This window comes from Rana temporaria, chromosome 7 (assembly GCF_905171775.1).
Source record: "Rana temporaria chromosome 7, aRanTem1.1, whole genome shotgun sequence".
In the NCBI taxonomy this organism is placed as follows: Eukaryota; Metazoa; Chordata; class Amphibia; order Anura; family Ranidae; genus Rana; species Rana temporaria.
In genome coordinates this window covers 187,691,210-188,826,524 of record NC_053495.1, presented here as the reverse complement: position 1 = coordinate 188,826,524, position 1,135,315 = coordinate 187,691,210, and the positions used below count along the sequence as shown (strand labels likewise).

At 45.2% G+C, this 1,135,315-nt stretch overlaps 5 protein-coding genes and 1 long non-coding RNA gene across 11 annotated transcripts; 2 read left to right on the top strand and 4 right to left on the bottom strand.

The window, feature by feature from the left end:
* The first annotated feature begins 174,520 nt into the window (after nucleotides 1-174,520).
* On the top strand, nucleotides 174,521-375,294 carry ST6GALNAC5 (ST6 N-acetylgalactosaminide alpha-2,6-sialyltransferase 5). 2 transcript variants are annotated; one of them, XM_040360669.1, is made up of 5 exons: nucleotides 174,521-174,822; nucleotides 183,771-183,974; nucleotides 338,276-338,685; nucleotides 354,729-354,836; nucleotides 374,175-375,294. In XM_040360669.1, the coding sequence occupies exons 1-5, from the start codon at nucleotides 174,808-174,810 to the stop codon at nucleotides 374,404-374,406; spliced, it is 969 nt and encodes a 322-aa protein (XP_040216603.1). In that variant the 5' UTR covers nucleotides 174,521-174,807; the 3' UTR covers nucleotides 374,407-375,294. The 2 variants fall into 2 exon arrangements, with proteins under 2 accessions (XP_040216603.1, XP_040216604.1); XM_040360670.1 differs by lacking the exons at nucleotides 174,521-174,822; nucleotides 183,771-183,974 and adding an exon at nucleotides 317,228-317,294.
* LOC120946007 lies at nucleotides 258,722-262,382 on the bottom strand. Its single transcript, XR_005750641.1, has 2 exons — nucleotides 262,120-262,382; nucleotides 258,722-259,183 (listed from the first exon to the last, which is right to left on the bottom strand). It is a non-coding gene; the product is annotated as an uncharacterized LOC120946007 (long non-coding RNA).
* A 20,463-nt stretch (nucleotides 375,295-395,757) lies between the features above and the next one.
* PIGK (phosphatidylinositol glycan anchor biosynthesis class K) lies at nucleotides 395,758-591,652 on the bottom strand. 2 transcript variants are annotated; one of them, XM_040360667.1, is made up of 11 exons: nucleotides 591,527-591,651; nucleotides 589,411-589,464; nucleotides 587,148-587,239; nucleotides 569,530-569,665; nucleotides 553,484-553,595; nucleotides 551,130-551,226; nucleotides 543,916-544,033; nucleotides 541,028-541,138; nucleotides 520,387-520,559; nucleotides 472,027-472,102; nucleotides 395,758-397,149 (listed from the first exon to the last, which is right to left on the bottom strand). In XM_040360667.1, the coding sequence occupies exons 1-11, from the start codon at nucleotides 591,638-591,640 to the stop codon at nucleotides 397,033-397,035; spliced, it is 1,200 nt and encodes a 399-aa protein (XP_040216601.1). In that variant the 5' UTR covers nucleotides 591,641-591,651; the 3' UTR covers nucleotides 395,758-397,032. The 2 variants fall into 2 exon arrangements, with proteins under 2 accessions (XP_040216601.1, XP_040216602.1); XM_040360668.1 differs by lacking the exon at nucleotides 395,758-397,149 and adding an exon at nucleotides 461,138-461,170 and having other exon boundaries at nucleotides 591,527-591,652.
* On the top strand, nucleotides 591,608-890,871 carry AK5 (adenylate kinase 5). 2 transcript variants are annotated; one of them, XM_040360665.1, is made up of 15 exons: nucleotides 591,608-591,691; nucleotides 611,509-611,660; nucleotides 655,133-655,319; nucleotides 657,152-657,319; nucleotides 668,629-668,798; nucleotides 668,888-669,001; nucleotides 684,463-684,654; nucleotides 793,140-793,230; nucleotides 805,080-805,156; nucleotides 826,831-826,873; nucleotides 830,161-830,196; nucleotides 859,325-859,488; nucleotides 871,268-871,384; nucleotides 879,144-879,335; nucleotides 890,028-890,871. In XM_040360665.1, exons 2-15 carry the CDS (start codon nucleotides 611,544-611,546, stop codon nucleotides 890,094-890,096), a joined length of 1,737 nt encoding a protein of 578 aa, XP_040216599.1. In that variant the 5' UTR covers nucleotides 591,608-591,691; nucleotides 611,509-611,543; the 3' UTR covers nucleotides 890,097-890,871. The 2 variants fall into 2 exon arrangements, with proteins under 2 accessions (XP_040216599.1, XP_040216600.1); XM_040360666.1 differs by lacking the exons at nucleotides 591,608-591,691; nucleotides 611,509-611,660 and adding an exon at nucleotides 627,315-627,728.
* A 21,328-nt stretch (nucleotides 890,872-912,199) lies between these two features.
* On the bottom strand, nucleotides 912,200-985,035 carry ZZZ3 (zinc finger ZZ-type containing 3). 3 transcript variants are annotated; one of them, XM_040360662.1, is made up of 12 exons: nucleotides 984,929-985,035; nucleotides 969,645-971,161; nucleotides 954,297-954,435; nucleotides 943,113-943,260; nucleotides 940,511-940,623; nucleotides 937,520-937,588; nucleotides 937,280-937,381; nucleotides 935,519-935,614; nucleotides 932,695-932,856; nucleotides 926,578-926,712; nucleotides 924,043-924,143; nucleotides 912,200-915,053 (listed from the first exon to the last, which is right to left on the bottom strand). In XM_040360662.1, exons 2-12 carry the CDS (start codon nucleotides 971,108-971,110, stop codon nucleotides 914,909-914,911), a joined length of 2,676 nt encoding a protein of 891 aa, XP_040216596.1. In that variant the 5' UTR covers nucleotides 971,111-971,161; nucleotides 984,929-985,035; the 3' UTR covers nucleotides 912,200-914,908. The 3 variants fall into 3 exon arrangements, with proteins under 3 accessions (XP_040216596.1, XP_040216597.1, XP_040216598.1); XM_040360663.1 differs by lacking the exon at nucleotides 984,929-985,035 and adding an exon at nucleotides 978,276-978,364; XM_040360664.1 differs by lacking the exon at nucleotides 984,929-985,035 and adding an exon at nucleotides 978,029-978,101.
* A 33,652-nt stretch (nucleotides 985,036-1,018,687) lies between these two features.
* Nucleotides 1,018,688-1,135,029, bottom strand: USP33 (ubiquitin specific peptidase 33). Its single transcript, XM_040360660.1, has 24 exons — nucleotides 1,134,857-1,135,029; nucleotides 1,098,249-1,098,352; nucleotides 1,092,080-1,092,133; nucleotides 1,091,930-1,091,992; nucleotides 1,083,869-1,084,003; nucleotides 1,077,243-1,077,345; nucleotides 1,069,794-1,069,863; nucleotides 1,067,766-1,067,879; nucleotides 1,066,410-1,066,488; nucleotides 1,060,459-1,060,873; nucleotides 1,060,241-1,060,369; nucleotides 1,051,688-1,051,800; nucleotides 1,051,160-1,051,332; nucleotides 1,046,639-1,046,709; nucleotides 1,046,512-1,046,545; nucleotides 1,045,062-1,045,107; nucleotides 1,040,641-1,040,821; nucleotides 1,040,420-1,040,546; nucleotides 1,038,403-1,038,572; nucleotides 1,038,019-1,038,100; nucleotides 1,028,295-1,028,403; nucleotides 1,025,394-1,025,496; nucleotides 1,022,949-1,023,017; nucleotides 1,018,688-1,018,979 (listed from the first exon to the last, which is right to left on the bottom strand). The coding sequence occupies exons 2-24, from the start codon at nucleotides 1,098,327-1,098,329 to the stop codon at nucleotides 1,018,822-1,018,824; spliced, it is 2,679 nt and encodes an 892-aa protein (XP_040216594.1). The 5' UTR covers nucleotides 1,098,330-1,098,352; nucleotides 1,134,857-1,135,029; the 3' UTR covers nucleotides 1,018,688-1,018,821.
* Nucleotides 1,135,030-1,135,315: the final 286 nt, after the last annotated feature.

Below are 1,135,315 nucleotides of genomic sequence, written 5' to 3'. Positions count from 1 at the left end.
TTCGCGCGGAGGTCCCATAATCTCATATTGCCCGGAGCCCCCATGAGTTGTCAGTCCGCCCCTGCCTGCACCCATCATTATGCCAGTGATTCTGCCGGTCTTTATTACACAGATACATCCTAAGAGACTGCTAGTAATGTCTCGTGAAATGCAAATCTCAACTTATTTCTGATGCAATGTTCAACTGCTTTCACTGCTGCTGTAGCCACTTCTGTCAACCTCTTTTTCCACTGTGATCTCAGAGATTGCCTTGACAACGTATGTATAGTTCTTGCTGCATACAAACTCCATGAGAACAGGAGTGAGTAGGTTTAAAGAAAAGAGCGAGGGCCAGGGCCGATCCTAGGGTCACAGACGCCTGGGTGCAAAAATATTTCTGGTGCCCCACGTGGGGGTGGTCATCTTACTAATTCCTCCCCTTTACACATGTTTCTATGGCTACGACTCAAACACAGAGATGCTCCCCTAAGAAGTCTTCATTAGCCCCCCATCAGAGTCCCCCCCAGCAGGTGTCCCCCATCAGAGCCCCCCACAGCAGGTGTCTCCCATTAGAGCCTCCCAGCAGTTGCCCCCCATCAGAGCCCCCCCACAGCAGGTGTCCCCCATCAGAGCCCCCCCACAGTAGGTGTCCCCCATCAGAGCCCCCCACATCAGGTGTCCCCCATCAGAGCCCCCCCACAGCAGGTGTCCCCCATCAGAGCCCCCCCACAGTAGGTGTCCCCCATCAGAGCCCCCCACATCAGGTGTCCCCATAGTTCAGTACTTGTCCAATAGATCCCTGTAGCTTGGGCGCGCTGGGAGCAGAAGCACATTACAGAGGGAGGGGCATACGTGGCATCTTTGGTCACTTGGAGGGTGACACTCGGAGAGCATTTCTGGGAGTGCACGGGATGATTGGCAGCAGCTCCGGCCAACCCAGAAGCCTCTCATCACACCGCCTATGGGAGAAGAGCCGACACACGCAGAGGGGGCAGGGCACACAGGAGACTGCTCCATGCACACCGGACAGAATTAATTAGTGGAGCCTAGTGCCGGAACGTGTTCCGGTAATAGGCTCTGCTGTGGTACCCAGCACGGATTCCGGGGACAGCGGGAGGTATGCGCTCGTGTCAGTTGCCAGCGGGATGGGGAACCGCAGCACCCGCTACATGCGCTCTGCCTCTGGACACAGGCAAGGAGGAGGGAGGGGAGCACTTTGGGGCTTCGGCGCCCCCACCTCTGTGGCGCCTGGGTGCGGAGCACCCCGTGCACCCTGCCTAGGATCTCTGTAGTTGTTCGGCCTGCTATGCTCCACCAGTACCCTCAGCTGCCTCTCTACCCTCAGGTACATTCCTGCAATTACTCACACTGTCCTTCTTTCAGTGGATATAAACCCATTTAATTGACAACAGGTTAACAGTACTGCCAAAGGGTAGTCACCTTGCCTTTTTTCATTTTAGTGCACTAAATATCTCCTGTACTCTAGTCCAGACATTCACTATATACAAGTCTTCAGCCTGACTAGCTAAGCTTTGCTCCTCTTGGAACTATCCTTGCCAGCACAGCATAACAAGCCAACCAGAGAGCCTCTATTGGCCTCTGAGGCACTCTGCAGGGGTGGAACAAAAAACAAACAGAGGGGACACCGTATGCTCTGCAGGGGTGGAACAAAAAACAAACAGAGGGGACACTGTATACTCTGCAGGGGTGGAACAAAAAACACACAGAGGGGGCACTGTATACTCTGCAGGGGTGGAATAAAAAACACACAGAGGGGGCACGGTATACTCTGCAGGGGTGGAACAAAAAACACACAGAGGGGGCACCGTATACTCTGCAGGGGTGGAACAAAAAACATACAGAGGGGACACCGTATACTCTGCAGGGGTGGAACAAAAAACACACAGAGGGGACACCGTATACTCTGCAGGGGTGGAACAAAAAACACACAGAGGGGACACCGTATACTCTGCAGGGGTGGATCAAAAAACACACAGAGGGGGCACTGTATACTCTGCAGGGGTGGAACAAAAAACACACAGAGGGGAGACCATATACTCTGCAGGGGTGGAACAAAAACACACAGAGGGGACACCGTATACTCTGCAGGGGTGAAACAAAAAACACAGATGGGACACCGTATACTCTGCAGGGGTGGAACAAAAAACACACAGAGGGGGCACCGTATACTCTGCAGGGGTGGGCTAAACTCAAAGACAGAAGGCCAATGCCTTGTATATAATATGGGCCTGTTACCCAGAACCTACCTAAAAAGCTATCACAGGATTATCAAAAAGGTACTTGTACACCGGCATTATTATTATTTTGTCTGTATATCACAATATACCGGTACCTAACAGGTTCATTTTACAGTCAACCCTTTCTCACAAACTTTAAAAAAAAAGATGTACGTCCAGTGATTGGATTCCACTTTGTAAATAGTATTTTACTATTTTGTAGAAAAGATGTACTCTTTTGTTTATTGCATGTATATCCAACAACAATCCCCTTCCCGTTAGCCCACCTAAATTTCTCCCACCCATCAGTTTATAGAGCTAACACCCTCTCTGTAAGCCTGATTTTAGTTTTCAGCTGGCTAAGAAACAATGCCAATATAAGGTAATTCCTTACACTTGCGATACTGAAATCGTATTTATGTAAAGAATACATAGCCAACTTAGATAATATAAAACACGGGATGGGAGCAGCAATGGGGACCACTTTGTCCCAGTCAATGGACTTCATACGTGAACCAAGCAACTCATGATCACTGTTGTAATAAGCAATTGATACTGTGAAGGAATACTTGACACGATTATGCTTTAAATAATGCTCCTCTCTGTAGATGAATAACTGAAGTTGCTCTTTGAATTGCTGTTTTTTTTTTTTTTTTTTTTTTACGATGCATGAGAAAAATGATAATGTAAGTATTTTTCTACTTATCTATTTTTTTAGTTTGTAGCGAGTGGCTCATTTTATACATATCTACTTCAGACACACAATACCTCTCAGTGTACGGCACATAGTGCCTCATTTGTATGTAACGCACACCCATATTTGTATTATGATGTATGCAGATACTTGGAGACCAGAAGCGTCCTCATGATCAGTCCTGCCTAAAGTGAACCGGTATTTTCAAATTTAAACAGTAAAAGTCTTGTCTACAAGCAGACATCACATGATGCCCGATGTTAACTGGAAAAGCCACTTCTGTGTGACCCTCTGATTTCGTTTCACCGGGGGCTTGACTTTCCTAGACTTCATGGCTAAGCTGCAGCAACTGTTACTGTCCAATGACACATTGGCTCAGTGACCACCAAGGCGCTCTTATGCCCCTTATGCCCCGTACACGCGATCGGACATTCCGACAAGAAAACCGTGGATTTTTTTTCCAAGAGGAGGGGAGCTGGAGGCAGGACAAATGGGCTGAAGACAAGAAGGATGGGTGTGGAGCAGAGGCTTGAGGCAAGATGGATGGGTGAAGGGAATGGCTGGAGGCAGAATGGATGGGTGAAGGGAATGGCTGGAGGCAGGATGGATGGGTGAAGGGAATGGCTGGAGGCAGGATGGATGGGTGAAGGGAATGGCTGGAGGCAGGATGGATGGGTGAAGGGAATGGCTGGAGGCAGGATGGATGGGTGAAGGGAATGGCTGGAGGCAGGATGGATGGGTGAAGGGAATGGCTGGAGGCAGGATGGATGGGTGAAGGGAATGGCTGGAGGCAGGATGGATGGGTGAAGGGAATAGCTGGAGGCAGGATGGAGGGATGGGGACGAACAGCTGGATACAAGAAGGATGGGTGTGGAGCAGAGGCTTGAGGCAGAATGGAAGGGCGGGGAGGAACGTCTAGAGGCAGGATGAATGGTTGAGAGGAAGGGCTAGAGGCAAGATGGATGGGCGAAGGGAATGGCTGGAGGCAGAATGGATGGGTGAAGGGAATGGCTGGAGGCAGGATGGATGAGTGAAGGGAATGGCTGGAGGCAGGATGGAGGGTTGGGGAGGAATGCCTGGAGACAAGAAGGATGGGCGCGAGGAACATCTGGAGGCAGGACGGAAGGGCTATAAGGCAGGATGGATGGGCGAAGGGAACGGCTGGAGGCAGAATGGATGGGTGGGGGGGAACGGTTGGAGACCAGAAAGATGGATGTGGAGGAGAGTCTGGAGGCAGAACAGATGGGTGGGAGGAAGGGCTAGAGGCAGGATGGATGGGCAGGGAGGAGAGGCTGATGGCCGGACAGGTAAGCGGGGGGAGTGAGGCTTTCCATCTTTCCATTTACATGCTGCACTCTTACACAGAGTGCCTGTACAGTAATTGGCATGACATAAAACATAATCTGACCATGCTGTCATGGATCGGAGCCATGGTTAGCGTGGTCAGTTTACTGTCAGGAAGACCAGGTATTACTCACCATAGGAAGGCTTGAATGTCATTGCATTGCTACAAACCATATTATCCTGTGTTAAACACTTTAAAGCCTGACTCCAGCTAACACCTTACAATTAGGGCAACATTTTTTGGAAAATGTTTTGAACCCTATAACTAAAAGCTGCCTATTGTTGGCACTCCTGGCAGTGTGTTATGATTTTTTCCAACCATTGTGGCTGTCCCTTTTGTTGGACAGAATGGTTTGCATAAATATATAGAGAAAAATAAATAAAATAAAAATCTATATATATATATATATATATTAAATACTATCATTACAGGTATAAACACATACAATTACCAGAATATAATATTTGCCCCAATAATTTGTCATTAATTATTTTTCTTTTAATATCTGCCTGGAGGTCACCATAACCTAAAGGGTTAAACGTTCACCTTTCTGATAAATTGCACTATGCAGTAAAGGGACCGCTGTACTTTTAAAAACCCTAATGCCGCGTACAGACGGTCGTTTTTTAAAACGTCATTTAAAATGACCGTGTGTGGGGAAAACATCGTTTTATGTCTTCTGAAAAACGACAAAAAAAAAATTCGAACATGCTCGAATTTTTTGTGTCGTTTTTCATAACGTCGTTTTTTGTGTCAATTAAAATGATAGTGTGTGGGTAAAACGACGTTGAAAACTACGTTTTTAAACCCGCGCATGCTCAGAAGCAAGTTATGAAGCGAGCTTCAATGGAACAGAGTGCCGTCGTACGTGCTGAACGTAACTGCGCTTTGCTAGAGCATTTTGAAAAACGATGGTGTGTAGGCAGCGTCGTTTTTGAAAATGAAGTTTCATAAACATTGTTTTTTTCATCACATAAAACGTAGATTTGTTTCATCACAAAAAACGACCGTTTTTTTACCAATAGCCTGGCTAAAAAAGTGCTACTGGGATGGATCAAATGGTGGCGGTAAAGAGCTGAAAAGCCACGTAGTTTTGTGTACGTTGGCTGAAAAAGTTCTGCCGTCTGTATGTATACCAAGTTCACGGGCAACGCCCTTCACACAAAATTCCACGGATTTGTCCGATGGAAATCCGATCACGTGCACGTGGCTGTAGAGTTAAAGGGCTTGTCACTTGGGTCGGGTATTGCCTTTCCTATGCTGCCTTGGGAAGCGCAAAGCCTAGGAACGCCTCTGGTCTCCCCCCGCTGTGGGTTTAGTGAAAAGGACGATGTATTCTAACGCTTCTTTAACAGCTGAATTCTTATTGGTTGCTAAAGGTTACTGTAGAATTGTGTTCAACATGTTTTAAAATGTATCTAAACCCGAAAACAAAATTGTAATGTATTGCATATCACCATTTCTTAGATGTGTTAGCTGCATTCACCTGGTGATCTTGTGAATAACGCACTTCTTTTCCTACGCTTATCTATGGCGGGAACCACGGTTGTCACCCTAGGCTGCTCTACAGATTTGGACTACAGACATACCTTCCTCTCTTCTTCTGTAGGTGATTGGGGGGGTAGTTTACAAAAGATAGCTTGCACGGAAGATATTGTATTCATTTCAGTACAAGGATTGCATTTAAGGCAGGATCAACATGTATTTTCTGTACTTGCTGAAATTATTCTTAGCCTGAAAAAAAAGAAGTCTAATGCAGCCACCACATCTAAGGACTGGTAAGCTGTATTATATACAATTTTTGTTCTTGGGTTTAAATATCCTTGAAGGCTGTTCACATACCCCAGTGTTTTAGCTATGGGTGGATGCTAGTGGGTTAAATGACCAACTGGCTTGTTATATGTCCTAAGTCAATTAGTGGGAGCTCTTTGCTGTATTTTCCTCCATCTGCCCCCCTTTTCCATCAAATCTCATTCTTCCTGTAAAACAGTGGTGGCTGGTGGTATATTTTAGAGGAGGGGGGGGTGCGGCAAACAGTGCACCCACAGCCATCACCAACCGATCGGGTCACCTGCAATCACCACCTGTCAGGTCGGTCAGACGTTTCCCAGCCCGGCACTTACCTCATCTATGGCGACGGGCGGTGGCTTCCAATGCTTCTCCTCCTCTGCATCCCAGCATCTCCTCCCTCGTTATCCTAGGCCGATTGGAACGCTTCTCTTTTCAGCGAATCGGGAAATGGGTAGACATGTGCAGACTGGAATATTTCGTTTCGTTTTTTCGTTTGGAAAATAAATTTATTTAGTTACTCCCGAAAATCGTTTTGATTTATTGCGTTTTTCGTTGGGGAATAGCTTTCGTCCGAAAATCCAATAATACTTGGTTTCTGTCGAATGGTCAAAAGAATATTCGCCGGAAGGTCGAATCTTTGTTGGTTTCTGGCTAATGGTCAAAAAAATATTCGACGGAACGTCGAATCTTTACGTCGAATCGTACATTTCCGTTCGAATATTCCGCCTACAAGGATTCTAATGTTGTATGACTAGTAATAATGTTGAATCTATTCTCTATAATGTCGAATCTATTTTCTCATAAATCAAAATGTATTCTCTGTAATGTCGAATCTATTATTTCTATAGTGTCGAATCTTTTCTCTATAATGTCGAATCTTTTTTCTATGATGTCGAATCTTTTCCCTATAATGTCGAATCTCTCTATATCGAATTTTTACCGCAACGAAAACGAAAATAAAGCATTTTTTATGTCGGATCTTTCGGTTTTCGTTTCTTGCACTTTCGTTATCGTTTGTTAAAACGATAACGAAAAAAACAGATTTTCGGACGAAAATGCATTCTAACGAAAACGAATGCACATGTCTAGAAATGGGTCTCACGACCTGCTTCCTGATTGGCCGGGAGGAGAATCAATGTGACAATAGCGAATATTCATCCGCTATTGTCACACAACTGGGTGGGCTCGGGGCACAGTGCTCTGCGCCCCGAGCCCATCCTTTTTTGAAGCCTATTAGAGCTTCTGGCTATAATCACTTGCTTAAAAAAAAAAAAAAAACCTGATTGGAATCCATGCGTCCGGCGCCCTGCATGTAGATTGTGGGGTGCATGGATAGGGGAAGCGCGCCCGTGCGCCCGTATGGATCTACAGCCACTGCTTTAAAATTATCTGTGATGTAAAATAGGTTAACAGAGAAAAATGGACCCCTGAAAAGGAACCATGGCAGGGGGCAGAGCAGCTGTAGAAGTCTCCTTGTGAGACCCATGGACACATATAAGAACCCAGAGAGTCATTTAAGTATCATACCCACCCAGGACTGTGTGGACTGACCCTTCAAACAACTGTTATTACTGTACATTGTGGATTTGTACTGCGCATTGGTTGTTCAGTGTTTGTGTACCGATGATGTACCAATCCAGTTTTGCATTTGTTGTTGCCGTGTTGGGCTGAATATCTTACTGTTGATTCTTTTTTTGTATTTTTATTTAGAATTTTATAGGAATTGCCATTTACTTTTACAAATTCTTTGGAACCATTCATGAATCATGTTTGTAATTTGATTACGTAAAAAAAAAAAAATGATAAAATAATAAAAAATTCTTTTTTTTAATACAGGTGGTCACTTTTTGTGTTTCTTTTTTACGTTTGGTAGAAAGAAATGTTAAAGCGGAGGTTCATCCAAATAACATGTATATAAGATCATATTCTTTATACTTTCACCATGTACAGTAGGCCCTTTTTTTTGGCTCTACATACCTTATTATGGCTATTTTCCACCCGGCTTCTGGGTACTGACTCCCGCGGGAGTAGGCGTTTCTATGCAGAGGCGCAATGTCACCTGGAACTTCGCCCAGATGATTGACGCCTTTGAGAAAAAGTCCCCCCCCGCGCCCGCCTATTGCGTAGGCGCGCCACGAGAGTCACGAAGTTTATGAAAGTAGCCGAACTGCAAATCAGCTCTACACGGCGCCTGCGCACCGACTAGGAGCCGTGTAGAGCTGACTGCGCAGGAGCCGTATAGAACTGACTCGCAGTTCGGCTACTCTCGGAAACTCCGTGACTCTCGCGACGCGCCTACGCATTAGGCTGGCGCGCGGGGGGGGACTTTTTCTCAAGGACGTCAATCATCTGGGCTAAGGCATGGAATTTATGACCTTGTATATATGTTTTTAGATTTATTGTTACACATAAGAATACAACTAGTGCCTTTTTCTTTATTTTATCCACATCCCTTTAAATTTGTCTTTTATATTTATATTGCAATCTTCCCAATGGCCCTCCTGACCTCAAAAGGCCATCATCCCATTATGGAAAGCAGTTGGACGCCGTCACCGTGGATTTGGTCCCTTTACCACACCTTTATGGAGAGTGTCAGGATCTGGCAGCTTCGCAGACCCATGCCAAAAAATGCTGAGTGCGCATAATGTCACCTAGCTGTCAACTTACAAATGAAATTCCGCTTTTTTCATTAGCTGTTTTCTTGCCGCGGCAGCAACCGCAGCAGAATATTTGTTGCGTAAGTTACAGTCGTGCCCTAAAAGTCTTTATCACTTTAGCCGGAGGACTGTCATGGAAGGCAGCAGGTGGGAGACGGATTGCAGTATTTAAGTCAAAATAATGGGAATTGTCTGTTTCTTTCTTTCTTTGAAGCTGCAAATAAGACGCGGGAAGTTAAAGTCACGGAAGAACCCAACGCCTGCGGGGACGTCGCTGTAACTCAAATTTACGTCGGCAGATAAACAAAATGTTACATTTACAATACAAATGGGAAGGATGAGGAGTGACAAAATGTATTTCTTAAAGCACATGTTCACATTTCCTACCTATAGCTGAGTCTCTCATTTTACTCTCCTAGTAACCTTCTGATGAACTTGTCCAAATATAAGAGCTATGTGTGTCCTTACATGAATCTTACATAGTCGGAAAGGCTAAAAAAGACAATAGTCCATCCAGTTCAACCTGTGTAGGTGCGTCTATAATTATTTCCCATATCCCTGTATGTTGCGTCCTTTAGATGTATATCTGTAGCAGAGTCCCGGGCATGGCCTGTGCTACCTCTGGGCAGGACTGTCTTCATGAGAGGGCACACCTAGGCACTGCCCAGGGGCCCCAGCTGCATGGGGGGCCCCTGCACTTTCCCCAAAGCAGCTCGTCCTTGAGCCCACGCTGCCTCGAAATTGGGGGCCCCATGATGGCACTGAGAGTGATTGGGGGATACCTGGGGTGTAGAGGGGTCAGAGTGCTGGGGAGGCATCAATCTAGCAGATATAATTTATGCACAGGACAGCTTTGTTACTTTATGCATGTTCATTATCATATTGTGCATCATCTTTAGAAGAGGCTGGGATGACAGCCATGCAGTCCAATTTGATGCAGTGTGCAGCGTATGGTCTGAGAACTGACAGAGTTCAACCTCTGCAGCAATGCTGGCAGTACTCATACGTCCATTTTCCAAAGACAACCTCTGGATATGACGCTGAGCATGTGCACTCTTCTTTGATCGACCATGGTGAGGCCTGTTCTGAGTGGAACCTGTCCTGTTAAACTGCTGTATGGTTTTGGCCACCGTGGTGCAGCTCAGTTTCAGGGTTTTACAATCTTATTATAGCCTATGCCTTCTTTATGTAGAGCAACAATTTTTTTTTCAGATCCCCAGAGAGTTTTTCTTGGGCCCAATTTGGATATTTTCACTTAGGGGTGTACTCACTTTTGTTGCCAGCGGTTTAGACATTAATGGCTGTGTGTTGAGTTATTTTGAGGGGTCAGCTAATTTGCACTGTTATACAAGCTGTACACTCACTACACAACATTGTAGCAAAGTGTAATTTCTTCAGTGTTGTCAAATATATATATAAAGGCCTATGTGCAGCTGAGACTAATAATGAGGTCTGGCTACCAGGTCAGATGTGGACTTAGGAATAGAGGGCCATATTCTCAGAGAAGTTACGATGGAGTAAGTCAGATACTCCATCGTAACTCCCTTTTTAGGCCCGTGTATCTATGCTCCTGATTCTCAGAATCATTTTTGCATAGATACACTTAAGGGGCCAGATTCACAAAAGAGATACGACGGTGTATCTCAGATACACCATCGTATCTCGGATTTTTTCTAGTCCTATCTATGCACCTGATTCATAGAATCAGATACGCATAGATAGGGCTGAGATCCGACAGTGTCACACTGTGTTACACTGTCGGATCTTTTTTTTGATTTAAAAATGGCGCCGGGGGCGTTCCCGCTGATTTACACTGAATAATATGTAAATCAGCGAGATACGCGAAATTCACGACCGTACGCGGACCCGACGCGGTGTTCTTACGTCGTTTCCGTAGCGCGGTACCCGTCGTATACTTACCCCTGCTAAAAGCAGGGGTAAGTATTGTTAAGTATGGCCGTCGTTCCCGCGTCGATTTTGAAATTCCCTACGTCGTTTGCGTACGCCGATTCACGAACACGCGCATCGCAAGTCCCGCTCACGTCGCAACCACTGACGTCCTATTGACGTCAGTGGGAGCAATGCACGCCGGGAAATTCCCCGGACGACGCATGCGTATTTAAATCGGCGCGGGAGCGCGCCTGATTTAAATATGACACTCCCCTAGCCGCGGAATTTGAATTCCGCTGGGGGAGTTAGGATCCGCCGTCGCAAGTTTGGAGGTAAGTGTTTTGTGAATTTGACACTTTCCTCACAAACTTGCGAGGGCGGATCTTAATTCACATAGGTTACACGGATCTAAAGATCCGCTAACCTTTGTGAATCTGGCCCAAGATCCGCCATCTTACACTGGCGGATCTTAAATGCAATGACGCCGGCCGCCGCTAGATGGCATTTACGTGAAGGAGTCATTTGCATATGCAAATGATCCTTCTACGCCGATTCCCGAACGAGTTCGCGTCGCGTAACCGTCGCTAACGTCGTTTGCGTAAGCGGAAACTTACCCCTGCTATATGAGGGGTAAGTTTCCGCAAGTCTCGCGTAGGCCATGTTACGGATGGCGTCGGGTCCCCGTCGTGTTTTTTCGTCGGATACGTCGTTTACGTAAGTCGTTCTTGAATACGACTTTACGTCAATGACGCACACGTCGGCGTCATTGACGTTTTCCGCCGAGAACTGGAGCATGCGCACTGGGCTTTTTGCAGCCCGGCGCATGCCCAGTTCTTTTGCATCGGGGGCGCGCTTCATTTGAATAGAAGCCGCCCCCTTGGAGATCCGCCAGGCTACGCCGGGACACTTACACTCCGCTGTCCCAACTTATGGAGCAAGTGGTTGGGGAATACAACACCTGCTCCAGTAAGTTGGGACAGCGGAGTGTAAGTGCCCTAAGCGAAGCAGGCGGAGATTCTTGGAGAATATGGCCCAGTAACTTTATCCCACCCAAAGCTCTACAAGCCCTCCAGGCTCCAGGAACCCAGCTTATAAGGATTCTGAGAAAATAACAAATTTGTAGCAGAGGCACTGGAAGTCCTTGCCATGTTTAATTGTCATAACCACCATCCACAACTCCACCAGATTGTCTCACACTATTTATCTTTCAAATCTACCGTATATACTCGAGTATAAGCTGAGTTTTTCAGCACATTTTTTTGGAGCTGAAAATGCCCCCCTCGGCTTATACTCGAGTCTCCTCTTTGCCCCTGATCTCCCAGACTTTGGGGACCCGGTACCGGCCGGCCATAGGCACACATATAGCCCCACTCTTCCTCTACAAGTGAGCAAAGTTTGTTGTCCGGGGACCTACAGCCGGGGAGCACCAATTTTTCAAAGTCGGGCACCCCTTCAATAGCAGTGGCGTCACTAGGGTTGGTGTCACCTGGTGCGGTAAAATATGGTGTCACCCCCCCCCCCCCCCCCAATAACATTTTTCAAATATTTTTTACTGTTTGCTCCCTGTTCTCCTTTCTTCCCCTTTTCTCTCTCTCCCTATCCATCTTTCTTGTTCGTTCTATCCCTTCTTCTTTCTCTCCATTTTTCTTTGTCCCCTCCCCCCACCTCTCTTTCTCCAGAACCGGAATTCACATCTCAGGAGCCTATAGGCCAGGGGCGTACCTAGAGCATTTGGCACCCGGGGCAGATCCAATATCTGGCACCCCCCACACGTTAAAATGTAAAAACACCCCACTGTGCCCCACTGTGCCTGCATACCTCTGCATCCTTCAATATCTTTTTGTTACTACTGTGTACCCCTCTCCACAACTGCACCTCTGGACCCCTTTACATTACACAGCTCCCTGCACCTCTGGACCCCTTTACATTACACAGCCCCCTGCATCACTGGACCCCTTTACATTACACAGCCCCCTGCATCACTGGAACCCTTTACATTACACAGCCCCCTGCATCACTGGACCCCTTTACATTACACAGCCCCCTGCATCACTGGACCCCTTTACATTACACAGCCCCCTGCACCTCTGGACCTCTTTACATTACACAGCCCCCTGCATCACTGGACCCCTTTAAAATTACACAGTGCCCTGCATCACTGGACCCCTTTAAAATTACACAGCACCCTGCATCACTGGACCCCTTTACATCTCACAGACCCCTTCACCTCTGGACCCTTTTACATTACACAGCACCCTGCACCTCTGGGCCACTTTACATTACACAGCACCCTGCACCTCTCTACATTACACAGCCCCTGCACCACTGGACCCCTTTACATCACATAGCCCCCTGCACCTCTGGACCCCTTTACATTACACAGCACCCTGCACCTCTGGACCCCTTTACATTACACAGCACCCTGCACCTCTGGACCCCTTTACATTACACAGCACCCTGCATCTCTGGACCCTTTTACATTGCACAGCACCCTGCATCACTGCACCCCTTTTACATTACACAGCCGCCTGCACCTCTGCACCCCTTTACATCACATAGCCCCCTGCACCTCTGGACCCTTTTACACTACACAGCCCTCTGCACCCCTTTACATTACACAGCACCCTGCATCACTGCACCCCTTTTACATTACACAGCCACCTGCACCTCTGGACCCCTGCATGTTACACAGACCCCCTTCAGTGCAGACACCCCCTCAGTGCAGACACCCCCCCTTAGTGCAACCCCCCCTCAGTGCAAATCCCCCCCCTCAGTGCAACCCCCCCTCAGTGCAAACACCCCCCCCCTATAGTACAACCCCCCCTCAGTGCAAACCCCCCTTAGTGAAAACCCCCTCAGTGCAAACACCCCCTTAGTACATCCCCCCACCCCTTCAGTGAAATCCCCCCAGGTGCAAACACCCCCCCTCCCCATTCAGTACCTCAGATCATCGCAGGCAGCGCCACGGCACATGGACAGAAGTTCCCCTCGGCCCCTCCCCCTCTGTACACACAAACAGAGAGGAGGGGGCTGTGCCTGTGTGCCGACCACCGCTAACAGCCCGTGGCTGTGAGAGGAGAGGATGGATGGTGCTGCGGTGTCACCCCGCAACCCCCCCTCGACTTGTACCGTGGAATCGGAGCGGCGAGCGCACCCCTTTTACATTACACAGCCGCCTGCACCTCTGCACCCCTTTACATCACATAGCCCCCTGCACCTCTGGACCCTTTTACACTACACAGCACTCTGCACCCCTTTACATTACACAGCACCCTGCATCACTGCACCCCTTTTACATTACACAGCCACCTGCACCTCTGGACCCCTTCATGTTACACAGACCCCCTTCAGTGCAGACACCCCCTCAGTGCAGACACCCCCCCTTAGTGCAACCCCCCCCCCCCAGTGCAAATCCCCCCCTCAGTGCAACCCCTCCTCAGTGCAAACACCCCCCCCTTAGTACAACCCCCCCTCAGTGCAAACCCCCCTTAGTGAAAACCCCCTCAGTGCAAACACCCCCTTAGTACATCCCCCCACCCCTTCAGTGAAATCCCCCCAGGTGCAAACACCCCCCTCCCCATTCAGTACCTCAGATCATCGCAGGCAGCGCCACGGCACATGGACAGAAGGTCCCCTCGGCCCCTCCCCCTCTGTACACACAAACAGAGAGGAGGGGGCTGTGCCTGTGTGCCGACCACCGCTAACAGCCCGTGGCTGTGAGAGGAGGGGATGGATGGTGCTGCGGTGTCACCCCGCAACCCCCCCTCGTCTTGTACCGTGGCGCTCGCCGCTCCAATTCCACGGCGCTCATCGATGCAGTCGCGGGGGGAGCCGCCCCCCCCCCCCCCACATGTCAGCTAAAAAAAAAAATGTTTTTTTTTTTTTTTTTAATCGGGATGGTGTCACCCCTCTAGTGGGTGTCACCCGGGGCGGCCCGCACCCCCCAGCAACGCCTCTGTTCAATAGACTCCCATGGGAAACAGTCATTTCTCCGGTAACTTTGGGGACCCGGTACTGGCCGGCCGTAGGTCCCCTGGACCCAACACATGTAGCCCCAGTTCTCCTCTACAAGTGTGCAAAGTTTGCTGTCTGGGGGACCTACGGCTGGAGAGTACCGATTTTTCAAAGCCGGGAACCCCTTTCTATATACCCCCATGCTAAACGTAAGTCTAGTCATGGACACAGTGAGGCATGGGCACAGTAAGGCATGGGCACAGTGAGGTATGGGCACAGTGAGGCATGGGCACAGTGAGGTATGGGCACAGTGAGGTATGGGCACAGTGAGGCATGGGCACAGTGAGGCAGAGTGAGGGATGCCGATGGACACCCTAGGCTTTTACTCGAGTCAATAAGTTTTCCCATTTTTTTGTGGTAAAATTAGGTGCCTCGGCTTATATTCGGGTTGGCTTATACTCAAGTATATACAGTATATACATTTTACTAGTGGCTAAATGACAATATTAGGTGCCTGTATATGCTAATGTTGGGGCTACAAATATATAACAGGTTCTCTCGCTAAAATGTTTTTTACTTTTCAGCCCTTGGGATGTGTTGTTTGAATGTCCTTGGAAGGTCTTGTTGTGCAGTCAATCAGTCTCCTAATATTGTGCAGTGAGCCATTTCAAACTACGTGTCCCAGTTAAGCTGATAAGATGTTCCCAAATAACAAGAAATGTCTCTTGTAATTCTTGTAAATGTTTGTGTGCAGTTTGTGCAAATTCTTAACAAGTTAATGTTTTATGGAGATCTTATGTGCCAAATGTCTCAAAATGCTTGTGTTTCTTTGGAGATATGAGGTTTTGGCACAGTCCACTAAAGCAGACCTACACGGCCTTGCTAATCTCTTTACTTTATTTTATTGAATCTTTAGCTTTACTTTGTAACTCTTCTCTTCCTAATAAACTTCTAAAACTGCTCACTATTAGTAGGAATAAGCTTTGGGTTCAGTCCGAACTTGATGGACAGCTGTTAGTGTTGGGTCAAGGAGCTACAGGGATTTCCCGCACATGCACAAAGGGGAGGGGACGCTAGTGACATAATTGAGCTAATATGGCTACATGGCCATATCCGGTTGTAGGCAGGGATGGACTGGCCATTGGGACTACAGGGAGTTTCCCGGTGGGCCGATGGCTCAGTGGGCCGGCTTCAGTGACAGTGGACCGCTGCCCCCCTCCGCTCCTCTGTCTCTCCCTTCCTGCAGCGCTCACTTCCTCTCCCTCCCCGCAGCGCTCACCTGGGGGGAACAAAGAAGCAGGGGGAGGACCAGAGGAGCAGGGGGACGACAGAGGAGCATGGGGGAGGGGACAGACAGCTGACTCAACAGCTATGGCCTGGGAGTTTCTCACTTCTTCCTAATCTTGTCCCATTTCCCCCGGGTGAAATAATGTCTAGCTTCCCCACTGGTACTGCCTATAAGAGTACCAGTACCAGTCGTTCTACTCTAATAAAGTTGTGGCTAGTGAAGGGGGAGAGGGGGCTTGGGTGGCCGGGGGTTGTGGGAGTTGTCCAGCCGCCGTGGGAGAGACCTGTCAAAGTGGGTCAGTCTGGATGAAGTCCAGGGCCAAATTTTTGTCCCAGTCCAGCCCTGATTGTAGGCTGGTGCTAGTACTGCCATTTGTGTATTGTATGCATAGCTACTGTGTAGTGATGTAAGGCCTCGTACAGACGACCGGATCTATCCGCTGGGATTGATCCGCGGATCAGTTCCAGCAGATAGATCCGGTCGTCTGTACGTCCGAGCGGACAATTCACTGCGGATAAAAAATTTGTAGCATGCTACAAAATCTATCCGCTGGGATCCAGTCCAGCGGACTGATCCGGTCGTCTGTACAGACTCACCGGATCAGTCCGTCCGCTCCCCTCCCTCGCATGCGTCGTAATGATTCGACGCATGCATGGAAGTATTTACCTTCCGGCGTCGCGCACGTCGCCGCGTCATCGTCGCGGCGACAGCGCGACACGTCACCGCGGATGTATTCCGCGCGGATTTCGATCTGATGGTGTGTACAGCCATCAGATCCAAATCCGCCAGAGGATTTATCCGCTGGAAACGGTCCGGCAGACCGTTTCCAGCGGATATCCTCTCGTGTGTACGGGGCCTAAGGGTTAATTTGCTGTGGTGTATCTGCCATTTGGTCTGTTGAGGTTCCCATAGCTGTGGTATTTAAGTGGGAAGGGATTGGGACACAAGGGGGGTGGGAGCGGAGTTGGGGTTGGGGTTAGACGTTGGTCATGGGAACGATGAGGACCATACACTGATGTACTGTTGGATCCTTATGGGTACTCCCTTGACATAACTGTGAAAATGGGTATGGTGAGTGGATTACCATTGGTTGGGAAGTATTTCAAGCTAAAAGATATGAGACACCAAAGCAAAATCCTACCAAATGTAAAGAGGGAAACCACCATTTTGAGAGTTTTTGCACTGTCATGTTATTTATAAGACAAACTTTACATCTATTCTAACTTTATTCAGTAAACCAAGTTGCTGGTTGAGGCTGGGTTCACACTACTACACTACTTTCATCCTACTTTGCTCTGCTACATTGGTCCTACATTTATCCTACATTGGTCCTACATCCATCCTACTTTCATGAACAGGATACTACTTTGGTCCGACTTCAATGATATTCAATGGGCCTGAAGTAGGATCAATGTAGGACCAAAAGTAGTACAGGGAGCATTTTCAAAGTCGGACCGACTTGTGTAGGACGCTACAAGACATTCTCATAGGGAAACATTGAACAAAGAGCAAAGTAGGATGAAAGTAGTGTAGTAGTGTGAACCCAGCCTCAGGGCCCTTTCACACAGGTGGACCAATTGGTTCCACCTGTCAGCATAGCTCCCAACTGTCCCCGATTTCGAGGGACTGTCCCTGATTAGAGCAAAGTCCCTCTGTCCCTCATTCCTCCTCATGTGTCCCTCATTTTGGTCTGATCTATATAGATGTATATTTGTATATAAAATGCACTTTTTATCTTTCAAAACAGGTTTCCCAGTGCTAAACCTTTCATCCAATCTCTAAATTGCTGCATTTATAAATTTTAAAACCCAATATAAAGCAATAGTAGTGGTTAAAAAAAAGCCCTTGAGGATTTAATTAACCTTTTTTTGTTTAATTCTCCTTTCAGGGGGTGTGACATGGGGCGTGTCCTGTGCCGATATACATTTGATAGTAGGTGTCCCTCATTCCCATCTGTTTTATTTTACCCTAATGCAGAGATTGCATTAAAGTAAAAAAACATTTTGGCCCAGATTCACATACATTGGCGCATATTTATGCCGGCATAGCGTATCTTTTTTAGGCTACGCCGGCGTAGCGCAGAGCGGCAAGCACAGTATTCACAAAGCACTCGCCCCTACTCGCTGTAAGGCCCGGTACAGACGGGCAAACATGTACGATGAAAGCGGTCCGTCGGACCGTTTTCACCGTACATGCCTGCCAGAGGGCTTCTGTACGATGGTTGTACTTACCATCGTACAGAAGTCCGCGCGTAAACACTACGCGGGGTGTGTCCGCGTCGTCGCCGCGCCAATGACGCGGCGATGACGCGGCGACGTGGGCGGGCCTGCCATTTAAAGGCTTCCACGCATGCGTCAAAGTCATTCGACGCATGCGAGGGACGGCAGGCGCTCGGACATGTACGGTAGGTCTGTACTGACGACCGTACATGTCCGAGCGGGCAGGATTCCAGCGGACGGTTTTAAAACACGTCCAGGAATATTTGTCTGCTGGGAAAAGGCCCGGCGGGCAAATGTTTGCTGGAATTCGGCCCGCTCGCGCCTACACACGACGAAACATGTATGCTGAAACTGGCCGGCGGACCAGTTTCAGCATACATGTTTGGTCGTGTGTACAGGGCCTTAAAGATACACTGGGTTTCCTCGCCGTAAGCCTGCGTAGGAGGTAGTGGGCGTGAGCCATGCTAATGAGGCGTAAACCCATGCAAATGATGGGCCAAGCATCATAGAAGTACTTAAAACGAACGGCGCACGCCTTCCCGTGGACGTATCCCAGTGCGCATGCTCAGAATCACGTCGAAACTACTCCCTGAGATACGACGGATCACTGCCTATGACATGAACGTAACCTAAGCCCAGCCCTATTTACGTAATACTACGTAAACGACGTAAAATACGACGGCTGTTCCCTGGTCCATACCTTTGCATGAGCTACGCCTCATAGATGGGGAATAACTTTACGCCGGACGTAAGCCTTATGCAAACCGCGCATATTATGCGCCGGGCGCAACTACGTTCGTGAATTGACGTATCTCCCTCATTTGCATATTTGCAATGAGGCGGCCAGCGTAAATATGCGCCCACGATACGCCGGCGTAGGAAAGTTACGTCGGTCGGATGAAGCCTATTTTCAGGCGTATCTAGTTCTGTGGGCACGGCGCATAGATACGACGCCGCACATTTACACTTACGCGGCGTATCTCGAGATACGTTGGCGTAAGTGCTACGTGAATCCAGGCCTTTGACTTTACAATCATTTTAATGGCATGTGGACCCCTATGCCCCCCCATGGGTCAATGACATTGACTTTACACCCCTTTCACACTGAGGCACGTTTCAGGCATTTTAGCGCTACAAAATTGCCTGTAAAGTGCCTGAAAAGCACCTGTCATGCCTCCCCAGTGTGAAAGCCCGAGTGCTTTCACACTGGGACGGTGCGCTTTCAGGGTGGGGAAAAAAGTCCTGCAAGCAGCATCTTTGGGGCGCTGCAGGAGTGCTGTATTTAGCATTACCAAAACGCCCTGCCCATTGAAATGAATGGGCAGGGCTGCCAAAGCGCCTGCAAAGCACTTCGGCAGCACTGCAAAACACGGCCGCTTTTAACCCCTTCTTTGTAAAGCTGTGCTAGTTTTAGCTGCGCTTTAACGCTGTTATAGCAGCGCTTTTCGTCCGCTAGCGCCTAGCAGGGTGCTTTTAACCCCAGCTAGCGGCCGAAAAGTGCCACTATAACAGTGTTAAAGCACAGCTTTACTGCTATTACCGGCACCACCCCAGTGTGAAAGTAGCCTTATATGGCCATATTAGGTCAATGATGTCACAACCACCCCCTCCCCTTTGTGTACATGTAGCTGCAGAGTGGGGAATTCCCCCATCATTTGAGGTGAACCCAAGCCATACCTTGAGATGGGAATGAGGGACACCTGTCAGCAAAAGTATGCAGGCATAGGACACACCCCTTGCCACGGCCTCTTAAAAGGAGAATTGTACAAAAAACAAGATTGGTTAAACCCACAAGGGCTTTTTTTTACCACTTCTATTTCTTTATATTGGTTTTTGGAATTTACAAATGCAGCAATTTAGAAATCAGATGAAAGGTTTAGGGCTGGAAAACACTTTTTGATAGATAAAGAGTGCATTTTATACAACTCTATATAGATCAGACCAAAATGAGGAGGAAGGAGGGACAGAGGGACATTGCTCCAAATCAGGGACAGTCCCTCAAAATCAGGGACAGTTCGGTGCTATGCTAAGCTCATCCCTAACCATGAGCAGATTTCTATCTGTCTATCTACAGTAAAACCTTGGTTTGAGAGTAACTTGGTTTGAGAGCGTTTTGCAAGACAAGCAAAATGTTTTAATACATTTTGCCTTGATAAACAAGCGATGTCTTGATATAAGAGTAGTCTCATGTCACAACTGAGTATAAAAAAGAAGAGAGGAGCCTCTAAGTGTAGCAATATGGTTACGTTTAATGAAGGTTCAACATTTAGCAACTTATTGCTACACTTAGAGGTGCATCTCTTCTCTTTTATACCCTGTAACAAAATGCTTTGATATACAAGTGCTTTGGTTTACAAGCATGTTTCTGGAACAAATTATGCTCGCAAACCAAGGTTTTACTGTATATATCTGTAACGGTCACCACCATTTACAATATTCCCATTCCATCATCCACGACAGCTTATCTGACACTCCACAATCTAGCAGACACGATCCATAAGAATTCCCTCAGAGAAACGAGACATGCGCTCTGTGTTCTGAGTCAAATGAATGAACTTTAATGGTATCTTAGTTTTCTTATTTACAGTACAAGCATGTTAAAGTTAATCACAGGGACAAAGAAACTCTCCACCCCCAATATCACACAATGGGGCTTCAGTACACATTCAGATGGGCTAATTACTAATCATCCCCCACACGTCCCGTCTCCGCATTAGAGGGGTTAATTACTACAGCTTGACAAGTTCCTCTCACCTGTTACACAAAACACATTCCTTTACTAAACATAATTGACATGTTAATTCCCTACCCCTGAAAGGAGACATCTGACCTTTCCGACTTAGTTAGCATCTCACTGGAATGGAATGTCTAGGAGCAGACCCAATTAACATTTTAAAAGCATGTGTCCTCACATTGAATGAAAACACTCCACTGACCTGGTGGGGTCAGAATAACCACTTGTAATATCTCAAGATATCCTGCAATATGAATTATCAGTTATCAGTCACCCTATGCCCAAAAGGGGCACAGGGTGACCCTAGACCCAAGAGTCATTAGTGACGCTGGCACAGGAGTACCCCCCATCCTTCAAAAGTCTCTGGGTGTCACGGGTCATTCCGTTACAATATCTGTCTATCAATAAATACATGCTCATTGATTACACATCATCATTATTTTCATTTAGTGCACTAGCCTGTGTTGGTGACAGGTGCTCTTAGAAAAAAAAAATACATTTATAGAGCATTGTTGCATCCTACACATAAATAATTCCCCCAATATTAACCTATCTTGCTGTCATCCGTAATGAGCTCGGAGATTACATGACATATTAATGCATAAAAGCAATGAAATGAATGAATCTCTGTCTTCTGATACACGGGGAGAGCAGACGGAGCAGTCTTCCTCCGGATCCCTTCTGGCGATGTAAAAGGACGTGCTTGTGCGATGCTACGAGCGGCCCAGGGCCCATTTGTGCCCAATCAATCAAAGAGATGGTTCAATAACAATTCATCCTCTGAAAAATGTCGGCTGCATGCTGCTGCCAAGTTCACTAACGCCACGCGTTGTTTGCCACAAGTGTCTGGCGGATGACTTAGTGCTTCCCACAGGCGGCAGTTATTTGTATAACAGACTGTACTAAACAATCTGCATTCATAAATTGGCATCCAATCTTCCCTTTAAAAGCATCTTTTCATCGGCTAATGCAGCCACTTTGCAAATTGTTTGTTGTTTACAGCGAAGAGGAATTGTGCAATGTTTTCCCCAAACATTTTACATTTAAAGGGAGAATTCCGTACTTGACTTTTAAACCCTGGCTTCATTCAAGACGAAAGCAGCGCTAAACTGTATCTGAGCACCCGAAACCGAAAACGCTATTAAATTCTTTATTTTGTTGAGAAATCACTTTGAGAAACAAAATTTCTAACCATTGCATATGAATCTAGGGCCAGATTCCCGTACAATTGCGGCCATGTAACGTAACCCGTTTACGTTACACCGCCGCAAGTTTACAGTGTTAGTGCCCGATCCACAAAGCACTTACCTGTAAACTTGCGGCGGTGTATCGTAAACACGTCTGGCGCAAGCCCGCCCAATTCAAATGGGGCGGGTACCATTTAAATTAGGCGCGCTCCCGCGCTGGACGTACTGCGCATGCTCCGTTCGCAATTTTCCCCGACATGCTTTGCGCGAAATATGGCGGCGTGACGTGTTTGAGAATCGCGACGTGCATAACGTAGTTACGCCGGGAAAAACAAAAAATTCAAAAGCGACGCGGGAACGACGGGCATACTTTAACATGGTGGAGTAATTTTACACCATGTTAATAGCAGCCCTAAATTTGCGACGTGAAACTAAGACTTGCGCTGACGTAACGATGGGAAAAAACCTTTGTGGATCGCCGTAACTGCTAATTTGCATCCCCGACACTGGAATACGAAGCGATCTCCACCCAGCGGCGGCCGAAGTACTGCATCCTAAGATCCGACGGTGTAAGTCCATTACACCTGTCGGATCTAAGGGCTATCTATGCGTAACTGATTCTATGAATCAGTCGCATAGATACTCTGAGAGATACGACGGCGTTTCAGAGAAACGCCGTCGTATCTCTTTTGTGAATCTGGGCCCATGTAACATTTACTTACCTGGAATCCATATGCCCTTAGCTCCCCAAGATATAAATAGGAATTGGGTAAATTGGGGTGTAATGGAAATAGTCTGCCAAGATCCACAATAAATGAAATGAAACAAAACAAAACTAAAATGCATATGTTGCACAGGACCCCTCACAGACTATAAGGCAGACTCATTATGCAGAGAAGTGGTGTGCAAACTGCGGCTTGGGGGCCAGTTGTGGCCCTTTGCTCGCCTTTATCTGATCCTTGGGTGCTAGACTGTGCTACCCCTATAACTATTTTGCTTTTACTTGCAGAGTTATCGAGTGTCTGGGAGACTAATACATTGAATTTACCCCAATCTGTTTTTAACTCTGGCATTGGGTAACAGGAATTATTTGCTGTGTTCCATTGTGCTTGCTTGTATTCTCTCAACCTTGTGTGTCAGAGGAGGTCAAGGCCAAGTACAGAAGGCCCATCCTAACCAGTGGCTCCTTTGGGGGGTAACGCTAAATACATTTAATGTGTAGTGTTCCTTGCACCCCCCATACCTCACACCACTATTTTTCCAGTGCTGGGTGGGGGGGTGGGGGGTCTATTTATAAAGCAGTGAGAGTGGCAGATGTAAACAGACCTTTATCTGTTTACATCCGCCTACCTCCAATCTGATCTGTTATAAAAAACAGAAGTGGATCCCTCCACTTCCATCTGATTGGATCAGAGGGCCCATAGAGTAGATTGGGCTGTGTCTATTTTTCACATGCAGACTGGACACAGACCTGTCATCTGCCCACTCTGCTCATTGTGGCCCACAACTGGTTACTAACTCGCTTAACCTTTATAAGGTTGGGCACCCCTGCTTTAGACCATCATAGGCAGCCAGAATCTTCACAGGTTCCTCCAGGGAGGGTACATCCTTGCAGCACTCCATGCCTAGGCTAAGGTGACCAGATTTTTAAAATGAAATCTGGGGACATATTTATTTTTTACTAGTAATGGCGGCAATCAGCGACTCTCTGCCTGTCGTCGCCTGCCTCACAGCCTGTCAAGTCTCACTCTCTGGGCCCCGGCTACTACTGGGTGGGGATTGGCGGAAGATCACTCCACCAGGGAAGGCAAGGAGATAAGCAGGTAGGCGGCTGGCCGGGACTTGAGCCAAGGCAAAGGAACATGCAAGCGGAGCTGGATGGGCATGCCCCCGAAACTGAATAAATATTCCCTCCACTCTGACCAGCACAGGATCATCAGAAAGGGGCACATATAATGGAAAAAAATACACCCCCCTAAGCTAGTAGGAGCGGCGGAGCAGGGGTATGTAATTCAGATTTTTTTTTTTTTGCACTGACTGTCTTTGAAATTGCCCCAGCCCCTGTTCAAATCCAATCTGGGGACAAAACCAGGGACAGACTTGGCCCGGGGACAGTGTCCTCAATCCAGGGACTGTCCCCTGAAACCAGGGATATCTGGTCACCCTAGCCTAGGCCCAATAGTCTGGGAGAAAGATAGATCTCATAGTAACATCCTCAGCAGCCAGAAGCCCAAGAGGGAAGACCATGTGCCAGTAAGGCCCCTTTCACATTGAGGCATTTTTCATGCGGTACAGCGCTAAAAATAGCGCTGCTATACCGCATGAAAAAATCATGCCCTGCAGGCTTCAATGTGAAAGCCCAAAGGCTTTCACACTGAAGCGGTGCGGTAGCAGGACCACTCCAAAAGTCCTGCTAGCCGCATCTTTAGAGCGGTATAGGAGCGGGGTGTTTACCGCTCCTATACCGCGCCTTCCCATTGAAATCAATGGGAAACCGCGTTAATACCGCCCGCAATGCGCCTCTGCAGAGGCGCATTGCGGGCGGTATTCACTCTTTTTCGGCCGCTAGCGAGGGTTAATACCGCACCGCTAGTGCCCGAATATCACGGTAAATACGACGGTATATCAGCGCTACAAATAGCGTGGCTATACCGTCACCACGGCTCCACTGCCCAATGTGAAAGCAGCCTTAGTGTCTCAAATATTTAATAGTTCTCCCAGCAAGCATCAGCAGGCTCCCCAAGCCTGCTGATTAGCCAGACACCTCATCTGTTGTGGGTTAAAGACTTCTTCAAGCAGAAAGTTAATAACTGTTAACAAGACATGTTTTCAATAGCAATAAAATATGATCTTACAGACCACACAAGAGCACTTCCCTTGGGGAAGGTATAAGATTACTGGGTCACCTAAAGTCCTTGCAGTTTATCCGGCTGATGGTGGACGACCAGGTTCCAGGAAGTTGGCAGAAGAACCACCCTGTTAGGGGAAACCTACTGTTTCAGTCTTCGTCAGGTGCCTTTCCCTATCACTGCTTCAACTCTTTCCCTAAAAAGCATGGCTCTACTGACCATCTCCTACACTGTGGGCATGCCAAACACTTTAGAAACGGCTATTTAAAGCGGGAGTTCACCCGAAAAACAATTTTTAACATTAGATTGATGCTCATTTTGTCAAGGGGAATCGGGTGTTTTTTTTTAAATCGAAGCTGTACTTACCGTTTTAGAGATAGATCTTCTCCGCCGCTTCCGGGTATAGTCTTCGGGACTGGGCATTCCTATTTGATTGACATGTTTCCGACGGTCGCATACATCGCGTCACGAGTAGCCGAAAGAAGCCGAACGCCGGTGCGGCTCTATACGGCGCCTGTGCACCGTCGTTTGGCTACTTTCGAAAAATCGTGACGCGCTGTATGCGACCGTCGGAAGCCTGTCAATCAAATAGGAACGCCCAGTCCCGCAGCTCATACCTGGAAGCGGCAGAGAAGATCGCTCTCTAAAACGGTAAGTACTGCTTTCGATTTTTTAAAAAACACCCGATTCCCCTTGACAAAATGAGCCTCAATCTAATGTTAAAAATTGTGTTTTTGGGTGAACCTCCACTTTAAGTACTTCTGTGTTACGATTGCTGCCCAAATCTTGCAAGATTTTGGCATCCAACAGAAAATGGGGCAGCACAGTGGTGTAGTGGTTAGCACTTTCATCTAGCAGCAAAAGGGTCGCTGGTTCGAATCCCGACCACGACACCATCTGCTTGGTGTTTGCATGTTCTCCCTGTGTCTGCGTGGGTTTCCTCCCACACTCCAAAGACATGCTGGTAGGTTAATTGGATCCTGGCCAAATTGGCCCAGTATATATATGTGTGTATGACTGTGTGTCCCAAGCGTGTCAAGATTCTACAGGGTTAAATGATCGCACCAGCCGGGAAGACACTGGCCCAGATTCAGGTAGAACCGCGCATTATTTGCGTGGGCAAAGGGCAACGATTTTTGCTCTGCGCCCACGCAAATATTTCGAATTGCCCGCGATTGCCCGCGCCGAGCGAACAGCGCATGCTCCGTCGGGAAACTTTCCCAACGTGCATTGCGGCAAATGACGTCGCAAGGACGTCATTTGCTTCTAAGTGAACGTGAATGGCGTCCAGCACCATTCACGAATCATTTACGTAAATGACGTGAAATTCAAATTTCACGAGCGGGAAGGGTGGCTATACTTTAGCATTGGCTGCGCCTACTATGAGTAGGAGCAGCCTTATGCTAAAGTCGCCGTGCGGAAACTCCGTACCTTGCGTGCGCAGGGCCCGCGCAACTTTTGTGAATCGGTGTTAGTATGCAATTTGCATACTATACACAGATCACAATGGCCGCGCCCCCTAGCGGCCAACGCAAGAATGCAGCCAAAGATATGAAGGCATAAGGAGGCTTATGCCTGTCATATCTTAGGCTGCAGTCGGTGTAACGAGGTTCCTGAATCAGGAGCACTCGTTACACCGGAGCAAGTAAGCACTTGCTCCGCGCAACCTATGGTTGCGCGGGCGCAAGTGCTTCTTGAATCTGGGCCACTGGCTGCAAAAAGCGCCTAGAGGTGATTCAGTTCGCATGTGTAGCGCTATACAAGTCATTCATTCAAAATGTTGGCCTCCCCAGGATGAAGCCCACAATAAGGAACAAATTAGTCCCCAATGGATATCTATCAGACTAAATAAGTGACACAATGTCACCTTTGGGTCAAAGGACAAACTGTAACCAAACACCTGCCTTCCAACTACTACTACAGTCCTCTGTGGAATCAAAAAAGGTACTATTTAGAAAAATACTACATCCCTACAATAGGAATCTGAAATAACTGCTGAAATCTTTGCAATGTATACAGTATAGTTTCCCTAGAGGGGATTGCTTTATCTCAACAGAACTGGAGTTACAATGTAAGTGATTGAAAAATTTTATGGCTGTGTTATGGAACCATTTGTTAAGCAGTTAAAAAGCATCTTTTTCCATGCTGTGTGACTACTAAATTATTAACAATAAGAAGGCTGTGCCATTCGTAAGAACCCATGTACAAAGGAAAGAATTAAAGGCCAAGGACAGCGCTTACAAAGTGTTCAAGTCACGACTCATCCTTTCAACCCGTGAAGCAAAAATAATTGAGTTGCTGTTACAGTCAGGAAGAGAGGTCCCTAACAGTAAAGTCCAAGGACAGCTGCTGTTAAAAAGTAATATTGTTATTTCATACCTGTACTTACATTTTTAATTTTGTTCCTTTGTTAAACACTTAAAGCGGGAGTTCACCCATTTATTAATTTTTTTTTTTTCTCCCCTTAGATGGATGCTCGTTCGGTCTAGGGGAATCGGCTATTTGTATTAAAATATGAGCAGTACTTACCCGTTTTCGAGATGCATCTTCTTCCGTCGCTTCCGGGTATGGGTCTTCGGGAGCGGGCGTTCCTTCTTGATTGACAGTCTTCCGAGAGGCTTCCGACGGTCGCATCCATCGCGTCACTCGTAGCCGAAAGAAGCCGAACGTCGGTGCGGCTCTATACTGCGCCTGCGCACCGACGTTCGGCTTCTTTCGGAAAATCGTGACGCGATGGATGCGACCGTCGGAAGCCTCTCGGAAGACTGTCAATCAAGAAGGAACGCCCATTCCCGCAGCCCATACCTGGAAGCGACGGAGAGGATGCATCTCGTAAACGGGTAAGTACTGCACATATTTTAAAACAAATAGCCGATTCCCCTAGAGAAAACGAGCAGGAATCTAAGGGGGAAAAGTGCCCTCTAAGGGTGAACCCCCGCTTTAAACCCCGGACCATTTTGTTGCTAAATGCCCAGGCCAGGTTTTGCGATTCGGCACTGTGTCGCTTTAACAGACAATTGCGCGGCCGTGCGACGTGGCTCCCAAACAAAATTGGCGTCCTTTTTTCCCCCACAAATAGAGCTTTCTTTTGGTGGTATTTGATCACCTCTGCGGTTTTTATTTTTTGCGCTATAAACAAATATAGAGCGCCAATTTTGAAAAAAATTCAATATTTTTTACTTTTTGCTATAATAAATATCCCCCAAAAACATATATATAAAAAAATAATGTTTCCTCAGTTTAGGCCGATAAGTATTCTACCTATTTTTGGTAAAAAAAAAATCGCAATAAGCGTTTATCGATTGGTTTGCACAAAATTTATAGCGTTTACAAAATAGGAGATAGTTTTATTGCATTTTTATAAAAAAAAATTTTTTTTACGACTAATGGCGGCGATCAGCGATTTTTTTCGTGACTGCGACATTATGGCGGACACTTCGGACAATTTTGATACATTTTTGGGACCATTGTCATTTTCACAGCAAAAAATGCATTTAAATTGCATTGTTTATTGTGAAAATGACAGTTGCAGTTTGGGAGTTAACCACAGGGGGCGCTGTAGGAGTTAGGGTTCACCTAGTGTGTGTTTACAACTGATGGGGGGTGTGGCTGTAGGAGTGACGTCATCGATCGAGTCTCCCTATAAAAGGGATCACTCGATCGATGCAGCGCTACAGTGAAGCACGGGGAAGCCGTGTTTACATACGGCTCTCCCCGTTCTTCAGCTCCGGGGAGCGATCGCGATGGGGCGGCTATAAACGAATAGCCGCACCGTCGTCCCAGATCGCTCCCCGCGGGTTACCGACCGTCGCATGTACCGGGGGGGGTCCCAATCGGACCCCCGACCCGCGGAAAGGCGGGGACGTACATGTACGCCCATATGCATGTACGTGCCATTCTGTGGACATACATGTACATGCGGCGATCGTTAACCGGTTAAAGCTGAACGTCGGGCATATATAAAATGCTCTACGCAGCCCTGTAACCAATAAAGGGGTTGTAAAGGTCGGACTACATCCCTGCGGGTAAATGCTCTGTTCACAAGGGAGGGGGTGAGCATGCTGACTAACCCCCAGCCAGAACGGCTCGGATGATGGAGGCAAACTTACTGAGGAGGAACAGGAAGTGATAAATTCAGACAAAGAAAAAAAAAATTAAGAAGGGAAATTGAAGGAAAAGGTAAGTAAACCCAACAATCTAGCTTAACCACTAGCCACCCGATGTCCGCCAGGCACCCGCGATAGGCAGTCACAGAGCCAGGGACGTGGATCCACGTCCTGTTAGGGAGAGGAGACAGATGGTGTGTCCCTTGTTCATAGGGACAACCAGGGTACACATTTAACCCCTTCCTCGCCCCCTAGTGTTAACCCCTTCCCTGCCAGTCACATTTATACAGTAACCAGTGCATATTTATAGCACTGTTCGCTGTATAAATGTGCATGGTCCCAAAAATGGGTCAAAAGTGTCCGATGTGTCCGCCGTAATATCGCAGTCATGACACAAATCGCAGATCGCCGCCATTACTAGTAAAAAAATAAATAATAATTCTATCCCCTATTATAACGTTTGTGCAAACCAATTACTATACGCTTATTGCGATTTTTTTACCAAAAATATGTAGAAGAATACGTATCGGACTAAACTGAAAAAAAAAATATATATATATATATTTTTTTAAATGGGATATTTATTATAGCAAAAAGTAAAAAATATTGGCCCGAATTCACAAAGCACTTACGCCGACGTATCTCGAAATATGCCGCGTAAGTGTAAACGCTTACTGTAATGTCATGTCATGTTCAGCAACTTTGCCGTGTTTCTTTATTCTGTCATTTATCCCTTAATAAAGAACATCGGATTGTAAAAAAATATATAATAACTTAAAGTGGTTGTAAACCCTTGGGGAGAAGTTACACCTACAGGTAAGCCTAGATTAAGGCTTACCTGTAGGTTCTTGCAATATCTCCGAGACCTACACGGTCTCTCAGATATTTGAAATTTCCCCGAGCGACGCCTTCTTCTGCGCATGCGCCGTTTTGAAAGGGTACACTGTGCCGTTTCAAGCCGGGGTTATGCCCTTAAAGGTGGCTCCCATGCGCATGCGTGGGAGTGGCGTGACGCGACTCCGGCCAGTCACAGAGCCGGAGTTCGTGGCCCCTGGAAGAAGAGGTGTGAAGAATGGATGCTCGCTGCCATGGAGGAAGACGGCGACATTGCAGGCTTCTCCTGCAGGTAAGTGTCACATAATGGGCTACTATGCTTTACCTTTGCAGGGAGACATAGAGGAAGTAAACCCCATTAGGGTTTACTACCTCTTTAACACTCATATACATAAATCTTTTACAAATAAACATATAACACATGACATACAATCCCCAAAGCACTAGGGGCTATCAAAAGAGACAGCACAGACAAAGTTGTCTCCTTTTATATAAACTCCCTCTGATAGAAATTTCAAACAGTGAATAGTCACAGCTCTGAAACCTTGGTTAAAGGGATACAGAAAAAAAATAATGGAGTTAAAGCTTCACCTGATGCAAAGTGAGAATACCAATTTAGCCAGGTGCCAACTACAAAAACATTGAGAAGGAGACATTGTCCTTTTTACAGTCAGTTTTACTTTCACTTTCTACAGCTATGCTGAATGTTGCCCTCCAGCCATCAGAGGGAGAACTATAATCAGAAAAACCTATGGACTCCCAATGACAGCTGGGGCAGATCACAGCAATCAAATCTCCACCACTACCGAGAATAGAGCATCCTCTCACCCTGTGCTTCCCACCGCTAATCACCAGAGGCATTCTCTAGAGAAACTGAAGGGGGCCCCTTCTACAGCAAGAGTCCACTGCTGCACCACAGGGACTGGTGAAAGGGCTCACTGCCCATTGTTCATATGGTTAGTAGGGACTGAGTTACTGGAGGCAGGACACCTACTACACCTATACTGCATGCTGTTTTACTAATACTGTTGTTAAGTACACAAATGGGCCCCAAGGATAACCGGCAGAAGAACAAAATAAATGACTGCTCCTCCTGTAACACCATCCATCGAATCCCCTTTATTCCCTTCTCCCATTTCCCATTTTCTACGGACAGTGCCTACCCAGTCTGTTCAAGGACAGCATAGCCAATATTAATGCACACTGGCAGTATAGTCCCAACCAGCTGATCAAGCTTTATTGCTGCTCACTGTTGCACTTCCGGTGGACACAGAAATTTTTCTTTCTGCTCTTTTACGAGAACATTTTTGGTGCTTGTGCCTTTGGATATTTTAGCATTTAGTCATGATCGGCTCTTGAAAGCTGTGTACTAACCATCAGATAATTGGACAGTCGCTCTGAAATCTGTATTTTTTATCCAATTTCCTCATTGTGTGTACTAGGCATTAGGATAGTCCAGAATCTAGTGCACAGAGTACTCAGAGGACTCTCTCTCTCTTCTGCCTACTCTCTTTAGGGGCATCTCCCCCCTCTCTGCCGAGACTACTGGCACAACACGTCTGGTATTCCCAGTAGGATGAATTCCACTTTGGCAGCACTAGTACAGTCACACAAGGGGTTAACAGCAAGCAGTCACTAGGATCCCAATCCCAGGCCTTTACTCACTGTGCCTCCAGATACTTGGAGTCATCCTGCCCAATATTGGCTAGACGTTGTACACTTAACCTCCAGTCCGAATCCTCAGTGCACCCAATTACTTGGCTCTGAACTGGTTTCAGAAAATTAGCCCCCCCAGCCCTAGCATGGCTGGGACCTTGGTGAACTCTCTGCAGGCTTTCAGCTGCCCTTCCAGGCTGGGATCTCTTCCTTGAGGATAAGAATCCTGCAGCTCCAGGCTTCAGGCTATTTAATGTCTCTCTCTCCACCTTCTTGGCACACCTCCCCAAGGATTGCCTAGAGTTCCATAAATATTCAAGCTCAGAGTCTGCCTCTTCCAGCCCACTATATTCTAGATTCTAGAACCTAGTAAAAGACAGAGAGAAGCAGTGGAGCCTGTATCCTGTGAGAGGAGCAAAAAAAAAAAAAGGAAATGTGTCTCAACCTCACTAGCAACCAAGCCAAGGGTGTGCTACATCTGTATTGGCTAAATGCACACAATCTTACAGGACACACTCCAAAATGTCTTGGTATGCTGACAGCTTAAGTGTTCCCTTCATGAACTAAGGGGCCAAGTCCAACCCCTGAAAAACAACCCCACACTATAATCCCCCTTCCACCAAATGATTTGGACTAGTGCACAAAGCAAGGTCCATAAAGACATGGATGAGTGAGTTTGGGATTGAGGAACTTGACTGGCCTGCACGGAGTCCTGACCTCAACCCGATAGAACACCTTTGGGATGAATTTGAGCAGAGACTGCGTTCTCGTACACATCAGTGCCTGACCTCTCAAATGCACTTCTGGAAGAATGGTCAAACATTGCCATAGACACGGTCCTAACCCTTGTGGACAGCCTTCCCAGAAGAGTTGAAGCTGTTATAGCTGTTATAGCCACAATGGGTAATATTGAACCCTATGGACTAAGACTGGGATACCAATAAAGTTCATTAATATAATGAGGAGCATCACTGACCAATTGGGTTGCCTATATCTCTGGATCTGCTGTTGATTTGACCATTGGGCTTTAACTGATGGGGACCCCCACGGGCGTAGGAACCGGGGGGGACGGGGGGGACGCATCCCCCCCAGGAAATAATGCGGGGGGGACATGTACTGTAAAATCCCCCCCAGGTTAGAAAGACTAGAGCCGCGGCCGCCTCTCGCAGACGATCGGTGGTCCAAGGCTGCCTGCGCCGCCGATGACACTGTTTATTGTGTCTGTGAGTGCGGCATGTCTGTTGCTTACTGCATACGTTACATCTTCTGTTCCGCTCCGCTCCGCTCCCGCCCCTGTTTGCCGCCAGCCAATAGATGATTTGCTCACTTTACAGCCCCGCCCGGCGCTCGTCCTGGCGGCGTGACGTCACACACGCCGGGAGGGGTTCATCGTGGGACTGATGGGAGGAGGCTGAGCTGCTCTGCTGCACCTAGAGGAGCCATCGCCGCTGAGTGTTAAGGCAAGTTTAAGACCCACTTGTAAAATGGCTCAGGCCTAGCCGTTAAGACAAATAAGAGGAGCTCAGCTAATACATTTGCCCCCAAAGCAATCAAGGCAAACCTAGACGCACTGACATGATGAGCCACCAGGAAAGGACAATATGGTTTACACATTTTTCTATATTCCTGGTACTTATCATGCCGGCCTATTATGGGATTTAGCTTGCAGAACAAAATAAAGAATACAAGAAGGAGAGTACACAATATGGAATATCAGGAAAACATTTTATATTATAATTTTTTCAAGCTGAAGTATCCCCAAATGACTGAAACAGACCATATGCCATAGGTAGTGCATTACCATGCATTGTGGTGTGCTACAATGCAGGTGTGTTCCTTTAGTGCATTGGGGAGCCATTAAAAAATGTCAGTGCAAACATTAATATGTGCAAAGTGCGCCAATGTGTGTTGCATTACTGCACTGCAAAGCCAGCCTGCTTTTACCGACGTCCCTTCTGAAAATACTAGTTTCATGGCTGCAAAGCCACCAGAGACAGCAAAACAACTAGCACTTTAAAGTGGAGGTTCACCCAAAAACCTTTTTTTTTTAACATTAGAGTGATGCTCGTTGTGTCTAGGGGAATCGGGTGTTTTTTTTACAATCGAAGCAGTACTTACCGTTTTAGAGAGCGATCTCCTCCGCCGCTTCTGGGTATGGCCTGCAGGACTGGGCGTTCCTACTTGATTGACAGGCTTTCGTCAGGCTTCCGACGGTCGCATACATCACGTCACGATTTTCCGAAAGTAGCCGAACGTCGTGCGCAGGCGCCGTATAGAGCCGCACCGACGTTCGGCTTCTTTCGGCTACTCGTGGCGCGATTGATGCGACCGTCGGAAGCCTGTCGGAAGCTTGTCAAATAGGAACGCCCACTCCCGAAGACCCATACCCGGAAGCGGCGGAGAAGATCGCTCTCTAAAACGGTAAGTACAGCTTCAATTTTAAAAAAACTACCCGATTCCCCTAGACAAAATGAGCCTCAATCTAATGTTAAAAAAACATTTTCGGGTGAACTCCCGCTTTAAGGGGATTGGCAACAAAAACCTTCACATTTTTCTTTGTATATATATATACCCTTAAAGTGCCAGGTGGGTGCACTGGTCAGTGGTCATAGTAACGCATGTATTAATGTCAGTGCAGGACATTAATAGGAGTTACTATGACCAGTGCAGGACATTTACCCCCTCCCCCTCGCCGCCATGCTGTATATTAAAGAAATCTTCCGACTGCATTCCGTATGGCATCATGCCATACGGAATGATGCAGTCTGAAGATTATTAACTGTGATGACTGATTTTTTTAATATGTGGCGGGGGGAGGGGGGTAAATGTGTTGCACTGGTCATAGTAACTCGTGTATGAATGTCCTGCACTGGTCATAGTAACTCGTGTATGAATGTCCTGCACTGGTCATAGTAGTAACTCATGTATGAATGTCCTGCACTTGTCACGGGTCGCTGATGAATGATTTTACTGGTCACAGATGAATTAATTTACTTTTTATTCTCATGCGTGATTATGTAGACAGGGCCGGGGGCCCCAGTGCACTTTATTGCCCAGGGGCTTATAATGCTCTTAAGGCTGCATTCACACCTAAGCGACAGCCGCGTTCGCGTGTAGCGGCAGATTTGCCGCGATTACAAATGTTTCATTTTTTTTTTTTTTTCCTAAAGTATTCCCATTGTTGTCAATGGGAAAACGCGCCTGTCGCGTGAAAAAAAGGGTCCGGGACTTTTTTTCAGGCGACAGGCGTTGCGCGTCTATGAGATGTGAACCATCTCCATAGACGGCAATGGGAATTCTCCCCTCTAGCGACAGAAGCGTCCCGCGTCGGGCGTTTTGTCGCTTAGGTGTGAATGGGGTCTTAGATGGCACTGACTTGACTTGCCCCCTGTGGTGCAATGCCTGCCTGTGTAAATGTATGTTGCTATGCCTATGCCGATGCCGATTCAGCCGGCGTGGCGACGGCTCCTCCCACAGGTGCGTGGCATGCAGTGGCTGAGACGAGAGAGAATACGCTGCCAGTGCCTGCCCTGGCCCTATTGCTGAAGAATTTTTAATGATGCCACGTGGGTTAATTTTTACTTATGCCATGTGGGTTAATTTTTACTTATGCCATGTGGGTTAATTTTTACTTATGCCATGTGGGTTGATTTTTACTGATGCCATGTGGGTTGATTTTTACTGATGCCATGTGGGTTGATTTTTTACTAATGCCATGTGGGTTAATTTTTACTGATGCCATGTGGGTTGATTTTTACTAATGCCATGTGGGTTAATTTTTACTGATGCCATGTGGGTTGGTTTTTACTAATGCTATACCGGTTGATTTTTACTGATGCCATGTGTCAGTTGAGTTTTACTGATACTATCAGGAGGACATCAGTAAAAATCAACTAACATTTCAGTATAGCATTGCTTGATTCATTGGTTTTTACTAATGCTATATGTCGGTTTATTTTTACTAATGCTATGATGGTTTAATTTTTTATTGCTGGATTTTGCTCTTCGCATTACCCTCTCTGGATTGCTTTATTAGTTTGATTTATTGGCTTCAGATACGAATATACCTGGCGAGTAAAAATGCTGTCCCCCCCAGATTTGTAAGGGTTCCTACACCCATGGGGACCCCCCGCACGGGCGTAGGAACCGGGGGGGACGGGGGGGACGCATCCCCCCCAGGAAATAATGCGGGGGGGACATGTACTGTAAAATCCCCCCCAGGTTAGAAAGACTAGAGCCGCGGCCGCCTCTCGCAGACGATCGGTGGTCCAAGGCTGCCTGCGCCGCCGATGACACTGTTTATTGTGTCTGTGAGTGCGGCATGTCTGTTGCTTACTGCATACGTTACATCTTCTGTTCCGCTCCGCTCCGCTCCCGCCCCTGTTTGCCGCCAGCCAATAGATGATTTGCTCACTTTACAGCCCCGCCCGGCGCTCGTCCTGGCGGCGTGACGTCACACACGCCGGGAGGGGTTCATCGTGGGACTGATGGGAGGAGGCTGAGCTGCTCTGCTGCACCTAGAGGAGCCATCGCCGCTGAGTGTTAAGGCAAGTTTAAGACCCACTTGTAAAATGGCTCAGGCCTAGCCGTTAAGACAAATAAGAGGAGCTCAGCTAATACATTTGCCCCCAAAGCAATCAAGGCAAACCTAGACGCACTGACATGATGAGCCACCAGGAAAGGACAATATGGTTTACACATTTTTCTATATTCCTGGTACTTATCATGCCGGCCTATTATGGGATTTAGCTTGCAGAACAAAATAAAGAATACAAGAAGGAGAGTACACAATATGGAATATCAGGAAAACATTTTATATTATAATTTTTTCAAGCTGAAGTATCCCCAAATGACTGAAACAGACCATATGCCATAGGTAGTGCATTACCATGCATTGTGGTGTGCTACAATGCAGGTGTGTTCCTTTAGTGCATTGGGGAGCCATTAAAAAATGTCAGTGCAAACATTAATATGTGCAAAGTGCGCCAATGTGTGTTGCATTACTGCACTGCAAAGCCAGCCTGCTTTTACCGACGTCCCTTCTGAAAATACTAGTTTCATGGCTGCAAAGCCACCAGAGACAGCAAAACAACTAGCACTTTAAAGTGGAGGTTCACCCAAAAACCTTTTTTTTTTAACATTAGAGTGATGCTCGTTGTGTCTAGGGGAATCGGGTGTTTTTTTTACAATCGAAGCAGTACTTACCGTTTTAGAGAGCGATCTCCTCCGCCGCTTCTGGGTATGGCCTGCAGGACTGGGCGTTCCTACTTGATTGACAGGCTTTCGTCAGGCTTCCGACGGTCGCATACATCACGTCACGATTTTCCGAAAGTAGCCGAACGTCGTGCGCAGGCGCCGTATAGAGCCGCACCGACGTTCGGCTTCTTTCGGCTACTCGTGGCGCGATTGATGCGACCGTCGGAAGCCTGTCGGAAGCTTGTCAAATAGGAACGCCCACTCCCGAAGACCCATACCCGGAAGCGGCGGAGAAGATCGCTCTCTAAAACGGTAAGTACAGCTTCAATTTTAAAAAAACTACCCGATTCCCCTAGACAAAATGAGCCTCAATCTAATGTTAAAAAAACATTTTCGGGTGAACTCCCGCTTTAAGGGGATTGGCAACAAAAACCTTCACATTTTTCTTTGTATATATATATACCCTTAAAGTGCCAGGTGGGTGCACTGGTCAGTGGTCATAGTAACGCATGTATTAATGTCAGTGCAGGACATTAATAGGAGTTACTATGACCAGTGCAGGACATTTACCCCCTCCCCCTCGCCGCCATGCTGTATATTAAAGAAATCTTCCGACTGCATTCCGTATGGCATCATGCCATACGGAATGATGCAGTCTGAAGATTATTAACTGTGATGACTGATTTTTTTAATATGTGGCGGGGGGAGGGGGGTAAATGTGTTGCACTGGTCATAGTAACTCGTGTATGAATGTCCTGCACTGGTCATAGTAACTCGTGTATGAATGTCCTGCACTGGTCATAGTAGTAACTCATGTATGAATGTCCTGCACTTGTCACGGGTCGCTGATGAATGATTTTACTGGTCACAGATGAATTAATTTACTTTTTATTCTCATGCGTGATTATGTAGACAGGGCCGGGGGCCCCAGTGCACTTTATTGCCCAGGGGCTTATAATGCTCTTAAGGCTGCATTCACACCTAAGCGACAGCCGCGTTCGCGTGTAGCGGCAGATTTGCCGCGATTACAAATGTTTCATTTTTTTTTTTTTTCCTAAAGTATTCCCATTGTTGTCAATGGGAAAACGCGCCTGTCGCGTGAAAAAAAGGGTCCGGGACTTTTTTTCAGGCGACAGGCGTTGCGCGTCTATGAGATGTGAACCATCTCCATAGACGGCAATGGGAATTCTCCCCTCTAGCGACAGAAGCGTCCCGCGTCGGGCGTTTTGTCGCTTAGGTGTGAATGGGGTCTTAGATGGCACTGACTTGACTTGCCCCCTGTGGTGCAATGCCTGCCTGTGTAAATGTATGTTGCTATGCCTATGCCGATGCCGATTCAGCCGGCGTGGCGACGGCTCCTCCCACAGGTGCGTGGCATGCAGTGGCTGAGACGAGAGAGAATACGCTGCCAGTGCCTGCCCTGGCCCTATTGCTGAAGAATTTTTAATGATGCCACGTGGGTTAATTTTTACTTATGCCATGTGGGTTAATTTTTACTTATGCCATGTGGGTTAATTTTTACTTATGCCATGTGGGTTGATTTTTACTGATGCCATGTGGGTTGATTTTTACTGATGCCATGTGGGTTGATTTTTTACTAATGCCATGTGGGTTAATTTTTACTGATGCCATGTGGGTTGATTTTTACTAATGCCATGTGGGTTAATTTTTACTGATGCCATGTGGGTTGGTTTTTACTAATGCTATACCGGTTGATTTTTACTGATGCCATGTGTCAGTTGAGTTTTACTGATACTATCAGGAGGACATCAGTAAAAATCAACTAACATTTCAGTATAGCATTGCTTGATTCATTGGTTTTTACTAATGCTATATGTCGGTTTATTTTTACTAATGCTATGATGGTTTAATTTTTTATTGCTGGATTTTGCTCTTCGCATTACCCTCTCTGGATTGCTTTATTAGTTTGATTTATTGGCTTCAGATACGAATATACCTGGCGAGTAAAAATGCTGTCCCCCCCAGATTTGTAAGGGTTCCTACACCCATGACCCCCCGTTATACCTTTTTACTGTGTCCAGTTTGACTTGCCGTGGCTTGTGATACATTTACTAGAAACTTTAACAGTTATATCTGCTGACTGCAATTCACCGTAGCCAATTTGTGTTTATTGATCCTTTAAAAGGTTTCTCTAAACTTGCAAGGACTTTATTTAACTAATCTGAGCTGCCGAATTCCCCATTCCAAAGGAGAATTGAACGGCATTCACCCAAAAACGTTTAGGCGGCGAGCTAGCAATAAAATCCTTCTAAGAAGTTTGAAAGTAACAGAAAAGTTTAAGTAACTATAGAGAAGTAAATATAACGAAGTACAATGGAGGAGAGGTTTGACTCTCTGCTGATTACAGCAATCAATATAAACCTCTTCACAGGAATAACTAAGAAAGCGTACTGCACCTAGCAGATGCTGTTCTCATGGCAAGCACGCCACTTAGATTAGGACTTCATGGTTCTGAGTCAAATAATAAGAAATTTGTAGAACAGCCTAAAATTCCGTAAACTTTGTAGGAATGTACAGAGCATTTCAATGAGTTGTGAAGTTAGGAATGATAAAATAGTTTCAAAAGCTTAAAAAGAACAAAAGAATGTGTTCATGTATTGCATTAATGAAGACTGATTATTCCCAGAAACCCCAATAATGTAAGAATGATAGCAGGGCCATGAAAGAGTGAAAAGGTCAAGCAGCTCTTTAGCTTCAATTCTTTGTAAAGACATACAATTCCCCAACAGTTAGAACCACTAGTCAGCAATGGTTACATGCGAGAGAGAGAGAGAGAGAGAGAGAGAGAGAGAGAGAGAGAGAGAGAGGGGGTATGAGAGAAGGGGTATGAGAGAGAGAAGGGGGTGAGAGAGGGGGTAAGTGAGGAGGAGCGTGAGGGGATAAAAGAGAGGAGGCTGAGAGAGAAAGAGGGGCCATAGAGAGAGAGAGAGCGAGGAAGGGAGGGCGAGAGAGAGGGTTGGGAGATAAGAGTGTGTGTGTGTGAGAGAGAGAGGTGTGGTGAGAGAGTGAGAGAGAGAGAGGGGGTGGGTGAAAGAGAGAGAGGGAGAATGAGGGGTAGAGAGAGAGATGAATGTAAGAGAGTGGGAGGATGAAAGTGGGGGTGAGAGAGGGGTAAGAGAGAGCGGTGAGAGAGAGAGGAGGTGAAAGAGAGAGAAAGTGAGAGATGGGGGTATGAGAGCGAGAGGTTGAGAGAGAGCGGGGGTTGAGAAAGAGAGAGAGAGAAAGAGAGGGGTAAGAGAGAGCGGTGAGAGAGATGGAGTGAAAGAGAGATTAGGTGAGTGATGGGGGGATGAGAGAGAGAGGTTGAGAGAGAGAGCGGGGTTGAGAAAGAGAGAGAGCGGGGGTTGAGAGAGAGTGGAGGTTAAGAGAGAGAGATAGGGGGTCAGATAGAGAGAGAGGGGTGGAAGAAAGAAAGAGAGAGGGAGAGCATGAGGGGGATGAGAGAGAGAGAGAGAAGGGGGTGAGAGAGGGGGTAAGTGAGGAGGAGAGTGAGGGGATAAAAGAGAGGAGGCTGAGAGTGAAAGAGGGGCCAGAGAGAGAGAGAGAGAGAGAGGGAGGGAGGGCAAGAGAGAGGGTTGGGAGATAAGAGTGTGTGTGAGAGAGAGAGGTGTGGTGAGAAAGAGTGAGAGAGAGGGGGTGGGTGAAAGAGGGAGAGGGAGAATGAGGGGCAGAGAGAGAGATGAATGTGAGAGAGCGGGAGGATGAAAGAGGGGGTGAGAGAGGGGGGTAAGAGAGAGCGGTGAGAGAGAGAGGAGGTGAAAGAGAGAGGAAGTGAGAGATGGGGGATGAGAGCGAGAGGTTGAGAGAGAGCGGGGGTTGAGAAAGAGAGAGAGAGAAAGAGAGGGGGTAAGAGAGAGCGGTGAGAGAGATGGAGTGAAAGAGAGATTAGGTGAGTGATGGGGGGATGAGAGAGAGAGGTTGAGAGAGAGAGCGGGGTTGAGAAAGAGAGAGAGTGGGGGTTGAGAGAGAGTGGAGGTTAAGAGAGAGAGAGAGAGATAGGAGGTGAGATAGAGAGAGAGGGGTGGAAGAAAGAAGAGAGAGAGAGAGAGACTCCTATCCCTGTCTGCAGTCCCTCCTGTGACCCCCTCTGCCCCGTCTCAGGTACCTTCCACAGGACGTTCATGATGGCCAGCAGCAGACAGGGCCCATTCTTTTTCTAGGTGAGGATGGGGGTGATTTGCTCCCTCCAGTGGGTCCATTTTGATGCGATAGACCGTGGACTGTCCCTTCCATGTAACGGTCTCTGGCTGCCTGCGCCTCCCACCTGTCCTTGGGGCCCCCGATCAGACTGTCGGAGCTGGGATCGGAGGTTTGGAGCAATCCAGGCTCTGGGAGGCGCCGCCGTGTCGGGGATGCTGCGCCTGCTGCTCCTCACCTCTCTGACGGTCAGGGGGGGTCTTCTCCCTCCCAGGGCTCTCAGTTTTAGCCTCCCTCGCTGCTCGCCTTCTGCCTACTCCCACCACCACCACCAGACAGGGACACCCCATGACAAAGGGCTCAAGGGGCAGCTTCTTTGGGCCCGACAACAATGGACAGCTGCCCCTCTTGTCCTGCATTAAAGATGGCCCTGATTGCAATATCTGTAAACTATAAATTCCTGTTTTTTCATTGCAAAATTTGCTAGAAAGGGTATATAGCAGTGTTCAGAGGGTTCATCCAGAATTTCTTGTGAAGGGTGGGTGCAAAGCTTTATGATGGTACCATACAGAATACATCAATCAACAGGAAACCAGCACATCGAGAAGGAGATTCTAAAGAAGGATTTATTGAAGTCCATTATCAGCAAAAAATATGTTGATATGGGACTTGAGTAAATCCTGCTTCAGAGTCCGCTTCCCGGTGTGCTGGTTTTCTCTTCAATGCTGTAATGATTACATGACTGTAAGGTAGATCAACAGACATTCACAGCAGGCACGAGGCTGGCAAAACAACTTTTTTTACTCATACAATAACATTATGGGAATATATACTTTGGATTTTTCCAACCATTTATTGTTTAACCACTTGCTTACTGGACACTTAAAGCGGAAGTTCACCGCAATTTTTTTTTTAAGATTAGATTGATGCTCATTTTGTCTAGGGGAATCGGCTAGTTTTCTTAAAAACGAAGCAGTACTTACCGTTTTAGAGAGCGATCTTCTCCACCGCTTCCGGGTATGGTCTTCGGGTCTGGGCGTTCCTTCTTGATTGACAGGCTTCCAACAGGCTTCCGACGGTCGCATCTATCGCGCCACGAGTAGCCGAAAGAAGCCGAACGTCGGTGTGGCTCTATACGGCGCCTGCGCACCGACGTTCGGCTACTTTCGGAAAATCGTGAAGCGATGTATGCGACCGTCGGAAGCCTGTCAGAAGCATGTCAATCAAAAAGGAACACCCAGACCCGAAGACCATACCCAGAAGCGGCGGAGAAGATCGCTCTCTAAAACGGTAAGTACTGCTTCATTTTTAAAAAAACTAGCCGATTCCCCTAGACAAAATGAGCATGAATCTAATCTTAAAATTGTTCTGAATCCATTACTGTGAGGTGGGTAGGGGGTAGAACCAAGGAATGGTGCTCGGAGGTTGGTAGGGAGTGGAACCAAAGAATGGTGCTCGGAGGTGGGTAGGGGATTGAACAAAGGAATAGTGCTCGGAGGTGGGTAGGGGGCGGAATCAAGGAATGGTGCTCGGAGGTGGGTAGGGGGTGGAACCAAGGAATGGTGTTTAGAGGTTGGTAGGGAGTGTAACCAAGGAATGGTGCTCGGAGGTAGGTAGGGGGTGGAACCGACGAATGGTGTTTGGAGGTGGGTAGGGAGTGGAACCTAGGAATGGTGCTCAGAGGTTGGCCAGGGGTGGAACCAACGAATGGTGCTCAGAGGTAAGTACAGGGCTCAAGTCCTGCGGGAACAGAGTTCCTGCACTTTTCTCCCAGTGGGAACTCAGTTCCCTTTGCATGCCTAGAGCAGCCTCAAGCAGCTGAGCCGCCCGAGCCAATCCTTCACTAAGCGGCGATGCCCAGCTCGAGTCACTGTCAGGGGCAGGCGAACCTTCGTAATCCTTTATGTTACTGGCCGCTTCCTGTATATGAATTCATCGTGTAGTGTGCAGGTATTCTGTCACTTCCTCAATGCCGCAATGTCTCCTGGGAGCTTTTGTCATTGTTCCCAGGAGACATTGCGGAGGGTTATCTCGGGATTTAGAAAGAACTTGCGGTTTAGTAATTATGCATATGAGCGTATCATTTTTTTTTTTTTTTGGTGGGGGAGTGGATCTTGGGTGGGAGTTCCCACACTTTTTTCCCCAGGACTTGACCCCTGGGTAAGTAGAGGGTTGGAACCAAGGAATGGTGCTCGGAGGTGGGTAGGGGGTGGACACAACAGGTGACTCAGAAGTAGGGAGTTCCTGCACCTATTCTCAGAAAAAAAAACCTGGATAAATGTATACATTTTTAAAGATACAACCGGCCCTTTGATAGAAACTATAATGCTGATGCGACTCGCAAAAAATTGAGTTTGACACCACTGCACTAAAGCAATGCACCTGCATTTTAGCGCACTGCAATGCACAGGAACACATAAAAGTGTGTTACGTTACTGAAAAAGGGTCACATGAAATTTTAGGCATGTTAGGGTGCCCTGGCACTAGTGAGAGAGCATACTGACCACAAGCATAAAGGGAGCACACTGACCACAAGCATAAAGGGAGCACACTGACCACCAATGCAAGGGGGGACACTGACTACCAATGTAAGGGGGGGCGCTGACTACCAGTGTAATGGGGGACACTGGCTACCAGTGTAAGGGGGGACACTGGCTACCAGTGTAAGGGGGGGACACTGGCTACCAGTGTAAGGCGGGACACTGGCTACCAGTGTAATGGGGGGACACTGGCTACCAGTGTAAGGGGGGGACACTGGCTACCAGTGTAAGGGGGGGACACTGACTACCAGTGTAAGGGGGGGACACTGGCTACCAGTGTAAGGGGGGGACACTGACTACCAGTGTAAGGGGGGGACACTGGCTACCAGTGTAAGGGGGGGACACTGGCTACCAGTGTAAGGGGGGACACTGGCTACCAGTGTAAGGCGGGACACTCGCTACCAGTGTAAGGGGGGGGACACTGGCTACCAGTGTAAGGCGGGACACTGGCTACCAGTGTAAGGGGGGGACACTGGCTACCAGTGTAAGGCGGGACACTGGCTACCAGTGTAAGGGGGGGACACTGGCAACCGGTGTAAGGCGGGACACTGGCTACGGGTGTAAGGGGGGGACACTGGCTACCAGTGTAAGGGGGGGACACTGGCTACCAGTGTAAGGGGGGGACACTGACTACCAGTGTAAGGGGGGGACACTGGCTACCAGTGTAAGGGGGGGACACTGACTACCAGTGTAAGGGGGGGACACTGGCTACCAGTGTAAGGGGGGGACTCTGACTACCAGAGTAAGAGAGCATACTGACCTCCAGTGTAAGGAGGCACAATAACCACCAATGTGATGAAATGAGAAAGCTTTTCTTGATTTTTTTTGTTGGCATTAATAGGGGTTTGTCCTTCAATTTTATGCTACAACGGCCTCCACTCTTCTGGGAATGATTGCTATAAGATTTTGGAGTGTGTCTCTGAGATTTGTGCCATCTGGATGGTCCATAAGTCATATGCTATATACAGCCATAAAAAATTGCTTAGATCCTAACTATACACTCGTTATTTCACCTCTGACCTAAAAATCAATCTTTACAAATAAATATATTGCAAAAACATATAACTAGCAAATTTGTCTGTGATTTGCATTTTTTGCATGCCTTTTTGCTTGCGTTAGGCCATTAGGAGGTTGTAAACTCGTGAAAACATTATGTCAACATATGAAATATTAATGGTGCGTGTTTTCTGTCTGAAATGATGGAAATGCTACCTGGTAGGGTGGCAAGGGCATGTCTTTTGCACATAAGTGTTGGCGCTAAAAGGTGCCCTCCCTCTCATCTCAGAAGCTGAGAGGTATGGAAATATGACATGTGGGTCAGACCATTTTTCTGATGACCCAGAAATGCTTTGCAGACACTCTATAAACACCAGAGCATATCTGTCTGCCAGCATCAGCACTTTTATCTCTCTCTCTCGAATTCCCGAATTGATGGACTTTGCATCCATTGCTCCTGACCAGGAATGATAAATTGAGCGTATTGAACTGACTTTCATTCGCTGCCATTACAGAAATGAAGTTTGACACAGAGAGTTTTCAGAACAACGGTAAATGCATCCAGCTATAAGAAGAAAAATGAAAAAGCTCTTTACTTGATTAAGGCCACAGATCAGCCACGAGACATAGCGGTGCTCATCCTGAGCTCCTGCGAGCGGAGAGAGAAGAGGGAAGCGAGACGATATCTGATGCCTTTGTAGATTCAATTATGTCCTGCAGAGATTTTACATCTGCATGCATCTCCAGTTTCCAAAAGTGAAATATATTTGTAGGTACAAACAACCAAGCTCTGCAAAGTTCTCAGGCCTGGATTTTTACAAACCTTTAGTTTTGAAACAAACAAAATACTATAAGGTAAACTGTTATGGAATATAGCTAATATACAAAAATAGGAGGAGGAAGTACTCACACATGTCGTGATTCCTCCTCTGGATAATACAGTGGGGCAGATTCAGGTACCTTTGCGCAGTTTTTACGGAGGCGCAGGGCAAAGTTTTTGCCCTGCGCCCCCGCAAATTTTCTGCGCTACCCGTGATTCACGGAGCAGTAGCTCCGTAAATTGCGTGGGCGCTCCGGCAAAATGCCCGGCGTAAGCGCGCGCAATTTAAATGATCCCTTAGGGGGCGGGAATCATTTAAATTAGGCGCATTCCCGCGCCGATCGTAGAGCGCATGCTTCGTCGGGAAACGTTCCCGACGTGCATTGCGGCAAATGACGTCGCAAGGACGTCATTTGCTTCAAAGTGAACGTGAATGGCGTCCAGCGTCATTCACGATTCACTTACGCAAACTACGTAAAGTTCAAATTTCGCGACGAGGGAACGACGGGTATACGTAACATTGGCTGCCCCTGCTAATAGCCTTACGCGAAAACCGCCGTACGCAAACGACGTAAACTGCGTACGCAGGGCTCGCGTAACGTTGTGAATCGGCGTTAGTATGCAATTTGCATACTATACGCTGAGCACAACGGGAACGCCACCTAGCGGCCATCGCAAGAATGCAGCCTAAAATATGCGGGCATAAGAGCCTTATGCCACGCATATCTTAGGCTGCAGTCGGCGTAACGAGGTTCCTGAATCAGGAGCATTCGTTACGCCGGCGCAAGTAAGCAATTGTGCTGCGTAACTATGGTTACGCAGGCGCAATTGCTCTCTGAATCCGGGCCAGTGTTTTTAACCACTTCTCTACTTTGGGTGTTTTTCAGATTTGGTGTTTACAAGACTGAAACATTTTCTTTTGCTAGAAAATTACTTAAAACCCCCAAACATTATATATATATATTTTTTTTTTTCTAACACCCTAGAGAATAAAATGGCGATCATTGCAATACTTTTTGTCACACCATATTTGCGCAGCGGTCTTACAAGCGCACTTTTTTTGGAAAAAATTCACTTTTTTGAATTAAAAAATAAGACAGCAATAAATTTGGCCCAATTGTTTTATATATTGTGAAAGATAATGTTACGCCGAGTAAAATGATACCCAACATGTCACCCTTAAAAATTGCGCCCGCTCGTGGCATGGCGTCAAACTTTTACCCTTAAAAATCTCGATAGGCGACGTTTAAAAAATTCTATAGGTTGCATTTTTTGAGCTACAGAGGAGGTCTAGGGCTATAATTATTGCTCTCGCTCTAACGATTGCGGCGATACCTCACTTGTGTGGTTTGAACACTGTTTTCATATGCGGACGCTACTCACGTATGCGTTCGCTTCTGCGCGCAAGCTCGTCGGGACAGGGCGCTTTAAATTTTTTTTTTATTATTATTATTATTTATTTTATTATTTTTTACACTGGAAAAAAAATTTATCACTTTTATTCCTATTACAAGGAATGTAAACATCCCTTGTAATAGAAAAAAGCATGACAGGTCCTCTTAAATATGAGATCTTGGGTCAAAAAGACTTGAATGCAAAAAAAAAAAAAATGTAAATGTTGTCATTTGAAAAAATGACAACAAAAAAAATGTCTCTTTAAGACGCTGGGCGGGACTGACGTTTTGACGTCACTTCCGCCCAGCAATGCTATGGGGACGGGTGGGGGCCATCTTGCCCTCACTCGTATGCCCACAGAGCAGGCTGAAGCACCCGATTGCCTCCCGCCGCCGATAACGGTGATCTCGCGGCGAATCCATCGCGGAGACCACCGTTATCTTTTACAGGACCGCTCACACTAAAGATGGATATCTCGGTTGTGGCAGTAGCTGCTGCCGTTACCGAGATATCCATCTTTAAAGTGCCGCCGTATATAGTCGTAAGTCGGTCGGGAAGTGGTTAAATATATGTTATTGTTGTTCTAATTATAAATATATTTGTTTCGTTTAAGACAGTGAAACCTGTCTCCTCTTTTTGCAACTCACGAATCCCGAATGTGCCCTGATGAAGCTTAACAGCGAAACGCGTTGACGTACTAGGGATCACACTATATATTTTTCTCTTTAATACATATGTTTTTTAATCTGTTTTCCCCCCCTTTTTCCATATTATATATGTATATGTTTCATTAAACATTACTATTTTTCTACATCCCTATTTACTGTGCCTTTAAAGTCCAACCCTGGGTCGCCCTTCGGGACCCTTTTTTTGTATTCCCATAGGAAATATACACTCACCGACCATATCCGGAACCTCCCCTTCTACCACATCCCAAAGGTGCTCTATTGGATTGACTGTGGAGGCCATTGGAGTACAGTGACCTCATTGTCACGTTCAAGAAACCAGTGGTGAGCTGGTTTGATCTTTGTGACATGGTGCATTAGAAGGAGCCATTTGAAGATAGGTACAATGTAGTTATAAAGGGATGGACATGGTCACCAACAGTACTCAGGTAGGCCGTGGTGTTTAAACGATGCTCAATTGGTTCTAAGAGGCCAAAGTGTCCCAAGAAAACATCCCCCACATCATTACACCACCACCAGCCTAAACCATTGATACAAGGCAGGATGGATCCATGCTTTCATGTTGTTTACGCCAAATTCTGACCCGACCATCTGAATGTCGCAGCTGAAATTGAGACTCTTCAGACCAGGCAACTTATTCCAATCTTCTATTGTCCAATTTTGGTGAGCCTGTGTGAATTGTAACCTCAGCCTGTTCTTAGCTGATAAGCGTGGCACCCGGTGTGGTCTTCTGCTGCTGTAGCTCATCTTCTTTAAGGTGTTCAGAGATGGTATTTTGAATACCTTGGTTGTAACAAGGGGTTATTTGAGTTACTGTTGCCTTTCTATCATGTGGAACCAGTTTGCCTATTCTCCTCTGACCTCTGACACCAACAAGGCATTTTCCTTCACACAACTGCCACTCACTGGACATTTTCTCTTTTTCCGCACCATTCCTAGAGATGGATGTGCCCGAAAATCCACGTAGATCAGCAGTTTTTGAAATACTCAGATCAGCCCGCCTGACAACAACAATCCTGCCATGTTCAAATTCACTTAAATCTCCTTTCTTTCCCATTATGATGCTCAGTTTACACTTCAGCAAGTCGCCTTCTTTTTTCTTTACCATAGAGAGGATCCTGCGATCACCCACCACTGTTGTCTTCCATGGACATACAGGCCTTTTTATGTTTTTTATGTAGCTGTGCTCACCAGTGCATTATTCTTTCCTCAGTATGTACCAAACTGTTGATTTGGTCACTCCTAATGTTGCTGCTATCTCTCTAATGGATTTGTTTCGTTTTTAAAGCTTTACAATGGCCTGTTTCACTTGCATGGACAGGTCTTTTAAACGCATGATATAGGTTCAGAGCAATAGATTCCAACTGCAAATAACCTTAGCCAAAATAAAAACTCTACTTTATAGTAGAACTAAACTCTCTCAATCAGCTTTAACTATTATTAATTCCTATGGGAGGGGGGGGGTTACTTTTAATATTAATATTAATTAAATATTATTTCCCATTTTTGGTGCTCAGATACAGTTTAGATTTACTTTATTATTGCTTCTATCCAGAACTACACTATATTGTCAAAAGTATTGGGACACATGCTTTACAAACACATGAACTTTAATGGCTTCCCAGTCTTAGTAGGGTGTTAGTAGGGTTCAATATTGAGTTGGCCCACCCTTTGCAGCTATTGGCGGCATTTGATGGGGCAAACTGGCAGCATTTGATGGGGCAAACTGGTGGCTATTGATGGGGAAAACTGGTGGCAATTGATGGGGCAAACTGGTGGCAATTGATGGGCACAGTGGCTGCATTTGATGGCACAGTGGCGGCAATTGATGGGCACAGTGGCTGCGTTTGTTGGGCACAGTGGCGGAATTGATGGGCACAGTAGCTGCGCTTGATGGGCACAGTGAGACTGCAATTGATGGTTTGTTTGCACCCCCCCAAAAAATTGAGCACCAGTCGCCACTGGGCACCAATATCGGTGCCACGCTAGCGTTGACCCATACCATATAGAAGAAAGTATGTGGGGCTAGAAGGCCACATCAATTTATGAAAAAGAAAGAAAGCATTTAAATATAATTATAGTCAAAAATTACAGCCATTAAATAGGTTAAAGACAAGAAATGCTATCAAGATTGACAAGCGCTTCAGGATTTTCTTTTCTAAGAACCTCTTGGGTGTCAATGTTCCCTGGAATTAGACATAACGACATTCCTATATATATATATATATATATATAGATATAGATATAGATAGAAGAGCTACACCTCTAATGAGCAACATTATATAAGAGGATAGCTGAAGGCATTGATAGAAATGTACTTAACAAGCAAATGAAATTCAATGTATTATTAGAAAGACCGGATATATCCATGGAAATGAATAAGCAATCAAGACAAGGCGGAGAACATCCAGTGATTGAAAAGTGGGCCTTCTATGCTTATTGATGATATATTTTGCTGAGTAGACCAAGCTGTGGCTATATATATATATATATATATATATACGGTCAGATTGACTCAGCTGAGGCCAGCTCTAAATGAAGACAGATGGATCGGCTGACTTATAACATTTTCTCAATCAATAGGACCAGATCCGCTTACATGGCCGGGATAAGGCTCAGGAATTTGCATGGAGCCCTTTGATGTAGCAAATAGTTGAATATGAAGAGTTGCGAAAAATGAATAATTCCAACCCTGTTTTTTTTTCTGCCCTAACACAAACGTAGCATCAGATACATAGGTGTGCGCAGCCTATTGCATTAGGGTGTGCACACCAAAGCTCAAACACACATGCGTGTGTAATGTACCATATATGGCAGTGGGGAAGTCAGTAGGGCTTTGTCAGCAGGGCAGAGATCGGTGTCAGTAGTTTATCTTTATTTGTATTATTATTATTATTTTTTTTTTACAATTTTATTTTTATTATTAGTTTTATTTTATTTTTTTAGGAGCCCTGTTTGGGGGCTTTGGTGAAATAACAGTGGTCTAAACAGACCCCTGATGTTTAACTTTTGAGACAGAGAAAGGGACTGAGGACAGAGATTCCCCAGTCCCTTTCTCTGCAGCCGGGCAGCAGGGGGAATCTGCATAGTACAGGGTGATTAGGGTGTGTCCAAGCACACCTTACACCCTATGTGTGCACGCCTATGATCAGATATATTTTTCATGCTAAGTACATGCATATTTGTTCCAGGAGAATGCTCGTAATCCAAAGCACTCGCATATCAAAGCGAGTTTCCCCATAGAAGTCAATGGAAACGAAAATAATTCATTCAGTATTGACTTCTATGGCATGCAAGTGGTTAAACTTGAGAACAAAAAGTGCCAGAAAAAGACTGGTCTTCAAGCCAGGTCAGTGACTAAAAGTATTGGCACCAATCAGCCAGGCAAATAGTCATTTCAAAAGCAGGTCAGCATTGTAAAGCCAGGATTTAAATTAGATGAGAGAGAAGATAACCGCTCAGATGAACCAAAAAGCTTTTCTCACTGGGCTAGATTTAGATAGGTTAGCGGATCTTTAGATCTGATTTACATTACGCCGCAGCAAGTTTTTGAGGCAAGTGCTTAATTCAGAAAGCACTTGCCTGTAAACTTGCGGCGGCGTATCGTAAATCCCCCGGCGGAATTCAAATTCCGCGGCTAGGGGGCGTGTAAAATTTAAATCAGGCGCGTCCCCGCGCCGAACGAACTGCGCATGCGCCATCTGTAAATTTTCGCCGGCATTCATTGCTCTAAATGACGTCGCTAGGACGTCATTGGTTTCGACGTGAACGTAAATTACGTCCACCCGTATTCGCGAACGACTTACGCAAACAACGTAAAAAATTCAAAACTCGGCGCGGGAACGACGGACATACTTAACATAGGATACGCCGCATATAGCAGGGGTAACTATACGCCGGAAAAAGCCAAACGCAAACGACGTAAAAAAAAGCGCCGGGCGGTCGTTCGTTTCTGAATCGGCGTAACTCCTCATTTGCATATTCCTCGCGTATACAAGCGGAAGCGCCACCTAGCGGCCAGCGTGAGATTGCAGCCTAAGATCCGACGATGTAAGTCACTTACACCTGTGGGATCTTAGGGAGATCTATGCGTAACCTGATTCTATGAATCAGGCGCATAGATACGACGGCCGGACTCAGAGATACGACGGCGTATCAGGAGATATGCCGTCGTATCTTCTTTCTGAATCCGGCCCACTGAGTCCAAACCATGGGTGCCGGCAATGCAATGGTATCCAAAATAGAAAAGAAGAAGCTGGGACAGCCGCACTCCAAAAACGTTCTTTTTAATAAAACTGATCACAAAAATTACATGCCACAGCAAAAATTAGGACAAAATCTGATGCGTTTCGCACTGTGCTTCAGTGCTTATTAGCACTGAAGCACAGTGCGAAACGCGTCAACTGTTTTCCTAATTTTTGCTGTGGCATGTAATTTTTGTGATCAGTTTTATTAAAAAGAACGTTTTTGGCGTGCGGCTGTCCCAGCTTCTTCTCTTCTATTTTGCAGGATTTAAATTACATTGATTTTTTTGCATCTAAAATCTAACCCCAGATAATAAAAATCCTGTCTCTCATATTTGGGGTCAAGGCGCCGTCGCTCTCTCCCGAAATATTGTGATTCACAGACGAAGACACAAGAGGCGGTTGGCCCAGTAGAGAGACGGCCGTACCCTCCATTGCGTTCTCCTTTCCCGCTGTTGCGGTCTATCTACAGCAGAGCTTCAGCCGCACTTGTAAATGGCTTTAGACATACAGTCCGCGGGATTAATTATACACAGTGAGCAACACTTCATGAATATTTACCAACCTCATTTATACTTAATGAATAAATTTGCATTTTGACAGTATTGTTTAGTGCGATTTAAAGAAATATTGCTCATTACTCTTCAATTTTGCAGATTACTGGGATGCAATTAGAGAGATAAGGCTAATAATACAACACATTAGTGAAATAATCTCTTTTTTTACGATTGTTTTTTTAGGTTCCGCTCACATAAATCAAGAGAACCGCCGACTCCCCATGGATTGATTTATCTGTACGAAGAACAACAGATCCCATAACTCTGCCTGGGATATGTAGAAATGGCCGTACTGAAGGTTACACGTTATTTTCTAAAGGAGGAAAGAGAGTTGCCAGTCCAAGCCTTGTGGCGTCAATGGCCCAGATTCAAGAAGCAATTGCGCCCGTGTAACCATGAGTTACATGGCGCAATTGCTTACTTGCTCCGGTGTAACGAGTGCTCCTGATTCAGGAACCTCGTTACACCGGCTGCAGCCTAAAATCTGCGCGGCATAAGGCTCTTTTGCCTCGCAGATTTTAGGCTGCATTCTTGCGGGGTCCCGCTAGGGGGCGCTCCCATTGTGTATCAGCGTGTAGTATGCAAATTGCATACTACCACTGATTCACAATCTTGCGCGGGCCCTGCGCAAGCCAGGTACGGAGTTTACATACGGCTACTTTAGCGCAAGGCTGCCCTTTCTAATAGCAGGGGCAGCCTGTGCTAAAGTATACCGCCGCTCCCGCGTCGCGACGTTCAAATGTTACGTCGTTTGTGTAAGTGCTTCGTGAATGGCGCTGGACGCCATTCACGTTCAGTTTGAAGCAAATTACGTCCTTGCGACGTCATTTGCCGCAATGCACATCTGGAAAGTTTCCCGACGGAGCATGCGATGTACGCTCGGCGCGGGAGCGCGCCTAATTTAAATGATTCCCGCCCCCGGCGGGATCATTTAACTTGCGCGCGCTTACGCCGGGCAAATTTGCCGGCGCGCCCTCGCAAGTCACGGAGCTACTGCTCCGTGAATCGAGGGCAGCGCAAAATATTTGCGTGGGCGCAGGGCAAAATCGTTGCCCTGCTTCCACGCAAATATCGCGCAAATCTTATTGAATCTGGGCCAATGTTTTCATTGGCCAATTTGTGTGTTAAAAAGCACATAGGCAAAATATAGTCATTTTTTTGGTTTTACAGGCCCAAAAATATAAAGGGCAGCACTTTGTCACCTAAACAATCACAAAAAAGTTAACTAGTAATTGTGCTTTCTAGTTGTAGCAAAGTCCCGGGGCCCTTGAAGCCCAATGGTGACCTCCATAGTTGAGGTCAACTGACACCTTCAGTGTAGAGTGGGTTACAAGCGACGCTGTATCCTGGCCTAGGCCGACAAGGCCCAAGCCTAGGGCAGCGCTTTGCAGGAGGGCAGCACAAAAAGAGTCCCCTGTGTAAACAAGGCGGATCCCCGTTCTAAAAGGAGACATGTCAAAGATCTTCTGTTCCCAGTGATCTGGAACTTCTCTGTCATGTCACTGGCAGCTTATCCCCCCTACAGTTAGAACACACCCAGGGAACACAGTTAACCCCTTGATCACCCCCTAGTGTTAACCCTTTCCCTGCCAGTGTAATTTATACATTGATCAGTGCATATTTATAGCACTGATCAATGTAATAATGTCACTGGTCTCCAAAAAAGTGTAATTTGGGGTCAGATTTGTCCATCGCAATGTCGCAGTCCCGCTAAAAATCGCAGATCGCCGCCATTACCAGTGAAAAAAAAAGTCTATACATCTTTCCCACAGTTTGTAGACGCGATAACTTTTGCGCAAACCAATCAATAAACGCTTATTGGGATTTTTTTTTTACCAAGCTTATGTAGAATATATATTGGCCTAAATTTATGAAGAAATGTGTTTTTTTACATTTTGTTTTGGATATGTATTATAGCAAAAAGTAAAATTTTGATTTATTTTTTCCCAAATTGTCGCTCTTTTTTTGTTTATAGCGTAAAAAATAAAAACTGCAGAAGTGATAAAATACCACCGAAAGAAAGCTCTATTTGTGGGAAAAAAGAACATCAGTTTTGTTTGGAAGCAAGGTCACACGACCGCGCAAATGTCAGTTAAAGCGACGCAGTGCCGGAAGCTGAAATTTCGCCTGGGCATGAAACCTTCCGGAGCTGAAGTGGTTAAGCAGGGTTAGACTATAAAAGAAATCCCAAGCTTTGAACATCTTACGAAACACTGTTCAATCCATCATCATATGTGTTTTTACCGCGACTGTGTAAGAGAGGCCTAGGACACATACCGTATTTATCGGCGTATACCGCGCACTTTTTTGCCCTGAAATTCAGGGCAAAATCGTGGGTGCGCGATATACGCCGATACCCGCTTCCCGCGCCGAGTTTGAACTACTGCGCAGGCATATACCGAGCGCAGTACACTCGTGTATAGTCGGGCAGGCTCGGCTCCTCTCGCAGTCATGTCCTGGACGTACAGGTCGTGACCGCGAGAGGAGCCGAGCCTGCCCGACTATACACGAGTGTACTGCGCTCGGTATATGCCGGCGCAGTAGTTCAAACTCAGCGCGGGAAGCGGGAATCGAGCGGGGAGGAAACCGCAGAAGGACGCCGGACCCGACGAGGAGGACACCACCGAAGCCGCAGACGGACGCCGGACCCGACGAGGCCGCCGATGGACGCTGCGCAAGACACCAAAACTGTAAGTACTAAAATGTTTTTTTTTTTACAGGAATGCGGGTCCACTTTAGGGGTGCGCGCTATACGCCAGAGCGCGCAATACCCCGATAAATACGGTAAGTTGAATCCAACACAATTTTACTTCTTACAGCTAACTGCATCTAGAGAAAAAATATATTAGTCTTTACAGGCACATCCAGGACATAAATAATATATATATATATAAAAAAAAATCATGTTTATTACAAACATGATACATAAAAACATTCAGACCGATATAGGTCGCTAAAAATCAATTTGTAGTTATTACACAGTTATAGAACCAAGGGCAGCACATATGAATTCATGACAATCCCAATGCATGGTTCAGTGCCTTGTTCAATAATGTAGAAGCCAATCCTCGTGGGCAACGCATCAACACAGAAGTTCAATCAAACACAATTTTGCTTCAGCTAATTGCAGTACAGTGGATGTTTTTACAGTCTTCTGAAGTGTAAAAAGACAATAACTTTCCTGAACCCTGTCTCTGCAAAAAAGCAAAACCGAGTGAGGGAACGTGGAAGAAGTAGGGGGAGTCCAGTTAAGACTAAAGTAACTAGACCTAAAAAGGAGAGGAGGACAGAGGAAGACACCAAATTCACAACAGTAAACAAGTGGCAGTGGCTTAAAACTGCCACTAGATGTCAGCAGCATACTACAAAAGAATTGATAACCTGATGCAATTAAACACAGGGGCCCAGATTCAGGTAGAATGGAGCAATATTTGCGTGGGCAAAGAGCAAATATTTTTCTCTGCGCCCACGCAAATATTGCATTTTGCCCGCGATTCACGGAGCAGTTGCTCCGTAAATTGCGCGGGCGATATGCTAAACAGCCGGGCGTAAGGCTGCCTAATGTAAATGATCCCGCCGGGGGCGGGAATCATTTAAATTAGGCGCGCTCCCGCGCCGAGCGAACAGCGCATGCTTCGTCGGGAAACTTTCCCGACGTGCATTGCGGCAAATGACGTCGCCAGGACGTCATTTGCTTCTAAGTGAACGTGAATGGCGTCCAGCGCCATTCACGGTTCACTTACGTAAACGACGTGAAATTTAAATTTCACGAGCGGGAAGCGCAGCTATACTTAAGCATTGGTTGCCCCTGCTATTAGCAGGAGCAGCCTTATGCTAAAGTCGCCGTACGGAAACTCCGTACCTTGCGTGCGCAGGGCCCGCGCAACTTTTGTGAATCGGTGGTAGTATGCAATTTGCATACTATACGCCGATCACAATGGCCGCGCCCCCTAGCGGCCAACGCAAGAATGCAGCCTGGGATGTGAAGGCATAAGGAGGCTTATGTCTGTCACATCCTAGGCTGCAGTCGGTGTAACGAGGTTCCTGAATCAGGAGCACTCGTTACACCGGAGCAAGTAAGCCCTTGCGCCGCGCAACCTATGGTTGCGCGGGCGCAAGTGCTTCTTGAATCTGGCCCAAGATATGAAAGTGGGGCAGAGCAATCAGTAACGGCACCTTCCCCTTAGGCCCCGTACAGATGACCGAACATGTCTGCTGAAACTGGTCCGCGGACCAGTTTCAGCAGACATGTTCGGTCGTCTGTACAGCCGAGCGGACAGGATTCCAGCATACATTTGCCCGCCGGGCCTTTTTCCAGCGGGCAAATATTTCCAAACTTGTTTAGAAACAGCCCGCTGGAATCCTGTCCGTCGGACATGTTCGGTCGTCTGTACAGACCTTCCATACATGTCCAAGCGGCCGCCATCCCTTGCATGCGTCGAATGACTTTGATGCATGCGTCGAAGCATTGACCTTCCTGCGTCGCGCACGTCGCCGCGTCATCGTCGCAGCGACGGCGCGGACACGTCACCGCGATGTCTGTCCGCGCGGATTGCCTCTCATTTCTGTCTGATGGTGTGTACAACCATCAGACAGAAATCTCCGACCGGACATGGCCAATGAAAACGGTCCGGCGGACCGTTTTCAGCGAACTGTCCGGTCGTGTGTACAAGGCCTTAGGCCGCTCGACTTGTGACTGGGAAAAAACCATGGGAATCAATCTCACCTTCACTGAGATCCCTTCATTGGTTGCCTGTAAAAGACAGAATCACTTTCAAAGCACTCTGTCTAACGCATAAGTGTATTCTGGGAAATGCTCCCCAATATCTATGCGAGAAACTAAAAGCCTACAACACCAATCGCATTCTGCGATCCACCAACCAAAATCTACTCCAGATACCCAAAGCCAGATACAAGTTCAAAGGAGAACGAAGATTTGCGGTCCAAGGACCCAGACTATGGAACGCTCTACCAACAACCATCCGATTGGAGGTAAACCACCTGACCTTCAGGAGAAAGATCAAGATCCATCTCTTCTGAGGGCCCGGGGAATGGATACCAAGCGCCCAGAGGCGATTCAGTTCGCATGTGTTGCGCTATATAAGTTTCTCACTCACTCACTCACTCACTCAGAAACATCTAAAAGGTAAGAAATATGTTTAAATGTTTTAGGGGTTGGGAACACATAATAAACATATATTGGGCATTTCTCAAATGTGATTGCAAAAGTGGAAATACCCCAAAAAGTATACACTATATTGTCAAAAGTATTGGGACACCTGCCTTTACACGCACATGAACTTTAATGGCATCCCAGTCTTAGTCTGTAGGGTTCAATATTGAGTTGGCCCACCCTTTGCAGCTATAACAGCTTCAACTCTTCTGGGAAGGCCGTCCACAAGGTTTAGGAGTGTGTCTATGGGAATGTTTGACCATTCTTACAGAAGCGCATTTGTGAGGTCAGACACTGATGTTGGACAAGAAGGCCTGGCTCGTAGTCTCCTCTCTAATTCATCTCAATGGTGTTCTATCTGTATACCCTGAGTGGTGAGGCTGAGCTGTATGCCCTGAGCTGTATACTCTAATCTGTGAGGCTGAGCTGTATAGACTGAGCTGTATACCCTAATCTGTGAGGCTGAGCTGTATATCCTGAGATGTATACCCTGATCTGTGATGCTGAGCTGTATACCCTGAGATGTATGCCCTGATCTTTGATGCTGAGCTGTATACTCTGTTCTGTGATGCTGAGCTGTATACCCTGTCCTGTGATGCTGAGCTGTATACTCTGTCCTGTGATGCTGAGCTGTATACTCTGTTCTGTGATGCTGAGCTGTATACTCTGTCCTGTGATGCTGAGCTGTATACTCTGTCCTGTGATGCTGAGCTGTATACTCTGTCCTGTGATGCTGAGCTGTATACTCTGCCCTGTGATGCTGAGCTATATACTCTGTCCTGTGATGCTGAGCTGTATACCCTGTCCTGTGATGCTGAGCTGTATACTCTGTCCGGTGATGCTGAGCTGTATACCCTGCCCTGTGATGCTGAGCTGTATACCCTGCCCTGTGATGCTGAGCTGTATACTCTGTCCTGTGATGCTGAGCTGTATACCCTGCCCTGTGATGCTGAGCTGTATACTCTGTCCTGTGATGCTGAGCTGTATACTCTGTCCGGTGATGCTGAGCTGTATACTATGTCCTGTGATGCTGAGCTGTATACTCTGTCCTGTGATGCTGAGCTGTATACCCTGCCCTGTGATGCTGAGCTGTATACTCTGTCCTATGATGCTGAGCTGTATACTCTGTCCTGTGATGCTGAGCTGTATACTCTGTCCTGTGATGATGAGCTGTATGCTCTGTCCTATGATGCTGAGCTGTATACTCCTGACACTATGGGTGGAAGCAAGTGGAATACAGGGGACAGAGTGGGTGAATTCTATAAGAGATGGGGCTTATGAGAATTGGGATGGGTCAAAAAGCAATGGCGGGTCTGCCCCCCTGCCCCCCATCCTAAAAATTTACCAACCGCCACTGCAGGGAAGGTTTAGAAGCCTTGCTGGATGTTTTACAGCTATGCAGGGCTACTGTAAAAAAAACTTTAGCCCTTTAGTAAGAAGAGAAATCTGCAACAAGGACAATGATGGAAATGAAAATCTGATAAGGGTTTTAGCCTTCCTCTACTTTACTAAAGTTTATTATTTAAATTTTTGGCTTTGTTGCGGTTGGTGAGTCCCCTTCACTTCCTGTCTGGTTAAAGGGGTTGTAAAGGTTTGTTTTTTATTTTCTAAATAGGTTCCTTTAAGCTAGTGCATTGTTGGTTCACTTACCTTTTCCTTCAAATTCCCTTCAAATTTTTTTTTTTCTTTGTCTGAATTTCTCACTTCCTGTTCCTCCTCAGTAAGCTTGCCCCCATCATCCGAGCGGTGGTTAGTCAGCCAGAACAGCTTACTGAGGAGGAACAGGAAGTGAGAAGTTCAGACAAAGAAAAAAAACATTTAGAAGGGAAATTGAAGGAAAAGGTAAGTGAACCAACAATGCACCAGCTTAAAGGAACCTATTTAGAAAATAAAAATAGAACCTTTAAGGCCCCTTTAAAATTGTCACCAGGACAGCAAGTAAGAGTAAATCTCTTGAATGGAACCCAGAATAATGGTAAAAACCTAAATGGGGTTCTAACCCTCCCCCACGTTATTTACAATTAAATAAATGTTTTGGCTGGACATACACTTTAATATGTTAATTAATACAATCCTGTCTTGAACAAAAATAAAAAAATATATACAGAATTCAAGTGAAGGAGGAGGAGTTAGACCACACAAAGATGGGCGGAGTCGCCCCAAAATTCTATGATGGGTAGGAAAATGGAAATTATGGCCGGGAGATGTCGATATTGGAGTATCCAAGATATACAAGAACTGAAGCGCTAACTCAGCTACCAGGCTGCAGCTGTAGTTCAAATATCAATTCTAGCTGGGCTAACCCCTTGGGGTCTATATGTACATTTGGACAATGTTCATACCCATTTGTACAGGCTGCATGAATTTTGGCCATAATTTATTTAATAGATTGATTCCTATGATCATCAGCTCCATCTAGTGCAGGGGTGGGGAACCTTTTTTCTGCCAAGGGCCATTTGGATTTTTGTAACATCATTCGGGGGCCGTACAAAATGATCAACTTAAAAATTAGCCCCCACAGTAGTGCAGACCTCAGACAGTAACCCCCACAGTAGTGCATACCTCAGACAGTAACCCCCACAGTAGTGCAGACCTCAGACAGTAACCCCCACAGTAGTGCCGACCTCAGACAGTAACCCCCACAGTAGTGCAGACCTCAGACAGTAACCCCCACAGTAGTGCAGACCTCAGACAGTAACCCCCACAGTAGTGCAGACCTCAGACAGTAACCCCCACAGTAGTGCAGGCCTCAGACAGTAACCCCCACAGTAGTGCAGACCTCAGACAGTAACCCCCACAGTAGTGCCGACCTCAGACAGTAACCCCCACAGTAGTGCAGACCTCAGACAGTAACCCCCACAGTAGTGCAGACCTCAGACAGTAACCCCCACAGTAGTGCAGGCCTCAGACAGTAACCCCCACAGTAGTGCCGACCTCAGACAGTAACCCCCTCAGTAGTGCAGACCTCAGACAGTAACCCCCACAGTAGTGCAGACCTCAGACAGTAACCCCCACAGTAGTGCAGACCTCAGACAGTAACCCCCACAGTAGTGCAGGCCTCAGACAGTAACCCCCACAGTAGTGCCGACCTCAGACAGTAACCCCCTCAGTAGTGCAGACCTCAGACAGTAACCCCCACAGTAGTGCAGACCTCAGACAGTAACCCCCCCAGTAGTGCAGACCTCAGACAGTAACCCCCACAGTAGTGCAGACCTCAGACAGTAACCCCCACAGTAGTGCAGACCTCAGACAGTAACCCCCACAGTAGTGCAGACCTCAGACAGTAACCCCCACAGTAGTGCAGACCTCAGACCTCAGACAGCGGCGTGTGTTTCCCTCGAGCGTGGGCTCTTCCTCCTCTGTGGGTGTGAACAGAGAGGAGGGCCGCTGCCGGGTGTACCAAGATGGCCGCCGCTCCAGAGCTAGGCCGAAGCCGGGACTTTCCTAGGCCGAGGTTCCGGAGCGCTCCGCGGATCGCGGGGTGTGCCGATCCAAACGGGGTGACAATCCGTTGCACCCCTAGTCAGACGGAGCCGGAACTACAATGTAAACATCGGCTCCTTCTGTCAGCTCCGCAGACACACACTCAGCAGCACGGGGGGGGGGGGGGGGGGCTCTGGGTTCGTATGGAATGATTCCCCACCCCTGATCTAGTGGCTAAAATGCGATATAGTTTTTCTGAAATAATAAACGAGAAAATATACCACATTTTAACACTAGATGGAGCTGATAATCATAGGAATTAATCTATTACAGAAATTATGGGCAAAATGTGGGCAGCTGGCACAAATGTGTGTGACATTTGTCCAATTAATGTTTTAATAGACCCCTTTAAGTTAAATTAGAACACTTCTAGTTTTAAATAATGATAAAAAAAACTTGATTTTGCAGTTTGAGTTTCTTTAGCAGTACCTGCGGTTCCTCAGCAGCTGGAAATTGTGAAGAAATAACTGGAAACACAACTGTTTTCATTAAAGCGGTAGTTCACCCTGACCCACATGATGTTACCATCGAGACAGGCATTGTAGCGCGAGCTACAGTATGCCTGTCCCGATTTTTTTAACCCCGTACTCACCTCGTAGTCGTCCATCGTAGATTCCGGCTCCCGCGGGGAATGGGCGTGCCTATGGAGAGGGAGGATGATTGACGGCCGGCCCTGGCACGTCACTCTCCCCGAAGACAGCCGGAGTAGGTCTCGGCTCTTCACGGCGCGTGCGCACAGGCTATGCGCACGCGTCGTGAAGACCAAGCCTATTTCGGCTATTTCCGGAGAAGCGTGACGCGCCAGAGCCGGCCGTCAATCATCCTCCGTCTCCAGAGGCACGCCCATTCCCCGGTATCTTCGATGGACGACTACAAGGTGAGTATGGGGGGAAAAAATTCGGGACAGGCATACTGTAGCTCGCGCTACAGTGCCTGATTTAAAGGTAAAAGAAAAATTTTTTTTTTTTTTTCCTGTCGATAGGGTGAACCCCCGCTTTAAGCACTTTCCAATTAACATGCCGCCTTCTCACCCGCTGTGCTGCTCTCTGCAAGCTCTGGCAGAGGTGCACCCATTACGCCTTTATTACAATAAATCTCGTTTACCAGCCACACTCACTCAATGCCTCTCCTTGTTCTTCCACTGTGGAGACATCAATTCCGAGTCACAGAGGGCAAGAACGCGGTTTATGTTGGAAGCCTCATATTGAGGAAGATTGGAATTAGCAGCTCACGGCAGGCTCTTCACTTACTCCAGCCAATTCCAGGCATTGTTACATGACATCATTAGGTTCTCCTTCACTGTAAACTAACAGATAAATCTTGAAGTGTAGTTTTAGCAAATTTATGTTTTCAGTCTCTATTTCAATAATTAAAACGAAATTTAGCTCTGAAATGTAAAACTTGCAAACAGGGGGAATTTTTATTGAAAAAGAAGCAAACTAGAGGGTATAATTAAAAAAAATAAAAAATAATGTTTGTGTAGCTATTCGTCCAGTGAAACTAATGATACATTTGTTTTGTGTGAATAGGGGACATTTCAATGTTCCCCTTCAATTTCCTCTACAGGGGTATTGTTATTTATTCATAAAAAATTACAGTATTTTCCGGCGTATAAGACGACTTTCTGGATGCAAAAACATGCATCCAAAGTCGGGGGTCGTCTTATACGCCGGGTACGGTCTCCGTGCTCACTTTTTTTGTCGGCGGTGACAGCCTCCGTGCTGCGAGCGCGAGCATCAATGATTTAAAAGACGCTCCTTCTCCTCAGAGTGTTCTGTGATAGGAGGAACACAAATCTTCCCAGCAGCGCCTCTGTTCTGTGTTCCTCCTATCACAGATGCCTTCTCATTCTCGGACGAGATGAGAAGACGTCCGTGATAGGCGGAACACAGAACAGAGGCGCTGCTGGGAAAATTTGTGTTCCGCCTATCACAGAACACTCTGAAGAGAAGGCGCGGCTTTTAAATCATTGACGCTCGCACTCGCAGTACGGGGACTGTCACCGCCGGCAAAAAAAGTGAGTGTTTGCAGTGATTGCACAGTGGGGGCAACAAGTTCAGGCACAGTGGGGGCAACAAGTTCAGGCACAGTGGGGGCAACAAGTTCAGGCACAGAGAGGGGCAAGTGATGACACAGTGAGGGGCAAGTGATGGCACAGTGAGGGGCAAGTGATGGTACAGTGAGGGGCAAGTGATGACACAGTGAGGGGCAAGTGATGGCACAGTGAGGGGCAAGTGATGGTACAGTGAGGGGCAATTGATGGTACAGTGAGGGGCAAGTGATGGTACAGTGAGGGGCAAGTGATGGTACAGTGAGGGGCAAGTGATGGCACAGTGAGGGGCAAGTGATGGTACAGTGAGGGGCAAGTGATGGTACAGTGAGGGGCAAGTGATGGCACAGTGGGGGCATGCAATGTAATGGCACAGTGAGGAATGTAATGTAATGGCACAGTGCAGTGAGATTTGAAAAAAGCCTGTTTCTGTCAGCGGTTCTGGCTACCCCTCAGCTTCCAGAAAGACTAGTAAGAAGGGGGTAGTCTTATAGAGTGAGTATATCCCAAAACCAAAATTTTTCATGGAAAATTAGGGGGTTGTCTTATACGCCCAGTCGTCTTATACGCCGGAAAATACGGTAAGTGGTTCAGGCAAATACTGCTTATGGCCACTAGATGGAGTTGGAAAGAATTGTGATAAATATGAATTCTGATTTTTAAACTCAAAATTCGGACTTTGAAACTCAGAATTCTGAATTAAAATTTTTGAAATCTGACGGTCGTTTTTCGGCATGAAAAAAAATAAAATTTTTAAAAACGTCATTTGTGTGTGGGCTTCACATAGTTTTTCGGCTTCTGAAAAACGACAAAAAAAAAATTCAAACATGCTGCATTTTTTAATGTCGTTTTTTAAAATGTCGTTTTTCGGGTTGTAAAAAATGATCGTGTGTGGGCTAAAACGACGTTTTAAACCCGTGCATGCCCAGAAGCGAGTTATGAGACGGGAGCGCTCTTTCTGGTAAAACTACCGTTCATAATGGAGTAAGCACATTCATCACGCTGTAACAGACAAAAAAGCGCGAATCGTCTTTTACTAACAAGGAATCAGCTAAAGCAGCCCAAAGGCGAATAGAACTTCCCCTTCAGAGTGCCGTCGTACGTGTTGTACGTCACTGCACTTTGTTCATCATTTTTTAAAAACAATGGTGTGTGGGCAACGTTGTTTTTAATGATGAAGTTGGAAAAACGTTGTTTTTTGGACATGCTGAAAAACAAAGTTTTTTTTCATGCCGAAAAACGACCGTATGTACGCGGCATTACACTGTAGCTGCTGACTTTTAATAAGGACACTTACCTGTCCTAGGAGCCCGCGATGTCATTCCCCCGACGGCGATCGCTCAGTCCTGGCGCCTCCATCCTCACTAAGGGAAACAGGCAGTGAAGCCTTACGGCTTCACTGTCTGTTTCCTACTGCGTATGAGTGACTCGCACGGCGCTTTGTGAATGGGCGGCTGCCTCCTGGGATACACACAGTTCCCAGAAGACACCGCAATGGAGGACGAGGATGAAGACGACCGCGTGGAGGAAGAGGCAGAAGAGCTAGTTCCGCATAGCAACCGCTCTTTCTGGTGAGTAAAACATTTTTTTTTTGGGATAAAAATAAAAATGGGTGGAACTCCACTTTAAGGCCGGGTTCACACCATCACCACATGTGGATAACAGCAGGGGTCCGGTGCATCCTGGTTCACCGTTTCAGGTCCGATCTCAGCCTCAAATTTTCAGCCTTCGAAACAGTTTTTGTGCAAAATCACCAGACCTGCTGCAGAGATATGTGAACCGACTCCATAGAGGTTAAAATCTCCTGCTATTGCAAATTGGATGCAGGAAATCCACATCTAATTTGCAATGGTATTAACCCGGCCTTAATCTCAAAATTCAGACTTTGAAACGTAGAATTCTAACTTTTAATTTGTGAACCAGCTCTCAAACATTTGTTGTCGGAAATTCCAACAACAAATGTCCGATGAAGCCTACACACAGTCAGAACATCTGACAAAAGCTCACATCGAACATTTGTTGTCAGAAATTCCGACCGCGTGCACGCGTCATTAGAATGTTGTCACAGGTTCCCCTCACCTCCTATATTCGTAACACCCGTAAAGTGTTGGTTTTCCCATTACTTTTTGCCCCTTTTTTGATTGGGGCAAAAAAGAGAGCGTGAATCTTTCCATCAGAGACATAGACAGCAATAAAAAACTGACAGTGGCCTGGATTCAAGAAGCAATTGCGCCTGTGTAACCATAGGTTACACAGCGCAATTGCTTTCTTGCCCTGGCGTAACGAATGCTCCTGATTCAGTAACCTCGTTACGTCGACTGCAGCCTAAGATATGCGCGGCATAAGGCTCTTATGCCCGCATATCTTAGGCTGCATTCTTGCGATGGCCGCTAGGTGGCGTTCCCGTTGTGCTCAGCGTATAGTATGCAAATTGCATACTAACACCGATTCACAACGTTGCGCGAGCCCTGCGTACGCAATTTACGTCGTTTCCTTACGGCGGTTTTTGCTATTAGCAGGGGCAGCCAATGTTATGTATACCCGTTGTTCCCGCGTCGCAAAATTAGAAATTTACGTAGTTTGCGTAAGTGAATCGTGAATGGCGCTGGACGCCATTCACGTTCACTTTGAAGCCTTGCGACGTCATTTGCCGCAATGCACGTTGGGAAAGTTTCCCGACGGAGCATGCGCTCTACGATCGGCGCGGGAACGCGCCTAATTTAAATGATTCCCGCCCCCTACGGGATCATTTAAATTGTGCGCACTTACGTCGGGCATTTTGCCGGCGCGCCCACGCAATTTACGGAGCTTCTGCTCCATGAATCGAGGGCAGCGCAAAAAAATTGCGGGGGCGCAGGGCAAAAACTTTGCCCTGCGCCTCCGTAAAAATAGCGCAATTGTTACTGAATCCGGGCCAATGTTACTAACTCTTCCCTACAATACCCAATGCTAAGCAAATTGGCTAGATTGGCTAGATATACACTTTAGGCTTGGGTCACTTCAATGTGTGGGTCCCAAGGCAATTGCCCCCTCTGCAGTTACACCCAAGATTTAGGAAAATTGTGCATTTATGCTAAAGGTCGGCAAACGCCTGGTTTTCCGTTCGCTACATTTTATACTGAAAGCTTCATGAAAACTTTCCTTCCTGTCAATATGGATTCTCTTTTAGATCACAGCAGATAACAAAACTTGTCATTTTCAGAGCAAAACCATTAAGTAGCTCAGTTCAAGTGCTGTAAAAAATATCTTCAAATTCCCTGCCAGGTGGAAATGCGTTTTAAAAGACATTGATCAAATGAATGGGTAATAAGTGTCTGCCAGCATTTCTAAAAATGAACTGCGTCTGACAGTGCCGAGAAATCTGGTTGTGCACGGCTCTTTCCAGCTGCGCAGCGCTGTCATATTTAGCGTTAGTTAAAGCTCATCTCCAGATTTCCCCCCAGCCCTCCCATATCCTCCCCCCAACCTGATTTTTTAAATAAATTATTTATATATACATTAAAAGAGAAGTATGGACTTTTTTTATTTTTTGCACATTTATACTTACCTTACCGCCCCCTCTCGCTCCTGCACCGCCACTGAAAAACAATACATAGATTCATGCATTGCATGAATCTATGTATTGTCGCCGCTGCCACCCACTATTCAGATGGCCGGCCCGGATCTGGTTACCGGTAACCCGGATCTGGTTACAATCTGGCAGCATTTTAGGGGCAAACTGGCAGCAATTGATGGGAACAGTGGCGACAATGGTATGGCACAGTGGTAGTAGCCGGGGCCTGGAGAGTAAGACTTGAGAGGCTGTGAGGCGGGCAGAGAGTCGCTGATTGTTGCCATTACTAGTAAAGAAAAAATATGTCCCCGGATTTCATTTTAAAAATCTGGTCACTTTAACATACAGTATACTGTAATCTTATAGATTACAGTACTGTATGAAAAAAATACACACCCCCTTTGTCCCTAGTGGTCTGCCCAGTGTCCTACATGTACTTTTATATAATAAAAACTGTTCTTTCTCCCTGCAAACTGGAGATTGTCCATAGCAACCAAAAAGTGTCCCTTTATGTCAAAAGTGATTTTAGACCAGTTAGAAAACAGCGATAATAAATTAGAATCACTTGCAGAATTGAGCGATAGTGATTTGTGGGAAAATTTGTCATCAAAAAATTAAAAGTAATAATTTGTATTATTATTATATTATTTGTTATAATTATTGATATGTATTTATTATATTATAAAAAGTGAGAAGAGGTGTGGGTACCCTGCGATGCCAATACACGTAGTAGCTGCTAACACGGCTGATTCGAAAAAAGCAAAAAACAAACAAAAATATATGTGTAGCGCTTAGACAATGGTAATCATGATGAAAAACATTGGAAAATAATGGTTATAAGTATATATAACATGGATCAATAAACACAACAGTGTAAATTCAAATAAGCATCAATTATGTGTCCACTGACAAGACAAATATGATAAAGTCCATATATATTGAGGAACCAAGTGAATAAATGCAAAATATCACATGGATCAAAAATGACAACAGTGAAAATTCAAATGTGCATCAATAATGTGTCAACTGCCAAGATAATAAATGTATGATATAGTCCATATATATTCACGATCCACCAAGTGAATAAAGTGAAGGGTGTCAAGACATCAAATAAGTGACTTCTTCCATGTGCAGTATTCCCACCACCGGAAAAAATGCAGGCTTACCAGAACACATGGACTTAGGGGGACATATGTCACCGAGAGTCAGGAAAGGCTTGTAATGACTAGTGTCATATACGATCAGTTGAAGGATCACAAATTAACCGGTCATCATAGTCATAGCCAGACCTGAACTGGAAAATGAAGTCCTCGGGCTGGTTTTCTCAAAGGATGTCAGTGGTATGAAGGGATGAAAAAGAAAAGTAGCCACATAGCGTAATCTTGCTTTGAATATATTAAAAATGTATTGCAGCTATCACACTTACATTTACCGTATTTAAAATAAGGGCAAAATCAAGCCCTGAGCTTGAGAAAGGAATGCGGCAGCCCTGTCATTCGCGGCCAGCATTCAGAAACGCGTCGCTTTCCTGGTGACGTCATCCCTGTTCGTCCATCGGCACACACGGCTCGCAGCGCCTGCACAGGATCCCCCTGCCCACCGCCGAAAATCAAAGATTTCACCAGCGGCAGAAGGACAGATCCCCTGCATCCCACAGCGCTGTACCAGGGACAAAGGGAAAAGACTCCACCAGATGATACCTACCTACCCTCCTGGAAAACTGTATCCACACGTTTTTGATTGACCACCAAAATGTGAGTGGCTTCTTTACTTGTGTTTTTTAAAAATGTAAAAACTGTCTTAAGTACTGCACCCAGAGGCGCCTCTCTCCTTGTTTGTCTCCCAGATTGGAACATGGTCTCTGTTCCTTATTGACGGCAGCCCTGTGTACATACTCCCATTCAAACATACCTGCACATCCCCCATCACCACCCCAAACAGCCGGAACTTTCACTGATTTCAGCTTTTTATACTGACTATGCTGCCTCCAATAACAATGCTCTGATAAACTTCTTGCGCATAATTTACTCGCTATAAAGGTCAGATGTCTCCTTTCAGGGGTAGGGAATTAGCATGTCAATTGTGTTTAGTAAAGGAATGTGTATTATGCAGGTGAACCCCTCTAATGCGGAGACGGGACGTCTGGGGGATAATTAACTCAACTGAATGTCATTGTCTAAAAGAATGTGATTGAAGCCCCATTGTGTGATGTGTGGGTGGAGAGTTCGTTGTCCCTGTGATTAACTGAAACATGTTGCACTGTATATAAGAAAGCTAAGATACCATTAAAAGTGTTCATACATTTTTAAACCAGTACCAGAGCTGTGTGAGTCTCGGTTATTCTGGGGAATGGAATGGATCGTGTCTGTTGGATGGTTGGAGTGTCAGATAAGCTGCCGTGGTTGATGGAATGGGAATATCGTAAACGGTGGTGACCGTTACACTGATGTACAGTTATAGCCATACTCAGATTAGCAACGGATGCAGAGAAGGTGCTACTCAAAGCCCAACCCAGTGAGAATAATTTAATATTTTTTTTAACATGTTTTTTTCAAATGTGCCGGCCTCTAAATTTATTTTTTAAACTGGAGTTCCACTTTAATCACCTTTTGTTTTTCTTTCAGCGGCCAGTGCATGCCCTCCCACCATCAGCCTGATTTAAAATTTCATCTGGTGCACAGATAATAATCTGATACGTATTAAATGGAAGATTTAGCTTCTCTTGGATTTTTCTTTAATAACCTGTAATAACATCTTCACACATGGCAGCTTGGCAGATTTAGTGGCCTTTAAAGCATCCCCTCCCGGAGCCGCAGATGCGGAGGTAATGAACAGGCTCTGCTCTGTCCTTCTGAGCCGATTTAATGGAAATTGCCCAGTTCCTTCTAAACTATGAAAATGTATTTGTGAGCAAGGATGCAGAAATCCATCTTGAGTCAAGCGCCTCTTACGGCGCATTACTGCGACAAGCCAGAGGATGTAATTCTAGGTGTTGTCATCATCCAACATACCCCTAAGAGGTATCCACTTAAGCTAACATTGTTTAAGTAATACATACAAGTGAAATCATGTCACCCGTCTCTGGGAAGGAGTATTAGTCATATGGATGCCACTAAGGCAACAAAGGAGGCTTTTATAAAAATATAGAGGCGCTTAAATAAACGACTTAATGTCACAGAGACGTGACATGTATTGCTGGATTTGCTGATTTCTAGCGCTCAAGTAATGGATAAATATAAATATAAAGATTTTTTCAGTTCAGTATAATGAATAAAGATGTTACGTGTTATTTAGCACAGAGGTGGCAGCCTGAAATGTTTTCTTGTTACCGCGCTGAATAATATAAATATAAAAAAATAATATCGCATTAGCGTTGTATAAAAACATCATTGAAAAATGTGACATTTCAACACAAAGGCCAACTCCAATAAAACAAAGTATTTAAAAAGATGGGAATTCAGAAAAAAAGTTTTAAAATAATAATAAACTAAAAAAAACTATATATATATATATATATATATATATATATATATATATATATATATATGTTAGGGTTGTCCCGTTACCGATACTGGTATTGGTATTGGGACCGATACCGAGCATTTGCGCGAGTACTTGTAAGCGCACAAATGCTCCCAATGCCTAATCCAATACCTGAGAGTGGCGGCGCAATCAGAAGTCAGCGGGCAGAACAACGAAAGTGACGCTCCATGTCGGTTGAACATCCTGACGCCCATTTGGTACACCCTGCTCTCGGCCGCAGTAAGCCAGCAGCAGACATCTTGTTACGCATAATCCATATAGTTCGGGCTGGGTGTAATAAGATGTCCACTGCTGCATTTATGCGGTCGAGTACAGGGAGTACCAAGATGGGTGTCGCAGGCAGCCTTTTCTTTTCATGTCATTTATTGCTGGCTGCATTTCAGTGCCTGCCCATCAGTGCCCATAAATGCCACCTATCAGTGCCCAATTCCCATCAGTGCCGCTTATCAGTGCCAGTCATTAGTACCAGCCACCTGTCAGTGCCACTTATCAGCACCATCTATCAGTGCCAGCCACCTGTCAGTGCCACCTATCAGTGACATCTATCAGTGCCAGATATCAGTCAATGCCTATCAGTCAGTGCCATCTATCATTGCCCATCAGTCAGTGCCATCAGACAGTGCCCAGCCATCAGTGCCCAGCCATCAGTTCCAGCCATCAGTTAGTGCCACCTATCAGTGCCAGCCATCAGTCAGTGCTCATCAGTGCTGCATATCATTGCCACCTAATCCTATGAGTGCTCATCAGTGCTGCTTAATCAGTGCCACCTATCAGTGCTCATCAGTGCTGCATATCAGTGCCACCTAATCTGTATTGTGCTTTGAAAACTGGCACATGACATTAAAAAAAAAAAGTATCGTAATTGGTATCGGAGAGTACTTTAAAAAAAGTATCGGTACTTGTACTCGGTCTTAAAAAAAAGTGGTATCGGGACAACCCTACTGTATATATCGGGTTGGTTTACTAAAACTGGAGAGTGCAAAATCTGGTGTAGCTGTGCATAGAAACCAATCAGGTTCCATTTATTTTTTGTCAAAGCTTAATTGAACAAGCCAAAGTTAGAAGCTGATTGGCTACCATGCATAGCTGCACCATATATATATATATATATATATATACTGTATATATATATATATATATATATATATATATATATATACAGTATATGTAGCGACTGGCTACTTTCATAGCAGGTGCTGCTGTAAATTTAGAGGGGGTCAGAGAGTTAGTTGACTCTGATCATGGTTATTTGGCTAAATTTAAGGGCCTCTGCTCCAGCTCTGGCTGTACTGTGTGCCCATGCTTGTTGTCTGGGGACTCTCACCCCCTCAGACAACAGGTGGCAGCAGTGAGTTCAGGGTCGTGGGATGCTTCTCTCCGGCAGCCAATCAGGAGGGTTGATCGCCTCGCTGTGCATGCTGGGGAGAGGTATTTAAGGGGCAGACGCCATTGGTTCAGGTCGTCGTCCCCGCGGCCATCCGCCTGGGCAGTCGTCCCACCACCCCCGTTTGTGGCCTTCCTGGCCGGGGTGTATGTTAGAGTGTTCCTGGCTCCGGGACCACGTTGGTCCGGAGCAACTAATCTACCAGTAGGCCCGGTGGGTAGACTGGGTCCGCAATTTGCAAGTGGTCCTGCGCTGTCCGTCCCGAGGGAGGAAGCCGACTGATGAGGAACCTGTCCATCGGGAATACCGAGCACGAGGCTGGTATCTCAGGAGAGGCCTGTTGCTTCATCAGAGGACACATCGTTCTGAGACGCTGAATGATGGTCGCCTATCAGTCCTGAAATCACTAAAGCTGTTTGAAAGGAGATCTGGGTGCTAAATCCAGTTTGAGAAGGATTTCGGACCAATAATATCTCCACTCTTTGGGAAGGTCTGTGGCAGGGACTTTGCTAAAGCTCCGAGTGACACTCTGGCTGCTAGGCTGGTGAGAGAGGCCTATCCAGGTGCACTGTATCCACTCTGGCTAGAGTGGCGAAGAAAGTTGTTGTTGGAAGCAGGAGTGTTTCCAGTAACCAGTTAACCCTGAATATGCCATCTTCCATTTCTTCTATCCCTTCACCTAGCACTACTTTTATCATCTTACCTCGTTGGGTAATAAAGCACAGAAAAGACATCGACAGTGTGGACATTAACTTTATTAATAGTAGCTATGACTAAGCATTGATATCCAATGCGAAACGCGTCAGCTGTTTTTCCCGCTGTGTGCTGATACTTGTAGTGCATTTTTCCTTTACCCAATAAAGGGCACGTCTTTTTTAAGAAATTAGAGTGCGGCTGTCCATGTCTTTCTTCTTTTGCAGTACCCTAGACAGCAGGAATAAAGAGGTAACGTGCCACCCAAATCAAACCAGCAGCTCCTTCGGGGGTAGTGCTACATATATATACTGTATAGTAGTTATATACATATAGGGCTAGATTCAGGTATGTCGGCGTAATTTTGAGGCGGCGTAGCGTATCGCATATACGCTACGCCGCCGTAAGTCAGAGAGGCAAGTGCTGTATTCACAAAGCACTTGCCTCCTAAGTTACGGCGGCGTAGCGTAAATGGGCCGGCCTAAGCGCGCCTAATTCAAATGTGGAACAGGGGGGCGTGTTTTATGTAAATGACTCGTGACCCGACGTGATTGACGTTTTTCACGAGCGGCGAATGCGCCGTCCGTGGACATATCCCAGTGTGCATTGCTCCAAAATACGCCACAAGGACGTATTGGTTTCGACGTGAACGTAAATTACGTCCAGCCCCATTCATGGACGACTTACGCAAACAACGTAAAATTTTCAAATTTCGACGCGGGAACGACGGCCATACTTAACATTGGCTAGGCCAGCTATTTGTTCGACTAACTTTACGCTGGAAAAAGTCTTAGGCCTCGTACACACGGCCGAGGAACTCGACGTGCCAAACACATCGAGTTCCTCGGCCAGTTCAGCACTGAAGCCGCCGAGGAGCTCGGCGGGGCGAGAGCTCCCATAGAGCAACGAGGAAATAGAGAACATGTTCTCTATTTCCTCGCCGAGCTCCTCGTCGGCTTCCTCGGCCGAAAGTGTACACACGGCCGGGTTTCTCGGCAGAATTCACCCAGAAACTCGGTCGGAAGCTGAATTCTGCCGAGGAAACTGGTCGTGTGTACGGGGCCTTACGTAAACGACGTAAAAAAATGCGCCGGCCGCATGTACGTTTCTGAATCGGCGTAACTAGCTCATTTGCATATTCTACGCCGAACTCAACGGAAGCGCCACCTAGTGGCCAGCGTAAATATGCATCCTAAGATACGACGACGTAGGAGACTTACGCCGCTCGTATCTTAGCCTAATTTAAGCGTATCTGGTTTCCAGAATACACTTACATTTACGACGGCGTAGATTCAGAGTTACGACGGCATATCTATTGATACGCCGGCGTAACTGTACCTGAATCTAGCCCATAGTAGTTTAGGTCCCTATACCTTATAGCTTCAAATAGTGCAAGAAGGTTGGGGAATGTTAAGCAGCACACAGAGTTCCAGCAAGTATGAGGATGAGGGTGGAGGACGGTGACCAAGAGCTGACTGCACTGTAGTCAATGACCTATACACCCGAAGGAAATATTTTTTTATTTGTCTGGACTTGTTCATGAAGAAACTGCTCATTGTTCTGACATTGAAGTTTTTGTCTTTGCGCTAAGGTTGTAACTTATAAAGATCTCTATCCCGTCTCAGATGGAACATCTACAAGTCCCATTATGTCTTCGGAAGAAGCACCGGTTGTTAGACTATAAACACTATGCATTATTCTATTTAATAACTGCCTTTAAGTATTCAGACGAATAACTGCTTCACAGCTGTATTCCAATAAGCTTCAGAGTAATTGCCAATTCTCCCACCTAATAGGTTCATTATTCTTTTGCCATAATTGCAAGCATTAAACATTAAGTTAAATCTTTACTCCTCCACTACAGAAACATTTTACAATGGGATGTTTCATGAGAATACCTACGTGAATGTGGCTGTTATTCAAACACTGCCTAACTACTGCTAACATATGAATCTGAAACATGTCATTTTTTCCCTCCTTTTTGTTGTTTCTGCCTTTCGAAATGGTGATGGAGATTCTGGAAGACATTTCATGAGCACTTTTAGTTCTGGATCAAGTACAGAGGAGGTAGTTATGGACGTAGGCAATGCCCTTGTGTTTCAATTATGAAAGAATTTGGAGTATTGATGCTAAACTCCTCATTTGTATGAACAAAGTTTTACTACCTTATCAACTAGGTCTTATGTTCTGTACCAAGAACGTCTCACCTTGTGTACCAACACATTGATCAGCTAGGTGTCCGTTGTTGTGCCAAACACGTCTCACCTACTATGCTAACCAAACTTCATCTACTGTACCAACCAGTGTTCATTTTGGCATCAAATTTTGATTTAGTTTTAGGCCAGGTTCACACCTATGCGAATTGAGTGCGGCTTAAACCGCATCCAATACGCAGAACATTTCTAAATACATTGTTTTCAATGAGGCTGGTTCACATATGTGCGATGCATTCGCACTGCGCATTGCAGTAAAACCGTGTGCGTCTTTTAGGCATTGCGGTGCGGCTCAGGTGCGAATTCAAGCCCATTATCTTCTATGGGTACGCAGCTGATTCGCAGATGTGTTCAGTTCTCTTCAGGAATTTCTCTCATTCAGCTCAATACACTTCTCCCCCACTCTCCTCTCACCCGTAACTTCTCCCAGGTCTCCAAATTCGCATCTAAAACATTGCTAATCTGCTGGACAGTTCTCTTATCTCTCTGCAGAGATAAGAGAGCTGAAATTCACACCGCACTAGTGTGATTCCGTCTTAAGCCCCGTACACATGACCAGTTTTCCCGGCAGGAAAACTGCAAGTAGAGCATTTAGCCGGGAATCCCAGCCGTGTGTTTGCTCCCTAGCAGTTTTCCCGTCAGGAAAACAGTCGGGAATCCTGACGGTAAAAATAGAGAACCTTGCTCTCTATTTTCTCGTCGGGTTTCCCAGCAGAGTGTTTCCTGCCGAGAGAACCAGTCGTCTGTATGCTTACCTGTCCGAAGTTAAACCCGCGCATGCTTGATAAGCCTTCGACGCATGCATGGTAGTATACAAGGCATAGTGTGGGGTGTAGCAAGATGGCGGCGACGGCATTAAATGTGACGAGCGCTGGCTCGTTGTAGTCGATGACGTCACCGCGTTCTTGCCATTTAAAAAAACTGTGGTTCTTTTGAATGGCGTCTGTACACAGGGCTTGGCAAGGCAAGCTTGCCAGGAATCCCATCAGGAAAACCAATGTTTTTTTCCTGACAGGATTCACGGCCACGTGTACATGGCTTTAGTCTTAAGACCATAATGGCATTTTAGTTTTAGTCCTATTTTAGTCTTCTGTAATTGTTTTAGTTTTAGTCGTATTTACTCGACTAAGGGCCAGATTCACAAAAGAGATACGACGGCGTATCTCCTGATACGCCGTCGTATCTCTGAGATATGATTGTCGTATCTATGCGGCTGATTCATAGAATCAGTTACGCATAGATAGCCCTAAGATCCGACAGGTGTAACTGTGTTACACCGTCGGATCTTAGGCTGCAATTCTAGGCCAGCCGCTAGGTGGCGATTCCATGGCGGTCGGCGTAGAATATGCAAATGACTAGCTACGCCGATTCACGAACGTCCGCTTTGCGATCCAAATTTACGTTGTTTCCTTAGAGATGCGTCGCGTAAAACTAAGGGTGCCCTCTAGGTGGTGTAACCCATGTTAAGTATGGCCGTCGTGCCCGCGTCGAAATTTAAAATTTCACGTCGTTTGCGTAAGTCGTCCGTGAATGGCGCTGGACGCCATTTACATTAACGTCGAAAACCAATGATGTCCTTGCGACGTCATTTAGCGCAATGCACGTCGGGTAATTTTACGGACGGAGCATGCGCAGTACGTTCGGCGCGGGAACTCGCCTAATTTAAATGGTGCCCGCCCCATTTGAATTAGGCGGGCTTGCGCCGAGCGGATTTACGCTACGCCACCGCAAGTTTACAGGTAAGTGCTTTGTTAATCAGGCACTTACGCTGTAAACTTGCGGCGGTGTAGCGTAAATGGGATATGTTACGCCGCCGCAGCGTAACATAGTTCTATGTGAATCTGGCCCTAAATCTCCAGTACATTTTAGTCGTTTAAAATCTAATGAGTGTAATTCAATTTTTAATGCATTTGTTAACATTTCTCTACAATTTCCAAACTCATTATATACTGCTGGAATGAAAAATCGAATATTATTTATGGTATTGAGGTACGAAATTTCATTTTAGTTTTAGTCTTATGCCGCGTACATACACTCGGAAATTCCGACAACAAATGTTTGATGTGAGCTTTTGGTCGGAAATTCTGACCATGTGTACGCTCCATCGGACATTTGCTGGCAGAATTTTCGACAACAAAAATTTGAGAGCTGGTTCTCAAATTTTTCAACAACAAAATCCGTTCTTGTAAATTCCGATCGTGTGTGGACAATTCAGATGCACAAAATTCCACGCATGCTCTGAATCAAGTACGAAACGGAAGCAGTCGGTCTGGTAAAACTAGTGTTTGTAATGGAGATAGCACATTCGTCACTCTGTGACGTTCTAAAAAAGCACAAGGCTGAAAAGCGCAAATCGTCTCTCATAGGATGCATTAAGGTGAAAAACACGAACCTTTACGACCCCTTTAAGTAAGTGTCATTGTTTACCTAGGTTTCACCTTCTGCATCAACTAAATCTGCTCTTCTGTACCACGTAACTCTCACTACCTTTACCAGCTAGTTCTCACTTCCTATAACAACTAAAGCTGGCCATAGACAGAGTGAAATTTGTCCCGTTCAGCAGTAACCAGCCAAATTTCAATCCGTCTATGGGAAGGCTGGATGTACTGAAATCGATCCATCAATCAACTTCAGTACAGTCAGCCTGTTTGTTTTTTTATTTTTTCGCTTGATTGTTGTATTCTGCCGGAGGGGAAGGCTCCTCCATCAAAACTGACTGTGTTGATGGGGGAATCAAGCAATTTTCTTTCCTTCAACCCATGGTTGAAGAAAAGAAAATTGCATAATGTATGGCCTGTCTTAAGGCCCGTACAAACGATTGGATTTTCAGATGGGAATTGTGTGATGGCAGGCTTTAGTCAGAAAATCCGACCGTTTGTACGCTCCATCGGACAAATGTTTTCTGATTTTCCGAAAACAAATGCTGGATAGCATGCTTTAAAATTTTCCGACAACAAATGTGTGTTGTCGGATTATCCGATCGTGCGTACACAAGTCCGTTGGAAGTACAAATACACATGCTCAGAAGGAATGCTAACCATAAGACAACATTAGCCGTTTGTATGCAAGACAAGTTCATGGCCAACGCCCTTCGGACAAATGTCCTACGCTTAGGTTCGCGGAAAATCCGATCGTGTACAAGGCTTAAGTCTCACTTCCTTACACAAGTTTCCTTTGTGTGTAGAGAGAAGAGCGGTGGAGATCGGTCGAATATCCTCTCTCCATTGGTTCGGTGTGTTAGACGTTTGTTGGAACTGCAGCTGAGGATTCAGTTTCTACCGTGATTTATACCATGCTCAGTTGACCCTTTGAACTTATGTTCCTTGGGGTTCACTGTTTCCGGTAAGCCTCACATTTGTTGGTGGCGGTTGTTTTTCACTTAATTTGGTCTTTCGCTTAAGATTCAAATTTTGGGATTACCGCCATTTTTTAACTCTGGCCCGGATTCACAAAGGATTTACGACGGCGTATCTCCAGATACGCCGTTGTAAGTCCGAATGTGAGGCGTCGTATATATGCGCCTGATTCAAAGAATCAGATACGCCAGAATTTGTCCAAGATACGACTGACTCTTACGCCGTCTTACGCCGTCGTATCTTAGGTGCATATTTACGCTGGCCGCTAGGGGCGATTCCGTTGATTTACGCGTCAAATATGCAAATGAGCAAGATACGCTGATTCAGAAACTTACTTGCGCCCGTCGGAATTAGCTACGCCGTTTACGTAAGGCGTATGTCTGGCGTAAGTTTACCCCTCATAAAGCAGGGGTAAGTCATGTTAAGGTATGGACGTCGGAAACAGCGTCGTACGTGAATGGGGATGGGCGTAGGTTACGTTCACGTCGACAAAGCATTGAGCCGACGTATCTTAGCGAGTATTTGCGCCGTTCGTTCGGCCTCTCATTTACATGAGGTCACGGCTCATTGTAATTCAACACACCCACTGCCTTGATAATTTCAATTAGGCGGGCTTACGCCGGCCCATTTACACTACACCGCTGTAACTTAGAGCGCAAGTTTTTTCTGAATACGGTACTCGCCTCTCTATGTTACGGCGGCGTAGCGCATATGAGATGCGCTACGCCCGCCAAAAATTAGGCAGATCTTTCTGAATCTGACCCTCTATATTTATTTTCATTACATCAGAGACTTTCTTGGTGCATTTTTCATATATATATAATTTATTTTCTCAGACATTTTTCATTGTTTGTTTGTATATTTAGTTTAATTTATTTATTCATTTTTTCGCACTGTGTTTATTCACCACCAGGTGCACCTTTATATGCTTAGCGCTACACTTTTATATTTATCAGTTTCACCTTTTGTCCATTGGTTGTGTTAGCTGCTCACCATTAGGGCAGCGCGGAATTATTTACATTTGTTACCATTTAAGTCTCACTTCCAACTTTCATCTTTTGTGTCTCACCACCTTTATTATTTCCATTCTTACATCCTGTATTATCTAAGTTTTACAGCCATTTTCTTTGCCATCTATATCCCACCTCTTGTATCAAGTAGTTTCCATCTCCTGTTTCAACAGTATACCAACCATTATCAGTTAGATCTCACCTCATGCGGTTCTTTAAATTTTGTGCTGCTTGGCTGTAATCACAGTAAGCTGAGATTGATAATTCTGCATTCACTTGGTCATCTCTAAGCCCAGTGTTATTGATTGCCTATGCCTGCTGCTGGGAAAGGACCTCTTCTCCCACAGCCTTAGGGAGGGTAGATATTGGATATCTCATCCTCTTTGGCCTGCTGCCTAGGGAGGGCAACCATGTGCTCAAGAGACTAAGCCAGAGTCTGGTGCCTAGTCTCACACTGCCCTGCTGGATGTGATCTTCTTACGAAAGGTGAAACTGTGTCCGAATATGGAACACCAAAAAGAAACTTTGACAGGAATAGCTGGAAACCTGTGTGAAGCATTGGGGCCTTCGAAAGAGCTTATTACTACATTAATGATTCTACAGCCAGAGGGGCAGATCCACAAAGCGAGTACGCCGGCGTATCTACTGATATGCCGGCGTACTTTCAAATTTCCCGCGTCGTATCTTTGCTTTCAATCCTCAAAACAAGATACGACGGCATCTGGGTTAGATCCGACAGGCGTACGTCTTCGTACGCCTTCGGATCTTAGATGCAATTCTTTGGCGTCCGCTGGGTGGCGTTCCCGCCGTAATCCGCGTTGAGTATGCAAATTAGCTATTTCCGACGATCCACGAACGTACGAGCGGGCGTCGCATTCTTTTACGTCGTCTCTAGTCGGCTTTTTCCGGCTTATAGTTAAAGCTGCTATATGGTGGCGTACTCAATTTTAAGTATGGCCGTCGTTCCCGCGTATAATTTTAAAAACGATATTTCGTTTGCGTAAGTCGTCCGTGAATCAGGCTGGACGTAATTTACGTCCACGTCAAAACAATCACGTCCTTGCGACGTCATTCAGCGCAATGCGCGGCGGGAAATTCAGTTCGTTCGGCGCGGGGACACGCTTCATTTAAATGAAACACTCCCCCTACTCGCCGCATTTGAATTGCGCGCCATTACGCCGCAAGAGATACACTACGCCGCCGTAACTTACGGCGCAAATTCTTTGTGGATTCGAAGCTGGGAACAGTAAGTTACAGCGGCATAGCGTATCTCACATAGGCTGCGCCCATGCAATTGTTTGTGAATCTGCCCGAGTGTTAAACTCACAGGATGCCGGGCCAGCCTAAGGTTCTATGGGGGTTATCCACAAAAGGGATACGCCGGCGTATCTACTGATACGCCGTCGTATCCCTGTTTCTATCTTTGGAACTGATCCACAGAATCAGTTTACCATAGATAGGCAGAAGATCCGACATGTGTAATTGAATTACACTGTCGGATCTTAAGGATGCAATTCTAGGCCGGCCGCTAGGTGGCGAGGCCATTGCGGCCGGCCTAGAATATGCAAATGAACACTTACGGCGATCCATGAACGTTCCGACGGGCCCGTCACGCTAAATCTACGTCATTTATGTCGAGTTACGCCGTGTAAAAATAGGGCTAAGTCTTATTTGACTAAGCCCTATTAAGTATGGCCGTCGTTCCCGCGTCGAAATTTTAAACTCTACGTCGTTTGCGTAAAACGTCCGTGAATGGCGCTGGACGCCATTTACGTTAACGTCTAAGCAAATGACGTCGGAGCGACGTCTGTTAGCGCAATGCACGTCGGGTAAGTTACCCGACGGAGCATGCGCAGTACGTCCGGTGCGGGAGCGCGCCTAATTTAAATGGGACTCGCCCCATTAGATTCGGCACGCCTTGCGCCGGACACATTTAAGTTACACCGCCGCAAATTTCAAGGTAAGTGCTTTGTGGATCGGGCACTTAGGTAGAAATTTGGCGGCGGTGTAACTTAAATCGGAAGATTTAAGTTACGCAGGATATTTGTGGATCTGGCCCTATATCTGTGAACGCTGAAAGTATGTTTTTTCTCTTTTTAGTTAACCCTCCGGAGTCTGCTGTGACCTCGGGGGTATCCTAACCTTCTCTTCTTCAAAAGTTGCTGAATACATTTCAAGCAAAAATCCACAAAGTGAAAATCAATCTATTGGTCACCACTGGTGCTTCAGTAAGTGCTATGGGGCAATTATGGAACTGTTTACCCTAGACAGGCTAGGAGGGTCCAACACACTCAACAGCTCCTTCAGGAGTGAGTGCTACATGCCAACAAACTTTCATCTCTTTTATCAAGTAAATTTAATTTCCTTTATTAACCAGGTTTTATCTTGCATATGAACTAGATCTTACCACCTCCTGTACCAACCTCACTTTCTGTATTAATTAGGTTTCGCTATCTTTGTCAAGTAGCTCTCATCGCATTTATCAACTTGTTCCCATCTACTGTACCAACCAAGCAATCAAGCCCTGCTTGATGCAATTAAACAAAGTCATTTTTTATATGACATCTACAAGGCAGATAGATTGCGGAAGGATTTAGAGTGCAGCTCTAAGGAGACGGCACAAGAAAAGGATCTTGAAAAGAAAGGAGGGAAGTAATTATATATAACTGGCAAAATCTTTGTAATCAAAATAGCAAAACTAAAAACTAACCTAGGAGTCTTGTATAAAGAAAAGTATATTTGTGCTTTACATTTTTTTTTATCCATTCTGCCAGAGTCCATCTGTAAATGAAATTTCGCTTTCAGATCGACTGACCTTTACACCAGCAATTTGTCAATCTTTTTACCCCAGATGAACCCTTGAATTTTTTTTCATGTCTTGGGGAACTCTTGCTAAAACCAAACCCTCGTGGTCTGTGGGAAAAGAGCCCCCTTACAGTAGTGGTAATAATGCCACCCTTACAGACAATAAAAAAAGATCATTGGTGTCTGTGACGGACCCCCGTACTCAAGACGAGTCTGTCCGGCGTATCGCTCCTCTGTCCAGTACCACACAATCCAAGACCCTTTAGCTTTCCAATTCACTAGTCGTAGCTCAGTGTAGGTTAAAATAAGAATACAGTCTTATATACAGTTAAAGAGGAGGTTCCTACCTCCTGCTCATATTACTCTAACAATACACCTGTAACCAGAAACATAAATTAACATGAGCTAATTAACTAATCCCTTAAAGCAGCCTATGTGACTCCCTAACTACAATACACATTATCATATATATCAACACAGAACTCCTTCACACAATTTCAGGGTTAATTAGCACAAACAACAATGGGTGAAAGACTCTTAGAAGCTGTGACAAGCCATACTAGACTCATTTACATTATAGTAGACAACAGACAGACAGGTGGCTGGAGTTGACATCAGCATCTCCTAACAGTATGTGTCCCAACATTATGAATCAGTCACTATTTCTAATATGGCATATACAGGGTTCCCAGAGTCTGTGTGTCTTGGAGGGACATGGACATGAATCGAAAGTAACACCACCTCAAGGATCCCCAGGCATACAGCTCACAAATGCACCGTTCCCCCAAATGCCAGGGCCCATAATCTCAAGGCAAGAGGCTAGCATTTAGTCCTCTCCAAAAGTCTCTGTCCCGACTAGGTCTGTCACAGTGTCATGTCGCTGACTCTGCCAAGTGGCCCTAACCAAGATACTGATAGCTATAGGTATTATAATTTAGTCATAATTACGTGGATTTGTTAAAGTGCCATTTATTTCAAAACTCATATGTGAGCTACTGGTGGATACTAGTGAGAAAAAACGCTAGATGGCTTAATTTTATCCGTTATGAATTTCCAGCATCATAAATTTTCACTCAGTTTTCCAGCTCTGTCCTCTCCTGCCAGAGGGAGGACATACAGGTGATACTCGAAAAATTTGAATATCGTGCAAAAGCTCATTTATTTCACTAATGCAGGGATATGCAATTAGCGGACCTCCAGCTGTTGCAGAACTACAAGTCCCATGAGGCATAGCAAGACTCTGACAGCCACAAGCATGACACCCAGAGACAGAGGCATGATGGGACTTGTAGTTTTGCAACAGCTGGAGGTCCGCTAATTGCATATCCCTGCACTAATGCAACTTAAAAGGTGAAACTAATATATGATATAGACTCATTACATGCAAAGCAAGATAGTTCAAGCCGTGATTTGTCATAATTGTGATGATTATGGTTTACAGCTCATGAAAATCCCAAATCCACAATCTCAGAAAATTAGAATATTGTGAAAAGGTGGAATATTCTAGGTTCAAAGTGTCCCATTCTAATCAGCTAATTAAGCCATAACACCTGCAAAGGGTTCCTGAGCCTTTAAATGGTCTCTCAGTCTGGTTCAGTAGGAATCACAATCATGGGAAAGACTGCTGACCTGACAGTTGTGCAGAAAACCATCATTGACACCCTCCATAAGGAGGGAAAGTCTCAAAAGGTAATTGCAAAAGAAGTTGGCTGTTGCCAAAGTGCTGTATCAAAACAAATTAATAGAAAGTTATGTGGAAGGGAAAAGTGTGGAAGAAAAAGGTGCACAAGCAGCAGGGATGACCGCAGCCTGGAGAGGATTGTCAGGAAAAGGCCATACAAAAGTGTTGGGGACTTTCACTGTAAGCCATGAAATCATCACAGTTATGACAAATCATGGCTTGAACTATCTTGCTTTGCATGTAATGAGTCTATCTCTCATATATTAGTTTCACCTTCTAAGTTGTATTAGTGAAATAAATTAACTTTTGCACGATATTCAAATTTTTTCGAGTATCACCTGTAGGCTTTGCCGCTGGAGTCCTTGACCAATATAAAAAGCTGGGAAGTCCTTCCATTTATCTGCACCCAAGTATCCAAAATATCAGTTTTGATTAAAAAAACATTTGACCTTTGCTAACCATAATGTTTAAACCTATCACAACTAATTGTATATGTTGGTAATGATTTTATTTTCCTACTACCACATGTGGTTAATGTTAGTTGCTATGAGACAGAGTAGTATTGATGTAATGTGTCAATACATTCCACGAGAGTGCTTGTAGTAGCATTTTCGCTCAAAAAAGGATTGATTGTGCTTTATCTTTCATACGTTATTAACTTTTCTATCCAGGGAACCAGAAATAGCATTGGAAGCCTGCTTTAGAGCCTGAAGTTGAATTGAAAAAACGTTTAATTGTTGTACTGTAAGATATTAGTTAAGTCAATTTATTATTAAAATGTTAGTGTTGGGAAATGATGTACTTATATAAGGTGTTCTGCCATGCAGGAAGGGCACATGAGGCTCATTGCAATAAAATTAAACTGAAACTCCAAAGAGCCATTCACTGATTAGACAATACTTACCCCCCTCTTAAAGTGGAAGAAAAGCCTGATGTACACATGATCATTTTTCAGCATTAAAAAAAACGACGTTTTTAAAAACGTCATTTAAAATGATCGTGTGTGGGCTTCACATCGTTTTTCGGCTTCTGAAAAACGACAACATATTTTTTCGTGTTGTTAAAAATCATCGTGTGTGGGCAAAAACAATGTTTTAAACCCGCGCATGCCCAGAAGCAAGTTATGAGACGGGAGCGCTCGTTCAGGTAAAACTACCGTTCATAATGGAGTAAGCACATTCATCACGCTGTAACAGACAAAAAAGCACGAATCGTCTTTTACTAACACGGAATCAGCTAAAAGCAGCCAAAAGGCGAATAGAACTTTCCCTTTAGAGTGCCGTCGTATGTGTTGTACCTCACCGCGCTTTGTTCATCATTTTGAAAAAACGATGGTGTGTGGGCAACGTCGTTTTTAATGATGAAGTTGGAAAAACTTTGGGGCAGATCCACATAGAAATAGATGGGCGCAGCGTATGTGAGATACGCTACGCCGCTGTAACTTACTTTTGGCCGGTTCGAATCCCCAAAGAATTTGCGCCGTAAGTTACGGCGGCGTAGACTATCTCTGGCGGCGGAATTCAAATCGGCGATTAGGGGGCGTGTTTCATTTAAATGAAGCGCGTCCCCGCGCCGAATGAACTGCGCATGCTCCGTTTCAAAATTTCCCCCCGTGCATTGCGCTAAATGACATCGCAACAACGTCATTTTTTTTAACTTAGACGTGAATTATGTCCATCTCGCTTCACGGACGACTTACGCAAAAAAAAAAATTCAAAATAAACGCGGGAACGACGACCATACTTAACATGGCAGGTCTAACTATACGCGACGAAATACCAGCTTTAACTTTACGCCGGAAAAAGCCGACTAGAGACGCCGTAAAAAAATGCGCCGGCCGCTCGTATGTTCGTGGATCGTCGGAAATAGCTAATTTGCATACCCGACGCGGAAAACGACGTGAACGCCACCCAGCGGACGCCGAAGTATTGCATCTTAGATCCGAAGGCGTACGAAGCCATACGCCTGTCGGATCTAACCCAGATGCTGTTGTATCTTGGTTTGAGGATTCAAACCAAAAATACGACGCGGGTAATTTGAAAGTACGCAGGCGTATCAGTAGATACGCCGGCGTACTCGCTCTGTGGATCTGCCCCTTTGTTATTTTCATGATGAAAAACTTTGTGTTTTTTTTTCATGCCGAAAAATGATCGTGTGTACGCAGCATAACTGTAACTATTCTTAAAAAATGTCCTTCATCCCTCCTATGTATCCTGCATCTCCTATATAAATAAAAATTTGTGTACATACCTATATTTAATCCACTTTGGTTCGGTCACGTGATCCTGCAGCACTGGCTTCCCTGTGTCAGCGAGCAGCTGCTGCAAGGTAGAGGAGGGAGTGCCAACTATGGCTGGGCACAGGAGCATTTGAATGATGCCACAGCTCCCAGAATTTACGAGCACTCCCCTACACAGGAGAGCAGAAGCTGCAGAATAATGACCAAACCACATTAAAAAATGGTAAGTACACAGATCTTTTTTGTACAGGCTATGAAGGATAAGTACGAGGAGGAGGAGAGAACATGTTTAAGAACAGTAATTCCGCGTACAGAGGATTGGACATTCCGACAACAAAACCGTGGATTTTTTTTCGACGGATGTTGGCTCAAACTTGTTTTGCATACACACGGTCACACAAATGTTGTCGGAAATTCCGAACGTCAAGAATGCGGTTACGTACAACGCGTACGATGGCACTAGAAAAGGGAAGTTCAATACCAGTTGTGTTAGTAGAAGTTTGGTGAGCGAACGATTCGCGCTTTTCAGCCTCATGCTTTTCAGTCCGTTACAGAGTGACAAATGCGCTATCTCCATTACAAACGCTAGTTTTACCAGACCGAGCGGTTCCATCTTGTACTTGATTCAGAGCATGCGTGGAATTTTGTGCGTCAAAATTGTCCACACATGATCGGAATTTACGAGAAATTTTGTTGTCGAAAATTTTGAGAACCAGCTCTCAAATTTTTTTTGACGGAAATCCCGACAGGAAATGTCAGCCTACACATGGTCGAAATTTCCGACCAAAAGCTCCCATCGAACATTTGTTGTCGGAAATTCTGACCGCTTGTACGCGGCATTTATTACCACTTTAACCACTTCCTGATCGTGCTGTAGCTAAAAGATGGCTACAGCGCGGTCATCCAGTTCTGGGAGGGTGTCCATAGACACCCTCCCAGAACCTCACCCCCTGTGTGCCTCCTGAGCCGCACATTGGGCGTGCTCTGTGACACACTTCCATGCACTGCGGTCTTGGAGCTTTTTCTGTGCAATTTTGAGGGGATCTCTTGGTAAGTGCTTCTCTCCAATTTGCCATACGCTATTTCATTTTTTCACATGTTCATTATGGTCACACACTTACCCATTTTTTATGCCAATCCTAGTTTTTGGTCCAAGTCAAATCCCTCACTAGCAGAATATTTAATCTCACTACGTTTGTTTCCTTTACACTTATTATAATATATTCATCCATTGATCGACTCACTTATATTTTCAGAAACCTCCCCTTTAGGAGGAATTCACAAGTGCTCTAGGCTCCCTCAGCGTGCTCCATCCTCAGCTCCTGCGGTGGACTCTTTATACAGTCCTTGTCCTTTGGTTTCCATGCACAGTTGACATGAGTACTTTCAGCGTTGTTAGTTTGGTCCCTCATACTTACTACTTTTCAAACCTCTGGCTATACTTGTGTAGCGGGCAGATGATTTTCTCTGCTGGCCTTGCTTTAAATTTAGAGGGCAGTCAGAGAATTAGTTATCTCTGACTGATTTGTTTCCAAATTTGGGCCTCTGTTCCAGCCATGGCTGTACTGCGGGTGACCACTAGTGCTGCCTGGGGTGCCTGTACCACCCCAGGCCAAGGGTGGCAGTAGTCAAGTCAGGGTGCATTGGGTGTTTTTCCTCAGCAACCAATCAGTGGGGGTTGGTCGCCCCGCTGTGCATGCTGGGGGAGAGTACTTAAGGGACAGACGTCATTGGTTTGCGGTAATCGATCGCTGGTCTGTCATCCCACCACCCCGTGTGTGGCCCTCATGGCCAGTGGTGCGTGTTCAAGTGTTCCTGGCCACGTTTCTGGTCACGTTGGTCTGGGGCAGTAATCTACCATGTAGGCCCAGTAGATAGACTGGGCCTGCAGTTGCAGAGTGGTCCTGTGCTGTCCGTCCTGAGGGAGGAAGCCGACCAATGAAGAACCTGTCTGGGGGAGTATTGAGCACGTGGCTGGTATCTCAGGAGAGGCCTTAGACTTCATCGAAGGACGCACCATTACTGAGAGGCTGGATGATGATCGCCTGTCAGTTCTGAATTTACTAAAGTTTATTCAAGAGAGATCCGGGTGCTTAATCCTGTGTTGAGAAGGATTCTGGACCGAGAATATCTCCACCTTTGGGAGGGTCTGTGGCAGAGACTTTGCAAAAGTTCTGTGTGACACTCTGGCTGCTAGGCTGGTTAGAGAGGCCTATCCAGGTGCACAATACCCACTCTGGCTAGAGTGGTGACGAAAGATTATCGCTGGAAGCAGGATTGTTTCCAAACCAAGTTATACGCCTAAACCCACTACCTACTATCTCTTCTACCTCTTCAGCTGCTACTACTTTTACTACTTTACCCCGTTGGGTAATAAAGCACAGAAAAAGACATCTAAAGTGTGGACATTGCAGTTCTTCTCAGCTCTCATCGTGTACCCTAGACGGCGGAGGAATAGAGGTAACATGCCGCCCAAAACTAACCAGCAGCTCCTTCGGGGGTAGTGCTACACTTATTAGACTTGGCTACTTATATGTATTTGTATTTTTATAGAATAATGCTGCATCAGCCCCTGAAGAGTCGGCACTGTCCCACGAAACGCGTCGAATTACACAGATGCACCATGTCCTACAGACGGTTTATCATATTTTGAATGCAATATATTTTAGACCCAACATGTAATATAATCTTACAGGGAATCCTGTCATGGAGGTTATTCTTCCACGTCATGTTATGTCATGCGTTATGTCATTTATTTTACAATTATGTTCATTAAAAAAAATTGTATTTATGCATGTACTTACTGTCATATACTTGGAAAATCATCATTGTAGAAGGAACAATAAATATATGTTTAACCGCTTGCAGACCGCCGCATGTATATGTACGTCCACAGAATGGCACTTACAGGCATATGGGCGTACATGTATGTCCCTGCCTTTCCGATCGGGAACCCCCCGCTACATGCGGCAGTCGGATACCCGCGGGGAGCGATCCGGGACGAGGGCGTGGCTATTCGTTTCTAGCCACCCCCTCGCAATCGCTCCCCAGAGCTGAAGAACGGGGAGAGCCGTGTATAAACACGGCTTCCCCGTGCTTCACTGTGGCGGCTGCATCAATCGAGTGATCCCTTTTATAGGGAGACTCGATCGATGACGTCAGACCTACAGCCACACCCCCCTACAGTTGTAAACACACACTAGGTGAACCCTAACTCCTTCAGCGCCCCCTGTGGTTAACTCCCAAACTACAACTGTCATTTTCACAATAAACAATGCAATTTAAATGCTTTTTTTGCTGGTCCCAAAAATGTGTCAAAATTGTCCGAAGTGTCCGTCATAATGCCGCAGTCACGAAAAAAATCGCTGATCGCCGCCATTAGTATTAAAAAAAAAATAATAATAAAACTATCCCCTATTTTGTAAACGCTATAAATTTTGCGCAGACCAATCGGTAAACGCTTATTGCGATTTTTTTTACCAAAAATAGGAAGGAGAATACGTATCGGCCTAAACTGAGGGAAAAACAATTTTATATATGTTTTTGGGGGATATTTATTACAGCAAAAAGTAAAAAATATAGAATTTTTTTCAAAATTGTCGCTTTATTTTTGTTTATAGCGCAAAAAATAAAAACCGCAGAGGTGATCAAATACTACCAAAAGAAAGCTCTATTTGTGGGGAAAAAAGGACGTCAATTTTGTTTGGGAGCCACGTCGCACGACCGCGCAATTGTCTGTTAAATTGTAAAAACGCCTTTGGGCATTTAGCAGCATATTGGTACGGGGCTTAAGTGGTTAATAATCAACATTACCCAATACTACGTCTCATTCAAAGTCCCAATCTCTTTCCATTTCATGTTCTGTGACCGCCGGCGCCTGTGACTGTACAGTGAAAAGGAGAGGCAGTGAGAAGCTTATCTCTTTGTTACACAGCTCTTTCCTCCTATCAGCATACTCGTTACCAGCACATTCACTGATTGGTTCCTCGTGCTGCTTCTTCCTCTCACACTCAGGCTCTGCTGCTTGCATTTACGTCTTAGATCAATAAAGAGCTGCATTCATTTATGTCTTCTTCAACTTAAAAACAAAAATTAAATGAACATAATATAAAACCGATATAGTTCTTCATTGAAATACCTTTAAGGCCTTTTCCATGTCGCAATACCTCTATTTTTTTTTTTTATCTATAATCTCTTTGAGTACTCTTCACATGTGGCACCTGTCTCGGAAAAAGTACAAAGACGATGTATTCTTTTCCCCATCCTTCTTTTCCTCCCCACAGGACCTCTGATTTTCCGACCTGTCCAAGATCTTTTGAAAAGGTTCTTAAAATAAAGCCATGGTATTAAGCCACTACTAAAGGAATTTAAAATAATCTGATCAATAAAGTGAGCAGCATTTTTTTTTTCTTCTCCTTTTCAAATGTCGAGAATCCCAAGTGACTTTGTTACCAGAGTTCTTTGAGAAGAAGCACAAAAGGCAAAAGTTTGTATGTAATTACTGAAAATGAGGCTTCTTTGACTGTTTACACAATGTACGCCGTGCTCTGCGGGCCAGCATGATAGCCCTGCCAATATGACTACAAGGTATGTTTAATCGATTTTTGTCCTTTTGGGTAAAGCATCCAGCCTTGTATAATAGAATTTCACCAGATGGGACCCAGACACCACATGAGATTATTGTTGGATGTAAGTGTAGGTCTCTTTCAGTAAAATCCTCCTGTGATAGTCAGGCAGATCTTTGCTTTGTAGTTGAAAGGAATGGAATATCTGAACAACGTTCGTTGCTTCGGCTCAGCTGGATGTGAAGAGTTGATGGTTAGTTAGGCAACAGACAGAAAAAAAAAAAGTGGATTTTTACTTAAACGAGAACTTTAGAAAAATGTATGCCTTGTGGATTACATTACATGATATTGTGCTAATGAGCTCTTCTTCTCCTTAGCGGTATGCTGAGTATGTATGCATGCAGATATTATTGTAAAATGTACATATTTCCATCTCCTTTGTCAAAGCCTTGAGGAGTTGTCGGAGATTATATTGCTGTTAAGGAAGAGCTTGGGATGGGTCTGAACACGTGTTTGGCCTAACTTACAAAAAAACTGCCACTGCAGGCCCAATCATCTTTGGCAGAGGCTATGCCTTGTTGTTGCACATACATAAAGGGACAGGGATGATCATGGCGTCATTGACTTAATATGGCCATGTGTCCATATTGGGTCAATGGCATCAACCCACATGGCCATTTTAGGTCAAGGTTGTTGCCCTAATATGGCCTTGTTGCCATATAGTTCCACCCACAATTTCACTTTTTAAATATAAATACCCCTGTAATACACAAGCTTAATGTAGTCTAGTATAGTTAGTCTGTAAACTAAGGTCCGTTTTATTAGGTTGTTAGAGCATTTAGTTAGTTTATAATCTAGAAATAGACCGTGGCCATCTTAAGTGTGGGCATCATGAAGCCAGACTGTATGACTTCCTGAATTTCAGCCTTGCAGATCTCGCACATGCTCAGTGCTGCACAAGCGATGTAATAGGTTTCAGTCAGGTTTCCATAGCAACGGGAGTGTCAGAGGAAGTTGCCGCCCCTTCTCTATGCAAATAGGCTATTTGCAAGGACTACTGGGATACATGATGCCTATCCCAGAAACCCTTGCGAATAGCCTTGTGACTTAATAGCCTAGGCTAATAAGGAGGAGGAAGTAATGAAGGACTACAAAATAAAGGTATTTACAAGCAACAAAATAAATAAAAATTGTCCATTCTGAACACTATGAGATTAGGGCATGCAGCACAGACAAACATAAAAAAATGGGTGGAACTCCACTTTAAGGTGCCCCTGGGTGACGTCGATTCTGACAAAATGCGTAGGGAGGAGCGACGTGCTGACATCACTGCGTTTACGCAGGTCCCAGAGTTACGGGCTGCATTGGAGAGCCGGACGGCTTGTTTTTTATGCTATTATATATTCTACCCAATTGTAAGTGCAATACTTTTTACTTATTAAATTACCACAAAGATTTTACACTATGGAAGCATTTATTTATATGGGGATCGTGTGGCAATATGTACATTTGAGTGGTGTTATTCAGGAAGACGCTGATACCATTGCAGAGGTTAATAAAGGCCCGGGCTGGGTATTAAGCCGAAAGCGCTTGTGATCTCCCGTTATACAGTAGGAGATCATTTGAAGTCGGTAAGCGGCAGTGTGTATAGTGGTGTAAGTCATCTCTCTCCTCTCTCCTATCTCTCTCCTACCACAGTCTTTGGGTGCATCGTTTGTCAATTTCACATCCAATTTTTCACCTTTATTTGATGGACTTTATTTGCGATATTAATTTTCAATTTTTTTTACTACATTTGTTAATGATTTAGGAGTCTATCACAACTTTTTTTTTTAAAGTGTATTTTGTGCGTGTACATAAGAGAGGAGCCGGACTGCAGGAGTTGGGAGTAGGCAGGCCTCCCCCAGAGGCAATCTGCCACCTTTCTCCATGCCCCGGGTGGCAATGGCGGGTGTGTGAGGGGGTCCTCCCACATAGCCCGCCCTACCTGCTCCGCTTTGAAGCCCGAGTCTATCACAACTTAATTATTTAAAGGTGTATGTTTTGTGTGTATCTCACAAGAAGTTGCAGCTTGGTTTCACAATTTCTACTTGATTTTTGATAGCGCAGTAATTTTAATTTGTATATTATTATTATTGCAACATAATAACATGGCCTGAATGTTCTGAAAATGGATTTTGGTGGGGACTCCTATGCCATTTTTTTTTTAAAACTTTGGTGCAGGTTTCCGCTTAATATTCACACCAGACCTGAAGGGGCTGAAATGGATTTTGGGGGGATTGTGACAATGCTCTATCTCCAAAATTGTGCTCCTGTGCAGCTTCCCATGGCAGGGAATTCTAGATGTTGAATTATCCTTGCCATGTAAGAAGACAGGAGCTGACTCAGCTTGTCAATCTCCATCTACAGCAAAAATGTTACTATTGGCCTGACACTTAGAGGAGACCTATGATCACAGCATGCACTTTCATTTTATAACATCACTGTAAAAGCAATAAAACCATAGTTATTATTGATACTGAATAATCAATAAAGCTTGCTTGAAAACCTCCTTTCATGTTCTGAGTTCTGCCTGCCTGCTGGTCGTCTCTTTCCATAGCTTCCTGGATTCCATGAATGCTTTGCAGCTTCTTCTCTGCTATTTACTCTCCATTTCTAAGAACTACATATCCCATGGTACCTGTCTGAAATCAGTGATTCCTGTACTGGCTCCACCTCCTGAAACTCCTCCTCTCCAGTCCTCTGTAGTTCAGAGGGCAGGCCCTTTGAAATGTGTGCCACAGCAGTGCCACAGAACATGGTAACAATGACGTTGATTTACTAAAGATAAATAGGACTGTACACTTTGCAAAGTGCCATTGCCCTCTGCTAGGGCAGTTGCTCCAGAGCTTAGTAAATGAGGTAAATCTTCACTTTGCAAAGAATACCCAATCACATGCAAGGCAAATGAAAAAAAAAATGAATTTTTGCTTGCACATGATTGGATGATGGAAGTCCACATAGCTTCTGCTAATTTTCTGAGCACTGGAGCAAATGCTCTTACAGTGTGCAACTGCACATTGCAAAATGCACAGTCTATTTGTCTTTAGTAAATCAACCCCTATGTGTAGTAGAATTCAAGGAAGTAAATGTTTGTGTGTGTATAGGGTGGGGGGGGGGGGGTCACTACAAGGGTAATGTGTACAAAAATCATATAGTTTAGTTTCAAACATCACTGCCACTACTGTATTGAGTTGAGTTCTCTGCCAGCTTCTAATATCCTTCCAAAATTGAAAATTTGAGATTTCTGGGGTTCTCGGCTTGGTGATTTCAGCCCCTCATGCACGTCCAAAACCAAAGTGTAACCCTCTTGTGGTTGGTTTCCTATTTCTTTATTTGGTCTACATAATGGAAAATAATTGGAGTGTCGTGCTCACCCCTCCCTTGGGCTACAGGAGAGTCAGGACGCCCACTGACACACAGCTCCTTTCTCTATCTGCAACGTAGAGAGCGTCCTGACTCTCCTGTTGTCCAAGGGACACTCCGACACTCCACACCAGGGAGAAAGACTCACATTACTGTGTGGAGTTACAGTCAGAAGAACAGGAAGTGATGATTTCTCAGAAGAAATAAGGACATTTAAAAGCAAAATGGAAGGATGAGGTAAGTGAAGGAGGACTGCACTAAGGTAAAGGAAGCTATTTAGGAAAAAAAAATTGTACCTTTACAACCCCTTTAACAAATTTTTTGAATAAATCGTGATATACTTCACCATGGAAGTCCTCTTTTTGTTTTTCTTTTTTTCCAGTAAGTATTGGACATCTGTTTAGATCGGTGCTGTGGTTGTGAAAAGTTCCATATTGGCAGTATCCACAAGCGTTTATGACTACCTGTAAGGGGTGTCATGGAATCCTGATTGGATATTCGTCCGGACCGGTGCTGTGGCTGTGAAAATTCCCATTGGCATTATTCATTAATGGTCAACCCTTACGCAGGCTATCCCCCCTTCAGTCTATTATGAATTCTGCCTTTAGACTAATACACTTCACTAACCGATCCATGACTGCTGCTCCTCTCTGCCAATCCCTTCACTGGCTTCCCCTACCCCACTGTATAAAATTCAAAATGCTAACCACAATATACAAGGCCATTCACAACATCGCCCCCATCTACATCACCAACCTCATCTGCAGATATCGCCCAAATCATCCCTTCCGCTCCTCCCAGGACCTCCTGCTCTTTAGCTCCCTTGTTACCTCCTCCCATGCTCACCTTCAGAACTTCTCCAGAGCTTCTCCCATCCTCTGGAACTCCCTGCCCCGGTATGTCCGATCAGCCTATACCCTTTTCACCTTTAGGAGATCCCTGAAAACTCATTTATTCAGGGAAGTCTACCCCACACCCACCTAACAACTATCCCTGAGCCACCCCCATAAAATCATTCCCCACATCTATTACCTTTTGTACCACCACCCCCCCCCCCTTTTTGAATGTAAGCTCTACGAGCAGGACCCCCCTGTACCTTCTGTATTGTACTGTACTGTAATTGTGCCGCCCTTGCCCCTACATTGTAAAGTGCTGTGTAAACTGTTGGCGCTATAGAAATCCTATATAATAATAATACCGTATTTATTGGGGTATAGCGCGCTCCCGCGTATAGCGTGCACCCCTAAAGTTGCAGCGGATTCCTGTGGAAAAACGTTTTTTTTTTTGTACTTACAGTTTTGGTGTCTTGTGCGGCGTCCATCGGCGGCCTCGTCGGGTCCGGCGTCCTTTAGCGGCGTCCTCGCGTCCTCCCCGCTCGTTTCCCGCTCCGAGTTTGAATACTGCGCCGACATATACAGAGCGCAGTACACTCGTGTATTGTCGGGCAGGCTCGGCAACTCTAGCGCTGACGTCCTGTACGTCCAGGACGTGAGCGCGGAAGGAGCCGAGACTGCCCGACTATACCTGAGTGTACTGCGCTCGGTATATGTCGGCGCAGTATTCAAACTCGGCGCGGGAAAGCGGGTATCGGCGTATACCGCGCACCCGCGATTTTGCCCTGATTTTCAGGGCAAAAAAGTGCGCGGTATACGCCGATAAATACGGTAAGTAAAGGCCCATTCTCTCCTCTCTTCTCCTGTCTGACATCATTTAACATATTCACTACATTAGTTGGGGGAAGAGCAAAATGTCACGTAGGACAGATATCCAAATTTTCAGCTGAGATTCGGCCCGACGTTTTCTGCGGAACAAGGTAATAGACATTTTCGGCACATACAATATATTAGAAAATTTCATAGCTTCCATCAGCCTGATTGATGAAGGCAGAAGTGACATCGCCTTTAATAAGTACACCTTGCAGTCACATCCGCTCACCTATGTATAGTTTCCGAAAAATAAAAAACTTGCGGATCGTCTCGCATTATTGCAATTTTCTACTTTGCCAGCGGAAAATCTAAGCTGATTAGGATCCCACTCTCGGTAAGATTTACTGGTGAAAAATGAATGTCAGTGCTATGAAATGTTTTGAAAGATTTCATTTCCAAACAATTGAGGAATCTATCACATTTTCACAAAGCAGCGCAATATAGAAGACATTAATGTTTCAATCAATCTTTTCACAGGGAAAAAATAAAATAAAAAAATAATAATGGCACGTTCTCGTCAGACAAGATGCCAAGACTGACAGAAGGTAAAAACATGAAATGGAAGCTGGCCCGCTTCCATCCAATTTATTAGGTTTCCACGTCATATTTGGCTACTGTAAGGCCAGATGATAAAAAACACAAATAAAAAAAATAAAAATTGGGAAATGCCAAAAATAAAAGGAAATAAATAGAAAGACATAAAAAAAGTGGAAAAGGACAAAAGAAAAAAAAAGAAAAATCTGCCTCTCTTACCAGTTAAATTCGATGCGTCTGCTTTGCAGCTTCAGCACAGCGGCATAAATAAGAGGCGTTAATTTTACATTGCCTTCCTGAGCTGGAGGGTTATCACTGTATAACTTACAGAGACAGCCAGGGAGATATCTTGGGAACAAGGTGTATTGCATTGATTACTCGGTGATGTATAATCTATATAATCTGCACAATTATATTGCCATGTGAGTTTTCCCTTGCCATTTGAAAGCAAAGCAGTTTTGTTAAATGGGGTTTGAGCATTCTGGTGCATCCCGCGACTGACAATGGAATACTTATAGAGAATTGAAATCCGAGAACAAAAATGTAACATATCACATTTTACCAGTCCTTAGATATAGAAACAAATAGGTAGATACACAGAGAGCGCCGCAACTTTAAGGCGGCGTAGCGTATCGTACGCTACACCGCTTTAAGTCAGAGAGGCAAGTACTGTATTCTCAAAGTACTTGCCTCCTAACTTACGGCGGCGTAGCGTAAATGCGGCGGGCGCAAGCACGCCTAATTCAAAATAGGCTGAGGGGGCGTGTTTTATTATAATTTGTTTGACCTGACGTGATTGACGTTTTTTTTTAACGGCGCATGCGCCGTCCGCCTACATTTCCCAGTGTGCATTGTGGCAACGTACGCCGCACGGGCCTATTGATTTCGACGTGGGCGTAAATGACGTAAATCCCTATTCACGGACGACTTACGCAAACAACGTAAAATTTTCGAATTTCGAAGCGGGAACGGCGGCCATACTTTAACATTACTATTCCAACTATTTGTTGGAATAACATTAGGCCTGATACAGCGTTACGTAAACGGCGTATCTGTACTGCGTCGGCCGGGCGTACGTTCGTGAATAGGCATAGCTAGTGATTTACATATTCTATGCCGACCGCAATGGAAGCGCCACCTAGCGGTCTAAATATTGCACCCTAAGATAGGACGTCGTATCTTAGATAGGTTTAAAGGGTCACTAAAGGAAAACATTTTTTTTGCTGAAATGACTGCTTACAGGGTATAGAGACATAAAAGTTAACTGATTCCTTTTAAAAATGATTAAAAATAGATTAAATTCAATCATATAATGTGCCTCTAGTTTCACTTTTGGTTTTAAACTGGTTTCATGTTTCTGTGAAGTAAAGAGACCCACAGAACAAAAACAAACAAATCCAGGGCAGTGTTTTGTTTTTAAAATGAATCTGATTGGTTCTGAGGAGTTTTAGACACACAGTAATGACAGCTTAGACCACCGTGAAAAGCTCCCAGTACGATGGTTATAAGGAGCCAGACAAGCAGGAAGTGTGGAGATCACAGCAGAATTACAGCTACTTCAAAGCAAAAACGAATAATAAGGACATGAAACCAGTACTGCAGTAAGGTAAAGGAAGCTATTTAGCTAAAAAAAAAATTCCTTTAGTGATCCTTTAAGTGTATCTCTGTTTGAGAATACACTTAAACTCTACTGATACGCCGACCTAAATCTACCTGAATCTAGCTAAAAGAAGGAAAGAATGGGATTTTTAGGTGCACAAATGTGATATATCAAATAGATTATATTAAAAATATTTTTATTTTGAACAACAAAATAAAAACACAAGTATGAAATATGTTTCCGACATGTTTCGCCCTTGATTCAGGCTTCTTCAAAAGGAAACTGTCCAAATAGGTGGTACAAGCCTTCTCTCCCCACTATAGCCAGTCCAAGCAGCCACACCCCAAGGTGGCGATTAGACATGTGCGATTCCATTCGTAAAAAAATGGATTTTCGTACGAATTTGTTAGTATTTGTACATTCGGATCAATTCGAACATCCGAATAGCTGTAAGTACTAAAATACAAAAAATTACGGAATTACGAATAAGCAAAATAACGAACAAGCGAAAATACGAATGGATGATTGGACAAACTTACTAAAATACGAAACACCGAAACAGCAAAAGAATGAAAATGACATCTATAACGAACAATTTGCATTCTGTATTTTAAATCCTTTGTCTGTTCGTATTTTCATTCGTATGTTCGTATTTTCAATTTGTGTGTCTTGTAAATCCATTTCTTTGTCTGTTCGTAAATTTGTGTACTCGAATCGTTCTTTCGAATGGGCACTGGGCATTGTAGTTAGTAAGTGATGTATCTTACTTAATATCTTAGCCAATCAGCTTATCTCTTTTGTGCCGAGTCACATTGTACAGTGTAAAGCCTCGTACACACGATCAGACTTCAAACAAACTTTTCCGTGGATTTTTGTCCAAAGGGAGTTGGCCGCACTTTTGTTGCCGAAAAGTTTGTCCGTTTGCAGGGCGAAATTTTGTCCGCTGAAAACCGAGAAAGTTTGTCCGATGGAGCGTACACACGGTCGGATTTTTTTGAAAACTTGCTCATTTTCAAGTTTGTTGGCAAAATGACTGACCGTGTGTACGGGGCTTAAAGCGGTGGTTCATCCTTAAAAACAAGTTTCTACCATTAAATCCAGCATACAAGCGTGAGCTACAGTATGCCTTTATTTTATTTTTTTTGCGCCGTACTCACAGTTTAATCCCATAGTTACGTTTCAGACTCCCCGCGGGGAATGGGCGTTCCTATGCAGAGGGGAACATGATTGACGGCCGGCTATGGCGCGTCACGCTTCCCGAAAATAGCCGGAGTAGGACTCGGCTCCTCACGTCGCTATACGGCGCCTGCGCACAGACTAGGAGCTGACTGCGCAGGCGCCGTGAAGAGCCAAGTCCTATTTCGGCTATTTTCGGGAAGCGTGACACGCCATAGCCGGCCGTCAATCATGTTCCCCTCTGCCTAGGAACGCCTACTCTTCGCGGGGAATCTGAAACTTAACTAAGGGATTAAACTGTGAGTACGGCGCAAAAAAATAAAATAAAGGCATACTGTAGCTCGCGCTAGTATGCTGGATGACATAGTAGAACATTTTTTTTTTTTTTTGGGTGAACCCCCGCTTTAAGAGAAAATCTATCTTAATATGGACTAGCCGCGTGTTGAAAATGAAACTAAAATACGGGATTGCGAATGACCGCGCCTGCGATGTATTTACGAAAGTTCAAAATTACGAATCCATTAAATGAAAATTATTATCTAACAAAATTACGAATTTCGAATCAATGTAAATAAATTAGACAGAATTACGAATCATTCAGTATCAACAAAAATAAAACTGTTACGAAAATACGAACGGGTCCGAATAGGAAAACTTGCGTCTTACGAAAATTTGAATCTTTACGAATCTATGGAACGAGACGAAACAAAACGATTTTTTTTTTTTGTGCACATGTCTAGTGACAATCTCAGGCCCAGACCATCAGACAGCACCAAATGATCACAGGGGGAACAGGATGACCGACTATATAACAATATATAGGCTAGGTCTACTGATAGCTAAAATCCTGGGACTATGCTGATCAAACTTTCAAAAGAAGATGGTTAGTCCAAAAAACTCGAAGATTGTAACAGCATGTGTTGCCCCAGGGGCTCAGCAGTTGAGTTTTTTGGACTTACCATCTTCTTTTTAAAGTTTGATCAGCATAGTCCCAGGATTTTAGCTGTCAGTAGACCTAGCCTATACATTGTTATATAGTCGGTCATCCTGTCCCCCCTGTGATCATTTGGTGCTGCCTGATGGTCTGGGTCTGAGATCGCCACCTTGGGGTGTGGCTGCTTGGACTGGCTATAGTGGGGAGAGAAGGCTTGTACCACCTATTTGGACAGTTTCCACTTGAAGAAGCCTGAATCAAGGGCGAAACATGTCAGGAAAATATTTCATCTGACTTTCCTATTAATTATAATTTTTTTACTATTACTCTCCATTTATTAATTTTTACTTGTGTTTTTATTTTGTTGTTCAAAATAAAAATATTTTTAATATAATCTATTTGATATATCACATTTGTGCACCTAAAAATCCTTTCCTTTTATTTTCACCTGGTCATCCTGCCTAGGGAGGGAAACATTTATCCATCGGCAGAGCCTTTTTTTCTCAGAAAATAGGTGCAGAAACTCAACTACGACCCGTTCAGATTTCACAAACAGTAGAAGGGTCTTAAAGGGGCATTTAATACCAGAATTGCATTACATACAGAGTGCAGAGTTCAGGGGGTTACAAAGCTGTCACCTGTAAACATAGAAACCAGACTTCTGAGTTTACAAGTGATTGTGGTGAGCAGGCACCAAAGGGTCTGAGCCAGAGGTGGTGGAAATGAGTTCCCCCTGAAAAAAAGCCCTGCCCATCGGTTCATATTAAAGTTTATATTATCCTAAATCATTATTTTTTTTTCTATGTGTGTATTTACATTTGTGTATTTACCGTATTTTTCTCTCCATAAGACGCACCTAGGTTTTAGAGGAGGAAAACAAGAAAAAAAATATTCTGAAACAAATTTTGTACTAAAGGCAAGAAAAGAGCCTCATTTGACCCGCTGTCTGTAGTTTGGAGACCACAATTCCAAACTGACCACACAAAGCACAGAAGCTGATCTGTGTTAGCGTGGTCAGTTTTTATCCTTTGGCTGGCCATTCAGAAGTACAAGACACTGTGCAGATACACAGCATACCTGTATTAGGTAGTTTGTTCAGTAACCACAACCCCTGACCAATCACAGCACCCCTCTGGCGCACACCCCATCCCAATCACAGTGTAAACATGCCCCTTGCTCAAGCACATCCTGCATCTTCTCTTAGGCTGCTTTCACCCTATTCCATTGCAAAAATGTGGGGGGAAAACACATACCGTATATACTCGAGAATAAGCCGAGCCGAGTATAAGCCGAGGTACCTAATTTTACCACAAAAAAATGGGAAAACTTATTGACTCGAGTATAAGCCTTGGGTGAGAATGCAGCAGCTACTGTAAGCGGAAAAGAGGGTCAACAATGCCCATTTGCACGCCTCACTGTGTCCATTGCAACCTCACTGTGCCCAACCTCACTGTGCCCATTGCAAACTTACTGTGCCCAACCTCACTGTGCCCATTGCAACCTCACTGTGCCCAACCACCCTGTGCCCATTGCAACCTCACTGTGCCCATTGCAACCTCACTGTGCCCAACCTCACTGTGCCCATTGCAACCTCACTCTGCCCATTACAACCTCACTGTGCCAACCTCACTGTGCCCATTGCATCCTCACTGTGCCCATCCTCACTATGCCCATCCTCACTGTTCCCATTGCAGCCTCACTGTCAGTGTACCTGAAATTGACAGGCTGTGGGCATGCATTCATTGTTTAAAAATCGCGGCCTCCTCCTGGTCCCTTTCGTGATAGGCGTTTCTTAGTAGACACAGTTCCGCCTATCAGGGACGTTCTCTCACCCTCGGACTGTGTTCAGTGTTCTACCAATCATGGACGTCCTCTTGTCCGAGGATGGAAACACGTCCATAATTGGCGAAACACTGAACACAGTCCAAGGAGAGAACGTCCGTGATAGGCGGAACTGTGTCTGCTGAGAAACGCCTATCACGGAAGGGACCAGGAGGAGACCGCGACTTTTAAACAATAAATGCATGCCTGCAGCCTGTCAATTTCAGGTACACTGACAGTGAGGCTGCAATGGGCACAGTGAGGATGGGCACAGTGAGGTTGGGCACAGTGAGGTTGCAATGGGCACAGTGAGGTTGGGCACAGTGAGGTTGCAATGGGCACAAGTGAGGTTGGGCACAGTGAGGTTGCAATGGGCACAGTGAGGTGCACACCCGCAGCCTGCAGGGGTATTTTCAGCCATAAAAAAAGGTCTGAAAAACTTGGCTTATACTCAAGTATATACGGTATACGTTTCTGGTACATTATGCACCTGTGAAAAAAGGACATGTGACTCAAAAAAACACACCAAAAAGCAACTGTGGGTGTGTTTTTTATGAGATTATGACACTTTTTTATGTGTCTTCCATTCTTTTTAAAGGGGAAGGGCATTTTTGGCGCATTTTTTTACCACACCAAACACAGTCTGTGGGACTTTTAAAAAACAAAACTTACCTGTTACTGGCTGGTGTGAGGAGTTCCATAGGATTTAATGGTCATGAGTCAGTGTGAAAGGGGCCCTTAGGGACGTTAGCTCATCATGGGAAAATATTGAAGTGAATGGTTCAATCCCTCTCTGCAACTCTACTGAATATGTTGGGGCTATAAAAAGAAATGATAAAGCAAAAGGCTCAGTTATCTGGGATTGATTCAAAGTAAAAGCCTACTGTGTCTTCAAAGCAAACAATCTAGAGGTTCTGGCATCTGCAGAAGAGTGAAGGAGTGTGATCAATATTGGCCTAGCAGAGATCCTGAGATATCGGGAGCAGTTAAGCCTTAATCAACTGAAGGTAAACTGTAGTCTATCGAATGTTTTATAGATAAGCAATAGAAAGGGATGGTGCATGACCTCACACTACTAGGAGGAAGGTTCAAAACTGACCTTAGAAGGTATTATTTTACAGAAAAAGTAGTTAATGCTTAGAACAGATTCCCAGCCAGTGGCGGCTGGTGCTCAATTTTTTTTGAGGGGTGCAAACAAACTGAAAAAAAAAAAAAAAACATCAAGCCCAGCCACTGTGCCATCAAACGCAGCCACTGTACCCATAAATTGCCGCCACTGTGCCATCAAACGCAGCTACTGTACCCATCAATTGTTGCCAGTGTGCCCATCAATTGCTGCCACTGTGCCCAATCAATTGCCACCACTGTGCCCATCAATTGTCACCACTGTGCCGAATCGATTGCTGTCAGTGTGCCGAATCGATTGCTGCCAGTGTGCCGAATCAATTGCTGGCAGTGTGCCCCATCAATTGTTGCCAGTGTGCCCCATCAATTGCCGCCAGTGTGCCCCATCAATTGCCGCCAGTGTGCCCCATCAATTGCCGCCAGTGTGCCCTATCAATTGCCGCCAGTGTGCCCCATCACTTGCCGCCAGTGTGCCCCATCAATTGCCGCCAGTGTGCCCCATCAATTGCCACCAGTGTGCCCCATCAATTGCCACCAGTGTGCCCTATCAATTGCCACCAGTGTGCCCTATCAATTGCCGCCAGTGTGCCCCATCAATAGGCGCCAGTGTGCCCCATCAATTGCCGCCAGTGTGCCCATCAATTGCCACCAGTGTGCCCTATCGATTGCCGCCAGTGTGCCCCATCAATTGCCGCCAGTGCGCCCTATCAATTGCCGCCAGTGTGTCCCATCAATTGCTGCCAGTGTGCCCATCAATTGCCGCTACTGTGCACCATCAAATGCTGCCAGTGTGCCCCCCCCCACCCGGCACTTACCTGTCTCAGCGCTGTCCTCCTCACTCCGAGTCCTCATGTCTTCTCCCGTCCTCTTCCCGTCATCTCTGCTATGATTGGTCGCCTGATAGGTGTCCAATCACACAGCACCTGTCGCTTCAGCCAATCAGGTGACAGGGTAACCAGACCCGAGCACCTGATTGGCTGAGAGGCGGGTCAGTGTTAGGGAAGTGACCCCTGACCCTCTGTCTGGACAGTGCTGATTGGCCATATGCTGATCACATGAACCCTCCCAGGAGAAAAAACTCTCTAGCAATACACACCAAACTGAGCATGTGCAGAGTACCCCCAAAGCGCTGTACTATCAGGAGATGGATTGGGGACTGTAGAAGGGGAGAATCAGAGAAGACAGAATCAAACAGCCTTTTTACATAATGCAGAGGATTAACCGCTTAAGGTCCACAGTGAGTATAACAAGAATGCTTTACTGCATATACACACTGGGCCAGATCCACAAAAACCTGACGTAACTTAAAAAATCCCATTTAAGTTACACTGCCTTAAAGTTTCTACCTAAGTGCCTGATCCACAAAGCACTTATCTAGAAATTTCAGGCTGTGTAACTAAAATTCCGCCGGCGCAAGGCGTTCCTATTCAAATGGGGCGAGTCCCATTTAAATGAGGCGCGCTCCCGCGCCGGCCGTACTGCGCATGCGCGAAGTTACGTTACGCCGAGTTTTGAGGATCGCGACGGCTTAAAAAAGTTGCGTCGGGAAAAAAAAAATGACAGCGGCATGCATTCCTGAGGGAGAACTCCATGCCAATTTTCAAAGAAAAAACCGGCATGGGTTCCCCCCCCAGGAGCATACCAGGCCCTTAGGTCTGGCATGGGTTGTAAGGAGACCCCCCCACGCCGAAAAATTGACGTAGGGGGTCCCCCTACAATCCATACCAGACCCGTATCCAAAGCACGCTACCCGGCCGGCCAGGAAAGGAGTGGGGACGAGCGAGCGCCCCCCCCCCTCCTGAGCCGTGCCAGGCCGCATGCCCTCAACATGGGGGGGTTGGGTGCTCTGGGGCAGGGGGGCGCACTGCGGGCCCCCCCACCCCAGAGCATCCTGTCCCCATGTTGATGAGGACAGGACCTCTTCCCGACAACCCTTGCCATTGGTTGTCGGGGTCTGCGGGCGGAGGCTTATCGGAATCTGGGAGTCCCCTTTAATAAGGGGGCCCCCAGATACCGGCCCCCCACCCTAAGTGAATGGATATGGGGTACATCGTACCCCTATCCATTCACCTGTAGGCAAAAAGTAAAAGTTAATAAACACACAACACAAGGCTTTTTAAAATATTTTATTATTCTGCTCCGGATGCCCCCCCTGTCTTCGTTATTAGCTCAATTAGCAGGGGGGGCTTCTTCTTCCGCTCTCCGGGGGTCTTCCACTCTCCGGGGGTCTTCCGCTCTCCGGGGGGGCTTCTCCGGACTCCGGGGGGCTTCTTCCATCTTCTCCCCTCTTCCGCTCTTGACTCGGCGAACCCCGGTTCTTCTGCAGCTCTCCGGTGCCTTCTTCTTCAGCGCTGGCTGCCTGCTATGTTTGTGTGTTAGCTCGATTTCAAACAGGCAGCCGGCGCGGTCTTCTGTGACGCCAGGGTCTTCTGGTCTTCTGTTCTTCCGATGTTGCCTCGTCGCCTGTTGTCGCTGTAATGATGGAAGCGCGCCTTGCATCCCATTTATATAGGCATCACCGTCCCATCATGCTCCGGTAGGTACCCACGTGGTGGGTGCACGTGGGTAGGCACCCACCACGTGGGTACCTGCCGGAGCATGATGGGACGGTGATGCCTATATAAATGGGATGCAAGGCGCGCTTCCATCATTACAGCGACAACAGGCGACGAGGCAACATCGGAAGAAAGGAAGAGAAGACCAGAAGACCCTGACGCCACAGAAGACCGCGCCGGCTGCCTGTTTGAAATCGAGCTAACACACAAACATAGCAGGCAGCCAGCGCTGAAGAAGAAGGCACCGGAGAGCTGCAGAAGAACCGGGGTTCGCCGAGTCAAGAGCGGAAGAGGGGAGAAGATGGAAGAAGCCCCCCGGAGTCCGGAGAAGTCCCCCCGGAGAGCGGAAGACCCCCGGAGAGTGGAAGACCCCCGGAGAGCGGAAGAAGAAGCCCCCCCTGCTAATTGAGCTAATAACGAAGACAGGGGGGGCATCCGGAGCAGAATAATAAAATATTTTAAAAAGCCTTGTGTTGTGTGTTTATTAACTTTTACTTTTTGCCTACAGGTGAATGGATAGGGGTACGATGTACCCCATATCCATTCACTTAGGGTGGGGGGCCGGTATCTGGGGGCCCCCTTATTAAAGGGGACTCCCAGATTCCGATAAGCCTCCGCCCGCAGACCCCGACAACCAATGGCAAGGGTTGTCGGGAAGAGGTCCTGTCCTCATCAACATGGGGACAGGATGCTCTGGGGTGGGGGGGCCCGTAGTGCGCCCCCCTGCCCCAGAGCACCCAACCCCCCCATGTTGAGGGCATGCGGCCTGGCACGGCTCAGGAGGGGGGGGGGCGCTCGCTCGTCCCCACTCCCTTCCTGACCGGCCGGGTAGCGTGCTTTGGATACGGGTCTGGTATGGACTGTAGGGGGACCCCCTACGTCAATTTTTCGGCGTAGGGGGGTCCCCTTACAACCCATACCAGACCTAAGGGCCTGGTATGCTCCTGGGGGGGAACCCATGCCGGTTTTGTTTTTACAAATTGCCGTGGAGTTCTCCCTCGGGAAAGCATACCAAATGCCGTCGCTGGAATGGGCTTTTACAAGGTGTGACTAGTTTACACTTTGTAGAACCAGCCCTAATTTTACACTTGCAAAATAACACTTACGGCGCAAAAAGGAAGCTGGAAAGCTTTGTGGATCGCCTTAAGTGCTAATTTGCATACTAGCAACGGCATTTCGACTCGAAATGCCCCCAGCGGCGGATGCGGTACTGCATCCTAAGATTCGGCAGTGTAATTCAATTACACATGCCGGATCTTCTGCCTAACTTTGGAAAAAGCCTTTTGAGGATCGTTTCCAAAGTTACACACAGACTGAACAGCAGTTAAGTCGGAGTATCTCTTTTGTGGATCTGGCCCACTGATTGTACTGTTGTGGGTTTAGTAGCACAAGAATTTCACAGCCTCGGCGACCGTTTATTTGCATTTTTCTGATTTTGTTTTTGAGAATGGGACTGCTTCAAGTATCACTGTCTGGTTTCTTCCCCTCAGTGGTTCATTCCATACAAACATCACATAAGAAATAACACGCATTTATAAAGTGTTTGCTCATTTCCTCCCCTATTGTCCAGAGCGGCTGCTGAGCCCTGCCATTTAAATTGATGATAATACTAAGTAAAATGCTAGCGGTCTAAATGAGCTTTGATTAATTAATGAGAGAGGAAGGTTTCAAGGTAATTTCAATGTGTTCTTATGAAGCAATTAAAACATGATCCGTCCAATGGGGGTAATGAAGTGGAATGTAATGAAGTAATAGGAAACGTGGTATTTGCTGTGTTATCGATCAATGGTTTTGCCATCGTCAATATAATTACCTGGATAGTCCAACCACAACAGCGCATGCAAAACACTCAATAGTGTAACTGAGAACATGGCTCGTTCGATGAGCTAAACGGCAATGTTCTGAAAACCATGGTAGCCAAACGTAGCAGGGTGGCAACACAGCCAATACAATTCTGGAGAGCTTCTTCAAAGGCTAGTTAAAAACACCTGAACATATTCAAAAATACGGGGGTTTGGTCACACTATATGGTCATATAGTGCTAAGCCCACTTACTGCGACAAAGTACCCCGAATTAGTGGGTCCTAACCTAGTAATAGAATGAAAGAACCTAGGGCCAGATCCACAAAAGGGATACGCCGGCGTATCTGCTGTTCCGCCTGCGTATCCCTGTTTCTATCTTTGGAACTGATCCACAGAATCAGTTTCCAAGAGATAGACAGAAGATCCGGCATGTGTAAGGGACTGTACCGCATCCGCCGCTGGGGGCATTTTGCGTCGAAATGCTGCTTCGGGTATGCAAATTAGCACTTACGGAGATCCACGAAGCTTTTACGCTTCGTTTTTTCTCCGTAAGTTTTGAGTTGCATGTGTAAAATTAGGGCTGCTTTTACAAAGTGTAAACTGTTTACACCTTGTAAAAGTAGACCCTTCTGTCCAGCGACGCGTTTTTTTTTTTTGTTTAAAAAATTTTTTTTCCCGCCGTATCTTTTTTTTTTTCCCGACGCAACTTTATTGACCCGACGCGATCCACAAAGCTCGGCGTAACGTAATTTCGCGCTATGCACGTCGGGAAAATGACGTCACGAGCATGCGCAGTACGGCCGGCGCGGGAGCGCGCCTAATTTAAATGGGAATCGCCCCCATTTGAAGAGGAACGCCTTGCGCCGGCGGAATTTAAGTTACACAGCCGAAAATTTCTAGGTAAGTGCTTTGTGGATCGGGCACTTAGGTAGAAATTTTAAGGCAGTGTAACTTAAATGGGAAATTTTACGTTACGCCGGATCTTTGTGGATCTGGCCCCTAGTGTCTCAACCATGGGAGATAAACTCCTCTATGTGGGAGAACTGAAGGGATTATTTTTTCATTCTATTACTAGGGTAGGACCCACTAATTCGGGGTAATTTGTCGCAGTAGGTGGGCTTAGCACTATATGACTATATAGTGTGACCAAACCCCCGTATTTTTAAATATGTTCAGGTGTTTTTAACTAGCCTTGCAGGATAAATGTCATTTTTGCATGTGTGCGCTATAATCTGTTTTGTACTGTATTTGGTCTTATAGCAGCACCAGCTTAGATGTATAGCATTTTTAGGGTGTGCCCACCAAGTATCTTTTTGTATTACATATGAGACATAGAGCTGTGGCTCAGCTCCACCCTCCGCTCTCTCTCCTCGTTGGCTAACCTGCTGTGATTGACAACAATGAGTGCCAATGGCTCCCGCTGCTGTCTCAGCCAATGAGGAGAAGGAGTCCCGGGACAGCCGAGGCTCTTATTCACATCACTGGACCGAAAGGGGGCTCAGGTGAGCTCTGGCGAGTACTAAAGGTCTGTTGGGGGAGCTGCATGCAGCTGTTTTTTTACCTTCATGCAGAGAATGCATGAAGGTACAAAACCTTCAGCCGTTACAACCACTTTAATGCAGAATCCAGTAATTCTCAGTGGGAAGGCGCCCGAGTCACAGCATGTAACAGCAACGTGTAGCAGATCAAGTGTCAGATATGACAGTGTCTGGGCCAGATTCTCGTAGATCGGCGTAACTTTGTGCCGGCGTAACGTATCCTATTTACGTTACGCCTCCGCAACTTTTACAGGCAAGTGCCGTATTCTCAAAAGAAAGATGCTGCGGCGTAGCGTAAATAGGCCAGCGTAAGCCCGCCTAATTCAAATTGTGAAGAGGTGGGCGTGTGTTATGTAAAATAACCATGACCCAACGTGATTGACGTTTTTCACGAACGGCGCATGCACCGTCCGTGGAAATATCCCAGTGTGCATTGCTCCAAATACGCCGCAAGGACGTATTGGTTTTGACGTGAACGTAAATTACGTCCAGCCCCATTCACGGACGACTTACACAAACAACGTAAAAAATGTAAAATTCGACGCGGGAACGACGTCCATACTTAACATTGGTACGCCGCATGTACGCCTTATATAGCAGGGCTAACTTTACGCCGGGAAAAGCCTAAAGTAAACGGCGTATCTGTACTGCGTCGGCCGGGCGTACGTTCGTGAATTCGCGTATCTAGCTGATTTACATATTTCTAGGCGTAAATCAGCGCACACGCCCCTAGCGACCAGCGTAAATATGCAGTTAAGATCCGACGGCGTAAGAGACTTACGCTGGTCGGATCTAATAGAAATCTATGCGTAACTGATTCTAAGAATCAGGCGCATAGATACGACCGCCCAGACTCAGAGATATGACGGTGTATCTGGAGATACGCCGTCGTATCTCTTTTGTGAATCTGGGCCTCTGTCTTGAGGAACGAAATGAGGCTTAGCCATTCTGGACCCAAATAGGGAAGTCTCCAGGTAGGATGGCTTATTCCAATCCTTTCCCTACTTGTCAGGAACCTTTGCCTGCCGCTAATCACTGTCCCTGTCAGATGGGTGACCTGTCCCAACACTACACACATGCGAAACATGCACCGAGCATGGGCTAAGCGCCAAGAGCTGAATAGGCTCTGCATGACTTAAGATGGCTGCTAGAGTCACATGGGGTGGCAGCATTCAATCAGATTCCCCAGTAGCCCTGGAAACCATAGAGAAACCATATTTTTCTTGACTTCCCTACAATGCTGCTGCAGTAGAGCGACACCTACAGTGGAGAAAGTAGAGAGCACCTGCCTACACACTGCATGCAGCAGCTTGAGCCCAGACACATCCACCAATCAAAGACAAGGCACTGAATTTCTGCAAAATCCTTTACTGAAAGAATTTCTTCTCCTCTTTGTAGGAATTTGGGCCCAGATTCAGGTAGAAGTGCGGCGGCGTAACGTATCGTAGATACGTTACACCGCCGCAAGTTTTCATCGCAAGTGCCTGATTCACAAAGCACTTGCGAGAAAACTTCCGCCGGCGGCCTCTGGCGTAAGCCCGCGTAATTCAAAGGGGCGTGTGCCATTTAAATTAGGTGCGCTCCCGCGCCGGACCTACTGCGCATGCTCCCTCTTGAATTTCCCGGCGTGCTTTGCGCGAAGTGACGTCATTTTTTCGAACGGTGACGTGCGTAGCGTACTTCCGTATTCCCGGACGTCTTACGCAAGAAGGAATAATTTCAAAATTTCGACGCGGGAACAACGGCCATACTTTATACAGCACATACGTGTGCTGTGTAAAGTTAAGGCACCAAAAACGACGACTAACTTTGCGACGGGAAACTAGACTAGCAGCGACGTAGCGAACGCGAAAAACCGTTGTGGATCCGCCGTAACTCCTAATTTGCATACCCGACGCTGGTTTACGACGCAAACTCCCCCCAGCGGCGGCCGCGGTATTGCATCCTAAGATCCGACAGTGTAAAACAATTACACCTGTCGGATCTTAGGGATATCTATGCGTAACTGATTCTATGAATCAGTCGCATAGATAGAAACAGAGGGCTTGATTCACAGTGGAGATACGACGTCGTATCTCTGTTTCTATCTATGGGGCTGATTCATAGAATCAGTTACGCATAGATAGCCATAAGATCCGACAGGTGTAATTGTTTTACACTGTCGGATCTTAAGATGCAATACCGCGGCCGCCGCTGGGGGGAGTTTGCGTCGTAAACCAGCGTCGGGTATGCAAATCAGGAGTTACGGCGATTCCCGACGGTTTTTCGCGTTCGCTACGTCGCCGCTAGTCTATTTTCCCGTCGCAAAGTTCGTCGTTTTTTTTGGTGCCTTAACTTTACACAGCAATCGTATTGCTGTATAAAGTATGGCCGTCATTACCACGTCGAAATTTAAAAAATAACGTCGTTTGCGTAAGCCGTCCGGGAATACGGAATTACGCTACGCGCGTCGCCGTTCGAAAAAATAAAGTCATGGCGCGCAATGCACGGCGGGAGTTCGGTAACGGAGCATGCGCGGTAGGTACGGCGCGGGAGCGCGCCTAATTTAAATGGCACACGCCCATTTAAATTGGCCCGCCTTGCGCCGGCGTAGGTTTTCATCGCAAGTGCTTGGTGAATCAGGCACTTGCGATGAAAAATTGCGGCGGTGTAACGTATCTACCATACGTTACACCGCCGCTGCTCTACGTGAATCTGGCCGTCGTATCTCGGCTGTGAATCTGGGCCTTAGCCCCCACCCCCACCAGGGACCCATTCATTAAATAACTAAAAATAAACAGTTTGGTGTGGAGTTCCATTTCATAAACATCAGAAATGCCATCGGTGCCCCCATTAACCAGATTTCCAGTCATTCCCCTTTGGGAGAACCTCGATCTCCAGTCTTTTCTATGCTGAAATAAGTATCAGCACACGCTGCGCACACCAATTAAAACAAGGAAGTCTTTTAAGCTATTTAAACCCCGCTGGATTTAAAGTGAGAGCGTGTAATTAAACACAGCGCAGTTTTATGGCCAATCTAACAGTGATTGTATTAAACATATCCCTATCATTATTGTAGCAGGCGCATACTGCAACTGATGAACTCTCTATTTTACTCTAATTTAAAAAGTTTTCACAAGTCCTAAAATGAAGAAAAGTTTTTCATGGAGAACCTGAAACAAAAGGAAACTGAAAATGTAAAAAAATATTCGCATCATCCCAGTGACAAGTTTACAAATATACTATATTAAAATATATTTCTATTAAACCTTCAGTTTTTTAACAACTTGACCTCCGGAAGGTTTATCCCCCTTCATGACCAGGCCATTTTTTTTGCGATACAGCACTGTGTTACCTTAACCACTTAAGACCCGGACCAAAATGCAGGTAAAGGACCAGGCCCCTTTTTGCGATTCGGCACTGCGTAGATTTAACTGACAATTGCGTGGTCGTGCGACGTGGCTCCCAAACAAAATTGGCGTCCTTTTTTTCCCACAAATAGAGCTTTCTTTTGGTGGTATTTGATCACCTCTGCGGTTTTTATTTTTTGCGCTATAAACAAAAATAGAGCGACAATTTTGAAAAAAATGCAATATTTTTTACTTTTTGCTATAATAAATATCCCCCAAAAACATATAAAAACATTTTTTTTCCTCAGTATAGGCCGATACGTATTCTTCTACATATTTTTGGTTAAAAAAATCGCAATAAGCATTTATCGATTGGTTTCCGCAAAATTTATAGGGCCAAATTCTCAAAAACTCTGCGTAACTTAAATTTCAGCAGTTAAGTTACACTGACTTAAAATTTCTACCTAAGTGCCTGATCGTCAAAGCACTTAGGTAGAAATTACACGCTGTGTAACTTAAGTGCCGCCGTCGTAAGGCGGTCCTCCTCTCCTGGGGGCGTTTAAAATTTAAATGAGGCGCGCTCCCGCGCCGGCCGTACTGCGCATGCGTGTGACGTCATTTTCCCGACGTGCAGCGCGCGAACGTAATTAACGCCGGTCGGCTTTGAGAATTTCGACGGGACACTAAAGTTGCGACGGGTGAAAAAAAAAGACGCGCCGGGAAAACAATTAATTATAAAAAAAAATGACAGCGTCGCTCAGCATGTATTCCTGAGAGGGAGAACTCCATGCCAATTTTCAAAGAAAAAAACGGCATGGGTTCCCCCCCCAGGAGCATACCAGGCCCTTAGGTCTGGTATGGGTTGTAAGGAGACCCCCCCACGCCGAAAAATTGACGTAGGGGGTCCCCCTACAATCCATACCAGACCCGTATCCAAGCACGCTACCCGGCCGGCCAGGAAAGGAGTGGGGACGAGCGAGCGCCCCCCCCCTCCTGAGCCGTGCCAGGCCGCATGCCCTCAACATGGGGGGGTTGGGTGCTCTGGGGCAGGGGGGCGCACTGCGGGCCCCCCCACCCCAGAGCATCCTGTCCCCATGTTGATGAGGACAGGACCTCTTCCCGACAACCCTTGCCATTGGTTGTCGGGGTCTGCGGGCGGAGGCTTATCGGAATCTGGGAGTCCCCTTTAATAAGGGGGCCCCCAGATACCGGCCCCCCACCCTAAGTGAATGGATATGGGGTACATCGTACCCCTATCCATTCACCTGTAGGCAAAAAGTAAAATGTAGTAAACACACAACACAAGGCTTTTTAAAATATTTTATTATTCTGCTCCGGAGGCACCCCCCTGTCTTCGTTATTAGCTCAATTACCAGGGGGGGCTTCTTCTTCCACTCTCCGGGGGTCTTCTCCGCTCTCCGGGGGTCTTCTCCGCTCTCCGGGGGTCTTCTCCGCTCTCCGGGGGGGCTTCTCCGGACTCCGGGGGGCTTCTTCCATCTTCTCCCCTCTTCCGCTCTTGACTCGGCGAACCCCGGTTCTTCTGCAGATGTCCGGTGCCTTCTTCTTCAGCGCTGGCTGCCTGCTATGTTTGTGTGTTAGCTCAATTAGTAACAGGCAGCCAGCGCGGTCTTCTGTGACGTCAGGTTCTTCTTCCCTCTTCCGATGTTGCCTCGTCGCCTGTTGTCGCTGTAATGATGGAGGCGCGCCTTGCATCCCATTTATATAGGCATCACCGTCCCATCATGCTCCGGTAGGTACCCACGTGGTGGGTGCCTACCCACGTGCACCCACCACGTGGGTACCTACCGGAGCATGATGGGACGGTGATGCCTATATAAATGGGATGCAAGGCGCGCTTCCATCATTACAGCGACAACAGGCGACGAGGCAACATCGGAAGAACAGAAGACCAGAAGACCCTGGCGTCACAGAAGACCGCGCCGACTGCCTGTTTGAAATCGAGCTAACACACAAACATAGCAGGCAGCCAGCGCTGAAGAAGAAGGCACCGGAGAGCTGCAGAAGAACCGGGGTTCGCCGAGTCAAGAGCGGAAGAGGGGAGAAGATGGAAGAAGCCCCCCGGAGTCCGGAGAAGCCCCCCCGGAGAGCGGAGAAGACCCCCGGAGAGCGGAGAAGACCCCCGGAGAGCGGAGAAGACCCCCGGAGAGTGGAAGAAGAAGCCCCCCCTGGTAATTGAGCTAATAACGAAGACAGGGGGGTGCCTCCGGAGCAGAATAATAAAATATTTTAAAAAGCCTTGTGTTGTGTGTTTACTACATTTTACTTTTTGCCTACAGGTGAATGGATAGGGGTACGATGTACCCCATATCCATTCACTTAGGGTGGGGGGCCGGTATCTGGGGGCCCCCTTATTTGAGGGGACTCCCAGATTCCGATAAGCCTCCGCCCGCAGACCCCGACAACCAATGGCAAGGGTTGTCGGGAAGAGGTCCTGTCCTCATCGACATGGGGACAGGGTGCTCTGGGGTGGGGGGGCCCGCAGTGCGCCCCCCTGCCCCAGAGCACCCAACCCCCCCATGTTGAGGGCATGCGGCCTGGCACGGCTCAGGAGGGGGGGGGCGCTCGCTCGTCCCCACTCCCATTCCTGGCCGGCCGGGTAGCGTGCTTTGGATACGGGTCTGGTATGGATTGTAGGGGGACCCCCTACGTCAATTTTTCGGCGTGGGGGGGTCTCCTTACAACCCATACCAGACCTAAGGGCCTGGTATGCTCCTGGGGGGGAACCCATGCCGGTTTTGAATTTAAAAATTGCCGTGGAGTTCTCCCTCAGGAATGCATACCAAATGCCGTCGCTGGAATGGGCCTTTACAAGGTTTGGCTAACTTTCCACATTGTAAAACCAGTCCTAATTTTGCGCCGGCAAATTCGGAACTTAGGCAGAAATCAAAGTGCTGAAATGCTTTGAAAATCTGCTTAAGTCCTCATTTGCATACGCAAAGCTGGATTTCAATGAGAAATGCCCCCAGTGGCGGATGCGGTACTGCATCCTAAAATCTGACCGTGTAAGTGTCTTACACATGTCAGATTTTCTGCCTAACTTTGGAAAAAGCCTTTTGAGAATCGTTTCCAAAGTTAGGCACAGGGATACGCAGGCTGAACAGCAGTTAAGTCTGCGTATCTCTTTTGAGAATTTGGCCCATAGTGTTTACAAAATAGGGGATAGTTTTATTGCATTTTTATGATTTTTTTTTTTTTACTACTAATGGCGGCGATCAGCGATTTTTTTTCGTGACTGCGACATTATGGCGGACACTTCGGACAATTTTGACATATTTTTGGGACCATTGTCATTTTCACAGCAAAAAATGCATTTAAAATGCATTGTTTTACTGTGAAAATTACAATTGATGACAGCGCCACAGTGAAGAACGGGGAAGCTGTGTTTACATACAGCTCTCCTCGTTCTTCAGCTCCGAGTCCCGCGGTCCCGGTCACGGAGCTTCGGACCGGGTCGCGGGCGTGTGCCGCGGGCGCGCGCCCGTGACCCACCGCTGGGCTTTATACAATCACGTACAGGTACGTGATTGTGCCCAGCGGTGCCATTCTGCCGACGTATATCAGAGTTAGGCGGTCCTTAAGTGGTTAAGGACCGGAATAATTTTTCCCCTTAATTACCAGGCCATTTTTTGCATATCGCACTGCGTCACTTTGACTGACAATTGCAATGTCCTTTTTTTCCCACAAATAAAGCTTTCTTTTAGGGCTGTTACTGATTACAATTTTCGTGTTCGATTGATCAATTTTTTTTAATCGATTGATTATTGATTGGTTTAGCTGTACTTTTCCTTTAACTATTTGCTATCACACCTGGAGGGGTGTGATAGGCAAACAGGAAGCAGGAAGTGACACACAGACAGAGGTATTGGTGTCCATTTAAAGCCAGGATGCTCCACATGGTGAGGGGATCGCTTTGGAAACCAGCCTCTGGCACAGCCGACAGGGATCGGTGAAACTGGTCAGACCAGCACGGCCCATCTCTGGACTACATGCTTTTGACCCATATATGGTTTTACATTGGAACCTCGGATTAGGAGCATAATCCGTTCCAGGAGAATGCTCGTAATCCAAAGTACTTGCATATTAAAGCGAGTTTCCTCATTGAAGTCAATGGAAACTAAAATAATTTGTTTCCGCATTGACTTCAATGGCATGCAATACCGCATGCGGCCAGAGGTGGGGGGCGCCAGAGAGCCTCAGAAACGCCCGGAATGGCCCGAAGACACCTCAGCTGACCTCGGCAAACCTCGGAAAGGCTCAGAAACTGAGTATTTCCGTGTCTTTCCGAGCATTTCGGAAAAGAACAGCGCCGATTGGCTGCGATCGGTGCTGTTCGGCTCGGCTCTGGCACCCCCCACCTCAGGCCAAATGCGCCACTGCACACCGCTTTGGCCTGAATCCTGCTAGTTTTGTGAGACAACACTCGCAAACCAAGTTCGGATTTTTTCAAATACAGTGCTCGTATTGCGAAACGTTCATTAACCGCGTTTTTCGCAATCCGAGGTTCCACTGTACATACTTTGCATGACTGACCTACCTGACATACATGACTGACCTACCTGACATACATGACTGACCTATCTGACATACACAGATTGTTACTACTCAGTCTTATCTGTAGTGTGCGAGTACACCTGTAAGCAGCTGTCAGTGATGGGGCAGTCTAGTGCTGCAAGAGCAAGTGGTAAAGTAATCATATGTGTTCATACTGCAGTCAAATTGTTATGTTTTTGTATGTATTTGTTTAACACTTCTGCCTCTAGAGTGTCTCCAACACCATTTTTGAGGAGCCCTGTGTTCTGATAGGCCGCACGAGATCTCGAGAGATTTGGGCGACCATCTTTGGGTGGTTTCTTTGTATAGTAAAGGTCAGGCCAGTTTTTAGGCAGAACACGTGTGGATGTAGATAGGGACAGAGACCCTGCTTGTGAGGGAGAGACAGGAGAAGTCAGGGAGAGTGTTCCGGCCTGTGAGGGATAGTTTAGGGGTCCTACGGAGTCCTGCAGTGATAACCTTGGTCAGATGAAAGACTCCCAGCTGCTACGGGTAATGTGTTTCCAGCCTCTTCCAATAAGCATTGTGTGCTGGGGTATATAATGTACCATTAAGTGGGAAGTGCCTGTGATACTCAGAAAGCCACAGCACTTAGAACAACAGTATCTGAGAGGAACCAATTGCCGTTTGATTGTAAAGACTGTTACTACTACCGCCTCTCGGTAATAAACGTTACCTTGTTCAAAGAACTTTACGTGTGTCTCCCTCAGTGAATCGCCGCACCCCTCACCCCGCTTACACACTCATCCCCGGGCACCGGCATTCACCACCACTCAGACAGCCCAGCCCATAGCAGGCAGACAGAGCCAAGATAGAAGAGCCGTCCGCCAATTTACACAGAGCGAGCGGCTCAGTGGGAATCTCCCAGTGCCCACCGCGGCCGCAGTGTAATTGCCGCTTCCTCCTGGACCCGGCAGCGTCTATGAATTGGATGTCACATGTACCGTGGTCTCGGCATTGGACAAGTGTGACGTCCGTCAAAGGGCTGGGTCCCGCAGGCGAGACTTTTGTACGTCACTCACCTGCGCTGGCGGGAGATTGTTCCCTGTTTCCGCTCAGGGCTAATAATGCATTTAGGGGATTTTGAGATCTGGGATTTTTGGGGGCACACTCTGGGCTCCAGCCCCCGTCAGTCCCCCCCTCCTGACGCCACTGCCAATGACATTTTTTTGCTGATCATAATTGTATGGTGAGTGAAGTTCCGTAGATATGTGCTACCACAGGCTTGGTTGAGCTACTAGAGGTTTATATTTCAAGTTTGTCGTTGTTTAACAAGCTCATATAGGTGTCATGGTCAGATGCCAAAACTCTTTGGCCATATAGTGCATCTAAGTAAGATGAATGGCAGAGTGAAAATCCCACGCTCACTAAGTCTAAATACAAAATGTGTAGCTGAAGCGTGCCTTTCATACCGATTGAGAGAATTGGATAAAGCCTCTAGGAGTTCAGGATGATGAAACGTGAGGATCGCCCCCACTTTAGGCTTGAGTGTGTTTATTGATCTGTTACCACAGCCAGATGCCTGTATCTATCCGTCCCAACTGCCATGCTGTAATGACGATCCACTGGAATCTCTGAGCCTGCTTTGCAAGTATTATCATGCTACGCTTTGTGTTTACACATTGAGCTATAAATATCCAGATATCTGCATCTGCAGGCGGACGGTGCGAATTGTCAGAGCGGCAATCTATGGTAAGACGCGGAATAGGGTCATCAATATGAAGACTTAAAGTGACACTAAACAATATCCTTATTTTCCAAAAATAACCCATATACATCAACTACTTAGACCCCATTCACACCTAGGCGTTTTTACGCCTGTAGCGCTACGCCGCTGCCGCCAGAGGGCTGAAAACAGATGTCCCTCTATGGAGATGGTTCACATCTCCACGCCGAACGCCGGACACCTGTCGCCTGCCGCGTGAAAAAAGGTCCCGGACCTTTTTTTCAGGCGTCTTCGAGCGTTCGGCTAGGAGATGGGAATCATCTCCATAGAGGGGGTCATCTTGGGGCACATCTAGGCGGACAATACCGGCGTTTTGTCGCCGCAAATCGCGGTACAAAACGCCGCTATTTTTACCGCGATTTGCGGCGACAAAACGCCGCGATTTCGTCCGTCTAGATGTGAATGCAGCCTTAAAGTGATTGTAAAGTCTTGTTTGTTTCTATAAACATAATAAACAATCTACGGATTTGCAAAGAGCAGTCCGGATCCTCCTCTTCTCGGGTGCCTCTTTTGTGCTCCTGGCCCCTCCCTCCTGTTGAGTGCCCTCACAGAGCTGTGGTTCAGCCCCACCCCCCTCTCTCTCCTGATTGGCTAACTGACTTTAATTGACAAGCAGTGGGAGCCAATATTGCCACTGCTGTGTCTCAGTCAATCAGGAGGGAGACGGCCGAGAGACTTGTGGTAATCGCTGGACAGAGATGGGGTTTAGGTAAGTATTAGGGGGGCTGCTGCACGCAGAAGGCTTTTTATCTTAATGCATGAAATGTCAGTACAGGAATTAATGTCCCATCGTTGGTGTCAGTGGGAGGAATAGTGCCTTGTATCAGTAGGAGGAATAGGGCCGGATAAAGGTAAGCAAAGGGCCACATTTGGCCCCTGGGCTGCAGTTTAGAGACCACAGCCCCCCTGCCCCTGGGCTGTGATCTCCTCCTCAGGAAAAAAAAGAGTATTTATACAGACTCCCATTCACCATCTGGGCACCTCTCCCCAGGGCTGTATGAATATTCAGTTGCTGATTAGACTCTTCCTCCGCCCACTAACTTTCAGAACATTTCTGGACCTACCAGAGGAATTCAGTCAGTCCTGCAGTCGCTGAAACAGAGAACAGGCCAGAACAATCAAACACAGCTACACTGATTACACAGTGAGCCAGAACTAAATTTACCTAATCCTGGCACCTATCTAGGAGGGTGCTAAATAATGTAGAACACAGTGGGCTAGATTCAGGTATCTGCGCTTGTTCTTACGGCAGCGCAGCGTATGGTATTTACGCTACGCCGCCGTAACTTACAGGAGCAAGTGCAGTATTCACAAAGCACTTGCTCCGTAAGTTGCAGCGGCGTAGCGTAAATGGGGCCGGCGTAAGCGCGCGTAATTCAAATGTGGAAGGGGGCGTGTTTTATGTAAATCTATGATGACCTGTCGTGATTGACGTTTTGTACGGACGGCGCATGCGCCGTCTATGTACATATCCCAGTGTGCATTGCTCCCAAGTACGCCGCAACGACGTATTGGTTTCGACGTGAACGTAAATTACGTTCAGCCCTATTCGCGAACGACTTACGCAAACAACGTAAAAAATTAAAAATTTCGAGTCGGGAATGGCGTCCATACTTAACATTGGCTGCGCCTCCTAATAGCAGGAACAACCTTACGCCGAAAAAGCCTAACGTAAACTACGTAAATAAATTGCGCCGGCCGTACGTACGTTTGCGAATCGGCGTATCTAGGTAATTTTTTATATTCTACGCCGAAAACAACGGAAGCGCCCCTAGCGGCCAGCTTAATATTGCACACAATTATACGCCGCCGCATTCAAGTTACGTCGGCGGAGGAAGCCTATTTTTTGAGCGTATCTGCCTTTGAGAATCTGCGTAACGATACGCCGGTGCAGATTTGAAATTACAGCGGCGTATCTGGAGATACGCCGCCGTAAATGCTACCTGAATCTATCCCAGTGTATATAGAGCGGAGGTTGGGAGAGTTTTGGCTGTTGTTCCACTTTATTGCTACCTGACTTTTTGTGGCAATCCCTAATAGCATCAGAGTGTGAACCAGCCATACACTAAAAGTCCTTGCATCGTGTTCTGAAAAATGATTGAGCCCCTTTTGTGCCTCTATATTTTCCAAGACAAAAGATTTGATGACGGAAGTGGCAGTCAGAAGCTTTTCTATGCCCGTCGGATGCCACTTTGAAGAGCTACAGCTGGTTGTCAGAGCTTCCGAAAGTCTATTATATCATTAATATCACAAAACTGTCAGCAGACTGAATCAAGCTGCAATTTACTGCACTCCCTTCCTCTTACTGGGGAAGAAATAGCCAAATATACAGGAAAGATGGATGACCCATATCTTTAATAGGCCCGAGGCTAATTATCCAGAGTCTGAGTAGCAGATACTTTCAGAGCAAAATTGGGACACCCCGGTGAGACGGAGTTTCATTGTAATCCTGATATTCTTTCCTTGTATGTGTATAAGAGCAGCAGTTGTAAATAAAATAAAATATTCTCTTTAGATATGTTTCAAGAAGGATTTTTCTTAACAAGCAACTCCTAAAAATATAGAAAATAAAAACATAACAATAAGATTCACCTAAGAGCACTCTAACAGGTAAATATAAAAAATAAAAATAAAGATTAAGCTACACATGCCTCATAACACTGTGCACACATGTAGGTAGATTCACAAAGAGTTAGGCCCCATACACACGGGAGAATTTATCCGCGAATACGGTCCAGCGGACCGTTTCCACGGATAAATCCTCTCAAAGATATCCGCTGATTTCGATGGGATGGAGTGTACACACCATCCCATTGAAATCCGCGCGGAAATCCTCTGGCGATGACGTGTCGCGCCGTCGCCGCGATTATGACGCGGCGACGGGCGCGACGCTGTCATATAAGGAATTCCACGCATGCGTCAAATCATTACGACGCGTGTGGGGAATCCCTTTGGACGGATGGATCCGGTAAGTCTGTACAGACGAGCGGATCCATCCGTTGGAATGGATTCCAGCAGATGGATATGTTGTGCAGCACAACAAATATTCGATCTGCTGGAATCCATTCCAGAGGAGATTTCTCCGCGGAAAGAGATCCGCTGGCGTGTACACACCATAGAATCTATCCGCAGAAACCCATTTGCTGGGATTTATCTGCGGATGGATTCTATCGTGTGTATGGGGCCTTAGGCTGGCTTATCTACAGATAAGCCGACCTAACTCTATGGCCCCGTACACACGGCCGAGGAACTCGACGTGCCAAACACGTCGAGTTCCTCGGCCAGTTCAGCCCTGAAGCCGCCGAGGACCTCGGCGGGACGAGAGCTCCCATAGAACAACGAGGAAATAGAGAACATGTTCTCTATTTCCTCGTCGAGCTCCTCGTCGGCTTCCTCGGCCGAAAGTGTACACACGACCAGTTTCCTCGGCAGAATTCAGCCAGAAACTCGGTCGGAAGCTGAATTCTGCCGAGGAAACTGGTCGTGTGTACGGGGCCTGAATCTAAGTAGACCTATGTTTAAGTGTATTCTCTAACAGACATACACTTAAACATATCTAAGATAGGATGGCTTGCGCCGTTCTATCTTAGATTGCAATGTATCTTTTGGACGCTAGATGGCGCTTCCATTGCGGCCGGCGTAGATTATTTAAATGAGGGGATACGCCGATTCACGACCGAACGCAAGCGTACGCCAGGCCTACGCCGTCGAATTACGTAGTTTCCGTAAGGGATAGGCCGCCTAAAGTTAGAGCTATGCTCTAGTGGCCTAGCCAATGTTAAGTATGGCCGCCGTTCCCGCCGCAAATTTCGAAATGTTAACGTTGTTTGCGTAAGTCGTCCGCGAATCGGGAGTTACGTCGTTTACGTCCGCGTCGAAATCAATAGGCCCGTACGGCCTACTTAGCCGCAATGCGCACTGGGAAATGTAGTCGCCCGGCGCATGCGCAGTGTAAAAAACGTCAAAAAACGTGAGGTCAAGCCTCATTTCCATACTACACGCCCCCCTCCCAGTCATTTGAATTAGGCGCGCTTATGCCCGCTCGTTTTAGGCTACGCCGCCGAAAATTTGAAGGTAAGTGGTTTGAGAATCACTAATAGCCTAAATAATTTACGGCGGTGTAGCCTAAAAAGATTAGGCTAGGCCGTCCTAATTTTAGGCCTTTGTATGTGAATCTACCCAATAGTGTAAAAATGGCAGAGCCCCCCCCCCCCCACCTAAAGCATCCACCCCCCCATGTTGAGGGTAAATAGCCTGATAAGGTTCAGAAAGGGGGGCGCCCACTCGTCCCCCCTCTTTCTTGACCTGCTGGGTTGCGTGCTCAAATAAGGGTCTGATATCGATTTTAGCGGGGACCCCACATTGCTTTTTTTTTATTAGGGCGTGGTATGCATTGAGGGGCGTGGGGACCTCACGCTAGAGCTGCACGATTCTGGCTAAAATGAGAATCACAATTTTTTTGCCTAGAAGATAGATCACGATTTTCTTATGATTCTCGCGGCGTAGCATCATCTTTCACATTAAAACAAAAAATGGGCTAACTTTGCGTTGTATTATAATGAAGCTTGACCCCATGTAAATGCATGGCCGATTGAACGGCGCATGCGCGCGCATGCGCGCGCATGCTCAGAATCACGTCGCAAATACTCCCTAAGATACGTCGGCTCAATGCTTTCGTTGTGAACGTAACCTACGCCCAGCCCCGTTCATGTACGACTTACGCAAACAACGTAAAATACGACGCTTTTTTCCGACGTTTCCGACGTCCATACCTTAACATGACTTACCCCTGCTTTATGAGGAGTAAACTTATGCCGGACGTAAGCCTTACGTAAACGACGTAGCTAAATCCGACGGGTGCAGGTACGTTCGTTAACCGGCGTATCTAGGTCATTTGCATATTCGCTTCCGCCCCATAGCCAAACAGGAAGTGAGAGGAAATCTATGCAAATTAAGGGAATCCAATGCCCATCCCCCCCCCCCCAGGCCCTAAGAAGTAGTGTCCACACTCGACAATTTCAAGGTGGGCCTTAAACAGAAAGGGGTGTGGCCTTGACAGGGAGGCGTGAGTCATCTTTAAATTAGGGGGTGCACAAGATTAGTCAGGCCTAGGGCGGCACAAAACCTAAATACACTACTGATGTAGGAACGTAGCTGCCCTCTCTTGCTCGCTCCCTGGAGATGGACTATGGACCAGGGTCGGGACAAGGCGTGGGCAGAAAGAGTGGCTGCCCTGGGTTCAGCGTGTATTGTAAGTGTGGGGGAACCACAATTTCCTTCTACTGTAAGGCTGACAGGGGTAGTGACACCTGCATCACTACTATTGTCAGCCCAGTGTTGGAAGAAGCAAGGGAGCAGGAGAGAGCCAGGAAGAGGTGCAGGCTGTGCTCTCTCTCCCCCTCCTACTCATAAGCTCACACATAATGAAGGGGGGGTATGCAATTTGTAATTTTTGTACTGGGCACTGGATGATCTTGTCCCAGCACTGCTATGAACTATGGGATTTGTAGTGTACATAGAGCACTGTACATTACTGCAACTAACATGCACTGTTCTTTCCAAACAAATGGAAGTGAGTAGTATAAGGAAAGATTTGGGGAATATTAAAAGAGGACAGAAAAATACAGTCAGAAATTATTTAATAAAAAGTAGATTACAGAGCCATTAAGTAATGGATGTTTATGGCTTATATTTTTAGGCAGAAGCAGCTGATCCTCTAATCTGCATTCAGCATTGTAGGCCGACCTGCTGCCTTTTAAATACAGTCCATCGCCTGCGCGCCCGCACGGGCTCAGGTGAGCGTTGCATTAACTAAATCCTGCAGCGCTTAACATTCTGACCACACGCAAGTCTGTGAATACAGATGGAGGGACAGAATCGGCTCAATTACCTGCCAGTGAAATGTGGCTCTAGACAAAAGATTTCCACTGCCAGTAAAGCACAACCGAGGAATGCCAAGGGAAACCGATGGAGGAATTTAGATTTACACAAATGGAATTTCAGCATGTAAAAGGAGTCATTACTTTCTGCCTTGTAACTTTCATTGTTAAATATATTGCTTCTAAGTAATGAGTAAATACGTTACAGGTGTTTTTCAAAGGATTGTATATCTAAACCCAATAAAATGGATTAAAGTGCAGGTTAAAGCAGAACTAAAAGGTGCAAAACCTGAATTTTTTCCTATTCCCATCCCCCGCCGGTGCCGGCATTTTCTCCTGTGTGCTGGTTTTCTAGGGCCAGATTCACATAGAATTGCCCTGGCGCAGCGTATCAGAGATACGCTACGCCGCCGTATCTTACCTGGCTCTAAGTCGAATCCAGGAAGATTTCGCGCCGTAAGTTACGGCGGCCTAGTGTATTTCTCTGCGCGTATTTCAAATTGGGCGGGTAGGGGGCGTGATTCATTTAAATGAAGCGCGTCCCCGCGCCAATTGAAATGCGCATGCTCCGTTTTGAAATTTCCCGCCGTGCTTTGCGCGAAAATGACGTTGCACCGACTTCATTTTTTGAACTTCGACGTGAGTTACGTCCTTTCCTATTCACGGACGACTTACGCAAAAAAAAAAAAAAAATTTAATTTGACGCGGGAACGACAGCCATACTTTAACATGGCAAAGACATGCTGGTAGGTAAATTGGATCTCGTCCAAATTGGCCCAGTATATATGTGTGTATGACTGTGTGTCCCTAGCGTGTCATGATCCTACGGGGTAAAAATTACCTCACCAGCCAAGCAGATTCTGGCTGGAAAAAGCGCCCAGAGGCGATTCAGTTCGCATGCGTTGCGCTATACAAGTCATTCATTCATTCATTCAAGTCTATCTATACGCCACAAAATAGCAGCTTTAACTATACGCCGGGAAAAGCCGACTAGCGACGACATAAGAGAATGCGACGGCTGCGCGTACCTTCGTGGATCGATGGAAAAAGCTAATTAGCATACCCGACGCGGAAAGCGACGCGAACTCCACCCAGCGGGCGCTGAAGTATTGCACCTACGATCCGAAGGAGTACGAAGCCGTACGCTTGTCGGATCGAAGCCAGGAGCCGTCGTATCTTGGTTTGAGGAATCAAACTAAAGATACGACGCGGCAAATTTGAAAGTACGCCGGTGTATCAGTAGATACGCCGGCGTACTAGCTCTGAGAATCTGGCCCTTAGTGTCTTCATTGACTGGTGAAGGATAATGTCACTCCTGAGCATGCAAGGGAATTGGCATCTTAAAGCGGAGGTCCAGCTGGGAATTATTTTTTTTTTTTTAAGTCGGCAGCTACAAACACTGTAGCTGCTGACTTTTAATAAGCACACTTACCTGTCCAGCGTGCCCATGATGTTGGCTGCCCGAGGCCGATCATCCTCCATATCGTGTGCTGGCGCCGCCATCCTCACTAAGGGAAACAGGCAGCGAAGCCTCGCTGCTTCACTGCCCGTTTCCTACTGAGGCTGTCCTCTGGGAGACACACAGGCCCAGATTCTGCGGCGGCGTAACATATGTCATTTACGTTACGCCGCCGCAAGTTTTACAGGCAAGTGCTTTATTCACAAAGAACTTGCCTGTAAAGTTGCTGTGGCGTAGCGTAAATCCCCCAGCGCAAGCCCGCCTAATTCAAATAAGCCGGGTATGGGGCGTGGAGCATTTAAATTAGGCGCGTTCCCGCACCGAATGTACTGCGCATGCGCCGTCCCTAAAATTTCCCAACGTGCATTGCGCTAAATGACGTCGCAAGGACGTCATTGGTTTCGTTGTGAACGTAAATGGCGTCCAGCCCCATTCACGGACGACTTACGCAAACGACGTAAATTTTGACGCGGGAACGACGGCCATACTTAACATTGGTTGCCCCTCATATAGCAGGGGCAACTTTACGCGTTGCAAATCTAACGTAAACGTCGTAACTTCACCGCGTCGACCGCGCGTACGTTCGGGAATTCGCGTATTTTGCTAATTTGCATACTCGACGGAGGCGACACATAGCGGAGAAAAAAAAAATTGCATTTAAGATCCGACAGCGTAAGAGCCTTACGCCTGTCGGATCTAATGGTTATCTATGCGTAACTGATTCTAAGAATCAGTCGCATAGATACGACGGCCCAGATTAGGACTTACGACGGCGTACATTGCGTTGCGCCGTCGTAAGCCCTTTGAGAATCTGGGCCACAGTTCCCAGAAGACAGCGCTCCCCATTTCCCAGGAGGCAACGCGAGGAGGAGAAGCGAGAAGATCGCCGTGTATGAGGATGTGGCAGATTAGGACGATCTGCCTAGCAACAGCCATTTCTGGTAACTATAAAAAATACCGCTTTAAGGAAGGTTGGTGTAGAGTGGGGACATTATTGTATGCAGACTTTTTTGACAATTACTACACACAGAAAGAAATTTTTTTTTTTGGAATGCAGCTTTTATTTTTTGTTGTTTAGTGGAGAGTGGAGAAGGGCTGTGGTAGCCAGCACCCGGGTTGTGCATGTAGGATGAAAGGAGCATATCTGGAAGGGGCATAGACATGTGACATCCCATTTTTGAAGACAACCAGGGATGTATAAAGCTAAAACAATCACAAAGGGTCAATACTAGGACCAAGCACATCAACATGAAGTATTATCTGCTTAGGGACACTCAAGAGTAATGCCATGTACACGCGATCGGTCAATCCGATGAGAACGGTCTGATGGATTTTTCCATCAGTTAACCGATGAAGCTGACTGATGATCAGCCGTGCCTACACACCATCAGTTAAAAAAACGATCGTGTCAGAACGCGGTGACGTAAAACACAATGAAGTGCTGAAAAAAACGAAGTTCAATGCTTCCAAGCATGCGTCGACTTGATTCTGAGCATGCGTGGATTTTTAACCGATGGACGTGCCTACTAACGATCGTTTTTTTTTATATCGGTTAGGTATCCATCGGTTAATTTTAAAACAAGTTTAATTTTTTTTTACTGATGGATAAATAACCGATGGGGCCCACACACGATCAGTTTGGTCTGATGAAAACGGTCCATCAGACCGTTCTCATCAGATTGTCCGATCGTGTGTACGCGGCATTAGGCTTTTATCAACATTTAATATTGCCCGTCAGAAGAGAGGACTGTGAATGCACTCACCAAGCCATTGTTAAAGCAATGTCATAGTCTGTTTTGGAAGAACCTCAACTTCATGCTGATGAGAAGGGCTGTTGGAACTGCAACAGCATGTACTATGCACTCCGTACTATAGATAGCGCTGTAGTGATATACTAGCATCTGTGGGCCAGATTCAGAAATATCAGCGGATCTTTCTGCTGGCGTAACGTAACTCATTTACGTTACGTCGCCGCAAATTTTTCAGGGAAGTGCTGTATTCACAAAGCACTTGCCTGTAAAGTTGCGGCGGCGTAGCGTAAACTACCCGGTGGAATTCAAATTCGGCGGGTAGGGGGCGTGTATCATTTAAATGATGCGCGTCCCCACGCCGAACGAACTGCGCATGCGCCGGCCGCGAATGAATCCCAGTGCACATGCTCCAACTGACGTCGGCAACTCGTCATGCTTTCGACGTTTACGCAAATTACGTCCATCTGTATTCGCGAACGACTTACGCAAACGACGTAAAAAATTCAAATTTTGTCGCGGGAACAACAGCCATACTTAACATTGGCTGCGCCTCATAGACCCAGGGGTAACTATACGCTGGAAAAAGCCGAACGCAAACGACATAAAAAAAAAGCGCCGGGCGGTCGTTCGTTTCTGAATTGGCGTAACTCCTCATTTGCATATTCCTTGCGTATACAAACGGAAGCGCCACCTAGCAGACAGCGTGAGATTGCAGCCTAAGATCCGACGGTGTAAGTCACTTACACCTGTCGGATCTTATGGATATCTATGCGGAACCTGATTCTATGAATCAGGCGCATAGATCCGACCAGCAGAACTCAGAGATACGACGGCGTATCAGGAGATACACCGTCGTATCTCTTTGTGAATCTGGCCCTGTGTGTTTGACACTTGTATATTCTGCACAGGAAGTACATTTTTTTCCCCCTCTTTCTGCTCTCTTCTGTAATGCTGTTCTCACATGTGTATGCTGTTCTCTTATGCAAGGAAAGCTGAATTCTATATTCCTCAATGCCTCATTTTATCACATAACCAACAGAGCTTAGGTATGTTCTTATTTTAAGTTTTCCACACTACATCCATATGTAAAAAAAAAAAAAAAAAAAAGTTGGATTTAGGCTTTAGATCAGTGGTTTTTAACTCCTGTCCTCAGTCAGGGCCCACTAACAGGCCAGGTTTGCAAGATAACTGAAATATATCACAGCTGATATCATTTGCTGCTCAATGATTGCAGTATTCTAGTCTGCATCTCCCCAAGGTAATACATAAAATCTGGCCTGTTAGTGGGTCCTAAGGAGTTAGTGGGTCCTGCTTTAGATTAAAGCGGAGTTCCGGCGACAATTTCACTTTTTATATATAAATACCCCTGTAATACACAAGCTTAATGTATTCTAGTGAAGTTAGTCTGTAAACTAAGGTCCGTTTTGTTAGGTTGTTACAGCATTTAGACACTTTATAAAACAGAAATTGACTGGGGCCATCTTAAGTGTGGGCATCATGAAGCCAGACTGTATGACTTCCTGGATTTCAGCCTTGCAGATCTCGCACATGCTCAGTGCTGCACAAGCAGTGTAATAGGTTTCAGATCAGGTTTCAGCACCTGTACTGTCCAAGTCACATGATTCTTTGAGACTGGGGAGTGCACAGACTCCTGGAAAGTTACACCCACTACATTCCCAGGAGTCTGTGCGGTGTAGGCTAGGAAGCTTAAGCACCTAGGTGCAGGAAGTGGGAAGATTAACTATTCTGCCTAGCAACAACACTTTGAAGGCATCTAAAAAAAAAAAATGTTTTTCTTAAAGGACTAATGACATTTTTTTAAAACTACTGATGTAATGTTATATTTATGGGTGGAACTCCACTTTAAGAAAGAAAACCGAATAAATTAGTAAAAAAACATTTTGCTGTAGAAATTCTTTAAATTCTGAAGACATTCCAATCATAAAGAAGGATTATCATGCAATATTTTTCCAGTGAATATGTACAGTATACACAAGTTGGATTTTTTTTTTTTTTAAATAAATTTGTTATTTCTGTAAATCATGCTTTATTTATTTCTATTTGCCATTCCGCCCGCATAATTCACAATTCCTCCCTTGTGGAATGATTTAAATATCAGTAAGATATATGGAAATAGCATTCTTTTTCCCCTGTATAGCGGCAAAGCCCAGCTAGGTGCTGAGTCGCGGCTATACATCTGGACAGACCAATAGATCAATTTAAACATGTTGTTGCAGTCGATGTTTAGTAATTTTTCCTTCGCACAATTATCCCTCTGAGATATGAACAGGCTGCTTCTATCACGCGTCAGTAAGTTTACTTATTGATTGCATACAGCGTGTTATCAGCAATCCATCACTTATGTCTTCATTTACATACACCCGGTAGGCAGAGGCGTCTATGGCAAAAATGGATGTTGGCCTTCAGAAGAATAAAGTAGGATTAGCTGCTGCTGAATAGTTGGCTGCCTTTAATGCTGCCAGTTTGCTTGCTGTTGCAGCCAACTTGCTCACTGCTGCTGTGGCTGTCAATTTGCTTGCTGCTGCTGTGGCTGTCAATTTTCTTGCTGCTGTTGCTGCCAATTTGCTTACTGCTGTTACTGATTTGCTTGCTGCTGATGTGGACTAATTATTTTCCTGACACAATTTCTCAGGGAGGAACCCATTCTACCGCCTGATTCAAATTACTATTGTGAGACAGTGCAATCTACAGACAAAAATATTTCACATCCTCATCTTTTCTCAGCTCAGTCCCAACAGAGAGGCCAAACCCATTTATTGGTCTTTTTATAAACAATATGACATCACACACACAAGCACATTTGATAGGTTCACACTATACATTCCAGCCCCTTATTACCCTCCCACTCACCCACCACCTTTGTGACTCTGTAGCACATGGCACATATTGCTAAAGTTCAGGAGCCATCTTGATTTCAGACGGTGGTAGGGGCTATGGGAGCAAGGAGATGAAAGTCCATGTTTGGGCATGCTGCCCACATCATCCAGTGTAAAAAAGTTAATTCAGCTCTGCACGTTTTCTTCCAAGCGTCACACAGGCTTTCAGGAAATCAGTGAAAAGAAGGGGGAGGGAAGGTTAAAGTCCACTTAGGAATGCAATAGGGGGATGGGCCGGAGCACACATTCGAAAGATGAGAAGCAGAAGGAGAAAAAGGAAGATGAACTTTTCCTCTATCCCTTTTGTATATCCATCCAAGTTGAAATATACTTAAAAAACATATCTGGCAAATCTTATCAAGGAAAACAAGCAGTATTGATCATTCACATACATACATATGCATAATGCGTATAAAAACAAATAAACAGTATAAGGAATATAGAAAGAGAAACATTTCAGTGATTCTAATAAAATAATTCAAAAATTAGTCTTAACATAAAATAGGCATATTATTATAATCTATCACACTGCCAATTTTCTTGCTGTTGATGCCAGTTTCCTTACAACTAAAGCCTTTGTAATTGAGGTAAAATAAGCACTGGACACAGAGGCATATAGTTGTTTTTTTAGACTTGTCTGCCATTATTATAGAAATAAAATGGCCGTATAATTTTTCGTGTAGCACTCCAGAAGGAAAGCTTTATTGTCCTTTTCTAGAGAATTAATCCAAGCCTCGCTCTCAGTGTTCATCACGTGGTTGTCCATCATTAGAGAATGATCTGCTCTCTCAAAAGCCAGGGCCCATAGTCAGTAGGCAAGAGGCCGCCCTGCATTTCCCTCCAAAAGCCCCTGTCCTGGTTGGGTCTGTCACAGTTGCTAAGGATATTGCTAAGTGAGGCCTAGTCATTACTGCGCACCTCCACCATCACAGGAATGAGCTCTCTAAGGCTGAGCTTAGAAATACTGGATTATGAGGGAGAAAGAGCAGATGAGGAGGTTTGAATCAGAGAAATTACTCACTCCTGTGATTGTGGAGGTGAACACTGATGACTAGGCCTTACTTAGCAACATACTGGGAGTATTCTAGTCAGGCTTTGGCAGGTAGGTACACCTATAGCAAGGGCATTATTCATCTTTAATCAGAGCTGCACAGTTAGATTTTTTTCTACAAACTTCCTTACCTGCATAGACACTTTTGTAAAGGGGAACTAACCCTTTAAAGCCCCATGTACACGGGACGCTGCTAAACATACGTTCAGAGGCAGTTGGACACTTTTTTCAACTGCTCCTGAACTTATTCAATGTTATCCTATGTGACTGTAATGGTCACCGCCGTTTACGATATTCCATTCCTTTGCCCCACGACAGCTTATCCGACAGTCCGACAGACATCAGACACGATCCATTCCCCAGAATTAAGACGAGACAAGCTCTGTTTTTTTTTGAGTCAAATGAATGAATACTTTTAATGGTAACTTAGCTTTCTTATATACAGTTTTGGAAACCAAGTGAACAATGAATCAACTCCACCCACAAGGCACTTCAATACACACTCTCTTAGACAATGACATTCAGTTGAGTTAATTATTAGTCATCCCCCAGACGTCCCGACTCCGCCACTGCTACATAATGCACATTCCTTTGTAGACGTAATTGACATGCTAATCCATTACACCTGAAAAGAGACGTCTGACCTTTAGACTGCTAACTCACAACACCTCTATCATCAATAGACTTTTCACACAAAACAGTATTAGCATTGAAGGAGACACTCTTATTGACCGGTTGGGGGTCAGAATGAAATCACCTGTAATATGTCCAGATCTCCTGCAATACATGAATTATCATTGATCAGTCACCCAATGCCCAAAAGGGGCACAGGGTGATCCTAGACCCAAGAGTCATTAGTGACGCTGGCACAGGAGCACCCCACATCCTTCAAAAGTCTCTGGATGTAACGGGTCATTCCGTTACAGTGACCATGTACACTGTCTCATTTATTGCAGTTTTTAGGCATTTGCGTTTAACAGCGCACGGTTCAGACGCAGAAGATTTCCATGTTTCAGACGCCAAACGCAGGTAACCCGCGTTTAGCAGCTTTTTGTTTATAGGCGTTTTTTGGCCATTTAAAAAAAAAATCATTTTTTTTTTAATGCATCTAAACGCGAACGTGACAAAACGCAGCTGAACACGGCATGTAAACGCGGCAAAACAGACATTTTAAACATGGGTTACTATCTGTCAAGTTTAATCATTTAGGAACAGTTGTAAAAACATCCTGTGTACATGGAGCCTAAGAAGAGGAGCCCTGATCCCCGGGTTTTAGGTTGGCTCCTTTTCCTTGCAGAGTCCTACAGGAGCCACCCTTGCATGCGCAGGTCCGATTGGGAAGGTCAGTGCAAGCCACTCCCCTTCTCATGGCGAATTGGCTGTTGCTGTGCTGTCCATTGCCACTATGAGCCCAAGTGGAAGCTGTGCTGATGGACCTGGAGCCAGAGGTGGCTAAGGCTCCATTCACACCTAGGCAGACAAATTTGCGGCGTTTTGTCGCGGCAAATCGCGGTACAAATAGCGGCGTTTTGTACCGCGATTTGCGGCGACAAAACGCTGGTATTGTCCGCCTAGATGTGCCCCAGATTGACCCCCTCTATGGAGATGGTTCCCATCTCCTAGCTGAACGCCGAAAGCCGCCTGAAAAAAAGGTCCGGGACCTTTTTTCAGGCGGCAGGCGTCCGGCGTTCGGCGTGGAGATGTGAACCATCTTCATAGAGGGACATGTGTTTTCATCCCTCTGGCGGCAGCGGCGTAGCACTACAGGCGTTAAAACGCCTAGATGTGAATGGGGGCTAAAAGGAGGATGTATGTGCCCACATATATGTACATTAGTAGTGGGGAATGTTTACCAGGCTGCTTAGTATGCAGTCATAAAAAAAGAAGAAAAAACAACAAAAAAATAAACATTTAATACAAATTTAAACAAATTACTTGGCCCTTAAAGCTTTTATGTTTGTGTTAATTATGTCCCATTATGATAATATAAGGCAATAACAATCAGCAGCCTGTAGAAAAGAAACTGAAGGAGAGAAGGGTGGTCTGGTGGTCTCATCTTGATGGTCAGAGTAACATCTTTTTATAACCTCGTGTTCCCTTGACATGATCCCTGATCCACACAGGCCGGGTCTTCAGAGGCATGTAATAAGAAATCTCTTCCAATTATATAGAACAAAAGCAATATAGAGATGTTTGATGAGCTCAATCTCCCCCCCATGATCACAATCTTCTCCATGTGGGCTCAGGGGTGGTTAATGATAACTCATCGAAATTAAAAGGAAATTGTTCAGATGATGAGATCCACCCTCGGTGTTGTAATTATCATGGATGTAACGTGAAGGGCTATATAACATGCTTGTTACATTTTCCCAGATATTTACGTCAGAAAACTTAAAGTGGTATTAAACCAAAAATGGATTATATTGCATCTTAGCAATTTTTAAAGAGTAATTCCACTTTTATTGAGAAAAAAAACATTCCCCTCTGGGTGATCTATTTCCTCTGCAAGGTTTTTAACAAACTTTGTTTTGTTATTCTGAAGGAATAGTTGTTTGTCTGTGTCCATGTGCGCAGTGAATCTGTATGGGTGTGGTTTTTATAATTATCAATCAGCTGTTGCACATCAGGGCTCTAATGAAGCAAGCTGCAGGGCCTGCAACCCTTTAGACCAGTGGTGGCTGGTGCTAAAAACTTTTGGGGGGGGCGCAAACAAACTGAAAAAAAAAACATCACTGTGCATCACAGTCACTGCGCCCATCAAACGCAGCTACTGTGCCATCAAACGCAGCCACTGTACCCATAAATTGCCGCCACTGTGCCATCAAACGCAGCCACTGTGCCCATCAATTGCCACCAGTGTGCCCCCTCAAATCCTGCCAGTGTGCCTATCAATTGCTGCTACTGTGCCCCATCAGATGCTGCCAGTGTGCCCATCAATTGCCGCTACTGTGCCCCATCAGATGCTGCCAGTGTGCCCATTAATTGTCGCTACTGTGCCCCATTAGATGCTGCCAGTGTGCCCAATTGGAAAAAGGGGGGGTAAATTCTGCGCTAATCAGACTGAAACAGTATTGATAAACTAAGAGTGAGAAAAAAGCTGCAACATAAAACATGTGATAATCATGTGGGAAACAGTAAAATAAACAATATAGTTGCGCTAAGTAAAACAAATTGAGTGAAAAATCATGATGAAAACAGCATTGAAAAACAATAAGTGAAATCAATTGCCACTACTGTGCCCCATCAGATGCTGCCCAGCACTTACCTGTCTCGCATTGGGTTAGCGGCGGTCTCCTGCACATCCTCCATGTCTTCCTCCATCCTCTCTCAGGCATCCAATCACAGTACCTGACGTTTCAGCCAATCAGGTGACCAGTAACAGACCCGGCAACCTGATTGGCTAAGAGGCGGTTCAGTGTTAGCAAAGCGAATTACTTCGCTTTGCTAACACAGCTGAGTGAACAGCGAACGCACAACGTTGCGCCCGCTGTTCACATGTTTGGGAGCATATTAGAGCCTATGGCTCTAATCAGGTGCTTTCCAAAAAACACCCCCACCGCTGTAATTCAGGTGTCCTGCGCCCAGAAAGGGGCCGGACACCTGAATAGGGGGGGTCAGCAGCGACCATAGATATGGTGGTAGAGCGGTGCAGGAGAGAGGGGGCAGTGCTCCTGCGCCCTTCTGTGTACAGAACTCCTCCAGGTTGCCATATTGCATTGCAATATTACAGAAAATTACAGCACTGCAGATTAAAAAGGAAAAGGTCACTTTTTATAACAATAAATTACAATATGCCCAGGGGAGGCATATGCCAGGCTGCTATTCCACTGTGAAGACAGAACTTCCACCCCCTCTGCCCTGGGGTGAGAACCTCAGAAGTTTGTGATTTCTCATGGACACAACCAAATCCACTTGGGAAACACCCCACATATGGGTCAACTGAAGGAAGACTATTCATTTGGATCCAGAAATTTGTGAGAAAAGATCGGCATGCCCATCCAATAGCCTGCCCTCTTTCACATGTAACTCTGCCCACACAATGATTGGCTTGACTTCTTTCAAGAGTGTGTTGCTTTGCATGCCCCTTGTCTCTGTATGTAGGCAACTGTTGTCCATCTGCAGTAGGGCTGGCCTCCCATTGATTCTGGTTGCAAGGGATGTAGGGCCAAATCCTCAAAAAACCTGCCTAACTTAACTTTCAGCAGTTAAGTTACACAGGCGTAAAATTTCTACCTAAGTGCCCGATCCACAAAGCACTTACCTAGAAATTACACGCCGTGTAACTTAAGTGCCTCCGTCGCAAGGCGGTCGTCTGATCGAGGGGGCGATTCCTATTCAAATGAGGCGCGCTCCCGCGCCGGACGTTCGGCGCATGCGTGTGACGTCATTTTTCCCGACGTGCATCGCGCGAACGTAATTTACGCCGGGCTTTGTGGATCAATAAAGTTGCGTCGGGTAAAAAAAAAAATACGCGCCGGGAAAAAAAATTCGAAATTTAAAAAAAAACGCGGCGATCGAAAAAAAGGTTTGTTTTTACAAGGTCTAAACAGTTTAGGCCTTGTAAAAGCATCCCTAATTGTACGCATGCAAAACGTAACTTACGCAGAAAACACAAAGCTAAAAAGCTTTGTGGATCTGCCTAAGTCCTCATTTGCATACGCAAAGCGGCATTTCGACTCGAAATGCCCCCAGCGGCGGATGCGGTACTGCATCCTAAGATCCGACAGTGTAAGTCTATTACAGATGTCGGATCTTCTGGCTATCTTTGGAAAAATCCTTCTGAGGATCGTTTCCAAAGATAGCCACAGGGATACGCAGGCTGAACAGCAGTTCCGCCTGCGTATCTCCTTTGAAGATTTGGCCCGTAAAGTCCAAATGGGCTGCCCATACCTCCAAGATATTGGAGACCATTCCTTTGGCACAAAACCTCCATCTTACTGCATATACAGACTGATTTTACTGTTGTGGGTTTAGTAACACTTTACGTGAATACATGATAAGGTAAGTGAATCTGAGCACAATATATGGCCACTTTAAGTTTTGTTAATTTTGTCATCCGGCTCCACCCAAAGCACTGGGCAGAAATCACATTGCGTCTTCACCCGCCTCGGGCCTTCGCAAAACCGGAAGTGTCGCGGCGATATACTGCACTAAAATTTCTGATGCCATTAACTGTATATTACAATTCTAATAAAGCCATAAAATATGCTAAAAACACATACACCCATCGCACATTACACAGCGGTAATTTGAGATTGATGAATATCTGTAAATCTAGGAGCCAGCTACTTAACCACTTAAGCCCCGGACCAATATGAGGCCTAAAGACCCAAGGTGTTTTTACAGATCGGGACTGCGTCGTTTTAACAGACAATTGCGCGGTCGTGCGACGTGGCTCCCAAATAAAATTGGCGTCCTTTTTTCCTCACAAATGGAGCTTTCTTTTGGTGGTATTTGATCACATCTGCGGTTTTTAGTTTTTGCGCTATAAACAAAAATAGAGCGACAATTTTGAAAAAAATGCAATATTTTTTACTTTTTGCTATAATAAATATCCCCCAAAAAAATATATATATAAAAAAAAAATTCCCTCAGTTTAGGCCGATACGTATTCTTCTACCTATTTTTGGTAAAAAAAAACGCAATAATCGTTTATCGGTTGGTTTGCGCAAAGTTTATAGCGTTTACAAAATAGGGGATAGTTTTATTGCATTTTTATTTTTCTTACTACTAATGGCGGCGATCAGCGATTTTTTTCGTGACTGCGACATTATTGGCGGACACTTCGGACAATTTTGACACATTTTTGGGACCATTGTCATTTTCACAGCAAAAAATGCATTTAAAATGCATTCTTTATTGTGAAAATGACAGTTGCAGTTTGGGAGTTAACCACAGGGGGCTGTAGGAGTTAGGGTTCACTTTGTGTGTGTTTACTACTGTAGGGGGGTGTGGCTGTAGGTGTGACGTCATCGATCGTGTTTCCCCTATAAAGGGGATGACACGATCGATACGCCGCCACAGTGAAGCACGGGGAAGCCGTGTTTACACACGGCTCTCCCCGTTCTTCAGCTCCGGGGACCGATCGCCGCACTCGAGCGGCGATCGGGTCCGCGGGACCCGCGGTCCCGGAGCTTCGGACCGAGTCGCGGAGCGCGCCGCGGGCGCGCGCCCACGACCCACGGCTGGATACAAGTACAGGACGTATATATACGTTGATGTGCCCAGCCGTGCCATTCTGCTGACGTATATGTGCAGGAGGCGGTCCTTAAGTGGTTAAAAAAACAATGATTGTCCAAAATACAAATACTGTATAACAATAATCACAGCAGCGCTCCACACTTTTAAAAGTTCATAGTCCTCCAAAAATCGATGATGAAAAGTGCAAAAAACTGTCAGTGAGATGTTTCCTCTGGGCAAGATAGTTCACAGCTTCAATCCTCCACCTATAACCGATCAATCACCCTTTGTGCTTGGACTCAATCCCCCCAGGATACCGCAAACAAAGGCCTGTCATATACTGATAGGCAAGCAGCACTTTTATTCAATCATCCATTCCGGTGGATCTGTCAAAATCCTCCTTCCCCACAGCGGTCACTTTAACTACTTGAAGACTATGGCCCGGATTCACGTAGCACTTACGCCGACGTATCTCGAGATACGCCGCATAAGTGTAAATGTGCGCCGTCGTATCTGTGCGACGTACCCACAGAACTACATACGCCTGAAAATAGGCTTCCTACGACCGACGTAACTTTCCTACGCCGTCGTATTCTAGGCGCATATTTACGCTGGCCGCAAGGGGCGCTTCCATTGATTTACGATTCGAATATGCAAATAAGGGAGATACGCCGATTCACGAGCGTACTTGCGCCCGGCGCATTCATATACGCGGTTAACGTAAGTCGTACGTCCGGCGTAAAGTTAAGCCTCATAAAGCAGGGGTAAGACATGTTAAGGTATGGACCAGGGAACAGCCGTTGTATTTTACGTTGTTTACGTAGTAGTACGTGAGTAGAGCTGGGCGTAGGTTACGTTCACGTCGTAGGCAGTGATTCGACGTATCTTAGGGAGTATTTCCGACGTGATTCTGAGCGTGCGCACAGGGATGCTTCCACGGGACAGCGCATGCGCCGTTCGTTCGGCCCATCATTTGCATGGGGTCACGCTTCATTTAAATGGATCACGCCCACTTCCACCTACTTTGAATTAGGCCGGCTTACGCCGAGGAATTTACGTTACGCTGGCGCAACGTTGGGAGCAAGTGCTTTGTGAATACTGGGCTTGCCTCTCTGTGTTACATCGGCGTAGCGCATATGAGATGCGCTATGCCCCCATAAATATGCGCCAATGTATGTGAATACGGGCCCAAGTCTTTTTCTGACACTTGTTTACAAGTTTAAATTAGTATTTTTTGCTAGAAAATCACTTAGAACCCCCAAACATTTTAGCAGAGACCCTAAAGAATAAAATGGCAGCGGTTGCAATATTTTATGTCACACTGTATTTGCACAGCAGTCTTTAAAACAAATTTTTTTAGGAAAAAATACACTTTCCTTAAAAAAAAAAATAAAAAAAATGTGAATTTAGCCCAATTTGTTTGTATACTGTGAAAGATGTTACACCGAGTAAAAAGATACCCAACATGTCATGCATCAAAATTGCGCACGCTCGTGGGATGTCAACAAACTACAGTACTTGAAAATCTCCATAGGCGACACTTTAAAAATATTTACAGACTACCCGTGTAGAGTTACAGAGGAGATCTAGAATTATTGCTCTAATAATCGCGATGATATCTCACATGTGTGGTTTGAACACTGCTTACTTATGTGTGCGTTCGCTTCTGCACGCAAGCTCGAAGGGAGGGGGCACTTTATAAATGTTTTTCTTATTTATTTTACTTTTTATTTTTACACTGTCTCTTTACATTTTCTTTACACTTAAAAGCAAAAAGTTTTTTTTTTTACACTTAAAAGCAAAAATTTTTTTTTACATTTACTAAAAAAAAAAAATTGTCCCTTTAAGGCCGTTAGGTGGAAGTCAGACGTGGCTCCGGTCCTCCAAGGGCATAGAGTCAAGTGGGGGCCATCTTGCCCTTTCTCGACTTCCTGTCTATCGCTCCAGGGGATCGGATTGTTTCCCCCTTTACAGCTCTTGTAAGTGGTGGGGGGCACCTCTCCCGCTGGCTATAAAAGTGATCCTGTGGCGAATCCGCCCCCGGGACACAGAATCGCCATCTGTTAAAAAAAAAAAAGGGGGGGGATTATGGCAGCTAACTTCTGCCATAACAATGGTATATAACTTGAGTTTTTGGTCGGGTAGACACCAAAAAAGACGCACCTCATGCTGAAATTTAATTAGAGATACAAAGAAAGTCCCGCTTTCTTTTTTTTGTATCTCTAATGATATATACCATCAAAGTAATGACGTATATATACAGTGCGCGGTCCGGAAGAGGTTAAAGGGTAAATCCACTTAAGTGGGGAAAAAATAGCAAATAAAGGAAAAATTATATAGCGTATACAATTACGACACAAGTAATATTATAATTGAATGTATTAAAAAATTACCTTTCCTTTTCAATCTGCAACCGCTGTAATTTTCTGAAAATGCAATATGACTTCCTGGAGGTGTTCTGTATACAAAATGCCCCCAGAAACATAATTTCCTTTGTGATTGGCTCACTGATTTTCCCAGAAGTCTACACTAAGATACAAGTCAGATTTCAGGCATCCCCTGCAACAAAAAAGTCATTTTTGGAGAGATACTTCCAATAGGAAATCACGTCTAAAGGGATGCAGACCCTGCAAGTTTCCTCATTAGATCCCTGCAGGTGCCGCAGCTGGTTGATAATTAGGAAACCACTCCTATTAGACTCACTTTCCCACATGGACACAGAGAAACACACAGGGATTTCTTCAGAATAACAAAAGGGAGGAATCTGCAACAAAGGTTGATATAATCCTTGCAATGTACATAGATTACCCAGAGGAGAATGTGTTTTTTTTTTTAGTTACACTTTACATCTCTAATCCACTGGTCCCGAGGGAGGGGTTGAAGGCGGAGCTCTATCACTAGTTTGCAGTGTTGTCAGTAACGGTGTTAAAATAAACGCCGTTACTTAACGCAGCCACTTTTGAGGGTAACGAGTAATCTACCTGATTACTCTTCCCCTCATGGTAACGCCGTTCCCATTACTTGGGCGGCGTTACCGCAATTACATCTACCTGTGTCAGCCATCGGCCATCCATTATTAAAAAAGCGCGCCTCCTCCTCTGACTGTTCCGTGATAGGCGGAACACTAATTTTCCCAGCAGAGCCTCTGTTTAGTGTTCAGCCTATAACGAATGCCTTCTCATCCTCAGCCTCGGCCTCAGACGAGAGGACATCCGTGATAGGCGGAACACTGAACAGAGGCTCTGCTGGGAAAATTACTGTTCCGCCTATCACGGAACAGCCAGAGGAGGAGGCGCGGCTTTTGAATAATGGATGGCCGCCGTCTGACATCTCTGCAAACAGGAGAAGGTAGGGAGATCGTCGAGGCATGTTTACAGATGGCACAGTGAGGCATGTTACAGATGGCACAGTGAGGCATGTTACAGATGGCACAGTGAGGCATGTTACAGATGGCACAGTGAGGCATGTTACAGATGGCACAGTGAGGCATGTTACAGATGGCACAGTGAGGCATGTTGTAGAATATTAAAAAAAAAAGTCAGTTACTTTGCTGAGTAACTAATTACTTTTTCAATGTAGTAACTGAGTCACTAACGCAATTACTTTTTCAGAGAAATAATTTGTAACTGCAACTAATTACTTTTTTAAAGTAAGATGAGCAACACTGCTAGTTTGCTGCGATATTGGTGCCAAAAAAAAAATTGTTTTAAGGAGCATACAGAAGGCTGGAATATGCCCGTGACCCCATAGAAAATAAAACCTGCAAACTGAGAAAATGGAGTCACACTTTCCATATATAGGGCCAGATTCACATAGGTTAGCGGATCTTTAGATCCGCGTAATCTATCTGATTTAAGATCCGCCGCCGCAAGTTTTTGAGGCAAGTGGTTAATTCACAAAGCACTTACCTCAAAACTTGCGGCGGCGTATCGTAAATCCCCCGGCGGAATTCAAATTCCGCGGCTAGGGGGAGTGTACTACTCAAATCAGGCGCGTCCCCGCACCGATCGAACAGCGCATGCGCCGTCCGGAAATTTTCCCAGCGTGCATTGCTCCAAATGACGTCGCAAGGTTTCGACGTTTACGTAAATTACGTCCATCCGTATTCACGAACGACTTACGCAAGCGACGTAAAAAATTCACATTTCGTCGCGGGAACGACGGCCATACTTAACATTGGCTGCGCCTCATAGACCCAGGTGTAACTATACACCGGAAAAAGCCGAACGCAAACGACGTAAAAAAAAAGCGACGGGCGGTCGTTCGTTTCAGAATCGGCGTAAATGCTCATTAGCATATTCAACGCGTAAAAGACGCCACCTAGCGGCCGGCCTGGAATTGCAGCATAAGATCCGACGGTGTAAGTCACTTACACCTGTCGGATCTTAGGCATATCTATGCGGAACCTGATTCTATGAATCAGGCGCATAGATACAACCGGCAGAACTCAGAGATACGACGGCGTATCAGGAGATACACCGTCGTATCTCTTTGTGAATCTGGCCCTATAGCATGTAAATTTCAGGGCGGACATGAGGAAAAACAAGGATAGTTTAAAAGTTGGTAGAGGTCATTGTAAGGATTACTTTTTCCTTATACGAGGATATAAAAAAGATAGAAAACAGACATTAATTGAGATGCTGCTCATTTGGGGCTAAATTTCCATATTTCTTCCATAACGAAGCAATCACGTTGTGTTAGTAGATATTTTCTTGGTGAACAAGATATCTGTTGATTAGATACAGAACAGTAAATGGAGTGCGGCAATCACTGGGGGAGAGAGAAGGAGTATTGCAGATGAAGGAACACGGCTCAGGATCCATGGTGGAAAATGACTGTTACACTGTGGATGGGGATGATAATTAGCACTGCTCCATCGTATCGCTGGGCTCCTGGGTTTATTTCAATCTAATGTTTAGGGCCCCAGATATAAAGCAGTGGTAGGCCTTACCACAGCCATACAGATGTTATAACCCCCAGTCGCCCATATAACGCAGAGAGGATGGGATTTATTGCAAACATGCCACACATACTCTATACAGTGCCTTGCAAAAGTATTCACCCCCCTCTGCATTTTTCGTGTTTTGTTGCCTCACAACCTGGAAATAACATGGATTGTTTGAGGATTTGCATCATTTAATTTACAGAACATGCCCACAACTTTGAAGATTTTTATTTTATTGTGAAGCAAACAACAAATAGGACAAAATAACAGAAAAAGTCAACGTGCATAACTATTCACCCCCCTAAAGTCAATACTTAAAACAAAGCAAATAGACTTACATTAAAACAGGTGTATTCAAGCATGTAAACAATGGATCTCTCCGCTTTCGGCCGCGAACGGGGATGATGTCACCAATGGCTCTCCTCCCTTAGGCGTTACGTGGTCGTGCACACCACTTAGTCATTTATTTTATATGCATATTTTCCTCAAATTAAATATGCAGTCAGTGGTGTAGCGTGGGTTGTCAGCGCCCGGGACAAGGCAAGAAATTTGCACCCCCACCAGACTTTTAGCACTCTCTGAGTCCCTTCCACTAGTACAGTAGTACTGACCAACTTGATTTCTACACTGACCTACCTGACCACTGCAATAACCTACCTGATTCCTACCCTGATCACTATACTGACCTACCTGATTCCTACACTGACCACTACACTGACCTACTTCATCCCTATACTGACCTACCCGATTTCTACACTGACCACTACACCGGATTTCTACACTGATCTACCTGATTCCTACACTGACCTACCCGATTCCTACACTGACCACTATACTAACGTACCTGACCACTACACTGACCTACCTGAATCCAATACTGACCACTACACTGACCTACCCGATTCCTATACTGACCACTACACTGACCTACCTGATTCCTACACTGACCACTACACTGACCTACCTGACCAACCTAATTGCTGCACTACTCACATCCCTCCTAACCCCCCCCCCCCCCCCACATGAACAGTGTAGATCAGTTGATTTGGCTCACCTCTCCATGGCCTCCATGATAATCGATCGAAACAGGGCTCTACCCAGCACCAGGTACTGTTCCTGACACCGAGCCACTCCTCAGTATCCCCCTGCCAAAAGCTTCTCCAATAGCCGCCGTACGCTCTGCACCGTCCCTCCCCTCCGATGTTCTCACACATACACGGGCCACACACACGGGACAGGCTGGACTACAGGAGTCCCGGGGCAGGGGCGGGAACACAAAACAACACACTTGGGGGGCACAGTAATGATTTTGCGCTCCCCAAATGTTGCAAGAGTCCCAGATGCCACCCCTCCATGCCACTGCAATCCAGGGACAAATCCGGGGACAGTGTCCTCAATCCTGGGCCTGTCCCCGGAAAGCGGGGATGTCTGGTCACCCTATGCTAAGTGGGGAAAAAACTCCCTAGTTTTTTAGTTTTTTTTTACTTTCTCCACATCCACGTGTGTTTTTTCTTGAGGACAGATTTCCTCTCACGCTCTAGAACCGTACATCATCTCAGACATGGCTTAGCATGTAAGATGTACAACACAAACACGTGTGGCATACAGCTCGGCCTAGTCATTTTTCATCCCGTGCTTACAGTTGACATTCAAATTAGAGAGACAATGAGGAAACTGGGGAGCCACTAAGGGAGAATTATCTGCTGCTGCTGCCGCTCTTCCGCAATAGAATGTAAAGAAGTTTTGCTGCATTGTCTCCTTCTGGGTCTGTCTAAGCAGGTTGCTAAGCGAAGACAGGTCTCCGGGGACATTTTTGTGTGCAGTTCGCAGGTACCATATTTATGATTTAGGGAAATGGCTTGGGAACGCTAACAGCTGCTTATAATATTACTGACCAAAATAAACTGCATTTATAACCTTTACTAAGTATGGAGATTGGGAAAAAAATATCGCTGTATCCTCATCTGCATGCAGAGACCACAATGCTAGTGCTATAAACAAATACACTTGATTGTCAAAAGTATTGGTACACCTGCCTTTACACGCACATTAACTTTAATGGCATACCAGTCTTAGTCCGTAGGGTTTAATATTGAGTTGGCACACCCTTTGCAGCTATAACAGCTTCAACTCTTCTGGGAAGGCCGTCCACAAGGTTAGGAGTGTGTCTATGGGGATGTTTGACCATTCTTCCAGAAGCACATTTGTGAGGTCAGGCACTGATATTGGACAAGGAGGCCTGGCTTGCAGTCTCCGCTCTAATTCATCCCAAAGGTGTTCTTTCGAGTTGAGGTCAGGACTCTGTGCAGGCCAGTCAAGTTCCTCCACCCCAAACTCACTTATCCATGTTTTTATGAATACAGGGATATTCTTGCGCAAAAACTTGTACCACTCTGTGGCCCCGTACACACGACCGGATCTGTCCGCTGATATTTGTCCGCGGACCAGTTTCATCAGACAAGTTCGGTCGTGTGTACGGCCTATCGGACCGTTTTCCGGCGGACATTTGTCCAGCCGACCGTTTTCCAGCGGACAAAAATTTCTTAGCATGCTAAGAAATCTGTCCGCTGGAAACCTGTCCGTCGGACATGTCCGCTCGTCTGTACAGACTCACTGGACATGTCCGAGCGACCGCCATCCCTCGCATGCGTCGAAGTGATTCGACGCATGCGTTGAAGTATTACCTTCCAGGGCCGCGCACGTCGCCGCATAATCGTCGCAGCGACGGCGCGGCCACGTCACCGCATATCCTGTCCGCAGGGATTTTGGTTTGATGGTATGTACAACCATCAGACCAAAATCCGGCAGCGGACATGTCCGATGAAAACGGTCCGGCGGACCGTTTTCATCGAACAGTCCGTCCGTGTGTACGAGGCCTGTGTGTGATTTGAGGCTAGGACGGAGGTTCACCTTCCAGCAGGACAATGACCCCAAACACACTGCTAAAGCAACACTTGAGTGGTTTAGGGGAAACATGTAAATGTGTTGGAATGTCCTAGTCAAAGCCCAGACCTCAATCCAATAGAAAATCTGTGGTCAGACTTAAAGATTGCTGTTCACAACCGCAAACCATCCAACTCGAAGGAGCTGGAGCAGTTTTGTAAGGAGGAACGGGCAATCTCCATACTTAGTAAAGGTTATAAATGCAGTTTATTTTGGTCAGTAATATTATAAGCAGCTGTTAGCGCAAAAAAATAAAAACTGCAGAGGTGATCAAATACCACCAAAAGAAAGCTCTATTTGTGGGGGGGAAAAGGGACGTCAATTTTGTTTGGGAGCCACGTCGCACGTCTGCGCAATTGTCAGTTAAAGCGACGCAGTGGCGAAAGCTGAAATTCCGCCTGGGCAGGAAGGGGGTATATGTGCCCAGTAAGCAAGTGGTTAAGCCGTCCTGGACATCCGGACTAGGGGGAGACCAAAAGTAACCCACATCGCAGGCAATGACCGCATAGCACAGAAAACACCTTCAATCATAGGTCTATTAATATAGATGCTCCTCACTTAGGATGGAAAATACATAGGGCTCCATTAAGGGATCAGTTCACTCCCTCCATCTTTGGTTAGCTGTAGCACTACTTCCATAACTGTGATATCCTCCATACTTTGCCCAGCTGATGAAAGATTTAATGGTCGAATACGGAGTTAAACTTACTCCATAGTACTGAAGGATTCCTCCTCTCTGGTTCCAGTGCTGAAGATCATTCCCACAGAGCATCTCTTCTTTTTAGCCTCTTACCAGTCTGGTCAATGCCCCCTTTCAATTACATCATCAGGTACAATGTAAGCCAATGTAAGACCAGTGGTGGTCTTGATGACACTGGAGTGCCCGCCCATATTCTGGTGGCGCTGGGGAGAAGAGCACCGAATGCCACGGGATCATGAAGTTATACTCTGTTAAATCATCTCCTTGACAAAATGAGCATTAAATCTTTCATCAGTCGGAGGGCACGGTATTTATCATTTATTAAAGCGGAACTAAACCCATCAATTTAACGTTTTACTAAAAGGTTACATTCAAGGCGTGCCATGAATGATAACTGTCACAATTGTCAAACCATCAAATTGCTGGGGGCGTACAGTAACTGATCACACGTGCAGCACCAGAGCAACTTCTGATCAAACAGAGGCTAAGATGGAAGCTTCCTTGTCTGTAAAGGACAGGGGGGTTTAGTTCCACTCTGCAGATCCTCTGTAGAAGATGTACAGATTGCTCTCATATAAGCTAAAGTCCATAAGTACAAGGGTTAAAGAGGAGCTCCAGGCTCCTTCAGAAAAATTTAAGTCAGCAGCTACAAATACTGTAGCTGCTGACTTTTAATATGAGGACACTTACCTTGTCCAGGAATCCAGCGCTGTCCTCACCTGAGCCGACTTTTTTAATTGGCTATCAGGTGCTACCTTCACTTTCTCCGCTAAGGGGAACCGGCAGTGAAGCTTTGTGGCTTTGCAGCCAGTTCCCTACTTCGCATGTGCAAAGCACACTGTGCACTGAATGAGCCAGCTGCGGGGGGAAGGAGGAGGGGTCCTAACTTCCGTTGTGGCAAACTCACCTGGAAACGGGAGCGGGTACCTGTCAAACCAGGTAACCGCTCCCCCCAAAAAGGTGCCAAATGTGGCAGTGGAGGAGATGCAGACAAACAAAGCTTCCCCTTTTGGGTGGAGCCCCCCTAAGTGGCACAGTAGCCGGGTGCAATAAACAAAAATAATACCCATTCCGCAGCATGGGCTTCAAATGTCGTATTCCTCTTGTCAAGCCACTCCTGAACACCAAACAACGTCAGAAGCGTCTTACCTGGGCTAAAGAAAAACACACCTGGTCTGTTGCTCAGTGGTCCAAAGTCCTCTTTTCTGATGAGAGAAAATTTTGCATCTCATTTGGAAACCAAGGAGCCGGAGTATGGAGGAAGATTTGGGGAGCCGTTTCAATTGCTGGTGTTGATCCACTGTGCTTCATTAAGTCCGGGGTCAACGCAGCCATCTACCAGGAGATTTTGGAGCACTTCATGCTTCCTTCCACAGATGAGCTCTATGGGGAGGTTGACTTAATTTTCCAGCAGGTTTTGGCACCTTCCCACACTGCCAAAAGCACCAAAACCTGATTCAATGACCGTGGGATTACTGTGCTTGATTGGCCAGCAAACTCACCTGACCTAAACCCCAAATAGAATATACAAGGCATTGCCAAGAGAAAGATGAGACATGAGACCGAACAATGCAGAAGAGCTGAAGGCCACTATTGAAGCATCCTGGTCTTCCATAACGGTAGAAAAAATACTGCGCCTATCCAACGGAGTCTTCCATAACACCTCAGCAGTGCCACAGGCTGATCGCTTCCATGCCACGCCGCATTGAGGCAGTAATTGCTGCAAAAGGGCCCAAACCAAGTACTGAGTACATATGCATGCTTCTCCTTTTCAGAGGTTCGATATTGTTCTATGTACAATCCTTGTTTTATTGATTGCATGTAATATTCACATTTTCTGAGATTGTGGATTTGGGGTTTTCATGAGCTGTAAGCCATAATCATCACAATGATGACAAATCACGGCTTGAACTATCTTGCTTTGCATCTAATGGCCCGGATTCAGAAAGGAGTTACGTCGGCGTATCTCCAGATATGCCGTCGTAACTCCGAATGCGGGCCGTCGCATCTCGGCGTCTGATTCATAGAATTAGATACGCCTCAATGTTGCCTAGATACGAGCGGCGTAAGTCTCCTACGCCGTCGTATCTTAGGGTGCAATATTTACGCTGACCGCTAGGGGCGCTTCCCAAGACTTCCGCGTTGAATATGCAAATTAGGTAGATACGCCAATTCAGAATCGTACGTCCGCCCGGCGCATTTTTTTACGTCGTTTACGTAAGGCTTTTTCCGGCATAAAGTTACCTCTGCTCTATGAGGCGTAGCCAATGTTAAGTATGGACGTCGGGCCAGAGTCGAATATGGCGTCGTTTGCGTAAGTCGTTCGCGAATAGGGCTTTGCGTAAGTTACGTTCACGTCGATAGCATTGACTATTTGCGGCGTAATTAGGAGCATGCGCACTGGGATACGCTCACGGACGGCGCATTCGCCGTTCGTTAGAAACTTAATTTACGCGGGGTCACACTTAATTGACATAAAACACGCCCACATTTTCCAATTCTGAATTAGGCGGGCTTACGCCGGCCCTTATACGATACGCCGCCGTAACTTCGGGCGCATAATCTTTCTGAATACCATACTCGCCTCACAAAGTTACGGCGGTGTAGGGTATAGGAGATACGCTACGCTCGCCTAAAGATACACATTTGTATCTGAATCTGGCCCAATGAGTCTATCTCTCATATATTAGTTTCACCTTTTAAGTTGCATTAGTGAAATAAATGACTTTTTGCACGATATTCTAATTTTTCGAGTTTCATCTGTATGCTATTGTATGTGCCCCAGCCCAAAATTTTTTTTTTTTTTTTTTTTTTTTTTTTTTTTTTACTAATTGCCATTTTTTTACATGGTACAACTAATGAGATTTAGACTGCAAAGCATGATGGGCTTTTTGAGGAAAGCAATTACACCTTCATGTTACTTGTTGCCCCGGTCAACTGAATAAATTAAAGTCCAACTCCAATCCTTTTATTTTAGTTTTGGAAAGACCTGGGAATAATAAATATTGCTCTCAAGTTTTAATTGCTTTTTTTGATTTCAAGCAGAAATCCAGATAAATATAACATGATACAAAATACATAGCCCATTAAAAGATAAAATAACAAAACCTGGTATAGTCAGCTTTCTTGCAGAGATTTCCCCAGTGGTAAATTTTTCTGCTACTAGATTTCCTCAGTCTGATACCCAGCGTCATTAAACCCACTTCCTTTGAGCCCAGGTCATCATGGACCCGCCCCAGCCTGTGACTGGCCAGTGAGGGTAGATATGGGCTTTAAAGCGGTAGTAAAGCACATCCGTTAAAAAAAAAAAAAAACCTGCAAGACAACAGCATCATGTGCTAGTATGCATCACCTTAGAAAGAAGCCCTCCAGTTGTACAGTTGTGGCCAAAAGTTTTGAGAATGACACAAATATTAGTTTTCACAAAGTTTGCTGCTAAACTGCTTTTAGATCTTTGTTTCAATTGTTTCTGTGATGTAGTGAAATATAATTACACGCACTTCATACGTTTCAAAGGCTTTTATCGACAATTACATGACATTTATGCAAAGAGTCAGTATTTGCAGTGTTGGCCCTTCTTTTTCAGGACCTCTGCAATTCGACTGGGCATGCTCTCAATCAACTTCTGGGCCAATTCCTGACTGATGGCAACCCATTCTTTCATAATCGCTTCTTGGAGTTTGTCAGAATTAGTGGGTTTTATCACTTTTGCCTTATGGCACGGTGCTCCATCATGCTGGAAATTGTTCTTCACCAAACTGTTGTTGGGTTGTTGGAAGAAGTTGCTGTTGGAGGGTGTTTTGGTACCATTCTTTATTCATGGCTGTGTTTTTGGGCAAAATTGTGAGTGAGCCCACTCCCTTGGATGAGAAGCAACCCCCCACATGAAGGGTCTCGGGATGCTTTACTGTTGGCATGACACAGGACTGATGGTAGCGCTCACCTTTTCTTCTCCGGACAAGCCTTTTTCCTGATGCCCCAACCAATCGGAAAGAGGCTTCATCAGAGAATATGACTTTACCCCAGTCCTCAGCAGTCCATTCACCATATTTTCTGCAGAAGATCAATCTGTCCCTGATGTTTTTTTGGAGAGAAGTGGCTTCTCTGCTGCCCTTCTTGACACCAAGCCATCTTCCAAAAGTCTTCGCCTCACTGTGCGTGCCGACGTCCTCACACCTGCCTGCTGCCATTCCTGAGCAAGCTTTGCACTGGTGGCACTCCGATCCCGCAGCTCTCCGATCACACCTGCCTGCTGCCATTCCTGAGCAAGCTCTGCACTGGTGGCACTCCGATCCCGCAGCTCTCCGATCACACCTGCCTGCTGCCATTCCTGAGCAAGCTCTGCACTGGTGGCACTCCGATCCCGCAGCTGAATCCTCTTTAGGAGACGGTCCTGGCGCTTGCTGGACTTTCTTGGGCACCCTAAAGCCTTCTTCACAAATGCAGTGGAATTTTTTTTTATGGAATTAAGTTAATTTTCATGGCAAAGAGGAACTTTGCAATTAATTGCAATTCGTCTGATCACTCTTCATAACATTCTGGAGTATATGCAATTTCCCATCTCAAAAACTGAGGCAGCAGACTTTGTGAAAATTAGTATTTGTGTCATTCTCAAAACTTTTGGACATGGCTGTACACTGTCACCACTGACATTGCTTCCATCTTCACCTGGTCTTTCTTAGACCGCATTCACATCTAGGCGTTTTTACGCCTGTAGCGCTACGCCGCTGCCGCCAGAGGGCTGGAAATACATGTCCCTCTATGGAGATGGTTCACATCTCCACGCCGAACGCCGGACGCCTGACGCCTATCGCCTGAAAAAAGGTCCCGGACCTTTTTTTCAGGCGTCTTTCGGCGTTTCGGCTAGGAGATGGGAAGCATCTCCATAGAGGGGGTCATTCTGGGGCACATCTAGGCGGACAATACCGGCGTTTTGTCGCCGCAAATCGCGGTACAAAACGCCGCTATTTGTACCGCGATTTGCGGCGACAAAACGCCGCGATTTCGTCCGCCTAGATGTGAATGGAGCCTTACGGGTTCATGTGCTCTGGCCATTTGATTGGTCGAGCCACAATGACGTTGCATGTGCAGGAGTCATGGCCGCGGCACAGAGCTCTGAAGGGACAGCACGGGTGTTCTTTTTAATTTTAATTCTTTTTATTAAATTTCAGAAACATACAAATGACTAAAATATTACAAAAGTATCAGCAATGGATACAGTAGCAATCAATTAAAAAAAGTACAGAGATATCCAAGGTTAAAGTTACACCCCTAATAAGCAGATTGTTCTTTTTAATAGCATACTCTACAAAAGATTTTTTTTAGAAAAGTACAAAATTAATAAAAAATTATAAATGATTTTTAAAAAGGTTGCTTTAGGTTAAAACATAATGAAAATCAGCTTTCATATCCCGATTTTTTGCATTTTAATCTTTATCACAATTGAGTTTTACAGGAATTCGACTTAGAGACCCGCACCAAGATTGTCTCATTTGTTCTTTACACTGACTGGAATTTGCAGCCTAGATTGCCGAGATTTAATTTAGTAAAAAAAATATATATAATAAGACTTCTATTTTCCCTCAGCAGTGAGTATCAAAGGGGAAGATAATTAAATACTCGCAGGGACCACTTAAATAGCCAACTCTCCAGATGTCACTGTTGGATAGGAGTGCAGTCTGGCAGGATAGTGTACTTGTAATTACATCAAGTCAAGAAATTGCTTTCTTTATGTCAATTATTTTGTAATGTCTGTGGCGAGGTTCCTGGTACTGCGTGTGTCTCAGAGCACCGTGTGCTTAAGTTACAGCCATGGCCATGAACCACGGACCTTAAAGCTCAAGTCTAATCAGCTTATATTTTGCTTCCCTGGTTTCTCATTTCTCCCCTTATTAACACGCTAATAACATTTTTAAATAAAACCTTTTTTCCAATACATACCCTATTTTAGACCTAGGGACATCATAACTAGTAGCTAGATTCAGAGAGGGTGTCCTAACTTTAGGGTGGCGTAGCGTATCGTGTTTACACTACGCCGCCGTAAGTTAGCGAGGCAAGTACATGATTCACAAAGTACTTGCCTGCTGAGTTATGGCGGCGTAGCGTAAATCGGGCGGGCGTAATGGTGCCTAATTCAAATTTAGCTGAGGGGGCGTGTTTTATGTTAATGGCGCTCGACCTGACGTAATTGACGTTTTTTTGGAACACATTTCCCAGTGTGCATTGCGGCAACGTACGCCGCATGGGCCTATTGATTTCGACGTGGACGTAAACGACGTAAATCCCTATTTACGGACGACTTACGCAAACGACGTAAAATTTTCGAATTTCGACGCGGGAACGGCGGCCATACTTAACATTACTATTCCATCTATTTGATGGAATAGCTTTAGGCCTCTAATGCGTTACGTAAACGGCGTATCTGTACTGCGTCGGCCGGGCGTACGTTTGTGAATAGGCGTATCTACTAATTTACATATTCTACGCCGACCGCAATGGAAGCGCCACCTAGCGGCCAGCCTAAAAATTACACTTTAGTATACGAGGGTGTAAGACACTTACGCCGCTCGCATCTGAGCCTAATTTAAGCGTATCTGGTTACCAGAATATGCTTAAATTAGCGCGGGCGCACATAGAGGCATTCTCTACTGATACGCCAGTCTAAGGCCTCATACAGACGAGGGGATCTCCACTGGAAACGGTCCGCCGGACCGTTTCCAGCAGAGATTCCTCCTCCGGATTTTGCTCCGATGGCTTGTACACACCATCGGATCAAAATCTGCGCGGAATACATCCGCGGTGACATGTCGCGCGGTCGCCGCGACGATGACACGGCGACGTGCGCGACGCTGGAAGGTAAGTACTTCCACGCATGCGTCGAATCATTACGACGCATGCGAGGGAGGGGAGCGGACAGATTGATCCGGTGAGTCTGTACAGACGACCGGATCAATCCGCTGGACACGATTCAAGAGGATAGATTTCTTAGCATGCTAAGAAATTTCTATCCGCTTGAAATCGATCGGCCAGACGAATCTCCGCGGATAAATATCCGCTAGGCAGTACAGACGACCGGATTTGTCCGCCGGAACTGATCCGCGGATCAATCCCAGCGGATAGATCCGGTCGTGTGTACGAGGCCTAAGTCTCTCTGAATCTGGCTATAGGTCTCTCTCTGTGTTTCTCCATGCAATGCAGGCAGATCATAGTTGATAGGAGGAGCCAGCAGGGTGCTGTACATAGCTTCCTGAAAACATTACAGCACCCTCTTCTCAATATCAAAATACCTTGTCAACAGGTAGGAATGGTTGAAAGAACTAAAATCCAATGAATGAACGGGGTGGACCAGGGACAGTCAGGCTGGGGGGGAAAGGGCTAGACCAGACTTTTTTCAATTTGGCACTGCTTCGCTCTAACTGACAATTGTGCAGTCGTGCAACGCTGTACCCAAACAAAATTTGCATCCTTTTTTCCCCCACAAATAGAGCTTTCTTTTGGTGGTATTTGATCACCTCTGCGGTTTTTATTTTTTGCGCTATAAACAAAAGAACAGCGACAATTTTGAAAAAACACAATGGCCCGGATTCATGTAGCACTTACGCCGACGTATCTCGAGATACGCCGCGTAAGTGCACAGATGCGCCGGCATATCTATGCGCCTGACTTTGAAAGCAAGATACGCCTGAAATTAGGCTTCATCCGACCGATGTAAGTTTCCTACGCCGTCGTATCTTGGGCGCATATTTATGCTGGCCGCAAGGGGCGCTCCCATTGATTTACGCTTCGAATATGCAAATGTCTGAGATACACCGATTCACAAACGTAATATACGCGGTTTACATAAGTCGTACATCCAGCGTAAAGTTATGCCTCATAAAGCAGGTGTAAGTCAGCAGCATCAATGCACCAGGGAACACAAGCCGTCGTATTTTACGTTGTTTACGTAGTACGTGAATGGGGCTGGGCGTAGGTCACGTTCACGTCGTAGGCAGTGATTCGACGTATCTTAGGCGTTCTTTCCAACGTGATTCTGAGCATGCGCATTGGGAAGCGCCCACTGGACGGCGCATGCGCCGTTCGTTCGGCCCATCATTTGCATGGGGTCGCGGTTCATTTAAATGGATCACGCCCACTTCCACCTACTTTGAATTAGGCCGGCTTACACCTAGGAATTTACGTTTTACGCCGGCGCAACGTTGGGAGCATTTCCTTTGTGAATACTGTGCTCGCCGCTATGTACAGCGTCACCGTAGCGTATATTCGATACGCTACGCCCGCATAAAGATGCACCGAGGTATGTGAATCTGCCCCAATATCTTTTACTTTTTGCTATAATAAATATCCCAATTTATTTTTCCCAAAATTTGTTTTCCCTCAATTTAGGCCGATATGTATTCTTCTACATATTTTTGGTAACAAAAATTGCAATAAGCGTATATTTGGTTTGCACAAAAGTTATAGCATCTACAAAATAGGGGATAGAATTATGGCTTTTTTTCTTCTTTTTTTTTTAATAGTAAATCTGTGATTTTTATTGGAACTGTGACATCATGGCGGACAGATTGGAAACTTTTGACACATTTTTGGGACCATTGGCATTTTTACAGTGCTAGAAAAATGCTCTGATTACTGTAAAAATGTCACTGGAGGTGAAGGGGTTAACACTAGGGGGCAATCAAATGGTTAAGTGTGTCCTAGGGAGTGATTCTAACTGTGGAGGGGTGGGACTTGCTAGGGGAGGAGACTGATGGGTGTTCATACATTTCTCCCCTGAAAGAACCCGGGAGCTGTTTGTTTACACACACATCTCCCGGTTCTCGCTCTGTCACAAGTGATCGCGAGTGCCGGCAGTCATCGCGCCCACTGGGAACTCGCATCGGCTCCGGGGGCGAGCAGCGGGCACGCCCCTAGTGGATCCAGGGTGAAGCGACATAACATAACGTTGTTTCGCCCCGCCAGAGCCATGTTGCCGCAGTAAAACTGTGGTGGCTGGTCGACATGTGGTTAACCTCTTTATCATGAAAAAACATTGGGGTCTCAGGGAATCCCTGCTAATAATTACTAAAGCTCATGATGCATTGGTGCGAACATGATCGCATACTTATACTATTTGTCACCCGGGGCTATATGTTATATATAACAAAATTATTTTCAGTAATAATGAAAGGAAACAACAAAATAAAGTAAAAAAAGGAGAGAAACCAATTGTAGTTCCTGACTTTCTAAGCACAGCATGAGGCAGTTTATATAAAAAATTAACAAATAGATTTGATATACCGGTATATTAATTATAGGGAGAGGGAGAATTCTATAGAGAGCGTCCTGACTCTCCTGTAGTCTAAGGAATGGGGCGAGCACGACACTCCACACCAGGGAGAAAGCCTGGCATTACTGTGTGGAGTTACAGACAGAAGAACAGGAAGTGAGGATTTCTCAGAAGAAATAAGGACATTTAAAAGCAAAATGGAAGGATGAGGTAAGTGAAGGAGGACTGCACTAAGGTAAAGGAAGCTATTTAGGAAAAAAAATTGTACCTTTACAACCCCTTTAAGGTTGGTCGTCAGTGGGTGAATGACCACGTACATTGGTAATCATAATAAGAGGGAACCTATTACACTGGTGGTCACTAGAGAAGGAATCCCTTTGACTGATCTTCAGTGGGAGAATGTCCACCCTACATTGGTGATCATAGGGACAGGGAACATATTACACTGGTGGTCAGTGGAGAAGGGATCCCTTTGACTGATCTTCAGTGGGGGAATGATCACCTTACATTGGCTATCATAGGGAGAGGAAACCGATTACATTGGTGGTCAGTGGAGAAGGGATCCCTTAAATTAGTCTTCTGTGGAATAATGGCCACCTTACATTGGAGATCATAAGCACATGGAACTCATTACACTCGTGGTCAATGAAGATCAGATCCCTTAACCTCCCTGGCGGTATGATTCTGTCTGGAATTACGTACCAAAAGCGGTACCATTATTTGCAAGGAAATTTGGCGTTTTATACTGTAGGCCTGTAATTTTTAGGAATAACTCACTTAAATCTGACCAAACAAGAGTCTTGTAGGCATCCCGGGTATGATTTTTTTTTTAAAACAAAATTATAAATTATAATATAATAAATAATTATAAATAATTATAACAAATAATAATATAATTATAATAAAAATTATTCAATAATGTAATCAACTCAAAATCACTGAAATTTGCTCAGTTGCAGAATTGTCGCTGTCATTACTGACATTACCCACAAATTGCTATCGCACAATTCTGCAAGTGATTATAATTTATTATCGCTGTTTTCTAGCTGATCTAAAACCATTTTTGACATAAAGGGACACTTTTGGTTGCTATGGACAATCTACAGTTTGCAGGCAGAAAGAACAGTTTTTATTTTATAAAAGTACATGTAGGGCACTGGGCAGACCACTAAGGACAAGGGGGGTGTGTATTTTTTACATACAGTACTGTAATCTATAAGATTACAGTATACTGTATGTATAGTGTTTGTTTACTTTTTTGAATTTGGCTCCGTTCTCCGTCCCCGTGCGTCGTAACGTCGCAGGGAACGGAGATCGGCGGCACACGGGGACACTGTGAATCGTGCGAGGAGGACCCGCTCGCTCACACAGCGGGGTGGCATCGCTGGATCCAGGGACAAGGTAAGTAACTTGCCTGTGGATTCAGCGAGCAGGTAAGCCACGCCGCTGCACACTCTGCACGTCCACCCCGAGCGTGACTCGGGGATACCGATCCTAACATGGAAAACCCACCCCGAGTCATGCTCGGGTTTACCGCTAAGGGGGTTAAAGGGGTTGTAAAGGTTCATTTTTTATTTTCTAAATAGGTTACTTTAAGCTAGTGCATTGTTGGTTCACTTACCTTTTCCTTCAATTTCCCTTCTAAATGTTTTTTTTCTTTGTCTGAATTTTTCACTTCCTGTTCCTCCTCAGTAAGGTGTTCAGTAAGCTGTTCTAAATGACTTTCCACCGCTCAGATGATGGTGGAAAGCTTACTGAGGAGAAACAGGAAGTGAGAAATTCAAACAAAGAAAAACAACATTTCAAAGGGAAATCGACGGAAAAGGTAAGTGAACCAACAATGCAGTAGCTTTAAGGAACATATTTAGAAAATAAAAGACGAACCATTACAACCCCTTTAAGGTTGGTCTTCAGTCGGAGAATGACCACCTTACATTGATAATCATAGGGTGAGGGAACCCATTAAACTGATGGCCAGTGGAGAAGGGATCCCTTAAGAGTGGTCTTCAGTGGGAGAATGACCACCTTCCTTACATTGGTGATCATAGGTAGAGGGAACCCATTACACATTAAACCCATTGGCAGTCAGTGGAGAACGGATCCCTTAGATTGGCCTTAAGATGAAGAATGGCCCCATGACATTGGTGCTTTTTGGCATTTGTTCTCATAGGGAGAGGGAACCAATTACACTCTCTCTGGTCAGTGGGAAGACTTCCCCCATACAGATAGCTAAAGTGTTGACCACTAGTGTTAGTAGTTACTTAACCGAGAGGCAGAAATTGCTCATTGCTCAAGGAACCGCCAGCAACCTCTGGAGGAACCTTAGGGTACCACTAAACACTGGTTGGGAAGGGCTGGACTAGACTATGAATAGACCTCCTTCAACCAGGAAAGGGACTCTATCCAATTTTCTGCAGCTTCTAATGCACACTATGAGCTCACAGTGTGCAATGATATCAGAGCAAATAATTTCAGTACAAGAGAGGAGCATGTACAACTGTTCAAGACCGAAGGGAAGGCTAAAGTTCAGTAAAATAGGGTTTCTTTTATCTTCAATGTCTGGCTTGAAAATCGTATTTTTTATGGGTGTAAAAAAAAAACATTTTTAAAGTCTTTCCAAATGAACTGGAATGAATGTTTTCTGCTAAAGCCAAGGATTTTAGGAAACGTTTTATGAGGCTCTTTAGCACCAGCGTTCTGCCGCACAATGAACTGTTCGTCTGATAATTGTTTTTGAAAGAGTCATCTAGGATCTGGGACTGTCTCTCCTGCATACAAATCTGATCATTATTTGTCACACAATGTATGAAATATCACAGAGTTTTTGTAAAAAGAGTTCTGGAGAGGAGCCTAGTTGGAGGTTTAGGGCTGTGCTAGGTGTGAGGTTGTCTGTGCCTAGTAGTATGAAAAAACTTGATGGCAGTTCCATTTACAGCTTTGCACCAGTGGGTTTCTCTAGTCAATACTAAACTAGAATTCTATCCAAATGTGTGCGTGTCAATGTGGAGAGCGCGGGGAACAAGGTCTGATGGGGTTTTTTCCATCAGTGTCCCCTCTGGTAGATTTGCCCCATTATATTGTGTCAGTGTGATAAAAAGTCAGAAGTATTACTTAGGAAAATTTACAATAGAGGCACAGAGAACAGAATAAAAAAATAAATATACAGGGCTAGATTCATAAAGGACAAACGACGGCGTATCTCCAGATACGCCATCGTATGTCCGAATGAGTGCGATCGTATCTATGCGCCTGATTCATAGAATCAGTTACGCATAGATTTGGCCTAGATACGAGCGGCGTAAGTCTCCTACGCTGTCGTATCTTAGGGTGCATATTTACGCTGGCCCCAAGGGCGCTTCCGTAGATTTATGCGTAGAATATGCAAATGAGCTAGATACGCCGATTCAGAAACGTACATCCGCCCGGCACATTGATTTACGTTGTTTACGTAAGGCTTTTTTCGGCGTAAAGTTACCCCTGCTATATGAGGCGTAGCCAATGTTAAGTATGGACGTCGGGACAGCGTCGATTTTTCCGTCGTTTACGTCGTTTGCGTAAGTCGTATGCGAATAGGGCTGTGCGTAAGTTACGTTCACGTCGAAAGCATTGACTATTTGCGACGTGATTTCGAGCATGCGCACTGGGATACGTTCACGGACGGCGCATGCGCCGTTCGTTAGGAGCGTCAATTACGCGAGGTCACAAGTAATTATCATACAACGCGCCCCCTAACCAGCCTATTTTGAATTAGGCGGGTTTACGCAGGCCCAAATAGGCTACGCCGCCGTAAATTCGGGCGCAAGTTCTTTCTGAATACGGGACTTGCCTCTCAAAGTTACAGCGGCGTAGCGTATATGAGATACGCTACGCCCGCCTAAAGATAGGCATTTATTTCTGAATCTGGCCAACAGTATATATAATAGAGTTAGAACCGGTTTTGTTGCAAATGACAAAAACATTGCATAAAGTCCAGATTAGATTTTTTTCAGATTCTAATATTATAAAAACCCAAAACATTTCAAGGTCCAAAGGTTCCCCCTTTATCAGGGCTTGGCACCGTTGAACAGAGTGTGTACTGGACAGCAAAAATTGGGGGGATCCCAAGGTGTAGTTAGTATGATTGTTCCAAATGCTATTGGCTCCAAATGCTCAACCAGCATCTGCAGCGACCACATTAAGAGAACATAGAGAAGTGCATATAAACCCAAAATCAAAAATGTAAACTTTTGTAGCTTAACAGTTCTTATACCGCTTACACACGATCGGACATTCCGACAAGAATGTTGGCTCAAACTTGTGTCACACAAATGTTGCCGAAAATGCTGAACGTCAAGAACGTGGTGACGTACAACACTACGAGGAGCTGAGAAAAATTAAGTTCAATGATTCCGAGCATGCGTCGAATTGATTCTGAGCATGCGTAGGATTTTTGTGCGTTGGAATTGCATACAGACGATCGGAATTTCCGACAAGAACTTTTGTTGTCGGAAAAATTGAGAACCAGCTCTCAAATATTTGTTGTCGGAAATTACGAAAGCAAATGTCCGATGGAGTATACACACGGTCGGAATATACAACCAAAAGCTCACATCAAATTTTTGTTGTCGGAAATTTTGATCGTGTATACGCGGCATAAGGTGTGATGGTTGCATTCGTTTTCAGGATTTTTCTCTTTGTTTTCACTTGATAATAACATTTCTTTCCCCTTGGTGGCTACACTCATTCCTCCAATGTACAGTGACTTGAAAAGGTATTCATACCCCTTGAAATTTCACAACCAAAAACGCAAATGTATTTTATTGGGACTTTATGTGATAGGCCAACATAAAGTGGCACATAATTGTGAAGTGGAAGGAAAATTATAAATAGTTTTCCAAATTTCTTACAAATAAATATGTGAGTACATTTGTATGGCGCCCCCCCCCAAGACAATACTTTGTAGAACCGCCTTTCACTGCAATTAAGTCTTTTTGGGGGTGTCTCTACCAGCTTTGCACATCTAGAGAGAGACATTTTTGCCCATTCTTCTTCTTTGTAAAATATCTCAAGCTCTGTCAGATTGGATGGAGAGCGTCTGTGAACAGCAATTTTCAAGCCTTACCACAGATTCTCAGTTGGATTTAGGTCTGGACTTTGACTGGATCATTCTAACACATGAATATGCTTTGATCTGGAGCTGCGGTGGCTCAACGCGATTGGCACTGCGCTGACAAGCCATTCACCTCTGCAGCTAGGGGTTCGGATCCCGGTCTCGGCTACATGTGAATTGAGTTTGGTGGTCTCAGCCCGGCTCCCGGTGGGTGTGCTATGCGAGGTAAGCCTGCACTTAGTACGCCCACCCCCCTCCCACAAAAACCACCACACTTACACGCACTCGAAATTGGGTTAACATCACACACTTTGACCACGCGGTCTCTAAAAAGAGAGGCGAAGGACTAACGGGGCTGGTTGAGCGGGCTAATCCTCTCACTCCCTTATAGGGAGTCCCTCTGCCCCGTTGGGCTTCAAAGCGGAGCAGGTAGGGCGGGCTGTGTGGGAGGACCCCCTCACACACCTGCCATTGCCACCCGGGGCATGGAGAAAGGTGGCAGATTGCCTCTGGGGGAGGCCTGCCTACTCCCAACTCCTGCAGTCCGGCTCCTCTCTCGAGTACACACACAAAATACACTTTAAAAAAAAAAAAAAAAAAAATATGCTTTGATCTAAACCATTCCATTGTAGCTCTGGCTGTATGTGTAGGGTCGTTGTCCTGCTGGAAAGTGAACCTCCGCCCCAGTCTCAAGTCTTTTACAGAATCTAACAGGTTTTCTTCTAAGATTTCCCTGTATTTGGCTCCATCCATCTTCCCATCAACTCTGACCAGCTTCCCTGTTCCTGCTAAAGAAAAGCACCCCAACACCATGATGCTGCCACCACCATGTTTTACGGTGGGGATAGTGTATTCAGAGTGATGTGCAGTGTTAGTTTTCCTCCACACATAGCGTTCTGCTTTTAGGCCAAAAAGTTCATTTTTGGTCTCATCTGAGCAGAGCACCTTCTTCCACATGTTTGCTGTGTGCCCCACATGGCTTCTCACAAGCTGCTTTATTTAAACAATGGCTTTCTTCTGGCCACTCTTCCAAAAGGCCAGATTTGTGGAGAGCATGACTAATAATTGTCCTGTGGACAGATTCTCCCACCTGAGTTGTGGATCTTTGCAGCTCCTCCAGAGTTACCATGGGCCTCTTGGCTGCTTCTCTGATGAATGCTCTCCTTGCCCGGCCTGACAGTTTAGGTGGACGGCCATGTATTGGTAGGTTTGCAGTTGTGCCATACTCTTTCCATTTTCAGATGATGAATTAAACAGAGCTCCGTGAGATGTTCAACACTTTTTTTTAATAAGCTAACCCTGCTTTAAATTTCTCCACGACTTTATCCCTGACCTGTCTATTGTGTTTCTTGGCCTTCGTCATGCTGTTTGACTTTTGAAAAACATTTATCATTTTCCTTCCACTTCGCAATTATGTGCCACTTTGTGTTGGTCTATCACATAAAATCCCAATAAAATACATTTACGTTTTGTCGAGATCAACAGTTTACAAAAGGAAGATAACATTGTTTGAACTTTTAGGTTCAGTTCACAGGAAGTGATGGGTTCACACTGCATTTCTGGAAGGGTAAACTGGCAGTTCTTGTACTTGTTTCAAAGGTTTTTGCCTGAAAAGGAAAACAAATGCAGCAAGCCACTGCCAGGGCAAAGTCACCTAGTGCCCAAGGTGAAGATGGCAAACTGTGCTCCCTCCACCTTTCCAGGTGGGGGGGGGGGGGGGTGGAGCCAATAGTGGCACATACAGAGATGTATGTAATGTATGTGACATGTAGTTGAAACACCTCTAATAGTTGTGGTACACGAGAGGATCGATCCGCTGGAATTGATCCACGGACCGGCTCCAGCGGATAGATCCCCTGGTGTGTACGATCCAGCGGATCTGTTTCCGCGGATTTTTGTCCCCGGGGATGGATTTCCAGCGGATCAAAATTTCTTGACATGCTAAGAAATCGATCCGCTGGAATCCAGTCCAACGGATTGATCCGCTGGTCTGTACAGACTCACCGAATCAATCCGTCTGAATCCATCCCCCGCCTGCGTCGTAATGATTCGACGCATGCGTGGAATTCCTTATATGACAGCGTGGCGCACGTCGCCGCGTCATCATTGCGGCGACGGCGCGACACGTCACCGCGGACGGAATTCCGCGGGGATTTTGATCTTATGGTTAGTACAACCATGAGATCAAAATCCGCCGGAGGATTTATCCGCGGAAACGGTCCCCCGGACCGTTTCCGCGGATAAATCCTCTCGTGTGTACCCGGCCTTAGAGAACTGAAGTGTTTAAAATGTGGGACTAACGGTGGCAAAGGAAAACAAATGTCCCTGCATCAGTGGTGTCATTGGAGGGACAAAAGGGTCTCAGTATTGGTAGTGTCAATGGAATGCGTCATTGGTGTCACTTGAAGGAAAACTGTCTCTGCATCAGTGGTGTCCCTTGAAGGAATATTTGCCCTGCATCAGTGGTGTCCCTTGAAGGAAAAATGTCCCTGTGTCATTGGTGTCACTTGAAGGATGAATGTCTCTGCATCCATGGTGTCACTTGAAGGAAAAATGGCTCTGCGTCAGTGGGGAAAAAAATAGACAATACTTTGTAGAACCGCCTTTCACTGCAATTAAGTCTTTTTGGGGGTGTCTCTACCAGCTTTGCACATCTAGAGAGAGACATTTTTGCCCATTCTTCTTCTTTGTAAAATATCTCAAGCTCTGTCAGATTGGATGGAGAGCGTCTGTGAACAGCAATTTTCAAGCCTTACCACAGATTCTCAGTTGGATTTAGGTCTGGACTTTGACTGGATCATTCTAACACATGAATATGCTTTGATCTGGAGCTGCGGTGGCTCAACGCGATTGGCACTGCGCTGACAAGCCATTCACCTCTGCAGCTAGGGGTTCGGATCCCGGTCTCGGCTACATGTGAATTGAGTTTGGTGGTCTCAGCCCGGCTCCCGGTGGGTGTGCTATGCGAGGTAAGCCTGCACTTAGTACGCCCACCCCCCTCCCACAAAAACCACCACACTTACACGCACTCGAAATTGGGTTAACATCACACACTTTGACCACGCGGTCTCTAAAAAGAGAGGCGAAGGACTAACGGGGCTGGTTGAGCGGGCTAATCCTCTCACTCCCTTATAGGGAGTCCCTCTGCCCCGTTGGGCTTCAAAGCGGAGCAGGTAGGGCGGGCTGTGTGGGAGGACCCCCTCACACACCTGCCATTGCCACCCGGGGCATGGAGAAAGGTGGCAGATTGCCTCTGGGGGAGGCCTGCCTACTCCCAACTCCTGCAGTCCGGCTCCTCTCTCGAGTACACACACAAAATACAAAACCGTTTCCGCGGATAAATCCTCTCGTGTGTACCCGGCCTTAGAGAACTGAAGTGTTTAAAATGTGGGACTAACGGTGGCAAAGGAAAACAAATGTCCCTGCATCAGTGGTGTCATTGGAGGGACAAAAGGGTCTCAGTATTGGTAGTGTCAATGGAATGCGTCATTGGTGTCACTTGAAGGAAAACTGTCTCTGCATCAGTGGTGTCCCTTGAAGGAATATTTGCCCTGCATCAGTGGTGTCCCTTGAAGGAAAAATGTCCCTGTGTCATTGGTGTCACTTGAAGGATGAATGTCTCTGCATCCATGGTGTCACTTGAAGGAAAAATGGCTCTGCGTCAGTGGGGAAAAAAATGATTTTGTGGGGAAATTAAAGCGGGGGTTCACCCTATAAACCCCAAAAAAAATAAATGTTTTGTTCTACCATAAAATCAGGCATTGTAGCGCGAGCTACAGTATGCCTGTCCCGATTTTTTTTCCCCGTACTCACCGTTTACTCGTACATCGAAGATACCGACTCCCCTCGGGGAATGGGCGTGCCTATGGAGACGGAGGATGATTGACGGCCGGCTCTGGCGCGTCACGCTTCTCCGGAAATAGCCGAAATAGGCTTGGCTCTTCACGGCGCCTGCGCAATAGCCTGTGCGCAGGCGCCGTGAAGAGCCGAGACCTACTCCGGCTGTCTTCGGGGAGAGTGACGTGCCAGGGCCGGCCGTCAATCATCCTCCCTCTCCATAGGCACGCCCATTCCCCGCGGGAGCCGAAATCTATAATGTACGATTACACTGTGAGTCCGGGGTTAAAAAAATCGGGACAGGCATACTGTAGCTCGCGCTACAATGCCTGTCTCGATGGTAAAATCATGTCAGTGAGGGTGAACTACCGCTTTAAGGGGTGTTCTCAGTGCCAGCTCTCCTCTGCCCACAGCAGAATGCTATTGGAGGGAGGAGAGAGCAGAATTCTCCCTCCAACAGTACAGGGGAACAGAGTGGCCAAAGCTCCCCATGCACCCCTCCTTAATAAACACTGTGACCAGGGCATGTTCCCCTTCTGCCCCCCTCCTTGTCCTGGCCCTGCAGCCACCATATCCATTGACTGGTAAACTGTAATTTACAACAATTTTGTTCTCAAGTTATAAACAGTTGTCAACAGGGGGTTAAAAAACAGTACCACACATACTGTAATTATTACAATAAAACAAAACTGTCTGTATATAATATCTTGCTTCTGCTCCAAATAATTACATACCAAAGGATACCAGGCGCTACAACATCTTTCCACCCATGCCTTGCTTCCCGTGTGCTGCCTGTATTCCATATAAATGGATTACAAGGAGATTTGGAGGTTTTATACATTATATTTTTCTTCAAATGATAATCTGCAAATAGTTTTGACAATGGATTCTATAGCTGCATCCCAATTTATATTCATGCTGAACAAGGATGCAATAGCTGAGATATTTACCACAATTACATGGTAACGGAAACATTTATAGAGGACGTGCACGCTACGGCTACGATAAGATCATGACTTCAGGAAATGGTTTACTGACAACTGCGGTAATGATATTTTTGTGCTGCAAAATAATAATGTAAGAATTAATAGTTTAATTAGATCAGATCTAAAGGCATTGTGTCCTCTGTCCAGTCCTTTCATTTTTTTTATTTCGCCTTGTGGCAGTTTTAAATTTGATAACCTTTCATTTGTGTCCACCTTCCAAGATCACGTAAAACTTTTCTGGAGGGAAACAACACTCATTTGGTAGAGGATTTTAAATATTCTTGCTTTTTTTTTTTTTTTTATTCAATGGGCTATAACTAGGAAGAAGCAGCGAGAAGTAATAAAAGCAATTCCATTTTTTTCCCAGTGCTACTGTTACAAAATGATTGCAGCCTTCAATAATGACTTTGTAATAATCTAAGACAGCCAGGGTAATGTGGTAACCTAGGGTTTCTCCAGATGTTGCTAGGGGTTCTTTGAGCTATGAGCTGTCTCTGCCTCCAAAATATGTTACCACTGGCAAAAATTTGGTTTTCCGTTATATGTAAGGGGGGATTATCCTCCCTGTAATATAAGCAGCATTCGTTTGGATTGGATTGGATTGGAATAAATGCTTATAGAGCACCGAATGCGAGTTGTGAAACTCGCGTCTAAGCGCTTACCAACAAGCTGGGGGTATCCAGTTCCCAGGAGCAAAAAGAAGAAACTAGGACATCTAAGTAAAAGAGGGGAACAAGCAAGAAGTAAACAGAAATATAAAAAGAAGGGAGGGGCAGGACACAAGGAGCCTATCCCTACTCCCTGACCATGGACCGGCCAACGTGGTCCCGAAGCCAGGATCCTTCCGTTGCACGCGCACCCTGGCCCGGAAGGCCATTTGCCGGGGCGGCGTGAAGTGGCTACCCTAAAGGTGGGCACCACATGAGGAGAAGCCTAGGAAGATGGCGTCTGCCCCATGCACAGCGAGGTCAAACCCTCCTGATAGGCTGCTGGGAAAGAGCACCCAATCCTTGACTCAACTGCTGCCACCTGCCAGCCTGGGGTGAGATCAGCACCCCAGAAACAATAGAATGGACCAACAGCACAGCCAAATCTGAGACAGAGAGCCAAATTTGAACAAATCAACATGGTCAGAGTCAACTAACTCCCTGACCCCCTCTAAACTTAACATAGCACCGGTTCTGTAAAGTAACCAGGCGCTACAATAGGAATAAAAATGATAAAAAAACAAAATGTAAAAATGAAAAATATATATATAAAAAAAAAATTAAAAACGCCACTGTCCCCGGTAGCTTGCGCTCAGAAGCGAACACACACGCAAGTCCCGCCCACATATGTAAACGCTGTTCAAACCACACATGTGAGGTATCGCCGCGTGCGTTAGAGCATGTGCAACAATTCTAGCACTAGACCTCCTCTGTAACTCTAAACTGGTAACCTGTAAAATGGCGCTGGTACCAGCCTCTCAATGGCGCTCCTCAGACTGACTCCCCACCGAACAGCAGTACAGCTTGGGATCCTCAAAGGTGGGAACCCAGTCACTCACTGGGTCCCTGTCGCTGTTCAGATGCTCCGGACCAGCATGGCTCCGGAACCAGGAACACCGCGTGGCACGCATGCCCCAGCCAGGTAGGCCATAACGCCGGGGCTCCGTGATGTGGCCACCCTAAAGGTGGGTGCCACACTGGATGAAGAAGACCCAGAACCAATGGCGTCTGCCCCATCTACACACACACATTATATATATATATATATATATATATATATATATATATATATATATATATACAACATATATGTTTGGGGGTTCTGAATAATTTTCTAGCAAAAAAATTATGATTTTTACATGAAGGGGAGAAGTGCCAGAATAAGCCTGGTATTGAGGTGGTTAAGGGATTAGTTAATTAGCTCATGTTAATTTATGTTTCTGTGTATTGTTAGAGTAATATGAGCAGGAGGTAGGAACCTCCTCCTCTTTAACTGTATATACGATTTGGATTCTGGTTCCAATAAACTGTCTGTTGTTTTACCCTACACTGAGCTACAACTAGTGAATGGGAAAGCTAAGGGGTCTTGGATTGTGTGGTACCAGACAGAGGAGCGATACGGCGGACAGACTCATCTCAAGTACGGGGTCCGTCACACTTAGTGTGACCACATTTCCAAACTGCCATTCAGGGACACACCCCCTCTATCACCTCCGCCCCCAAAAAAAGATGAGTGGGTGCGGGGGGGATGTAGTCTTGGGGTTGATGGGGAATTTGGCGGCGGGTTATTTGTCAGGTGAATATGCCACTTGCCACCAGATGCAGTGTCGCTTGCCACCCATAGCCTGCCACCAGATGCAGTGCTGCTGTCACTCCCTCTGCACGAGCCACGTGCATTGAAGGAAAGGAGTGGAGTCACTATCTGGAAAGTAAAGATCACGCCAGTCCCTGCTGCTTGCCGCGGCACTGAGTGCCAGAGAAGGAGGAGGTGCCGAGGTGGGTGGGGACAGCAGTGCTGCACTAGGCGCAGGCCTCGCTCCCGGCCTCACTGTCTGAGAGTAAATTATCACTGGTTGCAAGACGCCAGGCAGCGTCGGCCCTAGCAACCAGTTCTGGAAATGTATTTATTAGTTAGTAGGAGGTGGCTGTGTCCTCTATTTCATTCCGGGACATTGTATTGTTCCGGAATAACGGTGCTTGGGACCCAGGACAGACATGTCAATTGTAGGACAGTCCCGGGCAGTCCGGGACATGTGGGCACCCTAGTCACACTGATCTTTATGCAGCTGACTGCATGAGCCCATACAAAACAATAACCCACCTTGAGATGATAAAAAATGGCCGCCTTTTTCGCTGTTGCGTGCATTAGTCGTTACGTTGCATTGCAGTGCACACAGATGAGAAGTATATATTCCCCTAAATCTGAGTAACATCGGGAATTGTTTTGTGCAGGCAGGAATTTCTATTACACCATTTTCATACATTTATGATTGGGAAACAGTAAATTACATTTTTGCAGTTTCGGCACTTATGTATTGTTTTAAAACAACATAGTAAAAGGCAGAATTTCAGCGTGTTAGTATTCCAGCGAGCCTTCTGTGTTGTAAACCTATAATTGCAACTTCTGCTGTGTCATAAACTTCACATAAGCACAAGGGGCATACTGGTTTATATGACTTGATTGGAGGCAAGAGAGCCGGAATTTGTCTACTTAAAGACGGAAGTTTTTTCCTAATCGGAGGCCCTACTTTGAGTAAACGGCTGGTAGACCATTTCTCTCCATACAAGTCATAGTACTGAACAATCACAGGGGGCACAGGGGAGTATCTTCATCATTCTCTCTCAGTCTCAATACGTTTTCTGAAGCACCGTGTTCACTACAGCAGTCACTGATAGCTAGATTCAGGTAGAGTTAGGTCGGCGTATCAGTAGATACGCCAACCTAACTCTGAATCTGCGCCGACCTAGGTTTAAGTGTATTCTCAAACAGAGATACACTTAAACCTATCTAAGATACGACGGCTTGCGCCGTCGTATCTTAGGGTGCAATATTTTGGCTGGCCGCTAGGTGGCGCTTCCATTGCGGTCGGCGTAGAATATGTAAATCACTAGATACGCCTATTCACGAACGTACAGATACGCCGTTTACGTAACGCTTTATCAGGCCTAAGGTTATTCCATCAAATAGTTGGAATAGTAATGTTAAAGTATGGCCGCCGTTCCCGCTTCCCGAAATTCGAAAATTTTACGTCGTTTGCGTAAGTCGTCCGTGAATAGGGATTTACGTCATTTACGTCCACGTCGAAATCAATAGGCCCGTGCGGCGGACTTAGCCGCAATGCACACTGGGAAATGTAGGCGCACGGCGCATGCGCAGTTCCAATAAAACGTCAATCACGTCGGGTCAAAGCATATTAACATAAAACACGCCCCCTCAGCCGAATTTGAATTAGGCGCGCTTGCGTCCTCCGCATTTACGCTGCCGTAAGTTAGGAGGCAAGTACTTTGAGAATACAGTACTTGCCTCTCTGACTTAAGGCGGCGTAGCGTAAATACGCTAAGCTACGCCGCCTTAAAGTTAAGGCAATCTCTCTGAATCTAGCTATGAGTTTTCTTCTGGTTCTAAGTGGCTCAGGCATGGATATTGTCAAGCAAGGTATCAGGCAGAGTAATTTTTAAAGCTGTACTCCAGAAATGATATACACTCAGCGACCACTTTATTAGGTACACCTGTTCAATTGCTTGGTAATAGGGATGAGCCGAACTCCCGCCCCCCCCCCCCCCCGTTCGGTTCACACCAGAACCTTCGAACGGACCGACTGTTTGCACGAACATCTATGGGACTCGAACGTTCGAATTCAAAAGTGCTCATTTTAAAGCCTAATATGCAAGTTATTGTCGTAAAACGTCTTTGAGAACCCGGGTCTTGCCCCAGGGAACATGTTCAATGGAAAAAAGTTTTAAAAACGGACGTTTTTTCTGGAGCAGTGATTTTAATGATGCTTACATAAAAAATGAAAAAAATTTAAAATTTAAATATTGTACCTGCTGGGTGTCTATAGTATGCACGTGTTTAGAACTGTCCCTGCACAAAATGAGATTACTATAAGAAAAAAGTCATTTAAAACTGCTTGCAAATTTAATGTAATGTCTGGTCCCTGCAATATGGATGAAAATCATTGAGAAAAATAGCACAGACACAGACAGTACACACACCAAGTAGCTTTAGGTGCAAACTACAGAGCACACGGCCAGTACACAGTGAATTATGGGCTGTGAAACGTAACTCGAATTTGGCGCGAACGGCCCAAAACGTTCGTAATTTCGACGAACGATCGAACATATGATGTTCGAGTTGAACATGAGTTCGACTCGAATACGAAGCTCATCCCTACTTGGTAACACACATTTCTAATCAGCCAATAACATGGCAACAAGGCATCTAGATTTGGCGAAAGACGACTTGCTGAAGTTCAAACTGAGCATCAGAATGGGGAAGAAAGAGGATTTACCACTTCCACACCACACCCCTCGTCTTCAGGCGGCGGTCCGGTTTCCGATAATGGTGGTCTCTGTGGCGGATTCGCTGTGAGATCACCGCTATCGGTGGCGGGAGAGGGGCCCGCCGCTCTCCCGTACCCTCCACCGCTTGCCGGAGCCGTTGGTAGCGGTGGAGGCGATCAGGTCCTCTCTCGTGCTGGGTATGGAGACGAGTGAAGGGAAGATTGTCCCCATCCATCTCCTTACAATAGCATACCATTTATATCATGGGAACAGACGATCAGTGACACTGCCACTGTGAAGAACGGGGAATGTGTGTTTACACACACCTCTCTCCGTTCTTCAGCTCCTGTGACCAATCGCGGAACTCCGGCGGCGATCGGGTCCCGCGGCCGCGGTCACGGAGCTTCGGACCAGGTCGCGGGCGCTTGCCTGCGCAACGCACGACTTGGCACTTAAAGAGGACGTACAGGTACGTGATTGTGCCCAGCTGTGCCATTCTGCTGACGTATATCGGCGTTAGGCGGTCCTTAAGTGATTAAAAAGTGAACATTGTGTTAGAATTTTGACTTCCTCTTTCAGCAGTGGGAGGGGAGTCTTGGCATACACTGTGGGGCAGCTGATTGGAGAAAAGGCACCCCCCCTCCACATAGGCAGAGGAAGAAATAAACTTTCAGAGCTGTGCTGTGAATCGATCAGCTCTCTGCCAATCTATTTATAGCACCCACCCCGGCACAAACTTCAGGCTGCTTTTATCTCCATGTCGGAGAACTTGCCAGAACTTATGCTGATAACAGAAGAACAAAGCAGCAGAAAGACACAGGACTTAGGGCTTTGGAGAGATATAAGTAAACACTAAAGATATACTGTATGTGCCTAGGTCAAATTTCATGAATCGGTTTACATCCACTTTAAGATCAGAGAAGACAGGATCAAACAGCGTTTTTTACACAATGCAGAAGATTAACCCCTTAGGTTCCACAGTGAGTATAACAAGCATGCTTTACTGCATATACAGACTGTTTTTACGATTGTGGGTTTAGTAGCACATTAAGGTTGTTTGTTAACCCATTTATATAAGACTATGCCAGCCCCTCTGTTCCAGGGGCTGGCATGTGACGCTGGATGTGACGCTGCTTGGGGTGGTTTCTGGGTGCGGAGATCACACCGGTAACCCCAAGGCCCCGCCCACACAGTAAATGGAGGGGAGTACTAACCCTGGAAGTGGATGGTGATTGAATACTCATTTTGATTTTACATTTGGTGAGTGCATCCCGATAAGGGGAATCAAATCCCCCACGTGGTGAACATCCCTTGGTGAAAGGAGCACTTATATTAGGACATTTATTAGCTTTGTTGCCCTTCTTTCCACTCTCTTTATTTCCAGTACATCCTTCCTGAGAACTGGAGCCCAGAACTGGACAGCATACTCTAGGTGCGGCCGGACCAGAGTCTTGTAGAGCGGAATAATTAGAATTTTATCTCTGGAGTTAATCCTCTTTTTTAATGCATGTCAACATTCTGTTTGCTTTGTTAGCAGCAGCTTGGCCATCATACAGGCGGGACTGAGCACGCAAGTTTTCTGCAATGTCGCATGTATGGCAACTTAATGCACGAGAAACGCAGAAAACAAGTCCCAGAACCTTTTCCAAAAACACGCTGCACAGATTGCACAGTGGTGCAGCACCATGCCTTTTGGTGTGTGTGAACACATGCACTTTAGCAGACGTGTGGGGTGCCATTAACAATTAATGGCACTGCCATGCGTCTGCTATAGAGCAACGCGTTTCTGTGTGTGTCAGGAAAGTGTGTGATTTTGCGTGTGTTCCCTACGCACAGTAGTATGAACCAACGGTGATGCCTTTCATTTAGCATAGCACTCCAAAACATATAGTCAGCGCATCATGTGTCAGGTACAACATCTGTGCTCTGTGGGGCACAACGTTGAAAGAAAATCGTAGGATTTTTCATGCACTGAAATGGGTTGGCAGCCCATCAAAATGAATGGTGCATTTAAACCGCTTAAGGACCGCCGCACGCAGATTTACGTCGACAGAATGAGACGAACAGGTAAATGGGCGTACAGGTACGTCCCCTTTAATTTTCCGCTGTGTGGTCGCGCACAACATGCCCGCGGGACCCGCGGACTCGATGTCCGCTGGTGTCCCGCGATCGTGTCATACAGCTGAAGAACAGGGAGATGATCTTCCCGTTCTTCCTAGTGAGATGTCACTGATCGAATGCTCCCTCTCATCGGGAGCAGCGATCAGTGACGTGTCACTCGTAGCCATGTCCCCTGACAGTTAGAATCACTCCCTAGGACACACTTAACCCCTTCAGCGCCCCCTACAGGTTAACCCCTTCACTGCCAGTGTAATTTTTACAGTAATCCGTGCATTTTTAGAGCACTGATCGCTGTAAAAATGACAATAGTCCCAAAATAATGTCAAAAGTGTCTGATGTGTCCGCCATAATGGTGCAGTCACGATAAAAATCGCTGATCATCGCCATTACTAGTAAAAAAAAATATTAATAAAAATGCCGATCCCCTATTTTGTAGACACTATGGGCCAGATTCTGGTACATCTGGCGTATCTCCGCGGCGACGTAACGCATGTCATTTACGTTACGCCGCCGCAAGTTTTTCATTCAAGTGCTTTATTCACAAAGCACTTGCGTGTAAAGTTGCGGCGGCGTAGCGTAAATCACCCGGCGTAAGCCCGCCTAATTCAAATTAGGCAGGTAGGGGGCGTGTAGCATTTAAATGAAGCGCGTTCCCGCGCCGAACGTACTGCGCATGCGCCGTCCGTAAAATATCCCAGGGTGCATTGCTCCAAATGACGTCGCAAGGACGTCATTGGTTTCAACGTGAACGTAAATGGCGTCCAGCCTCATTCACGGACGACTTTTGCAAACAACGTAAATTTATAAATTTTGACACGGGAACGACGGCCATACTTAACATTGGTTGCGCCTCATATAGCAGGGGCAACTTTACGCCGGGAAAAGCCTAACGTAAACGTCGTAACTTTACTGAGTCGGCCGCGCGTACGTTTGGGAATTCGCGTATCTAGCTAATTTGCATACTCGATGGGGAATACGACACCTAGCAGACAAAAAAAAAAATTACATTTAAGATCCGACGGCGTAAGAGACTTACGCCTGTCGGATCTAATGCATATCTATGCGTAACTGATTCTAAGAATCAGTTGCATAGATACGACGGCTCAGATTAGGACTTACGACGGCATACATGGCGTTGCGCTGTCGTAAGCCCTTTGAGAATCTGGGCCTATAACTTTTTCGCAAACCAATCAATATACGCTTCTTGTGTTTTTGTTTTTTTATAAAATCGTGGTGTGAATGCACCCTTACCAAAAATATGTAGAAGAATACGTATCAGCCTAATCTGAGGAAAAAACTTTTTTTGGGGATATTATAACAAAAACTAAAAAATATAGAATTTTTTTTTCAAAATTATCGCTCTATTTTTGTTTATAGCTCAAAAAATAAAAACCGCAGAGGAGGTCAAATACCACCAAAAGAAAGTTCTGTTTGTGGGAAACAAAGGACGTCCAATTTTGTTTGGGAACCACGTCGCACGACCGCGCAATTGTCAGTTAAAGCGACGCAGTGCCGAATCGCAAAAAGTGGCCTGGTCTTTTTTTTTTAAAATAATAAACATGTTATACTTACCTCCACTGTGCAGCTCGTTTTGCATAGAGTGTCCCCGAACCTGGTCTTCTGGGGTCCCTCGGCGGCTGCCTCGGCTCCCCCCCGCAAGAACTTTCCACCTTCAAGCTCTCTCGCATGGTGGTAAGATCTTGCGGGCGTGCTCCCGTGATACAGCCAGTGACTATAGCCGCTCACTGTATCACTCGGCCCCGCCCCCCAGCGTGCCGCATCATTGGATATGATTGACAGCAGCGCGAGCCAATGGCTGCGCTGCTTTCAATCAACCAATGAATGAGCCAAGAAACCGACCGAGAAGCCAGCGCATTCACGGCGCAGGACTTTCAAAGTGGTCAGGTAAGTAAACGGGGGCTCAGGGGGGTCGGGGCTAATGCTCGGATGTTTTTTCACCTTAATGCATGCATTAAAGGGGTTGTAAAGGAAAAAAAATATGTTCATAATCAGCATCCTTTACCTGCAGACATTCCCCTTCTCACTTCCTCATTGTTCGTTTTTGCTCAGAAGTTGCTCTATTTCCTCTCTGTTCTGTTCACTTCCTGCTTGTCTGATTGTTACTGACCACCGTGACGGGAGGGTTTACTGCGGTGGTCAGTCACGTGCTCACCCCCTCCTGGGAACTACATCTGTGTGGCAGGACGCTCTCTACGTGTTAGAGACTTCAAGGAGGTGTGAATTACTGGGCGTGCCGCAATTCATACTGGGAAATGTAGTTCTTACATGAACGAGCGCCGCAAACCAGGAAGTGAATGAGAGAACAGAAACTAGAACGCCGGAGGTGATATAGATGAAGGAATTTAATAGGTATTTACTCGTTTTTTTTTAACAGAATCATTACACTATTCTGTCTGTCTACCTTGCAGACATTAATTTTAGGCAAAAAAAGGTGAAAAAACATGTACCTTTACAACCCCTTTAGTGGTTAACTTGGCATGCCTCAGTGTATGAAAACATACACGTTAACCTGAATATGCTAACGCATGCACAAGTGTGACGCAACCCCTAATTTATTATTTTTTTCTGCCAATACAGGGTCAGCTCTATACACAGGAGTAAAATAAGGCTGAGGGTTGGGGGTAATTATTTTAGTCTATTAGGAGCATCATAAATGCCTAAGATGTCAAGAATCCCTATTTTTGGGGAAGACAATACAATCTCTATTCCATAAAGCAGTTTTCAATTCAGCAGTGCTGTGTCCCTTTAAAACAAAAAGCTTCCCCTGGACCAGCCGTCAGCGATGCTTTTGTGTTCTGCATCAGTGAAAGGAGCGGCATTAGGACCCGGCGGACGCAAGCTGGCAGCAGTTGTGTAGAATCAGACACAGAGCAAGAGGGTCCAGTTTAAATCTGTCTGTAATCTCAGCAACAGCAGCTCAAGCTGAAGAGGCTGCCCTGCCTGCCCTGCCTCTCCCTGCCCTGCCTTCCCACTCAACTGCCACCCTTTTTTTCCTCTTAAAGGAGATGTCAGAGCTTGTCTACAATGGAAGCAGCGGAGGCAGATAGGAGAGAGCCGGGCTACCTAGCTGATGAGGACGTCTGATCTTCCCTTGCTGAACAGCACAAGATGAAGACACTGCTGGTAAGTCAATTATTGCAATTAACGGTATAAGCCTGCTCGGGGACGAGGGGGGTCGGCGGAAGGGAGGGCGAGTGCACCGATCACGCCGATCGCAGCTCAGCATCCTTATCGTCAAACTTTGCAAAATTTACAGAAGGGACATGGGGTGCGTTTGGGGGACCCCTGACTTTGTAGCTGGCTGAATCCTTGGATCTAAGTAGCGGAAAAAAAAAAAAAGACAGCTGGGAAATAACTTTTTTTTTTTTGTGTTGTAAAAAAGGCACCTGTAACCTAAAATTTCCCAAAATTTTCTAGCAAATTTTCTATTATTTTGTCTAACCCATTGCCAGGGGTGTGGGTGCCTGGAGCTAGGCATGTCCCCAAGCTGTTGTTGAAGACCTTCATGGCCAGTGGAACGAGACGTTGTAGCGTCCTGTGCATGCTGAGCGTTGTAGTGCCACGGAGTCGCGGGTTAACGAGCTAAATCGTAACAGTTTTATCATAGTTGACTTTCACCTGAAAAGTTGGAGCAGAACGATAAAGGGATGAAGATGATGAAGAAGAAGAGCAGAATGATTAAGGCACATGTCTGATTGACCTATAAACTCATCCATCCTATTTGGACATTTTCATGGCACCATACATACATAGACATTTGATAATAATTACACGATGCATCGATTTTCAACACAGTCGTTGGTTGTAAAGGTAGATGGCGTCTATACGATGGTGTTGGTGGTATTCGAACTGCTAGCGCCTAGAGAAAAGTTGGTCTCTAGGGCTATACATTACATTTTCTTTTACACGTGTGTTGCCAGTGCCACTGCTCAATTCACAAAGCTTCAACACAAGGATAAGGATCTTTATTTTAGCCATGTGAATGCATAGCTCCCAACTGTCCCTGATTTCGAGGGACTGTCCCTGATTTGGAGCAATGTCCCTCTGTCCCTCTTTCCTCCTCATTTGTCCCTCATTTTGGTCTGAACTATATAGATGATAATAAAATGCACTTTGTATCTATCAAAAAGTGTTTCTCAGTGCTAAACCTTTCATCTGATTTCTAAATTGCTGCATTTGTACATTCCAAAAGCCAATATAAAGAAATAGTAGTGGTAAAAAAGCACTTGTGGGTTGAACCAATCTTTTATTTTTTGTTGTACGATTCTCCTTTAAGGGGGTGTGACAAGGGGTGTGTCCTATGCCTGCATACTTTTGCTGATAGGTGTCCCTCATTCCCATCTCAAAAGGTTGGGAGGTGTGTGAATATCATTTTAAAATCTCTTTGGACCTTTGTCAAAAATATTAGGGATCCATATCCTGCTGTGAATGAAGTGATGAAGACCATTCAATATGTGCTGGACATCGGTGTGTGCAACCTATTGCATTAGGGTGTGCACCCGAAGATCAAACACATACTACCGATCGCTCACGTTGTTCATTCAGAAAGTGAAGGGGCCGGTAAATTACATATTTACTGGCCCCTTCCCCACTCCTAAAACATCCCAGCGGCAACATCCGATAGAGAGGAGGGAAGCTGGCAGCGCTGCAGGGGGAAAGATGGGAGCCAGGGAAAATCTGTGCTGCACAGAGTGATTAGGTTGTGCTTGGGCACACCTGGCACACCCTGTGCGCACGCCTATGGTGCTGGAACTCAACCACGACCCCCCAAAACACCTCCACCCACACACACCCTCCAAATCACATTTAATAGTGGGTGTGATCAGTCAAATTTCACGAACAGTAGGAGGGCCTTAAAGGTCATTAAATACCAGGATTTCATTACAGAGTGCAGAGTTCAGGAGGGTTACACACAGAGTTCAGAGTTCAGGAGGGTTACACACAGAGTGCAGAGTTCAGGAGGGTTACACACAGAGTGCGGAGTTCAGGGGGGGGTTACACACAGAGTGCAGAGTTCAGGAGGGTTACACACAGAGTGCAGAGTTCAGGAGGGTTACACACAGAGTGCAGAGTTCAGGGGGTTACACACAGAGTGCAGAGTTCAGGAGGGTTACACACAGAGTGCAGAGTTCAGGAGGGTTACACACAGAGTGCAGAGTTCAGGGGGGTTACACACAGAGTGCACAGTTCAGGAGGGTTACACGCAAAGTGTAGAGTTCAGGGGGGGTTACACACAGAGTGCAGAGTTCAATAGGGTTACACACAGAGTGCAGAGTTCAGGAGGGTTACACACAGAGTGCAGAGTTCAGGAGGGTTACACACAGAGTGCAGAGTTCAGGAGGGTTACACACAGAGTGCAGAGTTCAGGAGGGTTACACACAGAGTGCAGAGTTCAGGGGGTTACACACAGAGTGCAGAGTTCAGGAGGGTTACACACAGAGTGCAGAGTTCAGGAGGGTTACACACAGAGTGCAGAGTTCAGGGGGGTTACACACAGAGTGCACAGTTCAGGAGGGTTACACGCAAAGTGTAGAGTTCAGGGGGGGTTACACACAGAGTGCAGAGTTCAATAGGGTTACACACAGAGTGCAGAGTTCAGGAGGGTTACACACAGAGTGCAGAGTTCAAGGGGGTTACACACAGAGTGCAGAGTTCAGGGGGGTTACACACAGAGTGCAGAGTTCAGGAGGGTTACATACAGAGTGCAGAGTTCAGGAGGGTTACATACAGAGTGCAGAGTTCAGGGGGGTTACACACAGATTGCAGAGCTGTCACTTGTAAACACAGAAACCGGACGTCTGTGTTTACAAGTAATTGTGGTGAGCAGACACCAAAGGGTCTGAGCCAGAGGTGGTGGAACTGAGTTCCACCAAGTTCCCCCTGAAACAAAGCCCTGTATAGGATAACACATGAACAGAAGGCTTCTCTAAAAAGTAATGGAGGCTAATGGTGGGAATTGATGTTTAGATAATGGATCTGAAATGTGTTTCCTGCCTCTGATTGGAAGATCCAGTGTATGTATACATGCAGGAAATAAAATACAGGATATTTTTGTATAAGAATATCACGATCAGTGCGCTGTAATATTGTCAGGCTTCATGACCAGATGTTGACGTGATTATGGGACTTCCCTGGGGGACTAACATTTGCCAAATCTAAAGGTGGTCACGCATGTAAATGAATGCAACTGAATTGCTTGCTATCCAGGAGTTAACAACAACTGATAGCCATTGTCAAAGGCGATGATTTTCCAATATACTGGATAACTCAAGCAGCTGATCCCTTCTCTCCGTAGCAAAGGGAGCAAAGTTTTCACTCCCTGCCTCTGTACTCTGGGCAAGTTGGAGAGGAATAGCAGACAATTTCAGCAAGGGAACATGACCATCATTCCTAGTCATTATAAATCTGCCTGTCTATGGCAGCTCTGAGAATTGCATCCGAATGGCGGCTCTGTAACCTATGACTATGGATGACTTAGGAGTCAGCAGGGGCTTTGTGACAGGTGGGCGGCCAACCTGGGGTCACCTGGGGCCAGCGCAGCATTACGATGAATTGCCATTGTCTAATGTATCTTTGTGGCAGAAGAATTTGTTCTGGGTTGTCTGTCATAATTATCTTGTGCTAGAATTTTATCATCCAGAATCAGAGCCCGCCAGCTGTTGTGGAACTAAAAGTCTCTGGCCCAGATTCAGGTAGGGGCGCGCACTGATACGGCGGCGCAGCGTCTCGTCTTTACGCTACGCCGCCGTAAATTACAGGAGCCACGCTGTATTCACGAAGCACTTGCTCCGTAATTTGCGGCGGCTTTGCGTAAAAGGGGCCGGCGTAAGCGCGCATAATTTAAATGATCCCGTAGGGGGCGTGGATCATTTAAATTAGGCGCGTTCCCACCCCAAACGTACTGCGCATGCGCCGTCCCTAAATTTTCCCGACGTGCATTGCGGTAAATGACGTCGCAAGGACGTCATTGGCTTCGACGTGAACGTAAATGGCGTCCAGCGCCATTCACGAAAGACTTACGCAAACGAAGTAAAAATTTGAAAATCGCGACGCGGGAACGACGTCCATACTTACCATTGGCTGCGCCTCCTAATAGCAGGAGCAGCCTTACGACGAAACCGACGTACGCAAACGACGTAAAAAACGACCGCCAGGTGCATGTACTTTTGTGAATCGGCGTAAGTATGCAATTTGCATACTCTACGCTGACAACTACGGGAACACGGGAACGCCACATAGCGGCCAGCGTCAGAATGCACCCTAAGATACGACGGCGTAAGAGACTTATGCCAGTCGTCTCTTAAGGCTACAGTCGTCGTATCTAGCTTTCTGAATACAGAAAGTAGATACGCCGGCGCAGCTTTTGAATTACGCGGCGTATCTATGGATACGCCGGCGTAATTCTTTACTGAATCTACCCCTCTGTGTGTTGTACCACCATTTGGAGCCCTTTAGGGCTCAGGGGGGCATATGCAGGAAGATCTCTAATGCATGCACAGGTTATCACAATAGTTTAACAATAATTGTTTTGGTAAAAAAAAAAATAGCTTTTAGAATCCATTGTCCTAATTGGGGTAAGCAATCAAAATAATCCGTCCAGGTGGAGCATTGACCCTAATTTTGACCAAACCAATCTTTTTCTTTGCTGTGTCCCCCAATTATTTTTAATTGTTGGATCCTTTGGAGTTATGAATTCTACCATTGAGTATTAACCACTTAAGCCCCGGACCTTTAGGCAGCTAAATGCCCAGGCCAGGTTTTGCGATTCGGCACTGCGTCGCTTTAACAGACAATTGCGCGGTCGTGTGACGTGGCTCCCAAACAAAATTGGCGTCCTTTTTTCCCCACAAATGGAGCTTTCTATTGGTGGTATTTGATCCCCTCTGCGGGTTTTATTTGTTGCGCTATAAACAAAAATAGAGCGACAATTTTGAAAAAAATGCAATATTTTTTACTTTTTGCTATAATAAATATCCCCCAAAAACCTATATAACATTTTTTTTTTCCTCAGTTTAGGCCGATACGTATTCTTCTACCTATTTTTGGTAAAAAAAATCGCAATAAGCGTTTATCGATTGGTTTGCGCAAAATTTATAGCGTTTACAAAATAGGGGATAGTTTTTTTATTTTTTTACTACTAATGGCGGCGATCAGCGATTTTTTTTCGTGACTGCGACATTATGGCGGACACTTCGGACAATTTTGAGACATTTTTGGGACCATTGTCATTTTCACAGCAAAAAATGCATTTAAATTGCATTGTTTATTGTGAAAATGACAGTTGCAGTTTGGGAGTTAACCACAGGGGGCGCTGTAGGAGTTAGGGTTTACCTAGTGTGTGTTTACAACTGTAGGGGGGTGTGGCTGTAGGTCTGACGTTATCGATTGAGTATCCCTATAAAAGGGATCACTCCATTCGATGCAGCCGCCACAGTGAAGCACGGGGAAGCCGTGTTTACATACGGCTCTCCCCGTTCTTCAGCTCCGGGGAGCGATCGCGATGGAGCGGCTATAAACGAATAGCTGCACCGTCGTCCCGGATCGCTCCCCGCGGGACCGACGCATGTAACGGGGGGGGGGGGGGTCCCGATCGGACCCCCGACCCACGTCTAGGCAGGGACGTACAGGTACGCCAATGTGCCTGTCCGTGCCATTCTGCCGACGTACATATACATGCGGCGGACGGGAAGTGGTTAAATAACAAACATGTCATACTTACCTCCCCTGTGCAGTTCGGTTTGCACAGAGTGGCCCCCGATCCTCGCCGCAACAGCTAACCCCCATTCTGGGAAGCGCTCTCCCAAGGGGGTTAGCTTGCGGGTGCACTCCTGTGATACAGTCACTAGGCCCCGCCACCGCGTAATTGCTTTGATTGACAGCAGCGGGAGCCAATGACTGCGCTGCTATCAATCTCCAATGAAGAGCCACCTCAAGCTCCATTACGGGATCGCGCCTACAGAGTTTCGTGGCTCAGGAAAGTAAAGCGGGGGGGGGGGGGCTGGGAGGCCCGAGAGTGCAAGGTGTTTTTCACCTTAATGCAGGGGTCTCAAAACTTTCTAAACAAAGGGCCAGATTATTGACCTTCAGACTTTAAGTGGGGGCGGACTATGGCCAGTGGTAGTGGAAATAAGTAAACATCGCCAAAATTGGTATTGGGAGAGAAGCAGTACCCTATCATTTTCAGAAATAGTGCCCCATCATTGGTTTAATTGGAAGGGGAGGAATAATACCCCATCATTAGTATCAGTGGGAGGAATAGTGTCCCATTATTGGTGTCAGTGCTTCATTGCTGGTATTAGTTGGAAGAATCGCGTCTACTACTTTGGAAGTAGTGACCCAAGGGCCGGATAAAGGCAGGCAAAGGGCCGCATCTGGCCCCAGGGCCGCAGTTTGGAGACCACTGCCTTAATGTCTAGGATGCATTAAGGTGAAAAAACATGAAGCTTTAGAAACCCCTTTAACCATTATTCATATTTAGCTAGATTCAGGTAGCTTTACGCCGGCGTATAAGTAGATACGCCAACATAACTCTGAATCTACGCCGTCCTAAATTCAAGCGTATTCTGGAAACCAGATACGCTTAAATTAGGCTAAGATACGAGCGACGTAAGTCTCCTACGCCGTCGTATCTTAGGGTGCAATATTTACGCTGGCCGCTAGGTGGCGCTTCCGTTGAGTTTGGCGTAGAATATGCAAATGACTAGATACGCCGATTCAGAAACGTACGTTCGCCCGGCGCATTTTTTTTACGTTGTTTACGTATGTCTTTTTCCGGCGTAAAGTTAGTCGAACAAATAGCTGGCCTAGTCAATGTTAAGTATGGCCGTCGTTCCCGCTTCAAAATTTGAAAATTTTACGTTGTTTGCGTAAGTCGTCCGTGAATGGGGCTGGACGTAATTTACGTTCACGTCGAAACCAATACGTCCTTGCGGCGTACTTTGGAGCAATGCACACTGGGATATGTACGCGGACGGCGCATGCAACGTTCGTAAAAAACTTCAATCACGTCGGGTCACCAACCATTTACATAAAACACGCCCCCCTCATCCTCATTTGCATTAGGCGCGCTTACGCCGGCCCCATTTACGCTACGCCGCTGTAACTTAGGAGGCAAGTGCTTTGTGAATACAGCACTTGCCTCTCTGACTTACGGCGGCGTAGCGTAAATACGATACGCTATGCCGCCGTAAAAATGCGCGCATCTACCTGAATCCAGCTAATAGTCTGCATTACTAATGCCGCGTACACACGATCGTTTTTCGGCATGAAAAAAAAAACTTTGTTTTTCAGCATGTCCAAAAAACTAAGTTTTCCCAACTTCATCGTTAAAAACGACGTTGCCCACACAGCATCGTTTTTGAAAAATGGTGAACAAAGCGCGGTGACGTACAACACGTACGACGGCACTCTGAAGGGAAAGTTCTATTCGCCTTTGGGCTGCTTTAGCTGATTCCTTGTTAGTAAAAGACGATTCGCGCTTTTTTGTCTGTTACAGCGTGATGAATGTGCTTACTCCATTATGAATGGTAGTTTTACCTGAACGGGCGCTCCCGTCTCATAACTTGAGTCTGGGCACGCGCGGGTTTAAAACGTTGTTTTTGCCGACACGCGATCATTTTTTACAACCCGAACAACAACATTTTTTAAAACGACGTTAAAAAATGCAGCATGTTCGAAAAAAAAATTGTCGTTTTTCAGAAGCCGAAAAACAATGTGAAGCCCCCACATGATCATTTTAAATGATGTTTTTAAAAACAACGTTTTTTTTCATGACGAAAAACGATCGTGTGTACGCGGCATAAGAGCGGCGGGAGGTCTTCAATTCCCAATCCTCCACAATCCTTTTTCTCAAATCGCTTGATGTCCTGATGTGGCACAGAGGGAACCACCTTTTCTACGGCAAAAAAGGGAACTGCCACGGGCGACCATGGAGATCTCCTTTTAGCCACCCTCTACGTGCGACGGAGAATCCTTCCGATACTCGGAAGTCCCCATATTGGCTCTGTATTTAACCCCTTCTTGGCTCAATTATCGCCAGCCATGCCTGAACCGGTTGAAACTCTTTCAGACACTGGCAATCAATTAGTGGCCCGGATTCAAAGAGCAATTGCGCCTGCGTAACCATAGTTACGCAGCGCAATTGCTTACTTGCGCCGGCGTAACGAATGCTCCTGATTCAGGAACCTCGTTACGCCGACTGCAGCCTAAGATATGCGTGGCATAAGGCTCTTATGCCCGCATATCTTAGGCTGCATTCTTGCGATGGCCGCTAGGTGGCATTCCCGTTGTGCTCAGCGTATAGTATGCAAATTGCATACTAACGCCGATTCACAACGTTACGCGAGCCCTGCGTACGCAGTTTACGTCGTTTGCGTACGGCGGTTTTCGCGTAAGGCTGCGCCAATGTTACGTATACCAGTCGTTCCCGCGTCGTGAAATTAAAAATGTACGTGGTTTGCGTAAGTGAATCGTGAATGGCGCTGGACGCCATTCACGTTCACTTTGCAGCAAATGATGTCGTTGCGACGTCATTTACCGCAATGCACGTCGGGAAAGTTTCCCGACGGAGCATGCGCTCTACGCTCGGCGCGGGAACGCGCCTAATTTAAATGATTCCCTACGGGATCATTTAAATTGCGCGCGCTTACGTCGGGCATTTTGCCGGAGCGCACACGCAATTTACGGAGCTACTTCTCCGTGAATCGCGGGTAGCGCAGAAAATTTGCGGGGGCGCAGGGCAAAAACGGTGCCCTGCGCCTACGTAAAAAAAGCGCAGATGTTACTGAATCTACCCCAGTGAGTTTACAGATATCTTGCCATGCATGGATTTCCCAGACACAATGGACTTAAAGTGTTTGTCTATAAACAGCAGAGAGAAGGAGGGAAGGGGGGGGGGCTTGGGGGGGCAAAATGATGGATCTCAAACAAACGCACGCTGGGCGTAAATTAAATCTAAGACACAGGAACAACGTTGGGCACCGCATGATATGATGTATATAGGCTGTGGGTAAAGGTACTTTGCTACCGGCTCTTTTGATGGATGGTAACTGTGCCCCCCTCTCTGTCTACAGCGCCATGGGTTGGCAGTGTTGCTCGCTCTTAGCACCATGTGTACCAGTCTGGTGATCATGTACAGCAATATGAGGACCATGAAGGTACAAAGCTCGCAGCCTCCATCTGTAGCAACAGTCCGGAGCGAGGGCAAGACCAACCACGCCAAGGAGGACCCCCCCATCCCCATCCTGGAGGGCTACATCAGCGTCTTGGACCACAAGGTAGGCTGGCAGATAGAGTTATCCTCGGCTGGCGGTCTGCCAGATGGCATCTTATGTACGGCTCTCGTGGTGATTAATGGTCCTCACTGGCACTTTTTAGCGGATGGGGAAGAAGAGGAGAAGGGGGGGGGTGCATTGTCTGTATAACAACATCGATTTCATTTTTTTTTTTTTTTTTACGTGCTGAGAAAACTTGTACACCTGCTGAGAGATCAGCTGCGGGTTCTAGCTGGTAATGCCCTCCGCTTATCACAACCAACACATGTCACCGGACCAGCCCTGATGTGTCTGCACCGAGAGGGGGGGGGGGGGGGGGATGCATCAGGATACGCTGTCTACCAAAGCCATTGGCCTTTTAACTGGGAGGCAAATACTGCATTAAATCTCAGCATCACCGGAGCAGCCTAATCTCCCAGACAGATGAAAAAAAAAGGAAGGGTTCTTCCCATGCAATGTCACATTATGCCGCCTGCAATTATTTGATCCCCCCCCCCCCACTCCACCTCCCTCTCCGCTGACCCTCAGGGACCACCCACACTTGTGTCTGAGTTTGACAGCTTTTTGTAGCAAGGCCAAGGGAATTATGGGAGGGAATGCAAATTTCGACTTTCGCTACTTTTTTTTTTTTTATTATTTGATATTTGATTCGGCATAAAAGCGAAGGTTGTGCATATTGTAACAGCGCTCTCCTTTCTTGAATTATCGACGGCTGCGCGCAACAGTTTGCAGGCGGAAAAAGGAAATTGGATTAGTGCTTTGTTTCTTGTTGCCCATGGCGCCCTGTGCAGCCGCACAGCCCGCACACCCCAAAGGCCGGCCCTGAGTGTATCTCTCGCGGCGTAATGGCGTGTAATTCAAATCGGCGAGTAGGTGGCGTGTTTCATTTAAGTGAAGCGCGTCCCCGCGCCGAACGAACTGCGCATGCGCGTCCCTAAATTTCCCGCCGTGCATTGCGCTAAATGACGTCGCAAGGATGTCATTATTTTGACGTGGACGTAAATTACGTCCAGCCCCATTCACGGACGACTTACGCAAACAAAATAAAATATTTTCAAATTCGACGCGGAAACGACACAGCCCGCACACCCCAAAGGACTGAATTCTGGATGCAGCAAAAAAAAAATATTGCAATGAGTAAAGCAATATGGTAACGTGTTGTTTTTTTTTATGAATGTGAATATTTGTATCTATTTTGGGGCAGATCCTCGTACAATTGCATGGGCGCAGCGTATGTGAGATACGCTACGCCGCTGTAACTTACTTTTTTAATCTTTGAATCCACAAAGAATTCGCGCCGTAAGTTACGGCGGAGTAGTGTATCCAGGGCCGGTGATCTGCCGTGCTGGTTCCAGGTATCACGGAAGTTCCAGCGCATGCGCGAACTGATGCGCTGAGACGGTTCCAGCTATCGGGAAAGTTCCTTCAAGCACTGCGCAGGTGCAAACTTGCTGACGGAAATCCCCGAACGGCGGCCGGCATCCAGGGCGACGTGGACTTAGAGGAAAGTGGCTTCGCTCGCTCGGCCTCCTGGCTCTTTTTTTAACATCCTCCAATCCACGGGGATGTTAAAGAATGAGCCTGGATGCCGGGCGAGGTTCGGAGATTTCCGTCGGGAAGTTTGCGCCTGCGCAGTCAGTGAAGGAACTTCCCCCATAGGGGAACATTGAGGACAAGTCAACGGCCTTAGGTGTTCAGGCGCCCTGTGCGAGCTAATCCTATGGCGCCCCCCATCTTCACCCCTGGTCACCTAAACTGACTTACCTTTCGGTGGACGGTGCGGCTTTGCATTTAAAAATGGCGCCGCCCGGCGCTTAGACGCCACTGCGCATGCGCCGTCTGCCCGAGAATAGCCAAGCGTTTCTGGCTTTCCCGAGCAGCGGCGGTGCATGCGCAGTGTGCCTGTCGGGGCCGGCAGCAGCCATTTTTTTCAGGTGCCGTAACCGATGCGTTGCTCTTCACCCAGTCCCAGGGCAGGGGGACCTGGCAACGCGCTGGGAGACCTGGCAGCGCCTGCTGCTGTGACTCATAGGAGTCGGACTCCTGTGATGATCATGTGAGTAACTGACTGCGACTCACATTCTGCAAGCTGTGATGGCCGCACGGTGCCCCTGTTGCCCATGGCGCCCTGTGCAGCCGCACAGCCCGTACACCCCAAAGGCCGGCCCTGAGTGTATCTCTCGCGGCGTAATGGCGCGTAATTCAAATCGGCGAGTAGGGGGCGTGTTTCATTTAAATGAAGCGCGTCCCCACGCCGAACGAACTGTGCATGCGCCGTCCCTAAATTTCCCTCCGTGCATTGCGCTAAATGACGTCGCAAGGATGTCATTGTTTTGACGTGGACGTAAATTACGTCCAGCCCCATTCACGGACGACTTACGCAAACAAAATAAAATATTTTCAAATTCGACGCTGGAATGACGGCCATACTTAACATTGCGTACGCCACCAAATATTAGCTTTAACTATACGCCGAAAAAAGCCGAACGGAAACTACGTAAAAGAATGCGACGGTCGCTCGTACGTTCGTGGATCGTCGGAAATAGCTAATTTGCATACTCGATGCGGAATACGACGGGAACGCCACCCAGCGGTGGTGATGAATGTGCTATCTCCATTACGAAACGCTAGTTTTACCAGACCGAGCGCTCCTGTCTCATAACTTGCTTCTGAGCATGCACGTTTTTTTCCCCCTCGTTAAAGCCTACACACGGCCGTTTTTCATGACGTGAAATAGAACGACATGAAAAACGACGAGAAAAAATAGAGCAGGTTCTAAATTTTTAACGCTTATTTTTCTCGTCGAGAAAAATGCTCTGGAGCCTACACACGACCGTTTTTCACGACCAATTAAAAAAATTGCATTTTTCTTGTGCACGCGGCAAAACCTGCAGTAGAAGCCTGCGATGTCGCCGTCTTCCTCCATGGCAGCGAGCGTACATCTTCACCCCTCTTCTGCCGGGGGGCCGCGAACTCTAGCTCTCACTTTTGAGAGTGAAGATTGGAGATCAGGCAGCAGGACAAGTATTTTGTGTTACTTTAATTGTACTTCTTTGCTACTAAAGTGTATCTAAAGTCAAAAGTGTTTTGATAGAGTAGTAAGGGGTTAGAGCAGGGGTTGGTAACATTTTCTACATTATCTAGTCTATTTTATATAAAAAAAAATAAAAAAATTGCTGTATTAATACTAATCATTGTGCATAATACTCATAATGGCCCAGATTCAGAAAGGACTTACAACGGCGCAGCGCCATGTACGCCGTCATAAGTCCTAATCCGAGCCGTCGCAGCTATGCGCCTGATTCTTAGAATTAGTTACGCATAGATATCCATTAGATCCGACAGGCGTAAGTCTCTTACACCGTCGGATCGTAACTGCATATTTTCTCTGACCACTAGGTGGCGCTTCCGCCGAATTACGTGTCGAGTATGCAAATTAGCTAGATACGCGGATTCACGAACGTACGCCCGACCGACGCAGTAAAGTTACGATGTTTACGTTAGGCTTTTCCCGGCGTATAGTTGCCCCTGCTATATGAGGCATAAGTGCGGCGTACCAATGTTAAGTATGGCCGTCGTTCCCACGTCGAAATTTGAAAACGTTACGTCGTTTGCGTAAGTCGTCCGTGAATGGGGCTGGACGTCATTTACGTTCACGTCGAAACCAATGACGTCCTTGCGGCGTACTTTGGAGCAATGCACACTGGGAAATTCCATGGACGGCGCATGCGCCGTTCGGCAAAAACGTCAATCACGTCGGGGCACAGTAGATTTACATAAAACACGCCCCCCTGATCCAAATTTGAATTAGGCGGGCTTACGCCGGACGATTTACGCTACGCCGCCGCAACTTACGGAGCAAGTGCTTTGAGAATACAGCACTTGCCCGTCTAAGTTGCCGAGGCATAACGTAAAGCGGATACGTTACGCCCGCACAAAATTACGCCGCTGACTGTGAATCTGGCCCAATGTGTCTAAAACGTATTTTTCTTATGATGTCAGCTCCATCTAGTGGCCATAATGCAGTATTTTCCTGATTGCAATATTTCAGGAAAATGCTGCATTATGGCTACTAGATGGAGCTGATAATCATAGGAAATACACCCATTTTAAACCTTTCAGGCCTTACTCCTGATTTTATAACTGGACCTCAAGGGCTTGATTTACTAAGACTGGAGAGGGCAAGATCTAGTGCAGCGCTGCATAGAAACCAATCAGCTTGCAGTTTTCTTTGTCAAAGCTTAACTGAACAAGCGGAAGTTAGAAGTTGATTGACTACCATGTACAGCTGCACCAGATTTGCACTCTCCAGTAAATCAACCCCCAAGTGTCAATTTACAAGCATTACACACAACTATCATGTATCCATTACTATTACATTGAATTTCAATATGTATGCTGACATCCAGTGTCAATTCCATGTCATTTCAATTTGTTATTTTTACATTGTTTAATGGTATAATCCAGTTTCCCTGTATGTTGGGGCTAATTAGTTTAGACCCTCTTCTTCATGTTCCCTCCATAATACTGTGGGTAAAATGGTGCAAGAAGCATAGTTGGGAAAGTGAGGACTCGGTGGGATGCGACAGAAAAATTTATGATACACAAGTTCTTTGGGCAAGTCCTTAGGCTTTAAGGTCCATCGAGGGTTATTTACGAAAGGCAAATCCACTTTGCACTGCAAGTGCACTACAAGTGCAGTCATTGTCGATCTGAGGGGGACATGCAAGGAAAATAAAAAACACAGCGACTGCACTTTCAAGTGCACTTGTAGTGCAAAGTGGATTTGCCTTTAAAAATGTATGTGGAATAAACCGGGACAGCCGCATTTCAAAAATAAAAATGTGTTCCTTTTAATAAAAACTGGTCACAACATGGATATGTCACAGCAAAAAATCAGGAAAAGGGCTAACGCGTTTCACACTCTTATGAAGTGCTTATTCATAGCTAGGCGCCGTATAGAGCCGACTCCCAGTTTGGCTATTTTCGGAACTCGTGACGTGCCTTATCCGCCGGGGGGAAGTTTTTATCAAGCACGTCAATCATTTGGGCTAAGTCCCAGATGACATTGCGCCGCTGCCTAAGAACGCCTACTCCCGCGGGATTGAGAAAAGGGTGGAAAAGAACAATAATACGGTATGTATAGCGAAAAAAAAACCAAAACAGCATATTGTACATGTCGGAAGTATGCTTAATGTAATGTTATATACTTGTTTTTAGGGTGAACCTCCGCTTTAAGGATCGCTTGCAATGTTCACTCTGTAAGCTGCCAACTTCATAGCAGGCATAAGGCTCAGAAGATCAATCTCTTTTTTACACAAATGACCCGGAGCATCTCATGTACTACATTTTAACAAATAAAACTATGTTAAATTAAGCTACCGTGTCTTATTAGAGAGTTAAGGTGTCTGTGGAGAGTGCTTAATCAGCAGGTGACCATACTGACTGGACAGACTGAGGTCTAAAGTAGGTATGTCAATGCATAAAGCGGCACTTTGAAGCAGAACAATTGTGCTATGTCTGACCTGTAGGGTGGTAGCAGGGCCATTGATAAGGCAGTACAACCGGTCCTGTTGGCCCGGGCCCCATCCGCTCAAGAGGGGGGCCTGGGCAGCATTATAGTTCATTTCATCCAAGAGTCTTTTAAAACTATCCATACCACCACCGATTGTGGAAGGGAGTTCCACACCCTGCCAGTGAAAACCCCCCTATGCAGCTTAGGGTTAAACTGCTTCTCCTCCAATTTCATTGTGTGGCCCCATGTCCTCTTACACTCCCTGGGACTGAAAATTTTCATACGCTGGGATCGTCTTTGAGATATTTGTATATTGTGTATAATAACATTCTCCTGGGCCCCATCAGGTCAACAGAGGGGCCCAGGAGGTGAGAACAGGGAAGGGATTTTTTTATTTCTATTTAGGGGCGCAGGTACATTGCCTTCCCTAATGGAGTGATCTCATGTACACTCTCCCGTGCCAAGCCTAATGTGAAGCGGCTAACAGCAGGAAGCGGCAAGTCCAATGCTGCCAGTGGCGGCGGGTGGTTTGGCTGCACTGTGAGTTACACTGACATCTGATAAGAGTCCCCAGATTTCTCACTGTGCTTATTTTATGATCATCAGCATTATGGTAATCTCACAGCACAGCAGGTGCTCTATGGCTATGTCACAATGTCCCACGGCTGTTGTGACATTGCCCCCTAGATATGTCATTTCCTGCGTGTGTGTGAGTGATTGGCTCACTGAATCCCTTTCCCCCGAAGTCTGTGCTAGGATACAAGTCAGAGTTTTGGCACCCCTTGCAACAAAAATTTCATTTTTGGTAAGATACTCCCAATAGGAAATCACGTCTAAATGGATGTAGATCCTGCAATTTTCCTCACTAAAGCCCTGCAGGTGCAGAATCTGGTTGATAATTATGAAACCACTCCCATTAGACTCGCTTAGCACAGAGGAACACACAGGGATTTCTTCAGAATAACAAAAGAGAGGAATCTGCAACAAAGTTTGTTAAAATCCTTGCAATGTACACAGATCACCCAGGGGGGAATGTTTTTTTCTCAACAAAAGTGGGGTTACTCTTTGTAACGGAATGGCCCGTAATACCCAGAGACTTTTGAAGAATGTGGGGTACTCCTGTGCCAGCTTCCCCAATGACTCTTATGTCTAGGGTCATCCTATGTCCAATAGGGGCATAGGATGACTGAGAAATGATATCTCGGATTACATGAGATGGGACAGTAACGATAATTCATGTATTGCAGGATATCTTGAAATATTACAGGTAGTTAATTCTGACCCCAACAGGTCAATAGGAGAGTGACTCATTCTTGTGGGGACACATACTGTTGAGATGTTAATTGAGTCTGGCTCCTAAGATATTTCATTGTGTGAAAGTCTATTGATGATAGATGTGTTGGGGGTTGGCAGTCTGAAAGGTCAGATGGCTGACTTTTCAGCTGTAGTGGATTAGCATGTCAATTACGTCTACAAAGAAATGTATAACTATATTGTGTAGCAAGTGAGAATAGCTTATTGCGGAGTCAGAACGTCTGGGTAATTATTAGTAATTAGCTCATGTAGATTATTCTGAATGTCATTATCTAAAGGAATGTGTATTGAGCTCCATGTGTCATGTTGTGGGTAGAGTTGAGTCATTGTTCACTCTTGGTTTATACTGTATAAAAGAGCTGAGTTTTACCATTAAAGTGTGATTCATTTGGAACCAGAGAACAGAGCTATGTGTCTCGTTATTCTGGGAAAATCCATATGGATCGTGTCTGCTGGATTGTGGAGTGTCGGATAAACTGTCTTGGGTTGGTGGAATGGAATATCGGAAATGGTGTTAACCCCTGACCGTTACACTCTTTAACACTGTCTTTGCCCGGTTCACACTTGCAAATTCTATGCGGATCAAAAGCGATCCGAAAAGTATAGATTTGCATGTCATATAAAAAAGCATTATTTCCAATGAAGGCTGTTCACATATATGCGGTGCACATTTATTCCGGTTCAAAAAAGGGTCCTGTGCGAGTTTAGTGCGCGGCGAATTTCAGCTCCATAGACTTTCTGTGTAAGTTCACTTTACAGATGAACTGGTGCTTCAATCGTGAAAAAATCTATTTGCACGTACATGTTGATCCAAAAAACATACGATTTTTTCTGGTATACCAACGACACGGCACACTGGATAATATTTAACCTGCTGCCGCCTGCGTAACACATATGTGCATCGGCAAAATGTGGCAAATCACAGTGTGTACAGGGAAAGTTTTCAACCGGCCAGCAGCCGCTCCAGTCCGCTACTATTCAGCCATGTGAATGTAGCCTTACTGTGGGTTTCCTTCCACAATATAAAAATCATCTTTCAACCAAATTGGCCTATGGGTGCGGCAGGGATGTTGGATCGTAAGTAATCAACAATGCGATATGATCAGCGTACATGGTGAAGCTCTGTGGAATATTCTACAGTAACTCTATACCAAAAAAAATCCTTAATATTTTATTATTATGGGTTGGGGGTCAGCGTGAGCCCAACATACCACATCGCCCAGGATGCAACGCAGAGTCGCCGGTTCGGGTTTATCAGTGGGTGTCTAATGAAAACATTTGTGCGACATCTGAGCGCTCCTATTTTCTGTTTTGTTACTGAGAATTGTTATTTACTTCATAACTGGACGGCTTCCCAAACAGAAATGATGTTGTGATTTGGAACATTAAGCTGATGGGAGATAAAGACGCTTCCAGCAGCACTTTTATGAATAGAATGGAGGAGTCTGCAGATTGTGTGGCCGGACCCGGCCTTCTAGAAAAGACTCAACCTGCGCCCACTAAGGGCCCCTGAGTACTCTGGGGGGACAAAGCATGCTGGAACATGTAGTTCTACTTCTGAAGATGGACTGGAAGGGGGCGACCGGGGGGGGGGACACTTCATCCTTTCCAGCGAAATCAAGGTATATGTAATCCTTAAAGGGGTTGTAAAGGTAAATGTTTTTTCACCTTAAAGCGGGAGTTCACCCTTAAAAAAAATGTCAACCTTAGATTCATGCTCATTTTGTCAAGGGGAATCGGCTAGTTTTTTAAAATCGAAGCTGTACTTAACGTTTTAGAGAGCGATCTTCTCCGCCGCTTCCGGGTATGGTCTTCGGGACTGGGCGTTCCTATTTTGATTGACAGTCTTCCGACAGGCTTCCGACGGTCGCATCCATCGTGTTACGAGTAGCCGAAAGAAGCCGAACGTCGGTGCGGCTCTATACGGCGCCTGTGCACCGACGTTCGGCTACTTTCGGAAAATCGTGACGCGATGGATGCCTGTTGGAAGACTGTCAATCAAGAAGGAACGCCCAGTCCCGCAGCCCATACCCGGAAGTGGCGGAGAAGATCGCTCTCTACAAACGGTAAGTACAGCTTCGATTTAAAAAAAAACTAGCCGATTCCCCTCCACAAAATGAGCCTCAATCTAAGGTTAAAAATTAACATTTGTGGGTGAACCTCCCATTTAATGCATCCTATGCATTAAGGTGAAAAAACATCCGACGGTACCTCGTTTTACTTACCTAACCCCTCGAAAGTCCCAAGCGCGTCCATGTGATCCTCTTCTGTTCCCAGCCTGGCCGTTGATTGGCTAGGCTGGACGGATTGATAGCAGCGCAGCCATTGGCTGTCGCTGCTGTCAATCACAGCGGATGACGCGGCGCGCCGGGGGGCGGGGCCGAGTGATACAGTCGGCGGCTATGCCCGCCGCTGTATCACGGCAGCATGCTCGCAAAAGCTTTCCACCATGCAAGCTCGCTCGCATGAAGGTGGAAAGCTTTTTCGAGGAGGAGCCGAGACAGCCGCCGAGGTACCCCAGAAGACCGGATTCGGGGACACTCTGTGCAAAACAAGCTGCACAGTGGAGGTAAGTATAACATGTTTGTTATTTAAAAAAAAAAAAAAATTCTGCCTTTAGTGTTCCTTTAACAGCAAATCCAAACTTTTTTATTTGAACTTCTAGTTTTCCAGAGAGAGAGTTACCAATTATTTATATAGATCTGGCAAATTACACGGTGCATTCACATCAGTCGCTGTCCCAAGGAGCTTACAATCTAAGGCCCCTATCTAACATACTTTTATTACTTCTTCAAAAAGTGTGTAAAAATAATAGAAAAATGCATAAATAAATAACTCACACTAAGATACATTAAGGCTGGGTTCACACTATTGCGAATTGACAATTCGCAATAGCAGAAGAATGTGACCGGCTCTCTATGGAACGAAAAAATCATCCTGGACTGCCGCACTCTGATTAGGTGAATTTTATTACAAAAATAGCAAAGGATGAAATCCAAAAAGCTGCAAGGTAATCCAAAAGTCATGCAAAAGTGGACATACAGAGACAAATAATCATGATGTGAAACGCGTCAGCCATTTGTCCCTGTACGTCCTCTTTTTGTTTTTGACTGTGTTTTGCATGACTTTTGGATTACCTTGCAGCTTTTTGGATTTTATCCTTTGCTATTTTTGTAATAAAATTTGCCTAATCAGTCCAGGATGATTTTTTTCTTTCCATGGATTAGTGCAGAGCCAGCACCTGTTGGTGTAACAGGGCGGGAGTGAACTACAGGTGTTTGAGGGTTTTGGAGCGGTACTTTTTCCATTGTTTGCTACTTCCTGGACTTGGCTCTCTATAGACCCGGTTCACATCTCTGCATTGTGTGCCACCCCCAAAAAATATATACCACCAGCCGCCACTGTTTTGGACTCTGTTAAAGAACTGTATACTCTTGGCACATAGGGCCAGATTCTCTTAGGAGCGCGTAACTTTGTGCGGGCGTAACGTATCTGATTTACGTTACGCCTCCGCAACTTAGACGGGCAAGTGCAGTATTCTCAAAGCACTTGCTCCGTAAGTTGCGGTGGCGTAGCGTAAATCGGCCGGCGTAAGCCCGCCTAATCCAAATTTTTCACTTACAGCGCATGCGCCGTCCGTGGAATATCCCAGTGTGCTTTGCGTCAAAGTACGCTGCAAGGACGTATTGGTTTCGACGTGTACGTAAATGACGTCCAGCCCCATTCACGGACGACTTACGCAAACTACGTAAAAATTTCAAATTTCGGCGCGGGAACAACGGCCATACTTAACATTGGTGTGCCGCACTTACGCCACCATATAGCAGGGGTAACTTTACGCCGGGAAAAGCCTAACGTAAACGCGTAACTTGACTTCGTCGGCCGGGCGTACGTTCGTGAATTCGCGTATCTAGCTGATTTACATATTTTGACGTGTAAATCAGCGTACACGCCCCTAGCGGCCAGCGTAAATATGCAGTTACGATCCGACGGCGTAAGAGACTTACGCCTGTCGGATCTAATAGATATCTATGCGTAACTGATTCTAAGAATCAGGCGCATAGATACGACGGCACAACGCAGAGATACGCCGGCGTATCTGGAGATACGCCGTCGTATCTCTTTTGAGAATCCGGGCCATAGTGTATATATATTGCATATTTTTGATGTGCACATTTTTTCTTATTTTTTCCCCCTTTTTTTTCCTTTTTCATTTAAAAAATTTATATTTTCGCTGTTATTGCAACACTATATGGTATATACTGTATATTGTTATATGGATTTTATTATTAAGGTTTTTATATTTTGAGCATGGAGATATGGAGGTTTGATATAACAATAGAATATACTTTTGCGATTTTGCTACACATTTTTTACTTTATTCATAGATTTTAATCTAGTGTAATTTACACTAGAAGCGCAGGTCCGCCCAAAAGAATAATAATAAAAAACCAGCAGCTACAACATATTGCAGCTGCTGGCTTTTAATAATAGGACACTTACATGTCTTGGAGTCCAGCGATGTCGGCACCCGCAGCTGATGTCTCCATCAACTGTTGGGTGCTGCCGCCGCCATTGCGGATAAGGGTACCTGGCAGTGTAGCCTTTCGGCTTCACGCCGGGAACCTTACTGCGCATGCGCGAGGCCCGCTCCTCTCTCCTACTGGCCCGCGGCCCGGGGAGGGAAGAGGGAGCCCCGCGCTGCCGTGGACTCCCGGAAGTGGTAAAGGATACCTGTCAAAGAAAGGTATCCTGTCCCCCCTCCCCCACAAAAGGTGCCAATTGTGGCACCGGAGGGCGGGGGGGGGGGGATCCGATGAGCGGAAGCTCCACTTTTGGGTGGAACTTCGCTTTAAAGAGGCAGCTGTCACATTAATGCACGTAGATTTACATGGTTGCCACCCTTTATATTGGATATTATATTGATTCCAGGTAAAATGTAAAAAAAAGCTGTATTTTTACTTGCACATGATTGGATGATGGAAATCAGCAGAGCTTCACCATATTCACATTCAAGTGCACTGACTATTTGCCTTTATTAAATCAACCCCATTGGCTCCTTGTGTTGCTTCTTCTTCTTACACTCCAGCCTTGCTGCATAGGGACTGCATGTATAAAACACAGTTATTGATTTATTAATGATTACAGAGCTGCATTTATTTCCATCTTTTATATCTGCCTAGAGTTCAGCTAGAAGACATTTCCAATACCAATTTCCATGTGCAAATAGAAGAGATGGAACAATCCATCTGTCACACAGTATTTGTCATCTCCATGGGGCTTCTTTCTTGTATGTTTTGAAGGGGGCTTATTTCCCATCTTCTGATTGGTCAGAATGGCCGGTAAAGTGGAAGGCACAATCCCTTGAAGGAAAAGCCTGGGAGGGAGCTCATAGAGCGGTGCTGATCCATGGATAGGTGATTTCAGACAAGAATGGATAGCTGCTGAAATCCAAGTAAAATATAAAATTGTTTTGTTTTTTCAGCCAGTGAATATTCTAAACACAGGAGTTTGGCTGCTGGGCATACAGTAGGTGCCATTCAGAGAAGGCTTTGCATTTTTTCCAATGAATGCAAAACGCTTCGTGATTGGAGGAGGTGGGGCGGTGATGTCATGCTTTCAACCTTGTCTAATTGGAGATCACTTTGCATTAATTGAGGAAAATGCAAAGTCTTCTCGGAATGGCACCTATGCCCAGCAGTCGACCTCCTGAGTTCAGAATACAGCAGGGCAGATGCTCAGCACGGGACCCGGAGGCAAGTGGAGATCACTGGAGTAGTGGTGTCTACTTCAATGATTTCCAGTTTCCAGAGGTACCGTATGTATCGGGGTATACCGCGCGTCGGCGTATAACGCACACCCCAAGCTTAGAAAGGTAAAGGAAAAAAAATAAAACTTACATTTTTGCCCTGCGTCCATCGGCGGCCTTGTCTGGTGTCCGTCTGCGGGCTTGCGCGGGGTCCGTCCAGCCTTGTGGGTGTCCGTCTGCGGCTTCCTTACGCGGGGTCCGTCTGCGGCTTTGGAGGTGTCCATCTGCGGCCTCCGTCCAGGTGTCTGTCTCCGTCCAGCGTGTCCGTCTGCGGCTTTGGAGTTGTCCGTCTGTGGCCTCCATCCAGGTGTCCGTCTCCGTCCAGCGTGTCCGGTGTTCGTTTTTGGATTTGCCGCGAGCCGAGAGGAGCCGGATTTCCTGTGTGTTCGGCTCCTCTCGGCTCCTCTCGCGTGGCTGTGGGCGGAGCCGAGCGTGGCCGAGCCTAGCCGAGTGCGCAGTACACTCGGATCGGCTCCGCTCTAGGCTGCGGCGGGCGGAGCCGAGCGTGGCCGACCCTAGCTGAGTGCGCAGTACACTCGGCTCAGCTCTAGGCTAGCGGCTCAGAGACAGCAGGGATCGGCGTATATCGCGCACCCACGATTTCTCCCTGATTTTAAGGTGAAAAAGGTGCGTGGTATACGCCGATAAATACGGTATTTGGCCAAGCTGCCGCTGGACCAAAATAACTATGTATAAAATATCCATACCTGGATTTCTTCTTTAAAGGGATGCCAGGGCTGGGTGGGGTAAAGGAACCTTAAGGCACTCATTTGATCTTATTGCCGTAGCAAACCTATGAGAATCTGCAGTAGGTCTTACAATGGGTCCCTCAAGCTGTCCAGGAACTATAAGTCCCATCATGCCCCGTAAGCTCTTGGTAGACCACGCATGCTGCAACTTCTGGTCCTCGCTCCACAGATTGCCTACACACAACATACCAGCTGCTTCGGAGATTCTGCTTATGTGTCTGTACTTGTTAACTTATGGAATATAAAATAGAAAAAAAAAAAGCGCTCCCTCCATAAACGCATCGGGAGTCCTGTTTATTATGGTGATATTAAGCCGGCGTTGCCAAAATAAACAGTCTGTGATAGAAGCCGTGCAGATGTCACCGCGAGTCATCCAGACTGATTCCATTATTGTTCCATCCAGATACAAAATACTTCCTCCGAAATCCAATGATCGTTAGGATAACGCATCGATGTACCGATCATCACTGGGACATTACGGCTCTGCCTAATTACCAAAAGAAAACTGTTTATTTTTTTCTAACATGGATAAGATCTTTAAATGTAGTTAATTAAAGAACAAATTCAGATAGCTGTTCATGCTGTACAGAAAATGCCGCTGCCGCCCTAAAGTCTGTTAATGAATGTCACAGTTTTTCTGGATAGGACTTCAACATCTTGTTACATGATTATGTGTTGTGCAACCTTCCTCTTATGCTCCATGGTGAGGCTGCATTAAGCTCAAAGCATTGATAGGACAAGCAGGCATTTTCACTGATTTGGGGAACTGAGGCTACCAGTAACAATAGCCAAACAGTTATGGAAGCACTGAGTCAGTATAATGATGAATTTCAGCTAGATGTTGCTGGACATCCCCCATCATGGGAATGAGGCGGTCTCTATCTGATTTGCTGCAACACTTAGGCCTAGTACACACGAGAGGATTTATCCGCGGATACGGTCCAACGGACCGTTTCCGCGGATAAATCCTCTCGAGGATTTCCGCGGATTTGGATCCGATGGAGTGTACTCACCATAGGATCGAAATCCGCGCCGAAATCATATCGCGATGATGTGTCGCGCCGTCGCCGCGATGATGACGCGGCGACGTGCGCGACGCGGTCATATAAGGAATTCCACGCATGCGTCGAATCATTACGACGCATGCGGGGGATCCATTCAGACGGATTGATCCGGTGAGTCTGTACAGGCCAGCGGATCAATCCGTTGGGATGGATTCAAGCGGATAGATTTGAAAGCATGTCTTCAAATTTTTATCCGCTTGAAATCCATCCCAGGGGATAAAAATCCGCGGAGACAGATCCGCTGGGTTGTACACACCAGCGGATCTATCCGCTGGAACTGATCCGCAGATCAATTCCAGCGGATAGATCCTCTCGTGTGTACGGGGCCTTAAAGGAGAAGTACAGGCAAAGCTCATTTGGCTGTACTTCTCCCATGGATCACAGGAGTGCACTTTGTTCTGCACTCCTGTGACCTGTTTTCAGCAGACAGTGGGCTGAAACCCGCTGTCGGCTGACATCACAGAGCCGGTCCAGGCTTGGGAAAGATTATGACGATGAAGTCGGGATAGCTGGGGAAATAGATTAAGTGTCTCTAGATTATCACACACCTCATTCCTGATATCAGAAATAAATGGAAAGAATGGGATTATAGCGATGCTTGAATAATGAACTATACCTATAAGGTAAAATGTATCAATCTTTATTGGTACATAAAAAGAAAAAGAAAGGTTCAGATAAAATTGATTAACAGAGCATATGCAGTTTAGCTATTAACTGGTCGCTGGTGTCCCACAGGGGCATGGATGTTCAAAAGTAGATGTTATATCCCAACATGTTTCGCCAGCATTGGCTTCCTCAGGGGATTATTTAGGACCACCAGTAATGACACAGCTCGAACGATAATAAAATACAAAAAAAGTTTATCAGTAATCAATTGTGGTATAAATAGAATGAAACCGGACCAGGGGAGGGCTGGGCCAGGGTGGCAATTGCCTCCCAGGCCGCCCTGACTTATGTTCAAAATGGCCTGGCAGCCACTGCCCGCTACCATTTTTTTTCTGGTCTAGGAAGTTGGGCCTGGGGCATGGCCACTGCGGCCGACCGCTAGCTGTTGCATTCCGGGAGTTGCAGTCCACGCTCAAGCTCCTGGTGGGTGGAAAACAGAGCAGCGCAGAGTAAACTACAACTCCCGGAGACTAGATTTTTGGAAGCAGGCAAAGGCAGTGTGTCCCAGGGAGTCAGGACGCAGGGCTGGGTGCTGGCTGCAACTTGACCCCAGGGCCAGAAGCATTACCCCCCCAGGAGGCTGTGGCATGCAAGGACCTGCTGAGATCACTGGGGTGAGACCCTGAAACCCATAGCTGACCCCCCCATACACCCCATGTAACCTGCCCCAGTGATCGATCAAGCTGCATTGATGGGCACTGGAGTTGGCTGCACTGGTGAGACTGCATTGAAAAACCAGATGGGCCATAGATGGTGAGCTGATTTGGCGGTTCAATGGCTACTTGACTGAACTTGCCCCCCCAGGCCTAAGGCTGCCAGCCCTCCCCTGAACGGGACTACATATACAGTACACACACATTGCATTGGTCATGGCCTCAAGAGTAAAACCCACCTCCGCCAATCCTGGTTAGAGGGCGCAAGAAAAGGAGGACCTTGGGATCCGCCCACATGCCTGCAAAGGCTCTCAACAAGCTGCTGAGAGCGTGAGCCGGCTGCTCCCACCCCCTCCACAGCCCAGCGCTCCAGTGAGCATGTGCAGGGGGGGCAAAGCAGAGAGCTGGTGACTGATAGTCACCAGCTCTCTACTGAGGAAGCTCTGAGAACCTGGCGGGGGACAGATGCAGCATCCACCTAGGTAAGTATGAACCTGAAAAAACAACAACGAACCCCATACTGAAATCAGAGTAGGCAGTTTCAGTCCAGGAGAGGAGTCTGTACAATTGTGCAAGACTAAAGGTATGGCCGGAGTTCAGCTTTAAACAAGCAGCCATTAGGCTAAGTAGATATAGATTTTGTACATAACTTCCCTTCATTTATGAAATGAAAATGAATAATGAATCTGACAGCCATAATACCTGAGATAAAAGAAAATGCAAGAGCCATTCTCACGGTAAAGAAAGGGGCATAATGGCCTCTGATTTATGTCAGGCGCCATAAAATGTGGACATTTTTTAACTATACGTAAAGATTATAGCCGGGGATATGACATTATCCCGAAAGAATTCATTATTTCGCACTAATAATGATAAGGACGACATTCCAAATGTACAGTTTTTTCCAGGTCATTGCTTCCGTGTAAAAATAAAAGACGCGTTTTACATTTTTAACACAGATTGATGACTTCCGGACCTGGCGACCCGCCATCGTTGTCAACTGACAAAACAGTGGTAATAATCCTGTAATACTAGAAACATTTTACATTCTGGGAAATGATCTTCAGCTCTTATCTGTCATTTCAGGGTATATATGGCAGTAACATATTGGAAGTGTATTGTGGGGTGCAGATCGAAATACCAGATGCCCCCTCTGGACGCTTCCTCTCCCTAGAGCAACTAAGGCAACATTTTGATGGTTTTCCTATGGATCATTACGTTATTGGCAGTTATCAGACTTTCTCCATAGACTAAACCCAAATATATGTTCCCCAGACAACCTAATGCCTCGTACACACGACCGATTTTCCCGACGAGAACTGCCATTTTTTAGATTGGTCGGGAAAACCTGCTCTATTTTTTCCCATCATGCTTCCCGTCAGTCTTTTTCTCATCGGTGTGTATGCTTTTCCGAGGGGAAAAAAACATGCATTCTCAGAATCAAGTATGAGACGGGAGCGCTCGTTCTGGTAAAACTAGTGTTCGTAATGGAGATAGCACATTCGTCGCGCTGTAATGGACTGAAAAGCACGAATCGTCTGTAACAGAACCCCAAATGGGACAGGGGTTAACGCCGTTTAAGATATTCCATTTCGAACCCAAGACAGCTATCGACACTCCACAATCCGGCGAACACGACCCAAAGGAATTCCCCCAGTAACGAGACACAGCTCTGTTTGAGGTTCAAAACGAATAGACTCTTTATTGAGAAAATCAGGTGCTTATATACAGTTAATAACCAAAATGAACAATGACTCAAATCCACCCACATCATCACACAATGAGCCCAATACACATGTTTTTTGGTAGACATTCTGGCACCATCTCTGACATATCTTACATGAGCTAATTAACTAATCATTTACCCAGACAAGGTGACTCCGAGATATGACCTTTCAAGGTAGACATCCCGGCTCCTCTCACCTGCTATACAATACACATTCTTTCAGGTATATTTTCTTTTCATATATTCTGGAAGTGTCTGGTACAGACATCATATCTGGTGTGCATCATGGAGTGGAGTAACTAGCAGATGGCATAGATGGTGTGCAACGTGGGAATGCTATAGCAGAGAAATAGTGGAGGATCAGCAGAGCTGGGGGACCAAAGCAGGAGAAACTAGCAGATGTAACATGTGTTGAGCACCATGGGAGCAATATAGAGGAAGGTGAATCAGTAGAGCTGGGTGATCGGAGGATCTGCAGAGCTTGGGGTTACTACAGAGTGGGGATCAGCAGAGTAGGGGGAACAGCAGAGATTGGGGATACTACTAAGTGTGTGATCAGCAGAGCTGGGAGTTACTGAGTGAGGGATCAGGAGCACTGGGGGTTACTACTGAGTGGGGATCAGCAGAGCTGGGAGATACTACAGAGTGGAAGATGAGCAGAGCTGGGAGTTACTACTAAGTGGGAGATCAGCAGAGTTGAAAGGTTACTAATGAGCAGGGGATCAGCTGAGCTAGAGAATACTACTGAGTGGGGCATCAGAAGAGCTGGGGTTACTACTGAGCCAATGATCTGCTGAACAAGGTTACTAATGAGCTGGGGATCTTCTGAATGAGCTGGGGGTATTACTGAGTGGAAGATCAGGAGAGCTGGGGGTTACTACTAAGTGGGGATCAGCAGAACTGGAAGTGACTATTGAGTGGGAGATGAGCAGAGCTGGGAGTTACTTCTAAGTAGGAGATCAGTAGAGTTGGGGATACTACTGAGCCAGGGATCTGCTGAACAAGGGTACTAATGAGCTGGGGATCAGCTGAAGGAGCTGGGGGTATTACTGAGCTGTAAACAAATTTGACGAGAAAGTCAAAAAAACATGTAGGGGCGATTAAATTATTATCTGTGTGCCTAACAATGTGTAATGTGTGTTGCTTTTACTAAATTGTTGTGGTTGTTTTTTTCTCCCTGCTTTGCCACATCTCTGCTCCGTGTTGTTGGTAAACACAGGGCTCTGGCACTGTTAATCGCTAAGCTGATCAGAAAGTCCTGGCCATAAATCATTGGCCTGGACCTGATGAGCAACTTGTGCTGTACTGAATGACGGCACAGATGGGGCAGCGTGCGCACCTTCTACCCAAAAATGTGCATAGCAATTTGCCCAGGTAAAAGTGCATGTATGATTATTCTCTGCAAATGGGTTCAGAAATGGGTGCAAATGTAATTAGACCATTTTTTGTGATGGTTAAATGATTTTGATTGATTTAAAATGGAAAATACAGTATTTGGCCACTAGATGGGGCTAGGTGTCATAGAAATTGTCTATCATAGCTAGTGCCATCTAATGGCCAAATGTGGTATTTTTTCTTTTTAAACCAGTGGAAAACATTCAGCCAGAACAGGAAATAACCTAACAATTTTTGTCTTTTACACTTTCACAGAATGAATGGTTAATGCACTTTCACTGAGCGAATTACTATTCAAATGTTTTATAAATAGATCCCTCATGCCTCCGTAGAGAGATATCTCCCATACATCACTTGCAATAAACGTTCCATACAGCAAACATAGATAAAATATCACACTATATATTGCATTCCAAGAAAAGCTGTATCAAAAATAGTTCCTCCTCTGACAGATATCAAGATAGTTTGAAATCCATCATTCCGAGAAATAATCGCATGCAGCTATATGCTGGTGTATCTGGAAAGTAGATTTTCCTTCCGGCAGGATACAGAGTCCCTTTTATGATGCTCACAAATTATATAAAGTGATTCTCCTCTTATAACATTAATGGCAATGCTGGCAGAAGACCGGCGTGGATAGGAGCCATGGCCCAAAATCCGAAGTCTTCTCGTGGTGTAATTGGATACTTACACACACAGCAGGAGAATATTGATCGCAAAGATATAAGCCTGTAATGTCCTGAGAACCGTGAGGCCATTGTGCGTTGATATTGCGATCTGTTACCTGGAAATAACACCGGAAGATAACCTGTTCCCGTCTTGAAGAACTATATTGAAAGCGGGCAAATAACATAAACCCATTCCAATGTTAGAAAAATACTAAGGGCTAGATTCAGTAAGAAGTTACGTCGCCGTATCTGTTGATACGCCGTGTAACTTCTAGGATGCGCCTGCGTATCTTTTTTCTGTATTCAGAAAGCAAGATACGCCGGAATTTTGCTAAGATACGACCGACGTAAGTCTCTTACGCCGTCGTATCCTAGGGTGCATATTTACGCGGGCCGCTAGGTGGCGCTTCCGTTGATTTCGGCGTAGAATATGCAAATTAACTAGATACGCCGATTCAGAAATGTACGTGCGCCCGGCGGATTTTTTTACGTCGTTTACGTAAGGCTTTTTCCGGCGTAAGGTTACCCCTGCTATATGAGGAGTATCCAATGTTAAGTATGGACGTCGGGACAGCGTAAAATTTTGCGTCATTTTTTACGTCGTTTGCGTAAGTCGTTCGCGAATAGGGCTTTGCGTAAATTACATTCACGTCGAAAGCATTGACTATTTGCGACGTGATTAGGAGCATGAGCACTGTAATACGTTCACGGACGGCGCATGCGCCGTTCGTTAGAGACGTCATTTACGTGGGGTCATGTTTTATTTACGTAAAACACACCCACCTCTTCACAATTTGAATTCGGCGCGCTTACGACGGCAGATTTACGATACGCCGCCGTAACTTGGGGGGCAGGTTCTTTGTGAATCCAGCCCCAGCCTCACTAAGTTACGGCGGCGTAGCGTATCTCAAATACGCTACGCCCGCACAAACTTACGGCGGGCTATCTGAATCTAGCCCTTATTGTTCAAACTTTGTAGCATACAGGGTTCCCTTTTTTGTCCAACTATGTAACAGGTGAGCATCCTAGGCACCAGTCATGTGATCTGGAACTTTGGATAGTGGCACTACAGCGCCTTGAAAAAGTATTTATACCCCTTGAAATTTTCCACATTTTGTCATGTTACAACTAAAAATGTAAATGTATTTTATTGGGACTTTATGTGATAGACCAACACAAAGTGGCACATAATTGTGAAGTGGAAGGAAAATGATAAATGGGCTTCAAAATGTTTTACAAAAAAATTCAGAAAAGTGTGGCGTGAATTTGTATTCAGCCCCCCGAGTCAATACTTTGTAGAACCTCCTTTCTCTGCAATTACAGCTGCAAGTCTTTTTGGGGATGTCTCTACCAGCTTTGCACATCTAGAGAGGAACATTTTTGCCCATCCTTCTTTGCAAAATAACTCAAGCTCTGTCAGATTGGATGGAGAGCGTCGGTGAACAGCAATTTTCAGGTCTTGTCACAGATTCTCATTTGGATTAGGTCTGGACTTTGACTGGGCCATTCTAACACATGAATATGCTTTGATCTAAACCATTCCATTGTAGCTCTGGCTGTATGTTTAGAGTCGTTGTCCTGCTGGAAGGTGAACCTCCGCCCCAGTCTCAAGTCTTTTGCAGACTCAAACAAGTTTTCTTCTAAGATTGCCCTGTATTTGGCTCCATCCATCTTCCCATCAACTCTGACCAGCTTCCCTGTCCCTGCTGAAGAAAAGCATCCCCACAACATGAAGCTGCCACCACCAGGTTTCACAGTGGGGATGGCGTGTTCAGGGTGATGTGTAGTGTTAGTTTTCCGCCACACATATCATTTTACTTTTAGGCCAAAAAGTAAAATTTTGGTCTCATCTGACCAGAGCACCTTCTTCCACATGTTTGCTGTGTCCCCCACATGGCTTCTCACAAACTGCAAATGGGACTTCTTATGGCTTTCTTTCAACAATGTCTTTCTTCTTGCCACTCTTCCATAAAGGGCAGATTTGTGGAGAGCACGACTAATAGTTGTCCTGTGGACAGATTCTCCCACCTGAGCTGTGGATCTCTGCAGCTCCTCCAGAGTTACCATGGACCTCTTGGCTGCTTCTCTGATGAAAGCTCTCCTTGCACGGCCTGTCAGTTTAGGTGGGCGGCCATGTCTTGTTAGGTTTGCAGTTGTGCCATACTCTTTCCATTTTTCTTTCCATTTTTCCATTGAACAGAGCTCTGTGAGATGTTCAAAGCTTGGGATATTTATTTATAACCTAACCCTGCTTTAATCTTCTACACAACTTTATCCCTGATCTGTCTGATGTGTTCCTTGGCCTTCATAATGCTGTTTGTTCACTAAGATTCTCTAAAAAAACCTCTGAGGTCTTCACAGAACAGCTGTATTTTATACTAAAATTAAATTACACACAGGTGGACTCTATTAATTAGGTGACTTCTGAAGGCAATTGGTTTCACTAGATTTTAGTTAGGGGTATCAGAGTAAAGGGGGCTGAATACAAATGCACGCCACACTTTTCACATATTTATTTGTAAAATCAAATGTTGAAAACCATTTATCATTTTCCTTCCACTTCACAATTATGTGCCACTTTGTGTTGGTCTATCACATAAAATCCCAATAAAATACGCTGGGAGCAGTGACAGCTCAGCACTGGAGAGCTTTGTTTGACAGGTAAGTCATAATGGGCTATTATGTGGCACATTCTAGCAAATTATGGCATTAACCACCTATGGTCTGTTAAAAAAAAAATATTATCTCTTATTATCTCTTTACCACCCAATTAAATTAATGTGGTTTTAATTTCATGAAATTTGAACTAAGCACATATATCTGTAAATGTTTACTTATCTCTCGCCAAAGCTCTAAGTGTCGTTTCTCTCTGGTGCTTCCTTCCTCTGTTATCAGCGTGAGTCACTTCTGACAAGTTCTCCGATGCATGAGAGTTAGAAATTTGTGTTGGGGAGGGTGCCTAGAGGGGGATAAGCAGGGAGCTTGTCTATTCAGAATACAGCTCTGCATGATCCTTCGTTCCTCTGCCTATGTGGAAGGGGGTGTCTTCTTCTCCAATCATCTCTCACACAGTGTAAGTCAAGTCTCCCCACCCACACCTATGTACTGCTGAAAAATGGAGAAAGATTTTTAACATGATCTGTACTTCTCAAACAGTGTAGAAAGGGAGGACAGCAAATAAACATGTACAATTTATGTAGGGAGATTTGTTTCCTCTCTTTGTATCATCTGAGGCTGTTCACTTCACTGGGTATATGTGAGGGTTTGCATCCACTTTAACACCAAATACCGCCAATTAAAAGCTCTTTCTGTCTCAAAAAAATTATACATAAATAGGTAGATTCAGTAAGAGTTAGGCCGGCTTATCAGTAGATAAGTCGACCTAACTCAGAATCTACGCCGACCTATGTTTAAGCGTATGCTCAAACAGAGATACGCTTAAACATATCTAAGATACGACAGCTTGCGCTGTCCTATCTTAGGTTGCTATATTTTGGATGGCCGCTAGGTGGCACTTCCATTGCGGCCGGTGTAGAATATGTAAAAGAGTTTATACGCCGATTCACGAACGTACCCCCGGCCGCCGCAGTCGATTTACGCCGCTTCCGTAGCGCATTACAGGCCTAAAGTTATTCCATCTATTAGGTGGAATAACAATGTTAAAGTATGGCCGCCGTTCCCCCCGCGAGATTCAAATTTTTAACGTCGTTTGCGTAAGTCGTCCACGAATCGGGATTTACGTAGTTTACGTCCACGTCGAAATCAATAGGCCCGTGTGGGGTATGTAACCGCAATGCACACTGGGATATGTAGTCGCCTGGCGCATGCGCAGTGAAAAAAAAACGTCAAAAACGTGAGGTCAAGCCTCATTACCATCAAACACGCCCCCCTCCAAGTCATTTGAATTCGGCGCCCTTACGCCCGCCGTATATTAGCAGGCAAGAATATTGAGAATCATTACTAGCCTAGCTAATTTACGCCGGCGTAGCCTAAACAGGCTAAGCTACGCCGCCGTAACTTTGCACTATTGTACCTGAATCTACCTAAAAGTTTATTTGGGTACCATGTTACAGGACCGAGTAATTGTCAGTCAAACTATAATAGCACTGAACATTGAAACATGGCCTGGTAATGAAGGGGTATTACCGGCTGGTACTCAAGTTATTAAGAAGCTCAGTGAGCAAAATTTGGAGTTTCCACTTCAGCAAAATTTTGCTGTGAAATAAATTCTGCCCATCCCTGAACAGCGATCCTTGCTTACAACAGAATAGGCAATGAACACGTGACTCGGCAGCACCAAAAACCTGAAACCGGTGATTACAATAGAAGGCGGGTATATATTTTTTTGTACATTTATCCACATAGTGTTACTTATTAAATTTTGGGTACTGATACAGGAAAATAATGTTCTGAGCTAAAGGTCTGTTTTAATAAAACCGATCATCCTAACTGTAACCAAGATGTATAATGGGGTTTTGAGAGAAGAGAAAGGAGGAGGGGATTAGCTTTGGCTACATTATCTATTTGCATTTCATTTCAGCAATGAAATGGATGCCTCCCAGGATCCCATCAAACAATAGCACAGGCTGATGGGGCCCATTGTACGAGGGCATTTTGTCAGATCTTCCCTCCCCCTCCGCATGAAGATAGAGCGTTCCGTTATTTCCCATACTAATGAGTCACAGAGTACCTCTCCATCAGGAGCCTGAAGTGGGGATCGTGATTTGCTGCATGTGAAATCTCTCGGCAGGACATAATTAGATTTAGTAAATAAAAGTCATTTTTGCCGCTCTTCGTTCCCTGCCTGTAAACAAAGATATTTTCTGTAATTCCGTAGCCCTGACTCATCCTTTAAAACCGATGTAAACCCAATCACTACAATCTCATTAAATCTTTAATGAGTTCATCTAATTTCAAAAGTCATAGGGCCAGATCCACGTACCCTGGCGCATATTTCCGTCGGGCGTAGCGTATCTAAGATACACTACGCCGCCGTAACTTACTTTTTTTTCTTTGAATCCTCAAAGAATGCGCGCCGTAAGTCACGGCGGCGTAGTGTATCTTTGGCGGCGTAAGGGCGCGCAATTCAAATGTATGTGATGGGGGCGTGTTTTATGTAAATACGTTGTGACCCGACGTAATCAACGTTTTTTTTGAACGGGGTGTTTCCCAGTGCGCATGCTCGAAATTAAACCGGAACAAGCCCATGCTTACGACGGTGACGTCATTCTACGCAAATCCCTATTCACGAACGACTTGCGCAAACGACGTAAAAAATAAAAGATTCGACATGGGAATGACAGCCATACTTAACATTGAGTACGCCTCATATAGCAGGGGTAACTATACGCCAGAAAAATCCGAACGCAAACGACGTAAAAAAATTCGCCAGCCGGACGTACGTTCGTGGATCGCCGTATCTAGCTAATTTGCATACTCGACGCGGAATTCGAAGGAAACGCCTCCTAGCGACCGCCGGAAAAATGCACCTATGATCCGACGGCGTACTAAGACGTACGCCTGTCGGATCGAGCCCAGATGCAGTCGTATCTTGGTTTGTAGATACAAAACAAAGATACGACGCAGGAAATTTTGAAATTACGCGGCGTATCAATAGATACGCCGGCGTAATTCTTCTGTGGATCTGGCCCATATTCTATATTATGAAATCTGCAGATTTTATTCAAATAAAACATGGCGATCCTGCCATGAATCCCTTGTGACGGACCGCCTGGCACCCCGACTGAGTGCCACCACCAAACAATATCTCCTGCCCGCTGAAACTTTCCATCATGCTGGTAGCTAATACCAGCCCTTTACCTCAAGCATCAGACTCACACAAGATGTTGAGGTAAAACCAAGGGCATAACTGTTTATTGAAACCCAGACACATACTGTACTTTATACCCCAAAGAGGACATTCCCCTCTAGGGGATATTAGCATAGATGAGACGTACAACCAGTAAAAACAAGACAATGCAACCTTGATCTACCGTATATACTCGAGTATAAGCTGAGTTTTTCAGCAAATTCTTTTGTGCTGAAAATGCCCCCCTCGGCTTATACTCGAGTCGCCTTTTTGCGCCTGATCTCCCGGACTCTGAGAACCCGGTAGCCTCCCTCTTCCTCTACAATTGTGCAAAGTTTGTTGTCCGGGGGACCTACGACCGGGAAGCACCGATTTTTCAAAGCCAGGCACCCCTTCCAAAGACTCCCATGTTAAATGGTAATTGCTCCGCTGACTTTGGGGACCCAGTACCAGCCGGTCCTGGACCCGGAACTTGAAACACATGTAGCCAAATTTCTCCTCTACAAGTGTGCAAAGTTTGTTTTCTGGGGGACCTACGGCTAGGGAGCACCGATGTTTTTAAACTGGGCACCTCTTCCATAGACTCCCATGTTAAACGTCAGTCTAGTCATGGGCACAGTGAGGCATGGGCACAGTGAGGCATAGGTACAGTGAGGCATGGACACAGTAAGGCATGCACATGGACACAGTGAGAAAAAATGAGGCACAGTGAGGCCTGCAGATGGACACACTAGGCTTATACTCGAGTCAATAAGTTTTCCCATTTTTTGTGGTAAAATTAGGTGCCTCGGCTTATATTCGGGTCGGCTTATACTTGAGTATATACGGTAATTAATAACTAAGCACCTAGACCAGCCTTTTTCAACCAGGGTGCCCAGGCACTCTGGGGTGCCTTGAGGTTTCTTCAGGGGTGCCTTGGCAAAATGCCCAAAAATTGCCCCATAATTGGATACAAGCCAGTGGGTACCTGCCTTCTTGTTACATAAAGTCCCATGTTTTCATTGTACACCATTACAAACTTCTAGCTGCCAAACTGCTGACTGTTTTGCTGTTGGAGACAATTCCAAACATGCAGTTCATGGAGTTTTTGCTGTATGGTCAGCACTCAAGCCTCGTACACTCTCGGCAAAAAGCTGCTGGGAGAGCTTTTTGCCGTGAAAACTGCGCGCGTGTATGCTTTCTCGGTGAGAAAACTGCCGGGAATCCCGACGAGAAAAATAAAGAACCTGCTCTCTAATTTCTCGTCGGGATTCGCGGCAGAGTGTTTCCTGCCGAGAAAACCGTTTGTCAGTATGCTTACCTGTCCCCAGGTAAACCCACGCATGCTCCATGAGACTTCGACGCATGTGCGGTAGCATACAAGGGTAGTGTGGGGTGAAGAAAGATGGCGGCGACGGCATTGAATGTGACGAGCGCCGGCTCGTCGTAGTCGATGACGTCAGTGGGGTAGATTCAGAGAGCAATTGCGTCTGCGTAACCATAGTTACGCAGCGCAATTGCTTACTTGCGCCGGCGTATCGAATGCTCCTGATTCAGGAACCTCGATACGCCGACTGCAGCCTAAGATATGCCTGGCATAAGGCTCTTATGCCGTCATATCTTAGGCTGCATTCTTACGCAGGCCGCTAGGTGGCGTTCCCGTAGTGGTCAGCGTAGAGTATGCAAATTGCATACTAACACCGATTCACAACCGTACGCGCGCCCTGCGTACGCAGTTTACGTCGTTTGCATACGTCGGTTTTTGCGTAAGGCTGCCCCTGCTATTAGCAGGGGCAGCCAATGCTACGTATACCCGTCGTTCCCGCGTCGCGTTTTCGAAAAATTACATCGTTTGCGTAAGTGAATCGTGAATGGCGCTGGACGCCATTCACGTTCACTTTGAAGCAAATGACTTCCTTGCGACGTCATTTACCGCAATGCACGTCGGGAAAGTTTCCTGACAGAGCATGCGCGCCTAATTTAAATGATCCACGCCCCCTACGGGATCATTTAAATTGCGCGCTCTTACGCCGGGCATTTTTCAGGAGCGCCCACGCAATTTACGGAGCTACTACTCCGTGAATCAAGCGTAGCGCAGGAAATTTACGGAGGCGCAGCGGCAAACCAGTGCGCTGCGCCTCCGTAAGAAATGGGCAAATGTACCTGAATCTACCCCACTGTGTTCTTGCCATTCAAAAGAATGGCAGTTCTTTTGAATGGCCGTCTGTATGCATGACTTGGCAAGCCAAGCTTGCCAGGAATCCGACGTTTTTTTCCTGATGGAATTCTCGGCCATGTGTACAGGGCTTCAGGCCACAATCTGGCCTGAAGGTTCGTCAAGTTGATTGGTTGATATCTGTAACACATGCAGTTGCGTGTTCAATTGGATGCACTGGAAATGTCTATTCTGAATAAATGGAATATTGATCCAGCAAGGCAGAATAATTCTTGTTATATCCAATCTTAATTTGTGTTTTTTATCTGACTTTTATCTGACAATTAGAAAAAATCTGTTGAATCAGCAATAAAAGTCACGTTAGTAGCGGCATGTGAAGGAGCGAATAAATGATCATAATCAAAAAATTGCAGTCAAGCTGAATAACGATCATAACTTGTGTGGTCATTAATAGGCCTGAATTTCATGGATAATTTTAATCTTTCTGCTGAGCAATTTAACTAGTTGCTGCCAGTCGCCTTATTTGCAGCTCATTGATTTTAATGAGTTGTATATTGGGTGAAAGGTAGGCAACTTTTACATTAGGTAAAATATTTAAAGCTGAACTCAAGGCATTCAGCTAAATATATGTAGCACTCCATGTAACTCAAAGCAGTTAGGGACCCCCGGTTGTTCGATGTTCTAGCATTTTATCTAACGGCCCAATTTTTTTTACCCTTTGTGGGGTGGCAGAAATTGGGTACCAGTCACTTTAATGCCACGTACACACGATCGGAAATTCCGACAAGAAAACCGTGGATTTTTTCTCGACGGAATATTGGCTCAAACTTGTGTTGCATACACACAGTCACACAAAATTCTGACTGTCAAGAACGCGGTGACATACAACACTACAACAAGCCGAGAACAATGAAGTTCAATGATTCCGAGCATACAACAAATTGATTTTTTTTTTGCGCTTTGGAATTGCATACAGACGATCGTAATTTCCGACAAGAACTTTTCCCGTTGGAAAAATTGAGAACCAGCTTTCAAATTTTTGCTGTAGGAAATTCCTACAGAAAAAGTCAGATGGAGCATACACACGGTCGGAATTTCCGACCAAAAGCTCACATCAAACTTTTCTTGTTGAAAATTCCGACCGTGTGTACGCGGCATAAGGCTTTTAACAGAGTAAATAAACTCAAAGGGCCAGATTCACAGCCGAGATACGACGGAGTATCTCAGATACTCCGTCGTATCTCTCAGAGTATCTATGCGACTGATTCATAGAACCAGTTACGCATAGATATCCCTAAGATCCGACAGGTGTAATTGTTTTACACTGTCGGATCTTAGGATGCAGTACCGCGGCCGCCGCTGGGGGGAGTTTGCGTCGTAAAACCAGCGTCGGGTATGCAAATTAGGAGTTACGGCGATCCACAACGGTTTTTCGCGTTCGCTACGTCGCCGCTAGTCTAGTTTCCCGTCGCAAAGTTAGTCGTCGTTTTGGGTGCCTTAACTTTACACAGCACACGTATGTGCTGTATAAAGTATGGCCGTCGTTCCCGCGTCGAAATTAAAAAATTCACGTCGTTTGCGTAAGCCTTCCGGGAATACGGAATTACGCTACGCGCATCGCCGTTCGAAAAAATGACGTCACTTCGCGCAAAGCACGGCGGGTAATTCAAAAGGGAGCATGCGCAGTAGGTCCGGCGCGGGAGCGCGCCTAATTTAAATGGCATACGCCCCTTTGAATTACGCGGGCTTACGCCGAAGGCCGCCGGCGTAGGTTTTCATTGCAAGTGCTCTGTGAATCAGGCACTTGCGATGAAAACTTGCGCCGGTGTAACGTATCTACCTGAATCTGGCCCAAAGATAAGGAAATTAGGGCACAGGATACCCAAAAAGGTCAAAATATACCACTCACAGCCAATGCAGAAAAATTACCTTTAAGCCAGACCGGCACTCTGTTTTATTCCGATTGTAGAGCAGCTTCAATGCAGCACACATATTCTTGGGTTGAGCCACCAGAACTTCTTGCAATGTCCATTAGCGGTAGATTTCATCCAGCTCTCCAGGACATTCTTCAGCAGATGAAGTTTCACCAATGGTGTGCCAGTCCACTTCCTCTGCATTTACCCACAAGTTTCAGGCCACAAGTGTCCTTGGAAAACTTTTCTGTAGGCTGCCTGGGGAGGGTATGCTGCTGTACGTTCCTGTCCTCCAGGGTCTGCTGCCTGAGAAGGGTATGCTATGTTACAAAGGAGGCCTCCTTTGTAACATAGCATACCCTTCTCCAGCAGCCTCCTTTGTAACATAGCATACCCTTCTCAGGCAGCCTCCTTTGTAACATAGCATACCCTTCTCAGGCAGCCTCCTTTGTAACATAGCATACCCTTCTCAGGCAGCCTCCTTTGTAACATAGCATACCCTTCTCAGGCAGCAGGCCCTGGAGGACAGGAACGTACAGCAGCATACCCTCCCCGGGCAGCCTACAGAAAAGTTTTCCAAGGACACTCCCAAATATGTATATACTTCTCCCGAATGCACCACTGGCAATAAACCTAGTTCTAACTCAAGATCTCTTTTTACTATTTCCAAGGACACTCCTCAACAGCACACATAAGCAAACCAGGACTCTGAGCTATAGGGGATACAAAAGCAAACAGTCACTTCCAGCGCTATGTGTTCTTCCTTAGTGTACAATCACAAGGACAATGACAATTCCACAGAACTAAGCAGATGCTGCCTCTTCAGACTGGATAGTCTGATAGATACTACAGAAAACAAAATAAATTAGAAGGGGCGCACACCTAGTGATATTTAATCCCCAAAAAATATAAAAAAAATTATAAAAAATAGATGCCAAATAATCATAGGCCAAAATGTCTTGGTATGTTGATGCAGGGCTTTTTTCCTCAAACAATAGGTGCTGGAACCCAGCCACGCCCCCCCCCCCCCAAAACCCCTTCACCCACACACACCCTCCAAATCACATCAAATAATGCGTGTAGTCAGTCAAATTTCACAAACAGTAGGAGGGTCTTAAAGGGGCAATAAATACCAGGATTGCATTACATACAGAGTGCAGAGTTCAGGAGGGTTGCACACAGAGTGCAGAGCTGTCACTTGTAAACACAGAAACTGGACTTCTGTGTTTACAAGTGATTGTGGTGAGCAGGCCCCCCTCAAGGGTCTGAGCCAGAGGTGGTAAAACCCCCTGAAAAAAAGCCCTGTGTGGATGCCTTAAGAGTACCCTTCACTGGAATTACGGGGCCAAGCCCAACCCCTGAAATACAACCCCCCTCCACCAAATGGTTTGGACCAGAGCACAAAGCAAGGTCCATAAAGACATGGATGAGCGAGTTTGGGGTGGAGAAACTTGACTGGCCTTCACAGTGTCCTGACCTCAACCCGATAGCACACTTTTGGGATAAGTTAGAGCGGAGACTGCGAGCCAGGCCTTCTCGTCTAACATCAGTGCCTGATCTCACAAATGTGCTTCTGGAAGAATGGTCAAACATTCCCATAGACACACTCCTAACCTTGTGGACGGCCTTCCCAGAAGAGTTGAAGCTGTTATGGCTGCAAAGGGCGGGTCAACTCAATATTGAACCCTACGGACTAAGACTGGGATGCCATTAAAGTTCATGTGTGACAATAATTTTGTTAATATAATGTACTGTATATATCTTTGCTTTTCCTTGTCAAAAATATTTTATTGAGTACAAAGGTGTAATACACAAGAAGTTAAGCAGGCAGGCGGCTGGTTGGGACTTGAGCCAAGGCAGAAGAACATGCCAGCGGAGCGGAATGGGCATGCCCCCGAAACTGAAGAAATATTTCCTCGGCTCCGACCAGCACATGATCATCAGAAAGGGGCACAGATAATGGAAAAAAATACACCCCTAAGCTAGTAGGAGCGGCGGATTTTTTTTCTTTTATTCTGCACTGACTGTCTTTGAAATTGCCCCAGCCCCTGTTCAAATCCAATCCGGGGACAAAACCGGGGACAGACTTGGTCTGGGGCCAGTGTCCTCATTCTGGGGACTGTCCCCGAAAACCGGGGGTGTCTGGTCACCCTACTATAGATGTGTCGGTGGTTGCCTTCACAATCCGGGCAGTGCCCAAGTTTGGTGTAGACCATGTGTAAAAAAAAAATTGCTACAGACTTGTGAAAACATGAGAGCAGTTTGGTGAACGGAAATAAGCCTGTGTAGGTCACATTCGTTCCCAGTGCCAATAAACACGTGTTAAGCGAGCGTTAAACACTCCTGCAATGGTGCCAAGTGTCCCCAATGCCCTCCGCTCACTGCTGCACGGCAGCCTTGACACGTGTCACTTGATGCTCCCTGAAAGCTTGTTTAAAGTGGACGCATCAAGCAGACATTAAACAAGCTGTGTCTGCACAGCCCGAAGATCAATGATTGCTTTAGAAAGTTCTGTCAGAGTCACATCGCGTCCAGCTCAACTGCTGCTCAACACAAGGCTGCTCAAGTGGAATGGCAACGTGTACGGAATTCTCATGTGTACCGCGTCCTTCTGACACCACTTTCATGAAGGATCTTTCTTTTATTTATCCAAGTACGTGTTTTGGCATATTTTGGTTTTAGTTTGACATCTTCCAGAACTCTGTCAGTAGTATTAGCCTTAGTTGGCTGTGTTGAAGCCCATAGGCTCCCAATCTTATTCAATAAACAGAATAAAGCTCACTGACAGAAATGCTGCAGGGAAATGCTGCTCACTGAGGCCCCGTACACACGAGAGGATTTATCCGCGGATACGGTCCACCCACCGTTTCCGCGGATAAATCCTCTCGAGGATTTGCGAGGATTTTGATCCGATGGAGTGTACTCACCATCGGATCGAAATCCGCGCCGAAATCCCATCGCGATGACGTGTCGCGCCGTCGCCGCGATGATGACGCGGCGACGTGCGCGACGCTGTCATATAAGGAATTCCACGCATGCGTCGAATCATTACGATGCATGCGGGGGATTCATTCGGACGGATTGATCCGGTGAGTCTGTACAGACCAGCGGATCAATCCGATGGGATGGATTCAAGCGGATAGATTTGAAAGCATGTCTTCAAATTTTTATCCGCTGGAAATCCATCCCAGGGGATAAAAATCCGCGGAACCAGATCCGCTGGATTGTACACACCAGGGGATCTATCCTCTGGAGCCGGTCCGCGGATCAATTCCAGCGGATGGATCCTCTCGTGTGTACGGGGCCTCACAGAAATGCTGAAGATGGATTAGAACACATTATTGCTCATTTATTCGGTTCTTCCTTAACCACTTGCCGCCATTTTGAGCAAGTGGTGGTACTGGGGTGATGCCTGCAGCTAGAGGTATCACCCCAGTACCATTTTTTAGAGCGAACAGTCAGCTTTCATGTGATGACAACCAATGTGGCTAATTAGCCACTGGGTTGTTATCATAAGCAGCGTCCCCCCTCCCACCACCGCTCCACTCGGGTCTCCCGTCCCTCCAGGGGACACAAGTGACCAGCCAGCACATCCTACCGGCTGGCCGGCGACCTGGACAAAGCCGGAATCGACTTCAATCGGGGCTCTGATGTAGTAACCAGGAAGCGACGTCACTTCCCGTTTACTCCGCACCCAACGGCACCAATTTAAAAAAAATACAAAGGGCCAGATTCATGAAAAATTGCGGCGGCGTAACGTATCCCCTTTACGTTACTCCGCCGCAAGTTTTCGTCGTAAGTGCTTGATTCACAAAGCACTTACGTGTTAACTTGTGGCGGCGTAACGTAAATCTGTCCGGCGCAAGCCCGCCTAATTCAAATGGGGCGTGTGTCATTTAAATTAGGCGCGCTCCCGCGCCGAACGTTCTGCGCATGCTCCGTGTGAAAATTTCCCGCCGTGCTTTGCGCAAAATGACGTCGCCCCGACGTAATGTTTTGAACGGCGACGTGCGTTACGTCGTTTCGTATTCCCGGACGTCTTACGCAAAAAAATAAAAATGTGAAACTCGACGTGGGAACGACGGCCATACTTTAACATGGCTGGTCTAAATGTAAGCCATGAAAAAGCAGGCTTATGTTTGCGACGGGAAAAACCGACTAGCGACGACGTAACGAACGCGCGTACCTTCGTGGATCGCTGTAAACAGCTAATTTGCATACCCGACGCTGGAAAACAACGCAAACTCCACCCAGCGGCCGCCGGAAAATTACACCTACGATCCGAAGGCGTACGAAGCTGTACGCCTGTCGGATCTTTGCCAAAAGCCGTCGTATCTTGGTTTGAGGATTCCAAATCAAGATACGACGCGGCAAATTTGAAAAAATGCCGGCGTATCAGTAGATACGCCGGCGTATTACTGCTGTGAAGCTGGCCCAAAGTATTTTAAAACGCTGATTTGGGCATTTTTGAATACCTTGAAGTGCAGAGGAGGGGTTTGGGGTCTTTTAAACCCCTGATCCCCCCATAAAGAGTGCCTGTCACTGCCTATTACTGTCCCATGGATGTTTACATTCCTTGTGACAGCAATAAAAGTGATCAGAATTTTTAATTTTTTTTAAAGGGACAATATAAAACTAAATAAAAGAAAGAAATAAATAAGATTTTTTTTTTTTAAAGCTCCCCCCTCCCTGCGTGCTCGCACGCCAAAGAAAACTCATACATAAGGCCGCGTACACACGACCGAGAAACTCGTCGGGCGAAACACATCGTTTTCCCCGTCGAGTTTCTTGTTCGGCTGTTAAAAAACTTGTCGAGCCAAATTTTCCCATTGCCCGTCGAGGAAATAGAGAACATGCTCTCTTTTTGGCTCAACGAGTTTCCTGATGGGTTTCTCGGCGAAAAGTGTACACACGACCGGTTTTCTCGGCAGAATACGTCTCCCATTGAGTTTCTTGCTGGATTCTGCCGAGAAAACCGGTCGTGTGTAACCAGCCTTAGGTATCACCGCGATCGTTAGAACGAGAGCAATAACTCTAGCAAAATACTTATTTTGTAACTCTAAACAGGTAACCGTTAAAAAATGTTAAAGCATCGCCTATAGAGATTTTTAAGTAAAGTAGTTTGTCGCCATTCCACAAGCGTGCGCAATTTTAAAGTGTTACATTTTAAGTATCTATTTACTCGGCATAACAACCTCTTTCACAATATATGAAAACATTTGGCTAACTTTACTCTTTCATTTTTTAATTCAGTGAAGTGTATTTTTTTCCAAATAAATTGCATATGGAAGATCGCTGCGCAAATACAGTGTGACATAAAATATTGCAACAGCTGCCATTTAATTCTCCAGAGTCTCTGCTAAAAATATATTTATAAATATATATTTATAAATGTTTGGGGGTTCTAAGTAATTTTCTAGCAAAAAATACAGATTTTAACTTGTAAATAACAAGTGTCAGAAATAGGCTTGGTCTTGAAGTGTTTAACCACTTAAGGACCGCCTCCTTATAGGACGTATAGGTACGTCCTGTGCTAACCCCATCAGCGCCCCCTGTGGTTAACTCCCAAACTGCAATTGTCATTTTCACAATAAACAATGCATTTTAAATGCATTTTTTGCTGTGAAAATGACAATGGTCCCAAAAATGTGTCAAAATTTTCCGAAGTGTCCGCCATAATGTCGCACTCCCGAAAAAAATCGCTGATCGCCACCACTAGTAGTAAAAAAAATATTTTTTATAAAAATGCAATAAAACATTCCCCTATTTTGTAAACGCTATCAATTTTGCGCAAACCAACCGATAAACGCTTATTGAGATTTTTTTTACCAAAAATAGGTAGAAGAATACGTATCGGCCTAAACTGAGGAAAAAAACGTTTTTTTATATATTTTTGGGGGGTATTTATTAAAGCAAAAAGTAAAAAATATTGAATTTTTTTCAAAATTGTCGCTCTATTTTTGTTTATAGCACAACAAATAAAAACCACAGAAGTGATCAAATACCACCAAAAGAAAGCTCTATTTGTGGGGAAAAAAGGACGACAATTTTGTTTGGGAGCCACGTCGCACGACCGCGCAATTGTCTGTTAAAGCGACGCAGTGCCGAATCGCAAAACCTGGCCGGGTCCTTTAGCTGCATTGTGGTCCGGGTCTTAAGTGGTTAACCATTTCCATAATGGGCCTATTCTGGCACTCCTCTCCTACATGTACACATCATCATTTTTTTTGCTAGAAAATTACTCAGAACCCCCAAACATAACATACGTTTTTTTTAGCAGACATCCTAGGGAATAAAATGGCGGTCATTGCAACATTTTATCTCGCCCGCTATTTGCACAATCATTTTTCAAATGCGTTTTTTTTTTAAACAAAACAGTTTAATGAATTAAAAAATAACAAAACAGTAAAGTTAGCCCAATTTTTTTGTATAATGTGAAAGATGTTAAAATAGATAAATAGATACCTAATATGCCATGCCCTAACTTCGGTACTAAAAAATCTCCATAGGCAACGCTTTAATTTTTTTTACAGGTTACCAGTTTAGAGTTACAGAGGAGGTCTAGTACTAGAATTGTTGCTGGGGCTCTAACGCACGCGGCAATACCTCACATGTGTGGTTTGAACGGCGTTTACATATGTGGGTGGGACCTAAGTGTGTGTTCTCTTCTGAGCGTGAGCTACCGGGGACAGGGGCGTTTACATTTTTTATTTATTTATTTATTTTACTTAAAAAAAAAAAAAAATTACACTTTCTTTTCCATTTTAGTTTTTTTTTTTTATCACTTTTATTCCTATTACTAATATACTTAATACTTCATATATCCATAAACCAGCAATCAGAATTCAGCTAAAGACAACACTTGTAGTTTTTTTTTTACTTGCAGCACTATGAGGGTTGGCAAGAGATGATATGATCTGACATTTTGAATTCAAGAGGTTGTTAATTAGTAAAAGCTCTTTGGAATGTCCCAGTACTCCAAAATGCCGAGTTATCTTAAGTGGTGATGTGCACAAAGCTTCAGATATGACCTAAATGTCCACCTCTGGTCACGACCTATTTCTTTTTTTCTCTCCCGGAGAAACTGCAGGAGCCCGGCCTGTCAAATGAGCTTGTAGTTTCTTTACTCAGAACAAAGTGCGTATTGTGATGCCTCTGATTATTCTGATAGTGTGCTAGGAAATCAATATCAATTTAAATGTTAGCAAGATCAATTTGCTCCATGTTGGTATAATGTCCTGCAGGGCCTGGTGTCGAGATACAGTAACACAAGATGTTCTTTCATTATCCATTGTCAGTCATCAGAAATTGGATTGCAAATTCCACGGCCTCCGCGTACCCAAAACTGCTGTCAGTGTTATTTACAGCAATTTTTTTCATGAAAATGTGATCCAGCAGATTTTGCATTAAATATCTTGTAAAATGGGAATTTAAAGGGTATATACATGATTAACCACTTAAGGACCAAGGCTCTTTCTGAGATTTGGTGTTAAAACTATTTTATTTATTTTTTTCTAGAATATTACTTAGAACCCCCAAACATTATTGTAACGGTCACCACCGTTTACGACCTTCCATCAACCACGACAGCTTATCTGACACTCCAACCAACAGGACCCGATCCATCCCATTTCACAGAATAACCGAGACACACAGCTCTGGGTTCTGGTTTCAAATGAAAGACATCTTTAATGGTACGCTCTAAGGGTTTTATACAGTTCAAGCATGAAAGGAACAATCAAACTCTCCACCCACACATCACACACTGGGGGGGCTTCAATACACCTTCAGATGGGCTAATTACTAAACATTCCAGACATTTCGGCGTCGGTCTATAATTAACATAACCTAATCACTACACCTGAGAAGTCACATTCCTTTATTAATAGAATTCAAACAAAACACCATCACACAATGATTTCCCCTCAATCCACATCTTTAGACAGACGATCTGTCTCCGACAGAAAGGTATTTGTCATGTTACATGATATTATTTTTATTATGTACTGTCTCTTTAATCCCTATCTAGTTTGACTCTTGTGGCATTCCTTAGTTTGCATGCTGCTCAGTCTCCTCCCCCTCTTTTCTGTATCAGTCATTTTAATGCTGTAATTCATGTGACCTGTGTGTTTCTTCTACCTGCATGGAAGAATCGTTCTTTTACCTGTTGTAACTTGCATTCTACGGATCATACGACGAATAAACATCGCCAGATCTTCTTTCATGTGAGTTGTGACTGAGTAAGCTATCTGGAAAGGTGATTTGGGATGGATAATCTCTTCAGGGCAATGAGCTCCATGTGCTACTGAAAAATACATTCATAGCCTTTGTAACCGATTCAGAATAGTAAAAGAACGTATCCAGCAGCCTGCACAGAGATAACTGCGTCACAGGACAGATCATAGTGAAGTGTAACTGTGTGTATTGCATGAGAATTCTGCATACAACCCCAGCACAGCTTGTTACAGCTCCTCACAGTATACAGACACTCTTCACTGCTACAGTCAAGCCTGTGTACTGCAGGCCATCATGAGTGGAAAGGGCTCAGTGTGTGATGAAACACCACAGCATGCTTCACACAGAGAAAGCCAGGATGAGGACCCAGAGTCCACTGCATTGACCAAACGCTCTGTGAAACCCACTTGGAAGGTTAAAGAGAACTATGAATCCATGAGAACTGAACTAGCAACCAGTTTGAAGCAGATTTGGGATAAAATCCTCACCCACATTGATGTGATTTCATGTCCCAGCCATGAGGTACTGCAACTAGAGGGCGCCATAAAGCATCTCTCTGCCTCATACGAACTGTACCAGACTACAAGCAACAAATATAAAACTATTCTGCAAAGCATCAACACTGAGGAGTCCTTAGAGCAACTTAACAATGCCCAGCTTCTTAATGAGGAAAGAGAAAGCTTTATCCAGCGAACTAAAGCAAAGGCAGAAGCAAAATTAATGCTGCCACGGGACACTGTATCTCACAAATCTGTATCCACCAGACGTTCTAAAGGTTCCTCTAGATCCCGAAGTTCAAGGCACTCAACGCTTAGTGAACAGCTAATGAATGCCCGCGCCGAAGCAGAGGCTATCAAGGTACGGGCCGCATATGCAAAAAAGAGAGCAGAAATGGAAACCGAGGCAGCGCATCAAAAGGCAGTAATGGAAACCGAGGCAGCGCATCAAAAGGCAGTAATGGAAGCCGAGGCAGCGCATCAAAAGGCAGCAATAGAAGCTCAAACGGCACGTCAAAGGGCAGCAATTGAAGCTTTAAAGGAACAGAGCAACTACGAGGCAGCTGCAGCAAAACTAAAGGTTTTGGAACAAGCTATCGGTGCAGATGAAGATGCTAGCGAAAGGGTCAGCGTCAAGGCAGATGTAGAAGATCCTTTTGAACGCACTAAGAACTATGTTCTAAACCACAGCAGTGAACACTCAATTACCTCCACGTTTCACGGCAACGCAAGGACTTCACCACATCATCAGGTAAAAGCTGTTCCAGCCACTTCCTACATGCAAACCCACCCCAGTGCAGCTCCCGACTGTCATGCTGATCCCGCATATGTCACAAAACGGCACACTAATCCGCAAGCAAGCCGCCAGCCTCCTGCTAACAGTACTGTTCCAGACCTTCACCCAACAATTCAGCTGAATGCCCTTGCTGCACCATATCTTCCCACGTCTCTTTGCAACGATACCATAAACAATGCTATCCACAACAATCAACCAGCAACCTCCTATGTAAAGTCAGAGGCAACAGAGGTAGTAAAGTACTTACTTCGACATGAGCTCGCCAAGTCAGGCCTAGTAAACTTCGACGACCATCCTGAAAATTATAGAAGCTGGAAAGCCGCTTTCAAAACTACATTAGGCGGTATCGGTTTTACTGCCGATCGTGAGCTGGATCTGCTGATCGGGTTGCTTGGCCCACAGTCAACAGAACGTGTCAAGAGCCTCAGGTCAGTTTACATCGACAATCCAACTGCAGGTCTCACCGCAGCATGGGAGCGTCTAGAACAGACTTACGGTAGTCCTGAAGCCATAGAGAATGCATTGCTCAAACGATTGGAAAATTTCCCAAGGATATCTGGTAAGGACAATATAGAGTTCCAGAGACTCAGCGACCTTCTTCTCGAAGTCCAGCTTGCCAAAACTGACCCTAAGCTACCTGGCCTCAGTTACCTGGACACTGCTCGAGGAGTTAACCCTATCGTTTGCAAGCTTCCGCATGGCCTACAAGAAAAGTGGATCCAAGTTGGGTCATCATACAAACGGGAAAACAAGGTTTCCTTTCCCCCGTTCTCCTACTTCTGCAATTTCGTCAGGAACATTGCTGACACCAAGAACGATCCTAGTTTTGCATTCAGCGAGTTCAATACTCCCTCACCTAAAGGTGACAACCTACATACTAGCTACAGGAACCGCAGAGGTCCCGTGTCTGTTAGGAAGACAGACATTATTCCCACTCCCGCCCCAAACAAGAGCGGCAAGATCGAAAACCCAAACCGATTATGTCCCATCCACAAGAAGCCTCATCCCCTCAAAAAATGTATCGGTTTCAGAAAGAAGCCCCTACAAGAACGAAAGGAACTCCTAAAGACTTTTGGGGTATGTTATAGATGCTGTGCTTCCACCGATCACTTTGCCAAGGAATGTAAAACTCCTATCAAGTGCATAGAGTGCGGTTCCGAGGACCATGTGCAAGCACTCCATCCCCTTGAGTCCAATCCTTCACAACATGCAGACCTTCCTCCTGGGCAGAACCACAGCGGGAAGAGTACAGATCACGTACCTAATTCCACCATGGTATTTTCTTCGTGCACTGAAGTCTGTGGGGAAGACCACTGTGACAAATCTTGCGCTAAAATATGCCTAGTGAATATTCATCACAAGGATCAGCCAGAAAAGACTTTAAGGGTGTATGCTATCTTAGACGATCAAAGCAATCGATCGCTTGCACGATCCGAACTGTTCGATCTATTTTGCACAAAAGGAGAGGTTCACCCTTACACCTTAGGCACTTGTAGTGGAACTACAGAGGTTTTTGGAAGAAGGGCTCATGGATTTATTGTGTCCTCCCTAGAAAATAACCTACAATTACCCTTACCTACACTTGTAGAGTGTAACCAGATACCAGCCAACAAAGAAGAAATACCTACACCAGAAGTTGCCTTCTACCACCCTCATCTAAGGTCAATAGCCAGTGAAATCCCACCACTTGACAAAGATGCTAAAATCCTTCTTCTGCTGGGAAGAGATATTCTAAGGATCCACAAGGTACACAGGCAGGTCAGCGGACCTCCAGAGGCCCCATTCGCCCAGTACCTGGACTTAGGCTGGGTCATCATAGGCAACGTCTGTATAGGCAAAATGAAAAGGCCTACTAACATTTCTTCATTCAAGACAAATGTATTGCCAAATGGTCGTAATACTCACTTTGAGCCATGCCCACATCACTACTGGGTAAAGGAGAAGGTAACTAGCTGCAAGTTGCAACATGGCAACACAAACCTTTCCCGCACCTACGATGACAGCTTTGGTTCTACAGTTTTCAATGTAAGCAGTGAAGACGACAAGTTGGCTCCTTCGGCAGAAGACAAAGAATTCCTTAAAGTAATGGACAATGAGTTCTTTCAGGAAGATTCCAATAGCTGGGTAGCACCCCTACCCTTTCGCCTCCCGAGAGAGAAGCTACCAAACAATCTACATCAAGCAGTCAAAAGATTCTCCTCCTTAAAGCGTACCTTAAGCAGGAAGCCAGAGATGGAAAGACATTTTGTGGACTTCATACAGAATATCTTTGACAGGGGTCATGCCGAACCCGCACCCCCATTGAAAGAAGGAGAAGAATGCTGGTACCTCCCTTCCTTCGGTGTGTATCACCCACGAAAGCCAGACCAAATCAGAGTTGTCTTTGACTCCAGTGCCCAACATGAAGGCTTCTCACTTAACGACATGCTCCTCACAGGGCCCAACTTGAACAACAACCTCATTGGAGTCCTAATTCGCTTTCGTCAAGAACCTGTAGCGGTGATGGCCGACATTCAACAAATGTTCCACTGCTTCATCGTCAAGGAAGATAACAGGAATTACCTCAGGTTTCTATGGCACAAGGACAACGACATCAACAAAGAGGTAATTGATTACCGAATGAGGGTACACGTCTTTGGGAACAGCCCTTCCCCAGCTGTAGCAATCTATGGACTAAAAAAGACAGCTCAGCTTGGAGAAGCTGAGTATGGATCCGATGCTCGTCAATTTGTTGAAAGGAACTTTTACGTAGATGACGGGCTCAAATCCTTTCCTACTGCTAAAGAAGCAATTAATCTTCTTACCAGAACAAAGGAGATGCTAGCTGTAGCAAACTTGAGACTTCACAAAATTATATCTAACAGCCAAGAGCTAATGAATGCATTTCACCCTGAGGACTATGCCGCCAGTGTGAAAGACCTTGACCTTGGGTCAGACACACCCCCTATACAGAGAAGTCTAGGTCTGCTGTGGAACATCAAGGCAGACACATTCACCTTCCAGGTGTCAACCTGTGACAAACCCTTTACCAAGAGAGGAGTCTTGTCCATAGTGAACAGCATCTACGACCCACTGGGATTTATAGCCCCAGTCACCATCCAAGGTAAGATGTTATTAAGACAGCTTACTACCGATAACCTAGATTGGGACACTCCGTTACCTATTGAGAAACAACAAAGATGGGAGAAATGGAGAGGTTCTCTGAAGACATTAGAACAGCTCCAAATTCCACGTTGCTATGCCCCAGTCTCTATCTCAGCCGCTGTCCAGAGGGAAATCCATATTTTCTCTGATGCATCAGTTGAAGCTATAGCTGCAGTGGCCTATTTGAAGACCTCAGGAGTTAATGGAGACATACACTGCAACTTTGTTCTAGGCAAGACAAAGCTAACACCAAAACCCGCACATACCATACCCAGACTTGAACTTTGTGCAGCTGTGCTAGCAGTGGAAATAGCTGAAGTCATAATGAGTGACTTAGGCAGGAGTACCGGGTATACCCGCTATGGCGGGGAGAATATCACTATCACTATTGACTGTGCTACTGTTGAAGTCCCACGATTATAAACGATAGACTACAGGACTCAAGCCATCTGTTTTTTGGACGTCATGTTTCATTGTTCATTTACTGCATACCTTCTTGTGTTTGCGGGTATCTCGTATCTATGGTTTACACACCAGTTTTACCTTTAACGTTTCTTCCCCTACAGGTTCAAGTTGGACTTATCTTTATATATGTAATAGACTTTGAAATCTAAAGATTTCAGGCGGGGAGTGTCATGTTACATGATATTATTTTTATTATGTACTGTCTCTTTAATCCCTATCTAGTTTGACTCTTGTGGCATTCCTTAGTTTGCATGCTGCTCAGTCTCCTCCCCCTCTTTTCTGTATCAGTCATTTTAATGCTGTAATTCATGTGACCTGTGTGTTTCTTCTACCTGCATGGAAGAATCGTTCTTTTACCTGTTGTAACTTGCATTCTACGGATCATACGACGAATAAACATCGCCAGATCTTCTTTCATGTGAGTTGTGACTGAGTAAGCTATCTGGAAAGGTGATTTGGGATGGATAATCTCTTCAGGGCAATGAGCTCCATGTGCTACTGAAAAATACATTCATAGCCTTTGTAACCGATTCAGAATAGTATTCACACCTGATCATCAATAGGCTTTAAACAGTGTTATCACACAATGAAAGGCCTTTGAGGAGCCAGCCCCATTTAACAACTCAATAGCCTGGGCTACGCATTGACTGGTAGGGTCAGAATAAACCAACACTTTGCAAGATCCTGTAATATGAGCTATCAGTAATGTCCCCTGTCCTGTAATTTAGGATATAATTTCTCATTCACCCTATGGCCCTATTGGACATAAGGTGACCCTAGACATAAGACTCATTGGTGACGCCGGTACAGGAGTACCCCTCATCCTTCCAAAGTCTCTGTTTGTCACGGGTCATTCCGTTGCAATTATATATATTTTTTTCTAAAGCCGCATACACACGACCATTTTTAATGTCCTAGAAAAAACTATGTTCTTGACGTGATTCTTGTCAAGCCTGCCTTGCACACACACGATCGTGAAAAAAAATGCTTGAGCAAAGCACGGTGACGTACAACGCGTACGACGGCACTATAAAGGGGAAGTTCCATTCGGTTGGCCTCGCCCTTGGGGCTGCTTTTGCTGATTTTGTGATAGTAAAAGTTTGGTGAAAGACGATTCGTGCTTTTCAGTCTTCGGACTTTTCAGTCTGTTACAGCGTGACGAATGTGCTATCTCCATTACAAAGGCTAGTTTCAACAGAGAGAGTGCTCCCGTCTCATAACTTGCTTCTGAGCATGCACAGTTTTTTCCCATCGTTAAAGCCTACACATGACCGCTTTTCACGACATGAAAAATGACAACGTGAAAAACGATGAGAAAAATTAGAGCATGTTCTAAATTTTTAATGGCCATTTTTCACGTTGAGAAAAATCCTCTGGAGCCCACACACAATCGTTTTTAATGACCATTTAAAAAAATTGCATTTTTCTTGTGTACGCGGCATAACACCCTAGGGAATAAAATGGTGGTCGTTGCAATACTTTAGAGAGGGGTAGGTAGAACCCGCGCTACGGACCTAATATTTTCAAGTGCTATAGTGGTACTAATAAGGGTAAATTACCAGACGAAACCGGTCGAGCGGGATAGCATCCAGACGCAAACACTCTTGAGATATCTAATACAAAACGCCAGATTTTTACTTGTCAAATGTGAGTACCTGACTTTTTATGTAAAATAAACTTTTTACCAACTATATTACACTATGTGGGCACTCTCTCTCCTTTGAGCTATACATCAGATTGAAGGGGTCCAAACCAGTGGAGACTTGCCAGAGAGCGACACAGGGCTAATACTGTGAAGGCCTCTTACCCCTTGTGGGTGCCTGGATCTGGTGAGTGAGGGACCCACCAGAGCATGTGAAGAGGGAGCACTGAGTGAACACTGTCATCTGCATAATATTATATGAAGCACGAAGCACTTTTTTTGCATGGACTGTATAAATAGCATCAGTTGATATTCACGGCACAGAGCACTTTAATTTATTTATTTTTGCATTAGCACTGATTTTTTACAATGCTTACTTTGTTCACAATGCTTACTTTGTTTATGGTTTAGTATACAGTTTGAATTGCATACCATAATAAGCCATATGTGGACCTGATTATAGGTTTATATTGGGTAAAAACCACATATTCATATATACAGTATTTCTTATTATATATATTTTTACATTTTTTTATTGTTTTATACATAAAATAAGAGGCGCCAACACCTACTACCTCACCCTCATTCACGTTGCAATACTTTATGTCACACCGTATTTGCGCAGCAATCTTACAAGCGCACTTTTTTTTTTTTTTTATAAATCACTTTTTTGAATAAAAAAATAAGACAACAGTAAAGTTAGCCCAATTTTTGTGAAAGATAATGTTACGCCGAGTAAATTGATACCCAACATGTCACATGGTCCGTAAGTATTTAAGCCCCAGTGTGTGGGGTGAAATGCATCAGGTAGTGTGGTTTGGTGGAGAGACATGTAGGCTGAGGCTGCTCTTTATCGTTTATTCACCTGGACCGGTGGGGAGTAGTGGCAATCCTTTCCTCTTTACATTTACTTATTTCCTGGATAGGTATTAGGACAAGCCTACACCCCATGACAATGTACAGACGCAAACACAGCTGAAGGTAGTTCTCCTGATTCTCCTGATGGGCACTGGTAGGCGGCACTGGTGGGCACTGAAGGGCATTTATAGGTGGCACTGGTGGGCACTGAGAAGGGGCACTAATAGGTGGCATTGATAGGTGGCAGTGATGGGCACTGATAGGTGGCAGTGATGGGCACTGATGTGTGGCAGTGATGGGCACTGATGGGTGGCAGTAATTGGCACTGATAAGTTACTCTGATAGGCAGCACTGCTAGGTGGCACTGATGAGGCACTGATTGGCACCACTGGTGGGCATTGATAGGTGGCACTTGCAGGGGGTACTGGTGGGCACACATGAGGCAGAATTGCCTCTTCCTTTTTGGGACCGATGTTTCTCCTTACACTGTCAGCACGAGGAGAAAAAAAATGATTACTGGCTTTTGTTTAGCGTGCGGAGGGGAGGACCTCTATTGATGTCCTCCTGGCATTTGGGGTCCGCGCTGTAGCCATCATTCGGCTATAGCGCGGGTGCCAAGTGGTTAAAGTGGTTGTAAACCCAATATAATAAAAAAAAAAAACCCTGCAAGACAAAGGCATAATGAGCTAGTATGCATAGTGCAGCCACTGGTAACAGCACACAGACTGAAGCAACGGCACATACATACAGAAGGCACAGGACATTATCTGCTGACAGGGCTGGACTGGGACAAAAATGTGGCCCTGGACTTCATCCATACCGGCCCAGGGCACAACACATCAGAGTACAGTGCACATCAGGGCACGTTACAGAGCTCAGCACATCAGGGTACAGCACATCAGGGCTCGGGGTACATCAGGGCACAACATGTACAGGGCACATCACATCAGGGCCCATCACAGCACACCACATTGAGGCACAGCACATCGGGGCAGGGGGCACACATCAGCACACGGGGTGCACATCAGCACACGGGGCGCACCTCAGGGCACATGTTTACCAGCCAGCATGCAGAGTAACGCAGGCAAGAAGCGTGTGTAATAAGTTCTCTCTTATCATATGTCTCACTGTGGCTGCTCCCCGCCCCCCGGCGGCCCCTCTCCTCTCGTCCATCCCAGATGATATCACAAACAAATAGGGATGGACGAGAAGAGAGGAGGGGCTGCCGGAGGGCGGGGAGCAGTCACAGTGAGACATATAATGATAGAGAATTTATTACACTCGCTTTCTGGTTACATGGGGTGTATGGGGGTGGGGGGGGGTGGGAGGTCAGCTAGGGGTGTCAGGGTCTCTCACCTCAGTGATCTCAGCTCAGCAGGTCCTTGCACGCCACGGCCTTCTGGGGGGGGGTAATGCTCCTGGTCCTGGGGTCAAGCTGCAGCCAGCGCCCAGTCCTGCAGCCCTGCGTCCCGACTCCCTGGCACACACTGCCTCTGCCTGCTTCCAAGAATCCAGTCCCAGGGAGTTGTAGTTTCCTCTGCGCTGCTCTGTTTTCCACCCTCCGGGAGCTTGAGCGTGGACTAAAACTCCCGGAATGCAACAGCCCGACTTCCTAGTGCAGAATAAAAAAGAAAATGGTAGAGGGCAGCGGCTGCGGGCCATTTTGAACATAAGTTAGAACGGCCTGGGAGGCAATTGCCACCCTGCCCCCCGGCCCAGCCCTCCCCAGCTCTTACTGGAGCTCTTGCTTTAAACAGATTCTCAAGTTGCTATAAACGTTTGCTGGCTCGAGCGCTGCGAACCAAGTACAGTCTGTTTGTTTTTTTTATGTTACAACACTAAATATTTCATACCAAAATAAATATTTTATATGCGTCAAATCAAGCCTCGTCTTTTTTTTCTGTTTTGAAAATTCCGCCACCACAAGCTTTATTTCGGTAAAGATCATTATGCAAATGCAAAGACATCACTTTAGTCCTTGTGTGTTCCTTGAAAAATTGCCAAGTTTATGTCTAAACGGTGTTTTGTATGTGTGATCACCTTTAATCCTCTTTAATTCCTATCTACCACTTTACACCAGCTGGGGACTTTCAGCTGGAGCTATGGAGATGGAAATGAAAGGACATAGCAGTCATGATTGTCACAGCATCATATCTGCAATTTCTCCTGCCTACCTTGGAAATAGTGTCATACAGATGGCACTGATGTTAGGTGGGGTAGGGCATAGCACAATTTAACCACTTCAGCCCCGGATAAATTGGCTGCCCAATGACCAGGCCACTTTTTGCGATTCAGCACTGCGTCGCTTTAACTGACAATTGCGCGGTCGTGCGACGTGGCTCCCAAACAAAATTGAGGTCCCTTTTTCCCACAATTAGAGCTTTCTTTTGGTGGTATTTGATCACCTCTGCGGTTTTTACTTTTTGCGCTAAAAACAAAAAAAGACCGACAATTAAAAAAAAAAGCAATATGTTTAACTTTTTGCTATAATAAATATCCCCCAAAAATAGAAAAAATATATTTTTGTTACTCAGTTTAGGCCGATGTGTATTCTTCTACATCAGGGGTACTGAATTAAAGAGGTTGTAAAGGAAAACATTTTTTTCCCTAAATAGCTTCCTTTTCCTTAGTGCAGTCCTCCTTCACTTACCTCATCCTTCCATTTTGCTTTTAAATGTCCTTATTTCTTCTGAGAAATCCTCACTTCCTGTTCTTCTGTCTGTAACGCCACACAGTAATGCAAGGCTTTCTCCCTGGTGTGGAAAAAGCCTCTTGAGGGGGCGAGCAGGCAAGTCAGGACACTCTCTACTTTACCGATAGAGAAACAAGCTGTGTGTTAGTGGGCGTCCTGACACTCCTGCTTGCCCCCTCCCCCCTCAAGAGGCTTTCTCCACACCAGGAAGAAAGCCTTGCATTACGGTGTGTGGTTACAGACAGAAACACCAGAAAAGAGGATTTCTCAGAAGAAATAAGGACATTTAAAAGCAAAATGGAAGGATGAGGTAAGTGAAGGAGGACTGCACTAAGGTAAAGGAAGCCATTTAGGGAAAAACTATTTTTCCTTTACAACCCCTTTAAAATTCACGAAAGGTCCGGTTGGAAAAAAATTCTTCCAGCAGAGGTCCGAGTGTCATATTGGTGCTTTGACACATGATGTCCTCCCACATCTCAGCCTCCCGTGCACATCACAGCGCCCCCCCCCCCTCCCCCCCGCACACACACATTACACTTTGTGCTTTTTTTCTTTCAACTTTATTGAAATGTCAAAATACATTTCATTCATTTTTATGCACTGCAGCTCAGTTGTGGTGCATAAAAACAGTATGTATTTTGCACCACACTGCTCAGCACGCAGGGGCGCTGTTTCAGTGTGAACAGGACACATAGAAAACAATTGTTTTCTATTGCCCTTGCAGAAACTGGTGTCTTGCTAGTGCAGAAATCACAGACCCCCTTTTACATTAGTGTATTCAGTCCCCCCTTCACATCACACCACAGACCCCCTTTTACATCAATGTCCTTAGTCCCTCCCTTTACATCACAAACCCCCCCCCCCGATTTACATCACAGCCTGCCTCATCACAGACTCCCCATTACAGACTTACCCATCACAGACTGCCCCCCCCCCATCACAGTCCCCCTCACAGACTGACCTGACCCATCACAGGCCCGACCCATCACAGATCCCCCCCTTTACACAGACTGACCGGACCCATCCCAGACTGACCTGACCCATCACAGACCCCCCCTCACAGACTGTCTGAACCCATTACAGACCCCCCCTCACAGACTGACCTGACCCATCACAGACCCTCCCTCACAGACTGACCTGACCCATCACAGACCCCTCCTCACAGACTGACCTGACCCATCACAGACCCATCACAGACCCTCCCCTCACAGACGAACCTGACACATCACAGACCCCCCCTCACAGACTGACCTGACCCATCACAGACCCCCCTCACAGACTGACCTGACCCATCACAGACCCCCCCCTCACAGACTGACCTGACCCATCACAGACCCCCCCATCATAGACTGACCTGACACACCACAGACCCCCACCATCACAGACTTACCCCTCCAATCACAGACCCCCCCAATCACAGACTGACCTGACCAATCACAGACCACCCATCATAGACTGACCTGACCCATCACAGACCCCCCCTCACAGACTGACCTGACCCATCACAGACCCCCCCTCACAGACTGACCTGACCCATCACAGACCCCCCCATCATAGACTGACCTGACACACCACAGACCCCCACCATCACAGACTGACCCCTCCAATCACAGACCCCCCATCATAGACTAACCTGACCCACCACAGACCCCCACCATCACAAACAGTCGGCAAGTGGTTAAAGCTTAATGAAGCCTCCATCTTTATAACTGCAATGTGGTCAGGCTGTATATAAAGTAATAAATATGCTTCCCTGATCTCAAGTGGTCCGAAACCTCCCGTGCATACTGCTCCAATTAATAGCTGTCACAGTCAGGGGTTGGAGACCAGTAGCTATAGCTGTAGAGAGGCTCCCACCGACCAAGATACGTATACAAGCTGGTCACCTTGGCGGATGACGTGGGCTCATCCAAAGTGCGAGGTCTAAACTGGTATTCACCAGAGCTCTTAATGGTGGAGATGTTTTTTGCTGTGTGTTGGTACAAGTTCGCGGTCCTCAGGATCAGGAGGTGGGCCACTAGATCCAGTCCAATAGCTGATATAGCAGGTAGGGATCAAGCAGAATTGTACTCAGTAGGCCAGCCAAAGTTGGGTAACAAGCGGTTGGGGTCATGCTGTAGCATAGTCGAGGAACAAAGATCAGTAACGTGTCGTAGTGAAGTTACGGATGGTAGAAGGATTGACAAGAGCGAGATATTGGCTGGAGAAAACACAATAATCTGACAAACAAGAAGTGCAAAGTCATGACTTATATAGGAAGTTAATGAGAGGAACATAAGGTTCAAGAGAAACAAGACACAAGGGAAGGTTGTCTAATGAATGAGGCATGGCGCTGTCCAGCATCTCAGGTTACTCAGCAAGAAGAAATACTGCCAGAAACAGCAGAGGTTGCAGGTTCAGATCCAGGTTCTAACAACAGCACTGTTGATTGGAGCAGTGTCCGAGGAAAACCCAGAATGCTGCTTGTGTCTGAGAGCAGCAGTCCGACTCTTTAGTGTGTTGCTAGCGCAGGGTATATAAAAGCAGAACTAAAGTCCCCAGCTTGTGCCAGGTCTTCTGTCATCTTTACTGGTTATATGAACATAGAAGTTCCAGCACTGAATACTGTGCCGTGAATGTACGCTGAACTGCAACACGCTAGACATGTGCGTTTTGTTCCAAATTAATATTCGGACGAATTTTTTATTATTCGGAAATTCGGATATTTCTGATTCCCTGAAATTACAATATAAACACATTTCCCAAATGCTCCGAATAACAAAACAAAATTTGTCTGAATTTTGGAAATTCGAATCGAATTTTGCATCGAATTGCAGTCGAATTCTTACTGTACACATATTGCTGAAATCAAAGACTGTGGCCCGGATTCAGGTAAATCGGCGCATCTTTGTGCCGGCGTAGCGCATCTCATATTCGCTACGTAACTCTGAGAGGCAAGAGCAGTATTCACAAAGCACTCGCTCCCTACGTTGCAGCAGCGTAACGTAAATTGGCCGGCGTAAGCCCGCCTAATTCAAAGTAGGAAGGTAGTGGGCATGATACATTTAAATTAACCGTGACCCCATGCAAATGAAGGGCCGAGCGAACGGCGCATGCGCCGTCCCGTGGACGCTTCCCGGTGCGCATGCTCAGAATCACGTTGGATCGAACGCCTAAGATACTTTGAATCACTGAACGTAACCTACGCCCAGCCCTATTCACGTAGTACTACATAAACTACATAAAATCCGACGGCTGTTCCGTCGTCCATACCTTTGCATGGGATGCGCCTCCTTTAGGTGAAATAACTTTACTCCGGACGTACGCCTTACATAAATGGCGTATACTACGTAAATGGCGTATACGTACTACTATAAGTCCGTGCGTGAATCGGCGTATCTCGCTCATTTGCATATTCGATGCGTAAATCAATGGAAGCGCCCCTTGCGGCCAGCGTAAGTATGCGCCCAGGCTCCGACGGCGTAGGAAACTTATGTCGGTCGGATGAAGCCAAAATTCAGGCGTATCTGACTTGCAGAATCAGGCGCATAGATACGACGGCGCATTCGTGCACTTACGCGGCGTATCAGTAGATGCTTTAAGAATCCGGGCCTGTGTGTGGTAATCGAGTACCATTTTAAAATAATGCTGTTTTAGTTAAGCCAATGGTAATTTAAAGAGTCATTGGAATCATTTGATGAAGATTTTTCTTTTGTTTGTTCATTTCGCAACATTCGAATCGAAAAAAAAAAAAGTTTTTCATTCGGCCGATTAAAAATGTATCGATTTAAACATTTCAAATTTAAAAAAATCTGTAAGTTCGAAGAAAATTTAAAAAATTCTGAATACGAATTCCAAATACAAATAAAACAAATCAACTGAATTTAACCCTTTCCCTACCGAGTCATTGTAAAATGACGTCGGCGGGAACCCTCCCTTCCTCCCTCACATGAAAAAAACATGTGAGGGAGAAAGATCATTTTTTTAAAACGATGGTGTGTGGGCTACATCGTTTTAATGATAAAGTTGGGAAAAACTTCGTTTTTTCGACATGCTGAAAAACAAAGGCCCAGATTCAGGTAGAATCGCGCAATATTTGCGTGGGCAAAGAGCAAAAAATTTTCTCTGCGCCCACGCAAATATTGCGCTTTGCCCGCGATTCACGGAGCAATTGCTCCGTAAATTGCGCGGGCGATATGTTAATCAGCCGTGCGTAAGGCTGCCTAATGTAAATGATCCCGCCGGGGGCGGGAATCATTTAAATTAGGCGCGCTCCCGCGCCGAGCGAACAGCGCATGCTCCGTCGGGAAACTTTCCCGACGTGCATTGCGGCAAATGACGTCGCAAGGACGTCATTTGCTTCTAAGTGAACGTGAATGGCGTCCAGCGCCATTCACGGTTCACTTACGTAAACGACGTAAAATTTGAACGTCGCGAGCGGGAAGCGCAGCTATACTTTAGCATTGGTTGCGCCTGCTATTAGCAGGAGCAGCCTTATGCTAAAGTCGCCGTACGGAAACTCCGTACCTTGTGTGCGCAGGGCCCGCGCAACTTTTGTGAATCGGTAGTAGTATGCAATTTGCATACTATACGCCGATCACAAAGGCCGCGCCCCCTAGCGGCCAACGCAAGAATGCAGCCTGGGATGTGAAGGCATAAGGAGGCTTATGTCTGTCACATCCTAGGCTGCAGTCGGTGTAACGAGGTTCCTGAATCAGGAGCACTCGTTACACCGGAGCAAGTAAGCCCTTGCGCCGCGCAACCTATGGTTGCGCGGGCGCAAGTGCTTCTTGAATCTGGGCCTATTTTTCATGCTGAAAAATGATCGTGTGTACGTGGCATCACTCTTAGGCCTAGTACACACGAGAGGATCGATCCGCGGAAACGGTCCGGAGGTCAGTTTCCGCAGATAAATCCTCTGGCGGATTTTGATCTCATGGTTGTACTAACCATGAGATCAAAATCCCCGCGGAATTCCCTCCGCGGTGACGTGTCGCGCCGTCGCCGCGATGATAATGCGGCGATGTGCGCGACGCTGTAATATAAGGACTTCCACGCATGCGTCGAATCATTACGACGCATGCGAGGGATGGATTCGGACGGATTGATACGTTAAGTCTGTACAGACCATCGGATCAATCCGCTGGACTGGATTCCAGCGGATCGATTTCCTAGCATGTTAAGAAATTTTGATCCGCTGGAAATCCATCGCCGGGAAAAATATCCGCGGAAAAATATCCGCTGGATCGTACACACCAGGGGATCTATCCGCTGAAACCGGTCCACGGATAAATTTCAGCGGATAGATCCTCTCGTGTGTACGGGGCCTTAGTCACACCTCTCTGATGCATTTTACCCCAATTGGGCTCTACCAATAAGCCCAATTGGGGTGAAATGCGTCAGTGGGGAATGCCTAAGGATGGGGACTGTTTTTTTCTTTGTCTGAATTTCTCACTTCCTGTAAGCTTGCCCCCATCATCCGAGCCATTCACTTTACAACCCCATTAAGGGGGCAAATCCGGTCCTTAAGTGGTTAAAGCTTATTCTGTAAAATTAAGAGCTATATACAAAGTGTACTAACCAATGGCAACTGGTTATAATTGACCTTCCTGACTTTCTTGCTTGGGGTTGGTACACTCGGTGCTCTATTCCTTTTCATTCTCGTATTGAATAAACAGCGCAGCCTATTTTCCATCCCTTACTTTGTGGCTCAGTGGGGCACTCCGCCTTGTACTCCCCCCCCCCCCTCCCCCCACGCATAAGCTAGCAAAGCTTTACAAAAGATTGAAGCGAGAGTCAGCGGTGCGTCTGAGTTTTAAGAGAATCTTCCCGAATTTTACAGATGATGCCGATTGCCATGGCAGCAGAATTATTCCCACACACAGAGATAAAATGTTTCATAAAGCTCATAGAGCCATTAGTAACGTTTCGTCAGCAGCTGAGGCTGAGAAGATCTGGAAACAAGAGGAATCTGTTGGAATCAGTATGCTCACATGAGCCAGAGAATGGAGGGTAGAACTCCGGGATAAGCAAACATTGTTGAAATACATGAGTCCCGTGTTTTCTTACTGGAATCTCTGAGTGGTTTGTGTATTTCTTACAGATCTGTGCAGTAATCCAGTGTGAGACCTTCCCTCTGTGCAGGAACTTCCTGTAACAAAGACCGCTCAGTGCTGCTCTCTCTCCTTGTGTAGGGTGACTGGTCTTGTCTCCGCCCCCCTCCTGTAGTTTTATGAAAGCAGCCTGTAGTGGGCGGGGTCTACTGGGTCACTCCCTCAGCTCCCTCACAGTCTTTGTACAGCACAGTGATGATGTCTCTACCACTTGTACAAGATAACATCTGGCATTGTAAAGGCATTTGGTACACACAAAGTGGATTTACCGTATTTATTGGGGTATAGCGCGCTCCCGCGTATAGCGCGCACCCCTAAAGTTGCCCCGAATTCCTGTGGAAAAAAGTTTTTTTGTACTTACAGTTTTGGTGTCTTGCGCGGCGTCCATCGGCGGCCTCGTCGGGTCCGGCGTCCGTCTGCGGCTTCGGGTGTCCTCTTCGTCGGGTCCGGCGTCCTTCTGCGGCGTCCTCGCGTCCTCCCCGCTCGTTTCCCGCGCCGAGTTTGAATACTGCGCCGACATATACAGAGCGCAGTACACTCGTGTATTGTCGGGCAGGCTCGGCTACTCTCGCGCTGACGTCCTGTACGTCCAGGACGTCAGCGCGAGAGGACCCGAGACTGCCCGACAATACACGAGTGTACTGCGCTCGGTATATGTCGGCGCACTATTCAAACTCGGCGCGGGAAAGCGGGTATCGGCGTATACCACGCACCCACGATTTTGCCCTGATTTTCAGGGCAAAAAAGTGCGCGGTATACGCCGATAAATACGGTACTGTACATCCTTTGTGATTATTCAGGATTATATTTAATTGAAAGTTTATATGCTCCGCAGTTAGCTTTAACTTCTTGACGACCAACACCCCCCCCCCCCCACATACATTTACTGGGGGGGCGGCAGGGCCGATCCTAGAGTCACAGTTGCCTGGGTGCAGAAATATTTCTAGCACCCCCACATGGGCGTGGTCATTTTACTAACTACTCCCCTTAACAAATGTTTCTATGGCAATGACTCAACCACAGAGATGCTCCCCCACGAAGTCTTTATTACCCTGGGATCCTTACATGATCTCTTAACAATAAACAAAATACAGGAAGAGAAGCAGAGAACTTTATTGGGACCTGGGGGGGGGGGGGGCTCTCTGATGGACTCAGAGAGGGCTTTTGTTAGAGAGTTTGTTAGAAAGAGCCCCAGACATGCTGCAGACATGATACAGGAGATGGTCAGAGACTGCAGACATGATACAGGAGATGGTCAGAGACTGCAGACATGATACAGGAGATGGTCAGAGACTGCAGACATGATACAGGAGATGGTCAGAGACTGCAGACATGATACAGGAGACGGTCAGAGACTGCAGACATGATACAGGAGATGGTCAGAGACTGCAGACATAGTACAGGAGACGTCAGAGGCTGCAGACATAATACAGGAGATGGTCAGAGACACATCAGTTCTGGACAGACACTCACCCATGCTCAGAACACTAGTTCTGGAAGGACACAAACAAGGAGAGAAGGAGGGAGGGGAGAACTCTGCCACTTTGGCGCCCCCACCTCTGCAGGCTCCTGGGTGCAAAGCACCCTGTGCACCCTGCCTAGGATCGGCCCTGGGGGGTGGCAGCTTCTCTGAACAGATTCACGTACAGGTACCCCCAGTGGGGTGGGTTCATGACTCCTTGCACCTGTGCCCCGTACACACGATCGGATTTTCCGTCGGGGAAACCTTTTGAATAAATACCCTTTTTATGCATGCTAATATTATGCTAGCTTTGTTTGCTGCAGCTTAGCATTGCACACTCTATATAAGAAGATTTTGTGTTCCAATTAACTTTTATATATATTTGATATTGGACTTTTCATTTTTCCAGCACGTGTTTATTGCACATTAATATTTATTACATTTTTTTTACTTGAGAAGCACTTTGTTTCTCAGTGTAATTTGAAACGCATTCTATATAAGAAGATTATTTGTTTCAATCAACTTTTTTATACATTTACTATTGGATTGTATATTTATTCAGTACATGCGTTTATTACATATAATTGGATTTATGTATCATTGTTTGTCCAATTTTTTTAGATATTCATTCATGGTTGTTTCATGATAACATCCTGGTGATAGCGGCAGCTATATTTATTGCACATGGTTTATGTCACACAGTTTCTGCGTTTATTGGTACTTTTATAGTCACACACCACTAGGTGGCAGCGCACAACTACCACACATCTTATTGTTGAGCTTATGATCCACTAGGACCCCTGTCATGGGTCAATGATTCGGAGATAGTCATTAAAGCGGATGTGCCATGGGAACAAAATATTAAAAGCCAGCAGCTACAAATACTGCAGCTGCTGACTTTTAATATTAGGACACTTACCTGTCCTGGAGTCCAGCGCCGATCGCAGCAGAGGACGAGCGATCACTTGTCACCCTGCTGCTCCCCCTGCCATCCACGCTGAGGGAACCAGGAAGTGAAGCGCTGCGGCTTCACTGCCCGGTTCCCTACGGCGCATGCACGAGTCGCGCTGCGCCCGCCGATTGGCTCACACGCTGTGTGCTGGGAGCCGAGTGTTCCCAGCACACAACGGGCGACAGACGGGATGTGACAGAATGCCCGTCTTTCGCCCGTAGCGTGTGGCCGGAAGAGGGTGCAAATACCTCTCTTTAGACAGGTGTCTGCACCCCCCTCCCCCCTGAAAGGTGTCAAATGTGACACCGGAGGGGGGGAGGGTTCCGATCAGCGGGACTTCACTTTAGGGTGGAGAACCGCTTTAATTAGGAAAGTCTGAGTTTTAATTTCCCCAAATTCTAGTGAAAATGTGAAGAATTTGGCAAAATTAATGTGTTAATTTGATTGTTTTTAAGGGATATTTGCAGAAATAGACAGTGGACAGTGGCGCAGGCGCACTGAGTGTGCCGTTAGTAAGGGGGGTCGCGCCGTCACTGATGGCGCACGCGCGGCAGTGACGTCATGGTGACTCCGGCCAATCACAGCGCCGGAGCCGCTACCCCCAGGAGTAGCTCGGGTATCAATGGCGGAGGTGAGAGTCGCTTCATGTCCAAGCCAATTTTCAACTTTCTTCGCTGTCGCACTTTGAATGACAATTGCGCGGTCGTGCTACACTGTACCCAAACTATTTTTTTATCATTTTATTCCCACAAATAGAGCTTTCTTTTGGTGGTATTTGATCACCTCTGCGATTTTTATTTTTGCGCAACAACTAAAAAAAGGACGAAAATTTTGAAAAAAATAAAGTTTTTATTTTTTTCATTTTTTTTGTAAATAAGTAAGTTTTCTTCTTCGATTACAGGCACTGATATGGTGGCACTGATGGGCATCGATGAGGTGGCACTGATGGGCACCAGTGAGGCGGCACTGATGGGCACTGATAGGCGGCACCGATGGACACTGATAGGCCGCGCTGGTATGTGGCACTGATGGGCACTCATAGGCGGCACTGATGGGCACTCATTGGCGGCACTGATGGGCACTCATAGGCGGCACTGATGGGCACTCATAGGCGACACTGATGGGCACTCATGGGCGGCACTTATGGGTGGCACTGATGGGTTCTTATGGGTGGCACAGATGGGCACTGATAGGTGGGCACTGGGCATGGATGGGCACTGAGAGGTGGCACTGATGGACACTGTGGGGTGGCACTGATGGACACTGAGGGGTGACACTGATGGACACTGTGGGGTGGCACTGATGGACACTGAGGGGTGACACTGATGGACACTGAGGGGTGGCACTGAGGGCATTGCTGGGCATCACTTGTTTATCCCAGTGCCCATGTTGCCAGTCAGTGCCCATTTGTGGGCACTGATTGGCATATTTCTCATATTTCCCTACCTGAGGTGCAGGGTCTAAGTATACACCAGGGCTCCTGATGGTGGAGGAACTTTGCTGCGTGCCAGGTTGCGGTCCTCAAAATTGCCCCTCCGGGAGGTGAGCAAGCTGGGGTCCAGTAGCAGATATAGCAGGTAGGAATCAAGCAGATAGGTCAAAACCGATCGTTAGTATGCAAAAGCATTGGTTAAAAACCCGCGCATGCTCAGAATCAAGTCAACGCATGCTTGGAAGCATTGAACTTCGTTTTTTTCAGCACGTCGTTGTGTTTTACGTCACCGCGTTCTGACACGATCGGTCATTTAACCGATGGTGTGTAGGCGCGACGGACCATCAGTCAGCTTCATCGGTTAACCAATGACAACTGTCCTTCAGACCGTTTTCATCGGATGGACTGATCGTGTTTACGAGGCCTAACAGTGTAGTGCAAGCCGGAGGGGACTCTTTCCATGCTGCCCTAGGCTTGGGCCTTGTTGGCCTAGGCCAGGATACAGCGTTGTTATAACCACTAGATGGAGCGATCAATGGAAATGTTCATATTAGACACATTACAGGGATCATTCATTGTGGCTTTGCAAATGCTAAGCCATTTACACAGCAAATTGTTTGTTTAACCACTTCCCGCCCGGCCTATAGCCGATTTACGTCCGGGAAGTGGTTATGAAATCCTGACAGGACGTTCCAGAACGTCCTGCAGGATTTCATGCAGCGCGCGCCCGTGGGGGCGCACAGCGCGGTGATCGGTGATGCGGGGTGTCAGTCTGACACCCTGCATCTCCGATCTCGGTAAAGAGCCTCCGGCGGAGACTCTTTACCACGTGATCAGCCGTGTCCAATCACGGCTGATCACGATGTAAACAGGAAGAGCCGTTGATGGCGAGTAGAGGAGAGCCGATCGGCGGCTCTCCTGGCAGGGGGGGTTCGCGCTTATTGTTTATCAGCGCAGCCCCCCCTCGGATCGCCACACTGGACCACCAGGGATGCCCACCCTGGACCACCAGGGTGGGCAAAAAAAAAAAAAAAAAGCCCCCCAAAAAAAAAAAAAGAAGTCTAAAAAAAAAAAGCATTCAAAAAAAGAAAAAATATGCCAATCAGTGCCCACAAATGGGCACTGACTGGCAACCTGGCAAAATCAGTGCTGCCCCACAGTGTCCATCAGTGCCACCCCAGTGTCCATCAGTGCCACCCCACAGTGTCCATCAGTGCCACCCCACAGTGCCCATCCATGCCCAGTGCCCACCTATCAGTGCCCATCTGTGCCACCCATAAGTATCCATCAGTGCCACCCATAAGTGCCGCCCATCTGTGCCACCCATGAGTGCCCAGTGCCGCCCATGAGTGCCCATCAGTGCCGCCTATGTGTGCCCATCAGTGCCGCCTATGTGTGCCCATCAGTGCCGCCTATGTGTGCCCATCAGTGCCACCTATGTGTGCCCATCAGAGCCGCCTATGAGTGCCCATCAGTGTCGCATACCAGCGCCGCCAATCAGTGCCACCTCATCTGTGCCCGTCAGTACTACCTCATCGATGTCCATCAGTGCCATCTCATCGGTGCCCATTAGTGCCGCCATATCAGTGCCCGTAATTGAAAGATAAAACTTATTTACAAAAAAATTAACAGAAAAAAATAAAAACGTAATTTTTTTTCCAAATTTTCAGTCTTTTTTTTAGTTGTTGCGCAAAAAAAAAGGTGATCAAATACCACCAAAAGAAAGCTCTATTTGTGGGGAAAAAAGGACGCCAACTTTGTTTGGGTACAGTGTAGCATGACCACGCAATTGCCATTCAAAGTGCGACAGTGCTGAAAGCTGAAAATTGGCTTGGGCGGGAAGCTGCGTAAGTGCCTGGTATGGAAGTGGTTAAATAAATCCATATGAGTTTCTGCTTTGGCGGAGTTACTTGAAATCATTCCACTCATCCCTACAACGTTTTGAAGCTATCAGGTCAGCATGACGGCCAGGCAACTTGTCTTCAGAAGGAAGGTCAGGTAGCCTCCAGGTTTCTCTCTTACAGACGTTCCTCTTTAAATACAGTTCCATTGTATGAACACTTTGCTTTAGTTGTGTTTTGCCATGCGAAAGTTATTACTTTCGTCTCCAGCTAGACACAATAGAAATTATTTTGTGCGCTTGGGCTCCAACGCGGAATGAGAATGCGATGTATTTTGCTCCTGGCGACACAAAGGTCAGCACCAAATAGAATAATAGTAATTAGGTTGACACAGAACATCAATTTTAAGGGTATTATCCAAAGAGAAGGGAGTCAGGTGATATGTTTACTCAGCGAGTCGGCGTTTATGGATCGAAGGTAATGCTTACGGAAAATTCTGTGTCTAGTCTGCCAAAGGGGAAGAGAACGTGGGCAGGAGCAAATGTGCGTTGTTGTAAAGTTTTATTTTTAGGCTTTTCTTTCCTTTCTATTCCACGCTTACAATGTAACACAGCGAGACAGTGCTGGGGCTATTATTGAAGGCTTTTCTTCCGTACATCGCTGCTAAAAATATCTAGAACAGTGCGAAAAAAATCAGCTCATTTTCAACTCAGTCAAAATTTCCTGTAATGACTTCTCAAATCACTGTTAATTAACTCCGTCTCCTTCCTTCTCGGTGTCTCATCTGTAAGACTCGGTCTACATTTCTCTGTCTATAGCTCTCTGTTTGTCTATCCATCCTGTCTTTCTAATCCATCATCTGTCTATCTATTGGAATATCTTTCTACCCGGAAACATATGAATGCCTTTGGGAGACCTAAAGGGATTCTGACTTCTGCTGTCGCTCAATAAAATATGCTGCACCCGCATTGTCCATTTATCGTCTGGCAGTATTTAGATAGACAGGTATGCTACAGGATAGGAGCTGTACAGATGTTAGGCCTCGTACACACGATAGGTTAAACAGAGGACAGCGGTCTGATGGACCGTTTTCATCGGTCAAAACCGATCGTGTGTGGGTCCCATAGGTTATTTAACCATCGGTTAAAAAAAAGCCAACTTGCTTTAAATTTAACCGATGGATTCCTAACCGATAGATCAAAACCGATCGTTAGTAGGCACGACCATCGGATAAAAATCCACGCATGCTCAGAATCAAGTCGACGCATGCTTTGGAAGCATTGAACTTCGTTTTTTTCAGCACGTCGTTCTGTTTTACGTCACCGCGTTCTGACACGATCGGATGGACTGATCGTGTGTACGCGGCTTTACTCTCAGGCCTCGTACAGACGAGCAGACCTGTCCGATGAAAACAGTCCGCGGACCATTTTCATCGGACATGTCCACTGGGATCATTTGGTCTGATGGCTGTACACACCATCAGACCAAATTACCTGCGGACAGACGACGCGGTGACGATGCGGTGACGACACGGTGACGTGGCGGCGAAGATGGCGCGGCGACGTGCGCAAACCCGGAAGTTCAATGCTTCCACGCATGCGTCGAATCACTTCGACGTCATGCGCGGGTTCTTGGGCCAGCGGACATGTCCGATGAGTCATACTGACCATCAGACATGTCCGGCGGACATGGTTCCAGCGGTCATGTTTCTTAGCATGCTAAGAAACATTTGTCCGCTGGAAACCTGTCCGGTCGGCCGGAAAATTGTCCGGTCGGCCCTACACACGGACCAGTTTCAGCGGACATGTTCGGTCGTGTGTACAAGGCATCAGAGATAGAAGATGGTCACAAGTCTTGTAGCTATTAAATGGAGGGACAGACAGATGATTGTGGTTTACATAGTTACATACTTAGTCAGGTTAAAAAAAAAGACACAATTCCATCCAGTTCAACCATAAAAAACAAAAAACTAAAAAATCATACAATCCCATATTCCCAATTCTATACCCACAGTTGATCCAGAGGAAGGCAAAAAACCCAGCAGAGCATGATCCAATTTGCTACAGCAGGGGAAAAAAATTCCTTCCTGATCCCCCAAAAGGCAATCATTTTCCCCAGATCAACTTTACCTATAAATGTCAGTACCCAGTTATATTCTGTACATTCAGGAAAGAATCCAGACCTTTCTTAAAGCAATCAACTGAGCTGGACAGAACCACCTCTGGAGGGAGTCGGTTCCACATTTTCACAGCTCTAAGCCCTGTACACACGATCGGTTTGTCTGATGAAAACGGACCGATGGACCGGTATGTTTTCCGTCAGTGAAAAAAAATAAAACATGTTTTAAAATTTTCTATGGATAAAAAAAATGATAGAAAAAAACGATCGTCTGTGTGGAAGTCCATCGGTCAAAAATCCAGGCATGCTCAGAATCAAGTCGACGCATGCTCGGAAGCATTAAACTTACAGTGAAGAAACCTTTCCGTATTTGGAGATGAAATCTCTTTTCCTCTAGACGTAAAGAGTGCCGCCTTGTCTTTTGTGATGACCGTAAAGTGAATAACTCAACACCAAGTTCACTATATGGACCCCTTATATATTTGTACATGTTGATCATATCCCCCCTTATTCTCCTCTTCTCAAGAGTGAATAAATTCAGTTCCTCTAATCTTTCCTCATAGCTGAGCTCCTCCATGCCTCTTATCAGTTTGGTTGCCCTTCTCTGAACTTTCTCCATTACCCCCGATATCCTTTTTGAGAACTGGTAAATGGATGCATAGGTTATGTGTATCAAAAGGATTGGATAAATGGAAAGATAGACGGGTTTGGATGGTAATGGGTGATGGGCTGGCTTGAAGAAGTGCGTGCATGGATGGGTGAATGGAGGACTATGGATTTATGATTAGATGTCTGGGCAGTGGAAAGAAGAAATGTTCCTGGACTGCCGCACTCTGATAGGCGATTTATTGAAACAAAATGAACAAAGGATAAAATCCAAAGCTGTATAACATCCAAAAATTGATGCAACACTGCAATCAATGGTAGAAAGTGGACATAGGGGACAAAAAAGCTAACATGTTTCACATCATGGATAGATGCTTAGTCATAGATGTCTGGGCAGGTAGTTAGGCCTCGTACACACGATAGGTTAACCAGAGGACAGCGGTCTGATAGACCGTTTTCATCTGTCAAAACCGATCGTGTGTGGGCCCCATAGGTTATTTAACCATAGGTTAAAAAAAAAGCCAACTTACTTTAAATTTAACCGATGGATTCCTAACCGACAGGTCAAAACCGATCGTTAGTAGGCACGACCATAGGTTAAAAATCCATGCATGCTCAGAATCAAGTCGACGCATGCTTGGAAGCATTGAACTTCATTTTTTTCAGCACGTCATTGTGTTTTACTTTACCGCGTTCTGACACGATCGGTTATTTAACCTATGGTGTGTAGGCGTGACGGACCATCAGTCAGCTTCATCGGTTAACCTAAGACAACTGTCCTTCAGACCGTTCTCATCGGATGGACTGATTGTGTGTACGAGGCTTTAGACGAATGGATGGTTTGGATAGATAAGTTTGGATAGATGATAAATTAGTTTGTATGGGTTGTTTTGGGTGGATGATGGGATTGAATGGCTGGGTTTAGATGGAAACATAGGTATGGATCAATGGGTGGACAGATAGATAGATTGTTAGCTGTCTTTGGATGTATGGGTCTGAACTAATGTGTTTAAAATAATAGATGCATGTGCACTATACTGTATTGTCAAAAGTATTGGCACAGCTGCCTTTACACACACATGGGGCCAGATTCACATAGGTTAGCGGATCTTTAGATCCGCGTAACCTATCTGATTTAAGATCCGCCGCCGCAAGTTTTTGAGGCAAGTGGGTAATTCACAAAGCACTTACCTCAAAACCTGCGGCGGCGGATCTTAAATCCCCCGGCGGAATTCAAATTCCGCGGGTAGGGGGAGTGTACTATTCAAATCAGGCGCGTTCCCGCGCCGATCGAACAGCGCATGCGCCGTCCGCAAATTTACCCAGCGTGCATTGCGCTAAATGACGTCGCAAGGACGTCATTGGTTTCGTCGTGAACGTAAATGGCGTCCAGCCCCATTCACGGACGAGTTACGCAAACAACGTAAAAGTTTTTAATCGCGACGCGGGAACGACGGCCATACTTAACTTTGGCTGCGCCTCATAGACCCAGGGGTAACTATCCGCCGGAAAAAGCCGAACGCAAACGACGTAAAAAAAAAGCGCCGGGCGGTCGTTCGTTTCTGAATCGGCGTATCTCCTCATTTGCATATTCGTCGCGTAAATAAACCGAAACGCCACCTAGCGGCCCGCCTGGAATTTCAGCCTAAGATCCGATGGTGTAACACAGTTACACCTGTCGGATCTTAAGGATATCTATGCGTAACTGATTCTATGAATCAGGCGCATAGATACGACCGGCAGAACTCAGAGATACGACGGTGTATCAGGAGATACACCGTCGTATCTCTTTGTGAATCTGGCCCAGAAACTTTAATGGCACCCCAGTCTTAGTCCGTAAGGGTTACTTGGCTCACCGATCGGAGGTGCGGTGTGTCAGTCAGGAATTTACGACCGCAAAAATTTGAGAGCTGGTTCTTAAATTTTCCGACGGGAAAAGTTCTTGTCGGAAATTCTGATCGTCTGTATGCAATTCCGACGCGCAAACATCCTACGCATGCTCAGAATCATTGAACTTATTTTTTCTTGGCTCGTGTTGTATGTCACCACGTTCTTGACGTTCGAAAATTTCCGACAACATTTGTGTGACCGTGTGTATGCAACACAAGTTTGAGCCAAGAAAGAAATTCCGACAGCAAATGTCCGATGGAGCCTACACACGGTCGTAATTTTCGTTCAAAAGCTCACATCCAAACATGGTGTCACCCCCCATCTGTCTAGGCTACCCAGCACCAAGCAGGCAGCGCACAGGCACGGGGCGCACCCCAAACCATCCCCTGTAAATGATAGTATAGGGCAGTATAATGGCAGGTTAGGGTAGTATAGAGTGGTATAGTGGCAGGTTGGTGTAGTGGGGTGGTATAGGACAGGTTAAGGTGGTATAGGGCATGTTGGGGTGATATAGGGTAGTTTGGGGTGGTATAGGGCAAGTTAGGGTTGCATAGGGCAGGTTGGGGTGGTATAGGCAAGTTAGGGTGGTACAGTGCAGGTTGGGGTGGTATAGTGCAAGTTAGGGTGGCATAGGGCAAGTTGGGACGGCATTGGAAAAGTTTGGGTGGTACCGGGCAAGTTACGGTGACTTTGGGATGGTTGCGGTGGTATAGTGCAAGTTATGGTGGCATAGGGCAGATTGGGGTGGTACAGGGCAAGTTAGGGTGGCACAGGGCAAGTTGGGGTGGCATGGGAAAGTTTGGGGTGGTACAGGGCAGGCTGGGATGGTACAGGGCAGGCTGTGGTGGCACATGGCAGGCTGGGTGGTACAGGGCAGGCTGGGGTGGTACAGGGCAGGCTGGGGTGGTACAGGGCTGTTTGGGGGGGTACAGGGCAGGCTGGGGTGGTATAGGTAACAACAAAAACCTGGGGAATGCCCAGGGAAAAACCAAGCCTACTTACCGACTTACGGGCAATTTATGGTGGCATAGGGCAGATTGGGGTGGTACAGGGCAAGTTAGGGTGGCACATGGCAAGTTGGGGTGGCATGGGAAAGTTTGGGGTGGTACAGGGCAGGCTGGGGTGGTACAGGGCAGGCTGTGGTGGCACAGGGCAGGCTGGGTGGTACAGGGCAGGCTGGGGTGGTATAGGGCAGGCTGGGGTGGTACAGGGCAGGCTGGGGTGGTACAGGGCAGGCTGGGGTGGTACAGGGCAGGCTGGGTGATACAGGGCAGGCTGGGGTGGTACAGGGCAGGCTGGGATTGCACAGGGCAGGCTGGGCATGTCAGCTAAAAAAAAAACGGGATGGTGTCACCCCTCTAGCGGGTGTCACCCGGTGCGGACCGCACCCCCCGCACTCCCCTAGCAACGCCTCTGTGTGCGGGGCATAAGATGAAAAAACAGTAGTGCTGAGCAGATGAACTTCGTCCAACTTCAAGGCCTAATGAAGTGTGCTTTTCCTAAGACCAGAGTTCTTCCTTAAATCAGCTGCCAGGCCGAGGTAGACACAGATTAACCACCACATGATGCCACTAATATTGCAACGCTACATTAAGACGACATTAGAAGCCTTCTTTCTGGGTAATTGGGTCTGCGTGCACCAAGGCTGCCATATGTAATAAAAGGTTTTAAATGATTCAGTCAGGGACTCAAGACCAGCGTCTTCATCTGTGTCTGAAACATCTGCTTGTTAGGGTAGAAGATCCTTAAGCGCCAGCCCCCTAACCGCTATTGATCAGTAAACAGTGTTTAAACGTGGGTTTTTAATTGCCTCTGTCTCACTTCTCATTCATCAATCAATGGTGGAGCGTTCATTAGCGCTGTAGTTATTACTTTCCTTGCACACGCTGTGAGTGAGTGACAGGCCATCTCCCAGATGTCTACAGCACAGGGCGCATTACATCGGATCTGACATCAAGAACTGCTGCTCAGATATTTGTATGATATAAGCTGAACCCCAGGAAAACAGCTAGAAACATATATAAGAGCTGTTTTACCTGCCAAAGGATTCGTTTTTCTGTCCATTCAGATCTGAGATTTACACGGCTCTGCAACACATTTCAGCCCAGTCCGGCAGGGGATGGGACCTGAGATTTCTCTGTAAAGCCTCGTACACACGATCACTCCATCCGATGAGAACGGTCTGAAGGACCGTTGTCAGCGGTTTAACCGATGAAGCTGACTGATGGTCCGTCGCGCCCACACACCATCGGTTAACCGGTTAAGCCCCGGACCTTTAGGCAGCTAAATGCCCAGGCCAGGTTTTGCGATTCGGCACTGCGGCGCTTTAACAGACAATTGCGTGGTCGTGCAACGTGGCTCCCAAACAAAATTGGCGTCCTTTTTCCCCCACAAATAGAGCTTTCTTTTGGTGGTATTTGATCACCTCTGCGGTTTTTATTTTTTGCGTATAAACAAAAATAGAGCGACAATTTTGAAAAAAATTCAATATTTTTTACTTTTTGCTATAATAAATATCCCCCAAAAACATATATACATTTTTTTTCCCTCAGTTTAGGCCTATACGTATTCTTCTACATATTTTTGGTAAAAAAAATCGCAATAAGCGTTTATCGATTGGTTTACGCAAAATGTATAGCGTTTACAAAATAGGGGATATTTTTATTGCATTTTTATAATTTTTTTTTTTTTTTTACTACTAATGGCGGCGATCAGCGATTTTTTTCATGACTGCGACATTATGGCGGACACTTCGGACAATTTTGACACATTTTTGGGACCATTGTCATTTTCACAGCAAAAAATGCATTTAAATTGCATTGTTTATTGTGAAAATGACAGTTGCAGTTTGGGAGTTAACCACAGGGGGCGCTGTAGGAGTTAGGGTTCACCTAGTGTGTGTTTACAACTGTAGGGGGGTGTGGCTGTAGGACTGACGTCATCGATCGAGTCTCCCTATAAAAGGGATGACTCGATCGATGCAGCCGCCACAGTGAAGCACGGGGAAGCCGTGTTTACATACGGCTCTCCCCGTTCTTCAGCTCCAGGGAGCGATCGCAAGGGGGCGGCTAGAAACGAATAGCCGCGCCCTCATCCTGGATCGCTCCCCACGGGTTTCCGACCACCGCATGTAGCGGGGGCGTCCCGATCGGACCCCCGACCCTCGGAAAGGCGGGGCACGTACAGGCCCATTTGCCTGTACGTGCCATTCTGTGGACGTACATATACATGCGGCGGTCGGCAACTGGTTAAATAACCGATCGTGTCAGAACGCGGTGACGTAAAACACAACGGCGTGCTGAAAAAAATGAAGTTCAATGCTTCCAAGCATGCGTCGACTTGATTCTGAGCATGCATGGATTTTTAACCGATGGTCGTGCCTACTAACGATCGGTTTTGACCTATCGGTTAGGAATCCATCGGTTAGATTTAAAGCAAGTTGGCTTTTTTTTAACCGATGGTCAAATAACCTATGGGGCCCACACACGATCGGTGTGTACGAGGCCTTAAAGTTTTACTTTCAGGTTTGTGTCCTCCCTACATTTTCTAGCGACCCTTTTACTGGCCAATTCTCACAAGAGAGACAGGATCTCTATATCTGGAAACTTTTTTAAATCACTGGGTCTGAGAATGGGGGTGGGACAGGGACCAGAGTTAACCGCTTGCTGACCAGCGCAAGACGATATACGTCGACACATTGGCACGGGCAGGCAAATAGGCATACCTGTACGTCCCTTTAAGTTTTCTGCCCAGCGGGCGCGCGAGCACTCGCCGCATGCCTCGTGAATGCGCCTGCGGGACCCGGGAACTGGATGTTCCCGGGCGGCCCGCGATTGTGGTCGGCAAAGGCAGAACAGGGGGATACCTTTTTAAACAAGGCATTCCCCTGTTCTGCCTAGTGACATGTCAGTGATCTGCTGTTCCCTGTAATCGGGAGCAGTGATCAGTGACGTGTCACTGGTAGCTCCTCCCACTAACAGTTAGAATCACTCCCTAGGACACACTTAACCTAGGGTGACCACATTTCCAAACTGCCATTCAGGGATACCCCCTTCCTAAAAATCAGCTTGTGCTGTAACGAACCAATCCGGGGGCAATCCGGGACACTTGGTCACCCTAACTTAACCCCTTTAATGCCACCTAGTGGTTAACCCCTTCACTGCCAGTGTCATTTTCACAGTAATCAGTGCATTTTTATAGCTCTGATCGCTGTAAAAATGACAATGGTCCCAAAAATGTGTCAAGAGTATCCGATGTGTCTGCCATAAAGTCGCAGTCATGATAAAAATCGCAGATCGCCGCAATTACTAGTAAAAAAATTATAAAAATACCATAAACCAGGGATATACAATTAGCGGACCTCCAGCTGTTGCAGAAGTCCCATGAGGCATAGCAAGACACCGATAGCCACAAACATGACACCCAGAGGCAGAGGCATGATGGGACTTGTAGTTTTGCAACATCTGGAGGTCCGCTGATTGCATATCCCTGCCATAAACTAGCCCCTATTTTGTAGACGCTATAACTTTTGCGCAAACAATCAATATACGCTTATTGCTATTTTTTTTTGTAACCAAAAATATGTAGAAGAATACATATCGGCCTAATACACAGAATACACATACAGACACACACACAGTATACATACACACAGAATATACACACTGAGAAGGTACTGGAGAGGCGGGGCAGCTGTAATCTTGGGATTTTTAGACCAGAAGGATGTCGGTAAGGGACATTTCAGGGACAGATGTAAAAAAACACAGATTTTTATATACTGTCCCTGGTTTTACTGAGGCTGGCAACCCTGATGGGGCCCCCTAGTGGCAAGGGGCCCTGGGGCAGTGCCCATAGTGACCGAATGGTCAGTCCGCCCCTGGTGGTCATGGATAGGTGTTAGAGTATAAATCACACAATGGTAAGTGGTCACAGATTCCAAGCGTGTTCAATACATACTCAATAGTACCGAAAAGTGGCCCATGGATACCGGACCAAATTATTAGATGGGTAAGTATACAGTCCTCTTAAGTATGGAGGCAAATGGAATATCTGAATATGTATATACTGCGCTTATCACATAGGGGGAGACCTTTTGTTGGGGCTCAAGTTGGTATTGCTGCATACATAGGGGAAAATGTGCCCCCTTTGGTGCTACACCCCTGTGTACGGCTTTCCTTGTTGTGCCTTGCGTTAGATCTTCATTATACTCTACCATAGGTGTGCGCAGCCTATTGCATTAGGGTGTGCACCCCAAAAGCTCAAACACGTACTACCGATCACTCACGATGAAAGGGAAGGGGCCGGGAAGTTACATATTTATTGGCCCCTTCCCCACACATCCTAAAACATTCCTGCAGCAACAGCCAGAGGGAGAGGAGAGTCGGGAAGCCAGAAGTGCCGCAAGGGGAAGGAGGGGGGACCTAGGCAGTAGGGGGAATCTGTGCTGCACAGAGTGATTAGGGTGTGCCTGGGCACACCTGGCACACCCTGTGCGCACGCCTATGTACTCTACTATATGATATGTAGACTCTAAAAAAAATGGTTTCACAGCACAGGCTTTTTAAAATCATGATGGCATTTTGTAGCCATGCCTAGTCTTGACCGGTTCTCTTTAAATATAAAGGGCCAGATTCACAAAGAGATACGACGGTGTATCTCCTGATACACCGTCGTATCTCTGACTTACACTGGTCCTATCTATGCGCCTGATTCATAGAATCAATTACGCATAGATAGGGCTAGATCCGACAGTGTTACACTGTGTTACACTGTCGGATCTTATTTCCGATTTAAAAATGGCGCTGGGGCGTTCCCGCTGATTTACCTTGAATAATATGTAAATCAGCGAGATACGCAAATTCACGAACGTACGCGGACCCGACGCAGTCTTCTTACGACGTTTCCGTAGCGGCTTTCCCGTCGTATACTTACCCCTGCTTTTATCAGGCGCAGCCAATGTTAAGTATAGCCGGCGTTCCCGCGTCGAATTTGAATTTTCTAACGTCGTTTGCGTACGCCGATTCACAAACACGCGCGTCGCAAGTCACGCTCACGTCGAAACCACTGACGTCCTAGTGACGTCAGTGGGAGCAATGCACGCCGGGAAATTCCCCGGACGGCGCATGCACATTTAAATCGGCGCGGGAACGCGCCTGATTTAAATAGTACACTCCCCCTATCCGCGGAATTTGAATTCCGCCGGGGGATTTAGGATCCGCCGCCGCAAGTTTGGAGGTAAGTGGTTTGTGAATTAGCCACTTGCCTCTCAAACTTGCGGGAGCGGATCTTAAATCACGTAGATCGAGCGGATCTATAGATCCGCTGATCTACGTGAATCTGGCCCAGTGGCTCCAAGGTAGCAGTGCCAGAAGAGGTGGGTAGGGGCTCTATTTCAGCATATTGCAGCAGCCAAGAGAACTTGACATTTGTGTAGTAAATTCACTCAGAATAAAAAAGACGTTTCATGAGACAGACACAACAGCCTACAATAGCTACTTCACAATCAGATGGAAGAACCTTGGTGATGAATTATCAGAAACTTCAACATCCCTGATGAGCTGGATTGTTTTGACGTTATTCCCCAAAGATTTTATGAAAATCCAAGGTTATTTCTCTTTTTTTATATTCCTCGCAATGCTTAAAATGAAACAGACGGAAAATGCTGAGAATTTCAGCTCCATTAAATTAGGATGTGCATTGCGAGACAGTTTATTGAGAATTAGATGGGGGATCGTAACCCTCAACACTCAACTAGCAGTAATTAAAATTCCGGCCTTGGATTCCTACTGACTAGTCCTTGTTTCATGTAATAGCCTTTATTGAGCCTTTTTAATGATGTGGACACAATTAAATTTTTTAAATATAAATATATATATATATATATATATATATATATATATATAAATATATACTATATTGTCAAAAGTATTGGGACGCCTGCCTTTACACCAGGGGTGCCCAACCTTTTGAAGAGCGAGGGCCACTTAAGCAACTTGGTAACAAGTCGAGGGCCACAATGAGCGGAGCGGGTGGATGACAGATCACGGATACTCTATAGGCCCTCCGATCCGCCCAGATGGAAGGGGACAAATTCCCTTCTGTTTATCAGATTGGAGGTAGGCGGGGGAAAACGGACATCTGTCGCTCTGTAGAGGTGAATTGAGGGTCCCATTTGATTGGGCTGGTCGTGTGAAAAAGGGCCTAAGGCTGCTTTCACACTGATGTGCTGCGGTTTACCCACACCGTGGGTGCAACGTAGTGCACCTGTGTCTATCCTGCGGGTTAGCTGAACTTTGCCATAGACTCTGCCTGTGGCAAAAGCCGGTGCTGTAGAGGAAGCATCGGCTTATGGGACTCCTCTCCGCAGCCGCTTTCTTCCTCTACCACCAGCTTCATTTACAACACTGTTGCTGTGGTATGGCGGGTCGCAACCTGCGATCTGGGCTTGCCAACCCACCATTCCAGAGCAGGAGGTCGCGGGCCACATCAGAGGGCTCCGCGGGCCACATGTGGCCCCCGGGCCACTGGTTGGCCACCCCTGCTTTACACGCACGTGAACTTTAATGCCACCCCAGCCTTATGCTGCGTACACACGATCAGTCCATCCGATGAGAACGGACCGATGGACCGCTTTCATCGGTTAACCGATGAAGCTGACTGATGGTCAGTCGTGCCTACACACCATCGGTTATAAAACCGAGCGTGTCAGAACGCGGTCACGTAAAACACAATGACGTGCTGAAAAAAAGTTCAATGCTTCCAAGCATGCGTCGACTTGATTCTGAGAATGCGTGGATTTTTAACCGATGGTCGTGCCTACTAACGATCGGTTTTGTCCTATCGGTTAGGAATCCATCGGTTAAATTTTAAAACAAGTTGCCTTTTTTTTAACCGATGGTTAACTAACCGATGGCGCCCACACACGATCGGTTTTGACCGATGAAAACGGTCCATCCGACCATTCTCATCGGTTTAGCCTATCGTGTGTACGCGGCATTAGTCTGTCGAGTTCAATATTGAGTTGGCCCACCCATTGCAGCTATAACAGCTTCAACTCTTCTGGGAAGGCTGTCCACGAGGTTTAGGAGTGTGTCTATGGGAATGTTTGACCATTCTTCCAGAAGGACATTTGTGAGGTCAGGCACTGACCAGAAGGCCTGGTTTGCAGTCTCTGCTCCAATTCATCCCAAAGATGTTCTGTGCAGTCCAGTCAAGTTCCTCCACCCCAAACTCACTCATCCATGTCTTTATGGACCTTGCTTTGTGCACTGGTGTGCACTCATATTGTAACAAGAAGGGGTCATCCCTAAACTATTCCCACAAAGTTGTAATCATGAAATTGTCCAAAATGTCTTGGTATGCTGACGCCTTAAGAGTTTCCTTCACTGGAACTAAGGGGCCAAGCCCAACCCCTGAAAAACAACCCCACAATATAATGCACCCCTCCATCAAAATGACCTTTGGGATGAATTAGAGTGAAGACTGCAAGCCAGGCCTTCTCGTCCAACAGCAGTGCCTGACCTCACAAATGCACTTCCAGAAGAATGGGCAAACATTCCCATAGACACTCATAAACCTTGTGGACGGCCTTCCCAGAAGAGTTAAAGGGTCACTAAAGGAAAAAATTTTTTTAGCTGAAATGACTGTTTACAGGGCATAGAGACATAATAGTTAACTGATTCCTTTTAAAAATGATTACAAATAGATAAAAAAACAATCATATAATGTGCCTGCAGTGTAGTTTCGTTTTTGCTGTTGTTTGCTGGTTCTCTGATGTACAGAGAGCCACTAGAGGGCAGTCAGCCAATAGAGAGCAGTGATACTTTGTCTAAAACTCCTCAGCACCAATCCAGTTTCGTTTTACACACAGCTCCTTGATTAGTGACCACCGTGAGAAATCTCCCAGTACTGTGGTTATCAGGAAACAGGCAACCAGGAAGTGTCCAGAACAGAGAGGATTTACAGCAACATCAAAGCAAAAACGAACAATGAGGACATGAAACCAGGACTGCAGCAAGGTAAAGGAAGCTATTTAGCTAAAAAAAAAAATTCCTTTAGTGACCCTTTAAAGCTGTTATACCGGTAGCTGCAAAGGGTGGGCCAACTCAATATTGAACCCTAAGGACTAAGACTGGGATGACATTAAAGTTTATGTGCGTGTAAAAGCAGGTATACCAATATGTTTGACAATATAGTGTAGTTAGCCTTTTTTGTGTATTCATGCAAAAGGCAATACATTTCTGCCCAGCTAGTGTAATTATCTTGAGTTGCTGTTATAGCCAGGTACTGGGCTACAGCAATATGGAGAAGGAGACGTTTCCCTTTATACTTCTCTCCCGCTACTGAGAACATGATGTTATCCTGCACCATTATCTTCTGGCCAGCAGGGAAAAGCTAAAGTCAAACAAGCCCATAGACTCCTATGCTGAGCGCTGAGAAGCCTGGGAGTGGTAGTTTGAGATGGCAGCCATATAATGGGATGAACAGATTTCCTAGAATACAAATCCCAGTAGGTACTGTGCCATAGGAGGAGTAGAGATATGAGTTTTATTAAACTGCCCCGCAAAGCTCTTCATCTCAGCACTGAGGGAGTTAGAGGGAGAGCACCTCTATCTGGATATTTGCCTGCCAGCTGGAGACCATATCAGCAGAGCTGAGCATGAGCCTGGGATTGAGGAAACCTGGGGGCAGCGCAGCACTGCTCAAAACGCAGCACCTGCACCGCTGTAGCAGGGAGACTGGAGCTTCCACTCACCCTCTGCTTCCTACCGCTGATCACCGGAGGCTTTCAAGGAGAAATCAAGGGGGGCCCTCCTTCTACAGTGAAATGTCACTGCAGAATCGCGAGGGCTTTTCGCCCATTGCTGTTACTGCTAGCAGGGACTGAGCCATTGAGAGCGGGACACAAAGTGTACCCAGTCTAAATGGCACACATACTGCACTCTATACCGCACTTATTCCAAACCTAGTCTGCTCCTATACCAACAGTTTACTGCATTATACCAAACCTTTACCGCATCTGAACCACATCTACCTTGCACCTGTGCCAAGACTATACCATATTTATACTGTAACTCTGCTGCATGCAAGGTAACTGGGAATATCAGTAAGTGCAAAGACACTCTTAAAGGACCCCAACGATAGCCGGCAGAAGAACATCTCAAAAGACTGTCTCTCCCTTATTAATATTATACAATACTCTTTGTTCCCCCTGCCCCCTCTGCTACATCCTCCTTTTCTTTTGGACAGTGCATACCTAGTTGACCTAGGACTAGCATGTGGTCTGTTGCTTGGGGCTTCAGTTTTTGAGTGGACCTCGGCACCGTTGAAATGAGACACTCCTGGAATTAGTCTTTAAAGTGACCTAGTGTTTTGCCACTGCAGGCCCAGCAGTCCATAAAATGTGTCAGTGATCTAGGTTTAGACATGAGACTGGTGAGCTTTCCAATTGGCCCTTACAGCCCTGAAATGAGTAAATACTTCTGTTCTGACAAAAAGAAAATACCATTAAATAAAAGCACAAATAGCTTTTCCTAAGAGGGAAGGCTGCATTGTTATAGCCACCGATAAGTGAAGATCATTACAAATTCCCATCCCTTACTGGTTCTTTTTAATAAAATTAGACACTTATTTAATATTAGCAATGTGCTTAGTGTTCTTCTGGATGTTTGCTGTGTACAATGAAGTCATTATATATCATGTGGTTTGTTCAAACATATAGAATATCAATATTTTTCTGCTCAGGCAAAGATAGCAGGTGTTTGATCAATGCTCTTTTACATGTCCACATTGATCTTCACTAGAGATGAGAGGACATCCCATGATGCTCTGCATGAATTCATGTATTGCTCACTGAAATCTTTGTTCTTCATGCCATCAGTACTTGAAGTTTCGAGCTGGTTACTTTAAAGAGAGTTTCTTTGTGAAAAGAGTCATTTTGGTCTATTAGTCTAACTGGAAGTGACTGAAATCTGGCCATCTACTTGGTTGGTCTTGACGCCTGTTGCACACTGCGCGACTGGTGGCCTTCTCCGCAATGGGATCTGTATATAAGACTTTGTATATCAAAATATACAAGATAGGAATGTCAGTTAATCTGAGTGGTTATTATGGGTAACACAGATAATTATTCTCCTACAGTGGTTAAAGCAGAACTTAATTTTATCGGAAAACATTTTTATTGAGGCAGTGGTCTACATTGCATACTGTAGATGGACATTTATAATACTGAGAACGATAACACAGTATTAGAAAAACTTGAAGAGAATGTCCTGTAGCAATTAGTGACTGTAATGTAAAAAAAAAAAAAAAAAAACTGAAGCAGGTACTAGTATATCAGAATTGGAGGTTATCTGCTTTGATGGGTTCTTTTGCAAATGCAAGGGTTTCCATTATACCATCTGGTGCTAGGGTTTAAGGCAGGTGGCAAGGACTTGCCTCTCGTGTCTTTCCTCATGTTTCCCACGCAAGAAACGTTTAGTAGATGGAAAGATGGAAAAAGGATGTTATAGAATTAGGCGTCCTTGTCAATACATACGGTATTATTGGTATTTTCCTCCCGGCTTCCGGGTACTCACTCCCGCGGGACTGGGCGTTCCTGTGCAGTGCCGCAATGTCATCTGGGACTTCGCCCATATGATTGACGTGCCCGAGAAAAACTCCCACTGGCGGATAAAGTGCGTCATGACTTTCCGAAAATAGCCGAACTGCGAGTCGGGTCTATACGGCGCCTGCACAGTCAGCGCTACACGGCTCCTAGTCGGTGTGTAGGCGCCGTATAGACCCGACTCGCAGTTCGGCTATTTTCGGAAAGTCATGACGCGCCTTATCCGCCGGTGGGAGTTTTTCTCAGGCACGTCAATCATATGGGCGAAGTCCCAGATGACATTGCGGCACTGCACAGGAATGCCCAGTCCCGCGGGAGTGAGTACCCGGATGCTGGGAGGAAAATACAGATAATACCGTATGTATACCCCCCCCCCAAAAAAAAGGCATACTGTACATGTTTGAGGTATACTGAATGTAATGTTATATACTTGCTTTTTGGGTGAACCTCCGCTTTAACACAGTTAGGAGAATTCAGAAATCCCAGTTGTTGAGACCTCAATGGAAATATGTAAGTTCTGTGGAAAGGACCTAAAAAAATTACATATATTTTGCTGCAGAAAGTGTTTTCCATGAATATTGAAATGTTTTTTAGTAGGGAAGGAACAGTCATTTGAGGGAAAGATTGTAGCCATCTGAGTGTACCAGAGCTGCAAGATGCGGAATAAATGATAACCCGATAAAATCAAAAACACCTCCTTTGTTGGAGAATAGGATATAAGTAGCATTGTATCTAGGGAGTGATGCTGGTTTATTTAAATCAATTATAAATTGATTATTTACTAAAGTGGTTGGCTTGAATGAAGGCATCATTTTTGTTTGAGATTTCAGGGATTCTTTTTTGTTTATAAGTAAGGAAATAGTTTGCAAGTATCTGTGTCTACTAGCCGTCTTTGTGGCTTGGTACCATTCTTGTCCCATTCTTTTAACCACTTAAGCCCCGGACCATTTGGTTGGCCAAAGACCAGGTCACTTTTTGCGATTCGGCACTGCGTCGCTTTAACTGACAATTGCGCGGTCGTGCGACGTGGCTCCCAAACAAAATTGAAGTCCTTTTTTTTCCACAAATAGAGCTTTTTTTTGGTGGTATTTGATCACCTCTGTGGTTTTTATTTTTTGCGCTATAAACAAAAATATAGTGACAATTTTGAAAAAGCAATATTTTTTACTTTTTGCTATAATAAATATGCCCAAAAAATATATAAAAAAAAATTGTTTTCCTCAGTTTAGGCCGATACGTATTCTTCTTTTGGTAAAAAAAAATCGCAATAAGCGTTTATTGATTGGTTTACGCAAAAGTTATAGCATCTACAAAATAGGGGATTGTTTTATGGCATTTTTATAAAAAAAAAATTTACTAGTAATGCCAGCGATCAGCGATTTTTATCGTGATTGCGACATTATGGCAGACACATCGGACACTTTTGAAACCATTTTAGGACCATTGTAATTTTTACAGCGATCAGTGAAATAAAAATGCATGTAAAAATGACACTGGCAGTGAAGGGGTTAACCTTTAGCCTCCATTCACATCTAGGTGACAAAACGCCCGACGCCGGACGCTTCTGCCGCTAGAGGGGGAAATTCCCATTGCTGTCCATGGAGATGGTTCACATCTCATAGACGCCGTACGCCTGTCGCCTGAAAAAAAGTCCCGGACCCTTTTTTTCAGGCGACATTGGCGTTCGCCCATTGACAGCAAAAAAAAAGATACACTATCCGCGGCAAAATACGCCACGTACGCGGCGTTGCTTGTCGCTGAGATGTGAATGGAGCCTTAGGGGGCACTGAAGGGGTTACGTGTGTTCTAAGGAGTGAGTCTAACTGTTAGGAGGTGTGGCTAAGAGAGACACGTCACTGTTCGATGACAGGGATCAGACGATCAGTGACATGTCACTAGGAAGTACGAGGAGATGTTGTGTTTACACTGACATCTCTACGTTCTTCAGCTCCGTGGCACGATCGCGGGACATCGAGTCCGCAGGTCCTGCGGGCACGGTCATGGAGCTTGCAATGGGGTCGCAATCGCACCGCTGGTGGCGTGCGTGACCACACAGCGGCAAATTAAAGGGGACGTACCTGTACGCCCATTTGCCCAGCCATGCCATTTTGTTGACGAAAATCATGGATCTAAATCCCAGGCTAAGGTTCATGTTCCTGGCAAAAATAGGATAGTTTGGGGATTCAGATGTTTTCTCAGTGTATGCCAGACAGGCCAAAGTAAGTATAATACATTAGTTGGTCAATTCTGCCTCTGGTAGCTTTTCTTCATACAGTTGGAACACAGAAATGGAGTGTAAGTCATGGTGAAGACCATCGTCCATTGTTAAATTAGTAAAAACTCCTGTTAAAATAAAAATCCACAAGCTTTTTCTGCAGCACTCACCTTCAATCAAGCGCTGTTACCTCGCAGAAGATCTGCTCCTTCAGCAGCTTGTGCTCCTCTTCTGGGTTGTATGATTGCCAACATCATTGCCCTGCTGCCTGGTTGAATGACATATAACAATATTTAACCCGCTTCCTCTGAGCACAGGCTATCATTGAGCCATTGAGCACTGTGGAGGACTCAGGAAATTGACATTTCTCTAACTGCCTCCCAGAAGACTAGAAATCACACTTCAACAGAGTGGCATTCAGTGGCAGAGCTATGCATTCAGTCTCTTTACCAGGTTCACCCTTTTAGGCATACTTGTATTTATTTATTTTATTTAAAAATTGTTATATGGTGCAAAAAAAGATTTGGGTTCTATTGCAGGAACAACTACTTTATTTTTTGAGCTGAAATTAGGTAAATAAAAATACTGCATCCCCTTAAAGTTTAAAGGGTTTGTAAAGGATTTTTTTTTTTTATCTTAATCGCTTTCTTTACCTTAATGCAGTTCTGTTTTCATGTCCTCATTGGAGCTGCCCCCGAGCCTTTCTGAGGCTCTCCAGCGCCCCCCCCCCACCTCTGGCCACATGCGGTATTGCATACCATAGAAGTCAAGGCGGAACAAATTATCTTTGTTTCCGTTGACTTCTATGGGGAAACTCGCTTTGATATGCGAGTGCTTTGGATTACAAGCATTCCCCTGGAACGGATTATGCCCGTAATCCAAAGTTCCACTGTATACACAAAAACTGTTATATATTGTTGTATATCATTTCTTTACCATCTGCGAAGAGAGGAGGCCTGAGTCAGAGGCCACAGGCAGGAAGTGAGAGCAAGGAGTCCAGCACACAGACATCATGGATGGGTCCTTGTAGGTCTCACTGAGGGACCCAGAATGTAACAATTCTTTTTTTTAATCATGAAGGCGAATTTGAAACGTTTGTGATTTTGGAAGTGTCTAAACGGCTCTTGGAAAATTAACATTCAAAAACGAGATTGGCCAGACACGAGAGTATTTATTACAGCAAAAAGTAAAAAATATTGAATTTTTTTCAAAATTGCCACACTATTTTTGTTTATAGCGCAAAAAATTAAAAAAAGTAAAGGTGATCAAATACCACCAAAAGAAAGCTCTATTTGTGGGAAAAAAAAGGACGTCAATTTTGTTTGGGAGCCACGTCGCACGACCACTCAATTGTCAGTTAAAGCGACGCAGTGGCGAATCGCAAAAAGCGGCCCGGTCTTTAACCACCAAAATGGTCCGGGGCTTAAGCGGTTAAACTGTATATTCTTATTTTGCCAGGAAAGGATATGGAAGACCCAGGAAGTCGTCTTATTTCATAAGCTGCGCTAATACTTATTGTCCTATGAAGCCATTACTGATTCAGCGGATTCTTTATGCCGTAATAATAAGACTGAAGAGTCACAGCGGAGTAATGGTTTTATTCAATATTATATTTATATTTGCAAGAAAATCTTCTTCATACAGAGCAAGTTTCTGAGTGATAATATCCATCATAGCGCAGTTGGTGTAGAGCTCCGGGAAGATAAAAATGGCAAGTGATTCTCTGCGCTCGTGTAAGACTATTATACAACGAGCCGCACAAGATGGATTATGAGACACGTCTCCTCACGAAACTGGAGTTCATAAAATAATCCGCACTCGGCTGATGAATTGTTTTGTCATTTCTGAATTTTTCCAGCAAAACGGCTTTAAAGGCCCAGCGAAAAAAGAGCGTTCTTGTATCACTGTCTGATGTAATGATGGGCGATGGAAAAGTTTGGGCCAGATTCACAGTCGAAATACGCCTGCGTATCTACTGATACTCCGGCGTATTTTCAAATTTGCCGCGTCGTATCTTTAGTTTGAATCCTCAAACCAAGATACGACGGCTTTAGGCTTCCATCCGACAGGCGTACGGCTTCGTACGCCTTCGGATCGTAGGTGTAATACTTTGCCGCCCGATGGGTGGAGTTTGCGTCGTTTTCCACGTCGGGTATGCTAATTAGCTGTTTCACACGAAGGTACGCGCGTTTGCCGCATTCTCTTACGTCGTCGCTAGTCGGCTTTTCCCGGCGTATACTTACGGCTGCTATTTCAATGGCTTATATTAAGACTGCCCATGTTAAAGTATGGCCGTCGTTCCCGCATCAAATTTAATTTTTTTTTTTGCGTAAGTCGTCCGTGAATAGGAAAGGACGTAACGCACGTCGCCGTTCAAAAGATTACGTCGGTGCGACGTCATTTCGCGCAAAGCACGGCGGGAAATTACAAAACGGAGCATGCGCAGTACGTTTGGCGTGGGAACGCGCCTAATTTAAATGATACACGCCCCATTTGAATTAGGCGGGCTTGCGCCGGACGCATTTACGCTACGCCGCCGCAAGTTTACAGGCAAGTGCTTTGTGAATCAAGCACTTGCGCTGAAAACTTGCGGCGGTGTAACGTAAATGGGATATGTTAGACCGCCGCAAATGTACCTGAATCTGGCCCTTTGTTTTTAATCATAAGTCAACATTAAAAGTGAGGAGATGATGAAAGTGATTTCTCTCCTCTAAATTCAAATAATTTGCAGTATTAAGTTTAGGATTTTTTTTAAATACTTTCATACATAGGCCCAGATCCACAAAGAACTTACGCCGGCGTATCTATTGATACGCCGCGTAAGTTCTAAGATGCCCCGTTGTATCTTTGTTTTGTATCCACAAAACAAGATACGACTGAATGTGGGCCCGATCCGACTGACGTACGTCTTAGTACGCCGTCGGATCTTAGGTGCATATTTTCGCTGGCCGCTAGGTGGCGCTTCCGTAGATTTCCTCGTAGAGTATGCAAATTAGCTAGATACGCCGATCCTCAGACGTACGTCCGCCCGGCGCATTTTTTTAAGTCGTTTACGTAAGGCTTTTTTCGGCGTAACGTTACCCCTGGGTCCATGAGGCGTACGCAATGTTAAGTATGGACGTCGGGACAGCGTCGAATTTTCCGTCGTTTACGTCGTTTGCCTAAAACGTTCGCGAATAGGGCTTTGCATAAATGACGTTCACGTCGACTATTTGCGACGTGATTTCGAGCATGCGCACTGGTATACCCCAACGGACGGCGCATGCGCCGTTAATTTTTTTTTTAATTTACGTGGGGTCAAGATGAATTGCCATAAAACACGCCCACATCTTATCCATTTGAATTGCGCGCCCTTACGCCGACACAGTTACACTACGCCGCCAAAACTTACGGCGCAAATTCTTTCAGGATACGGAAACTACGCTCTAAGTTACGGCGGCGTAGTGTATCTTAGATACGCTACGCCTGCCTAAAGATAGGCAGATCTTTGTGGATCTGGCCCATACTGTTTTTGTACTTGTTATTGAAAAATCGATAAATAAAGCTTCTTAAAACGTAAAAAAATGTAATACTTTCATACAATTTTTGCTGCATGTACAAGTTTCACATAAAAGGGGTTATAAAGGTAAAAAAAAAAATCCCCCTAAACAGCTTCCTTTACCTTAGTGCAGTCCTCCTTCACTTACCTCATCCTTCCATTTTGCTTTTAAATGTCCTTATTTCTTCTGAGAAATCCTCACTTCCTGTTCTTCTGTCTGTAACTCCACACAGTAATGCAAGGCTTTCTCCCTGGTGTGGAGAAAGCCTCTTGAGGGGGGAGGGGGCGAGCACAAGTGTCAGGACGCTAACTATAACACACAGCTCCTTTCTCTATCTGCAAAGTAGAGTGTCCTGACTAGGGTTGCCACCTGTCCGGGATTCACCCGGACAGTTCGGGTTTGGAATCATGTGTCTGGGTTTCAGACTGCCTGAAACCTGGACGCATTATTCAGACTGGACTATGGCTTCCCAGCAGGGTTGCTGGCTGCAGTTGTCTAAGCTGAGAGTGTCTGTTACACTCTATTTCATGCTGCCCAAAGCCAGCACTAACGAACCCCCCCACAACACACACACAGACGGGAGAGGAGAGAGGGCTCGATCTGCACCTCTGACTTCTACCCTTAGTGAGTACACTAAGATAAATCAGGGTTCTCAGCGCACCCCTTATATCACAGTTCCTCTTTACACTAGAGGCCACAGTGTTTCCCCTTTACAGCTCCATACATCAGAGTTCTCAGTGTTCCCCCTTAAATCAGAGTCCCCAGAGCATCCCTTATGTCAGAGTCCCCAGAGTTCTCCCTTACATCAGAGTCTGAAGAGTCTCCCCTTACAGTGAAAGGGAATTCTGCAAGTTCAGATGTAAAAGGGGAACTCTGTGGACTTGTACCGTGTTTCCCCGAAAATACACCCTACCCCGAAAATAAGCCCTACCTGGATTATCGGGGCGGGCTGCAATATAAGCCCTACCCCGATAATAAGACCTAGTAAAAAAAAATTTAAATGATGGCTAAAGGTCTCTGTTTGCTGCGGTATATGTAAAACAAAGTATGCACCCACTGCTGCCCCGCCGGAGGTCCTCTTCTCTCCCCCCGGCTGATGTCTGCTGCTGCTTCCTCTTGTGAGCGCATCAGCCGGGGATCGCGGCTATTCTCTTCCCTCCTCCCTCCAGATGCCGTCTTCAGCGCATTGACGTCAACGGCAATCTCGGCTCTTCTTTCTCCTCCTCTCCTCCCGCTGACGTCTGCGCCCCCCTCCCTTTTCACTGCACGGAGCGGGCTGACGTCACCAAAGCCGAACTCCTCATCACCTCAGATCTCAGTGCAGAAAAAAAACAGGTACCGTACCCCATACTTTTAATGGTATACCAGTATAAAACTGAACCTCAGACCACAATATGACACAGTATCACAGTACCAAACATGATCTAAAAAACGGAGACTCCTGACTTGATAAGGGGGGGGGGGGTACCTGAGGGGAAGACAGAGGACATTTTCAGATTTTAACAGAAAATAGAGAGGGATAAATGACACAGCACAAACACTGTGTTGTTTATCATGCATTAAAGGAACAGGATTTTTATTAAAGCAACAACCAGCCAGACAGACTTGCTGTAAATGAGAGATTAGGACCAATGGTTCAAAGGAAAATGTAGTTGACTGTACCGGTATTTGAAAAAATGTTGTTTAAATGTTGTTCAATGTACATACCGTAAATAAATAAGCCCTACCCTGAAAATAAGCCCTAGTGTGTTTTTTGTGACTAAAATTAATATAAGACCCGGTCTTATTTTCGGGGAAACACGGTATGTTAAGGGAGACTCTTGGCATTAACTTCATATAATTAGAAATGTTTTTTTTAGCAAAATATACTGTATGCATTTAAAAAAATGCTTTGTGCCGCTAAAGTGTTCAGGTTTGACTTGAAGAAAAGGTGCGACCCTAGTCCTGACCCTCCTGCTCGCCCCCTCCCCCCTCAAGAGGCTTTTTCCACACCAGGGAGAAAGCCTTGCATTACTGTGTGGAGTTACAGACAGAAGAACAGAAAGTGAGGATTTCTCAGAAGAAATAAGGACATTCTTCTATCTATATCGAACTGTTGTAGCAATGAAAACAAAAATAAAACTTTTTTCATGTTGGATCTTTCGGATTCTGCGCATTCGTTTTCGTTTGTTAAAACGATTACGAAAACACCCGAAATTCGGACGAAAATGCATTCAGATGAAAACGAATGCACACGTCTAGTTTTACTGACTGCAAAGATTTGACTCAGTAGAGTGTGCCAGACCTCTGCAGAGAGACCACTGCTTCCACAAAGAGAGCAAGGCTTCTGGCTATTGGCAGGGATGTGGCTGCTTTTTAAAGAAAACAACCTTGCACACTTTTTCTTTGTATACACCGGACTGCATTTAGCTGATTTGATCAACCCATTTAATTAGGCTTCAATTATAAAAACAACAGTAAACTTAGTTTGGAAAAAGTGTTTTCTTTTTTTTTTTTGTATCATTGCTCTTTCGCTAATTGTTGATTTTGCATTTCTATATTAGAATTTTTCTATTTTCCATACTCTTGTGATCCCGGCTGTGTTGGTAAGTGATGGGGTTGTTAGGATCTTGTTTTTGAGAAACATGAAGTAGAAATAAGAAAGGCATGCACACAGGAGAGAGGCAATCATGCTGTGCTGACAGCTTGACACTAACATAAGAAGAAAATCTGAGTCACACTTGTAAGAACAACATTCCTGGCGGGGAAAACGGAAAAGTGATTCACACAGAGCTAAGGACCGATCCCGCTCCTACCCGCTCACCTATGTATGAGCACTACACCTACTCTACCAGTAGAGGGCGGCGATGGGCTGGTGGCTCTCACCTCTGACAAGCGCCTCCTAAATACCTGGACAGGTGTAGTGTACCGAGCCGCATGGATCAATACACAATGGGGTAGATTCAAGTAGGGGAGCGCACTACTACGGCGGCGCAGCGTACCGTTTTTACGCTACGCCTCCGTAAATTACTTGAGCTACGCTTCATTCACGAAGCATTTGCTCCGTAATTTGCGGGGGCGTTTCGTAAAAGTGGCCGGCGTAATTTAAATGATCCCGTAGGGGGCGTGGATCATTTAAATTAGGCGCGTTCCCGCGCCAAACGTACTGTGCATGCTCCGTCGGGAAAATTTCCCGACGTGCATTGCGGTAAATGACGTCGCAATGACGTCATTTGCTTCGACGTGAACGTAAATTTCGAAAATCGCAACGCGGGAACGACGTGTATACTTACCATTGGCTGCGCCTCCTAATAGCAGGAGCAGCCTTACGCAGAAATCGACAAACGCAAACGGCGTAAAACTCGAACGCCGGGCGCGCGTACGTTTGTGAATCGGCGTGAGTATGCAATTTGCATACTCTACGCTGACCACTACGGGAATGCCACCTAGCGGCCAGCGTAAGAATGCAACCTAAGATACGACGGCATAAGAGCCTTATGCCAGTCACATCTTAGGCTACAGTCGGCGTATCGAGCTTTCTGAATACAGAAAGTCGATACGCCGGCGCTACTTAGCAATTACGCTGCGTATCTATGGATACGCAGGCGTAATTGCTTGCTGAATCCACCCCAATGGTTGCTGTTAGAGGGCAGCCACTTTTCCACTTTCATGGCATGGTTCTGCTGTGGCCGCTTGCTTATTAAATTGCTGTCTGTGGATGTAGCACAAGTTTAACCACTTCCATACCTGGCACATTCCCCCCTTCCTGCTCAGGACAATTTACAGCTTTCAGCACTGTGTCACGCTTTGAATGAGAATTGCGCGGTCATGCAACACTGTACCCAAACAAAATTTTTATCATTTTCTTCCCACAAATAGAGCTTTCTTTTGGTGGTATGTGATCACCTCTGTGGTTTTTAGTTTTTGTGCTATAAACGAAAAAAGACCGACAATTTAAAGAAAAAAAATCTGATGGGCACTGATAGGCGACACTGATAGGCAGCACTGATAGGTGGCACTGATAGGCATCACTGATGGGCACTGATAGGTGACACTGGCTAGGCAGCATTGATAAGGAGCTACTGACAGGCATTACTGAGTGGCACTGATTGGCACTTTGATGGGGCACTGACAGGCATTACTGATAGGGCACTGATTGGCACTTTTTTGGGCAATGACAGGCATTTATTAGGGGACAGGTTGGCAGGTGTTGGGCACTGATTGGCATCTTTTAATGGGGGCTGTGCTGATAATCAATGTGCTGATTAGCAGCACAGACCCTCCCTCTGACAAGGAGAGCCACAGATCGGCTCTCCCTGTCAGAGTGAACCGAGGAAAGCCGTTTACCGGCACTTCCTGGTTCACGCAATGATCACGTGGTAAGAAGCCTCTTTCAGCTTCAGCTGCAGTCTGTACTTCTCTAGGCCAAGGGTCTCCAAACTATGGCCCTCCAGCTGTTCAGGAACTACAATTCCCATCATGCCTAGTAATGTCTGTGAATGGCAGATTTTTACAATGCCTCATGGGAAGTGTAGTTCTGCAACAGCTGGAGGGCCGTAGTTTGGAGATCCCTGCATCTAGGCAATCAAGCAGATCATGGCTGGTAGAAGGGGCTGACACTAGTAGCTTTCTGAAAAAACATTGCATTCTTCCTCAGTCTTCCACTCAAGAGCCCCCCTTCCCTGGTGCAAGCAGTGGGGTGGCTCTTGGGAAGAGTTGTGCAAATATTAGAGTGCCTTGATTTGCAGAAATCACTCTGAAGGAGGCATGTAGGTAGGCTGAAATCAGCTGGCTGCAAGGGGAATGTATCATGTTAGTGAGCCAGCTAGTCGGCCCAGGTTAGGGAAGGGTTAATTCTATCTCTGATGGCTTCCGGGCTTTTTTGCAGGGCTTTGCCCTCTTCCCTGTGTCATATAAAAAGGGGGAAGGCTCTGCCCAGTCCAATCCTGCCACATGGGAAGCAGCAAAAGGCATACAGAGGAAGATTTTTATTATACAGGATTTCAAGAGGTATGAATACTTTTTCAAGGCACTGTAGCAGTTTATATTTACTAAAATATTTGCATTTCCATGTTCTGTGGGAGACCAGATATAGTGAATGCGGGGTCCTGGGTTAAAGTGGTTATAAACCCACTTTTTTAACTTTTACCTACAGGTAAGCCTATAATAAGGCTTACCTGTAGGTAAGGTGAATATCTCCTAAACCTGCACAGTTTAGGAGATATTCCCCTCGCAATGCGCCGCTGATTGCAGTGGTGCATGCGCAGGGGGGATCTACGGCAAAAGGACCGGCCGCCGCCGGACCTTGCCGAATTTAAATCTCCTGCGCGCATGTGTGGGAGTGACGTTATCGCCGCTCCAGCCAATCACAGCGCTGGAGCGGCGATACCCGGAAGACACGCCGGAGCAAGATGACATCTCGCTCGGCGTGGACCAGGTAAGTTCTACACACCTCGTTCTGAGGTAAGTATTTCATAATGAGCTAATATGCGGTGCATATTAGCTCATTATGACTTTTGCCTTGCAGGAGTAAAAATAAATAAAAAAATTGATGTGGGTTTACAACCGCTTTAAGTAACACTTTAAAAACACACTAACATAAAAAAATATATATATTAAGATCAATCTATCAATCTCTAAAATGACAGGTGCTCTTTAATGAAAAAAAAAGATTGCACGCCTAATTGTTTATAACCCTCGTCAAGATGTGAGATATTCCTCTAATTAAAACAAAGTTCATCTACCCAACTTTGTTTTGTGCCGCTCACTGTTAATCTATGTAATTATGATCTTGCATCTAAAAGCTAGCAATTATCTGATATTCAGCCAGAGATACAACATAATTGGCTTTCAGTTGCGCTTATATCTTCAAATGTCAAAAAAAAAGGAGAACACAAGACCTAATTTGAAACCTGTCTCTGAATTATTATCAAAAGTAAAAGTGTTGTAGAAAAACATCTAAATATCTGTGTGAGCCATAGAGTGCTTTGAAGGTGTTTCTGTGAATGGAGTGACTCCAAACACTGAGAATACCGTGATTGTCACCGATCGTCAATGCTGCCCAACTCACAGCAATTACAAAGCCATTTGAAGTTCGTCTTCCACCGGTTTCCGTTATCTCAAACTTTTGAATGGCATGAACTTCCCGGAATATATATTTTTTTAATCTTTGATGATAGAAAATTGGTTGTGGATCATTCTCCAGCAGTATAGATATAATGATCATCTAATGCTAGTGGTTAGTGTATTATATTTTAATGACCAACAGAAAACTATCTGTAGATAGTACTGGCAGAGCTACTTAGATCTCCGAATATAAATTATTAATGATTCTGTCCCAGCTGCTAAAACTGAAAAAGACAACTCATATGTAAATCTCCTAAAATTGTGTTCCCGAACCTCCTGTTTTCTGGGTATTCTTGTTGGTAAGTGGGGGGCACTCACTAAGACAGTCTATGCACATTCAAGTGTTTGCATATTCTTACTGGCCTCTGTAGCTGCAGCATCTGTGAAGTCATTCATTCTCAGACTTTGAAACAGAAGCAATAAAGTGGGTTAAGTTGTTCTCTCAGCAGCTCAGATCATCCCGATAACCTCTTCCAGCAGTGACTCAAAAGCTCAGCTTTCTCTGCCCTCCATCCAGCACAGGCCACCCTGCCCCTGCCCTCCTATCCCCAGCAGTAACTCAGCAGCTCAGATCACCCCACTGCCCCTCCCTGCAGTGATTCATCAGCTTAGCTTCCACTTTTCAGTAGTGGCTCAGCAGGTCAGGTCACCCTACCTCCCCTCCCAGAAGTAACTAAGCAATTCAAAGCTCCCCCTGCTCCCTTCTTCCAGTAGTGACTCAGCAGCTCAGATTACCCTGCTTCCCCTCCCTACAGTGATTCAGCAGCTCAGCTCCCCCTTTCCAGCAGAGACTCAGCAGCTCAGATCACCCCACTGCCCCTCCCTGCAGTGATTCATCAGCTTAGCTCCCCCTTTCCAGTAGTGACTCAGCAGCTCAGGTCACCCTACCTCCCCTCCCAGAAGTGACTAAGCAATTCAAAGCTCCCCCTGCTCCCTTCTTCCAGTAGTGACTCAGCAGCTCAGATTACCCTGCTTCCCCTCCCTACAGTGATTCAGCAGCTCAGCTCCCCCTTTCCAGCAGCGACTCAGCAGCTCAGATCACCCTGCTCCCCCTCTCCCAGAAGTGGCTAAGCAATTTAAATCTCCCCCTGCTCCCTTCTTCCAGCAGTAACTCAGCACCTCAGATTGCTGTGCTCCAGTGGCAGCTGGTGCTCCAAATTTTTAGGGGTAAGCAAACAAACTGAAAAATTCTGAAAAAACCCTATCAAACGCAGCCACTGTGCCATCAAATGCTCCCACTGTGCCCCCCCCTCCCGCCGTCTGCCCGGCACTTGTCTCGATGGGGCATCGGGTGATGGCGGCAAGCCGTGTCCTCCATGCTCCTCCAAATCCTTAATGTCTTCTCCCGTCCTCCTCTACCCCTATCCTCTCCTATGATTGGACGCCTGATAGGCGTCCAATCACAGCGCCTGTTGCTTCAGCCAATCAGGTGACAGGTAACAGACCCGAGCACCTGATTAGCGGAGAGGCGGTTCAGTGTTAGGAAAGCGAATATTCATTCGCTTTTTTAATACAGCTGGATGAACAGCGAGCGCCAAGCATGCGCCAAGAATGCGCTCACTGTTTACCTTTTTTAATGCCTATTAGAGCCATAGCCTTCAAAAACACCCCCGCTGCTGTAATTCAGGCGCCCGAAAGGGGGCCAGATGCCTGAATAGGGGGTGTCAGCGGCGGTCATGGATAGATTCATGCTATGCAAGAATCTATCTATTGGTGATAGAGGGGGTGGCAGGAGAGAGGAGGCGGCACCTGTGCGCCCTTAATGGACGCACCGCCACTGTCAGTGTGCTCCCTTCTTCCAGCAGTGACTCAGCAGATCAGTTTCTGCTGCCCTTATTTCCTGCAACAGTGACTCGGATCCCCTTGCCCCCATCCCCTCCTGCCAACAGTGCCACTTGAATACAATAACTGTGGTTCCTCTGGTCAGCTTGTACGTCACTATAAGACGCATGAATCATTAGGAGAAACCACAGCTTGCAGTGGGGTAACAGGTATTCGACCCACCCAAAGTTCAAATACCTTCAACGGGCAAGGAGCACCGAAGCATTGGAATTTGAACACATGGACCACTGGAAAGGTAGGCACACTGTATATTGCCTCCTCTTTTACAGGCATGGCCTTGCACATAATTGACAATAAAGACCCAATGGAGAAGCGTGGCACAAGAAAGGATTGAAAACAATCTTTGTTAATGTGTAATGGGGACTTTAGTGGTTGGGTTGAGATCTACGTTAAAGCTCCCACAGACTCATATCCCTGCAGTCCAGTATTGGTCTTCCATGAAGCTCAAGTGTATTTCAATCCTTTTCCTTTCAGCTCAGGGCATCAGGGACCTACCCCCCCTCCCCCAGGGGGTGCATCATCAGGCCTGGACGCCGAGTGTATGACTCAAGAGCGCGCCCACAAAGTAACCCCCTCGGGAGAGAGCTTCCTAGAGGGGTTTACCTAATGTTCCCCCTTCTAGTACACATCCTCCCCCCACTTCAAATTTCCTCTCCCAGCACAAATGTCTCCTAAATCCCCACTCTAAGCACTAAAATTAGGACACTTACCTGTCCTGGGCGCCCGCGATGTCGGCACCCGAAGCCGATCAATCCCTCGGCTCCGGGGTCGAGGCGCCGCCATCTTAGGTAAGGGAATCAGGAAGTGAAGCCTTGCGGTTTCCCTACTGCACATGCGCAAAATAAGTGACGTAGATACCCGCCGGGGGCTCGGGTATCTATGCTCGGAAGTGGGAGCAGAATACCTTTATTACACAGGTATCTGCTCCCCCCCCCCCCCGAAAGGTATCAAATGTGACTCCGGAGGGTTCCGAAAAGCGGAAGTTCCATTTTTGGGTGGACCTTGGAGTACTGGAGTGTTTCTACTTGAAATCCTAATTCATGTATTACAGGATATACTGAGACATTTCATTGTCCATTATGTGATAACCCTGTTTTAAAGCCTTTTGATTATCAGGTGTAAATATCTTTCGTCAGAGACAGTCCGTCTGTCTAAAATTGTGGATTGAAGGCTAATTGAATCTATTATGTGTGTTTGAAGATGTATGTGTTTACGCTAAAAGACTTTGTATTGTTCTAAAGGTCAGAAGTCTCCTGTCAGGAGTATTGAATTAGCATGTTATTATCTAAAGGAATGTGACCTCTCAGAGGTAGTAATTAAGTCCTGTTAAATAGACGGGGCTATTGTGCTATTGCCCCCCTGGGGCTTCTGTCTCAATACATATAACAGTCTTTCTATCCAAGCTATTGGACCAATCCCTGTTGACTATTCCAAGTCCTCATTTGCATGATTAAGGAGGACCTGAGTGAGGACTGCATATACTTTACAATTGACCAATAGGAAAGCGGTTGTTGGGGGTGGGATGTTACAAATTCTGTATAAAAGTGTGCTGTGTACTTGATAATAAAGAGTCCTGTTTGAACTTACATACAGCCTGCCTGGTGTTTTGTTCTTATGGATCCCGAACGGCACATAGCTGTAGTTCGGATCCCGGAGCCTTGGATGACCGAACCATCAGACGTTGCAATCTGCAAGCTGACTCAATAGTAGCAGAGGAGTGTCGGGAGAGCAGAACCGAGCGAGCAAAGGGTCTCGTCACACTCCGCTTTAAGGCTTGATTCACACCTATGCAGGTTGCAGTTTGCATATTGCAGGCGCATTTTGCGTTTTTCAATACACACTTTTGATCCATTGAAGTCTATAGAGCCCAAAACCACCTGGTGTGAACCAGGCCTTAAAATGCAGTCCATGATTGTATATCTGCTTACCCCATGCCAACTTCCAATCTTGCTAACAGAAGCAAGGCAGCTCTTGGAATTAATCACGGGATTGGATGTCTGCTGCCAGATTTATCTTTAACTGCTTTATCTGCTTATCCTTAATGGGTCAGAGCAGTGTTCACTATGGACCAATTAATTAGATATCATTTGTCATTATTTTTCATAGGTAAGTGACACATATATTGTAATGGGATCGATAAAGGATTTTCTTTCGGTGGCATCTCTTTCAATTTGTATTTAATTTTTTATATATTTTAAGGGCAGAAAAACTGCTGACATTATTTTACAGACAATGACCAGATTTACTGGCAATCATGTACCATGGCAACAGTTGAGAGAACGTTACGTGACCCGCAGTTGGTAACTTTCTCAAGGTTAAACCTTATTTTCTAAACAATTATCGTTGCTCAATGCGGCAACATCTCCTGTGCTATAAAACACATATGGGTTACTTTTTTTTCTTTTGAATTTTTGTTGTTTAGGAGCATAAATGAAAGTTTTTTTTTTTTTGTTTGTTTGTTTGTTTGTTTTTTTGCTGTATTGACCACATCCCTTTGTCATAAATATATTGAGTGGGACTTTTAAAGCTCAAAAAGTTTTTTTTTTAATCTATAGATTTTATTTCAATTCCATAAAAAATTAGTATGCAAATAGTACAAAACTATGGAAGAGCCCTGGGGCCATCATAAAAAAAAAATACAAAATTCTGAGTTTCAAAGTCAGAATTTTGAGATTAAAAAGACAGAATTCTGTGTTTCAAAGTCAAAATTCTGAGATTAAATGTCAGAATTCTGAGATTAAATGTCAGAATTCTCAGTTTCAAAGTCAGAATTCTGAGTTTCAAAGTCAGAATTCTGAGATTAAATGTCAGAATTATGAGATTGAAAGTCAGAATTCTGAGTTTCAAAGTCAGAATTATGAGATTTAAAGTCAGAATTATGAGATTTAATCTCAGAATTCTGTCTTTTTAATCTCAGAATTCTGACTTTGAAACTCAGAATTTAGTATTTTTTTTTTTTTTTATGATGGCCCCAGGGCTCTTCCATACAAAACATTTTCACATAACAAGATACAAAAAATAATCATCAATCAATTTGTTGTTTAGGGGAGAATTAGAATCCCTGTCAGGCTTTTTATTGGTGTCTGTGCCCCTACTGGTGAGATGTGTTTGTTATTTGTGGATATTGAGCAATACATCTAACCACTTGAGCTCCGGTAAAATTAGGTGCCTCGGCTTAACTTTGGGTCGGCTTATACTCGAGTATATACGGTATATTTCCAGTGGTTAAGGACATGAAACAAAAAACACAAGTACCATAGTATTCTCTGTTTTTACATTTATTAAAAAAGCCCCCCTAAAAAAATACACTAAAATAAAATAACAATAAAAACAGTATGTATCAAATCACCAGCTTTTTTGACATGCTGTCCCTGGTTTTACTGAGGCTGGCAACCCTGATGGGGCCCCCTAGTGGCATGGTGCCCTCGAGCAGTGCCCGAGAGCTCGAATGGTCAGTCCGCCCCTGGAGGTAGGGAACTCAGTCTATCTGGTGAAGTAGGCGGACTTGTGGAGTCCCTGGGTCCTGCGGTGCTGATTACAGCGACAAGCAGTAAGATTTATGAAGGACACAGTGGTATTATCTTGGAGGACCATGAATGGAACTGTTGGACACAATGGCTTAGGAAGACACAGAACCAAATAAGAGACACTACAGGGTCCCTACATTGGCTTTATACAACATGGGAAGGACTGAGAGAGCTAAGACATGGCCTAGCATAATAGATCATTTTACCAGGAATCCATGGCCAATATATGTGCTAGAAACATATTTTTTTCCTCCTTGAGTAGAGTTCCTGCGCAATTCATAATCCCAGAGGGCCTCTTTAAGAGCTGACAGGATGTGGCACAGTCACCGTCTGCATCTAAGTGGGAATTTAACAGTTCCAATTCCAGGTCCTCATTTTCCTGTCTGAAGCAATTTGCGCCATGCCCGTTGTGCGGCATCACAGGGGACGTGTACTGATGGGCAGGGCAGGACAAGGTCATCTCTCTCGGCAAGGATCACGCTCGGCAGAAAATGTTTTCCGAGAAGCAAAATGTTTCAAAATAGAATTTAGATGATGTAACTTGCCAACTCTGATAGATAATATAATCATTACCGCTCCAGTGTTACAACCATCAAACGCTTTATCATTTCAGGGGAGGTTGCCGTTTAGATCAACCAAGATTTCGTCTGGATTTATCAAAACAGAGATGTTTTCTCAGACTTTGGGGAAGAAAGGAAAATACACATTAAAGCATGGTTAAGATAGATGTGTAATGGGCTTGTAATTACTGTTTATTTGCACTCCAAGGATTTAACTCCAAGCAATAAATAAAAACAACCAGCGGCTTCTCGTCTCAAGGAAACGCTGCAATTATGCTAAAGTAAGAAAGTCTAATAAATTTGCATTTACACCAAGTTTTATGTAATCTGCAGCAGCTAGAGATAGATTTAATTTTGGATAGAGTAAGGGATAGGGTTGTCCCGATACCACTTTTTTAGGACTGAGTACAAGTACCGATACTTTTTTTTATGTACTCGCCGATACCGATTACCGATACTTTTTTTTAAATGTGTCCCCAAATGCAGCCATGTCCCCCCACATATGCAGCCATGTCCCCCACATATGCAGCCATGTCCCCCACATATGCAGCCATGTCCCCAAACATATGCAGCCATGTCCCCAAACATATTGCAGCCATGTCCCCCCACATATGCAGCCATGTCCCCCACATATGCAGCCATGTCCCCCACATATGCAGCCATGTCCCCCACATATGCAGCCATGTCCCCCACATATGCAGCCATGTCCCCAAACATATGCAGCCATGTCCCCAAACATATCCAGCCATGTCCCCAAACATATTGCAGCCATGTCCCCAAACATATGCAGCCATGTCCCCAAACATATGCAGCCATGTCCCCACACATATGCAGCCATGTCCCCAAACATATCCAGCCATGTCCCCAAACATATCCAGCCATGTCCCCAAACATATTGCAGCCATGTCCCCAAACATATTGCAGCCATGTCCCCAAACATATTGCAGCCACATCCCCAAACATATTGCAGCCATGTCCCCCATATACGCAGCCATGTCCCCAAACATATTGCAGCCATGTCCCCCACATATCCAGCCATGTCCCCCCACATGCAGCCATGTCCCCCATACCTAAATGATGCCACCGCCGCGTTAATCACCGCGCGGGGAACATTACAGTCAGCTTTCGTTTGAATAAGCTGTTTTCCCTGCCGCGCTGTGTATAGAGACACTCCCCCTTGCTCGCGATTGGACAGATGTGTCCAATCCCGAGCAAGGGGGAGTGTCTATGCGCGGCGGGGAAAACAGCTATTCAAACGAAAGCTGACTCTAATGTTCACCGCGCGGTGATTAACGCGGCAGCGGCGGCGGCTTTGCGATATAGGACGGCGGTGGCAGCGCGGGGGGGAGTATTCTATTTAGGCATCGGGGGTATTTGCGGGAGTACAAGTACTCCCGCAAATACTCGGTATCGGTCCCGATACCGATATTGATATCGGTATCGGGACAACCCTAGTAAGGGAGGGTTATAGCCCCTGTCAGTTTATTTTTTACCATCCCTGTCCCATTGCAAAGATTCCCCTTTACTTCCTGCCCCATAGCCAAACAGGAAGTGAGAGGAAATCTATGCAAATTAAGGGAATTCATTGCCCCCCCAAGCCCTAAGAACTAGTGTCCCACTCGAAAATTTTAGGGTGCGTCTTAAACAGAAGGGGGGCATGGCCTTGACAGGAAGGGGTGGCTCATATTTAAATTAGGGGGTGCACGAGTTTAGTCAGGCCTAGGGCAGCACAAAACCTAAATACACTACTGGATGGGACGTTGGCGCACCATTAGGTAGATTCAGAAAGAGTTAGGCCGGCTTATCAGTAGATAAGCCGACCTAACTCAGAATCTAAGCCGACCTATGTTTAAGCGTATGCTCAAACAGAGATACGCTTAAACATATCTAAGATACGATGGCTTGCGCTGTCCTATCTTAGATTGCAATATTTTGGATGGCCGCTAGGTGGCGCTTCCATTGCGGTCGGTGTAGAATATGTAAATGAGGGGATACGCCGATTCACGAACGTACGCCAGGCCGACGCAGTACTTTTACGCCTTTTACGTAAGAGATAGGCCGCGTAAAGTTAGAGCTAGGCTTTAGTGGAATAGTAATGTCAAGTATGGCCGCCATTCCCGCCGCGAAATTTGAAATTTTTACGTCGTTTGCGTAAGTCGTCCGCGAATCGGGATTTACGTCGTTTACGTCCACGTCGAAATCAATAGGCCCGTACGGCGTACTTAGCCGCAATGCGCACTGGGAAATGTAGGCGCCCGGCGCATGCGCAGTAGCCAGAAAACGTCAAAAACGTGAGGTCAAGCCTCATTACCATTAAACACGCCCCCCTCCAACCCATTTGAATTAGGCGCCCTTACGCCCGCCGCGTTTACACTACGCCGCCCTAAGTAAGGAGGTAAGTGCTTTGAGAATCATGTACTTGCCTCTCTTACTTAAGGCGGCGTAGTGTAAACACGCTAGGCTACGCCGTCATAAAATTGCGCGCCCGTACCTGAATCTACCCACAGAAGTTTAGCAATATCTATACAACTGATGCTCATTAAAACATAACAGAGGGAGGTGGAGGAGGTGGCATAGAGTGGGCAGCTGCTGCAGGGGAGAGGAGGGAGGGCCAACAATGGCTGGGTCGTGGGAGTGGGGTGATATCACTGCTCGCAGCTGTTGTTGAGACGTGTGATCAGGGACACATTTATTTTTTGACAAGTGTAACAATAGAAATGTACAATTAGTGCAATTAGCATCTGACTGCATTAACAATGACCTATTGGACTTAATCTACGTGTGAACCTCCTTTTTATGTGTCATCCCTATCTAATCTCCCTATTGTTATAGACTGCGAAAGCGATAAATTGTTTGCTGGTTATTTTCCTGAATAGGTGATGCAGAAGGGTTAAGGTCATTAATTGTGCTGCTGATTGCTGGTCCAGACATTTGTTATTTTCCAAAACATTGCTCAAATAGAATATTCATTTTCTGCTCTGTATGCAGCAAGGTTATTTTAAATTATTGACTGAGGATTGAAATGACATGGATTGTAAATGAGAATGGTGTTTGTTTATACGATTGGTTAGAACCAAGCCATTCAATGGATGCACCTCACCCTGGAGACAATTCTTCTGCTTTCCTGATCAACATACTTGTTCTGATCGAGTGGCTCAGAAAGAACTGGAACAAAGGACAACCGCTGCAATAGAGTTCAGCAATGGTAGCCATTGCATTTTGCCAAGTATGAGTTTCCTTTAAAGTCCAGTTGAAAATTGTTTTATCACGGTTATGTGAATGTTTACGTTTTTGGGGTTTTATTCAAGATGCGCAAAGAGAGATCACACAAATACTTTTAAGCAGGGGCATAGCTACAGGGGTCGCAGGGGTCGTCATTGCAACCCGGCCCCATGCTTCACGGGGCCTGTGCAGCCTTTCTGTACACCTGGATAACAGGGGCAGTGGAGGCGGCTGCATATAGGGGAACATATCCCAATCTTCCTCCTGCATTTCACGGCTACAGGAGGAAGATGGTGGCGATCATGCTGCCACCCCCCTATCCAGTTTCCTTATGCTGTCCCTGGGCCTCCTTCTAATATGAGGTGATCCACAGTATAAAAAGTGAGAAATCCAGCCCTCCCCCACATAACACATCCTGGTAATATACAATGACCTGTGGATCACCTCATATTATGTTTTAAGTCTGTTAATTTTTACTGAACAATAAAAGAGGATTGCTCAGAGCTGGATTAACTATGTGTGGCAAGACTGGGCACAGATGATAGGAAATCTTATACTCTTTATTTTTTTTAAGTTTAAATGCAGCCAAAATAAACATCCACTTTAAGGAAATGACCAACCCCTTTAAGAGCAGCATTACCTTTTAAGGACTTGGTCAGTTTGTAATGTCATTCTTTATATATGAAGTCAGCTAAGGCAGTGTTTCTCAACCTTTTTTCAGTCAAGGCACCCTTTAAAATTTTGAACAATCTTGAGGCACCCCATTCTAAAATGTAAATTTTAATGTAATCCTAAACTTTATAGTTTTACATAATGCAGAACATCCACTCATGTAGGACACCCAACATTAGAGGTGATTTATTCTTACAAAGCAAATACACCTTTGTACACTAGTATTCCATTGTTTCTCTTCTGCCTCAGTTTCTGATTCTTACTGAGCTAATGTGATGCCAATGCTAATGGAGAGAGGTTGACAAACTCCTTATAAAACCAATGACATCATCGAGGATAGAAAAAAAACCAATTGGGGGTTATGGGATTTTGTGGGTTCTACTAGACCAGGGGTATTGAATTAAAATTTATTGAGGTCCGATTAGTAAAATTTTCTTCAAGCTGAGGTCCGAATCACAGTTTTGTGCAATTACTCTGATTCTTTACATCACAGCCCAGGGGTGCAGGCGCGACACACAATTCGTTTGAATGGGTTGCTGTGCCTGAGTTTTCTGCTGGAAAAAGGTCCTGGCATCTTTTTTAAAAATGCAGCCGCATGGAAACTGCATGCTGCGTTTATGTTTATTGCACCTTGCATTTCAGTGCATTTAGGAGTCAATGGTACCCCTTCACGTTTACTGTGCAGCACCACATTTTGTGCACAGCTGCTTGTCCCCTTCACATCTTCCCCACCACAGCCCTACCCCCCTTCACATATCCCCCCACACAGTATTACCCCCTTCACATATCACCCCACACAGTATTGTCCTATCACACATCCCCCCACACACAGAACTGCCCCCCCCACACACAGCACTACCCCCCCCCCCCCACAGCACTGCCCCCACACACACAGCACTGTCCCCCCCACAGCACTACCCCCCACAGCACTGCCCCCCCACACACAGCACTGCCCCCCCACACACAGCACTGCCCCCACACACACAGCACTGCCCCCACACACACAGCACTGCCCCCCCACACACAGCACTGCCCCCACACACACAGCACTGCCCCCCCACACACAGCACTGCCCCCACACACACAGCACTGCCCCCACACACACAGCACTGCCCCCCCACACACAGCACTGCCCCCACACACACAGCACTGTCCCCCCACACACAGCACTGCCCCCCCCCACAGCACTGCCCCCCCACAGCACTGCCCCCGCACACACAGCACTGCCCCCCCCCACACACAGCACTGCCCCCACACACACAGCACTGCCCCCCCCACACACAGCACTGCCCCCCCACACACAGCACTGCCCCCCCCACACACAGCACTGCCCCCACACACACAGCACTGCCCCCCCACACACAGCACTGCCCCCACACACACAGCACTGTCCCCCCACACACAGCACTGCCCCCCACAGCACTGCCCCCGCACACACAGCACTGCCCCCCCCCCACACACAGCACTGCCCCCACACACACAGCACTGCCCCCCCACACACGGCACTGCCCCCCCACACACAGCACTGCCCCCCCCCACACACAGCACTGCCCCCACACACACAGCACTGCCCCCCCACACACAGCACTGCCCCCACACACACAGCACTGTCCCCCCACACACAGCACTGCCCCCCCACAGCACTGCCCCCGCACACACAGCACTGCCCCCCCCACACACAGCACTGCCCCCACACACACAGCACTGCCCCCCCACACACAGCACTGTCCCCCCACACACAGCACTGCCCCCGCACACACAGCACTGCCCCCCCACACACAGCACTGCCCCCCCCACACACAGCACTGTCCCCGCACACACAGCACTGCCCCCACACACACAGCACTGCCTCCACACACACAGCACTGCCCCCACACACACAGCACTGTCCCCCCCACAGAACTACCCCCCACAGCACTGCCCCCGCACACACAGCACTGCCCCCACACACACAGCACTGCCCCCGCACACACAGCACTGCCCCCACACACACAGCACTGCCTCCACACACACAGCACTGCCCCCACACACACAGCACTGTCCCCCCCACAGAACTACCCCCCACAGCACTGCCCCCGCACACACAGCACTGCCCCCCCACACACAGCACTGCCCCCACACACACAGCACTACCCCCCCCACACACATCACTGCCCCCCCCATCCATCCATCACATTTAGATATATTTTCATCCCTTCCCTCTCCACTCCTACCTTTCACAGAGCGGAGAGCAGGAGGCGGGACAATCGCGAACTGAAGGCACAGCAGCACTGGGAGGGGCGCGGGAGCTGCCGGGTTGAATTTTCAGTGAACAGGTGATTGTCTGCTAGGACCGCCTCCTAGCAGCCAATCAAATCCTGATTAACGTGACAGGCAGCTACCTCTCTGGTCTCGCCCCCAGTCCAGAATTGTCCCGCCTCCCGCCGTCCGCTCCTCTACTCTGCTAATGATAGCGGAGGAGGCTGGGGACAAAAGCGGCGACTAGATGGCGCGATCGCCGCGGTCCGTGAAGAGCAGCAGCTCGGGCCGGACGCGGACCGCGGGCCGCCATTTAGTGATGCCCGTACTAGACAGTGACCTCACAAATGCGCTTCTGGAAGAATGGTCACACATTCCCATAGACACACTCCTAAACCTTGTGGACAGCCTTCCCAGAAGAGTTGAAGCTGTTATAGCTGCAAAGGGTGGGCCAACTCAATATTGAACCCTACGGACTAATGCCGCGTACACACGGGCCAGAATCTCGTCAGGAAAAAACTGTTGTTTTTCCTGATGAGATTCTTGGCAAGAATCTCTTGCCGCCTGAGTATACAGACACTCCATTCAAAAGAACCACAGTTCTTTTGAATGGCAAGAACGCGGGGACGTCATCACATACGACGAGCATGCGCTCGTCACATTCGATGCCGTCGCCGCCATCTCGCTGCTCCCTACCTATGCCTAGGAAGCTACCGCGCATGCGTCAAAGTCATTTTGAGAATGCGCGGGTTTCCACGGCGACAGGTAAGTATACACACTCTCGGGTTTCTCGGTTTTTTTTTGTTGAGATTTTAGGAAGTTTTCTTGACGAGAAACCTGAAAGCTTTGTACACATGGGCCCAGATTCAAGAAGCACTTGCGCCCGCGCAACCATAGGTTGCGCGGCGCAAGTGCTTACTTGCTCCGGTGTAACGAGTGCTCCTGATTCAGGAACCTCGTTACACCGAATGCAGCCTAGGATATGACAGACATAAGCCTCCTTATGCCTTCACATCCCAGGCTGCATTCTTGCGTTGGCCGCTAGGGGGCGCGGCCATTGTGATCGGCGTATAGTATGCAAATTGCATACTACCACCGATTCACAAAAGTTGCGCGGGCCCTGCGCACGCAAGGTACGGAGTTTCCGTACGGCGACTTTAGCGCAAGGTTGCTCCTGCTATAGCAGGGGCAACCTATGCTAAAGTATAGCTGCGCTTCCCGCTCGTGAAATTTGAATTTCACATGGTTTACGTAAGTGATTCGTGAATGGCGCTGGACGCCATTCACGTTCACTTAGAAGCAAATGACGTCCTTGCGACGTCATTTGCCGCAATGCACGTCGGGAAAGTTTCCCGACGGAGCATGCGCTGTTCGCTCGGCGCGGGAGCGCGCCTAATTTAAATGATTCCCGCCCCCGGCGGGATCATTTACATTAGGCAGCCTTTACGCCCGGCTGTTTAGCATATCGCCCGCGCAATTTACGGAGCTACTGCTCCGTGAATCGCTGGGCAAATCGAAATATTTGCGTGGGCGCAGAGAAAAATCTTTGCTCTTTGCCCACGCAAATATTGCTCCATACTACCTGAATCTGGGCCATGCTCGGTATACTCGGCAAGAAAGCTCTGCCAGCATTTTTATTGCTGGTTCTTGCCGAGTAAACCGAGCGTGTGTACCAGGCTTAAGACTGAGATGCCATTAAAGTGCATGTATGTGTAAAGACAGGCGTCCCAAAACTTTTGGTAATATAGGGTGTATATGAATATATATATATATATATATAGATAGATAGATAGATAGATAGACTCCCTTTGAGCTGGTCAGCCGAGCCCCCTTTGCATGGGGAACCTGATCTGCAATAGATTTGACCATCTGAATACTTTCAAAAGTGACCTTCAGAAACAAATCTCTCTTTCTCTCTACAGTATTTTCTAATAGGAGGCAGAAGGAGAAGTCCTGACCTTTAATGCTGCCTTAGAGATGCTGAATATATTTTAACCATTAATGTTCCAAAAGAGCAGTCACATAATATCGATCTTTGCTGGTTTAATAAAACCACCAGGCTATCAGTTTTCATAAGTCTTAGCTCTGCACATTCCTGCACGTGACATTCTCATTAACCTGTCCCAGAAACTGCTGTCCAAAAACAACATAAAAATGAAGAAACTTTGCAGGTTTTTACTGGAAAGGACCAAAGTCAACGGCAAAGCTGAAGTCTGGGCAAACCATTAAATATTGAGATAAATTTACAGTAAAACCTTGGATTGGGAATAACTTGGTTTGAGAGCGTTTTGCAAGACAAGCTATATTTGTTTATAAATTTTGCTTTGATATACAAGCGATGTCCTGATATACAAATAGCGTCATGTCACAACTGAGGCCCTGTACACACGGTCGGACAAAAACGATGAGAATGGTCCGAAGGACCGTTTTCATCGGTTCACTGCTGAAGTGGCCTGATGGTCTGATGTGTGTACACACCATCAGTTCAAAATCCGATCGGGTCAGAACGCGGTGACGTAAAACACACGACGTGCTGAAAAAAACGAAGTTCAATGCTTCCAAGCATGCGTCGACTTGATTCTGAGCATGCGCGGGTTTTGAACCGATGCTTTTCTGTACTAACCATCGGTTTGGTCCGATGGGGCAGCGGTCCATCAGGCCACTTCAGCGGCGAACCGATGAAAACGGTCCGTCGGACCATTCTCATCGTTTTTTTTCCGACCGTGTGTACGGGGCCTTAGAGGCTCCTCTCTTCTTTTTTATACTCCGTTGTGACATGACGCTACTCTTATATCAAGACATCGCTTGTAAATCAAGGCAAAATGTATTAAAACATTTTGCTTGTGTTGCAAAACGCTCTCAAACCAAGGTTTTAGGCCGCGTACACACGATCAGTCTAAACCGATGAAAACGGACTGAAGGACATTTTCATCGGTCCAAACCGACCGTGTGTGGGCCCCATCGGTCAGTTATCCTTCGGTCCAAAAATTTAGAACTTGCTTTAAAATTCAACCGATGGACCACTAACCGATAGGTCAAAACCGATGGTTAGTACGCAAAAGCATCGGTTAAAAACCCGCGCATGCTCAGAATCAAGTCGACACATGCTTGGAAGCATTGAACTTAATTTTTCTCTGCACGTCGTTGTGTTTTACGTCACCGCGTTGGACTCGATCGTTTTTTTAACTGATGGTGTTTAGGCACATCAGACCATCAGTCAGCTTCATCAGTTAACCGTTGAGAACGATCCTTCGGACCGTTCTCATCGGATGGACTGATCGTGTGTACAGGGCCTTACTGTATAGGTATTGGAATTTCCTTTCAAATTTGGCTGATAGTGAACGTAAGGAATACAAATTTATCCGAAGTTACGAATTATCCAAAATAAGAAATGCTGTATCTAAATGAATGGAAGGTAACTAAGTAATAATAATAATAAAAAACGTATTATTATTATTATTATTACTTATTAATAATTAATTCCTTTCAATTTGTTTATATGCGGCATTCGTTATTTCAGATAATTCGTAACTTTGGATAACGAATACGAATTTATCCGAAGTTACGAATTACCCGAAATAAAGAATGCTGTATCTAAATGAAATGAATGTAACAAATTAATTATAATAAATAATAAAAAACTTTTTATTATTATTTATTAATAATTCATTCCGTTCCATCTCTTTAGGTTGCCATTCGGCATTTATTATTTCAGATAATTTGTAACTTCGGATAAATTCATATTCGTTGCGTTCACTAACAGCCAAATTTGAAAGGAAATTCCAATACCTATAATTGTTTGAAAGTCCTTATTAAGCCTTAAAATGGGTCTCCAGTTGTATCTCATAGTGGTTCTAATCACAACAATTATAGGTATAGGAATTTCCTTTCAAATTTGGCTGTCAGTGAACGTAACAAATACGAATTTATCCAAAGTTACAAATTATCTGAAATAACAAATGCCGAATGGCAATCTAAAGAAATGGAACTAATTATTAATAAATAATAATAAAAAGTTTTTTATTATTATTATTTATTATAATTAATTTGTTACATTCCATTCATTTAGATGCGGCCTTCTTTATTTTGGGTAATTTGTAACTTTGGATAAATTCGTATTCGTTCTGTTCACTAACAGCCGAATTTGAAAGGAAATTCCAATAACAGGTATCCTGTTCCCACTTTCGGGAGTCTGCGCCGCGACCCATGACGTCACCACGGGGCTCCCTCCTCCCCCTTTCCCCCGGGCCCTTACTTCTGTCCATCCTCCCCTCACCCTGATTGTGGCACCGGAGAGGGAGAGGAGACAAATGGGCGGAAGTTCCACTTTTGGGTGGAACTCCGCTTTAAACTCAAGTGCTTACAGCAGCCTTATTTAAAAATACATTTTTGATGTTTAAATGTCTACATCACTGTACTGCTTGGTGTATTTTTACTCTATCTCCATGAATTTCTGCCTAAAGGGGATTTCAAGCGTATTGTTTTCCAACAATAAAAAAGAATGCCTCCAGTTCAGTGCATAGCTCTATGACAGCAAATAGATAAATAGGAGCTGGAAGTGGAATTCTGGGTTCTGTACAATATGAAAAGATGAAGAGCGTGGAATGCAGACCGCACAGGGAGTAATTCATGGCCTTTACCTTCTGCATCACATTCTACGGAAGATTTGAAATTAGCTGAAAGTGTTGGTGCTCTGTGTATGAATATTGATCGAGATGTATATCTTCAGGGCAGGCAGTATAAGTGCAGAGAGAAATATACAGAACAATATCATTGCTAAAGAAGATTGAACCTTTTCATCATTTCCAGGCCAGTGTACTGTAGAAGAATATTGGTATCCGTTCAGATAAGGAGTTGGTGGATCTTAACTCCTCAAAGTACAGTAGAGGGGTGAAAGTCTAAGGCCGCGTACACACGATAGGTTAACCAGAGGACAGCGGTCTGATGGACCGTTTTCATCGGTCAAAACCGATCGTGTGTGGGCCCCATAGGTTATTTAACCATCGGTTAAAAAAAAGTCAACTTGCTTTAAATTTAACCAATGGATTCCTAATATTGCATTTTTTTCAAAATTGTCGCTCTATTTTTGTTTATAGCGCAAAAAATAAAAAGCGCAGAGGTGATTAAATACCACTAAAAGAAAGCTCTATTTGTGGGAAAAAAAGGACGCCAATTTTGTTTGGGAGCCATGTCGCACGACTGCGCAATTGTCTGTTAAAGCGACGCAGCGCCGAATCGCAAAACCTGGCCGGGTCCTTTAGCTGCCTAAAGATCCGGGTCTTAAGTGGTTAAAAAAGTCCTCACAGTTATACCGTTTCCTTTAGAACAGGGATATCCAAGCTGGAGGACCTTAGTTTGGAGATCCCTGCTTTAGAGCATTAGGAGTCCACTGACAGATTTTACTTGTTGCCTGGAGATTCTTTTTGAAGAAGTATATCTGGACGACTGGCATATAACAGTTGCTGTAAGCAGCTAATTGCAGGTTTTTTGGATGATCTATCGGCAGCATGCATTTGGGTGAATACCATTAAGACAACATAAAGTTCACATTAGCAGCCCGACTTTGATAAAGCGAGAAAAAAAAAAATGACTTTAGTTAGGCGAACAAAGAATTGTGCCCAAAGCATTGCCCTGGGTAATTGATCCATTTGCAGCGGCTATTCTTCAAATGGGAAAAAAAAATACAGTCAGGGTGATTCATTTCAATGCAGCATTCTTATGCTGGAAACAAGTCACACAGAGTCAGGTAGGGGGGATACAGACCAAAGAAAGGAAAACATAGCAAATTGGGGACGTTTTAGGTTCAGTAAATGTATTGCTGTGGAAAGTCAAAAGCCATGGTCTGCAAAGGATAATATGTTCAGAGGTAATGTATAAAAAACAAACAAAAAGAAACAGACTATGACCAAGGCAGATTATATAACAATCCAAAGTGAAATGTAACGTCTCAGCCCACTTCTTCTAAAAAAAAAAGTAAACAACAACAATAATCTTATGATCAATGTACATTTACTATATTTTGCACTAAAGCCTGTAGAGCCTTAATGCCCAATTGTGGCACAAGTATATGATGTGCGGCCCTAAAAGCATTGATCTCTAATAGGGTTGTCTGATACCACTTGTTTAGGACCGAGTCCAAGTACCAACTTTTTTTCATGTACTCGCTGATACCAATTACCGATACTTTTTTTTAATGCCATGTGACAGTTTGACTGATTGGCACTGACTGATGGAGACTCATAGATGGCACTGATAGGTGGCACCTATGGGCACTGGCACTGACAGGTGGCTGGCACTGATAGGCGACACTTATGGGCACTGATGGCACTGACAGGTGGCTGGCACTGATAGGTGGCAGTTACGGGCACTGATAGGCAGCAGTTATGGGCACTGATAGGTGGCTGACACTTATAGGCGGCAGTTATGGGCACTGATAGGTGGCTGGCACTGTTAGATGGCACTGATAGGCGGCACTTATGGGCACTGACAGGTGGCTGGCACTGATAGGCGGCAGTTATGGGCACTGATAGGTGGCTGGCACTGTTAGATGGCACTGATAGGCGGCAATTATGGGCACTGATGGCACTGACAGGTGGCTGGCACTTATGGGCAGGCACTGAAATGCAGCAATAAATTACATGAGGAAATGCTGTGCTGCAGCGCCCATCTTGGTACACCCTGCACTCGGCATCAGTAAGTATTAGTAGACATCTTGACACACCCAGCCGGAAGTATATGGGCTGGGTGTAACAAGATGTCAGCTGCTGGCTTACTGTGCAGGGTGTGCCAAGATTGGCGTCGGGATGTCCAAGCTGACAGCGATCGCTCCACCCACTGAGGCCACCCATCCACTCCGCCCGATCCACCTACTGACGCCGCCCGCCATCCCCGCCCACTGAATCCGCTCATCCGCTTTGCCAACTGAGGCAGCCCGATCCGCCTACTGAGTCCGCTCGCCACCGACCAAGTATCGGGTCAGGCATCGGGAGCATTTGTGCGAGTACAAGCAGCCTTGTGCCCACCAAATGCAGCCTTGTGCCCAGTGCCTACCATGATGCAGCCTTGTGCCCACTAATGCAGCCTTGTGCCCAGTGCCCACCAAATGCTGCCTTGTGCCTACCATTCAGCCTACCTGTGCCCCCAGTCAGTCCCCTCCCCCCACAGTAAGAATCACACCCAGGGAATACATTTAACCCCTTCCTCACCCAGTCACATTTATACAGTAACAGTACATATTTATAGCACTGATCGCTGTGTAAATGTGAATGGTCCCAAAATAATGTCAAAGGTGTCCGATATGTCCGCCGCAATATCGCAGGCCTGACAAAAAAAATCGCAGATCGCCGCCGTTACTAGTAAAAAAAAAAATCAATCATAAATCTATCCCCTATTTTGTAGGCGCTATAACTTTTGCGCAAACCAATCAATATACGCTTATTGCGATTTTTTTTTTAACAAAAATATGTAAAAGAATACGTATCGGCCTAAACTGAGGACATTTTTTTTTTTTTTTAACAAAAATTGGGATATTATTATATTGTGTTTTTTTTTCTTTTTTTTTTGTCTTTTTTTGTTTACAGCGCAAAAAATAAAAACCACAGAGATGATCAAATACCAACAAAAGAAAGCTCTATTTGTGGGAAAAAAATTATAACAATATAATTTAGGTACAGTGTTGTATGACCGAGCAATTGTCATTCAAATTGCGTCAACGCTGAAACCTGAAAATTGGTCTGGGCAGGAAGGGGGTTTAAGTGCCCAGTAATGAAGTGGTTAAACTGAATGGGTTGTTTTACAATCACTTTATCTATAGTAGTTGTCTTAAAATGTGCCCTTACTGAAAATACTCCACTCTACTTTTTCCTTTTAAGTGTCCTGATCTAGCTCATCCAAACCTCCTCAGATCTACCCATACCGGGTTCTGACCTGCAATTCTTTCTCTCATTAAATTGGCAGAAATGGCGCTTATCAGATGTGCCTGTAAGGATAAGCATTGCTGGTGCAGAGGTGGCCGGTGCAGATCACAGAATTAATATGAAGCAATTAGTGATTCAGTCTGGAAGGCTCGCAGTGACCTCCGAAGGATGCGTCGCCTTTCAGTCACAGCTTTATTCAGTAACATAAAAGAGTCTTCCAATAAGCAGTGACACAGTGAATGACGCACCATTGCCTTGCTTGCTGCATCATATTATCACCTATTCAAGTGAAACTACTGTCAGGCATCAGAAAATAAATATACTAGGTATGCCCATGACACAGTAAAACAGTTCATTCCACATGCTGGTCTTCTAGATAGTAGTTAGACCACAGTGATTCCATGCGCCACACATTAATGAGTGATAGACCCACCACCGAATGAATGGCCGCTTACCAGAGGGCAGGCCTAATATGACAGTCGGCTATGACCCAGCCGGGGAAGATAGGACGTCAGAATGGATTCACATGCGGAGCTGCGGTGGCTCAACGCGATTGGCACTGCGCTGACAAGCCATTCACCTCTGTAGCTAGGGGTTCGGATCTCGGTCTCGGCTACATGTGAATTGAGTTTGGTGGTCTCAGCCCGGCTCTTGGTGGGTGTGCTATGCGAGGTAAGCCTGCGCTTAGTACGCCCACCCCCCTCCCACAAAAAAAACACCACACTTACACGCACTCAAAATTGGGTTAACATGCACGCACTTTGACCACGCGGTCTCTAAAAAGAGAGGCAAAGGACTAATGGGGCTGGTTGAGCGGGCTAGATCCTCTCACTCCCTTATAGGGAGTCCCTCTGCCCCGTTGGGCTTCAAAGTGAAGCAGGTAGGGCGGGCTGTGTGGGAGGACCCCCTCACACACCCGCCATTGCCACCCGGAAAGAGAATGGAGAAAGGTGGCAGATTGCCTCTGGGGGAGGCCTGCCTACTCCCAACTCCTGCAGTCCGGCTCCTCTCTCGAGTACATGCACAAAATACACTTAAAAAAAAAATGGATTCACATGGGGTAAGGATAAAAGGACTCTCGATTTCATCTGTACTCATCAATTCGTTAGGTTAACGGTAACAGAGAGAAGGGAGACCATAGCATAATTCCGTGATAGGAACATTTATTAAAAAAGAGAAACGTACTTACTAAGTATCGAATTAAAACAGCATCTAAAAATTGACGGCCGGCATACACGGAGCCCTTCCGCCTCACTTCAGCGTGGTGACGTCACTGCGCTTCCTCCCATACACGTTTCGTCATCAGCAGACGTTGACCCATTGACAACGTCTGCTGATGACGAAACGCGTATCCCACTCAAGCTGCTGCCTTTAGTATTTTGTAATTTAATTTGATTTGAGTTAGCATCGTTTTCTTTTTTCTTTCTTTCGTTATTTACCAAGATTCCAAGGAGATCTCAGGACAAATAGGCTCCTCCTTCAATCTGCCAAATTCCACTCAAAAACTGCATAACTCTATCCCAAATGACCATTCTACTTTTACAGAACTGGCCCAAGACCATAAACACCATCTAAATATATACAGTAATAGCCAGATTCACATACATCGGCGTATGTTTGAGCTGGCGTAGCGCAGCTCATTTGAGCTACGCCAACGTAAAATAGAGAGGCAAGGCCAGTATTCACAAAGCACTTGCTCCCTAAGTTACGTTGGCGTGGCGCAAATGGCCCGGCGTAACCCCGCCTAATTCAAAATAGGCAGGTAGTGGGCGTGCTCCATGTAAAGTACCCGGAAGCCAGGTGAAAAATAGCGATAATAGCGTATGTACACCCCCCCCAAAAAAAAACAGCATACTGTACATGTTTGAGGTATACAGAATGTAATGTTATATACCGTATTTATCGGCGTATATCGCGCACTTTTTTGCCCTGAAAATCTTCAGGGCAAAATCGTGAGTGCGCGGTATACGCCGATACCCGCTTTCCCGCGCCGAGTTTGCGTGTATTGTCGGGCAGTCTCGGGTCCTCTCGCGCTGACGTCCTGGACGTACAGGACGTCAGCACGAGAGTTGCCGAGCCTGCCCGACGATACACGAGTGTACTGCGCTCTGTATATGTCGGCGCAGTATTCAAACTCGGCGCGGGAAACGAGCGGGGAGGACGCGAGGACGCCGCAGAAGGACGCCGGACCCGACGAAGAGGACACCCGAAGCCGCAGACGGACGCCGGACCCGACGAGGCCGCCGATGGACGCCACGCAAGACACCAAAACTGTAAATATCTTAGGCATAAATACAGTACTTGTTTTTTGGGTGAACCTCCGCTTTAACCTAAAATCACTGGTAATCTGAGGTTTGCGTTCCATTCGCTTTTATTCCTAATTTGGCTGACAAAAAGGCCGTTCTCCATGAGCCGTGCCCGCATTGTGTGGCAGCTGTTACCAGTCGGCGATACCTGCTTGATGCATTGTTCTGTAAAGAGCGTGAAATATCGCTAGGCTGGTCTCTGGAGCGGAAATCCTTAGTATATATCCGCTGCCTGCTTGCAGACTAGCAAGACTGAAAACCATTTCCAGGACTTTTGTCACCTGTTAAACAGGACGGTGTAAATAATTTTCCTGGGCAGTTGCTGTGCTATCAGCGTCCCGCACGCAATGCGACTGCCATTTACAAAAATAAAAGCTAGTTAGTCCCTGTGCTCAAATCCTGGAAAGTGCAGTCTAAAGACCATGTGCATGCAATATGCCACTATCAGGGCTGCGATTAACCACTTACCTACTGCTGTCTAGAAACAGTGAAGCTTATGGGCCGGATTCAGAAAGAATCGCGTATCTTTCTGCGGGTGTAGCGCATCTCATATGCGCTACGCCGCCGTAACTAAGTCAGGCAAGTACCGTATTCAGAAACAATTTGCGTCCTTAGTTATGGAGGCGTAGTGTATATGGGCCGGTGTAAGCCCGCCTTATTCAAACTAGGCTGGTAGTGGGCGTGTTGTATGTAAATGATTCGTGACCCCACGTTAATGACGCGCTTTACGAACGGCGCATGCTCGCGCATGCTCAGTATCACGTCAAATTTTCTCCCTAAGATACGTCAACTCAATGTTTAGGCGACGTGAACGTAACCTACGCCCATCCCCATTCACGGACGACTTACGCAAACGACGTAAAATACAACGCTGTTCCGACATTTCCGACGTCCATACCTAACATGACTTACCCCTGCTTTATGAGGGGTAAAGTTACGCCGGACCGACGCCTTACGTAAACGGCGTATATAGATGCGCCAGACGGAACTACGTTTGTGAATCGGCGTATCTAGGTAATTTGCATATTCGACACGGAAACCAACGGAAGCGCCACCTAGCGGCCAGCGTAAATATGCACCCCAAGATACGACGGCGTAGGAGACCTACGCCGCTTGTATCTTGGCAACCGTGAGGCGTATCTGATTCTTTGAATCAGGCGCCAAAATACGACGGCACACACTCAGACTTACGACGGCGTATCTGGAGATACGCCGTCGTAAGTTGTTTCTGAATCTGGCCCTATGTCTGCAGTTCTTTATAAGCAGCACTGCAGAAAAAAACATCAACGGGCCAGAGTTCTTATTAATACCTGTACATAGACACTGTGTACAGAGCCGATCAGATTGGTTCTGTACCTTGACTTTACCTGTTCAGGACATCTGTTCATATTTCAGAAGCCATATCTGTACAAAAGGTATCCAGTGCTGTATTTACTTTCACAGCGATTGACAGGGTGACACCGCAGGAGCACAGTTGGGAGACTTTAAAGTGGAGGATCTCAGGGTTCCTTATCTCAGAGTTCTGCTTTAAAGTGAATGTAAACCCACTCTCATCCTTTCTAAACTACTGCCATAGTGCTGATCTATAAGGATATAGATGCCTCCTGCATGTATCCTCACCTGTCAAATGTCTCCCCTCTGTCTGTTATGAGACCCAAAAAACTGCAGGTTCTGTGGGCGGGTCTGTTGTCCTGAGCTCGGTGGGTGGAGTCGTGATGTCAGTAGACTCCCCGCCCTCCTCTACACTCCCCTTGTCAACATGCACTATTTCCTATGAATTTCTTACACTGAACTTCTGCTATGATCACTAACATCCAGTCAAAACCCAGTAAAGTCACCACATGACTTCAGCATGCCCAATCATGCTGAGGTGTGGAGCAGCCAATCCTGGGAGAGCTGGAGAAGAAAGGAGGAGGGGATGTGAAGTACACAGAATGTCTCTCTCAGGCTTGTGCATGAGATATGTAAATCACCTATCACTCACAGCAAGGGGGAAGAACTGACTCCTATTCCTCTGTGTGTCAGTGTTTATCTCACTGAAAAAAGATAAGAGGATTGCTCAGAGCTGGATTAACTCTTCGTGGCAAGACTGGGCACAGATGATCTGAAATCCTATACTGTGCAAGGTGCAAGCCTTAATTTGAAAAAACATTTTCAGGTTTACACCCACTTTAAGGATGGCTATTTAAAGTGGAGGAAAAGCCTACACCGATCTAACCTATCCTGTATACTCTGTATAAAAAATGATGTGTGTACTTTCCTAATTTTAATCTGGTACAGTCATGTGATCCTGCAGATCCAGCTCATGTTGCTCTCAACAATGGTTGGGAATACTGGAAGCCTTGATAGCCTGGCCACTCACTCATAGCCTGGCCATTGTGGCGCTCCCTCCTCTCCCCTGCAGCAGACGCTCACTGATACAGATGAGTGAAAACTGCAAGATCACATGACTGGACCAGAGCAGATATAAAATAGGATAGACTTAAGCCGCATACACACAACCGTTTTCCGGGTTCTAAAAAATGACATTTTTAAGGGTCTAGAAAAAACTATGTTTTTTTCAACCCGATCATTAAAACGGTCTTGCCTACACACGATCGTGAAAAAAAAATGCTCTAGCAAAGCGCGGTGACGTACAACACGTACGACGGCACTATAAAGGGGAAGTTCCATGCGGATGGCGCCACCCTTTGGGCTGCTTTAGCTGATTCCGTGTTAGTAAAAGACGATTCGCGCTTTTCTGTCTGTTACAGCGTGATGAATGTGCTTACTACATTATGAACGGTAGTTTTACCAGAACAAGCGCTCCCGTCTCATAACTTGCTTCTGCGCATTCGCTTTTTCTTTATCGTACATCACGGGACACAGAGCGGCATTCATTACTATATGGGTTATATGGAGTACCTTCAGGTGTAGACACTGGCAATCTCAAACAGGAAATGCCCCTCCCTATATAACCCCCTCCCATAGGAGGAGTACCTCAGTTTTTCCGCCAGTGTCTTAGGTGTTAGTCATGGTTTAGCTTGCCTCCACATCCTTGGGATTAGGTGAGCTAACCGGTTCTGTCCAAAAAAGCCTCAGCGCTAAAGTGGTCAGTAACCGGACCCCAAACCCTTGGGGTATAGCCCATAATGCTTTTCTTTTTAGAGAGCTGGACCCTGGGCCCAGAACTTAGAAACCTTTGGGTGCCTAATGTTTCTGTTGCCAGAGTGCTATATGGGCCCAGGACAGTGGATCCTTCATAGGAACCCAGGGCCTGAAGGTCTAGACATCCCCACCGAGATGGGGGAAGATTGGGCCTCTTGCTTGGCAAAGTCCTGCGGCATGGAGCAGGTAAGTGAGGGGAAAACTTGCGGAACTTGGTTCTTAGCAGGTTTTTTCTGGGGGGTCACAGGGGACATGCCTAAAGTTATGCACTGCATCTGGCAAACTAGTCACATATCATAAAGATAGGATGGCTCTATATGTATTATTCCCCATAAGATGTGACCTCCCTTGTAGTGTTGGAAAAGCATTGAGTGGGGCCTGTGTGATATAAAAGTATATGTGTGTGTCAGAGAGCTGTGCTTACCTGCAAGCCTCCAGGCGATGCTCCATTCAGTCTTCCTCCTCACGGCCTGCAAAGCAGGCAAAACGCTGACCTCCTCATGGTTCCAGGCTGCAGTTTGCTGGAGCAGAGAGGCCCCTTCCTCCCAACCCCACCCCCCCCTGTCGGGAGGGGCATTTCCTGTTTGAGATTGCTGGGGGGGAAGGGCGGTCAGTGGCTTAAGGAAGGGGCGGCCCTTCCTTGTTTGTTCCATATAGCTCATTCAATACTTTGGAACTGAGGAGGAAAGACCAGAACGGCAAGCACGGGGCGCCGAGGACACACAGTGGCCAGAAAGAATATTGCAGTCTTCAGAAAGACTGTTTTCAAGCCTAGGAATAGGCTGTTTCTTTTCCATCTCATAGTTTTTCTTGCAATACTACTCAGGGGGACAGAATGTTTTTTCTTTCCTAGATTTGAAAAAAAAAAAAAAAAAAAAAAGATTTTTTTTTGAAAAAAAAAAAAAAAAAAAAAAAAAGTGTCATCTAGGGGAGAGGAAGCATTTTTTATCCCCCAAACAGGTGTTTGGGCATTTAACTATTTATAAGTCCCAGGTACCAATAAGTAGCAGGTGTACCTCGGTATTGTACCATGGCATCAAAAAACAAGGGTACAAGAGGTGGGGATTCCCCCAGAGAGTCTGAGGTCTCGGACAAAGCTATGCCGCTGCTTTCCCCACAGGGAGCCTTGGGGCCATCGGGATCTGGGGCTGGAGCTGACGCGGGTCAGTCCAACCCTAAGATGGTCACGGAGGAGGTATTACTCACCTCTTTAAAAGAGATGCAGAAAAGCATGGGTAAAATGATAGCCGCAGCTATGCGGGGCAGTAAGCGGAATAGATCTCCGTCGCCCGAGCGCGGACCCTCAGAAGAGGAGGTCCTTTCCTCAGGGGAATTGGACGACCTCTTGGACAAGGACCAAGTAGGTTCAGGGATCGAAGATCCGGATACAGAGGAGTCTGGGGCAGTCTCCCTGAGGGAGAGCTGGTGGATTCAAGGATTGTCGGACTTGGTCCATAGGGCATTCAACTTGCCAGTACCAGATCTCCAGGTATCGACGGTTTCAGCTTTGGGCTCACTGAGGGCGCCTCAAAGCAATGCTGTGTTTCCGATCCATCCTCTATTAGAGGGAGTTTTGTTCCAAGATTGGAACAAGCCAGATAAGATCTTCTTACCACCTAAGAAGTTCTCTGTCCTATATCCTATGGAAGAAAAATTTTCCAAAAGATGGGCTACTCCTGCAGTGGACGCAGCCATCTCATGTGTTAACAAATCGTTAACATGCCCTGTAGAAAACATACAGGTGTTCAAGGATCCAGTTGATAAGCGCTTGGAAGCACTACTTAAGAACTCCTTCACTACTGCAGGGGCAGTAGTACAGCCAGCTGTGGCTGCGATTGGGGTCGCTCAAGCATTATCGGATCAATTTAAGCAGATGCTTAAACTTATTCCTGCCCAGCAGGCAGAAGAATTTTCGGATGTCCCTAAGGCCATATGTTTTACGGTAGACGCAATCAAGGATTCTATCCAGCAAGCGTCACGTTTATCGTTATCCCTTATCCATATGAGAAGACTCTTATGGTTAAAAAGCTGGGAGGCTGAGCCCCCATGCAAGAAGCTCCTGGTAGGGTTCCCCTTCCATGGAGGACGACTCTTCGGAGAAGACCTAGATAAATACATTCAGACCATTTCAAACGGCAAGAGTACTCTCTTGCCAACTAAGAAGAAGGTTCAGGGGCCTGCGTTTAAACGACAGTATTCCCCTGGGCAGGGGCCCTCTAATGCCAAGCAGTATCGACGGCCTCCTGCAAAAGCAAACTTCGGCTTCAACAGCAAATCACAAGGACAGGCTGTTAGAGGCAAAAGGCAGTGGTTTCGCAAACCAGCAAAACCAGCCCCCAAGCCAACCTTATGAAGGGGCGCCCCCACCCACGAAGGTGGGGGGAAGGCTGCGACTCTTTTCAGAGATTTGGGAAGCCAGCATTCCCGACGAGTGGGTACAGTCTTCCGTGGCCACAGGCTACAAATTAGACCTGGAACAGGGGCTGGGTTTCTACTCCAACCTATTCATCATCCCAAAATCCAATGGAGATGTCAGGCCAATTTTGGACCTAAAGATGGTAAATGCATATCTAAAGATCCGCTCATTTCGGATGGAATCCGTGCGGTCAGCAGCTGCCACACTCCAGAAGGACGACTTCATGGCGTCCATAGACATAAAGGATGCCTACCTTCATGTTCCAATTTATCAGCCACATCAAAGATATCTACGCTTCATGGTGGCTTCGCGTCACTTCCAATTCGTGGCGCTTCCCTTCGGGTTGGCTACGGCCCCCCGGGTATTCACGAAGGTCCTAGCTCCGATCCTAGCCAAGCTAAGGATCCAAGGGGTCACGATCCTAGCATACCTGGACGACCTCCTAGTCATAGACCACTCGTCTCCCGGCTTGGAGCGAGCAGTGGCCCTCACGGTCCAATACCTCGAGAGGTTCGGCTGGGTCCTAAATCGAGAAAAGTCAGCTTTCCAGCCCACAAGGCAGTTGGAATATCTCGGCATGAGATTAGACACAGAACAACAAGGAGTGTTCCTACCTCTGAGGAAGGTAAAAGCCATCAAGGAATTAATCCTACTGGTTCTAAGCAAGAAAGAACCGACTATTCGCCTATGTATGAGGTTACTAGGCAAGATGGTGGCCACGTTCGAGGCGGTACCATACGCCCAGAGCCACACTCGCATCCTACAGGCAGCCATCCTGTCAGCATGGAGCAGAAGGCCACAGGCCTTGGATATCCCGTTGCCGCTCTTATCAAGAGTCCGACAAAGTCTGTGTTGGTGGTTAGACCCTCAGAATCTACTGAAGGGGAAGTCTTTCAGCCCAGTGGCTTGGAAGATAGTGACCACAGACGCCAGCCTGACGGGCTGGGGAGCAATTTTGGATGGTTGCACTCGCCAAGGTACTTGGGCAAAGCCAGAGAAGCAGTTGCCCATCAACATCTTGGAGCTCAGAGCTGCTCGACTAGCCCTCAGGGCTTGGACGTCAAAATTGCAGGGGTTCCCGGTGAGAATTCAATCAGACAATGCCACGGCCGTGGCATACATAAATCACCAAGGGGGAACCAGGAGTCAAGCCGCTCAGAGAGAGGTGAGCTTGATTCTCCTATGGGCAGAGGCGCATGTGCCCTGCATATCGGCAATATTCATTCCAGGAGTGGACAACTTTCAGGCGGACTTCTTAAGCCGCCAGACTCTATGGCCGGGGGAATGGTCTCTGCATCCACAAGTCTTTCAAGCACTCTGCCAAAGATGGGGAGTGCCGGACGTGGATATCATGGCATCGAGACTCAACAAGAAACTAGACAGGTTCATATCCCGCTCAAGGGATCCGATGGCCTGCGGAACCGATGCGTTGGTTTGCCCTTGGCATCAGTTCAAACTTCTTTATGCGTTTCCCCCGCTCCAGTTACTACCCCGCCTGCTGTGCAGGATCCGGGTGGAACACATACCAGTCATCCTGGTAGCTCCAGCATGGCCCAGAAGGGCATGGTACTCACTCATCCTAAAGATGGTAGTGGGAGACCCTTGGACTCTTCCTCTACGGCCAGACCTGCTATCGCAAGGTCCGATCCTCCACCCTGCCTTACGGCATCTAAATTTGACGGCCTGGAAGCTGAATCCCTGATTCTCAGGGGTAGAGGTCTGTCTCAGAAAGTAGTCTCTACCCTAATCAGAGCCAGGAAACCGGTCTCTAGGGTGATTTATTACAGGGTCTGGAAGGCCTATGTAGGCTGGTGTGAGTCCAAGCGATGGCTTTCTCGCAAATTTACCATCGATAGAGTATTAAGTTTTCTCCAGCTAGGAGTGGATAAAGGATTGGCATTAAGCACAATCAAAGGACAGATTTCTGCTCTGTCAGTGTGGTTTCAGCGGCCGCTGGCCACCCACTCGCTGGTTAAGACCTTCCTTCAAGGGGTCTTGCGTATTAGACCTCCAGTTAAATCCCCGCTTTGTCCGTGGGATTTAAATCTTGTTCTGTCAAGTTTACAGAAACAACCGTTTGAGCCGTTGGCTGAAATTCCTTTGGTTCTACTGACAAGGAAGTTAGTATTTTTGGTTGCCATAGTTTCCGCAAGAAGAGTTTCGGAGCTAGCGGCCTTATCCTGTAAGGAACCATATCTTGTTTTTCATAAGGACAGGGTCGTTCTCCGCCCTCATCCTTCCTTCCTACCGAAGGTCATATCCAGTTTTCATTTGAACCAGGATTTGGTATTACCATCCTTCTTCCCTAAACCTACTTCCAGAAAGGAAGGGTTGCTGCATACCTTGGATATTGTCAGGGCCATGAAGGCCTATCTTAAAGCTACAAAGAAGATCCGGAAAACAGATGTGCTGTTCATTCTACGGATGGGCCCAAGAAAGGGCAGGCAGCTGCAAAGTCCACCATTTCTAGGTGGATTAAGCAATTAATCACTCAGGCCTACGGCTTGAAAGGGTTGCCTCCTCCAGTATCATTAAAGGCTCATTCTACTAGAGCCATGGGCGCCTCCTGGGCAGCACACCACCAGATCTCTATGGCTCAAGTTTGCAAGGCGGCAACCTGGTCTTCTGTCCACACGTTTACAAAATTCTACAAGTTGGACGTAAGAAGGATACTGATACTGCCTTCGGGCAGGCAGTGCTGCAGGCTGCAGTTTGAGACCCTCGGATTCCGGGGGCTCCTCTTTTTTGAGTTAAATTTAAAATTTAAAATTATTTTTCTCAACTAAGTTGGATTTATTATGATTTGAGTATATCTCTAAATTAAATCCTTTTGTCTTGGAGATGTTCTCCCTCCCCTCATTGTAAGCATTGCTTTGGGACATCCCATATAGTAATGAATGCCGCTCTGTGTCCCGTGATGTACGATAAAGAAAAAGAGATTTTTAATACAGCTTACCTGTAAAATCTTTTTCTTGGAGTACATCACGGGACACAGAGCTCCCACCCCTCTTTTTTGAGGACCATTTTGGGAGGCATACTGCTTGCTACAAAACTGAGGTACTCCTCCTATGGGAGGGGGTTATATAGGGAGGGGCATTTCCTGTTTGAGATTGCCAGTGTCTACACCTGAAGGTACTCCATATAACCCATATAGTAATGAATGCCGCTCTGTGTCCCGTGATGTACTCCAAGAAAAAGATTTTACAGGTAAGCTGTATTAAAAATCTCTTTTTTTTCACGTCGTTAAAGCCCACACACGACCATTTTTTACGACGTAAAAACAACAACGTTAAAAACGACGTGAAAAATTAGAGCATGCTCGAAATTTTTAATGGACATTTTTTACATCATGAAAAATGCTCTGGAGCCCACACACGGTAGTTTTTAACTACTTCCCGACCACCCGGCGCAGTTATACGGCGGCAGGTCGGCTCCCCTGCGCGAGGTCACGTAGATCTACGTCACCTCGCGAAGCGGCCACTAGGGGGTCAATGGTCCCAAAAATGTGTCAAAAGTGTCCGAAGTGTCCGCCATAATGTCGCAGTACCTATAAAAATCGCCGCCATTTCTAGTAAAAAAAAAAGAATATTAATAAAAATGCCATAAAACTATCCCCTATTTTATAAATGCTATAACTTTTGCGCAAACCAATCAATAAACGCTTATTGCGATTTTTTTTAACAAAAAATATGTAGAAGAATACGTATCGGCCTAAACTGTTTTTTTTATATATATTTTTGGGGATATTTATTATAGCAAAAAGTAAAAAATATAATTTTTTTTCAAAATTGTCGCTCTTTTTGTTTTTGTTTATAGCGTAAAAAACTAAAAACCGCAGAGGTGATCAAATACCACCAAAAGAAAGCTCTATTTGTGGGGAAAAAAGGACGCCAATTTTGTTTGGGAGCCACGTCGCACGACCGCGCAATTGTCAGTTAAAGCGACGCAGTGCCGAATCCCAAAAAGTGGCCCGGGGCTGAAGTGGTTAACGACATTAAAAAAAAAATGACATTTTTTAGAACCCGAAAAAACGGTCGTGTGTACGCGGCATGAGACTTTTTTTTCCACTTTAAATAGACATCTTTAAAAATTAACTCCAGGATAATCAACACCTTCCGCTTTAAGGTCTCCCAATTGTGCTTCTGAGTTGTCACCTTGTTAATCACTGTGAATGTAAATACAACGCTGAATATGTTTTGAACAGATATGGATGTTGAAACATAAACAGATGGCCCTGAGAAGGGGTGATGGACATAACTGTAAAGTAAAGTATCGAGCCAAGCAGATCGGCTCTGTGCACAGTGGGGTAGATTCAGATAGATCAGCGGATCTTTAGATCCGCATAATCTATCTTATTTACGATCCGCCAGCACAAGTTTTTGAGGCAAGTGCTGTATTCAGAAAGCACTTGCCTCGAAATTTGCGCCGGCAGATCGTAAATCCCCCGGCGGAATTCAAATTCCGCAGCTGGGGGGAGTTTACTATTTAAATCAGGCGCATCCCCGCGCCGATCGTACTGCGCATGCGCCGCCGGCTAAATTTCCCAGCATGCATTGCTCCAAATGACGTCACTAGGACGTCATTGGTTTCGACGGGAACGTAAATTACGTACATCCGTATTCCCGACCGACTTACACAAACGACGTAAAAAATTAAAAACTCGGCGGGGCAACGACGGCCATACTTAACATAGGATAGGCCGCATATAGCAGGGGTATCTATCCGCCGGAAAAAGCCGAACGCAAACGACGTAAAATAAAAGCGACGGGCGGGCGTTCGTTTCTGAATCGGCGGAAATCCTCATTTGCATATTCGTCGCGTGTATAAAACGAAACGCCACCTAGCGGCCAGCGGGAGAATGCAGCCTAAGATCCGACGGTGTAAGTCACTTACACCTGTCGGATCTTAGGGAGATCTATGCGGAACCTGATTCTATGAATCAGCCGCATAGATGCGACCGTCGGATCTCTATCTGAATCTGCCCCAGTGTCTGTGTATGGGTATTAAAGAGAATAAGCTTTTATTTCCATTTTAATAAACTGTTGTCACCTCATAACAGGAAGTTCCTGAACAAGGTCCTTAATGGCAGGATCACCAGGTATTATTTTAATGAAAGTGTCAGGATTCAAACTAATAAAAATGACTTTTGGAATGGGCATTATACTGACAAAGCTTATAAGAGATTGTAGTCATCGGATTTAGATGCCACTATGTTTATCTTATATATCTTATGGTCGATTGTTTATTGATATGTTGCTATTCATATGTTCATTGTTACTTTTTTATTCCTCTAATATTAGTAATCCTACGTCAATGACTATACTGTTCACACAGGCTGTTTATTCATATTATACTCTGTCACTCTTAATTCCATGTAACTGCTTGCTATATGCTCTGTGTATAGCTTGATCTGTTGTTATGGTAACACGTGTCATATTCGGTCCCCAGACAAATATTCCAGCGTTTTTTTATGACGGATTTTTTTGGGCTTGGGGAAGAGTGACAAGAAATCCTGAAACTGTCACCTCCATCTTTGCGCACATTGGGAACTCTCAGGCCCCATACACACGATAGAATCCATCCGCAGATAAATCCTAGCAAATGGGTTTCTGCGGATAGATCCTATGGTGTGTACACACCAGCGGATCTGTTTCCGCGGAGAAATCTCCTCTGGGATGGATTCCAGCAGATCGGATATTTGCTGACATGCACAACAAATCCATCTGCTGGAATCCATCCCAACGGATGGATCCGCTCGTCTGTACAGACTCACCGGATCCATCCGTCCAAAGGGATTCCCCGCACGCGTCGTAATGATTTGACGCATGCGTGGAATTCCTTATATGACAGCGTCGCGCCCGTCGCCGCGTCATAATCGCGGCGACGGCGCGACACGTCATCGCCAGAGGATTTCCGCGCGGATTTCCATGCGATGGTGTGTACACTCCATCGCATCGAAATCTGCGGAAATCTTTGAGAGGATTTATCCGTGGAAACGGTCCGCTGGACCGTATCCGCGGATAAATTCTCTCGTGTGTATGGGGCCTCACTTAGCTCAGTGAATGGGGTGAAGTGCTGCTGACATCCAATCATGTGCAAGCAAAAATGATTTTCCTTGTACATGGTTGGGTATTCTTGCAATGTAGATTTTCAGCAAAATGTTCATTCAATACATTCACCAAGTTAAATAAATATTCCCTTCGAATCATACTGACTTTCATAAATCAACCCCATTGACTTCAGTTCAGTAAGCTGAATTATTACTTAGAATTTGTTGTTTTACCTTACGATTGTTTACCCAAAAAATGTTCAGTTCTGAAAAATAAATGCAGGATAGGGGTGGAAGCAGTATTTTTTCACATGAAATTAATACTTAGGCTCCATTCACACCTAGGCGACAAAACGCCCGACGCCCGACGCTCGATACGCTGGAGGGGCGAATTTCCATTGCTGTCTATGAGATGGTTCACATCTCACGCCGAATGCTGAAACGCCGTACGCCTACCGCCTGAAAACAAGTCCCGGACCCTTTTTTTCAGGCGGCATTGGCGTTCGGCCATAGACAGCAATGGAAATGATTTGTGAAAAAAAAAAAAAAAGTTACACAAATCGCGGCAAAATACGCCGCATACGCGGCGTTACAGTGTGAATGCAGCCTGAGGGCTCTTTCACACGGTCTGTGTCCGTGTGCGGACTCCGCTTTGCTCAGCGTGGATCGCTCTGTTTAAATTGGTCGTTAAAAACGGTCGTGTGTAGGCTCCAGAGCATTTTTCTCGTAGAGAAAAAAGGCCATTAAAAATTTAGAAGCTGCTCTATTTTTTCTCGTCGTTTTTCATGTCGTTGTTTTTCTCGTCGTGAAAAGCGGCCGTGTGTAGGCTTTAACGACAGGGAAAAAAACGCGCATGCTCAGAAGAAAGTTATGAGAAGGGATTTTTGCGTAATCAGCCCAAAGGGTGGCACCATTCGAATGGAACTTCCCCTTTATAGTGCCGTCGTACATCACCGTGCTTTGCGCGACCATTTTTTATCACGATCGCGTGTATGCAAGGCAGGCTTGAGAGGAATCACATTGAGAAAATCACATCGAGAAAATAAAAACGTCGTTTTTTTCCATGACATAAAAAACGGTCGTGTGTACGCGGCATTACTCTCTCTCTCTCTCTCTCTCCCCATCTTTCTGTCATTCATTATGTCACAATCACATACTTACTATCTTTCCCCCATCTCTCCCTCTGTCATTTACTATGTCACGTTCACATACTTACTCTCTCTCCCCCCATCTTTCTCTCTCTCTCTCTCTCTCTCTCTCTCTCTCTCTCTCTCTCTCTCTCTCTTTCTCTCTCTTTCTCTCTCTCTCTCTCTCTCTCTCTCTCTCTCTCTCTCTCTCTCTCTCTCATTGATTCTGTCATGTCTACGTATGTAGCGGTACCCCCGAAGGAGCTGCTGATTAGTTTTGGGTCTACTCTCTGACCTATCCACCCTTTTTATAGGCTCGAACCCTCCCTTGGCACACCAGACAAATGCAAATGTATTGCGAGTCCCCTGCTTGGCTAAGACCACAATAACACATGGGAAATATACAATGACATGCAATAATGTCGTTACCTTCTTCTGAATGCAGTTCTCAGGAGCAAACACACCCCACACAATGAATATAGTAAACCAAGGGTAACTTTACTTGGCATGTAATAAGGAAGATACAAGATCAAACAAAATAACTATACAAATATATATAGCTGACTCTGCAAGGGCCAATTGCAAGAGTCAATAAGAGCAAAACTAAAAATGTTAACGTAATAAAGTCTGCAAGTGGCTATAAATAGTCTATGCTCGCGAGCTTCCCCTAGTGGGCAATCCCTTTAAGTGCAATCGCTAGTAATCTTGATCAGGCCTGGCTTGGATAACTCCAGAATGTTCCTCAGTGGTGAAGTCTATTTGTACATTCGTTGGTGCACGTTAACTTATTTGTAATCCAAAGGTATTCAGGCTCAGTTAAAGGGTATGATCAGTACAGGTGCTTGAGAACCGATCCTCAAGTCAGCATCGGTCAACTTGGCTAGCGTGACTTTCAGATGTTAGGTCTCTGGGTTAGATCAGTAGACAGTACGCTGCTCTGATATGTGGAGCACTACGAGTCACAAGGCTGAGGTAGTATTGAAAGCTTGGGCAAGTGCCCTCTCACCCGAGGAGGCCTAGCTGCTTGGCTGGAGTGCTCTCCCTCGTTCCGCAGAGGGAAGAATGCCGATCCCAAGAGAGCGAATTCAGCTCCTCCCCGCCTTTAAGTAACCTCCCCCATAAAGCTGTGCGGGGGTGCAATGTTCTCTGGGAAGCCAATGCATTATGGGTACCATAGTCTATTTCTACTAATGTCAATGGAGTCCTTTTCTCCTAATACTTCAAAACCCACAATGCATTGCTTTAGGAAAAAACAAACACATATATACAACGTGACCCGAACTCCCGGGGGATTTAGGTATGCATAACTATCAAATAGTCCATGATAGTATGACCCCGCTACACGTACTTACTCTCTCTCTCCCTCCACCATCTCTGTCATTCATTATGTCATAATGACATATTTACTACCCCCCCCCCCATCTCTCTATCTCTCTCTCTCTGTCTGTCATTCATTATGTCACAATCACATAATCTCTCTGTCATTCATTATGTCTCAATCACATACTCCCTCTGTCGTTCTTTATGTCACATTCACATACTTACTCTCTCCCCCCTCCCCTATCTCTCTTTCATTCATTATGTCACGCTCATATACTTACTATGCTCTCCCCCCATCTCTCTCTCTCTGCCATTCATGATGTCATGTTCACATATTCTCTCTCGCGCTCTCTCTCTGCCATTCATTATGTCATGTTCACATACTCTCTCTCGCGCTCTCTCGCTCTCTCTCTCTCTCTGCCATTCATTATGTCATGTTCACATACTTACTTTCTCTCTCTCTCTCTCTCTCTCTCTCTCTCTCTCTCTCTCTCTCTCCTATTCATTATGTCATGTTCACATACTCTCTTTCTCTCTTTCTCTCTCTCTCTGCCATTCATTATGTCATGTTCACATACTCTCTCTCTCTCTCTCTCTCTCTCCCTCTCTCCCATTCATTATGTCATGTTCACCTACAGGGCCGTCCTTAGGTGTTCAGGCGCCCTGTGCGAGCTAATCCTGTGATGGCCGCACGGCGCCCTGTTGCCCATGGTGCCCTGTGCGGCCGCACAGCTCGCACACCCCAAAGGCCGGCCCTGTTCACCTACTTTTCTCTCTCTCCTCCCCCGTCTCTCTGTCATTCATTTTTAATAATTCATGTTTTCATATTCTCTTATTCCCTCTCTCTCTCTGTATGAAATGATTTTTCTATTTGCCTCATATTTTTGCTCTCTGTATAGTAACCGCTCGCAATACACATCCTACACTTCACCATAACCTGAGATATTTATATATTCTACAGCTCAGATCCAACTACCTTTTGTCAGCGCTATCACCCCATTCTGGTTTAGGAGAGGCGTCCATATAACTCCGTCAGTGGAACAGATTACAGGAAATGAGTGTTTCATTGGAAAATATCTTTCTCCAGCATCAGAACTTAATCTCAGATAACTACAGTCGTAATAAACTCCAGAAATAGTCAAGATGTAGACGGATTATATCGCAGCAGGCCAACCTGGATGCCGGCAGCTAGAAAAGGACTTGCAGCCCCAGCATGGCATGGCAGCTATAAAGGAGCGGCAGGGGGTATGTGAGCGCCTGGCATCAATCTGTCACATGTGAAGTGAGATCACAACGTTGCGCAACAGATTAAAAACACTCTGTGCGTCACTTTTACGTTTTAACGTGCGTGCTGCCATTGGCTCCCATAATATAGACATCTCCGCTTTCTTCCTTAAGAAAAGGCCTAAAAAACATGTTGGAATCTTTGTTCCGAGCCGGCCTGCAGCCGCCTTCCACCACAATACACCACAAGCTGCAGGATCAAGGCAGAATGTTCATGTTCCTCCAGGCTCCATATCAAGGAAGATAATTTTCTCTCTGTCATCCAGATGCCTGGCTTCCAATCTTTATATCTTCAAATGCAAAAGGCAATTGCCTACATAACAGGAGCGCTGTCTGATCCGCAGCCTCGCGGTGTCAATCAGGCGCACAGATGAGTAAAAACGAGGCCTCCTCTAATGTCGGGGGGAAGAGATGTTCAGCCGATCTGTCGACTGAAAGATTTATTAACGTGTTATTCTTTCATGACTCTTCTAAGACAAATGGCCAAACACACATCTGTTTTCTTAAAAAGGAAACTGTGGTATATTTACACTAAGAACATGCATTGAGTTATCATTCTAACCTGTAATGCGACCGTTTTTAATGGTCTAGAAAAAACGTTTTTTTTTCAACCCGATTATTGTTAAGCCTGCCTTGCCTGAACACGATCGTGAAAAAAGAAAATGCTCTAGCAAAGCGCGGTGACGTACAACATGTACGACGGCACTATAAAGGGGAAGTTCCATTCGGATGGCGCCACCCTTGGGGCTGCTTTTGCTGATTTCGTGTTAGTAAAAGTTTGGTGAGAGACGATTCGCTCATTTCAGTCTTCATGCTTTTCTGTCTGTTACAGCGTGACAAATGTGCTATCTGCTATTACGAACGCTAGTTTTACCAGAACGAGCGCTCCCGTCTCATAACTTGCTTCTGAGCATGCGCGTTTTTTTCACGTCGTTAAAGCCCACACACGACGTTAAAAATGACAACGTTAAAAACGATGCCAAAATTTGGAGCATGATCTACATTTTTAATGGTCCTTTTTAACGTCGCAAAAAATTCTCTGGAGCCCACACACGCCATTAAAAAAAAAACATTGCGAAAAACGGTCGTGTGTACGCGGCATTAAGCTGCGTACACACGACCGGTTTTCCCGGCAGAAAAACTGCCAAGAGAGAATTTGGCCAGGAATCATGGCCGTGTGTATGCTCCCTAGCAGTTTTCCCGTCAGGAAAACAGTCGGGAATCCCGACGGGAAAATAGGGAACCCTGCTCTCTATTTCCTCGTCGGGTTTCCCGGCAGCGTTTCCTTCCGAGAAAACCGGTCGTCTATATGCTTACCTGTCCATGGTAAACCCATGCATGCTCGATAAGCCTTTGAAGCATTCACGGTAGCATACAAGGCATAGTGTGGGGTGTAGCAAGATGGCGGCGACGGCATCGAATGTGACGAGCGCCGGCTCGTCGTAGTCGATGATGTCACTGCATTCTTTCCATTCAAAAGAACGGCGGTTCTTTTGAATGGCCGTCTGTATGCACGGCTTTGCAAGAAAAGCTTGCCAGAAATCCCGTCAGGAAAATCAAAGTTTTTTTCCTGACGGGATTCCCGGCCGTGTGTACAGGGCCTTGCTCATTTTTAGATGTGACTTAGATTTATAGTGAATGCTTTTACATATTTTCATTATTATGTTTCACATATACAGTGGAACCTTGGATTACGAGCATAATCTCTTGTAATCCAAAGCACTCACATATCAAAGCAAGTTTCCCCATAGAAGTCAATGGAAACGAAAATAATTTGTTCCACATTGACTTCAATGGCATGCAATACCTCATGTGGCCAGAGGTGGGGGGGCATCGGAGAGCCTCAGAAACACTTGAAAAGGTTCGGGAACAGCTCGGCTGACCTCGGAAAGACTTGGAAACACCCAGGAACAGGGTATTTCCGAAGTGCTTCGATCGGCTCCATTCGGCTCTGCTCGGCTCCGGTGCCCCTGAGGCCAAATGCGGACTGCACACGCCATTAGTTTGAATTCTGCTAGTTTTGCGAGACAACACTCGCAAACTGAGTCAGAATAAAAAAATAAATAAAGTTGCTTGTCTTTCGAAATGCTCGTTAACCTTGTTACTCGTACAGTTACAGAGGTTCAACTGTATAGATCTATAAGTGCTCCCTTTAGTGGTCATTTGCATATGATAGAATTAAGGTTTCCTTAAAGGAGAAGTCCAGGCTGGGCTTCTCCTATGGGTCACAGGAGTGCAATTCGTTTTGGGGGGATGCTTCTTCTTCTGACCACCAATGGAAGGTTGACCTTCTCTCTCTGACCACCAATGAAAGGGGGTCTTTCTCCCACTGACCACCAATTGAAGGTTACCCTTCTTCCTCTGACCAGCAGTGATAGGGGGGTTGCTTCTCCTTCTGACCACCAATGGAAGGTTGACCTTCTCCCACTGACCACCAATGGAAGGGGGTCTTTCTCCCACTGACCACCAATAGAAGGTTACCCGTCTTACTCTGACCAGCAGTGGAAGGGGAGATGCTTCTCCTTCTGACCACCAATGGAAGGTTGACCTTCTCCCACTGACCACCAATGGAAGGGGGTCTTTCTCCCACTGACCACCAATAGAAGGTTACCCTTCTTCCTCTGACCAGCAGTGGAAGGGGGGATGCTTCTCCTTCTGACCACCAATCGAAGGTTGACCTTCTCCCACTGACCACCAATGGAAGGGGGTCTTTCTCCCACTGACCACCAATAGAAGGTTACCCTTCTTCCTCTGACCAGCAGTGGAAGGGGGGATGCTTCTCCTTCTGACCACCAATGGAAGGTTGACCTTCTCTCTCTGACCACCAATGGAAGAGGGGCCTTTTCCCACCAATCACCAATCGAAGGGGGGACTTTCTTCTTCTGATAACCATTAGTAGGGGGTCCTTCTCCCACTAACCAGCAATGTAAGGAGGTCATTTTCTACTGACCGCCAATATAAGAGGGCACTTCTTCACTAACACCAAAGTACATAGTAGGCATTTCTCCTCTGTGAGAGAATCCTAAAATTTTTACTCCCAGTATTTATTTTCTGGCCATTAATATTTGTTTCATTTTATTATTCTTACTAAAAAATATTTTGTTGTACAGAACAGTCCTGGGTGTCAGATATACAAACCCCACCACATTCCTTATTGTCAACTTACTTTTCATGGTAATGTGCGAGGAGCTCTAGATGTATAAATTCTTAGCAGAGCTGAATGTTGTTTCACGGGTCCCTCCGTATTAAAAAGGTTGAGAAAGTCTGGCCTTAGGAGTCTGAGCTGTGACAGTGTTAAGAAAGTTTTCACGTACGCTCCATGTTCTGCCAATATATGGTTGCCGAACTCCATCTTGGAGTGATTATGAAATTAGATGGGTAATCTCTAAGCAAATAGCAGCCCTGGTGGGAGTCACATTTATTAAATCATGGCAGATGAAAGGTGAAACGCGTAACTATTGATCAGTGAATGAAATTTACACTGGGAGTGTAAGCAGTTCACTGCATCTCAGGCAAGCTATATGCGGCTAAAAATGTAACCCTTTCAGGAAGATCTGCCTATAAACATTTTCTTTGCCCAGTAAAACAAGCTGAGCATGCATCAAAATGCAAAGTCTGCTTATTAGCTAGACTCCCATCCCACCAGCCAAGTTTTATTTACAGGAGAAGTTAAAAATTGCACTTAAAGGAAAAGAGTGCTTTAACCACTTCAGCCCTGGAAGAATTTACCGCCTTCCTGACCACAGCACTTTTTGCGATACGGCACTGCGTCGCTTTAACTGACTATCGTGCGACGTGGCACCCAAACAAAATTGACGTCCTTTTTTTCCCACAAATGGAGCTTTATTTTGGTGGTATTTGATTACCTCTGCAGCTTTTATTTTTTGCGCTATAAATAAAAAAAGAGCGCCATAGAAAAAAAAAAAAACAATGGCCCAGATTCAGAGAGCAATTGCGCCTGCGTAACCATAGTTACGCAGCGCAATTGCTGACTTGCTCCGGCGTTACGAATGCTCCTGATTCAGGAACATCGTAACGCCGACTGCAGCCTAAAATCTGCGTGGCATAAGGCTCTTATGCCACGCAGATTTTAGGCTGCATTCTTGCGATGACCGCTAGGGGGCGCTCCCATTGTGCTCAGTGTATAGTATGCAAATTGCATACTAACACCGATTCACAATGTTGCGCGGGCCCTGCGTACGCAAGTTACGGAGTTTCCGTACGGCGTCTTTAGCGTAAGGCTGCCCCTTCTAATAGTAGGGGCAGCCAATGCTAAAGTATACCCGCCGTTCCCGCGTCGTGAAATTTGAATTTCACGTCGTTTGCGTAAGTGATTCGTGAATGCCGCTGGACGCCATTCACGTTCACTTGGAAGCAAATGACGTCCTTGCGACGTCATTTGCCGCAATGCACGTCGGGAAAGCTTCCCGACGGAGCATGCGCTCTACGCTCGGCGCGGGAGCGCGCCTAATTTAAATGATTCCCGCCCCCTACGGGATCATTTAAATTAAGCGCCCTTACGCAGGGCAATTTTAAAGAGCGCACACGCAATTTACAGAGCTACTGCTCCGTGAATCGCGCGCAGCGCAGTAAATTTGCGGGGGCGCAGGGCAAAAACGCTGCCCTGTGCCTCCGTAAAAAAGGGGAAAAATCTACCTGAATCTGGGCCAATATTTGGGCCAATATTTTTTACATTTTGCTATAATAAATATTCCCCACCAATTTTTTTTCCTCAGTTTAGGCCGATATGTATTTTATTTTATTTATATGTTTGGTAAAAAAAAAAAAAAAACGCGATAAGCGTATATTGATTGGTTTGCGCAAAAGTTATAGCGACTACAAAATAGAGGATAGATTTATGGCATTTTTTAAATAATTTATTTATTGATAATGGCGGTGATCTGCGACTGTGACGGCGACATTGTGGCAGACACATTAGACACTTTTGATGCTATTTTGGGACCATTGTCATTTATACAGCGATCAGTGCCACAAAAATGCTCTGATTACTGTGTAAATGACACTGGCAGGAAAGGGGTTAAACACTAGGGGGCGCTGAAGGGGTTAAGTGTGTCCAGGGGGGTGATTCTAACTGTGGGGGGATGGGCTATCAGTGACACGACAGTGATCACTGCTCCCGATCGCAGGGAGCAGTAGATCAGTGTCCTGTCACTAGGCAGAACATGGAAGTGCCTTGTTTACATAGGTATCTCCCTGTTCTGGTTCTCCATGACACGATCGCGGGACACCGACGGACATCGAGTCCATGGGTCCCCCGGGCACAGTCACGGAGAATGTGCCGTGCACGCCCACAATGCCTTAAAGGGGTTGGCCCAGCCGAGCCATTGTGCCGTTGTATATTGTCGTGCGCTGGTCGGCATGTGGTTAAGACAAAGTGAACTTATCTGCACTGAGCTGAAGTAATCCCATCCTTACACCCCACCCCACCCCCCCATATGTAAGGCCTGTAGTGCCAGGGCCCCCACGTAGGTGTGGAGGAAGGGGTGTATAGTTGGGGTGGAGTCAGGGTATACAGTGGGGTGAAGTCCATACCATGAAGATATAGTGCTGCAACCCCTATATTCCATGTAGAAGATAGCAAACACCTTCTGTGCCAAGACCACAGTCAGACAAGCTGTCAATTCAACATCCACAAATCAAATTTTTCGGCACCCAGGTGTACAATGCGTATACAATCATCTTTATTCCATACTGTCACGTACCTGGTCCTGAAGTTGCGGCTGAGGGCTTGGTGCCCCTGAAAGTGGAAACAGGGAACACAAAGCCCAGTGAAGTAGAGATAATCTATCTCATGGGCGTCTACAGGTAGGGGCAGACTTAGGAATTAGGGATCAGATTGGCACTGTTAAATTCAGCACAGTGGTGTCGCCATGGGGGTGCAGGCAGCCCACACCCGGGTGACGCCCACCAGTGGGGTTACACCATCAAGGTGCTGCCAAGCACCCCCATCAGTGTAGTGTGACTGTGGGCTCCTTTCCCTGCTCAGTCCAGCAGAGAACTCAGTCCAGCGGCGCTGTGACAGGAGAAAGGTGAGCTGCAGGCTGTCAGAGGTTTCCCCCGCTCTCCTCCCCCCCTTCTCCTGTCAGGGAGAAGAGACGGCGTCTCTCACTAGGTTCCCCACTCAGCTTCATGCCCGCTCCGTTCCTTCCCTATTGGCCATAACTGAGGGCCAATCAAAGGAGACTGGGAGAGGAGAGCATCATGGGACATGTAGTCCCGAAGATTGACGGCCCCACTTTCCACAGGGAGGAGGCCAAAGCTCGATCAAGAGAGAGATTCAGAGACTGCAGCCTTGAAAAAAACTGAGGGAGTGAGTGCTACAGGACAAAGGAGTGTGCTGGGCGGAAGCCAGAGAGAGACCCACGCTGCCCAGCACCACCAGAGAGAGACACGCTGCCCAGCGCCACCAAAGAGAGCAATGCTGCCCAGTGCCACCAGAGAGAGAGCCACGCTGCCCAGCGCCACCAGAGAAAGAGCCACTCTGCCAGGGCCGGATTCCAGACAAGGCCAACAAGGCCAGGCCTCGGGGCGGCAGTGGGTGCAGGGGCGGCACTGTGGCTGAGAGGAGAGGACACTTTCACCCCCCTGTCATGTCACGGAGCTCCCCCCTGTCATGTCACGGATGACAGCAGCCCCCCGCCCCCGCTCAATGTCAGCACCCCCCCCCGCTTCTTAGGCCGCGTACAGACGAGCATACATGTACGATGAAACCGGTCCGCCGGACCGTTTTCACTGTACATGTATGCCCGGGGATTTCTGTATGGTGGCTGTACTCACCATCATACAGAAATCCGCGCGTAAACAATACGCGTGGCGTGTCCCGCCGTCGCCGCAACGATGACGCCGCGACGTGGGCGGCCCTGCCAGTTCAATGCTTCCACGCATGCGTCAAAGTCATTCGACGCATGCGAGGGATGGCGGGCGCTCGGACATGCACAGTAGGTCTGTACAGACGACCGAACATGTCCGAGCGGGCAGGATTTCATCGGGCTGTTTTAAAACAAGTCCAGAAATATTTGCCCGCTGGAAAAAGGCCCGGCGGGCAAATGTTTGCTGGAATCCTGTCCGCTCGGGCCTACACACGCCACAGCGCCATCAGAGAAAGCCATGCTGCCCAGTGCCACCAAAGAGAGAGACACGCTGCCCAGCGCCACCAGAGAGAGAAAGACTGAGCCACTGACAGGGTACAAACATGCTACACTACTGACCAGAGTCGCCCCCAGGGAACCCAGAGTGAACGATCGTCCAACCAGAGGAATCACTGCAGTAGTTTTGCTGGGTCTGGTAAAAGGGCCTGTCGGACATTACCCATTACTTATCCTAGGGACTGTACTACGTCTGCAGTTTCTGACCATGATAATGTGATAATGACATTCTCGATAACGGGTGGCGCATGGGTGACTCTAAAATTATGCCCCCCCCTGAAAAAACTTCTGCGGACACCCATGATATATATATAAATATAGAGTATTTGCTATATCATGGCAGGCTTATTGCTCTTCTGTCTTTGATGTTATCTCTGGGGGTATGATAGGTAAACGGAGGAATTACCGCTAACACATAACTCTCCTTCATCATCTGATCTGTGATTAGCATAAAACCGCTGACGTGTGAAAAGACAAAACATTTCGGAGCGGCGCTGATAAGTATTAATTACATACGTCTGATTGCCAAGACACATACGATTAGTGCTGGGAGTGTGCGTATGAGACGACATATTGCTCGCAATCATTATTTAGTGTATAATGAGTATCTAGGACTAATTAAAGGACTTTACAACTACAAACTGATAAATTCATATTTTTTTCCCCTTCATTTCGAATTCCGCAGTACAGGTCGCCATGACAACCCGGCTTTGTTTCAAGAAAGTCTCGGTGTTGAGATAGCAGCCTGCTTAATAATCCCCTCTGGCATGGTGTGGAATAACATAGTTACTGCTCCATCCACATTCACATCACACAGGCCTCGTTAGCATCGCTGACACATGTGCTTAGGTGGGAGAGAGAGAGATGCAGGTGGATTGTGTTCATTCCTTTTTGCTAATGAGGTTAACGGTAAGTTCTTATGATTTATCAGAGGTGAAACTGAGCCTTGTTATTTGTGTAGTGTGTGTTTTATATGTTTTATTATGTTCTTGTCTTGTCAGACAATTTTGGTGTATCAATTTTCAAATATATAAATAAATATATATGTGTGTGTGTGTGTGTATATACACTCACCAGCCACTTTATTGGGTACATACACCTGTTCAATTGCTTGGTAACAAAAATTGCTAATCAGCCATTCACATGGCAGCAACACAATGCATTTAGACGTGGACCAGGCCCGGACTGGCCCTAGGGCATACCGGGCATATGCCCAGTGGGCCGCGGTGGCCCGCGGGCCGCATGTCACGTCTCACCCCAGTGTAACATGCAGGGGGTCCAGAACTGTTAGTGGGGTGTCTGTGTAAAAAACTGTGGGGGCTGTGTAATGTAAAGGGGTCCAGAGGTGCGGTGCTATGTAATGTAAAGGGGTCCAGAGGTACAGGGTGCTGGTAATGTAAAAGGGTCCAGAGGTGCAAGGTGCTGTGTAATGTAAAGGGGTCCAGAGGTGTAGGGTGCTGTGTAATGTAAAGGGGTCCAGAGGTGCAGGGTGCTATGTAATGTAAGGGGGTCCAGAGGTGCAGGGTGCTGTTTAATGTAAAGGGGTCCATAGGTGCAGGGTGCTGTGTAATTTAAAGTGGTCCAGAGGTGCAGAGTGCTGTGTAATGTAAAAGAGCCCAGAGGTGCAGGGTGCTGTGTAATGTAAAGGGGTCCAGAGGTGCAGGGTGCTGTGTAATGTAAAGGGGTCCAGAGGTGCAGGGTGCTGTGTAATGTAAAGGGGTCCAGAGGTACAAGGTGCTGGAACCCCACATCCCATCATTAACCGCCGCCGCCCCCCCCCCGGGCTGCTCAGTCTTAAATGCCCGGGCCTACTTTTTGTCCCAGTCCGGGCCTGGACGTGGTGAAGATGACTTTACAAAGTTCAAACCGAACATTGGAATAGGGAAGAAAGGGGATTCAGCCCTCGTTCACACTGGTACGATTTGACATGCGATTTGACATGTCAAAACGGCGGAATTTGCCGGCAATGGCAGCGTCCTAATCGGTGCGACGCCGCATCTGCGGCGCTGCACCGATTTTCAAAAAGTAGTTTCTGTACTACTTTTTGCAATTTCTCTGTAATCGCGGCAGAAATCGGGACTAACAAGCAGGAGTGAAATCGTGTGAGTTCAGCTTAACTCGCACGGCTTCATTCCCGCAGCCCAGTGTGAACCTGGGCTCAAATCGGCATTCCGCCCGAAAAAATATGAATACTGCAGATGCTGACTTTTAAAATATGGACACTTACCTGTCCAGGGCGCCCGCAATGTCCTCACCCGAAGCCGATCTGACCCTCGGCTCCCGGGAGGAAGCGCCACCATCTTCAGTAAGGTAATCAGGAAGTGAAGGATTGCAGCTTCACAGCCTGGTTTCCAACTGCGCATGCGCGAGTGGCGCTGCGCATCCTCACTGGTCCCTGCTGTCTTCTGGGACCTGTGTGTCTCCCAAAAGACAGCAGAAGGTGGGGTGAAGGAGGGGCCGGACATATCGTAGATATCCGCGGCTATCTGTGCCCTGAAGTGAGAGCAGATACCTGTATTTCACAGGTATCTGCTCCCCCCCCCACCCTGAAAGGTTCCAAATGCGACACTGGAGGGGGGGGGGACAGAAGTTCAATTTTTAGGTGGAACTCAGATTTAAGTGACTTTGAACGTGACATGGTTGTTGGTCACAGATGGACTGGTCTGAGTATTTCAAAAACTGCTGATCTACTGGGATTTTCACATTCAACCATCTCTCGGGTTTGGAGAAAAAATATCCGGTGAGTGGCAGTTGTGTGGAGGAAAATACCTTGTTGATGTCAGAGGAGAATGGGCAGACTGGTTCCAGATGATAGAAAGGCAACAGTAACTCAAATAACCACTCATTACAACCAAGGTATGTAGAGTACCGTCTCTAAACGCACAACACGTAGAACCTTGAAGCAATATAGTAAGGCTTACCCGTAGGTACTGTAAATATCTCCTAAACTTGCACCGTTCAGGAGATATTTACTATATACATGCATGGCGCATGGGCATGGAGAATATAATCAGGAGTGTGGGAATAGGCGAAATACTGATTTAATTAAAAGTGAACTTGTCCTTAACCTATAAATAAAAATTGAACTTAATTGGAATTTAATAAATAAATAAGGGCACCAGCTTTATAGGCATCGAATTGGCAGCTTCTGTCTGTTTGCCTCATTATTCAATTAAACAAATGACGACCCACTCAGAGGGAAACAATAAAAAGTCAATAGAAATTGATTTCATTTCACATCCAATCTGCTAACCCACTTCGCTGCAGACAAAAAATACGTAAGTTAGGAGCGGAGCCAGGCACACTGTGGGCACTGTCCTGTACAGAGAGTGCTCCGCAGAGCAATCAATAAGCGGGCGTGTGATTAGATGCCAGTCCATTATTTGTTGCACTTTCCATCTGAATCCGAAAAACTAATTCAACTGTACATTTGTTGATGTCCAGGCCTGAATATTTATTGCCCCGGCCATTTTCTCGGCCTTGTTACAATTCAAAGCGAGCCCATAAAAGTTGTCGCGTGGCTCCAGGCGTCCATCTTGATCAGTCTGTGGAAAGGTCCTCCTGAAATAAATTGATGCAGTTATTCATTGAAGTGAAAACTTTATTCAACATCATAAATTAACATTTACAGCATCAACCGTTTATAGGTTTTTGGAGATTTATTGTGCTGTGAACCAAGACTTGCAGAGCTGAAGGTTTGACAAATGGTTGAGGAGACAGTTCATTTGAGTTCATCTGGGAGCTTTTTAAGTAATAAGCACCGGCGTTCTGTAAATAAGCAATGTGATTTTAGAAACATCTGTCCAATATAGGACTTTGATTTATGAAGTATGGAGGAAAGCGTCTGTGGTGCGCAAAGCAATCCGTCAACTTCCAGGGGACATTTTTTCTCTTGAAGGTGTCGCATGCATGAAGGAGAACTGGAGGGAAGAGAGACTTCTTCTGTGTCGATATGTCCTGTTAGGAGATGAGGTGGAAGGTACAAGAGGTATGGGGGCTCCATAAAACCTAAGGCCCTATGCTAAGGTGACCAGATTTTTCAAATGATATCTGGGAACTTTTTTTTTTACTAGTAATGGCGGCAATCAGCGACTCTCTGCCCGTTGCCGCCCGCCTCACAGCCTGTCAAGTCTCACTCTCCGGGCCCCCGGCTACTACTGGGTGGAGAGCGAAGGAAGTTCACTTCACCGGGGAAGGCAAGGAGATAGGCAGGCGGCTGGCCGGGACTTAAGCCAAGACAGAAGAAAATGCGAGTGGAGCTGAATGGGCCTGTAAAATGTCACCCCGGGTCCCAATGTCATTTTCCAAAGCCAGTATGGTCTAGGAAGAAGCTAATGGAGTAAGATCTGCACTCCATTAGGTTCACTGGAGGGCAGGTGAGACTAGACCCCTGATGTCCCATTGAAGATAACCTGTTACCAAAAAATGCATTACATAGGGAACTTTTTGTCCAAGGCATTCCCCACCCCACAGATACACATATAAACACCCCTTGCCTTTGTACAGCTGATGATTGGCCCACTACAGACGACAACTTCCTGGTAGGCTAGCTCAGGTACAGTTAAGGTAAGGTGACCAGATTTTTAAAATGAAATCCGGGGGCATTTTTTTTTTACTAGTAATGGCGACAATCAGCCACTCTCTGCTCATCGCCGCCACCGCCCACCTCACAGCCTGTCAAGTCTTACTCTTCGGGCCCCGGCTACTACTGGGTGGGGTGCAGAGGAAGATCCCCCAGGGAAGGCAAGGAGATAGGCAGACGGCTGGCCGGGACTTGAGCCAAGGCAGAAGAACATGCGAGTGGGAGCGGAACGGGTATGCACCCGAAACGGAAGAAATATTCCCTCTGATTCGACCAGCACATTATCATCAGAAAGGGAAACAGATAATGAAAACAATACACCCCCCCCCCCAAGCTAGTAGGAGCGGCAGAGTGGTGGTGTGTAATTAATTTTTTTTTTTATTCTGCACTGACTGTCTTTAAAATTGCCCCAGCCCCTGTTCAAATCCAATCCGGGGACAAAACTAGGGACAGACTTTGTCCGGGGACAGTGTCCTCAATCCGGGGACTGTCCCCGGAAACTAAGGATGTGTGGTCACCCTAAGTTAGGGTTGCCAACTCATCCCTTTAAACCCAAACACATTTTAATCATACAGGTTCTGTGGCTGATTAAGGTGGTAGCTAAACTCGCTTGGTGACTTGTCTGCATTTAATTAGCCTCAGAACATGTGTAATTCATATGTGTTCAGGTTTAAAGGATGAGGTGGCAACTAGGGTTGCCACCTCATCCCTTTAAACCCAATCACATATAAATTACACAGGTTCTGTGGCTAATTAACCACTTAAGCCCGGACCAAAATGCAGCTAAAGGCCTAGGCCAGGTTTTGCGATTCGGCACTGCGTCGCTTTAACAGACAATTGCACGGTCGTGCGACGTGGCTCCCAAACAAAATTACGTCCTTTTTTTCCCACAAATAGAGCTTTCTTTTGGTGCTATTTGATCACCTCTGTGGTTTTTATTTTTTGCGCTATAAACAAAAATAGAGCGACAGTTTTGAAAAAAATTCAATATTTTTTACTTTTTTCTAAAATAAATACCACCCAAAAATATATATAATAAAAAAAAATTCCTCAGTTTAGGCCGATACGTATTCTTCTACATATTTTTGTTATTGCATTTTTATGAAAAAAAATTTTTTTTACTACTAATGGCGGCGATCAGCGATTTTTTTCGTGACTGCGACATTATGGCGGACACTTCGGACAATTTTGACACATTTTTGGGACCATTGTCATTTTCACAGCAAAAAATGCATTTAAATTGCATTGTTTATTTTGAAAATGACAGTTGCAGTTTGGGAGTTAACCACAGGGGGGCTGAAGAAGTTATGTTTCATCTAGTGTGTGTTTACAACTGTAGCGGGGTGTGGCTGTAGGTCTGACGTCATCGATTGTGTCTCCCTACAAAAGGGATGACACGATCAATGCAGCCGCCACAGTGAACCTCCGGGGAGCGTTCGCGAGGGGGCGACTAGAAACGATTAGTCGCGCCCTTATCCCGGATCGCTCCCCGACGATTTCCTACCGCCGCATGTACCGGGGGGGGGGTCCCTTTTTTCCCCCCTCGACCCGTGGAAAGGCAGGGACGTACATGTACGCCCATCTGCCTGTACGTGCCATTCTGTGGACGTACATATACATGTGGCGGTCGTTAAGCGGTTAAGGTGGCAATTAAACTCACTTAGTGCCTTACCTGCATTCAATTAGCCTCAGAACCTGTGTAATTCATATGTGTTTGGGTTTAAAGGGATGAGGTGGCAACCCTAGGTACAGTAGGTTCGGACTAGGATTCGAATGAGCTTATCACCACTGGCATTGTGTCCCTCCAAACACCGAGCTGCTGCAGAATAAGACCATTAGGCATTGGCAATGTGGCAAGACCAAATAGTGCAAGCAACCCGAGGGTCAAGGAAGACCACACAAAACAGAAGAGAAGTATCAAAGAACCGTGTGGAAAAAAAACCCTGCAGAATGCCTTTTGCCTTACACCGCCTCTCCCTGCTCCTGGAGGTGTCTACATTTGGACTTGACAAACGCTGGCAGTCCTAAATGGGCCCTTCCTTTGTGTTCCCCGCTACAGGTACATAAAGTAAAAGGAAGCTGACTATTTATCGATTTCTCTGCCTCCTTCCAGCGAAGTAATACTGGATTGAAACCATTGCCGACATTAAGTCCAATAAAAGCTGGAAATGAGCTCTTTATCTCATAGAGCGGCAGTGACAGAGGTGCCAAGTCCAGGGCATTAACTGTCTGACTTTATTGGTCTTTTGTAGCCGGCCTGATGAACAGTGAAGGGAATTTGCTACAGGTTTGCGTCCTTTCTCCTCCAAACCATACCGCGCTTAACATTCTATCAGAGGCTTTACCGCTCAGCTAGGCCGCTGTCCTATATAGGCCCCGTGGCATCCATCATAATGATCCATTGCTCCATATTACAGGCACGTCTCTCCCATTGCTCACACATCCTTTTTCCTCTACGCTGATTACTTCTGTCCAAGTTCACCTTCACTCCGGCTGATAGCTTTGGGTTATCTCTGTATCCGATCTCCCTCTCCAATAAGGCGGTGATTGATAATGATTTTTCCCAGCGGACACTTTTATTGGGAGCAGAACAGAAGTCACTCAGTAAACTTGATTTTTATTGGTGCTTACGGTTTACAGGCCTGTCCTGTATATCCATTGCTGGGGCCGTAGACCTCCACATTGGCTGCCTACAAACAAAGCCTCCGTCAATGAAGAAGGGAATAAAAAAAGTGGGCGTTGGTGCTGGTAAAATACTTTAACGAGTTTATGTGAGAAGAGCTTGTTATGAGGGGTTTTAATACTCTGGTCGTAGGCTGGAGCAGCTGGGATATAAACTCAGCCTTGTTCATAAACCACTCCAGCGGTTCCGTGTCCCTAGGAACCCGGACAATTACTGCTCAGTGACTGCTGGTCAGCAATTACTTTGTCATTAGGGCTCCATTCACATCTAGGCGGACAATCGCGGCGTTTTGTCCCGCGAATTGCGGCGACAAATAGCGGCGTTTTGTACCGCGATTTGCGGCGACAAAACGCTGCGATTGTCCGCCTAGATGTGCCCCTCTATGGAGATGGTTCCCGTTCGGCGTGGAGATGTGAACCATCTCCATAGATGGCAATGTCTTTTCATCCCTCTGGCGGCAGCGGCGTTGCACTACAGGCGACAAAACGCCTAGATGTGAATGGGGGCTAACTGTTGTTTTTTTTGGGGGGGGGGGGGGGATAAGGCATATTTTGATAGTGATGGATTTTCTATGTATTTGGATATTTGAAATTATTTTTATATCTTTAAAATGGTTATTTTTAAAAATACCGGCCCGGATTCAGAAAAAAAAAGGGTATCTTTCTGCGGGCGTAGCGCATCTCATATGCGCTACGCCGCCGTAACCTAGTCAGGCGAGTAGTGTATTCAGAAAGATCTTGCGCCTGAAGTTACGGCGGCGTAGTGTATATGGGCCGGCGTATGACCGCGGAATTCAAATGCTCCAGGCAGTGGGCGTGTTGTATTTAAATCAGCCGTGACCCCATGCAAATGAATAGGCGGTCGAACGGCGCATGCGCGTGCATGCTCAGTATCACATCAAATTTTCCAATTAAATTACGCCTGCTCAATGCTTAGTCGACCTCATTCACGGACCCCATTCACGGACGACTTACGCAAACGACGTAAAATACGACGCTGTTCGTACGTTTCCGACGTCCATACCTAACATGACTTACCCCTGCTTTATGAGGGGTAACTTTACGCCAGTCCGACGCCTTACGTAAACGACGTATCTTGATACGGTGTATAACGCGCACCCCATTTTTAAGAGGGAATTTTCTGGAAAAATATATATTTTTTAGTCCAAATAGTAAATGCAGTTAAAATTAAAAAATAAGATAAGCAGCAATGTACAGCAAGCAACTCAGAGAGCAGCTCCTATGTTCAAGATACACAGTACCTTAGGGCTTCTAGCTGTCAGCACTCGATGGTGAAAAGGGAGGGAGCTGGAACTCTCAGACGCAGACAGCGCTGACCAGGACTGTAGCCCGGCTTGGGGCTTCTATACCCAAATGTTCAGCAGTGTGTGGTGAAGGGGAGGGTGAGAAAACCCTTAAACGCGGGCAGCGCGGGCCAAGACTGTAGCGCGTACCTATGGCATACCTCGGAGGGGAACGAGCGCCCGCCAGAAATCACCGCCGGAAATCACTGAGCCGTTATCTCCACTAGGCTCTCACTCGGCTGTCACGTCACACACGCACAGTCCCGCCTCCGCCATCGGCATTGGACCATCTCCTGTGACAGACAGAACACTGGTCCAATGCTGGTGGCGGAGGCAGGACTGTGAGTGTGTGATGTGACAGCCGAGTGAGAGCCGAGAGGAGATGACGGCTCTGTGATTTCCGGCGGGCGCTCGTCCCCCTCCTTCCCCTCCAAGGTATGCTATCGGCGTATAGCGCGCACCCGTGATTTTCCCCCTATTTTCAGGGGAAAAAAGTGCGCCGTATACACCGATAAATACGGTAAATGCCGCAGGTACACCATATGGGGATGTTATATACTAGTGAACTAAAGGTGTTTTTAAAAAAAATAATAATATTGCAACCCTGTTGCATTTCTCTCTTCTGCCGCTAAGTGGTCGGGTACTTGGTGGCATAGATATGAGAAGGGCAATGCAAGGTCAGATTATGGGTATATGTGGTGTCCAATAGGCATGCTTGGATCCCTTGGCCTGCTGGGAGAACCTATATATTTGGGCGGAGTCAGGTGATCGGTGTTCTGTGTGGCTTGTAGTCCAACCAGAAGTGCCCGTTCTGCCGTCCGGGGAACCTGTTGTGGTCGGAGGTAAAGGGGAAGCTGTCGCCACTAAGGGACTATCTGCCTTTATTACCAGGGACCACAGTGAGTAGCTGAAGCGAGTACCGGAGCAGTATTCTCACCAACCTCACCGACGGTGAGGAATCGGGAAACTTCAGTGGGTATCAATCCAGTGACCCAGCCAATGGAGGTGACGCTTGCAGAGCAGTCTTGTGTGTCAAGCCAGGGACTAAGCAGGCCAGTGGAGTGAAGCTTGAGAAGTATCTTGAGTGCCGAGCTAGGGACACAGCAGAGAGGCGGGAAGTGACGTGTGAGGAAGATACTACAGTGAAGATTGGGGGAGCTCAAGGGATTCAGTGGCAGTGAATCATCTAGTCTAGTGAGAGAGACTGGCAGCTCAGTGGGCTTAAAGTGATTGTAAACCCGAAAAAAAAAAAAAACACCTGCATGACAAAGCCATAATGAGCTAGTATGACTAGCCTACTAGCTCATTATGCATTACTTACCTTAAATCAAAGCCGCCCTCGTCTCCCCCTCCGAAGACGTCACTCCGCACATGCGCGTGGGAGCCGTCAAATATGGCATTGCCGTTTTTATGAATGGGATTATCACTGCGCCTGCGCCGTTGTCTAGAACGCGCATGCGCCGTAGACAACGGTGTATACCTTTTGGCAAATATCTCCTAAGCCGTGATAGGTTTAGGAGATATTGCAAACACGTACAATTAAGCCATGATCTAGGCTTACCTGTAGGTGTAACTTCGGGGGAAGGGTTTACAACCACTTTAAGAACTACAAGAAGTGATTGTAGTGGAAGTGAAGAAACTGTTACACTTTATGTTAGGAACTGTCAAAAACTGTTGCCCTAGGAGACAGCGTTCTTACACATGCAGATGTGGCGTCTTGCTGGATGGCTGTCCTCCTGTTGTAGTCTCGGAATCTGTCAATTAATCTTGCAACTATCAAAGAGTGTCCTGGCCCTAACCCTCTCTCCCACAGTAAATAAAATCTCTTGCATTCAAGAAGTGTCTGGCACCCAATAAATCTAACTTGCATTACACCCACCATGCCTCACAACCCACCATATACAAAAGGATGTCAGCCATCTCTGGCCCTGGAGGTTCTCATTAGACCAAAGGAGGCTGGGGACTTTGCTATGGGCGTCCGCTCCATAGGGCAAGGGGGGGCAATGAAGAGTGAAAACACCCCTCTGCAACTGAAGCAGTGACAGCGCAGCGGTGACAGACAGGTTAGAACAGAGAGAGACGAGCTGCTGGCCGTGGCGTTGCAAGGGGGGGCGGGGGGTGGTCTGGTGCGGAGTGACCATCCATCCCCTTCTCTCGTGGCCGCGGGCTGTCTGAGCAGTCCCGGGCCGGATGTCACACAGGCACAGAGAGCAGAGTGAAGCCGCCTCCCCCTCCAGTGTTTGTGTACACAGGGGGAGGGAACCTGCTGTGCTGTGCTGATCTGAGGTACTGAATGGGATGGGGGAGGGGGGTCCGTCTGTGCTGAAGGGTGGGTTTGTGCTGAATGGGGGTCCACCTGTGCTGAAGGGGGTCTGTGCTGAATGGGGTCTGTGCTGAAGGGGGTCTGTGCTGAATGGAGGGCTCTGTGCGGAATGGGAGGGTCTGTGCTGAAAGGGGGGTCCATTTGTGCTAAATGGAGGGGTCTGTGCTGAATGGGGAGGTCCATCTGTGCTGAAGGGGGGTCTGGCTGAATGGAGGGCTCTGTGCGGAATGGGAGGGTCTGTGCTGAAGGGGGGTCCATTTGTGCTGAATGGAGGGGTCTGTGCTGAAGGGGGATCCATCTGTGCTAAATGGAGGGGTCTGTGCTGAATGGGGAGGTCCATCTGTGCTGAATGGGGAGGTCCATCTGTGCTGAAGGAGGGTCCATGTGTGCTGAAGGGGGGTCTGTACATTCTCTAGGCTATATTTATATGGGCATGGAGTGAAGCTGAATTATCTCAAGAGCTATTTCACACTGCCAGCTGGCCGCGTTATCGGTAAAGCACCGCTTAAAATCGACGCTTTACCATAGTTTTAGATGCGCTATTTGGCCACTAGCAGGGCGCTTTTAACCCCCGCTAGCGTTTGAAGAAAGGGTTAAATGCGACTGTGTATAGCCGCTGCCAAAGCGCCCCCCCCTGAAAAAATTTCAGCGGACGCCCATGGACCTTGCTACACAAAGTAACACAGTGCTGTATCGCAAAAAATGGCATGGTCATGAAGGGGGGTAAATATTCTGGAGGGTAAGTGGATAACCACCCAAAGTATTTTTGAAAAGCCAGAATAGAGGAAAAGTAGTAATGGAAAAAATGACTTGTGGGATTAACTGGTGATTCTTTGCTCATTATTCCTCATGGGTTCCTAGGGGCATGGCAGCGGTGTGTCCTCTGCTTACATACTTTGTGCTGAAAGTTAATTCTCTTTCTCATTTTAGAAAGTTGGTCGGCATGATTTTAAGTCATCGCTGAGTCCTACTAGAATATAACTTCAGCCTGTCACTTCAGAGTCTGAATTTTCTTCCCATATACTTTTTGATCTGTGGCTGCCATATGTAGTCAGGTTACTTTTGCACCCCCTCTGAACTTTTTTTCTAGAAGCAGCGTACATTAATATCCAACGAAAGAAGCAAAATTCAGATGCTCTGGATAATGAGAATATATATTCATGTCAGCCTAACAAACTGTGAAAAGAGTTTTCTCACTTTTAAGTAGAACATCTTTCTGACTTGCCTGTACGGCTTCAACAACAAATAAAAATTAGCGTCCCCGTGTGTCGCCGCAGCCTGTTCATTAGCAAATGTGTCAAGAGTCTTTTGCAAATGGATTATATATAAAAAAATAAAGCCGAGACAAGTCTGTTTTACATGCTGATTGCGGCAGGAAAAGGAAATATTTTAATTGCAGGATATTCTTAAAGTTGGCAGAAAAAGACTTGAAAGTGACGGTTTTTTTTTTCTAGGAGAGCAGAAATGTTCCATTTAATTGCTCTCTCTGAAGTGTTCCCTCGATGGTTTTGACATGTATTCAAAGGGGATTTGGGAAGATGTTGAGGAATACTTGACAAGAATCTGAAAATATTTATATGCTTTAGTTATATATTACTGTACTTAAAAGGGATGAATAATTTTTAATATTTCCTTTATCATGTGTAATGTTTAGAACAAAGAGAATACATTAAAAAATATATATATATATATATATATATATATGTATATATACCGTATTTATCGGGGTATACCGCGCGCCGGCGTATAACGCGCACCCCAACCTTAGAAAGGTAGTTTAAGAAAAAAATGAAAACTTAAAGGAACACTAAAGGTTCATTTTTTATTAGATCAATTGATTGCTGGAAGCTAGAGCATTTAAATATCACTTACCTCGTTTTTCCTTTTGACCTCCAAAATACAGTAATCCAGCTTTGAAAATGCCATTTCCTGTCTCTCCTCTTCTTGCTTTCCACCAGCATCTGAGCCGTTTTGCATGGTGGAAAGCAGAATGTGCTCACCCCCTCCCTATGACTACAGCCCTGCGTGAAGATGCTCTCTTATCCCTCACAGGCATGGAGGCTAAGCCTAATAGGAACTGTAGTTCCCATTAGGCCGTGATGTAGCAAGAATGAATGCGCACCGCAAACCAGGAAGTCAGTGAGAATAACAATTCAGGAGTGACGGAGGTGAACAAAACAGCTCGATTTCAACAGGTACCCAACTAGTTATAATGCAAAACATTACTTTTTACTTTATCAGCTACTGTCAGACTTTAATTTAAGAGGAAAATATTTTTGTCTTTACAACCCCTTTAAATTTTTGCCCTGCGTCCATCGGCGGCCTTGTCCGGCGTCCGTCTGCGGCCTTGCGCGGGGTCCATCTGCGGCCTTGCGCGGGGTCCGTCCAGCCTTGTGGGTGTCTGTCTGCGGCTTCCTTGCGTGTGGTCCGTCCAGCCTTGTGGGTGTCCGCCTGCGGCTTTGGAGGTGTCCGTCTGCGGCCTCCATCCAGGTGTCCGTCTCCGTCCAGAGTGTCCATCTGCGAGTCCATCCGTACCTTGCCCGGGGGTTGCAGCGGTGTTTGTTTTTGGATTTGGCGCCTCGGCCGAGCCGAGAGGAGCCGTATTTTCTGTGTGTTCGGCTTGTCTCGGCTCAGGGGTAACATTACGCTTACGGAAACTACGTAAACGACGACGAGGCGGCGCAAAATCGTTTGGGAATCGGTGTATCAGGCTCATTTGCATAGTCAAATGAGAAATGCACGTAAACGCCACCTAGCAGCCAGCGTAGAATTACATCTAAGATCAGACGGTGTAAGTGACTTACACCTGTCGGATCTACGCCGTATCTATGCGTAAATGATTCTAGGAATCAGACGCATAGATACTCGGGGCCAAACACAGAGATACGACATTGTATCTTGAGATAAACCGTCGTATCTCTTCTGAGAATCTGGCCCAGTATCTACAGTGTTTGTAGCTGCTGACTTTAAATTTTTTGAGGGGAGCCTGGGTATCCTCTTTAACTATTTGTACTCCTTATGGTGCTAGCATTAGTATATAGATAGGATGATATAATATTGTTATTTGTTTTAAAAAATAAATATTACAATTTCTTTAGTTGCTTTCTGGATTCTGGCCTAGGTCAAAATGATGTCATACCTCCCAGGAGTCTTCATGGGTATTTTTTCTTTCTGAAAGGAGGGGAATAAGGGATTTCTCAGCTAAGCACACCCTCTTGCTTGCATGAGTGAAGGGCAGATGGATTCCAGGAAGTAAATGCTACATTAATCATCTGCCCTTACACAAAATGGCCACAGCTAGAAAAGCTAAGTGGGGGGGGGGGGGGGGGGGGGGTTGTGTTTTTCAAAGCAGTTTCTCAACATGTAGACATGGATGGATAGGGGAGTATGCTGAGTATGCTTTGAATATTACAAATTAAACATTTTTTTCAGTTTGTGCTGCTCAGATGCAGTTTAGTTAAGTGTTTTTATTATTATTATTATTATTATTATTATTATTATTATTATTACTATAGCACAATTGCAATGTTCAAATGTTTACTCCATAGTATTACTACTAGCTCACTGACTGATTTCCCTTGTTGTCTTGAATTGCTCTTTAAGGTAAATTAAGTGGCTTTTCTAATATTAGGCCAGTCACAGTGTACCCTGCATAGCATTAGTAGCTCAATGATTGAATCCACTTGTTCCCTGGAATTGTTCTTTAACCTTGTTTCATGGAATAGAAAAAACACTTTGTAATACAGCCAGATAACCGCCCTCCGACTCCCACTATTAACTGTCAATTTGCAGCAGGAAGAGGACATACAGAGGCGGCGGAGCTTGTAGAATGGGCCATTTTGTTGTCGGTGACCATTCCACTAGTGTGACACAAATGTGTTGATGTCTCATGGCCTGCTGTTATATATAGTGGGTATAGAAAAGAATAAAACATCAAATTTTTGTTGCTTTGCAGCCTAAAATTAAGACAGACACAGTTTTTTTTTTATCCAGCTGTATTTACTAGTGTAACATCCAAGTGAAAGATATAACACCAACATGTCAGAAAAAAGTAAAACACTATTTTAAACACAATCACTGAGTTGGAAAAAGGACCCCCCCCCTTATGTCAGTATTTTGTTGGACCACTTTTTGCTTGAATTTAGGGCTGTTACTGATTAAAATTTTCGTGTTCAATTAATCGTTTTTTTTTATCGATTAATCGACTAATTTCGATTAATTATAACACACATACATTTTTCTGATCACCACCATATATAGTACCCACTGTAATATCCACAGACATCTCCCCCCACTGTAATATCCACAGACATCTCCCCCACTGTAATATCCACAGACATCTCCCCCACTGTAATATCCACAGACATCTCCCCCACTGTAATATCCACAGACATCTCCCCTCTGTAATATCCACAGACATCTCCCCTCTGTAATATCCACAGACATCTCCCCACTGTAATATCCACAGACCTCTCCCCCCACTGTAATATCCACAGACATCTCCCCCACTGTAATATCCACAGACATCTCCCCCACTGTAATATCCACAGACATCTCCCCCACTGTAATATCCACAGACATCTCCCCCACGGTAATATCCACAGACATCTCCCCCACTGTAATATCCACAGACATCTCCCCCACTGTAATATCCACAGACATCTGCCCACTGTAATATCCACAGACATCTCCCCCACTGTAATATCCACAGACATCTGCCCACTGTAATATTCACAGACATCTCCCCACGGTAATATCCACAGACATCTCCCCCACTGTAATATCCACAGACATCTCCCCACTGTAATATCCACAGACATCTGCCCACTGTAATATCCACAGACATCTCCCCCACTGTAATATCCACAGACATCTCCCCCCCACTGTAATATCCACAGACATCTCCTTCACTGTAATATCCACAGACATCTCCCCCCCACTGTAATATCCACAGACATCTCCCCCCACTGTAGTTTGGTCCACATCTCCCCCACTGTATAGGAAGATTAGTGCTTGTTTAGTGTTACTAGAGAAGCCGGCCAAACACGAGCAGTTGAGGCTGGGTGATGACGTCCGTGCGCCACTCTAGGCTCACCTAGGCCGCTGTCGGGTGGACCAAGATGGCCGCCGTTTCGGGAGCTAGGCAGAAGCCGCAGGCTTTCTTATGGCCAAGGCAGCAGCGGCGCTCCGCGGATCACGTGGTGTGCCGATCCGCATATGGTGACCCGTTCGGATCACAAATCATTTTCAATCCGTTGCACCACTAGTACCGATCAAAAGAATTTTGATTGATCAAAAAAATGTACGATTAATCAAGGAATTTATCTTTCATTTCCACAGCCCCACTTTAATTACAGCCTTTAGTCTGTTGGGATATGTCTCTACTAACTTTGCACAGCTAGACTTTGCAATATTTAAAAAAGAGAAACACACATAGGAGAGATATTGGCGCTGCAAATCCCGGTATATATGATAAAAGGAAATTTTCCCCGGTGGGGCTTTGGACAGCAATATAAATGTGATCGAAGAATTGTTTGTTAAATAATAGTATAAAACATATTTATTTGAGAGTTGTCAAATGTCACAATTAAATACAATAAATAAAACATGTAAAACTGTCTGGCCAGATAAAATACTGCATAATTCAATATTGCCATACATGCAAAATGTAGAACAAGAGTACCATACATGCAAAATGTAGAACAAGAGTACCATACATGCAAAATGTAAAACAAGATTGCATAGCATATGTAGGTAGGTATTAATCCCCGACGCGTTTCGACCATAGGGTGGTCATCTTCAGGGGGATCGTTGACTCTAAGAGACATATAAAATGATGTCAAGTATTCAAAACATGATCATACATCACAGTGCAAATATGGCATGGCGATATAGTTACCGCTTAAAAAGAGGAGTGGACAGTTGCATGGCCAGGCATGTCAGGAAACCGTGGAGCAGTCTGGAGGATCGTGCGGTCACCCGCCATGCCCCCCCCCCCCACACAGGGGGAAGGAGCCCAACCCTGTGGGCTTACAAGAAGCCACACGGGCGACGCCTGCCAGAGGGCAGGAGAGGACAGGAGAAGCGACACCTTCAACAAGTTCCCAAATTAACGACCATATATTAAATAAAGAAGTAGGGTAAATTCGCTCTTGGCTGTATTGCAAGAAAGATAAATGGAAATGATATATATTAAATATATGGACTAGCTGCGATCTTGTCTATAAATGTGTAGGCATCAGGTGTCCTAGGATTACAATAGTATGATATATCAATGTAAATTAGGTAATAATGATACTTGAATCATGAGTGAAAGAGTGAGGAATAAATTAACTGCGGATAGGGAATTGTGGTGTGGGCGTGAGTGAAGTGATAGAAATCGCACAACTGCAAGGTAATAAATAAATAAAGATGCCCGTAAGGGGCTGGAGGTTAGTGAGAAGTGTTGATGATATGGGTGTGTTACAGTGAATGAATGAAATGCATATAGACACGTAATGAATCATGTGAGGGAATGGTGGGAATTATTAGCTGGATTCACGTAGATGGGCTTAACGTTAGGCAGGCGTAGCGTATCTCATATACGCTACGCCGCCGTAAGTTAGAGAGGCAAGTGCTGTATTCACAAAGCACTTGCGTCCTAAGTTACGGCGGCGTAGCGTAAATGTGCCGGCCTAAGCGCGCCTAATTCAAATTGTGAAGAGGTGGGCGTGTTTTATGCTAATGAATCGTGACCCGAAGTGATTGACGTTTTTAACGAACGGCGCATGCGCCGTCCATGGACATATCTCAGTGCGCATGCTTCAAATTACGCCGCAAAGACTTATTGGTTTCGACGTGAACGTAAATTACGCCCAGCACCATTCACGGATGACTTACGCAAACAACGTAAAAATTTAAAAATTCTACGCGGGTCTGACGTCCATACTTAACATTGGCTGCGCCATCTTTTTGGTGGAATATCTTTAGGCCTGAAAACGCCTTACGTATATGGCGTATCTTTACTGCGACGGCCAGGCGTACGTTCATGAATAGGCGTAACACGCTGATTTACTCATTCTAGGCGTAAATCAGCATACACGCCCCTAGCGGCTGGCCTAAATAGACAGCTAAGATACGACGGCGCCCGCGGTCGTATCTTAGCTAGATTTAAGTGTATCTCAATTTGAGAATACACTTAAATTTACGACGGAGCAGATTCAGAGTTACGACGGCGTATCTACTGATACGGCGGCGTAACTCTCTCTGAATCTGGCTATATGTATGGATGTGAAAGGAGATCAGCAGTGTGCTGAGGCTGGTGAAAGGTGTGAAATGAGGATGATTCAAGAATGATTGTCAATAGTAAACGTAATATTATGGTTTACCTCATACAGCCTATAATGTATTGTATGGGTGGAAAGTTGGATATGATTGGAGCTTGACTACGAATAAGTAAAAGCTCAGGAGCCCAGAGAAGATGTGTTCAGTATAGTCCGTCTTTGCCAGCGTGGAGTCAAGTATGATCCACAAGCAGGCAGTCATTTATATATGCCTGGAGAGGCCATTAGGGCAAGTGTGTACAGGTGTCATCTCCCTCCCCCCTCCCAAAATGTGAGGCGTCACGGGACAGCGCGCACGTTCACGTATGCGCCATTATTATGGTTCATGCTACCACATCATGCCTTTATTAGTCTATAGTCTGCGGATGGGCATGGATAGGCGGCACAGATGGGCACCGATAGGCGGCATGGATGGGCACTGATAGGCGGCATGGATGGGCACTGATAGGTGGCACGGATGGGCATAGATGGGCACTGATAGGTGGCACTAACATATGTGTTTTACTAATGGATGCCAATTAGTGACAAATAATTCTTGCCATTCAGTGATGCCCATTGTGGTCACTGATTGGATTGGCATCCATTGTGGGCACTGATTGTTATCCATTATTTCTGTCATTGTCATCCCTGGTGGTCTAGGGTGGCATACCTGTGTTTTGCATCCTTGGTGGTCTAGTGGCATCCCTGGTGGTCCAGTGTGGGCATCCTCGGGGGGGCTGTGCTGATAATCTATCAGCACAAACCCCCCCTGTCAGAGGAGCAGCCGATCGGCTCTGACAGACGCGAGTGAGGAAAAGACGATTACCGGCTTTTCCTGTTTACATCGTGATCAGCCGTGATCAGCCTGATCTCTGACGGAGACTCTTTACCTAGATCGGTGTTGCGGGGTGTCAGACTGACACCCTGCAACAAAGATCGCCGCGATGTGCGCCCCCGGGCTCAATATCCTGAGGACGTCATATGACGTCCACTCAGAATATTGAAACCACTTTGCCGACGTCTTTTTGCATAAGGCGGGCGGCAAGTGGTTAAAGGGGTGGGTGATTCTTTTCTATACCCACTGTATGAGATACAGTGTCTGCTTGTGTATGGCCAGCTTTCCTGTAAAATGTATAAATCAAGAAGGAGCTGAAACACACAAAGGGCAGCCGCAAAATTGGAAACCGAGGCAGGAGATCGCAGTGATCGAGTCCAGTAATATAAGAAGCCAGGGGTTCACTCAGCCTACAAGGCTCCAATCATAAATAAAATCGAATTGTTTGGGGCAACTGGTCCCTGTCAGGCCTCGTACACACGACCGAACATGTCCGCTGAAACTGGTCCGTCGGTTCAGCAGACATGTTCGGTCGTGTGTAGGGCCGACCGGACAATTTTCCGGCCGACCGGACAGGTTTCCAGCGGACAACTGTTTCTTAGCATGCTAAGAAACATGTCCGCTGCAAGCCTGTCCGCCGGACATGTCCGATGGTCAGTACGACTCATCGGACATGTCCGCTGGCCCGAGAACCCGCGCATCGCGTCAAAGTGATTCGACGCATGCGTGGAAGCATTGAACTTCCGGGTTCGCGCACGTCGCCGCGTCATCGTCGCCGTCACGTCGCCACCGCGTATTCTGTCCGCGTGGAATTTGGTCTGATGGTGTGTACAGCCATCAGACCAAATGATCCCAGCGGACATGTCCGATGAAAATGGTCCGCGGACCGTTTTCATCGGACATGTTGGGTTGTCTGTACGAGGCCTAAGCGTTGTTGGGTCCCACGCACACGGCCATATACTGTTTGGGGCAGAAAATTGTTGGTAGCACGCAAGACTCTGTGTAAATATTTGTCTATGCACATACTTATGTCTGTATGAGTTGAGCGGTGTACTTCATTCTACCTATGCATTGTAAGCACTTACACAATATCAGTATTTACATCTTGCCCTGAATGAGCCATTCACAAGGTGGTGCTTCAGAATGACCTTGGCCTTCAGTCATAAATAACTGAAGACCAAGGTCATTCTGTGCCACCGCATGGAAGACTCATTGAGGGCGAGGTGTACACAGCAACAATATATAGGCAGCGGCACATGCGAAGAATGACCCTGGTCTTCAGTTATTCTGAAGGATTGAAGGCCAAAGTCATTCTGCACCTGCAAATAAACATTTTCACTCTTCAGTCCTGGCAGTGGTGATGGTGCATGCAGTCCATTTACATTGTAAACGTTACCAGAAACATTTCCATACTGTACTGAGTAAAATGTGGTCAAAATTAGACCATGAATGCAAATTTTTCTTTGGCTTAGGCAGCAAAATGCTGCGGATTACAAGTCTGAACCCAGCGCGCCAGTGTGCGTGAGCCCACAGACAAAAAAATATTCTAAGTGTCTGGATTAGAAGATAAATCCTACCTCCCAGCTTTTTGAGATGGGAACGAGGGATGCCTATTAGCAAAAGTATGTAAGCATAGAACACACCCCCTGCCACGCCCCCTTATAGGAGAATTATGCAAAAAATAAAAAAATAAATGATTAGTTAAACCCACAAGTGATTTTTTTTTAACCACTCCTATTCCTTTATACTGGCCTTTAAAAAATTAAACAAATGCAACAATTTAGAAATTGAATGAAAGGTTTAGCACTGGGAAACACTTTTTGAAAGATAAAAATAAGGAGGAAACTTTGTTCAAAATCAGGACCAGTCCCTCGAAAATTAGAGACAGTTGGGTGCTATGGATAAACAAATTTACATATTACCGTCCATCATGATTTAGTCTAGGTACACATTCATGCAGTTCATTTTTCAGGCATGTTTTGCTTTGTGTTTCTAGATTCCTATAAGCCCCCTGCCCACAGACCCCCACAACCACAGACCAGGGTTATGGGGAAGAGGCGCTTGTCTCCATCAACATGGGGACAAGGTGCTTTACGACAGGGGTGGCAGAGCCCCCATGTTGAGGGCATGTGGCCTGGTATGGCTTGATCGTCCCCTCCCTTTCTTGACCTGCCAGGCTACATGCTCAGATCCGGGCCTGGTATGGATTTTGGGGGGGACCCCATGCCATTTTTTGTTTTTTAATTTTGGTGTTTATTTCACAATTTGTTTGGCCGGCAATTGTTTTTTTACATTTAACTGTCAGCTGGAAACCCCGCTGACAGCTGATGAATCATCGGTTGTTAAGGACGCAGCGGCCGGCTTCCCATCCCGTTCCTTAGCAACGTGCTATATACAGTGTTTTTAAAGAGGGAGTGAGAGAGATACCTTTGCATGATGTCATAAGCCTAGGCTAATGACCAGACAAACAGCAAGTGAACTGTATAAGGTATTTACTGGCAGGAAAAAAATGTTTTACTATCCAAAGTTAAAACAACAAGAAAAAAAAAAGACTAAAGTTCCACTTTAAGAAACTACAGAGTATTTGTTTGGAATGGTGTTCCTGTTTAAAGTTTTCAGCTCTTTTATATGAAGCCCTTGTTTTGATTTAGGCTTTCTTGAATTTGGTCTCACTTTGTCTCATTAATAACAGTTTTAGCGCATTAACCTGCATGCCAGTGCTAAACGGACCTTCAGTTGATGTTTAAAAACATATAAAAGCTTTATTTTTATTTTTTTCTATGGAGCTGTGACATACGAGAGTTTACAGTGCCCTTTTACGACTCGCAATAAGTTTTAACGAGCGCAACATTTCTCTCCGCAGCCCCTGAAAATGCACTGCAAGAGTTGTGCGCTGGTGACCAGCTCCGGGCACCTGCTGGGAAGTAAACTGGGTAATAAGATTGACCAGACGGAGTGCGTAATACGTATGAATGATGCTCCCACACGGGGCTACGGACAGGACGTTGGCAACAAAACGAGCCTGAGAGTGATTGCGCACTCCAGCATCCAGCGGATATTGAGGAATCGCAATGAACTGCTAAACATGAGTCAAGGCACCGTCTTCATCTTCTGGGGCCCCAGCAGCTACATGCGGAGGGACGGCAAGGGACTGGTGTTCAATAACCTGCAGCTCATCAACAAGATACTACCTCGATTAAAAGTGCACACCATCACCCGCCACAAGATGCTGCACTTCGATGAACTTTTCAAGAAGGAGACGGGAAAGGACAGGTGGGAATTTCTTTATAAATAAGATTTTATGTCTGGAGGTGACCTGTGCCGTGTGACTAACGACACTCGGATGTATATGGGAGGCTGGTTTCCGATGTAGGTTGGGAGGAATGGGTTGTGCAAAGTGTAATTATATAGCGCCACAGGAGCCTGGAAGGCATGGAAACTAGAAGGATTGTATAGTGGTTTGTAGATCTTTTATATATAATTAGGGCCAAGAAGATTAACGTTTTAAGTAGGGATGCACCGGTACCAGTTTATTAAGACCGATTTGTCGAGTACTCACCATTACCAATTACCCATACCAGTAGCGGCTGGTGCTCAAAATTTTTTGGGGGGGGGCGCAAACAAACTAAAAAAAAAAACATGAATTGCAGCCACTGTGCCCATCAAACGCAGCCACTGTACCCATAAATTGCAGCCACTGTGCCATAAAACGCAGCCACTGTACCCATAAATTGCCGCCACTGTGCCATAAAACGCAGCCACTGTACCCATAAATTGCCGCCACTGTGCCATCAAACACAGCCACTGTAAACATCAATTACTGTGCCCATCAATTGCCTCCAGTGTGCCCCATCAGATGCTGCCAGTGTTCCTATCAATTGCCGCTACTGTGCCCCAACAGATGCTGCCAGTGTGCCCATCAATTGCCGCTGCTGTGCCCCATCAGATGCTGCCCGGCACTTTCCTATCTTGTAGCGAGTCTCCTGCACATCCTCTGTCTTCTTCCGTCCTCTCTCAGGCGTCCAATCACAGCGCCTGACGTTTCAGCCAATCAGGTGACCAGTAACAGACCTGGCAACCTGATTGGCTGAGAGGCGGTTCAGTGTAAGCAAAGCGAATTCTTTTGCTTTGCTAACACATAGCTGAGTGAACAGCGAACGCCCAGCATGGAGCCCGCTGTTCACTTTTTTGGGTGCCTACTACAGCCTACGGCTCTAATCAGTAAAAAAAAAAAACGCTGCTGTAATTCAGGTGCCCTGCGCTCAAAAAGGGGGCGGACACCTGAATAGGGGGTGTCAGCGCCGACCATAGATAGATTCATGCAATGCATGAATCTATCTATGGTGATTAGAGTGGTGCAAGAGAGAGGGGGCGGTGCTCCTGCGCCCTTTTTGGACGCACCGCCACTGACCGACACATATTTTTAGTGTCATGTGACACATTATTAAATGAGCTAATATAATAATCTAATACTAAATACATTGTATGTGGTTCTGTTTAGTTTATTATTAAATTATTATTATAATTATTATAAAACACAAAAAGCCCCCCCCCCCCCCCCCCTGAGATAAATGCGGTTAGCAGTAAATGCAGTATCAAAGTTTATTAAAAATTGTCATGCATCCATGAGCAACACGAAAAAAGCAGATCAGCTGATACATACAATGTAGAACCCATAGCATGTAGCAGTATAAAATGTACAAAGCAATATACACAGGCATAGAAGGTGTCCCTACGCGTTTTGCAAGACCATGCTCGCTTCATCAGGGGGAGATGAATGTGTATTATATCTGTAAAAAAATTAAGATACCATTTTATATTAATTAATATTATATTATATGTTGCATTTTGAACGGCATCCGATTCGCAGGACATGTGAACCAAACTGGCTTTCTATGGAGTCGGTTCACATATGTGCGGGATGGCCTCAGTTCGATTTAAAAAGAGTCGGATACGATTTTTCAGTTCAGGTGCAATTTCCAGGATCATACAAATTTGCACCTGAACCGCTGAACAAAATCGCACCAGACTCTTTTTACAAATCACGCCAACACTGGCCCTGCATATATGTGTACCTGTTTTGAAGGAGGTGCTTGCAGTCTGCGAACTTGAAGGTATCAGTTTTAGTATTGGAGTATTCGCAAATGCTTAGTATCAGCACTGATACGGATACCGGTATTGGTGTAACACTAGTTTTGACCCCTTTATCATAGCTCCCAACTGTCCCTGATGTCATGCTAGCCAAAGCTGATATCATGAGTGGGTACTAGCAAGTCCCCATACTGTGTTCTACTAAAGTGTAAAGTGAAGTAAGCATCTGTGAAGGGCAGGGGTCTCCAAACTTTCAAAACAAAGGGCCAGTTTACTGTTCTTCAGACTTTGGGGAGCTGGATTGTGCACAGTGGGAGTAAACAATGCACCATCTTTGGTATTGGGGGGAGAAATAGTTGGAGTTAGTGGGAGGAAAAGTGACCCATTTTTGTTGTCAGTGGTAGGAATAGTGCCCCATTGTTGGCGTCAGTGCCAGGGAACTATGCTTCATTGTTGATTTCAGTGGCAGGAACGATGCCCCATTGTTGGTGTCAGTGGCAGCATGGACACAATCACTGGTTTCAACATAACAACCGGGTGGATGCGTGTCCCAGGATTCAGACCGCGTATGTTCAGGGACACGCAACCCCACCCTCACGGCTGTGTGTGTGTGTGCAGCTGCTGTGTCTCAATAGACATGAATGGGACTGTCTTTACACAAATGCTTGAAACACCTGTGCATCCCATGCATGCAAATATGGCCCTTCACATAGGTGTATGGATATGCTCCATTGTTGGTGTCAGTAGCAGGAACGATGCCCCATTGTTGGTGTCAGTGGCAGGAACTATGCTCCATTGTTGGTGTCAGTGGCAGGAACTATGCCCCGTTGTTGGTGTCAGTGGCAGGAACAGTGCCCCGTTGTTGGTGTCAGTGGCAGGAACTATGCTCCATTGTTGGTGTCAGTGGCAGGAACTATGCTCCATTGTTGGTGTCAGTGGCAGGAACTATGCTCCATTGTTGGTGTCATTGGCAGGAACTATGCCCCATTGTTGGTGTCATTGGCAGGAACTATGCCCCATTGTTGGTGTCAGTGGCAGGAACTATACCCCATTGTTGGTGTCAGTGGTAGGAATAGTGCCCCCTTGTTGGTGTCAGTGGCAGGAACGATGCTCCATTGTTGGTGTCAGTGGCAGATTCACTCCTGATACACCGTCGTATCTCTTGTCGTATCTATGCGACTGATTCATAGAATCAGTTCCGCATAGATAGCCCTAAGATCCGACAGGTGTAATTGACTTACACGTCGGATCTTAGGATGCAATACTTCGGCCGCCCCTGGGTGGAGTTCGCGTAGTTTTCCAGCGTCGGGTATGCAAATGAGGTTTTACAGCGATCCACGAAGGTTTTCGCGTTCGTTACGTCGTCGCAAGTCTTTTTTTCCCGTCGCAAAGTTAGTCATGTTTTTTCATGCCTTAACTTTACACAGCCCATGTTAAAGTATGGCCGTCGTTCCCGCGTCGAATTTGATTTTTTTTTTACGTTACGCACGTCGCGACTCACAAACACGTCGGGCCGCCGTAATTTCGCGCAAAGCACGTCGGGAAAATTGCGAACGGAGCATGCGCATAACGTCCGGCGCGGGAGCGCGCCTAATTTAAATGGTACACGCCCCATTTGAATTGGGCGGGCTTGCGCCGGACGGCTTTACGTTACACCGCCGCAAGTTTACAGGTAAGTGCTTTGAGGATCAGGCACTTACGCTGAAAACTTGCAGCGGTGTAACGTAAAGACGATACGTTACGCCGCCGGAGTTTTTTGTGAATCTGGCCCTATGCCCCATTGTTGGTGTCAGTGGTAGGAATAGTGCCCCCTTGTTGGTGTCAGTGGCAGGACCGATGCTCCAATGTTGGTGTCAGTGGCAGGAATTATGCCTCAAGGGCCAGATAAAGGCAAGCAAAGAGCCACAGTTTGGAGACCACTGGTGCAGAGGAATACATAGACCCAATAACATGATTGGATGTTTGCTGTTGGCACAGGTTCTCTTTAGCTTACTGTACATGGCAGTAAAGCACGTCCCAGAATCACAGGCCTTTGTAGAATATCTGTAAGAAAAACACAAAGACATATAAACACTGAAAGCTCTGCGACCAGTATGAGTGCAGATACCGAGGCTAAAAAGGACCCCCTGTAATGAAATATAAATGCATCATGATCAGTCCCTATAACAGGGCGGAATCAAATTATGCTCCATTCTCAGAACCGGCATGAGAGACAAATAAATCTCTGTGTACGATCTGCAGATCCAGGAGATAGCTGTGATCACCACATGTGAAATGGAAGAAAACCGCAGGCAAAGCAAGAAATATTCCAGCAACGCGACATAATCACCGCAAAGAGTTAATTTATAATTGAATAGAAGAAATGTCGGGGAAAAAAACAATCATAATTATTATAGAAAAGATCATTAGTGAATACCTCGGGGGGAACTAAAATTATAGATTAGAAAGGAGCATTTGCGTTAATTGCAGTTAAATGTGAAAATACTGCCATATTAAAGATTATAAAAGGGGAACGTCATGCAAAACCTACAATTTAAAGGGAAAATACACCTTTTTAAAGCGTATCTAAACCCAAGAACAAAAATGTAATATATTGCATGTTACTGGGGGCTTCATTTGTTTCTTTTTTCTTTATTTTCACCTGGTGATTCTGCCTGTCAGGCCTTGTACACACGACCGAACATGTCCGCTGAATGTTCCGTCGGACCAGTTTCCGCGGACATGTCCGACCGTGTGTAGGGCCTACCGGACAGTTTCCCGGCCTAGCGGACAGGTTTCCAGCGGACAAAAGTTTCTTAGCATGCTAAGAAACTTGTCCGCTGGAAGCCTGTCCGTCGGACATGTCCGATGGTTAGTTTGACTCATCGGACATGTCCGCTGGCCCGAAATCCCGCGCATGTGTCGAATTGATTTGACGCATGCGTGAAAGCATTGACCTTCCGTGTCAGAGAACGTTGGTGTCGTCTACGTCACCGCGTTCTCTGTCCACGGGGATTTTGGTCTGATGGTGTGTACACACATCAGACCAAAACCTCCCAGCAGACATGTCCGATGAAAACGGTCCGCGGACCGTTTTCATCGGACATGTCTGCTCGTCTGTACAAGGCCTAACACATTTCCTCTCTTAGGGTGACAACACTCACTTATCTTCCTCTATCTATGGAGGACCAGCGTTGCCACCCTAGGACAGGAATACAAAACACCTCTCCTCATCTCCATAACATGGGAGGGTCTGTAGTTCTGTGAGGAATCTGGGCTGAATGCTAAGCTCACAAGATTTTTAAAAGAGCACTGTCAATGGTAGAGACTAAGGGTCTCTAAACTTTCTAAATAAAGGGCCAGTTTATTGTCTTTCAGACTTTAGGGGGGGCCGGACTGTGGCCAGCAGGAGTGGAACTTTTCCTGGCATCAGTGGGAGTAAACATCACCACATTTGGTGTCATTGGGAGGAATAGTGCCCCATCGTTGGCATTACTGGGAGGAATAGCGCTCCATCGTTGGTATCATTGGAAGCAATAGCACCTCATTGTTGGTATCATTGGAAGGAATAGTGCCCCATCGTTGGTATTACTGGGAGGAATAGCGCTCAATCGTTGGTATCATTTGGAGGAATAGCGCCCCATAGTTGGTATCATTAGGAGGAATAGCGCCCTAATGTTGGTATTATTGGGAGTAATAGCACCCCATCATTGGGAGGAATAGCGCCCCATCATTGGGAGGAATAGTGCCACGTCGTTGGTATCATTGGGAGGAATAGTGCCCCGTCGTTGGTATCATTGGGAGGAATAGTGCCCCGTCGTTGGTATCATTGGGAGGAATAGCGCCCCATCGTTGGTTTTATTGGGAGGAATAGCACCCCATTGTTGGTATCAATGGGAGAAATGAGGCCCCATTGTTGATGTCAATTGACAGAATAGTGTGAGAGGAGAAGTGCCCCAAGAGCCAGATAAAGGCAAACAAAGGGGTGCATCCGGCTCCCGTGCCGCAGTTTGGAGACCACTGGGATAGACTTACCCAAACCCTTTCACTGAATCCTCATGCATATTAGGCTTTAAAATGAGCACTTTTAAATTCGATGGTTCGAGTCCCATAGACATCAATGGGGTTCTAAATGTTCGCGCGAACGTTCGGTCCGCTCAAAGGTTTTGGTGCGAACCGAAAGGGGGGTGTTCGGCTCATCCCTATTTGCTTTAAAGCGAACTTATCCTTTAATGATTTCCTACTTTTTCCAAAATGTATAAAAAAAAAAAAAGCTCTACCTTCACTACGTATCAATGTGGTAGAAAAGAAAGAATTATCAACATGCAGCTAATTCTCTCAATATCAAAGAGATATAATGACTGGTGTAGCCCAAGGCTAAGCTGGAACATTGGGCACTTCTAGTGTATTAGACAAATTGATTTATTTAGGCCTTTCTTGGATAAATAATAATAATTGGCCCCAGTGGGTCAGCGTTATCATTAAATGTTTATAAATGAGTCAAACTAGGGCTATGTGAGCATTTTAATAATGGCCGATAACTGCCATACAAAAAATATTCAACACTTCCTGTTGAATACATTAGATACATCAACAGCCTATACAGTCTTAATGGAACTAGACTAGAGGTAATAAATATTTTTCATCTGCTTTGTAATTTTACTTTTATTTTTTTGTAATAAGACCTTTAAGTAATCTTGTAGTGACAGCTATATTATTAAACCACTGACATGTCTATACAGGACTCTCCTACACCTGCCTCAATGTACCTTTAACAATCTGTCAGAGTGGCCAAAAGCCCAGAACCCGGGACACCCTGCTATGCAAACAATCACTTGACATCCTGAAGTTATTTGGTCCTGCTTCCTCCCACACAATGCTATTGAGGTTAATAACCGTTCTTATATACTAATAGTAAAGCAAAGGAGGAGGTGGGGTGCCCTGCAGCATTGATAAAGGTACACTCAAGCAGATGTAAGTGCCTATTGTTGTAGTTAGCAGTACAATTATTAAAATTGCAGTTCCATGGATCATAAAAAATTCGGAAATCGAATTACATCAAAGCCACTAAATGGTCTACATGAATAAAATGTGGTCAGCCTAGTATTAATGCCATGTACTGTACCTTTATAAGACTTCATGAGCTCCAATTCCTGAATGGTCTAATTTATTAATCCTGATGATCATTTGTTTTACACTTCCTGATGAAGCTGGCTGGCTCACCACTTCCTCCACTCCCTGATGAAGCTGGCTGGCTCGCCACTTCCTCCACTTCCTGATGAAGCTGGCTGGCTCACCACTTCCTCCACTCCCTGATGAAGCTGGCTGGCTCGCCACTTCCTCCACTTCCTGATGAAGCTGACTGGCTCGCCACTTCCTCCCGAACTTCCCCTTTTGGGTGATCACCATGTTTTGTATAAATACATAATTGGTCCATATAGTGATAAAGCAAATATTCGTGACTACAAAATGGATCAGATATTCAAATGGCAAGAATTCAAATCCTATGTCCAGATACTCCACTCCAGAAAAAGAAGCGAGAATTGAGGGAAAAGAAGGGAGGAATGAGTACAGGAAATCCCAGTTTAAGAATGAAGAACTGAGACAACAACATACACCCAGGGGAAATGCATACATCCCAACATTTTGAGATGGGAATGAGGGACACCTACTAGAAAATGTATGCAGACATAGGATACTCCCCCTGCCACACCCCTTAAAGGAGAATTAACCAAAGAAAAGGTTAAATAAATCCACAAGGGCTTTTTTTTTACCACTACTATTCCTTTATATTGGCTGGGGAACACTTTTTGAAAGAAAAAAAGTGAATTTTATATACAACTATATAGATCAGATCAAAATGAGGGACAAATGAGGGGGAAAGAGGGACAGAGGGACATTGCACCAAATCAGGGACAGTCCCTCGAAATCAGGGACAGTTGAGAGCTATACAAATGGTGGCTACCAAGGGAATACATCACATATGAAAATTATGTCCGAATGTCCATGGATACTCAAATGAAAATGAATACCACAAGAGACCACAATCATATTGGGAATTAGTCTGGATCTAGAGGAAGAGGAGCACAACAATGCCAAAAATAGACCAGAAATGAATATGATAGAAGTCCAAAAACGATACTCACCTTTGAGGGATGACTACAGGGAAGAAGGAAACCTCAGATATTATGGCAGTGAAAGCCAAATAGGTCTTTTAAAGGGAGAGAGGACTACTCCCCCGGGAGGATGGCCTGAGGAGGCTGGACCAGAAAAAGCAAAACTGTGATAGGTAGTGAGGAAGTGAAATACACAATTTACGCCTTTAGAAAGCCTGAAGTTTGGGGTCCTGTACACGGCTAGACTGACAAAAAAGTCCCACACATGTGGCATCTCTGTACAGAGGAGAAGCAGCAGAATTTTGGCGTGTAATTCTATCTATACCCATGGCATGTATGAGCAATATATCATTTAGGTGACAACTTTTGTGTAAATAAAAATAAATAGATCACAGAGCACCCCCCGATACGTGCCACAGGGAGGGTGCGGGGGGAGTGGTTCTTGGAGGATGTCAATAGATGTCCTCCCAGAACTGGACATCCGTTCTGTAGTCGTCATTCGGCTATAGTGCGTCAGTAAGCGGTTAAAGGTAAAGAAATTAATACCTTTTGTGGCTATTAACGAATATATTTAAATTAAGGTTTTTCTGTTTAGAGTTCAGCTTTTATGTAGAAATACATTCAAATACTAACTAGAAGTAAAGGAACTCCAATCCCAATAATAAGCCTATTCTGACTACCCTGTAAAGTAGTGTTTCTCAACCGTTCTAGTACCGTGACCCCTTGATAAAATTTCCCAAGTTGTGGGGACCCCTAACAGTAAACAATTTCGTAGTGTGGGTTGTCAGCACCCAAGGCAAAACAAGTCATTTGCGCCCCTAACTCTTACATTTGTGAAGTATTAAAACCCCTTTTGGTACATTTTAGTATGTACCACTCCTTGTTCTCCTTTCTTTCCCTTTTATCTCTCTATCCTAATTTCTTCTTTCTTTTCCCAATCCCTCAATCTAGCTGTCTTTCTTGCTCTTTCTCTTAATCTTTCTCTCCCTTTTGTATTTGTTGTTCCCCCTCTTTTCCTTTCCTTTCCACGTATTCTCTATTTTTATTCCTTCCCTTACTCCTTGGGGTTGGGGAGTTGGGATGAGTGGCAGTGGGGGTGGGAGAGTTGGGATGAGTGGCAGTGCTGGTGGGAGAGTTGGGATGAGTGGCAGTGCTGGTGGGAGAGTTGGGATGAGTGGCAGTGCTGGTGGGAGAGTTGGGATGAGTGGCAGTGCTGGTGGGAGAGTTGGGATGAGTGGCAGTGCTGGTGGGAGAGTTGGGATGAGTGGCAGTGCTGGTGGGAGAGTTGGGATGAGTGGCAGTGCTGGTGGGAGAGTTGGGATGAGTGGCAGTGCTAGTGGGAGAGTTGGGATGAGTGGCAGTGCTGGTGGGAGAGTTGGGATGAGTGGCAGTGCTGGTGGGGGAGTTCTGATCAGCCAACATAGGTGCTCTTGATCAAGGTAATTTGCTGATCTGAGAACTGTAGTGGGGACTTTTAATAGGAACTATAATCACAGGTAGTGCTACTCACTATGTCTCCCACTTCACATTCCTTACCAGTCAGCTGACATAGAGTGTCTGCCCCCCCAGCCATGTTGTGAACTGAATGGGTGGCTGTGACACAGTAGTAGGGGCTGGGCCGAGCCCTGCTGTCGGTGTCAATGGACGCAGCAGCGGGACTCGTGAGCGCACCCGCATGGGTGTCCACCATGGAAAGCGGCTCCACGAGGAGAAACCCAATAAAGAGGAAGAGCCAGGAGCGCCATCGGGGCACCCTAGAAGAAGAAGATCGGGGCTGCTCTGTGCAAAACCCTTGCACAGAACAGGTAAGTACAACATGTTTGTTATTAAAAGAAAGAAAAAAAAAACCTTTACAATAACTTTAATAAAGGGAGAGCTTTATAGCCTTCAAAACACAGTGGGAGAGATTTACTAAAACTGGACAGTGCAAAATCTGCTGCAGCTTTGCATAGAAACTAATCAGCTTTCAGGTTTTGATGCTAAAGTTGGGAGCTGATTGGATACCATGCACAGCTGCACCAGATTTTGCGTGCAACGGTTTTAGTAAATCTACCCCAATGGGTTAAAGAAATAAATACTCTTGGACTCCTAAACATTTGATATGGTGCTCTTGTTCTCCCTGCACATTCTAGCATTCACATAGTCATTTTTCTTCTTCACTGATGGGCGCTGATGAGGACTAATGTAGAGGCACTGATGGGCACTAATGAGGAGGCACTGATGGGCGTTGATAAGGAGGCACAGATGGGCACTAATGTGGAGGCCCAGATGGGCACCGATAAGGAGGTACAGATGGGCACTGATGAGGCATTGATTGGCACTATTGAAAAGGCACAGATGGGCACTGGTGAGGTGGCATGGATAGGCAGCACTGATGGGACTGTACTGATGATCAGTACTATGATTATCAGTGTACAGTGTGCTGACAAGCTTGCTGGTTAACGGCTCACCTTTCCTCCTACAGACACAGCATGTGAGGAAAGGACCGTTGATAACTGACAAGTCTGTTTACATTGTGATCAACTGTGATTGGACACATGTAACAAGTGAAATATTTGCGCTGTAAAGTGTTATACAAATTAATGTGTGTGTGCATATAACCACATACATATACAAGTACAAAAAATGGGTGGGGAAAGTCCAAAAAAGGGGGAGTGATACTAATATACCAGTAAACAATATTGTTGAATAGTCATTAATCGAGGGCACAGTGCTGAAGAGGTCCAGGTACAACAAAATCCAACCATGTAGGGGTGCAGTTCATCAATACTTTATCCAATCAATAACGTTGTGAAGTGAAAAATGTTGAAAAACACAACAATAAAAATAAAATATAAAAATAGAAATAAAAATAAATATAAAAATAAAAATAAAAATTAAAATAAGAATAAGGGTCAAAGTATTTCAGAAGAAGGAGGCCTTGTATCCAAAAAGGGTGAAAGATAGAGAGTGAGCCGTAACCAAGATCTCATATATGCACCTCTAGTGATCCCAGCAGCTCACCTCTAATCTGGCAAGCTGGATTAAATCAGCCTGATCCTGATGGGTGTGGTCCGTTGTTGAATATCACATACGGGTCTCCATAAAGTGTATTACATGAAAAAGTAAAAAGGGTAGAAACCAAATGGTGTGATAACGTCACAGGGAGGGATAGCAATGTCTTCTGATTTAAACCAGTGGAGATGCACTCACATGTGGTTGAAAAAACTGGGGCTCTTATCCACGAACGCCGAGCTCGTCAGTCCCTCCTTCCTCTCCCTTACTGATTCTCCAGGGTTAGGAGTCCCGTGTCCCCAATGGTTCACGAGTCGGCTCTTGTTATGTATGAGGATCTCGGTGGTGTATGTGGGGTAAGAGAGAAGGACAAGCCTGATCGTGTGATATCATCAACAATAAACAAAAAACCCCCCAGGAATGCCCAGGTAGTAATGCACTCACATGAACAATATAACATAAAAGACCTTCCTCCACGAGTGCGGACTCGCAATAAATCTGTGCCTCCAACACTTCCCCTCTATCTGTGGCTCAGTCCGGACACTCAGATGTGGCAGTCATACATGGGGGGAAGTGGAATAAACAACCACAGCGTAGCCCAGTCGGACGTGAAAAGTTTATTTTAAAAGCACTTAAAAACTCACATTTAAAATCGAAATTGCTGCATCAATCCGACGAGTGGCGAACTCGTATATCCAGTGGTCGGATGCTGGAGTGTGTCAAGCCCTCCAATCCCGACGCGTATCGTCAACATGTGACTTCATCAGGGAAACTTGTGATTGGACACAGCTGATCATATGGTAAAGGGATTGGCCCTTTACTGCGATCCCCTGTGTCTGAAGGACACAGCGATTACCGAGCATGCCCGATGGGCACCGCAGGAGGCCTGCTGGGTTCTGAAAGGATGCCCTCCCAGAACTAGTCGACCACGTTGTAGCCGTCTTTTGGCTATAGCGCGGTCGGGAACCAGTGAAGGCCCCTTCATGTTGGAGAGCTGCTTAAACAGAGTCATTGTGCTTCACAGTATGAACTTATATTTACACTAAAGAGCTGAAGCAATTTTGGATTCAGCACTATCTACCTCTATTTTTCTATATAAAAAATTACTGAGATTGTAACGCTTCTCTACTCTAGCCTAAACTAAAACAATCTGGGCTGGATTTAGGCACCAATACGTCGCAGGGAAAATACACCGACTGGCACTGGCAGCTCTTTGCTTGACTTTACTTAATGCCTGAAGTGTTCCTTTAATATTCTTGCAGCTCACAGTATTCTCATTTCCCCACCCAGAACAATTCATATACAGAATTTTGTTTTGAGTCTGGTTAGTAATGTGCTCCAGATCTCTTTCAAGCGCTGTAATTACAGTGTTCAAACATTAGGTAATGCATGCTTTTTGAGATGGACTTAGCATTTTTCTGTGAATCCCTGTAATTTGGATAGTGATGGGAAAGGCAGGCTACTATCTAGTGTTTAAATGTTATTAGGAGAAAAGCATCAGATTGCAGAAACGTTTACCAACCTCTCTCCGTCCATCCATCCAGCCAAGCTGTGAGACAACGGGACGGCGACATGGCAGAGCTTCTGGCTATATCCACCGAACTGCACATTATCTGATAGAACAGTGGTTGGTATAGTTGCTAATTTGCTTTCTACCCTGGAGTAAAATATGAATCTGAGTCCCTTACATCATTTCTTTATGTCAAAGCATGTTTTTTTGTTGTTGTGGAAAAAGTGTTCCCATTGGAAGCTACACTACAGTGCCTTGCAAAAGTATTCACCCCCCTTGGCTTTTTACCTATTTTGTTACATTACAGCCTTTAGTTCAATGTTTTTTTTTTTTTATCTGAATTATATGTGATGGGTCAGAACACAATAGTCTAAGTTGGTAAAGTAAAATTAGAAAAATATATACATAAAACTATTTTTCAGAAATAAACTGATAATTGGCATGTGCGTATGTATTCACCCCTTTTGTTATGAAGTCCAGAAAAAGCTCTGGTGCAACCAATTACCTTCAGAAGTCACATAATTAGTGAAATGATGTCCACCTGTGTTCAATCTAAGGCCCCGTACACACGGTCGGACAAAACCGATGAGAATGGTCCGACGGACCGTTTTCATCGGTTCACCGCTGAAGTGGCCTGATGTGTGTACACACCATCGTTCCAAAAACCGATCGGGTCAGAACGCGTGACCTTTAAACACACAACGTGCTGAATAAAACTAATTTCAATGCTTCCAAGCATGTGTTGACTTGATTCTGAGCATGCGTGGGTTTTGAACCAATGCTTTTCTGTACTAACCATCGGTTTGGACCGATCGGGCATCGGTCCATCGGTTCGGTTTTGAAGCATGTTTTAAAATTTTGGACCGAAGGAAAACAGACCGATGGGCTATACACACCGTCGGTTTGGACCGATGAAACGGAACCTCGGTCCATTCTCATCGGTTTTGTCCGACCGTGTGTATGGGGCCTAAGTGTCACATGATCTGTCATTACATAGACACACCTTTTTGAAAGACCCCAGAGGCTGCAACACCTAAGCACCTAAGCAAGAGGCACCACTAAGCAAACACGAAGCCATGAAGAACAATGAACTCTCCAAACAAGTAAGGGACAATGTTGCTGAGAAGTACAAGTCAGGGTTAGGTTATAAAAAAATATCCAAATCTTTGATGATCCCCAGGAGCACCATCAAATCTATCATAACCAAATGGAAAGAACATGGCACAACCTCAAACCTGCCAAGAGACGGCCGCACACCAAAACGCATGGACTGGGAAAGGAGGGCATTAATCAGAGAGGCAGCACAGAGACCTAAAGGTAACCCTGGAGGAGCTGCAGAGTTCCACAGCAGAGACTGGAGTATCCGTACATAGGATGACAAAAAGCTGTATGATCCATTGAGTTGGGCTTTATGGCAGAGTGGCCAGAAGAAAGCCATTACTTTCAGCAAAAAACAAAATGGCATGTTTTGAGTTTGCAAAAAGTCATGCGGGAGACTCCCAAAATGTATGGAGGAACTTGCTCTTGTCTGATGAGACTAAAATCATCACATCACCCAAAGAATACCATCCCCACATTGAAACATGGTGGTGGCAGCATCATGCTGTGGGGATGTTTTTCAGCAGTCGGGGCTGGGAAACTGGTCAGGGTTGAGGGAATGATGGATGGTGCCAAATACAGGGATATTCTTGAGCAAAACCTGTACCCCTCTGTGTGTGATTTGAGGCTAGGACGGAGGTTCACCTTCCAGCAGGACAATGACCCCAAACACACTGCTAAAGCTACACTTGAGTGGTTTAAGGGGAAACATGTAAATGTGTTGGAATGGCCTAGTCAAAGCCCAGACCTCAATCCAATAGAAAATCTGTGGTCAGACTTAAAGATTTCTGTTCACAAGCGCAAACAATCCAACTTGAAGGAGCTGGAGCAGTTTTGCAAGAAGGAATGGGCACAAATCCCAGTGGTAAGATGTGGCAAGCTCATAGAGACTTATCCAAAGTGACTTGGAGCTGTGATAGCCACAAAAGTTGGTTCTACAAAGAATTGACTTTAGAGGAGTGAATAGTTACAGTATGTACATTGAGTTTTTCTGTCCTATTTGTTGTTTGCTTCACAATAAAAGAAAAAAAAATCGTCAAAGTTGTGGGCATGGTGAGTAAGAGTTTGGGGTGGAGAAACTTGACTGGCCTGACCTCAACCCGATAAAACACCTTTGGAATGAATTAGAGCGTAGGCTGCGAGCCAGGCCTTTTTTCTACATCAGTTGTCTATCTGTATGAGGAACTGCACTGCATGAGACGCCAGCAGTGGATCTCTACAGGGGTTTCTCCACATGCTTAAAGGACCATTCTAGCGATAGTTGGTCAACTCCAGGGGGTTTACATCTATGTGGAGCACCCAAGTCTGAGCACATTGAAGCACGGATATTTTTAACTTTGAGCATGAGCACTTTATATCACTATACTCCCGGGACTGTTCTATATTTGTGTATATCATCTGTACTAAACCTAGCGCAGTGGGCTGTTTTCTATATCGTCCACATTAGTGCCTGACCACACAAATGTGCTTCTGGAAGAATGGTCAAACATTCCCATAGACACACTCCTAAACCTTGTGGACAGCCTTCCAAGAAGAGTTGAAGAGCTGTTATAGCTGCAAAGGGTGGGAAAACTCAATATTGAACCCTACGGACTAAGACTGGGATGCCATTAAAGTTCATATGTGCGTGTAAAGGCAGGTGTCCCAATACTTTTGGCAATATAGTATATCTTCTCAATTCCTTTTCTGATGACAAACTCCAGGACAAATAGAGAGGGTGCATCTCCTCAGTGGTGGCACACAGGACCAGATTTTCTATTAAAATCTGTTCAATAAAATGGAGACAAATGTCCGTCTTGGACCTCATTGTCAAAAATCTAATGGATCTTGCCAAATGGAAGGTATCAGATCTTTCCACAGTGCAACAGTGGAGATCCGTGGTCGACAATGTTTTACCAGTTTTTATAAGCTTTCTTATTTGGGATGAAATTGCCTTAGGACAGTTACTAAAATCTGGGAATCATAATAAAGCTTGAGATTTAACACTGTAGATTTCTTAAAATGCCAGGTGGTTGGATGACCTTCAATCTTTCCTCTCCCCTGGAGCTTTTCAGTTACCCGTTTCCCCTCTTACCCCTCCCATGCCCCCATACTCCTCCCCTGGTATTTATACTCCCCTGCCCTTATCTCCCATCTTCCTTGCCTCCCTCCCAAGAAGGTTGCTCGTATGGTCTGGGGGTTTGTTGCTGGGAGTTTTGTCTCTGGTTGGTGACTATGGTAATCCAGTTTGGTTGGATTGGTAGAACAGGTATACTTACTAATGCATTGTATATGTTCTTATAGACCACTATGTCATTGTGACCTGTACCATCTGTTGTAATGTTTTCACTGTATGACCAAGATATTTGCCACTGATGTTTAATGTTACTCATTATTTTTGAGTAAATGTACCTGTTCTAAAAAAAAAAAAAATATATCTGAAATAAGGATGGTTATCCACAAGACTAGCTGTATCTCTGTAGTTCTTCCCTCTAAGTAGGTTATGTGTTAACACTAGAAAGTAATGTCTGTCTATCATTGCCTTTCAGGAAGATCTCAAATACTTGGCTCAGTACCGGATGGTTCACCATGTCCATAGCATTAGAACTCTGCAATACAATTAATGTGTACGGGATGGTTCCTCCAGATTTCTGCAGGTAAATCTCCAATTTGCACAGTTCTTTTCACAATCCCTTCCCTATGTATGTGTGTGTAGATCAGGCTCATGTTAGAGAGTATAGTAGGTTTAGGTAGGGCTGCTAAACCTAAAACCACTTATGTTAATCAGACATTACAGGGTAACTCCAAAATTGTTTTTTTTAATAGAGTGAGGAAGGGTTATAATAGTTTTCAGGTTTTTGTTGGAGACAGTTCCCTCACTTCCTATAGAGTGATGGGGCAGGAATTGAGGAAAGAATCTCTCTATTGTATTTTCCAATGTGTATCTAGACCCTCAAAAAGAAAGTGACGTTCACGCACCACCGGAAGTGATAAACCGTGTGTTTTGAACTATTAGGTCGGCTGAGAAGTGACACAAACCCTATGTCCACCGTGATGGGGTTTTTCTGGCATCTCTACCATTTTAATACGATATTACTGTGCCAGTTTGTGAGTATATTTTCATCGGGCTATGGCTTTAATAAAGGCTTTTAATTCATAATAGATGATATCACACTATTTGTAGTCTAATTTCTCCTAAATATTATCCGCTGGGGAATGTGCACTGATGGAATCTATTTGAACCCTGAGGTGGTTAACCGCCTGTTTGCCAAAACACGAGAGTGTGAGGCATTACTCTCTTTGTGGGTCCAGGTTAGAGAAAGCAACGTTTCTTGCAATGAATACAAAGCTTATTCAGATTGGCTTCAGAGTCAGAGGTTGTGACATAATCAGCCCGCTACTCTGACTCAGAGGAAGATTTGAATTCATTGCTAGAATACATGTGCCCCAAAGGGCCCTTGAGAAAGTCATGTGCCTGTGACGCAACACATCGGGAGGAGCCAGGTTATGTGACTTCCGGTTGCAGCCAAGACCAGAAGTTCCGATTCTTCAACTATCTCACCTTGCATGATTCAGCTGTCTGTTACACTCACTGTTGAGTGTATTTTTAAATGTAAATTGCTACTATTTTTTATAGATTTTACAAGAAATACTACACTATATGGATCGTTTTCATTATTGCATATAGTGGCAAATGGAGGGGAGAACCTGTGAGCAGTGCCGGCCCAAGACATGGTGCTGCCTGGGACCAAGAATGAAATGCTGCCCCCCCGTGCTTTACCTTTGTTTTAGCTGTACTTTTCGGCTGCCAGCGGGGAGCTTTGGTGGTGCGGTTACAGCGGGGCTCTCTCTCTGGTGGTGCGGGTACAGAGTGACTCCCTTTCTGGTTGGTGCGGGTACAGCGTGGCTCTCTGGTTGGTGCTGGTACAGCGTGGCTCTCTGGTAGGTGCGGGTACAGCGTGACTCTCTGGTTGGTGCGGGTACAGCGTGGCTCTCTGGTGGTGTGGGTACAGCGTGGCTCTTTCTGGCTTCCCCCAGCATGAGCATAGTATTCTCTTTTTTCCTTTTGTAACCCCCCCCCCCCAGCAGAATGCTTGCATGCTGGGGGCTTTTCGGGTGAGATATACAGTACAGACAGCCCGCGGTTCTCCTCTCCCTGTCACAGCGCCGCTGCCGAGTTCCCTGGTAAATGAAGCAGCAGCGCTGTGACAGGGAGAGGAAAGCTGCGGGCTGTCTGTACTGTATATCTCCCCCGATTGCCCCCTCTCCCTCTCTGTCACCGGGGCCGGCCACAGCCGCACAGGCAGCTCTCTCACGCAGGAGATGGAAGAGGTGGGCGGACCAATTGATTGGCGCCGAGGCTGATATTTATATATTTTTTGGTATTTTTTTTTTTATATATTGAATTGAAATGATACTATTTTTAATGTATTTTATGACCATTTTCTAATACATTGCTTAGTGGTTTAGTTGGATTTGGTGCCACACCACTTACCCCATTTTAACTATGTAAAGTGTATCAAAATCTGGAGTTTGGCTTTAAGTACCCACCACTAAATTTTTAGAGCAGGCCCTCCCACTGTAAGCCTGATTCCAGCTTTTAGCCATTGTGTGACAAAGACAAATCTCAGGTAATTACACTAGCTGAACTGAAAAATTATTTCATTAATCTTGATAGACTGCATAAGTAAACTAAATTGTGCCTTTATGTATCTGCCTGGAGTTCTTAAAAAATACATTCAAAAGACTCCAAAGAGAACATCGCCTCCAAATGACATTTATCAAAGGGCTCGATCAATAAAATGCTTATTACATTTCCCAGAAAAGCCATTATAGCAGCATCTAAATACCCAACTCCGTTCTCTATATAACTTGCACTGCACTCTTCACCAAGGCTGGGCTCCCATCAAATGCAGGCTGTGTAATCATTGTCCTCCGCGCACCATGCCATTGTGAGCTCTGTATTAATCCTTATTTAGAATAATACCCGGCCAGGATTAGAACACTTTAATGGTTGTCAAGCATAAGTATTAATTAGGAGAGGAGCGGCTGAGCATAATCGCTGCCATGGAACTAAATGGACATCTTATCTTCTCATACAAAGGACGTCTCAAAGGTATGAAGAGTAATATTATAGAGTCAATGAACCAGGCGATGACCAACAGTGATGAGAATCAAATAGATTCACATATTACATAGCCATCATTAGTGCATCTATCTGAAGCATAAGAATTTTACTGAACCTGTGTCTAGAATAAAATTTCGAATGCAATTGGGTTTATTTTTAACTCTCTCTCGTGATTGGTGGTAAGCTTGTGTTCTAGTTACGTTTCTTCTGCTGGTGAAACAAGTGCTGGGCAAGGTGTTTAGTTAGTATATAGTTAAAGTATACAGTATGTAAAGCCAATCACTTATGTCATATAAGCTTTATTATATTGTCATTTGAAAATCTTAAACTAGTGATCCTACCATGAGGGTCCTTGTTCACGCACTTCCTGTTATGGGGTAACTGCTCTGTTCCTGCCCATATGTTGTGCTCCTGCATTGCCACATGGGCTTTTTCTGGAGACATTACACAGGAAACCTGCCCTGAGCCATGCCATGCAACCACCACTAATGTGCATATAGACAGGAAGTGTTGCAACAAAGGATGACATTACGTTGAAAACAAGTATGGCAACTGTTTATGATACACCGTACTTTAGAAGGGACTTTTATTGTCCACTTTCCTTTAAAACTGGATTCCGGGTATGGATATTTTTCCATGGTTACATTGGACCATCTTGGACCATTGTAAGTACTGTACGTGATTGCGAGAGTGGCTGCCCTGCTACATACTTAGAGGTTGGTTACTGGAGGTTGCCTGTTCAGCATGGGTGCCATTCAGAGAACACTTTCCATTTTCACAATGCATGCAAAATGTTCTCTAATTGGACAAGGTGGAGTTCGTGACATCACCACCCTGCCTCTCCACCTCATCCAATCAGAAAATACTTTTCATTCTTTGAGAAATTGCAAAGTCTTGTCTGAATGGAGCCCGCACTGAACAAGTGACTTCCTGTGTTCACAAGGCAGCAGGACAAGCCACTTGACACGGGACCTGGACGCTAGTGGAGGTCACTGGAGTTGTGGTGCCTACAACAGTGATTTCCAGTTCCAAGGGCATATCACAGGTATGGCACATACTTGCACTGGTCAAAGCATGCAACTACCGTATTTATCGGGGTATACCGCGTGCCGGTGTATAACGCGCACCCCAAGCTGAGAAGGGAAGTTTTTGAAAAAACTTACTTTTTGGATGCCCAGCCTTGTTGGTGTCCGTCTGCTGTCGGCGTCCAGCGGCGCCTTGTCCGGTGAATGGTACTCGTTGGAAATCATGGGGTACGACTTTGTCATGCGACTTTGCAGTCCCAAGTCGCAGAACAAGTTGCATGAGTGTAAAAGGGGCCTAAGCATGTCTGGCTGCATCAGTTAGATGTTACAAGAAGACCAGCATAAAATTTCCCCGACAGTTTGGACATGTAGAAATCATTTTTAGGTGTTGCCTTCAACATTTTCTGACTTAAAGCTTGTCGTTAAACACTATGAATTCATTACAAGTGAAAAAAGATGTGTTGAGTATGTCTACTGATTAGAATTCCATTCTCGAATCTCTCCGTGTGAATAGACTCTAAGTCTGTCTTAATATTCTGCTATATGCCTGACTGGCTATATATTCATCACTGGCTCCTAATATTGATTCAGGATGTAAATTTTTAGGTTCCGGATTATGATTGCAGCTCAATATTATTATACAGTTCGTCAGTTCGACTTTTGAAGGCGTGTGTATCAATATATCTTATATCCCCGAGGAAATGAATTTGCTATGTCGTTTTTTTTTTTCTTTTCTTTTAGATATAGATTGGATATTATTTGTCTCTGACTATTCTTTTCTGTTTAATCTGATTTATCAGCAAAAGGAAAGACAATGCATGCCGGGGACCAAAAATCAATGCTTAGAATTGTAGAGATAATTAAAAAGTCAAGAACACAAAATTTATACATTTTTCTTATGCATAAAATACAATTTTAAAACGATTTCATCATTTAGAGATAGATATAAGGTCATACACCCAACAAAAAAACATTCAAGCTGGATTCACACACATAATTACACGCTCTCAGGAAGCCTGTTCATTTTAAATTCACTGTCAATACAGGTTATCTCACACCTGCACTTTTTTTTTTAACGCAGAGCTCTACAACGCACAGAGTTGGAATATGACTGTGCTTCTTAATGCCAGTATTGCCCCATAGGTCTATTTATCTGTTAATTGGTGGAGGAATATTAAAGAAGCAGAAGGAGGGGTGGAGGAAGCATTGATCACAGAATGGGTGCAGGAAGATCCCTCCACTGCAGGTCCTAAAGTACAGCTTCCTCTCCAGTAAGGAGAACATTAAAGGTGGCTTTACATGGATCAAAATCTGACCAGTTTAGTTGGATGAATTTTGGTCCATGTAAGGGCAGGCTGATTGTACACCACAGTAGTGACATCACCAAATCTCACTCCTAGTCTTGTGAGACTAGCGGTCAAAGGCAAAGTGCCTTGGGTGATCTCATACTGCAGGTCCTCAGGTTCAGCTTCTACTTCATTAAGAACAGTAAGCAACACCATATGTTGTAATAGGCTCTCTTTAACCACTTGCTTACTGGGCACTTAAAGCGGAGGTCCACCCTAAAAAAAGAAAAAAAAAATAGCCAAAAAGGCTAAAAATAAATAAATAAATAATTATACTATATACAATATATATATATATATATATATATATATATATATATATATATATATATATATATATGTATATACTTATACTATAATTATACCAAAAATGGCTGTTACTAGGCAGATCATCCTAATCTGCCTCTTCCTCGTCCGCAATGAGGTTCTGTGTTCTCCTCGCGTTGCCTGTGGGAAATGGAGGAGCGCTGCCTTCTGGGACACCCAGGATGGTGTGCCCATTCACTCGCGCATGTGCAGTAGGAAACGGGCAGTGAAGCCACAAGGCTTCACTGCCTGTTTGCCTTAGTGAGGATGGCGGTGCCGGGATCCGGTCCGAGGGACGGATCGGCCTTCGGGCGGGCCGAGATCGCGGGCAACCTGGACAGGTAAGTGTGCTTATTAAAAGTCAGCAGCTACAGTGTTTGTAGCTGCTGGATTTAAAAAAAATGTTTTTACTGCCGGACCTTCGCTTTAAACCCCCCTCCTGCCCAGACCAATTTTCAGCGCTGTCGCACTTTGAATGACAATTGTGCGGTCATACAACACTGTACCCAAATTACATTTTTATAATTTTTTCCCACAAATGGAGCTTTCTTTTGGTGGTATTCGATCACCTCTGCGGTTTTTATTTTTTGTTATACAATTTTGCAAACAGGTAATTTTTCTCCTTTATTGATGTACGCTGATGAGGCTGCACTGATGGGCACCAATGGGCTGAACTGATAAGGTGGCACTGGTGGGCACTGATAGGCGGCACTGAGAAGTGGCACTGATGGGTGGCACTGAAGGGCATTGATAGGTGGCACTGGTGGGCACTGATGGGTGGCAATAATGGGCACTGATGGGCAGCACTGCTAGGTGGCACTGATTGGCACCAATGGTGGTGGGCATTGATAGGTGGCACTGGTGGATAGCACTGGCAGGGGGTTTAAATTGGCAGACATGAGGCAGATGTGCCTCCTTCCTCTTCAGGACCAATGTCCCTTGCACCTAAGCCGGTGATTGGCGACAGAAACAGCCGACAACGTGAGCTTTGTTGACAGCTGATCATGTGGTAAGGGGCTGGGACCGGCCCCTTACTCGGATCTGTCATCACCCGAGTCTCAGTGACTTGGGTGATCACAGCGTGTGCCGCGAAGGGGAGGATGTCTATTGACGTCCTCCCGGCAAAGCAGGTCTTCGCTGTAGCCGTCATTTGGCTATAGCGCGGATGGGAAGTGGTTAAAAGAGAAGTTAGGGATTTTTTTTTCTAAGAATTATACTTACTTAGGTGGATACAGCATTGGTCGGATGCTGCATCTGGACCCCGCTGGCTCTAAAGCCTCATACACATGCACGGTTTTCTCGGCAAGAAAGCTGCTGGGAGAGCTTTTTGCAGAGAAACCCCATCTTGTGTATGCTTACCTGGCCCTGGTAAGCCCGCGCATGCTCGATAGCATACAAGGCATAGTGTAGGGTGTAGCAAGATGGCGGCGACGGCATTGAATGTGACAAGCGCATGTTCGTCATAGTCGATGACATCACCGCGTTCTTGCCATTCAAAAGAACGGTGGTTCTTTTGAATGGCCCGTGTGTACACGCGTGAGCAAGAAAGCTTGCCAGGAATCTCGTCAGGAAAACCAACGTTTTTTTCCTGACGAGATTCCCGGCCGTGTGTACAGGGCTTTAGACCGAGAACCGAGCTATCGAACACCACTGATTGCTTGGTTTTCAGAGCTTCGTGAGTTAGAGAGCTGGGGGTGAAGAAATGGCAGTACAGTGATCTTCTAAATGAATTGCTGTGCGGAGGGGGTTGCGTGTTAACCCAAATCTGATCATTGGAGAACAGGTAAGCTGTGATCCCATCACAGCCATAAAACTGTCCATGCTGGGGTGGATGTACTCTCATGCCTTGCATTGTCAGTTTGAAATAGGAACGCAAGGGGACTGGCAGGATCACCAGGTATTTCACACAAAGGAAGCAATACAAAGAGAACCGGATACCTTTACATACAAGTACATGGTACGGCAGGCACAGATCAGGAATATGAAATGTTGGGGGTAACATTCTTTAACCACTTGCTGACCAGCCGCCGTCGTTATACGAGGTCCTGTCATGCTTTTTTTCTGTTACAAGGGCACCTAATTGTTCATTCACAAACTGAAGTAGTAAACATAGTTTGCTATACTTCAGTTATGAATAAGTGAGTGGTGGCTGCAAAAAAAACACAAATGCTCTCAAATGAGCTGGCTGGCAATTTATTGAAAAAGTGATTAAAACAATACAAGATAATAAATTGTTAGATTGCAATGTTACCACACTGACTGTGGGGCTGGCTTGGGCACTGATGGATCAGCGAGTCAGACCAGGGAATCCAAACAGGGGACACTGACCATGGATGCCGCAATGCAAAACAAACTGCATCGTATTTTACGCTGGACCCGCCGGCATGGATGGATGGCGTCAGTGGAGCTGATGGTGGAGCCGTATAGCCCACATTGTCCAGAGGAAAGGTGCTGTGGTGGGCGCCGTGGTGGGAGGCGTCACTGGAGTTCTGGATGGAACCGAGGTGTCCTAGAAGGAAAACAGCCGCTGCCAGAATGGAATGCAAACATTCATGTTGCCGTGACCGTCACGGCAACAGGGACGTTTGCGTTCCACGCTGGCCCCGGCTGTTTGTTTGCATTAAGGTGAAAAACATTTTATATTTCTCGGTCCTCCCCCTTCCCTGTGTGAAGGGTAAGAAAGGGGAGATAAGACCCAGTGCCGTGCACGGCTTCATCTTTTTCCCCTCTCTTTCTCTTCACACAGCGCCATTCGCTCTTGCTTCCGTCAATCAAATGCAATGAAGAGGAAGTGGGGGCGAGGCTATACCCCTCTGTGTGTCTATGAAGCGTGGCTCCATAGACACACATAGCTCGGGAACTAGCAGACACCATGGCCCAGATTCACAGAGAGCAAGGCACACATTACGCCGCCGTAGAGCAAACACTGTATGCCACGCCAACGTAGCGCGGAGAGGCAAGCATTGCATTCAGCAAGCCAGTGTTCCCAACGCTGCGCCAGTGTGGCGTGGGTTTCGAAGGCGCACGCCGGCGTAGGTGGAAGTGGGCGTGACCCCATGCAAATGAGGCGTGACCCCATGCAAATGATGGGCCAAGCGCCAGACAGGTACGTATCAAGAACTGCGCATGCGCCGTGACGTGGACGCATGCACAGCACCCCCCTGCGCCTGCTCACAACCACGCCGGCACAACTGCCTAAGCTACGCAGGATCACCGCGTACACTGTGAACATAACGTACGCCCAGCCAGACACACGTCCAACGCACAATACGCCGCCTTGTGTTCCCTGGTGCAGACCTGTGCATGTCTGTTGCCGGGTTGCACCTCATTTATGGGGAATAACTTTACGCCGGACGTACAACTCACGCGCATCTCGCGTAGCATGCGCCGGGCACACGCACGTTCGTGAATCGGCGTATTTCCCTCATTTGCATGTTTGAATGGCTAATCAATGGGAGCAGCACCATGCGCCCAGCCCATATGTGCGCCCAACCTACGCCGGCGTGTGCAAGCTACGTCGGCGGGATGTAGCCTGTTTTTAGGCGCATGTTGGTTCGTGGGTCTGCCGCACACATCCCCCGGCTCACATTTGCCCTTACGTAGGCGTAACTAGTTATACGTCGGCATAAGTGCTTTGTGAATCTGGGCCCATGTGTCTTCATAGCAAATGGCTTGCTATGGGGACACACAGAGGAGGAACCAAGATCACCAGCGGGAGACCCTAGAAAAGGAGGTTAGGGGGGCTGCTCTGTGCAATACCACTGCACAGAACAGGCAAGTATAACATGTTTGTTATTTTAATAAAAAAAAATCATACTTTAGTAATACTTAAATAAGGAAATAAAAATCGGTGTATACATTTTTGAAACAACAATACTTCCCCTCAGTAGTCAGATATATATTGAACAGCATCAAGGTTCCGTAAAATCTTCAAGGTCTTTGAATCCTCTGCTCCATTTATTGAACCTTTATGCTGCGTACAGAAAACTACTATATGTTATCTTTACAGTGCTGAATAAAAATCCTCAGTTTTCAAAGAATTTTACACTCATTCAATCTGTACACCGATGAAAAGTTTCTCAGGATAAAAAGACAATAAAAAGGTTATTCTTTTTAGATTGAATTCAAGATTTGACTGAGACAAGCTAATTTTCTGAATATGTTAATTCATACACGGCCTATTGTCAGGGAATGGCAGGAAACATAAATAGAAATACTACTTACGGATTTTTACAAATATACCAACTTTGCAGATTCTGCAAAAGATTGGTTACACGTGGAACAGACTTAGGATGTCCCATCTACCCAACAGGACATGATCATATTATATTCCTTAACATTCTATACATAGAAAGCTGCTACTCTAAATGACAATGGACATGATTACAATATAATTCTATAACACGCTATACATAAAACACTACGGGGCAGATCCTCAAAAGGGATACGCCGGCGTATCTACTGATACGCCGTCGTATCCCTGTTTCTATCTATGGAACTGATCCACAGAATCAGTTTCACATAGATAGGGAGAAGATCCGACATGTGTAAAGGACTTACACTGTCGGATCTTAGGATGCAGTACCGCAGCCGCCGCTGGGGGCATTTCTCTTCAAAATGCTGCTTCGGGTATGCAAATTAGCACTTACGGAGATCCACAAAGCTTTTACGCTTCGTTTTTTCTCCGTAAGTATTAGTTTGCCGTCGCAATATTAGAGCTACTTTTACAAGGCCTAAATTGTTTAGGCCTTGTAAGAGTAGACCCTTCTATCCCGCGTCGCCGTCTTTTTTTTTTCTAATTTTTTTTTTTCCCGTCGCAACTCGTATTTTTTTTTTACGCCCGTCGCGATTCTCAAAACCCGGCGCAACGTAAAACCGCGCAAAGCACGTCGGGAAAATGACGTCGTGAGCATGCGCAGTACGGCCGGCGCGGGAGCGCGCCTAATTTAAATGGGACTCGCCCCATTAAATTAGGAACGCCTTGTGCCGACCGGATTTAAGTTACACAGCCGAAAATTTCTAGGTAAGTGCTTTGTGGATCGGGCACTTAGATAGAAATTTTCCGGCGGTGTAACTTAAATTGAAAAAGTTACGTTGTGACGGGTTTTTGTGGATCTGGCCCTACATCTCTAACATGACTGACTACTGTACATTATCACAATATGATTTTAAAACCCTCTATATATAGAACATTGTACCTCCAAATGACAATAGACATGATTATAATATAATTCTATACCACGCTATATATTGAACACAACACCTCTAACATGATCAACTACTGTACATGATCATAATACAATTCTATAACTCTCGTTATCTAGACATCCAACTTGACCAAAATAAAATGTTATTCTCTAAACAGAACATTACGCCTCCAACATGACTAATCACTGTACATATTCATAAGATTTTTCTATGACACTATACATACTACCAGGCCCGGACTTGGACAAAAAATAGTCCCGGGCATTTATGACTGAGCAGCCCATGGCATATTTACTGGGAGGCACGGAGAGCATGGGGGTAGGGGGCAGAGAATGTGGGGGGTGGAGAACACGGGGGAGTGTGGAGAGCACTAGGGGGGATGAAGAGCACTATATAGGCCAGAGAGCACAGGGGGTGAAGAGCATGGTGAGCTGGAGAGCACAGGGGAGCTGGAGAGCACTGGGGGGGGGGGGGGCGAAGAGCACTGAGGGGGCAGGGCCCATGAGGGGCTGGAGAGCACAAGCAGGGGCAGAAAACACAATGGCGAAGAGCACGGGGGGGCGGTGTACACAGAGGGGCTGGAGAGCACAGAGGGGGTAGGAGAGCACAGAGGGGGTAGGAGAGCACAGAAGGGGCGTGGACCACGGGAGCTGGAGAGCACAAGCAGGTGCAGAGAACATGGGAGGCAAACAGCACAGGGGGATGAAGAGCACGGGGGTGGAGAGCACAGGGGGGCCAGAGAGCACAGGGCGGCCTGGAGAGCATGGGGGGTCTGGAGAGCGCAGGGAGGGGCTGGAGAGCACAGAGAGGGGCTGAAGAGCACAGGGAGGGGCTGGAGATTACTGATGAGCACAGGGGGTCTGAGAGTAAAGGGGTGCTGAAGAGCACAGGGGGGCTGGAGAGCCCTGGGAGGGGATGGAGAGTGCCAACGAGCACAGGGGGGGCCTGAGAGCACTGGGGGGGGCAGAGAGTAAAGGGGTGCTGAAGAACACAGGGGGTCTGAGAGCACAGGGGTGTCTGAAAGCACTGAAGGGGTGTGGACCACGGGGGGGCTGGAGATCACAAGCAGGGGCAGAGAACACAGGAGGCGAACAGCACAGGGGGGTGGAGAGCATGAGGGGCCTGAGAACACTGGGGGGGCTGGAGAGCACAGGGGGCCGGAGAGTTCAGGGGGCTGATGAGCACAGGGGGGCCTGAGAGCACTGGGAGAGCTGGGGAGCATTGGGGGGATGGAGAGCACTGGGGGGGCTGGAAAGCAGTGGAGGGCTGGAGTGCAGTGGAGATCACTAGGTGGGGGGCTGGAGTGCAGTGGTGGGAGTTGGAGATCGCTGGGGGGCTGGGGTGCAGTGCGGGGAGTTGGCGATCTGCCCAACAGCAGAAGTTGGCCACCTATTTGTTTATTGCTGCGAAGCGTACAATAGCAAGGGCCTGGAAGAAGCCTTCTGTCTCGTTTGCGGAGGTGAATAGTATGACTCTCATGATTAATGAAAAGATGTCTAGTATACTCCATGACTCCCACGCCAAGTTCCTCAAGGTTTGAGGCCTGTCAGATGATATAGATGATTTAAATTCTACACGCCCCCTAGCCGCGGAATTTGAATTCCGCCGGGGGATTTACGATCCGCCGGCGCAACTTTAGAGGCAAGTGCTTTCTGAATAAAGCACTTGCCTCAAAAACTTGCGCTGGCGGATCGTAAATCAGATCCGCTAACCTATCTGAATCTAGCCCAGAGGGTTCAAATCTGTATCTGGGTCCTCCAGTTCTCAGAGTCTGTGTTTTTCCCGGAGATGCGAATCCGAAGTAAAGCAATTTTAAGGCCCCGTACACACGACCGAGTTTCTCGGCAGAATTCAGCCAGAAACTCGGTCGGAGCTGGATTCTGCCGAGAAACTCGGTCGTGTGTACACTTTTCAGCGAGGAAGCCGACGAGGAACTCGTCGGGCCGAATAGAGAACATTTTCTCTATTTCCTCGTTGTTCAATGAGGAAAGTCGGCCCGCCGAGATCCTCGGCGGCTTCAACACTGAACTTGACGAGGAACTCGATGTGTTTGGCACGTCGAGTTCCTCGGACATGTGTACGGGGCCTCAAGGTTCCCCAGGTACACACTGACCAAAGAATAGAGACCACTTAAAGGGTCACTAAAGGAATTTTTTTTTTTAGCTAAATAGCTTCCTTTACCTTACTGTAGTCCTGGTTTCATGTCCTCATTGTTCGTTTTTGCTTTGATGTTGCTGTAAATCCTCTCTGTTCTGTACACTTCCTGGTTGTCTGTTTCCTGATCACCACAGTACTGGGAGATTTCTCACGGTGGTGACTAATCAAGGAGGTGTGATTACTGTGTGTAAACGAAACTGAATTGGTGCTGAGGAGTTTTAGACAAAGTATCACTGCTCTCTATTGGCTGACTGCCCTCTATTGGCTCTCTGTACATCAGAGAACCAGCAAACAACAGCAAAAAACAAAACTAAACTGCAGGCACATTATATGATTGGTTTTTATCTATTTTTAATCATTATTTAAAAAGAATCAGTTAACTATTATGTCTCTATACCCTGTAAACAGTAATTTCAGCTAAAAAAAATGTTTCCTTTACAACCTTTACAACCCCTTTAAAGGGGTTGTAAAGGTTCGTCTTTTATTTTCTAAATAGGTTCCTTTAAGGTAGTGCATTGTTAGTTCACTTATCTTTTCCTTCAATTTCCCCTTCTAAATGTTGTTTTTCTTTGTTTGAATTTCTCACTTCCTGTTTCTCCTCAGTAAGCTTTCCACCATCATCCGCAGTGGTGGAAAGTCATTTAGAACAGCTTACTGAACACCTTATTGAGGAGGAACAGGAAGTGAGGAATTCAGACAAAGAAAAAAAACATTTAGAAGGGAAATGGAAGGAAAAGGTAAGTGAACCAACAATGCACTAGCTTAAAGTAACCTATTTAGAAAATAAAAAGCGAACCTTTACAACCCCTTTAAATGCCAGGGCCATAGTCTTTAGGCAAGAGGCTAGCCTGCAGTTCCCTTCAAAAGCCACAGTGACAGTGGTTACCGTGATAATATATTCCGGAAAAGCTGTCAGGTATAAAATCGTCAGTGAAAAATCTTTAAATCTGTGCTTGCTCTTGTACTGTAAATTAAATTCTAAAGGTAAATAAATGGATGCGAACAGAGTTACAGCAAAGTCCATATTTTTGCTTGATCGATTATCACGCGTATATGTGAAAGGCCAACCGCATGCAGGACATTTTGTAAATGTAAAGTGTGTGCCTTCTATTTTGTGCTGACATAAGCAAAAACCTGTAACCACAACATTAATTTTACCAACATAAATTAATGCACTGCAAGAATAAGAATTTATTTTGTAGTCAAATGAGCTAATCCATTAAAAATGGAGGAGAAGAAAGAAGAGGCTTGGAGAAAAGCATTTTGGGCCAGACTCTCAGAAGAGTTACGCCGGAGTATCTACTGATACACCTGCGTAATTCGAATTTCCCGCCGGCGTATCATCGTTTTGGATTCACAAAACAAGATACGACGGATTTAGGCTAGGATCCGACTGGTGTAAATCACTTACACCGTCGGATCCTAAATGCAATACAACGCCGACCGCTAGGTGGCGTTTACGTTCAGGTCTCATTTGTTTATGCAAATGAGCCTGATACGTCGATTCCCGAACGAATTCGCGTCGCGTAGCCGTCGTTTGCGTAAGCGTAAGGTTACCCCTGCTATATGAGGGGTAACCTTACGCCAGTCCACCGTATGCCATGTTAAGTATGGCGTCAGGTCCGCGTCGTCTTTTCCCATCGGGTACGTCATTTTCCTAAGTCGTTCTTGAATACGACTTTACATCAATGACGCACACGTCGGCGTCATTGACGTTTTCGGTCGAGAACTGGAGCATGCGCACTGGGCTATTTTAAGCCCAGCGCATGCGCAGTTCGATCGGCACGGGGGCGCGCTTAATTTAAATACAAGCCGCCCCCTTGGAGTTACGCGGGGATACGCCGGGCCAATTACACTACGCCGCCGCAAATTACGGAGCAAGTGTTTGGGGAATACAGCACTTGCTCCTGTAAGTTGGGGCGGCGTAGTGCAAATAGCTTACGCGACGCCGCCGCAGGATCTACCAGAATCTGGCCCCCTGTCACATCCCATCGTTTTAATCTCCTGAAAAAAAAAATAGAGCACTGAATCAGGTTGCTAGGGGCAATAGCAATGGCATTCACAAATTGGTCTAATAGAGTGGGTCCAACTTTATCTTTTGGGTGGGTGCCACATAAGAGTCCTTCAAAGGATATTTGGGTGGACAAAGGCACTCACTGCTTTTTTACATTTCCTAGGAACTCCTGGGTGAGATCTTTCCAACTGAGTTCCCAAGTCTGTCGATCTACTCCAGGCAGCACAAAGTGCTAAGAATTCCAGGGATGAGATATGGTCAGAGCAGTTCCCAAGGGAAAAAAATGTATCTATGCTTAACCCAAATATCAGTTACACACGCAGTGATCTTTAAATTGAATTACCTTATTTAAAAGGATTAGTCCTCCCAAAATATGGTACTTGTATAGTTATAAGTGCCCCTGGCTTCTCATATGTCTCAAATACTGAGTTCTCTCAACTTCAGTTTCCAACATTACTCCCATATCACTGTCCAGAGAGCTTTGGGTGTTCCACCTTTGTGATTTCCTTGAGAGTCATAAACATTTGTAAGGTGGTTTGAATGTCCAGCATCCACCAAATGCTGAAAAAAATGCCTGAATTTAGTGGAAATGTACATTATTATTTTTTTCCTGTTTTGTTAACTTCCACCCACCGCTGTAATGCATATATGTGGCGGCATCGTCGGTGGGCCTTGACACCCCCCAGCCACCCCTTACAGTTCTTGGTCTCCGTTTGTGAGAAGGAGCCAGCTGGACAGGCTCTCAATCATGCAACCACTGTGAGAGCCGATCACATGAACAAGACAAAGTCTCCTACCTCCCTTCTGGTTAAGACTATCAATAAATGCTGTATTAAATGCAGTTTATAGTCACTATGAGGTTGATTTACTAAACCTGGAGAGTGCAAAATCTGGGGCCGCTCTGCCTAGAAACCAATCAGCTTCCAGGTTTTATTGTCAAGGCTTAATTGAACAAGCTGAAGTTAGAAGATGACTGGCTGCCATGCACAGCTGCACCAGATTTTTCACTCTCCAGTTTTAGTAAATCAAACCCTATGGGATTCATTTTCTGTATTCTTCAAGAAACCTGGTTGATCCAGCCAGTGGCGTAACCAGAGTTATGGGCGCCCGGGGCGAAAAAAAAATTTCGCCCCCCCCCTTATATAAACATCCATGTTTATATGTGCATAAACATGGGGGACTTAAACATTTGAGCTTTTTTTTTAAACTTTTTTTTATAGTTTTTTTACACTTGATGTCATTGCTATTATATAGGGAGATAAAAACCCCCCTATATAATAGCACAGGTACACTGACAGGTCCTCTTTATGGAGACATTAGGGGTCTCTAGGACCCCTAATGTCACCTGGGGACCCCAAAAGAAGCTGATGAAGCACAGATCTGCTTCTTCTCTCTGGCTATAGCAGTCAGATGACTGACAGGTGAATGCGGATGTAATACACGTCACTTCTGCATTCACAGCCTGGAGGGAGATCAGCAAGGAGGAACATGCTGGACTCCCTCCCATCTTACCTCCTGACACCCTCCTGAGCCGGTCCCGGGCCGCAGATGGGGCAGCGGATCCCGGGATTAAAGGTGAGGGGTCAGGAGGGGGGGTGGCTGCAGTACTGGAGGGGGGTAGGGGGGCACGCAGCCAGCACATATACACAATTGGCAGGCTATAGAGCCGCCGATCGTGTATAAGTGAAAGTTCAACTGGTAATGGCACTGACCCCCGACCCCTACACTGACACTGACCCCTGCACTGACCCCCGACCCCTACACTGACACCTACACTGACCCTGACCCCTGCACTAACCCAACACCTACACTGGCACTGACACTGACCCCTGCACTGACACTGACCCCTGCACTGACACTGACCCCTGCACTGACACTGACCCCTGCACTGACCCCTGCACTAACCCAACACCTACACTGACACCTACACTGACCCCTACACTGACCTGACCCCTGCACTGACACTGACCCAACACCTACACTGACACCTGCACTGACCCAACACCTACACTGACACTTACACCTACACCGACCTGACACCTGCACTGACCCCTGCACTGACACCTACACTGACACTGTCCCCTACACTGACACCTACACTGACCACTGACACTGACCCCTGCACTGACAAAGACCCCTGCACTGACACACTGACCCCTGCACTGACCCCCGACCCCTACACTGACACCTGACACCTACACTGACCCCTACACTGACACTGACCCCTGCACTAACCCAACACCTACACTGGCACTGACACTGACCCCTGCACTGACACTGACCCCTGCACTGACACTGACCCCTGCACTGACACTGACCCCTGCACTGACACCTACACTGACCTGACCCCTGCACTGACACTGACCCAACACCTACACTGACACTGACCCCTGCACTGACCCAACACCTACACTGACACTTACACCGACCTGACACCTGCACTGACCCCTGCACTGACACCTACACTGACACTGTCCCCTACACTGACACCTACACTGACCACTGACACTGACCCCTGCACTGACAAAGACCCCTGCACTGACACACAGACCCCTGCACTGACACACAGACCCCTGCACTGACACACAGACCCCTGCACTGACACACAGACCCCTGCACTGACACACAGACCCCTGCACTGACACACAGACCCCTGCACTGACACACTGACCCCTGCACTGACACACTGACCCCTGCACTGACCCCTGCACTGACACACTGACCCCTGCACGGACACACTGACCCCTGCACTGACCGCTGCACTGACACACTGACCGCTGCACTGACACACTGACCGCTGCACTGACACACTGACCGCTGCACTGACACACTGACCGCTGCACTGACACACTGACCGCTGCACTGACACACTGACCCCTGCACTGACACACTGACCCACCTAACTCCTACAGTAGAAATCCATCCTCTGAATCCTCCTTACCTGTGTTGCTCTTCTCCAGGACTCTCCTCAGGACGGACAGGACCCCAGCACTGGATGTGCAGAAGTGCTTCGGACCGTCGGACGGAGTCCCGACTCTCTTCCCCGCCGGCCGCCAGCACCATCCACCCGCAGCCCGCTCCATGCGGCAACTGCCTCCACACAGTGGAGCACCAGAGCGGAGGGGAAGACGGCGCCGGCGGCTCACACTTTCCATACCTGCCGCCGCCATTTTCAGACTTTCCCGGCGCTCTGCGATTGGACGTATGGCGGTCATGTGCGGAGGCGGGACTTCCAGCCCCACTCCTCACATGACCCCCATATGCCCAATCACAGGGCGCTGGACATTACACATGGTGGCCGCTGGCCGCTCCGGACATCCCGTGTCTCGGTGACACGGGAAACTAAAATTAGCCGGAGGCACGGAAAGTCGCCCCCCTAAATGTCGCGCCCGGTGCCACAGCACCCCCTGCCCCCCCCCTTCCTACGCCAGTGGATCCAGCTGCTCTCTATCTCCCCCTTCTATCCAAGTCCCCAATTCATCTAGAGATTTTGCAGAGCAGTGTTGGTAGCTCTGCACATGCTCAGTTTTCAGTGAGTTTTTATGCTGAGCATTTCCCCCCTATCACATCTGAGCAGCCCATGTGACTATAGAGTCATGTGGGTGTATACACAGTGGTAAATGCCAGTCCACTCCCTCACTCCTCCCATGCCCACTAACCAGCTAAACACAATAGGGGTGGGATATTACATCTTGATTGATAGAAGATTTACCTCCCTCTTATTCTAAGACACAGGCTGGAGGGGCGTGATACAGCCTGTGACTGGCAAAAATCCACCCACTCCATGGTATTGCCAAAAAATAATAACAATTTGATTTCAAATATATATTTGTATGACAATTTAAAAGTTTATTGGTATTATTTATTTTTACTCAGTATTCCAAAGGCTGTCCTTTTATTTTATTTATATTTCGATAATGTGACCAGCAGCAGTGGACTAGAAGCTCCTCCTAATTATGTTTCCTTGCAGACAGGCTGGGAAAGAACTGGGTCATGTGATAGCTGTATATTGATTAGGAAAAGGGTACTTCGATTTTCTTTTTAATTAAAATGATTACAGTGTCATCATCCACCTACAGAAATAGAACGGTCAATGTAAATTAAACTCTCTGTGTTTAGTGCAAGAGAGGAGAGATTGAGCACACTGGAAGCTATAATTTCCAAAACCCAATTAGTAAAAACAGTCACATAGGGGAGAGTCCAAAGTGCTAGCTAGGTGGCAGCTGCTGTGAAGGAGCTAGAAGTAACTCTGCAGGGAAGACAAGAAAAGAAGCAGCACCATCTAGGTGTAGCAGTATAAACGCTGTAATGGCCACAATAAGTAAACAACTCACAGGATTGTGGTAGGTAATGCTTGTCAGGTTGATAATCCATGTTGGAAGTTGGTATTTATGTGCAACCAAGTCTGCTGTGGCCTCAGTCCGACTCTGTTACTCGGCTGCACATCAATACCAACTTCCATCATGGCTCCCTCCTAGCCTGAGGAAGGAGCAGGTATTTGTGCCACGCCCACCACTAGCGACATACATGATGCCGGCTCGACCTCTGTCCCTCCAGGATCCTCCGGCCACCCACAGCGGGGACTATTATCAACGACGAGCATTACCTACCACGATCCTGTGAAGTTATTTACTTATTGTGACCATTAAAGCTTTTATACTGCTACACTTAGATGGTGCTACTTCTTTACTATGTGTTTAGGATGACTTTAAATGGCCACTGACAGGTGGCAGAAAAAGGTTACTTATAAACAAGTTAGTTTAGTTTTGAGCATCATCAAAATAAAATGTTGTTTTCTTTCTTGTTCACAGGTCTCCCAACCACACGACGGTGCCCTACCATTATTATGAACTGATGGGACCAGACGAGTGTACAATGTACATCTCTCACGAGCGAGGCAGAAAAGGAAGTCACCATCGCTTCATCACAGAGAAAAAAGTTTTTGCCAACTGGGCACGGACCTTTAATATCAACTTTTTCCAACCAGACTGGAAACCGGAGGCACACAATGGAAAACACTTACTTGGGAAACCAATGTTCTAAACAGAGGGAGACTCATGATAGACGCCATTTGGTCTCCAGTAGTATCTGTCATAAGACCTTTCCTATCAATGAACTAGGAAATAGAGGTGCTCCAGGTTAATAGCGCATTCATAGCCTGAAAAAATTGGTTATCCTTTTAGTATGTCTACTACAGTTCTTTACAGGTGTTGGCTGCACATTGAAGAAGCTTTCCAAGAAAGAGTCAAACTCTCTCCAGTTACACACAAAGGTTCTACTGTGTACAATTCTTTTAATATTAACTTTCACAGAAAAAGATAAAACTTGGTGAGTCCGAGCCCTTTTCTGGAATCATCTATGGATTGGTTATTTTAAAAGACAAGTTCACTTTTAACCTAAAATCGATTAATTCACTCTACCCAGCCACCTAATGTAGAACCCCCCACTCTGATGCGTATGCACCTCTCTGTGACAGTGGTGGACTCCTCCAGTGTTTAGTGTTTTTGGCCTGACATGCTTTAAGAGTAGAGATGTTACAAGTATGGCCCCATTCAAGTCTAGAGGGAGTCAATGCTTAGGCATACGCAGCAACACAGTAGATTTTAGGTCAAGGCACTAAACACCAGAGGAGACCATCACCACCATGAAGAGGTAAGTAAAAATCTGAAATGGGGGGCTCTAGATTGGATTGGGTCGCTGGGAAGGGTGGTTAATTATGTAAAAGCCTACAAGTCCTTTAACCTCTTTGAGCTCACAATCTGTCTTAACGTTGCCCACGATGCCACATGCTATAGACCTGATAATAACCATTCCCTCTGAGAACTGGAGGTTAAAGTTTGTGTGTCATTAGACAAAATTAGTCTTTCACCTTCAGGCTGCAGTGCCATCTATTTGATTGTGTAATCGTTAGATACAATTACAAAAAAAAAAGTTATAAATTAATTTAAAAAACAGAAAAAAAATCTTCTTGCACATTTGTCACCCTATACCCGTGTAGACATGAAAATTAGGCACACATTTACTAATAAATTAATCAATGCATGCTGACTAATTATGGCCAGTGGATCTAGGCATTAAAGGACAAAGCTGTTTTGGCCCTACTTCTCCTGCAGACCACAGGATTGCACTTAGTTCTGCACTCCTGTGACATGACCACTGTCGGCGGACATCTGAGGCGGTCCAGGTTTTGGAGAAATCCCACTTTAATGTTGGATGCTGCCGAGAGCCCAAGCCAGCCACTTCCACCCCCTGCATAGCCCAGTGATCCAGTAAATCCTGGAGGACAGAGCAGAGAGCCAATGACAGTCACTGGCACTCTGCTCACTGAAAACACAGAACTGAGCAATCAGCGGTCTGAGCGATAATTCTTGGTCTTATGCCTAGTACACACGAGCCGAATGATGGAAGACGACGGCCAGTTTTATTTAACTGGGCGACGCCTCCCGTCATTCGGTCTGTGTGTATGTCAGCCGGTTCCGACAGAAGCCAGTCATTTGGCAGGATTCTGTCAGACGAGCATGCTGGAAAACCAGCAGCTGACCGGCTCATGATCAACAGTCTCAGCAAATGGCTAAGAGCGCTCACCGGAGTGTTCAGAACACAACAGCTCAGTGGGGGAGATCTCTGTACTAACATCGGATTGTTAATACAGCTGCTCCGAGCCAGAAACAAAAACAAACTATTAGTGTGCACCAGGTCTTAGAGGCAGCGGGGGACAGATGCAGCATCAGATTGATCATGCATTCAATTAGGTGGGTATGTGTGTTTGTTTTTGTAATTCCCAAACTCCTCTTTCAATGGCCTCCAGTCTCAAAAGAGTGGGCGATTTCTGTGAAGGGCTCAGAACTCACAAAGCCATTGGCTCGTCAAATGAAGTTAAAAAATGGGGGCTTTAACTCATGAACACAGAACTTCTTCATAGGAGTTTTAAAAACCCAAAAAGACTAAACAGTAAACCTAAGTGGAAAACCGAACAAGGACCGGATCCCTCGATTGATATAAATTAATACTGGATATTCCTTTGCTTCTACAGACTTATCGCTGCCACACCAGCTTAAGGATTTTTATAAAAATAACTGATTTCTATCTTCTAGCACTTTTGCAGCGATGCACAGTCGTCTTCTTTCAGTGTATGAAGAGTGTCTATTGGGTGTATGTATTGTTCGGAAAACAAAATTCTTTTTCATAATATATTTTGGCTAGTGACTGATTTTACTGTAAATAAATAGTGTAAAGTTTCTCAAAACCTGGCATCAGGAATATTTGAATCATGAAAAAAAATGATGTGAAGGTAAAGAAGGTTAATATTAGCAGTTAATTAAGCCATTTCTGGACAACTACACATGGTTCAGTTGACAAAACGCTGTACTGTATTGGAATTTCAGCAGTGATAAAACAGTGAGAAGGAGGAAGTCTGTCGTTAAGCCAACCAAACATCAAGATATATTTTTGCACGTTAAATGCACACATACTACGTAATGTGTACGTGCAACACTTACCATTTTTTTTTACCACCAAGTATCACAGTACCCCTGGGGAATGTCATCTTCTTTCTCCCTCACCAGGCCCGTGCCATCTTTGTCCAGGCACCATATCCAAGGTTTGCATCTACTTCCTGCACCAGAGATGTCATCTCAGAGATGATACAGTTATGTAACCCATGTGCCTGTGCATTAGCCTTTTTTGATTGATGCACACCTGGTCTTACACACCTGCCAGTCCCCTTGCAAACACTTAAGGCTTGTACACACGATCGGATATTCCGATAACTATTGTCCGATGGACGTGTTTTGTCAGATAATCGGACCGTCTGTATGCTCCATCCATTGTTGTCGAAATTTCTAACAAATGTTGGCTGTGCATGCTCTCAAATTTTCTGACAACAAATGTGGATTATCCCATTCTGTGTACACAAATCGGTCAGGCTAAAATCCAAAGTACAAACACGCATGCTTCGAACCAATGTTAAACATCAGACAATAGCAGAAGTTGCCCAAATGGTGGCAGTAAAGAGCTGAAAAAACACATAGTTTGGTGTATGTTGGCTGAAAATCTTTATGCAGAACAAGTTCACGGACAAGCTCTTCAGACAAAAATCCACGTATTTGTCCGATTAAAGTCCGATTCGTGTGTATGAGGCTTTAGAAGCACTAGAATGATAGAAAGAAAAGAGGGCGCACCAGCCTAGTGCATTGTCCCACGTGTTTATTTTGTATAAAAACTACTCACAAGCATGGAGATGGAAATACACCTAAACAGGCCACTTGTCTGGTGCTATACAGTCCTAGAACCAGCTATCTCCAGATTACAGGGGCCCCTACTGGCTGACACATTTCAAAGGTATACCTTCATCTTCCGGTATACCTTTGAAGCAGGTCAGCCAGTAGAGGCCCCTGCGTGGTCCCCCTGCAATCTAGAGATAGTGGATTCCAGGCCTGTATAGCCACAGACAAGTGGCCTGTTTAGGTGTATGTCCATCTCCAGCTTGTGAGTAGTTTTTATACAAAATAAACACTTGGGATAATGCACCAGGCTGGTGCGCCCTCTTTTCTTTCTGTCTTTCTAGTGATAATGAGGACACCCTCAGTCCTAGAGGGCAGCAATGCCAAATACAATATCCCTTGAGAAGTGGATCAACACTTATATGGGAGCTGGGATACCATACTTATGTGTAAAAGTATTTCTTCTACAATCACTCAGATGCATCCTCTTGTGTCTCTATACCTGCTAAATATCAATTCCAGGCAACCATAAATCAGTAGTATGTGGCGTGGAATACCCTTTCTTTTCCTTGGAGAGCAAGATTTGAATGTTTATTAGTCTAGGTGAGGTTTAAGGTAGCCATTTCCTCTATCTTGTCAAGTTCCTCCCTTCTGTATGGGCGGTCCCGTTTGCTTCCCTTTCTCAGTCATGCAGCCACCCACTTTCCAAACTTCATTGTGGGCAATGGATGTTTTTATTAAATAAGGTAAATGACAGCTGATAACACACTAACAATTCTAATTTCTTGTGTCTTTTTTGAACACACATATTAAACATTCACCATGCTGGAGGAAAAAAGTAAGTGAATCCTTGGAGTTATTAGCTGGTCAAATTTTTGGCAGCAATGACTTCAAGCAAGCACGTTTGGTAGCTCTAGATCAGACCTGCACAGCGTTCACAAGGAATTTTTAACTGATCCTCTTTACAAAATGGCTCCAGCTCAGACACATTTGTAGGATGCATGGTGTGAACAGCTCTCTTAAAGCGGAGGTTCACCCATAGAGAACACATTTTCCCCTTAGCTTCATGCTCGTTTTGTCTAGGGGAATCGGCTAGTTGTTTTAAATTATGACCTGTACTTACCGTTTACGAGATGCATCCTCTCCGTCGCTTCCGGGTATGGGCTGCGGGACTGGGCGTTCCTATCTTGATTGACAGTCTTCCGAGAGGCTTCCGACGGTCGCATCCATCGCGTCACGATTTTCCAAAAGAAGCCGAACGTCGTGCGCAGGCGCAGTATAGAGCCGCACCGACGTTCGGCTTCTTTCGGCTACGAGTGACGCGATGGATGCGACCGTCGGAAAGCCTCTCGGAAGACTGTCAATCAAGAAGGAACGCCCGCTCCCGAAGACCCATACCCGGAAGCCGACGGAGAAGATGCAACTCGAAAACGGTAAGTACGGCTCATATTTTAAAACAAATAGCGGATTCCCCTAGACAAAACGAGCATGGGGAAAAAAGAAAAAAAAACGAATTGGGTGAACTCCTGCTTTAAAGCATTTGTTAACCCCCCCCCCCCCCCAAAAAAAATCAGAAAAAAATAATCAGATCCTGTTCCCTTAAAGCATGTTATAGAGAACAGTGCTTTTGCTGTGGAATTTGGCCCCCCTGTAACACCTAAAAAAACTGGCTGATCCTGCCTGGCTATACCCTCCTCCCTGTAAACTGATCACGGTGTATCATGGCTGCTGAGCCCTGACACCATGGTCAGTTTACGTGCCTCCGTCATCCGCAGCCCTGCTCTCTGTCTCTTGTGTCCTCTCCCCTCCCTCCCTCTGCTTGTGTCAGCACCCGCCCCCTCCACTTCTGCTGCTTTCATATTTAGTTTTAAAAGCTCCCATGTTATATAATAAATATGCTAATCTGTACCGATAACACAGCGGCTCCCTGTAATCATGTGACTCCTCGGCTTACTCTCCTCCCTGACTTCAGTGGCAGTGCTTGGCCCGCCCACTGGAACGAGAGGAGGCACCTGAGCGCAGGAAGACGCTGTGTTATCGGTACAGATAAACATATTTATTATATAACACAGGCACAGGGGGAACCTAATGTTATAAGACAGAGGGGATGGGAGCTTTTTTTTATAAAAGTGGCTTAACAACCACTTTAAGGTCATTCTATAGCATCTCTATGGGGTTATGGTCTGGGCTCTGACTGGGACACTCCAAAAGGTGCATTTTATTTTTTCTGAAGCCAGCCTGTGGTGGATTTACTATGATGCTTTGGGTCATTGTCCTTCTGCATCATCCAACTTTCACTAAGATTCAGCCACCCTGACATTACCCTGTAGGTTACTTTGGTAAACTTGGGAATTCATTTTCCACTCGATGATGGTAAGTTGTCCAGCCGCTGGGGCAGTGAAGCAAGCTCAAATCATGATGTTCCCTCCACCATACTTCACTGTGCCCTTTTTTCACCACACATACTGCTGAGTATTTTTCCTTAAATCAACATTTTTATCAGTCCACAAACCTTTTTCCCAGTAGCACTGCAGTTTGACAAGGTACACTTTGGCAAACTTCAGGAATGCAGCAATGTTTTTTTTTTGTGAGCAGCGGCTTCCTCCGTGGTGCTCTGCTATGGACACCATGCCTGTTTAAAGACTTATATGATAGACTTATGAACAGGGATGCTTTCTAGTTCCAGTGACGTCTTCAAGCCTTCAGGTTTTATTCGTAGATTGTTCGTTACCTCAATGAGAAATCTGCATTGTGCCTTGGAAGTACTCTTGCCTGGGCAACCACTTCTAGAAAGAGTAACCGCAGTACTAAACTGACTCTATTTATTAACAAAATATCAAACGGTCACCCGATGGAGGGCTAAACGCGTTGATATTGCTTGTATCCCTCTTCAGACTTTTGCAAATTAACTACTCTTGATTGTAGGTCTTCAGCTCCTGTGGCATTGTTTACATCATCTGATGCTTCTCATGAACTGCAATCTTAAAAAGTTTGGGTGTCTTATCTATTTATTACAGGTACTTGTATAGTGCCATCAATTTACGTAGCGCTTTACATATATTTTGCACATTCACATCAGTCACTGCCCTCAGGGAGCTTACAGGTTAAGGTTCCTAACTCAGATTAAGGCTGGGTTCACATTGCAGCATGAAGCGGCTCACAACAGGGTTCAGTGCGTCCCTGTTCACTGTTTCAAGTCCAATTTCTGCCTGAAACCGGAACCTCAAACAGACTAGAAGACGCACAGGACTCCTGTGCAATTTGCACCGGAGCCACTCTGGAGATGTGTGAACCCAGAGCCTGCATCCAATTCGCAATAGTGTGAGCCCAGTCTCATACCTACACATACTGGGGTCAATTTAAACAGGAGCCAATAAACCTACCAGTATGTCTTTGGACTGTGGGAAGAAACCAACGCAGGCACAGGGAGAACATGCCAACGCCAGGAAGGTTGTTATCAAAGTAGCTTGAACCAAACCTCTGAACTCATTTCAATATTTGGACTCCAGGTTTGAAAACTGATGACTCCAATTAGCTTTTGTTGAAATATTTAGTCTATGGGTATGCTTACTTTTTCCTCCAGCACTGTGAATGTTTAATGGGTGTGTTCAATAAAAACACGAGAAATTTGAACGGTTTGTGTGTTATCAGCTTGAGCACATTGTGCTGGTCTATTGCTGTGACTTAGATGAGGATTCAGGTCACAATTTATGGCAGAAAAAAACGTTAATTCCAAGGTGTTCACATACATTTTCTTGACAATAAATAGGTCTATATATACGCTATATTGTCAAAAGTATTGGAACACCCGCCTTTACATGCACATGAACATTAATGGCATCCCAGTCTGTAGGGTTCAATATTGAGTTGGCTCACCCTTTGCAGCTATAACAGCTTCACCTCTTCTGGGAAGGCTGTCCACAAGGTTTAGGAGAGTGTCTATGGCAATGTTTGACCATTCTTCCAGAAGCGCATTTGTGAGGTCAGGTACTGATGTTAGACGAGAAGGCCTGGCTTGCAGTCTCCGCTCTAATTCTTCCCAAAGGTGTTCCATCAGGTTGAGGTCAGGACTATGCAGGCCAGTCAAGTTCCTCCGCCCCAAACTTGCTCATCAATGTCTTTATAGGCCTTGATTTGTGCATTGGTGCGAAGTCATGTTGGAACAGGAAGTGGCCATCCCCAAACTGTTCCCACAAAGTTGGGAGCATGAAATTGTCTTGTTATGCTGACCCCTAATAGTTCCCTTCACTAGAACTAAGGGCTGAAGTCCAATCCCTGAAAGACAACTGGGCAAGGAAAAGGAGAAAAGCACCAAACCACTCCTAGTGCAGCATTGTTTTAATAAATGGTTACAAAATTATGACAATATAAAAATGCACTCACATAGTACTCAGTGGGTGAGGGCTTGCCAGGTGCAGAGGTGGAGGAAGCCGCTGGTGGAACCTATGAGGTTTGCCACGAGTGCCGGGTGTCAGCTGAAGCTGCAGCCTTGAGGGGACTCGGGAAGACGCCGGCTCGGTCTCTTGGCGTGAAGCTATTCCAGAGCTGGACAGTGAGTGCATTTTATATTATCACCATTTTGTAACCATTAATTAAAACAATGCTGTACTGGGAGTGGTTTGCCGCTTCTATCCTTTTCCTTGCCCTCCTGTTTTATCCGGGTCCCCAGCCCGCATCTGAAGCAGCCTCACCATTACCAGCAGTCAGAAACTTTCTGATAGGAGTTATCCCTCGGATTTTGTTTTTTACCAGGAGTGATTTTCTTTCATCTTTTATTCATTTTTCTTCTAAAGATTAACTTTTTTTTTACATAATTAACACTATACATGGGTGCCATAGTGCTTGGGTTCTAGCACCGAGTTTCACACTGGCAAGTGTGTGTTCTTATTTATTTCCTGAAAAACAACCCCAACCCATAATCCCCCTTCCAACAAATAATTTGGACCAGACCAGGACGGACTAAAGACTCATACACACGGTACGATTGTTGGTCAACCGAGCGTTTTCGATTTTTGTCAAAAGGGCGTGTGCCAGGATCTTGTCTTGCATACTAATGGTACACAATTGTCGTGCCACAAACACGAATGTAGTCACGTACTATGAGGAATTTCAGCTCTTGAGCGCCACCTGTTGGGCCCCTTCTGCTAATTTTGTGTTTGGTGAGCATTGATTCCGAGCATGCATGTTTGTACTTTCGACTTTTGTGTGACGGATTTGTGTACTGACCATACGAAAATCAGACGTGGAGCCGGTGTCCGCCGAAAATTTACTAACCTGTCATCCAACATTTGTTGGCCGAAAATTGGACAACAGTTGTCAAAAGGAGTGTACTAATGGTAAGAATTTAGGACAACAGTCTGTCAACAGACAATCCCCTTCCAACAATTGTGTGTACGAGGCTTTAGACTGGGATGCCATTAAGGTTCATGCGCATGTAAAGGCAGGCGTCCCAATACTTTTGACAACATAGTGTGTGATATATATATATATATATATATATATATATATATATATATACATATATATATATATATATATGTGTGTGTGTGTGAGTGTGTTTAACATTTTTCACAGAATAACACAATAAATGTAATCATCATTTTTGTAAAGAAAAAAATATATAAATACATACATCACAAAGCTGTACAGATTGTTTAGAATTTGCAAGAAGCACATACACATACAAAGCCGATGTAATAAAGTGACATACTACATAAAATAATGTGTCGTTACCCACAACAACTCAGTTTCAGCCTACTGAGCGTACCATATGTCTAGGATCCTGACGTGTTATGGTATGCAAATACTGATCAGTTTTACTGGCACAGAACCTCTCCCTCCAATCTCTCACATCTTCTATTGCCCCATTACTAATGGAGGTGTTTTATAGGCCAAAAAAGCAGTACAGTAAGTGGAAAAGGGTGTACGAGCACCATACTGTACAAGGACGCTGCGAACCCTGGCCAGCCACAATAATTGTGTGTGTGTCCTATATGCGGGACCAGCACTGGACCATCTTTCTGTAGGGGACAGCTTTGGATATAAGGTAAGTATTGCAACAAAAGCAGTTTTTTATTTTATTTAACATGGTGGGCAAAGCATTCTTTTATTTTATGGGAAAGGAGAAGTTGAACTATAAAATGTGGGTGGCCTCTTTGCATGACATCATTGCTCCTTGGGTATGGCCTTCTGAAAAACGTACGGTGTCATGCGGAGTCCCTCAGGGATCTCCCTTTTCGCCCGTATTGTTCAATATCTATCTCTGCCATCTCTTTGAAATCATCAGTAGCCAGAAGTTTCTTTACCACTCCTATGCAGACGACACGCAACTGTATTTCCGCATCTGCAACAACAAGGATCATTCTCTTGGACTAGAGAAATCCCTTACTCTAATAGATAACTGGATGACAAACAGTTATCTTAAACTCAACGGTTCAAAAACAGAATTTCTCCCGTTTCACGCTAACCGAAAAAATCACCCCGCGTCAACATGGACTCCCCCGCCCATTCTGGGCAAAACTATCACCCCTAGCACCAAAGTCAAAAGTCTTGGAGTCATTTTCGATACCTACATGACAATGGATGCACAAATAGGGTCAGTAGTCAGCGGATCGCACCATCTCCTGCGCCTACTACGCAGACTCACCCCCTTTATCCCGAAAGAGGACATTGCAGTCGTGGTGGGAACAATCATCAACTCCAGACTCGACTACGCAAATGCCCTCTATCTAGGACTCCCCAAATACCAAATCACTCGTCTGCAAGTCGTTCAAAATACGGCCGCGCGATTAGTGACCGGCAAAAAAACATGGGAATTAATCTCACCTTCGCTGAGATCCCTTCATTGGTTGCCAGTAAAAGACAGAATCACTTTCAAGGCGCTCTGCCTAATACATAAGTGTATTCAAGGAAACGCCCCCCAATATCTATGCGAAAAAATAAAAGCCCATAACCCCAATCGCATTCTGCGATCCACCAATCAAAACCTACTCCAGATACCCAAAGCCAGATACAAGTCCAAAGGAGATCGAAGATTTGCAGTCCAGGGACCTCGTCTGTGGAATGCACTACCAACCACCATCCGACTGGAGTCAGACCACTTGGCCTTCAGGAGAAAGATTAACCACTTAAGGACCGGACCAATATGCTGCTAAATGACCCAAGGGGTTTTTACAATTCGGCACTGCCTCGCTTTAACAGACAATTGCGCAGTCGTGCGACATGGCTCCCAAACAAAATTGGCGTCCTTTTTTCCCCACAAATAGAGCTTTCTTTTGGTGGTATTTGATCAATATTTTTTACTTTTTGCTATAATAAATATCCCCCAAAAACATATCTAAAAAAATTATTTTCCCTCAGTTTAGGCCGATACGTATTCGTCTACCTATTTTTGGTAAAAAAAATCGCAATAATCGTTTATCGATTGGTTTGCGCAAAATTTATAGCGTTTACAAAATAGGGGATAGTTTTATTGCATTTTTATTATTTAATTTTTTTTACTACTAATGGCGGCGATCAGCGATTTTTTTTTTCATGACTGCGACATTATGGCGGACACTTCGGACAATTTTGACACATTTTTGGGACCATTGTCATTTTCACAGCAAAAAATGCATTTAAATTGCATTGTTTATTGTGAAAATGACAGTTGCAGTTTGGGAGTTAACCACAGGGGGCGCTGTAGGAGTTAGGGTTCACCTAGTGTGTGTTTACAACTGTAGGGGGTGTGGCCGTAGGACTGACGTCATCGATCGAGTCTCCCTATAAAAGGGATCACTCGATCGATGCAGCGCCACAGTGAAGCACGGGGAAGCCGTGTTTACATACGGCTCTCCCCGTTCTTCAGCTCCGGGGAGCGATCGCGATCATCCCGGATCGCTCCCCGCGGGAATCCGACCGCCGCATGTACCGGGGGGGGTCCCGATCGGACCCCTGACCTACGTCTAGGCAGGCACGTACAGGTACGTGGATGTGCCTGTCCGTGCCATTCTGCCGACGTAAATGTACATGCGGCGGTCGGGAAGTGGTTAAAACCCATCTCTTCTGAGGTCAAGGGGTTCCTTACCCATGAAATGGATAAGGCGCCCAGAGGCGATTCAGTTTGCATGTGTTGCGCTTTACAAGTTTCTCACTCACTCACTCGCTCACTCAATCAGCTCATTACGGTAGTAAAAATATCCATCCTATTGGATCAATACAAAGTTTCAGGAATAAACCACAAAAAACAAGTGTCAGGATGGCATGTAACCTTCCAGCAATTTTGCAGATTTGCACACTTTATTCACCTGACAAGTTCTCTTTAAGCAAAAGCCTGTAAGTAAGAATGACAGACAATTCTGTGTTGCAGGTGACAGTTTGCCTAAATGAAATGTCGGTGCGTAGGTGAGAATTTATACAGCGGTATCAGATTCTGCCCTTGAGTCCTGTCCTTGCTCCCTGCCTGCTGTCTGCTTAATAAGCAGCTCCATTCACCCGCTATGTTTTACAAAATGCACCGTTTGCACTGAAAACTATCACAGTTCCACATAGAACTTTATAACTCACACCAGCAAGAAAAAAAAGGAAGGAAAAGAAACAAGAATCGGTAAAATGCTGGAGGAGGCAAAATAAGCCGGACATTCTGGGTTGATGCGCAGAAAATAAATCAAATGAGGTTTTTCACGGGCTGCTAAGTCTTGCTTTAAATCCTAATTGCTCACCAGTTCCTAGATACATAATTACCTACGCTTCTGGATTGATCAGAAATGCTGTACTTAGCATGATAAATCAATAGTTCTATTTTTGTTTCTGCTGAACAAGCTCTCAATCTGGCAGACTAGGAGCTAGAAAACATTCAGAAAAGTATAAAATAGATTTTAACAACTTAAAGTAGACCTACCATCAAAATAAGATCCACACGCTGCTCCCCTTAGACCAGGGGTGGGTGGGCAACCTTTTAGAGGTGGATATCTACCTGGACAACATGGAGGAATCAAAGATCCCTGGGGGAAAGGGGGGCACCCTATAAAAAACAAGCGCCCAGTAAAAACGCATCATAGTGTTCTGTGAACACCCCCCCCCCACTACACACACACGTGTTCTCCACACCTTCACATCATCCCCCTCGCTGTAGTGTCCTCCCCCCTAAGTAATGTCCTCTGCCCCCCCAATAGCAGTATCCTGCCCCTTTTACATCATCCCCACTATAGTGTCCTCTGCCCCCCTCCACCCCACAGTAGTGTCCTCTGCCCCTCCTACTATTGCAGCATCCTGTGCCCCCCCAAGGCAGCGTCTTCTGTCCCCTTTACATCACCCCCCTGAACTGTAGTGTTCTCTGCCCCCCCCCCATAGTAGTGTCCTCTGTACCATTCACACGCCTCCCATGCAGTATCCTCTGCCCCCCCTTCAGTAATGTCCTCTGCCCCCGATAGCAGTGTCCTGCCCCTTTCACATCACCCCCCCCCCCCCACTATAGTGTCCTCTGCCCCTCCTATTGCAGAATCCTGTGCCCCCCAAAAGGAGCATCTTCTGTCCCCCTCCACATCACCCCCCCAAACTGTAGTGTTCTCTGCCCCCCATAGTTGTCCTCTGTCCCTTTCACACCTCCACTGTAGTCTCCTCTGCCCCCCCCCCCCCAAAGCGATGTCCTTTGTCCTATATATTCACACCTTTCCCACACTGAAGTGTCCTGTGCGCCCCCTTGCCCCCAAGGAGGTGTTCTCTGTCCCATTCACCCCCCACTGTAGTGTCCTCTGCCCCCCAATTCTCTGTCCCCTACATAGACACCCCTCCCACCCACTGCAGTGTCCCCTTCACCTCCCCACCATGCAGTATCCTCTCTCCCCCTTCACCCCTCCTCCCACTGTAGTGTCCTCTGCCCCCCCCAATTCTGTCCCCTACACACCCCTCCCTCCCACTGTAGTGTCCTCTGCCCCCTGCACACACCCCAATGCAGTGTCCTCTTCACCCCCCCCCCCCCAACTGTAATGTCCGCTGTCTCTTTTACATTCACCCCTCTTAGTGTCCGCTGTCCCTATACACCCCCCCCTCCCCCACACTGCACTGTAGTGCCCTCTGTCCCCGTCACACCAGTGTGAAAGTAGCACACGCTTAGCTTACACTGTTGTATAGGAGAGCAGAGAAAGGAAGTATGAGACTCAGTACTGGATAGAAGGTGGGAGCTGTCGGAGTTGACTTTTAACATTAACAAGCTAGTGATTGGTTGCTAGGACCGCACGGCAACCAATCACCTGCTGGTTACTGTGAAAAGTAAATTCCAGTAGCTCTCGGCCCTGCCCTCCATCCAGTACTGTGACTCTTCCCGCCCTCTGCTTTGCATTGAAGAGGAAGATTGGCGGAGGCGGCAGGAAGGACTCTGTGCAGGGCTGTGTTCACGATTGATTTGTCGGCTGCCCACGATCGACGGCTTGCTGACCCCTGCTTTAGACGCTTTCAAGGTAGCAGAAGCCATGACATGCCTTGGCTGGAGAGAGCACTTCTCCTAAATTCTACGCATGGGGGCACATGATTCGTTCCTAGGCATGTGGTCACAATATTATCTGAAATTAATTCTACCTTGAGAAGAGGGGAAATATGGTCACCTTGTAATACATAACTATTTTGGTGCAAATGTATTCACGTTAATATCATAGCAAATCACAAGGGGGAACTTTTTACCTGGTAAAAAAAAAGAAAAAGGTTTAACCCAAGCATATGGAAAGGTTTCTTTACAGTAAGAGCCATTAAAATGTGGAATAGACAATCACAGGAGCTGGTTCTAGCCAACTTGAAGATTGCTTTTTTGTGTTTCTAAAAGCACAGAATATAACTGGTTATCAATAATTAATCCAGGAAGTATCCAAATAGCTTGGAGATTAAGAAATATATATATGTATTTTTTTGCTGCTGGAGCAAATTGAATCATGCCTTATAAGGCTTCATTTCCATGGACGTTTTTACAGCCACTTTTCTGAGCGTTTTTGCAGCTTAAAAACGGCTCTCCATGTTAGTCTATGGCCTCATGCCCACCATGACGTTTTTGAGCTGTAGATGGCTGAGCCGTTTTTAAGCTGCAAAAAAAAACCAGGACCAGTGCGTTCTGAAGCTCCAGCGTTCAAGCTGTAAAAACGCCAGACGTTAAAAAACGCGCAAAAATGCTACCGCTGTGTTTTTGAGATCCAGCATTTTATCAGCAAAAATTTCATTTTTCACTGTAGCCTCTGTAAACACAGGAAATTCCCAGGAGTGCTTTATAACATGGACAGGCTTTTTTAAGCTGTAAAAAACGTTAAAAAAAAGCAGCTGTAAAAACGTCCATGGAAATGAAGCCTAAGAGTTTTTGCCTTCCCTATTGGGCAACTGTGGGTTCATGGTTCCTAAGGATGTAGTGGAACTTGATGGACATACTCTATACTCTCAAAAGTATTGGGATGCCTGCCTTTACACACACATGAAATGTAATGGAGTCTTAGTCTGTAGGGTTCAATATTGAGTTGGCTCACTCTTTGCCGCTATAACAGCTTCAACTCTTCTGGGAAGACTGTCCACAAGGTTTAGGAGTGTGTCTATGGGAATGTTGGACCATTCTTCCAGAAGCACATTTATGAGGTCAGGCACTGATTTTGGACGAGAAGGCCTGGCTCGCAGTCTCTGCTCTAATTCATCCCATAGGTGTTCTATCGGGTTGAGGTCAGGACACTGTGAAGGCCAGTCAAGTTCCTCCACCCCAAACTCACTCATGTATGGATTTATGGACCTGTTTTGTGCACTGGTCCAAATCATTTGGTGGAGGGGGGATTATGGTGTGGGGTTGTTTTTCAGGGGTTGGGCTTGGCCCCTTAGTTCCAGTGAAGGGAACTCTTAAGGCGTCAGCATACCAAGACATTTTGGACAATTTCATGCTCCCAACTTTGTGGGAACAGTTTGGGGATGGCCCCTCTCCCGTTCCAACATGACTGCGCACCAGTGCACAAAAGCAAAGTCCATAAAGACATGGATGAGTTTGGGGTGGAGGAATACTGCTTTAAGCTACATTTTTCTGGAAGATATAGCACACCCAGCTCCACAAAGGGTCAATGGCAAAGCAGAGAGAGACTACTTTTCCAGAGTCTGCATAACTTCCTCTCTCCCTTAATCACCAATAACATTTAAACTCCAAAGGATTTCTGTGGGAGGCGGGAAGAAAGCTGCAGAGTGCTCCAGAATGACCAACAGGCGTGTTTCAGGATCTTCTGGTTACTGGCAATAATAATTTGGTGGAAATTACTCTTGATAAAAAAATAAAAATAATAATAATTAGTTTTTTTTTTTTTAGCATTGTGGCCTGAAATATTTCAGGATTTAAAGCCCAACTTCAGACATAGTATTTTTTTTCCATCTTTAATTAACACAAAGCGCAGCACAGCGATGATGTCGTGGCTGTGCTTGTAAATTGCACAGTAGAGTGACAGGGGTAGAAGCACAAGACCAAAATTAGGTGTCGAGCACAAACCCTGTTTCAGTGGAGCAAGGTGCGACCCCCGCTGTACATTTTAGAATCACGCAGCGGAACTTAGCGAGCTCCTGAAGCAGTAAAACAATGACAGTGTCTATGTGTTAATTAAAGATGTAAAAAAATAAAAAATAAATTGCTTTGTCTGGAGTTTGGCTTTCCCTGTAGAAGTCGAATGCAGGGGTTTTGTTGCTACATCTACAAGTCTTCCGAAGAAGATGCGAGGGGTCACTCCCTCCACAAGCAATTAAAATGTTACTAATCCCAGGAGCCTGCATTTATTATATCTGGTCTCCCACAGTACACAGAACATGGAAATTCAATAGTTTTAGTAAATATAAACGGCTAAATACCTTTTCTCATCAGCAATTAGAGCAGTCTTGTGACTTCTATCAGTGTCTGCTTAAAGCTTGTAGGATTTTTCATTCGCCCCTGGTCCTCTTTCTGAACAGTCCTGATTGGCCCTGTGCTGATCACATGCACCCTTCCAAGATAAAAATAAATAAAACTCTCTAGCAATACACAACAAACCGAGCATGTGCAGCCTGACTTCTAATGCTCTGTTCTACAAGTAGATGAGTTGGAGTCAGTTAAAAGAGGATCAGAGAGACAGGATCACACTAATTTTTTACACAATGCGGAGGATTAACCCCTTAGGTTCCACATTGAGTATAACAAGCATGCTTTACTGCATATACACACTGATTTTACCGTTGTGGGTTTAATAACACTTTAAAGTGGATGTAAACCCAATTCATGAAATTTGAGCTGGGCACATATATCTACAGTGTTTTATCTCTTTTCAAGGAGCCATGTCCTCTAGCTCTCTCCTGAATCATTCCTCTGTTATCAGTCTGATTACTCCTGACAAATTCTCGGACACATCAGATAAAAGCAGCCTGAGATTTCTGTCTGGGAGTTTGCTATAGATTAGCAGGGAGCTGGCCCTGTTACAAAAACACCACAGAGAGTCTCTGCCTATGAGAAGAGGGGGGGGGGTGTGCCTTTCCTCCAATCAGCAATTTTAGCTATCTTGGCTGTATGCCCAGACATCACACTCTGTGTTAACCACTAGCTGACCAGCCGCCACAGTTTTACGGCGGCAGGTCGGCTGCGCGAAATGACGTAATATTACGTCATTTCGCATTTCATCCATTAGGGGCATTGGTGCACAGAGCAGCACTGTTCAACTGCAGTGACCACACATGGATTGAAATTTGGCCAGTCTCTGGTGCAAAATAAGTAGTAGTGAAAACCAGAAAAAAGGTCAGTCAATTCTGGAGGGTTACTGGTGATACTGGTGATATTTGGTTATGTTTTCTGTGAGTGGACAGGCTTAATATGGGCCCGTAGAAGGCAGAGAAGACAGATACACTTTTATTGTTGGAAAAAAAATCTTTAATTCACCATTCTGGCCTGAATACAATGTGTTGTTTCAGTTTATTTAGATACTGTGACATTACTATGGCTGCGAGAAAACAGTCTTTTGAAGCCTCAAGATCCAGTCCCATCCTGTAAGGCAGTGGTAATCAACCCTGTCCTCAGGGCCCATGAACAGGCCAGGTTTTATGCATTGCCTTGGGAAGATGCAGACTAGAATACTGCAATCACTGAGCAGCAAATGATATCACCTGTGATGTATTTCAGTTATCTTGCAAACCTGGCCTGTTAGTGGGCCCTGAGGACGGGGTTGATGACCACTGCTGTAAGGGACAAGCAACCGAAGATGATCGCTTCTGGCGTTAAATGGAATTTGGCAATGTCAAACATACACTGTATGGCCAAAAGTTTGTGAAAAACAGTCAATCACACCCAAATGAGGCTGCCGGACATCCCATTCCAGAACCATGGACAGCAATTCGAAGTTGGCCACTCTTCTGGAAAGAACTTGGTGTGTCTTTGGAATTTGCACCCATTCAGCCAACAGAGCATTTGTGAGGTCAGGTACTGATGTTGGTCGAGAAGACCTGGCTGGCAATCCTCATTCTAATTCACCCCAAAGGTATTCAGTAGGGTTTAAATCAGGGCTGTAGAGACCGCTCAAGTTCCTGCACACCAAACCACGTCTTGTTGGAGCTGGATTTGTGTAGAGGGGCACATTCATACTGGGACAGAAAAAAAGCCTTTCCCCAATTGTTGCCACAAGGTTGAAAAAACACAATGACCTTAAACGTTGCGAAGAGTACCCTTGAATGGGAACATCTGACTTGGAGGAGTGCCTATAGGTGCAATGGCCAGGTTTTGGCAAACGTTTGGACATATGGGGGGGGGGGGGGGGGGGGGGGATTTACAAAATCTGGAGTGTACAAAATCTGGTGAAGCTCTGGAGCTTCCCAGGTCTTATTGTCAAAGCTTAAAGGGGTTGTAAAGGTACAGTTTTTTCCCCTAAATAGCTTCATTTTCCTTTAGTGCAGTCCTCCTTCACTTACCTCATCCTTCCATTTTGCTTTTAAATGTCCTTATTTCTTCTGAGAAATCCTCACTTCCTGTTCTTCTGTCTGTAACTCCACACAGTAATGCAAGGCTTTCTCCCTGGTGTGGAGTGTCGTGCTCACCCCCTCCCTTGGACTACAGGAGAGTCAGGACGCTCTTTACATTGCAGATAGAGAAAGAGCTGTGTGTTAATGGGCGTCCTGACTCTCCTGTAGTCCAAGGGAGGGGGACGAGCATGACACTCCACACCAGGAAGAAAGCCTTGCATTACTGTGTGGAGTTACAGACAGAAGAACAGGAAGTGAGGATTTCTCAGAAGAAATAAGGACATTTAAAAGCAAAATGGAAGGATGAGGTAAGTGAAGGAGGACTGCACTAAGGTAAAGGAAGATATTTAGGAAAAAAAAAATGTACCTTTACAACCCCTTTAATTGAACAAGCGGAAGTTAGAAGCCGATGGCCTACTATGCACAACTGCACCAGTGGGGGCTTCAGGAGAAGGGGACTTCCTGTCCCACTTCCTCCTTCCGCCGAGGGCTGGAAAGGCAATTAGCTTAATCCCCTTTTCACACACAGCCCCTCCCTGTAGGCGAGCGCCTGTCCAATCGGACGGCGCCGCGCCGCTCGCGCATGCGCAGTGGGTGCCCGGCCGTGAAGCCGAAAGCTGTCACTGCCGGGTGCCCACACTAAGAATGAAGACACCGGCCGGCGAGGGGGGGCGAGGAGCGGAGCCCCGGCCGGCGCGTCGCTGGAGCCGTGGAGCAGGTAAGTGTCTGTTTATTAAAAGCCAGCAGCTACACTTTTTGTAGCTGCTGACTTTTAATAAACTTAAAAAAAAGGTGGAAAACCCCTTTAACTTGTTCTGCATGAACACTGCAGAACATTTTCAGCCAACATTCACCAAATCACGTAGTTTTTCAGCTCTTTACTGCCACCCTTTGGGCAACTTCTGCTATTGTCTGATGTTCAGCATTGGTTCTGAGCATGCGTGTTTGTACTTTGGATTTTAGCCTGATGGATTTGTGTACACACGATCAGATAATCCGATGGAACACATGTTTTGTTTGAAAATTTGAGAGCATGCACAGCCAACATTTGTTGTCGGAAATTCCGACAACAATTGTCCGATGGAGCATACACACGGTCGGATTGTCCAATAAAACATGTCCGTCGGACCATTGTTGTTGGAAAATCCGATCGTGTGTATGGGCCTTTACAATACTTGTCAACGTACCACCAACAGAGAGGTGACGGCAAAATATTGTTTTTGTTATAGATTTTGCACTCTGTGTATGAAAAATAATGGAGAAGCCGGCATAGCCTGTCTGGCAGGATGTTACAGGTAGGGTTGTCCCGATACCACTTTAAGACCCAATACAAGTACTGATACTCTTTTCAAGTACTCGCCGATACCGATTACTGATACTTTTTTTATGTCATGTGACAGTGACACTAATATGCATCACAGTCAGTAGCTTTTTTCTTTACATAACATTATATATATATATACACATACACACACACTACAATGCTTTAATCCAATCAGTATTTTATTTTTTATTATTTTTACAATTTTAGAATATTTATTACAAGGTTTCCGAACCTTTACCCTTTCTATTAAAAATAAAAAAAAAGACAGTTGCATTTGTATTTTTCCTTGAACCTCATTTTTAGTCCTTATGACAGGGTGGGGTTGAGGCGAGGATATATTTCCCGGGGAGGGACGCAGACAGCAATAAATCCCTGACAGAAGGTCTAACCCTTCCACACACTATCCAAAGCTAAAAGAAGTTTTGGCCGAGTTGGACTTAAAGTGACCCGGTCTCATGGAAAATAAATAAATAAATACATTTTTAAAAGGAAGCCTATAACTGAAGGTGAAATACGCTTAACTTTTTTCAGAGAGCTCTTGAAGAACTTCAGATGCCACTGCTTTCAGTCAATTCTGGATGGGTCAGGTAGTATGTCCCCTCTGCTGGGTCTAGATGGAAATAGTCCTAAGGTTTCCACTCTAGCAGAGACAGCTGTGGATCAATTTATTACACATTCGAAGGAACTTTAACCACTCCGGAAAATTTACCCCCCTTCCTAACCAGTCCATTCTTGTGATACGGCACTGTGCTACTATAAAAAGTATGTCCTTTTCCCATAGAGCTTTCTTTTGGTGGTATTTGATCACCTCTGCATGCTTTTTTTGCTTTGCAGAGAAGCAGGATCCATGCCTTCCCTCATGTCAGAACGTCAATCTGCCTTGTTTACATGGACAGATTGCCGTCCTGCCTCTCTGCTCGATGATCTACGGGTGCTGGTGGACATCATGTCCATGGTACCCACTGTAATAAAACTGCTATAGGGTGGTCGGCAAGTGGTTAGGGTACCTATACTTTCTAACCTCTGTAAAAAAGATGTGCATACCTACTTCATTTCAGTCTGCTCCAGTCTGGTAATGTAGTCCCCTGTGTCAGAGAGCAATGATGTGCAGTGGAGAGGAGGGAGTGTTCGACAACCGCAGTGAAATCCATGGACGCTGACAAACCATAGGCGTCCATGTCCCAGCTGTTATTGGTGTTCCCCCCTCTTCCCTGCAGCCGGCGGTCACAGACACAGGTCAGCTGTTGTAATTTTTCCCGCCGGTTTTCCTGTCTGTAAAACTGCCATGGAGCATACACACTGCCAGTTTTTCTGGCCAAAAACTGTCATGGCAGTTTTCCCGACGGGAAAACTGGTCGTGTGTACGAGGCATCACACAGCTTTGATCAGCAAATATGTCAAAGGCATTCAAAGCCAAGATACACAGACGTTCTCATAGCTGAATGTCATCGACATATCTGCAGATCAAATCTGTTTATCACTTTATCTGAGGAAGTGAGCATTCACCGTGAAACGTGGTGCTGGTGTTTAAATAAATCTTTCTTTACCAAGAAAGAAACGTTCTTTGGAATTTTTTGTCCTAATATCAAATGGTTCCTTCATTTGAGTAATAAATCCATCCATAGGCACATCTGCTTCAGATACTGAACATGCAGCCCTTCTCTGGCCAGTAAAGTTTTTTTTTTCCTGTAGAGAACCCCGGAAGCCCCAAACCTGGAGCACTCCCTTGCTCACATCTCCAGTGGTTGGTCTTTGGCCCTACCTCTCCTGTGCAACATTACGGGCCTGTCAATCTGATGGGCAGCCATGCTAACCAAATGCAAGCTGCCAGATGCAGCAGTCCTCTGTAGCATTGAGAACTACCTCAATGCTGTAGGAGAAAAGAAAACAATTAACAACTTTTTTTTACAGGATGTCTTTGTTGGTGTTTTGCTTTGTTTTTTGGTCAAGACAAATTCACTTCAAAATCTACACGTCAAAAAAAAAAAAAAAAAACCTCCACCATGGTTACATTTCTATCTTCCTACACAATTGACAATTTTCTTGAAAAATAAATGACTGGTACATTTTAAAAGGAAGCAGCCAGTGCGTAAATCTATGGGAGCTGCTAATTCCGATTTGTTTCTAAAAGGTGTCAGTCAGGGCTGTAGATAAAGGCGTACCACTGGTCTTTCTGTACAGGGCCCAGACCAGCAGGGGTGCCCAGGCAGCAGGGCGAATTGAATGTGGGCTGGAAGAGTGATCTGTGTGGTTTGGCAGCGGTGGGGGGTTACTGGAACCTATGCCCTGAACGGCTCTCTGCAGCAGCTGAAAGCTGGCTTCTTCTCTCCCTACCACTATCTTTCAGCTGTTGCAGAGAGCTATTCAGAGATATGGTTCCAGTAATTGCCCCTCCCATCCCTGTCCACCATACGTTTCCTCCTGCTGCCCAGCCCCCCCCATCCCTGGAGTGCTTCTGGCTTCCAGACTCTCCTTCCTGCTGGAAGCTGCAAGCACACAATAGGCTCCTTCAGGTTGGAGAGTGGGGGAAGGTTCCAGTAAATATATATTTTACCAGCCTCTTCCTTTCCTGAATGAACACAATGAGTGACTGGTATTGATCACTCACTATGTTCATTCATAACTCAAGCATAGTAAATTGTGTTTATTGGGAAGTGACGACTGTCAGGTTGGCTGTATGGGACCCTGTGGTTTCTAACAGAGGCCTTGGTGCCAATTCCAGGGCAATCATCCTCTCCCTGGTGTCACTATCAAGACCCCAGACTAGTACAAGTATGCACAATTCAGATGTTGTGACACTTCAATAACAGCAAAAAGACCTGGAGCCTGCATATTCACAAACAAATCAGCAATGGCAGGTCCCATATTTATATTCAGACGGGTCCACTTTATTAGGAAATAATGATACGTCAGGTAAAACTTTGCCAAGTTGTTCAGCAGTACTTGGTGAACATTTCCTTGTTGATGAACAATAAAAAAAAAAAAACACCTCCCCAATATGGCATAAACCAGAACATTTTCAGAGTAGTAAACCGTGTTGAGTTTTGGCCAGTCCCAGTCTATAAATACTCAGCTTTGTGAAAGAATCAGCAGCAAATATACAGCAGGATTTGCAGCCACACCAGTGCAGAATATTCCTGAGCTTCAGTAGTACTTGTAATGGCGTCACAGGGCTCAGAAAATATGCTTCATATGCTTAATGCCATATGTCTTGAAGAAAACAAGCAGGATCAAAGCCCAGAGCCCAAGGATGAATCCTCCCGGAGGGTGCCATTCTCTTGCTTTAGGTTTCTGGAGGAGGAAAAGAAAAATGAGAAGAATGGATCATCAACAAATCAAGTTTGTATGATACAGAAGAACAAGGTAACATGCGACACCAGCACAGAAAGGTCAGTGGAGCCGCAACTTAAAGCTGACATCTGTCTTCCAGATGGTTCTCATAGCTGACTGATATCAGGATATTGAACAAGTACAAAAGTACATATAGTCCTACCCTGACCAGTATACTACAACACCACCACACAAATTACACATAAGTTTCATTTTCCTGTAGACCAAAATATAGGGTGCGACTCTGCTCAAGTAATGGCCATCTCCTGAGGCTCGTCTCTTCACCTCCCCTCTCCTATACCATCCTACGGCCTGTCACTGTGATAAGCACCCGTGCAAACTAAACGCAAGCCGCCAGAAGCAGTTCTCCGTAGCCCTGAGGACTGTCTCACAGCTGGAAGAGGAAGGGGAGGAAACGCACCTTGCATGTCACATGACTGGACCAAAGTCCTAAGAAAGAACAGCAAGTATGGACTAAATAAAAAACAAATGGGGTGGAAGGGGACAAGGGGTCGCAGGAATGTTAAAACTGGATTTGGCCTTACTCAACGCAAAATCACTTTCTTTAGTTTTGAAGAGAATAGAGAAAAGTTGGTTACCTTTCAGTGGCGCCTGTGTCCCAATGTGGGAGATTTTTTCTCTTTGGATCTTAAAGTGGTTGTAAACCCTCCGATACTACTTGTACCTACAGGTAAGCCTACATTAAGGCTTACCTGTAGGTGCTTGCAATATCTCCTTAACCTACACCAGGGCTGGACTGGGACAAAAATTTGGCCCTGGACTTCATCCAGACTGGCCCACTTTGACAGGTCTCTCCCATGGCGGCTGGACAATTCCCGCACCCCCCGGCCACCCAAGCCCCCTCTCCCCCTTCACTAGCCACTAGCCGTTCTACTTTATTAGAGTAGAACGGCTGGTACTGGTACTCTTATAGGCAGTACCAGTGGGGAAGCTAGACATTATTTCACACGGGGCAAAGAATCAGTTCGGTGCCCCCCTTATGGGACAAGATTAGGCAGAAGTGAGAAACTCCCAGGCCATAGTTGTTGAGTCAAAGGAACAAAAACATACAGCGCACATGGGTTAAGTGAATGTCACTTTATAGTCTGTAATGGGTGGAAAAACATATATGCATGAAAAAAAAATGAAAAAAAAATAAAAAAAATTTTTTTGAAAACATTTTTTTTTTTTTGAAATAGCCACTAATAGCACGCAGGAAAAAAGAACATTAAAATTTTTAAATTATTTTTAAATTACTAATAAAAATAGTCCGCATAACAAAGGCAGCAGTTCACGTGGAGATGGTAGAGTGAAGACACATACACTTCGGGGGAGATGTTAAGAGTGAATCCAAATAGTGTGCTTACACTTGTAGGCAGAGGTAATACAATACCTCGACAAAAGCAGCCGCTTCAACGTCTCAATGCAGGGAGATGGAATCCATAGGTGGAAAGATGACAGCCACACTGGGAGCAGATGTAGAAGTTATTTCATGCAGAGAGGATACTGCCGTTTGGACACCACAAGCTCTGAGGCTGATGGAGAGGAAACCTTCCTCGCAGACAGGGATCTCCAGCGGCAGGGGAAGTCCTAGAGGGGAGCCACCAAGCCGGTTCAGTGACGCAGCCGCGTCACACAGGAGCGAGGAGAGGGGGACGGAAGCCTGAAAGAGTCACACAGAGAGAAGGAGGTGTCCGGACACCATCGATCCAGCGTCAGGTGACTCCAGGCACCAATCAGTGTGGGCAGAAAACGAGCAGTAGAGGTGCTGGCGCTAGTGTCACTAGGAGGATTTCCCGAGTGTCAGCACTGCACATCAGCTGCAGTGTGCTTGCTGCAAATGTATAGGGGCATCAAAGATTGTAATGGTGAGCCGTGACTGACATGTTTCGCGTGCCAGGACGCTTTATTAAAGAGTCAGCTGTTGAGTCAGCTGTCTGTCCCCTCCCCCATGCTCCTCTGTCGCCCCCCCCTTGCTCCTCCCCCTGCTTCTCTGTATCCCCCAGGTGAGCACTGTGGGGCGGGAGAGGAGGTGAGTGCTGCGCAAAGGGAGACACAAAGGAGCGGAGGGGGCGGCGGTCTACTGTCACTGAAGCCGGTCCACTGAGCCATCGGTCCACCGGGAAACTCCCTGTAATCCCAATGGCCAGTCCATCCCTGACCTACACGGTTAAGGAGATATTTACAGAAAATTGGGCACCGATGTCTACGGCACAGGCGCACTGAGCGTGCCGGTTTTATCAATGGGATAATGCCGGAAACTCGGCGGCCGAGGGGAATGAGGAGCGCTTCGATCTCAGGTAAGTAATTCATAATGAGCTAGTATGCTATGCATACTAGCTCATTATGCCTTTCTCTTGCAGGGTTTTTTTTCTGAGAAAAAAAAGGGTTTACTTTGTCTTTAACCAGTGGTGCCCCGTCCATTAGACGAGCATGGGCGCCACCCCTCCATCCATGAGCCCTTCCCCCCAATCTACATGCGGGGCGCTGGATGCATGGATTCCAATAGGGGGGGGGGGGGGTGTTAAGCAAGCGATTACAGCCAGAGGCTCCAATAGGCTTCAAAAAAGGGTGGGCTCGGGGCGTCATAAGACAAACACCTGAGCAGTTCATTCCTCTCCCTGAAGAATATTTTGGAGACCAGTCATTACACTTCTTCAATTTAAGGCAGCATTCACACCTCCGCGACAAGATACGCCGCGTACGTGGCGTATTTTGCCGCGAGTGTGTAACTTTTTTTTTTTTTTTTAACAAAGCCTTCCCATTGCTTTGTATGGGTGAATGCCAATGCCGCTTGAAAAAAAGGGTCCGGGACTTTTTTTTCAGGCGGCAGGCGTACGGCGTCTATGAGATGTGAACCATCTCATAGACAGCAATGGGAATTCTCCCCTCCAGCGGCACGAGCGTCCGGCGTCGGGCGTTTTGTCGCGGAGGTGTGAATGGGGTTGTAATGGGTGATTCGGCCTGAGGAATCACAGGTAGCTTATGAAGTTTTCATACACAAATACAAAACAAAAGCATGCTCCAGATATATGTCCTTGGCATTCCCAAATGCTGTGTGCTTGCCCCTGTAGGGCTCATCTCCACCTCTAAGTAACACGTGAGCAAATAGAAAAAAAGAGCCGCATTCCAAATCTCTCAGTCGCTGTATACTATAAACTCTTTATCAATGAACGTATACAGCGGCTGAGAGATTTGGAGTGCATCCTTTTTATTGTCGTTCATGTGTTACTGAGAAGAATGGGTCCACTTAACCCGAAAACCTCTCTGCAATTACCAATTAAACCATGGAAAAGTGTTTGTTTATTTCCTGTAATCTAATGTACGGATGGGAGTGCAGAGAAAAAAATTATACCTCTGAGCAGAATGAAATATGTGAAAGATTAAATGTCATAATTTCAGCTCGGCAGAAACACATTTATTTTCTGACATCACACAATGTAAAAATGGGGGTTTTGACAGATTAATGGTTTTCTATGGCAGGAAGAAAGGTCTGATGTCACAAATTCCTCAGGTCAGCGGACACAAATCTAAAGCAAAAAAAAAAAAAATGCAGGTACCCCCAATGAATGGAAGAACGGAGAGTGTTGCCCTGTTGCTCCGAGAGAAACAATGTTTGGTCAGAAAAATTCATCCCAGCCATTTAACTTTCTCCTGAGAAAGTTCAGCAAGGTTTGTGGAGAGGCAACAAATGTATAAGTTCCTTTTCAATAAGACTGAAAAGTCGCCTGACTAATTATCATGGGGGACAGTTCTATGGAACAGGTTTTCAAGAATAAATGTCCTTTACAGTTTGTGCTCCTTTGGGTTTAACCTAGCTAGTATATTAGGTAGATGCTGTGCAGAGACGATACCTTGTGGGATTCGGGCTCTTAAGTCTTCCCAGAATCCTGGGAAAGAGCACATTGTCGCTTTAACTTAAAGTTAATGTAGAGAAGAAGATTTCCTATCATCTGTGCCCAGTCTTGCCACACAGAGTTAATTCAGCTCTGAGCAATCCTCTTTTTATTGTTCAGGGAAATAAAACAGACTTCTAGATAAAAACCAAAGTCCTTGCTTGAGTGACAGGTTATTTACATATCTTGTGCACTGCTTGCAGACATGCACAGCTTCTGTAAAAAGTGCTCAATTCACATCCCCCCTCCCCTCCCCTCTTCCATCCAGCTCTATGTATATTCTGATGGCTGTTGCACTGTCTCATGGCACTGAACTGTGACTCACCCCATATTTTGAAAACATTTAATCAAAACACAGGGGAGGGGATGTGAATTTTGCACTTTTCAGAAGCAAGGACTTTGGTTTTTATCTGGAAGTCTGTTGTATTTCACTGAACAATAAGGCTTCATTCACACTTGGCCTTTCGGGTCCGTCTGTCGGCGGACCTGAACGGCCGCTCCATGCATCGCTATGGAGCGTCGGATGTCAGCGGAGACATGTCCGCTGACATCCGACCCGCTAAAAACAGACATATGGGGGCCACGTCCCCATCCGTCCATGCGGATCAGATCGGGTAAGATCTGATGAAAACTGACATTCTGTCCGTTTTCATCAGATCGCTCCATAGGGACACAGCGGTGCCCGACAAGCCCCTCCCCGCTCAGTGAGCAGAGAGGAGCTTGTCATCGTCGGCTCAGTGGAGATCTGCGGACTGATCTCCCGCTGAGCCGACAGTGTGAATGAGCTCTAAAAGAGGATTGCTCAGAGCTGGATAAACTCTGTGTGGCAAGACTTACCACAGATGATAGGAAATCTTATACTCTACATTGTGTATACGCAGTAAAGCATGCTTGTTATACTCACTATGGAAACATTGTGAGAAGAAATATTCTTTACCAAATGCTACAAGGATGACAAAAACACATACTGGCATGCCAGAGGAGCCCTAAAAACAGTAAAAATAGTTTATGGAATAAAATGAGGACCAGAATGAAAGTGTAAAGAGCCTTTCCCTCCACAGTTCATTCCAGAAACACTTTCTGCTGCTTCTGGATCATCACAAAGTGTTTCTTCACCAACAGCATCTTCAAGTACGGAAGGGCTACAAACCACGGCCTCCCAAAATATACACAATCTCTTCATTTATAGAGAAAAGGACACCTGAAAATCAGGAGAACATTGATCAAGCTCTTCATGGAGCAATATAGGTTTCTGGATCAGCATTGTCATTAGCTGAAAATGTATATTGACAGGAAGCTTTTACATTATTATGAGGGAAAGGGGGGTGGTAAACATGTATTGGTGAAATGTTCTTTAAGTGGAGTTCCACTCATTTAAAAGTCAGCAGACAAAAAGTAGGAATTTGACTTGCATACAAACGGCACACAATTGTCGGCCAACAAACACAAAACTACAAGGTTTTTCAGCTCTTTAGCGCCACCATTTGGGCACTTTCTGCCAATATCATGTTTGGTGAGCATTGATTCTAAGCATGCGTGTTTGTGCTTTGGACTTTTGTCAGACGGACTTGTGTACACACGCTCGGAAAATTCCGTGGACAACAGACAATTGTCCATGGAAAATTCTAAAGCCTGCCATTTAACATTTGTCCGCGGAAAATGCGACAATTGTTCGATGGAGCATAAAAACGATTGGATTTTCCACCAACAGCCTGTCATCACACAATTCCCGTCAGAAAATCCGATCATGTGTACAAGGCTTAATGTTGGGCGCCCGGCTGTGGCTTCACAGCCAGGCGCGCACTGCACATTCACGAGCCGCATGTTGTGGATGGCCGGGCAATCTTCTGAGAGCTGTAACACGTCCCAGAAGATTGCAGGGAGGGAAGGGGGAGAGGTGATCTTCCTTCCAACGCCAGGAAGGAAGTGGGAGCTGGGTGCCTCTAAACACAGGGTACCCGCCCCCCAAAACAAATGACATGCTAAATGTGGCATGTAAGGGGGTCACCAGCACTTAAAGCAGGAAGTTCCATTTTTGGGTGGAACTCCGCTTTAACCTATACAGTCATTGTTATTTAATTCGTAATAAATAATTACATTTTAAAAAGCAACTTTTGTTTATTTAACTGAATAAGCTGTACTTTATTTCAACCATAATACTTTTATATAAACTGCTCTTCACATTCACAGGGCAAAAAAATGACTTTCACTTTGTAAAACTACTCCACACTGATTTATTTTTTACAGTTTTTCAGAAAATGTTACTTTTTTTTTTTTACGGAAAAACTGAAAACTTTTTTTTTTCAATGGCTTGAAAATTTCCAGAAATGTTTTAATCTCTAAGGTTGGGGCTATAAAAGTAGGAGACTTTGCATTTTAATGTGAGGCCCACTTCAAAGTGGAACTTAAAGTAGTTCTAAAGGCATTCTATGCATAAGATAAAAAACCTGTGTGCAGCAGCCGACCTCAGCCCCCTAATACTTACCCGAGACCCCTCTCGATGTTGCACAAGAGACTCAGCTGTCCGGGACTTTCCCTCCTGATTGGCTTAGACAGCAGTGGGCGCCATTGGCCCGCTGCTGTCATCAGTCAGTGAGCCAAGGAGGAGAGAGAGGGGATGTAGCCAGGCCGGGGCTCTGTGTCTGAATGGACACACAGAGCAGTGACTCGGCTTGGGTGCCCCCAAAGCAAGCTGCTTGCTGTGGAGGCACTCGGCAGGAGGGAGGGGCCAGGAGCTCCAAAGAGGGACCCAAGAAGAGGAGGATCGGGGCTGCTCTGTGAAAAACCACTGCACAGAGCAGGTAAGTATAACATGTTTGTTTTTTTTAAACAAAAAAAAAAACACAGGACTTTAGTATCACTTTAAAAAATGCAGAAGATCTACTATGTTGTATGGAACACCTAGAAATGTTAATTGTTTTTTTTTTTTTAAATCTGGAATTCTTCCTGAAATACAGCAGTGAAATTCCTGGTATATTAGTGTGCCTAGGCACTCCTATACCTGTATATTTCCAGTATGAGATCTAAGCCACTGCTGCCTCTAATTGAGATATAGAGTTAGATTTGGTCGCTATTGTGCGATTCACGGTTCTCCTTGTTGGAGGCTCCGACATGAGGAAGCAAAAGCCTGCCTCTAGCAAGACGGCCTCCTCTACACCGACACACCATGCTACATAATGTTAGGTTAAGTGAAGTTGGGGTTTGTCCATTTTTTTCACTATGAGTTGTAGCAGAATCTGAGCTGAAAGTTTCCCACAGATGAGCGCTGGTTGTTCACAGTAATGCCGCATACACACAATCGGAATTTCCAACAACAAATGTTCGATGTGAGTTTTTGGTCGGACATTCCATCGGACATTTGCTGTCGGAGTGTCCGACAACAAATGTTTAAGAGCTGGACAACAAAAGTTCTTGTCGGAAATTCGGAATCAAGCAGAAGAGCCTATTGAACTTCATTTTTCTCGGCTCGTCATACGTCACCGCGTTCTTGACGATTGGAATTTTCGACAACATTTGTGTGATTGTGTGTATGCAACACAAGTTTGAGCCATCATTCCTGTCGGAAAAAAACCCCCATAGTTTTGTTGTCGGAATGTCCGGACGTTTGTACGCGGTATAAGTTTTCTGAACGCACATGGAAGGCATTTAAACTGCATAGGGGCAGATCCACATACATCTGCGCCGGGCGCAGCGTATGTAAGATACGCTACGCCGCTGTAACTTACTTTGCTTTGGTTATAATCCTCAACAAATTTGCGCCGTAAGTTACGGCGGCGTAGTGTATCTCTCGCAGCGTAAGGACGCGGAATTCAAATGGATCTAATGGGGGCGTGTTTTACGTTAATACGTCGTGACCCGACGTAAACAACGTTTTTTTGGAACTGCGCATGCGCCGCCCCTGGGGGTATCCCGTTGCGCATGCTCGAAATTAAACCGGAACCCGCCAATGCTTATGACGGTGACGTCATTCTACGCAAATTCCTATTCGCGAACGACTTACGCAAACAACGTAAAAAATTCAAAATTGTACGCGGGAAGGACGGCCATACTTAACATTGAGTACGCCTCAGTATAGCAGCTTTAACTATACGCCGGAAAAAGCCGAACGCAAACAACGGAAAAAAAAGCGACGGGCCGATGTACGTTCATGGATCGCTGTAAATAGCTCATTTGCATACTCGACGTGGATTACAATGGGAGCGCCACCTAGCGGCCGCCGAAAAATTGCATCTTAGATCCGACGGCGTACGAAGACGTACGCCTGTCGGATCTAGCCGAGATGCCGTCGTATCTTGTTTTGAGGATTCAAAACAAAGATACGACGAGGGAATTTCGAAATTACGCCGGCGTATCAATAGATACGCCGGCGTAATTTCTTTGTGGATCTACCCCATAGTGTGTAATGGTTGGCAGATGTCATCACTACACAGAAGCACTATTGAATTGCAGTCAGACCTCATTCCATGTCACTTTAGAAGCACTTTTCCCCCAAAAAGCGTATCCACAAATGAAAAGCTGACTGTTGAATATTCTGTTCACATTGCTAAAGTTTAATTGAGCTCGGCAGCTCTCCTTGAAATAAACAAAGTTCCATCATAAATGCAGCACAGACGCATCAACTGTTCTCTGACCCAGCTCTGCATTAGACCAAAAAAAAAAAAAAAGTCTTGTCTAAGTTCCAGTAATTAACCTACCACATCTGCTGACTGCAGGGTTGGTTTTAATCAATCTATCTTATGCTGGATCGGAGACAAACTTTCACACTAAGTGCTACCTGACCCTTGTAAACAAATTACTTTCATTTCCAGTGAAATTGAAAGACATAATGCGGCAAGGATTGGCCTTGAAGACTGTGCAGGTTTCTTGTACTACACCAAGTCATAGTGATCTGTATTCTAGGGTTTTAAAAAGACTACAGGCATACCCCGCTTTAAGTACACTCACTTTACATACACTCGCGAGTAAGGACATACCCACGAGTGTATGTAAAGTGCCTTACAAGTACTGTACAGACATTTTGCAGCCACAGTAGAAGGAGCTGAAGCTCTGAGAGCATAGCCCGCCCAGTTCCAGTGTGCCCCTGACACCCCCAATAGAGCCCCTGAGACCTTAACTACAGCTCCTAACACCCCCACTACACCCCCTGATCCCCCACTACACCCTATAAGTGAAAAAAGGTATTGTTTCACTTTAAGTACATTTTCGTTTTACATACATGCTCTGGTCCCATTGTGTACTTAAAAGTGGGGTATGCCTGTATTGTGAAATGACAATACACAAGCGTGCATCTGGAGCAGTGGTGGTCAACCCGTTAAATGGAGCCTTAAGTGTGGACACGGACATCACCAAAAGGTTGTATATAATGTTCAGTGGCATCAATGTTACAGAAAACTGTCAGAGACCGAATATACTTCAGCAGATGTCCCCAAACTTTCTAAACAAAGGGCCAGTTCACTGTCCTTCAGACTTTAGGAAGGCTGAACTGTGGCCAGTGGGAACAGGAAATGCCCCAACATAGTTGGTAAGGTTGAATAAACACAATAGTCCAACCTGTGTAGGTGTACATGTGTCAGTGTCGATAATCATTACCCATATCCCTGCATGTTGTTTTCTTTAAGATGCACGTCCAAGAGTCTTAAAAATATCATCACTCCCCGCTGACACCACAAATTGGGATAGAGAGTTGCACATCCTTATTGTCCTGACAGTGAACCCCCCCCCCCCCCCCCCCCCCCCGTGCAACTTAAGGTTAAACAGTTGACAGTGGGAGTAAAAAATGCCCCAGGGTTGGTGAGCAGTGATGCAAAAAATTACCTGCTGCCTGTGGTTAGTGGGAGGAGGAATAATGCACATTGTTATTACAAGGAATAGTACCCCATCATTATTAGTGGGAGGAATAGAGCCTCATTGTTGGTATTAGAGGGAGAAATGGTGCCTTATAATTGGCATCAGTGGAAGGAATAGTGCCTATAGTGCTGACTACTTGCCCGCCGCTTGCTACTGTTACTTGCAAACACAGAAGCCAGGCTTCTGTGTCTACAAGTGAAAGCACTGCTCTCCTAGTGGTTTTCACAGAACCCTCCCTATTCTGCCCCCCAGAGGAGGGGGCACGAGATGTGCACAGCCGCTGTAGTCTCGCTGCGGCAGCCCTTCCTTAAGCCGGAGCCCGCATGCTCCTACTGTAGGTTGTAGCTTCTCTTCTACAGCAGCCACTCTCTGTGGTACTCTCTAGGTAGGGAAGAGAGGATTTGGAGGTGAGATCTCTCTACTGGAAGGGGGTGGGGGAGAGAGCTCTGTACTTGGGAGGGGGGTGGGGGAGAGAGCTCTGTACTTGGGAGGAAGATTGGAAGAATTTGGGGTAAACATCTGTAAGATATGCACTCCTGAGCCCCGCACTCTGCACACTCCTGAGCCCCGCATTCTGCATGTAGCACACGCCTGAGCCCCGCACCCTGCACGTAGCACACGCCTGAGCTCCGCACTCTGCACGTAGCACACTCCTGAGCCCGAACTCTGCACGTAGCACACTCCTGAGCCCCGCACTCTGCACGTAGCACACTCCTGAGCCCCGCACTCTGCACGTAGCACACTCCTGAGCCCCACACTCTGCACGTAGCACACTCCTGAGCCCTGCACTCTGCACGTAGCGCCAAAGTAGTTCAACATTGTTGGAATCAGTGGGAGGCATAGTTTCCCAAGGGCCGGTTAGAGGAGAGCATTGTGCCACATCAGGACTGAGGGCCACAGTTCAGAAACTGCTGCACTACAGTATATGGTCACAGACTATGGGGCATGCTACAGGAAATGGTCAAAGACAGCACGCATGCTACAGGCATGGTTGAAGACTGGCAACATGCAGTCAGAGACTGGGAACACGCTATTAAAAACTGCTCACGCTTATTGCCATTACATTTTCAAGTCAGCATACCCCTCAATCCCCTTAAAAAATTACAGGATTACAGAAAAAAAAGAAGAAAAGACCACATAGAGAATGGAAGGATGGATGAACAAAAAATAAATTTACATGCAAATACCCGGTCTGTCAAAAAATTCTTCAAGTTGTAGGGTCCTTGTGTCCCTCACACAAGAAATAGCCCCCCTTGTTTCAGCACTCACACTTCCCCAGTGACTACACGGTACCACACTGCAGGGCATGCTGGGAGCATTAGCTCCATACAAACTGGGAAGCTTAAAGCAGCCTGATTGACAGTCACAGGCTGTGAAAGAAAACGCTACATCAATAAATAATCACAGGCGAAGGTGCAGACACTTGGTATGAGGTGGCATCAGCTTTGAATTCTGCTACAATACAATAACCTGACCTTAAAAATGTAAAGTAATGCGATTGCCAAGTTGCCGGTGTTTTTTTTTTTCAACATCTAACATCTGCAGTGAGATCCCAGGCTGACGGTCAGTTCCAATTCCTCTTCCCAAGACTGCCTTCTACATCACGATTCTCCAAATCTGACAGCAATAATTAAACACGTCTGCTAGTCAGTGCAACCGTCCAGCTACAGGGATGTGTGGAGAAGAAAAAGCCCATTCAAAAGATATCTGGGCTACAAGTAAGGCCAATTGCTGAGCTGCAAATGCTACCTATAGCCAGAGAGTGCACTTGATTTGCCGTTAACCACTTCAATACCGGGCACTTTTACCCCCTTACTGCCCAGTAGAATTTTCAGCACTGTTGCATTTTGAATGACAATTACGCAGTCATGCAACACAGTACCCAAACAACTGTTTTATATGTTTTTTTTAAACAGATAGAGCTTTATTTTTGTGGTATTTAATCACCGTTGAATACATTTTTTTGCAAAAAAAAAAAAAAAGACCGAAAATGTTGAAAAAACACCCGCTTGTTCTTTGTTTCGATTATAAAATTATATAAATACCGTATATACGAGAGTATAAGCCAACCCGATTATAAGCCAAGGCACCTAATTTTACCACAAAAAACTGGGAAAACGTATTGACTCGAGTATAAGCCTAAGGTGTCCATGTGCATGCCTCACTGTGCCCATGACTAGACTGATGTTTAACATTGGAGTCTATAGAAGAGGTAGGTCCGTAGGTCCCCCAAACATCAAACTTTGCATACTTGTAGAGGAGAAATGGGGCTGTGTGTGTGCCAAGTTCCTGTTTCAGGGGACCTACGACCGGCCGGTACCAAGTCCTCAAAGTCACCAGAGAAATTACCATTTAACATGGGAGTCTATGGAAAAAGTGCCCGGCTTTGAAAAATCAGTGCTCCCTGGCCAACAAACTTTGCAGAGAAAGAGTGGGGCTATATGTGTGAAAAGTTTGGGATCCAGGGGACTTACGGGCGGCCAGTACCGGGTCCCCCAATTCTAGAAAATCGGCGCAAAAAGTTGACTCGAGTTTAAGCCAAGGGGGGCATTTTCAGCATAAAAAAAAATTTGCTGAAAAACTTAGCTTATACTCGAGTATATACGGTAAGTATTTTTCTCCTTCACCGATGTTCCCTGAGGAGGAGGCACTAACATGCAGCACTGATGTGCAGGACTGATAGATGGCACTGGTGTGCAGGACTGATGTGCAGCACCGATAGGCGACACTGGTGTGCAGCTTTTAGGCTGCATTCACACCTGAGCGTTTTGTCGCCTGAAGCGCGACGCTCAAATACGCTAGAGGGGAAAAAATACATTATACTCTATGGAGATGGTTCGCATCTGCACGCCGATACGCCTGAGGCCGAACGATTGAAACTCAAACAAGTTCCGGACCCTTTTTTGTTGCGCGTATCGGGCGGTTTGGGCGTATTTGAGCGTTTCCATTTCCCATAGAAAGTAATGGAAACGCTTGATTCAAGCGACTTGCGCGACAACGAGCGTTTGCTACAGGCGTTTCGTCGCTTTATCAATAGAACTTTTCACCCAGGCAGAAGATTAAAAAAATCTACCAACATAGCAACAAGTGATGAAAAGATGATAATTTTTCCTATTGGCTAAAATAAAAAACGTCGAAGTACAAAAACGTCGGACGACGCTGTATGCAAACGCGCAAATAAGCATGAATACGTGTGACCGAACGACCGACGCTCAGGTGTGAATGCAGCCTTATGGGCACGATAGGCAGCACCAATAGGGCTGCACTGATTATGAGCATAGAGCCCTCCTTGTCAGTTAAGCCACTTAACAGCTCTCCTCTACTTGCGCGCTGTCAGCGTTAGAGGAATGAGGATAACCAGCACTTCCTTTTTACACTGATCAGCTGTGATTGGACATAGCCGATCACATGGTAAAGAGCCTACCTCATAGGCTCGTTAACTTGATCAGAGATGCGTTGTGTAACACACCGCACCATCGATCACCGCGCATGAGCGGCATGTTGTGAAGGACTTCATATGACGTCCAGTAATTACATTAAACCACGACGTGTTGTCATTTTGCTACATGATGGTGGCCAGGCGGGATGTGGTTAAAGTGGACTTGAACTCAAAAAGTGAAGATTTGCTATGTTATAGGAAACATCTAGACATGTTACCTGTGCCAAAGCAGTACCCTGTAAAAATGCCTTTTCCTTACACCGTTGCCTCTGACTGCTAGTCTCAGGAGATCTGGAGTGAGATTTGGTGATGTCATTATTGAGCAGCTCACTGTTCACTGTGGGTAGATCGAAAGCTGAAGTGTAAGGCTGCATTCACACCTAGGCGTACAAAATCGCGGCGTTTTGTCCCGCGAATTGCGGCGACAAATTGCAGCGTTTTGTACCGCGATTTGCGGCGAAAAATGCCGCGATTGTGAATGCAGCCTCACCCCCTCTATGGAGATGGTTCACATCTCCTATGCCGAACGCCCCCTGAAAAAAAGGTCCGGGACTTTTTTTCAGGCGGCAGGCGTACAGCGTTCGGCGTGGAGATGTGAACCATCTCCATAGAGGGCAATGTGTTTTCATCCCTCCAGCGTCTCGGGGGCTGCATGGGGGCTCAGACTGTCCAGCTTCTGGTTCATTCTCCATTTTGTGATTTGGGCCTCTGAATCTCTACCGCTGCTGTAATTTGATTGTTCCTCCATCCATCATCAGTCATCGGGGGACAGCTCTGACATGAGTAAGCAAAGTTCTGCTTCTACCAGGATGACTACCTCCACACAGACTGTACAGGCCAAATCAGTAATGTGTAAATTCATGAAGACCTCAGCAAATACTGGTGGCTTGTAAACTAAACCCAGGACTCTGCATTCACTATATCTGGCCTCTCACAGTACACAGAACATGGAAATTCAATATTTTTTTTATAAATATAAACAGCTAAATACCTTTTCTCATCAGCAGTTAGAGCAGTCTTGTGACTTCGATCAGTGTCTGGTTAAAGTTTAGAGGAGGAGTTTCCATTCTGCTCTCACTGTCCTATAAGACTACAGGACCCAAGACCCTCTGGTTGGCCCTGTGCTGATCACATGGACTGTCCCAAGAAAAAAAAAAATGTTTTCATTTTAGAATTTTTCAATTTTAAAATTTTCCAATTTTCGCATTTCCGAATATTTTCGAAAATTAGAAATTACGAAAATTGAAAAATTAGAAATTGAAAATTCGAAATTGGAAAAATTAGAAAAAAATCGAAAATTAAAAAATGTTCGAACATCTAAAATTCGAAAATGGGAAATTTCCGAATTTTTAGGATTTCTGAAAAAAAAAAAATTTTAGTTTTCGCTTCATTCTTTTTTTTCGGAAATTCGAAAAATTTGTTTTTCCGTTTTATTCATTTTTTGCTTTTTCGGAAATCCGAAAATTCGGAATTTCGAATTTCCAAATTCCCGAAAAAAAAAAACCCCGAATAAAATGGGGAAAAAACGAATTATTCAAATTTCCGAAAAAAAATAAAAAAATGAACGGAAAAAACAAATTTTTTGGCAGTGCACATGTCTAGTCAGTAGCTCACAAAATTATAAAGCGAGGAGGAGCATACCTTCAGAAACAAGTCAGGAAAGACAGATCGTTATTTGTATGCCAACAGGTTTTCCTGAAATCCTCTGTGGACGCACACAGGAGGCACTGAGCTGTATATTCCGTGTTACATCAAAAAAATGCATCGTAGCTTCTGACGCTAGTTTAGGATTGCCACCAGGGATCAGATGAGACTTATACCAGATCAAATTCAGGTACATTTCTTGCCATTACAAATGACATTTAATTATGTATTAATGATTACAGAGCTGCCCTCATTTCAGTTTTTTATACTTGCTTTGAGCCTTTTTTTTTTTCTTTTTTTACACAAGAGACAATCGAATGCATGACGGTTAAAGTAGCTGAACAACAGAGCTTCTTTGTCATAGTAAAGTCACAGCACAGCCTGGTAAAATGATTGGCATCCTCATAAGATGGTAAACTCTATGCAGTCCATACACTGCTAGAATCTCTTTTGCCACAGACTGGCCGCGTTGTCAGAACAAAGGGATCCCACCACTCGGGGAGACAAAAAGCCCCCTTTGATGTTCGGAGTGTAGCGGTCACTAGTTGAAAGGCCTCGGAACGTTCAGAAGTGATACATCGGCTCTGACAGAGCTTTCATTTAGAAACAAAGCATTGGGGCTTGCTGGGAATCGCCTGCTGTGTGTTATATGAAAGCGCCCACCATTGCAGTACCTAACTGGTCACATTCAACTGCTTAGACCAGGGATTCTCAAACTACGGCCCTCCAGCTGTTGCAGAACTACACATACCATGAGGCATTGTAAAACTCTGACATTCACAGACATGACTCCCATGGGAATTGTAGTTCCTGAACAACTGGAGGGCCGTAGTTTGAAGACCCCTGGCTTAGACGGTGAAAGACTTGGCAGAGAGTCACCACAGCCGAGAAGACCGACTGGATAGAGCAGTGCAGCTTAAAGGATCACTAAAGGAAAACATTTTTTTTAGCTAAATAGCTTCCTTTACCTTACTGCAGTACTGGTTTCATGTCCTTATTGTTCGTTTTTGCTTTGAAGTTGCTGTAATTCTGCTGTGATCTCCACACTTCCTGCTTGTCTGGCTCCTTGTGAAAAATCTCATGGCAGCTTTTCACTGTGGTCCAAGCTGTGTGTCTAAAACTCCTCAGAACCAATCAGATTCATTTAAAAACAAAACACTGCCCTGGATTTGTTTGTTTTTGTTCTGTGGGTCTCTTGACTTCACATAAACATAAAACCAGTTTAAAACCGAAAGTGAAACTAGAGGCACATTATATGATAGAATTGAATCTATTTTTAATCATTTTTAAAAGGAATCGGTTAACTTTTATGTCTCTATACCCTGTAAACAGTAATTTCAGCAAAACATTTTTTTTCCTTTAGTGACCCTTTAATCAACAACAAATCAGCAGACCTTTAAACAGGAAACTGCACTTTTTCTTAAAGTTCATAAAACATATATATAACTGTTACATAAGTCATAAAAAAAAAAAAACACTACTTGATGTATACTTATATTGTAAGATTGGTCTTTACGTTTGAAATCTTAATAGAGAAACATCAGCAGGGGTGGCGCTATACCCACGCACCAAACCCACTATGAGCCAAAACCACTTTTATTCATAATTGTCTAAAAATCAATAATGTAGAAAATGAAAGGAAGTCATAAGAATGGCAGGTATATAACCTTATAGGGCAATGCAGAATTATTGCAAAAATACAAAATGGAACAGATGTGCAACTGCCGTCATTATAGGAAGATAACAGCCAGACAGCAAGCATGTCTTTAGCTGTCGTTTCTGTATAAGTGGAGATGTGTATAAGGTAGGGTCAGTATTCTGGCCACCATAGGCATGAGCGCAGGGTGTGCTGGGTACACCCTAATCCCCCTGTGCAGTGCCAAGTTCCCCTGGTACCCACCGTCTCTCCCCTGCAGTGCTGCCAGCTTCCCTCCTCTCCCGCTGGTTGCTGTGGGGGATGTTTCAGGATGAAGAGTAGGGGAAGGTGTTGGTAAATATTTAATTTACCAGCCCCTTATTTTTCTGAATGAACACAGTAAGTGATCTGTACCAGTCGCTTCTGTTTTCATTCTTAACTGCAGTATAGTAAATTATGTTTACTATGCTACAGATTGTGAATGAACAGGAAGCCGCTCAGCACAGAGCACTTCCTATTAGTTCACTGTCCAGTGCAGTTGAGGCTGAAGAGAAAAAGACTGGGGAAGCTCTGTCCTCACTCCCTTTCTTTGTCTCAAAAGTTTGACATCAGGGGTCTGTTTAGACCAGGGATCTCCAACTGGCGGTCCTCCAGCTGTTGCGAAACTACAAGTCCCATCATGCCTCTGCCTGAGAGAGTCATGCTTGTAACTGTCAGCCTTGCAATGCCTCATGGGAATTGTAGTTTCCAAACAGCTGGAGGACCAGCAGTTTGAGACCCTTGATATTTTACCAAAATCCCCCCAATGGGGCTCCTAAAACTGGGAAAAAATAATAAAACAAAATTAAATTGTAAAAAATATAAATAAAAACTACTGACACCAATCTCTGCTCTACTGACACTGTCGACTGCTCTGCTGATATACATGCATGTGTGTGTTTGTGCTCTGTGGTGCACACCCCAATCCTGGTCACATACCACAACCCAAAAACATGGATTGCTACTGAGGTTACTAAAAAGCCCAGATGTCCCTCAAAATCAAATATTCCACCAGTATCCTTCCGGCCTAGAAGGCGGCACTCTTATCAATCCACGATTTCCACCAGTCCACAAAAATCTCCCTTTTCCTCCTACAACTAAATTCACATTGCCCCAATAAATCTATGTGCCCATAATGAAAAAGAATTGTAAACCACAAAAATCCCTTAACCCAGGGCTCGACAAACCCCAGGCACCAGGTCGCGGTGGAGAGTAGAAAATGTGGCCTGGCACCTGGGCTGTTGTCAGCCCCAGTGGTTAGCATGAGGAAGCGCAGCCGGTACAATATTTCCGGGGGAGGGATGGGTGGGACTGCGTAGCGTTAGTAGAGGAGCTTTAAGGTAGTTAGTACAGGTTAGTAGAGGAGCTTTAAGGTAGTTAGTACAGGTTAGTAGAAGAGCTTTAAGGTAGGGGCGGGTCAGAGGAGCAGCGGAGCTGACAGGGATGTGGTGGAGCCCCTGGCATGAAGCGTTTTGTGGGTCTCTCTCCTCCCTCCTGTGTTTAAAGTTAAAAAGTTGTTTCTTAGCTTGCGTCTTATCCGAAATATTATTAGCAATGCCCTAACAAAATGTGTCTGTTGAGGCCAGGCAAAGACATCCAGTTTGAGAAAATACAATGTAAAGAGAAAAGATTAAATCCGACACCAGAGCTTTTCCTGAGCATTAGTAAGTGGGATGTCAGAGAATTGTATTTAAAGGGAAACAATATTTTTAATTTTCATTTTGGTGAAAATTGTTGCCAATCTTCGCCCACCCTCTTCATGCTCCAGCGTTGTTGGTCCTCTTTGGGCAGAATGATATTTACCTCATTAGGCCTGTTTACATGTACTTCCCCTATAGGGAGCGCATCATCATACAGGCTGGGCTCACAGTATTTCAGGAATGAATGGTGCTTACAGGACATTATTTGGGTGACCTTCAGTCAGGGCAGGGGGTGCTGCCGCCTCAAATTGAGAAGCGGGGGGCTGCCGCAAATTGAGAAGCAGGGGGGTGACGCTGAGAAGAGGATGGGCCGTAATCTGAGAAGCAGGAGGGGGGTTGCCCTGGGGACCTCTGGGCCCCTTACAAAAAAAAGAAATTAAAAAATATATAAAAAAAAGGGGGTTAGCCATCCAGGGCCATGGGAACCTCTGAGCCCTTTAATAAAAAGAAAGAAAAAAATGTATATATAAAAAAAAGAGGGGGGTTGTTAAACTGGGGCCCTGGGGACCTCCGGCCCCTTACAAAAAAAAAGGGGGGGGGGTTGCCATCCGGGCCCCTTACAGGTGTACTGCCTGTGCCACCCTGATGGCGGCCTAACCTCAGTCAGGGATGAATGCCCGCCCTTTGTCACAGGAAAAAGAGGAAGCTGCTGGGAAGTCACTAGAATAAAAAAATAGGAAGCAGGAGGAAGGTATATATAGTTTTTTTTTTCTTAAATAAAAATAACCTGTGAAGGTGGTTGGCAGTAAGGGTCTAATTGCTAGAGTTCCCTTTTCATTTCTAAACATAAAGCAGCAGCTGCAAAAGGGCAGACCAATTACTGGAATATAATGGAAAATCATAAAAGATTAGCCTCCTGGGCATTGATTGGAGCAAGCTAAGCTGGTTATAACACCTGTATAGTTAAAGTAGGACTGATCATGTATGCAGATTATTATGGGTATTTTTTTTTTTTTGTTTTATTTTTTTATTACAGATATTTAGGGACTTGTATTACTCAAGATACATGTAAAAACTGATGATTATCAGCAATAAAAAGGTGCCAATTAGCTGTATAGGTTGAAAAAAAGACCTAAAAAAACACAAAAACCCTTGCATGCTCAGCAGTTTATTCAGAAGAAGACTTAAACCCCTTAAAATGTGTTTCTCCAACTAAAAATAATGGGCCAGATTCACAAAAGAGATACGACGGCGTATCTCCTGATACGCCGTTGTATCTCTGAGATACGATTGTCGTATCTATGCGCCTGATTCATAGAATCAGTTACGCATAGATAGCCCTAAGATCCGACAGGTGTAAGTAACTTACACCGTCGGATCTTAGGCTGCAAATCTAGGCCGGCCGCTAGGTGGCGATTCCATTGCGGTCGGCGTAGAATATGCAAATGACTAGTTACGCGGATTCACGAACGTCCGCTTTGCCCGTCGCTGTAAATTTAAGTAGTTTCCGTAGAGATACGCTGCGTAAAACTAAAGCTGCCCTCTAGGTGGTCTAGCCAATGTTGAGTATGGCCATCGTTCGCGCTTCGAAATTTGAAATTTCACGTCGTTTGCGCAAGTCGTCCGTTAATGGCGCTGGACGCCATTTACGTTAACGTCGAAACCAATGAAGTCCTTGCGACGTCATTTAGCGCAATGCACGTCGGGAAATTTTAGGGACGGAGCATGCGCAGTACGTTCGGCGCGGAAACGCGCCTAATTGAAATGGTCCCCGCCCCATTTGAATTAGGCGGGCTTGCGCCAGGCGGATTTAAGCTACGCCGCCGCAAGTTTAAAGGCAAGTGCTTTGTGAATCAAGCACTTACGCTGAAAACTTGCGGCGGTGTAACGTACATGTAATACGTTACGCCGCCGCAGCGTAGGGCGATTCTACGTGAATCTGGCCCAATATTTCCTAATCCTCAAAGGGAACATGATAACGACTCATTCACACACTCACGTTGTAATAACACGTATAATACTGTATATATTATAATACATGTTGATCGCATATGTGGGGTGCCAACACACGTGCATAGTAAAGAAAAATACACAGCTATACATTGATTATAGCACACCTAGATGTGGTTGTGTGTTGCGGTGTGCTGCAATGCTATGTAGTGGAAGAATTTTAGTTTGCTTAGAAGTGCTGACAGTCTACTCTAATCACAATGCATCCGAAAAGTATTCACATCACATCACTTTTTCCACATTGTAATTTTACAGCCTTATTCCAAAACGGATAAAATTCATTATTTTCCTCAAAATTCGAGAAACAATACCCCATAATGACAACGTGAAAGAAGCTCGTTTGAAATCTTTGCAAATTTATTAAAAATTAAATCCCATGTATATAAGTATTCACATCCTTTGCTCCTTACTTTGTTGAAGCAACTTAGGCACCAATTACACCCTCAAGTCTTTCCGAGTATGGTGCTACAAGCTTGGCACACCTATTTTTGGGCAGTTTCTCTCACTCTTTGCAGGACCTCTCAAGCTCCATCAGATTGGATGAGGAGCGTCGGTGCACAGCCATTTTCAGATCTCTCTAGAGATGTTCAAATCGGGTTAAAGTCTGGGCTCTGGCTGGGCCACTCACATAGTTATACCGTAGCCACTCCTTTATTATCTTGGCTGTGTGTTTAGGGTTGTTGTCCTGTTAGAAAATGAACCTTTGCACCAGTCTGAGGTCCAGAGCGCTCTGGAGCAGGTTTTATTGTCAAGGTTGTCTCTGTACATTTCTGCATTCATCTTTCCCTCAATCCCAACTAGTCTCCCAGTTTCTGTCGCTGAAAGCCATCACCACAGCATGATGCTGCCACCACCATGCTTCACTGTAGGGATGGCATTGGCCAGGTAATGAGCGGTGCCTGATTTCCTCCAGACATGACACTTGCCATTCGAGCCAAAAGGGTTCAATCTTTGTTTCATCAGACTAGAGAATTTTATTTCTCATGGTCAGAGTGCTACAGGGGCCTTTTGGCAAACTACAGGTAGGCTGTCTTGTGCCTTTTACTGAGGAGTGGCTTCTGTCTGGCTGCAGAGATGGTTGTTTTCCTGGAAGGTTCTCCTCTCTCCACAGAAAAACACTGAAGCTCTGTCCGAGTGACCATCAGGTTCTTGTCACCTCCCTGACTAAGGCCCTTCTCCCCCGATCGCTCAGTTTGGCCTGGCGGGCCACTTTAGGAAGAGTCCTGGTGGCTCCACAAACTTCTTCCATTTAGGGATGAAGGGTGCCACTGTGCTGTTTGGGACCTTCAATGGTGCAGAAATTTTTCTGTACCCTTCCCCAGATCTGTGCCTCAATACAGTCCTGTCGCGGAGGTCTACAGACAATTCCTTGGACTTCATGGCTGGGTTTGTGCTCTGACATGCACTGTTAACTGTGGGACCTTATATAGAGAGGTGTGTGCCTTTCCAAATGATGTCCAATCAACTGAATTTACCACAGGGCAGACTTCAATCAAATTGTAGAAACAACTCAAGGATGATCAGTGGAAACAGAATTCACCCGAGCTCAATTTTGAGTGTCATGGCAAAGGCTGTGAATACTTATGTACATGTGATTTTTTTTTTTCATTTTTTTTTTTTAAATAAATTTGCAAAGATTTTTAAACAAAATGTGGAAAAAGTGAAGCGAGGTGAATACTTTCCGGATGCACTGCAAGCAGGCTCTTTTAACCACTTCCTTCCCCGCCCATAGACATATGACGTCCATGGCTTCCTGGCCATCTAGAGGGCGCACGCCTGCAGTGTCACTCGGGAGCTATTGCGCGTGTCCGGCCCCCCGCGATTGCCGGTAACAGAGCAGGGACGTGGATCTGTGTGTGTGTAAACACATAGATCCAAGTCCTGTCAGGGGAGAGGAGACCGATATGTGTTCCCAGTACAGAAGAACAGCGATCGGTCTCCTCCCCTCACAGTTAGAATCACTCCCTAGGTAACAAATTTAACCCCTTGATCGCCCCCTACTGTTAACCACTTCCCTGCCAGTGACATTTACACACTAATCAGTGCACTTTTATAGCATTGGTCGCTGTGTAAATGTGAATGGTCCTAAAATAGTGGCAAAAGTGTCCTATGTGTCTGCTGCAATGTCACAGTCACGATATAAATTGCAGATCACCGCCATTACTAGTGAAACAAAATAAAAATATCATAAATCTATCCCCTATTTGGTAGACGCTATAACTTTTGTGCAATCCAATCAATATATACGTGTGTTGCGATTGCGAAAGACGGAAGGTTTTAGATCTTAATGCATTCTAGGTATTCTGTGGGCATCAGCCCCCCTAATACTTACCTGAGCTCCCGCTCGATCCAGTGATGTTGGATGAGAGTCACAGATTCCAGGGACTTTCCCGCCTGATTGGCTGAGACACAGCAGTGGGCAACATTGGCTCGCGCTGCTGTCAAAGTTAGTGAGCCAATGAGGAGAGAAAGCGGGCATGATCGAGCCATGGCTGTGTCTGAATGGGCACACAGAGCAGCGGCTCGGTTTGATTGCGCCCATAGGAGTCTGCTTGCTGTGGGGGAACTCAGCAGGAGGGAGGGACCAGGGGTGCCAGCGAGGAACCAGAGAAGAGGAGGATCTGGGCTGCTCTTTGCAAAATCATTACACAGAGCAGGTAAGTATAATATGTTTATTTATTTCAGGTACTTGTATAGCGCCATCAATTTACGTTTGTTATTTTTAAACAAAAAATAAGACTTTAGTATCACTTTAAGCCTTTCCTGCTCCATCTAAAACTAAGAAAAAAAATTGGCTAGGCATGAACTTTAAAGCAGAGGTCCACCGGAATTACCAAATACTGCAGCTGCTGACTTTTAAAAAAAATGGACACTTTCCTGTCCAGCGTGCCTGCGATGTCAGCAGACGAGGACGAGCTATCGCTCATCTCTCGGATGCTGCCGCCGCCATGCTCGCACAGCCATGCCTTGCGGCCTCACTGCCCGGTTCCCTACTGCGCATGCGCGAGTAGCGCGGCGTCACTGGTCCCGCTCTCTCCTGGGAACAGTGCGTTTCCCAGAAGACAGCGGGCGGGGGTGACGCAAAGGGCCAATACCCGGAAGTGGTGCAAATACCCGTTTTATACAGGTATCTGCCTGGAGGGAGGGTTCCGAAAAGAGGAAGTTCCATTTTTGTGTGGAACTCCGCTTTTAGGCTTCATTCACACTTGGCGGACTCCGTCGCTACGGAGTCCGCCTGCTCCCGTCGGCTCAGCGGGAGATCAGTCCGCAGATCTCCACTGAGCCGACGATGACAAGCTCCTCTCTGCTCACTGAGCGGGGAGGGGCTTGCCGGTCACCGCTGTGTCCCTATGGAGCGATTTGATGAAAACGGACAGCATGTCCGTTTTCATCAGATCTTACCCGATCTGATCCGCATGGACGGATGGGGACGTGGCCCCCATACGTCTGTTTTTAGCGGGTCGGATGTCAGCGGACATGTCTCCGCTGACATCCGACGCTCCATAGCGATGCAATGGAGCGGCCGTTCAGGTCCGCCGACAGAGTGTGAATGAGGCCTAACTCTGGAAACATTTCTGGAATTTTGTCAAAATGCAACAGAAGAATCAACATTTTGCTTATTATCAGTGACTGTGTTTTCCTGGGCAAACCACAGGTTTCCATTCAATTGTTATACGCACAATGAGTGAAAAAAAAAAATCAATGCAAGGTCAATAATGTCATAAGTAGTCTTTGTTGTAATAAACATAGCACTCCGATTTTCTATCCACGTGTGCAAGTGGCTCACAAAACATGAAAGTCCCTGTGTACTAAACCTACGGTCATGACTGGGGACTGCAATTTGTCTTACAGCTCCACAGAGATTTCTGGGAAAGGCAGTGAGCTAGAAAATTGGTATGGATTCAGACAAATCCTGACTACAAGCTGGATTTCACTGCCAGGGCTGCAAGGCAGAGAAATCTGAATTTTTTGGCACTGAATAAAACCCCTTTAAACTGTAGTATGAATATATGTGATTAATGCTGCCTCTGATAACAGCACACCTCTGGACCTTTTTTTCTCTTGGAGAGACGCAACTATGAGTCTATAGCCGTGGAATTGGTGAAGCCTGCAGGAGTGATCTATGGCCGTATCAAGGGCTGCCTTGCTGTTCATTAGCCTAAGCCTAGCTAAGTCTTTAGCTAATGACTAAGAAGAGGAGTTTTCCTGGCTATAAATATTCATTCTTATGAAGACGGAGTAGATTACCAACAATGCTGAACGAAGCTGGGCACAATTCCCAGGTTTTCACACGCTCCAGTCTGGGATTCGGGATTAGTGCTCTCTGGAGTTTGATCACTTACACAAAATCATGATTTTCAGAGTGAAATTAATTCGTTGAGAAGCCGGCTCCAAGGCGCCAGAAGGTATACGAGTTCTGACACCGTGTCTTCTTAAAGACCAACTATGGGGAAATTAAAAGAAACACCCTTGCAGTGGCACTGCTTTTGAACTTCATGGTTTAACTACTTGCCGACCGCGCACCGTCATTATACGGCGGCAGGTCGGCTCTCCTGGGCGAGAGCCCGTAGCTATACGGCGGCTCTTTGAGCGGCCACTAGGGGCGTGTACGCGCGCCCCCCGCTCGCCCCGACTCGGTGCCTGGCGGGCTCGATCGCCGCCGGGCACCCACGATTGCTCGTTACAGAGCGGGGACCGGGAGCTGTGTGTGTAAACACAGCTCCCGGTCCTGTCAGGGGGGGAAATGCTGATCTTCTGTTCATACAATGTATGAACAGAGGATCAGTGTTTCCCCTAGTGAGGCCACCCCCCCCACAGTAAGAACACACCCAGGGACATACTTAACCCCTTCCCTGCCCCCTAGTGTTAACCCCTTCACTGCCAGTGGCATTTTTATAGTAATCCAATGCATTTTTAGTGTCCGAAGTGTCCGACATAATGTCGCAGTACCGAAAAAAAAATCGCTGATCGCCGCCATTACTAGTAAAAAAAATATATTAATAAAAATGCCATAAAAATACCCCCTATTTTGTAAACGCTATAACTTTTGCGCAAACCAAATGCTTATTGCGATTTTTTTTTACGAAAAATAATGTAGAAGAATACGTATCGTCCTAAACTGAGGAAAAAATATATTTTTTTTATATATTTTTGGGGGATATTTATTATAGCAAAAAGTAAAAAATATTTTTTTTCAAAATTGTCGCTCTATTTTTGTTTATAGCGCAAAAAATAAAAACCGCAGAGGTGATCAAATACCACCAAAAGAAAGCTCTATTTGTGGGAAAAAAAGGACGTCAATTTTGTTTGGGAGCCACGTCGCACGACCGCGCAATTGTCAGTTAAAGCGGCGCAGTACCGAATCGCAAAAAGTGCTCTGGTCTTTGGGCAGCAATATGGTCCGGGGGTTAAGTGGTTAAATCTTGTCTAGGTGTGGTGGACGGGAGAAGCAGTTTTACTTACTTGGTCCGCTACTCCCCGGCAAATATCGCTCCTCTACGTTCCTGCGCTAGACTGTTTCTTAGTGTTCTCACGTCCAATGCAGAGTTTAAAAAAAATAAAAATATTACACTCACCTAGGTGGATACAGCATTTGATGCTGCGTCAGTATCCTGCCAGCTCCTGCAGTGAGAACTGAGTGATCAAACCCCCACTGACCGCACAGTTCTCCCCCCCTGCTCTGAGCAGAGAGCCGTGACTGTCAGGATATGTCAGGGTGGATTGCTGAGAGGCTAAGCCAAGCTGCCGGGGTCCAGGCATCTAGGTGGATTCCAGACAAATGGTCAGTATCTTTTCAGAGCCTGGACCGGCTCTGTGATGTCAGCTGACAGTGGGCTTTAGCTGTCGGCTGAAAACAGGTTGAAGAACTAAGTGTACTCCTGTGACCTACAGGAGTACAACAGACAAAATAGCTTTGACTATGCTTCTCCTTTAACCACTTTCCTACTGGACCAATTCTGGCATCTTCCAACGTTGCTTCCGGCCTCGCAGGAGGAGAGATGGCCGGGGACCATCTGGTCCACGCCCGACTCTCTGATAACTCAGCAGAAGCCTTGGATCGGATCCGTGGCTCTGCAATCAAACGGGAGAGCGTAGAGAGGCGCCGATGGGGGTCACATCCCACTGCCTGTAAAAGCAATCTAGCAGCTAATCAGCTGCTAGGATGACTTTTACAAAAAAGTGAGTTGCCTGCTAAAAAAAAAAAAAAAAAAAAGATACTGGGATGATGCCTGTATCTGCAGGCATCATCCTGGTATAAACACTTTAACCTAAGGATGTCCTCAGACTTCCTATGGTCGGGAAGTGGTTAATGATGTCAGGGTAAAGTGACCACCAGAGCATAGGCGAGAAGAGGCTGCAGTAAATGGTCTTGGCAGCAGGAAGGATCCTGCAGGAGTGGAGGACCATATAAGTTAACTGCCCTTTCTGGTCCCCTAGATCAGGGCTACTAGCCAGGCCTTAAAGAGGAACTGCAGTCTGCTCACATAATTTGTAATAAAAACATCTTTGCCATTCTGAAGCTTCCCTCCAACCACTTTGCATATTTTATATATACTGTGATTCTGTACTTGCCAAATATGCTGCAGGAATCCCCCTCCACCGAGTCTGGCTGCAGCCATTTTAACTGTGGGCAGCTGAAGCTGCTGCCTGTTCACTTCCTGGATTTACACAGAACATGCAGAGGCACACCTCCAGCTCTGCAGCTCTCATTGGCCCTCTTATGTCTCATCCCCCCTTCCTTACTGGCAGCTGTGCATGATGTCATAAGCCTAGGCTTTTTACCAAACAAGGACAGAAGATTTAATAGATGGAAAGTTGAAAAAAAAAAAAAGACTGAATTTTGGGTTGCTCGCCACCAGTTGCCCCACCCAACCCCTACCTTGCCCTGAATTACGCCACTAAATACGCCATCATAAATTATCTCATGAAATGACACCTAAATGTTTTATGCAGAATTAAGTTACAAAAATAAACAACTTTATCATTGCCGCCTCACTGTTCATCAATGCAGCTTCACCTGTGCTCAACAGTGCAGCCTCACCTGTGCGCAACAGTGCAGCCTCACCTGTGCCCAACAGTGCAGCCTCACCTGTGCCCAACAGTGCAGCCTCCCCTGTGCCCAACAGTGCAGCCTCCCCTGTGCCCAACAGTGCAGCCTCCCCTGTGCCCAACAGTGCAGCCTCCCCTGTGCCCAACAGTGCAGCCTCCCCTGTGCCCAACAGTGTAGCCTCACCTGTGCCCAACAGTGCAGCCTCACCTGTGCAGGGAAAGAGAGGAGAGGATTGCAGCCCAGATCATGACACAGCGGGGAACATCGCTGTAAAAGCTTTAAAATTGCAGAGTGTTCCCTGCGCTCACCATCACATACAGCCCCACCTCCTGGTCCAAAGGTTTTTAGGATGATTGGCACTGCACAAAATTTTTCCTATCTTTTCAACCATGCCTCCCAAAAGCGAACGGTGGCAGCAGCAGCACCTGAGAGCGGATGGAAGCATTGACTGGGGTTCCGACATCGCTGGATTTCAGGACACGCAAGTTTCCTATTAAAAGACAGCAGCTACAGTATGTGTAGCTGCTGACTTGAACTCTGCTTTAAAGCGGTTGTAAACCGCATAAACTTTTTTTTTTTTCCCCCAAACCTGCAATGCAAAAGGCATAATAGGCTAGTATGCATCGCATACTAGCCTATTATGAAATACTTACCTCGGAACGAGGTGTGTACCACTTACCTGGTCCACGCCGAGCAGGATGTCATCTTGCTCCGGCGTGTCTTCCGGGTATCGCCGCTCCAGCGCTGTGATTGGCTGGAGCGGCGATGACGTCACTCCCGCGCGTGCGCGCGGGAGATTTAAAATCGGCAGGGTCCGGCGATGCCGGTCCTTCAGCCGTGGAGTCCCCCCTGCGCATGCGCCGCCCGCATTGCGGGGGTAATATCTCCTAAACCGTGCAGGTTTAGGAGATATTATCCTTACCTACAGGTAAGCCATGTTGTAGGCTTACCTGTAGGTAAAAGTCCAAATAGTGGGTTTACAACCACTTTAAGCTCCTAGTCATCAAAAAGTCGAATATAATACAAATATATATTTATTTAAAAACTGCCATTTTGGGTTTCGCTTTAAGCCAAGTGCATTCTGAATATTTGATTTCGGTACACCTCTAATGAAAACCTGAAAAGTGGTTGATTTTCTATTTTTTCATTATAAAGTGGCTGAAGAGGGGATTGGATAACTCAATGACGTAAAAGCAGGATGTTCTTTAAAATAACATGACGTATATCCCAGCAATACAGATACTGACCCAGCACACCCTCTGCTGGGGCCCCTACAGGGTGACAGCTGCACTCTAATAAACTGATTGAATCCCGAAACCAGGCAGTACAGAGAGCGCAGCTTGCGAATACATTTAGATTATAAAATCAATTTTAGTCTTAGAAGAAAACACCTGCCTCAACAAAACTTGTTCTCTCTCCAGAAAAGTGAAAGCATAGTCGGATCGATAATGCTGAATTACGAATATTAAAATACAAATAAAGATGAGTCCCTTCAGTGTACACAAATCACAGCGCTGCATTGAGGAAGAGATGGCAGTTCTGCACAGGCAGCGGGAACTGGCACAATTTTCTGTAATATACATTGCCATTATTAAAAAACAAGATCTTCCTCCCATAATGCAAAGGGAGTTTTTTACTCTCTAAAAATTGTACTTTCCGTCGACAAAAACCCTAAAGGCCCTTTTGCACACAGGGCCGGTCAGCTGCAATGCATACCTCCTGGCATTTTAGTGCGCTTGGAAGGGATGGGTGCAGCGTCCAGCCCCACTGCAGTCAGCCCAGCAAAGTCTATGGTAGGCTGAGGCTGGATGCTGTACAGCAGGGGTCTCAAACTCAAATTACCTGAGGGCCACAAGACAAGTTTTCATATGCCATGGGGGGCCGCATGCAAACTTTCAAACTTCAAAAACAACAGTACTGGTGTCAGCGAACACATTATTAACCCCCAGCACTGGTGTCAGCGAGCGCATTATTACCACCAGCACTGGTGTAAGTCAGGGTTTGACAAATTTGCTTGGAATCTAGGAGCCAGCTAAAAAAGTTAGGAGCCAGAAAACGCACCCCGTCCCGACGAGCTTGCGCGCAGAAGCGAACACATACGCGAGCAGCGCCCGCATATGTAAACGGTGTTCAAACCACACATGTGTGGTATCGCCGCGATTGGTAGAGCGAGAGCAATAATTTTAGCACTAGACCTCCTCTGTAACTTAAAACATGCAACCTGTAGTTTTTTTTAAACATCGCCTATGAAGATTTTAAAGGGTAAAAAAGTTTGTCAGCATTTTTGAAGCGTGACATGTTGGGTATGAATTTACTCTGCGTAACATTATCTTTCATAATATTAAAAAAAATGGGGATAACTTTACTGTTGTCTTATTTTTTAATTAAAAAAAGTGTAATTTTTTCCCAAAAAAGTGCGCTTGTAAGACCGCTGCGCAAATACGGCGTAACAAAAAGTATTGCAACAATCGCCATTTTATTCTCTAGGGTGTTAGGATAAAAAATATATATAATGTTTGGGGGTTCTAATTAGAGGGAAGAAGATGGCAGTGAAAATAGTGTAAAATGACATTAGAATTGCTGTTTAACTTGTAATGCTTAAAGCGGGAGTTCACCCATTTATACATTTTTTCTCCTTTTCCCCTTAGATTCCTGCTCGTTCGGTCTAGGGGAATCGGCTATTTGTATTAAAATATGAGCAGTACTTACCCGTTTTCGAGATGCATCTTCTTTCGTCGCTTCCGGGCATGGGTCTTCGGGAGCGGGCGTTCCTTCTTGATTGACAGTCTTCCGAGAGGCTTCCGACGGTCGCATCCATCGCGTCACTCGTAGCCGAAAGAAGCCGAACGTCGGTGCGGCTCTATACTGCGCCTGCGCACCGGCGTTCGGCTTCTTTCGGAAAATCGTGACGCGATGGATGCGACCGTCGGAAGCCTCTCGGAAGACTGTCAATCAAGAAGGAACGCCCATTCCCGCAGCCCATACCCGGAAGCGACGGAGAGGATGCATCTCGTAAACGGGTAAGTAATGCTCATATTTTAAAACAAATAGCCGATTCCCCTAGTAAAAACGAGCAGGAATCTAAGGGGAAAAAGTGCCCGCTAAGGGTGAACCACCGCTTTAACTTGTAATACCAACAGCTCACCACCAGATAGCGCCAGCTCACAAAACAAAAAAAAAAATTTCCCTCTTTGCTCCCCCCACTTCCGCCCTGCCTGCGGGCCATTTATAACTGGTCTGCGGGCTGCAAATGGCCCGCAGGCCGGTACTTTGAGACCACTGCTGTACAGGGTTCAGGGATGAAGACTTGCATTATGGCCCTTCGCCCCTGAAGGTACTGGGCCCTGCTGCCTGCCATAGACTTTGCAAGGCTGGATGCTGCACCTGTCTCTCCTAGGGGCACTAAAATGTTGGGAGACACTCACAGCAGTTGGACCATTTAATGTGCAAGGGGCCTAAATCGTAGCTATACCCATGTGTGCCTAATTATGTGCAATGTGTGCTACTTTGACAAAGTATCTTGTTGCTTTTTTCCCCCCTGCTTAGCAGGGAACAAAAACACCAAAATCCCCCGTCAGTGAACAGGGCTCTGTATTGTTTACAAATCACAGAACTCTGTTCTGGAAAATGACTGAACCGATCACCAGGTGCCGGAAGGCCAATCACTGCCCGAGACCCACTGCTCGGCTTGTGCCGTGATGAATCACAGCCTAGCCAGGCCGGTGGGCGAACGGGTCATGCTCCAGCACAGGGAGGCCACTTTGCCTCCGTGCATCCTCGTGATGCGATCGGCAAGCAGTTAAAGAATCAGATTCAATGGACTTGAATGAGACCATGGTGATGAATAAACAACGAATTGTCCAAAATGCATGAAAAGGCGCAAACCACCATTTTGAATAATTGCCTGTTGCGGCCAAAGCCCACAACTTGATGAAAAATAATAATGAGTTCTACTGCTTTGATTTTCTCTAAAAAAAAGAAATGTAATTTTGTTTCATTTGTGACAAATTACCTTTAAATTACCAGTACAACGTGGTGAGTTAATTTTCTTGCATAAAAGCCACCGGGGGCACAGTTCTCAATAACGTCATAACCTTGCTAATGCATTGTTTATACATGAAGATTGCAAAATATTTCACCTTGAGGGGCACCAAGCGTAAATAAGCCAATTTAGAATACAGAGTGCTTAGCATATTCTCACTAAGCAAGGACTTAACCACAGGACGGAACTCTTTAAAGTCCCTTAGAATATAATTAATATCGTGCTGGTGTGCTGTCACACCGTACCACCTGAGGTGTCAGAATAAGTGTTGACATACAACACAACTAAAATATACAGAAACGGCATCTGTAAACAGGAGGCCTAGGGGTTAAAATACAAGGTTCTAGATTAATTATCTCTCTGAACGGATGTAACACCCAGGGTGAAATATTCCTGAAAAATAAAAGCATGCAACATTTTTTATGGGTTTCTCGGGACGTGGAAGAAATACGATGTTCAAAATCATTTTACAGCATTGTACTGCAGATATATTGTTTTTCAATAAACACTTTGCATACTAAAAATATAAGTGATATAGCATGTATAAAGCTGCTACATGCAATACATTTGCATTTATTAGCACAAGAAAAAATGCGCTGTGACAGTGGGATGCTTGATGAGTTTCTGCAGAGCTTTAAAGAAGAACTTCGGGGGAACACTACATGGTTTAACTGCTCTTTTTTTTTATCTAGGGCACATGTGTCAAACCCGAGGCCCGTGGGCCAAATCCAACTCGCCAGGCCATTTCATGTGGCCCTCTTACCTAGGGCTTTTTTTCAGCCGGAAACCCTGCGCACTGTGCATAGCACACTCATAAACCCTGCAGTCTGTATGTAGCGCATTCTTCAACCCTGCAGCCTGTATGTAGCACATTTTCAACCCTGCAGCCTGTATGTAGCGCATTCTTCAAGCCTGTATGTAGCGCATTCTTCAACCCTGCAGCCTGTATGTAGCGCATTCTTCAACCCTGCAGCCTGTATGTAGCGCATTCTTCAACCCTGCAGCCTGTATGTAGCGCATTCTTCAACCCTGCAGCCTGTATGTAGCGCATTCTTCAACCCTGCAGCCTGTATGTAGCGCATTCTTCAACCCTGCAGCCTGTATGTAGCGCATTCTTCAACCCTGCAGCCTGTATGTAGCGCATTCTTCAACCATGCAGCCTGTATGTAGCGCATTCTTCAACCCTGCAGCCTGTATGTAGCGCATTCTTCAACCCTGCAGCCTGTATGTAGCGCATTCTTCAACCCTGCAGCCTGTATGTAGCGCATTCTTCAACCCTGCAGTCTGTATGTAGCGCATTTTTCAACCCTGCAGTCTGTATGTAGCGCATTCTTCAACCCTGCAGTCTGTATCTAGCGCATTCTTCAACCCTGCAGTCTGTAAACAGCGCACCACTGAAATCTGCAGTTAGAGCACCCTTGAACTCTGCGCATAGGGCACCCCTGAACTCTGCACATAACCCACTCCTGGTATTTATTGCCCCTTAAGATCCTCCCACTGGTAATGCAATTTGGTCACACCATCCATTCAATGCAGTTCGATGGGTATGGGTGGTTGTGGTTGAGTTCTTGCACCTATTTTGAGAACAAAAAGCCCTGGATAAATTTATGTAGTCTTACAAATCAACTGACCCTTTGAGGGCAACCATAATGCTGATGCGTAAAATATTTGATCCCCTGCTGTTTTTTTTACGTTTGCCCACTGACAAGGAAATGATCAGTCTATAATTTTAATGGTAGGTTCATTTTAACAGTGAGACACAGAACAGAAAAATGCATGTAAAAAAATTGATTTTAATTTTAATGAGTGAAATAAGTATTTGATCCCTGCAAAACATGACTTGGTGGCAAAACCCTGTCGACAATTACAGGAGTCAGACGTTTCCTGCAGTTGACCACCAGGTTTGCACACATCTCAGGAGGTATTTTGTCCCACTTCTCTTTGCAGATCCTCTCCAAGGTTTCTATGGGATTAAGATTCAAAGTTTCAAAGCGGACGTTTGGTAATTTGAACTTCTGTCCCCTTAGCAGAAAAACACCCCCAAAGCATAATGTGTCCACCTCCATATTTGACGGTAGGGATGGTGTTCTTGGGGTCATTGTCAGCATTCCTTCTCCTTCAAACACGGTGAGTTGATGCCAAAGAGCTTCATTTTGGTCTCATCTGACCACAAACACTTTCACCCAGTTCTCCTCTGAATCATTCAGATGTTTATTAGCAAACTTCAGACGGGCATGTACATGTGCTTTCTTGAGCAGGGGGACCTGGCGGGTGCTTTAGAATTTCAGTCCTTCACGGTGTAGTGTGGTACCAATTGTTTTCTCGATGACTATGGTCCCAGCTGCCTTGAGATCATTGGCAAGATTCTCCCGTGTAGTTCTGGGCTGATTCCTCACCGTTCTCATGATCATTGAAACTCCACAAGGTGAGATCTTGCATGGAGCCCCAGACCGAGGGGGATTGACAGTAATTTTGTGTTTCTTTCTTTTGCGAATAATTCCAACTGTTGTCACCCTCTCACCAAGCTGCTTGGCGAAGGTTTTGTAGCCCATTCCAGACTTGTGTAGGTCTACAATCTTGTCCCTGACATCCATGGCCTTTGGTCTTGGCCATGATGGAGAGATTGGAAACTGATTGCTTCTGTGGACAGGTGAATTGTATACAGGTAACAAGCTGAGATTAGGAGCAATCCCTTTAAGGAAGTGCTCCTAATCTCAGCTCGTTACCTGTATAGAAGACACCTGGGAGCCAACAATTTGGCTGATAGAGGATCAAATTCGTATTCCACCAAATAAAATTCAAATCAATTTATTACTTTTTTGAAATGCGTTTTTCTGGATTTTAGTTGTCGTTTTTCTGTCTCTCACTGTTAAAATAAACCTACCATTAAAATTATAGACTGATCATTTCTTTGTCAGTGGGAAAACGTACAAAATCAGCAGGGAATCAAATACTTATTTCCCTCACTATTCTATTGGAGGTACACTTAAAAGTGCCCTTTATGTTGTTTTTGTTGTACTATTTGAATGCACACCACTCTGGTAATGTCCACATGTGAGGCTCCATAGTTGAAAGAACTGAAATCCAATGAATGAAACGGGGTCTGGCCAGGAATAGTCAGACTAGGGAGAAAAAGGCAGGACAATGCTGGACATCATCTAGCCAGGAACTAAGCAGGCTCTATATGACTTGCTTCAGCTTCCAGAGAAGCCATCACTGGTACCAGTGGGAGGAATAGTGCCCTGTCATTGGTGTCCGCTCGCCTGGTGTACACGTGTGGTCAGGAAGAGCTGGGAACCACCAACGCCGCCGAGGATACATGACTGACACCCAGACAGCGGCACGTATCCCTGAGCACAGCAGAAGGTACTGCTTACACAAAGCGCTTCATTATTGCTGTCATGTCACTCTCTCTTTTTTGTACCCTCAAATGTTTTATTGATTGCTGCACTTAGATGGCACTGCTCCTTTCTCCATGTATTTCCTCCAGAGTTCCTGCTATCTATTCATGACCCTCAAGCACCCTCAGAAGTCCAAGGATTGTTTATTGAACGAATTAAACTACACTATTGTCAAAAGCATTGGCCCCCCTGAAGACGTTCAAACAACGAAACGTACGTCAGAGGCGGTACCTGGTCACGTGACGTGCTCTCTGACCTGTGGAGCTAGCAGCCGGGAACTCAAGGTTGTGCTACGGCGGTGGCTGTAATCCCTGACGAACCTAAATCTGTACCGCATATTGGCGGTGACACGTCTGCAGCCCCAGTGCCGGGTGGGCACCAATACAGTAAGAGGCCATTTGGCTTTTCCTATGTTTTTATGAGAATTTTTATTAAAGCAATATTACGCTATTGGTTCTTTCCCTGTTTTTTTCACATATCCATATCTGGTAACGCCTGGGAACGAGGTTATACATCTATTTTCCTGTCTACATGTGTGCAGGCACAATCCTGCTCAAGCTCTCTTAACTATCTTTTTCATTAAAGTAGTCAACTTGTTCTGGTAAGCGCATCCATTTTCTTCAGCACATTTTGGGTGTAAAAGAAGATTCAAGTGTGGTGGTGGCACTTTTTTTTCATTTAAGCAAGATCACAGCAAAGAAGAGGATTCAACAATCTACTTAACATTCATCTGTTATTGGGACTTTATGTCATAGAGGTCACCTATGACACAGAGACACTATATGATATGAACATTTTTTATTAGTTCACTCTATTGGTAATTTATTATTTATGATCGCATTTATTGGTTTATCACTGTGTGGTCTAGCGCCCTCTACCCATTTTCTTCAAAAGCATTGGAACGCCCGACTTTACACGCACATGAACTTTAATGGCATCCCAGTCTTCGTCCCATAGGGTTCGAAACAGAGTTGGCCCACCCATTGAAACTATAACCGTTTCAACTCTTGTGAGAAAGCTGTCGGTTTAGGAGTATATCCCATAGACACACTCCTAAACCTTGTGGACAGCCTTCCCAGAAAAGTTGAAGCTGTTATAGATGCAAAAGGTGGGCCAACTCAATATTGAACCCTACGGACAAAAGACTGGGATGCCATTAAAGTTTGTGTGCGTCTAAAAGGCAGGGGTCCCAAAATTTTGGACAATATAGTGTACATGGACTCTACATTACCTTACTCATCCATTATTTTAACATCATTGCCTGGGCACTACCTGTACCAGTCTTCCCTGAGTGAACCAAATAGCACCCCAGTTGGAGGAATAGTGCCTTTAAATCGGTGGAAGAAATAGTACCCCAAGGTCCGAATAAATGCTAGCAAAGGGTCGCATCTTGCCCCCCAGGCTGAAGTTCGGAGACCAGTAACCTAGGGGGTAGAAAAAGTATACATCCAACATGTTTAGATGACAAAAACTAAATAAGAAAGTTTTATGTCCTGCAACTTCTTGAATGTGCAAATGTTTTATAGAGCCACTTTTATTTAGAGTAAAAAAAAGAAAGAAGCTGTTTACATCTGCACGCCATCCTGTTTATTGGGCTCCATTAAACTGCAGCTGGCGCACACATGGCTCTTCCAGTTTTAACTACAAATTCATTTATCAAGTATTGTTTTTTTTAGATGGACCAATTGAGCTGTCAACAGGCTGCTAGCACTGCCTAATGTAATAATAAACTGATTTATCTAGCACCAATGTCTGGCTGGAAATCGCTGGGCTATTTGAGCTCATAATGAGCTGCTTATTATGCCAAGACGGTTTCTTCACCATTTTACGTAAAAGAGATATTTGTTACTAAAGTGCACCTGTCATTTAGTAATGGACACCATCCTAAAAAAAAAAAAAAAAAAAAAGGCGCTTGCAGGAATTATGGACGCAGCCTGATAACGCAAGAGGTGAAATAAACACTCTGCTTGGTGCCGCTGGCATTTTTTATGGAGCCTGCATTCACCATATCTGGTCTCCCACAGAAGACAAAACTTGGAAATGTAATTATTTTAGTAAATATAAACTGCTAAATACCTTTTCTCATTAGCAGTATATAGACATCTTATTAAGGGCTGAGCACTGGTTAAAGCTTGTAGGAGGAGTTTTCATTCTACTGTCCTTAACCACTTCACCCCCGGACCATTTGGCTGCCAAATGACCGGGCCACTTTTTGCGAATCGGCACTGCGTCGCTTTAACCGACATTTGCGCGGTCGTGCGACGTGGCTCCCAAACAAAATTGACTTCCTTTTTTCCCCACAAATAGAGCTTTCTTTTAGTTGAAGTTGATCACCTCTGCCGTTTTTATTTTTTGCTCTATAAACAAAAGTACTGCCACAATTTTGAAAAAAAAGCAATATTTTGTACTTTTTGCTATAATAAATATCCCCATTTTTTATTTATTTTTTTAAAGCAAATTTTTTCTCAGTTTAGGCCAATGCGTATTCTTCTACATATTTTTGTGGGAAAAAAAAGCAATAAGCGTATATTGATTGGTTTGTGCAAAAGTAATAGTGTCTACAAAATAGGGGGTAGTTTTATGGCATTTTTATTATAATTTTTTATTTTACTTGTTATGTCGGTGATCTGCGATTTTTATCGTGACTGCAACATTATGGCGCACACATCGGACACTATTTTGGGACCATTCATATTTATACAGCGGTTGGTGCTATAAAAATTAACTGATTACTGAATAAATGTGACTGGCAGTGAAGGGGTTACCCAGTAGGGGTTGGGGTTAAGTGTGTCCTAGGGAGTGATTCTAACTGTTAGGGGGCATGGTTTACTGTGACATGTCACTGATAGCTGCTCCCGATGAGAGGGAGCAGACGGTCAGTGTAGTGTCACTAGGCAGAACAGGGAGATGCCTCGTTTACAAAGGCATCCCCCCGTTCTGCCATTCCGTGACCCGATCACGGGACACCGGTGGACATCAAGTCCACAGGTCCCGCGGGCACGCAGACCACGGCGGCACCCACCCGCTAGGGGGCAGGTTCAAAGCAATGTATATATACATTGGTTTGCCTGCCTGCCTGCCTGCCTGTGCCATTGTGTCAAGGTAAAGGTGCGTGAGGCAGTCGGCAAGCGGTTAAAAGGCTGCATGACCCATGACCCTCTGTCTGGACAATGCTGATTGGCTCTGTGCTGATCACAGGCACCCTCTCAAGGAAAAAAAAAACTCCCTAGCAATACACACCAAACTGAGCATGTGCAGAGTGACTCCAAAGGCTCTGGATGGACTGGGGACAGTGGAAGGGGAGGATCAGAGAAGACAGCATCAAACAGCCTTTTTACACATGATTAACCCTTTAGGTTCCACCGTGAGTATAACAAGCATGCTTTACTGCATATACAGACTGATTTTACTGTTGTGGGTTTAGTAACATTTTAAGGCTGGATTTCAGGCAGATGCATAAAAAACACACAAATTCTGGGTAAGAATTCATTAAAAAACAAAAAATAAAACATAAAAACACAAAATATTTATTAAATAAATGGTAAAAAATTGTAGTTATAGCTACCTATAGTCTCCTGCACAGACTGATTTGGATTTTTTGAGAGGAAACCTAGCTCTTCATAAAGAGTTTATAAAGCACTTGTGTACACCTTTTATACCTGATCTAATTTTTTTTTAAATTCTGAATAGATTGGGAAAGGTTTTATTGTTGCTGGTTGCCTAGCTGGTGATATCCTCCTCCTCTCTCTTCCTGTCCAGGGGAAGGAGGGTCCTGGGGCAAAGTGATGAAAAATCTCTCCAATGGGGACAATGACTTTTTTTTATTATAGTTGAGGCTGAGAAAAGTTAGAGATTCCGTGCCTTACTGTTCCTGTTCCCCTCATTTTATGCCCTGGTGTCACAGCTATATAAAAGTAAAAAATTCCTCAACTCAGTCAACTCCCAATTTATTGGAGAAATTAATTCTCGTATTCCAAGTCAATTTATACATCAACTAAATTTATAACCAGTATGTACTTTTATACTTTCAACTCAACAAACCCTGATAAAATCAGGTAAATTGTCGAGTGGGAGCGAGTTACAACACCTGTCATCTTTTTATTGCTGGATACAGCATAATATCACCATTCCGCTTATAAAAGCCAAGAATACGATTTTATTCGCAATCGCCAAGAAACAGCCAAAGCAATTTTGGGCGTTGCAAAATACCCACTTCCTCATGGGACCTCTGAATTGGAGCAAAACAAAGCCTCCAACGAGACCCTTCTGTCCAGCGGATCAGATAAGACATCCAACTGCCTCATAAAGGAGAGCGGGCTGCGTCTGTGTCCATTGTGCATAAGCGGACCAGTCGTCCTGCTTAGCGGAGGATCAGCAAACAGATCGCCTGCTGAGCAAGCGGATCTCAGCCACAGTCTGCCCCGTGTGAAAGGGGCTTTAGCCGACTAAAATAGGACTAAAACTAAAATAATTCAGATGACTAAACTACGACTAAAACAAAAATGGCATTTTTAGACTATGGCCCGGATTCAGATAGCATTGGCGTATTGATATTATATATATATTGATATATATTGATATTATATATATATTGATATTGTATATTGATACGCCGCGTAAGTTCTGCGAAGCGCCAGCGTATCTTCTTTCTGTATTTAGAAAGCAAGATACGCCAGAATTTTACTAAGATACGGCCGGCGTAAGTCTCTTACACCTTCATATCTTAGGTTGCATATTTACGCGGGCCGCTAGGTGGCGCTTCCGTAGATTTCTGTGTTGAATATGTAAATTAGGTAGATACACCGATTCAGAAACGTACGTCAGCCCGCCGCATTTTTTTACGTCGTTTACGTAAGGCTTTTTCCGGCGTAAAGTTACCCCTCATAAAGCAGGGTTAAGTCATGTTAGGTATGGACGTCGGAAACTAACGAACAGCGTTGTATTTTACGTTGTTTGCGCAAGTCGTTCGCGAATAGGGCTGTACGCAAGTTACGTTCACGTCGAAAGCATTGACAGTTTGCGGCGTAATTTGGAGCATGTGCACTTGGAAACATTCACGGACGGCGCATGCGCCGTTCGTAAGAGACGTCAATTACGTGGAGTCACAAGTAATTTAAATAAAACACGCCCACATCATCCACATTTGAATTTGGCAGGCTTACGCCGACACATTTACACTACGCCGCCGTAACTTAGGGCGCAAGTTCTTTATGAATACGGAACTTGCGCCCTAAGTTACGGGGGCGTAGTGTATCTGAGATACGCTACGCCCGCCGATAGACACGAAAATGTATCCGAATCCGGGCCTATGACTAAAACTAAATCGAAATTTGACATCAAAATTAACACTGTCAGGTTCTAACTTCAGCTTTTTCAATTAAGCTTTGACAAAAAAAAAAAAAACTGGGATTGGTTTCTATGCATTACTGCACCAGATTTTGCACTCTCCACAACCCCAATGTGTTCCTAGAGCCATGCACCCACCACCGCAAGCCTGTCAAGTTAGGACGATACTATCCTTTTGGCAAGATCCATGAGAATGCAAAGTAAACCAAGTTCCAAGACAGTACTGCACTGTGTTGGAGACTCTTCTTGCGAGATCTGGCAAATCCGGATACTCAGTGGAAGGATGGGGAGGCTACCCTTTGCCTAGGAGTCATGGCAGAAGTCGGGGTTTACTACATCATTTTGGTTTTGGAGAGTGAGGCTCAGTAAATAAACAGACCCCATGCAATGTTGGATTCACTGCTAGTGTGTTGTTACTCACACCCCACACAGGGGGGGACATTTCTATCCATCTGACTACCTTACTCTCTATCTTGGTACTGAGATTTTAACAGTGTTTATTATGAGGATGTCACTATTCTGAAGGGACACAATTATGCTAAATGATTGCATTGTAGATTGATATTGCTCTGTTGAGCTCTTTACATGACAGCTGTCCCATCATGAATAGAAGACAAGTTATACCTCATTTGTTTTAAGTTCCCTAATGTGTGCCGATTTTATTATAACAATGATGTCATAGTGGTGATAGGTGGAGGGATGAAATGTTTTTTGTAAAGTTGTTATTTTGTATCGAGTCCAATAAAATCTGATACTTTTTGATACTGCATTATAGTCTGGGGTCACCTAATACCAACTTTCTCTGGGTCCCACACCCACTTGTTCTTGCTGTATTAACCGGTTAAAGACGGGCTCATGCCGATATACGTTGGCAGAATGGTACAGCTGGGCAAAGTGACGTAAATTTACGTCACTTTGAATCTCCCGCCGCGCGGGCGTGCGCCCCTGCAGCGAGCTCCGTGCCCGCAGACTCGTTGTCCGCCACATCGGATCCCAGAGCTGCAGAACGGCGAAAGGCAAGTGTAAACAAGCATCTCCCCCCGTTCTGCCTAGCAAACACTGACACTAATTGTCTGCTCCCTCTCTTCGGGAGCAGCGATCAGTGACGTGTCACTCGTAGTCCCGCCCCTAACAGTTAGAATCAATCCATAGGACACACTTAACCCCTTCCTCGCCCCCTAATGGTTAACCCCTTCACTTCCAGTCTAATTTATACAGCAATCGGTGCATTTTTATATTTTTTGGCCGCTGCATAAATGTGAATGGTCCCAATAGCGCCAAAAGTGTTCGATATGTATGCCATAATGTCGCAGTCACGATAAAAATTGCTAATCGCCGACATTACTAGTAAAAAAAAAAATATATATATTAATAAAAATGCCATAAAATTATCCCCTATTTTGTAGATGAATGAATGAAAACTTATATAGCGCGGCGCATGCGAACTGAATCGCCTCTGGGCGCTAGTTGTTCCTGTCTGTCTAGAACATCAAAAGAGCAGAGTTTTGATCTGCCAATGCTAAGGATACCCGTCGTTCCCGCGTCGCGAGGTTTAAATTTTACGTCGTTTGCGTAAGTGAATCGTGAATGGTGCTGGACGCCATTCACGTTCACTTTGAAGCAAATGACGTCCTTGCGGCGTCATTTACCGCAATGCACGTCGGGAAAGTTTCCTGACGGAGCATGCCCTCTACGCTCGGCGCGGGAACGCGCCTAATTTAAATGAGTCCTGTATGCGAACTGAATCGCCTCTGGGCGCTAGTTGTTCCTGTCTGTCTAGAACATCAAAAGAGCAGAGTTTTGATCTGTCTTCTGAAGGCTAGGTGGTTTTCCTCCAAGCGAATGCTGGTTGGTAAAGCGTTCCATAGTTTAGGACCTTGTACCGCAAACCTTCTTTCTCCCTTGGACTTGTATTTGGCTTTGGGTATCTGCACCAGATTTTGGTCGGTGGATCGCAAGACGATATTGGAGTTGTGAGCTTTTATCTTTTCGCATAGATATTGCGGAGCCTTCCCATGGATGCACTTATGTGTCAGACAGAGTGCTTTAAAAGCAATTCTGTCTTTTACTGGCAACCAATGAAGGGATCTCAACGAAGGTGAGATTGATTCCCGTGTTTTTTTCCCAGTCACAAGTCTGGCGGCCGTGTTTTGAACGACCTGCAGACGAGCGATCTGGTACTTGGGGAGTCCGAGGTAGAGGGCATTTGCATAGTCCAGTCTGGAGTTCACAATTGTTCCCACCACGACTGCTATGTCTTCTTTAGGAATAAATGGAATAAGTCTACGTAGTAGGCGCAGCAGATGGTGAGATCTGCTGACTACTGACCCTATTTGTGCGTCCATTGTCATATAGGTGTCGAAAATGACACCGAGACTTTTGACTTTGGAGCTAGGGGTGATGAATTTGCCCAGAATGGGCGGCGGCATCCAGGTTGTTGCTAGTTGATTCTTCCGACTGGCGTGAAACAGAAGAAGTTCTGCTTTGGAACTATTGAGTTTGAGATAACTCTTTGTCATCCAGTTTTCTATTGAAGAGAGACATTTCTCTAGATTGAGGTGATGATCATTTTTGTTGCAGATGCGAAAATACAATTGCGTGTCGTCTGCATATGAGTGATATAGTAGTTTTTCAGTACTAATGATTTTGAAAAGAGGGCGAAGATAGATATTGAAGAGCATGGTGACAGGGGGGATCCTTGAGGGACTCCGCATGATACCGTGCGTTTTTCAGAAGTGAAAGGTCCCAATTTCACTGTTTGTGATCGGTTTTCTAGAAAGGAGGAGAACCATGATAAGTTAGATGCTATAACTTTTGCGCAAACCAATCAAACGCTTATTGCGATTTTTTTACCAAAAATATGAAGAAGAATACGTATCGGCCTAAACTGAGGAAAACATTTGTTTTTTTATATATTTTTTGAGGATATTTATTATAGCAAAAAGTAAAAAATATAGATTTTTTTTTCAAAATTGTCGCTTTTTTTTTTTATAGCGCAAAAAAAAAAAAAAACGCAGAGGTGATCAAATACCACCAAAAGAAAGCTCTATTTGTGGGGAAAAAAAGGACGTCAATTTTGTTTGGGACCGCGCAATTGTCAGTTAAAGCGATGCAGTGCTGAATCGCAAAAAGTGGCCCGGTCATTTGGCAGCCAAATGATCAGGGGGGTGAAGTGGTTAAGTAGTTTTTAGGCATGTAGACGCACCCTCCTATGAGGTGGAATGGCGGCTGCATAACTTTAGTCCCTCACCGATTCCCCTGCTCAAGGGCGAGTCTTCTCCCTTTCAATTTTCATGCTATCTTGCCCTCTTGCAACACCTGGAGAAGTTTACTGATTGAATTTCTCCGGGGGTGCACTTTAATGGAATTAGTGTTCTGACATTACCCCAAAGCACCCATGAATAACCTGCAATTTGCACATCACATCTCGGAAACTTGTTTTGAAAACTGTGTGATTTGCCACGACGTGCTGTCATCTTGTCCGGTTTAATGACAAGAACATCCATTTGAAGATTTTCACGGACAGATGAAGAGATAAATGTTGGCAAAATGAGTTTTATAAATAACATTTTAATACCCCAGAAACACAGATAATCATCTACAGTAAAAGGCAAATGAATTAAAGTCAGCGGGTACACAGAGGGAGAGCGGCTTGACATGCTGGATGGCAGCCTGTTACCTGCCTAATTTCACATGGGATGATCAAGGTCAATCGGGAAAATTGATCACAGCTGATGCGCTGTCTAAATATTTAGACAGATAAAAAGGAACTAACACTAAATATATCCTACCGGTATCTTCCTCTAAAGACACCATGAATTAAAGAGCCTGATAAAGTCTTTGTACTTCAGAAGATAATTAACAAAGCACACAAGGTGATAGATACTGAAGATGACCACCTTGATGTACTCTGGGCCTTATTTAGAAAGATGTTATTTATTTTCAGTAAATAGTTTTTGAATTATCATTAGTTTTAAACTGTTAAAGGTGAACTACAGACAAACAGCTAAACACACAGATAGAATACTGTACATGGGGGGGGGGGGGGGGGCAGGCTTTTATCTGCTAAAGCCCTCGCACTCAACACAATGAACAGCCCTTTGACACTTATTTTGTGGCCCCTGGGGGCCACTGCAGACAGCAGTTCCTTATCTAGCCACTTGCTGTCCAAGGACATTCCTGTGCGTCCTTGCGTTATAGTAGTTATACCGACATGATTCCTGCAGCTACAGGCATTGTCTAAACGATGGTAGCATCTAATTAGACCCTCGCCTTCAGATGCTTTCCCGGGCTCACCCATCCCACCAGGGAAGCCTGGAATGCAGCCAGCAATTTCTTTGGCTGACCATAAAGATTGAAGACTGGAAGGTCTCCGATGATCTCTATGGTCTAAGACAGGGGTCTCCAAACTGCGGCCAGGATGTGGCCCTTTGCTAGCCTTTATTCGGCCCTTGGGTCACTATACCTCCCACTTGAGGCATTATTCATTCCACCTACACCAATAGCATGCAGAATTCCTCCCAATACCACCAATGAGAAGGCACTATTCCTCCGAGAAATATCAGTGATGGGGCACTATTCCTCCCAACTCTATACTCAACCCTTAAAAATTAGCTTCTGGCCCAAGCACCTTCAAAATGACCACCCAGAATTTTTTTTTTAATACAAATCTCTTTTTTCACAGCCATTTTCAATTTAGTCACATGTCACTCTTCCTTTCAGCGGTGGGCAGTCCTGAATGCTGCAATCCTGTAAACTCAGGGCAGCTAGATGACGTACCACCAGGGAGCGGGTCCTTAACACCCCCTAGGAGAACAGGAAGTGGGTTCGATGACATGGAAGTCATTCAACCCTAAAAAGGACCGATGCTGGATCACACTGATCGCTTTGTTTTCTTTTTTTTTTATCCTTTAAGGGTATGCAACAGAACACAATAGTATGACATGACAGCACAGTCCTGACTAAGAAGGTCAGCAGTGACCAGATGGAATTGGAAATAACATTCTTCGTCATAAATCAAAACTATATACATTCTGTCAGGGTCCTATTCAATACTAAGACATAACCACATGTAGATAAATAGTTGTAGGAACATGGCTCCCATGTACATACTAAGAGGATCAGATCATTTATAGGCACGCATCAGTTGTAAAATAGCGGTGCCCCCCTTCAAGAAGGGAGCATCCCGCTCCGTCAAAAAACAAAAACGGTGTAACGTGTGGTCGGTGCATACCGAAAGGCATTTTTGGGTGTTTTCTTGTTAAAAAGAAGAAAGGTGGACACATTTAGGGCTAGATTCAGGTACGAGATACGACGGCGTATCTCCAGATACGCCGTCGTATCTCTGAGTTGCGGCGTTGTATCAATGCGACCGATTCATAGAATCAGTTACGCATAGATTTCCCTAAGATCCGACCGGAGTAAGTGTCTTACACCGTCGTATCTTAGGCTGCATATTTACGCTGGCCGCTAGGTGGTGCTTCCGTATATTTACGCGAGGAATATGCAAATTGGGTAGTTACGCCGATTCAGAAACGTACGTCCGCCCGGCGCAAATTTTTACGTCGTTTACGTTCGGCTTTTTCCGGCGTAAAGTTACCCCTGCTATATGAGGCGTATCCTATGTTAAGTATGGACGTCGTTCCCGCGTCGAATTTTGAAAATTTTATGTCGTTTGTGAATAGGGCTGGACGTAATTTACGTTCACGTCGAAAGCAATGACGATTTGCGGCGGAATTTCGAGCATGCGCACCGGGATTCTTTCACGAACGGCGCATGCGCCGTTCGTAAAAAACGTAAAATACGCAGGGTCACCATTCATTTAAATAAAACACGCCCACATCATCCCCATTTGAATTAGGCGGGCTTACGCCGGCCCACATACGTTACGCTGCCGTAACTAAGGGCGCAAGTTCTTTCTGAATACGGAACTTGCGCCCTAATTTATGGCGGCGTAACGTATCTGAGATACGTTATGCCCGCAGAAAGATACGCTTATCTTTCTGAATCTAGCCCTTAGTGTCTAAAGAGGGAGGAAGAAAGAAGAAGAAAAAGGAGAACGAAAAAAGGGGAGGCAGGGAAGGGGAAAAAAGAAAAATAGATAAAAAAAGGGGGGGAGGGAGCTTCTGTGGGGTTCACTTTGTTTTCTAAAGTGTTGTCGAATGAATTTAAAAAAATAAATAATTGCAAGCTCTCTTCAAGCATAACATTTTGTTGCAAACCCCTGTCATTGTCACTGGTGAGCTTGGTCCACAGGTAAAACGTTAGGAAAAACCAGGTACAAAGGCATGTAAAATAGGAAAAAAAAAAAAAATATTCATAAACTAAATCCATTAACTGCATAGAGTTCTTAAAATGCAATATTTATCAGGACAGTAGTCCTTTAAAAGACATCTATATATGAACTGGCCACCTACCGATGTGTACGAGACTCTTGACATTTGTTTTATCGTGTTCTGCAGCAGAAATAGACATTAATTACGGTGTTCTGCGCCATGCAGCCATTTTAAAATGTGTGACTAGTGGAGGCAAAATTGAAAAATTAACATAATAGGCTTTTGACACGTTCCTGCTTAAGCAAAAATTAATTCTATCTCCCAATTTCTGAGCAAAGTCTTTCTAATTTCTGTAATCTGACATCCCCCTGAGAGGGAGCGCCGTGCTTTTGAGCGGCTCCTTGCCTCATTCGTTTTTTCTTCGTTTTTTTTTTTAATTATGTGGTTTATTTGATGGAAGACTAAATCACTAAGCCTCCCTTTGTGCTTTCTTTGAGGCGATCTCACTGGAAATATAAGTTAATTTAAAGTAAATGAACTTTTTAGAAGGGGAATATATTAAGTTACATAAAAGGACAGCATTTCAAGGAATAAATGTATTTCTTTTGCTCCTCTGGTCTGCTCCGCAGTTCAATCTAGATTATAATCGGTTTTCATGGATATGCCAGTTATTACCCTGAATAAAGACAACTGGGTTTGTTTGAAGGGGGTTTCTACTCCAATCCCCCACTGAGATTCTTCACGGGTAAAAATAATTGTTCTAGTTCCTGCAGAATTCACAGCAAAAAATTAGCACTGCTGGTTTTTCTTCCCTGCATGAGGAGGTGCAAAGTATAGAGGAGAGTTGCTGGTGGCAGAAATACAAACAACTTGTAGGGCTCTTGCACACTGCAGCTTAAAAAAAAACCTCAGTACTGCGTTTTTTTCCCCACTGATCTTAAATGCAGCTCCTTGTTTATTTTGTGCTTGTATACACAGGCGAGTAAACAAGCACTGCATATTTTTGAATGAAAGAAAAATAGGAAAAAATCTGTGTTCAAAGCAATCGCCTGAAATCGCCTGAAATTACATCCAAAAAAGCAGATGCTCAAACAATAGTACCGTGTACAAGAGCCCTTAGGGTTCATGCACACTGTAGCTAAAAAAAAGGCATTTGAGCTTTTATTTCAGCTTGAAGAAGCTTGTTTTTTTGTGCTCTTGTGCATGTTTTTATTGAGCTTCTTCAAGCTCCTTTGAGCATAAGCGTTTTTTTCCCCCACAAACCCTCCTAGATAATATTTTCTTAACTACTGTATAAACAAAACAAAACGCTGGAACAATTAGCTAGATTCACCAAGAGTTAGGCTGGCTTATCTACAGATAAGCCGACCTAACTCTGAATCTAAGCCGACCTATGTTTAAGTGTATTCTCTAACAGAGATACACTTAAACATATCTAAGATAGGACGGCTTGCGCCGTCCTATCTTAGATTGCAATGTTCTGGCTTACCGTTAGGTGGCGCTTACATTGCAGCCGGCCTAGATTATGTAAATGAGGGGATACGCCGATTCCCAACGATTTACGAGCGTACGCCGGGCCTACACCATCGAGTTACGTCGTTTCCGTAAGGGATAGGCCGCCTAAATTTAGAGCTATGCTCTAGTGGACTAACTATTGTTAAGTATGGCCGCCGTTCCCGCCGCGAGGTTCGAATTTTTAGCGTCGTTTGCGTAAGTCGTCCGCGAATCGGGAGTTACGTCGTTTATGTCCGCGTCGAAATCAATAGGGCCGTACGGCGTACTTATCCGCAATGCGCCCTGGAAAATGTAGTCGCCCGGCGCAGGCGCAGTACGCAAAAATGTCGAAAAACGTGAGGTCAAGCCTCACTTCCATAGTACACACCCCCAAACAAGTCATTTGAATTCGGCGCGCTTACGCCCGGTCGTTTTAGGCTACGCCGCCAAAAATTAACAGGTAAGTGGTTTGAGAATCACTAATAGCCTAAATAATTTACGGCGGTGTAGCCTAAAAAGACTAGGCTAGGCCGTCCTAATTTTAGGCCATTGTGTGTGAATCTACCCAAATGTTTTCACGCATTTAAGCTTCTTTTTTGAGCTCTTCTGAGCTCTTTGGTGCACTAGCTTCTCTCAAAAATGTGAGTTTGGTGGGGGTATTTTTTCCTGCCTGTAGGAGCATATGCCTGAAAAAAACAAAGTGTGCATGGACACATTGGCTAACATTGAGGGGAGTTTCTAGGCAAAAAAAATAAACTCAAAAGCCTGTAGGAGCCACTTTGAGCTGCAGTGTGCATGAGTCCCAATAGTGATACTAAAGTCTTGTTTCTTTTGGTTGGAGGGGGGGGGGGTGTTTAATAGTCGGGCCAGGAAAGCAGTAGTCATGGGACCGGAGATAAACAGGCTGACCAAGGAAGGCTACAGGAGCCGACAAGCCGTACATGGGCGGCGGAGCGGTTGTGTGGGTTTTTTTTGGGGAACTGATTAACTGGAAGTACCTTTAGTTCCTGGGAGTACCTTTAGTAACTGGGAGTACCTATAGTACCTCGGATTACTTTTGGTAACTGGGAGAAACTTTGCTAACTGGGAACACCTATAGTACCTTGGAGTACTTTTAGTACCTGGAAGTAACTAGGGGGTACCTTTAGTACCTGCATAATATAGGAATTAGCATAATATAAGAACTTGGAGCATCATTTCCAGTAATTCAGAGTACTGAGAGGGACAAATAGTGCGGGGTGCTGGGAAAAAAATGCATCCTGCATTTTTGGTACCAAATTTTTCATTCGGTGCACCTCTACCAATTTCCTTTTGTCATCAGCAGTATATAGCAGTCTTGTGACTTCTATTAGGGTCTGGTTAAAGCTTTTTAGGGGGCGTTTTTATTTTTCCCCCCGACTGTCCTATAAGGATGCAGGACTGAGTGCTGAGTGTCCCCAAGGCTCTGTACCATCAGGAGATGGATTGGGGACTGTGGAAGAAGGGGAGGATCAGAGAAGACAGCATCAAACATCCTTTTTACACAATGCAGAGGATTAACCCCTCAGGTTCCACAGCAAGTATAACAAGCATGCTTTACTGCATATACACACTGATTGTACTGTTGTGGATTTAGTAACACTTTAGTTTTTTTTTTTTTACTTTTTTAAAGTTAGGTGTCTTCAAGCCTTGCATGCTTTTTCCTCCATGTTCCCTGTGGTGTTCAGTACCTTATTAGTTGACGGGCAATCTTGTTTTATTATTTTTCAATGCCAAAAGCTGTCCTAACCCTTTTAAGCAGGATAAAGCTTTTAGAAATCTATTTTTAAAAAGATTGCTGCATTTTTTTTTTTTTTTTGTCATTCAGGAATCTCTGCTCAGCTTAGAAAATGTTTACTGCTTCTGGAGTACACAAGTTTCTATAAAGCTTTATTTGGTGCTGTCAACTTAAACAACATCCTATACACAGTAACAATGTCCCCATAAATATCCTTATAATACAACTAATGTGTTTGTACCTCTTGAATCAATGTTCATTTATATTGTCATAGAATTCTTGGAGGCAAATGTCACCAGTGACAAGGCCTGAGAGCCCGGCATGGACAGACAGCAAGGGGCTTTTATATGCATGTCAATCATCTCCTCAAGCAGTCAGACTGAAAACCAAAATGCGTGCGGTCTAATGCTGCAATTACGGGTTAAGCTCTTATTTAAGGTGACAGTTTGGTGAATACTTCTCAGTTAGCTGCTGGAAGTAAATCTTGTTTCCCAGTTTTCAAAGTGGTTGTCAACCAGGGAACCTGCAACTGGTCACAGATAAGACTTTCTTCCGGTGAGGGAAGTGGCCACAAGCTCTGGGAAGTGAAGTTAGCTCCGAAACTAGAACTTTTGGGTATTGGACAATGGCTGCCTCTAACAAGACAGGAAGAAGCTTAAAACAGAGCTCCACCTCAAAGGGGAAGCTCTGCTTGAGTGCACCCTCTCCCCCTCCACTGCCACATTTGGCACTTTTTTGGGGGAGGGGGGGGGAGCAGGTACCTGGTTTTGACAGGTACTCACTCCCACTTCTGTGTAAGTTCACTGTGGTGATTTTAGAGGTCGACCGATATAGGTTTTTCTCTGGCCAATGCCGATATTTAGAAATCGGGCGGCCAATGGCCGATATATGATGCCGATATTTTAGGCCGATTTTATTTTTTTTGGTGGCACTGGCTCGTGGCACTGGATGCCACTAATTGGCACTGGAAGATGGCACCAGCAGAAGGCACTGATTGGCAGGTGGCACTTATTGGCACTGGCAGGTTGCACTGGATGGCACTGAAAGATGGTACTAGCAGATTGCACTGATTGGCAGGTGGCACTAATTGGCAGATGGCACTGGTTGGCACTGGCAGATGGCACTGAGTGGCACTAACAGGTGACACTGGCAAGTGGCACTGGTTGGCTCTGACTGGCAGGTGGCACTAATTGGCACTGGACGGCAATAGTTAGCACTGGCAGATGGCACTGGTTGGCATTGGCAGGTGGCACTGATGGCTTTAGTTGGCACTGGCAGGTGGCACTGAATGGAAGGTGGCACTGGTATTGGCACTGGATAGAAGGTGGCACTAATTGCCACTGGATAGAAGGTGGCACTGGTATTGGCACTGGATGGTGGCACTGGTATTGGCACTGGATAGAAGGTGGCACTGGTATTGGCACTGGCAGATGGCACTGGACGGCAAGTGGCATTAATTGGCACTGGTGCAAAAAAATATATAGTGTCACCACCCTCAGTACAACAGACCCCCTCTCCCTTCAGGATAGACACCCACCCCCCTCCTCAGTACAGACCCCCCCCCACCATAGTACAGACACCAGAGAGTGGTGTCTATCCCACAAGCGCGGGCCCCTCCTCCTCTGTGGGTGTAAACAGATATTAGGGCCGCCGCGCTGGGTGTACCAAGATGGCCACGGCTCCGGAGCTAGGCCGAAGCCGCGGCCTTTCCTGATGCTGTGACCGCGGCGGTCGACCTCTAGGTGATTTCTGGCCCCTCCTTCCTCCTTTCCCCCCTGCTGCCTTCTGGGACACACACAGGTCGCAAAATATGGCAGGACCGTTCAGGAAGCGCAGCGCGACTTGCACATGCATAGGAAACCGGCTGTGAAGTTTGAAGGCTTTACTGCCAGTTTCCCGTAGTGAAGATGCGATGCCTGCACCCCCAAGTGGATTATAGAATCAGCTCTGGATGCTGATGTCCTGTAGAGAAATGCCTATCGAAAAATGCCCAGCCGGAACTGCGCATAACAGAGCCTCAGCACAGCTGATTTTACGATCAGCTGTTGTCTAGCGTGGCCTAGACACGTTCATGTAGGAGAGGGATGGATATTTACATGAAGGGGGCGGATATTTCAATGATGGGCTGTGCTGGGGGCGGAATTTTTACAGATGGCCAAACAAATCTTTATCGAATATAGAAAAGGCCGCCCTTCAATTCACTAAACACGCCCCACAAGCATTCAAAATGAATAGCAGATAAAGATTTAGGGCCAGATTTACAAAGAGATACGACGGTGTATCTCCTGATACGCCGTCGTATCTCTGACTTACACTGGTCGTATCTATGCGCCTGATTCATAGAATCAGTTACGCATAGATATGGCTAAGATCCGACAGGTGTAACTGTGTTACACCGTCGGATCTTATTTTAAATTTGAAAATGGCGCGGGTGGCGTTCCCGCTGATTTACACTGAATAATATGTCAATCAGCGATATACGCAAATTCACGAACGTATGCGGACCCGACGCAGTTTCTTACGACGTTTCCGTAGCGGTTTTCCCGGCGTATACTTACCAATGCTTCTATGAGGCGCAGCCAATGCTAAGTATAGCCGTCGTTCCCGCGTCGATTTTGATTTTTTTGACGTCGTTTGCGTACGCCGATTCAGAAACCCGCTCGTCGCAAGTTATGCTCACGTCGAAACCACTGACGTCCTAGTGACATCAGTGGGAGCAATGCACGCCGGGAAATTTCGCGGATGGCGCATGCTCATTTAAATTGGCGCGGGAACGCGCCTGATTTAAATAGTACACTCCCCCTAGCCGCGGAATTTGAATTCCGCCGGGGGATTTGCGAGACGCCGCCGCAAGTTTGGAGGTAAGTGGTTTGTGAATTACCTACTTGCCTCTCAAACTTGCGGCAGCGTATCTTAAATCAGATAGATCACGCGGATCTAAAGATCCGCTGATCTACCTAAATCTGGCCCCTAGTTTGCAGATTTGTTTGGCCATCAATAAAAATTCCACCCCCAGCACTGCCCATCATTGAAAAATCCGACCCCGTCATGTAAATATCCACCCCTCACCTACATGAATGTGCCTCGGCCACGCAAGACAACAGTTGACAGTAATCTTAGCTGTTCTGTGGCTCCGAGCCGTGCATGCACATTTCCCCCCGGGAGCTTCTTCACATAACAGTGTCCTTATATTAAAAGTCAGCAGCTACAATATTTATAGCTGCCGTCTTTTTCGCCCAGAGGGGAGCTCCTCTAACATACACTTCATTGAAATAGGCTGCAGGCACGCTTGAGAGACTGAGCATCTTTGGTTATTGAGCAGTTTTGTTTTTGCGCATTTGTATAGGCATTTTTGCAGGTGTGTAAGGAAGGCCATACATGGTGTGACTTTCTTTCCTGCAACCACGGGTTGCAGAAAATTAATTTGCACGATTCCCCCATCAGCACTGACAGGGGAATCAGCAATTATCTTCTCCCAGGGGGGCCGTGGGGGAGGGCATGGGAAGCCATCCCTGCCGTGAGAAGACAGTGATTATAGCTAGTGGCTATAGCAGCCGCTTGTTAAAATCACAAGAATCCCACAGGTTTGTTGTATACCCAATTTGATCGATCAACTTGGTACATTCAGCCTGCCCATTAACAGTTTGAATGTTGGCCACTTCCTGCTGAACCGGCTGAGATCCGAACTGTGTATGGCCAGTCTAAAGACTGAGTGTTAACCACTTAACGACCGCCGCACAACGATATACGTCGGCAGAATGGCACGGCACGTGGGTCGCGGGCTGGGGTCCCGCGATCGCTCCCCGGAGCTGAAGAACGGGGAGAGCCGCGTGTAAACACGGCTTCCCCGTGCTTCACTGTGGCGGCTGCATCGATCGTGTTATCCCTTTTATAGGGAGACACAATCGACGACGTCACTCCTACAGCCACACCCCCCTACAGTTGTAAACACACACTAGGTGAAACATAATCCCTTCAGCGCCCCCTGTGGTTAACTCCCAAACTGCAACTGTCATTTTCACAACAAACAATGCAATTTAAATTTTTGTTGCTGTGAAAATGACAATGGTCCCAAAAATGTGTCAAAATTGTCCGAAGTGTCCGCCATAATGTCGCAGTCACGAAAAAAAATCACTGATCGCCGCCATTAGTAGTAAAAAAAAAAAAAAATTAATAAAAACGCAATAAAACTATCCCCTATTTTGTAAACGCTATAAATTTTGCGCAAACCAACCGATAAACGCTTATTGCGATTTTTTTTTACCAAAAATAGGTAGAAGAATACGTATCGGCCTAAACTGAGGAAAAAAAAATGTTTTTTTATATATTTTTGGGGGATATTTATTACAGAAAAAAGTAAAAAATATAGCATTTTTTTCAAAACTGTCGCTCTATTTTTGATTATAGCGCAAAAAATAAAAACCGCAGAGGTGATCAAATACCACCAAAAGAAAGCTATATTTGTGGGGAAAAAAGAACGCCAATTTTGTTTGGGAGCCACATCGCACGACCGCGCAATTGTCTGTTAAAGCGACGCAGTGCCGAATCGCAAAACCTGGCCTGGGCATTTAGCTGCCTAAAGGTCCGGGGTCTAAGTGGTTAAAATGTGTTTTAGACAATGGAGAGCTAGTTACTAGGGAATGTGGGTTTTTGCTATTTTTTTTTTCTATTGCAGCAAAAAACTATTGAAGCTTATAGCTCAAAAGAAGTACTTTCTCAAGTTAAAAGCTTCAATCGACATTACGCTCAGGTGTGAAGAACAATTGAAAACCATTGGATTTTGGATGTTAAAGTGGAACTTTTAGCCATAATTAAAGAATGGTCGAATAGGCAGGAATTCTAAAGCAGAATAGACATGATTTGTTTCCTTTGCATTAAAGTTACTTACCTGCCTGTCCGTCCCTGTACAGTAAGTCACGCACGTGCAGCTCACTTTACAAATTTGGCAATCTCAAATCTGACTTAACTGAGTGACGTCATCCCCACCCGACCAATGACAGCCACTGGCGACCGAGACTCGGCTGCCCAAAGATATCCGCAGCTGGGGAGCTCAGGGACGCCGCATTGCTGGAGCCGAGGTGAGCACAGATCCGCTTACAGGCTGCATTCACACCTAGGTGACAAAACGCCTGAAGCGCGACGCTCGTGCCGCTGGAGGGGTGAATTTGCATTGATGTCTATGAGATGGTTCACATCTCACGTCGAACGCCGAAACGCCGTACGCCTGCCGCCTGAAAACAAGTCCCGGACCCTTTTTTCAGGCGGCTTTCGGCATTTGGGCATAGACATCAATGTAAATGTCTTGTTAAAAAAAAAAAAAAAAAAAAAGTTCAACAAATCGCGGCAAAATACGCCGCGTACGCGGCGTTACAGTGTGAATGCAGCCTAAGCGTTTTGGAGCTTTGAGCTACAATACTCTCATGTTCCTAAGCCCCCATTCACACCTAGGCGTAGCAGCAGCCCAGAGACGCTGGAGGGATGAAAACACATTGCCCTCTATGGAGATGGTTCATATAAAAGACAAACAATTGCAGTTCTCCAACTCTGTAATCCTGAATACCAGTAGGTTTTCAATTTGAAATATAGTCAAAACTTTTTCTTTCCATTTTGGATATTGAACAGGAAGGTTAAAACTCCTGTCAGGTTTTTATTTTTTGGTGTAGTCGACTCCAGTACAGTCACATGATCGGTCCTAACAGTGGCTTTCAGGGGAAAGTAGTGCGTGTCGACAACGGAGGCTCCAAAGCAAGCCTGTATGATGTCACTGCATGGACATTTCAGATATTGTCGGTGGTCTCTCCTCTCCCTTGAAGTCAGCTGCTTGGGAAGATCACATGACTGGACTAAAAGCACCCTCAGAATAAGCAAGTATAGGCACCTTTCTTTCACATGCTAGTTAGAATAGGAGTTACAAGGGGTTTAAAGTGGTACTAAAGCCTCAGATTTTTTTGATTTAAAATAACAAACATTAGACATGTGCACTGCCGAAAAATGTGTTTGTTTTTCTGTTTTTCTTTTTTTTTTTTCTTCTTCTTTTCTTGTTTTGTTTTTTTATTCACAAATTCGGAAATTTGAAAATAAAGGAAAATACGTAAATTCTAAATAACTAATAATAACAAACTATTAAATTATGGATATTGGAATTTCCTTTCAAATTTGGCTGTAAGTCAACGTAATGAATACAAAATGTATCTGAAGTTACAAATTATCTGAAATAAAGAATGCCGCATCTAATCAAATACAACTAAAAAATAGTACGTTTTTATTATTATTATTTATTATTATTAATTAGTTACATTCCATTCGTTTCGATGCGGCATTCGTTATTACGGATAATTCGTAACTTCGGATAAATTTGTATTCGTTACGTTCACTAACAGACAAATTTGAAAGGAAATGCCAAAACCTATAATTTAATAGTTAGCAATAGTTAACCACCCGCGATTTACCGTATTTATCGGCGTATACCGCGCACTTTTTTGCCCTGAAAATAGGGCAAAATCATGGGTGCGCGATATACGCCGATACCCGCGCCGAGTTTGAACACTGCACCGGCATATACCGAGCGCAGTACACTTGTGTATAGTCGGGCAGGCTCGGCTCCTCTCGCCCTCACGTCCTGGACGTACAGGACGTGAGCGCGAGAGTAGCCGAGCCTGCCCGACTATACACAAGTGTACTGCGCTCGGTATATGCCGGCGCAGTATTCAAACTCGGCGCGGGAAAGCGGGGATTGAGCGGGGAGGACGCCGGACCCGACGAAGAGGTCACCCGAAGCCGCAGACAGAGGCCGCCGATGGACGCCGCGCAAGACACCAAAACTGTAAGTACTAAAATGTTTTTTTACAGGAATGTCGGGTCCACTTTAAGGGTGCGCGCAATACCCCGATAAATACGGTATTTATATATTTTTTTTAAAAGTCCGCAGCTACAAACACTGTAGCTGCTGACTTTTAATAAGGACACTTACCTGTCCTACTCGTCCGCAATGTCAGTACTCCCCCCCCCCCCCCCCCCCCCAGGCTGATCCCTGGATCCTAGCAGCTCCCAGCCCCGCCATCCTTGGTAAGGGAAACAGGCAGTGAAGCCCTGCGGCTTCACTGCCCGGCTCTTTGTGAATGGGCCGGCTGCTCTCTGGGATACACAGCGTTCCCAGAAGGCAGCGCGCCCTATTCACCAGAAGACACCGCGACTAGGACGGAGGAAGAAGATCCACCGTGGACAATGAAGAGGCCGATTACGGATTTCCACATAGAAAACGTTATTTCTGGTAAGTATATAAAAAAAAAAATTGTCAAACTCCACGTTAAGTTATTATTAGTTAGTTATTTCAGATTTTCAAGTTTGAATTTTCAGATTTTTGTTCTTATTTTCGTTCTTTTGAATTTTCGGATTTTTATTTTTGGATTTCCAAATTTCGAATTTCCGAATATATGGAAAAATGTGTTAAAAAACAAATTTGAAACTAAATGAATTGCACATGTCTAACAAACATGTCATACTTACCTACCCTGTGCCGTGGTTTTAAACAAAGAAGCCCAGATCCTCCTCTTCTCGTGTCCCTCTTCAGTGCTCCTGGCCCCTCCCTCCTGCTGAGTGCCCCCACAACAAGCAGCTTGCTATGGGGGCACCTGATCTGAGGCTGTGTGTGTCCATTCAGACATGGAGCCGTGGCCTGGCCCCGCCCCCTCTCATTGGCTCACCAACTTGACAGCAGCAAGAGCCAACAGCAAGCACCCCTGCTGTGTCTCAGTCGATCAGAAGGGAAAGTCCCAGGCAGCCAAGCCTCTTGTGCAACATCGCTGGATCGAGATGGGATTAAGTATTAGGAGGGCTGCTGCACACAGGTTTTTTATCTTAAAGCTACACTTACAGCTTAGTTAGGAACAGTCTGGAACTCCACCTTAAAGACTAGCAGGTTATCAAGTCACTGGAAGTGGGGAGAAGCAGGGGAGCAGTTAAAAGCTGAGAGAAAGTCAGAGCAAATGTGCTTACACTGTAATTGTTGAGGATCAATTACCCCATTGTGCCTGCAGCTACAAAGGTCAAGAAGACCTTCCATTAAAGAGACTGTAAAATTATTATTATTTTTTTTAAATTACAAACATATCTATACTAAACGTGGAATTGTACCCCCTTTTCTCAGGTCCATCGCTCCTGTCCCCTCGCATATGTCCAGTGCCCTTCCTATGGGGGCACACATGCGCGATCGCTCCCAAGCCCCACTGCTGCATCCATATTGCCTATTGCTCCCGGGGGGGCCCCAGCAAAGCCAATGAGACCCAGAAAAGAGGGGAGAGAAGGGCTGCAAACGTGCACACCACTGGATCGAGTGAGGGATGGTGGGGGGGAAGGGGGGATGCTGATGCCTAAACATTTTTTACCTTAATGCAAGGAATGCATTAAGGTAAAAAGTGTGTAGGCTTTAGAACCACTTTAAAGGTAATTTATTGCTTGATAAAAATAAATAAATAGGTCTTTAAATATTGGAATGTGCATAACCAGCAAGCACTCTATGCTTTTACTTGCAAGTTCACTTTCACACCCAAATAATCAGCCTTTTCTGTATAAAGTTTTGAAAAACAAAAGCAAGGATAAACAAAAGCTTAAAATGAAATGCCAAAAGTACAGAGACCGAGTGTTTCACAAAGTACATTTACAGTTGTGTAAAACCGATCAGTGTAACGAAGCTCGTAGTTATTAGTTCATTACTCCAAAAATATAGCTTTGACATTTCAAACAGACGACAAAAAGGAAAGGTTACCTAGCTTTTCTTTTATCTTTGTGACGCTAGCTTCTAGGTAACTGTTTAGGAGAGCCCTTATTTACTTCTTCTGGCCTACATGCAAGCGGTTTCATTGCTCACACTTGTGCATATCGACCTGGCATCTCCGCTGCTGTTTAATTCATTTGGATTCCGGCATGGAGACGGAATTCGAAATGTGACATTTGCAATCTGGTGGGTCATTTATGGCTCTGGAACTCAGCAGAGAGCCCGACGTCGAACAAGCATTGCTAAGTGCACAGAAAAAAAAAAAAAACACACACATTCAATGTGCTGAAAGGAAAACTACAGGCAAAAAACACAAATCTGCATTATAAATATTTCGATAGGCAGCTAGCTCTTAAACCCATTTGCTTTTTGGATTCAGATGCACTGACAGAAAGAAGAAACTTGTTATAAAAGTTCTGAGTTTGTAGCAAAAGTGACCTCAAACATCTTGCTTCTGTGGACTTCGGGTGAAAGGAAAGTCATTACAAGCAGATCTTTAGTTTTGTTTTTCCTTTGTCCTTGTTAAAGCGGGGCTTCCGCGGGATTTCGTTTTTTTTTTTTTTATGTGCATCTGCCGGTCGGTATGTCATTAATAGTTTACTTACGTGTCCAATTTCACTAGCCCGCCGCCTTTTCTTTCTGCAGTAAAAAGTACTTCATAAAATTCTGTCCTGAGCGGGTCCATCTTGCTTGTGGGCACTGTGAAGCGCACAAGCAAATCCTTCCGGGATTTGGAGCCGTCTTCGTCACGTGACCGCCTGCATGAGTCACGCGACGATCGAAATCACGCGAGATTTGCTCTATATGCAGTCGTAATCGTTTCCTGGGCAGCATGACGCTGAGCTCCCAAGAGACATTGCGGCGCAGAGACGAAGCGACACGCCCCCTCCCGCGGGAGGAGAACCAGGAAGTCACTGCTAGACATTATATATACAAGGTATTTGATTGTTATTTGAAAAAATGGATAGCGATTTGTTACTATACACACCAAGATAGTGCGGTTGAACATTAGATAAGATTTAGGGTGAACCTCCGCTTTAAGATAAATTGCCTAATGGCTGTTCTCTGACAAAAACCCCACAACCAGTGGTCTTCTAGGCTGAATAATGGCCAGCATCATTTAACCCAGTTCCTGTGGGCCCAGGCTATCACAGGCCCACCCCCCTGGGGTTACATCACCATGTCGGCTTTGGCTCACAAAACAGTGTACAGAGTTGCATTGCATGATCAGCACTGCTGAGTGTAGAGATAGATCGTTTTTCCTAATCACTAGGAACAGCAGATCAATCTCTACTCCCCTGACAGAACGGAGATCTGGCTGTTTACATTGACAGAGCCCTATTGTGTCCTTCTCTCATCGCGGGTGGCTGGCGGACATCGTAGCCACTGGCCATGCGCATCGGCTCTGGCGTTGCGTGCCTCCTATTCTATTTAAAGCGGCCAACGTACAATGGCGATAAGGGAGCTAACCTGATGCAGTATAACTGCGGTGGCTGGTTCTTTAGCGGTTAAACAACAAAAACAGCTCATACATGCCTGCTCTGTGCAGTGGTTTTCCACAGATAAGCCCTGATCCTCCTCTCCTCGGGCCTGGATAAAAAACCCACAGAACCTTTCCAGGGTGTAAGAGACCGCATGACTGCTTTGATGCTTAATGATTAAATGTCCAGTATCCTCAAGGACTCTCATGCCAAGTTTATTACATTTGGGAACCATGGCTTACGTATGCTTTCTCTTCACTTCCCCCAACTACCATTGGGCACCTGTGACTGACACTCCTAACCATCCCGAGTCCATGTCCTCCTTCCCCCTGAGGGAGAATGGAATTGGAATTTTGTGTTTCTTCCATTTGCGAATAATCGCACCAACCATTATCACCTTCTCACCAAGCTGCTTGGCGATGGTCTTGTAGCCCATTCCAGCCTTGTGTAGGTCTACAATCTTCTCCCTGACATCCTTGGACAGCTCTTTGGTCTTTACCATGGTGGAGAGATTGGAATCTGATCGATTGATTGCTTCTGTGGACAAGTGTCTTTTATACAGGTAACAAGCTGAGATTTGGAGCTTTCCCTTTAAGAGTGTGCTTCTACTCTCAGCTTGTTAACCATATAGAAGGCACCAGCCAGAAATCTTGCTAAATGATAGAGGATCAAATACTTATTTCACTCATTAAAATGCAAATCAATTTATAACTTTTTCAAAATGCGTTTTTCTGGATACTTTTGTTGTTCTTTCTCTAACTGTTAAAAAAAAAACAAAAAAAAAAAACATTGAAATTATAGTCTGATCATTATTTGTCAGTGGGTAAAAGTACAAAATCAGCAGGAGATCAAATACTTTTTCCCTCACAGTATAAGGCTTTGTATTCACTACTGTTAACTTCTGGTGCTCCCAATGATATTTATTATAATTAACCACTTCTGGACCGCCTCCTGCACATATACGTCGGCAGAATGGCACGGCTGGGCACAAGCACGTATATATACGTCCTGTACTTGTACCCAGCCGTGGGTCGCGGGTGCGCTCCCGCGACCCGGTCCGAAGCTCCGGGACCGCGGGTCCGAAGCTCCGGGACCGCGGGTCCCGCGGACCCGATCGCCGCTCGAGTGCGGCGATCGGTCCCCGGAGCTGAAGAACGGGGAGAGCCTTGTGTAAACACGGCTTCCCCGTGCTTCACTGTGGCGGCGTATCGATCGCGTCATACCCTTTATAGGGGAGACACGATCGATGACGTCACACCTACAGCCACACCCCCCTACAGTTGTAAACACTCACAAAGTGAACCCTAAGACCCCTTTCACACTGGGGCGTTTTTCAGGCGTTTTTTAGGCGCTTTGGCGTTTAAAAAAAGCCTGTAAAGCGCCTGAAAGAAGCCTCATCTGCAATCCCAATGTGAAAGCCCAAGTGCTTTCAGAGGCCTTTCACACTGCCAGCGCCCGAAAAACGCTGATAAAGCGCTGCTAAGACCCCTTTCACACTGAGGCGCTTTTCAGGCGCTTTGGCGTTAAAAAAGGCTTCCTCAATGGGAAGGGGGCTTTAGGAGCGGTGTATTAACCGCTCCTAAAGCGCTGCAAAGAAGCTGCATGCAGGACTTTTTTTGACGCCCTGCCAGCTCAGCGCCTCAGTGTGAAAGCACTCAGGCTTTCACATTGGGATTGCAGATGCAGCTTCTTTCAGGCGCTTTTTTTTAACGCTAAGACCACTTTCACACTGGGGTGTTTTTCAGGCGCTTTAGTGTGAAAGCACTCGAGTTTTCACATTGGGATTGCAGATGCAGCTTCTTTCAGGCGTTTTACAGGCGCTTTTTTTAACGCTAAAGCGCTTGAAAAATGCCCCAGTGTGAAAGGGCCCTAACTCCTACAGCGCCCCCTGTGGTTAACTCCCAAACTGCAACTGTCATTTTCACAATAAACAATGCAATTTAAATGCATTTTTTGCTGTGAAAATTACAATGGTCCCAAAAATGTGTCAAAATTGTCCGAAGTGTCCGCCATAATGTCGCAGTCATGAAAAAAATCGCTGATCACCGCCATTAGTAGTAAAAAAAATAAAAATGCAATAAAACTATCCCCTATTTTGTAAACGCTATAAATTTTGCGCAAACCAACCGATAAACGATTATTGCAAAATTATATATGTTTTTGGGGGATATTTATTATAGCAAAAAGTAAAACTTATTGCATTTTTTTCAAAATTGTCGCTCTATTTTTGTTTATAGCGCAGAAACTAAAAACCGCAGATGTGATCAAATACCACCGAAAGAAAGCTCTATTTGTTGGGAAAAAAGGACGCCAATTTTGTTTGGGAGCCACGTCGCACGACCGCGCAATTGTCTGTTAAAGCGACGCAGTCCCGAACTGTAAAAACACCTTGGGTCTTTAGCCAGCATATTGGTCCGGGGCTTAAGTGGTTAAAGAGGAACTGCAGTCTGCTCACATAATTTGTAATAAAAACATCTTTGCCATTCTGAAGCTCCCCCTCCAACCACTTTGCATATTATTTTATATATACTGTGATTCTGTACTTGCCAAAATATGCTGCAAAAATCTCCCTCCACTAAGTCTGGCTGCATCCATTTTAACTGTGGGCAGCTGAAGCTGCTGCCTGTTCACTTCCTGGATTTACACAGACACACACCTCCAGCTCTGCAGCTCTCATTTGCCCTCTTATTTGCCCTCACCCCCTCCCTTCCTGGCAAACTCTGACGAGAGAGAGCTGTACATGTCATAAGTCCAGGCCTTTTACCAGAAAAGAAACAGGGAGTGGGCTGTATAAGGTATTTACTGGCAGAAAAAAAAATGTTTTACTATCCAGAGTTGAAACAACAAGGGCAGAAGATTTAATAGCTGGACAGATGAAAAAGGCCCACTTTAAATAACAATGATTGAACTAGAAAGTAAAAGAAAAGCCCAAATTTTGGGTTGCCCCCAGAAGAGCAATTGAGGGTAAATCTGTGACCCCAAGTGATTCCCTTCATTTGCAGTGATTTCCTCTCACTTCCTGTTTTGGCTACAGGACAGGAAGTTAGAGCCGTTCACACTGGGGCGGCACGACTTCGGGGGTGACTCTGCAAGGCGCCCTGAAGACGACTTCAGAGGCGACTTGCAAAATGACTTCTGTGTAGAAGTCAATGCAAGTCGCCCCTGATGTCGTACAAGAACCTTTTTCTAAGTCGGAGCGACTTGTGTGGAGGTTCTATTGACTAGAATGGGACGCGACTTGTCAGGTGGCTGAGTCGCCTGACGAGTCGCCCCAGTGTGAACCGGCTCTAAAGGGAGTTCTCCCAATGGGACACAGATGGCAAAAAACTAACCCGCCCTTACTCTATCTAAGATGGAAAAAAAAAGTGTTGCCTGTAGTTCTACTTCAAAAAATGGCTTTAAAACACAATTTATGATCATTAAAAAATCCCCCTTTAGAAATGTGACTGTTCCAATCAATATGTACTGAAACATTTGTTGCTGGAAACCATGCACAGTGTCTATCCAACATGCTTTCATAGATCAAAATGTAATAATAAAGAGCAGAAATAATTAAAAGAATATATTTTTAAAATGCAGCATACAAAACGATAAAAACAGGTTTAAAAAAAAGCTTAAAAATAATAGGAAAAATGATTGTTGCCTTAAAGCTAAAAAGCAGAAATTCAGTCAGCAAGCCTTCCGTCCTCTCAGAGCCAGACATTGTCCAAGGGTGTTTTAAACCATCTTCAATGATAATGAATAACCACGGGGCGTGCGCTGCGGCAGAAAGTAGTGATAAGTTCTATCCTCTCTGCTAATCAAGCGCGGTACATCCGCCCGAGGCCAGCACAGAAGTTAATTAACCTAATTCAGCAGCCCTTTGCACAGAAGCGGTAAAGCCCTGTTGAAAAACATGAATACATTTGGTAAGGGCCTTTCATAGGCAGCATAATATTTCTACCGGTGATCTGAGTCTGGATAGATAAGGCTTCATATTGGACACTCCAGGTGGTCATTGCCTCTCTTTTTGAAATATCTTCCTGCCTTTGTGCTTTCTCCAGGTCCTGCCTTGATGGTACAAAGTGGGGTATTGTCCAATGAAAGGCTTTCCTGCTAATCTCCATTACAAAAATGAATGACTGATGCTTGGGCGATTAGCGATTCTCCCCCAACATGTTTAAAGTTGTCCTGATAACAAAAACTTCTGCATCTTCATTGCATTCTAGACTCCTATGCAGCAGGAACATAAAAAAAAACAGGCTCCAATCTGTTCCATTGTGTGATTTATTGCACCCTGTCTGGCCACCCCTAAGGGCTAAAGCTACATTGGTGATTTTAGATTAGCTGTTTTAAAATCTTCAGTGTGAATCTGAACGCAATTAATCACACAAGGTTAAGGAAGAACTCCATAAATAAAACAAAAACATTTCTACTGCGTCTAACAAAACGGTTTACATCTAGGTAAAACCTTCTTATTCTTTAACCGGTTGCTTACAGGGCACATATACCCCCTTCCTGCCCAGGCGAAAATTTCAGCTTTCAGCACTGCGTCGCTTTAACTGACAATTGCACGGTCGTGCGACGTGGCTCCCAAACAAAATTGACATGCTTTTTTTCCCACAAATAGAGCTTTCTTTTGGTGGTATTTGATCACCTCAAACACAATATTTTTTACTTCTTGCTATAATAAATATCCTTTTTAAAAAAAAAAATAATAATAAATTCTTCTCAGTTTAGGCCGATACGTATTCTACATATTTTTGATTAAAAAAAATTGCAATAAGCGTATAGTGATTGCTTTGCGCAAAAGTAATAGCGCCTACAAAATAGGGGACAGAATTATGACTTATTTATTTTATCTTTTTTACTAGTAATGGTGGCGATCTGTGATTTTTATTGGAACTGCGACATTATGGCGGACACATCTAAAAATTGACACATTTTTGGGACCATTCACATTTTTACAACGAACAGTGCTATAAATATGCACTGATTACTGTATAAATGTGACTGGCAGGGAAGGGGTTAACACTAGGGGGCGAGGAAGGGGTTAAATGTGTTCCCTACTAGTGATTCTAACTGTGAGGGGAGGGGACTGACTGGGGGGCGATCTGTGTCCAGCATCAGTCTCCTTTCCCTGACAGGACGTGGATCTCTGTGTTTACACATAAAGATCCATGTCCTTGTCTGTGTAACAGGCGATCGCGGGTACCTGGCGGACATAGCAGCCTCCAGGCACGCACATCGGAAACCTCAGTGACGCGGTGGGCACCCCAGTGGCCAGAGGAGCCAAGGACAATAGACATCCTCCCGGCACTGTAGAGCCACCTTGTGGCCGTCCTTTTACAATGGCCGGGGCTCCAAGAGGTTAAGATTCTAAAGCTGGGAGGGCTGCTAATATAAAATAATGATATGGTCTCCTAAAAATAAATACCAAATTGCAACCAATTGCAATTATAGGGGAGGGAGATCTTCAAAAATCAAGATCCCCACTGGGCAGATCAGCTTCTTGGTAGTCATTAAGCACTAGGAGCAATAAAAGTTTTGTTTAACCACTTCCAGCCCACGGACGTCATTGACTTTGAGTGGGGATATCTGAATGATGGCATCACTCAGATATCATCTTTTACAGCCGGCGATTCTGTGCACCGTAAGAACAATCATAGCGGCAGTTCAGCTGCTTGCTCGTTTTCTTACAGGCAGGGGGAGGGGACATCACCCGCCGCCCTTCGATGCTTCTCCGGGCTCGCCTATATGATCGGCAAAGCGGAGAAAGAATCCGAGGCTGACGGTTGTTAATCATAGAGATGTCCGGTAACCAAATAGCCCCCAGTCATCTCTATGACCTTCGGAGGCCCGGGTACGACATTATGACATCACGTCCGGCTGGCGAAAGTAAACAAAGCCGAGATCTTGGCTGGAATGAAGAGATAATTTTTTTTTTTATCTTCAATCTTTCCAGCCTAGAGGAGAGATGTGGGGTCTTGCAGACCATACATCTCTACATAAAGAGGACATGTCACGCACCATTCCTATTACAAGTGATGTTTACATTTTTTTTTTAAAGAAAAAGTGTTAAAATAAACAAATTATGTAAAATATACAAAATAAATAAAAAAACAGCATTCATATTACACATGTGTGTTAAAACGAGATCAACAATTCTAGCACCTCTAACTCCAAACTGGTAACCTGTAAAAAAAAATGTAAATCGTGGCCTATGGAGGTTTTTAGGTACCAAAGTTTGGTGCCATTCCACAAGTGTGGGCAATTTTAAATGTTAGGTATCTATTTACTCGGCATAACATCATCTTTCATATTATACAAAAAAATTGGGCTAGCTTTACCGTTTTGTTATTTTTCAATTCATGAAATGCAGTCTTAAAGGGATGTGACGTCACGCCCGGTCTTGATTGGGGAACATGGTGACGTGTTTGTGAAGCATGCGCTCCTTCCTCAGGCCCTGAAAGCGCCATGTTTAGTGTAAATAATAATGTGTCAGTGAGCACTTAAGAGGTGGAGCTGCTAATACCAAAAGGTGACCAACACAATATTCAATCATATAATCCAAACAAAGCCCAGGCTGGCCTGGAATAGCCGCCGCCCCACCCCACCAGGGCTGGCACGCAGCGCCGCAAGCCCTAGGGGCCAGAGCGCAGACAGAAGTGGGCTGCCTCTCTCACAGAGCGTATCAAATGTTTGTTGAGAACCTGGTGCTAAATCATTCTTAGACGACCCCATTCTGGGCGTAAGGGTTTTGTGCGTTTCTATTGAAAATCATCACTTGAGCCAAGCTTTTAAACAGAGGGGCCGTACGTGCTGACGTCACACTGCCACATCCGAGGCTTGGGCGGTTGTTTTTATATGGATATACACCATATGGGATATTTTAAGCTCTATTTAATTACTAAAGTCTTGTATAAAATACTACACTATATATTACTTCTCAGGCTCCGTGCGGCAGGCATTGTTTGGCTAGGATTCTCTTTGATAGGGCACTGTCTATCATGGAGGATTGGACTGGATGGCTGTTTATCAATGGGATTCTGGTGAGTGCATATTGGTGAAGGAAAAGCACTGGAGTCCTTTTATACAGAAAAGCACTGAAGTCACTTTATATGGGTGTATTATTACACTGGGCAGTATAGTTATTGGAGGATCTTCACTTCCTATAGCACATTTTGCACTTTATGGACTGTGTGGACTTTTTGAATTCTAGGAGTTTCTTTGACGAGTTATCCATGTTTAGTGTGGTTTATATGGGCAGCGAGAGCGGCTGCCAGCAGACAACAAAGCCCAGCAGCCATGGAACACTCAAATCCCAAAAATAGTACATTAAGCATATGCAAAACATTAAAATGGCTGTAAAGGCAGAAGGTCTTTATCTTAATGCATTATCCCTTTCATGCCTAAGCCTATTTCAGACATTTTTGATATTTTTTGCTAAACCATTACATTACCTAGAACCCCCAAACTATTTTATATATATATATATATATATATATATATATATATATATATATATATATATATATATATATATATATATATATATATATATATATATATATATATATATATATATAATTAGCAGAGACCCTAGAGCAGTGATGGCGAACCTTGGCACCCCAGATGTTTTGGAACTACATTTCCCATGATGCTCTTGCAATTTTTCAGTGTAGTTGAGCATCATGGGAAATGTAGTTCCAAAACATTTGGGGTGCCAAGGTTCACCATCACCGCCCTAGAAAATAAAATGGCGATCGTTGCAGTATTTTACATCACATGGTATTTGCGCAGTGTTCTTTCAAACACTTTTTTGGGGAAAAAAATACACTTTTATGAATTTAAAAAGGTTAGCCCATGTTTTTTGTATAATGTGAAAGATGAGGTTACGTCGACTAAATGGATACCCAACATGTCATGCTTTGAAATTGCGCACTCGTGGAATGGCGACCAACTACGGCACCTAAAAATCTCCATATGCAATGCTTTAAAAAAAAAAAAAAGATTAAGAGGATGTCTTTTGCTAGAATTATTGCTCTCGCTCTATCGATCGCAGCGATACCTAACATGTGTGATTTGAACACCTTTTACATATAGGGGTTTGGCTTACCCATGCGTTTTCTTTGCTGCGTGGGCTCACAGGGATGGGGGCGCTTTAACCACTTCCTTACTGGGCACTTAAACCCCTTCCTGACCAGAGGACTTTTTGCGATTCGGCACTGCGTCGCTTTAACTGACAATTGCGCGGTCGTGCGACGTGGCTCCCAAACAAAATTAACGTCCTTTTTTCCCTACAAATAGAGCTTTCTTTTGGTGGTATTTGATCACCTCTGCGGTTTTTATTTTTTGCGCTATAAACAAAAATAGAGCGACAATTTTGAAAAAAAAAAAATATATTTTTACTTGTTGCTATAATAAATAGCTCAATTTTTTTTTTTTACGTTTTTTTTTTATCCTCAGTCTAGGCCGATACGTATTCTACATATTTTTAGTAAAAAAAAAAAAAAATCGCAATAAGCGACTGGTTTGCGCAAAAGTTATAGCGCCTACAAAATAAGGGACAGAATTATTTATTTTTTTACTAGAAATGGCGGCGATCTGCGATTTTTATTGGGACTGCGACGTTATGGCGGACACTTTGGACACTTTTGACACATTTTTGGCGCCATTCACATTTATACTGCAATCAGTGCTATAAATATGCACTAATTACTGTATAAATTTTTTTTTTTACTAGAAATGGCGGCGATCTGCGATTTTTATTGGGACTGCAACGTTATGGCGGACACATCGGACACATTTTTGGCGCCATTCACATTTATACTGCAATCAGTGCTATAAATATGCACTAATTACTGTATAAATGTTAGTGTTCTAACTGTAGGTGGAGGGGGGGTGACTGGGGGGGGTGACCGATCTGTGTCTCTATGTACAAGAGACACAGATCCGTACGGCCGTCAGCTAGTGGTTAAAGAAAAATGTGTCTGAATGGACACAGAGCAGCGGCTCGGCTCAGGTGCCCCCATAGCAAGCTGCTTGCTGTGGGGACACTCGGCAGGGGGTCATAAGCGCCAAAGAGGGCCCCCAGAGAAGAAGAGGAACGTGGTTGCTCTTTGCAAAACCACTGCACAGAGGAGAGGAGTATAACAGGTTTTTTACTTTAGTATTACTTTAATTATAAATAATATAAAATATGGATATAACTCGTAAAACCAAATCTAAAAAACATTAGAGATAAGGATAAGAGGTATCTGCCAATTAACCAAGGCATACTGCTCTATAATGATATACAGGCAATAATATGTTATTGAGAGGATGATAACCTCTTGGGAAAAGTAATCTTTTTTTTTTTTTTTCAAATGACAATTGTTTGGAGGTCAAAACTGTTTGGGGTTTACCTCTGCAGCATCAATCATTCAATTAAATGTTCATTTTGGGCAGAATGCCCCTTTACTAAACCACTGGCACACCTAAGCTTTTAAAGCTAAAAGATCTGCACAGTGTGCCCGCAGCTTTCCGAGTGAGTTATGTTGCTGCTATCTCTACTTGTACTTGTTTGGCAAAAAAAATAAAAAAAAATCTGATTTAACTGCTAACACTAAATCAAGGGAGGAACAATAGCACCTGAATTTCATGTGCACCTATGACCGTTTCATATTTATTCCCGTTATTTGCTACACGAGGGTGGTCCCATCTATCATATCACAGCTCTGCTGTGCGAGGCACCCACTTCTGGCATTATTACAAGTTGACTCTGTGCAGGTTTTAAATCAGATTTTTTTTTTTTTATAAAGTGATAGTACGGCAGATGTATTGCTCAGGTCGCAGGCCGCTATAAATCACAGGAATTGCTCAAAAGCTGCTTAAATACTGAGCAGAACAATTTGTGCTGTATGGCAGTGAATGGATATTGCAATAAAGGGATATTTATGTGCAATACTAAATCCCACACTTCAATAGGCATTGCTTATATTCATTATTCCAAGAAAAGGGCCCATGCCCTTCTAGAGGGGTCATGTAGGACACACTGCCAGAGATGTATGTATTACTTACATGAGTGTATTTTTACACTGTGTACATACCATGTAGCTGAAGTTTAATCCGCCGTTATTTTGCCTTTCCTACCCTGCTAATAACATTTTAACCACTCACGCCTCTTCACCCCCTATGGACCAATTTTTACATTTTCTGCTATAGACCTGTATATCCAGCAAAATCTTTGTTTTTAGTAAAGATAAACAAGATAATACATACACTGTTTTTTTTTTTTTTTAAAAACCCTGTAAAAAAATAATAATAAAAAAAAAAAAATGCCAAAAAGGGTCAAAAAAATAGAAAAAAAATTAATATATATATTTTTTATACTTACCAGAAATGGCCGTTACTAATCTGTCCCTTCCTTGTCCGCGGTGCTCCTCGGTCTTGTCCTCCTCACGTTGTCTTCTGGGGAATGGGTCGCGCTGACTTCTGGGAACTGTGTGTCTCCCATGAGTCAGCCGCCCATTCACAAAGCACCAAAAGGTGTGGCACTGGGGGGGGGGGGGGGGGGGGGGGACAAACAAGCGGAAGTTCCACTTTTGGAACTTTGCTTTAAAAAATATTAATGGGATTGTAAAGGTACAATTTCTTTTTTGCGAGGCTTTCTCCCTGGTGTGGAGTGTTGTGCTCACCCCCTCCCTTGGACTACAGAAGAGTCGGGACGCTCTCTACGTTTCAGATAGAGAAAGGAGCTGTGTGTTAGTTGGTGTCCTGACTCTCCTGTAGTCCAAGGGAGGGGGCGAGCAAGACACTCCACACCAGGGAGAAAGCCTCGCATTACTGTGTACAGACAGAAGAACAGGAAGTGAGGATTTCTCAGAAGAAATAAGGACATTTAAAAGCAAAATGGAAGGATGAGGTAAGTGAAGGAGGACTGCACTGAGGTAAAGGAAGCTATTTAGGGAAATAAAATTACATTTACAACCCCTTTAATATATATATATTTTAATTCTAAAAAAAAGTTTATATTTGCCAGTTTGCTTTAGCTGACATTAGCTGCAGATTGAAGTTCATCTCTTTGATCTGCAGATGAATTAACAAAATTATAAAAAAAAATAACATTGTGTTACTTTGTATCTTTTTTACAGGAGCAGTGTGGTTTGTAAACACCGATTCAGTCGTGGTTCATGCCGATGTAGTGTGAATCTGATGCGATTTCACAAAGCAATTTAACAAGGCGATTTCTGTAGTGGTAGGTGTGAATTCTGAGAGGATTTGGAATAGCCGCAGATAAAGTTCCCACCAAACCCGCACAGGACCCTTTTATGAACTGGGTCAAATTTGTATATATGTGAACAGCCTTCATTGGAAATAATGCTTTTTATAGACGACCTGTGAACCTATGCTTTTTGGATTGCATCTGATCCGCATAGAATTCGCATAAGTGTGAATCGACACTCTGACTGTTTTTTTGACAACTGCCGACACCTTCTCCGAGTACACAGCAATCCCTGCTTTGAATAATTAAGCACTTGCTGACCGTGCCTTTTTTTGACATTTGATGCTTACACGTTAATAACAGAACTTTTTCTTTAGGAATGCCACCAGACTTTGAAACATTTCTGTAAATTAGAGCAACCTGTATTAATCTGTTATTTGCAAAAACATTTATATACACAGCAAAAAAGGATGTAAACTTTGGATCAGTTAAACCAGGGGTGCCCAACCATTTGAGGAGCAAGGGCCACTTTATCGACTTGGTAACCGGCCGCGGGCCACAATGAGCATCAGTGGCGTATGGGTTGTCAGCGCCCGGGGCAAGGCAAGTAATTTGCGCCCCCTAACCTGTGGACTTTTAGCACTCCCTGAGTCCCTTCACTTCCTACAATAGTACTGAGCAGCCTGATTCCCACACTGATCACTGCACTAACCTACATACCCGATTCCAACACTGACCACTGCACTAACCTACATACCCGATTCCTACACTGACCACTGCACTAACCTACATACCCGATTCCTACACTGACCACTGCACTAACCTACATACCCGATTCCTACACTGACCACTGCACTAACCTACATACCCGATTCCTACACTGACCACTGCACTAACCTACATACCCGATTCCTACACTGACCACTGCACTAACCTATCTGATTTCTACACTGACCTACCTGACCCCTAGTACTGACCAGCCTGATTCCCACATGGATCACTGCACTAACCTACATACCCGATTCCTACACTGACCACTGCACTAACCTACATACCCGATTCCTACACTGACCACTACACTAACCTACATACCCGATTCCTACACTGACCACTACACTAACCTACCTGCTTCCTATACTTGCCACCACTACACTGACCTACCTGTCCACTACACTACCTGATTCCTACACTGTCCACTACACTACACTGTCACCTACACTGACCACTAAACTGCACTGTCCAACTCACTACACTGTCCACTACACTGCTCTGCCCACTACACGGACTACTACACTTATACTGACACCAGACTTTTTTTTTTTTTTAAATTGCTTTAACTCTGGCTGCTCCCTCTCTCCCCAGACTGTATGCACCCCCTCACCTGCAACGTGTATCTTCTATCAGTCCGGGGGTGAGAGGGAGCCTGGAGGAGGTGAAGGCAGCGGTGTTCACAAAGGTGGAGGCGGGACTCCAGGAGCAAGCGCGATCGCAGATAGGCCAGCCTGGCCGTGATCACGGATAGGCTAGCCCTACCGTGATCACGGATAGGCCAGCCCCGCCACATGACTCCATTCTTCGCACGAATGCTTGAAGATAGCGGGTCGGGAGCCTGCGTTCCGGGCTTACCGACCCGCCATCTCAGAGCAAGACATGGCGGGCCATTTGGGAGGGCGCCGCGGGCCACATGTGGCCCACGGGCCAGCGGTTGGGCACCCATGAGTTAAACGAATAAACTTAAACAATGACCAGAAACTATTTAGGCCCGATGTACACAGGGCACTGCTAAACGTACGTTCAGAGGCAGTTGGACGCTTTTTTCAACTGCCCCTGAACTCATTCAATGTTAGCCTATGTGACCATGTACACAGTCTAGTTTATTGCCGTTTTTAGGCAGTTGCCTTTAACAGCGTTTCTTTGAAAGCAAAAAAAATGGGTTCAGACACAGAAGATTTCCGCGTTTCAGGCGCCAAGCGCGACTAAACACAGCTAAATGCGGTAACACACATTTAGCAGCGTTTCGTTTACATGGAGCCTTACAGTTTAACCATAAGCTACCAGTTTTAGGCCTCACACACAACTTTAGAGATCTAAAAAGATTGTAAACAATCACCTTGTAAAATAACCAATTTAGTTTAAAATCAAAATGAAAGGCAAAACACACGTGAATAGATATTAAAAAACACACATAAAATACAATTTTCTCCCCCCCCCCCTTTTTTTTTTCTAGACGTTATCACATTCTCTCTGTTCTCATAGAGCTGGGGGAGGAGAAGCAGAAGCACACTGAGCTTCCCAGTGAATGGCTGTGCAGCGGAGGCATGTCAGGACAAGTCTGATTATTGGAGGAGAGCACACCGAGTTCCCAGCATAGCTAGAGAACTTTTTAATAGGAAAGCAGAGGGACTGGCAGGAACACCGGAAATTTCACACAAAGGAAGCAATAAAAAGAGAACAGAAGACTTTTTTTTATACAAGCACATGGTACAGCAGGCACATATCAGAAATATGAAGTGTGAAGACTCCTATACCCGATCGTACTTCTATCGGACAAATCCGTGGATTTTTGTCCGAAGGGCGTTGTTCTTCTGCTCTTTAGCGCCACCCTTTGGGCAACCTCTGCCAATGTTGTCTGATGGTTATCATTGACTCAGAGCATGCTTGTTTGTACTTTGGATTTTAGTCCGACGGATTTGTGTACACACCATCGGATAATCCGACAAGACACATTTGTTGTCGGACAATTTGAGAGCATGCACAGTCAAAATTTGTTGTTGAAAATGCCAACAATTGTCCAATGGAGCGTACAGTCGGATTATCGACAAAACACGTCCATCGGTACAATTGTTGTCGGAATATCTGATTGTGTGGGTAACAAACGCTTAAAGCGGAGTTGCACCCAAGAGTGGAACTTCCACTTTAAGGCCTCCTCCCCAGCTCCTGTTTGTGAAACTGAGCTTTTGAATAGGAGGGGGGGTATCCGATTTTGATCGGTACAGGCTCACACTTTCTTTCCGGTCGCGATCAGAAGTTCTCCTTCTTGAAGTCTTCTGGGATACATGACAGGTCCTAGATGACTTCGGGACCAGTCACAGAGCGCAGCACCACTCGCACATGTTCAGTGGGCACCTAGCTGGCAATGGTGAGGCATGTTTTTGAGCGTTTATCAGCGTTAGAGCCTTTTTACAGCTAAAAAAGGTCTCTCAGAGCCCACTAGTTTTTGTTTACTCCTAAAAAACGCCACTGCTCAAAACTGCTGATAACAACCTTTGTGTGCACATGGAGCGTTTAATGACTGTAAAAGAAAAAAAAACAAAAAAAAACAAACATCTACAGCCAAAAACAGCTGCTGTAAAAACGCCACTGCCCAAAACTGCTGATAACAGCCTATGTATGCACATAGGATATAATGGAGCGTTTAATGACTGTAAAAAATAAAAATAAAAAAAAACATCTACAGCCAAAAACAGCTGCTGTAAAAAACGCCAAAAAATCTAGTGTGCATGAGGCCTTAGGTAAAGTTGATTCAGAGAATATCCGATTGTCTCTTAGGGGATCAGGAAGGAATTTTTTCCCCCGCTGGAGCAAATTTGAACCAGCTTTAGTGTTTTTTTTTTTTTGCCTCTCTGGATCGTGTGTGTGTGTGTGTATTATTTATAAATAATGGAGCCTTCTATTGGTTGAACCGGATGGACATGTGTCTTTTTTCCTGACTACGTAACCATTTATCTAGGTGGGTGGAAGCCAACTCATGTGGATGGTACGGATATACCAGTCTTTACGCTAAAACAACAGAGCATTTAAGCATATGCAAGGTGTGACCGGACCTTTAATCTAATGCATAATAAATGCCGAAATTAGCAACAGGGAAGAATGTAATCATTACCTGGTGTATTATTTCAGATACAGGGAGTTGGTTGGCATAGGTTGTTAGGTCCACCACAGAGGCATCAGACGAGTACCTGAAATTCAGACATAATGATCATCTTTAGTCATTTATAGAATATTTGATAATCTTACAAAACAATCATTTTCAGAACAATTATAATGAGATAAGGCTAAAGGGGATTAATCCATTTTTCGTTTGTTAGGTATACATCTGTGAGAAATCAAATTAATATACACAATCATATAAATGCATAAAAACGTTGCTTTTATGTAAACTTTGAAATTCTCTATATACGGTACATAGAACAGTCTTATTTATCCTCTTACAGCACCACTGAAACAGACTCTTTGCTGTAATGCTTGGTATGTGATCTACGCTGCCTAGGCTGGAAGCTGAGGATCAGCATTTCTTTGTTAACTAAAGTCTCTTTTTTTTTTTTTTTTTAAATAACAAACATGTTATACTTACCTCCTCTGTGCAGTTGGTTTTGCACAGAGCAGCCCAGATCCTCCTCTTCTCAGGTCCCTCTTTGGCTCTCCTGGCCTCTCCCTTCTGTTGAGTGCCCCTAGAGCTAGCAGTTTGCTCTGGGGGCACCAGAGCCGAACCTGTGTCCATTCAGACACGGAGCCGCAGCCCGCCCCCTTTCTCTTCTCATTGGCTGACTTACTGACAGCAGCGAGAGCCAATTGTGCTGCGCTGCCGTCTCAGCCAATGAGGGGGGGGGGGGGGGGGGGGAGTCCCGGGCCACTCCCCTCATTGGCTGAGACAGCAGCGCCATTGGCTCCCGCTGCTGTCAAAGTCAGTTAGCCAATGAGGAGAGAAAGGGGGCGGGCTACGGCTCTGTGTCTGAATGGACACAGGTAACTGTGGCTTGGCTCGGGTGCCCCTAGAGCAAGCTGCTAGCTCTAGGGGCACTCAACAGAAGGGAGGGGCGAGGAGAATGCATTAATTAAAAAACCTTCTGTCTTTACAATCACTTTAACCACTTGGGATCCGCCTGCCGTCAATTGACGGCTACAGTGCGGATCCCAATTTCCAAACCGCCGTCAATTGACGGCCGCCCCTTAGGGCGGTCCCCGCGCGCGCTCCAGAGCGCGCTGCGGGGAAAATCTGTGTTGGCCGTGTCCCTCGGACACAGCCAATTACAGATCGCCGCGAACGGCCAATCAGAGTGGCCGTTCGCGAGGCGATCTGTGCGGCCAATGAGAGAGGATCTCATATGTAAACATATGAGATCATCTCTCATTGCCGTTTTACACAGAGACAGCGGTGCTGTCTCTGGAGAGGAGACGGATCTGTGTCTCTTGTACATAGAGACACAGATCGGTCACCCCCCCCCAGTCACCCCCCCTCCACCTACAGTTAGAACACTAAGCAGGGATACATTTAACCCCTTCCTCACCCCCTAGTGTTAACCCCTTCAATGCCAGTCACATTTATACTGTAATTAGTGCATATTTATAGCACTGATCGCAGTATAAATGTGAATGGCGCCAAAAATGTGTCCGATGTGTCCGCCATAACGTCGCAGTCCATTAAAAATCGCAGATCGCCGCCATTTCTAGTAAAAAAAATAATTAAAAAAAAATAATTCTGTCCCCTATTTTGTAAGCGCTATAACTTTTGCGCAAACCAGTCGCTTATTGCGATTTTTTTTTTTTTTTACCAAAAATATGTAGAAGAATACGTATCGGCCTAAACTGAGAAAAAAAAATGTTATTTTTTTTTTAAATTGGGATATTTATTATAGCAAGAAGTAAAAAATATTGTATTTTTTTCAAAATTGTCTCACTTTTTTGTTTATAGCGCAAAAAATAAAAACCGCACAGGCGATCAAATACCACCAAAAGAAAGCTCTACTTGTGGGGAAAAAAGGACGTCAATTTTGTTTGGGAGCCACGTCGCACGACCGCGCAATTGTTAGTTAAAGCGACGCAGTGCCGAAAGCTGAAATTTCACCTGGGCAGGAGGGGGGTATATGTGCCCAGTAAGCAAGTGGTTAATGTTACTAAAGAAGTACGACTTTACTCAAAATAATAACATGAGTTAATAATGTTGACAAATGCCCTACAAAATCCTGTGAATTCAACGACAGGTGCACTTTAAGACATATTTAGGTGCTTATAAATTTATTTACAAATGTTAAATTATTTATAAAATAGAACTGGATATATATATTTTTTTATATATATATTTGCCAAATATTTAGTTTTAAAGGTACTGTATGAGAAGACAAATAATAGTTATGTATACATAGAGATCATCACATATTTTTTTTTTTTAAAACATGCAATCAATCAGTCAAAGTACCTCAATAGGACTTGGTATCAGCAAATGTACACCTAGACTAGGAGAGGAAGAAGCAGCACAGGTAGCTGCAGTTCTTATGTACAAACAAGGAACATGCGGATAGGAGGGGAGAGTAGAGAGACAGAGAGATGAGCCAATTAGTCAGTTTCTTCTTTACTGTGCAGTCACAGGCTTGGGGAGGAACAAGACCTATAAAATGTTGCTTAACCACTTCAATAATCAGGCACCTTTACCCCCTTCCTGCCCAGGCCAATTTTCAGCTCTGTCACATTTGAATGAGAATTACGTGGTCATGCAGCACTGTACTGAGCACACAACAGACAGAGCTTTCTTCTGGTGGTATTTTTTATTTTTTTGCTACACAAACAAACCAAAAATAAAAGACAGAAACTTGAAAAAAAAAAAATGCGTTTTTCCCTCGTTTGTTATAAAAATTTATCGTTTTTGATTAATTTAGGTCTAAATGTATTCTGCTAAATTTTTTGGGGGTAAAAATAACCAAAATCAGAGTAAATTATTTAGTCTGTAGGAAAGGTATACAGTCCCCAGTCTATGGTATATATAACTGAAAATCAATCAGTCCTGATGTAGTGACGGACTATCTAATTTCCAAGTCCCAAGATCACCAGAACAGCCAAATATCCACAAATACCTTTGGTAAAATAAGACAGGCCAAGGTAGGAGGCATGGCGAGTTTTTTGAAGATGTAATTTTTTGACAATCACAATTTTTTTTCCTTACATACTGTCACCAGTGCAGTACAGCATTATCATATAAATGAATGTAGCAGTCACCTGAGACTTTAGTAAGAAGGGGGCGCCAGTGGGAGGTCTAGGTGTAGTAGATTGACTAGCTACAGCAGTGGTCTCCAAACTGTGGCCTGGGTGCCAGATGCAGCCCTTTGCTTGCCTTTCCCTGGCGAGTCGCAGGATTATCTCTTTATCCTTGAAATGAAGGAGTTTGGCTAGCATAGTGTGGGGTGGGTTGCCCGGAGGCAAAGGTCTAGGTGGAACCCCGTGTGCTCTTTCAACCGAGTAAAATGGCGTAAATGCGTCTTTGCCAAATATCTCCTGCAGCCAGTTTTCCACAAACGCTGTGGGCTCCCTGCCTTCCGTTTTTTCTGGTAAGCCCACTCCCACTATGCGGATGTTACTCCGTCTCAAACGGTTCTCAATGTCCTCATTTCCAAGTTAATTGGCAGACGCTGTCCTGGTTGCGACTTGTAGTTCCCTAACAAAAGGAACCATCCTATCTTCCACATCACTGATACGGCCTTCCACTGCTGTGGTGCGTTCCCTGATTTTTTTGGAAATCATGGCGGATCAATCCCACCTCCTCCTTTAGGCGTCCAAAGTGTACCTGTAGTGTCTGTACTGATGCTGTGCATTTATTGACTGCCTTGAGGATCTCAGCAAGTGTAGGTTGCTCAATGTCCTCCCAGTCATCCCCCTCTACTAGCTCTGGGGAGAGCTGGGCCGAGGCCTGCTGTAAGGCCTGCATGGAGGATTCCACTGACTGCTGTGCATGAAAAATGCCCGGTGTATCATCCAGCTCCTCATCAGAGGGACGATCCGCCACACTATTCAGTTTCTGTGCATAGTACAGCATATCCTTAGGGACATCTTTCCCCTGCGCCTTGGGAGCCTGCTTACCCGAATCCTTCCTGTCCCCTCGTGTGTGCTGTGCTGCCGCGGCGCCATTTTGGATGTCCTGCATCTCATCTCCCTTAAGCCGTTTGCGGGTCATCATGCCGGATCCGAGGCTGGCGGAGGTACTGGAATGTGCCTGGGGTGCACAGGTACCTGGCAGTGTGTTCCAGTGCCAGTTCTGAGCTATGAATCGGCCGGGAGAAGGATCGCTGGAGGATTCTATCAGGGAGCTCTGTGAGACACGTCCGCTCACATGCTGCTCTTGGCCACGCCCCCCCCTAAACAGGATTTTGAATCAGCAGTGATATAACTGATAGACATGCTACCTGAAACATCTTCCCATCACTGCAGTACAGGCAGCCACAGACAGTATGAGGGATAACGCTGCTCTGAACACAGGAGCAGTGCTGCAGTGTTGTCCCCCATAACAGGAAGCTCTATAAAGTGGACCTTACAGGATTGTGTGAATTTATGGGGGACTAAGGGAAAATGGTTAGTACACATACACTTACTGTACAATTTACAGCTACAGAACATATATATTTTTTTTAAATTGGAGGCCATATTTGAGAAAAGTGGGAGGTTTCCTTTAAGACTCTTTGGTGTAAAAAGAAAAGAAGGAAAATTGTGTGGTCGACGCTCCCTGGAGATAAATAAAATATGGCTGATGCTCCCTGGAGATATATAAAACATGGCTGACGCTCCCTGGAGATATATAAAACAGGATGAAACAGATTACGTCTCTTACATTGCTACAAACTCCCAAAAAAAAAAAATCACAGCCTAGAAGAAAGAGCAATGTTCTGAGGGATAAAGTCTCTAAACCAGGCTACATTATACCCTGATCAGTATTCCTTTCCACTGCCAATAATGACTTCACATCAAATACACTGATCCTGACAGTGCTCAATTCTGCAAATATTTATCAGAGACAAGACTTGAGCACAGAAAAAAGGCTGTGTAGTTTTCATGTAGTCCATGGTGCACCGCCTAATACACTTCAAAGGCTTCTATCCATTAATGAAATAAAAACAAGCCACATCAGAGCCGTCGGTGGCTTTTTTTCCCAGCTGAAAGTAAAATTATCCCTAAATCAAGAAGTGTAAATAAACCAAATATCCAACACCTGAGACCAAGACAAAGTGTCGCACAGAATTGTTAAAGAATCGCCATTTCTATAGGAGTATTTTTGAGAGAATAGGAAGAGAAAGGAAACACTGCATTATTACAAAAATTCATGAATTATACATTAACAGTGCATAAAGCAAAAACCACAAAACGCCCTTCAGTAAATTAGTCGCTGATCTATTTGCCTCACTTCCACCTGCCCTTTGGGTGCAGCTAGAATAGAAGGTGGCTCACATCAAAGAACGTATGACACATGATAGACCCTTCATCTCTCTATCCATCTGTACACTAGAACAGAGGACCTCAGCCCCTGTTGGGGACCAGGCCGCATGGCAGGTGAGCTAGCCAACACAACTGGCACTGCCACCACCACCATCAGAGGCAGCCTGCTCCCCTTCTCATAGCACCAATACTCCCATCCCTCTCTGTGCTCACCTTACCTACAGAGAGGAAGAGGGAGAAAAAGAAGAGAAGGGAGGAGAGCCGGGTTGGGCCAGGCCGGCCCAGAGATTATAGGCTGCACACACCCACACCCTGCAGGAGGTGGACGGTTGCACCCACACGACCCCCTGGAGGTGACAGGCTGCACACACACCTCCCCCTGGAGGTGACAGCTGGTGCTCACACAAGGGAGGTAAAGGCTGTACCCCCCGCACCAAAATTCCACACCTCCCTGGTCCATGAAGGGGTTGCTGAGGCCCAAGTCCCTGGTGCCAAGGAGGTTGGTGACCACTGCACTACAAGGTTTTTGCCAAGCAACTTGTATGCCAACCTCTTGTTGCACATGTAACAAATATGTGTGAAGGCAAAGAGAGTGGGCTTTAGTGCCCACACGTCACGTATGAGTGGCAGAGATTTCTGTGTTGGGAGCATGTTCACCCCGCACAAGCCCAGCACAGAGACGAAGTTGTCAAAAACAGCTCTTGGTCTGTATTAATATGACTGGGAACTGGTGGGACTGCCTCCCACTCATGTGATCACTGTGACACCAAATCGCAGTTGTCACATGATTGCAAAGAACTTCCCATCCTCCATAAAAGCCCAGTTAAAAAGAGAAGTCCGGGAGGGGGGCGGGAAAAGGTTTATGTATAGGCCAACCGTATTTGACCACTTGCAACCAGCATCGCACCGGTACGTGATTGGAAAGGTGAGATCTCAATCATCACTGCAGCAATGATCGAGGAATCATTTAGTGCCAAAGACTGTCTTCAATGCAAAAGTAATCCTAGTGGCTAAGAAGACACTGGTTTACTTATATAGGCAGTGAAAAGGGGTCCCACCCCCCTCCCGCCGCTGCCTTCGCCTTTACCATCCCCTGAAATCAAGAGCCCAGTAAGAATGCGACTGGCGGGTTCTGGTTATTCATTATGCTAGCTATTAATTCCTTGTGATAATAAAGTTTGATAACAAAAATTTTAAGAGATACTGTAAAAAACAAATAAAAAACGTAAAAAAAAAATTAAAGCACCCTTATCCTCCCCGTGCTCACATGCAAAGGCGAACGCATATGTAAAACGATGCTCACATCACACATGTGAGGCATCGCCACGAATATAAATAGTGAGAGCAATAATTCTAGCATTGGGCGGCCACATCGCTGGCCCGTGGAACAGGTGAGTGTCCTTATTAAAAGTCAGCAGCTATACTTTTTTTTTTTTAGCTGCTGACTTTTAATAAACTTAACAACCAGTGGAACTCCGCTTTAAGAGCGTTGGCGTTTTATTAGCGTTATTGCAGTAAAAAAGGAAAAAGAACGCCATTAGCAGTATTTCTGCTGGAAAAACGCTCAAAGAGACTCTACGAAAAAAAAAAAAAATTCTGCTCCTAGACGCTGAAGCTCAAAAAATGTTAAAAGCCTAAAGTAGTGTTCATGGACACAACACTAAAGTCAGCAGCTACAAATACTGCAGCTGCTGACTTTTAAAATAAGGACACTTACCTGTCCAGCGCGCCCGCGAGTTCGGCACCCGAAGCCGATCTACCGCTCGGCTCTCGGATGCTGCCGCCACTATCTTTGGTTAGGGAATCAGGAAGTGAAGCTTTGCGGCTTCACTTCCTGGTTTCCTAATGCGCATGTGCGAGTCGCCCTGCACAATCTGAATGGTCCCTGCTGTCGTCTGGGACCTTTGTGTTTCCCAGAAGGCAGCAGGGGTGCGCCGGATGTGGCGTAGATACCCACAGATAATGCGGCCATCTATGCCCAGAAGTGGGTGCAAATACCTGTCTGTCTTAGACAGGTATCTGCTCTCCCCTCCCCCTAAGAGGTGCCAAACGCGACATCGGATGGGGGGGAGGAATCTGGGCAGCGGAGGTTCCATTTTTGTGTGGACCTCCGCTTTAAAAACAGCTCAGGTATTGTTCATGGACCAATGGTTTATTTTTGATTAAGCTGAGCACTTACTAATTAAATTTAATGCAATCGATTTCCCAAAGAAACAAATCTTTACATGCATTGCCAACACATGGTTTGTATAAGGCAATTGGTCAGAAAAGCACACTAGTAGTCAGTAGGATTCCTGTACATCCGGTCTATTTTGGTTTCTTAAAAAGGTATACTAAAGGACCCATTTTTGTGTTCCCTCTTGTATGTCAAAGGCTTGTTTTTTTTTTTATCTTTAGCATCACCCACCTGTCACTCCTGTGTTTTTCCTGAAAGCCTGACGACTAATTTTCATTTACGGTACTTTGTGTGGCTGGCTGCCCTGGGAGTTTCCAAATCAAATTAAGCAGTAAGCCAATACAGGATGAATTACACGCTGGGGACCCATTTATATTGTTTTCAGCAGTACTGAATTTGCACATTTCCATCTATGAGAAATTTAGAAAATAAGTCCTTTAAAGGGAGTTTTACTTTTCTCAGTAACAGGTCTACTTCTTGGATAGCAAGCAGCCTTCAAACCATGTACTTACCTTCCACACGCATCTCCACCCCCTTTTTTTTTTTTCTTAAAAAAAATGTACTTCTGGGTATGGTGGAGCACATTACTTTCTTCCCTGCCTCTCGCAGTCTAGCACTTGATGCTTGAGTATGCAGTTACCAGATCCAAGTGCTGGGATATTAGAGCAGAGAAGATCCATTAGTCCAGTGGTATTTCCAACTCAGGCCTGACCTAGATTGTACACAGGAGTAGTGGGGGTGCTGGCAGCAGAACCAGACAGTGGGAGAAGAGTGGAATATAAGCAAAAGCACCCCAAGGTGTATACCATCCGGCAAATATGTTACGTTACTTTTCCCTAGGTGGAAAAACAAAGGGTTTGCAACATAAAGAGGAGCTCCACCCAAAAGGGGAAGCTCCGCTTGTTTGCCTCCTCCCCCCTCCGCTACCACATCGGACACCTTTTGGGGGGGGAGCGTATACCTGTTTTTGACAGGTAACTGCTCCTACTTCTGGTGGACTTCGCCATAGAGAAATCCCCGTAAGCTCGGCCTTCCTCTTCCTTCCCCCACCGCCAGGCCATTCACAAAGCACAGCGCGCATGCTCAGTAGGGAGCCAGCTGCCAGTTTCCTTTACAAGAAATGTCGGTGGCAGCACTCGAGAGCCAAACAAAAAATCGGCCGGGGTGCCGAGATTGTGGGATCCCTGGAAGGATAAGTGTCCTAATATTAAAAGCCAGCAGCTACAGTATTTTTGGTGGGGAGGTCCACTTAAAAAGCATAGACAGGGTGCAAGACTGACTCTCTCTCTATGCACCCCCATGTGACAACACTGCGTGCTTGAGCAGCCAGTCGGAAGACACCAGCATTGTTATTAGGGGTTGTTCCGATACCGATACTATTATCAGTATCGCGACCGATACCAAGCATTTGCCCGAGTACTTGTACTCGGGAAAATGCTCCCAATGCTTCACCCGATACTTGTACTGTCAGGGGTGATCAGTGCGTGGGGAAGTTACAGGCACCAATCATCGATATATAGTGTATTCCCGCCATGTATTCCCGCCGTGTATTCCTCTGTGTTCGTCCTCCACCCCCTGGAACTGTCAGGATGGAGAGCGGGGTGAGAGTTGGTAAATCCAGCTCCTTACTGCTCCGAATGGACAGAGTCAGTGATTGCTGACTCGGTCCATTCACATAACTGAAACATCGTAAACTGTGATTACAATGTTTCAGTTTATGAATGAAGAGAAGACGCCGTCTTCACTCCATTCATTTTCAGAGCAGCTGATGCTGAGAAAGGGACAGGGGAACATGTGTCCCTAGTCCCTATCTCAAAGAGGAGATGTCAGAGGTCTGTTAAGACCCCTGATATGTCACCAAAGCCCCCCAACAGAGCTGAAAAAAATAAAATAAAAAAATAAAGAATAAAAATAATTGTAGAAAATAATAAAAAAGAAAAAACACACTGACACGGTCCACCCCCCCCCCCTTAAAAGAAAGAAAGTATTATAAATAAAATAAAAAAATGTAAAAATAAAATATTGTAAAAAATTAAAAACAAATTGTTAAAGATAAAAAAAAAAAAAAAAAATACTGACACATGTGCTGCTGTCACATGAGGTTAAAAAAAAAAGTATCGTAATTGGTATCAGGGAGTACTTTAAAAAAAGTATCGGTACTTGCACTCGGTCTTAAAAAAGTGGTATCGGGACAACCCTAATTGTTATGTGTGGAAAGGAAAGTTAGTCCACGTGAAGTGAAGGTGAGGACATGCAGCTAGAATGGAGAAGTTGAAGGAAGCAGTTGCTATTATTCCGTTTCAAATACCACTCTATGCATTGACATTCCTCCATAGACTCAGTCTGTGTGGGCAGTATGGTCACCTGCTAACTTGGCACCATCCACAGGCAGTTTAACTCTTCAATAAGACACAGAAGCTGAATTCAATACAATTTTACTTCAGATAAGTGCAGCACAGAAGATGTTTTTCCAACTTTACGCAGTCTAAGAAGAATGACTTTCCTAAGGCCTGTTGCGGCAAAGAACTTACACTGACTGAGGGAACATAGAAGACACAGGTAGGGTCTAGCTAGGACTGAACAAAATAGCACTAAACAGAAGCGGATAAAAGGAAGATATACAAGCAGTGGCAGTTCGTCCATAGAGGGCGCTGGAGCTCTGGCTCTCACCGCCACTGAAATAACAGATTCATGCATTGCACAAATCTATGTTATTATCGCCGCTGTTATTCAGATGGTCGGCGCTCATGTCCGGCCATCTGAATAACGCCATCTGGTTGGCTGTACGGAAATGTCTATCAAAGCCAACAGCTCTGATAGGCTTTCCCAATACAGCCCTCGGGTCCCGGAAGCTTATTCTCAGAGCGCACAGACTGTACGCCCCTTGGATAAGATGACAGGCGTCTCAGCCAATCAGGTTGGCCGGTTCTGGCTACCGGTAACCTGATTGGCTGAGACGCCTGTCAGTCATCGAGGGCGGGAGAAGACATTGTGGGACGTGGATGCCTGACTCCAGTAAAGGTAAGTGCCGGGCGGGGGGGGGGAGAAAGCAATTTACAGGGCACAGTGGGGACAATTGGCACAGCAGCGACCATTGGCACAGCGGCGACCATTAAAGGGCACAGTGGTGTCAATGGATGGCACAGTGGCTGCGTTTAATGGCATGGCACAGTGGTGACAATGGATGGCACAGTGGCGACAATGCATGGCACAGTGGCGACAATGCATGGCACAGTGGCTGCGTTTAATGGCATGGCACAGTGGTGACAATGGATGGCACAGTGACTGCGTTTAATGGCATAGGAACAGTGGCTGCGTTTGGGCACAGTGAGACTGCAATTTTTTTTTTCCTTTGCGCCCCCCCAAATTTTTTTAGCACCAGCCGCCACTGTATACAAGTAACATGTTGTAGAGGTCTTTAACCACTTAAGACCCGGACCATTATGCAGGTAAAGGACCTGGCCAGTTTTTGCGATTCGGCACTGCGTCGCTTTAACTGACAATTGCGCGGTCGTGCGATGTGGCTCCCAAAAAAATTGGCGTCCTTTTTTCCCATAAATAGAGCTTTCTTTTGGTGGTATTTGATCACCTCTGCGGTTTTTATTTTTTGCGCTATAAACAAAAATAGAGCGACAATTTTGAAAAAAAAAAATATATATTTTTTACTTTTTGCTATAATAAATATCCCCCCAAAAAAAAGATATAAAAAAAAAAAAAGATCTTTTTTTCTCAGTTTAGGCCGATACGTATTCTTCTACATATTTTTGGTAAAAAAAAATGCAATAAGCGTTTAACGATTGGTTTGCGCAAAATTTATAGCGTTTACAAAATAGGGGATAGTTTCATAGCATTTTTTTTTTTTTTTTTTACTACTAATGGCAGCGATCAGTGATTTTTTTCGTGACTGCGACATTATGGCGGACACATCGGACAATTTTGACACATTTTTGGGACCATTGTAATTTTCACAGCAAAAAATGCTATAAAAATGCATTGTTTACTGTGAAAATTACAATTGCAATTTAGGAGTTAACCACTAGGGGGCGCTGTAGGGGTGTGACCTCATATGTGTTTCTAACTGTAGGGGTGCGGGGCCGGACGTGTGACATCACTGATCGCCTTTCCCTATATCAGGGAACACACGATCAGCGACATTGCCACTGTGAAGAACGGGGAAGGTGTGTTTACACAACTCTCCCCGTTCTTCAGCTCCTGTGACCGATCGGGTCACGCGGGACACCGGCGCCGATCGGGTCACGCGGGACACCGGCGCCGATCGGGTCACGCGGGACACCGGCGCCGATCGGGTCACGCGGGACACCGGCGCCGATCGGGTCACGCGGGACACCGGCGCCGATCGGGTCACGCGGGACCCATGACTGGGCACTTAAAGGGGACGTATAGGTACGTGCCTGTGCCATTCTGCCGACGTAAATGTGCAGGAGGCGGTCCTTAAGTGGTTAAACCACCACTTAATGTCAATACAATAAAACATTTATTCCCTAATACAGTTCAATGCAAAAAAAAAAAAATTACATATAAGTGGCACAGAACAGTGCAAGAGCAAAGGTTAACATTAGAGCCTGGGTCAACTGGCTTTGGTTCACCTTAGAACGGCCTTACCTGTGCGGGCTTCCTCCTGGTACTCGGGCTTCTTGCCACACAAAAAAGACATGCTGGTAGGTTAACTGGCTCCTGTCTAAATTGGCCCTAGCATGTATGAATGTAAGTTAGGGACCTTAGATTGTAAGCTCCTTGGGGGCAGGGACTGGTGTGAATGTACAATAGATATGTAAAGCGCAGGATAAATTGACAGCACTATATAAGTACTTGTAATAAATAATTGAATAAATACATCTATGGGAATGCAAATACAGCTTAAGCCAGTCACATGCAGGTCTAATACCACTGCAATGAATTCTAAGTGATCTCAGAAGCATCTAAAACAGATGTCAAAAGCATGCTGCATTTACCCATTGAAGCCCATGGACACAGGCCATAAAACTGCTCATGAACAGCAAGTATGTAAAAAAGTATAAGAGGGGGTTGGTAATGGAAGGACAGACAATTCAGTGAACATTTGCAGCTCTCTCGTCCCTCATGGAAAGCGGTCAGTGATCTGCCCGTGTATGGCCTACCTGAGAATGAAATTCTATTTTAAAACAGCAGTCCTACAAAAGAATTCAACTCTCCGCCTTTTCTATTCCATTACATGTAAATTTCAAGATTAGATGAGGCGCTTCAAAGAATAATCTATGTATCCTGCAGCACTAGATCAATATATGACAATTCAAGCTACAATAGGTTTACAGCACCATTGAGCAATTCATCGGGAATACAAAATATATCTGAATAGTAAGATGAACTTCCATCAATACTCATTTCATATTTCAGTGATCGCAGTGCTGCAGGAGCAATTATGAAATTTCCATTAAATAGATAGTAAGCTTGTTTGGGTAGGGCCCTCATTCCTAGAGTTACATTTATTATATGTTTTAAAGTCATCGTTAAACCCACTGAACATTCTCACATTGTACAGGTCTGTGGAAGATGCTGGCATCTTATACACTATATTGTCAAAAGTATTGGGACACCTGCCTTTACACGCACATGAACTTTAATAGCATCCCAGTCTTAGTCTGTAGGGTTCAATATTGAGTTGGCTCACCCTTTGCAGCTAGAACAGCTTCAACTCTTCTGGGAAGGTTGTCCACAAGGTTTAGGAGTGGGTCTATGGGAATGTTTGACCATTCTTCCAGAAGCGCATTTGTCAAAGTTTATGTGCGTGTAAAGGCAGGTGTCCCAATACTTTTGGTAATATAGGGTATTTGGTTCCAGCATTCTCCACAGAGCTGTACAATGTGAAAATGTTCAGTGTATATTAGGTACGCTTGACTAGTTTTCATTAGGGGGTGCATATGATCAGTAAAGATGAGCTCCGGCGTGTTCGCAAGCTCCACGTGCAAAGCCCGTCGGTACATCGCTGCCCTAATCACAGGCAGCGAGACATTTCCCAATCTCTGCAGCCGAGCATCGGCAAAATGTCTCACTGCCTGTGATTAGCGCAGCGCAGTGCCGACTCCCTAGCGGGTTCTGCACGTGGAGCTTGTGAACACGCCGGAGCTCATCCTTAGGGCCCATTCAGACGGGCGGATCAGTAAGGATCCGCTCCGTGTGTCCGCAAAAGCTCAGCAGTGATCCTCCGTAAAATCCCCGCTAAGCTGGCAACCGACAGGGCGGTCTCCGCACACTGTGCAGGGACCGCCCTGTCTTTCCTCCGCTCTCCCCTATGGGCGATCGGATGAACACGGACCGTATGTCCGTGTTCATCCGATCCGATAGACGGAAGAAAAATACAATTTTCTTCCGTCCGCAAATGCGGATCTTTGCGGAGGCGGACAATTACGGGTGTCAGCGGATGGTCATTCGCTGACACCCGGAATCACATAGGGACCAATGTATGTCCCGTTTTTATCTGCAACGGATGGATGAAAATGCGGACATACGGTCCGTACGTGTGAAAGGGTCCTTAATGATCAGCAACACTTTTTAGGAAGGATGTGGAATAAGAACTGAACTCTGGGCACACAAACATTAATTTTAATATATTCCTAGGATATAATTTTTTTTTTATTTTTAATAAATTTGCAAAGATTTCAAACAAACGCCTTTCATGTTGTTATTATGGGGCTGGAAAATTAATTTGGTGCTCACAAAGTGGATTTATATCCACTTTGTGAGCACCAAATTAATTTTCCAGCCCCATAATAACAACATGAAAGGCGTTTGTTTGAAATCTTTGCAAATTTATTAAAAATAAAAAAATTACATGTACAAAAGTATTCACAGCCTTTGCCCCGACACTCAACATTGAGCTCAGGTGCATCCTGTTTCCATTGATGATCCTTGAGATGTTTCTGTTTCTACAACTTGATTGGAGTCCACCTGTGGTAAATTCAGTTGATTGGACATGATTTAGAAAAGGCACACACCTGCCTATATAAGGTCCCACAGTAATGCCACGTACACACGATCCGGAAATCATCCGACTTTTTCCGTTTACTAGTCGCAAGTAGAAATTGAATAGGTTAACTAAAGTCACGAAACTTCTCGTACGACAGAAAAAAAAAAAAAAAAAAATCGGAAGTGATGTCATGTGTTGTAATGTATTTGTGTAGTATTTTCGGACGACAACTGTACGATCTGGTATCGCACAAGGAAAATTTTCGTGCATGTCCGATAAAATAATATCGGATGAACTAAAATGATCGGCTCGTCAAGCCCTGTACCAACGATCCGATTATCGGACGACATTTTTCGTACAATATTCGGATCGTGTGTACGTGGCATTAACCAAGCCATGAAATCCAAGGAATTGTCTGTAGACCTCCGTGACAGGATTGTATGGAGGCACAGATCTGGGGGAAGGGTACATAAAAATTTCTGCAGCACTAAAGGTCCCAATGAGCACAGTGGCCTCCATCATCCATAAATGGAAGAAGTTTGGAACCACCAGGACTCTTCCTAGAGCGGGCCCCCGGCCAAACTGAGCTTTCAGGGGGAGAAAAACCTTAGTCAGAGAGGTGACCAAGAAACCAAGGGTCACGCTAACAGAGCTCCAGCGCTTCTCTGTGGAGAGAGAAAAACCTTCTAGAAGAACCACCATCTCTGCAGCACTCCAGCAATCAGGCTTGGTAGAGAGTGGCCAGACGGAAGCCACTCCTCAGTAAAAAGCACATGACAGCCCACCTGGAGTTTGCCAAAAGGCTCCTGAAGGACTCTGACCATGAGAAACGAGAAATTCTCCGGTCTGATATAACAAAGTTTGAACTCTTTGGTCTGAATGGCAAGCGTCATGTCTGGACGAAACCAGGCACCACTCATCACCTGGCCAATACTATCCCTACAGTGAAGCATGGTGGTGGCAGCATCATGCTGTGGGGAGGTTTTGTTAGCGGCAGGAACTGGGAGACTATTCATGATGTAGGGAAAGATGAATGCAGAAATGTACAGAGACATGTTTGAAGAAAACCTGCTCCAGAGCAATCTGGACCTCAGACTAGGGCAAAGGTTCATCTTCCAAAAGGACAATGACCCCAAGCACACAGCCAAGATAAAAAAGGAGTGGTTACGGGACAACTCTGTGAATGTCCTTGAGTGGTCCAGCCAGAGCCCAGACCTGAACCCTTTAGAACATCTCTGTAGAGATCTGTATATGGCTGTGCGATGCCCCCCCCCCCCCCATCCAACCTAATGGAGCTGGAGAGGTCCTGCAAAGAAAAATGGGAGAAACTACCCAAAAATAGGTGTGCCAAGATTGTAGCATCATACTCAAAAAGACTTGAGGCTGTAATTGGTGGCAAAGGAGATTCAACAAAGTATTGAGCAAAGGCTGTGAATACTTATGTACATTTTTTTTGTTTTTTATTTTTAACCACTTAAGGACCCCTTCACGCCGATATACTTTGACAGAAGGGCACAGCTGGGCACAAGCACATACCTGTACGTCCTCTTTAAGAGCCCAGCAGTGGGGTCCTGGTCCGAAGCTCCGTGACCACAGAACCCGATCGCCGCCAGTGTCCCGCGATCGGTCACAGGAGCTGAAGAACGGGGAGAGGTGTGTGTGAACACACCTTCCGCGTTCTTCATTGTGGCAATGTCAGTGATCGTTTGTTCCCTGATATAGTGAAAGATAATCACTGACGTCACACGTCCAGCCCCGCCCCCCTACAGTTAGAAAAACATATGAGGTCACACTTAACCCCTTCAGCGCCCCCTAGCGGTTAACTCCTAAACTGCAATTGTCATTTTCACAGTAATCAGTGCATTTTTATAGCACTTTTCGCTGTGAAAATTTACAATGGTCCCAAAAATGTGTCAAAATTGTCCGATGTGTCCGCAATAATGTCGCAGTCATGAAAAAGAAAAAAAAAAAAAAAAACGCTGATCGCCACTGTTATTAATATAAATGGCATAAAACTATCCCCTATTTTGTAAACGCTATAAATTCTGCGCAAGCCAATCGATAAACGCTTATTGCGATTTTTTTTTAACCAAAAATAGGTAGAAGAATACGTATCAGCCTAAACTGAGGAAAATTATATATTTTTGGGGGATATTATATCAAAAAGTAAAAAATATTGATTTTTTTTCAAAATTTTCACTCTATTTTTGTTTATAGCGCAAAAAATAAAAACCGTAGGTGATCAACCACAACCAAAAGAAAGCTCTATTTATGGGAAAAAAAGGACGCCAATTTTGTTTGGGAGCCACGTCGCACGACCGCACAATTGTCAGTTAAAGCAACGCAATTTCAGATTTGACAGATTAGGACGATAATAGAAATCCCATTGTTTTCAATGGTGCTCATTCATATTAATGCAACTCAGCACTGCACAATTTTGGAAAAGTTTCCTGTACTACTTTGGTGCAATTCCATCATGATTCTGGCCCCATAGAATATGAAAACTATTTCAAAGCAGCGTCCAAGCTGCACTACGTAATCGCACAGAAAGTCAGTCAGATGAAATGCAGATTGCAGCAGTGTGACCCCTAGACTAAAACTGCTTTGTTCTGAGATTGCGTTATGCTCAGTGATCATGATTTTCTGGTCATGGCCATTTCCCAAATACTTACAAAAACAAAAATACTTTTAAGTAAACGCTGATATAAATGTTCATAAAATTGAGGAAAATAAGCATAAAAAAAACATTGCACATGCAACGGTAATAAATTCTCACTGCTCCGAATGCATTCATAGCCTTCCCAGACATCCTGTTCTCTAATAAACCATAAGGGATAGATTTATACAGTTTTATTGACGCGGTTTGGTTTCAAGCACACGACTTAATGAGCCTGTTTATGTGAATATGTTGGGTTTTAATTAGGCTCCATACACAGGCAGACGAGCAAACAAAACCCGAGCTGGTAGCACATTTTGGCAGCTAATGGTTTGCGGACATTTCTCAGGATAAATTGGCTCTTGTGGGATTCCGGGATGTTCTGGAGCTATCGGGTATCTAGGTGATAAACGGCTTTGCTTTCCCCCGAATGACTGAAAGTAAATATATTTAAATGATCCAGGTGAGCTGAAGTGATCAAGATTTACATATAGGCTGCGGCAAAACCATAACTATACATCATGGGCCTGCATAGTGAATCATTATTGTCCCCCCAGGCTCTACAACATGCAATTCAAAAGCAATTCCCATACAAAGCCTCGCACCATTTGGCATTTTCGGTTACAGCTTCTGAAGATTGGCTTGGTTAGATTTGGCGTGGAAGTTTCTGTGCCAGATATTTTGGTGTATAAAGTTTTGGCACAGATGTGTTTACTTACCATATTTATCGGGGTATTGCGCGCTCCGGCGTATAGCGCGCACCCCTAATGTGGACCCGCATTCCTGTAAAAAAAAAAATTTTAGTACTTACAGTTTTGGTGTCTTGCGCGGCGTCCATCGACGGCCTCGTCGGGTCCGGCGTCCGTCTGCGGCTTCGGTGGTGTCCTCCTCGTCGGGTCCATCTGCAGGTTTGGTGGTGTCCTCCGCGTTGGGTCCGTCTGCGGCTTCGGTAGTGTCCTCCTCGTCGGGTCCGGCATCCGTCTTCGGTGGTGTCCTCCCGACTTCTCCCGCTCTGTCTCCCCATCGAATCGCCGCTTCCCGCGCTCAGTTTGAACGCCTCCGCCGTATACCGAGTGCAGTACCCTCGGCTACATTCGGCCAGGCTCGGCTTCGCTAGTGCTCACGCTCTGTGACGTTTATGCGTGAGCACGAGCGAAGCTGAGCCTGGCCGAATGTAGCCGAGTGTACTGCACTCGGTATATGTCGGCGCAGGCATTCGGCGCGGAAAGCGGGTATCAGCGTATATCGCGCACCCACAATTTTCCCCTTATTTTAAGGGGAAAATAGTGTGTGGTATACGCCGATAAATACAGTACTTTTCAAATCAAAAATAGTAATAGTCACTTACAGTACTAGCCTTAACGTTAATGAACCCCAAAACTGAACCATAAACCCATCCCTTAAAGTACATCTAAAAGCGCCTGTGTGGCAGTCTAAACCAGTCCCAATTCCAGTTCATAAGTAATATACAAGCCTGAAGGTTAAAAACTTACTTTTCTTTCCCTGATTGGGACAAATCCTCTGCAGCTCACAGTGGGAGGGTTTCAGGAGAAGAGCCGTCAATCAAAAAAAGTGGGCAGCAGAGTTAATTTCGCAGATGAAAATATTTGTCATCATTTTCACCAGCTGCATATTTGCAGTGATGAAAACGAAACAAAAAATGACCCCAAAATTTTCATCAATTGGTTAACTATGATGAAAATCAATTCCAATTTTCGTCAAATGAAAATGTGAGGGAGGGACGTTTACCCATGTGAACTTGCAGTTTCCTTGGAGCTCTGCCTATGAGTATTTCCCCACTCAGCAAGCAAGACAACGACCGTAGTGTGCTTAGCACTGTGAAAGCATTACAGATCTCCTTGGATGACCTGCATTAGCCTTCTCAGAGCACTGTGCAGCATTTACAGGCCTCCTCTGACTGTACAGAGTACTGTGTGCATCACAGGCCTACTCAGACCACCATCCAGAGCACTGCATAGCATTTACAGGCCTCTTCAGACCACCATCCAGAGTACTGTGTGCATTACAGGCCTCTTCAGACCTCAATCCAGAGCACTGTGTAGCATTTACAGGCCTCCTGGCCGTCCAGAGCACTGCGTGCATTACAGGCCTCCTCACACCACTGTCCAGAGCACTTCGTAGCATTTACAGGCCTCCTCAGACCACCGTCCAGATCAATGTGTAGAATTTACAGGGCTCCTCAGATCACCATCCAGAGCACTGTGCAGCAGATAATTTTCAAAAATAAGTAGCCCAGCATGTAAAAAAGAAAAAAAAATGCTGCAATGCTCTCTCTTATACAGATGTCTAAGCAAGTTGCACCTGAAATCGCCAAAAATATTTTCAAACCGGTGCGCCACCGCAAAGTCAGAGTTGCACCGATTTAAACAGTTCCATTTCCGACAATAGGGTGCACCTTGCTATACGATTTGACCTGTCAAAGTCGTAATGGTGTGAATGGGGGCCAACACCTCTCTTCCTAATGCTCCCCAACTTATCACCAGACCTCTTCTAGATAGAGTATAACCAGTGCCACCCAATCCACCTCCTGTAAACCCAGGCCATCCTGAAAAACGTCATGGGGGTGCATAATCATAACTTAAAGGGGTTGTAAAGGTTAGTTTTTTATTTTCTAAATAGGTTCCTTTAAGCTAGTGCATTGTTGGTTCACTTACCTTTTCCTTCGATTTCCCTTCTAAATATTTTTTTTTGTCTGAATTTCTCACTTCCTGTTTCTCCTCAGTAAGCTTGCCCCCATCATCCATGGGGGTTAGTCAGCCAGAACAGCTTACCGAGGAGAAACAGGAAGTGAGAAATTCAGACAAAGAAAACATTTAGAAGGGAAATCGAAGGAAAAGGTAAGGTAAGGAAAAGGTAAGTGAACCAACAGTGCACTAGCTTAACCACTTCCCGCCCAGTCAATAGACAATTGACATCCGGGAAGTGGTTCTGTTATCCTGACTGGACGTCTATTGACGTCCAGCAGGATAACATGCTGTGGGGGCGCGCAGCGAATGCTGGTGCGGGGTGTCAGTCTGACACCCTGCATATCTGCTCTCGGTAAAGAGCTTCCGGCGGAGGCTCTTTACCACGTGATCAGCCGGCTGATCACGATGTAAATAAACAGGAAGAACCGTTGATCGGGTCTTCCTCACTCGCGTCTTACAGACGTGACTAGAGGAGAGCCGATCGGGGGGGCTGGCTTTATCAGCGTAGCCCCCCCCGCAGATGCCCACACTGGACCACCAGGGAATGGGGCAACAATGTGGATGGCCAGGTATGTACCCCATGGCCATTCACATGTTAAAAAAATAATAAAACACATCCAATAAAAAAAAAAATGTAAAAAATCCAATTTCTTAATAAAATTTAGGCCAATATGTATTCCGCTACATATTTGTGGTAAAAAATAAAAATAAAAAAATAAGCGTATGATGATTGGTTTGTGCAAAAGTTATCGTGTCTACAAACTATGAGATTTTTTTTTTTTCACTAGCAATGGTCGCGATCAGCGACTTATAGCAGGATCGCAATATTGCAGTGGACATTCTGACACCAATACAGTGATCAGTGTTAAAAATATGCACTGTCACTGTACTGACACTGTCTGAAAAGGGGGTTAACATCAGGGGTGATCAAAGGGTCAACTGTGTGCCTAGCCATTGTTTTACTATACCGTGAGGTGCTTTTACCAGGGTAAGAGATGGAATTTATTTGTTTTGTTTACATAGGCAGAGCGCAGTTCTGCCTTTCTGCCTGATAATAAGTGGGTCCCGGAGAACATCGGGTCCTATGTCTCCATGATCGGCTTCTGTTTTGTGTAAATCACAGGGGAAGCGAGCTGCCGATGTGCGCATGCACGCCCCCTACCTAAATGTGATAGATCACTTAGATCTGGTGCACAAGTGCCTTCCTGTAGCAGTAAAACTGCTATAAGGCCAACCTTATGTTGTTAAAAAAATAAATAAAAAAGTTTACTAAAAAGCTGACTTCCAACTTTTTATTCTACAGGGTCTGTGCTTTAGGGGTGGATTGGATCGGGTGGGGTCAGATAATGTTCAGGCCTAAAATCTGCTTTTTAACACGTGGGCAACATTTTTTAAAATGGGCTCTGGCAGAAAACAGATTAAAACAGAGTGGCGAGGGACCACATATAATATTTCTCGGGGCCTAGTTTTATAAGACAAATAATTTGTATGTCAACAGTCCCATCAGCTTCAGAAACTAAGTGCAGTGAATTGGTTTTATTTAGAGATCTAAAGATGCTGCCATCAGAAACTAAAGAGAAGTTATTCTTTAGACCAAAGTAGTTCTTCATGCTCAGGCTGAAAAAGGGATAGCAATATGGGGTGATCCCCTATGGCAATGTTCTGGCACAGGATTGCGGTTTCCCTGCCATAACTCTCATCTAGAAGAATAATTTAGTGCCGTGCCCCTGGCAAGATTAAACTGCAGCCGGCTCAGCAACTTCTGTAGAATGGAGAAACGACCCAGCAAATCAGATAGTCCGTCTCCGAGTCTTTATTCATAGATTTGTATCTCTGTGGCATTAACTACAAAAAAGCAAATTCCAATAATAAATAAAAACACATTTCCACCCCATACCAATCTTGTTTGGACGTGTTAATTTTGCTAAAAATGTAAATAGCAATGGCCAGCTGGGAAGGGAATGAACCATAAATAAAGGAGCTCTGCTGACTTGCCTGACACACACACTTAGGAAAGGGCAATGTGATCTTTAAAATATATGGCCATGGCCTTTTGTGACAACACAAGCTAAACTAGTCCCAGGTCTCTGTAACCCTTCCTTTGTCTGATGAACCAGATATTGATAGCAACTTGTTACACATTATCAATTAGACCAGGGATCTACAAACTTTCTAAACAATAGGCCAATTTACGGCCCCTCAAATTTTAGGGGGCTGGAGGAATAGTGACCCATCATTGGTGTCGGTGGGAGGAATAGTGACCCATCATTGGTGTCAGTGGGAGGAATAGTGACCCATCATTGGTGTCGGTGGGAGGTATAGTGACCCATCATTGGTGTCGGTGGGAGGAATAGTGACCCATCATTGGTGTCGGTGGGAGGAATAGTGACCCATCATTGGTGTCGGTGGGAGGAATAGTGACCCATCATTGGTGTCGGTGGGAGGAATAGTGACCCATCATTGGTGTCGGTGGGAGGAATAGTGACCCAACATTGGTGTCGGTGGGAGGAATAGTGACCCAACATTGGTGTCAGTGGGAGAAATAGTGACCCATCATTGGTGTCAGTGGGAGGAATAGTGACCCATCATTGGTGTCGGTGGGAGGAATAGTGACCCATCATTGGTGTCGGTGGGAGGAATAGTGACCCATCATTGGTGTCGGTGGGAGGAATAGTGACCCATCATTGGTGTCGGTGGGAGGAATAGTGACCCATCATTGGTGTCGGTGGGAGGAATAGTGACCCATCATTGGTGTCGGTGGGAGGAATAGTGACCCATCATTGGTGTCGGTGGGAGGAATAGTGACCCAACATTGGTGTCGGTGGGAGGAATAGTGACCCAACATTGGTGTCGGTGGGAGGAATAGTGACCCAACATTGGTGTCAGTGGGAGAAATAGTGACCCATCATTGGTGTCAGTGGGAGAAATAGTGACCCATCATTGGTGTCAGTGGGAGAAATAGTGACCCATCATTGGTGTCAGTGGGAGAAATAGTGACCCATCATTAGTGTCAGTGGGAGGAATAGTGACCCATCTAGTGACCCATCATTGGTGTCGGTGGGAGGAATAGTGACCCATCATAGGTATCAGAGGGAGGAATAGTGACCCATCAGTGGTGCTAAAAATATGCACTGTCACTGTACTAATGACACTGGCTGTGAAGAATTTAGGGGCGATCAAAGGGTTAAATGTGTTCCTAGGGAGTGCTTACACTATGGGAAGGCAGAGATCCGTGTTCCTGCTTAGCAGAAACACAGAATCGCAGCCTTCCCTCATTACAGAACAACAATCTACCTTGTTTACATAGGAAGACCACTACTCTGCCTGTCTCCTAAATAATCAGTGGGTGCCAGCAAAAATCGTGCCCTCAGGACCTGCTGATTGGCTCCCGCTGTGTCCAATTACAGAGTGAGCGGGTCACAGACGGTGTTCGTGCGTGCCCCAGACCCGAAAGTGCAGGATCATGTACAGGTACGGAATTCTGCACAGAGGCGGTGCTTTGCCACCGTATACTGTACACAGTTAAAAAACGGTTAAAAGAGTAAGGCCGGTCATAGATGGAGAAAATTTGAGAAGTTTACTTGATGTGTTGATGGGGGGCCATCAACACAAATAGTGTTGACAGGGAAAACTCTCCTGCAGGGCCATTGTGTTCTCCAGGCCGTGGTGGGGGAAGTCGTCCCTGCTTTGAGAAGACAGTGGTTATCGTTGGCGGCTATACTAGCCACTAGCGATAATCACATGTAAAATCTGGCAGGTTGGTTGTACCCAAATTGATCATACGCTATAACTTTTGCGCAAACCAATCAATAAACGCTTATTGCAATTTTTTTTTACGAAAAATAGGTAGAATACGTATCGGCCTAAACTGAGGAAAAAAAAGTTTTTTTATATATTTTTGGGGGATATTTATAGCAAAAAGTAAAAAATATTAATTTTTTTCAAAATTGTCGTTCTATTTTTGTTTATAGCGCAAAAACTAAAAACCGCAGAGGTGATCAAATACCACCAAAGGAAAGCTCTATTTTTGGGAAAAAAAGGACGGCAATTTTGTTTGGGAGCCACATCGCACGACCGCGCAATTGTCAGTTAAAGCAACGCAGTGCCGAATCGCAAAAAGTGCTCTGGTCTTTGACCAGCAATATGGTCCGGGAGTTAAGTGGTTAATACCGCTTTAATCTGTGTATTTTATAAGCAGGGGTTCAGCTTTAACAGTACCAGGGTAACACAAATGTGCAGTGATTCTAATTGACACTTATGAGGAATTCTAGAGGACAGCTTAGATCTGCTTTGTTATTATCGGGGACTTGAATGGATTCCTTCTCCTTTATTTTTGAACTCGCCGGCCCCGGGCTAAATTTCAGTTCTCTCTTTCTTTCTGCTCATATTTCTTTTTATTTGCACATCTATTTACCACATTGAACATTTCAAAGGCAGCTCACATTGCCATATTCATAACTTTGGGTGCTGAAAGTCGGTCTACTAATTACAATGATCCTGTCATGATTCCGACTGTTATAAATAAATAATGTTTGCCCTGCTGCTTGATGTGTCTAAATTGCTTCATTATAGCCTTCGCCTTTATTACTTTTGCACTTGTATCATTACATCAAATGTAATCAAATCTTTGACATAGGAGGAAAAGAGAATGATGGAAAAATCGATCAAAAGATATTTACAAGCGAGCGTGAAATTCTTCATCCAGTCTCTCTTATAGAATCAGTCTTACTACTTATAATGAAAGGCTTGATTATTTTTTAGCAAAGCCCAACTGGTTGTACTGTTAGGACAAGCAGGTATGTGTGGTCTGGATTTAAAGTGGAACTTCTCCCTCTCAACTGTAAATAATTTTAATCCTTATGCTGCCAAAATTCGGAAATAGATAAGTATATTGGGCCAGATTCACAAAAGAGATACGCCGTCGTATCTCCTGATATGCCGTCGTATCTCTGTGATCCGCCCGTCCTAACTATGCGGCTGATTCATAGAATCAGTTACGCATAGATAGCCCTAAGATTCGACAGGTGTAATTGACTTACACTGTCGGATCTTAAGGATGCAATTCTAGGCCGGCCGCTAGGTGGCGAGGCCATTGCGGTCGGCGTAGAATATGCAAATGAATAGTTACGGCAATTCCCGAACGTCCGCGATGCCTGTCGATCTAACTTTACAATGTTTACGTCGAGATACGCCGCGTAAAATTAGGGCTGAGCCCTAGGTGTTCTAAGCCATGTTAAGTATGGCCGTCGTTCCCGCGTCGAAATATAAAAAATCACGTAGTTCGCGTAAGTCGTCCGTGAATGGCGCTGGACGCCATTTACGTTAACGTCTAAACAAATGACGTCCGTGCGACGTCATTTAGCGCAATGCACGTCGGGCAATTTACCCGACGGAGCATGCGCAGTACGTTCGGCGCGGGGACGCGCCTAATTTAAATGGTGCCCGCCCCATTTGAATTGGGCGGGCTTGCGCCGAGCGCATTTACGTTACACCGCCACAAGTTTACAGGTAGGTGCTTTGTGAATCAGGCACTTACGCTGCAAACTTGCGGCGGTGTAACGTAAATGGATTACGTTACGCCGCCGCTGCGTAGCGGAAATGTATGTGAATCTGGCCCATTGTATTTACTTGCTTTAACTTTTATTTATTTTTCTATTCTTCAGTTACTTCCTGGTTTCCATGCCGAGGCAAATGATGTCATACATCCCACGAGGCGTCAGCAGGGGAGGAGAGGCTTTCTCAGCCAAGCACACGCCTGTGTTCTATCAGAATCGGCAACCTGTCAGAAAAGGGGGTACTAATACGAGGAGCGATATCCATCATAGCAGCTGCCAACATAAAAAAGCATTCTCACACAATAACAAAATGTTAAATATAGGGAATTTTAGCAAGCTCCACATTCCCTATATTTACCGTTCTGTCAGCTGTGCATTCGTTCCACCGCTACCAGGTTTTCTCATCTGACAGAACACCGGCAGTCAAAAGGCAGTGGACATCCTACTTCACCCAGCTACATCTTCAATTTCAGAGTAATTTTAGCAATAAAGTGAGCGTATATAAACATAGTATAGTGACATCTGTGATGCTGTTTGGAGGTTTCATTTTGAAAGCCTGATAGTTTAGCGCAGAGTAGTGCGGGGTGTACCAACATGGCCCCCGCCACCTTCCTACTTCTGGCATCCAGCTTCTTTCAAAATGTAACATCAAAACAGTGTCAGTTGGGGGAATGGTGCGCGCCATCATTGGTGCCAGTTGGGGGAATGGTGCGCCATCATTGGTGCCAGTTGGGGGAATGGTGCGCCATCATTGGTGCCAGTTGGGGGAATGGTGCGCCATCATTGGTGCCAGTTGGGGGAATGGTGCGCCATCATTGGTGCCAGTTGGGGGAATGGTGCGCCATCATTGGTGCCAGTTGGGGGAATGGTGCGCCATCATTGGTGCCAGTTGGGGGAATGGTGCGCCATCATTGGTGCCAGTTGGGGGAATGGTGCGCCATCATTGGTGTCAGTTGGTGAAAGAGTGCCCCAAGGGCCAAATAAAGGCAAGCAAGGGGCTGCATTTGGCCTCCAGTCTGCAGTTTGGAGACCACTGGTCTGTGGGGACAGGAAAAGCAGTTACTTACCCAATCCTGTGCTTCAGTCGCAACCTCCCCTACACTCTAGAGGTGGACAATAGTGTAGTGCAGGGGCTATAGACCATGCACTTCACCTGATGCCAGAGGACCTGTGACCATTAGAGCATAGGGGAGAAGAGGCTGTGGGGATCGGTCTTGCAGCTCGAAGAGAGTGTGGGAGCAGGGGATCATTCAGGTAAAACCGTTTTTGTTGCCCTAGCCCTGAACAGCAATCAACCCCTGCAGTGCGGAGGCAGTCTCACTACAAGGGAGCAATTTTATTTTTTCATTGGCGTTCAGCTTTAACAATAGAGAGAAGCGCACAACTTCAGTTGCCCAGATCTCTGAATCTAGTCAATGTTTGCAGTTTTCACCAAAAAAAAAAAAAAATTCTCCTATTATGTAAAGTTTCACCAAATGACTAAAATGCATTGCAGAGGACTGCAGCAGCTTGACTTTAAATGACTTGAATGGTAAAAATATACTGGTAATACAGCCTTACCCCGCTACAAGACTAATTTAGAATTGTTACCTGACACAGTAATGTGAAGCAAGAGAAAACGTTCATTTACTGCATGGTGTATCCGTGTGATTAGAAAGGTTCATAATGGTTTTAATTTGTCTTTATCAAAAAAAGCTAGGAAAGGGGGGACTGCGACTTATGGCCACCAGATGGCAAACCTATCCATTCACATAATTCTCCAGGAAGTGTTCCAAAAACATACAAGAGTAAACCAGAGCAATAAAACGCAACATTATCCTTACTTCCTACTGGTTGTGTAAAACCTTACACCTCAATTCCAAACATATAGAAAAATTCCCCAGATGTGCAATCATTAGAAATATAATTGTCAAAAATAGTGCAAGTGCATTTTTTTTTCATGCGTTGAAGAGCCAAAATGAATGGGCTGCAGAAAAAAACCCTCCTTCTCCTTTCCAGCAGTAGTAATAAATAAAAAAATCACGGAGGTGTGATCAGTACATTTTTCTTCCAGCAGAGGTCAGAATCTCAATTTTGTTCTGTGACTCGATCCTTCCCGTCACAACCCCTCCTTACCAATTTCCTTGTTTCCCCTTCCCATCACAGTCCCCTCTTTATACAAGTGTCAATCTTCCCCTTCACATCAAAGCCCCATAGTGGCTTCATAGTGGGCACTGGCTGGAATGATGCCCAGAAATGCCATCAGTGCCACCCCTCAGTGTCCATCAGTGCCACCTAAGTGCCTATCTATGCCCAGTGCCCATCTGTGCCACCCATAAGTACCCATCAGTGCCACCCATAAGTGCCCAGTGCCGCCTATGAGTGCCCATCAGTGCAGCATACCAGCGCCGCCTATCGGTGCACATCGGTACCACCTCATCGGTGCCCATCAGTGCCGCCATATCAATGCACATAATTGAAGAAGAAAACGTACTTATTTACAAAAAAAAATGTTTTTAGCTGTTGTGCAAAAAATAAAAAAATCGCAGAGGTGATCAAATACCACCAAAAGAAAGCTCTATTTGTGGGAACAAAATTATAAAAAAATTGTTTGGTTACAGTGTAGCATGACCGCGCAATTGTCATTCAAATTGCGACAGTGCTGAAAGTTGGCTTAGGCAGGAAGGTGCGTAAGTGCCTGGTATGGAAGTGGTTAATATTTGAGTACTGTGCCTTTTGTATTAGTCTGTTTGTATGCCTTGTATTAGGGTATTGTGCTTTGTAGACAGCCAAGGTTCTTCCTCTCATTCTCGCTTTAATTACAAGAAAGTATCTTCCTATAGTCACTTCCCCCTATAGAGTATTATGGAAGAATATTAGAAGAACACATCACCATGAAGAAAAGCATGCGCTGCTTCTGCACAGATGCATTCCGTAGTGAACCCCTAAGCTTGTATTCTGTCTCCCCAAGGGTTAACTCCCTTATCTCTTCTAATATGCGCAGAATCTCTCATTCCGCACACACAATATGCCTAACATTTCTCTTCTGTAGGAAAAAAAAAGGCCACAGCAAGAAGTCGTTTTTCACTGAGCAATAATAAAATGCCAGCCTACTCGGCCGGGCTACTGTATTCGCAACTCAATTACTGTAAATCTTCCAATAAACTGGTCACATTTGCAGGTTGCATGCAAAATACATTTGCGGGTCAGTCGGCCTTTCCACTCCGTGCAAAACGTACTTACACAAAGATCTGCGATATGTTGGAAGACAACAATTTTGTTGGGTTAGTCCACCCCGAGTGCAGTTTTCTGTACATACCGATGTGTTATGTCACTTATCAGGAATACGAAATGTTGGATTTACATATTCTTTGTGTGTCTGCTGTACCTGTATGAAAAAGTATCCTGTTATATTTGCATTACTTCCTTTGTGTGAAATCCCTGGTGTCACTGCCAGCCCCTCTGCTTTCCTGTTATAAACTGACCGCACTAGGCATGGGAACACAGCAGGGTCAGTTCTCTAGCTGTGATGGGAGCTCAGCCAATGATCAGACCTCTGTTGACACGCCCCTGCCCTGACAAGCCATTTACTGGGAAGATTAATATACTGCTGTTTCTCCTCCTACAGCTCTCCAAGACCCTTATGCAGCTTAGAACAGAGTATTGATAATGTTCTTTTATATCTATACACAACCATTTTACCTTTATTTTACACTGAATGGGTTGTTTTACAAGGCGAGGGTCCACATATACTTTAACAGTACATTACAACGTTCTGGGATTTTGATAAGTTATGACACAGTGAGTTACTATAGCAGTCCTAGGTCCCCTCAGCTGACCACCTTATCACCAACGAGTGGAATGAGAGCTCCCATGAAACCGACACCCCTGAAAATGTCCCTTTCCCTTTGGAGTTCAGCAGATGATTTCTCAGCTTTACAGCAGCATTCACCAGAACCCTTCTAATAGTCACGTGGGATATAAATTCACTTTGTGTGCATCAAATACCATTGCAAGCCTAGATATTATCCACTTGAAGACCAGATTTTTTTTTTTTTTACAGCACTATTTATTTACAAGATTAAATCTTACCCCCAAACAAGATTACTAATAACCCCAAACCCCAAACATTATACATTTCTTTTTTAGCAGGTACCCTAGGGAATAAAAATGGCGATTGTTGCAATTTTTTAAGTCGCATGATATTTGCGCAAATTCTTTGAAAAAAATAAAAAAATAAAACACAATATATACCCATTTTTTTGGTATAATGTGACAGATGATGTTACGCCAAGTAAATAGATACCCAACATGTCACGCTTTAAAACTGTGCACGCTCGTGGAATGGTGACAAACTACAATACTTAAAAATCTCCATAACTAACGATTTAAAGGGGTTGTAAAGGTTTCATTTTTTTTTTTTTTTTAAACAAACCTACCATACTTACCTCCACTGTGCAGTGCGTTTTGCACAGAGTGGCCCCGATCCTTGATTTCTGGGGTCCCTCGGCAGCTGTCTCGGCTCCTCCCTGCATAAGCGAACCCCCTCTGGGAAGCGCTCTCCCAAGGGGGTTAGCCTGCGGGCGTGCTCCCGTGCCATACAATCGCGTCCATAGGCGCCAATTGTACGACTCGGCCCCACCTCCTGGCGCCCGCATCATTGGATGTGATTGACAGCAGCGGGAGCCAATGGCTACACTGCTATCAATCATCCAATGAAGAGCCGACAAGAGCTGTGGGAAAGCAACACGGGATTGCGCCCAGGGAGATTCGGGGCTCAGGTAAGTAAAATGGGGGCAGGGGGGGGCACAGACTGCAGGGCGTTTTTCACCTTAAAGCGGGAGTTCACCCGAAAAAATTTTTTTAACATTAGATTGAGGCTCATTTTGTGAAGGGGAATCGGTTAGTTTTTTTTAAATCGAAGCTGTACTTACCGTTTTAGAGAGCGATCTTCTCCGCCGCTTCCGGGTATGATCTTCGGGACTGGGCGTTCCTATTTGATTGACAGGCTTCCGACGGTCGCATACATAGCATCACGAGTAGCCGAAAGAAGCCGAACGTCGGTGCGGCTCTATACGGCGCCTGCGCACCGACGTTCGGCTACTTTCGGAAAATCGTGACGCGATGTATGCGACGGTCGGAAGCCTGTCAATCAAATAGGAACGCCCAGTCCCGAAGACCATACCCAGAAGCGGCGGAGAAGATCGCTCTCTAAGGCTGCATTCACACCTCCGCGACAAGTAACGCCGCGTACGCAGCGTATTTTGCCGTGATTCGTGCAACTTTTTTTTTTTTTAACAAATCTTTCCCATTGATTTCTATGGCCGAACGCCAATGCCGCCTGAAAAAAAGGGTCCGGGACTTGTTTTCAGGCGGCAGGCGTACGGCGTCTACGAGATGTGAACCATCTCATAGACAGCAATGGGAATTCGCCCCTCCAGCGTATGGAGCGTCGGGCGTTTTGTCGCCAAGGTGTGAATGGAGCCTTAAACGGTAAGTACTGCTTCGATTTTAAAAAAAACTACCCGATTCCCCTTGACAAAATGAGCCTCAATCTAATGTTAAAAAAAAAGGTTTTAGGGTGAACCTCCACTTTAATGATGCATTAAGGTGAAAAAACACGAAGCTTTACAACCCCTTTAAATGCCTTTACAGATTACCTATTTAGAGTTACAGAGGAGGTCTAGGGCTAGACATTTTGCTCTTGCGATACCTCACGTGTGGTGCGAATGTGTGCATTCATATGCGTGCGTTTGTTTCTGCACGCGAGCATGGAGGGATGGGTAGGTTCAGCCATAACGGTAAACCACATGCAACCTGCAATGTATTACATATTTTTATATATATATATATATATATATATATATATATATATATATATATATATATATATATATATATATATATATATATATATATATATATATATATATACACACACACACACGATACATTGCGCTGCCGCAACTTACACGGGCAAGTGCTGTATTCTGAAAGCACTTGCTCCATAAGTTGCGGCGGCGTAGCGTAAATCGGCCGGCGTAAGCCCGCCTAATTCAAATGTGGAGGGGGCGTGTTTTATGTTAAACTACTGTGACCTGACGTGATTGACGTTTTTGCGGAAGGGTGCATGCGCCGTCCATGGAATTTCCCAGTGTGCATTGCTCCAAAATACGCCGCCAGGACGTAGTGACGTAAATGACATCCAGCCCCATTCACGGACGACTTACGCAAACGACGTAACTTTTTCAAATTTTGACGCAGGAACGACGGCCATACTTAACATTGGCTGCGCCTCATAGACCCAGGGGCAACTTTACGCCGGGAAAAGCCGAACGTAGACATCGTAACTTTACTGCGTCGGACGCGCGTATGTTCGGGAATTCGTGTATCTAGCTAATTTGCATACTCCACGCGGAATTCGACGGAAGCGCTACCTAGCAGTCGAAAAAAAATTGCAGTTAAGATCCAACGGCGTAAGAGACCTGTCAGATCTAATGGATATCTATGCGTAACTGATTCTATAAATCAGGCGCATAGATACGACCGGCCGGACTCAGAGATACGACGGCGTATCTGGAGATACGCCGTTGTATCTCCTCTGAGAATCTGGCCCAATACACAGTTTAAAGTGACACTTCCCAGGTTTAGATATTATTTACAGCTGATCAATGTTACATAACAGGTCCTCTTTAAAAGGCATTCTATTCCCATTCTTCAGCCACATTAACCCCACTCTGGACATGTGCCAGCTTTTTATATTGCCAGAGGAATGGGACGCCTATCCCGTGCAATAATAAGATATTTCTAAAACTAAACTTTCAATGGCGCCATTAGTCAAGAAGTCAGAGGCAGTGAAATCTGAAGCGTTTTGTGGCGTTACAAACGACTGGAGGAAAAAGGAAAAGACATTTATGGTGCTAAAATATTCCTCAACCATATAAAACATTAAAAAAGAAAATCACACAAGGAGAGGCTCCAGTCATGGAAGGCTAATTTATCAGCATGTTAAAAGTACATGAAGAATCGGGCTCAAGGTCTGAAGCTGGAGATCGGCTGATTTAAATCCTTTAGGCAGGACCGGTAATAAAGCAAACATGTGCCTGTTTATATCTGCCAAAACTAGTAAGAGCCGTGCTTTATAAAGGAATAAACAGCCCGCTGTGGTCCACAAAAACCTATAAACCTCAGCCCAAGAGCTGACATTAAAGCCGAACTCCAGGGAAACCGGGATCTTCGGCTTGAATATCGGTCATTGTGTTATTTGCATGGAGTGTGAAAGTTCTCCCTGTGCTTGCACAGGCTTTCTTCGGATACTCGCCCACCCAACATATCGCACAGTAAGTGGCAGCCAATCAATTAGGGGCACAGAGGCAGCACCCCCATTTCCATGCGTACGGCCCCTGATCTACAAAGATTCTAGTCGTGATTTATTTTTTGACTATTTTGAGGCACGTGATTAGAGCTCAAGGCTCTAATAGGCTTCAAAAAAGGGTGGGCTCGGGGTGTAGAGCACTGTGCTCCGAGCCCACCCAGTTGTGTTACAATAGCGAATAAATATTCGGTATTGTCTTATTAATTCTCCTCCGAGACCAAATCAGGAAGCATGTCTTGAGACCGCCCCCCCGCACAAAAAAAATAAAAAATAGCCGCCACTTATTTTAAATGAAAGTGGAAAGAAATTAAAGTGGAAAAAAAGCCTGACATTAAAAGAGAAGTACAGCTAAAGCTTGTTTGGTTGTACTTCTCCTGGGGATCACAGAAGTGCAGTTCCTTCTGAGCTCCCGTGACATTTTCAGCAGACAACGAGTTGAAGCCCGCTGTCAGCTGATGTCGCAGAGCCGGTCCAGGCTGGGGAAAGATTACAAGCATAATGGTCAGGATCCATCAAGGAGCTTGGACTGGTATCTGGCTCAGCAGTGTCTTAGCAAATCGCCGAGTCAGAGCCAGCTGCTCCTACCCTCTAAACAGGAGACCATCTTTACAGAAAATCTGTAAGGTGAGCTTACACTGGACCCCATCCCCCCCAGTCCCGATATACCTGAAGCCAGCGATCACCCGCTAGGAGACATCGTGTCGCTCCTTCATTGGTCCAGGGGATTTGAAATCCCTGTGGCTTTCTCCCTTCTCCCCTGCTGACAGGATGGGCAAGGCGGGTTCTGATAGGGTCACATGGATGGCGCCAGCCAATTTGAATGCTTCCTATACGTACCGTTACAGTGCATTTTTAGGAAATTAAGTCGCGTGGGATTTAAAAATCCTCAAATCGGTGACCCGATGTCTCTTAGCAGGTGATCGCTGCCTTCAGGTACAGCGGGAGCGGAGGGGGTACAGTGCAAGTTCACCTTACAGATTTTCTTTAAAGCTGCATTCACACCAAGGACTTTTGCAGGCGCTATAAGACGCTAAAAATAGCAACTGCAAAGCGCCTTGAAAGAGCCTCTCCTTTTCACTCCAATGTGAAAGCCCCAACAGTGCATTCACACTGAACAGTGCGCTGGCAGGATGGTAAGTCCTACTAGTCGCATCTTTGCAGTGCTATAGGCGCGGTGTATACACCCATGAATGGGCAGCACCGCTGGCAAAACGACGCTTTGCGGGTGGTTTTAACCACCGCAAAAAAAGACAGTAAAGAATCACTAAAAAGAGCGGCGCTTTACTGCCGACGCCTTGGTGTGAAAAGTAGCCTAAGCTTTGATAAAAAAAAAATAAAAAATGTGGAAGCGGCACAGCTGCACTAGATTTTGCACTCTACCGTTTTAGTAAATCAACCCATTTGAGGCACAAGCTTGCAGTGTCCAGTGATCACCAAGAAACCCTGAGCAGATCTAAACTCTGTTCCCTGTATTCAGAACTCCCCCCCCCCTCAAATAGGCGCAGGAACTCCCCACTTCTGAGTCACTCCTACTCCGCCCCCTACTCACCTCCGAGGACCATCCCTCATCTCTGTCCCCTACTCACCTCCGAGCACCATCTCTCGTCTTCCGTCCCCTACTCACCTCTGAGCACTATCTCTCGTCTCCGCCCCTACTCACCTCCGAGCACCATCCCTCGTCTCCACCCCCTACTCACCTCCGAGCACCATCCCTCGTCTTCGCCTCCTACTCACATCCGAGCACCATCTCCCGTCTCCGCCCCTACTCACCTCCGAGCACCATCCCTCGTCTCCGCCCCCTACTCACCTCCGAACACCATCCCTCGTCTCCGCCCCCTACTCACCTCCGAACACCATCCCTCGTCTCCGCCCCCTACTCACCTCCGAGCACCATCTCTCGTCTCCGCCCCCTACTCACCTCCGAGCACCATCCCTCGTGTCCACCCCCTACTCACCTCCGAGCACCATCTCTCGTGTCCACCCCCTACTCACCTCCGAGCACCATCTCTCGTGTCCACCCCCTACTCACCATCCCTCGTCTCCACCCCCTACTCACCTCCGAGCACCATCCCTCGTCTCCACCCCCTACTCAACTCCGAGCACCATCCTTCGTCTCCGCCCCCCACTCACCTCCGAGCACCATCTCTCGTCTCCACCCCCTACTCACCATCCCTCGTCTCCACCCCCTACTCAACTCCGAGCACCATCTCTCGTCTCCGCCCCCTACTCACCCCCGAGCACATCCCTTGGTTACACCCCACCCACCTCTCAGTACTGCCCTTTAAGAGAGAGCAGAACAAAAGTATTTTGTGGTTGTAAAAAATTTGTATGGAATTTAAGGATAACCAAAAAAACAAAAAAAAATAGATCCTCTGCACCCAGCAACAATAGATCCCCCAGCAATAGCAGTCCTCACCCCAGCAATAATAGATTCCCCCAACAATATACTTCTTCAGCAACAATGGGTCCCCCTCAGCAACAATATTCCCCACCCCAGCAATAATAGATCCCCCTAGACAATATACTTCACCAGTAACAGATCCTTCTCAGCAACACTATACCCCACCCCAGAAAATGTAGATACCCCTCAGCAACAGTAGACCCCCCATCTATGCAACAATATACCCCCCCCCCCCCCCAACAGTAAACCCCTATCCCAGCAACTGTGGACAAGCCCCAGCAATTGTGGACAAGCCCCAGCAATTGTGGACAAGCCCCAGCAACTGTGGACAAGCCCCAGCAACTGTGGACAAGCCCCAGAAACTATGGATAGTTTCCAATTTACAAGCCAACCTCAATGCTCTGCCTAATTGGGCGACTAAGTGGCAGATGAGGTTTAATGTTGATAAATGTAAAGTTATGCACTTGGGGGCTAAGAATATGTATGCATCATACATACTAGGGGGGAGTACAACTGGGGGGATCTGTAGTGGAGAAGGATCTGGGGGTTTTAGTTGATAATAAGCTTAATAATAACATGCAATGCCAAGCTGCGGTTTCCAAAGCGAGCAAAGTCCTTTCTTGTATAAAGAGAGGTATGGACTCCAGAGAGAGAGAGATATCATTTTGCCCCTGTACAAATTAGTAAGACCTCATCTGGAATATGCAGTTCAGTTTTGGGCCCAAGTTCTCAAAAAGGATATCGGAGAACTGGAGAAAGTGCAGAGAAGGGCAACCAAACTGATAAGAGGAATGGAGGAGCTCAGCTATGAGGAAAGATTAGAAGAACTAAATGTATTCACTCTCCTGAGAAGAGGAGAATAAGGGGGGATATGATCAACATGTACAAATATATAAGGGGTCCATATAGTGAACTTGGTGTTGAGTTATTCACTTTACGGTCAACCCTGAGGACAAGGGGGCACTCTCTACGTCTAGAGGAAAAGAGATTTCATCCCCAAATACGGAAAGGTTTCTTCACAGTAAGAGCTGTGAAAATGTGGAACAGACTCCCTCCAGAGGTGGTTCTGGCCAGCTCAGTAGATTGCTTTAAGAAAGGCCTGGATTCTTTCCTAAATGTACAGAATATAACTGAGTACTAACATTTATAGGTATAGTTGATCCAGGGTAAATCCGATTGCCTCTTGGGGGATCAGGAAGGAATTTTTTCCCCTGCTGCAGCAAATTGGATTATGCTCTGCTGGGGTTTTTTGCCTTCCTCTGGATCAACTGTGGGTATGGAGTTAGGTGTATGGGATTGCATTGTGTTTTTTATTTTGTTTGTTTATTTTTTTTATTTTTATTTTTGTGGTTGAACTGGATGGACTTGTGTCTTTTTTCAACCTGACTAACTATGTAACTATGATAACCCCCAGAAACTATGGATAACTCCCCACACAAAAATAAATTCCTACCAGCATCAATAGACCCTACAACAAACCCCAGTACCCCTTGCTATTACAGTACATACCATGCTGGAGGGGCAGGAACTGCATTCCCGCTGAAAAAACCCTACCTGTATTAATTTCAAAGATTAATTTTTAGCTACAAGCGGTGTGCAAAAAAACAAGGGCTTAGAATACCGACAATATGAATATTTATATATTTCTATGTACAGGCAAACAGCTCTCGATGCAATAAACTGGATTATGTTTAGCAGAGCACAACATGATCAAATGTTTGAAGTGTATGTCAAGGAAAAAGGCAAAAAACAAACAAATAAAACAGAGTACATATCGGGAAGACAAAGCACATTTCCACATGTTTTTATCCCTTTAAAAAAAAAATACCCATCACTTGTGTCGCTGGTCCTTCCATTGTCTTTTGCTGAACTACTCCAAAACTTCCACACTCTAAGATCTCTATAGCAAAGGCAGATTATTTTGTAGTCCAAGATAAGAACTAAGGCCCTGTACACACGATCAGACAAAACTGATGAAAACGGACTGAAGTTCAGTTTCATCGGTCCAAACCGACCGTGTGTGGGCCTAATCGGTCAGTCATCCTTCGATCCAAAAATTTAGAACTTGCTTTAAAATTCAACCGATGGACGCTTAACCAATTAGGTCAAAACCGATGGTTAGTACGCAAAAGCATCGGTTCCAAACCCGCGCATGCTCAGAATCAAGTCGACGCATGCTTGGAAGCATTGAACTTAATTTTTCTCTGCACGTCGTCGTGTTTTACGTCACCGCATTGGACTCGATCGGTTTTTGAACTGATGGTGTTTAGGCACATCAGACCATCAGTCTGCTTCATCGGTTAACTGATGAAAACGGTCTCATCGGATAGACAGACCGTGTGTACGCGGCCTAAGAAGGGCTTTTTGAGATAACAGAGGAGTTGTGCAGAAGAAAACTCAGAAATTCTGACAAGAATATTTTCTTCTTTTTGTTTTGTTTTTTGCTCTTACCAAACAGATATTAAAAATGCTTCCAATTGTATATTAAACAAAATAAAAGCTGTTCATTGTTCGGGTTTATAGACACTTTAAATGTAAACATTTGTGATACGAAGGCTCCCCCTGGTGGTTATTATGCATATCTTACAGGAGTACATACTATGTTTTGGTCCTGAAAAAGCTGTAACTGAATACTTTAAAGAGGAGGTCCAGCCTGGGTGAAAAAAAATAAAAAAAATGTCAGCAGCTACAAATACTGCAGCTGCTGACTTAATATTAGGGCACTTACCTGTCCAGAGAGCCCGAGATGTTAGCACCCCAGCCGATCTTTGGATCGGCTCCTGGGTGCTGCCTCCGCCATTCCTGGTAAGGGAACCGAGCAGTGAAGCCTTACAGCCAGGGCTGCTGTTAGAAATTACGTGGCCCCGTACAGCCTACCTGGCAGGCGCCTCCACCCTCAAATAATTATATATATATATTTATTTCACAAAATCACAATAAATATACTAAAATCATTCTTAGCGGACACAGATAACAGAGAAGCTGTGTGAATTATTCCTTGTTTAAATAGTTTTCAACATTTTTGAACAAAAACATTTTATTATTATTTTTTTTTTTTTTTAAATAAAAAAGAGATTTTTAATACAGCTTACCTGTAAAATCTTTTTCTTGGAGTACATCACGGGACACAGAGCGGCATTCATTACTATATGGGTTATATGGAGTACCTTCAGGTGTAGACACTGGCAATCTTCAAACAGGAAATGCCCCTCCCTATATAACCCCCTCCCATAGGAGGAGTACCTCAGTTTTGTAGCAAGCAGTATGCCTCCCAAAATGGTCCTCAAAAGAGGGGTGGGAGCTCTGTGTCCCGTGATGTACTCCAAGAAAAAGATTTTACAGGTAAGCTGCATTAAAAATCTCTTTTTCTTTATCGTTACATCACGGGACACAGAGCGGCATTCATTACTATATGGGATGTCCCAAAGCAATGCTTACAATGAGGGGAGGGAGAACATCTCCAAGACAAAAGGATTTAATTTAGAGATATACTCAAATCATAATAAATCCAACTTATTTGAGAAAAATAATCTTAAATTTTAAATTTAACTCAAAAAAAGAGGAGCCCCCGGAATCCGAGGGTCTCAAACTGCAGCCTGCAGCACTGCCTGCCCGAAGGCAGTATCAGTATTCCTTCTTACGTCCAACTTGTAGAATTTTGTAAATGTGTGGACAGAAGACCAGGTTGCCGCCTTGCAAACTTGAGCCATAGAGATCTGGTGGTGCGCTGCCCAGGAGGCGCCCATGGCTCTAGTAGAATGAGCCCTTAATGATACTGGAGGAGGCAACCCTTTCAAGCCGTAGGCCTGAGTGATCAATTGCTTAATCCACCTAGAAATGGTGGACTTTGCAGCTGCCTGCCCCTTCTTGGGCCCATCCGGTAGAATAAACAGGACATCTGTTTTCCGGATCTTCTCTGTAGCTTTAAGATAGGCCTTCATGGCCCTGACAATATCCAAGGTATGCAGCAACCCTTCCTTTCTGGAAGTAGGTTTAGGGAAGAAGGATGGTAATACCAAATCCTGGTTCAAATGAAAACTGGATATGACCTTCGGTAAGAAGGAAGGATGAGGGCGGAGAACGACCTTGTCCTTATGAAATATAAGATATGGTTCCTTACAGGATAAGGCTGCCAGTTCCGAAACTCTTCTTGCGGAAACTATGGCAACCAAAAACACCAACTTCCTTGTCAGTAGAACCAAAGGAACTTCAGCCAACGGCTCAAACGGTTGTTTCTGTAAACTCGACAGAACAAGATTTAAATCCCACGGACAAAGCGGGGATTTAACTGGAGGTTTAATACGCAAGACCCCTTGAAGGAAGGTCTTAACCAGCGAGTGGGTGGCCAGTGGCCGCTGAAACCACACTGACAGGGCAGAAATCTGTCCTTTGATTGTGCTTAATGCCAATCCTTTATCCACTCCTAGCTGGAGAAAACTTAAAACTCTATCTATGGTGAACTTGCGAGGAAGCCATAGCTTGGACTCGCACCAGCCTATATAGGCCTTCCAGACCCTGTGATAAATCACCCTAGAGACCGGTTTCCTGGCTCTGATTAGGGTAGAGATTACCTTCTGAGACAGACCTCTACCCCTGAGAATCAAGGATTCAGCTTCCAGGCCGTCAAATTTAGATGCCGTAAGGCAGGGTGGAGGATCGGACCTTGCGATAGCAGGTCTGGCCTTAGAGGCAGAGTCCAAGGGTTTCCCACTACCATCCTTAGGATTAGTGAGTACCAAGCCCTTCTGGGCCATGCTGGAGCTACCAGGATAACTGGTATGTGCTCCACCCGGATCCTGCGCAGCAGGCGGGGTAGTAACTGGAGCGGGGGAAACGCATAAAGAAGCTTGAACTGATGCCAAGGGCAAACCAGAGCATCGGTTCCGCAGGCCATCGGATCCCTTGAGCGGGACATAAACCTGTCTAGCTTCTTGTTGAGTCTCGATGCCATGATATCCACGTCCGGCACTCCCCATCTTTGGCAGAGTGCTTGAAAGACTTGTGGATGCAGAGACCATTCCCCCGGCCATAGAGTCTGGCGGCTTAAGAAGTCCGCCTGAAAGTTGTCCACTCCGGGAATGAATACTGCCGATATGCAGGGCACATGAGCCTCTGCCCATAAGAGAATCAAGCTCACTTCTCTCTGAGCGGCCTGACTCCTGGTCCCCCCTTGGTGATTTATGTATGCCACTGCCGTGGCATTGTCTGATTGAATTCTCACCGGGAGCCCCTGCAATTTCGACGTCCAAGCCCTGAGGGCTAGTCGAACAGCTCTGAGCTCCAAGATGTTGATGGGTAAAAGCTTCTCTGGCTTTGCCCAAATACCTTGGCGAGTGGAACCATCCACAATCGCTCCCCAGCCCGTCAGGCTGGCGTCTGTGGTCACTATCTTCCAAGCCACTGGGCTGAAAGATTTTCCCTTCAGTAGATTCTGAGGGTCTAACCACCAACACAGACTTTGCCGGACTCTTGATGAGAGAGGCAACGGGATATCCAAGGCCTGTGGCCCTCTGCTCCATGCTGACAGGATGGCTGCCTGCAGGATGCGAGTGTGGCTCTGGGCGTATGGCACCGCCTCGAAAGTAGCCACCATCTTGCCTAGTAATCTCATACATAGGCGAATAGTCGGTTTTTTCTTGCTTAGAACCAGTAGGATTAATTCCTTGATGGCTTTGACCTTCCTCAGAGGTAGGAACACCCCTTGTTGTTCCGTGTCTAATCTCATGCCGAGATATTCCAACTGCCTTGTGGGCTGGAATGTTGACTTTTCTTGATTTAGGACCCAGCCGAACCTCTCGAGGTATTGGACCGTGAGGGCCACTGCTCGTTCCAAGCCGGGAGATGAGTGGTCTATGACTAGGAGGTCGTCCAGGTATGCTAGGATCGTGACCCCTTGGATCCTTAGCTTGGCTAGGATTGGAGCTAGAACCTTCGTGAACACCCGGGGGGCCGTAGCCAACCCGAAGGGAAGCGCCACGAATTGGAAATGACGCGAAGCCACCATAAAGCGTAGATATCTTTGATGTGGCTGATAAATTGGAACATGAAGGTAGGCATCCTTTATGTCTATGGACGCCATGAAGTCGTCCTTTTGGAGTGTGGCAGCTGCTGACCGCACGGATTCCATCCGAAATGAGCGGACCTTTAAGTATGCATTTACCATCTTTAGGTCCAAAATTGGCCTGACATCTCCATTGGGCTTTAGGATGATGAATAGGTTGGAGTAGAAACCCAGCCCCTGTTCCAGGACTGGTACCTCTACTATTACTTCCTGGGAAAGTAGATGATCTAGAGCCGACCTTAATGCGGCTCTTTTCTCCAGATCGTTTGGAATCCTCGACTCCTGGAAATGAGGAGGAGGAAACCTTAGGAACTCTAGCTTGTAGCCTGTGGCCACGGAAGACCGTACCCACTCGTCGGGAATGTTGGCTTCCCAAATCTCCGAAAAGAGTCGCAGCCTTCCCCCCACCTTCGTGGGTGGGGGCGCCCCTTCATGAGGTAGACTTGGGGGCTGGTTTTGCTGGCTTGCGAAACCACTGCCTCTTGCCCCTAACAGCCTGTCCTCGTGATCTGCTGTTGAAGCCGAAGTTTGTTCTTGCAGGAGGCCGTCGATACTGCTTGGCATTAGAGGGCCCCTGCCCAGGGGAGGACTGTCGTTTAAACGCAGGTCCCTGAACCCTCTTCTTAGTTGGCAAGAGAGTACTCTTGCCGCTTGAAATGGTCTGAATGTATTTATCTAAGTCCTCTCCGAAGAGCCGTCCTCCATGGAAGGGAAACCCTGCCAGGAGCTTCTTGCATGGGGGCTCAGCCTCCCAGCTTTTTAACCATAATAGTCTTCTCATATGGATAAGGGATAATGATAAACGTGACGCTTGTTGGATAGAATCCTTGATTGCGTCTACCGTAAAACATATGGCCTTAGGGACATCCGAAAATTCTTCTGCCTGCTCGGCAGGAATAAGTTCAAGCATTTGCTTAAATTGATCCGATAAAGCTTGAGCGACTCCAATCGCAGCCACGGCTGGCTGTACTACTGCCCCTGCAGAAGTGAAGGAGTTCTTAAGTAGGGCTTCCAAGCGTCTATCAACTGGATCTTTGAAAACCTGTACGTTTTCTACAGGACATGTTAACGATTTGTTAACACATGAGATGGCTGCGTCTACTGCAGGAGAAGCCCATCTCTTGGAAAACTTTTCTTCCATAGGATATAAGACAGAAAATTTCTTAGGTGGAAAGAAAACCTTGTCTGGTTTGTTCCACTCTTGGAACAAGACTTCCTCCAATAGAGGATGGATCGGAAACACAGCACTGCTTTGAGGCGCCCTCAGTGAGCCCAAAGCTGAAACCGTGGATACCTGGAGATCTGGTACAGGTAGGTTGAATGCCTTATGGACCAAGTCCGTCAAGCCCTGAATCCACCAGCTCTCCCTCAGGGAGACTGCCCCAGACTCCTCTGTATCCGGATCTTCGATCCCTGAACCTACCTGGTCTCTGTCCAAGAGGTCCAATTCCCCAGAGGAAAGGACCTCCTCTTCCGAGGGTCCGCGCACGGGTGACGGAGATCTATTCCGCTTACTACCCCGCATGGCTGCGGCTATCATTTCTCCCATGCTTCTCCGCATCTCATTTAAAGAGGCGAGTAACACCTCCTCCGTGACCACCTTAGGGTTGGGTTGACTCGCGTCAGCTCTAGCCCCAGACCCCGATGGCCCAAAGGCTCCCTGTGGGGAAAGCAGCGGCATAGCTCTATCCGAGACCTCAGATTCTGCGGGGGAATCCCCACCTTTTGTACCCTCTGCTCTTGATGCCATGGTACAATACCGAGGTACACCTGCTACTTATTGGTACCTGGGACTTATAATAGTTAAATGCCCAAACACCTGTTTGGGGAATAAAAAATGTTTCCTCTACCCTAGATGACACCTTCTTTTTTTTTTTTTTCAAAGAAAAACTTTTCTTCTTTTTTTTTTTTTTTTTTTCAATCTAGGCAAGAAAAAACATTCTATCCCCCTGAGTAGTATTGCCAAAGAAAAGACTATGAGATGGAAAAGAAAACCAGCCTATTCCTAGGCTAAACCACAATCTTCTGAAGACTGTAGTATTCTTTCTGGCCACTGTGTGTCCTCAGCGCCCCGTGCTTCACTCCAGTCCTTCCTCCCTTAAGCCAGAGAAATGAATGAGCTGTGGCATCTAAGGAAGGGCCGCCCCTTCCTTTAAACCACTGACCCGCCCTTCCCCCCCAGCTAAAACGGCGCCAAATGCGTCTATAACACGTGCACGCGCACCGCGCGCGCGCCCGCCGACGGGGGGGGGGGGTTGGGAGGAAGGGCCTCTCTGTTCCTGCAGCCGCAGGCCTGGAGCACACGAGGAGGTCAGCGTTTTGCCTGCCTTGCAGGCATGAGGGAGAGGACTGGATAGAGCATCGCCTGGAGGCTTGCAGGTAAGCATAGCTCTCTGACACACACATACACTTGTACATAAAAGGCCCCACTCACAGCTTTTGCAACACTACCAGGGAGGTCACTTTTTATGGGGCAATATAACATATAGAGCCATCCTATCTTCATGATATGTGACTGGTTTGCCAGATGCAATGCATAACCTTTAGGCATGTCCCCTGTGACCTCCCAGAAAAAACTTGCTAAGAGCCAAGCCCCGCAGGTTTTTTCCCCTTACTTACCTGCTCCATGCCGCAGGACTTTGCCAAGCAAGAGGTCCAATCTTCCCCCATCTCCGTGGGGATGTCTAGACCTTCAGGCCCTGGGAACCTTCTTCTTCCATGAAGGATCCACTGTCCTGGGCCCATACAGCACCCTGGCAAACAGAAAACATTAGGCGCCCCAAAGGTTTTCCAAGTTCTGGGCCCAGGGTCCAGCTCTCTTAAAAAGAAAGCATTATGGGCTATACCCCAAGGGTTTGGGGTCCGGTTACTGACCACTTTAGCGCGCAGGCTTTTTTGGACAGAACCGGTAGCTCACCTAATCCCAAGGATGCGGAGGCAAGCTAAACCATGACTAACACCTAAGACACTGGCGTAAAAACTGAGGTACTCCTCCTATGGGAGGGGGTTATATAGGGAGGGGCATTTCCTGTTTGAAGATTGCCAGTGTCTACACCTGAAGGTACTCCATATAACCCATATAGTAATGAATGCCGCTCTGTGTCCCGTGATGTAACGATAAAGAAACAATGATTTTATGTTACAATTTTACAAATTATTTTTACACAATTTTCTATTTTTTTTTTACAAGGGAATAAAACAATATAGGGTTATTTTTTTTTTTAAGGGACAAGGAAGTCAGCAGTTGTGTCTCCGTCTCTCCCTGCAACAGCTAAAAGTCGGCGGGAGGATTTTCAACTGCTGCCGAGAGCCGCACAAGGCATCCTGTAATTGGCCCTCCTTCCCTCTGGTGTTTGGACCCCCTACAGGAGTACTGGTGGTCCACCCCTATCAGCGGCCCTGCTTACAGCTTCACTGCTGTTTCCTCACTGCGCATGTGCAAAGTGTGCTGCACTTTCTAATTGGCCCGGTGGCAGGGGAAGGGGGAGAGGGGGCCGAACTTCCATTCAGATCGGCTCGCAGCCCGTCTTCTGAAAGTAGGGAAGGGGATCTGTCAAAAATGGGTCCCCATTCCCCTGTGAAAGGTGCCAAATGTGACACCGGAGGGGGGGAGGAAGCATATAAGCGGAGGTTACACTTTTGGGTGGACCTCTGCTTTAAATTGAAATATATAAAGTGATTGTAAACCCTTCCGTATACCTAGTGAAGTGACTGACCTCAGCTAATAGACACAGAGATGAAAAGAATCTTCCTACATAAGTTGTACCCAACATTTCAAACACTTAATATTCCCGATAAGTGCCTGTTGTACCCTGTACTTGTATGACAAATTCTCCTGTTCTCTTTGTATTGCTTCCCTTGTGTGAAATCCCCAGTTCCTCTGCATTCCTATACAAAAAACTGACTACACTAGGCAGAAGAACACAGCTTGATTAATGATGTTCTAGGGAACTCAGCCTGCTCTGCTCCAATGATCAGACTTGTCCTGACAGGGCCCCCCCCCCATTCACTGGGAAGATCAGTGTGCTGCTGTTTCTTCTCCCCAGCTCATATGCACCTGAGAATAGAGGATATGTGATTACTTATTTGTTTTAACTATTAAATCTAAAGTAAGTGAGGAAACTTACATATACACAATATTACCAATATACAAGTATTGGGACGCCTGCTTTTAGACGCACATGAACTTTATTGGCATCCCAGTCTTAGCCCGTAGGGTTCAATATTGAGTTGGCCCACCCTTTGCAGCTATAACAGCTTCAACTCTTCTGGGAAGGCCGTCCACAAGGTTTAGGAGTGTGTCTATAGGAATGTTTGACCATTCTTCCAGAAGAGCATTTGTGAGGTCACTCACTGATGTGGACGAGAAGGCCTGGCTCGCAGTCTCCACTCTCATTCCAAAGGTGTTCCATCGAGTTGAGGTCAGGACTCTGTGCAGGTTTAGGAGTGTGTCTATGGGAATGTTTGACCATTCTTCTAGAAGGGCATTTGTGAGATTAGGCACTGATGTGGACGAGAAGGCCTGGCTCGCAGTCTCCACTCTAATTCGTCCCAAAGGTGTTCTATCGGGTTGAGGTCAGGACTCTGTGCAGGCCAGTCAAGTTCCTCCACCCCAAACTCGCTCATCTATTTCTTTATGGATCTTGCTTTGTGCACTGGTCCAAATCATTTGGTGCAGAGGGGATTATGATGTTACTATAATCTTTTTATATGAACTATAAACTGAAGGACTTCTAAATAAATGGTTGTGGAACGAATCATTTGTGTTTCCATTATTTCTTATGGGGAAATTTGCTTTGATATACAAGTGCTTTGGATTACAAGCATGTTTCTGGAACAAATTATGCTTGTAATCCAAGGTTTTACTGTAGTATCCTTGATGCTGAGAAAAGATAATTATGGGCCACTTTCGGAGTGATTTGTATTTCAGACTACGTTAACCTGCAGCCAAAACCTTGGTGGAGGTGGATGGATGAGGGTGTGATGAGAAGGTGAGGTTAACAGGCTCTGTAACCAGCAGGAAGGATGGGAGAGGAGTGGATTGGTTGGGAACTTCTGTAAGCTGGGTTGGAGGGGTACAGTGAGAGGAGGAGGGTGAAGTAGCTGTTGAGGCAATTTGATTGAGAGAGGGGGATTTAGTGGGGGAGGGGGGGGTGACATGGTATGGTATGGTATGCACAGTGCTGCTAAAATGCAGGTCCGGCGTTCTAAGCGTTTTCTACTTCTTAGGTGCTAAAGCAGCGATACTGTGCTACTTTCTGCAAGATGCCTGGATGGAAGGACGCCAACAAATTTGCAGAGCTGTCAGCATATCTCTGTTCAGTAGCACAGTGAACGGGCTCCAGCAGCTAAACCACACCAGGCACATGGAACGCCTATCCTACACTTAAGTAGCACATTGTAAGGAAGGAGATCACTACACATTTCTGTATGGTGGTATGGGACAGGCTATGAGCAATGCCGGATCAGGGTGAGGAGCAATGTGGAGAAGAAAGTAAGACTGAAACCTCAGTGGCTGCCTGTGTGTTAGAGATAAGCTGCAGTGAAGGTGAGCCAAGAACCAGTGCAATACTATGACACTGCAGGTTATGTGTATGGGGGGGGGGGGGGGCTGCCAACAATTGCTGTCCCTGCTGCATCTACTGATCCGCTTGATGGTATAGAATGGACAAGGCTCTAGCACAGCAGCAGGCAAAGGAGGGGGAGGCATGGCGTTCAGCATATAGTCTGGGTAGCAGTGGGATCTGTTTTTCCACTGGGGGGAAATGAAAAGGAGGGACTTATAACACAATGTTACCCCAATGGCATAACGGGGGGGGGGGGGGGGGGGGCTATGCTAGGAGAATTGGGGGGGGGGGTGCGCCAGGAGGGGGGATTTGGTGGGAGACTTGTGCTAGAAGGGGGAATTTGGGGAGTGCCTTTTGTATTTGCAGGGAGAAGAGTTGCAATCTAAGATCACTAAACTCTGCCGCACAGATTACATTTTAGGACTTCGTCACACTGAGTGCAGCGAGGTAATGTGCAAAATCGCACATTTTCCTGTAAAGCACAACAATGTGCTACCTTCATCTTAATGACACCCCCCACACACATTGAACAAATGCGTGTATGTTTGCGCTTATTAAAAATGCGACGTTTTAAAAAAAAAAACAAAAAAAAAAAAACACGTGATCGAACGCACCGCCTGGTGTGAATGAGCCCTCAGACTGTGCACGGTTCTTAAGTGTGCCTTGACTAAATAAAAAATGGTTGAAAAACACTGGTGAAGAATATAGAGGGCCACTGTTTGATAATACTGTAGTAAAAATGCATTACCCACATTTTACACTAGGGGGTGCACCAAGCTAAGTAACAGAGTTTGCTGCATTGCTTTACTGCATACACAGACTGATTTTACCGTTGTGGGTTTAGTAACACCTCAACTTGTAATTTAAAGCAGAGTTTCACCCAAAAGCGGAACTTCCGCTTAATCCACTCCTCGCCCCCATGTAATTTTTTTTGGGGGGGGGAGTGGGGGCTTCAGGAGGAGTGGGACTTCCTGTCCCACTTCCTCCTTCCGCCGAGGATCTGCTAAGGCGAATAGTCTAATCATCTTTCTGCAGCCCCTCCCTGTAGGCGATCGCCTGGGACACGTGACAGGTCCCAGGCGATCGTCTGTCCAATTGAATGGCGCAGCCCCGCTCGCGCATGTGCAGTGGGTGCCTGGCCGTGACGGCTTTCGGCCGGGTACCCACCCACTGCCCACACTTGGAATGAAGACGCCGGCCGGAGAGGGGGTGGAGAGGAGCGGAGCCCCGGCCGGCACATCGCTGGAACGTGGAGCAGGTGAGTGTATGTTTATTAAAAGTCAGCAGCTACATTTTTTGTAGCTGCTGACTTTTAATAAACACAAAAAATGACTGGAACATCCCTTTAAGCAAAGTAGAACAAAAACTGAAAATCTTCTACGTCACCCAGATATCTTGTTTCATTCGAAACGCAACTGATTTTTTCAATTACTCTGAAAACGTATTTTATATCCATTATATATATTTTCTATTCTCTATTGTGAATAAAATATGAGTTCATGAGATTTGCAAATCATTGCATTCTGTTTTTATGTAGATTTATGTCTCAATATATTTGGAATTGGGGGTTGTAAGATATTGCCACCATGTTCTATCGTAAAAATACCTTTTCTCAGTTGTCTCAGGATGGGTTTTCAGTTTCACTCCACTGTCGGTGATTTCCACTTTCCGGACACTGCCGAAGAAGTCAGTGATGAGAACGGACTGCGGGTCCCTCTGGAAGAGGTCGGTGCGATGGCCCGGGGTGGACACACACAGGCTCTTAGGGCACACCTGGAACTGAAAACAGAAATAGAAACGTTTAACTCCACCCTAGCCACTTAAGCCCCGGACCAATATGCAGCCTAAAGACCCAAGGTGTTTTTACAGTTCGGGACTGCGTCGCTTTAACAGACAATTGCGCGGTCGTGCGACGTGGCTCCCAAACAAAATTGGCGTCCTTTTTCCCCCCACAAATAGAGCTTTCTTTTGGTGGTATTTGATCACATCTGCGGTTTTTAGTTTTTGCGCTATAAACAAAAATAGAGCGACAATTTTGAAAAAAATGCAATATTTTTTACTTTTTGCTGTAATAAATATCCCCCAAAAACATATATAAAAACATTTTTTTTCCTCAGTTTAGGCCGATACGTATTCTTCTACCTATTTTTAGTAAAAAAAATCGCAATAAGCGTTTATCGATTGGTTTGCGCAAAATTTATAGTGTTTACAAAATAGGGGATAGTTTTATTGCATTTTTATTAATTTTTTTTTTTTTACTACTAATGGCGGCGATCAGCAATTTTTTTCGTGACTGCGACATTATGGCGGACACTTCGGACAATTTTGACACATTTTTGGGACCATTGTCATTTTCACAGCAAAAAATGCATTTAAATTGCATTCTTTATTGTGAAAATGACAGTTGCAGTTTGGGAGTTAACCACAGGTGGCGCTGTAGGAGTTAGGGTGCACCTAGTATGTGTTTACAACTGTTTGGGGGTGTGGCTGTAGGAATGACGTCATCGATCGTGTCTTCCCTATAAAGGGAATGACGCGATCGATGCGCCGCCATAGTGAAGGACAGGGAAGCCGTGTTTACATACGGCTCTCCCCGTTCTTCAGCTCCGGGGAGCGATCGCGACGGCGCGGCTATAAACAAATAGCCGCGCCGTGGTCCCGGATCGCTCCCCGAGCGGACCCGACCTTCGCATGTAGCGGGGGGGGTCCCGATCGGACCCCCCACCCGCTAATAGGCGAGGACGTACGTGTACGCCCATGTGCCTGTACGTGCCATATTGTGGACGTATATGTACATGCGGGGGTCGGGAACTGGCTAGAGATTCCGCTCAGAATTCTCCCAATGGTGGTAAATGTGTGAGAAATTAGCCCTGAGCTTGACAAATTAGAGAGTCATGCCAACAAATGTTCAACTCCATGAGAAAGGACGTTTTAAGAAACCATTAACCTCAAAGAAAAACAACAATCACTAAAGGAACACTACAGACTTACCAAAATAAAGTTTAAGGGTCGGTTCACACCACATCTATTTCGAATGCTTTCCTGCATGTGATTTTTAATGCGGGTTTTTTTTGCCATTGAAAACCATATAACCTACTTTCCATGCATTTTTAATGCAGACATAAAAAAATGGAATGCATGCATCACCCCGTCAAATCCCCTTGAAGCAATATCGGTAATATCGGGTACGTTTGTGCCCGATACCATACTTCAAAAAAAGTGAATATCGGCTGCCGATAATCAGCCTCACCAATTAATCGGTCGATCCCTAGTACATACACTGCTTTTAATTCTAAAACTTGCTTGAAAATGGCAGCCTAATCTCCCCTGCTCGCAGACCCCCACAAGTACTGTGTCAGGGTTGTGGGGAAGAGGCCCCTTTCCTCATCTCTTTAAAGTGATTGTAAAGTCTCGTTCAAAAACAAAAAACACACAAAACAAAAAAAGGGATTTTTATAAACAGCTTACCTGTAAAATCCTTTTCTCGTAGTACATCACGGGACACAGAGCGGCATAGTAATTACTATGTGGGTTATAGAGTCTACCTTCAGGTGATGGACACTGGCACTCTCAGACAGGAAGTTCCTCCCTATATAACCCCCTCCCATAGGAGGCGTACCTCAGTTTTGTAGCAAGCAATATTATTCCCAATTTTCCCAGAGGGGTGGGAGCTCTGTGTCCCGTGATGTACTACGAGAAAAGGATTTTACAGGTAAGCTGTTTATAAAAATCCCTTTTTCTCGATCATACATCACGGGACACAGAGCGGCATAGTAATTACTATGTGGGATGTCCAAAAGCAATGCCAAATGAGGGGGGGGAGAAACCAAAAGAAAAGATCCAAGGTGCCATCGAGCGCAGGGAACTCAAAGGGCTGCCCGTAAAACAGCCTGCCCAAAGGCCAGGTCCCCGCGCCTCCCCACGTCCAGCTGATAAAACTTCGCGAACGTGTGGACTGATGACCAGGTAGCTGCCCTGCATACCTGGGCCATAGAAACCTGGTGCTGAACTGCCCATGAAGTCCCCAAAGCTCTTGTAGAATGAGCCTTAATAGAAGCCGGAGGCTCCTTACCCTTCAGGCCATAGGCCTGAGAGATTACCTGCCGAATCCATCTGGCCAAGGTGGCTTTTGAAGCCGCCTGTCCTTTCTTGGGCCCATCTGGCAGAATGAATAAGGAATCTGTCTTCCTAATGTCTGCCGTAGCTTTTAAATAGACTTTCACGGCTCTTACCACATCCAAGGTATGCAGTAACCTTTCTTCCCTAGACCTTGGTGAGGGAAAGAAGGATGGAAGAACCAAATCCTGGTTCAAATGAAAGCTTGAGACTACTTTGGGCAAAAAAGTAGAAAGGGGTCGGAGTACGACCCTGTCCTCATGGATTATCAAGAACGGTTCCTTACAGGATAATGCTGCCAATTCTGATACCCTCCTGGCCGAAGCCATGGCCACCAAGAAGACTAATTTCCTGGAAAGCAAGATTAATGGGACTTGACCCAAGGGTTCAAAAGGCTGCTTCTGAAGGACTGAAAGGACTAAATTTAAGTCCCATGGACATAAGGGGAGTTTAATCGGAGGACTAATCCGTAAAGCTCCCTGAAAAAAAATTTTTTACTAGAGAATGCGTGGCTAGCGGTCTCTGAAAAAACACCGATAAGGCCGACACCTGGCCCCTAAGGGAACTTACAGCTAGCTTCATGTCTAGCCCCCTTTGCAAGAACTCCAAGATCCTGCCAATTACAAATTTACGAGGGTGCCATTTCCTGGTCTCACACCAGGCTATGTAAGATCTCCACACCCTGTAGTATATTTGCCTAGAAACTGGCTTTCTGGCGCTGATTAGGGTAGCCAGGACAGAGTCTGACAAACCCCTCTTTCTTAAAACAAAGGATTCAATCGCCAAGCCGTTAAATTTAGCGACCGTAAGGCAGGGTGGAATATCGGCCCCTGGGACAGCAGGTCCGGTCGTAAGGGAAGAGGCCATGGGTCTCCGACTGACATCCTGACAATCAGGGAATACCAAGCCCTTCGGGGCCACGCCGGGGCTATTAAGATCACCGGCTTCCTCTCCCACCTGATCCGGCGCAGAAGCCGAGGCAGCAGCTGCACCGGTGGGAAGGCATAAACAAGGGAAAACTCGTGCCAAGGACATACCAGGGCATCCGTCCCGCAGGCCCATGGATCCCTTGTCCGGGAAACAAAGCTGGGCAGTTTCGTGTTTTCCCTGGATGCTAATAGGTCCACGTCCGGCACACCCCATCTTTGACAAATGGTCTGAAAAACTTCGGGGTGGAGAGCCCATTCCCCCGGAAATAATTGTTGGCGGCTGAGGTAATCGGCCTGCCAATTGTGTATGCCGGGTATGAATACTGCCGACAGGCAAGGTATATAAGCCTCTGCCCAAACGAAGATCTGATCCACCTCTTTCTGGGCTGATCGACTTCTCGTGCCCCCCTGATGGTTTATATAGGCCACAGCCGTGGCGTTGTCTGACTGTACCCTTACCGGGGAGCCCTGTAATTTGGACGTCCAGGCCCTTAGGGCTAACCGCACAGCCCTGATCTCTAACAGATTGATGGGCAAGAGACTCTCCCTGCTTGACCAAAGCCCTTGCTGGGAGAGCTCCCCTAGGGTGGCACCCCAACCCCTCAGACTGGCGTCGGTAGATATCACTACCCAGGCCACCGGATTGAAGGATTTCCCCCTCTTCAGGTTCTGGGGTGTTAACCACCAGCTGAGACTTCCCCTGACTGACGCACCAAGCTTCATAGGGCAGTCTAGGGACTGAACTCTCCGGTTCCACCTTGCCAGGATTGCGCTCTGCAATTTCCTGGAGTGGAACTGGGCATAGGGGACCGCTTCGAAGGTAGCCACCATCTTCCCCAGCAACTGCATGCAGAGACGAACCGTTGGTTTCTGTTTTCTTAACAGTGACCGAATGGTCAGTGTCAGAGACTCGACTTTTGCCTGAGGCAAAAAAACTCTTTGTTGGGCTGTATCGAGGCGTAAGCCCAGATATTCCAGGCTTGTGGTAGGAAGAAGGGCAGATTTGGCTTTGTTTATGAGCCAACCCAAGGTCTCTAAGTACTGAACTGTGGTTCGGACTGCGCGCTCTAAGCTTAGAGCCGAGTGCTCTATTAGCAATAAATCGTCCAGATATGCCAAAATCTGGACACCCCGAGTTCTTAAGTTTGCCAACACCGGTGCCAGGATCTTTGTGAAGACCCTCGGAGCTGTGGCCAGGCCGAACGGCAGCGCCACGAATTGAAAATGGTGCTGACCTACCATGAACCGTAAGAACTTGTGGTGTCCTGGGTAAATGGGAATGTGGAGATATGCGTCTTTGACGTCTATGGACGCTAGAAATTCTCCCCCCTGCAATGATGCCGTGACTGAACGAATGGATTCCATCCGAAAAGACCGAATCACTAGAAATTTGTTTAACCGTTTTAGGTTTAAAATCGGCCTGACGTCGCCGTTTGGCTTTGGGACTACGAATAAATTCGAGTAGAACCCCAGACCGTATTCTTGAGTGGGTACCCGTACAATCACCTTTTGGGCCAACAAATGGTCTAGGGATGCCAACAGTGACGCCCTTTTCTCTGGGTCGCTCGGCAAGTTTGACCTTTGAAAATGAGGCGGGGGGATTTCTCGAAATTCCAACTGGTAACCGGAGGTTACCGCGGAGAGAACCCACTTGTCGGAGATTCCCTTCCTCCAGATATTGGAATATTGTTGGAGTCTTCCCCCCACCCAACCGGATGGGGGCGCCCCTTCACAAGGACGCCTTGGGGGCAGGTTTACCCTGCTTACGGACCCAGGGTCTCTTGTTTGTGAAGAACTGCCCCTGCGGCTTGTTGTCATTATTGGGTCTAGTCGGCGGCCGTCGATACTGCCTAGTATTAGATGGCCCAGGTGCCGGAGCTGTTGGACGCTTAAAGGTGGGGCCCCTGAACCGCTTCTTGACCGGTAGCAGGGTACTTTTCCCACTTGTAATCTTTTCTATATACTTGTCCAAGTCTTCCCCAAACAATCTTTCCCCATGGAAGGGGAAACCTGTCAACAGCTTTTTGCAGGGAGTCTCGGCTGACCAGTTCTTCAGCCATAACAGCCTGCGCATATGCACAAGAAACATGGAGAGACGGGATGCTTGTTGGATAGAATCCTTTATCGCATCCACTGCAAAACAAAGAGCTCTAGGTAAATCAGATAGTTCCTGAGCTTGCTGGTCTGGCAAATCCCTTAGGACCTGTTTAGTTTGGTCCTTCAGGGCCTGGCACACCCCAATAGCTGCTATAGCCGGCTGAACCACCGCCCCCATCGTGGCAAAAGAGGACTTTAATAACGTTTCTAAACGCTTGTCCACCGGGTCCTTAAACATTTGGACATTGTCCACAGGACAGGTCAAAGTTTTATTAACGCATGAAATGGCCGCATCCACAGCCGGTACAGACCATTTCTTGCAAAATTTTTCCTCCATGGGATATAACACAGAAAATCTTTTTGGTGGAATAAAGATTCTGTCAGGGTGAGCCCATTCCTTATACATAAGCTCCTCCAGGAGAGGATGGACTGGAAAGAAAGTGCTAGCATGAGGAGCCTTCAAAGACCCTAGAGAGGATACTACCCCTGTAGGGGATACCGGTAATGGTAATTTAAATGTTGAGCGGACCATGTCCGCTAAGGACTGAATCCACAGTTTTTCAGCCTGGGAGGCCGAAAAAGGCTCTTCAATGGTAGATTCCTCAGACACTTTCTCCTCCAGGTCCTCCTCCTGATCCTCTAGGAAGCCTACCTCATCAGAGGAAAGACTTTCAAGACTCCGGGACCGCACCTTAGGAGAAGGGGATCTAGCCCGCTTCTTCTCGGGAAGAGATGCAGCAATTAAGGCTGCCAATCTCTCCTCTAGTCCCACCAGAGTAGTAGCCAGTACCTCTTGTGTTACAAACACTGGGGCTGGTTGGACTGGCCCTGCTATAGCAGCAGCTACCTGATCCTGCCCACCGATAAGCTCCGGATCCTCAGGGAGTGGGGCCGCTGCTGAGGCCTGGCCTAGGTCCTCCGAGCTGGATGGGGATCCCCTGGATCTTTTTGCGGACTTTGCCGCTTTTGAACCCCCCTTGGGAGCCATAGCCAATCCTAGGCACTCCCCGCAATTTGGAAGGAACCTGGCCACAAAAAACAAAGTACCCCTTATGTAGCAGAACTACCTGGGACTTTGTGAAGCTGCCTAAGGGCAACGCTTCCCTGGGATAGCCTGGTACGTAATATAACCTGTCCTTATGGGGGAGGAGGCTTTACAGGCAGGCACCTACCAAATGTCCAGATATGGGCACTTCAGCCCCTGAACAGATGCACCCTGAGGCGTCCTGGTCCACCAACCTGACCACTGTCGACAGTAGGAAGTCTCCACCTGGCACCGCGCTCTGTGTCCCCCCACGCTGTAAGGTCATGACTGCTTGAGGGAGCGTTCCTTTAGCGCGCACCCGCGTGCGCCGTTCTGCCACGCCCCAGCGTCACGTAACGTCGCGCCGCTATTTACGTGCACGCGCACGCGCGCGCGCGTGACAGCAGACTAACACCGCAGCAGTATGGGCTGGAGACACGCGCCGCAGGGAGGACCGAGGAACCGCCACGCCAAGCAAGTTTGCTTCTCAGGCTGGTAAGCTTTTTCTAGCTTAGACATCCCCATGCATCCCTACAGTACCTGCTGCCACAGATTACCAGTACCAGACAGGGGAAAAACATATGTATATGAGAAACAATTTACAGCCATCCTGTCTTACAGACACAGTGGCAGACCTGCCCATGCATAGCAGCATATTTGGGCTATTCCCATACTCCCCTTACTAGAGAAACCTGCCGACGGACCACGTCCCGCAGATTTCTCACTTACCTGTCCACGCTGCAGGGTATTGTCAAGGACAAGAGGCCCAGCCTTCACCCTTCACCGTGGGCTTTGTTCGCAAAAACCTTCAGGGTCTGGGGTCCATAGCAGGTCACCGCTCCCCTGGACCTATACAGCATCCTGGCAACAGATGACATTTGGCCGTTTAACATAGACCAATGTTCTGGAACCCAGAATCCAGCTCTCAAACGAGAAGCATTATAGGCAAAACCCCCTCGTCCACCAGGGGCCCGGGTACCATCCACTTTGGCTATGAAGCACCTTGGATGGATCCGGTTAAAACAGTTCCTAAGCTCAGCCACAAAGGACCTTGCTTATACTGTGACCACCACCTAAGACACTGGCGAAAAAACTGAGGTACGCCTCCTATGGGAGGGGGTTATATAGGGAGGAACTTCCTGTCTGAGAGTGCCAGTGTCCATCACCTGAAGGTAGACTCTATAACCCACATAGTAATTACTATGCCGCTCTGTGTCCCGTGATGTATGATAGAGAAATAAACATGTTATACTGATCTGCTCTGTGTAGTGGATTTGCACAGGGAAGCCCAGATCCTTCTCTTGCCGGTCCCTCTTCACTGCTCCTTGGCCTCTCCCTCCTGTCAAGTGCCCCCACAGCAAGTAGCTTGCTATGGGGGCACCAGAGCCGAGCTGCAGCACCGTGTATCCATTCAGACACAGAGCTGTGGTTCTGCCCCGTCCCCTCTCTCTCTCTCCCGATTGGCTGACTTTGAACGACAGCTGCAAGAGCCAATGACGCCCCTGCTATGTCTCAGCCAATCATGAGGGAGAGTCCCGGATGGCCGAGGGACTCGTGGACATCGTGAAATAGATAAATCTCAGGTGAGTATTAGGTGAGTAAAAGCTGCACACAGAAGGCTTTTTATATCTTGATGCATAGAATGTATTAAGATATTGCCTTTATGATCTCTTTAATCAACAATAACTATTTTAATACTTATGCTGTAGTAGTGTGAACCCAGCCTAATGGGAGAGGTTTCATAATTAAACCAGCTGCTGCAGCTGCAGGTCTCTAATGAGGAAATATGCTGGGCCTGCATCCCTTTAGATGTGATTTCCTATTGGGAGTATCTCACCAAAAATGAATTTTTTTTTGCAGGGAAAGCCTGAAATCTGACTTGTATCTTAGTGTAGACTTCTGGGAAAATATGTGAGCCAATCACACAAGCAGGAAATTATGTTTCTGGGGGGTGTTCTGTACATAGTCTGTGTACAGAATGCCTCCAGGTAGTCATATTGCATTGCATTTTCAGAAAATTAAAGCGGCTGCAGATTGAAAAGAAAATGTTTAATAACATTCAACTACAATATAAACGCGAGTCTCAACTCACATACACTATTTTTATTTGCTTTTGTTTTTCCCCACGAAAGTGGAGTTACCCTTTAAAAAAAAAAGAAAAAGAAAGGAAGGAAGGTATACCGGTATTTATACTACATGAATTAGCTTCCCTGATGGCTGCAGCCAATAGTGCGGAGAGTGTTTTTTAAAGTGATTTCTTAACAAAATAAAGCATTGAGACATGAACGGATGTTCCTTTAATAAAACAATTAATCAAATAGTATTTTCAGTTCAGCTCAGATACAGTTAAGGGCATTTTAATATTGGCTATTGTGGGGTATAGTCAACGATTTGGGATATATATTTTTGTTTATCCTGTAATTTTGACAAATCATTGGTCTTGTAGATTATTTAGGTACGATCTCTAGAAATAAGGGTAATGTTTACAGATTATGGAGCATATTTATAAAGCAATGAATGGGACATTTAGCAAAAAAAACTCACTGCAAGTAAATCAAATACCATAATGATATCAAAAACACACACACACACACAACCTACCACCATGAGTTTTAATAAATGTTAATTTTACTGCATTTTTTATGTAATGTGAATTTTCAATGCACACTGGTGGATTCCAGTGTTAGAGTTCGATTTAGTCTTAGGACTAACATGGCATTTTAGTTTTGGTCCCATTTTAGTCTTCTGCAATTGTTTTAGCTTTAGTTGTATTTAGTCGACTAAATCTCCAGTGCATTTTAGTCGACTAAAACTAATTTTAATCGTCTAAAATCGAATGGGTGCAATTAAATTGTAATGCATTAGTGAACATTTCTCTACAATTTCCAAACTCATTATATACTGCTGGAGTGAACGATCTAATATGTTATTATTCATGGTATTGAGGTATGAACATGCACTACAGACCAGTGTTAATTTTGAAGTCTAATTTCAATTTAGTTTTAGTCTTATGCCGCGTACACACCATCACAAAAATTTACCATGCCCAGAAGCTAGTTATGAAGCGAGCGTCAATGGAAAAAAGTGGTGAACGTAACCTCGCTTTGCTAGAGCATTGTGAAAAAACGATGGTGTGTAGGCAACGTCGTTTTTGAAAATTGAAGTTTAAAAAACGTTGTTTTTTAATTCACAGAAAATGTTATATATATATTATTCAGAACAGTTTTACTAATTCCACAGCTGATGCTCGTTAGGGATACAGAAAACCCAGAACCGTTTACTAAATTTGAGGCACAATAAAAAAAAAAATGTTGCCAAGCTAATAAAACGTATAATGTGTGTATATTATATGGCTAATAAAAAAGAAACCATTCTCTAAAAAAAATAAAAACACTTTTGCTGCTGCTGACATATTATTTGCAGGCTGGTGGGAACAAAAAGGTGGGAGTATTCTTTAAAGATTAAACAGCGATTTGTTTCATTTGAAACCTTTTTATTCAATGTAAAAGGGCTCTGCAGGGTTGATACTTGGTGATGGGGGGTCTCTTTAGGAAAGCAGCTTGGTGTCCAGCAATGTTCAAAGAGTGTCAACTAAAAGCAGTTTATCAATTCTCTCTTATGTGCGGTAGAGAGCCCTTCTCCATCACTTTCATCTCTATACCTACAGTATGCCTCAGCTGTTACATTCACTGTTTGTTTACACCAAAAAAAAAGTAAAAAAAAAAAAATCAAGGTTCACAAGACACATGTATACAGCTTTCTACTACTCTGATGATTAATAGCTTCCTTTGAAAGGTCATGTAAAGGCTCATCTTTTTGCAAGTAAAAAAAATAAAAAAGTTCATTTATTTATTTGTTTTATTTTATTATTACATGCCTGGGAGGTGCTACGGATTGGTATTTGGTATTGCTGTCTTGACAATGTAACTCCCTGTCACCCTTTACTGTATTGATATTGCCTTGTATGGCTTATTCGATTAAATCTCTATTCTAATGCAGCCTGAATTGTTCTTATGACTGGACAGTTGCCACAGACTTGTATACAAAGTGATCCAAACACTCACCTTTTGCTCACGCCTGTGTACATTGAAATAAGGCTCCATTCACACGAATGCGTTTTTTGGTGCATTTTGCAGAAAAGCAGGGACATTTTTTAATATGGGTTCCTATGGAACATGTTCCCATCAATGCTTTTTTGTGCCTCTGTGTTTTTGGAAAGGGTCGGGGACTTTTTTTCCCCACAATAAGCAGCGTTTTGCATGTAATAGAATTCAATGGACACGCATCCAAAACGCAAGTACCGCGTTTTTACCACGATTTTGCCGCGATTTGCATATTTTTTTTAACCTGTTTATAGCTGGTTGTTAAAGGAAATGTAAAAAAATTTAAATTGATGGCTAAAAAACAAAAAAACGCAAAATGCAAATCGTGGTAAAAACACATGTCAAAAAACGCAGCAAGCACCGCAAAAACGCTCAAAAGCAACATGCATAGGTGTGATTTGAGCCTTAAACCATCCAACCTATTCTGTTTTCGGTGTCCTGCCCAGGGAGATCCTGCACGTGTGTTTTGGTGCAGACAAGCGAGACCTGTTTCTCTCAGACTACCCCTGCGTGTGTCCTGATGAGGAGAACCAGTGAAACGCGTTGACGCACAGGGGCTCACTCATCTTAGATGGTGTAACAACCTACTCTCTCAGTACTGTGTCCATGCTATCTGCATTTTACACACGTCAATATAGGTTTTTAAGATACATGCTTTTGCCCTTTTGCTTATTTTTTTTTATTGTATTAAAGTGTATACTTTTATATATTTCATGTGGTCTCAATTGCCTCTAAAGTCGGAACTTTGCGGTTTTTTTTTCTCGTTACCCTATATTTCAAAATATTATAGATGTGGCAATAGGAGGGATTCCAATTTTTTCAATTAAGAAAATAAGACTCCACGTTTGTTATAAAAAAAACATTCCCCTCTAGATTTTGACAAACTTTGTTGCAGAATCCAACCTATTGTTATTCTGAAGAAATCCCTGTGTGCCCCTGTGTGTGTCTAATGGGAGTGGTTTCACAATTATCAACCAGAGGCTGCACCTGCAGGCCTCGAATGAGTAACGTTGCAGGGATTGCATTCCATTAGATGCGATTTCCTGTTGGGAGAATCTCACCAAAAATGATATGTTTGTTGCAGGGGATGCCTGAAATCTGACTTGTATCTTCGTACAGACTTCAGGGGAAATCAGTGAGCCACACAAGCAGGAAATTACATATCTGGGGGGCGTTCTGTACACAGTCTGCATACAGAACACCTCCAGGCAGGCATATTGCATTTTACAGAAAATGACAGAGCTGCAGACTGAAAAGGAAAGGTAATTTTTAATAACATTCAATTACAATATGACTTGTCCATAATTCCACACTTAGGATCCATCCAGTTTTTATAAGCTCCTTTTATTTTATACATCTTCTATACATCCCCCTTTTATGTGATCAGGGTACAATGACTCTATCTCAGCTTTTTACCATTTATATAGAGGTAATACACCGTATGACTTATGAGCGCTCCTATTCACATCTTGATTGTCATCTTTCACTTAAACCTCCCTGGCGGTATGATTCTTTCAGAAAAAAGGTGCTGAAAGCGGTACCATTATTTGCAAGGAAATTTGGCGTTTTATATTGTAGGTCTGTAATTTTTAGGAATAACTCACTTAAATCTGACCAAGAGTCTAGTAGGCATCCCGGGTATGACATTTTTTTAAAAACAAAATTATAAATTATAATATAATAAATAATTATAAATAATTATAACAAATAATAATATAATTATAATAAAAATCATTCAATAATGCAATCGACTCAAAAACACTGAAATTTGCTCAGTTGCAGAATTGTCGCTGTCATTACTTTTATTTTTTTATGACTAATTTCCCCACAAATCGCTATCGCACAATTCTGCAAGTGATTATAATTTATTATCGCTGTTTTCTAGCTGCTCTAAAACCATTTTTGACATAAAGGGACACTTTTGGTTGCTATGGACAATCTACAGTTTGCAGGGAGAAAGAAATGTTTTTATTATATAAAAGTACATGTAGGGCACTGGGCAGACCACTAGGGACAAGGGGGGTGTGTATTTTTTACATACAGTACTGTAATCGATAAGATTACAGTATACTGTATGTAATGTGTTCGTTTACGTTTTTGAATTTGGCGCCGTTCTCCGCTCCCGTGCGTCGTAACGTCGCAGGGAACGGAGATCGGCGGCACAGGAGGATGCTGTGTGAATCGAGCGAGCACCCGCTCGCTCACACAGCGCGGTGGCATCGCTGGATCCAGGGACAAGGTAAGTAAACACAGTCTGTGGATCCAGCGAGGCGATCCCGAGTCTGACTCAGGGTTACCGATCCTAGCACAGAAATCTAACCCCGAGTCAGACTCGGGAACACCACCAGGAGGGTTAATGTCTTTCCTTATTATAAACAATCGTTTCAAAGTCAATGAGCCAATGAGGGGCCGAGTCTCGGCTCTCTGTCTGAATGGAGACATAGAGCAGCTGCTTGCTGTGGGGGCAGAAGGGAGGGGCCAGGAGTGCTGGTGAGGGACCCAAGAAGAGGAGGATCTGAGCTGTTCTGTGCAAAACCACTACACATAACAGGCAAGTATAACATGTTATTTTTTAAACAAAAAAAATAAAAAACACTTAAGTATACCCAGTGAAGTTACTTTCCTCAGGTGGAGATGAACAAATCCTTCTACATAAGTTGTACCTGTTTATCTATGGCCATCTTTCCTTTATATCCAAAGAGCAGAATTTACACATTGGGGTTAATTTACTAAAGGAAAATCCACTTTGCACTACAAGTGCACTGCAAGGAAAATAAAAAACAGTATTTTAGCATGCACATGATTGGATGATAAAAATCAGCAGAGCTTCCCCTCATTTCAGATCTTCCCTTCAGATCTGCAGCGACTGCACTTCCAAGTGCACTTGTAGTGCAAAGTGGATTTGCCTTTAGTAAATGACCCCCATTATCTCTCATCCCTGCAAAGCAGGGAGTTGAAGTTACATTAGTGAGGCAAGCTCTGAGAGCTGAGTGGGGAGGGGAGGGGAGGGAAGGGAAGGGACACCCCCCCCCCTTCACACAGCAACAGAGTTTCCCTCCCCTGTCACCATTTTTCTCTTGTGTCAGGAAAACTTGTCAGAAGTGGCTCATGCCGATAGAGGAACGAAGAGAAATCACACTTTGTGCTCTTAAGCACTTCATTACTGGGCACTTAAACCCCCTTTGTGCCCAGACCAATTTTCAGCTTTCAGCGCTAACGCAATTTGATTGACAATTGCGCGGTCATACAACACTGTACCCAAATTATATTTTTATCATTTTTTTTCTCACAAAGAGAGCTTTCTTTTGGTGGTATTTGATCATCTCTGCGATTTTTTTTTTTTGCGCTACAAACATAAAAAAACAGAAAATTTTGGGAAAAAAAAAAAACACAATATTTTTTACTTTTTGTTATAATAATATCCCATTTAAAAAAATAAAAATAAAAAAATTCCCTTGGTTTAGGCGATACGTATTCTTCTACATATTTTTGTTAAAAAAAAAAAAGAAAATTGCAAGAAGCGTATATCGATTGGTTTGCGCAAAAGTTATAGCGCCTACAAAATAGGGGATAGATTTAGGATTTTTTTTTTTTTTTTTTTTTTACTATTAATAGCGGCGATCTGCGATTTTTTTGTCAGGCCTGCGATATTGCGGCGGACGTATCGGACACCTTTGACACAATTTTGGGACCATTCACATTTATATAGCGATCAGTGCTATAAAAATGCACCAATTACTGTATAAATGTGACTGGCAGTGAAGGGGTTAACACTAGGGGGTGAGGAAGGGGTTAAATGTGTATCCTGGGTGTGTTCTGTGTGGGGGGAGGGGACTGACTGGGGGAGGTGACCGATGCTGTGTCCCTATGTACAAGAGACACAGATCGGTCTCCTCTCCCTGACAGGACGTGGAGCTCTGTGTTTACACACAGAGCTCCACATCCCTGCTCTGTCACCGCGGATCGCGGGTACATGGCGGACATCGCGGCCGCCAGGCACACGCATCAGCTCCCGAGCGATGCGCCGGGCACGTCGTTTCCCCGCGGCGCGCATGGGGAATGACAACAACAGGACGTCCAAAGACGTCCACTCGGCACTTGAGAGCCGCGCTGTGGACGTCTTTCGTCCATAGCGCGGATCCCAAGTGGTTAATTGAGACAAGTACACACTATAGAGCGATACGCTTTGTTTATATTTCATGTCTCAGGTTTACAATCACTTTAAGGCGGAGATTAACTGCAGAAAGGAGGTGCTAAAGCTGCGATTTTCAGATGCAGACCCAACACAAATTGCTATTGAACTTTAGACCAAAATCAGTTTTGATCCGAGTTCATTTCAGTCAGAGTTTAAATCTTCTAAAAAAAAAATAGTTTATATTGTTTAATTTTAATAACAATGAAATGGGTCAGACAAAGGAGTGTGATGGCTCCTGCATTTACCCCTCCTCATGGAATTTGCACATTGCAGTTGGTTGTAGATCCGTGAGATAACATAAAACCTGTCTGTGTGGGCTGCAAGCTGAGAAATCCGCGTGAGCCAAGCCCGAGAGCAGAAACGGCCTCCACATACCGAGCAGAGGCGTCAGGAGCCCATGTCAGCGCTAGCGAGATATTCGCTCATTAGAGGTTAACCCCTCACTGACAAACATCAAAGGTGTGATATAGTTTAATATGCCTAGAGTGGTTTCCGCGGTTTGCATGCCGCACCAGGCTACATGTTCATATCCTCCACATTCCTAGTAATATACTGAAATTTGCTTTGTGTTTGGCAGCATGAGAGAGACCTAAACCACAGATCAGCATCGTATTTTAGGGCCCATTCACACCCAACTCAGGGGGATGCAGATAGCTGCACTCCAGTGGCATAGACAGTCCAAAATCAAGGTAATCCTATGGGCATAATTCACATTACTAATATTTTTACACTTTCTGCTATAAAACATATCCAATAAAAAAAAAAAAGATAAATTGAATTTTTTTACAAATTTTAGGCCAATATGTATTTTGCTACATATTTTTGGTTAAAAAAAAAAATTACACTTAGCGCATATTGATGTGTGTGCAAACGTTTTCGCGTCTACAAACTTTGGAATGTTTGAATTTTTTTTTTTTTTACTAGTAATAGCGGAGATAATCGACTTATAGCGGGACTGTGACATTTCAACGGACAGATTGGACATCAAGTGACACTTTTTTTGGGCACCAGTGACACCAACACAAGGATCAGTGTTAACAAACATGCACTGTCACTGTACTAATGACACTGGCAGAGAAGGGGGGTCAACATCAGGGGTGATCAAAGGGTTAAAATGTGTTCCTAGGGAGTGCTTTCCAACTGTGTGGGGGGTGCATTTATGGTGAGAAGGCAGAAATCAGTGTTCGTGCTTAGCAGAAACACAGAATCTCTACCATCCCTTCTCAAAGAACGTCGATCTGCCTTGTTTACATAGGCAGACCACCGTGCTAATTTCCAGAACGATGGATGGGTCCCAGCAGACACGCCAGACCACAGAAGGAGCAGGTCACTGAGAGCACACGCCCCAGACCCGGAAGTGTCTGATCACGTACTAGGTACGTTATCTGGCACAGAGCGGCCTCCCTGCCGCGGTATATCTGCGTGGGGCGGTTACTAAGCGGTTAGACAGAGGAATATCCATCAGTCGAGACTGACCTGAGGATCCCGGCTAACTGAATGGGGCTTTACACAAGTGCTTTCTGACTTCTCTTCACAGAGTCACATTGCCTTTGGTAAGCACTTACAGGTGGGTGTTCGAAAGACACAAGGGGGGCTATTTACGAAAGTCAAATCCACGTTGCACTACAAGTGCACAAGTGCAGTGCAAAGTGGATTTTCCTTTAGTAAATAACCCCCATGGTGTTTTCCCTAGACTTAAAGTGTAAAGGCAGGTTTTTTTTTTATCTTCATGCATTCTATGCATAAAGATGAAAAGCCTTCTGTGTGCAGCAGTCCCCCCTCAAACCCCCCCCCCCCCCCAATACTTACCCGAGGTCCATCGATGTCCACAAGTGTCTCAGCCATGCAAGATTCTGCCTCCTGATTGGCAGACACAGCACAGACACAAGACACAGCAGCGGTGTCATTGGCTCCCGCTGCTGTCAAAGTCAGCTAGCCAATCAGGAGAGAAAAGGGGCAGGTCGCATCTCTGAATGGACACAGGGTGCTTGACTCGGCTCGGGTGCCCCCAAGCAAGCTGCTTGCTGTGGGGAAACTTAACAGGAAAGAGGGGCCAGGAGAGTCGAAGAGGGACCCGAGAAGAGGAGGATCCAGGCTGCTCTGTGCAAATCCACTGCAACAGAGGAGGGAAGTATAACGTGTTATTTTTATAGGGAAAAAAAACACAAGACTTTACAAATCACAAGAGTACAAATTTGAGATCCAGATGATCACCTGTATTACCATTTTCTGGAATTCATTCGGAACTTGCATTAATTTTTTTTCATTATTTTTGTGAAACTTGGACTTTTTACCTGTCATGTTATTTGATTAATGTTGTTTTCACTGTCATTTGTGTTAATCACTAGTTGCACATTTAAAATCATTTATATTTGAGTTTAGCACGGCATCTCGCTATAAAAAAAGTGTACTTTTTACATATAAAATAGGTCGCGGTAATGCATTTTTGTGGACCTCTCAGTGGTTAATAAAAAAAATGGTAGTAGTACAGCTAATGATATGCAAAAAAACTCAGCCACATGGGCAAAAGACCAAGATTTCAGCCAGTTCCTTTGCTTTTAAAATTCACAAACATTCATTCGGTGTATAGAAGATGTTAAGATCAAAGGTTTGATTTTTATTTTCTAGATTCCTTAAAGCTAGTGCATTGTTGGTTTACTTACCTTTTCCTTCAATTTCCCTTCTAAATGTTTTTTTTTGGTCCGAATTTCTCACTTCCCGTTCTGGCTGGGGGTTAGTCAGCGTGCTCGCCCCCTACCTTGCGACTACTTCCCTGCGGGGAGATGTGGTAAACACAGCGTCTTCCCGCAGGGATGTAGCTCCAAGGGAGGGGGCGAGCACGCTGACTAACCCCCAGCCAGAACGGCTCGGATGATGGTGGCAAGCTTACTGAGGAACAGGAAGTGAGAAATTTGGACCAAAAAAAAAACATTTAGAAGGGAAATCTAAGGAAAAGGTAAGTGAACCAACAATGCACTAGCTTAAAGAGGAAGTAAACCCTGATGGGTTTGTTTCCCTGTAAAGGTAAAGCATAATGGGCTACTATGCATCGCATAGTAGCCCATTAAGTGACACTTACGTGCAGGAGAAGCCTGCAATGTCCCCGTCTTCCTAGCTAGTAATGAGCGGCCATCCTTCACCACTCTTCGTTCCGGGGCTGCGAACTCCAGCACTGTGACTGGCCGGAGTCGCGTGACGTCACTCCCACGCATGCGCGCAGGAGCCGCCTTTAACGGCAGGACCCGAGATGGAAACGGCACAGCGTGCCCTTTCTAACTCCGGTGCAATGCGCAGGAGAAATCGCCTTACGATTTGCAAATATCTCCTAGACCATGCAGGTCTGGGAGATATTTCAAGCACCTACAGGTAAGCCTTAATCTAGGCTTACCTGTAGGCTAAAGTGCTTGTAAAGAATTTACAACCACTTTAAAGAAACCGATTTATAAAATAAAAAACAAACCTTTACAACCCCTTCAACTCAGAGCTCACTGATTGCACTGACATTTTTTTAGTCAGTGATTGAGCCCGCAAAGAAAATTGCTACGCATCGTACTAAAGCCTTTATTTTAATCAGTGTAAATGTTAAATTTACTCTGTCGCTTATCTTCCTTGACAGCACAAATAAAAGGTCTTTCAGATGTATCACGCATGAACATCAACATGATAACCGAAATGTGATGCAAAGTAAGGCCAATGCAGGAGACAAGAGGGTGAAAAAAAGCATTCAAACAAGCTTTCCTTTAAACTAATGGAGTCTGTAGCATATATGTGCAGGAGGCGCAGGAGCCAACTGGGAAGATTTTGTAGCCAGGTTGTGTAGCACTGGATGGGCTGCACAGACATGATCTCCCAGTAGCAGTGTTATACTGTAGATAAGTACAGTATACAGGCAGTCTCTGGGTCCTGTAGGTTTGTATGCAAGTTTAACCTTTTTTTTGGTAAGTGTACATTTTTTTAACCACTTCAATACTGCCCACTTTTAACCCCCTTCTGCCCAGACCAATGTTCAGTGCTGTTGCACTTTGGGTACAGTGTTGCATGACCACGCAATTGTCAAACAATTTTTTTTTTCATTTTGCTTACACAAATAAAGCTTTTGTTTGGTGGAATTTACTCAGCACTGGGTTTTAAATTTTTTGCTAAAGTAAAAAAAAAAAAAAAGACATAAAAAAAAAAAAAAAATCTTTGTTTCTGTGATAACATATTGCAAATAAATTGTTCTTCATAGATTTATTACAAATGTATTCGGCTACATTTCTTTGGTGAAAATAACCAACATCAGTGTATATTAGTTAGTCGGTAAGAAAGTTATAGGATTTCACAAACTATGGTATACTGTAGATCATAAAATGTATCAATCCTGATGCAATGACGGAATATCTCGTTTGAGGCCCTAAAATGCCAGGACAGTAGAAATATCCCCCAAATGACCCTTTTTTTTTTTAAAAGTAGACAGTCCAAGGTATTCAGTAAGAGGCACTGCAGTTTTTTTCAAGTTGTAATTTTGTCATATTTTTTTTTAAAACAATAAATAAATAATTCTTCTTAATTTATTAAATAGATTTTTTTATCACTACATTTTTCTTCTTACTTTACTATTTTGTTTAACACACTCTGACCAGAGCAATATAATGTTACCATAGTAACCATTGTACTACTCTGGGGAAGTGAATTTTTATTTTATTTTTCCTTACACATTATATTTGCTTATAGCAGTGAATTACATTGATATAAGCAAACATTTGACTGAATGAAACTGAATCAGTCTGTTTTGTTGCGATAAGCTAATCACATGGTACAGATGGGCTGTGACTGGCCTTGTCTGTACCATGTGATGAAATTAACTAATCACAGTCAGCAACACAATTGTACACAACGGATAGCATGAAAGGAAGCCATTCATTATGAACGACCGTTAGGTGACCTGCTGCTATTCGTCAAAGTGGACACATGATACTGGTATTTCGTCAGATTTGGCGACCCATGAGAATTTTTTTTACAGAAGTCACGTATTGCCGCCGCCATCTTCCTACCCCCCGCACTCATCCACAGTAAGGATACAGCGATAAGGCGGCAAGCGGACATCCTGTTACACCCATCGGAGTTTTGCATTTCACACTTTTTTTTTTAACAGTAAACTCAGCTTATATAGCGATATACAGTTTTTATAAATCTGTCTGACTGTTTAGATGTTGAATCTCACAGGTTTGTTAATACGACAGAACACCGCTGCTTTGAAAAAATATCAGCAGTCTGACGGGTTTTAAAATACAGAATTTTGCTATATAAGCTGAGCTTACAGTTAAAAAGTGTGAAATGCAAAACTCTGGTGGGTGTAACAAGATGTCTGCTTCCTGCCTTCTCACTGTGGACGAGCGCAGGGTGTAACAAGATGGCAGCGATGGAGCGTCACTTCCGTTCCAAAATGGGTTGCCTAATCTGACGAAACACAGGCAGTGAGCTGGTGATTTTGCACTGGCCTCAACGGGACGCGATTTTGCACTGAAGTCTTTGGGACACGATTTTGCATCGAGGTCAATAGGATGCAGCACTTTTTTTTTTTTTATCATCGCCAATAACCCTATTTTTGGTCAATAATCTCAGGTGGCTGATAGATCGGTGCATACCTAATGTAAAGTGCTGCGTACGTTGTTGGCACTATACAAGTACCTGTAAATAAATAATTATTTGACAATTCCTAAATCCACAATCGCACAACAGTCAGAAAATCTGCATAACTTAATCCCAGTGTAAGGGGCATAAAGAGAACAGCAAGATCTTACCAGGTCATTCATGTTGTTCTGGCTCGCTGGGTGAACTTCTTCCAGGAACTCCAAGACATAGAAGGTGTATCTGTCCATCAGATGGACACCAATCGCCATATCTGGTTGATGCTGGAGGACAAACACAAATCATTTATTACAACGTACACCAGTTTTTATCATAGTTCAATAGTTAATAAGGTTGAAAAAAAAAAAAAATACATTAGTCCATCTAGTTCAACTAATAGAGGGGAAAAAATAATAATATATATTGATACACACACACACACACACACACACACACACACACACACACACACACCAATATACACAATCCTATGCCTACTGTTGATCCAAAGGGAGGGAAAAAAAACCTTTTTTTCTTTTTCTTTTTTTAATTCCTGACCCCCCCCCCCCCCCCCCCACACAGAGGCAATGAGATATTCAGCCACCCCTAGTGATTTTAGCTCTGAATATTAACATATAATATAATTATATTAAATAAATATCCAGATATATTTTGTGCATTTAGGGACGAATCCTGGTCTTTTTTTTTTACAGTTCTCTGTCCATCTCCTGTCCCTCTGAAAATCAATACACTTCTAACACACCTTAGATCCTTTAATATATCTAGGCAAATCAAAACATTTGCAAAAACAACCTTGCACATTTTTCCTTTTGCTGTACTTTGGAAGGTCTATTGCAGTGGTTCTCAACCTGGGGGGTCAAATAATGATCACCAAATCCTGGGCGGTTGCTGAAGCCCACACCACTCTCTCAGCCTTCTTGCGGCTGCTCAGCAGGGCCATCTCTGGAGCCGGTGGCCACCCAGCTGGGCTGTTCCTGGAGCACACGGCCGCCCATTCAGTTCACGGCATGGCTGGGGGGCAGAGACTAGAGGTCCGCTAACTGGTGAGGATTGTGAAGTGGGAGAGGCTGGAGGAGACCCTATCTCCTGATTTCAGCATAGGTGTCACTGCTACGAGACGCCACAAACTAGGAGACACACTGGGTAACACTACCTGTGATTATAGTTGCCATTAAAAGTCCCCACTACAGTTCTCAGATCAGCAGATGACCTTGATCAAGAGCACCAAAGTTGGCTAATCAGAACTCCTCACAGCATTGCCACTTATCCCATTCCCCCTCCACCAAGGAGTAAGAGAAGGAATTCAAATAGAGAATACATGGAAGGGAGAGGAAAAGAGGGGGAGGAAGAAAGAAAAAGGGAAAGAATAAGACAAATAAAACAAGAAAGACAGCTAGAGAGAGGAATGGGGGGGGAAAAAAAAAGAAATACGGCTAGAGAGAGGGATGGGGGAAAAAAACAAGAAAGACGGCTAGAGAGAGGGATGGGAAAAAAAAAAAAAAAGAAATACGGCTAGAGAGAGGGATGGGGGAAAAAAACAAGAAAGACGGCTAGAGAGAGGGATGGGAAAAAAAAAAAAAAAGAAAGACGGCTAGAGAGAGGGATGGGGGAAAAAAAACAAGAAAGAAGGCTAGAGAGAGGGATAGGAGAAAAAAACAAGAAATACGGCTAGAGAGAGGGATGGAGGAAAAAAAAAAAAAAGAAAGACGGCTAGAGAGAGGGATGGGGGAAAAAAAAAAAAAAAGAAAGACGGCTAGAGAGAGGGATGGGGAAAAAAAAAAAAAAGAAAAAGACGGCTAGAGAGAGGGATAGGAGAAAAAAACAAGAAATACGGCTAGAGAGAGGGATGGGGAAAAAAAAAAAAAGAAAGACGGCTAGAGAGAGGGATGGGGGAAAAAAAACAAGAAAGACGGCTAGAGAGAGGGATAGGAGAAAAAAACAAGAAATACGGCTAGAGAGAGGGATGGGGGAAAAAAAACAAGAAAGACAGCTAGAGAGAGGGATAGGAGAAAAAAACAAGAAATACGGCTAGAGAGAGGGATGGGGAAAAAAAAAAAAAAAAGAAAGACGGCTAGAGAGAGGGATGGGGGAAAAAAAAAAAAAAGAAAGACGGCTAGAGAGAGGGATGGGGGAAAAAAAAAAAAGAAAAAGACGGCTAGAGAGAGGGATGGGGGAAAAAAAACAAGAAAGACGGCTAGAGAGAGGGATGGGGAAAAAAAAAAAAAGAAAGACGGCTAGAGAGAGGGATGGGGAAAAAAAAAAAAAGAAAGACGGCTAGAGAGAGGGATGGGGGAAAAAAACAAGAAATACGGCTAGAGAGAGGGATGGGGGAAAAAAACAAGAAAGACGGCTAGAGAGAGGGATGGGGGAAAAAAAAAAAAAGAAAAAGACGGCTAGAGAGAGGGATGGGGGAAAAAAAAAAAGAAAGACGGCTAGAGAGAGGGATGGGGGAAAAAAACAAGAAAGACGGCTAGAGAGAGGGATGGGGGAAAAAAAAAAGAAATTAGGATAGCGAGAGATAAAAGGGAAAAAGAGGAGAACACAGAGAGAGAATAGTACATCCTAAAATGTACCATATGAGGTTTTAATATTGTACGAGTGGAGGGGACTCTGGGAGCGCTAAATTTCTGTGGGTTAGGGGCGCAAATTACTTGTCTTGCCTTGGGTGCTGACAACCCACGCTATGAAAATAGTTTTACTGTTAGGGGTCCCCACAAATTGAAATTTTATCAAGGGGTCACGGCACTAAACGGTTGAGAGCCACTGGTCTATTGGGATCACCAAGGGTAATCCCAGTTCAAAATTCATTAAAATTGTCGAATAAAGCCATCTGCAGACACAGGGATCTGTGCATATGTTATATAAAAAAGGGTTAATGTAGAATCCCATCCATCATTCACAGAACACCAGAAAACATTTCCCGTCTTTCCCTCCTCCCTCTATGCACAGCACATTTACTTCTGATTGACTCGATTCCAGGCACATCACAGAAGGTATACGGAGTTATAAGTGGACAAGTAAAATGTAGAAATGTACTTACAGACAGGGAATCCTCTCCAACTTGGCTGCTTGCAAGAGCCATTATGTTAGGGGAGTAAAATCTCTCATACATGGAGGCTCCTTGGCAGGTATCGATTATAAACAGCACTTCATTATACCTGGAAGAAACACAGAGTTTTATACAATAACTCGCCAAATATATTGTATCCCTCATAAATAGGACGCTGCTTTATAATAGAACCTGATGGTAAACTAAATAAAATGACCCGATTCCAATTATTTACTCATTATGGTGGACCTTTTAGTAACTTTACATATCTGCATGATCAAATCCTTGTCTGTCAGAATAGATTGTATAGCAAAAGTATAATTTTTTTATGAAAAACACACACACAATATTCCAAAGAATATAGAAAGGCAAAGACAGCAGATATACCTATAAAACTTATGTAGGGAGATTTGTTTCATCTCTGTGTACCATCTGAGGCTGTTCATGTCACTGGGTATATGTGAGGCATTGCATCCACTTTAACCACTTCCATACCAGGCACTTACGCACCTTCCTGCCCAAGCCAATGTTCAGCTTTCAGTGCTGTCACACTTTGAATGACAATTGCGCGGTCATGCTACACTGTACCCAAACAATATTTGTATACATTTTCCTCCCACAAATAGAGCTTTTTTTTGGTGGTATTTGATTACCTCTGCGATTTTATTTTTTTGCGCAACAACTAAAAAAAGAAAAACTTTATTTTTTTCAAAATTTTTGGTCATTTTTTTCTGTTAATTTTTTTTGTAAATAAGTTTTCTTCTTCAATTATGGGCACCGATGAAGTGGCACTGATGGGCGGCGCTGGTATGCGGCACTGATGGGCAATCATGGACGGCACTGATGGGTACTCATGGGCGGCACTGATGGGTACTCATGGGCGGCACTGATGGGTACTCATGGGCGGCACTGATGGGCACTGGGCATGGATGGGCACTGATGGACACTAAGGGGTGGCACTGGACACTGAGGGGTGGCACTGATGGCATTGCTGGGCATCACTTGTTTATTTACTCATTTTTGCCAGTCAGTGCCCTCGTTGCCAGTCAGTGCCCATTTGTGGGCACTGATTAGCATCCTTTGTGCTTATTTTTTTACATGTGGATGGCCATGGGGGATGTACCTGGCCATCCACATGTTGCCCCCTTCCCCGGTGGTCCAGTGTGGGCATCCGAGGGGGCTGCGCTGATAAACAATCAGCGCGAACCCCCTCTGTCAGACGCGAGTGAGGAAGAGCCGATCAACGGCTCTTTCCGTTTACATCATGATCAGCCGTGATTGGACACGGCTGATCACGTGGTAAAGAGCCTCCGCCATAGGCTCTTTACCGAGATCGGAGATGCAGGGTGTCAGACTGACACCGCACATCACCGATCGCCGCGCTGCGCACCCCCACGGGTGCGCGCCGGCATGTTATCCTGCTGGACGTCAATAGACGTCCAGTCAGCATAACACAACCACTTCCCGGACATCAATTTACTATTGACCGGGCGGGAAGTGGTTAAGGGGGGTTGCTGCAAATGTGTCTCAACGGCGCGTTATTTTTACACCCCCTCTCAACCGCAAGGCTGCAAATGCTGTTTTTTATTATCCTTGCATGTGATTGGGTATTATTTGTAAAGTGAAGCTTCTAATTTAATAATCTCTGGAGCAACTGCACTTGCAATGTGCACAGTCTATATGCCTTTAGAAAATCAACACCACAGTGTCATCTCTGAGCCAGCCTCTCAGTCTAGAAATTAGATGACAACACTGGACAGTCCCAAGCAGAGAAAGCACACAGTCCTTCATTGGGAGTAAGTACTGTGTTTTTTTTTTTTTTTTAACCACTTGCCGACCGCCGCACACACATACATGTCGGCAGAAAGGCTCATACCAGCAAATTGGCGTACCTGTACGTCCCTTTGAAACTCCCACCTATTAGGCGCGCGTGTGCCGGCCGTGGGGTCGTGCCCGTGGGTCCAGCGAACTCTATGTTCGCCGGCAGCCTGCGATTACAGTGAGGAGAGGCAGAATGTAAACAAGGCATTTCCCTGTTCTGCCTAGCACCATGACAGGAATCTACTGCTCCATGTCATCGGGAGCAGTGATCTGTCAAGTTGCAGTGAGCCCACCCCCCCCCACAGTTAGAATCACTCCCTAGGACACTTAACCCCTTGATCGCCCCTAGTGTTTAACCCCTTCCCTGCCAGTGTCATATATACAGTAATCAGTGGCTTTTTGTAGCTCTGATAGCTGTATAAATGACAATCATCGCAAAATAGTGTCAAAAGTGTTTGATGTGTCCGCCATAATGTCGCAGTCCCGATAAAAATCACAGATCGCCATTACTAGTAAAAAAATACCATAAATCTATCCCCCATTTTGTAGACGCTATAACTTTTGTGCAAACCAATCAATATACGCTTGTGATTTTTGTTTTCCAAACATATGTAGAAGACTACATATCGGCCTAAACTGTGGAAGAAATTTGTTTTTGTTTTTTTTAATATATATTTTTTGGTGATATTTATTAACGCAAAAAGGAAAAAATCTTTTTTTTTTTTCAAAATCGTCAGTCTTTTTTGTTTATAGCGCAACAAATAAAAACCACAGAGGTGATCAAATACCATCAAAAGAAAGCTCTATTTGTGTAAAAAAAAAAGAGACGTCAAGTTTGTTTGCTTATAATGTCGCACGACCGCGCAATTGTCAGCTAAAGCAACACAGTGGCGAATCGCAAAAAATGCTCTGGTCAGGAATAGGGTAAATCTTTCCGGGGCTGAAGTGGTTAAACATAAAACTCAAAGTTAGGAGCACACATCCCTCGAACATAAAAAAATATTTGATTCACTTTAAAAGAAAGTCAAATGCATTTTAAAATACTCCTAAATCTGACCTGATATTACCTTCCCACAATGCCTTGCAAAGCAGACTATCAGAAGGAAAATCTAGCTCTCTGACATCTCTGAAACTCTTCTACTAAGGTCTTCTGAGCTTTCTTTTGATCAGGCCATAGTTCTCATGAAAGGATCTTGCTTTTACAAGAAGAAGAGCAGACTATTAGTAACCAGACTTTATTATACATGGCAGATCACCTCCACAGTACACTTCTCGTCTCATCTCATTGATTGAAATATCTAAATCCAATTACCCTCGTTTCAAGATGTCGTTATCCAACATACTTCACCCAACAATAAGCTTGGCTGCTTAAGCCATTTGTTGAATAAAAGATATCAAAATGGAAAAAGGTCAGTTAAATAAGACTACAGCTGGAATTGCGGCCATACACCACTCAAATGCTGGCCGATTTCTGAATCGTCTGAAACTACATGGTCCTGCGGGCATCACAAAAGCCAATTTTTCAATCAACTTTGGTTGAATGATCTGGGTGGAAAACTGTTGGCCAGGCATTGACCGCATCCAATCAGATGCAGCCACTTTTTGAGTATTCAGCAGCCACAGTTCCTGATGGCTGCTAAAACTAAATAGGCAGCAGGGGAAATTCTTTCATCCACTCTATTTAGGCTGCCTGTCATGGAAGACGTTTCAGCAGTGTGCCCATCAGCAACAATAGCAGTAGAATCCAGGTCCAGCGCGTGCCAACGCAGCGGGAGTGCGCGGTGACGGCATTTTGCGCCAAAACACTATTTAAAGCAGCCAGGTCCCCCACCATCTTGCTGTTCAGTCTACAGCGTGTCCCTGGAGTATCCTGTATTCGTATACCGGTTTGCATCTGATTACCTGACCCGGCTTTCTCTGACCACTCCTGCCTGCCACCTGTCCCTGATCCTGGCTACGTCTAACCAATCGCACCTGCTCTTCCCCTTGCTCCGATCTCTGCTCGCCTGTTATACCGACCCGGCCTTGACTTTGACTACCCTCTTGATTCTGCCCTGGCTCTTGATCTGCCCGTCTGTGTTTGACCCGGTCTGCTTCACCCTGCTTGGTTCCTGTCAGACAGCCTACCTGATCCACCGAGAAATGGTGGTCGACGAGACCACCATGCCCCTTTGTGGACCAGACACCGACATAAAAGAGTCAGATCTCCGAAACGGAGCCGAAGCAGGGTGGTACACCCGCGAAGCGCATACCACGCCTAAAGTATGAAAGGCAACCTCCGTAGGATGCGCCAGCCGAGGACAGAAGGATGGAAGAACAATGACCTTATTCCGGCTAAAGGCCGAAACCACCTTTGGAAGAAGGGAAGGTCACGGGTGCACCACCACCTAATCCTTATGGAGGATCAAGCATGGTGGCTTGTAAGACAAGACCCAGAAACCCCTCTAACAGAGGTAAAGCCCACTAAAGGGGCCACCTTCTGAGATAGTGTCAAGAGAAAATCTCTCTGATGTTTCCAAAAGGAAGGTTCCAGAAGAACGGAGAGCACCAGAGTCAAAACTCATGGGGGGGAAGAGATGAGCCAAGAGGGGAAAGTATAGGACGCCGAGGCCAAGCTGGAGCAATTAGGATCATCGGGATCTCCTAAGCCTCCACACTGTGGAGCAGCCGAGGAAGCAACTACAATGGCGGAACGGCAAAAAATTGCCGATACAGACCCCACAGGGCCACCAGCGCGACCTGACCTGACCACTAACTTTGACAATATGAAGAAAAAAAGGGGAGAATATTGCGCCAATTAATTTTTTTTTTAAATTAAAACTAAAGCAGCTACACTACAATATGACAAATATTGAACAGTGATAAAAATAAAAAAATGTAGCGCTGTGGTAACAAAGGGGCAGTGATTTCTCTTAGAGAATAATAAATCAATAGGCACTGTACTGAAACAGTGATGAAGTGTCAAAAAAACATGAGTAGTGATGAAGTCAATATATGGACTAGTAATGTAGTCAAACACAACCAAAACAATAATAAGTCCATCCAAAACTCGTGAATAAAATAGATGGTAGGGTGACCACGTAGATCCTCAAAGGCAAACTGTCACATTCTTTCATTCAATGAAGATAAAAATGCGCTTACCAGAAGACGTGGATCTACCGGTCAGCGAAAGCAGATCAATCAGGCATGAACACTCACAGGGCACAATCAGCTCGGCTTCCTCAGACTGGATTAACAGGTGGAATAAATCTTCAGTGGAGGGCCATGGATATACGGTGTCCTGGAATGATGTCCTGGTATCCCCAGATGTCCACTCTCGAATGGATGTGGAGGGATGATGGTACACCCCTTAGGGGATGGGATAAAGTAGAAATGGAAACTCCCAACAACATGTGGGGGAGAAAGAAAAACACAGCCCCAATGGTGCAGGTCAAAAATATAAAGGTTTTATTGTAATAAAACCAAGGTAAACATTAAAAGCGATCACAAAATGAATAAAAGGGGGCAATATGAGACAAGGTTTACCTTTACCTCCGTCACCAACTCAGAAAGACTCCGACTAGGTGGCACACCGGAATCTGATGATTTCAGAGACAAGCGATATTTACCACCTGGACAGTATTCCCCCCGGAAAACCCGAGTGTGGAACTGGGCACAGAGTACCGCCTCGAAGGAGGCTACGCACAGGCCCCGGACCAGCAGAAGCCCAGAGAGAAGACCAATTGCGTGATGCCAATACCTTCCCCTCAGACTGAAGTATCTGCAATTTCTCCAGGGGAAGAAGGACCTTCGCCTAGATACTCCAACGCCGAGTCGGAACCTAGCATGCCCAGGATTTGAACCCTGGGTCGCACACATGGAAGGCGGGCTTGCTGCCACTGAGCTACACCTTCTGGCCCAAATCTTTAACACCCACCCGAATCTTCGGAGGGTCTGAATGGGAATAACACATCCACTAGGTCTGAGACAGAAGCTGCTCTCAGAAGAAAGTCATCCCCCTCCCCCCCTTTTTTTTTTTTAACTAGGGAGAGGGGAGAGGAGAATGTGCCTTTAATTTAAAAGGACATCACTATAGAGATAGTATTGTAAGGGCGGACCCAACTCTGTACCCACACAAAATGTTCTTTGTTATTTTTGTAATATGTAGTTTGTAAATGTTAATGTTATACGTGTGAAGAACCTGTGAATTTTTATGACCGATATTTTAAAAAAAAATGTATTAAGAAAGTATGTAAAGTTCTTCTATTTATGTGAAAAATAATAAAAACAATGAAAAACAGAAGAAAGTCATCCAAGTAGCCAACAAGGCAAAGCCTCGCTGTCCCAACAAAGTTAGGATAAGTGCGAGCTCCTAGCTGGAAACCATGATGCTGATGCCAGATCAACAGGGAGCCCTCTCTCACCATGAAGCACAGAAAGAACACTGACATGTGCAAAACGGGACATGCATGTATGCGTCCCTGATGTCTGAAGATGCCAGGACGTCCCCCGGATGGAGCGCAGCTACCAAACGAATGGATTCCATGCGGAACTACCCGACGTTCACAAGGGTATTCAGGGCCTGAGGCCCATAGAAAACCCCAAACCTCTCGTCCTGCAGAAAAGGAAAAATAACCCCGCAGCTTAGCAAGTCCCACACTGCCCAAGGCAGACCTACGGGCCGGGAGAGGAAGACACGAGGAAAGAACTTTTCTGTGGATAGGAGGAAACCCTATCTAAGAGACCACCTCGTAGACCCACTGGTCGGAGAGCAGGGAGGTTTCACCGAATTGTGAACCTGCAAGCCGCCCCCCCCCCCCCACCTAGAGACAGGGGGGGAATGCTACATACAGTGGCCGGATTTGGGTGCCGGCGTGAACGACTTTACGCACCCAGGGACGGATTAGACCCCCAGCTGGGCCTTTGTCGTTCACGCCAGGGCTGTTCAACTCTGTTAAGGTAACATGTATTTAATTATCTAACATGTTTCTGCCTAGTCCTCTCCTGTAAACAGGGAACATAACCCACTTGTCAAGATTTAAGGAGCTGTGTCCGTCCATGGACGATAAGAGAAAATATGTATTTGCTGAAAAAATAAATATAAAAAAAGCAACAACATTTCTCTATAGTATGTATAAATATATTTTTGTAGGAATGCTTGTGTCAAGCATAAAACAGCCAATAATAAACAATGTGTCTTATGTGGAAGAGGAAGCCTTTCATTGTCACATACTTTGTTCAGGTTTTTTTTTATTATTTGTGCATCAAATGAAATCTGTAATAAAAGTTATTGAAAAGAAGATTAAGTTTTAATAAAGCTTCTCTCCAGATGCAGCTTTCTGAGACGGAGAGAGTAATACATCGGTAAGCTTCTGTTTTTATCTAGAGTTTAACTATTTTATTACCTTCTCTTTTGCCACATCTGCTCGAAGGCATCGGCAAGCTCCACATTGGTGATCTCTTCTGAATCTTGGAATTTTAGGAAGCCGTTTCCTCCGTGACCTGCGTGAGTTAGAGGAATAATTTTAGCACCCATGTCTGTGTACTGCAGAGGAGTTTGGTGACAACACACAGGTTCATACAGGCAAATGAAGCAGCGTGGTTCCGTTTGGCCAGGTCTGTGATCTCTATGGTAACTGCAGGTTTCAGTACACACTAATAAGTGGTGCTCAAACTTGCTGGAGTGTTATACAGGCGGAGAAATTATTGCAGACTCCAGGAGCCAGCTAATCCAATATCACAGGCAGCTGCAGCTTTTAAAGGGGATTTAGCTTTATTCAGAGTTTAATCTAATCCTCCCTCATAAGTGACAGTTAAATGGCAGAACACAAGATTTTATGCCGTCACTCACTGTAATAAGCCCACCTTTATTTTTCTTGGATGGTGGCGGCTAAACAACCCGAGCCCAGTGCATAGAAGATGACGAATGTTCAGAGACATGCTGCCTACTGCTTAAAGTGGTATTAAACACAATCCCCAAAAATTTTAGATATTGCACCTCACCAATCATTTTTACTGCTACAGGGCGGCCGCTGTGTGCAGGATCACGTATATTATACACATGATTCTGCACTTCTGGGTCTGGGGCGCCCTTCACTATACATAGCAGGAGCTGATCTGTGGGTACCATGGACTCGATGTCCACCGGCACCCGCAGATCCTTCAGTACACAGGCAGAACAGCGATCTGCCTATGTAAACAAGACAGATTGCCATTCTGTAGGAAAGGTATGAATCCTGTGTTCCTGAAAAGCAGGAGCATGGTCCATGTCTCACCCCAATAAAAGCACCTCCCAAACAGTACACAAAATCACAAGCTAGGCATACATTTAACCCCTTGATCGCCGCCCCCCCCCCCATGTGTAACCCCTTCCCAACCAGTGTCAGTGCATATTTTAAGCACCGAGTGTCAAGTGTCAGTTAGTGTCCGACTGTCCGCCACAATATTGCGGTCCCATTATAAGTCAGTGATCGCCACCATTACTAGTAAAAAATTAACAAATAAAAATACCCCATAGTCTGTAGACGCTATAACTTTTGTGCAAACCAATCAATATACGATTGGGAATTTTTTTTAACCAAAAACATGTAACAGAATATATATTGGCCTAAATTTATGAAGAAATTACATTTTTTGTTTGATTTGATGCGTTTTATAGCAGAAAGTAAAAAAATGTTTTTTCAAAATTGTCTTTTTTTTTAACCATTTGACGCCCGCGCCATAGCCGAATGACGGCTACAGCGCGGACCCCAAATGCCAATAGACGTCCTCCTCTTCGCACGCTCCCCGTGATCACCAGGTCACCGAGACTGAGTAAGGGGCCGGTCCCAGCTCCTTACCACGTGATCAGCTGTCAGCCAATGACAGCTGATCACGTGATGTAAACAAAAGCTGGTAATCTTTTTTATTTTCTCACGCTGACAGCGTGAGGAAAAAAAAAAAGCCGATCGCCGGCTTGTGTGAAAGGGACATCGGTCCCAAGAGGAAGGAGGCACTTCTGCCTTGTGTGCCAGCAGTAACCCCTGGCAGTACCCCCTGCAAGTTCCCCCAGTGCCACCTATCAATGCCTAGCAGTGCTGCCTATCAGTGCCCATCACTGCCACCCACAAGTGCCCATCACTGCCAGCTATCAGTGCCACCTTTTAGTGCCACTACTCAGTGCCACCCATCAATGCCCTTCAGTGCCACCCATCAGTACCGCCTCTCAGTGCCGCCTTATCAGTGCCCACAAGTGCCGCCTCATCAGCGTACATCAATGAAGGAGAAAAATTACCTGTTTGCAAAATGTTATAACAAAATATAAAAAAATATATAATAAAATCTGTATTTTTATTTATTTATTTTTACAAAAAAAATAAAAAGTGCAGATGTGATCAAATGCCACCAAAAGAAAGATCTATTTGTGGGGAAATTAATTATAAAAATTCATTTGGGTACAGTGGTGTATGACCGCGCAATTGTCACTCAAAGTGCATCAGCGCTGAAAGATGAAAATTGGTCTGGGCAGGAGGGTTTAAGTGCCCAGTAAGCAAATGATTAATAGCAGAAAAAAAAAAAGAAAGCAGAGGTGATCAAATACCACCAAAAAGAAAAGAAAGACTATTTGTGGGGGGGGGGAAATTACCTAAAATATTACTTGTGCGTGTCGCACAACTGTGCAATTGTCAGTTAAAATAACTCTGTGCTGTACAGCAAAAACTTGCCTGGTCATGAGGGGGGGGTACATTTTTGAGAGCGGCAGTGGTTAACACAAATTTACCTGTCATGTAGATAAGAACATTGCTTCTGTCATCAGAAAGGAGTCTTTTCAGTCGTGGGGTGCTGGGTGGCAATCTGCCAGTCAATACTCTAAGAAAATTCTCTACAGTCACCTATATTTGCAAGAAAAGAAACATGACTTTAGCTCAAAAGCATGCTATAAAATGTGTATACAAAGTAAATAATTTCAAATAAAGTATGCAGCATTGGACTTTAGACATGGACACCTTATTCTAGATATTATAAGTGGCGCTTCAGATAGAATAAGTTTTATGTGTAACAAAATGCATTCAAATGATACAGAGCCCACATATGGGAGGTGGGTGGCTCAGATTTCTGAGGACTATGCCTAAGCACTTCACCTCTCTAGATGTACTACACACGTCCAGAGTGCGAAGGGTTTACAACAAGCTTATGGCTGCAGCATACATGAGTGGCTATAAATCTGCACCCCCCCCCTCCTCCTCCCTCTGGGAGGAACGGGTGACTTAGGCACTAGGATAAATGTGCTCAGAATGGCGAGCAGGAGAGGATCAGGAACATCCATGCATTTACCTGCTCTAAATGCTTCCAGTTTCAGAGCTGTCATTCCGACTGTTGTGGTCGAGGAAACAGCTAATAAAGCACGATCTGTGCTTGATGAGCTGGAGTGGAGGGGGTAGGGGAGACATTAGGGTTCTCAGCTGTTAGGGTACATCACCAGCACCTCTTTAGACCAGAAAATAGGTCTCCTGCCCTCCCAGACATGGCTGCGAGTTGTGAAAATCTCAGGTTTGGATGGCCAGGAACACAAATCCTTTGTGTTGGGCAAGAGCTCCCATGTAGTAATTGTATCTGTGTATTTAGAAGTTTTAAAGTGGTTGTAAACCATTACATATGAAATGACTGGCCTCAAGTGATACACAGAGATGAAAACTCCTCCTACATAAGTTGTATGCATTTATCTGCAGCTGTCTTTCCTCTACATCCATTCAAAGTGCAGATATTACACAGGATCTCTAAGCTGTGAAAAGCAGGGGGAGGTGAGATGAAGCTATATCAGTGTAGAGAGTTCCAAGAGATGATAAGCGAAAAGGGAAACACCTACAGCCCCCACACACACACACACACACACACACACACACACACAGCAACAAAGCTGAGGCTGTCAATCACAGAATGTGCCCTCCCCTGTCACCATTTTTCTCTTGGTGTCAGGAAAACCCATCAGAAATTAAACATGTTGATCGCAGAGGAACGAGGCAGCAGACAGAAATGACACTAAGTGCTCTGGATTGAGACAATTACGCACTATAGATGGATATGCTTGGATATGCTTTGATACCAAAACAAACAGTAAAAAAAGAGAAAATGAAACTTTTGACAGTCCCAAAGTCAAGTGTAATACTGTGTAATACTGTAGCAGCGCTACTTCCAAACCACCGCTTGAAAGGCTTCTATATATCAAATATAGGAAAACAATAATGGTGCAGGTGGACAGAATGTCATTAGTAAAGTGTTCCTTATACCAAGGTGGGTGATCACTGCGTGGGGGGATTTTACTCCCCTTTTGGGGATGCACTCACCGAACTATAAGATAAAAGTAGCCTGGAATAATATCCACGTTTGTCCTGAGAATTGCACTCTCAATCGATAGGAGTCACGCACTGACGCGTTTCGTCATTGGCTGACTTCGTCTGAGGGCGTGACTCAACCTATCGGGGAACCAATTATATATGCGTGCCTCTATAACGCACCTATTTCGCCCATTAGTTCATCGCCGGTCACGTGCGCGCCTTTCTTACACAGGTGCACTCGCACCATTAAGGACTGAACCAGGCTGAGGGCGGAAGCGAGTAGAGCCGTCCCCTTCCGCACAGCCGCAACAGCCACTCTGAGGCTGCTGCCAGACTGAGGGCTGAACCGCTCCATTGCTTCTACAGTCTTATAAGTGTCAGCAGAGCACATCCACGTCTTAGTTAGAATGGGTGAGTCTTAACTGTACACTCAGACTTAGGCGGTAATATAAATATTTCAATACATTGGAACTATGTTAATACTTACAACAGTTTATAAACTAGAAAAGATACAATTTCTGGGTAAATTGTGTGACGCGTTCTTGCCTCCACCAATACTACTGACTGGACAGTGCCCCTGCAGATATAAATGTGATCCAACAGTGTGTCGATCCATTTCGATCCATTGCCCCATCAAAACTGGTTGCTATGGACTGGTTTGCTTTGGATGTTTGCTATGGACTGGTTGCCATCGACTGGTTGCCATGGTCGGGTTGCCATGGTCGGGTTGCTATGGTCGGGTTGCTATATGCAGAGTATGCAGAAGTTACGCAGAGCCCAAAAAAAAGAGCCAGATCACCTCACAGCTGTGTGGGAGGAGCTATAGAATCCCCTCACAGCTGTGTGGGAGGTGCTATAGAATCCCCTCACAGCTGTGTGTGAGAAGTTATTCTCCTCAGCGTCTCCTAGGAAACCAATGTTTGTTTATATGCAAGCCCTCTAAGCACAGAGAATACTTGCTTGCTTTTTTTTGAATACTTGTCCTTCAAACGGTTGTATTTTAAAAATTAAAAATCGTACAGCGAATATCTTTATATTGTGTGAATCACAAGACCTACATTTTGATGTATAGTATGTCTCTGAAATATTAAAATTGAAGGCACAGTCGCAGTTTATATATTGCCTTTCAAATTTTAAGTGTCTTGACTGTGATTTCAATGGAAGTCAATGGAGGTCAATGGGTGGCGTGGGTTGCAAACAAATGGTCGTAATGTGAAAACGCTTAGGACTATCGCTTAGCCATGGACACATGTAGCGGCAGCAGAGATAGCTGAACGTTTTGATATAAGATTTGTGTAGGTCGGCTTGAAAATAAGGGAGTGGTCGCAGTTTAGAAATCATGTCCTGATTTTTCAGTTTTTGTCATCTCTACACTCTAGCTTCGCCATTCATTCCTATGGGAAAATTTTGCCGCAAAAACGATGATATTTCGCGAACAATTCGGCAAAACGTTCCACAAAGTAATAGCATACCGATCGGGAACAATCCGCACGTTTCAGTATATTACTCGTCTATGTAGTGTAAAAATTGTGGGAGGAGTTACTATATCTATAGGGGGAGGAGTCTGTCTTAACCAATCCTGCTGCTTGTTGTTTTGTAAATTTGCATATATCAGGAAAGCACCTATATTCCTTGAATTTTTATATTTTCTCAGTAATAAATAATAAAACAATGATGATGGGAGGGGGAGAGTAAAACCAGCAATAGTTTAGTAGATATCGCCTGCAATGACAGAGAAAAAAAAAAGTGCAAAAATGTTCTCTCCATAAGTTGAGGGGAACACATTTTTCCATCCTTTATCTAGGGTTGAAAGAGAACTTAATATCTGCCTATGGCCAAAACACCCTGAATACGCCCGTTCTCGCTCTGTACACGGAAGCTAAGCATGGTTGCCTGGGGTAGTACTTGGATGGGAGACAGCCGTGGCTGTTGACCTCCTGGGAATCCACCAGGTGCTGTAGGCTTTTGCTTTTCTTCCAGCAGGGGTCATTTTGCTCCATGACTCTTTTTACATTCATTTTTACCCAAACCCCCCCCCCCAACCTGTAAGGGGCCCGGATGGCATCCCCCATTTTTTTTGTTCATCAGCACCCAAAGCCCCCCCCCCGATTTGTAAGGGGCCAGTGGTCCCCAGGAGATTCCATCCAGGCCCCTGGGGACCACCGGATCCCTTACAGCAGGGATATGCAATTAGCGGACCTCCAGCTGTTGCAAAACTACAAGTCCCATCATGCTTCTGCCTCTGGGTGTCATGCTTGTGACTGTCAAAGTCTTGCTATGCCTCATGGGAGTTGTAGTTCTGCAACAGCTGGAGGTCCGCTAATTGCTTATCCCTGCTTTACAGGTTCCCAACCTGTAAGGGGCCCGGATGGCATCCCCCATTTTTTTTGTTCATCAGCACCCAAAGCCCCCCCCCCCGACCTGTAAGGGGCCAGTGGTCCCCAGGAGATTCCATCCAGGCCCCTGGGGAGTGCCGAAGAGGGACTCGAGAAGAGAAGGATCTAGGCTGCTCTGTGCAATACCACTGCAACTGTTATTTTTAAAGAAAAAAAATAGACTTTAGTATCACTTAAAATGTCAGCACAAACTTTCTGAAAACCTGCTAGCATCTTATGTAAAGTTAAGCGGGCCATACATGTGCTGGAATTTCCATCATGTATGGGCACTGCGTTTGTGCAGAAGTTTATCTACTGATCGACTGGATCGTTGGATTTTCCAGCTTAACCACTTCCCGCCCAAGGACATCATATGACGTCCTGGACTTTTAGTGGGGATATCCGAATGATGCCTGCAGCTACAGGCATCATTCAGATATCCATCTCTTCAGCCGACGAATCCCTGCACCATAAGAACAATCATAGCGGCGATTCCGTTCTTATAGGCGGCGCGAGAGGGTACGCCCCCCCCTCCCGCCGCCATCCGGTGCTTCTCCGGGCTCTCCTTTGCCATCGGAGACCCGGAGAAACGATCCGCCGGCGTCCGATGGAAACCATAGAGTAGACTGGTGACCTGGTGGTTGTTGCAGGGTGTCAGTCTGACACCCCGCAACACCGATCAAGGTAAAGAGTCTCTCACGCAGACTCTTTACCACGTGATCAGCCGTGTCCAATCACGGCTGATCACGATGTAAACAGGAAAAGCCGGGATCGGCTTTTCCTCACTCCCGTCTGTCAGACGCGAGTAGAGGAGAGCCGATCGGCTCGATTATCAGCACAGCCCCCCCGAGGATGCCCACTGGACCACCAGGGATACCCACTAGACCACCAGGGATGCCCACTAGACCACCAGGGATTAAAAAAAAAAAGTATGCCACCCTAGACCACCAGAGATGAGGACACAAAAAATGGATGCCAATCAGTGCCGCAATGGATGCCAATCAGTGCCCACAATGGGCATCACTGATTGGCAGGCATTGTTTGGCACCCATTAGTACAACACATATGGTAGTGCCCATCTATGCCCATCCATGCCACCTATCAGTGCCCATCCATGCCACCTATCTGCGCCTATCCGTGCCGCCTATTAAAAGCCCATCCGTGCCGCATATTAGTGCCCATCAATGCCACCACATCAGTGCCACCTCATCGGTGCCCATCAGTGCCGCCTTATCAGTGCCCATCAGTGCAGTACCATCAGTGCCCATCAGTAAAGGAGAAAACTTACTTATTTACAATGTTTTATAGCAGAAACAAAAAAAAATTCTCAAAATTTTCGGTAATTTTTTAATTTTTTTTGCAGAAAATAAATATCCCAGAGGTGATCAAATACCACCAAAAGAAAGCTCTATTTGTGGGTACAAAATTATACAAATTTAGTTTGGGTACAGTGTAGCATGAGCGCGCAATTGTCATTCAAAGTGCAATAGCGCTGAAAGCTAAAAATTGGTCTGGGCGGATAGATGGTTGGTACCTTACTACTGGCTGGTACCAAATAATTTCTCTCTTTCGTTGTTAGTACACCTAACTTTGAGCCTATATTGATCAAGGCCTCTAATTGTGCTTTATACGATCGAGTCGGGTCTTGGTCCAGTAATTTGTAGGTTGTTTCATCCTGCCAACATCTCCGAAATCTGACCATGATAAAAGTCTTTTGTTAAGATCACTACTCCCCCTCCTTTGTCAGCCGGTCTTATAATGATGTCTTTTCGTTTTTCCAACATATCGATTCCCTCTTTTATAGGTCTCAGGTTTATATTCTTTTTAGGTTTCAAGTGACCTAAATCCCGCAGCACTAGACCCTTGAATACCTCCACTTGGTGGTTAGGATTGTTCAAAGGGTTAAATAGGGATTTGTATTTTAGACCGCTATTTTTAATACTCTCAGGCTCCAAGGTACTGATTGTTGTGTGTGTATTACACCCCACAAAATACTTTTTTAAAGGGTCACTAAAAGGAAAAAACATTTTTTTGCTGAAATGACTGTTTATTGGGTATAGAGACATAAAAGTTAACCGACTCCTTTTAAAAATGATTAAAAATTTAATTTAATCTATCATATAATGTGCCTCTAGTTTCACTTTCGGTTTTAAAGGTACATACATGAAGTTCCGGGTGAGAGGTGAGTCGGGAAGACTCACAGAACAAAAACAAACAAACCCAGGGCAGTGTTTTGTTTTTAAAATGAATCCGATTGGTTCTGAGGAGTTTTAGACACACAGTAATGACAGCTTAGACCACCGTGAAAATCTCCCAGTACCATGGTTATAAGGAAACAGGCAACCAGGAAGTGTGGAGATCACAGCAGAATTACAGCTACTTCAAAGCAAAAACGAACAATGAGGACATGAAACCAGTACTGCAGTAAGGTAAAGGAAGCTATTTAGCTAAAAAAAAAAAAATTCCTTTAGTGACCCTTTAATGTTGAGTTTTCTAATGTATTTGTGTAGGTCTATAAATACATCAAACGTATTTACTCGTTTCTTCATTCCACACTTCAAACCCAAGTTTAGGATATTGAGTTCTTTGTGTGTTAATTCTACCGGGCTTAAATTGAAGATACCTCCTATTCCTGCTGTCTTCTTTTTCTGCATCCTCCATCCGGCCCTACACCCTCTGCTTCTTCGTTCCTTTGGTGTGGGATATGCTGTGATACGTCTGAGGTTTACAACCACTAACAATAAAAAGCATCTACCTCGAAAACAGCAATGGAAGCCTCGTCTGTACCTAGACTAATGCATAAGGCTTCGTAATGGCTTTTTTGGTAGCTTAGCAGTCTGCTGATTTAATATGCGTCTTCGGACACAAAAAGCAGAAGTGGTGGGCGAAACGTCTGGAAAGATCCTATAAAAACGGGAGACAGCTGGTGATGATCATTGCTGTGTTTTCCAGGACCACGATTACGATAGATTAAGACATAAAAAAATTAAAAAGAAGAAGAAAAAAAGAAGAAGAAGATGTGGGCTCCTAGTGCAAATGGTGAGTCACTAAATTTCAATGCTGAATCACTTCAAAAAATTAAAATATAATTACCTATGGATGAAGGAGGCAATAAATGTGGAAGGTTAACGCGTCATTGCCATGATGAAAGTCTGCACTGCCTCTTCATAATTAGTAATGAATGCAAGCAGGGTGAAAGCACAAAGCCGAGTTATATTCAACTCGTACATAGTTACATAGTAGGTGAGGTTGAAAAAAAAGACAGAAGTCCATCAAGTCCAACCTCTGTGTGTGATTATATGTCAGTATTACATTGTATATCCCTGTATGTTGTGGTTGTTCAGGTGCTTATCCAATAAGTTTTTTGAAACCATCGATGCTCCCCAATGAGACCACCACCTGTGGAAGGGAATTCCACATCCTTGCTGCTCTTATGCCGCGTACACACGCCCATTTTTAATGGCCTAGAAAAGTTTTTTTCAACCCGATTCTTGTTAAGCCTGCCTTGCCTACACACGATCGTGAAAAAAAAAATGCTTGAGCAAAGAGCGGTGACGTACAACACCACTATAAAGGGGAAGTTCCATTCGAATGGCGCAATTCCAGTGTTCTCTTCACCTCCTGTGTGTGGCGACACCTCAGCCTCTGCTGCATTGGTCTTGTCAGCCCTCACGGCGTTCTCTCCTGCTGGGAGGAACTGTGCAACCCCAAGGTTTCTGCACCCCGAGAAAAGCAGGAACAATGACCATTAAATGAGCAGTATATTTTTTGTCATTGTCCATGGAGATTTTGGATGTGGCAAGAATTTGGCTACATTTAGATGTGCAGCCAACATTCTGCAGTGGATCACTTTTCAGAGGTATTTGACGGTAAAGAAGCCTCCTTACTATCTGTATTAACCCTGTAAATGTCGCACCACTGCAGGGAAGTTGTAGTGCAGCCACATTCCCTCAAATCGGTTGCACCCTGCTATTGTACTGCCCACCGAACATGATAGGATGTATAATTTTTGTTGCAGCTGTAGCATGTGTACAAGTACAACCCCGTCCAGCTGCCTATGCAGCTTAAAAGGGGGCAGTAAAAATGCAGCTCAACCACATATTTTCACTGTGTTCGTTTTCCATTTTGCCCTGACACACACTTTGAGGGCCCATTTACACCCAAGTGTTTTGCAGCACGAAGCTCCAAATCACCCAGGGAGAAAAAATAAAAAACAATTAGTGCCGGTTCACACTACAGCGACTTGGGATCAGACTTATCAGACCTCAAGTTGCCCCAAGTCGCTGGACATAAGAAATTCCATTGAAGTGAATGAGAGCAATCTTAATGTACACTACTGAAGTCGCTCCGACTTCAGAAAAGGTTCCTGTACTACTTTAAGGCGACTTCTAGGCAACTTGTACCCATTGATTTCAATGGAAGTTGCCTCCAAGTCGAATCTCCATCTTAACTGAAGCAACTTTACAGGAAAATAAAATAGTTTACCCAGGCAAACCCCTGCCTCCCACAGAGCTGATTATTCTGTGATTAGCCAAAGTCACCTGTCCTGGAGGCAACGTCAAATCACGTTGTAAGTTGCTCAAAGTCGTACTGAAGTCGCCTCCAAATCGCCTTGCAAAGTCGCGCTGTAGGTCGGGTTTCCCCTGTGTGAACCGGCACTTATTCTCTACAGCGGTGGTTCACATCTCCACTCCCTAGTCACCTGAAGCTCAAAAGGGTTTTGGAGCCACGTTTGCAGCTCGATTCTGGCAAATTGGTGCGTATTTGAATTGTTTTTTTATCTCCATAGAAATGCACTGAAAGACACAATTTGCGCATTTTTGAGCATTGTTGCATATTTCGTCACGCATTTTTGGAGCGTTTTGTGGTTTCCCCTGCCCAAAAGTCCATACCAGGCCCTTTTTCTGTAGGCAGTAAAACACAAAAAAGAGATCAGCGCCATCTAAGTGCAGCAATGTTAAAACATTTTTAATATAGGACAAATAATTTGAAACTCATAGGATGTATAAGAGGTTCATCCACTCCTGGGGGAAAGGCGTTATTTTCCCAGATGGAGAGGCAGCGGATGTTCCCATCTGTGCTGGTGGCTCTTTTTCTGGCCTGCTGGGCTGCATGCCTGGATAAGGGTCTGGTATGGATTTTGGAGGAGACCCCATGCCATTTATGTTTTTTTTTTTTTTTTGTTTTGGTTCCCCCTTAAAAACCATACCAGACCCAAACTGCCTGGTATGAATTGGGGGAAACACCACGATGGTTTTTTGTTTCTCAATGCCAGCTCTTTTATAAAGGAAGGACTCATTGTTAGGAAGGCAGCAGGTGCTGGCTTCTTAAGAAGCCAAAGCTCACAAGCGCATAAAGACGTACAAAATCACACAAATAAACCCAAATAAAAAAAAAATTGTGCTGCAAAACACCCCAAAAAAATGCAACTTATAGTGTACTTTCAGTAAGGACCTACTATGGTTATTAAAGGTTACCTCCACCATCTGAAAACCCAACCTGAGAAATGCCACGCTGCAATGCATGTAGATTGGAAATGGCTCCCAAGATGACACAAGAGATCATCAGCAGTGAAATGCTCCAAAGGAGAGAAAAACAGGCAAAATAGTATTTTATTTATGAAAAATTGCAATTCTTTATAATATAATAGGTACCCGTCCCCACTGCCAAGATCTCACCACAGCGAGATCACTCGGAAGCTCGGCCTCCCTGCTCTTTCCCCCGCCGCCAGAACATTCTGAAAGCGCACCGCGCTTCACGCATGTATAGAAAAAGGCCTTACCGACGACCTCCCTTACAGGCAATGGCGGCAGCACCCGAGTGCTGATGGAAACATCGGCTGGTTTGCCGACATCGCTGGATTCCAGGCAGGGCTGTGGAGTCGGAGTCGAGGAGTCGGAGTCGGGGGAAATTTTGGGTACCTGGAGTCGGAGTCGGCAAACAATGCACCGACTCCGACTCCTACTAAATTTAGATTGATATTAAAAAAAAAAAAAAGCAAGTTTAAATGTCCCAATTCACAAAAAGTTATAATTAATGACTTCTCTACTGTAAGAATAAAGACCAATGCATGCAGTGCCTCACGTAACCGCAAAACGAACACGTTAAGTGACCGTGAAGAAGCATGCTTTTCATGTGCTTCACTATATGGCACGCAACGCACAATTAGGAGCTGCAATACTTATACTTTCCATAGTGATGTGTTCTGCTTTTACAGGGAACGCATGTTAGAGAACCAGTAAGTGTCCAAATAAAAAAACTCCAACAGGAGCTTTATGCCTAGGTTCACACTGCTGCGAATTCAAAATCGCGGTAAAATGCGCGATTTTACCGCGATTTCACGGCTGCGATTTTACCGCGATTTCGGCCGCAATTTAATGTAAATCGCGGCCCGAAATTGCAAAAAGTAGTACAGGAACTACTTTTTGAAATCGCAGATGCGGCGTCGCACTGATTAGGACAGTGCCATTGCCGACAATTGCCGCCGATTTGAGATGCGATTTGACATGTCAAATCGCATCTCAAATCGTTCCAAATCGTACCCAGTGTGAACCAGGGCTGAAAAGCACTAAAAGAAGTTGAAAAGTATGATCGCTCATCAAAACTTACTGTTGAAGAAGCCATCCTTGTTTATCCAGAGATCGTTAGTGATGTGGCCAGAATAGTTACTGCAATGCCACCCACCCAAGTCAGTGTCGAAAGATTATTTTCAGCCCTAAAAATAATAAAGTCTGACTTAAGAGCCTCTATGAAAGAGGATCTGGAGCAGAGGCAATTCTCTTCCTTAGAACTCTACATTGAATTGATTTGCATTTGCTAAGCCTATAACTACATTTCAAGATTAATATAAACCATTTCTAGGTTTTACAGATTTTGTTTTTGGTTCATTATAGATAAGCTTTGTTTTTGTTCTAAAACAACCAAATAATGTGGTCTGTATTTTTGAACTGGTAAAGATCCTGTTTCTGATGTTTATGCCTGCTGCTACTATCCAGCCACTTGATTGATTAATATTTTTTTTATAAAAAACGTTGTTTTCATTGTGTTTGTCTTTTGCTTAAACTGTGCAATACAGTAGACTGTTGGCTTCCCAGCCAGTAGTCCTGTGGTAGGTTGCATTTCTTTCCCTCAAGGAATGTATAAAATACATTCGCATATTAATACAGAGGAGTCAGAGTCGGGGAGTCGGAGTCGGAGGTACATAAAACTGAGGAGTCGGAGTCGGAACATTTATCTACCGACTCCACAGCCCTGATTCCAGGACAGGTTAGTGTTCCAATACTAAAAGTCAGCAGCTACAGTCCCTTAGGATTTAAATTAAAAACATATCAAAAAGGTGCCAGAGTTGTCTCTTGAATGCCTGGCAGCCAAACTTAGAGACTCATATAGAGTCAAAAAAGGCAAAGAGAGGGATAAGCTTAAAGCGGAGTTCGACCCAAAAATGGAACTTCCGCTTTCGGAACCTCCGGTGTCACATTTGTAATTTTTCAGGGGGGAGAGGGGAGCAGATACCTGTGTAATACAGGTATTTTGCTCCCACTTCGGGGAATAGATACCAAGCCACCCGCAGGTATCTACGTCACTAACTTCATTCCCCCTGCTGTCTTCTGAGAGACACACATGTCCCAGAAGACAGCAGGGACCATGCAGCGCGAGTCACACATGCGCAGCAGTGAACCAGGAAGTGAAGCTGCAAGTCTTCACTTTCCGATTCCCTTACCGAAGATGGTGGCAGCATTGCGGGAGCCCCGGACAGGTAAGTGTCCTTATTTTAAAAGTCAGCAGCTGCAGTATTTGTAGCTGCGGATTAAAAGAACAAAAAAAAAACGGTGGAACTCCGCTTTAAAGGCCCCTTTCACACTGGGGCGTGAAGCGCCGCTATTTTTAGCAGCGCCTTACCGTCAGAATTGCTAGCAGGGGTAAAACCGCACCGCTAGCGGCCGAAAAAGGGTCAATACCGCCCGCAATGCGCCTCTGCAGAGGCACATTTCACGCGGTATAGCCGCGGTTTCCCATTGCTTTCAATTAGAAGGAGCAGTGGAAAAGCGGTAAACACACTGCTTCTTCACCGTTTCAAAGATGTGGCTAGCAGGACTTTTTTTTACCCTCCTTCGTGCAGATACTGGCGCCTGGACCCACAGCAGATGGACGAATCGGCCTGGGGTGTCGACATTGCGGGATCCCTGGACAGGCAAGTGTGTTTATATTATATTAAAAGTCAGCAACTACATTATTTGTAGCTGCAGATTTATTTATTTTTTAATTCCTCTTTAACAACTCACTGGGCCGGATTCAGACAGGAGATACGACGGCGTATCTGCTGATACGCCGTCGTATCTCTGAATGCCGGCCGTCGTATCTATGCACCCGATTCAGAGAATCAGTTACGCATAGATATCCCTAAGATCCGACTGGTGCAAGTGTCTTACACGGTTGTATCTTAGGCTGCATTATCACGCTGGCCGCTAGGTGGCGCTTCCGTATAGCTACGCGAGGAATATGCTAAATAGGTATTTACGCCGATTCAGAAACATACGTCCCACCGGCGCATTATTTTATGTCGTTTACGTTAGGCTCTTTTCGGCGTAAAGTTACCCCTGCTATATGGAGGCGTAGCTAATGTTAAGTATGGACGTCGTTCCCGCGCCAAGTTTTGAAAATTTTACGTTGTTTGCGTAAGACGTTCGCGAATAGGGCTTTGCATAAGTTACGTTCACGTCGATACCAATGAGGCTTTGCGGCGTAATTTCGAGCATGCGCACTGGGATTTCTTCACGAACGGCGCATGCGCCGTTCACAAAAGACGTCAAAAACGCGGGGTCAAGTCAAATTTAAATAAAACACGCCCCCAACATCCCCATTTGAATTAGGCGGGCTTACGCCGCAACACATACGTTACGCCGCCGTAACTAAGGGCGCAAGTTGTTTCTGAATACAGAACTTGCGCCCTAAATTACGGCGGCGTAACGTATCTGAGATACGTTACGCCGGGCGGACAGATAGACCATTCTATCTGAATCCAGCCCACTGACTTCACGAGTTATATGCTGTGGATGCAACAAGGCAAACTATAAAAAAAAAAATATATAACAGCTGTAAAGGACAGACTGTATGAAGCAGGTAATGATAATCACTCAAGCAGTATGGTTAGTACAAAAGTTTATTCAAAACAAAAAATTATATTGGAAGATTCCACATACAATATATAAACCAACACTGTACAAAAGATGAATTGACACTATACCAATTATTTATTAAAAAAACAATCCGGATTGTAGTCCTTTAAAGGCAATTAAACATATCTGCCAGTCCCATGGAAACGATGAAACCCTGCCGAGTATATTGGCAGGGTTTCGATGGCAAGTATAGAAAGCCGGAGAAAACATATGCAGCAAGCAAATGAGCAGGGTCTGAGAGGTTATAAAGAGCAGCGATTAGTTATGCAATCAATGCAGGAGGCAAGCTTTGTAAAAGTTCTTGAAGTGGGAGTCCATAAAGAAATAAAGACTGCAGTGTTGGAAGTGAAGTGTTAAGCAGAAATGACAATGGAGTCAACACTGTCAAAAGTAACATACTCGGCTACACCAAGCCACAATAAGAAGGTGCTTGACACTTCACTTCCAACACTGCAGTCTTTTATTTCATTATGGACTCCCACTTCAAGAACTTTTACAAAGCTTGCCTCCTGCATTGATTTCTATAACATATCGCCGCTGAGTGCTGCTCTTTATACCTCGCAGACCCTGTTCATTTTCTTGCTACATATGCTTTCTCCAGATTTCTATACTTACTAATCGAGAACACCTTAAGAGCTCATTCACCAATATACTCCATTAGCAGCGCTTCATATGCTATTTTACCAAAAGTATTGGGACGCTTGCCTTTACACACATATAGCTAGATTCAGAGAGAGTTAGGCCGGCGTATCAGTAGATACGCCGACCTAACTCGGAATATGCGCCGTCCTAAGTTTAAGTGTATTCTCGAACTGAGATGCACTTAAACCTAGCTAAGATACGACAGCCTGCGCCGTCGTATCTTAGGGTACAATATTTAGGCTGGCCGCTAGGTGGCGGTTCCGTTGAGTTCGGCGTAGAATATGTAAATGTCTAGATACGCCGATTCACGAACGTACGTGCCCCCTTTCCGTAAGAGATACCCCACGAGATAAAGCTGCCCCTAGTTGGCCTGGTCAATGTTAAGTATGGCCGTCGTTCCCGCGTCGAAATTTGAAAATTTTACGTTGTTTGCGCAAGTCGTCCGTGAATGGGGCTGGACGTAATTAACGTTCACGACGAAACCAATACGTCCTTGCGGCGTACTTTGGAGCAATGCACACTGGGATATGTACACGGACGGCGCATGCGCAGTTCGTAATAAACGTCAATCACGTCGGGTCACGAGTAATTAAACACGCCCAACATCCTCATTTGAATTAGGCGCGCTTACGCCGGCCACATTTACGCTACGCCGCCGTAAGTTAGGAGGCAAGTACTTTGTAAATACAGTACTTGCCTCTCTGACTTAAGGTGGCGTAGCGTAAATTCGATACGCCGCCTTAAAGTTGCGGCGGCGTCTCTGAATCTAGGTAATGAACTTTAATGGCATCCCAGTCTTAGTCCGTAGAGTTCAATATTGAGTTGGCCCACCCTTTGCAGCTATAACAGCTTCAAATATTCTGGGAAGGCTGTCCACAAGGTTAGGAGTGTGTCTATGGGAATGTTTGACCATTCTTCCAGAAGCGCATTTCTGAGGTCAGGCAATGATGTTGGATGAGAAGGCCTGGCTCACAGGCTCCGCTCTAATTCAGCCCAACTATGTTCTATCGGGTTAAGGTCAGGACTCTGTGCAGGCCAGACAAGTTCTTCCACCCCAAACTCGCACATCCATGTCTTTATGGACCTTGATTTGTGCACTGGTGTGCAGTCATGTTGGAACAGGAAGGGACCATCCCCCAAACTGTTTTTTCCAAGTCGGACCGCACCAGCTGTCTCTCGCCTGGTGGAAACTGGGCCCTGAAAGCATGGGGCAACTGAAGATATCTGAATCCGTGTGAGGGCGGGGCATTGTGTGTAGACAATTAACGATCAAAAGGAGAAAATCGAGAGGTCTGAGGTGATATCCGAGAGAGTTTAATGACACTTTAAAGTGGAGGTTCACCCTTTAAAAAAAATTCTGACATCACACGAAGTCGCGCCGTATAGAGCCGCACCGGCGTTCGGGTTTTTTCGGCAACCTGTGACGCGCAGTATGCACCGTTCGGAAGCCTGTCAATCACAGGCAGTGCTTGGGAACGCCCACTCCCGCGGGATTGCCTTGAGGTGAAAATCGGGATTAAGAGGTATGTGCTGAGAAAAAAAAAAAAAAAACACCGGCATTCTGTCGGTAGGATGGCGCGACTTCGTGTGATGTCAGAATTTTTTTTGAGGGTGAACCTCCACTTTAACTGACCAATATATCTGTGCAATTGAAGAAAACACAGACCATACAAGCTCTCTGCAAATAGTAGTGTCATAGAAGGGGATAGAACCAAGGATTCCATTGCTGCAAGGCAATTCACAGCAAAACAGACAAAAGTTCAGCACTCTGAACAAAGGAAATGTCATGAGGCCCAGCATAGAGTCCACAATAGCGTGCTCTGGCTTCAATGTCCTCCGGACAACAAGCAAACAGCAAAATCCAGTGAAGGAAGCCGGCAATCCAAATCTTTTGAAAACGATTTATTAGTATAAGTTAAATAAAAAATAGTACAAAGTACTAGCGCGTTTCGGCAAACCAATTATTCAGAGCTGTGAACAAGGCGGTTTGCCGAAACACGTTAGCCCCTTTTACTCTTTTTTACTTGTACCAATAAATCGTTTTCGAAGGATTTGGAGTGCCGGCTTCCTTTACTGGATTTTGCAAGGCCATAAGTGTAACCACTAAGCCACAGTACTGCCCTTTTGTAAGATAACGAATGACCAATTGAACATGTGAAAAATAATTGTTTCAAAGCCTACTCCCCGGTAACAGTCAAGCATACGTTATCAATGCAAACTTTACAACTGCACTTTTAAAATGACCCGAAAAAAATTCATTAGTGAAGTGACCCAACACAATATCCAATTCCTCCATACCTCATACCCTCTGTAGTCAACTTCCACATTATCGCCATAAACATTAAGCTCCATATTTTTGTGGCTAAACACGGTGGCTGGTTTGGGGTTCCTCGGGTTGCAAGCCATGTCATCAGCAAGCATAAGGATGATATGACTGTTATGAAAGAAACAGACAACTTGTTAGAAGACAGAAAATTTAAAAACACAACTATTATTAAAGCTGAAATCAGGGCAAAACAAAAGTTTCCTAAATACAAGAGTCGTGTGCATTCTTGCTGTCCTTTTTGAATTTCTTCCAGATCTGTGCAGTAAACCAGCATGAAATAGCTCCTGTACTATTCTCCTCTATGAGTTTCCTGCAATAAAGACCAGTCATTGCTGCTCTCTTTATACAGGGAGACTGGTCTTCTATCCGCCCCCTCCTGTAATTTTCGCCAGGAAGCTTGTAGTGCAAGGAGCCGATGGGCCCCTCCCACAACTCTGTCCTCTGCACAGGCTGACGTTATATTTTTGTTTTCAAATGGCATTTGGGTACACAAAGCAAATTTATATCCTCTGGTTTTAAAGATAGCATTTAAATGCCGAATTGCCGACTTGTATACTTAAAGGGGTGGTTCCCCCTAAAACACATTTCTAACAATAGATTCGTAAGACCCGTTACACTGCGGGTAGGCTGGCTTTTTTTTTTTTTTTTTTAGTACATACCTCGATCTCGGCGTTTCGCCCCTTGTCGGTGGGCGTTCCTAGTTGATTGACGTTCCTCGGACGGGCGCATACGTGACGTCACGACTTTCCGAAAGAAGCCGAACGTCGCTGCGCAGGCGCGTATAGAGCCGACTCTATACGGCGCCTGCGCAATGACGTTCGGCTTCTGTCGGAAAGTCGTGACGTCACGTATGCGCCCGTCCGAGGAACGTCAATCAACTAGGAACGCCCACCGCCAAGGGACGAGACGGCGAGATCTCGGTATGTACGAAAAAAAAAAAAAGCCAGCCTACCCGCAGTGTAACGGGTCTTACGAATCTATTGTTAGACATTTGTTTTAGGGGGAACCACCGCTTTAAAATGTAAAAAAAAAAAAAAGACAAAATGTATTATAGTTTTTCATTAAGGTAAACCATCAAGCAAAAAAATGATGTAATACCTGCGTTTCCTTATTCAACTATGCAGCTTCTTTTGCCCCCCCTCATCCTCCATTCTGGTCACTGAATAATTAAAGTAAAAACTATAGTCAAAGCTTTTCCCCCCCCCCCCCCCCCCCCCCCATTTTGGATAGAGCAAGGGAGGGTTATAACCAGTGACGGCTGGTGATCAATATTTTGGGGGGGCGGGCAGAAAACAAACACCTTACATGTGCCCCCCCCTCCCAACCCCCAGGCAGCGATCGGAGGTTTCCTTACCTTAGGAGGCAGAGGAGGAGGATATTCTGATCGTCTTTCTGATTCTCCTCCTGGCCAAATGGGAAGTGGGTCCTGAGACACGATTGACTGGGAGCCCTTATATTCTGGCCAATAGGGTAATGGAGTATCAGGACCCACTTCCTGATTGTCCGGGAGGAGAATCAGAAAGACAAGAGCAAATATTGATTCTCTATTGTCACACAACTGGGTGGTCTCATGGCTCTGCGCCCCTGAGCTCAACCTTTATTGAAGCCAGTTAAAGCCTCAGTCTCTAATCATGCGCTTAAAAAAAACACACACACCCCATTAGAATTCATGTGTCCGGCATCCTGCATGTAGATTAGGGTCTGGAAGCATGGATTAGGGGGGCGGCGCCCCTGCGCCCATATATGGATGGGCCCCACTGGTTAAAACCCTTGTAAGATTTTGTTTTGCCATCTGTGTTCTATCGGGGAGGTTTCCCTTCACTTCCTGTCCCATATCAAAACAGGAAGTGAGAGGAAATCGCTGCAAAATTAAGGGAACTCCTTGGGGACCCCCAGGTCACCAGAACTAGTGTCTCCATAAGATTTCCCCACTATTACTTTTCTGGGGACAACCCACAATTTGGGATTTTCTTTTACTTTCACTTTGAATGATAAAATGGTGAACAGAACAAATAGAGAGGGGTGAATCTCAGGGCAAAAACTGACAAGCGTTCCAATCCCTCTGCATTCTATCCAAAATGACAAAAAAAAAAAAAAGGTTTTGCCTTTAGTCATATTTTAAACTCTCATGAGCATTAAAAAATTAAATACAATTCCATTCATGTCTAAATATCCGCATTAGACCTCTATTGAAACGTGAGGAAAATCCCTTTGGTGTTCCTTGCTTTTCAGCCTCTCTGCTACTTCCCTGATATAAGCCCGATTTGTGGGCGTTACTATTGTTGAACTGAGGCAGGGCTTAGTTGCCCCCACTTATGTGCGCGTGTCTTAGGCCCGGTTCACACTAGTGCGATGCCAGACATCGCATGTGATTTGCACTGCATTGCTGTTCAGATCACATGCGAGGTCCGTGCGATACGATTTCAGCCATACAAACTGCATGGTTGAAAATATATTCACACCAAAATGCAGGTCCCTTTTTTTGGTCCGCACTGGAATCGGATCACATGGGTCTTCACATCTATGCGATCCCATTCCTGCACCGTTTCACAGTTTGCACTGAGATCTGCTGACAAATCTGGAGGGGTCCTTAACTTTACATTGACACCCACAGTGGTTTTGCAGATCTCAGTGTGAACCACTGTGTGATTCAGGTGCAATGCGGGAATCCGCACTGGATTTGTTGGGTTCCCGCATCACACTAGTGTGAACCAGCACTTAGAGAGGGCTTGTCAGCTAGAGGGTTGCCCCCAAGTTCCACTAACTCTTTTGTTGAGGCAGTGAAAGCCCAAACACATAACAAATAATTAAAGCTAGCCAATCACTGAAGGCTGAAAAAAAAAAAATGTTGATTTCTTATAAATCAGTAGTAAAGTTAAAGAAGAAAAAAAAAAACCTGCAGTTTCAAGCCATAATTTGCTCGAAAGCAACACATACTAGCACATTACAGTATGTCAGACTTTAGAATGGATCCCTCCAGTGGCGCCCTGTCACCGCTGACAGGGATTCAATCTTGAATTCTGTTAAGATAACTATGCCAACCCCAAATTAGTATCTGTGACAATATACAGTACACCGTCAGTGACATATCATGCATTTAATGAACACATGAAGTTATAAGCTACAATATACAGTACATGTGAATTATAAGAGAGACTAGATAAAAAAAAAATATATATATATATAAAAAGGAAAAATCATCAATCTTCACAGGCTCCGGCTATCTAAATGGCTGCGTTGCGACGCGCATGGGAGCCCAGGGCACGGCACATGGGTATGCAAATTCTTCAGAGCACATGCGCCGGAGACGTTACTGGCTGCTGCTCACTGGAATATCTCCTAAACCGAGATGTGGACTTTGTGCAGCTCATCATCCATCCATCTGCACCCTTTGAGGACTGTGCCTCCACCCCAGGCTCACTCATTAATATTTACACACTATATATATATATATATATATATATATATATATATATATATATATATATATATATATATATATATATATATATATAGTGTGTTTTTATACTTTTGCGAGTATTCATTTAACTTGTCTTTGTAATCAAACCTTGTCGGAACTCGCTACACTAGAGTGGTCGAGCCGTCTCCCTCCCTTTGTTCTACCAATTTAATCCATACTATAAAGTGTGGATGGACGAATCTCTCACTTTGCTATTGTATTTTGACAGCCAATCCCGTTGTTCAGCCTAAAATTTCCCAGCAGGGTCCTTTGTCAAATGTCAAATTCAACGATTGACATTTGACGAATGGAGCTGGGCTGGCAGGGCCACCCATTAAATTATTTTTGGCCGGTTCCTCAGGAATCTGACAAAATTTACAGTGTATGGCCAGTGTAAGTGTACAGCCAAAACATGTATATTTCCAAGGATACATAACATAAAATCGGCACACATAGAGAGGGTCGCACAGCATCACCGATTGCTAGGATGCAGGTTGTTTGCTGTATGTGGCCATATGTTATGTAGCACAGGGCCAAGTGGTGTCTTTGGTTGCTAAGACACAGGCAGCCAGGCCGTCTGCACCCTAGCAACCAGGGACATTGTGCAACTTAACCTAGTGACTGGGCTCGTCTCTGCATAATGCTCCTAGGGCCAGATTCACAAAAGGCATACAACGTCGTTTTTCCTGATACGCCGTCGTATCCCTGTTTCTAACTATGCGACTGATTCATAGAATCAGTTACGCATAGATATCCCTAAAATCCAACAGGTGTAATAGTTTTACACTGTCGGATCTTAGGATGCAATACCGCGGCCGCCGCTGGCGGGAGTTCGCGTCGTAAACCAGCGTCGGGTATGCAAATTAGGAGTTACGGCGGATCCACGACGGTTTTTCGCGTTCGCTACGTCGCCGCTAGTCTAGTTTCCCGTCGCAAAGTTACACTTTTTTTTTGGTGCCTTAACTTTTAGTCAGCAAGAGTATTGCTGTCTAAAGTATGGCCGTCGTTCCCGCGTCGAAATTCAAAATTTAACGTCGTTTGCGTAAGCCGTCCGGGAATACGGAAGTACGCTACGCGCGTCGCCTTTCACAAAAATTACGTCACGGCGCGCAAAGCACGGTGGGAGTTAGGAAACAGAACATGCGCAGTAGGTCGGGAGCGCGCCTAATTTAAATGGCACACGCCCATTTGAATTGGCCTGCCTTGCGCCGGAGGCCGCGGGCGTAGTTTTCATCGCAAGTGCTTGGTGAATCAGGCACTTGCGATGAAAAATTGCAGCGGTGTAACTTATCTAGGATAAGTTACGCCGCCGCGATTCTACGTGAATTTGGCCCTTAGTTCCTTAGAAACACGCTGTCGCTCACTCTCTTTAAATAATTGCCTCTTTGCTGAAATAATTGTCATATAGTTGACCATGCTATCTCAGGAACAATACCATCTAGGACCAGACAAAGTGCTAAATGCACTTTGTTGCCTGGGGACAGGATGAGATGTTGGTTGAGATTCTTTAATAAGCTTCATCATCTCTTACCACTTAGAAAGGTGATCCATCAAGCAGTAAAGTTAAACCAGCATCTGTACAGTAACAAGCTTTCTGTTCTTTAATATGCTGGTAAATACAAAATCACAAACTAATTACATTGGTTACCAATCAAGTTTCCAGTCCTCCTGGCTGATGAGGGTTTTAATGGGAAGCATCAAACTTGAGCACTTACATACTTCACAAACACGTATGCTAAATTTTAGAAGAATATCACACAGTCATCCTTGTACAAAATGTAAATTTGTTTTGTAGGTCACCTATAAAAACAGAATGCATTAAATTTACTAACTTTAATTATTCAGCCAGGCCTCGCATCAAAGCCTTGAAAGTGGAGTTCATTAAAACTAGCTGTTTAATTTTCATAACGACTCACAGCATCAAAGACTTAATGGATGGGGCGCGGGGGGGGAGAAAAGAACGCTTTCCTATGCAGGTAGAACAAATGTGCAAGAATGTGGAAAACAAATGGTTTGTTAGATTCTAACATGCTTAAGTGGAGCTACACTGCATCTGAGCACCACAAACCACTTCAGCCCTGGAAGGTTTACCCCCCTTCATGGCCATTTTTTGCGATACAGCACTGTTACTTTAATGGACAATTGCGTGGTCAGGCGACGCTGTACCCAAATAAAATTTGCTTTATGCGTGTTATACACCGATAAATCCGGTATCGAAAAAAAGTAAATCTAAATTTCTTCATCAATTTAGGCCAATATGTATTCTGCTACATATTTTTGGTAAAAAAAAAAAAAGAATCGTATTTTGATTGTTTTGAGCAAAAGTTATAGCGTCTACAAACCATGGGATTTATGGATTTTATATATATCAGGGCTCGACAAATCCCGGTCGCCAGGGCGACTAGAAATAGTGTCCTGGCGACTTGGCTTGGAAGGTGGGCATCTGGTGGTGAGCCGTTGGTATAACAAGTTATTACCACCAGATGTGAGCTGGCGCCATCTGGTGGTGGCCGTTAGTATTACAAGTTAAGCATTACAAGTTAAACAGCAATTCTAATGTCATTTTTCACTATTTTTCACTGCCATCTTCTTCCCTCTAATTGGAACCCCCAAACATTATATATATATTTTTTTATCCTAACACCCTAGAGAATAAAATGGCGATCGTTGCAATACTTTCTGTCACGCCGTATTTGCGCAGCGGTCTTACAAGCGCACTTTTTTGGGAAAAAATTACACTTTTTTTTAATTAAAAAATAACACAACAGTAAAGTTATCCCCATTTTTTTTAATATTATGAAAGATAATGTTACGCCGAGTAAATTCATACCCAACATGTCACGCTTTAAAATTGCGTCCGCTCGTGGAATGCCGACAAACTTTTACCCTTTAAAATCTTCATAGGCGACGTTTAAAAAAATCTTTGCATGTTTTGAGTTACAGAGGAGGGCTCCACCAATCGCGGCAATACCTCACATGTGTGGTTTGAACACCGTTTACATATGCGGGCGCTGCTCACATATGTGTTCGCTTCTGCGCGCAAGCTCATCGGGACAGGGTGCATTTTCTGGCTCCTAACTTTTTTAGCTGGGTCCTAGATTCCAAGCAAATTTGTCAAGTGTGTGTGTATGTATGTATGTATGTATGTATGTATGTGTGTGTGTGTGTGTGTGTGTGTGTGTGTGTGTGTGTATGTATGTATGTATGTATGTATGTATGTATGTATGTATGTATGTATGTATGTATATGTATATATGTATATATGTATATGTATATATATATATATATATATATATATATATATTACTAGTAATGGTGGTGATTTTTAGCTGGACCGCGACATTGCGGCGGACAAATCTGACACCAGCAACACCAATACAGTTAGGGTGCTAAAAAAAAAAAAAAAAAAAAAAAAAAAAAAAGTATGACTGACACTGGCAGGGAAGGGGTCAACATCAGGGGACAATCAAAAGGTTAACTGTGTTCCCTGCAAATGCATTATAACTGTGTGGGGGATGGACTGACAAGAACAACACAGAAGATCTCTGTGTACTTCCCTGTCAGAATGGGGATCTGCTTTGTTTACCGTCTCTGTGGAGCGATCACGGGTGGCCAGCGGACAGGGAACATCAGGTCTGCCCCATCATCAGTGTCAGTGGGAGTGTCAGTGGGAGGAATAGTGTCCCGTCATTGGTGTCTGTGAGAAAAATAGAGCCCCATTGTGGGGGTTAGTGGTATGAATAGTGCCCCATCATTGATATTAGAGGGGGACATTGCCCCACTGTTGGTATCATGGGAAGGAATAGTGCCCCATTGCTGGCATCAGTGACAGGAATTATGCCCCATTCTTGACGTCAGTGAGAGGACTAGTGCCTTGTATCAGTGGGAGAAATAGTGCCCCAAAGAGCAGATAAAGGCATGCAAAGGGCCATATCTGGCCCCCGGGACGCAGTTTGGAGACCTCTGTTCTAGATTTTAGCAGCAATACAACATGCCATCTGTTGCTGGGAGACCTGCCACTCCAAATAAACTGCAATTAAGTTGTAATTGTTTGGTTTGCAACACATAATGCAGAAAACTGGCCAACAACCCATAAATCAAAAGGATTAATAAGGAAAAACAATGAAGTTGATTTTGTTGAATGTTATATAGTGGAGTTTGGGTGACCAGGAAAGTCATATCCAGGAAAAAGGACTAAAATCCCAGGTTTGCCTAAAACTACACATTATGTAAATGTCTTCTCACAATGCATTTGAAAGATTTGTAGATGTGTTACATGTGCGGATTTGCACTAACATGAATTGTTGTAAATTCCTGTTGTTTCCAAGGATACCTAAAGCACTTCATGAAAATTCATGTTGTTAATCTACTTTGCTGTGATTTATACAATATAAAACATGAATAGAATTGGAAAAGTGAAGTGTGAATAATCTGAATTTCTTTCAGTCTTCCTATTTAGACTCATTAGGGAGCAACTAGCTCCAAATAATACTTCCATTTAAAAAGGATAAGTTCACCTTCATAAATAAAAAAATAAAATAAAAAAATGCAATTTTTTTGCAGGTAAAAAAAAATATGCATTATTATTTTTTGCAATGGACCTATAAAAGCATTGCACCCACGAATAGCAGATTGTGGGTGCAATGTTATGGTCCTGTCTGTGTATCTGTCTGGCCATACCGCCGATACAGCCAGGCAGTTACACTGACAGGAAGACTTAATGAACTACCACAACTCTCAACAGTGCCATGAAAGTTCATTGAGAACTACAAGCCGACAGCCACAAAGGCTTTCCAACCTTGTAGTCTTCCCATTCACAGAACACCGATAGGGCAGCGCATTTTTTGCAGATTGTGACAGCTAGCGGGGGAGGGCTGGGGGAGATCTCCCAGGTTAGTCAGCATAGATCTTAGAAGAGCGGAGGTTCACCTTTTCAACATGTTACACCCGTATTTAGGGTGCAACATGTACAAGCAGACCCTTCCCCCTCCTTAGTCCCTCCCCTCGTCTGTGAAGGCGGACATGGGTTCCTCTCCCCAGTAACAACTATTATTGCCCCACATAGCCATGTCATTCACAGGAATCTGTGAATGAATATACTACAGGTCACATTTGCCAACGCAGTCAGAGGCGGCTCTCTAATTAGGCGGTTGCCTAAGGCCTCGCACCCACAGGGGACTTGCGACCACCTAATTTGCCGAATTAAAGAGCTAGAGGTGGGTAGTAATAGCAGCGCCCAGGTGGCTGGAGGACGGGGCGAGTAGCACAGATCCCACCTCTACTGCACTGGCTGCTCTGTGTCACATTCCCTACTTGTGTGTTCGGCCGGTCACCGGCTCCTCCATGTCCCTCGAACCTTCCCCATGCAGCGCCGCTCAGCCCAGAGTCCTCCCCATCCAGAGCTCTGCCCCCCTGAGGACAGGGACCCCCCCCCTTCATCTCCCCTGGGGGGGGGGGGGCACTGAGAAAAAATGCCCCGACACCAGCACTGAGAACATGCCGATGCCAGTGCTGAGAAAGAGTGCACCGACACCAGCACTTTAAGGCGCTTAATATATGCAATCTATGCAATTAATTTTTAACATTACAGGCGTGAGTGGGGCCTCGTGTCCAAGTTACGCTCTAGGCCTCACAAAGCCTAGAGCCGCCTCTGACCGCAGTCAATGTACTGCAAGCGTGCTGATCAATGCACTTGTAGTCCATTCACACTTCTTACAGCTCTGAAACGGACAGCCCATACAGAGCTGTAGTGATTGTCTCCAGGAGCCTGACATTGCACCCTTGAGCGACTGATCCGCAGGTGCTATGCTCTGCAGACTCCTGTAAAATAAAAAAGTACAATATTTTTTAAGCAAAAATAAACTATGTTGTCAAAAGTATTGGGACGCCTGCCTTTACATGAACTTTAATGGCATCCCAGTATTAGTCAGTAGGGTTTAATATTGAGTTGGCCCACCCTTCACAGCTATAACAGCTTCAACTCTTCTGGGAAGGCTGTCCACAAGGTTAAGGAGTGCGTCTATGGGAATGTTTGACCATTCTTCCAAAAGAGAGGCAGAGAGGTACAGTGTGACTCCACCGAGGGAACGATCGGGCTCAGGTGAGTAAAAACGGGGGGGGGCAGTCAATTTTTTAAGTTTCTTCACCTTAATGCACCCTTTTAAGTATAACACTGGCATTGATTGGTGCTCCTCAGTACTGGGACAGGGTTGTTCGGCATCCAGGGCAAGGATCCAGAATTGCGCCACCCTCCCCCACTATTAATACATGCCATAGAATTGGTGTACAACCCTGCGTTAATTTTTTCCTCCCCTTTTTCACTGCGCCCACCCCTTGTCCCGGCCCTGGTGCTCCTATACAAGTTTAGGGATCTATGTACTCTGTATGGGTAATAAAGCAGTTCGGACACAAAAGCACAAAGTAGTGGGAGTGCAGCTTTATGCAGCTCAGGAGGAGCTCAACTGCAGGTCATCTGCATCTGTGAAGGAATGCACACTGATCTGAGAGAGAAGTATGTGATCGTTAATACAGGCTGCAGTATGCTGGTCTTTTTTTTTTTTTTTGGTACTTATCGTTATAGCAGTATTTCTTCTATGGCTCCGAGCGGGGAATCCTTTGTGGGAAGGCAAGCAAGTTGATTGACGGCCTTCGATAGCGCGTCACGGCTTCCGAAAACAGCCGAGGTGACACTTAGCTGTTTAGGGCGCCTGCACCTGCCGTGTAGCGCTGACTGCGCAGGCGCCGTAAATTGCCGAGCGTCACTCGTGTATCTTCGGAAGCCGTGATGCGCTATCGAAGGCTGTCAATCAACTTGCTTGTCTTGAAGGGAACGCCTATACCAGGAAGTAATCCCCGCTCGGAGGCATAGAAGAATTACTGCTAAAACGATAAGTACCAAAAAAAAAAAAAAAGACCAGCATACTGCAGATGTCAGCAGTATGCTGGATCTAACTGCAGAAAGTTGATTTTTGGGTGAACTCCCGCTTTAACCATCTTTATACAAGATTCCGAAAGAAGCATCAAGCCTTCCAGATGCGCTCAATAGCTCAGTTTTTAAAGACGAGGCGCGTGGCTGTTAAATGAGCACACAGAGCACAAAACTCAATGTGCGGAGATTTGAGAGTATCTAATCTTTGCCAGAACAATAAAAAAAAGGAAGGGAGATGGAAAACAAAGCATTACCCTTTAATGTGTGAATAATGTGTTCTCTGCCGGCTGTTGAACGATGATCCTTCCCCTTTCGAGTATAGTCCCCGATGTGGTAAAGCACTTTCTTTTTATCCGCAGTTATCTGTGCCATAAAAAGCACAACAAGCAAATGTGCCGTACTTTCTGTTCTCAAAACTATTGTGGGGAGATACAATAGCTGTCGGCTCATTCTACGTTAAGCCCTGGTTATTACAAGATTATTATTTTTGTTTTTTCCCCAAATGTATTCACTAAAATACATTAGATATTTTAAGTGCATTTCCTACACATTATGTTCTATACTATGGACCTTTAGCACTTTGTTACATTTTCTTTTTGTTCTCTCCACAGAGACCAGTCTTGTCACCATGATTAGAGAAGAGTGACATCAGCTAGAATGGAGCCTATCCATTCCCTAGAGATCAGCAGCATCACTGAGAGTGTAACCTTTGTATGCCATAAAGAAAAGTGACAATACAAAAAAAAAAAAAACACACAACATACTGTAATATGGAGGGTATCCATTTTCCTGATATCGCCTTACCTATCCCACCATAGAGCACCAAAAACACCCAAAGAACACAGCCTACCCATTCCCCTCAAACTGACAAAAACCGCAAGGAACTTATCCTATCCATTTCCCCGACCCCAGACCAGCCAAATAAAACCATGAGAACATAGCCTATCCATTCCCCACAGACCAGCAAAAAATCCCATTCTTTAGATCAGTGGTCTCCAAACTTTGGCCCGGGGGCCAGATGTGGCCCTTCTCTTGCTTTTATATGGCCCCCGGGGGGGGAATGATTCCTCCCAAAGACACAAAACCACGGGACTCGATTCTTCCCAAAGACACAAAACCACGGGACTCGATTCTTCCCAAAGACACAAAACCACGGGACTCGATTCTTCCCAAAGACACAAAACCACGGGACTCGATTCCTCCCAGACACAAAACCACGGGACTCGATTCCTCCCAAAGACACAAAACCACGGGACTCGATTCCTCCCAAAGACACAAAACCACAGGACTCGATTCTTCCCAAAGACACAAAACCACAGGACTCGATTCTTCCCAAAGACACAAAACCACAGGACTCGATTCCTCCCAAAGACACAAAACCATGGGACTCGATTCCTCCCAAAGACACAAAACCACGGGACTCGATTCCTCCCAAAGACACAAAACCACGGGACTCGATTCTTCCCAAAGACACAAAACCACAGGACTCGATTCTTCCCAAAGACACAAAACCATGAGACTCGATTCCTCCCAAAGACACAAAACCATGGGACTCGATTCCTCCCAAAGACATAAAACCACAGGACTCGATTCTTCCCAAAGACACAAAACCATGAGACTCGATTCTTCCCAAAGACACAAAACCATGAGACTCGATTCCTCCCAAAGACACAAAACCATGGGACTCGATTCCTCCCAAAGACACAAAACCACAGGACTCGATTCCTCCCAAAGACACAAAACCACAGGACTCGATTCCTCCCAAAGACACAAAACCATGAGACTCGATTCCTCCCAAAGACACAAAACCACGAGACTCGATTCCTCCCAAAGACACAAAACCACGGGACTCGATTCTTCCCAAAGACACAAAACCACGGGACTCGATTCTTCCCAAAGACACAAGACCATGATACTCGATTCCTCCCAAAGACACAAAACCACGAGACTCGATTCCTCCCAAAGACACAAAACCATGAGACTCGATTCTTCCCAAAGACACAAACTACGAGACTCGATTCCTCCCAAAGACACAAAACCACGAGACTCGATTCCTCCCAAAGACACAAAACCATATCCAATAACATCAATGATGGGGCACAATTCCTACCAAAGACACTAACAATGGGGCATTGTTTACTCCAATTGATGCTGGTACTTTTTATACCCCCCGATGGCCACAGTCCGGCTCCCTGGAGTCTGGATGACAGTAAACTGTCCCTTTGTACAGAAAGTTTGAAGAAACCTGCTTTAGATAATAGCAACATCCCGGCTGAGAGTGCAGCCTACCCATTCCCCAGAGAATATGTAAACCACCAATGAAAACACACTGCCTTTTTATTTCCCAGACAACATTTAGGGTCCTTTCACACGTCCGCTCCGTTCGTCCGTTTATTACAAGTCTGTTTACGGACTTGTAATACATCCCTATGGGATCGCGTCCGTTAGCAAATGGAGCATCCGCTAACGTCCGCGACCATCCGCGTCCACCAGGATCCACTTTTGCGGATGGAAGAAAACCCTATTTTTCTTCCGTCCGGCGGAACGGATTGGATGCAGACGGACAGACGGTCCGTCTGCATCCGATTCCCCATAGGGGAGAGTGGAGGAGAGACAGGGTGGTCTCTGCACTGTGTACATTTGTTCAGATCCATCTAAACGGAAAAGGATGCAGCCTTGTTCCGTTTAAAAAAAAATGGACCTAAACGGACACGGAGGTAGGCTGATGTAAATTGATGATCATCTGTTTACATCCGCTCACCCATAGACATAGAGGGGTTGATTTACTAATATCGGAGAGGGCAAAATCTGGTGCAGCTGTGCATGGTAGCTAATTGGCTCCCAACTATAAACTAGCTGGTCAAATTTAGCCGCTAGCAGTAATCATTTTGTTCTTCTGGCCGGGAGGGCTCCCTGCGCTGCCCTGCTGGCAGAACACAATAGCGCAGCGGGAGGTGTTCTGCCCCCCCCCCCCCTCCATTGGCACTGCCTGTGTTGATGAGGGGAAATCAAGTCATTTTCTTTCCTGCAACTGTGGTGGAAGGAAAGAAAATCAATCTGTGGACTGCCTAAGGCCTCTTTCACACGGAGCGGACCGTTTCTGGGTCCGCTCCGTGTGTCCGCCAAAGCTCAGCGGGGATCCCCGCTGAGCTGTCGGCGGATAGGGCGGTCCCCGCACACAGTGCAGAGACCGCCCTGTCTCTGCTCCGCTCTCCCCTATGGGGGATCGGATGCAGACGGACCGTCTGTCCGTCTGCATCCGATCCGTTCCGCCGAACGGAAGAAAAATAGGGTTTCTTCTGTTCGCAAAAGCGGATCCCGACAGACGCGGACGCTAGCGGATGCTCCATCCGCTAACGGACGCGATCCCATAGGGAGTCATTACAAGTCCGTTAACAGACTTGTAATGAATGGACGAACGGTCCGCTAGTGTGAAAGGACCCTAAATAAACAGGATGTAAACTGAACTGAAGACATATGTGCTAACTGATGTAAACTGAAAAAACGTGACTGAACGCTTGACGCCCATGAGAAAGGGGCGGAAGGGTGTAGTTCCAGTGGCCACCAGCTCGTATTTTCCAGTAGACAGCTGATTCCAGTAAGGCCTCATGCACACTTGAGCTAAAAAAAGCCTGTATTACAGGCATTGGACATTTTTTTTTTCTGCCTCTAAACACCCCTCCAGAGAGGAACTTTTAGCAGAAAAACTGCCTCATGTCTATGAATGCATCTAAAAACGTGCCTAAGTGGTAGGCAAGCTTTTAATTTTAATGGCCAGAATAAAAATATTTAATCATATACAGTCTGGTTTCAGTAGTCAGAGTACAGCTACAACGATCTGGTCAGCCATGCTGTTGCTGGATCCCTGCACTCGGTATTAGGGCCGAAACAACTAATCAATAAATCGACAACTAGTCGATTATGAAATTAATCGATTACTATTTTCATAATCGATTAATCGGCCAGTAACATAATGGGGTTAAAAAATAAATAAAATTATCCCTTTATGGTACAAAAAGAGCAAATTGCTACTGTAAATATCACTTTCACGGTCCCACAGTAAACAATTAACCCCTTACAGTAGCAATTATTTGATCTTTTTGTCCAAATTTTTGTTTTTGTAATCCCATTATGTTACTGAACATCTCAGGCCTGGGGTCACGCCTTTGTTTTTTGGTGCTTTTTGCAGAAACACCCTACAGTTCTTTTACATGGTTTCCTATGGGACACATCTATGCCTTTTTCAGCTGCTGCGTATTTGGAAAGGGCAAAAACGGTGCAATTTCATTTTTTTTTTATTCAAATATACTTCAATGGAGAAGCTGCAGAAAAGCATATAATGCGTTTTTGCAGCAATTTGTGTTTTTTAATCTGCCCAACAAATTGGGCAAAAAAAAAAAAAATGCAAATTTCAAAGTTATTAACCGATTAATCGTAACAATAATCGGGCAACTAATCGATTATGAAAATAATCGTTAGTTGCAGCCCTACTCTGTATCCCTTACTAGGAGTGTCAAACGGGTGGCCCACCAGCTGTTGTGGAACTACAAGTCCCATCATGTCTCTGCCTGTGTGAGGAATGCTTGAGCCCTGGTTCACACTGGGAACGATTTGAGATGCGATTTGACATGTCAAATCGCATCTCAAATCGGCGGCAATTGTCGGCAATGGCACTGTCCTAATCAGTGCGACGCCGCATCTGCGATTTCAAAAAGTAGTTCCTGTACTACTTTTTGCGATTTCGGGCCGCGATTTACATTAAATCGCAGCCGAAATCGCGGCAAAATCGCAGCCGCGAAATCGCGGTAAAATCGCGCATTTTACCACGATTTTGAATTCGCAGCAGTGTGAACCTAGACTGAAACTGTCAGCCCTGCAATGCCAACAGCTGAAGGGCCGCCAGTTTGACACCTATGCCTTGGACGTCATCACTGGGAATTCAGCCTATCCATTCATTGAAGAATACCAACATCACCACTGAGAAGGCAGCCTATTTATTCACCAGAGTAAAAGACACTGCTAAAAATAAAGTACATCAAATCACTAGAGAGTGCCAAGATCCCTGCAATTACAGCCCGTCCAGTTACCACAGTCCTAAGCAGATTACAGTTTATAAGATACATCAGTGCAGTTTACCCATTTATTAGAACCCAGACACAGCCCTAAAGGCAATCAGAAAAGCATAAGACACCAACGACAGTGATCCCATTAGTGTTATTGTCCGCAGCGAGCTACAATATCTCATTAGATCTCAACCTTGATCAGAGAAGATGTAGCTAGGTTCACACATATGTAGCTCTGCAAGCCGCGTTTTGCGTGGGCATGGCAGCCCATTCATTTGATTGCCTCACGAAATGAAGGAAAAAGAAAAAAAATCCCTGCAGCATTTTAGAAATCGCAGTCCGCATGGGAAGTGTAAGTGCAGGGCAGTTCCCAGTGCGGGTGCATATTCCAGCGCGTGCGACGTGCCATTAGGATTAATGGTACCCGTAAATTACAAGCACATTTTTCTGTGCAAGTGGTTGTAACTGCGGGAACAGGTGTGGACCCAGAGCAGGAAACACCCACACAGATGTGTACCTAGCCCAATCTATGCATTTTTTAGTGCGTTTGCATATCCAATGAACTACAATTCATGTAATCTTATTTCCTATTGGTCCAATTCACATCTTCTGCATTGCATTTTTTGGAAAGGTGCAGTGGACTTTTACTTTTTTTTTTTTTTTTACACGCAGCGCAGTGCGGTTTTGACTCTATAGACAAATGGAATTGCATTAAATTTGGAGGAAAAATGCATTTGTGGTGCGTTTTCCTGCAGAACAGACACCTCCTAGCAACATCAACACTTCCTGTAAAACACAGATGAAGAAATGCAAATAGCGCCAGAAAACACAACCCAAAAATGCCTCAACTGCACACGCACAGGCGTGAACCTAGCCTTAGACAGAATAAGGCACTATGCATGATAACAAATTTGAACCCTCAATCTTTGGGCCGATGCTGATAAGGATTACACTATACTCAAAGAAGCCATCCTAATGGCATGACCCAATCCAACAAGAACGCTCCAAAAGTGCAATGTCCCTTGTGAATGAGAGGCCGAGAGCAGAGATTAGACCATTTGCACTTTACCCCGGATTTACTGAAGGTTGTAGCTGTGTTCCCTGGGTATCCAGAGGGAGTTTCACTTTAAAAGGTTTCATTTATACTTAAAGCGGAGTTCCACCCATTTAAAAGTCAGCAGCAGTTAAAGTGCAGCTGCTGACTTTTATCAGCCGCTGGCCGGCGGCTGGGATGGGGATCGTGGAGGCTCTGTGATCTAATGTCGTCACTTCCGGGATTCAGGCTGGCGGGCGGCTCTTCGCGATAGGGACATGCGTGTCCCTTCTTTAGGCTTAATAGGTGGCCACCACATCAAGGGGTTAAAATCATAGTGTTTTTATCCCCTTCCCTGCCCATCCACTTTCCATTTATATATTGTATTGTTCTTTTTAGACAGCTATATCCAGAGTGCGCCATATCAACCCACTCCGTCCCATGTGAAACGGGTCTTAGAGCTGGAATTTCTGCATGCATGTTTCTGGAGGTATTCCGGTGTGTTTTTGTTTTGTTTTTTTATGTATTTTCGATGTGTCCCAGTGCATTTTTCACCCAATTTGTATTTAATATTTTTAGGACAATTGTAATTGTATGTGCATTTGAGAGGCATTTTGCTGCCTTCCACACATAAAAAATAAAAAAAAGTAGAACATGTTGCATTTTTTTATTTAACTGCACTGGTGTGAACTGGTCATTTTAATCCATGCTAAACACTAACCATGCATTTTTTTTATGCACAATAAAAACGGACTGGACTGCATCTGCTGTAAACCAGCCCTAAAGATACATATAAAAAAAAAAAAAAAAAAGAGAACCTACTAAACCATGCAGCCCTTCTTTAAAGGCAAAAAAATTGTAATAAACATATATTGTGCAAACGTGAGCCAAACCAATATTTGCTGGATGCTATAACATTACTTTGAATGCAATAATGTGCTTACAACAGTCAGGAAACGCTCAAAATCACCTCTTCGTTAACCTAACAAACCCAAATCATTACACTTAGAAATCTGGCCCCCTCCTTCATGTTTAAACGATGATGGAGACAAAGAGCAGGGAGATTTATGACAACAGGGTGTTAATTGGAAGGAAAAAAATCTTACCTGTCAGGTATTCCAAGTCTTTTCACACTTCTATAAACCGAGAGAGTATTTGCTACATGACGATAATTAAACCAGAATCGAGAGGTACAGACCTGGAAAGAAGAAAAAATTAACATACTGAATATTGAATGCTCAACTTCAGTTTCTCAATATGTTTAATTCCTTATGTCTTGTCAAAAAAAAAATGCAGCTTTCATTGTAATGCTCACCTTCTTCTTGGCACTCTCTGCAGATTTCAATAGCTCTGAAGCTGCTGAACTTCCAGGCTTAAAGCTAAAGCTTAATCTGTGTATATCTTGCTTTCCCTGACTCCTCTCACACCCCCACCCCCTTTCCCAACATGCTGATGACATTTTTAAATAAAATCTTTCCATTTTGATTACACCCAGTGACATCATCACTTGGTCTCTGTGCTTCTTTATTCTATGCAGGCAGATCATGGCTGGTGGGAGGTGATAGCAGGGTGCTGTACCTAGCTTCCTGAAAGAATCACAGCACCCTGCCTCAGTATTCCTCTCAAGAACCCCCAACCCTAATGCAAGTAGTGGGTTGGATCTTGAAGGGACTTACAGTATTTAATTTATAAGAATCAAAATGCTTTCATGAGTGAATGGCAGTATGAAGGGGTGGGAGTGATACCGATGGATGCCAAGCACCCTAAGGAACGCCAACGTGTGATGCTGAGCCTCCATGATTGAAATAGCAGAAATACAATGAATGAAAGAGGAAGGCCAACAGTGAAGCTGGGGAGGATGATGATACTGGACATCCTACAGCAAGGAAATGGGACGGACTTGCTTCCGTATGTAATGCACACGGTGCCATTGCCTCCTAATGTGGTCAATCAAAACCAGTGACAAGAAAGTGGTTGCAGGGGGGGGGGGGGGCGAGTGCCGCTGTCTGTGTCAATAGAACCAGAGCCAGCATGAGTGACCGCATAAAAGCGACTTTCTATTGGGGCACTGGCAACAGGGGAAGAGCCAGGAGCACTATCGGGGGACCTGAGAAGAGGAGGTTCAGGGCTGCTCTGTGCAATTTCAGAGCAGGTGGGTATACAAAACTGTTGATTTTTTTTTTCTTTAGGGGGGAGTATTTACAATCACTTCAAGTCCTATTACCTGTAATACTGCACCAAAGTAATCTCCCATGTAGCACCATCATTCATCCCCTGGAAACAGTGACATTTGCTGTCCATTAAGAGGCAAGGAGGGGCATGGGCGAGATTGCGGTGAGAGTGCGGTGAGCATTGCAAAATAGATCCACTCATCCCAGGGAACATTGATGTTAAGATGTCAGCGGTGCCCTGCAAAGGTCACATGACTGGTAGCATGGGTGAATGGGTGAGGATGTTGGGAATGGTCTCATCAAGCCTTAAGGTGTCAGCAAACCAAGACATTTTGGACAATTTCATGCTCCCAAATTTGTGGGAACAGTTTAGGGATGGCCCCTTCCTGCTCCAACATTACTGCGCACCAGTGCACAAAGCAAAGTCCATAAAGACATGGATGAGCAAGTTTGGGGTGGAGGAACATGACTGGCCTGCACAGAGTCCTGACCTCAAGCTGATAAAACACCTTTGGGATGAATTTGAGTGGAGACTATGAGCAAGGCATTCTCATCCAACATCAGTGCCTCACAAATGCGCTTCTGGAAAAATGGTCAAACATTGCCATAGACACACTCCTAAACCTTGTGGTTAAGACTGGGACGCCATTAAAGTTTATGTGCGTGTAAAGGCAAGCGCACTAATACTTTTGACAATAAAAAATATATATGCATGTATACACACGCAAAAAAGCATAAGGGACCTTACTTACCTTCATTGAGAGGTGTCCCTTGTGTCTCTGTCTTTCAGTTCAGTAGTAATGTGCATCCTCTGATAATGGATTATGGTGGCAGAGATGGGGGGGGGCATTGGAGGAGGAAGATCACTACTGAACTAAAGCACACGAGAAAACACAGGGGGTGCCGCTAGAGAGAGGAAATACAAGCTGCCTGTCTGTTATCTGGATTTACTACCAAAGTCATGGGCTGATGGATTGTGCAGAATATCAAGGGGAAAAAAACTGATCAGCAACCGTGTTTCAGGTCAGTGTCTTAAAGTACTGAAGCAAGGGGATCAGCATGACAGGCAGTCAACTTTTTTGGGGGAAAGTTTTCCTAAATCAGAAGCTTGGTTTCATTCAGTAAAGAGCTGGTGGGTTAGAGCACATACCTTTATACAATATAATATAATATGTTATAGAAGGAAATGGATACTTACCAACACTGCCCAGTTATTTGTGTGTCCACTTCTGAAGAAGTGTTCGGCCTTGTTCTAGAATTACACAAAAGATAAAATTAACTTCAAATGAGATACATTGTAATATAAAAACAGCTAGAGATGCCAGTGCAAATCATCCACCGTCTTCATTAGAGCTTCAATTCTGACACTTCCTACTTCCTAGTTAGGTCAGGTGCATCCCCTTCTGCCTCCCGCACACGTGTCCCTTTAAGAGAGTCACGTGATTGGCTATCACAGTATGGGAGCCAATCCCACTGGCTCCCAATCATTACCAGAGACCGGGAGCAATCTGTGATAACACGGTCACTGTGCTGGGAGCGTGCAGCAAGTGTGCAAACATCTATGAACGCATATGTGCAGCATGTGGGTGTCAAAGCCCAACCTCCTTCAACTCATCCCTCGCCCCCAGAACAGGTCCTCTACCAGTCACCCCTCGCCCCCAGAACGGGTCCTCTCCCAGTCACCCCTCGCCCCCAGAACGGGTCCTCTCCCAGTCACCCCTCGCCCCCAGAACGGGTCCTCTCCCAGTCACCCCTCGCCCCCAGTACGGGTCCTCTCCCAGTCACCCCTCGCCCCCAGTACGGGTCCTCTCCCAGTCACCCCTCGCCCCCAGTACGGGTCCTCTCCCAGTCACCCCTCGCCCCCAGTACAGCTCCCCTCCCAGCATTCCCCCGCCCCCAGTACAGGTCCTCTCCCAGCATTCCCCCGCCCCCAGTACAGGTCACCTCCCAACCACCCCTCTCCCCCAGTACAGGTCACCTCCCAACCACCCCTCTCCCCCAGTACAGGTCACCTCCCAACCACCCCTCTCCCCCAGTACAGGTCACCTCCCAACCACCACTCTTCCCCAGTACAGGTCCCCTCCCAACCACCCCTCACCTCCAGTACAGGTCCCCTCCCAACCACCCCTCACCTCCAGTACAGGTCCCCTCCCAGCCTCCCCTCACCTCCAGTACAGGTCCCCTCCCAACCACCCCTCACCTCCAGTACAGGTCCCCTCCCAGCCTCCCCTCACCTCCAGTACAGGTCCCCTCCCAGCCTCCCCTCACCCCCAGTACAGGTCCCCTCCCAGCCTCCCCTCACCCCCAGTACAGGTCCCCTCCCAGCCTCCCCTCACCCCCAGTACAGGTCCCCTCCCAGCCTCTCCTCACCCCCAGTACAGGTCACCTCCCAGCCTCTCCTCACCCCCAGTACAGGTCACCTCCCAGCCTCTCCTCACCCCCAGTACAGGTCACCTCCCAGCCTCTCCTCACCCCCAGTACAGGTCACCTCCCAACCACCCCTCTCCCCCAGTACAGGTCACCTCCCAACCACCCCTCTCCCCCAGTACAGGTCACCTCCCAACCACCCCTCTCCCCCAGTACAGGTCACCTCCCAACCACCCCTCTCCCCCAGTACAGGTCACCTCCCAACCACCCCTCTCCCCCAGTACAGGTCACCTCCCAACCACCCCTCTCCCCCAGTACAGGTCACCTCCCAACCACCCCTCTCCCCCAGTACAGGTCACCTCCCAGCCTCTCCTCACCCCCAGTACAGGTCCCCTCCCAGCCTCTCCTCACCCCCAGTACAGGTCCCCTCCCAGCCTCTCCTCACCCCCAGTACAGGTCCCCTCCCAGCCTCTCCTCACCCCCAGTACAGGTCCCCTCCCAGCATTCCCTCGCCCCCAGTACAGGTCCCCTCCCAGCATTCCCTCGCCCCCAGTACAGGTCCCCTCTCAGCATTCCCTCGCCCCCAGTACAGGTCCCCTCCCAGCCACCACAGTACAGGTCCCCTGCCAGCATTTCCCCGCCCCCCATCATCCCCAGTACAGGTCCCCTCCCAGCATTTCCCTGCCAGCCCTCACCTCACCCCCAGTACAGGTACCTTCACACACAGTACAGGTCCCCTCCCAGACACCCCTCGCCCCCAGTACAGGTCCCCTCCCAGCATTCCCCCGCCCCAGTACAGGTCTCCTCACACCCACTACAAGTCCACTCCCAGCCTCCTTTCGCCCCCAGTACAGGTGCTCTCCCAGCCTACATCTCTCCAGCACAGACAAACCCCTCTGGACAGTCCTCCCAGTACACAGAAGTACAGAATGATGCCCCCCACCAACCTCTGCATACTGAGATGTGGCTCCCAATGCAAGAAACACAACACAAAACACCAGCCGGCATCCAACACAGAGCGCCGCCATCTTCCCCGATGACAGAGAAGACTTCCCTGTCATGTGACCGCGCGGTGCACGCTGGGAGGTCACGGCTGTCAGAGGGTTTGTGAGGTAACTGGAGGGGAGCTCTGTATACAAAATACAGCGGGACTACAAGTACAAGCATGCCCAGATAGTACAATACAGTGCGGCACCGAAACCTCCATACTGAATCTGGCTGAGGGGAGCCACGTTTTACCTCGTTGCCCAGAATATCTACATTCAACGCATTACGCATGCAACCAAAGAGACTTGTCACCCATGCTTTGCACTCCCTATTCCACATTACCTCAATTCCAATCCCGTGCTATACAATTCATATTCCACATCACCTCATTCCATCCTCCATGCTGTACATTCCTTATTCCACATCACTTCATTCCCTATCCCATGCTGTACATTCCTTATTCCACATTACCTCATTCCCTATCCCATGCTGTACATTCCCTATCCCGTGATATACATTCCCTATTCCACATCACCTCATTCCCTATCCAGTGCTATACATTCCTTATTCCACATTACCTCATTCCATCCATCATGCTATACATTCCTTATTCCACATTACCTCATTCCATTCTTCATGCTATACATTCCTTATTCCACATTACTTCATTCCTTATCCCATGCTATACATTCCTTATTCCACATCAATTCATTCCCTATCCTGTGCTATACATTCCTTATTCCACATTACTTCATTCCTTATCCCATGCTATACATTCCTTATTCCACATCAATTCATTCCCTATCCTGTGCTATACATTCCTTATTCCACATTACCTCATTCCATCCTTCATGCTATACATTCCTTATTCCACATCACCTCATTCCATTCTTCATGCTATACATTCCCTATTCCACATTACTTCATTCCTTATCCCGTGCTATACATTCCTTATTCCACATCAATTCATTCCCTATCCTGTGCTATACATTCCTTATTCCACATCACCTCATTCCATCCTCCATGCTGTACATTCCTTATTCCACATCACTTAATTCCCTATCCCGTGCTATACATTCCTTATTCCACATGACCTCATTCCATCCTTCATGCTGTACATTCCCTATTCCACATCACTTCATTCCATCCTTCATGCTGTACATTCCCTATTCCACATTACCTCATTCCTTATCCCGTGCTGTACATTCCTTATTCCACATCACTTAATTCCCTATCCCGTGCTATACATTCCTTATTCCACATGACCTCATTCCATCCTTCATGCTGTACATTCCTTATTCCACATGACCTCATTCCATCCTTCATGCTGTACATTCCCTATTCCACATTACCTCATTCCTTATCCCGTGCTGTACATTCCTTATTCCACATCCTCTCATTCCATCATTCATGCTATACATTCCTTATTCCACATCAATTCATTCTATCCTCCATGCTGTACATTCCTTATTCCACATCAATTCATTCCCTATCCCGTGCTATACATTCCTTATTCCACATCACCTCATTCCATCCTCCATGCTGTACATTCCCTATTCCACATCAATTCATTCCCTATCCTGTGCTATACATTCCCTATTCCACATCACCTCATTCCATCCTCCATGCTGTACATTCCTTATTCCACATCACTTAATTCCCTATCCCGTGCTATACATTCCTTATTCCACATGACCTCATTCCATCCTTCATGCTGTACATTCCTTATTCCACATGACCTCATTCCATCCTTCATGCTGTACATTCCCTATTCCACATTACCTCATTCCTTATCCCGTGCTGTACATTCCTTATTCCACATCCTCTCATTCCATCATTCATGCTATACATTCCTTATTCCACATCAATTCATTCTATCCTCCATGCTGTACATTCCTTATTCCACATCAATTCATTCCCTATCCCGTGCTATACATTCCTTATTCCACATCACCTCATTCCATCCTCCATGCTGTACATTCCCTATTCCACATCACTTCATTCCCTATCCCATGCTGTACATTCCCTATCCTGTGATATACATTCCCTATTCCATATCACCTCATTCCCTGTCCTGTGCTATACATTCCCTATTCCACATTACCTCATTCCATCCTTCATGCTGTACATTCCTTATTCCACATCACTTCATTCCCTATCCCATGCTGTACATTCCCTATCCCGTGCTATACATTCCTTATTCCACATCACCTCATTCCATCCTCCATGCTGTGCATTCCCCTATTCCACATCACCTCATTCCATCCTTCATGCTGTAAATTCCCTATTGCACATCACCTCATTCTATCCTTCATGCTGTACATTCCTTATTCCACATCACTTCATTCCCTATCCCGTGATATACATTCCCTATTCCACATCGCCTCATTCCCTATCCTGTGCTATACATTCCTTATTCCACATCACCTCATTCCATACTCCATGCTGTACATTCCCTATTCCACATCACTTCATTCCCTATCCCATGCTGTACATTCCCTATCCCGTGATATACATTCCCTATTCCATATCACCTCATTCCCTGTCCTGTGCTATACATTCCCTATTCCACATCACCTCATTCCATCATCCATGCTGTACATTCCCTATTCCACACTACCTCATTTCATCCTCCATGCTGTACATTCCCCATTCCACATAGCCTCATTCCCTATCTTGTGCTATACATTCCCCATTCCACATCACCACATTCCCTATTCCACACCTCCTCATTCCCTATCCCATGCTGTACATTCCCTTTTCCACATTGCCTCATTCCATACTCCATGCTGTACTTTCAATATTCCACACCACCTCATTTCCTATCCCATGTTGTACATTCCCTATTCCACACGCCGCTTCATTCCCTATCCCATTCTGTACATTCCCTATTCCACAGTACCTCATTCCATATCCTATGCGTTCTCTATTGCACATTACCTAATTTCCTATCCCATGCTCTACGGTCCTTATTCCACACCACTTCTATCCATATCCCATGCTGTACATTCCCTACTCCACATCGCCTCATTCTATATCCCATGCTGTACATTCCCTTTTCCACATTGCCTCATTTCATACTCCATGCTTTACTTTCAATATTCCACACCACCTAATTTCCTATCCCATGTTGTACATTCCCTATTCCACACGCCGCTTCTTTCTATATCCCATTCTGTACATTCCCTATTCCACACCACCTCATCCCTTATTCCTTGCTAAACATTCCCCATTCAACACTGCCTCATTCCCTATACCCTGCTTCACTTTCCCAATTCCACTTCTTCTTATTCCATATGCCTGTGATTGCGAACTTTGGCACCCAAGATGTTTTGGAACTACATTTCCCATGATGCTCCACTACACTGCAGCGTGCATGAGCATCATGAGAAATGTAGTTCCAAAACATTTAGGGTGCCAAGGTTTGCCATCACTGCCATATGCCAGGCTTTTTATTCCTTATTTCATACTGCCTCATTCCCTATCCCATGCTGTGCGTTCTTGATGCCACACTGCCTCATTCCATAGTTTATGCTATACATTCCCTATTCCACAGCACCTCATTCCCTATCACATGCTGTATGTTCCCTATTCTGTGTTGTACGTTCCATATTCCACAACACCTCAGTCCTTATTCCCATGCTGTATGTTCTGTATTCTAATCCACCTCATTCCATATCCCATGCTGTACATTCCCTTTTCCACACTGCCTCATTCCACATTACATGCATACGTTCCCTATTCCACACCATTGGGAGGTGGTTGGGGGCAGAGACAAGGTCGTCCCCAGAGTGGACGGAAGTTCCTAAAAGCCCTTTCTGGAGAAGAAAAGTCCTAAATATAAACATACACATGATGCTAAGTCCAGTGCTTCCCTCTACTGTCCGTAAATTACAGTGCTGATAAATGTTCACAGACCTTATTTGTGTACATCACTTCCTGTCTCTGTGTGTCTGGCTCAGAAACCTCAGAAGGAGGAAGGTAAGGGAGAGAGACATGATCTTACACACACTGGAGCTGATTGTATTTCCCTCAGATCAGCAAACACTATTATGCAAGTATTCCTATGTTCTAATTGTTTACCGGAGGATGCCCAGAGCTCCTTGAGTGTGTATCTTAATCTTTGTGACAGACAGAGTATCTCTGTCTTATTGTTATTATCTTACATGCACAGTGCCAGATTGCTCTATCTGTGCTACTGTATGCATATAGTGGTCACCTTCCAGTATATTAGTAGGTGAACGTGTTTATTGCAAAAGAGTTTATATGCAGGTCCTGTTGTTTTAGTTTAACCTATCTCTTCTGGGCTGGGATTCTAATAGCTAGTTTTAGCTCAGGGTTCAATAACCAGCATAGGTGTCAGATACTGGTCTTGAGGCCAAAATAATGAGAGATTTCCTTGTGGCTAAGTGCTCCACACCCCTGAGGATAGTAAGGCTGGGCCCAAAGAAGGAGGGATTGCCAGATGTACTAAAGACAAGTTGTGCTGTAGCGGTGGGACTTCTGCAGATGGAAACCAGATGATGAGGGCAACTGGTCCTTCAGTTAAATACAGAATCATGCAGTCGGGCACAGCAGAGGGCAGATTACAGCAAGCAGGCATACACAGGAAGCAGGCAGGGGCAGATCTGTGATGTAAGCCAAGGTCAGAGCCACAAGAGCGCACGGACCTCTAGAGGCGGCAAAAAAAAGGCATTATGAGTTAGTATGCATAGCATACTAGCTCATTATGTATTACTTACCTTGGATCGAAGCCCCCGCAGCTATCCTCGACCCCCCTCTGGCCGCGGACATCTCTCCCGGAGCTTGCATCCGGGTATCGCGGCACGGGCGATGTGATTGGCCGGAGCCGAGATGATGTCACTCGCTTCATTCCATATACCATTCTGTACATTCTCTATTGCACAGTACCTCATTCCATATCCTGGAGCTGCCGATACGTATTCTACATATTTTTAGTAAAAAAAAATCGCAATAAGCGACTGGTTTGCGCAAAAGTTATAGCGCCTACAAAATAAGGGACAGAATTATTATTTTTTATTATTATTTTTTTACTAGTAATGGCGGCGATCTGCGATTTTTATTGCGACTGCGACATTATGGCGGACACATCGGACACTTTTGACACATTTTTGGCACCATTCACATTTATACTGCGATCATTGCTATAAATATGCACTAATTACTGTATAAATGTGACTGGCAGGGAAGGGGTTAACACTAGGGGGTGAGGAAGGGGTTAAATATGTTCCCTGTATAGTGTTCTAACTGTGGGGGAGGGGGGTGACTGGGGGAGGTGACCGATCTGTGTCTCTATGTACAAGGGACACAGATCTGTCTCCTCTCTCCCTGACAGGACGCTGTCTGTGAGAGCCGGCAATGAGAGATGATCTCATATGTAAACATATGAGATCATCTCTCATTGGCCGCACAGATCGCCTAGCAAACGGCCACTCCGATTGGCCGTTCACGGCGATCTGTGATTGGCTGTGATTTTTCCTCAGTTTAGGCCGATACGTATTCTTCTACCTATTTTTGGTAAAAAAAAAATCGCAATAAGGGTTTAACGATTGGTTTGCGCAATATTTATAGCGTTTACAAAATAGGGGATAGTTTTATGGCATTTTTATTAATAATTATTTTTTTACTACTAATGGCGGCGATCAGCGTTTTGTTTTTTTTTCGTGACTGCGACATTATGGCGGACACTTCGGACAATTTTGACACATTTTTGGGACCACTGTCATTTTCACAGCGACTGTGAAAATGACAATTGCAGTTTAGGAGTTAACCACTAGGGGGGCTGTAGGGGTTAAGTGTGACCTCATATGTGTTTCTAACTGTAGGGGGGCGGGGCTGGACATGTGACGTCAGTGATCGTCTCTCCCTATATCAGGGAACAGACGATCACTGACACTGCCACAATGAAGAACGGGAAAGGTGTGTTTGCACACACCTCTCCCCGTTCTTCAGCTCCTGTGACCGATCGAGGGACACCGGCGGCGATCGGGGGCCGCGGTCACGGAGCCTCGGACCGGGTCGTGGGCGCGCGCCGGCGACCCACGGCTGGGCACTTAAAGGGGACGTACCCTTACGTGATTGTGCCCAGCCGTTCCATTCTGCCGACGTATATCGGCGTTAGGCGGTCCTTAAGTGGTTAAGGATGTTCCAAACAGTTGATTTGGCCACACCTAATGTTTTTGCTCTCTCTCTCTGATGGGTTTGTTTTGTTTTTTTAGCCTAATGATGGCTTTCTTCACTGATCGTGACAGCTCTTTGGATCTCGTATTGAGAGTTGACAGCAACAGATTCCAAATGCAAATAGCACACTTGAAATGAACTCTGGACCTTTTATCTGCTCCTTGTAAATAGGATAATGAGTGAATAACACACCTGGCCATGGAACAGCTGAGCAGCCATTTGTCCCATTACTTTTGGTCCATTAAAAAGTGGGAGGCACATATACAAACTGTTGTAATTCCTACACCGTTCACCTGATTTGGATGTACGTAAATACCCTCAAATTAAAGCTGAAAGTCTGCAGTTAAAGCACATCTTGTTTGTTTCATTTCAAATCCATTGTGGTGGTGTATAGAGCCAAAAAGTGTAGAATTGTGTCGATGTCCCAATATTTATGGACCCGACTGTATACTGGCAGAAAAAAAATGTTTTACTATCCAAAGTTAAAACAAAAAGGGCAGAAGATTTAATAGATGTAAATTTGAAAACAATGACTGAAGGTCCGCTTTAATGGGGACATGGGAAAACGAACCAAGAAAATGTGAACTGAGCAAAAAGGGGTTAAATCTTTACAAAGAATTTCAATCGGCTTTCTTGTGTAGATTTTACTAAGCTGCTTCTTAGGTCTTTTCTACAGCATTAAGTTAGTCTTTTTTGAGCCTTTTGAGATTTTACTCCCACCTTTCCTGCTTATCCACACAGCTCCCAGGTACTGTCATCTCTGATCATAAGCGAGCGCAAAGGGAGTCTGCAGAGTTCACGTCTCACTGATCAGTCAGATACAAAAGACTCACCGAATCACCGTGTTTCAATGACATCCTTAAAATCATGTGCAGTATTTCAATGCTTGGTACACAACTTTTTTTTTTGTTGCATAGCTTCATGGCAAATATGTTTGTTAATCTCAAATACAGCCAGTCAAGTATTGCCATACAGCAGAGGTGCCCAACCTTTTTGAAGGCCGAGGGCCACATAAGCGACTTATAGGTAGATTCACAAAGAGTTAGGCCGGCTTATCTACAGATAAGCCAACCTAACTCTGAATCTAAGCCGACCTATGTTTAGGTGTATTCTCTAACAGAGATACACTTAAACATATCTAAGATAGGACGGCTTGCGCCGTCCTATTTTAGATTGCAATGTTTTGGCTTACCGCTAGGTGGCGCTTACATTGTGGCCGGCCTAGATTATGTAAATGAGAATTTACGACGATTCCCGAACGAACGCGAGCCCGCCGCAGTCGATTAGCGTTGTTTCCGTACGCGATAGGCCGCCTAAAGTTATGTAAAGTTAATGTTAAGTATGGCCGCCGTTCCGGCCGTGAGGTTCGAATTTTTTACGTCGTTTGCGCAAGTCGTCCGCAAATCGGGATTTACGTTGTTTACGTACGCGTCAAAATCAATAGGCCCGTACGGCCTACTTAGCCGCAATGCGCACTGGGAAATGTAGTCGCCCGGCGCATGCGCAGTGTAAAAAAACGTCAAGCCTCATTTCCATACTACATGCCCCCCTCCCAGTCATTTGAATTAGGCGCCCTTACGCCCGCTCGTTTTAGGCTACGCCGCCGAAAATTTGAAGGTAAGTGGTTTGAAAATCACTAATAGCCTAAATAATTTACGGCGGTGTAGCCTAAAAAGACTAGGCTAGGCCGTCCTAATTTTAGGCCAACCTACGTGAATCTACCTATTAGTAACCAGTCGGGGGCCACAATGAGTGGAGTGAGCAGATGACAGGTCGGTGTCCACTCTGCATATGCAAAGCAGACACAGCCCAATCTACTCTATGGGCCCTCCGATCCAATCAGATAAAAGGGGGCAGATCTACTTCTCTTTTTTTTTAGCAGATCGGATTGGAGGTAGGCGGGTGTAAATGGACAAAGGTCGGTTTACATCTACCGCTCCATAGAGTCACCCTATTCTAACCTTACTGCTGGGCTGTAGTCAGTCTAAAGCCTCGTACACATGATCGGATTTTCAGACAGGAATTTGTCACGAAACTCAAACACATCTCCTAAACAAATATATCCCTGCTATTCTTCCTACATATTTTGCCCTAAACACGTGTAGGAAGAATAGCAGAGATACAGTATATTTGTTTATGAGATGTGTTTAAGTTTCGTAATAAATTCCGCCCCCATCTTTACAGCACTGCCCATCATTACAAAATCCGCCCCCTTCTGTTGCCATCCGCCCCTCACTCGCGCCCATCATTAAAAAGTCCGCCCCTTGTAGCCTTGCATGAGCTTCGAGAGCTTATTCCAATGTTCGTCGGCTTTCGGACACTCCGTACTGTGCAAGTGCAGCGCATGCGCAGGACAGGGCGGGCATTATTCGACTGGGGGCCTTTTTCGTCAGAACACCGGGATTAGTACAGATCCTGTTTTCCTTCTGACCTACTCAGATGGAAGTAATGCAGGTCTCATAGACCCCAGTACAGTTGAACCTCGGTTTAAGGGCCCTTTCACACGGGCGGATCAGTAATGATCCGCCTCCGTGTGTCCGCTTTGCCCAGCGGGGATCCTCCGTAAAATCCTGGCTGAGCCGTCGGCTGACAGGGCGGTCATCGCACAATGTGCAGGGACCGCCCTGTCTTTCCTCCGCTCCCCCCTATGGGGGGATCGGATGAACACGGACCGTATGTCCGTGTTCATCCAATCCGATCCGCCAGACGGAAGAAAAATAGGATTTTCTTCCGTCCGAAAAATCGGATCTTTGCCGAGGCGGACAATTACGGGTGTCAGCGGATGTTCATCCGCTGACACCCGCAATCACATAGGGACCAATGTATGTCCTGTTTTCATCCGCAACGGATGGATAAAAATGTGGACATACGGTCCGCACGTCTGAAAGGGCCCTAAGAGTAACTTGGTTTGAGAGCAACTTTCAAAAAAAAATTCTGACTTGGTTTGCGAGTGTTTACTCGTAAGACAAGCAGAATTCAAGCTAAATAGGCCCGCAGTACCTCATTTGGCCTGAGGTACGGGGTACAGAAGCTGAGCAGAGCCGAAAATAGGGGTGTAGTACCTCGTTTGTCCTCAGGTAAGGGGGTGCAGGAGCCGAGAAAAGCCGAACATTGGCCTGCAGTACCTAATTTGGCCTGAGGTACAGGGGCGCAGGAAACGGGCCGAAGTGTCCTAGGCAGTTTTTGACGCTCTATGGCGCCCCCTACCTCTGGCCACATTCGGTATTGCATCCCAGTGAAGTCAATGCGGAACAAATTATTTTTGTTTCCATTGACTTCAATGGGAAATCTCGCTTTGATATGCAAGTACTTTGGATTACGAGCATTCTCCTGGAACGGATTATGCTCGTAATCCGAGTTTCAACTTTGGTCATGTCCCCACCTCCTTCTCCTCCTGGCCATTCACAAATGACTAAGCCTCTCAGGACGAGACCCAGAAGCTAGCAGAAATCACTGTAGTAGCGGTGCCTACTACAGTGATTGCCAGCTTCCACATGGATCCCCCAGGTATGGCACATACATTCTTACATTGGTCCAAGAGTAAGGCTCCATTCACATCTAGGCAGACAAATTCGCTACGTTTTGTCCCGCGAATTGCGGCGGCAAATAGCAGCGTTTTGTACCGCGATTTGCGGCGACAAAACGCCACGATTGTCCACCTAGATGTGCCCCTCTATGGAGATGGTTCCCGAATGCCGAAAGCCGCCTGAAAAAAAGGTCCGGGAACTTTTTTCAGGCGACCGGCGTTCGGTGTGGAGATGTGAACCATCTCCATAGAGGGCAATGTGTTTTCATCCCTCTGGCGGCAGCGGCGTCACACTACAGGCGACAAAACGCCTAGGTGTGAATGGGGGCTCAGAAACAAAATGACACCCCAATTTTAAATATGCAACAAAATAAAAAGCCCAGCTAAAAATCTAGGAAAACCCTTTGTGTTGCCTATTGTGAGATATTTTTGTATAAGTGAGTGTGAAACTTCTAGGCATCCACTCTCTGCACGGTATAGGCAGATGTTTTTCAGTGCGACGACCATGAACGCAGCTCCTACAAAATGCAGCAGTTGCCTTGGAAGTGTCATGCTCTCTCTGCATATCACAGCTTGTCTCTAGACAAAGCCTCCCTCGTTCTATTCTTATCACTGCCAGCGATGAATCAAAGCCGCTAGCTTGTTAAAGAACAAGATCATCATATGTGGGTCTGTGATAGAAAGAAAAAAAAACACTGACGACTGAAATGTCTGAAATTAGATTATCTCTACTAATTGGAACAGATGAGATTGGCTCGTAATTAGAAGTTTACAATTTGGCAAAGTTCTGTTTTCTAGGATTGGTTTTCAACCAATGTTGCGAGACGGAAGCCATAATGCACAGAGACATTTGTTGACTTATTGCTTGCTGCCGGGTTACGATGAAGGCGGTGGGAGTTTACAGAGGAAGAATTGAAAGTTCTCGTTTTGTTTCCCTGGCTTTGCGGTATTTTGGTATCCAAATTTGCCATGCGCTTTATGTGACCTTAGATGCTGACCAGGCTTTATCTTTAACCACTACCCGACGGCCGTACGACTTTATACTGCCGCGGTGTGGTTCTCAATCTCTAACAGGCCATAAAAACACGGCCTGCGCGCGCATCCAGCGTGCTCGCTGCATCGCTGAGATGCCGATGCGAGTGCCTGGCGGCCGTGATGTCCGCCAGGGACTCGCGATCGGCGGCTACAGGGACAAGGACGTGGATCTGTGTGTGTAAACACAGAGCTCCACGTCCTGTCAGGGGAGAGAGGAGACCGATCTGTGTCCCTTGTACATAGGGACACAGATCGGTCACCTCCCCCAGTCACCCCCCTCCACCTACAGTTAGAACACAATTTAGGGTACACATTTAACCCCTTCCTCACCCCCTAGTGTTAACCCCTTCAATGCCAGTCACATTTATACAGTAATTAGTGCATATTTATAGCACTGATCGCTGTATAAATGTGAATGGCGCCAAAAATGTGTCAAAAGTGTCAGATGTGTCTGCCATAACGTCGCAGTCACGAAAAAAATGCTGATCGCCGCAATTAGTAGTAAAAAAAAATAATAAAAAATAATAATAATTCTGTCCCCTATTTTGTAAGCGCAATAACTTTTGCGCAAACCAGACGCTTCTTGCGATTTTTTTTTTTTTTTTTTTTTCCAAAATATGTAGAAGAATACGTATCGCCTAGACTGAGAAAATTTTTTTTTTTTTAAAAATTAGGCTATTTATTATAGCAACAAGTAAAAAATATTGTTTTTTTTTTTCAAAATTGGCGCTCTATTTTTGTTTATAGCGCAAAAAATAAAAACCGCAGAGGTGACCAAATACCACCAAAAGAAAGCTCTATTTGTGGGGGGAAAATGACGTCAATTTTGTTTGGGAGCCACGTCGCACGACCGCGCAATTGTCAGTTAAAGTGACGCAGTGCCACAAGCTGAAATTTCACCTGGTCAGGAAGGGGTATATGTGCCCAGTAAGGAAGTGGTTAAAGCCCAACTCCAGGCAACTATTGTAAGAGAAATGAGCCCTTGCAGTGGAGCTCTGCCTGCATGTCAAGCATTAATTGCTTGTTTAGGTTTGAGGCAGTGGTCTCCAAACTTTCTAAGCAAAGGACCAGTTTACTGTCCCTTAGACTTTAAGAGGGCGCTAGACCATTGAGAGTAGAAAATGCCCCAGCATCCGTGGGAGTGGACAATGTCTCAGACTTGGTGGCCAATGATTGGTATTAGTTGGAGGAATAGTATACAATTGTCGGTTTTAATTGGAAATTTTTTTCCCCATCTTCGCTGTCAGTGGAAGCAATATTAATATTATTCTCATCATACACGATTTATATAGTGCCAACAGTTTACTCAACGCTTTACAATGTAGAGGGGGGCACAGCACAATTACAGTGCAGTTTAATACAGAAGGTACAGGAGGGCCCTGCTTGTAGAGCTTACATACTAAAGGGAGGGGGTGGTGGTACAAAAGATAAGAGCTGCAGAGAATGATTTGATGGGGGTGGCTCAGGGACAGTTGTTAGGTGGGTGTAGGATAGGCTTCCCTGAAGAAATTAGTTTATGGGGAGCAATAGTGCCGGTGTTTCGTCAGATTAGGCGACCCGTCTGAATGTGTTATGGAAGTGATGTTCCGTCGCCGCCATCTTGCTATACCCCACACTTCTCCATAGTAAAGATACACTGGGAAGGGGGAAAGCGGACATATTGTTACACCCACCGAAGTTTTGCATTTTACACAAAATTTTAACAGTAAAGTGAGTTTATATAGTGAAATACAGTACTTAGAACTCCGTCTGACTAAGTACTGTACTATATCAGCTCACTTTACTGTTAAAATTACTTGTAAGATGCAAAACTCCGGTGGGTGTAACATGATGTCCACTTTCCCCCTTCTCAGTGTATCCGTACTATGGTAGGTGCGGGGTGTAGCAAGATGGCCGTGACGAAACGTCACTTCTGTTACCAATTCTGATGGGTCACCTAATGTGATGAAATACTCCATTGTTTATTTCAGTCAGAGGATTAGTACCCTATTGTTGGTGTCAGTGGAAGGAATGGTGCCACATTGTTGGTGTCAGTGGAAGGAATGGTGCCCTATTGTTGGTGTCAGTGGAAGGAATGGTGCCATATTGTTGGTGTCAGTGGAAGGAATGGTGCCACATTGTTGGTGTCAGTGGGAGGAATGGTGCCACATTGTTGGTGTCAGTGGGAGGAATGGTGCCACATTGTTGGTGTCAGTGGGAGGAATGGTGCCACATTGTTGGTGTCAGTGGAAGGAATGGTGCCACATTGTTGGTGTCAGTGGGAGGAATGGTGCCACATTGTTGGTGTCAGTGGGAGGAATGGTGCCACATTGTTGGTGTCAGTGGAAGGAATGGTGCCACATTGTTGGTGTCAGTGGAAGGAATGGTGCCACATTGTTGGTGTCAGTGGGAGGAATGGTGCCACATTGTTGGTGTCAGTGGGAGGAATGGTGCCACATTGTTGGTGTCAGTGGGAGGAATGGTGCCACATTGTTGGTGTCAGTGGAAGGAATGGTGTCACATTGTTGGTGTCAGTGGGAGGATTGGTTCTTCATATCAATGGAAGTAACAGTACCCAAGGGCCAGATACAAACAAGCAAAGGGCTGTATCCGGCCCACAGGACACAGTTTGAAGGCTACACATCCAGGGGAACAATAAAATAAGATGTATTTACCCAATCCGCCACTCTTCCCTGCCTGCTAGACCGATCTGTGCAGTGTCTTCTCCCTCCATCGTCCGATCCAGATGTCATCAAGACCAAAGTAGCATCCATACCCCTACATTTGATGTGTTGCAGAGGGACAGTCTACTGCCAGAGAGTAAGGGAGCACCACCAGCCAGAGGAGCGGAGGATCACATAAATAAAAGTGTTTGTCACTGCGCATTCAACAAGAGCTTTGTCTGCGTCTTGGGCTGAGGGGGATGGTGCCTCGCCAGAACAAATTTGCAAGGCTGCCACATGGTCCAGTTATTCGACCTTCATTGAACATTATCGCCTGGATCTGCTATCTGCTCAAGAACAGGCGTTTGGTCGAAAGGTCCTTCAGGCAGTTGTCCCAACCTAGACTGGTAAGTTCTGGCTCATCGTCTCATGGGCTGTCCTGGAAGACGCTTGGGAGAAAAGCTGAGTTAGACTTACCGGTAACTCCTTTTCTGAGAGTCTTCCAGGACATCCGGATTCCCACCCCGGTTTTGTATGGAAGTTATGTGTATTATGCATATGTTTTTCAGGGAAGTCCTACGGTTCTCGACAAGACTGACATGGGGCCTGGAGGACCGCCCTTTTATCTGGTGGGGGTAACGTGTTTCCTGTCCTGGTCGGAGGAGCCCTAGGTCTCATGGCTGTCCTGGAAGACTCTCAGAAAAGGAGTTACCGGTAAGTCTAACTCAGCTTTTTTTGGATCATAAGAGTCATCCGTGGATACTATTTCACATGCACTTCACACATGGACTTACATGTTATTCATTATACACTTTATTCACATGGACTTTGATCGTCTGTCGGAACACATGTTGTGCTACACTATTTATTATATTAAAGTGGAAGTTCACCCGGAAATGAGATTAGATTGATGCTCGTTTTGTCAAGGGGAATCGGGTAGTTTTTTTATAATCGAAGCCGTACTTACCGTTTTAGATATACATCTTCTCCGCCGCTTCCGGGTATGAGCTGCGGGACTGGGCGTTCCTATTTGATCATACCGACGTTCGGCTACTCGTGACGCGATAGATGCGACCGTCGGAAGCCTGTCGGAAGACTGTCAATCAAGAAGGAACGCCCAGTCCCGAAGACCATACCTGGAAGCGGCGGAGAAGATCGCTCTCTAAAACGGTATTTACAGCTTCGTTTTTAAAAAAACTACCCGATTCCCCTTGACAAAATTAGCCTCAATTAATGTTAAACATTTTTTTTAGGGTGAACTCCCGCTTTAAGTAGATTTGTTGCATTTTTAGTAAATTCTTTTTAGCACATATTTATAGAGTAATTAGCGCTACTTCAATATATTACACAATATTACATATTTTGTATTTAAAAATAATGATGTGCCTGCACAGTGGCTGTTTCTAGTTTATATTTGAAAGGTGAAAATTCCGGTTACCTTATAATAGCTCCACAGGTGCTGAATTAACCTGTTTTCTAGAAAAGGTCTCTATTCAGTTGAGGAATCGACAGGGAGTGTGATGGCTTGGGATGTGATCTGATTGTAAGTGCCTTACATTAAAGTAGCTCATTTCTTATCTCTCCTGCAGAATAGATTGTCACTGCAAGAAAAGATAATGAGCCCTGAAGTGTCTTCTGTAGACTTTATCTTTTTCTTTATGGATTGGGGTACTGTGGACTCTTTGACCTCTTTTACTATTAATAACAAATAGGTAAACGACATCCATTGATTAGGGCTTCCGATTTTTCTGGAACAAATTATTTTTGCAGTAAAAATGTGTCCCCTTGATATACAGATCCTATGTTTATTACACAGAAAGCAGACATAAAACTATTTTAACAAGCTCCTTTAATGTGATTCTATACTTTGCCCATTAACCATTTGTCTACCGTGGCAATTTTATTATTATTCGTATTAAAATCTGCATTTTTTTTCTATAAAATTATTTTCTGAAAGCAAAGGCCCTGTAGAATAAAATAGTGGCATTCACACTGGAGTGGTGCGCTAGCAGGACCGCTCCAAAAGTCCAGCTAGCAGCATCTTTGGAGCGGTGAAGGACCACTGTGTTTAACGCTCCTCCGCCGCTCCTTCCCATTGAAAGCAATGGGAAACCGCGCTAATACCGCCGGCAATGCGCATTGAGGCTCATTGCGGACAGTATTAACCCTTTTTTGGCCGCTAGCAGGGGTTAAAACCACACCGCTAGCAGCCGAATACTTCTGCAATTCCAATGGTATATCGGTGCTAAAAATAGCGCCTCTATATCGTCAGCCCCAGTGTGAAAGGGGCCCAAGTTCCCTCCCAGACACAAATTTTCAGCTGCTGTTATTTCATGTGTTGAAGAACTTGTTAGACTCATGGTGATAACAGAGGAACGAAGCCTCAGAGAGAAGCGGCACTCAGAGCTTTGGGGAGAGATAAGTAAACACTACAGATATATGCAGGGATCAAGTCCTGGGTAAAAAAGTGTGGGAACTCCCACCCAAGATCCACTCCCCCACCAAAAAAAAAAAATGATACGCTCATATGCATAATTACTAAACCGCATGTTTTTTTTTTTCCGATCCACCGTACCTTTGTAATCCTTTATGTTACTGGCCGCTTCCTGTATATGGATTCATCGGGTAGTGTGTGTGTATTTCGTCACTTCCTCGATGCCTTCCTTTAAGCAAGTTCTTCATAAATCCCACGATAACTCGCTGCAGACCCCCGCAATGTCTCCTGGGAACAATGACAAAAGCTCCCAGGAGACATTGTGGCATCGAGGAAGTGACGGAATACCCGTACACTACCCAATGAATCCATATACAGGAAGCGACCAGTAACAAAGGATTACTAAGGTTCGCCTGCCCCTGACAGTGATTAGAGCCGGGCATCGCCGCTTAGTGAAGGATTGGCTCAGGCGGCTCGGCTGCTCTCGGCTGCTCTAAGTCCTGCAAAGGGAACTGAGTTCCTGCTGTGAAAAAAGTGCAGGAACTCCGTTTCCACGCGTTCCCGCAGGACTTGAGCCCTGGATATATGTGCTTAGATAAAATTTCATGAATGGGGTATACAACCACTTTAAATGATCTGGTGTGCGAAGAAAATTAACATCATTTTGTGACCGGGGACATAAAATTATGTGGGATCTTTAAAACTTAAAAGCAGGATAGTAACTTATTGAAGAAGGGTCTTAACAAAAACATCAAATTATATTTTATTAAAAAATATAAAGCTATGCACCTTGTCCAGGGAAATAGCATTGTCCAATTTTACATTACAAATACAGCCAAGCAAAACAATGCTGGAGAAGGATGTGGGAATACTGGTCCGTAGTAAACTTAGCAAGATCACTCAATGCGCGTGTTGCCTGTCAGAATACAAGAGCCGCCGGGGGAGATCTCTTCATCCACGCTGTTTGCTGTGAATGGAGGAACCTATTGGGAATTTATATGTGTACAGCTAGTATTACTCAGAGAGAACATTTTTTACTTGCTCCTTCAGACAAACAGATAGAGGAGGGGGCTCATGAAGGGTAAATATGGGATTTTTCTGAAGCAAATATCTTAATTTTCAGAGCAATAAATAACATATTTAGTACCACTCTGGAATACATTTACATTTCCCCATGTCAAATCCCCTCAAAAGAACAGAAAAATAGCCACTAATCTGCAAGAAATCCAGTGAGCTCCCAACTTCCAATTTGGCATGACAACACAGCGCCTTTCCTGCAATAAAATCTCAACAGGCGTTGTCAGCCCTGCCTTCTGGACTACAGAACTCTGCCTATCCCCAACCCCTCTGTCTCTCTCCACACGGTGGAACACAATGATCAGTGTTGCTGGCTATAGCCTGTGGCACTGATCATTGGGGAAATACCCAACAGGCTGGTTGTATTAATAGATAGACTTGTATACAACAAGCTACAACAATTGAATAGACATGTTACTGGCCGCTCCCTTAGATGGAGCTGCCAATTCCGTTTGGAACAGCCAAAGAGTCGGCTGAAAAAATGGGGGGGCAGGGCTTTTTCTGTCCTTGGCCCGAGAGAATGGAATCTACTTCCCCTAAGTCTTAGACAGAGTCCTGACCTACCCACATTCAGGAGGGATCTAAAAACCTATCTGTGGGCAGAGGCAGATTGATAGGAAGAGTGAGGTTAGGGTCATTCTGGCGGGAAGCACTGCTAGATCTGTTGGGAATTGTGTGTTGTCTCTCCTTTGGTCTTATGTGATTTCTATGGTTTTGTACTGTATTGGTTTTATGGTGTTATATTGTTGTTTTATTATTTGATTTTAATTGTGGTACATATTTTATATTGTTACTATGTTAATTTATGCCTGTAACACTCGGTCCTGTTGTGAATTGTTAAGGTCTGGAAGCGTTTCGATACCTTCGGGTGATTCTACGCTATACAAGCAATAAGCAATAAACAATACATGGATCGAAATCCAGCTTGTTTAGAGCCCAAATTTCAATCCATGTATGGCTGGCTTAACTGCTTACTTGATCTATTTTTATTTTTTTGCATTCATTTTAATGCAGTTTGTTAATTTCTTTATATTTGGTTATTTAAAAATCTGTATCTTAAAGCGGTGTTCTGCGGGAAAAAAAAAAGTCAGCAGCTTCAAATACTGCAGCTGCTGACTTTTAATATATGGACACTTACCTGTCCTGGGCACCCGCGATGTCGGCACCCGCGATGTCGGCACCCGAAGCCGATCTGTCGATCGGCTCTCGAGTGCTGCCGCCGCCATCTTCGGTAAGGGAATCAAGAAGTGGTTCCCTACTGCGCATGCGCGAGTCGCGCTGCACGATCCCACTGGTCTCTGTTGTCTTCTGGGACCTGTGTGTCTCCCAGAAGACAGCGGGGGGGGACGACAAAGTAGGCACCGGAAGTGGCATAGGTCACCGAGGTGATCTATGCCCGGAAGTGGGAGCAAATACCTGTATTACACAGGTATATGCTCCCTCCCACCCCCCCCCCTGTAAGGTGCCAAATGTGACACCGGAGGGGGGGGGGATTCCAAAAAGCGGAAGTTCCATTTTGGGGTGGAACTCCGCTTTGAATAGGCTTAGTTTAATGCCTCGTACAGTTCAGTTTTTCCGACAGGACAACCGCGTTTTTTTGTTTTTTTTTAGTAGGAAAACGGCTGAAATTTGTCTTGCATGCACACGGTCACACCAATCTTGTCTGAAATTCTGAACGTCAAGAATTCTGAACATCAAGAACACAGTGATGTATAACACATATGACGAGCCGAGATCAATGAAGTCAATATTCAGTTCGGCTCTTCTGCTTGATTCTGAGCTTGCGCGCTTTTTTTTGCGTCGTAATTGCATAAAGACGACGGCAATTCCGATAGGAATTTTTCCCGTTTTACGAAAATTTAGATCCTGCTCTCAATCTTCACATCACACTTTTGTCAGGAAAACTTTTTTTTTGCTTCATTAGAACTATCATGTTCAGCCATAGAGTTTTCTTTTATCCTTGGAGGTTTTGTTTCCAAAGGGAGCGTACTTGTCAACGTATTTGTTGGAATTATCTTTTAAAAAATATTTGTTTGGTTTCATTGTCTTAATTTAACAGTATGCCTTCCTAATACACAAGTATAAAGCCGGCCATAGATGGAGCAATTTTCTTTCCTGCAACACGTTTGCAGGAAAAAAAAATGCTAGATTCCCCCATCAACACAGTCGGTGTTGATGGGGGAATCCCTCCCGCTGGGGAATCAATTGGGGTTGATTTACTAAAGGCAAATACACTGTGCACTTTGCAAAGTATAGTTGCACTCTGCAAGTGCACTTGCTCCAGAGCTTAGTAAATGAGATAAAGCTTCACCCTGTGAAGAATACCCAATCACATGCAAGGAAAATTATTAAAAAAAAAATGCATTTTTGATTGCACATGATTGGATAATGGAAGCATCAAAGCATCTGCTCATTTACTAAGCTCTGGAGCAACTGCTCTTGCAGAGTGCACAGTCTATTTGCCTTTAGTAAATCGACCTCATTGTGTTCTCCTGGTGTTGGGAAGCCTTCCCTGCCAGGACACAGTGATTACTGCTAGAAGCTTCAATAGCTGCTAGTAAAAATCGCATGTAAAATCCCACAGGCTGGTTTACCCAATTTGATCGATTGAGCCTGTCCATACATGGATGGCCGGTTCAGCAGATTTGAATCATCTATGGCCAGCTTAAGATGTTTCTGAGTTGTGTAAACGTTGTTTTCCTATAGTTCAAATATGTGTAATGCCCTTGTCCAACACTACTGAACACCTTGTGAAATATTACTAGATTGTGGTCATTGCTGCCCGAGTGTCCATGGTCTATTGGAAATAACTAAAACAGGGTAAATTTGTACTGAAATTCATCTCGTTCAGCAGGAACCAGACACATTTCTTTCTGTATGTACCCCTCTCTGTTCCTCAGAAGCTAATATACACCAAAAAGCTGGCCCACGGGCTGGAGAAGTTACCTTTGCATTGAGGATTCATGATAATTTGTCTAGGGAGATAGGATTAAGGTGAAATACTTATCTTATTCTTCTCTTCCACAGGCTTCCTTCTCATCGTAAGACTGGTCCTTTTAAAAATGCTCCTCCAACGTAAAGGTTCTGCATTATACATGAAGATGCCGAGGGTTTGTCCCTATCCCAGGAGTGTTGAACACAGCAGGAGAGTGTGGGCTGCTGGGGAGGCTAGAAATAAAGTAAGTTGTTTCCATGGTGCAGCCATAATGCTTCGCTTCATGCCCGCAGCAAAATCTACCTGGCATCACATTCAGGTGAACACGGAAACGCTACACATGTGTTGAGTGCATTGCATGTGGTTGTGGTGCATTTGTCAGCAAAAAGGGGGTTAAGAGAGGCTTCCCCGCTGACAGCTGAATGCAAAAAAAAATAATTGCTGGCTTAAAAACAAAACTGAGAAAAAAAAACAGTGTGGGATCCACCCCCAGGTCCATACCAGGCCCTTGGGTCTAGTATGGATTCAGAGGGGGGGAAACACCCCCCTCGCACACGCCAACATTTAAAAAAACAAGCGAGCGTGCCCTCAACAAGAGGTGAAAGTATAATTTCACTCATATATAATGACTTGAACTCCGTTACCCTTACAGACAACCTTCCATATATGTTAAAATAGGAATCGGAACTAAATACCCAAATATCGCTATTGGGTTGGTCCTCTTTGTGGACAAACCTAAGATATTGTACTAAATTTATAGGAAATTAGAGAGACAGCAGTTAATGTCTTCACAAGATAGTATTATACACCTGCTCATCTAAATAGACTATTCCCGGAAGTCTCTCCCAACTGCTTTAGAGGATTTGACTCCCCAGGTACCTTCTTACACATATTTTGGAGTTGTGATAAACTATCCCCCATCTGGAAGGAAATAAATACCCTTATAAATAAATTAGCAGGTAGGGAAATTACACTCGCCTATCTCAACTGTTTACTATTCCAAAAAATACTCAATACACAACCTTCTTTTACACAGCTTATCCACGCAATTTGCTTAGGTACACATTGGACAATAGCTTTACATTGGAAAGATGCCCATGTACCAATCCCACAAATCATGTCAAGGATCAAAGCAATAAGACATTGTAGAAAAAAATAAATCGATCACGCAATAAACAATACAGAGAAAACTTTTGATAAAAAAAATGGAACCCATGGCTCATCTATAAAACTTATTTCCATACATAAATTACATTGGTAGGTTTAATTCTATATTACCCTTACACTTACCTATATTAGATGCTCTTAATAATTTACACATTTTGGGCCAGATTCACGTAGATGAGCGGCGGCGTAACGTATCGTAGATACATTACACCGCCGCAATTTTTCATCGCAAGTGCCTGATTCACCAAGCACTTGCGATGAAAACCTACGCCGGCGCAAGGCGGGCCAATTCAAATTTTTATTTTCCTTTCATTTGATTTTGCAATTTATATTCTTATTAATCTCCTTTTTTAATTAAGTTCTCATTATGTCCAAACTCATAAATTATACAAATAATCTTGAACCAACATGAAGCTTTGATAATACACGCATTAAGAACGTATTGGGCCAGATTCAGAGAGAACTTACGCCGACGTATCTGTTGATACGCCACGTAAGTTCTAGGATGCGCCGTCGTATCTATGCGCCGTATTCTTGAAACCAGATACGCCTGAATTTTGGCTCCATCCGACTGACGTAAGTCTCCTACGCCGTCGTATCTTGGGTGCATATTTACGCTGGCCGCTAGGGGCGCTTCCGTTGATTTACGCGTCGAATATGTAAATGACCTAGATACGCCGATTCACGAACGTACTTGCGCCTGTTGCAGTAAGCTACGCCGTTTACGTAAGGCATACGTCCGGCGTAAGTTTACCCCTCATAAAGCAGGGGTAAGTCATGTTAAGGTATGAGCGCGAGAACAGCGTTGTATTTTACGTCGTTTACGTAAGTCGTACGTGAATGGGGCTGGGCATAAGTTACATTCACGTCGTACGCATTGAGCCGTCGTATCTTACCTGCCTACTTTGAATTAGGCAGGCTTACGCCGGCCCATTTACGTTACGCCGGCGCAAATATGGGAGCGAGTGCTTTGTGAATACTCAGCTTGCCTCTCAATGTTACGTTGGCGTAGCGAATATGAGATGCGCTACGCCGGCACAAATATACGCTGGTGTACCTGAATCTGGCCCATTGTATGTTATATCTATAACACATGTATGAAAGTCTATCTTTTTCAGTGATTTATACATATACAGTATGTATAGCATATGTAATTGACATCCTTTCATATGATTAATGTTTGTTAATAATATCTTTTCAATAAAAAGTTTGTAATCAAAACTATAAACTTAAAAAAAATATATATATATTTTTCTTCCCTGCTTCTTCCTCTTCCGGGCTTCCCCCGCTTCTTTCCCCTCTGGGTTTCTCCCACTTCTTCCTCCGGTCTTCTCCTTTTCCTGCTTCTTCTTCCGGTCTTCTTCTTTCTCCTATCCTCTTTGTCTGGTGTTCTTCCTCCGCTCCCGCTGACGAACCCTCCTCCGATGCTGCGTCCTGCTGATCTGTCAAGCATTTCTTGGATAACTATGAGGCATGGCCATCGGATGACATCATATGGAGGCCCTGCCCCCTCTGGACGTCACGGACATGCCCCGGGCGGTGAAGTGACAAGGGGGTGCCACACCCCTTAGTTATCTAAGAAATGCTTGACATCAGCACGGACAGATCAGCGGGATGCAGTATCGGAGGAGGGGGAGCGGCGGCGTAGGAAGAAGAACACTGGAGAAAGAACAAGAAGCAGGAGAAGACCAGAGGAAGAAGCAGGAGAAGCCCAGAGGAGGAAGAAGCGCTGGAAGAAAAAGACATTATTAACCACTTCCATACAGGGCACTTATACACCTTCCTGCCAAGACCACTATTCAGCTTTCAGTGCTGTTGCACTTTGAATGACAATTGGGCAGTCATGCTACACTGTACCAAAACAATTTTTTTTATCATTTTCTTCCCACAAATAGAGATTTATTTTGGTGGTATTTGATCACCTCTGGGATTTTTATTTTCTGCAAAAAAAAAAAAAATGACCGAAAATTTTGAAAAACAAATGCTTTTTTTTTTGTTTACGTTACAAAACTTTGTATATAAGTACATTTTCTCCTTCACTGATGGGCACTAATGGGGCTTCACTGACGGGCACTGATGAGGTGGCACCAATGAGGTGGCACTGATGAGGTGGAATTCATGGGCACTGATGATGGGCACTAATATGGAGCACTGATGGGGCACAGATAGGCGGCATGGATGGGCACAGATAGGCGGCACGGATGGGCACAGATAGGCAAAACGGATGGGCACAGATAGGTGGCACGGATGTGCATGGATGGGCACTGATAGGTGGCACGGGTGTGCATGGATGGGCACTGATAGGTGGCATGGATGGGCACTAATATGTGGCACGGATGTACTGTATTATATTGTAGTGATGGATGCCAATCAGTGCCAAACAATAATGCCTGTCAATCAGTGATTTTTTTTTATCCGGCAATTCTTTTTTCTTTTACATTTAGCTGTCAGCGGGGAAGCCCTGATGACTCATCAGTTGTTAAGGGTGCAGCGGTCAGCTTCCGGCCCCCTCCATAGCAACCAGCTATATACAGTATTTCTCTTTCGTTCATGGACGGACACAGCCTTAATCTTGACATAGTGGGTATTAGCCTTCCTTTAGGAGTGACTAGGCAGAAACTTATATAAAAGGTTAACTTATCATACACACCCTACAGCCCCGCATCTCGCAGATCAGTTTTTTTCTGCCTAGTTTTAGGAGAAGACATGGCTCCCTTCAGGCCCATGGCTTGAGGGCTGTTAGTTTAAAGATATGGATTCTTTTTTAATTTTTTTTCCTGCGATCTTCGATCAACTGCCGACTGGGCGACAGGCTGGATCCTAGATCCTTGTATTCTTCCCAGTTTCGGCCATCGAGCGTGTGCTGACTGTAGCTGCGGGCTGGGTCATCCACGACATGCCCGTTGCTCTACGGGTGGCCGGTGAGCTATACGCTCCAGGGCTTGCATAAGGACCAGTCTACAGGGCCGAGTCGCAGTAGCCTGGCCGACAGTCATCTCTGTTACCATGCGGAAGATGCACTGTCCAGGATGCTTCCAGCATAAAACCACAGGAGGATAAGTAGCTAGTACCTTGCTCCGGCAAAAAGACAGAGCTGGGCATCCCTGGAGGAGAGGTGAGTAAAGGGCTCTATATTTCCCTTCTCCCCTCCTTCCCCTTCCCTCCTCGCTAAACTGCTAAGATGGGGGTTCCCCTGGGGAGCCCCACCTGGGAACCAATATAAATGTATAAGGTGCATAGATATTGCTTACTTGTGTCCATACTGTCAGCTGCTGCTTTCCTCTGTCAATGTAGAGAGCTGCATAAGAGATTCTGCTGCTGTGTGTCTAGCGACCATTTTTTCTGTGACCACATGCTGGATTGTTTGTATACTTGGTGGCCATTTTCTTGTAGCCGCACTGTATTGGCTCTACTTGGTTCGGCGGCCATACTTCTGGGGTCTATATATTACTACGGCGGCCATTTTCTTGTAGCCGCCCAGCGCTCTAGAGGTCGATATCCCGCAACCTATACACTGTAGTAGGTTCGGCGGTACGCCCGACCATAGTTGGGGCGCTGGTGTCCCAGACACTCACGGAATGGGCAAAGATGCTGCTCAATGGGTTACAAGCACATCACGCTTCCACCCACGAGGTAGCCCTAGCGCAACAACTGGTACAGGGCCTAAAATTCGTGTGTGAATCAGCCTTGGACAAAATTCCTCTGCTTGCCAGAGCTTCTGCTCAGGCTGTGTTGTTACGCCGTCTATTTTGGTTAAAGAATTGGTCGGCGGACCAAGCTTCCAAGAAGGCCCTAATGGACCTGCCCTTTAAGGGCGACAGACTCTTTGGAGCTTGCCTGGATGACATTATTAAGGATGCCACAGGAGGCAAGAGCACCTTGCTCCCACAAACCTATAGGGGGAAGGAGCCACGTCGACGACAAGGGCCCTTCTTTACCGCACCCAATCATTTTTTTCGCCCGCCCAGCACTGCGGGTAGGAGACCACAGGCCAATAAGGCGCCTGCTCAGGGACAGAGATGTCCCTGGTTTTGCAAACCCAACAAACCCGTTAACAAGATCATGCCCGCATGAAGGTGTGCCCCCACCCATTCCTCGGGCGGGGGGACGTCTTCGCGAATTCGCAACCCGGTGGACATCTCGGGTCCCCGACCGGTGGGTTTGCAAGGTAGTCTCATCAGGGTACAAGATAGAGTTCCTATCTTGCCCACCAAACACATTCTTTCCCTCCAACCTCCAGCTATAGCCGGCTCGTTGGGAAGCCCTAAATGGGGCAATTCTAGACCTGCTGGAATGCGGGATGGTTATCCCTGTCCCAGTACAGGAACGGTTTCAGGGGTTCTACTCCAATCTGTTCATAGTACCAAAGACGGAGGGCGTTCGTCCTATCCTGGACCTCAGGGTCCTCAATTGCTTCGTGAAGGTACAGGGATTCCGGATGGCATCATGTCGTTGCTACACTCCAGCCGGGGTACTTTCTGGCATTCTTGGACATCAGGGATGCTTATCTACATGTCCCTATATGCACAAAGCATCAGAAACTTCTGCGCTTTGCTGTCGGGGAAGACCACTATCAATTTGTGGCTCTTCCCTTTGGCCTGGCATCGGCACCAAGGGTGTTCACCAAGGTGCTTGCCCCAATTCTTGCCCTACTAAGACAACGTGGCATCGTTATCGTGGGCTACTTGGACGAACTGCTTCTGAAGGCTCCTTCAGCCTCAGAATTAGAAGCGAGCGTGTCTATAACATGTCAGACCCTCAGACACTTTGGGTGGCTACTGAACATTCTGAAGTCAGTAATGATACCGACTCAACGCATAGTATATCTGGGATTGATTCTGGACTCCTCAGAGGCAAGGGTTTTCTTCCCTCTGGAAAAGTTGCAGACTCTTCGGACCGCGGTGCGGCAGTTGACGTCCCTCCGCTTCTGAATGCGAGTAATGGGCCTCGTGGTGGCCCCCTTCGAGGCGGTACCATATGCGCAATCTCACACACGAGTGCTATAGAAGGAAATTCTGTCCAGATGGGACAAATGCCCATCATCCCTGGATTATCAGATCCGGGTCAGCCACCTGGTCAGGGCCTCCCTTCTTTGATGGCTGACCTCACCGGCACTGCTGTGCGGGAAGTCGTTCCTTCCTTAGCACTGGACAGTCATCACGACGGACGCCAGCCTTACCGGGTGGGGGGGAGTTTGGGGGGGTTCAGTCGACCCAGGGTCACTGGTCCCCGGAAGAGTCCCACCTGCCGATCAATGTCCTGGAACTTCGGGCAATCAGGCGGTGCCTCGCCGCATGGTCTCAGACTACAAGGGCGTCCAGTCAGGCGGTGGCATATGTCAACCATTAAGGAGGAACAAGAAGCTTGGCTGCAGCGTCAGAAGCAGCTCACATTCTAAGGTGGGCAGAGAAGAGCATACCGGCACTGTCGGCCATATACATTCCGGGTGTGGAAAACTGGCAGGCGGACTACCTGAGACGCCAGACGTTGGACCAAGGAGAATGGTCTCTGCACCCGGAGGTGTTTCAGCTCCTTGGCCAAAGATGGGGCATGCCAGATGTAGATCTCCTGGCGTCTCGACTCAATCAGAGGCAGAGGGGATTCCTATGACCCTAATTGCTCCGGATTGGCCTTGGCGTCCTTGGTACGCCGATCTAGTGCGGCTAGTAGCAGATGCCCCTTGGCGTCTACCGCGGAGAGAGGACCTGCTGTCACAAGGTCCCATTCTGCATCCTACTTTACAGTCGCTGGCTTTAACGGCATGGCTATTGAAAGCCAGGTACTAAGAGACCGGGGCCTATCAGATTCGATAATTTCTGCCATGAGAAGGGCTAGGAAGTTGTCCGCTAGGAGAATTTATTATCGCACCTGGAGAGCTTACTTGGCCCTTTGCGAAGAGATGAGGTGGAATCCACAGACTTATTTTGTGTCCAGGGTACTGCTATTCTTACAGCGCGGGGTGGACCAAAAACTTGCTTTAAGCATGGTTAAGGGGCAGATATCTGCCCTGGCTGTTTTCTTTCAGCGACCCCTGGCGACTCACTCTCTAGTGAGAACCTTTATACAGGGGGTTCGGCATGTGGCCCCTCCGGTCCGTCCTCCACTACCTTCGTGGGACTTAAACCTGGTTCTCTCGGTGCTTCAGAAGGCATCGTTTGAAGAAATTACGGAGATTCCCGTATTGACACTTTCTCAGAAGTTTTTTTTTTGGTGGTGGTTACGTCAGTTAGAAGAGTTTCTGAGCTGGCCGCCTTTTAATGTAGGGCTCCCTACGTTATTTTCCACAAGGATAAGGTGGTGCTGCGTCCGCAGCCATCTTTTCTACCTAAGGTCGTCTCGGCCTTCCATCTCAATGAGGACATTGTACTTCCATCCTTGTGTCCTAACCCGTTGCACCCTAGGGAGACGGCGTTGCATTCCTTGGACGTTGTCCGAGCTCTGAGAGTATACTTGGCTGCCACTGCTCCATTCCGGAGGTCAGACTCACTGTTTGTTTCCGTGGCTGGTCCCAAGAAGGACCTAGCGGTCTCATCGGCCACCATCTCTAGGTGGATCTGACAGACAGTAATCCAGGCTTACGCCATAAGGGGTCGGGCGCCCCCCTTTCCTATCACGGCGCATTCGACCAGGGCAATAGGTGCCTCCTGGGCTTTTCGACATCAAGCGTCTGTTTCCCAGGTGTGTAAGGCGGCGACTTGGTCGTCCGCTCACACTTTCACCAAATTCTATTAGGTTGATGTGAATGCATCTTCGGATGCTTCTTTTGGCCGCAAAGTTTTGCAGGCGGCTGTTTAGAGTGGAGGAGCTTTGTTTGTTTTGGGGTGAAGTTTAATCTTTGCTGTTCCCATCCCTCGTTTTTTTGACACTGCTTTGGGACGTCCCACTATGTCAAGATTAAGGCTGTGTTTGTCCATGAACGAAAGAGAAAATGGGATTTTCACCGTAAAATCTCTTTCTCTGAGTTCATGGACGGACACAGCACCCACCCCTCCTTTTTATTTTTGTACTACTTTTTGACGAACTGATCTGCGAGATGCAGAGAGAGGGGTTATACCCAGGGGGCGGGGCTGTAGGGTGTGTATGATAAGTTAACCTTTTATATAAGTTTCTGCCTAGTCACTCCTAAAGGAAGGCTAATACCCACTATGTCAAGATTAAGGCTGTGTCCGTCCATGAACTCAGAGAAAGAGAGATTTTACGGTAAGCATAAAATCCCATTTTTGCTGGGAAAAAAATCCCAGACCCCTTCAAAAAAACAGAGGCACAAGAACACATTTATGTGAACGTGTTCCATAGGAACCTATGTTAAAAAAAATTCCCTGCATTTCTGCAAAATGCATCAAAAAACACATTATTGTGCATCAAGCCTTAACCCCTGTTTTTACTGCAGGTTAATTTGATTTTCCGCATGTTGGTCGGTAAGTGAGCCTGGAATTTTCCTTGGATTTTTCCCAGGAAGCCGAAGGGAAGGAGAAAGGTGGCAGTTGCATTTTGGTGACTCTGCCTCCGATGAGGTGTCGCAGAATTACAATTTGTGAAGACTTATCCATCTCCCTTAAAGTGGTTGTTAAGCCACTCTAACCTGTATACATCATCGGCACTGCCTCCTATTGTAGTATCCCCTTCTGTGTGTGATTTATAAAAATAAATGCTGCAAATACCTAATTTCACTGCTGAGATTGCGATCACATGAATAGCCAGCTTTCTCCTTTCCTTGTCTGAGAGATGCAGTGGGCGGGGCTGAGATTTCTCTGCTGATGTCAGTTTGGAGGGGAGGAGGAGAGAGCTGCCTGGTCATGTGATCGCAATCTTTGCTCTTAAATTAGGTATTTACAGCATTTATATTTATAAATCATTCACAGAGGTGGACACTGCAATAGGAGGCAGTGCTGATGGTGTATACAGGTTAGTGTTATGAGAGACGCAGAAGGGGGGGGGGTGGCTCACACACAGACAGAGGGGGGGGGGACACAGGAGCAGAGAGGAGAGCAGATAGCTGCCTGCTGATGACAGAGGCACGTAAACTGACTACGGTGTCTGGTCTCAGCAGCCATGATACACCATGGTCAGTTTACAGGGGGGCAGGGAGATACTGGCAGGATCAGCCATGTTTTTTAGGTGTTACAGGGGGCCAAATGACAAAGGACAAGCACTGTGCCATATAACATGCTTTAATCACTTGCCGACCGCTGCACACCGATATACGTCGGCACAATGGCAGCGGTGGGCAAATGGGCGTACCTGTAAGTCTCTTTTAGATCGCAGGATTGTGAGTGATCATGCCACGGAGCGACGGAATGGGGAGATGCCTATGTAAACAAGATATTTCCCTGTTCTGCCTAGCAACATGACAGAGATCTACTGCTCCCTGTCATTGGGAGCAGTGATCTCTGTCATGTTGTTGTTGAGACCATCCCCCCTTCAGTTAGAATCACTCCCTAGGACACACTTAGGGCTCTTTCATACGGGCGGACCGTTAAGGTCCGCCTGCCAGTTTTTTAAGCGGACCTGAATGGGTGCTCCGTGCTCCTCTATGGAGCCACGGATGTCAGCGGTGACATGCCTGCTGACATCCGACCCGCTCCAATCCGCCAAAGTGTGACTGAGGAAAAACCTACTTTTCCATCCGTCTGGCGGATCGGGTGAACATGGACAAGACGGTCTGTGTTCATCCAATCCCCCCATAGGGCAGAGCAGAGAAAAGACAGGGCGGTCCCTGCACAGTGTGCGGGGACCGCCCTGTCATCCGCCGGCTCATCGGGGATCAACGGAGCGATCCCCGCTGAGCAAGCAGAGGTTCACGGGGCGGATCATTAGTGATCCACCCCGTGTGAAAGGGGCCTTAACCACTTGATCACCCCCTAGTTTTTAACCCCTTCCCTGCCAGTGTCATTTACACAGTAATTAGTGCATTTTTATAGCACTCATATAGCACTCATCGCTGTATAAATGACAATGGTCCCCAAATAGTGTCCGATGTGTCCGCCGCAGTGTCGCAGTCATGATAACAATCGCAGACCATTACTAATAAATAAAAATGCCATAAATCTATCCACTATTCTGTAGACGCTAACTTTTGCGCAAACCAATATACTCTTATTGCAATTTTATTTTTATTTTTTTTAACCAAAAATATGTAGACGAATACATATTACGGTATTTTATGTTTTTTTGGGGGATATTTATTATAGCAAAAAGTAAAAAAATATTGCTTTTTTTTTTCAAAATTGTCGCTCTATTTTGTTTATAGCGCAAAAAAATAACTGCAGAGGTGATCATATAATACCAAAAGAAAGCTCTGTTTGTGGGAAGAAAAGGGTGTCAATTTTGTTTGGGTGTAACGTCGCACAGTTGTCAGTTAAAGCGACGCAGTGCCGTTTCGCAAAAAGTGCTCTGGTCAGAAAGGGGGTAAATTCTTCCGGGGCTGAAGTGGTTAAAGGAGGAGGATCTATTTTTAAACCAGCAGTTTGCATATTTCCGGGTTCATTTTGCGTTTTTCAATACATGTTTTTAAACATTAAAGTCTATGGAACCAAAGACCAGAAAATAATGCATAGATGTGAACATGATCCATAGGAATGTAAACCAGGCTTTACCAGCAGTGCACTCTTCATTGGGGTAGCTAAATCTTGATGGGTGCGGCAGTATGTTTTTTGAGCAATGATGGGAGGCAGTGAAAGGTCTGGTAAAGATGCTGAATATTGGGCACAAAAAAAAAGCTGCTTCAACTGTGCGTATATAATAGGTCCACCTTAAATACACATCGCAACACTGGACCGTCCCCACAGGGCTGAGCGCTGCACATTAACGCACGTCCTTAATTAAATGGGCATTGTCATATAGTGTAGGAGGATGGCTCAGACTGTCGTCTAATCGCACTGACAAGTCAACCAGTGAACTTCCAGCGCTTCTACGGGGAGGCTGGGATGTCTGGCTGGAGGGTCACCACTCTTCCTTTTAATTACAGGCAAACAAGACCCAGGTTCTGATTCATAGCAGGGATACATGTGGGATTGTAATCGCTAGTTCGTACCAGATTCAAGTCATCGCTGACAGCCGAGTCATTGGCTGTCAGCTGTTAAGAAGGGACTAAGGGCAAGAGCACACCAGTTTGAGCATACGCATGTTTACACATTCCCAAGTGGTGCGTTTTTGACAGTTCATTAATTTCAATGAGCTGCTAAACATTATTATTATTATACAACAGTTACTTCAACAGTTTGCGCGGTGCTTTACAATATAAAGGGAGACAAACCAGCAACAATACAAATCAATACAAGAGGGTTAAAGTGGTTGTCAGCCCTGGTTCACACTGGGTACGATTTGGAACGATTTGAGATTCGATTTGACATGTCAAATCGCATCTCAAATCGGCGGCAATTGTCGGCAATGGCACTGTCCTAATCAGTGCGACGCCGCATCTGCGATTTCAAAAAGTAGTTCCTGTACTACTTTTTGCGATTTCGGGCCGCGATTTACATTAAATTGCGGCCGAAATCGCGGCAAAATCGCAGCCGCGAAATCGGGGTAAAATCACGCATTTTACCGCGATTTTGAATTTGCAGCAGTGTGAACCTAGGCTCAACCCTTTACAACCACTTTATGCTACAGGTAAGGGTCCTTTCACACGTGCGGACCGTTTTTTAGATCAGTTTTTTATCATCAGTTGATCCTTTTTTTCATCCGTTTTTTCATTCGTTTTTGTTTTTGTTAGAACTTTATTTTTATTACATATTTTGATGAAAAACGGATGTTAGCGGATCGGATGTTAAACGGATCGTCCGCTAACATCCGTTTTTCGTCCGTTCCGTTTTTTTGACGGAAGAAAAATAGGATTTTCTTCCGTTCAAAAAAACGGAGCTTAACGGGGAGACGGATGTTAGCGGATGCTCATCCGCTAACGTACGCTATCCCATTGGAAAGCATTGCAGTCCGTAAACGGACGTATAAAAAAACGGACGAACGGTCCGCACGTGTGAAAGGACCCTAAGTCAATAATAAGGCTTACCTGTAGCTACCCAGGATATCTCCTTAACCTGCACGATTTAGGAGATATTTACCTATGTGCTGTTGCTTCAGTCTGTGTGTCATTATCGGGGGCTCCCTCGCGCATGCACGGGAGTGACGTCATCGTGGCTCTGGCCAATCACAGCGCCAGAGCCGCGATACCCAGAGATAAGCGGCGGGAGAAATGCCGGCGGCCAAAGGGGGAGATGAGGGTCGCTGCAGGGGCTTCAATCTGAGGTAAGTAATACATAATGAGCTAGTATGCCATGCATACCAGCTCATTGTGCCTTTGTTGTGCAGGGGTATTTTTTTATTTTGTTAGGGTTTACAACCACTTTAAGGCCAGTACACACGATCGGATTTCTCGATGGGAATTGTGTAATTGCAGGCTTTTGTTGTGCAAATGTGTGCTGTCAGATTATACAGTCGTGTGTACAGAAATCCTTTGGTAAAAAATCCAAAGTACAAACACGCATGCTCGGAAGCAATGCTAACCATAACACAACATTGACAGAAGTTGCCCAAAGGGTGGCACTAAAGAGCTGAAAAAACACGTAGTTTCATGTTTGTTAGCCAACAAATCTTTGCCGTTTGTATGCAAGACAAGTTCCTGGCCAATGTCCTTCGGACAAAAGTCCTACGCTTTGGTCGCGGAAAATCCGATCTTGGGCTTTAGGAGGGCGTGCCACACCAAACTGCATGGTGTTTGCAGTATATCTCTCTATACAGTACTGCTTCTGAATGTGACAGGGAATAATTTTATTTGCTGGCAAAAAGCAAAGCATAACGACGTGGAGTTTCACCCATAAAATCAACTTTACATTATTATGCAGCAATTAACATAACCAACGACATGTGGAAAAAATATAAAAGAAATGTACTTACTTTTTCATGCCTGTTGCTAAGTGGTCCCCTGTAATCTGCCCCCTTCTCCGCAACGCCTGACGTCATCTTCCTCTGCGCCTGTGTTCGCTAGTACTGCTGTGAAATGTGTGTAATCATTACCCAGGAGTCAGTGGGCAGCGCCAAGGGCTAGAATTTGGCAAACTGTGAAGTTTCCTGCGCCGCTAAGTGCTTTTACTGTGCATGCGTGAGAACGGGCGGTGCATGCTGGGAATAGAGCAGCGCCGTATCCCGGAAGATTATGCTTCTGGGCTTCGCCTGCCCACAAGTAAAATGGGAATGCCCGAGGAGGCTGAATCAAAGGTCATTTTTTAAATAAAATAATAATAAACGTAGCGCTAATGACAAGAGTAACCAATGTTTAATATACATTCTGCAATATTAAGAGATGGTTAAAAAAAATCATTATATATATATATATATGTGAGTGTGGCCTAAGCCCTGGTTCACATTGGTGTGGCTCTGGAGTCTTGCTAATTCCACCCCAAGCGTGGGTAACAGACGTGTGTTATGCTGTGCGGAAAAAAATCTCTACAAACACACCAAAACACGCACTGAAAAAATGCCCAAAGTTCCATGACCGAAAAAGTTCTGGGGCGTTTGTTGTGAGTAGGGCAGTCTATTCAAGTGAATGAGCTGCCCTAGGCGCACCCCACATGACAAACATGCAAAAAAAAAACTTGAGTTTCCGTTACACTTAAGTGTGAATGCAGCCTACGCTCTGGTTCACATCAGTGCGGCTTTGAAATCATACTAGTTCAGCACGATTTCAAAGCCGCAGATCAGTGCAATTTGGACCTCCCAGTTTCATTGTGGCTTGCAATTTTCATTTAACAGAAGTCAATGCAAGTCGCAATGAAATTGCAAAAAAAATAGTGCAGGAATTTTTTTCAAAGTCATTGAAACTTGAGTCGCAACAATTTGAACAGTTCCATTGCTGGCAATGGGGTGCGACTTGTCATGTGATTTTGAACTATCAAATCGCTCGACAAATCGCTCTGGTGTGAACGAGGGCTAAATGTTGGTGAACATCACATGCTTTTATAAATGTGTATCTAAGCCCACGTTCCAATCGGACTGTTTTGACACCGCCTGAATCGGTGCGACACCGCGCAGGTTCCCAAAAGTAGATCATGCACTACTTTTGATGACTTCTGGGGCGATTTCAATAGACATCTGTGCAGCAACCTTCACAGGTGTCTCTATAATCGCTCCATAAATCGGACTGACATGCGGGCTTGAGGTCGTGCAAGTTCAGCAGAACTCACACGATTTCAACCCCACATCAGTGTGAACCTAGGCTTTTCATTCACACTGAACACATCATGCGATTTCAAAGCCGCAACTTCGGGTGCGTCTTGAAAAACATCTGTGCGGCTTCATGCACAGGTTCTATTTAAGTCGCGCCCGAAAGTCGCAAAAGTGGTGCAGGAACTACTTTTTCAAATAGGTGCGGCAACGGTGGATTTGGAACGGTGCCATTGCCAGGAATAGGCTGTGACTTGTCATGTGACAAATCGCTTCAATGTGAATGAGGGCTAAACGTCATTCAGTTTCACAGCACTCTTCTATTGTATTTACCGGTATATTATAATTGTTTTAAATTATATTTTTATATTCGTTTTTATATATATATACACACACACTCACATACAGTGTATACGTGTGTGTGTGTGTATATATAAAAATATAGGCCCAGATTCTCAAAGGCGTTACGACGGCGCAACACCATTTGCGCCGTCGTAACTCCTCATCTGGCCCCGGGTATCTATGCGACTGATTCTTAGAATCAGTTACGCATAGATACCCATTAGATCTGACAGGCGTAAGGCTCTTACGCTGTCAGATCTAAAATGCAATTTTGTTTCCCGTCGCTTATCTAAATTAGCAAATTACGGCGACTCCCGAACGTACGCGCGCTCAACGCAGAGAATTTACATTGTTTCCGTAGCCATTCCGACGCGTAAAGTTGCCCCTGCTATTATGAGGGGCAACCAATGTTAAGTATGGCCGTCGTTCCCGCGTCGAAATTTTAAAAAATTACGTTGTTTGCGTAAGACGTCCGTGAATGGCGCTGAACGCCATTTACGTTAACGTCTAAGCAAATGACGTCGGTGCGACGTCATTTAGCGCAATGCACGTCGGGTAATTTACCCGACGGAGCATGCGCAGTACGCTCGGCGCGGGAGCGCGCCTAATTTAAATGGTGCCCGCCCCATTTGAATTGGGCGGGTTTGCGCCGAGCGATTTAACGATACACCGCCGCAAGTTTACAGGTAAGTGTTCTGAGAATCAGGCTGTAAACCTGTAAACCTGCGGCGGTGTAATGTAAATCACATACGTTACGCTGCCCAGGAGCAACGTAAATGTATGAGAATCTGGCCCATAATGAGTGTGAGTGTGTGTGTGTGTGTGTGTGTGTGTGTGTGTGTGTGTGTGTGTGTGTATATATATATATATATATATATATATCTATATTGTGTATGTGTGTATATATATATATATATATTTTTTTGTGTATGTATGTGTCTATACAGTGTGTGTGTGTGTATATATATATATATATATATTTTATGATTTATTATTATAATTTTTTTTATGTATTATCTATATTGCAGGAATATATTTTTATATACAGTACTGCTAAGACGTAGACGGTTGAGCTGTATGGGAATTCAGGTTGGGCATTCAGCGAATCCGATGATCCTCCTGACCTGTAAGTTGGATGTGTCAGTATGTGAAGGGATGAGTTGGGAACCCTGCCCGCTCATTAAGCGTGTTCAGCAGCATCAGCAGCCAGACTGTGCCTAGTTGTGCTTTGTATCTGGTAGCGTTCAGCCAGCTCCATGCAGTAGTCACATAATGATGATGGTGTGTATGTAGCCGGTGTGTGTGTAGTTATTCAGCTTGGGGGGTGACACGAGGAGGACTGTGCAAGGGGAGGGCTGTGTCTCTGGGACAGGAGGAGGACTCGCTGCGAAGGCTGCTTGGCTGACAACCAACGTGATTCGTGCCATTGATGCGTGGACACCGGTGTGACTGGACATTGATGCGTGTGTGGAAATTAGTGGCTCGGGGGTGAAGATTCTCAAGGCTGAACTGAGCAGCAGAGAGGAGCCTACAGCTCCCCCCAGCTTATCCTCACCCTCCACATCTACTGTCTGCAAGCCTCATCATGAACACCAATGACCCCAAGGAGTACCTGACCAGGAGGGAGATACCCCAGCTTTTCGAGGTAAGGACAGCGCACAGCCCTAAACGCAACATCTGTGTTTATCAACCAAAAACCATCCTTGAGTGTTCATTGTTTTTTTTTTTTTTTTTTGTTTTTTTCAACGAAAGAAAGACAAATCTGGACGATATGGGTCCCCACATCCTTCATCTCTTAAATACATCACATTGTGCTAACTGACCCTAGAGGGTATCATGTGTTTCCAATTGTTATAACCTTGTAGGTGCAAGTTTAACGTGTGCATTCGTATTTATTTATTACAGGCATTTATATAATATTGACTGTTTACGCAGTGCTTTACATACTGTACATTCACCTCCGTCCCTGTTTTCGAAAAGCTTACAATCTAAGGTCCCCGATCTAACATGCGCACACACACACTAGGGCTAATTTTGAATAGGAGCCAACCTACCAGCATGTCCTTGAAGTGTGAGAGGAAACATTCAAACTCCATGCAGATAGTGTCCTGGCTACGATTTGAATCAAGGACCCAAGTGCTGCAAGGCAGACGTGCTAAACACCGAGGGCCAGATCCACGTAGCGCGGCGCATTTGTAAGTCCGGCGTAGTGTATCTCAGATACACTACGGCGCCGTAACTTACAGCGTATTTCCCGTATCCACAAAGAATTAGCACCGTAAGTTACGGCGGCGTAGTGTAAATCTGTCGGCGTAAGGGCGCGCAATTTAAATCACTAAGTTGTGACCGTGTTTTATGTTAATACGTCTTGACCCGACGTAAATTCCTTTTTTTTTTAACGGCGCATGCGCCGTCCGTGGGGGTATCCCAGTGCGCATGCTCCAAATTAACCCTCAACAAGCCAATGCTTTCAACGTGAACGTAATTCTACACAAAGCCCTATTCGCGAACGTTTTACGCAAACGACGGAAAATTTGACGCTGGCCCGACGTCTATACTTAACATTGGCTACGCCTCATATAGCAGGGGTAACTTTACGCCGGAAAACGCCTTACGGAAACGACGTAAAAAAAAATGCGCCGGCCGGACGTACGTTTGTGGATTGGCGTATCTAGCTAATTTGCCTACTCGACGCGGAAATCGACGGAAGCGCCACCTAGCGGCCAGCGTAAATATGCACCTTAGATCCGACGGCGTACTAAGACGTACGCCAGTCGGATCTAGCCCAGCTTCAGGCGTATCTTGTTTTGTGGATGCAAAACAAAGATACGCCGGAGCAACCTAGCAGTTACGCGGCGTATCAATAGATACGCCAGCGTAACTGCTTCGTTGATCTGGCCCCAAGCCACTATGTGGCCACAAATATATACGATTTCCATATTATATATGTGTGTGTAATATAATATAATATAATATCTCCTCACCTCAGAATTTACCAAGTGCATGCATAGAGTAATGCGGAGAGTGCAATTACCTAAAGCAACAAGCATTCCTTTCCATTGCACTCAAAGGCTGGGATCTCGAATGGTGATACTATGGGTTAGTTGCACACCTGTGCTGTGTACACTTGCTCTGATTTTAAGTGCTGCTGCACCTGCACATTGGTGGTGTATGATTGCATACCTTTGCTTCGCTTTAGCAGGTTATACATGGACATTTTATTTTTTCAGCAGCTTAAACGAAAAAAAGAAGACAGATCCCCCCCACCCCTATATTGTAGTCTGACAGTGGGGACTCCTCCACCTGTCAGAATACACTTATCAGCACTGCCATTGGCTGCAAGTGCTGATCAAATGCTGTTTTTTCAGGGAGCACCATTCAATAGATGCCGGTCTAATGACTGGTTTCTGTTGAACAGACGGGTACACACAAACCGAAATTCAGCCAGTTCCTGATGAATGTTCGATATGTGTACACCCAACTTTAGTAAAAGCATAGAGGAAGTCATGGACATGTGCGCCACGCTTGAGGTTAATTTTCTAGGCAATTAAAGCAGCCTTTTTTTTAGCTTGGAGGAACCCTTGGTCTCAGGTAACTCCTGCTAATTGCTATATCTACAGCTCAGGGTACATCAATGCGATGGACAGTGGTATAATAATCCTCACATTGTTGGTGAATGGAAAGAATGCTCCTAACGTTGGTAGTAAGTGGGAAGAATGTTCCTTACAATGGCAGTCAGTGGGAGGAACACTCCCTACTTTGGTGGTCAGTGGGAGGAACGCTCCCTACATTGGTCTTCAGTGGGAGGAACGCTCCCTACATTGGTGGTCAGTGGGAAGAATGCTCCTTACATTGGTGGTCAGTGCGAAGAATGCCCCTTACATTGGTGGTCAGTGGGAAGAATGTTCCTTACACTGGTGGTTAGTTAGGAAGAATGCTCCTTACATTGGTAGTCAAGAGGAAGAATGCTCCTTACATTGGTGGTCAGTGGAAAGAATGCCCCTTACATTGGTGGTCAGTGGGAGGAATGTTCCCTACATTGGTGGTCAGTGGGAAGAATGCCCCTTACATTGGTGGTCAGTGGGAAGAATGTTCCTTACACTGGTGGTTAGTTAGGAAGAATGCTCCTTACATTGGTAGTCAAGAGGAAGAATGCTCCTTACATTGGTGATCAGTGCGAAGAATGCCCCTTACATTGGTGGTCAGTGCAAAGAATGCCCCTTACATTGGTGGTCAGTGGAAAGAATGCCCCTTACATTGGTGGTCAGTGGGAGGAATGTTCCCTACATTGGTGGTCAGTCGGAAGAATGCCCCTTACATTGGTGGTCAGTGGGAGGAATGTTCCCTACATTGGTGGTCAGTGGGAAGAATGCCCCTTACATTGGTGGTCAGTGGGAGGAATGTTCCCTACATTGGTGGTCAGTGGGAAGAATGCCCCTTACATTGGTGGTCAGTGGGAAGAATGTTCCTTACACTGGTGGTTAGTTAGGAAGAATGCTCCTTACATTGGTAGTCAAGAGGAAGAATGCTCCTTACATTGGTGGTCAGTGCGAAGAATGCCCCTTACATTGGTGGTCAGTGCGAAGAATGCCCCTTACATTGGTGGTCAGTGGGAAGAATGTTCCTTACACTGGTGGTTAGTTAGGAAGAATGCTCCTTACATTGGTAGTCAAGAGGAAGAATGATCCTTACATTGGTGGTCAGTGAGAGGGATGCCCCTTACATTAGTAGTCAATAGCAAGAAAGCTCCTTACATTGGCAGTCAGTGGGAAGAACGCTCCTTACATTGGTGGTTAGTTAGGAAGAATGCTCCTAACATTGGTGGTCAGTGAGAGGCATGCCCCTTACATTGGTAGTCAATAGCAAGAAAGCTCCTTACATTGGTAGTCAGTGAGAAGAATGCTCCTTACATTGGTAGAAAGTGGAAAGAATGCTCCTAACATTGGTGGTCAGTGCGAAGAATGCCCCTTACATTGGTGGTCAGTGCGAAGAATGCCCCTTACATTGGTGGTCAGTGGGAAGAATGTTCCTTACACTGGTGGTTAGTTAGGAAGAATGCTCCTTACATTGGTAGTCAAGAGGAAGAATGATCCTTACATTGGTGGTCAGTGAGAGGGATGCCCCTTACATTGGTAGAAAGTGGAAAGAATGCTCCTAACATTGGTGGTCAGTGAGACGGATGTCCCTTACATTGGTAGTCAATAGCAAGAAAGCTCCTTACATTGGTGGTCTTTGCGAACAATCCCTACTTTCGCACAGCTAAAAAGATAATTTAATTATGGTTGCTTATCTGAGAAGCAGAAATTGCTCATTGTTCAAGGAACCCCTAGCAACCTCTATTAGAGGAACTCTAGTATTCCGTAGAACACTAGTCAAGAAAGGCTGATTTCGAATTTCACAAATGATTGTCCCTGTACCCAAAAGACATTTCCTCCACCTAGCGAATCAAAATAAAAGGAAAATGCTTGTAGGTGCAGAAAATGCTGAATTGTATTGTATGCCATTGTTGGATCATTCTAGGATAACAAATCAGACATGTGAATAGATTGTGTGTTTGACAATATGTGGCCAAACATTTCCTGACACCACCGAAACAATTGATTTCTTAGCTACGTCCGTCAGCTGTAAGGATCATTTGTAATTCACACATGACTTGACATGAAGCTACGTTCCTTCATTCTCCTGTATCTGGGGTAGCCTTGCTGTGCCACCTAATGATGTCACAATGTAGCAACGTAACAGATTCTTTCTAATCTGCTCTAACCTTGCCCAGGAAAACACTGATGGCATTTCTTTAATAAATTCCAGTTGCCCATCACAACAAGTAAAGACGATGTGGATTACTCTGACCTGAAGGAATGAAAGATGGAATCAGAATTGTGGATTGTTATATGTAACAGAGCAATTGAACTAAATGGTTATCACTAAGACCTTGCGAGTGTCATCCTATCTTTTCAATTGCTGGCAGATCCCAACCATTATAACTCACAAAATGTAAATTCTTATTTTGTCAGGTGATTTCACACTGTATACCAGGATCAAAGCGTTTATAAATTGGGGCTAATTCGCTCCACACAGCCCAGGTTATTACATAGAAATATAGGTATAAAAAGAAAAAAAAGGGGGGCAAAGGTAGCCCACAGGTCGGACTTTAAAGGCACAATGATCAGTGGAGAGTATACAAAATTAATTACAATGTTTATTTATAGCAACACATGGTACAAAAAAAGAGCATTTGAAAGAATTAAAAAAGCACAAAATTACAGCCGACATGTAACCCAGTCCTAATGCCAATACCACTAGGAGTAATCGATTACTGTAAAGTAAGAATTACTACCACACCCTGGTCCAAACAGGGAATCAATTTTTTTGATCAGCTATCACCCGATGACATACATAAAATAACGAATAAACTCATAGCCAAACCGTTCAATAAAAACTTTGACCCAAAGAAAAGTGTGGAACTCCCTAGGGCGCTGTGGGAATTCTTCACTTCCTATAAAATAAGTGGGAAGAGAGGCATATCCCATATATATAAACTACTTTCATCTTTTCCAATTCAAACCAAAACTTTAAATATGATTAAATGGGAGAAGGATCTATCACAAACTTTTACGTGGGAAGAATGGCAAAAAGCCATCCATATTAACAGTTCTTCTTCTGCATGTGTAGAACATTGGGAGAACGCCCAGAAAATACTAAACCGCTGGTATTTGACCCCTTACAGACTATCCAAAATATTCCCTAGCTCCTCCCCCATATGCTGGAGATGTGAATCCCACACTGGCAATTTGTTACATACCCTCTGGGATTGTAAAACCTTATCTAGCTTCTGGAATAATGTATCCTCCTTTATCGCATCCTTCACTGGTAATCTAAAAATACTCACACCTGAATTAGCCCTACTAGGTTTAAATCTAGATGTCTATCCTCCTCAATTTAGAACTATAGTTGCCAACTTCCTTACAGCAGCGAGACTCACCATAACAAAACTATGGAAATCTACCTTAGCACCTAACTTATCTGATGTTGTCCAGAGACTCAATACTCAGGCTCACTATGAGCTAATAATAGCACATAGGAAAGGAACCATAAGTAAATTCATTAAAAATTGGAATGAATGGATTACTCATCCTAGGGCCTCAAATTTTCTGAAGAATTTTAATAATTATTAAGTGTGTTCCTGAACGACTACACTCCTAAACTAGACCGGATGTAAAAGATAACTTCCTACTCACCTTCCCCTCCCCTCCTCCCCTTTATGTTAATTTTGATTTTATTAAATAATATAAGATAATGAGCCATAATCCCTTGTTTACAGCATGATCCCGTTGGGGTAAACAGGGATTGCTAGTTACTTGTTTAAGCATCTGACCACTATCCAAATGGACTAAGGCCCTATATGGTTACTGTTTAGTAAAATGATAATTTGAAGCCTACCCAGGCACACTGTTGAACACATAGTATGGCTAAGAAACTGTTGTATTGTTATGACTCTTATTTGTGCTTTATTGTGTATCTTTGAAAAATACAATAAAAAACATTTGAAAAAATAAATAAAAATAAAGCATATATATAAAATACATGATGAAGAGTGAGCCCCTATGCGTCAAAGCGTTTCGCTGTCTAGCTTCGTCAGGACACATTCTGGGATTGTTGGAAATTAAAAAACAGGTCTCACTATCTATAATAAAACAGATAGATAAGATTTCATGACATAGTAACATGCATATTAAAAATAAATCATCATCATGTCAGAGCAACACATGCTGCACACAAACAAAAAATACCTGGGGTATGATTTTCCCATATGGTCCTCTTTCCGCAAGGTATTTTGATACAAAATTTTTATACTGATGTGGCCATAGGAGTGCTCTCTTCAAATTTACATAGAATTATAGAAAAGTGACGCCAAAAAAAGTCCATTGAGTCTGCCAATATTTTCTTGTTTTTTGTTAACCACGTTCATACAGGGCATTTTCACCCTCTTCCTGCCCAGACCAATTTTTAGTTTTCAGCGCTGTCGCACTTTGAATGACTATTGCGCGGTCGTGGCTCCCAAACAAAATTGACGCCCTTTTTTCCCCACAAATATAGCTTTCTTTTGGTGGTATTTGATCACCTCTGCGGTTTTTATTTTTTACACAATATCTTTTACTTTTTGATTTAAAGCGGAGTTCCGGACACAATTTCACTTTTTAAATATAAATACCCCTGTAATACACAAGCTTAATGTATTCTAGTAAAGTTAGTCTGTAAACTAAGGTCCGTTTTGTTAGGTTGTTACAGCATTTAGACACTTTATAAAATAGAAATTGACTGGGGCCATCTTAAGTGTGGGCATCATGAAGCCAGACTGTATGACTTCCTGGATTTCAGCCTTGCAGATCTTGCACATGCTCAGTGCTGCACACGCAGTGTAATGGACAGTACAAGTGCTGAAACCTGATCTGAAACCTAAGTCACATGATTCTTTGAGACTGGGGAGTGCACAGACTCCTGGAAAGTTACACCCACTACATTCCCAGGAGTCTGTGCGGTGTAGGTTAGGAAGCTTAAGCACCTAGGTGCAGGAAGTGGGAAGATTAACTATTCTGCCTAGCAACAACACTTTGAAGGCATCTAAAAATGTATTTATTTTTCTTAAAGGACTAATGAATTTTTTTTAAAACTACTGATGTAATGTTATATTTATGGGTGGAACTCCACTTTAATAAATATTATAATTTAAAAAAAAAAAATTTCCTCAGTTTAGACCGATACGTATTCTTCTACATATTTTTGTTAAAAAAAAAAAATCGCAATAAGCGTATTTGATCGGTTTGCGCAAAAGTTCTAGCATCTACAAAATAGAATTATGCCATTTTTATTTATTTATTTTTATTTTTTTACTAGTAATGGCGGCGATCTGCGATTTTTATTGTGACCGTGACAATGCGGCGGACATATCGGACACTTTTGACACATTTTTGGGACCATTCACATTTATACAGCGATTAGTGCTATAAAAATGCACTGATTACTGTGTAAATGTGACTGGCAGGGAAGGGGTTAACACTAGGGGGCGAGGAAGGGGTTAATATGTTCCCTAAAGTGTGTTCTAACTGTAGGGGAGGAGGGGACTCACAAGGGGAGGAGACCGATGTGTGTTCCTCTGTACTGGGAACACACATTGGTCCCCTCACCTCTGACAGGACATGGATCTGTGTGTTTACACACCCAGATCCATGGTCCTGCCGTGATTGCGGGCAATGACTCGGTAGGGAAAATGTTAAAGCAGTTGTAAACCGCTGGACATCTGTTTTTTTACATTTTTTTTTGTACCTGCAAGGTAAAGACATAATGTGCTTGTATGCATCTCATACTAGCACATTATGTTAAACTTACCTTGCAGGCGCTCGCATCTTCACCCGTCTTGCTTCCGGGTTCACAGACTCCGGCTCTGTGACTGGCCGGAGCCACAATGACGTCACTCTTGCGCATGCGCACGGGAGCTGCCAGTAAGCCTTATGCCAACCATACACCTGTTGAAAAATTGTTCAAACAAATTTTCCAAAAACGAACAATTGGTCGTGAGAGAAAACGATTTTGCCATCATGTAATGACTGAAATTTGATCGATAAATTGTTCAGCTGACATAAATGAATACATTTTTTGTTAGTCTTGTCACATAAGCCCAGTGCAAACTGTTCAGGCGAGAAGCACATTAAATTTATCGTCCGTTCGGCCAGTTTTTCAAACTTTTCCTTCGATTTTTTTTTTTCGGCTCAAATACGTCGCAACCGATTTTCGATATGTGCCCATTAACTAGACCAGTGTTTCTCAACTCCAGTCCTCGAGGCGCCCCAACAGGTCATGTTTTCAGGATTTCCCTGAGATGAAATGGCTGTGGTAATTACTAAGGCAGTGAAACTGATCAAATCACCTGTGCAAAAAAATGGAAAGCCTGAAAACATGACCTGTTGGTGTGCCTCGAGGACTGGAGTTGAGAAACCCTGAACTAGACGATAAACGAACGCACTGTCCAAATGACAGATTTTCGAACGATTTTTCATCTACTGTATGGCCACCATTGTTATAGGCTTGCCTATAGGTAAAACCAAAAATGGAAGTTTACTTCCACTTTAACTTTATTGTCTGACTAAAAATCTACGTACACATAATGCATGTACGCTGATGTGCATTGTGAAGCCATGCTGCAATGCATTGTTAAACCCACTGCAGTGCTTTTTTCCTTATTTTTTCAAACTTTTCTGAAATTCCATGTTCTACAAGTGTTGTAATGCAGTTTTCTCCAGTGCACACCAACACAATGGGTTTGCTTTACTAAAGGCAAACAGACTGTGCACTTTGTAAGTGCAGTCGCGCTAATTTTTTTAGTGAATTTGGTGAAGCTCTATTGATTTCCGTCATCCAATCATGTGCAAGTAAAAATTATTAGCTGGATTCAGAGACGTTAACGCCGGCGTATCAGTAGATGCACCGTCATAACTCTGAATCTATGCCGTCGTAAAATTTAAGCGTATTCTGGAAACCAGATACGCTTAAATTAGACTAAGATACGAGCGGCATAAGTCTCCTACGCCGTCGTATCTTAGGGTGCATATTTACGCTGGCCGCTAGGTGGCGCTTCCGTTGTTTTCCGCGTCGAATATGCAAATGAGCAAGATACGCCAATTCACGAACGTCCATGCGCCCGTCTCAACTAGTTACGTCGTTTACGTAAGAGATACGCCGGCGTAAAGATAAAGCTGCTCCCTAGGTGGCGCAGCCCATGCAAGGTATGGACGTCGGAACAAGCCTATCTTTTTACATCAATTGCGTAAGTCGTACGCGAATCGGGCTGGACGTAATTTACGTTCATGTTAAAACGGCGTACTTTGGAGCAATGCACACTGGGATATGTCCACAGACGGCGCATGCGCCGTTCGTTAAAAACGTCAATCACGTCGGGTCACCAGTCATTAACATAAAACACGCCCCATGTTCCACATTTGAATTAGGCGCACTTGGGCCGGCCCATTTACGCTACGCCGCCGTAACTTAGGAGGCAAGTGCTTTGTGAATACAGCACTTGCCTCTCTGACTTACATCGGCATAGCGTATATGCGATACGCTACGCCGCCTCAAAGTTCTGCCAGTCTTTCTGAATCTGGCTATATGTATTTTATTTTATTTGCACCTGATTGGGTATTTTTACCAAGTAAATTTCACCACATTCACTAAGCTCTGGGGGAAATTAGCGCAATTGCACTTGCAAAGTGCACAGTCTGTTTGCCTTTAGAAAATCACCCCCAATTCTTTGGTGTGAACTGGGCACATAGACGGTGATAGAATTAGCTGTGTCATCGCATTCAGTCTGCCTTGATGCAGGCACTAGGTGTGAATGAGCCCTAAAGTAAAACGAAATATGCAATAGCATAATGGCATATGCTATGGCACTTCATTCTTTCAAGTCTGCAGTCCCATTTTAATTATTTATACATAATTTATATAGCTCCAACAGTTTGCACAGCGCTTTACAAAATAGAGAGAGAAGATACAGTTATAATACAATCCAATACATGAGGGATCAGAGGGCCCTACTCGTTAGAGCTTCCAATCTAAGAGGGGGGTGATACAAAAGATAATACCTAAGGGGGATAAGCTGATGGAGAAAGCCACAGTACAGTTTTAACTACTTTATCCCATAAGGCCTCATGCACACGAGGCGGATCCGCTTAGTGGAGTCCGCCAGCTCGGCAGGAGATCGCTCCGTTGATCTCTGCTGAGTTGGCGGATGACAGGTCCATCTCTGCTCACTGAGTGGGGAGGGGCCTATAAGAGTGCCACTGATTCCTACGGAGAGATCGGACCAAAACGGACAGCATGTCTGTTTTCATCAGATCTCAGCCGATCTGATCCACCAATACGGATGGCGAACGTATCGCCATAAATCTGTCTTTAGCAGATCAGATGGCAGATGGGTGTCAGCGGACACATCTTCGCTGAATTCCGCCTGACCATAGGAGTCAATGGATGGCCTCATCGGATCCGCCTGAAAAACGGACAGGCGGATCCGAGCGGGCTTGCCGTGTGAAAGGGGCTAAGGTAGCATTTACCCATGGGCTCTTATGTGCATAAACAAATCTTGCAGTGAGTCCTTTTTGTAGGCAGGTGCAGGTTTTCATGCTATCCTGTAGGTGGCACTGTGCCATTACAGAGGGAGTGGAGTGTGTTTGGGGAACTTGTCCAGTTGTGGACTTCGTCAGGGTCTCTCAGAGGCCAGCCACCCGCAACAGTGTAAACCGAGCCTAAACGCGAGTACCACTACATACGGCATCCAGCCACAGCGCTTTTCAACCTCCCATAGACTTTGACAATCTAAAGGCATTGGGGCTGAAAGTTGTATCTTTGCCTCCCAGGTGAACAAAAGTACCAGGATTGGACGCACAGTGAATGAATGTCAAGCAGGCATGAAACCTTAGTGGAACCAAACTTCCCAATATACTCACCTCCACCTTCCAGCAATGCGGCAATCACATCCCATGCCGACTCGCTGTCATTTTCTTTCCTGTTGCCGGGTTTTTCGGTCTCTTGATTGGCTGACGGGGAGGAAATCATCGTACTAATGAGCATACAGGAGTCAGTCATTCCGGGAACAGCCCAAGTGTGATAGGAAGGCGCTCTCAGTGTATTCCTAATATAATCCCAACATCCCCAATATGCCAACGATGTGGCAGTTACATGCCTCGCTGCCCGCTGTCACCTCCTCCCCTGTTGTTGGGTTTTTGGCCTCTTGATTGGTCGGAAGGGGAAAGGGCTGCTAATAGGGGGGGACCACAAGTCCTCCTGTAGGGGGCCCAGGCACACGGGGGGCCCGAACAGCAGGCGGAATCGGTGTGGTCGGGCGGAGGGGCAATTACAGAAAGAGGCCCTGCAGCAGCTGAAAGCTGGTTTCTCTCTCGGCCCACCAGCTTTCATCTGCTGCAGGGACAGATACAGGGCATCATTCCTGTAATTGCTTGCCCCCGCACCGATCCCCCTCCTTGTTCTGCCTACTTCTGATTACCACCCCCCCATGTGCCGCTTTGTCACTGTGTTGCACGCTTACCCCCTCCTTCCATGGCACTTCCGGCTTCCCTGTCCTGTAAAAGAAAATATTAAAATAAAAAAATGTGATTTTTTTTTTTTTTTATGTAAAAAACGATTAAAAAAGGGATAATTTACACAGACTCTCTGTTATGTTTGTGTCCACACTGGAAAAGAGTCCTGTGCGTCTTTGGATCTGTTTCAAGTGTGAATTCAGGCACAAATTCGGACTTAATTTGCGAGAACAATAACACACCGGACCCCCTGCTGCGAGCCATTGCCGCAGCTAGTGTGAACCCGTCCTTACACTTGTGTTGGACTATGGTGCCCTCTTCAAAGTGATCTTTATTCGGTTTGCTTTTCAGGGGGCATTTGACAAGCATGAGGACGCATTATAATGCCTGATTTAACCCTGTAATGCCACAGTACCCATGCCACACTGCATACGGTTGCTGCGCAGCTCCATTGCACTTAATGGGCAAGGTTGACAGGTGGTAGCACCTTCCACACTCTGCACCCTGCATTGAAAAATGCCCCGTCCGGCTGTATTTTGCCAATCTGAGTAAGCGCTGGGGGGGCGGTAAAACGGATGGTAATTCTGCCCATCTGAAAGGGACCAAAGAAGCTGGAGGAGGTCAGCAGCAAAGGAGGAGGGAAAAAAGGTAAAACATTATTTTATAAAAAAAAAAGGGGATTGTTTATGATAAACAGTGCTATCGCAAATTAAATGTTGGCAGGGAAGCGTTTAGATCGACTTTATGGTCCGTTTCAGATCACATTTCTCAACAGCATTCAATGTGAATGTGCAGCAATTGCATATCAAGCACGTGGCTAATAAATCTGCCAAACATATTGATTTAAAATCAGTTTAATTCATTTACCGCTAACCTGCTATCATTAATTGTTAACCCTTGTCAATAAACTCATTAAATAGCTGTTCCATTGATTGCGTATGAGGATTTAATACCCGTTTTTTCTTGAAGCCGTGTCCTTGGTACGGTTGTTAAGTGGAACCGTTGGCTACAGATTAACCCACGGTGTGCCAGTAGGTTGGTATTGTATACCAGGAATATGGTCTTTATGCACGAGACTTGCAGTTTTATCATACGGTTGTAATTTGAATCCTGCTCACATCCAGTTCTATGCCTTTTGTAGACTGAGGGCACTTGTTCTGTAGTATAGAACATAATACAATAAAGGAGGAGGGTAAGGGAGGCAGAGGCTCTACTTCTTTCTTCCAATAATAAAGGTTTGCTGCATAAGGACTACTTCAGCTCCACGTAGGGTTACACTTTTTCTTCAAGCCAAACCGGAACACTTCAGTGGCACACGTCAATTTTTATTTTATTTTTTTAAGCAAACATGTCGGACTCCGGTGTGAAGAAGAACTCTGATGTAAGGGGGTTTCTGCTCTCCAAAACCCACCTTGCATCAGGGTTTTCAGCATTCCCCCTTAAATTAGAGTACCCAAAACCCTTCTTACATCAGAGTACCCCTTTACCTTAGTGTACTCACTCGCTCAAGGCAGGAGGGAAGAGGGGGAGACTTCAGTCAGACAGTGGATGGTGAACTCCCTTCCCTGGGGATGGAGGCTCTGGCATTGGCATCTTTCATCCACAATGTATCTGCCAGCTCCTGATCTTTACACTTCCTGCCCACACATCCCTTTTCCGAGTCACAGCATGCCGGGGATTGCCAGTCAGTCACAGAGGGGTTCGAGGAGGAGGAGCAGATCAAGCCCTCTCCTTTTTCGTGTGGGGGGGGGAGTTTACTGGTTCTGGGCAGTGTGAGGGAGTATCACTGGCACTCGGCTTAGTCAACTGCAGCCAGCCCTCCGGACGGTTGGCAACCCTGGTGATTAGGGTGTGTCCAGGCCTGTTTTCACGGCTATGCACTCAGCAGTTGTGGTACATGGTTAATTGAGTAGCCATAGTCCAGTCTGAATAATGGGTCTGGGATTACAGGTGGTCTGAAACCCGGACCCATGATTCAAAACCTGAGAAGAAGCACACACACCTCTTCAGGCAACGTTCAGTTGTAGACCCCGGCTCACCACCGTCGGTAGCATAAAGAGGAAGAAGAAATGGTCGCACACCAGAGCCAACAGGATACTTGCTGAATAAAGTCTTTATTGTGGTGTGTCAGACAATCATGCAGGATTAAAGTTAACGCGTTTCACGTGAAAGTACTGTGCTTGTTCACAATAAAGACTTTATTCAGCAAGTATCCTGTTGTTGTTTCTTCTTCCTCTTTTATGATTCAAAACCTGGACTGTCTGGGTGAATACCAGTTGGGTGGCAGCCCTAGTTTTGTGTGCCACCATATTTGTACCTATTACCAGTCCATGACTATACCAGCAGCATTACTGTTCTTATTACTTCCATTATGTTGCATTACTACTCCTAGCTGTGTTTTCCCATATAAGGCAAAGCAACAGATTTTTCCTGAAGAGACCCTGCTGCCTTTCCATTCATCTCAACAATAATCTTCCCTTTGCGATTGTGACCCCTGCAACCCCTTATGCTACGCCCATGCTGAAACTGCTGCTGGCTGCCACAATCTTGGATATGATGTCAGCAGCCCTAGCAAACTCGGATTTGGCGCTTTCTAAACCCTTTAAACCACGCTAAAACAAATTCATTGGGGGCAGAGGGAAAATGCCCACCTTAAAGGCAGATGAAATGATTGTTTGTAGGATGCAGCTGGCTCTGCCAAGTAGCATTGGCCTTGGAACTATGCTGCCACCATCAAACTGAAGATCAACCAGCCGCATCTCAAGGAACCTCTGGAGAAACCTTTGGGTTCCATAGAACCCTAGTTGTGAATGGCTGCCCCTTTGCTCCTCTTCCAACTGCTACATAAAAGGTTATGTGGGGAGAAGATGCTGGGCCAGCAAAAACAGTAATTAGAAACTCTCAGAAGAGGAAAGGGTTATGACATGCAAGGAGCTATGGTAGGGAATTTACATTTTTAGAACAGATTTTCACAATTAGGGCTCCATCTCCATGGAACTGTAGGGTTCCTTCATAGGTTGTTGGGGGTTTCTCATTGACTTCCCAACTGATGGTGCCTGCCAGCAACGTGATACCATTTTCTCTTTGAAAGCAGCGCTAAGTGAGCGCATTTAACTCCTTCCGGTGCGTTAAAAGTGCCCCGCTAGTGTAGCTTTACCGCTAATGCCCAGAGGAAAGAGGGCTGTGTCTGCTCTGCATAAGCGGAGCAGACACTGACTTGTCATCCGCCTGCTCAGTGGGGATCAACGGGCAGATCCCCTGCTGAGCAGGAGGATCCGTCCTGTGAAAGGGGCCATAAGGAGGCTGCAATTGCTGATCCTCATCTAAAATGCGAGTTCCAAACTAGAAGAGCAGCCTAGTGACAACCATGGCTCCCTCCATAGATACAGTGCAGCGTGTGACCATTGTCACCCTAAGTCAGGAAGTGTGTCACTGGCAGGATCACCATGCGATAACGGGGGGAAAATCCCCCCCAAAAAACGAATGCAGCCACCAATTTAGGAACTTTTTAAACTGTAATATATTGCATTTTTGGTTTAGATACTTTAAATACCAGTATAAATTATTATAGAACAGATTCTCGTACTCTTACAGTATCATTAGTAGCTTTTGTAATAATAATATTTCTGTAACCCCTGGCATTTTAAATCCCATTTATGCTAATTTAATTAACTTAATACCAACGGGGCCAGTTCATTTTAAGCGTATTAAATTTTAATCAAGCCAAACTTTTAAGACTTTAAGTAACTGATTATCTGCTTCCTACAGTTAATTTTTTTTCTGCGTTTCATATTTTTAGACAAACCAGAGTGTGGCAGAGCACCCTAAGCATAATATATACTGTACATATGTTTCTCCCTTTTTTTTTTTTCTTCTTTCCCTTTTTGTTTTTTTTGTTTTTACATTTCTTTTTTAATGTTGGATTTATACCTGCATGGCTTAAAAACTTGATTTGTCTAGGGTCCTGGTGCCTGACCTGCATTCACAGGAGCCCCAGGCACCCTTTGCCACTCATTCAGTGGCCCCCAGGGCCCCTGCAGAGAGTCTATGATTTTGTGTTTGCTTAAAAGGTAAATTCTACTTTGTGGCAGAAAAATTTGCAAATAAAAAAAAAATATTTATAGCGTACACATTTGGAACATATTGTAATTGAATGGTAATACAAATTTCCTTTCCTTTTCAATCACGGTTCTGTAATATGCAATACATTATGGCTACCTGGAGGCATTCTATACACAGATAGTGTACGGAATGCCACCCAAAATTTGTAATTTTCTGCTTGTGCGATTGGCTCACTGATTTTCCTAGAAGTCTGCACTAAAATACAAAATCAGATTTTGAGCATCCCCTGCAACAAATGTCATTTTTGAAAATCATGTCTAAAGGGATGCAGACTCTTCAACTTTCCTCATTAGAGCCCTGCTGACTGATAATTTTACCATCTTCCCGCAAACCGCCGTCATTGTACGTTGGTATTTTACCATAGAATACCGCGGTTATGGCTAAAGATAGCTGCCATAACCCTGGAGTTTTCTTCAACGGTGGGCGGTCTGTTTTCAGACAAAAGTGGTCTCCGCGGCTGTGCTCTGGTCGTCTCCGCTGCTTACCGGAGCAGTCGATAGCAGTGGAGACGACCCGATCCTATCCCCCCCAGTAGCATGGAGCCGAGTGAGGGAAAGATGGCCCCCACTCGGCTCCATAACATTGGATGACGGAAGTGACGTCAAACATCACTTCCGGCCAATGGTCTTAAAGGGGACATTTAAAATAAAAAAATATATATATTTAATAAATTGTTTTATTGCATTTAAGCACTCCTCACCCCCTTACATGCCACATTTGGCATGTCATTTGTTTGGGTAGCGGGTACCTAGTTTTAACAGTTACCCAGCTCCCACTTCCGTTTGGCCGCCTAGGCGACTCCTCCTCTTCCCTCTCTGCAATCTTGTGGGACACGTCACAGGTCCCAGAAGATTGCTTGGCCACTAAGAGGGCGCGCCCGGCTTTTAAGCTGCAAGCTGTCACAGTTGGGTGCCCACACGTGCACTGACGACACCGCGGATAATGACGGCTCTATAATGTATATTCAAAGGTTCCACATTTGTCCACCCTACAACCACCCTATAAACTACTTGTGACATTTGATATTTCTCTCAGCAAGATTCATTAAAAAAAAAATTAATCAGAGTAAAAAATAAATATATATATGTTTTTCTTTATATATATATATGTGTGTGTGTGTGTAAAATTTTAATGAATGAATCGTGCTGAGAGAAATATCAAATGTCACAAGCAGTTTATAGGGTGGTTGTAGGGTGGACAAATGTGGAACCTTTAAATCATGAAGGGGTGGTAATAGCAGTGATTTCTAGTGTAATGTAATTTTCATTCTCAAATTGGGCTGCAGACACATTATATGAGAATTGCATTACACTAGAAATCACTGCTATTACCACTGCTTTATGATGAAAAAGCTGGGAAGAGCACTAGCTGCCGGAGGAACAAGTAAAAAGATCATTTTTATTATCCCAAACCCCCAAGATCAGTGGTAGACAATTTACCGAATACCTGGGGCCCGAAGTCAGTCCCCTGACATTAAAGGGCTACACACGATATTCTGTTATGATTGCCTAAGCTTGCATCCAGTCTCCGACTACTCCTCTAGCATGTCTGCAGTCTCTGACCATCTCTTGTAGCATGCAATGATCACCCCTTGTAGTGTATCTGCAGCTATTGGCTATTTCTTGTAGCATGTCCATAACCTCTGACCTTTTCCTGTAGCATGCACACGGTCCTATGACTGTTTTCTGTAGCATTCACTGAATATTATGTGTGGCCCTTTGAGGTCATGAGCCTCACTTAAGGCCCCAATTATTCAGTAAATTGTCTACTCATTGGTCTGCCTCGGGGGTTTGGGATAAGCACAATACTTACTTTTTAAAGCGGGGGTTCACCCTGAAAAAAAAAAATTCTTGATCTACCATACAAACGAGCATACTAGCGTCAGCTACAGTATGCCTTTTTTTTTTTTTGAGCTGTACTTACGGTTTAATCCGTAACTTTTGTTTCAGACTCCGGCCGGGAAATGGGCGTTCCTATGAAGAGGGGTACTTGATTGACGTCCAGCTATGGCGCGTCATGCCTTCCGAAATAGGACGCCGACATATACGGCGCCTGCGCAGTCAGCTTCTAGTCTGATGCGCAGGCGCCGTATAGCTCCGTGAAGAGCCGAGTCCTACTCCGGCTATTTTCGGAACGTGGGACGCGCCATAGCCAGCCGTCAATCATGTTCCACTCTTCATAGGAACGCCCATTCCCCGCGGGTGTCTGAAACGAAACTTACGGATTAAACCGTAAGTACAGCGCATAAAAAAAAAAAAAGGCATACTTTAGCTGATGGTCCAAAGTGGTGTTTTTGGGTGAACCTCCGCTTTAACTTCATAGGTCAATCAAAGGCTCCTGAGATGTAGACAGCCCAGGCTGACCTCACAAACAATGCAGGGCTGCTAGTCCTACATTGTACATAATATTGGTCAGGCACCCAGAGCAGCGGCTTCGTGGGACTGGTCGTACAGCACAGAAAAAACCTGAAGAACTGAGTAATAGGGTAAATAATCCAGCTTGTTCATTATTTTCATACAGTAACTAGCTTGAGCTTTAAACATTTTTATTACCTTATATAATTTAGACATTGCTAGTTTTATGCTTGTCAGACAATTATAGTGCAACAGCAGTTTATATGGGCAATAACAGAGACTGTCCCCTTTGAACATTCTATGCACGTGTGATGGTTGTGACAGTGTAAGGCCTGTCCACTACGAAAATCTAGGGGAAGTGACACAGGGTTCGCATATATGTAGAGTGTGGGGACTCCAGAACGTCAATTGAAAAGTGTTTTTTTTTTTTTTTTTTATCTTTCTCCCAGTTTTGTAATTCCTGGATCAGGGCTAGGACCTCTGAGACTTTGAAGTCCTTTGGGTGGGAAGAAGTCTCCAACTTAATGTCCAGGTTTTGCAAAAGACCAGCAGGGTGTGTCCAGGTGCAGACAGCTGTTATAATGAAAACCTGGGCATAACTCAGGACTCCACCTGAGAGACAGTAGGTCTCTGCAAATGGGTCAGGATGAACCTATGCTTTCCCAGGAGTCAGGGGGGAGGCATGGGCCAGACAGGCATGTATTTCTGCCCAGTGCAGGAGCAGACGGTGACCGAGCAACAAAGAGCTGGAAGAGAGCTTAGGTACATGGGGCCGGATTCATGTAGATCTGCGGATGTTTAGATCCGCTAGATCTACCTGGTTTACGATCCGCCGGTGCAATTTAGCGAGGCTAGTGCATGATTCACCAAGCACTTACCTCGCAAACTGCACCGTCCGATCCTAACTCCCCCCGGCGGAATGCAATTTCCGCGGCTAGGGGGAGTGTACAATTTAAATCAGGCGCATTCCCGCGCCGATTTAACTTTTCGCCGCCGAGAAAAAGCCCAGTGCGCATGCTCCAAATGACGTCGCTAGGACGTCATTGTTAGCGGCGGGTACGTCAATTGCGGCCATCGGGATTCCCGACGGACTTACGCAAACGACGTAAAAATTTTGAATCTCGGCGCGGGAATGGCGGCCATACTTAACATTAGCTACCCCTCATATTAGCAGGGGTAGCTATCCGCTGGAAAAAGCCGAACGGAAACGACGTAGAAAAAGAGCGACGGGCGGGCGTACGGACGTGAATCGGCGGTTTTCCTCATTTGCATATACGACGTGTAAAAAATAGCGACGACACCTAGCGGCCGGCGGGAGATTACAGCCTAAGATTCGACTGGTGTAAGTCACTTACACCAGTCGGATCTAAGGGAGATCTATGCGGAACTGATTCTTATGAATCAGTCGCATAGCTCCGACCGTCGGATCTCACAGATCCGACCGTCGGGTCTCACAGATACGACGGCGGATCAGGAGATCCGCCGGCGTATCTATTGATGAATCTGCCCCCTGGTGTGTACAGAAGCACTGAGGTGCTGTTTTTGGTGGTTTTGAGGACCAAGTCAACAGGTCTGAGCAGAGTCATTGCTAGAAAAGCCAAGAGGCTGTGTTCGTGTTGATGTTGAAAACCCCTGCGTGGGAAACTGCTTTTCTGTATGAACTTTTCAGTTTTATTAATATAAGCGAGCCAGCAAACTCTTAAGGCCCATACACACGATCGTACTTTCCGTCAACAACGGTCCGACGGACGTGTTTTATGGGACAATCTGACTGTCTGTATTCTCCATCGAACAATTGTTGTCGGAATTTCCACGGACAAATGTTCGCTGTGCATGCTCTCAAACTTTCCAACAACAAATGTGTTACGTCGGATCATCCGATCATGTGTACACAAGTACATCGGACTAAAATGCAAAGTACAAACATGCATGCTCAGAACCAATGCTAAAAATCAGACAACAATAGCAGAAGTTGCCCAAAGGATGGTGGTAAAGAGCTGAAAAACCACATGATTTGGTGAATATTGGCTGAAAATGTTCTGCCGTGTATGCATACCAAGTTCACGTCCAACGCCCCTTCGGACAAAAATCCACGGAAAAGTCAGATCGTGTGTATGAGGCTTAAAACAGCACTTCTGGTGTGGACTGAACACACTGGAAAGCACTAACACTGAGCGAAAACCCTTCACAACACCACATGGAACAGATAGTTACGATCATATGTACAACAACTTGAAAAAAGATGGCTCATTTACTGGGAGCCAGACAGGATTCTTTGATAGTAGACTGTACAACCCAGATGGTTATGGTGTCCCTTGTCGCATAAACCTTCTGGGTTATTCTTTCTTATTGTCCCCAATCCCGACTTTATTGAAGTGATTTGGCTTTTCCTACAGGTCCATATTTTGTTCCCTAATACTTATCTTGATTCATGGTCTCGCACCATCCTGATTACATGGACGCTGGTCCTGCAATGAAGTGTAGGCATGATGATGATGTTGACCTGTCAGAGACAGGCATGCAGAGTAGCTTCAGCTGCCTGGTCTTCACCATTGGAAGCGGCAGGATTGAAGATCACGTGATTGAGGATTGGGGAACAGTAAGTATTATTTGGTATCAGAACCTTTATTTTAATAAATGAATTATAGATTGCTTAAGAGCAGGCGTGGTAGGGGCCACAAAACAGTTTTTTTTTACATAGTCATAGCTGTGCTTTAAGGTAAGCCCTTGACAATAGTTTTGACTTTGAGGGAGCTTTAAGAGGATGCTAAGGGATTACATATCCACTATCATCTGGTATGTATTTGAGGCTGCCAAAGTGAAATGTTCCAAGCTACACCAACCTAAATCATAGAGACTACACCATCCTTTTTTATCATTAAAAGCAATAAAAACCCAACAGAGCGAGAGAGAGAGAGAGGCTAGCCATACATGAATCGAGTTTCGACCGATTCAGCAGGAATTGGAAGAAGTTCAAGCCATGGGTGGCACAGCAGGCACCATAAGCTCAACAAGCTTCTATTGAAAAATTGTTGGGCAAGGATGACTGCATCTAGAGGCGTAACTAGAAGCTTCAGTGTCCCGGTGTAAGAAAACCTGAAGAGCCCCCTGACTTCTGGGGCCCTTTCCATCAGTCCCAGGGCTCATTGCTCTGAGCCAGAGCCTTTACTCCCATCTGTCTCAGAACTTTTTATAAGCCCCAAGTCACACTAATATGACTGCTAATGCGACTTGTGCGCATGAAAAGTCAAAACACATTCATTTCAATTAGTGCCGTCTTAATCATTGCTACTTTTCTGTGACTTTTGTGGGAATTGAGTGCTATAGACTTCAATGTTAAATCACAAAAGTCACAAGCAAGTCGCATGAATTTGAGGTTGCAGCAGTGTGAACCGAGCCTTACAGTCCTGCCAAGATGACAGGACGGTCGCAAGTGCAACCTTTGCCACCCTGGTTGCATCCATCCAATGCAATAACTTCTCAAGTATTTAGACAGCTGTGATTGCTGCAGCTATCTTTCAGCAGTGCAGATTCCTCCATCCATGCTTTTTTTCCTAAATGCAGGAGCAAATGACTTTCTCTCATTCTGCCCTTGGGGCTGAACAAGAGCAATTTAAAAATATTTGGCTAGCATAAGACCTGAGATTGAAGAGTCAATTGAAATCTTTAAAACCTATAAGAAGCTGGTGGGTAAAACCTATAAGAAGCTGACCCTCAGAAGTTGAGCACTGACCCATCAAATCCCCTCACTATCGGATTCTGCTGTTTTATTCTGCCTGAACCTGCTAAAACCCCCTGTGGATAGACAGCTTATGAATCCTTTTGTTCTTTTTTTTTTTCTACACATCTTCACAAGGACATGCAAGCAATCTTAGAATTTCTCTAATTGCAACTTGTAAGCCACAAGATTATTGGATCAATCGGATCAATGCACCTTTGTCCTAAGCTGTAATTACAGCAGTATTACAATAATTTGTACAAAAACTGAGAAAATCAGTCTTACCCGGCATACGTGACCTGGAACCCATCAGCATCCTCCTTATCTTATTTCTAGAATGTGGTGTTTATAGAGCTTGCAGCATCCTACGGATATTGCATTGTGTATACCCAAAGGAGCAGCCACATCAGAGGTCAGTTCAGTTCATAGTAAATCTGAATCCATATATAGTTCTAGTTATTGTCTTGTATTACAGGTTCCTTACATATCCTTATTGCCCATAAGGTTTTTTTTTTTTTTAAACCATACAGATGACAGTGCCGGTTCACACTGGGGTGGCTTCAAAGTCGCCCGTCCATACCAGACCCTTATCCGAGCACGCAGCCCGGCCGGTCAGGAAAGGGGGTGGGGACGAGCGAGTGACCGCCCCCCCTCCCTGAACCGTACCAGGCCGCATGCCCTCAACATGGGGTGGTGGGTGCTTTGGGGTAGGGGGACGCCATGTGGCCCCCCCACCTGAAAGCACCTTGTCCCCATGTTGATGAGGACAACCCTGGCCGTTGGTTGTCTGGGTCTGCGGGCGGGGGGCTTATCGGAATCCAGGAGCCCCCTTTAATAAGGGGCCCCCCAGATATTAAAGAGTAACTCCACTTTTGAGTAGACAAATCCACTCCAGATAGCTGTTTGTTTCATCAGAATGATCACGTACTCTTACTGATTGGGAGGGTCTGGTTCATTATAATGACATTGTGCACTTTCTGTGTTCTAATGAGGGAAGCTGCAGGGTCTGCATTCCTCTAGAAGCATTTAAACATTGGGAAGTATCTCACTAAAACCTACATTTCTGTTGTAGGGGATTCCTAAAATCTGTCTTGTATGTAGTGCAGACTTCTGGAAAACTCAGTGAGCCACTCACACAAGTGGGAAGTGACATGTTTGGAGGCATTTTGTGTATAAACAGTGTACAGAATGTCTCCAGGTTGTCGTTTTTACAGAAAAATACAGCAGCTGCAAATTGAAAAGCAAAGGTAATTTTTAAAGTGGTTTTAAAGTCTAACTGTTTTCTTACCTTAATGTACTCCTTGAATTATGGCTAAAAAACACCCAGTAACTGTCCCCTCCCCCCCAGCCCCTATCCTTAAACACTCACCTGATGTCTCTAACTGACCGCTCTTGGTCTCACAGGAGACAATGGCAGCAGTGTAAGAAAGGGACAGGGGGCATGGCATGTGTACCTATGGATGGACACAGCCCAGGGCGGGAGCACACGGCTCGTCAAGGGCACCCATAGGAAGAAGGAGCAGATCTTAAGTTTGATGGTGCCAGCATAGTTCCATGGCCAGTGCTACTTGGCAAAATCAGCTGCATCCCACCTATTACCATTTCAGCTGGATTTAGGGGTGGGCATTTTCCCCTTTGACCTCCAATGAATTGGTTTTAGCATTAATTCCTGGAGACGTAACATTATTTTTAGGATTTCCCTTGAGTTAAAAGTTGAGAAAAAGTATCACTTGAGTGACAGCTCTGAGGCTGCTGACATCCCTTCCCAGATGGCGGCACCAAGCAGCAGTCTTAGGGCTTTTGGATGTCTACACAAGGGGTACTTTTACAGGTAAATAATTCCATTAAATGCATATATAATCTTATGGGATGGTTGTTCTAGTGAAAGGGTCTTTTTAGCTAAACCCGTTGCTTTGTCCTATATGGGAAGGAGTAGCAATGGAACATAATGGAAGTAATGAGAACAGTAATGTCTAAGGTGCCGATTGATGACTGATTCGGTCTTGCTAATATAGTCATGGTAATGGGTAACAATATGGTGGCACATGGAACTGAAGTAGACCTAAACCTTGGATTGTTTTTCCAACGGAATTCCGCTCAAGCTTGGCTTGCATACACACGGTCACACAAAAGTTCTCTGAACGTTCGACCGTCAAGAACGTGGTAACGTACAACAACACGAGGAGCCGAGAAAATGAAGTTCAATGCTTCCGTGCATGCGTCAAATTGTTTCCGAGCATGCATCGGAATTTTGCGCGTCGGAATTGCTACAGACAATCGGATTTTCCAAAATGTATTTATTTTTCTTTCGGAAAATTTGAGAACCAGCTCTCAATCTTTTGCTGGCAAAAATTCCGACAGCAAAAGTCTGATGGAGCATACACACAGTCGGAATTTACGTTCAAAAGCTCACATCGGTCTTTTGCTGTCGGAATTTCCAATCGTGTGTACGAGGCATTACACTTCCAACCTTTATTATTTGAGGAACGTAGTAGAGCTAGGGTTTCTTCAGAGGTCTCCAGAGGTTCTTTGAGATGAGGATGGTTGGCCTTCAGTTTGATGGTGCCATCATAGTTCCAGGGCCAATGCTACTTGGCAGAACCAACTCCATCCCACCAATGATCAGTTCAGCTGCATTTAGTTTGGGCATTTTCCCTTTGACCTCCAATGACTTGGTTTAAGCATGGATTAATGGAGACCGCACAATTATTTTTTGGGTTCCTCTTGAGTTAAAGGTTGAGAAACTATTTTATAGAGTCACTTGAGTGACAGATTTTAGTCTACTGGGGCTGCTGATATCATATCCAAGATGGTGCCACCCAACAGCAGTCACAGGGCTTTTGGAAGTCTACACAAGGGATTACGAGCATAATTTGTTCCAGGAGAATGCTCGTAATCCAAAGTACTTGCATATCAAAGCGAGTTTCCCCATTGAAGTCAATGGAAACAAAAATAATTTGTTCTGCATTGACTTCAATGGCATGCAGCCAGAGGTGGGGGGGAGCAGAGAGCCTCAGAAACAGCCAGAAAGGCCCAAGGACGGCGCTGCTTGGCTCTGGTGCCCTCCACCTCAGGCGAAAAACACGGTACTGCACACCGCTTTGGCCTGAATCCTGCTCGTTTTGCGAGACAACACTCGCAAACCGAGTTATGATTTTTACAAATAGTTACTTGCAATCCGAGGTTCCACTGTAAATAACAAGCATGAAATGTTAAATGCACTTATAATCTTATTGGAAGATTTTTGTTGAAATTACTGATCTAGTGACAAGGTCTCTTTAAGAGGAGATCTAGAGCTTGTGATCTGGAGGTTGTCATAAATGTGTTGGCTGACAAGGCAGGTTTGTACCCAATACTTTCATAACTATGGCATTATCTGAAGATTTATATATGGAAAGAATAACCGACTGACAGCAATAATCCGTCTTGCCTGAGAAGGGAACAGTACCCTGTGGAGGAACCAAAATGAAATTTACAAAGCCGTGTGTGGGAGAGTAGCCAGACGATGAGAATGATCGGCACTCCAACAAAAGTGACAAAGAACAAACCAATGTCATATTTCAAACCGGACAAAAAACAAATGCAGGAGATTTCTATAGACCTGTTGTGCATGTCGCACAGGTTTCTTCCATGATTGTTCTAATTAGGCTAGACATCATTTGTATCCGAAACAACATGACAACCCTAATGCAAATAATGTGACAGGATGGCAGAAGTGGCACAGCGATTTTACACTTTTACAATTTTACTTTCTTGGAACCCCTCTGTGATCGAATCCCTGTGGGCGGTGGAGGCTCAAACAACGTGATCCCCCTGGATGATCAAGGGTCCCGGCTGGTTTTAGATCCACAAGTGTCTTAAACCTCCGGTAATAGGGGGGTTTCAGGAGCTGCTAAGTGGCCATTGTATGAGGTGGAGGTTTCTTTTTCTCTACTGTCACAACTTTCATGGTGAAGTTCTCAGTCAAGAATTGTATGGAAATCACGTCACCTTATGGACTTATTTTTGCACAAACTTTTCACCATTTCATCATTAATTAAAAAATTAATTATTTTTTTATTTAGCACAGTTTTTTTTTTTTTTTTGGCTTATGTGTTATGTTAAATTGCTGCTTTGTATGGTCATATTTTATTTATGACAAATTTTACTCAGATGATTTTTGGTAGCGATGTATTACCCATATTTAAATTAAATCAATAACTGTCCTGAAGCTTTTTAGGGATCATGTAGACATGTGTACTTGTCAAAAGCAGGGCTACTCAAATGCACGCGTTCAAGAGTAATGCACACCTACTGACATGAAAAGGCTGTTTTTGACCTGCAATTTAAATGCACCTTATTAAAACCTGTCCAAAGAAATGCAAAGCAGGTCAAACGCAGCATCTGAATTGCCATCTACACTGCTTTATTGAAGTCAACAAGAACAGAGCCAGATTCATAGAGAGGCAATAGGGGAAATTGCCCCGGGCCTCCCTGCCAAAGACCACAGACTTTCTGTCAGAAACCATGAATCAGACCGAGACAGAAGTACAGTTAAATCACACTTGTTTATTATTAATAATAATAATAATAATAATAAAAAGATAAACAGAGTAAGCTTAGTCAAAACATAGCCAGAGTTCAGGAACTGGATCGGATAGTCAGCCAAGCCAAATGTCAGAGCCAGAGATAAACGTAGTAGAACAGCAAGCAGGATCTGGAGCCAGAAGGAACGTCAGCCAAGCAAGTCTTCAACAGGAACGCAGGAGATGTTGACCAAGGCGTTGGCAGAGAGCAACTGAGCTGGACGGCTTAAGTAGGCAGGACTGACGAGCAGGCTCATCAACAGATGAGTGACTGTGGAGAGATAGGAGCTGGCAATTAGCCGACAGCTGAGCGGCCAGCTCACAGAAGGAAGGGCTGAGCCCAGCCCTGACACTTTCTTTATAAAATATGAAACTTCTTTTGATTCAAGACTTTAGTAGTGTGTTTGTTGAGGTAATTGTCCAGTTTGCAGCCTTTGCCAAGCTTGGTCATATCTTACTCCATCTTAACAGGCAGTTTTATTACATGATGAAGAGCTTGCTGATACTTTTCCAGGCGTTAAAATATATTTGAGCATGGTGGGCACCAGTTGTTCGGGAGAAAAGTTGTTTAGCAAATTGGCACTGATAAAGAATTATCTGAGAGCCACGATGACCTGTGAAAGACTAAGTGTTCTTTGCCTACTTGCTGTTGAGAGCCATGCCCATAAGAAAATACAATTTGATGGGTTAGATTTTGCAGATGCTAACTGACTAGCCCTTTCCCCTGCTCTTCATCCTGAAACCTCCCCCGCAGCAGCCGACAGGAGAGAAGGGAATCTAGCAACACTGTGGTGGTGGGGGCAACACAGGGGGAAGCCCGGGCAGTAGGGGGGAGTCTGCACCACACAGAGTGTTAAAGGTGTGCCCAGGTACACCTGGCACACCCCTTGTGCATGCCTATGGTGGCCATAGATGGTCAATACTTAGAGGCTGGGTCCTGAACTTTTCACCATACAAAGGGAATAAAAAAAAATGTGGTCCATTGTCATCTTGTTGAGTGCACGCTTTCCCACAAATTATTTTCACACAAAGTGAAACCGATATAATTTCTTCTATGTTCATTTTCACCAGATAATTGTTAATTCAGAACAGTAGCAGATTAGTTCTCGGTTGTAAACTCATGATCTGATTCCTCGTGTTCACCCCAAGTAGATCAATATAAAATAAATTGCATTCACCCTGAATATTCTCTTCCATACTTGCAGGGCCTTCTGAATGGATTAATGTACTACAGGCCAGATGATCCCGTGGATTACTTAGAAAACTGCTTGCAAAAAGTGAAAGAACTGGGAGGGTCAGAGAAGGTGAAGTGGGACACGTTCGTGGGTCCGGATAAAAGAAACTTACCGCCACTCAACGGTGGACAGGGCCGGCGGGCATTCTTCAGAAATGGTAATATATAAGGCTGTTTACTCTTCAAAGTTTTAATCCAGGCAAACTGCTTAAATACACAGATGAAATACATATGAGCTGTTTTTACCTGCTAAGGTTTTTTTTATTTAAAGTGGTTGTAAACCTCAGACTCGAAATATGAACAAAGCATATCCCTCCCTAGTGCGTACTCATTTATCCACTTTAACCAGTCCCGGAAGGTTTTTTGCGATATGGCACTGCATTATTTTAACTGACAATTGCGCAGTCGTGTGACATTGTACCCAAATCAAATTGTCCTTCTTTCCCCACAAATGGAGCTTTCTTTTGATGGTATTTGAAACAAAAAAGAGCGCCAATTTTGAAAATAACATAAAAACATTATACTTTCTGCTATAAAACATATCCAATACATGTTTTAAATAAAATTGAAATTCTTCATCAGTTTAGGCCAATATGTATTCTGCTACATATTTAAGGGTTAACTGTGTGCCTAGCTGGTGCTTGCCAACTGTGTGGGGAATGCTCTGACTGGATGAAGACAGAGATTGGTGTTCCTGCTTAGCAGGAACACAAGATCTCTATCTTCTCCCCTGTCAGAACGACGATCTGCCATGTTTGCCTCTCTGGGGAACGATCGCGGGTGGCCAGCAGACATTGGATCCGCTGGACTGGCTGATTGGCTTCCCCTGTGTTCAATCGGCGCGCCCCCCCCCCAAAATGACGAACAGGTACGTTGTTTCGCGCAATAGAGTCGTCCTGCCACAGTTCAAGTGCGGTAGGCAGTTGGCAAGTGGTTAAGAGCACAAAGTGTGAAGCCTGCTGCTTCATTCCTCTGCTCTTAGCATGACTTACTTCTGACAAGTTTTCCTGACACCAAGAGAAAAAATGTGTCAGGGGAGGGAGCTCCAGCACACAGCCTGAGATTGATAGCCCCAGCTCTGTTGCTGTGTGAAGGGAGGTTTGTCCCCCCCAATCAGCACTCAGAGCTCTCCTCACTAAGCTCTGCAGAGTGTAACTTTAGCTCTCTGCCCTCTTTTGTTTTCTGACAACTCAGCTTTAAATGGTTAGTTCCACTTATCAGGAAAAAAAGAAAAGAGGAAATAACATCCCACACCCTGCTCACCCCCCGGTCCCCTCTGCACTTCCCTCCATGAGTGATATATTTTCACTGACCACGCAGCCCTTTGCAGCAGTCCGGGGGTTTGAAAACCATGCAGTTTTTCTTTCTTCACTCCTTCAACCTTTCCCTAGGGAAGCTGGTACATATCAGGTTGTCCAATTGGTCATGTGCTGGTGCTGTCCAATCAGAATCACTCTGATCCGTCCTGGTGTTCCTAGGGAAAGAAGAGGAAGAACCGCACATTTTCCAAACCCCAGGACCACTGCAGCGGGCTGTGTGGATGGTGAAACTGTATCTAAGTACGGCAGCGAACAGGGGGCTGGAGAGGGTGTTAGGTGTTAGCTCATCTTTTAATTTTTTTCTGAAAGGTAAACTTACACTTTAAATATTTTTTTCTGTTTTCTTCTACAAATAATGTCAGATCATTTTTTATTTTGTTTTACCAAATTACTAATTTTTAAAGTTACGCTGTAGACAAATATGAAATTGTAGTATTTCAGATGTCCCGAAAAAAACGATTTCTCTACATTTGTAGATCAACCCGCGACTGCTGTACCCGGGGCAGAGAGCACCCTTCACCCTGAGTTAGGTACACCACTGATCAGCAGATAGTCAATAAAAGCCGCCTGCATTTTTCTTTTTTGACAGGTTTCCTTCAGTTGTAATGAAGTCATTTTTTTTCTTCTGAATTCTTCCCTGATATTGTTATACCCTGCTATTTTTGTTCTAGTGTTGCCAGAAAGTTGCAACTTTCCTTATCGGAGATATGACCGGCTGCCTCCTATCCACCAATTCTCCATAGAAAGTGATACAGACCTCTCAGAAACAGCAGAATTGATTGAAGAGTATGAAGTGTTTGATCCATCCAGACCACACCCAAAAATTATACTGGTAATTGGTATGTATGCATTTTTAAAGGGAAACTGTAATGGTTTTGTGATTTATTTTATTTTTTAAATGTACACGCTTTCATATTGATATGTTGCCTTTTTGTTGTGTTTTTTTTTCTATTAATATATAATCTTAAGTTTTACAGTGATCAGTTTATACAGGGTGCAAAAAGGATCCACAGAGCACTATGCAAAAGCTTTTTGCTTTTAGGCTCTCCTTCTGATTGATGCTTTATACTACCCTGTCTAAACTGAACAGGCCGGTAGGGTAGGAGAATTATGCTACACACAACCGTTTTTCGGGTTGTAAAAAATTATGTTTTTTTTTTATGTCATTAAAAACGATGGTGTGTGGGCTCCAGAGCATTTTTCACGATGTAAAAAATGGGCATTAAAAATTTAGAACATGCTCTCATTTTTCACGTCGTTTTTAACGTTGTAAAAAATGGTCGTGTGTGGGCTTTAACGACGTGAAAAAAACGCGCATGCTCAGAAGCAAGTTATGAGACGGGAGCGCTCGTTCTGGTAAAACTACCGTTCATAATGGAGTAAGCACATTCATCACGCTGTAACAGACTGAATCGTCTTTTACTAACACAAAATCAGCAAAAGCAGCCCCAAGGGTGGCGCCATCCGAATGGAACTTCCCCTTTATAGTGCCGTCGTACGTGTTGTACGTCACCGCGCTTTGCTAGAGCATTTTTTTTTTTCACGATCGTGTGTAGGCAAGGCCGTTTTATTGATCGGGTTGAAAACAAATCGTTTTTTCTAGACCATTAAAAAAGTGGTTCTGGCCAGCTCGTTTTTTTTTGTGTGTAGCAAATTGGATCTTGCTTTGCTGTGGTTTTTCAGCTTCCTCTGGATCAACTGTGGGTATAGGATTGTGTATATGGGATTGTATGTTGTGTTTTTTTTTTTGGTTTACTAGATGTTTTTTCAACTTCACTAACTATGTAAGTATGTTTGGCTCTGTATCTAAATTCTTGCTTGAGCTATTTAGCTTTTCAACAGCGCAGCTAAGGTTGGCTATAGGGGTATCTTTTTTTTTTTTTTGTTATCAACCAGCCGGCTGATTGAAAAAAAAAAGATGTATTTCCCCATCCACACAAGAGCGGTGGATGTGCTATTGTATTCTGACAGTGGGGACTTCTCCACTGAATCAGAGCTGCAGCTGCTGATCGAATGAAAGTTCACCAACATCCAGTTCGACAAAAGTAGATCGCTAGATTGACTTCTCTTGTGGGATCGGGCATAAATGAATCGAAATTCAGCTGATCCCTGCCTAACCAGCCAAATTCGGATCTATCAATGGCCAGATAAGGAATAGACAAACACATCCAGCTCCGTAAGGCCTTGTACACACGATCAGTCTAAACCGATGAGAACGGACTGAAGTTCAGTTTCATCGGTTAACCGATGAAGCTGACTGATGGTCTGATGTGCCTACACACCATCAGTTTAAAAACCGATCGAGTCCAACGCGGTGACGTAAAACACAACGACGTGCTGAAAAAAAACAAAAATTCAATGCTTCCAAGCATGCGTCGACTTGATCCTGAGCATGCGCGGGTTTTGAACCGATGCTTTTGCATACTAACCGTCGGTTTTGACCTATCGGTTACCAGTTCATCAGTTCAATTTTAAAGCAAGTTCTAAATTTCTGGACCGAAGGATAACGGACTGATGGGGCCCACACACGGTCAGTTTGGACCGATGAAACTGAACTTCAGTCCGTTTTCATCGGTTTAGACTGATCGTGTGTACAGGGCCTAAATTCCTTAAAAAAAAAAGACCTGGATTCTTTCCTAAATGGACATTATATATACCTGGATACCTAATATTTTATAGGTAAAGTTGATCCAGAGAATATCCAATTGCCTCTTGGGGGATCACAAAGGCATTTATTCCCCCGCTGGAGCAAATTGGATCATGCCTTATTGTTGGTTTGTTTGTTTTTTGCCTTCCTCTGGGTATAGGATTGTGTATATACAGTAGAACTGTAATTTTATTTTATTTTCCGTTTTATTGATTGAATGGACTTGTGTTCAACCAGACTGTGCCGCCCAATGGGCATATAATTTGTTATATATACATATTGTTTCTCTAACCATTTCTATGTATGTTATGTTTAGTTTACATGCTGCCATCTAGTGACCTTTTGTGGTAATGCACAGTTTTCTGTATTTCTTTGTCTGATCTATGGCACACTTCCTTTCTGTGTAATGCTCCACCCTTCTTCCTGAGTTTGTATTTCCTGTCTAATGGAGAACAGCTTAACAGGCCTCATGTAACATGGCCACATGTGTTCTGCATTGTAAGCTTCAGACAGTATCATCTTTTGACCGCACAATACTGCAACCTGTTCATCTGCTGTAACCTGTCATGTATTTTGATGTTTTGGATTAAAGCAACTTCTGTGAATAGAATCGGTATTGGTGAGCTCAAGCTATCTAATAAGGATTGTCCTCAGTGATTATATCTGCTTATACAGGCCAGGCATAGTGGTCTCACAAGGGATAAATCGCTTCACAACAATCGGAGTCAGAATACAGTCTAACTATGTAACATAATAAAAGGAAATTTATTTGTGGCTGGAATATAAAAATATTCATATGCATTTCATAAAATATATATATATATATATATATATATATATATATATATATATATATATATATATATATATATATATATATATATATATATATATATATATATATATATATATATATATATATTTTATGATCTGGATTAAAAAATAAAATGTAGATTTTTTTTATTATATATATATATATATATATATATATATACATTTTATTTTATAGAAGTGTATTACAAGTGTTTTACAGGTTCAGGCATTTTTGTTTAGCCCATAGAAAGCAATAGGGGTGGAGAGCTGCTATTTGAGCTGAAAAACGCTTGTAAAACACTCAACTCAGGTGTTTCTATTGAAGTCTATGGGGCCAAAAACACATATAATCTGCCAAAAAGAAGCTCATGTAATTTTTCTTACGGTGTCAGAACGCTCAGACGTGAACAGGGGCCATTGAAATGAATGGGATTTGGCTTTATTTAGCGTTTTTAGAGATAAAAATCGATGATGCCGCGTACACACGATCGGTTAAACCGATGAGAATGGTCTGATGGACCGTTTTCATCAGTCAAAACCGATTGTGTGTGGGCGCCATCGGTTAGTTAACCATCGGTTAAAAAAATGCCAACTTGTTTTAAAATTAACCGATGGATTCCAAACCGATAGGTCAAAACCGATCGTTAGTAGGCACAACCATCGGTTAAAAATCCACGCATGCTCAGAATCAAGTCGACGCATGCTTGGAAGCATTGAACTTCATTTTTTTTCAGCATGTCGTTGTGTTTTACGTCACCGCGTTCTGACACAATGTTTTTTTTAACCGATGGTGTGTAGGCGCGACGGACCATCAGTCAGCTTCATCGGTTAACCGATGAAAACAGTCAATTGGTCCGTTCTCATCAGATGGACTGATCGTGTGTATGCGGCATAAGATGTGAACGGGACCTTACGGTGTGATATGGATCATTCCCCTCGTATGATTTTCTAAGTGTCCACAGGACTTGCACAGTTTATTTTGGTTTTGTTCTTTTTGGATGTATGGTTTGTGGCATTTATATAAGCTCATTAATTATTTATTTTTATCAAATGCTGCGCTGCACTATTTAATATATTGACAATATTTTAAATGAATGGTGCGCTGTTCCTTTAAAAATAAATAAAATTAAGCTTTCCATGTAATGCATTTATATACACCTTACTTAATAAGTGCAAATTATATCGTACGAAGAAACACATATTTTTTGCTTAAATTCATACAATATAATTTGCACTTATTGGTCCGGATTCAGGTAGATTTGCCCCTTATTTACGGAGGCGCAGGGCAGCGTTTTTGCCCTGCGCCCCCGCAAATTTACTGCGCTACCCGCGATTCACGGAGCAGTAGCTCCGTAAATTGCGTGTGCGCTGTGTAAACTTGCCCTGCGTAAGGGCGCCTAATGTAAATGATCCCGTAGGGGGCGGGAATCATTTAAATTAGGCGCGCTCCCGCGCCGAGCGTAGAGCGCATGCTCCGTCGGGAAACTTTCCCGACGTGCATTGCGGCAAATGACGTCGCAAGGACGTCATTTGCTTCAAAGTGAACGTGAATGGCGTCCAGCGCCATTCACAAATCACTTACGCAAACGACGTAGATTTCAAATATCGCGATGCGGGAACGACGGGTATCCTTTAGCATTGGCTGCGCGTGCTATTAGGATGTGCAACCTTACGCGAAACCCGACGTATGCAAACTACGTAAATTGCGTACGCAGGGCTCGCGCAACGTTGTGAACCGGTGTTAGTATGCAATTTGCATACTATACACTGAGCACAATGGGAGCGCCCCCTAGCGGTCATCGCTAGAATGCAGCCTAGATATGCGTGGCATAAGAGCCTTATGCCACGCAGATTTTAGGCTGCAGCCGGCGTTACGATGTTCCTGAATCAGGAGCATTCATAACGCCGGGGCAAGTAAGCAATTGCGCTGTGTAACCTATGGTTACACAGGCGCAATTGCTTCTTGAATCTTGAGTAAGGTGTATATAATTTATCACATGGAAAACTTTATTTTATTTATTCTTAAAAGGAACAGCGCACCATTTATTTGAATAATTGTTATTATTAGAGTGATTGAGTACACTTGGTGGTTGCAGCAGTTAAATTTTGGAACAGATTTGGTTTATAATCTATTTATAGCAGCGCGTGAGTTTTATTGTTATAATACTATTTAATATATTGTTTGCTTGTCCACAGGACATACAATCATTTGTAGGTCATGAAGCGTGAATCTCATTGTATTCTGAAGGGTTCCTCATAAGGCTCTGCCTGTTTCATGGCAGGAATAAGCATGCCACCAGTCACGTACTTGCCATCATTCTCTGACCTGGACTAGAAGAATGAATATTGAAGTCTAATTGTCACGACCAACAGCTGCACTTCTCTCGTTTTTTTGTGATAAGGTTGAAGTTGTTTATAAGTCTATAGAATGCTTCAAAGCAGTGTCCACGTGGAACCAGCTTTATTTTAAATATTTGATGAAATTACTTCAAGCCTGTCAGAAAAATACAATATGACTGGTGTCTGGAGCAGCATCAGTCATATGTCTCAGAAGACCTACTGTAGCTGCACTTTGAATTTTTGATGAATTGTATGTTTAATAGAGATGAGCGAGACAATTTGTGTAAACCAGCATTTGAGCTAAATTGGGCTGATTAGCGCAGTGCAAATAGCCACAAAGTATAAGGTTATGGGATTAATCCCACGTCTTTCTTTAGAATATACAGCACACACAGTGAACAGCTGTAACAATAAAGATAAAATAGCGATTTAATTGCGTTCCCCTCATTATAGCTCCCAACTGTCCCTGATTACGAGGGACTCTCCCTGATTTGGAGCAATGTCCCTCTGTCTCTCTTTGCTCCTCATTTGTCCCTCGTTTTGGTCTGATTTATATAGTTGTATATAAAATGCACTTTTTATCTTTCAAAAAGTGTTTCCCAGTGCAAAACCTTTCATCTAAATTGCTGCGTTTGTAAATGTTAAAAGCCAATATAAAGCAATAGGAGTGGTAAAAAAAAGTCCTTGTGGATTTAAATAACCTTTTTTTGTGCGATTTTGCCTTTAAAAGGGGTGTGTCAGGGGGCATGTCCTATGCCTACATACGTTTGCAAGTAGGTGTCCCTCATTCCCATCTCAAAATGTTGGGAGGTATGCCGTCATTCAGGGGCGGACTGGGCTGGATGGAAAGGTGGAGATTTCCCCCCAGGCAGCTTACATTATCTTTAAAACGTCCACGGCGCTGGCTGGCTGTATTTTTTTTTTTGCTAGAACTCGGCCACGGTGGCCTCCGATTGCTGGCTGCCTGCTTCTGCTGCTGCGCTGCATTGTGTGAAAGGGGCCAGATGCATGAATACGGGGCAGCAGTGGATAGATTCATGCTATGCATAAATCTATCCACTGCATATAGGGGGTGGAGAGGAGAGAGTGGGCGGCACCCTGGCACCCCTAAAGGGCACTGTCTGCACTGGTGAGGCTGCACTGATGGGCACTGGTGACCGTGAGGCTGCATTGATGGGCACTGTTTTCACCGGTGAGGCTGTTTTCCTGATGTATGAGATTTGTACACATTCTGGTTTGTAAACAGTTTATGCAATATTACTTGCTTCTTTACTTTGTTTACTTTTGCAATAAAAAGTATTTAATTATTTTTTTAATTACTACATTGTATCATATTTGTCTTGCTTCATAACATCAATCAACTGTTATAAAACCAGGTGGACATGGATGGTGAGCTGATTTGTGGTTCAATGGTCCACTTGACTGGACTTGCCCCCCAGGCCTAAGGCTGCCAGCCCTCCCCTGCCCTCATTATTCATTCCAATAAATGTGTGAAATCACACTAGTATTTATTATATCATTCATAGCAAAAACAATAAGGAACACCGATTGAAAAACGTATGAACTTAAAGGACTCTTGTGTCCAAAAAGGCAAACCAAACCTTTACAAGTCTGTTTGAAGTTCACTTCAATCAGATCCCACTTCTCTGTGCCATCTGTTGGCTCTTTGCCAGGCTCTCCAGCCATGATCTTCATTCCCCAACATTTTCCCTGTGTCTGCCCATCCTTTCCTATAACCAGTATGGATATTCTCATGTCTTCAGCCCTCATCATTGTGGTTGCCATATTTGTATGGAGCTTATGTATGGGAAAAAAAAAGAACACTTCTTGGTGCCTATAGCAACCAATTAATTTCCACTTGGCATTCCTGCAATGCAGATTTGGATTCAAGACAAGGGGCCAGATTCTCAAAAGAGATACAACGGCTAATCTCTAGATACGCCGTCGTATATCTAAGTCGTGCCGTCATATCTTTGCGCCTGATTCTTAGAATCAGTTACGCATAGATTTCCCTTAGATCCGAAAGGCGTAAGTCTCTTACGCCGTTGGATCGTAACTGGATTTTTACGCTGACCGCTAGGGGCGTGTATGCTGATTTACTCGTCGAAATATGTAAATCAGCAAGATACGCGAATTCACAAGCGAACGTACGCCCGGCCGACGCAGTACATTTACGCCGTTTACGTTAGGCTTTTCCCGGCGTATAGTTACCCCTGCTATATGGTGGCGTAAATGCGGCGTACCAATGTTAAGTATGGGCGTCGTTCCCGCGTCGAAATTTGAAAAAGTTATGTCGTTTGCGTAAGTCGTCCGTGAATGGGGCTGGACGTCATTTACGTTCACGTCGAAACCAATGACGTCCTTGCGGCGTATTAGGAGCAATGCACACTGGGAAATTCCACGGACGGTGCATGCGCCGTTCGGGAAAACGTCAATCACGTCGTGTCACAAAACATTAACATAAAACACGCCCCCCTGTCCCACATTTGAATTAGGCGGGCTTTGGCCGGCCGATTTACACTACGCCGCCGCAACTTACGGAGCAAGTGCTTTGAGAATACAGCACTTGCCCGTCTAAGTTGCAGAGGCGTAACGTAAATCGTATATGTTACGCCGCCGCAAAGATACGCGGATCTACGTGAATCTACCCCACGGACTTTAATTAATTTGTACGGGATACAAGAAATGTTCTTATTAGTACACTTTTCATACATAAACCCAGGGCTTTTCTTCACGCAGGGGTACGCAGTTCCACCCCCGAGTCTATGTACTGGCAAGGTGTTCTTCGGCAAACTGAAGGGTCTATTGATGCTGACTGCTGGGGATGTATTGTCGCTGGGATGTGTAGTGTTGCTGGTGGGGTTCTATTAATGCTGTGTGGGTGTACTGTTAAAAGGGTTCTATTGTTGCTGGCTCCAGGGGGATCTATTCATGCAGGGGAGGTTTCTATTGTTGCTAGGGGGTGTCTATGGTTGCTGAGGGGGATGCACTGTTTTTAGGGAGGTCTCATATTACTGGCTGCTGGGGGATCTGCTGTTGCTGGGGCAAATCTCTTGTTGCTGGGGCAAATCTCTTGTTGCTGGGGCAAATCTCTTGTTGCTGGGGCAAATCTCTTGTTGCTGGGGGAAATCTATTGTTGCTGAGGGAGGATCTATTCTAGCTGGGTAGTCTATTGGAAGGAGGGTAGGGGCAGGGACAAGGGACAGTGCTTGGAGGTGGATAATAGGCTTGGACAATGGGGGACTCGGGTGGGTAAGGGGTATCTGCACACCTATTCTCTGAGAGAAAAAAAAGCCCTGCATAAGCCCCTTGGGCCTTGTACCCACAGGATCCAGCGTTTATAAGACCCTTGTGTATTGTGCTGGATCTCGAATACCCCAGTTAAACTTATACAGCGAATTTGCAGCATATCATCCAGATGTTCTCATGTCCTCAACCTCCATCACAGTGGTTGCCAATTTTTTTTATAGGGCTTGTATATGAAATATACACTAAAAAGAACATATAACGTGATAAGATTAAAGGGGTTGTAAAGGTAAAAGTTTTTTTACCTTAATGCATCCTATGCATAAAAAAATTCTAGTCTGGATATACACTGAGTTCACCCCTCACATTTTTGTAAATATTTTATTCTATCTTTTCATGTGACAACACTGAAGAAATGACACTTTGCTACAATGTAAAGTAGTGAGTGTACAGCTTGTATAACAGTGTAAATTTGCTGTCCCCTCAAAATACCTCAACACACAGCCATTAATGCTGGCAACAAAAGTGAGTACACCTCTAAGTGAAAATGTCCAAATTGGGCCCAAAGTGTCAATATTTTGTGTGGCCACCATTATTTTCCAGCACTGCCCTAACCCCCTTGGGCATGGAGTTGACCAGAGCTTCACAGGTTGCCACTGGAGTCCTCTTCCACTCCTCCATGATGACATCATGGAGCTGGTGGATGTTAGAGATCTTGCGCTCCTCCACCTTCCATTTGAGGATGTCCCGCAGATCCTCCATGGGGTTTAGGTCTAGAGACATGCTTGGCCAGTCCATCACCTTTACCCTCAGCTTCTTTAGCAAGCAGTAGTTGTCTTGGAGGTGTGTTTGGGATCTTTATCATGTTGGAATACTGCCCTGCGGCCCAGTCTCCGAAGGGAGGGGGTCATGCTCTGCTTCTGTATGTCACAGTACATGTTGGATTTCATGGTTCCCTCAATGAACTGTATGTAGCTCCCCAGTGCCTGCAGCACTCATGCAGCTGCAGACCATGACACTCCCACCACCATGCTTGAGGCAAGACACATTTGTCTTTGAACTCCTCACTTGGTTGCCGCCACACGCTTGACTCCATCTGAACCAAATAAGTCTCATTAGACCACAGGACATAGTTCCAGTAATCCATGTCCTTAATCTGCTTGTCTTCAGCAAACTGTTTGCAGGCTTTGTTGTGCATCATCTTTAGAAGAGGTTTCCCTCTGGCACAACAGCCATGCAGACCAATTTAATGCAGTGTGTGGCGCATGGTCTGAGCACTAAAAGGTTAACACCCCACCCCTTCAACCTCTGTAGCAATGCTGGTAGGACTTATACGTCTATTTCCCAAAGACAACCTCTGGATATGACACTGAGCATGTACACTCAACTTCTTTAGTCTACCATGGCGAGGCCTGTTCTGAGTGGATCCTGTCCTGTTAAACCGTTGTATGGTCTTGGCCACCGTGCTGCAGCTCAGTTTCCGGGGATTGGCAATCTTCTTATAGCCTATGCCATCTAAAACTTTATCAGCCTTCCTCTTCAGAAGGATATGATTATTTATGTTGAGGCATCACCCAGGATCACCATTTACTTCCTGGACTGAGATGATGGCTCAGATATAAAACTTGTTAATCCCATTGTCTGTGCAGATCTTGGCTTTGTTCACAAGTGACAAGGAATGGGCAGTGGTTTCGTGTGTGGGGAGAGTGATGGGGGAGAGCCAAATGACACGGTTGTTTACCACCAAATTATGTATGTGTGTGTCGGGGGAGGGAGGGGAGAAAGGGGCAGGGTGGTTAACAGCCCTGACACTGACCACCAATACAAAGGGGAAAATGGTTAACTAACACTCCCCCCCCCCCCATCCCCATTGGTGGTTGCTACTGACCACCAATGGGGTTGGGGGTGGTTCAATTAACCCTGCCATGGACCACCAATGCAGGAATGAGGTTAAGGGGGGGTTAGCAGCATTGCCACTGACTACCATTGAAGGGTGGTTTAAATAGTACTGGCACTAACCACCAATGTAAGGGGTTATTATTGCGGTCACTGGCACCAGTTTTGAGGGCTGTTATTTCAACAATTGGCACATGGGGATTATCACTAAGGTCTCTAACACCGACTTGGCTGCAGCCGCTGATTGAAAAGAGTTTGCTAACATACATAATTAAATTTATTTTTAAACACAAGCAGTGCAAATACCTGCTGACCTGGTATCCGCCTCCTGCAATCACTATACAGTACAGCAGAGCTGGAGTATGGGAGAAAGAGGCAGCACAAGAAGCCAATCATATACTGACAGGAATAGGTGTGCGCAGCCCATTGCATTAGGGTGTGCACCCCAAAGCTCAAACACACGATAACGCCACATGCTGTCACAGGGAGGAGGCTCTGATGGTGGGAGACAGTTGATTGGGAGCATATTTTGTTACATCCTAAGTATAGGAGTAACGTGTTCCTACAGTTGAACCTAGCCTTTAATATAATGGGGGCATTTACACTGGCCACTGGCACCCCAACCACCCACCTGGTGCCACCCCTGGATAGTTCTGATGCACATGGGGTGATTAGGGTGTGCCCAGGCTCACCCTGTGCGCACGCCTATGCTGACAGGGAGCATGAGCTCAGCATGTTGACTGGAGTAGAGGACAGACTGACTGAGAGATAAGCTCATCACTACATGCTACTTATTTTTTCACCGCCCTGTCACAGGCTGGGGCTGGTTCAGGATGACCTGGGTTCAAAGGAAGTGTGTTGAATCATGCTGGCCATCACACTGAGGACATTAGCAGCAGGAAAAAAAGGACTGCAGGAGAAAACTGATGAATATTGCAGCAAAAACTGGTTTTGTTATTTTTATCTTTTAATTTAATTTAATTAAATTTTTTCTGTTATAACTGAACATCTAGCTGCAATAATCTGTATCCTTTAATTCTGCTTGGCGTTCAGCTTTTCGCTTTGCTTGCTGTTAACAATTATTCGTCAATTTTCCCGAGAACTATTTTAGCAGCAGATGCCGTTTTCCTAGTTAATTGCCTGCTATTTGTGTGGCTAATTGCTCGCTATTTTTTATTTTATTAAAAAAAAATCTTCACCCCCTAGGTGGGCCTGGCAGCGGGAAAGGGACTCAGAGCTTGAAAATAGCGGAGCGTTATGGCTTTGAATACATATCAGTGGGCGAGCTGTTGAGGAAAAAGATCCACAACACCAGCAGCAACAGAAAATGGAGCCTAATCGCCAAGATAATAACCACGGGGGAATTAGCACCACAGGTAGTGTGACTTCACCTCTGCGATTCACTTAACCTTAACTGATTAACAACACCAGCAATTAATGGCCCTTTCCCTTTTTTCTCCTCCAGGAAACGACAATTACCGAAATCAAGCAGAAATTAATGCAAATTCCCGACTCGGATGGGATTGTTATAGACGGCTTTCCTCGCGATGTGGCTCAAGCGCTGTCCTTTGAGGATCAAGTAAGCACTGTTCTCATCCTCTCGTTGTTTTCGGCTTTGTCTCTGCCTGGAGTCTCTCCGCAGGAAGCAATTTGCAGCATCTCCAGTTTAGCTCTGGTAACTGCCGTACCAACAGGGAGATATAAGATTAATCTTCCTCTATTGATAGGCTTCCACTACTTTTCACTGGTGTTTTGTACTGCATTATTTAGTAGAAGGTAATAAGCAGTTGGATGCAACTCCCTATAGCTCTGGACTGGTACGCTGAACACTCTCCAATCACAAAGAGTTTTATAGGACCTTGTTTAACAGTTTAACATTTGGATCCTATTTATCAAAGTGCCTAAAACAAGACCTTGCTTATGGCAACTCCTGTACTGTACTGAAAAGAGAAAATGCCCGAATGAAGAGCTGATTTTTATTGGCCATAGGAGAAAATTAGAGTCTGTTTCCTTAGAACATATTGTAAATTCATCCACACCATCTCCAATCACAGAGCACCTTGCATTCAGTGAAAGAATAGAAGGCTTTTTATGAATGGGGGAGGTGTTGCGCGAGTGAAACGGAGCAAGCCCAATGTCAGGATATTTGAAAATCCTCCCCTTGCAGGGCAAGCTAAGCCCGCCCTGCAAGGGTTAACTACTCATTTAGTCTGCGGGAAGGGAAAAAGCAGTTTAACACCTAGTAAAATAACAGCGGGGCAGTGGCTTTAATATCCTGACTGGACGTCATATGACGTCCTTCATCTGCGCATCCCTCAGACACAGCGCATTGCCGATCAGGGTAAAGAGCTGATGATGTAGGCTCTTTACCATGTGATCAGCTGTGTCCAATCACAGCCAATCACATGTAAACAAGTGTCAGTTATCGGCATTTCATTTCCTCAGCACTGTCACTGTGTGAGGAAAGAAAAGCCGATGACTGGATTTCCAGTTACATGGGACATTTACACTGGGTGCAGCACCATCAGTGCAGCATATCAGTGTCCATCATGGCAGTGTCCATCATGGCAGTGTCCATCATATCAGTGTCCATCATATCATTATCCATCAGTGTCCATCATATCAGTGCCCATCATATCGGTATCCATCATATCAGTGTCCATCATATCAGTGTCCAGCATATCAGTATCCATCAGTGCTGTCTATCAGTGCAGCATATCAGTGCTGTCTATCGGTCCAGCCTTATCGGTGCAGCCTCATTAGTGCCTATCAGTGCAGCATATCAGCTCCGATCAGGAACTTAGACCACTTTAGCACAGGGAAGAAGATGCTGCAGGGGACCAGTTTAGCAGCGAGGTAAAACGGAGGCTTGAGTAAGTAGATATTTTTCTTTTCTGTGTCCCCTAGACCTAAATGAGCAATAAAAGCTTGAGTTTAGCTATAAAGGTATGGGTAAAAATGATTTATGGGCGTTTGCAACAGAAAAAATAAGCTGTCTCTAATGATGTGTGCCCCTCCCTCTCTGCTGCAATGTTTGTTACATACAGTTGTGCTCATAAGTTTACAGAATTTATGATTTCTTGGCCATTCTTCAGAGAATATGAATGATAACACAAAAACTTTTCTTTCACTCATGGTTAGTGTTTGGCTGAAGACATTTTTTATCATTCAACTGTGTTTACTCTTTTATAAATCATAATCACAAACAGAAACTACCCAAATGACCCTGATCAAAAGTTTACATACCCCAGTTCTTAATACCGTGTATTGCCCCCTTTGATATCAATGACAGCTTGAAGTCTTTTGTGGTATTTGTGGATGAGGCTCTTTATCTTCTCAGATGGTAAAGCTGCCCATTCCTATTGGCAAAAAGCCTCCAATTCCTGTAAATTCTTGGGCTGTCTTGCATGAACGTTACGTTTGAGATCTCCCCAGAGTGGTCACTCCAGAACCTTCACTTTATTCTTCTGTAGCCAATGGCAGGTCCACTTGGCCTTGTGTTTTGGATTATTGTCATGTTGGAATGTCCAAGTATATCCCATGCGCAGTTTCCTGGCTGATGAATGCAAATGTTCCTCCAGTATTTTTTGATAACATACTGTATTCATCTTGCCATCAATTTTGACCAAATTCCCTGTGCCTTTGTAGCTCACACATCCCCAAAACATCAGCGATCCACCTCCATGTTTCACAGTAGGTATGGTGTACCTTTACATCATAGGCCTTATTGACTCCTCTCCAAATGTAGTGTTTATGGTTGTGGTCAAAAAGCTTAAAGAGTCACTAAAGGAATTTTTTTTTTTAGCTAAATAGCTTCCTTTACCTTACTGCAGTCCTGGTTTCATGTCCTCATTGTTCGTTTTTGCTTTCATGTTGCTGTAAATCCTCTCTGTTCTGGACACTTGCTGGTTGCCTGTTTCCTGATAACCACAGTGCTGGGAGATTTCTCACGGTGGTCACTAATGTGATTACTGTGTGTAAAACGAAACTGGATTGGTGCTGAGGAGTTTTAGACAAAGTATCACTGCTCTCTATTGGCTGACTGCCCTCTAGTGGCTCTCTGTACATCAGAGAACCAGAAAACAACAGCAAAAACGAAACTACACTGCAGGCACATTATATGATTGTTTTTTTATCAATTTTTAATCATTTTTAAAAGGAATCAGTTAACTATTATGTCTCTGTGCCCTGTAAACAGTCATTTCAGCTAAAAAAAGTTTTTCCTTTAGTGACCCTTTAAGTTTGGTCTCATCATTCCAAATGACTTTGTGCCAGAAGGTTTGAAGCTTGTCTCTGTGCTGTTTGGAATATTGTAAGTGGGATACTTTGTGGCATTTGCGTAGTAATGTTTTTTTTTCTGGCGACTCGACCATGCAGCCCATCTTTCTTCAAGTGCCTCATTATTGTGCATCTTGAAACAGCCACACCACATGTTTTCAGAGAGTCCTGTATTTTGCCTGAAGATATTTGTGGGTTTTTCTTTGCATCTCAAACTATTTTCCTGGCAATTGTGAAATTTTAGTTGGTCTACCTGACCGTGGTTTTGTTTCAACAGAACCCCTCATTTTCCTCTTCTTCATTAGAGTTTGAACACTGTGGTCAACTTAGATGCTGACTTTCATCATTCAATCACGTGCAAGGAAAAATGCTGTTTTTTTTTCCTTGCACGTGTAGCACTACCCCCGGAGGAGCTGCTGGTTAAATTATGGGTTTGAACGTAAACCTCTGTAGCTTCGTTGTCAGGGTGGCAAAGTCCATAATAAATGCAATGTCCAGACAGATGTAAAACCTCCAACAGTTGGCCTTTATTTATTTTGCTGCAAGGTAACTTGAAATAGAGAAAGTAGGAGGGAGGAGAAGAGCAGGGGAAGGTTCAGGCACACTGTATAGAATAAATCAGTCTCCACTCTCGGCTATTGAGTGGGTATTGCTCATCCAGATAGTTCCCTCTCACTTGGCCTAGCAGCCGGGATGATGCACAAACTAATATCCAGACAGTCTCTGCCACAGACCTTTTGGAATTAGCTTGGTCTCTGTCACAGACCTTTAAATGAGCTTGGTTTCTGCCACAGACCTTTGAATGAGTTTGGATGCGTCCAGGAATCCTCTGCCACAGGATTTCAAAGTCCCGAACCTCCAGCCGAGCAGTAGAAGAGCCTTTAAGCTGAACCGGCAGACTGCAGAGCTTTCAATGTAGTGGATCACTTCTTGATTGGGTCACCAGGCCTCACCTGAGACGCTAGCATTTCAGGGCAGGTCCTCCCCCGGTTTCCTTCATCAAGATAACCTCCTCCCTTGTGGACAGACAGCTTTGTGTCCCCTTTTTAGAATTGCTGGGGCAGCCAGCATAGCTGGGCCCACTCAACAGCGAAACAACTCCGGGCCAACGTGGCCCCGAAGTCAGGCACACACACACCCCTCGCGCCAGGAGGGCCGCGAGGCGTAGGAAGGACGATCAATGGCGCCTGTCCCTTAAGTACCCCTCCCCAGCATTCACAGCTCGGTGACCACTCCCACTGCACCCTTGCCGAGAAGGGACAACCATCACACCATGGTACACCAGCGTTCTAACATAGGGCCACGATGGCAACAACACTTGCAGGTAACAAGGGAAACTACCAAGTACTACCACAGCCAGAACAGAGGCAAATTTGAAATAGCGCCCCCTAGATTTGGGGTAGGCGCTACACACGTGATTGGGTATTCTTTGCAAAGTGAAGCCTTACCTCATTTACTAATTCCTGGAGCCACTGCACTTGCCAAGTGCACAGTCTATTTGCCTTTAGCAAATCAACTCCACACTGCCTATGTTTGGTGGTTGTACACCTGCCTGCAAATTGGGATCAGCGGCTGTGTCTGTACAGCTGCTGTGTGACCCAAAAGACATCAATGGAAGTTGCTGCACAGGAATCTACAGAACAGCCGTGCATCCTCATGCAAGTAAAATTAGCCCTTGCATGAGTGTACGCTGTCGCTGTCATACGCCCCATGGGAAGGAGGCCTTATTAAATATTGGTAATGATGGTTATAATTTGGCAGATTTTAGATTCCCTTGATTTGCAGGCCTATATAAAGTCACAGAATACCAATACATTTCATTATTACCACAGGGGAGACATTTTTCCATATTAATACATTTGTCTTGCGCTAAAAACAAAAAAGAAGCCACCCATGACATCGATTTTTATGTGCTTTTATTTAGAATCAGCCAGGCAAAAACATCTGTTTGTTAATAATGAACAAACAATGACTTGTTATGAAGCAGCATGCAAGGAAATAGGCCTAACAGTTAATGGTTTTATTATGAAGGGTAATTTAATGTGGAACACAAATCCTGACTCAGGGCAGACGCAAGAACTTGTAGCTGGTAGAAAATGACATGGAAGCACCAAGTGGTCCTGCTTGTAATGTGCCAACTCATAATTGTCATTGCGGCACAGCACAAGGGGTGCTGTCTGCATTTAGCATACCAAGCTCACTTTTCTGCCAATAAACGGCTTTACGAAATCTCATTCCAGCCAGTGCCAAGCAATGCGTCCTTTTTTTTTTTTTTCGTCTTTGCATTCTGGGGATGTGCCTGGAATCTTAACGATCAGTGAAGTCATTTCCAATCTGTGCTGCGAAAGATCAACAAGGGCATTCTGGGGAATCTGAAAGATATTTTACCATCTTCCAGACCCTCAAAGGGTTGAAATTATCATGGGAGGTCACTAAATATTGGCAGTCATTCTCTTCTCTGCATACTGAAATTTGAAATATGCAGGCAATCTCATATTTTGATCTTCCTAGTGGCAATATTTGTTTTAGAGTGGTAAATGTATTTTTGTAATAAATGGCTAACTGTAGCGCTTACCCCCTAAGGAACCACTGATGGATGGGTCCCCTGATTCTAGATGACAGTTCTGGCAATGCTCCCCACAAAGTTATACACATCATGGAAATAGTAATAAGCAACAACAGATAACAGTTTTCTAATAACACAACAAACAAGAGTACCTCTTTAAGCGTCTTTGCACCTGAACCCCTGAATCAACCCGGGACCTAACTAGAGGACAGTACTGGAAGCTAAAAGTACCTTCAGTTTCTCAAAACTCCTCCTATTGACTAGCATACTATTAAACGTTTAGGACCAACGTTCCTGCAATGGATCACCCAGGCTCAGGGGCGGACTGACCATTTGGGCACTGCCCAAAGGCCCCATGCCACTAGGGGGCCCCATTAGGGTTGCCAGCCTCAGTAAAACCAGGGACAGTACGTAAAAATGTGTGTTTTCTTTTTTTTTACATCTGTCTCTGAAATGTCCCTTACCGACATCCTGCTCAGGCTTATGTAGATGCCACAGTATAGGACACCCAATACCCAAACTAATTCCCAAGGCAAGGTGATATGTCCCTTTTAAGAAGTGGGTAAAGAAATTGTAGCCCATGGCTCTCACCACTATGCAGTCTGTAATTAAGCTTCCTTCTGCTCCCTGGTGTCTTGAACCAGTTTAGAGTCAGGACTTCAGTATATACAGAGGTCCCTTGGAGTGGGCACTGCGGCTTATGTGTATATTTGCGAATGTGTGCAAACAAAACCCCCTGGGGTAGATTCAGAGAGAAGATACGACGGCGTATCTCCAGATACGCCGTCGTATCTCTGAGTCCGGCCGGTCGTATCTATGCGCCTGATTCATAGAATCAGTTCCGCATAGATTTCCCTAAGATCTGACCGGCGTAATTGTTTTACACCGTCGTATCTTAGGTTGTATATTTACGCTGGCCGCTAGGTGGCGCTTTCATAGATTTACGCAAGGAATATGCAAATTAGCTAGATACGCCGATTCGGAAACGTACGTCCGGCCGGCGCATTTTTTTTACGTTGTTTGCGTTAGGCTATATTAGGCGTATCCTATGTTAAGTATGGCCGTCGTTCCCGCTTCGAGTTTTGAAAATTTTACGTCGTTTGCGTAAGTCGTTCGCGAATAGGGCTGGACGTAATTTACGTTCACGTCGAAAGCAATGACGATTTGCGGCAGAATTTCGAGCATGCGCACCGGGATTTTTTCACGAACGGCGCATGCGCCGTTCGCAAAAAAACCCTCAAATAAGCGGGGTCACAGTTAATATACATAAAACACGCCCACATCATCCACATTTGAATTAGGCGGGCTTACGCCGACACAGATACGTTACGCCGCCGTAACTAAGGGCGCAAGTTGTTTCTGAATACAGAACTTGCGCCCTAAATTACGGCGGCGTAACGTATCTGAGATACGTTACGCCGGGCGGACAGGTAGACCATTCTATCTGAATCTACCCCTCTGTTTTTAACTTAAATTACTGTTAGGTAAGGGTGCTGGGAAATTTTTTGTTTGTGATCTGGTCATCTCTGACATCCCACGTGAGACTGCCTGGCACCTGGGCTTCTCTCTGCTTTTCCTCCTCCTGCAGCTTTCTGTCCTCCTGGGACTCCTAGTCCTATCCAGTCCTTGGCTTGATATAGAACTGTCTCTTGGGGACTACATCTCCAGTGCCTCCAGGTGACTCCCAGCAGTCTTTCTTTGCTTTCCCAGGGTGCACAGCAACCAGTCAATGTTCTGCTGTCCCAGGTGGTGGGCAGGCAACAGTCAGCTGCAAGTGCAGCTCTCCTGTAATATCTTGTGGCCGTCTTTATCTTTTTGCACATGGCCGCTCCTCCGCTCACTGGCAGAGGAAGGGAAACTGTAAGCAACAGCATCAACAATGACAGCTCTTTCTGTGGGGCAGCAGGCCCGGGACAAGGTCCTTTAGCGCTCAAGGCGATCATACCAAACTGCAACCCCCCCAAGATGTCTAAGGCCTCGTACACACGACAGAGGAACTCGACGTGCCAAACACATCGAGTTCCTCGTCGAGTTCAGGGATGAAGCCGCCGAGGAGCTCGGCGGGCCGCCTTCTCCCATAGAACAACGAGAAAATAGAGAACATGTTCTCTATTTTCTCGACGAGTTCCTCGGCGGCTCCATCGGGCCAAAAGTGTACAGACGACGAGTTTCTCGGCAGAATCCGGCTCTGACCGAGTTTCTCGCTGAATTCTGCCGAGAAACTCTGTCGTGTGTACGAGGCCTAAGCATTATGCGTCAGCAAAAATCCCCCCTAAAAAAAATTAAACTAGGCTAATCTGCATGCTTGCCCCCTAAGCATAAATCTCTCCTTCTCCCAGTACAAATCCACCCCTTACTGGAATCCCCCCTCCCAGCACTAATCTAATCCTCCCCCCCGTATTAGCACTAATCCTCTACTTCTCAGAGTGCACATCTCCCCTCCCCACTCCAAATTTCCCCTCCCAGCACAAATTACCCCCCCCCCAATAACCCCTCCTAGCGCAAATCCCCCCCCCAAATTTCCCCTCCTCCCCCCGAATCATCCTTACCAGCACAAGCAGGGCCCTGATAGGGGGGACCACCAGTCCTCCTGTAGGGGGCCTGGGCACACAGGGACGCCCGAGCAGCAGGAGGAATCGGTGTAGTCAGGCAGAGAGTCAATTACAGAAAGATGCCCTGTGCGGCTCTCTGCAGCAGCTAAAAGCCAGTTTCTCTCCCTTCCACCAGCGTTCAGCTGCTGTAGAGAGAGACAGAGACACCGGACATTGTTCCTGTAATTGTTCTCACTGCGGCGACCCCCCCGCTCACCCCCTCTCTCTGTGGCACTGCCAGCTTCCCTGTCCTGTAAAAAAAAACAATTATAAAAGGGCTAATTCACACAGGTTCTCTGTTATGTTTGTGTTCGCTAATAATAATGATTTTAGTGTATTTTGATATATGGCTGGGGGGCTGCCAGGTATGCTGTACGGGCGCCTGTGATTTCCAACAGCAGCCCTGAGCACAAGTCTCACCCCTCCCCTCCTCCCAACACCAATCCACCTAAGTCACCACTTCTAGCATCCCCCCCCCCCACACACACATTTCCCCTCCTAGACCAATTCTTACCCACTGCCACACCCAAATTACTCCTCCCAACACAAATCCTTCCACCAATCTCCTTGCAGTACCCCCCCCCCCACCCACCTCACATGATATCACAGTGCCCAGGGCAGCTGCCTCTTCTTCTCACCCCTTGTCACGGCCCTGCCCAGGGCTACAACATTTATGGAAACTAGAGTTACAGAACTTTAAAGTGGAGGTTCACCCTCAAAAAAAATTCTGACATCACATGGAGTCGAGCCATTCTACCGACAGAATGCCGGTGTTTTTTTTTTTTCTCAGCACATACCTCGTTATCACGATTTTTACCCCCCCGGCAATCCCGCGGGACTGGGCGTTCCCAAGCACTGCCTGTGATTGATAGGCTTCCGAACAGCGCATACTGCGCGTCACAGGTTGCCGACAGAACCCGAACGTCGGTGCGCAGGCGCCGTATAGAGCCGCACCGACGTTCAGGTTTTTTCGGCAACCTGTGACGCGCAGTATGCGCCATTCGGAAGCCTGTCAATCACAGGCAGTGCTTGGGAACGCCCAGTCCCGCGGGATTGCCGGGGGGTGAAAATCGTAATAACGATGTATGTGCTGAGAAAAAAAAAAACACTGGCATTCTGTCGGTAGGATGGCTCGACTCCATGTGATGTCAGAAATTTTTTCGAGGGTGAACCTCCACTTTAACATAAAAAATCACAGCTAAAGATCCATACTCGCAGGTTAAAATGGAAATGCATAACACTGTCATAGATTGTCCACAAATCCACATCCGCATATTTTTAACAAGCAATCAACCATTTTTAAAACAAGCCCCTGTTGACTTCTGTGGCTATATGCACTGTGGAATAATTCACACCCAAATTTAAAGTAAAAAAAATTCACTTTGACATTTTCTCAGTAGATGCTTCTGCTCCCCTTCCCAGCAGTGACTTTGCTTATCATTGGCCAAAACAAAAAATGCAGAGGCATGAAAGTCACATCAAAAATGCAGCAAAATCATGTAAACAATGTAACCATTTGGCACTACATAATAACACTGAAAATCGGAACAAATCACAGCTGCAGGGTGAAGTGTTATTTAACTGTAATGCCGCATACACACGATCGGAATTTCCCGCAAGAAAAGTTCGATGGGAGCTTTTGGTCGGAAATTCCAACCGTGTGTAGGCCCCATGTGACGTTTTCTATCGAAATTTCCGACAGCAAAAATTTTGAAAGCTGGTTCTCAAATTTTCAGACCGGAAAAGTTCTTGTCAGAAATTACGATTGTCTGTATGAATATCCGACGCACAAAAATCCTGCACAGGCTTGGAATCATTGAACTTCATTTTTCTCGGCTCGTCGTAGTGTTGTCGTTGCCACGTTCTTGACGTTCGAGATTTCCGACAACGTTTGTGTGACCGTGTGTATACAACACAAGTTTGAGCCAACATTCCATCAAAAAAAAATCCACGTTTAGAAGTTGGAAATTCCGATCGCGGCAAAACATAGACAAATCGGGTCTCCTGGCCTGTGCTGGGTGGCAGAGCTGTGTATATCTTATATAGTAAAACAGCCCCCATAAATGTATTTTATCTCCGTATTTAGCTGTTTAACTGGAGTTCAGCTTTATATGTTAGCAAATAACATTTCATGGCTCTTTCCCTTCCTAGAAAGTTTGGAGATATGATATAATATTTGCTGCAGAGAAGGTAGAAATCATTCAAAACCTATATAATGTTATTATATCCCATCCTGTATAATGTTATTAGATTCCCATTCTCTCTCTCTGTTCATCTCTCCTACCTGTCGTCTATCTGTTTGCTGGTGCCCTCCACTTGAGATGTCTTGTGTATAGAAGTGGATTTTAAAACCTATTTCATGCTCGGAGAGTATTTAGGCCAAGAGGTTCTTTGTGCACGAATACGATTTACAGCTTGGATGCCGTGGCTAAACAATAAACAGTCTGGGATGCAGGATGGTGTTCTCGTTCACAGACAGCGTACGCAGTACAGAGGTTAAAAAATACATAGCGGCCCCCAGGCAGCGCTCTGAGATACTGAAGCATCATTAATTCCTAATTTAAAGGTGTCCTTGTAGATCTGAGAGATAACTGGGTCACTTTAATTAGTATGAGTTGTTTCCGAAATACCCAAGCCCATGGTGTCCATCACATTGCCATCTTTGGGTCTAATGTAACTAGAACTATGTACTGTCATGCAATGAATACATAAGGTCCCATTAAAAAAAAAATGTAAGCATTAACATGGTCCATCCTTGAGATAAGAGTCTCTACTCTTCTGTGAAGGCTTTCCTGAAGATTTTGGAGTGTCTGTGAGAATTTATACCCATTCAGTCAAGAGAGCATTTGTGAAGTCAGGTACTGATGTTGATGAGAAGATCTAGCTCACAGTCAGAATTTCAATTCCCAAAGGTGTCCTATAGGTTGGGGCAATGCACTTGTCGCTTAGTTTCTCCTTACAAAACCTGTCATAACGTGTCTTTATGGCCCTAACTGTGGTGCACAATCCTGCTGGAACAGAAGGTGATCTTTACCCAACTGTTGCCACATAGTAGAAAGCCCACAATTGTTTCAAATGTCTTTTGCTTTACTTCTACTGAGGTAGTCTTAGCCACATTCAGTTCGGGTGCTACAATCAGGGCTCAAGTCCTGCGGGAACGCGTGGGAATGGAGTTCCTGCACTTTTTTCACAGCAGGAACGCAGTTCCCTTTGCGGAACTAGAGCAGCCAAAAGCAGCCGAGCCGCCCAAGCCAATCCTTCACTAAGCGGCGATGCCCAGCTCGAGTCACTGTCAGGCGAACCTTAGTAATCCTTTATGTTACTGGCCGCTTCCTGTATATGGATTCATCGGGTAGTGTGCGGGTATTCCGTCACTTCCTCGATGCCACAATGTCTCCTGGGAGCTTTTGTCATTGTTCCAGGAGACATTGCGGAGGTCTGCCGCGAGTTATCGCTGGATTTAGAAAGAACTTTAAGCAAGCAAGTTGCACACTACCCGAGGAATCCATATACAGGAAGCGGGCAGTAACATAAAGGATAAATAAGGTACAGTGGATCGAAAAAAATAAATGCGGTTTAGTAATAATGCATATGAGCGTATCATTTTTTTTTTTTTGGTGGGGGCGTGGATCTTGGGTGGGAGTTCCCACACTTTTTTCCCTCGGACTTGACCCCTGGGTACAATGGCTCACAAATGCAAAAACCAAGTATTTTTAGCATGACATTTTTCCTGATGCTCTCTGATGGACTATATCATTGATAACTGTATTGGCCACCTGGTTTCTGCTGGCCTGGAGGATCTGGAGGTTGTCAAGTCAGCTGTGTCCATGCATGCCTATTGATTGCCTGGGTCTGTCCAAACATCAAGGCCCCATGATCCTCATGGAAGTGACCATGTGACTAGAGTCTCAGCACAGTTTGCGGGTCAATTTTTTTTTTTAATTTTTGGAAGGGGAGGAGTTTATTCCTAGAGAGCAATCAGTGAGTTGCTAATGCAAACAGACACACTGGGCCATTCAAACTGCGTGAGCTTACAGTGTGGGGTCTCCTTTTCTAGCTGAACTTAGCTTTGAGAAGAAGACCATGCACTGCATACAAACAGTTTGAATGACCAGTGTTTTCTGCAGTGGCCTCCACAACACCTGCTCCTGTAATGGGAGGAACTTTACCATTTACAACAGAAGGAGCTCTGGTATTCATTGGATATAGAATGACATAAGATTCATGTTATCTCCAGCAAGCAGAACCCAGAGAGCACCTAAATGTGTAATTCCTGAAGCTTATGATGTGTATAATTTCAAACTTCTAAGGCAAGCTTGAATCTGATTAGTGGTTATGAAAAACGTTTTAGTTGTGCCCTTTTTCTACACAGGGCTTCCTTTAGAGCAGTGGTTCTCAACCTTTCTAGTGCCGTGACCCTTTAAGAAATTTCCCAAGTTGTGGGGACCCCTAACAGTAGAATTTTTATAGCGTGGGTTGTCAGCACCCAAGGCAAGACCAGTACCGTATTTATTCGAGTATAACGCGCACACGTGTATAACGCGCACCCCTAGTTTTCGATTAAAAATCGGTATAAAATCATTGTAATTGCCAAAAATCATTTATTGTATTTATTGTATGTCCAGCCATGTCCCCTGTATGTCCAGCCATGTCCCCCGTATGTCCAGCCATGTCCCCCGTATGTCCAGCCATGTCCCCCGTATGTCCAGCCATGTCCCCCGTATGTCCAGCCATGTCCCCTGTATGTGCAGCCATGTCCCCCATATAACCAGCCATGTCCCCTGTATGTGCAGCCATGTCCCCTGTATATGCAGCCACCTACTGTTAATCACCGCGGCGCAGGAACATTACAGACAGCGTTCGTTTGAACAACTGTTTTCCCTGCCGCGCATAGACACTCCCCCTTGCTCGCGATTGGACAGATCCGTCCAAGGGGGAGTGTCTATGCGCGGCGGGGAAAACAGCTATTCAAACGAAAGCTGTCTGTAATGTTCCCCGCGCCGCGGGGATTAACGTTGTAGCGGCGGGAGGGGGGAAGTATTCTAGTATCGGCGGTATTAGCGGGAGTACGAGTACTCCCGCTAATACTCGGTTTCGGTCCCGCCACTGTCATCCCACCCCAGTCCTCGTGTAGAACGCGCACCCAAAACTTTGATTTTTTTGCGCGTTATACTCGAATGAATACGGGTAATTAGTGCCCCAAACCCACGGACATTTAGCGCTCCCTGAGTCCCTTCCACCTGTACAGTATTAAAACCCCTTCTGGTAGATTTTAGAATGTACCACTCTCTCTATGTTCTCCTTTCTTTTTTTCCTTTTATCTCTCTCTATCCTAATTAGTTTTTTTTCCCCCGCATCCCTCTCTAGCCGTCTTTCCTGTTCTTTCTCTGATTCTTTCTCTCCCTTTTTTCTTTGTCCCTCCCCCTCTTTTCCTCTCCCTTTCATGTATTCTCTATTTTTATTCCTTCTGGGCCATATTCTTAGATATCTCCGGCGGCGTAACGTATGTCCTTTACGTTACTCCGCCGCAAGTTTAACTGGCAAGTGCCTGATTCCCAAACCACTTACCTGTAAACTTGCGGCGGCGGCGTAGCGCAAGTCCACCCGCGCAAGCACTCCTAATTCAAATGATCCTGGTAGGGGGCGTGGATCATTTAAATTAGGCGCGCTCCCGCGCCAATCGTAATGCGCATGCTCCGTCGGGTAAATTACCCGACGTGCATTGCGCTAAATGACGTCTCACGGACGTCATTTGTTTTGACGGTAATGTAAATGGCGTCCATCGCCATTCACGGACAACTTACACAAATGACGTTAAATTTCGACGCGGAAACGACGGCCATACTTAACATTGAGTACACCACCTAGGGGGCATCTTTATCTTTACGCCGCGTATCGCTTACGGAAACAACGTAAAATCACTACGACGGGCAAGCGTACATTGGGGATTAATAAATAATTTGTTCCAATGCGCTACTGTGAGTAAACAAAATATGTGAAAATAGTGTAAATTATACCCGGGGCAGCTGTATCTAAAAGTGTTCACATAACACAAAAAAGAAAACAAGGTAAATAAGTGATAAGCGCTCCAGGTATGTGACAAATTACAACCAAAGTATATACGTGAACATACATGTACATTGGGGATTGGCGTGACTAGTCATTTGTATATTCTACGCTGACCGCAAAGGAAACGCCACCTAGCGGTCAGCGTAGATATTGCAGCCTAAGATACAACGGCGCAGGCCGTCGTATCTTAGGCATGTTTAAGTGTATCTCAGTTTGAGAATACACTTAAACATAGGACGGCCTTCGAATCGGACTTACGTCGGCGTATCTGCTGATACGCCGGCGTAAATTCTTTAAGAATATGGCCCTCTCTTACTCCTTGGGGGGGGGGGGGGGGGCAGTGCTGGCAGGGAGTTCTGATCAGCCAGCTTAGGTGCTCTTGATCAAGATCATCAGCTGATCTGAGAACTATAGTGGGGACTTTAAATGGCAACTCTAATCACAGTTAGTGTTACTCAATGTGTCTCCAGCTCTGTGGTGTCTCGCAGCAGTGACACCTATGCCAAAGTCAGGAGATAGGGTCTCCTCCAGCCCCTCACACTTCACATTTCTCACCAGTCAGCTGACTTCTAGTCTCTGCTCCACAGCCATGCCTTGAACTGAATGGGTGGCCGAGGGCTCCAGGAACAGCCCAGCTGGGCGGCCACAGGCTCCAGGGACATCCCTGCTGGGCGGCTGCAAAAAGGTTAGGAGATTGCTGCAGGCTTCAGGAACAGCTCAGGATACGGTGACCCTCTGGGCAAATCATCATTTGACCCCCAGGTTGAGAACCACTGCTTTAGAGGAAGCCTGCAGAGTGTGTGTGTGTGTGTGTGTGGGGGGGGTATTCTCTTCCTGCATTACAAGCAGGAGTTTCTGGATCACGAAGATTACTTACAACCAGGGCCGATCCTAGGCAGGGTGCACAGGGTTCTTTGCACCCAGGTGCCTGCAGAGGTGGGGGCGCCGAAGTGCCAAAGTTTTCCCCTCACTCCTTCTCTTCTTGTTTGTTTCCGTCCAGAACTAGTGTCCCCAGACACTGTATAATGTCTGGGGACTCTTTCTAACAGACTCTCTAACAGAAGCCCTCTCTATGTCCATCAGAGAGGCCCCCATTCAGGTCCCAATAAAGTACTCTGCTTCTTTTCCTGTATTTTGTTTATTGTTAAGAGATCATGTAAGGATCCCAGGTTAATGAAGTCTTCATGGAGGAGCATCTCTGTGATTGAGTCATTGCCATAGAAACATTTGTAAAGGGGAGGAGTTAGTAGCATGAAAACGCCCATGTGGGGGCACCAGAAATATTTTTGCACCCAGGCGCCTGTGACCCTAGGATCGGTCCTGCTTACAACTGGTAGTTCAGTGGACTGGTGTACTACAGCAGTGCCGGGGCAAGAAAGTGATGAGTAGTTTTAATTTTGACTGGTGTGTATCTGCAACATTTACTGTATTGAAAACGGATGTGCCAAAATACAAAAACAAGAAAGTTTACTTGTTTGCATTTAAGTCTGCTTTAACTTTTATTACATTGCCATTGATTTGTCTATTCTAATGTAGATTTGCACGCCGGATCTGGTGGTATTTTTGTCCTGTGCCAACCTCAAGCTCAAGGAGAGGTTACTGAAACGAGCCGAGCAACAGGGACGTCCGGACGACAACCTTAAGGCGATACAGAGGAGATTAATTAACTTCAAACAGAATGCTGTACCCCTGGTCAACTACTTCCAGGAGAAAGGTCTCATCAGCACGGTGAGCAACCACATTCTTCCAAAATGTTTCTAATTTATTCGAATTAATATTCAACGCTGGCATAAAGGCTAAATAATAACTATTTAAAATTCCAGCTTTAATACAGAAAAAAAATCATCCACCCTGAGCCTTTCTTTATCGTACATCACGGGACACAGAGCGGCATTCATTACTATATGGGTTATATGGAGTACCTTCAGGTGTAGACACTGGCAATCTCAAACAGGAAATGCCCCTCCCTATATAACCCCCTCCCATAGGAGGAGTACCTCAGTTTTTCCGCCAGTGTCTTAGGTGTTAGTCATGGTTTAGCTTGCCTCCACATCCTTGGGATTAGGTGAGCTAACCGGTTCTGTCCAAAAAAGCCTCAGCGCTAAAGTGGTCAGTAACCGGACCCCAAACCCTTGGGGTATAGCCCATAATGCTTTTCTTTTTAGAGAGCTGGACCCTGGGCCCAGAACTTAGAAACCTTTGGGTGCCTAATGTTTCTGTTGCCAGAGTGCTATATGGGCCCAGGACAGTGGATCCTTCATAGGAACCCAGGGCCTGAAGGTCTAGACATCCCCACCGAGATGGGGGAAGATTGGGCCTCTTGCTTGGCAAAGTCCTGCGGCATGGAGCAGGTAAGTGAGGGGAAAACTTGCGGAACTTGGTTCTTAGCAGGTTTTTTCTGGGGGGTCACAGGGGACATGCCTAAAGTTATGCACTGCATCTGGCAAACTAGTCACATATCATAAAGATAGGATGGCTCTATATGTATTATTCCCCATAAGATGTGACCTCCCTTGTAGTGTTGGAAAAGCATTGAGTGGGGCCTGTGTTATATAAAAATATATGTGTGTGTCAGAGAGCTGTGCTTACCTGCAAGCCTCCAGGCGATGCTCCATTCAGTCTTCCTCCTCACGGCCTGCAAAGCAGGCAAAACGCTGACCTCCTCATGGCTGCAGTTTGCTGGAGCAGAGAGGTCCCTTCCTCCCAACCCCACCCCCCCCCTGTCGGGAGGGGCATTTCCTGTTTGAGATTGCTGGGGGGGAAGGGCGGGTCAGTGGCTTAAGGAAGGGGCGGCCCTTCCTTGTTTGTTCCATATAGCTCATTCAATACTTTGGAACTGAGGAGGAAAGACCAGAACGGCAAGCACGGGGCGCCGAGGACACACAGTGGCCAGAAAGAATATTGCAGTCTTCAGAAAGACTGTTTTCAAGCCTAGGAATAGGCTGTTTCTTTTCCATCTCATAGTTTTTCTTGCAATACTACTCAGGGGGACAGAATGTTTTTTCTTTCCTAGATTTGAAAAAAAAAAAAAAAAAAAGATTTTTTTTTGAAAAAAAAAAAAAAAAAAAAAAAAGAGAAGTGTCATCTAGGGGAGAGGAAGCATTTTTTATCCCCCAAACAGGTGTTTGGGCATTTAACTATTTATAAGTCCCAGGTACCAATAAGTAGCAGGTGTACCTCGGTATTGTACCATGGCATCAAAAAACAAGGGTACAAGAGGTGGGGATTCCCCCAGAGAGTCTGAGGTCTCGGACAATGCTATGCCGCTGCTTTCCCCACAGGGAGCCTTGGGGCCATCGGGATCTGGGGCTGGAGCTGACGCGGGTCAGTCCAACCCTAAGATGGTCACGGAGGAGGTATTACTCACCTCTTTAAAAGAGATGCAGAAAAGCATGGGTAAAATGATAGCCGCAGCTATGCGGGGCAGTAAGCGGAATAGATCTCCGTCGCCCGAGCGCGGACCCTCAGAAGAGGAGGTCCTTTCCTCAGGGGAATTGGACGACCTCTTGGACAAGGACCAAGTAGGTTCAGGGATCGAAGATCCGGATACAGAGGAGTCTGGGGCAGTCTCCCTGAGGGAGAGCTGGTGGATTCAAGGATTGTCGGACTTGGTCCATAGGGCATTCAACTTGCCAGTACCAGATCTCCAGGTATCGACGGTTTCAGCTTTGGGTTCACTGAGGGCGCCTCAAAGCAATGCTGTGTTTCCGATCCATCCTCTATTAGAGGGAGTTTTGTTCCAAGATTGGAACAAGCCAGATAAGATCTTCTTACCACCTAAGAAGTTCTCTGTCCTATATCCTATGGAAGAAAATTTTTCCAAAAGATGGGCTACTCCTGCAGTGGACGCAGCCATCTCATGTGTTAACAAATCGTTAACATGCCCTGTAGAAAACATACAGGTGTTCAAGGATCCAGTTGATAAGCGCTTGGAAGCACTACTTAAGAACTCCTTCACTACTGCAGGGGCAGTAGTACAGCCAGCTGTGGCTGCGATTGGGGTCGCTCAAGCATTATCGGATCAATTTAAGCAGATGCTTAAACTTATTCCTGCCCAGCAGGCAGAAGAATTTTCGGATGTCCCTAAGGCCATATGTTTTACGGTAGACGCAATCAAGGATTCTATCCAGCAAGCGTCACGTTTATCGTTATCCCTTATCCATATGAGAAGACTCTTATGGTTAAAAAGCTGGGAGGCTGAGCCCCCATGCAAGAAGCTCCTGGTAGGGTTCCCCTTCCATGGAGGACGACTCTTCGGAGAAGACCTAGATAAATACATTCAGACCATTTCAAACGGCAAGAGTACTCTCTTGCCAACTAAGAAGAAGGTTCAGGGGCCTGCGTTTAAACGACAGTATTCCCCTGGGCAGGGGCCCTCTAATGCCAAGCAGTATCGACGGCCTCCTGCAAAAGCAAACTTCGGCTTCAACAGCAAATCACAAGGACAGGCTGTTAGAGGCAAAAGGCAGTGGTTTCGCAAACCAGCAAAACCAGCCCCCAAGCCAACCTTATGAAGGGGCGCCCCCACCCACGAAGGTGGGGGGAAGGCTGCGACTCTTTTCAGAGATTTGGGAAGCCAGCATTCCCGACGAGTGGGTACGGTCTTCCGTGGCCACAGGCTACAAATTAGATTTCCTAAGGTTTCCTCCTCCTCATTTCCAGGAGTCGAGGATTCCAAACGATCCGCCTCGGATTCCGGCCAGCCTGGAACAGGGGCTGGGTTTCTACTCCAACCTATTCATCATCCCCAATGGAGATGTCAGGCCAATTTTGGACCTAAAGATGGTAAATGCATATCTAAAGATCCGCTCATTTCGGATGGAATCCGTGCGGTCAGCAGCTGCCACACTCCAGAAGGACGACTTCATGGCGTCCATAGACATAAAGGATGCCTACCTTCATGTTCCAATTTATCAGCCACATCAAAGATATCTACGCTTCATGGTGGCTTCGCGTCACTTCCAATTCGTGGCGCTTCCCTTCGGGTTGGCTACGGCCCCCCGGGTGTTCACGAAGGTCCTAGCTCCGATCCTAGCCAAGCTAAGGATCCAAGGGGTCACGATCCTAGCATACCTGGACGACCTCCTAGTCATAGACCACTCGTCTCCCGGCTTGGAGCGAGCAGTGGCCCTCACGGTCCAATACCTCGAGAGGTTCGGCTGGGTCCTAAATCGAGAAAAGTCAGCTTTCCAGCCCACAAGGCAGTTGGAATATCTCGGCATGAGATTAGACACAGAACAACAAGGAGTGTTCCTACCTCTGAGGAAGGTAAAAGCCATCAAGGAATTAATCCTACTGGTTCTAAGCAAGAAAGAACCGACTATTCGCCTATGTATGAGGTTACTAGGCAAGATGGTGGCCACATTCGAGGCGGTACCATACGCCCAGAGCCACACTCGCATCCTACAGGCAGCCATCCTGTCAGCATGGAGCAGAAGGCCACAGGCCTTGGATATCCCGTTGCCGCTCTCATCAAGAGTCCGACAAAGTCTGTGTTGGTGGTTAGACCCTCAGAATCTACTGAAAGGGAAGTCTTTCAGCCCAGTGGCTTGAAAGATAGTGACCACAGACGCCAGCCTGACGGGCTGGGGAGCAATTTTGGATGGTTGCACTCGCCAAGGTACTTGGGCAAAGCCAGAGAAGCAGTTGCCCATCAACATCTTGGAGCTCAGAGCTGCTCGACTAGCCCTCAGGGCTTGGACGTCAAAATTGCAGGGGTTCCCGGTGAGAATTCAATCAGACAATGCCACGGCCGTGGCATACATAAATCACCAAGGGGGAACCAGGAGTCAAGCCGCTCAGAGAGAGGTGAGCTTGATTCTCCTATGGGCAGAGGCTCATGTGCCCTGCATATCGGCAATATTCATTCCAGGAGTGGACAACTTTCAGGCGGACTTCTTAAGCCGCCAGACTCTATGGCCGGGGGAATGGTCTCTGCATCCACAAGTCTTTCAAGCACTCTGCCAAAGATGGGGAGTGCCGGACGTGGATATCATGGCATCGAGACTCAACAAGAAACTAGACAGGTTCATATCCCGCTCAAGGGATCCGATGGCCTGCGGAACCGATGCGTTGGTTTGCCCTTGGCATCAGTTCAAACTTCTTTATGCGTTTCCCCCGCTCCAGTTACTACCCCGCCTGCTGCGCAGGATCCGGGTGGAGCACATACCAGTCATCCTGGTAGCTCCAGCATGGCCCAGAAGGGCATGGTACTCACTAATCTTAAGGATGGTAGTGGGAGACCCTTGGACTCTTCCTCTACGGCCAGACCTGCTATCGCAAGGTCCGATCCTCCACCCTGCCTTACGGCATCTAAATTTGACGGCCTGGAAGCTGAATCCCTGATTCTCAGGGGTAGAGGTCTGTCTCAGAAAGTAATCTCTACCCTAATCAGAGCCAGGAAACCGGTCTCTAGGGTGATTTATTACAGGGTCTGGAAGGCCTATGTAGGCTGGTGTGAGTCCAAGCGATGGCTTTCTCGCAAATTTACCATCGATAGAGTATTAAGTTTTCTCCAGCTAGGAGTGGATAAAGGATTGGCATTAAGCACAATCAAAGGACAGATTTCTGCTCTGTCAGTGTGGTTTCAGCGGCCGCTGGCCACCCACTCGCTGGTTAAGACCTTCCTTCAAGGGGTCTTACGTATTAGACCTCCAGTTAAATCCCCGCTTTGTCCGTGGGATTTAAATCTTGTTCTGTCAAGTTTACAGAAACAACCGTTTGAGCCGTTGGCTGATATTCCTTTGGTTCTACTGACAAGGAAGTTAGTATTTTTGGTTGCCATAGTTTCCGCAAGAAGAGTTTCGGAGCTGGCGGCCTTATCCTGTAAGGAACCATATCTTGTTTTTCATAAGGACAGGGTCGTTCTCCGCCCTCATCCTTCCTTCCTACCGAAGGTCATATCCAGTTTTCATTTGAACCAGGATTTGGTATTACCATCCTTCTTCCCTAAACCTACTTCCAGAAAGGAAGGGTTGCTGCATACCTTGGATATTGTCAGGGCCATGAAGGCCTATCTTAAAGCTACAAAGAAGATCCGGAAAACAGATGTGCTGTTCATTCTACCGGATGGGCCCAAGAAGGGGCAGGCAGCTGCAAAGTCCACCATTTCTAGGTGGATTAAGCAATTAATCACTCAGGCCTACGGCTTGAAAGGGTTGCCTCCTCCAGTATCATTAAAGGCTCATTCTACTAGAGCCATGGGCGCCTCCTGGGCAGCACACCACCAGATCTCTATGGCTCAAGTTTGCAAGGCGGCAACCTGGTCTTCTGTCCACACGTTTACAAAATTCTACAAGTTGGACGTAAGAAGGAATACTGATACTGCCTTCGGGCAGGCAGTGCTGCAGGCTGCAGTTTGAGACCCTCGGATTCCGGGGGCTCCTCTTTTTTGAGTTAAATTTAAAATTTAAAAATTATTTTTCTCAACTAAGTTGGATTTATTATGATTTGAGTATATCTCTAAATTAAATCCTTTTGTCTTGGAGATGTTCTCCCTCCCCTCATTGTAAGCATTGCTTTGGGACATCCCATATAGTAATGAATGCCGCTCTGTGTCCCGTGATGTACGATAAAGAAAAAGAGATTTTTAATACAGCTTACCTGTAAAATCTTTTTCTTGGAGTACATCACGGGACACAGAGCTCCCACCCCTCTTTTTTGAGGACCATTTTGGGAGGCATACTGCTTGCTACAAAACTGAGGTACTCCTCCTATGGGAGGGGGTTATATAGGGAGGGGCATTTCCTGTTTGAGATTGCCAGTGTCTACACCTGAAGGTACTCCATATAACCCATATAGTAATGAATGCCGCTCTGTGTCCCGTGATGTACTCCAAGAAAAAGATTTTACAGGTAAGCTGTATTAAAAATCTCTTTTTTCGCCTTTAGTGGAAAAGGCTGGTCAGGCTGATCTTGTGAAAAGGGCCTAAGACTGCTTTCACACTGATGTTCTGTAGTTTGCTCACACCGCGGGTGCAGCGTAGTGCACCTGTATCTATTCTGCGCGTTAGCTGAAATTTGCCATAGACTTCGCCTGTGGCAAAAGCCGGCGCTGTAGAGGAAGCATCGGCTTATGGGGCTCTGCTACGCAGCCACTTTCTTCCTCTACCACCAGCTTCATTCACAACACTGATGCTGCGGTATGGCTGGTCGGCAACCCGTGATCTGGGCTTTCCAACCCACCATTTAGGAGCAGGAGGTCAAGGGCCACATCAGAGGGCTCCGCGGGCCACATGTGGCCCCTAGGCCACTGGTTGGCCATCCCTGGTCTAAGATAAGTATTACACCTTATTCCTTATCCCCTAGATATAATACGTAATTTACCAGTTGCATTTTTTTTAATTCTGTTAATAAGCCTTGATAGATTCATGTTATTATTAGGCATAATTGTGTCCAAAATATGCTAGCATACTGAAAGTAGGAAGGAGTTTACATTATCTTTGCCCCTTTCTTTTTATGAAATACACCCAATGTAGAGCTGGTTGATTGTGGTAACAGGCTACCCACATGTCTGTTTCTCTCTCCGATAACTCCGCCAACCACCAGGTAGAGGAAGCATTTTGGGAAGCAGTTATCAACTTAAAATTAAAAGTATAAGTGTAGAAACCAACTGGGCCGGTTTTGACTGGCATCCCCGATAGTCCCTGTTCTTTCCTTCCCACTCTCATCTCACCTTCCCACCGTCTTCTTGTTTCCTTTCTTTTTCTTTCTTGACTGGTCCATATGCCCTTTTTTGATTTTTGATTTTTATGTGTGTTCAGGTCAGGACCAACCACAATGTTGTCTGGCATTACATTGGTCCTGGTTTGCATTGCTAGCTACAGGATCTCCCCGAAATGTTTTTGTTGTATTTATGTTTATTATGATTGACTGTGAAGGATACTCCTCTTTTGTTCATACTGTGTAAGTCTGTCTTTACTCATGTCGTTAGTACTAGCCCCTGCCTGGGCAGACTAGGTGATTTTTCTTGTTACTTGGCTTCTGATTGCATAATTGAATAAAAATAATTGAACCAGAAAAAGTATTAGTGTAGAAACAAACTCCACCAACAAATACGGACAATAGTGTTAAATACGTTTTAAAGAGCTTTCGCCATTTAAAAGTAAATTTCAAGCTTTGCCAGGCGCACAGTAGGAAATAATACTTACTAGTAGAGCTGCACTATTAATCGTTAAAAAATTGAGACCGCGATTCAACCCCCCCCCCCCCCCCCCTCACAATCTTAAAACGGTGTTCCACCCGCAATTTTTTTTTTAAAAGTCAGCAGCTACAAAACCTGCTGACTTTTAATAAAGACACTTACCTATCCAGGGAGCCAGTGATGTTGGTCCCCTGAGGCCGATCCACCTATCAGATCGGGTGCAGGCGCCGCCATTCGAACTAAGGGAAACCGGCAGTGGAGCCTGGTGGCTTCACTGCCAATTTCCTACTGTGCATTCATGAGTAGCGCGGTGCTTTATGAATAGTGGGGGGGGGGGGGGGCTCGCCGCACGAAAAGGATATGATATCCTGCCTCGCAGACCAGATGGATCGCAAGTACACTATGTACTTCATAAAAAGGTACGATAGAAGAAAAAGCATATTTTTTATATATCCAAAAACTAGGGGTGGAGAGGTGGTCTTTCGTTTATGACCACCTCTCAAAAGTGGGTGGAACTCCACTTTAATACAGCATTTCCCCGATTCAGTGTAAATGTAGTTCTTTTAGATCAAAGAAATGAAAGTTGGTCTGTAAATAAGGTCAGTTTAACCACTTAAAGACTAAAGCCCTGTACACACGGCACAGAATCTCGTCAGGAAAAAAATGTGTTTTTCCTGACGAGATTCTTTGCATGAAATTTCTTGCACAGAAATACAGACACTCTATTCGAACCGCCGTTCTTTTGAATGGCACGAACGCGGTGACTTCATTGACTACGACGAGCTTGCGCTCGTCACATTCGATGCTGTCGCCGCCATCTTGCTACACCCTACCTATGCCTATGAAGCTACCACGCATGTGTCAAAGTCATTTCGAGCATGCGCAGGTTTTCACGGCGCCAGGTAAGTATACAGACGCTCGGGTTTCTTGGCAGGAAAACACTGCCAAGAATCACGACGAGAAAGTAGAGAGCAGGTTCTATATATTTCTCGTCGAGATTCTGGGCAGTTTTCTTGACGAGAAACTTGAAAGCCTCGTACACACGCTCGGTTTACTCGGCAAGAAAGCTCTGCCAGCAGTTTTCTTACTGGTTCTTGCCAAGAAAACCGTGCGTGTAAAAGGCCTCGTACACACGACCGTTTTCCTCGACAGAATCCATCAAGAAACTTGGTGGCAGTGCTTTTTTGCCAAGTAAAACGGTCGCGTGTAGGTTTTTTGTGGAACTCGACGAGAAAAAAAGAGAACAAGTTCTCCTTTTCCTCGTCGAGAGTCTCAATTTCCTCGTCGTGTTTCTCGTCGGGGTGGTTTACGATGAGAAACACGTTAGTGTGTATGCTTAGAAACCCGCGCATGCTCAGAATAAAGTATGAGATGGGAGCGCACCTTCGGTAAAAGTAGCGTTCGTAATGGAGATGGCACATTCGTCACGCTGTAACAGACTGAAAAGCGCGAATCGTCTCTCACCAAACTTTTACTTAACACGCAGTAACATGAGATTAGCAAAAGCAGCTCCAAGGGTGGCGCCAGTGGAATCGAACTTCCCCTTTATAGTGCCGTCGTACGTGTTGTACGTCACCGCGTTTCAGAACGACGAGATTTTCTTGACAATGTGTACGCAAAGAAAGCGTGACAAGATTCTCGACAAGCCTGACAAGGAACTCGTCGTGAAAAACAATGTTTCTTTACGACGAGTTTCTCGGCCGTGTGTATGATGCCTAAGAGGCTTAAGGGAGTTGTAAATGATTTATTTTTTTCACCTTAATGCAATCTATGCATTAAGGTGAAAAAACATTGCATAACGCCCCCCCCCCCCCGAGCCCCCGTTATACTTACCTGACCCCTCGAAAGTCCCGCGCGGTCCTGAGATCCTCTTCGCCACTCAGCCTGGCCGCCATTTGGCTAGAGCGGATGGGATTGAGAGCAGCGCAGCCATTGGCTGGCGCTGCTGTCAATCACATCCAGTGACGGGGTGCGCCGAGGGGCGGGGCCGAGTGATACAGTGAGCCGTTATGGCCGCTCGCTGTATCACGGGAGCGCGCCCACAATTAGTGACCATCATGACTGTGGTTACTAATTGCGGGGAGGACCGAGACAGCCGCCGAGGGACCCCAGAAGACGTGGATTGGGGCTACTCTGTGCAAAACGAACTGCACAGTGGAGGTAAGTATAACGTGTTTGTTATTTTAAACGGAAAAAAAAATGTTCCTGTACAAACGCTTTAAGCCTTTTTTCTGATACTAGTTTCTTACAAGTTAAAATCAATATTTTTTGCTAGAAAATTACTTAGAACCCCTGCACATTTTATATATATATATATATATATATATATATATATATACTGTATTTATTGGAGTATAACACTCACTTTTTTACCCTGAAAATAGAGGGTAAACTGTGCCTGCGTGTTATACGCAGGGGGCTGTGGAAAGTCTTTTTCCTGAAACTTCCTTCTTAAAGTTAGGGTGCGTGTTATACACCTGTGTGTGTTATACGCCGATAAATACGGTATATATATATATATAATTTTTAGCAGAGACCCTAGAGAGTGAAATGGCGGTTGTTGCAATATTATATGTCGCACTGTATTTGCACAGCGGTCTTTTAAACAAAATTTTTCGGGGGAAAAAATACACTTTAATGAATAAAAAAATAAATAAACAGTAAAGTTAGCCCAATTTTTTTGTATAATGTGATAGATGATGTTACGCCACGAGCATCGTGATCTTTATTCTAAGCAAAAAAATTGTTATTCTAATTTTAGCCAGAATCGTGCAGCTCCAATCACCAGGGACATGGAATGGAGCCATGTACTGTTTTATTTAACTAGAAAGAAATGAGAAAGGGTAGGTCTAAAAAGTAGATGGGCCCCAAACACATTAAAAGATCCAGTGACCATCTATTTAACCACTTGAGATCCGCGCTATAGACAAAATACGTCCGCAGCGCGGCTCTCAAGTGCCAAGTGGCCGTTTAAACACGGCCTTTTATGTGCATTACCCCAGTGGCGCGCGGCGGGTAAAAACTGTCCCGGCGCATCGCCGAAGACCCGATGCGTGTACCTGGCGGCCGCGATGTCCGCCGGGTACACGCGATCGTCGGTGACACGGAAGGTGACAGCAGGGACGTGGAGCTCTGTGTGTAAACACAGAGCTCCACGTGCTGTCAGAGGAGAGGAGACCGATCTGTGTCTCTTGTACATAGAGACACAGCATCGGTCACCTCCCCCAGTCACCCCCCTCCCCCCACACAGTTAGAACACACCCAGGCTACACAGTTAACCCCGTCCTCACCCCCTAGTGTTAACCCCTTCCCTGCCAGTCACATTTATACAGTAATTAGTGCATTTTTATAGCACTGATCGCTGTATAAATGTGAATGGCGCCAAATTTGTGTCAAAAGTGTCCGATATGTCCGCCGCAATATCCCATTCCCAATAAAAATCGCAGATCGCCGCCATTACTAGTAAAAAAAAAAATAATAAAAAAAATCATAATTCTGTTCCCCATTTTGTAGGCGCTATAACTTTTGCGCAAACCAGTCGCTTATTGCGATTTTTTTTTTTTTTTTTTTTTTTACAAAAATACGTCGAAAAATACGTATCGGCCTTAACTGAGAAAAAAGAGTTTTTTTAAAAAAAAATTGGGCTATTTATTATAGCAACAAGTAAAAAAATATATATATTTTTTTTAAATTGTCGCTCTTTTTTTGTTTATAGCGCAAAAAATAAAAACCGCAGAGGTGATCAAATACCACCAAAAGAAAGCTCTATTTGTGGGGGAAAAAGGACGCCAAGTTTGTTTGGGAGCCACGTCGCACGACCGCGCAATTGTCAGTTAAAGCGGCGCAGTGCCGGAAGCTGAAATTTCGCCTGGGAAAGAAGGGGGTTTATGTGCCCAGTAAGCAAGTGGTTAATATGTAACCAATCAATCTTCTTTGGAACTACATAGCTTTTGGTAGTTCCAAAGAAGATTGTGCAATCAGACAGTAAGGTGGATGATCAGCTGTAGGCATCTCATTGATCACATCTAGATTCTGCTGAATTGTTCATTCCAAGTCAGACAAGAGCTGTCAATGGTAGAGATTTTTTTTTTTCTTAATCAATAATCTAAATTCTATACCGAGCTCGCAAATCTCTGAACTTCTTCAGTGTTATCATCATTGGAACACACTGTGCTCTTCGTGTAGCAGGTTCTTTTGTCTGATGAGAGGCAAGGAATCCATTTACTGTACTGATGATGGCCAGCGAGCGTGAAACAACTGTATATGGAATAATCAGCTTTATAATAATAGTGTGTATGTGTTGTAAATCAGGGGCTCTGGTTGTACAAGTGTGCCAGGGGCATTAGGAGTTAGAAATGCTGAGTTTTTTTTACTGATCTGAAATGAGTTGCATTGTTGTCTATGGGACATTACACACAGCTAAAGTAAAGATCAGTAATACAGCATTGAGTACAGAGCTAAAAAAAAAAAATGTTTCATTTGAGTGCAGTAATTTACTCACGAGTAAATACAAGTACAAGAAGAATTTTACTCATCTACACACTTGAGCCTTGTACACACGATCGGACTTTCTGCAAACAAAGCGTAGTAGGACTTTTGTCTGAAGGGCAATTTTAAAGCATGCTATCCAACATTTGTTGGGCGGAAAGTCTGACAACAATTGTCCGATGGAGCGTACAAACGCCCACCACATCTAAGGATTGATAAGCTGCAATATATTACAATTTTGTTTGAGTTCAGCTAAGCTTTAAGGAATGATTTGCATGCCCCCGACCTTTGATAAATGAGCAATACAAGATACCTTGTGTTTTAAGAAGGGTCTACTGTGCTATTTTTTTTTTTTTTTTCAAAAATGTTTTCCAAACTGTGTTTTCCTTTCTTGGCTGTAACCTAAAAAATTGATAGACGGTTTACTAATGCTTTAGGTTTCGACAGATACAATTGAGTTTTGGGATCAATTGTATTGAAACAAGTAACCTGTAGTGGTGGATATTAACCACTTAAGGACCGCCTCCTGCACATATACGTCGGCAGAATGGCACGGCTGGGCACAAGCACGTACCTGTACGTCCTCTTTAAGTGCCCGGTCCGAAGCTCCGTGACCCGATCACCACCGGAGTCCCGCGATCGGTTTCCGGAGCTGAAGAACGGGGAGAGTTGTGTGTAAACACAGCTTCCCCGTTCTTCACTGTGGCGCTGTCATTGATCGTCTGTTCCCTGATATAGGGAAAGGCGATCAATGATGTCACACGTCCAGCCCCGCCCCCTACAGTTAGAAACACATATGAGGTCACACATAACCCCTTTAGCGCCCCCTAGTGGTTAACTCCCAAACTGCAATTGTCATTTTCACAGTAAACAATGCATTTTTATAGCATTGTTTGCTGTGAAAATGACAATGGTCCCAAAAATGTGTCAAAATGGTCCGATGTGTTCGCCATAATGTCGCAGTCACGAAAAAAATCGCTGATCGCTGCCATTCGTAGTAAAAAAAAAAAAAAATTTTATAAATAATTTTGCGCAAACCAATCGATAAACACTTATTGCGATTTTTTTTTTTTTTTTTACCAAAAATAGGTAGAAGAATACGTATCGGTATAAACTGAGGAAAACATTTTTTTTATATATATTTTTGGGGGATATTTATTATAGCAAAAAGGAAAAAATATTGCATTCTTTTTAAGATTGTCGATCTATTTTTGTTTATAGCGCAAAAAATAAAAACCGCAGAGGTGATCAAATACCACCAAAAGAAAGCTCTATTTGTGGGGAAAAAAAGGACGCCAATTTTGTTTGGGAGCCACGTTGCACGACCGTGCAATTGTCAGTTAAAGCGATGCAGTGTGGAATCGCAAAAACTGGCCGGGTCCTTTACCTGCATTTTGGTCCGGGTCTTAAGTGGTTAAAGAGGAAGTAAACCCTGATGTGTTTTACTTCCTCTTTTGCTCCGTGCAAACCCTGCAAATTAAAAGCATAATGAGCTAGTAAGCATCATGTACTAGACAATTATGTGACACTTACCTGCAAACAAAGCCCGCTCTGTCCCCTGTGCAGAATGCGTCCATCTTCGCCCCTCTGCCCTTTGTCACAGTACACGCTGGGGAAGAAATATCACAGAGGTCTGTTTCTTCACAGCACATGCGCCTATGACGGCATTGGGGCACTACAAGAAAAAGATCTCCTAACGGAGCATGTTCAGGAGATATTTCCACTACCTATAAGCCTAGAATAAGGCCTCGTACACACGACCGGCTTTCTTGGGAAAAACCAGCAAGAAAACTGCTTCTTGCCGAGAAAGCCGTTCGTGTGTACGAGGCGTTTGGGTTTCTCGTCTGGACATCAGGCAAGAATCTCGATGAGAAAAAAAGGGAACCTGCTCTCTTTTTTTCTCGTCGTGATTCTCGTTAGCCTGTTTCCAGACGAGAAACCCGAGAGTGTGTATACTTACCTGTCGCCGTGAAAACCCGCGCATGCTCGAAATGACTTTGACGCATGAGCGGTAGCTTCCACGGCATAGGTAGGGTGAAGCAAGATGGCAGTGAGGGCATCGAATGTGACGAGCGCAAGCTCGTCGTTCGCGATGACGTCACAGCGTTCTTTCCTTTTAAGAGAACCGCGATTCTTTTGAAATGAAAGTCAGTACACTCAGGCGGCAAGAGTTTCTTGGCAAGAATCTCGTCAGGGAAAACGACGGGTTTTTCCTGACGAGATTCTCGGTCGTGTGTACGAGGGCCTAAGGCTTACCTATAGGTAAAAGTAAGACGAAAGGGTTTACAACCACTTTTAAAGCAGTATTAAACCCAAAAGCAAACATGTATTATATTGCAGCTTACCATTTCCTAGATGTCATGGCTGCATCTTTTTTTTTTTAGGCTTTCTTTTCTCTATTTTCATCTAGGCCAGTAACTGTTGGTTCACACAGGGGCGGCACGACTTCGGGGGCGACTCGGCCAGGCGACCTGAAAACGACTTCCAAGGCGATTTGCAAAATGACTTCTGTATAGAAGTCAATGCAAATCGCCCCGAGTCGCCCCCGAAGTAGTACAAGAACCTTTTTCTAAGTCGGAGCGACTTGCGTCGCTCCTATTAGAACGGTTCTATTCACTACAATGGGACGCGACTTGTCAGGCGGCTGTGTCGCCTGACGAGTCGCGCCAGTGTGAACCGGGTCTAAGTTTGTTGTTTTTCAAAAAACAAGATGTCCAGCAGAATGTATCAGTTACAGAGATGAGACAAACCATTTAACATCAACAGAGGTGCTTACAATGATCAGCTTGTATTCATTTATGTAAAACCTTTATCCCAAAAGGACAAAGCTGTTTTCTGTAACTGCTTACAAAGTATTAGCTGGAGTTTGGCTTAAATTTGTTTTGTGCAGCTAAATCTGCTAGAGAACATTTAACACCCCGCTCCCCCCAGACTAACAATGTTGCTGTCCATAGGTGCCCCCTGTGCTCCTTCATCCAGAGTGGGGGGCACTCTAATACAGGAAGTGTGTTACTGGCCAGATCACCAGGCGACAACAGAGGGGAAAAAAGCCTAAGAAAATAATAAATGCATCCACCACATCTAATAATTGGTAAGCTGCAGTATGTTATATTTTTGGGGCCGGATTCAGAAAGGGATACGACGGTGTATCTCCTGATACGCCGTCGTATCTCTGAGTTCCGCCGTCGTATCTCTGAGTTCCGCCGTCGTATCTCTGAGTTCCGCCGGTCGTATCTATGCGACTGATTCAGAGAATCAGTTACGCATAGATAGCCCTAAGATCCGACAGGTGTAAGTGTCTTACACCGTCGGATCTTAGGCTGCAATTCCAGGCTGGCCGCCAGGTGGCGCTTCCGTATTTTTACGCAAGGAATATGCAAATGAGGATTTACGCCGATTCAGAAACGAACGAACGACCGCCCGGCGCTTTTTTTTTACGTCGTTTGCGTTCGGCTTTTTCCGGCGTATAGTTACCCATGCTATATAAGGGGTAGCTAATGTTAAGTATGGCCGTCGTTCCCGCGCCGAGTTTTGAAATTTTACGTCGTTTGCGAATACGGCTGGACGTAATTTACATTCACGTCGAAACCAATGACGTCCTTGCGTCATTTACAGCAATGCACACTGGGATATTTTACGGACGGCGCATGCGCCGTTCAAACAAAGCGTAAAGAACGCGGAGTCAACACAAATTTAAATAAAACACGCCCCCTACATCCCCATTTGAATAACGCGGCCTTACGCCGCAACACATACGCTACGCCGCCATAACTAAGGGCACAAGTTCTTTCTGAATAAAGAACTCGCGCCCAAAGTTAGAGCGGCGTAACGTATCTCAGATACGTTACGCCGGGCGGACAGATACGCCAATGTATCTGAATCCAGCCCTTGGTGTTGGATAAAATAATTAGTTAAGGCTGGTCCTCAAGCAGTTAATTTTTTTTTGCCTCTGTTCCAAAACCATTAAGAAGGCCAAATTGTATGAGATGGTCGGGGCCCCATCTGAGCTCTCGGAGGGCCTGAGCAGAGATACACAATTCCTGGGGTGATCAGTTCCTATCCTCTGAGCTCTGGAGATGGAAGGAGATTCACTCTTGTGTAAAAGTTTTTAATTGCTTTTTTTTCTTTAGTGATAAATTTGCAGCTGAGTTTCTCTTGTCTGATGTGATGATCGAGCAGAGCTTTGTGACTCATTTGCTCGTTGTTATTCCTCGCCATCTGGTATGTGGAGTCATTTTAAAAATAAAGTTACTTTCTTCATTTTTTTTTTTTCAATTTATCGTCAGCTGTGAAAAAGTCACAGCTTGTTTTTGTGACTTCTTTTTCTTTGCTTGTTATGTGGCACTTTATGTAGCATTTATTTTAATGCAGATAGCGCATTGTGTATTTACAATTTTATTTTAAAGAAACCCTGAGAAAGAGGTTTAAAGAATTGTAATATTTATATCTAATTTATGATTGTAAAGGTTAACCTTTCATATTTACATTTTATTTGGGAACATACCCAAACCAGTGACGGCCGTTCCATAAGGGGCGCAGGCCCTGAATCTCCATGCAGGGCGCCGGACGCATAGATTTCTACAAGCTGTTTTTTTTTTTTTTTTTTAAGCACATGATTAGAGCCTTAGGCCCCATACACACGAGAGGATTTATCCGCGAATACGGTCCAGCGGACCGTTTCCGCGGATAAATCCTCTCGAGGATTTCAGCGGATTTCTATGCCATGGAGTGTACTCACCATCGCATTGAAATCCGCGCCGAAATCCTCTGGCGATGACGTGACGTGCCGTCGCCGCGATTATGACGCGGCGACGTGCGCGACGCTGTCATATAAGGAATTCCACGCATGCGTCGAATCATTACGACGCATGCGGGGGATCCCTTCGGACGGATGGATCCGGTGAGTCTATACAGACCAGCGGATCCATCCGTTGGGATGGATTCCAGCAGATAGATTTGTTTAGCATGTCAGCAAATATTTGATCTGCTGGAATCCATCCCAGGGGAGAAATATCCACGGAAACAGATCCGCTGGAGTGTACACACCATAGGATCTATCCGCTGAAACCCATTCGCTGGGATTTTTCAGCGGATGGATTCTATCGTGTGTATGGGGCCTTATGCCGCGTACACAAGATTGGAAATTTAGACAAGAAAAGTCCGATGTGAGCTTTTGGTTGGAAATTCCCACCGTGTGTATGCTCCATCAGACTTTTTCTGTCGGAATTTCTGCCAACAAAAGATTGAGAGCAGGTTCTCTATTTATCAGAAAATCCGCTCGTCTGTATGCAATTTCGAAGCGCAAAAAAACACGCATGCTCAGAATCAAGCAGAGGAGCCGAACTGCCTATTGAACTTCATTGATGTCGGCTCGTCGTACGTCTTGTATGTCACTGCGTTCTTGACGGTTGCAATTTCCAACAAGATTTATGTGACTGTGTGTATGCAACACAGGTTTGAGCCAACATTCTGTCAGAAAAAATCCAAGTTTTTTTTGTCTAAATTTCTGATCATGTGTACATGGCATTAGGCTCTAATTGGCTTCAAAAAGGGTCGGGTTCGGGGGGCAGAGCGCTGCGCCCTGAGCCCACCCACTTGTGAAATTAGCGAATCAACATTCGCTTTTGCCTTCCTGCTTCTCCTCCCAGCCAGTCAGGACAGGAAGCAGGTTTTAAGACCGGATTGGCTGGGAGGAGAAGCCGGGGAAGCCACCTGCGATCCAGATGGGGTAAATGCAGACACTGGCAGGGGGTTTGTTTGCCGCCCAAAAAAAAAATTGAGCACCAGCTGCCATTGAACCAAAACCCATGGCGCTTCACTCCAGACCTTCTCCGTTCATTCCACATAGACAACCGGGGTTCTGACTACCACAGCCCATCTCCACTCTCCATCAAATGTCTAAAATATAAGCCGTACTCCAAAGTTTAGCTCTTCTTTCTGTGTTTAATGTGTCAACAAAACCTTTGCATACATTGATGTTTCCACTTAGAACCAATCTTCTTTGACACGTTTCACCACTGCTGGCTTGCACATAAGGATAGGGGAAGTCCTTGTAGGTAAGCCAGCAGTGGTGAAGCATGTCAAGGAAGATTGTTTCTAAGTGGAGACATCAATGTATGCAAAGTTTTTTGGAAAAATTAAACCCAGAATGTAAAAAGCGCGCAAAAGCATTGGGGCTCGCTTTCTTGGAACTGGGGCCACCTGGCCCCTTTTAGGGTATTTAAGGGGTTAATAGGTGTAGGTAAGGTGGTAGGGGTACTGTCCCTTTAAATGTTGCAGGTGTGGATCGAGGGCTGTCCAATAGGGCAGTGGTCATCAACCCCGTCCTCAGGGCCCACTAACAGGCCAGATTTTATGTATTACCTTGGGGAGATGCAGACTAAAATACTGCAATCACTGAGCAGCAAATGATATCACCTTTGATGTATTTCAGTTATCTTGAAAACCTGGCCTGTTAGTGGGTCCTGAGGACAGGGTTGATGACCACTGCAATAGGGGACCTGGGAAGGTTCTGCATCCCCCAGGGTTTTTAAGGGCTGCAGAGGGTCTAACGCTTCAAGGCTTCCTCTGCAGCGGCCCAGGAGAAAAGGAGAAGAGCTCCTCCCTTTCCATCGTGGCATCTTATGTGGTAAGGTTATCCTGGAATCCGGGGGGGACGTATTCGGTGGTGGTACAGTTAGAGCCGGTTCACACTGGGGCGACTTGCGATCCGACTTCATGTCGCCTCAAGTCGTCCCAAGTCGCGCTGTAGAGAAAAACAATGGAAGTGAATGGGAGCCGTGTTAATACACACGACTCAAGGCGATCCGACTTCAGAAGAGGTTCCTGTACTACTTCAATCCGACTTGTAGGCGATTTGTACCCATTGATTTCAATGAAAGTCGCCTCAGAAGTCGGATCACTGTCTTATCTGAAGCTACTTTCCAGGAAGATAACATACATTTCTCAGGCAAATCTCTCCTGCCCCCCTCCCTCCCCCTCCCTCTCCCAGAGCTGATTGTTGTTTTATTGGCCACTGGAAAGTCTCCTGTCCTGGAGACGACTTCAAGTCGTGTTGTAAATCGCCCCAGATCGCCCTGTGGTTCATGTGTCGGAGTCGCCTCTAAAAAGTCGTGCTGGAAGTCGTGTCGCCCTAGTGTGAACCGTCTCTTAAGCTGCCCAAGTTCCAAAAACTGGGCAGAGATTATGGGATAATTTATGTTTATTATTATGCAAGTGTTTTCATTTATAATGGTTGTTTTAAAACATTCTGTAAACCAATAAAGTGCCGCGGCCATTTCTGCCAAATAAGCATGGCTTATACTGTGCTGGAAGATTTTCATTATCAGATGTAAACTGGCTATGCATAAAGTCTGTCCCAACAAAGGGTTAGAGAGCTCAAGGCTTGGGTGGTACAGAGGACGTTAAAGCACTTTTAAAAAACTGTCCCTCAATCTGTCGTTTATTTGCACGTTGCTTGCTATTCTGAACAATAGAAACTGCCTATAGTGTCCTTTGTATCATCTTGCTCTAGAGAAACAAGGGAAATGTTCTAAAAAATATTTTAGGTATGCTGTGTAGATGGGAACACCTAACAAATATAAAGTAATATTTTTTGTAAAAAGAGGGCAAAGCTGGCAGATTCCACAGGCACCACTTATCCCAGGAGGGGGGGGGGGGGGGGGGCATAAGCCATCATGGCAGACTGTATAATGTATGTGCTGCAGCAACAACTAGTCAAGTCATAAAGTAAATATATTTGCCAGCACACCATGGATCAACAAAAAGTAGCGTCCAAACAGATTTATTTATTGCATGAGCACAACACAAGGAGAGTGCAACGTTTCGAGGTCAAGCAGGACCCCCTTCGTCAGGCATGTGATGTCATGGATTGTGCCACACCATGCTGCGCTGAAAAAGTACTGCATGTCATACTTGCCTTACTAGCAGATATCACTGCAGTGAAGAGGTGTGCACCAGTGTTGCTAACCTACCAGATTGGACTTTATTAACACAGCACCCAAAATTTACTGGCACAGCCCCATTTTTACTGGCATTTCCAAAAGTTACAAAATTACAGTTTTAAGTACAAATTTCAGTATTCTCTCCTGAGTCACAGCGATAGTCTCTCTCCACACCAGGTGGTCCCTTCAGTCCACTCCAGTCCCGCTACTGGCTTTCCTTGTTCCCATCCTGAAGACCCACACAAGAGATTCCAACTGCCCTGCTCGGCTCCCTTGCAACATGACATCGCACAACATGCTCAGGCACCACCTTCACCAGATGTGCCCTCCTCTTGCACCACCCAAACACACTGTAGCAGGCACTCGGATGGTTTTGACTAGCTCCAGACTGGAATTGGGAATGCGCAGTTGTGAGCATCACAGCCATATTTTTTTTTACTGGCAACCTTTTCCTGTCACTGACATTTACTGGCAGGAGAAAAGTAGCCATTTTTTACTGGCTGCCAGTAAAAATACTGACGGTTGGCAACACTGGTGTGCAATGACCTCATAGGCTTCTTTCACAGGCTTATGGTGGATCACATTTCAGAAGGCAGTATAGTAGCAAATGACAGACGTTCAAGAGGTGCTAGTGCTGCCTCTTGAACAATGTAAACATCCCTTGTAATAGGAATATATTTGACAGGTCCTCTTTATGGAGAGATGCAGGGTCAGTGAGACCCCGCATCTCTCCTCCAGGCTGGAAAGCATGAGATCATGAAAAAAATTCACTGATCTCATGCCGACAGCCGTGATTGCGGCTTTGTTTACTTCCAGGTACTCAGACAGTCAGAGATGACCGGTGAAGGAAATCTCTATCGTCATCTGGCGCCGGCCGATTCGTTCTCCAGGACCCCGATGCCACGTGAGAGCCCGGAGAAGCACCGGATGGCAGCGGGAGGAGGGGAACGTCCCCTCCCATCGCCTATAAGAACGATCAAGCGGCGGAACTGCCGGCTGAAAAGAAGGATATCTGAATGATGCCTGTAGCTGCAGGCATCATTCAGATATCCCCCCTCAATACCAGAACGTCATATGACGGCATGCGGTATTGAGGTGGTTAAAAAATCTTCGTATTTATTAACAAGCCACACTGAACAAACGCAAATGAAAAAGGTTGACGCATTTCAGCCTATAAGGCCTTAGTCATAACCACAAGTTTGACAGAGGGTGCTGCCTGTCAAACGCTGCACCCCAGGTTAAAAATGCAGGCATAGAATCAGGGATGTAGCATGTGTACAGCCCTGCCTGACTATTATGTTGTAATTCAGGGGGGCAGCTGGGGCGGTTAAACCGGTGCTGGTGGGAGATGGCAGGGCAGAGTAAGATTTCTTCTTCTAAAAAGAGGAATCGGCACAAGGGACGCATCCTATTTACTGTACGTTACTTTGTGCTGGTTTTTCTGTTTTTATTTTTGGCTGCACTGAGTCTTTTAATTAGAGTTAAACGCCTTTGCAGGGCACAGATGGCATAACACTTTCAATGAGGAATTAGTCTCATTTACTAGGACTGAGATGACCTGGCACGCTGCTAAACAGTCCGCACAAAGATTGCAAGTAAAAATGACTGTCGGCATAAAAAAAATTGTAGAATCTTATCATGATGCATATATAATGTCTACCCAGTCACCTAGGTACAATAAATCTTTCATGTTCAGGAGACACAAAGAGAAAAGTTTGCATGCTGAAAGGAAGACTGGAAGAAGTTGGAAGTTCTGTAAAATGCGTACAGTACAGGTTTTACAATCTCTGCACTCAAAGTTGACCTTTCAGCAATTTTAGGGTCAGCAACTTTGGCAATCTAGCTGTGGCAAGACTAAGTCTCTTTTTTTTTTTTTAAAGAGCCCCGTCCCGCCATGCTCGCACGCAGAAGCGAACGTATACGTAAGTTGCACTCGCATATGTAAAGGGTGTTCAAACCTCACATTCGAGGTATCGCCCCGATCGTTAGAGTGAGAGCAATAATTCTAGCAAAAGACCGCTAGCTGGATTCAGGTAGCCGTGCCTAACGTTAGGCAGGCGTAGCGTATCTCATATACGCTACGCCGCCATAAGTTAGAGAGGCAAGTGCTGTATTCACAAAGCACTTGCATCCTAAGTTACGGCGGTGTAGCGTAAATGTGCCGGCGTAAGCGCGCCTAATTCAAATTGTGAAGATGTGGGCGTGTTTTATGCTAATGAATCGTGACCCAACGTGATTGACGTTTTGAACGAACGGCGCATGCGCCGTCCGTGGACGTATCCCAGTGCGCATGCTCCAAATTACGCCGCTAAGTCTCATTGGATTCTACGTGAACGTAAATTACGGCCAGCCCCATTCACGGACGACTTACGCAAACGACGTAAAAATTAAAAGATTCGACGCAGTTCCGACGTCCATACTTAACATTGGCTGCACCATCTTTTTGGTGGTTTTTCTTTACGCCTGAAAACGCCTTACGTAAACGGCATATCTTTACTGCGACGGGCAAGCGTACGTTCCTGAATAGGCGTATCTCGCCGATTTACGCCTTCTAGGCGTAAATCTGCGTACACGCCCCTAGCGGCCAGTGTAAACAGACAGCTAAGATACGACAGCGCCGGCGTCGTGTACAGTGCTATTCTTTTCACGTGGAATGAGATCGATTTTGATACACGTCCAGAGATTTTTTTAAGGTCCTTTGGGCAAAGTATTTTATTTATTGATCTCAATAAAATTTGTGTAATTTTTAAACTAAAAAAGTCTCCATGAAAATACCTATAAAAATAAAGACCGTTAACAATCTTCCTCCTTTTTTGTGCTATTTGTAAATGACTCCCTATGTGGTACTTCTGGCTCTCACTTTACTTTATATGATATTCTCAATAGAAAAGTATCAAGAATGTTCTTATTATTGTAAGAAATCTACAGCCGACTTCCCGTCGGCTTCTTTCATTGGCTCCATTAAAATGAATTGCCTCTATAATGACTCAATTATAGGAGCAGAAGATTAATCTGGCCCTCATTACTTACCATTCAATAAACAGAACGAGCACACACATCATCTCATTGTATTTCTGTGTGTGATCCTCTCCATTGGAAAGGACAGAAGATGCCATTCCTTTTACTAGAATGGGACTTTTCAGATGCAAAAAAGCTTTGTTAAATTTTTGCTTGCGGGGATATGCAGTTTGAAAATGTAAAATAACCTTATTATAAGCTGGTATCATGGCTACTACCTACTCTTATTCACTTTTTTGTTTTTCGTACACATGTTAAAATGTTTTTTTTTACTTAGGACCCCCAAACATTATATATATTATATTACCAAAAGTATTGGGACGCCTGCCTTTATATGAACTTTAATGGCATCCCAGTCCTAAAAGTTTTTTTTTTTATTTTCTAAATAGGCTCCTTTAAGCTAGTGAAAGCAATGAAAAAGGGCGCAACAAGTGTAAAATTAATGTCCATAATTAAAAAAGTTCAAATGAATGCAGATATGGGATTCGCAGTATAAGGTGCTGTAATCCAAATCTATGTTCTCCAACCACCGTGCTTTCAAAAGTGCAACGTGCATACATAAAGTGCTTCACCCGATGTGACAATCAAATGCACTCACCGAATGTATACGGCCATAAATGACCATTAGGCATGTACAGGGTTCTTTAACAGGATCCTTTCTCTTGCGGCCTCTCTCTGAACAGGATCAATCCCCAGTATAATTCAACAGAAACTGCTCTCCATTAACGTCTGTATATTCCAAATACAGGTACTCCCATCTGGAAAGTCCTTTAAGCTAGTGAATTGTTGGTTCACTTACCTTTTCCTTCGATTTCCCTTCTAAATGTTTTTTTTCTTTGTGTGAATTTCTCACTTCCTGTTCCTCCTCAGTAAGCTTGCCCCCATCATCCGAGCCATTCTGGCTTGGGGGTTAGACAGCCAGAACAGCTTACTGAGGAGGAACAAGAAGTGATTCAGACAAAGAAAAAAAAACATTTAGCTATACACACAATCGGATTATCCGATGGGAATTGTGTGAGGACAGGCTGTTGTCGGAAAATCCGACCGTTTGTACGCTCCATCGGACAATTGTGGTCGGATTTTCCGCCAACAAATGTGGGATAGCATGCTTTAAAATTGTGTAAAGTATGGTAGCTGCGCTGTGGGGAAGGGAATGGAAAAGGGGAAGTGAGAGGTGGGAGGGATCGTGGGTGAACTCGGCAGTGAAAAAATAAAATAAAAAATATCTGATGATACTAAAATAAACAATACAGATGAAGGTGAACAAACACCTATAATCCTGTGACTGTTTAGCAGTGAAAATACATAGTAAAAGTGCTACTACATATACAAACACAAAAACTGGCATAAAGTAAGAGAAAAAAATATATATAAAAAAGGTGCAAAACTATCCAAAAAAATCACACAATAAATATGATAAAGTCCTGTCCATAAATAAAGATCAGACCTATAATTCCTCCATGGAACAGTGTCTAGATGAAACACCTCCACCAAAAAATGCAACGTGCAGGAAAAGGAATCTTCAGTGATGACACCTCTGATGTGCTAGCAGCTCACCTCGCGGCTGTTTGTCCAAAACAGCTAACGGAGATACTGATCGCAGCTGGATTGAGTGGGCTGATAAAAACACCTCTTCCTGACTCCTAAGACAGCTCTCAGCGGCCAGTGTGTGTCATGAAAAAGAGAATATATATGCAATGCATATAGTATAGCGTGACACTGTGGGGGTACCTCAAAATAGTAAGAATTGGAGAAAATGCACTCGCATGAATGAAAGGACATCGGGCATAAATCCACAAATGCCGAACTCGTATCCCCCTCAGAGTGTCAGCTGTACAAGTGAGAGTGTGATCTGATCCTCATACGTCCAAATGGCAAGGCTCAATGTATCATGGGGGCAATAAGAAGAGCGAAAGAGAGACCATAGTGTGACTCCATATAATGGATACATTTAATAAAAAACAGATAAAAAACTGACATTAAGGTAGTGAAGTAGAGTAAAACATCCACGAGCGCCGAACTGGTATTAAAACTTCAGACTCTGTCTGTACCCGGTGCTCCAATCCCTACGTATCGTCACATCACGTGACTTCATCAGGGGACGCTTTAAAATTGTCTGCCAACAAATGTGTGTTGTCGGATTATCCGATCGTGTGTACACACGTTCATCGGACAAAACTCCAAAGTACAAACACGCATGCTCAGAAGCAATGCTCACCATAACTGACAGGAGTTGCCCAAAGGGTTGCGATAAAAAACTGAAAAACCACGTAGTATTGTGTTTGTTGGCCAACATTTCTTTGCCATTTGTATGCAATAAAAGTTCATGGCCAATGCCATTCGGACAAAAGTCCTACGCTTTGTCCGCAGAAAATCCGATCGTGTGTATGAGGCTTTAGTCTGTAGGGTTCAATATTGAGTTGGCTCACCCTTTGCAGCTATAACAGCTTCAACTCTTCTGGGAAGGCTGTCCACAAGGTTTAGGAGTGTGTCTATGGGAATGTTTGACCATTCTTCCAGAAGAGCATTTGTGAGGTCAGACACTGATGTCGGTCGAGAAGGCCTGGCTTGCAGTCTCCACTCCAATTCATCCCAAATGTGTTCTATCGGGTTGAGGTCAGGCCAGTCAAGTTCCTCGACCCCAAACTCATTCATCCATGTCTTTTATGGACCTTGCTTTGTGCACTGGTCCAAATCATTTGGTGGAGGGGGGATTATGGTGTGGGGTTGTATTTCAGGAGTTGGGCTTGGCTTCTTAGTTCCAGTGAAGGGAACACTTAAGGCGTCCGCTACCAAGACATTTTGGACAATTTCATGCTCCCAACTTTGTGGTAACAGTTTGGGGACGGCCCCTTCCTGTTCCAACATGACTGTGCATCAGTGCACAAAGCAAGGCCCATAAAGACATGGATGAGTGAGTTTGGGGGTGGAGGAACTTGACTGGCCTGCACAGAGTCCTGACCTCAACCTGACAGGCCTTCTCGTCCAACATCCGTGCCTGACCTCACAAATGTGGTTCTGGAAGAATGGTCAAACATTCCCATAGACACACTCCTAAACCTTGAGGACAGCATTCCCAGAAGAGTTGAAGCTGTTATAGCTGCAAAGGGTGGGCTTGGAAGCCACAGGTGTTGCATACAGCTGCCTGTACAAATGAATTACAGCAGTACAAAGATATATGCAGCTACAAATATAAATAGGCATACTGGGCCAGATTCACAGCGGAGATACGACGGAGTATCTCTGATACTCCGTCGTATCTCTCAGAGTATCTATGCGACTGATTCATAGAATCAGTTACGCATAGATAGCCCTTAGATCTGACAGGTGTAATTGTTTTACACTGTCGGATCTTAGGATGCAATACCGGGGCCGCCGCTGGGGGGAGTTTGCGTCGTAAACCAGCGTCGGGTATGCAAATTAGGAGTTACGGCGATCCACGCCGGTTTTTCGCGTTCGCTACGTCGCTGCTAGTCTAGTTTCTCGTTGCAAAGTTAGTCGTTTTAGGTGCCCTAACTTTACACAGCACACGTATGTGCTGTATAAAGTATGGCCGTCGTTCCCGCGTCGAAATGTAAAAATTTTTCCTTCTTGCGTAAGACGTCCGGGAATACGGAAGTACGCTACGCACGTCGCCGTTCGAAAAAATGACATCACTTCGCGCAAAGCACGGCGGGAATTTCGAAACGAAGCATGCGCAGTAGGTCCGGCGCGGGAGCGTGCCTAATTTAAATGGCACACGCGTAATTTTTCACGCAAGCGCTTGGTGAATCAGGAACTTGCGATGAAAAATTGCGGCAGTGTAACGTATCTACAATACGTTACGCCGCCGCGATTCTACGTGAATCTGGCCCACTGTATGCAAGTATGCCCCTGGTAGGCGTCCCAATGCTTTTGAAAATATAGTGTATATCATACCACCTGACCCCTTTGTGCGCTACAAAACACCTGCCCCACACAGCGCTAGTGCATGTAATATGACTTTATTTAATTTTCATATGGACAGGATTTCTGTTCATTAGTCGGGCTCTGCCCCTTCTATTGCATTTCAGCAACTAATACTACTGCTGCCACCGTCGGCCTGATTTGAAACTCCGACTGCTGGCATAGTCTGCGTTTGTTCTATATAAAGATAAATACAAATTTCCCCCTACCCATGATACAGTAGTTCATTTATAAGATTTCCCTGGGCAGCGCAGCTTGTAATATAATCCCTTTCCTGTTACCCCGATCAACCTGAAATAAAGACATATAAAGCGATTTGTGAGTACGGTATCTCTCCTTTTATCTGATCCCGTCACAATGCATTAGTGACCTTTCAGCTGGTGGTGTTTTGATTTGTTTTGTGCCTGTACGGTACGTTTTGTATTGTTTGGCCTTTTATGTAGCCGTCCCTTATCGGAGATGAGGAATCCTGCGTTACGCTGATTTGAATGACTGTGTTCTTGTCTGGCCAGCGTCTGTCAAAAACTCAGCTACTAATAAAAGGATCAGTCCCGTCATTGAAGTCTTAAGTAAATGTATGGGAGGAATTACAGATAACAAGGTTTTCAGATCTGCCATATTGATCCCCCCCGGTCCCCGGAGTACTTGTCTGATCTGCCGCCTCCATAGACACCACACTGTCATCTCATGTCAATGGTCAGCTCTTCTCTTACTCCGGGGCGATGGTACGTGGGGAAGTGTGGAGTTTAATAGCCAAAATACACCAATATATAATACTGTGTATATATATATATATATATATATATATATATATATATATATATATATATATATATATATATATATATATATATTGTGAGGGATTAGCTCGTGGGGATCACCTTTTCTGAAATCACAGTCTGTAAGCAGGCACTTTCTTTTAAGTCTGGCGGATGCCAGATTTTATTTATAAACGGTTTGCAGATTACAATAAACAAAACAATAAATTAAATCCTTGCCGTCCGGCGCTAAACTAAACAAACAGGATCTCCTCTTTATACAGTGTGGGGCTAGTCCCTGACACCCACAAAACATGTAGTAAAGCAAACCTTTTCAGTCCAGCACCCAGCGCTCCCCTCACTCAGGTCCCTTCCTGAGTTTCAAGCCAGAGCCCTGTTGTGCTCTCTTCCTGGACATTTAAAGTCCAGCTGATTGTGGACTCCAGTGGACCCAAACATCTGGACCGGAACCCTAGCCAGGCCCAGAGGCTGTAAAACCCGGAATGGATTCCGGTTCAGTCTCTCATAATGGAACGTATGCGAGGTGAAATGTACCTATGATCATGTATCGCACCTCGCATACTGTCACATATCCTCCCCCTCTGCTCAAGCCCCTGCGGCTGAGCACTTGACCCAACCATACAGTGCACACGGGAGAGGGCATCTGCATTATTTTGGAGCTTCCCTGGCCTGTGCTCCACCGCAAATTTAAAAGGCTGTAGAGCCAGGAACCACCTTGTCACACGAGCATTTTTCTCCCTGTTGTCACACATCCACTTCAGGGGAGCATGGTCTGTGACCAGCTTAAATGACCTCCCCAGTAGGTAATACCTCAGGGAGTCTAAGGCCCACTTAATGGCGAGACACTCCTTTTCTACGATGGCATAATTTTTCTCGTGCTTGTTCAGCTTCCTGCTTAGGTATACCACTGGGTGCTCCTCACCATCCCTGATCTGTGACAGTACGGCCCCTAGTCCAACCTCAGAGGCATCCGTCTGTATAACAAACTCCTGGCTAAAATCCGGGGTTACTAGTACGGGTACCATACAAAGAGCCTGCTTTAACTTCTGAAATGCCCCCTCGGCTTCGGGGTTCCATTTGACCATGACCGACCCCTTACCCTTCGTTAGATCGGTCAAGGGGGCGGCAATGGTGGCAAAATTGGGTATAAAACGCCTGTAATACCCCGTAATGCCCAGGAAGGCCCTCACTTGTTTTTTATTGACTGGTTGGGGCCATTTTTGAATTGCCTCAATCTTATTGGTCTGCGGCTTGACCATCCCCCGGCCAATAATGTACCCAAGGTATTTGGCCTCCTCCAGGCCTATGGCACATTTCTTTGGATTGGCCGTGAGACGTGCTTCCCTAAGGGAATCTACGACCGCTTGTACACGGAGCAGGTGCGATTCCCAATCTGGGCTGTGGATGACCACATCGTCCAAGTACGCCGCTGCATACGAGCGATGTGGTCTCAAAATTTTGTCCATCATTCGCTGGAATGATGCAGGGGCTCCGTGCAGACCAAACGGCATCCGCTTATACTGAAACGAGCCCTCAGGAGTGGAAAAGGCAGTCTTCTCCTTGGCCAATTCAGTAAGCGGTATCTGCCAATAACCTTTCGTTAGGTCTAGGGTCGTTATGTAGCGAGCCTGTCCCAACCTGTCCACAAGTTCGTCGACCCGGGGCATCGGGTAGGCGTCAAATTTGGACACACTGTTAAGTTTTCTAAAATCATTACAAAACCTAATACTGCCATCAGGTTTTGGGACCAGCACTATGGGACTTGACCACTCACTGTGAGACTCCTCGATCACATCCAACTCTAACATATTTTTTATTTCTTCCGCAACTGCCTCTCGCCGGGCCTCTGGAATTCTATATGGTTTTACATTTACCCGAACCCCTGGTTCCGTCACTATGTCATGTTGGATCGTGTTGGTCAGTCCGGGTAAGGGGGAGAAAAAGTCTCTATTTTTCTGCACGAATGCCCTAACGTCACTTTGCTGTGCTACGGACAGGGAATCCGTGATGGGAACGTCAGGTATCACGGGTATCCGGTCTGTTGGAAGTGGGGACGTGGCCAGTAAAGTCTCTCGGTCCTTCCAGGGCTTTAAGAGATTTACATGGTAAATTTGGTGTGGTTTCCTTTTCCTTTTTCCAACCTCAAAGGGACCCTGCCACTTGGCTAAAAACTTGCTTTCTACCGTGGGAACCAGTACCAACACTCTGTCCCCCGGGTTGAAAGTACGGACCTTGGCACCCCGGTTATAGACCCTCCTTTGGGCCTCCTGGGCTCGCTCCATATGTTCCCGTACTAGGGGCAGAACGGCTGCGATTCGGTCCTGCATCAAGGAGACATGCTCTATGATGCTCCTATATGGACTGACCTCTCCTTCCCACGTTTCTTTAGCAATATCTAGCAGGCCCCTGGGATGCCTACCATACAAGAGCTCAAAGGGGGAATAGCCTGTGGAGGCCTGTGGAACCTCTCGTATGGCAAACATGAGATATGGTAGCAAAAAATCCCAGTCTCTCCCATCCTTGTCGACCACCTTTTTCAACATACTCTTCAATGTTTTATTAAACCTTTCAACCAGACCATCTGTCTGGGGGTGGTAGACAGAAGTACGGAGATGGGAGATTTTGTACAATCTACACAATTCCTTGGTAACCCTTGACATAAAAGGGGTGCCTTGATCGGTCAAGATCTCTTTTGGGATCCCCACTCGACTAAACACCTGGACTAATTCCTTGGCAATAACCTTGGCGGAGGTGTTACGCAAGGGTATGGCCTCAGGATAGCGAGTCGCATAGTCCAGGATCACCAGAATATGCTGGTGACCTCGGGCAGATTTCACGACCGGCCCCACCAGGTCCATGCCAATCCTTTCAAAGGGGACCTCAATTATTGGTAGAGGAACAAGGGGGCTGCGAAAATGGGGCGATGGTGCTGACATTTGGCACTCGGGGCACGATTCACAGTACTCCTTGACCTCTGCATGCAAACCGGGCCAGAAGAATCTTTGGGTGATTCTCTCCCTGGTTTTTTCGACCCCGAGATGTCCCCCCATTACGTGACCATGAGCCAGGTCTAGCACCACCCTGCGAAAGGGTTTGGGAACCAGTAGCTGTTCTACCTCTTCCTCTCCATGTTTTATCACCCGATATAACAAATTGTTTTTAATTGCCATGTAGGGAAAGGACACCACCCAATTAGGATCCACCGGTTCCCCATCCAACACCTTAACATTTTCCCTGGCATTCATGAGGGTGGGCTCTCGCAGCTGCTCGGTACAGAAATCCTCCCTCCTGACCTCCAAGTCGGGTACCACATTTTGGCTACTCTTCATGTCAGGGTCAGGCGAGGTTTCCTGTTCGTTACCCTCAGGCTGGGTGCTAGCTTCTAAGTCCTCCGGTTCCCCAGCCATGGCAGGGAATGGTGGAGGATCTCCGGCCTCCTCGATCCCACCAACAGCATGCCCTTCCCTTTGGCAAAACGGGTCTGGTGAGAGTTCTCGAGTTTCCCCAGTAGGGGGAGCGCTATCTACGGGCCTCCCTTCACTCTCCCATAACTTCCAAAAATGAGGAAAGTCCCTCCCCACTAAGGCTTCATGGAGCAGTGAAGGTACCACCCCCACTGAATGTGTTACACAGCCCCAGGGGGTATCAACCTCAACCACCGCTGTTTGGTAGTCCCGAGTGTCCCCATGGATGCATATTACCCCAATACAACTGGGGTGTAGTTTTGCGGGGTCTACACACACACTCCTGACTAAGGTCACCACACTACCAGAGTCTAGCAGGGCTGTAAGAGGCTTGCCATCTACTGAAATAACGCACATTTGTTTTTCCAGGCGACGCTGACCTGTCGCAACACATGCGACCTGTGCAAACAGAGAAAGGCGTCTTACCCTATCAACATAATCACATTGCATAGGTTCATCATTTAGAGGGCAGTTTGCAGCAATATGGCCTAATGCATGGCAACGAAAACACCGTATTTGCCCTACCCCCAGTCCTCTTACCGGTCCCAAAAACCTTCCTGGCTTCTTTGGCCAGTCTCCAGGTCTAGGAGCTACAGTCTCATCTGCTGTAACAACAGTCTTATCCACTCTCCCCAAACTCTTGAACCCCGGAACAGTCTTACCCGAACCGTTGGGAGATCTTGCACCCCGAGACACACCGAAGTGGGGCGTAGGTGGGTTTATCAAGTCCTCAGTAGCACTGTACCTCTCCACTAGGTCCACCATTTGGGCTGCAGTGTTGGGGTCCCCCTGTCCGACCCACTTTCTCAGGGTAGCAGGGAGCGCACGCAGGTACCGGTCCATTACCACACGCTCTACAATCTGGGGGCTGGTCAGAGTCTCTGGCTGCAACCACTTCCTGGTGAGGTGGACCAGGTCAAACATTTGTGACCGAGGTGGCTTGTTGCTGGAATAGGACCACTGATGCACACGCTGGGCCCGGACTGCCATGGTGACACCCAAGCGTGCGAGTATTTCTGTCTTTAGAGTCTCATAGTCCTGGGCCTTATCTGGTTCTAGGTCAAAATAGGCCTTTTGGGGTTCTCCTGTTAGGAATGGGGCCAATAGTCCCGCCCACTGCTCTTTTGGCCATCCTTCGCGGTCAGCGACTCTCTCGAAAGTCGCCATGTACGCCTCAACATCATCCGCCGGTGTCATCTTTTGCAGGTGGTAGGAAGCACGTACAATCTTTGGTTCCGCTAACACCGGAGGTGCAGACCCCTTTTTCAGTTCCACCAGAGCTTCGGCGAACTGTCGGTTCATCTCCTGCTGGGCAGCGTGTTGTGCTGCAACGGCCTCTGCGACTTGGCGATGTTGTGCTGCAGCGGCCTCTGCGACTTGGCGGTTTATCTCCTGCTGGGCAGCCTGTTGTGCTGCAGCGGCCTCTGCGACTTGGCGGTTGGTTTCCCACTGGGCTGCATTGGCCTGTAGCAGGGCCTTTAACATTTCTTCCATTTTCAGAAAAGTGCCCGCTGAATCCACCACGTGTGAGGGATTAGCTCGTGGGGATCACCTTTTCTGAAATCACAGTCTGTAAGCAGGCACTTTCTTTTAAGTCTGGCGGATGCCAGATTTTATTTATAAACGGTTTGCAGATTACAATAAACAAAACAATAAATTAAATCCTTGCCGTCCGGCGCTAAACTAAACAAACAGGATCTCCTCTTTATACAGTGTGGGGCTAGTCCCTGACACCCACAAAACATGTAGTAAAGCAAACCTTTTCAGTCCAGCACCCAGCGCTCCCCTTACTCAGGTCCCTTCCTGAGTTTCAAGCCAGAGCCCTGTTGTGCTCTCTTCCTGGACATTTAGGCTTCATTTCCACTGGCGTTTTTACAGCCACTGTTGTTAGGCTTTTTTACAGCTTAAAAACGCCTGTCCATGTTTATTTTGTAAAAAAAAAAAAAAAAAAAAAAAATTTTTTTTTTTGTGAGCTGCAGCTTTAAAAATGCCGCGGTCGCGTTTTTGAGCGTTTTTGAGCGTTTTTGCGCGTTTTTGCGCGTTTTTGCGCGTTTTTGAGCGTTTTTTAACGTCTGGCGTTTTTACAGCTCTACTCTGGAGCTTCAGAACGCCCTGGTCCCGCGTTTTTTTTACAGCTCAAAAACGTCTATGCCACTTGCAGCTCAAAAACGCCTATGTGGGAATGAAGCCATAGAATAACATGGACAGGCGTTTTTAAGCTGTAAAAAACGCTCAGAAACGTGGCTGTAAAAACGCCAGTGGAAATGAGGCCTTAAAGTCCAGCTGATTGTGGACTCCAGTGGACCCAAACATCCGGACCGGAACCCTAGCCAGGCCCAGAGGCTGTAAAACCCGGAATGGATTCCGGTTCAGTCTCTCATAATGGAACGTATGCGAGGTGAAATGTACCTATGATCATGTATCGCACCTCGCATACTGTCACAATATATATATATATATATATTGAACAACAAGCCTCCTGATATAGTGCTAAGGGGCCCATTTTCACACTATTGCGTAACATATTATATGGGTTGGTTTGATGCAATGCCATTCATTCTAAATGGCACCCCAAACCCACCTTATTGATGGAAGTAGGTTGCAGCACAGTAGAGCGCCTAGGCCAAGGCTCAGAAAGAAGATTTACTAAAGCTGAAGCACACATAATCTGGTGCAGCTCTGCATAGAAACCAATCAGCTTCCAGGATTTATTGCCAAATCTTAAAGTGTTACTAAACCCACAACAGTAAAAATCAATTTGTATATGCAATAAAGCATGCTTGTTATACTCACTGTGGAACCTAAGGGGTTAATCCTCATTTACTTCCCATTAAAGTGTATATTGATTGTACTAGAATAAAAAAAATATTAAACTCGTGTAGCACTACCCTCGAAGGAGCTGCTGGTTTGTTTTGGGTGGCATGTTACCTCTATATCTCCCCCGTCTAGGGTACTTGATGAGAGCTGCAGTTCTGTGCTTTTATTACCCAGCCGGGTAAAAACGATAAGTAGCAAAAAGGTGAAGGGATAGCAAAATGGAAAACAGCAGATTCAGGTGTAACTGGATATGGAAACAGTCCTGCTTCCTATGACATCTTTACTTCGCCACTCTAGCCAGAGTGGGTATAGTGCATCTGGACAGGCCTCTCTCACCAGCCTGGCAGCCAGAGTGTCACTCGGATGAATAGGATTAAGTCTCTGCCACAGACCCTCCTGAAGATTGGAGACAATTGCGGTCCAAAATCCTTCTTGACTGGATTCAGCACCTGGTTCTCCTTCGCATAGATTTTAGTTAAATCAGCAACTGACAGATGACCCACGTCCAGCCTCTCAGAACCAAAATGTCCTCTGATGAACAGACAGACCTCTCCTGAAACACCAGCCTTGTGCTCGTTATCTCCCGGACAGGTTCCTCATCAGTCGGCTTCCTCCAAGTGGACGGACAGCCCAGGACCATCTGGCAAATTAGGGACCCAGTCGACTCACTGGATCCGTCAGACAGATGAATGTGCTTTAGACCGACGTGGTCCCGGAGCCAGGAACACTGCGACACACACACACACACACACACCCCGGCCAGGAGGGCCACACACGGGGTGGTGGGACGACTGCCCAGCTCAAGGGCAGGAACACAGTGCCCCTGAACCAATGGCGTCTGCCGTTTAAATACCCCTTCCCAGCATGTACAGTGAGGCGATCAACCCTCCTGATTGGCTGCCGGGAAGAGCAAAAAATGCATTTAAAATGCATTGTTTACTGTGAAAATGACAATTGCAGTTTGGGAGTTAACCACAAGGGGGCGCTGACGGGGTTATGTATGACCTCATCTGTGTTTCTAACTGTAGGGGTGTGTGGCTGTAGGTGTGACGTCATTGATTGTGATTCCCTATATAAGGGAACACACGATCAATGACAGCGCCACAGTGAAGAACGGGGAAGCTGTGTTTACACACAGCTCTCCCCGTTCTTCAGCTCCGGGGACCGATCGCGGGACTCCAGCGGCGATCTGGTCCGCGGGTCCCACGGTCACGGAGCTTCGGACCGGGACCGCGACCCACGGCTGGGCACTTAAAGAGGACTTACCTGTACGTGCTTGTGCCCAGCCATGCCATTCTGCCGACGTATATGTGCAGGAGGCGGTTTCTTAAGTGGTTAAAGGGGCATTAAATACCAGGATTGCATTAAACACAGAGTGGAGAGCTGTCACTTGTAAATACAGAAACCAGACTTCTGTGTTTACAAGTGATTGTGGTGAGCGGGCATCAAAGGGTCTGAGCCAGAGGTGGTGGAACGGAGTTCTCCCAAGTTCCACCTGAAAAAAGCCCTGTGTGTGTGTGTGTGTGTGTGTGTGTGTGTGTGTGTGTGTGTGTGTGTGTGTATGTATGTGTATGTATATGTATGTATATGTATGTATATATATATATATATATATACACATACATAAATAACAAATTATCTGTAAACCAAACAATGAAACTAATCAATTTGTTGTAACGTAACATAACAAATATAACAGAATGAAATTATGTATATTTTACAAATAAAAATGAAACGCAACCAAATAAAATTTTCCGTTGTGCACAAGTCTAATAAATAAAATGACCTCCACTAGAGTTGTGAGTGAATTTATCGCTGAATAACTAACGCAGCCCTTGTGTCCGGACAAGTTTGGGTTGAGCCGTGTAATTGGCCGGGGAAGGTGTGAAGCTGAATAATTATCCCGCCTCGTCAGGGTACCGCGCAGCTGTGCTGTAATTGCCTTTTATGTAAGAATACTCCGAAACCCTAGAAGAGGATTGTAAATGGTTATTTCATTCCTGCCTCTGTTCAATCTGAAAAAACGCGTTTTGCTGTTCTGCATCATCTGAGTCTTGTCGGAAAAGCATGTGTACTTACCTCACCCTCACTGCCACTGCAGGTAGAGGTCTTTTGTAAGGTTTTTTAGCCGGCTGACAATATTACTCAGGTGTCTCCAACCCCCTTCCTTGCTACTGTACTAGACTTGTATGACTTGCAGGCCAGCTGTTTGGGGACATTTTTTATAGTGCAATGTAAACTTAAACTATTGTTCTTTTTTTTTTATTTTTTTTTTTATGAAATAGTTTTTTGTGTTTTTTTGTTTTTTTTGTTTCTTTTGTTTCTTTATTTGCCATCTCGGTGCTGCTGGTCTTCTTCAGCCTTTATCAGCCACTTCCAATCTACATGTATACACTCCAGCATCCTTGGACACCATTGCCTTGGACTGGCTTACTGATAATGACAACTGTGGATCATGCCTGAGCAATGTGATTGGGCACTGCGCAGGGTGGATAAAAATCCATGATTAAAAAAAAAAAAAAATCAAACTAGATTTTTTTTTCGATTTTTGTCAAATTGCCTTTAAGAGCCCAGCCGCGTGTCGCGCGCGTGACCCGGTCCGTAGCTCCGTGACCTGGTTCCGTAGCTCCGTGACCCGGTTCCGTAGCTCCGTGACCCGGTTCCGTAGCTCCGTGACCCGGTTCCGTAGCTCCGTGACCCGGTCCATAGCTCCGTGACCGCCCCCGCGGGACCGATCGCCACCGGTGTGCCGAGATCGGTCACAGAAGCTGAAGAACGGGGAGAGGTGAGTGTGACACTGACAGTCTGTTCCCTGGTATAGGGAACGAAGATCAGTGACGTCACGCTTACAGCCACACCCCCCTACAGTAAGAATCACTCCCTTAGGGCACACCTAACCCCTTAGCGCCAGCTAGTGGTTAACCCCTTCACTGCCATTGTCATTTTCACAGTAACCAGTGCATTTTTATAGCACTTTTTGCTGTGAAAATGACAATGGTGCCATTAAAACTATCCCCTATTTTGTAAACGCTATAACTTTTGCGCAGACCAATCAATAAACGCTTATTGTGCTTTTTTTACCAAAAATAAGTAGAAGAATACGTATTGAGGAAAAAAAAACTTGTTTTATATATTTTTTGGGGATATTTATTATAGCAAAAAGTAAAAAATATTGGGCCTGATCCTCAAAAGGGATACGCCGGCGTATCTACTGATACGCCGTCGTATCCCTGTTTCTATCTATGTAACTGATCCACAGAATCAGTTTCTCATAGATAGGGAGAAGATCCGAAATGTGTAAGGGACTTACACTGTCGGATCTTAGGATGCAGTACCGCAGCCGCCGCTGGGGGCATTTCTCGTCGAAATGCCGCTTCGGGTATGCAAATTAGCACTTGCGGAGATCCACAAAGCTTTTACACTTCGTTTTTTCTCCGTAAGTATTAGTTTGCCGTCGCAATATTAGGGCTGCTTTTACAAGGCCTAAACTGTTTAGGCCTTGTAAAAGTAGACCCTTCTATCCTGCGTCGCCGTCTTTTTTTTTTCAAATTTTTTTTTTTCCGCCGCAACTCGTATTTTTTTTTTTACGCCCGTCGCGATTCTCAAAACCCGGCGCAACGTAAAACCGCGCAAAGCACGTCTGGAAAATGACGTCGTGAGCATGCGCAGTACGGCCAGCGCGGGAGCGCGCCTAATTTAAATGGGACTCGCCCCATTAAATTAGGAACGCCTTGCGCCGGCCGGATTTAAGTTACACAGCCAAAAATTTCTAGGTAAGTGCTTTGTGGATCGGGCACTTAGGTAGAAATTTTCCGGCGGTGTAACTTAAATCCGAATATTTAAGTTACACCGGCTGGCTGTGGATTAGGCCCATTGAATTGTTTTCAAAATATTCGCTGTATTTCTTTTTTTTTTTTTATAGCGTAAAAAATAAAAACCGCAGAGGTGATCAAATACCACCAAAAGAAATTTGTGGGAAAAAAAGGGCGCCAATTTTGTTTGACAGACACGTCGCACGACCGCGCAATTGTCAGTTAAAGCGACGCAGTGCCGAATCGCAAAAAGGGGCCTGGTCCATTAGCTGCATAATGGTCCGGGGCTACTGGACCTGTCGCCAAAAGAATACAATGTAATATGTGCAATAGATTACATTTAGGAAAGGACGTTGTTTCGCAATAGAAACATGCTGTTGTGATGGATACAGTTGTATGAGATATGAGATCATTCGCCACAGATGTTCTCCACTGAGATGGAAATGAACTGAAGAAACACCTAATGCTACTTGTAAATGAGTTTGTTTGCAGGAGGAAGATTCCAGGTAGTATTTAATATTAATTAGCTGGAAGCCTATTACAATGACTTGAAAATTAATTTCCTCCTAAGTCAGAGACATGCAGGTAGAACAAAATCCCCCTGTGCTGCTGGGCTCTCTGATGAGACTGAGGCTTAATGGCGTTGTAAAGGTTCATGTTTTTTCACCTTAATGCATACGGAAAAAACATCAGACGATTAGCGGCCGTCCAACAACCCCCCCCCTCTGTTTACTTACCTGAGCCCTCGAAAGTCCCGCGTTGGCTTCTGGCTCTTCTCGGCTCATTCATTGGATGATTGACAGCAGCGCAGCCATTGGCTCCCAAAAATCAGTGACACGGTGCGCCGGGGCGGGGCCGACTGTATCAAATGAGCGCGCCCGCAAGCTAACCCCCTTGGGAGACAGCTTCCCATAAGGAGGTTAGCTGATGCGGGGAGGAGCCAAGACAGCCGCGAGGGACCCCAGAAGATGTGGATCGGGGCCACTCTGTGCAAAATGAGCTGCACATTGGAGGTAAGTATGACATGTTTGTTATTTAAAAAAAAAAAGGAACCTTTACAACCCCTTTAAGCCTAGTACACACCAGTAAGCCTATGACACATGAGCCGAATGTCTGGTGACATCGGCTGCTTCAATTAAAAATGCCCGACATGCGGCTGGAGCTGTCCAGTTTTGTTATTTGTTCAACCCGCTGGGTTGAACAAAAAAAAACCTCATGGTGTGTAGTAGGCTTTTGTTTTTTTGTTTTTTTTTTCTTCATTCAATCTACGGTGTTCTGACAAAGGGAACCACCCCTCCGGCAACACTCTGGTCAGCGCCATTTGCTGAGAGAGCTGATTGGGAGCCGATCAGCCCGTGGTGTACTAGGCTTTAGAGACTGTCGAAAGACACAGGCAATCTCTGGTTATGCCGACAGATAGGTGTCTTGGAAATGTTATAGATAAACAACTCCCATTATAATATTGATCAGTGATTCCAAATTAATAATAATTACTGCAGTAGGTAACAGACACAAAAAGATACACCCAGCACTTTTCCAAATAACTATTCTGTATATTTGGCGCATTTGAGTTTTTTACATAGGTATAACATTAATATTACAATTGTAAGCCATACACAGGCAGACTAGTTTATTATCAGTATTAGGAATGTGAGTACATGGCAGAAGAGTTTTGTTCGATGTGAGCTTGTTGTCGGAAAATCCGACCGTGTGTAGGCTCCATCGGACATTTGTCGGAATTTCCAACAACAAAATTTTGAGAGCTGGTTCTCAAATTTTCCGACAGCAAAAGTTGTCGGAAATTCCGACCGTGTGTACACAATTCAACGCACAAAAATTCTACGCATGCTCGGAATCAATTCGACGCATGCTTGGAATCATTAAACTTCATTTTTCTTGGCTCGTCGTAGTGTTGTACGTCACTGCGTTCTTGATGTTCGGAATTTCCAACAACATTTGTGCGACCATGTGTATGAAAGACAAGCTTGAGCCAAATCCACATTTTTGTTTGTCCAATCGTGTGTACGTGGCATGAGTGTAATCCCAAGGACATTGGCTTCAGTGGACTAAGCATTCAAAATTAAATACATTTATACCGCTGATGACAAAAGGTATTTAGCAGTTTATATTTCCTAAAATAATAATTACATTTCAATGTTCTGTGTACTGTGGGAGATCAGATATAGTGAATGCAGGGTCCTGGGTTTAGTAACACTTTAACTGCAAGTCTTGGCACTACCCAGTGTGTGAGTCTTGCACCCATCATTTGGTCAGGATAGGATCTCTTCAACCACTTCCCGCCCGGTCATAGCATATTGATGTCCGGGAAGTGGTTCTGTTATGCTGACTGGACGTCTATTGACGTCCTGCAGGATAACAGCCGCCGCATGCTCGTGGAGGCGCGCATCGTGGCGATCAGTGGTACGGTGTGTCAGTCTGACACACCACTACACCCATCTCGGTAAAGAGCCTCCGACGGAGGCTCTTTACCACGTGATCAGCCGTGTCCAATCACGGCTGATCACGATGTAAACAGGAAGAGCCGTTGATCGTCTCTTCCTCACTCGCGTCTAGAGTAGAGGAGAGCCGATTGGCGGCTCTCCTGACAGGGGGGGTTTGCGCTGATTATTCATCAGCACAGCCCCCCCTCGGATGCTCACACTGGAACATCAGGGAAGTTGCCAGGACCACCAGGGAAGCCCTCATCATGTGGATGGCCAGGTACATCCCCCATGGCCATCCACATGTTCCAAAACATGCCAAAGATATGTCAATCAGTGCCCACAAATGGGCACTGACTGGCACCATAATAGTACAGTAGTAAAAACAGTGATGCCAAGCAATGCCACTCATCAGTGCCACTGATCAGTGCCCACCTATCAGTGACTATCAATGCTCATCTGTGCCACCCATAAGTACCCATCATTGCCACCCATAAGTACCCATCAGTGCTGCCTATGAATGCCCATCAGTGCCGCATATCAGTGCCCATCATCGGTGCTGCCTTATCAGTGCCCGTCATTGAAGAAGAAAATCTATTTATTTCCAAAATAATTTAACAGAAACATAAAGAAAACGTTTTTTTTTTTTTGTTTGTTGTGTAAAAAATTAAAATCAAATACCACCAAAAGAAAGCTCCATTTGTGGGAACAAAATTATAAAAAAAATTGTTAGGGGACAATGTGGCATGACCGTGCAATTGTCATTCAAATTGCGACAGCGCTGAAAGCTGAAAATTGGCTTGGGCAGGAAGGTGCGTAAGTGCCTAGTATTTAAGTGGTTAAATACTCCTTATAGACTCTTTTGGAAGGTGGATACTATGAGAATAGAGTTTTTTTTTTTTTTTTATATATATATTTGTGTGGAGCTACCCTGAATTAAGAGAATAATGGCGTCCCATACCAGCCAATAAAATTCAAACCTGCCCTAAAAATCAAGACCTGTGGAATGAAAGTCTGTTTTCTCCGATGGCAAAATAGTTCTTATGTGAAACGCCGCTATACATAAGGTACATTATGTTTTTTAACTGAAGTGTCCTCATTAAAATCGTCCAAGGTGATTAAATCATTTTGCCCACTGGCACCATTCTGTAATACCCGTATAATTTATATCACATTACCTGCCCTTTGTGTATCATTATTTTCAGCCTACATAGCATCTGCAGTTGAATCCTGGGAATAATGAGAAATTTATGCTGGAAAGCATTTGCCTTCTTTTTTTCATATTATCATCTTTGAAAAAAGCATTTGCAGAAAAAAAAAGACAATGAATTGGTTCCTTTGCTTAATCAGTAAATATCTCTGCTAATTAGGCATGTGATTACAACTAGACTTCTTTGATCTGTTGTCAGTGGAAACCAATTAATACATTTTCTTCTTTGGTCATTGGAAGAAGCCCCAATGAGAACTGATTGCCAGGTCTAATTATAGTAGGGGTGGCAGGATGCAGGGGATATGTGTTAATGATCACAGAGGAGGAGTGTTCATTCTTTATTCTGGGGTTTATTAATTTATTAATAGTGGAAGTGGGGTAGAGGAAACGTCCTAGATTTTTGCACGCTGGAGCTTTTTAATTTTCTGCCATTTCTTTTTTCTTTCGGCAGAGGATGGGTGGAGGTCATTGGTTGGTGCTGGCTTTGTATCTCTGAAAAGCAAGTTATTTTTCAGCTTGACAGGGAAGGACAGTAGCGTGTCTTTTGTGCATGAAGACTATACACTAATAAAGGCGGAATATTTTATTAAAGTGAACCTGTTCCTTGTTCATATAGGGCAGGGGTGTCAAACTCCATTTCATCATGGACTGCATCAGCGTTATGGTTGCCCTCAAAGGGCCGGTTGTAGCTCTAAGACTACATAATAAATGTATCTACTCTTTATAATAGTAAATAATTGCCTCTGCATTCGATTATTACTGGTTTTAGTAATAACTTAAAGTGGAGTTCCACCCAAAAGTGAAACTTCCACTTTAATCACTCCTCATCCCCTTACATGCTACATTTGCCATGGAATTTTTTTGGGGGGAGTTGGGGCTTCGGTAGGAGTGGGACTTCCTGTCCCACTTCCGCCCAGGGACCACCTCTGCAACTTCTCTTCTCGCCTTAGGCGGCCCCTCCCTTTAGGCGATCTCCAGGGACACATTGCAGGTCCCAGGAGATCGCCTGTCCATTCATAGAGCGCAGCGCGTCTCGCACATGCGTAGTGAGTGGCCGAACCGTGAAGCCGAAAGCTGTCATGGCTGGGTGCCCACACTATGAATGGAGGCGCCGGCCGGAGAAGGGGGGAGAGGAGCAGAGCTCAGGGTGGTCGTGTCGCTGGACTGTGGAGCAGGTAAGTGTCTGTTTATTAAGCCCTGGTTCACACTGGGCTGCAGGAGTGAAGCCGTGCGAGTTCAGCTGAACTCGCACGATTTCACTCCCGCTGGCTGTCCCGATTTCGGCCGCGATTTAAGAGACATCTGTGCAGGTTTCTGCACAGATGTCAATGTAAATCTCGGGCCAAAATCGCAAAAAGTAGTACAGGAACTACTTTTTGAAATCGGTGCAGCGCCGCAGATGCGGCGTCGCACCGATTAGGACGGTGTCATTTCCGGCAAATGCCATAGATTTGAGATGCGATTTCACATGAGAAATCGCATCTCAAATCAAAGCAAATTGTACCCAGTGTGAACCTGGGCTCAATGTCAACAGCTACACTTTTTGTAGCTGCTGACTTAATAAACCTAAAAAAAAGTCTGGAACTCCGCTTTAAGACTTAAACGGAGTGAGTTCCATCCGTTTTTTTAGTTTATTAAAAGTCAACAGCTACAAAAAGTATAGCTGTTGACTTTTTTAAGCAGACACTTACCTGCCCCACAGTCCAGCGATGTGGCCGCCCGGAGCTTCGCTCCTCTCCACTAGTGACGTCATAGCAACTGTGGGCAGCCGGCCGTGACCGCTTTCAGTTTCACGGCCAGGCGCACACTGCGCATGTGCGAGTTGCGCTGCGCTCTGATAGTGGCCAGGCAATCTTCTGGGACGTGTGATGCGTCCCAGAAGATTGCAGGGGGGGAACACCCACGGGGAGAGAAGTCGCCTAGGCGGCCAAGAGCAGGAAGGAGGAAGTGGGACACTAGGTCCCACTCTAAACCAGGTACCCACCCCCCCCAAAAAAAAATACATTCCAAATGTGGCATGTCAGGGGGCGAGGAGTGCTTAAAGTAGAAGTTCCACTTTTGGGTTGAACTCCGCTTTAAGGTCTATTTGTGGGGAAAAAATGGTCAGCTTCTGTGACAAATCACATCAGAAGCGGCACGTGCCCCCTACACCAGAAGTACTGGATCACATACTAGGTACGTGATCCGGCACAGAAGAGCCACTTTGCCGTACATCCTGGTGATGCAGCCGGCAAGAAGATAACATTGTTAACTTGAGCTACAGAGCTGTACGAACTGTTTCTTTTCATCAAAACAGATAAGGCTAGCCCGTAAAACAGATGAAAATTTACCTAACGCTTCATCTGCTGGTTGATAATGAGAATTTAAAATAGCTTGCAGAATTTCATATTTTATTGACAAAAAAGACAGAAGTTTATTTATTTTTTATGCCATAACCATACTAAAAAGAGACAATTCTGTGCAAAGTTCCCTTTAAGTACAATAAAAAGTAATTGAGAGATACCAGGATTACCAGGACAACATGGAATGACCAAGGCTTCTTTATTCATTGTCTATCTGCCATAGCCAGAATCATTCTGAAACACAGCATTACACTGATTGTCATTTCCTCAGGCAAGTAAAGAGGTTTTTTTAATGCCCATAGTGCATCAGCCTTTAGTAAGAAGGAATTCCCATTGTCACTGCTGATTTGTTTGATCTAAATCCCATTGTCTTGTAATGCTGCACAATTTCACTAATTAAAGATTTGAAAAGAGCAGTGATTTATGTTGAGCTGCACGATATTGCAAAGGTCACGCTATATCTGCCAGACTGGATAGGGGACTTTATTACCGGATACACATTGACAGGTCACAAATGAAAAAGCTGTATCTTAATAAACGTGAAACGCGTCAGCACTGGAAGCATGGACTCTAGTGTCTCTCTTGCCTCATCACAACTACTGTTGAAAGGATTTTTTTGACTTAACCTTTTCAGTTACAAGACCACATCTGGCAGGATGTTCATGTAATTGTTCATTGTAACTGAATCCTTTTCTCTGTGTCTTGTTTCTGCATGTTGTTGGGCAGGTTGCTCACTCAGAGCAAATAGAATATGCGTCAAAAAACATCTGCCTGCACGTGATGTTCCCTTTCACATACCAACATCCAATGGATGCCCACAATATGAATTGCTGGTCAAAACAAATTGCTGATAACCACAGCACACAAGTTCCTTTTACAGTCATGGCCGAAATTGTTGGCACCCCAGAATTTTTTCCAGAAAATCAAGTATTTCTCACAGAAAAGTATTGCGGTAATACGTTTTGCTATAAACATGTTTATTCCCTTTGTGTGTATTGGAAAAAAAAGCTAATTGGACATAATGTCACACAAAACTTCAAAAATGGTCTGGTCAAAATTATTGTCACCCTTTCAAAATTGTGGATAAATAAGATTGTTTCAAGCAAGTGACGCTCCTTTAAACTCATCTGGGGCAAGTAACAGGTGTACAGTTGACTTCCACACAGATTTCATGATTGAAGTAGACTGATATTAGAGATGGGGCAGCTCTGCCTTATACATTACAGGCAATAGCAAAGAAAAATCCAAAGTCCAATAGAGGGAAACATCTCAGCACAGGCAGGATATTGTAGTGGCCAGCCAGGCGTAAACCACCACTAGAAAGATAATAAGGATCTCAAAATGGATACGTAAGCGAGCCCCTGGGAGGCAGCGTCCTGCTGTGCCCATTCAATGCTTTGAGGCTGCCTAGGTGGATTTAGCATCACCAGATCTTGGTTACATGTATGTCATCCTGAGAAAGCCAGTTAACGGTAAAGCAGGTAGAGACCGGCACCTATTTGTTTTGGCCTAAATACAGTTATTATGGGCCAGATCCACAAAAGAGATACAACGGAGTAACTGCTGTTACTCCATCGTATCCCTTGTCCTAACTTTGGAACTGATCCACAGAAGCAGTTTTCCAAAGTTAGGCAGAAGATCCGGCATGTGTAATTGAATTACACTGCCGAATCTTAGGATGCAGTACCGCATCCGCCGCTGGGGGCATTTCGAGTCGAAATGCCGCTTCTAGTATGCAAATTAGCACTTAAGGCGATCCACAAAGCTTTCCAGCTTCGTTTTTTCGCCGTAAGTTTTAGTTTGCAAGTGTAAAACTAGGGCTGGTGTTACAAAGTGTAAACTAGTAACACCATGTAAAAGCCCATTCCAGCGACGGCATTTGGTATGCATTCCCGAGGGAGAACTCCACGGCAATTTTTAAAAACAAAACCGGCATGGGTTCCCCCCCCAGGAGCATACCAGGCCCTTAGGTCTGGTATGGGTTGTAAGGAGACCCCCCTACGCCGAAAAATCGACGTAGGGGGTCCCCCTACAATCCATACCAGACCCGTATCCAAAGCACGCTACCCGGCCGGTCAGGAAAGGAGTGGGGACGAGCGAGCGCCCCCCCCCTCCTGAGCCGTGCCAGGCCGCATGCCCTCAACATGGGGGGGTTGGGTGCTCTGGGGCAGGGGGGCGCACTGCGGGCCCCCCCACCCCAGAGCACCCTGTCCCCATGTTGATGAGGACAGGACCTCTTCCCGACAACCCTTGCCGTCGGTTGTCGGGGTCTGCGGGCGGGGGCTTATCGGAATCTGGGAGTCCCCTCAAAGAAGGGGGCCCCCAGATACCGGCCCCCCACCCTAAGTGAATGGATATGGGGTACATCGTACCCCTATCCATTCACCTGTAGGCAAAAAGTAAAAGTTATTAAACACACAACACAAGGGTTTTTAAAATAATTTATTATTCTGCTCCGGAGGCCCCCCCTGTCTTCTTTATTAGCTCTAATACCAGGGGGGGCTTCTTCTTCCGCTCTCCGGGGGTCTTCTCCGCTCTCCGGGGGGGGTTTCTTCTTCCGCTCTCCGGGGGGGGGTCTTCTCCGCTCTCCGGGGGTCTTCTTCTATCTTCGCCGCTCTCCGCTGTTGACTCGGCGAACCCCGGTTCTTCTGCAGATGTCTGGTGCCTTCTTCTCACTGTAATGATGGAAGCGCGCCTCTTCTCACTGTAATGATGGAAGCGCGCCTTGCATCCCATTTATATAGGCATCACCGTCCCATCATGCTCCGGCAGGTACCCACGTGGTGGGTGCCTACCCACGTGCACCCACCACGTGGGTACCTACCGGAGCATGATGGGACGGCGATGCCTATATAAATGGGATGCAAGGCGCACTTCCATCATTACAGTGACAAGAGGCGACGAGTCAACATCGGAAGAGGGGAGAAGAACAGAAGAGAAGAACCTGACGTCACAGAAGACCGCGATGGCTGCCTGTTACTAATTGAGCTAACACACGAAGATAGCAGGCAGCCAGCGCTGAAGAAGAAGGCACCGGACATCTGCAGAAGAACCGGGGTTCGCCGAGTCAACAGCGGAGAGCGGCGAAGAGAGAAGAAGACCCCCGGAGAGCGGAGAAGCCCCCCCCGGAGAGCGGAAGAAGAAGCCCCCCCCGGAGAGCGGAGAAGACCCCCGGAGAGCGGAAGAAGAAGCCCCCCCTGGTATTAGAGCTAATAAAGAAGACAGGGGGGGACTCCGGAGCAGAATAATAAATTATTTTAAAAACCCTTGTGTTGTGTGTTTAATAACTTTTACTTTTTGCCTACAGGTGAATGGGTAGGGGTACGATGTACCCCATATCCATTCACTTAGGGTGGGGGGCCGGTATCTGGGGGCCCCCTTATTTGAGGGGACTCCCAGATTCCGATAAGCCCCCGCCCGCAGACCCCGACAACCAACGGCAAGGGTTGTCGGGAAGAGGTCCTGTCCTCATCAACATGGGGACAGGGTGCTCTGGGGTGGGGGTCCCGCAGTGCGCCCCCCTGCCCCAGAGCACCCAACCCCCCCATGTTGAGGGCATGCGGCCTGGCACGGCTCAGGAGGGGGGGGGGGCGCTCGCTCGTCCCCACTCCTTTCCTGACCGGCCGGGTAGCGTGCTTTTGATACCGGTCTGGTGTGGATTGTAGGGGGACCCCCTACGTTGATTTTTCGGCGTAGGGGGGTCTCCTTACAACCCATACCAGACCTAAGGGCCTGGTATGCTCCTGGGGGGTGAACCCATGCCGGTTTTTTCTTTGAAAATGGGCATGGCGTTCTCCCTCAGGAATGCATGCCGAGCGACGCTGTCAATTTTTTTTTTTTCCCGACGCAACTTTTTTAAGCCGGCGCGATCCACAAAACTCGGCGTAACGTAACTTCGCGCATGCGCAGTACGGCCGGCGCGGGAGCGCGCCTCATTTAAATGGGACTCGCCCCATTTGAATAGGAACGCCTTGCGCCGGCGGAATTTTAGTTACACGGCCTGAAATTTCTAGGTAAGTGCTTTGTGGATCGGGCACTTAGGTAGAAATTTTAAGGCAGTGTAACTTAAATGGGATTTTTTAAGTTACGCCAGGTTTTTGTGGATCTGGCCCTATATGTATAATGTCATTCTCTATATGTATACCTATGGGCTATGGCTTGGCAAAATGAGTGCCTTTCTTACTGAGCCTCCTACATGCAATATGTAACTGCACAGAAATGTTTTTATGGATATAGTTGCATCTAAAGAATTTTTGTTAATTAAAGCGGTTGTAAACCCGCATTAACATTTTTTTATTTTTTTTATTACACCTGCAAGGCAAAAGCCATAATGAGCTAGCATATTAGCTCATTATGAAATACTTACCTCGGAACGAGGAAGGGAACTTACCTGGTCCACGCCGAGCCGAGCGTGTCTTCCGGGTATCGCCGCTCCAGCGCTGTGATTGGCTGGAGCGGCGATGATGTCACTCCCACGCATGCGCGCGGGAGATTTCATTCCGGCATAGGTCGGCGGGGCCGGCCCTTCAGCCGAGGATTCCCCCTGTGCATGCGCCACTGCAATCAGCGGCGCATTGCGAGGGGAATTTCTCCTAAATTGTACAGGTTTAGGAGATATTCTTTATACCTACAGGTAAGCCTTATTATAGGCTTACCTGTTGGCAAATGTCAAAAAAGTGGGTTTACAACCACTTTAATACAATTAACTCTGTCTTTTAAATTAACTTGCTTTCTTGTGGTTAAGAATGGCACCTTTTAAAATCCTTTTTTCTGAATTTGGCCACTTACCCCCTTTATACTTACCTGAGCCCTCATTGGATCCTGCGCTGTGCATGTCCCCAGCTCTTCTCTCCTCTCACTTCCGGGTCTTCTGGGAGCCATTGCCAGTTCTGTCGAACAATGCCAGTGACAAGGGAGTGGGGGGGCGGAGCCCAGTACCGCTATCTGTGTCAATGGACGCAGCAGTGGGGCTCGGGAGAGAGCATTCACGAGGGCCCTCATGGGATGCAGTTTCCCATGGGGGCACTGGACAGAGAGGATGAACCACCAGTGTCAGTGGGAGACCCGAGAAGAGGAGGATCGGTGGCCGCTTTGTGCAAACCAATCAATATATGCCAGGGGCGGACTGACAACTCATGGGGCCCCCGGGCAATAGAAGATTATGGGGCCCCTGGGATTACAGATGGCCACCACGCCAGGAGGCAGTGCAGAGGCGGGGCAGCTAAAATATTGGGATTTTCACATCAAAAGCATGTCGGTTTCGGACATATCAGGTACAGATGTAAAAAAAAACACAGATTTTTACATACTGTCCCTGGTTTTACTGAGCCTGGCAACCCTGATGGGGCCCCCTAGTGGCATGGGGCCTTCGGGCAGTGCCCGAGTGACTCAATGGTCAGTCCGCCCCTGATAGATTAGGATTTTTTTACCAAAAATATGTAGCAGAATACATATTGGCCTAAATTGATGAAGGAATGTGATTGTTTACATTTTTTATTGGATTTTTTTTTATAGCATATTGTTCTTTTTAATCAAAATTGTCTGTTTTTTTGTTTATAGTGCAAAAAAATAAAAAATTAAAACGCAGAGGCGATCAAATACCACCAAAAGAAATCTCTAATTTTGGGGAAAATAGGACATTTTGTTTCAGTACAACATCGCACGACTGCGCAATTGTCAGTTAAAGTAACGCAGTGCCGTATCACAAAAAATGGCCTGGTCATGAAGGAGGTAAACCTTCCAGAGCTGAAGGGGTTAACCATACCCAGTAATGAAGTTACTAAGCGTAGCATGCCACCTTTCTTAGCTCACACACTCCTCCCGCAGACATGCTGCTCGCTTACACTGTCAATGAAATTGAAAATAATAAGCTTTACGGGGATACAAATCCAACACCAGCCGAAGACCGGTGCCCATCCTTTGCCGAGAATTTCAGATGACAGCCAATTAAAGATCTCTCGTCCGAGAGAATCTAGGACAACTCTACCACAGTTCTATTTTAAATAAATCCGAAGGAATGAACAAAACATTAATTAATAATCATCAACACACATTGCGCAGATTTGGTAACTGCTATTATAATTAGAAAACGTAATTCGTTTTTACTGGAGCATATTGTAATGACCAAATAATCTTTATTGATTGGTAGATAAAGAGAAAAGATCAAAAATGAAAATTAAGCTTTTGAGATCTAGTGAGCACAGCCTGGAGCTGACCATACATGGTTTAATTGTGTTCAGCTAACGGGATGAATGAAGAAAAACGAAGATTCCTTCATGTACACAAATCAAGTGTATGTAGGAAACCCAGCACTGGGACATTGTATTCTGACTGCGGGGGTTTACAAACACTTTAAGCACATTTACTGTGTTTGCTGAAAACCATTAGCAGTTTGCTGCCTTTGAATTCTAAAACTTTTTGAATACCGTATTTATCACGGTATAACGCGCTCCCGCGTATACCGCGCACCCCTAAAGTTGGCCCGAATCCTGTGGAAATTTTTTTTTTTTGTACTTACAGTTTTGGTGTCTTGCGCGGCGGCCTCGTCGGGTCCGGCGTCCGTCTGCAGCTTCGGGTGTCCTCTTCGTCGGGTCCGGCGTCCTTCTGAGGCTTCGGGTGTGCTCTTCGTCGGGTCCAGCGTCCGTCTGTGGCTTCGGGTGTCCTCTTCGTCGGGTCCGGCGTCCTTCTGCGGCGTCCTCGCGTCCTACCCGCTCGTTTCCCGCACCGAGTTTGAATACTGCGCCAACATATACAGAGCGCAGTACACTCGTGTATTGTCGGCAATGCTCGGCAACTCTTGCGCTGACGTCCTGTACGTCCAGGACGTGAGCGCGGAAGGAGCCGAGACTGCCCGACTATACCCGAGTGTACTGCGCTCCGTATATGTCGGCGCAGTATTCAAAACTCAGCGCGGGAAAGCGGGTATCGGCGTATATCGCGCACCCACGATTTTGCCCTGATTTTCAGGGCAAAATAGTGCGCGGTATACGCCGATAAATACGGTAGTTTTCCAATTTCCAAAGAGAATAGAATAGAAAATATTTTTTTCTATATTCTATTCCTTTATTTTTTATTCTTGTAGCGCCCTGCTCCCAAATGACTGGGCGCTATGTTAAATTTAGTGGGTGTCTGAGCTGATAATGTGGCTCTGTATGATTTATACTAAATTAGCCTCTGTCCTGGCAGTGGCTGTGCCTGATAGCATTTTCCCACTTTTGCCTGTAGGTGGCGATACCCCCACAGGCCAGTGTTGGAACACGGGCAAGCCATAGATCATTGAGTATCTTTCCTCGGGAACAGCCCAGTGGGACTGGTGCCCCGCTGTGCATGCCGGGAAGGGATACTTAAGGCACGAGTTATGTGTTGCGTGATTTCCAGACCCTGGACCACGTTGGCCCGAGGCTGCATCTCTATCACTAGGCCTAATTATGCTGACTGGGGCCTACGATTCAAGAGGGATCCCAAGCTGTCCATCTAAGTGAAAGAAGCTACACTTAATGAAGGAAACCAGGGAGGACCTGCCCTGGAGGAGACCAAGCGGAAGGCTTATGTCTCGGGATAGGCCTGGTGACCTTATTAAGGAGAGATCCACAACTCAAGTTGCCCTACAGTTCGCCGGGTCAGCTTAAAGGCTCTTTAGCTGTACGGCTGGAAGTTCGGGTATTACATCCTGTGGCAGAGGATTCCGGACTGTTCAATTTGTTCTCAATCAGTCTGTGGCAGAGGCTGTTATCGAACTGGTTCGTGCATCATTCCGGCTGCTAGGCTAGGTGAGAGGGGTCTATCCGGGTGAGCAATACCCACTCAAGAAGGAGTGGTGAATGACTTTGGAGTTTAGTTTTTTTTTTCCAGTGATCTGTACCGTGTACCTTCCCTTCCCTTCCCCCTTCATTCTTCTACCTTCTTCACAAGTTTTGAGCAAAAGAATAAAACCTGGCAGCTAGAGGTTTTACATCTTGTGTGAACATTGGAGTTCTTTCAGACTTTATACCCCTAGACGACGAATGTTGAGGTAATGTGTAGGCCCAAAACTAACCAGCAGCTCCTACAGGGGTAGTGCTACATTCTATTTTATTGTTTTTGGAAATTTACATTCGAAAACTTTTCAAATTCGAAAACTATTCGGAATTAACAAAACTTAACGAAAATTTAACTAAACAAATTTATGTAAATAACGAAAAAAAAACATTTTTTTTCGTTCTGCACCTGTCTATTCTCTATCTTGACACCATTTCTTCAGGTAGATAATAGCAGTAACAGTTGTGAATGGGATAGATAAGGCTTAGCTTCATTGGAAGGGAATTGATATTAGGGCTGTTGGAATGGAATGCCAAGTGCTGCCAAGCAGGACCTCAAGTGAACCCATAATCCAATTAAGATCCCCATACAGTCAATGCCAGAAAATACTCTGGAATCCTACAGCAGCTAGTCGAATAAGTAATTGTCTTGTCTTTTGATTATATAGCCTCTGCTTAAAGAGGAAGTAAACCCTCTTAAAAAAAAATGGAAAAAAAAACCCTGCAAGACAAAGGCATAATAACCTATAAGCAAAAGTATGTAGGCATAGGCCCCTTACTATGCCTCCTGAAAGGAGAATTATACAAACAAAATTATTTAAAGCGGGAGTTCAACCAAAATGTTTTTTTTAACATTAGATTGATGCTCATTTTGTCAAGGGGAATCTGGTAGTTTTTTTAAAATCGAAGCAGTACTTACCGTTTTAGAGAGCGATCTTCTCCGCCGCTTCCGGGTATGGTCTTCGGGACTGGGCGTTCCTATTTGATTGACAGGCTTCCGACGGTTGCATACATCGCGTCACGAGTAGCCGAAAGAAGCCGAACGTCGGTGCGGCTCTATACGGCGCCTGCGCACCGACGTTCGGCTACTTTTGGAAAATCGTGACGCGATGTATGCGACCGTCGGAAGCCTGTCAATCAAATAGGAACGCCCAGTCCCGCAGCCCATACCCGGAAGCGGCGGAGAAGATCGCTCTCTAAAACGGTAAGTACTGCTTTGATTTTAAAAAAACTACCCGATTCCCCTTGACAAAATGAGCATCAATCTAATGTTAAAAATTAACTTTTCGGGTGAACCTCCACTTTAATTTCACAAATGCTGTTTTTTTACCACTTTTATACCTTTTTTATATTGGCTTTTGACATTTACAAATGCAGCAACTTAGAATTTGGATGAAAGGTTTAGCCCTGGGAAGCACTTTTTGAAAGAGAAGTAGTGCATTTTATATACAATTATATAGATCAGACCAAAATGAGGGACAAATGAGGAGGTACAGAGGGACATTGTTCCGAATCAGAGACAGTCCCTTCAAATCAGGGACAGTTGGGAGCTATGGTAAAGATCTTACTCGCTTAAGACCCGGACCATTATGCAGGTAAAGGACCTGGCCCCTTTTTGCTGTTCGGCACTGCGTTGCTTTAACTGACAATTGCGTGGTCGTGCAACGTGGCTCCCAATTTTTTTTCCCACAAATAGAGTTTTTTTTTGGTGGTATTTGATCACCTCTGCGTTTTTTTTTTTGCACTATAAACAAAAATAGAGTGACAATTTAAAAAAAAATGCAATATTTTTAACTTTTTGCTATAATAAATATCCCCAAAAAATATAAAAAATTTCCCCGGTTTAGGCCGATACGTATTCTTCTACATATGTTTGGTAAAAAATTGCAATAAACGTTTGATTGGTTTGCGCAAAAGTTATAGCGTTTACAAAATAGGGGATAGTTTTATGGCATTTTTATTAATATTTTTTTTTTTTACTAGCAATAGAGGTGATCAGAGATTTTTTCGTGACTGCGACATTATGGCGAACACATCGGACACTTTTGACACATTTTTGGGACCATTGTCATTTTCACAGCGATTAGTGCTATAAAAATGCACATATTACTGTGAAAATGACAATGGCAGTGAAGGGGTTAACCACTAGGGGCCGCTAAAGGGGTTAAGTGTGTCCTATTGTGTGTTTCTTACTGTAGGGGGGCGTGGCTGGACGTGTGACATCACTGATCGTCGTTCCCTATGACAGGGAACAGACAATCAGTGACAAGCCACACAGAAGAACGGGGAAAGTTTGTTTACACTCACCTCTCCCGGTTCTTCAGCTCCTGTGACCCGATCGCGGGACACCGGCGGCGAACGGATCTGCGGGTCCCGCGGGCACGGTCACGAAGCTTCGGACCGGGTCGCGAGCACGCCGCCGCCGGAGGCACGTGCGCGACCCACCGCTGTGCACTTAAAGGGCAACGTACCTTTACGTGATTGTGCCTAGCCGTGCCATTCTGCCGACGTATATCCTTAAGGGGTTACAGTATACGGAATGTTCAAATGTTTGTTGTGACCTGACCATCACAACCAAACTATATAACGTTAAGGGTTCTGGTAATGCCTTCTGTAATGATTTGTATTGTAACTGTACTCTCTGCCATCATGTTGTACAGCGCTGCACAAACTGTTGGCGCTATATAAATCCTGTATAATAATAATGATAAAATGCTACAACAAGCAAAGCCATTATAGGCAATTTTGTACTTCCCAACCCTGTGGCAATAGATTATGTAGACCCTTTTCTGTTCCAGCATGACCCTGTGCAGAAAGCCAGCTAAAAAGTGGTTTTGATGAGTTTGGTGTGGAGGAACTTGAATGGCCATTACTGAGCCTTGACCTCATTCTTCTTGAACACCTTTGGGATGAATTGGATTGCTGATTGCGATTTTGGTCCTCTTGTCCAACATATAATACTTGACCTCACAAATGTTCTTTTAGCAAAATGGGCAAATTTCCCACAGACACACTCCAACATTTTATGGAAATCTTTGCCAGAAGAGTGGGGACTGTTATAGCCCATAGAGTGGGCAACTTCATAATAAGGCATATCTAAATCCAAACACAAAAATGTATATATTGCTGATTAGCAGCCCTTAGATTTGGTGGCTGTATCCATTTTCCTTTTTTCAGGCATTTTTTTTGTAAGAAGTGACAATGCCTGTTGACCTTGTCATTTAATAATGCATTGCTGCTCATCCTAAAAAATCTAATTGATATACATTCCTAAGCTTTCTCCTTGGGATTTTAATGCTGCCAAAAAATTCTTCCAACACTATTCATTGATAAAAAAAATAATAATTACAACTTTATTAGTACAAAATAGAACATTGCGCATCTAAAAACACACAAGCTCTGGTATACAATCTGTACACTCATACCCCTATACTGAGCAGGCCCATATTTATTACATATATTGGGCCAGATTCACGCAGAATTGCGGCGGCGTAACGTATCGTTACACCGCCGCAAGTTTTCATCGCAAGTGCCTGATTCACAGAGCACTTGCAATGAAAACCTACGCCGGCGACCTCCGGCGTAAGCCCGCGTAATTTAAATGGGCGTGTGCCATTTAAATTAGGCAAGCTCCCGCGCCAGACCTACTGCGCATGCTCCGTTTCGCAATTCCTGTCGTGCTTTGCGCGCAGTGACGTCATTTTTTCAAACGGCGACGCGCATAGCGTAATTCCGTATTCCCGGACGGCTTACGCAAAGGACGTTCATTTTTAAATTTCGACGCGGGAAAGACGGCCATACTTTATACAGCAATACGTTTGCTGTGTAAAGTTAAAGTTAAGGCACCAAAATCCGTCGTGGATTGCCGTAACTCCTAATTTGCATACCCGACGCTGGTTTTCAAAGCAAACTCCCCCCAGCGGCTGCCGCGGTACTGCATCCTAAGATCTTATGGATATCTATGCGTAACTGATTCTATGAATCAGTCGCATAGATACTCTGAGAGATACAACGGAGTATCTGAGATACTCCGTCGTATCTCGACTGTGAATCTGGCCCATTAGGATTTGTCCAAAAATAAGTCCTGCCAAAAAAGGAATTCCCAACACGTTTCAATTACTATTTCTTACTGGGGGCAAAATAACAGGTATAACAAGATATACATAAACCAAAGCGCTTAAAACCCTGGTGCAGTTTCCCTGGATTTATGAACCGCAGTCAGGCCGGTCAACCCACGCAGATGTACCATCACCAAAGATGGAGCAGTCGTCTATTGAAGCCAAATCATTATAATGGTGGAATAATCTCCATCCAATAGTGGCACGTTAGGAATAGATTCAACTTCAATTTCCAGAATAGTTGAATTGTGCTGCATATGCCTCTAGAACTTATTGTAGAAAGATATAATCCTTAGGATATGGAATTTTTAAAGTGGATTCCCCATGTAAGCCAAACTCTGGTTCACAGACATATTGGGTTGGGCACACCTAAATCAAAAGAGTTTTAATGCGGCCTAGTCGAATATACAGTACAGACCAAAAGTTTGGACACACCTTCTCATTCAAAGAGTTTTCTTTATTTTCATGACTATGAAAATTGTAGATTCACACTGAAGGCATCAAAACTATGAATGAACACATGTGGAATTATACATAACAAAAAAGTGTGAAACAACTGAAAATATATTTCATATTCTAGGTTCTTCAAAGTAGCCACCTTTTGCTTTGATTACTGCTTTGCACACTCTTGGCATTCTCAAGAGGTAGTCACCTGGCGCAGCACCCCATCACTCTCCTTCTTGGTCAAATAGCCCTTACACAGCCTGGAGGTGTGTTTGGGGTCATTGTCCTGTTGAAAAATAAATGATGGTCCAACTAAACGCAAACCGGATGGAATAGCATGCCGCTGTAAGATGCGGTGGTAGCCATGCTGGTTCAGTATGCCTTCAATTTTGAATAAATCCCCAACAGTGTCACCAGCAAATCACCCCAACACCATCACACCTTCACCTCCATGCTTCACGGTGGGAACCAGGCATGTAGAGTCCATCCGTTCACCTTTTCTGCGTCGCACAAAGACACGGGCGTTGGAACCAAAGATCTCAAGTTTGGACTCATCAGACCAAAGCACAGATTTCCACTGGTCTGATGTCCATTCCTTGTGTTCTTTAGCCCAAACAAGTCTCTTCTGCTTGTTGCCTTTCTTTAGCAGTGGTTTCCTAGCAGATATTCTACCATGAAGGCCTGATTCACACAGTCTCCTCTTAACAGTTCTAGAGATGTGTCTGCTGCAAAAGGTGGCTACTTTGAAGAACCTAGAATATGAAATATATTTTCAGTTGTTTCACACTTTTTTGTTATGTATAATTCCACATGTGTTAATTCATAGTTTTGATGCCTTCAGTGTGAATCTACAAATTTCATAGTCATGAAAATAAAGAAAACTCTTTGAATGAGAAGGTGTGTCCAAACTTTTGGTCTGTACTGTATATGTAGTCACTAACCAGTCCAAAGATACAATGCCAATATAATCACCAGCCTGTCAAGGGATTTGATGTAGTCACCAGCCATTGCAAAGATTTGTGTTGACCTTTTAACTTTTGTGGGATAAGCTGCAAACATAAAGCAATCTTATTATCTTTCTGTAGACTACCAATTCCCCACTTCCATGTAATGGAGAAGAATAGAGGCAGGCATGTTTGAAGTTTTGCCTTAATGACTACTATAGTTGCCCCCATGGATAGAATGGAGAAAAAAGTGTAGACATGAAGATATAGGAAGCATGTTATTCTCATTATCACCAGGTGAAACAAAAATAAAACTATTGCGCACACCACGTCTAAGGACTAGTACACTGCAAATCTATTACTTTTTTTGTTCTGGGGTTTAGATGCTCATTTCTGCCTATGGTTTTGGAATAGGATATTTAAGAAGCTCATATAGGTAAGGTTACGTGTCTACAAGCATTTGACCATATAGTGTATTTTAAAAATAGGTTCACTTATTGTAGAAACACTTTGCAACCATACATATATTGTTTTTCAGTGAAATCAAAATCTAGCTGTCTCAAAAATGCTGGCATTTTATTTTCCTTTTCTCTGGTCAGATTGCAGAACGCATTTTTTAAAGTATGATTCTGCACTTTTCTCTCCTTTACATACTGTACAGAGAATGTGTGTGATTAGAGTACAATTAGAGAGCAGAGAGTGCTGACAGCTCTTCATTTGGTGTAATTCAGACTGACAGGGACACTCCGTCAGCGGTGACACAGCATAATGTCATCTTTCATTTTAAATCGTGACATGCTTGTGGCAGCGGGAATTATTGTGTATTAAGCACAGTCCTTGGCTCCCATCATTTAATCATTTGAAGTGACTCCCCAGACTGCTCAATAATCCACAACACACTTTGGCCCTCCTGCTTTTACTTATTTTGTTAATAACTTTGATGTTGTTTGGGGTAAAGTTTATTTCAAGTGATTGATTGTCACATGATATCAAAGTAATAATATTGTCTATAAGCAGCCTTTCTCAGCCATTTTATTCCAAAGAGACCCTTAAAATTATATTCATTGGAAAGCATGTCTTATTTTGGTGGTCAGTAGGACGGATTTTCCTTACATTATTGTTCATTGGGAAAAATGATTCCTACATTGATAGGCAGAATGTTCCTTCCATTTATGGTCAGTATGAAAAATGCCCCTTACATTGATGGTCAGTAGGAAGAATGCTACTTACATTGATGGTCAGTAGGAAGAATGCTCCTTACATTGATGGTCAGTAGGAAGAATGCTACTTACATTGATGGTTAGTAGGAAGAAGAATGCCCCTTACATTGATGGTCAGTAGGAAGAATGCTCCTTACATTGATGGTCAGTAGGAAGAATGCTCCTTACATTGATGGTCAGTAGGAAGAATACTCCTTACATTGATGGTTAGTAGGAATAATGCTCCTTACATTGATGGTCAGTAGGAAGAATGCTCCTTACATTGATGGTCAATAGGAAGAATGCTCCTTACATTGATGGTTAGTAGGAAGAACGCTCCTTACATTGATGGTTAGTAGGAAGAATGCTCCTTACATTGATGGTCAGTAGGAAGAATGCTCCTTACATTGATGGTTAGTAGGAAGAAGAATGCCCCTTACATTGATGGTTAGTAGGAAGAATGCCCCTTACATTGATGGTCAGTAGGAAGAATGCTCCTTACATTGATGGTCAGTAGGAAAAATACTCCTTACATTGATGGTCAGTAGGAATAATGCTCCTTACATTGATGGTCAATAGAAAGAAGAATGCCCCTTACATTGATGGTCAGTAGGAAGAATGCTCCTTACATTGATGGTCAGTAGGAAGAATGCTCCTTACATTGATGGTTAGTAGGAAGAATGCTCCTTACATTGATGGTCAGTAGAAAGAAGAATGCCCCTTACATTGATGGTCAGTAGGAAAAATGCTCCCTCAAATGATTGTTAAATCAAAGTGAAGTGTCCCTGTGCTACTAAATGCAGCAAAGGGCCTAATTCCAAAAAAATTGGCTACACCCAAAGAGGCCATCAATAAAAGAGTGGATAGAGCGAGTAGACTACATAGCAGAAATTGAGTATCTTGTTCGAGGGGAGCTCGGAGGAGAGGACAGATATAGAGCGATATGGGAGAAATGGAGAGTTTTTAAAACATCAGAAACATTTGTACAGGGAATGACAGAAACAGACAGGTGAGAAAATAAATAAATACATCAACTAGATACACAGATCCGGGGAGGAGGGAGGAGGGGGGGAGGAGGGATGGAGGGGAGGCGGGAAGGGGAGGGGGGTTAGGAGAGGGGGGAAATAAAAGGAAGAGGCAAGCCAATACTCTAGGTTCATACTGCCCGAGGGGAGGAGGTTCAAGATTATAACTGTCTGTTTAAAAATGAAAAATTAAGAATTTTCCAAGAAAGAAAGAACATAAATAATCAAGAAAAAAAAACAAAAAAAAAACAATAATAAAAAAAACAAAAAAAAATAATGATGAAAGAACCACATATGATGCAAAGCCACAGAAGAGACGTCATGAACCGTGAGCAAGTCTCGCTGTCCTTTGTTGGTGGAGTCTGAAGTGGAAAAAAAAATCAAAGTGAAGTTTATTGAGCATGATAAAGAAAAGGATATGCATACAAGTACTGTACAAGGCACTAATCAGAAGGATGAAGCATTTGGCAGAACCTTCGCAAGTACAGAGTATATACCAGGTCATATTATGTAGGACAGTCCTAAGAACCTACCCGTGGTGCCCGAGCATGAGAGTGACATAATTTTTTTTTCCTTTTAGAAAAAGGAAACAAAACAGCAGGGAGCATAGCATAGCACAACACGTAGAGACTTACAAGTATACAAAATGAGAGCGAGAGACAATATCGTAAGTTACATCAGAAACCATACCTTAGATTAGAGTTATTGCTCATCTGTGCAAGTGGAGGAGTCCTCCAAACACAGGTTTTTGTTATATTTGGCTGGGCAGCCCCTGTGTAATACAATACTTTTTTATAGGGAAGTGTAGCGTTCACTGCCCTAATCCATTGCTGAATGGTAGGGGGAGACGTTTTGATCCAAGACCGGGCTATTTGCATTCTGGCCATAAACAGAGTCTCTTGCAAAAATGTATTTGGGTACTTCTCCTCTTCGGAGATGGAAAGGAGACCTAGTAAACACTGATGGAGGGGGGGGGGCACAGGGCTAAGAGGGAGCTTATGCGGTCATGGAGGGGTTTAACCACCTGCGACCAGTATTCCTGAAGACAAGTCCATATTAGGGTGGAAAAATGTATCACTGGGGTCCCCACACTTGGGGCAGGCTGGGCTGTAGGCAGGTTTGTATTTAGAGAGGTGAATCTGGGTTCGATAGGACCTATGAAGGATATAGAGTTGAGTAAATTGGTCTGACTGTTTGGGGGACACCATCTTACAGGAAGCCAGCACATCCTCCCAGCCCTCGTCTTCCACGACCCCCAGGTCTGTCTCCCAGTTGGCTCCCTCAATTGATTGTCAGCAGAAAGAAGGCTCCTTACATTGATTGTCAGCAGGAAGAATGCTCCTTATGTTGATTGTGCGCAGTAAAAATGCCCTTACATTGATTGTCAGTGGGAAAACACTACTTATATTAGTGCTAAGTGGGAAGAATGCCCTCTACCTTGGTTTAATTTAGGTGTACTTTAAACTTTGATGGGAGGGAACTAGAGCACCAGTAAGAAATTAAACAAAAATGGGGAGAACTTAGAAGGGTTGATTTATTAAAGGCAAATGCACTTGAAAGTGCACATGTAAGTGCACTCGCTGTAGATCTGAGGGGAAGCTCTGAAATGAGGGGAAGCTCTGCTGATTTTATCATCCAATCATGTGCAAGCAATAATGCTTTTTTTTTTTTTTTTTCCTTGCATGTCCCCCTCAGATCTACAGTGACTGCACCTCCAAGTGCACTTGTAGTGTAAAGTGGATTTGCCTTTAGTAAAAAAAAAAAAACAGAAGGTCCTTGCAGATATTTTTTTTAGTAAGAATTAAACTCTAAATTGAAGCCCAATTATAGCCAGGACTTCTCTTTGTTTCTGCTTGTTTTGGATAGAGTAGCGAAGGATTAAAACCTCCATCAGTAAGTGTTGCTTGTGTCATTGGTGAAATTCCCCTTAAGTACCATGACCAAGTCAAGATGCAAGGGCAAATCTTCAATTGTGCATATTGGAGATGCAGATTTTTTGTAATAGAAGGGTTAAGAGTTAGAAGCACCTGTTGGTTCTTTAATTATTTTCTCTGTCCCTATTGGAGAGTTATCCTTGTTTTATACAACGGGAAGTGAGAGCTTGACAGCTGTCATTGAAGCAGGTGCCTCCTCTTTATTGGGAGATTCACCCACTCCTTCCCTTCTACTGACCATCTGACTGGTGATTAGTGTCAATGAGAGGAGTGAGGAAACATTTCTCTAATGGGTACTCAGACAGAAAAATCTGACAGTGGTTCTAAATATTCCAGTTCTATTTAAAATGTAAAAAAATAATTGTTAAACGTTTTCCATGCAGTTGGATTTTATAGTGGTTGTAAACCTCTACATATACCCAGTGAAGTGACTGGCCTGGTGATACACAGAAATAAAACACATGATGAAACAATGTCAACAGGAAGAATGCTCCTTATATTGATTGGCAGTTGGAAGAACGCTCCTTATATTAGTGCTCGGTGGGAAGAATGCCCCCTACATTTATGATTAGAAGGAGGAATGCTCCTTCCATTGATTGTCTGCAGGAAGAATGTCCTTACATTGATGGTCAGTAGGAAAAATACTCCTTACATTGATGGTAAGTAGGAAGAATGCTCCTTATATTGATAGGCAGTGGGAAGAATGGGCCAGATTCACAGCCAGCGGGCGCAACTTAACTTTTCCGATTTAAGTTACATCGCCACAAATTTTCTGCCTAAGTGCCCGATCCACAAAGCACTTACCTGGAAATTTGCAGCGGTGTAACTTAAATCCGTCTGGCGCAAGGCGGGCCCAATCGAATGGGGCGAGTCCCATTTAAATTAGGCGCGCTCCCGTGCCGGACGTACTGCGCATGCTCCGTCGGGTAAATTACCCGACGTGCATTGCGCTAACTGATGTCACACCGACGTCATTTGCTTAGACGTTAACGTAAATGGCGTCCAGCGCCATTCACGGACGTCTTACACAAACGACGTTGATGTTTAAATTTCGACGCGGGAACGACGGCCATACTTACCATGGCTTAAGAGAACTAGGGCTCAGCCCTAGTTTTACGCGACGGAAACAACGTCGATTTAGATCGACGGGCCGTTCCGGACGTTCGGGGATAGCCGTAAGTCTTCTTTTGCATATTCTACGCCGGCCGCAATGGCCTCGCCACCTAGCGGCCGGCCTAGAATTGCATCCTTAAGATCCGACAGTGTAATTCAATTACACCTGTCGGATCTAAGGGCTAGCTATGCGTAACTGATTCTATGAATCAGTCGCATAGTTAGAAACAGAGATACGACAGCGTATCAGTAGATACGCCCTCGTATCTCGTTTGTGAATCTGGCCCAATGTTCCTTATATACTGCTACCCCTGTAGGAGCCACTTGAATATTACATGATAGTCCCCATTTCTTCACTGGCAGGCAGGTGCAAGGTATTTTCTGCAGCCAGGCACACACACTTAGGCTCGATGTAGTCAATGATCAGTCTAGGGGATGTTGTTTTTGTAGTTTTATTTTGTAGGAACTTGGATAGGGTAGGGAATTTTAGTAGGATACTCCAGAATAAAACTATACACAACTTAAGGACTAGCTGATCTAGAATTGATTAGCAGATGACGTCCCTTGCTGGGAGCCGATGGCAGACTTTTCCTATATAGCAATGTAGAAATCAATAGTATGAGCAAAGTCTTTTGTAGTGTAGGACAGGCAGATAGAGCTCTTCAGGTACAAGCCAGTTATGGCAGACTGATCGGCAATCCAAGAGAAGTAGAACTGAGCAAAGTCCCATTAAGTGGCAACAGCTGGACAAGCTCTTCAGATCCCTAGCCAGCAACCCCTTTGGATGGACCCTTGGCTGACTGTTCTAGCACACAGGGTTAGCCAAAAAGAACAGGCCCCTAGATCATTGGTCTGTACCTACTGGAGCTGCAAACAGATCCTCAGGCACGGCACCCTTTCAGTCATCTCTTCTGAAGCACCAGTTACTCCTTTGCTTTAGCTTTAGGCCCTCAGGTCGACCACCTGAGGCCACATGGGCAGGAACGACCTGGAGATCATATGTTTCCTGATTATATAGGCCAATCCCAGCATGCTCAGGGGCACCTCCCCTGTAATTGGCTGAGACTGCTACATACTCATGCTGCCTATTTGCCTAACTCACACCCATGTTCCAGAAAGCTCTACTAGTTTCTAGAAGACGGGAGGAGTCCAGGCAGACTTTAACAGCACCAGGACACAGGAGCAGCCCTAACTAATACATTGCAGCAGTCTGTTAAGCAGATCTGCTGAAGATATATTTGCCTCTAGCTCCACTGTTAGGCGGAAGAACAAGTTACACCAATCTAAATATGTACATCCTAGCACCTAAACTAGGAGGGTGCTACACTTCTATTAGTGCTAAGTGGGAAGAATGCCCCCTACATTTATGATCAGAAGGAAGTATGATCCTTTCTTTGATTGTCAGTAGGGAGAATGCCTGTCTTACAGTCGGTGTCAAAAGGGTACCCTTACACAGAGCTAAAGAGAATACTAGTGCCATGCTGCTGGCTCTTCCAAGTGGTGTTAAACCTGGAATCTTGCAGGCACCATCAGATGGGAGATCACCATAGCCCAAGAAACCCATAGCAATCTGTGGAGGAACTCTAGGGTCCCATTGAGCCAGGTTGAGAATGGCTGGTCTTTATTGTTTTTAGGTACCCTCATAGTCATTATATGCCAGTTAAATTAAATTTTGCTATCAACAATGTTTAAAAGAGAGGGCACTAAAACATGCCTGATGCACCTATGAAGCTTCCCAACGATAGGAACACTACACTACACATAGGCCTTGATGTATTCTTTGACCCAAGCTAAGGCATGCCAATATCAGGACTGCAGTGTGTTCTTTCCATCAAGTTATCCGGTTCTATCGTCTCCATTGATCCCTGAGAACCTGGCATTGTATTGTTGAATTAATTGTAGCAGAACTGGAGGTATTTAGTTCATCCGGGCTCTTTGGGCTGGCTGTGTGCACCGAAACTTATCTGTAGGATCTGAAAAGTGGATGGGGGAATCTTGTGTTGTATTCAACATTAAGGGCCCTTTCACATGGAGCGGATCCGTATTGATCCGCCCCGTGTGTGTCCGTCGGCTCAGCGGGGATCATCCGTAAATCCCCGCTGAGCTGCCGGCGGACAGGGCGGTCTCGCACACTGTGCAGAGACCGCCCTGTCTTTTCTTCGCTCTCCCCTATGGGGAATCGGATGAATACGGACCGTGTGTCCGTATTCATTCGATCCGTTCCGCCAGACGGAAGAAAAATAGGGGTTTCTTCCGTCTGAAAAGGCGGATCTTTGCGGAGGCGGATCGTTACAGACGTATCATCCGCTAACGTCCACAATCCCATAGGAGTCTGTAAACGGACTTGTAAAAAACGGTCCGTTCGTCCGCCCGTGTGAAAACGGGCCCTAATTTGTGGCCTATACACTTAATTAATTTAACAGGTGTACTTTGATGGGAGGGAATTGGAGCACCAAAAGGAAATGAAACCAAAATAGGGAGAACTTATAAAGTCCTTGCAGATAACCTTCTGGTAGGAATTAAACTCTAAATTGAAGCCGAACTATAGCCAGGACTATTTATTTTTTGTTTGTTTTGGATAGAGTAGGGAAGGAATAAAAACTCCATCAGGAATTGGTGCCTGTGTCATTGGTGAAATTCCCCTTGTAAAGGTTTGTTTTTTATTTATTTTTAAATGACAAATATGTTCTACTTACCTCCTTTGTGCAAGGGTTTTGCAAAGAGTGGCCCTGATCCTCCTTTTCTGGTGTCCCCCACCTGCGGTGTTCCTGGCTCCTCCTCTTCTCAAGTGCCCCCACAGAGAGCCACTTTCAATGGTGGCACTCATGCGGGCGTGTTCATATTTGATATCTGAGTTTTACAACCACTTTCTATCAGCTTCATGGCTTAGCGGCCATTGATTAAATTATGTGAACAATCAGTAATCTCTTGTCAATACCATTGGCTCCTGGTTAATATTCTGTAGATTAATGTTAAGGAAAAAGATACAAATAGACACTGCTGAGATGAAAAATCATTCTGTTCTCAAGAGGGAAATGTGACAGCTTGAAGGTAATAGAGGTGCGAATTGGGGAGCAAAATAGAATATCAGGATGCAAACAGTCACACTCCTCGCCTTGCCTGTATGGGCTGTACAACAGATTTTCATGTATTACGAGATGTCGGTTTTTTATTAAAAGATAAAGGAAACATTTTTAGTTTCAACTCACGTTGTACCAAGCAGTGTTGCATGATTTAATTTTCAGCACCATGGACAGAGCTGCTTGTATTTTCCCATTTAGTTAGATCTGAACCCAAGAACAAAAAACAACATATTGCAACTTGCCATTCCTTAAAGTGGAAGTAAAGTAACTTTTTTTGACTTGTACCTACAGGTAAGCCTATAATAAGGCTGCAATAAACCTGCACTGTTTAGGAGGCATTCACACTGCATGCAGCTGGTGAGGTCACCGGTGTATGTGCTCTGAAGAGACGGTATAACTGTGCCATCCCTTCAGAGCTCCATGCCGCGGTCCATGACGTCAACGTGGTGTGGCCAATCAGATGGCCGGAGGACACGAACTCGGAAGGAAGACCGGGTGAAAATGGAATGCATCTTACAGGTTTAAAAAAAATGTGGTTTACTACTGCTTTAACCAGTTCAGGGCTGCGGCAAAGTGACCCGGCTACGCAAAATCGCGTACAGGTACGTGATTTTGTGCAATAGCCACTGGGGGCTGATTGGACACAGGGGGAGCCAATCAGCAGGTCCGGTGGACGCGATGTCTGCCGGCCACCCACGATCGCTCCCCACCGAGAGAACGGCGGTCTGCCAATGTAAACAAGGCAGACTGCCGTTCTGTCAGGCATGGACACTGTGATCTCGTGTTCCTGCTAATCAGGAACACAGATCACAGTGTCTATGCAGTGACCCCACCCCCCCACCCCACAGTAACAAAGCACAAACAAGGAACACACTTAACCCTTTGTTCACCCCTGATTTTAACCCCTTCCCTGCCAGTGTCATTTATACAGTGTCAGTGCATATTTTTAGCACTGATCGCTGTAATAATGTCACTGGTTCCCAAAAAAGTGTCAGTTAGGTGTCCGATATGTCCACCGTAATGTCGCAGTCCTGCTAAAAATAGCTGATCGCCGCCATAGCTAGTAAATTAAATAAATAAAAATGCCATAAATATATTCCCTATTTTGTAGACGCTATAAATTTTGCACAAGCCAATCAATATACGCTAATTGGGATTTTTTTTTACCAAAAATATGTAGCAGAATACATATTGGCCAAAATGTGTGAAGAAATTCGATTTTTTTTTCAAAATGTATTGGATATGTTTCATAGCAGAAAGTAAAAAATATATATTGTTGCTCTTTTTTTCTTTATAGCGCAAACAATAAAAACCGCAGAGATGATCAAATACCACCAATGGAAAGCTCTATTTGTGGGGAAAAAAAGAAAATCATTTTATTTTGGTACAGCGTCGCACGACTGCGCAATTGTCATTTAAAATAATCCAGTGCTGTATCGCAAAAAATGGCTTGGTCAGGAAGGGGGTAAAACCTTCCAGGGTTGAAGTGGTTAAAGGAGAATTAAGGCCAAAGCTGATATGGATCACAGGAGATCAGTTTGTTCTGCACTCCTGTGATTTGTTTTCAGCTGACAGCGGGCGTCACAGAACCATATGGTCAATATACACCCAGAAGCCTGGATCGACACCTGGCCCAGCCTCTCAGGGAGCCCCTCCCTCCCCCTTTACAGCCTAGTGCTTCAGTAAGCACTGGAGTGAAGAGCAGAGAGACGCTGACTGACAGTCATGGCTTTCTGCTCAGAATGGAGGGGGAGAACTGAACGATCAGCGGTGTTTGATTATTCAGTTCTCAGTGCAGAGCTGGTGGGGGACAGATGCAGCATCGGATGGATGCTGCATCCACCTATTTTTTTCTTTTCATTTCCCCTGGTGATCCTGCCAGTAATGCACCACTTTTTCCAACGTATTGCATCATATTGCATGATAGTGTATTAATGCGCGCTGTGGTGCACTGTGACGTGTGTAAATTGCAGGTTCATTTGGATACCATTCAATATTAATGGCATTGCTACTGCAACATATTGGGGTTTATTTACTAAAGGCAAATAGACTGTGTGTACTTTGCAAAGTGCATTTGCACTCTGCAAGTGCAGTTGCTCCAGAGCTTAGTAAGTGAGCCGAGGCTCTGCTGAATTACATCATCCAATCATGTACAAACAAAATGCATTTTTTTCTATTTTCCTTGCACATCATTGGGTACTCTCTGCACTCTCTACCTCATTTACTAAGCTCTGGTGCAACTGCACTTGCAGAGGGCAACTGCAAAGTGCACAGTCTATTTGCCTTTAGTAAATCAACTCTTCTGTGTGCTGCGGTAACACACGACGGTGAAAAAGTGCATTTGACCTTATAAAGGAAACCTTTTATTAGTGCAATACCATAAGATGAGGCTTCTGCCTTGGTAATGGCTTCCACCACCCTGAACTATTAAAGGGACCCCTGTATTAACTTTAAGTACCTGCATGTCCCCCAAATGTCCCTCTTCACCCAAACCCAGTTTTTTCCTGAGCTACACTGTGCACAGTAGTTCTTGGTGCCAGGACCAATCTGCCAGCACTGAGACAAACGCATCATTAAATTTGTACATGGAAGTTCATGGAAACATATATGGAAATCAGTGGTAATGCAATTCACCTCTAAAATGATATATGTCTTTCTGTTGGTTTTAGAGTCCCTTTCAAATGACTTTCTCATGCATTTCTTGGCTAAATCTTAGGAACAATGATTCAGGCACGGTTCCGTTGTTTTTTCATCTTTCCGTGTCCTTTTTTATTTTTTTTCTTAAATGGGTGAGGGAAGGAGACAGATGGAGACATTGTAGCTCTGCATACAGAACAGCTTTAATACACAGGACTTCAACCAGACAGTGCAACAAAGAGAAATTCAAGATGCTGAACTGCTTTCCGATTCGCTTATACTCCATTAATGTATTTGGATCTACTGCTTTCTCTGTGCTACATCTTTGCTTTCTATCTCCCCTGTCCTCTGCCAGTTTATTTTAAAACATGTAAAACCACGGTCATGAAAACGAGCCAGATAAATGTTCCCTTGGCTCTAGTGATGAAATCCTAAACATCTGCCTCCTTTAGCTGTATTCATTTCCAAGAGTTGGCATTCCTTGCATACATCTGGCACTCTGTACATGTCCTTGATTTTAGTGGCACATCAGAGGAATGGAGGCTGAAACCGATCCCTATGTGGTTAAAAGTGAATCACCCCCCCCCTAACCAACCCCCATGTGGTTAAAAGTGAATCAAGCCTCAAAGCGTAACTGCGCCAAAAAGGGAACGTTCCACTCTTTCTCCTCCTCCCCCCACCATATTTGGAATTTGTTTATTTCTTTTTTTGGAGAGTGGGTACCTAGTTTTCTGTTCCTACAGTTTTTTTTTTTTTAAAGAGGAAGTAAACCCTTGTCTTTTTTTTTTTTAAATACACCTGCAAGAGAAAGGCATAAGGAGCTAGTATGCACAGCATACTGGCTCATTACCGTGTTTCCCCGAAAATAAGACACCGTCTTATATTTATTTTTCCTCCAGAAATCACACTATGGCTTATTTTCGGGGGATGTCTTATTTTTTTTACCAGCAAGTATGGTACAACAGTATGGTACAACAATCTACATTTATTCAACTATCCCCTGGTGTTTGTGTGGGGTGAGAGACTGTTGCTGGTCAGTGCTGGGGAGAAGCTTTACTTCTTCCCCTGAGTACAGAGCGTCCTTCTCCTCACTTCACTGAGGAGACTTTTTACTTTCACTTTCACCTGACAGGGGGAGCCAACCTTACCATATTTATGGGGCTGCCGACACCTCTCCGGTCACTTAGAAATACCGTGGAGCAGATGAGAAGGGCTGCACAACTTCTTTACAGCTCCTGAGCTCCGCACCAGTACAGTACGCCTATCACGTCTTGTTTTCCCTCCCGCGCCGCTACGCATACGACACGCCATCACTACGTCTTATTTTCGGGGATTCGACACGCCATCGCTACGTCTTATTTTCGGGGGGATGTCTTATATTTCGATCTTGCGTCGAAATCCCGCTACGGCTTATTTTCGGAGTACGTCTTATTTTCGGGGAAACACGGTATGTGGCACTTACCTGAGATCAAAGCCCCCGAAGTCCGCCTCGGTCCCGTCCACCGCCGCCGCCATGTCCCCCGGAGCTTGTTCCTCTTTTCGCTGTTCCGGCACGGTGATTGGCCGGAGCGGCGATGACGTCACTTTGCGCAGGACCGGCATTAACCCCCGCTAATGACGTTCACAAAAACGGCATGTTCAGTGCGCCTGCGCCGTAGAGAGCGGTGCCCGTTTTTGTGAAAATATCTCCTTAACCGTGTAGGTTAAGGAGATATTTCTTGCACCTACAGGTAAGCCTTACTCTAGGCTTACCTGTAGGTCCAAGTTGTAACAGTGGGTTTACAACCACTTTAAGTTATAAACCATACAGGTGTAAAAGCGTACAATACAGTATAGAGTAGGAGCGGTACATGACAACATTATTGACCTACAGCATTGGTCTTTAAAGCGGAGTTCCACCCAAAAATGGAACTTCCGCTTTTCAGAATCCTCCCCCCCTCCGGTGTCACATTTGGCATCTTTCAGGGGGAGGGGTGAGCAGATGCCTGTGTAATATAGGTATTTTGCTCTCACTTCTGGGCATAGAGGAGTAGTGACGGATACAACACAACTTCTTGTGGCGCCTCTTACAGAAGTCCACTAAAGTCCAGGCCCATCACAACTAGGCCCACTGCAGTCCAGAAGAGAGAAGATTTAGGACCTGCCTCATCATGTAACCATGGATTTAAGTTGGTAATAGGGAGTAGGACCTAAAGCAGAATTCCAGGAATTGACAGTGTGACAAACCCGCAGGTATTTAAGCCACTTCCGGAGCCTTCTCCATACCCCCCGCTGTCTTCTGGGAGACACACAGGTCCCAGAAGACTGCAGGGACCAGTGGGATTGCACAGCGCGAGTCGCACATGCGCAGTAGGGAACCAGGAAGTGAGGCTGCAAGGCTTCACTCAGGCCCCATACACACGACCGAGTTTCTCGGCAGAATTCAGCCAGAAACTCGATCGGAGCTGGATTCTGCCGAGAAACTCGGTCGTGTGTACACTTTTCACCGAGGAAGCCGACGAGGAACTTGTCGGGCCAAATAGAGAACATGTTCTCTATTTCCTCGTTGTTCAATGAGGAAAGTTGGCCACAGAACTCGACGAGGAACTCGATGTGTTTGGCACGTCGAGTTCCTCGGACGTGTGTACGGGGACTCACTGATTCCTTCCCGAAGATGGCGGCGACAGCACCTGAGAGCCTAGGGACAGATCAGCTTCGGGTGCTGACATCGCAGGCGCGATGGACAGGTAAGTGTCCTTATTTTAAAGGTCAGCAGCTGCAGTAGTTGGGGTTTTATATATTAGGTTCTTGTTAACCATAGCAACCAGTTATTATTATTATTATTATTATTATTATTATTTAGTTATTATTTTCTATTTTATCTTGAAAATTATAGCTGATTATAATCTGATATTTCATCTGAATAATATACCAAACTTATTTTCATGTTCATTCTGTAATGAGAGCTTTTAAATGATGGTAGGAAAAACAGATGGACGAGTCGCTCTTTAACACATCCATAAAATTTTATTTGTGAATTGCCTATTGCTTAGTGGAAGCCAGAGAGCTCTTCCAAGAAAGTCTTCTCTTCTAGCTGAAACAATTCCATCTCCAGAGGAAATAATGTGTTTGTGTGTCAGGGACAACAAGACAGGGTAATGCATCCTGTCGGGATTATCTCACTTGCTAAATCATGCCAGAGATACTTGGTGCCTCTATAAAGATAACCGTCTGACCTCATTACCAATAATGTTTCCATATCGTGGACAGCATATGTCCCCAGTTCTATCTGACACAAATCTGTTGGGATTTTCAAGGATCTGAATGGCACAGGACTTAGCACCTTTCTCTATAGGAAATAATGCAAAGGACAAGTGTATCGCGTATCTTTGATTTGTAAATACATTAGGGTTTTATCATTGTAAAAAACACCATGTATGATATTAGTGTTGTGTGTACAGCTAAGCCTCCTGCCCCTATCGTCCTTCTCTCTTCCTGTCCATTCACAAAGTAAATTACAAAAAAAAAACGTTATAGATATCCATGATTAAAGTCCATCTCAGGCAAATTTGCGGTAACCACCCATCCATCTCATTCATCACAATTAAAAAAAAGCCCTTCCTAAGCCTATTTTTTACTCACCTATATCCACCGTCTTGTGACCCCATGTCTTGCCTTGAAAACGGGATCTGGTGAGGTCCCGAATTGTTGACGTGTGGAGCTCTTATTATCACTATACCAGTGTTTGCTGGTGAAGATCCTTATTTTCCTATGTTTGTATGGTGGTGCCATCTACCAATTCACCACAGCACTCTACACAAACTGTAGGCAAGCCTATAAGGAGTGCAACGGATTTCACACATGAGCATGTTGTTCTCTTGTTCCACCCATTGCTCCCTGGTAGGCACACAAGGAACAATCCAATAGCGGGCAATCAATTTACGAGCGGCATACAGTAGATAGATTATGTGTATCTATTTACTACATTATGGAGTTATGGAAGAGCTTTTCTTCTTTTTCCCTGTTTTCATACAGTTGTGAAGCGATCACCCACACCGACTCAAAAGTAGCACCTCCATAGTTTGAGCAGCTGATGTTTGTTTAGCACTTTGGGCTTCCCGCACTGATTTACATGATTATCGTCTGCATTTATTTTGGTTGATGGCCTGATTTTGCAGGCAGTGTTTTGCCCACATTGGTATTCATTTATTAGTCTTCTATCTACAAATCATTTTATTTGTATATACCATAACTATCACAATCACAAACTGTTTGGAGCAAGGGATTATGTTATTGGTGCTGTGCACTGTGTTTTGTCAGGAACTTTCTAAATCCTTTTTCTTTGTCTAGACACTACTCAACTGTATAGTTATGATATCTTAGAAATATAGAATGGTTTTGCTTTAGGGGGTGTTGAGAAGTGGATAATATGTTCCAAAAATGGTGGACTTGCATTGCGTATGGATTAGGGTCTATATAATGATCAACACAGTTGATCAACACAGTCTTACAGGTTAATCTTGATAAGGACCCTTGGAAAGCTCTTCTCCACTGGTACAGTTCATCCCTCGACAGGTCCGAGCACTAATTACACAAATATTCGAGCAAATAATCACCAATGAGTGGAAATCTCCATCTCTTAATTTTGAAGAAGTCAAGTCAAGGATCCAAGGGACACTTGTCAATGAAAAATTGGCTGTCATTCTGGAGGATACACATGACAAATTAATTTCAATCTTGCAACATTGCCTTGATTACTCCCATCTTTCTCAACATACCCCACATATTTTCAGCTCTGATGGTAGGGATGGTATCCCTGCTCTAGCATTTCCCTATGGATTCCTGTAAATGACCACTATGGTCCCTCTCCTACTTCCTGGTTGATTCCCATTTTCCCTTTTTCTCCTTCCCCTTTCTCTCTTGCTTACTCTCCCATATATACTATCTGTATATATGGCTCATTCAACTATTTTTGTTAGCAGAAACTTGGGAACTCATCTCAGTCTCATACAGACACATGCCATGCCCTGATGCTATGCTTTGCGTCACAGTCAAAAAAATTTAATTGAATGGGACCACACTTTATAGAGGTTGTAAACCGGTCACAGCATGACTCCTGAAGAAGTGGCACAGCGGCCGTTTCTTCAGTGTGCATGCGCATATACTGAATATCTCCTAAACTGTACAAGTTTAGGAGATATTCAAGGTACCTACAGGTAAGCCTTGTTATTTCCTTCGATTGACACCACTGACGCAGGGACATTATTTTGCTTTGCCATTTTTAGCCCCTTATTTGTGCAAGAGTTTGCTTCCGTGTACCCCAAAGATTGGTTTTATCTCAGTTCATGCCACAAGCATTACATAGGCATGGCATTAATAGCCCCGTATGGGGGGTTGCAGTTTGGATCCCACCATTTAACAAGCGACAGGCATGTTACTCTACAAATAAGGACTGGAATGTATTTTATAAAGTAGGCTTTTTTTTCCGTTTTGGATAGAGTGCAGAGGGTCTAGAACATCTGTCAGGTTTTCATTGCTGTTTGCGTCAGATTCGCCCTCTCTAGTTGCCCTTTTTACCATTATTCCCAAAAGTGAAAATGAAAGCCCCAAAAAAAAAAACAATTTTAAGCTGTCCTCAGAAAAGGAATAGAGGAGAAATCTTTCAATGTTGACATTAATTCTGATGATTAGGGATTCACTTGCTTAGGCTGGGTTCACACTACTACACTACTTTGATCCTACTTTGCTCTGCTACATTGGTCCTACACTGATCCTACATTGGTCCTACATTGGTCCTACATTGATCCTACATTGGTCCTACATCCACCCTTCTTTCATGAACAGGATACTACTTTGATCCGACTTTGTGATAGTCTGACTTGTTCTTTGACCAATCAAAACAATCCCAGAGTGAGATAAATTCCTTTTACTGCTGCTGTAATCACAAGTCGGATGTCAAAAGTCGGATGGTTAGAACAAGGCTCCTACTTTGATCCTACTTTAATGATATTCAATGGGCTGATGTAGGATCAAAGTAGGACCAAAGTAGTACAGGGAGTAGTTTCAAAGTCGGACCGACTTGTGTCGGACCAGTTAAGACAGCTCTCATAGGGAAACATTGATTTTCACACGTCATGCTACATGAGCTCCCAATGTAGGACCGTTGTAGGACAAGTGTGAACCCAGCCTGACTGGGTTCACACTACTACACTACTTTCATCCTACTTTGCTCTGCTACATTGGTCCTACATTTATCCTACATTGGTCCTACATCCATCCTACTTTCATGAACAGGATACTACTTTGGTCCGACTTCAATGATATTCAATGGGCCTGAAGTAGGATCAATGTAGGACCAAAAGTAGTACAGGGAGCATTTTCAAAGTCGGACCGACTTGTGTAGGACGCTACAAGACGCTCTCATAGGGAAACATTGAACAAAGAGCAAAGTAGGATGAAAGTAGTGTAGTAGTGTGAACCCAGCCTTAGGCTGGGTTCACACTACTACACTACTTTCATCCTACTTTGCTCTGCTACATCGGTCCTACATTTATCCTACATTGGTCCTACATCCATCCTACTTTCATGAACAGGATACTACTTTGGTCCGACTTCAATGATATTCAATGGGCCTGAAGTAGGATCAATGTAGGACCAAAAGTAGTACAGGGAGCATTCTCAAAGTCGGACCGACTTGTGTAGGACGCTACAAGACGCTCTCATAGGGAAACATTGAACACAGAGCAAAGTAGGATGAAAGTAGTGTAGTAGTGTGAACCCAGCCTCAGGAGGGATTTTCTCCGACTTCCTGTTTGATTATGGGACAGAAAGTGAAGGTAAATCTTCCCAATAGGACACAGATGTCAAAAAATCAACAGGAGTTATAACCCTCCCTTACTCTATCCAAAATTAAGAAAAAAACATTTTCCTTTTCGGTTTGTTTTAATTTATCAGCACATGATTGGGTATTTAAAGTGTACAGGAATTTGTTTTTCACGTAATTGGCTAATTAGTGAAAAGTTACACAATGTATTGTGTTAAGATTCTCAACACTTTAAATAAATGAGCTGAAGTATCTTCGAACCCTGTGAAATAATTCCGAATTTCTTTGTTAATGAGGCTGATTTACTAAAGAAGTTGAGAATTCTGAGAACTCGTAGAAATCTGCAGTAGTGAGTTTTCTGAGATAACCAGGCTGATTTAAGGAATGGAGAACATCCTCACAATAAATTGTGTAAATTTTCACTTGAATTATCCAATCATGTGAAGAGCAGATTCCTGTTTACTTAGGTCATATGCAAATGATTGGATAACTGAAGTGAAACATATTATTTTGTAACATTATTAAATCAGCCCAAATATGTCAGAGTTAATTTTAGCTCTGAGATTGGGTATTCAAAGTAAACACAGCTTTACCCTATTTACTAAGCAAAGTGAACATTCACAAAATCTACCTCGGTAACTGGAGAGGTGCAGGCTCCATATTGTCGTATTTCTATTCAAGGACTGACATGTGTTCTTGGGTTAAACGCAGATCGATGTGTCTGGTAGAGGTGCAGACCCACTCATCACTAAATGATGGAGCAGATGCAGCCATGTGCTGTTTATCTGCTCTTAATCTCCAGAGCATATGGATGTTCTATAATTTAAGAAATGGTACGTAGCTTGACATTAAGATTTAATAAATTAATACCTCGACGTTGCCTTCTGGTCTGAAAAACTCTTGCAAAATATTTTTCCTCAAATCTCCTTACCAGTGCAGTGTGTGAATGTATATATGTGTGTGTATGTGATATATATATAATGTGTGAGATATATATATATATATATATATATATATATATATATATATATTTTTTTTTATTATTATTATTTTTTTTTTTCACAAACATCAGCAACAGCACTGCTATCTTGAAATATTTGTGTACTTCCCAAGAACAATTGGGTAGCATGGAAGGGGCCTGTTGGCATTTGTCATTTTAGTGGGATTCCTCTCTCCCAGTGATATTGCTGTCCTAATAAGGAACCAATGCATTTTATTACTGGGCGTCTCCCTATTATGGCATTGTAATAGGATGTTAAACAAAAAATTGGTGTGGTGCTTAAAGCGGGGGTTTACCCTAAAAAAAATTCTAACATTGCATGGAGCCGACCTATGAAACCGACAGTATGCTGTTTTTTTTTTGTGTACATACCATTTTAGGGCGATTTTTCACCCCCGGCTTCCCAGCGGGAGTGGGCGTTCCTAATCACAGGCTGTGATTGATGGGCGTTCCCGACCGGCGCATACTGCGCGTCACGAGTTGCCGAAAGAAGCCGAACGTCGGTGCGGCTCTATACGGCGCCTGCGCACCAACATTAGGCTTCTTTCGGCAACTCGTGACGCGCAGTATGCGCCGGTCGGAAGCACGTCAATCACAGCCTGTTATTAGGAACGCCCACTCCCGCGGGAAAGCCAGGGGTGAAAATCGCCCTAAAATGGTATGTACGCAAGAAAAAAAAAAAAAACAGCAGCATACTGTCGGTCTCATAGGTCGGCTCCATGCAATGTTAGAATTTTTTTTAGGGTGAACCCCCGCTTTAATACTATTAAAATAAACAAATGAATAAATTCTGTGTTCTCCAGAATCCATTAGATGTATCTAAATGGCCATGTATGTAAGTTCCTTTCATCTAATCATAATATACCCTGTGCACTAATAAACAATATATTATAAAGTCTCTCCAGTCTCCACATATAAAGGTCTCTACAGGAGATGCAAAAAAAAGAGGTCCAATTTCTATCAAGTGCTGGGTAAAAGTGCCCTGTGCTCCCCTCCGCATCTCAAGCACTTAAAAGATGGATACGGTCTCCTCTGATGGTTCCGGTGTCCCCATTGTATGAAAAGACTTCCTGCAGTTACTTTCTGGTATTTGTGCATGTAAGAGGAGAAAAGAGCAAGGAGACGGCCTCCACTAGTGCAATACTAATTTATTGACATCATAAAAACATTTAAAATCCACTTGCGATGCAATTATGGAAGGGGTCAGGCGTATTCGTATCCTAGTCCCAACCTATCTGGGCAATCCCACCAGGAGGTTGTCACTGCACTACGCCAATCATGAGCAGCCTAGTCAGCGTGTGTTTATGTGCAGCTGCGGGCCAGGAAATGCCTCACTGCCTATCATTTGCGGTGTGCAGTGATGGCTTCCTGGCGGGATTGCTCAGGTGGTTTGGGAGTAGGATCTGAACACGCCTTAGCCCATCCCAACTTGCAATATGAACAAGCCATGTACAAGTGCGTGTTATTTTCTATATCCATCTGCGTTCCACTACAGATGTATATAGAAAAAAAGTTATTAATAAAAATGACATAAAACTATCCCATATTTGGTAAACGCTATAAATTTTGCACAAACCAATCGATAAATGCTTATTGCGATTTTTTTTTACCAGAAATATGTAGAAGAATGCTTATCGGCCTAAACTGAGGAAAAAAAATGTTATATCTTTTTAGGGGATATTTATTATAGCAAAAAGTAAAAAATATAGCATTTTTTCAAAATTGGCGCTCTATTTTTATTTATAGCGCAAAAAATAAAAACCGCAGAGGTGATCAAATACCACCAAAAGAAAGCTCTATTTGTGGGAAAAAAAGGACGCCAATTTTGTTTGGGAGCTACGTCGCACGACCGTGCAATTGTCAGTTAAAGCGACGCAGTGCCGAACCGCAAAAAGGGGCCAGGTCCTTTACCTGCATAATGGTCCGGGTCTTAAGTGGTTAAAAATGCATGGTTCACATCTCTTATTACATCTTTATCTCCTGCACCTTTAAAGGGGCTTCTGCTTTGGCTGTTTATTTATTCACCCATCTCATGAAATACTTGATTGTTACCAGCTAAAGATTTCCTCTGTGGTGAAATGTTTTCATCAGCGTGGAAAATGAAGGTAATTTATCTAATAGAGCCATGGATGGCGGTAATAGTCTCTCTGCAAAACTAAAAAAGTTTTGACTTTACATTTACTTTATGTTTTTACCTTTTAACTGTCAAGAGGTTCAAGTGAGAAGTACATAAATCAATTGTTAAAGCAGATACCGCTTCACAGGTTAAAGATTCTTGGGTAATAATAATAAAAAAAAGAAATTGAATTGGGTTTTACTGGAATGAAACGATACTTTTGTTTAAAATGGAGATTGGAGGTTTTAAGACACCATCTAAAACAGACGTTAAAATGTTTTAAACATGAGGCTGTTTATTATGTCTGAGCTTCAGCTGCATGTACAATTGACAGAAATTTGATTTTGATGATAAACATCCTGGAGATTTTTCTGCTATCATTTTTTAGTCTGGCTGCGGGGAATGTATTTAGGCTCTTAGTTTCGGTCTGATGATAATATCTCTGTAGTGTATCTGAAAGTTAAAGAGTTTTCTTACAGATAGCAGGAAAGGCTGGTCCAGCAGAAGTCTGCAGGAAGTCAGCCAACTTATCAAGTGTCATTAAATCGACTGCCTATTTTTTCGTGTCAAGATAATGGACGGGGCCCCCGAGGGCTGTCGGGAGCAGTAACCGAGAGCGGAAAATTGAAGAAAATTGATCTACATTTAGCAACGTGCACTAGATATTTTTTTATCAGGAAGTAGACAAATCTATAAGAACACTTTTTAGTTGTTTTTATTGCATGTTAAAAATAGTGCATGTATTCACACTTGCAAAACGATATATATCTTGTGGTGTTTCCAGATGGTCTCCCAGCTGCTGCAGACACAGTGCAGGACCTAGGATTCCTTATGACCTATTTGCTTCAGCTCTGCAAGTTTCAAAACCCTGAGGTCATAGACATTCCACATCTCCCTCTTAAAGTGGAGGTTCACCCAAAAACTTAATTTTTAACATTAGATTAAGGCTCATTTTGTCAAGGGGAATCGGGTGGTTTTTTTTAAATCGAAGCAGTACTTACCGTTTTAGAGAGCGATCTTCTCCGCCGCTTCCGGGTATGGGCTGCGGGACTAGTTGTTCCTATTTGATTGACAGGCTTCCGACAGGCTTCCGACGGTTGCATACATCGCGTCACGATTTTCCGAAAGTAGCTGAACGTCGGTGCGCAGGCGCTGTATAGAGCCGCACCGACGTTTGGCTTCTTTCGGCTACTCGTGACGCGATGTATGCGACCGTCGGAAGCCTGTCAATCAAATAGGAACGCCCAGTCCCGAAGACCATACCCGGAAGCGGCGGAGAAGATCTATCTCTAAAACGGTAAGTACTGCTTCGATTAAAAAAAAAAAAAACACCCGATTCCCCTTCACAAAATGAGCCTCAATCTAATGTTAAAAAAAAAAATTCGGGTGAACTCCCGCTTTAATGAAGTTCCGCCAAAAAAAAAAACATAATGTCAGCAGCTACAAATACTGCAGCTGCTGACTTTTAAAATAAGGACAATTACCTGTCCAGGGCGCCCACAATGTCCTCACCCGAAGCCGATCTGTCCCTCGGCTCCCGAGTGTAGGCGCCGGCATCTTCATTAAGAGAATCGGGAAGTGAAGCCCTGCGGCTTCACAGCCTGGTTCCCTACTGAACATGGGCAAGTCACACCCCGGGGCGTCCAGACTGGTCACTGCTGTCTTCTGGGACCTGCGTGTCTCTCAGAAGACAGCAGGGGGGGACAGAGAAGGGGCTGGACATGGCATAGATCGCCAAGGATTCTATGGCGATGTGTTGCCGGAAGTGGAAGCAAATACCCAAATTAGACAGGTATCTGCTCCCCCTCCCCCTAAGAAGGTGCCAAATGTGACATCGGAGGGGAGGGAGGAACCAGATAAGCAAAAGTTCTATTTTTGGGTCCCATTGGGACATAGGGGAGACGCAGACACTATTTAAAGTGGATTCTGATTTGTATCACAATCTAACAGAGATGGTCATTCTTTAAGTATCCTCAAGATTCAAAATGCCTGCCCCTTGTATATATGTTTCTCCTATTTCTGTTAAAATTTTTGTATAATCTTACTATATTACTGTATACACTTTTGACTTGATTATATTTTTTTGCTGTTGTGTTACTGCATAATACAGCCTGCCTCTAATCGGCCCCATAAGAAGGAATTTAACATTTAAATATTATGAAACATGTCAGAATTTCTGAACCCATGCATTATGTTTGGCGTCCTACCATGAGACCTAGTGCTTCAGAATCTAGCTGTATATTATTATAGCATGACTATTGTGTTCTGTTTTTATCAAACCCTTATTTCATGTATTTATATGCTTTTTGTAATAAACTTTATACATGCTCTTTACTTCATTATCTCGTATTTAACCTTGGCCCAAAAAATCCCTTCGGCACCTCCTCTGTTCTTTCAAAGGGGGGGGTTATTAAGCCTAAAGCTCAACTCCAGGAAGCTTAACCACTTAAGCCCCGGACCAATATGCTGCTAAATGCCCAAAGGCGTTTTTACAATTCGGCACTGCGTCGCTTTAACAGACAATTGGCGCTCGTGCGACGTGGCTCCCAAACAAAATTGACATCCTTTTTTCCCCACAAATAGATCTTTCTTTTGGTGGTATTTGATCACCTCTGCGGTTTTTCTTTTTTGCGCTATAAACAAAAATAGCGACAATTTTGAAAAAAAATGCAATATTTTTTACTTTTTGCTGTAATAAATATCTCCCAAAAACATATATAATTTTTTTTTTCCTCAGTTTAGGCCGATACGTATTCTTCTACCTATTTTTGGTAAAAAAAATCGCAATAAGCGTTTATCGATTGGTTTGCGCAAAATGTATAGTGTTTACAAAATAGGGGATAGTTTTATTGCATTTTTATTAATGCCCCCCCACCCGCTAGAAGGCAAGGACGTATATATACGTCCTTCTGCCTGTCCGTGCCATTGTGCGGACGTAAATAGTCGTGCGGCGGGCGTTAAGGGGTTAAAGTGTAACTCCACTTTTGTTGAGAAAAAAACATTCCCCTCTGGTGACCAGCTCTCTTTTTTCCCGTTGGGATTCCCGGCGGATAACGGACATTTTTGGTCGGGATTCCCGAGGAAAAGCTCTTATCTGAGTTTTCCCGACGGGAAAACCAAACGTGTGTATGGGGGAAAAAGTAGAGAGCAGGTTCTCGGTTTTCCCCTCGGGATTTCCGATGGACCTTTTGCCGTCGGGAATCCCGGTCGTGTGTACAGGGCATGAGACGTAATTTCCTAGTTCCATTATCTCACCAAAAATGTTATTTTGTTGCAGGGAATGCCAAAAATCTGACTTGTATCTTAGTGTAGACTTTTGGGAAAATTAGTGAACCAATCACACAAGCAGGAAATGATGTTTCTGGGGGGTGTTCTGTACACCATCTGTGTACAGAACACCTCCAGGTGGCCATATTGCATTATACATTCAATTACAGAGCTGCAGATTGAAAAAGAAAGGTAGTTTTTAATAACATTCAATTACAATATGACTTGTGTCGCAATTGTATATGCTATATTATTCATTTTTATTTGCTATTTTTTCCCCCCGTGAAAGTGAAGTTACCCTTGAAAACGTATCCCTTATGCCACGTACACGCGATCGTTTCATCCGATGAAAACGGACCGATGGATTTCTTCATCAGATATCCGATGAATCCGATCGTGTCCAACGTGGTGACGTAAAACACAACGACGTGCAGAGAAAAATTAAGTTCAATGCTTCCGAGCATGCATCGACTTGATTCTGAGCATGCGTAGATTTTTGACCGATGGATTTCCCCACAGACGATCGTTTTTTTTTATCAGTTTTTTAACCATCAGAACATTTTAAAACAGGTTCTATTTTTTTTTCACTGATGGGAAAAAAAACAATGGGGCCCACACATGATCGGTTCGTCCGATGAAAACGGTCCATCGGACCGTTTTCATCAGACAAACCGATCCTGTGTACAGGGCATAACAGTTGGCCTGCCCGGCATTGCAAGGGTTAACTGCTTGTTTACTCTAGAGGGGGGTTTTTGCACTTTAACTCACCTGATCATCCGCTCCCCTGGCAGTAGGCCCTCCTCTACACTCTGGCAGTGGACCATCCCTCAGACCCTGCAATGGTCTTTATAATAGCAGGGCCTTGGACTGCTGGAATGTGGGGGAGTAGATGCTGTGGGGCCCGGTCTAGCAGTATGGAGGAGCAGAGGATCGAGTGAGTAGGTCGTCTTTCCTCTGTCCCCTAGTCCTAAACTATCAATTAACCCTTGCAGTGTGGGCACAGCCCATGTGTCAGGGATAATTTTAAAGTTTTCTGGAGTTGGGCTTTACCACTGGCTGACCAGGCCCTTTCTGGGACTTTTTGGGCCAGATTCACAAATGAGATACGACGGCGTTTCTCCTGATACGCCGTCGTATCTCTGTTTCTATCAATGCGACTGATTCATAGAATCAGTTACGCATAGATATCCCTAAGATCCGACATGTGTAATTGTTTTACACTGTCGGATCTTAGGATGCAGTACCGCGGCCGCCGCTGGGTGGAGTTTGCATCGTAAACCAGCGTCGGGTATGCAAATTAGGAGTTACGGCGGATCCACAACGGTTTTTCGCGTTCGCTACGTCGCCGCTAGTCTAGTTTCCCGTCGCAAAGTTAGTCGTTTTTTTTTGGTGCCCTAACTTTATTTAGCAAGTGTATTGCTGTCTAAAGTATGGCCGTCGTTCCCGCGTCGAAATTCAAAATTTTACGTCGTTTGCGTAAGCCGTCCGGAAAAAAACGGAAGTACGCTACGCGCGTCGCCGTTCAAAAAAATGACATCACGGCGCGCAAAGCACGGTGGGAGTTAAGAAACGGAGCATGGGCAGTAGGTCCGGCGCGGGAACGCGCCTAATTTAAATGGCACACGTCCATTTAAATTGGCCCGCCTTGCGCCGGAGGCCGCCGGCGTAGTTTTCATCGCAAGTGCTTGGTGAATCAGGCACTTGCGATGAAAAATTGCGGCGGTGTAACGTATCTAGGATACGTTACGCTGCCGCGATTCTACGTGAATCTGGCCCTTTGTTTACAAGTTTTAAATAAGTATTTTTTGCTCGAAAATTACTTGCAACCCCCAAGCATTATATATATCTATTTTTTTTAGCAGAGACCCTAAAGAATAAAAAGCCCTATTTTGTCACACAGTATTTGCGCAGCAGTCTTTCAAACACAAATTTATGAGGAAAAAAATACACTTAAATTAATAAAAAAAAAAAACAATAGTTACCACAATTTTTTTATACAATCTGAAAGATGATGATACGCCGGGTAAATGGATACCTAATATATCATGCTTTAAAATTGTGCACACTCGTGGAATGGTGACAAACTATGGTACCTAAAAATATTATCATTTTTTACAGGTTACCTTTTTTTTAGCGTTAGCGTTAGCGTTTTTTTTCGCTCTAATGATCGTGGTGATACCTCACATGTGTGGTTTGAACACCGTTTACATATGTGTGCGCTTCTGAGTGTGAGCATGGAGGGATGGGGCTCTTTTTTTTTATTATTATTTATTTTACTTTATTATTATTATTTATATTTTATTTTACTATTTTTTTTATTTTTTTTTATCACTTTGATACCTATTACAAGGACATCTCTTGTAATATAAATAAGTATGACGGGTCCTCTTTATTGAGAGATCTAGGGTTAAAAATACCCCAGATCTCATTTACTTTTTGAAAGGAAAATATATTTTTTTTGTTTTGGCCCAAAAACCAGAAGTGACATCCGAGGTCTTTCCGGTCCTCCAAAGGCATAGAGACAAGTGGAGGCCATCTTGCCCTCACTCAACTTTCTGCCCAGCAAACGGCTGAATCGCATCACTTCCGGGTTTTACCGATGGCTTCTGTAAGCCCGGAACCAACCGGGAAGCTTCGGGGGCACCTCTACCGCCGCCTCTAAAAGTGATCCCTTTAAGAGGCAGATCCACTTTTATCCGACGCAGAATTGCCCATAGAAAAATACAAGACTGGGGTTATGGCACCTAGCTCCTGCCATAACACAGATATTTAATGTCAAAGTAATGATGTATTTTTACTATGGGCCGGTCGGCAAGTGGTGTGAGCAGTGTAAATTTCCAAGTACCATAATTGCATCAGTATGTCTGTTTGTAGCATCCATCTGGGTCACATGTGGCGTAACCATGCATGGGCGCAATTATGAGACAATTGTCACATGTAACTTATAAGTACCTAAACAAGGACCTGCATTGCAGGATCACCAATAATAATTTGAATGAAAGCTGCATATCTAAAGTAACATGTTATAATGTATATGAAAATTTAGTGAGTGGGTTAGAGATTGTATAGAGAAGTATATAAATAATGGCACCCGCAATTTGAATGAATTAAGATCTTAAAGGGTTTTTTGCTAGAAGATTAGAAGTCAAATTGAATACAAAAAAATCCAGCTTCAAGAGTGTTTTTAGTTATGCTGCATTTTATTTCTAAGAACATTTTAAATAATAACTCTTTTTTGGTTTAAACAAAACACTTTTCAATAGTTTCTAATTGCTGAGCCGTGTGTCAAACGGAACCTGTGAAGGGGGTTTTTGTTTTCTAAAGATTCTAAAGCTGCAAGATCTGCTAATATAAAAAATCAACTGGTGTACTAAACTAGACAAAATAATGAATAATTATTAGTAAATAAAAAGAATGCATTTTGGTAAGAGTGCTCCAGATAAAATTGTGTGCGAAATCCTTCCCTGAGTCCAGCTCAGGGAAAAATAGTAATCTTGGGTCTCCGCTGCACATGTGTCATGGTCTTACCTCTCTCCTGTCTCCTTCGTTTGACATGTGCTGGCGGCCATCTTGGTTTCTAGGTCTCTTGTAGCCTCCCACCCTGCGGCTCCTCCTTCCCACTGGGATGAGCTGGAGGCCTGGCTCACATATAGAGGAGGTTTGTGGCTTCAGTTCCTTGCTTGGTCCTCCTGTGTTCACATGCTTCTAAGACTGCTGCTGCTTCTGGTTCTGATCCTGGCTTCGTCTGACTTCCCTGCTGGTTCCTGATCCTGGCTTCGTCTGACTTCCCTGCTGGTTCCTGATCCTGGCTTCGCCTGACTTCCCTGCTGGTTCCTGATCCTGGCTTCGTCTGACTACCCTTCTGGTTCCTGACCTCTGGTTCCACCATCCGTTTGGACTTTTGCTTCACAGCTTGATTTTCAATAAAGCCTTCTTATTTTCACTTATCTCTTGTTGTACGTCTGGTTCATGGTTCCGTAACATTAGGACCAAGCCATGAATTTTGACGGTACAGAGCCATCCTCGCTACCCACGCTGGTTGCCAGACTTGATCAGCTGGAGTCCCTGTTGGGTCAGTTCGCCGTGGCGTTGCAAACCCTGCTTGAACGCACGGCTCATTTCGCTCCCGTTGCCGATGGGTCGGTTGTCGCTCCTGGGCCCGCTCCTACTGCCGCCCCGGTTGTCACGCCAGAGTCTACCCCGACACCTGTTGCGCCTGAGGTGTTTCGGGGTATGAGCGGTTCTGCCCCCTTCCACAGCGATTTGGGGGAGAGCCAACTCAGTGCCGAGGTTTCCTTAACCAAGTGGGCATTTATTTCGAGTTGCTGCCACATGCCTTTCCCACTGAGAGATCAAAGGTGGGCTTCTTGATCTCGCTGCTCTCGGACAAGGCCTTGGCCTGGGCCAGCCCTTTATGGGAGAACAACAATCCGGTGGTTGCGGAGTTTTCCGGTTTTGTTGCTTCTCTTCGGAAGGTATTCGATGTGCCGGCTCGCGCCGCCTCTGCTGCGAAGCTCCTTATGTCCGTCAGACAGGGTTCACGATCCGTAGCCGAATACGCCATTGAGTTTCGTACCCTGGCAGCAGAGGTAGGTTGGAATAATGAGGCTCTGGTCGCTGCTTTCTCTCATGGTCTCTCGGATGCCTTGAAGGATGAGGTTGCAGCTAAGGACCTACCAGTGGAGCTCGAGGCTCTTATTTCTTTCCTGATTTTGATTGACACCAGACTCAGGGAGAGACCTTCCTTTAAGGAGCGCCTGCGGAGGCCTCCTAACAGTTTGGCGCCTACGTTTGCTGTCCCACCCGTGCCTCCCTCTCCTCCCATGCCTCCTGGTGTTGACTTGTCTGGGGGTGAACCCATGCAGCTGGGGTTTGCTCGCCTGTCCGAGGGGGAGAGGGTACTCCGGAGACGCGAGGGCCGATGCATGTACTGTGGTCTCGGTGGGCATTTTCGGTTGGCATGTCCGAACCGTCCGGGAAACGCTCGCACCCGAGATCCTGTCGGGGGCAGATCTTGGGTGGAGTCTCCTCGTCCCCGGTTTCCCGTGTTGATAAACCACTGATCACTGTTGTTCTCTCCTGGGTCGGGGGCTCGGTGATGACCCAGGCGTTGGTGGACTCTGGTGCTGGTGGCTTTTTCATTGATAGTGAGTTCGCTGCCGCCAATTCCATTCCTCTACAGGCTCGAGGTTCCCCGCTGGCTCTAGAGGCGATAGACGGCAGACCCCTCCAGCCGTCACACGTGACTCATGAGACCCTTCCAGTGGGGATAGCCATTGGTGTCGCTCACAGAGAGTCGGTCTGCTTCCAAGTTATTTCGTCTCCACACTACTCGGTGGTCTTGGGGTACCCCTGGCTCCAGAAGCATAATCCGACTTTCGACTGGAGATCGGCCGAGATCCTCTCATGGTCACCACAGTGTGGAGCTAAGTGCATCCATGGGCCTGTCAAGTTGCTGTGTACTTCCTCGGACTCTCTGTTGCCTCCTGAATACGAGGAGTACCGGGATGTATTCGATAAGGTACGCGCAGTTGCCCTACCTCCGCACCGCCCATATGATTGTGCCATAGAGTTACAACCTGGTGCCGTTCCTCCTCGCGGCAGGGTCTATACACTGTCGGTTGCGGAGAATGAGGCCATGGAGGAGTACGTGATGGAGGCGCTGTCCCGTGGTCACATTCGCAAATCCTCGTCCCCGGCAGGGGCTGGATTTTTCTTTGTGAAAAAGAAGGGCGGTGTGTTGAGGCCTTGCATCGATTACAGGGGTCTTAATCGCATCACGATCAAGAACGCTTACCCGATACCCTTGATTTCCGAGCTGTTCGATCGCCTGAAAGGGGCCACGGTCTTTACCAAACTCGATCTGAGGGCAGCATATAACCTGGTAAGGATCAAGGCGGGCGATGAGTGGAAGACCGCGTTTAACACCAGGACCGGTCATTATGAATCCTTGGTTATGCCCTTTGGGTTGTGCAATGCGCCCGCAGTCTTTCAGGAATTCATCAACGATGTTTTCCGTGACCTGTTGCAGCAGTGTGTGGTGGTCTATTTGGATGACATCTTGGTATATTCTGAATCCATGGAGGCCCACATTCTGGATGTCAAACGAGTGTTGCAACGGTTACGAGAGAACAAGCTGTTCGGTAAGCTTGAGAAATGCGAATTTCACCGATCCCAGGTAACCTTCCTAGGTTACATCATTTCCGCTGAGGGGTTCTCCATGGATCCTGAGAAGGTTTCGGCTGTCTTACAGTGGCCCCAGCCCAGTGGTCTTCGTTCCCTGCAGCGCTTTTTGGGCTTCGCCAATTATTATCGGAAGTTCATCAGGGACTTTTCCATGCTGGCCAAGCCTCTCACGGATCTGACCAGGAAGGGCAGTAATTCCCAGGTCTGGCCGCTCGAGGCCATCCGAGCTTTTGAGGCCCTAAAGTCCGCCTTTGTGTCGGCTCCGATTCTGTCGCATCCCAACCCTGGGTTGCCCTTTGTCCTCGAGGTGGACGCGTCTGAGACGGGAGTAGGCGCTCTTCTGTCTCAGCGTAGAACACCAGAGGGTCCTCTGCTTCCTTGTGGGTTTTACTCCCGAAAACTGTCTCCCGCGGAATGCAACTATCAGATTGGTGACAGGGAGTTATTGGCCATCGTGCAGGCCCTTAAAGAATGGAGGCACTTGCTCGAGGGCTCGGTGGTTCCGGTTCTCATCCTGACGGACCACAAGAATCTGACCTACCTTTCTGAGGCCAAGAGATTGACACCACGTCAGGCCAGATGGGCTCTGTTCTTGTCACGTTTTAATTACGTGGTCTCCTACCTACCCGGTTCCAAGAACATCAGGGCGGATGCCTTATCACGGCAGTACTCCGAGTTGTCCAGGGAGGAATCGATTCCGACTTCGGTCATACCTCTGAATCAGATCCTGGCCGCCATTCGCACCAGCCTGACCTCTCCCCTGGGTGAGCAGATTTTGGCGGCTCAATCTGGTGCTCCCCCTGGGAGACCCAACGGCAGATGTTTTGTGCCTGAGGAGTTGCGCACTCGGTTGTTGCGAACCTACCATAACTCCAAGACCGCGGGGCATCCTGGAAAGAATCAGCTGTCCTGGGCTGTTTCACGTCTGTTCTGGTGGCCTTCCCTACGTTCCGACATCGCTGCATATGTGGCGGCATGCTCCGTTTGTGCCCAGAGTAAGTCCCCTCAGCACCTTCCGTTGGGCCTTCTGCAACCCATAGCCACCGGGGAGCGCCCATGGTCACACCTGGGGATGGATTTCATCGTGGACCTCCCTGCATCCCGAGGCCATACTGTCATTCTCATGATTGTGGATCGGTTTTCCAAAATGTGCCACTGTGTTCCTCTCAAGAAGTTACCCTCTGCACAAGAGTTGGCCACGATTTTTGCCAGGGAGGTCTTCCGGTTGCACGGTTTGCCCAAGGAGATTGTGTCGGATCGGGGGAGTCAGTTTGTGTCCAGGTTCTGGCGCACCTTTTGCTCCCAGTTGGGGATTCATCTCTCCTTCTCCTCGGCCTACCACCCTCAGTCCAATGGGGCCGCAGAACGATCCAATCAGGCCTTGGAGCAATTCCTTCGTTGCTATGTCTCCGATCACCAAGACAATTGGGTTGACCTCCTGCCTTGGGCTGAGTTTGCCAGGAACACGGCGGTGAACTCTTCCTCTGGGACGTCTCCCTTCATGGCCAATTATGGGTTCCAACCTGCCGTGTTACCGGAGGCATTCTCTCCCCAGGATATTCCGGCTGTGGAGAATCACCTTTCCGTCCTACGTGCTTCTTGGGTACAGATCCAGAAGTCCCTTGAGGTCTCTGCGCAACGCCAGAAACTCCAGGCTGATCGCAGACGAGCGCCTGCTCCTTCCTACCAGGTCGGAGACCGTGTATGGTTGTCCACCCGCAACCTCAACCTTCGAGTGCCCACTCCCAAGCTGGCTCCTCGCTTTGTTGGCCCCTTCCGAGTGCTTCGCAGGGTAAACCCGGTAGCCTATGCCCTTGCGCTTCCACCTGGCATGCGGATCTCCAACGTGTTTCATGTCTCCCTGTTGAAGCCACTGGTGTGCAATCGCTTCACTTCCTCGGTTCCTCGGTCTCGTCCGGTCCAAGTGGGCAATCATGAGGAGTATGAGGTGAGCAATATCCTGGACTCACGCCTGGTCCGCGGTCGGGTGCAGTTTTTGGTCCACTGGCGTGGTTATGGTCCAGAGGAGCGTTCCTGGGTTCCCTCCGCAGATGTCCATGCTCCTGCCTTGCTCCGAGCCTTCCACGCACGCTTCCCTCAGAAACCGTTTTTTGCACCGCGGAGGAGGGGCCCTTGAGGGGGAGGTACTGTCATGGTCTTACCTCTCTCCTGTCTCCTTCGTTTGACATGTGCTGGCGGCCATCTTGGTTTCTAGGTCTCTTGTAGCCTCCCACCCTGCGGCTCCTCCTTCCCACTGGGAGGAGCTGGAGGCCTGGCTCACATATAGAGGAGGTTTGTGGCTTCAGTTCCTTGCTTGGTCCTCCTGTGTTCACATGCTTCTAAGACTGCTGCTGCTTCTGGTTCTGATCCTGGCTTCGTCTGACTTCCCTGCTGGTTCCTGATCCTGGCTTCGTCTGACTTCCCTGCTGGTTCCTGATCCTGGCTTCGCCTGACTTCCCTGCTGGTTCCTGATCCTGGCTTCGTCTGACTACCCTTCTGGTTCCTGACCTCTGGTTCCACCATCCGTTTGGACTTTTGCTTCACAGCTTGATTTTCAATAAAGCCTTCTTATTTTCACTTATCTCTTGTTGTACGTCTGGTTCATGGTTCCGTAACAACATGGGATTATCCTATAATTGTAACTACCCTGATTATGGGTACACTACAGTGCCTTGAAAATTTTTTCCTATCGCTAAATACCCCAGCTCCTCCAGAGATACCATGGGCCTCTTGGCTGCTTCTCTGATGAATGTTGTCCTTGCCCAGCCTGTCAGCTTAGGTGGACGGCCATGTCTTGGTAGGTTTGCAGTTGTGCCATACTCTTTACATTTTTAGATGATGGACTGAACAGAGCTCCGTGAGATGTTCAAAGCTTGGGATATTTTTTATAACCTAACCCTGCTTTAAACTTCTCCACAAGTTTATCCCTGACCTGCCTAGTATGTTCCTTGGCCTTCATGATGCTGTTTGTTCACTAAGGTTCTCTAATAAACTTCTGAGGGCTTCACAGAACAGCTGTATGTATACTGAGATTAAAGGGGAGGTTCACCCTATAAAAAAATTCTAACACTACATCCAGCCCAGTTCTGCATATAAAATTACACTGACCTTTTTTTTTTTTGCCGTAGATAGCGTTTAGCCTTAGAATTCACCGCGGCTTCCGGGTAGGGAATCTTGCGGGAGTGGGCGTTCCTATTGACATGCTAAACGACGGTGCACACAGCGCGTCATGACTTCACGAAGGAAGCTCGGGTCGGCTCGGCTCTATTCGGCGCCTGCGCACCGGCGCCAAATAGAGCCGAGCCGACCCGAGCTTCTTTCGGGAAGTCGTGACGCGCTGTGTGCGCCGTCGTTTAGCATGTCAATCAATTGGCATGTCAATAGGAACACCCACTCCCGCGGGATTCCCTACCCGGAAGCCGCGGTGAATTCTAAGGCTAAACGCTATCTACGGCGAAAAAAAAAGGTCAGTGTAATTTTATTTGCAGAACTGGGCTGGATGTAGTGTTAGAAATGTTTTATAGGGTGAACCTCCCCTTTAAATTACACACAGGTGTAATAGGTGACTTCTGAAGGCAATTAGTTCCACTAGACTTTAGTTAACCACTTAAGCCCCAGACCATTATGCAGATTAAGGACTTTGCCCCTTTTTGCGATTCGGCACTGCGTCGCTTTAACTGACAATTGCGCGGTCGTGCGACGTGGCTTCCAAACAAAATTGGCATCCTTTTTTTCCCACAAATAGAGCTTTCTTTTAGTGATATTTGATCACCTCTGCGATTTTTATTTTTTGCGCTATAAACAAAAATAGAATATAAATATAATAAATATCCCCCAAAAATATATATATAAAAAAAAAAATTCTCAGTTTAGGCCGATACGTATTCTTCTACCTATTTTTGGTAAAAAAAAATAGCAATAAGCGTTTATCGATTGGTTTGCACAAAATTTATAGCGTTTACAAAAAAGGGGATAGTTTTATTGCATTTTTATTAGTAATTTTTTTTTTTACTACTAATGGCGGCGATCAGCGATTTTTTTTGTGACTGCGACATTATGGCGAACACATCGGACACTTTTGACACATTTTTGTGACCATTGTCATTTTCACAGCAAAAAGTGCTATAAAAATGCACTGATTACTGTGAAAATGACAATTGAAGTTTAGGAGTTAACCACTAGGGGACCCTGTAGGGGTTAGGTGTGACCTCATATGTGTTTGAGCTGCAGAACGGGGAGAGGCCAGTGTAAACAAGGCCTCTCCCCGTTCTGCCTAGTGACAGGAAACTGATCGTCTGCTCCCTCTCATCGGGCTTTCCCTTTCTTCATGTGTTCAATACTTTTCCCTATGTCATTCTATTTTATTACACGTAGCCTAATTTCTTATTTGTTTTGGGTGTCTTTGTATGTATGAATTGCATGGGTTGTTACCGACATGTGGTGAACATTTTGGGCCAGATCCACGTACCCTGGCGCATATTTCCGTCGGGCGTAGCGTATCTAAGATACACTACGCCGCCGTAACTTACTTTTTTTTTAATCCTCAAAGAATGCGCGCCGTAAGTTACGGCGGCGTAGTGTATCTTTGGCGGCATAAGGGCGCGCAATTCAAATCTATGTGATGGGGGCGTGTTTTATGTAAATATGTTGTGACCCAACGTAAACAACGTTTTTTTTTAACGGCGCATGCGCCGTCCGTGGGGGTATCCCAGTGCGCATGCTCGAAATTAAACCGGAACAAGCCAATGCTTACGACGGTGACGTCATTCTACGCAAATCCCTATTCGCGAACGACTTACGCAAACGACGTAAAAAATTCAAAATGTGACGCGGGAACGACGGCCATACTTAACATTGAGTACGCCTCATATAGCAGGGGTAACTATACGCCGGAAAAAGCCGAACGCAAACGACGTAAAAAAATGCGCCGGCCAGACGTACGTTCGTGGATCGCCGTATCTAGCTAATTTGTATACTCGACACGGAATTCGACAGAAACGCCACCTAGCGGCCGCCGGAAAAATGCACGTAAGATCCGACGGCATACTAAGACGTACGCCTGTCGGATCGAGCCCAGATGCAGTCGTATCTTGTTTTGTAGATACAAAACAAAGCTACGACGCGGGAACTTTGAAATTACGCGGCGTATCAATAGATACGCCGGCGTAATTCTTCTGTGGATCCGGCCCTTTCTTGTCAAAAGCACCTTTACAAGTACTGTATATTTACCTAGAAAAATTATGACATGTTCAATACCTTTTTTACCCGCTGTATATATTGTCATTTTTTTTTCTTTTACAAGATGGAGAATGTAGTCAGTTACTGCACGATATCTGTCTTTTTAAAGAACTGTGAACTTTCTGAAACCACCCTGATAATTACTACTCACTCCATTTACAGACTAGATTGAACTTGCATCCCTTGATGTGTCTCTGGCTTTGGCTTCCATGAAACGGTTCTAAATCTCATTAAACCTATAGGGTTGAGTGAAATGCATCAATTTAAATACTAAGCTGACTTTCCAAATATCATTTGGTGTCATGTAAAGCACATTAAACAAAATTATGCAGTCCTTGCCTGACTCGTTCCTACAGCTTATACAGTACTTGATCCCTTGACCCTCCATGTGTCCTTTCCAAACTTTTGCTACCTCCATTTTTTCATCTGGGGGGATGAAGAGGAGCTATGGGGATTCTACAAAGGTTGGGAGCACACCGTGTTGGTTGAAATCGTTCTTTTGCATATTGATAACTATGTTAACTAAAGCAACTGTTGCCATGGGAACCCGCAGCTAGAAGACCTTGATAGTGTTGCAAGATTCCATGTTAAACAACGACATGAATTGGAATTCGTGGAATAGTCTGCAGTATAAACCAATCTTATTTTGTTACATGCACATTCCATCAGCCATAAAAATTGTACATGTAATGTCGGTCATAACTGGGCTGATGCAAGAATCGGAATATTCGGTGTCATGTTAGTTTAACTCTAAAGGCTTACTTAGGAATGTTTTAAATTTACACCTTGTTATAGGAATACTTCATTTTTTTAAAATCATACTTACCTAGGTGGGTGCAGCATCGGTCCAATGCTGCATCTGTCCCCCGCTGGCTCTAAGGCCGACCGATCAAACATCGCTGATCCCTTAGTTCTCACAGCTCCCTGAGCAAAGAGTTCTCTGCTCTCCCCCCACACGCTCACTGGAGCGCTGAGCTGTGGAGGGGGCGGGAGCGGCCGGCTCAGGCTCTTTTTAGCTTGCTGAGAGGCTGAGCTGGGTGCTGGTCCAGGCATGTGGATGATTCCAACCATATGGTTGCGGTCTTGCCCAAGCTCTGGGACGTACTGCACTCCCCTCTCACAGGAGTGCAGGACAAACTGCACTCCTGTGATCCACAGGAGAAGTACAGCCGAATGAGCTTTGGATGTACTTCTCCTCTAACTCAAAATTTTGTTATTTTCAAACTACCACCACCAAGCAGGGCCATCATTAGAAATCATGGGGCCCCATGTAGCCTACTTGAGAGAGACCCCACCATTCAGTACCCCCTATAAGCGGCTCTCAATTGTATCTGTGCCCCACACATTACTCCATAATTGGCCGCACCTGAATTCTCCATTGCTCTACATTTTCCCTTATTTATGAAGGATGAGGATTAGAAAAAAGGGGGAACCCAGACAGGGTTAGTGAATTACTAGACCGCAAAACCCAGGCCTGGCTCTTCTCCTCTGGCACCAGCAGTGAGTGGTCTGAAACTGGACTCTCAGACTTGGACCGAAGGTACTCATGTAGGGCTACTTTCACACTGAGTCGCTTTGCAGGCGCTACAGACCTAAAAATAGCGCCTACAAAGTGCCCTGAAAGAGCTGCGCCTCTCACTCCAGTGTGAAAGACCGAGGGCTTTCACACTGGAGCAGTGCACTGGCAGGTGGCTCAAAAATGTCCTGCCAGCTACATCTTTGAGGCGCTCTAGGAGTGGTGTACACACCGCTCCTACAGCGCCCCTGCCCATTGAAACCAATGGGCAGCGCCACCGAACCTACAGCTACAGCGGTTTTAACCCTTTTTCGGATGCTAACGGGGGTTAAAATCTCCCCACTAGCGGCCGAATAGCGCTGACGTGACGTGGAACTGTTGTCTGCTGAAAAGTTACTAGCCTGTCATCCAATATTTGTTGGGCGAAAATTGGAAAACAATTATCTAAAGGAGCGTCCTAATGGTAAGAATTTAGGACAACAGTCTGTCAACAGACAATCCCCTTCCAATAATCGAACTTTGTGTACGAGGCTTATGGGTTCAGAGCAATGTCAAATAGCAGAGCCCCATAGATGAGGAATCTACATATGTCTACTTATCTCGCAAAAATGTATAAAGCAGAAACAAATGTAAAAGAAGACAGAGAAAGCAGGAGAGCTCTCAATAGTACATTATTGTGTGGTTTAACCACTTCAGCTCCGGAGAATTTGGCTGCCAAATGACTGGGCCACTTTTTGCGATTCTGGAATCTGTGTCGATTTAACTGACATTTCCGCGGTCGTGCGACGTGGCTCCCAAACAAAGTGCATGTCCTTTTTCCCCCACAAATAGATCTTTCTTTTGGTGGTATTTGATCACCTCTGCGGTTTTTATTTTTTGCGCTATAAACAAAAATAGAGTGACAATTTTGAAAAAAATGTAATTTTTTACTTTTTGCTGTAATAAATATTCCCCAAAAAATATATAGAAAACATTTTTTTTCCTCAGTTTAGACCGATATGTATTCTTCGACATATTTTTGGTAAAAAAAATTGTAATAAGCGTTTAATTGGTTTACGCAAAAGTTACAGCATCTACAAAATAGGGGATAGTTTTATGGCATTTTTATTATTTATATTTTTTTTACTAGTAATTGTGGTGATCAGCGATTTTTATCGTGACTGCGACATTATGGCGGACACATCGGACACTTTTGACACATTTTTGGGACCATTGTCATCTATACAGCGATCAGTGCTATAAAAATGCACTGATTACTGTGTAAATGACACTGGCAGTGAAGGGGTTAACCACTAGGGGGCGATTAAGGGGTTAAGTGTGACCTAGGGAGTGATTCTAACTGTGTGGGGGCTGGGCTACGAGTGACATGACACTTCTCCCGATTTACAGGGAGCAGAAGATCAGTGTCGTGTCACTAGGCAGAACAGGGAGATGCCTTGTTTATACTGGCCTCTCCCCGTTCTGCAGCTCCGTGACACGATCGCGGGACATCAAGTCCACGGGTTCCTGCGGGCACGGTCACGGAGCTTGTGCAGCCACGCCATTCTGCCAACATATATCTACATGGCGCAGTCGGCAAGCGGTTAAGGAAGATGCAATTAAATTGCAGGGGATGTAAAAGTGCAACATAGTGGCTTACGACTAAGTAGGTTTCAAAGGACCATGTAATTGGTAAACCCAACCTAGATTTGGAGCTTGTGGGGAATACGTTTGCCTCCTCCACATGGGTTTTTGTGTTAGTCTGCGGCTCTGGAAAGCTAAATACTGCTTCCCAGTGGGAAGTGTCATGGCGGTTTGTGTGTACAAAATTCCCATGTATTGCTAATTGCTGCAGAGGTGGCCATTGGTGTTTTGAATCTCAGATGATTGGATTGAGGGTAAAATAATAAGTGCCTTTGCAACCTTAGCAATATGTTAAACTTTTGTGCAACCACATCACTAGAGATAAGGAAAGTTTAGGGGAAAAAAAATGGGGGCATGGATTTTCACTCTCAGAACTGGTAAGCGCCAATGTGAGAGAGTTCATCGTAGGTAGAGGTATGAAAGGAGGAGATGCAGCATACATCTTTCAAATGTAAGCTTGCACAGGTATTATTTCTGAGAGAATATTACATTTTTGCAATAATTCAGTCCAGGCTTGTTTTTTTTTTTTTTTTTAACTGATTCAGGGCACACAGTTGACAAGCTTTCTGACACTAATGCACATTTTGGCATTCATTCCCTGCACTTAGCTGTCCCATTAGCTTAAATTCTAGAGTTGGCAGCTTACTTTTCCGAACGACTCTAAATCTCAGTTTGTTAAAATAGCAGGACATTGTGTCCCCAGATCCCTCTGTCTCTGAGCCCAGTGCAACCTTTCCGTCACACAATGGAAAATGAGAGAGGTTTCATAGTTTGGAATCATCTGACAGTAGGCTGCAGTTCTCTGCATATAACTTGATAGCCAGATAAAACCAAGCATGATGGACAATATTAGATTCAAATGAAATTGTAGGAGTTTATAAATTCAGCACGGATAGAATGCTTTCTGCACTGTTAGCAGTTCAGTCTTTGGTTTTACATACAGTTCATCTAGAAAGTATTCACAGCGCTTCACTATTTCACCATTTTGTTATGTTACAGCCTTATTCCAAAATTAAATAAATTAATTATTTTTCTTAAAATTCTACAAACAATACCCCATAATGATAACGTGAAACAAGTTTGTTTGAAATGCACGGAGCATGATGGGACTGTGACGTCATAAGAGACCTATATAAGTCGGTGCGAGCCGCGCACACGGCATTACAGTGGGAGGAAGCGTTGTGTCAACAGCGAATAAGAAGGCAGAAGGAGAAGGCAGAAGGATGCAGAAGGCGACAGAAGCCCGGGCACCCCCCCCACCGAAGACATCAGAGGAAGCCCGGGAGGGGGCCGCTATAAGAGAGATAAAGAAGAAAGCGGCCCCCACCCGGCGGAAGAGAACCAGATGGCGGTAAAGAATGGGACCCCCCCCCCATAAGACATCGGAAGAAGCAAGCCCCCCCTCGTAAAAGAGCTAAAGAAGAGAGGGGGGCCCCGGAGCTGACTAATAAAATATTTTAAAAACCTGTGTAGCGTGTTTATTTTATTTTAACACTTTACTTCCAGGTGAATGGGTAGGGGTACGATGTACCCCATACTCATTCACCTAGGGTGGGGGGCTTGTTAAAGGGGGCTCTCAGATTCCGATAAGCCCCCCGCCCGCAGACCCCGACAACCAACGGCCAGGGTTGTCGGGAAGATGCCCTGTCCTCATCAACATGGGGGCAGGGTGCTTTGGGGTGGGGGGGCCGCAGTGCGCCCCCCTGCCCCATAGCACCTACCTCCCTATGTTGAGGGCTTGCAGCCTGGCACGGTTAAGGAGGAGGGGGGGCGCTCGCTCGTCCCCACCCCTTTTCCTGACTGGCCGGGCTGCTGCTCGGATACGGGTCTGGTATGGATTATGGGGGGACCCCCACACCGGTTTTTCGGCGTAGGGGGTTCCCCTTTAAATCCGCACCAGACCCATGGGCCTGGTATGCTCTTGGAGAGGAACCCATGCCATTTTTGTTGCTTAAAATTTGGCTTGGAGTTCCCCCTCAGTAGAATACATGTCGCATGCCAAAGTCGGAGCGTGCAAGACTGCGTTCCGACTTTGATCCTACTTCAATGATGTTCAGTGGAGTAGGATCAAAGTCGGACCAAAGTAGTACAGGGAGCGTTTGCAAGGTCGGGCCGACATGTGTTGGACCAGTTAAGACGGCTCCCATAGGGAAACATTGCTTTTCACACGTCATGCGACATGAGCTCCCAATGTCGGAGCGTATGTCAGACTAGTGTGAACCCGGCCTCAAGGATGATCAGTGGAAACAGGATTCACCTGAGCACAATTCAGAGTGTCATGGTAAAGACTGTGAATACTTATGTACATGTGATTTTTTTTTCATTGCCATTATGGGGTATTGTTTGTAGAATTTTGTGAAAAGTGAAGCACTATGAATACTTTCCGGATGTATTGTATTTACCTTATTTACAGCTTGATGCCGTTGTCCAAAATTCCCTATTTTGACACTAGTTTTTTTTTTCCATACAATATGGGAAGACTATCGTTCTGATAAACCTCTACTTATTTAGGACATTATCAAACTTTTCATTCCAGATACCCTTTAAATATGTGTGGAAAAGGTGGGAGTTTGGAATTTCTGTGTTTTTATTGTAAATTTTTCAATTAAGATTTTGTAAATCGGGGCATGCCCATTGGCCAGTAATTGTCTAGGAACTCGAGAAATATTGTTTTTAAAGTATTTTGAAATAAATATGACTGCTATGTGTGTACCCCACAGTCAGCAATCAAATTTTAGTTAAATTCGTGAGTATAAGCAATATATGTAGTTCTTATTTTGAAACCGTACTTCCACTTTAAAATAACATTTCCATGCATCTAGATCAGGGTTCTACAAATTTTCTAAACAAAAGAGCAGTTTACTATCTTTCAAACTGAGCCCAGACTGTGGCCAGTGGGACTAAACTAAGCCAGGTCCTTGGTATTGGGGGTGGGGGGGTGTATATTGCCCCATAATTGGTATCAGTGGGAGGAATAGTGCCATATCATTGGTATCGGTGGGAGGAATAGTGCCCCGTCATTGGTATCAGTGGGAAGAATAGTGCCCAATCATTGCTGTTAGTGGGAGGAATAGTGCCCCATCAATGGTGTTAGTGGGAAGAATAGTGACCCATTTTTGGCATTAGTGGGCGGAATAGTGCCACTTCATTGGTGTTGGTGAAAGGAATAGTGCCCCATCATTGGTATTGATTGGAAGAATGGTGCCCCATAATTAGTGTCCGTGGAAGGAATAGTGCCCCATTGTTGGCATTGGGGAGAGATTAGTATGCAGAATAGTGCCCCATCAATGGTATTGGCATGCATAATATAATAGTGCCCCATTGGTGTCAAATGCAGGAAGTATATCCCATTGTTGTTGTCATTTGTAAAAGTAGTGCCCTAAGGGCTGGATAAATCTAGTCCCCAGGCAGCAATTTGGAGACCACAGATCTAGATTCAAGTGGGGCTTTAAAGGTACAGCTTTGTGGGTTCCTCTCTTTGCCAATTACTCTCTGCTTCACAGCCTTAGTAGTGTAGTTTTCCCATTCAGTGCTAAAGATGGACCACTACACAGAGGTGAGCCAGTCTGACTTATATCCCAAAATAAAATGCGCTGCTCCAAGTGGGCAGAGAAATTTTGAGGAGCGGGGTTGGGAATCCTTGGCCTGCAGTATTACTAGCTGGGGGATGTGTGTTCAGAATGCAAAGTACGCCATTTTTACACAGTTTGGTGGTCTGATGAATAAATACATATGTTGTGCATTGTGGTGTGCAGTAGTCGGGGTTCACTAGAACCCACTAAATATTGCTTTCTAACTGAATAATAGTTTTATCATGCTTTTAGCACAATGCATAAATGTGAAGCGAGACTTCAGAATTTATCATGTTTATGACATTTATGTTTCAACTGCTGGTAAAGAAGATGGATTTTAGTGTCACTAATAATTCTTGGCAAGGGGGATAAAAATAGCGGAATTACTAAAAACACTTCATAACTTAGCAAGGATAATAAATCAGGTCTTGTAATATCAAGGGCATAATATTCACATACAGGTTCTTTAATCACAAGCCCGGCATCCCCCCCCTACACACGATCATTTTTGGGCATGAAAAAAAAAACGACGTTTTTAAAAACTTCATTTAAAATGATCGTGTGTGGGCTACACATCATTTTTCGGCTTCTGAAAAAAATTCGAACATGCTGCATTTTTTAACGTCGTTTTAAAAAAAATGTGTTTTTCGGGTAGTAAAAAATTATCGTGTGTGGGCTAAAATGAAGTTTTAAACCCGCGCATGCTCAGAAGCAAGTTATGAGACCGGAGCGCTCTTTCTGTAAAACTACCGTTCATAATGGAGTAAGCACATTCATCATGCTGTAACAGACAGAAAAGCGCGAATCGTCTTTTTCTAACACAGAATCAGCTAAAGCAGCCCCAAGGCGAATAGAACTTCCCCTTTAGAGTGCCGTCGTACGTCACCGTGCTTTGTTCATCATTTTTTAAAAAGGATGGTGTGTGGGCAACGTCGTTTTTAATGATGAAGTTGGAAAAACTTTGTTTTTTGGACATGCTGAAAGTTTTCTTTTCATGCCGAAAAATGATCGTCTGTACGCGGCATTATACAAAAAAAAAACTTAAATAAAAAATGAACAAAAAAAAGGAAAAGAGATTGAAATTCTAACATTTTGTTTTAAAATCGCCCAAAACTTTTAGCCTTTAATTATCATTTAAATTAATGGCATTTTTCTCGTCATGAAAACCGGTCATGTGTACGCGGCATAAGACTAAAACTAAATAGAAATTTGACTTCAAAATTAACACTGCTCTGTAGTGCATGTTTATACCTTGATACCATCAATAATAACATATTACATTTTTCACTCCAGCAGTATATAATGAGTTTGGAAATTGTAGAGAAATGTTAACTAATGCATTACAATGTAACTACACCCATTCGATTTTAGACGACTAAAATGAGTTTGTCAACTAAAATGTACTGGAGATTTAGTCGACTAAATATGACTAAAACTAAAACAATTACAGAAGACTAAAATGGGACTAAAACTAAAATGCCATTTTAGTCCTAAGACTAAAATCGAAAATTTACTGCCAAAATTAACACTGGCTGTGACTATGTTTCTGTTATCAATTTATAGTTCCTTTAGGTGTCTACATTTCCATATCTTCTGCTACTAATTAATGGCCCCTTTGTGTCTATCATATGTTAATAACACAATATAATATACCTAAATCCTCTGGTGCTCCACTTTTGGAAGGCAGTAAAAATAACTTTTACCACTGAGGAAACCAATCATTCCTCAAGAGCTCCTGATAACTCACTAAATGGCGTTTTAACCTCTGATGTGATTATATTCAGTTACAGACTAATCCTGTTAATGTGGGAAGATGACACTTCTCCAGAGGACCATTCGTAATAATTTTCACCTTCATTTCTCTAAGCGTGCGATTCGTGTCAGAAAATGCCTTTTTTTACTTTCCTAAGTCGATATGAAGATGTAACTTGGTTATTGATGTGTTGCTATTATCCACAGCGCCTGTCTTCTTCATATGAAAAATGATGATATGTTATGCAGAGTGACATTGCCTTTGAATAATGTATGTGTCATACACGGTGCATGTACTATGTACACAACACACGGGCTCACAAAAGTGCAAATAGAATTGTAGAGGCAGTCAGTATAGTTACACAAGGCATTTTTATTGTCTTATACTGTCATGGTGTCAGTGATATTTTATGCTGACATACATAAACAGACCTCCATATTTCTTAGGGCTGGGGAGTATGGTTTACTTACTGTATGTGCATGCTGCATGTAAAGCATACGCTCTGCTCTGTGCCATTGTAGACAGATATTACAATTCAGATATCTATTTCATGTGACATGCAGGGACAGAGATTTAAAAGCAGGTGTTTATACTCACTATCGGTTATAGTGATCCGAGGACAGATCAACCATATAAGCCATATAGATGGGGAATATATTTGAGTATTTTCCACTAGATATGTAATGGTCCAATGTGGATATACGTCACATAGTAACAGAAGATACATACCCTTGATATTCGAAAAATATGTATACAATTTTTAGATTTGTTAATTTTATCATTTTTAAACATTTAAGAGTTTAAAAATTGAGAGTTCCTTATGCAGCTCAGAGGACTTTTTCACCGATATCTGATTTTTTTTTAAATAAGTGTTCTTTTGGATCGTTCTTGAAGTTTTTGTATGGGCTAATCATTTTTGCACTTGCACTTTTTTCTATTTCAAAGCAATTTGCACGTATGAAAAATTTGCTTACGATTTTTGCACTTTAATAATGTTTGCATCTTAAATATGAGTAAGAATTTTCGCAAGAATTTTCTTTCATCGGTTCCGTTTTGTTGTGAAACATAGAGAAAAATCGGTCGAACGTTCATCCGATTTTCTTATAGTGTGTACCCCATTTAAGGAGGCGTATCAAAAAACAGGGCTTAGAAGGGGGATGAAGAGAAGTCAGTGTGGACCAATTATAAGGATCGAACCTTCAGTGGAAGGAGAAGAGGCCATATTGCTGTTGATAGGTTGCAAACGGAGTAATGTTGGGGGCTTCTGCCAGATATTTTTAATTGGGTGGCTGCCTGCTTTTGCCGCCTTCCCCCTGGATGCCCGTATGCACCAGGCCTCATCATGTTTCTATTCTCTATGGCAGGTATGTCCAAAGTCCGGCCCAGGGGCCAATTGTGGCCCCCGTTTCAGGTTAATGTGGCCCCCCTGGTAATTTGGATATATACTGTATTTATCGGTATTTATCGGTGCTGCTTCGGAGGGGACAGGTAGAGGCGGGGAACGCGTGCTGTCAAATTACATACAGGAGAATCTCCTGTTTACTCTGCGGCATCTGTAATAGGAAGTCTCGTCTCCTGGACTGCCATTGGACGACTCCTCTGTCTATCATATGAGGCGGGACATTGTATTAAAGAGGCTGCTGTGTAAACAGGAGATTCTCCTGTATGTAATCTGTTGGCACTCGTCCCGGCCCCCCCCCCTCCCCTCCGAGGCTGTAGATGGGCATCGATCAGGCTGCATTCAAGGCAATAGAGAGGCTGCATTCATGGCACTGATTGGGCTGCATTGATGGGCAATGATCCTTATTTTGCTTCACAGCTCTTTATTTACATTTTTTTCCCCTGAAACTTACCTCCTAAGGTGAAGGTGTGTGTTATAAATGCCGATAAATACGGTATATCCAAATAAACACGCCCAAGCTCATCTCTTCACCACACACAGCCACAAAGGCAGGAGAATTCTTGTTGGGCCGTGTATTAGTGCTCGGGCAAACATGTCAGAAAAATGGTTGGCCCTTACTCATGTTCACTTCATAAAATCTGGCCCTCTCTAAAAAAAAGTTTGGACACCCCTGCTCTATGGCAATGGGGTTGATTTACTAAAGAAGTACATTTTTTGTTAGCCAAGTAATGTTACATTCACATTAACATTCCAGTCATGATCAAAAAAATTCCAATTTTGTAAATTCCATTGCAGACAATTTTGTTTTCAAGATGAACACAGGTTCACAAGTACTTCCTGTAAATTACCACCAATGGCCAACGCACCGATTTGTAAATTTATGATTTCCATGACTTTGGTATCACATTCACAGCTTGTAGCCACACATGCTTTCATGAATTTCTGGGCTTCTCTGCAATTGAACTTGATAGAGTAATGGCAGCAGAAGTAATAGAATGCTTTTAACCTGTCAGCCAAGTATCCCTCCGATAAGAGGGGTTGGATAAGATCTGCTAGGCGACTGGCGCAGTATACCATAGACATGACTTCTTTTAGTAAGCATTAATACACGCTCCGCAAATCAAAGCCATTTAGAAACCTATTCACTTCCGATTATATGCTTGCTGGTGGAGTTTGTCATAATAGAGCATTTTACCCAGCGTGTGAAGGTGCTGAGGCAGCATGTTGTAGGGACAGAATAGAGCTTGTTTTTCTTGTATACGAGGACCAGACTTTCTGCAGCACATTCGGAAGAAATAGCCCATGATTGCAGCATTTATGCATGAATCCATTGCAACACATGGCTTCTTTGTCAATGTCTGCAGCTGGGCGGCCTGGGATTTTCTGATTACCTTCTTTTTTTCCCTGCTTCCTTCAGCTTGTACTAAGCATTTATGAAATTATTTTTATGCTGATCTGTTGGATATAAAAATTCTTCAGAGTTGTCACAAGCAAATTTCAAAAGATATAGCTCTAAACGCGTATGGCAACCATACACACTTTGATAAATGATTGTTTTTCTTTTCTGATCGATTTTTCCTGATAGGAATAATCAATCTATAGTCAACAACCGAATAGATCAATATGACACACATTCTGGTGGAGATTTTCAATCTATAGTTGGAGGATACGTTTGTAAGTCATTAACCTCCCTGGCGGTATGATTCTTTCAGAAAAAAGGTGCTGAAAGCGGTACCATTATTTGCAAGGAAATTTGGCGTTTTATATTGTAGGCCTGTAATTTTTAGAAATAACTCACTTAAATCTGACCAAACAAGATTCTAATAGGCATCCCGGGTATGAAATTTTTTTTAAAACAAAATGATAAATTATAATATAATAAATAATTATAAATAATTATAACAAATAATAATATAATTATAATAAAAATTATTCAATAATGTAATCAAATCAAAAACACTGAAATTTGCTCAGTTGCAGAATTGTTGCTGTAATTTTTTATTTTTTTTATGACGAATTTCCCCACAAATCGCTATCGCACAATTCTGCAAGTGATTATAATTTATTATCGCTGTTTTCTAGCTGCTCTAAAACCATTTTTGACATAAAGGGACACTTTTGGTTGCTATGGACAATCTACAGTTTGCAGGCAGAAAGAAACGTTTTTATTATATAAAAGTACATGCAGGGCACTGGGCAGACCACTAGGGACAAGGGGGGGTGTGTATTTTTTACATACAGTACTGTAATCTATAAGATTACAGTATACTGTATGTAAAGTGTTTGTTTACGTTTTTGAATTTGGCGCCGTTCTCCGCTCCCGTGCGTCGTAACGTCGCAGGGAACGGAGATCGGCGGCACAGGAGGACGCTGTGTGAATCGAGCGAGGTCCTGCTCGCTCACACAGCGTGGTGGCATCGCTGGATCCAGGGACAAGGTAAGTAAACACTCCCTGTGGATCCAACGAGGCGAGCCCGAGTCTGATTTGGGGTTACCGCTCGCAGCATGAAAATCTAACCCCGAGTCCAGGGCTCAAGTCCTGTGGGAACGCGTGGGAACGGAGTTCCTGCACTTTTTTCACAGCAGGAACTCAGTTCCCTTTGCAGGACTAGAGCAACCGAGCCACCCGAGCCAATCCTTCACTAATCGGTGATGCCCAGCTCGAGTCACTGTCAGGGGCAGATGAACCTTAGTAATCCTTTATGTTACTGGCCGCTTCCTGTATATGGATTCATCAGGTAGTGTGCGGGTATTCCGTCACTTCCTCGATGCCGCAATATCTCCTGGGAGCTTTTGTCATTGTTCCCAGGAGACATTGCGGAAGTCTGCCGCAAGTTATCGCATTTAGAAAGAACATGCGGTTTAGTAATTATGCATATGAGCGTATCATTTTTTTTTTTTTTGGTGGGGGAGTGGATCTTGGGTGGGAGTTCCCACACTTTTTTCCCCAGGACTTGACCCCTGCCCGAGTCAGACTCGGGAATACCGCCAGGCGGGTTAATTGCTTCTCTGTTTACACCAGTGGTCTATAACCTTCTAAAATGGGCCAGTTTACTGTTCTTCAGACTTTAGGGAGTCCAGACTGTGACCAGTGGGAGTAGAAAATGCCCCAGCTTTAGTAGGAGTAGACAATGCCTGATGCCGCGTACACACGACCGTTTTTTTTTTATGTCATTAAAAACGATCATGTGTGGGCTCCAGAGCAATTTTCGCAAACGTTTAAAATTTAGAACATGCTTTAAATTTTCGCGTCATTTTTAACGTTGACGTTTTTAACATTGTAATTTTTAACGTCGTAAAAAATGTCGTGTGTAGCCTTTAACGACGTGAAAATAACGCGCATGCTCAGAAGCAAGTTATGAGACGGGAGCGCTCGTTCTGGTAAAACTAGCGTTCGTAATGGAGGTAGCACATTCATCACGCTGTATTAGGCCCCATACACACGAGAGGATTTATCCGCGGATACGGTCCAGCGGACCGTATCCGCGGATAAATCCTCTCGAGGATTTCAGCAGATTTCTATGCGATGGCGTGTACACACCATCGCATTGAAATCCGCGCCGAAATCCTCTGGCGATGACGTGTCGCGCCGTCGCCGCGATTATGACGCGGCGACGGGCGCGACGCTGTCATATAAGGAATTCCACGCATGCGTCAAATCATTACGACGCGTGCGGGGAATCCCTTTGGACGGATGGATCCGGTGAGTCTGTACAGACGAGCGGATCCATCCGTGGGATCCGATTCCAGCAGATAGATTTGTTTGGCATGTCAGCAAATATTCGATCTGCTGGAATTCGGAAATATCCGCGGATAAATATCCGCCGGAGTGTACACACCATAGAATCTATCCGCTGAAACCCATTCGATGGGATTTATCTGCGGATAGATTCTATCGTGTGTACGGGGCCTTAGACTGAAAAGCGCAGACTGGTCTCTCACCAAACTTTTACTAACACAAAATCAGCAAAAGCAGCCCCAAGGGTGGCGCCATCTGAATGGAACTTCCCCTTTATAGTGCCGTCGTATGTGTTGTACGTCACCACGCTTTGCTAGAGCATTTTTTTTCACGATCGTGTGTAGGCAAGGCCGGCTTAACAATAATCGGGTTGAAAAAAACATTGTTTTTTCTAGACTATTAAAAATGGTTCGTTTGAAAAAATAATGACATAGCATCTATGGTCAATAGGGCACGCCCGCAAGGTAACCCCCTCAGGAGAGAGCTTTAGTGTCACTTTAATTTAACAAGCTGAAGTTAGAAGCTGATTGGTTTCATTGCAAAAGTGAGTCTGATTTTGCACTCTCCAGCTTTAGTAAATAAACCTCTAAGGCCCCATACACACGAGAGGATTTATCCGCGGATACGGTCCACCGGACCGTATCCGCGGATAAATCCTCTCGAGGATTTCCGCGGATTTTGATCCGATGGAGTGTACTCACCATCGGATCGAAATCCGCGCCGAAATCCCATCGCGATGATGTGTCGCGCCGTCGCCGCGACGTGCGCGACGTTGTCATATAAGGAATTCCACGCATGCGTCGAATCATTACGACGCATGCGGGGGATCCATTCGGACGGATTGATCCGGTTAGTCTGTACAGACCAGCGGATCAATCCGTTGGGATGGATTCAAGCGGATAGATTTTAAAGCATGTCTTCAAATTTTTATCTGCTTGAAATCCATCCCAGGGGATAAAAATCCGCGGAAACAGATCCGCTGGATCGTACACACCAGGGGATCTATCCGCTGGAGCCGGTCCGCGGATCAATTCCAGCGGATGGATCCTCCCGTGTGTACGGGGCCTAAGTGTCACTTTTGCCTGCTGCTTGGTTCCTCTGCATTAATCACTTCTAACAAGTTTTCCTGACCCCAAAAGAAAAATGGTGACAGCGGAAGGATCTCCAGCTGATTGGCAGCCTCAGCTCTGTTCCTGTGTGCTGTGCGAAGGAGGGGGAATGTCCCTTCCCTCCAATCAGCTCTCAGAGCTCTCCTCACTGAGCTCTGTAGAGTGTGATTTCAACTCTCTGCCCTCTTTTTTTCTGGCAGCTCGGACAAGCTTTATAATTCAGCACTTTGAATGGATGTAGAGAAGAGAGGGCTGCAGATAGACAGGTACAACTTATGCAGAAGTATTTGTTTCATCTATGTGTATCACCTGAGGCCAGTCGCTTTATTTGGTATATAGAAGGGTTTACAACAACTTTAAAGCGGGGGTTCACCCTATAAAATAAAAAAATAATTTTTTTTTTCTTCTAGCCTAAAATTCGGCATTGTAGCGCGAGCTACAGTATGCCGGTCTTAATTTTTTTATCGCCGTACTCACTGTGTAATCGTACATCGTAGATTCCGACTGCCCACGAGGAATGGGCGTTCCAATCCAGACGGAAGGTGATTGACGGCCGGCTCTGGCGCGTCACGCTTCTCCGGAAATAGCCAAAATAGCGCGCCTGCGCATAGTCTGTGCGCAGGCGCCGTGAAGAGCCGAGACCTACTCCGGCTGTCTTCGGGGAGCGTGACACGCCAGAGCCGGCCGTCAATCACCCTCCCTCTTGAAAGGAACGCCCATTCCCCGCGGCAGATGGAATCTACGATGTACGATTACACAGTGAGTACGGTGATAAAAAAAATTAAGACCGGCATACTGTAGCTCGCGCTACAATGCCGAATTGTATGCTACAATGTTGTTCTGCAGGGTGAACTACCGCTTTAAGACGTTTACAAATTCTTTGATAAACAAAACCAATACTATAAAATATTTAATTGGGCTTTCTATTTAACTGTTGACTCAGAGATCTGCTTTAAACCTGCTTATAGCATCTTAGTAAACCCTGGTGTCTCAGTCAGGTTTCCCTGTAACTGTTATGAATGTGCTCCCTAGCCTATGCCTATGGCCATTGTCTCTGATGGGTTTATATTTTGTGTAGGCGCTGGGAAGAGCTGTAGAACTGTCTTGTTAGACAGAACAATCTTCTGAGCACTCCGCAGAGCATATGATGAGTCAATACATATGTGAGTAATAAGATCACTTTCTATTCCTCTCCAGTTTGACGCTGACAGGGACGAGGAAGAAGTCTTCTATGATATAAGTGTTGCTGTTGACAGTAAACTATTTCCTGCTATGGAGCCGGTGGCAGGTGAGTGAATCTCAGTCTATTCATCTATCTCTGTGGCCCAGATGTTATATTGCAGGCATTGTCATTGTAACTCATTTAGATCATCTGCTGTTATGGTAAAAAAGACTGGTGCAGATTTGCATAGTGTGATGGAGCTAGAATGGGTCCAATCATAAAACCACTTAACCTGGTCTACTCCAAAACATAAAACCAAAGTCCCTTAAAAGGAATCTGGAAGAACTTTACTTTTTTACCCAATGGGGGTTATTTGCGAAAGGCAAATCCACTTTGCACTCGAAATTGCACTGAAAGTATACTTGGAAGTGCAGTCGCTGTAGATCCGAAAGGGATATGCAAGGATAATAAAAAACAGCATTTTAGCTTGCACATGATTGGATAATAAAATCAGCAGAGCTTCCCCTCATTTCAGATCTACCCCTCAGATTTACAGCGACTGCACTTCCTAGTGCACTTTCAGTGCAATTTCAAGTACACTTTGCACTTGTAGTTCAAAGTGGATATTGCCTTTAGTAAATAACCCCCAATGTGTCTATCCAACACTGTAGGCTACAATTCTTTAAATCCTCAGACAACACAGGAGGTAATGGCACCATTAAAGAGGCACAGGGTTCATTTATTAAAACTGAAGAGTTCAAGATCTGGTGCAGCTGTGCATAGAAACCAATCAGCTTTCAGTTTTTTTTTGTCAGACCTTCAAGATAAGTTCACCATTTGTAACATGTTTTTCAGGGTGTAACATGTTACTGTTGTAGCAGCCCCCCCCCACCCCATTGTAACAGTGGGCCAGGGATCCTCTCCCCACAACTGCTCTCAAATAATTTTTTGAAAAGTGACTGCGTCATTCATTCACAGAGTTCTGTGAATGGAAGAACTACAAGTACCATCAGTCTTTGTGGGCGATGGCTTGTAGTTCTCATTATCAATGAACTACCAGGGCACTGTTGAGCACTCTTGGTAGTTCATTCATGCTCCCTGTCATTGTGTAACTGCCTGCCCAGATGAGGTACGAGCAGAGAGATACACTGACAGTCTGCAGGAGCCTGAGATTGCTCCTGTGGGTGCAACCATAGCTATCCATTCACCCTTCTCACACTGTAAAACGGCATTGTACAGTCTAATAAAAGTTTTTACTTTTGCCTGAAATGCTGTAGTAGGTGCACAATGTAAGTATCCAGAGTGCCGGAAACCAACATTAAAATCAAGGAGGCAGCGCTCTGTCATACATGAAAATGCCACAAGCGTTTAATAAGTCCAGTAAAAGTTTAATACTCTTGATAATAGATCAGAAGATCAAACCAACACATTTCAGGGGCTCAAAACTCCCCCTTCAGGGTACTGACTTCTGGCAATGGTAGGAGATAATACTGGACAACAATAGAAAAAACAATGGATGAAGTGGCGGCAATGTGGGTCATCAGTCTGACAGCCTTCTTATCCATTATCAAGTTTAATATACTTTTAATGGATTTGTAACCATAAAGACCATAAAACCATAAAGCAAGGTGGTAGTCTTGAACCGTAAATAAATCACCAGAACTTATTACCAGCTGCCAGTAACATGAAGTTCTGGTAGCTGTGTATCCTCCATGGCAGCCCTGTTGCCCAAGGTCTATGACGGCTATACAGCAATCCAGAGACTTACCGTTGTGCTCATAAGTTTACATACCCTGGCAGAATTTATGATTTCTTGGCCATTTTTTCAGAGAATATGAATGATAACACAAAACTTTTCTTTCACTCATGGTTCGTGTTTGGCTAAAGCCATTTATTATCAATCAACTGTGTTTACTCTTTTTAAATCATAATGACAACAGAAACTATCCAAATTACCCTGCTCAAAAGTTTACATACCCCAGTTCAACCCCAGGGGTTGTAAAGGTTCATTTTTTATTTTCTAAATAGGTTCCTTTAAGCTAGTGCATTGTTGGTTCACTTACCTTTTCCTTCAATTCCCCTTCTAAATGTTTTTTTTCTTTGTTTTCTTTGTCTGAATTTCTCACTTCCTGTTCCTCCTCAGTAAGGTGTTCAGTAAGCTGTTCTAAATGACTTTCCACCGCTCAGATGATGGTGGAAAGCTTACTGAGGAGAAACAGGAAGTGAGAAATTCAAACAAAGAAAAAAAACATTTAGAAGGGAAATCAAAGAAAAAGGTAAGTGAACCAACAATGTACTAGCTTAAAGGAACCAGACGAACCTTTACAACCCCTTTAAAGGAGTTGTAAAGGAAAAAAATGTTTTGCCTAAAATTAATGTCTGCAAGGTAGACAGACAGAATAGTGTAATGATTATGTTAAAAAACGAGTAAATACCTATTAAATTTCTTAATCTATATCACCTCTGGCGTTCTAGTTTCTGTTCTCTCATTCACTTCCTGGTTTGCAGCGCTCGTTCATGTAAGAACTACATTTCCCAGTATGCATTGCGGCACGCCCAGTAATTCACACCTCCTTGAAGTCTCTAACATGTAGAGAGCGTCCTGCCACACAGATGTAGTTCCCAGGAGGGGGCGAGCACGTCACTGACCACCGCAGTAAAGCCTCCCTTCACGGTGGTGAGTAACAATCAGACAAGCAGGAAGTGAACAGAACAGAGAAGAAATAGAGCAACTTCTGAGTAACTTGTGTGTTTTCATTCATATTCTCTGAAAAATGGCCAAGAAATCATAAATTCTGCTAGGGTATGTAAATTTATGAGCACAATTATATGTAAAATGTGTATTACAAGATGCTGATCCAGCTATTGCATGTAAAGTACGGTCTGTTTATTATGCACATGATTGTACATGTGCATATTAGCTTCACTAAAAATTATCATTTTGGGCTTTAACAGTCGCTCAAAACCCCCAGTCTATCAGAACCACGTTGTGACAATGCAGGAAAGTAAAATCATTTTATAATATGAGTGCTCCATATCTATTCAATCCAAGTCCTTGGTGAAAGGTCGCACCTAATTGTTGCTCGGTGACATTTTACAATCATGTTCCGTTAAAGAAAGCCGTTCTCTAGTTTGTGACATCTAACTCTGAAAGGCGAAAGGCCTTGCGCTGTGAGCCTTCTATTCATTTGTTCCTTCCCTGTATCAGAGGGACAAAGCGAGACACGGCACAGAGGAATCCATGTTTTTGTACTTGGCTTATGATGGCTTTTAGCACTGTTGCCAGGGACAGCATCTGTGATAACCAGAATACAAGAGGATCCTCTGTTAACTCCTTCAAGGATCACTATACCGGAATGATATCATTCTCATAAACTAGTTAAAGCGGAGTTCTGCCTGCATTTTTTTTTTGTAAAAGTCAGCAGCTACAAATACTGCAGCTGCTGACTTTTAAAATAACGACACTTACCTGTCCAGGGCGCCCGCGATATCCTCACCCGAAGCTGACCCATCCCTCGGCTCCGGGGGGGAGGCACCGGCATCTTCAGTAAGGGAATCGGGAACTGAAGCCTTGTCTTACTGCAGGGGTGTCCAAACTTTTTTCAAAGAGGGCCAGATTTGATGAAGTGAACATGCGCGAGGGCCGACTATTTTGCCTGACATTCTTTGAACCATTAAAATTCTGTCTAAGTATGTTCGTCTGAGCAACCAATACACTGCCCAACAAGAATTATCTTGCCTTTGTGGCTGTGTGTGGTGAAGAGATGAGCTTGGGCGTGTTATTTGGATATACAGTATATATTTTATGTGTGGCCCCAACGAATCCCAGAGCGCTGCTTAGGACTAAGGATGAGCTTGGGCGTGTTATTTGGATATACCGTATTTATCGGCGTATAACACGCACAGGCTCACCATTGCCATGAATGCAGCCTCACCATAGCCATGAATGCAGCCTCACAATTGGCATGAATGCAGCCTTACCATTGCAACCAATGCAGCCTTACCATTGCAATCAATGCAGCCTCACATGTGCCATAAATGCAGCCTCACATGTGCCATAAATGCAGCCTTACCATTGCCATCAGTGCAGCCTGAACGATGCCCATCTGCAGCCTCGGAGGGCAGAGGGAGGGGGCGGGACGAGTGCCAACAGATTACAAACAGGAGAATGCCTCCTATGATAGACAGAACAGTAGTCCAATGGCATCCCAGGAGACGGGACTTCCAATAGAGACGCTGCTGAGTAAACAGGAGATTCTCTTCATGTAATCTGACGGCGCTCGTCCTGCCCCCTCCCTGTCCCCTTCAAGGCAGCGCCAATAAATACAGTATATATCTTGTGTGGCCCTGGGGGCCACAAACAATATATATATCCAAATCCCCAGGGGGGGCATATTAAATCAACAGGGGGCCGCATTTGGCCCCCGGGCCAGACTTTGGACATGCCTGTCTTACTGCCACAGTCATCTGAGCCTGTCCCACAACACTGTCAGACTGTACCTAGATGGCATCTTGCAGGTGCCATCTGGCTCGCCTTCAAGACCATTTTATCCCATATCTGGCAGTGTCCAAAACTCATCAGTCCAGCCCCGGGATCGACATCAAATTCTTTCAGACCCACTACAAATGGTGTCCAGCAGTGTTAATTTTGGCAGCAAATTTCGATTTAGTTTTAGTCGTCGAATTTTCTGTGAAGTAAAAAATGACGTTTTTGAAACTTCAATTTTCAAAGACGAAGTTGCCTACACACCATCGTTTTTTTCACAATGTTCTAGCAAAGCGAGGTTACGTTCTCACCACTTTTTCCATTGAAGCTCGCTTCTGGGCATGCGCGGGTGTAAAAACGTCTTTTTAAACGACGTTTTTTGCTACACACGGTCAATTTCTGTGAAGTAAAAAGCGACGTTTTGAAAAACGACACATAAAATTGAAGCATGCTTTAATTTATTTTGCTCGTTTTTTACAAGACATAAAACGACGTTTTCCCCCCACACACGGTCAATTAAAGTGACGTTTTTAAAAACGTTGTTTTTTTTCATCACATAAAGTGATGGTGTGTACGGGGCATGAGTCTCAGGACTAAAATGTCATTTTAGTTTTAGTCCCATTTTAGTCTTCTGCAATTGTTTTATGCCGCGTACACATGATCGGTTCGTCTGATGAAAACGGTCTGATGGACCGTTTTCATCAGGCCCCGTACAGAGGAGGGGACATGTCCGATGAAAACGGTTGCATTAGCTCATTAGTTTTACAACAGACTTCAATTAGGCTTTAACAAACCAAGCCCCATTATGGGCCTATTCACACCTGCCAATTAATGCAACGTACCATGTACATGTTCATGTGTTGTGGTGCTTTTTATTTTTAACGACGATGCACTGAAGTCATTTATATTTGTATTATACAGTAAATACATATTTTTTTTTAAAAGAATATTACTAGGACATTTATAATGTTATGTGATACTACGGCATTACAATTTTCTACAGGAAGACCTTCACATACTTTCTGTTTGGTGAATTGAGTGATTGGCTTAGCTTTGAATAGACTATGATCCTGACTACTGGTGACCTTGTGCATTGATTGTGGTCTGTTCTTTCTAAAGATCTACAGTTATATAAAGCACAGTCTTTATTTCTACTAGGATCAGTCAATAAGAGATCAATAACGGACACACTGCTTATGACCTCCCAGCCCCAGGTATATAACATTGTGTGAGACTTAATTTGGTGCGTCAGCTAGGAATCGCTAGGTGAGAAGGCACAGGATGCAGTAAAAAGCAGAGATTTAATACATTATTTTAACTAAATCCCTAATAGAGTGTTTATCTATGCGTAACTGAAGGTGAGCGAGAGAAATACAGTGGATAGAAATACTGTAATGATTCCAAAAGCAAAGATCAGTCTTCAAATAACAGTAAATATACAGGGGATTGACTGCGGTATTCCTTCAGGGAGCAATGTGAATGTAAAGCTTGATAGCTTCAGCACTGGTTTATTAGGTAATCATAGTTAATGTGATAAAATGTATTACTTTGCTATTGATTGAAAAAAAAAAATTCATTACTTGTTTGTTAGTTTTTTTATATATATTTCAGTGGATTATTTTGTGGTTTTACCATCTCGTGATAAATATAAGGAGAATGAGAAATCTAGAAACATCTGAAATAAAATAATAATTGTAATAGAAACATACTAGTACACCTGAAAAATACATGCTGAGATTCAGTGCTCAGGCTGGAGGATCCCCAGTCCCCTGTTGGAACATCCAAATCAGAAATTAAGTTGGAAACTCAATAACGCCTTGGTATTGTCCCTTATTTGGCTACATCATATACACAGGATCAATGCTGACATGTTTCGGCTATTGCAGCCTTACTCATAGCATGATTAAAATTAAAATTGCATTGCTTATCTAACATTTGATGTTAATTGGTTTTAATTGTAATTACGTTCAATCCTGCCCCCTCCATTAGTTGGGGAGTGGGTTATTACAATACATAAGTAATGCCATTTTAATTTTAATTAATGCTATGAGTATACGGCTGCAATAGCTGAAACATGTCAGCATTGATCCTGTGTATATTATGTAGCTAAATAAAGGACAATACCAAGGAATTATTGAGCTTAATTTCTGCTAATAAAAACATACTTCTCCACCCAGTCTCTCGCTCAATATGCCACTCGCTCTCTCCCTTCCCTTCTCCCTTCCCTTCTCCCTTTTGCTCCCTTACCCTTTCCCCTCTCCCTCTTTCTCTCTTCCCCTCTCCCTCTTTCTCTCTTCCCCTCTCCCTCTTTCTCTCTTCCCCTCTCCCTCTTGCTCTCTTCCCCTCTCCCTCTTGCTCTTTCCCCTCCCTCTTGCTCCTTTCCCCTCTCCATCTTGCTCTCTTCCCCTCTCCCTCTTGCTCTCTTCCCCTCTCCCTCTTGCTCTCTTCCCCTCGCCCTTTTGCTCCTTTCCCCTCTCCATCTTGCTCTCTTCCCCTCGCTCTCTTCCCCTCTCCCTCTTGCTCTCTTCCCCTCTCCCTCTTGCTCTCTTCCCCTCTCCCTCTTGCTCTCTTCCCCTCTCCCTCTTGCTCTCTTCCCCTCTCCCTCTTGCTCTCTTCCCCTCTCCATCTTGCTCTCTTCCCCCCTCCCTCTTGCTCTCTTCCCCTCTCCCTCTTGCTCTCTTCCCCTCTCCATCTTGCTCTCTTCCCTTCTCCATCTTGCTCTCTTTTCCCCTCTCCATCTTGCTCTCTTCCCCTTTCCCTCTTGCTCTTTTCCCCTCTCCATCTTGCTCTCTTCCCCTCTCCATCTTGCTCTCTTTTGCCCTATCCTCATTGTCTCTCTCTTTTTCTCCCACTTGCTCCCGTTTACTTCCTCTTTCATCACTTTTTTTTTTCCTTTTCCTCCTTCCCTCCCCATCTATCTCTCTCTCTCTCTCCTCCCTATCTCCTTTTCTCACTCTCACGCTCTCCCCTCTCTCTCACTTGTTCCTCCATCTTTCTCTCTCACTCCATTTTTTCTCTCTCCCTTCTACTTTTTCGCTCCCTCTCTCTCTCTTTTTTCCCTCTGTCGCTCCTTTTTTTTCCTTTTTCCCTATCTCTTCATGCCATATTATTTTTCTATTCTCTCTCCCCTCTGCCTATTCTGTCTCCAGGTGGATTACTTCTACCTAGTGTGATCTGGTTGATTATGCAGTGTATAATTTGCATGTAAATATATTCAGCATGGCACATCCTCCAGTGTTTGTGTTTTATTGCAGTGTATAATTATAAGAAAAGAGATAACCTTTTACTACTCTCATTAGTGCCGGAATAAAATTTGCAGCACTCTGCCGCGGGCTAGACAGGTCTACCTTGCAGGCACCTGATAAATGTTAATAACCCTTACTGCTTGTCTTATATCTTGTAAGGGTATTTCTTACTTACCATATAATTATTTCATTCTCGGGTGTTTGCCTTTTGGGTTTATTAAGTATTCCTGTTTATGTAAAAACAAGAACTAGGCAGCTTTTTACTTCCGAATATTACTGCTTACATTAAATAAACAAGAGGTTTTTATTTTTTTTCCAAATTGTAACATCAGGTTTGTTAAAAATTCATGTAAATAAAAATGTCATGGAAGCCATTGGTACATGTAAGTTATCATCCTGCAAGTTTTCTTCATTCCCTGGTGGATGCTGATGTTCACCGGGGGTGTCTAAGCAGATTGACAAATTATGCTGACCGTATATATGTTTGAGCATATGTGCAGGTCTGAATCCAGGACTGAATAAAAGTAGAAACAAGGCATCGTATGTATATTTTCCACAAGGGTTAAGAATTCACGTGTATGCAGTCCAATGAGAGCAACAAGCAAAAGTTCCAAAGTCAAAAAGTTAATGATAATATTAATAGTAGAAAAACTAAAAGTAGCCAACACAGTAAAAAAGAATGCTTTTTAATGTTAAAATAAATTCACAGTAGGACACAATGCAGCCAACACACTTTTATCATTAAAAGTTTAAAGCTCTTGAACGCCTTCATTTCTTATATGTAAATCCAAGTAAGTGTGGGCAACAAAGTCTTCGTTTATATATGGCATATTTTTTCCATTTCATTAGGTGAATATGAAATATTACATGTTTAAATTTCCATGCGGGGGGTTGCTGATCTCAGGTTCTTTTAGATTAGCAGCTAACTTACCTTAGCTTCTTTGCTTAAAAAAAGATTAGCAGCCAACTAACCTTAGCTTCTTTGCTTAAAAAACTTCTTGATTACAGTGTTCAATAGTTGATGCTGAAATGTGCAAACACAAATAAATAAGTCATAGGGCTGACTTCTCCTCCTCCCTACCTTGCCAGTTCAGTAGGGCTCTGTACAGATCTTCAGAGATAGTCTGAAGGCAAACCGCTACTATTGTGCCCTCTTTAGAAAATACATGTTCTGTGTTACAGGTGTATAAAATGCTTATAAATATATAAAATATCAGTTTAAAATTGTATAAATGTCCAAAAATGAAAGAAAAATTAAGCTAAAGCCTTTATAGTTTATCTTTAAAGTACAGCTCCAGTATTTCCCCCCCCCCCCTTTTTCAGTACTCGTGCTTGGACTGGGTTAACCCTGTGAAGAGCACTGCTTCCATCTCTATCTTCTATAACTTAATCTCACCAGAGATTGTTGATCTAGTGAATATCTGACTGCCTTAGGGATCAGGAAGAAATTATTTTCTTCTGTTGGAGCAAAATGGACCATGCTTAAAATGTTTTTTTTTTCCCTTCTGGGAATAGGATTCTGTATATAGAGGTGATCAATTTATTAAAGAAGAATTTCAGGCATGGTATATACTTACATTGTTACATTGGTCCAGCAATCACATTTAATATCATGATAAATAGGAGTCAATACACATCTGCCATCATTTAAAGTTCCTCTGGTTAGCCCCAAATAAAGTTCATCTGTTCTAGTAGGTCTTTCCTGACATTTTTTTAGTCACATTGTACAACAAAGACCATGGTTCGCTGAGCGCTTCCAAAGCATCAGAGGGATCTCATTGTTAAAAGGTATCAGTCAGGAGAAGGGTACAAAAGAATTCCCAAAGGCATTAGATATACCATGGAACACAGTGAAGACAGTCATCATCAAGCGAAGAAAATATGGCACAACAGTGACATTACCAAGAACTGGACGTCCCTCCAAAATTGATGAAAAGACAAGAATAAAACTGGTCAGGTCTGCCAATCGGCCTACAGCAACATTGAAAGGAGCTGCAGAAATATCTGGCAAGTACTGGCTGTGTGGCACATGTGACAACAATCTCCCGTATTCTTTATATGTCTGGGCTATGGGGTAGAGTGGTAAGACGAAAGCCTTTTCTTACGAAGAAAAACATACAAGCCCAGCAAAATTTCACAAAAACACATCTGAAGTCTCCCAAAATGTGGGAAAATTTGTTTTATGGTCTGATGAAACCAAGGTTGAACTTTTTGGCCCTAATTCCATGAGATATGTTTATTTTTACTTTCCTCCACCTAAAAGATTTTAGTTTGTTTTTCAATTAAGTTGTACAGTTTATACAGTAATGAAATGATTACTGATTACTGAAATGATTTATACTTATCTCATTTTTCACATGACAGAAACCTGATATTTTAAGAGGGTTGTGTAGACTTTTCATATTAACTGTACATACAGTGTTTCCCCGAAAATAAGACTGGGTCTTATATTATTTTTGGCAACAAGACACAGTAGGGCTTATTTTCAGGGTTAAATCTTATCATGTAATGTGTATTTGCCAGTTCCTGTGCTCAGGAGTCATTAGCATTATGAATTTAGGAATCCCCAGTGTGAACCAAGTTAAAGTGGTTTTAAAGTCCTATAATCCACTCTATTATAGTATTATATAATGTACAATATGTGTGTTTCTGTAATATTATTGTGCTCCGAGCACTGCAGAGGGAGGGGCCAAGATCCCCTTTTGACATCCGGAAGAAGGGGAGGAGAGCAGCGGGAGGTCAGGTAAGCGCTGAATATTTGGCACAATAATATTACAGAAACACACACATTGTGCAATATATAATACTGTAATAGAGTGGATTATAGGATTTTACAACCACTGGGGCTTATTTTCGGGTAGGCTTAAATTGCAGCTATCCTGGAAAATCACAGTAGGTCTTATTTTCAGGATAGGTCTTATTTTCGAGAAAACATGGTAGTTACATTGGTTTAACTACAGTATGTAAAAATATACCATACCTGAAATTCATCTTTAACCATTTCTAGCCCAATGACGTCTTATGACTTTCAGTGGGGATATCTGATTGATGCCTGCAGCTGCTGTCATCATTCACATTAGGTCTTTTAGAGCAGGCAATTCTATTCACTATAAGAACAATCATAGTGGCAGTCCAGCTGCTTGATCGTTCTTACAGGCAGTGGGAGGGGACGTCCCCCCCTCTCGCCTCCCTCCAGTGCTTTTTCCCGGGGTCTCCGTACGATTGATAAAGAATTCACCGCCGCCGTACAATTAAAATAATTTTAAGCACCCCCATGTGCGCACACAGAAGCAAACGCACACGTAAGTCGCATCCACATATGTAAACGCCGTTCAATATCACACATGTGAGGTATCACCGCGTGTGTTAGAGCAAGAGCGACAATTCTAGCACTAGCTCTACTCTAACTCTATACTGGTAACCTGTAAATAGTTTAAAAGCATCGCCTATGGAGGTTTTTAGGTACCAAAGTTTGGCGCCATTTGACAAGTGTGCACAATTTTAAAGCGTGACATGTTGGGTATCTCTTTATTCGGCGTAACATAATATTTCATATTACAGAAAAGAATTGGACTAACTTTACTGCTTTGTTTTTTTTTTTTTTATTATTCACGGAACAGTTTATTTTCTCCAAAAAAAAAAAGTTTGAAAAATTGTTGCGCAAATACAGTGTGACATAAAAAGTTGCAATCACTGCCATTTTATTCCCTAGGGTGTCTGCTGTCTGTTTAGGGGTTCTGAGTAATTTTCTAGCAAAAAATAAATATGATTTTACATGTAGGAGGGGAGTGCTAGAATAGGCCCGGTGTGGAAGTGGTTAAACATTTTTTTTCTATTGATTGATATTTATAGATTGGTGTCTTTTTTTTAAACCGATCTATGTAACTATGGAGACAAGGTATGTTTGCAGTGACTGCTGTTTTTTTTATTTTATGCACCTCAGGCATTTTATTTGCTAAAATAAAATAAAAACTGAGTTCTGTTTTAAGGACATATCAAACATTAAACTGCTGTTCTGCAAAAATACATTTTTGTGAAACAATTTCTCCAAACCTTTCCTCTATGAGGGATGCAAGAACCAAGATAGAGAGCATCTTGTTAAACGCCTCCTTTACTCCCAAGAAAGAAAATGTTAAAGATAAATGAATGTGGAATAGTTCTATAAATGTAGGGTGTGTAGGTGTTATCTTGAGAAAATGAACAGCACAACAGCCCATCTTTAAATGCCTATTTTCTTCTGACAGGACCGAGCGAGCTTGACCTCAGCCTTATCTTAGACAGCGGGGAGGCCAGTGATTCTACATCTGTGTTTGAACATCAGGTAGGTAATAATAATGTATACATTTTTCTTTTCTGTTCCTCATCGTGGTGTTATATTATTCATGGAGAAAATGTCACTATCAAGGAATCCCAGCATATTACTGGAAGGTCGGCATGCGGAAAAAGGGGGCTACCTTCCTGTATTTTACAAATAAGTGTTAAAGGGCCTCTTTCATACTTGATCATTATTATTATTATTTAGGTACTTATATAGCGCCGTCGATTTACGCAGCGCTTTACGTATACATTGTACATTCACATAAGTCCCTACCCTCAAGGAGCTTACAATCTAAGGTCCCTAACTCGCATTCATATACTAGGGCCAATTTAGACAGAAGCCAATTAACCTACCAGCATGTCTTCGGAGTGTAGGAGGAAACCGGAGTACCTGGAGGAAACCCACGCAGGCACAGGGAGAACATACAAACTCCAGGCAGGTAGTGTCATGGTTGGGATACGAACCAGCGACCCTTTTTATTGCTAGGTGAGAGTGCTACCCACTACACCACTGTGCCGCCCTATGCTCATTTAAAGTGGAAGTTCACCCTAAAAACAAGTATTTACCATTCAATCCAGCATACTGCCGACATGTACAGTATGCTGGGGGGTTTTTTTTTCGGTTTACATACCGTAGTATAGGTATTTCTTCCCCCGGCTTCCGGGTAGTGAATCCCGCGGGACTGGGCGTTCCTATTCGAGACTAAGTGATTGACGTGATGACAAAAGCTTTCCCACGGCGCATAATGCGCGTCACGAGTTGCCGAAAGAAGCCGAACTGCGAGTCGGCGCTATACGGCACCTGCGCACCGACGTTCGGCTTTTTTCGGAATCTGGTGACGCGCCTTTTGCGCCGGGGGGCAAGCTTTTGTCATACGTCAATCACTTAGTCTCGAATAGTCCCGCGGGATTCACTACCCAGAAGCCGGGGGAAGAAATACCTATACTACGGTATATAAACCGAAAAAAAAACCGGCATACTGTACATGTCGGCAGTATGCTAGATTGAATGGTAAATACTTGTTTTTAGGGTGAACCTCCACTTTAAATAAAGCATGCCCATTGTACAATTAGAGGGAAAAGAACTTTCATCATCAAATTACATGTTGCACAATATATGTACAAGCCTGCCAGGTCAGAATGAAAAAAGATTGGGTTCTGTCCCTTAAAATCATCATGTATTCTCCAGGCCAGTTCTGGAGTTGGCTGGCAGTGTGTTATTTTGGGGTGATATCATCAGGAGGTGGGACAACAGCTCCTCCTGAGCTAACAGGGACATGTATCACACCAGAATCCCCCTCACACAAGGACAGTAAAATGAATTAAAAAAAAATGGTAGACAATTTCTCCTTAAGGAACGTTTTATGATCATAACTATTTACGATCATAACTGTTGGATCACACAATCGTAGTTATACAGACCACAACAGATGGTGTGAACAGACCCCTAAAGTGCACTTGTGATCAGACTGTGGACATTTACTGTAATAATTTTTTAGAGCTGTGGAAATTAAAGATTAATTCCTCGATTAATCATAAAAATTTTTGATCAATCAAAATTCTTTTGATCGGTACTAGTGGTGCAACGGATCATAAATGATCCATGATCCAAACGGGTCACCATATGCGGATCGGCACACCATGTGATCCGCGGAGCTCCGCTGCTGCCTCGGCTATAGGAAAGGCTGCGGCTTCGGCCTTGTTCGTTTGAACAGCTGTTTTCCCCGCCGCGCATAGACACTCCCCCTTGGACGGATCTGTCCAATCGCGAGCAAGGGGGAGTCACATAGACACTCCCCCTTGCTCGCGATTGGACAGATCCGTCCAAGGGGGAGTGTCTATGGCATAGACACTTCCCCTTGGACGGATCTGTCCAATCGCGAGCAAGGGGGAGTCACATAGACACTCCCCCTTGCTCGCGATTGGACAGATCCGTCCAAGGGGGAGTGTCTATGCGCAGCAGGGAAAACAGCTGTTCAAACGAACGCTGTCTGTTATGTTCCCCGCCGCGGTGATAACAGTAGGCAGGGCCGGGAGGGGTCACTGTGCCCATCACACGCAGCACATGCAGCCACTTGTGCCAACACATGCAGCCACTTGTGCCAACACAGGCAGCCACTTGTGCCAACACACGCAGCCACTTGTGCCAACACACGCAGCCACTTCGCCACCATAAATTGTCGCCACTGTGCCAATCACACGCAGCCACTGTGCCAATCACACGCAGCCACTGTGCCAATCACACTCAGCCACTGTGCCCATCACACGCAGCCACTTGTGCCAACACATGCAGCCACTTGTGCCAACACACGCAGCCACTTGTGCCAACACACGCAGCCACTTCGCCACCATAAATTGTCGCCACTGTGCCAATCACACGCAGCCACTGTGCCAATCACACGCAGCCACTGTGCCAATCACACGTAGCCACTGTGCCAATCACACGCAGCCACTGTGCCAATCACACGCAGCCACTGTGCCAATCACACGCAGCCACTGTTCCCATCAAACGCAGCCACTGTGCCAATCACACTCAGCCACTGTGCAATCAATTGTTGCCACTGTTCCCAAAGATAGCCACTGTGCCAATCACATGCAGCCACTGTGCCAATCACACGCAGCCACTGTGCCAATCACACGCAGCCACTGTGCCAATCACATGCAGCCACTGTGCCCATCAAACGCAGCCACTGTGCCAATCACACGCAGCCACTGTGCCAATAACACGCAGCCACTCTGCCCATCAAACGCAGCCACTGTGCCAATCACACGTAGCCACTGTGACCATCAAACGCAGCCACTGTGCCATCACATGCAGCCACTGTGCCAACACACGCAGTCACTGTGCCATCAATTGTTGCCACTGTGCCATCACACGCAGCCACTGTTTAATCAATTGTTATTGATTAAACAGTGGCTGCCTGTCCCCAGCCTCTGTCCCCCTCCTGTGTCATGTCCCCAGCCTCTGTCCCCCTCCTGTGTCATGTCCCCAGCGTCTGTCCCCCTCCTGTGTCATGTCCCCAGCGTCTGTCCCCCTCCTGTGTCATGTCCCCAGCGTCTGTCCCCCTCCTGTGTCATGTCCCCAGCGTCTGTCCCCCTCCTGTGTCATGTCCCCAGCGTCTCTCCCCCTCCTGTGTCATGTCCCCAGCGTCTGTCTCCCTCCTGTGTCATGTCCCCAGCGTCTGTCCCCCTCCTGTGTCATGTCCCCAGCGTCTGTCCCCCTCCTGTGTCATGTCCCCAGCGTCTGTCCCCCTCCTGTGTCATGTCCCCAGCCTCTGTCCCCCTCCTGTGTCATGTCCCCAGCCTCTGTCCCCCTCCTGTGTCATGTCCCCAGCCTCTGTCCCCCTCCTGTGTCATATCCCCAGCCTCTGTCCCCCTCCTGTGTCATGTCCCCAGCCTCTGTCCCCCTCCTGTGCAATGTCCCCAGACTCTGTCCCCCTCCTGTGCCATGTCCCCAGCCTCTGTCCCCCTCCTGTGCCATGTCCCCAGCCTCTGTCCCCCTCCTGTGTCATGTCCCCAGCCTCTGTCCCCCTCCTGTGTCATGTCCCCAGCCTCTGTCCCCCTCCTGTGTCATGTCCCCAGCCTCTGTCCCCCTCCTGTGTCATGTCCCCAGCGTCTGTCCCCCTCCTGTGTCATGTCCCCAGCCTCTGTCCCCCTCCTGTGCCATGTCCCCAGCCTCTGTCCCCCTCCTGTGCCATGTCCCCAGCCTCTGTCCCCCTCCTGTGCCATGTCCCCAGCCTCTGTCCCCCTCCTGTGCCATGTCCCCAGCCTCTGTCCCCCTCCTGTGCCATGTCCCCAGCCTCTGTCCCCCTCCTGTGTCATGTCCCCAGCCTCTGTCCCCCTCCTGTGCCATGTCCCCAGCCTCTGTCCCCCTCCTGTGTCATGTCCCCAGCCTCTGTCCCCCTCCTGTGCCATGTCCCCAGCCTCTGTCCCCCTCCTGTGCCATGTCCCCAGCCTCTGTCCCCCTCCTGTGTCATGTCCCCAGCCTCTGTCCCCCTCCTGTGTCATGTCCCCAGCCTCTGTCCCCCTCCTGTGCCATGTCCCCAGCCTCTGTCCCCCTCCTGTGCCATGTCCCCAGCCTCTGTCCCCCTCCTGTGCCATGTCCCCAGCCTCTGTCCCCCTCCTGTGCCATGTCCCCAGCCTCTGTCCCCCTCCTGTGCCATGTCCCCAGCCTCTGTCCCCCTCCTGTGCCATGTCCCCAGCCTCTGTCCCCCTCCTGTGCCATGTCCCCAGCCTCTGTCCCCCTCCTGTGTCATGTCCCCAGCCTCTGTCCCCCTCCTGTGCCATGTCCCCAGCCTCTGTCCCCCTCCTGTGCCATGTCCCCAGCCTCTGTCCCCCTCCTGTGCCATGTCCCCAGCCTCTGTCCCCCTCCTGTGTCATGTCCCCAGCCTCTGTCCCCCTCCTGTGCCATGTCCCCAGCCTCTGTCCCCCTCCTGTGTCATGTCCCCAGCCTCTGTCCCCCTCCTGTGTCATGTCCCCAGCCTCTGTCCCCCAGTTTTCCAACAATGATATTTACTGCTTTTTTTAAAGAAATACAATTGATTTTATGCAGTATTGAGTTTAGCCTTTTGGCCCGGCCCTCCAAAATATTTTTAGTTTCTCATGTGGCCCCATCGAAAAAATAATTGCCCACCCCTGGCCTAGAGTGTTCGGCCGGCTTCTCTGGTAAGACTAAGCAAGCACTAATCTTCCTATACAGTGGGGGAGATGTGGACCATATTACAGTGGGGAGATGTCTGTGGATTACAGTGGGGAGATGTCTGTGGATTACAGTGGGGAGATGTCTGTGAATTACAGTGGGGAGATGTCTGTGGATATTACAGTGGGGGAGATGTCTGTGGATATTACAGTGGGGGAGATGTGGATATTACAGTGGGGAGATGTTTGTGGATATTACAGTGGGGGAGATGTCTGTGGATATTACAGTGGGGGAGATGTGGATATTACAGTTGGGGAGATATCTGTGGATATTACAGTGGGGAAATGTCTGTGGATATTACAGTGGGGGAGATGTGGATATTACAGTGGGGAGATGTCTGTGGATATTACAGCGGGGGAGATGTCTGTGGATATTACAGTGGGGGAGATGTTTGTGGATATTACAGTGGGGGAGATGTTTGTGGATATTACAGTGGGTAGATGTTTGTGGATATTAGAGTGGGGGAGATGTCTGTGGATATTACAGTGGGGGAGATGTCTGTGGATATTACAGTGGGGAAGATGTTTGTGGATATTACAGTGGGGAGATGTTTGTGGATATTACAGTGGGGGAGATGTCTGTGGATATTACAGTGGGGGAGATGTGGATATTACAGTTGGGGAGATATCTGTGGATATTACAGTGGGGAGATGTCTGTGGATATTACAGTGGGGGAGATGTGGATATTACAGTGGGGAGATGTCTGTGGATATTACAGCGGGGGAGATGTCTGTGGATATTACAGTGGGGGAGATGTTTGTGGATATTACAGTGGGGAGATGTTTGTGGATATTACAGTGGGGGAGATGTTTGTGGATATTACAGTGGGGAGATGTTTGTGGATATTACAGTGGGGGAGATGTCTGTGGATATTACAGTGGGGGAGATGTGGATATTACAGTTGGGGAGATATCTGTGGATATTACAGTGGGGAGATGTCTGTGGATATTACAGTGGGGGAGATGTGGATATTACAGTGGGGAGATGTCTGTGGATATTACAGTGGGGGAGATGTCTGTGGATATTACAGTGGGGAGATGTCTGTGGATATTACAGCGGGGGAGATGTCTGTGGATATTACAGTGGGGGAGATGTTTGTGGATATTACAGTGGGGGAGATGTTTGTGGATATTACAGTGGGGAGATGTTTGTGGATATTACAGTGGGTACTATATATGGTGGTGATCCGAAAAATGTATGTACGTTTTATTAGTCGATTAAAACTTGAAAATTGTAATCAGTAACAGCCCTACTATTTTTATATATTCTTAAAGGGGTTGTAAAGGTAAATGTTTTTTCACCTTAATGCATCCTATGCATTAAGTTGAAAAAACATCCGACAGTACCGCCCCCCCCCCCGCCCGAACCCTCGTTTTACTTACCTCACCCCTCGAAAGTCCCAGGCGCGTCCTTGTGATCTTCTTCGGTTCCCAGCCTGGCCGTTGATTGGCTAGGCTGAACAGATTGATAGCAGCGCAGCCATTGGCTGGCGCTGCTGTCAATCACATCCGATGACGTGGCGCACAAGGGGCGGGGCCGAGTGATACAGTCGGCGGCTATGCCTGCTGCTGTATCACAGGAACGCTTTCCACCATGCGAGCTCGCATGAAGGTGGAAAGCTTTTGCGAGGAGGAGCCGAGACAGCCGCCGAGGGACCCCAGAAGACCGGATTCGGGGACTCTCTGTGCAAAACGAGCTGCACAGTGGAGGCAAGTATAACATGTTTGTTATTTAAAAAAAAAAATCTGCCTTTAGTAGTAAAAAAAATAATCCCTGACCTGTCTAGGTCCTTTTTTATTAGTCCTTTTTCTTTTTAATTTTAGTTTGTTTTTTTGTGTGTGTTTTTTTTATAATTTTGTGAAGCTATATTATTATTATACAGGATTTATATAACGGCAACAGTTTGTGCAGTGCTTCACAACATAATGGCAGACAGTACAGTTACAATACAATTCAAAACAACAGGAATCAGAGGGCCCTGCTTGTTAGCGAGCTTACAATTTTAATATTTTTTTTTATAATTTTGTGAAATTATAAATGTTTATATAATTTTGCGGAGTTATACTTTTTTTTTATATTTTAAAGTTATTTCTTTTTTTAATAATTTTTTTAATATAATTTTGTGAAGTTAATCCTTCTCAAAGAGCACAACAAAGAGTCTGTATCTTAATCCCATGTATAAATAGCATAAATTATTCAAGCATCGTTTGCAGAGAAATGTAATTTTAGGTCAATTAAGTTTTGACTTTGCTCAGGGCTTTTTATATTGCTTCCTAATTGGCCATATTTTAGGAATAAAAATTCAAGTGTAATAATTTTTGTGAGAATACTTTTCCCACTTTGTTTTTTCCTCTTAATTAAAGTCAGGTAGCCTGCCTGCTCTTCTCCAAAAATTCTGCAGGTCTATCTGCTTTAACAGTACCTGCGAGAGTAGGGCCTAGCATGGTTGTCATAGCAACTAGTCTCATAAAAAAAAGAAGAAGCTGTCACATGAAATTTTTATTTTTTTGTTGACGGAGCGGCTTTGTTTGCAGCTTCTCACAATATTATGAGAGAAAAGTAGATGACGGGTGCTTTGTTTACAAGGGGGCAGAGTGTGGCCGATCTCGGAATGGGAACAATCCTGACTGTAATATCAATTTTCATAAGTGAACAAAAGATACATTATTTCCTGTGATCAGATTTAACGGTAAGATTATCGAAACTGATATTTGAGCAAATTGAGTTATGCCTCTTCACCTGATCCTTGGCTCTTCCTTGTCTGTCTTCTCACAGTTCCAGTGGTGGGTTATGATCTTGACAATCCCGAAACAAGATATATGCTTGCATACATATCAAAAGCATGCTAACATTTTTCTTTATCATACTATGAATGTCACTATGGGAATCAAGACATTTTCTTTCACACACATCTAAGGGTGAGCTGAACTGGCTAGGGATCTGCAAATGTCAGAACAATCTGGACCCAGGCCACCTGTATCCTAGCCAGATATACACTATATTGCCAAAAGTATTGGGATGCCTGCCTTTACACACCCAGTCTTAGTCCGTAGGGACAGCCTTCTCAGACGAGTTGAAGGTATTATAGCTGCAAAGGGTGAGCCAACGTAATATTGAAACCTGCAGACTAAGACTGGGATGCCAATAAAGTTCATGTGCGTGTAAAGGCAGTTGTCCCAATACTTTTGGTAATATAGTGTAGGTGGCGCACCATAACAACAACTTTGACACCATTGGTGGCTAAGATGTAGGCAAAAGCACAGTTCATTGGTTGCTATGGTGTGCCCATCTACATTTCAGTCACAATGGGTTGCGCAGCATTATTCGTTGCTAGGATATAGGTGGCCTGGTTTCAGAAAATGTGCCGAACCCAGACCAGTTCAGCTCAACCTTACACACGTCGACTCTTCATAATGGCTGTGGATAGAAGATGAAGCTGGATACTTCATTGTAGAATTCTTGCTACTGACTCAAAATAGCGGTTGACTTGATATCTACCCAAACTGTAATAATAGAAAACTGCTTATGGGGACGTGGCCTGGAGCTGCATGGTGTCGGGAGTGTAGAGTGAGAGATCCGCCTGAGACAGATCCTGGGAACTATCCTTACCTCTTTTTTGCTCTAAATCTACTCACCGTGGATTCCTCTCTCCATCGAAGAGCGCGTCCGGCGCCATCGACAAACTTGACAAATACTGACATGAGGTGCGGGACTCGTCGGATGAGGATGGCGCTGCTACCATCATTGAAGACGAACCTGATACTGGAGACACAGCTAAGGTGCTCGAGGCAATTTCCCTGTGTCATTCAACACTCTCATGACATTTCTTTCATACGTTAGAACCTCCATAAACTGAGAGAGCGAGTGTCTGAGACAGAGCGCCACGTTGGCCACGTGGAAGATGAACTGCTTTTATTACAGGTCACTACTGAGCGGCTACACCAACTCAATTCTGTCCTGCAGAAACAGGACGACATGGAAAACAGACTTCGGCTGTGTAACCTGCGCTTTGTGGGCCTGCCTGAGCGGGCCGAAGGCTTCCGAACCTCCTACTGTGCTAGAGAATCTGCTGATCAAGACCTTTGGCAGAAAGGCCTTCTCCTCTACGTTCGTGGTAGAGCATGTGCACCGCCTGGTTGTAAAACCCCCACCTAATGGTGCACCTCCACGCACCTTCATCGCCAAATTTCTCAATTACCGTGACCGGAATGCTATCCTGAGGCTCACTCATGTAAAGGTCGAAATCCCTTTCGATAATTTGCACGTGTCCGTGTTCCCGAACTTTTCTGCCAAGGTCCAGAAGAAGAGGACACCGTTCAGCGAGGTCAAGTGGCAACTCTGGACCCACCATCTGATGTACGCCATGCTCTTCCTGGCGAGACTTCGGGTGGTGAAAGATAGCAAGGCTCGTTTCTTTGAGGACCTGGAATCGGCTCTTTCATGGCTGGAAAACTGCAATGAGGCTGCCTGCCTGAGTTCCCCTGTGACTGGCTTCTCCATAATGATCTCCTGTGTGCTGCCTCCGAGGACTCCGCTGTCCTACCGCCATGGTCGTTGTCTTTCCCTAAGCTTGGAAACCATAAGTTGGGCACTGCCCGCAAGATCCCCTGACCTTTGATCCCTGTTATTTGCCCCGGTAACTTAGACTCTTCCCCACCTCTTTACCCCCTCATTCACTACAGTATACTCCTTATGTTTGCTCCTGCATTGCCTGATTACAGCATTATTCCACCTCAAGCGCATCACCTACCTCTCACCTGCTGACAGAAGTACACCCTCCCTGCACCGCTAAGTGCTTTTCAGTATTTGTTTGCCCCTCAGACCCCAATGCTACCCTCATGCTACCCTTCCAATTTTGCTACCCCAAACTCTTCAAGGCCTGTTTCCCTGGCCACTGCCTGCCCCAAGGACCACGATGGGCAGTGTTTTGTTTGTTCAGTTGCACGGGTCCAGTGCGGTTAAGACTTGTATGTTTTTCTTCTGCATTGGTTTTTTTTCTGTTATCTTGCTGTACTTTTGTCATGTCCACAGAACTTCTCTACCACTAAGTACAATTTTATTCCCATTCCCACCCACTTAATGGCCACCTCTGTTGTGTGTGTTACTCATTTGAGCTGGCAGTGTCTCTCACAGGATTCCTGTAGCTCCTCCATAAATGAATGCCATTTGTGTTAACATTTGTATATGTTCTCATCACTATGTGTATGCGAACTGCACTTCTTATAATATATTATTTTGTTATCTGCTCCCTGGGCGTCTAACCTCAAACTCCTCTGCTCCTGGCTTTAATATGGCTTGTCTAAAATTAATTACCTGGAATGTCAGGGACCTGCAGGACAGGACTAAAAGAGTGGCTGCTCTGTCTTATCTCAAGTCCCCGTGGGCAGATGTCTAGGTGCTAGTGGAGATCCGTGTCACAGGCCAGATGCAGATGGCCCTTAAACCCTGGATTGGCTGGGTGTACCAAGCTCCATACACCTCTAACTCTCAGGGTATAGACATTTTAATTGCTAAAACAGCTCACTTTCAGTTCCATGCCTTGCGGTTGGACCCCCAGGGCCGGTTTTTGTTCTTGCATGTCACTAGCTTTGGTTTGGAACTATTGCTCGTAGCATTCTTTATCCCCCCACCATTCCGATTGGCTGTGTTGCCTTTATGGCTCAGCATCCCATGGTATCTGCTGTCTGGCTGGGGAATTTTAATGTTGTAATTAACAAGGCTAGGGTTAATAATTAACCCTAAACCCCGGGCCACTGGTTGGGCACCCCTGCTTTAGGATAAAATAATAACACCATTCAGGAGGTTGCGGCATCGCCTCTTGAATGTCTGCAAACCTCCTTCATTATGAATTGCTTTTCTAAGGGGCGGTAAAGCCATCTGCCTGTGTAAAAGAGGCTTTCATCAGAAGTTCAGAACAGTCCTTCCTATACATCTTGTATCGGTCATACTGTAGTGGTGCGGGTGGGCAAGGAGACTCGTTACGGCTCTTGCTGTCTCCCAACGACCTTATATAAAGAATGGGGACAGGGGCAACAAATTATTCTGGGTAAGAGATCAATTAATTTGAATATTAGCACCTCTCCTAGCTTCAGAAACTGAGATATTATTGTCAGTAGGTTATATTTAGAAATCTAAATTGCTCTGCCATAAGAAACAAATTAAACGTTTTTTGTTTAGACTCGGGTTCATATTTAAATAATCCAATTAGTTTTTATTTGTGTAAAACTATTCGGTGAACTTACTAAATGGAGATTGGAGAATAAGAATGATATTTTTAGCACAGCTGTGTACAGAGCAATAGAGGATGGAAATAACGATAGATTTTTGCTGACATAGTAGCATAGAGCTCATTAGTACATAGCATTGTCTGCTAAAGGAAGAAGTTTTCCCACTGGACACTTCAAAGGTGACATATTCCAAAGTAGTTCTTTGTTAGTAAATATAGTGCCAGCTTAGTGCTGATCATAGGAAACAACACAGTAACTGAAGGATGTTTTGAAAGGCAATGACTTCTCTTACACCAACATTAACAACGACATTCACCTGCACATTGGTGTGATAGCCTGAATCGGAAGAGAACTCTGCGGTCACAGGTGGATATTACTGCACAGCCATGCTGCTCTCTAGGACTGGGGTTGTCCTCAGAACACTATGAAAATAGGAGCTGCGGTGGCTCAACGCGATTGGCACTGCGCTGACAAGCCATTCACCTCTGCAGCTAGAGGTTCGGATCCCGGTCTCGGCTTCATGTGAATTGAGTTTGGTGGTCTCAGCCCGGCTCCCGGTGGGTGTGCTATGCGAGGTAAACCTGCGCTTAGTACGCCCACCCCCCTCCCACAAAAACCACCACACCTACACACGCACTCTAAAATTGGGTTAACACGCACGCACTTTGACCACGCGGTCTCTAAAAAGAGAGGCGAAGGACTAACAGGGGTGGTTGAGCGGGCTAGATCCTCTCACTCCCTTATAGGGAGTCCCTCTGCCCCGTTGGGCTTCAAAGCGGAGCAGGTAGGGCGGGCTGTGTGGGAGGACCCCCTCACACCCGCCATTGCCATCCGGGGCATGGAGAAAGGTGGCAGATTGCCTCTGGGGGAGGCCTGCCTACTCCCAACTCCTGCAGTCCGGCTCCTCTCTCGAGTACACACACAAAATACACTTTAAAAAAAAAAAAACACTATGAAAAAAATATAAAAACAGAGGGAGCACTTGCCTAGTATATTATCCAACGTAACATTTATTGAAGATAAATATAATGTAACTACTCACAAGCATAGGTAGTAAAATCGTTCATCAAGCCACTGCAAGTGGCTACAATCTCCCATCTTTGCAGGGGTCTCCAACTGGTGGCCCTCCAGCTGTTGCAGAACTACAATTCCCATGAGGCATTGCAAGGTTGACAGTTACAAGCATGACTGCCATAAGCAGAGGTTTAGGGGGCAATTACTTTTTCACATAGGGTCAGGCAGATGTGTTCAATTGTTTCCCCTTAAGGGATATCATGTATTTACTTTTGCTTTGTATAAAAACATCTGGATGTTATTTGACGATGTGGTGGTAATGTGTGTTAAGCTTAGAGAGTGGTTGGAGGAGGGTGGACCTGTTGGCACTTCATCAAGGACTGACTACAAGTACTCAGAAGAGACATTCAGCTCCCGATATGTTAGAAAGGACGATGGTAGCTTGGGACACAACATGCGGTGGGGGGGGATCAGCGGATTACAGCAGGACAATGCTAGATTCGATGAGTGGGTGAGTATGTTATTTGACCTCAACCCAACATACAAGACAAATGAGGTTTAAAAGCAAAATTAACCTCGAGGGGGGAGTGAAGTTCCTTGTTAAAAAGGAATTACACAACAATCAGATTATTCCTTTCATCTTCTATCCTGCGCTAGATATCGAAAATAACATCCCATCATGCACCTTAGTGAAAAACACAATTGTTTTGAATTCTGATTAGTTCTGCTACCACACCGCGCACAGTCACTGCGCTTGATTATGTACACTTACCATCAAAAGCCCTCCATTTGACTTGAGAACAAAGTGTTCTTGTAATCTTTCCTGAAGTCAGTTCATTCACCTAAAAGCCTTGTGTCTTTTTGTCTTTTGTTTTTTTGTATTTTTTTAATATCTGGAAAACCTTCTAATTGCTGGCTATGTTTATATGTAGGGTTTATAGGCTTATCCAAACTCATTTGGACAGCTTAATATAGAAGTGTAATTAAAGAATAGTCATTTTCACATGTTTGTCTTCTGTTTTCCAAATTGCCACATCACAGCTTATTACAGCTAATTACATGGTTGCTTGTTTTAGTTGTTTCTGTATCTGCTTGGAGAGTGGGGAAACTTGCAGGGCCAGATTTCTGCTAAGGCCACATAAACTGTCAAATTTAACTACTTCCATACAGGGCACTTCCACCCCCTTTTCCGCCCAGAAAATTTTTGAGCTTTCAGCTTGAATAACAATTGCGTGGTCATGCAACAGTGTACCCATTTTTTTTGTATTCGTTTTCTTCACACAAATAGAGCTTTCCTTTGGTGGTATTTAATCACTGCTGTTTTTTTTTTTTTTTTTTTTTTTTTTTAAAAAAGAAAAAATACATTTTTTTTTTACAAAAAAAAATGTTTTCTTTGTCAGTAAATTTTGTAAAGAAGTTATTGAGGCTGCAATGATGGCCATTAATAGGCTGCACTGATGGGCACTGATGAGGCGGCACTTTTGGGCACTGATTAGGTGGCACTGATGGGGAGGCACTAATAGGCCACACTGATAGGTGCCACTTATATGCGACACTGATGGCTGGAACTGGTGGGCACTGATGGGTGGCACTAATGGGCATTGATATGCGTCACTGATGTGCACTTCCTTCTGGGACGACAGCCATGCAGACCAATTTGATGCAGTGTGCCGCGTATGGTCTGAGCACTGACAGGCTGACCCCCCCACCCCTTCAACCTCTGCAGCAATGCTGGCAGTACTCGTACATCTATTTCCCAAAGACAACCTCTGCATAGGATGCTGAGCATGTGCACTCAATTTCTTTAATCGTCCATGGTGAAGCCTGTTCTGAGTGGAACCTGTCCTGTTAAACCGATGTATGGTCTTGGCCACCGTGCTGCAGCTCAGTTTCAGGGTCTTGGCAATCTTCTTATAGCCTAGGCCATCTTTATGTAGAGCAACAATTCTTTTGTTCAGATCCTCAGAGAATTCTTTGCCATGAAGTGCCATGTTGAACATTCAGTGACCAGTATGAGAGAGTGAGAGCGATAACACCAAATGTAACACACCTGCTCCCCATTCACACCTTAGACCTTGTAACACTAACGAGTCACATGTCACAGTGGAGAGAAAATGGTTAATTGGGCCCAATTTGGACATTTTCACATAGGCCCCTTTCACACGGATCCTGGGAAGTTCAGTTTTTGGACATTCGCTTGCTCAGTGGGTATCGCTTCGTTGATCCCCGCTGAGCCGGCGGATGACTAGTCACACTGTGCAGCGACAGATCAGTCAGATCTCCGCTCTCCTCTATGGGGGGATCGAATAAAAAGTAACCGTCTGTCCGTTTTCATCCAATCCGCCAGACGGATGCAAAATAGGGTTTGCATCTGTCACACTTTAGTGGAGAGGATTGGATCAGGCTGATCGGATGTCAGCGGACATGGCACCGCTGATATCCGATGCTCCATAGAGATACATGGAGCACTCATTCAGGTCCGCCTGAAAAAACTGACAAGAGTTAGGAGAAAAATGTCTGGACAGTCGCACACCAAAAATAACCTTTAAAGGGTAGCCTTTATTTGTGCAAAGGATAAAAGCACTACAAAGCACAGCAAGCAGTGGGATATAAATAGCTGACGCGTTTCACACAGAGGTCTAGTGCCTAGTCATAGCTGGAAAAACTGACAGGCAGATCTGAATGGTCCGCACGTGTGAAAGGGGCCTTAGGGGTGTACTCACTTTTGTTGCCAGCGGTTTAGACATTAATGGCTGTGTGTTCAGTTATTTTGGGAGGACAGCAAAATTACACTGTTATAAAAGCTGTACACTCACTACTTTACATTGTAGCAAAGTGTAATTTCTACAGTGTTGTCACATGAAAAGATAGAATCTAATATTTACAAAAATGTGAGGGGCGTACTCACTTTTGTGAGATACTGTTTATATATACATAAGTGGTCCATATAGTAAACTTGGTGTAGAGTTATTCACTTTCAGGCCATTACGGAGGATGGGGGGGGGGGGCACTCTTTACATCTGGAATATCTTGTGTCTTTTTCATCCTAACTGTGTAACTATAAATGTATTTTTTTTTTTTTTTAAATACTACATATTGTAATGAATCCTGTTTAATATGTATTGGATTCCATTCAATTTCAATTCAACAAAATTGAAGGGCTTTTAAACAAGATTATTGATATAATGATGGCAAGCATGAATGCTCTAATGAACAGTTTTTCAGAATTTCAATTTGAATGTTTGAATGAGATTCTACTGGCCAGCTTTAGATCCAAGGCTGTACATGGGCCTTTGATTTCTTGCCCCTATGACAGCGGGTGGGAAAAGGCAAACCCAGCTTTGGACATTTTTTTCTGTTATGGAAGCTTTTTTTTTTTTTTTTTAAGTAATAGACTGACAGATTAATATCAGATGTTTGTTGATTGTAGAGAACTGCCCAGAGGGCCTCCATAGAACAAACTATTTGAGCTGCTCTTGTTGCCAGGATCAAAGAATACTACCTACTACTTATTACTTATGTTAGGAAATGATGCAGTTTCCCAGGGCAGAGCCAGCATTTATAAAAAAAAAAAAGCTTAATCAATATAATTCAGATTGTGTTGGACAAAGAACACTTCTTAAAGTGGATGTGCCATGAAAAAAAAAAATTAAAAGCCAGCACCTACAAATACTGCAGCTGCTGACTTTTAATATTAGGACACTTACCTGTCCTGGAGTCCAGCGCCGTCCGCAGCAGAAGATGAGCAATCGCTCGTCACTCTGCTGCCCCCCCGCCATCCTCGGTGAGGGAACCAGGAAGTGAAGCGCTCCGGCCTCACTACCCGGTTCCCTACGGCGCATGCGCGAATTGCGCTGCTCCTGCTGATTGGCTCCAGCTGTGCTCTGGGAGCCGAGTGTTCCCAGAGCACAACGGGGGGAGGACGGGAGGTGACGTCTTGCCCGCAGTCTGCCAGAGACTATGTGGCCGGAAGTGGGTGAAAATACCTGTCTTTAGACAGGTATCTGCACCCCCCTCCCCCTGAAAGGTGTCAAATGTGACACCGGAGGGGGGAGGGTTGAAAGAAATTAAGAAGTACATTTTATTTTATTATTTATTGAATACATAAGGGACTGAAAAGATGGTAAGCACATCTGGCACTTTAAAGCATTTTATTGCCGATCTCATGGAGGTATGTATAAGTCATACTCACCTTCTTGGTTTCCATGCAGCAGATTTTCCTTTCTATGAACTGTATCCTTGTTGCCAACATTTTGAGCCCAGGTGTTTTTGAGTTAAAGCTCTATAGAAGTCTAGATGGCCTTCCTGACCACTAGAGCAGGGACCAGAAATGTGTGGGCAACACATGTAGGCAGGTTCAGGCATCCCTCCATTCTTTAAGTGGCACTGTGTCATTGTCATTTTGGATAGAATAGGAGGGCTACAACCCTAGATTTTTTTTTTCTGTTTCCTTTTGGGGGAATTTACCTTAATTTCCTGTCCCATAGCCAAAACAGGAAGTGAGAGAACATCCCTGCAAATTAAGGGAATCATGTGGGGCTCCCTAGGTTACCAATACTAGTGTCTCTTTTGGAAGATTTTCCCTCTATTACTTTTTTAGACTAATTTTAGATTTTCTTTTACTTTCATTTTCAAATATAATGGTAAACAGGACAAATAGGAAGGTCGAATCTCTAAGACGGGGACACAGACAGCAATAAAAATGTAATAGGTGTTCCAGTCCATCTACATTATGTCCCAAACTAGAAAAAAGGTTTTGCCTTTGGACCCTTGTGGACTCTATCCATCTTCTCTGGGTCTCAGGGAAGACAGTTGTCTGATTGGACACTGAAATATTGTAAAATCTCAGGAGGCCATTTTGACGAGGATCTGATACAAAGGGTGACCTACATCAATTGGGTGCGGTCAGGGCGAGTGGAAGGTCAGGGATAGGTACCTGCTAGCTAGGGAATGAAACTAGCAAAAGAAGGGTTCCTGACAACAGGGGACAGCATAGGGGGGAACTTCTACATTGTGGGGTAATGCTTGGTGTCCGAATAAAAGTGTGAAGTCTCCTCAACCAGTAAAAGCAATACTTTGTTATATTTTACACTGCTACCCCTCCATTGGAAGCCATCCTCAGGTAATACAACCCAGAAGACAGATAACACTGTGAGAATACAAATTATGGATTGTCTTGCACTAGTGCCCAATGAAATGTTTATTATATTGAGATTGATAACCTGAATACAAGATTACACAGTGCATTATAATACAGTAAAACCTTGGTTTGAAAGTAACTTGGTTTGAGAGTGTTTTGCGAGACAAGCAAAAAATGTTAATACATTTTGACTTGATATACAAGCGATGTTTTGATATAAGAGTAGCGTCATAGATAGGGTGTGGGAGTAGGGGTGGCGCTACCTTTTTAAAAATACCTATAGCTTAATGATAAAAATTTGTATATTGTGCGTCCAAAAAATGGTGCTACTTGGAACTATAAACAGTGTGCCATCCTGCAACTAGTGCAATAAAAAGATGTATATATGAATAAAAATGAATATATGAATATAAATAAATAATTTTAAATAAATAGTACAAAGTGCTCAAGTGTTAATTCATGTGCTGAATATACATAAACGATGGGTGAATTGCTGTGCTCTCTGTGTCACAAATTCTAAAGTGCTTTATGCCGGGTGAACTTCTGTTCCAATATTCCACACAGTGACCACCTCAAACTGTGCTCTTATATGGCCCGCACTCACCGGATCCTTCACCCCCTCCTGGGGTGTAAAGTGTTCACAGTGTGTTCCACTGTGCAGCACTTTGGCAGTTATCCATCCTGCTGTATTCCTGGAGGTGCTTCCAATGATTACCCCATATGTAGGAGAGAAAGGTCCCAGAATAGTGTGATACCGTATATACATTATTTTTATTTAATTAAATGGGTACTCACATTTGGGCAGTAAAACAAAGCATTGCAAACGGAAGTGTTGTGACGTACTGTCAAACGCTTGACCGGTTTCGTCAACCTGACGTCTTCTGGAGCGTCATGTCACAAGTATAAGAGAGAAGAGAGCAATATGGCTACATTTAATGAAGGTACAACTTTGCTTTGATATACAAGTGCTTCGGATTACAAGCATGTTTCTGAAACAAATTATTCTCGCAATCCAAGGTTTTACTGTACTGTGTGTGATTTCTGCCAGTGTGGGTACCTTGGCTGCGGCCCTGCCTACACACACATTTCTGATTCCTACTCTAGTAGTCAGAAAATCCCCATAGACATCTATAGGTTTGAATTCTTCATGAGTTCTTGAGATATCTGAGATTTTGGCTTCTGCATTGGCTCCCGCTGCTGTCAATCACAGCCAGTGAGAAGAGCGCGGGGGCCGAGCCATGTCAATGAACACACAGAACCAACTCGGGAGTGAGCCTGAACAAGTGCCCATATAGTAAGCGGCTTCTTATGGGGTCATTCAGCAGAGGGGAGGGGCCAAAAGTGGCGGCGGGAGACACAAGAAAAGGAAGATCTGGGTTGCTCTGTTCAAAACGATTGCACAGTGCAGGTAATTATGACATGTTTGTTATTTAAAATAATAAAAAATTTAGGTTTACGCTCGCAATTGAAGAGGTATCTCCACAATGTACACATGTATGATTACTCGGCTGACAGTTTGTGTGCATCTCTGCAATTTTTTGTTGGAAGGCTTCTTTTATGATGACTTGCATAGTTTACAGTTGAAAGCACAGGGACTCATTAGCCCCAAGCCTACATCCCCTATCTGCTGCAATTTTTGGATAGCAATACTAAAGTCATATAATGGTGAAAATTGGACCTTGTATGCAGGGCCGTCATCAGGGGGGTACAGCCATCACAACTGTGAGGGGCCCCACAGGGGCCAGGAGAAGGCAGGGCGGGTTGAGGGAGCCGTGCTGTGCATTACACATACGGGGCCAGATTCAGGTAGATCCACGCAATATTTGCGTGGGCAAAGGGCAACGATTTTTGCTCTGCGCCCACGCAAATATTTTGAAATGCCCGCGATTCACGGAGCAGTAGCTCCGTAAATTGCGCGGGCGATATGCTAAATAGCCCGGCGTAAGGGCGCCTAATGTAAATGATCCCGCCGGGGGTGGGAATCATTTAAATTAGGCGCGCTCCCGCGCCGAGCGAACAGCGCATGCTCCGTCGGGAAACTTTCCCGACGTGCATTGCGGCAAATGACGTCGCAAGGATGTCATTTGCTTCTAAGTGAACGTGAATGGCGTCCAGCGCCATTCACGATTCACTTACGTAAACGACGTGAAATTTAAATTTCACGAGCGGGAAGGGCGGCTATACTTTAGCATTGGCTGCCCCTGCTACAGCAGGAGCAACCTTGCGCTAAAGTCGCCGTACGGAAACTCCGTACCTTGCGTGCGCAGGGCCCGCGCAACTTTTGTGAATTGGTGGTAGTATGCAATTTGCATACTATACGCCGATCACAATGGCCGCGCCCCCTAGCGGCCAACGCAAGAATGCAGCCTGAGATATGAAGGCATAAGGAGGCTTATGTCTGTCATATCCTAGGCTGCAGTCCGCGTAGCGATGTTCCTGAATCAGGGGCATTCGCTACGCGGGAGCAAAACAGCTATTGCGCCGCGCAACCGCTTCTTGAATCTGGCCCATGATCTCCAAGCTTCTGCTGTTCTTATCACTGAGCTCAGACATCGAGCTCTTTACTGCCACCTCTGGCCACATTATGTGCACCCTTCGTGTGATCTGTACTGTGCTTCTCAGCATGCCACCTTCATGAAAACGACCTGAGACAGGTAGGGAGAACTTATTTACAAGTAGGGGCTGTGAGGGAAAGGGAGGGGGGCTGTTTGTGTACAGAGAGGGGCCAGAGCCTTGTGTGTGTACAAATTTGTTGTGCTGCCCCTGCCCTAGGCAAGACTAAAATCAGGAGTTCCCTCCATCTTAAATTGTCCCACCCCTGGTGGTTGTGTGGGGTCCCTGGTAACTCTGTTGGGTCCCTGGTGGCTGTGCGGAGTCCCTGGTGGCTGTGCGGGGTCCCTGGTGGCTGTGCGGGGTCCCTGGTGGCTATGCGGGGTCCCTGATGGCTATGCGGGGTCCCTGGTGGCTATGCAGGGTCCTTGGTGGCTGTGCGGGGTCCCTGGTGGCTGTGTGGGGTCTCTGGTTGCTGTGTGGGGTCCTGGGTCCCTGTGCAGAGTCCCTGGTGGCTGTGCGGGGTCTCTGGTGGCTTTGCGGGGTCCCCGGTGGCTGTGCAGGGTCCCTGGTGGCTGTGCGGGGTCCCTGGTGTCTGTGTGGGGTCCCTGGTGGCTATACAGGTGTGGTGTGGGGGGTGACATATATACAGGTATGTTTGGGGGGTGACATATATACAGGTGTGTGTGTGTGTGGGGTGACATATATACAGGATTGAGGGGGGGCTGAGTGCATACAGGTGAGGTGGCCAGTGTGCGGATTCGGTAAGATGGCCCGTGGGCAAACCCTGGGGAATTTTGGTGGTCAGGCTCGCGGGGGGGGGGGGGGGGGACACAGGCCTAAAGTTGTGTAAGGGGCCCTAAAATTTCTGATGGCTGCCCTGCTTGTATGACCAGCTTGGACAATGGTGGGCCTTCGCTCTCAGGTTCTGCTGATTCATCACTTGCTCTTTTCACACGACAAGGTACTATTGTTCTGCTAGCCAAAGTCTACACAGCAGGATGTATATTAGGGAGGATTTAGGAATAGAGCCAAATAATCTATTTGTATATTATTACTTCATCCTGTAATGGAAGGATCTGTAGAGACTGCCAAAACCCTGGCAGATGAAGATTAATTTTATGACATTGTGCATGCTGTCGGTCACATCTGGCTAGTGTTCATGAAAAGTCTGCTCAGTCCTGAAATCCTGTACTAGTTTAGAGTTACCACCAACACTGCAGATGTCTGAAGTTACATGTTCCAGCAGACTCTGTCCACCACTGCCTGTACTTGCTGCACATTCTAATTCCACAAGGGCTGGTTAAAATAAAAAAATAAAAAAATAAGCTATTGTTCTTAGCAGCTTATTAGGCTTTGCTCGGTTGTCTAAGCAAAATGGGTAAATATTGCAACGTCAGTTTATTGATGTCACACAGCTAAAATAATTATCGCCATTTACAGACCCTTGTGTTGAACATAATGCCTAAATGTAACCCACTACCTCTAAAGTCAATTGGATATGTACTTGCCAATTTGTTTGCTTTCCACCAAGTTACAGCCACAAATAATTTTTCGTTTCCTGCAATCAGTGGTTAAAATTAAATTGTTTTTGATTGACAATCACAGTCCACAATTCGAGGGGCTAAGTAAGCACCAAGAGGTATGCTAAAAATAAGGACATTTGGGGGGGTAGGTTGGGGTGCATGGGGGGGGGGAAGTGTTTAGATAATTGGTAAATGTCCTTTACTGAAAACTCCTGAGCCCCATAATTTAAAGGGGTGTCAAAATACATTTGCCCATACTTTTCATTCATAAAGTATGGAAGTTTAATGATTGACCTCTCAGCCAGTCAACTGCAAAAAAATAATAAAAAACACTAGAAATTTAACAGAATTCTTGTAGGTTTCAATGCAGTGTATCGGCTCCAAAAAAATGTAATTTCCTTATGTCATAAATCTGTATTGAGCTCTGTGCTGCTTCCACAGAATTATATCCAAGATGTCTGTTGCATTTAATCAGATCTTTTTCCTTCTTATTTCTTTTTTTTTTTTATTAATGCTGCTCAGAATGAGGAAATTGCACATCTTTTCGGCGATGATTATCTAAGAGGTACGTTCTTCATGGAAAATCTGACCTGATTTTTAATATTTGGGTTTCAGAGTCAAATCAATTAGAGGATTACAAGCTTATAGAATATCTTATATTGCATTAAGTGACGTAACTGAAACATGCCTTATGGCGATTTTGATTTTCATGGCATTTAAACTTTCTTTTTTTTTTCTTTTGTTTTAACCCATTTTTAGCACATGTTATGTTACAACTAGACAAAGCACCTGACTGTAGTCATATTTTATTCATTCATTGATAATAAAGGATAACTGTTCTTTTTGTATACAATCTATCTCAATCTTTTCCCCTACCCTATAGTTCTTAAAGTGTATGGGGCAGATCCTCAAAGAAATGACGCCGGCGTATCTCTTGATACGCCGCGTAATTTCAAATTTTGCGCGTCGTATCTTTGTTTTGTTATCCACAAAACAAGATACGACGGCATCTGTGTTAGATCCAATAGGCGTACGCCGTCGGATCTTAAATGCAATTTTCCGGCGGCCGCTAGGTGGCGTTTCCGCGTCGAGTATGCAAATTAGCTATTTCCGACGATCCATGAACGTACGCTCGGCCGTCGCATTTTTTTACGTCGTTTCCATTCGGCTTTTTATGGCGTATAGTTAAAGCTGCTATCTGGTGGCGTACTCAATGTTAAGTATGGCCGTCGTTCCCGCGTATAATTTTGAAAATTTTACGTTGTTTGCGTAAGTCGTCCGTGAATGGGGCTGGACGCCATTTACATTCACGTCGAAAACAATGACGTCCTTGCAACGTCATTTGAAGCAATGCACCATGGGAGTTTTGAAGGACGGGGCATGCCCAGTTTGTTCGGCGCGGGGACGCGCTTCATTTAAATGAAACACGCCCCCTACTGGCCGCATTTGAATTCCGCGCCCTTACGCCACGAGAGATACGCTACGCCGCCGTAACTTACGGCGCAAATTCTTTCAGAATTCAAAGAATAGCAAAGTAAGTTACAGTGGCGTAGCGTATATCACATCTGCGCCGGGTGCAGTGTAGGTATGTGGATCTGCCCCTATGTGTAACTCTAACGCCTCGTACACATGACCGTTTTTCTTGGCAGGAAAAAAAAACAATTTTTTCCCCGACGGGATTCCTCTGAAGCCTGCCTTGCATACATACGTTCAGGCCAAATACCGCCCGTCCAAAGCGCGGCAACTTACAACGGGACTATAAAGGAGAAGTTCCATTCAAACGGCGCCACCCTTTGGGCTGCTTTTGCTGATCCTCGTGTTAGTAAAAGTTTGGCGACAGATTTGCGATTTTAATGCGCTGCATTAAACGATGCAATAATTTGCAGCGTGACAAATGTCTGGTTTTCCAGACGGGAAAAGGTCTGCCAGGAATCCTGACGGGGAAAAAAGAAAGCTGGTTCTCTTTTTTTTTTTTTTTCGGCAGTTTTCTCATCAGGAAAACTGCGATGGAGCATATACACGGACGGTTTTCCCAGCCAAAAGCTCCCATGGCAGTTTTCCCAACGGGAAAACCTGTCGTGTGTACGAGGCTTTAGTCTATGTCAAGTTTGTTATTGCTCTATGTGTCCCCACTGGGGAGAATCACCCTCTCTATTTGTCCTGGTAACTATTAAAAGTGAAGTTCTGGTTTATAAAAAAAAACATTTATACTCACCCAAGCATCCAGCTGCATCTGTTCCCTGCTTCTAATGCTGATCCCTTAGTTCTTGGTCTTCAGTGAGCCTGTGGCTGTCATTTATATGGGCTGCTGTACCTGTGGTACACAGGACGAAGGCCCCTACACCTTTTTAAAAACACAGCCGCAGGGAAAACGCTTGGTGTTTTTGCACCAATGCGATTTCCTACACCTGCAAACGTGCTGTGTTTCGGGTGCTATTAAGAATGAAATGGCATTCCTGTGTGCCTGCAAAAGAGCAACACATTTTGGTTGCGAGTGGTTGTAGGTGCGGGAATAGGTGTGATTCACATGCCGTCCTGTACCCACATCCACCACCAACATAAGAGCTTGATATATGTGTATTACTGCGGAACCGATAGAAGTGACAATTGGTTTCCGATGGATCCAACTGTGAAGTGATTGAAAGTAAAGCAAATCTGTGACTGAAGTCTAGTTTAGGTGAAACCTGTTCTGGTTATAAGCTGCTAAATCTCTGATAGTGAGAAAAGGAAGCGCTTGCCAGGCGGTGAATTCTTGAATGTGTGTAGAGGAGCACCTAGTACAAAAGCTCTTCTCGCTTAAAGGATAAGTTTACTTATTTAAAAAAAATTATGGGGCAGATCCACAAAGCGAGTACGCCGGCGTATCTACTGATACGCCGGCGTACTTTCAAATTTCCCGCGTCGTATCTTTGTTTTGAATCCTCAAAACAAGATACGACGGCATCTGGGTTAGATCCGACAGGCGTACCTCTTCGTACGCCTTCGGATCTAAGATGCAATTTTTCGGCGTCCGCTGGGTGGCGTTCATGTCGTTTTCCGCGTCGAGTATGCAAATTGGCTATTTCCGACGATCCACGAACGTACGAGCGGCCGTCGCATTCTTTTACGTCGTCTCTACTCGGCTTTTTCCGGCGTATAGTTAAAGCTGCTATGTTAAGTATGGCCGTCGTTCCCGCGTTTAATTCGAATTTTTTTTTTCGTTTGCGTAAGTCATCCGTGAATCGCGGGATGGACGTAATTTCCGTCCAAGTCAAAACAATGACGTTCTTGCGACGTCATTTCGCGCAATGATCGGCGGGAAATTTAGGGACGGCGCATGCGCAGTTCGTTCGGCGCGGGGACGCGCTTCATTTAAATGAAACACGCTCCCTACCCGCCCAATTTGAATTCCGCGCCCTTACGCCGCGAGAGATACACTACGCCGCCGTAACTTACGGCGCAAATTCTTTCTGGATTCGAAGCCACGAGAAGTAAGTTATGGCGGCGTAGCGTATCTCAGATACGCTGCGCCGGGGCAGATCTTTGTGGATCTGCCCCTCTGAATGCAATTTTTTTGCGCATAAAAAAAGTGCACTTATTTATTTATTTTGGAGCCTGTAAAGCATTGTATACAGCTTTCCCAAAATTCCCTGCCCATTGAAATGAATGGGCAGCGCTTCCAAAAAGAAACAAAAAGTTTTGACTTTAGATCTACTCTAATGTTTTCTCATTATTTTATACATTTTTTGTATTGTGGATTATGGAGATTCGGCATTGGAGGTTTTTAAAGCCTTGTTGTGAATTTTTTTTTATGTATTATTTGCTTTGTAGGCTGGGTTAGTCTTTATGAAACTGTATCTTTTGTTTTTACAGAAGAGTTGAAGAAATCAAAAGTCATGCTTGTATTAGGTAAGGTAAACTTTTTCTTTTTTAACCACTATTACCCCCTTCCTGCCCAGGACAATTTTCAGCTTTCAGCACTGTCGCAATTTAAATGATAATTGCACGGTCATGCGACACTGTACCCATATAAACGTTTTCATCTTTATTTCCCTACTAATAGAGCTTTCTTTTGGTGGTATTTGATCGCCACTGGCTTGATTATTTTTTGTGCTACAAATAAAAAAAGGTTTTTTTATTGTTTCTGTTATAAATGTTGTAAACAATAAAGTTTTCTCCTTCACTGACGGGCACTGATGAGATGGTACTGATTGGCACTAATGAGGAGGCACTAATATGCAGCACTGATGGGCACTAATATGTGGCACTGATGGGCGGCACTAATGGGCACTGATGGGTGTCACTGCTGGGCACTGATGGGCGGCAAAGATGTTGCATCTCTACCAAAACATGACCATCCACCTAAACTGACAGGCCGGGCAAGGAGAGCATTCATCAGAGAAGCAGCCAAGAGGCCTATAGTAACTCTGGAGGATCTGCAGAGATCCATAGCTCAGGTAGGAGAATCTGTCCACAGGACAACTATTAGTCGTGCTCTCCACAAATCTGGCCTTTAACCACTTCCATACAGGGCACTTACGCACCTTCCCGCTCAAGCCAATTTTCAGCTTTCAGCACTGTCACACTTTGAATGGCAATTGCGCGGTCATGCTACACTGTACCCAAACAAAATTGGCGTCCTTTTTCCCCCACAAATAGAGCTTTCTTTTGGTGGTATTTGATCACCTCTGCGATTTTTTTTTTTGCGCAACACCTAAAAAAAGACTGAAAATTGTGAAAAAAAATATGTTTTTATTTTTTTCTGTTAATTTTTTTGTAAATAAGTAAGTTTTCTCTTTCAATTACGGGCACCGATGAGATGGCACTGATGGACATCGATGATGTAGAACTGACAGGCACAGATGAGGTGGCACTGATTGGCGGCGCTGGTATGCGGCACTGATGGGCACTCATGGGTGACACTGATGGGCACTCATGGGCGGCACTGATTGGCACTCATGGGCGGCACTGGGCACTCATAGGCGGCACAGATGGGCACTCATGGCGGCACTGATGGATACTTATGGGTGGCACAGATGGGCACTGGGGGTGGCACTGATGGACACTGTGGGGTGGCACTGATGGACACTGGGGTGGCACTGATGGACACTGTGGGGCGGCACTGATTTACCCATGTGTGCCAATCAGTGCCCATTTGTGGGCACTGATTGGCATCTTTTTTTTTATGCTTTTTTTTTTGCCCAGACTTTTTTTTTTTTTTGCCCCTTTTTTTTTTTTTTGCCCTTCCCTGGTCCAGGGTGGGCTTCCCTGGTGGTCCAGTGTGGCGATCCGAGGGGGGGCGAGTGAGGAAGAGCCATCAACGGCTCTTCCTGTTTACATCGTGATCAGCCGTGGTTGGACACGGCTGATCACGTGGTAAAGAGTCTCCGTGAGAGACTCTTTACCGAGATCGGGGTTGCGGGGTGTCAGACTGACACCCTGCAACAACGATCGCCGCGTTGCGCGGCCACGGGGGCGCGCAGCGGCTCAGAATCCTGAGGACGTCATATGACGTCCAGTCAGGATTCTACAACCACTTTGCCGCCGTCAATCTGTCATTGGCGGGCGGCAAGTGGTTAAGGAAGAGTGGCAAGAAGAAAGACATTGTTGAACGAAAGCCATAAGAAGTCCCCTTTGCAGTTTGCGAGAGGCCATGTGGGGGACACAGCAAACATGTGGAAGAAGGTGCTCTGGACACATGAGACCAAAATGTAACTTTTTGGCCTAAAAGCAAAACATTATGGGGCAGATCCACCCCTTGCCACTAACACCCCCTGCCTCCAATCTCCACCTGCCTCCATCCCCCTCTGCGGTGCCACCGCAGCCACCATCACCCCCTGCCTCCAATCTCCATGCGCAGTTCCAAGCCGAACCGATCTTGGTTATTTTTACTGGCACATTCCTGCAACCACGGACTTTTACGAACGGGGGGAAAAAGTGCCCGTTTTTACGAACTGTCCATAAAAATATGGACGGTTGGCAACACTGTGGATGGGGCAGGTTTTCTTCTTGGGCCATTTCTTTGCTAGATGCTTTTTTTTGCCAGGTGCTGTACTTGTGTGAATATAGGACATCATTTATTTATAAAGTTTTATTGCAGTTATCACTTAAGGCCAGTGCACTTATCTGTTTGATAGCAATACAAATTTCCATTTATGTTTTCTCAATCCACTTCTTTTCTTTGAAAATCCAGTAGGGTAAAACTGGGTCACTTCTCTTTTCTGAAGAGTCCTTTTTACTGATCATGTTAGCCATTGATATGGAACAGTGGGGACAAAATTAGACCATGCTACATGTGATTTCACATTTTTACATATTTGTGGCTGCAGTAATTATGAATATTGATCCCATTTTCCTGCTGTATCTGCTTCACTGTAACTTGTTAGTGCTAACAATACAAACTCTCTGTAAAAGCCACTCAGAATAGCTAATAATAATGTAATAATTATTCATGCTTTTTGCTAAAAAAAAAAACTCAGAACCTCATCTGAACAATATCTTCTCGTCTCAAAGCACTTTTACAGTATTAGTGGGAGTCTAAGGACTGCAAATGTAATGGGGACATTGTTCTGTAACGTAATTCATATTGGAATAGTAATAACTGGATTCATTTAACCACTTGTTTACTGGGCACATAAACCCCCTTCGTTCCCAGGCGAAATTTCAGCTTCCGGCACTGCGTCGCTTTAACTGACATTTGCGCGGTCATGCGACGTGGCTCTCAAACAAAATTGACGTCCTTTTTTCCCCACAAATAGAGCTTTATTTTGGTGGTATTTGATCACCTCTGCGGTTTTTATTTTTTGCGCTATAAACAAAAAAATAGCGACAATTTAAAAAATATTTTTCTTTTAACTTGTTGCTGTAATAAATATCCCAATTTTTTTTTTTTTAAATATATTTTTTCTCAGTTAAGGCCGATACGTATTTTTCGACGTATTTTTGTAAAAAAAAAATCGCAATAAGCGACTGGTTTGCGCAAAAGTTATAGTGCCTACAAAATGGGGAACAGAATTATGATTTTTTTTTTATTCTTTTTTTTTTTACTAGTAATGGCGGCGATCTGCGATTTTTATTGGGACTGCGATATTGCGGCGGACGTATCGGACACTTTCGACACAAATTTGGGACCATTCACATTTATACAGCGATCAGTGCTATAAAAATGCACTAATTACTGTATAAATGTGACTGGCAGGGAAGGGGTTAACACTAGGGGGTGAGGAAGGGGTTAAATGTGTAGCCTGGGTGTGTTCTAACTGTGTGGGGGGAGGGGGGTGACTGGGGGAGGTGACCGATGCTGTGTCCCTATGTACAAGAGACACAGATCGGTCTCCTCTCCTCTAACAGCACGTGGAGCTCTGTGTTTACACACAGAGCTCCATGTCCCTGCTGTGAAACCGACGATCGCGTGTACCTGGCGGACATCGCGGCCGCCAGGTACACGCATCGGCTCCCCAGCGATGTGGCGGCACAGTGTTTACCCGCTGCGCGCCCCCCAGAGGCGCGCGCGGGTAATGCTTTTAAAAAGACGTCCAGTTGGCACCTGAGAGCCGCGCTGTTGACGTCTTTTGTCAATAGCGCGGGTCTCAAGTGGTTAAAGAGAAACTTTGGTGAGAAAAACGGGATGCACTGCTGACCTTTTTCTGAAAATGCTGACCCTCTGTCTTAATTTTTTGGAGCTGCTGGCCTGGAAAAATGATGGGCCAGATTCACAAAGAGATACGACGGTGTATCTACAGATACACCATCGTATCTCTGATTTTTACTGGTCCTATCTATGCGCCTGATTCATAGAATCAGTTACGCATAGATAGGGCTGAGATCCGACAGTGTCACACTGTGTTACACTGTCGGATCTTTTTTTGGATTTAAAAATGGCGCCGGGGGCGTTCCCGCTGATTTACACTGAATAATATGTAAATCAGCGAGATACGCGAAATTCACGAACGTACGCGGACCCGACGCTGTGTTCTTACGTCGTTTCCGTAGCGCGGTACCCGTCGTATACTTACCCCTGCTAAAAGCAGGGGTAAGTATTGTTAAGTATGGCCGTCGTTCCCGCGTCGATTTTGAAATTTCCTACGTCGTTTGCGTACGCCGATTCACGAACACGCGCGTCGCAACCACTGACGTCCTATTGACGTCAGTGGGAGCAATGCACGCCGGGACTTTCCCCGGACGGCGCATGCGTATTTAAATCGGCGCGGGAGCGCGCCTGATTTAAATAGTACACTCCCCCAGCCGCGGAATTAGAATTCCGCCGGGGGAGTTAGGATCCGCCGTCGCAAGTTTGGAGGTAAGTGTGTTGTGAATTTGACACTTTCCTCACAAACTTGCGAGGGCGGATCTTAAAACACATAGGTTACACGGATCTAAAGATCCGCTAACCTTTGTGAATCTGGCCCGATGGGTATAAGTATTGATTTATACCTCTATACTTCTGTTTCATAACAACTAATGAAGTGTGCCCAATCACTGGACTCCAGCATTCATTAAAGCCTCGTACACACGATCGGATTATCCGACAGGACTTGTGTGATGACAGGCTGTTGTCGGAAAATCCGACCATTTGTACGCTCCATCGGACAATTGTTGATGGATTTTCCGTGGATAAATGTGGGATAGCATGCTTTAAAATTATCTGCCAACAATTGTGTGTTGTCGGATTATCCGATTGTGTGTACACAAGTTCGTCGTACAAAAACTCCATAGTACAAACACGCATGCTCAGAAGCAATGCTCACCATAACACAACATTAGCTGTTGTTGCCCAAAGGGTGGTGCTAAAGAGCTGGAAAAAACATGTAGTTTTGTGTTTGTTGGCCGACAATTCTTTGCCATTTGTATTCAATACAAGTTCCTGGCCAACGCCCTTCACACAAAAGTCCTACACTTTGTCCGCAGAAAATCAGATCGTGTGTATGAGGCTTAAGTCTCTTTAATTTTTAGTGTATGCAATACGTTTTGTGATGCGCATCTGCACCTCCAATCACAGAATGCCTTGCAATTCTTGAAAAAGATGCAAGGCTTTTTCTGAATGAATGGAGGATGAGCACTACATCCAGACATTTGGCAATGACAGAAGAGTGCAGGTTTAAAGATTAGCTGGAGATGTACAAATACACAATAATAGTTTTTGGTCAGTTTTTTCAACTTTGCGATCCGATTCCTGTCTGAAATGACAGGTCGCACTGCGATATACGAACCAATCTGGGGGTGTCATTACCTTTGTATTGACACTCCTAGCGGTACGCATAGGGCAGAGTGAACTGCCTGCGAGTCAGGTGCAATGTGGGAACCCGCAATGGATTCTCAGGGTTTCCCGCATTGCACCAATGCAAAAGAGCCCAGCCAAAACTTGTATTTTTTGTTTTGGATAGAAAAGGGAATTGTTAAATCCCATTGTGGTGTTTTTTTATTTTAAATTTTTTTGGTCTGTATCCTGTTGGGAGATTTCCACTCACCTCCCTGTTCCGGTGACAATTTTGGGTTTCCCATCATTTTATATCCCAGTGACAATAGAGAGGGTGAACTTGGAGACACAGGGCCAGATTCAGATACATTATCGTATCTATCGGCGGGCGTAGCGTATCTCAGATACACTACGCCGCCGTAACTTAGGGCGCAAGTTCCTTATTCAGAAAGAACTTGCGCCCTAAGTTACGGCGGCGTAGTGTAAATGTGTCGGCGTAAGCCCGCCTAATTCAAATTTGGCTGGTAGTGGGCGTGTTTTATGTTAAACTATCATGACCCCACGTAATTGACACTGTTTTCCCAGTGCGCATGCTCGAAATCACGTTGCAAATAGTCAATGCTTTCGACGTGAACGTAACTTACGTACAGCCCCATTCACGGACGACTTACGCAATCGACGTAAAATACGACGCTGTTCGTACGTTTCCGACGTCCATACCTAACATGACTTACCCCTGCTTTATGAGGGGTAACTTTAAGCCGAAAAAAGCCTTACGTAAACAACGTAAAAAAATGCGCTGGGCGTACGTACGTTTGTGAATCTGCGTATCTACCTAATTTGCATATTCCTCGCGTAAATCTACGGAAGCGCCACCTAGCGGCCAGCGTAAATATGCAACTAAGATACGACGGCGTAAGAGGCTTACGCCAGTCGGATCTTAGCAAAATTCCGGCGTATCTTTTTTTGAATACAAAAAAAAAATACGCCGGCGCATCCTAGAAGTTACGCGGCGTATCAATAGATACGCCAGCGTAACTTCTTTCTGAATCCGGGCCACAGATCGCAATTAAACACTAATAAGGTTTAAACAATTCCAAGTTGAAATAGAATGCTTTGGCTACACTATAAAGTGACCCTGTCATAACAGGGCTGTTAAACCAGCTGCTGACAAGGCCTGTGCTTGTAATCTCTATGGAAGAAATACCATTAAAGTAGAACTATAGGCAAAACCTTTTTTTCATTTTGAATAAAATAAGGGAGGGTTATAACCCCTGTCAGGTTTTTTTTTTGCCATCTGTGTCAAATTGAGGAGATTTTCCTTAATTTTTAGGGATTTCCTCTCACTTCCTGTCCCATAGCCAAAACAGAAAGTGAGAGGAAATCCCTAAAAATTAAGGAAATCCATTGGGGCCCCCCAGGTCACAAGAACTAGTGTTCTTGTTTTGTGCACTGGTGCACAGTCATGTTAGAACAGGGAATAGCCATCACCAAACTGTTCCCACAAAGTTGGGAGCAACTGTCCAAAATGTATTGGTATGCTGATGCCTTAAGAGTTTCCTTCACTGGAACTAAGGGGCCAAGCCCAACCCCTGAATAAACAACCCCACACCATAATTCTTCCTACATCAAATGATTTGGACCAGTGCACAAAGCAAGGTCCATAAAGACGTGGATGAGTAAGTTTGGGGTGGAGAAACTTGACTGGCCTGACCTCAACCCGATAGAATACCTTTGGGGTGACTTAGAGCGGAGACTGCAAGCCAGGCCTTCTCGTCCAACATCAGTGCTTGACCTCACACATGCCCTTATGGGAGAATGGTCAAACATTCCCACAGACACACTCCTAAACCTTGTGGACAGCCTTCCCAAAACAGTTGACGCTGTTATAGCTGCAAAGGGTGGGCCAACTCAATATTGAACCCTGCAGAACTTCCAACAAGAAAAGTTCACATGGTTAATTCTGACCGTGTGTAGGCTCCATCTGACTTTTTCTGTCAGAATTTCTGAATTTCAGGTTCTCAAATTTTCTGACGGGAAAAGTTCTTGTCGGAAATTCCGATCATCTGTATGCAATTCTGACACGCAAAAAAAACAGGCATGCTCGGAAGCATTGAACTTCCTTTTTTTGGCTCATCGTAGTGTTGAACGTCACCGCGTTCTTGACGCTCTGAATTTTGTGTGACCGTGTGTAAGCAACACAAGTTTGAGCCAAAATTCCATCAGAAAAAAATCCACGGTTTTCTTGTCAGAATTTCCGATCGTGTGTACGCGGCATAAGACTGGGATGCTATTAAAGTTCAGGTGTCACAATACTTTTGACAATATAGGCCCGGATTCAGAGAGCAATTGCGCCTGCGTAACCATAGTTACGCAGCGCAATTGCTTGCTTGCGCCGGCGTTACGAATGCTCCTGATTCAGGAACATCGTAACGCCGACTGCAGCCTAAAATCTGCGTGGCATAAGGCTCTTATGCCACGCAGATTTTAGGCTGCATTCTTGCGATGACCGCTAGGGGGCGCTCCCATTGTGCTCAGCGTATAGTATGCAAATTGCATACTAACACCGATTCACAATGTTGCGCGAGCCCTGCGTACGCAAGTTACGTTGTTTCCGTACGGCGTGTTTAGCGTAAGGCTGCCCCTTCTAATAGTAGGGGCAGCCAATGCTAAAGTATACCCGCCGTTCCCGCGTCGCGAAATTTGAATTTCACGTCGTTTGCGTAAGTGATTCGTGAATGGCGCTGGACGCCATTCACGTTCACTTTGAAGCAAATGACGTCCTTGCGACGTCATTTGCCGCAATGCACGTCGGGAAAGTTTCCCGACGGTGCATGCGCTTTACGATCGGCGCGGGAACGCGCCTAATTTAAATGACTCCCGCCCCCTGCGGGATCATTTAAATTGCGCGCGCTTACGCCAGGCAATTTTGCCGGCGCACCCTCGCAATTTACGGAGCTACTGCTCCGTGAATCGAGGGCAGCGGCGCAAATTTGCGGGGGCGCAGGGCAAAATCGTTGCCCTGTGCCTCCGTAATTTATGCGCAAGTCTTACTGAATCTGGGCCATAGTGTATGCTTCATAGCCTACCCCTACCCCTTACAACTCAGTACTTACCTTCACCGTATTCCCCCTGCTGGGGTACTGGGTATGGTGGCGCATGTGATTCTCTTCCTTTACTCCCACAATGCAGTCCTGGCAAACATGGCGGGAGATAGTGAGCAGAAGGTAGGTACTTGCAAAGGGAGGAAGGAAGGTGTGTGGTCAGTCCAGCAAATTTGTTAACTGTCCCTTAATGAGAAAAAGCACACGTTCTCTTGACTACCCCTAACCTGTTAAATTTTGTGATTATACATTATTAACCGTGCTGGAGTCCTTTGTTAAATAAGCCCAGTTTACTGATGACCGTCTCTGCTATGACTGACAGCAATTCAAAATAAGGAATATCTACTTTATAAAAAATACTGATAGTGATTAATTTTTCATAATAATAAATCCAGAAGGATGCTGTGATTTATTTTACACTTGTTTTAAAGTTCAGTAATTTAGTGATGTGCGAGTTACAATAAAATATTTATACAAAGGTTTGGGTTACACTGAGTGCCGGTTAGTCCAGTGGGAATTCATCACATACATACAAAATAGAATTTATTTAGGACTGTCTTAAATCAGAGCTTCAGACAAAATAGGATGAAAATGTGTAGTCTATTAAAATATACAACTCCAAAAAAGGTGGAACGCTGTGTAAAAACCCAAATGAAATGTTATGCAAATCTCATAAATCTATATTTTATTCACAATATAAAATAGAAAATATTTCAAATGTTTAAACTGAGTACCATTTTAAGAAAAAAATCTTTTTGAAATTGATGGTGGCAACACATTTTAAAAAAGTTGGGACGGGGCAGTGTTTACCACAGTGTAGCAACCCTTCTCCTTTCTGGGAAGAGGAATGTTGTCCAATTCTTGCCTGATATTGTATTCCAACTGCTCAACATTCCTGGGTCAACGTTGTCATATTTTTTGTTTCAAAATGCACCAAATATTTGTAATTTGTTAAAGGTCTGGACTGCAGTCAGACCAGTTAAGCACCCAGACTCTAAGGAAGTGGGTACCTTTTCGTGACAGGTACTCAGATGCCCACTTCCACTTCCTACCCACAGCCTTCCTACCCACCATGGGATCACCATTTAAAAGCCCATCTTTTACATGCTTTTTCATTTCATGTTGTATTTAAAATGTTCTCAGTGGGGGTGATGAAATTATTGTATTCCTACCCCTCCTAATCTTTAAAAGCAACACTTTTTTGTTTTTGGAATTTATGTGCCAATGCCCAACCTCCATTCTCATCTGTCAGCCTACTCCTCTAGCCTCCTAGGATATCTATATCAGATAACCCAGGAGGCATTAACTGAGGCATACAGTGCTGTAGGAGGAAGGACCCAGCAGCACTCCATCAGGGGGCCGGCTCCAGGATCCCAGATGAGTCGGCCAGCACCTGACATCGGGTGCTCCTCTTTAATTACCCAAGTGTTCACTGCGGTAATGCCTCCATTGTCATTATGAGAAAGGTAGCAGCCCTAGACCCCAATGGAGTCTCACCACCTACAGTTGGGATACAACCCATTGGAAGCAATTTCTTCTATACCTTCCACACAGTAACTTGAGCAGCACCAGTCCAGCGCTGTCTTCCACTTAAACTTGAGGGACCTGGTGTGCAACAGCAGGGCACTGGATCAAAAAAGATCAACACTGAATGTAAGTATATTTTTATGGACAACCCAGCATAGAAGAGAAGATGGGATGGAAATAAAATTAAAGCGGGGTAAAGTTCCTCTGGAAGCTATTTTTTGTTTTTTTTTAATTCAACAATAGGCTTTAAATGTGTCCCAATGATTAGGGAAGGTCCTTTTAACTATCTTGGACCTGTTCTTGTGCCAAAAAACATTTAATTGCCTGTTTGATGCCCACATGTAATAATGATTGCCCCATTGTTGTCAGTTTTATTGTTACAATTGCTTGTTTGTTGCCCGTGTATTGTCACAATTATTGTTGCTCATGAATTGTCAGGACCAACATTTTTAACTGCAGTGGGCCAGATTCTCGTCCAGCGGCGTATCTTTGCGGCGGCGTAACGTATCCGATTTACGTTACGCCTCAGCAACTTAGACGGTCAAGTGCTGTATTCTCAAAGCACTTGCTCTGTAAGTTGTGACGGCGTAGCGTAAATCGGCCGGTGTAAGCCCGCCTAATTCAAATTTGAAACAGGGGGGCGTGTTTTATGTAAATGTTCTGTGACCCGACGTGATTGACGCACGCGCCGTCCGTGGAAATCGTGTACATTGCTCCTAATACGCCGCAAGGACGTATTGGTTTTGACGTGAACGTAAATTACGTCCAGCCCCATTCACGAACGAGTTACGCAAACGACGTAAAATGTTCAAATTTCGTCGCGGGAATGACGGCCATACTTAACATTGGTACGCCGCACTTACACCACCATATAGCAGGGGTAACTATACGCCGGGAAAAGCCTAACGTAAACGGCGTAACTTTACTGCGTCGGCGGGGCGTGCGTTCGTGAATTCGCGTATTTAGCTGATTTACATATTTCAACGCGTAAATCAGCGTACGCGCCCCTAGCGGCCAGCGTAAATATGCAGTTACGATCCGACGGCGTAAGAGACTTACGCCTGTCGGATCTAATAGATATCTATGCGTAACTGATTCTAAGAATCAGGCGCATAGATACGGCGGCACAACGCAGAGATACGACGGCGTATCTCCACTGAGAATCTGGGCCAGTATGTTTTGTCAAGTCAGTGCTGTTTGAGTAGAAGACCATACTAATATAATTTAATGCCCTGCAGGTTAGTCGTTATCTAACCAAGCAGCTACCACCACCTATTTGCTATGGCAAGTCATTCACTAAAGGGTTAGGGGGGTTTGGGTGGCTTGGAAGGCATGACAGGACTTGCAAAGTAACAAAAAGGTTTTCTTAAAGAATTAAATAATTTTTGCATGCAAATTTCACCTAAGCAAGCTGCCTGACAAAATGTAAGGAAAATTTTGTTGAACTTTTGGGCAAATTTTGTAACTTCATAGCGATTCATTTTGCCAGCATCACTGCACTCATAGGTGTAATTAAAAAAAAAAAAAAAACTACTGTTTATTTTTTTGTGGACTATATTTTATTCTATTGTGCTTGTTAAAAGGGCTAACTAGTCATAACTTTAACATTTTCAACATATGTTTATAGTATTTTTCTTTTTCAAATAATCGTCTACCACTGGTGTACTCAGGACACAGGAGCATTTCATAGAGCGTCATGGGAATCCATAACACGGAATCTTAAAAACAAAACCTATAAAAAACTGTACAGTTTGTAACGTTGTTACCTTTGTTGTCTTTCCATTAGTGCATTCACCTCTTTTGCTTTAACTATCTTTTTTGTTTTTTTGTGTCATCAAACCTTGGTGATCATTTTTTTTTTTTTAGGTCACTTCACATTGTGGTGCTGAATAATGCATGCTCTATGAAGATGACTTTCTTTCCATTCTAGTTTCAAGTCCAAAGGAGAAAAAAAATGAAGTAACCTATATTTCAGGTATCAGGGCTGTAGGCAGATGGCACACAGGGGAAATGAGCTTAAGAGATCATAGTTATATTATTTTATAATGCAGAGACAGGATTAGCCTACTGACCGCTGGAGGGAGGGAGAGGGGGACTCAGCACATCCTAAAGTTATGCTAAGATATTAAAGAGTGTACAAGTGCAAGATCCATTACCTGCAATGCTCGGCATGTGTTTTATTCCCCCTCAGCTTAAAGGGTTTGTAAAGGATTTTTTTTTTATCTTAATAGCTTCCTTTACCTTAATGCAGTGCTGTTTTCATGTCCTCATTGTTAGTTTTTGCTCTCAAGTTGCTGTAATTCTTCTCTGATCTCCACACTTCCTGGTTGTCTGTTTCCTGATAACCACAGTACTGGGAGCTTTCTCTCTGTGGTCACTAATCAAGGAGGTGTGATTACTGTGTGTCTAAAACCCCTCAGCACCAATCAGTTTCGTTTTCCAAACCATCACTGCCCTGTATTGGCTCTGTGGTTCTGAACAGAGGCAGGAAACAACATGCAAAAACAAAACTAGAAACTACAGGTACATTTATATGATTGATTTTTATCTATTTTTAATCATTTTTAATCATTTTTAAATTGAATCAGTTAACTATTATGTCTCTATACCCTGTAAACAGTCATTTCAGCATACATTCCTTTAATGTACAATTTCGGGCTTTACATAACTCGTCCTAAAAACGCTTCCCCCTCCCAACATTTATGCTGACTAACCTGTGTAAGAAAGATGTACACTCTTCGGACACTTTATTAGGTACACCTTGCTGATGATGCTGCACTGATGAGACGGCACTAAAGGGCACTGATCAGATGGCACTGATCGGCGGCATGGATGAGCACTGAAAGGCATAACTGACTGGTATCACTGATGGGCACTGATTGCCATTACTGCTGGCCACTGTTGGGGGCTGCTCTAACAATCAGGGTGCTGATGATCAGTGCCCTGATTATCTGCGCAGGTCTCCCCTGTGAGAAAATGCCACTGATCGGCCCTCCTCTCCTCACACGCTGTCCATGTGAGGAGAGGAAAGCCGATAACCGGCATTTTCTTGTTTACATGTGATCAGCTGTGATTGGACAAAGCTGATCACATGGGTAAAGAGCCAAGTCATTGGCTCTTTACCAAGATCAGGGATGTGCCATGTTCCAGGGACACAGCACGCGCCATTGATCGCCATGCTGTGTGCACCTGTGGGCGCGCAAGCATGGCGAGATTGAGTCAACATCATATGACGTCGTCCGAGAACGAGAGAACCACCCCGCCGCCATTATTTGTCTATACAGCGCGTGGGAGGTGCTTAAAGTACGGATAATTGCCCTACCCTAGAGTAATGTATTGTGTGGAGTGTAAAGTGGACCTGTTACCTATACACATCAGCTTGTCTAAGACAAAATGTCAATAAGAAAAGAGTGCTTATACCTATTCATGCTTTAAAAAAAAAATAAACTTCTTTCTTACTTACCGGAGACTGCTGTCACATGATCCTCCACAGTGGCTCTTTGTGGTTTAGAGATCAGTGATCCACCACTGGATCTTGTAGTGCACACACAATCTGGTGCAGCTGTGCATAGTAACCATTCAGCTGTCAGGTTTTATAGTCAAAGCTGAAAGGGGTTGTAAAGGTTAGTTTTTTATTTTCTAAATAGGTTCCATTAAGCTAGTGCATTGTTGGTTCACTTACCTTTTCCTTCGATTTCCCTTCTAAAAACATTTAGGGCTCTTTCACACGGAGCAGATCCGTATTGATCTGTGCAGAGACCGCCCTGTCTTTGCTCTGCTCTCCCCTATGGGGAATCGGATGAATACGGACCGTTCCGCCAGACGGAAGAAAAATAGGGTTTTCTTCCATCTGAAAAAGCGGAACTTTGCGGACGCGGATCGTTACGGACGTTAGCGGATGCATCATCCGCTAACGTCTGCAATCCCATAGGGATACATTACAAGTCCGTAAACGGACTTGTAATAAACGGTCCGTTTGTCCGCCCGTGTGAAAGGGCCCTTAAAAGGGAAATCAAAGAAAAAGGTAAGTGAACCAACAATGCACTAGCTTAAAGAAACCTATTTAGAAAATAAAAAACAAACATTTACAACCCCTTTAATTGAACAAGCTGAAGTTAGAAGCTCATTGGTTACTATGCAGAGCTGCACCAGATTGTGTGTGCACCAGTTTTAGTAAATCTCCCCCACTGCGTTGAGCGCAGTTTATTTACACGTGTTACACAATACATTTTACTCTCTTAAAGGGGTTGTAAAGGAAATTATTTTTCCCCCTAAATAGCTTCCTTTACCTTAGTGCAGTCCTCCTTCACTTATCTCATCCTTCCATTTTGCTTTTAAAAATGTTCTTATTTCTTCTGAGAAATCCTCACTTCCTGTTCTTCTGTCTGTAACTCAACACCGTAAGGCAAGGCTTTCTCCCTGGTGTGGAGAAAGCCTCTTGAGGGGGGAGGGGGCGAGCAGGCAAGTCAGGACACTTTCTACTTTTCAGATAGAGAAAGGAGCTGTGTGTTAGTGGGTGTCCTGACACTCCTGCTCGCCCCCTCCCCCCTCAAGAGGTTTTTTCCACACCAGGGAGAAAGCCTTGCATTACTGTGCAGAGTTACAGACAGAAGAACAGGAAGTGAGGATTTCTCAGAAGAAATAAGGACATTTAAAAGCAAAATCAAAGAATGTGGTAAGTGAAGGAGGACTGCACTAAGGTAAAGGAAGCTATTTAGGGAAAAACATTTTTTCCTTTACAACCCCTTTAAACATGAAGGCATGGAGGGAAGCTACTGTATACTTTGCGAGGCTTCGCGCACCATGGTACAAGCCCAGGAAGGTGCAGCGGTCCCCATTATAGGGATCCTGACACTTGAAAGACAAACCATACAACCACCAATCCACCCCTCCTATGGAATCACCACTGTCTCCTCTCCCAAGCTGGCTGATCCACCTTCTCTTTACATATGATATGCTTAACAGCAGTGCTTATTTAATGCTTTTATGATTGACACAGTATCACAATACATATTTTGTCACGGCCAATTGTGAAGCGGCATTCCATCTCAACGCGTTTCACAGACTTTGTCCATTTCTTCAGGATAGAACGTGAGATCGATGTGAAAATCACACAATAAAGAAGGTTTTAGAGTACAGTCAAGCGATTCTGGACATTCTCCATATACCAACGTACCATAAATATATCAATTACATAACTGATAGTTTGTTGTGCTGCCTGTACATATGTTACAGAACCAACTTAAAAAAACTCTCCGGGGATAGAAACGGCCAACCAGAGTTAATGCCAACTGTGGGAAATCCCACCGACGGATCATATAACCTATTTGAAAATGTATGCATGATATAGAAATCTGTGAGTACATACTCCGGGGACCAGAATGTAAACTCATTTGCCCCTAGTATAATTGAATTGTCCCCACATATCCTTCCCTCACCTCAGTGACCGCCAATCTGTACCCCAACATCTCTCCAAGGTACAGGAAATTCCATGTTCACCTTAATAATAGACATTCTGCATTAAGAACACATTGCACGGCTTGTCCTGTCACATAATCCTTGGCATCTCCAGAGAGGCTGATCAAGTAAATTAAATAAGAAATAATTTAGCACAAGTGCCAATCGTGGCATGATGGTGATATTATTCATTGAAAATGTTTTCCAGTGACTGCATCTTATAATTAGATTTTTTATGGAAACATCAATATATGATTAGATTCATTTTTTTTGGGTTGTCAAACTTTTCTTTAATGAATTTTTTTTTTCTTTATGAATTTATGCATGTGTAAGGGAACACTGATTTTTTCTTATTTTTTTATTGTAATTCATAGAGTTGAAGTGATATTAAACCCTCCGTTTTTTAAGTACTTTCAGCAGCTTAGTTAATCACTTACTGAGTATGCAGCTTCTTTACCTTTTAATCCTTGCCATATTTCTAGCGCCGCTATACCGTCGGAATTGCAGCGGGACAGACTTGGTCTGGGGACAGTATCCTCAATCAGGGGACTGTCCCCTGAAACTGGGGATGTCTGGTCACCCTATCTTAGCCCCCAATCACAGAACCCTTCTATTGCACAATCATAGAAGCCCCCAATCATAGAGTCCCCCAAACACAGTCCCCTCGTTACATCAGAGTCCTACTTTTGGTTCCAGCAGCGCGGCAGAGGGAGGAGGTCTGGACTGGCCTGCCTGGACCATGGCAACTCATGACCAGGGCAAACGGGGTCCTGTGCTCACCTAGACGGCACCCTGGTTGAAAACACTGGCCTAGGGAATTGGAATGTCTATGCACAACCTTGATCGTGCTTTAGTTATTTTAAGTGTATGTATGTACCTATTATTTAGTTTAAGGCACAATGTAGTAAAACCACCCAGAGCTCAGAAAATAATGCCTCTACAAAACTGATGAAAATGAACGCAAGTAACATTTAAACTGAACTAATCGTACATGTTCCCTGTACAATTACCCAGTAAAATCCAGTGGATTATCACATATATGGTACGGGTAATAATGAGGGGGGGGAGCCGAAGCCGCTGCTCATGAAACCGTAATTACACTCCTACACCACGCTAAATGAGTCACTTAATTCCAGAGTGAGGGTGAGGTGGAGACGGCGATTAAACGCTGCGTACAAAACAATTGCATTTTTGTCCCCCTGTGATTTTCTGCCAACTCAATAATTATACTCCTGTACACAGAAGACAACACGGATGACCCCATTATTTGAATGTTACGTTTAGTTTTGACAACCTAAGTACAGGTGTATAGAGTCGCATTATAATCTGGAGCTACAGAAACAGGGAGTCTTGTCATGTCTGCTTGCATCATTTATAATTAAGAGCTGCAGAACGCTGACTGATGCATGAAGATAAAATATGAAAAGCAATCGCATGAGCAAAATGACAGATGCTGATATGCAGGTTTGCTGCTATCAGTACATGGAATCCCATAATGAGACGTATCTGGAGGAGAAGCTTATAGAAACCTTTCCCCTCAATGTTCCCAGCCCGGTATGAGTGAAAGGGAGAACTTGATTGCTATTGACGACATGAACAAAATGTCACCTGCAGTTCATTGTGATGGCTAATCAATGGATAACTAATTTAAAGGGACTGTGTCATGTTTTTTTATGTAGTTTCTTTATTTAATATGGACATATTGTAAGCCTCATTCACATTTAAAGAGTAACTCCAGTTCCGTGGGGAAACAAAAGAGCAAATAAAGAAAAGATAATATAGCGTTTACAATTGCGATACAAGTCATATTGTAATTAAATGTTATTAAAAATTACCTTTGCTTTTTTAATCTGCAGCCGCTGTAATTTTCTATAAATGCAAAGCAATATGGCAACCTGGAGCTGTTCTGTACACAGAGGGGCAGATCCACAAAGAAGTTACGCTGGCGTGTCTATTAATACGCCGCGTAACTTCTAGTTTGCTCCGGCGTATCTTTGTTTTGTTTCCACAAAACAAGATACGCCTGAAGCTGTGCTAGATCCAACTGGCGTACATCTTAGTACGCCGTCGGATCTAAGGTGCATATTTACGCTGGCCGCTAGGTGGCACTTCCGTCGATTTCAGCGTAGAATATGCAAATGAGCTGGATACGCCGATTTAGAAACGTACGTGCGGATTTTTTTACGTCGTTTGCGTAAGGCTTTTTCCGGCGTAACGTTACTCCTGCTATATGAGGCATAGCCAATGTTAAGTATGGACGTCGGGCCAGCGTCAAATTTTGCGTCGTTTACGTAAGTCGTTCGCGAATAGGGCTTTGCGTAAATTACATTCACGTCGAAAGCATTGACTATTTGCCACGGGATTGGGAACATGCGCACTAGGATACGTTCAGTGATGGTGCATGCGCTGTTCGTGAGAAATGTCATTTACCTGGGGTCATGTTTTATTTTCATAAAACACGCCCACCTCTTGACAATTTGAATTTGGCGCGCTTACGCCGGCAGTTTTACGCTACGCCGCCGCAACTTACGGAGCAAGTGCTTCGTGAATACTGCACTTGCCTCTCTAAATTGTGGCGGTGTAGCCTAAATAACATACGCTACGCCCGCACAAATTTACGTCTCCCTACCTGAATCTAGCCCAGAGTGTGTACTGACCACTCCCCGTAAACATAATTTCCTGCCTGAGTGATTGGCTCACCAATTTTCCCAGAAGTCTGCCTAAGATACAAGTCAGATTTCAGGAATCCGCTGCAACAAAAATATAATATTTCCAATAGGAACGCATCTAAAGGGATGCAGGCCCAGCAGCTTTCCTCATTAGTGCCCTGCAGCTGACTGATAATTATGAAACCTCTCCCATTAGACCTACTGAGCCCAGAGGCACAGACAAACACACAGGGATTTCATCAGAATAACAAAAGGGGGGAATCTGCAACAAAGGTTGTTTTAATCCCTGCACTGTACATAAACAGGGGGAATGTTTTTTTTTTTTCAAGGAAAGTGGAGTTAGGCTTTAAGCTAGGGTGACCAGACATCCCCGGTTTCAGGGGACAGTCCCCGGATTGAGGACACTTTTCCCGGACCAAGTCTGTCCCCGGTTTTGTCCCCGGATTGGATTTGAACAGGGACTGGGGCAATTTCAAAGACATTCAGTGCAGAATAAAAAAAAAAAAATCTGAATTACACACCTCCACTCCGCCGCTCCTACTAGCTTAGGGGGGGTGTATTTTTTTCCATTATCTGTGCCCCTTCCTGGTGGAGGGATCTTCCTCCGCACCCCATCCAGTAGTAGCCGGGGCCCGGAGAGTAAGACTTGACAGGCTGTGAGGCGGGCGGCGACGGGCAGAGAGTCACTGATTGCTGCCATTACTAGTAAAAAAAAAATATGTCCCCGGATTTCATTTTAAAAATCTGGTCACCTTACTTTAAGCGTACACCCATGCAAAAGGCCATGTTTGCCTGCATGGGATGCACAGGTGTTCCATGCACCCACATGTAGGCAGTCCCATTTATGTCAATCGAGATGCAGTGGCTGCACCAACACAGTCACTGCTCCCAATTTGATATCTGTGTGAGTGTGGCTGCATGTTCCTGATTTCAGAAAGTGTGAGTTTGAGGATACACACCCACATGGATGTCAAATTGGAGCAGTTTTATCGTTTTTTTTTTTCGTGACTGTGACATTATGGCGGACACATCAGACACTTTTAACACTATTTTGGGACCATTGTCATTTATACAGCGATCAGCGCTATAAAAATGCACTGATTACTGTGTAAATGACACTGACAGGAAAGGGGTTAAACACTAGGGGGTGCCGCGGGCGCACGCACCGAGCACACGGCAGAGGCGTGCGCGCGCCCACACGCCGGAAAATTCAAAGGGACTGACAGGTACATCCCTTTGCTCAGCCGTGCCATTCTGCCGAAGTAAATGTAAATGCGGCGGTCGGCAAGTAGTTAAGCACACCTGTGTGAACGGGGCCTAGAAAATATATTTTAAACCCGAACTGTGGGAATTAGGCAAAATCTACCCTTGGAGTTGGGCCTCCCCACACTGCAAAGGTTAACTGCTCGTGAAGTCTAGGGGGTGCCAGAATCATGAATAATACTTGCCCTTCTCCATGCCCTGTCTGGCATCCTCGATCTGTGTGACCGGTACCATGCTGCTTCCTCTCTAAGGCACTCCAGCCTCCCTCATGTACAGTACAAGGTTAATAATCCAACACTATACGTGAGAATGTCGAGGGGCCACTGACCACCACACAGCACCAGGGAGTAGCAGAGAGTTGGAGCCGCCAGAGCTCCCAGAATGTGTAATAATATAGAATAGATGTAATTCACATGTGTATTCACAGATATAATACTGACCAGTAATGCAGATTTTTGTATTTTTATTTTAATGATCCAAACACAGCGCTAGTTTGCTGATATTTATGCACATGTGTGTGTGTGTAGGCCCATTGAAAGCAATTGGCTGCATTCTGATTATAAGAAAAAAACAAAATACCTGATTCAACGCGTGGTAGTTTTTGCACCCATGTGCAGAGCCCTTATGCTGCATTATGTTAGATTAGTTTGATTATGATTTATAACTGCACTATATAAGATTTTTTTTTTTTTCAATTTTGTAATGTTCGGAGTGCTGGCTGCTTATAGGGATTGGGTGTAGGGTACAGTGTAAAAGAGTCACTATATATATATATATATATATATATATATATATATATATATATATATATATATATATATATTTTTTTACTAACTCCCAGGGTTCAAATGGGTTAAATTGGTTCCATTTTCTATGTTCCCTTTACCTCCTGTTGTTTACAGTGCTCAGTAGCTCAAGAGGAACACAATGAAAGAGCAGTGACTCCTCCCTTCCCTACTCTACCCTCAACAGGGATAATTTAAGGGTTTCTATGTGACACAAGGGGCTTGATTTACTAAAGACAAACAAGCTGTTCATTTTGTAAGGGAATTTTATAGTATAGAAGCTCTGCTGACTTCCATCATTCAATCATGTACAAGCAAAACTATGATTTTCTTACATTTCCTTGCACGTGATTTGGTATTCTTTGCAAAGTAAATTTTCACTCCTTAAGCTAAGGATTACTCCCTTGCAACGTGAACTGCATAGTGTTCTGATTAGAAAACTCCCAGTGCTCTGCGAATCCTCTTTCCTGCGTGCTCTGTGTATTAAATGTTTATTTGTAAAACAAATATATATTAAAGCTGAGCTCCAGGCAATCCACTAAATTCACTAATGCAATACATATATGTAAGCAATTGCGGTCAGGGGACCTGGATTTTCCGTTCTGCATCTACAGGTCTTGTCCTTATCTGACTAGACCAGTCTTTTTGAACCCTCTAAGGGCCCTTTCACAGGGGCGGATCAGTAATGATCCGCCTCCGTGTGTCCGCAAAAGCTCAGCGGGGATCCTCCTTAAAATCCCTGCTGAGCTGGCAGCTGACAGGGCGGTCCCCGCACACTGTGCAGGGACCGCCCTGTCTTTCCTCTGCTCTCCCCTATGGGGGATCGGATGAACACGGACCGTATGTCCGTGTTCATCTGATCCGATCCGGCAGACGGAAGAAAAATAGGATTTTCTTCCGTCCGCAAATGCGGATCTTTGCGGAGGCGGACAATTGCGGGTGTCAGCGGATGGTCATCCGCTGACACCCGTAATCACATAGGGACCCATGTATGTCCCGTTTTCATCCGCAACGGACGGATGAAAATGCGGACATACGGTCCGCCCGTACGTGTGAAAGGGCCCTTACCCCACAGGAACCTTAAAACTAATTTTCAGGTCTCAGGGAACACATGCTAAAATCTATTCTTGGTAGATCTTTGGGAAAAATGCTTCATATTGGTGGCTGGAGGAAAGAATACAACCCTGACATCGGTCAGAATGAGATACAAAGATCATTGGTGCCATGCCTCTGGCTCTGCCAAGTGGCTTTTTTCGGCCCCAGAACTATTCAGGCACCATCAAATGAGAGGTCAATCAGTCACAGCTCAAGGAACCCCTGGATGTCTCTGGAGGAACACCTGGTTGAGAATGATTGGATTAGACCGGGGATATGCAATTAGCGGACCTCCAGCTGTTGCAGAACTACAATTCCCATGAGGCATAGCAAGACTCTGACAGCCACAAGCATGACACCAGAGTCAGAGGCATGATGGGACTTGTAGTTTTGCAACAGCTGGAGGTCCGCTAATTGCATATCCCTGGATTAGACAGTGAAATGAGAAGCAGCACATTGATCAGCTAATCTCTGTCACTTTGCTCTTTTCTCCTGTCAGCATGTTCATTTTTTAGCACATAAAGGGACAGCTGAGTGGCTCCTTGTGCTGCATCTCCCTCTAAGTCAGTGGTTCTCAACCTGGTGGTCGGGACCCCCTTGGGGGTCGAATGGTGATTTGCCAGGGGTCACCAAATCCTGGCCTGTTTCTGAAGCCCACACCGCTCTGAATGAATGACTTGTATAGCGCTACTCATGCGAACTGAATCGCCTCTGGGCGCTTTTTCCAGCCAGAGTCTGCTTGGCTGGTGCGGTCATTTTACCCCGTAGGATCGTGACACACTTGGGACACACAGTCATACACACAGATATACATATATATACTGGGCCAATTTGGACAAGATCCAATTTACCTACCAGCATGTCTTTGGAGTGTGGGAGGAAACCGCAGTACCCGGAGGAAACCCACGCAGGCACAGGGAGAACATGCAAACTCCAGGCAGATGGTGTCGTGGTCGGGGTTCGAACCAGAAACCCTTTTGCTGCTAGGTGAAAGTGCTACTCACTGCACCACTGTGCTGCCAGCCTTTTCTCAGCCACCCAGTTGGGCAGTTCCTAGAGCCCGCGGCCACCCACTCAGCCTCTTCTCAGCCGCCCATTCAGTTCAGGGCATGGCTGGGGGGCAGTAGACTAGAGATCCGCTGACTTGTGAGGTGGGAGGGGCTGGAGGAGACCCTATCTCCTGATTTTAGCATAGGTGTCACTGCTGCGAGACACCACTGTAGTACGGGTTCCATGCTACGAAAATAATTTTACTGTTAGGGGTCCCCACAATTTGTGAAATGTTATCAAGGGGTCATGACACTAGAAAGGTTGAGAACCACTGCTCTAAGTGCTAATGTACAGAGGAATGCAGCTTCTGGTACTTACCTAATATTAATGTCGGCCTCGAGTTCAGCTTCAAGAAAGGTCTGCTCTGCTTCTCACTGGTTTAATGGAGTTCATGTTTCAGTCCACCTCTCTAAAACTTTTCTCAAAGCTGCCTCTGCAAAGATTTTACATCAAAGTCTAATCTTTTCTTCACCATGTACCTGCTGGCTTTCATTTCTCACACCACTGATTTTGTTCACATTCATTATTTATCATTGGTTCTCCTTCCTCCAAAATAGTTGTCTGCTGATGTTCAGAATTGTAGCTTACCATGAAATTTTCATAAACACAGCAACACTTCAACAGAGATGTTATATAGCAAAGTGCTACTGTCAGACTTGCCAGCCTGGGGGAAGAATTTCATATTAGTGTAGCTTCTGGCATGCGCTGCTAGGGAAGTGCGACCGTACAGTCGTCATTGCTTTCAGTGAAACGCGTACAGCTCATAAAAGCAAACGCCGGTCACTAAGCATCAGAGGAACAAAGTGGATACATGAACTTGTTTTATTTTCTATGTCCAACTCCCTAAAATAATTCTAAACTCCATCACCCCAATCTCATGTAATTGTCAATATTGTTAATATAATTACAAAATATGTTTTCAATCTCTTTTTAACTGTAGCTATCATTGGAATTATGCCTGGTGATTCTGCTTGTCCAGACACTTCATGTTATAGCGTTGTAGCACCACTGATAAGCTTCATTGATTGGCACTGCTGAGGCTGCACTAAAGGGCATTGATGGGCACTGATGGGCATTGATAGGCTACATTTGTGGGCACTGCTGAAGCTGCACTGATGGGCATTGTTGGGCTTCATTGATGGGCACTGATAGGCATTGATAGGCTACATTGATCGGCACTGATGAGGCTGCACTGATGAGTATTGATAAAGTTATTGGCCCAGATTCAGGTAGGGGCGCACACTGATACGGCAGCGCAGCGTATCGTTTTTACGCTACGCCTCCGTAAATTACTGGAGCTACACTGCATTTACGAAGCATTTGCTCCGTAATTTGCGGCGGCGTTTCGTAAAAGGGGCCGGCGTAAGCGCGTGTAATTTAAATGATCCCGTAGGGGGCGTGGATCATTTAAATTAGGCGCGTTCCCGCGCCCAACGTACTGCGCATGCTCCGTCGGGAAAATTTCCCGACGTGCATTGCGGTAAATGACGTCGCAAGGACGTCATTGGCTTCGACGTGAACAGTGTCCAGCGCCATTCACGAACGAGTTACGCAAACGACGCAAATTTTGAAAATCGCGACGCGGGAACGACGTCCATACTTACCATTGGCTGCGCCTCCTAATAGCAGGAGCAGCCTTACGGTTTGTGAATCGGTGTAAGTATGCAATTTGCATACTCTACGCTGACAACTACGGGTGCGCCACCTAGCGGCCAGCGTCAGAATGCACCCTAAGATACGACGGCATAAGAGACTTATGCCAGTTGTATCTTAGGCTACAGTCGGCATATCTAGCTTTCTGAATACAGAAAGTAGATACGCCGGCGCTACTTAGCAATTACGCTGCGTATCTATGGATACGCAGGCGTAATTGCTTTCTGAATCTACCCCATTGTTGTTAAAGCGGTGTTCCACCCAAAAGTGGAACTTCCGCTTAAACCACTCCTACAAGAGCTGCTTAATGCAGTTATCCAGAGACTGTTGATAATTTGGCATGTTATTTTTTTGGGGGGGAGTGGGGGCTTTGTTAGGAGTGGGACTTCCTGTTCGCTTAGGCGACTCGTCATATCGCCCTAGGCGGCCCCTTCCTGTAGGCGATCGCCTGGGGCACGTGACAGGTCCCAGGCGATCGCCTGTCCTCTCCTAGAGCGCAGCGCGGCTTGTGCATGCGCAGTGTGTGACCGGCCGTGAAGCCGAAAGCTGTCACGGCCGGGTGCCCACAGTCTGAATGGAGGCGCCGGCAAAGGGGGGGGGCGAGGAGCGATGCTACGGGTGGCCACGTCGCTGGACAGTGGAGCAGGTAAGTGTCTGTTTATTAAAAGCCAGCAGCTACACTTTTTGTAGCTGCTGACTTTTAATAAACATAAAAAAGTCTGGAACTCTGCTTATATATTAATTTTTGTAACTTAATTCTGCATAAAACTTTTAACAGTGTAATTTCATGAGATAATTTACAAGGGCGTGTTTAAGAGCAGAATTAGGGGCGGGGCAGGGTAGGGCTTGGGTGGGGCAACTGGTGGCGGGTAACTCTTAAGGCCTAGCTAGTATCTCAGGGCTTGACATTTTGAGCTCTGGTCTAGGGGTAAGCTTTTCTGATGCTTTATTGCAGAACTTGAACTTGGATAAGAGTAGGGTAACTTTTGTATAATCCAGTAACTCTAGTAGCAAGTACTATTTTTGTGAGTAGAGTCCTTGCACAAGCAGTTGGTGGACTGAGCTATACCAGGGCACCAGGCATGTCCCCTTTCTGAGCAATGCTGACTTTAGCACTTGAGGAAAAGCAGAAGCACACAGTTTTGGGGATCGGATCCCTTACTCCAGTCTGTACTCACTAGTATCCTTGGATAGTTGAATGTCTCCTTCCAATATATTCCAGACACCTTTTCCAGTGATACCAGACCGTATCCCCAGATGAATGTCCCTCCGTCAGCTCCAGCACGCGTCAGAAAAGTAGGCCCCTCCAGCTAGCCCAGCTGGGACCTTGATGAACAGCAGACACATGGCAAGCCTGGCAGTGATCTCCTCTTTTAGGACAAAGCCCACCCAAGTGTGTTAGAATAGCGAATGAATATTCGCTATTATTACACTGATCCTCCTCCCAGCCAATCCAAGTGGTTCTGAGACCTGCCACCTGATTGTCTGAAAGGATAGGCGAGCCTATTGGATGCCTAGGAGGAGGGGGAGAGACACACAGCTGCTGTGATGGAGGAAAGGGACACGGGAGCCGCTGCTCGATGCCTGCTGCTCGTTGCTCGATGCCTAATTTACGATGCCTGCTGCCCGCGGCCTATCCTATCAGACCGACCCGCAGACAGAGGGGAGGGGTGGTTGTGTGACCCCCCCCCCTAAGAAAAACAGCCGCCACTGCCTTTGACCTCTGTCTCCTAGTATTTATGCTCCTTGCCAGCCATCATCTGGGCACCACTCCCCAGGGATTGAGCAGGGCTGCATGAATTTTCAGCTGCTGATTTGACTTCCCCAGCCCACTATCTTTCAGAAGCTTTCCAGACAGACAAGGGTTTGCAGTCAACCCTGCAGCCAGTGAAACACAGAACAGACTCACAACTTATTACAGTGAGCCAGCAACTAAATGTAACTAATCTAGCACCTATGCAGGAGGGTGCTACTGTGTGACAACCCTTTGTCCCTGTCTACCAATTGCACTGCAGTGTTGTCACTCAACGACAGTGATGGTGAACCTTGGCACAACAAATGTTTTGGAACTACATTTCCTTTGATGCTCATGCACTCTGCAGTGTAGTTGAGCATCATGGGAAATGTAGTTCCAAAACATCTGGGGTGCCAAGGTTCACCATCACTGCTCTACGACATGTGCTTCTAGTGAAGACTAAAAGTGGACCTGTCAATGCTGATTGCACAGGTGTGGTCCACCGTTATCAGGAAGCTGATCATGAGTCATGCCAGAAGCAACTCAAAGTCACACCTATTGGATTTAGATACTTGTTAAATGAAAAGTATGATGTGTCAGTTTAATTTTTTTTCAAGGGTACAAGTTTTTTTTTACAGCATATTAAATAAAAATCTGAAGCGTATACATCCGAGGCTCTCCATCACATCAGAGTCCTCTTTATACATCATAGGCTGCACATCAGAGTCCCTCCTATACATGAGAGCCCCCTTTCACATCAGAATATCTCCATGACAGAGACCCTCCATTATATCAGAGTCTCCCTTTACCACAAAGCCCCCCCTACACCCCATCCTCTCATCTATCTCTGATCCAGGGCAAACTGGCTCTCGTGCTCGCAGCACCCCAGGGGAATCCAAATAGCACCCCACCACCTTGGTTAAGAAAACACTAGACTAGAGTCTGACCTCCTATTACTCCTGTATCACTGTAATTTAACCCTTTGTTACGTGTTTCCCACTAATTTTAGTTTTACTAACCTGAGCCCGAATCTGCTGTGCGCATCCCCCGGGGTCCTCTTCTCCTCGGAGTCTGGCCGTCATTTGGCTAGATTTGCTAGATTGATAGCAGCTCAGCCAACGGCTCGCGCTGTTGTCAATCACATGCAATGACCCGGGGCACCGGGGGGCAGGGCTGGACTGGGACAAAAATTCGGCCCTGGACGTCATCCAGACTGGCCCACTTTGACAGGTCTCTCTCATGGGGGTAGGACAACTCCGGCACCCCCCCCCCCACCACCCAAGCCCCCTCTCCCCCTTCACTAGCCACTAGCCATTCTGCTTTATTAAAGTAGAACGGCTGGCACTGGTACTCTTATAGGCAGTACCAGTGGGGAAGCTAGACATTATTTCCCCTGGGGCAAAGAATCAGTTTGGTGCCCCCCCTTATGGGACAAGATTAGGCAGAAGTGAGAAACTCCCAGGCCATAGCTGTTGAGTCAGCTGTCTGTCCCCTCCCCTATGCTCCTCTGTCCCCCCCCATGCTCCTCTGTCCCCCCTGCTCCTCTGGTCCTCCCCCTGCTTCTCTGTTACCCCCAGGTGAGCGCTGCACGGAGGGAGAGGAGGGGGGGCGGCGGTCCGCTGTCACTGAAGCCGGCCCACTGAGCCATCTGCCCACCGCGAAACTCCCTGTAGTCCCAATGGCCAGTCCATCCCTGCCGGGGGGCAGGGCCGTGTGATACAATCGGCAGCTATGGCCGCCAGCTTTATCACGGGAGCGCGCCCGCAAGCTAACCCCCTTGGGAGAGTGCTTCCCATGAAGGGGGTTAGTTGATGTGGGGAGGAGCCGAGACAGCTGCCGAGGGATCCCAGAAGACCAGGATCAAGGCCACTGTGTGCAAAACGAGCTGCACAGTGGAGGGAAGTATAACATGTTTGTTGTTTTGTTTTGTTTTAAACGGGAACCTTTAGTGTCCCTTCGGTACCACGTCCTTCCATTTCACTGTACATTAACCTTTTATTATACATTTTCCAGTCACTATACATTAAAACCCAATTCCTAGCTTTTTTTAAAGGGAGGTCAGTAATGACAACCCCCTTGTTTCCCTTATGAATGGTTTCCTTTAATTCATTACACTTACCCCCTGCATATTGTTCCTGGAACTCTCTTTAGGCAGAGCGGTTGATGGAGACTGAGGGAAATACAGAGCTCCATCTAGTGGTACATTTACAAATCTTTGTTTAATACAAAAAAGGTTTAAAGGGGAACTGCAGTCTGCTCACATAATTTGTAATAACATATTTGCCATTCTGAAGCTTCCCTCCAACCACTTTGCATATTATTTTATATATACTGTGATTCTATACTTTCCAAATATGCTGCCGAAATCTCCCTCCACTGAGTCTCTTCTGTTATATTTTTTTTCTTCTTAATTACTGACTTTACTAGAAGCTGACACTAATAGCTAGATTCAGGATGGCGAGCGCATAGTTGCAGCGGAGTAGTGTATGGCATTTACACTACGCCGCCATAATTTAGCGAGGCAAGTACATGATTCACAAAGTACTTGCCTGCTAAGTTACGGCGGCTTAGCGTAAATCGGGCGGGCGTAAGGGCGGCTAATTCTAATTCGGCTGAGGTGGCGTGTTTTATGTTAATGGAGCTTGACCTGACGTGATTGACGTATTTTACGAATGGCGCATGCGCTGTCCGCCTACATATCCCAGTGTGCATTGCGGCTAAGTACGCCGCACGGTCCTATTGATTTTGACGTGGACGTAAATGACGTAAAACCCTATTCACGGACGACTTACCCAAACGACATAACATTTTCAAATTTCGACGCGGGAACGGCGGCCATACTTAACATTACTATTCTAGCTATTTGATGGAATAACTTTAGGCCTGCTAATGCGTTACGTAAACGGCGTATATCTGTACTATCTACTGATACGCCAGCCTAAGTCTCTCTGAATCTAGCTATCTATAGGCTTCAGATTTTTATTTAATATGGATGAAAAAAATATATATTTCTATCCCACCAGCAGGTGCAGCTTTCGACCCCTTTTCACATGTTTTCCTTTGTCTCTATTGTTGTAAAAAAAACTTGTATCCTTGAAAAGAAAATGTATCATACGTATCATAAGTATCTAGATCTTATACTATGACCAGAATAAAAGCCAGTATATAGGAAACTTATACAAGAGCTGATTCATGATAACAACGCAGTGTGTATAAACAGCATGCATTAAACTCACAGCTAGACAACTACAAGCTGAATAACCTTTAATTAATTCAGATTTGCAGAATATATTGACCTTCCTTCAGCCGACACAATTTCCTGCCACATTGGTGCATTTTTAAACACCTACTCTGATACTATATATATATATTGCCCTTCCATATGCAATTCATCTTTACATTAACCTGACTATGTTTAGAACACAGATGTAATAAATCTCTGTTGATTGACAGTCTTCTTTGATGTCTGTACTAGTAATGCGTTATAATCTTTTGTATGGCAGGTGGTCCGGGATCCGGTAAAGGGATTCAGTGTGAAAAATTAGCACAGAAATACGGCTTCACCTACTTGTCTATAGGTGATCTGCTGCAGAGTGATCTGGCCATGCCTTCGGAAAGAAGTAAACTCATAAAGGATCTCATGGAACACGGGGATCCGGTGCCGATGGTAAGTATACTTTTAATTTAAATGGCAACGACAAGCACAGTATAGCATCATAGCATCATGTAACATAAGTCTGCAACCCCTACCAGAAGCATTGTGAATGGTCTGCTGAATGCTGATACAGTAAACTATATACAATACAATACATTCAAGCCACACTCAGCAGCTATCCTCTTCAGTGGCGGCTGGTGAAGTTTTAGGATGGGGGGGCGCAAGACCCCGCCCTTCCACATGTGGTCCCTCCCACTTGTCATAAGCCACACCTCTTATCGAATCCACCCACTCCGTCCCCTGTATTCCACTTGCTTCCACCCATAGTGTCAGGAGTATACATCTCAGCATCACAGGACAGAGTATATAGCCCCAGCATCACAAATCATGGTATATAGCGCAGCCTTACAGATCGGCGCAAACAAACTAAAAAATTACACTGTTAGTAATGAAGGACTCTAAATGGGCATGAGATTACCAGAGACTGCGGACATACTGCATGAGATTACCATAGACTGCGGACATACTGCATGAGATTACCATAGACTGTGGACATACTGCATTGGGGGGAGGGATATCTCACATCTGGATATAATACACTGCAATGTCCCTGTACTGACATCTCTCATACTGATACACTGCAATTCATGTCCCTTACTGACATCACTCATTATACTGATAAAATACACTAAATTCATGTTCCTGTACTGACATCTCTCATCAGGCATGGACTGGGACAAATAATAGGCCCAGGCATTTTAGATTGAGCAGCCCAAACCAGGCACGGACTGACAACTCACGGGGCCCCGGGGCAATAAGATCATAGGACCCCTGTGTCCCCACCCACACTCAACGCTGTACTCAAATAAAATCTATGTCCTTTATTTCCCACAAATAGAGCTTTCTTTTGGAGGTATTTGATCACCTCTGCGTCACTTTTATTTTTGGGCTATAAACAAAGACAGACAATTTTGAAAATAAAAATATATATATTTATTTTTACTAGTAATGACAGCGATCAGCGACTGTCATATTGCGGCAGACATTTGGACACTAGCTGACACTTTGTGGGAACCAGTGACACTAATACAGTGATAAGTGCTAAAAATATGCACTGTAACTGTACTAATGACACTGGCTGGGAAGATGTTAAACATCTAGGGGCGATCAAAGGGTTAAATGTGTGCCTAGCCTGTGTGTGTGTACTGTGATTGGTGCTTTTACTAAGGGAAGTCCTGAATTTTATTCCCCGCTGACAGAACAGAGCTCTACCTTGTTTACACAGGCAGGGCTCTGTCCTGTGTAAATTCAAGATGATCGGCGGGTGCACCCGGTGATCGACATCTCCTGTGTTTAGTCACAGTACAGCCGGGTCGCCAGCAGTGTGTATTCCCTACCTGATCTGGAGCAGCGAAGCCACCTTGCCGCTGTATGTCTATGTCTAGGAGGGAAAGAGAGATGGGAAAGTAGGAGAGAGATGGAGGAAGGGGAGAGAGGGAGGGTAAAGAGGGGGGTAAACGAGAGAGGGGGATGGAGAAGGAGAGGGTGGGTGAGAGGAGGGGATTTAGGTAGGGGGAGAGAGAGGAGGGGAGGGGGGAGAGAGGTGTAGGAAGAGGGGGGTAGTGAGATAGGGGGTGTAGGCAGTGGGGGGGGGTAGTGACAGAGGGAGAGAGGGGGTGTAGAAATGGGGGGGTAGGGGGAGAGGTGGTTGGGGGGTGTAGGAAGAGGGGGGAGAGGGGTGTAAGAAGAGGGGGTAGTGAGAGAGGGGGTGTAGGCATTGGGGGGTAGTGAGAGAGGGGGTGTAGGCATTGGGGGGTAGTGAGAGAGGGGGTGTAGGCATTGGGGGGTAGTGAGAGAGGGGGGTGTAGGACGTGGGGGGTAGATAGAGAGGGAGAGAGAAGGAGAGGGGTGTAAGAAGAGGGGGTAGTGACAGAGGGAGAGAGGGGGTGTAGGCATTGGGGGTAGTGAGAGAGGGGGTGTAGGCATTGGGGGGTAGTGAGAGAGGGGGTGTAGGCATTGGGGGGTAGTGAGAGAGGGGGTGTAGGCATTGGGGGGTAGTGAGAGAGGGGGGTGTAGGACGTGGGGGGTAGATAGAGAGGGAGAGAGAAGGAGAGGGGTGTAAGAAGAGGGGGTAGTGACAGAGGGAGAGAGGGGGTGTAGGCATTGGGGGTAGTGAGAGAGGGGGTGTAGAAATAGGGGGGTAGTGAGAGAGGGGGTGTAGAAATAGGGGGGTAGTGAGAGAGGGGGTTGGGGGGTGTAGGAAGAGGGGGTAGTGAGAGAGGGGGAAGAGGGAGAGAGAGAAGGAGAGGGGTGTAAGAAGAGGGGGGTAGTGAGAGAGGGGTGTAGGCATTGGGGGGTAGATAGAGAGGGGGGAGAGGGAGAGAGAAGGAGAGGGGTGTAAGAAGAGGGGGTAGTGACAGAGGGAGTGTAGGCATTGGGGGTAGTGAGAGAGGGGTGTAGAAATAGGGGGGTAGTGAGAGAGGGGGAAGAGGGAGAGAGAAGGAGAGGGGTGTAAGAAGAGGGGGGTAGTGAGAGAGGGGGTGTAGGCATTGGGGGGGGAGTGAGAGGGGGTGTAGGCATTGGGGGGGGGGTAGTGAGAGGGGGGTGTAGAAAGTGGGGGGGGGGTAGTGAGAGAGGGGGTGTAGAAAGTGGGGGGGTAGTGAGAGAGGGGGTGTAGAAAGTGGGGGGGTAGTGAGAGAGGGGGTGTAGAAAGTGGGGGGGTAGTGAGAGAGGGGGTGTAGAAAGTGGGGGGGGGGTAGTGAGAGGGGGGGTGTGGAAAGTGGGCGGGTAGTGAGAGAGGGGGTGTAGAAAGTGTGGGGGTAGTGAGAGAGGGGGTGTAGAAAGTGGGGGAGGGGGGTGTAGAAAGTGTGGGGGGGTAGTGAGAGAGGGGGTGTAGAAAGTGGGGGGGGTAGTGAGAGAGGGGGTGGAGGATGTAGGAAGATGGGGTAGTGAGAGAGTGGGGAGAGGTGGTGGGGGTGTAGAAAGAGGGGGGTGAGGGGTGTAGCAAGAAGGGGGGGTCATGAGAGAGGGGGAGGGAGGTGTAGGAAGGGGGAGGGAGATGGAGAGGGTGGGTTGATCAGTATATCTGCTATGTCCCACACCATTATACTGTACAGTACATCCCCAACCCACGTGTCTCCTGTCAGAGTGATCTCTCCCCTGTCTGTGTAGAAGACAGGCTGTTACACTCCGGTTCTCAGCTGCTCGTCTGTCCCTCTCCTTCACCTCCTCGCACAATCACATGTCAGTAACACTTACCCTGCCAGTGTCCAGGAAGTGTCCTCCTCTTCCCCAGGCTCTCTCGGTCCCTCTGCTCTCAGGACCAGGAGCCGACCGCTATTTTCGTCCAAAATAGAATTAAGAAGTTTAATAAGGGGGGGGGGGGGGGCGGCCGCTAGCTTCACTGAACATAAGGCAGCTAGCTTTGCTGTGAAAACTGCTCTGCTGCTGAGGGGAATGTATAAGGCTGCAGACTTACCTTTCCTTCATGCCCGGCTCACGGAGGTGCGTCCCTCTGGTCTGCAGAGTGCCGACGTCACTTCCTGACGTCGGCACAGGCACAGAAATATACTGGGTGCCGTGCACGCGCCCGGCCTCAAGTCCAAGTCAATCGCGCCGGAAGCTGTGGCGCGATGCGCTCCGCCACAAAGGCATTTTTTTTCTGCCAATGTAGCGCCACATCTGCAATCTCATGATTGCACAGACGTGGCGCTACTCAATCTGCACTTGCCCGGCGCCCGGCGCTCGGACACAGTGCACATAAGGACATTTTTTCGATTTTTTTTTTTTAAAGGGACATGTTTAAATAAAATTTTTTTTTTTTTTTATTCTTTTTTTTTTACTGACTTGGGGGAGGGGGGCGGCGCCCAGGCGCCCCCTATGGACGGGCCGCCGCTGATCCTCTTCAAGAGTAGTATGTTCTAAATAATTGAGTGGGTCCTGTTATCCACTCACGCTTATTCTGAAAGGGGAATTGCTCTAGTGGAAGCTGTTGACTTACATGCTGCTTACTTGTTCCAGGACAGTCGTCTCACCCACAATTATGCTGAACAAGTACTAGAATTTACAGATTGTGAGTAAAACAATGGCAACCTCCATCAGAACCTATTGAGATTAAAGGGGTTATAAAGACAAAAATATTTTCCTCTTAAATTAAAGTCTGACAGTAGCTGATAAAGTAAAAAGTAATGTTTTTCATTATAACTAGTTTGATACCTGTTGAAATCGAGCTGTTTTATTCACCTCCGTCACTCCTGAATCGTTATTCTCACTGACTTCCTGGTTTGCGGTGCGCATTCATTCTTGCTATATCACAGCCTAATGGGAACTACAGTTCCCATTAGGCTTAGCCTCCATGCCTGTGAGGGATAAGAGAACATCTTCACGCAGGGCTGTAGTCATAGGGAGGGGGTGAGCACATTCTGCTTTCCACCATGCAAAACAGCTCAGATGCTGGTGGAAAGCATAAAGAGGAGAGACAGGAAATGGCATTTTCAAACCTGGATTAATGTATTTTAGAGGTCAAAAGGAAAAACAAGGTAAGTGATATTTAAATTCTCTAGCTTATAGCAATCAATTTCTCTAATAAAAAATGAACCTTTAGTGTTCCTTTAAGGCCACACAGGATGTAAAAGAAATGCCACTTTTACAAACATTTGTTTTTTTCTGCCTCTAAACCAGTGGTGTCCAAACTGCAGACCAGGGGCCGAATGTGGCCCTTTGCTTGCCTTTATCTGGCCCTTGAAACATATTCCTCCCATTGATATGAGACACTATTCTGCCAACTGACATCAACAGTAGTGCACCATTTCTCCCACTGACACCAACAGTGGGGCACTATTGCTCCCATTAATACCAAATGTGGCAATGTTTATTTCCATTGATGCCAGGAAAATTTCCACTTCTGCTGGCCACAGTCCGGCCCCCCAAACGTCTGAAGGACAATAAACTGGCCCTTTGTTTTAAAAGTTTGGAGACCACTGCTCTAAACGCACCTCTGTGTTGCCCTTTGTGGCCCTGCACACATAGGCATTTAAATGGCATATTAGAAGAAGAAAAAACAAAACTCACCTCTAGAACATTCAGGCAAAGGAGTATTTTGGCAGAAAAAACACTGAGGTGCATTTAATGCTTTACTCATTCCAATGACAAGAATGAATTAATATTCTGGCCGAGGAACATCCGTTCACTGATCTTCTCTCTAGCTGCAAAGAACCCAGAAGGGACAATATCCCTTCTGGTTTCTTGTGTAAGCTTCAATGAAAGGCAGGTGAGACATCAGGAGTCTAAGGGCCCTTTAACACAATAAGCCCGCTTGGATCCGCCTGTCCGTTTTTCAGGCAGATCTGAGGAGGCCATCCATTGACTCCTATGGGCAGGCGGATGTCAGCGGAGATGTGTCCACCGACACCCGTCTGCCATCCGATCCGCTCAAGACAGATGTATGGCGATACGTCTAACATCCATCTTGGCGGATCGGATGAGATCTGATAAAAGCGGACATGCTGTCCATTTTAGTCCTATCTTCCCATAGAGATCAGCAGGGCTCTGACAGGCCTCTCCCCGTTCAGTGAGCAGAGACGGACCTGTCTCTGCTTAGCGGAGATCAAAGGAGGGACCCCCTGCTGAGCTGGCGGACTCCGCTGGCCGGATCCGCCTCGCGTGGAAGGGGCCCAGGAGACCATGATGTGTGATTAAACCAGTCTTAAAAATATATTACCACATAGGGAACTTTTTGTCCTCTATTTGAAATGAATAAAGTTTCAGTGAAAAAAAACAAAATGTCAAAAAATAATGTTACACCCAATCACTTAACCACTCCCCCCCCCCACACACACAATTTTTTTTTAAGCCTGCCTCCCCTCCACCTTCACGCACACATGAATGTAAATGCACCCATTCCGGGTGTCTACATATGAAAATGTTGCTTGCGATACACGTTACATATTTAGGCTCACGCCAGATTGAAGACAATGGGGCAGATCCACAAAAGAATTACGTCGGCGTATCTATTGATATGCCGCGTAATTTTAAAGTTCCCGCGTCGTATCTTTGTTTTGTATCTACAAAACAAGATACAATGGCATCTGGGATCGATCCGACAGGCGTACGTCTTAGTACGCCGTCGGATCTTAGGTGCATTTTAACCGCCGGCCGCTAGGTGCCGTTTCCGTCTAATTCCGCGTCGAGTATGCAAATTAGCTAGTTACGGCGATCCACGAACGTACGTCCGGCCGGCGCATTTTTTTACCTCGTTTGCGTTCGGCTTTTTCCGGCGTATAGTTAAAGCTGCTATATGGTGGCGTACTCAATGTTAAGTATGGCCGTCGCTCCCACGTCAAAATTTGAATTTTTTACGTCGTTTGCATAAGTCGTTCGCGAATAGGGATTTGCGTAGAATGACGTCGCCGTCGGAAGCATTGGCTTGTTCCGGTTTAATTTTGAGCATGCGCATTTAAAAAAAAACGTTGTTTGCGTCGGGTCACAACGTATTTACCTAAAACACGCCCCCATCACAGCCATTTGAATTCCGCGCCCTTACTCCGCCAAAGATACACTACGCCGCCGTAACTTACGGCGAGAATTCTTTGAGGATTCGGAAAAAAAAAATAAGTTACGGCGGCGTAGTGTATCTTAGATACGCTGCGCCCGGCGGAGAGAAGCGCCGAGCTACGTGGATCACAGTCCACGTAGTTCATAGTCATTTTGCGGGCGCATGAATATTTAAAGCTTGATGTGCTGGGTATCTATTTACTCGGCATAACCTAATTTTATATATTTTAACAAAAAAATGGCTAATATATTGCATTTGTGTGCCCAAAAATTTACTTTAGTGTATTTTTTTACTGAAATTTTGCCCTTGATAAACTGTCCTGCAAATATGGGGGGATCTGTCAGGATGGAGAGCGGAGAAAAGGGCCGGTATGTCAATTACCGGCCCTTTTTTTTCTGAATGGGACACAGAGCGTTCGTTACCGATCGATCTGTGTCCTGTGATAACTGAGCAGGGTAACCTGTGTGTTACTATGCTCAGTTTATGAATGGAGAGGAGCCGCTGTCCCCCCTCCATTCATCTTCAAGAAAGGACTGGGAAATCTGTGTCCTATGTCCTTTCTCTGTCTCAAATGGGAGATGTCAGGGGTCTCTGTTTAGACCCCTGACATGTCACCAAAGCCCCCAACAGGGCTGATAAAAAAAAAATATTCCAAAATAAAATTGTAAAAAAAAGTTAAAAAAATTTAATTGAAAAATAAAAAAACAACTGACACCACAACCGCCCCCCCCCCCCCATACCAACACGGTTTAAAGCCCCAAGATCACTGACACTGACCACTGCCCCACTGACACCGACCACTGACACCATCCACTGCTCTACTGACACCATCCACTGCCCTACTGACACCGTCCACTGCTATACTGACACCGTCCACTGCTCTACTGACACCATCCACTGCTCTACTGACACCATCCACTGCTCTACTGACACCGGCCACTGCTCTACTGATACCGTCCACTGCTCTACTTACGCCGTCCACTGTCCTACTGACGCCGTCCACTGTCCTACTGACACCGTCCACTGTCCTACTGACACCGTCCACTGTCTTACTGACACCGTCCACTGTCTTACTGACACCGTCCACTGTCTTACTGACACCGTCCACTGCTCTACTGACACCGTCCACTGCTCTACTGACACCGTCCACTGTCCTACTGACACCGTCCACTGCTCTACTGACACCGTCCACTGCTCTACTGATGCCGTCCACTGTCCTACTGACACCGTCCACTGCTCTACTGACACTGTCCACTGCTTTACTGATGCCGTCCACTGTCCTACTGACACGATCCACTGCCCTACTTAGCAGAAACACAAGATCTCTATTTTTCTCCATGACAGAACAGCGGTCTGCCTTGTTTCTATTTTTTGCGCTATAAACAAAAAAAAGAAAACTATTACAGTGATCAGTGCTAAAAAATATGCACTGTCACTGCACTAATGACACTGGCTGGAAAGGGGTTAACATCAGGGGCGATCAAAGGGTTAACTGTGTGCCTAAAAAGTGTTTTCCAACTGTGGGAGGTGCCTTTACTAGGATCCACGTTCCTGCTTTCCAGAACGGCGACCTGCCTGTGTACAGAATGATCGGTGGGTGCCAGCGGTCCTAGGGTCAGCCGGATCCTCTGATTAGCTCCCACTGTGTAGATTCACAGCGGGAGCAAGCCAGTGCGCACTCGCGCCCGACATCCCGGAAGAGCAGGGTCACGTATATATACAGTATGTGATCCTGCGCAGTGCAGCCGCCCTGTAGCAGTAAAAGTGTTTATAGGGCGGTCGGCAAGTGATTAAAACTTTCAAAGCAAGATTGAGTCTGATTGGTGGCTGTGAGGAGTAAACGTTGTCAGCTACTGTATTGTTCTTCTTACAAATTCCTTTTAATTTAATTTCAGTAATTCATGTTTATCAGCGACTCCATCTGTCAGTTTTCCTCCATTGAAAACATTTAAGATGAGAAAAGCTGTGGTGGGTAAAAAGGCCGCTGACACGTTGTAGATAAATCCTCCTAACAGGAGAGGAAACTGCGAACAAAATGATTATGACACAAAGTACGCTTTGCTGGAGAATGCAAGAGAAAGGGGAAAAAAGATGATTATCCATCCTTGGCTTCAGTGCCTTGTGGCCGACATAAAATACATTAGTGAAATCATTCTTCTAATGAAAGGTTACAGAGATAAAACATGGCTGCCGCAACAAAGGTTCTCTTGATAGGAGTCAACACTTTTCATAAATTCCTGTCTTGTAGATTCGAGAGGTAGGATTGCATTTAGGCCCCTACATGTCCTTGTCAACCAGCAAAAGACAGAATGATTTTTCCATTATCACATGCAAATAAAAGATTTCTTTAAGTGCATTTGTAATCTACCAATACATGTACAGGCGTTAAAGTGACTCTAAACAATATCCTTAGTCTCCAAAAATAATCGGTACACAACTACTACTTAATGACCCTATAATCTATTATTCATAACATCATTTACTTGGTGTCAACATAGCAGCATACACTATATTGTCAAAAGTATTGGGACACCTGCCTTTCCACGCACATGAACTTTAATGTCATCCTAGTCTTGACCATTCTTCTAGAAGAAGAATTTGTGAGGTCAGGCACTGATGTTGGACACAAAGTCCAGGCTCGCAGTCTCCACTCTAATTCATCTCAAAGGTGTTCAAATAGGTTGAGGTCAGGACTTTGTGCAGGCCAGCCAAGTTCCTTCACCCCAAACTCGATCATCCATATCTGCATGGACCTTGCTTTGTGTACTGGTGCGCAGTCATGTTGGAACAGGAAGGGGCCATCCTCAAACTGTTCCAACAAAGTTGGGAGCACGAAATTTTCCAAAATGTCTTGGTATGCTGACGCCTTATAAGTTCCCTTCACTGGAAATAAGGGGCTAAGCCCAACCCCTAAAAAACAATCCCACACCATACCCCGCCTCCCCCCTTTTTGGACCAGTGCACAAAGCAAGGACCTCACAAATACGCTTCTGGAAGAATGGTCAAACATTCCCATAGCCACACTCCTAAACCTTGTGGACAGCCTCCCCAGAAGAGTTAAAACTGTTATAGCTCCAAAGGGTGGGCCAGCTCAATATTGAACCATACAGACTAAGACTGGGATGCCATTAACAACATGACAGTGCACCAGTGCACAAAGCAAGGTCCATAAAGATATGGATGAGCGAGTTTGGGGTGGAGGAACTTGACTGGCCTGCATAAAGTCCTGACCTCAACCCATTTGAACACCTTTGGGATGAATTAGAGCGGAGGCTGTGAGCCAGGCTTTCTTGTCCAACAACCATGCCTGACCTTACAAATTCTTCTTCTAGAAGAATGGTCAAGACAGGGGTGCCATTTAAAGTTCATGTACATGTAAAGGCAGGTGTCACAATACTTTTCACAATATAGTGTACACATGGTAGTATGCTACCATGGATTGGCACCAGGAAAGGAAAATTATGGTAAGTATTTGATAAAAAAATAAATTCTCCTAGTGCCAACATGGCAGCATGCTACCACACATCTGCTTCTATGGACTGGCATCAGGAAAGGAAAATTACAGTGGGTATTTAATATAATTTTCTATATTTCCTACTGTGTTTTTCTGCTCCATTGTAACATCCTTCATGAGCTCTTGTACTTCTCATTTCTCTTTACTTCCAGTTGTTAAGCAGTGCATGTTAGTTGCAGTCATGTACACTGCTCTAGGAAAAAAAAAAAAATATTAAAAATGAAATACAATTCAAACAAACAGTCCAAAAGTCCATAAGTGTCAGAAGATGAGTGAATTAAATGAAAATAAATCTCCACCACGTGACAATCCACCAAAATTTTGAAGTGATCCCTCCACCGTTGTAGATGGCTACTCTCACCTTCATATATGGACCACTGAGTTAACAGATGGTCAATAAAGCAAATCAAATAGGCAGGTCATGAACAGGAACCAGACTGATGTATTAGATCCTCATAAGACAACCAAACCGCAAAGGACAGGTGCATGTAAAGAGATAATCACAGACTAAGTGCTCACTGTTGCAATGTGTGGATTTATTCTTTAAAAGAAGCAAAAGTCAGGCTACTCACATTTGGCCAGACAAAAAACGTCATGAAGTAACAATCTTTAGGAATGAACAGCAGATGAGCGACGTGATGTTTCAGGCTCCTAATACACTTCCATCTCCTTCAATTGTCTGAGGTCCCATACAGGTGCCAGCATCTTCTACCCACTTCTTCTGGGTGGTCCGTCTTCATGGCCAGGTGCGAGATGATGTCACTTCTGTGCTAGTACAGGAGTCCAATCATCCCAGTGTTCTGACGAGAAATGCCCCCTGTGGATAAATGCCCGCCCGGTACTGCGTATGTGCAGCGCTTGCGCAGTACGGACCAGTAAAAAGCCACCGAACATCGGAATTTACGATCATCTGTAGACAGCGCCTGCGCACAATAGCCAACATTGTGTCACACATTCCCGGTGCTAGTGCAAGTCTGCAAGGGGCGGATTTCTTCATGATGGGCGCGTGTGAGGGGCGGATGCCTACAGAAGGTGCGCATTTTGTAATGATGGGCAGTGCTGTTAAGATTGTTTAGCTAGCTAACACAAGCAATAGCACAGGCCATCATTACAAAATACGCCCCCATCTGTAGGCGTCCGCCCCTCACACGTGTCCATCATGAAGAAATCCGCCCCTTGCAGACTTGCACGAGCATCGGGAGTGTGTGACACAATGTTGGCTATTGTGCGCAGTTGCCGTCTACAGCTGATCGTAAATTCCGATGTTCTGCGGCTTTGTACTGCACAAGTGCTGCACATGCGGAGTACCGGGTGGGCATTATTCGACAGGGCACCCGCACACTGGGTGTCTGCTGGAATGTAAACTGAGCTGCGTATGCACAGCTTAGTGTACATTCTAAAGAAGACCAAAAAAAAAAGCCAGCCTGCTCTCAGTTTTATCAGAGGCTTTAGTTCTGCTTTAAGAATGTATACTTGAATAGAATTTTTTTAAATCTGAGTTTAGTGTCATTGTAAAGCTGACCTCCAGCTTTCCATTCATTCTTGCACATTTGTACCGGGTCTCCTCTCCTGTACTGAAATTCCTTGCTCTGATTTCACTGCACATTGTGAGCTTCTTGCTGTCTCTTATTTCTTGTCTATAAGCCTTTGATTTCTTTGGCACAGTTGTGTTTGTTTTTATTGAACTCTATGGGGATATAACGATGTACCTCTGCTCTATATAGGACATCATTCTGGACATTCTGAAGGATGCAATTAGCTCATCGCTTGGGACCACCAAGGGATTCCTGCTGGACAGCTTCCCCTGCGAAATTAGGCAAGCTGAGGAGTTTGAATGCAAGGTGAGCATCTCTGTTGTGTTTATAGGAAGATTCTCCAAGCACCAGCCAGGTGGAGGGATCTGCAATGCACCTTATGTCCAGTGGCGGCCAGTCCATTAGGGGTGTCCAGGTGCCGCCCCCTTTCTCCTCGCTATTCCACTATATGCAATGGATAGATTCATGCATAGAGGCTCTAATAGTCTTCAAAATAGAGTGGGATCGGGTCGCAGAGAGTGCGCTCCATTCCCGCCCAGGTGTGTTGCCACAGTGAATAATTATTCGCTGTGGCAACACTGATCCTTCTCCCGGCCAATCGGGTAACGGGTCTGATACCCGTCACCCGATTGGCTGAAAGAACAGGCGGTCCTATTGGACGCCTAGGAGGAGGGAGGAGACGGTGAAAGAGAGGCGTAGAAGAGCCCATACAAGGATGCACAGTCCCCGCTGCTGCTCCTCAGACGTCTAGATGGGGTAAGTGCCAGTGGACCAACCGGCAGACAGCAGCGCGGGGGGGGGGGGGGGGGTGGGTTTGGTTGTTTGCCGCCCCCCAAACAAAAACCAACCAGCCACCACTGCTTATATCTCTTCCTTCACAGGTGTGCATTGCAGAACTCCTACGAGCCCTTCTAATTAGGGTGACCACATTTTTAAACTACCATTCAGGGACACCCCCCCCTTCCCAAAAATCAGCTTGTGCTGTAACGAATCACAACACAGTGATTGGACACAAGAGGTGGGATTTATAATTTCTCCAATCACAAGCAGGGGGTGGGGATTGTACTCCTCCAGGCATTCCCGGCCAGGACAAGTATTGTCAGTGAGTAAACGGTGATGTTATTTAGGGCTCTTTCACACGGACGGCCCCTTTTAGGTCCGCCTGCCAATCTTTTAGGCGGACCTGAATCAGCGCTCGGTGCTCCTCTATGGAGCCGCGGATGTCAGCGGTGACATGCCCGCTGACATCCGATCCGCCAAAGTGTGACGGAGGAAAAACCTACTTTTCCATCCGTCTGGCGGGTCGGATCGGGTGAACACGGACAGACGGTCCGTGTTCGTCCGATCCCCCCATAGGGGAGAGTGGAGAAATAACAGGGCGGTCCATGCACAGTGTGCGGGGACCGCCCTGTCATCCGCCGGCTCAGCGGGGATCAACGGAACGATCCCCGCTGAGCAAGCAGAGCTTCACGGGGCGGATCATTACTGATCCGAACCGTGTGAAAGGGGCCTTAAGTGTATTGTGTGGTGGGTTGCACAGGTGGATAAGATTGGCAGCAGCTAGCAGACCTGTACAAATCAATGACAGGGTGACAGGCAGCTGCTGTAAACATCCCTTGTAATAGGAATCACTGTGACAGGTCCTCTTTATGGAGAGATGTGGGGTCAATAAGACCCCACATCTCTCCTCCAGGCTTACAAGCATAAAATCGGTGAAAAAAAAATCACCGATCACATGCCGAAAGCCGCGATTTGTTTACTTCCGGGTACCGTCATAACGTCGCGCCCAGGCCTCCGACGGTCATAGAGATGACTGGTGATAGAGATTTCCAGGCAGCGCCGGCCGATTCGCTCTCCGGGCCCCTGATGGCACTGGAGACCCCGGAGAAGCACCGGATAGCGGCGGAAGGGGGGGACGTCCCCTCCCGCTGCCGATAAGAACGATCAAGCGGCGGAACTTCAGCTTTGAACATTTTTATTGTGCACAGAATCAACCGGCTGAAGACAGTAATATCTGAATGATGCCTGTAGCTGCACCCATCATTCAGATATCACTGCACAAAGCCAAGGACGTCTTTTGACGTTCAGCGGTTGTAAAGTGGTTAAGAAACAATTTCATAAAAGTAATGAATACAATGTAATCATAGCCATAGGTGTACACAAACATCATTGTTGACAATGAATTGCTGTAATCAAATACATATTCACATCACGTCCATATATTTTAACATGTTTCGCCGTGCCGGCTTTTTCAGGAAAGGATGTGAGGACTCATTTGTTAGGTATAAAGGAGCATTATTCAATCCACTTTAGGTGTATATGAAAAAGAAACAAATTGTTAATAAAGCATAACAATATTTTAACAGATTCAACATTATAAATCTTGTGCATGACTGTAAATCCCAAACAGAATGGGTAGACCCCAATACAAAAGGACCCCCAGGTTGGATATGTGTAAAGGTTTACAACCACTTCTCACCTCACAAATGCACTTCTGGAAGAATGGTCAAACATTCCCATAGACACACTCCTAAACCTTGTGGACGGCCTTCCCAGAAGAGTTGAAGCTGTTATAGCTGCAAAGGGTGGGCCAACATAATAATGAACCCTACAGAATAAGACTGGGATGCCTTTAAAGTTCATGTGGGTGAAAAGGCAGTTGTCCCAATACTTTTGGTAGCATAGTATATTACAATTATGAGGGCTGTACTGAAAGTAATGCAAAAGTGGGCATAACATTTCATTAAGGCCCCTTTCACACTGGGCGCAGGAGGTGCGCTAGCGGGATAGCGGCGCTATTTTTAGTGCCACTATACCGTCGTCTTTTACTGCGATATTTGGCCACTAGCGGTGCGGTTTTAACCCCGCTAGCAGCCAAAAAAGGATTAATACCGCGGTTTTGCATTGCTTTCAATGGTAAGGAGTGGTGGAGGAGCGGTAAACACCCCGCTCCAAAGATGCGGCCAGCAAACTTTCACACTGAAGACTGCTGGGCAGGATTTTTTCAGGCGGTATTTAGGCGCTATTTTTAGCACTATACCGCCTGAAAAATGTGTCAGTGTGAAAGGGGCCTAACTTACATAGGTCATTCAAATTTCACATGTTGGTAGATTAATGCCGCGTACACATGATCGGAATTTCCGACAAGGAAAGTTCTATGTGAGCTTTTGGACGGAAATTCTGACCATGTGTAGGCTCCATCGGACATTTTCTGTCAGAATTTCCGACAGCAAAAATTTGAGAGCTGGTTCTGTATGCAATTCCAGTGCACAAAAAAACACGCATGTTCGGAATCAATTCGACACATGCGGCGTAACAATGTTAAGTATGGCCGTCGTTCCCGCATCGAAATTTGAAAGTTTTACGTCGTTTGCGTAAGTCGTCCGTGAATGGAGCTGGACGTCATTTACGTTCACGTCGAAACCAATACGTCCTTGCGGCGTACTTTGGAGCAATGCACACTGGGATATTCCACGGACGGCGCATGCGCCGTTCGTGAAAAACGTCAATCACGTCGGGTCATGGATAATTTAAATAACACACGCCCACCTCTTCACAATTTGAATTAGGCGGGCTTACGCCGACCTATTTACGCTACGCCGCCGCAACTTTCTTTTGAGAATACGGCACTTGCCTGTAAAAGTTGCGGAGGCGTAACGTAAATAGGATACGTTACTCCCGCACAAAGTTACGCGCATCTACGTGAATCTACCCCACAGTAATCACACCTCCTTGATTAGTGACCACAGAGAGAAAGCTCCCAGTACTGTGGTTATCAGGAAACAGACAACCAGGAAGTGTGAAGATCAGAGAAGAATTACAGCAACTTGAGAGCAAAAACGAACAATGAGGACATGAAAAAAGAACTGCATTAAGGTAAAGAAAGCTGTTAAGATAAAAAAAAAAAATCCTAATTAACAACAAAAAGGCCCTTTTTTGTCGGGTGTGCCCCCCGGTGAGAGGCCCCCCTTAAAATTCAAATATAAAAAGAGTATGACTTTTTCTGTACATGAACATAATTCGCAGAGGATGTACGAAGAATAAACAGAGCAGACAGCATTACTGGTGGGCGACGAATCTTCTGTAGAGACTCGGTGACCTTTAATCAAACTCTATTTGTCTTGTGTTGCGTCTCTTGATTTGCTTTGTTCCGACAGGCCATTGTAGTCACGACTTGTACACAAGCAGCATAAGCTTCATGTTCCAGTTAGCTTGCCAGCCAAATGAAACGGGAAATGTCTTTCACAGAGGAATAGGCGGGTTTTGTTCCACCTGCAGTTGATCACACACACCATAATCACTGAGGACTTGGAGATGTGCCTTTCACACATGAGGAGCCCCGGGAAGCCTGCAACATCTTGGATGGATTAGCTTGAATCCTGTTGAGATTATCTCTGCTGCTGCACTTGGTTGGAACCAGCCATTGTTTATTCCTTCCTAGAAAACATACAGAATTTAAAATACGGCTCCAGTCAAAATATTTATTTACCGTATTTATCGGCGTATAACACGCACCCCAAGTTTAGGAGGGAAGTTTAAAGTGGAACTCCACCCTAAAGTGGAACTCACGCTGATAGGCACCCGCCCCCCCTCCGGTGTCACATTTGACACCTTTCAGGGGGAGGGGGGTGCAGATACCTGTCTAAAGACTGGTATTTGCACCCACTTCCGGCCACACGCTACGGGCAAAAGACGGGTTTTTCTGACTTCCCGTCTGTCGCCCGTTGTGTGCTGGGAACACTCGGCTCCCAGCACACAGCGTGTGAGCCAATCGGTGGGCGCAGCGCAACTCGCACATGCGCCGTAGGGAACCGGGTAGTGAAGCCGGAGCGCTTCACTTCCTGGTTCCCTCACTGAGGATGGCGGGGGGAGCAGCAGAGAGACGAGCGATCGCTCGTCCTCTGCTGCTGACGGCGCTGGACTCCAGGACAGGTAAGTGTCCTAATATTAAAAGTCAGCAGCTGCAGTATTTGTAGCTGCTGGCTTTTAATATTTTTTTATACTGGCACATCCGCTTTAAGGAAAAAACTTTTAGGAGGGAAGTTTAAGAAAATTAAGTTTTAAATGCCCATCAATGCAGCCTTATCAGTGTCCATTTGCAGCCTTTCCGCAAAAGTGTGTCCATCTGCAGCCTTTCCCAAATTACAGCATTACCAGTGCCCATCTGCCTGCCGAGGAGGGAACGAGCGCCGCCGAGATAAACAGAGCCGGATGTCCTGTGTAATCCGGCTCCTCTCGGCTTGTCTCGCAGTCCCGCCCCTTGGCCCCACTCCTATGATGGACATAACACCGGTCCTATGGCGGGACGTACATGCTATAAGGTAGGACTGGGCGTGACTGTGAGCGGAGCCGAGTACACAGTACACTTGGCTCTGTCTATTTTGGCGGTGCTCGTTACCTCCTTCCCCTCCGAGGCAGCTGTTCGGCACATTAAAACGCACCCGCGATTTTCGCTTGATTTTAAGGGGAAAAAAGTGCATGTTATACACCGATAAATACGGTACTTTCATTTGAATAGAGAGGGGAAAGGTTAGAATCTTTGTCAGGTTTTATTTGCCATCTATGTCGCTTTTGGTGGATTTCCACTATCATTCTGTTATTACTTCCGAAAAGTAGTCCTGTTTTCAATGGCACCTACTAGTATCTGTCTAAAATAATGACAGGAGGCAGAGCTTTACAAAAAGGCATGATAAATCCAGTAGGTATGACATCATCCAACAGCGTCTAGTGCTTCAGGTGTTGTGTGCAGGGGAAAGAGGTCAGCAACACAATATCCAAAGGAAATGGAGCTTTACAGTCATGTGACCACATCGAAAAACATGAGATATAAAGTATTTACTTAGTGATTTATGTTTAAAGTGGAACTAAACCCTCCTATTGTTTTCAGCCAAGGAAGTTGCCATCTTGGCCTCTGTTTAATTTTCAACTGCCATTATGCTGCACAAGTGATAAGTTATGACACCAGCCATTGGATGGTTTGACAGTTTGGTTGAGAGCACATCCAATGTGACAGTAAGGCCGCGTACACACGGTCGATCCAAACCGATGAGGTGGCCTGACGGTCTGATGTGCGTACACACCATCGTTCCAAAAACCGATCGGGTCAGAACGTGGTGACGTAAAACACAACGACGTGCTGAAAAAAACGAAGTTCAATGCTTCCATGCATGCGTCAACTTGATTCTGAGCATGCGTGGATTTTAAAACAAGTTGGCTTTTTTTAACCGATGGATAAATAACCGATGGCGCCCACACACGATCAGTTTGGACCGTTCTCATCGGTCTAACCAATCGTGTGTACGCGGCCTTACCGACCTGAGCACCTGATTGGTGGAGAGGCGGTTCAGTGTTAGGAAAGCAATTATTAATTTACTGTTCTAACACACCTGGGTGAACTGCCAGCACCAAGCATGGCACTCGCAGGTCACCTTTTTTGATGCCTGTTAAAGCCTTTGGCTCTAATCAGGTGCTTCAAACCCCCCCCCCCCAATGTAATTCAGGCGCCCGGTGCCCAAAAAGGGGCCGGGCGCTTGAATAGGGTGTGGCAGTGGCAGGCTAGGCATGAATCTATTCATTGGTCATAGAGAGGGTGGCTGGAGAGAGGGGGCGGTGCCCGTGCACCCTTATGGATGCACCACCACTGCTCCAGACAGAAAGGTAAACCCTGATAAAGGGGGCAGTTGTTCGAATCTCTAAAGAAATGTAACAATAAAAGGTTTCTAGAATGTTAAAATCTGGTACTCCCTTCTCTTTAACTTTTAGAGCAGCTATTGCATTATTTGTATTGCTTTAAAACAGAGGTTTCCTTTAAGATGATCAAAAATCATACACAAAATGTATGCACACTACCTGTACCCTGAAGCATCAATTTGATATGATCTACTACTAGTAAGGTGTTGTAATGTGTTAGTCATAGAAGTAAAAATGAAGGTGATAACTTTCCTGTGACTAGCAATATATTTTGAAGTGCAAGCTTTTAGAAACATTTAATTTTATTCTTCAGGTATAGAAGACTTTAGATCAGTGGGTCTCAACCTGGGGGTCGGGCCCCCCCCCCCCGGGGGTTAAATGATGATTTGCCAGGGGTCACCAAATCCTGGGCTGTTCCTGAGGCCTGCACTGTTCTCCCAGGAAGGGAGATAATAAGAAGTGGAGGAACAAAGAAAAAGGGAGAGAAAGGAAAAAAAGAGAGCAAGAAAGACAGTTAGAGGGAGGGATGGAGAAAAAAACAAGGAATTAGGATAGACTCTATCCTTCCACTCATACAGTATTAAAACCCCTTATAGTACATTTTAGGATGTACCACTCTTTCTCTTTGCTCTCCTTTCTTCCCCTTTCATCTCTCTCTATCCAATAGAGAGAGATGAAAGGGGAAGAAAGGAGAGCAAAGAGAAAGAGTGGTACACCCTAAAATGTACTATAAGGGGTTTTAATACTGTATGAGTGGAAGGCAATCAGGGAGCGCTAAATGTCGGCGGGTTAGGGGCGCAAATTACTTGTCTTGCCTTGGGTGCTTTAACCCACGCTATGAAAATAATTTTACTGTTGGGGTCCCCACAACTTGGGAAATTTTATCAAGGGGTCACGCCACTAGAAGGTTGAGAACCACTGCTTTAGATGTTCTACCAGGTGGAGTCCACATTAAGGAAACTATGGCTTTAGAAGAAAACTCATTGCACCTTTAAAATTATTGAGCCACGCAAAAGATATCCCCCCTACATTTGTACTTTCCTAGTTCTATCCACATGATAGCTGTAATTTAAAGAGAGTAGACTTCTACATCCAAATCAAAATCTAAACACTGCATTACAAATCCTGCAGAAATGCATCGTCAACCCATTTCAGAAGCAAATGTCTGTGTACATTGACCCTTATGTATGACCCTGGTTGGGGGGCTCATGAAGTAAGAACAGCCCAAGGTACAATATATCCACCACTGATTGTCTTTGTCTAAAGATATGGATGTATCTGTTATAACATACAATACAATACTGTGAAAAATGGATAACCATGCTTTTTTAATTTTTAAACTTGTATGATGGCCTTCTTATCACCATGTTGGCAGCTTGGAAGACCAGACGTTGTGCTGTACCTGGACTGTTCTGCTGAAACTATGACGACACGGCTTGTTGGCAGGAATAAGGTTGGCCATCGGAGTGACATCAGCACAGAAACCATTCAGAGGAGGCTTCGGATGTTCTACCAGGTGGCCGAGCCCATATTGGCCTACTATGAATCAAAGTCTCTTCTATGTAAGGTAATAAGACTGCTATCTATATCGCCGTGTACGCTGTAACCCAAAGTCAGCAATTAGAAAATGTTTTTTGTTTAGTATGCCAACACCAAGATGCTGGAAGCTGAATTTTATTTGGTTATCATGGATTACCGCACACAATTTTGCTCTGTTACAGTGGATCTGTGAATCTAAACAGATGGGTATCCGATTTGTAGTTATCAGACACGACCAATCCTCTCCAATGACAATTTACTTGATCCGCCCTGCAGAGCACAATGGGACTTGTAGTTCTTTTAGAGACTGCAAGAGAGGTGCAGAGCATCCTGGGACTTGTAGTTTTATCACAGGCTGCAAGAGAGGTGCAGAGCATGCTGGGACTTGTAGTTCTAGCCCAGCCACCCAGTAACCTAGGCTACAATGAAAGTGCAAAGCATTCATGCTGGGACTTGTAGTTCTATCACAGGCTGCAATAGAGGAGCACGGCATGCTGGAGCTTCTAGTCCTATCACGGGCTGCAAGAGAGGTGCATGCTGGGACCTGTAGTCCCCCAGTGTAAACACACGCAAGGTGGTCTCCCTGTGCCATTGGCAGCACACAGGTGTGTATGTCCCCGTCACAGATGATAGGACCCACCCTCCAGCCCAGTGTCCGGGGCCCCTGCCACCCCGAGGGCCCCTCAGGCCTGCTCTGTTTACCTGCTTTGCTTGTCAGGCACTCCCTAGGTAAAAGATTTTTCCACATTATGAATTCAATAGGGGTAGGTGAGACCATTATTCTGCTTTGCATGGGAATTCCACTGGGATGCATTGTACTGCTGAAGTTCCCAAAAGATATAAGATCACATCAAGTCATACCACTTGGCACCCACCACACAAATCTGAAATATCTTGTTTTTGATGAAGCTGACCCTTAATTATAAGCATACAATGGTCAACATTATTTTTTGTCCAGCTAGCTATACACCTTCAAAAATCTTCTAAATATTGTCTGTAATAAAGACCGGTCACTGCTGCTCCCTCTCCTTGTGCAGGGTGACTGGTCTGGTCTCCGCCTTCCTCCTGTAGTTTTCTGTAGGCAACGTGTAGTGGGTAGGGCCTGGTGACCCTGCGCCATATTCTGAGTAAGGATACGATGGAGTATCTCAGGATACTCCATCGTATCTCTCTTTTTTGGCCCGTGTATCTATGCGACTGATTCTTAGAATCATTTTCGCATAGATACACTTAGGATCCGCCATGTGTAAGTCACTTACACTGTCGGATCTTAAATGTAATTACTCCGCCCGCCGCTAGATGGCGTTTACGTTCAGGTCTCATTTGTTTATGCAAATGAGCCTGATACGCCGATTCCCGAACAAATTTGCGTCACGTAACCGTCGCTAACGTCGTTTGCGTAAGCGAAAACTTACCCCTGCTATATGAGGGGTAAGTTTACGCAAGTCCCACGTAGGCCATGTTAAGTATGGCGTCGGGTCCGCGTCGTGTTTTTCCATCGGCTACGTCGTTTCCCTAAGTCGTTCTTGAATACGACTTAACGTCAATGACGCAGACGTCGGCGTCATTGACGTTTTCCATCGAGAACTGGAGCATGCGCACTGGGCTATTTTAAGCCCGGCGCATGCGCAGTTCGTTAGAATCGGGGGGGCGCTTAATTTAAATAGAAGCCGCCCCCTTGGAGATACGCGTGGCTGCGCCGGGCCATTTACACTCCGCCGCCCCAAACTACGGAGCAAGTGTTTGGGGAATACAGCACTTGCTCCTGTAGGTTGGGGCGGCGGAGTGTAAATGGCTTACGCGCCGCCCGCGGGAAATCTAGGAGAATATGGCCCCCTGTGTACAGGCTATGTACAGACAAGTGAGGGTGTCACTGTTGCGTTTACAAGGTAATATCTGAGCTTGCCAATGCATTTGGTGAACACAAATATATATTTTTTTTATTGTCTGTGGGTATTGAGGGCTATATTAAAATATGTTTTTGTGGCCAGTGTTCGGGTTTAACAATGTGATACTTTTGTAGATTGAGGAAACGTCAACTTTCATTAGTCTCAACAGTGTCAATGCTAGAGAGAGCCTCAGGTGAGCCATACAATGGACTGGCAAAATAGCAACTCTGTAATTAGCGCTTGTCGTTTGCGAACCCGTAAAACCCTCTGTTATTTGGAAAGCTGAGTGAATCCGCTGCCAAGATAAACTGAAGCCAGAGGCAATTGTGTTCTGCGTTTAACAAATTCTTAATCCTTCATGCCCATCCATCTGCCAGGTGTTTGTCGGGCATTTGGCCAATCAAACAAATTTGTTTTTAGGTTGCACACCTGCAGGTTAGAGATGTGGGGTGCTGACTCTGGCATGGTGCTTATTATGGGGCCTCGTTTTTAGGTCTGCTTTGGAGAGAAATAACGATAGGAATATTCCCTTGCCTCCAGACCCTGAACACGACCAATTCAATAAGGTAGAATAGGCTGTTCCTGATACTACGGTTCAGAGGCCAAAGGAAGAGGGCCCTTCTGCTGCATGGGGTGTATTTAAAAAAAAAATGTCTTAAAGCTAAAATCAGGAAAAAGTCAAAACTACCTAAAGGAATAAATGCTTATTGGGTATCAGCTTATCTTAACCACTTAAAGTGGAGGTTCCCCCTAAAAAAAAATTCTAACAATACATTGAGAAGACTGATTACACTGCGGGTATGCTGTTTTTTTTTTTTTTTTCGTACATACCTCGTTATCGCCGTTTCATCCCTCGGCTTCCGGTTATGATTCTTTCGGGTCTGGGCGTTCCTAGTTGATTTACGTTCCTCCGACCGACGCATACTTGACGTCACGACTTTCCGAAAGAAGCCGAACGTCGATGTGCAGGCGCCGTATAGAGCCGACTCTATACGGCGCCTGCGCAATGACGTTTGACTTCTGTCGGAAAGTCGTGACGCGCAGTATGTGCCGGTCGGAGGAACGTAAATCAACTAGGAACGCCCAGACCCGAAAGAATCATAACCGGAAGCCGAGGGATGAAACGGCGATAACGAGGTATGTACGAAAAAGAAAAAAAAAAAAACAGCATACCCGCAGTGTAATCAGTCTTCTCAATGTATTGTTAGAATTTTTTTTTAGGGGGAACCTCCACTTTAACCACTTCCTTACTGGGCACTTAAACCCCCTTCCTGCCCAGAGGACTTTTTGCGATTCGGCACTGCGTCGCTTTAACTGACAATTGCGCGGTCGTGCGACGTGGCTCCCAAACTAAATTGACGTCCTTTTTTTCCCGCAAATAGAGCTTTCTTTTGGTGGTATTTGATCACCTCTGCGGTTTTTATTTTTTGCGCTATAAACAAAAATAGAGCGACAATTTTGATAAAATTAAAATACATTTTTACTTGTTGCTGTAATAAATAGCTATTTTTTTTAAAAAAAAAAACATTTTTTATCCTCAGTCTAGGCCGATACGTATTCTACATATTTTTAGTAAAAAAAAAAAAAAAAAATCGCAATAAGCGACTGGTTTGCGCAAAAGTTATAGCGCCTACAAAATAAGGGACAGAATTATTATTTTTTATTATTATTTTTTTTACTAGAAATGGCGGCGATCTGCGTTTTTTATTGTGACTGCGACATTATGGTGGACACATCGGACACTTTACACATTTTTGGCACCATTCACATTTATACCATTCACATTTATACTGCAATCAGTGCTATAAATATGCACTAATTACTGTATAAATGTGACTGGCATTGAAGGGGTTAACACTAGGGGGTGAGGAAGGGGTTAAATGTGTACCCTAATTAGTGTTCTAACTGTGGGGGAAGGGGGGGTGACTGGGGGGGAGGTGACCGATCTGTGTCCCTATGTACAAGAGACACAGATCCGTCTCCTCTCTCCCCTGACAGCACCGCTGTCTGCGAGAGCCGGGAATGAGAGATGATCTCATATGTAAACATATGAGATCATCTCTCATTGGCCGCACAGATCGCCTAGGAAACGGCCACTCCGATTGGCCGTTCACGGTGATCTGTGATTGGCTGCACAGAAGTTCCCCGCTGCGCGCTCGGGAGCGGACGTCAATTGACGGCGCCCCAGAGATGTAGAACCACCCCGCGGCCGTCAATAGTCGTACGGCCGTCGGGAAGTGGTTAAGGACTGTGCCTCTTTCTGAGATTTGGTGTTTACAAGTTAAAAACTTTTTGCTATAAAATTACTAATGCCGCGTACACACGGTTGGAAATTCCGACAAGAAAAGTCCGATGTGAGCTTTTGGTCGGATATTCTGACCGTGTGTAGGCTCCATCTGATTTTTTCTGTCGGAATTTCTGCCAGCAAAAAAATTGAGAGCTGGTTCTCAATTTTTACGACGGGGAAAGTTCTTGTCGGAAATCCCAATCGTCTGTATGCAATTCCGACGCAAAAAAAAAACACACATGCTCTGAATCAATTGGACGCATGCTCAACGAGAAAAATGGCCATTAAAAATTTAGAACCTGCTCTATTTTTTCTCGTAGTTTTTTCACGTCGTCGTTTTTCTCGTCATTAAAAACAGTCGTGTGTACGCTTTAACGATGGAGAAAAAAACATGCATGCTCAGAAGCAAGTTATGAGAAGAAAAATTTGCAAAAATGTCGCCGTTCAAATGGAACTTCCCCTTTATAGTGCCGTCGTATGTGTTGTACGTCACCGCACTTTGCTCAAGCATTTTTTTTCCACGGTCGTGTGTAGGCAAGGCAGGCTTGACAAGAATCACCTTGAGAAAAACGTTGTTTTTTTCCATGACATTAAAAACGGTTGTGTGTACGCGGCATAAGTCCTGGTTACGCAATGATGCCCACCCCCCATCCCCTCCAGGGGGTGTGTCCATGACAGCCTGGACACACAAAAAATGGGGTGAATCACATTGGCTGTCATTAAGCCCAGAAAACTAGGGATACCCAGCAACAGAAAGGGGCAACTCCAGATTGAAGATGAGTATTGCTTTTTCATTTATTTTCCTCTGCTGTTAACTTTTACTTTAAAAAGATATATTTTGCGTCTTGTTTTTCCTAATGGCCTGCTTCTATTACCTTAACTTGGTCTCCATATAAATCTGGAGAAATACGTATAATATGATGACAAATAAAAAAGGAATTCTTATACTGACACTATTACTACAAATATTAATCATATACAGTTATCAGAATATCATATTTATTCACAGTAATGGTCATTTGGCCTGTGTGTAGAAAAGCAGTATAGAGGGTCTGTCCTGATCTCTCCCGGTGACACAACAGGGAGATATAACCTGATGAGACGTTCAGTGGTCCCCTGCCCTTTGCGCTATTTTTATAGTCTAAAAGGTCACTGCGGACCTGGACGTGATCTGCCCAGATTGGTTTGTCAGCCTGACAGTTGTACCGTAAACGCATCACACAAAGAGCAGCTTATAGGAGGACGGTGCAAAAAACGCTCTGCGCTGTCAGGGACATTATGGGCCAGATTCACATAGAGATACCCCAGTGTATCTCCTGATACACCGTCGTATCTCAGAATTGCGTCGGTCGTATCTATGCGCCTGATTCATAGAATCAGTTACGCATAGATATGCCTAAGATCCGACAGGTGTAACTGTGTTACACCATCGGATCTTAACTGCAATTTTAAAATGGCCGCTGGGGGCGTTCTCGCTGATTTACGGCGAGAATATGTAAATCCGTGAGATACGCCAATTCACAAACATACACGGGCCCGAAGCAGTCACTTTACGCCGTTAACGTAAGGGTTTTCCCGGCATATAGTTACCCCTGCTTCTATGAGGCGCAGCCAATGTTAAGTATGGCCTTCATTCCCGCGACAAAATTTGAATTTTTTACGTCATATTCCTAAGTCGTTCGCAAATAGGGATTTGCGGAAATGACTCTCACGTCGGCTTCATTGATGTTTTCCGACGTGAGTTGGAGCATGCGCACTGGGCTATTTTTTCGGCCGGCGCATGCGCAGTTCGATCGGCGCGGGGGCGCGCTTAATTTAAATACAAGCCGCCCCCTTTGAATTAAGCGGCCTTACGCCGGGCCATTTACACTACGCCGCCGCAAATTACGGAGCAAGTGCTTTGAGAATACGGCACTTGCTCCAGTAAGTTGCGGCGGCGTAGTGTAAGTGGCTTACGCTACGCCGCCGCGGATTCTATGTAAATCTGGCCCTACATTTTAACAATTTAGCATTTTGCAAACGGTGGAATAGAGAGGGACAGGAAGTGAATGGTTACCCTTGTCAGCCAATCAGCACTCAGTGTTCATTGACTGCTTCAAACAAACAAAACCCGAAATATGGTTGCTATGGTCACTGCATTTCAGACAACTGTATCACTGTTGCTGTTTACATTGTCTTGTATATGCTTGGATATATTTTTTATGTGCTGCCCTTTCCATGTGTTTTTTTCAATTTTAAAGCTGGCTCAGTGAGCACAGAAAATCCTTGGATTCCCTGGGTTAAGGTTGGCTCAGTGCACACAGAAACCACCTTGGATTCCCTGGGTTAAGATTGGCTCAGTGCACACACACATTCCCTGGGACAAGGCTGGCTCAGTGCACACAGAAAATCCCTGGATTCCCTGGGTTAAAGTTGGCTCAGTGCACACAGAAACCGTCTTGGATTCCCTGGTTTAAAGCTGGCTCCTTGAGCACAGAAAATCCTGTGTATTGCATGAGTCAAGGCTGACTCTGTGCACACAAAAAACCCTTGGACTACCTGGATCAAGGTTGGTTCAGTGAGCACAGAACACGTCTTGTATTCCCTGGGTTAAAGCTGGCTCGGTGCACACAGAAAAAAATCCCTTGTGTTCCCTGTGTCAAGGCTGACTGAAAAGTGCACAAAGCAAATCCCCTGTATTTTCTAGGTCAAGGCTGGTTCAATGCATATAGAAAATCCCTTGTGTTCCCTGGGTCAAGGCTGGCTCAGTGAGCACAGAAATTCCTTGTGTCAAGGCTGGATCAGTGAGCACAGAAAATCCCTTTTCTTCCCCTGAGTCAAAGCTGACTCAGCGAGTACAGAATACCCCTTGTATTCCATGAGTCAAGGCTGACTCAGCGGGTACAGAAAACCCCTTGTATTCCATGAGTCAAGGCTGACTCAGCGGGTACAGAAAACCCCTTGTATTCCATGAGTCAAGGCTGACTCAGCGGGTACAGAGAACCCCTTGTATTCCATGAGTCAAGGCTGACTCAATGCACACAGAACATTCCATATACTCTGGGTCAATCCTGTATCTTAGCAATAACACAAACCTGACAGGAATAGATGGTGGCTGTGATGGAATTGTAACGTTGGCCCTAGGGCCCATTCACAACACACCTCTATATTCTGTGTACTGAGGTGCCATTTATTGAGAATGGCACCCCATTGGCACTGTACATTATAGTGCAACGTACTGCAGTGCACTACAACACACATACTGTCCTAAGATACAAAAAAAGAAAGCCTAGTGCATCACTGTATGACTCGTTCATTAAATATTAAAAGTGAAATATACTCACAAAATAAGATAGAGTAGGGCACAGGTAACGTGTTTTGAGGGCCATGCCCTCTTCCTTAGAGCTCTGAGAAAGAGGGCATTGTCCTCGAAACACGTTAGCTATGCTCTACTTAATGGATTGTCATTGGGTTGCATTTGTTCATGACAAGCCTGTGCCTTTCTTCTGTTGTGAGTACATTTAACTTGTAATAAATGAGTCATACAGTAATGCACTAGGCTGGTGCGCCTTCTTCCTTTGTTTGTATCTTAGTTGTGGTTACCTGGAACCGAAGAAGGCAGCAAGGCCCAGGTGTACCATTGGGTGGTTCCAGTCAGGGAATACCTGTAGTGGTCCATTTGGAGGTTAAAGATGCTGGAAGCATCCATCTTTGTTCCATGAGGCTAGCCACCTTCAGGAGCAGCATATCTGTATCGCGGACTTTGTTTACACTTTACACATACCGCCCTCTTGTGGTGTGCTGTGTTTTGGAAAAAAAAATGGTCATACTTGTTTTTTCTAATGTTGTGGTGCATTTGAAGCTTTTTCAAAATGCTGTAGTTAAGCAACACAGCTAGGTTACCTCCCTGCCCCACTACCAATGACTGGACAGTAAATGAGCAGCAACAGACTGGTGAAGTCTTCTCCCTGCTCTGTCCTCCACTAAGCATGTCTGGATTTGAATGCAGGGCACCAGATTGGCTCCTAGTGCTCATATTTAGATATTTGTACTAATTACATTTAAACTGATTTAATTATTTCTAGTACACAGATAACTGCATTCACTGGTATTACTTCATTCCTGCCCCAAGGTTTAGCTTTAATATGAAACTCCAGCCTTCCCTTCAGTCTTACACAGTTGTACCAGCTCCTCTCCTGTACTGGATTTACTGCACACTGTGAGCTTCTCAGCTGCAACAAGTCAGCTAGAGGCTGCCTCATTTCCCGCTTGAAGGTTGTTTGGCTTTAGCTTACCCTTTCCTCCCCAGCTTTACTGCCTCTGGCCCGCCCCTTTCATTCATTGAATTTCAGTTCTTTCAATCTTGGATGCTCAGCATTCCATGTGGGTGTTACCTAGGATGGTCTACATTCAATGTGGGTGTTACCCGGGATGGTCTGCATTCCATGTGGGTGTTACCCAGGATGCTCAGCATTCCATGTGGGTGTTACCCGGGATGCTCAGCATTCCATGTGGGTGTTACCCGGGATGCTCAGCATTCCATGTGGGTGTTACCCGGGATGCTCAGCATTCCATGTGGGTGTTACCCGGGATGCTCAGCATTCCATGTGGGTGTTACCCGGGATGCTCAGCATTCCATGTGGGTGTTACCCGGGATGGTCTGCATTCCATGTGGGTGTTACCCAGGATGCTCAGCATTCCATGTGGGTGTTACCCGGGATGCTCAGCATTCCATGTGGGTGTTACCCGGGATGCTCAGCATTCCATGTGGGTGTTACCCGGGATGCTCAGCATTCCATGTGGGTGTTACCCGGGATGCTCAGCATTCCATGTGGGTGTTACCCGGGATGCTCAGCATTCCATGTGGGTGTTACCCGGGATGCTCAGCATTCCATGTGGGTGTTACCCGGGATGCTCAGCATTCCATGCGGGTGTTACCCGGGATGCTCAGCATTCCATGCGGGTGTTACCCGGGATGCTCAGCATTCCATGCGGGTGTTACCCGGGATGCTCAGCATTCCATGCGGGTGTTACCCGGGATGCTCAGCATTCCATGCGGGTGTTACCCGAGGTGGTCTGCATTCCATGCGGGTGTTACCCGGGATGGTCTGCATTCCATGTGGGTGTTACCCGGGATGCTCAGCATTCCATGTGGGTGTTACCCGGGATGCTCAGCATTCCATGTGGGTGTTACCCGGGATGCTCAGCATTCCATGTGGGTGTTACCCAGGATGCTCAGCATTCCATGTGGGTGTTACCCGGGATGCTCAGCATTCCATGTGGGTGTTACCCGGGATGCTCAGCATTCCATGTGGGTGTTACCCGGGATGCTCAGCATTCCATGTGGGTGTTACCCGGGATGCTCAGCATTCCATGCGGGTGTTACCCGGGATGCTCAGCATTCCATGCGGGTGTTACCCGGGATGCTCAGCATTCCATGCGGGTGTTACCCGGGATGCTCAGCATTCCATGCGGGTGTTACCCGGGATGCTCAGCATTCCATGCGGGTGTTACCCGAGGTGGTCTGCATTCCATGCGGGTGTTACCCGGGATGGTCTGCATTCCATGCGGGTGTTACCCGGGATGGTCTGCATTCCATGCGGGTGTTACCCGGGATGCTCAGCATTCCATGCGGGTGTTACCCGGGATGCTCAGCATTCCATGCGGGTGTTACCCGGGATGCTCAGCATTCCATGCGGGTGTTACCCGGGATGCTCAGCATTCCATGCGGGTGTTACCCGGGATGCTCAGCATTCCATGTGGGTGTTACCCGGGATGCTCAGCATTCCATGCGGGTGTTACCCGGGATGCTCAGCATTCCATGCGGGTGTTACCCGGGATGCTCAGCATTCCATGCGGGTGTTACCCGAGGTGGTCTGCATTCCATGCGGGTGTTACCCGAGGTGGTCTGCATTCCATGCGGGTGTAACCCGGGGTGGTCTGCATTCCATGCGGGTGTTACCCGGGGTGGTCTGCATTCCATGCTGGTGTTACCCGGGGTGGTCTGCATTCCATGCTGGTGTTACCCGGGGTGGTCTGCATTCCATGCTGGTGTTACCCGGGGTGGTCTGCATTCCATGCGGGTGTTACCCGGGGTGGTCTGCATTCCATGCGGGTGTTACCCGGGATGGTCTGCATGCAAATAAAGCCTGCCTAGGAATGACTACTCCTCAAGGCATTTTGATATTTGCATAAATCCTCCCAAGAGCCCGCCCACAGCTTGAATCAGTGCTAAACACTCTTATGAGGCATACTGAGATGGGGTGTTATGACTATTTCAGGGGGTGATGTACAGCACCCCGCTGGCCCCTCCCACCAGTCATGATCTGCCTTCATTGACTAGAGAAGCAGAGACCCAGCGATGATGTCACTGGGTCTAAAATGAAGTATGTAATGAATATGGAAAGTTTTAATTTAAAACGTATAAGTACGTTGATGAGGGGGAAAGTAGGAACCAGGGAAGGTAAAATATAATCAAACAAAACGTTTTAAGTGGATTACTCTCGCATGGATTTTTAAAGGTTGGGTAAGCTTTATATAACATTATTTTTTTTTTCATTTCCAGATCAACGCAGAGGGGTCTCCAGAACAGGTTTTCCTTCAACTCAGCGCATCAGTCGACTCAATTTTCTGAGAAAATCCCTCGAGCGGTGCCATTGAAAAGATGGAAATGTGTACATGTTGTATATTATATCCACCGGTGAAAGCGGGGACACCATGTTCGTCACACTACTGCATGCTGTCTGAACTGTAACACCAGAGCAGCGACCCCAGCAGTACAGAGCAGACCTGGACACCTTGAGGACCTCCAGCTGCTGAGGAACAAGTCCTAGCATGCACTGCTCTGTATGACAAGCCACGGTGGGACTTCCCCAGCAACCAAGGTGTCATTGTGTGCCTGAGCTGCTGTATCATGTACAAAGGTCACAGATACTACTTTGCAGGTTTTTGCCACTCTATAGTATCATTTCAAGTATACTACTGCTTTATGAAGAGCTGTGGGCCAAAGATGATGAACTCCTGAAGATGTGTTTCAGGTGGGTGCAGTTCTTAAGGTGAAATCTGCCCAGATTGAACCCCGGGTAGGTCCTTTTAACATCTCAGGAGAGCCTTACCCTAGTAGTTATCACTGCGCCTACAATGGGTGGCGGATTGCTAAGCAGTATTATGACAAAGCTGTATATCGGGACTAAAACTTACCTGCGTCAGAGGTTGCTTCTTTGTAGTAAATAGTTTCATATGTTATAGAGCTGCATTTAAACACATAGCTTGCCCGGTGGTACCCCCCCCCCCCCAATGTTATAGATATCGTGTTTGCTGACTCCATTTTTAAACGTTAAAGGGGTTGTAAAGGTACAATTATTGTTTCCTAAATAGCTTCCTTTACCTTAGTGCAGTCCTCCTTCACTTACCTCATCCTTCCATTTTGCTTTTTTTTTTGTTCAATATATTTTTATTAGAAAGAAAAAATAATTGGCAGACATCAACATAAATCAGAAATCAGAAAACAAAAATCAAAAATCAGAAATCACGAGGATCAGCAAGACCGCATGTCATATGAAAAAAGCTCACATCAAAACAGTTATACCACACAAGTAATAAGCTTATTAGCTGTGTACTATGAGGACTCCGGGAGCCCCCGGAGCCCACAGCTCCCAGTGCCATTACGGGGAGAGCGGGACGTGCGGCAGATCCTCAGCATACGCCTCCCAACCATATGGAAACAAACACACTCATGAGAAGCGTATAAGCTAATAATCACCGTAAATAACAAAAAGTATCAGAGCTTCCATTTTGCTTTTAAAATGTCCTTATTTCTTCTGAGAAATACTCACTTCCTGTTCTTCTGTCTGTAACTCCACACAGTAATGCAAGGCTTTAGTTACAGAAAGAAGAACAGGAAGTGAGGATTTCTCAGAGGAAATAAGGAGATTTAAAAGCAAAATCGAAGGATGAGGTAAGTGAAGGAGGACTGCACTAAGGTAAACGGAAAAAAAAATTGTACCCCAACAACCCCTTTAATGGCCTAGATATCTTTTCACCAATCAGAGACCAGTGCCACACATTCAACTCATGACTAAGCCCCTGAAAAGATATAAATAAATTTCATCTGTTAATGAACCTCTGAGGCTAGTCATACACGTTTAGATTTCTCTTATTAAAAAAAATAATAATAATTTAAATGAGAACAGGAATGTGCAGTACAGAAATAAATTAGGCTAGTATAAAAGAAAGCCACCCATTTATCAACTAGAATCCAGTCTGAAGAATATTTTTTCTTAAGTGTTTGCTTATGCTACTAAGGTCATAAAAACACAAACTACCGTTCCCAGGGGCCCTGAGGGCCACAAAAGAGTTACAGTTTGGGAACCAGGGTTCTAAGGGCTCATTACCCCAACGCTCTGTGTAGAACAGTTTGCAGCTTGTGTTGTGTACTATATAGGCGCAAAAACCCTTTATTGACTGGGCCTATGGTCTTTGCCCCACAATCGCACGTGTAGCCTCCCCCTTCTCTATAATATCAGAGATCACATGACCCATCCATCTACAGTAGAGAGGCAGAACAATAGGTGCACATGGACAGTAAAAATTGCATGGTGACCCGTATATTCTCGGCCATGAAACAGAGGACTGCAAAAGCGTGAAAGACGGGTGCACAGTACGCTAGTGAATGAGAAATTCAGGGCGATTCTAATGGACACACACGATAAATTTCTTTGTGCCTGGCAGCCCTGGCCTACACGCTTCCTTGGAACCTCCTCTTCTTTGTCTTTTCGTCTTTCTTCTGATCCTCTCTGCCTCGGAAATGGCTTTTTACCCACAAGTAAGAGCGGTGCCTCTTTTTGGTCCCATAGGACTACATTGTCTTCAGTTCTATGGTCTCCAGCTGAATGGCCCCCTCTTTGGACACGAAGCGCATCACAATTTCAGGCATGGCTCTATTTGAACTCCTAACAATTTAATGTTGATTGGCTACTGTTTTTTTTTTTTTTTTAATCATTGCTTGATGTTCAATATTTGCAAAGAGAAACTTCTTTCGAATCCGTTATCGCATAATCCTTTTGCACTATGTAAGTGTCCATTTTTCTTATCGCTTCTAATAAAATTCCAGTTGAGAAAAAAAATAAAAAATATTGCAATTTGACCATCATAGTGCCTGTTACATCCAGCAAACGGCCTCAAAATTTCCCTCCCTCCAATAAATTGAGATCATGCTGGAGGCTGAGGAATAGGTGGGCGTAAGTACACCGGTGCCACTTAACATCATGACTGGCAGAGCTTGCTGGAGCCCGATGATTACCTTCAATTAGCTTTACACATACACACTTAACTGACCGAGAGGGGAACAACATTCTCCATCGCTTATTACCGGAGTGTTGCTTGCTATATTACAGGAGCACAAACCACCACTGCTAATGTACGCGGGTGGGCGATCATCTCTGAATTACATTAGAAGCAAAATATTTTCTCCTTTTTAACCGATTTTTACAGCTCAGAGCCAGTTCATACCAGAAAGTGGTGCGGGAAATCCGCGTTCCACGTGCTTTTTGTGCACCGCGTTCAAAATGTATTACAGTTGCAATCTGCAGTGGGTGTCACTATTAAGTTCATGATACCCCCAAGCACTGTTAGTTTCTTAGACCTTTGCGGTAATATTGTTACATTAAAAAAAAAATTGGTACTACCGTGTTTCCCCCGAAAATAAGACCTACTGTGATTTTCCAGAAGGGATGCAATATAAGCCCTAGTTTAAAATGCTTGTTAAATCCTATAATCCACTCTATTACAGTATTATATAATGTACAATGTGTGTGTTTCTGTAATATAATTGTGCCAAATACCTTTGGGACAATGCCACTCAGCGCTCAGCTGACCTCCCGCGGCTCTCCTCCCAGCTGTCAGCGGGGGATCTTGCCCTCCCTCGGAGCGGGAAAGAGAGCTCCAGTGGGTCAAAGAAGTGCCACGCTGCACTATAACCGAGGTATTTGGCACGATTATATTACAGAAACACACACATTCTACATTATATAATACTAAAAGAGTGGATTATAGGATTTAACAAGCATTTTAACTCCGTTCACACTGGGTATTCCCGACAGGCGGAGAGGAGGAGAGAAGACATCACATTACATGATAAGACCTACCCCGAAAATAAGCCCTATTGTGTCTTTTATTGCCAAAATTAATAAAAGACCAGGCCTATTTTTCAGGGCAACACAGTACCACTTTATTCTCTGCTTTTAGTAAATATCCACTTCCCTACCGGCCCATAGTAAAATGACGTCCACAAAGAACTTCTGCCGTTCAGAGTGGACGTCATATGACGTCCTGGGCTTTCCGGGTGGATATCTGAATGATGCCTGCAGCTAAGAGGCATCATTCAGATATCCTTCTAAACTGCCGGCGATTCTGCACAACGTAAGAACGATCATAGCGGCGGTTCCGCCGCTAGATCGTTCTTACAGGCGGCGGGAGGGGACATCCCCCCCCTCCCGCCGCCATCCGGTGCTTCTCCGGGCTCTCCCGTGCCATCGGGGGCCCGGAGAACGAATCGTCCGGCGCTCGCAGGAAGCATAGAGATGACTGGTGACCAGATGGTCACCAGTCATCTCTATGACCGTCGGAGGACCCGGGCGCGATGTGATGACGTCACGCCCGGGTCCCGTAAGTAAACAAAGCCGCGATTGCGGCTGCTAAGCAACCACAAGCATGAGATCGGTGAATTTTTTTTCACCGATTTCATGCTTTCCAGCCTGGAGGAGAGATGTGGGGTCTTACTGACCCCGCATCTCTCCATAAAGAGTACCTGTCACACACATTCCTATTACAAGGGATGTTTACATTCCTTGTAATAGGAATAAAAGTGATAAAAAAAAAAAAAAAATTAAAAAAAAAAGTGTAAAAAAGAAATAAATATATATAAAAAAAAAAAGAAATAAAAATTTATTTTTTTAACGCCCCTGTCCCCGGTAGCTTGCGCGCAGAAGCGAACGCACACGCAAGTCCCGCCGACATATGTAAACGCCGTTTAAACCACATATGTGAGGTATCGCCGCGTGCGTTAGAGTGCCAGCAACAATTCTAGCACTAGATCTCCTCTGTAAATCTAAACTGGTAACCTGTAAAAAATTTCAAATCGTTGCCTATGGAGATTTTTAAGTACCGAAGTTTGGCGCCATTCCATGAGTGTGCGCAATTTTAAAGCGTGACATGTTAGGTATCTATTTACTCGGTGTAACATCATATTTCATATTTTACAAAAAAATTGGGCTAACTTTACTGTTTTTAAATTTTTTTAATTCATGAAACAATTTTTTTCCCAAAAAAAGGCGTTTGAAAAATTATTGCGCAAATACCGTGCAAGATAAAAGGTTTCAATGACCGTCGTTTTATTCCCTAGGGTGTCTGCTAAAAAAACCATATATAATGTTTGGGGGTTCTGCGTAATTTTCTAGCAAAAAAATTATGATTTGTACATGTAGGAGAGAAGTGCCAGAATAGGCCCGGTATGGATGGGTGTATAACTGCCCGGTATGGAAGAGGATATATAATGTTTGGGGGTTGTGTGTAAACTTCAGGTGTAAAATTATATTTTAAACGCTTGCAAAAAAAAAAAAAAAAAAATATGCAAAACCGCCTCTGGCAGCAAAAAGGTTAAGTCACTGGATAGCTTATACAGGGCTATGACTAAAAAATACCTAAAGCCTGAAAAGTAGAATAGGTAAAAAAAAACAAAAAAAAAAAAAACAACCTCCTACTGTAAAATTTGGACGCATAACAACAGTGTGAGGTCTAAGTATATATATATATATATATATTCTGGCAATATTCGGGGGTTATACAGCCAGCTTAGATTGAGTGAGTGCTTAGCAAAGTTCCTCCTCACCCTTAAAAGGGGGCAATGCATCCCACACAGTCTCTCACAAAAGTGAGTACACCTCTTACATTTTTGTAAATATTTTATTCTATCTTTTCATGTGACAACACTGAAGAAATTACACTTTGCAATGTATATTTTCTGTCCCAACACACTAATGTCTAAACCGCTGGCAACAAAAGTTAATACACCTCTAAGGCTGGATTCACACCTATGCAGTTTTAGTGCTTTTTGCATATTTGCCCTACAGTCAATTTAACATGGAACACATTCTGTAGTGCAAATCTGCAAAATGCACTAAAAATGCAAAAGTGTGAATCCAGCCTAAGTGAAAATGTCCACATTGGGCCCAATTAGCCATTTTCCCTCCCAATGTCTTGTAGCTCTTTAGTGTTACAAGGTCCCATGTATGAATGGGGAGCAGGTGTGTTAATTTTGGTGTTATCACTCTCACGCTCTCATACTGGAAGTTCAACATGGTACCTCATGGCAAAGAACTCTCTGAGGATCTGAAAAAAAAAGAATTGTTGCTCTACATAAAGATGGCCTAGGCTATAAGAAGATTGCCAAGACCCTGAAACTGAGCTGCAGCACAGTGGCCAAGACCATACAACGGTTTGACAGGACAGGTTCCACTCAGAACAGGCCTCGCCATAGTCAACCAAAGAAGTTCAGTGTATGTGCTCAGCGTCATATCCAGAGGTTGTCTTTGGGAAATAGACGTATGAGTGCTGCAGAGGTTGAAGTGGTGGGAGGTCAGCCTGTCAGTGCTCGGACCATACACTGCACACTGCATCAAATTGGCCCACATGGCTGTTGTCACAGAAGGAAGCCTCTTCTAAAGAAGATGCAAAAGAAAGCCTGCAAAAAGTTTGCTGAAGACAAGCAGATTAAGGACATGGATTACTGGAAACATGTCCTGTGGTCTGATGAGACCAAAATAAACTTATTTGGTTCAGATGGTGTCAAGGGTGTGTGGCGGCAACCAGGTGAGAACTACAAAGACAAGTGTGTCTTGCCTGCAGTCAAGCATGGTGGTGGGAATGTCATGGTCTGGGACTGCATGAGTGCTGCCGGCACTGGGGAGCTACAGTTCATTGAGGGAACCATGAATGCCAACATGTACTGTGACATACTGAATCAGAGCATGATCCCCTCCCTTCAGAGACTGGGCCGCAGGGCAGTATTCCAACATAATGACCCCAAACACACCTCCAAGACGACCACTGCCGTCTAAAGCTGATGGTCTGGCAAAGCATGTCTCCAGACCTGAACCCTATTGAGGATCAGTGTCCTCAAATGGAAGGTGGAGGAGCGCAAATTCTCTAACCTCCCCCAGGTCAGTGATGTCATCATGGAGGAGGATTCCAGTGGCAACCTGTGAAGCTCTGGTGAACTCAATGCCCAAGAGGGTTAGGGCAGTGCTGGAAAATAATGGTGGCCACACAAAATATTGACACTTTGGGGCCAATTTGGACATTTTCACTTAGGGGTGTACTCACTTTTGTTGCCAGCGGTTTGGAAATTAATGGCTGTGTGTTGAGTTATTTTGAGGGGACAACAAGTTTACACTGTTATACAAGTTGTACACTCACTACTTTACATTGTAGCAAAGTGTCATTTCTTCGGTGTTGTCACATGAAAAGATAGAATAAAAATATTAACAAAAATGTGAGGGGTGTACTCACTTTTGTGATACTGAATCTGTGTCCATGCTCTTACAAAAATGATAATAAAGGAAATTCGGGTAACAGAAACCTGCAAATAACTATGAAATATCCATAAAACAAGACAACAAATTCTGATAAGAAACCCTTTTATAAAGTATTTGTACATTGCTATCCTGTTTTCTTGGTCATTGGTATTGCAGTGAATGTCTTGTCAACCTCCCGCTAAACACCACACAGCGTACAAAGCGAATGACCGAGCGAAGACATGTCAGCGACGATGTGTGAATCCGTCAGGAAAGGACAATGTCAGCTTTTACTACTGCTAGAACGATCGCTAGAACGACCATCGCTGTGCCAGGATTGCTTCCTCTACAGCACACAGGAAGACTTCTTGCTGTAAATGAACTAGAAGTTCTTTCCTATCTTGTCCCGCAGCTGCAAACTAAGGAGCGGCCATTCAGGAACTGTAACCAACCTGGCTGTATTTCTAATCCAGACTTTTAGTAGCTTTGGTATTTTTTAATACGAGACCTGAAACAGGTATGGAAGTAAGATAGTTTGAATTCACTAACAGCATGCCTGTCCTAAATCAGTGATGTAAAAATCGAGACTTCAGAAAGAACCAAAGTAGAAATTTCAATAGGTGAGCAATGGCATCATAAATCTTCTCTCAACACTGTTTTTCATTAAAAGAGAAGAAAATACGTTTTTTTTTTTTTTGCAGATTAATACGTATCTAGGTATATGCTGCATCGTCCCCCACAGGCACTGAGAAGTCTAGGTGTATGCTGCATCGTCCCCCACAGGCACTGAGAACCAAGTGCTCAAACACAGCCCATCGCTCGGTTCTCTCAGCTCCCCGAGCAGAGAGCTGCTGAGACTGTCAGTCACCGATCTGCTCTGCCCCCTCCTCGCTCACTGGAGCGATGGGCTGTGGAGGGGGCGGAGCGCGGCCAGCTCAGGCTCTTAGTGGTTGGCTGATGCAGGTGCCGGCCCAGGCATGTGGGAGGATCCTGACCTCAGTGTCTTGCCCGAACCTGGATGGGCTCTGTGACGTCAGCCCGCTGTCTGCTGAAAACGGGTCACAGGAGTGCAGAACGAACCACACTCCTGTGATCCATAGGAGAAGTACAGCCAAACGAGCTTTGGCTGTACTCCACCTTTAAAATGGACCCGTTGGGGAAGATATGCTGCATGAACCTGCATTAGTAGGCAATGGCAGGCAGGCAGCAGCACACTCTCCCTTGCCTGTGCAGCAATGCATAAAGGAAAATGTAATGCTTCTTTTTAATTTCCCTTTCCTGGAGCCTACCATGACAGCATGCGTACATACAGCTCAGACACAGAGGCACCAAATATACTGATTTCGGTCCAAGTCAGAGTTCAGACATATCCACTACATCTCACAATACAAGGCAGGCACCAGAGCACCATACTGTGCAATGGACGCAGCATCATCATCATCGTTGGTGTTGGCATGCAGCATCCTTCCTGTTTGTGAAGTCCTGGGGCAGATGAAGCATCATTTTGGAACATTGATAGTATGCAAAGCCCTTTGGTATGGGTTAAAGGGATTGTAAAGGTAAACGTTTTTTCACCTTAATGCATTCTATGCATTAAGGTGAAAAATAGGATTTTTTGTACTCACCGTAAAATCCTTTTCTCTGAAGTCCATGGACGGACACAGCTCCTTAAATCTTGACAAGTGGGTTATGTTCCCTGTTTACAGGAGAGGACTAGGCAGAAACATGTTAAATAGTTAAATACATGTTACATTAACAGAGTTGAACAGCCCCGCCCAGGGGGCGGTCCCTCCAGACATAACCCTCCTCACTGCAGCTTGCAGCCTCAGTTCGTAACAAGCAGTACAAACCTAAAAAGGAGGGGTGGGAGCTGTGTCCGTCCATGGACTTCAGAGAAAAGGATTTTACGGTGAGTACAAAAAATCCTATTTTCTCTTATCGTCCATGGACGGACACAGCTCCTTAAATCTTGACAAGTGGGACGTCCCCAAGCAGTGTCAAAAAAACGAGGGGTGGGAAATATATCAGTAAAAACAATTTTAACTTCACCCCAAAACAAGCAGAGCTCCTCAACGGAGGAGGTGCAACTTTAAACAGCCGCCGGCAAAAACTAGCGGCTGAAAAAAACATCATAAGATGCACTCACAGCAACCATGTAAATTCTGGAAAAAGCGTGAACGGACAAGCAAATCGCCGCCTCGCACACCTGTGAGACCGACGCATGATGTCGGAAAAAAAAAAAAAAAAAACCCAGGAAGCACCAATTGCCCTGGTCGAAAGTGCCGTGACCGGAAAGGGGGGCCCGCCCTTAGGAGCATAGGCCTGTATGACGGCCTGACCGATCCACCGAGAAATGGTGGTCGACGAGACCGCCAGGCCCTTTTGTGGACCAGACACCGACACAAAAGAGAGTCAGAAGCTCCGAAATGGAGCCGTAGTAGGCTGGTATACCCACAAAGCGCGTACCACGCCTAAAGTATAAAAGGCCGAAACCTCCTTCGGAAGAAGGGAAGTTTGCGGGCGCACCATCACCTAATCCTTATGGGGGATCAAGCATGGCGGCTTGCAAGACAAGACCGCCAACTCAGAAACTCTTCTAACAGAGGTAAAGGCCACTAAAGGGGCCACCTTCTGAGATAGTGTCAAGAGAAAATCTCTCTGATGTTTCCAAAAGGAAGGTTCCTAAAGAACCGAGAGCACCAGAGTCAAAACTCATGGGGGAAGAGATGGGCCAAGAGGGGAAAGTATATGACAAACCCCTTGCACACAAAAAAAGGGGACCCACCAGGGAACGGGCCGCAAAAAGGCCACTAAAAGAACACAGCCAAGGCTGAAATCTGCCCCCAAACGGTGCTTTAAGCAATTTTTAGATCCAATCCAAGCTTTAAAAACAGCAGGACCCTGGACACCGAGAGTACGCCCGTGGACGTCACTCCATCCCTTCGCACCAAGAGAGGTGCGACGGTAGATCCTCCGGAAGAAGACTACGGTGCCCTGTTGAGATGACCGAGTCAGACAGACCCTGGTCACCTAAAGTCTGGCTTCCAATAACCATGGTAAGCAAGTCAGTGACTGTACAACAGGAGGAAGTATGGGACCTTGAGACAGGAACCTCCTGCCCTGGCAATCGCCAGGGTGCCTCCGCTACCAGGCGCCCGATATCAGCGTACCAAGGACGCGATTAGAATCATCGGGATCTCCTCAGCATCCACTCTGTGGAGCGGCCGAGGAAGCAACTACCATGGAGGAATGGCAAAAAATCACTGATACAGACAACACAGGGCCACCAGTGCGACTGACGCGTCTGTACAAGATCACTAGACCTGGCCACTAACTGACACCCTTGCGGCGGAGACAAGCTGCCAGGAGATCCATGCCATGCGAGGCTCACCTCCTGCAAGGCAGCCGAAACACCCCAAGCACAAAGACCAGTCGCCCTGGTCCAGCATCTGGCGACTCCAGTAGTCCGCCTGCCGGCATACCTGATGGTAGACTGAAGCCACGGCCGTGGCGTTGTCCGGCTGAAACCAAATCGGTCGACCACAAGGAGAAGCATAGCCTGATCGCCTAAAATAGTAGGACAATGAACCGTAGACAGCACCTGGTATTCCCAGGCGGTCTCCCACCAGGCACTAGCCAGGCCCGACCCTGGGTAGCTACCGAGACCAGACACATTCAAGGAGGTGTGGTCATAGGTCCACGCAAGTCCAGCGACTCAGGGCCGACTGGACCCCCCAGTTTTGTGAACCTCCAGGTTCACAACCCGTGAGCTGGCATCCGTCGTAAACACCGACCACTGGAAGGAAGGAACAACTTCCCGGACCGAAGAGTCGGGAATCTCTGTCACCAACTCAGAGAGACTCTGACTAGGTGGCGCACAGGAATCTAATGATTTCAGAGACAAGAGATTTTTACCACCTGGACAGTAGTTCCACTGGAAAACCAGGGTGTGGAACTGGGCATACAGTACCACCTTGAAGGAGGCTACCCACAGACCGCGAACCAGCAGGCGCCCGGAGAGAAGACCGATTGCGTGATGCCAATTCCTTCTCCGCAGACTGAAGAGTCTGCAATTTCTCCAGGGGAAGAAGGACCTTTGCCACTGAGGAGTCTGGATCAACACTAGATACTCCAACGCTGAGTCGGAACCCAGCATGCCCATAATTTGAACCCTGGGTCGCACACATGGAGGGCAGGCTTGCTGCCACTGAGCTACACTTTCTGGCCTAAACGTTTAACATCCACCCGAATCTTCGGAGGGTCTGAATGGGAATAACCCATCCACTAGGTCGGAGACAGAAGCTGCTCTCAGAAGAAAGTCGTCAAAGTAGCCAATGAGGCAAAGCCTCGCTGTCCCAACAAAATTCAAATAAGTGCGAGCTCCTAGCTGAAAACCCATGGTGCTGACGCCAGATCAAAAGGGAGGGCCACAGGCTGACAGAGACCCTTCTCTCATCACGAAGCACAGAAAAAAACACTGTGACATGTGCAAAACGGGACATGCATGTATGCGTCCCTGATGTCCGAGGACGTCAGGACATCCCCCGGATGAAGCGCAGCTACCACCGAACAAATGGATTCCATGCGGAACTACCCGACGTTCACAAAGGTATTTAGGGCCTGAGGCCCATAGAAAACCCCAAAACTCTCGTCCTGCAGGAAAGGTAAAATTACCTTGCAGCTTAGCAAATCCCACACTGCCCAAGGCAGACCGACGGGCCGGGAGGGGAAGACACAAGGACAGAACTTTGTTCTGTGGATAGGAGGAAACCCTATCTAGTACTCCGAAGAGACCACCTCGCAGACCCACTAGTCGGAGAGCAGGGAGGTTTCACTGAATTGTGAACCTGCAAGCCGCCCCTCCCACCTAGAGACAGGGAGGGAAGGCTATATACATTGGCAGGATTTGGGTGCCGGCGTGATCGGCTTATGCACCCAGGGACAGATTAGTCCCCCAGCTGGGCCTTTGACGGCCTGGGAGGGTTGCCCCTAAATAATACACACACATCGTGTGTATGTATATTATGTAGGTGTATGCACACATGTCTTTGGAGGAAACCGGAGTACCCGGAGGAAACCCACGCAGACACAGGGAGCGACAATGCAAGCTCCAGGCAGATTGGCGTCAGTGTGCAGATTCGAACCAATGACTCTTTTGCTGCCAAGTAATGGAGTTAAGCACTACACCACCGTGTGCATAAAACCATTCTGAAACAGACGCCCTGGATAACAAGGGCGCAGCATTCAATGAAGCATCACAGACCTATATGAGGCCCTGGACCAGCTGGTCCGCTAGGCTAATAACCTCAGGAGAGAGTCGGTGCTCCTCCACTGTCTGGTGCAAAATGCTCACTCTGTGAGTTGTATACAGCACTAGGGGTCAGGACTACTCCAAGATGGCCGCCGAGCGTTCAGAACGCGGCCACAGGAAAATGGCCAGCACAATGTAAGCTGCGCCATAGCGTGGCTACGACAAAATGGGCACCAATGGGAGTTTTCAATGTAATTGAAAAACCTCCCAAAAAAATAGCGCCAGCGACCACTGAGACCCCAGTGTAGTGGCCACAATAGGCCGCAAGCCAGACCCCAGCATGGTAAACATGGAACGGGTCAGTACTTCGGATCTTCTATCAGTCAGATCCATACAAGCGGGGGTTCCCGCCCGGCGGTGAGGGACTACAAAAGCTCTCAGTGGCTTTTCTCATTCCGCATCTCAGAAATTATCAAAGAAGGGCACAGAAGGAAAAAACCTACACAGCGGTCTGATTTGTGTGATCCAAAAAAGACCGAGCCCTCGGTGGAAACCCAGCTGCACTATGCAGCTTAGGAGAGTCCCTTGCAGCAGTAAAAAGCGCACCCATAAATGCCTTATTCTGCCTTTTTTATTTTATTTTTTTTAACTAGGTACCTGGTCCATGGCTCCATAACAGAGCATTCCCCAGGGGATAACGGGGAAGGGGGCACTCTTTTACCGCCCGCCCGCAGTCCACCCCCACCCTGGCACAAACTGTGTCCAGGACTAACAATAAAAACTCTGTGGGAATCCCAGGTGCTAACACCTGCTGCCACCACCAGCATGTGGGGAAGGACCCAGATACTGACTCCAATATTTACATAGTGTGTATTATAATATGCACACCTGTCCATACAAATAGACAAAAGCTCCTAGAGCCCTATTCAGGGCCTCTCACCCACTTGCTGCGCTGACCAGGGGTAACCAGGGGACTCCCTCAGGAGGAGACTGCCCAGCGCTGCCTGTGAGGAAAAGAACCGTGAGGTAACTTTTGCAGGGACCTGTGTTTTAACAGGAAAAGCCCCCTAGGGCTGTTTTATTTAAGGATAAGACACAGATACAGCATAAAAAACAAAACCGTTACAGGTGTCACCAATCAGTCAGCGTCTGCTAAAGTATAATCATAAACATCTGTGCTCATCACAGGGCTTTTTACCTCACAGGAAAGCCCAATACAAAAAAGAAAAAGCACAGGCCAGATAACACAGTCCCCTCAGGAAGGCCCCCTCCCCCCTGACAGCGGCAATGTTAGCAATGCAGCAAGGGAAAGGAGCAGGGAAGGGGAAGGGACCCCCGAACCCCAGGAATGCCCAGCCGTGCCAACCCACCGAAGCAGGAGGGACTGTACTTACCCGTCCAAGCGAGGACTCGCTGACGCTTTCCTGACAGAACTACAACCGAAATGGAGGTAGCTGTCGGCCCGGTCCACTGTGAGTGAGACAACACCACAGCTCAGTCATATGTGGACCTCGGAGCAAAGCTCACCGGCCACCTCAGGAGTCATGAGGTATGGCGTGGCAGACCAAGCCTCTTTGCAAAGGTGTGCCCACGCTTGCTGGTCGGACTGAGTAGACTACAAGGATCTATATTATCCAGCCTGTCTCTTAGCCAACAGTTGAAAGAAGATTCTTCAAGAAAAAGTAAAATAAAATAAAATTTCTCCTCAGGGCGCTGGGCCCAAAGGGAGCCATACGTCCTTCTCCTTTGCTAGGCAGAACGAAACTGAGGCTGCAAGCTGCAGTGAGGAGGGTTATGTCTGGAGGGACCGCCCCCTGGGCGGGGCTGTTCAACTCTGTTAATGTAACATGTATTTAACTATTTAACATGTTTCTGCCTAGTCCTCTCCTGTAAACAGGGAACATAACCCACTTGTCAAGATTTAAGGAGCTGTGTCCGTCCATGGACGATAAGAGAAAAATATCCAACAATACCGCCCCCAGTTATACTTACCTGACCCCTCAAAAGTCCCTCGCTCGCCCCCGACATCCTCTTTGCCGTTGAGCCTGGCCGTTGATTGGCTACATTGGATGGATTGAAAGTAGTGCAGCCATTGGCTGGCGCTGCTGTCAATCACATCCAATGACGTGTCGTGCCAGGGGGCGGGGCCGAGTGATACAGTCGGCGGCTATGGCCGCCGCTGTATCACGGGAGTGCACCCGCAATAACTCAACACCATGCTTGCTCGCATGAAGGTGTTGAGTCCTTGCAGGGGGGGAGCCGAGATAGCCGCCAAGGGACCCCAGAAGGCCAGGTTCGGGGGCCACTGTGTGCAAAACGAGCTGCACAGTGGAGGTAAGTATAACATGTTTGTTATTTAAAAAAAAAAAAAATCATCTTTAGTGATCCGTTAATATTTTCCAGTTCTTATTAAAGATCCATTCAGACAAGCAAAAAAAACTCTCCATACAGTTAGTTTCTACTGTTAAAGGATCACTAAAGATAATAAAAAATAAATAAAATAACAAACATGTTATACTTACTTACCGTTTTGCACAGAGTGTTACCGAACCTGGTCTTCTGGGGTCCCTCGGCTCTCCCCCGCAAGGACTCAACACCTTCATGCGAGCTTGCATGGTGTTGTTATTGCTGGCACGCTCCTGTGATACAGTGGCGGCCATAGCTCGGCCTCGCCATTGGATGTGATTGCCAGCAGCGCCAGCCAATGTCGGATGTTTTTTCACCTTAATGCAAGGTGAAAAAACTTTTACTTTTACAATCCCTTTAAGTAAATACTGCCCTTCCCAATGCCCCCCAGTACAAAATGGCAACTTTACCCTGAAAAACACCACCACCATTATTATTATAGGTGGGTAGATCAACCCTTGAGACCTGTCTGAACTCTGATCTCAAAGCCCCACTCCAGGGCGAAGGGAAAAAAAATGCTTGTTCTTTTCATGGGTAGAGGGGTAAAGTGCAATACTTCTCTTATTCTAAGCTCTGGTAGGCTTCCTCCAAAGCTGCTTCTCTTAGGTGCTCTGGCTGGCTGTTGCACTGTGATGTCATCACATACAATGCAGGGCTGCTGCTCCGCTGTTGTATGTGAGGACAACGGGAGCGCACCCAAAACTCGGAGAATTGGAGAGAGAAAAGGAAAGAGTCTGCAACTGGGGGAAAGAAGAATAGAGTATTTACTGCTTATTCCTCTACCCCTAGACTTATTAAGCAATTAACCACTGCAGAGTGTGTGTGTGTGTGTGTGTGTGGGCTCAGCTTTAACGTGTCATTAAACCCATGTGTACATGTTTAATTAATATGCAGTATATGGTATAATTAAAACCAAAGTTAATATATTTGTGAATTATAATATTTGCAAATACCTTTTTTCAAAGTTTTATAGCTAGTCACATTATCCTTTTCTAGTCCTTCAGTAAGTCTATGTGCGATATGTGGGCGGAGCTCTAGCATGTCACTGACTGAAAAAAAATAAAAACCTAAACATAAAAATCTAAATGCAAATAGCTTTATGAAAACAGATGAAAGCAATGTGTGCTTTCATATATGGACATGGAAGTCTATAATAATATTAAAGTGTTACTAATCCCAGGACCCTGCATTCACTATATCTGATCTCCCACAGTACACTGAACATGGAAATGCAATTATTTTAGTAAATATAAACTGCTAAATACCTTTTCTCATTAGCAGTATATAGCAGTCTTGTGAATTCTATCAGTGTCTGGTTAAAGTCTTGTGACTGTCCTATGAAGCTACAGGACCCCTGACCCTCTTTCTGGACAGTGCTGGTTGGCCCTGTGCTGATCACATGCACTCTCCCAAGAAAATAAAAACTCTCTAGCAATACACACCGAACTGAGCATGTGCAGAGTGACTCCAAAGGCTCTGTACAATCAGGAGATGGATTGGGAACTGTGGAAGAAGGGGAGGAGAAATTAAGACAGAATCAAACCACATTTTTACACAATTCAGAGGATTAACCCCTTAGGTTTCAGTGAGTATACTGCAAATACAGTCTGATTTTACTGTTGTGGGTTTAGTAACACAACCAAAAAACAAAACAAACACCTTGACAGTCCTGTGATCACAACACAGAGGTGCTCCAGGATTGTGACTGACAGCAGACCATTGACCCATCGCTCTGCTGTTTGGCCTTACTGAATACAGGCATACCTTGCTTTCAGTACACTCACTTTACGTACCCATGCGAGTACAGACATACCCACAAGTTTACGTAAAGTACCTCCCAAGTACAGACCTCTCGAGCCGCAGTGTGGCCTGAAAGAGGCGGACTAGCCGCCCGGAGTTGTCATGAATGCAGAGGCAAAGTTCCTGCCAGCAAGCCCAGAGTTACTGCTGAAACGGTCTAGAGAAATGCCTTACAATGATAGAAAAGTGGATGACAAAGAGTTACCTTAAACTCAATGGCTCAAAAACAGAACTTCTCCCATTTCAGGCCAATCGGAAGATTCATCCCGCAACAATATGGATGCCCCCGCCCATTCGGGGTCAATCCATCACCCCCAGCACCAAAGTCAAAAGTCTTGGAGTCATCTTCGACACCTACATGACAATGGATGCACAAATAGGGTCAGTAGTCAGCGGATCGCACCATCTGCTGCGCCTTCTACGCAGACTCACCCCCTTTATCCCAAAAAAAGACATAGCAGTCGTGGTGGGGACACTTATCAACTCCAGACTTGACTACGCAAATGCCCTCTACCTCGGACTCCCAAAATACCAAATCACTCGTCTGCAAGTCGTTCAAAATACGGCCGCTCGACTTGTGACTGGGAAAAAAACATGGGAATCAATCTCAGCTTCGTTGTGATCCCTTCATTGGTTGCCAGTAAAAGACAGAATCACTTTCAAAGCTCTCTGTCTAACGCATAAGTGTATTCAAGGAAACGCCCCCCAATATCTATGCGAGAAACTAAAAGCCTACAACACCAATCGCATTCTGCGATCCACCAACCAAAATCTACTCCAGATACCCAAAGCCAGATACAAGTCCAAAGGAGAACGAAGATTTGCGGTCCAAGGACCCAGACTATGGAACGCCCTACCACCCAACATCCGATTGGAGGTAAACCACCTGGCCTTCAGGAGAAAGATCAAGACCCATCTCTTCTGAGGGCCCAGGGAATGGATAACAAGCACCCAGAGGCGATTCAGTTCGCATGTGTTGCGCTATATAAGTTTCTCACTCACTCAAACGTAAGTGGATTACTGTACAGTACTATAAACTTCACTCCCCGACCGCCCCACTACAGCCCATGGCCATCCACTATAGGCCCTGATCCCCCACTACATCCCCTGACCCCCCCCCCCAGAAGTGAAAAAAGGTATTGCTTCACTTTAAGTACATTTTTGTTTTACATACATGCTCTGGTCGCATTGTGTACTTAAAGGTGGGGTATGCCTGTATGTGGGCGGAGCTCTGGAGATAATGTGATTCAATAAAAACTGCTCCAAACATTACATGAACTAAACTTATGAAAGCAATAGTCACTTTCATGGGTTTTTTTTTTTTTTTTAAATAACGTTTTATTTACATTTGTAGCAGTTTTTAATGGATCACATGATCTTCAGCTCTGCCCACACATTCAGCAATGATAAACAGTGGAGCAATAAGTCAATTATCAGCTGTCAGTCATTGCTGAATACGTGCGGGGAGCTCCACATACATTATTTGAACAAAACACATAGAAGCAAGCATTGCTTTTATGAGTTTGCTTCACGTTTCCATTAGAAGCGTTGTGTAATAAATCACGTGCTTTCCAGACCTCCGCCCACATACTCAGCGATGATAAACAGTGAAGGGACGAATCAGAGCTCAGCTATCAATCTCAAACCTGGATGATCTCAAAGTGTCACGTGGGGCAACTTATTAAAGCGGAGTTCCGTAAAAACAAAAAAACAAAACAAAAAGGATTTTATACTCACCGTAAAATCCTTTTCTCTGAGTTCATGGACGGACACAGCCTTAATCTTGACAAAGAATGACTAGGCAGAAAGTGTCAACAACTTCAAAGCTGAACGGCCCCACCCAGGGGGCGGTCCTACTGACTATATCCCCTCAGCCTGCACCAAGCAGTTCAGTTTTTTTCTGCCTAGTTAAGGAGAAGACATGGCTCCCTTCGGGCCCATAGGCCTGGAGGCTTTATTTCAATCTACTTTGGATTTTTGGTTTTATTTTTTCTGTGATCTTCGATCAACTGCCGACTGGGCGACAGGCTGGATCCCAGGTCCTTGTAGTCCCCCCCCAGTTTCAGTCATCAAGCGTGTGCCAACCATAGTTACGCACTGGGTCTTCTACGACATGCCCATCGCTCTACCGGTGGCCCGGTAAGCTAGACGCTCCAGGGCACGCATATGACCGGTCTATAGGGCCGAGTCGCAGCAGCCGGGCCGACAGTCACCTCCGTTACCATGCAGTAGATGGTCTGTCTAGGATGATTCCAGCACAACCCTCAGGAAGGGTAAGTAATAATCCCCTGCTTCAGCAGGAAGACAGAGCTGGGCATCCCTGGAGTGGTGAGTAAAGGGCCTTATCCCCCTTCTCCCCTCCCTCCCTTCCTGGTTCCCTGCCGCGCTGCGCGATCTCACTGGTCCCTGATGTCTTCTGGGACTTGTGTGTCTCTCAGAAGATAGCGGGGGGGACAGACGGAGGAGGGGCCATACATGCTGTAGATCGCCACAGATACTGAGGCGATCTATGCCCGTAAGTGGGAGAAAATACATGGACTAAACAGGTATCTGCTCCCCCTCCCCCCTGAAAGGTGCCAAATGTGACACGGGAGGGGGGGGGGAATCGGAAATTCTATTTTTGGGTGGAACTTCGCTTTAATATGGAAATAAGGAATTCCAGAGCATATGCAGACTGAGTGGCAACACAGAGAATTGAAGATTGCCGCCAAAAACATTGTTACTTATAATATGGAATTGGACAGGTAACTGCGACCACAAGAACACTTTTTCTACAACAATAATAAAAAAAAAAAAAAACAGGACACAATCAGATGTAATAGTCTTAATAAAATGTCAAGTCTGGGTTTAATGTCACTTTAACATCACGCACTTCTAGTACATGGAAGAGACAGGCTGTCAAAAGCTGCCGCTTAGCGTTTGTGTCAATCAGTGGCACTTCCTTTTTTTTGTGTTTAGAACTACCGCTGTCAATCTGGTCTAAATTGTCAGTCAGGGGGTGCAAGGCATGATGGTAAAGTAATACAAAAGGTTCACAGACAAATAGACTTGTCACAGTTAACGCAGCTTTGATTATATGCCAAGTTTTTTTTTTTTTTGTTTGTTTGGCGGATTTTCTTTATGGATGCTGTAACAGATTATGAGAACAACTGTAAAATAGATGACATGCATTATGATGTCATAGTGGTTTTACTGACAATACACATTCAATAAAAATATAAGAGCTGTTTGGTTGAGTATTTATTACATTGGTTGGCTGCCTTGATCATTGGCTGGTGTGGGGTTGTTGTTTGTTTTTGTGGGGGGCGTACCTGGATGAAAATTCAAGAGGCCAAAAATGACATTATGTACAAACAAATAGTACCCACACATTTTATTTAAGTCCTCCTGACAATTCTTTTAAGAACATACTGTTTACATGTAGAAGGGAACGGGAGGAGGGAAAAAAAAAAAAATACAATATGTCTATCCTTTCCCTGCCAGAGAGTTCAGCCACGCCCCCTCAGCCCCGCACTCGCGCTCTCTATCTGGCGGAGGGTCAAGTTATACAAGGATGCCATATACAAAAGATCACGTGACCATATCTAGCTCACCGCATAGATCTATGTAACCACTTGCTTAAATATTAATAAAAATACATTTTTTATGGATTCTGTGCGACTACAAAAAGAGAAATTACAATACACATAGAATTTACAATAGGCAGTTCATTTTCTAGTATTTTTTTTTTTTTTTTGTCTTTTAGGTGGGTTTTTATCAATCTTCCCTCCCAAAATGTTGCGGCAGAGGGCCACGTCTTTAATTAAAGGGTCAGTCCAGCAAAACCAGTTTTTGGTTTTAGCAGATGCTGGAGGGACAATTCATCTACTGGTCTCAACTCTCCAGAGCGCAACACATGATCGCTCACTTTTCATTTGCTTATCTTTCATGACACTGTCATGGAAGGACCGTTCGTTTGCATCTTTATACGAAAAACAAAACAAAACAAAAATTCTGTCAAGGAAAAATATGTGCGCGTTACAACTGAAAGACGACATTGCAAGTGCCATACACAATTTACTGTTCAACAGGATGACACAAACTTTTCATGGTCACCCAATCGACTATTTGGCAATTACTCTCTCATATTAATAACATGAGCACACACAGAGATAACCATTTAAAAGGAAAAAAAACAAAACAAAATTGGGAAAGTAGTACGAGGTGTTTCATCAGCTCAAAGTGGACCTGTATGGTGATGTAAAAAGTTCTGTCGGATTTTACTAAATGTTCAGAAAAGCTTATGCTTGTTCTGTAATTGTGGACGTTTCTCAACCGTCTCCAACCAGTCAGGTGACCAATGCCTTGGCACGGATTATGGAATCACAGTCTGCTGAAGAACTTCTGTCATTTATAACTACAAGTAACTTTTATAATTTAGGTTAGTAAGTAGCTACAAATTCAGTAAATTACAAATTAGGATGTTCCTCAACCGTCTCCAACCAGTCAGGTAACCAATGCCTTGGCACCGATTACAGGATCTCAGTCTGCTGTAGGACTTTTGTAATTTATAATTACAAGTAACTTCTATAATTTAGGTTAGTAAGTGGCTACAAATTAGGTAACAATTTAGGATGTTCCTCAACCAGTAAGGTGACCAATGCCTTGGCACCGATTATGGGATCTCAGTCTGATGTAGAACTTTTGTAACTTATAACTACAAGTAACTTTTATAATTTAGGTTAGTAAGTGGCTACAAATTTGGTAAATTACAATTTAGGATGTTCCTCAACCGTCTCCAACCAGTAAGGTGACCAATGCCTTGGTACCGATTATGGGATCTCAGTCTGCTGTAGAATTTTGTAACTTATAACTACAAGTAACTTTTATAATTTAGGTTAGTAAGTGGCTACAAATTCGGTAAATTACAATTTAGGATGATCCTCAACTGTCTCCAACCAGTAAGGTGACCAATGCCTTGGCACCGATTATGGGATCTCAGTCTGTTGTAGGACTTCTGTCATAATTAATTACAAGTAACTTCTATCATTTAGGTTAGTACGTTTCTATAAATACATTTAGGATGTTCCTCAACTGTCTCCCTCAAGTAAGGTGACCACTGCCTAGGCCAGTGATGGCAAACCTTGGCCCCCCCAAGATGTTTTGGAACTACATTTCCCATGATGCCCATGCACTCTGCAGTGTAGTTGCGTATCATGGGAAACATAGTTCCAAAACATCTGCGGTGCCAAGGTTCGCCATCACTGGCCTAGGCAATAGCAATGATCATGGGGTCTCTGTCAAAAGGTATGGCAAGACAGAAAACCAGGCAGAATGTGTCATCACTGGCCTATGCTGGCTATTGATTTGAACCATGTACAGGCAGGCTGAATGTACCCAAGTTGATCGATCTACAACCAGCCTGTCATATTTCACATGCAATTACTGCTATCGGCTATTGTTGCTGCTAGCAATAATCACGGTTTTCTCCCTCGTTGGGAGAACACAATGGCTCTGCGAGATGGATTCCCCTATCAACACCGACTATGGTTGCAGGAAAAAAAAAAAAAAAAAGCTCCCTCTACGGCTGACTTATGCCTGAATATTGGTCCATTAGGCAGAGACTTTGAGCTGGACAACTACAGAATACAGAAAAAGGACATTACCTTGATGTTTCAATTTGATATTCTTTAATGTCCAAAAGAAACCTGAACTTTCCTGTAGTTCTTGGCTCTCTTCATCGCTTAGCTGTCAGCCACATTGCCTGTGCTTAGAGGGGAGGGATCAGTGTTCTGGAGAAGTCACCGATTGGCCAGATCTTTCTGACTTACAACATCTTTTTAAAAAGATCCATGTTTTGATCAATGTTTTGGCAGTGGTTACCTGTCTTGAAGGAAACAGTTGAGGAACATCCTAAAATTATAATATAGCATTATAACATAACATTTTTCTATAGATTTTTATGGAATTGGGTAGAAAGTCAAAAAATCCAGCTATCCAAGATGTTGGCCAAGGCAATAGATAAGGGTATGCAGCAGAACTGTTAAAAGTATACATCTTACGTGGGTGTTCTGGAAGACTCACGGATTGGCTAGCTCTGCCTGATGTCCTGCCTCTTCTTAGAGGGGAGGGATCAGTGTTCTGGAGAAGTCACTGATTGGCCAGATCTTTCTGACTGTCTTACAACGCCTTTTGAAAGAGATCAATGGCTTGGCAGTGGTCACCTGACTTGAAGGAGACGGTTGAGGAACGTCCTAAATTATAGCACAGCATTATAACATAGCATAACATTTTCTATACATTTTTATCAAAATTGGGCAGAATGTCCACAACTCTAGCTATCCAAGATGTTGGCCAAGGCTAAAGATAAGGGTATTCAGAAGAGCTGTTAAAGTGTACATCTTACGTGGGTGTTCTGCAAGAGTCATTGATTAGCCAGCTCTGCCTTAGGTTCTCTTATGCCTTGTACACCGTGCAAAAGTCCGCCGCGAGTCCCTCAGAAAGAGAACGAGTTCTCCAAGGTCCGTCTGACTTCTGCCTTAGGTTCTCTTATGCCTTGTACACCGTGCAAAAGTCCGCCGCGAGTCCGTCAGAAAGAGAACGAGTTCTCTAAGGTCCGTCGGACTTCTGCCTTAGGTTCTCTTATGCCTTGTACACCGTGCAAAAGTAGGCCGCGAGTCCATCAGAAAGAAAGAGAACGGGTTCTCTATCTAAGGTCCGTCGGACTTCCGAAAAAAAAAAAAGTCCGATGGAGGCTACACACAACCGGACTTTCCTAGAAAAATAGCCCGTCTGACATTTCTTCCCCTCGGAAAATCCGGCCAAGTGTACGAGGCATTACAACACCTTCTGAAAGAGATCCCATGATCAATGTCTTGGCAGTGGTCATCTGACTTGTAGGAGACGGTTGAGGAACGTCCTAAAATTATAGAGGTTTTCTATACATTTTTAGGCAACAGATAAAGAGTATTCAGCACGGCTGTTGTAAATGTACATCTTACATAGGTGTTCTGGAAGAGCCACCGATTGGCCAGCTCTGCCTAACTGTCTTACAAAATCTTTTGAAAGAGGTCCCATGATCAATGTCTAAGCCGTGGTCACCTGACTTGTAGGAGACGGTTAAGGAACGTCCTAAATTAGAGCATAGTATTATAGCATAGCATAAAGTTTTCTATGCATTTTTTATTAAAGTCGGGTAGAATGTCTACAACTCTAGGTATCCAAGGTGTTGGCCAAGCCAACAGATAAGGGTATTCAGTAGAGCTGTTGAAAGTGTACATCTTACGTAGGGGTAGGCTGGCATGGGAGCCACATACATACACTGATGCAGGTTTTCTATGACCTTATTTCCATCTTAGTCGCTAAATATCCTATCGGCTACTAGTCTAGAAATCAGTCGGTCCAATCACAGTTAACTGTCAGAAGAGAACACCTCAAAAGCCTCTCCAATCACAGGCTGTGTGTGGTTTCCTCCATTGGAGTTCCTAGCTCTGTCCACCAGGCAACTCACTTTCCCTGCAGGATTCTATAAGAATGCAGCAGCAATTGTAAAGGGAGGAAAGCAGGCCAGAGACGTACAGAAGGCCAAGCCAGCAGATGACTCAAAATCCCAGTTCTGGAGGGACTAACCCTTTAAATCTTTAGTTTTTTTTCCTGAAGGGAGGACCTAAGAAAAGTTTAAAGTGTTAGACTTGACACAATTACTACGAGTGGCACTGTATCACCATTTTGTGTACACGTCACATGATCATCAGAACATTACATTTAAAAAATAGATCTCAAAATTTCGACATTCACACGCGCTCACACCCCCCCACGAGCTGGTTGGAGAAGCCGCCACAGAAACCTGAATCTGTAGTGCTTGATTGTAGTTTGTCTTTAAAAGCAGCTCAAAGTCTAACAGAAAACAGAATTAATCCATTAGGTGGGCAAGTCATCTCCCCCTCCCCCCCTCCACATTGTCTTTTAAACAGTAGCTTCTTCTAAACAAACACTGTGATTGGTTAAAACCTTCTGAAAACGTCAGTTTCTGTGCAAAAAAGGAGAAAAATAATATTTCACAAAACTGCAAGCTAGTAAACCAATTTTAATATAAATAGTTCACATTTCTTTTTTGACCGATTATTGTTTTCGTCGGAAGCCTTTGGAAAATGAGGAGTTGCTGTAACGTGCGTTGTGAGTTGGTGGAAATGATCAGTAGTCCCAGGACTGACGGCCTGTAGCGGACAAGGCTCCCAGGGAGGTTTGTCCCGAACGCCTGTGGAATGTTGGACTGCTGTAGATGCGAAGTGGAGTCTGGTGGAGCTGTCCAGGTAGGTGTCATGCTGTGAGCAGAGTCTCGGGAGGAGGCCGGGGTCTGCTGACAAGTGCATGGTCCGCTCTCTACTGCCCCCTGGTGACTGCAAAAGATTTCTCAGCCGGCGCATTGGCTGGGTCACGTCATCTGTTTGCTGGGAAATAGTTTGGGTCCAGGTAATTGTAACTGGTGCCGCGTGGCATGCAGTAATCTCGATCTAGGAATGTCTCTGCCCTGTACACAGGCTCCAGGTGGTGATCCTCCTTGTGGGTTTCTGTTTCGTGCAAACTGCAGGAAAAAACAAAAAAGAAAGTATTTGCTCCTGAATTCAATTCTCAGATGGTAACTTAGTTTTATTTTTTAAATCCTGTCCCCTCCAGGTAAAAAAAAAAAGAAGATGGAAAGCACTATTCACCCTCGCCAAACTCCAGACTCCTCTTTAACTACTTGACCTCTGGAAGATTTACCCCCCCCCTTCCTTACCAGGGTTTTTTTTTTGCGACACAATACTGCATTACTTTAACTGACAATTGCGCGATCATGCACAAATAAAACTTTCTTTTGGTGGCATTTGATCACTTCTGCGTTTTAAATTTTTTGCGCAACAAACAAAAAAGACAGAGGGCCAGATTCAGAACGGAGATACGACGGCGTATCTCCGGATACGCCGTCGTATCTCTGAGTGTGCGTGGTCGTATCTATGCGCCCGATTCAGAGAATCAGTTACGCATAGATTTCTCTAAGATCCGACCGGCGTAAGTGTCTTACACCGTCGTATATTAGGCTGCATATTTACGCTGTGTGGGCGTCGATCATTCGGAGATGACGGGCGGTGCTGCTCTATTTAACTCCGGTCTGTGCCTGTGAGAGTCATGCCCTCAGTTGAAGTCCGGAAGTGACGAAACGCGTCAGGGCGTGACTCTCCAAACACAGCAACCGGAAGTGACGTGTGCGCTCCACGAGGAAAGAACCAGGAAGCCGCCGAGCGGATATCCATCAGAGCGGTCTTCAGGGTCAAAACCGTGAGCCAAACACAGATTTATATTACATGCCTGCTTTTTATCATTATATGGTACGCATATTACTAAAGGGGAAAGCCTCATTGGGGGATTTTGTTTAATAAAGGGATTTTTAATACAGCTTACCTGTAAAATCCTTTTCTTGGAGTACATCACGGGACACAGAGCGGCATTCATTACTATATGGGTTATATGGAGTACCTTCAGGTGATGGACACTGGCAATCTCAAACAGGAAGTCCCCTCCCTATATAACCCCCTCCCATAGGAGGAGTACCTCAGTTTTGTAGCAAGCAGTATGCCTCCCAAAATGTTTCCCATAAGAGGGGTGGGAGCTCTGTGTCCCGTGATGTACTCCAAGAAAAGGATTTTACAGGTAAGCTGTATTAAAAATCCCTTTTTCTTTCTCGTACATCACGGGACACAGAGCGGCATATTCATTACTATGTGGGATGTCCCAAAGCAATGCTTTACTGAGGGGAGGGAGAAATCTTCCCAAGACACAAGGATTTAATTTAGAGATATACTCAAATCATAATAAATCCAACTTAGTTGAGAAAAATAATTTTTAAATTTAACTCAAAAGGGAGCCCCCGGAATCCGAGGGTCTCAAACTGCAGCCTGCAGCACTGCCTGCCCAAAGGCTGTATCAGTATTCCTTCTTACGTCCAACTGGTAGAATTTTGTAAACGTGTGGACAGAAGACCAGGTTGCCGCCTTGCAAACTTGAGCCATAGAGATCTGGTGGTGTGCTGCCCAGGAGGCGCCCATGGCCCTAGTAGAATGAGCCCTTAATGATACTGGAGGAGGCAACCCTTTCAAGCCGTAGGCCTGAGTGATTAACTGTTTAATCCATCTCGAGATGGTGGATTTTGCAGCTGCCTGCCCCTTCTTGGGCCCATCCGGTAAAATGAACAACACATCTGTTTTCCGAATGTTCTCTGTAGCTTTAAGATAGGCCTTCGTGGCCCTGACAATATCCAAGGTATGCAGCAACCCTTCCTTTCTGGAAGTAGGTTTAGGGAAGAAGGATGGTAATACCAAATCCTGGTTTAGATGAAAACTGGATATAACCTTCGGTAGGAAGGAAGGATGAGGGCGGAGAACGACCTTGTCCTTATGTAAAATAAGATATGGTTCCTTACAGGATAAGGCTGCCAGTTCCGAGACTCTTCTGGCGGAAACTATGGCGACCAAAAATACTAACTTCCTTGTTAGTAAAACCAAAGGAATTTCAGCCAACGGCTCAAAAGGTTGTTTCTGTAAACTTGACAGAACAAGATTTAAATCCCACGGACAAAGCGGGGATTTAACTGGAGGATTAATACGTAAGACCCCTTGAAGGAAGGTCTTAACTAGCGAGTGGGTGGCCAGCGGCCGCTGAAACCACACTGACAAAGCTGAAATCTGTCCTTTGATTGTGCTTAATGCCAGTCCTTTATCCACTCCTAGCTGGAGAAAACTTAATACTCTATCGATGGTAAACTTGCGAGAAAGCCATCGCTTGGACTCACACCAGCCTACATAGGCCTTCCAGACCCTGTAATAAATCACCCTAGAGACCGGTTTCCTGGCTCTGATTAGGGTAGAGATTACTTTCTGAGACAGACCTCTACCCCTGAGAATCAGGGATTCAGCTTCCAGGCCGTCAAATTTAGATGCCGTAAGGCAGGGTGGAGGATCGGACCTTGCGATAGCAGGTCTGGCCGTAGAGGAAGAGTCCAAGGGTCTCCCACTACCATCTTCAGGATTAGTGAATACCATGCCCTTCTGGGCCATGCTGGAGCTACCAGGATGACTGGTATGTGCTCCACCCTGATCCTGCGCAGCAGGCGGGGTAGTAACTGGAGCGGGGGAAATGCATAAAGAAGTTTGAACTGATGCCAAGGGCAAACTAACGCATCGGTTCCGCAGGCTCTGGGATCCCTTGTGCGGGACATGTACCTGTCTAGCTTCTTGTTTAGTCTCGATGCCATGATATCCACGTCCGGCACTCCCCACTTCTGGCAGAGTGTCTGAAAGACCTGTGGATGCAGAGACCACTCCCCCGGCAATAGTCTGGCGACTTAAGAAGTCCGCCTGTAGGTTGTCCACTCCGGGAATGAATATAGCCGATATGCAGGGCACATGGGCTTCTGCCCACAAGAAAATCAAGCTCACTTCTTTCTGAGCGGCTTGACTCTTGGTTCCCCCTTGGTGATTTATGTATGCCACCGCCGTGGCATTGTCCGATTGAATTCTCACTGGGAACCCCTGCAGTTTGGACGTCCAAGCCCTGAGGGCTAGCCGGGCAGCTCTGAGCTCCAAGATATTGATGGGCAACTGCTCCTCTGCCGCTGCCCAAGTGCCCTGGCGAGTGCAACCATCCAAAATTGCTCCCCAGCCGATCAGGCTGGCGTCTGTGGTTACTATCCTCCAGGTCACAGGACTGAACGTCTTTCCCTTCAGGAGATTCTGAGGGTTTAACCACCAAGATAGACTTTGCTGGACTCTTGGTGAGAGTGGCAAAGGAATCTCCAAGGCCTGAGGCCTCTTGCTCCATGCTGACAGGATGGCTGCCTGCAGGATGCGAGTGTGGCTCTGAGCATACGGTACCGCCTCGAAGGTGGCCACCATCTTGCCTAGTAGCCGCATACATAGGCGAACAGTTGGCTTTCTCTTGCTCAGAACTATTTGTATTAGCTCTTTGATGGCCTTGACCTTTAATAGAGGTAGAAACACCTTCTGTTGTTCTGTATCCAATCTCATGCCGAGATATTCCAGCTGCCTTGTGGGCCGAAATGCTGATTTGTCTCGATTTAGGACCCAGCCGAACCTCTCGAGGTTCCAGGCCAGGAAACGAGTAGTCTACGACCAAGAGGTCGTCCAGGTAAGCTAGGACCGTGACCCCTTGGGTCCTTAGATTGGCTAGGATTGGGGCTAGGACCTTCGTGAATACCCGGGGGGCCGTAGCCAACCCGAAGGGGAGCGCCACAAATTGGAAATGACGCTGAGCCACCGAGAAGCGTAGAAATACCTGATGTGGCTGAAAAATTGGCACATGAAGGTAAGCATCCTTTATGTCTATGGACGCCATGAAGTCGTCCTTCTGGAGCACGGCGACAGCTGACCGAATAGTTTCCATCCGGAATGAGCGGACCTTTAGGTACGCATTTACTCCCTTTAAGTTCAAAATTGGCCTGACATCGCCGTTGGGCTTTGGGATGATAAACAGGTTGGAGTAGAACCCCAAGCCCTGTTCCTGGACTGGTACTTCTACTATCACCTTCTGGCACAGCAGATGATTCAATGCCGCCATCAACGCGGCTCCCTTCACCGGGTCGCCTGGTACTCTTGACTCCTGGTAATGAGGAGGAGGGAATTCTGAAAATTCTAGTTTGTAGCCCGTGGCCACGGAAGACCGTACCCAGCAGTCGGGAATGCTGGCCTCCCAAACTTCTGCAAAGAGACGTAGCCTTCCCCCCACCATCGTGGGTGGGGGCGCCCCTTCATAAGGCCGACTTGGGGGCTGGCTTCGCAGGCTTGCGGTACCACTGCTTCTTGCCCCCAGTGGCTTGGCCTTGTGGCTTATTGTTAAAGCCTGATCTTGCAGGAGGCCGTCGATACTGTCTGGTATTAGAGGGCCCCTGTCCCGGGGAGGGCTGGCGCTTAAACGCGGGCCCTCGGGCTTTCTTCTTGACTGGCAAGAGAGTGCTTTTGCCGCTTGATATAGTCTGAATATATCTATCCAGATCTTCTCCGAAGAGTCGTCCTCCATGGAAGGGAAACCCTACCAGGAGCTTTTTGCATGGGGGCTCAGCCTCCCAACTCTTCAACCATAAGAGCCTTCTCATATGGATTAGAAATAAGGATAAACGTGATGCCTGCTGGATGGAGTCCTTGATAGCATCCACCGTAAAGCGTATAGCCCTCGGTATATCCGAAAATTCCTCTGCCTGCTGGGCAGGGATAAGTTTAAGCATTTGCTTAGTCTTATCTGATAATGCTTGGGTAATTCCAATAGCAGCCACAGCGGGCTGAACTATCGCCCCTGCTGAAGTAAAGGAGGCTTTCAGTAATGTTTCCAAGCGTTTATCAACCGGATCCTTAAACACCTGTACGTTTTCCACCGCACAAGTTAAAGATTTGTTCACATAGGAGATGGCTGCGTCCACCGCCGGGGGCGCCCATCTTTTGGAGAATTTCTCCTCCATAGGATATAAAACAGAGAATTTTTTAGGTGGTAAAAAGACTCTATCTGGCTTAATCCAATCCTGAAACATGACCTCCTCGAGTAGAGAATGGATCGGGAAAACTGCGTTGCTTTGAGGCGTTTTTAAAGAGCCTAAAGCTGAAACCGCCGATACTTGAGGTTCTGGTATGGGTAACTTAAATGCCTCATGGACCATGTCCGTTAAGGCCTGAACCCACAAACTTTCCCCTTGGGAGGCTGAACCAGACCCCTCAGTATCCAGATCCTCGATCTCTGAACCACCCTGGTCCAAAGCGTCAAGTCTATCCAATTCCCCTAGGGAAAGGATTTCTGTGTCTGAGGGTTCTTGCTCGGGTGACGGAGACCTAGTCCGCTTTCTACCCGATATAGCTTTAGCTATCCTTTTTGCCATTCTTTTCTCTAGTTCACCTAAAGAAACAGCAAGAACTCTCTCAGTGACAAAGTCGGGGTTGGACTGACCTGGATCAGCCCCAGCACCAGATCCCCCAGGTCCCATCAAGGCGTGCCCTGATATGTCCTGTGGGGAGAGCAGCGGCATAGCCGTGTCTGAGCCCTCGGATTTTGCGGGGGAATCCCCACCCTTTGTACCCTCTGACCCAGAAGGCATGGTACAATACCGAGGTACACCTGCTATCACCCAGCCACAGACGTAGCTAAGGGGATCTGTCGGTTTGGGAGCGATAGAGACTAACGCCCAAACTGAGAAGGGAGATCAGCAGTTCTTTCCCTTCTTCTTTTTCCTTTTTTTTTTGAAGAGGAAAAGAAACCACTCTGTCTCCCACTAAGTATTGCCAATAGCCATCTGCTGAAAAAAGGAAAAGAAAACCTATCTGTAGGTTTGACAGTCTTTAGAAAAAACTGCAATTCTTCCTTTCGCCACCGGGTGTCCTCGGCGTGCTCCGCTCTGTGTCCTCCTCTCCTTTAGCTCAGGATGACACTGAGCTCTTGGCAGCTAATGGAAGGACCTCCCCTTCCTTTACTTGTGATTCGCCGCCCACCGGGACGCGTCCCCACCACAGAAACGCGCGAAAATCGTTTATATCTCGGGCACGCGCGCCCCCGTCGGCGGGGGCCATCACACATGGAGGAGGACGGAGCAGCGCAGGCACCCAGGCAGGTAAGCCCTTTAGGTAGGTCACAGACCTCCTTTTAGCATGGGAAAAAGACTCCCCTCTTACAGAGATCCCACACCTAGCGCCAGCAGCCCAGCTAAACAACACTTACCAGGGAGGTCACATATTACTGGGGAAAAAAGATTGAATCATCCTGTCTCTGTCATAGACATAGTGATTCCTTGCCAATGCAGAGCATACCCAGGCCTGTCCCCCTGTGCACCCCCTGCAGGGAACCTGCTAAGAACCAAGTTCCGCAAGCTCCCCCAATACTTACCTGCTCCATGCCGCAGGACTTTTGCACAGCAAGAGGTCCAATCTTCCCCCATCTCCGTGGGTGGCGTCTAGACCTTCAGGCCCTGGGTTCCTATGAAGGAGCCACTGTCCTGGGCCCATATAGCACCCTGGCAACAGAAACATTAGGCCCCCAAAGGTTTCTAAGTTCTGGGCCCAGGGTCCAGCTCTCTGAACAGAAAGCATTATGGGCTACACCCCAATGGTTTGGGGTCCGGTTGCTGACCACTTTAGCACTGAGGCCTTTGGACAGAACCGGTTAGCCCACCTTAATCCCAAGGATGTGGAGGTAAGCTAAACCATGACCAACACCTAAGACACTGGCGAAAAAACTGAGGTACTCCTCCTATGGGAGGGGGTTATATAGGGAGGGGCACTTCCTGTTTGAGATTGCCAGTGTCCATCACCTGAAGGTACTCCATATAACCCACATAGTAATGAATATGCCGCTCTGTGTCCCGTGATGTACGAGAAAGAAAAACCTTTTTTAAAAACGTTACTACTCTATATGAGCTTTTTTTCCCTCATATACATATGCTGAATATCATTATATGGTGAAAATCTGACGAATAAGGTGGATTACATGCTGTTTTACATCTACCATCTGGTAAGTGTATCCCCTGAAGGGGTTTCCTTATCCCCCACGTGGTGAACAACAGTGGTGATTGGAGCACATCTTTTCTTACCTCAACACTGTCTAGGATCACAGCAAGCGTAGAGTTTGCAGCGCTGCTGCAGGACTGTATTGGACTCTATGAGAGTCATTTCACTACATTTTCTGCTTTATACACTTTGCATATTTACGCTGGCCGCTAGGTGGCGCTTCCGTATAGTTACGCGATGAATATGCTAATTAGTTATTTACGCCGATTCAGAAACGTATGTCCGACCGGCGCATTTTTTTACGTCGTTTACGTTAGGCTTTTTTCGGCATAAAGTTACCCCTGCTATATGAGGCGTAGCTAATGTTAAATATGGACGTCGTTCCCGCGTCGAGTTTTGAAAATTTTACGATGTTTGCGTAAGTAGTTCGCGAATAGGGCTGTACGTAAGTTACGCTCACGTCTAAAGCAATGACGACTTGCGGTGTAATTACGAGCATGTGCACTGGGATTTTTTCACGAACGGCGCATGCGCTCCCTAGGAGCACACTTAACCCTTTGATTGCCCCCAGTGTTAACCCCTTCCCTGCCAGTGTAATTTATACAGTGACAGTGCATTATTTTTTATAGCACTGATCAATGTATGGGGGTCACTGGTCCCCCTAAGGCTCTTCATAATTGATTAGTTGGCCGATTATTGTTTTGATTAATCGGATAATAACCTTAACAAAAGTGTGGTGTATAACTTAGTCAATATGTAAAGCTTAATTTTTTTTTAAATAAATAATTATAAATATCTATATGCAGTAAAAATTTATTATTAACTACATGGTTAGGGAGCAAAATTTCTAATCCACTCTGAGAAGAACAAAAATATATACTGTATACACCATTAGACCACTTTCGCAGTTTTCAGGCGTTTTAGCTCTAGAAATAGCGCCTGTAAAGAGCCTGAATACTGAGCCCGAATGTGAAAGCCCGAGTGTTCTCACACCGGAGCAGTGCGCTTGCGGGACCGTAGAAAAAGTTCTGTAAGCAGCATCTTTGGGGCGGTTTGGGAGCAATGTATACAGCACTCCCAAAACGCCCCTGCCCATTGCAATGAATGAACAGCGTTTCGGAAGCGCCGCAACACAGGCATTTTTAACCCCTTCTTTGGCACCCAGCTGGGGGCTGAAAAGCGCCGCTTAAACAACGCTAAAGCACCGCTAAAACGAGTGACGCTTTATCGCCAATGCGGCCCCAGTGTGAAAGGCTCTGTACTATCAGCAGGGCTCTGTACTGCCCACAAGGTTCTGTACTATCAGCAGAATGATTGGGGACTGTAGAAGAAGGGCAGGATCAGATAAGTGAGGATCAGAGAAGACAGGATTTTTTATTTATTTTTTTTAAGTGTATTTTGTGCGTGTACTCGAGAGAGGAGCCGGACTGCAGGAGTTGGGAGTAGGCAGGCCTCCCCCAGAGGCAATCTGCCACCTTTCTCAATGCCCCGGTTGGCAATGGCGGGTGTGTGAGGGGGTCCTCCCACATAGCCCGCCCTACCTGCTCCGCTTTGAAGCCCAACGGGGCAGAGGGACTCCTTACAAGGGAGTGAGAGAATCTACCCCGCTCAACCAGCCCCGTTAGTCCTTCGCCTCTCTTTTTAAAGACCGCATGGTCAAAGTGCGTGCATGTTAACTCAATTTCGAGTGCGTGTAAGTGTGGTGGTTTTTGTGGGAGGGGGGTGGGCGTACTAAGCGCAGGCTTACCTCGCATAGCACACTCATAGACCACCAAACTCAATTCACATGTAGCCGAGACCGGGATCCGAACCCCTGGCTGCAGAGGTGAATGGCTTGTCAGCGTAGTGCCAATCGCGTTGAGCCACCGCAGCTCCAGAAGACAGGATTAAGCAGCGTTTTTTTTTTTTACACATTGCAGAGGATTAACACAGGTTCCACACCGAGTATAACAAGCATGCTTTACTACATATACAGACCGATCTTACTGTTGTGGGTTTAGTAACATTTTAAGCCTACTTGGCTCCGATCACACTTACCAGTCTGAGCATGAGTCACAAAAGTCCACAGACATTTGAGGAGGACAGTCCTGGCAATGCCACCGGATACCCTGGATAGGTTCTGTCCTGCAGTTATCACACTGTAAGACAACAGCACAGACGTAAGTATACAACAGAACCAACATAAATCTAAAGTCACACAATACAACTTACTAGAAATAATGGTCTATATAAACTGCTCATTTACACATCACTCTCTTGAATGAAGCATCATTTCTATAACTATTGAGAGACGGTAATAAGGCAGACGGGCAGCAGGTCTAAGTAGTGAAAGGCAGGTTGGGAACTCTGGAACAAAATACAGAGTGAGCTTTATCCCACCCCCGATTCCACGACCCAATATGGTTTTCAGGACCAAGGATGAGCTCCGGGGTGTTTGCACGATCCATGTTCAGAGCCCGCCAGGAAGTCGGAACCACGCTGCGCTAATCACAAGCGGACATTTCCCGATCTCTGCAGCCGAGCATCGGGAAATGTCTCCCTGCCTGTGATTAGCGCAGCGCCAACTTCCTGGCAGGCTCTGCACATGGACTGTGCAAACACGCTGGAGCTCATCCTTATTCAGGACATGAATGCGCGTGTTTGGGGTGGAGGAACTTAACTGGCCAGCACAGAGTCTTGACCCCAACCGATTGAACACCTTTTGGCATAAATTAGAGCGGAGACTGCGAGCCAGGCCTTCTTGTCCAACATCAGTGCCTGACCTCACAAATGCTCTTCTGGAAGAATGGTCAAACATCCCCATAGACACACTCCTAAACCTTGTGGACAGTCTTTTCCAGAAGAGTTGAAGCTGTTAAAGCTGCAAAGGGCGGGGCCAACTCAAAATTTAACCCTACGGACTAAGACTGGGATGCAACTAAAGTTCATGTGTGTGTTAAGGCAGGTGTCCCAATACTTTTGGTAATATAGTGGATTTACAGTATAAACCTGCTCCAAAGTAACAACTAGAGGGTGGAGAAGTATTCTGGTGAGATGGGGGAGACTACAGCAATCAATAAATTAACTATACATTGTCTGGTGATCCTCCTGTAAAGTAAATTATCCAGGTACTTAGACTAGAGTGAAACTTTTTTTAAGCCTGCCTCATGGAATTACATTGCCAACTTTGTCGCAAAGGGACATCCCAGCCCTGGGAAACCCACCTGATCCCTGCTTGTCAAATCTGCGGCATTCGCCGGCAATGGCGCCGTCCTAATCGGTGCACCGCCACAACTGTAGCGCTGCACCGATTTCAAAAAGCAGATACTGTACTACTTTTTGCGATTTCGGTGATTTACATTGATATCTGTTCAGAAACCTGCACAGATGTCTCTGTAATCGCGGCCGCAGCCCAGTTTGAACCTGGGCTAAACCAATGCATTCCTAGTGATGGAGGAGGGAAAACAAAAGAAGAAAACAAGCAGCCCTTAATACAATTGCTGATTGGTGGAGAATGCGGGCCTGCTGATCAGGAGCAAAGGGGGCAGCTGTGGGGGTTTTCTACTTCTTCTAAAAATTTGGAATCTATAAAAATATGTTTCAGTGTATTCTTTTTTTCTTCAGAAGACAACATTGGTTCAAATCCCAACCATGAAACTACCTGCCTGGAGTTTGCATGTTCTTCCAGTGCCTAAGTGGGTTTCCTCCGGGTACTCCGGTTTCCTTCCACACTCCAAAAGACATGCTGGGAGGTTAATTGACTCCTGTCTAAATTGGTCCTAGTATGTGTATGTATGAATGTGAGTTAGGGGCCTTAGACTGTAAGCTCCTTGAGGGCAGGGACTGGTGTGAAAGTACAAAATCTATGTAAAACGCTGCATAAATTGATGGTGCTAAACGAGTACCTGTAATAAATAAATTGGCTTTAAAGGAACACTAAAGTCAACATTTTTATTTTTTTTAAATAACAAACATGTTATACTTACCTCCACTGTGCAGCTCGTTTTGCACAGAGTGGCCCCGAACCGTGTCTTCTGGGGTCCCTCGGCGGCTGTCTCGGCTCCTCCTCGCAAAAGCTTTCTACCTTCATGCGAGCGAGCTCGCATGGTGGAAAGCTTTTGCGAGCGCGTTCCCGTGATACAGCGGCGGCCATAGCCGCCGACTGTATCACTCGGCCCCGCCCCCCAGCACGCCGCGTCATCCGCTGTGATTGACAGCAGCGCCAGCCAATGGCTGCGCTGCTATCAATCCGCCCAGCCTAGCCAAGCAACGGCCAGGCTGGGAACCCAAGAACATCACATGGACGCGCCCGGGAATTTCGAACGGTCAGGTAAGTAAAACGGGGGCTCGGGGGGCCGGTACCATCGGATGTTTTTTCACCTAAATGCATAGGATGCATTAAGGTGAAAAAACATTTACCTTTACAACCCCTTTAACTTCGACTGATCTACTGTGATTAAAAATGGACAACTCCATTGTAGAGTGATACAGCGCCACCTGCTAGTAAGAACTGGGCATTACACAGGGAGCCCCATCTTCCTCTATAATCTGGAAATTAGACAAATCTCTTTTGTCTCACAGAATAAAACTTACTTTGAAGCCAACATGCTGCACAAAACCACTGTCAGCCTCCATCTCTTGGAGTCTTTGCTTCTTCATTTTCTTCAGTTCAAGTAGCTCTTTATACTCTGGTAGGCCATAATAAGCAGTGGGAATGGACTCCTCATCCTGTGGGAAGATAAATCAGTGTATGGGTGATGCTTCCAGGATAAGATAACAAGGATCTACAAGACACACGTTTTATGTACTTCTCCTGTGTATTTAGTGGTCCGGCAGAAATTCTCACCGATGTCATCATACAAGGACCAACCCTGCACAGATGTTACAACAAATCTATGCTGAAATATGGGAGCTGCCTGGCTGTCTCCAGCATTCAAAATATAAAAAGACAAGGACCTGAATTAGTAATCTGCAGACTTGCTCGGCAACCCTTAGGCTTCATGCACTTGTACTTGGCTCTTCTGAATGCCTCTCTCTTGACATGAGAAAAGCCAAGTTTTTTTAAGTGGGTTTAGAGATGTCAAGTGTTTAGGAGTTCTCGAAATGAAAGAATAAAATGCTAAGCACACCTAGGGGTAGATTTACGTAGATTTTGGCCGGCGTAGCGTATCTCAGATACACTACGCTGCCGTAAGTTTGAGCCGCAGGTCCTGTATTCACAAAGAACTTGCGCGGAAACTTACGGCGGCGCAGTGTAACTGGGCCGGCGTAAGCCCGCCTAATTCAAAATAGGCTGGTTGGGGGCGTGTTCTATGTAAAATTCTAGTGACCCCACGTATTTTAAGTTTTTAACGAACGGCGCGGTTCCGACGTCCATACTTAACATTGGCTGCGCCATGTTTTTGGTGGTTTATCTTTACGCCGGAAAAAGCCTAACGTAAACTGCGTATCTGTACTGCGACGGCCGGGCGTACGTTCGTGAATTGGCGTATCTAGCTGATTTACATATTCTAGCCGTAAATTAGCGTACACGCCCCTAGCGGCCAGCGTAAATATGCAGTTAAGATACGACAGCGTAGGAGACTTACACCGGTCGTATCTTAGCAATATTTAAGCGTATCTCAGTTTGAGAATACGCTTAAATATACAACGACGGGGATTAGGACTTACGACAGTCTTAGTGAATCTACCCCCTAGTGTATAGACACGTTTGCACAGGCTTAAGTGCATTAGACATTTTTTTTCTGCCCAAACACTTCCCTCTGGAACGCTATTTTGGTGCGTTCAGATTTCTGCCTTCTGCCTGTAAATTCTTATGTATGTGTAAAGCCGCGCCATAAACATTAAACTGTATTAATAGTGATTGCCAGAGGTGTATATGTGTCAAGTCCATACATAGGAGATAACCAGCAAACAAATTCCCAGGCAAAATTCACACCACCAAAGTGACTGGATACATAAAATTAGTGAACCCTTCACCGATAATGAGAGGCCGCTTACCAGAGGGCAAGCGCAAATGAGCAAATGGCTATAGCCCAGCCGCGGCCATAAATATTCACAGGATCACTAAGGAACAGATATCAGGAACCGCTCAATGGTGTCACCGTCCAATACATCAAACATAGAAGTAAAAATAGCATTTAAAATCAAACGAAGCCGGCCCGCATACAAGGAGCCCTCCTTTGCGTGGTGACGTCACTGCGCATCCTCCCAGACGTGTTTCGTCATCAACAGGACGTTTTCACCCCCATTGAAAACGTCCTGTTGATGACGAAACGCGTCTGGGAGGACGCGCAGTGACGTCACTATGCAAAGGAGGAGGGCTCCTTGTATGCCGGCCGGCTTCGTTTGATTTTAAATGCTGTTTTTACTTCTATGTTTGATGTATTGGACGGTGACACCATTGAGCGGTTCCCGATATCTGTTCCCGAGTGATGCTGTGAATATTAAAGGCTGCGGCTGGGCTATAGCCATTTGCTCATTTGCGCTTGCCCTCTGGTAAGCGGCCTCTCATTATCGGTAAAGGGTTCACTAATTTTATGTATCCAGTCACTTTGGTGGTGTGAATTTTGCCTGGGAATGTGTCTGCTGAAATCTCTTATTGAGACCTGTGTCAACAGCTGGTTATCAACCTCACCATATGGACTGGTTCTGATTCAAGGGTGTCCTTTGCTGGTTATCTCCTATGTATGGACTTGAAACATATACACCTCTGGCAATCACTATTAATACAGTTTAATGTTTATGGCGCGGCTTTGCTCCAAATTTTGTGTCATTTTGTGTATCGCACGCCAGCTGCAGCCTCTTAATTAATGTTTAGTTTAAAATTGTTGTAGTTTTATTGATTGTTTACACTAGCGCGTTTTTTTTCCACATCTTATGTATGTTATGTGTGCATGGACGTTTAGGGGCAGGAAAAAAATAAAATAAAAAACGCCTGCAAGGCCGGGTTCACACTGTGAGCGGAGCGGCTCGCAGCAGCAGGTCTGGTGCATCCCCATCCATTGTTTCATATTCTAATTAAGTCCGAATTTTTGGCTGAATTTGAACCTGAAAAAATCCAAAGACACACGGGACTCTTCTGCTGTGCACGCTGCAGCTGCCCCTGAGCTGTATAAACCGGTTCCATTGAGAGCCAGTCACACTCTCCTGTCATGCGAATTGGATCCAGGAAAATACGCATCCAATTCCCAAACGTGTGATCCCAGCCTAAAACAGGCATTTGACAGCTGCATTGTGCATGAGGTCCTAAAAAGCATATTCCACCCTTTGAAAAAATGTAAAAATTGTACACCACATTAATAAAATAAAATAATGCGCCTTTTTTCCTGCCGAAACGCTCCTCTCCTAAACGTTTCTGCATGCAAGCTCACATAGTGTAACGTGGAGGAGCGTTTAGAGACAGAAAAAAAAAACAAATACCCTTAAAAGTAGCGTTTTGTTTTTTTTGACACCCAGAGTGTATGAGGCCTTTCTCTGGGAAAGGACTTTTAAGCCTGGTACACACAATCGGATTTCCATCGGACAAAGACGTGGAATTTTGTCCGAAGGGCGTTGCCCGTGAACTTGTTCTGCATACAAACGGCATAGAATTGTCATCCAACAAGCAGGACACTATAGTTTTTTTTCCAGCTCTTTAGCGCCACCCTTTGGGCAACTTCTGCTAATGTTGTCTTATGGTAAACATTGCTTCTGAGCATGCGTGTTTGTACTTAGGATTTTTTTTCCCGAAGGACTTGTGTACACACGATTGGATAATCTGACATCAGACATTTGATGTTGGAAAATTTTAAAGCATGCTATCCAACATTTGTTGTCAGAAAATACGACAACATTTGTTTGATGGAGTATATAAACGGTCAGATTTTCCAACAAAACCCTGTCATCACACAATTCCCATCGGAAAATCCGATCGCATGTACGGGCCTTAAGTCTTTCATTCACAGATCCATTTACAGGGATCTGTGAATAGATGAGGCTAAACTCAGAAATCAGCAGAGGCATATGTATAGCCCTGAGCTGCAAGGGCCGTGTCTGGGGAGGTGGGATGGGGATGATTGGCTGTGATGTTTGGGCACTATGTTTTTGTGCAACTGGAAGTCATGACGTATATGTAAATCATTTGATCTTTAATAAACCTATTTCTGATAAAAAAAAAAAAAAAAAGAAATCAGCAGAGGCGGCTCTTTAATTAGGCGGACGCCTAAGGCCTCACACTCACAGGGGCCTCGCGGCCACTTAACTTGCCCAATGCATTACCCCAGTTTTGAGGGACAGGGGACCATAACGCTGCTGTGCTCAGGCAGCGTTAAGAGCCCTGACTCAGGAGCGGGGCCGCCAGCGTCCCTAACAGCCAGTCAATATTGGTGACACCACCCCTTGTGACGTCAATGACCCAGCATGCCCTCAGTCAATGTGACCGCAAGGGGCAGGTTCACCAGGTGACATCACTGGGTGACCCCCGCCCCTTAGTTATTAAAGAGCAGGATCTGGGGGGCGCTTTGAGCAAAGGGGGCTTCCAGATTCCGATAAGCCCCCTGCCCACAGACCCCCACAACCACTGGCCAGGGTTGTGGGGAAGAGGCTCTTGTCCTTGAATTATTTTTTCCCATCATGGGCGTGAGTGGGGCCCCATGTGAAGTTTTGCCTAAGGCCTCACAAAGCCTCTGGAAATCAGCAATATCTCCATCAAGCACAGCAAGCTACAATTCCGGTAAGTGGCCAGCATAACTCTTTACTGGGCATGGTGTATCATGCTTATGCTGGCCATACATGTATGGACCTGTTTATTCATGAAACTATCATTTTCAATATTTCGACAGTGATCATTTTGGACCCAGTTTACTTTATGTAACAAAACCAAAATGTAAGCAGTCAAAATGGTGATCTATAACATCTGATCAGTTGTTGAGCTGTGTGGTGTAGGACATTATTAATTCTGAAGCTGTTGTTAAATTGATTGGTGTATGGCCCACGTTGGTGATAGACAGCTTCACGTATAAAGTGTAAGGACCCTTTTCACACTACCGCGACTTCAAAGACACGCGATTTTGCGCCCCCGTCTTTTGCTGCGATTTCAGGGAATGCCTGTGTAACTTGCATCAAAGTCGGACCAAAGTATTGCAGGGACTACTTTGAAGTCGCACTATAATGAATGCTTGTCATAGGAAATTATGGGGAACGACTTGTCCTGCGACTTTACAGTCCCAAATCGCAGGACAAGTCGTACAAGTGTGAAAGGGGCCTAAAAGTTGTTGACAGGCTTTCGCTTGTTTCAGAAGGGCTTCTATACCTATAAAAGTCTATAGGAATGCAAAAGCACTTTCAAGCAGGTCAAATGCACCAATCATGCAATTCTGAATGATCTCAGAAGCAACTCAAACTGATGTCACTACAGAAGCTGCGCATTTGTCTAACGAAGACCATTAAGAACGGCGCTAACAGAGAAGTTGAAATTGCCAGGCACACAGATAAATAGGGTTGTCCCGATACCACTTTTTTAGGACCGAGTACAAGTACCGAAAATTTTTTTCATGTACTCGCCGATACCGAATACCGATACTTTTTTTTTAAATGCAGCCATGTCTCCCCCCCAAACGCAGCCATGTCTCCCCCCCAAACGCAGCCATGTCTCCCCCCCAAACGCAGCCATGTCTCCCCCCCAAACGCAGCCATGTCTCCCCCCCAAACGCAGCCATGTCTCCCCCCCAAACGCAGCCATGTCTCCCCCCCAAACTGCAGCCATGTCTCCCCCCCAAACTGCAGCCATGTCTCCCCCCCAAACTGCAGCCATGTCTCCCCCCCAAACTGCAGCCATGTCTCACTCCCAAACTGCAGCCATGTCTCACTCCCAAAATGCAGCCATGTCTCACTCCCAAAATGCAGCCATGTCTCACTCCCAAAATGCAGCCATGTCTCACTCCCAAAATGCAGCCATGTCTCACTCCCAAAATGCAGCCATGTCTCACTCCCAAAATGCAGCCATGTCTCCTCCCAAAATGCAGCCATGTCTCCTCCCAAAATGCAGCCAAGTCTCCTCCCAAAATATAGCCATGTCTCCTCCCAAAATATAGCCATGTCTCCCCTTGTGTCTCCCCCCAAATGCACCGTTGTCTCTCCCAATATCGGGTTTGTGTGGGTCTCCCCCGCCGTCTAGTTGTTCGGCGCTCAGGGAACATAACAGCTTTCATTTGAATAGCTGTATGTTCCCCGCCGCGCCTCGTCATAGCCCCTCCCCCTTGTCCGGGCACTTTGATAGACATATCACCCTTCCAAGCAGCAGCTCTCCTACAGTGGTATGTTATACATACCCGAGAACTGCTCTGCTCTCTGCCTCCCTCTCTGCCCCCTCAGTCTCCTCTCCGACCGCTCCCCGCCCCCACTCAGAGAGAAAAAAAAAAGTATTCGACGAAGCATCGGGAGCATTTGCGCGAGTACAAGTACTCGCGCAAATGCTCAGTATCGGTCCTGATACCGATACCAGTATCGGTATCGGGACAACCCTACAGATAAACATTAAACTCACTGAATACTGCAATATTGTACATATTCTGATTCTGAATAATCTAAAAAGGAAGTTCTGAATAGTGATAGTAAATAAAATTCACCTGAAGGAGGAAAACATGATGGGTGATGGTAGACAGCAAATGAAAAAAAAAAAAAAACGGAATACACAAGAGATTTGAACACACACAGATTGACCACAATTACCGAGACATCATCGTCTTCATCAGCAGCTGCGTCGAGGTCCCGGCTGTGGAAGCTGGAGTGGTCGTCATCCTCTTCCATGAACACAGGAGGCTCGTGGGATGTCATGAAGGTGGAGGGTTTAAAGAGGTGTTTGTTGAGGATATGCTGTCGCTTATTGGGAAGCTGTGTGTACAACACCAGGAAATACATTTAAGAGACCCTGTCTCCAGACCATTTATTTCAACAACAAGCTTCCCATAAGATTATATGTGCATTCAATGTATTTTATACATGTTATTTACCTGTCAAAGCCTCCCTTCTGTAGATAAACAAAAGTCCTGGGAGACTACTGCTGGGTGCCGCCATCTTGGATGGGATGTCAGCAGGCCCAGCAGACTCAGACCTCCCACTTAAGTAACCCTCTATAGCCGGGGGTCCCCAAAGTTTCTTAACAAAGGGACAGTTTACTGTCCTTTTTACTTTAGGAAGGTCAGACTGTGACCAGCGGGAGCAACAGTGCCCCATCGTTGGTGTCAGTGGGAGCAACAGTGCCCCATCGTGGGTGTCAGTGGGAGCAAGAATGCTTCAAGGGCTGCATCTAGCCCCCCAGCCACAGTTTGGAGACCATGGCTCTATAGCACTGCCTTTTTCTCCTCCCCCCAGCAGCTACATAAAAGGTTATTGTAGGAGGGTGAACATAAGGGCAGAGGAGCTGGGCCAGCATGGACGGTAAAGCCTGGTACACACAAATATTTTTTTTCCTTTAACCTAATAGGTTGAGGGGGGAAAAAAAGCTGACAGCTCCGGTCGGAGCCACTGTACTAATGATCCAACGTTGGTACATCATTCTCACCCACTGAACTGTTCTGTCACGGGGACGGTCCCCCCGCCTGAACACTCCAGTCAGCACTCTCAGCAATTACCTATTTACATTGTTAATGCAGGATTTATTAATTTTTTTTAACAACTTACATGATTTAGCGCCAAGGGGCCGCCCTGCCACAGTATATGTACGTGGGGCGGTCAGGGGTTGTAAAGGTAATTTTTTTTCTCCTAAATAGCTTCCTCTACCTTCACTTACCTTATCCTTCCATTTTGCTTTTAAATGTCCTTATTTCTTCTGAGAAATCCTCACTTCCTGTTCTTCTGTCTGTAACTCCACACAGTAATGCAAGGCTTTCTCCCTGGTGTGGAGTGTCGTGCTCGCCCCCTCCTGTAGTCCAAGGGAGGGGGCGAGAACGACACTCCACACCAGGGAGAAAGCCTCGCATTACTGTGTGGAGTTACAGACAGAAGAACAGGAAGTGAGGATTTCTCAGAAGAAATAAGGACATTTAAAAGCAAAATGGAAGGATGAGGTAAGTGAAGGAGGACTGCACTGAGGTAAAGGAAGCTATTTAGGAAAAATTAATTGTAACCCTTTTAAGCAGTTAAACATTGCTACTTCCACTTTAAAATAAAAAAAACAAGCACTACATTTATAAAGCACATCAATGTGTTTTACAGAGGTGCGTATAGTCACTGCTGTGATGACTTATGCCTGGTACACACAATGGGCCGGATTCAGATAGGAGATATGACGGCGTATCTATGCGCCTGATTCAGAGAATCGGTTACGCATAGATTTCTCTAAGATCCGACTGGTGTAAGTGTCTTACACCGTCGTATCTTAGGCTGCATAATCACGCTGGCCGCTAGGTGGCACTTCCGTATAGTTACGCGTGGAATATGCTAAATAAATATTTACACCGATTCAGAAACATACGTCCCGCCGGCGCATTTTTTTACGTCGTTTGCGTTAGGCTTTTTCCGGCGTATAGTTACCCCTGCTATATGAGGCGTAGCTAATGTTAAGTATGGACGTCGTTCCCGCGCCGAGTTTTGAAAATTTTACGTTGTTTGCGCAAGTCGTTCGCGAATAGGGATTTGCGTAAGTTATGTTCACGTCGAAACCAATGAGGCTTTGCGGCGTAATTTCGAGCATGCGCACTGGGATTTTTTCACGAAAAACGTCAAATACGCGGGGTCAAGTGAAATTTAAATAAAACACGCCCCCAACATCCCCATTTAAATTAGGCGGGCTTACGCCGCCACACATGCGTTACACCACCGTAACTAAGGGCGCAAGTTCTTTCTGCATACGGAACTTGCGCCCAAAGTTACGGTGGCGTAACGTATCTGAGATACGTTACGCCAGCAGAAATTCCGCTGATCTTTCTGAATCCAGCCCACTGAGATTAAATCGGACAAATGTTTAATTTTTGCATGCTAGTCTCATGTCGAAAATGAAAAGATTACTAAAGTAATGAAAATTTTCGTACGACAGAAAAAGAGTTTGGAAGTGATGTCATGCGTTGTAATGTATTTGTATGTATTGTATTTTCGAACGACAACTGTACCGATTATACTAAAATTGTGTCATCTGGTATCGTACGAGAAATATTTTCATGCATGTCACATCAGATAATATTGGATGAACTGTCATGATCGTCTCTCTAAAGCCCTGTACAAACGATCAGATTATTGTACGATCGATTCGAAACCAATAATTTTCCCATACGATTTTCTGATCGTGTGTACGAACAATTAGAGCGAGTCCTGTAAATGGGTCTATTGAAGCACAGAAGGAAAGCAGTCATGCTAATAATGTAAAAAAGACAAAAGCTCCCCCTGGTGGCTGAACCGAAGACAACCAATATATGCATTATTCCCTGAATACAATAGATACAAAGACAGAGAGCCATAGGAGGCAGAGCATCTAAAAGCAGAAGGATCACAGCACAAGGAAAAGAGTGCTGATAGAAAATATAAAGTAATCAGAGAATAAGCTTTGTCCTTTTTTTACCTTTTTAGAATACATGTATAGGTTTGGAGTTCTCCCTGGCACTGGGATGCCAGCTTTGGTCAGTTTTATAAAGTACTTCTGCACTCGACTGGCCACCTGCGAAAACAAAAAGTGACAATAATAATAATAAAAAAAAAGCAATTTTATTATAGAAGGATGCACAAAATGCACACCCCCTGCCTGAAAAATAGCCGGTCTTGTTTTCTTGGCTCCTACAAGCGCCCTACAGGCTGCAAAACTGGCCCCCGCAGCCTTTTCTTTATACGTTGGCGGTTCCATTAAAGTCCAAGGCAGAGCCCACAGCCCTGCATTGCACATGAATGAGGACGCATTACCAGATCATAAGGAAATAGAGAGCATTGTCTGCCAGAGGATCAGGTAAAAAAAATAGATTTTCCTGACCTTAAACCGAGACAAACCTTGAACCCTAGCATTGTGGGGGCAGCCTCACTGCAAGCGAGCCACTTCTAGAAGCTGCACCCAGAAAGTTTTTTACCCTAATGCAGTGGTTCTCAACCTGGGGGTCAGGACCTCCTCGGGGGTCGAATGACGATTTGCCAGGGGTCACCACATCCTGCGCTGTTCCTGAAGCCCGCGCTGCTCTCCCAGCCTTTTCGTAGCCAACCAACAGGGCTGTTCCCTGAAACCAGCAGCCACCCATTGAGTTCACAGGATGGCTGGGGGGCAGAGACTAGAGATCAGCTGACTGGTGAGGAATGTGAAGTGGGACAGACTGGAGGAGACCCTATCTCCTGATTTCGGTATAGGTGTCACTGCTACGAGACACCACAAAGACACAGTGAGTAACACTACCTGTGATTATAGTTGCCATTATAAGTCCCCACTACAGTTCTCAGATCATCAGATGACCTTGATCAAGAGCACCTAAGTTGGCCGATCAGAACTCCCTGCCAGCACTGCCACTCATCCCAACTCCCTGCCAGCACTGCCACTCATCCCAACTCCCTGCCAGCACTGCCACTCATCCCAACTCCCTGCCAGCACTGCCACTCATCCCAACTCCCTGCCAGCACTGACACTCATCCCAACTCCCTGCCAGCACTGCCACTCATCCCAACTCCCTGCCAGCACTGACACTCATCCCAACTCCCTGCCAGCACTGACACTCATCCCATTCCCCCCACCAAGGAGTAAGAGAAGGAAAAAAAATTGAGAATACATAGAAGGGAGAGGAAAAGAGAGGGTGGGACAAAGAGAAATAATAGAAGAACAAAAAAAGATGGCTAGAGAGAGGGATGGGGAAAAAAATAAAAAATGAGGACAGCGAGAGATAAAAGGAAAAGAAAGGAGAACACAGAGAGGGTGGCACATCCTAAAATGCACCAGAAGGGGTTTTAATACTGTACAAGTGGAAGGTACTCCGGGAGCGCTAAATGTCCGGGGGTTAGGAACGCAAATGACTTGTCTTGCCTTGGGTGGTGACACAAAATAATTTTACTGTTGGGGTCCCAACAATTTGGGAAATTTTATCAAGGGGTCACAGCACTAGTAAGGTTGAGAACTACTGCCCTAGTGCATGGAATGCTTTAAAATAAAAAAATAAATAAAAAAACACTTCTGCCTTTAGAACCACTTAAACTTGCGACAGCTGATCATGGCAGTGGAGGGGGCAGTATTAATGTAAGAGCGACAAAAAAGATCACTTTAAGATCCACTCAAGATAGGGGAAAACACTCACATATCCCTCACTTAGTGAGACGGTCCTTTGCCATTGATGGAGAAGAGCGCCATGCTACGCACCTGTTTGGCCGTCCTGTTTCCCAACTCCTCAGCGATCTTTTGCCACCGCTTGGACTCCACCTCTTCCGGGGGGAACTTCAGAAGAAGTTGCTCCAGTCTTTTCTATTTCATCATAAAATGAAAACAATTGAGTGTTCATTGTATCCCTCAACGCAAATGAAAATTCAAAAGAACAAATCTATAAGCCTGGAAAAAGAGATGATCACGTGGATTTACAATACAATTTTTTGGATCCTTTACCTGTTCTTCCACTGACCACAACTGATTGAAGGTCCCCGGCTTGGAGTCCATACAGAGTCGGCCTCTTACCTGTGATACAAGTCAGAATGAGCGTAATACCAACAAGATACTTATATTTTTTTAAGGTAAATAAAAAACGCTACATATGAATATATTTACTATATATCATCGTAGCCAGCAGGTGGTACTATGGGCTTCTTTCCACACTTATACCAGGCTATATGGTTGCGATTTACCCAGATCCCTGGACCGGCACCCTGCTTAGCGAGCCACTGAGAGCCTGAGCCGGCCCAGAGCCTGAGCCACAGTATAGCGCTCCAGTGAGCGAGGATGTGGCAGAGCAGAGAGTCAGTCAGCAGCTCTCTGCTCGGGGAGCTGTGAGAACTGAGCGATCAGCAGTGTTTGATTGCTCGATTCTCAGTTTTAAAGACGCCGGGGGAACAGATGCAGCATCAGACCAATGCTGCATCCACCCATGTAAGTATAATTTTTAAAAAAACCCTCATACTTCTCTTATAAATCGGTGCCATAGTGTCCTCAGTTTCACTTCACATCCTAGCCCCCCTTTACAGTGTAGTCCCCTTTACAGTACAGGGCCCTAGCAATCACAGTTCTGAGATTTGCATGGCATATAGCAAAGCCATGTCTGGTGGGGCAGAAGACCTGACTTTTCTCTGCTGCATTCCACAATTCAGCAATTTTGTAAAAAGTGCAGGCATACCATGAGTTAGGTCCAAATAGCTGCCCAGCCACATTGTGGGCTTATCGCTATTATTTATATCGGACAGATATAAGGCTCTGCTGTAGGATACACTCAACACACAAGTCTGCAAGAGAGGAGAGAAGAAAATTGAGCAGCTATGCCTGCCCTTCCCCTCAGTTGGCCATTCACATAAGCCTTTGTATTTTGTGAATGAGTTCACACAATACAAAGGCTTCTGGGTTTGGTCAGGAGAGATGAGGGGAGGGGCGGGCATAATAGCTGCACTGACTCTACACTCGAAGGGGGCGATTCCAGCGCCAGAGCTCCGGAAGCAATGTTGCTGGAGCACAATGAACCTGTCAGATATAAATAATAGAAATAAGCCCAGGAGGTGGCAGGCGCCTTGTTGTAATTCAACCAAAGTTGCTGAATTCCTGGAATTCAGCTTTAACACTTGGGAGGTCTTGTCCTTCCCCAAGCCTGTGACTTGACAGTAAAAAGAGAAACAGCAGACTGGCAAATCTATGTCTCAGCTCTCTCTTCATTTCAGCATGTCCCTTATTAGCTCACAAGTCCAGAAATACAACTAACTGGCTGCTTCTCACTTCCCCAGTCTGAGCTCTGCCGTGCAAATCAAATTCAGACACTTACTTTCATTTGAAAAAAAAAAAAAAATTAATGATGTACAGCAAAAACCTTGGATTGTGAGCATAATTTGTTCCAGAAACGTGCTTGTAATCCAAAGCACTTGTATATCAAAGCATTTTTTTACAGGGTATAAAAGAGAAGAGAGGCACCTCTAGGTGTAGCGATAAGCTGCTAAATGTTGTCCCTTCATTAAATGTAACCATATTGCTACACTTAGAGGCTCCTCTCTTCTTTTTTATACTCAGTTGTGACATGACGCTACTCTTATATCAAGACATCGCTTGTATATCAAGGCAAAATGTATTAAAACATTTTGCTTGTCTTGCAAAAGGCAGGTTACTCTCAAACCAAGGTTTTACTGAATTCATTCACAGAGAGTTGTGTTAACTTGTGTCATTTTAATTGCTTGGAAGTTCAGCTTTAAAACAGTTTAACAATTAGGTAGTTTAGACTAAGAAGAATTTAAAGCGGAACTTCACCAAAAAAGGGGAGTCCAAGTTTGACAGGTACGCGCTCCCACTTCCAGTTAGGTCGCCATGGCGATCTGAACCAAAGTCGCACCCCCGCAGGCTCTTGGTACACATCACAGGAGACTGCGGGACCATTCATGGGGCGGGGGACAGCACAGCTCGTGCATGCGCAGTCATCTGTGAAGACGCACAGTTAAGATGCCAGAGCCTGTACCTGAAGACCGGCAAAGAGCCAAGTTGGGTGAGGACATCACTGGATCCTGGGACAGGCAAGCGTGTTTTTTTTTTAAAAAAGCAGTATTTGTAGCTGCTGAATTTTACATTTCTGTTTACATGGTGAAGAACCTCTTTAAGGCTGCATTCACACCTGAGCTTTTTGTCGCCTGAAGCGCAACGCTCAAATACGCTAGAGGGGAAAAAATACATTATACCCTATTGAGAAGGTTCACATCTGCACGCCGATATGCCTGACGCCGAACGACTGAAGCTCAAACAAGTTCCGGACCCTTTTTTGTCGCGCGTATCGGGCGGTTTGGGCGTATTTGAGCGTTTCCATTTCCCATAGAAACGCTCGATTCAAGCAAATTGCGCGACAACGAGCGTTTGCTACGGGCGTTTCGTCGCTTTAATCAATAGAACTTTTCACCCAGGTAGAAGATTAAAAAAATCTACCAACATAGCAACAAGTGATGAAAAGATGATCATTTTTCCTATTGGCTAAAATAAAAAACGTCGAAGTACAAAAACGTCGGACGACGCTGTATGCAAACGCGCAAATAAGCATGAATACACGCGAAAAAACTACCGTGGAATGCAGCCTAATACATCTCTTTAAAAAGCCTTCAATGTGACTGGGCATAAAATAAAAAAACTTAAACCTAAAAGGTTTTTTTAAATTTGTTACGCAATTGAAATGCACAGATGTGATCACGCTTTCAGTTTTAAGCTCAGCACATCTCTGTTGACAGTACGGTGAGATTGTACCGTGTATGACCCTTACATATTATACTCTGCTGTGTCATCTTGGTGTAGAGGCTGCAAACACCTTCAATAACAATGGTCCTGATATCCAATACATAATACATTGCCCAGAGACCACAATGCCTATCTATGGTTCCTTACCAATAAATGTCACCAATAGGTACAGACCTCCCAAAACGGTTCTCTTACCTGGGGCATATTAATCGCAGAGCTTTCCTGACCATCACTCTGGGGCAGGACAGAATAACAGGAAGGCTCTCCATCGTTTTCTCCTGTTCTCTGAGAATTGGCGTGTAGCCCAGCTGTCCAGATCAAATAAAGGCATTCTGTGTTAGTGCCCTCATTACACAATGTGAACCAAAATTCATTCCCTCATAATAAAGTTGGTCTTGTTTACTTATATTTAAGAGAATCAATGTTACAGTGGAACTTTACCCATAGCAACTTGATCAAAAATAATGTTCTTTAGCAAGGAACATACATTCTACATTAATCATTCTACATTAATTATGCTACCAAATTAGTGTGTACTGTAAATTGCCTCCAGCTTTGCTCCTGTTTCTTCTTACTGGGGGCTGCCATTTTGCTGAAGACCAGAGCCTCTGAACAGCAGTAAATCATAAAGCGGAGCTAAACCCATCAATTTAACAGTTTCAAAAAACAGTTACAATTCTGGAATGCCAGGATTGCCAACTGTCACATTTGCTTGTGTCCTCAACCAAACGGTCAAACCATTAAATAGCAGGTTTCTTAACTGATCACATGTGCAGCACCATGGCAATTGCAGATTAAACAGAAGCAGCTTCCTTAAAAGGAGAGGAGGGTTTAACCTCGCTTTAAGGCTGGGTCACTTATGTAAATTGGATGCAGGGGTTTCCCCCCATCCAATTCGCAAAAAACGGAGCGTGTGACTGGCTCTCAGTGAAGCCGATTCACACATCTCTGGGGAGGCCGCGGAGCACACAGGAGAAGGGTCTTCTGCATTTTTGTCTCAGATTTTTAGGCCCGAATTCAAGCAAAAAATTTGGACCTGAAATGGTCCCCTCCCTTGGGCTACAGGAGAGTCAGGACGCTCTCTACGTTGCAGATAGAGAAAGGAGCCGTGTTTTAGTGAGCATCCTGACTCTCCTGTAGTCCAAGGGAGGGGGCGAGGATGACACTCCACACCAGGGAGAAAGCCTCGCATTACTGTGTAGAGTTACAGGCAGAAGAACAGGAAGTGAGGATTTCTCAGAAGAAATAAGGACATTTAAAAGCAAAATGGAAGGATGAGGTAAGTGAAGGAGGACTGCACTAAGGTAAAGGAAGCTATTTAGGGAACAAAATGTACCTTTACAACCCCTTTAACTGACTAGCTATGACTAAGCACTGATTGTTTGTGCGAAACGCGTCAGTTTTTACCCCACTGCTTGCTGTGCTGTGTAGTCCTCGTTATCCTTTTTACACCATTAAAGGCTACCTTTTTAGGTTTATTTTGGTGTGCGGCTGTCCATGAATTCTTTTCATTGATTTTTTCCCTTTAACTGACAGTTTCTAGGTCATGCAATGCTGTACCCAAATTTAATTTGTATAATTTTTTTCACACAAATAGAGCTTTCTTTTATTGTATTTGATCATCACTGGATCACTTTTTTATTTTTTTGCAATATAAAATGAAAAAAAAAGACAGAAATTTTAGAAAAAACTTCACCAATATTTTCTACTTTGTTATAAAACATATCCAATAAAAAAAAATATATATTTGATATTCGTCTACAATCTATGGGATATATACTGGAATTTAGCAGCTATAGACACTATATTGTAATGGCGATGATCAGCAACTTGTAGTGAGACTGTGATAGTTTGGCGAACAATCTAGCACTGACACTATGTGGGAGCGTCACTGACATCATTAGTGACACCAATACAGTGATAATACTGTACAATGTCACTGGCTAAAAAGGGTTTAACATCTAGGGGTGATCAAGGTGTAAATATGTGCCTAACAACGTGTAAAGTGTGTTGCTTTTACTTTTCTATCTGGCTGTTTTTTTTTTCTCTTCTTTTTTAGGAAAAAGAAACAGCCAAATGGCTGATCAGTGTACAGTGCGCTGTGTGTATGTAAACACAGGGCTCTATCCTGTGGTTAGACACAGCCGATCAGCAGGTCTCAGCATTGGTCGGAACCTGCTGACAAAATGGCTTGTGTCCCCGCTGACATACATAATTACTGGGGGCGCATGGCATAAAGTTAACGTTTTGGATTTACACTTACTTTATTCGTTTTTTTCACTTATTTTCCCACACTGCATTAGTTGAACAGAAGTAAGAGGAATCTGATTGGTTATCGTGAATCCACAAAACAAAATAGAATTATTATACTTATAGGGCTCAGTACTAAAAGAATGGACAGTGTACATTTTATATCCTTATACACAATCAAAGCTGGTGGAACATCACAAGCTGCTCCTAATATCAGTCCAAATGTTTTTGGACATAAACAAATGAATTTAATCATCTGCTCGCATACACATTGGGGCCGATTTAGTAAAACTGGGAAGTGCAAAATCTGGTGCAGCTGTGCATGGTAGCCAATCAGCTTCCAACTTCAGCTTGTTCAATTAAGCTTCGACCAAAAAAAAAAATGGAAAAACGATTGGCTTCTATGCAGAGCCGCACCAGATTTTGCACTTTCCACTTTTAGTAAATCAACCCCACTGTGTAAGAGATATATCCTAAGACTGGCTGAGCAATATTACAAAATTGTGACATTGGGTTCAGCATGACTTCTGTCATAACACTTACTAACCTTTATCAAAAATGAGCTTCACTCTTCTTGAATTCCGTTTCCTGTTTCTGAACTCTCTTTCGAAGTTTCCAAGAGCTGAAGTATACTGGTCCCAAGAAATTTCTGGTAACTGAACAATCCTCTGAGTGCGAGGAATGCCAATATCCATCTAGTTCAAATAAAAACAATGTAGGTTGTTCAAGCTTCACCTTCCAAAACAACAAGGCTTCATTCATACAAGGCTCTGATCTGGTTTTACATTAACCACTTCCTTACTGGGCACGTATACCCCTTCCTGACCAGGTGAAATTTCAGCTTCTGGCACTGCGTCGCTTTAACTGACAATTGCGCGGTCGTGCGACCTGGCTCCCAAACAAAATTGACGTCCTTTTTTCCCCACAAATAGAGCTTTCTTTTGGTTGTATTTGATCACCTCTGCGGTTTTTATTTTTTGCGCCATAAACAAAAAAAGAGCGACAATTTTGAAAAAAAATCTATATTTATATTATTATATAGCTATAATAAATAGCCAATTTTTTTTTTTAAAAAAAAACATTTTTTTTCTCAGTTTAGGCCGATACGTATTCTTCTACATATTTTTGGAAAAAAAATCGCAATAAGCGACTGATTTGCGCAAAAGTTATAGCGCTTACAAAATAGGGGAGAGAATTATTATTAATTTTTATTTACTAGTAATGGCGGCGATCTGCGAATTTTATTGGGACTGCGACGTTATGGCGGACACATTGGACACTTTTGACAAATTTTTGGCGCCATTCACATTTATACTGCGATCAGTGCTATAAAAATGCACCGATTACTGTATAAATGTGACTGGCAGTGAAGGGTGGTGGTGAGGAAGGTGTTAAATGTGTACCCTAAATTGTGTTCTAACTGTGGGTCGAGGGGGGTGACCGATGCTGTGTCCCTATGTACAAGGGACACAGATCGGTCTCCTCTCTCCCTGACAGGACGTGGAGCTCTGTCTTGTCCCTGTAGCCGCCGATCGCGAGTGCCCGGCGGACATCGCGGCCGCCAGGCACGTGCATCGGTATCTCAGGAATGCGGTGGGCACGCGCGTGCCACCGCTCCCTCTAGTGGTCTGGAAGAGCGGAGGACGCATATATGTGTCCTGTCAGAGATTTAGAACCACCCTGCGGCCGCACATGTTATTTTATGCCTCTGTGCTGGACAGTGCCATAGAGAGTCATGGCTAGGAAAACTAAACTAAAGTCTCCCATGACTTTTTTCATACGGAGCCAGACAACCAGGAAGTGTCCAGAATAGAGCAGTTTTACAGCAACATCAGAGCAAAAACAAGCAATGAGGACATGAAACCAGGACTGCAGTAAGGTAAAGGAAGCTATTTAGCTAAAAAAAAAAAAAAATCCTTTAGTGGCCCTTTAAGACCTCGGTCACATAGTATGTACTATAGTGCAGGGATCCCCAACCCCTAGGCCACGGACTGGTGCCGGTCCATAGCCTGTTGCTGACCTGGCCGCACAGCAGGAGACTGCCCCTTTACAGTGTAGTCCCTTTATATCACAGTGCCCCCTTTACATTACAGTGCCCTTTATATCACAGTGCCCCCTTTACATTACAGCGCAGTCCCGTTTACATTACAGTGCCCCTTAACAGAGCATTTCCCAATACATTAATGTAAAGAGGACTGCATTGTAAAGAAGCACTGTAATGTGAAGGGGAACTGAGGAAACTGTGGGACTGCTTTAACCACTTCAATACCAGGCACATTCCCCCCTTCCTGCCCAGGACAGTTTTCAGTGTTGTCGCACTTTGAATGACAATTGTGCGGTCATGCAACACTGTACCCTACTTTTGGTGGTATTTTATCACCTCTGTGGTTTTCATTTTTTGTGCTATAAGCAAAAACATAAAAAAATCTAAATAAAAAAAACTGATGGGCACCGATAGGTGGCACTGGATAGGCAGCACTGATGAGGAGCTACTGACAGGCATTTCTGAGTGGCATCTGAAGGGCACTGACAGCTGATGTGCACCTCTGATGGGGGCTGCCCTGATAATCAATGTGCTCATTAACAGCACAGACCACCCCCCCCCCCCCGCCAGGAAGAGCAGCCGATCGGCTCTTCCTCGTCAGTATGAACAGGGGAAAGCCTCCAATCGCCGCGCGCCGGCTTGTTATGCTGATCACGTCATACGACGTCCGATCAGGATACCTAAACCACTTTGCCAATCTAATTTTGCTATATGGTGGGCGGCAAGTGGTTAAAGGTGAAACTGTGATGCAAAGGGGGACTGTGCACACTGATATAAAGAGGGTGTGAAGGGGGCAGAGGACAGACTTTGTGAATATCCTATCCCCTGACCCGCAGGGCTGTGGAGTCAGTAGATAAATGTTTTGACTCCTAAATGTTCCGACAATCTAAATTTAGTCGGAGTCTGAGTTGGAGTCGCTGCATTGTTTGCTGACTCCTACTCCAGGTACCCAAAATTTCCTCCGACTCCACAGCCCTGCTGACCCGTCCACCATAACCAACATCCTCCCCCTGCATCCCCCCTCCCCCGGTCCCTAGGAAAATTGGTTGCCATATAACCGGTTCCTGAAGCCAAAAAGGTTGGAGATCACTGCTCTAGTGTACATCTATGCAGGGACACACAAGTGTTCAGTGCATCCCCATGCAGGCAGTGCCATTGATACAAACTGGTACACAGCAGCTGCGTAGACACAGCCACTGCTCCCAATATGACATCTGTGTGGGTCCCTGTCCCCTGGGTTGGGGGAACGCACCTGCATTGATGTCATAATAGGAGCAGTCGCCATGTCTGTATCAATGGAACTACCTGCACGGAAATGCACAAAACACTTGTACATCCCTGTGCAGGTAAACACCATAGCCATATGGTATAGTACCCTGTGCGAACAAGGACTTATATGCAAAAATGTGTTTACATGTTCAATACAGACTTTTTCTGCAAAACTTTCCGGATAAATACCGCATGGATTTTTTTCATTAAAATAACTTTTATCTCAAAAGTAGTCAATTCACTAAAAAAACATGTGTTATTTACTGAATGCGTCTATATATATATATATATATATATATATATATATATATATATATATATATATATATATATATATATATATATATATATATAATCACTTACATTTTGCTTTATTGGTTCACTTTTTTTTTTTTTTACCTGCTAACACTATACCAGGGGGAGAAATAAATGTAGACAAAAATAATATGAAAATATTCTAGCATGCATTCATTCATCAACACGATCTCCCTCTGGTGAAATGGTACAATTTATTTTCATTCCTGAGCTCAGGACAGAACATTTCCACACCAATACATTGTATACTTTTAATTTACTGGCCAGTGCAGAGTTCCTTTCTTTCTTATTTTGTACTTTGCTAAAATAACGACTGCCTACTGAGAGGTGATAAATAACGAATGTGTGTTCTTCAGTAAATTGACTTTTATTTTTAGCAGTATTTACCTCACATTCGATATTTTACTTTGATGAATTGACTCTTTTCTCCCATGTTTTACTTCCGAAAAAACAGATCACATGACCATATTGCACAGGATAACCTTTAGTGAATTGACCCCATCGATTGGTGTATGGGTCCGAAAATCTGGTTAGGGTCCTTTCAAAGGCGCGGTTCGCCCGGCGGGCACAGTTTTGCTCAGTCGGGATCGCTCTGCTGACCCCCGCTGAGTAGGCGGATGACGGGATCTGTCTCTGCTCACTGTGCTGGGATGGACATGTCAGACATGTCCTTTATGGGGAGATCGGATGAAAATGGACCGCCTGTCTGTTTTCATCCGATAGACGGATGGAAAATAGGGTCACCATCCATCTGGTTTTAGCGGACAGGATCAGATGTCAGAAGACATGTCACCGCTGACCTCCTCTGCCCCATAGGAGTGAATGGAGGATCTGATTAGGTCTGCCTGAAAAACTGACAGGCGATCCTGATCGGAAAGCCTGTGTGAAAGGGCCCTAAGAATCTTGGAGATTAAATTAACTGGATATACTTACCTGTTGATTGACTGAAGAAACAGCTGTGCATGTAATAAATACCCAGATTTATTCTTAACCACATGCCGCCAAATGACATATATGTATGTCATTTTGGGAAAGTGGCTGTACCAGGGCGTGCCTGCAGCTAGGAGGTACCGTTTTTTTATAGCAGGCGGTTGGCTTTCATGTAATTTCATGTCAGCAGACGTGGCTATGCAGCGGCTCCGCCGTTACCACAAGCAGCAGGAGGTTAGACGACCTACCGCCCCCTTCCACCACTCAGCCCAGGTCTCAAACCGGGAAACATGAGCGATCAGCCGCCAGGTCCGCTGGCTGACCGGAGACACATAGCCGGAATTGGCTTTGATCAGGTCTCCGATGTAGTAAGCCAGAAGTGACGTCACAACATCACTTCCGATTTACTCGGCAGATAAAAAAAATAAAATCAAAAAGTACTCAAAAACACATATATTACTACGGGCTCTGTGCTGTTTTTACCATACAGAAATATGAATGTAAAAATAAATAATAAATAAAAAAAAAAGTATTAAAAACGTTCACAGCATCTACATATAAGAGGTATTAAACCCAAAAATTGTATATATTGTAGCTTACCAATCCCTAAATGTTATACCTGCATTCATTTTTTTTTTTACCTGTATTTTCACCTGGTCATCCAGCCAATAACATACTTCTGTCTAGGGTACCTCCACTATGGATGGAGGAGCATTGGAGACACATTTGGACAGCAGCATTGTCAATCTGGGGAGAGGGTGGTGTTAGATACACTAGCAGAGATGGACTTGTCTAAGAATTGAAAGCCAAAAAGTTACAGGAACCGTTTTTTTCCCCTTGCGAATAAAGGTTTTACATAAATGAATAAAATCTGATCCCTGTGAGCACCCCTGTCAGTGCTAAATGATTTGCCTCAACTCAGGATCAGCAGGCTAAAAAACAGAGCGGAAAAAAGTCTAAAAAAAGAAAACAATGCGGTCACATCTATGAATTGGTAAGCTGTAAAATATTACATTTTTGCTTTTGAGTTTAAACCTTCCTTGGAAACGTGCATATGATAATTTACAGCGCCTTAAAAAAGTATTCATACCCCTTTAAATGTTCCACATCTTGTCATGTTACAGCCAAAAACGTAAATGTATTTTATTGGGATTTTACGTGATAGACCAACACAAAGTGGCACATAATTGTGAAGTGATAGGAAAAAAATAAATGGCTTTCAATTTTAGAAATAAATATGTGAGAAGCATGGTGTGCATTTGTATTCAGCCCCCTTTTCTCCGATACCCCTAACTAAAATCTAGTGGAACCAATTGCCTTCAGAAGTCACCTAATTAGTAAATAGAGTCCACCTGTGTGTAATTTAATCTCAGTATAAATACAGCTGTTCTGTGAAGCCCTCAGAGGTTTGTTAGAGAACCTTAGTGAGCAAACAGAATCATGAAGACCAAGGAACACACCTGACAGGTCAGAGATAAAGTTGTGGAGAAGCTTACAGTGGGGTTAGGTTATAAAAAAAATATCCCAAGCTTTGAATGTCACAGAGCTCTGTTCATGATGTTGTGGGGATGCTTTTCTTCAGCAGGGACAGGGAAGCTGGTCAGAGTTGATGGGAAGATGGATGGAGCCAAATACAGGCCAATCCTAGAAGAAAAACTGTTAGTGTCTGCAAAAGACTTGGGGCGGAGGTTCACCTTCCAGCAGGACAACGACCCTAAACATACAGCCAGAGCTACAATGGAATGGTTTAGATCAAAGACTATTCATGTGTTAGGCCCCGTACACACGGCCGAGGAACTCAACGTGCCAAACACATCGAGTTCCCTCGGCCAGTTCAGCCCTGAACCCGCCGAGGACCTCGGCGGGCCGAGAGCTCCCATAGAACAACGAGGAAATAGAGAACATGTTCTCTATTTCCTCGCCGAGGTCCTCGTCGGCTTCCTCGGCCGAAAGTGTACACACGGCCGGGTTTCTCGGCAGAATTCAGCCAGAAACTCGGTCGGAAGCTGAATTCTGCCGAGGAAACTGGTCGTGTGTACGGGGCCTTAGAATGGCCCAGTCAAAGTCCAGACTTAAATCCAATTGAGAATCTGTGGCAAGACTTGAAAATTGCTGTTTACAGACGCTCTCCATCCAATCTGACAGAGCTTGAGGTATTTTGCAAAGAAGAATGGGCAAAAATGTCCCTCTCTAGATGTGCAAAGCTGGTAGAGACATCCCCAAAAAGACTTGCAGCTGTAATTGCAGTAAAAGGGGGTTCTACAAAGTATTCACTCAGGGGGTCCGAATACAAATGTACCCCACACTTTTCAAGAAATGTTGAAAACCATTTATCATTTTCCTTCCACTTCATAATTATGTGCCACTTTGTGTTGGTCTATCACATAAAATACATTTACGTTTTTGGTTGAAACACAAAATGTCGAAAATTTCAAGGGGTATGAATACATTTTCAAGGCGCTGTATACAGAAAACACAGAGCAAAGTGATAGAGCACATGCTAGTACTCTTCCTCCTGTGCACAGTGAATTATTGAATGAGACCAAACTCAAAGGAATGAAAAACCCACAATCGATGCACACCAACAAGACATGAGTGTGCTGTGAATGGTAATCGGCTTCAGCCCGTCTCCATCCGGGCCACACACCCAAAGCATTTCTCCCAGTCCTTGGCGCATTTCGTCACACTTCTGTCTCGTTTTACCGTGCCACATTGATTTCCCACCTCCATGACTAAGCCCCGAGTGCAGGGTGAAGCACGACGAAAAACCAAGGTCTGGATGGAGCCAGGCTGAAGCCGCTTTTATTCACATTACACTGGGGTGCGGCAATTGGGGTTTATTTCTTTGACTGCATTTCCTCATGCTGCGAGCTGGGAGAGGCCCTTTCTATGTCAGCACTTTTTTCCTTTTGTGTAAGCCACCAGAATTGAAGATGGGAGCCTTAAGCAGCACCTGAAGTTTTCTTAGCTTATGGCGACAGGGAGACAGAACTAAGAAGAAGGGAGCATTGCAACGGACGCACATGAACAGCTGCAGTGTTTGCTGAATAGCGTGAACAGCTTATCAACTGATAGCGGTTACCATTGTCATGGACACTGGCTGCAGGGACATTTTCTGCCCACATTTATCTTGTTATATTCCCTTTTTTGTTTAATTTTTGAAGAACTGTTTTCTTGTATATTGTATATTCCTGGTTTGTTTACTTTGGAACTATGGGCCAGATTCAAGTACATTTGCGTATCTTTGTGCCGGCGTAGCGCATCTCATATGCACTACGCCGACGTAACATTGAGAGGCAAGCCGAGTATTCACAAAGCACTTGCTCCCATATTTACGCCGGCGTAACGTAAATGGGCCGGCGTAAGCCCGCCTAATTCAAATTAGGAAGGTAGTGGGCGTGTTGTATTAAAATTAGCCGTGACCCCATGTAAATGAATTCCCGAAGGAACGGCGCATGCTCAGAATCACGTCGCATATACTCCCTAAGATACGTTGGCTCAATGCTTTCGACGTGAACGTAACTTACGCCTAGCCCCATTCACGTACGACTTACGCAAACAACGTAAAATCCGACGGCTGTTCCGACGTCCATACCCTAACATGACTTACCCCTGCTTTATGAGGGTAAACTATACGCCGGACATACGCCTTACGTAAACGGCGTAGCTTACTGCGACAGGCGCAAGTACGTTTGTGAATCGGCGTATCTAGGTCATTTACATATTCTAAACGTAAATCAACGGAAGCGCCCGTAGCGGTCAGCGTAAATATGCACCAAAGATACGACGCCGTAGGAGACTTAAATCGGTCGGATCAAGCTGAAATTCAGGCGTATCTGGTTTCAAGAATACGGCACATAGATACGACGGCGCATCCTACAACTTACGCGGCGTATCAACAGATACGTCGGCGTAAGTTGTCTGTGAAACCGGCCCTATATGTGTTCATTGAAAGAGCTGGTCATATTGGTCTCTGTTCCATGTGCTCCTATGAAGGCGCCAGACTTGCTAATTGTACAACCATAGGCGTTGTATATCTTGCTAAATGTCGCTGCGGCGCATTCTATATAGGAAAGACGAAGAGAACCTTTGCGAGAAGAATTAAAGACCATCTTTATTACCTAGACGCGGGATTACTCTATACTCCTATTTGCAAACATGTAGGCTTGCACCATAGCTATGACCCTTCATTTATCTCTTTTTTCGCTTTAGAAGTCATCCCCCTACCAGAAAGAGGTGGGGATTTTGACAAAAAAATTCTCCAACGTGAGGCTCGTTGGATCTTTGACCAGCGAGCCACATATTCACCAGGGCTTAATACGTCGCTGTCATTCAAACCCTTCTTATAAGTAAAGCCTATCAGCTGTTCATTATTATTTGCTGATATGACAAACTGGTTGTTACTTGTTTTGAATCACAGAGATGTCATTTAAAGACCCCACATAAATAATCTATTCTCAGTTGCTATATATAGGTCATTGGCAGGTTTGCCTCTACATTGTGTTTGCATACTGTATACTTAGAGGACCCTCCGAGAGATATATAACTTCTTATCTACTGTGATGGCTCAATTGCTCCATTCTCTTCGTCCAACTCATATATATATAATCTCTGTACTTGTTGCATCTTTATATTTATGGTGTTATGCTTGGTTTTGTTTTATCTGATCTTTTTCTAGCTTGTTGATTTATTTTGTATCCATTGCTGATTATCTCTCTTACTCTGTCCGGCTGTATGATAAGATAAAATAGCTGGAGAGCATAAAAATCCTTAATAATCGTGATTATCATGGACACTGCCTCTATCAATTTTTTCCTCTAGGTAGACAATGTAAAAATGAACCCTTATCGGATGTTTATTCTTGTAAAATTAAGAAACAAACTCTGGCCTTTTTCTCTGGAGTTATAGATATGTCTAATTGTATATATTTTATTTATTCTTTCATATCAAATTATTATTTCCGTTTTTTGAACTCTGAGCTGTATGATTCATTACGCAGGGGGCTTCTGGATGCAGGGGGAGGTTGAATTTTTCACTAAGCGTGATGCGGACAATCACGTGTCCCAACACAGGGGGCGTGGTCTCCTAGACGCCTCTGTTTCCCATCAGTAACATTAGATGGGACGCGCACGCACATCCAGCCAACTGTTCACCTTTTGGCTGTTAAGAGACAGTGATTTTATGTCTCTTCCTTATGCGCTCCAGCACACGTCATCTTGCTGGAGCGCACTATCCGCGTGCGCAATTGTTTTGGGACACGTGAACCGGAGGTGACGCCAGGGGTCAGCTTTGACTCTTTTCACCTCCGGTGGAAATGTAGCTATTTAAGTCAGCGCTGACGATGGACATGTCAGACGCTGGCTTGGACGGCTGGAGGAAGGACCATACAATCTTATGCGAGACGCCAGCATACGGATTCCTTATGCTATTACTATTCAGCAAAGGTAATTAATCCTTGATTCAATGAATCTATGCCCCACTTAGGCTATCTAGCCACATGTATCACTCCAAAATATTAAATTCTTTTCTTATTCATTTCGTTTTAGAATCTAAGTGGCAATATGTGGTATTGTTTTTGAACCACTACACCAATACTACCCTGAAGTGTAATTCAACGGAGGCATTATATCCCCTAATTACAACAGCAAATACCACTGTACTATATAATTTTCTTTTTCTATCACCACTTAAGGTAAAAATTCTTGCTTATTTCTCTATCCAGTTTTCATATATATATATATATGGACGGTTGCCCTACTATGACAATAGTTACAGGCACTGTGCCCTATTATTTATATATGGGATAATTATTAGTCTCTGATATATTGATATATTTATATATATATATATATACTTATTTTTTATCTATAGAATTTTGTGGGAACCTATTAGGAACCTCTGTGGATCCATCTGGCAGCACTAAGCTTAACTTTGCTACTATAGAGGTAAACATCTCCATTGAGCTTTCATTAGATATTTTCTCTTCCATCACTATTAAATGCATTAATAATTCATTTATACAATATATATCTATAGACATATTTTTCAATATTTCCCACTATTACCTTTATCTTTTTGCCTACTTTTAGGAAGAATATAGATACATTTTTTGTCATCTGTATCTTCTCCTTCTTTGTGGGAGGAAATCCTCATAAACATTTCATTGTCCGCACCTGTTAAAATCAAGTAGATCTGGCTTCCACTGATTATAAGTGGAATAACTAATCTCCTGATTGCGTCCAGTGCTTCTTTGCTGATCTCTAGGCAGGCCTTCTGCCCAGCTCTTGGAGCTCTTTTTAACGGAAATGGTAAGCGCACTATATATCTCTCTTTATGTATATATGTGTTAAAAACACACACATTTTTTCAAATGTTAAAAATAAAACATATTAAATTATTGTACTATATCTGTATTAATGATAAATCTTTATGTCATACACAGACCGCTACATGCATTAAAGGAACAGGAACATTATGCAAGCCCTGATGAAGCACACATAGTGCGAAACTAGTTGGCTAAATCCGCATTAATCTTCCTTAAAATAACCAATTTCCCCCATACCTTGTTTTTCATGTAATTGTGGTTCTGACCATATATATATCTCATTGTATTAATGACTGTATGAAATATGATATTTTATATTTATATTTACATGATTAAATTATTTTTGATACTACTTTAACCTTGTGTTTTGTGCGCCTACCTTGGATACCAAGAGCAACACATCTCACATCAAAAAATCCCTATATTCGGAGAGGAACTGACCTCCCCTAATATATGCCAACTCCTTTTTATCTTTTATGAAGGCGCCAGACTGTCTGGGTGGCTAGCTGTTGATTAGCTTACTGTTAATTAGATCACTGTTAGCTGTTCCTTAGATGTTCTGATGATATTGCCGTTTACAGTTTGCATTGTTTAGGACAATGTGATCAAGTATTTACTTGATTCTGTGTGTTATATATTCTGTGTATATATTCTGTGTATAATTTACAATAAAGTCAGTTCCAGTTTGCACCTAAGCTAGCGTCGTCTAGCTCTTGGTGCAATATTAAGTTATAATACCTGGTTCCTGAGTGAAGAAAGCTGTACCTTGACGGAGTCACCCAGGTGCCAGGTGGTCCGTCACACCTGTTAAAACAGTTAATAAAACTGCTGTTCAGAATATACCATACCTTCTTTTGAAGAGTCTCCACAAATCCAATAGGATCGACCAGCGCGTCCTTCTGGTGATGAGTTAACTTCTCAATGTCTAACACGGCTTGTGATCGCTGAGACTCCAGCACTGAGATAGTTTGTAAAAGCCTCTGATAACTGGAAGTAAAAGAGAAAAGAAAAATGACAATCCGCGCACACAGCTCAAGACTCTAGAAGGACACAGACCATACAGAAACCCATTACACCAAGTGATACACAGTACAGGATAAGACCCCATCATACAGCAAGGTCCACACAAAAAAGAATATTGCAAAATCGTAAATGTCAAGAAACATTGTGCGACTGTAACAAAAGTTCAAGGAAAGGTAGACCGTTTTGTTTCAGGTTTCCCTCAACATTAGTATTCAACAAAATAATCCATTTAGCCTAAACTCACCTGGCCATACAATAAATGGAACAGGTTTACATTCAGACTGAGTCCCGGCCTGAGCTTGCGAACCCGGAAGGAAGACCAAATGAAGACGGAAGTCTCTGCAGCCCGCTGTAGGGCTTCGTTTAAAGGCAAGTCTCTCATAATGTGCTAGTATGCGATGCAAGGCTCGGTATAACATTGTCTTGCAGGGGGATAATTTTTATTAATTTTTTTGACTTTAGAAACTTTACGACCTCTTTATAAATATGATGGGTGTTTGGAGTGGGTTCCACACTGTCTAGGAATCTGTCCTGGTCAACATTTGTTCTAGGGGTTGGTAGAGTGGGTTTGGCTCATGGGTTTTATTGTGATGGTGCACAGGAGCGAGTGAAAGTGACAATGAACAGTGGTTGCATCAAAGAGCAGGCACCACATGGGAGAGAAATTTACACGTGAAAATCAACTTTGCAAGAAAATTACTTAGAACCCACAAACATTATATATTTTTTAAGCAGAGGGCCTAGAGAAGGGGGAAGGCAATCTTAGAGAGATGGAGATCTACTTGAACAACACTGATAATGTCAAGGATCATCGGGCCCAGTGGCCGGTTGTTAGGACCAGTTCACACCAGAACGTGATGCCAAAAGGGCATGTTCCACAAGCGTTTCCTGCATAGTGTTCAAAACGCACTGCCTTTGTGATCTACTGCAGGTGATGATACACTGCCAACTTCCAAATAGATCCCAAACGCCATGGACACAAAAATAAAATTAGAAGAGAGTGCAGGATTTAAGAGTGCGCTACGCTCAGAATGCAGGGATCAGGAGTGCGCTACGCTCAGACTGCAGGGATCAGGAGTGCGCTACGCTCAGAATGCAGGGATCAGGAGTGCGCTACGCTCAGAATGCAGGGATCAGGAGTGCGCTACGCTCAGAATGCAGGGATCAGGAGTGCGCTACGCTCAGAATGAGTGCGCTACGCTCAGAATGCAAGGATCAGGAGTGCGCTATGCTCAGAATGCAGGGATCAGGAGACAAGACGTGAGGACAACAACCGAGGAGAAGGCATTGCTCACCATGGAGGATTGGTGACCCCTTGTGGGATATGAACTGCATCTGGTGCCCCCTGGAGGTTTGCCATGTTATACTTATTATACAGCCCGAATCCTCCTCTTCGGTGATCCTGGACCCTCCTTCTCGTTGAGAGCCCCCACAGCAAGCAGCTTGCTATGGGGGCACCTGACCTTAACCGCAGCTCCGTGTCCATTTAGACACAGAGCTGAGCCCTCTCCTCACTGGCCAGCTGACTTTGATTGACAGCAGCGGGACCCAATAGACTGTGCTGCTTTCTCAGCCATTGAAGAGGGGAGTCCCGAGCAGCTGAGACACTCCTGCAACATTGCTGGATGGGCTCAGGTAAGTATTAGGGGGGGCTGTTTTTTTATCCTAATACATACAATGCATTAAGATAAAAAAATACTTCTGCCTTTACAACCACTTTAAAATGTTACTAAACCCACAACAGTAAAATCAGTGTGTATATGCAGTAAAGCATGCTTGTTATACTCACTGTTAACCTAAGGGGGTTAATCCTCCCCATTGTGTAAAAAGGCTGTTTGATCCTGTCTTCTCTGATCCTCCTCCCCCTTCTACTGTCCCCTAATAATTTCCTAAAATCACAGGAGTATGTAGTCATGCTGCACATGCTCCGTTTAGTGTGAGACGTTTTTGTTTTTCCCTGGGAGAATGCATGTAATCAGCACAGGGCCAATCAGCACTGTACAGACAGAGGGTCAGGGGTCCTGCATCCTGATAGGACAATCAGAAAACTCCTCCTGCAAGCTTTAACCAGTGTTTGGCTGGACACAGAAGTCACAAGACTGCTATATACTGCTGATGGGAAAAGATATTTAACAGTTTTTATATTTACTAAAATAATTGCATTTCCATGTTCTGTGTACTGTGGAAGACCAGATGTAGTGAATTCAGGGTCCTGGGTTTAGTAACACGTTAATTGTCATCTGTTTTGTGCCTACCAAGCTCTGCAAGGCGCGACTCCTCCAAGCGGTAGAGAATTTCTTGGTGAATGAGTGAGCAGTAGAGACTGTACAAAGTTTCTATTGTCTGCCGACTGAGGAAACAATCACAAGATGCAGAGGTCCAGTAGAGGGTTTTTTTTTTTGTGGCCATCCCGCATCACTACGCTGCTCTGTGCGTTCCACCATCACAGTATGGATCACATCACCTCACACTATTGTTTTTGTAAAATCAATACATCATTGCCCCCCCCCCCCCCCAAAAAAAAACATGTAGCAGAATACAAATTGGCCTAAATGTATAAAGAAATTTGAATTGTTTTGTTCATTGGATAGGTTTTATAGCAGAAAGTGTAAAATATTGTTTCCTTTTCAAAATTGTTGGCATTTTTTTTGTTTACAGCGCAAAAAAAAAAAGAAGCTTTAATTGGGGGGTAAAAAGGACGTACATTTTAATTGGGTAGCGCGTTGCAAGACTGCAGAATTGTCAGTTAACCCCTTAAGGACCGCTGCACAGCCATTTACGTCGGCAAAATAGCACAGCTGGGCATTTGGACGTCCAGGTATGTCCCCTTTAAGATGCCCAGCCGTGTCCTCCGTGACCGCGCCCGTGGGATCCGATCGCCACTGGTGTCCCGCGATCGCGTCACAGAGAGGAAGAACGGGGAGAGGCGAGTGTAAACAAACCTCTCCCCTAGTGTGGCTGTCACTGATCATCTGTTCCCTGTATTAGGGAATGACGATCAGTGACGTCACACGTACAGCCACACCCCCCCCCCCACAGTAAGAATCACTCCCTTAGGGCACACTTAACCCCTTCACTGCCAGTGTCATTTTCACAGTAATTAGTGCATTTTTATAGCACTTTTCGCTGTGAAAATGACAATGGTCCCAAAAATGTGTCAAAAGTGTCCGATGTGTTCGCCATAATGTCGCAATCACGGAAAAAAAAAATCACTGATCGCCGCCATTAGTAGGGAAAACTTTTTTTTTATATATATATATTAATAAAAATGCAATAAAACTATCCCTTATTATGTAAACGCTTAAACTTTTGCGCAAACCAATCAATAAACGCTTATTGCGATTTTTACCAAAAATATGTAGAAGATTGCGCAATTTTCAGTTAAAGCGGCATAGTGCCGATTCGCAAAAAGGGGCCAGGTCCTTTACCTGCATAATGGTCCGGGGCTTAAAGGAGTTGTAAATAAAAAAAAAAAAAATTATGCTGAAATGACTGTTTACAGGGTAGAGAGACATAATAGTTAACGGATTCCTTTTAAAAACTATTAAAAATAGATAACAATCAATCATATAAGGGTACCTGCAGTTTCTAGTTTAGTTTTTGCATGTTGTTTCCTGCCTCTGCTGTACAGAGCCACAGAGCCAATACAGGGCAGTGATGGTTTGGAAAACGAAACGGATTGGTGCTGTGGGGTTTTAGACACACAGTAATCACACCTCCTTGATTAGTGACCACAGAGAGAAAGCTCCCAGTACTGTGGTTATCAGGAAACAGACAACCAGGAAGTGTGGAGATCAGAGAAGAATTACAGCAACTTGAGACCAAAAACGAACAATGAGGACATGAAAACAGCACTGCATTAAGGTAAAGGAAGCTATTAAAGTGGAGGTTCACCCAAAAAAAACTTTTTTTTTAACATTAGATTGAGGCTCATTTTGTCAAGGGGAATCGGGTGTTTTTTTTACAATCGACGCAGTACTTACCGTTTTAGAGAGCGATCTTCTCCGGGACTGGGCGTTCCTACTTGATTGACAGGCTTCCGACGGTCGCATACATCGCGTCACGATTTTCCGAAAGTAGCCGAACGTCGGTGCGCAGGCGCCGTATAGAGCCGCACCGACGTTCGTCTTCTTTCGGCTACTCGTGACGCGATGTATGCGACCGTCAGAAGCCTGTCAATCAAATAGGAACGCCCAGTCCCGGAGAAGATCGCTCTCTAAAACGGTAAGTACTGCTTCGATTTTGAAAAAAACTACCCGATTCCCCTTGACAAAATGAGCATCAATCTAATGTTAAAAAAAAAAAATTCTGGTGAACTCCCGCTTTCATATAAAAAAATGAATTCCTTTACAAACCCTTTAAGTGGTTAAAGTAATGCAGTGCTGCACTGCAAAAAGTGGCCTGGTCAAGAAGGGGGGGCAAGCCTTCTGGAGGTCAAGTGGTTAATTAAAACTTTTTTTTTTTTTTTTTACTTCAATGGCCCTGTATTCTATTTTTCTGCCTTCCTGTAATGTCCTCCATGAGCTCCCAAATCTTACCTCTTTTCCCTCATTTCATTGTCGTCATGTGCACTGCTCTGTGAACACTACACATCCCATAGTCCTTAGCCCAGCAAAACTGCATGCGCCTGTAAATCTTACAGGTCATCAGTTTGCCGTTAATCATGAATAATGGATGTAGAATTATTGTTCTCACTGCAGCATGCTCGGAAATATGTAACATGTGTAACGCAATCAACAACTTTGCATGTAGGCGCCCAAACACATGTTTATGTTCGTATGTGCATGTATGTGGGGGGGAAGGGGGCGCCAACTTTTTTTTATGGGAAGGAGATTTTAAGTACTTGGGGATTATTAGACCCCAAATCTCTCTTCTGTCTTCAAATGCTGATCTGCTTCAGTCTGATCTAACCAAGATAAGTTTGATTCAGATGCTTATGCCTTGTAAACAACAAACTGAATGAATCAGTAGTGACAAAATCCTCATCACTCTCGCTTTTTTGACATCGAGAAGAGAAGGGCGAGTACAGATGTACTTGTCTTTTCTCAGTCGGACAGACCATCCTCAGCGGTCCCAGGTTCTTTGAGAACCCATAAATGGTGGCGGCGGTCCTTCTGCGCCCTATACAAGTGATCCAAAGGCTCAGATAGACTTTCCTGTAGAAGTTATCGCCGGTCACAAATTTAGCAGACATCATCCCAGTATAACCACTTCAGCCCGAGGACGTAAAGGTTCGCCCTAAGGATGTGAAGTGGTTAAGTAGGTGTTACCTCTTGAACATTAATTCCACTGGGGAGCTGCAAAATAATGAATTTCTGTTTTAACCACTTCAATATATCGGGCGCCCTTCCTGTCCAGGCTAATTTTCAGCTTTCAGTGATGTCGCACTTTGAATGGCAATTGCACGGTCATGCAACACTGTACCCAACTAAATGTTTTATCATTTTGTCCACACAACTAGAGCTTTATTTTGGTTGTATTTAACCACTTCCAGACCTGCGCACGACGATGTACGTCCTCTTTTTAAAGATGGATATCTCGGTAACGGCAGCAGCTGCTGCCACAACCGAGGTATCCATCTTTAGTGTGAGCGGTCCTGTACACGATAACGGCGGTCTTCGCAGCGGATTCGCCGCAAGATCGCCGTTATCAAAAATCTCCTTCACCCGTCCTCATAGCTCTGCTGGGCGGAAGTGACGTCAAAACGTCAGTCCCGCCCAGCCTCTTAAAGAAACTTTTTTTTTTGTCATTTGAAAAAATGACAGTTTCAATTTTTTTTTTCCTTGCATTTTAGTCTAATTATGAGATCTGAGGTCTTTTTGACCCCAGATCTCATATTTAAGAGGACCTGTCATGCTTTTTTCTATTACAAGGGATGTTTACATTCCTTATAATAGGAATAAAAGTGATCAAATTTTTTTTTTTTTTGTTTCAGTGTAAAAAGTAATAAAATAAATAAAAATAAATAAGAAAACAAAAAAAAAATTTTTAAAGCGCCCCGTCCCGACGAGCTCGCGCGCAGAAGCAAACGCATACGCGAGTAGCGCCTGCATCTGAAAACGGTGTTCAAATCACACAAGTGAGGTATCGCCGCGATCGTTGGAGCGAGAGCAATAATTCTAGCCCTAGGCCTACTCTGTAGCTCAAAAGATGCAACCTATAGAATTTTTTAAACGTCGCCTATCGAGATTTTTAAGGGTAAAAGTTTGACGCCATGCCACGAGCGGGCGCAATTTTTAAGCGTGACATGCTGGGTATCATTTTACTCGGCGTAACATTATCTTTCACAATATATAAAAAAATTGGGCCAAATTTATTGTTGTCTTATTTTTTAATTAAAAAAAGTGAATTTTTTCCAAAAAAAGTGCGCTTGTAAGACCGCTGCGCAAATACGGTGTGACAAAAAGTATTGCAATGACCACTATTTTATTCTCTAGGGTGTTAGAAAAAATATATATATAATGTTTGGGGGTTTTAAGTAATTTTCTAGCAGAAAAAACTGTTTTAGTCTTGCAAACACCAAATCTGAAAAACACCTAAGGTCTGGAAGTGGTTAATCAATTTTCATTGTTTGCTAAATAAAAAGATAGAACATTTTAAAAAAAAAATTGCGCTTTTCTTTCCTAGTTATAACATTTTGCAAATAAAGAATTGTTCTTCGTAGGCCAAAATTTATTCGGCTAAATTTTTTCCATGAAAAGAACACTAATCAGTGTATATTATTTAGTCTGTAGGAGAGTTATACAGTCCACAAACTGTGGTATATATCTGAAAATTGATCAATCCTGATGTACTCATTTCTTGAGGCCCAAAGATGTCAGAACAGTACAAATACCCCCCAAATGGAAATGTTAAAAAATATATATATTTTTTACACTGGCACAAGTGACTGACTAGTACGATTTTTTTTAACACACTGACTAGAGCAATATAATGTTAACATAGTAACACTGTACTGCTCTTTTTTTTTTTTTTTACACGTTTGCATATAGCAATTAATTTCATTGCTATAAGCAAGCATTTTACTGAATAAAATTGATTTATTCAGTTTGTTTTGTTGTGATTGGTCACAGCTGATCACATGGCACAGATGGGCTGTGATTGTCCCGGTCCGTACCATGTGATAACAGTGACCAATCACAGCTTAAAAACACAATTGTTCACAATGGATGGCTTGAAAGGAAGCCATCCATTGTTTATAACTGTCATGTGACCTGCTGTGATTGGTTACAGTGGTCACATGGTACCAGTACCTTACAGATCGCGCTGTGCGGCGCGCTCCCAGCACAGAGGTACGCATATATGCAGCCCCATGGAAAATAGCCCAGTTCAGTGAGGCTGCATATATGCGTACCACTGGCGGGAAAAGGTTAAAAATTAGTGAACAGGCAGGAATTTTAAAGCAGACGAGACATGCTTTGTCTCTTCTGCATTAAAGTTACATACCTGCCTGTCCACCCTTGTACGCACGCGCAGCTCACTGTACAAATTTGGCAATGCTGAATCTGACTAAACTCCTGCGCAGAAGTGATGTCATCCCTGCCTGGCCGATGACAGCGGCCGGCGATCGGGACCCGGAAGTCAGCGTCCAGGCGAGGCGCTCTGGGGCATCACTGGAGCCAAGGTGAGTATAGTTCCGCTTTAATGCTGTTGACTAACTGCATCATGTTTTATTTTGCCAATAGTTCCACTTTCCGCCCAATGACGTTGTCGACTTTGAGTGGGGAAATCAGGGACAGGCATCATTCAGATATCTTCTTTTAGAGCCAGCGATTTCCTACACCATAAGAACAATCATAGTGTTTGTTCAGCTGCTTGATAGTTCCAATAGGCAGTGGGAGGGGACAACAACACCCCCCCCCGTCGCCCTCCGGTGCTTCTCCTAGAATCGGTCAATGCCAGAAGTTTACCATAGAGAATCTTTCCAAGGACGGGGCACGATGTTATGACGTCACGCTCAGCCTCTGCAAATGAAAAAATGCTGCTGCCTCGGCTGGGAAGCCATGATTGTTTTTTTTTTTTTCAGGCTTCCCAGCCAAGAGGCGAGATGTGGGGACTTGACACCTGATCTCGCTGCAAAGAGGACCCGTCAAGCACTATTCCTATTACAACGGATGTTTACATTCTTTGTAAAAGGGATAAAAGTGATCAAAAAAAAAAAAAAGGAAATAGAGTGTCAAAATAGAAAAGTAAAATATACAGTAAAAAAAATTTAAAAAGCACCCGCGCGCTCGCTCGCAGAAGCGAACGCATACGAAAGTCGTGCCCACATATGTAAACGACGTTCAAACCGTGAACGTTACAGCGAGAGCAATAATTCCAGCAATAGATCTCCTCTGTAACTCTAAACAGGTAACCTGTAAAAAAAATTAAAGCGTCACCTATGGGGATTTTAACCACTCCACTTGCTTAGTGGCCCATAGTCAAAAGACGTCCTGTTTTTAAAGATGGATATCTCGAGAATGGCAGCAGCTGCTGCCACAAACGAGGTATCCATCTTTAGTGTGCGCGGTCCTGTAAACGATAACGGCGGTCTCCGCGGCGTGACTCGGCTGGTGACTGGGAACGAGACTGAAGGAAAAATCTCCTTCACCCGTCCCCATAGCTCTGCTGGACGGAAGTGACGTCAAAACGTCAGTCCCGCCCAGCTTCTTAAAGAAACATTTTTTTTTTTGTCATTTGGAAAAATGACATTTTCAAATTTTTTTTTTTTTCTTGCATTTTAGTCTAAATATGAGATCTGAGGTCTTTTTGACCCCAGATCTCATATTTAAGAGTACCTGTCATGCTTTTTTCTATTACAAGGGATGTTTACATTCCTTGTAATAGGAATAAAAGTGATCAAATAATTTTTTTTTTCTTTCAGTGTAAAAAAATTATAAACGAAATAAAAATAAATAAGAAAACAAAAAAACTATTTTTTTTAAAACGCCCCGTCCCGACGAGCTCGCGCACAGAAGCGAACGCATACGCGAGTAGCGCCCGCATATGAAAACGGTGTTCAAACCACACAAGTGAGGTATCGCCGCGATCGTTAGAGCGAGAGCAATAATTCTAGCCCTAGACCTACTCTGTAGCTCAAAAAATGCAACCTGTAGAATTTTTTAAACGTCGCCTATCGAGATTTTTAAGGGTAAAAGTTTGACGCCATGCCACGAGCGGGCGCAATTTTTAAGCATGACATGTTGGGTATCATTTTACTCAGCGTAACATTATCTTTCACAATATATAAAAAAAATTGGGCAAAATTTATTGTTGTCTTATTTTTTAATTCAAAAAAGTTTTTTTTTTTCAAAAAAAGTGCGCTTGTAAGACCGTTGCGCAAATACGGTGTGACAAAAAGTATTGCAATGACTGCCATTTTATTCTCTAGGGTGTTAGAAAAAAATATATATATAATGTTTGGGGGTTTTAAGTAATTTTCTAGCAAAAAAAAATGTTTTAGTCTCGTAAACACCGAATCTGAAAAACAGGCTCGGTAAGCAAGTGGTTAAAGCACTGAAGATTGGCGCCATTCCATGTGTGTGCGCAATTTCAAATTGTGACATTTTAGGTATCTGTTTACTCTGTGTAACATCATCTTTCACACTGCAAAAATATTGGGATAACTTTACTGTTTTACTTTTCTCAATGCATAAGTGTTTTTTTCCCAAAAAGAGGCGTTTGAAAAATGACTGCAAGATAAAAAGTTGCAACGACCACCATTTTATTCCCTAGGGTGTCTGCTAAAAAACAAACATATATAATGTTTGGGGGTTCTGAGAAATTTTGTAACAAAAAAATTATGATTTTTACATGAAGGAGCGAAGTATCAGAATTGGCCTGGGTAGCGAGTGGTTAAGCAGCCTTATTATATTTTCTAGCCGTGTGGACGATGTAGGCGTAATAGTTAGTGATGACATTCCGGGGAGGTTCTGTTGGTTTCTCAGCCGCTAATCACGGCTATAATAGACACTGCGGCACAAAGAGACATGAACTATAGAAGTGCTGGGAGCTGCAGTTGGATTAACAGTAAACTCTTCTACGGGTAACAAAGGAATAACCTGTCAGCTCTGAGTGATCCGTACATCTCTAAAGTTCAAAGTTTCCAGAGCTTTGCTGAGAAATCAATGAACTCTTCCTGTGATCAATATAATTACACAAGGGAAGCTTTGTGCCAAACCAGGGTGTTATAGCTTCTCTAGCCTCAGGGCATTTCTCCCGGCCAACATTATTCACAACAAAGGCTCTATCTCCCGCCCCACAGGGTGTAGATTTAGAGGGCCTTTTATAGAAAGCTGTTCTCTGGGCAGATTTTATTTTTTCTGAACAAGTGCCAAAGCTTGCTGTGTAGGGTGTCCTGGGCTCCCTTCTGCCTTCATTTATCAGGAAATGTTGCCTAATAACTGTGCTTGAGACAATATCTCCTGTTTAGGAGACCAGTCACCCCAGCTGGGTATATGTGCATTGTGAACACCTATATGATGTTGGGTGTCCCTGCAGACTTCTACGTCCCGCACTGCTGAAAGCCAGATGACATCGCTAAGATTTCAAAGAACGGTTTCTTCTTCTTCTTCACACCAGACGCAGTTCTGTTTGCTTTTTTCTGCACAAAATGCATGCACAATGGCCCAGATTCAAGAAGCAATTGCGCCCGTGTAACCATGAGTTACACGGCGCAATTGCTTACTTGCTCCGGTGTAACGAGTGCTCCTGATTCAGGAACCTCGTTACACCGGCTGCAGCCTAAAATCTGCGCGGAATAAGGCTCTTATGCCTCGCAGATTTTAGGCTGCATTCTTGCGGGGGCCGCTCCCATTGTGTATCAGCGTGTAGTATGCAAATTGCATACTACCACTGATTCACAATCTTGCGCGGGCACCGCGCAAGCCAGGTACGGAGTTTCCGTACGGCTACTTTAGCGCAAGGCTGCCCTGTGCTAAAATATACCGCCGCTCCCGCGTTCAAATGTTACGTCGTTTGCGTAAGTGCTTTGTGAATGGCGCTGGACGCCATTCACGTTCACTTTGAAGCAAATGACGTCCTTGCGACGTCATTTGCCGCAATGCACGTCGGGAAAGTTTCCCGACGGAGCATGCGCTGTACGCTCGGCGTGGGAGCGCGCCTAATTTAAATGATTCCCGCCCCCGGCGGGATCATTTAACTTGCGCGCGCTTACGCCGGGCAAATTTGCCGGCGCGCCCTCGCAAGTCACGGAGCTACTGCTCCGTGAATCGAGGGCAGCGCAAAATATTTGCGTGGGCGCAGGGCAAAATCGTTGCCCTGCTCCCATGCAAATATCGCGCAAATCTTATTGAATCTGGGCCAATGTTTTCCATGTATTCCAATGGCTCTAGTTCACACCATGCAGTCAGTTTCCAGTCAGTTTTTGCACCGGAAACTGACTGCATGGTGTGAACTAGAGCCATTGGAATACATTGTGCATGCATTTTTAGTGCAGAAAAAAAGCGCACAAAACTAAACGGAACTGTGTCTGGTATCAACTGGCTCTTAAAGAGGAGCTAAACTTAGCGAAACTTACCTATCCTTTAACGGTCCGATGTCCCTCGTCTGCATCTTCTACCCCAGTTCTTCCAGTCGTCAGGCTGTGGCCATCTTCATTGTCCGGGAGGATGTCATTCCTGCGCATGGCGATATAGACGCTGTGCCCGAATGTAAACTGAGCTGCTCTTGCCCAGGTCAGTACACATTCCGAAGTAAACTGTGAGAAGGCAGGTAGGTTTCTTTCATGGCAGAGGAGACATTGCATGTCACTTCTGCAATAAAGAGCCAGAATTCTTGCAGTTTTGGAAAGGGGGACTTCATTTCTGCTTTAGGCCCCTTTCACACCAGAAACTGCAAGAAACTGCGTGTTTTTTGTACCTACGCATGCATTTGATGTGCATTTTAGATGCTGGTGACACGCATTTTACATGCAGTTGGATGCACGTTTTTCTATCTGCATTTTTCCTATGGGGGTTACTTCCTCCTTCTTTCTTTCCTTGGGCTTTTTATGTGCACTGTGATGCACTGTAGTGAGTTTGCATGTGTTTCTGTGGTATTGAAAAATGCAGCATGCTGTACTTTTCTGCACTGCAATGGTGTGAACTTTGCCCTGGATTTTGGACTATCTATGCAGTTGGAGTGCAGCCAAAATGCATCCAACTAAATAGACACACACACAACCCAATTTTTTTTTATAAAATATAAAAGATGTCGTCACCCCGAGTAGATAGATACCAAACATATTACGCTTTTAAATAGTGCAGCGGTGACAAACGACATACATTTTATATCCATAGGCAATGCTTCAAAAGCCTTTACAGGTTACCACGTTATATCTAAAGAGAAGGTCTGGTGCTACAATTAATGCCCATGATCTGGTGTTTGCGATGTGTGGGATGATCGATGTTTGCGTGCATGCAGAACAGACGCACGCATTCGCCTGTGTGCACTAGCACAGGGGGGGAGGGGGGGCACTTTATTTTTTTCACACTTTTTTTTTTCTTTCATCACTTTTATTTCTGTCACAAGGAATGTAAACATTCCTTGTGACGGCAATAGGCATGTGACAGGTACTCTTTATGGAGGGATATGGGGGCAATAAGACCCCAAACCCCTCCTTTGCATCTGAAAGCATTCAAAATAGCAATATCTACATTTTTTAATACGGATTTTCAAAAAAATGGCGTAGTTGATAGCCAGGAAAACCGGACGTGAAATTCATGTCATCGCTTCTTGGTTACCTTCGCGGAGACCCGATTCCGGTTTTGTATAGGTCTCTGGACAGCTGGTGGACGTGGCGGCTGGTAGCTTGGTCTCAACAGAGGGGTGGAGCCCAAGAGAGCCGCGGCAGGCGGTGGATGTCCCCTCCCACTGCTTGTAACAGCAATTGAGTGGCTAGTAAGCCACTACGATTGCCATTACAAAAGAGCTGACCGTCGGCGCAAAAAAAAAAAAAAAAACAGTACCGGGGTGATGCCTGCAGCTGTAAGAATCATCTCAGTACAACCACTTGAAGTTAAACAACGTACAGGTACGCAATTTGGCGGCAAGTGGTTAAAAAAAAGGGGTGCGCTCTACAAGGGTGGAGGGAGGGTAAAATATAAAAACCAGCCCAGAGATAGGCTTAGAAATTGACACTTCTCATGAATCTTTTAGAAACAAGTCAACATTACTAAATCACATTATTTTCAGTAAAAAATATTCTTCTAAAAAAAATATTAAAAAACACACACACTAAACTGAATGTTACCTAAAGCTTGGGCAGCGGGTGGGATCTGATGTCACACAATGCACAGCATAGAGCAGGGAGCCCAGTGTAATCTGAGACCTGAGTGGAGGGAAGTAGCACACCCCCCTCTACAGTCTCATAGGGAAACACGCACAGCTGAGGCTGTCAATCACCTGCTGTATAATGGAGGGGGTCCAGGCTGTCTTTGGGATTGCTGGTATGTAGGGCCAAAACAACTAATCGATTATGAAATTAATCGATTACCATTTTCATAATCGATTAATCGGGCAGTAACATAATGGGGTTAAAAAAAAAAAAATAGCCCTTTATAGTGTAAAAAGAGCAAATCTCTACTGTAAATATTACTTTCACTGTTTCACAGTAAAAAATGAACCCCTTACAGTAGCGATTATTTGCTCTTTTTGTACTAATTTTAGTTTTTAACTCTGTTAGGTTACTAAATATCTTAGGCCTGGGTCACATCTCTGTGTTTTTTTTGCAGAAACACACTACAGTTTATTTACATGGTTTCACATCCATGATTTTTTCAGCTGCTGCGTATTTGGAAAGGGCAAGGACTTTTTCTTTTTTTTTTAATGCAAAACTGTGCCATTTTGATTTTTGGTTCAATATACTTCAATGGAGAAGCTGCAGAAAAGCATTTTTTTGTGGCAATTTGTGTTTTTTAATCAGCCCAACAACAAATTGGCAAAAAAAAAATGCAAATCACAGCAAAATTACCTTTATTTTTAAGGTTATTAGCCGATTATTCGAAACAATAATCGGTCAACTAATCGATTATGAAAATAATCGTTAGTTGCAGCCCTACTGGTATGGGCATATACTGTCAGAACTGATTAATGCCAATAGCAGAGGAATGAGAGAGCAGAAAGGAAGCACACTAAGGTTCACACATACACAATACATGAAGACGCAGCGATCCCTGCGCATTTCCCACACCACAATGAAATCACAATGTGTTTGCAATCCGCTGTGGGTGTCAATACAAAGTGAAAAGAGAAGTATGTTTTGTTTTTTGCAGATTCTTACTTACCTAGGCGTTTGGCTCACTGAGAACTGGTGACGGTCAGTCTCCAGTGCCCTGCTCAACCTCCCCTGCCCCCCCCCCCCCCCCGCGCTCACTGAAACACTGGGCTGTGGAGGGGGGAGTGGCTCGCTGAGAGGCTGAACTGGGTGCCGGTCCAGGCATGTCGGTGGATTTTTCCCAAGCCTGGACCAGCTCTGTGACTTCAGCCGACAGTGGGCTTCAACCTGCTGTCAGCGGGCCATAGGAGTGCAGAATGAACTGCACCCCTGTGATCCACAGAAGTACTGACAAACGAAATTTGTCTGTACTTGTCCTTTAATGACACCCCAAACACATCGCAAATGCAGTTCGGTTTGCCCTGCACCAGATCGCATGGTACAAAAAGATCCGGTTGCGGTACGGCTTCAAAAAAGGTTCCTGCTTTTCTTTGGTGCAATTCACATGTGGGTTATAGTGTGAACCAGGGCTTAGTGCTATAGATAGAGGCAAGTACACACTATAGATGGATGGGCCTTGTTAATTTTTCATTTCAGAGGTTTGTAACCAGTCTAACTTAAAATCTTACCACGTTGGACAACTATAGGTGGGAACATAAAGCTACCAAATTGCACACGGTCTGGGCTCGTGAGGAAATTCGGGGTGAACCATAAGCTTCTGCAATGTGATCAGAGCTGCGTGTTTACATTCAGATAGCATAATACCCGCTTTCTTTATGGGTACTTGCACATTTGTGAAAACACTGTGACCTTTTGGAAAAGGAGACACATAATCCACTAAGTGCTGGGAACGGTCACAGAGCTCCGCTGGTAAGTGACATCTACATTTGTAAACATGCAAGAAACCTTCGGCTCAAAGAGACAAATGAACACAGAAGTGAATAGCAGAAATCAAGGTTACCATGGTTACACATACTCTTTGTTGTGTTTCAAAGCCACGTGATCGGACTCGAAGAAGTACACGTCGGGCTCGTCCTCTTCCTCCTCTGCAGGTTGCATGCCGCCGCCGCTCTCTTTGGCGGGGAGCGCCGTACACTCCGTGCTGGAGGAGGGGCAGGCAGCCGGCTTATCCTGCGAATACTTTTCAGAAGAACACGTCTGCTTTTTATCGCTGGAAGAAGCCGCCTCTTCGGCGGTCGTTAAGGTTCCGTTAACGGCAGAGGAAAATCTACTGCCCTCGCTGGAACTCTCATCGGCCTGTCCGTTCTCCCCACAAGGAGAGGCATTTTTGGATGAGCTGTCTTTGACAGATACGAGCTTCCTTGGTGAAGTTCTTAAGGTATATCTATGTTCTTGGGTGTCGGAAAAGCACAGCTCAAGCGAGGGTCCCTCTGCCGCCTCAGACATGGGGAAATCCCCGCCACATTCAGGCTTGTCCCGACTGGGGTTTGGGGATTGAGCAGCTTGTTCCTTGGAATTGCCATCACCTACAACGTCAAGTTCCTCCTCAGAGTCACGTACGCTCAGTAGGGCTTCCGCGCAGGAAACGCCTGTCGATTCATTGGTCTGATTGACGTGATCGATAGGTAGGCAGTTATTTAACTCATGGTCCTGTTTGTCTGCCTGTTCCTCGGAGTGTGTGCAAGGCACATTATGGTCTGAAAGACTGTCCGTCTCGTTGTTAGGGGGCGCAGAGGAAGGAGTCAGCGAACTCCCATTCTCTGATAAGTTCAACTCCTTCGGGGAGGTGACCGTAGTAGCGTTATTCTGTTTAACACTCCCATCCGAAGGACAGTTATTACAATTTACAGCAGCAGTCTCGTTATTGTCAATACCGTTAACAATCTGATGGTTAAACGCGTCCCCATCAGGTAAGGATTTTTTTACAGTTTCCTCAGACTCCGTTTCGGTTTTGATTTCCCTTTGGTTACTATCATCCAGTAAAAGATATCGATTAGCTCGTTTAGAACGGGGTGTGTCTGTTTCATGGTCAGATTCCGAGTGCCTCCTTTCCGAGGGCGCCTTGTGAAATGTACCAGACAATTCCTCCTGCGGGCTGCTGGGTTCCTCAGAACGAAGGTAACGCTTAATTTTCTTCAACACAGGCGACAAAGCTCCCGACGATTTCTTTTCGCTGTTTTCCACACTGTCTTTGTCGCAACCGTCCTTTTCCGAAATAGACAGGCCTCTCTTTCTTGGGCTGACCCAAGACTCCCGAGGGCTTGTCTGTTTGAGTTCGCTGCCCTTGTTGAGGCTTCCCTTTTGGATCTGAACAGGTTCTGGCCTTTTCTTAGGAGACCTGGATCTCAAGAGCACCGGAGGGACCACCTCGTCGGGGGGAACGATGCTGCGGTTTCTTAAGGTGCGACCACAGAAGTTTTCATCGACCCCGTTTAATCCCACGGTAGATCTTGTGACACGAGTCGAACGGGAAGCAGCCATACTATGGATCACCCAAATTGTGAGATCGACATGATCCTCTCATTGGGAACCCTGAAAAATGCAAAGAAAGTGAAAGTCAATGTAAGATGTAATTTTACCATGTAGTGTATCAAAGCAATTTATTCAACTAAAGCTTAATTAAAAAAAAAAAAAAAGGTTTTTAGCCCAAGGGAAGCACTGGCCTCCCAAATACAAAGGCAGTAGAGTACAGGCCCCTCCATATATGAAGAGAGCAGAGAGTCTACCTATAGAACTATTCAATGTTTTAAAGGAGTTCTCTGACCTAAAACTTTTAACCCGCGCTGTGCCCGGGCTGTAAAAAAATAGAAAATAAACTGTCACTTACCTGCCTACGATCCCCCGTTGTTCCGATATCGCCGTCCCGTTCTCCGGTCCCGGTCTCTTCCGCTTCCTGTGTGTCGGTGACTCATAGTGCGCTCAGCCTATCAGTGGCCGCGACGGGACATTGCTGCGGCCGCTGATAGGCTGAGCGCACTATGAGTCACCGACACACAGGAAGCGGAAGGGGCCCGGGACCGGAGAACGGGACGGCGATATCGGAACAACGGGGGATCGTAGGCAGGTAAGTGACAGTTTATTTTCTATTTTTTTACAGCCCGGGCACAGCGCGGGTTAAAAGTTTTAGGTCAGAGAACTCCTTTAAGTTAAATGTTTTGTATTTAAAAACTCATTGTAAACATGCACAGGAGGTGGCTACTGTTCATTACTTAAAGAGGAAGTAACGCCTCTGAAAAAATAAATAAAAAAATACACCCTGCAAAACAAAGGCATAATGAGCTAGTATACCTGGGCAGGCAGGGGAGTTGCAAGTCTTTCCCCCGTGCTCCGTGCTGTCTTTTCCCCCCAGTGTCCGTGTTGTCTTTTCCCCCCGTGTCCGTGTTGTCTTTTCCCCCCGTGTCCGTGCCGTCTTTTCCCCCCATGTCCATGCCGTCTTTTCCCCCCGTGTCCATGCCGTCTTTTCCCCCCGTGTCCATGCCGTCTTTTCCCCCCGTGTCCATGCCGTCTTTTCCCCCCGTGTCCATGCCGTCTTTTCCCCCCGTGTCCATGCCGTCTTTTCCCCCCGTGTCCATGCCGTCTCCCCCCCCCCCGTGTCCGTGCTGTCTTTTCCCCCCCCGTGTCCGTGCTGTCTTTCCCCCCCCCGTGTCCATGCCGTCTTTTCCCCCCGTGTCCATGCCGTCTCCCCCCCCCCCCCCCGTGTCCGTGCTGTCTTTTCCCCCCCGTGTCCGTGCTGTCTTTCCCCCCCCGTGTCCGTGCTGTCTTTTCCCCCCCGTGTCCGTGCTGTCTTTTCCCCCGTCCGTGCTGTCTTTTCCCCCGTCCGTGCTGTCTTTTCCCCCTCAATTTGTCAGGATGGAGAGCGGCGGTAGGAGCCGCTAAACCCGGCTCCTACCTTTTCCGAATGGACAGTCAGTGATCACTGACTCTGTCCGTTCATATAACTGAGCATCGTAACCTGTGTTTACGATGCTTCAGTTTATGAATGGAGAGGAGCTTCTCTCCATTCATTTTAGCTGAGGCTGCAGAGAAAGGGACTGTGGAATCTGTGTCCTTAGACCCTGTGTCTTAAAGGGGAGATGTCAGGGGTCTGTTAAGACCCCTGATATCTCACCAAAGACCCCCAACAGGGCTGATAAAAAAAAAGAAAATTGAAATAAATATATTTTTTAAAAAATAAAAAAAATAAAATGCAAAAAAAAACAACAACACACTGACAATCCACCCCCCCCCCCCTAAAACAAACAAAAAAAAAATAGTAAAAAAAAAAAAAAACACTGTCACACCATATTAAAAAAAGTATCGGTATCGGCGAGTACTTGAAAAAAAGTATCGGTACTTGTACTCGGTCTCAAAAAAGTGGTATCGGGACAACCCTAGTTTTAACTTTAACTTCTCAGAAAGAGGCTCGGTCCTCAAGTGGTTAAAGTTTAGTTGTCACTTCCCTAATTCTGATTGCACTTAGGAAGGACCATTCAAGACAAGCAGAGGGACCGAGCGCAGGACACCTCCATTCTGGAAGTTCAGGTCTAAAGACTGAACTTGATTGGTAGTTGGACCCTTCCCCTGGAGTATGTAGTCTTCCCCACTGATAGACCCTTCCCCTGGAGTATGTAGCCTCCCCCACTCATAGACACTCCCCTTGGAGTATGTAGTCTTCCCCACCCATAGACCCTCCCCTTGCTGTATGTAGCCTCCCCCACCCATAGACCTCCCCTTGGAGTATGTAGCCTTCCCCACCCATAGACCCTCCCCTTGCTTTATGTAGACTTTGCCACCCATAGACCCTCCCCTTGCTTTATGTAAACTTTTCCACCCAAAGACCTCCCCTTGGGAGTATGTAGCCTCCCCCACCCATAGACCCTCCCCCACCCATAGACTCTCCCCTTGGGAGTATGTAGCCTTCCCCACCCATAGACCCCCCCTTGCTTTATGTAAACTTCCCCACCCATAGACCCCTCCCTTGCTTTATGTAAACTTTCCCACCCATAGACCCTCCCCTTGGATTATGTAGCCTACCCAGCTCAGAGATTCTCCCAATGCAGTGTGTAATTTTGCTCTCTCATAGCCACCCTCCAGAGATATGTAGTCTCCCCCTACTCATAGACTCTCCTCTCTGGGGTATATAAGCCTTCCTCCAAGGAAATGTTACCTACTCTACTAATAGACCCTCTAAACTTAGGGTATGTAACCTACCTCACCCACAGACCCTCCCCCCTGGGGGTAGAAAGCCTACCCCACCCAGAGCCCCTTCCCTGGGGGGGAGGGGTTATGTAAACCCTCCTATAGACCCTCCCTCTGAAGTATGTAGCCTCCCCTACCATTAGGCCTTCCCCCTAGGATGCGTAATCTGCCCCACTCATAGACTTTTCATATATGGACGGGGAAGGCTACATTCCCAGAGATCTGCCTCCAAGGAAATGTAACCTCCTCCTCCAACAGACGCTCTCACCTTAAAGTATGTAACCTTCCCCAGCCGCATACCCTCCCCTGGTGTACCTAGCCTTCCTGCCCAGAGCCACCCCCAACTATGGAGACCCCCCCCCCCCAAGCTGTAGACCCTCCCACACGTTCAAACCTCCCCTCTGGGGTTTGCAGCCTCCCCCACCACACCTCTACACCCTCCCTCTCGGGGTATGTAGCCTCCCCTACAAAGAGGTCCTCCCCCAAGCTATTTTTCCTCCCCTACCCATAGACGCCATTGCATATACAAATGTAGCCCTCCCCACCCTTAGAGCTTCCTTCAAAAAAAATGTAAACTTCTCTACCAACAGACCATCTCTCCCAAGTGTATGCAACCAATCCTCCACCCAGAACAACTCTCCTGGTATATGTAACCTCCCCCACCTGTAGACCCTCCCTCTGGAATATGTAGCCTACACCACTAAGAGACTCTCCCCGTAATGTATGTTGTTCTCACCTCATTTATGGACCCTCCCACACAGGGAATACAACCCGCTATGCCAATGGACCCTCTTTTCCTAGTAAGTACTTTCCGAGTAAGTAGCGTACCCCACACATAGATCCTCCTCCTAAGATATGTACCCCCGCCAACCCACAGCTCCTCCCCCTGGGGTATGTACCCTCCCAAGCCCAGAGCTCTATTCCTGGGGTATGTCACCTTCCCCACCCAAAGACCCTCCTCCTTACAGATGCAGCCGCCCCCATCCATAGACCCTGCGCCTAGGATATGTCACATGCCCCAGCTCGCAAATCCACCCTCTAGAAAACATACTCTCCACCACCGACACCATTTTCCTAAAGGTATGTCTTCTTCCTCCAGTGTATGTAGCCACCTTATCCATAGACCTGCCTCCAATGGTACGTAACCCCCCACCTGTAGAGCTGCCCCCTAAGATATGTATTCTCCTCCACCTGTAGACTCACCCCTTAGGGTATGCAACGTTCCCCAGTTGTAGACTCACGACCCTGGGGCATGTAGCCTCCCCCACCTGTAGACCCACCGATTGGGGGCATGTAACCTCCTCCACCAGTAGACACGCCCCCTTGGGTATGTAACCTCCTCCACCCGTAGACACGCCCCCTTGGGTATGTAACCTCCTCCACCCGTAGACTCGCCCCCTGGGGTATGTAACCTCCTCCACCCGTAGACTCGCCCCCTGGGGTATGTAACCTCCTCCACCAGTAGACTCGCCCCCTGGGGTATGTAACCTCCCCCACCTGTATACTCGCCCCCTGGGGTATGTAACCTCCCCCACCTGTAGACCCACCCATTGGGGGCATGTAACCTCCTCCACCTGTAGACTCGCCCCCTGGGGTATGTAACCTCCTCCACCTGTAGACCCACCCATTGGGGGCATGTAACCTCCTCCACCAGTAGACTCGCCCCCTGGGGTATGTAACCTCCTCCACCTGTAGACTCGCCCCCTGGGATATGTAACCTCCTCCACCTGTAGACTCGCCCCCTGGGATATGTAACCTCCTCCACCTGTAGACTCGCCCCCTGGGATATGTAACCTCCTCCACCTGTAGACTCGCCCCCTGGGGTATGTAACCTCCTCCACCTGTAGACTCGCCCCCTGGGGTATGTAACCTCCTCCACCTGTAGACTCGCCCCCTGGGGTATGTAACCTCCTCCACCTGTAGACTCACCCCCTGGGATATGTAACCTCCTCCACCTGTAGACTCGCCCCCTGGGATATGTAACCTCCTCCACCTGTACACTCGCTCCCTGGGATATGTAACCTCCTCCACCCTGTAGACTCGCCCCCTGGGATATGTAACCTCCTCCACCTGTACACTCGCCCCCTGGGATATGTAACCTCCTCCACCCTGTAGACTCGCCCCCTGGGATATGTAACCTTCTCCACCCTGTAGACTCGCCCCATGGGATATGTAACCTCCTCCACCTGTAGACTTGCCCCCTAGGATATGTAACTTTCCCCAGTTTTAGACCCACGACCCTGGGGTATGCAACCTCCCCCACCTGTAGAACCAGACATTGGGAGTATGTAACCTCCCCCACCTGTAGACCCGCCCCTCGGGGGGGGATGTAACCTCTGCCACCTGTAGACTCGTCCCCTGTCATATGTAACATCCTCCATCTGTAGACTCGCCCCCTGGGATATGCAACCTCCTCCACCTGTAGACCCGCCCCTTAGGGTATGTAACCTTTCCCAGCTGTAGACCCACCCCTTGGGGGTATGTATCCCCCCACCTGTAGACACATCCCTTGGGGGTATGTAACCTCCCTCAGCTGTAGATCCGCCCCTTGGGGGTATGTAGCCTCCCCCACCTACAGATCCACCCCTTGGGGGCATGTAACCTTCCCCACCTGTAGACCCGCCCCTTGGGGGTATGTAGCCTCCCCCACCTGTAGACCCGCGCCCTGGGGGGTATGTAGCCTCCCCCACCTGTAGACCCGCGCCCTGGGGGGTATGTAGCCTCCCCCACCTGTAGACCCGCGCCCTGGGGGGTATGTAGCTTCCCCCACCTGTAGAACCACCCCCCTAGGGGGTATGTAGCCTCGCCCACCTGTAGAACCGCCCCTTGTGGGTTATGTAGCCTTGCCCACCTGTAGAACCGCCCCTTGTGGGTTATGTAGCCTCCCCCACCTGTAGAACCGCCCCTTAGGGGTATGTAACCTCTTCCACCTGTAGAACCACCCCTTGGGGGGTATGTAACTGTTCCCACCTCTAGACCCGCCCCTTGGGGGTATGTAACCGCCCCCATCTGTAGACGCGCGCCTTAGGGGGGGTATGTAACCGCCCCACCTGTAGACCTGCCCCCTGGGGGGTATGTAGCCTCCCCCACCTGTAGAACCGCCCCCTGGGGGGTATGTAGCCTCCCCCACCTGTAGAACCGCCCCCTGGGGGGTATGTAGCCTCTCCCACCTGTAGAACCGCCCCCTGGGGGTAAGTAGCCTCTCCCACCTGTAGAACCGCCCCCTGGGGGGTATGTAACCTCCCCCACCTGTAGAACCGCCCCCTGGGGGGTATGTAACCTCGCCCACCTGTAGAACCGCCCCTTGTGGGTTATGTAGCCTCGCCCACCTGTAGAACCGCCCCTTGTGGGTATGTAGCCTCCCCCACCTGTAGAACCGCCCCTTAGGGGTATGTAACCTCTTCCACCTGTAGAACCGCCCCTTAGGGGTATGTAACTGTCCCCACCTGTAGACCCGCCCCTTAGGGATATGTAACCTCTTCCACCTGTAGAACCGCCCCTTGGGGGTATGTAACTGTCCCCACCTGTAGACCCGCCCCTTGGGGGGGTATGTAACCACCCCCACCTGTAGACCTCGCCCCTCTGGGGATGTAACCTCCCCCACCTGTAGACTAGCCCCCTGAGGTATGTAACCTCCTCCACCTGTAGACTTGCCCCCTGGGATATGCAACCTCCTCCACCTGTAGACCCGCCCCTTAGGGTATGTAACCTTTCCCAGTTGTAGACCCACGCCCCTGGGGTACGTAACCTCTGCCACCTGTAGACCTGCCCCCAGGATATGTAACCTCCCACACCTGTAGACCCGCCCCTTGGGGGTATGTAACCCCCCACCTGTAGACCCGCCCCTTGGGGGTATGTAACCCCCTCACCTGTAGACACACCCCTTGGGGGTATGTAACCTCTTTCAGCTGTAGACCCGCTCCTTGGGGGTATGTAGCCTCCCCCACCTACAGATCCACCCCTTGGGGGCATGTAACCTTCCCCACCTGTAGACCCGCACCTTGGAGGGTATGTAACCACCCCCACCTGTGGACCCGCCCCTTGGGGGTATGTAACCGCCCCCACCTGTAGACCCGCCCCTTGGGGGGTATGCAACCGCCCCCAGCTGTAGACCCGCCCCTTGGGGGGGGTATGTAACCTCCCAAACCTGTAGACCCGTCCCTTAGGGGTATGTAACCACCTGTAGACCCACCCCTTAGGGGTATGTAACCTCCCTCTCACCAGTAATGTCTTCTCTCTCTTCTGGCTCCAGCACCAACTTTTCAGCAACATCGCACCCACCCCCATGTGCAATCCAATAAGCCCCTCCCACAGCCCGCATAGACCACGCCCCCAACTGCTCCTTCCACACATTAGTCAGGTCCTGTCCCTCGTGTGACCCTTCAGGCAGCGCACACGCTCCCCCCGCCCACATTGCGCAACCCCCGCCCTCCCTCCTCCTGCTCATCATCCCGGGTCCCGCTCTCACCTCGCCTCTCTCCCCGGACATGTCTCCCCGCACATTCCCGCGAGATGTGGGCTCTCTCTCGCGAGAAATGGCGGCGGCGGCGCGCGCACCTAGCAACAACAATCCTACCAACGAGGAGGGGGGCGTGACGGCACCACTCCGGGACAACCACACACGCCAGACCTGTCACCGTCCTTCCGGGCGAAACACGCCCACCCGGAGGGCGGGGCTTCACCTGCTCGAGCCTCCAACACGTGAGCGGGCGGGAGAATATCAACAATGAGGAGAAAGCGCGAGCCTGAGAACATGGAAAGGAGGGGGGAGAGTCCAACATATATATATACACGGAAGGGGGAGTGTGTGTATATCTCTTTCTATAGATAGATAGAGAGAGATGCTACATATACACAGGAGTCCTATACAGAGAGAAGAATGGAGGGTGATATATATATATATATATATATATGCACACACATTACACACAGAGGGAGAGCTGGCCCAAGAATAAAATGTTTTTCCCACCATAGAAGGAACAAAAAAAAAAAAAAAAAATCACACCTACCAAAAGGCCCCCACATTCAGTATTTTATATCCTGATAATTAAAACCTTATCGATATGCAACATTATATGACATACCATTATGATGGAGCACTGTGATGTCACTGATTGGTCTGCACGTGGGAGGGACTTGGTCCCTGAGCTGAGTAAACATACACAGAGCTGTATGAATAAACGCCACACAGCTCCACTCTATACACTGCGCTGTACGGATATACTCCTCACCACTACTCTGTACTTTTCAAATATACCCTGCAAAGTTCCACTATGTACACTGGAGTGCTGTACAAATATACTCCACAGTTCCCTACACTGTGCAAACTATACTCCACTCTGTACACCTTCACAGGTCAGCTCTCACTCTGAAATAACAAATGGATATTTTTGCTAGGGTTGCACCAAAATTTCGGCTGCGATGGAGCCGAAAATGGGGCGGGGCAAATACAGCACCGTGACACACGGAGATCGCCGCTGATCTGGGTACAGGCAGGCCGCATGACGGGCACTGGTAGGCTGCTGGGCACTGGTGAGGCACAGGCAGACTGCAAATGAACGGCACTGGTAGGCTGCTGGGCACAGACAGGCTGCATATGCTGGGCACTGGTGAGGCTGCATTGTCCCCATGTACCAATGTCCCCAGTGTCTGCCCATCTCCCGTACCAATGTCCCCAGTCTCTGGCCATCTCCCGCACCATATCCCCAGTGTCTGGCCATCTCCCGCACCATATCCCCAGTGTCTGGCCATCTCCCGCACCATATCCCCAGTGTCTGGCCATCTCCCGCACCATATCCCCAGTGTCTGGCCATCTCCCGCACCATATCCCCAGTGTCTGGCCATCTCCCGCACCATATCCCCAGTGTCTGGCCATCTCCCGCACCATATCCCCAGTGTCTGGCCATCTCCCGCACCATATCCCCAGTGTCTGGCCATCTCCCGCACCATATCCCCAGTGTCTGGCCATCTCCCGCACCATATCCCCAGTGTCTGGCCATCTCCCGCACCATATCCCCAGTGTCTGGCCATCTCCCGCACCATATCCCCAGTGTCTGGCCATCTCCCGCACCATATCCCCAGTGTCTGGCCATCTCCCGCACCATATCCCCAGTGTCTGCCCATCTCCCGTACCATATCCCCAGTGTCTGCCCATCTCCCGCACCATATCCCCAGTGTCTGCCCATCTCCCGTACCATATCCCCAGTGTCTGGCCATCTCCCGCACCATATCCCCAGTGTCTGGCCATCTCCCGCACCATATCCCCAGTGTCTGGCCATCTCCCGCACCATATCCCCAGTGTCTGGCCATCTCCCGCACCATATCCCCAGTGTCTGGCCATCTCCCGCACCATATCCCCAGTGTCTGGCCATCTCCCGCACCATATCCCCAGTGTCTGGCCATCTCCCGTACCATATCCCCAGTGTCTGGCCATCTCCCGTACCATATCCCCAGTGTCTGCCCATCTCCCGTACCATATCCCCAGTGTCTGCCCATCTCCCGTACAATATCCCCAGTGTCTGCCCATCTCCTGCATCATATGTGTTAGAGGTGCACTGCATGGGAATTTTGCCAATACTATTAGCAATGTGTTATATTAAAATTTTAATTAAAATATATTAAAATACATTTTTTTTTAAACATAAGGCTTACCTGTAGGTATAAAGAATATCTCCTAAACCTGTACGGTTTAGGAGATATTCCCCCCCGCAATGCGCCGCTGATTGCAGCGGCACATGCGCAGCGGGGATCCTCGGCTAAAGGACCGGCAGCCGACAGGCCTTGCCGAATTGAAGTCTCCCACGCGCATGCGCGGGAGTGACGTCATCGCCGCTCCAGCCAATCACAGTGCTGGAGCGGCGATACCCGGAAGACACGCCAGAGCAAGATGACATCTCGCTCGGCGTGGACCAGGTAAGTTCTCTTCACCTCGTTTTAAGTTAAGTATTTCATAATGAGCTAGTATGCGGTGCATACTAGCTCATTATAGCTTTTCCTTTACAGGCATAAAAAAAAAAAAAAAAATTACAGGGTATACAACCGCTTTCATTTCTGCAGATAAAAAAAAATCTGCATTATTATTTTCTTAGGAGACTGCAGAGCAATCAGCAGGTGCAATGCCAGGTTCCTGTGATCATCAGGTAGCAGGCGCAATGCCAGGCTCCTCCAGTAAGCATGGAAGCAGGAGAAATGTCAGGCTCCTGTGATCAACAGGCGCAATGCCAGGCTCCTGTGATCAGCAGGCGCAATGCCAGGCTCCTGTGATCAGCAGGTGCAATGCCAGGCTCCTGTGATCAGCAGGTAGCAGGCGCAATGCCAGGCTCCTGTGATCAGCAGGTAGCAGGCGCAATGCCAGGCTCCTGCAGACTCTCAGTACAGCCGTTTGCTTACACGGGGATGGATGGGAGTGCATGCATCCCTGTGCAGGGAGTTCTATTCAAGGTCAATTTGCACAGATACAGTCTGATATCCATGCGGGTGCATGGCCCCAAACTTCCACTGTTTGTGAACGGTGCTATTTTTTATTTTGTTCAATATACTTTAATGGAGAACCTGCAGAAAAGCACGTAATGTGTTTTTGCGGCAATTTGTGTTTTGTAATCTGCCCAACAACAAATTGGCCCAAAAAAAAAATAATAATGTAAAAATGCATTTTTTTTTTTTTTTTTAAGGCTATGATCTGATTAATCGAAACAATAATCGGCCAACTAATCGATTATGAAAATAATCATTAGTTGCAGCCCTACACCTGTGCAGGTTAAACACACCAGGAAGGGGTGTATTGCTGTAGTACACCCTGTGTGAACAAAGCCTAAACATAAACAATGTATAGACAGTGGCACAGGATGACCTCTCCTTCAATCATCCTGCGCTGCTGCCGCCTACACTTTGTTGGTGCTTACATCTTCCCCTGACACTGAATGAGCCTTTCACTAAGCAGCAGTGCAGGATGACCTCGGCCTTCCCTGTATCAGAATGCCTGAAGGCTGTAGTCATTCTGCACCTATGCTGACGCCGCCACCTAATCAAGGGCTCAGAGTCAAAAGATGTGTAAAAAATTACAATACCGAGATCACTCTGCGCCACCGCTGCTGCTCGCACATTGTTTACATCTTCCTTTTAACTCTGAGTCCTGGTTCACCACTGACGCGGTGCGGGGAACTGCATGTGATTCGGACAGGAATTGCACCACTTTCCTATTCAAATCACATGCGATTCTTTGCAGTGTGATTTGAGCCCATTCATTTTGTATGCCTCAAATCATAGTGCACCCACACGAAGAAGTGTCTTGCACCTTTTTTCGGATGCACTGGAATCGGATTGCATGGGTGTGAACATTCATTCTGTGTGGCTCAAATCGTACCGCACCTGCATGCAAAAGTTTTATGCACTTTTTTTTTTTGCCACACTGAAATCGGACACCCACGCGATTAGATTCAGTAAATCGCACTGCGTTTTGCAAACCGTTTTTGGGGAGGTAGTTAACTTAACATTGACACCTGTAGCATTTCGAATGAACAGAGTGCGATTGGGATGCGGTGTGGGAAGCACACATGGATCACTCAATGAGTCATTCACTAAGCAGTGGTGCAAGATGACCGCAGCTTCCAACACCTGCGCTGTGGCCGCTGACCGATCAATGACTCATTCAGAGTCAGAGATGTAAACAATGTGCAAGCATTGGCCCAGTCCCCTTGGCATTCAGTCATCGTGGAGGAATGATTTTCTACATACAGTAGTATGCATGTCATCTCTTTATGAGCCTCCATGTCTGTCTGTCTGAATGGAGATGCAGTACGGGTCACTTTTTAGGTGGGATCTCGCTGCCAGCAAGACTCTGCGAACCATTCCATTCCTTTGTGGATAAGCGCTTATGGTCCTGGGGAGCCTATGCTGCGCTACCTCCAGACTGCTTTGTACCACAACAACAGGGCACACAATACCCTCTTACAAGGCAGGCATGCCCACGCCAAGCCTAATTTCAGATTTCTGCTGGTGTGTGCAATGCAGTGTAAATACAGGTTTACAGTAATATGTATGAGAGAAGGCGGCGCATATAGATTTTGTGTTTTTTTTTCTTAAACAGTCCTGTGTAAGGGGAGTGGCATAGGAGGTGTACACCGCCACTGCACGGGTGGGGGAGCAACACAGGAGGTTTACACCGCCACTGCACGAGGGGGAGCAACACAGGAGGTGCACACTGCACGGGGGGGGGGGGGAACACAGGAGGTGCACACCGCCACTGCAGAGGGAAGCGACACTGGAGGTGCACACCGCCACTGCAGAGGGAAGCGACACTGGAGGTGTACACCGCCACTGCATAAGAAGGCAACACAGGAGGTGCACACCACTACTGCATAAGAAGGCAACACTGGAGGTGTACACCGCCACTGCATAGGGAGGCAACACTGGAGGTGTACACCACTACTGCATAGGAAGGCAACACTGGAGGTGTACACCACTACTGCATAAGGAGGCAACACTGGAGGTGTACACCGCCACTGCATAGGGAGGCAACACTGGAGGTGTACACCACTACTGCATAAGGAAGGCAACACTGGAGGTGTACACCGCCACTGCATAGGGAGGCAACACTGGAGGTGTACACCACTACTGCATAAGGAAGGCAACACTGGAGGTGTACACCGCTACTGCATAAGGAAGGCAACACTGGAGGTGTACACCACCACTGCACAGGGAAGCAACACTGGAGGTATACACCACCACTGCATAAGAAGGCAACACTGGAGGTGTACACCACCACTGCATAAGAAGGCAACACTGGAGGTGTACACCACCACTGCAGAGGAGAGCAACAGTAGAGGTGTACACCGCCACTGCATAAGAACTCAACACTGGAGGTGTACACCACTACTGCATAGGGAGGAAACACTGGAGGTGTACACCACTACTGCATAGGGAGGAAACACTGGAGGTGTACACCACTACTGCATAGGGAGGCAACACTGGAGGTGTACACCACTACTGCATAGGGAGGCAACACTGGAGGTGTACACCACTACTGCACAGGGAAGCAACACTGGAGGTGTACACCACTACTGCACAGGGAAGCAACACTGGAGGTGTACACCACTACTGCATAGGGAGGCAACACTGGAGGTGTACACCACTACTGCATAAGGAAGGCAACACTGGAGGTGTACACCACTACTGCATAAGGAAGGCAACACTGGAGGTGTACACCACTACTGCATAAGGAAGGCAACACTGGAGGTGTACACCGCTACTGCATAGGGAGGCAACACTGGAGGTGTACACCGCTACTGCACAGGGAAGCAACACTGGAGGTGTACACCACTACTGCACAGGGAAGCAACACTGGAGGTGTACACCACTACTGCACAGGGAAGCAACACTGGAGGTGTACACCACTACTGCATAGGGAGGCAACACTGGAGGTGTACACCACTACTGCACAGGGAAGCAACACTGGAGGTGTACACCACTACTGCACAGGGAGGAAACACTGGAGGTGTACACCACTACTGCATAGGGAGGCAACACTGGAGGTGTACACCACTACTGCATAAGGAAGGCAACACTGGAGGTGTACACCACTACTGCATAAGGAAGGCAACACTGGAGGTGTACACCGCTACTGCATAGGGAGGCAACACTGGAGGTGTACACCGCTACTGCACAGGGAAGCAACACTGGAGGTGTACACCACTACTGCACAGGGAAGCAACACTGGAGGTGTACACCACTACTGCACAGGGAAGCAACACTGGAGGTGTACACCACTACTGCACAGGGAGGAAACACTGGAGGTGTACACCACTACTGCACAGGGAGGAAACACTGGAGGTGTACACCACTACTGCATAGGGAGGCAACACTGGAGGTGTACACCACCACTGCACAGGGAAGCAACACTGGAGGTGTACACCACTACTGCATAAGGAAGGCAACACTGGAGGTGTACACCACTACTGCATAAGGAAGGCAACACTGGAGGTGTACACCACTACTGCACAGGGAAGCAACACTAGAAGCGCACAGGGCATTCTCTCTCTGTAGCTGCACCTCCTCATGACAGAGAACGGTAGGTGGTGGAGGGAGCGTTGAGGACAGGAAGTGCCGGTCCCCCGGGAATCTCACCTCTCTAGCCGCTCTCCGCCGGATCCTCCTCAGGGAGTCAGGCCGCTGCACACTGCCCGGAAGCCCCCTCCACGCTGACAGCACTTCCGGCAGCAGGAGTGCGACACCTAGCGGAACCCGGGGAAAATGCCACCTGTGCTGTCCGCCTATAGGGGAGTACTAGGGGGGAGAATGTGTTTCATCTGGCTCAACACTGTGCATTTCTAACTGTGTCCCCCGTCATAACACTGTGCACCTCCAACTGTGTCCCTCTGACATAATACTGTGCACCTCCAACTATGTCCCCCTGCTATAACACTGCACCTTCAACTGTGTCCCCGCTGACATAACACTGCACCCCCAACTGTGATCCCCAACATAACACTGTGCACCTCATACTGTGTCCCCCCGACACAACACTGTGCACCCCCAACTGTGTCCCCCCACATAACACTGTGCACCTCATACTGTGTCCCCCCGACACAACACTGTGCACCCCCAACTGGATCCCCCCCACATAACACTGCACCACGAACTATGCCCCCCTGACATAACAATGTGAACCCCCAACTGTGTCCCCCTGACATTCAGCGGCGCGCCCAGAGGCGATTCAGTTCGCATGTGTTGCGCTTTACAAGTTTCTCACTCACTCAAGTTTCTCACTCATTCAACTGTGCACCTCCAACTGTGTCCCCCCACATAACACTGTGCACCTCATACTGTCCCCCCCCCCCCCCGACACAACACTGTGCACCCCTAACTGTGTCCCCCCGACACAACACTGTGCACCCCCAACTGTGTCCCACCGACATAACACTGTGCACCTCCAACTGTGTCCCCCTGACACAACACTGTGCACCCCTAACTGTGTCCCCCCCGACACAACACTGTGCACCCCCAACTGTGTCCCACCGACATAACACTGTGCACCTCCAACTGTGTCCCCCTGACATAACACTGTGCACCTCCAACCGTGTCCCCCCACATAACACTGTGCACCTCCAACTGTGTCCCCCATAACAGTGAACCTCCAACTATGCCCCCCCATAACACTGTGCACCTCCAACTGTGTCCCCCTGACATACCACTGTGCACCTCCTACTGTGTGTGGGTGGTCTACTGCGCCCGTGGGGTAACATTTGCATGGAGCATGCTCATCAATGCCCAGGACCAGGCAGAGACTGAGGTCATGTGAAAGGTGAGGTGAAGTGCAAAGTTTCTCTGAAAAGTTTCTCTGAAAAGTTTCTCGTCCCATGTCACTACACACTACTTTTATGTCCAGGGAACCTCTGTTACCTCATTACCAGTAACAAACTGGGGTCCCACCATGCACATGGCGTGGACCTCATGCATGCTCCATGTGGGGCACGTTGTCTGAACACTGAACAGTGGAGTACTGATTTTAATTGAAGCACAAGCACTTTTTTCACAATTGTGGGACTTTTTATAAGAATTGAACATTTGATGCAACTTTTTTTTCCTGATATGAGCTATTAATTTTCCACTAACCAAGCGTGGTATTTGTATAATTATGCTCATTACCTCCTTAACTAGGCCTTAAAGCGGAATTAAAGGTTCGGCTTTAAAAAGAAAAAAAAAAATGTTATACTCACCTGCTCTGTGTGGCAGTTTTGCACAGAGGAGCCCCGATCCTCTTCTTTTTGGGTCCCCGCTGGCGCTCTTGCCCCCTCCTCCTTGACCAATAGCAAGCCATTTGCTATGCGGGCACTGGTGCAAGCTTTAATCTCGAGCCCTGTTCTATGCGTCCGTAAGACACAATGATCCGTGGCTCGGCCCTGGCCACCACTTTCTCCTTATTGGCTCACTGCTGTGATTGACAACAGTGGGAGCAAATGGCTCTCGCTGCTGTCTCTAGCCAATGAGGAGAGGGAGTCCCAGCACAGCTGAGGCTCTCGTGCACATCGCTGAATCGAGAGGGAGCTCAGAAGAGTATTAGGGGGGCTGTATGGGGAGCAGCACACAGTTTTTTTTTACCTTCATGCACAGAATGCATGAAAGTAAAAAAAAAAAAAAACTTTAGCCTTTACAACCACTTTAAATCTCTGTAACACCAATCTGTTCCTGGTTGCCATAGGAGACAGACCACTAAAGAGGAGTACTGACCCTGTCACTATCGGAGGACATTTCACCTTACCAGGTACCGCATCTAATGACTGGTTGCTTGTAGCTTGTTCCGTCACTTGGTTACCTATAGCAACTACCTCTTCCTTGTCTTGCCGAGTTAACCCTTTGCAGTAGTGCTGCATCATACCTTGTAGTGCATTTACAGACCCAAATTCTTTTGATACGCCAAAACTCAACATGCACCCCTTCAGACCAGGCTCATAATGGTTCAAAGGCTTTATTGATGAAACTCAACACAACTGCTAAACAGGGAAGAGTAATTTTACCTAAATAACCCCAACTGTGGCTTCCCCAGCATACCTGCATATAAAGTATCCACAAATGGTAAGTTCAGAATGGCAGAAATTCAAGAAGACGGAGTCCAGATGAGTCAGTGTTACTTGGAGCGAACCTCAGCAGCGCTTCTCCCTAAAGGCAGTGTAAGTACAGTGGAAGTCTTCCTGGAGATTCATAGGCGGCTCGCTCTCTCTAGCAACCCTCTTTTTTTTCCCGCTTCTCTCCTCTCAGGGTTCCAGACCCCTCTCCCTTTTATAATCACAAAGGGTGGAAGGCTGATACAGCACTGTGCAAACCAAACTGTGCCCTTTGACCTTACACTTTGAAATTTTAGCTGTGCTCCCTCCTAATATAACTATGAGCACAGCCAGCTCTGTTCCCCCACATAGTGCACCTTAGCTGTGTCCCTACTGAGCTAACACTACATCCCTAGCTGAGTTCTCCCAACAAGTCGTCCCCCCCCCCCCCCAGACATGACACTATACACCTCCAGATGTGCCTCCCAAGACTTTACATGGTGTGTTCCAGCTGTGCCTCCCCCAACATGACACAGCTATGCACCCTCATCTGTGTATCCTCGACCTGACACCATGCATGCTCGTCTGTGTATCTCGTGACCTGACACCATGCACGCTCATCTGTGTATCCACTGACCTGACACCATGCATGCTCATCTGTGTACCCCCTGACCTGACACCATGCACCCTCATCTGTGTATCCCCTGACCTGACATCATGCACCCTCATCTGTGTATCCTCCTGACCTGACACCATGCACGCTCATCTGTGTATCCCCTGACCTGACACCATGTACCCCCAGCTGCTTATCCCCTGACCTGACACCATGCACCCTCATCTGTGTATCCCCTGACCTGACATCATGCACCCTCTTTTGTGTATCCCTTGACCTGACACCATACACCCTCATTTGTGAATCCCCTGGCCTGACACCATGTTTTCCCAGCTGTGTACCCCCTGACCTGACACAATGCACACCCTGACCTGACACCATGCACTCTCATTTGTGTATCCCCTGACCTGACACCATGAACCCTCATCTGTGTATCCTCCTCACCTGACACCATGCACCCTTATTTGTGAATTCCCTGACACCATGTTTTCCCAGCTGTGTACCCCCTGACCTGACACCATGCACCCTCATCTGTGCACACCCTGACACTAGGGATGAGCTTCGTGTTCGAGTCGAACCCATGTTCGACTGTTCGATCGCGACAAATTCGAGAGGCGTGTCACGGCCCATAATTCACTCTCAGCCATTTGCTGAGAGCAGTAATCAGGAGCCAGTCGGCTGCTGGTTTTCCAGCATGCTTGTCCAACAGAAGCGGGCCAAACGGCTGGCTTCTGTCCGACCAGCTGCCATATACACAGGCCAAACGTGGGCCAGTTTTTATTGAACGGGTTGATGTCATTTTTTTTTTAAAGGTTTTATCTTGGGCCCCTTTCACACTACCGTGACTTGAAAGTCGCGCAAATTTGATGCTATTTTAGTGAATGCCTCTGTAACCTTGAGGTCTAAAAAGTCAGACCAAAGTAGTACAGAGACTACATTGAAGTTGCACAGATACGAATGGTACTCATTGGAAATCATGTGGTACGACTTGTAATGCAAATTTGCAGTCCCAATTCACAGGACAAGTAGCACAAGTGTGAAAGGGGCCTTACGAATGTTTGAGCTTTTACACCAGCCTAAGGCTGGCCGTGCACTAGAGCAGGGGTGTTATACTCAATTTCATCGTGGGCCACAATAGCATTATAGTTGCCCTTGAAAGGGCCGGTTGTATCTGTAAGACTTGTGAAAGAAAATTGGTAGATAGGGGGCGCTGAAATTAATGAAAAATCCAATGAGAAGTGGCAGTAAAGTGCCTGTGCAGACAATGCAAAAATTGGGAAACCTGTGAAAACGTAAATTAGCAATAAGTAAAATTCCTATTAAGGATATTAGTACCTATCATATGTGTACCAAACAACAAGTGAATAAAGTGCATGTGCAATTTATAAACAAGTGAAATGAGTGCATGAACCTTAAATGTAAATCACACAAAAAGCTCGAACATATGTGCACTATACAATAAATATGTTGAATTAAAATATATGTGCACTGAATACCCCAAAAAAAAAGGGGGGAAAATCAGCATAAAGATAAAAATAATAAATATAAAAATAAAAATAAAAACAAAACAAAAAAACACCAAACGATGTTTGTAAATGTGAAAATTTCACAAAAATGTAAACCAGTGAAGAGTCACAAAGAAAAGTCCATAATCATAACACAGGCACAGGCACTTTACTGCCACTTCTCATTGGATTTTTCATTAATTTCAGCGCCCCCTATCTACCAATTTTCTTTCACATGTCCATTCTTATTTGAATTTATTCTTATTTGAATTGTTTGGGGAGCAGCTATTCTATATACACCTTTCTTGTTTTAGTTTATATATTTTTTGGCGCGAGATTTTTATTTCATTATCTGTAAGACTGTATAAAGATATCCAGGGCTTTTTTTCTCCCCAGAGATTAGGTGCAGGAACTGGACAATGCCCCCTCCTCCCCACCAAACCACATCGAAAGGTTGGTGTGGCCAAATTGTACCAACAGTGGCAAGAAATACCAAATGTGCGGAGGCATGTCCTATGTAAAAAAGTGCAGAGTTCAAGGTTGCCCTATGTGCAGAGTGCACTGTGTACAGAGTGTAGGATTGAGGAGGCTGTCTACATCTCACTTCCACCCCTTCTTGGTGCTGACCTCTGCACCACTCTCCCCCATCAGAGAAGAAAACTTTCTTTGTAAACGCAGAAGGCTTCTGTGTTTACAAGTGACCGTGGTTAACGGGGAGCAGAGGGCGAGAGCCGGAGATGGTGGAACAGAGTTCTGTCATGTCCTGGGTGATAAAAAGCCATGGATGTGAGGGCCACATGAAATGGCCTGCAGTCCTTTTCTTTGACACAGTTGTAATAGAGTTTGATTTGAAATGTTTTATTTTAAGAACATTTAACTTTAAAGGGGTTGTAAAGGTACAATTTTTTTTTTCCTAAATAGCTTCCTTTACCTTAGTGCAGTCCTCCTTTACTTACCTAATCCATCGATTTTGCTTTTAAATGTCCTTATTTCCTCTGAGAAATCCTCACTTCCTGTTCTTCTTTCTGTAACTCCACACAGTATTGCAAGGCTTTCTCCCTGGTGTGGAGTGTCGTGCTCGCCCCCTCCCTTAGACTACAGGAGAGTCAGGACGTTCTCTATGTTTCAGATAGAGAAAGGAGCTGTGTGTTAGTGGGCGTCCTGACTCTCCTTAGTCCTTAGAATCATTAGTGGGGTCAAATTAATGTTTATTGCTGACTGCAGTGACAAGAAAATTCAAAAAGGAGTAGGGTGGAAAATGTTCTCAAACACATTTCTAATAGTGAATGTGGTTTCATTCAGTAATTAGTTACCAGAAGGGAAAGTGAGAAAAAAAAAAAGATAAATTTTTGGCTTACTTGTAAATTCCATATCTCGGGACAGTGAGTTCCTCTCTAAGAGATGATCAGGCTTGCTTTCTTCAAGGTTGGAGGACTCCTGGTTCCCCTTTGGTGGTTGATATAGACCATTGCACCACCCCCAACAGATATATAACAAGTGGGTGAGTTTTAGTAGCATATCAGGGCTAGGGGGGAGGCATGAATTAAAATCTTAATGTAATATGCCTGCAGGTCTGTAGTTTGTATAAATCTTGGCTTCTGGTACTCGAACACTGCAGTTCACCTGCAGCAGGCTCTTGGAATCACAAAATTGGGAAATCACATTAAAGGGGTCCTCATTCTGACAACTGAAGCAAAAGCAAAGTTATGGCCAAAAAACCCTAATGTTTCTTGATATGGATGAGCAGATTTCGGCTAAATAATTTTGATACCAATTAAACTTTGCCAAAGCGAATACTCTCAATTTTGCTCATATAGCTGTTTGGGTAAAATTTTCTTGAAGAAAAAAAAAAAAAAAAATCGATCAAATTTGAGGGTTTCAGTTTTTGTTACATTTATCTTACATAAAAAAAAAGCAAAAAAAGTAACATAATGAGTCGTAATTTTTGGCACAATAGCAGGTCTAGAAAAATTAGGTTCTGTAGCCTTCAGCAGCCATTTGAAGCCTATTGCATCCTTAAAGCGGGAGTTCACCCAAATTTTTTTTTTTTTAACATTAGATTGATTAGATTGCTCATTTTGTCTAGGGGAATCAGGTAGTTTTTTTAAAAACAAAGCAGTACTTGCTGTTTTAGAGAGCGATCTTCTCCGCCGCTTCCGGGTATGGTCTTCGGGACTGGGCATTCCTATTTTAATTGACAGTCTTCCGACAGGCTTCCGACGGTCGCATACATCGCATCACGAGTAGCCGAACGTCGGTGCGGCTCTATACGGCGCCTGCGCACTGACGTTCGGCTATTTTCGGAAAATCTTGACGCGATAGATGCGACCGTTGGAAGCCTGTCGGAAGACTGTCAATCAAATAGGAACGCCCAGTCCCGCAGCCCATACCCGGAAGCGGCGGAGAAGATCGCTCTCTAAAACGGTAAGTACTGCTTCGTTTATAAAAAAACTACCCGATTCCCCTAGACAAAATGAGCATCAATCTAATGTTAAAAATGTACATTTCCGGGTGAACCTCCACTTTAAAAACCACCTTCAGCTTGCCTTCCCTATGGGCTCCTAGCAAAATCCAAGGGATTTTTTTTATCATAAAAAAACTTCTGTGTGCAACAGCCCCCCTAACACTTACCTGAGGTCCCTCTCTGCCCAGCGATGTCCACAAGTGTCTCGGCCATCCAAGATTCTCCATCCTGAATGGTTGAGACACAGCAGTGGCACCATTGGCTTCCGCTGCTGTCAAAGTCAGCTAGCCAAGGCTCAGTGTCTGAATGGACACAGGGAACTGTGACTCAGCTTGGGTGTCCCCATAGCAAGCTGCTTGTTGTGGGGGCACTGAACAGGAGGGAGGGACTAGGAGCAACAAAGAGGGACCTGAGAAGAGGAGGATTTGGCTGCTCTGGACAAACCCACTGCAACAGAGCAGGTAAGTATATTGGCCCGGATTCAGAAAGAAGTTACGACGGCGTATCTCCAGATACGCTGTCGTAACTCTGAGTGTGAGGCGTCGCATCTCTGCGCTTGATTCATAGAATCGGATACGCCTCACTGTTGCCTAGATACGAGCGGCGTAAGTCTCCTACGCCGTCGTATCTTGGGGTGCATATTTACGCTGGCCGCTAGGTTGATTTCCGCGTTGAATATGCAAATGAGCTAGATACGCCGATTCACGAAACGTACGTGTGCCCGGCGTATCAAGATAAGTCGTTGTCGGAACCGGCGTAAAGTTACCCCTCATAAAGCAAGGGTAAGTCATGTTAGGTATGGACGTCGGAAACGTCCGAACAGCGTCGTATTTTACGTTGTTTGCGTAAGTCGTCCGTGAATGGGGCTGGGCGTAGGTTACATTCACGTTGCCCAAGCATTGAGCGGGCGTAATTTACTTTGAAAATTTGACGTGATACTGAGCATGCGCGTGCATGCGCCATTCATTAAGGGCGTCATTTACGTGGGGTCATGAAACATTTACATACATGCCCCCTACCAGCCTAGTTTGAATTAGGCGGGCTTACACCGGCCCATTTACACTACGCCGCCGTAACTTAGAGCGCAAGTTGTTTCTGAATACCGGACCTGCCGCTCTAAGTTACGGCGGCGTAGTGTATCTGAGATACGCTACGCCCGCCTAAAGATAGGCACATCTTTCTGAATCCGGGCCTTTATGTTTATTATTTTTATAGGAAAAAAAAACAGCCTTTACGATCACTTTAAAACAACATTTTGCTCATCCCTATCCACTATGGGCTACGGCTTCATTTTTTCTCCTGTGTCATAAGCCAGGCATCTCTATTTGTATCTTGTAGGCTCCTTCCATGAACTACTGATCTTTGGACAGCACCAGGTCCTGGAGATCATATAATTTATCATAATATGGGAGTAATACAGACATCATAGAGAGACAATGGATTAAACGTGTCTTCTTTTATTGACAGTTTACAATGAGCAATTAAATAAACACATTCATAACATGCTAACGATCACATGTAGCCATTCATTGCATTTGTGCAGTAAAAACTGTAGGAACAAGACACAGAGAATGCAATTTATTATTACAACAATACCCCGGGTGTTTTCACCAAATTCTGACCAAGAAAAGTCCAGTTTGGGGACTCCTCTCAGATCAGTGCAGTAGTGGTATTTTTTGTTTTTTTACATCATTAAAATGATCTTTTTTTATTCTTCCAGAAATATTTACACACCTAACAGAACTGGAGAAACACCAGTAAACTAAGACAATCTGTGTTGACGGTAAAGGTAAAACTTATAGGACCAGCACCAACTTCCTGAAAAACTGGAAGCAATAAAATTAGGAAAGTTAAATAATCAACTTTGTAAATCATTTTCATTACCTATTCTTGTTCCATTATGTTTGCACTAGAACATGAAGGATGTTGAAAGTATGATTTTTAATTTTTTTTTTGCAAAAAAAGGAACTGCAAACACAGTCTGCTATTCTCAAAGTATAAAATGGGAAGAATTGCCTTAATCGCTATATTCATTATCAAACAATTCACCCTTTCATTTTTTTAGTGATGTATGGAACAGTGAAAGAGAGAATCATTTTGGCTGGCATGGACAACCCAGCCTTAAAACTGAACTTCAGGCACACATCTAGCTGAACATAGTTGTTTTACCTACCAAATGACTTGCATGGCTGCAATTTACATTAGCCTTAACACACAGCATAGCCAGGAGGTTGGCATCACTTATGCTACAAGTAGTGTCATCTCTCCACCCTCTGACTGCTGATTGGATAGTTAAGGAGCAGCAGTAGATATGCATGCCCAGTCCTCTCTGCTCCCATCAGAAAGTTCCTGGTTAGTGCAGTTCCATGATGCACACCTGATTGGCTCCGAGTGCTGCCCCTTCCTTAACTAGTCTGCATGCTGCTGTATAGGGATTGTAAAAGGCTGACACAAAGTACTTAGGTCCCTTTCACACAGATGTCCCGATCTGGTCCACCTTTCAGGCGGACCTGATCGAAACCTCAATTCCTCTCTATTAGTGGCGGGTGTAAATGGACATGTGTTAGTTTACAACTGCCTACATCCAAACCAATCTGAGGAAAAGAGACTGATGGGGTTCCATTCCCCTTTTGTGCAGTGGATCAGATGGCAGTCGGGTGTAAATGGAAAGGCCAGGGCCGATCCTAGGCAGGGTGCATTGCACCCAGGCGCCTGCAGAGCTGGGGGCGCCGAACATCTAACAGACTCTCTAACAGAAGCCCTCTCTGTGTCCATCACAGAGGCCCCCCTCCAGGTCCCAATAAAGTACTCTGCTTCTCTTCCTGTATTTTGTTTATTGTTAAGAGATCATGTAAGGATCCCAGGTTAATGAAGACTTTGTGGGGGAGCATCTCTGTGGTTGAGTCATTGCCATAGAAAGATTTGTAATGGGGAGGAGTTAGTAAAATTATGACGCCCATGTGTGGGCGCCAGAAATATTTCTGCACCCAGGCACCTGTGACCCTAGGATCGGCCCTGGGAAAGGCAGTCCATTTAGGAGAGAGGTCTGTGTCCGCTCTGCATGAGCGGAGCAGACACGGACTGGTCATCCGTCTGCTCAGCGGATCCCCTGCTGAGGAAGCGAATCACAGCTGCAGTCCACCCCGTATGAAAGGGGCCTTAAACTAGCTGCCTTACAAAAATACACTAAATGATCTATTAATGAAGAAATAGCTGCATTCCTGTGTATATTTTATATCTGACTGCGGTTCAGCTTCCAAGTCAGCCTGTGCTAATTCTACTAGTAAATGACACTTAGATAAAACAGAAGGCCCCTTCAGAATGCTTACAGATTTCCCTGAAACCCTCTAAATGCAGAGGGCTATATCAGTACCTAGCAGAGCCTCAGGCATATCTTAAAGTGGAGGTTCCATAAAAAAAAAAAAAACAATTTTGCTTTAAACTGTAGCTTACGACTAAAAAAGAAAAAAAAATTTTTTTTTTTTTACTCATCTGGAAATGCCTGTTGCTATGCGGTCCCACAAAATCTGCCTTTGAAACCACCTAGGATTCTGACATCTCCCTCTAATGCTCCTGGGAAATGTGTGTCATCATTTCCCAAGATGCAGTGCGCTGTCCAATTATCACTCCCCATCCAAGACTTCCAGGAAGTAAGTGCTTGTAGGCTTCACAATGCCCACAAGCAAAATGACAACGGTGTAGATATAGTTTTATAAACTATCTTTTTTGAATATCTATGCGGAGCGGCGGCGGATTGTAAAATAGTAAGTGACCAGATTTATATTATAAAAACGCAGGATGAAAGGACATACATTTAAAAAATGCTAATTGTGGTTGGAACTCCGCTTTAAGCTTCCATACTGACCCATTAGTGCGAGGGGCAGCCTTGCTTACTCACAATGGTGAGGTCAACCACTGACTTCCTAGATGAAGTTGCTATTTGCATAATAGAGATTTCAGTTTTCAGGGCCCCTGAGGTGCTCTGGAAGTAAATTGAAGGCAGCTGCACAGAAGTACCTACTATTCAATCTATGTGTAGGTCAGAATGAAAAGTAGTTTGGTATATAGGTGCCAATAATCATTTGGGTGAAGTAATCCATACATGTGTGTCGGCTAACGTGTCTCCAGAATGAACATTTGGGAAGGTATATGCGGACACCTACCAGTGGCGGTCCAATCACTAATTCTCCTGATACCGATACTTGCAAGTTCCCAATAGAAAGGAGATCCTCACAGACATCGGTCAGATCAGGTGGCCATCACAATTTACAGCGCCTTGAAAAAGAATTCATACCCATTGAAATTTTCCACATTTTGTCATGTTACAACCAAAAACGTAAATGTATTTTATGCGATAGACCAACACAAAGTGGCACATAATGTGAACTGGAAGGAAAATTATTTATATTTTTTACAAATATCTGAAGTGTGGCTTGCATCTGTATTCAGCCCCCCGATACAATACTTTGTAGAACCACCTTTCATTGCAATTACAGCTGCAAGTCTTTTTGGGGATGTCTCTACCAGCTTTGCACATCTAGAGAGGAACATTTTTGCAAGCTCTGTCAGATTGGATGGAGAGCGTCTGTGAACAGCAATTTTCAAGTCTTGCCACAGATTCTCAATTGGATTTAGGTCTGGACTTTGACTGGGCCATTCTAACGCATGAATATGCTTTGATCTAAACCATTACATTGTAGCTCTGGCTGTAGGTTTAGGGTTGTTGTCCTGCTGGAAAGTGAACCTCCGCCCCAGTCTCAAGTCTTTTGCACACTCTAAAGCCCTGTACACACGATCAGTCCATCCGATGAGAACGGTTCGAAGGACCGTTCTCATCGGTTAACCGATGAAGCTGACTGATGGTCTGATGTGCCTACACACCATCAGTTAAAAAACTGATCGAGTCCAACGCGGTGACGTAAAACACAACGACGTGCTGAGAAAAATGAAGTTCAATGCTTCCAAGCATGCGTCGACTTGATTCTGAGCATGCGCAGGCTTTTAACCGATGCTTTTGCATACCAACCGTCGGTTTTGACCGATCGGTCAGGCGTCCATCGGTTGAATTTTAAAGCAAGTTCTAAATTTTTCGACAGAAGGATAACGGACCGATGGGGCCCACACACCATCGGTTTGGACCGATGAAACGGACCTTCAGTCTGTTTCCATTGGTTTTGACCGACCGTGTGTACAAGGCCTAACAGGTTTTCTTCCAAGATTGCATTGTATTTGGCTCTATTCATCTTCCCATCAACTCTGACCAGCTTCCCTGTCCATGCTGAAAAAAAAGCATCCCCACAACATGATGCTGCCACCACCATGTTTCACAGTGGGGATTCAGGGTGATGTGAAGTGTTAGTTTTCCACCACACATAGCATTTTGCTTTTAGGCCAAAAAGTTGCATTTTGGTCTCATCTGACCAGAGCACCTTCTTCCACATATTTGCTATGTCCCCCACATGGCTTCTCACAAACTGCAAATTGGACTTCCTATGGCTTTCTTCTTGCCACTCTTCCATAATGGGGAGATTTGTTGAGAGCACGACTAACAGTTGTCCTGTGGACAGATTCTTCCACCTGAGCGGTGGATCTCTGCAGCTCCTCCAGAGTTACTATGGGCCTCTTGGATGCTTTGCTGATTAATGCTATCCTTGCCCGGCCTGTCAGTTCATGTGGACAGCCATGTCTTAGTAGGTTTGCAGTTGTGCCATGCTCTTTCCTTTTTCGGATGATGGATTGAACAGTGCTTCATGAAATGTTCAAAGCTTGGGATATTTTTTATAACCTAACCCTGACCCTTGGCCTTTAGGATGATGTTTGTTCACTAAGGTTCTCAAACACACCTCTGAGGACTTCACAGAACAGCTGTATTTATGCGGAGATTAAATTACACACAGGCGCACTCTATTTACTAATTAGGTGATGTTTGAAGGCAATTGGTTCCACTAGATTTTAGTTAGGGGTATCAGAGAAAAGGGGTGAATACAAATGCACACCATACTTTCCAGATATTTATTTAAAAAAAAGAAAAAATGTAAAACCATTGATCATTTGCCTTCCACTTCACAATTATGTGCCACTTTGCGCTAGTCTATCACAACACGTGGAACATTTCAAGGCGTATGAATATTTTCTCAAGGCACTATAGCAATTCTTCCCTCCGAGTAAAATAAGTCCAGGTCCAGGTGGAGTAGAAGGGGGATTTGGTGAACTGTAGTAGTTCCCTACAAATGGCAATGCAGTCCTCCGGGAACAGTCCCCCATTTTCCACCCTTACCATTTCATATATGAGTAAAATGTTTTGTCCATGAAAATCTTTAGATATTTGTATAGCGCTACAGTTTTGAATATACATACATAAATAGATCTTGAACATAAAATATTATTTGAACAGTTGAGGATTTCACTGTTCAAACCATTATATATGATATAATTAGGCTGTAAATTTCCTAGAGATTCCAAATCTTGTGTGTTTAAATGTACAAATGTCTTAAAAAAAAGGATTTTTGTACTCACCCTAAAATCTTTTTTGGAGGGACACAGGGAGTTTTGGGAACCACTGCTGGTTACTGACATCTCCTTGATCCTCAGCTATCACTCATTCTTAATCCAGACACATGATTGCTTACTGATCGCACAATTCACTTATCAGCAAGTAGCACCGGGGATTTCTTTGAGCCTCTCACTTAGCGATTGCAGCAACAACTAGATTGTAATTCTCTACACGCAACAGTGTTTTTTTTCCATTCTAGCACACAAGTTTCCCATAATGGGAATGCCATAAGAAGGCACTACAGCAAACACTGAGGCAAGCACCATGGAGAAAACCTAGAAAGCAGTGGCAAGACTGAACAGTGAAAGCCCTGGAAGGATGGTGATCTGTAGGCATGTGTCCTAGCTGCCCATAAGGCTCAGATATTCCTTTGGGGAGAGAAAAGGATAGAGTCGATTAATACCACACAAATTCTTGGACAAACTGGTCCCAAAAGGCAGACATTTTCTATGAGAGAAAGAACAGTAACCAGGCTGGGATAAAGCTTTGGACACAGGAGATGGAACAATGACTCTTTGAAGGAACCCCAAAGGGACCGAGGTGGGTCTGTTAATCTGTCCGGTGAGGAGCTGAAAATGATATTGATATATCAAATTGTGCACCTAATTGTCTAAAGGGTAAACTACCCAGGAGTCCACAAGGATCAACAAAGGTCCCACCACACTAGGACTCTATAAACACACCTTTGTGCTCATGAAGGATCAGGTTTCTAACCCCGGACATTACACGTGGTCAGAAGTTGGGATGCCTAGGCATATCTACTCCAGGAGTAGAGGGGAGAAAGTGAGGAGATCATCTGACCGACATCCATTCTTCTAAAGCTTAGGTAGATGGGTGCTCTCCATCTCCAATAAATTCTTGAAGGAAATGTCAAAGGCTGGTCTGAAAAGAGGTTGTCCCGCGAAGACCAAGCAGGTCAGGCAGCCTTTGTATTCAGTGTCTGAATTCCAGCTCTTTAATCAGTGTGCTCTGTGCATTGACATAATACTCAGAGTTGACAAGCCCAGTTGCTTCCAGCAGGCCATCACATTTGAAGCATTAGGATCCTGACATCTGCTCCACACACTTAGAAATGGATCAACTGCTGCAGAAGGAGAGCTTCTTTTTGAGGCCTTTTGATAGATTCATCATGATTGGACAAGTGTTTGTAAAGACTTAAGGTTTTCAACCTTAATGCATTTTCTGCAATAAGGTAAAAAACCTTCATTGGTCTGCTAACCCCCAAATACTTATCTGAGCCCAATCTCGATCCAAAAGCTGTGCTCGAGAGCAGTGGTTCTGCTCGTTCTCTCTCGCTTTCTTCACAGGACATGGAGGCAACAGCGGGAGCGATTGGCTCCTGCTGATGTACATCAAATCCTATAAGGAGGGAGTGGGGGCAGGGCCTAGCCACTCTGTCAATAGATGCCCACAGCCCAGCTTGGGATTGAGCTTGCACGTCTGTCCCCATAGCAAGCTCTTTGATATGGGGGCAGATGGAGAACAGGAGGAGCAGACAGTGCTAGGGAGAGACCTTAGAAGAGAAGGATTGGGGCCGCTATATGCAAAACCTTTGCACAAAGCAGGTAGATGTTACAGGTTTGTTATTAAAAAAAACTAAAAACATTACAATCACTTTAATGTTACTGACAGAATAGGGGAAGGGAAAAACCCTGATAAGGTGAGATATGGATGGGATGGAACCACAGTGGATGTAGACCACTGGGACAAAATCCATTCCAAATTGAAATTAATCTTGTAAAATGTGTTTGGGGGCGTCACGGGCATGTTGGGGTTTTTACAAACACCATATAAAATAGCTTGAAGAGCAGGTGCAATGGAAAGGTCTTTCAGAGCTCCTGGAGCTGCAAAGACCCGAGACTGAATACATCTGGTTGATCCTCCAGATTCAGGGTAGAATGTATTGCATCAATAAGCACTGAAAAGGTCTTTTTAATTCCGGAGTAAATGAAGAAGACTGACGCATCAAAGATAATCATCATGTAGACTGGGGTGACTCAAAATAAGAAAAAAGTCACTGCAACCAATGTCTCTAAGGACACGAGTAGATCATCTATAGAACCTAAGAGGAAAGGTGCAGGAGTAGGCTTAGAGTCTGCGATTAGAATCCAAAAACTGAGTGACAAGAACTGACTACAAATGTTTGCTTGTTTACAGAAAAGACCCCCAGTGACAAGGCAGGGGACATGCTCTCACTTGGTAAAGCTAAAAGAGGACTACAATGATAATGTAGACTCTATAATCATAGGGTAACAGGGTTTCAGATGTCAGTACATTTGGAAGGCACAGAACAAACATCTGCAGTGTGAGCTGGGGTCTCCCATTGCAGCCAGACTGTCCCCTCGGTGTCTAGAAACAGAAATGTTTTGATTGCATGGCGTAGAATTAAGGCAACTAAGCTCAGGGTACAAGGCAAGGTCTCAGGGACTCATAAAACCCAAGAGCGGCTCTTTGCAATCCTGGAGCAGCAGCTGGGAAATACTTTCTTGACACTGAGTAGCGAGAAAGAGGGTGTTTGTGCAACACTGCACCAAGCAGAACGCCGCGCTCAGTCCCTCCAACATAACCCTTTCCGAGGATGGAAACAATGAAACACAGACATTTGAAAGGTGCCCACCATTCCAAAAGCAGGGTAACTCCCAGTCCCAGTACACAGATCAACCTACTCACAGAGCAAGTCTACACAGAGAGGGCAAGCTTTGAGGGTCTGGACCCGATACAAACTTGTCAACAGTGGGGTTTGGAAGGTGCTTTTCATGGAACCCGGTTTTCCGAAGGTCACGTCCAGATTAACCCACAGCATCCTATTCAGCATGGTGTGGTCATTGCACTTTAATGGGCAAGATGAGAACAGGCCATGGCGGACAGCTGCAACTGTAGAGACTATTTCTAGCAGGGATGTAGAGAAGAATCTTCATTGTACAGAAAAATGAAAAATAAAATAAAAAAATTGGTTACACTTTTCCAGCAGAGGTGAAGAACAGATGTTCATCCTCCAAGTACACTAGCAAAAAAAACAGAGGCATGCTGGTAGTAGCAGGGGCAATTTGTTTTGCTACCCATTGTCCAATTCTCCTGTGTGAGGAAGTATGACTCAAAAAGGTAAAAAAGACTTCCTGTGTCCTTCAATGAACAAAAAAGGAATACATGATAATGCATTGCTGTACTGAAAAGACTTGTTACATACCTGTACCATACTCAATATTTTAGGCTGTAATTCCATTGCAGTCATTAGCTGCTATTATAAAATGCTTCAAATCCTTCAAGCAAGGGGTTTTGCTGATCATATGGTTCATAATAGGAACTGCTATTATTGCCTCGAATCACTAGGCTCAAACATGAACTAGAACAACGTTATCGAAAAAAGAGAAAAATGGTCTATTGGTTATTAAGGGGGTAACACTTAACGTGACCTTATGATGGTAAAAAATATTCTAGACATAAGATCCTTGCCATAGAAGAGCATTTTTCCTCCGTTCTCTGGCAGTTCCCATCTACCTTCTCTTCTTTCCAGCGCTTCAGCCTGTTAGACATTTAACATTTCCAGGTGCATCGGGTGCCAGTGTTCCCCATTGCATGCCATGGTTCTATCCTTTGACCCCTATATCACATGTGTGTGTGCCGTAACGACATATGGGCTGAGGGGTGGCGTGATAAAAAAAAACATAAAAAAAAAGCATTGATACATCCAGAAGCGCCAAATGAAAAAAAGACTTGAAGGCTGCAGTGCTGAAATGGAGGGGAGGAAGGAGATACATGACGCCAGAGGAGGGACCTGTCATCTAGACTATGTTTTACATATTTTTTTAACCTGTTAGGGTTGCATTATATTCTTGACAGACACCAGACAATGAGGGCCAGGGTTTATCTCAAAATAAAGAATGGTTTTCCAATCTCTAAGGTTACTATTACCAAACCGTTTGCATTACTAGCATCAGTGGAAGTATGTACATGTGTGTCAGCTACATTTGACTCTGCCCTAAGCTCTTGCATACAACTGCAATTTCTGCAGTCAATTCGTCTGTGGTGACCACATACAAGGGGATTCCCGGATTAAAAAAAAAAAAACATTCTGCCCGCGTGTAGGTCGCGGTCTGGCCGGCTTCTGTCAGACGAGCATACTGGAAAACCAGCAGCCGAACGACTCCCGACCAGCGCTCTCCACCAATGGCGGAAATCACTGATCAGAGTGTTCTGGCGTGGGGGGGGGGGAGGTGTCAGAACACAACAGCTCAGCGGAGAATATCGCTGTACTAATGTCGGATGGTTAGTACAGTGGCTCCGACTGGATATGGGTTGCACGAAAGAAAAAAATGTAAATGTGTGTACCAGGCTTTACAGGGCGGCAGAGGACAGATACAAATGGGAGAGATCGGTGCTGCAGCCATATAGGTGTGTACGATTTTTTTTTTCTGACTCCCATACTACTCTTTTAAGCTATTTAAATTGGACTTTAAAACTAATTTCGATTTGCTACCACAGACTGAAAACTGACCTGAGTACTAAATCTTCTCATCCATTATCATTCCGTCTAACGAGAATTCCTCAGTGGAAAAAAGGGCCCTCTCATTGGATTGGGAAATGGCATAGGGTGGGTCTAAAGCCCTGTACATGATCGGATATCTGATGGAATCTAATCCAATGGATTTTTTTGTCGGATATCCGATGAAGCTGACTTTCATCAGTCTTGCCTACACACCATCGGTCAAAAATCTGACTGTGTCCAAACGCGGTGACGTAAAATACTATGACGTGCTGAGAAAAATGAAGTTCAATGATTCTGAGCATGAGTGGATTTTTGACCGATGGACTTCCACATAGACGATTGTTTTTGTCTATCGTTTTTTTTATCCATAGGAACATTTTAAAACACGTTCTATTTTTTTTCACCGATGGAAAACAAACCGATGGGGCCCACACACGATCGGTTTGTCCGATGAAAACGGTCCATTTTCATCAGACAAACCGATCGTGTGTACAGGGCTTTAGCCTTAAAGTTAAGCCCCAGTACCTAAATATAACTAGCTTTATCAGACATTTTTTGCCATCTAAGAATGTTTCGAATTGACAGGATCACTTTAATGAAAAAGCAGAAAGGTGAAAGTGTGTGAAATCATTTCCTACCATTCCTTCAGTTCTTTTCAGCGCATTAGGAAATTGGTTAGAAACTCAACAAAGGGCAGAAAACCTAACTGCATAATAAATAGCATAACAAGAGCATATTTAGGTTTCCCATAATAACCAATTTCCATCTGTCATATGTCTGCTACAGGCTAGGAAACATTTTATTATTTTCTATGGTGGAGAAAAGCCGTCTTTCTTTCCTTCAGATTCATCAATTTAAAAAGATCAGAAGATGAGAAGAAGTTATCTTACATCTCAAGGGCACAGAAGAGTGCAGATGGGACTGTGTACACCACAGAAATAGTGAATGATTCTCAAAATCACATGTAAGCACACATACCACCGACTCCCTCATGCAGAAACTTGGCCTCAACAACAGAATGTACTGCATATATACATGCCTGCGCAAGCCCAATTACAGGCAGGTGTCTTGGTAAAAGCAATGGGCTGGTAGGTAGTTGGGTCCCAGTACAACCAAGGCCTTTTGCATTTTAATCCCAACTTGGAAGAAGGGTCAATGCATTGCAAATGCATTAAATGTTCAGTTCTATTCCACAACTAATGACCAATTCACACAGCAATTTTTCCAGTGTGATGGTTTAAAAGTAATCCCTGCTGCACCTTCGTCAATCCTTACACATCCTAATGTTCACCAAGTTGTCGCATTTCTTGCAACCATCTTGACATTTTGCAAACCTTAAAGTAAACCCAAGGCCAGGCCATGGACAAAAAAACATTTACATATTACTCAAGTTTTTTACATGCTAATCAGTGGGAAACTGCAATGTACGGGCAGCATGCTGGAGAGCTAGACTGATTTTCTTTTGAAGAGCGCAGCTGTCTGGGTCTCCAGTAGTCCAAAACACCCCCTTTCACACTACTCTAATAAAGCTCATGCTCCCTGAGCAGCGTTGTTAATAACAGCAATGTATAGTGGGTGTTTCCGATTGATTGTGACCCAAACTTCTACACTTTGCCAGTGGTCTGGGTCTCCAGCATGCTACTGGCAAAAAGCAGCTTCTTAAATTTTAAAAACATGAACATGAAAATGTAAAAAAATATTTTCTGTACTTGTTATGTACTCTGACTGCAAGACGAGTAAAACAAGTCATTAATTGGCTTTAAGAATCAATAAATTACCTAAAAAACAAGCCCTTAATGACCTCTGTAGGGCCATGCACTTTGGAGCAATTCATCCCCAAAGATGACAAGAGACTCATAAGTTAGCTTGCAGTACGTTTCTGAACAGCGTACCGCACCTGCTGTTTTTTTTACATGGGAGGACTGACAGGCTTCCAAGTCAGCTACCGGAAGCAAGGGAAGCCAAGCTGCAATTTCTGTTGTGAAATTGAAGGATGAATTGCTCTGAAATGCCTGCAGCCATAGAGGTCAGCAAGCTCTTATTTTAAAAGGAACTTTTATTCCTGGTTGTGAATGTAAATATTTTTAAATGTCTACAGATTTACTTTAAAAAGAACCAGTCACAACTGGGCTTTTGCAAAAGAAATCTGTATATTTTCAGATAAACACTTATAATTATACATGCTTACTGGACATTTATATTCACCCCCTTACTTGCTTTGCCAGAGCCTGATTTCTCAGATTAAAGTGATACTAAAAGGTCTCTTTTTTTCAATTAAAAAACAACAAACATGTTATACTTACCTGCTCTGTGCAGTGGTTTTGCACAGAGCAGCCCGTATCCTCCGTTTATCGGGTCCCTCTTCGGTGCTTCTGGCCCCTCCCTCCTGTTGAGTGCCCTCACAGCAAGCAGTCTGCTATTGGAGGCACCCGAGCCGAGCCACAGCTCCTGGTGTCCATTCAGACACTGAGCCGCCCCCTTTCTCCCCTCATTGGCTGCCTGACTTTGACAGCAGCAGGAGCAAATGGTGCCAGTGTTCTGCCGAATAAGTTCCACCCGGCGGATAAGGACCCCCTTGTATTGCGCAGGCGTGGCGTTGAGTCTCAGAAAATAGCCGAACATGTAGAGCCGAGAGTCAGCTCTACACGGCGCATGCGCAATGACTATCACATATGCCGCACGCTCCCGATGCTAGTGCTACTCTCCAAGGGCGAGGGTGATTTTAACAATAAAGTACACGTCTTAGTGGGGCTCGTTGGCCATCTGAGTTAAATGTGCAAATCCGCTCATCAACTTTGCCATTTCAAAACCCGCCCGGCTAAGACATGTACTTTATTGTTAAAATCACCCCCACCTCTTGCTGAGTAAAACTAGCATCGGGAGCGTGCGGGATATGTGTGATAGTAATTGCACATTCGCCGTGTAGAGCCGACTCTCAGCTCTACATGTTTGGCTATTTTCGGAGGCTCGGTTGAGGTTCGTACTGCACAAGCGCCGCGCAGTACAGGGGGTCCTAATCCGTCGGGGGAACATTTTCGGCAGGACACCGACTCTGCTTTTTCAGCCAATAAGGAGGGGAGTCCCGGGCAGCCGAGACACTCCTGCAACATCGCTAGATCTAGATGGACGTCAGATAATTATTAGGGGGCCTGCTGCACACAGAAGTTTTTTTTTTATGTTAATGCATAGTATACATCAACATAAAAAAAAAAAAACTGCTTTTACAACCACTTAAGGCTGGGTTCACACCTACGCGAATTGGATGTGGATTTCCCCGCATCCAATTCACATAACAAGAGAACGTGACCGGCTCTTTATGGAGCCGGTTCACATAGCTCTGGGCCAGCTGCGGAGCGGCTTGCACAGGAACGCTGTGTGTCTTTGGGTCAGTTTCAGGGCTGAATTCAGGCAAAGATTTTGCCCCGATTCTTCCCTGAAACGGAAAACAGGGACGCACAGCGTTCTTATGCGATCCACGGCTGTTTTAGTGTGAGCCGAGCCTTAAAGTGGAGTTCCACCCATTTTTTTATGTTTGTCTGTGCTGCATGCCCTAATCTCATAGTGTTCAGAATGGACAATTTTTATTTATTTTGTTGCTTGTAAATACGTAGTCCTTCATTACTTCCTCCTCCGTATTAGCCTAGGCTGATAAAGTCACAAGGCTATCCGCAAGGGTTTCTGGGATAGGCATCATGTATCCCAGTAGTCCTTGCAAATAGCCTATTTGCATAGAGAAGGGGCGGCAACTTCCTCTGACACTCCCGTTGCTATGGAAACCTGACTGAAACCTATTACATCGCTTGTGCAGCACTGAGCATGTGCAAGATCTGCAAGGCTGAAATCCAGGAAGTCATACAGTCTGGCTTCATGATGCCCACACTTAAGATGGCCACGGTCTATTTCTAGATTATAAACTAACTAAATGCTCTAACAATCTAACAAAACAGGCCTTAGTTTACAGACTAACTTTACTAGACTACATTAAGCTTGTGTATTACAGGGGTATTTATATTTAAAAAGTGAAATTGTGGGTGGAACTCCCCTTTAAGTGGAATCCAACAGCTGCCTGGCCTCGATCTCTCAGATCCTGAGAGTGCATATCAAATACAAGTCCCATAGTCAACAGGAATAAAAACAACTACAAGTCTCTGTTATTTGATTCTGTAGTCCACTAGTCATTTTCCTAATAGCTAGGAAACTGAGCATGACTCCAATATCCAGTTCAATAAATCTGGACTGATTCACAAAATATGAAGCACAGAACACTGAAGCAAAAGTGAGGAAATTCCCAGTAGCAACCAGATTCCCTGTATCATATAAAAGATTAAAAAAAGGCAGGTTGCTACAGAAAACAACTCAACCTTTGCTGCAGTTTTTGTAAAAAAAAAAAAAAAAAGCCCTTTTGTGTCACAGACCGCAAGCACAGGACCCACCGCTGTGTTGCGATCAGTGCTTGTGATCTGGAAACTCTGGTAAAAACGCACACTGTACTGTACAATGATATAAACCACACACTCATGCATTTGTGATGCATTTTATAATTGTACTACAGGGAGTGTAATTGCATGCTGGGACCCTACGGCTATTTACAACTCGCATCACTTAACTGCTTAGGAAATGTTCTGAACTTGTAAAAATGCATAATAAAACTACACATGATGCTTTCAGAAGCCACATTTTTAAAGCTGAACTCCAAAAAACAATACATATATGTGAATGGGTTTTGCTTGCCAAAAGATCTGTCATTAGGTCATTGCTCCGTTCTCATCTCCTGTTGGCAAGTTCACAGTGCTAGACTGGCAACACTATGGATAATACTAAAACCTAAACACTGCCTGTTCTCTCTAAAGCCGGCCATAGAGGGTTCGAATCTCAGCCAGTTAAAGCAGGGACGGCTCGAGATTTGAACCATGTATGGCAGGCTAACCGTACCCAAGTTGATTGATTAACTTGGATACAATCAGCATGTTGAATTTTTCATGTGATTATTGCCAGTGGCTCTTGCGACTATCAATAATCATTGTGTGTTCTCTCGGCAGGGATGGTTCCCCCCCTGCCAGGAGAACACAATAGCTCCACAGAAGGGAGGCCGGGTTCACACATGTGCGGCCGTGGTTCCCAGCATGAATCCGGTGCATTCCCGTCTACTGGTTCAGGTGCGAATCAGGTCCAAATTTTTGCCTGAATTTGCACCTGAACAGGACCCTTTTGCAATGCGGACCGTAGCCACCCTGAACTTGTGTGAACCGGCTCCATTGAGAGCCGTCACACTTGCATGTAATGCGAATTGGATGTGGGGAAACCTGCATCCAATTCGCACATATGTGAACCCAGCCTCACTGTGTTCATGGGAGAATCGAGCAATTTTCTGTCCTGCAACCCGTGGTTGCATGAAAAAAAAAATCGAACCATCTATGGCCGGTGATCTGCCGGTATGGTTTCGGCTATCGTGAAAGTTCCTGCGCAGGTGCAATATGATCTGCCGATATGGTTCCGGCTAACGAGAAATTTCCTTTAAGGACTGCGCAGGCGCAAACTTGCCGACAGAAATCTCCGAACCTCGGCCGGCATCCAGGGCGACGTGGATTTCGAAGGAAAGTGGCCAGTCGGCCTCACGTCCTCGCTCCGCTCGCTCGGCCTCCTGGCTCTTTTTTTTTAAACATCCTCCAATCCACTGGGATGTTAAAGAATGAGCCTGGATGCAGGGCGAGGTTCGGAGATTTCCGTCTGCAAGTTTGCGCCTGCGCAGTCCTTGAAGGAATTTCCCCGTTAGGGGAACCTTAAGGACAAGTCACCGGCATAACTCTCTCATTTTGAGTTCGGCTGTAAAGCAGAAAACAAGAAGTCAATATGAAGACAGGTCTAGGTACTTCTACAGCAGTGCTCATCAACCTTGTCCTCAGGGCCCACTAACAGGCCAGGTTTTCAAGATAACTGAAATACATCACAGGTGATATCATTTGCTGCTCAGTGATTGCAGTATTCTAGTCTGCATCTCCCCAAGGTAATAATAAAATCTGGCCTGTTAGTGGGCCCTGAAAACAGGGCTCTCGTAACTCTGAATCTACGCCGGCGTAAATTTAAGCGTATTCTGGAAACTAGATACGCTTAAATTAGGCTAAGATACGAGCGGCGTAAGTCTCCTACGCCGTCGTATCTTAGGGTGCATTCTCACGCTGGCCGCTAGGTGGCGCTTCCATCGTTTTCGGCGTAGAGTATGCAAATTACCTAGTTACGCCGATTCACAAACGTACGTGCGCCCAGCGGTAGTTTTTTACGTCGTTTGCGTAAGGTTTTTTCGGCGTAACGTTGCTCCTGCTTCTATGAGGCGCACGCAATGTTAAGTATGGACGTCGTTCCCGCTTCGATTTTTGAATTTTTTACGTTGTTTGCGTAAGTCGTTCGCGTATTCGTAATTTACGTTCACGTCGAAAGCAATGACGATTTGCGTCGGAATTTCGAGCATGCGCAGGGGTCAACCTTAATTTAAATAAAACACGCCAACCTCATCATCATTTGAATGACGCGCGCTTACGCCGGCCCCATTGATGACCACTGTTCTATAGCCTATACTTTTTTTTGGAAGTGTTTTATATATGGAGTTCAGCTTTAAATCCCAACCACCCACTGTAAGGAAAAGGAAACTGTTGAAAACACTTGCCCTAATTCACAGACCATCTAACATTCCAAAATTGTGCACAGGTTGTGAAATATTTATCTAGGGTACAGAAATAATAGAAAATGTTTAATGCAATGCAAAAAAAAAGTCACAAAGTAAAAGTGGCAAGAAGATTTCCATGTCATCCAGCTGTGGGGATTTCAGAATCGATTCTGTTACACCATATTTACTACGAGAATTCATGACAAAAACAACGTTTCTGACCACAAACAATTGCAATTACTCCAATACAGGTCCGGGAAACCACAGAACCTCGAACATCCACAGTCGTTGAACTTTTTACAAAAGTTTTTCATGAAAAGAATGATGAGTTGTGCTTGCAGGTACATTTTGAACTGTGCTGCCCTTGGTACACGTGAAAGGAAAACATCACCCAAAATGATTTGTTTGGCTTTGGGAGGCGGATGACCCCTGATACATTTCCCCAGGGAACCTCGGTGTGCAGATACATTACCCAGTTAATGTATTGACCTTGCTGGTTATGAACCTGTTACACAGGATAATGCTGATAAACTTCTTTGGGGAATCTTCTTAAATAGTGCGGAATTTGATAGCACCGGATCTACAAAGCAGTTATTCTTATGTTACATGAGCATAACTGTGTACCAGCTTTACCCTCCTCTTAAAAGTATTTGAATAATTTTTGGTGGAGATTTAAAGTGTTACTAAACCCAGGACTCTGCATTCACTATATCTGGTCTCCCACAGTACACAGAAATTTAATTATTTTAGTAAATATAAACTGCTAAACACCTTTTCTCATCAGCAGTATACAGTATAGCAGTTTTGTGACTTCTATGAGTATCTGGTTAAAGCTTGTGACTGCAGGACTTCTGTCTGGACAGTGCTGATTGGCCCTGTGCTGATCACACGCACCCTCCCAAGAAAAACTCTCTAGAAATGCACATTACACTGAGCATGTGCAGCCTGTCCCCTGGCTCTGTATTATCAGGAAATATATTGGGGGACAGTGGAAGGAGGAGAGGATCAGAGAAGACCGGATCAAACAGCCTTTTTACACAAAATATTAACTCCTTAGGTTCCACAGTGTGTATAACCATGCTTTACTGCATATAAAAGACAGATTTTACGGTTGTGGGTTTAGTAACACTTTAAAGAAATTACACTCAGTCTGTTATCCTCCATCCAGATAGAGTATCATAAAGTCCGATCTTCTGCCAGATTTTTAATTTTTTTTTTGTTTAAGTGCCAGGCATTACCTCCAACGCCCTGGCTCGGTTGTGACTGGCCCTTTCAGCTGAGCCATTACTTAGTTTTCCATGTGTTCCTATGAAGATACCATTACAGGGCTAACGATGCTTTATTTTTGTGCTGAGCAACTTTGACTGGATTCTTCATAGAAAAAGAGGAAAAACGCCCTTAAAGATTAATGGTTACATTGGTCGAGCTTGCACCATCCCAACTATATACACCACACAGTAACATGATGTTAGGTGAGGTTAGGAAAGTTCTTTACCAAAGAACTTGGTTGCAGGAAAGAAATCTGCTTGATTCCCCCCATCGACACAATGGGGGTTATTTACGAAAGGCAAATCTACTTTGTACTACAAGTGCACTTGGAAGTGCAGTTGGTTTAGATCTGAGGGGAAGGTCTGAAATGAGGGGAAGCTCTGCTTTTATCATCCAATCATGTACAAGCTAAAATGCTGTTATTTATTTTCCTTGCATGTCCCCCTTAGATCTAAAGCGAATAGAAGAAAGAAAGTCACCGCTCCAGGTGGGTCTACTATATGGTCATGCACTGATACAGGATTCCAAGGGTGCTGGCGGTGCACTAGGCAAGCATAAAGGTTGAATGAAGGATGGATGGCCGCACTCCAAAAACCGTACAGGTTGTCTTTTATTAAATGAACAGCAAATGCATTACCAGATCACAGCAACAGAAACAGGGGACAGCCGACGTTTCGCACAAAATCAGTGCTTATAAGTGCTGAATAAGCACTGATTTTGTGCGAAACGTCGGCTGTCCCCTGTTTCTGTTGGTGTGATCTGGTAATGCTTTTGCTGTTCATTTAATAAAAGACAACCTGTATGTTTTTTGGAGTGCGGCCATCCATCCTTCATTCAACCTTTATCCCCCTTAGATCTACAGCGACTGCACTTCCAAGTGCACTTGTAGCGCAAAGTGGATTTGCCTTTAGTAAATCAACCCCAGTGTATTAACGTGAGAATCCCTCCTACCAAGCCTTTGTGTTCTCCTGGTGGGGAAAACCGTGCCCCTGGGAGAACTAAGGGAATATTGCTAGCGGCTATAACGGCAGACGGATTAAACCCAAGTTGATCGGTAGATGAACTTGGGTACATTCAGCCTGCTCATACATGGTTTGAATCTCAGCCAATTCCTGCTGAACCATCCAAGATTTGAATGGTCTAGGGCCGGCTTAAAGTGTTTGTAAACTCTCAGAAAAAATAGGATTTTTGTACTCACCGTAAAATCCATTTCTCTGCGTTCATAGACGGACACAGCCTTCTTTGACATTAGGTTAATGCTTCTTCCTACCAGGAGATTTTAGACTCTCCTGGTAGGAAGAAGCATAACCCTAATGTCAAAGAAGGCTGTGTCTGTCCATGAACGGAAGAGAAAATAGGATTTTTGTACTCACCATAAAATCCATTTCTCCGAGTTCATAGACGGACACAGCCTTCTTTGACATAAGGGTTATGCTTCTTCCTACCAGGAGAGTCTAAAATCTCCTGGTAGGAAGAAGCATAACCCTAATGTCAAAGAAGGCTGTGTCCCTCTCTATGAACGAAAGAGAAAAAGAACCTGCAAGACAAAGGCATAATGAGCTAGCTCATTATGAAATACTTACCTTCAATTGAAGCTGTTGCAGCGGTCACCGTACACCGCTATGGCCAGCGACATCTCTCCCACAGTTATTTCTGGGTTCGCTGGCTCCGGTGCAGTGATTGGCCAGAGCCGCGATAACGTCACTGCACACGGCACTGAAGAAACCCCATCATCGAGCGGTTTCTTCAGTGCCCATTTGCCGATGATGTTGGCACATGCGGATACAGTGAATATCTCCTAAACGGTGCAAGTTTGGGAGATAATCACGGTACCTACAGGCAAGTCTTATTATAGGCTTACCTGTAGATAAAAGTGGAAGTACAGGGTTTACAACCACTTTAAGGAAAAAGGCTCTTAGGAGATTTAGTTCTGGGTTGTGCCTACTCATTAGGAACTGAGATCCTAGCAGCTGCCCCTGTAGCAGTTGTACAAGTCTGGTGATGTCACAAGAGGGTAAAAAGAAACCCATTTCTCTCAACAGGAGCAAGGTAAAGAATGCAGTAATGCTGGGACATGATCAAGAAGGGGAGAGAGAAAGGTTTGGGGGGTAAATGACTGGACATATCCTTTAAGATTACCTAACAAGCTCAGCTCTGTTGAGGGTTGGTAGGGCTTGGATGTTGGGGTACAACACAGCATCCAATACCTACCAAATCATGGACCCTTCCCCAGCCCACCAAAAACTGAGAATGCCATTAAAACTTTGACTGGGACTACAAAAACCTGTGCTTTGCAATATTTCCTGCCCACCTGGGTTACCAGCATTAAAAAAAAATCCATCTATTGTAGACACCAGTAAAAATAAAATTTAACTATATAAATATATATTAGAAACATTCACATTTAAGAAAGTTCTGATCGAACACGACAAGCATCTTCTACCATTATTATCAAAATAAAATTTTCTTCCTACTTCTACACTAGGGCATGTCATGCAGAAATTAGGTCTTAACAGACAACAGGCTCAAGCGTCATTGCATTACCATACATCAGACATTAAAGAAATAAAATAAAATAAAAAAGACACCAGGAACTGGCGTTTCCTTCATTGGCTCCTCCTAACATTCTCCCACCTGAGTCACATATTAATAAAATTACCCCTCCAGGACCACAGCAATTTATAAAAATACAATTTAAAAAGGTGCAGAGCAGATTCGAGGTGTGCCATCATTGTGTCCAATTTAAAAGTGTCTTTTCATTGGTACAGCACACTAAAATGAGTCAAGGTTTCCAAAGTCAGACATCGCTACGTTCCCAATGCTAACTTTGCCAACCTGGATATCAAGAAGCCGATTGGCTGAAGCCCTGACACAGGGAGAGATAATGGGGCTTATAGGAGAACAGGAGAGGAAAGTAGAAGCAATGCCCAAGAAAAAAATAAAAATAAAAATCAATCACTGGGTTTGTTTTACTAAAACTGGGGAGTGTAAAATCTGGTGCAGCTGTGCATGGTAGCCAATCGGCTTCTAAGGCTGGATTCACACCTATGGCATTTTTAGTGCTTTTTGCACTACAGAACGTGTTCCATAGGAATCCATTTTAAATGGACTGTAGTGCAAATCTGCAAAATGCACTAAAAATGCATAGCTGTGAATCCAGCCTAACTTCAGCTTTTATCAATTAAAGGGTCACTAAAGGAAAAAAATTTTTTTGATGAAATGACTGTTTATTGGGTATAGAGACATAAAAGTTAACTGATTGCTTTTAAAAATGATTAAAAATTGAATTTAATCTATCATATAAATGTGCCTCAGTTTCACTTTCGGTTTTAAAGGTACATACATGAAGTTCCGGGTGAGAGGTGAGTCGGGAAGACTCACAGAACAAAAACAAAACAAATCCAGGGCAGTGTTTTGTTTTTAAAATGAATCTGATTGGTTCTGAGGAGTTTTAGACACACAGTAATGACAGCTTAAACCACCGTGAAAATCTCCCAGTATGATGGTTATAAGGAAACCAGGAAGTGTGGAGATCACAGCAGAATTACAGCTACTTCAAAGCAAAAACGAACAATGAGGACATGAAACCAGTACTGCAGTAAAGTAAAGGAAGCTATTTAGCTAAAAAAAAAAAAATTTCCTTTAGTGACCCTTTAAGCTGACAATGAGCCCTTATTCACATTGGAGCGATTTGTCAGGTCAGATCACATGACAAGTCGCAGCCTATTGCCGACAATGGCACCGTTCCAATTGGTGCAAAGCTGACTTTGCAGTGCCACGCCGATTTGCAAAAGATTCCTGCACCACTTTTGCCGATTTCGGGTGCACAGATGTCTTTCAAGTAGCACCTGAAATCGCGCGGATCTGCTACTTTGAAATCGCGCTACTTCAAGTGATGTAGCACGACGACTTCAAAGTAGCATCAATGTGAACCAGGGCTAAAACCTGGAAGCGGATTGGTTTCTATGCACAGCTGCACCAGATTTTGCACTCTCCGGTTTTAGTAAATCAACCCACTGCTTCACGTTTGCCAATAAGGTGCAGTCTATGGTATGCTGACTCAAAACATTACAGAACTTCATTCAACACTGAGTGCCGAGAGTCTTATTCCCCTTCATGGGTATTTGTTAGCCAATCATCATCCATGATTGATGTGAAAGTCTAAATGCTGGCCAATCACAGCTTGACTTTCAGACAATTCCAGATGAAATTAAAGCTGTAGGGCAGGGGTAGGCAACCTCGGCCCTCCAGCTGTTTTGAAACTACAAGTCCCATCCATGAGACATTGCAAGACCCTGACAATCACAGGCATGACTCCTAGAGGCAGAGGTTTGTAGTTTCACCACAGCTGGAGGGCCGAGGTTGCCCACCCCTGCTATAGGGTAACCTTGACGCCACTACCCGGCTCCACAAAAGTCGACTGAAGAATCGGATAAGACGGTATAAAATTATCCAGTCAAGCAGTGACTAAGTTCCTGTTCGGGTATTCAGACAGTCACACGTGCTGTGGCTGTATTTGCGCCTTTCACACTTTTTAGCATGAATGGCGGAAATACGGTCATGTATGACTAGCATAAGAAAGCACCTGAAAGCCAAACTTGTCTCTACTTCACAATATATTTCTACAGAGAATGCACTACTACTGGGTGCTGTATACTGTAGTCAGAAGTTTCTGCATAGATTTCTTCCAACAAATTTTATGTAACAAACAATATTTTTGGCACCGATAGAAGCAGGGGGTATCCAAAGTTTCTAAACAAAGGGCTAGTTTATTGCCCTTCAGACTTTAGGGTGGCCAGACTGTGGCCAGCTTGAGTGGAAATTTTCCTGGCATCAGTGGGAGGAAACATTGCCACATTTTGTATATGGGGAAGGGGATCAGTGCCTTCCACAATGATACCATCATCATTGCTATCATTGGGAGGAATAGTGCCCCATTGTTGGTGTCAGTAGGAAAAATGGTGCCCCATCATTGGTGTCAGTCAGTTGGCAGAATGGTGTCTTGTACCAGTGGAAGGAATAGTGCTCCAAGGGCCAGATAAAGGCAAGCAAAAGCCACCATCCGGCCGCCGGGGCCCAGTTTAGGGACCACTGTATAAGAGCAAAGGTATGTTTAAGTGCAAGATCCTTCTGGTGCATCAGCAGTGAAAGTATGATCACTAAAGCTTTATTCTTACAGATTCGTTTTGAAGATTTGGAGTTAGGGGGTCAAGTTGGTATAAAAAATCTTTGGTTGAACAGCAGCCAAAATGTTTTGTTTTGGAATGGGGCAAAAAAAAATTTGATCAGGCATTTTTGCAACTAGTGTTGCAGTTGCAGAGATTTTCCCTAAGGACTCTTTCACATGGACGGTGGTAAAAACATGTGGCTAATCTGCGTTTTAACCACCCTCTGGCCACTAACCTGAACTCTAACATTACAGCTTCACAGGGCTGTATACATGACTTGGCTGTGCCGCTTTGCTTCGTGGCCAGAGCATTTTTAACTCGGGCTGAAGAGTTTGACAGGCAGCACCACCTGTTAAGCTTGCCAATTAGAACAACGGGGCTACTCCGTGACTGTGAGCCAAACAATTGGCTCACAGTAATGGCCCAGTCACATTATGTAGAATCGCTGTTCAAAGCGCCTCCTGAACATGCCTGTCCTGTTTCTGCTATACTGTCCTCTGAAAAGCGATCCAAAAAGAGGTAAGCTTACTGTCTGTCTGAAAGAACCCATATTTCCTGTCCTGGTGACTGCTGTGTCCCAGGCAAGGAGTGAGGCAAATTCTCCCCACTGGGAAACACAGACAGCAACAAAAATCTGGCAGAGTTTTTACCACTTCTCTACTCTACTGTAGATATGACTGATAATTACTCCCGCATGCTGAATCATCATAAGCTCTATAACAGCCCTCCTCAACCAGTGTCCCGTGGAACCTTATGGTCCCTCCAGAGGTTGCCAGGAGTTATTTGAAGAGTTCGCAATTTCTATCCAACAATGAAGCACTGACACAATGATCTTTTTAGCCATCTGGGAAATTCTTCCCACTGACCACCAATGTAAGAGGAGGATCCTTCCACCCTAGCCATCAATGTAAGGTAAGCATTCTTCCTACTAATCACCAATGAGAGGATTCTTCCCACCAATCACCAATGTAAGGAGCATTCTTCCCACTGATCACCAATGTAAGGGAAGCATTCTTCCTACTAATCACCAATGTAATGAGAGCATTCTTCCCACGAATCACCTATGTAAGGAGTATTCTTCCCACTGACCACCAATGTAAGGGAAGCATTCTTCCTACTAATCACCAATGTAATGAGAGGATTCTTCCCACGAATCACCTATGTAAGGAGTATTCTTCCCACTGATCACCAATGTAAGGGGAACATTCTTCCACCATCAACCAATGTAATGAGAGGATTCTTCCCACAAATCACCAGTGTAAGGAGAATTCTTTCCAATGGCCACCAATGTAAAGGGAGTATTCTTCCCACTGGCCAGCAATGCAAGTGAAGCATTCTTCGCACTGGCAAGCAATGTAAGGGGAGCATCCTTCCACCCTGACCACCAATGTAAGGAGCATTCTTCCCGCTGATCACCAATGTAAGGGGAGCATCCTTCCACCCTGACCACCAATGTAAGGAGCATCCTTCCACCCTGACCACCAATGTAAGGAGCATTCTTCCCACTGATCACCAATGTAAGGGGAGTATTCTTCCCAATGATCACCAATGTAAGGGGAGTATTCTTCCCACTGATCACCAATGTAAGGGGAGCATTCTTCCCACTGATCACCAATGTAAGGGGAGCATTCTTCCCACCAATCACCAGTGTAAGGAGAATTCTTTCCAATGGCCACCAATGTAAAGGGAGTATTCTTCCCACTGGCCAGCAATGCAAGTGAAGCATTCTTCGCACTGGCAAGCAATGTAAGGGGAGCATCCTTCCACCCTGACCACCAATGTAAAAAGCATTCTTCCCGCTGATCACCAATGTAAGCGAAGCATTCTTCCCACTGATCACCAATGTAAGGGGAGCATTCTTCCCACTGATCACCAATGTAAGGAGCATTCTTCTCGCTGATCACCAATGTAAGGGGAGCATTCTTCCCACTGATCACCAATGTAAGGGGAGCATTCTTCCCACTGATCACCAATGTAAGGGGAGCATTCTTCCCACTGATCACCAATGTAAGGGGAGCATTCTTCCCAATGATCACCAATGTAAGGGGAGCATTCTTCCCACTGATCACCAATGTAAGGGGAGCATTCTTTCCACCGACAACCAATGTAAGTGGAGCATTCTTCCCACTGGCCAGCAATGTATGGGGAGTATCCTCCCACCCTGACCACCAATGTAAGGAGCATTCTTCCTTCTGACCACCAATGTAAGGAGAATTCTTAATTTGCAGGAATACTGTATACTGCACCCTCTAGTAGTGGATACCTCGTTGGAACATACTAAATACAGGTTACAAAAGTAATACTTTGGGCAAAACGTCTACTTTCCTTCCAGTGTTTATATAGCATCCCCAGCAGAAGGGAGTTGCAGGAGACATACAAGAAACTCCTGTTAGCCAAACTCACAAGGCATGGCAGTTGGGTCATACCAGTGCAGTACAAGGAATGTGTCCCTTGCAGCCCAACACACAGCTTCCAATTTACATGTTATTTACAGTGGCAGGATTGAATGAAAATAGTTCATTACATTTATATAGATCATACTAATTAAAATCATCCTACCCCTTTTACCCTAAAAAAAAAACGAAACGAAAAAAAAAAAAAAAAAAAAAAAAAAATAGGAAACTTAAAATCACAGCCAACAAAAATGCCCTCTAATGTCATGAATCTAACAAAAGGAATGATTTATACAGAAAAAAGTAAAGTAAAAAAAAAAAAAAAGTGTGACTTCAAAGTTATAATGGCAGTGCCGATAAATAATTATACATTCCGCGTCTCCACATCAATCTTTTCCTCCGATTGGCCCACTTCTGATTCAGTAATTGCGACGTTTTGTCTCAACGTAATTTCAGGTCCCCCGCCATAGATGGACTGAAGGAAGTTCCAGGTTTCTTCTGATATCTGTCCAGAATCTGCTCCTGAAGGGCATGTTTAAAAATCGAGTTTAGTTGTATCTTAAATAGGAACTATTAAGCATTGGATAGATTGAGGAAGGTTTAGAACCTGAGGAATCTGTTGTTATCTCTGCTAATGGTGGTCCCCTCCTGGTGGCCATGCAGGAAGTTAGACCCCATTCACACCTGAGCGTTTTGTAGCTTGAAGCCTGAAGCTACAAGAAGCTGGGAGGGGAAAAAAAATCTATTATTCTCTATGGAGATGGTTCACATCTCGACTCCACAATGCCTGAAGCCAGGAGCTTCAAAACGCCTGAAGCTCAAACAAGTTCTGAGACTTTTTTTTTAGGCAGATTTGGGCGTTTTTCTGCTTTTTACATTGGTGACCTTTTGACCAGTACAAAATTGCGGTAAAAAAACGCAGCAAAATCGTGGTAAATTTGCGCGACTTTCTGCCTGAAAAATGCTATGCTCAGGTGTGAATGGGGCCTAAATGTGAAAATCTATAGTGGCAAGTTCTAAATCAGGGGTGGCCAACCAGTGGCCCGGGGGCCACATTTGGCCCGCTGAGCCCTCTGATGTGGCCCGCGACCTCCTGCTCTGGAATGGGGGGTTGGCAAGCCCAGATCGCAGGTTGCCAACCCGCCATACCACAGCATTAGTGTTGTGAATGAAGCTGGTGGTAGAGGAAGAAAGCGGCTGCAGAGCAGAGCCCCATAAGCCAATGCTTCCTCTACAGCGCTGGCTTTTGCCACAGGCGGAGTCTGTGGCAAAGTTCAGCAAACCCATAGGATAGACACAGGTGCGCAGTACGCTGTACCAGCGGTGTGGTAAACCACAGCACATCAGTGTGAAAGCAGTCTTAGGCCCTTTTCACAGGATCGGCCCGACCCAATCGGACCCTCAATTGACCTCTATAAAGCGGCAGATGTAAACAGACTTTTGTCTGTTCCGACCTGCTAAAAAATAAACAGAAGGGAATTTGTCCTCTCCCATCTGGGCAGATCGGATCGGAGGGCCTATAGAATAGCTTTGACCTTTCATCCACATGCTCCGCTCATTGTGGCCCGCGACTGGTTACCAAGTTGCTTAAGTGGCCCTCGCTCTTCAAAAGGTTGGGCACCCCTGTTCTAAATCTTCCTTCTATCCAAAACTAATAAAAAAAAAAAAAAAAAGTCTAGAAATATATATATATTTTTTTATTATTTCAGAGGGGAAAAAAAACATGTAATTCACACAACAGTGATCCGTAACAATGCACGAGGTGTGCTGCATTAGGATTGCTTACGCATTTAAGTGGGCTCCTTGCTTTACTATACTTTATGTGATTATAGATATCCTAGAGATATTTTGGATACTATGATACTTCTGATCCTTGTGTATTTTGTATGCTACAATTATATGTACCTGTATCTTTTTGCATTTATGAAAATGCAAATAAATAAATACTTCAAATAAACATATGAGCTACAAATGCACCAAAAATGGGACCTGCATCATTTTTGGTAATACAGTACATTATCAAGAGGGTTTTCTTGAAAATGAATAGCACTACAATGCGCTAACATGTGAATTATGGGTTTCCATTAACCCAATGCAATGGTTTGAGATCTGCCCTCAGATCCAATAGTTATAACCTCTAAAAAATAAATAAAAATGCCGGACCTCCACTTTAAAAAGGAAGGTAAAAGTGCTGGCTGCACACAGTGATTTACCAACTCCCCATTTTTTACAAAACTACAAAATTCCAGGCAGCTTCAGATTTACGTGCATGTCTCAGCAAATGTCTACACTCACTGGCAGTCATTCTTCATCAATGTTTATATTATTTCTTCATGACCCACTCACTTCCAGGTCTGATATTAAAGAGGAAGTAAATGTAAAAAAGAAAAAAAAATGCTTACAGACAGGCTTTTTGTTGCATAAGAGACATGCAATCTCTTCTACAATAATGTACTGCGAGGGAAAAAAAGTATTTGATCCCCTACCGATTTTGTAGGCTTTCCCACTGACAAAAAAAAAGGATCAGTCTAATTTTAATGGTAGGTTTATTTTAACAGTGAGAGACAGAATAATAACAAAAATATCCAGAAAAACACAATTCAAAAAAGTTATAATCACAGAGGTCAGACGTTTCTTGTAGTTGGCCACAAGATTGGCACACATCTCAGGAGGGATTTTGTCCCACTCGTTTGCAGATCCTCCCCAAGTCATTAAGGTTTTCGAGGCTGACATTTGGTAACACAAACTTTCAGCTCCCTCCACATATTTTCTACGGGATTAAGGTCTGGAGACTGGCTAGGCCACTCCAGGACCTTAATCTGCTTCTTCTTGAACCACTCATTTGTTGCCATGTGATTTGGGTCATTGTCATGCTGGGATACCCATCCACGACCCATTTTTCATGCCCTGGCCGATGGAAGGAGGTTCTCGTCCAAGATTTGACGGTACATTGCCCCGTCCATCGTCCCTTTGATGCAGTGAAGTTGTCTTGCCCCCTTAGCAGAAAAACACACCCAAAGCATAATGTTTCCACCTCCCATGGTTTGACGGTGGGGAATGATGTTCTTAGGGGTCTACGGGCTGTCAGCATTCCTCCCCTCCTCCAAACACGAGTTGAGTTGAGGGGGGGTTGTCAACGAGCTCTGTATTTTGTGTCTCCTCTGTCCACAATCACCTTCCACTGAGTTCTCCTCTGAATATTACCGCATGTCAGTAGCAAACCTCAGATGGGCCTGTACATGTCGTTTTCTTCTTGAGCAGGGTGCCCTTGGGGCGGGCGCTTGCATGATTTCAGTACTACACGGTGTAGTGCGTTACCACTTGTTTTCTTGGCGATAATGGTCCCAGTTGCCTTGAGACATGAGCCAAGATTCTCCATGTAGTTCTGAGCAGATTCCTCTCTGTTCTCATGATAACGAGGTGAGATCTTGCAGAACGAGGGAGATTGACAGTTATTTTATTTGTGTTTCTTCCATTTGCGAATAATCGCATCTACCGTTGTCACCCTCTGACCAAGCTACTTGGTGATGGTCTTGTAGCCCATTCCAGCCTTGTGTAGGTCTACACATTTGTCCCCGACATCCTTGGACAGCTCTTTGGTCTTGGCCATGGTGGAGAGATTGGAATCTGATTGGATTGATTGCTTCTGTGGACAGGTGTCTTCTATACAGGTAAAAAGCTGAGATTAGGAGCACTCCCTTTATAGGAGTGCTCCTAATCTCAGATTGTTACCTGTATAGAATACACATGGGAGCCCGAAATCTTGCTGATTGACAGGGGATCAAATATTTATTTCACTCATTAAAATGCAAATCAATTTATAAAACTTTTTTGAAATGCGTTTTACTGGATATTTTTGTTATTCTGTCTCTCACTGTTAAAAAAAACCTACCATTAAAATTATAGACTAATAATTTCTTTGTCAGTGGGCAAACATACAAAATCAGCAGGGGATCAAATACTTTTTTTCCCCCTCACTGTATATTTTTACCTGCTTATTGGCAATCCTCTGCGAAATGTGCACGGAGCTACAGTACCTGCCACCGAAATTGTGTCAATCTCGCCTCTGCTAGCAGCGAGATTGACACCCACGATCCCCGCCGCCGGGAGCGAGCGTCGAGCTAGGTCGCTCCTCCCGCTCACCGCCCCTAATGGATTCCTATGGATGCGCGGCATCTCGTGGGGGTGGAGAGCGTGACAAGCACAGCCTTGCGTCGCCGGTTTTCCAGCGCGATCACATCGCGCTGGAAAAACAAAATCGGCGACACCTACTGTAGGCATGCAGAAGTCAGTCTACATTCTGGCACTCTGCCAGTGTACCAGGATGAATGCACATGATTGACGCCATCCCGTAATGTTCATTGTGGTGGGGTGGTGGAGTTGCTGGCACCAGCAAGGAACTTTATTAAATGTCCCCCTTCTAGCTTATCATCTGCAGCTTTCCTGAGAAACCACCTGCCTCAGACTCCCACTGTTAAAAAGATTGCTTACCTTGTTTCAGGGTTATATGTCCACACTTATTAACCGCAATTTTAGAATTATCGATTCCTCCAGGAGGATCTGCAGAAGACAACACACGTTTGAAATGAGCTACTGATATTAAAGTATACATGAAACTAACAGAATGATAATTTCTTTGCTTCAGCTTGGTGTATACTAAACAGCTGCCACATTTACATTTTTTGATTAACATGCCATTTCCACCATTTTTTCATACTTGCTGAATATGAACACGGCTGTTTGCATCCACCACATGTTATTTCTTAGGCCCCATTCACACGAGGCGGACTCCGCCTGCTCCCGCCAGCTCAGCGGGAGATCAGTCCGCAGATCTCCGCTGAGCCGACGTATGACAAGCTCCTCTCTGCTCACTGAGCGGGGAGAGGCGTGTTGGGCACCGCTGTCTATGGAGCGATCTGATGAAAACGTGCCCCCCATACGTCTGTTTTTAGCGGACCTGATAGGGTCGGATGTCAGCGGACATGTCTCCGCTGACATCCGACGCTCCATAGGGATGCATGGAGCGGCCGTTCAGGTCCGCCGTCAAAACCGGCAGGCGGACCCGGTCGGTCGTGTGAATGAGGCCTTAGGGTGGGTCTCCTGACGGCAACATGGAACATGCCCATTGCAATGTGCATCGTCATACCCACTTGTAGACTCCACTGTCCACCACATACACGTACCGTAATAAGAACAGAGGTGTGTGTTTGAGATGTGGAGCCAATAACAAAGGCCAATCCTAACCCAGTAATTGTTTGCTGCTTCCACATACTGAAAATTCAGATGGGCTCATAGTAAAACAAGCAGTTGCTGCAGTCAAGTCACAAATCCCGCTATGTATCTCATGTAACCAATTAAACAAACAAGAGACTTCTGTGCTGGACTTGGCCTCCGTGTGAGAATTTTTCTCCACGTTGGACCCGTTCCCCTGACGAGTGGTCATCCTGTGCACAGGTAAGCCGCACAGTCATTGCCTTGTCCCCTTGAATTTTTATATGCAATTACCTATATGTATGTTAATGTGATGTTAACAATTACATGTTGTAATTTTTTAGAATAAATCTCCTGACGAAGCTACTACAGTAGCGAAACTAGTAGAGATGAGATCTTGACTTATATGACCCCCTTCGCTCCACCGTCACCCTCTGACCAGGGTCTTCTACCATCTCGGTGATGAGTTGGCTGGTCGTATAATACGTCTATTTTATATCGCCGTTGATGTATTTTTTAAAAACTGTGTATTTCCTGCTTTTTGATGTTTTTTTCAATAAATTGATTCATTTTTTACCTTCATTATAATTCTCCCTTATATTATTCTACCTAGTACCGCTATAGTCCCCCTGCCCCTACCTACCCTTTTTAGGTCTTTTTTGTATCCACAGTATACTTCGTATCCATCAAAGAAAATAAAGAAAACTACTTTTTATCCAAAGGGTCCTTACAATTCTCTGCTGCTCACTCCTGCCAGTGTGTTCGGTCACAACATATGCAATACAGCAGGGCTCAAAATTTCAAGTCCTGAGCCACTACCCAGGCCTTAAAAGTTACTCGCAGCCTCAATGTGTCCATCAATGCAGCCTCAACGTGTCCATCAATGCAGCCTCAACGTGCCCATCAATGCAGCCTCAACGTGCCCATCAATGCAGCCTCAACGTGCCCATCAATGCGGCCTCAACGTGCCCATCAATGCGGCCTCAACGTGCCCATCAATGCGGCCTCACTGTGCCCATCATTAATATAGACTCACCATGGATGATGGATCCCACACACATCGTGCATCTCCTGCTGGTTGTTCCACAAAGCTGGGTCTGCGTTCGGCGACACTGCAAGAAGCCCCCCCCCCCCCCCCCAGAACGGCTTGTGCGATAGGCAGAACACTGATTCAATAAGTGTTCCATCTACAATCACACGAGCCGGTCTAGGAAGGCAAGACCTTGTTACAGCGCCACTGAACACAGGGAACAGCAGGGAATTGCAAAGACTTTTCAAGCTCTCCATTAGTGACCTGATCAATCGTATGTGCCATTTCACAGCCTGGTGTGAATACAGAATCCATCCTGCACTAGCAGGTTAAAAGCAAAGTGCTTGTCATTATGCATATTTCCATAAATCAATACTAAAGAGTGTACTGTGGATACACTGTATATCTTGTGGTGGGTGCAGGAGTCTCTTGTTTATTATGTATTTTAAATGGGGAGTTCGCAACTGATGTTTCTGCCCTGCCTGCACCACCATGGAGTCTTATCTTTCCTGATGAATTCTTGGTGATCAAATCGAATCAAAAGAGAAATGAGAGATGGTAATGGCCGTGGATCAGGTGGAAAGAGATGGAAACAAAAGGTGCAGAGATCCCAACAACAGGGTATATAACAGAAGGAGCCAGTGTGGAATTAGCCCCCAGAATCTAACAGTGACCAACAAAAGAACTGTACATACCAACATCCTTGCCCTTCACAAAGCCTTCCCATTCTCTGAACCACTGCATGCTAATACAGTAGATAACAGCCAGGGAGTCCTCTTCTTGAAAAGCCTTGTTTAGCTGAGGAAACAAAGACATTAAGCTCTTAAAGGATTATTGAGCCCATCAGCAGTACAATAAAATGATCTTAAAGCTTAGAAAATTGTAATTACTCAAAATGAAAGCAAATAGTGGAAATACAACCTCACAGTCTAGGGCAGGCCATAGATAATGTCACTTTCTTTCCCAAAACCACAGGCTGCAGGAAAGAAAACCGCTTGATTCCCCAATCAACCGAGCTGATGGAGAATTCCCACCCAACGAGCCATTGTGTTCTCCCGGAGGGGGTGTGGGGGGGGGGGGGCAGGAGAAGCCATCCCCGCTGGGAGAAGACCGCGATTAATGCTTGCAGCTATAGACGCTGGCAATAATCACATGTAAACATCAGACATGCTGATTCTAACCAAGTCGATCGATGGATCAAGTGAAGTACAATCAGGGTGCCCATAGATGGTTCAAATCTCGTCTCATCCCTGCTTAACCGGACAAGTTTAGAATCATCTATGGCTGGCTTAAAAATACATATTAAACAATCACTGGGGTCTAAGCTGCTTTGCCAGGAAAGTTGGGGCCACAAAAAAAAAAGCGAGCAGGCTGATGACTTAAAGCGGTGGTTCACCCTGCAGAACAACTTTTTAGCATAAAATTAGGCATAGTAGCGCGAGCTACAGTATGCCTGTCTTAATTTTTTTATCCCCGTACTCACTGTGTAATCGTACATAGAAGATTCCGACTGCCCGCGGGGAATGGGCGTTCCTTTCAAGAGGGAGGGTGATTGACGGCCGGCTCTGGCACGTCACGCTCCCCGAAGACAGCCGGAGTAGGTCTCGGCTCTTCACGGCGCCTGCGCACAGACTATGCGCAGGCGCCGTGAAGAGCCAAGCCTATTTCAGCTATTTCCGGAGAAGCGTGACGCGCCAGAGCCGGCCATCAATCACCTTCAGTCTGGATTGGAACGCCCATTCCCCGCGGGCAGTCGGAATCTTCTATGTACAATTACACAGTGAGTACGGGGATAAAAAAATTAAGACCGGCATACTGTAGCTCGCGCTACTATGCCTAATTTTATGCTAGAAGAAAAACAATTTTTTATTTTTTTTTGTATAGGGTGAACCCCCGCTTTAAGCCTCGTACACACGGTCAGAATATTGGGTGGTATTGGTCAGTTCAATAGAAACTGGCTACCAATCGACATCAGATCAGCGCTCTAAGCCAATGGAGGCAAGAACTGGAGAAAGGGGAAGGATAGGGTTGGATATAAACTATATGAATTTTCTGAGGTTTTTTGATGAATCAGCTAAAATTTGCTACATGGGCGGCCCTGTCAGCCCCTTACCGACTGACATCCTTTGATTGAAAAATTGCCAGATGGAAATTTTTTGGCTGCACAAAGGCATACAATAAGATGCAGCCACTGTTCAGGTGGCACAGTTGGAGGAGCAGCAGGAGTTTGGTTTGTACACACTGGGCCGGATTCATATACATCGGCGTATCTGTCCGGCCTGCGTAACGTATCTCTGATACGTTACGCCGCTCTAACTTTGGGCACAAGTTCTTCAATCACAAAGAACTTGCGCCCTTAGTTAGTGCGGCGTAGCGTATGTGTTGCGGCGTAAGGCCGCGTAATTCAAATGTGGAAGGGGGGGGGGCGTGTTTTATGTTAATGTGTGTTGACCTGACGTGATTGACATTTTTTTACGCAAGGACGTCATTGGTTTCGACGGGAACGGAAATTACGTCCATCCGCATTCGAGAACGACTTACGCAAACGACGTAAAATTTCAAAACTCGGCGCGGGAACGACGGCCATACTTAACATTAGCTACGCCTCATATAGCAGGGGTAACTATACGCCGGAAAAAGCCGAACGCAAACGACGTAAAAAAAAGCGCCGGGCGGTCGTTCGTTTCTGAATCGGCGTAACTCCTCATTTGCATAATCATTGCGTAAACAAAGGGAAGCACCACCTAGCGGACAGCGTCAGATTGCAGCCTAAGATCCGACGGTGTAAGTCACTTACACCTGGCGGATCTTAGGGAGATCTATGCGTAACCTGATTCTATGAATCAGGCGCATAGATACGACGGCTGGACTCAGATACGACGGCGTATCAGGAGATACGCCGTCGTATCTTCTTTATGAATCCGGCCCACTGTATAGTGTGGATTGAGGAATTAACTGGATTTTTTTGTTAAGCCCACAGACTCAAGCCAGCCATAGACAGTTCAAATCAATCGTTCAACTTGGGTAGAACCAGCCTGCCGGATATGACATGCGATTATTGCTAGCGGCTGTTATAGCTGCTACCAAAAATTACACAGTCTTCTCCTGGCAGGGAAGGCTTCCTCCGCCGGGAGAACACAATGGCTCACCAGGAAGGATTCCCCTGTCAACAGTGTTGTTGTTGATGGGGAAATCAAGCAAATTTCTTTCCTCCAATTTGCTTTGTCTATGGCCGTCCTAAATTCGAAGGAGCAGGATAGAATTTTTTTCTCAAACAAATTTAACAGTGATGGTGGTTATTGTTTAGAAAGTCCATTCATTCCAATTTGAATGTTAAAAGCAAATTACATTTTTAAAGTATTTTTGTATGACGTTCGTCAAATCATCAAGTGTACGGGGAATTTTTGTATGAATGTTTGTACAGACATTGGTTCAAAATTCTACTAGTGTATTGTCAGCTAAGAATTGAGAAACAATTTGTTTTCATCCTTGAATCATTTGTAAATTAAACTACAAACCGTATTGCTATGAGCAGATCTTTTTGATCCAGTTTTTACAAAGAAACAGAGAGAAGGGACACAGAAGATTCCATTTACCCGAATGAAAGTTTCCAGTTCCATCTTCCTCCTCTTTTCAATTTTGTCTTGCTCGATCTGGCAGGTGTGGCAAACATAAAGATGATTGACAGCAGGTCCACCTCCAAATCTACAACCAAGGGAACGTATGATTATTTGTAAATAAATATTACATTAGAACCACATTAAGCCTCGATTCACACTATGGCGACTTGGGAGACCCCCAAGTTGCTTGGCGTGTAAAATTCTATGTTAGTCAATGAGAGTTGTCTTAATTAGCACTACTGTAGTCGCTCCAACTTTAGAAAAGGTTCCTGTCCTGTACTGCTTCAAGGCGACGTCTATCTGACTCTGTGCTCATAGGGGCAGATTCACGTAGAGCCGCGTAAAATTGTGCGGGCGTAACGTATCTGATTTACGTTACGCCTCCGCAACTTACACGGGCAAGTGCTGTATTCTCAAAGCAGTTGCAGCGGCGTTGCGGAAATCGGCCGGCGTAAGCCCGCCTAATTCAAATTTGGATCAGGGGGGCGTGTTTTATGCAAAACTACTGTGACCCGACGTGATTGACGTTTTTTCGGAACAGCGCATGCGCCGTCCGTGGAATTTCCCAGTGTGCATTGCTCCAAAGTACGCCACAAGGACGTCATTGGTTTCGACGTGAACGTAAATGACGTCCAGCCCCATTCACGGACGACTTACGCAAACGACGTAACTTTATAAAATTTCGACGTGGGAACGACGGCCATACTTAACATCGGCTCCGCCTCATATAGCAGGGGCAACTTTACGGCGGGAAAAGCCTAATGTAAACGTCATAACTTTACTGCGTCGGCGGCGCGTACGTTCGGGAATTTGCGTATCTAGCTAATTTGCATACTCGCCGCGGAATTCGACGGAAGCACCACCTAGCGGTAAAAAAAAAATGCAGTTAAGATCCGATGGCGTAAGAGACTTGCTCCTGTCGGATCTAATGGATATCTATGCGTAACTGATTCTAAGAATCAGGCGCATAGATACGACGGCGCAACTCAGAGATACGCCGTCGTATCTCGGTTGTGAATCTGGGCCATAGACTTTAACCACTTCAGCTCCAGGAAGTTTTATCCCCTTCCTGACCAGGCAATTTTTTGCAATACGGCACTGCGTTACTTTAACCACTTAACCCCCGGACCATATTGCTGGTCAAAGACCAGAGCACTTTTTGCGATTCGGCACTGCGTCGATTTAACTGACAATTGTGCAGTCGTGCGACGTGGCTCCCAAACAAAATCGGCGTCCTTTTTTCCCCACAAATAGAGCTTTCTTTTGGTGGTATTTGATCACTTCTGCGGTATTTAGTTTTTGCGCTATAAACAAAAATAGAGCGACAATTTAGAAAAAAAATTATATTTTTTACTTTTTGCTGTAATAAATATCCCCCAAAAATATATAAAAAAACATATTTTTTCCTCAGTTTAGGCCGATAAGTATTCTTCTACATACTTTTCGTTAAAAAAAAAAAAAATCGCAATAAGCATTTGATTGGTTTGCGCAAAAGTTATAGCGTTTACAAAATAGGGGGTATTTTTGTATGGCATTTTTATTAATATTTTTTTTTTTACTAGTATTGGCGGCGATCAGCGATTTTTTTTCCGGTACTGCGACATTATGGAGGACACATTTTTGGGACCATTGGCATTTTTATAGCGATCAGTGCTATAAAAATGCATTGGATTACTATAAAAATGCCACTGGCAGTGAAGGGGTTAACACTAGGGAAGGGGTTAAGTATGTTCCCTGGGTGTGTTCTAACTTTAGGGGGGGTGGCCTCACTAGGGGAAATGACTGATCTTCTGTTCATACATTGTATGAACAGAAGATCAGCATTTCTCTCCCTGACAGGACCGGGAGCTGTGTGTTTACACACACAGCTCCCGATCCCCGTTCTGCAATGAGCAATCGCGTGTGCCCGGCGGCGATCGCGCAGGGAAGCCGACCTGCCGCCGTAAAACGACAATTGCGCAGTCATGCGACACTGTACCCAAATAAAATTGACGTCCTTTTTCCCCACAAAAAGGGCTTTATTTTGGTGGTATTTGATCACCTCTGCGGTTTTTATTCTTTGCGCTATAAACAAAAAAAGTTAAAATAAAATAAAAAATAATAAAAATTTTTACTTTCTGCTATAAAACATTTCCAAAAAAAAAAATTAGGCCAATATGTATTCTACTACATATTTTTGGTAAAATAAGCGTATATTTATTAGTTTGTGAAAAAGTTATAGCGTCTACAAACTATGGGATGGATTTAGAGAGTTTTTCTTTTTTCTTTATTTTTTACTAGCAATGGCGGCGATCAGCGTTTTTTAGTAGAAGTGCGACATTGCGGCAGACAAACTGGACACCAAGTGACACTTTATGGGGACCAGTGACACCAATAAAGTGATCAGTGCTAAAAAAAAAATGCACTGACACTGTAAATGACACTGTCAGGCAAGGGGTACAATCAAAGGGGGTACATCTGGTACAATCAAAGGGTTAAATGTGCTCCCTATGTGCGCTTTCTAACTGTACAGGGAGTTTTGATTAAAGCGGTGGTTCACCCTTAAAAACAAGTTTCTACCATTAAATCCAGCATACTAGCGTGAGCTACAGTATGCCTTTTTTTTTTTTGCGCCGTACTCACAGTTTAATCGCGTAGTTAAGTTTCAGACTCCCCGCGGGGAATGGGTGTTCCTAGGCAGAGGGGAACATGATTGACGGCCGGCTATGGCGCGTCACGCTTCCCAGAAAATAGCCGGAGTAGGACTCGGCTCTTCACAGCGCCTGCGCACAGACCAGGAGCTGACTGCGCAGGCGCCGTGAAGAGCCAAGTCCTATTTCGGCTATTTTCGGGAAGCGTGACGCGCCATAGCCGGCCGTTAATCATGTTCCCCTCTGCCTAGGAACGCCTACTCCTCGCGGGGAGTCTGAAACGTAACTACGCGATTAAACTGGGAGTACGGCGCAAAAAAATAAAATAAAGGCATACTGTAGCTCGCGCTAGTATGCTGGATGACATAGTAGAAAAAAAATATATATATTTTTTTTAGGGTGAACCTCCGCTTTAAAGGAAAACAGAGATCCATGTTTCTGCTTAGCAAAAACATGAGATCTCCATTTTCATTTCTGTTAGAACAGCGTCCTGCCTTGTTTACATTAGGCAGACTGCCATTCTGCCTCTCTACGAACGATCGCCGGCAGCCATCGCGGCTGCCGGACAAGCTGATTGGCTCCTGCCGTGTCCAATCGCCACAAGAGCAGGGCTCCGTTGGCACGCGCCGAAGACGAAAACCACATACAGTTACGTTATTTTGCGCTAAAGGGCTGCCCTGCCGCAGTCAATGTATGTGGGGGAGTCCATAAGCGGTTAATGGAAGTCTCCTCCAAGTCGGATCCTCATTTATATTGATGCAATTTGGATTCCACATTACAGGAAGATTACCCAGGCATTTCCCGAAAGTCTCTTCAAAGTCGCATCAAGTAGTACTCAATTCGCCAGTAAGTCGCGGCAGTGTGAACTGAGCCCAAAACACCACAAAAGAAATGCTATGTCCAACCAAAGTAATGCACATTCAGTTGGTAAGTGTGCCGTTATACAAAATACTGCCTCTGCGGTAGGCAGAATTTATCATTATTTTTATACAGGTTTTATACAGGCCAACAGTTATGCATACCTCCTAACTTTCTGAGATGGGAATGAGGGACACCTATCAGCAAAAGTATGCAGGCATAGGACACACCCCTTGCCACACCCCCTTAAAGGAGAATTGTACAAAAAAATAAGATTGGTTAAACCCACAAGTGCATTTTTTACCACTACTATTTCTTTATATTGGCTTTTGGAATGTACAAATGCAGCAATTTAGAAATCAGATGAAAGGTTTAGCTCTGGGAAACACTTTTTGATAGATAAAAAGTGCATTTTATATACAACTATATAGATCAGACCAAAATGAGGGACAAATGAGGAGAATGAGGGACAGAGGGACATTGCTCCAAATCAGGGACAGTCCCTCGAAATGAGGGACAGTTGGGAGGTATGGTTATGCACAGCGCTTTACAATATAAAGGGAGATGGTAGAGTTTCAATACAATGCACTATAAGAGAATTAGGCACTTACAATCCAACATTTGGTTCCCTTTGTTAGCAGGAATCCCCTTTTACAACTGTACAGCCTTTAGAAGACTGGAATATTTTTTACACCCTCTAGAGCTCTATGCAGTATTCGTAAAGGATGATCAGCCAACTCCAGAGAAAGGGAAGGCGTCTTCATGCCAAGCTGGCCATTTTTCTCTATGAGCCAAAATGACACAGACTACAGGACCCCCTTCCCCTTTCCCATCCTATACTCATCATCCTGTCCCACAGAGCTATGCAGATAGGAAGTTTTATTTTATAACTTGCCAGCATACTGGCTCCCTATAGCACGCTTGCGCTTTTTAATAAATGTACATTTATCCTTTATTATATTGTTATGCATCAGTGCAATCAGATATAATGACTAAGACATGAAAATACATGAAACCGGTCTTAATAGCTCTTAATGCACCACCTGCAAGCGTCTCTGTGTGTAATCTGAGAACAGTGAGACTCCTGGGAACTTTATTCATCGTAATCACATTTCATCTGTCTGAGAACAATTCAGTCACAGCATCCGGAGGAAAGGCTCAAAGGTGCTCCTCTCACAAAGAGGAGCACCGGGAGCCTTAGCATTACCTGATTATCATGTACATAAGTGCAGGCGTGCTTATTTAATAAGGCGGTGCAAAGAGCTGCAGTAATGTGCAAGATGCAGTAAACTGCAAGACGATCAGATCCGTTGCTGTGGGTCACAGGGCTTGTTCTCCTCATCCCTGGTAACTGAACAGAGCAACAGTGGATAAAAGTAAAGGCAAGTATATGCTACTGGTGGGGCAACAAATTATTAAAGTGAGCTTGCATGTGCTAAGCACAGGTTCACTGCTCCTATTTGAACCCCTAAAAAAAAAAAAAGCTGGGGAGCTAGATTTGGAAAACATCCTTTATATGATCAGTCCCATAGGATACAGGAACACACAAAAACTATGGTAAAATAATTCCTAAGCAAACCTTTTTTAAAGCGGAGTTCCACCCAAAGGTGGAACTTCCACTCATTTGTCTCCCCCCCCCCTCCGGTGCCACAATAGGCACCTTTCGGGAGTAACCACGGCCCATTACGCCACCGCCGGACTCACTCCTCCCCCGGCTGCCAGGCCAGTAGGAGAGAGGAGCGGGGCCTCGTGCATGAGCAGTAGGGTTCCCGGCGTTAAGCTGTAAGGCTTCACTGCCGGGTTCCCTCACCCGCAATGGCAACACCCGACAGCTGATGGAAACATCAGCTGCGGTGCCGACATCACTGGACTCCAGGACAGGCAAGTGTCCTATTAATAAAAGCCAGCAGCTGATGTATGTGTAGCTGTTGGCTTTTAGTTTATCTTTTGGGCGGACATCCGCTTTAAGGCAAACACTCAAATTGCAACAATAGTGAATGCAGACTTGCAAATCTATGGGTTCTCTGTGTATATATATATATATGCGCCATGGAAATGTCTTGCGTATGGATGAGCTCCAGCGTGTTCGCACACTCCACGTGCAGAGCCTGCAAGGAAGTCGGCACGGCGATGCTCTAATCACAGGCAGCAAGACATTTTCCAAACTCTGCAGTAACGCATTGAGACAATGTCTCCCTGCCTGTGATTAGCGCAGGGCAGGGCCGTGCCAACTTCCTGGCGGGCTCTGCACGTGGAGTGTGCCAACACGCTGGAGCTCATCCCTAGTCTTGAGCACAGGCACAACGAATGTTTGCTATATTTTTTGTAATATGATTATCGGCTCCATCTAGTGGCCTTACTGCAGTATTTTTGATTAAGGTGTTTCAGTAAAGTACTGTATTATAATTAAAGTGATTGTAAAGGCTGAAGGTTTTCTACTTTAATGCATTCTATGTGATACTTTCTGTATCATAATACATCCCCCAAAGCCCCATCCTAATACTCACCTGAGCCCCCTCTCGATCCAGCGATGTGTTTGAGAACCTCGACTGTCCCAGGACTGCTTCTTCTTATTGGCTGGGGCTAATGATCACAGGAGATAATCCTATTACAAACAATGCGGCAATCGATCATTGTGCCTCTGCATATGCCAAAGTCATCTGTGGAGCTAATTTTTTTATAAATAAGAGGCAGACCACATCAGCGCACAGACAATGTGGCTTCTTCATGTTCTACCTTCTCTTTTCTCATTTAAGTGACAAGCTACCTAGTAAAAAAAAAATAAACAAAACTAACAAGTGGCTCATTAAAAAAAAAAAAAAAAAAGAAAGAGTAGGAGAGCGGTAGGGATAGGTCGTGGATAGAACTGCCCCATTATGGGCCAACTCTGGGAAAAAATTAAAATAGTTCCTACAGAGAATCATCACTTCACTCACACAATAGCACCACTGTCATCACTTCCCACTTATGTATGTATGTATGCCAGTGTTGACAACCTACCAGATTAAAATTTACTGGCACGACACCCGAAATTTACTGGCATTTCACAAAAGCTACTAAATTACATTTTTAGGTGCAAATTTCAGTATTTAGGCTACAAAAAAGTCTGCTAGGCAAATAGCAATGTGATTTAAGGTAAAAAAAAAACATTTTTGTTATTTTCGATATAATTATGTCAAATTATTTAGTCACATCACCCCATGCCTCCATCCCCCTTTGCCACCAACACCCCCTGCCTTCACCCCCCTCTGCGTACCACAATCTCCCTCTGCCTCCATCCCCCTCTGCGGTGCCACCAACAACCCCTGTCTCCATCCCCCACCCTCTGCAGTGCCACCCCCCTCCTCTGCGGTGCCACCAACAACCCGTCTCCATCCCCCACCCTCTGCGGTGCCACCACCCCCCTCTGCAGTGCCACCAACAACCCGTCTCCATCCCCCACCCTCTGTGGTGCCATCATCCCCCTCTGAAGTGCCTCCAATCTCCCCCTGCCTCCAATCTCCCCCTGCCTCCACTCCCCCCCCTGCGGTGCCACCGCAGCCACCATCACCCCCTGCCTCCAATCGCCATGCGCAGTTCCAAATCAAACCGATCTCAGCTATTTTTACTGGCACATTTCTGCAACCACGGACATTTACGAATGGGGGAAAAGTGTCAGTTTTTACGAACTGTCCAAAAAAATACAGACAGTTGGCAACACTGATGCATGCACTATTTCTACTTTGAGAAAGTCTTTTCTGGACGAAACGCATTGGGCAGCGGCCTAGCAGATGAAGTGCACCGTCTGTCACTCAGAGCTGAGATCCCATAGCTATTTATTCATACCGAGCAGCAGTGTAGCGTGGATATGTTAGCGGCTATGATAGAAGGTTCTCAGTACTTCTGTGCAATGTGTTTCAGTTGTCATTTTGGTAGTAAGATATTATTTGAAGAAAAAAATAATTATATATGCAATGACACCATCGGGTTCCCCCTTTTTTTATGTTTCATAGCAATAAACGTCTTTATGGAAGAAGGAAAATGTAGAGCAACCTATAATAGATCAGTTTATCATCTGAAGGAGTTTGTCTTTAATGCTGATCTAGAGACTGAAAGGCATTTTTTAATCTGGTGAATTACTTTCTTATGGGTGTTGGTCACTGGAGTACTGAATGACCACTTGTATTAACCACTTAAGACCCGAATCAAAATGCAGCTAAAAAGGACCTTGCCCATTTTTGCGATTCGGCACTGCGTCGCTTTAACTGACAATTGCGCGGTCGTGCGACGTGGCTCCCAAACAAAATTGGCGTCCTTTTTTCTCACAAATAGAGCTTTCTTTTGGTGGTATTTGATCACCTCCGCGGTTTTTATTTTTTGCGCTATAAACAAAAATAGAGCGTCAATTTTGAAAAAAATTCAATATTTTTTACTTTTTGCTATAATAAATATGTAAAAAAAAATTTTTTTTTACTCAGTTTAGGCCGATACATATTATTCTACCTATTTTTGGTTAAAAAAAAAAAATCGCAATAAGCGTTTATCGGTTGGTTTGGGCAAAATTTATAGCGTTTACAAAATAGGGGATAGTTTTATTGCATTTTTATTAATTTTTTTTTTTTTTTACTACTAATGGCGGCGATCAGCAATTGTTTTCGTGTCTGCGACATTATGGCGGACACTTCAGACAATTTTGACACATTTTTGGGACCATTGTCATTTTCACAGCAAAAAATGCATTGTTTATTGTGAAAATGACAGTTGCAGTTTGGGAGTTAACCACAAGGGGGCGCTGATGGGGTTATGTGTTCCCTGAGGTGTGTTTACAACTGTAGGGGGGTGTGGCTGTAGGTGTGACGTCATCGATTGTGTCCCCCTATAAAAAGGGATGACACGATCGATGCAGCCGCCACAGTGAAGAACAGGGAAGCTGTGTTTACACACGGCTCTCCCTGTTCTTCAGCTCCGGGGATCGATCGCGGGTCTCCAGCAGCGATCGGGTCTGCTGGTCCCGGAGCTTCGGACCGCGGCGCGACCCACGGCTGGGTACTAGTACAGGACGTACATGTACTAAGGTAACAACACCACACCTAAGCACATTTTGGAAACATAAGTCTATTGAATAAACTTTGTGTTATACCACCCAATTTTTAGTTTATGCATTAGAAGTTTATTCTTTTTATTTAGTTTTTTACCTGGTTAAATTTATGGTATTTATGGACCGATCTGTATTAGTTGTTGTACATTTTTGTTCTCTGAATTAGCACTAAAATTTATAGTTATTTATATTTTTTGACTTGCAATTTGAAAGTGTTTGCATTTAAAAATAAAATCCGCTTTAAAATGAATTTAGACTTCCTCTAAACACTTAGAAATGATACCCTAAACATCTACCTTGCAAACCGCTATTTCATATCTCATAAAAATATATTATTTTAGCATTTTGCAGGGTCCTCAGGTTTTCTAGGCAGGTGTGGAGAACAAGGCAATGTTTCAGGTATGGTGGGAGGGAGTAGGTAGCCACTCACTACATCCCTACAAAGCACTGTGATGTAAACAGGTATGGCAGCTGCAAATGCAGATGTATGTGTATTCTCTTAGGCCACTTTCACACTGGGGCATTGGCCGGGTTGACGGTAAAGCGCCGCTAGTTTTAGCGGTGCTTTCGGTCGCTAGCAGGGCGCCCACAAAGTGCTTCGGCATTCGCTGCCCATGCATTTCAATGGCAGGGGTGGTTTAGGAGCAGTGTATACACTGTTCCCGCACCGCCCCAAAGCAGCTGCTTACAGGAATTTTTTCCTGTCCTCTAAGCACACCACCCAGTGTTAAAGCACTCAGGCTGCAGAAGAGGCAGTTTACAGGCACTTTTTAGGCGCTATTTTTTAGTGCAAAAACGCCTGTAAAACGCCTCAGTGTGAAAGTAGCCTAAGCTAATGGAAGTGATACACCAACTGTTTGGCTTGCAGGACCAACAACTATGTACCTGACATTGTGGGAGGTTTTGTGGAATCAGACAGAGCAGTCTTTTTGATGCAAGGAAACTTCAAAGATCACATTTCAAACTTTGCACATAGTTCTACTTTAAATGCAGTGGAGAAAATTTATGACTAGCCTGTCTAGATCCCAAGGCCAGTTAAACAGATGTTAATAGCTTACATATAAAATATACTGTATTTAGCCTTTGCCTGAGTTGATTTAAAACTTTTTCAGCATATGGGTAATATAGCACTAACCTGCTATATAAATGGTCCCATACATTCTGAGGAAGCATCACCACAAGGTCCTCTATCAGGCCAGCCTTACGTGGAGGAACACCTAGGAAGTAACCAAAGAAAAAAAAAATCAAACACCGTACATTGTCAAATGACACTGATATCACAGCATCATGCTAAATCAACTTTGCAGAATTGGACAAACATTCTAGAATTAATTTACAATAAACGTTTCACCTTTTCTGATTTCATTCAGACAACAAACCACCTAAGAGAATGCCATTAGGTAACAGTATCGGACCCACAAAAAAAATCAGGCTGACTGTACAAAGTAACATCCCTTGTGTGGGATTCAAACCAAGATGCCATAGCAAGAAAATATGCATCTTTATAGCCATGACTTACCCCCGTGCACACACAGGAAATCATTATTGGATATGGGGCCAGGTTCAGCAAATGTCTTAAATTTATTGAGCCATTGGCGAGAGATGTAGAACTGCAAAAGACTGGGCTCTGTGAAATTTAGTAGGCTGGTCACCCTTCTCCTCTCTTTCTGAGCATCTTCACTTGACTTCCTGAGGGTGAAACAAAAACAAAGCAATAGTGAGGATACGGATAACGCAAGCACTGCAATTTCTTTTTAGAGCAGAACCATGCCGAATCCATTAAATTAGGTAACCAGCCACGTGACTAGTGCATAGCATGGAAATACACAAGATGAAAAAGTATGTCCCTATGAGTGGGACAGTTTTATTTATTATAGTAAACATAGGGAATATTTATTTGTACACATACAAAGAACCGCTGCACTTAATATTTTCTAAGTTGTGTGGTACACTTGGTAGTGCAAACAGCAGCAATAGGATATGTATATATGAATAAATACTAATGCGCTCGTATTAACTCATGTGCAATGTAAAACCGTACATATACAATCAAGCACAAAACCTGGTGAAGAAACTCTTAATATATGTGAGTAGATCATGAAAAAGTCCTGATGATTGAATCAGTCAGTCTGCAGTGATCCTTCCCTAATTGCCAAGCTCTCACTTCTATGTGATCAGGTTGCAACAACCTCCAGCAGCGATCAGATGTTTACAGTTTCATTCAGTCACATGCAAAAGAGGAGGAAAGGAAACATAGCGCAATATTGTACCATATAGATGTGGATAAAGGCTGCACTTAGTGCACTCACGTATCCTCGCTTATGTTATAGACGGGTATGTTGCCGCTCAGTTTAAGCGGACTCCTCACTCAGGATAGACATCCGATTGTCCGTCACTGTAGGCTCCTCCCCCACATGTATCGTCACTCGTCACGTGACTTAATCATGGGTATTCATGGGTAGAAAATACCAATGATTAAGTCACGTGACGAATATTCCTTTCCTCCACTTTTGTATGTGACTGAATGAAACTGGAAACATCTGATCGCTGCTGGAGGTTGTTGCAACCTGATCACATCGAAGTGAGAGCTTGGCAATTAGGGAAGGATCACTGCAGACTGACTGATTCAATCATCAGGACTTTTTCATGATCTACTCACATATATTAAGTGTTTCTTCACCAGGTTTTTTGCTTGATTGTATATGTACGATTCACATTGCACATGAGTTAATACGAGCGCATCAGTATTTATTCATTTATCATTTGGTTTAGTTCACCGTCTTTTGATTGCTGCTGTATTATTTCGTTATTTTTTGTGTGGTTTCTCAGCTCCTCCCCACTTCAAATAACTCCCTATAGGGGAGGGGGAAGGGGGATTACCTTGCGGGCGCGCTTCCAAGTCCTGCATTCATCGTCCATAGCCGATGAGTGTGGGACTTGGCCCCCGCCCCCCTGCTTCATCGGATTTGATTGACAGCAGCGGGAGCCAATAGCTGCGCTCCTATCAATCTACCCAATGTAGAGCTGAGAACCTCTGGCAAAGATCCAGTGTGTTCTCGACGCAGGACTTTCCAGGGCTCAGGTAAGTAAAACGAAGGCCTGGGGGAGGGCTTTGAGATGTTTTTTTCATCTTAATGCATAGGATGCATTAAGGTGAAAAAACATGAGGGTTTACAACCCCTTTAAATTGGAAAAACAGTTGCATTACATGAAAGCACACTATGGGGTTCATTTACTAAAGCTGGAGTGTAAAATCTGGTGCAGCTGTGCATGGTAGCCAATCAGTTTAATTATGCTTTGACAATAAAAGCCCGGAAGCTGACTGGCTTCCATTCAGAGCTGCATATTTCTTTTGCACTCTCAAGTTTAGTAAATCAGCCCCTATATGTCAAATCTCTGTAAGCACCACCGTAGCGGGCCAGGGGGCAGTGAAGTGGTAGAAAGGTATGTATACAAAAAGGTATGTATACAAAGGCTTCGTTCACAAGGCATGCTCTGTGGTGACAGCATCACTTTAACTAAAATAAACGACTTACCTGTAGAAAAGCACATAGGCTTCAGCATTCTGCACGGTAGCTTCAGACACTTCAGTGACACTCTGGTCATCAAACTCATACCAGAGGTTATTCAGGTTATTGCGGCAGTAGGCAATATAGTGGCCACCTGGACAATGATTTAAGGAAAGGTATAAGAAGATGTACACAAGGACTTTACTCAAGACAACAGGATGCATCCATTCCTATGTAAAAGTACTTACTACTGGCAGTACCATGATGACAGATTACAGACAAGAGGTCATAAGTTATTATTTGGCTCGGACTTTCCTTCGCAAGGAAAGGCTGCAGGTCTAAACCCTCCAGCGGGAACGACACATGAGTACCGATTTTGGTTGAAAACATAAGCTCATGCCTAAAACGTTTCAGGTGTATACTCAATATCTGCAACAAGAAGAAGAATCAATTAATGGGACATTAAAAATATAATAGAAACCATTCCAAATCACATATTTACTAAACACATGCGATTTGAAAAAACAACTCTACCATAGATTTCTCCTTGTGGGTCGAAAAGGTCCGATTGCTTACCAGAAAAAATTGCCATCTAGGAGAATACGCAGATTTCTGCCTCACTATTTAGGTCAATTGCTGCTGTCATCAGCCCAAGAGGCTTGCCTAAATATCCATTTGGAACACTGAATTACTGTATCATCTTTCTCTTCTCCACAGGAATAAATGGTGGACTCACCTGAACCTTTCCTAAATTAGAACAAGTGCCAAACCTTTTTAGTTTTTTTCCCCATTTGGATAGAGCAGGGGTCTCCAAACTTTCCAAACAGGGGGCCAGTTTACTGTCTCTAAGACATTAGGGGGGCCAGACTGTGGCCATTGGGAGTAGAAAATGGCCCAACATCAGTGGGAGGAATTGTACCCCGTCATTGGTTTCCTTTTGCCCAATTGTTGGTGTCATTGGGAGGAATTCTGCCCCATTGTTGGTGTAATTGTGAGGAATTGTGCCCCCTCAATGGTCTCAGTGTGCATAGGGGGGAATTAATGTTGGTATTAGTGGATGAAATGCCCCAAGGGCCTGATAAAAGCAAGCAAGGGGCCGCATCTGGCCCCCGGGCCGCAGTTTGGAGACCACTGGGATAGAGTAAGGGAGGGTTCTGTCCCCCGTCTGCTTTTTCTTGCCATCTGTGTCTTATTAGGGAGATTTCCATTTGCTTCCCTTCTCCTATTCAAAACAAGAAGTGAAAAGAAAGCCCTTCAAAATTTGGAAATCTCTGGTTGTCACCAAAACTAGCGTTCCCATAGGAGGATTTCCCCTCTGTGAACAACCCAAAATTTGGGATTCTCTCTTACTTTCAAGTTCGATGATAATCGTAAACAGGACAAATAGAGAGGGTGAATCTCCCTAAAAAAGGCACACACGACAATAAACACCGACAGGTGTTCTAATCCCTCTCCACTCTATCTACAAAATAAAAAAAAGAACAAAAAAAAACACTTTGCCTTTAGTACTTTAATACAGCAAATGTAGCATTATTATTACTTTTATTATTTATCATTAATTTATCACAGATTTATCATTTTTTTAATTATTATTTATCCTTAATTTATATTTCCATCGCACTTTTTCCCCTGAGACTCAAAGCCCTTCTCAAATTGGTGATGGGGATACCCATCTTGGGCATGTTTAGTAGAATAATATACTAAAGTCACTTTTAGACAGAAGCCAACTAATCTACTTTTAATTGTGGGGGTGGACCAAAGCACCAGTTAGAAACCCACACTAGCACAGACAGAACATGCCAATTCCACGCAAACAGTGATGCGTGGCAGAAGTTCTAACCACTAAGCCAGTGTGTTGCCCGCCACTATATGAACTTATTTTGAGAAAAGACATTCCTGTTTATAGATACACTCTTTCTATCAAAAGTATTGGGACGTCTGCCTTTACACATCAATATGAACATAAAAGTTCACATTATATGAACTTTAATGGCATCCCAGTCTTGGTCCGTAGGGTTCAATATTGAGTTGGCCCACCCTTCGCAGCTATAACAGCTTCAACTCTTCTGGGAAGGATGTCTACAAGATTCAGACCCAGTTCACACAGAGGCGGCATGACTTTGGAGGCGACGCGGCAAGACGACCTGAAGACAACTTCAGAGGCGACTTGCAAAATAACTTCTGTATAGAAGTCAATGCAAGTCGCCCCGAGTAGCCCCCAAAGTCGTACAAGAACCTTTTTCTAAGTCAGAGCGACTTGCGTCGCTCCTATTAGAACGGTTCTATTGAATAGAATGGGACGCGACTCGTCAGGCAGCTGAGTCGCCGGATGAGTCGCTCCAATGTGAACCGGATCTTAGGCGTGTCTATGGGAATGTTTGACCATTCTTCCAGAAGCGCATTTGTCAGGTCAGGCACTGATGTTGGACAAGAAGGCCTGGCTCACAGTCTCTGCTCCAATTCATCCCAAAGATGGCCAATCAAGTTTCTTCACCCCAAACTTGCTCATCCATGTCTTTATGGACCTTGCTTTGTGTACTGGTGCGCAGTCATGTTGGAACAGGATGGGGCCATCCCCAAACTGGTCCCACAAAAGTTGGGAGCATGAAATTGTCCAAATTGACTTGGTATACTGACGCCTTAAGAGTTCCCTTCACTGGAATCAAGCCCAACACCCTGAACAGCCCTACACCATAATCCCCCCTCCACCAAATGATTTGGAGCAGTGTGCATAGAAAGGTCCACAAAAACATGGATGAGCGAGTTTGGGGTGGAGGAACATGACTGGCCTGCACAAAGTCCTGATTTCAACCTGATAGAACACATTTAGGATGAATTAGAGTTCAGACTGCAAGCCAGGCCATCACGCCCTACATCAGTGCCTGACCTCCCAAATGTTCTTCTGGAAGAATGGTCAAACATTCCCATAGAGTTGAAGCTGTTATAGCTGTAAAGGGTGGGCCAACTCAATATTGAACCCTACGAACTAAGACTGGGATGCCATTGAAGTTCATGTGCATGTAAACGCAGGTGTCCTAATACATTTGGTAATATAGTGTATGATAACCAAATTGATCCTAAGCTCCCTTAATGTGATCTAGAACCTAGGCCAAGAACATGGTTTCTGACTACCAGGAGCACCGTGGGCAGTCCACGTCATTAGAGACTGCAGCAAGTCTGTTGTATCCTACCTAGTAGATTCTTGTCAAGGAAAGAACTGGCAAACCAAAACCAGGACACGGTTGTAATGAGCAAAAAAGGCTGCCCCACAAACATATATAAATTACAAACTCAGGGCAACAGTACCTTAGCTGAAAAGCCAAGTTTAGACTGCCAGCCTTGGAAGGAAATTTAGAGTCCCAGACAGCAGTTAAGATCCAGCGAGTGGCTAAGCCCTACCCCTCTACACCTAAAACTTGAGAAATCCATTCTGGTTGGTGCTTCTCTTAGCTTTCATTTTCTGTGTAGGTCCTGTTAAATAATATTCAAGTTAGAAAAATCGTCTGATAAACATGTTTTTCAAGTGTCAATGAAACCATCTTCAGTTCAGTGTCAAAGTCAGCCAAACAGCTCATTCATTGCTTTTGGCTTCTGCTAGATATACTGTACATCCATAGGCGTGCGCACATAGGATGTAAGGTGTGCCTGGGCACACCCTAATCACCCTCTACTGTGCAGATTCCCCCTGCTGCCTGGCTGCAGAGAAAGGGACTGGGGAATCTCTGTCCTCAGTTCCTTACGCTGTCTCAAAAGTTAGAAAAGGGGTCTGTTTAGACAACTGTTATTTCACCAAAGCCCCCAAACAGGGCTCCTAAAAAAAAAAATAAAAAAAACTAATATTAAAAAATAATAAAAAAAAAATTGTAAAAAAAAAAAAAATAATAATAATAATAATAATAATAATAATAATAATAATAATAATAAAGATAAACTACTGACACCGATCTCTGCCCTGCTGACAAAGCCCTACTGACTTGCCCACTGCCAAATTATATTATATTACACACGCATGTGTGTTTTAGCTTTGGTGTGCACACCCTAATGCAATAGGCTGCGCACACCTATGTGTACATCCTTATAGGGATCATGTGCATTTCTCAACTTCTTTTTACCTCTGACCCCACGAATGTCAAACTCATCATAGACATCTATAGGACAAAATACAAGCCTGCATGGAACAGTACACTGAAGAATAACATTTTTGGACGTGGATCGAAGACGTTGGTGTGCTCTCCTTCATTATCCATCTTCACAAATCCTGGAGTATGATGCCCCAGACTGTGGTTTATAGGCCATAGTTCAATTTTTAAAACAAAGAAATGTGTAAAAATTACACAAAGCATTGAGCGCTTCTCTGTCCAATGTATTGTCAATTAGTCCATGGATAAACACACTAAAGGCCCGCACACACGATCGGATTTTCCAACAGGATTTGTGTGATGGCAGGCTGTTGTCTAAAAAAAAAATGACCATTTGTATGCCCCATCGAACAGCAAATGTTGGATAGCATGCTTTAAAATTTTCCGACAAACAAATGTGTGTTGTCGGATTATCCAATCGTGTGTACAGAAGTCCATCACACAAAAATCAACAGCTGGGGTAGACTGTCTATAGACATCACCTGCAGATTCCCTGGAAGAGAATGTGTAATATTTTTTAAACAGCTCACCTCTGGAAATTTCTGCACTTTGCAAAACTTGACACCATTTCTTAACCTGCAAAAAAGGAATGAAAAAATAAATAAAAAATTGTCAGAAATCAGAGCAGCACTTGTCAGACTATCGCAAGAACATACCCAAATCCATAGCTCTGCTCAAGACTTGCAGTGTCTACTGCAGTAATTTTCCACAGGGATCGGCCAGGTATGGAATATGCATACTTACACTGGTCCAAACCGGGCCAATGTAACTATGCAAAAGAAAAAACAGATCTAGAATTCAGCTTTAAAGTGGATGTAAACCCACTCTCATCCTTTCTAAACTACTGCCATAGTGCTGATCTAGAAGGATATAGATGCCTCCTGCATGTATCCTCACCTGTCAAATGTCTCCCCTCTGTCTGTTATGAGACCCGAAAAACTGCAGATTCTGTGAGTGGGTCTTTTGTCTGGAGCTCGGTGGGTGGAGTTGTGATGTCAGTAGAATCCCCGCCCTCCTCTACACGCCCCTTGTCAACACGCACTAAACACAACACTAAATTCTGCTATGATCACTAACATCCAGTCAAAATCCAGAAAAGTAACCACATGACTTCAGAAAAGGAGTGGGGGTGGGAATTAAAAAATAATGCCTGTCTCCAGGCTAGTGGATGAGATATGTAAATAACCTGTCACTCACAGCAAGGGGGCAGAATGGACCAAGGTTTTTCTTTGTAAGTCCGTTTTATTTCAATGAACAATAAAAGAGGATTGCTCAGAGCTGGATTAACTCTGTGTGGCAAGACTGGGCACAGATGATAGGAAATCTTATACCCTACATTGTGACATTAAAACATTTTTTTTTTCGGGTTTACATCCACTTTAATCACTTTAAGACCATGCTTTTTCTGGCACTCTTTGTTTACAAGTTTGAATCCATATTTTTTGCTAGAAACCTAATTTTAACCCCCAAACATTATATATGTTTTTTAGCAGAGGCCAGCAAGGGTGTCAAACTCTAGGGCACAGGTGTCAAACACAAGGCCCGTGGGCCGAATCCGGCCCTCCAGGCCATTTCACGAGGACCTCACACCTCTCCTGCAGCTGCCGGAGAGCTCCAGCCCTCCCCTGGTCTGCTTCCAGACCCTTACTTTCTGATTTCAAGCAATGCATTCAGCTTCTTCCCAGCAGCAGCATAAGGTAAGGGAGTGCACTGTGATGTAGGGAGAGTGGGGGACTCAACTTCTGATGGTGGTGTGGCTCTTGACATCTGATGTAAGGATACAGATACAGCCCACAATGAAATTGAGTTAGACACCCTTGCTCTAGGGAATAAAATAAGTTTAAATTTTTTGTCACATGGTATTTGTGCAGTGGTTTTGCAAGGCAATTTTTGGGAAAAAATACACTTTAATGAATTAAAACAAACAAACCGCTCATGGATTGGTGACATAAAAAAGGGTAAGACATTTTTCACACTTACTTTTTGCATTTTTCACAGCTGTACATATTGTCACCTATAGAAGAAAGTACAACCAGTTAGATTCTGGCAGCTATAGTTATGTGTTAAATATAAAATTATGAACCAAATAGAATTCCAAGTAGCTCACCTTTAAGTTCGTCCCTGGTAAAGAAAGCTGCAAGGCAATCCTGTAGCGTGACTGTGGGACCCCAAAACCAGCTAAAAAAAAAATGTAAATAAGAGTGAAATTCTCATGGTTCCTCTCTAGTTTCTGCCAATAAGGGGATACTTCAACACCAGCTCTACAGAGCTCCTAAAAAGACCCTGCATGTCTCCCCTGTGCTGCACTGAATGGAATGCAATGCAAATCGCACTGCATTACATTCTTTCCTGACCATGATGGACGGGGAAAAAACGTCAATGGGGACCCAGAAGTGATGTCACACATCACTTCCAGGTCAACAACTAGAAGGGGAGGAGAGTGGACGTGCTATAGTTCTAGTTAACCCCCCTGGCGGTATTCCAGAGTCTGACTCGGGGTTAAATTTCTGTGCTGCGATCGGTAACCCCGAGTCAGACTCAGGCTCGCCTTGCTGAATGCACAGGCATGGTTTACTTACCTTGTCCCTGGATCCAGCGATGCCATCGCGCTGTGTGAGAGCGAGCGGATGCTCGCTTGATTCACACAGTGCCTCTGTGTGCCGCCGATCTCCATTCCCTGCGACGTTACGACGCACGGGGGCGGAGAACGGCGCCAAATTCAAAAAGGTAAACAAACACCTTACATACAGTATACTGTAATCTTATAGATTACAGTACTGTATGTAAAAAATACACCCCCCTCCTTGTCCCTAGTGGTCTGCCCAGTGTCCTACATGTACTTTTGTATAATAAAAACTGTTCTTTCTGCCTGCAAACTGTAGATTGTCCGTAGCAACCAAAAAGTGTCCCTTTATGTCAAAAGTGGTTTTAGACCAGCTAGAAAACAGCAATAATAAATTATAATCACTTGCAGAATTGTGCGATAGCGATTTGTGGGGAAATTAGTCATAAAAAAATAAAAGTAATGACAGCGACAATTCTGCAACTGAGCAAATTTCAGTGATTTTGAGTTGATTACATTACTGAATAATTTTTATTATAATTATATTATTTGTTATAATTATTTATTATATTATAATTTATAATTTTGTTTTTAAAAAACTTTCATACCCGGGATGCCTACTAGACTCTTGTTTGGACAGATTTAAGTGAGTAATTCCTAAAAATTACAGGCCTACAGTATAAAACTCCAAATTTCCTAACAAATAAGGGTACTGCTTTCAGCACCTAAAATCTGAAATAATCATACCGCTAGGGAGGTTAATACCATATTTATCGGTGTATAACATGCACTTTTTCCCCCTGAAAATAGGCAGAAAATCACGGGCGTGTGTTATACGCCGATAGTGTACCTCGGAGGAGAAGGACGAGCGCCGCCGGAATTCACAGAGTCGTCAACTCCTGTTTACACGGCTCTCACGTCACACACCCATCCCGCCTCTGCCACCGGCATTGGACCAGTGTTCTATCACAGGAGCTGGTCCAAAGCCGATGGTGGAGGTGGGACTGTGTGTGACTGCCGGCTGAGCCGAGTAAAGAGGAGATGACGGCTCACTGATTTCCTGCACTGATAAAAGATGGTGAGGCTGCAGATGAGCACTGAGGCTAAAAATGGGCATTAATCAGGCTGTGTTGATGAGATGGGCTGCAGATGGGCTTTGATAAGATGGGCTGCAGATGGGCTTTGATGAGATGGGCTGCAGATGGGCTTTGAGGAGATGGGCTGCAGATGGGCTTTGAGGAGATGGGCTGCAGATGGGCTTTGAGGAGATGGGCTGCAGATGGGCATTGATCAGGCTGCATTGATGGTATGAGCTGCAGATGGGCATTGATGGTATGAGCTGCAGTTGGGTATTGATCAGGCTGCAGATGGGCATTGATCAGGCTGCAGATGGGCATTGATCAGGCTGCAGATGGGCATTGATCAGGCTGCAGATGGGCATTGATCAGGCTGCAGATGGGCATTGATCAGGCTGCAGATGGGCATTGATCAGGCTGCAGATGGGCATTGATCAAAGTTAATTAATAAAAAAAATCCTGAAACTTCCCTCTTGAAATGAAGGTGCGTGTTATACGCCGATAAATATGGCACTCTTGTCTCACTCCCCCAACCTGCAACTGGTCAGTGAAGCAATGAGCAGTATAGTGATGAGTTCATCTCTCTGTCACTTTGTTCTCTCCTCCCATTAGCATGTTCCTTGTTACCACATGAGCACTGCAGCACAACTAACTGGAACCGTGTTCTGCGTCTCCCTCTCTGTCTAAGCTCTGCTGTACAGGGAATATAAAATATTATTCCCTTCAAACTGAACTAGTAAAGAATTCCTTTGGACCTCTTACCAATTCAATAAGAGCTTCCCTTGGAAGCAGTATGTCTTTAAATGAAAAGTCATTTGGATCTTCTACTAGGTCAAAGAAAAATATTACTCTTTTTTACAAGATGCAGTGTACATTGCAAGACTACACACCCTCTGCTCTCCAGCCGGGGAGTAACAGAAGTCAGTCTATACGTTATGGATTGAGCTTGGTGTGCAACCCCTCCCACCCAATCACTCACTATTACATTAATTACTAACAGGAGTTAGGCCAATAAATAATTGATGTTCATTGCTCATAAATGGATGGATAATTGCAAACAGAATTATGTTCAGCAATGAAACACAAATGGAACCAGATGGATTAGCACATCAGTCTGCTACTGCTCCTTCATTGTCCAGTAATAGACTGAGGGTAGGACGGTGACCTGGCTGTATTTCTTCTTAACTGCAGCAGAGAACAGGCAAATTACCAGCTTAGCTGTACTGGGTTGCAGGACTGTGTAAACCCTACAATAAGCTGAATGGAATTACAAATCCTTTGACAGGTAAAATACTTTCCACATAATTAAATGGTTTGCTTAGCTGTTTGCCTGGAGTTCATTCTTAAAGCCTTGATACCTTAAAGTGGTTATAAAATATAAACATTTTCTACCTTAATGCATTTCCTTGCAGGAGGTTTGGGGCCACTCTGTGCAATTTGATTGCACAAAGCAGGTAAATGTATAATATAGAATATAATATATGCTTTTTAGGCTATTTTCTGTACTTTTAAGGTTAATTCCAGGCATGGTAATTTTTTACATAGCTACACTGGTTCAGCTTGGCCCAATGTAACTATACATGTGCCATACCTGGCCAACGCTCCTGGAAGCTGGAAATCAACAAAGTAAACACCACTACTCCAGTGATCTCCGCTCGCTTCCAGGCCCTGTGCTGAGCAGCCAGCCAGACACAATGGGAACGCAGGATGTCGTCCACTCAGAACAGGCTCCGATCACAGAATGCTTGCATTTTCCGAATGAATGCAAAGGATTCTTTGATTGGACCAGATGGAGAGCGTGATGTTGCCGCCCCACCTCTGCAACTCTTCCGATCAAGTGAAAAATCACTGAAGTAGCGGTGTACACTTCAATGACTTTGCAGCTTCCCGGGCATCAGTGAGGTATGGTATATACATAGTTACATCGGTCGGAGCTGGACCCATGTAACTGTGTAAAAATACACCATGCCTGGAATTCACCTTTAACCACTTGAGACCCGCGCTATTGACAAAATACGTCAACAGCGCGGATCTCAGGTGCCAACAGGACGTCTTTGGAAAGCAGTACCCGCGCGCGCCACTGGGGGGCGCGCGGCGGGTAACAGCTGTGCCGCCGCATCGCTGGGGACCCGATGCGTGTACCTGGCGGCCGCGATGTCCGCCGGGTACACACGATCGTCGGTGACCCAGCCGGTAATAGCAGAGACGTGGAGCTCTGTGTGTAAACACAGAGCTCCACGTGCTGTCAGAGGAGAGGAGACACAGCATCGGTCACCTCCCCCAGTCACCCCCCTCCCCCCACACAGTTAGAACACGCCCAGGCTACACAGTTAACCCCTTCCTCACCCCCTAGTGTTAACCCCTTCACTGCCAGTCACATTTATACAGTAATTAGTGCATTTTTATAGCACTGATCGCTGTATAAATGTGAATGGTCCCAAATTTGTGTCGAAAGTGTCCGATACGTCCGTCGCAATATTGCAGTCCCAATAAAAATCTCAGATCGCCGCCATTACTAGTAAAAAAAAATAATGAAAAAAAATCATAATTCAGTTCCCCATTTTGTAGGCGCTATAACTTTTGCGCAAACCAGTCGCTTATTGCGATTTTTTTTTTTTTGACAAAAATACGTCGAAAAATACGTATCGGCCTTAACTGAGAAAAAAAATAGTTTTTTTTTAAAAAAAAAATGGGATATTTATTATAGCAACAAGTAAAAAAAATATATATATTTTTTAAATTGACGCTCTTTTTTTGTTTATAGCGCAAAAAATAAAAACCGCAGAGGTGATCAAATACCACCAAAAGAAAGCTCTATTTGTGGGGAAAAAAGGACGCCAATTTTGTTTGGGAGCCACGTCGCACGACCGCGCAAATTTCAGTTAAAGCGACGCAGTGCCGGAAGCTGAAATTTCGCCTGGGAACGAAGGGGGTTTATCTGCCCAGTAAGCAAGTGGTTAATAACTGTCAGACAAGTTACAACCTTTACCTTTTAAGGTATTCTAGGAAAAATGCAACCCATCCTTGAGGAGCATAGGCCTCTCCACATGATCCGGCCTTAATCAGGGAGCTCTGGTGGCTTGACGAGTGCAACTTAGCCAAATCTTCCTTCCCTGGTATTGGCAAGGATAAGTCTTGGAATGTTTCAAGCGTTACAGAGATCTGATTGAGAATACAATAAAAACTACAGTTACAATCATTCCCAAATACACAATCTCCTACAATTCCCAGGAACATTTACATATACTGTATATTGGATTATCAGACAATTATAAAGCTACATTTTCCTTGTAAGACTGGCTAATAGAGGCACTGCATCAAGAAGAGGTGGTCAAGGGAAAAATAAAGTGACCCTGTGGCAAGCAAAAGAGCCTGAAGGTTCTGAAGATCATGCAAAATCATTCACAAATTATTATTTTCTTATCACACATATTCAGCTTTTCATACAAAGCTGATCTCAGAATCAAGCTTCTCGCATTGAAAATGCCAATCAAAAACAAACGTATCTGTAACTTACTCTGTCACAGGTCAGACACTGCACTGAGCTCACAATGGTGCCATCAAACACATCCGATATGACACTGCGGTACTTCTTCTGCCTTTTCTTTTTAGGGAGACAGATGGTAGGAACTACAGAATAGGAAAGAGTGTATATAGAAATCATATTGATGGAGCTGTACTTTATTCTTCAATACAAGGTCAATTCTGTAATAAATAAGGAATCGTTTTCCTAGAACCTTGCCTACTAGGAAGGGGACCTCTAATAACTTTGTTTACACAAAATGTTGATTGTTTAGCCACCTTAACCACTTACCCCCCGGACCATATTGCTGCCCAAAGACCAGAGTACTTTTTGCGATTCGGGACTGCGTCGCTTTAACAGACAATTGCGCGGTCGTGCGACGTGGCTCCCAAACAAAATTGGCGTCCTTTTTTTCCCACAAATAGAGCTTTCTTTTGGTGGTATTTGATCACCTCTGCGGTTTTTATTTTTTGCGCTATAAACAAAAATAGAACGACAATTTTGAAAAAAATGAATATTTTTTACTTTTTGCTGTAATAAATATCCCCCAAAAATATATAAAAAAACATTTTTTTTCCTCAGTTTAGGCCGATACGTATTCTTCTACATATTTTTCGTAAAAAAAAATCGCAATAAGCGTTTATTGATTGGTTTGCGCAAAAGTTATAGCGTTTACAAAATAGGGGGTATTTTTATGGCATTTTTATTAATATTTTTTTTACTAGTAATGGCGGCGATCAGCGATTTTTTTTTTTGGTATTGCGACATTATGGCGGACACTTCGGACATTTTTGACACATTTTTGGGACCATTGGCATTTTTATAGCGATCAGTGCTATAAAAATGCATTAGATTACTATAAAAATGCCACTGGCAGTGAAGGGGTTAACACTAGGGGGCGGGGAAGGGGTTAAGTATGCCTGGGTGTGTTCTTACTGTGGGGGGGGGGGGTGGCCTCACTAGGGGAAACACTGATCCTCGGTTCATACAGTGTATGAACCGAAGAAAAGCATTTCCCCTGCTGACAGGAACGAGAGCTGTGTGTTTACACACACAGCTCCCGTTCCCCGCTCTGTACCGAGCGATCGCGTGTGCCCGGCGGCGATCGCGCCCGCCGGGCACACGCACGGGAGTCGGGGGCGAGCGGGGGGCGCGTGCGCGCGCCTCCGGCGGCACGCGTGCGCCCCTAGTGGCGGCTAAAGGGTAGGACGTCATAATACGTGATCTCGCCTAGGAGAGCCACCTTGTGGACGTATTATGACGGTGCGGCGACGGCAAGTAGTTAATACCGGGCATTGCTTGGTAATGCTACACTGTAACCTGTGAATTTTTTATAATTTTCTTCACACAAATAGAGCTTTCTTTTGGTGATATTTAATCACGGTTGGGTTTTTTATTTTTTACTAAAAAAATAAAAGACCAACAATTTTGAAAAAAAAGAGATTTTTAATACAGCTTACCTGTAAAATCTTTTTCTTGGAGTACATCACGGGACACAGAGCGGCATATTCATTACTATATGGGTTATATGGAGTACCTTCAGGTGATGGACACTGGCAATCTCAAACAGGAAATGCCCCTCCCTATATAACCCCCTCCCATAGGAGGAGTACCTCAGTTTTGTAGCAAGCAGTATGTCTCCCAAAATGGTCCCCATAAGAGGGGTGGGAGCTCTGTGTCCCGTGATGTACTCCAAGAAAAAGATTTTACAGGTAAGCTGTATTAAAAATCTCTTTTTCTTTATCGTTACATCACGGGACACAGAGCGACATTCATTACTATATGGGATGTCCCAAAGCAATGCTTACAATGAGGGGAGGGAGAACATCTCCAAGACAAAAGGATTTAATTTAGAGAATACTCAAATCATAATAAATCCAACTTAGTTGAGAAAAATAATCTTAAATTTTAAATTTAACTCAAAAAAGAGGAGCCCCCGGAATCCGAGGGTCTCAAACTGCAGCCTGCAGCACTGCCTGCCCAAAGGCTGTATCAGAATTCCTTCTTACGTCCAACTGGTAGAATTTTGTAAACGTGTGGACAGAAGACCAGGTTGCCGCCTTGCAAACCTGAGCCATAGAGATCTGGTGGTGTGCTGCCCAGGAGGCGCCCATGGCCCTAGTAGAATGAGCCTTTAATGATACTGGAGGAGGCAACCCTTTCAAGCCGTAGGCCTGAGTGATTAATTGCTTAATCCACCTAGAAATGGTGGACTTTGCAGCTGCCTGCCCCTTCTTGGGCCCATCCGGTAATATGAACAGCACATCTGTTTTCCGGATCTTCTTTGTAGCTTTAAGATAGGCCTTCATGGCCCTGACGATATCCAAGGTATGCAGCAACCCTTCCTTTCTGGAAGTAGGTTTAGGGAAGAAGGATGGTAATACCAAATCCTGGTTCAAATGAAAACTGGATATAACCTTCGGTAGGAAGGAAGGATGAGGGCGGAGAACGACCCTGTCCTTATGAAAAATAAGATATGGTTCCTTACAGGATAAGGCCGCCAGTTCCGATACTCTTCTTGCGGAAACTATGGCGACCAAAAATACTAACTTCTTTGTCAGTAAAACCAAAGGAATTTCAGCCAACGGCTCAAACGGTTGTTTCTGTAAACCTGACAGAACAAGATTTAAATCCCACGGGCAAAGCGGGGATTTAACTGGAGGTTTAATACGTAAGACCCCTTGAAGGAAGGTCTTAACCAGCGAGTGGGTGGCCAGCGGCCGCTGAAACCACACTGACAGAGCAGAAATCTGTCCCTTGATTGTGCTTAATGCCAATCCTTTATCCACTCCTAGCTGGAGAAAACTTAAAACTCTATCAATGGTGAATTTGCGAGGAAGCCATAGCTTGGACTCACACCAACCTACATAGGCCTTCCAGACCCTGTGATAAATCACCCTAGAGACCGGTTTCCTGGCTCTGATTAGGGTAGAGATTACTTTCTGAGACAGACCTCTACCCCTGAGAATCAGGGATTCAGCTTCCAGGCCGTCAAATTTAGATGCCGTAAGGCAGGGTGGAGGATCGGACCTTGCGATAGCAGGTCTGGCCGTAGAGGAAGAGTCCAAGGGTCTCCCACTACCATCCTTAAGATTAGTGAGTACCATGCCCTTCTGGGCCATGCTGGAGCTACCAGGATGACTGGTATGTGCTCCACCCTGATCCTGCGCAGCAGGCGGGGTAGTAACTGAAGCGGGGGAAACGCATAAAGAAGTTTGAACTGATGCCAAGGGCAAACCAGCGCATCGGTTCCGCAGGCCATCGGATCCCTTGAGCGGGACATGAACCTGTCTAGCTTCTTGTTGAGTCTCGATGCCATGACATCCACGTCCGGCACTCCCCATCTTTGGCAGAGTGCTTGAAAGATTTGTGGATGCAGAGACCATTCCCCCGGCCATAGAGTCTGGCGGCTTTAGAAGTCTGCCTGAAAGTTGTCCACTCCGGGAATGAATATTGCCGATACGCAGGGCACATGAGCCTCTGCCCATAGGAGAATCAAGCTCACCTCTCTCTGAGCGGCTTGACTCCTGGTTCCCCCTTGGTGATTTATGTATGCCACAGCCGTGGCATTGTCTGATTGAATTCTCACCGGGAACCCCTGCAATTTTGACGTCCAAGCCCTGAGGGCTAGTCGAGCAGCTCTGAGCTCCAAGATGTTGATGGGCAACTGCTCCTCTAGCTTTGCCCAAGTACCTTGGCGAGTGCAACCATCCAAAATTGCTCCCCAGCCTGTCAGGCTGGCGTCTGTGGTCACTATCTTCCAAGCCACTGGGCTGAAAGATCTCCCCTTCAGTAGGTTCTGAGGGTCTAACCACCAACACAGACTTTGTCGGACTCTTGATGAGAGCGGCAACGGGATATCCAAGGCCTGTGGCCTTCTGCTCCATGCTGACAGGATGGCTGCCTGCAGGATGCGAGTGTGACTCTGGGCGTATGGTACCGCCTCGAATGTGGCCACCATCTTGCCTAGTAACCTCATACATAGGCGAATAGTCGGTTCCTTCTTGCTTAGAACCAGTAGGATTAATTCCTTGATGGCTTTGACCTTCCTCAGAGGTAGAAACACTCTTTGTTGTTCTGTGTCTAATCTCATGCCGAGATATTCCAACTGCCTTGTGGGCAGGAAAGCTGACTTTTCTCGATTTAGGACCCAGCCGAACTTCTCGAGGTATTGGACCGTGAGGGCCACTGCTCGCTCCAAGCCGGGAGACGAGTGATCTATGACTAGGAGGTCGTCCAGGTATGCTAGGATCGTGACCCCTTGGATCCTTAGTTTGGCTAGGATTGGAGCTAGGACCTTCGTGAACACCCGGGGGGCCGTAGCCAACCCGAAGGGAAGCGCCACGAATTGGAAGTGACGCGAAGCCACCATGAAGCGTAGATATTTTTGATGTGGCTGATAAATTGGAACATGAAGGTAGGCATCCTTTATGTCTATGGACGCCATGAAGTCGTCCTTTTGGAGTGTGGCAGCTGCTGACCGCACGGATTCCATCCGAAATGAGCGGATCTTTAGGTATGCATTTACCATCTTTAGGTCCAAAATTGGCCTGACATCTCCATTGGACTTCGGGATGATGAATAGGTTGGAGTAGAAACCTAGTCCCTGTTCCAGGACTGGTACCTCTACTATTACTTCCTGGGAAAGTAGATGATTTAATGCCGACATTAATGCGGCTCCTTTCTCCGGATCGTTTGGAATCCTCGACTCCTGGAAATGAGGAGGAGGAAACTTTAGGAAATCTAATTTGTAGCCCGTGGCCACGGAAGACCGTACCCACTCATCGGGAATGCTGGCTTCCCAAACCTCTGAAAAGAGTCGCAGCCTTCCCCCCACCTTCGTGGGTGGGGGCGCCCCTTCATAAGGGCTTGGGGGCTGGTTTTGCTGGTTTGCGAAACCACTGCTTTCTGCCTCTAGCAGCCTGTCCTTGAGACTTGCTGTTGAAGCCGAAGTTTGCTTTCGCAGGAGGCCGTCGATACTGTTTGGCATTAGAGGGCCCCTGCCCAGGGGAGTACTGTCGTTTAAACGCAGGCCCCTGAAACTTCTTCTTAGTTGGCAAGAGAGTACTTTTGCCGTTTGAAATAGTCTGAATGTATTTATCTAGGTCTTCTCCGAAGAGTCGTCCTCCATAGAAGGGAAACCCTACCAGGAGCTTCTTGCATGGGGGCTCGGCCTCCCAGCTCTTTAACCATAAGAGTCTTCTCATATGGATAAGGGATAACGATAAACGTGACGCTTGCTGGATAGAATCCTTAATTGCGTCTACTGTAAAACATATGGCCCTAGGGACATCCGAAAATTCTTCTGCCTGCTGGGCAGGAATAAGATTAAGCATCTGCTTAACTTGATCCGATAATGCTTGAGCAACCCCAATCGCAGCCACCGCTGGCTGTACTACTGCCCCTGCCGTAGTGAAGGAGTTCTTAAGTAGTGCTTCCAAGCGTTTATCAACTGGATCCTTGAATACCTGTATGTTTTCTACAGGGCATGTTAACGACTTGTTAACACATGAGATGGCTGCGTCCACTGCAGGAGTAGCCCATTTCTTGGAAAATGTATCTTCCATAGGATATAGGGCAGAGAATCTTTTAGGTGGTAAGAAGATTTTATCTGGCTTGTTCCAATCTTGGAACAAAACTCCCTCTAATAGAGGGTGGATCGGAAACACTGCATTGCTTTGAGGCGCCCTCAGTGAGCCCAAAGCTGAAACCGTTGATACCTGGAGATCTGGTACTGGCAAGTTGAATGCATTATGGACCAAGTCCGTTAAGGCTTGAATCCACCAGCCCTCCCCTTGGGAGACTGCTCCAGACTCCTCTGTATCCGGATCTTCGATCCCTGAACCTACTTGGTCCTTGTCCAAGAGATCGTCCAATTCCCCTGAGGAAAGGACCTCCTCTTCTGAGGGTCCACACTCGGGCGACGGAGATCTAATCCGTTTACTGCCCCGCATAGCTGTGGCTATCATTTTTCCCATTCTTTTCTCCATCTCTCTTAAAGAGGTGAGTAATACCTCGTCCGTGACCATCTTAGGGTTGGACTGACCCGCGCCAGCTCCAGCCCCAGATCCCGATGGCCCCAAGGCTCCCTGAGGGGAAAGCAGCGGCATAGCTTTGTCCGAGACCTCAGACTCTCTGGGGGAATCCCCACCTCTTGTACCCTCTGACCCGGATGCCATGGTACAATACCGAGGTACACCTGCTACCTATTGGTACTTGGAACTATAAAAGTTAATTGCCCAAACACCTGTTTGGGGGATAAAAAATGCTTCCTCTCCCCTAGATGACCTTTTTTTTTTTTTTTTTTCAAATCCAGGAAAGAAAAATCATTCTGTCCCCCTGAGTAGTATTGCAAGAAAAACTATGAGATGGAAAGAAACAGCCTATTTCTAGGCTTGAAAACAGTCTTCTGAAGACTGCAATATTCTTTTTGGCCACTGTGTGTCCTCGGCGCCCCGTGCTGCCGCTCTGGTCTGTCCTCCCCAGTTCCAATGTATCGAATGCTGTTTGGAACGAAAAAAGAAAGGGCCGCCCCTTCCTTAAACCACTGACCCGCCCTTCCCCCCTCAGCTAAACGGCGCGAATTGCGCCTATAACACGTGAACGCGCGCGCCCGCCGATAGGGGGGGGGGGTTGGGGGGAAGGGAGCCTCTCTGCTCCAGCTGGAACCACGAGGAGGTCAGCGTTTTGCCTGCTTAGCAGGCTCTGAGGAGGAAGACTGATGGAGCATCGCCTGGAGGCTTGCAGGTAAGCATAGCTCTCTGACACACACATACATTTTATATTACACAGGCCCTACTCAAATGCTTTTCCAACACTACAAGGGAGGTCACTTCTTATGGGGAAAAAATACACATAGAGCCATCCTATCATTAAGATATGTGACTAGTTTGCCAGATGCAGCGCATAACTTTAGGCATGTCCCCCCAGAAAAAACCTGCTAAGAACCAAGTTCCGCAAGTTTTCCCCTCACTTACCTGCTCCATGCCGCAGGACTTTGCCAAGCAAGAGGCCCAATCTTCCCCCATCTCCGTGGGGATGTCTAGACCTTCAGGCCCTGGGTTCCTATGAAGGATCCACTGTCCTGGGCCCATATAGCACTCTGGCAACAGAAACATTAGGCACCCAAAGGTTTCTAAGTTCTGGGCCCAGGGTCCAGCTCTCTAAAAAGAAAAGCATTATGGGCTATACCCCAAGGGTTTGGGGTTCGGTTACTGACCACTTTAGCGCTGAGGCCTTTGGACAGAACCGGTTAGCTCACCTAATCCCAAGGATGCGGAGGCAAGCTAAACCATGACCAACACCTAAGACACTGGCGTAAAAACTGAGGTACTCCTCCTATGGGAGGGGGTTATATAGGGAGGGGCATTTCCTGTTTGAGATTGCCAGTGTCCATCACCTGAAGGTACTCCATATAACCCATATAGTAATGAATGTCGCTCTGTGTCCCGTGATGTAACGATAAAGAAAAATAACATTTTGTAAATAAGTAATTTTTCTCCTTCACCGATGTGTGCTGATGAGGCTGCACTGATGGGCCCTCGATGAGGCGGCAATAATATGTCACACTTATGGGCACTGATAGGTGGCACTGCTAAGCACTGAAAGCCAGCACTGACTGGCATCACTAATGGGCACCGATTGCTGGCACTTCATTGTAATGAGGGCACTGATGATCAGTGCGCTGATTACATCTCTTGCTGACCCGTGAGAGGAGATGCCGCTGATCAGCTCTCCTTGCCACACACTCTGTCATTGTGAGGCGATGAGAGCCTATTACAGGCACTTCCGTGTTTACATGTGATCGGCTCTGATTGGACACAGCCGATCACATGGCTAAAGAGCTGCGCCAGATATCAGGGTCGCGCTGTGTCCTAGCAACACGGCAGGGCCGCGATCACCGCTCACCCCCGAGGGAACAGACGTTCGGTTGCGCCATCATACGGCGTTCACCAAGAACAAGAGCTGCACCGTCCCTCCATCATTTAACAGTGGGTGGGCGGCAAGTGGTTAAAGGAATTTTTTGTAAAACTGTGTTTACACGTAGCGAAAACATGCGGCCAAAGAAACATTTAACAGTGTCCATTTACTGGACTTTTATAGGTTTTATCTTCACAAAGAAAAATATTCACATGCTTCACAATCTCGTCTTATTCATGTCATAAGTTTTCGGCAGCACCTATATTTGTGAGCAAATATTTTCAAGGATGAAGCACACGAATGCGCAAAATAAGAACCAAAATATCCGATGAGCACCTTGAGAATTGCTACTTCATCCATCCCACCATATATGAATGTGTTAATCAAAAACAGTGTCAAATATCGCACTCGTTTTATGTTGCCCTCTTTTACTTTTATAATTGAAAAAAAAAAAAAAAAAGTTTTATTAGACTATGACCTGGACACACCTTCAGTGACCATTGCCACACTCGAGCCTCATGGATAGCCTGTAAGTATGGGTGGATGTTACACTACTTCCCCTTCCCCCAATTTTGTATACCCATAACCAAAAACTCATTTGGATAGCATATCAAATTCCCCAGATACCTTTTTTATGACTTGTCCAAAGAGTTCCAGATTTAGGCGGGCTGCTGGACAGGTGAGATGTTGAGCCTTCGCTTAGCAAGGGTGTTTGAGAAGCGGATAGATCACTAATATTGACCTCTGTGGCGTAATCTACAACATGTGACAACGGCAATATATTTAGGATTGAACTGTAGACCGGAGTTAACAAATCTATAAAAACGCACAACACATTTTGTTACCTGATATTCGACTCTGGATCTGAACCTTCACTGTTCCTTGGGAACTGTAATCACTGTCCTCAGACAAACTCTCAAGGTTCTTCTCCAAATCCTGGAGGCAGTTGTTTTGGCTTATGTGGTTGGAGAACCTCTTCTCCCTTTGCCAGGATTTCTGATTATCCTGGTCCTTCTGGTCCTCCTGGATTAGCATAGCAGATTCTGAGAGCTCCTCAGACAATTTACGACTTTCGCTTTCAGTGTGGTCACTGCTTGACCCCGATTCACAGGATTGAAAATCATTGTCCGACTGATTCTTGTCCTCCTCCATCATCTCTTCCAGGATGCCGGGATGTGCGTCATCTTCTGCCTCCACCAATTGCTCCTTAAGCTCTTCATGCAGAATATCCATTAAACATCGCAGGAACTCTTGAGCATCCTGAGATACAGGTCAGAAGTGTAAACAAATTAGATTTAGTTCCATGCCTTTAAAAGCCAGTCTGTAATACAGACACACTCATACATACTGTAGATCTTTTCAAGTGATGCGGATAAGCAAACAATCATTAAAAGGTAACATTTTGAATTCTTTTATATATCCTTCGGCATCATTATCATATCATTATATGGGCGCTGAGACACAGCTCCTCGCCCCCCCTCGCCGGCCGGCGTATTCATGCTCAGTGTGGGCACCCGGCCGTGACAGCTTTCGGCTTCCCACTGCGCATGCGCGAGCGGCACTGCACATGCGCGCGCGGCCCGGTGAGGCGCCGTCTGATTGGACAGGCGATCGCCGAGGACCTGTCACGTGTCCTGGGCGATCGCCTACAGCAACCCCTTCCTGTAGGTGATTAAGATTAATCGCCTAGGCTTAATCGTCTACCCGGAAGGAGGAAGTGGGACAGGAAGTCCCACTCCTCCTGAAGCCCCCACTCCCCCCCAAAAAAAATTACATGCCAAATGTGGCATGTAAGGGGGTGAGGAGTGGGATAAGCGGAAGTTCCAAATTTGGGTGGAACTCCGCTTTAAGTGGCTAGAGCTGCCAGGTGCTGTGTGCAGGCAGCCCATTTAAGTCTAAGAGCACACAGTTGCTCGAACCAATTTGACAGCTGTGCAGGTGAGTGGCCCCAAATGTAGAAAGTGTGCATTATGTTATCTAAACATTCATTACTATGGATAAGCAGACAATTTTATATTTAAAAAATTGCATTCACAGTAATTGGTCTACAACTTTGACGTATGGCAAACGACCTTGCACACGTCTTTGTAAATAAAGCTACATCAGACTCTTGTGTTGTGTGACATAGCTTTGTTTATAAACAAAGCCATCCATTACTAGCTTGATGGTTGATATTCAACCACACTTACCTGCCTGCTTACAGTTCTCTATTGAATGTACACTGAGCTGCGCATATGTAGCACACGTCAGCTGTGCCAGAATGATTGACTCCCGTATGCAACGGGTAGGATCAAGTGAATCCCACACCATCCAATCAAGAGGCCAAAAATTCAGCACCCAAATGTAGCCTGGGAATAAGATGGCGGCGGCCAGGGAGAGATAGAGACCAACCACTGCTGGAAGGTGGAGGTGAGAATTTTCAAGAGTTTAGTTCTGCTTTAAAGGGGTTGCAAAGGTACAATTTGTTTTCCCTAAATAGCTTCCTTTACCTTAAGTGCAGTCCTCCTTCACTTACCTCATCCTTCCATTTTGCTTTTAAATGTCCTGATTTCTTCTGATAAATCCCACTTCCTGTTCTTCTGTCTAACTCCACACAGTAATGCAAGGCTTTCTTCCTGGTGTGGAGTGTCATGCTCGCCCCCTCCCTTGGGCTACAAGACAGTCGGGACGCTCTCAACATAGCAGATAGAGAAAGGAGCTATGTGTTTAGTGGGTGTCCCGACACTCCTGTAGTCCAAGGGAGGGGGCGAGCATGACACTCCACACCAGGGAGAAAGCCTTGCATTACTGTGTGGAGTTACAGACAGAAGAACAGGAAGTGAGGATTTCTCAGAAGAAATAAGGACATTTAAAAGCAAAATGGAAGGATGAGGTAAGTGAAGGAGGACTGCACTAAGGTAAAGGAAGCTATTTAGGGGGAAAAAAATTCTACCTTTACAACCCCTTTAAGTTACAGCTACTGAACTGGGAGCACATCAATGGAAACATGACTAATACCTTGAAATCTAAAACATACACACTGATTTATTCAACCATACAGCAATGGCATCCTTGTGCTTATAATAAATAAAAGAAAATGATTTAATCGAAATTTATAACAAATAAAAAAAATAAAACAATCTGCACTAAAAAGAATAAAACTGTTTTTAACAGGTCTCTGTCTACTTAAATATATTTATATGACTATACCAAAAAATTATATGCATTAGCCAGACTAAAACTGACTTTTCTCAATTTCCCTAGTTTATATATTTATGTTATTTTAGAAAACAAATCACCAAGTGAATACCCTACAAAAAGCAGTAAAAAGAGGATTTTTTATAACAGCTTACCTGTAAAAATCCTTTTCTTGGAGTACACCACGGGACACAGAGCCATTAATCATTACCTAATGGGTTGTATGGTCACCAGAGGTGATTGGACACTGGCACAACCAATCAGAGACAGTTACCCTCTATATAACCCCTCCCATCAGGGGAGTACCTCAGTTTTGTAGCAAAGCAATAAGGTTCCCATAAGAAGGGGGGGACCTCTGTGTCCGGTAGTGTACTCCAAGAAAAGGATTTTACAGGTAAGCCGTTATAAAAAATCCTCTTTTCTTTATCGTACACCACGGGACACAGAGCCATTAATCATTACCTAATGGGACATTCCAAAGCAATGCCCTATATGAAGGGGGGGGGCACAGATCAAACAGACCGCCCTGGACAGGAAGCTCTATACTGCAGCCTGCAGCACACTTTGCCCAAAGGCGGCATCCTCTTGTCCTTTTACATCTATTCGATAAAATTTGGAAAATGTGTAGACTGAAGACCAAGTTGCAGCCTTACAGATCCGAGTCACCGAAGCCTGGTGGTGCACTGCCCATGAAGCATTTACCACCCTGGTAGAGTGCGCCCTAACAGAAAAAGGAGGAGTTCTGTTCCTTAAACCATAAGCTTTTATAATAGTTTGTCGAATCCACCTGGAGATCGTGGATTTCGATGCCGCTTGTCCCTTCTTGGGGCCGCCTGTCAAAATAAACAAAATATCTGTCTTGCGTATCTGAGCGGTTGCCTGCAGATACATCTTTACAGCTCTCACAAGATCAAGAGAGTGTAATAATATTTCCTCCGCCGTCTGCGGATCTGGAAAAAAAGCTGACACCACCTTAGGTAAAAAAGGCAGGATGGGGTCGTAATACTACTTTGTCTTTATGACAAATTAAATAAGGCTTTTTACAAGAAAGCGCTGCTAATTCAGATACTCTTCTAGCCGAAGAGAAAGCAAATCAAGAATGCCAATTTCCTGCTTAAAAGAATCAGCGGAATTTGGCGAATCGGCTCAAAAGATTGCTTCTGCAACACTGACAGTACTAAATTCAGATCCCACGGGCATAAGGGGGACTTGATTGGTGGATTGGTCACCAACACACCCTGAACAAAAGCCCGCACTAGGGAATGGGATGCCAGTGGTCTTTGAAAGAAGACTGACAGAGCTGATATCTGACCCTTAAGGCCCCGTCCTCCGGACCGTTCCCGCGGATAAATCCTCTGGCGGATTTTGATCTGATGGTTGTACTAACCATCAGATCGAAATCCGCGCGGAATCCATCCACGGTGACGTGTCGCGCCGTCGCTGCGATGATGACGCGGCGACGTGCGCGACGCTGGAAGGTAAAGACTTCCCACGCATGCATCGAATCATTACGACGCATGCGAGGGAGGGGATCGGACGGATTGATCCGGTGAGTCTGTACAGACCACCGGATCAATCCGCTGGACAGGATTCCAGCGGATAGATTTCTTAGCATGCTAAGAAATTTTTATCCGCTGGAAATCCATCGGCCCGAAAAATATCCGCAGATAAATATCCGCTGGGCCATACACACCACAGGATCTATCCGCTGGAACTGATCTGCGGATAAATCCCAGCTGATAGATCCTCTCGTATGTACGGGGCCTTAATGGTACTAAGGGCTAACTTCATATCCACTCCTAGTTGGCAAAAAGCAAGAATCCTACCTATATCATATCTCTGAGGATTCCATTTGTTAGTTTCACACCATGAAACATAAGTCTTCCAGACTCTTTAGTAAAAAAGTCTGGAAGTTGGCTTTCTGGCATTAATAAGCGTAGAAAGCACCGAACCTGAAATCCCTTCTCTTCCTCAGAATGTGGGTCTCAGCAGCCAAACCGTCAAATTTAGCACTTGTAAGGAATGGTGGAACGCTGGACCTTGTGACAAAGTCCGGAAGCTTCCACTGTGCTCCTCTTGACATCTTTATGATCTCAGCGTACCAAGGTCTTCTGGGCCAATCTGGGGCCACTAAGATTACAGGAATTCCTTCCCTCTTGATCCTGCAAATCAGCCTTTGTAGTAGATTGGAGGAAAGGCATATATTAGTGAAAACTGATTCCACGGCACTACTAGCGCATCTGATCTGTAGGCCAGAGGATCCTTTGTCCTGGACACAAAGTTGTCCAACTTTCTGTTGAACCTGGAGGCTAACAGGTCTACATCTGGGGTCCCCCATCTCTGGTAGATAGCCTGAAAGATCTCGGGGTGGAGAGACCACTCTCCTGGTAAAAGCTGCTGGCAACTTAAATAGTCTGCTTGCCAGTTCTCTACCCCTGGGATGAAATTTGCGGAAAGACAAGGAACATGCTCTTCTTCCCATCTTAGAATGCGATTCACTCACTCTGGGCACCCCGACTGCGGGTGCCTCCTTGGTGATTGATGTAAGCTACTGCTGTAGCATTGTCGGACTGACTCCGAACTGGGTGACCGTTGTGTCCAATCACCTCTGGTGACCATACAACCCATTAGGTAATGATTAATGGCTCTGTGTCCCGTGGTGTACGATAAACAAAATTATTTGGTTGGCAAAGCAGGTAAAGTTATGGTAAACTGGGGTATGTCAATAACTTTTATCACAAAAGGACCCGGGGACCTGACAGGGTTAAAAGCAAGTAGTATAACTACTGGAATCTAACTTTTGCAATTTGCTATATAGCAGATTAGGAAGAAGCACAAGGAGCCAATCAGTAGTGTTGCAATGATCATGTGCTAATAAGGGGCATTTCTCATATGAGGAGACGGGAGAGTGACAGAAAGATCAGCTCATAAGTCTGCTACTTCTCCTATCACTGTCCAGTCAAAGTCTGGGGGAAGGGGCAAGAACTAGTTGTCCTATTTCATTGCAGTACAAAAAAGGTCTCAAGTCTGGATGGAATGGCCCTGTAAGGCGACCGTAGATGGATCGAATCTCAAACCATTCAGCAGGAACCGGCCGAGATTAGAACCAAGTGTAGGGCAGGCTGAAAATACTCAAATCGATTGATCGATCAACTAGGATACAACCAGCCTGCCAGATTTTACATGCAATTTTTTCTAGTGGCTGTTATAGCTGTGTTCTCCTGGCGGGGACGGCTTTCCCTGCAGGGAGAACACAATGGCTCGGCGGGAGGGATTTCCCTGTCAACCCGTGGTTGCAGGAAAGAAATTTGTCTATGGCCGGCCTAAATCTCAAGAATAAATTGATAGAAATACACATTCTTCTGTATGGCCATGCAAGGGTGACGTAAAACAAATCAAAAACTTGCAGTACAAAGCAAATTGCACAACAAATAAATGTAACGGCAGAACATAAACAACATGACTCACATAAAAGAATCAAAATGGTCCACTGAGACCAAAATGATACTCTACAAAGCCTCAAAGGGCTCTTTGATCTTAAGAGAAACTGTCTGAACATGAAATTCAGAGCTAATCAAATTATCATCAAGAGACTGAATCCAAAGCAGAGACTTCTTACCTGTTGAGAATAGCCTCGAAAAGCTGGGTTTACAGTCTTTATGCCTTGGAACAAGTTAGTAGGTATAACAGAACCAGGCCTGGGTAGAGGAACAAAAGTACAGAACACCAGGAAAGGAATTTTGTTAGCTCATTACCAAGTTGAATTAGAAGACACACACGTATGCATTGTCAGGCTTATTTATTAAATTCGGCAAGAGTAGTGTGCAAAGTGCAGTAGAGAAAAGTCAGGTGAACTTAACCACTTCAGCCCCGGGAAAAATTTCCCCCCTTCCTTACCAGAGCACTTTTTGCAATTCGGCACTGCGTCGCTTTAACTGACAATTGCGCGGTCGTGCGACGTGGCTCCCAAACAAAACTGACGTCCTTTTTTTCCCACAAATAGAGCTTTCTTTTGGTGGTATTTGATCACCTCTGCGGTTTTTATTTTTTGCGCTATAAATAAAAATACAGCGACAATTTTGAAAAAAATTCAATATTTTTTTACTTTTTGCTCTAATAAATATCCCCCAAAAAAATGTCTTCCTCAGTTTAGGCCGATACGTATTCTTCTACATATTTTTGGTTAAAAAAAAAAATCACAATAAGTGCATATTGACGTATTCTTCTACATATTTTTGGTTAAAAAAAAAAATCACAATAAGTGCATATTGAATGGTTTGCGCAAAAGTTATAGCGTCTACAAAATAGTGAATAGTTTTATTGCATTTTTTTTTTAGTAGTAATGGCGGCGATCTGCGATTTTAATTGCGACCGTGACATTGCGTCGGACATATCATACACCTTTGGGACCACATTTATACAGTGATTAGTGCTATAAAACTGCACTGTTTACTGTATAAATGTGACTGGCATGGAAGAGGTTAACACTAGGGGGTGCTGAAGGGGTTAATAAGTTCCCTAGTGTGTGATTCTAACTGTAGGGGGAGGGGACTCACAAGGGGAGGAGACCAATGTGTGTTCCTCTGTACTGGGAATACACACATCGGTTTCCTCACCTGCCAGGACCGTGGATGGGTGCGTTTACACACACAGATCCACAAAGTCTTGCCGTGATTACGGGCAATCGCGGGTGCCCGGCAGGCATCGCGGCCGCCGAGCATGTGCACTGGGTCCCGCGCGATGCCGTGCCCCTAGATGGCCGGGAAGCCCAGGACGTCATATGACGTCCACCCAGGATGGGAGATGACAATGGGCGGAAGGGAAGTGGTTAAAACATCCATTAGAATTCCTGCAATCTGGTCATTGCAAAGCTGCTTCTTGCACTGCCATAATATACAAGCCTGTGTGTGATATTAGTGGAGCCAGTGGAATATTTGTTTATTGACAAGGAAATTTAAGCAGAAATTGGATATACCTGTTCTTGTGCCAGATTTCACTCATCAGTTTCTGATAACTCTTACATAAAGCGGGCTTCTTGTCAGTGCGTGCCAGACCACCACAGTCAAGGAAGAAGTACGTAAGGGGAGGACTGTAAAGATTAAATATTGACAATCAATAGAAAAGGGTTTTATCCGCTGAGCAAAAATGGAGCATACAAACTGTGAATTTAGAAAAAGAGCCAGTCAGTCAATTGACATGATTAAAGTGTTTGTTACCTTAAAAATCAAAATGATCCTGTCCCTTTAAAGCATGTGCTGTGGAATTTGGCCCCCTGTAACACCTATAAATACCTGGCTGATCCTGACAGTTTCTACCCTACCCCCTGTAAACGGACCATGAATTATCATGGCTGCTGAGCCCTGACACCGTGGTCAGTTTACTTGCATCATCCGCAGCCCTCCTGTCTGCTCTCCCCTGTCCTCTCCCCCCTCCCTGCCCATCAGCTAGTGACAGTGCCCCCTTCTCTTGCTGCTGAAACAACTCTGACTTCTTTATACAATTTGCTCGGTCTTCTAATGACAGGTGCCCACGTGTGTGATTTATAAAAAAACAACAATTAAATGCAGTATATACCTGATTTGAGAGCGCCGATCGGTGCTCACATGACCTATCCTCCTCCACTCCCCAATGACGTCAGCCGGGGACTCTCTACCCCTCCTGCTCTAGCTGTTTTTATAAATCACACACACAGGGGCACCTGTTATTAGGATAATATATAATATATAGAAGTCAAAGTGGCTTGACAACCACTTTAAAGCTGAACTCTTTACACTTTATATAGATCGCTTAGGCCAAGCTGGCCAAAACAAACTACACTATATTGTCAAAAGTACTGGGACACCTGCCATTGCACGCAAATTAACTTTAATGGCATCCCAGCCTTACTCCATAGGGTTCAATATTGAGTTGGCCCACCCTTTGCAGCTATAATGCCGCGTACACACCATCACTTTATGTGATGGAAAAAAACGACATTTTCTGTGAAGTAAAAAACAATGTTTTTGAAACTTCAATTTTCAAAAACGACGTTGCCTACACACCATCGTTTTTTCACAATGCTCTAGCAAAGCGAGGTTACGTTCACCACTTTTTTCCATTGAAGCTCGCTTCATAACTAGCTTCTGGGCATGCGCGGGTGTAAAAACGTTGTTTTAAACGTCGTTTTTTGCTACACACGGTCAATTTCTGTGAAGTGAAAAACGACACATAAAATTGAAGCATGCTTCAATTTTTTTTTGTCGTTTTTCACAAGACATAAAACTACGTTTTCCCCCACACACGGTCAATTAAAGTGACGTTTTTAAAAACGTCAGGTTTTTTTCATCACATAAAGTGATGGTGTGTACGCGGCATCACAGCTTCAACTCTTCTGGGAAGGCCGTCCACAAGGTTTTTGTGAGTTTTTATAAATGACAGAAGTGATCTAAAAGTATTTTTCTTTGTTTTCTGGAGTTATTCCATAAAAATTGTACAATTAAAGTAGATCTCCGCCTAAAAAAAAATTATATTAAAAGCCAGCAGCTACAAATACTGCAGCTGCTGACTTTTAATAAATGGACACTTAGCTGTCCAGGGTGCCCGCAATGTCAGCAGCTGAAGCCGAGCGATCGCTCTTCTCTTGGCTGCCCCCCGCCGCCATCTTTGGTGAGGGAATCAGGAAATGAAGCGTTGCAGCTTCACTACCCGGTTTCCTACTGCGCATGCGCGGGTTGTGCTGCGTGTCCTAACTGGTCCCCGCTGTCTCTTGGGACCAGTGTGATTCCCAGAAGACAGTGGGGGGTTGATGCGAAGGGGCGTGACTCCCGCAGGAGACTATTCCCAGAAGTGGGTGCAAATACCTGTATTAGACAGGTATCTGCACCCCCCTCCCCCATGAAAGGTGCCAAATGTAAAACCAGAGGGGGGAGGATTCCGAAAAGTAGAGGTTCACTTTTTGTGTGGACCTCCGCTTTAACCCCAAAGATACAAAAGAGCACACAAGTTTCCGTCTTTATGCACTTACCAGTTGGACAGGGCCTGCAGAGCAGCGTTCATGTAACACGTATTGCCAATGTTCTTTAGTCCGGTGAGGCCTAAACAGAATACAAGATCTAATCACTACTGTAACAAGAAAGATAAAAGTAACATCTCATCAACAGAAAATTAAAAAACAACAGAACCATGACATTTTGAAAAAACAACAAATTTTAATACACTAAAGAGTCCGTCAAAAAACAAATTATTATTGCAGCATCTTAACACTCAGACTGTTTCTCACACACAATATTGTCAAAAGTATTAGGACGCGTGCCTTTACATGAATGTTACAGCACATATAGACATCAAAAGGCTATGTTTACCTGGATTCAAGCCCAGCTCTGGCCAAGTCTGAGATACACACACACATCTATATACACACACCCACTATATATTGTCAAACATATTGGGACGCCTGCCTTTACACGCACATGAACTTCAATGGCATCCCAGTCTTAGTCCGTAGGGTTCAATATTGAGTTGCCCCACCCTTTGCAGCTATAACAGCTTCAACTCTTCTGGGAAGGCCGTCCACAAGGTTTAGGAGTGTGTCTATGGGAATGTTTGACCATTCTTCCAGAAGGACATTTGTGAGGTCAGGCACGGATGTTGGACGAGAAGGCCTGGCTGGCAGTCTCCCTTTTAATTAATCCCAAAGGTGTATTAAGGGGTTAAGGTCAAGACTCTGTGCAGGCCAGTCAAGTTCCTAAACCCCAAACTAGTTCATCCATATTTTTATGGACCTTGCATTGTGTACTGATGTGCAGTCATTTTGAAACAGAAAGGGCCTTCCCCAAACTGTTCCCACAAAGTTGGGAGCATGAAATTGTCAAAAATGTCTTGGCATGCTGACCCCTGAAGAGTTCTCTTCATTGGAACTAGAGGGTCAAGCCCAACTCCTGAAAAACAACCCCACACGATAATCTGCCACCAAGTAATGTGGGGCAGTACACGAAGCATGGTCCATAAAGACATGAATGCGCGCAAGTTTAGGATGGAGGAACTTGACTGGCCTGCACAGAGCCCTGACCTCAATCTGACAGAGCACCTTTAGAATGAATTGGAGCAGAGACTTTGAGGCAGGCCTTCTCGTCCAACATCAATGCCAGACCTCACACGTGCACATCTGGAAGAATGGTCAGACATTCCCATAGACACACTCCTAAACCTTGTGGACAGTCTTCCCAGAAGAGTTGAAGCTGTTATAGCTGCAAAGGGTGAACTCAATATTGAACCCTTCGGACTAAGATTGGCATGCCATCAAAGTTCATGTGTGTGTAGGCAGGCGTCCCAATACTTTTGACAATGGAACATCCATTCGTTTCTTGCTCTTCTAATCCCTGTCAGAGTCTCACTTTTCCTCCCGTATTTGTGGTAATAAAATGGTAAAAAACACTATAACAGCACAATAAAATGTCTGAATAGTTAAACCCACAAACAGCGCTGGTCAGAGCTTTTTTTCTCAGAAAATAGGTGCAGGAACTCAACCACGACCCGTTCAGATTTCACAAACAGTAGAAGGGTCTTAAAGGGGCATTAAATACCAGAATTGCGTTACATACAGAGTGCAGAGTTCAGGGGGTTACAAAGCTGTCACTTGTAAACACAAAAAACAGACTTCTGTGTTTACAAGTGATTGTGGTGAGCAGGCACCAAAAGGTCTGAGCCAGAGGTGGTGGAACTGAGTTCCCCCAAGTTACCCCTGAAAAAAAGCCCTGGCGCTGGTAGTGAAAGTTCAGTGTAGTTCCCAAAAGAGATACCACCTCTACACTTAGTGCAACATCAATAATAGAGTGTATCAGTGAGATCAGAGGAAAATGTCCATTGTTAGCAGGGTTGAAAACGGACAGATAGCAAGCACCTTCCACCTGGATTTTCAAAGACACCGCGTGGGACAAAAAATCCCCCTCTGGGGTACGCACTCACCAGAAAGCTATATAAGCAAGGCGATGTATGAATATCCACAGATTGATACTGATAATAATCTTCATAACCAAAGGTGATCAAAATCGTCTGTTGTGAGTCTCCCAATTAGACACAAAAACAGACGATTTTGATCACCTTTGGTTATGAAGATTATTATCAGTATCAGTCTGTGGATATTCATACATCGCCTTGCTTATATAGCTTTCCGGTGAGTGCGTACCCCAGAGGGGGATTTTTTGTCCCACGCGGTGTCTTTGAAAATCCAGGTGGAAGGTGCTTGCTATCTGTCCGTTTTCAACCCTGCTATCAATGGACATTTTCCTCTGATCTCACTGATACACTATATCATTGATGTTGCACTAAGTGTAGAGGTGGTATCTCTTTTGGGAACCACACTGAACTTTCACTACCAGCGCTGTTTGTGGGTTTAACTATTCAGACATTTTATTGTGCTGTTATAGTGTTTTTTACCATTTTATTTTATGTTGCTTATTTAAACAGCTGCTTTCATTTGATGTCTGACTGTTGTTCACAGTTATATATCTTTTAAGTTATCTGTCTTTTGTGATTTTCTGTCATTCAGTTTTTTTGCATTTGGTCCATTTAGGCGCCGAGAGGTGTATTATAGGCACCTGTCCTTTCAGTATTTGTGGTAATGCAAGACAAATAAAATTACAGGAAGGAGTGCGATTCCTTTGTGAAGGGGATCCCCAGAGGGCAAAGCTGGAAATCTGGGAGCAGAGACCTCACCACTGAGCCACCAAAACTTGAAAAACAAGCAAGTGCACAACTCAACCGAGATAAGAGCTGAGTGGGAAGAGCACAAGTCAGGAGCTGCCACCTGTGTACAGAGTCAAATGGAACAATTACATACAAAAGAAGCGGGATGTGAGTGCCAGAAGTGCCTGAGGCTCTGAGTCCTTGGCAGGGAGTACAGACAGCTAGAAACTGCAGTGACTGGAGCTCAATCTTGTGACCAAAATACAAACTGTTGACATATTTTGTTTAAAGGACAACCAGGTCTTTGGTACAATTGCCCTTAAATGAACTCCCCAACCCACCCACAACCACCTGAATACCTTCATCCTCGATCCAGCAATCTTCGCTGTGCATCCCTGTCTGGCATCAGAGGCCTTTCCAGCAAAAACATCCACTTCCTAATATACATGTGCAGTACTATTTCATTCATTTCTATAGGCAAGCCATATTCTGCTGCAGCGGTTACCATCCAGAGGTCCGTGGACCATTGATGGTTCACAAGAACATTTTGGTGGTCTCCAGGATTTCTGCCGCAAATCAACATTGTGGCGGATGTATACCAGTCAATGTTGTTTCCAGTGGTGTTCTCAATGCACGCTGGCAAAGCAATACGGTCAGTGCGCATTGATACCCAACGCCTCCTCTGTAGTTCCGGCTCCTGTGAACTAAGAGGGAGGTGCTGGGAGTAGTGCAGAGATCGTGAGGTGAAGGAGGGGACCTTCCAATGGCAGCGCTGATCACAGACTGGGAGGGAGCACAAAGCTCAAGCACATGGCTGGATAAGGAGGTGATGAGTCTGTGGAAGGCAGTAGTGTGATGGAGAGTGCGGGGGGGGGGGGGGGGGGGGGGGGTGCGGGGGGTTGACAGAGAGCCGGAGAATTCTTTGTATAAGGCATGCAAAAATCAAGTTAGGCTGCATTCACACCTGAGCGTTTTGTAGCCTGAAGCTATAAAACGCTGGAGGGGAAAAAATACATTACTTTCAATGGAGATGGTTCACATCTCCACTCCAAAGCGCCTGAAGCTGAACGCCTGAAGCTCAAACCAGTTCTGGACCCTTTTTTGTTGCGCAAATTGGGCCGATTTGGGCGTCTTTGAACGTTTGTATTCCCATAGAAACTAATAGAAACGCTTGATTAAAGCGTCTAGTGCGACAACGAGCGTTTCTACGGGCTTTTTGTCAATTTAATCTGTTCCGTGAAATAGAACATTCACCCAGGAAGAAGATAGAAAAAAATCTACAAACATAGCAACAAGTGATGAAAGATGATAATTTTTCCTATTGGCCAAAATAAAAAACAACGAAGTTCAAAAACGTCAGAAAACGCTGTATGCAAACGCGTGAATACGCGCGTCAAACCGGAAAAAACTACCGAAAATGCTACGCTCAGGTGTGAATGCGGCCCTAGTGGCCCGCGTGATTGTAAGCTTAGTGGCTCATGAGGTCCAAAAGGTTGACGACCACTGTCCTATCAAAATAATGAAGGACACTACTGCTTGCTTTTAGGAACGAATGGGGGTATAGCATACACATTCATGAAGAAAAGGACCTGATGGGGGCAATTGTGCTGGAAAAGGCTGTGCACCTGGCAGGGCTGCAGAGTGAGAATTGCTGGATTGAGGAAAAAAGGTGAGAATTGCTGGATGGAGGAAAAAATAGGATTTTTGTACTCACCGTAAAATCCATTTCTCTAAGTTCATGGACGGACACAGCAGCCTTTGACCTTAGGGTTATATCAGCTTCCTTCCAGGAGAGTTAGGCAGAATTACAGCACTTAAAGGGTCAACAACTTTTCTTCAGTGCAGCTCCTCCCAGGGGGCGTGGTTCCCCGGGTATAACCCACACCCTGCTCTAGCAGCCTCAGTTTGTAAGCAGTACAAACAAAGAAGGGGTGGGTGCTGTGTCCGTCCATTAACTTAGAGAAATGGATTTTACGGTGAATACAAAAATCCTATTTTCTCTTCCGTTCATGGATGGACACAGCAGCCTTTGACCTTAGGGACGTCCCCAAGCAGTGTCAAAAATTTGAGAGGTGGTTAAACAACACAGCAAACCAAACTTACCCCAAACAAAACCGGAGTTACTCAACGGAGGAACTCCAACCTTAAATTGCCGCCTGTAACACCCTGCGGCCGAAGGAGGCATCAGAAGATGCACTCACATCCACCTTGTAAAACTTTGAAAAAGTGTGGACCGACGACCAGGTCACTGCCTTACACACCTGCAACACAGAGGCTTGATGTCGGAAAGCCCAAGAGGCACCGATCGCCCAGGTCGAATGCGCCGTGACCCGAAAAGGAGGCGCCCGCCCCTTCAGGGCATAGGCCTGAAGCACAACCTGTCGGATCCACCTAGAAATGGTGGCCGACGAGACTGCCAGGCCCTTTCTAGGACCAGTCACTGACACGAACAGTGAGTCCGACTTCCGGAACGGAGCTGTCGCCGACAAGTAAACTCGAAGGGCCCGAACCACATCCAGGGAATGTAAAGTGGCCTCCTTCTGGTTCTTCGGCTGAGGACATAAGGATGGAAGAACAATGTCCTCATTAATGTGAAAATCCGAAACGACCTTTGGGAGAAAAGAAGGCTGCGGACGCAGCACCACCTTATCCTTATGGATGACCAAGCAGGGGGCCTTGCAGGACAAGGCCGCCAGTTCAGACACCCGTCTGATCGAAGTAATTGCTACCAGAAAAAACACCTTCTGTGACAGAGTCAACAAGGGGATCTTCCGAATGTCCTCAAAGGGAGCGTCTTGAAGCACCGAGAGGACCAAATTCAAGTCCCATGGGGGCAGTGGAGGGCGCACCGGAGGGGCCACATGCCGGACCTCCTGCACAAACGTGCGTATCAAGGAGTGCGCTGCCAAGGGTCGCTGAAAGTAAACAGCCAGAGCAGAAATCTGACTCTTGACCGTACTTAAGGCAAGAGCCTGTTCCACTCCCTGCTGTAGAAACAGCAGAATCCGGGACACCACGTATGTACGGGGGTGCCACTTCATCTCCTCACACATAGAGATGTAGGCCTTCCACGTACGATGGTAAATTCTCCTACAAGTAGACTTCCGCGCAACGCAGCATGGTAGAAACCACCGAGCCCGATACGCCCCGGTCCTTCAACACCTGGCTTTCAACAGCCACGCCGTTAAAGCCAGCGACTGTAAAGCAGGATGGAAGATCGGACCCTGTGACAGAAGATCTTCTCTCAGAGGTAGACGCCAGGGGACGTCTGCCTCCAGACGCACCAGGTCAGAGCGGCCGTTCAGGTCCGCCGTCAAAACTGACAGGCGGACCTGAACAGTCCGTCCATGTGAATGAGGCCTAACACTGAAGAAATGACACTTTGCTACAATGTTGTGTAGTGAGTGTATAACTTGTATAACAGTGTAAATGTTCTGTCCCCTCAAAATATCTCAACACACAGCCATTAATGTCTAAACCACTGGCAACAAAAGTGAGTAAACAGTTTCAGGGTCTTGGCAGTCTTCTTATAGCCTAGGCCATCTTTATGTAGAGCAACAATTCTTTTTTTTCAGATCCTCAGAGAGTTCTTTGCCATGAGGTGCCATGTTAAACTTCCAGTGACCAGTATGAAAAAGTGAGAGCGATAACACCAAAATTAACACACATGCTCCCCAATCACACCTGAGACTTTGTAACACAGAGTCACAAGACACCGGAGAGGGGAAATGGCTAGTTAGAGGATAACGTTCAGAAGACAGCTATAAGATTTAGCTCATTGAAAATAGAGCAAAATTCTGCAAATATATGTGCCCAGCTCAAATTTCATGAATCGGGTTTACATCCACTATAACCACTTAGGATACGGACCATTATGCAGGTTAAGGACCTTGCCATTACATTGGTCCTGGTTTGCATTGCTATCTACAGGATCTCCCCGAAATGTTTATTACGATTGACTGTGGAGGATACTCCTCTTTTGTTCATACTGTGTAAGTCTGTCTTTACTCATGTCGTTAGTACTAGCCCCTGCCTGGGCAGACTAGGTGCTTTTTCTTGTTACTTGGCTTCTAATGGCATAATTAAATAAAAATGATTGAACCAGAAAAAGTATTCGTGTAGAAACAAACTCCACCAACAAATACGGACATCTCTAGCAATAGTGTTAAATACGTTTTAAAGAGCCTTCACCATTTAAAAGTAAATTTCAAGCTTTGCCAGGCGCACAATAGGAAATAATACTTACTAGTAGAGCTGCACTATTAATCGCTAAAAAATTGAGATTCAACCCCACCCCCCTCACAATCTTAAAACGGTGTTCCACCCGCAATTTTTAACTTAGGGGGTGTACTCACTTTTGTTGCCAGCGGTTTAGACATTAATGGCTCTGCTGAGTTATTTTGAGGGGACAACATACACGGTTATACAAGCTGTACACTCACTACTTTACATTGTAGCAAAGTGTCATTTCTTCAGTATTGTCACATGAAAAGATACCGTGTGTGTGTGTGTGTGTGTGTGTGTGTGTGTGTGTGTGTGTGTGTGTGTGTGTGTGTGTGTGTGTATATATATATATATATATATATATATATATATATATATATATATATATATATATATACACACACACACACACACACACACATACATATACACACACACACACATTATATATATATATATATATATATATATATATATACACATACATACACACACACACATTTAGTGTGCAATCATAAAGTGGCTTTAGGTTCTAGAAAGGATTTTTTGAAAAATGTAAACTTACCTCTAGTCTTTAGCTCGTCCTCCTCTTCAAGTTCTACATCCAGGTTATCATAAACCACGGCCGGTGGGGTTTTCAATGTAAGGTTTGTTGTCATTTTTAAATCCTTAGTAAAAAATAAATGTTTGTGAGTACTTTCTTTTAGGATTATTGAATGGAAAACAATTAGCACTCAGACCTGCTTATAAACTAAACTGCCTTTAATGGCTCCTAATGCTTTCATATTTTGCAAAATGAAGCCCCTCCCTTCCATATAGGATTAAAGAGGAAGACTCTACTGAGGCTGGAAAGAGAAAATAAAGCTGATGAGAAGTGATTTGCTCTTTTGTGCCAAAATGTAAAACAAACCAGATATTGCTGGTTCAATAAAGCAATGCAAGGGATCAGATATGGCATGTGGGCACCTAGATGTGCCTGCCTTTAAAAGTAAGGTTTAAAAAAAAAAAAAAAGGTACGTCCCCTTTAAGAAGCCCAGTCCTGTGTTCCGTGACCGCGCCCGAGAGACCCCGCGTACCCAATCACCGCCGGTGTCCCGCGATCGAATCACAAAGAGGAAGAACGGGGAGAGGCAAGTGTAAACAAACCTCTCCCCGTGCTTCCTAGTGAGAGTGTCACTGATCGTCTGTTCCCTGTCATAGGGAACGACGATCAGTGACATCACACGCCCCCTACAGTAAGAAACACAAATTAGGACACACTTAACCCCTTTTACGCCCCCTACAGGTTAACCCCTTCACTGCCAGTGTCATTTTCACAGTAATCAGTGCATTTTTATAGCACTTTTCGCTGTGAAAATGACAATGGTCCCAAAAATGTGTCAAGTGTCCGCCATAATGTCGCAGTCACGAAAAAAATCACTGATCGCCACCTGGACGACCACAAACTCCTAGATCCTCTACAATCAGGTTTTCGCCCAGGCCATGGCACAGAAACGGCTCTTCTCAAGATATGGGATGATGCCCTTGAAGCAGCAGATGACGGAGAATCCTGTCTCCTAGTGCTGCTGGACCTTAGTGCAGCCTTCGACACAGTAGATCACAACATATTGCTCACGCGACTCAAAGACGTAGCAGGAGTCTCTGACGCAGCCCTACCGTGGTTTGCATCTTTCCGTGAAAATCGCACTCAGACCGTGAAACTTGGAGATTTCACATCAGAAACACGGACCATCACATGCGGAGTCCCGCAAGGATCACCCCTCTCACCTGTACTCTTCAACATCTACATCCACCCGCTCCTCAAAATCATCAGCAAACAGGACCTGCGCTACCACTCCTATGCGGACGACACGCAGCTTTACCTTCGAATCACCAACAAAAAAGACCAATTTCATGAACTTGGAAAGTGCCTCACACTGATTGACAATTGGATGACCGAAAGCTCCCTCAAACTTAACGGATCGAAAACGGAACTACTCATCCTTCACGCAAATAAGAAATCCATTTCTAGGACCACATGGACACCACCCACCATCCTCGGACAAACCATCGCACCAAGCAAAAAAATCAAAAGTCTCGGAGTCATCCTCGACTCAGACATGACGATGGATGCACAAATAGGATCAGTCGTCAGCAGTTCTCATCATCTGCTCCGCATGCTACGTAGACTCATCCCCTTTATCCCAAAAGAAGACACGGCAGTAGTGGTTGGAACTATCATCAACTCACGACTCGACTATGCAAACTCCCTCTACCTAGGACTACCAAAATACCAGATGGCACGTCTACAAGTCGTCCAGAACACGGCAGCCAGACTGGCAACTGGTAAAAAGCCGTGGGAATCAGACTCCCCAGTCTTGAGGTCCCTCCACTGGCTGCCCGTACAGGACCGGGTGACATTCAAGACGCTCTGCCTCACCCACAAATGTACACAGGGTAACGCTCCTCAATACTTAAGCGAGAAAATAAAACCGTACGTCACCAAGCGCATGCTCCGGTCAACCAACCAAAACCTTCTCCAAATTCCTAAATCCCGCTACAAATCGAAAGGAGAATGAAGATTTTCGGTCCAAGGACCACGGCTCTACCCACGACCATCCGCTTGGAAGAAAACCATCGGGCATTCAGGAAAAAGCTAAAGACCCACCTCTTCTGAAAGACCTGTACAACTCTGGACGCCAAGCGCCTTGAGGCGATTAAGTTCGCATTTGCTGCGCTATACAAGTTACTCACTCACTCATCGCCGCCATGACTAGTAAAAAATATTTTTTTTATAAAAATGCCATAAAACTATCCCCTATTTTGTAAACGCTATAACTTTTGCGCAACCCAATCAATAAATGCTTATTGCAATTTTTTTTACCAAAAATAAGTAGAAGAATACGTATGTAAACCCTCCATACCCGGTCCAAACTGAGGAAAAATATAATTTTTTTTATATATTTTTTAGGGATATTTATTATAGCAAAAATTAAAATATTGCATTTTTTTTTTAATTTTCGCTCTATTTTTGTTTAAAGCGCAAAAAAATAAAAAACGCAGAGGTGATCAAATACAATCAAAAGAAAGCTCTATTTGTGGGAAAAAAAAAGAACGCCAATTTTGTTTGGGAGCCACGTCGCACGACCGCGCAATTGTTCGTTAAAGCGACGCAGTGCCGAATCGCAAAAAGGGGCAAGGTCCTTAACCTGCATAATGGTCCGGGTCTTAAGTGGTTATAGTGGATGTAAACCCGATTCATGAAATTTGAGCTGGGCACATATATCTGCAGTATTTTGTTATCTCTTTCCAATGAGCCAAGTCTTATAGCTTTCTTCTGAACAGTTCCTCCGTTATCAGCCTGAGAACTCCTGACATATTTTTTTACTTTTTAGACAAAAGCAGCCTGAATATTTTGTCAAAGGAGGTTGCTAAAACAGATTAGCAGAGAGCAGCTCCTATTACAAAACACCTCTGAGAGTCTCAGCCTATGATGAGAGGGGTGTGTGCCTTTCCTCCAATCAGCAATGTTGGCTATCTTGGCTGTATGTCCAGACATCACACTCTGTGTTAACCAGGAAGACAATATCTCATAATAGAATCTCAACTTTCTAAACAGCATATAAATGTGAAGACAGCAGATATAAAACCTATGTAGGAAGATTTGGTTAATCTCTGTGTATCATCTGAGGCTGTTCACTTCACTGGGTGTATGGAGGGTTTACATCCACTTTAAAAAAGGGACAGGACATTTGTTTTTACACATTTAAAGTGTTACTAAACCCAGGACTCTGCATTCACTATATCTGGTCTCCCACAGTACACAGAACATGGAAATCCAATTATTTTAGTAAATATAAACTGCTAAAAATCTTTTCTCATGAGCAATAAATGGCAGTCTTGTGACTATCAGTGTCTGGTTAAAACTTGTATGTGGAGTTTTCATTCCCCTCTGACTGTCCTATGAGGCTGCATGACCTCTGACCTTCTGTCTGGACAGTGCCGATTGGCCCTGTGCTGATCACATGCACCCTCCCAAGAAAAAACAAAACAAATCTCTAGCAATACACACCAAACTGAGCATGTGCAGTGCCCCCAAGCTTCTGTTCTATCAGGAGATAGATTGAAGACTGTAGAAGAAGAGGGAGGATCAGAGAAGACGGGATCAAACAGCTCTTTTTTTTTTTTACACAATGCAGAGGATTAACCCCTTAGGTTCCACTGTCAGTATAACAATCATGCTTTACTGTATTTACAGTTGGAATTAGTTGGTCTGGTGTTCCCTTCTAGACTGTAAGCTCTAGCGAGCAAGGCCCTCTGATCCCTCCTGTATTGAATTGTATTGTGACTGTACTGTCTTCCCTGATGTTGTAAAGCGCTGCGCAAACTGTTGGCGCTATATAAATCATGTATAATAATAATAATAATAATAATAATAATAATAATAATTTAGTGGCCTATGAGCACCATATATATTTCTTTGCTTGTGCCACATCCTAAAAGTCATATACTAGTAGACTAATACATTTGTTTGTGCCTATAAAGTCCATTACTTTCCTCTAATTTCAAATGCATTACTGCTTATACAGTACCAGGAAGAGAAAATCTCCTAATAGAATCTCAACTTTCTAAACAGCATATTTTTCTAAACAGACTGATTTGACTGTTGTGGGTTTAGTAACACTATCTATTGTATATCATATGCAGATTTGTAAATGCTTCCTCTAGATGTCATCTGCATATCAGGAAAATAAAAAACTCTGATGTCAATCCCTGATTATTCACATACTAAGTCTATTGAGAGTCATAGTAAGGCCATTGTGTAGCACCAAGAAGCAGAGCCTACAATATTTATTCAATGATCAATAACATTTTTAAAACAATGACACCTACTGTTAAAGGGGTTGTAAAGTTTTTATTTTTTTAATTTTTTTTAATAACAAACATATCATACTTGCCTCCACTGTGCAGTTTGTTTTGCACAGAGTGGCCCCGATCCTCCAGTTCTGGGGTCCCATGACGGCTGTTTTGGCTCCTCCCCGCAATAGCTAATCCCCTCTGGGAAGCTCTCTCCCGAGGGGGTTACCTTGCGGGCACGCTCCCGTGTCATACACTCGGTGTACATAGCCGCCGAATGTATGACTTAGTCCTGCCCCCCCGACACCCGTGTCATTGGATTTGATTGACAGCAGCGCAAGACAATGGCTGCGCTGCGATCAATCTATCAAATAAAGAGCCGAGAAGCCCGGGCAAAGATTGAGCGCGTTCACGACACGGGACTTTCCAGGGCTCAGGTAAATGGCGGTAAATGGCGGATGTTTTTTCACCTTAATGCATAGGATGCATTAAGGTGAAAACACATTTACCTTTACAACCCCTTTAAGATCATTTACACTGAGCTGAATTGAATGGTCTGTTTAAAGAGTAACTCCACTCTTGTTGAGAAAAACAAATTCCCCTCTGGGTGATCTCTATACATTGCAGGGATTTTAACAAAGTTTGTTGCAGATTCCTTATGTTTGTTATTTTGAGGAAATAGCCGTTTGTGCCAAGCATGGGATTGATTTTATAAATTACAAATCAGCAGCTGCACCTCCTGGGCTCTAATGAGGAAAGTGGCAGGGTCTGCATCCCTTTAAACGTAATTTCCCCTTTAGTAGTATCTCACCAAAAATTAGATTTTTGTTGCAGGGGATGAAAAAAAAATCTGACTTGTTTCTTAGTGCAGACTTCTGGGAAAATCGGTGAGCCAATCACACAAGCAGGAAATTACATTTTCAGGGAGCGTTCTGTACACATGGGCTTCCAGGTAGCCATATTGAATTACATTTTACATAAAATTACAGAGCTGCAGATTGAAAAGAACACTTCGAGTTAGGTCACAACTGTATAAGCTATATATATATTTTTATATTTTTTTCCCCCGAAAGTGGAGTTACCCTTTATGTAGGCCATAATGAGGTATACTCGTTAATTGTACGATCATAGTAAGCAGCTTGCTATGGGGCACCCTGAGCCAAGCCGCTGCTGTGTGTTCATTCAGACACGGAGCCGCGGCTTGGCCCCCACCCCCTCTTTCTCCTCATTTGCTCACTAACTTTGACAGCAGCAGGATCCAATAGCTCCCCCTGTGTGTCTCAGCCAATAAGGAGGGAGGGTCTCGGACAGCCCAGTCTCTAGTGCAACATTGCTGGATAGAGAGGGGGCTCAGGTAAGTATTAGGGGGGCTGCTGCACACAAAAGGCTGTTTACCTTAAATGCATGAAGATAAAAAAAAAAAAAAAACACCTTCTGCCTTTACAACCACTTTAATTTAGAGCATTTTCTCACCTGCCTAAAACTTTTGCACATAACTGTATAAATGCCTGTAATAAATAAATAATAAAGTACAGCATATACCCGAGTACGGCCAGTTCCAACCCACCTCCCTGATCCTGCCAGGAAGCTGACACTGCACACCGCTAATCACAGGCAGTGAGACATTTCCTAGTCTGCAGCTGCGGTGTGCAGAGTCGGCTTCCTAGCGGGATCAGGCAGGTGGGTGGGACTAGGATCCCGAACACGCCCAAGCCCATCTCTATTCAGTTCTTGATAGCTGCTGAAGAGTTAGCTCACCAAGACCCCTTTCACACTGAGCCGCCCATACCGCCAGCAGTAAAACGCCGCTATTTTTACCGCCGAGGCTATGGGCGGATTTGCGGTGCATTTCGTCCACTAGCGGGGCGCTTGTAACCCCCTGCTAGCGGCCGAGAAAGCAGCGCATTATAGGGCATTATAGCCGCGCTGTCCCATTGATTTCAATGGGCAGCAGCGGTGGAGGAGCGATAAACACACAGCTCCTTCACCGCTCCAAAGACGCAGGTAGCAAGACTTTTTTTTACCATCCTGCTAGCGCACTGCTCCAGTGTGAAAGCCCTCAGGAGCAGCTGTTTGAGGGCGGATTGCAGGCGCTATTTTTAATGCTATAGCGCCTGCAATAAGCCCTCAGTGTGAAAGGGGTCTAAATAGTTTCTTACAACTTTCAAGAGCTCCAGGGGTAATATTTTTTGCTCTCGTGTTTTCAGGTATCTTCTATGACCATTATATGAGCATCCAAATATCCCTGTGGGATGTGTTGGGGTGATCTTGGTAAATAATGACCACTTAAATAAAAATATCCCTTTGTCAGTGAGTAATATGTAAAAAAAAAAAAAAAAAAACAACAGTGAGCACCTGTGTAGCAGTGTCCTGGGGTTTGGTATTGGGGGATTGACAGTTCAGCTTTCGATCCAGAAATACTTCTTTGCTGCAGGTGTAACACCAGACCCGGAGTGTGGTGAGGTTCACAGTGAGGCAATGCTTGGTGTCCTGCAAAAGATACAGAGCAGATATAACCAAGATAATCAGTCAGAAAGCATAGATCTCATAAATAAGGTGGAACATTAGTACTTTATAGTCTAAAAGTATTATTATAATAAATAGATGGAGAAATACCAGTCTGTCGTTGGTGATGGGGTTGCTACCTCATCCCTTTAAACCTGAACACATATGAATTACACAGGTTCTGTGGCTGATTTAATGCAGATAAGGCACCAAGCGAGTTCAATTACCACCCTCATCAGCCACAGAACCTGTGTAATTAAAGTGGAGTTCCACCCATAAATATAACATTACATCAGTAGTTTTAAAAAAATGTCATTAGTCCTTTACGAATTTTTTTTTTTTTTTTAGATGCCTTCAAAGTGTTGTTGCTAGGCAGAATAGTTAATCTTCCCACTTCCTGCACCTAGGTGCTTAATGCTTCCTAACCTACACCGCACAGACTCCTGGGAATGTAGTGGGTGTAATTTTCCAGGAGTCTGTGCACTCCCCAGTCTCAAAGAATCATGTGACTTGGACAGCACAGGTGCTGAAACCTGATCCGACACTGCTTGTGCAGCACTGAGCATGTGCGAGATTTGCAAGGCTGAGATCCAGGAAGTCATACAGTCTGGCTTCATGATGCCCACACTAAGATGGCCCCAGTCAATTTCTATTTTATAAAGTGTCTAAATGCTGTAACAACCTAACAAAACGGACCTTAGTTTACAGACTAACTTTACTAGAATACATTAAGCTTGTGTATTACAGGGGTATTTATATCTAAAAAGTGAAATTGTGGCCGGAACTCCGCTTTAATATGTTTTTGGTTTTAAAGGGATGAGGTGGCAACTCTAATTGGTGAACTCTCCTTTTGAAAATGGTTGCCTGGCTGTTATGTTGTTCCAAAAAGCTTCAATAATTTGTATCACTTGCCTGAAACAAGCATGCAGATCATCAGTAGTGACTTTTCTTTTTATTTCACTAGCTGCATGCTTGTTACAGACCAGTGACTCAAAAATATTGCGTACAAAGATAACCCTGCAACAAGTATTTCCCATAGATGGCTAGCAATGGTGCCCCTTGTGTGTTTGTGTCAGTACTGGACAATTATTAGGGTGTCAATCCCAGGAGAAGCAGCACAACAACAAGAGATTGTTTCTTAGCTTGTGTCAGGCAGGGACGGGTGCTCTTCTTCCTTCCAATAAGCAATCATACACAGCTAATCCCCCGAGAGCTGACTGATTGCATCAGCAAATACACACAGTGCTGGAAAATTACAGCAGGTTTCGCCAGACACAGGAAGCTGGCTTAACGCCCAATCAGTGCTTCCGAAATACTTTTCAGGAAAGTTTATCTATCCCAAACCACCAGTCCCACATTCACATTTCACTGGAAACAAAGATAAGATTACAAATCTGGTTCCGGTTACTTAACAACTTCAATAACGGTCACTTTCACCTCCTTCCTGCCCAGGCCAATTTTCAGCGCTGTCACGAGAGAGAGAGAGAGAGAGAGAGAGAGAGAGAACGAGAGAGAACGAGAGAGAACGAGAGAGAACGAGAGAGAACGAGAGAGAACGAGAGAGAGAGAGAGAGAGAGAGAGAGAGAGAGAGAGAGAGAGAGAGAGAGAGAGAGAGAGAGAGAGAGAGAGATTTCTTTTGCTGGTATTTAATCAGCACTGGGTTTTTTATTATTTGCTAAAAAAAATGAAAAAAGACCGAAAATTTGGAAAATCAAAAGTTTCTTAGTTTCCATTACAAAATTTTGTAAATAAGTAATTTATCTCTTTCACTGATGTTTGCCAATGAGGCTGCACTGACGGGCACTGATGAGGTGGCACTTATATATAGCACTGATATGCAGCACTTAATGGGCACCGATAGGCACCACTGGTGAGCATCGCTGATGGGACTGCACTGATTATCAGTGCAGCCTCCCCCTGTCAGGAGAGCCATTTATAGGCTCTACTCACAGCTGTCAGTGAGAGTAGAGGAATGCAGATAACCAGCACTTCCTATTTACACTGTAATCAGATGTGATCAGATACAGCTGATCACATGATAAAGAGCCTACGTCATAGGCTCTTTACCGCGATCAGAGAGCGCGCACAAGCTGCTTGTTATGAAGGACGTCATATGACGCAAAGTCAGAACAATGCAGCTGTTATTCTGCTATAGGCCAGGTGGGAAGGTGTTAAAACTGAACAATGAATAAAATCAAACATCACATAGATGATGTAGTTCGGGGGTCCACAACCCGTCGATCACGGGCAGGTGACGGGTAGATCGCGTCCCTTCCTTGCCAACCCCCGGAACCTGGACAGGAGCAGGGGCAGCGTTTACTGGAACCAATCTCCTTTATTTTTTTCGCCTGCAGCAGCTGAAAGCCTGCTTTTCTTCCTCTCCCTCCCGCCAGCATTCAGCTGCTGCAGAAGGAAAATATCAAGGATAGGTTCTTGTAAATACCACCACTCCTGCTCAGGTTCCCCTTCCTCCCTGTGTGCTCCCTCATGTCCCCATCCCTGCACCTCCCATCGGCTGCTGCGGGGGATCATTTCAGGATGGAGAGTGGGTGAAGAGGCCAGTAAATATCCGACCCCCTCCTTTTTTGAGTGAACATAGTGAGTCATCAGTACCGATAACTCACTGTTCATTCATACCGGAAGGATAGCAAACTATGTTTGCTATGCTTCAGCCTGTAAATGAACATGGAGACTGTGCAGAGCTCTTCCTGTTCATTCATTTTGTGCAGCTGTGTCTGCAGAGATGGAGATTGAGGACTGTGTCCTGTGACTGGTACGGCAGCGGTGATTAGAACTGTGGCTTTAGGCCAGACTTACAGTTGTTTAAAACTTATGGTAGTTAAATTTGCTCAATCTTCTTTCTCATACAGCACCTTGGGATCTCAGAAACCTGGGGGTGCTCTGTAAACCAGCTCTTGTGGTTGTGAGTCCAGGTCCACCCCCATCATCCATCACAATGATAGGTTAGAAGTGATTTTCGGGAGGTGCGCCACAGCCCCTGTCCACATATTTGTACAACAGACCTCTCTGGTTTTCAGGGCTCCCAGTGCAATCTAGAAAAATGGGAAACAGGGAGAAAGCATCCGTCCTGCCTGCAGTTTTTTCTTCTTTGCACTTGCATCATAATTGGATAGTGACTGCAATTTAATGGTATCATGATATGCCAAATTGTGCAATGGCTGTTCCCAACAAGCAGTGCGAGGCATGCCTTGCAATGAATACACCGTCTACCTGTCAATGGCTTCTGGTTTTCAGTCAACAATAGCAGTAGTCTCAGACATCAGTCACTGGGCTTCTGAGAACAACATCTGCTGATCTATGTTGTGCTAGAAGTAGCGTTAGAGTAGGTACATTTTGTTTAGCTGAGGGCTAAGCCTGAGCTATGAATCTGGGTCAGGGTTCAGTGACTCAGGGATAGATGGCTCATCCTGACAGCTCCTCTGGTGCCTCCCCCTGGTCTAGAAAGTTGTAAAAACTTCTAGAGCTAGTGGGCAGGAGGTTAGGAGGAGCTGCCTGGTATATTTATGAGGCCTCGGCCAATCCACAAAAGTGGGTTGGCAGGGGGCAGAGCTTACCTCATAAATAGGCATGGCCCATGCCAGCATGACAGTCAAGTGAAAGATGGATTAATACCGAGCCCCAACCTTGGACCGGGCTCAGGTGCTGAAAGGATCCTGCCACAACACACTGAGGAAGCCCTTCCTGGAGGCAGATGAGCAAGAGAGAGAACAGTGTAAGTAGATAAGCACTACTGGGGACTTTCAAGGGAGGAGACTGCCACATGTAGCCAGTTCTCTCTGAAGACAACAGTGGGCCAAGTCTTCATTCTTCCCAAGGAGATCTCCTACGAGTCAGCCGAGTGGGCTGATGAAGAGTCAGTCAGGAGGACCGCTGTGGAAAAGTAAGCTTGGGGGTCTAGTGAAAGGGGCAGCTGCAGCCAGGCGGGTTGGAGGAGGAATACAAGCGGATCGCTGTATATTGCTACATAACAAGGGGCCACGAGTTCCTGCCTGTAAAGGGCTAGTGCTTAAAATCTGACTGCGAGCCTGCCAGTTCCACCTACAGTGATTCAACTGGAGCCAGCATGCAAGTGTGTTCAGGAGGAAAGTGAGGAGACTTTATATAGACTGCATATAGGAAAATGTCCCTGAAGTTGTTTCCGAAGTTTTGCCATTCCATAACCTCCTATCCAAGTTATTAACCCTCAAATAAAAAAAATAAAACAACGTCACGGACTGTTCTCCGACTCTAGAGAGCCTGGCTGTGCAGAGTGGGGTTTCCCAATTCATCTGTGGCTCCTAAGGGGGTGCGCTACATGTGTAAATGTGCAAGCCAAAAATTCTCAGCTCCAACCATTGTAGGTTCCCTGTTGAAACTGAGAATGAGATGGAAGAGGAAGCTGCACAGCACAATTTTATGTGTGACAAAGGGCCAATCCATAATCACAGTACAAAGCCCAGCTTTTTCACTTTAGCACAGCTGCATTGCATCCATTACATCAGTGGTTGTCAACCTATAAGGTGGAGAGGGCTTTGAATGCAGCCTTGATGTCTTCAAAGTGGCTTATATAAAATATTGTATGTAGCGCCCTGCTACTTTCATAGCTGGTGCTGCTTTAAATTTAGAGGGTGATTTAGTTGCCTCCGACTGTGTTATTTTCGCTAAATTTGGGCCTCTGTTCCAGCCATGGCTGTACTGTGAGTGACCACTATTGTTGTCTGGGGTGCCTGTACCACCCCAGGCCAAGGGTGGCAGCAGTCGAGTCAGGGCGTATTTCCTCGGCAGCCAGTGGGGGTGGATCGCCTCGCTGTGCATGCTGGGGGAGAGTACTTAAGGGACAGACGTCGTTGGTTCAGGGTCGTCGATCGTGGGTCTGTCAGCCCAGCACCCCCCCCTCCCCCGTGTGTGTGGCTCTCATGGCTGGGGGTGCATGTTCAAGTGTTCCTGGTGGCTCCGGGACCACGTTGGTCCGGGGTTGTGATCTACCATGTAGGCCTGGTAGTCAGACTGGGTCTACAGTTGCAGAGTTGTCCTGTGCTGTCCGTCCTGAGGGAGGAAGCCACCCGATGAAGAACCTGTCTGGGAGAGTACCGAGGACGAGGCTGGTATCTCAGGAGAGGCCTTAAAACTTAATCGAAGGACGCACTATTACTGAAAGGCTGGATGACGGTCGCCTGTCAGTTTTGAATCTACTAAAGTTTATTCAAGAGAAATCCGGGTCCTTAATTCTGTGTTGAGAAGGATTCTGGACCAAATACATCTCCACCTTTGGAAAGGTCTGTGGCAGAGACTTTGCTAAAGTTCTGTGTGACACTCTGGCTGCTAGGCTGGCAAGAGAGGCCTCGCCAGGTGCACAATACCCACTCTGGCTAGAGTGGTGACGAACCCCGTTGGGTAATAAAGCACAGAAAAAGACATCTAAAGTGTGGACATTGCAGTTCTTCTCAGCTCTCATCGTGTACCCTAGACGGCGGAGGAATAGGAGGTAACATGCCACCCAAAACAAACCAGCAGCTCCTTCGGGGGTAGTGCTACATGTATATTTATGTAATGCTATAAAATACTAGAGGAAATTGAAAGGATCTGTTCTACAGGGGTGGTTGGAGAGGGAAGTCATGCTGTAGGGGACAGTCAGATACCAGGGACACATGAAACCAGTGAGAACTGATAAATCAGTGCTCCAACTACTGACTTCTGGGGCCCAAGGAAAGGCAATTCAAACACCAAAGGGCAGTAGGTTGGGCACCAGGGTATTAGATGTCTGCATGTGTTTAATTCCAGTAACTGTACAACTATTTTTTTATTTTGGAAATATTTATGTAGTATCTCTCTTGTAGTTATGCAGTTATCTCTCGTCTGCATTTCTCTACACTTGCCATTTCTGAAGGTTGCATTAAACTGGTTTTGGCTCTTCAGTGACCTTGGCCTTAAGAAGCTTCCTGATAAAATTCCTAAACAATTTGGTTCCCGGACAACAATGTTTCTGCACTTAGACTGGCTGTGAAAGTATTTGAGCATGTGAATTGCAACAGGCTTGCTTAAAATCTTTACAGGGATGACAATCTTGTCTGGCCAAAGTCATACAATGCAGGTGGAGAGCGCAGGTGCCTGAGCAGATGTTGGCTGCTTCACCTGGCAGGTATTTCGGGGGCAGTATGAAAGCTCCTGCAGCAGAAGGCTACCTTATTACAGTTATATTTTTTGCTACACACCTGTACATATACATTAGTGAAAAGCAGGGCAGTCTTTAACGTGGGGCAAAAGGGGAAGCTGCCCTGAGCCCAGTCTTTGTTGAGGGGCCCAAAGAAGCTGCACTTTGAGTTCAGCTGCTCCGCAAATACTTGATAAGTGAATTTGGCTAACACTCAGGAGATTAGGGTGGAATTGAATGTTGGGTCGCTGGTGATTGGGTGTTATGTCTGCAGCCTGTGCGGAGATTGGCCAGCGTGTTAAAGGTAAACCTTGTCTGGGGAGAGCGCCTGTCAGTCCCAGGCACAGTCACACCAACCCCTCTCAACCTCTTCACTGGAGGAATTGGCAGGGTGTGCTTGTCGTTCACCCGACATCATCTGGACACTATCAAAGGAGACAACTAGGGGAGGGGGCAATGCAGGGGTCTGTGGAGAAAGGGAAAGGGGTCCTGTGCAATGATAGGGGCAGTATGAACGAAGCATCCTGCGTATTAATAGGGTTAGTACGGGATAGGGGATCCAGCATAATTATAGGGGGTAGTATGGGGGAGGGAGTCCTACATAATTATGAGGGTAATATGGGGAAATGGGTCCTGCGTAATGGTGGGGGTAGTATGGGAAAGGTGTCCTGTGTAATAATGGGGGTAGTATGGGGGATGGGTCCTGTGTAATAATGGGGGTAGTATGTGTTGTAATATTAATATAGATGTGTAGGTATTTAAAATAACATGTTCTATATATTATATATATAGCATGGTTTACATAAAGGCATTCAAGGTTACACATGAAAAGGTGTTTTCTGACCAAAAGGGTTAGTGGTCAAACGACACGTATCAAAAGGTACAGAAAGCTCTTTGATGTGGTAATCTTATCTAAGACGACCTGGGTGTGTGAGATGGCCTGGTAAGGAAGGAAGTATTTATTGATGGTAATTAGACTTGGGGAAGTTTTCATTCAAGGAAACAGTTGATTGACCTGAAGGAACCCCTCCCTTTTGAGTGTGAGACCAATATTTGAGACACTCAAGCTGGCATTCAAGGAGTCTTGTCTTGTCACTCTATGATGAACATTGCACAGGTCTAGGAAAAGATGGGATTCTGAAATACTCTGTTGGATTCTTTGTATCGTCTGTGGACTTTGGACTTTGTATGTTATTGGAAGTTAATTAAATTTGCGTTCTCTGGAGAGCCTGGTGTGTTGCTGCGAAACAACTTAATTTATGGTCATCATACGAACATCTAAGATATCAATTATCTGACCGGAGTACTGGACACTATACATGATCACTACATTTATTAGAGAAATTAGATCACTACAGTATGGGAGAGGGGTCCTGTGTAATAATGAGGGTAGTATGGGGGGGGGGTGGTCCTGTGCAATAATAACATTCCCACAGACACACTCCTAAACCTTGTGGACAGCCTTCCCAGAGGAGTTGAAGCTGTTATAGCTGCAGAGAGTGGGCCAACTCAATATTGAACCCTACGGCCTTAGACTGGGATGCCATTGAAGTTCATGTGCATGTAAAGGCAGGCGTCCCAATATGTTTATATGTGTGTGTGTGTGTGTGTGTGTGTGTGTGTGTATCTCAGACTTGGCCAGAGCTGGGCTTGAATCCAGGTAAACATAGCCTTTTGATGTCTATATGTGCTGTTTACACTGACATAACAGATAGGAAGGGCCATAGGTATATGGAAACCATAATTGGAAAACACTGACCTGAGAATGAGTGGTGCTATGGTCCACGTGAGATTCCCCACAGCCAATGTAAGAACAGCCATTCTGCCAAAAGAAAAAGCGATATGTCTACAGAATCCAGCACATGGAAATGTATAGCCATCGGTAACAATTGTTCCTGACAGTTCTTACCTCTAAACAAGCCCAAAGGTTTGGTCCTCTGACTTTGCAGTCCAGGCAGCTTCCCTATACAAAACATCAAGAGAAGACAATTAGAGGAGAATCATTGCCATTTCTAAATCTTTCACCCCCAGCTGAAATAACATGTTGCGCTCGGGGGCCTAACATAACCCGGCTTTCACCCGCACAACTGCAACCCTGCACGTTCCGCCTTCTCTGTTCTGGAGATAAAAATGCTAAGATTAAAAATTGATGCAGAGCTGAATTATACTTCAGTGCAGAAGTAAAGGCAGGAAATTGCCTGCATAGCTGGAAATTGGCACGTGTGGAAGCTCAAAGCTCCTGACAGCTGCGGTTTGGAGAAATGTTATGAGAAAAAATGCAGCAGTTCTAGCATGCTTGTTTACACTGATAAATGGTGCGACGCCGTGTCACACTCCAGGCAAGACTAAAGAGGACCTGTCACAAAGCCAGGTGACCAATTCAGAATCCTCTGTCAAGAAGCAGTAATTCTCAAACACACAGCCCTGATTATTTGTTCTGTCTTTGCACTGGTATGTAGGGAGTACCAAAATCAACGTCATCACTTCATATTCTCTATAAACATCACAGTTTCAGGTTTAGAGAACTACAGATGAGCAACATGACAGTAAAATTCGATTTTTCTATTGCTATGGGCTATGATGTACTGCACTACACAGTCAAAAAAACAAACAATGGACTAATGCAACACTTGGATGATTATCAGGTCATTTAAAGCTACTTTAGGGGACTGTAATAAGTGGCAGAAGCTCTCCATACACTTTCCAACTTGTAGGAGATCCTCAACTGCAAGTGGACACTGCACTAGTGGGGCCAAAGCAATCATCATAGCTCCTCATAGAATATATCATAGCCCAAAGCAATGGAAATTGAATTTTACTACCTGTCGTGTCTGTCTGTTGTCTATAATCATCTCCTGCTGAACAGCATGGTTAAAGCTCAATTACCGGCCAGCGTGGCCCGATACGATCGTGTGGTGGAGGCGCACGGAGAGACAGGATAACCCAGCTGTGCCGCGCCAGTTCGCCAATTGTAGTCGCAATTGCGACCTAGCGCCCGGGTTTCGTCGAACCCTAAGTTAAGCCTAACAAGGTGCCTGCCACCTGGGAGGCTTATCTCGAATATTCACATCCAACAGGTTTATTGTGCTAATGCTGCCCACTGTGGTTTCAGTTCCATCAAGAGCAGAGTTGCTGGAACTGCCATGTCTGCCCCTCCTTCTGCCCATTCACAGAAGCTTGTGTATGTCAACTCATTAAAAAAATACAAAGGCTTCTGTGAATGGGCAGAAGGAGGGGAAGGCATAGCTGTTCTGTGTTCTTCTCTCCTCGAACAGCTGGATGGAGGTGCCATGCACCTAATTGTACTGCACTTTTTGCAAAATTGCTGGATTCCTGGAATACAGCTTTAAACAGCGCTGGGGGTTTAACCATGCTAGCTAAGAAACCACAGAACAGGTCAGAATGGTGCCAAGTGCTACATGCACTTGCTTCCTTGGGGTATTGAACAATGATTTTTACTTCCCCTTCTTTAAGGGTGGAGGACTATGGGAGTGAGATATTGCTCTTGGTTCTATGATGGAGGTTCGTATATACTATGGAAGTACTGTGGAATACTATGACGACATTTACTGCCTTCTCAAGTCCTGTGGAAACATTAGCTGACTAGCATGTAAAAAATCAAACATGGTAGAAACTGCGCTAATAATCTAAATGAAATAATAAAAAGCCGTAAACGCTACTATGAGATATAGTACAATCCCAAATCATACATTCATATACAGATTTGTGCCAATATAAAAAAATTAAATTATAATCAATCACCAGTGATAAAAAAATATATCACCTCCACCATAAGCAGAGTGCTCCTTTACCCGCTTGCACCGACCTCTTATCATGGAAGGTCAGTGACTTTTGTGGCTCTAAACCCAGCCAGGGCCTTTAACTGTCCGAGGAACCTCTTTGGGCACAAAAACCCACTATCCAGGTGACGTCATCACAGGAGATCCCCAAAATACGAAAAACTTGCCATACTTAAAAACTTTAAGAAGAAAAAGAAAGGCGCACCAGCCTAGTATATTACCGTTGACAATTTATTAAATAGATATGATAAAATAAAACTACTCACAAAAGGAATGGTATAAAAGGCTTGTCAACAACGGTATGATGAATACCCCTCGAGCCGCACTCCCAGATAGAGGGGAAGGAGGTGTGTCACTAGCCGGCAGTGACACACCTCCTTCCCCTCTTCCTGGGAGTGTGGCTCGATGGGTATTCATCATACCATTGTTGACAAGCCTTTTATACCATTCCTTTTGTGAGTAGTTTTATTTTATCATATCTATTTAATAAATGGTCAACGGTAATATACTAGGCTGGTGTGCCTTTCTTTTTCTTTTTGTTTTCTGTTAGGATGCTCCCCGTCCCTGAAGGGCAGCAAGGCCACTGTTACCAGTTTTGACATTTGTGGAAATTTCCATGTGGAACTTTGATTAACTGTTGGACAATCCACCCGTGCGCAGGATTTTGTGTCTTTGTCTTTTACGTAAAAACTTTATTTAGAGCATATAGAATATTCCACTTACATCAAGAAGAATATATAGTCGCACTGGAAAAACAAGCTGGCCGGATAGAAGCAACCCGTCCTGGGATTTGAGAAGCGCGCTGATGTCAGCACGCTTCTCGAATACCGGAAGGACAGGTTGCAGCTATCTGGCCGGCTTGTTTCATCACATTTGGGCTTGCATTTTTATCACTAATAAATTTGATAATAATCAATTTTTTTTTATATTAGCACAAATCTGTATATGAAGTAAGGTTTGACAGTGGCTCAACAGTGACTTAGTATCTCAGAACATCAACATTACACCAAATACATCCACATTTTAACCGCCAAACAAATGTTGTACAAGCAAATAAGAAGATTAAAGCTCTGGAGGAAATATTTTGCCATAAAGCTGATCTCCACCTTAACTGTCTCCCTTTAACTAGTTCATTTGGACCAAGCTGGCCCAAACAAACTATTTTCTACACTAACATGTACGGCCACTGGGCACAATAAATAAACTATATCTATCCTCAGCAACATACAGTATACAAGACTGTGCTCTGGCAGTGCGATGGGAACGTCCCTTCCCATGCCCAGAACAAAGTGGTTGTAAACCCTTAGACCACTTTCACACTGAGGCAGTTTTCAGGCGTTTTAGCGCTAGAAATAGCACCTGTAAAGTGCCTGAAAACTGACTCCCATTCATTGCAATGGGTGCTTTCACCCCCAGGCGTGCACTTGCCAGATGCTAGAAAAAGTCTTTGGGGGTGCTCCCAAAACGCCCCTGCCCATTGCAATGAATGGGCAGTGCTTCCGAATCGCCACAACACAGATATTTTTAACCCCTTCTTTGAGGTTAAAAGCGCATGATGTCATGATCTGCGACTCAGCCAGAGGAAGCATTGTCCCGATATAAATATTAAACAATTTGGGGTCAAAGGTCTTTTACCAATTCCCAACCTACTACTAAGGGCTCACTTCCTTTCCATTAGTCTAGGCTCACTTCTATTACAGACTTCTTATCCTAGATTAGGAAATTTTAAATTGAACTCTGTGTATCATCTTTACTGCATGTGTAGCGGCCTGCTCCTGTCGAACAGGCACTGCTCTAAATTTAGAGGCTCAGGAAGGATCGCAACCATATCCCTGGACCGACATCCGGCTCAGCGCGCCGCTGAGAGTTAAGCTGCCTGCTCCCGCCCCCTCCGCAGCCTAGCGCTTTTGTGAGTGAGTGGGGAGGGGGGGGGGAAGTGGCAGAGCAGAGAGCTGGTGAGTTACACTCACCAGCTCACAGAGCTGTGAGAACTGAGCGATCAGCGGTATTTGATCGCTAAATTATCAGTGTGGGACCTGGGGGGTGGGGGACAGATGCAAAAGCCACCTAGGTAAGTATGATTCTCTCTAAATAAAATAAAAAAAAAATCCAATACTTCTCACTTAATATGAAAGCAGAGAGGCTGGTATGAACACCAGGGATTTCACACAAAGGAAGCAATACAGAAAGAACAGGATACTTTTTCATACAAGTACATGGTACAGCAGCCACATATCAGGAATATGAAATGTTGGGTTTACATATTCTTTAACTTACATGGGGGTCATTCAAATTGATAACCGTAAAGAAGTAATCGTTTCTCTATAGTAACTTTTCTTCTTGTTTCATTGCAGGTAATTAATGTATTCCAAGCAAAAGCAACAGGTCGTCATTAAGTTCTCAATGAAGAAGGGGTGCAGGCTGTCTGACAACCTCAGAAGGCTACAGGATGTTTCCAGAGAGGACACCATTGAGTTCCCAATGAGAAGACATCGCTCTTGTCAATGGTGTCCAACAGCCAGCACCCTTCATTCATCAAGAACTCAATGTCGGAAAGTTGCTTCTGTTTGGAATACATTATTAACCTGCAATGAAAAAAAAAGTGATGCTATAGAGGAAGGGATACTCTACCAACATTTGAAATTTGATTGACCTATGTAATAAAAAAAAAAAAAAAAAAAAGATATACCAATGTTTGAATTACTTTTAGCACAGTCCTTGTATTATCACTGTAAGATCATACTATGTATGCAGTAGGGCTGCAACTAACGATTATTTTCATAATCGATTAGTTGGCCGATTAATCGGATAATTGCCTTTAAAAAAAACAAAAAAAATTGCATTTTTTTTTTTGGGCCAATTGCTTGTTGGACAGATTACAAAACACAAATTGCTGCAAAAAACACATTACATGCTTTTCTGCAACTTCTCCATTGAAGTATATTGAACCAAAAGAAACAAAAAAGCACCGTTTTGCGTTAAAAAGTCCTTGCCCTTTCCAAATACGCAGCAGCTGAAAAAAAATCATGGATGTGAATGTGTCCCATAGGAAAACATGTAAATGAACTGTAGTGTGTTTCTGCAAAAAGCACCAAAAAACAGGAGGTGTGAACCCGGCCTGAAATGTTTAGTAACATAATAGGGTTAAAAAAAACTAAAATAAAAGTACAAAAAGAGCAAATAATTGCTACTGTAAGAGCCGGTTCACACAGGGGCGGCACGACTTCGGGGGCGACTCGGTCAGGCGACATGAAGATGACATCTAAGGCGACTTGCAAAATGACTTCTGTATAGAAGTCAATGCAGGTCGCCCCGAGTTGCCCCCGAAGTAGTACAAGAACCTTGCGTCGCTCCTATTAGAACGGTTCTATTCACTAGAATGGGACGCGACTTGTCAGGCGGCTGCGTCGCCTGACGAGTCGCCCCAGTGTGAACCGGGTCTTAGGGGTTCATTTGTTTTACTGTGGGACAGTGAAAGTAATATTTACAGTAGCGATTTGCTTTTTTGTACTATAAAGGGTTAATTTTCTTTTTTTTAACCCCATTATGTTACTGGACGATTAATCGATTATGAAAATTGTAATTCGATGAATTTCATAATCGATTAGTTGTTTCGGCCCTAGTATGCAGTGACATCATTACACAATACATTGAACTTGTATTGGAAAGTGCTCTTTAATTCAGGGATGAATAAAATCCAGGAGCTATACAGCGGACTTTCCCCCCAAAAAGTAAGCTGTGGTCTACATTTTGAGTGCATGGCATGGCTCAGAGATGACAACCCTGTAAATCCTGGTGCCTGTTCAGTTCCTGGTTGTGTTCAAAAATGTCTGACAGCAATGAGCGCCTGCTGCAACCTCTCACCCGGTGACTTGCTAGTGTTACAATGTATAGTCTCATCACTGGGGGAAGGGAGAGTGAGGAAATACTTCTACATGCATGCAACCTTGGCAAAGTCTGCTGATTAGAACTCAAGGTTTCCTTTTTAATGATAAAATTGAAGGACTTCAGGTACAGCCTAAATCTACTTTTGTAGATCGTGACGTGGAGAATTTATTAATGCAGAACACTGAACCGGCTCCCACACTGCAATGCAGGCACTTCTGCTAAATATTTACCAAGCAAAGTAGCAAAAAGAACAGTATGTGCTACTGGACACAGAAAAAAGCACAAGAACATTAAGCAACCATATACACAAAAAAAGAAAATACCCAATCATCCCATGGATATATATTTTTGAACATTCCCCTATGATGCCCCCGGCCAGAATACACTTACGTGTGACTTCTGAATTAGTTCTTCTTTGGTCACCTCACCCAGAGATTCTAAATGGGGACATTCACATGCCAGCGAGGTCATTTTAGAGTCCACAGCCTCTCAATCTGCAATATAAAGAGAGAATATTATTAAACATTGGACAAGACAGAAGAGTTTTTATCATACTCTGTTAAGACTGTCTGTGATGTTCCACAACTTTCACACCTCCTATCCTGTTCTTGGACAATCAACATCTGGCTTGATCCATGACATGGTGATTGTATCCCTATGCGTTCCTCTATATAACTGTGTGGTAACAACGTGTGATGACGAAACACGTAGGGAGGAGTTGGGACACACGCCAACCACACATGTGCAACTGATCGCATGCATTTTTGTTTCTCCAGCAGATGGATGTTTTTACATGTTAGAAGTGCTACATATTCTCCTACTATGATATGCCCAATACATTTTTGCTTTTAATTGCTGATCTTTTTCTTCCTTTTATTGTGGTGTGACATTTGAACAGTTTCTTGATCAACGGGTATGGGCAATGGCATAGTGGAGGCTTGGGAGACCCATTTCTCTGACGACATCTTACCCCGTTTTGATGATCAAATTGCTGGCTGGCGAGAACCGATATCCTCCTGGAGTGATCTAAGCGTCATTGACCATTATATTCCAGTGCTCATTCAGTTTCCGGTATAACCACTGAAACAGGAGGACATCCATGCGCCCTCCCAGTGAAAAGTGGTGTTTTTGCACTACATACCATGGGGTATTTTGTATGAGTTTACCTGCCATCTGCACATTTTTATAATTAATTTTTGCTATAGCACTACACTGGTTTAGAATTGTATCAAGGTGTTGGTGCTACCTATGTACATATAAATGCTGGAGTAATTTCTTTCCCGACGCTCATTAGAAACTGAAGAAGTGGCTTGGATAAGCTACAAACCATCTTCCAAATAAAAGAACAACTCCAGTTGAATGCGACTACTACTAACTGGAAAAAACGATAAAAATGTTGTCTGACAAAATGCAACAGCACTGAAAGCTGAAAACTGGCCTGGGCAGGAAGAGGGAGAACGTGCCTTTTAGGTTCAATAAGTATTTATTAGAAATTTTTTGACAGGTATAATACAGAACAGAAAACATCTGATCAGGAGCGAAACAAAGGGCAACCCGATCAGTACAGTATAACACATACACATAGCTATACCTGATAAACAAGCGTGTACAAGTGAATAATCTATAGGCACTGTGGTGGTACAGACAGGGAAATGCACTGCACACCTATGTCTGGCCGGAGCTATCCCTTGTCTGGCCGCCCCATTGAGAGCCTGCTGCGGCCAGGAACCAGGGAGGCAGGAGAAATTAAAAGAAGACAACTGGAGGCAGAAGTGCAGGGAGTAACATAACAGTGAAAGATTTACAGTTGTACCAGTGGTCTCGACTGGTGAACACGACTAACTGGTAGTGGGTAACCAATGATAAAGTGGTATGGCTAAGGTGGAGGGCCCCGATGAAGGGCAAGTAGACAGAGAAGAGAGAGGTATAGAGAGAAAGAAGGGAGGGGTGGGGGGAGGCGGCATGCTCCGCCCTTTTCCAGAGAACAGTAGTCTAAGGCATACGAGTAGGGGAGGTAGAAAGGTAGAGTATTAGGCTCGGGGTCTACAGGGGTTTCGGGGTTCCGGCTGTACCAAGCTTGGCCTTAAGTCTATCAGAGGTAGAGTAATGCCTCCAAACACTCCAAGTGAAGGAGAACTTGGCATAAACGTCAAGGGACTTGGCTTGTAGCTCTTCCATAAGCATGATGTTGTTCATTTCGCCTACCCACTCGGCTACGGATGGGGGGGGGGCGGAAGACTTCCAGTGTCTGAAAATCAGCTGTCTACCAGCGCTAAGGCAAAATTTCAGAAGGGTGTGTTTTTGAAATTTGATAGAGCCTGGGAGAATGGACAGGAGTGCTATCGAGGGAGAGGGGGCGAGGGGCTTCTCATAGAGGTCTGAGTATATTTGAAAAATTTAGTTCCAGAAGGGGCGAATTACGTCACAATCCCACCAAATATGATAGTACGTACCTGTAGCAAGTGTGCATCTCCAGCAAGAGTCGGAAGCAGATGCAAACATGACCCTGAGGGCGACCGGAACACGATACCATCTAGATATTACTTTGTAGTTCTTTTCCTGAGCATAGCTCGAGATGGAGGATTTGTGGGTGTAAAGAAAGGCTTTGCGCCATTCTGCCTCGCTAATATCTCTTCCTAGGTCCTCCGATCAAGCTGCAGTAAGCCTGGGAAGGGAGTCATGGGTATTATCTAGAATCATCTTGTAAATCAGTGAAAGAGTGTGTCGCGGGGTAGTTGAGAGTGAGCAAAGTTGCTCGAAACTCGTCAGGGGTCTGTGGACCTGTCCAGAATCATGAAGCGACCTACAGTAGGTTGCCAGGTGAATACGAGTGAGCCAAGTTAGTCAAGCGGTCGTGAAAATTGCTAAGGATCCAGAGGAAGGGTTCACAAAACGTTGTGCGGTGGGCCAGGAAGCCCTATCATAGTCGTCTATGACCTGGGTCAATCTGCTCTCCGGGAGGGCGGGGTTGTCAAACAATGGGGTTAAAGGGCCTGGGTCAGTTGAGAGAGAGTATACCTCCTTCTTCCAGTACCAGATGATCAGGGCATCTTTAGTGAGGGGAGATAGCTCTGAGAGAGAGTGGTGGGACCCAGCATGCCCCCAGAGAAGGGCCCGAACATCAACCGGTGACAGGTCTTGTTCAACCAGTGTGGATATTTTCTTTAACGGGTGAGGGAACCACTCCAGAATCCGAGAAAGCCCCGCCGACACATGATAAATCTCAAAATCTGGTAGACCCGTCCCGCCGATGGTGGTAGGAGAGCACAGGAGCTTGTGTTTCAGTCTAGGGCGGTTCCCTTTCCAGACATACTGGATAGCCATAGAGCGTAGGGTGCGAAAAAAGGCAGACGGAAGAGCTATCGGGAGTGCTTGGAAAAAGTATAAGGCTTTGGGTAAAATATCCATTTTTAGCGTCGTCCGAACCATGTCACCGGTAGATCCATGCGGTCATCCGTTAAGCGCCTAAGTTTAGCTAACAGTGGGCTATAGTTTAGTGCATAAACCTCCGACAAGGGATGGCAGTTTCCAGGTAGGAGATGGATCTTTTCTGCCACTGGAAGGAAAAGTTGGATTTAAGGGTGGTAAGGATCGACTGCGGGAGAGAGACGTTTTGGACAGATTAAGCTTATAATTACTGAGTCTACCGAACCTAGTAAGCTCCGACAGTATGGACGGGAGGCTGGTGTGGGGTTGAGTGACATAAAGGAGCAAATCGTCCGCTTTAAGGAAAGTTTACAGTGAGATGAGGGTGTTTGTATACCGCGTATGCTTGGGTTCGCTCTGAGTGCTTAAGCTAGGTGTTCTATTACCAGAGCGAAGAGGAGAGGGGACAGGGGGCAACCTTGCCTAGTACCATTCTTAAATCAATACTGTTCACTAAGATAGTGGCGGAAGGAGTGGTATACAGGGACATGATACGGGAGAGCATCTTCGGGCCTAGCCCTATTTGGGTGAGGGTAGAAAATAAGAATGGCCAGCATGACGAATCCCACTTGGTCCCCGTGTATAACGTCGGGAAGTAGCGGCGAAAGGCGGTCGGAAAGGATCTTTGCAAAAAGTTTCAGGTCGATGTTCAAAAGAGAAATCGGCCTATAGTTGGAACATTGGGAGTGGTCTTTACCGGGTTTAGGGAGGACTACTATCTGGGCTAAGAGGAGATTGGTAGAGGGGGAGCATTGACCGTCAATAGAGTTGAAAGCTTTTGCAAGGAGTGGGGCCAGCTGGGACGCAAACGTCTTATAGAAACGGGGAGTGAACCCATCGGGGCCCGGGCTCTTACCATTTTTAAGTTTCTTGATGGCCGATTGGAAATCAAGATGCGTCAAAGGTGTTTCAAGTTCTTCGGCCTTGGAAGCCGGGATTGGCGGGAGAGCGGTTTCCCCGACGTAGGACGATACGTCACTCGGGGGGTCTCTCGACTGAGGCGGGGATAAGGGGGCCTGAGGAGGGAGATTATAAAGATCTGAGTAGTACTGTCGGAACTCCTCCGCGATAGCGGAGTTAGACGACAGTTTACCCTTGTCATGTGAGGTAATAAAGGAGATGTGCCTCTTGGCCTGCCTTGGGTGAAGGGCATTCGCTAAAAGTCTACCACATTTGTTGGCCTGGGAATAGTGCGTAAAACGCCCTTTATCCCTGGCCACCAAAGATCGGTTAGAACGTGCCTTTTAGGCAAGTGGTTAACACTTCTGATACATCGGTATCCAACCAACACACACACACACAAAACAAAGCAGCGATATACTGGTAATCAACAGATCATTTCACATTCCAAATTCAAAGATCAGAGTCTATGGAAGTAGTCCTATCACTCCCCACCAACAATCTCTGCCCATACAATCGCTATACAATGTGTTAGAAAACGGCTCCTTGTGATTAGCTGTATAGATATGAACACTTGGCAGTGGAGGGCAAAGCCATTAGATGCTTTATATAGAGAAGAGGCAATTATCATAACAGGTTCTCAAACCTGCCTGGATGACTGTTCTGTGTGACACCGGCCAGCCAATGGTCATGTGCAGGAAACGTACATTACATGTGTGATCATTGCCTAATCCAGTGACTGTCATCATAAGTAGCTTTACAGTGGCCAGAAATAGTACTATTATCAGAAATGTAAAGTGGTTGTAATCCCTTACATACACAGACTGAAGTGACTGGCCTCAGGTGATACACAGAGATCAAACAAATCCACCAACACAAGTTGTATCCTTTTATCTGCAGCCCCCTCTCTTCTACGTCCGTTCAAAGTCCAGAATTTACACAGCATGAGAATGAGAGAGGAGACAGAAATCTCACTGGGTGCTTTGGATTGAGGCAGGTACACACTATAGAAGGATATGATTTGTTAATTTTTCAGTTCAGAGGTTTACAATAACTTTCGCTGCCAGGTCCGTACATCTCATACGGATCTGAGAGTGGGGGGGGGGGGTACACACACAATCTGGTGGCTGCAGCCATGGGGATTGTGTGTGTGTGTAAAACAGACAGGCAGGCTCCTACCTGTCAGGTGGATGCATTTGGGGCGCTGCTGCCCTATTGCTCACGCACACCCACCCTGGTACCAGCACCCCCGACCATGTATTCCAGCCTCCACTTGCCCATTTGCGAGCCCAGGGCAAAAATGGCGTGTGCTGGCGGGTGAAGGGGAGAAGAGCGGACACGCATTCACTTCCCTCCCCTTCTTGCTGTGACCCAAAAAGCGATGCCTAGGAAGTCATTTACAGGTCAGGCTCTCAGTGTGCCTGGCTACCATAGCCATAAGGGAATGTACTGCAATGCAATCTACATTGCATCACACTCAGCGGAGTCCAGAGAAGACATATTGGGTCTTTTAGACCATGGATGCCTCCTTAAAGAGAAACTGTCACCTAAAAATCATCACATTTAAAAAAAAAAATTAAAAAAAAAAAGTTCAAGGGGTTGAAAAGGTTTGTTTTTAATTTTCTCAATATGTTCCTTTAAGCTAGTGCATTGATGGTTCACTTAAAGCGGTGGTTCCCCTAAAAATAAAATGTTGACATCGCATTTAGCAAATAAATTACAGTTAGAATCGGCTTGTTTTATTTAAAAAATACCTCCGTACGTATCGTTTCCATTATTCGGTCCCACCGCCACTTCCGGGTACGATGCAGGCGGTGGGCGTTCCTAATTGATTGACAGGCATCCGAACGACGCATCCATCGCGTCACGAGATGCCGAAAAAAGCCGAACGTCGGTGCGCATGCGCCGTATAGAGCCGCACCGACGTTCGGCTTTTTTCGGCATCTCGTGACGCGATGGATGCGTCGTTCGGATGCCTGTCAATCAATTAGGAACGCCCACCGCCTGCATCGTACCCGGAAGTGGCGGTGGGACCGAATAATGGAAACGATACGTACGGAGGTATTTTTTAAATAAAACAAGCCGATTCTAACTGTAATTTATTTGCTAAATGCGATGTCAACATTTTATTTTTAGGGGAACCACCGCTTTAAAGCATGGGTCTTCAAACTATGGCCCTCCAGTTGTTCAGGAACTACAATTCCCATCATGCCTAGTAATGTCTGTGAATGTCAGTGTGTTACAATGCCTCATGGGATGTGTAGTTCTACAACAGCTGGAGGGCCGTAGTTTGAGGATCCCTGACTTAAAGGCTTAGTAAAGGAAAATGTTTTTTTCCCATTAAAATAACAAACATGTTATACTTACCTCCACTGTGCAGTTAGTTTTGCACAGAGTGGCCCCGGTCCACGTCTTCTGGGGTCCCTTGGCGGCTGTCTCTGGTCCTCCCCACAAGTACTGACCACAGTAATGCGAGAGCTCGCATGGTGGTGAGTAATTGCGGGTGCGCTCCTGTGATACAGCGGGGGCCATAGCCGCTCACTGTATCACTCGGCCCCGCCCTCCGGCGCGCCTCGTCATCGGATGTGATTGACGGCAGCGCCAGCCAATGGCTGCACTGCTATCAATCCGTCCAGCCTAGCCAATCAACAGCCAGGCTGTGAACCGAAGAGGATCACGGGGACGAGTGCGGGACTTTCGAGGGGTGAGGTAAGTAAAACGGGGGTTCGGGGGTGGGGGTGCGGTACCGTCGGATGTTATTTCACCTTAATGCATCAACATTTACCTTTACAACCCCTTTAACTATTCCTTCGATTTCCCTTCTAAAAATTTTTTTTTTTTTCTTTGTCTGAATTTCTCACTTCCTGTTCCTCCTCAGTAAGCTGTGCTGGCTGACTAACCCCCAGCCAGAACGGCTCGGATGATGGGGACAAGCTTACTGAGGAGAAACAGGAAGTGAGAAATTCAGACAAAGAAAAAAAAACATTTGGAAGGGAAACTAGCTTAAAGGAACCCATTTACAAAATAAAACAACAAACCTTTTGGGTAGTTTATTGCATTTTGTTTGCCCCTGTTTTTTTTACTGAAAGTTTGCGTTTCCTAGACCTTTTCGCTAGGCCCCATGCACACTGGACGTTAAAATAAAGCTATAAAAAACACCAGTAGTTTTGCAGTGAATTTAACGTTTTTTGCAATAGCACTTTTTTTTGCGTTTTTTTTTTTCAATGGTTTAAAAATGTAAAATGCTGGCAAGCCGTGTGTGAGTGTTTATCAGCATTTTTTGACGTTAGAGCATTTTTACAGTGGAGAAAACTTGTCTCAGAATCCACTGTCTCCCCCCCCCCCCTTCTTATGCAGCTGAGAACAGAGGGAATGTGATCGCTTATAAAAAAAATTAAAGAAAAGAAAAAAAATGTCGAAAAAACAAAGAAAGAAAGAAAGAAAAAAAAAAAAAAAAAAAAAAAAAAAAAAAAAAGGTACCGTATTTATTGGCGTATACCGCGCACTTTTTTGCCCTGAAAATCAGGGCAAAATCGTGGGTGCGTGGTATACGCCGATACCCGCGCCGAGTTTGAATACTGCGCTGACATATACCGAGCGCAGTACACTTGTGTATTATCGGGTCCTCTCGCGCTGATGTCCTGGACGTACAGGACATCAGCGCGAGAGTTGCCGAGCCTGCCCGACGATACACGAGTGTACTGCGCTCTGTATATGTCGGCGCAGTATTCAAACTCGGCGCGGGAAACGAGCGGGGAGGACGCCGCAGAAGGACGCCGGACCCGACGAAGAGGACACCCGAAGCCGCAGACGGACGCCGGACCCGACGAGGCTGCCGATGGACGCCGCGCAAGACACCAAAACTGTAAGTACAAAAAAACTATTTTCCACAGGAATTCGGGGCAACTTTAGGGGTGCGCGCTATACCCCGATAAATACAGTATAATTTTTTTTCATATCTATATACAGATGTGTTGCCTTTCTTTTGTTTACATTTATACTTTAAATAAAAATAAAATTGACATTTTGTGATCTCCCTGTAAGAGCCCTTTCACACTGGAAACGCCTATAGCGGAGCGTTAAAATAGCGGTAAAACACATCGTTTTTACCGTGTTTTTACAGTGTTTTCAATTTATTTCAATGGAGGGGGCGTTTTTGGAGAATTTTATGAGCGTTTTAATAGCGCAATTTTTACCGCAAAAACGCACCAGTGTGAAAGGGCTCTAAGGCAGAGCCTCAAACCTCCAGCTGTGCTTTGTTGGTGAGGAGCCCAAGCCTACCTGTCATTTTAAGGGTCAAAAACAAAAAAGAATTCAGCGACACATTAAACAAACCTTACAGAAGTAGGCACAGACCAAAAGACAAAGTCCAAAAGAGGATTTCCCGGCGTGAAGCAAAATGATTAAAAGAAAATACACATTTAATTAAAACCTGAGCCCCGAGAGTCCTGTCCTAGAACCAGCTACAAGGGGATTGGTTGCCAAGAATTAAAGTGTATTTTTCATGTTAAACAGCCCAAAGCCTCTCATTAAGAACGTGAGCAGTCAATGAATTCCAGTCTAATGACAGAGACAAGACGCGGAGAAATACTCCAGAAAAGAAAAATGTAGCAAAGTAAAGGTGAATGGATAAGCCGCCATTCTCACCTTGTATGTCTACACCTGACTATGTTCAACATGGACAATCCCATTACTTTTATCGGCCTGTTCACATTTGTATTCTCCCTCAAACTACCACCATTTTTTTTTTACTGCAACACAGCGGCAGCTCTGCACAGGATCCTGCATTTCCACCTGCAGGGGGCATGCGTGTGCCACTGTTGGGCTGCTTCTGCTGTGATTATTCACAGCAGAAGCCGATCTGCAGGTGCCAGGCACTCGATGTCCTCCGGCACCCGCCAATCATCGGTAAACCACACAGAACGTGGATCTGTCTACGTAAACAAGGCAGATCTCCGTTCTGACAGGAGGGAATGGATGGATTCTGTGTTCCTGCAAAGCAGGGACTAGAATCCATCTCTTCCTCTAGTACAGGAGTGTTAAACCCAATTTTATCGTGGGCTGCATCAGCATTATGATTGTTCTCAAAAGGGCCGGTTGTATCTATAAGGCGCATCCCCTCCCCTTACATTAGATGTCAAGAGCCACCTCACCATCAGAAGTTGAGTCCTCCACTCTCCCTTACAAACACAGTGCACCCCCCTTTCCTTATGCTGGGAAGAAGCTGGATGAATTGCTTGAAAGCAGAAAGTAGGGATGCGAGGGCCACATAAAATGGCCTGAAGGGCCTTGTGTTTGACACCTGTACTCTAGTAAAAGCAGGACAGAGTACACAAACACTGGCTAGGCACACAGTTAACACTTTTTTGGCCCTTATGTTTAACCACTTCCCAGCCAGTGTCATTAGAACAGTGACAGTGCATATTTTTTAGCACTGATCTCTGTATTAGTGTCACTGGTTCCCGCAAAATGTCAGTTAGTGTCCAATTGACCGCCGCAATATGGCAGTCTGCTCACGCCATTACTAGTAAAAAAAAAGTAAACAAATAAAAATTTCATAAATGTATCCCATAGTTTGTAAGCAATATAACGTTCATGGAAACCAGGGTTTGACAAATTTGCTTGGAATCTAGGAGCCAGCTAAAAAAGTTAGGAGCCAGAAACAAACACATATGTAAGTATGTGTGAGCCCGGATTTTGTCGAGCCCTGATGTAAACCAAATCAATATACGCCTTTTGGGATTTTTTTTTACCAAAAATATGTAGCAGAAAAAATCACTAGGAATATGTTCTGCTCGGGTGTAAATGCACGCTCGTGTCTATTGGACTATTGGGAGGAGGGGATTCACTTAGAACCTGTCCTAATCAATGCGCCTTTAAACTTTCTAGCACATTTTCTTCTTCAGTTAGTCAATTTCCACAGCTTGTCCCTCCTTGTACATTATAGACTGAGCGCGCCGGGCCCTGAATGGAAATACGCCGGAAAGTGCCGGTTCCGCACGCGGGAATGACGTCACCGCCGCTCCGACCAATCACAGCAGCGGAGCGGTGATACCCAAAAGTAACCTCCAGGAGAGATGGCTGCGGCTGGAGGGGAAGACGAGGATGGCTTCGATCTAAGGTAACTAGTACACAATAATGAGCTAGTATGCTAGTCATACTAGCTCATTATGCCTTTGTCTTGCAGGTTTTTATTTTATTTTTTTACAACCGCTTTAATCACCACTGGGTTTTTTATTTTTTGCTAAATAAACGGAAAAAAAAAGTTTTCATAGTAATAATAATAAAATTTTGCAAACAGGTAATTTTTCTTCTTCACCAATATGATCCACTGATGGGCACCGACACTGATGGGAAGCACAGATTGGCAGCACTGGTGGGCACATATAATCAGGACACTAATAATCAGTGCCTTGATTATCAGTGTAGATGTCCCTTTTAGGAATGACGCCATTTGTTTACCTCCTTGATCAGCTGTGAAAGGACACAGATGATCACATGGTAAAGAGCTGCTGATTGGCTCTTTACCTCAATCTGTGATTAGCAGTGTCCCAGCAGCAGGCGCGATCATGGGACGCCGTCAGATCACGGCCTCCCAGAACTAGACGACCGCATTGTAGCCGTCATTCAGGTTAAAATACTTGTGAAGCCCTGCACAGCCGTGCCATTCATTCACAGGGATCTGTGAATGAATAAACTACAATTCCTGTCTGCCACTACGGCAGACAGACTTGTAGTTGCCATTGGAACACGAGTGCTGTAATCAGCACACCACAGAGGCCATTGACACTTACTTCAGCTATTTAACTAAAAGCCTGTATGGAGGTACGGGCAGAGAACTGAGGAAGAGTGTGCCCTGACATTAAACCCACAATCCACGGATGGCGGGTGCAATGCTTTGCAAGCTCCTGTGGGAAAAAATAACTGGCTCACTTCACCATGGCAAAGCAAGCCAGAAGTGGGAGAAAGGAACCTGTCAAAACCAGTTACCCCCTCCCCTCCAAAAGGTACCAAATGTGGCAGCAGACAGGGGAGGGGGTGGCAGACAAGCGGAGCTTCCCCTTTTCAGGCGGAGGCCCGCTTTAAGTATATGTTGATAGGAAAGGCACATGTTCACAATATTGGAAAGAATACACAGACATATAGCTAGATTCAGAAAGAGTTAGGCCGGCTTATCAGTAGATAAGCCGACCTAACTCAGAATCTACGCCGACTTATGTTTAAGCGTATGCTCAAACAGAGATACGCTTAAACATATCTAAGACACGACTGCTTGCGCCGTCCTATCTTAGATTGCAATATTTCGGATGGCCGCTAGGTGGCGCTTCCATTGCGGTCGGCGTAGATTATGCAAATTAGTAGATACGCCGATTCACAAACGTACGCCCGGCCGACGCAGTACTTTTACACCGTTTATGTAAGAGATAGGCCGCGTAAAGTTAGAGCTAGGCCATATTGGAATAGTAATGTCAAGTATGGCCGCCGTTCCCGCGTCGAAATTCGCATTTTTTACGTCGTTTGCCTAAGTCGTCCATGAATCGGGATTTACGTTGTTTACGTCCACGTCAAAATCAATAGGCCCGTGCGGCGTACTTAGCCGCAATGCACACTGGGAAATGTAGGCGCCCGGCGCATGCGCAGAAACAACAAAACGTAAAAAACGTGAGGTCAAGCCTCATTAACATAAAACACGCCCCCCTTCCACACATTTGAATTAGGCGCCCTTACGCCCGCCCGCTTTAGGCTACGCCGCCGTATATTAGCAGGCAAGTACATTGAGAATCATGTACTTGCCTAGCTAACTTACGGCGGCGTAGCCTAAACACGCTAAGCTACGCTGCCGCAAGTTTAGGCTCTCCTACCTGAATCTACCTAATAGTATGTCTGTGTTTTTCTTTCCAATGTTATTAAAGTGAACATGTGCTTTTCCCATCAACATATACTTAAAAGAGGAGCTCCACCTGAAAGGGAAGATCCGCTTCTTATTTAATTGCCTAAAGCTGATTTCTTCATAAATGATGAAATGTGTTCAACACCATCCAAAAGTAAATCTAAGGGGGAAAAAAACAATATAAATGTAAGTTATTACTATAAAAAATGCAGGCGATTAAGGAGCAAATAACACTATGCCAATGACGTGTGTGAGATCCAGAAAGATTGAGTGGACTGCTTGGAAGCCGCTGACCACAGGAAGGCCCGGACTCCCCCGTCAGCACGTAGCTGGCAGAAGACCAATAGGTCATCAATAATGTACAGGGATACACAGGCCAATCCGCACTGTGATCTCTACATTGTCTGCAAACCCCCAAAAATATTAAATTACTGGATTGTCACAAAGTCCGGGCCTCTTGGCAACACAGTATATTATTATATAGGAGGATAATCTGCAACAAATTAACAATTATTCCAAAGTACATCAAACCTCCTCCAATACACCATGAAATTGTACTATTTTGGTCAAGTACTCACCAATTCTGAGTACAGTTACCGTGCGGTGCGATTTGTGCCCATACATAATGAATGGGCTCAAATTACACTACAAAAAAAAAAAAATCGCATGCTATTTGAACAGAAATGTAGTGCGAATCCTATCCAAATCGCATGCGGTTTTCAGCACCGCTCCCATGTGAACCCAGGATTGTCACATTGATTTCAGCCTGGGTTCACACACGAGCAGTGCAGGAATAGCACTGCATTCATGTTCAAATTGCATGCGATTCTTTGCAGCGTGATTTGAATCCATTCATTTTGTATGGGCATCAGACATCGCATGCGATTCGCACCGCATTGCTGTGCAGATCACATAAATAATGTCTGTGTGATGCGAATTCATCCATAAAAACTGTATGGCTGAATTTGTATCGCATTTAGACCAAACCCGTGCAGGAACCTTTTTTTGGCCGCACCAGAATCGGATCGCATGGGTGTTCACACTGTGATCTGCGAACCAATCTGGGGGTGTCATTAACTTTGTATTGACACGCCCAGCGGCTTGCATAGGGCGGCGTGAACCGCCGGCGACTTAGGTGCGATGTGGGAACCCACGCTAAATTTGCAGTGTTTCCGCATCGCACCAGTGTGAACCGAGCCTTGGATCATTTTTAATAGTACTTGTGAAAATATTCAATGCCGGCATTGGGTGTGCGGCGATCTTTCCCCGGAAGTGGGAGCCGATATCTGGATTCGATAGGTATCCGGGTAAACGGCTAGTTCCATTTATGGGTGGAACTCCACTTTAAACTGTGCTTTTTTTATATCTGCCTGAAGTTCAGCTTTATCCACCCTCAGCCCCGGACCATATTGCTGGTCAAAGACCAGGCACTTTTGTGATTCGGCACTGCTTCGCTTTAACTGACAATTGCGCGGTCGTACGACGTGGCTCCCAAACAAAATTGGTGTCCTTTTTTTCCCACAAATAGTTACATAGTTACATAGTTAGTTAGTTAGTCAGGTTGAAAAAAGACACAAGTCCATCCAGTTCAACCACAAAAAAATAAACAAACAAAATAAAAAAACAATAAAAAAAACACAATACAATCCCATACACCCAACTCCATACCCACAGTTGATCCAGAGGAAGGCAAAAAAAAACAGCAGAGCATGATCCAATTTGCTACAGCGGAAAAAATTCCTTCCTGATCCCCCGAGAGGCAATCGGATTTACCCCGGATCAACTTTACCTACAAATCTTAGTACTCAGTTATTTTATGTACATTTAGGAAAGAATCCAGGCCTTTAGAGCTTTCTTTTGGTGGTATTTGATCACCTTTGCGGTTTTTAGTTTTTGCGCTATAAGCAAAAATAGAGCGACAATTTTGAAAAAAATTCAATATTTTTTACTTTTTCCTATAATAAATATCCCCAAAAAATATATATATAAAAAAAAAAAATTTCCTCAGTTTAGGCCGATACGTATTCTACATATTTTTCATAAAAAAAAAAAAAAAAAAAAAAATCGCAATAAGCGTTTATTGATTGGTTTGCGCAAAAGTTATAGCGTTTACAAAATAGGGGATAGTTTTATGGCATTTTTATTAATATTTTTTTTTTTACTAGTAATGGCGGCGATCAGCGATTTTTAATCGGTACTGCGACATTATGGTGGACACTTCGGACACATTTTTGGGACCATTGGCATTTTTATAGCGATCAGTGCTATGAAAATGCATTGATTACTATAAAAATGCCACTGCCAGGGAAGGGGTTAACACTAGGGGGCGGGGAAGGGGTTAAGTACGTTCCCTGGGTGTGTTCTAACTGTAGGGGGGGGTGGACTGACTAGGGGAAAATGACTGATCGCTGTTCATACATTGTATGAACAGACAATCAGACATTTCTCCCCCTGACAGGACCGGGAGCTGTGTGTTTACACACACAGCTCCCGGTTCTCGCTCTGTAACGAGCGATCGCGGGTGCCCGGCGGTGATCGCATCCCTCGGGCACACCCGTCGGTGTCAGGCGCGTGCGGCGCCCCTATTGGCTGCTCGGCGAGATGACGTAATACTACGTGATCTCACCCAGCAGAGCCGACCTGCCGCCGTAGAACTGCGGCGGCTGGTCGGCAAGCGGTTAAAGCAAACATTTTATTGCAGCTTACCAATTCTTAGATGTGATGGCTGCGTTCATTAATGGTTTAGGCTTTATTTCTTAAATTTCTGGTGATCCAGTCAGTAAGTCTATTTTTCAAAAGAACAAGCTCTTAAGCAGAATGTATCAGTTACAGAGATAAGACAAACCATTTACTACTGGCAAGGGTGATCACAATGATCAGCTTAAAACCTTTGACCTGGTTCACACTGGTGCGTTTTGACATGTCAAATTGGCGGGCATTTGCCAGCAGTGGCACCGTCCTAATCGGTGCGACGCTGCATCTGTGACACTGCACAATTTCAAAAAGTAGTTTCTGTACTACTTTTTGCGATTTCGGCGCGCGATTTACATTGACATCTGTGCAGAAACCCACAAAGATGTCTCTGTATTCGTGGCCGAAATCGGGACTGCCAGATTGTGCGAGTTCACCTGAACTCACACGGCTTCATTCCCGCAGCCCAGTTTGAACCTCGGCTTTATCCCAAAAGCAAACAAACTAACTGTTGCTGTAACTGATTATATAAAATTATATGTTAGTTGGAGTTTCTCTTCAATCTGTTAGTGTATTCAAAAGTGCTTGTACATCCAACACTCCCCTCCTTACAGACTGACAATGCTGCTCTCCAAAAGTTCCCCCTGTGCTCCTTCATCCAGAGTGAGGGGGGGGGGGGACTCTAATACAGGTGGTGTGTTACTGGCCAGATCACCAGGTAAAAACAGAGGAAAGCCTAAAAAGAGAAAACTAAGGCAGCCACCTCATCTAATGATTGGGAAGCTGCAATATATTACATTTTTGGTTTTGGGTTGAATACCGCTTTAAATCTGTACGCATATAACAAAACTATTGAGTTTTGGGGGTTATCTGTGGCGTTTGAGAGGATATTAACAAATTAACCTCTTAAGGGCCAGGCCTTTTTTTGACATTTGTTATTTAAATATTAGTATTTTTTTGCTAGTAAATTAGTTACAACCCCCAAATATATTTTTTTAGCAAAGACCATAGAGAATAAAATGGCAGTGATTTCAATATTTTACGTCACCCTTTATTTGCGCAGCGATGTTTCAAAAACAAACAAACAAAAAAAAAAAAAAACATGGTAAAGTTAGCCCAAATTTTTTGTATAATGTGAAAAATTATGTTATGCCGAGTAAAGAGATACCCAACATGTCACGCTTCAAAATTGCGCACGCTCGTGGAATGTCGACAAACTACGGTGCTTAAAATGTCCATAGGCAACGTTTTAAAAATGTTTACCCGTTTACAGTTACAGAGGAGATCTAGTGCTAGAAATATTGCTCTCACCAACCTCACGTGTGGTTTGAACACTGTTTACATATGTGTTCACTTCTGGGCGCAAGCTCAGAGGGACGGGCGCTAAAAAGTAAAAATAAAAAAAATCCTTTTTTCTTTTCTCTATTTTTAAACTGTCCCGTTACATTTTTATTTTTATCACCTTTATTTCTATTACAAGGAATGTAAACATCCCTTATAATAGAAATAAGCATAACGGGACCTCTTTATTGCAAGATCTAGGGTCAAAGAAGACCTTAGATCTCACATTAAGGCAGGGCTCGACAAATCCCGGTCGACATGGCCACTAGAAATAGGGTTCTGGCGACTTGGCTTGTTGTGAGCTGGCGCCATCTGGTGGTGAGCCGTTGGTATTACAAGTTATTACCACCAGATGTGTAAGCTGGAGCCATCTGGTGGTGGCCGTTGGTATTACAAGTTAAGCATTACAAGTTAAACAGCAATTCTAATGTAATTTTTCACTATTTTCACTGCCATCTTCTTCCCTCTAATTAGAACCCCCAAACATTATATATATATTTTTTATCCTAACACCCTAGAGAATAAAATGGCGATTGTTGCAATACTTTCTGTCACGCCGTATTTGCGCAGCGGTCTTACAAGCGCACTTTTTTGGGAAAAAAATTACACTTTTTTTTATTAAAAAATAAGACAACAGTAAAGTTATCCCCGTTTTTTGTAATATTATGAAAGATAATGTTACGCCGAGTAAATTGATACCCAACATGTCACGCTTCAAAATTACGTCCGCTCGTGGAATGGCGACAAACTTTTACCCTTTAAAATCTCCATAGGCTAGAATTATTGCTCTCGCTCTACCAATCGCGGCGATACCTCACATGTGTGGTTTGAACACCGTTTACATATGCGGGCGCTGCTCACGTATGTGTTCGCTTCTGCGCGCAAGCTCGTCGGGACGGGGCGCGTTTTCTGGCTCCTAACTTTTTTAGCTGGCTCCTAGATTCCAAGCAAATTTGTCAACCCCTGCATTAAGGCCGGGTTCACATCATTGCAGGTTGCCCGCATCCAATATGCAATAGCAGGAGATTGTGATTGGATCTCTCTGAAGCAGGTCCGGTGTGTTTTGCATCTTTTGGTCCGAATTCAGCCCAAAATTCGGACCTGAAACCGGTAAACGGGAACGCAATGGACTCCTGCTGTGAGCTGGATGCGGAGATGGTGTAAACTAGGGGTGCCCAACCCTTTTGAAGAGCGAGGGCCATATAAGCAACTTGGTAACCAGTCGTGGGCCAAAATGAGCGGAGCGGGCGGATGACAGGTCACGGCTACTCTATAGGCCCTCCGATCCGCCCATATGGAAGGGGACGAATTTCCTTCTGTTTGGATTGGAGGTAGTCGGGCGTAAACGGACATCTATCATCCGCTATTGAGGGTCCCATTTGGTCGGGCTGATCGTGTGAAAAGGGCCCAAGACTGCTTTCACACTGATGTGCTATGGTTTACCCACACCGCAGGTGCAGCATAGTGCACCTGTGTCTATCCTATGGGTTAGCTGAACTTTGCCATAGACTCCACTTGTGGCAAAAGCCGGTGCTGTAGAGGACGCATCGGCTTATGGGGCTCTGCTCTGCAGCTGCGTTCTTCCTCTACCACCGTCCACCAGCTTCATTCACAACACTGATGCTGTGGTATGGCGGGTCGGCAACCTGCGATCTGGGCTTGCCAACCCTCCATTCCAGAGCAGGAGGTCGCGGGCCACATCAGAGGGCTCCGCGGGCCACATGTGGCCCCCCGGGCCACTGGTTGGCCACCCCTGGTGTAAACCCAGCTTTACACTTACAAGCAAAAAAAAATAAAAAATTTTACATTTCCAAAAAAAAACCTTTAGGCCGTCCGGCAGAAGTGACGTCAGACATCGCTCCTGTTCTCCAAGGCCATAGAGTTGAGTGGGGGCCATCTTGCCCTCACTCGACTTCCTGCCCATCACTCCAGGGGATCAGATCATTTGCCCCTTTACTGACGGCTCCGGTAAGCGAGGAAATGACTGGGAAACAAAAGTGATCCCGTGCCGTGGTAAATCCGCAGCCAGGACCACTTTTATTGGACGCCAAATCAGCCACTGTATTAAAAAATACCAGGGTTATGGCAGCTAGCTGCTGCTATAACAACGGTATAAAATGTTAAAGTAAGGCTCAATGCACACAGAAGCTGATAAACTGCAGTTTATTGGCGTTTATTTTAAAAAGCCCATAAACTGAACTCTATGTTAGCCTATGTGCCTGTTTTTTACTGTTAATGAGCTTTGGAGTTTATTGGCTTTTTTCTGAACGCCTAAAATTTGCATTCAAAGTGCGGTTTTTCGGCGGGAAAAAAAAAATGCTAAAAACCGAAAAACGCCGAAAAACACTGGCGCCAGCGTTTTTTAGCGTTTTCTTAACAATTGAAAAAATAAAACCGCTACACTGAAAAACGCTAATAAATACTATTGCAAAAACGCTAAAAAACGTTGAAAGGCTCCCTGCAAAGCAACTGGCGTTTTTTTATAGCTTTTTTTAGCTTCTGTGTGCATGGAGCCTTATGATGTACAGTGAGGAAAATAAGTATTTGAACACCCTGCTATTTTGCAAGTTCTCCCACTTGGAAATCATGGAGGGGTCTGAAATTGTCATCGTAGGTGCATGTCCACTGTGAGAGACATAATCAAAAAAAAAAATTTCCAGAAATCACAATTTATGATTTTTTAACTATTTATTTGTATGATACAGCTGCAAATAAGTATTTGAACACCTGTCTATCAGCTAGAATTCTGACCCTCAAAGACCTGTAAGGCCCTTTTCACACTACAAAATAAATCCGTTTTAATAATCCGTTTTAAAATCCGTCAGATAATGTTAAAAAACGGAAGTTATACGTCCTTTATAAAATATCATTAAAGTCTATGGGATTTTTTTATGTTCCGTAAAGATCCGTAATAGTCCGTTATAACATACGGACGTTAGTTATAACGGAATATGTGACGGGTCTTGCACTATTTTTTGTCAATTTTTTGTCCGTTGCAAGTAACGGATATATTAACGTCCTTTATATTTTAACATTGAAGTCTATGGCACACGGACGTTAGTAAATGTCTCCGTAAATGTCCGTTATGTTAACAGACGTTAATTTTACTGAGCATGGATATTCAGGGGAACCCCGCCGTCAATTTAAAACAAAAGTGACGTGCGGTTCCCGGTAAATATCCATAACCAGACCCTTCAGGTCTGGTATGGATATTCAGGGGAACCCCGCCGTCAATTTAAAACAAAAATGACGTGCGGTTCCCGGTAAATATCCATAACCAGACCCTTCAGGTCTGGTATGGATATTCAGGGGAACCCCGCCGTCAATTTAAAACAAAAATGACGTGCGGTTCCCCCTAAATATCCATTACCAGACCCATTATCCGAGCACGTTGACCTGGCCGGCAGCAGAAAAGAGGGGGGGACAGAGTGCGGCCCCCCCTCTCTCCTGAACCGCACCAGGCCACATGCCCTCAACATGGGGAGGATGTCCCCATGTTGATGGGGACAAGGGTCTCATCCCCACAACCCTTGCCCGGTGGTTGTGGGGGTCTGCGGGCGGGAGGTTTATCAGAATCTGGAAGACCCCTTTAACAAAGGGGACCCCCAGATCCTGACCCCCCCCCCTGTGTGAAATGGTAATGGGGTACACTGTACCTCTACCATTTCACGAAGGAAGTAAAAAGTATTGTAAAAAAAACACACTGACACAAAAGAATAAAGTCCTTTATTAAAAAAAAAAAAAAACTCCAGCGCTGAAAAATCCACTCGTTCCCGGCTTCCTGCGTTGTCCTGATCCAGCGACGGGTGCGGGTGATCTCCCGCGATGAGAAGATCCAGCGTCGGGTGATCTCCGCTCCGGCGATGTGAAGATCCATCCATCCGGCGCAGCAGCATCCCGGACCTCCTCTCACCGCTGGGCACAGCCCAGCGAATGAGCGGCTGCAGCTGTGACATTTCTTATATAGAGGAGGCAGAGTCACCCGTCACGTGACCCCGCCCCCTCTGACGTACCTCTGCTACGTCACTGGGTAAGCCCGAGAAGAGGAAAGGTCTTTCCTCTTCTTGGTCTTCCCCAGTGACGTAGCAGAGGGTACGTCAGAGGGGGCGGGGTCACGTGACGGGTGACTCTGCCTCCTCTATATAAGAAATGTCACAGCTGCCTCCGCTCATTCGCTGGGCTGTGCCCAGCGGTGAGAGGAGGTCCGGGATGCTGCTGCGCCGGATGGATGGATCTTCACATCGCCGGAGCGGAGATCACCCGACGCTGGATCTTCTCATCGCGGGAGATCACCCGCACCCGTCGCTGGATCAGGACAACGCAGGAAGCCGGGAACGAGTGGATTTTTCAGCGCTGGAGTTTTTTTTTTTTTTTAATAAAGGACTTTATTCTTTTGTGTCAGTGTGTTTTTTTTACAATACTTTTTACTTCCTTCGTGAAATGGTAGAGGTACAGTGTACCCCATTACCATTTCACACAGGGGGGGGGGGTCAGGATCTGGGGGTCCCCTTTGTTAAAGGGGTCTTCCAGATTCTGATAAACCTCCCGCCCGCAGACCCCCACAACCACCGGGCAAGGGTTGTGGGGATGAGACCCTTGTCCCCATCAACATGGGGACATCCTCCCCATGTTGAGGGCATGTGGCCTGGTGCGGTTCAGGAGAGAGGGGGGGCCGCACTCTGTCCCCCCCTCTTTTCTGCGGCCGGCCAGGTCAACGTGCTCGGATAATGGGTCTGGTAATAGATATTTAGGGGGAACCGCACGTCATTTTTGTTTTAAATTGACGGCGGGGTTCCCCTGAATATCCATACCAGACCTGAAGGGTCTGGTTATGGATATTTACCGGGAACCGCACGTCATTTTTGTTTTAAATTGACGGCGGGGTTCCCCTGAATATCCATACGACTTCTGGAGCTGGACTTCAAGAAAGGGTGAAATGGTTTTTATTAACGGACGTTAGAAAGGAATGATATAACGGATGTATACGGATATATACGGATAAACATTATCCGTTTTCAATAAAGGAAGAATGGTAAAATATTTATCCGTATGTATCCATTATTAAATCCGTTAATAAACGTCCGTTAATAGGTGTAATACGGATATTATAAAACGGACATACAATCCATAGTGTGAAAGAAGCCTTAGTCTGCCTTTAAAATGTCCACCTCCACTCCATTTATTATCCTAAATTAGATGCACCTGTTTGAGGTCATTAGCTGCATAAAGACACCTGTCCACCCCATACAATCAGTAAGAATCCAACTACTAACATGGCCAAGACCAAAGAGCTGTCCAAAGACACTAGAGACAAAATTGTACACCTCCACAAGGCTGGAAAGGGCTACGGGGAAATTGCCAAGCAGCTTGGTGAAAAAAGGTCCACTGTTGGAGCAATCATTAGAAAATGGAAGAAGCTAAACATGACTGTCAATCTCCCTCGGACTGGGGCTCCATGCAAAATCTCACCTCGTCGGGTCTCAATGATCCTAAGAAAGGTGAGAAATCAGCCCAGGACTACACGGGAGGAGCTGGTCAATGACCTGAAAAGAGCTGGTTAGAAGAGGTTACTGTTGGTAATACACTAAGACGTCGTGGTTTGAAATCATGCATGGCACGGAAGGTTCCCCTGCTTAAACCAGCACATGTCAAGGCCCGTCTTAAGTTTGCCAATGACCATTTGGATGATCCAGAGGAGTCATGGGAGAAAGTCATGTGGTCAGATGAGACCAAAATAGAACTTTTTGGTCATAATTCCACTAACCGTGTTTGGAGGAAGAAGAATGATGAGTACCATCCCAAGGGGATGTTTTTCTGCACATGGGACAGGGCGACTGCACTGTATTAAGGAGAGGATGACCGGGGCCATGTATTGCGAGATTTTGGGCAACAACCTCCTTCCCTCAGTTAGAGCTTTGAAGATGGGTCGAGGCTGGGTCTTCCAACATGACAATGACCCGAAGCACACAGCCAGGATAACCAAGGAGTGGCTCTGTAAGAAGCATGTCTAGGTTCTGGCGTGGCCTAGCCAGTCTCCAGACCTAAACCCAATAGAGAATCTTTGGAGGGAGCTCAAACTCCGTGTTTCTCAGCGACAGCCCAGAAACCTGACTGATCTAGAGAAGATCTGTGTGGAGGAGTGGGCCAAAATCCCTCCTCCAGTGTGTGCAAACCTGGTGAAAAACTACAAGAAACGTTTGACCTCTGTAATTGCAAACAAAGGCTACTGTACCAAATATTAACATTGATTTTCTCAGGTGTTCAAATACTTATTTGCAGCTGTATCATACAAATAAATAGTAAAAAAAATCATACATTGTGATTTCTGGATTTTTTTTTTTTATTATGTCTCTCACAGTGAACATGCACCTACGATAACAATTTCAGACCCCTCCATGATTTCCAAGTGGGAGAACTTGCAAAATAGCAGGGTGTTCAAATACTTATTTTCATCACTGTATATATACAGTGGGTGGCCCAGAGGTGGTTAACAAATAAAAAAATTCACACCAAATACCCAATGGGAAAAAAGAAGAATCAGCAACGGTGCCCAAAGTAACCAATCACAATCCTCCCTTAAACTTCAAAATGATAGACAACACCTGCACTCTCCTTGGCAACAAAATGTATTCTGAAATCTCATTAATTTGCAAACACAACAGATGAAGTCATTAACATAACCTCAACGACGAGCACAAATGGTCTAAGCGAGCAGTCAATAAATAAGACAGCCTAATGAGCCATGGGGGGGGGGGGGGAACAACAACAAAAAAGCTTTATTAACAAAACAGTACAAACACCTTTACCAATACATCAGCCATCCATGCATCACTGTAAGTTAAAGCGGAGCTCCACCGTAAAGTGGAACCCCCGCTGATCGGAACCCTCCCCCCATCCAATGTCACATTTGACTCCTTTCAGGGGGGAGGGGGGTGCAGATACCTAAAGACAGTTATTTGCACCCACTTCGGGCCACACAGTCTCGGGTAAACTGCGGGCATAACGTCACCACGTGCGCGCGCCCCCTCCGTTGTGTTCTGGGAACACTCGGCTCCCAGAACACAGCGGGAGCCAATCGGCAGGCGTAGCGTGACTCGGGCATGGGCCGTCGGGAACCGGACAGTGAAGACGGATCGCTCGTCCTCTGCTGCTGACGGCGCTGGACTCCAGGACAGGTAAGTGTCCTAATATTAAAAGTCAGCAGCTGCAGTATTTGTAGCTGCTAGCTTTTAAAAAAAAAAAAATTTCAGCGGACATCCGCTTTAATTTTGAAATACACACACAAAAATCATGTCCAATCCGCGGTGGCCCTTTAACATAATCTGCCTGCTGATTGGTTGATAAGATATTGTGCACCTAAAGCCAGTCAGATCTGTAAAACAGATCAAATAAATTATATTTTTTAATGGATCCTTTCTGATAGATGGGTACTCGATGTACTGATGCGTTACATCATTTAACACAGTATTTTAAATCGAGGATGAATTGTTTGTTTGTGATCGCTCATACTTGGATTAATCACAAATGATGAAAAGGAGAGGCAAATCCAATATTGGGAGATGTCACCAGATCAAACAGAGGAGAAATCTTTCAACAGGGACACTTGGTAATGTGACAACTGTCTGAGGCCGGTCATAGACGGCTCGCGCTCAACTGGCCGGGATTTGAAACGTTAGGCACCATACACGCCTAGGCGTTTGGAATCACGGCTCAAAAAAGAGCAGGAGTTTCTTTTAGGCGATAGCAGCGAGATTTATCGCCCGCCAATCGTGGCAAAAAAAAAAAAAATAACACTACGATTAGACAAGTTGGCATTGCAATTGCATCCCCATTTTGCTGGAATTCCAAACGCCAATGGTGTGAATGGAGCCTGAATGGGCAGGCTGAATCTACCAAGCTAATCAGCAGCTACACATACTCTGTCTGCTGCCTTCTTAGGACACTTACCTGTCCTGAAATCCAGTAATGTTGGCACTCCAGGCAGTAATTTCAATGGCTCTCGGGTGCTACTACTGCCATTCGTGGTAAAGAACCGTCAGTGAAGCGAAGTGCCTTGCGCTTTTTCAATGGTCTGGCGGCGGGGGAAGGAGGAGGGTGATCCGAGTGATCTTGCCGCAGCGAGATCTCTCTGAAGTGGGGACAGGTACATGCCAAAAACAGGTATCCGCTCCCCCCGAAAGGTTTCAAAAGGTGGCACTGGGGGGAGCGAGAGGAAGCAGATAAGCAGAGCTACCCCTTTTGGGTGGAACTCCACTTTAGGTCTACAGGATGGGAAGTAAAGAAAAATTTCCCTAATAAAAGACATAAAATTGTAAAAAAAAAAAAAAAACTGCTACAAGTTTTAATGCTCTCTTAGGGCTCGTTCACACTGAGCGCCCGTACAGGTCCGTCTGCCAGTTTTTTTTTGCGAACCTGTACGGGCGCTCCGTGCTCCTCTATGGAACGGCGGATATCAGCGGTGACATGCCCGCTGACATCCGACCCGCCAAAGTGTGACGGAGGAAAAACCTACCTTTCCTTTCGGCTGGCGGATCGGATCGGGTGAACACGGACATACGGTCCGTGTTCATCCGATCCCCCCATAGGGGGGAGCGGAGAAAAGACAGGGAGGTCCCTGCACAGTGTGCGGGGACCGCCCTGTCATCAGCCGGCTCAGCGGGGATCAACGGAGCGATCCCCGCTGTGCAAGCGGAGGTGCACGGGGCGGATCATTACTGATCCACCCGGTGTGAAAGAGGCCTTACTCTTTACACAATAACACAAATATAAACTCTACATATTACACTATATAGTCAAAAGCAGGGCTTGACAAATTTGCTTTGAATCTAGGAGTCCGCTAAAAAAGTTAGGCGCCAGTTTTCTTTTTTTACTTTAACAAAGATCGCTGTCCTGTGTACAGAGCCCTGTGTGTTTGTAAACACAGGACTCTGTGCTGCGATTTGCTACAGCTATAGCACACATTTGAAAATGCATGCCAACTAAACCCCTGTTTTTAAAGTGGTTGTAAACCCTTATACCTCGTACACACGATTGGAATTTCCGATGGAAAAAGTCCGTCTGACTTTTTCCATCGGAAATTTCGATCGTGTATATGCCCATCAGAGTTTTTCCATCGGATATTCCGATGAATTCCATCGGAGTTTAGATAGAGAACATGTTCTTTTTTACTCCGATGGAATTCCATCAGAATTCTGATGCGAGTTTGATCGGACAAAGGTCTGATCGTGTGTACAAGGCATAATAGACCACTTTAACCTACAGGTAAGCCTAGATTAAGGCTTACCTGTAGGTGCAACAAATATCTCCTAAACCTACACGGTTTAGGAGATATCTGTAAAATACAGGCACTGATGTCTACGGCGCATGCGCTGTAGACAACAGAGCGCAGGCGCACTGAGCGTGCCGTTACTAACGGCGATTATGCCGTTAGTGGCATGCACGGGAGTGACGTCATCGCGGCTCCGGCCAGTCACAGCGCCGGAGCCGTGATATGCGGAAGTGAATCGTGGAGAGATGGCACAGATGGAGACGGTGACTGAGCACCGCTGCGGGGGCTTCGATCTCAGGTAAGTACTTCATAATGAGCTAGTGTGCTATGCATACTAGCTCATTATGCCTTTGCCTTGCAGGGTGTTAAAAAAAAAAAAAAAGAAAAAAAAATCACTTCCTCTTTAATGCAGACTGTTGAACAGGTTAATTCGGTTGGTCAGCAGACTGGTTAGCGAGTTGAGCTATTGAATGTTCTTTTTTTATGCATTTGCCCTTCCATGTGCTCCTTGCTGTAAAGGCCAGTTAAAGGTGGGGGCAGGGGCTATTTGTTTGTGGTTTGTTATTGGCCGGGACCTGCTGACAAAACCCCGCTGTAGCCAGTGTCAGCGCGGAACACCACCCACATGTGCGCCCCTAACCCAGAACAGGCTGGATGATGTACATGTACGTTATCCAACATGTTCATGCCAGTAAACGTACTGTGGGTGGGCGGAAAGCAGTTAATAAGGGGGAATTTTTTTTTTTCATTTTTGGGGGTTATTTTGAGTTGTGGGAACACACCCAATATAAGTGAAGCCCCCCTTATAGACCAGACGTTGGTATGAAAATGGGGGGTGGGAAGACACCACTGTGTCATGAATCAATACTAGAACTCCATCCTTCTCCCCCAGGGACACACTTCTGCTGATTCAGCAATTAAAGAACAGCCTGGCCCTTCCATTCCACAACCTCCGTCTCCTCTAGCTTTGGAGAGACCAGCTACAGGCCAGGCTCCCAGGAAGGACAGGGGAGCCTGCAGGAACTACAGTAGCATGGAAAAGGATGGAGAGGAGCTCTGACTGCTGCCCAGACTAGGCATCTCTCCTCACCCTAACAACGAGGAGCCTGGGGGAAAAAGTGGGGGGGCAGGTGAGATGAGGGGAGCACTGAATGGAGCCGACATCGAGCTACACTGGGCACACCTTTCCCTGGGAATGGCGCCTCTAACACAGCGTCACGCAACCCAGGAAGACCGCCGCCTGCGATGACTGAGGTCACCCACAGACGGGGCTCCGAGCCACTGCTGTGCGGACCTGCCAAGCCAAAAACAGAGGCAGCAAAGGATGGGGGTAGCCAAGCCACCTTGCCTGACTGACAGCCACCGAGGCCAGTCACAGACGAGAAGCCTGCGGCCCGTCCAACCAGTGCTCGGAATACAGGGACGATTTGCAATCGTGACCTGGTGCCTGGGATTTGTTGGGCCCTGGTCAAAAGTATTGGGACATTGCCTTTACACACACAAACTTTAATGGCATCCCAGTCTTAGTCCATAGGGTTCAATATTGAGTTGGCCCACCCTTTGCAGCTATAACAGCTTCACCTTTTCTGGGAAGGCCGTCCACAAGGTTTAGGAGTGTGTCTATAGAAAAGTTTGACCATTCTTCCAGAAGCACATTTGTGAGGTCAGGCACCGATTATAGACCTTGCTTTGTGCACTGGTGCGAAGTCATGTTGGAACAGGAAGGTGCAGTCCCCAAACTGTTCCCACAAAGTTGGGAGCATGAAAATGTCTGTTAGGTCACAAAAGGCAGGCTCTCTGGGCGACGTCATTGGATGGCCACGCCCCATGCCTATATAAGAGGTGATGGACAGCGGGATCACCGCAACAGAGAAAGACAGCTTTGCGACAAGACCAGCTTTTTTTTGCAGGTAAACAGCGGCGAGGAAGACGACGGCGGGAGAGGACAGCTCAGAGCTATTTTACTAAAAAAGGACTTGTCAAAAACTGTTTTGATGTTTTTTTTTTTTTTTTTTTACATTTCACTGCTTTTTCAGGTGAATGGGTAGGGGTATGATGTACCCGATAGCCATTCACATTGGGGGGAGGGCGGGATCTGGGGGCCCCCTTCTTAAAGGGGGGCTTTCAGATTCCGATAACCCCCCCCCGCCCGCAGACCCAAACAACCACCGGCCAGGGTTGTCAGGAAGAGGCCCTTGTCCTCATATTGTGGAAAGGTGCTTTGAGGGGGGGGGGGGGATGCAGAGCCATCCCTGCCCCAAAGAACCCGACCCCACTCCCATGTTGAGGGCATGCAGCCTTGTATGGTTCAGGAGAGGGGGGGGGGGGCGATAACTCATCCAGTCCCTTTACTGACCTGCTGGGTGGCATTTTCGTGGGGGAACCCCACGGTATTTTCTTTGCCGTTAATTTTTTATAATTTTTTTTTTACATCTAGCTTTCAGCGGGGAAACCCGCTGACAGCTGATGTCTCATCGGTTGTTAAGGACATGACGGCCGGCTTCCCGGCCCCCGCTTTCGGTGTGCCATACATGTTCAATTTTCTTGTGCAATTTTCTTTTAGATTTACCAAAAAACATAATATGGAGGTCAAAACTAAACAACACTTTCAATTGAATACAATCAGACAGGCCCTTTCACTACATAGTTGAAGGTAAATCTAAAGAAAATTGTACAGAAAATTGTATAATGTATTGCCAGCCTTAGCAAGCAGCTGTATACAGTGCGTTCATTTTTTTTTTCTTTTTAAATGTAAAAACGCAAAATGCATGAGAACTACATGCAAAAACGCATAAAAAAAAAAAAACACAAAATGCACTGCAAAATGTGCCTAAAAAATGCATCAAACTCAGTTTTGTCAAAAATTGGGAAATTGTTCTTGTGTTTAGATATTGATTCAAATCCTACTTTTCAATAGGAATGTACTCATTTATGCTGAGCACTGTATGTTGAGAATAAAACCACATTTTGGACTCTAAATACTTTGGTGTGGTGCTTTGATCTTCAGGCACGAGTATTTATTTCACACTCCAAGGTTTTTGTTTGCTGTTGCTCGGTTTAGAGAAGCAGCACACAGATTGCTCAGATCCCCACCGGGATACCATCAGTATAGTTTCAATAATATAAATGGTCATACTTCTCCTGTGAGTCACAGAAGTGCCTTAATCTGCACTCGTCTGACCCAAATTCAGCTGACAGCGGGCTAAAGTTCACTCTTCGCTGAAAACACAGGCACTGGTCCAGGTCTTGCAGGGTCAGTTATAGGTTGGGGTGGTTGCCATTTGTTTATCATGACAATAATGTTGGGATCCACCCAGATGCCTGTCCAGCAGCTGGCTCACCCTCAGCGCATCACCGAGAGCCTGAACCAGCTACTCCCGCCCCCTGCCCAGCACTCCAGTAAATGTGGAGTGGCAGAGCACGGAGAAGACCCGAAAACTGAGCGATCAGGTCTTTGAGCGCTCAGTTCTTGATGAAGAGCCAGCAGGGGACAAGGGTCTCCAAGCTTTCTAAACAAAGGGCCAGCTTACCGTCCTTTGGATTTTTAAGAGGGGGGGGGGACTATGGCCATTGGGATTAGAAAAGGTCCCGATGTCAGTGGGAAAAAACATTGCCCCATCTTTGGTGACATTGGGAGGAATTGTGCCACTTCCTTGGGGTCAGTGCGAGGGAATTATGCCCCATTGTTGGTATCAGGAGGATGAAATATTGCACCAAGAGCCAAATAAAAGTAAAGGGCTGCATCTGGCCCCCGGGCCACAGTTTGGAGACCGATCTAGGTGAATTTGAATGTTTATTTCCCCCCCATGCACTTTTTTTTTTTAACCTGTTTCTGTACATGCTATAACAGAAAGACGGCTACAGCGAGGGCTTAAAAAAGCCATAAAAATGTCAATGCGGCATGCTCTGTAGTCACAGATCGGAGTAAAGGGCCAATCACAGCGGCCCTTTACCACATGATCAGCTGAACACATGCCGACAGAAGAAAAATAATAAAGTCGATAAGCAGCCTCTGTTAAAGGGACATTAGTCCCAACATTTGCCCACCAGTGCTGCTAATCAGTGACCGCCAGTGCTGCTAATCAGTGACCACCAGTGCTGCTAATCAGTGACCACCAGTGCTGCAAATCAGTGCCATCTATCAGTGTCACTTATTAGTGCTGTCCATCAGTGCCGCCTATCAGTACCCACCAGTGCCACCTCATCAATGCACATCAATAAAGGAGAAAAATTACCTGTTTGCAAAATTTTATAACAAACTCTAAAAAAACGTTTTGTTTATAATTTCTTTTTTTTTTTTTTTGCAAAAAAAATTTAAAACCCAGTGGTGATTAAATACCACCAAAATAAAGCTCTATTTAGGTAAAATATTTTGCATAGATTGAATATGGGTACAGTGCTGCCTGACCACGCAATTGTCATTCAAGGTGTGACAGTGCTGAAAATTGGCCTGGGCAGGAAGGTGGTAAAAGTGTACAGTAGGCAAGTGGTTAATTAAAAGAACAAAAGCATTATCTACGCAAGACTCTAGTTCCACGGATCTATTATAAGCACCAAATCCCTGCCAGGCCATCTAACCATTCCCTTTTTTAATCCAAAAAAATAAATAAATAAACGGGATACACTTTAAAGGGGTGTTAAAGGAAATTTTTTTCCCCTAAATAGCTTCCTCTACCTTAGTGCAGTCCTCCTTCACTTACCTCATCCTTCCATTTTGCTTTTAAATGTCCTTATTTCTTCTGAGAAATCCTCACTTCCTGTTCTTCTGTCTGTAACTCCACACCGTAATGCAAGGCTTTCCCCCTGGTGTGAAGTGTCGTGCTCGCCCCCTCCCTTGGACTACAGGAGAGTCAGGACGCTCTCTACGTTGCAGATAGAGAAAGGAGCTGTGTGTTAGTGGGCGTCCTGACTCTCCTGTAGTCCAAGGGAGGGGGCGAGCATGACACTCCACACCAGGGAGAAAGCCTTGCATTACTGTGTGGAGTTACAGACAGAAGAACAGGAAGTGAGGATTTTTTTTGAAGAAATAAGGACATTTAAAAGCAAAATGGAAGGATGAGGTAAGTGAAGGAGGACTGCACTAAGGTAAAGGAAGATATTTAGGAAAAAAAAAAAAATTCCCTTTAAAACCGGAGTAACAGCAGAAAGTCAGTCAACTAGCATTTCCAGGATATTTGTTTAGGCATCCAAATGAGGCGCTGGGTTTAGCTTTTCTAAGCACTCTGCAGACACCCAGAAACAATACATTGTAATACTTAGCACAGAATCGCATCAACAACACATCAAACAGGAAAACAAATCAATTCGCATCAAATAAAGCGCATCTGCAGATCACAAGGCTCACGTATCATACCCATCATACCCGTCCTCACCAGAACATTTCTCATTGTCCGCAGCAACCACCGAGAACCCAGATTGTATCTGCACCCCGGCACTGCAGGAATGGCGGCTGGATGGGTTGCAACGGGCAACAAGAAATTCCCTTGTTAGCATGATTTTCATACATAAGCCTCACATCCTGTAATGGGTATGGTGTACCATAGGGATGAATTTGTGATACAGAAGACACATACATTATGTATCGGTATCATCACTGTACATCCTACAGCAGTGATGGCGAACCTTTTTGAGCCCAAGTGCCCAAACCGCGACGCAAAACCAACTTATTTCTTTCAAAGTACCAACACAGAATTAAACCTTCCAGCGGCTCTGTACAGAGGATGGGACTGATCATCCCTCTCTGAATAAGCCCTAAGAGACCAAAAACGTAAGATTCTGCCAGATTCGCTCAGAATGCAGGGTTCAGGAATGCATTGTCCTCAGAATGCACTGTGCAACATACACTGACCTACCTGACACATGCAATGACACCAATAATGAGGCACAATGTTTCCCAAAGACACTAATAATGAGGCCAAATAAAATCAATGATGGGGCACAAGGTTTCCAAATGAGGCACAATGACACCAATGAGGGAGGTAAAATGTTTCCCAATGACACGAATAATGAGGCAGAAGGTTTCCAAATGAGGCACAATGACACCAATGAGGGGGGGTAAAATGTTTCCCAATGACACCTATAATTAGGCCCAATAACAGCAATGATGGGGTGCAATGTTTCCCAATGACACCTATAATTAGGACCAATAACAGCAATGATGGGGTGCAATGTTTCCCAATGACACCTATAATTAGGCCCAATAACAGCAATGATGGGGTGCAATGTTTCCCAATGACACCTATAATTAGGCCCAATAACAGCAATGATGGGGTGCAATGTTTCCCAATGACACCTATGATTAGGCGCCCCAACATTGCTGTTATTGGGCCTAATTATAGGTGTCATTGGGAAATATTGCTGTCCATGTGCCTCATTAAATATAGGCGTCATTGGGAAACATATTGCCCCCCTCAGTGTTCATGTGACTCATTATAGGTGTCATTGGGAAACATTGCACCCCATCATTGCTGTTATTGGGCCTAATAATTAGGCCCAATAACAGCAATGATGTGGCGCAATGTTTAGTCATGTGAGGGGGGCAATATGTTTCCCAATGACGCCTATATTTAATGAGGCACATGAACAGCAATGTTAGTGTGAGGCAGGGGTTGACAAATTTGCTTGGAATCTAGGAGCCAGGTAAAAAAGTTAGGAGCCAGAAAACGCGCCCCGTCCCGACGAGCTTGCGCGCAGAAGCAAACACATACGTGAGCCGCGCCCGCATATGTAAACGGTGTTCAAACCACACATGTGAGGTATCGCCGCGATTGGTAGAGCGAGAGCAATAATTCTAGCCCTAGACCTCCTCTGTAACTCAAAACATGCAACCTGTAGATTTTTTTTAAACGTCGCCTATGAAGATTTTAAAGGGTAAAAGTTTGTCGGCATTCCACGAGCGGACGCAATTTTGAAGCGTGACATGTTGGGTATGAATTTACTCGGCGTAACATTATCTTTCATAATATAAAAAAAAAAATGGGGATAACTTTACTGTTGTCTTATTTTTTTAATTAAAAAAAGTGTAATTTTTTCACAAAAAAAGTGCGCTTGTAAGACCGCTGCACAAATACGGCGTGACAGAAAGTATTGCAACAATCGCCATTTTATTCTCTAGGGTGTTAGGATAAAAAATATATATAATGTTTGGGGGTTCTAATTAGAGGGAAGAAGATGGCAGTGAAAATACTGAAAAACAACATTAGAATTGCTGTTTAACTTGTAATGCTTAATTTGTAATACCAACGGCCACCACCAGATGGCGCCAGCTCACATCTGGTGGTAATAACTTGTAATACCAACAGCTCACCACCAGATGGCCCCAGCTCACAAAATAAAAAAAAAAAAAAAAATTTTTTTTGCCCCCCTTCCAAGCCAAGTCGCCAGGACCCAATTTCTAGTCACCATGGCGACCTGGCGCCCGGGATTTGTCGAGCCCTGGTGTGAGGTCTTCATAAATAGAAAACATTTTTTGGCCATTGTACATCCCCAAAAACATGTATTCTTACTAATAAAGATGCTTGTCTGGTAAAGAAGAACGATGGCTTCACGATTGCTGCTGCAGCTCTTTCCCGCCGCACGGCTTCTCCTCATGCTCCTATTCACGTCCAGCACGTCGGCCAGCGCTGATATTTGTTTTTTGGCAGTGTGTATCAGCCGCTTTGATTGGTTAGGACGTGACCTCCGAGCGCTCACGCCCACTCAGACACGTCACCGCTAGCACAGAGAAGTGTGGGAAATGTAGTTTGTAGGTGCGGTGTACGATTTCATTATTTTTTAGATGACATTTCTACAGTCTCACGGCGTGCCCACCGAAACGGCTTGCCGTGCCGGGAGCGGCACGCGTGCCACGCGTTCGTCATCGCTGTCCTACAGTATAACCAATTCAGTACGCAGGCAGGCCGGAACATATCTCCGTCGTAATGAGGTTAGGTGGCCCCACACGTATCGATATGATCATACAATCAATCATTTAATGTAGCTAAAATTATCTGATAATAAAAATTAAAACCAAAAGATCCCTCAGCCATCAATTTGGTGAGCTTTCTGCCCCAAGCTGATTGGTCGTTGCAGAATTTGTTGGTTGCTCCTGACCCAAACAAATATCTGCATGTTGCATTCTACTCTATGTTCGCCTCTGGATTTCTTCATGGTGCAACACAAAATAAAAATGTCAATGCACCACATTTCAATATAGACCAGCTGCAGCAGTACTTTGTGGGTGGTTTTAACCCTTTTTCGGTTGCTAGCAGGGGTTAAAAGTGCCCTGCTAGCGGCCAAATAGCGCCGCAAAAACGACCGTAAAGCGCCGTTAAAAATAGCTGGGCTGGCAGTGTGAAAGTAACCTAAAACACTGAGCGTTTAAGAACTTTTCAGGCGCTTTTGAAAAGCTTTCCATTAATTTCAATGGAGAGGGGCGTTTTTTCACCGCCCTGCTAGCGCACTGCCCCAGTGTGAAAGCATTCATTGATTTAAATGGAAATAGTTTTTTTTTAGTTTGAGACCCCTTTCACACTGAGGCGCTTTCACGTTAAAAAAAAAAAAGCGCCTCAGTTTGAACGCCTGCAAGGCTCACAAAACAATATTTCCATTTAAATCAATGAATGCTTTCACACTGGGGCAGTGCGCTGGCAGGGCGGTGAAAAAACGCCCCTCTCCATTGAAATGAATGGAAAGCTCTTCAAAAGCGCCTGAAAAGTTCTTAAACATGTTTTAGGCTACTTTCACACTGCCAGCGCCGGCTTTTTTTAGCGCCACTTTACCGTCGTTTTTGCGGCGCTATTCGGCCGTTGTGGGGCGCTTTTAACCCCTGCTGGCGACTTAAAGTGGAACTAAACCGTCCCCATCACTGGTCTTTTACAGCCAAGGAAGCTGTGCCATCTTAGGCTATGTTTGATCTGCAGTTGCCATGGTGCCTCACATGTGATCAGCAATAAAACCAGTCATTTGATGGATTGACAGTTTGGCTGAGAGCACAAGCAACTGTGACAGTTATGAGCACAAGCAACTGCGACAGTTATCATTCACGGCATGCCTTGAATGTGACCGTTTTGGGAAACTGGTAAGTCGATTGTAGGGTTGTCCCGATACCACTTTTTTGAGACCGAGTACAAGTACCGATACTTTTTTTCAAGTACTCGCCGAAACCGATACTTTTTTTTAATGTCATTTGACAGTGGCAGTTTTTCTTTTTTTACAATTTTTTTTTTTACAGTGATTTTTTTTAGGGGGGGGAGTGGATTGTCAGTGTGTTTTTTTTTGTTTTTGTTTTTATTATTTATTGCAATTTTTTTTTTTTTTTTTATCAGCCCTGTTGGGGGTCCTTGGAGAGATATCAGGGGTCTTAACAGACCTCTGACATCTCCCCTTTAAGACATAGAAAGGGACTAAAGACACACATTCCCCAGTCCCTTTCTCTGCAGCCTCAGCCAAAATCAATGGAGAGAAGCTCCTCTCCATTCATAAACTGAAGCATCGTAAACACAGGTTACGATGCTCAGTTATGTGAATGGACAGAGTCAGTGATTACTGACTCTGTTCATTCGGAAAAGGTAGGAGCCGGTCTTAGCGGCTCCTACCTCCGCTCTCCATCCTGAAAAATTGAGGGGGGAGAAGGCACCACGGGTGGGGGGGGGGGGGGAGAAGGCACCCTGGGGGGGGGGGGAGAAGGCACCACGGGGGGGGGGGGGGGGGAGAAGGCACCACGGGTGGGGGGGGGGGGAGAAGGCAGGGGAAAAAGGCACCACGGGGGGAGAAGGCAGGGGAAAAAGGCACCACGGGGGGGGGGGAGAAGGCACCACGGGGGGGGGAGAGAAGGCACCACGGGGGGGGGAGAGAAGGCACCACGGGGGGGGGAGAGAAGGCACCACGGGGGGGGGAGAGAAGGCACCACGGGGGGGGGGAGAGAAGGCACCACGGGGGGGGGGGGAGAAGGCACCACGGGGGGGGGGGGGGAAGGCACCCGGGGGGGGGGGGGAAGGCACCACGGGGGGGGGGGGAGAGAAGGCACCACGGGGGGGGGGAGAGAAGGCACCACGGGGGGGGGAGAGAAGGCACCACGGGGGGGGGGGAGAGAAGGCACCACGGGGGGGGGGGGGAGAAGGCACCACGGGGGGGGGAGAGAAGGCACCACGGGGGGGGGAGAGAAGGCACCACGGGGGGGGGAGAGAAGGCACCACGGGGGGGGAGAGAAGGCACCACGGGGGGGGGGAGAGAAGGCACCACGGGGGGGGAGAGAAGGCACCACGGGGGGGGGAGAGAAGGCACCACGGGGGGGGGAGAGAAGGCACCGGGGGGGGGGGAGAGAAGGCACCACGGGGGGGGAGAGAAGGCACCACGGGGGGGGAGAGAAGGCACCACGGGGGGGGGGGAGAGAAGGCACCACGGGGGGGGGAGAGAAGGCACCACGGGGGGGGGGGGAGAGAAGGCACCACGGGGGGGGGGGGAGAGAAGGCACCACGGGGGGGGGAGAGAAGGCACCACGGGGGGGGGGGAGAGAAGGCACCACGGGGGGGGGGGGGGAAGGCACCACGAAGACTTGCAACTCCCCTGCCAAACCGATCACCCTGACTGTCCAGGTATCTGGTGAAGTATCGGAGCATTTCCCCCCCCGAGTACAAGTACTCAGGGGGGGAAATGCTTGGTATCGGGACATCCCTAATCGATTGGTTTAGTTCCATTTAGGTTTGAACAAAAAAGTCAACACTGTTATTTGCTGTAACAACACATCACGCCTCCCCCCTCATAACACACACTAGTGCATGTGCACACATGTTATACAAACCATATAGTGCTCTGATAGTAGTGAGGGCACCATTCTACAATACCCACCTGACCAATGCCAAGACATCATAACAGTAATACATATAATTATCAAAATATACACTAATACAGAAGATTATATATATCACACACACATATATATATATATATATATATATATATATATATATATATATATATATATATATATATATATATATATATATATATATATATATATATATTTATATTATAGAAGACACTATAAAATATATAGAATGTAATATATATATATATATATATATATATATATATATATATATATATATATATATATATACATATACATATACATACACACACTTCTATAATATGTTCAATAAACACATTTAATGATAGATAGATATATGTATATAGAATACGATATAAGTATATAGAAGAAAACATGCCAAGATAATAGAATGTAATGTATACAATGTAATAGGGAAGATGTGATGTAAATGTACACAATGTAACAGATATAGTGTATAGATCATACCCCCGCCCCCCTCCTGTAGGTGATGGTACGGTCCTGCAGCACCCACCTGCCCCTTGCCCAGACATACCACTAATGACATGGAGGGGTGTAGATTGCAGGGTATGTGAGGTGTGGGTGACATAGAAGACACACACACTGTGCACGGAGAAGGGTGGATCATATCGGTGTACAGAGACAGAACTGACCTCGTCTGCGGTCCTCAGTTTTTCCCCCCGGTGATAGGGGAGGTCGGTGACCCGGGCCGGGCCTGTGTGTGCTGTGTGTGGCCCCGGGGCCCGGCTCTCAGGCTCCCCCGACAAGCTGCGTGCAGAGCTCAGTCTGTGCGCCTCGGCTTCCGGTGTCATGGGCTGGGCCGGGACAGAGCGCCACCTGCCGGCCAACAGAAGGCACTGCACCCGGCTAGCAGAGGCAGCAGTGGGGCTCCCAGCGGACACTCCACTCCGGTGTGCAGACCAATGACTGGTGTCACTGCACCACAGCTCCCAACTGTCCCTGAGATCGAGGGGCTGTCCCTGATTTGGAGCAATGTCCCTCTGTCCCTATTTCCTCCTCATTGGTCCCTCATTTTAGTCTGATCTATATAGTTGTATATAAAATGCACTTTTTATCTATCAAAACGTGTTTCCCAGTGCTAAACCTTTCAT

Bases quoted from the DNA above. Each gene is read 5' to 3' on its own strand.
- ST6GALNAC5 (XM_040360669.1), top strand. The intron at 183,975-338,275 runs GTAGGCTGGCAG...TTCTCTCCGCAG, and splicing joins TCAGCGTCTTGGACCACAAG to CCCCTGAAAATGCACTGCAA. The intron at 354,837-374,174 runs GTAAATCTCCAA...TCTTGTTCACAG, and splicing joins GTTCCTCCAGATTTCTGCAG to GTCTCCCAACCACACGACGG.
- PIGK (XM_040360667.1), bottom strand. From the start codon at position 591,640: ATGACAGGGAAGTCTTCTCTGTCATCGGGGAAGATGGCGGCGCTCTGT. The intron at 569,666-587,147 runs GTAAGATTTTTT...CTTTCATAACAG, and splicing joins AGACTTGGAATACCTGACAG to TCATATCATCCTTATGCTTG. The intron at 397,150-472,026 runs GTAATGATTACA...TTCCTCCTCCAG, and splicing joins TATCTGAAATAATACACCAG to AAACCTAAAGCAAGAGAATG.
- AK5 (XM_040360665.1), top strand. From the start codon at position 611,544: ATGCTCCTCCAACGTAAAGGTTCTGCATTATACATGAAGATGCCGAGG. The intron at 657,320-668,628 runs GTATGTATGCAT...TTCACCCCCTAG, and splicing joins AAAAATTATACTGGTAATTG to GTGGGCCTGGCAGCGGGAAA. The intron at 871,385-879,143 runs GTGAGCATCTCT...CCATGTTGGCAG, and splicing joins CTGAGGAGTTTGAATGCAAG to CTTGGAAGACCAGACGTTGT.
- ZZZ3 (XM_040360662.1), bottom strand. From the start codon at position 971,110: ATGGCTGCTTCCCGTTCGACTCGTGTCACAAGATCTACCGTGGGATTA. The intron at 943,261-954,296 runs GTATGGTATATT...TATTTGAACTAG, and splicing joins TGGAGACTCTTCAAAAGAAG to ATGGATATTGGCATTCCTCG. The intron at 935,615-937,279 runs GTGCGTAGCATG...TTGTTTTCGCAG, and splicing joins GAAACAGGACGGCCAAACAG to GTGGCCAGTCGAGTGCAGAA.
- USP33 (XM_040360660.1), bottom strand. From the start codon at position 1,098,329: ATGACCTCGCTGGCATGTGAATGTCCCCATTTAGAATCTCTGGGTGAG. The intron at 1,067,880-1,069,793 runs GTAAGTGCATAA...TAATCTTTACAG, and splicing joins CTGCAGGCCCTGTCCAACTG to TCCTCCCCTTACGTACTTCT. The intron at 1,066,489-1,067,765 runs GTATATCCAATT...TCCTCTACCCAG, and splicing joins GAAATCTGGCACAAGAACAG to GCCTGGTTCTGTTATACCTA.